This window comes from Pezoporus occidentalis, unplaced genomic scaffold (genome assembly GCF_034315485.1).
Source record: "Pezoporus occidentalis ecotype Australia unplaced genomic scaffold, CSIRO_AGI_Poc_V1 ctg33, whole genome shotgun sequence".
In the NCBI taxonomy this organism is placed as follows: Eukaryota; Metazoa; Chordata; class Aves; order Psittaciformes; family Psittacidae; genus Pezoporus; species Pezoporus occidentalis.
This window is the reverse complement of record NW_026915268.1, coordinates 5,506,748-6,617,275: the sequence shown is the minus strand read 5'-3', so window position 1 is coordinate 6,617,275 and position 1,110,528 is coordinate 5,506,748. Positions and strand designations below refer to the sequence as shown.

The 1,110,528-nt window shown below is 48.0% G+C and overlaps 16 protein-coding genes, 8 long non-coding RNA genes and 3 other non-coding genes across 50 annotated transcripts; 15 read left to right on the top strand and 12 right to left on the bottom strand.

Annotated features, from left to right (window-relative positions):
• Positions 1 to 41,717: 41,717 nt before the first annotated feature.
• On the bottom strand, positions 41,718 to 43,363 carry LOC134169082 (uncharacterized). Its single transcript, XR_009966757.1, has 3 exons — positions 43,248 to 43,363; positions 42,478 to 42,546; positions 41,718 to 41,855 (listed from the first exon to the last, which is right to left on the bottom strand). It is a non-coding gene; the product is annotated as an uncharacterized LOC134169082 (long non-coding RNA).
• Positions 43,364 to 76,773: 33,410 nt separating this feature from the next.
• Positions 76,774 to 76,912, top strand: LOC134169090 (small nucleolar RNA SNORA14). The gene has a single exon (XR_009966762.1). It is a non-coding gene; the product is annotated as a small nucleolar RNA SNORA14 (small nucleolar RNA).
• A 20,178-nt stretch (positions 76,913 to 97,090) lies between these two features.
• Positions 97,091 to 101,131, bottom strand: LOC134169081 (uncharacterized). The gene is made up of 2 exons (XR_009966756.1): positions 100,878 to 101,131; positions 97,091 to 97,381 (listed from the first exon to the last, which is right to left on the bottom strand). It is a non-coding gene; the product is annotated as an uncharacterized LOC134169081 (long non-coding RNA).
• A 125,050-nt stretch (positions 101,132 to 226,181) lies between these two features.
• Positions 226,182 to 226,846, top strand: LOC134169080 (uncharacterized). Its single transcript, XR_009966755.1, has 2 exons — positions 226,182 to 226,651; positions 226,762 to 226,846. It is a non-coding gene; the product is annotated as an uncharacterized LOC134169080 (long non-coding RNA).
• A 27,967-nt stretch (positions 226,847 to 254,813) lies between these two features.
• On the bottom strand, positions 254,814 to 259,169 carry LOC134169036 (uncharacterized). The gene is made up of 2 exons (XR_009966736.1): positions 257,026 to 259,169; positions 254,814 to 256,087 (listed from the first exon to the last, which is right to left on the bottom strand). It is a non-coding gene; the product is annotated as an uncharacterized LOC134169036 (long non-coding RNA).
• Positions 259,170 to 267,534: 8,365 nt separating this feature from the next.
• Positions 267,535 to 305,557, bottom strand: LOC134169049 (uncharacterized). Of its 4 annotated transcripts, XR_009966740.1 has the most exons (12): positions 302,549 to 304,291; positions 300,240 to 300,307; positions 295,935 to 299,183; positions 293,788 to 295,049; positions 293,275 to 293,386; positions 284,622 to 284,744; positions 278,423 to 278,526; positions 273,440 to 273,581; positions 270,898 to 272,321; positions 270,714 to 270,810; positions 269,037 to 270,636; positions 267,535 to 268,708 (listed from the first exon to the last, which is right to left on the bottom strand). It is a non-coding gene; the product is annotated as an uncharacterized LOC134169049 (long non-coding RNA). The 4 variants fall into 4 exon arrangements; XR_009966738.1 differs by lacking the exon at positions 302,549 to 304,291 and adding exons at positions 299,306 to 299,545; positions 305,310 to 305,557 and having other exon boundaries at positions 269,037 to 272,321; XR_009966737.1 differs by lacking the exon at positions 302,549 to 304,291 and adding an exon at positions 305,310 to 305,557 and having other exon boundaries at positions 269,037 to 272,321.
• Positions 304,744 to 325,581, top strand: DELE1 (DAP3 binding cell death enhancer 1). 2 transcript variants are annotated; one of them, XM_062629280.1, is made up of 12 exons: positions 304,744 to 305,063; positions 305,202 to 305,313; positions 305,491 to 305,611; positions 305,965 to 306,108; positions 313,540 to 313,595; positions 315,155 to 315,248; positions 315,966 to 316,108; positions 316,866 to 317,024; positions 317,930 to 318,022; positions 321,309 to 321,465; positions 321,808 to 322,072; positions 324,665 to 325,427. In XM_062629280.1, exons 1-11 carry the CDS (start codon positions 304,957 to 304,959, stop codon positions 322,062 to 322,064), a joined length of 1,443 nt encoding a protein of 480 aa, XP_062485264.1. In that variant the 5' UTR covers positions 304,744 to 304,956; the 3' UTR covers positions 322,065 to 322,072; positions 324,665 to 325,427. The 2 variants fall into 2 exon arrangements, with proteins under 2 accessions (XP_062485264.1, XP_062485265.1); XM_062629281.1 differs by lacking the exon at positions 324,665 to 325,427 and adding an exon at positions 325,444 to 325,581 and having other exon boundaries at positions 304,746 to 305,063.
• Positions 324,969 to 334,325, bottom strand: PCDH12 (protocadherin 12). Its single transcript, XM_062629259.1, has 4 exons — positions 331,251 to 334,325; positions 330,578 to 330,672; positions 329,663 to 329,814; positions 324,969 to 325,820 (listed from the first exon to the last, which is right to left on the bottom strand). The coding sequence occupies exons 1-4, from the start codon at positions 334,173 to 334,175 to the stop codon at positions 325,456 to 325,458; spliced, it is 3,537 nt and encodes a 1,178-aa protein (XP_062485243.1). The 5' UTR covers positions 334,176 to 334,325; the 3' UTR covers positions 324,969 to 325,455.
• A 6,438-nt stretch (positions 334,326 to 340,763) lies between these two features.
• SMIM33 (small integral membrane protein 33) lies at positions 340,764 to 343,295 on the bottom strand. The gene is made up of 2 exons (XM_062629283.1): positions 343,023 to 343,295; positions 340,764 to 342,374 (listed from the first exon to the last, which is right to left on the bottom strand). The coding sequence occupies exons 1-2, from the start codon at positions 343,097 to 343,099 to the stop codon at positions 341,951 to 341,953; spliced, it is 501 nt and encodes a 166-aa protein (XP_062485267.1). The 5' UTR covers positions 343,100 to 343,295; the 3' UTR covers positions 340,764 to 341,950.
• Positions 343,296 to 344,999: 1,704 nt separating this feature from the next.
• Positions 345,000 to 363,731, top strand: ECSCR (endothelial cell surface expressed chemotaxis and apoptosis regulator). Its single transcript, XM_062629282.1, has 11 exons — positions 345,000 to 345,163; positions 354,137 to 354,178; positions 354,630 to 354,680; positions 355,877 to 355,990; positions 356,491 to 356,538; positions 358,409 to 358,483; positions 359,078 to 359,176; positions 360,394 to 360,492; positions 361,102 to 361,138; positions 362,451 to 362,550; positions 363,092 to 363,731. Exons 1-11 carry the CDS (start codon positions 345,106 to 345,108, stop codon positions 363,098 to 363,100), a joined length of 732 nt encoding a protein of 243 aa, XP_062485266.1. The 5' UTR covers positions 345,000 to 345,105; the 3' UTR covers positions 363,101 to 363,731.
• Positions 345,625 to 475,247, bottom strand: LOC134169050 (uncharacterized). The gene is made up of 4 exons (XR_009966741.1): positions 475,135 to 475,247; positions 354,692 to 355,012; positions 347,352 to 347,458; positions 345,625 to 345,817 (listed from the first exon to the last, which is right to left on the bottom strand). It is a non-coding gene; the product is annotated as an uncharacterized LOC134169050 (long non-coding RNA).
• On the top strand, positions 355,620 to 554,472 carry SIL1 (SIL1 nucleotide exchange factor). Of its 5 annotated transcripts, none has more exons than XM_062629274.1 (11): positions 355,620 to 355,623; positions 480,523 to 480,634; positions 484,363 to 484,498; positions 496,195 to 496,377; positions 508,315 to 508,435; positions 510,104 to 510,200; positions 513,452 to 513,643; positions 518,710 to 518,831; positions 549,834 to 549,930; positions 551,884 to 552,048; positions 553,552 to 554,472. In XM_062629274.1, the coding sequence occupies exons 2-11, from the start codon at positions 480,533 to 480,535 to the stop codon at positions 553,900 to 553,902; spliced, it is 1,566 nt and encodes a 521-aa protein (XP_062485258.1). In that variant the 5' UTR covers positions 355,620 to 355,623; positions 480,523 to 480,532; the 3' UTR covers positions 553,903 to 554,472. The 5 variants fall into 5 exon arrangements, with proteins under 5 accessions (XP_062485258.1, XP_062485257.1, XP_062485256.1 ...); XM_062629273.1 differs by lacking the exon at positions 355,620 to 355,623 and adding an exon at positions 455,756 to 456,479; XM_062629272.1 differs by lacking the exon at positions 355,620 to 355,623 and adding an exon at positions 459,695 to 460,169.
• DNAJC18 (DnaJ heat shock protein family (Hsp40) member C18) lies at positions 366,050 to 379,872 on the top strand. The gene is made up of 7 exons (XM_062629255.1): positions 366,050 to 366,195; positions 366,311 to 366,456; positions 367,630 to 367,815; positions 369,972 to 370,084; positions 372,299 to 372,408; positions 374,597 to 374,769; positions 378,844 to 379,872. Exons 1-7 carry the CDS (start codon positions 366,158 to 366,160, stop codon positions 378,966 to 378,968), a joined length of 891 nt encoding a protein of 296 aa, XP_062485239.1. The 5' UTR covers positions 366,050 to 366,157; the 3' UTR covers positions 378,969 to 379,872.
• Positions 382,713 to 390,410, top strand: PROB1 (proline rich basic protein 1). The gene has a single exon (XM_062629252.1). It carries the CDS (start codon positions 385,214 to 385,216, stop codon positions 390,053 to 390,055), a length of 4,842 nt encoding a protein of 1,613 aa, XP_062485236.1. The 5' UTR covers positions 382,713 to 385,213; the 3' UTR covers positions 390,056 to 390,410.
• Positions 390,915 to 392,198, top strand: MZB1 (marginal zone B and B1 cell specific protein). The gene is made up of 4 exons (XM_062629253.1): positions 390,915 to 391,244; positions 391,505 to 391,611; positions 391,696 to 391,800; positions 391,906 to 392,198. The coding sequence occupies exons 1-4, from the start codon at positions 390,930 to 390,932 to the stop codon at positions 392,081 to 392,083; spliced, it is 705 nt and encodes a 234-aa protein (XP_062485237.1). The 5' UTR covers positions 390,915 to 390,929; the 3' UTR covers positions 392,084 to 392,198.
• Positions 392,230 to 396,593, top strand: SLC23A1 (solute carrier family 23 member 1). The gene is made up of 15 exons (XM_062629251.1): positions 392,230 to 392,519; positions 392,984 to 393,055; positions 393,221 to 393,322; positions 393,400 to 393,557; positions 393,632 to 393,720; positions 393,803 to 393,870; positions 393,938 to 394,119; positions 394,221 to 394,341; positions 394,445 to 394,601; positions 394,737 to 394,884; positions 395,001 to 395,106; positions 395,181 to 395,310; positions 395,488 to 395,631; positions 395,758 to 395,853; positions 395,959 to 396,593. Exons 1-15 carry the CDS (start codon positions 392,484 to 392,486, stop codon positions 396,204 to 396,206), a joined length of 1,857 nt encoding a protein of 618 aa, XP_062485235.1. The 5' UTR covers positions 392,230 to 392,483; the 3' UTR covers positions 396,207 to 396,593.
• PAIP2 (poly(A) binding protein interacting protein 2) lies at positions 398,363 to 407,305 on the bottom strand. 2 transcript variants are annotated; one of them, XM_062629284.1, is made up of 4 exons: positions 407,253 to 407,305; positions 403,072 to 403,231; positions 400,641 to 400,820; positions 398,363 to 399,449 (listed from the first exon to the last, which is right to left on the bottom strand). In XM_062629284.1, the coding sequence occupies exons 2-4, from the start codon at positions 403,207 to 403,209 to the stop codon at positions 399,384 to 399,386; spliced, it is 384 nt and encodes a 127-aa protein (XP_062485268.1). In that variant the 5' UTR covers positions 403,210 to 403,231; positions 407,253 to 407,305; the 3' UTR covers positions 398,363 to 399,383. The 2 variants fall into 2 exon arrangements, with proteins under 2 accessions (XP_062485268.1, XP_062485270.1); XM_062629286.1 differs by lacking the exon at positions 407,253 to 407,305 and adding an exon at positions 403,585 to 403,731.
• Positions 410,643 to 438,039, bottom strand: MATR3 (matrin 3). Of its 4 annotated transcripts, XM_062629261.1 has the most exons (15): positions 437,816 to 438,037; positions 428,826 to 429,910; positions 424,597 to 424,658; positions 423,639 to 423,680; positions 423,319 to 423,422; positions 421,567 to 421,619; positions 421,009 to 421,134; positions 420,269 to 420,394; positions 419,912 to 420,082; positions 418,541 to 418,672; positions 417,126 to 417,169; positions 416,265 to 416,655; positions 414,261 to 414,654; positions 413,544 to 413,665; positions 410,643 to 411,928 (listed from the first exon to the last, which is right to left on the bottom strand). In XM_062629261.1, the coding sequence occupies exons 2-15, from the start codon at positions 429,714 to 429,716 to the stop codon at positions 411,878 to 411,880; spliced, it is 2,709 nt and encodes a 902-aa protein (XP_062485245.1). In that variant the 5' UTR covers positions 429,717 to 429,910; positions 437,816 to 438,037; the 3' UTR covers positions 410,643 to 411,877. The 4 variants fall into 4 exon arrangements, with proteins under 4 accessions (XP_062485245.1, XP_062485246.1, XP_062485248.1 ...); XM_062629262.1 differs by lacking the exon at positions 413,544 to 413,665 and having other exon boundaries at positions 437,816 to 438,039; XM_062629264.1 differs by lacking the exon at positions 428,826 to 429,910 and having other exon boundaries at positions 437,816 to 438,031.
• LOC134169088 (small nucleolar RNA SNORA74) lies at positions 441,888 to 442,092 on the bottom strand. Its single transcript, XR_009966760.1, has one exon. It is a non-coding gene; the product is annotated as a small nucleolar RNA SNORA74 (small nucleolar RNA).
• A 3,186-nt stretch (positions 554,473 to 557,658) lies between the features above and the next one.
• On the bottom strand, positions 557,659 to 810,977 carry CTNNA1 (catenin alpha 1). The gene is made up of 18 exons (XM_062629260.1): positions 810,965 to 810,977; positions 664,625 to 664,732; positions 662,521 to 662,716; positions 655,489 to 655,655; positions 654,582 to 654,701; positions 652,351 to 652,617; positions 649,117 to 649,320; positions 610,544 to 610,624; positions 609,604 to 609,756; positions 592,079 to 592,171; positions 580,051 to 580,207; positions 574,744 to 574,944; positions 573,038 to 573,189; positions 570,136 to 570,246; positions 568,001 to 568,182; positions 567,137 to 567,242; positions 561,495 to 561,629; positions 557,659 to 558,782 (listed from the first exon to the last, which is right to left on the bottom strand). The coding sequence occupies exons 2-18, from the start codon at positions 664,727 to 664,729 to the stop codon at positions 558,495 to 558,497; spliced, it is 2,718 nt and encodes a 905-aa protein (XP_062485244.1). The 5' UTR covers positions 664,730 to 664,732; positions 810,965 to 810,977; the 3' UTR covers positions 557,659 to 558,494.
• LRRTM2 (leucine rich repeat transmembrane neuronal 2) lies at positions 619,754 to 626,737 on the top strand. Of its 3 annotated transcripts, none has more exons than XM_062629277.1 (2): positions 619,754 to 620,539; positions 620,879 to 626,737. In XM_062629277.1, the coding sequence occupies exons 1-2, from the start codon at positions 620,536 to 620,538 to the stop codon at positions 622,423 to 622,425; spliced, it is 1,551 nt and encodes a 516-aa protein (XP_062485261.1). In that variant the 5' UTR covers positions 619,754 to 620,535; the 3' UTR covers positions 622,426 to 626,737. The 3 variants fall into 3 exon arrangements, with proteins under 3 accessions (XP_062485261.1, XP_062485263.1, XP_062485262.1); XM_062629279.1 differs by having other exon boundaries at positions 619,758 to 620,539; positions 621,328 to 626,737; XM_062629278.1 differs by having other exon boundaries at positions 619,758 to 620,539; positions 621,307 to 626,737.
• On the bottom strand, positions 805,714 to 809,133 carry LOC134169079 (uncharacterized). The gene is made up of 3 exons (XR_009966754.1): positions 808,146 to 809,133; positions 807,221 to 807,466; positions 805,714 to 805,902 (listed from the first exon to the last, which is right to left on the bottom strand). It is a non-coding gene; the product is annotated as an uncharacterized LOC134169079 (long non-coding RNA).
• A 2,013-nt stretch (positions 810,978 to 812,990) lies between the features above and the next one.
• On the top strand, positions 812,991 to 834,471 carry HSPA9 (heat shock protein family A (Hsp70) member 9). The gene is made up of 17 exons (XM_062629250.1): positions 812,991 to 813,128; positions 814,151 to 814,209; positions 815,345 to 815,432; positions 815,639 to 815,820; positions 816,309 to 816,433; positions 817,858 to 817,931; positions 818,017 to 818,123; positions 818,909 to 819,071; positions 819,726 to 819,818; positions 821,471 to 821,680; positions 824,096 to 824,323; positions 825,115 to 825,219; positions 826,281 to 826,398; positions 828,697 to 828,791; positions 830,989 to 831,081; positions 832,747 to 832,887; positions 833,711 to 834,471. The coding sequence occupies exons 1-17, from the start codon at positions 813,042 to 813,044 to the stop codon at positions 833,768 to 833,770; spliced, it is 2,028 nt and encodes a 675-aa protein (XP_062485234.1). The 5' UTR covers positions 812,991 to 813,041; the 3' UTR covers positions 833,771 to 834,471.
• LOC134169089 (small nucleolar RNA SNORD63) lies at positions 824,575 to 824,646 on the top strand. The gene has a single exon (XR_009966761.1). It is a non-coding gene; the product is annotated as a small nucleolar RNA SNORD63 (small nucleolar RNA).
• A 5,182-nt stretch (positions 834,472 to 839,653) lies between the features above and the next one.
• On the top strand, positions 839,654 to 867,513 carry ETF1 (eukaryotic translation termination factor 1). Of its 4 annotated transcripts, XM_062629246.1 has the most exons (11): positions 839,656 to 839,791; positions 839,883 to 840,021; positions 854,690 to 854,865; positions 855,665 to 855,804; positions 859,042 to 859,180; positions 860,110 to 860,300; positions 860,835 to 860,964; positions 861,723 to 861,878; positions 862,665 to 862,729; positions 863,823 to 863,970; positions 865,384 to 867,513. In XM_062629246.1, exons 2-11 carry the CDS (start codon positions 839,936 to 839,938, stop codon positions 865,464 to 865,466), a joined length of 1,314 nt encoding a protein of 437 aa, XP_062485230.1. In that variant the 5' UTR covers positions 839,656 to 839,791; positions 839,883 to 839,935; the 3' UTR covers positions 865,467 to 867,513. The 4 variants fall into 4 exon arrangements, with proteins under 4 accessions (XP_062485233.1, XP_062485230.1, XP_062485231.1 ...); XM_062629249.1 differs by lacking the exon at positions 863,823 to 863,970 and having other exon boundaries at positions 839,654 to 839,791; XM_062629247.1 differs by lacking the exons at positions 839,656 to 839,791; positions 839,883 to 840,021 and adding an exon at positions 845,364 to 845,456.
• Positions 867,514 to 879,842: 12,329 nt separating this feature from the next.
• On the top strand, positions 879,843 to 957,661 carry FBXW11 (F-box and WD repeat domain containing 11). Of its 5 annotated transcripts, XM_062629268.1 has the most exons (15): positions 879,847 to 879,931; positions 888,439 to 888,518; positions 897,643 to 897,744; positions 920,019 to 920,081; positions 921,170 to 921,395; positions 931,395 to 931,581; positions 932,223 to 932,313; positions 944,782 to 944,919; positions 945,500 to 945,618; positions 946,635 to 946,884; positions 948,008 to 948,126; positions 948,750 to 948,860; positions 949,869 to 949,947; positions 951,451 to 951,639; positions 955,150 to 957,661. In XM_062629268.1, exons 3-14 carry the CDS (start codon positions 897,694 to 897,696, stop codon positions 951,610 to 951,612), a joined length of 1,596 nt encoding a protein of 531 aa, XP_062485252.1. In that variant the 5' UTR covers positions 879,847 to 879,931; positions 888,439 to 888,518; positions 897,643 to 897,693; the 3' UTR covers positions 951,613 to 951,639; positions 955,150 to 957,661. The 5 variants fall into 5 exon arrangements, with proteins under 5 accessions (XP_062485249.1, XP_062485253.1, XP_062485252.1 ...); XM_062629265.1 differs by lacking the exon at positions 888,439 to 888,518 and having other exon boundaries at positions 879,843 to 879,931; XM_062629270.1 differs by lacking the exon at positions 897,643 to 897,744.
• Positions 957,662 to 966,837: 9,176 nt separating this feature from the next.
• On the top strand, positions 966,838 to 992,761 carry LOC134169029 (uncharacterized). Of its 3 annotated transcripts, none has more exons than XR_009966733.1 (6): positions 966,838 to 967,522; positions 968,418 to 969,080; positions 970,230 to 970,378; positions 973,361 to 973,517; positions 974,665 to 974,701; positions 991,728 to 992,761. It is a non-coding gene; the product is annotated as an uncharacterized LOC134169029 (long non-coding RNA). The 3 variants fall into 3 exon arrangements; XR_009966734.1 differs by lacking the exon at positions 991,728 to 992,761 and adding an exon at positions 986,074 to 986,948; XR_009966735.1 differs by lacking the exon at positions 966,838 to 967,522 and adding an exon at positions 967,936 to 968,298.
• The last annotated feature ends 117,767 nt before the right edge of the window (positions 992,762 to 1,110,528 follow it).

The window sequence follows — 1,110,528 nt, the reverse complement described above, 5'->3', positions numbered from 1 at the left end:
GCAGGACCCGGTGATGGCTGCAGCTGGCAGCTCTCTGCATCCTAGCCCTGCCTCCCAGCACAGAGAAAATCAGAGCTGGTATTGCAGGGAAGACCCTCCACGCCACAGCATCCCCCCCTCTGCTATGTGTGGACAGCAAAGGTGGGTGTCTTGCCTCATCAGCTGAGACAAGCACAGGGTTTCTGCTGGGCCCAGCACTGTGCTCGGTCACGGGAGTGAGCCATCCTATCTACAGGCTGATTTCCCAACACTGTGCTTGCTCCTGTTGCTGGCTGTGAAGCCTCGTCCCTGCCCAGCCCCAAAGCTGCCTTTCCTCTTGCCCACAGGGTCAGAAAACCCCATTTCAAGGGGTGGTGGGGAGCTGAGCTACAGCCGGGAAGCCACATCCGATGGGAGACCTCATTAGCACCCAGCAGAGCCCCAGCACCCCTTGGCAGAGCGGTGCTGCAGGAGGCGGCCGGTCCTGCGCTGCCTCCGCTGCTCCGCTGATGTATGTGACAGGCGCGGGGTTGCCAGGAGACAGCATCCTCCTCCTCGGGCGCTGCGCAGCCAACGCGGCTCTGCTCTGGTGAGGTAATGCTCAGTGCCTGCCCCCGCCCTGCCCGCCGGCCATGGAGGGGGTGCAAAAGCCTTCACACACATTCCTATGGCTCCCTCAATCTCCCTCCACCCTCCTTCGGGTGCAGAGAGAAAGGGCTCGCAGAAACCGGCACCAGAAGCGCTCTTACGCCTTTCTCATCACGATGTATGAGGTCCATCACGACCCCCTGCTCGGGTTTTGCTTACAAACAGTCCACAGCAGGATGTGGAAAGGTCTTCATGGTTTGTTCAGCTATGGGGGGAGAGGTTGATGGCTGCTCACGCACACAGAGGCTCATTGAATAAATATCGGGCTACAAATTATCTGCTGATCTAATAAAAAAGATATTACCTACCTCTACAAACCTAGTTTCAAATTATTCCTTCTGCTCTGTTCAGTACCCTACTGGGAGATCACTGGCAGGTTAATTTGCTATTGAACGGGTCCCAGCTGGACTTAGCACTTGAGCCTGCCTCTGGTTTCACTTGACAGTTAATGAAAGTCCTGTTATTCACTCCTGGCTCTGAACTTTATGCACTGCACTGCGTTTCGCAGGTGTGAAAGAGCTGACCAGGAGATTCTGCTTGGGACTCGCGAGGTATTCAATGCTTGCAAGACCCAAAAGGTGCTGAGATAGAAAACAAACTGCCATTTGTATGCTTTTACATGAGAACTCAGTGCGTTCCTAACAAAAGTGGCCTTTATCTGGGGACTGTCATTTTGATTATTTTATATCTGTACAGTGCCCCAGAGGTGTGCATAGAAAATGAAAACAGATAAAGAGCCTGAATGAGGCAGAGCTCTGCCAGAGGCCCTAATAAACCAGCAAGCTGGGCTGATGGGGGGAGGACAACATGGGGGGATAAGTTAAAATGATCCCTCCTGCAAACCAGGGCTGCTGCCTGCTCTGCAGCTGGGGAAGGCAGTGTGGAGAGTGGCGGGTCTGGTCCATGGCACTGAGAGATGTGCCTTGTGAATACCACTGGGGAGAAGTGATGGATCTCTTCTGCCAGGAGGGTACCCAAAACCATCCCTCCCCAGCACAACTAGGGCTGATGACCAGGACAGAGAGCTCACTCAGACAAACTCCATGCAGGCATTGATGGCAGCATCCCGTGGAGCTGTGCTGGCAAGGTCAAGGTCTGTAACAACAGAGATGCACCAGTCCCATCCCAACTTCCTCACCTTGCTGCTCTCCTTCCACAGCCCCATTTTCCCACTATGTTCCCTTTGCTCCATCACCCACTACCCCCCCCTCACCCCATATACAGTTCCTGCAGACCTCCTTACCCTGCCAGCCATGGGCCAGAAGCTTCCCTTGGCACGGTTTGGTTAGGGCTCAGTCCCAGACTCTGCCCCTGAAAACACATCACAAAGAGCTGAGTCAGCAGCTCTGGCATTCCTCTTCCCCCTCTGACACCCCAAGAACCCCTAAATAATTTCCATCTCCCACAGTGTTTGCACCCTTCAGGCACTTGGAGACAGTTATCCGGCTCCTGCCTGCATGATTGATCTGCAAAGCTCGACAGATTTAGTTCATTTAATCTGCCTCCTAAATCCCATCCTTCAGCCCCTTCAATCACTCTCCTTGTGTCTCTCTATTGTCTCTGTATCTCCTCGGGCCAGCGGTGCCTCCGGCTGTGCCCAGACATACACGCTGCTGGTGCCAGCACAATGCCTGGCAGCCCCGCTGGGCATGGCACGGCTGCTGTGCCAGGGCATCCCCCATCCCTGGGCTGTCCCCTGCTGGGTACCAGAACCTGGGGATGCTCAGGGGGTCATTGCATGCCAGGCACCTCTGGTTATCCCCTCTGCATGTAGGAACCTCCTTTGGAAAAGCCGTTCCAAGCCTGATGCTCAGGAAGTGATGGGCAGTCTCCTCATCAGACCCCTCTTACTGCATGCTCCTCAACACCAGGCACTGGAGAGCTTCTTCTGGGCAAACCAAGGGCTCTGCTCTCACAAAAATTCACTGCTCAGAGTTTTCTCTCTGCAAAATTTGGGCAGAAACTCTTCCCATTCCTGTGCAACAAGGCATTTTGAACAGATGACCTATAATTCAACATTTCCATCCCAGAGTCATCCAACAGATGTGCCTACAATTGCTGTTTCTACCTCTCGATCTGATTAGGTCCTTCCTCTGACTGTCCAGATCCCCCAGGGGAGTTGTTGATGCATTTCCAGCACCAGAAGCTCAGTGTGACTCCGTCTGAAGCAGCAGGGCTGTAGCTGATGCTCAGATCCCTGAAGCAAGGAGGGAGTCTGGAAGCAGAAGACACATCCCCACACCCCATGGACGCATCATGCACCAGGTCTCTGACTGCTGCCAGAGAAGGCAGTGTGGGGAGAGCACAGGAGTGCCAGGGGTACATCATGGGGACACAAATACCTGCACAGACACTGTGGGTCGTGCTCCTGGTCCCCTCTGCCCTCACGGTCCCAGTGGACACTGCCACAATCCTGTTATTTTCCAGAAGTCTCCCTGCCTATCGGCTCTATTGTTGGGTTGAAGATGGAGCCGTAAAGTTATCGCTGCAGGGATCACTGTCTTTTCATGAAGGCTGCTGTACTTCCTTTTTCCAAATCCTCTGGTAATTTCCTGCTTCTCTGTAACTTAAACAACTCTATTGTCGGGCCCGGCTTTATTTCATCAGCTCAGTCCCAGCCCGGTCCCTGCTGCATGCCCCAGCCCTGCTGAGCCGTACAGGTTCACCCTGCCTTTGCTCCAGAATCATATTTTGACAAGGCTTTCTTTGTTTTCTTATTGTTTGTAGATGTTCTTCAGCTTTTCCTGGGTTTTGTCTTGTTTAAAGGCAGATTTTAGGCGGCTGTGCAGCAATTCAGCCGTTTGAGAGTCATCATTAATTTAATGTTCTTCCTAATTTATTAATGGCTCCTACTTTGTCTCTAGGATTTGAGACTCCCTTGGTATATTTGTAAAAACCCTCTTATTCCCCTTAACCTCCTCAGCAGTGTTAGTTCATTCCCATCCTGCCTTTCCTCCCCATCTACGGCACGCTGAAGCCAGTCCCCATCCTCCTAGTCTCCAGCATAATCACGTCCCATCCCATCAGATCTCCCAGCAGTTTTGCTGCCTGCTCTTTTGTGTGCTTCTTGTTAGGTGACTCTGGAAGCTGCCCCCTTGTTGAGGGAACATGCCAGGCTGTCCCCATGCCACCCCACAAAGTAACACCCTTTTCTCCTCATGTGTCTCACCAGCAAGCAGGAGAACAGGGGGAACAATGCAGGGGCCATAGAGTGCTGGTTTATTCATCACAGCCCAGCAAAGGTGCATCCCTCCCTGAGCTGGGAAGGCAGCTCTAGACTTTAAGAGATCTTTCCTAATCAGCTGCACTCTGCAAGCAAGACCTGAGTTGCTGGTGCACATCAGCTAACACGTGGTAAATGGAGTAAACTGATAAGCAAACATCACTCAAAGAGCAGGAGGAAAGTGCCGAGACTGACCTGCAACAGTAAATGTATTACCCTTGATCCATCGCTGGTTGAAGCCCCCCATATGACACGAGATCCTGGTGGGCTGCAGGGGCTAGCAGGGGTTCCCAAAAGCTCCCCGTCACTTGAAACGTGGCAATAACTGATCCACTGGTGACCAAGCCTGTAGGAACCGGCTCTTGCCAAAGAGACAGGGATGAGTGGCATGTGGTGGGGGGGCTCCTGCTGGAAGGAAACCTGGATCAGACTGGGAGGTCCCACTGCTGGGGACTGGGCTAACCCAGGTCCCAGGAGCACCCCAACCCCAATCTCTGCCCTGATGCTGTGCCTTCATCCCTGCCTGCTTTGGGGCTCTGCATCAACACCCAGGTGTCTGTACCCATAACAGTGAGGACACAGCACTCCACATCTGCTCCATGCAGCCTCAGAGATTATGGGCAAAGGGAAGGAGCTGGATTTTTATGGGAGATGCTGAGGATGTGCCTTTTTTTCCCTTCATTTGCAATGAAACAGACCCATCAGAGTATGATTTTTTTTCCTAGAAATTAAGTTCTGGAAGCGTTTCTTTTGGATTAGTCCAAATGTTCAGTGTCAACAAAGCCAAAATGTGCAGTTGCAATTTGGACTTTTTCAAACAGAAGTTGGAAGAACACTTCAATTAAATTTGTTCCTAAATGTCATTTTGAAAAAAGAGTGAAATTCCTCAGCCTGGAAATGTTGAAGCAGACATTTTGCTAGTACTAGAATATTGTTAATCCTATTAAAATAAAATAAGATGGGAATAGATATATTTTATTGCATTTTTTGATTTGGGCAAAAACACCATAAAAGAGAAAATCCTGACTTTTTTTTTAGCATTATTTAGCACTGTGTGATGCAAGCGAGGTGATGGCACCCCTGTTTGTGCTGGAGGCACAAGCAGTGATTGAGTCAGAACAGGGGAAGCAGATACCAGGCTCCACTACCCCATCTCATGCAGGATGCTCTGCCAGGAGGCTCCATCTCTGCCTATGGTGTCTTGGGTGCACCCATGATATCATTCTCTTGTGAGACCTCACCTGGAGCATTGTGTGCAGTACTGGTGTCCTCAACACAAAAAGGACATGGAACTGTTGGAACAAGTCCAGAGGAGGCCACGAGGATGATCAGGGGACTGGAGCACCTCCTGTATGAAGACAGGCTGAGAAAGTTGGGGCTGTTCAGCCTGGAGAAGAGAAGGCTGCGTGGAGACCTCATAGCAGCCTTCCAGTATCTGAAGGGGGCCTATAGGGATGCTGGGGAGGGACTCTTCATTAGGGACTGTAGTGACAGGACAAGGGGTAACAGGTTAAAACTTAAACAGGGGAAGTTTAGATTGGATATAAGGAAGAAGTTCTTTACTGTGAGGGTGGTGAGGCACTGGAATGGGTTGCCCAAGGAAGCTGTGAATGCTCCATCCCTGTCAGTGTTCAAGGCCAGGGTGGACAGAGCCTTGGGTGAGATGGTTTAGTGTGAGGTGTCCCTGCCCATGGCAGGAGGGTTGGAACTGGGTGATCTTAAGGTCCTTTCCAGCCCTAACTATTCCATGATTCTATGATCCCATGGGTGCAGCAGATCTGTGTGAGGGCAGGGGCATGGCATGAAGAACCTCTAAAATCATCTACCCAAAACCCTGTGCCTTTTGGGGACATGCAATGGTTTGTAGAGCAAGAAATATTTCCTCAGAGCACCTCGGATCTGCCAGGTCTTCACCACGCTGCAGTTAAACCCCACGTTCAAAGCAGGGCACCCAGAAAGTGCCTGGACCTCTTCCCAAAGCTGCCTCTGTAGATGACTCCAGCCTTGCAGGACTGATGAACCTCTGTGTCAGCTCATTGCAGAGCAAAATCAAGTTAGGGGGAAAAGACCTGTTATCATGAGCTGTCAAAGCAGAATTGCATTCCCAGATTGCTAGAAATGAGCAGAGCAGAGCCTGGTCAGCAGCAGCTGGGGCTCCTTCACCCTGTGTTTGCTCAGGATGGGTTTAGAGCTCTCCCTGCCATGAAGCTGCCCTTCCCCATGCTGCAGATGTCCATGTGTGTGACAGCCCCTCGCACTGGCAGCACCCACACCCGTGGGTGCAGGGTGCTACATCCCTGCCTTCCCCACCAGCACTGCTCCTGGTGGCTTTGAGCCACCTCACCAAGCTCTTCCCCTCATCCCTCTATGGGCTCATCCACCCTCACTCCTGGCTCTGGAGCACCAAAACCCCCATTTCTCCAGCTGCCATGCCTCCCTATCTCCATGCTCCCCAGGTTTTCTATCTGTTGACCAAAACGTTACTTAAAATATCTGCATGGAGGTTTTTTTCACTCAAAATTGCACGATATTCAGCCAATGTGTTTTGACTGCAGTGATGAGATATTTCATCTCAATTGCTAGCAGCTGTAAAATGCAGACCCTGCCTAAAAGGGAGCCAAGCCTGCATACCCACTACGGATTCAGGCCAGGAGCCCTGCGCTTCTCTGCCAGTAGCTGCCTGCACTGCCATTGCACTGCTCGTGTGGTGACAGCACCATGCACCCTGCAGCAACCAGGATGCTCAGAAAGGAGCCGGACCAAAGCCTGTCTCTCATGTGAGCTGTTTTCATTTCACTACTGGCCATCAATGCACTTGCAAATCTCCTGCCATGCTTGTGAAGCTGAAGAGACACCAGGTCCCGCTCCCAGAGCATCCCCTGAGAAGGAAAATGGACAAGGGATGAGCACAAGCACCATGATGCTCAGGGCAAAGACCCTCTCTTGTGCACAGCTCCATGCGATACACAGCATCCCTTACTTCCATAACCAGCAGCAGAGGCGGCTTGGGTGGCACGAGGGCAGTGTGGCTCCCTTCCCTCCAGCACCGAGCAGGGCTGAGCGACAGGAGCCTGGCTGCAGCATGGATCTGGGCCAGGACTGACATGTCAGAGCATTCATTCAGGGTTTTTTTCATATGGATAAAAGCAGAAACCATCAGCACTTGGACTGGAATGCCCTGTGGTTGCCTGACAGCAGAAGCCAGCCTCAGATACAGTCGCGCAAACAGGGAGCAGACAACGCGAAGATCTAATTATAGCGAGGAGGAAAGCAGCCATCTAACCAAGGCAAAGATCCTGGTTTCTACCAGCAGACTCCAAGTGGGAGGCAGGAGGATAAAAGAAACAGGAAAACACTGCTCTGGGCTGACTCACGGCTCACTTGACCCCAAGGAACAACCATCCCCGTGTGCTGGGTGAGCGCACTCAGCAATGACAGGCAGGTGTCACATCGGTCCACCTGAGTGCTGGCAGGTCCCTGCGCCACTAGCACCCTTCCTTCCCCTGATAGAGTCGTTTCAGGGCCTCTTAACCCAGGAATCAATATGTAACACGGTGGAAAAGCATCCATCTCTGCAGGATGGGCTCTAAAAGGCTTTAAAGGACTCGCTCTGGGCTCTTGCATGCTCTCAGGGCATATCCGCTCACAACAGCTACGAACCTGCTTCTCTAGCACTTGGAGGCACATCAAGGTGGCAGAGATTGCTTAGCAGCTGAATGACGGCCCTGTTTCTTCTCATGTACTTGGGGATATATAGCAAGTAATGAAGCTGATATTGTGTGGGATTGCCTCCCCAGCCAGGCTTCGAGGATCTCAAATCAGGTTTCTGGATGCTATCATAGCGGCAATAACATGGAGAAATCACTGATGTATCAGGAGAGAGCATTGTGCCTGCAGCAGCTGGGGTAACCCTGCAGGAGACACAGGGTGCTGAGTGCCAATGGAGCTGCAGGAGCCCATAAGGATGCCATAAGCACCCCTCAACCCGCACCATTCCCAAACTCTCCCTGCTGCAACCCCCCCCCCCCCCCCCCGGGGTGTTTTGAAACCATTTCCCTGCCTGCTCTGGCTGCTTCATGAGCAGAGCCCAGGCAGTCCATGTGCTTTTTTAACCAAGGATGATGGTTGGTTTGTGTTCACTCTGCTCACAAATACGTGGGGCTGTGATTTTAGCCCTAAATCATGGAGTAAAAATGCTTCAGAGAAGGAGTGAGAGACCCTTGAGGGAGGAGGTGAATGCGGGTCTCACTGTGGCCGTTCTGCAGGAGTTTAGCTGGAGGCAGCAACATCAGCAGCTACCTTGTGTGCCCAGAGGAAGTGGTCATCCCCTAACCTGCCTTGGGGTACCCCATCCCCTCCAGGCTGGGCTTCCTAAAGCCAGGCATCCCCAGAGCTGTGAGCACATGTGACCCTCTGTCAGTGGAGTTTCCTCCCCAGACACCCTGCAACCAGGCTCACATCCTGCCCTGGATGTGCCATGTCACCACGGGATGCCTGGCACTGCCTGTCACTGGCCTGACACACGCACAGGCTTCTTCCAAGAGCTGACGTCCTCTGGGGTCTCGAGTCAGGGAGCTGCTGCTGCTGCCAGTGCTGCAGAGCTGGTCCAAGAGGGGTGATGAAGTGGAAGCAGAAGCAGCCGGTGCCAGTACTGGGACCCGCTGCGCTGGGTGAGTGGTGTGTGTGTCCTGCCAGCGTGGCTGGGCTCCCGGAGCTGTCGGGTCGGATGGGAAGTGCCACATCAGGCTCGTCAGGTCACATCATGGGGGGAAGGCTGCAGCTCAGCAGCTCTTGGCAGCTACAGAGCCCCATGGGTTTTGGGGAAATGACACCTTGTGGCTCATCACAAGGAAGAGGGGTTGTCACGGGGACAGGTGATGGATGGGCTTCACACCTACATGGGTCCACTGGTGTTTTATCACCCATTAGTAGGAGACAAGACTGCCTGATCTCAGTGAATGGCCATGGAGGAGATTTGGCCACTGCCAACGCTGAGACTGGGTCACTGTGCCACATAGTGGCTTGTCTTGTCAGGTTTGGAGAAGAAGCCAAGTGTGTGGCAGGTGATGTACTGTGATGGATGTCCTTCCCACACGATTTCATGCCAAGCCGCTGGGCAGCAGGCAGGGAGAAGAGCAGGGATATGTGAGGGCAGCAGCATTACACCAGCTGGCTCATTCATGCAAACCAGGAGCATGATGTGCAGCGTGGTCATGGGGTTGGAGACCTTAGGGGGGTCCCAGTCCTGTGTTTACCCCATTGCGCCATCTGTTCCTTACCTTTTGCTGTGACTTTTCAGCCCTCCTGTCTCTAGCAGGTTCTTCCAGGGCTCGTAGCTTGTTCAAACCCATTTCCCTTTGTGCCAGTGTCACCCTTTAGCTCCTTCATCACCCTCCCTGGAGCATTCCTGGGGAGCAGGCTGCCCTCTGAGCCATCCTGGTGGGCAGACAGGGAGAATCCTTCCAGAGATGGGAAAGGGACCACAATGGGAGAGAGCTGGAGGGAGCAAAACTTCCTAATGAGGCCTCACTACTGCACTGATGGGTTCCTCTCTCCAGGAGCTATTGCAGCTCGGCTCACACATTCCTTCCTCACCGCTGAACCGCACTGGCAGTGTATAGCCCTTTGGTGGATGCCTCCTCAAGCAAGCTCCCTGTGCTTTTCATTTACTTCCATCTCCTGCTGAAGTTCCTGCATCAGTTCCTAAGTACCTGACCTCACATTTGTACTATTGAATTTCCTTCCAGGTCTCTTACTGCAGCCTTTAAGGTCACCCAATAGCTTCTGTTTGATCTTCCACTGCTGCCATGCATTGCCTTCCCCCTTTGAACCCTCAACAGATTTTATCAGCAGTCTCTTACCTTTTGTGCAAAGATCATTAGTGGAAATATTAAGCAAAATCAGACCCCAAATGGATCTTTGAGAAACTCCATTAGCAGCCTGCCTGCAGCTTAGTGCTGGCTGGTTTAACACTATCCATCGCTGCCTCCCCTCCAGCCATTTCCCATCTTACCCTCAGTCCTTATCTTTTTCTCCATTAATCCCCATCGTCACCGGTTTAATTAATAATTTCTCATGTGCGTTACATCAAATGCTCGACCGAGGTTCAGGGAGATGAGATCTACTTCACCTCTTTTGTCTGGGAAAGCCGGTACTTTCTTGAAGCAAGCTATCAAGCCAACCTGCCACCGTGTGCTTTTGGTAAATCCAGGTGCTGTTTAATCCTGTTTTCTGTTTACTTCAATGCTTTTAATTACATTTTCCTTTCAAGTCTATTCTAAAGCCTGGCCTACTGCTCACGTCAGGCCTCAAGTCATCTTTCCTCCAGCTCCTGTTTCTCCGTGTTTTGGGTCAGCCAGCTCTCCAGCCCAGTGAAAAACTCCTGTGGGCATGAGCACTGATGTGGTTTAGAGGTAGAGAGTTGTTGGAAATGCAGTGTGGGCAAGGCTGGACAGCTGGGAGAAGACTTCCAGATGTGACCCACAGCCAGCTGAGACCCACAACCAGATGTGATCCGCAATCAGCTGTGACCCATGGCCAGCTGCAGTGGTGTCCTGCTGCGCAGTGGGAGCTGGAAGTCTTTCCAGGAAGGAGTCTATGCCTGGTGGGAGCAAACAGACCATGAGAGCCAGGAGCATGGCTGCTCTGGAGCAGGGACCCATGATGCTCACACACCCACTGCAAGCAAATATTTAAACCTTCCCAGCCTTCAGTCCAGGGGTGGATCCCACCACGTGCTGGCAGGCAGCAGGGTCTCCATGCAGAGGAGCTGCAGAGTCCAGATTGGCACCCGTCCCCAGGAGGTGACAGTGCCAGTTCTTGCTGCTGAGTGCAAAGATCACGTATCTGCAGGCATGTTGCTGTGCTGGAGGGCACCAGAAGGCTTTGGGCCTCAAGCTTGGTGTGTTGGACCAGATCAGCCATCCAATGACACCAGGGTAAGGCTGGAAGGACCCACACCATTCCTACATCTGATTTCAATATCCAGGGAGAAGAAACTGAACTTGGGCATCCAAGAGGGAGAAAGTGTGGACAGTTGTGAGAGAAGATGCATGGTGACTTTAGGGGAGCCTTCCAGTGTCTGAAGGGGGGCTCTAAGGATGCTGGAGAGGGACTCTTCATCAGAGGCTGTAGTGATAGGACAAGGGGTGATGGGTTCAAACTGAAACAGGGGAAGTTCAGGTTGGATATAAGGAAGAAATTCTTTACCATGAGGGTGGTGAGGCACTGGCACAGGGTGCCCAGAGAAGTGGTAAATGCTTCAGTGTGGTGTTCAAGGGCAGGTTGGACAAAGCCTTTGGGGACACGGTCTAGTGTGAGGGCTCCCTGCCCATAGCAGCGTGCTGGAACTGGGTGATCTTAAGGTCCTTTCCAATCCAAACCATTCTATGGTTCTATGACAGCACCCATGTGCACCCCTGCTGAGGGAAGCCGCATGTCTAACCCACCCTGCAGAGCTTGAAGAGGAGAGACTGTTAGCAGTATACGGAGACAAAGGAAGGACCAGAAGGACGTGTGCAGCACAGGAGATGGGACACCATGATATTACCTTCCTTTCCCAGGGCTTTCCTGAATTCTCCCAAACTTTCCACCTGCTGGAAACCAGCGCAGGGGTGCGCTGTGCCCACGGAATTGTGCTCATTACAAGTGGGTGATAACACTGTTCTGCTGCTTTGTGTTGGCATTTCAGGAAGCTGTTGAGCTGCTTCAGTAGTGGGATGCTGTCCTCCTCGTGCACCTCAGGCTGCTCAGCCTGGCTCAGCTCACGTATAATCCATGGGACTGCCCCAGAATGTTTAACCCAGAAAAGCGATGTCTGGAAGACATGTGATAGCTCTTTATTAAGGCTTTTGGGGAGAAAAAGAGGGAGGGAAGGGTAAACATCAGCAGGGCAGCTTGTTATTTAAACTACAGGCCAGCGCTGGCACAAGAGCAAATGGGATAAACTATTCATGAATGTATTTGGAGTAGAAATGGGAAAAACTGCTGAAGCCATCAGAAGATGAGGGAAAAGCCTCCCAAGAGCAGCCAGGGGCTGGCTCAGAGCCTCATGGGCTGAGCAGGTCACCCTGCTCCCAAGGGCAAGGAGGGAGAGTCCCACACCCCATGGGTCCACACAGGAGGAGCTACACCATGTCCTGCTGCCCCCCATCCCGCTGCCCTCCTCAGGCGCCATCACTGCCCCACAGGGCTTGTGCTTTGCCTTGTGGGGCTCAAAGCTTTCCCTGGGAGAAGTGGGAGAAGACCTGTGGGGAGCAGCACCCTTGGAATGACCATGTCTGCACAGTGCACAGTGCACTGTCCTTATTTATCCAGCTCAGCTCTTCATTTCCTTTGCTTGAGAGAAGGGAAATTTTCCTTTCCTATTTGCAAGAACCCTCTGTTCAATCAGGACAAGCAAAATTACTCTAAATTCCTAAGCTTTTTGCTGGGAAAGGGACCCCTCACATGGAACTGGCTGCAGCAGTGAGGGACAGAGGTGGTGGTCACTTTGTGGGAGAGGAGCGTGGCTGGACCCACCAGCTCTGTAGCCCAGGAGGCCACAGAAATCACTCCCAGGTTGCTACTGGGGTTTGGTAAGAGGCACTGGTGATGGTGATGGGTGAGAATAGGGTGTCCCACATGGCATGGCATGGCCATGACTCACACCACCACTGCAAAATCACGTCCCTGTATGCTCCTGCCCGAGCTTTGCATGGACAAGCTGTCCCCATCTCTTGGTAGGTCCCAGTGTTGCATAAGGGCATCAGATGCCTGCAGCAGCAGCTACAACAAGCCCTTTGCCCAGAAGATGCACTTCAGATTGGAGACCCTCAGACACACACCGTGCCTTGCAACATTCCTGCCCCTATTCCCCCATCTTCCTCTCCCTTCTCCCTGCACTCTTTTCCACATGGGATAAACGCTCTGCTAGGTCTTATCTGAGCTTGCTCCTGACCTTGAGCTGATGGAGCCATGGAGAAGTTCCACAGACCCTGCACCCAGCTCCCAGCAGGCTCGCCTCTGACACTGCTATACAGAGTACAACTAACGGGTCACCTCCCAGCTCCAGAGAGCCCTATCCTGGATCGACAGAAGTGCCTGTGAACCAAAGACTGTGTTTGTATTTATGTGTTGGAGGTTTTTATTCAGCAACATATGTTTAGTAGCAGATGCTTCCTATGGGAATGTGACCAAAGAAGGGATGCCTTTGACTGACCCTCTTTCCACACTGTGCAGACCCAAGGGGAAAATGGAGGGCAAACATTTGTTTTCAGAGGTTCGGGAAGCTGCGTTTCCACCCTGACAGCCCCTTCACCCTGCACAAGAAGTCTCTCTGCGCCTGCAGAGATCTGTGCTTACCAGCTCCCGTGGATAAACAGCTGTGGCCTCTTGCCAGCCTGCGTTTATCTCGCAGCAAGACTCACATCCACATTATATACAAACGAGGTGCAGCCTAGGATCTTCTGGTTAGTTCCCAAAGCAGCTTGGAGTGCTGGAAACATCGCACGTCTTTGAACTAGGGAATGAAAGAGGCAGAGGAGTTCCTGGAGCTTCCCCAGAGCCTGAAGTTTGGACACAATAGCTTGGATGTGCTCTTCAGACAGTATGAACTTGCCAGCTTTTCCTTTTGACTGGGCCAGGCCTGGCCCCTGAAGCCCAGGATCACAGGGAGCTCCAAAGTAAAGGATGCGCATGGGGAGCAGCTCCTCCCAGGTCCAGGAGCACATCTCCATCCATGGGCTGCTGTTCCACTCCCCACATGGATCTTCTTCCATTTCTCCTCTTCCTTGCCCCTTTCATGTTTAAATACAGAAGGTAGAGGCATGGTATGTACCAGTGTGTACCATGGGTACACAGATGCCCAGGTCCCAGACAGGCTCTTGCTCACCTCTGGAGTTTGTCCATTTGACTTTGCTGTCTCTGGAGTCTGCAGCCATGTGCTGGGGCCAAACCATGTGCTCCAGGCTGAAGACACAAAGCTCTTCTGTAACCTGCTGGGTACATGTTGGAGCAGTGTGTAACCTGTTAGAGTCCTGAGCCGAGTTCTGCCTTTCCCTGCGAGCAATGCCCAGGTCTCCTGTACACGTGCTGTGCCTCGCTGCCTGCAGAAGCAAATCTGCTGGAAGGGAAAAGGGGATTCTCTGCTTCTGCCTGTGCCACAGCGGCATTAGCTCCAGGGCAGCGCCTCCAGCAGTGAGCTGCAGCCCTGAGAACTGCTGAGCGGAGCATTAGAGCAAGAGCATCTCCTCCCTTGTCAAAAGGAGCCTGGGCTTTGTCACTTCCCATTTCTCAACATCCAAAACCTGGACGTTCGATGTTGCCGTCTCCAGCCTTCTCCTGCTGACTCCTTTGTGCTCCCCATTGCCACCTCCAGACAGGAACCAGCACTTGGATGCACCTGGGGGGTCAGCAGGTCTCGTACCCCCATCCAAACATGCCTGTGTGCAGTGATCTTAAGGTCCTTTCCAACCCTGACCGTTCTATGATTCTATGACTCTCTCAGCAATTGCAGCGTACAGGCAAGCACAGGAGCAGGGTTTGTCAGAGCAGAACTCGGATCTCCTCAGTGTTAGATGGTAATGCTGCAGCTTGCTTGTTGAGTTGTGACAGAGCTCCTCATGCAGGTGAGCCCACAGGCATCTGCAGGCAGGAGTGATGCTGGGAGAGGGACAGTGTGGCATCAAACATCCTGCAGAAGGCATGGGCAGAGATGTGCTTTCTGTGGTCTTGATGGGTTTGCTTGCTTGGTTTGGGCATAAAAGGCTGGTTCCCTGGGATAGCTTAATCTATGCAAGGAGTTTTGCTGGTATAATGTGGTGGTATTTGTGTAACCAGCAAAGCACTTCTATTGAAAATCCCCAATGAGCTTATTATAAACTAGTAGCTTAAGTGTGATGCTAGCCTCAGCCAAGTGGCAAGAGGCAGCTCCCTGCTCATATAACCTTTTCCGTGTACGTTTGTCCCCCTGGTTTTCACTAATGAATTATGATCAACCAAAACATACAGCCTTACAGCTTGACATCACAGCGATTTGCTGTCCATCCAAAGGGCACATTTCCACGACAGTTTCAGGGACAGCAAGGGAAAATGGCTGGATCTGTGGGCCTGGGGAAGACAGGAGCATCTTCTCAACAAAAGCAAGCTCCTTGAACCATAGACCCATTCAACCCAGCACCCTCCTTCAGGAGGGATCCCATGGCAGCAACCAAACCCCAGGAGAGAGGACAGATTCCTCAGCTCAGGTCCTGGAGACACATTTTGGAATGAGAACTCCTCTGGGATGCCTGTCAGAGCCTGTCTGTGACATCTCAGTCCCCCGAGGGATGAAGAGCTGCTGAGGAGCCTTGCAGCCCAATGGCTGGAAATAGCAATGCTGTCAGGAGGCAGCAGAAAGGTGCAGTGCAAAGGGCTCCTCTGGTTCCATGCCACTACCTGGTGCTCCCTCCCAGGAGGCTGTCCTCGTGTCCTCGCAAGCTCCAGAGGGTTCTGCTCATTCTCCCTCAGCAGACAATGCTAAAACCCATGGTCCTCTTGAAGAATCGCAAAATATGGCCACTGGCAAGCACAGTGAGGACTTGCTTCAGGTCTTGTGATTGTTACTAGTGTAAATGTGCCTCCACAAGCTGCTTTAGATGGTTTCTTCATAACAATTGGTCCAATTCTGAACATAAAGCCCCCCAAATCATTTAAGCTGATGCCAGCACAGAAACCCTGTATCTGCAGAGTTGCCTGTCATTTAAACCTAAGGTTTTAAGGCACTCCAGTCTTTGCAGACACCTGTGCCTGTTGTGCTCCATACAGCTCCTACCTGCCGCACCAACCACATAACCTGGTTTTGCTGGGGTGGTCCTAGGGCTCAGAAGTGGCGCAAATGGCTTTGGATTCCCTGACCTGAAAACGCTCTGGGTGTATTAATTTTATCAGCCAAAACACTTGATGTTTTAAATGCCATCTCCCAGAACTGTTTCTGTTGGAGGCACAGCCCCCTCATAGGGGAGCCATCTCTGAGGTGACAGGAGCTCAAGATGACAAGCATTCCAGGTCACCAGTGGTGAAGGACAGTGTGAGGAGCTGTGATGTGTTAAACCCAGGTTAATGTGCTCCTGCAAACTCACCTCATACTCTGCTTTCCAGAGCCTCCAAAGCCACCAGGAACTCCCCAGGCCAGGCAATTTGCCCATCCTCCTGCAGCAGCTGACAATCTCAAGTCTAAAGGACATTCAAAAGGACACAAGCATTCAGAGGGACACCAAAAGGTGCCTTTTGGCCTCAACAACCCCATAATTTGGGGGCCAGAATGTTACCCCTTCCCTTTAAACCTGTTCTCTGCTTTACATCAGAGACTGCAAACCTAACATGTCCAACAGACCCACCTCATCACCTCACCAAAGGACACCAAAGGCAGCGCCCTCACTGATGGGATGATCCATCCCAAGGTGACACCATACTGCAGGCACCACACCACACAGCATGGGGCTTGCTGGGTCCTGTGGGTCCTGCTCAGGTTCTTGTAGAGGTTTGGGCTGAGGAGCTCCCTTGGCTTCTAAATCAGCCACGTGTGGATGGAGATTAGACCTGTGGGGGTCTGCAGTGGGGTCTGCACTGTGATAACCACATGTGCCAGGCTGAAAATTGACTATTAATTGACTATATTGACTATTGACAGGGGATTTTAATATGCAAGGAGGCATTTTGGGAAGTCCCACAGAAGTCCAGCAGGGAACAGACCACCCCGCTCAGGCCAGAAGCTTCCTCAGATCCTGCTGAGGTGTGTGTGAGAGATGCTCCAGCATCCAGACATACAAGTCTGCATCGCCCCCAGCCTTCACTCCAGCACATCCCATCCCTATCTGGGGCAGAGCATCTGTGCAGCCCTCCAGATGTCCTGCTGCTGCTCTTGCAAATCTCTGCTAGAGGAGTCCACCCTGCGAAAAGGCTGATGCTGGTTTCTTTTTCATTTTCAAATTGCTGACAACAACTTTCTGTTCTTAGATGGTTGTTGTTTGGTGTTGTTTTTTTTTGCTTTGGGCTTTTTTTACCAGTTCTTGTGAAACGGAATTAGTTTGTGACCAGTCGGGACCCTGGACCTGCGCTGAGCCTACAAACACAGCAGCAGCTCATGGACCCACTGCAGCCCTTGGTTCTCAGCCTGGCCCTACTGCCCATGTCCGTCCCCAGTGTGTGTCACTGGTGCTGGAACAGCCTGTTCATGGCAAGGGGAGTCACCTGCCAACCATCACCCATAGGTTAAATTAGCCATGATGAAATCTGGGGCAGTTCCTGGCTGTCCCCCATTTCACCATCCTTTCCCTGCTCTTCTACCGCATCATCACTGTCCTGCCCAAACATCCCTGAGCTCTGCATCTTGGCCCTCAGCACTTCACACATCATCATTACCCACAAGCTGCAGCTCCCAGACACTCCCCAGGCACCCTGATGCACCCTGTGTCCATGCTCCCACCCCTCTTATCCATCTGCCCACATCTATGGGAAGACCGCAGTGCCACTGCCCACATCACCCATCTTTGCTCACTCTGCTTTGGTGTCTGTCCCTTTCGGGAGCAGGGCAATGCCTGGCCTTGATGTCTGTGACACTCTGGCCTGGCTCGCTTTGAATTAATAACTTTCATTTCACAGTGCCAGGATTCCATTGAACCCTTTTCCTTATTTTTCACATGATTGCCAATCTCTTTTGTTTCACTAGCTGGGTCTAACCATTTCTCTAACTGTCCAAAAGGGCCATTAATCAAATGAGCAGCCCCTGCTCCACGCTGTACGTGAGACACATTTCTGTGTGCAGCCCTGTGGAAGTCAGCTTCTCCTTTGCATGGCTGGACTTGGGCTCTCCAGCACAACCTGCAGCCTCACCACTGGTCCACTCCTCTCTCCATTGGCTTTGGCTGCCATTCTGGATATTGTTCTCCAACCTGGGCTCCTTGCTGGCACCTGACTGTGCCACCACCTCCTCCTCAGCTCCTCAGCTCCTCAGCTAGCAAGGATGGAGGTCCTGCTGAACCTCCTTGCCCTGGTCAGTGCAGACTCTCATCTGGTCCTAGGCGGCATGAAAGGATCAGTGTGGGTATGGATAAGTGGGTCCAGGAGAACTTCTGCAGCAGCATCAGGGTTTGGCCTGGTTCATCCTACTGCCTGCTTCATAGAATTATAAATCATAGAATGAAGTAAGTTGGAAAAGACCTTTAAGATCATCAAGTTCAACCGTTACCCCAGTATTGCCAAGACCACCAATCCATCTTCCCTTCTAGTCCATCTCCCTCCCTGCCTCATCTTCACCTTCCCTTCTGTTTCATCTTCCCTTTTGGTTCACCACCATGCCTGGCTCATCTCCTGCCTTGTCCATTTGATCTGCAACATGGACCTGAGCCACTCTTGCATGGGGAGGCTAGCAGAAGTGGGAAGGGAAGGGAGTGCCTTCACATCCTGGCTATGCTCCCATGGGACGCAGAGAGGGCAGGAAGAGCAGGGACTGTCATACCTTAACTGGGCTCTGCATGTGGGCTCTGCTGGATGGTTGCCTGTGCTTTGCCAGCTCTCAGGTGTGTGCACAAGGCTCTCTGGACCCCCCATCTCTTAGCAAGTGCCAGGGAGGCCAGAGCATGCTGGCTTCCTTCTGTTTTCATGGAGCCTTATGGTTCCAGTGAGAGATGTTGGGGGTCAGGTCCTCAACCCCTTTTGCCAGCTGTGCTTGGACAGTTTGATGGTGCATTTGAAACAATACCTGAACATCTGAGCCCTCAGCAGTTCTACTTTCAGGCAATTGGCTTTGACCTCTCTGTAGCTGTAGGGCATCCCTGGTTCTCCTAGAAAGCCTCTAGACAGAGCTTGAACTTCTTCCAGTGCTCCTAGTATTTTTTCATACACTTCAGTTATTTGCTTCTTCTTCATTAAGGAATAAGGGCTTCCAGCTCCCTCAGACACAGTTTGTGCAAGCTCTTCTTTTATCATTGGCCCTCCTTGCAAAATGCTTCCTGGAAAGATGAAACAAGGCAGAAGGTCAGTTTAATATGACCAGAGGTAAGCATCTTCACCCGTCAATCACCCCGAGCCCCTCTCACAGCAGGTTTGGGGTGTGTGCCAGGCTCTATCAGATGGATCTTGCCTGGAAGTGCATTTTTCTCTGCAGTGAGTGCAAATGAAGCAGAAATGAGTGGCCCGGTTGGCGAGATGCACACCTCAGACATCTAAAGCCAAGAGAGAAGGACTCTTCCCAGGTGTCTGAGCAATTTCCTCCTGCACACTTCCACCCACAGGCACACTCACAGTATGCCAGGCAGGGCAGCATCTTCTTCCAGGAACCATATCACAATATCAGCACCTGCAGAGGGGAGCTCAGCAGCAGTGAATTGATTTTCCTGCAGGGCTTTCAGCTAATAGATGCCCTGCTCCCACCCACTCCCATCCCACGTGTCCCTTATTCCAGAGGCACTGCCTGCCTTCCCAAGGCTGAATGTTTTCTCACTTGATAAGGAAGACTTTGTCCAATGGCACAATGCATCAGCTGTGGCACAAAGCCCTAGCTAATAACATAGGGAAACAGGACAACAGGGGCATTGCATATGACACGAATTGAGGCAAATCAAGCCTGTAGATGCATGAGCAGAATGACCTGTGAGTGTAAATATATGTTCCAGCAAGAGAAAGAGCATGCGTCTGAGAAAGGAGGTGAGCATGACCGTGAATTCATGTGCCATGGCCATGGTTCACCATGGATGTCCTCCTCCACTCACGTCCTCTTTGACCAGGGACCACTGACCATGCCAGGATGCAGAAGTGTGATAATAGATGCGATGGATCTGTCTTCATGTTAGAGGTTGGGCAAAAGCTGACCCAGACAAGGTCCTTGAGCTGCAGCTGATCACAGGCGAAGCTCACAGGTTCACTTTCCTGCAGGTAAACTGTCAGGAACAGCTCAATGTTCCTTTTCATGTCACCTGGAAGCAAACATGCCAGGAACCAGTTAACATCAGGGTGAGGAAGTGCTGCACCTCAGGGACTTGGCATGCAGCGGACTGGAAAGGTCTGGCATGGCTTTGTTTGGGGAAGAGATAGTGAGTGGGGATGTGGTGCAGGGTACATGTTCTTTACAAGTATCTTACAGTGAACAGCCTGTCCCCTTGTTTGCCTCTTCTCAAAGCGAAACAGAAAGTGCCAGACCATTAAACCAGAAGGCAACCTAATTAAAACTGATAAAAGGAAATGGTTTCATATGTACAGCAAAAACTTAGCTGGAGGGACTCATGGCTACAAGGCATGCCTAAGGATGTGGATTTAGCAGGGATCAGAAGAGGGTTAGGTCTGTAAATGGGTTAGATGAGGTCCCTGGTGGCCACCCTTGGATGGGATCACACTTTGCCTTAGCCAGGAGATAAGCCTGCGCACTTTGGGCCATAAACCAACCACTTGCTTGTGCTTTCAGGCATCTGCAAGGAAAGGGATCCCTGCCAGGGGATACGGTAGAACCTTGTCCGGAGGCTGGAGATGAGGCCAAACCACAGCCTGAAGAGGAAATGCGGGCTCCAATGGTAGCATTTGAGACTGGGAAAGGAGCAGGAGAGTCAAGGACAAAAGCAGCAGAGATGGAGTGTCCCACTGGAGACAGAACCTGACCACTGCTTCCCTGGATCCACTGGATGCCTTGCCCCTGCTGCAGGTCCCAGCTCTGTCTTTCTGGAGAGCACTGGTTGTTGGCTGAGATGTGGAGAGAACAGGAATCTGCTGCTGAATGCAGATATGAGGAGGGAGCAAAGAGCAGGAGCTGGTTTGGAGTGGGATGTGGCTGTCACAAGGATGGGGTCTCTGGGCAGGGTGGGAAAAGCCCTGGAGGTGAGGGGTTGAGCCCTTTTTTGGGACAGGAGAGTGCAGCAGTGCTTACAAACCCCAAAGACGGGAAACCCAATAGTGAAATGGGCATGGAAACACCTCTAGCAGGTGACACAGAGCCTGTGCATTGTAGCTGCTGGTATCAGTGCCCATTTGGCACTGGGAAGAGCCCTGATGCATCCCCATGGACATCTGGGACCTGCAAAATCAGTGCTGCTTATAGACCCTAGGATGAGCACCACTGGTCCCACGACCCCTCGGGGGGGATGCCCGTGGCAGGCAGTCATCCCTCCAGCCATGGGGAGAAGCAAAGGGCACTGCCAACCCCAGCCCAGAGAAAACACACATAAAGAGCCACAGCAGTGTCAAACCCAGACAAAACCCTTTCTAAACACCAACAGAACATAACAGGAAAAGAGCTTTAAAGGCTAAAGACAGGCACACGAATAACTCTTGGTAAGAGCCATGACACCAGCACTGAAAGCATCGGTCTGGCTATTCCAATTGCAGTGATTTTCAAAGAGACTCCGAGTGTGGCAGGGACCCACAGGCACTTCAGAGCGGGGGAGATGTGAATGGTGAAGTTGGGGCTGCTTTGACACGCCAGCCTCTCCGCCACGGATAAAGGATCTCTTTCTAATCAGCAGTGCTGGGACCCAGCGGAGCACATGCAGAGCAGGGGGTTCCCAGGGTACATTCTGCACATTGAATTCACGCAGCAAACAGCAAGCAAAAAGGAAAGAAATAAAGAAAACCCGGCTCATATAATTAAAGTGAGAGCGAAGAGAGAGAAAACAGGCTCGGCGCTGGGTGAGCTGGGGAGTGCTGGAGCCAGGCAGCTGGAAAGAAAGGGCGGGGGGGAGCAATTGTGGTAAAAACCTGGAAAATTCATTTTGAACAAACTCATTAGAAGGATTGCAGGCCTGTCCTCAGAGGGGCAGAGGAAGAGCTATTGTGGAGAGTTATTGTGCTGCGCAGGAAGGACTCAGTGGTGCAATGGCACCAGACTATGGGAGGCGGATGGCAGGGCTCCAGGGCTCTCCGTGCTGGGAGCATTAAACCCTCTCAGGCCAGCAAGCCCCAAGGAGCAGGTGGATTAGGAATTTCCTTGGATGCAGAGCAGCCACAGGCGGGAGATCTGTGCTGTGGAGCCGCTGCGCTGGCTGGTGCAGAGCGCTCCCTTGGCAGAAAGAGAAGCCGCCTCTTTGCCATCTTAAAGCTGCAGGTTTGCGGTTCTGATCCAGTTTCTCCAGCACCCCAGGAGCATGGGGGTTTGGAAGGGGTGGCAGCACTAGGGAAGAACAGAGCAGGACCCTGAGAGAAGGCAGCAGCTCCAGCTTAACCTGTGCTTTACCCCAACATCAAGCAAAGCTTGTTTTGCTGCCTGTAGGCATATGCCCTTTTGCTCACAGCCGAGCTTTTATCCATGAGGGCTGGCAGCTCTCCACACTGCTCCAAGCTGCCCCATGCTCCATCCCAGCACCACCAGCAGACTGGGGGGAATGGAGACCCATCAACCTAGTTCTCTGCCATGGGTTTGGTCAGCAGGACCCCAAAGACATGGCAAGACTGGCGGCAGGTCCCCTCATCATGTCACAGGGGGCTCTCCCTGTCACCTGGGAGATGTCAAACACCCTGGGATGCACCTAAGAGCTGGCAGCAGCAGGAGAACAGGGCATTAACTCCCAGCGTGTCAGTGTGATGGGGACATTCCACTTTATCTGTCAGCAGCAACCTGTACACAAGAAAATCCCCACACCAAGCACATGCCATGCTCTCAGTGGTGAAGTGAAACCACAGACCTTAGACCTCTAAGGAGCTGGTCCCAGCTTCCCGCAGTTTCCAACAGCATGCAGGTGGGAAGCACAGCTGGCAGTAAAGGATGCTCTGCCCTGTGTTATTGTGGCATGGTTTATAGGGAGAATTAACTGGTGAATGGGGTTGTTTTTACCGGCCTAATGATCTCCACCACGAGGTTTCTCACTGGGGGCAGCTCAAAACATGCTTTATGCCACCACGTGTGCTGCTGTGGCTTCTGTGTGCAGCGACACGAGGGGGAGATGAAGGAGAGCATCTGGGCTGGGAGTGCATGGAACTGTCACTGAGGTTCGCAGCAAAACTTTATTGCCAGGCGAAGCTGCAGAGCAGCCGCCGTTGCTCTGACAACAGCTGGAGCAGCGCGGTCCCCGGGTGAGGAGGATGTGGGCTCAGTGTGAGCTGGACCAGCACCACCAGCTCTGTGCCCCTGCAGAAGGGCCTGGCCTGGCTCTGAAGGGTCTTTCCTTGCCCCAACACATGATATAATCTTTGGCCTTGTGCATACCTGCTTTCTGGAGCAAACCGTACCTCAAGTGTATGAAAAAGCTCTGGTCCCTGTAGTAAAGCCCTTGCTTTCCAGGGTGGGCTGGCTGTCAGCTCAGCCACACAGTGCTGTGTCAGCCACAGAGTACCATGTAGGGGCCCACCTACACCCAGAGGAGATAACTTTGATGATGCCTGTCTCTCACCCAGCAACCTTGCTAGAGACAAGCTTGTGAAAAGAAGCATAAAATGTGTCCATCATTCCTTCACCACCTGGATCAGATAAAAGAACAGGTCTGGATGCAGGCAATGGAGTACAAGATCTGCACAGCTTGACACTGGGGTCTGTCCTGCTTGGTCAGGGCTGGGGAGTGCTCTGTGTGGTGCCCAGTTGCAGAGCCACTCGCCCCACCTCTGCGGAGCAATCCTTCGTGTTTCACCCTGGGTTTGGTGTTGCTGTGCTTAAGTCTTGGATGTGGCTGTGTACTTGGCTCCAGGAGCCTGACTTTGGTGTCCTTTTCCCATTCCAAACAATGCCTGGCTTTCCTTTATGTGCTGGATTTTGTCCAGGACCGTTCCCAGTACGACTGAAATTGTGATGTCTCACTCCAGGGCAATGCATGTAGGGAGAGACCGAGTGGAGACTGAGAAAAGAGCTGCCACATCAGCAGCCTTCAGCTGACCACATCACAGCTCATGGCCAACCTCAGTGGGACAAGTGTAGCTGCTTTCCCAAAAAAGCTTTTTCATTTTATAAAGGGTTTTCCAGGCCCATACAAGATCTCTGGCCAGGTCAGATACTTCCAGCACTTCACAGAAGGAAAAACTGAGGAGCTTGGGATCATGAGAAGCTTGGGATTATCTCAGCCTTCTCATGGAGATGAAGACAAATCCCCAAGAAGGGTAGGGGAGATCCTGGCTCAAAACTGAGAGAGGGAAGACACAGGGGTGGAGGGATGTGTGCTGCTGAGCAGGGGGTACAAGGTCTGACACGCAGAAATGTTTTGCTGGTGCAAAACACTCTCATGAGGGAGAAAGGGGCACGTCCCAGGCAGAGGGGCCCAAGGCAAGGCTGCTCCTCTGGGGTAGTTTCATTCAGTTTTCCTTCCCTGCTGAACCTGATGCTTCTTCAAGGGGCCTGACACATAAACATGGGGAAGCAAATCCCAGCCTGCTTGCTTTCAGCCACGTTATGAATGGCGACAGGGATTAGTCCTCTCTGGAGCAAGGATGCACTGCTGGGAATGTCATTAAGAACATGCTCATCTGCCTTCAGCACTGAAGTGGTCATTGCACATGTGGGGGACAGGAGACAGGAGGGCCCGATATTAACCTCCTGGGTTACAATAATGTCATTTACATTTCTCGGGGACAGGAGGCAGCTCAGATGACAAATGTGGCAATGCTTAGTCAGAGCACTGCTGCATAGGTTCCTTGCTAAGGGAGCGTGTAGCACAGCGCTGCAGGTTTTCTGGGATCTTATGGGCCATGGGACCCCCTCAGAAACCTCAACTCTGAACTAACAATGAACTGACAACACTTAGATGGTCTTAAAAGAGGTGACGTGCACGTGGCAGGAGGTTCTGCCCAGGCCACAGTGAAAGGGAAAGGTGATGGAGGGATCAAGGAAGAGCATAACAAACCGTCCTGGACTTGGTCACAAGGTTTGGGGAGAAGAAAAGCCATAATCCAGAATAAAGAGACTCATCTGGTTGGATTTCAGCATGGACTTGGCTCTGATGGAGACCTACTCAGTCTTGCTGAGTGTACAAATTCCTTGTCCTCAGGTAGGTAGGACAAACCACCACCCTCTCCTCTCCATGGACTTGGGAAGCTGGGCCTGACCAACAGATCTCCAGCCTGGCATTGTACACGATAAAAGCTGGATGAGATCCCATCTTCCCCTGGAGCAGGCAGGGAGAAAATGGGGTTCAGGAGCAGTACGTGTGGGCTGCCTGCCCTCCCTGCCACCCAGGCTGCCTGCCAGCATTGCAGAGCCAAGGCTGGACACCGGGTCATCCTGGCACTGCTCCGATGTGGTGCTTGCCCAGTCAGTGCTGTGGCCAGAGCTGAGCATCACCCTGCTTATGGACATGGCCGGCACTACACTTCCCAGAAGGTTTCTTGGTCACTTTCATCACCATCCATGCTGCTCAACATCCAAATATCCATGGAGACAAGACACCACCTTCGCCAAGCCTTTCCTGCGCAGAAGCCTGCCCTCTACACTCTGGCAACAGTGAGCTGCACATTTTTGACCTCCGGGCTCAATTACTGCAGCTCATTATAACTGGGAATGGAGCCAAGCAGGCTGAGGAAGCTTCCACTGGTGCAAAATGTAGCAGCCTGCATGCTCAGATGCCTGGGGGCTGTGATCCATCAGCCTGCAGCTCCTGCTTCTTTACCCGTATTCCTAACTAACCCAGCATCCCTGCCAGACTCCAGCCCAGGACCTGAATTGTCTCACTCTTGCTGAGACCAGCTTTATCCCAGCAGCCGGGGTCTCAGCTGGCCACATCTGGAACTAAAAGGGACATCACAGCAGAAGACAGCCCTTCCCAGGCAAAAGGCACAACGTCCACCCCTCCTGGTGGGCTCTGGGATCCCTCTCACTTGGTCTCTCTTGGTCTGGAGGTCTTTCCCTTGGGGATATGGAGGTCTCTGGTCTCAGCCTGGGGTTAGGCTGCCTGGAAGAAGGAGGGGAATGTGGCAGAGGCAGAGGAAGGGGCATCCAGAGGCACAGAGGAGGTGGCAGAGAAGGGCAGGCGAAGCAGCCCTGGCTGATGTGTGTCCCTGCCAACCATGACTCCTCACAGCTGAAGCAGCTGGATCCCCTACTCCTGGATCAATGTTGCCTTGGGAGAGCAGGAGCCAAAACTAATTCGCCTGAGCTGCCTTCAGGGATGGAGATAGTCCAGATTCGCATTTGGACGTGCAGCTCCCATGGAGATTGGCAAGAGGAGCTGGGTGCTTTCCTTTGAGCTTCACAAACCTGGGTGCCTCTCTGCCTTCAGCCTCATCTTCCTTTTGCCTTCTGCCTTGGTCTCCTCCCGCAGGCTCTTCTGCTGCCCTCACAGGTCAATCAGCAACAGAGCAACGATGCCATGCCTCTTACCCCTCTCCCACCCCTTCCTTTCATCCCCTCCTCCAGCCTCACTAACTCACTCTCCTGCTAGTTTATGGCCAGAACATTTTGTTTGCAAAGTGCTGTCAGATGCGACATTAAGAGGCGCAGTAAATCAGAGCACAGGGGCCTCTCCAAGCCTCTGCAGATGAAAACCTTTTATCACAATTTGGATCTGTTTGCACTGGTATGAAAATTATGGCTCCAGTTTAGCATCAACTTCCCATTACTCATGTCCCTTTGAGCAGCGTCTGCTAAATTGGATTGTTTCAAGCATCCCCACCCTGCTGATCCTGAAAGCTGGGCAGATCCCGCCTGGCTTCCCATCCTCACCTGGATGTCCTCTCCCAGTGGAATGCAAGCAGGAGCAAGGTTGTGGCACAATGTGCAAGCTGCAGGCTGGAGGAGCACTTGGGGGGTGAGGATAAGAGGAATGCTGGAGTAGACGGAAAGGCTTCTGCATCAGTGTGCCAGCATCCCATGCTGAAGCAGGCACTGTCCCTACTTTGAACCACAGCCTGATCCCTGCTTCTGCCACCCCCTAAGGTGGCAAGTGCAAGTTGCTGCCTGTGGTTTCGTGCACATCCATGCTTCTCCATGCCCAGGCACTTTCTGGTTACTGGTAAGCGTTTGGAAGGGAGAAGCAGAGTTGGTGGGTTCAGGAAGGCGGGATGGAACAGAGCTCTAGCAGCGATGCAGATGGAGCTCAGGTTAAAGCAAATTATGTTCAGCCACACTTTGATCCTTGTTATAGCATTAGAAACCAGCATGCACCTCCTCCCCATCCTGCTAACGAGGTCAGATGGGGGATTCCTTGGGCAGAGGGGGACAGTGGCCAGGTGTAGGGACAAAGAATGGGGCAGGCTGGAAGGGAAAGCCTTGCTCCTCACCTGTGCTGCCTCACACAAGAGCTGGAGCAGTGCTGAGCCCTGGCAGGGAGGGCTCAAGGCCAAGCTCCTGGCCAAGGGAGACTGTGTCACTTCCCAGCAGCAGCAGAACAAATCTGCTCCATGCAAGGGGCTCTGCCTCTCTCTGTCCTAGTGCTGCAGGGTTGCAGTTTCAGGGTGCTGTTTAAGTCAGACCCATTGGGGGTCAGTGTGTCATGGCAAGTCATTAGGGGCAACAGATGGACCAAGAGACAAGGTCTGAGGGGGCAGCTCATTGGAGGACACCGGCTGATCCAGACAGCAGTCCTCAAGCTGTCCAGGCATGGGCTGGTTAGTACATTGTGTCCTAAGGAGTGCAGACCAGCACAGCCTTTGGGGTGTGAGAAGGGAGTCATCTGGGCTCCCCTCAACATCTGGAAGTGCCTCTCACACCAACACCACTGCCCTGAAAACCTGGAAAAATCACTGCAGGTTTGTTTCCACCTGAAACACTGAGGTTCATGTTAATGAGGAGCAAGGTTTCCTTTGCAACAGGTTAAAGAAGAAACCCCCGCTGGCAGGTGGTTAAGAGGCACTATTTAAGCCCTGGTTGAAAGTGTTGGATGTTCCTGACAAACTTAGCTCAGTCCCCATGAAGAGCAATTAAATTTTACCTTGGACTGCATCACCTGGACCAGCCATTGTCCAAGGGGATGATCCAGGGTTTACGGTGGTCAGTGAGCACAAAGAAGAAGGATGGACTGGCCACTCACCTGCGGGCACGTGTGATTTGCACGTGCTTGTGAGGGATGGAGAAGGAGCAAAACTAATGCAAAAGGAGGAGTGAGCAGACACAGGATGAGAGGAGCAGCAACACGTGTTGTATCAGGAGGGAAAGAGGGAGAGTGTCTCCAGAAGAGGTTGCCCAGCTGCACAGGCTGGCTTCTTGTGGCCAGCAGCTTCCTCCTAACGTTCATGCTTGCTGAGATAAGGGACGCAGCACTGCAGGTCCCAGGAGGGACCATGCATGTGTGTCACCATCGCCCCACTGCTGTGTGCGCCTCATGACACCAGGAAACAGCCCGGCCATGGCACAACAATGTCCCTGTGAATGACAAGTGATTTCTGTGATGAAAAACAAATCTTGTAACTGCTGCTCAGCCACCTGAGGCCCCCACCACTGGGAGCGCTGAACCCACATCCTCACAAACCTCTTTCATTCCCCATCATACGAAGGAATTCAAGCAAAGACATGGTTCTCAAGGAACAGGGAGCTGGTGCAAGGGCTTTCACAAAGCAGACTTTCTGACACAGCTGGGGACATTTATTCGCTTTCTTGCACCTTGCTGCAGAGATCTTGCCACAGTTGTAATTGCACAGGGGTTTCTTTCAGATAATATAGCCAGATGGTCTCTAAACAACCCTTGAAGCCTGTCGTTGCAAAGCAATAGGTGGTTTAATTTGAACCTAATATCAGTGCGACTGCTCAGGAGGAGACAATGTCACCATCCACCAAACCCCTGGGAGTTCATCCACCACAGGCAGCTTCGGAGGAGTTTTGCTGAGCCGGTGCCCATCCCAGTAATAAACCTGGGTATTTCTTGTGTTGCTTTTTTAATTAACACTCACCCAGTGCTTGGGCCCCAGGCTATCAGCTCGCTCCAGTCAAGTCCATGCTAAAGATCCCCATCTCCCCATCAGGAGAAGTGAGATGACACTAATAAATATGCTTGTGGTGCTGCGAGCCTCTGGTGCTCTCTGTATTCTCCCTTGCATTGCAGGCAGTTCATTGCAGGCTGGCTTTATTTCTCTCTCGTCCATCACTGATTTGCTACACTGTCAGAGTTCAACAATAGCAGTAATAATTAACCATTTAATCTGAATCAGACACTGGGTCTCGCTTGCTCTTTCTGTATAGAAGATGGAAAAACACTTGCAAAGATCAGATTCTGATGTTCCCCAGCTTAGTGTTAAGTGTCTTGACTCTGCAAAATTGCTCCGAGTCTTTCATTTTGCTCTTTAAGCTCGTTAGTCCAAATTAAAACCAGCATTCATCCTAATTCCAGCTTCTTGAAACCCCTCCAAGATCAGTGCTATTATGCTTTCTTTCAGATGCCTCGGGAGTAGAACACCAAAAGGCATTCACTTACATTCCTGATGTCCAAATGGTTTAATAAGAGTCACTAGCTTCATCTTAGTGCTCCTGTCATCCACCTTGCCAAAGTGCACGTCGTGCTCCTCCTGAAAGCTTCACTGCCACTTGGGTAATGTGCTTCCTGCCTGCCACTCACTCTTAAGGCTTCCTATGAATCACGTAGAGCAATGCCCCTCTAATGTTATTTATGGGCTGTGAATTAATGGGGTGTGCGTGTGACTTTGTCTTTTCAGCGGTTCACGACTTCTGAATTTTGTCATGTTTAGGTTTAAATTGAGCTTGTAGGGAGAACGGATTGCTCCTGGTCACTGGCCTGTTCGAGCCATCTGTCCTCATTGCACCAAGAGGAAAGGACTGCAAAGAGCTTGACCAAGCTACTGCTGCACTGCATCTTCTCTCAGTAAAACAAGGGCTTTAAATCCTCTACGTGCTGCAAGTCTGGGGTCACAAACAGGATCTCAGAGAGCTTCAGCCTCACATCAGGTATAAATGTAGCCTTGAATGCAACTCTTTCTCCACCACAGCAAACAACACTCTCTTATCTTCCTAGGCGTTTCTCCCTTTAGTCTTGAAATGGCCCATCAAGTCACAAGCCACCTGCTCACTAGGTCATGCAACCAGTTTACAGCAGAGGAAGTTAGTGAGTCAGGCAGAGTTTACAGTCCTTTCCTAAGGGATGTTCAGCTTCATTTCATGAAGTAATAAAGTTGGGAAATGAGAGAGGAGGAGATGTAGCAGGAGGAAAGTTGCATTCACGCATCAATCCTTAGCAGGCAGGCAGCTTAGGAGAGACCCCCAACAAAGGCTGAAGGGAGATCCAGAGTGTCTGTTCACTGTCTGCTGGTGCTGCTCTGCATAAAGCTCCTGCTGTGGGGAGCCAGGAGAGCCACGGGATGGATGCCTTTCCAAGCTAAACCCTCCTTTCCTCTGTCCACAGCAGCTCAGCAGCCCAGCTGAGGATGGTGATGGTGCCCAGGGCAGGAAGCACGCCTGAAGACATTGCAAGTCAGCACTCAGCCCACCGCTGGGAGACTTTGGAATGCTGGGCACCCACACATAGAGCCTGCAGATCCCACAGCACAGAGACCCTCGCTGGGAGCCATCCATTGCTCCAGGACATTTCAGACCAGCTCAGCAGACAGCTGCTCTGTCTCCATTCACAGAGTGATTCCTCATCCCCTTCTGCTCCTACTAAAGAGGCATGGAGTCTTGGAGGAGAGCAGTGAGGGTTGTCCTGGCATAGGGGTAGACCTGACCATCCTTGCACAGCTCTTGAGGAGCTGTAAGAGGAGGCAGGCAGCAGAGAAGGTGTTGGAAGGCCATCTGCATTCATTCCAACTCAGTGCAGCCTCACAAGAGGAGTGAGGGTAAGGGGTGAATGGCAGGAAGGTCTTTTGTTCACCAAGGCACACTAGAGAAGGTAATTCAGGGAGCACTGTCTAAAGTCACATCTGCCTCCAAGTCTTGTGTAGTCTTTGGAGAGCTCAACAGAAGATAGAAATTATGAGTTTAGGAAGATATAGATGCAGTTAATACCTATTTTACATGTACAGTCTATAATATGTTGCCATAGTCTTGAAAATGTTGTGACTTGGAAGCCATAAAAGCTGGAAGGAACATGCTAATTGAGAACAGAGTCAGGCTATAAATCTGGAGAAGATACCGGGGCTGGCAGGAGAGAAACCCAAGTCCCAGGGAAAAAGAGGGGGAGGAAGTCAGCTCAAGAGGCAGGAAGGAAAGTAAAGGGAAAGGGGAAAGAGGAAGAAAATGGGACTCCTCGGGTCCCTGGGGCTGGCTTAGCCTCAGGTAACACTCCGGGTTGATATTAGAAAATCAAAGGAACTGACTCAAATGGAAGTGCCGTTAGAAGACAGAATTTAGAACAAACTGGCAGCATGAACAGGGACTAATTGCCAGAACCAGGGAGATTCACCCAAAAATGGTACGGAAAGAAAATATGACATTTCCCATCTAACTGTAACACATAATATATAGCTTCAAATGGTCTCTATTGCAAAGTGAGGGAAGATATCAAATGTGACACTAGGGGTTTTGTGTGGGGGCTTTTAAAGTATTAAATGGGTTGTAGAGACTTACAGAGCAGTAGGTCAGCCTTCTGTATCAATAGGAGAAATTGTAACAAAGAATAGAGCTACTGGGTAACTGAATAAATAGGATATAACAGGAGAAAGTTTCTTCAGTTTCTGTGGAAGGAAACCATGCATCAGATACCATTAATATTCACTGAAGGGATCAATATGTGCCCAGGCGTGATGTGGTCAATATAATCTCTTAGGATTTTCAAAATGCCTTTGCGCAATATCCCGCAACAGAGACTCATTGGGAAATTAACCTGTTACGGGTCAAAAAGGAAATTCTCCTCATGGGTAATGCACCTGGCTGGAAAATAGGGAAGAAAAGGTACAAAAAAACAGTGATTTTCACAGGTGGGAGGGAGCTGTCCCATGAATCATAGACTCACAGAATCGTTTGGGTTGGAAAGGACCTTAAGATCATCCACTTCCAACCCCTGCTATGGGCAGGGACTCCTCGCTCTAGACCATGTTACCCAAGGCTCTGTCCAGCCTGGCCTTGAGCACTGCCAGGGATGGAGCATTTGCCACTTCTTTGGGCAGCCTGTTCCACTGCCTCACCACCCTCACAGTAAAGAACTTCTGCCTTAGATCTAACCCAAACTTCCCCTGTTTCAGTTTGAACCCACCACCCTTTATCCTGTCACTACAGTCTCTAATGAAGAGTCCCTCTCCAGCATCCTGGTAGCCCCCTTCAGACACTGGAAGCTGCTCTGAGGTCTCCATTCAGCTTCTCTTCTCCAGGCTGAACAGCCCCAGTGTTCTCAGCCCACCTTTATACAGGAGGTGCTGCGATGCTCAGTACAGGCATAGCTGGGCAGGGAAGGCTGGGAGCAGTGAGGCTGCAGAACTCACTGATGGCATGAAATTAATATGGGCAGACAAACAAAATGTGACTGTGAGGAGCTGCCAAATGCTGTCATGGGACTGAGAGTCTGGACCAGAAAATGATCTGGTGACATTCAACTTCAGTGGAGAGTAATGCACATGGGAGACAAAACTGTCTCACCTGTACAGACAGAGCACAGGGAAAGCTCCTTGGAATTACACCAAAAATATCACCTTGATGCATGGTGGTGGCAGGAAAATAAAGGCAGTGATGAGAGCCATCATGAAAGAAATGCAAAGCAAAATACACAACTTCAGTTTGCTACTTTCTAAATTAAAAATGGAACCAGCTTTGAAGGGCTGAAGGGTGGAGAACTCACACATGGCATGGGAAAGGCAAGCAGCAATTATCACCCACAAGTCAGAGTTTTAAAGCAAGGCTTTAAGGTGGTATGCAGCATAAGCAGAACTGGCCCAGGACCTGACCAGTCCTCTCCCCACACCCAGTTTAGGCTCCTTCAGTGTCTAAACTGAGACAAACCCTTCACAGGTCCCACCCCTGCGGGATGGAGGAGGAGAGTGGGAAAGGGAAAGCATCTCTGGCTCCAAGGCTGCTGAAGCAGCAGTGATGTTCTCCTTCTCTTTCCTAATAATCCCTCCCTTCTGAGAGGCTGTTTGTCCCCTCCTGGTGTTATATTTTGAGAGCCCTCTCCATATTCATCCGTGGGTCTCCTTTCTTACAGATGTATGCTGGCTGTGCACCGGAGAATTGGTCTTCCTTACATGTCTGGACCTTTAGTGGATCTTTATAGTTGCTTATGTTTTGTGTCCCTGGTCTAGTGCGAGGTTTCCCTGCCCATGGCAGAAGACTTGGAACTGGATGATCTTAAGGTCCTTTCCAATGCAAACCATTCTGTGATTCTATGATTCCACCCTCAGTTAACTCATCTGAGCAAGCTGTAGTTCTGTGCAGTCAGCCCCATTTCCAGCCCATGAAGATGCCGGTTACCTCAGCCCTGCTGTGAGCCCCCTTGGGTGCTGCTTTAGAAGCCCTGTGCAGTTATTTTGCAGTGCTATTGACTTGGCTGTCATATCCTTTGCTTGCACTGTGAGCAGCATCCACATTGCACTGTTCTGTGGGCTGACTGTTTTATAGAAGCAAGTGAATATTGCACACAGCCGTACAACCACCCAGCAGCAGCCCAGAGCTGGAGTGTGCTCAGTGGCAGGGTGAAAGCATGGCATGAACCTTGGGGCAAAGCCTGCACCCTTCTGCTTCCACTCACTCAGACTGGATCATGGCAAATCAGCCAGCAATTGTGGTCCCCTCCGCCCTGTGTTAGCACTGTGAGATGCAGCAATAGCTATTGGCAGCATCACTCGCCTGCCTGCCTCTCATTTCCGCGCTCTGCTCTCAGCAGGGACTGCCTGCAGACCCTCTCCCAGGCTCTCTGTGTGACCCTCTGCTGCTTCCTGCCTCCCTCATCTCCCGTGCTGCCCAAGCAGTCTCAGCTCTCCCACTGACCCGCTTGGCACAGTGGTACTCTGAACCCAAAGCCCTGCTTTGCCTAACATTCCTGTTAGCAAACCCCCCCCAGACAACCCAGGAGCCTAAGGAATGCCTGGTCCCTACAGCTGCAGGGCACTGGTGTTGCAATAGTGTTTTGTTCATGCTAAATTAATGTTCAGTGCTGTTGGTTTGGGAAAGTGATGCTCTTGGTCCTCACCCTGCTTCACCTCCCAAACCCTGAGCGCTGTGGGACAACAGGGTGATGAGATGCCAGCCAGAGGGGACCCACTCTGCAGCAGTGCTGCCCAGGCTGGCTAATAGGAAATGCCAGGGTCAGGAACGGGGACTGCACCAGGCATTAACCCTTGTAAGGCAGAGATGCTCCAAGAAGCTGGAGGTCTCGCTCACAGCTGAGGTCCCTCGGGCACCAAGGAAGGGGTTGAACGCTTGCCAGAGGTCCGCAGGGATTCTGTACCTCACGTGGTTTCCTCCCCATTCCCAGCCACCAAACTGCATTTACAAGCAAAACATATATTAAATAACTCTCAGATGTCAGAGCAAGCAACTGCTGTGGGGGATGTTCATGGCGAAAAGAAGAAACAGCTGGTCCATGCAGGAGCAAAGAGAGGGGAGGCAGTGGTGGGGGGGATGTGATGGGATGGGATGGGGATGTGATGGGAAGGGAATGGGGGTGGCACTGCGGTGGAGAAGGTTGAAAGCAGGGGCAGATATCCTGAAATGAACGTGTCCCGTGCCATGACTGTGGTTGATGATGAATAGCCTGTGGCATAGGGTGCCTCATTGTGAGAGTCTGCCCTGCAGCCTCCGGTTTAGGGTGTTTTTGTACACATGCTGCAGGAAGAAATGGATGTAAACATCCAGCATCTCAGATTATAAACCCTGGCAAGGCATGACGGGGCGGGAAGGTCAGTGGCACCACCACCACCCCCCAGCAAAGGCTCTAGGCAGAGGCAGGGGGTGCTGGATGGGATGATCCGCATGTGCCCCCTGTCCGTCCTCTGCTCCAGCTCCGGACAGGAAACAACAGTGGTGCCAGAACCATCCCAGGAGAAAGTGAATCTGACAGGGCTAAATGTATGGACAAATCCCAGCAAATATCTGCTAGCTTTCTATAGTGGATAATGACATGTGCTCCGAGTCCTCCAGCAATGATCCCAGGAAATCCAAGGCTTTGCGAGCTGGGCTGAGCTTGTCCTTGGGTTCCTGCTGTAAATTCCCATGGTGCCATTTATCCAAGCATGCTTCAGGAAGCAACTGGCGATTCCCACAGGCAGCAGCACTGCTCCACCACCTCCTGCATCTGTGTCCCAAGGCAGGGCAGGCCAGGGCAGGAGCCTGCTCACACAGATGTGCGGGAGAGCACCTCCGTTGCTTCCCACTGCATGCTTGTGCAGACACGGAGCAGGTGAATCCTCCTGCTTCCCCGCTCCTTCCTCATCACGTTCAGGCAGGTGGCGTTCCCATCTCATCCCTCCCAGCGATGGCTCAGGAGCTTTTGGTTCTCCATGGATGGCTTTTGTGTTTCATTCCTGCTTGATACTCTTTACTGGGAGCTATACAGGCAAGTGCAGCAGCTGAGTTTCCACCTCTGCAGCACTCTGGGGGTTGAGGGGCAGGCAGGGCAGGGCATGCAGAAGGAAGCCTGTGTGGAGCACTGCATCTTCTGAGGAGGGTTTGCCATTGCTGAAGAGAAAATCTGAAAAGTAATAATCTCCACAAAGCAGAGGGAGAGGCCCCTGGAGGCAGCTCAGCAGCAGAGAGGGAGCCCTGCAGATCTGCATGAATGAGAGCATGCGAGGGAGGAGCAGGAGAAACAAAGAGGGAGGATGAGATGGAGAGGAGAAGTGAAAGGGACGGGGTCATGGCAGGCAGGTGGGGTCTGCAGTGCCATCCATGGCTTCGGTCAAAGTGTGCTCTGCCAGCCTGCAGCAGGGTCTCGGGGGAGAACAGCGCCGTGACATGTCCCGCAGTGCTGGAGCACCTCATGGTGCCTTGTGCTTCCTCCTTGGTCACTCCTCATGGGCTGAGCGGGACAGATGGGGTGGCTGTTGTGGTCCCCATCCAGGGCATCAGCAGCACTTGATGCCTGCATCTGCTTCCTGCAGGATCAGCTCAGTATCCTTTCTTTACGAATGGCTTTGAAGGCCTCAAGGGTGAGCTGCTCACCTGTGCTTTGAGGGCTCAATTCCTGCATCCGGAGTGCAGGGAAACGAGCAGCAATGTGGTTCACAGCCCCATGCTGAGACACAGTCCCCTTCTCCAAGAGAAGGAGTGGCTCAAATGGTGTCCCAAGACACAAGGCAACAGATAGGAAGTAGGGAAGGGTGTCTTCCTGCACGGATCCTTCCTCTGGCCCTCAGCTATTGTGCTGCTTCCTTCCTCCTCCCCAAGCAGCAAAGGAGCTGGGCTCTATCAGGGCACTGAATCAGACCAGGTAATCCAGGCCACAGCTGCTTCCTGCTCCGCCTGGGACATCGCTCTGTGAGGAGGGAAGGAGATGAATAAGATGCTCTGCTGCTGAGAAACCCCGGCAAGGAACAGCCTGTGATTGCACTCCTGCACACCAGCCAGAGCACAAATCCTCCTTTCTGGGGCTTCCTGCTGTCTCTTTCCCGCCCTGCTCACATCAGTTATCCCAAACAGGGAGCAGTTGGCTAAAACCCTGTTAGTAGACTTCAGAGGAAGCGCAGCGCTGGGTCTAATTACCTGCCTGACAGCTCCTCTATTGGACACACACAAGATGTGTGATGCTCTCTCCCCACCTGCCTGAGGTTGCCTCCTCCAGGGCTGCACTGCTGTGGTTCACAGTGCCAGAGAGAGGTGTGTGGGATGGAGACCCCACAGGTGGCAGGGACCAACAGGTTTGTGAGCAAGGAGAAGCTGTACTGAGACTCAGGAGGGGGATGCTGTGGGAAGTGGTCTCAGGCAGAGAGCCTGAAATTGGGGACATGACCCAAAAATGGGATTTATGGGGCTTGGGTAGTCCCATGAACCACACCAGGACCATCAAGAGGGAAGCTGAGCCAGGAGCCAGAGTTGCCTGCAACACTGACATTGTTTGAGCAGGGCACCTTGATGATCGAAGCACACTGGGGGCTTAGGGCAGGCTGCAGCACCCCATCCGTGTCCCTTCTCATCCAGGCTCCTGGATCCTCCTTCCGCAGCCATAGAGCCCACCCTCGGCCTGAAAGATGCATGTCAGCACTAAACGCCTTTGCAGAAATTCTTGGGAGAAAAAAATGCTGAGCACAAAACACAGCCACCACCTTGGGAATTGTCTGTGCACCACATGGCAGGAGGCAGAAGGGTTGAGGGAAATCATACTGATCTGGGTTTATACCCTCCACAAAGCACTTGGGTTAAGAGAACCTTTGGTCTGAGCTGCTTTAACCATTCCTACATCCTCCTGTGAAACTTTCCAGAGCATCATTCATGAGAAATCCCATGTAGATCCACCTGTGAGCTCCGTTTTGGCAACTGTTGGAGTTTTTGATGTGAAATGGTTGCAGTGGAAGCTCCATGTGGATGCATGTGGATGTGTGTCCGGCTTCACATAGCTCTCCCTCTCCTTTGTGGGTTTTTGCCTGCATGCCATGCAGCTGTCCTTGCACAGAGCAGGAGTACACTGCACAGGCCAGGACTGCAGAGGTGGGCTTCTGGCCACTTCAATACATTGCTCTCCACATTTCTCTGCCCATACAATACAGGACATCACATTCCACTGATGCATACTTTCTGCAGCAGGCTTCTTGGGGGGGGATTATATTGAACCTTAGTCTTCTTTCTGACCTAGCCCCTCCTTGCAGGGGCCAGAAGCACCTTAAGAAGCAGACTATACAAAACAGGCTGAGACCTCACTCTACCATAGAGCTTGAAAGCTTTCTAAGAGCCACACTAAATGCCAGTTTTCTCCAGCACCCGTGTAAGATGCCCTTCTTCCTGTGTCCTCGGTTCACGTAGCAATGGCATCACCTCACTGGCACGCAGCATCCCTTCATCCCAGGGGCCCAGGATGTTCCTGCTGTCGGTGCAGCGTGCCAGGGTCCTGCTCCCCCTGCCAGCCCCAGGGCCTGGTTGCACGCTGGTTATTTTCATCCCATGCCTGGTGGGTGGGTGCACGGCTCCAGTGTTGTCAGATGATTTCCTACCAGTTCCTTCATGTAGCAATTGCTATTATCTTTTTCTTTTTGTCATCTCTGAAGCAGGAGAACACCTCCCTCTGTTTGCAATTGAGCATCTGTAGGCCACAGATGTCGGTGCTGGTTTGTTCTCGGGGAGGGATCCAATTGGATTTCAATGGATGATATGGCCTACAGGACTGCTCCTGGTGCTGTCACTCACACAGGAGCTTCTCCAGCTGCCCAGGACCTCACTGGTGCTCTGGGATGTGCCCAGATAGACTGGGATATCCTGGGGTATGCAGGGCTGCATGTCAGCATCTCTGCTGCCTCTGAGCTGGGGTACAAGGTTTCCTGTGCTGGGCTAGGCTAAGGCTTCCCTTTCACTCCCACCTTGTGTCAGGAGTCCCAGGAGCAATCAGCGGTGTATTTAAGTGTCATTGTTTTTCCAAGGATGCTGCTTTGTTCGGGGGTCAGGTTTCCAGGTCAGATTCCTTTCAGGAAGGCTGGGCTGGGCATCCCTTTGTTTGGTTACATTCTTCCTAGAAGGGCTGGAGGAGCCGATGCCATGTATTACCATTTTTTTTTCTCTTCTCCATTCCTTGTTCTCTGTTTTTCTACAGAACTATTGATCTGCAGCCCTGCAGGGTGTTGGGGTAGCATATGGGAGTCCCTGTGCTCTGTGCTGGAAAGAGCACTTGCTTTTCCCCAGCTGTGGCTGTATCGAAGCAATTGTTTGCCATTCTCCCTCTTGTTTTGGGTTCTTTCCCACCCTACTGCCACGGGCTAAAGAATTGCTTTGCCATCCTTGGGAAACTTCTGTGGCCATGTTAATATTGTTTGAAGTATTGCCATAATGTTTGTTTAAAAACATATTAATTAGGTTGTCAGTAATTGGGGTTTTCAGGGCTCCCTCATATTGTTCTGCTGCTGTAATTTGTTCTATTGATCTTCCTCGAGATATAACTCGCAGCCAATCTGCAGCGAGGCTGCGGCGTGCTGCTCACTGTTGCTATTCACCGTGATTTGTTCCATGCACAGGGCTGGTGGCCAGTGATGAGCATGGCCGTGTCCTGACCCTCAACCCATTCCCACCATCACAAACCAAACCTATCCCAGCAGATGACCACTTTTTCCACCTCTCCTGCCCATGGTGGCTTCACACAGAGCCCAGGGATGCGGCCGGTGGTGTCTTGTACCCGCATCGGCTCCGCTACGGCAGACCCAGAGACACTGTGGCTGTGTCTCCTGCTGCGGCGCGGTTCAGCGATGGGTTTCCATGGTAACCCCAAGGCTCGTTCCCCGACTCCAGGTTTTTCAAAAGGGAAAAAATCTTCGTTTCCATCAAAAGCTCCTTTCTGCTGGGAGCCCCGGCACCGCCTCCCCCAGCAGCACCGAGCCTGCCAGCTAATGAGCCCAGCCTGGGGAGCCGGGTGCCCACAGCCTGCCCTCCAGGAAGCTATTTCCAATGGCAACCTGCCCTAGTCCCGCAGTGGATGTCCTCACCCATCGCCTGCCCTGAGCCGGTGCCGTGCTGCACAGCTGGGCTCACACGCTGAGCCCCTCACTCTCTCCATGGTCAAAGAGCTGCTTTTCCCAGCACCTTTCCTTAGTCTACCTGTTGGATACCCCTGCTTGCCCATGTGTCCCTCTTCCGCAGGACCAGGGTGGGTGATGGTGCAGCCTCCTGACAGCAGCATCTGGCTCCTCGCATCCCCTCTGAGCATCTTTGCTGCTGTCCCAGCTCACCTGGCAGTCGTGTGAGATCCAGTAGAGACGTGGCCATTTTTCTGCCAGCAGACACAATACATTCCCAAACAATGGTCGTTGCAGAACTCATCCTTTCATTTAACAGAATTTTACAGGCAGGATAAATCTCAGGGCCTCTATAAATCTTATTGCTGAGATAAGAAATGTGCATCCAGAGGCTTGTATACTTACATGGAGTAAATCCTGCCCAGCTCCAGGATACATGAGCAGCATCCTGCATTTCACACCTGCTTTGGAGCCCAGCAGGAGATTTGTGAGATTCAGAAATGAAACCACTGCACTTTGCAAAGGCTCCACGTTCCCTGCCCTGCTCTGGGACACTCCCAGTTGTCACACGGATGGAAGATGAGATTTCCCAGACTATCTGGCAAGCTCCCCTGGGCTTTGCAGGGTTGAGAGGGGGGAAAACTCCCCAGCTTTCGCAGCTTCTGGGCCAGTGCTGCCACGTTTGCATTTTAGAGCAAGAACTCAAGCAAAATCTCATGGATGAGTCTTACAGTCCCACATCTCCACATGTCCTCAGGGATTCTCTTTGTGGTACCCAGTTTTACAGCCCTGCATCCCAGGGTTTCTGGCTGAGGATGGGGACCACCAGGACTTTTGGTATGTGAGCTGCTGTGTGAAGCCATTAGCTCATCTTTCTGGTGTGTCTCAGTAGTGAAGCATCTGGGAGTGTCCTCTCCTAAATGGGCACCAGTACATCACTGAGTGAATTGCACAGAAGGAGGGATCTCTGGAAACACTCCTTCCAGCAGATCAGCAATAGTAGTAACCAAGAAAAGAATAAAAGAGCAAGGGAGTGGCAGTGCATGGAAAGAAAAGAGGTGTGGAAGTGTTTTAAGCTGCTCACTTCTGCCGTGGCATCTCTGAAGCTGTGGGAGCAGCAATATGGGCAGGCCAGGAGAGGTTTTGTGGGACAACCCTGGGGGCTGCTACCCCCTGCCTAAGAAAACGCATTGCAGGCGTGCCCTTTCTAATAGTTTGCTATTCCAGCAATGCTGTGGTTTGCTCTGTGGCTGAGAAGACATTCTTATTTCCTCATTTTCCCAGCCCAGTATCCCTACTTTGGATGGAGCAAACAACTGGAATTACAGGTCCTTGCACAAACCATTGTACTGGGCTGATCCATGTGCTGGGTATGCTTGTGGGTAAACCATGGGGAGGGTAGAGGTGTCTGGCATATCAGCTGGGAAAGAAGCTTGAGTCAGGAACTCCCTGCTTAGGGACACAGGATTCAGAGTGTTTTCTGAAATAGGATTACAACCAACAAGTATGGCTTTCTGATCCATCCTCTGTCTAACAAAGATAAGACTCAATGAGCTGCTCAGGTCAGGAGAAAGCACTGATCTCTACGTCAACCCCATGCTGAGGTCTGGCCACTGGGACTGCCTGGTAGCAGCTGGAAGTGCCCTGGTTGTCTGCAGCAGTGGGAAAGCAAAAACCCTGTGAATGGGACAAGGTTGCAGCAGAGAAAGGAAAAGACCCTATGGGGTCCTGATCCTCTCATGCAGCCACCTGGGAACTGGGCAGTGAACATGACAGGGGCTGAGCTGCTTCTCCCCTTTTGGAGCAAACCAGGTGCTGATGTGGGTTAACCCAGAACACTACAGTGTTCCTGGGGATACTGTTCCTCCCATGGCATAGGATGGGGTGATGCCCTGCAGTTCCTTACGCTGATTGGGGTTGCTGGGATCACTTGAACGCCAGGACAGGAGGAGCATTGCTGTGCAGAGCTGTGGCAGGGGAGCATCCCTCTGCCTGGCCTATGCTACAGAGCCAGGGCTGAGCTGGGGATGGGGCAGGATGGTGCTTCTCCTCCCCCACAGGAGCTCCAGTTCCTCCTGAAGGGGCAACAATAATTCTCTCTGCTTTTTACTGCAGAAACCTGACCCTGACAGACACTGAATCCAGACAAGAGTCTCCAGGGTGTTATTTCAGCCCTCTTCCACCTTCTGCCGCCTCCACTATCTGATGCCATGCAAATGTTCCCAGGCTCCATGAATCCTTTCTCAGTCCCATCTCTGGTTCCACGGTACATCAGAAAAGAAGAGGCTGGCTTTCCTGACCTCCCTGCTGTGCATTCATTTTGACCTGTGAAGGGGAAGCGCAAAGTGTGTAGAGAACAAAAATAGGTTAAAAATCCCTACAGGTTCAAGGGCAAATGGGATGGAAGAGAAGTCCGCAGAGGGGTACTCATAACGCGGTAATGATGCCTGGGCTAGGAAGTCCCTGAGACTGTGGGAGGATGGGGAACGAGGGGAACATTGTGTGTGCTTGCCTGGGTTCTTTTCCTCTTCCCTGGCATCTGCTCTGGGCTCTGTTGGAGGGAGGTGCTGTGCACTCAGCCCATCCTGTGTCCTACTCAACAGCACCACTGAAGGGAGGTCCCAAAAACATCCTGTGCTGGGAGGAAGAAGCAGATGAAGGGTGAGGATATGCATCATCCCAAACCATTTACCAATGCTCAGCTGCAGTGTCAGGACCTGGCACCTATGACGGCCATTGATCCGGAGCTGCTTGAACAGTCCTTCACCTCCTGCCCCTTTCCTCCCTGCTCCCAGGCAGTAGTGATAGCACAAATGTGGGCCACAGGCACTAAAATGACTTGATTTGAATGAGACTTTTACCCCCTTTCCATGCAGAGCAATGATCAGTCCATCTAGAGATGCCCCAAGGGTACGTGTTGCTGCCCACAATACTGACAGGGCACCCTGACGTTGACACTTCCCTCAACCAAATTTTGTTTGAACTAAACCACATTATTTTTCTGGTGAAGAAATAATGAAGATGCCAGGAAATGGGAATGGCCGCAGCCCTGGGGCATGGTGGTTAACTGCTCTCTAGACCTCTTTATCTATTTTGGATTTGCCAATGTACTACTTCTGGCTCTGGCTCTCCTTCTGCTTTGGTTCCTAGACCAATAATCAGAGCTTTATTCCCCAGCAAGCTCTTGCAGACTGAACGAGTTACCCTTTCACCTCCTTCTTTTGCCAGGCTTATCATCCAAATTCATCATTTACCTGCAGGCACTTCAGCTCCCCTCGCTTTGACAGGTGAAGCTGAATAGAGCAGCAAGGGACTGGCTGCTGCTGTGATGGGAGAGGGGCTGTTACCCCAGTGGAAGTGGTGCCTGGACTGGATGCACTTGACCAGGTGCCAGCAGGGTGGGCAAAGGCAATTCCCCCACAGACATCCTGGCTGGATGAGCCACAAAGGTGCAACCCAAAGGTGAAGGTCTTGCAGCGATGCAGTTTGACCCAGACCCAGACCCAGACCCAGACCTGTGCTTTTGCCTTTCCAGAGTGCAGGATTTGGCAGTGGTGTGCATGGGCTCCGTTCCCAGAGCAGTTTGTAAGGGCATATGGCTCGGAGGCAGGAGACACAAGTGTCAGCACACGCTCTATGGAGGGATGGCTGGGGGGAGGCAAAGCTGGAGGAGGTTTCAGGGCAGAGATGAGCTCCTGTTGTATCTGCCACCGGAATCCCCTCCTGCCCTCCTACACACCCTGCAGTGCTGACCTTTTCTTGCTCTCAGACTTGTCAACATGACCCATTAACTGAACTAGGAATGATTTCCTGCTGACATATGAAAGGTTCTTGGGAATGTCAATTTTTTTCTCTGTTCACCCAGCAATTAGCTGAATTTCTGTTTAGTAGGAGCCGTGTGCTGCTGCTTCACCTGCCACTGCCAGCTTAACCTGGATCAGGTTTGAATACACCATCATATTCCTGTCAGATTTGCAACATCCAACAACGTGCTATTTATTCCAACTTCGCCCTGGCTATGCACTGGCTGTAAAAGGGCAGGCAAGATGGGATATGGCAGGAAGTTTGCTGGGGAAAAGCAAATTCCACCGAATGCTTTGAACAGCTGAACCATCAGAGGTTGTGCTGGATAGGGGCTCTGCGAGCAGCAGCAGTCTTGGCTCACGGTCAGGCACTGACATCAGATGTGCCATCTCACAAAGCCCTCTTACGTCAACAGCAAAACCGGAGCTGTGCAACGTCCTGGATGCTGTTGTACTGCAACATATGTACCACCAAAAGGTCTTCTCCATGCCCCAGGTGCAGTGAAATTACAGTTTGTTGGCTTTGTCATAGAGCCTGGGCATGAACAGAATTACTGAACAGATGTCAGAGTTGGGAAAGGAACCTTAGACTAAAAGCATCCAAACCTCCTTCCGTGCAGAGGGGTCTCCAAACTCTGAGCCGCAAGGAGGATGTCCACAAAGGACAGCCAACGTTTCTTGGAGAACCATCCCTCATTACCCAGGAGATCCTGAAGGACTTTCTGAAAGTTCTGGCTTTCTGCAGACATCCCAGGAATTGCATATAAAGCCTTTGAAATTCCCTGCATGTATCTCACCTCCTCGCACACACTCGCACCTTGCACTGCTCTGCTTGGTCTGACTCCCTCAAAAGCAGGTGCTGGGCCATCCCTGGGGGGATGAGAAGGGTCAAGTCCTCAATCTCCACTCTCCCAGGAGCCACACACTTGATGCTGCTCCAGCCCCAGTATCCTCCTTTTCTGGTAGACTCCCCAGTGTGTGCCTCTCACCTGCCCCTCCTCTGGGGAACAGGCAACAGCTCTGATGGGGGGCGGCAGGAGGTGCATGGAGACGCCCTGCAGAAGAGAGGAACCCTATCACTCCACAGGGAATTCCTGAGAGGGGCTATTTAGGATGGGGGTCCCTTACTGCCCACTGGTACTCTGGAAAACTTGACAGCCTGGGCAGTGCTGGGGCTGGGAGCCTGCAGTCACAGAATCAAAGAATCACAGACTGGTTTGGTTTGGAAAGGACCCTAAGATCATCCAGTTCCAACCCCCTGCCATGGGCAGGGACACCTCACCAAGCACTTTTAGCAAAGACCCAACTGGAAGAGCCAGTCCCCATGGCCAGAGAAGGACCAAGCCCACCCTCCAGCTGCAGGGGTGGCAGTAGGACCATCAGGGCTTTACAAAGGGCAGCAAGCCAGAGGAGAGAGACCCCATGCACAGCCTGGCTGCTGAGAAGAGCCGGGGGGGACATGCCCAGCCAGGCTGGAGACAGGGACAAGAGACCCAGGGGACGTTGTGGAGGGTTGCTGGAAACCACTGAAAGCTGCTAGACTGAGAACAAACCCAGAAGGAGGCATGAAGCCCCTGGACAATGGGCAGGGCAGGGCTTCTTTGCAATCTCTTTTATTTTTATTCTCACTCCAGCAAGGCAGAATTCTCACCATTATTTATAGTTCTCTTGTGTTCTGTTAAAAGCTGGCTTCAGGCACTCCCCCCTCCAAGCTCTGGCCAGCTTGGAGCCCTGCCTGCTCCACTCACAGTGTGTGAAGGCAGGGTGTCAGGGCAGACACCCCACCATGGGACATACCGTGGCATGGGACAGGCCCCAGGGATTTTCTTTCCAGACAGGTCTGTCAGCTGGCAATGATACATCATTCCTCCTTACTTTCTAATTCCTCCTCTGATGGATGCAGCCAGCCCTTCTCCAAACCTGACATTTATAGCACCAGTTTTCTCTGGGTATAAATATAACCTGAATGCGTTGGAGTAGCAGGAAAATCGTTTAAATGTTCCCTTTGACAGCAAGTTTGAAGATTGCTGACACTAAAACCACTTACTTACATTGTTCTGTATCATCCTGCACGCAGCCTTCAATCATCCTCATTAGAGGTGTGTCAGGCATTTTGCACATGGACACATGCATGAGCTCACCCTCTCCTGCCCACTGCCCAGCTCATGACACCTCCTACAAGCCCAGAGACCCTCATATTCCCACTTAGATAAAGAGCAGACCTAATAGCCACACAGATGGAAGAGTATCTGTGCCTGTGCCTAACCCATTGTACTTGCCTAAGTCATAGGATGATGCATGCTAAGCCTAATATAAGCATGAGATGTAGGGATAAGAGGTGCACACAGACACCCCAGTGGCCATGCTTGGACACCTTTGGCCTCTCTTAAGTGCAAACTGGGGAGGCCAGAATCTCTGGGTTTGGTACCCGGAGTCCTCAGCTGTGTCCAGCCTCCATCATTTGGTAACAGCACTAATGGTACATGTATGTGATAGAAAGGCTCAGACATACCTGGGTACTGAAGAGCTGGCACAGGGTGCCCTGGCAGTGTTCAAGGCCAGGTGGAACACAGGGGCTTGGAGCAAGCTGCTCTAGTGGAAGGTGTCCCTGCCTGTGGCAGGGGTTGGAGCTGGAGGAGCTTTAAGGTCCCTTCCAACCCAAACCATTCCACGATTCTCTGAAATTTGGATTCAAGATTCCTAACATGCAGATAGAGGATTTACAAATCCTGGTGTGGTTCAGCATCCCTGACTGGATACCCACCTTGCGGTCTTGTAGGAGCATAGGAAAGGTGGAAGGCCCACCATGCAAGCATGAGAGCACTGGGGAATGGCCAAAAACCAGACACAGGCTTATTCCTCCCCAGCACTGACAGGCACAGGTGATTGCAGGCACACAATGAGCAACGTTACTTGCAGCAGGAATTGCTCTCCTGACCATGCTAATGCGGATCCCTCATGGATGCAAGCACACCCCCATCAACAAGGTGCCCATGACGGTCCCCTGCAACAATCCCTACCCTTGCTGTGACAGAAATAACAGCAGAGCATCTTGTTCCATGGGGATATTAAAACAGCCCTCAGGCAATTGGTCTCTAGGAGGAGGCTCCTCCGCTACTCCCTCTCCCAGAGCCTGTCACTGCATGAGCTGGGGGGGGCTGCAGACACTGAAGAAGGAGCAGATAACTAGCAGGCACCGTGGCAGGTAGTAACACATTACGCTGACACACTAGCTCCTGCAGACATGAGACAATGATGAGACAAGTACAACACTTTAAAAGCTGGGTAGAGAGATGAGCCCTCAGGTACTGTGTATTCTTGTGACTGAGACAAAAGCCAGCCAGGGTCTGATATGCAACAGAAATAAGATCTTAGAAAAGATGAGGATAAATGCATTTCCCTGCCCATCCACAATAGCTTTCTGGGCCAAATGAATAGAACCGTGGCTCTCCCAGGGCTCATGAAGCAGCAATGCTGAAGGATCTCAACCAGAGCTGTCCAGAGGTGTGAAATACAAGAGCAAAAACGCTGCAGGAGAAGCAGTTCTGAAAGACACAGACATTAAAGAAAGAGATTGTGATGAAAAGGAGTGCCAAACGCGTGGTGACACAGCAAAGGAGACGAGCATTTCATGGCAAGTTTGCAGCAAACTGCTCAGCAATTAAGTCTCCTTAGGACCAGATAGATCAGGCTGGGCTCTGCTTTCAGGTGGTTTTGTGCTAGCAGTGCCCTGAAGAAATGTATGTTCCCCTTCTGAGTCCCAAGGCAACGGAAGTGGATGTAGTTGTGCTCTGACACAAGGCTCAGGTGAGCTTCCAGCTGCGGGTACAGCTGGCGGAGGGGCTCCATGGGCAGCATCTTGCGTGCAGGGCTGCTGGGCAATGTCCTTGGACCGCTGGAGCTGTAGCACCGTCAGGCTCTGGTTCCCAAGGAGGAGATCACTCAGCACATGCCCTTGTCTCTGGTGATGCCAGGTGATGTTCTCTCCTGTAAACATAAGGAGGGATGACATATGCTTTGCTTTCTGCTTGGCTGGCTCTAAAGCTCTCTCTGGTTAATCTTCTGCTGAGGTGACACACTGCGTGTTATGGGCCAGAATCAGAGGTGACATGAATGGTGGTGTAAGTTACGTGATGGTGAGTCGGGGTAAGCGAGTGGAAGGTGGTGTAAAACTCCATGTTGTGGAGATGCCAGCAGGCAGGGAGAGGCAGGGAGCAGGACACCAGCCTCCTGGGGAATCAGAGAAGGGAAGGCAGCACATACAGAGCCTCCTGCCTGGCAAATGCCCACCAAGACCCACCACTGATTCCCTGTGAAATAAGTGGGATCCAACATGCACCCCTGGGGAGGAAGCTGAGAGGAGCCTCTTGACCCCCATCATTTAAAATGGCAGGCTGGGATCCCAGCTCTCATGCTGCAGCCTCCACAAGGGAGGAGTGAGGAAGGTCAGTCTGGTGGGCCCCCAGAGCTGACATCCCTGTCCCCTGCCCCTCCATCCACCCGGTTGTACCACAGCCCCGGCACAGAAGGTGTGTTCCGCACGCTCGTGGCAGCCGGCCCTGGGGAGGGCTCTTGGTTATTGACCCTGGCTGCAGCGGTTTCTCCTTACACACACTCTTTCAGACAACGCTGTCACATTGGTTTGGAACCAGCCAGCCTTTGTGCTGTGGTTTGCTTGAACTAAATAAAAACAACTCGTAGGTAACATAACCTTATGGAGGAGACTTCGCACAGCCCCTCGTTAGCATTCCCAGGCTATTCTGCATGAAAGCAGTATTCTCTCTAATAACATTTGTCTTCTAATATGTAGCCATGCTGCTGCTGGGCATTACCTTTTACAGTATTTTCCTTTCTTTATGGCAGCTCACGCTAAACACTTCTGTAACCCATATTCCAGTCTCCCCATGCATAATTCTCCATTTACAACCAGAATAATTCCTATCTTCTTTAACACAAAGCTGCCTTCTCCACTCAAGCTTCATGGACGTTGTCACAGTACCCCCCTCCAAGCCCTCCTCCACGGAGCAGTGGCACCATGCAGGGAAAATCCACATATTGCTTATCCTTTCCTGCGGGAGGCAGAGCTGTGGCCCTTCCACCCAGCACGCTCTGCACCATCCTGGACATCATTTTGCTCTGCTTTCCTCAAAGAGATTTGCAGAGCAGGTCCTGGCAATAGCACTTCTTTCTGCCAAGCTGGAGGAGGGCTCTACCACCTCCAGAGAGGCAGCTGCTGCCTCTGCGCTCAGGCTGGACCAGCAGCGCTCAGAGGTGAGATCATGAGGGCATCACTGTGGTTAACCAGAGTAGGATGCAAGAAGGAGAATCTGGGAACAGCTTGGGTGCCCCAGAGGCTTTCAGGTGTCTGTCTGGGCTTTCAGGGTCGTTTTTCTCCCATATAACTCATGAGATCTCACTCCTGCCAGAAAGAGGAGCTTTGGGACAGAGAGCTTTTCTCAAAGCCCAGCAGTGGGTCACCAGGATGGGAGTACGGTGGGGATGGCAGTGAACCTGGCTGTATGCAGGCTTGCTAGCAGGGATGAAGCACTTGGCATCATGGGGCTCTGTGGCTGCTGGAGAAGGAGGGTTTATCATTCCCAGGGCATTTGGGAAGCTGGAAAACACTGCCCCTGTGTTTCCCAGCACGATCTGCTCCACTTAATCCTGGGATAAGAGAGAAAAGTCCCAGGTTGGGTGGAAGCACCCACAAATCTGTGGAGCAGAGGCTCCCAGCCCTCTACATGGGGCAGTCCTCTGGGTTTGCTGTGTTGTTGCTGGTCCCCATCCTCTCCCTCTGTCTCGGCTTGTTCCCACTCAGACCACTATGTACAGGCCCCTCTCCTGCCCCAGCAGAGCCGCTCAAAGGGCCAGGTGAAGGATCTGAGCTGGCCAAAAAAGCACTGGTTTCTGAGAGGCAGTGAAGTTTCTCAACCCCATTCTGAGGTGCAGGAGTGAGCACCGGATCCACCAAGCTGATGTTGTGATCAGGCCTTTTGTAGCACAAAACCCCCATTCTCTGATGCCTTCTGGGTACCAGCTGGTGGTGACTCTGCAGTGCCAAGACACGGCTGTATCCTCTCTGTACCGAGCTGCTGCATGTTTTCCTGGGGTGCAGAAACACCAGAAGCCACCAGCTCAGGAACATGAGTGCATCCAGCTTCCCTTTCTCTCCCCTGGGACCATCCCATCCGATCTGTTCCCTGCCTGCACTCAGGCTCCTTCTTGATGTAGCAGGAGATAAACACCACATGAGTCTCTGACTGGGGCTTTGAGGCATGGTGAGGGGGGATGGAGTTTTATTGCTGGATTAATAATTTAACAGGACAAAATGAAATTCACGGCACTGAGAATTTGAGAGATTCCTACTGAGGTTGCCCACTTCTCACCCAACAAGTGCCTGCTCTCAGACATTCCCGTGCGCCCACCTCCTTCCTGCAATCCCCCTCATTTCCAAGGCAGACCCTTTGCACCGCAGTGGGCAATTCTCACAGCCAGCCAAGCAAGGAGCGCTTCCCAGCCTCCAGCTTTGGGAGGAGCTGGCTGCTGCTGCCGCTGCTGAGGTGTGATGTGCTGGCCAGGCAGCTTTGGCACCGAGAAGGAGACAATTCACAGCCAAGGTAACTTACCTGGATTGAGTTAATCAAATCCAGCGCAGTAACTTTCCCAGCTCGCTGACACGAAGGGCTGTGCTCGGCTGTGCCTGAATGAGTGTGTGCGAGCACAAGGCACACGAGGAGATGGGCACAACTGGCTGATAATAAATTGTGCAGAGAACAGCATGAAAGGGAGAAAACCCCTGACTTTGATGTGCAGGCGTACACGCTATCTTCCATCTCCAGCACAGCATGCAGCCCGGAGTGGTCCTCGCCAGCCTGCTCCGTGCTCTGCACGGATGAGGATGGATATTGCAAACCTGGAGACAATTGACTGCACTGGAAATGCATGCAAGGTGCACACTGGGGGGACTTGTGTTTATCAGGAGCTCTTTGAGTCACTGCCATGGCTCCTGAGCTGAAATCCGGGTGCCACCACCAATGGGGGCTGGAAATATGGCTTAAGGAGGGAAAACAGAGAGGGGTCCAAACTCCTCCTTACGGAAAAGCAATTCCCATTTACAAATGAGAAATGGGAATACTAGTTGCTAGGTAATGGTTAACTCATCAGTTAGCAACAACGTTGGAGCCACTGCCACAGGAACAACTTGAGGCAGATCTGACCCAGAAAGCCAGGCCAGAGGGTTCTCAAGGTTGGAAAATTCAGCTCCCAGCAGACATGTCAGCTCATTTCTTTCCTGGATGAATGGGGGTTTATCATATGAGAAATTCAGTTTCTTAATCCCACTTCTCTTAGGAGGAGCAGTTCTGGGAGTTCCAGTGCTAGAAAGATGCTACCAATTTCAAGCTGGGATTTCACAGTCCTTTCACCCCTATTCAGTGCCATATCAATAATCTCCTGAAATGGCACTGGGGTTTATTTGCTTTATGGTATAAATAGCAGCTGAATTACTGCTTAGCTCTGAAATATTGCTGTGAAAATCAAGAATATCAGCTGATTTATTAGGAAAGAAAAATACCACAAGGGCTAATGCACAGCCACTGAATAACAGCATTGCTGCTGCAAGGCAGGAGCCTGGGGCAGTAGTGGACCTGGGGCATCATGAGGAAAGCCCAAGTTCCAGCCAAGCAAAGGAAAAGCCATGCAAGTGCCTTTCAAGAGCAATCTGCAGGTTTCTCCAGCTGCAGGGCAAGCTGTCCAATCTTAGCAAGAGGCTCTGCAGAGATGCTGGGCCCTCTGTGCTGCTCCATCCTGCACTGCGCCCAAGCTGTATCCATAGGGGTTTGCTCTTGGCAACCTGCTTGCTCAGTTCCTCTGGTCTGAGGACAGCTTGTGCGGTGTCACTCAATACAAAGGTGAGAAAGTTTGAGCAGTGGGTACAGAAAACCCTTTTTCAGGGGGCAGAGGCACCAGGATGCTCCTGAAGCATCGTTCCTCTCAATGGCAGCTCTTGTGCTTGGTTTAGCTGGAGGAGGTCACAGCAGAAAGAGGGCTTGTACTTGCATGAGCAGGCAGAGAACGCAATGGAGATTTAGGAATACAGCATCACCCAGAGCAGGAGCTGTTATACATCACTCATCATCAAGGCAATACTAACAAGATGAGAACATTTAATTGCCCCATCCCTGGCAGTGTTCAAGGCCAGGTTGGACACAGGGGCTTGAAGCAAGCTGCTCTAGTGGTAGGTGTCCCTGCCCATGGTTGGAACCAGGTGAGTCTTAAGGTCCCTTCAACACAAACCAGGCTGGGATTCTATGAAATGCTGGAAAACAGGTCAAAATATAAAGGGCCATTTTCTGTAAAGAGCTTGGTAACCATGTCCTGCAAACCCCTTTTACACTCAGCTCAAGTTGCCACGCAGTTGTATGTTGCTATGAAGATGAAACCAAAGCAGGATTTTAGACAGGCTCTTTGGCAGGGCTGGGCCCTGCCACCCCCATAGGAAGAACCAGCCCGTGCTTCCCATGGAGGTTGCAGGAGGAGGACAAAAGCCTCCTGTCTGTGGTGAGGGACAATCAAGCTGGGATTCGCACATCCTCAGAAGCCAACCCTGCTCAAAGGGGTTCCTCCCATCCCAAAGGAGCTCGGGGCAGTGACCCTGCACAGGGCTGCCCTTGCTCCAGCAGCCAGAACCCTGGGTACCCCTCTTCCAGTCGCCCAAAGGCAGGTGAATCACAGCCCATGTGCCTAACACACTAACCAGTGTCTCCGTGCCTTTGTTTCCCCATTGCATGACCACAGGCAATGACTGAAACATCTTGTGACCATTCCCTAATTCATCAAAATTACAGCATGGCACTGATTCACTTACCGGAATCAGGGATACTCCTGAGCCAGTTGCTGGGTCACCGCTTTGCTTCTTCTGAACCTGGGGTTTCAAGCTGGGGGTCCACCAGCCAGGGACCTCTGTGCCCATGAAGCCAGACCGGAGCGACAGGCACAGCACTGCAGGGACACCCACCCCAGGACTGTCAAGGGCTATGGTAACACAACAGTCAACAAGACATATGCCCTCAGGCAGATCTCAGTATTAAATTCCCCAGCATAGCGGAGTTCCCAGCTTTAATAATTACACTTATCCAGTGCAGCAAAGGCCCATGAAATCTTCTGATGGGAAGTGCATAATTTAAGTGCAAGGTACTTGTATTGTTGTTAGTGGTTAGTGGTTAGATCTGTGCCAGGTCTGCTCGCCGTTAACATCTTCATTTGATCTGAAAGAGGGAGGGTAAAGAGCATGTTAATTAAATTTGCAGAGGATATGAAATGGGAAGGTGCTGCAAATCCTGGTGAGGACAAAGAGCTAAAAGATAATGCACTGGGAAAGCAGGGTCAGGCATAGGAAGGAAATAGCCAAATGAAATTCATTCTGAACAAATGCAAAGTAATCCAGCTGGGGAAATATAATTTAACACCATGGAGACTGGGAGAGAGACATTTGGAAAGCAGTAATACCGAGCGGCCTGAGGGACAGCAAATTACATTGGGATTTGTGATACATTCTGGTGGGCTGCAGAGCAGGAGGCTGTACACAGGCAGCTTCCAGGCTCTTTGACTAGGCAGAAAGGTAGAGCTCTGTTCTTGTGCTGAGGTGCCATTACGTGTTACACTGCCTTTGCATGCTGAGTGGCAAGGGGACCAAAAGCTCCCGTTGCTCCAGTAAAACCAGGGATGTTTGAGTTTGAGGCAGCCCAGGGCCAGTTTGGGGCCACACTGGAGCATAAGATCCATGTGAGCACCCACAGTCCCCAGTGTCCCCTTCCCCACTGCATGCCCATGTCTGCAGCCCCACACTTGGATCGGTGCGGAACACCAGGGACAAGCATCAGTTCTGTGCTGGGGAAATCTCTCAACACCCTGTACAAGCAGGTGGCTAAGCACAGGGCTCCTGTCCAAACCTCCCAAGCAGGGTGCAGAAGGCAGCTCCTCAGCCACGGAGCAGTGCCCTGGCAGCCCACACCACCACCACATCTCAGCTTCCAGCCACCACACCTCCAGCAGTGCCTGCCATGGGAGTCTGCCACAGACACCTCCACGTTGCCTGCCACCTCCCTCTCCATCACCTCCTACCCTGTCACCTGTGTCTCTGGTGTTGCCCACCCTATCACAGCACCAACACGAAGCATCTTTGTCTTGTCGGCTATAGGCATATCTTAACTGGGGGCCAGCTGCTCCCAGGGCATCACCTGCAATAGGACTATGGCACTGCACTGTCCCCATGGCAGCATGGTCCTGTCCCTCTGGGACATCATCTGCATGGGCCGTGCTTCACATCCTTCTTGAGGGTGTGAACATTGCAAACGAAAAGCAGACACCTCCTGCTTCCCAGCCCTGCAGGACCCCGCTGCTCCCATCATGCCCAGGCAGCCGTGCGGAGCAGACAGCTCCATTTAAGACACACAGCAAGTTCCCAAGAAATCATGCTGTCTTCAAAGTGAGGTTGGCATGAATATTTCAGCGCAGCTGCTTGGCCCCGGGTACCACACCACACCTCTTCAAACAGTCGTCACCAGGGCATCTGTGTGCAGTGTCACCAGTACCATGGCTGATGCCAGCGTCAGGGGGACCAAATGCTGTGCTCCATGTGCTCCATGACCCAGGCATTCCCTTCCTCATCCCTATACCTCATCTCTGCCTTATCTATGATCAGGTAACACCAGGGTCCTTCTCCCACCCTCCTCTCCACACAGTGGGCCCCAGGAGCTCCTGCTCCCATCCCGCTCTGAGCCCCAGGGAGATGCCCAGCTCCTACCTTCGCTCCCCTGCACACGAGAGGGCCCGGGACAGCACACGGCCTGTCACTCTTATTCTGCAGACAAGTCCCCCTGCCAAAGCTGCAGCTTGGCAGCTCTTATGCAGCCCATCTCCATCCCCATCCCCATCCCCATCCCCATCCCCATCTCCATCCCCATCCCCATCCCCCTGCCTGCAGCTCCCAGCTCCCATTCATCACCCTTCGCTTCATGCGCCCGGCTCCCCCCTCCCCGGCTCATCACGGCTGGGCTGTCCGTGGCCTTGGGGGGCCGCGCTGGCTGCCAGCTCCTGCCCGCGTTAGAAAAGGCAGCTCGGGAGCAGATCCACACGTCTGCGGGGACGTGGGGAGCGGACGGAGGGGGCCAGGCTGCAGGACTGGGGGGAACCAATGCACCGTTCATTAGCCTCACTCTGCCTGTCCTAATTGCCTGTTCATGCTGAAACAATTGTGTTAGAGTCTGCTCTGCCTAATTATTATTGTTCTTCTAAAAATAATGGGGGAGGGAAAAGAGAGGGGAAAAGAAAAGAGGGGAAAGGAAGAGGGAAGAGGAGGGAGCAGGAGGGCAGGGGAAAGGGGAAGGCAGGAGGAGTGTAAGCCAGGGGATCCAGCAGCCCGCAGACCAAGTGGCTTGTTTAATGACTGTGAGCTCCGAGGCTGGTAGGGAATAAACAGGCCTGAAATTGGTTAACCCTCACCCCTCCTCCTGCCTGACCCCCTCCGCCTCCCGCTTGCTCACACTGCGGTTATTTCCGAGTGATCAGAGGGAGAATAAAAGCCCATCTAGTGTAATAGAGGGAGAGGATTTAATCTGTGTGCCTGGGACTTCAGTAAACTGCAAACATCGATCCGAGCCGGTGGGGGAAGGAAAAGAAATTTACAGGCCAATAAAAGTATATTAAAAAACTTCCCCTGCCCTTCCGGCCGGGCCGGGCGATGCCGCGGGGCTGCGGCCGCGGAAAGGAGCCCAGGACCGCGGCAGGGACCGGCGCTGAGCGCTGCTGGGGCGCAGGGGGGGCTGGCTCCGGGGCTGGGGGTGCTGCGGGGCCGGGAAGCGGAGGGTCTGGCAGCCAGGCTGACACTTCAGGAATTAGCTCTGCATCATTTGGAGTTTTCTGCTCTACTAATTTTCAGCCGGCTTCCTCATTTGCGTCTTTTCCCCCCCGCTCCTACACGTTTTAAAGGGGCAGCATCCCGGATTGCCAGCACCTCCTGGGACCTGGGCGGCAGAGCTCGGCCCCGCTGCTTGCTGGCTCGGTACCCTCTGTTGGCAAATAGATGGTAGGTTTTGCTCTCCTCTCCAGCAGTCCCTTCCTTTCCATGGGCTGTGCGTCACACTTCCATCCCTCACTGGCATTTGCGCAGTGCCGGGACCCTTCTGCTGGGCAGCACCTCCCCTGCTGCAGCATCCCGGTGCCCAAAACCTCCCTCCCGAGTCACAGGCCAGGCAAACAAATCCACCCTGCTCTCCCTTTGCCCTTTGGTGTTTGCTTTTGACTAACATTTGAGCCCTCGTCTGCCATGGCCTGCTGGTTGATGAAAACGGAATCTCAGTCGTCTGTTGACTGACGGTGCACTTTAGACTTGCATGGGAGGACAAGGGGGGAATATTTGTTCAGAGGTTTGCAGTCACTGTGCACAGCTCGCTGTGCTGAGCGGGACTGTGGGTTAAAATACCGGCCTTAGCTGGGGGACAGGGAAAGCAGGGAGCATTTGTGTCTATTGCTCAACCTGATGTGGCCAGCCTTTGTCATTGTGTGGAGCAGTCTGTCTGCCTGGGGGGTGTTCGGAGAAAAGAGCATCCCAAATCCCTGCTGCCCATCCCAGCACAATGTCTCTGCTCCCAGGATATGGTTGGTGGGGTGGCATCCAGTCCCCTCTGGTACCAGCTACAGCTGCCACAAACACATCAGTCCTGGCTTCAACCCCCTGTGCTGGCTCCAGCCCTTATTCTGATTTAATGCTTGGTGAGGCGAAGGGACTGTTCCCATCTCTGCTGAAGACAATGTCTCAGCCTGTAGTGGTGACGGTGGTGCACCTGGGACAGTGCAGGTGACAGTGCCCTGTGGAGCCTGCCTGGCAGTGGGAAGAGGCTCCACACAAGGCAGATGGACCCAGGGGCTGTCTGACCTTTATAGTTCTGCCTTTTCACCATGAGAGCGTGCTGAGGACACAACGTTCAAACAAGCCCTATCATTTTCCTTCTCTTACCCAACTCTGGTCATCCCATTAACAGTTACTGGCTGAGCTAACAAAGGAAATCAATTACATTAAAATAAGAGAAAAGAGAATCCAAACCAAACCCCACCCTAGACACAGTTGTTATCCCACACAAGGAGAAGTACTAACAATTCCCCACGGCTGGCTCAGGGTTTTGCAATGTACTATTGATTGTGCATCGATAGCCTCCAGCCACTGCTGTGATGTGAAGGCAGATAAATAATCCAGGCTCAGCCCATCTTCCTGGATGTCCCAGGCTCCTCAAAACTGCAGCCTGGGGAACCTGGCCATTGCCTGAAACTCCCATCAACAGCACTGAGCCCTTCTGCTAAGGCACTCCTCTGGCTACAGGTGATGGTTGCACAGGGGCCATGTGAACATCACACACCTCAGGTCTGCTGGCCAGGTCCCCTTTAAAGCTGTGCATCCCCAAACCTTAACACTGGAGTGCTCCTTTTTTGGCTGAGCCCTCCCCTCTTGCAGCAGTGCCTGTGGGATGCAGTGTGCTCCTGTTCAGGTTTGACCCCACCAGCCATGGCCTGGGTATCATTCTCACCCCCATGCCCGCTCACATATCCCTTCACCCCCAGCACTACCAACCCTTCCTCCCCTCCCACTGCTGCCCCAATGCTTCTGACCCACTCAGTCCTTCCCAGGTCCCCAGACACTGCCTTGCTCTGGCCTGGTGAAGCCTCCCCTGCACACAAACAGGCGACATGAGACATTTCTGCTCCCACATGGGAACAGGAGCATTTCCCCCACCACGGATCTCCACATTACAACAGCACCTCCCCAGCACATGCACCTTTCTCTCCCATACGCACACAATACTGTATGTCCTGTGCCCCCGCTGATGCCCATGAGGTTGCTTTGCAAACCCCAGGCAATACAACAGGAGCCACTATGAATATTCTCAGCAAGCCTTCCTTGGTGTGAAAGCTGCAATCCCCACTGTACTCTTCATGCAGACTTCTTCCCTGGTGGAGGCTTGAGCTGTCTGCAGACTCCAGTGTCATCCCTCCACAGGGGAATGTCACCAGGGCAAACATCTGCCCCACAGAAGAGGGAAAGAGAATTCCCCCAGGGGAAGACACTGCTCCCTTTCAGTGGAGCAAAAGCTCCTTTGTTAACCACTTAAGGCGTGTTTCCAAGCCATTGTCCTTTCTGTCTCAATGCTCTGGTCACAGCCCCAGGGCACACAACTCCCCTCTCCTGCCTAAGCACAGGCAGCTGCCCCCAGCTTTCCCCACCACTGTGTGTGGGGCTGAGACTAGGACCCACAGCCCTCTCTGGATGGATGCTCGTTCTCCTCTGTTAGGAACAGTGCTTTGTGGAGCTGGACCACAAACACCTTGGGCTCTTTCCAGCACTCCCAACACAGGAACTGAGGGGTTCACCCCAGAGCAGAGCCCAGCTGGACCTACAGCATCTGCAGGGTGGTTGGTGCATGTTGAAGATGCAGTTGCTCTGGGGGCAGCATCAAGGAGTGAGGGAACAAGGGGGGAATCATCCCCAGCTGGAAGAATGGATATTTTATTGTAAAGAGACTAAATAATAAGAGCTCTGGCCTTGAGCAGAGATGAGCAAAGAGGGATGTGATTAGAGTTTTGTAAAGCCATGACTAGCAGAGGGAAGGTGATTACTGAGTGATTATTCACGACTTCTCTTTATGTACAAACAAAATGAGATTACCCCACAACTCACAGAAGACAAACAAAAGGAAGTGCCTTCTCCTGTGATGCACTGAGGAGCTCATTGTCATCGAAATCATTCAGAGAGCAGCTCTGCCCACAGCTCTCAAACACGGTTCTCTGCTATAGCCTTCAGTGTGGGAAACCTGGGACAGCTGAGATGAGATGGGGTCAACTCAATTTCTCCTGTTCTCACTTAATCACCAACTCCTGGCTGCCTCTTGGCCAGAGGAACCTCTGCTCTGAGTCCATGGGACCATCCCCCTGCTTGCTGATGTGCTTCTCTCTCCATGTGCAGGTCGTGAAGCATGCGACAGAAACCAAGCAGAGTGGGACCTGGCTAGGAGCATCCCTCAGGATCACAGCACAGGCAGTAATCAAGATGTTCAGTGACAAAAGCCTGACTGTGCAGCTCAGCAGCGTGTGTGCAGAGGGTCAGAGGGAGCTGCCTGGCAGAGGGCAGTGGGCTGACACTGAGCTACCTGGGGGAGCTGCCATCAGGTGAAAAGCAAGGGGCTGCTGAGAGGGAGATGGATGGGTGGACACAAAGTGCTCCTCTTTCGGGTGCTTGCTCCAGTGACAGCCAAACTAATGAAGACCTGGGGCTATGTAGCTGCAGCAGGCTGGACAGCCGGGCACTGGGGAGCAGCAGATTTAAAGGAGGAGCAGTGCTGAACCACACAGTGTTGGTGGTCAAAGTTCAGTGACACAGGAGATGGACACATGCTTAAAAGGAGGGGGTTGAGAAGACAGCCTGGATGGAACAAGGAGGAATCCAAGGAGGCAGGAGCAGAAGGAGGCAGAGGCACCATCATTAGCATCAGCTAAAGAGCTTGTAATGTAAGAGACAAAGGGTCTCAACCCTCTGTCCCACCCGTAGATGCTAACGAATCTATGCAGTCTAGTTTCTAGGAACGTGAGCATGATTCTAGCTCTGCAGTAGGCTGTGGGAGCTGTTCTGCAGGCTGAGGCTGCAACCACAAGTACGTCTTTGTAGTGTGAAAACGAGATCTGCGTTCTGCAGGAAGAAAGCGGCATCTTCGTGTCCTTCTCCCACCCACGACACTTGTGTTGTGGTGGCAGAACCGAGGGATGGACTGACCCAGAAGGATGTGAAAATGGGTCAGAAGATTGCTTGGAGTTTGAAGGCAGCCCGCAGTATGTTGCTGTGCTTTGTGTCCTCCAGGGCAAAAGTGGCAAAGGGATACCTGCCATAAGTATTGACAGCAAACCTCTTTCCTGGGGGTTTAGCTATGGGCTGCAGACAACTGCAGTGCTCTGGCTCCAGAAACAGCAGAGAGGGATCTTGGATTTTTTTCAGTTTAATTTAAAGGTTTAGCACATTTAAAATTATTTTGCCTTTCCAAGTTAAAAAAAAAAACAAAACAAAACAAAAAACAACAAAACACCCCAAAAAATCAATATTTTTTTGCTTTATGAGCTGCACAGGATATTTAGTGCTGACCAGCTTCATAAGATCCTTTAGCCTTTGGTGATTTACCAAGGATTCAATCCAGCTTATTTCACTTAGGATTTGAAGAGACAGTTGGCCTTTAACTGCGTGTTTGAAATCCTTGAATCGATTGATTTGGGTAGAACTTTCAACAAACTGGGTGCTCTAATTGATGCTCACCTTGCTGGGTGCAAAATGTCCATGGGAGAAGGCAAGTCACTGACCTCCCAAAGGCCATTTGGGCCACCTCAGCCCATTGGGGTTCCTGAACTACACAACGCTGTTGGCATTTCATCAGAGGGATCACACATGAGGGTGATGGATTCAACAGGCCACAGCAAATGATAGCAAATAAGCATCAACCATCTCTAAGAAACGAGTCTGTAAAAGAAGAAACAGAATTTGTCCTCCAAGGGCTGACATCGCAGAGATTTAGTTCAGCTCAGAAAGTGATGCTCCCACAAAGTGACATTACAGATATTTAGATGCTTTCACAAAGTGATAGGCTTCCCAGCTCATTTAACTGCCCAGCTTCATGTCCTTAGCAGCATCAGAGAAACAGCTCTGGTAAGGTTACAGGCTGCAATTCTTGTGTCGTGGCCTGCTTTTCATCAACATAGTTGTGACCACAGCCAGGCTAACTGCCTAGTTTGAAATGGGAAACCGGTGAGATGGTAGTGTGAGATAGAGGTTAGCTGAGGGAGCTGCAGATGCTGTTCTAGTGATGGCAGTCTTATCTGCCGTTATATCGGGTACCTCGCCATCACACTGCAGTCCAGCAGGCACATCCTTAGATTTGCCTGGCTTTGCACAGCTCCTGAGGTACCAGAGGGGCTTTCAAGGGCTAAATCTCAACAATATTGAGATTATGGAGTACACAAATGAGAAGGACACTTGATACAATAATAGGTAACAGGGAAAGGATACTGTAAAATGCGTTGCATCTTCAGGTAAGTGGAGCAAATTCAGCTCAGCAGAAATCCAGACAATTAACCTACCATGGAGGTGGTGGCCCAGGTGGATCCATTAGCAATTACACATGAGGAGCCATGCAGGACACAGGGTTTTCAAGGACCTGCAAGGACAAACACCAGTGTTTCACCTTGCAGCAGACCCAGTGGTTGAACACGCACCCCAGCACATCTCAGTCCAGCTCCCAACAGTGCAGAAATCATTGAAACAATTAATAGACCTTATGCCTGGCAGCACCCACTGGAGATGATAAACATCGCTCAACAGGAAGACTTCAGCAATCAATACCCAAACCAACCTCATTCGCTTCTTATTTGAAAATAAGCTTCCTAGGTGACAGAAATCATCCAAATAATGAGTAATAACAAAAGATTGCTCTCAACTTAGAGCAGCCCTGCATGGACTGGCACAGGAGCAGTGGGCAGGGCATGGCAGCTCTTTCTGCAGAGGCTCTGCCACAGCCTTAGGGAGGAAAAGCAATGCCAAAGCCAGCTAGCATGATAGGGGAATTTCAGGCAGCAGGAAGGAATCTGCCATCCCATCCTCTGGCCAGCACACAGTGACTGATAGCCCTGCCCAGGTGAGGGGTGAGGTGTACTCCCACCTGAACAAGCACCATCAGAGATGCAGCAGATCTGAGGCTGGATTGTGTCCTCATTGAAGTTCACTGCCTGCTCCAGGATGCTCATCCTCCCAGTGATGTTCTCTTGTCATTCAAACCCCGTCCAAGCCTGGCTGCTTAGCTTTCAAAATCTGACAACGGTCGTATGGATGCAAATACACTTGGCAGGGTGTAGAAGTCCATGTGTGCTCGAAGGGAATTCATGTTTGAACATGGCTTCTGCATACGCAGGACCCAGGGAAGATTTCTAACATGTTTTCCTGCAGCATGCTCTCAGTAAAGAGGATGTGGGGGCACAGCCCAAGCTCTTCTAAAACAACAGTAGCATGGCTGCAGGAGCCTCAGCACCAGCTCTGCAATGGGAGACAGGAGATTTTGCTAAGACAGCTACTTAATTATCAGGCAAAGTAACACAGGCAAGAACCCCAATTCCCTCCATGATGGAGAATCACCTGTGGCACGCAGGGTACCAGCATTCCCAGCTGCTCTGCCCTTGGATCTCTAAAGAGCAGGTACAACATCCCACAGATGGGCACACTATGCTCCATAAGACTTGCAGCAGCCCTTTCCTTCACTGGCCACCTCCATCCCCACCAGACCCTTCAACATCATGGAGTGGCCCCTGTGCTCCCAAGGGGAGTAGCCCGCATGTAATACTGAAGCTCCTGAATGTGATTGAGGCTGTAGGACAGGGTGCCCAGAGAAGCTGTGGCTGCCCCATCCCTGGCAGTATTCAAGGCCAGGTTGGACACAGGGGCTTGGAGCAAGCTGCTCTAGTGGAAGGTGTCCCTGCCCGTGGCAGGGGTTGGAGCTGGATGAGCTTTGAGGTCTCTTCCAACACAAAACAATCTGGGATTCTGGGATTCTATGACAGAGGCTGAGAGAGGTTTTCAAGTCTGCTTCCCCACAACAGGAGCCATCCAGAAAATGGTCCACAGCGATAAAAGGCTGTTAGAAAAAAGCAGAGTAATGGCATAGCCCAAAAATCTTTTCCATGTCCGCTGCCTGAATGTCCATTTCCACCTTGGCATTCCCACGTCTTCTGAAAATCTCTTGGAAAGAGACACATGCATGGTCCTTAGAGTTTTGGGGGATGAGAACTGGGAAGCTCTGTTCCTCCATGTAGCCCATGGCCAAACTCCACAAACAGCTGGGGCACAACTGGTGCTCAGGAGCCTGGCCCCTACCTAGGAACCGTTGTCAGAGCCTAACTAGCTCAGGGGTGCTCAATGGTTCAGTGCTTTTGGAGACACCCCTAACAGTATTACTGCAATCATCCTGTTGTTTATGTGTCCCTGAGCAATGGAGAGACCCTCATTATCTGAAAGACTGAGAATTTGGATGTGCTGGAGATGTCAAAGAGGATTTTGAATGTGAAGCCCCATGAACAGATAGCTACCCAACCATCCACCTCTCCATCCAGCTCCTCACACTGCCCCTAACAAAGGCAGCAGGAACAAACCGATCTGAGCCAATGGAAAGAAGAAGGAAATGCACTAAGCTCTTGAGGGGTTAAGCTGCTCTCCAGCATGGTTCAGTGAAATTGTCAAAAAATCCCTTCTGACAAATTGCCTGAGAAGAGAGAGAAAAATATCAAGAGCCGAGCGCGTGGTAATGATTTCTGAAAAGTTCTCCAGCACCAAAATGGCAAAAAACCATTAGCAAAGCAAATTGTATTTTGTGCGCATAATTCACACCAGAACGCAGCATCCAGGCAGCCCTGCTTTCCATTATTAACGGGACAGCATGCCAAGTCATCTAGAAAGCTCTCCTCACACCGCTGGTGATGCAGGGCAGGGGATCGGCTCTGCTCCAAGGAGGGCAGGGGGGCCTCAGCTCCTTCATCCCTGTGCTTCTCCCCAGCGATGCTCCTCGGAGCCCTGCATGGGGTGGGAATGCCGTGGGATTCACCATGCATGGCTGGACTGTGCGTGCAAACCTCGGCTCCAACCCAAAGCACAGCAGCATCCTCCTTCCCCAAGCCCTGGTGCCCAGTGTGGAGACTGTGGCTGGGCTGCTGGCACAGCCCAGCTTGCATCACTCCTCTCCTGGCTTGAGAGCGGCCCTTCAAAGCAGGATGCTCGCAGGACCCCAGCTTTACACATCTCATTTTCCCTCTGTTTTTGCTCCCCACGCTGCTGGGGGGCCTGTGGCTGGCTCTTTGCATGGCCCAAGCCTCACCTGTGCCTCCGCAGCCCGACAGAGCTGCACTCCACCCGAGCTACCAAAGCTCCTTCCCAAGCGCTCTCTGGGTGACTAAGTGCCCTGCTGAGCAGCTCCTAGACAGATTGACTCCACATGCTTATGGACAAACATTACCCGTCGCGCTCAAAGGCCTGGCTCTGACACATTCCTGGCGTGCCCACCACCCGCAGGAAAAACAATATTCAGATGAGGCTGGTGCGTGCCTCTCGTGGGGAGCTGCCTTTCAGGACAACGATGAGAAATAGTGCCTGGGCTTGTGCAAGCCACCCTGGGGATGCTCCTGTCGATGCTGCGTGCTTCACATGTGGATGGATGGGTTTTGCATGCTGAAGCATCCACACAACAGCAGTAACTGTTATAGGTAAACCAAGGAGCTCACACCAGTCGATAGGCTGCAGTGCCAGGTTTCCCAAGCCACACAGCATGCAAATCCTGCTTTTGTGATGAAGCGAAAAGAAACCACCTCAGCACCACAGCTCCCAGGGCTCATGGCGTGGCTCTTGGTGTGCAGGAGCTCCCGCTGCTCCCCAAGCCCATCTTCTGGCTGGTTCTGCTCCTCCTCTCCATCTCTCACCAGTGCCCCAACACGTCAGGGCAGTGCTCTGTGGCGCCTGGCAGAGAGGACCTGGTGCCAGCCCTGCTGCGTGCCAGGACGGCAGCATAAAGGGCGAGGAGGAGAGAAGGCAGCAAGGAGGAGCCAGGCTGGGTTTTGGTCAGGGAAAGGCTCTGTAATTTATTACCTGTGCTCCAGGACAGGCAGGATCGTAATAAACACCTTCTTTGAGTCCTGTAGATAGAAGTTACATGAAAATTACCTACTTTAAAAGAACATTAGCATTTCAAAGTCAAACATTAGGAGACAGTGGAGCACAATGACTGTGCACTGGCAGGATTCTGCTTTGTCTCCATATATGCTGTGATCCTTTTCATCTCACTGCCGTGTGTTCCCCACAGGATGGGCAATAGGGTTGGGTATAGGACCTCCCAAACCACTCCTCAGGCTTGGATCGAGAAGAAGAAATGACTAACAGCAGGTCCTTGTGCTCTTTGTTGTTTGGCCTCAAAAGAACAGTGGAGCAAGCTCTTTTCAGCAGGTTAGGAGGCAGCAGAGGTCAAGTCAAGGTTGTATTCCTGGGTCTGGGTGATTAAAAAAGCATTCCTCTGTCCCACTGTTAGTCCCTGCAGCACTCACATCCCAAGCAGTCCTTGCAGTCTTGGTACTCTGATCTCCAAAGACTTGTCAGCAGCAGAAGCAGCACAGAGCAGAAAGATGGCAGCGATCAGGGACATGAAATGGCTTTTGCAGGGGAGAAGCTGAGCAAATGAGATCTGTCTAAAAGTGAGGTGGAAGATGACTTGGGAATGGGTTTTACCTGTTAAGTGTTGAGGAAGAACCAGGGACATCAAATGAAATGATGGAGCAGCAGGACTAGCGCATGCAAAAACCTTCTCCACAGCCCCAGAGTACCACTGCCATGTAGCACTGGGGATTTCAGGACTCTGTGGTCCCGTACAGGTGAGCTCAGAACGTGCTTACATAGATTAGCAGCACACAGATCCAACAGGGAATTGAAAACAAAGAAACAGATGCAATCTCTGGCGCTGGAAGCCTTTAAACAGAAGCTTGCTTGTTGCTGCTGGAGGGTATAATCAGGGAAGCCATAACTGTTGGCTTACCCTCTTGACAAACCCTTCCTCAGCACTTTCCGGGACCAGCCTGTGTCAAAGCCAAGAGGCAGGATGCACCCTTGTACATAATCAGTGCAGCTATTCTTGCGTTCCTACAAGCAGGCTTCCTAATGGGAGATGGAGGTATAGATAGGATAGTGCTCTAACCCTAACTTGTTTAGGGAGTGGTGTCTTAGATAGCAGGAAACAATGCTAAGAAATATCTTTGATCAACACAGCTGGAAGCTCAGGAAATACAGACTGAAAGGAAATACAGAGCTTTCTTGGCTCTGGTCCTGTTAATAGGGAAGAAGCTGACCAGCAAACACTGGTGGTGACAAGACCCAGCAGTGCAAAATTAGACCATGTTAAGGAAGCCAGTTTGTCTCAGCTATCAATAGATGTATGTTTGCCTTCTTTAGTGTTAAATAGTTTGTGCTAATAATATCACTTTGCCTCATGCAAATTAAGCCAATCTTATGTTAGTAATTGAAGAGAAAACAGTCTCATCAGCACAATGGCATTCATAATGCACCAACCCTCATTTTGCATAGACATGCCATTTGCAGGTGACCCAAACTTCCTTTGCAACCGAGTGTCTAAACTGAGGCAAGGAAAGCGAGTTATCTCCTGACAGACTAATTACTTCTTGGTTTGCAAGATAATATTCTGAATGTTTGAATACGGCTATTTTTCCTGCTCGTCTACTGCAGTTATGAAGACTGTGTTACTGTCATATGTGGGTTCTTATCTCTTATCTGCATTCCTTTATCTTTGCCACTCATTTAAATGTGTTTCAGGTTCTGAGCAGTCTTGTCTCTGCTCCAGAGAACCTGGTTCCTCTGCACCACCCCTGTGAGCACTCCTGGCTCCGGGCCTGTGGCAAGATCTCAGCAACCTCTCCAAGGTGCTGCATCTCTGGCATGCCCCTGGGGTGTGCCCCAAGACCTTCAGCAACTTACTTAATGAAACAAGCAATAGCCTCAATCCTTCCCTCCAGAGCTCTTCCTCGGCCATTTGCTCTCAGGGCTCTGGCAAGTTGAGGTTCGCACCAAGGCAGGCACTTGGCACTCCTGGACCTGCGCATGGTGCACAGTGCTTGAGCACTGGTGGTCTAGAAATGAGCATTTTGAGAGGGAGTGGGGCCCGGCTCAAGGCTTTTGCAGGGTCGAGGTGACAGAGTAGTGTCTGCAATAGCAGGAGAGTGAAATCGGTGCTGCATGCAGGCAGGTGTGGGAAAGGATGCATATATCCTTTAATATACGCATGCTGCAGCTCCAAAGCTGGGTCCAGCTCTGCTCCCTGCCCAGCCACACAACATCCCCCTCACATCTCAGCCCACACACATGCATATCAAAGCCTCTGGTTGCTAAAACCCTTTGCAATTTGCTCCTGCTCTCTTCCGAGGACTGGGATCGGTGCTGCCCAGGGGCCCAAGGAAATACAAGCTGATAGTGCTATGGGGCTGAGCCCCTTGTCCCATCAGGATGTGCACAACCCATGCACCGTGACAGGTTGCTGTTCCCTTAGGAGAGAGCCAGGCCACACCTCCCACAGCCCAGCTCTCAGGGAGGCTGGATCCCCACGTCAGGTTGGATTTCTCCATGGGGAGCCAGCGGGCAGTGATTGTTGCAGGGGATCATTACTCACACTGTAACACTAACACACAAACCGTGCCTTGGCAGGCAGGTTTCCCAGTGCTCTCTGCTGCCTGTGCTCCGGCAGAGCTGGGGGCTAGAGATCGCACAAGGAACACATCTGAGGATGCTTTGGGTTAAAAACAGGATGTTTTTTCCCCTCCTTCAAATTAAAAGAATATCCTGTGCATCCATCTCATCAGCCACGGGAGGCATCTTACAGCCGCCATAGCAGATTTAGAGCTGGGAACCAGAAGATGAAATAATTTACTAATTGGAAGTGGCACCAAACATTTTGCCTCTTGCCCCTTCTGTGATCTCGGTGGCAGCTCGCCAGGAAGAGGGAGCAAAAGGACAGCCAAGACCAGAGAGGTGGCTGGGGTGCGACTCCAAAAGACCCACCCTATTGTTTTCCCTGCCCCCTGTCACCTTTAATTAATACAAGGAATGCCCATCAAAGACAGAGCTGGGCGCAAAGCTGAGGAGGAGTGACAGGGCTGGTGCAGAGGAATTTCACACAACAGACCAGGCATTTTCTAGCTCACTGAGTCGTTTTCAGATGGCTTTGCACTTGGCAGACCTCAGCAGCCTGGCGCACAGGGAGCGTGCGGCTTTCTCCACAGCCAGAAGAAGCCAAAAGTCTTCATTCACTGGTTTACCCATTCACTTGTTCCATGACATGCATTTATTTACCAAAGGATGCTATGACGTGCTCAGCCAGGGCAAACAGAGAAGGAGCAGCCATCCAGCACCAGCAGCTGCAGTCACAGCAGCCTGTGGCACAGCCACCAAGTCCCCTGCACCAAGGTGGAATCTCCAAGCCAGCATGGCAAGTGCTGGGCCACTGGGGAGTGAGATCTGCCCATGACAAGCAGTTCAAACTAGACCTAAGGTCCTTTCCAACCCAAACCACTGTATGATTCTATGATCTTTAGCTGGGACTGCCTTTCTGCATCTGTACAACATCTGCCAGGGCAGCACCATAGCACCATCCCCACAATGCCCATGCATCCCCATGGAGGTGGCTGCCCAGCATCTTTCGCTCTCTCTTGCTGCTCAGTGGGTATGCAGATCCCTCTGGTCACCAGCTTTCCTACACAAACCTCACCATTTTAAGCATCTAAACACAGCTTGCTTCCTCAAGGCTGCTGCTCTGCAAGTCCAGGATCAACCTAGAAAAACTGGCTGTACCAGTTCAGCCCTCTCAGGATACCCTGGAAGGTCTTTCAGAGTATCTGCTCCAAAGGTGAAGCCCCACAACTCACCCATGCACTCCCCCATGGGATGCTCATCAGCTCAAGGAAGCAACAGCAGGACAAGGATGAGCAGGAGATGAAGGAAATGGTGGGTAGAGCAAGAGGAGGTTTTGCCAGAAGAGATGCAGCTAAAAACCTTGATAGGGCATGGTACAGGACCCTGCTCTCTGCCTCCCATGTGGGACATCCCAGGCCCCAGTCCAAAGACCTCCCATCGTCTGCAGGAGCCAAGTTGGGGGTGCCTGGGCACCTCTTGGAGATGCAGAGCAGGAGCACAGCCCAGGTCTGGATCTCAAAGCATTTCCCAGTCCCTGTTTAGGCACATCAAAGGGACTAATCAGGTTTGTGGCTCCATGACATTTCTAGCAAAGCAAAACGGGCAGAGATTTAACCTTCCCATTTGAGAGGGAAGCAATGAGAAATCCTTGCAGAAGCTCACCCACAGCGTGGCCCAAACTGGCATTTGTCTGGTTTGCAACAGCATCGTACTGCATTCATCAAAATCCTGTCCATCATCTGCTCCAGCTCCTACGCCTTTCTGCCCAACCAGCGTTCCCTGAGACACGCCACTCTGATGGATAAATACTTGTCTTAAGTTGCCATCTAGGGGAGCAGACAAAGTCAGTTGCTTTGAGGTAGGTTACAAAACGGAGTACACCAAAAGCCTTAAGGTGCTTTGTGTTTAGAGGGAAACTGCTACCACATAAACAGCACCAAAGAATGAGAATCGTTACTTAAAATGCCTGAAATACAGCACAGCAGTGTAATTATACACACATGCCTTCATTTTGAAAGCCTGAGAAAGCACAGGGAAACACATCCTTTATGAGCTTGTTTGACAGGGAGAGGAGGATGCTCTGTGCAGGGTTTTCCCCCTGGATTCAGGGTTCAATACTGAGAAATGCTTGGATGCAGGAATAGAAAGCCCTCTGAACTCTCTCCTGAGAACTTCCCCCTTGCCTTCCAGGCTGACTAGCATTGCTGCCAGGGAGGCAGAGCAGCTCAGGGCACACGGAGCAGGACACACTCTCACTGCTGTATTTACTGGGAGAGCTTCCCCCTGAACTGCCCATAGAAAGCTCAGCTGCGCTGTGACCAGAGGGGTTATGTTAGCACAGGTTTCCTTCCAAGTCATTTAGTTTTGTTAGAAGGGGAAGATGAGAAAACAAAAGAGATGAGATCAATGAGAGGCTAAATTCAGGTTAAATCCAGATGGGCACAAGATGGAAACTAATTTTGTGGGCCTTGGAAGAGCAGAGGAAAACCAAAACCACATGCAAGGAAGAAGGAGAGAGAGACAATAGCATAGGGAAAATGGGTGAGGGTGGATGGGCTGCTCTGCAGGCTGGTGAAGCCCTTGTGCTGCCACTACCCTGGGGAGCTGAGGTCCCTGCCCTTGCCTCACCCTCCCACAGCAGGCTGCAGAGCTGCTGTTCTTCACTGGAAAGTGCTCTGAGCTCCTCAGACAAAAGGTTCCCTCTATCTGCATTTATAAAGTGCTTATCACAGTGGTGTCTGCTGCTCCAAGCCCTTTCCTAGAGAAGGGCAGAGTGTTTCTATTGTTGTTATACAAATAGCTTCCCCTGCCAGTTCCTTTCCTTCCAGGCTACTGAGTGGAGCTTGGCTTGGCTCCCTCTGGACTAATTTGATGAGATAATTATCTTGTTAATATCATCTTATTTTCTTAAGTCCCAGCCTCTCTTTTATTAATTCCGTCAGTTGCTGGTTGTGCTGCTCTTAGGTCCCTGTCTATTCAAACCCATGTAACGGGCGCTTCTGGGAGAAAGTCAGATAAAGAACAACTCAACTTCAGGAATGTAAATATTGACATTTTTCACAAAGGAGATTTTGAAGCTGTTCCTCCTCACTGAGCTGGCCCCTGTGGCAACTGCTTGGACCCTGCCTGTGTATGGGTGGGATGTTGCTGCAGCGGGAGATGCTCAGGATTTGGTACCCGCTCATGAAGAGCGGGAGTGTTGGGTGCTCCACAGCAATACCATATCAGGAGATGCCTCAGGACATGCAAACCCAGGTGCACCCTGGTAAGGGTCCCTTCTGTGCCTCATCTTTGGGTTGAACCACCTCAGTGAAGCTGACAAGGGACAGAAAATGGGAATGGAGTATGGATATGGGTTGGTTTAAGTGGAAAGGCTCAGTTTCAGCTACCTAAACAGCTGTCTGTGAGCATGAGGATGCAGCTAACGTGCTTATTTTGCCACACGGTAGCTGACCCCAGGGGAAGCCTCTGCAGGGAGACAGTGTGAGCAGTGGAGTACCCTCCCCAGGATGCACACAAAACCCTGCCAAGTCTTTCAAATCTCATTCTCCTTTGCAAGAACATTTATGGCTATTCTTAACATTAACAGTGCAATTGTATTATCTCATAGAATCATACAACATGACTCATTATGAAGCCATAGCCTGTAACGGCAGTGGATGCCCCAGAGCATTGTCCCTCTGCCCTTGCCCTGCACTCACCAGCAGGCATGCCAAGGAGGATCCCATCTCCCCTGGAAGCACACCCCGCTCTCCTCCAGACATGACACCTACCTGCATCCCTTGCCATCAAGGGAACATTGTGTAGGGCTGCTGATGCCCTGAGTGGGCTCTGAAGGGGACCCAAAGGATGCTCTGCTGCTGGGATGCCCCCCAGCAGGGATAAGGAGCTTTTAGGCTTTGTTAGGGAAGAAAAAAAAAGGCCCATTTTAACATCAACTGAAGTGGGTATCTTCCTGGTGGGTGCAACTTCAATAGGATTTTAAGAAATACCTTATGCTGTATTGGATGTGCCAGCTTTCTCCCAGTACCACTTCAGGTACCTAAGATTTGTTTTTCCTTGGATCTGGGCTTCAATCCCTGTAAAACAAAGCACTTGTGCAAATGCTCAGCTCTAACTATGGGTTTAAGTAGTTAAGTATGTTCTCAAGCGATTTTCTGAATCAGGGCATAAATGCAAACCTCTTCTCTTTGGCTTGACTTCTCTTCAATAACACAGATATCAAACTCATTCAATAGAGAGGCAGAGAAAATGAGTGGGTCGGGCAGACTTCCTCTCTGCTAGAAACAGAATTACATTAAGCCTGCTCATGACTGCTTGCAGGATGAAGCTTTTTTGTTCTAGTTTGTACAAGTGCTCACACTGTGCTTGTCGCTGTAGCATCCAAGAGCTTTCCAGTATTGCATTAAACAATGTGACTAATATCTGCAGCATGCTCATAAGCTGTGGATTTCAAGTCCAGAGCTTAGGCTTATTTATTCAAAGGACCAAACTCATTCACTGACGGAGTAAGGAAGTATGTTTGCAGTAGTGGCAGATGTACTTACAGCATTTAATCATGCAGGCAAGAAGAATCTCAGTCTTCAGCTGGTATGTCATACCCCAAGGTAGAGTGTCCTTTAACTGAGTCTTTGCTGTTCTACATGGTCTGAGGTCACCCTACAGGCTCCACTGTGCAGAGGTAAACTGATTAATAAGCCATTAGAAACAAGCCCATGAATATGATGCAATACTTCAAGTCATATTGTGAGAAGACTCAGGGAGTTGAAACATTCAGATAAACAGCCGTGAGTCAATAATTTGGCCATCTCCATGGTGAAAGGAGGTAAAGAGAAAAAGAAAGATGAAAGGAGATACAGTAAAATGACGGGTAGGGCAAAGCAGCAGAATAAAAAGGGCAAGAAAAAAAATAAGAAGACTGATTATTTCTCTGATTCCCCTGCGGATGCAGACATGGAGGGAATCACAGCTTGGCTATTCCTTGCTCTCCAGGCAGGTTGGTGGGGCATTGCGGGAAGGCTCGCTCCATTTGCATGCTAACTGTTGCCCTCCCGGGACACTAGGTCTGCTGCTCAGCTCCAGCAGCTCACAGCGTGCTCACATTCAAGGAGAAACAGATATTGCACTTGACCATTGATTAGGTCTACAAAAGACCTGGTGGAAAGGAAACATCAATATATCACTGCAGCACAACATACACTTGTTGTATATACCAAGACATTTAAAACAGCGTATGGGATGTGAGAAAAGGAAGCAGAATTACTCGGACTGCTGGCATTTAGTGAAGAGGTGCAGCACATGTGCTTTGATCCTACACCCCTGGAGACACTGTCTGTGTAAAGTGCCTGGTGGTTCATCAGCCACTGTGCTTCAGCAGCAGCAGAGGTGACATGGCAGTCATCTGCTCAGTCCCTGTGTCAGGAGTTTCTGCTTCTCCAGGCAGAGAAGCCCTGGCAGCATCTCCTGCCTGTCTGGGAAGGGCAATCACTGCCTGGATTGCAGCAGACCAGGTGAGATGCTGAAGACTTGCAACGCTCCATACTGGCAAGCTGAAATCATTAGAGCTCAAGTTTCTTTTTTCCCCTGGCACTTTCACCCAGGGCTGGAAAGCGGTTTCATGGGTTTCTCAAGTGCTCACAGCCCCTTTGTCCTCTGTTGAGTCACCTCAAAACCCACAGCTTCTGCAAAACAAACAGGAGCTTTTTGCTTGCATCTTGGTGCATCAAGACTGGCCAAGCATCCATCAGCTGGTGTTCCTTTGTTATCCTACCCCCATGATCCCACCTCTCTGTTCCAACTGATACCTTGCAGGATTATGAGGTTTGTCCCTAGTCTACCAGCTCTGTGGCAGAGATGCAGCACAGGACCAACTAGGAATTGTGTGCTGGCCATTAAGGCAAATAAACACCGTAAGTATGTGTGGAGCAAAACCCATACGTAAACAGCAGTGAGCTTGCCTGCACATGAGTGAGCACCTGCCTCCTATTTTGTTTTCTCTTCATTTTTCAGTATGCAGCTGACTACCTTTTTCCTGTCCACTGTCCTAGTCCTGCAACAAACAGAAATATTAATGTCCTCATCTGCTTTCCTATGAAACTCATCATTCTGGCATCCAAGTGCTTCACAGACATTCAGGAATTCATTTGCACAAGATCCTGTACGGTGAAGGGGTTTATGAAGATTAAATAGATCCATTAGTTTTAGGCACCCAGTCTGAGACACCTGGTCCCTGCTTTGTTTTGCTGTTTGGGTTTTCCCTGGTTATTGCTTTTCCTTTTTTTTTTCCTCCTTCCTTTTTTTCCCCAGCAAAGTTATTACAAGGATGACTTGCATGTTCAGAGCAAGAATCGCACTGACTTCAGTTGTAGTGCAACTGCTCAGCCTTAAGCAATTCAAGTAGCAGGGTCTCCAGCCAGATACCAGGAAATGAGGAACACATTAGAAATCAACAGTGAAATATCTGGTGTACAGGACTCGCCAGCCATCAGATGGGAGCTCTGTAGCAGAGGCAAGAATAATATGTGGCTCTCCAGGGTGTCATCAAGCCACTTCAATTTTTCCCTTCCCACAACAACTTGCCTTCTTTTCCTAACATTTCCCCAGTTTTGCAACAAGCAAAGGGTCCTATAGCCCACAGGATAAGCCCTGATTTACCCCCACACCACAGCAGCTGTGTTCTTGGTGTGTTGGATCTTGAGAAGAACATCATGACTGTACAACAAGAACTTTGTCACAGTGCTCATCCAGAGGCACATGAATTCACTGTTGCTTTAAAATAAGGCATTGAAAGTCAATGAAATCTTCATCTCTTCTACTGACATTTTCTGGGGTCTTAAAAAAAATAAACTAGCAAAGGATAACTCAATCATGCTTCACCAGATTAATCCCCCCCAGCTCCTGTGGGGACTTCTACATGTGCCACACTGTGTTGGCCATTCCTCCTTTCTCGCATCCCCTCTCCCTGGAGAGGGGATGCCCCCCAGGGCCCTGCCACATGCTTGGTCATTTCAAAGCCAGCCAATATGGATTCCACACATTTCCCAGAGCCTTCTTCTTGCAAACAAGGGGCTTGAATTAATTCCAGGCAATTTATCACACAGGCAGCACAGCAGTTGGCAAGTACAACACTGTAGACCAGTGATCAAAGAGCACCCAGTGGGTCTACACATGCCTGTATCTGAAGAGCCCAGGAATCTCTCCTAATAACACACATTGAATGTTCCAGCTCCCTGTACAGGGCATCAATCATTTTCCTGTTGGTTATCATTTTCTATCATGTGTCTCTTGTGCATTTTTAATTGGTTAATTACTTTATTCATACACTAAGCACACCCTCAAGCTCCAATTATTATCAGCATTAAGTACTCAGTTCATCCTATACATCTTTTAGAAGCTATATTTGGCTGTTTCCTCGTCCACACTTCCTCCTGGTACAATACCATAGGGGTCCTACAGATACCTTAGCTACTCCTTTGACAGACTATAGCCATCCTGTTCATTAGTCTATTATCTAGCTGCTTATCAGCCCCACTCCCAAGCTCCTCATTACTGCAGTTGCAATTACAATAGCTAACATTCCTCCTTTCAGGCCCGAATAGTACCACTTCACTTGTAACAGACCACTGCTATTCAAGTTAACAGCTCCCCATAGCAATAGTAGGTTGACTTTCCTATATAAGCCAACACCTACACTGCCTTAATGAACAGCAGAGCAGCTCCCTCTGCTTGCTCACACTTCACCACGGGCATTTTGTTCTGTCTTTGGTTAAAGGCTCTGGCTGGGCCCCAGAGAGGAAACCCAACTCTTTCCTCATCCTTGCTCCTGCTCTCTGCTTGGTTTGGAAGAGAATTGAAATGGCTGCTTTGTCCAGAGTAACCGAATACCTTCATCTGGAGGAAACATCCAGAGGTCGGGATGGGCTGACCAGAAGCAAGGACAAGCAGCAATAAAACATAAAGGCAAACTGAGAGGCAGTTGGAGCAGAACAAGGTGCCTGCACAGACACCATGGCCCAGGGTTGGTTTTGTTTCAGCTCTTTTATGCCACCCACTTCTCCCTGCTGGAAGAGCTGGGTGGGGGGTGAACCTGTCCCTGCTCATGGATTTGGTCTGCAAGAATGGAGCAGGACTCCCACATAGACCACTGAGGCAATGAGCAGTTGTTGGAGGGGCTTCTCATCCTGCCACCCACCAGAGCTTCCCCCTACTCCTAGGGATCTACGGTCAGTCTGTGAGCAAGGCAAAACCACACCAGGTTTGCTTCCATCACCTGCACATGTCCCCTCACCTGCAGCTCCTGGTTTGCAGGATGCATCCCAGAGAGCTTGTTTGCTTTGGCTTCCCACTGTCTTTGCTGCTGGCTGGGATCTCAGGACCCGCTGCACATAGCAGTGCCCTGCTCCTTTCCAACAGGCTTGATGGCTGTGTCCACAAGCCAAACCTTGTGCTCGAAATAGGGTCAGCTAAGGCACTGGATATAGGTCCTCTGACCTTTCCCATGGCTCTGCTGATCCCAAAATAAAGCTGTCCCCACCCAGCTGGGAAAGCAGGCTCATGCAGAAGGGCAATTTTATACATTTAAAGCACTGTCTTCTATTCCTGCACTATAATCCTGTGTGCAATATTAATTATCCAGCTAGCACTGTTGCCATGACACTTCTTAAAGCCATCAAAGCCAACATAAGCATGTTAGACTTCCACCCCACCCTTCCTATTTGATCCTGGACTCCAGACAATGCCTCAGCGCCAAGCATTCATGGCAGGGGAGGAGCAGGCACCGTCTCAAGGGTTACCTAGCCCTCTGCACAGCGCAAGAAAAGTCCAGATTTGGAGTTTTGGAAGTTGTGCCTAATTCTGAAGCTGCATTCCAAGAACTGACTGACTCCAAACATGCCCATTTTTAGGTCACACTGCAAAATTACTTTTTTTTCCTTATCACAACATTATCCTATCTTTAGAAGCTAAAAGGGATGATTAGAGTTATAAGGAGAAAGTAAAAGAGAAGTGAAGGGGGTGGGGTGCATAAACAGATCCAGAGCCCTGAAAAAAGACACAAATATGAGATCAAAAGAGGATAAGCCAAATTCTGAATAACCTGATGTATTCAGCATTTACATCCCTCAGCAGCTGACACTTAAGAACCCCCACAGGCAGCAACAGAACAGATCTGGGTCTTTCCCCATCCCACCAAAGCACAGCCTAAATACTGGAAGCAGCCCTCTTATACCTCCAAAAACCGGGAGGAGGTCAATCATATTTAACCTGGAATGAGCACAAGTGCAAGAGAAATGCTTCCTGGTTAAGGGTTTGTGCCAGGGAATGATTTTTGCCTCCTTGTGAAAGCACTGGTGTGTGATGCTCTCATTTGCAGGGGCTGGGATGGGCACAGGCAGGATCCCCACAAGCTGGACCACAGGTACCCACAGGACTGGTTTTGGCCACAATATGCTTCCAGGGTTCAGTCCCCAAGTACAGCTTGAGGTTGCATCCTTTGAAGGACGGAGCAAGTTTATCCTGGAGGATTTGGACTCTCCTCTACAGGCTGTTTCTATACAGCAAGGTGGCCTTTCCTACTCTTCCAACAATTTCCATTGCCAGCTACAGCTGTGCCTGCAGGTATCATCAGAAAGCTGCAGAGAACCCTGAAACTGGGTGGTAAAGCAAGCCCAGAAGTTTCTCTCACCCATCATGGCCACCCAGTGCTGTATTCCCAGCAATCATGCTGCAGAGCTACATTGACAGCAAGAAAAAAACATCAGGCAAATGGAGATCACAGGCATAGTCAGGAAGGATGTGGGCAATGGGCTGCTTCCCTTAGGAAGTCACTTCTGTTTGTTAGCTGGCCCAGGGTTTGAAGCACAAGTGTGATGAGGAATGGCTGAGGGACCTGTGGGGGGTCAGTCTGGAAAAGAGAAGGCTCAGGGGGGACCTGATCGCTGCCTACAACTGCCTGACAGGAGGATGGAGCCAGGAGGGGCTGGGCTCTGCTCCCAAGGAACAAGGGATGGAACAAGAGGAAATGGCCTCAAGCTGCACCAGGGGAGGTTTAGATGGAGCTGAGGAACAATTCCTTCCCCAGAGGGTGCTCAGGCATTGGAACAGGCTGCCCAGGGCAGGGCTGCAGTCACCATCCCTGCAAGTGTTCACACACCGTGGAGACAAGGCACTTGGTGCCATGGGTTAGCGGTGGCCTTGGCAGTGCTGGGGAACAGTTGGACTTGATCTTAAAGGTCTGTTCCAACCTAAATGATTCCATGATTCTCTGTGTGGGCAGTGCTGTCCCTGGGGGCTCGGCAGTCAGAAAAGCCAGTGTCCCCAGAGACAACCCCATGGTGGTGGTGGTGATGTTCGCTATTGGCGAATGACCAGGTAAACCAGCACCACCTCTTACACCAGGGCTGTTGCTGTGGTAAGGCAAGAGCCAGCAGCAGCCATGAGGTCTGCTTCATCCTGAAGCCTCCTGGCAGGTCTGTTATCAGCTTCCAGGGTAAGAGTGAATGCCAGAGAGAACTGCTGATTAATCCAAAACATTGAGCTCCCCTCCCATGGCTCTTCATTACTTCACATCTTCAGCATTCGTCTAAATGTTTAATAATTAGTGAAGGTTTTAAATACACCTGTAAGCCTGAGCACTCAAGTACTCTAATTCATCCAAGGTACTTGAACAAACCCTGAGATACACAGTTGGACCAGATGGCTTCGAAGGTCTCTTCCAACCCAAACTGTTCCATGATTCTATGGTTTGAGACAGGCACTGAAGGCACAGTTGTGCTTTCTTCCTCTGTCTCACTGCCCCTTCAGGATATACCCTGCCTCCTTGGAGGAGGCTTGGAGCAACCTGCTTGAGGGGAAGGTGTTCCTGCCTGCGACAGGGGGTTGGAACCAGATGAGCTTTAATATTCCTTCCAGAAAGCTATTCTAAGATTCTTCCTGAAGGAGCTGGAAAACACTTACCGGTGCTCTGCTCAAACTCTCCATGCATTGCAGGAGCTTCCTTGGTCGCCCTGGAGGTGGTCCTCAAAGTGAAAAGCAGCAAGAATAGGGCTGCTCCTGAGCAAGGGGAAGCCAGCAGCAGAGGAGCATCCAGGGACTGGCACACCCCAAGGTAACAGAATGGGACTGGGCTGGTGCCAGAGACAGGTCCATCAGCAGTCCTAGAGAGGCTGAGGTGACAAATCAGGTCCAGGGTTCAGCCAAGAAGACTAACCAGAGCTGGAAACAAAACCATCCACACCACAGCTGCAAACAGGACTAAGTGCTCAGGCCTGAATTTAAACAGCTGCTGGATGAGTGGGTGGGGAACCCAGGTGGGGCTGATGGGGCAATTGAAGCCTATTAGTGCTCCTAGGGCCATGACACTCAGGCTGCAGAAACTGACTTTTCCCTGCAGTACTGGGACAGCAGTGGTGTTCTTGGGTCTGGGAGAGAAGCACTGCCTGCACATGGGTAACAGGGCATTGCTTTGTGTAGGTCCCTTCCAGCCATCCCAGGCAGGGTGGTAACAGGGCTGGGAAAACATTAGCACCATAGTTTGCCCCAGTGTTTTATTTTAAGGATCTTTTTAGGTTCTTTCTCTGACTTAGTTGCCAGTGCTTTATACTCTTTATTGTGCCAAGATTAGACACACATTGTCCTACTGCAGAAGGATACCAGGGCAATACAAAAGCAAAATGGTTATTCTCTGATAACTCATAGGAGATGTTTAGATTGGATATAAGGAAGAAGTTCTTTACTGTGAGGGTGGTGAGGCACTGGAATGGGGTGCCCAGGGAAGCTGTGAATGCTCCATCCCTGGCAGTGCTCAAGGCCAGGTTGGACAGAGCCTTGGGTGATATGGTTTAGTGTGAGGTGTCCCTGTCCATGGCAGGGGGTTGGAACTGGGTGATCTTAAGGTCCTTTCCAACCCTAACTATTCTATGATTCTATGTTGTCCCTGAGGGGTCAGCCTTTCCTTTTTTTCCCTGATGGTTTGCTTATTTCTGTCCACATCCAGGTACATGCTTCCAGGTAGGAAAGGCAAGCGAGGAGCTATAAAAGCAAGGAGCTACAAAGCAAGGGGCTGCTTCATTTACTACAGAAGGAAATATGAGTGGATCTTTTACTTCTGCTTATGAAATCCCATTTATGACAATATTCACACCTACAAGCAGCTGGCACCCTTCTTCGTATGCCAGAGGCTGTACTGGTGATGAGTTTCTGGCTAGGAGCATTACCATTCACAACTGATATGTTAATGCAATTAGAGACAGTGCCAAGTGCAAAGCAGTATTTGTCCTGATATTATTGGTGATAAAGGAGCCTCCTGTGTGAGAAGCAAGTCCATTTCCAATCCATCTGTATCTATATCTAAAAAAGCTTTCATTTTCCCGAGTGCTGCAGCAGATTCTCGTGATAAATTGCTGCCATAGCTTAGCTCCCAACTACATTACATCCTATTCAAATCCCCTTCATTATAACAAGAAGCAATATGACACCAAAAGCTTGTCTCAGGAATTTATGGCACAGTGGAGACTCTTAGATCCACTAAACCCCATTAAAACCGTCTCCCTTATAAAACATACACCTTATTATGCACTTCAATAGTGGGCAGCAGGTTGCCTTCTGCCAGGGCTCTTATTACCTGTGCAAGGAGCACGTGAAAGCAGTCGAGTCCCTGCTGAAAGCATGGGGCTGGAGCCACATCCGTGCCTCCTGCCTAGCACATGTCAGGAACGGTGGTGCTGCAGAGAGCTTTGTACAGTCATCTTGTACTTAAAGTTTTCTAAGCCAAGGCAAAAGAAAATGCACCCCTTTGGCTAAAGCCAGTCTTTAGGGCTCTTTCTCATACAAAGCCTTGAAAACGTCATTTGGGGGGGAATGAAATGTTACATTAAATCCAAAGTGAAACGTGGTTTGTTTTTTATAAAGCCATTTAATTGAAAGAAACCCAAAACCTCTCAAAATCCCGTAAAATCCTGTAACCTGGGATATCAGGAACAGAGCAGCAACAGGTGCCGATTTCCTGATCGCTTCTTTCAAACACACTCTCTGTTTGCAAACGTGCTGTTTCTCACTTCAGAGAGTCATTTCGGTTCCCAACACTGCTGCCAGGACCTGCCTGTAGCACCTTCTCAAGCCTGGGAAGCAGGAAAAGAGATGAAGTACCCAACCAGGCTGCTTTGCAGGTTCAGGCCTCTCTGACCGCCTCCATCCCCATCCCCACATCCTTCCTGAGGCTCCCATCACTGGGGCTCAGCTTCCACAGAAGTGAATGCCACCAGGCAGGAGCCAGGCGCAGCCCTCCAGCAACTGCACAGCACTCAGGTATTCCTCATCCCACAGTGCCCAGGCACAGGATCAGGCACTACTAGCATGGATGACCCTTTTGAGCTGGGAAGATGCAATGTGCCTCACCCTTGAGAAAGAGATTCTGCTTTTCCCCCACACCACGTTGATTCTCTTCCCCACTTTTCCCCTCCCAGCATTCACACCAAGCACCAGGCTATGCCCTTCAGGAGTCCAGGTGGCAGCTCGTGTCTGATCAGCATGCTGCTCATTAGACTAGGTAAATATGTTTGTGTTTTCCTCTTTTCCCCCTCATTTAGTCTCATCTGAATGTATTGTTTATTGTACTGGATTATGCAAATCAAAGTATAAGCAATATTGGAAACAGGGAGGTAAGCAAAGCTTGCACCCACTCTTCTGGACCATGCCAAGGACAAAGGTGCAGGCTCCCATCATGTCAGCACTGAGTCACCTCTGTGCAGCCACCAAGCCTGCGGCAGGGGTGGGTTTGTCCCATTCCAGGGGGAGTGACCCAGCCTCCCATCAGCACTGACTCTGCGCCCTAAATCAGCCAAAAGCGGGATGCACGATCCCCACCACAAGCATCCTGTGGCACTGCCAACATGATCACCTCTGTCCTGCTGCTGCTTCCCAAAGATAGGGTGTCGATCAATAACCCTTCTGGGAGTGTGCAACGAGTTGCTGCTGTGCTCAGCACAGGGATGACTTAGGATGGCTGCCTCTCGTTGTGCTGAGTCTCCTTGAAGTGGGGGGAAGTGGGTGAACTCTGCTGAGTGGGGTGATTTTGTGCCAAAGAGGCAAGTAGGAAGTTGAAATCCTGGAGAAGAGATGAACAGAGAGCAGCAGGAGCCGTGTCCGGGTCACACAGACAAGCATGGAATTGAAAGAGAACTTGATGCATGTGGTGGAGTAATCTGTAAATACCCCAAGGTAACTCAAGCACAGCTACACATGTTCATGTGGCTTTTAAAGTCATGTAGATCAAGACGAGCAAATGTCTTCGTGACAGGATGTCATGGATTATTGATGCTGAGGCCAGAAAGGCTACTCTGTCCTTCTTCATCACCAAGGCCAGATAGTTTTACCAAGTGATTCCTGTGTCAAACCTATAATTTCTGGCTGAGTTAGGGCAGCTTTTTTAGAAAGACATCCAATTTCAAGTAAAAAAACCTCCAAGTGAGGAAGAATCAACCATCTCCTCTGGATGTTGTTTAATGGCTAATTCACTTCACTGTTGGAATGTGTCTCCTTTTCAGGTTGAATTTGTCTAATTTCAGCTTCCAGCCACCAGATCTTGTTACACCTTTGATCGCCAGATTAAAGAGCTCTCTAGTCTCAAATATATTCTCTTCTGCTGGGTACTTCCAGACTTGTGTCAAATAACTATTCAAAGTGCTTTTCATTAAACCTTTCATTAGAAAACAAGGTGCAGGGGGTTTTGTTGGGGTTTTTTTTCAGAGTTTCACTAACTTTCATACCTCTTTCTTGGATTCTTTCCATGTTTTCATTATGTGTGACCCTGGAAGTGGACATTGAGCACACTGGTACTTTTATTAAAGCGATGCACAGTCCCATGTGAACACAAAGCCAGTGTGTGTTGCTCTTTGTCATTCTCATCTTTAGCAACTTCAAGTTCAGAAGGCTTCCATCTGATCCCACCATGCTTTTCTAATCCATGCTCTCCACAGCAATCCCAACTTGTGTACATGCCTTTGTTCCTGGATATGAAATGGATCTCCATTTCATTGTACCAAAATTCAGACTTCTGGAACAAATTCAGCCCACTAAGTGATTCATGCTGCCTTGGTGACATTTGTCTTCCTGCTGCATTTTATATCCTCTTTAATTCTTATCCCTAAAGACTCTCTCTTCCAGGTCATCAATAAATACTGAGCTGTTTGAGTCTCTTCAGGAAGGCCTCGCACTGATGATTTGACCTCGAAACCCTTGAGGGTGGTCTCCACAGTCCCCAAGGGAGTACATAGTGCAGATATTCCCTGTATTTACACAGTACCTTTGGACTTAGGTTCACCCATCACCAATGTTTTCACCTCCCAGAACATTCCGCAGCTTCTGTGTGGACAAAGATCTGAGCTGGTTGATTGGATAGAAAACAGCATTTGGAGAGAAGGGGGTGGATGTGTGTGTACAAGTCCTGCACCAGCAGGAATCTGAAATGTGGCTGTGGTTTGCCTTGGACCTGGAAATTGCTCCCAGGGTCTGTAGGACACATGTAGGTTTTTAATTACAAATCAGGAACGCAAAAGGTAGAGGCTCTGAAGGAGGACAAGAGAGGCATACAAATAAGGTCTGACAAGTTTGTCTGGAAAGGGAACAGCTCAATCTGAGTTAGCTGCTCCTAAGTTAAATATAAATGCAAATCTGAGGAGGTGAGTGTGCAGTGAGGGTACGTGTTGTGCCAGCACTTGGAAGAGCACTGTAAGGAGTGCCAGCCCCATGAAGGTTTAGGCATCCAAAGGCTCCGTCTGCAGCCAGCAGCAAGGCAGGTTCCTTCCAGGGCAGATCCAGAGGTGGGGCTGCAGTGGGGAATTCAACCTGCAGAGATAACCTGCTCTCTCTGCAGGAGCCCTGTGTGGCTCCTGGAGGGGTCAGGCCTCCTGTCTCTATGGTGTTATATTTTGGGATTCCTCCAGCATGGTGAAAGAGAATGGAAGATGATTTACCTGGAAAGTTCTTTAATTCCTTCTGCTATTCCACAGCTAAAGCAGCAGCAGGAAAATATCTTGTTGCAGCTTAGGAAGCAGCAGTAGAAACATGGTGCAGTCCTACAGCATCACTGAAACCTCAAGGGATTATGGAGAAGGAATTCTCTTCTGGAGGTTACACCACAGTTCAAGAGGCAACAGGCACAAGTTATAAGGGAAATCTCAGCTGAACATGAGGAAAAGGTTCTTCCCTATGAGGCAGATGAACCACTAGGCCAACAGCCCAAAGAAGTGGTGGGATCTTCATTCAGAGCTTGACTTGGTTTTGAAGGCAGCCCTGCTTTGAGCAGAATGTGGACTTCCTGAAGACTCCTTTAAACTAAATAATTTTGTGATTCTACAGCGGTTTCAGAGGCAGCTTTTTCAGCAGTCTAGAGTAGTGGCACAAAGCACGCCAACAGCGTATTGAAGTGCAAACTGGATTACTCATGCATTACTCCAGATATTCATTACATACTCTGTTAGGCACATTAACGTCCCTTGCTGCCATAGAAAAGAGACTTAATGATGGACTCCAAAGCATCCTGACACCACTTGGTTCTCCAGTGTTACTCCAAACTGGGCACTCTGCAGCCCGGTTAGCTTGAATAATGAAGCAAAATGCAAACACCCACTGGATTGGAGGCAGAATTTTTTTCTATTTCCAGAGGCAAAATTCTAACCATCCACATTTTTGGATATTTTATTAGATCAATCTCGCTGCCACTCCAAACGTCCCCGCTGACGGTGGCTGGATCACTTTGGCATTGCCCAAAATGGCTGGAGCAGCTCAGCTCCCTTAAGGAAGTACAAGGAGCAGTCTGCAACAAGAAAAGACAAAAGAACAAGCCAGAAGCAGATGATTTCCCTGAAATGGCTGCTAGCGGTGAAAGTTAATTTGTCATTGTTATACTTCAGAGTCTACATCCCTTTAGGTGAATGTGAGCATTTTAAAGCAACCCCCCCAGACAAACCTAGCTCCCAATTCTAAAACGATTCTTGCTATGTAAAGATTAAAACAATAACATTTTAAGCCTGCAAGCTTCAAATGGGAAGCAGTGGTGGGGGAAGACTCTGCAGCAGCGCCGGAAGCCTCGCTAATGATGTCAGTAAATTGTATCAGAAGGATTCTCTCATTTTGGGAAGAGAGATGTAATAGAGCGGGCTATTCTCACTGGCACTAAACTCATTAGTTTGTTTACAGTGTGCCTTCCTCCACCGCTCTCTGGTACACTGAAAATCTGATTTTGCCTTTGATATTTCGAGTCAGAAAGAGAAGGGAGAAGTCAGAGAGCCCCAGCAATGTTTGATCCCTTCCATGGTTTGGTTTGTATTTACAAGGTGTTCATTAAAGCTTCACTTCTGGTGAAGGCAGCACAGGGGAAACTCCTTGTTTCAGACAAGGATATGAGTGATGGCTAATGCTGACTGACAAGGTGCTGGGGGCAATGCTGGAGGGCCTGGTGACAAGTGATGGTGGACTAAAGAAGTGGGAGGGCATGGTTTGGCTGTGTGATGGTGGGAGGGAGATGCCAAGGGCTGGGTGGGAGCTACCTGCCTGCAAAAGTGACAGCTATGGAGGAGCCTGCTGCAGAGCGGGCCCCTGTGAGGACACCTGATGGCTTCAGATAGCCTCAGATGAGAGGCGTCAGGGCTGATGGTGATGGGATGGGGAGAGCTGTGGCTGCGCAGGAGCTGTGCCAAGCCCTGCCTGGGCAGTAAGAGCAGCCTGTGCCACATCCCAGCCTGCTGCTTCCCCAGCAGCCGTGACACCTCCGAGACAGGCAGGCAGCTCTCTGCCTGCACATCAGCGCCCACCGCCTGCCAGCGCCCAGCCTTATCTGCCTCCGTCAGCCTCCGGCTTGGTGCTCTCCCAGCACATCACCGCCTTCCCCGTCCCTCATCGTGCTGTGAAGCAGGAGGTGGGAGCTGCCTGCCCGTGCCAGTCACAACCGCAGCAGCAGACAGGAGCTCGTTCCCAGCTGCAGGGGCAGCAGGACTCCCTGTCCCAGGAGCTGGCTCTGTGGCACAACATTTCTTCCTCTCTTTTATTCAAACCTGGATGCCTGGGATGCCTGGGCAGGAATTTGGTGCGTTTCCAGCCCTTGGAAAGAGTTTTTTCTGGCCCCTGCAGATGCTCAAAACCGGTGGGAGCTCAGACCTGAGGACACTGCAGGGAATGAGCGTCGCCCATCGGCAGTTCTCACCCTTGAAGGAGCACTGGTTGGGCTGCGGCTCATACAGCCTGCATGAAAGAAGCTCTGAGATGGACCCAGATGCAAGCCCTCCAAGTCCTCGCTCTGGGAAGCTGAGCCCTTCTCACCAGGGGCAGTGGTGTATCAAGAGCCTTCCTGTAAGAGCTCAGGGGTGCCGGTCTGCTACCAGGGAAGGCAAGGGGTTTTATCGGAGTCTGTGGCACAAAGACAAGGAGCTCCTCCCTCTTCTTCCAGTAATAAAACACTGCCTGGCAGAGTGAGGGCTCAGCTACCACTGTCTCAAGGGGGACGTGAGGTTAAGCAACACAGCAGGAAGATGAATTGGATATACTGAGTGAGCAGCAGGGGAGATGCTCTACCTCCATCCCACCGGCACCTCCTGGCCCCCGTGAAGCTCCTGTTGGACAACATGCATCTGCACCTGCTGCATGTGAGCCACCCTCAATGAGTTTCATGTTTCCTTGGTCTAGGACCGTGTTTGTCTTTGCCTTCTCTGACAAGCTTTCCTCAGGATTGTGCCTGGGAGGGAAGACTTGCTCCCAGCCTCTGCCATGGTTAAATGTGGCCATATAACAAAATCAGCTTGCAAGGTTACTTACTCATCTCATTATACAAGCATAAACCCTAGGCAGACAAATATAAAGCAAAATAAGTTTTATGCCTTATGGAGAAAGCTTATTGCATCTCCTAAATGGGAATAAAGTATCTACAGGTGAAATACGTCACTACCATTACAACAGTGCTCACAGTGCTACGGGAAGGGCTCCTGCTGTAATGGTACCAGTAGGGTCCAGGACCAGCCAGCCAAGGACTGACATCAGAAGAGGCAGAGGCTGCAGCCCTGTGCCAGGGAGGGAGCAGCAGTGTAACCTGCAGTGGGATGTGCTCATGGCACACGGACGATGTCTGCTTGTGTTGCCTCAGTTTCCCAGCTGCTGGCTTTGAATGGCAGTGCTTGCTCCCATGCCAGCAGTTAATGAGATCATGTTTGTGCATGACTTTGAACACAAATGTCTCTGCAACGTGTAAGTGCTAAGTACTATTAGCAACTAACAGCAGTTCTCCTTTGGTACAGGGCTCTGCTGACTTTGCCTGAGGCCATTCCAGCCCAGTGAAGCATCACTCTCAGCAGCACTACCTGCTCTGTGGCAGACCTCCACATCAGCCAGCACATCCCACCAGACTTCGGAAACCAGCTGGAGATGGAGCTGTGAGTCCAGAATCAAATGCATGGCTTTACCAGGGCTGAGGAGTGTCATGTAGGAGCTCAGGGAGCTGACGGAGATGGGAGAGACACCAGCATTGGGCAGAGGGTAAAGGGAGGCATCCACCAGCAAGGTGGGACCAGCAAGGTCTGGCATCTGCAGACCCCAGGCTCACAGCCTGCAATAGGTGGCTGCTTTGGGGAGGACATGGTCAATGCACCCTTGTTTCTGGGCTGGGCTGCAGCGTAGCCTGTGCCACAAGGCTGGAGTTAGAGCCATCCCCAAAGCAGTGCCAGATCAACAGGTGATGCTCCTACCTAGGCTGTGCTGTCCCTGCAGGGGCCAGGCTCGCTGCCTGCCTAACACCCATCTCTGTCTCAGCAGCCTCCATACTTACCCTCATTATCATGCTCTTCTCCGTCCTTCCTCCTCGTGCTACCTGATGATCTCTGCGCTAGATCCTGCCTGGAGACAGATGATGTGCTGGGCAGGAATGGCAAAGTTTATTAAGTTGGGGTGGAGAGCTCTGGCAGACTGGGTTCACAATTAGGCTCCCAAAGGCAAGATCATAAAGCATTCCGACACTCGGGATACAGGCCTGATTACCAGCATCTTTCATCATTAAATATTAACACCAAGGCTGCTTAAAGGCCAGTGAAAGAATTATAGAATTTAATACCTATCACGCTCTATCAATAGGCCTGGAGAAATATGGTCCTTTCGCCTATAGTTTTTTTTTAATGCTTCAATGTAAACGAGAAGACTGGCAAAATTAAACAGCACAATTCTTGGTTAGGAGCCACTGGGAATTGCAAACAGGGAGCACCAGGGATCAGGCTTGTTTGATATGCTAGGGGAGCGAGCTCATTAAAACATAGGCATTGGTACCAGAAGGAGAGGAAATTAAAGCATAATTTAAGCAAAGAAATCCATCTACAGAGAATGTCTCCAGCCCTCAGCACTCCCCTGTGTGGCTGTGGGCTCCCTGGGACCCCAGCCAGCTCCAGCCTGCTGGCCTGGGCCAAAGGGGCATTTGCCACTGAAAAACTACCCCGACTGTGCTGCGGCGCAGGACAGGGCAGGAAATCCTCCCTGGTGCCCACATACCCCTTTTGCCATCGTACGCACATGGTGTGTGATGGCCAGGACGCAGGGCTGGAATATCCCACCATCGCTCATGGCTCAGTTACCCAGAGCAGGAAGTTGGGAAAAGTCTTGGCAGCTTCAGGAAAGGCCATGCCCTGTGCCATGGAGGTTGTCTTTGCTCCTTGTTTTGTGTTCATGTCCTGAGCTGTGCCAGGAAAAAGGTGCCTGTGTCAGATGGCCCCTTTTAGGAGGGGACAGAGCCTGTGCCCAAAGCATCAGGGCAGGCAGGAGGGCTCAGCCAGAGCTGGGACCATCCTGCAGCACAGCAAGGAGCTGCAAACCCAGCACCTTCAGAGCCCCCAAGACAGGACCACCCCAGCTGCTCACAGAGGGGAACTTGCCCACCCTATGGGAGGGCTCAGCACAGCCCAAACAGCTCAGGGAACCTCGCTGTGGGCTTCAAGCAGCCTGTACCTTGCTCACAGTGCTATCATTCATCACCGTATCACAACCTGATGTAGTGCTCCAGGAAGAGTTTTAACTGAATGTGCTGGTACAGATGCCTGCTTCGCGTGAGAAAACAGGGACCTGCAGGGGTCCCCGGAGCACGGCTGGCCCAGGGCTGTCCTTCAGCAGCCCCCCCTACCACTGCTTTCCCTACCAGCACTCCTGCAGCCCTCCTTCCTGCTGTACACAGCAATGAATCCTTGCCACCTGCTCCCTCATTGCGGGCACAGCAGCAGAGCCAGTCAATACAGTAATGAAGCAGCCCCGGCAAAGCCAGGCGGGTGCATTCTGACCTGCGCTCCCAGGCTGAGATCTCCCCGGCTCTCCTTCCCTCTGCTTTTCCCCCAGCACTCCTGCTCATTGCTGTGCAAACATTTCACATGGCCAAGGCAATCAGCAAAGCCGTGGCTTGAAGCCAGAGCACTTCCCTAAAAGCTGTCCTGGTGCCCGAGTCTGGCTTTTCCCTGGCTTTTCCAATCCAAACCATTCTGGGATTTTATGATTCTATGAATCCTGGCTCTGTATTTTCTTGGATAGGGACAGTGCCACATTACTGTGACTGATGGCTGCTGTTGGACACATGGCATCTCTATGGTGGGTTGTTCCCTCCAGCTCAGAGTTGGGATGCTACCACTCTGTTAAAACTCTCTCCTGGCCTATGCTTCCCTTGCCGTACGGATAAAGATGGCCCAGAAGATTTTGCTACACACAGTTGATTAATTTCCCCCAATTATATCTCCTATAGAAGCACCAGGACTGGTTTGACTTGCAGAAACTTTGTCAACTCCTGGCCAGCAAGGTGTGACCCTGAAGCTGGAGAAGTAAAGCCATTAGCAGAGCTTCTGTCCTACCCAGCATTTTCTAGGCTTTGGTTCCTTATAGCCACACTTCAATAGGAACTCAAACACCAGGGATACTGGATCAAAACAGTCATGCTTACATGATGGTAAGCATCATGTCAGTATAAACTCAAGTTGCTGGCTCACACCAGCCAGAAAGTATTGAAATGCTAACTCTGTATCACCAGGCTTTGTGCCAGAGCACGTATCACCTGTCCTGCCACAGGCGGCATAAACCTGGCACAAACCCATACCTGTGCTACCTGCTCCGTATCACACACAACAGAAACGCGATCACGTGCCTGTGTGTCTTCAGGACCTCATTTTACGATGCTCAGGCATGTGTCACAAGCAGATAAGGGGCTAAAATAAGACTCAGAAAATTGACACTTGCTTCAGTTGCAAAGCAAAATCAGCGGCACCGTTGGAGCTGTACAGCTATGACAACACTGCAGTTTCTGGCTTGAGACCTCAGGACATTTTCACTTTGCTGAGCAAGGGGAAAGACACCTCCGGGCTGGTTGCTCTCTGGTTGTCTGCAAGCGCCCAGCCTAACCCTCTGATACAAATCAGAGAGGTTCGGGGCCTTGTGTAACTTATAGCAGCCAGCCCAGTGAATACCTGAGCACTGTTAAACTGCAGTTTTGCCATGCTTTCAGCACGCACACAACTTTAAATAAGAGCATGGGAGCTGCCCAAGCCAAGGGGTGACTGAGATTGGAGCACAGATCACTGAGGCAATTGGGGTGCCCACAGGGAGAAGCTGTACGTATCTGCAGCTAGTGCCTAAGCCTCTCTGCTGCCCTTCCCTCCACACTGCTGTCACCTCTGGTTTGTCCTCTTCACCCATTACATTTGCCCCTAAGGCTCCCAGCACTTCTGCCCCGCACTCTCCATGCACTGGGTCCTGCTCCCCAGGGCTCCCCCACGCAGCTCTTCCCAGCCACCCAAAAACAGGGAAGGAACCGGTTGCAGAGTCAGAAAGGCAAATCCAGACACGACTGACTCCAGGGAGCCTGATTGAAATAACTAATTAGGTTCTCACAGCCATTCACTTGCAAGAGTAAGACCATATCCCACTCCATATTTTCTAATGAATCCCGCTCAATGTTTGCTAATGATTTGTTTAAGCGAGTTTGCAGTGTCTCCAGGCTGCAGCTCCAGCGTGGCCCTCTGCAGCCTTCTCCAGATGCTAGGGGAAGCTTTTGATACTCGCTCAAATTTACCTTTCCCTGCTGGCATGCAGGTTTTCTTATCTTTCCCATCACAGTAGTGCAAATTCCACCTCCAGGTGCCATACGGAACAATCCCTCCCCTTCCCCCACTTACACTATTTCGATGCACACAGATGGTTGTAACTTTTTCTTCTCTTTTGAGCATCTCTCAGGGAATCTTAAAGAGGTGAACTCTTCTCCCCCCTCAACCAGCAGAGCCCACCATGGCCCCACAAACTGACACTGGGGCTCCAGACTCTCATTTCACATCCTGGGAGCTGCATTCCCATTACCCACAAGTACTCTGATCCAACAAACATTTATAGATGCAAACCTCCCAGCTGCAGAGTTATACTGAGCTCAGGACTGCCTCTAAATAACGTTTTGCTTGTATAGAAGTATTTGGCATATTTTGACCAAATCATCTATTTTAATTGTTATTTTCAAAGGCAGTCACTCTGCAGTGATTTTTCTTTTTAAATGATATTGTTTATTGCTTCTTGCTCCATTATCTCTGAGCTGTGTGGAGATATAGGATTTTTCTCTATCTGTGCTGTTATTTTACAGGAGGCTAAGGTCATACTAACTTATGAGAGTTGCCAAAACCATGTTTCTTTCTCTGTATACATTTTAATACCCACACTTGACTTTTCCCAGTCTTTTATTCTTCTCCAATGCACGTATCTTTCCCTGGGGAATTGCCAGTGTGGCAATAAATCACTGCTAATTCTCTTCCCTGCTACTCACACCCTTCTTTATACAAATTTAATTCTTCACACATTCATTTGTATACTGCTTATCAAGAATGCTTTCTTTAAGAAAAGAACCTGGTCTTTTCCTAGTCACCCATTTTTTTCCCCTTCCCCTCTTCCCTTTCTTTCCCCTGGAACAACAAAGTACCCCAATGACTTTGAGCTGACATTGGCTTCACACCATGCCTGTCACTCTGCAATGGTTTTCTCTGAGATACTTTTGCAGAAAGCCCCTTCTTTGTGCTGCACACCCGTGGCTGCCCCATTACCTTACACAGCTTCTTTGCCTGCTATTTTTTTCCTACTGGTCTTAAGAAACTCCAAGTCGCCTCCTGCTATTCCATTCTGCATTGAGGTTTTGGAAACCTTGGCTCCTTGCGTGCCCGTACTGAAATCACATGGAAGTCTGCGTCTTTTCTTCTTTTCTTCTTGCATCTCTCATGTGCTGCAGGTCTGTAGTCTGTGGAGACTTAATTATAGATCCTTTTAGGATTCCTCTGGGAGCTGTGGCACTAGTAGTTTTTATATCCCAACAACATTGTCATTAGTATTATTACTTCTACCACTATGATTAGTATACTACGGGCAGAAAGAGTGGCTCCATAGAGGTCAGTCACATCCCTGATTCAAGCAGTTCAATCTAAGGAATCAAATGCAGGTAGTAATTGAAGACAGAGATGCTATGCTTGCATGCTGGAATGGCAAGCATGTTTCTCAATAAAGTGCAGCAAGGCTCCTGCTGACCTGGATGCTGCTGGGGGGGGGAGGCAGGTTTGGGAGGGAAATGAGCTGGGCTGCTGGATAGGGTGTTCCAACAGGGCATGGGGCTGTAGAGCCACCATGCCCAGCCACTGCCAGGGAGTACTGAGTGCCTTAGGGATGAGCGTGTTTCAACCAGTGTGACTCTCCCCTTGTCAAACAGGGTGTTGCCCTGTGCCCATAGTGGGGTGGCACAAGCACCTTGCAGCAAGGCTCACCATCGGGAACTCTGATCCTATGTGCTGCACATCACCTGGGTGCTGCTCTGCCAAACTCAGATTAGAGAGCAGAGGTGGCCAAATGGCTTTCAGGGAACAAAAATGTTCATGATGTTGCTTGGTCGCTTCTATCTCTCTTTGACACCACACCTCCATCTACCCCAGTGAAAGCAAGCTTCTGCTCTGCATAGCACTTGGGCACCTTAAAGCACTCAAAGTCACTCAGATTTTTAGTCTATGAACTATTAAAAACATTTTAAAAAGGTCAAAACTCGCCTTTGAGGACTGCATGTGAATCTCATCCTCACCCAGAGGGATCTGGGTTGGAGGCAAAGGGATGCATGTGTGCCCTGTGCTGCCTCAGTGCACCACAGCAGCTGCTGAAGGAGCCAAAAAGCACCAGCTCTATGAGAACATATTCTGGGTTTCCAGACCTGTGTCCACCATTCATCTGCTGCCCCCTTCAAGCTGTTAAACATCCAGAAATCCTGGGAAAATAGCCAAACTTCCTTCTTACCGGACAATAATTCTGTTGAGGTGAAGATGCCCAAGGAAATCCTCATGTGGGAATAATTTGAGAGCAGTGAAGCAAGGCAGGCTTGTACTGGCTAAGGCTGTCGCCCTATAGCAGAAATCAGTGCTGCACAAGGGAGATTTGCAGCAGGAAGTGGGAAAATCCTGCTCCGAACAATACGGATGGTGCTATCATATCTCCCAGCAACATTCACCAAAAATTAGGGACCAAGGTGAAGAGATGCTAAAGAATGAGAAATTCCATAAAGAGCCCTCCCATTTCTACAAGGGAAAGAAACACAGTCAAAGATTAAAGGACAGTTTGAAGAGGCATTCATGCGTACTTCAAGGAAGAGATCCAATACAGAAAACAAGAAAAGAACATTTCTGAGAACTTCAATTAAGTACAAGGTAACTTGGAATCATTCCCATCCGTTCCTGAATTTTCCAGGCTATCTTTTTCTCTTTTACTTTCTGTGTGGCTCTCAGAAAGGCTTTGCTACATCAAAGATACTTTTTGTCTCCTTTGTTCAAATGTATAAATTTGCCTAGAAAAATTAGCAATATCATCAGCAGTGAAAAATAATTTATTTGTAAAAGGAACTAACTTTTGTCTGAACTAGAGCTGGGAATTGAGATAATGTCTATGAATATGTGGAATGAATAGATGGAAGTATCTGAATTTATGGAAATACATGAATTCTCCTTTGCTGACAGAAAATTACAGTCAGGCCCCATTGCAAGCCAAATGAATATTCCACGTAATCTCATTCCCACACAGGAGCCCAAAGACACAATTGATCTTGCTTTCACTAAAATCAATGGGTAAAACTCATGGAGTAGGTCTCCCAGCAGCAGTGTGACACCTGAGCTAACACAGATTCACACCTTCTGCCCGCACGCAAGAAGCTTTGTTACTTCTCAGATTAGGTTTGAATTTATGATCCCAGGCCAGGTCCTTATTTTTCTGCTTTAAGTCACATACACAAAGCTCCATTGGTACATCAGTAATTATGCTTATCACCCAGAGGTCATCTTCTTAGCTCTTCAATCTCCCTCTAAAGCAAGATGTTTTTCTTAACCAAGGTTGCCGTGAGAGGCTCCGCACTTGCAGTCTTTCATGGAGGAATATTGGTGCTACCAGACATTATTTTTTATTTCTCTTTCAATTGCATTGATTTTTTATCTATTTTATTCCAAGAAGGAGCTGTGGCACCTATTTCACATTCAGAGTCTGCCTCAGGAGCTGTAATAACTTGAAGCACTGGGGATGCTCAAACCAGTGCATAACTGGAGCAGAGTTAGATTCACGGTTTATCCTGCCAGCTCAATGTCTTCAGCATCTGCTGAGAGAAGGGAAAACGTGGCATCTCTCAGCCTCTTGGGACAGCAGGGTGTCCTAACAGCCCAGAAGTCAGTGTCTCTGGGCACGCATTAGGGGTGATCAGCATTCCTCCCCAACAGGGCTGCTGCTGCTGATTTATTAATGTAGCAGTTGAAATCAAACCAGCACGGGAGAGTATCTATCTCAGCTACAGCCAAGATAGGCATGCTAAAGGCAGGCAGCTTTTTCCCTTGATATATAAGCAATCTCCACTTCTCAAAACATATCCCAGACTGTGCAACCCAGAGGAAAAAGAGGCTTGACAAAGATTGCACTATTCAACTTTCGTGTGGTAGAGACTTACACTTGCCTAAGAGGCACAGAGGAGAATGTGGCTTTTCTGAATTGGGCAGCGATGCTTGCACGGGGACAAATCAATTTAGAAACTACTTGGAATGACCCAGGATTACAAAACAGACAATGACAGTCACTTGCAAACTCACAGCAGCCTCTCGTCCCGGCTTTTCCCATCTCTCATCCTGGCTGCAGAACACGCTGTGCTTTGTCACAAGAAGAGCCTGCTGCTGGCAAAGCTTTATTCTCATGTCTGAGGTGCTCTGTGTGGGGGCAGCAGCTGGGCAGAAATCTCAATACAGATATAATAAAATAAAACAGGGCCAGGAAAAAATAGTGCTTAAAGCACCAGCCTCATTGTTTAGGGAAAATCAGGCTGGGATGGGACACTAAAATAATAGATTCTTCTTTCCTCCCAGGCACGGTTTGGCCACAGCTCTCTGAGTAAGCAGTACCTGCTTGGTTTCAGGACCCTTTTGCTGGAGCTGGAGGTTGTTTTGGCATGCCAAGGGGATATATCTCCTGCCTGGTTATCCACCAGTGCCTGGGTGGTGGATGGGTGCCCACTGGAACTTGAAGATTTGTAGCCACCACAGTAAAGAGGGGGTAACTCCAGGGAAGGAAGCCAAGCCTAAAACAAAGAAATAAGAAAGGGGAGCATGGGCTCCCCTAGAACTTGAGAGAAAAGGAAAGAGCAGGACCTTGGAACAGGCAGCAGAGAGAAAACAGACCTGGAGTGAGAGCGAGGATCTGGGACTAAGAGCAAGCTCCATCAGTCACTTCTTACAGACTGTAACTCGCTGTAACTCAACATTACTTAGAGATTGGTGGCTTTGGAAAAGAAACCACAAGTCATTAACTTTGATCTGCTAATGGGACGGCTCAGCTGAGAGCACTGATTTTGTTGATAGGTATTACGTAAAGAGCATAGCCACCAATACGGACAGAAGTGGCTGGAAAATGTTGTAAGGATGATCTGAAAGGAATTTTATGATGGGAAAATTATGATAGGGGAATTTATTACGGCTGGAGTCGGGGAGCTGGCACTGTGGCTGAGGAACCTGATACAGATCTAGAAGCTGCCTCCCTTCTGCCAGTATCACACTAGTGGTGCCTGCACCAGCGCAGATCCTGAGACCAGACAGTCCCAGCCTTCCTTCTTCAAAGAAGGGGTGATTAAGGTCTTCTGGGGCAATCTATGTCCTCTCCAGGACAAATGCAGAGGCAGGTTGCCAGAAGCAAGCCAGATCTCATTTACCTTATACTGAAACCTTCAAAGTCTTACTCAAATGAGCATTTCAAGTTGTGAACAGGGTGTATTAGAAGCCAGCCCAGGATGGGTGCAGCATGCTTCAGGAACTGTCTTCTGCAGCATGCCTGAGGACACAGAGCATCTTAAAAGCTAATGAGCATCACTGCAACCCTCCTGTTAGCTAGGCCAGAAGTCCGGAGCACTATGACTTAGCCTAGAGATCTCTGACATTGAACAAGAGCTGTTGGGTGACAGAAGACACAAGGGAGATTACCAGAGTTATGATGACTACTAAAGACAGGAATAGAAGGACCAGTGGTCTGGACCACCATGATCATTCTTATGCTACACTCTCAGGGGGATGGGGAAGTCATGTTGGGATGCTGATGATAAAAAACACAGTGGCATGCTCTGTGTAGAAGAGGGCCTCCTGCAGCTTCTTGGGCACAGTTCTTCCTAAATCCTGTTTGGCAAGTAGTGAGACCATCCACATGACCATGTGCTTGGCATATCAGCTATAGACTTGTCCTGATGAGGGAAAGCAGTCACCATCGAGACAGGCAGTGCCAACACACATCAATCCTCTTATCTTACATCTGCTGCCAAACACAGGTGAGGACTGGTCCCTTTAAGCTGCTCAGTGCAAATCCTGTCCTTGCCCTTGCTGCATCTTGACCTGCTCAGATGAATGTACAAGTGTAAATCTGTGTCTGCGCAGGTGCTAACTCTTCACCACTTCAGTTGCATAACTTGATTGAGGGGCTGCTGAGGTAGCTCTCATTTCTCATGTGGCCACAGGATAAAATATCATTCCAGCTTTCCTCCACTCTCCTCCGACATGGCATTAAGTGGCGTGGGAGGCAGAAAATATGACATCATTTCTCTTTAGAAAGGGCATAAGGAACTGGAGACAAGGAAGTGTGCTTTCTGCGGCAGGCAAATCAGACGAGACTGTAATATACAACAGAATGAACAGGAGCCTAGATAGACCTGGATATATTGTTGAAGAGTCAACAGGGCTTCTCCAGGGGAAATCATATCTCATAAATCTATCCAATTTATTTGAAGGTGTCAGTACTGGTCTGGGTAAGGATTGCTGGTGCTGTAGTTAAATTGCATTTTCCAGAAGTTATATTCAAAGTCTCTTACAAAAGGTGCTTGGAGACACTGTGATGTTACAGAGTAACCCTCCACAGATTTATAAGTGGTTTAAAACATATAAGCAAGGGAAGGATAACTGCTCAGTGTTCATGGTGGCCAAAGACCACCAGGTCCCTTGGAGGCCTGTCCTGGGATCTGCACTGTGACAGACTCATCAATGATCCGGAAAAGTGGTGAATAATGGAGTGACAGTGTTTGCCTATGTGACAAAATTATTCCAGATCATGAAATCTAACACTGACAGTGAAAAGCTCTGGAGGATCTTCCAAGACTGAGTTACTGACAGTGAAAGAGAAGATGAAATTCAGTGTAAATACATGTAAGGTAATGTCAGTGAAGGTGAGGAAAAAAGATCCAGAATGGCAACCAAGCTTAAACAGACTATTAGCTCTGAATTAGCTGCCTCCACTCATCCAAGAGCTCACAGAGCACCGTGGAAGGTGCCCTGGGAAATTTTCTCAGATCTGTACCCAAGTGAAAAAGCAAAGTGGATGTTGGACACTGCTCCAGAGAGAGATAACAGTACAGGAATTGTCATCATGGTCAGCCACAGCCCATCTTTGTTTTGAATACCAAGTGTATGTCTGATCCTGGATCTCAAAGAACACAGCATAAAGAAACCAACCCCAAAACAACAGAAAAAGCTGACCCAGTGATGTTCCTGATGCCAAGACACTGAACAGGCCAAGGTTATTCAACTTGGAAAGGCTATGGAAATCTACCCCAAATGTTTTGGAGAAAGCAAATTGGAGTTGGTGGCTCTCTCTTTCTGACATTACAGTAAAAAATGAAACCATCAGGAAGCAGGTTTAAAATGATGACTTGGAAGCACTTTTTCCACACAGGGATTTGTGCATGTCAAACAACACATGGTGTGCTCAAGGTGGACAGGGCTGTCAGTGGCACAGACACAGCAGTCTGGCTGCCACCAGCAGCCCATGATGCTCCAATGAGCTGCCATTCACCACCGTGCCAGAAGCACTCAGCGCTAGGCTGGTTTTCATACTCTTTGCTGTAGTGCGTGTTGCTGGTCACTGGCAGAATACCAGGTGTTGCAGGTGTTTGGTCTGCCCCATGGTGATGGGCCCAGGACCCTTTCATGAGTGTCCAAGGGTAAGCCACAGGAGAATCCACTGTGAGGGTCCTTCAGGTATAGCTCAAATACTCCTCGATATTGGGGGTTGAAACTAGAGGATCTAAAGGTCCTTTCCAACCCTAACTATTTCACGATTCATCACCCAGATCAGAGCTGCAACCCAGAAATGCTGTACCCAGCTGCTTCAGGTTCAAATCTAGTATAACGTGTGAGAACGCAGCTGAGGAGCACAGCAGAAGAAATCTTTACTTTTCTCCTGCACATAAGGCAGAGGAAAAAAATAATCTTTTATTATATATAAGTACCAGAATTATTCAAACAGAAATGTGCTGCAGGAGCCAGGTCTACAGACAGAAACTCAGAGGAACAGATGAAAGTGTGTGCTGTAGAGCACTGAAAGGATGCACAATGAGAGGCCACCTCTGCTGCTCCATCTCCGGAGGCCAGGCAGGAGGGACTGCTGCCAGTCCTGCTCTCAGCTGAATTCTCTTCGGGATGCTGAGGTAGCACTCGGCTCCCTGGTGCTTGGCTCTCCTGTATGCAGCGTTTAATTCCTTCCTTTCTTCTGTTTTCCAGAGAGACGCAATTAGAAATAACCCATCAGAGGAAAATAACTAAAACTCATGCTCTGTCTAAAAGTCTGTTTCAAGAAGAAAGAAGATTGTGTGTGAAGAAAACACTCACCAGTGAGGTTCGACATCAAAAGGATGTTTTGCATGGACTAAGTAGAAGTATTCATTTTTCATACATGCCCAGATTCACAGTGACACTGGTTAGACTTTCATACGACCACACTTTGTTTACTTAAAAGCTTGAAGGAAGGGAAAATGTCACAACTGCTCATGTAAGGCTGCCCGTGCACCAATCGGACACATCCAGCATGGCTGTTTGTACAAGCAAAAATCTCCCAATAGGCCAAGAAACGTTCGCATAAATCATCTGCCCAATCATTTAAGAGGCTGAATAATTCATAGAAAGGCAAATGTGTTCACAAGCAATTCATATGAAGAGCTAGGAGCAGCGCTGAAGGAACAGATTTGCTGTTCGCTGTGTCTGTGAACCTGAACATGCTTTTCTTCGGCTTCGACTTTCACAAACATGGAGCAGTTCTGTAAGTCCATCCCTCAAAATGTCACTGGATGTCACCTACCCCAAAATACCGGTTCATTCCCTCTGCCTGTCCCAACATGTGAAACCAACAACATCTCCACAAGCAGTGGTGCTAGCTAGTGTGGCACATCTGAATTACTTAATGGGAGTAATTTTGTTTCATCTTTCTTCATTTCTTGTTTCTTCAGACTCGCGATGGAGGCACAGAATTGATTTGCTCGAGCTCTACAGCTCTCAGAGACTTGTGTCTGCCCATGTCGAGTATGTCCGTGCTCTGCCCTCTGTTTCTCCAGCTGTGAAATGGTGAGGAACTTACTGAGCAACTGGGAACGTTTTTGATATCCAGATGGAACATGGGATTTATATCAGTCAAGCCCTACTTCTTACCCCCACTCCTATTTGAACCTAAGTCTCGTGGGACACTGCTGGGACACACAGACAGGCAAATGTGCTGGTAGTGCTGGTTCTACCTTCTCCTGCCTCAAACCTGTACCTCCAACACCACCAGCAGAGGTAAGGGAGCTCTATCAGGGTCCTCTCATCTGGACAAACAGTCTTTAGGAGAGAGATAATGGAAACATGAGTCATCCGGGAACACCCTTGATAACTTTAAACACATCTTTTGGGGGAAAACTCGGGGGGGTTTTGTTGGTTTGCTATTCAATTTGTTTGGGGTTCTTTTTCCAGTGTCAGGCACAGCAGAACCAGACTCATTCCTTTAGTCTTGCATGAGATGCGAAGTATAAATAGAAGCAAAAGGATTCCTACAGATATATATCTGTCCTCAGAAAAAGATTTTGTGCAGCTTCAAGTAATGCTGCGTGCTCAGCTGTCAATTCTGTTTTCCACGACCCCTTTACAGGTTCTTTCCTAGATCCTTTGAGGAGGCATTGACAAGAAAAGCGTGTTCATCCTGCAGCTGCCCGGATCCCCAGGCAACAACCGTTTCTAGAAGTCAAAACTACCTTTCCCAAGGAGAGAGTTTCTTTAGCAGAAATGTGGCTTCTCTAGAAGATTTTAGAGCCAATTCCATCCTTGGACTGATCCAGGGCAATGATCTTCACCAGTCTAGAAGCTGCTCTTGTCCTGTTGTCCATCTGTACAATGAGCTGCTGACGCACCATGCGTGCACCTCTCCCTCTGTGCCTAGCCCCTACTGTTAAGAAACATTAATTACACTGAAAGCTGATGAAATACGATTGCATTTTTCTCTTCGTTAAACATGATATAGAATCGTAATTCACATATATAAAATAGTTTCATTCCTTTTTTCCTCTGTTTGCTTTGGAATCATTTCATGGTGTCGACAATGTAGGTTTAGCAATGCCGTCTCCTCCTGCAGAGCCAGTCAGCCGCCAGTACCCTGCAATTTTAATGATCTAATCTGACAGCCAGTATGCTTTAATTTAAAGTTTTATTAACGACCACTTTCTACCCTCAAAGACTATATTAAAATTTGTTAATGGAATGGGAGATTATAAATGCCCCACTGCAAGGCCCACTTGTGCTGTTCTACACCACCCCCTTTAGAATTCACAGCAATCCTATTAACTCTTCTTTATGTTTTGTATAGGTCATTTTGATTGCAGGGTTTTTGTGTACTTCCCTTATGAGATAGCGTTGCCCGAATCGAAGCATTTGAAAGAATATGATTTTACAAAAGATCACATATTTCAGATTCATTATCCTTCAGCACTGAGCTTAAAATTAAATTTCTTTGACTTATTGCAAAGTTTTTGAATCTGCTGGGGGAACGGGAATGAATTCCAGAGGTAGCAGCAGTCTGTGTGACAGAAGTGACAGAAGCCACCCCGACCGCTGTTGACAGAGGAAGAAGAGGAGAGAGGAGGATATAAAGACCCGTGCCACTCATAGGCATAAAGCTGCAGGATCAGGACATTCAGTTGTCCTCCACATGCTTGGAAGCACAAAGCCCTTTACACAAAACACCTCACACCCTCTTAGTATGTGAAGGTTGCCTCTGTAAGCCTGGCTTTTAATAGGCATCTTGAGACTCTTCACTAGGTCTGTCACAGTGCACTTGTGCGTCAGGGCCCCACAGTCAACCGACCATGAAAGGGATCCCCCATCCCCATCATTTATCTTGTGTAAGGAGTCAGTAAAAGCATCACCACTCTCTCAGTACGCACAGGTCCCAGCCCCAATGCTTATTGTTTGTCTCAGGAAATGCGCTATTAATCATTTGTTCTATAGACTTAATTTCTCACAATTCTGCCCTCTTTATTTTCTGTTGCTATTGTTCCTTTCTCCTGCTTAAACATTTCAGCCACCCAGAGAAAAGGCAGAAACAACATCAGGTTCTCAAGAAACCAAACAATCAATCAGTTCACCAGCTTCACAATGGGACTCAATGGGAGCAGCAGGGCAGCTGCCTGTTGTTTGAATATCACTCACCCGAAAGGCTTGGCCAGTATACAGAAAAAGCAGTTATTCACAGGAAAAAAGAGGTAGGTGAAGGACACAGAGGGGGATTTCTAAGTGGAAATTTTTACATTAGAGATGTTTACACTTGAGCTACTCACCTGGCCTCCTTCTACAGCTGATGAAAAGACACTGAAACGTAGGGTGCAACTCATCTGATGCATTTGAAAGATCAACCCTAGGATAAAACAAACCAGCCATGCTGTGAAGTGCTCATTTCTCTCCAGCCTCCCCTAAAAATAGCCTGAACAGTTGAGTGGGGTGCAGCACAGACCACTGAACTTAAAGAAAACGTACTCCCCCCTTTGTAGGAAGTGCCATGACCAGATCCCCAAGGAAAGGGTTTTCCTGTCTGGCAGATATATCCTACTGCCCCACTCCCTGGCTGCTCCACACTTCATACGAAGCTGAGTATAACCAGTGGCAGGAAGAGCACTGGACTGGGTGGAACATCTGAGAGCCACACAGTCCCTCTTACAGCAGATTTATAAGATTTATTGTTTGCCTACCTCCTGCTTGGCTGTGACAGCCCATGGTGTCTAATAAATCAGCATTGCCAGTAGGTAGTCAGCTCCTCTCCGTCTTCCTTTCCTCACTTTCATATTCAGTATCCTACATACTGTTGTTCTCCACTTAAGCCCCTTGAACTGCTAGTGAGTGCTCCTACCACTGTAGCATTCGCATACTCGGTCCTTGGGTGACTTCCCTACCATCACCTCCATACCACCACAGTACCAGACTCTGAGCCCTGCTCCTTTCTCCCTTTGTCCTCTGAAATCCTTCCAAACTGTTACCAGCTGTGCAGTGTGAGGCCTCCAAACCCACCTGTGGCAAGGGTGAGGTTCCCGTTATTGAGCCCCCCTTCACCTGGGAGCACTCCTGTTACTTAGTGGGTAGGATTTCCCCACCTCCACCTCCAGCTCCTGATCAAACTGCTCCTCACGACGTTGGGTAGACCTTCCTCTGGTTGACATGGTTTAACCACTTTTGGTTTCATTCAGGCCGTTTTCCATGGGGATGTGCAGCCAGTGTTCACAGTAGAAGTGTAGAGAAAAATCACCATATCTTGATGCTGTGTGACCTGAAGTCAATGGCACTGAATGCTTTGTGGTGGGATGTTCAGCAAGTTGGGTTTTTCTTTCTCTTAATGACCTAACAATCCTAATGTGGTTTCCTGCCGCTGGCTCCTCCCCAGCCCTTGCAGCCCCATCTGTGAGTGTCATCACTCTTGGATCCAGCCCATTTCTGTGCCATGACCTTGCCCTCTTTGGGCTGGCAGCCTGTTACACGGTCAGGAAAGACGAAGCAGCTCACCATGTCAGGAGCATGGCTCACCAGCCTCAGCATCCCGGCTTGCACATGCCAGAACACGTGCCATGATTTCATGCTCTCACCCACACCTAACAGGCTACATTAAGTTGGTGTATTCATTCCATTTGCTCCCTTAAAGATCACCCGACCAGGGCACAGGAACAATAGTGCATGACTGCGGAACTCAAGTCAAGCTGACACGAATTGTGGGCACGCAGTGCAGAATTTCTCTTTTGTGAGTATTTGTGTGTTAAAGTTACAGATTTGCTTTTTCACCATATTTGCAATAGCTCTGCTCAAATATTTGTGGAGACTGAACACAGCCTAATTGAAATTCAGTTGAATTCAAATTAATATTCATGATTCTTCCCCCCCCCCCCCCCTTTCCACTTCATTCGGCTCTAAATGGAAGCAGCTTCCTGCTGCGGAGGGGACAGCTGTAAGCTGGTAGACTCCTGTAAGGGTGAAAAGTTTGGCAATCCACTTTGAATTCCTTGCAGCAGCTGCACGCTGGATGTCACTGCCATCCCCAGCGTTTGCATGTATTGACAGGCAGGGCTTGAGCTCCATCAGTCTGTGCCTGTGCTGGGTGGGTGCTGATTGCTGGAGATGCGCAGCACCTCGCTCTGCATCGCTGCTCATGCCACTTTCTCCTTCCTCCTTGGCACCCAGCTCCCATCACAATGACGGTGCCCTCTGCACTGTTGATCACTCCAGCTTGCAGCTCCAGGCCCCTGCAAGGCTGCCCTCCAAGAAGCAGCCAACCTCCCACTAATTTAGCTCCTGTGAGGCATGAGCTTGCCATCAACACAGTGCGGTTGGGACTTCTCCAAGAGGGAAGGGCAGAGATTTGTGGCTCTCTGGAAGCAGAGAGGGATTTGGGGACATTGTTTATTTGTAGCTGTGCAGGAGCAGGGCTGAGCTCACTGCGACCCCAAGCCCATCAATTGCTTTCATGATCATCGATCTATCGAAAGTGAAGCAGAATGTGATGAAACCCCGCACCTCTATAAAGCATCATTTCCAGACCTTATCCACTTTTCCGTGTCAAGTCAGACTGCCGCGCTCTGTCTGCCACTAAGGAAATCTTGCACAGGGAGATTAGAGATGCCTGGCACAGTAAAACCTTCCTCCAGTCACCCAGGAAACATAAGACATTTTTCTTCTTCTTTGGAAAAACGTGGAAATTAAATTGGAAGCTCTACACGGATGCAGCTCTACCCAGATAAACTCATACTGTCAGGATGTAGATGTTCCTGTGGACTATTATGGCTCTCATGCTTTTCAGAACATCCCAGGTAGTCTGCAAGTGCTTTTCATCAGGTGTTTATGGTCCCCAGTAAAGCACTAAGATAGAAATATTATAAACTACACATTTAACAAGAAAAATACAGGGATAGTGAAAAATACCCAGAGGCATTGCAATGCTTTGAAGGATCTCAGAATCATCTCAGATGTTTTTCTTCTGAAAACGGGCTTTTACCACCACTGACCCTGTAGACAGCCCCACACACTGTTTGTTTTCCCCTTGATTTTTAATCTCTTCTATGCCTCATGGCTACAACACCTAAAGGAAATGGGGGCAGGTGCAGCAGTGAGGCAGCTTTTCTCCTCAGGTACATAGGCAGCAGAGCTAAGGCAGGAGCTCTTGCAGCAAAGAGGCTTTACAACTCCCCAGCGTCGTACCCCTTTCCTGCTTTAGCAAGGAGAAAAGCATAAGATAAATTTATCACACCTCTAAATACCAGTGTAGCTGAACACGGATTTTAAAAGTCACCCTAATGCTACAGCCCCAGTCAAGCCTCTGTGGCATATCATCACCACAAATCATGGTTAGGGCTTCCCAAGCACCATGTTTGCATTTCCATACCTTACCGCCTTGCTGGAGATAACCGTAATGCCCTCAGGCTGCAAAACTCAGCATTAAATCCCACGGTAGAGCAAAGGAGAGCTGGGAGGAGGGATACCCAGGATTTAAAATATCCTGTTTGCAGGGCTATGATTTTATAACAAGGTTTCATGTTTGGGTGGAGAGTTTCCACTCTGATTGCATGTCGTGAAAGTCATGTCTAAACTGGAGCACAGGCACCGCTGGACTGCATCAGTTGAGGGATCCCTCTAAGCCAGAATATTGTCTCTGGCATCAATTGTTTCAAGACAAGCAGGACCTCTAAAGTAAGTTGTTTAGAGATGGCTTATCACCAAATCAACTTTCTTCTAACTCCTCCAGTGTTTGTACCCCTAGATTCAGGGTTAGGATGGTGGCAGCACGCTGTGGTGCCACAAACTGGGAAAAAGCAATGGTCCAGGTGAAAGAAATCACCTGGAATATGTTTGTAATCATCTCAGTAGACAGCTCTGTGTCTGAAAATCTGGGATTCCTTTGGAGGAAGACTCCTATGGTAATGGGCTAATTCAGGCTAGCAGGGACCTCTGAGTGTCACCTAGCCTGATATCATCCCACCTTTCTTAGATGCCCGCCTTAGGGTGGAAGGAAATGTTATTTGAAGGCACAGAGAGCTATCTTTTAGGAAGCAAACTTGAGGGGAATTGAATCATAGCCATGTACTGTGCCTTAATATATGTGCACAAAGGGTTGAGCAGGCAGCCTTAAATCTGAGTAATTTTTCTGCCTCAGTACGTTTGCTGTATTTCCACTTTAGCTGCTTCCTTCTCCTCTGGGGAGATTTCTAAAGGAGTGCCAGGCAGAAGGTGCAAGACCGAGACATCTCTTAAGCTGCTGCCGCCTCATCTCTGTGATTGTGAAGTCCTGCAAACAGAAAGGGAATGAGACAGGGTAAAAGGAGTTAATGAAGAACAACCCAAGGTGAGACAGGTCACCCCCATGCCCATGTACCGCCAGCATCACAAGGATGGATCTCAGCATGCACTGACCGTGTCACCCATGTGTCTGGCAGCACAAGGCTCACCAGCAGCAGTTGCTGGGTTTCTCTGTGTTTCTTTATGAAACAGAGGCACAGCAATTGCTGCTGCCCTCCAGCCCTCTGATCCCGCACTTGCTTTGGCAGTGAGATGAATATTGTTGCAGCTCACCCAGCAGCTCAGCCACCGTATTACTGGGTTTCTTCAAAACCCCTGAATGTCCCATCTAGAGCCAGTGACTTAATATCTTTTAAATTACCTATTTGCACCAGCGCCTCCTCATTTGATACCTTAATCCTTAATAGCAACTCACCTTTATTACCAGAAAAGAGCAAGTCAAAAGCAGATTTCTCCCAACATCCCCTGAGGTGAGAACTTATGAAATGAAATCATTTCACTTCTCAGCTGTGTCCTCATCTTCCTTAATTGTTCCCTTTAACTCCTGGGGAGCCAGCAGACCTGTCTCGTTCCTTTGCAGGCTTTCCTCTTCCTGGCAGACTTGAATTATCTATTGTTTGTTTCCATCCTTACCAAGTCTTGCTATTTCTTGCTGGCTTCCTGTTTCCCCTCTTTCATGCTGTATTTTCTGCCCCTGTTTGTTGACCTTGTGAAGGTTGGATTTCCATTTTTTGAAGGACCATTGTTGTGCCGAAACACCTTCCTGAACCCTGCCATTTACCTGCTTTTGCTCCTGCCTTCCTCCCGTTCTCGCTGATCAGACCCAGGCAGGCAGTTTGAGCCTTTGGTACTGTCAGGTCCTGGTATAGCTAAGCGTATGCTGAAATCTCATTAATGGCAATTGAAGCTGAAGCATGTGGTTAAGTACCTTGCAGAAGGTAGCTGTTTTGCTATGTCACTCCTTAAAGAGCATCCGTGCCAAATCTCAGCATTTTAATCTCTTTACTTCTGACTCTTGATGCTGTCTCCTGGCTTCCTCATTCTGTTGAAATCTCTCTGTCTAAAGGTTAGCATCACTCTGATAGGACTCGATCCTCTTCTTTCCTGAGGATGATGAACATAATTACATTCTTAACAAGTGAATTGAATTACAGCATGATTTCTCTAACAATGAGAGCTCTCCCCGCACTGTGCTGGAAGGAGCTTGCGCCGTGCTTCAGGATGAGTGAATTGCCTCCATTCTAGCCCATGCATTATTGGGACTTTAAAAATTATGTCTTATTCATCTATTGATGACAGTGGCCTCTTGGGTGTAAATTGAAGCAATTACGAAGGATCATGCAAATTAATCAATTATTTTCAGATTATCACATTCAAGCCATAGTCTTGCTCTTCGATTCCGTTAAACTCTGCTCTGAGTCAATTTCCAAACCTCCAAATTAAGCTATTTATTAGCTAAGTAGATATGTTACAGAAAAAAAAAGTTACCCTCATTAATTGAAGAGTAGAAGGGGTCATTTTAAAATGGGTTTAATACATAAACTGTGATATTTAAGAACAGAGGTGCCAGGTCCTGACCCCAGTGTGAGTGGGATGTTTGGGATCATGTGAAACACAGCTACATAATCCCAGCTCCATGCATAAATCTCAGTGCAGTCACAACATTGAAGTCACAGTGCTTTAATGGAGAGGATGATGCTTCTGGGAGGTGGGGGACAGAGGGGACCCCAGGGGCCAAGGGGACATGCTGCACTGGTATCATGATGAGACGGATGCCCTCTGCTCCTGCTCGCCTTGGGTGGATGCTTTGGGAACCAGCCCCATCATCAGCTCTGGGGTTTCCTTTGCTGAAAACCTATGGAGAAGGTGGCACCAACCCTGCAGCCCCAGGGAGCCCTAGGCTGGGGACAGGACCCTCCTCGAAATGCCACAGATGCTCCTGCCTCAGCTCCTAAATTCCCCTCTGCAGCTGTAATTGTCCATCCATAATGGATTATCATGGCTCTTCCAGAGTAACCCAATTAATGCAAATACCAACGATAGCTAACAGGAAATAAAATAAGGATTAGGAGGAGAGCTGAGGGGCTCCTACCAGTGATCTGAGCCCCGTGGATGCTGTGCAGGCAGCACTGCAGATGAGAAAGCTGCCTGGAGGCTCTGCCTGTGGCAGCGTGAAGCCCACCACTTGTGCACACTCCATCCTCTGCCCACCACTCAGGCAGAGGGGTTACAAGGTGGCTGAAGGCTTTTGAGTTTTAATTTAAGTGATTCTAAACCAGCTTTGGGTTTATAGCTAATAAGACATTACTATGCTAATTAAATTATCCATGGAGTGGTATAAAGAGGCCTTCCTGAAGTTTAATGGCTGTGTAAAAGGTAACTCTACTTGCAATGTAATTAATTCATGGAACAATAAATGTAAAATTAGATTCTTATTAATATCAGAGAGGCTTTTCCTGCATCAGGGATAATGGGGTGGGGGGGGGGGGGGGGTGACGACGGCACTGATCATTTTTGCTTTCGATGTGGGAGAAAGGAGATGGCAGCTCCTGGCTGCAAAGCACCTCCACCCTTGGCAGCATCCCTGTGCCCACATCTCCATCCTGGCCACCAGAGGCAGGCAAAGATTTGCTCCCTGCTGAATCCCACAGCCCACAGGCTTCCTCCTAGCATCACCTGGGGCAAAACGAAGCACCAACACAAAGAACTTTCCCATGTATACTCTCCTGAGACTTCTCAGATGAAGGGTAACTAATGTTTAAGAGCACAGATCTTCCTCAGATACACCAACCCTACCTGGGACTCAAATGACCAGGGAAAAAACCCATACAACAGAGCCTCCTCTTGAAAAAGCAGGAGCTCCAGCTAGTCATAGAATCACAGACTAGTTTGGGTTTGAAAGGACCTTAAAATCATCCAGTTCCAATCCTCTGCCACAGCCAGGGATGCCTCACACTAGACCATGTTGCCCAGGGCAATTTTGGTCATCCCCAGAGCCATGAAGTGTTCCAAGCACAGAGAGGGATGCAAACCTGTGTTTTTTTCCTGGAAAATGACAGGTATGACCTCGCAGCTCCACTGAACCTCAGAGGAGCTGCTGTGCCCGTCAGCAGCACAGCACTCCCAGCACACACGCTGTGATCTGCTCCGTGACGTCCTGATGGGTCACCCCACCAGCTGCTCTGCTGCATCGGCCCCTCAGCATCGCAGAAACCTGCCAGACCTGAGGGGTTTCTAACCTCAGATGCAGGGTTGTAGTTGCACATCAAGGGGGAAGCATTGGGGTTTAAGCAGAGCACCCCAGAATCTGCAGGGTTTGGCAGCAGGGAAACAAAAAGGCCTTTACCCACCACCCTCGCAGGGAAGAACTTCCTCCTTATACCAAACCTGAACTTCCCATGTTTCAGTTTGGAACCCATCACCCCTTGTCCTATCGCTACATCCCTGATGCCCTACAATCTCTGGCATCCAACAGATCAAACCTACCCTCTGGGTCAGTCCTAGCTGCAGGGAAAAAGTGTCCTTGTGGGAGGACACCATGTCTGGGGAGTGCCATGCTGGACTGCAGTCTGTTTCTGCTCCCGCTCAGCATCTCTCCAGGCCATGGGTACCACTGCTCTGTGCAGGGAGATTTCCTCCCTTTGCACACATACATGTCCCTCACCCACGGTCTACCCATGGTCCAAGCAATGCCAGGACAACAGCTCTCACCATGCTCAGAGCAGAGCAGCTAAAGCCCACAGCTACAGCCATCCTGCCTCCAGGAGGACAGATGACATGCATGTGCATCACTTCTTCCAGAGGGGTTTTAGTACAGAGTCAGAGTCAAAGTGAGCTCCAGAGCTCCTCCTCTTCGAAGCTGAGCCCCAGGGTTTCTATGATAAGTGTGACTCTGGTTTGGGACATACCTCTCTGGAAAGGGTGATGAGAGTCAGCAAATTCCAGCTGAGCATAAAGCTCTTCAAAACCAGGCAGAGTGTACTAGGGCTCTCATGAGGGGAGGAGCAGAAAGCCTGCAGCAAATGCCAGTTGTGAAAGCCAATTCTGGTATGTATAAGGGAAATGAAGCTGCTGAAACTGAGGATCGGCACCCATGGGCAGTGGGGAGCTCTTGGGATGACAGGCATCATGGGAGCATCTGAAGGTTTAATGTGATCCAGGAATGAGTCAGTGTCCCCGGAAGCCCTGCTCCTAGCCAGGAGATGAGTAACAGCATCTCCTGAAACACAGCTGGGGGTTTACCCAACAAGGATACAGGATGGCAAACAGCCCAATATCTTTCTTCTGCTACTGGACCACACTGCCTCTTGTAGCTCCTGCTGCTTCTTCTGCTGACCTGAGCATGACTTGATGTGGCAGTGATGCAGGAGAGGGCTGAGCATGCTCCCAGTGCCATCAGAGGCTGCTTTGTCACTGGGGTCCTTTAGAAATGCCTCAGGGGAAGTGAGGGGATTCCAGCAAGAGCAGCAACCTGCAGAACCTTCGCTCAGTTTCCTGCCCACAACCCTGCTGTTGGCCAGTCAAGGCTGGCCATTAGCAATTAGTTGCCTCTGTGGCTTGTTCATTACAGCATCTTACCAGATCTGTGGCACGGGAGCTGCACATTACCCTGCTGCAGGTGGCTGAGCAGCCTCACAGCTCACTGCTCCAAAAAGGGCAAACCGCATGCTCCTTCCAGCCCTGCTCCTCTTGGCACACTCAGGATATCCAGGCAGACAACATGTGCGTGGGCAACAGGCAAAGCAGGGTTTGTCTTTTCACCAAGTCAGTGGTGACAGCACCTTGTCATAGCCAGAGCAGCGTCCAAGGCAGCTCACAGGTAGGAGGACAGCAGGACATCTTCCTGTGGTTGCAGCTCAGTGAAGCATCCTTGGAGCTGTAACCTGCAACCTGTTCCCAAGTCAGCAAATAGAAAAACAAAACAGGGGACAGCCATCAGAAATGCCAGTTCTGAGGACATGGATCACACTGAACTCTGCAGGGCCCTGCCAGTTATGGGATGGCAACAGGCTGGGTTTACTTTCCATCGCAGGCAGGGCAGTGCCTGTTCTCCCTGCTCCACACCTCCTGCTTCAGCAGCTTCCCTTTGTGATCCCTCTGATCTCTGCTCCAGGCAGGAGTCATTGCTGGAAGAGAACACACAGGGGCTGGGCCCCAGTGCATTGACAGGGCAGCCTTCGGAGTAGAGTTTGCTGCAGGAGCGAGGCTGCTGCCTGCAGTCACTTACGGCTCCCAGCCCGGGTAAGGAAAAGGAAACAGAGGCACAGGAGATGTTGAGTCATCATCAGAACCAGAGAGGTTTGCAGTTACGCGAGTGGCACCCTGGTTTATTCTGACCCTGAACTCAGCTGGATCTAAAGCTCACTCAGAATGAAAGAAAATCATCTGTATCACAAGGCACGGAGTGGGACAAGGGGAAGCAAACCTGGCTCCCCAGACCCTCAGAGCCATCAGCATCCTGGCAAAAGCCCAGGGCTTATCCAGGAAGGTTTGGAGCAGGTGAGCTTGCATAAATGTTTACAGAGCATGTATCAGAGACAGGCTCTCACACAGGAGGGTATCTACAGAGAGGTCAGTTCCCAGGTTTCTTCAACACTGACCCAGGACTTGCTCTGCAGAGATACAAGGGATAAATCCCTGCTGTGTGGCCCCACGATGGCAAGAGCAGCTCCTGGCTGACAGGGAAATGTTTTTTTCTTTTTCTTTAATTCTTCTGTCCCTACTAATAAATTATCCCATTAGGACATAACCATATTTTCTGCTTTCAGAGCCTTTCTCTTTTCTCTCCACAGAAAGCCTATTCAGGCAGATTTAAGAAAAAAAAAGACTATTACAAATCCCCGGCAAATCATTTCCCCATCTCAGACTTGAGAGGAGAAGCAGCATTCATTTCCTTTCCAATTCTGCACACATAAAACACTTCCAGCTCTGGTCCAGCCCCAGCTGACTCACTGAGCTGGAGAAATGTGCATTCAGACGCAAGTATGAGCAAAGAGCGCCCGGGGCGGAGGCAGCCTGGGGATGGCGCTGGGGGGGAACAGCTCTCAGGCAGGGATGGGGCTCATGTGTGACATTCCCTGCCTTGCTGCAGGGAGGTGGGAGCAGGTGCCTCTCCTCTCCTAGCAGCTTCCTTGCCCCTTGAAAGTGGCTTCCATGGCGTTTCTTGGCTGGTCTCTGTGGGCTTCCTCGAAGGAAAAGGCTGTGGCAGGAGCTGGTTTGCCACCCAGTCCCTCCATCCCATCAGCACCCACTCCTGGGGAGGGAGGAGGAGCAGCAGAAGCAGCCGCAGGGACACTCCTGCTCCTAACCTGAGCTGGCAGAGAGCAGGAGCCAGGCTGGTGGGAGCTGCTTTTCCCCTGTCTGCATCCTCCATCCCTTCAGCTGGGGCTGTGCCACACCAAGGGACAAGGATGACACCTCTTTGTCCTCCCTGGCTGTCCTTCCCAGAGCTGCCCACAGCAGCAATAGATCTGCCCCTCTGACTTCTAGTTTCTTTTTGCTGCCCCGAATCTGCACTCAGGGCTAAACTAGAGAGCAGGGGAGCTGGGACTGGTGACTGTCCAGCACACATGCCAGGGGTCTTCTTCACCTGTCGAAGCTTATCTTCTCCAGAGGCACAGGAAAGCTTGCATACAGTGCCACGTCGAGTGCAGGTTGATGAAATGTAATATATTTTCCTTCCATTTAAAAAATATATGTATAAATAAATCCGTTATCGTCCCCAAAAGAGACAGCAGCTTTATCTTACTTGATCTTCCTCTGGTAAAGCCACATTATATTCTATTCCATTTCATATTTACATTCACGTACCTTCCTTCCCTTTCTGTTACTGTTTCCTCTGTCCTAAACCCTAGGTATTATTTTAGGCCAGCACAAAGGAGGACTTTGGGGTTAAATTTTTCTTCTTCCTTAGCAGCAAGACACTTGTTCTTCAGTCAGATGCCACTAATTAGATTATATCAGATTCATTACAAACACTTTCCTCCTCATCCATGCGTATGTGACCCCATTCACCCCACTGCTGCCCCTCTGCAGCGCTTCTGTGTCCCTGCACTGATTGCAGAGGGAAAGCTTCAACCATCCTCAGGGCTTCCTGTGCCCTGTAACTAACTTTAAAAGCCATCAACCAGGGGCTCTCTTCCCATTGCTTGTTGTGACTTTCCTACCTGCTGGCTTGTCTGCAGATCCAGGCGTGATGCTGTTCCCTGTCTGTGCGGCGCAGAGGAGCTTGTCACCATGTTTCATAACAGCCTCTGTGAGCTGGACTGTGATTGGGAAGAGCCTTTCTTCCTCGCTCCTGCAGGGAAATTAATTTCTCTTCAATGTGCTGATGTTGGGATAATTTGCCCGTGGACCCAGCAGATTTGCGGTCAGCAGCCTGCCCTGGTCAGTGCCAGAGAGCAGCGTGTCACGCCAGACCACGTCTAACACCTTCTGAGTGATGGGGCTTTGGTCTTGGAAAGGCACCCAGTGCCATCAATCCTTCATGAGCTCCTCTGGAGACAGTCCATGGGAGAGGAGAGGAGAAGCCAGCAGACCCCTGCTGCACCCACCCTGGTAGCAGGGACAGTCACAAGCAGGAGCCATCCTCTCTGCCAGGCAGTTTGGTCCCACTGTACTCAACCCTCTCCCCAGCAAAGGGCTTTTTTCTCTTCAGCCAGTTTCTAACACATCTCCCATGAATAACCTGCCGTGGCAGCCCGCTGGCTGGCTCGATGGGCTTGAGCATCACAGCTCAGAGGGAGAAAGCTGCGCTGACCCCGACTAGGGTGAAACCCCCGGGGAGCTTGGCCAAGTGGCTGTCAGTAACCGCTCTGCAGATATTCGTGCCAAAGCAAACCAGCATCTAGAGGTCCTCTGGAAACAGCAGCTGACTCTCAGTCAGGAAGCCAGCTCAGCAAAGCCCTCGATGCTGCCATTTTTGGACTCTGTAAAGTGTCTCTGTCTCTACAGATTTCCACTCACCCAGATGGGTTTTGTCTTCAGCGTCGTCACTTCTGGTGGATGCTGTTTCCAACATCTCTGGAAGGTGACTCTCCCAGGCATACTGGGATTCCCATGTTCCCAGTGAGCTATTTCATCTGAGGGAGAACCAGCATGGGTGCAGACTCAGCCAAGACAACTTATTCCTCCACTGAGAAACACCACCCTAAGGAAAGCAGAGAAACAAAGGCATTCAGAGCACATAAAACCAGGTTCTGAATCACTCTGTGATTTTCTAGGAGCTTCACCACTCTGCTCTTGCTCACACTGAGCCCATCTGGGGAACTGAAGATCTACCGAAATATCACGTCCCCTGGCTCAGCAGCATGGAGGCAAGTGGAGACACGTTCCTGTCTGCATTTGGGTTGCCCTTAACTTGTGATCACAGCCAGAACTTCCAGCTAGCCTGAGGAGGAATGTTTCTTATGTGATCTTCAATTAAGAGATGTTCTTTGGCAGGTTGCCCCCTGACTCCTGCCCTCGGGATACCCTGGCACGCAGGCTGTACTGACAGTGCAGAGGGTTGCAGGGTGAACTGGAAGGCAGTGTGGGAGGACCATCACCCCAGAGGGTGATTCCTATGGGAAGGGTCATACCAAAGGCAGAGGAAGCTGCAGGTGTGTGGGAAGGGAGCACATCCCTCTGTCATTGGTTAAAGGGAGAGGGATGCTGATGCAGCAGTCCCAGCCACAGCTGACCAACAGCCATCTGAAATAAAGAGCAGAGCAGAAATCCACATAGGCACCCTTGTTATCCAGGTGCCCTTATCCTGGTAAAGCCCCTAGTCCATAGAGCAGTGTGTTCTGTGCTCCTCTGTGCTCACTGACCTTGAGAACTTGCTGAGTGTTTTGAAGTCGGTGTTGAAGGAAGTCACAGAGGCAGGTAGAATATATAGAAGAAGCAGCTGGAAGCTATGGTAGACGGCGCAGATCTCGCCCCTAGACACCAGAACTGTGTAAGTCATATGTGGGAATAGTAATGTTTTATTCCTGAAAGGTGGGAATCCTCTGTTTCTGTGCTTACTCTCAGGTATCCATGAGAAGGATGGTATAGAGCCAGTGACATAGCCTGGATAGCTGGGAACTGCTCCATCCACAGCAAGGTGTCCCTGCTTGACGTGATGAACAATGAAGGGAATTTCAGGAACAAGGTAATAGAGAACCTATCAAGGAAAGAGCTGGGGTTTTTTTTCCAGCAATTGGACAAAAGGTGTTTGTTCTACGCTGAGACCTCATGGCAGCAGTCAAAGTGGGTGAAACCGAGTTTAATGTTCTCATTAAGGCATTGAGATATTTTTATTCACCTGAGAAAAATGTCTTTTCTAATAGATGCTGAGAACCTGTGTAGGGCGAAAAGTTCTGTGAATAAAGAGGCAGCTTAAAGGTTTCCTTTTCAAGTGCTGGAATGCTTATGGCCCTCTCCAGGTCGCTTGGCACTGGAGGCATGCAGGTAGGTAGCCAGCACAGGGGGAAGCTCTGGAGCACAAAACTGTGAGGAATATTCAAAAGCAGTGCAAACAGCAGCAGAGATTTCTGGGTGGTGGCCACTGTGGATCTACAGCACTGTCACAGAGCCCAGTTTAAGTTGTCACATGAAAACGCTTTGAATAGACAAGCTTCCTCTCCAGGAAAGTTCAGCTTTGATCCCGATGGGGAATCAAGCAGCTATTGCAAAGATGCAAATTTATGAAACTCCAGCACCTGGTGTGCTCATGTGTAGGGAGTATATTAAGAAATCGTAACATCTAAGAGCACTCCCAGCAGTGGGAAACCTGACCAAATTGTTCCTGTGTGCTCCCTTCTCCAGCATCAGCAAGATCTGAAGATGCTGCTGAGCTCCCGGCATAGGAACTGAGGGACCACAGCAGCTTGGACAGGTGCTTTGCAATGGGTCTCCTCAGTCAAAGTCCACATACCCCTCCTTGCCCCTTCTGAAGGGTTTCTAAACTCAGAAGATGGCTTTGATTTGAATAAAGGGGAAGGCTTCCCTTTGTAAGCAGAGGGCCCCCAAAGAGCAGTGTCTGGCAGTAGGGAAACACAAATTCTTCCTGCTCAGCTCTCCCCTCAGCTACTGTGTCCTCAGAGGTGGGTCCTGCCCTGCTCTGCTCACAGCCATCACAGCGGCGTTGAGTTCCTACCCCAAACCTCAAGGGAGCTGCCTGTGCCCTGCTCCTCCTTGCAGTCCCCAGGGGCTGCAGGCTTTAGGGGTCTCCCTCAGCATCCCCCCAACCCATCTGTCCCCACCACTGAGGGCACCACCACATCCTTGAGCACAGCACGCACTGGGGATGTGCGACAGGTTATCCTCTACCACGTCCTCTAGGGAGATCCCAGCGCACAAAGTATGCGACCCCAAGGCTTATCATGCCTGACCTGATTCCCTAAAACGCAGAATATGTAGCTGGGAAACAAACCACGTGGGCACACCGGCACCAGCCAGCAGAACAGCCAGGAAACAGCAGGCATGAAATGTCTGGATCCTGTGGTATGTCTCGTACTTCATGTTCTCTTCTCAAGGGAAGAAACCCTCCAGAAGAAGGAAACAGCGATTCCCTCCATACAGACACTATCAGTCCAGGGTGGGGCTGGGTTGGTGCTTCTTTGAAATAGGCAGCAAATCTGCCCAAGGGGTTTAGGGATGCCCCTTGCAGCTGAGCCACCCAAAAGCCCCATGCAGAGCATGCATTGCTCCGTTGCAGGCACCCTGGAGCTGCCTGCCTCCCAACAGGCTGCTCTGAGCCTCCCCAAAAAACAGACAGCTCGGGGAGGATTGATGAATGGAGAGAGGTGACCCCATGGAAGACCCTGTTTGGTCTCGTGCTGTGGGTGCAAAAGGCGGCTGTCTTCTCCCATCCAACTTCTAGGCTGACCAAACAGCTCTTCTGCACTCCAGCAGCCACGCTGGCCCTGATCCCAGCTGCCTTTTCAGGGAGCAGCATCTTCCTGCACTGACACCCATGCCTTGCAGAGGCACAGTGGGACTGATTAGCTTTTGCCCTGCAGAAAGCAAGGTGGACCCTCTGTAACCTCATGCTCTTTATCCAGGAATGGGTCTGGCCAGCATTCTGTAAGCGGAGAGAGCAAACACACTGGGAAACACTCACTGCTGAGCCCACCCTGATAATATTTGACCTTGGAGCAAGGTCAGCCCCCGTTGCCCCTGCGCAGAGCTGGGAAAAGGCAAATCCACGGTGTTCAGCAAATCTCTTTGTATAACAGGCTCATTTGTTCTCAAGAATTCATTTCAGAGGGATTCAGTGGCATTGACAGAGGTGGCACTGGTAATTTCACTGCTCATATTCAGGATGCAGCCCTTCATCCTTTGCCCTACAAGTGGGTTACCCTGTGAATTGCTCTGTGCTTCGAGTGGCAGAGCCTGAATAATTTTGGCTGCGGGACACGGGCTGGTCTGCAGAGCTCAGCTAGCGCTGAGATTGCATTGGGGTTCACCACCAGCACAGGGAGCTCCTAACTCCAGTGCTACCGTGGCTGCAAATGACAAAATCCTCAGAAAGCTTCATGTGGGTGCTCGAGCTCCTGACATAAGCTCTGAAGAAAACTGAGACCTCCTCCAGCACAGCACAGCAGATGCATGGTGTGTCACTTGAATCCCCAGGAGGCTCTCAAAAAGAGGGAAAAGGATATGAAATGTACTCCTTATTTTTGCTGACATGAGGAGCTGTTTGGTGAAAGAAGGGGCCCTGGCTGAGGCATGAGTCTCTCACACATAGCATCTCCCAAGGCTTGTGCAGATTCATGTAGCCCTTGCACCCAGCACAGTGCAAAGGCCCTAGGGACAAACCTCGTGCTCCAAGACTGGTGAGACATGTCCTCAAATACACATGCTAAGTGGAGAGATCCAGCCCAGGGGCAAATAAGATGGAGAGGGAAACCCCACTTGGACGTGGCTGGCAGGTCCCAGGCACCTCTGTGTACAACTGGAGCTCACCAAGGGTCTACAGACGGTTGCAGATCTGCATAGCAAGCAGGCTTCTCGGGTAGGAGGGAAGAACCATCATCACTTGTGCCCCACTGCGCAGATGTTTGGAGCTAGCAGCACTTTTCCCACTGATGGGCCCCCTGCACATGCTGCCCAAGGGGCAGAAAACGGGAGACCTCCAGGGCAGTGTCACTCCAAGGCCAATCCACCCGGTGCTCCCCACTTGGTTCTTTCTGTATCCTTATTGCTGCTAATCCCTTTCTAAATACACCGGTTTACATTGGCGGGAGTCTTGTAACATCTGATTACCTGCCCGCCCCTCTCTCTTCAGCCAGTTTGCCTGGTTTTGGTAGGGCTGGTGCAGCATTCCTCTGCTGCACCCAGAGCCTGCAGCACAGCTCCTGCAGTGCACAGTGCAGCCCCGTAGGACAGCTCTGCCCACATAGGCATGGGAGACGTTCCCACCCGTTGTCCTGCCCGGGGCAGCTCATGACCTCGAGGGCTCTGTCATGAGAAGCCCCTTGGGATCCCATTTATTTCTGCAACAAGACCTGAACTACAGTAGCTGTTAACTCCAGGCAACCAAGGATTCAGGTAATGGCAGGCTAAAGTACATGGTGCAGCCTCGGGAGGGAAGCGGTTTCAGCAAGCACATTACTGCATGTTAAGCCCTTGCTATCCCTGCAGCTTCATCCCAGGAGGACTGCTGGCAAACAGATTTCACAATTATAGGAGCAGAAGAGAGAGCTGAGGGCTCCCGAAACACAGGCTTGTGTTTCTGCTATAATGAGCTGACAGGCAGCTCACCTCTATTCTTTAGCCGTTTAGCCCGTATAAATAGGAAATCTGCTCTTCCTCTGCTGCACAAGATCTGATGCCCCAGCCCCATACATATGCACTGTCCTGTCACAGCAGTCTCAGGGTCTGTCCATCCCTGGTGTGACAGGGCCACAGTGGGAAATGGGGATGGATGATCTCATGCCAGCAAGGTCAGGGCATCCCAGTGCTCACCAGCTTCTTCACCAAGAAGTGTGATAACACACAAGGAGTCTCTCTGGTCCCTTTGGAAGGGCAGGGTGTTAAGGCAACATGTCAGAGCAGAGGGGACAGAGTCCCAGGAGGACAAGTTTGGGTAGAGCAGCCCAGAGGTGCTCTCAAAGAGAGCTTCACTTGCAGCACAAGCTCAGTGGGCAGCTGAAGGCAATACTGGGTTTTCACAGGGTGGGTCTAACACGTGGGAAAGAGACAACCCTGGAAAACAGCTTGGGAATGGGCCAGACTCCTGACTTCATGCCCTGGACAGCAATGGCCTCCCTGCAATCTAACACAGCCCATGTCAGGGTGATGAGCTTTGACAAGGCATGATTTGAGAAAATCAGTGTGTCCCCTATAGCATGCAGCCCCCTTCTTCTGCTGTAAGTCATGTTCCTCCTACCCTGGCCATATCCAGCAAGGTCTCACTGACACAAGCCATGGGGAGGCCTGAGACTGGGCACGCATGGATCTGCATTGGATCTGCATGCTGGGGATCCCTGCTCCGTGCCAGGCTCCCACTGCTCCCTGTCCCTTTACAGGCTCACGTCAGGAGCTGCTCTCAGGGCTGCTCCCAAAACCCACGGCACTTCTTTGGGTGACCGCTGCCCAGTGCGGCTGCAAGGGTTACCTAAAAATAGCAGAGCACAAGACCTGCCGTGAGGCATTTCCTCTTCTCTCCCTTCCTCCCTCCTCCTGGTGTGTCACCCCTGCCACCCTACTTTTACTCCCTGCAGCTCTTCCCTTTGCTTTCCAGGTTCCCACTGTGCCTGGGTCTGGGCAGTCCCTGCACAGGCCAGGTCCCCACCTCTCTGCTGAGCCCATGGGCTTTCCATAGCATTTCTCCAGGTCTCTGGGACCCAGCGCTGCACTTGTTATCTGACCCACATCCTTCTTGGGATTCAGGCAAGAAAGAGGCCTCTTCCTGCCCCTGCCATGCAATTCCTCTGGGTCTGCAACACACAATAGCAGCAACTACAAACTCCTACCTGGTAGGCTGAGTGCTCTCTGCCCAAGGCTATTGCTCTCCAGGTGTTTCACTCCCATTGAATTTGGCTTCAGGGTTATTTCCCCCACAATACAGGAACTGCATTCATCAGGGCTGGTTTGCACTGTCGCTTCCTACCCACAGCTCCCGTCTCTCGGGTTCCTTTTGTCTTTCACTTCACACTGGAGTTTGCGTCTTCTCCCAGTTAGGATTTATCTGCAAATGTAATTAGTGAGCTGCAGACTCCAGTGCTTTACATCGTTACTGCTCCACCAGTTTGAATTTAGCTTGTCTTCCCACCCCCCTGACTCCTGACTATCAAGAGACATCAAAGCCTGTTGAGATCTGTACACAGATGAGAAAGTTAACCCATAAACCAAGCCACAGAAGTGATTTATTTCCATTCTCCCTATTCTAGGCAACTTTCTTTATCAAAGATGTGCCTGCTGGTTGCCAGGCTGCAGACTGTGTGTCAGTCACACCTTGAACACGGCTGCTCAGCATCCAGCACCACCAGTTTTATTCTCCAGCATCTTTGCACCAGGCTGAGGTCAATTTCGTAGGGCATCTGACTCACCTTTCCTGCTGCGATCTGCCCTCGACCCCAAGCATTACCTACCATTAATCTGAGCCACTAGACTAGGCTGGAGAGAGAGGGTCAGTTCCTAAACCTGGGAAAGAGGAAGCAGGCAGCAAAGAGTTAAACTTCTGCATTCCCAACAGGGCCCCTAGCGCAGCGCTGTGATAAGCAAGGCTAAAGCCTGGAAGAGTTTGTACCAGGATTTTCGAGGCAGCTATTATTTCCAAAAATACGAAGTCATTCCTTTGAAGGGGGAAAAAATTGAAAAAGAAAAAAGGAAAAAAAAAAAAGGAAAAAAGGAAAAAGAAAAACACAAGAGCTCTAATCTCCTCGCTGCAGAGTTTCACCTTCTGCATCTCAGTCCTCCTCCCAGCACACTGCCAGCGCCAAGGAAGCAGGCAGGAGCTGGAGCAGGGCACTGGCCTGCCCAGCACAGGTCTCTTTGGGCCTGCCATCAGCAGAGCAGAGGGACAGGGCTGGCAGCACAGGATGCCAGGACCACGAAGCCCATTAGTGAAAGCTAAAGGAAAACGTGGTGGGAACCCTACGCACATGGGATGTGGGGTCACCACTGCCCAGCGATTCCCAGGCTTCAGCTGCCTGGGGTTGGCTTCAAGAAGCTCTGCAAAGAGGATCAGAGCCATGTGAGAGCCTCCACACACAGGGCTGCACCCCGGCTCGGCCTCCTACACAGCTCCTCTCAGCGCTGCACAGCGCAGCCTTTTATTTTCTTAGCGCCTAGAGTTTCTAAGGAGGGGGAGGACTTGACTCAGCACAGCCTGCGAGCATCCCGGCGCTGCAGCATCCCCAGGCGACTGCCGGGACACCTCTCTGTCCTCACACGGCTCCCCTGGAGCTTGTTCCTGCAACCAGGAATCGCTGCCCCTGGCCAATAGGTGTGGATGAGCCAAGCTGTTGGGTGGCAGGCGAGACAGAGGTGCCCCCAGCTCCAGTCCCAGCTTTGTCTCTGGGGTTACCTGGCCGTGGGCAGCACCAAGCCCTTTCTCATAAGGACATCTAGTGGCACCAGACAGACGGCACGCTTAACCTTGGTGGAAGCTTGGCCGCTCTGCATCGCTTTTGTTCCCCTGACTCTCCTCAGCTCTCCCATAAGCTGTGGCTGCCCATCGCACTCTGCTTAGCTCAGAGCAGAGGCACAGCTGGGACAGGCAGAAGTCAGGATCCCACCAATGGTCCTCCAGGAGACCCTTGGGAGATGGAGCCATCTCCAGGAGCAAGACATACCCAATGCTAGGTTGAGCTGCTGCAAAAGGACGCAAAGTCACACCAGAGAGGTTCCTGCCCCCTTGAAGAGATGCCTGGGTCCTCTGGGGAAAAAGCACATCCCAGGCAGCCCCAGAGCAGGGTGGGCTGGTACCAGGGTAGGGTGTCCTGCTGGGGCCGCGGCTACACGCACCAGGACAGCACGAGAGAGCTCATCATGACATGGGACAGAGTAACCCAATTCTTCTATCCATTAGCTCCGGTGCAGCCAGAGCGCTGGAGGAAGGTTGAAGGACAGATGGGGAAGCGCTTCACCCGCACACAGAGGGGAAGGAAAAGCTTGCAGAGACCTGCAAGATACGAACATGAGTTTCAGCAGAAAGACCTCAGGTGCTCCTGCATTAGGTGTGCAGGGAGCGGAGACAAAAGAGGTGCTACCTGTTACCAAAGTGCATCCTTTCCTCTACTCAGAGTTTTACTTTCTCTTGAGCTTTATAGGTGCTTAAAAACACCTCCAGAAAGCCTGACAAGTAGGACTGAAGGAGCACCCTTCTCAGACCACACCACTGAACAAGCAGCCAAAGGCCCAAGACACTCCAGAGCAGAACAACAAACCCATAGACATGGGTATATATGGGGAAGCAGGACCCATCTGCATCCAGTGCCACACACACTGGGCTAAAATGGATGCAGGGAGGAGTGAACAGCACTGTGCCCCAGGCACACATTGTATAGCTATTTCCTAAGCAGTCCTCTTCAGATTGTAATGACCACGGATGGCTTCAACCTGAAGAGCATTTCCATTACAGAAAGGGCACATCATCTCCTGCCTTTATTTAAATGAAAGCAGTAATGGAATCACTGCTGCTTAATACAGATGCACTTGGTTAGATATGTAGTTGCTTTTTGTTTTGTTTTTTTTGCTTTTTCATTTCATGGTCAACATTTATGCATTGCTGTCAGAAAAAATTGCTTTAATATTCCATTCTGTTTCAACACCCTCTCCTAAAACCAAAAAGTATTATCCACTGAAGAAGTGTGAATTGACTTCATCTAATATCTTAGGAGCAGAGCTAACACCAAATGGCATTCACTTGCATTTTTAATGTACAGATGAAGTCACAGAAATCACTAACTTAGAGCCTAGCTCATCAAATGTTTCACGCTAAAGCATATCCCATATCTACTACGCTGACACTTTCTCCTCTAGAGAACCTGGCTGTCACTTCTTTAATGATTTTCATTGGCTAGTATGAACATTTTGAGGCTTAACATGAGTGATGTGGATGAATGAATTTCTAGACTTCATTTGGCTTTTCATTTATAGTGTCAGAGTGAGTCTGATCTGCTGGTGGCTTGGTGGTTTTTTCATTCTTTCCTTTTCACTGGCTCCTAACATCCAGATCTTTAGTAGCATGTGTATGACTAATGATGGTATGGGCTACACGCAGCCTCCTGGAGCAATGCATCTACTCTTCCCCTAAGTACAAACTGGCCAGGGCTTCTTGTGTTGACCTAGAAGCAGCAGCTACCACTCTGAAAGACATCATTTTTACAGATTTCAGGGTTTCATCTCCCAGCACAACCCTCCACATACCCAGTAGTTATTCAGCAGACAGACAGGTTTGCATCTGTTACACCAAATCTCTATTGCAGGTTCAGTTGATTATTCTGGGCAACAGTGCGGTCCCTCCGGACAACACTACAGTAATATATTCGCTTGACTAAAACAGTTGGACAACCCTTGCTCTGGAGGAAATCTGTTGTTTTTGCTTTGGGGAGAAATTCATTGGAGTAAGAGCTGCCTGAACCCCCCCTTCCTACCTGAGGCAGCTAAGGATTTGCTCTGAGCAGTGCCTGTGGGGCTGGTGGGTGGGCAAACAATCCAGCTGGGGAGCATTTAATTCATTCAACAAGAAATGAATTTATCTCAAAACAGACTTTCCTTGTTTCACTCAAAATATTCCAGTCTTTCCACTAAAAGAAGTTTGCCTGAAAACCTGTCACGTACCAGCAACATCCATCTTCATTCACAACCGGCTCCTATGTGTGCTCCCACACGCTGCCCTCCTACTGTCCTGGCCAGGTGATGGTTCCAAGGGTCTGTCTATACCAGCAAGTTGAGAGATGCATAAGGGACAAAAGCCAGGGCACTACATTTGCTCCTATGCCCTTGTCTTTTCTCCTTTTGAAGTGCTTGGTGTAAAGCATGGGGATGAGCATCTGCTTAGTGCTGGGTCAAGCTCCTGCTCTCCCAGGACAACAGACACAGGAGCAAGCAGAGCAGCCCTGCTCTCCCTTAGGACCATGGCAGGAGAAAAACTCAGGAGCTGCCAAGGTGCTCAATAACTGAGCAGCTCATCATGGTGGCCTGCAACACTGCTGTAGACAGGGGATAAAGCATGACCAAGAAGCTCAATGCAAGCAGTGAAGGTGGAGGAACGCAGCTCTAAACCCTATGAAACCCTTGGCATACTGCTGATGCTACCAGCTTTGAGGTTTCAAGTACAACATAGACATCCTCCCCAAGACCTGAGTGTCAGTGGAAGGTCCCTAGGGACAGATGATGTGAGCATTCTGCTTGCGTTTGCAACACCTCTTCTAGGTGGCCCAAAAGCTCTTATCATTTCTGCAGATGCATTCACCAATCACACCATGACAGTGGTGCCACAAGCACAGGCATTCTCAGCTTTACAGCCAGCAAGCTTCCAGAAGTCTGCTGAAGGAGATTTTCTTCTTTAAGTGTATAATACAGTGACAGCCAGCCATTAAATTGGGCTTTTCAGTCTAGCAGGAAGCTCTACATCCACTCTTCAACACCTCAGGACACATCTTGACCACTGACAACATTAGGGGATTACTTCACAGCTACAACAGGAATAGCACTGCTGTGCAGACATACCTGCAAAACTGCAACCTGCTCTTGGACAACAGGTTTTCCTGCCTTAGTCTTACTGAGGTTCCTACTGCTGGGAATCAGTAAAGGCCAGCTGCTCCCTAAGAGAAGGGGAGCCAGGCACTCAGGGTAACCCCAGTACAGGCAGCATGCTCATTGACAGGCATAGTCCCACAGTGTGTGAGCACCTCAGACAGCCAGCTGCTGGCAACAGGGTTCAAAAGCATCCCAGACATACTTGGCAATGAACTGGGTCCATCCACAGATGCAGAAGGAGATGCAGCCAGCCAGGACTGAAGTCTAGCCATGGTCCATCCAGGAGGCAGGGCAAGATGAGCTATAGAGAGGCACAACTACTGTATAGTTCAGAGAAATAAAGTCAGGCGAGGGCTGCTTTTAAATAGGACCCCTGAGCAATGGACAAGCTGTGGGTGAAGACTGAGGTGAGACTGATCAGGGACATTAAAGTCTATTAGTCAGGGCCCTGACACCTACCAGGACCAGGTTTTTTGTGATTTGATTGCCAATGCCACTGGAGAGCCTCTCAGATTATTTTTTTCTTAAGAGTTTTCTTCTAATGATGAGCGTCTGAGTCAATTTCAGTCTGAAGATGCACCTTTGGCAGCGGGAGACAGTATCATGATGAGTTCACTGATGGAGTCAGAGGAGAGGTCAAACAACCACGATGCCAAAACCAACATTATCTAAGCCCAGGGTGACCTGGAGGGCTGAAGTGAAGAACATTGCAACAGAAATAAAGGGGATAAACTGCTCACAGATTGCACGTACGCTGGCAGCTCAGGTTTCCGGGCTGAAGGCACTGGAGAAACTCTGTCTGATGGACACCTGACTCTGAAAGGAGACCACAGTCACCCCTTGAATGTGCCCAGGGAAGGAAGTCCCCATCCTCACACCCAGTAGCACAGCACCCTCTAAGAGGTGAAGGACGCGTGCCCCGAGATCAAGACACATCCTCACTATGAGATCAAACAAGTGATCTGAGCAAAAAGGTAATGCGAGTAGACACAGTGGGGGGTATTTCCATCCACTTCCACATGGATAGATGATGTTGAGCCTATAACTTGCATTTAGATGAGAGCAAGTCTCTTCAGTTATCATTAAAGACGGATCCCACACATCCCTGGGTAAGCAGCTTCAGGAGTTAATTACCTTCCCTAGGAAACATTTGTGTCTTCATTCCAATTTGAATTTCTTTTCCTTCGGCTCCACCTGTCAACCACCAAGTCTTGTCTTTGTCTGCAGGATTAAGGGACCCCTGGCTATCAGAAATCTCCTCCCTGAAAGTACTTAGAGACCGTGATCAAGTCACCTCTCAACTGGCTCTCTGATGAGCTAAATAGATTGAAGCCTATCATTGTATAGCACATTTTCCAGACCTTTTCTTTCTTGCAGCTCTTCTCTGAGCTCTCTCTAATGCTTTTTAATCCATGATAAAAGTGTGGATGCTGGAATTCGATACAACATTCAGTAATACTCTCCCTACACTCCTCCATCCCACCTTATAGCCCCTCAAAATATAACTGTCACATGCATCCACATTAATTATAAATTGGACTCATGTCCTGCTTATCCGGCTTCCTAAGCTCCCTTTTGCACCATTGGCTTTGCTGAAAACCTCCTAGATCTCCCCATACAGATGATACTCTTTGTTACAAGATCTACAACATGGTGTCTTGCAATCCTAAAAGGCATATGGCTCATTGGTATCCCACTTAAACTAGTTAACATCTGAGTTAACAACTGAGTTCATGTAAACGGTGACTTTCTCCTTCTGTTACTGCTTCACATCTGGATGTAGATACAAACCATGGATTAGAAACCGTCCTACTGCACTGAGTTGCTCCTCAGTGTCAGTGCATCTCCTCCTCAGCCCCAGTACATGATTTATGTGTAGCAACGCTTGGGGTTTGCCAACTGCTGACGGGGATCCCCATCCCTGGGAAATGCTGCAGTAGTTAATGTGCTTATCCCAGCACTGTGATTCAGCCCTGGTTAAATGAGAGGGCACGACTACGGCTGTGCCTGCAGTCCCTGCATGAACTCCTGCAACCTTGCACTGAAACCCTAAACACTAAGAAAAATCTAAAGGAAAACCAGCAGTTTTCAAGGCTTTTGTTCTCCTCAGCTCCCCTCCCAGCTAGCTGCTATCTAGGACACACAACCAGTGCATGAAATCACTTCTTCCGTCTCCCTTTCAAGGCCACCTTTCCTGGTTCAACCCAACGCAGGGACGTGGCAGCTTGGCGGAAGGTATTTGCGGTGCTGCCTTTGGTCCCGTCACGCTGCACACGTGTATGCTCCAGCTCCAGGTGTCCTGGGGAAGCAGGAGGCAGCTGTGGCAGGTCCATCTGGGCTGGAACGCCTGAGGATGAGCTGGGCTGTGAGGATGCACAGCTAAAGAATTAACGGGAATACGTCATTAGATGGATTCCCAACAGGGATGCCAGAAAGCATGCTCGGTCTGTGCATCTCGGTGACCCACTTGCAAACCTGCCTATTCCCTAAATGTAATCTCCTTCAATTTATAACCACTCTGCCTCTTCTCTGGCACTCAGAAGCCATTATCACCATGTCTACCCCAGGTCCTCGCAGCTGACTTTAGATGCCACTTCTTTTTATTGCAGCAATAACCTATGTACACGGGAGGTCAGGCAGCTGTCTGCCTGCAGGAATGGGAGCTTCAGCATGGCAGCCACATCCTGAAGTGCAGCAGGAAAAACAAAACAAGTTCTGGATCACTCAGATGACCAGGGTTATCTCAGACCCCAGGCTCCTCAGTCCCTTGTCTGTCCTGCCAGCTAGCGATAAAGCCCTGGGAAATCCCATGGGACTGATGAGCATCCCATCAGAAGCATGGACCAAGATGTAAAGGTTTTAGCAGGAAATGTGGAGACTGGCATGTGTAGTGCTTGAGAGGGAGTGCTGGGGTGTGGAAGGGCCAGAGGGAAGGAAAGAGGGATGCAGGAACAGCAGAGGTGATGGCCCTGTATGAGCAGGTCAACAAGACCACAGCATAGCTCCATGCAATTCCATGGAAAAAAGGGCCAGCCTTAGATAAGAGCCAGATTAAAAGAATGGCCACGCAGAAGAAGAAGCAAGAGCAGGAAAAAAGACAAGGACTGGAGCTGTAAGACACCCAAATGGGCAGGCAAAAGGCACAAACACATCCTGGGCAGAGACTGGATGGAGCAGGCCTGAGGAGAAGAAGTTGGGTTTTTTTGATGAGAAGAAGATCCCTTTAACTTGGCTTCAGTGTGCGCTTGAGCCCAGAACCCCCCCATGTGCTGGGCTGCACCCCCAGAGTGTGAGCAGCAGTCGAGGGAAGGGATCCTGCCCCTCTGCTGCACTCTGGAGAGACCCCCCCTGCAGTCCTGATCCAGCTCTGGGGCAACAGCACGAGAGGGATGTGGAGGTGTTGGAGGGAGTGCAGAGGAGGCCATGGAGATGCTGCGAGGGCTGGAGCAGCTCTGCTCTGGAGCCAGGCTGAGAGAGCTGGGCTGGGTCAGCCTGGAGAAGAGAAGGCTCCTGAAGGGGAGACCTCAGAGCAGCTCCAGTGCCTGAAGGGGCTGCAGGAAACCTGGAGAGGGGCTTTGGACAAGGGCCTGGAGGGACAGGCCAAGGGGAATGGCTTTAACCTGCCAGAGGGGAGACTGAGATGAGCTCTTAGGCAGAAGCTCTTCCCTGTGAGGGTGCTGAGGCGCTGGCACAGGGTGCCCAGAGAAGCTGTGGCTGCCCCATCCCTGGCAGTGTTCAAGGGCAGGTTGGACACAGGGGCTTGGAGCAAGCTGCTCTAGTGGAAGGTGTCCCTGCCTGTGTCAGGGGTTTGGAACTGGATGAGCTTTAAGGTCCCTTCCAACACAAACCAGGCTGGGATTCTATGAATGAGCCAGCACCAACATCCAGTGACTCACAGAGCTGGTGCAGGATCAACATCACTTTTAGTGCACAAAGAATATCAAAGACTCACCCAAAACTCAGCACATACCCCATCCTGAGAAGAAGAGAGAAGCAGGAAGCAGATTTCACACACAGCATCTCTAACGTCTCTTGCGTCACAGCAAGTACCATGGATTGATTACATGGATATATGTGTCCTGGAACCTGTGAAAACAGGACATAAGAGAATGAATGTGGGAGAAAACAGTTTCATTTAAAATAAGGTCTTCATATGGACTTCTGCTGAGCTTCCTGACATCAACAGAGCTTTGCTGCTATGAGGTTGCAGCAGAGATACTTCAGATTCCAGATCTCTTGAATTTTCTCTCTCCTTGTAACAATAATGATAACAACAACACATAACAAAATAATTCTTACAGCTTTGTTCACGTAAATTGAAACATCTCCCAACTGCTTGGTGAATGTATTCCAGTTGTCATTATGTACACTGAAGGAGCAGCTACGTACGGCCCTGCCTTACTCCTGCGGGGCACCCACTCCTCTGGAAAATTATCTTCCCTGTCTAAAAGAGTTGCCGATTGCAAAAGTGATGATGGCACTGATGATTATGATAACTGTTTCTGCGAGGAAAAAGACATATTATATAGAAACACGCTGAAGTACAGCCGGATCCGAGAGTGCATTTCAGTAACAAATTAGAAATATTAAGGACATATGTTGTCATTACCCAAACACTTACAAACTGCAGCCACAGCATGCAATAATCAATTATAGCATTCAATTAAAATATAATTAATAGATTGTTTAATCTCTGGTTCCAGATTAGGATACAATTGTTTTAACAGATGTGCCAGCTCTTTTGAGGCTGTTTTGCTTGTGGTGATGCTTTACCCTTCAAGCAGCAAGAGCTGGCTGGCCAAAGCCTCCTGGGCAGCCTCAGAGGATACTGGGTTTATAGACCAAGAGCAGGGCAGCGTAAGGCAGTGAATGCAAGACCTCACCATTTCAAATCCCAGACCCTCTTCAAGCTCACCCTTAGCACATGGAAATGTGGGAGCTCTCCTGGCTCCACTGCTTTCCCTGTAACTATTGAGCAGACCATTTTGACAAGACAGCTTTACTTACAACTCTCTGTGGCTTCAGTCTCCTTAATAACATCAACATCAGTCATTTTCTGATAGTGCAGCTCTTTATGGATGTGACCCAATAAAACCAGATTCCTCCGTTTCAGCTGAAGAAAAAACCTTCAGTAATGAAGACCAGCCAAAGAAAATGACCAGTATTTATCTTATTTCATTTCTAACTCACATTCAAGCATGATTTTAGAGAGTTCATGCTACGGGAACTTTGAAGCAGCTGTATTATTCTCTGGTGAGGGTATGAGACACATGAAATAACCCATACATAATGCCAGATTTGTTAGTGGATGTGCCATTAACTACCATTAATTATAATCCACTCTGATTGTACAAGGTCAGGACCCTGTTCTGTATTCAGAAAGTACGTGTTATACGTCTGGATAAGATGAAATCTGTTCTTCAGGGGTATGTGTCCAATTGAGGACAATAGACATCTGCTGCTGCAGAAAGAGCCTCCCTACATACCCTTTCAGAGATCGCCATGACAAACCCCTATGTGATCACACAACTGAAGTAACAAGAGGCTAAAAGTAACAACAGGGCAATCAGTCTGTGATGTAGCCACATTCTGCAGTCGCCATGTACAACACAAAGGCAATCTGGCACAGAGGCCAGGGCTATTTCACTTGAATTATATTTCATATCATTAGCTCTAAAGGGTCAGAGGTGTCCCTCGTACATATTCTACCATACAGCAGTGTTTTTCATTACAGACAAGCCATTAACCCCTTGTTAGACTGTCTGCCTCTAAAAACTCATTCCCAAACCAAAAAGACCCCCAGATCAGCTCTCTCAGCTTCTGTTTGTGAGACAACCTTGGTTTTTTGACTGACAATTGCAGGAGCCAAAGACAAGGCTTGCATGAAGAGGTTTGCCATCCCAAACCTCTTTCATCTGCTTTATCATCAAGGATTATAGGTCAGAAGCTAGGCTCCAAATGTGTTACCTACTGCTTGGCATGTATTAGTCATCCTTCCCCTCTCGAAATCACTGTGAAAGGCGCCCGATGAGAGGGCATGAATAGCAAATAGCGTGTGCTGGGAGGGAGCAGGCAGCGATCGCAGGGGGAAGCTGAAATGTGTTCATCCAAAGTATCAGGCAAACACATTCACGCACCAAAGAAATCAGGGTGTATTCACAAATCGAACAAAAGGTGGAAATTCAGGATAAATTACTTCTCTTGAGGGCACTTGATGAGAGGCGCCCTCAGTCTACCTTTCCTCTCCTGCTGGCTGTGCTTGAGGGCTGGGCTGCTGCTGTCTGCCTGTCCTGGAGGGCTCTGTCATCCTTCCCCAGTGGACATGGCTTGCCAAGGTGGCATCCACCTGCATGGCCACTCACATTTCTCCATCTCAGGGAACGTTATTTACTCATGTTGATGTTCTCTTTCGATGCATACTGGTGCTCTGCTGCCGCATCCAGCACAGCCTGTGCTCCCTGAAGCCATCAGATAAAAGTGGGCATTGGACAGAGATACAAAACCTTGGACCCAGACTGAGTGTGAAGCATCCTTCAGGAGAGCAGGGGCTCGGCCAGATTTTGAGGATCAGCAGGAGCAGGAGGATGGGCATTCCCACCCATACCTGGGCTTTGCAGAGCCACTCTTCTGTCCGTGCTGATGTGAGGGAATGAAAAATGCCCAAAACCCAGTGGAAATGCCACAAAGCCTCTTGCACCCAGAGCGCAGCTCTTTGCAAGCACCCTCCAAGGCCCTGCTGCCTACCTGCAAGTGTTGAACAAAACACAGAGAACTCGTTATTAGGCTCAGAGCATTGGTAAAGCTTCCCCATGCTCTCACACAGAGGCTGAATTGCAAACAAGGGGAATACAGGAACATAGGCCTCCAGTGAGTACTCTCACGTCAGCCAGGAGGGAAGGGAGCAGGGTGAGGGATGCAAGAGCTGCTTCAGCATGAGTACCAATGAGCCAGCATCCCCCCCCCCCCGCGATGGGATGCAGGCTGTGAACCAGCCCTGACAAACTGGCTTGGCCTCATGCTGCTGCACAAGGTGCAAAGGGGTGGATGGTGCCCCTGAGATAGGCAGAAACACTAGGAAGAGGATGGTCTAGTGGAGAAGCATGGATGCTGTGTCCATGCATAACCACTGCTGAGCAAAGAAGCATTAACAAGCACCTTGCTGTGGTTTTCCATCAGTTCAGAGATGCCGAGGGCAGGGGGATCACTGTCTGCCTCCCACCTGCCTGCCTGCAGGGCATAGGCCAGGCAGCTTAACCAAAGCACTTTGCATCCAGCCCATGTCTCACCGGTCAGCTAGCAGAGGGTGTTTTTGCAGACACAGGACAGTCCTAATTTGCAATCCTTACATGTGTGGGAACCTGACATTTCCCGAAATGGCTCTTCCCGATAGGTAGTCCTGCACTTCATGAAAATCTGTTTGCCCTTCCTAATCTTCATTGCTGGCACAGCCTTTTGTGTAGCTCTGCCCTGGCTGCAGTCAGGGGACTTCTCTCCACCTCTGATCCTGACAACCTCAACATTTGTCAGGGCTCCGGTATCTGCCTTTATAAATCTTGCCCAGGAGTCCTCAAGTGGCCTGTGCATAGGGATGGGTCTCCCTTGGCTCAGAAGAGAGGGCCACAGCTGTGTTCATTTTCACAGCATAGCATGGTGACCTAAATCAACTCTGAACAAGGACTCATCCTTTCAAGACATCCCGCAGTCAGATACCCGGCAATGAATCCCAGCCAGCCTGACAAGACAGCTTTTCAGAACCAGTGTCTGTCACTCATCTGGATTGCAGGAGGCAAAAGTGCAGGTCACCCTCTGTGAGCACATCACACCTGAAGTTATCTGTCCTCAGCATGTCCTATCTCCTTAGCAAATGATCATCATTTTCCTCTTTCTATCTTCTGCTCCTTTTTTAAACAATTTCTCCCTCCAAGTTCCCTTTTACTCCTCCCTGCTAAAAGTGGAGATTCAGAGACCAAAGGCACCAGCGTGATGTGTCTCCTACGGTACTGGGGCAGCAGCCACCCCATCACACCTCACCCAGATGTTTGCAGCTGCTTTTCTTGCTGCTTCAAGAGCTGCAGGCATCCCAGCAGAGGTAACTTAGTGCTGCAGGGCTGCTGTGGGAGCCACTCGCCATCACACCAGTGCCCCCAGATGAGACATCTGTGATTGTGCTGGTGCCTTGGCCATCAGGATGGCTCCATCTCCTGCAGCAGAGTGCTGCAGCAAAATAAGTGCATAAATAAATCATTGGGGCCATGATCAGAGGGTTTAACCCCAGAAAAGTTATCAAATATTCATCTTAAACAGAGAAATAAATAGTTGAAAACTCTGACGGAGGACATTCTGTCCTCACAGCAATCCCCTTTGCTGGGCATTGTGCAGGGGTTAAGGAAGCACGCTTGGCCAATGTGGCCAACAGCACTGGTGGCCCAGCAGGATGCCAGCCAGGAGCCACCAGCCCTCTCTGAAGAGGAGAAATCCTCCCTTTGCCTCCCCACAGCCTGCCAGGGCAGCTTCTGCCCTGTGCCCTGCATCACTGCTCCCTCAGGGAGTCCTCCAGGCTTTGCTAATATTGAGTTGCCCAGGTCTGACAACCGCATCCTCATTAGGATCAGGCCATTAGTCCTGTGATATATTAAACTATGTCCACCCACTTAGAATGCATACTTGCTGCAGAACCCCTTGGCCATGGTGGTGGCACCCAGGGAGACCCATCCCTTACCCTACCAGAAAAACCCAGTATGCACCCACCTTGCTGAGGTCACAAGTTAAACGGGTGGTTTCCACTTCTTGGCTCTTGAGGGTCTGTATGAAAAGCTGGTTGAGGTGCCTGCGATGTGATCTGAGCCCCTGTACACTATTCAGTCACACTTCAGTGTGTTGGGAAAATAAATCTCAAAGCAGACACAGAATCAAAGCATCTCTGCCCAGCTTGCAGTGCCTATGGTTATTCAAGAGATCAATCAGAGCTATGAAATGCTGTCTCTCCCAAATCAATGAGCTCAACTTAAAGGTACCTATTCATTATTTGAGCTCAAGCTTGGCCTCATTGCACCAGTGGAACAAAAACCTGTCTGATAATGATAACTACAAGACGGTGGCAGGGGAAAAGAATTGTCCACCCCATGCAGGGTGTTATGATGGGAGACATCAGCTGCACTGCGGTCCCAGGGCCCGAGTGCTTCTCAATCACCACCTCATGCTTCTGGAGACAATATTTCACACCGAAATATCAGCATTTTCCCTTTAGTGCCTCCGCAATCTGCGTTAAATATGGACACACTGTATTTGTTTCATTTAGGCATAAGGAATTGCTCCACAAAAAGCAATAAACAACAAGGAGCTGCCTTTCTCTCTTTATTGCTTGTGTGGGAGTAAACCAGCTAACACCCATTCTTAATACCTTTCAGAATCTCCTAAAAACCAAAGATATGGGGGAAGAAGGGGGGGGGGGGATATTTTAGACCTACAATTTGCTTCTACAGGCTTAACAGTAACAGATTTCCTACGGGTAGATTCACCTCTAGCCCTTCTCCAGGCAAAAACCCTTTCCAGACTTTGATGAAACACCACTTATGTCAGCTCTCATGAATTTCTGGTGAGGCATTTGCTGCTCTTCCTCAATCCCTGCATCCTGGTGACAAAGTGAATGTGTAAAAACCTCATCTCGACGGCTTTTTACATTTGTAATTACATTTCTGGCTGTCACAGATGCAGAAAGGAAATTTTAAATGCAGCCAGGACATCCTGACAATCTTCTGCAGATGTCTCGATTTGAGATCTTCTGCCACCATTTCTTCCAACAGCAGCTGTCCAAATGACAGTATTGGCTGTGCTGAGCATTTCATGGGTCAGAGAGGGGAGAAGCAGGACTTGCTGCTCCCTTATGGGGAGATTTCCATGCAGCATGTGATTTTACTGCAGTCTGCAGCACCCTTTGAAATCCTCTCTCTCTTACATCTGCAATGTCCTGCCCTCTTTTCAGACACTGCTGGTCTCCTGCCCTTGGTTAGTCTGTTCTCTCTTGTTACACCCCCCACGTCTGCACACCGAGCATCTCCAGGAAAACACAAACAAAACAAAAAGAAACAACCCCAAACTCCCCCCAAACCACCCCAAACCCTCCCAAAATGATAAAAAAAAAACCAAACCAACACAAAAACCCCAAACACAAACAAAGCAAAAGAATACCAAAGAAAAAAAAAAATAAAAAAGAGAACAAACCCAACAAACCAACCCAAAATCCAGCTTTCTAAATTATTTGGAACCATCCACATCCCAGCCTGCCCATATGCCACTGAGGGTGCAAGTGACACAGGAGATGGCCTCACACTGCTCTGTAGGTGAGCATCACTGAAGGCATTCATGCAGACAACTGGATGAAACAATATTGCCCTGGATCCCCATGCTTTCGTGGATGCAGCAGAGGTGTTGACCCTTCACAAGATACTCTCTGAGGTTACAAACACAGAGCCATGAAGCTACTTAGACCCCACTGGAAATAATGTCCTGTTCTTGTCAATTCATGTAAAGGCAGCTATTTTTGTGTTGGAGAGAGCGCAGTGTAAAGTCATTTAGACAATAAAGGAGTGACAGGATTTCCACAGGAGAAGAGATTAACCAAAGTGGGATTATTTTGTTCTGAGAGAAGATGATTAAGAGGTGACATGATTGAAGTATTTAAACTGGCTCAGGGTTATTATCAAATTAAGCTGTATTGGAGATTGCTGGGCAGCCGTCACTCAAGGGTAGAGCAGAGAGCTCTGCAGCAGCCTCTCTTGTAACAGAGGGCATGGCTTGGGCTGGTACAGAAAGACAGTCATGGATGGACAAAGTAGATATGTGCTGCTGTGTGTCACCACAAAGAGGTTTGGGTGGGCTGGAACGCTGCCTATTGCTTACAGATAACCTTGGCACCATCCTTGTTTGAGCACTTGGATCCAACACACGCATCTTCATTATCCTCCGTGCTTTTAGATGGACGGTCTCACCATCTGCAGCAGCACTGTCCTTCTCTCCTTCAAATTGCTGTGAACTCATGTACTCCTGTCCCTCCTTCTCTCCAGGCTGACAGCTAGGTGCCGTCTCCTGGTACAAGCAAACATTTGCCAAGCGAGGAGATGTGCTGAGGTCTTGCTCCTGTTCTGTATTCCAGGCATGGCCCTGGCTTCTGCATCACTGCACGGTGTTTCTGTTGGTCTCCAGCAGCTCCTGCTCCCACCCAAACAGTGTCTGTCTCACCTTTCCTCCCGTGCCACTTGGGATTCTCTGCCATGCCCACTGTGCCAAAGCCCAGCCAGTCCTCTCTAAGCTTCAGACCAGAGTGGGTTTCTGGGATTACAAAGCTCTGATTGCTCTGTAGAGGGTTTACCAAGGACCTTTCTGTCATCTCTAAAATATTCCTTCCAGATCACAATCAGATTTCAGTCTTTTACTGAAGCTTCAGCACCCATAATTGCAAAATTGGCTCTTCAGACCTTGATGAGCTGCAAATTCCTTTATGGTTTCACCTTGTTTCAGCTAAGAAGCTTGCTCTCATATGCATCATTTTTGTGTCGAGTGTAGCTCTCCTTGGATTTCTTCAACAGGACTTTAAAATCATTCTCCTCTTCACAAGTTAACTAAAGAGTGTTAAACCATCAAGTACTTTGGGCTCTGCTTATTGTCAGTGCAGAGTCTGCTTTTTAGCTTCCTTTGGCTGACCTGTGCTCAATCTTCTCCAGCTGTTCATCACATTTCCATGGAATTTCAGCTCTGGCTGCTGAGGGGGCTTCAGGCTTCTGCTTCTTCCCATTCTCCAAGTTACTCCTAACCTGTTTGGTGCACAATAATCACGCATCACTAAAGCTTCTCTCGAGCTGCTGCTTTCTGTGCCCAAATCCCACAGGCCATGCGTGACAAGAGACCTACACACAGTTGTCCTGCTTTTCTGTATGGAGAGTTCAGACCTTAGAGGCTGAAGCTCCTGTATTCTGTCTACAAAACAGCTGGCATAAATTCACACTTCTTCCTCAGGGTGTCTGAAGGAAAACCCATTTCACTCTATTATCCATCCAGAGGTGAATTTGAATTTATGCTGGCCTCGTCTGCACAGGTAAGTCTGCTCCTCCAGGCCAGGTTGCCACTGGACTCTCTCTGTACCTCTGCTGCTGTCTGCCCCTCCATCACTTGGAAAGGAGACGCTGCTGCAGCAGACTGTAAGGCAGCTTCCCCATACTTGGACCATGCTGCATGTCGCCAAAGAAACTGCTGACTGATGACAGCTGAGGGATGAAGGGGTGGGGAGCAGAGGAGATGCAATGCCATGAGTGCTTCCCTGGAGCAAACCTCAGTCCTCCTTTGGTGAGGAACATGGATGCAAGCCTGGCCCACAGACCAGGTGTGGCTGAGTATCCCACATGGGCCAGAGCATCTTCACCTCTTGCTGAAGTAGCATCCAGGGTAAGCCAGAAGAATTCCATCCCAGAGGTGATTTTGTCTCTCCACTCATTCATGGACCACCTAAACAATTAGTCTGCAGGTGATAACCACATTGCCAGCATCAGCAGTGTCATACCAGATGGGTCTGACCAGTGGTGTCAGACCACAGCAGGTTTGTCCCGTCTTTCTGCAACACACCACCTCTGCCCAAGATCACAGGTCCCGAAACACCTCTGGGCTTTGTCTGAGGATGGGAGCAGCCTAAGGAAAGCTTTCTTCTAGATTGACAGGAGGGTTTTCTCCAGGAGAACACAAGCAAAGAATATAGACTCAAACAGACTCACTGCCTTGCACAGGAGTGTTCTCCAAGGTGCCTTCTGCCATGTGCAGGGAGATGGGGCCTGGTGCCTGTGAGGATGGGTAAACAGCTCATCAGAGCTCATCAACATCTGCACAGCCTGGCTGGGAAACACAGTGTGAATGCTTAAAAAGGGCACCAGAGCACAAAAACCCTTTCTGCCCCATTGGGCTGGTAACAAAAGCAATTAGCTGGCGGAGGTGGGAACGGGGACTTTGGGCTCTGCTTATACAGCCGATTAGGGGATCATCTGTCAGTCTTGGCCTCTCCTTGAAGCAATCCCCCAGCCATGGCTATGAGCCAGAGAACAGAACAGCTCTGAAAGGCCAAGACTTGGCACCCCTCTGCAAGACTGGAGAGTTTACACTGGCTCTTCAGCTCCATGTGAGGGACCAGCCAATGCATTTGCATGCTTGGAGCTGCCAGGAAAGAGTTACCAAGGGTGGGGTGGTTTTTTGCACTTTGCACAAAATTGTCTTCTTCCCTGCCAGGATATTCATTCCAGTTCTTTCCAATCTCACTTTTATCATTATCCTGCTAGAGCTCCACCTTCCTGAGACAGCAGCTCCAGAACACCTTCTTGCAAAGCAAGGTAGGAAAAGTCATGCTTGGTGCATGCAGTCATTACTGTCTGACAAGCACATAACTCACATCCAGCTCACTCTGCCCCATGCCCCAGCACAGGCTCCTTCTTGCTGCCTCTCACCAGGACCTCGCCAGAGGATCACCAAATGCCTTTAATATGTCTCTGCCCTTCCCCTGCATCAGGCAGAAGTCCCTGTCAGGGCAGCTGCTCCTAATGGATATGCATTGAAACCATCCTCATAGAGGCCACTAATAATTCTGCATTAGTGTCCTCCTGTCACTGCCCTGTCTCCCATGATGAGCTTGGATGCTGATGCATGCCTGCGTGATGTCCGAGTCATCCAGGTCTGGCTTCATTGAGGATGAGGGGCTGGCAAGGAGAGGAGGCACATGTGATCCACTGCAGGATGCCAGCTGTGACAGTAGGAGCTTTGGGAGCATGTGGACACACAGAGGTGTGTGTTTTAGCTGCAGGGCCAGCTGGCCTCTTCCCAGACTTCAGACAGGAGGGAGAGTGGGCAAAGTCCAGCCATTTACCAAAGTGCTATGCCTGGGCTTATGCACTCAGTGCTGGAGCTGTCACCCTTAGGAAAATCAGCATCATCACCTTGGAGGTGTGCAGCACTGCCACCTCCCTGCATTCTGCCCTGTGCACCCAAACCCTGTCTCCATCTACCATGAGTGAAAGCACAGCCTGTCCTGTCCTGATTGTATGTCCAGCACCCAGCCTAGCAAAACCTTTAGGAAAAGGATGCCATCACAGCCTCCTTGCTCTGCCAGGAACCCCTATGCATGTTGTCCCTTTTCATGGCAATCCCAGCTCTGGGTTCACTCAAATGTAGAGGGAGCTGGATATCCCCTTGAATTGGGATTCTCCATGACCTTGGGAATGATCTTGGCTTCTTCCCAAGGTGGATGGGAGAGCTGTTTGCCAAGAAGATGCTGACCTGAAAGCTTACTTGAGTGAGGGTCTTTTGCCATCCTCTGCTGGAGCTGGGCCTGGATGGCCTCTATGATACATCTTTTAGGCCCAGATCAATGTGTCTCAACACCTCCAGTGAAAATGTCTTCAGCTTACTGGCAGTCCACTCCAGCAGTCACTCCCAGCTGTCAGAGGTAAGTGGAAAGATACCGTGGCACTTTCTGAAATGCCCAAGGACACAGGCAATGCTGAGGCCTTCTCATTCATGTCCTTTTTCTGCACAGGGAAGGCTTTTTGGGACCCAGGGCGAAGTATTTCCAAAGCAAGGATCCCAGCAGAGCGCCCAGGCTCTAGCAGCACTCGTCAGTTGTCTGTGGTCCCACCTACCTGGGCAGCACCAAAGACAGCTTAACAGAGACCTGGCAAGTAAAAAGCTTCCCTCCTTGGGCTGCCAGGCTGCCGTCACCTCTAGCATCATCTTGGTGTTTCTTGGGAGCTGGATTAATTGTGAGCAATACGAGTTTGACAGTCTGTGGTTGAAGAACAAGAGCAGCCTTGTTCTGGAGCAGTGGGAATATCTCAACACCAAGGTCTATCAGCAAAAGGACATCCTCTACAAGTGTGTCAAAACACCACTGCCTGCTGCGTCAGTGCTGGTACCTCCAGTCACAGGCACATGGCTGGGCTGATAGGATGGGAAAGCAGCATCTTCACCCAGATAAACTGGAGACAGGACTAAACAGTAGAGAACAAATGGAAAGAGTGTGAGAAACGAAGAAGCTGAGATGAGCAGAGGGACATTGTGACCAAGGAAAACCCAAGGAAGAAATGGGGTAAAGAAACCACTGGAGAGGTCATTATACCACAGGGGATCAGGGAAACATTATCCATTCAAGAAGGACCTGCCTTTTGTCTACACGGGGAGTAACTTCAGAGCATCCCGAAGGATCCATCATTCAGAGCTGAGAGGAAGAGGCTCTGGCAGAGGCATTGGCACAACCATCAATGTTTGCGCATGAGGAGATCCAGGCTCCTGGGGATGCAGGTTGCCCAGGGATAAGATAACAGCAAGGGCTCATCAGGACTGGCAGATATCAGAGTGAAGAACAAAAGGAAGGATCCCAGGACCTATGGGGGTGAGAGCTGGTGAGGCGGAGCCCAAAGGCAAAGACCACAGTTCACTCAGGCCCTCCTGGAGGATGAAGGAGGAGGAAGAGCTGCCCTTGGAGGCACAGACCTTTCTTCTCCCCCTTCCCCCACTTGACATTTGGAGTGTGAATGTCTCCATGTTTGGTGCTCACGGAGATCATTTCTCCTGGAAGGAGAAGGAGGTGCCGACAGCAGCAGCCGCAGGGACGCAGCTTTCCTCTAATGAACTAGAAAATAGTTTCCCTTTAATACTGATTATCCTAGGAGGCAGCTGAAGTGAATGTGATTTACATAAAGATGAACCCGCTCAGCACAGTCTTCCTCAGCAGCACCGAGTGGCTCAGCAGCAGGGCCTCAGCTGGGATGTTCTGCAGCATCCTGGGGTTGGCAGCACTGCCAAGGTGCCTCTGCTTCCCAACAGGCAGGGAGCAGCACTCTGCTCCAGCAGCTCTGCCTGCCTCTGCAAGCACTTGCAGCCCACCGGGAGGGATTGGTGCACTCCTCCAACTCCTAACCCATCCGACATCAGCTTTACTCCTGGTTCCGATCAGCTACTGGGTGCTGCTGCCACCCATCTGCCATCCCCAGCAGGGCCCTCTGCAGCAGCCAAACCTGTGGCTGTGCAAGAAACCAGGTTGGGAAGCTGATTTGGCTGGGGAAAAAAAGCAAAAAAAACCATGACCCAAGTCTCTGCATGGACACCAGTGACAGCACAGGGGAGGGGGAGAAAACACAAGGTTCAGCACAGCCTGGTTATGCCATAAGCTGGGGATCTATTTCAAGTCACTCACAGGGGAATGAGATGTGAAAAGGGCAGAGTTCCTCAGCATTTTCCTTCCAGCCTCTCCCATGCTGTATTCACGGCCAGACTTCCACAACTGCTGCCTGCTTCACTGGAAGTCACCTTCCCTGGGTGGCTTGCACATCGAAGAGACGGTTCAGCTTCCTCTCTGCCAGCCCTTCCCCACACATTGCTGTTACTTCTCTCTGACCCTGTACAGCTCCACAGCCTCTGTACCAGCCTACTGGTCTAAATTCTACTTCCCTAAGCTGCCTGCACAGCACCGCCTTTATGCATTCCTGATTCCTCTGCAATCCTTTGCACCTGAAGAACTGTCCTCAGGTGCAATGAATGTTGAGTTTTACACCCTGCAAAATGCAAGCCAGCAATCCTCCATGGTGCATGGGATTGCTTGCTCACAGCCAGGGTGCAGATGGTTGCAGGCTCATACAACTTGGACAGGCTGTGTGTGAAGGAGAGTCATGGATGGATGGGTTTTGCATGCTCACATTTGTGTCTGTACTTACTGGTATAGGCTTCGGAGCTGTGTGCATCATCACATGCATATTTATGGCCAGTGTGTTACTCACCATGCTACTGCTGTGTACAGAGCATATGCCCCCGCACTGAGACACATGGACATACCATGCCTGAACCATATGTGACAAATCAGGGGGAAAAAGGGATGTGTACATGAGCCCTTCAAATAAGGAGGCATTCAGGCTGGCTGCCTGTAAGTGCAGCGTGTGCCCATGCTTGGCCATGGGCATGCAGCTCCTATGAGGACAAGTCGTGAGCGCAGAGAGGGGCAGTGCCAGCGCCGCACAGGGTGATGCTGTGGGAGTCAGAGCTCGCTGCTGTGCCATACGCCTCGGTCAGCACTTCTGACTTCCCTCAGATAGATTATGTTGTCGACTAATAACCACATAAAATATTCAGGAGCTTACCGCTCTGCCAGAGGCACTGCGGAGATGAGCGTGCCAGGAGATGGATGGGCTCTGGGCCTGGGAAGCTCGTTCTGCGCTGGGAGCTTGCAGGGGTGGGTTGGGTGCACGTGGATGGGCCCAACTTTTAGGAAGAGGGTTTGTTCTCCAGGCAGCAGCCCTCTCCTGCACGGGGAAGATTTCTGCCTTGTCCCACCTGAAGGACAGCAATTAGCAGTCCTGCTTCTGGAGGGGAATAAGCAGGGAGCATAGTGCCTGCGATCGCATCCCTGCTCCCTGAATCCATGCCGATGTTAAATGCACACCCCGTTCTGGTGCAGGGACGGGAAGCCTGGGAAGGCTCTAACAGCTACCTTAGCATTTCCTGTACTCTGCCTGCATCTATCCACTCACTTTTGAGCCAGTCTAGCTGGGGCTTTGGAGTGTCACTGTCACGTGTGGGGCACTGAATGGGAGGAAGGCTGGGGACTCAACCTTTAAGTGGTGGAGCCTGACTAGCCATTTTATTAGTGCCTCCCCTGATGCCAGAAGCTCCAAGTCTGCACTATCAAGGTCCTTTTTGCTGGCTCTCAGCCTTGCAGTACATTGGCATAAACTACAGCAGATGCAGCCAAGCAGTGAAGCTCATCAGGATCAGCCTTGACCTGTGTACATTGAACCACACATGGTTTTGCATCTCTCTCCCACAGCTCTACCTCCAAGCAATGGATGTTCTGCAGCCCCTCTAAACTATCCTGCCTCCTTCCCCTGCCTTGTCGGTAGAGGTGTGCCCCCAGGCATTGCTCCATGGAGACAGGGGGGTTTCTCCATATGGCTTTAGAGCTCTTCGGGCTGCCCCTTGCAGAGGTTTGTCTGTGAGATTCAAGGCTGGTCAAGGGGAGAGCAGCGATGCTGCTGCCTGCACACATCTGTAACCAAACCTGTTACAGATGTGTAAACCTGTCTGTGGGGACCTGTGGGGACCAGTGGGTAAGAGGCAAGAAATCCTCCCAGCAACAAACCTTCCTGCCTGTCAGCACAGGTTGGTGTTTGTGTAAAAGCAGCAGCTCCAGCCAAAGACTGCATCTTCCTCCAAGCAGGCTTAAGCGAAGAAACTCTGGATTTAGGCAGTCCCCGACAAAGGCTAAGTGGCAGCTGACAGCGAGCACAGCTTCACAGCTAGCATCTCCCTCTTGGGAGGAAGGGGGTTTGTAATCACACATGCAAGGGTGAGCAGCCTGACCCACCCCAGAGCCATGCTGATCCCTGGTGTACCAAGAAGCAGACACCCGGGGTGTGGGAAGAGCCAGGCAAAGGGACATCCCGTGGGCTGGGGGACAGCAGAGGGAATGTGGCAGCTTGTTTTCGGCTCCAGGGGATGCACAAGCACATCTCACCTGGAAAAGTGCAGGACAAAGGGCACTGGGATTTCGGAAAACACATCACCCAGCTGTGGCTCTGCAGGGGGATTTGGTTTTGTAAAAGGATTTATTCATAAAGCCACAGCAGCAACAAACCAATCCTTGTCCTGCGGGCCCTGCAACGTGTGTATAAAGTAAATTAGAACAAGGTCTGAATGTGAAGGTTATAAACGAACATAATACTGGTTAGGAATGGGGAGGGAGGGAGAAAAAGGCAGAGGAAGAGGGAGGGGAGAACCCTTTCATAATTCACAGTTCCTGAAATAAAAATAAGGCTGGAATCATGTTTTGGGTAGAAGGGAAAGTGTGTAGGAAGTGTATCCTTGCCAATCTGCCAAAAAGTTGCTTTTTATTTTCTTAAGAAGGCAATTATGTATTTTTGTCATCCACTTCCTACTTTGAAGCAGTTGAACCTGCTTTGTTCAAACTTTCCTGAACAATTTGCCCTCAGGCTACTGCCAGAACTGCAACACTTACACCCCAAAGATGAAAGCGGGAGAGTTGCACGGCACTGGCTCCGCATATGCAGGAAAGAGGCACCTGCAAACCGGTCATGTCTGCTCCTCCATCTCATGGGGCTGGGAGCCACCAGCTCCTCTCAACCCTCCAGCTGTGTTCTGCAAAAGAAAGGGAATTCTGAAGCTTCAGTTGCCTCGACTCAGGTCAGAAGCTGATCACAGGCATGCAGGGATGCTCAAACGTCAGTGCAACTGCAGAGGAGTATCTCCTGTAGCTTCTTCTCATGGAAGCTTCACCCTTGGGAGATAAGGGGTGGATGGGGTTTATATGGAGGACAAAGTCAAGCTGAACTTAGGTCCAAGCTGGTGCTCAGCAGACCCTGGGCAGGGAAAGTACACAGGCTTCTCAAGGTCCAATGATGAACTATCATCTACAGAGGGAAACTGGAGGCTGCTCAACCCCTTTCAGCCGCACCTCAGTGCTTACTCCTCACCTCCCAACTCCCTGACCCTCTTTGGTGCTCCCTGTCTCTTTAGGAATCATTGCAGCACTCAAGTATATGCTGAGTGGCTTTGGATTTGGGCAACTGTTTCACTTGCTGGGTGGCATGGGGTTGAACTGCATGGGTTGGACCTGAGCTACATGGCAACTTGCAGCCTTGCTAGGATAGGCTGAGTCTCAACAAGATTTGCCCCTCTGTGCCTCCAACTCTGCTGTGTCAGCAGCCCTCTCTCCTGCTTGAGATGTCTCTTACTTCAAAGAAGCCATTTGCTGTCTCACTAATGAGTGAGAAAGGCATCTGAGACAGCAGGTTGCCTGAATTTAAGGGTGCCCTTTCACAGCTGGCCTTCAGCAGAAAATGAAGTGGTGTTTGGTGATGTTAGCTTGCAGCTTGAGCAGCAGGTTGTTTTGACTCTGCAGAATTGCTATAGCCAAGGCAAGAAAGATAAGGCTGCACACAAGAGGAAAGGTATCATTTAGGTCCTACACAGTATGAGCTGACCAGGCAACAGCATCCTAAGTTCCCCCCCCCAATATGTATGCATGTTACCATGCTGACAGCAATTTCTGCCACTGCTCCTTGCCCCACTCTGTCTGTAATATCAAGTGCTGCCTATAAATTACTAATAAGAAGGATATGTACCTTGGAAAACAAGCTAGTGCCTGTGGGTGGGATGGGATCAATTTTCAAACTCAAAGTAAACACTGCAGTAACTTTGATATTCATGATATTCATATCCACAAGGCAGCAGCTGGGCCTTAAGGTCACTAGATAGTAGCATTACAAATAGCACATTACAAAGATGCATGGGCTTGAAACCCCCAAGTGCAGATAGGAGCGACCCAGCTATGTCCATACACATTCCTGCCTGGTGTGATAACTCTATTTTCCTCTTCCTTGTCCCACACATAGCCTTCACACCGTCTTGTACTTACAGATGTGACAAATACATCCATGTCTGGGCTGGCATGGGGAGAAGAGGTCCTGGGTGCCAAAAGTGCTGCAGTGGATGGCACCCATGGGCTGCCTGGGTGCATGTCACACACAGTATCACAGTATCACAGTATGCTAGAGATTGGAAGGGACCTCAAAAGATCATCTAGTCCAATCCCCCTGCCGGAGCAGGAACACCTAGATAATGTTACACAGGAATGTGTCCAGGCGGGTTTTGAATGTCTCCAGGGAAGGAGACTCCACAACCTCCCTGGGCAGCCTGTTCCAGTGTTCCGTCACCCTCACTGAGAAGAAGTTTCTTCTCAATTTTAAGTGGAACCTCTTGTGTTCCAGTTTGCACCCATTACCCCTTGTCCTATCATTGTTTGCCACTGAGTAGAGCCTGGCTGCATCCTCGTGACACTCCCCCTTTATATATTTATAGACACTTATAAGGTCACCCCTCAGTCTCCTCTTCTCCAAACTATAGAGACCCAGCTCCCTCAGTCTTTCCTCATAAGGGAGATGCTCCACTCCCTTAATGTCCTGCCATGTGTGTGCTGTATGGCCATGGTCAAGGCCAGGGAACGTGCGTGAGTGATGGACAACAATAAAGGGAAAGCAGATGTGAGGCAGTTCAGCAGCAGGATTCACTTGCCCCTCTGTGTATCCAAAAGACAAACTGGCACAGCTGGCACACCTTGATAATTAAGAACTGCACTAATTAAACCTGCTCTACAGATTTGATGCGACTTGCAGAACACATGCAATGCAAACCAGCCCATTATTTCACAATCTATCTTTTTTCTATTCCCTATAAGACCTTTTTCCCCAGTGCACCTATTCTTAGAAAGAATGAAGGTTGCAGAGGGAGCAAAACTGCTGAGAAGGGTGCGACCATGAGTGTCATGAGGAGGAGAAGGCAGCTGTGAGCGAACTTAGTGTTTGCAGTAATTAAGTAACTGTCTAAATTCCTAAATCCTGATTTTGCAATCGTTTGGTTGACTTGACGCGTCCAAGTCCCAGAGCTTTCCATTCAAATAGAAAGCTTGATTGGCAAATTAATAAAAAGCTATGAATGAAATTAATGAAAGATTAAAGACCAACAGCTCATGCTGATATCAAAATTACCCCTCCAAAATAGGTTATGCAATAATTAGAATAAGTTACCAGTATGGTAGTATTAATACTGATATACCATTTACTCATTGATTAGATTTAGTGATTCACAAAGAAGTTCTGCAACCTTATACACATCTGTTGAATCTTTGCAGGCACTGTTCATCATCTTTATTTTCCCTTCCATAACTTTAAAAATTACTATAAAGCAAATTTTCATTAATAAACTGTAGAGTTGGGCACTTGAGCTCGCAGTTTTGTGAAGCAAAAATGAGATCTAAAGAGCTATTAGGACCACGGAATGGGTAATTGATTAACCAAAATGACTTGGTCAATGCGCTCTGAATCCTCTAACTAGCACATTGTTTCCATGTCAGCCTCCACATCTCATATTGGCTTAGGAGAACTGATGAAAGGGAGAATCTGAGAGGGGTTTCGGCTGGGTTTTGTTAGCAGAGCACTAAGCCGAGCGGACAATAGAGTTTTGTGTTGAGGCTTTGAGAATTTTTGTCTCTGGTGTGTAGTCAGGGGTTCATATGAAAAAAAGAAGGAAGGAACTTATTACTTGCTATGCTGGGATGGTGGAGAAGGGCTGCAGCAGGCAGCCTATTTGCAGAGATTTAATGTGTCACTTTAATTGGGCCGGACGAGGTGTTGGCCACGTATGGGAAAAATCAGAAGGAAAAGAAAGGCCTTGGTACTCCCGCTTCCTAAACATGACCTGGGTATGATTGGCTGCCGAATTCAGTCTTGCTTCTGCTTTTTCTCACCTTAATATCACCATAACGTGGCTATTATTTCATCCAGCCAACTAAACTGTAGATCAGCACGTTTCTCAGCTGAGAATATCCCCGTATTTTAAAGTAAATTTTTCCTGTAGTAATTACATTCAGCTTTATCATTACCTGTTGTCTGCTCTGCAGCACTTTTGTTAATATGCTGGAATTCTTTATGGACTCTGCAATTTATTGCAATGCTTCTCTCTCTGTCTTGTTTGTGGCAGATGATAACTAAATTCTTTTGTTTCTGACCACTTATTCTTGCTTTATAGTGTAATAAAAAATAGAAACACACCAGTAAAATTGTGTAAATAGAGTGTATGCAGCTGTATATACATGTTTTTGCTTGCTGAATGAATGCATGCACACAGCCCTGCATCCTCAGCCCATGGTGTGCTTCCTCCTGGTTTCAGTGCTGCTGAGAGCTTCCTCTGCTGCAGTCGGGGAAGAACCTCAGCTCCATCTTGGCTGACTAAATCCACACTGGCTGAGCTCTTCAAAGACCTGTCCATGAAAAGCCAAAAAGCAGCTTGTTCTGGTCATGCATCACTTCTTCTTAACCCTTTGACACCTCGTGTGCATGGTGTGGGATGCATGATGAGCAACATAGCTATATCCAGCTAGCTATGCCAGCTAGCCCCTGAGTCCTGGCCCTGGGATGCTATGCAGCTGCTTCTCTACTCCAAAGTCATGTTAAAACATCTGGTCCCTGCTCTCAAGACATGGCCAAGCTCTGAACCCAAGAACAAGGAGCACTCTCCTGCTCTGTTTTGGGGAGGGACAGAGACAAGTGATGATGGAGACCTGAAAGCCATCCCTCCTGCTGCATCTGCTCAAGAAAACTCTCTCCCTGAGCATCCATCTCCTGCATCAGGACCTGCCTGTTCACACTCCTGGCTGAAGAACAGAAACCTGTTGCATGAGATGGCACAATCATCTCCCTGCAGCTTACTGCTGCAAATCACATTTCAGCAGCAGATGATTTCCACTTTCCTTGTAACTAATGAAAAACCCTTTAATTCAGCGTGCTGACATTAGAGCTGAGGCTGAAGCTCTCTTTCCTGGAATACAAATGGAAATAGGACCCGTGCTTTTCCAGATAAAGTTATTTGGAAAGGACTGCCTCATTTTTTTTCCTGTGGATTTAACCTGTACTGGTTTCCTTAATAATAAAATAGTAGAGAGGGTGAAATTTCTCTAAAATCAGATGTCCCTATTTAGGTCAGATCTCTCTTGACAATACAAATGACCGAATCCCGGTGTACTGAGATGGCAGAGGCTCGGCTGGCACAGTGCAGCTCTCCAGGACTTTACAGGACACATATATGCCTTTCTGCAGGCAGAGAGCACTACCTTTAGTGCTGCCAACCATCTCCACCTCCCTGCTCTTGCATACACCTTTCAGCTGCAAAAGATCCTGCTTAACAGGTCCACATCCGACCTCTGTTTTCAGTATCTGATCTTCTGGTGGACCTTCTCTTGGAAGGATCTCATTATCACCTGCTGGAGAGGGGAGGATGGGAGGAGCCAGGCCACCTGTATCCATGTGAGGAAGTGATCGATAACAGTACCCTGCACCCCTCCATCTCACATGCACACCAGGGAGATGCTGAGAGTGCATGGTCCTGAAGAAGGTCCCACAGGCACTTCACTGCTTCTATGCTGAGGCAATGGATAACCTGTGATGTGGGACACGTTGGTGATGCCAAGGAAGCTGGGGTATCTGGGCAGCCTTCTCCTGCTCCTCCACTCCCCCAAGCACCACATGAGATGTGGAAGGGAATAGATAACATTTTCTCCACCTCTTCAAGCAGCTGCATAATCTCACGCTTCCCCTCTTCGCTCTGTCCCTGCTCTATAACCTATGCACTGATGTCCCCCACATCTACCCACTCACCCTGACACTAGTCTGAGGTTCCCAGATTTAAACTGCACACCAGTCCCTCTCTGGGAGCTGGATGTGGATGAGATCTAGAGGATCTTATTTTATCCCATGCACATCCAGCCTCAGGTTTCCACAGGCTCCCTGAGCATCTCTCCTGCTTTATCCCAACATCCTGCCACCGAGATGAAGACTGGCCTGTATGTGGTCAGCACACGTGAAGAAGCTTTGCTGCTCTCCTGCGGTCTCATTCCAGAGGTGCCTCCCAGCGAAGCCTCCTGGTGATGCTTCTAATCCAGCTATGCATGAAAGCTGCAGAGATGTTGAAGTTGAAAGGTAGACACCTGGATGCAAGTAGGAGATCTGTCACTGAGCTCTGCAGTGTGCACATGTACAGGGAGGCAACGTGCTCATATTTTGCTGTCTGACAGCAGATACTAAATGCAGATTTGTCTGAATCCTATTCTCTTCAGGTGAGGCCTGTGGTTATCTGGCAAGGGCTTGGCTGCTTTCTTCTTACCTTGTGTGAACAACTCACAGTCACAGAGGAGTGAAGAAACCTGGCATTTTTGGAGAGGTGCTTAGGAGCAGTTGCTGTGAATCACTGCCAAGCACAAAGACATTTAAAATGGCTCTAGATACCTGCTGGATTAGTAAGATGAATCACAGTTGTTGTGACCTCTACATGTGTCTGGCAAGTTGTTCTCTTGTTACCTAGTGAGCAATCTGTTTTTCATGAACCCAAAATAACAGTGTTTAGGAATACACTTTTTTCCTTCTCAAGATCTGTGTGAGTCACTAGCATTGAAGCAAAAGAAGGAGGAATTCTCTATATAGGCATGCACATGGCTCTGGAGCAGGGGATTCTGAATGGGGAGCAGTCCAGTCTCTGGGTCAAGACCAGTGTCCCTGTGACATCCCCTCTTTCGCTGGGGTGACCGACTTGGCACAAGGTTAAGTGTTGTGAACCTGGAGTCCCGACGCTGTGTGCACGTCTTCATCCCCAGATTATCTCCTGTGCTTCTTCCTGTCATCTCATTTGACGCCCTAAGAAGTGTCTGGCTTGCATCCCATGGTAAACTCACTGGCTGCTGCCAGCCCTCTGCCAAAGCTTTTCTCTCAAATCTGAAACAAGAGCAGGTTGTAGGCTTGACATTTTTCAGCAACTAAGCCAAAGTATACGGGAAATGATATTTTTACCTTTTTTTCTCCGTGCCCTTTTCTTTCCTCATGTCTATTTGCTTCTGCCTTCATTTGCCTCACCAAAAAAAAAAAAAAGAAAGAAAGAAAATCAAAATCAAGCGTCACCAATTCAATAACTGCCCTTTCATTATGTTCTTGTCCAAAATGGCTCCAAGCAACAGGGCTGTAGGGTCAAAGACTTGCCCTTGGAGACTCTTTAGACTAAAAGCAGCAAGTTGCAGTGGTATTTTTAATGTGGAAAGCTGCATTTTCCTCCCTGCTTTTCATAGGCATTTACTGACAGTTCAGCTCTCGCATGGATGTTTGTTTGCAGTGGATGTATGCCAGCTGTAACTTAGATGCAGTTAAATATTTCATGCAAAACCAGGATCGTTTCCCTTTTGTGGCCATCCCACAACAGCCAGGGGCAGGGTGACTTGCAGATGAGATCCAGCTCTCCAGCTGCCGGCAGGAGCCCCTTGGGCAGCGCGGAGGCAGCAGCTCACATTTCTGGGAAGCCTTACATCTCTTTATTTTTAAACTTTATCACTACAAGAACCAAAAATAATCCGAGGCAACCGGAAAGATGAGTGTCTTGAATTCTCTGTTGAAAGAAGTGTTTGATAGCAGCAGATGTACAAGGAAAGGGGGAGCGGCGCTGAAATGGGATAAACAGAGCAAAGCAGCCCTGTGAGGTCCAGAGCTACACCCTGTGCTTGTGTATCTGCATTTAAAGGGATTGCTGGATCTTTGGGGGCTGTTTGACTCCAGTCACTGTCCCTGAAGAGCCCAGCCCAGCAACCCAGAGCCCCGAGATGCTGGGGGACCACAACTCCTCCCCAGTCCCATTGTACCTGTGTACCCTGTGCACACAGGCAGGGCACAGCATCCTGGGTGCAGCAGTCTCAGGGGAAACTCCAAAGCCCCTCCAGATCCTTTGTGCATCCTCACTTTCCCCTTCAAAGGGACCTGTCTTATTACCCTGAGACCTTCTTCCCCCTTCCCAGTGCAGGAGGGGACCAGACCTGCCACCATTCCCAGCACTGGGCTGTGTCTTAGCTCACATTGTGATGGGCAGCCACAGAGAGGACCAGAAACGCTCCTTATTAATACAGAAATTTATGCTGCCTATAAAATACATTCACAGTGACATGTTTAGTAACCCAATTAATACTCTGTGACAGACATTTTAGTGTAACTAATTCTAGTCTGTATGCTCCCTTTATAGTGATATAAATGGCTTTATGTTGTGCTATTGATCTCTACAGCCACAGGATTTTGCAGCACCCCTCTCCATCCATTCCAACTACTGTGGGAAGGTCCACAGGCTTTGAATCCTCATTTGGCCCTGGGGTACATGGTGGGGAAAGGGGAGTTCCAGTAAAAAAGAGCAGCATCCCACCCTGCAGGGGGCTGTGGATTTGGTGGATGGGATGGGATGTGTGGCTTGAGCCCCACATCTTATGCTCTGCGCAGCTGAGCTCCCACCCACAGCTCTCCAGCCTCTTGCCTGATGCCATGCAATGATAGGGATGTCATTAAGTCTAAAAGCCATCAGCCAGGCAAGGCCTTCCCACATGTCTGCAGTGATGGGGACCATGGCTCTCGCCTCCAGCTCCATGGCAAGGTTGCCACGGAAACCGATACTCTTGGTTTCTTTCTGATCTCCAAACCCAGCTCGTGGCATCAGCGCTCCCATCGCATCCCTGCCCAGGGGGAAGATTCTCCCCCTGGAGAGCAGCTGATGGGGGCAGCTACTCCCCCTGCTCACCCTACAACCCCACAGCAGAGCCCACCCTAGCCCTGAGTGTGAGCACAGCCACGCTGCACCCACGTGCTTTCAGCTTTCCAAGGATTCCCAGCAATCCACATGGGACGCACTGGTGGGATGCCCCATCACACCTCCGCTCCTCACCCTTAGAAACACCTCCTTGGCAAACATCACCTCCAGCAGCCTGCAAAGCAGTCCCCTCAATGAAACATCAGGTGCTTGGGCAGAGGGGTCAGCACAGGAGCCCATAAGCACCTTTCTGGAGCTGGTAGCAGGGTCTGGAGGCAGGAGAAGAGACACCAGAGCTCACTGGAAGGATGGCAAGGGAAAGGCAGATGTGATGTGCTAGTGTTTCATGGTAGGAGGGAAGGGTGAATGTGGTGCTGGCTCTGGGCAGGGAAGCATCAGGAACTGGTGCCGGGGATGGTGGTGTGTGAAAAGCGACCATGCAGTGCAGTGAGGTATCTTCAGGCAGAGCAGTTACTCTCTGCCTCCCTTCTTTCCTACATCCAAAGGCTGCATTTTCATTATTCATCCCCCTTCAGGGGAACTATCTCATAATAATAAAAATGTCAGAAGGAATACACAAATACATACATACACTAAACGAGGAGTTGCCACAATACACAGAGAGACATGGTGATTTATGGGCCCCTGGGCTGCCACCTTGGTTCCTCCCGTGGTACAGTAGTGGTCCCTTGCCCCAGACATGGGAGGCTGTGTAGAGGGAGGTCAGGGGAGATGCCCACCGTGGCCCTCAGCCTTGACACAGGCTCCTGAGGAACTGGTCCCTGGGTACTGCAGTTCCCTGCATCCATTACCTGAATCTCCTGCTTGGCTGAAGGTTCTGCTGCATCCCTTTGGTACCTGTTTCTCCATCGCCCTTTGTTTCTGGTCCAAACCTGAGTCGACATCCAGAGAGTATGTCCAAAATCATCATGTCCTGACACAGAGCAGCAGACCAGGTAAAGGCCAGTGCTTCTCTCTGCCTTCAGCTTTGCTCCCAGCTGCAAGGGATTGGGTTTTCCAATATGCAAGGCTCAGTGTGCAGCTGTGACTGAAAAAAGCTGGTTGACAGCCAGTCCTACAAGCTGGCTGCAGGCAGATTTAGAGTTTGGAAGCCAAGAAGAGCCATGTACACTGGCCTTGCAGAAGGAAATCATGCCCACCACTCCCGGGCGGTGTGGCATGAAGAAGGCACCAAGCACACAATACATACATGGCTCTGTGTATGTACATGTTGGTGTTGTCATACAGCCAAGCACACACGTGTGTGCACATGCATGAGCCAGGGCATGGACATGACAGCTCCTCAGAGGGATTTGCTGCGGATGTCCCTGTTTCAGGCTGTCTCTTTTCTTGGTGAATAAGAATCTCTTCAACCAGAGCAGGGAACATGTAGCGTTAATGCTGAGTGCACATGTTTATGATAAAGCAGTTGATTTATCAGAACTGTCACCCACTAATCGCTGGGGGAATTGGAGCACTCACACTTCCCACAGAGCTGCAGCGCTAATGCCATGCTCCTAATGCAGATTTGCAATGCAGCACCACGCCAAGAAAACCCTGGGGTGTACGTACACGGGCAGGCATGAACTGCAGAGAAATGGCATAAACCTGCACATCTGGCCAGCTGCAGCAGCACGCTTACCCCAGGGAAGAAGGCAGTTCCCATGGGGAAGGGAAGAGAAAAGCAAGGAGTTCTCACAAGCAGAGGTCACGAGTTTCCTAAGACAGGGCAGTAGCTAACGCAAAGTTGTTTGGGATAAGGACATTGAGAGCTCAAAGGCTGGGTTTCCAAATGGATTTGGCTGCAAATCTGGTTGTCTCCATCAGACAGAGATCAGCCTTTCTCTGCTGCAATGGTGATGGAAAGTCCTGGGCACTTGGGAAGACATCAGAGGGTCCCTCCTCCTGAGGAGGCACTGCCTGCCCTCTGTAAGAAGCAGTGCACTCACTCCAATGTGACTGGCACCTCTGTGCAGGCTGAATCAAGGAGGGATGTCACCACCCCTGCATCCAGCTCTTACTGGTCCGCAGTGGCTGCAGGAGGTCTCCTCACTCCTTGTGCCATGGGGCACCTTGGTGGTGCTTCCCTGCTCACAGCTGCAGCCCTGGGCTGAGTCCCGGTGTGAAGGTTCCCTGCTCAGAGCACACAATGGCACACGTTGTTCTTGCAGTCTCTGGTGGGACTCACCATGGCCACAAAGGACCCACCGCCCACTGAGCAGTGGGTGCAGCTGCTCATTCAATGAGCTTCCATACCCAGCAGCCCTAGGGAAGAAGGAAGCCTTATGTGGCATTTGTGATGGGATTTAGCCTTCATTCACCCAGTGCTGTGGGCAGAGGTGGATCCTGGGGATATCACAAAAGAGCATCTGTTTTCACCTACAAGCCATCAGCTCTGCTTACCAGCAGGTAATTGCAAAACTCCGTTTTGCCAGTGTAGGAGTGGGGGGAAGCTGCTAGACCTCTACCGAGTGCAGATTGCTTGTACGAGAGTGCATATTATGTCAAAATCAGAGGAAAAAAGTCTTTGCCAAACAAACCTTCAAGTACACCTGAGGTCCTCTCTGATAAATCAATATTGGCAATGCCTGCTGCTCTCCACCTGGGATGGCAAGAAAGAAAATCAGCAGAGGGTCTGATTTTCCTCTAATATTGCTTTCGATGTCATCTGTTCCTCAAAATAAATATTTCATCATTTGAGGTTTCTGAGAGATCTTCAGTTATACCATGACCAGAACTCCCGCTGGAAAGGGCATTTGGTGTTTTCCTTACCAGGCTAACACTTATTTATTGAGTAATATTTCGCTGTATTTTCAGGCCCTTCTAAAAGATCAGGCTTTGTTTTATCATTGTCTTCAATTTGAGTTTCAACAGCTCTTTGCTGAAGAGTGCTTTTGTACCAGATTGACCATGCATCTACCTGATGCCTACTTTCCAGAGAAAATACATGGGCTGGCACTTGCTGCTGGGAAAATGCATTTGCTTGGCCTGAGTGGTCTTTGCCAGACTCTGGCAGCTCATTTCGTAAATGCCATGAAGAAGTTTCTTGGTAGCTGCATCAGTCTCCCATTCCCAGCTTGGTGTTTGTGTAGAGACCCGGCCAAAGAGCATCTCTCATCAAATACGTTTTCTTACACAGCTGCTAGGGCAGCTCTGCTGGTTCTGTTGGTGTTGTCTCACTGCATTTTGGGGTGAGCAAATGCCCACTGATCCGTTCAATCTGCAGGCAGCAAAGCGTGTTGCCAACCTGAAGGACTTCAGGCCAAAGTGTGTTCCCATTGATATTCCTTCTCTTGGCGTGCCTGTACTTTCAGCAATGTAAACAGCACAAAGACTTCTGGCAATGGCAGTGGGGATACAATCTGGAATCTGATGGACTGTTTACAATTACTGAGTTCCCAAGTGACAGTGCAGAACCACACAGTCATGGGAATATACTTTGTGAGATCTTGTCTAGGCTACAAGAGGATTAATGGCAGGGGGAGATTTGCTTTGTCTTAGTGATTTTTGGACAGCTTCAGTCAATCGCAGTAAGCCTGGATAATTGCTGTGTGTGGCTCTTCCCCAGCTCCTATTAACAGCAGTTATTTTAGCAATTTCTATGTGCAAACAAGGTGAAGATGACCCGTTCTGCTGTGTCTGGTGCAGCCACTGGAGCATCAGCAGGTGTTCTCTTTGCAGTGAACTCATGCCCACTATAATGCATGTGTATCTTTGCTGCTAGTGACTACAGGGCTTGTAATAAACTCTCTTCCTGACATGGTTTTTGTGCTGGCTTTGTGTATGACCCTTCTTGCTCACAAGCTTTTAGGTATAGAAAGGCAAGTATAAATGATTAACAGAACTTTTAATAAATCCTGATGGGGTCTTTTAGACTGATAGATCACCAGAGGTTGTTTATGGCTGTCTTGTAACTCGTATAACATGCTTTATGACCGTGCTTTCAGTTATGTATAAAATATCTGCAACAAACTTCACCACCACCTAAATCTTCAGGGATTCACTGGGAGGGGAAACCAAAAGTTTCACCCTTAATTTTGGGAAATATAAGGTCTTTATCCATTTCCTCGTTGATCTTGCCATCAATTCTTGTTGTGCCACCCCCATGCTGCTGCTGCTCTGTGTGGCCCCACAGGTGATGCTGTGCCTTCACCATGGGGCTGCCACCACTCCCTTTTCTCCATGGGACAAATGGAACACTGGGAAGTGCAGCCCCACACCCCCTGAGCAGGAAAGTGGCTTTTGTCACAGTGGACACCCTGGTGTGCATTGGCTGTGCTGTGCTCAGACCCCTGCTATTCCCCCGCTAAAAGCAGGGAGCATCTCCCTGGGTGAGCCCTGGGTGCTGAGCACCCTGCTGGATTTTTACAGTGAGGTGAGGGGATGATTCTCCTTTTTAGTGTGACTAGTGTCAGCATTTGGCAAAAATAGCATCAGCGCCATCCTGGCTCCTCAGCCCGACGTCTGGAGGCTGCTCCGCACATCGTGCTCAGACCCTATCTTGCAAAGAAAGGGAATTGTACTGCGGGACTAAGACATGAATTTAACTTGTATTTTTTTATGCTGTGGCTCAAGCAACAGACTGCAGCTAAAAAGAGACCAAGGCAATTAATTATCAATGTCTGTCGCCTGGTGCAGGACCAGAAAGAGAGAGAAAACAAGCAGAGAGTGCTGCATTCCCTGCAGATAGGAAGAAATGGACTGATGTATACTTCTGCTGACACGCTCCAGCATCAGAGAGTCTTTGTTCACAGCTAGGCTTGGCTAGACAATAAAAGGGGAAAGGAAGGAAGCTTTATAAAGGCTCTGCAGGCTTCTCACCTCTCAGGCTCCCTGTGGTACCAACACTGGTGCTTCCCAGGGACTGGGGGCCCTGCTGCTGAGAGCATCCATGCGGTGCTGGGGCTCTGCGGTGCCACCCATCCCCTGTCACAGTGACCACACTCTTCATTGAGCAAGGATCAGGTCATTGCAACTCCAGTCAGTGCTGCTGGGTGGAGGGATTTGGAGAAAAGGCCATCAAAATGTGTAAGATATGGGGCCTGGGCAAGTTTGCGTAAGGAAAACACAACACAAAGCAGCAGAGAAGTAAAACCAGTTTAAACCTCTCAGGATCATGCTTGTCTTGTTGCAGAAAACAAAGCACCTTTGAGTGAGTGAAGCCAAAGCACCACACATCCTCCCTTGAGGGCAACTTGTCCAGCTGGGGAGTTGAACCAGGGCTTCTCCCCTTTCCAAGGTAGTGCCTGGTGGCCGCTGGCCTGATCCACACAGGGCAAGGGAGGAAAAGAAGGAGAAAGATTAAAACTGTGTGGTGCTGCCCACACTATGAGACATCAGGCCGCTGTTTCTCTGCTCCTCAGTGGTTTCCCACTTGTTCACCCTCTCCAGGCTGGTGTGAGCCTGTGAACCCAGGCGCTCACAGCATTCGCTGATGCCACCTCGTCGAAGGTCATATTTTCCCTGAGTTTATTCACTGCATCAACTTTGGAATGGGAAGTCTTGTCAAGTTTTTAAATAATAGCAATTTTGCATGCATTTGACTATTTCTGCCCTGTATGAGCCAATATAAACTCTATCGCATTTATCAATTAGCATTTATAAAGTCCTTATCACCATGGAATCAAAACACTGTAAATGGATTAAAAAATAAGCAGGCTGCCTGGGGGAGTCAGTAACTTCATCTCCTCCAAATTCTGTGAAGCAGTGTGAGCTCATCAGGGTGACAGGGACAGGCACAATTTTTAGACACTTCACAAAAACTGAGAAAGGACTCATTGAAAATAATTAGAGTAATTATTCTAGAATTAAGCAGCTCTTTATTTTGGACCCAAATGTTCATGCAGGGAGCTATTCTGGAAGAGCTATTCTGGAAGCCTTCATTCTCCTGGAGCTCTGCTTACTAGCTTACACTAAATAATTTTAACAGCTTCAACTACATATCAGTTCACTATCATGGAGCCATTCACATCAGTGCAAAGTGCCTCTAAAGCAATGCCAAAGCAGGATGCTGATGCTTCCAGCCACTTTGAAGTGGAGTAACTGATTAGAGCAAAATGAAGGTAATGGTCCTGCTGTCATCAGGAGGAGCAGGAGGTGTCCCCAGGTGCTTAGTAACTTCACTTTAAGGCAAGCCATTTACTCCAAAGCTGACCAACCATGAGCTGCATCACTATTTCAACAGCAGGAAACAGAAAGGGGCATCAGGAAGCATTTGCTGCCAGCCAGGATTAGTGAATGAAACTGGAAAGGTCCGCCTCAACCCAGGACATGAGTACACCAAGGCCAGCTGAGGGTTGCAGCTCAAGGATCCACATTAGGAAACCAGGATGCTGTTTTCCTATGTCACCCCTCTCCTGCTAGAGATCTGGCATATCCCTCTTCAGCAGGAAAAGTGGGAATACCACACCATGGTCACAACAGTCACTCCCTGGTGGGGTGTGCATAGGCAGCAAGCAATTGCAGGGCTCCTGGAGCCGAGGGAGATGCCATGGGCTGAGCACCATCAGCCATCCTTACTAATGGAAGAGTATTTTCTGGGAGCAGTCCAGTTGCTAATCACCTGCAGCAGCTGGGCTGTGGCCACCAGTATTGTCAGGTGTTGGATTAATGAGCCAGCAGTCAGCCTAAACAACACACAGAGAGCTCTGTGCTGGATGCTCATCCCCTCCCTCACGAAAGAGTAGTGATTGTGGTGTCGTTTTGGTGAAGCAGAGACCAAGAATAGTACAGCTGAACTCTGCCCTGGACAAGTGACCTTCCAGAGTGGGACATTCCTGTGCTAACAAAGTGCCACACGATGTCACCTCAAACTGCCACCAGAATACAAAGCATAATGAGAATATGTACAGGACATATCATTATTCTAGGGATGTGCTAAAATAAGAATATTCATGAGAAACCATTTGTTTATCCAAGTAGCCTTGAGCAGTCATCAGTGAAGGAATGGACTCTTAGTAGCCACGAGTCAATATTTGTCTGATATTAGCAGAGCAGAAGTGGTCATTTTGGGCATCAAAATAGCCATCGTGCTTTGATTTCAGAGAAATCTGCATGGTTCCCTGCTGTGGTGTGAAAAACCCCAACCTTTGTCAATACTGAATGTCACATCAAGGGCAGAGGGCCCAGGAGCTAAAAGGCTATTCTTGTGTTTACTCACTGAGCATTTTCATGCTAAATTGGCTTTGGGATGCAGGTGCCAAATGAAAATCACCACAGCCACGTGATGCTAATTGCTTACACAGAGTAGAAGCACACTGCTGGTTTAAATTTGCTTTAAAGATGTGGATGGGTTAACTGCATGCTGGGCCAAGCACTGTGTCCACACCAGTGCTCTTTAATCTCTCAGTTAGCTCATAAGCTTCTCCATTAGCTTGCTCTTGCCCACTGGGTACACCATGCCTGATGTCTCCATTCTCCCTTAGGTTTAGGCTGTGCTGCCTCCTCAAATGTTCTCAGGGTCTCGAGTTTTCTTCCCCTTTGCAGCAGATCTCTGGGCACAATGACTTTGCATTGGATACTCACCCTGGGACTCACATTTTTTGCCTTGCATCACTCCATCACCAGACCCCATCACTCATCACCCGAAGCAGCAGCAAGGCACCATCAACAGAGCCAGGCTTCCTTGGAGCAGTTTTTCTTGCCTGAAAAGCATCATCAGCTGTAAGCAAACCCACGCAGCTGAGAAGATGGGCACACATCACCACCAAGAGAGCTGTTTTGTTAGTGGCAAAGCGGCAGGGGCAGGCAGAGGAGCACAGCAGTGATGAGCAGGTCTTAGGCAAACAGCTGTATAGGGGCTGTACCACAGCTGCTGTGCAGCAGAGCCAGGTGGTGAGAGCACAGAAGGGCACTGTGAAATAGCTGAGAGTGCTGTGAAATCCAGCATTCCTGTCGGGAAGCCTCTCCAGCTGCCAGCCCTGCTGCCTCTGTGCACATCCACACCACATACCCCCTGCACCCACCACCCCTTCCCTCCAGGCCCACCTTGGTCAGGCTGCATCCCACACTCCCTCCATCCTCAGCTGATGAGCTCATTGGGATCTTAGGACCTTGTACAGCAGCACAGTGCTTCACCCAGGTGCCCCTCTTCTCCTTGCACTTCATGTCCAAGTAGAACTTCACTACCAGGAGGTGTTTGCATTAGAAAGCATCATGAAAGAAAGGGGCTGCAGGTCAACCTTCTGAGGAGGAAATGCACAGAATACCTTTATTGCATCCCCTTCTTAGTTTGTATCTAGGTGAAAGATGAAGCAAAACTGCTAGAGCTTCCCTAATACTTTTGTGTGTGTGTGTGAGTGCATGATCTTTGCTTAAACCTCAGGTCACTCAGCTCCTCTTTGAGGTACCTTACAGTACCTGCTTACAGAGCAGGGCTGCCTGGCGGGGAGCACAGATGGATCCATGAGCAGCATCGAGCCATGCTGCTGTAAGAGCAGCCAGCACTGGAGGCAACGACATGAAGACACAGCCTGGAGCACCTGCAGGGTGACAGTCACACCCGGTCAAGGACAGGCAGGGGATGGGGTGCATGCTCCTGCTGGGCAGGGTCTGCATGCAGACACCTGGATACCTGCTGGGCATCAAGGAGGCAGGTCTGAAGCACATCAGCATAATTCACCAATTAGCACTAATGGGCTGCTGTGCCAAACTACAAACAGCAAAGAGAGGGGCTGCCCGAGTCCAAAACTGGAGCAGCTCCTGCCCGGTGCTCAGCTGGGTGTTTGCTGCTCAATGCAAAAGACAAAAGCAAGGCATCTTTCCCCTTAGCCCAGACAAAAAGCAGCAGATGCAGTCAACTGTGAAGTTTTATCACCATAAGTGGCCTAAGAGGTATCATGGCAGTCTGGATCTGGCAGCAAATGCTGGGAAAATAAACCCAACAGCACCATATTGCTGCTTTCTGCACTTCCAGCGTGACCCTATAACCACAGCTTACAGTGACACAAATCCTTTGCTAAAGGTGACCCAGCAATAGCCACCCGGCTGAGGCAGCTCTGTGCGGCGAAGCACAGCTCTGGCAGATTGATGGAGAAACTATTAGAGGCACTAAGCCCTGCTCAGTCACACTGGGAACTACAGGTAATGTTTTTACCTCCCCTCTCACGTTTCTGATGGTTTTCATGCTGTTCCTGAGCTCTCACTGTGGAGTCCATGTTCCAGCCAGCTCTGATTTTCTTCCTCTCTGTCGTGTCATTGGGAAGCAAGCGCTGTCAGCCAAGATGTGTGCGTGGCTGGCATATGGAAAGAGCCTCCCTGATTCAGGCTGGGCATGCTGGTTCTTGCTCTCCAGGCTGGCTGTGCGCTGCATCTCCCGGCACTGTGAGCTTGCCTCTCTTTCCTCAGCAGTCTTCTTTCTCTCCAACTAGGCTGGAGGCTTCAGTTCTCTCTTATCTGCCACAATGATCCTGGCAGACCTGATTCATCTCCACTGCCTGCAGTTGTGGTTCCTCGGGGAGCATCATCAGGGCTATCCAGTGACAAACAGCCTCCTTCAGGTAAAGGATGATTTTGAACAAGAAAATAGAGTCAAAAAGAAATCATTAAATAGAAACAACCAACCACCCTTTCACTGCCCCAAACCTAAACCACACGTGCACATGTACTGCTGCTGTCCTTGAGAAGCCACTGCTGGAGCTGGTGTTTCTGAACCTCCACATCTATGTGGAGAGGGTCCCTCCATAAGCAGAGATGGGCTGTGGTGGGTGCAGGAGCAGGGGAGATGCACCCAGCACCAATGAACACCCTCATCAGCCCCAGGAGAAACACCAAGAGGGTGGCATGAGCTGATATTAAAGCAGAAGTCGGCATCTTGAAACACAGAGCCGCAAACCAGTCCCCTCCTGACAACACCTCCCTGGCCATGACCAGGGGCTATCACACACATGTGGCATCAATGGGTTTAGAGGCTCATTCCATTAATTTCCTACCCAGTGGAAAGCAAAACTTTCTTCTGAGTTGATCAGGCTGCTACTTGGCATGTACAGACAGAGAGTGAGTTAGGAGCTAAGGAGAACTAAAGGGAAGAACTAAGGAGAAGGACTTGGGGTGTTGGGTGTGCTGGGTGGCACCCCCAGAGCATGAGCAGCAGTCGAGTGAGGGGATCCTGCCCCTCTGCTGTGCTCTGGGGAGACCCCCCCTGCACCAGGCTCTTCCTCAGCAGCAAGCCTGAGAGTCAAACCCACACTGAAGTCAATGGAAACTACATTTACTTTGCAAACCCTATACTGGGCTCTGGGGCTTACATCATTTAATACTCAAGAAAGTATCCTTTGCAAGGTCACTATCTTGCTTGCAAGAGTTTTGCTCTCTGGTTCCTCTGCGTCCCTGTTGCTACCTCCCGATATTCATCCCAGAATTAGTGTTACAGGAGCACTCTGGACCCAGCTGAAAGCTAATAATTGAATAATATGCAACATTACACTCCTAGGTTTCATTCATTTTCACACTAACAAGATCTGTAAAATCTAAAATGAGGTATCAGCTTCAAACTGTCATCTTGCCCAGCAACAACACATTGAAACAAAAAGGTAAAATATTTCAAATCAGAACCTGTGAATTACCTCAAACAATCTCATTCAGAAATTTATTCACATTCCAGGGTACAGCTCCCACAGCAAATTAATAAGAGAGAAGCTTGCAATATTTTTGATAGGTAGATATGGCAGCATTTTTCATTTCAGTTTGGAAGACCGCTGCAAATAGATCCCTCAGCCCCAGCTGGAAAGGAAGCACATCATCTTCTCAGAGTGAAGATCTCACCAGTATTCAAAGCCTTCACATCTTTGGGATCTCCTGCCAGGTTAGCCCTCCATCAGACTGGTTGTCAGTGAAAGTTTTAATGGGTTAAAACTTAAACAGGGGAAGTTTAGATTGGATATAAGGAGGAAGTTCTTTACTGTAAGGGTGGTGAGGCACTGGAATGGGTTGCCCAGGGAAGTTGTGAATGCTCCATCCCTTGTGGTGTTCAAGGCCAGGTTGGACAGAGCCTTGGTTGCCATGGTTTAGTGTGAGGTGTCCCTGCCCATGGCAGGGGGTTGGAACTGGATGATCTTAAGGTCCTTTCCAACCCAAACTGTTCTACGATTCTATGAAAGATGTTGGCACCAAGGGAAGGATTTATTGATGTATTCTCCCAAGTCATCCCCTCTGCCCCAGAAAGGAGAGGGGAACCAGACCTGTCTCGGCAACATTATTCTTCCTATCCCAGCTTGGTGAATTTCATCCGTACAGGTCTGGTCCAGGCCTGAGGAAGATGGTTCCAGGCACATCAGTGAACCTCTTCTTTGCACCAAATACCAGACTCTTCTCCAGAAGTTTGGATGAGCACGCCTGCTCTGGATCCAGGACAATCCTTGGCATCCAAGTATCACAGGCTGGCCAATGGTGCCGTACCTTCAAGGGCAAATCAAGGTCAAGAAAATGTTGAGGGTTTTTTCTCTCAATTTTTACTTTTAAAAATCTTTTTCTGTAATACAGCAACTGGGGAATTCCTTATGGAAAAAAGAAGCACAGAAATTGAGCCTCTCAATAGCTGTGAGCTCTGAGGCCAATTGCTCCTGCCATCCCATCCACATTCGCTTGGCCAGGGAGGTTACCCAGCCCCAGGTGCTGCAGAGTGGCTTGGCAAGGCAAAGCAGACATCTGCCTTATATTATCATGAGAACAGCACAGTGCAAGGGAGCTACAGCATCGGTTATCTGGAGGACAGGTGATTCAGGAGCTGGGGGGGGGCAAATTTCCCTTAAATCAAGACATGCCACAGCAATGAAAGGACACTGGAGAAAGAAAGGGAAGCACGGAAGAACAAGATGAAGGCACAGGACCTCGGCATCACCACCTAGAGGATAGGTCCAAAGGCGACAATAATTCTATGAAGAAGGCAAATATTTAGACTAAACCTTACTCTTTGAACAGGAAGCAGAGAAAGAGAGACCTTTTGCACAAACACTGTGAATCTGAGAAATAAGACATGATAACCAGAAATATCAAGGGGAAGGCAATGCATGCAGGGAGCTGAACTTTGCACCTACCAACAGTCTGTAGTCCAACCATCACTGCTTTACTGTTGTCACATTACTGTTGTCACATTACTGTTGTGGGGCTGTGATAGAAAGCTCTTTGAAAAATATCAGCTCAGTGCACAGTCAAGAAAACACACAACAATTGAAATGCTTGCAAGTGCCAGGTGAGGAACTGAGAAGAAAACAGAGCAGCATTCTGCTGCTGTGCAAGCTATGCCTCTGCAGCACCGTTACCCTCAGCGCCATGCCAGGGGATCTGCAGATCCCCCCAGCAAGGGATAACTGCCCAAACAGGCTGTCACTGTAGGAAAGAGGGAATGGGGACCATGATGAGCAGGGAGGAGGGACCAGACGCACATCTCATACCTCATGCATTTCACATTAGTTCTGCAGCATCTGATGTGCCCTTCTGCCCCACACCAGGCATGTGTCTGCCTGGGGAAAGCACAAAACACAGCATCTCAACCAACATGGTACAGCCTGGCATTGGAAGAGGCAGCCAGCTGACACGCTGTATTTCCCATTTCAGGGCTGCTCTGAGAGAGAAATGATCCAGCCAGACCTCAGCTGAGACTTTGGCTCATTTACTGCAATTACCTCAACAGGAGTGCTTGGGCCCATAGGTGAAGCTGGCAGGATTAACAGCTGGGCTTGTTTCAGACTAGGGCATCATGTAAGGGGTAAGGTCACAAAACTATGGCCTTGAACCTTGCCAATCTCAGAATGGCCCAAAAAACACATTTCCACATGATCAGAGCTCCTGGATTCAAGCTGTTGGATCCTTGCACAGCCATTTTGGGTCTGAAACTGGCTCAATAGCTTCTCAGACATTGGGACAGGGAGAGCTAATGGGTCAAAATGGACCATGGAAAAACATGAGTCTGCTCCTCCTGTTTGAGCAGGCAGACAGCAATGACCCCATTCTATTTTCCACATTTACCCACAAAGAGATACACATGCAAATCGATTAGGAAGTCAAAAAAGGGGGGCATTTAGCAGTCAAATTTGATTCAATCAGGCAAACCAACAAATTAAAACTAGTTCTTGGGTAAAATCTGTCAGGCATAATTTCTGCCTCAAATGGCAACCATGAGAAATCTGGTTTGCAAGCAGCCTCTCCAAGCAGCTTTGGTCCAGATGTAGTTTCCATTTTCCCGTGCCTAAATAATGCTCTGGCATGATTTACAGGAGCAGCTCAGCAGCGCAGCTAAAGCTTTCTGGAAACATCAAAGAAACAGAACAGTAAAACCCATCAACATTTTACTAATCAAAACTACATGTAATTGTCAAGCAAAGGCAGATAACAGAACTCGGGCAATCGCTGTGAACCCGCAGCTTCACTCAGACTTAGCAATTAAGCATCAGCTGCTGCCATCAGAGTCACTGAGAAACCGTGGGGTAAAAAGTCACAGCTCGCCAGCACCAATTAGTTGCTAATGAACATCAGCAATCCCCCTGGTGAAGGGAGCTTGAGACAAAACTCAGACCAAGATACCACCCACGCTTTACGCCACTATAAACCAGCTCCTCCACTGCGGGAGATGCTCCATGCCCCGGCCCTGCTGCATCCATGGGGCTGGGGAGCAACCAGGGCAAGGGAGCCCATTGGGTTAAACCCAGCTTGAAGAGGAAAGGCTGGTTCTGAAGTGTTGCTTTTCCCAGGTCAGTCAGCTGCATGAGGGAGGGAGCCAGCCTATAATAATTTCAGCAGTACTGCCATTACACGTGAAATCACAGTCTTAAAGGAAGTCAGTCAATTTAAACCTGTTCCTGAAGGGGAATAATTAAACACTCTAAAGATGTGGGAGAATTTTAAGCAGTCAGCAAGGATTTAAGACAACATATCATTCCTATCCAGAATAGTAATAATAATGTTAAAATGTAAGCAGGCAAAGCAGGCTGTTCATTGCTGACTGAAGGGAGCTTTGTCAAAAGAAGCCTCAGTCAATCAAAACTGGCTCACCCCTCCAGCCTGAAAAGAGATGGAAGCTTTGAAGAAAAGCCTGTGGTTGTACAGTCTGGTTCAACAACAGCAGCATATAACCTTAAAGATGATGAAAAAAGTCTCAGGAACAGGAAAATCTAAGCATAACTCCATCAGCAGGTGGAATGACCCTTAGGAAAGGGGCAGAAAGCCAAAAGGTTTCCAAGGGAATTGCTGCACGGGTGATGCAGGTGGGTTTGCTGGCAGGTCTTGTAGACACAGGAAAACCTGAGACCCACATAGGACCATATCCTGCAAGAGCAGCCTGCAGATACAGCAAGCAGCACTGCAGGAAAACTGATAATGACAAAGGAGTGTAAGAAGTTTTCCAAACACAAGTACTGGTTTCAGCAGGCTCCAAAGGGAACTTCAGATCCATCCTGGGCTCCCAGATATGAAAAGCCACAAGGATGCTAAGCACCAAACATCCTTATTTATAAGTTTATCAGGATCACATGGAAAAGAAACCTCTGAGTCACAGTGGAGCCACTACTACCATCTGCCAGGCAAAATACCCAGTCCTCCCATATTTTCATTCACCACTTGCAGAGAACTAATCAGCTTGACTCTCCCATTAACCTGAAGAAAGCTCACATATGTGGAGCAGAGGCGTGTTTGCAGGGAGAGGCAATGAGCCAATAGTCCCTAGTGAAAATGAGAGTAAAATAGTCACCACCTTTCAGTGCTTCAAATGATACCTGCATGTAATATCGGCCACAGAAGGTACCATTATTCAGTGGCAATAGTTCAACCTTAGTACTACTATGAAGGACAGATTCAAAATTCCAAAGATAACTAAAACCATCTTAGCTCAAGGTATGGCAACCGCCATGAAAGAAATCACAGAAATCATGGAAATCTGTATGTTTATGAAATGAAAGCTGTGTAAGCTGTTTTACAGTAATTAATGTGCTTTGGGATCTCAGTCTGACACAGCAAATATGCTGGACTCTGGGAGAACTGAAACAGTTGCATGGGGTGACCAGAAAGGCAGCTCGCCATGCACTGAGCATTGCACCCCAAACAGGTGTTGACCTAGATAGAAGGGAGGAAATGGCTGGAAATATCAGCTGGTTTGCGTTTAAGGAACTTTTGCTCTTTCTGAGTCTCTCAAAGTGGTGCAGAACCATTAAAATTGGTGAATCAGTGAGAATTCCTGGGAAAGGCGTGAAGGAAAGAAATTATGCCAATCTGCAGAGCAGTGCAGAAGACAGAAACAAAGACCTTGCAGGAGGATGGGAGGAAGGAGCCTGAACTCTTAAGAAAGTCAATGACTTCCCCTTCAAAGGGGTAAAAGCAAGCTATTAGAAGATCACACACACAAAAATAAACTCAGACATTTCTTGTTGATGGGGGATGAAGATCTAGCAAAAGCTAAAGAAAATATCTCCAGGCATCCCCCATTTCAGAATGCTTTTAGAAAGAACATGAAGATCAAACAGTAAAAATGAGAAGCATTTTTGCAGCCAGTGTAAGGACACAGCCCAAGACCCATCCACATTACAGATTCTCCAAGGGCTTTGAAGTTTTCTGTCATGTCGCAACATCTTGACCTCACTGACCTCAAGCTCACGTTCAAAGGTAGTCAAATCAAAGGCAATGACAACTGTGACACGGCTAGTAGCAGTTATTTGGATCACAGGGTTCAGAGATCACATCTGCCCAAATCTCAGTTCAGCTGAGCCTGTGAAGCCTGGACTTACTCAGGAGAAGGCTAAAGAAATCCCTTCACACCTCCCAGTGTGCATCATGAATGTTTCATGTGAAGGGGCATAGATGCATGACTGCACAGGGCCCTTCATCCACTAAGAAATAGCATCCAAGTCCCAAGTCCTGCTGCTGCTTTGATGCTTCTCTAACAGAAGCTTCATTCATTTGCAGCAGCCCATGCACTACAAACAGCTTGGCAAGGTCACTCTTTGACAATACAGTAAACCCAGCCTCAGGGCTCCTAATACCAGCTGAAAACCACTGCAGCTTTATGATACAGACAACTGGTCTGACGTGAACTCACTCTACCAGTCCAAAGTCATTCAAGAGCGTTTGATGCCTTGGCAAAAAAGGGTGGACAGGTTACAGGCTGCTCAGGACTCATCTGTGCTGCTCCATGCTGGACACGGATACCAGAGAGCCAGAATCAAATCCTGAAGCTGGTATAAGACCTGGCCTATGTCTGCTGGCTCCATCAGCTGATCCAGCTGAAATTCACACACTGAGGAGTTCCAGCAATGCAGAGATTTGGTCTAACTGGTTGGACACCGCTGAAAAGTGAGCTGGTTTAAGCTCAATGCTAATAGAAGACATAACCTCCGGCCAAGACCAGTATGCCTGACAAGCACACTGCAGCACATGGGTGCTATGGTGAGCTCATCAATGCCTTTGGGGACTGTCCCTTCCGAGGGCCATATCTGACAGTCTAGAGTGCCTTATTTCTGCAAGCACCGGGGCTCAAATATTCTAAGTATCACTGGCAGCATCCATGGTTGCCATTACCATGGACTCCAGTCCAATTTTTGTTTCTGTCTCCCACTCCAGTGCAATCCAAATGCTTGTGGAAGGGGGTTAATTTCTTAATTTAAGAACCATTAGTGAGAGAAATTGCACTGTGCAGCTGTCTCGGGTCCTTACTAAAACGTCTTTACCAGCTGAGGATTTGTGATTCAAGCTGACCAGCTTTGCTCTTGTATATTTGACACCAATAGCAATAGTCATTTTGGGTCAATTAAATGTTTTCTTCTTTGTTTATCACCATAAGTCTTCAGAATATATCTGGCAGCATTAGTCCCTCTGAATAGAAGCACACAGCATCCATAATGTATGTGAACTCGCAAATGACAAACAGGTGGATAAATACCAAAAGGCCTCTCTTTCCCATCTGAATTCTCCATCTCCCCAGTTATTTGCTCACCCATCCAAGGGCCTCGCACAGCATTAGGTATAGCGTTTGTCTTCATATAATGATTTCAAATACAGTTTTTAATTGCTGCTTTGTGCCCCTGAGAAGTCAGCTCTGTCAGCACAAAATTATTAGGTGTGATTACACAGTAAAAGCAAATACTGTTGCTGCATGTGCTAGCGTGCCCAGCCTCGCTCCACCAAACTGGCATAGGCAATAGGAGCAGCAAAGATGCAGGAGTACGGACTTCAGTTTCTGCTAGAAAGCAGCCCTCTTAAGCCTAATTCCTCAGGAGCTTTTACTCTGCTTGTTAGCAGGAGCTAATACCCATGTTAATGCTATAGTTACTGTGCCCTAGAGCCAGGATGGTTACAGCAGCAGACACTGCAATCACTCCTTCATTTGGTTGTGTAGGCATGTCTGCTGTTTCAGTTAATAACCTCAGACTTGGCCTTAATTCAACGCAGCCAGGTTGATCAAGCTTTAGACGCTGTCTCCCTCAGCACTCTCATTTGGAAGCTGAGGAAGTACAAGCTGGATGAAAGGACTATTAGATGGCTTGAAAATTGGCTGGGCCGCTAGGCTCAAAGCATGGTAATCAATGGTTCAACATCTGGTTGGCAGCCAGTAATAAGCAGAGTGCCTCAGGGGTCAATACTGGGGTTGATATTGTTCAATATCTTCATCAGCTACCTGGGTGATGAGACAGAGCGCACCCTCAGCAAATCTGTGGACAGTACTAAATTAGAGAGGGTGATTGACACAGCAAACAGGAGAGCTCCAATCCAGGGGGACCTTGAGAAACTTGAGGATGGGGCAAACAAACTCCAGAGTTCCACAAGAAGTGCATTGTTATGCATGTGGGTCATCATCATGCCTGGCATCAGGCTAGGAACTGATGGGCTGCCAGGGCAAATAAGCCTCCAGCATATTCATCCTGAATAATGCAAACCCCATCCTAGGCTGCACCATGATGGACAAAGCCAGCAGACTGCAAGAAGTTACCAACCCCTCTGCTCAGTGCTGAAGAGGCCACACATCAGTGCCACATCCAGTTTTAGGCCCCCAAGTTCAAGAGTGACATGGGAAAAGCTGAGCCAGCAGCGACCATCAAGACAATTGGGATCTGTGGCTTACATCTATGAGGAAAGGCTGGGGGAGACAGGCCGGTCACATCTGGCCAAAAGTATGCTCAGGTGTGATCTAATTGCAGCCTTCATTTACCTGAAGGACAGGCAGGAAGATGGAGACGCTCTTCTCAGTAGTGTTAGATGCTATTACAACAGCCACACATAGCAAGCACCATAGGCTCAGGATGGACCTCAGACAAGCCCAGTCCCTGTGAAGGTGATGGGATCCAGAGCAGGCTCCTCAGTGTCTCTGTTCAGAGGCTGTCTGGACAACACCATGACCTGCTCTGGCACGAGCAGTAGTCCTGCTCCAAGCAGTTGGTTTGACCAGAGACTCCTTCTCACCAACATCTCCTCAACCATACAGCTAAAGCCTCAACTTCTGAGTTTCTAAAGTGAAGTAGCACATTGTTGTGTGAGCACCCGAGGAGAGCAGGCATGTGTGTAAGGACCCTCCTGCTGCAGTGCACCACGCTCAGGCATCATCTTATCTTTCAAAAGTACAGTCAGATTTCTGATCGTAATCCCCACCTAAGTGTCTTCTAGCTAGCCTTTCTGCCACAAATTGAGATAGTAATGTGCTGTAATCACATAATTCCTGTCACTAAAAGTAAACACGAATGGCTGAGTGATTCCCAAACAACACACTAATGGCCAAAGGAGGAAAAAATCTGCTTCGCTTCCCCACAAATCTTTCTTGAACCAGTCTTTTTGCTGTTCATATTTACTCTAGGTTTTTACCTCATTTTTAGGTTTATTTACCCAGAGCTAATGAATAACACTGTGAACACATGCTATAAAGCATCATTAAGATGAAATGTGGAGAAAAGAAAATTACTTTGGTGTGATAGCTGACAGGATGTAGAACTAGTAAATGCCCAGTACAGATATTTGAGGGTTTCTTATGAGAGGTTTCTTGAGATTCCCTGGTCAAATAAAATGAGGAGATCTGTAAGAATTCTCTTTCTGAAGTTATGCACATTTTTCTAGCAGTTTGGTGCAGATGCTACCCACGCAAAAGAGTTTACGATGGACTTTTTCCACATCTAAGTCTTTGTATCTCACTTTTACTGATTACCACAGCTGTTAAAAGCAGCAAGGTAAGCAGCACCAGCAGATGATACCTTGTATAGCAATTTTAGTACGGGGTGTTTTTTTTACCATCTTACAATAAGCTCTTACAAGCAAATATACACGTGTGAAAGAGGCATTTGGGAAGAATTTAATACAACACCAGTGCAAAACCTGCTGTAAACTTGGGTTTGCAGAGGTGCTGCAAACGACTCATTGTCAGAATGGAAGACATCAAGGAGGCTTTTCCAGCACACATCTGTAATATTATTCAGCTTTTCATTAGTGACCTGGATGCTGCCCAGTAGAGGATACTTATTAAACTGGCTGGTGAAAAGGCCTGGGTAGATGCATACGTACTGGAGGACAGGATTAGGGGCCAGAATAAGTCTGGAAAGGATTATTTTTTTGTTAAAATGACACTATCCAATGGGATAACTGAAAGAGTCTCTTGTAGAGCATTAGGTTGCACTAGCCACAATGCAAATGCTGAATCATGGAAGTATGAATGGGATCTGAAGTACATTTCAGCAAACATCTGTTGACTTGCAGCAGACCTTGAGAGCGTGGTGTCCATGAAGGAAAAAGGACATGCAATAACCAGAGAAAGCTGGTCAGCTTGAGATAGCTCCTGAGTCTGCCAGCTCTTGAGAGAGTCAGTGGAAATGTTCAAATCCAGGACCAGGTATCTGAAAGAATACAAAACACCATTGACACAGGGACTCAGCATGCCAAGAAGCAGCTGGAGCTGCCAAGCCACGCACATTAACTGTGGGTTCAAAGGTGAAGCTGCCATAAAACCTTGGTAAGCACCGCAAGGAAGCAGCCAAAAAACTGCAGTGCGCATCACAGAGATGCACAGATGAGCACCAGGACATGAGGATGGAGTGTTCACCCTGAGAAGTCAATCATCCTGACAGGTACACAAGCAGGCACAGTTTCTAAAGGACATCTGAAGGCCTCTGGGGCAGAGATCAGCCTTATGTACATGTAACATCTCCATAAAAACCTGAAGGGAGCCTCCAGACACCACTCCTTTGCTTTTCTTCAGACACACAGAGTACGTAAGCACATAAAGACCTTTCCTGATCAAACCAGAAGCATTTGTTGTTTTTAGGTGGTGAGGGCTGAGTTGCTCCCAGAATGAGTTTAGACAAAGTTATTCCCTACTTCTCCTGGTTGGGGATAAGCAGTGAAATCTCTGAGGCTTTGAAAGGGCTACCTGCATTTGCCTGTTGAATTCAGAATGTATTTTGCTATCATCTCAACTACTGATTATCTTCCCCAGTCTAAAATTGCTGCTCATGATTCTTGGGTCGCATCAGTCACGGAACAAGCTCCTTTTAAACTGCTATATCTTCTGTCATTTTAACTGAAGCACAGGAGCTGGAAGAGGGGAAACCTCCATCAAACAGGATGCAATTGAGGTTTTTCTTGGGATTCCAGATGAAAAAACACAGAAAGTTAAATATATTTGACAGCTAGAGAGGAGCTAAATGGAGGAATATCTTTCTTGGCATAACTGACAGCTTCCTTAGTTCTAAAGGACTGGTTTACTTCCTATCAGCCCAAGACCATGGTCAGTCACTTGAGCAAGAGTGCTTTCTGACATTCTACTGGTAAAGGAGAAAGATGAAGCAACTCCATCCAGTGAAACCATCTGGCAAGCACCAAGCAGGGAAGGGAATCAACAATGCTGAGGTTTATCCTGAGGGAAGTCCAGTTGCCAGCCTTCAGAAAGTTGGGCACAGCGTCACACAGCTTTTCAGGCCCTCCACTTGCTGGGGCTGCTGAGGTAGTAGAGCCTGAGGTTCTCCCTTCCCGGGTCACTCTGTTCCACCCCACAAGCTGCACATTTGACTGCTTTGTGAGTTTTCTCCTTCCCCTGCACCCAGTAGACAACATCTGCATTTCCAACCCAGTGTGCTTGTCTGAGCTTGGTGACCCAGGGTTTTTAATGCTTCCCTGGACAGCTCAGCTCCTCTTGCTTTTCAGATTATTCTCCCAGGCTAGCTGTGCTTTGCTTACTGTAGCTCGAGTCAAGTCCAATGGAGAGACCAAATGACCGAAGCTGCCTGTGTTCACACAGATGCCAGACTTTTCAAACAGAAAAGCCAATCCCAAGCATCTCTGCAGTCTCATTTGCTCTATGTCCAGCTATGATGACTGTACTACCAGCTGTCTGTGTTTCAAATATTTCTGCCAGCATTGTTTCCTCATCTTTTTCCTCAAGCAACACCATCACAGCTCTAGTTTCATTTTCTCCCTTTCATCCTCGCATTAGCTCTGTAAACAGACTCTTTGCTTCCTGCTCCAGTAAACTCTGTCTAGAAACCTCAGCTGTCTGGGACCAGCACATTTTCTCTGGTCATAGCTGCTGCTTTGTTTGTTCATTAATGACACTCTGCTCTTTGCTGTGATCCTCCATCACTTTCTTCTTTGCTAGCAGGGCCCTAAACATAATGATTAGGGAGTTTTCTCTGAAAGCTGAGCAGCAGACTCCTGTTCACAGGGTGAACAGCAGCCTCATGAAAGGCATCCAGCTCAAGAGGTGCTTGTACCTGGAGAGGTATTCAGGAGTGCATAGCTGGCTGTTCAAGCAACACTGAACAGCCAGAGAAATCATTTCATCTCTGTGATGGCCAACTCAGTTTTCTCTGAGAGTCACTGTCCTGGCTGGCATTCCTTGTACCACTTCTCAGCTCTGCTTAAAAAAAACCCTGTGCTGGCCTCATATTCAGTATTTTTAGCTGAATAGGCTCAAAGGACACCATCGGGTTTTGTTAGAGGCAAAGAGCATCTGCAATAGTAAGGATGGGAAGCACCCACAGCAGTTCACTTCAAAATGCAGCTCTTTAGTTTCCAAGGACCCCGGTGTGCCCTAACACCATTTAAATGCCTCCCCTCTGATTCCCTTCCACTTCCACTTGTCCTCAGGCAGCCCTGGTAAAGTGCACCAGATATAGATACTACATGCTTTGGAAGCCAGCCAGATCTCACCCAGCAGTGACCACTGTCACCTCAACACAGCCCTGGATGCCACTCATCCCCCAGCTGACAAGCTGGTCTATATGACACACTGCAAGTCTTTAGGCAGTGGGGGAAAAACTGTCTTCACCAGTCCTGCCTGCTCTTGAACCTCAAGGCCTCTCTAGGGAGGATTGTTGTGCTGTCTGATGGTAGAGGTCTCATTTCCATCAGCCCCATCCCCAGACAAGTTCTCATTGCTATGCAAACAACACCTTAAACCCCCTGCTATCCTGAAAGGGGGATAAACATCTGCTAGGTCATTATCGAGGCTTGTAAATAGCCCACCTGGAACAAGAACAGCTAGACTTCCCATGACACTTTAAACACCTTCAGAGACTGGTTTTCAAATCCCCACCAGAGCCTAGTTATCATACCAGCCTCTGTTGTTACAAGAAGTCCCATCCCTCCAAGTCTTGCCACATTTCTTGGCACCTCAGAAAGGCTCTTCCATTCCCTTGAGAGCCCTGTTGTCACTCTCTATGAAGACAATGTTCTCTCACCCTCAGTACTGCTTCTCAGTAGTACCTGCAAAGGGTTGGGTGCCATTCACAACTTTGAGCTGTCCTATGCATAACTAGCATTTAGATTGAAGTTTGACTACATGAGAAACTATGTTGAACCCTTTATCACTTAGTAAAATAAGTCGAGTTCACTGGGTAATGTTGCTGCAGTCCTGTTTCATCTTCCTGCCATCGCACACCACCATCAAATTAATGATTTACAACCAGATAACAGGAGATTCCCTATTTATTCCTTCATGGCCCTTACACTTTGAAACACTTGGATGCCATGGGAGCTCTGAGACACTCATTAGCCTGGTCTCAGTAGAGAAACGCTATTCTGGAAATCACAACTTAGATTAATATTACATGGATATAACGGCAGCAGTTGAAGTGCCCTTGGCACAGCATTTTCCAAAGCCAGGTTAGAGATCAGACCTTTATACTCCTGAGGCCAATACAGTCCAACACACCAGTGAAAGTCAAGGTAAAATGGATATGAGATACTCCTAGCAGCATTCCTATGAAAAGGTTTCACAGCTTCCAGCAAGGCCAAAAAGGCACCTCGCCTATTAATTTGCCATGTACTCTAGTCTCCAGTCCAGCTTCTGGCTGCAAACAGTTCTGTACACACCATGCCAGCAAGCAAGGGACCTCCTCCCTTCCACAGAGAGCTGCACTTAGTTTCCTATAGTGGCCTTACACACAGGACCTGGGATGTCACCTCTCTATGCTGTTACCCATCCCCAGCACTCCCTGCTCACACCTTCATCATACAGCTCCTGGCTACTCTGTGCTTACATCTGAGTAGGTATTTGTTGCTGGGGTCCAAGGTCCATCCTTCAACCTCAGACACACTTCTACTGGGGCTGAGTACCTCCTCCTTGTGCTGGTTCCATTTACTCCAGGTCCAGCATGCATTGGCTTTACCAATTATCACCACCAGCCCCAGATCTGACCTCCTACATCCTCCTATCCCTCCAGGCCCCTGTCCAGTTCCTTGAAATAGTTCTCACTTCCATAACCACCCAACAATCTTTCAACAGTGGCTGTGCCCTTTTGGGCAGCTTTCCATTAGCAGTGCCATCCAGCATACTGCATTCTCACGATTCCCACCCTTTCCCTGCATCAAGAGATGCACCTTTGCCATCTCCTTACCTTGCTTTGCTGCACATCCTCCCAGACCAGCAGAAAAAATACCCATGTGATAAAATAGCATCTTTCTGAGGTCCTATAAACCCACCAGCTGTACTGCCTTCCTCTCCAGCCTAAGCCTATCAAGCCTCCATAATAGTGGGACAGGCTCCTCTCATTTTTGGAGGAGCTGGCAGATGATACTTCAGGTCCTTTTCAACCCAAACTGTTCTATAATCTGTCATACAGGCAACAAGAAACTCCAGTTTCTCTCCTACCCATGTAAGCACTCTCCAAAGGACTTCAGGCCCATCCTTTTGCTTGAAGGACTTTCCTCACTCCTCATTTCTTCCTCCAGGCTTAAATGATAAGCTTAGGAGAAATCAGATGAGGAGACCCTGCTAACCCAGTACTTCCTCACACCCAATGTTCACTCCCTACTTCTTCCCCAGTCAACAACCTCCTGGAAGCTCCTCAAGACCACAGCAATACCCACCCCCTCAAAACACCAGAGCCCCATCATGCCATCAGCTTTTATAGAGCTCAGTCAACTGCTCATTAGCAGGGCCTGGGCTTTATAAGCTTCTCCTCCCCACCCCATGCTTTATTTCTCATTCTAGTAGATATCTGCTATGGCTCTTAATGATAAGGTTGTTATTTCATACAGGTTATACTCTCTGCTGTTCCAAGCCCTCTAGGAGTAGGGAAGCAGCAGCAAAGCTCCCACCTAGCTCACGGAACAAGCAGGAGCTGGTGGCTGTTCTTCTGCTTTTCTCTGGGTATGTGCTATTGGAATTTTAAACAGATTATGTAAGTGGCTCTCATTTAATCCATCTGAACTCTCCTCTTTTAATCACATATGAGATCAAAGCAGCTGACTGTGAAATGAGTAGGGAGCAGAGCAGGCGCTCCCCTGTGCAACCTGGCCTCCTGCGAATGAGGAGGGGACAGGCTGCGGGAGCACAGACCAGGACATGATGCTTTTAAACAGCAATATGGGAAACACAAGTTCTGCTGCTACTTTCTATATATTTCTTGTGGCCCTTTGTGCCTCTGCATCCCAGAGACGCAGAAGGCTATACCTGTGCTATAGATGTAGGGGCATGGTGGCTTGGTTGGGAAGCTGTTCCTCAAAGAGAGAGCAGCTCTCTCTCTCTCTCTGAGATTTATATAGTTTACCTTTTTCATTTCTTCTCCTGAAGTCTGACATTTAAAAATGTGTAATTGTGTTTATCCCTGGCAAGCTGTGAATGGCTCCCCGGGCTGCCCGTGCTTCCTGCACGGCTGTATAAATTACACTGACAACCCCTTATTACAAAGGGAAAAATAAGTTAATGGAAAAGCAAAGCAGAAATAGATGCATAAAAATCCCAAAGTGCCCAAGTCAGCAGAATTGCCCCCACGTGACAGTCATTGCCAGTATTTAATTAAACAGCGATCGATCGTGGGGGTGAGTGTGAGCTGGGGTGTGTGCACATGCAGGGGAGGAATTGGTACATTTATACTGTATTTATTTCTCTTTATAGTAAAGAGTTATTGGTATTACACTGAAGGCTGCCCTGGCAGGGTGACGAGCAGTGTGGTTGGGGAGGGAGGGATTTGCACAGCCTGCTTCCACGTTCCCCATCTCTCCATTCATCCAAAGGAGATTTTCCTGGCTTGTGGGGAGCTGAAACACCCGGGTGCCCCTTGAGAAGGGAGCTTGGGTGCTGCAGAAGTACCACGACCATCAAGGCTGTGTTCACTCTGTGCTGTCAAGGCTTTGCTAACCGCAGAGCAGGCAAAGCCACCTGCCCTGAGGCATGAGCAGCAATCTGCATGGTAGTGCTGAGAATCAGAAACCACGCTGCCTCCGAGAGCAGCCTGTGATGGTCTGGGAAAAGGGCATGTTATATGGAAGCTCAGGGGTATGTGTGAGGAGCCATGGGGGTCAGCAACCCCCAGCCCCTCCTGCAGGATGGGAACTGGATGTTTGGAGAGAAACAGCAACACCAGCTGAGGTGTGGAACCTACAGGCTGGGACTCGAGGAGATTCAGAGAGCTTGGGTGTCCTGAGGATGCTGTGAGCAAGTGAGAACTGCAGCAGGAAAGCTGCTCTGAGCCTCCAAGGGGTAGGTGCATCCCATCACTGCCAAGAGGCTCCATGGCTGTTTGGGCTGACCCAGGTGACACAGGGAGCAGTCACAGAGCTGGAGAGCTCTGAAGAGATGCTGAAACCCTGCAGGATGGGTTGGAAGCAGGGGAAAGCTAACTCTGCCAAAGCTTCCTTATTCAGATCATAAGGAAACACCGGGCTCTCAAAAGCTGCTGGCTATGAGATTGGAAATTTCCTGTTACTTGTGGCCAATTTAGGTCTTTCCTGAAGATCAGGCACTTCTCACAAGGCTCTGCATCCCTGTGCTTCCAGGCTTAGTCACACAAAGCATAATCTCTGGGTTAAAACCCCAGCCACCAGCCTATACCTGAGCAGGCTGCTGGTAGAACTCGGAAACAGAATTAAACCTGGTGTTTGTCAAGCACAGTGACAGGGCAGAGATGGAAATGCTTGGCTGGAAATACCTTTGCCAACAGGCGCTGGGGATGGAACACTTACCTGGGAGCTGCCAGTGCTCCAGTGTCAGAGGAGTGTCCCTCTGACCCTGGCAGCCCACCCATCACTCACATAGCAGTGGTCCTTGGCCTCTGGGGTGTTGGCCAAAGCATTGTCTAAAGCATTGAGTGAAGATGTGCAGATTGTAGTATGGGCTCTGCAGCCAGATCGATTCAAATCCAACCATCCTGGGAGCAGAGCACAGAAGTTCACAGCTACTGGAAATGGCACACAGCTCCTTTCATTTCCACACATTCTTCTTGCCTAATTGGAGTGAGCTGGGCAGGAGCTGTGAGAGGCTGGGGACATGAGGTGTCCAGGACTTATTCCTGTGGGAGGGACTGCTTGCTCCATACCAGAGGGATACCAGTTGCACCAGTCTGCTCTTACTGGGTCTGGAGTCAGAAGAGGACACCCCTTATCTCCTTGCACTGACACATGCCGTTTGAACCATATGGGATAAAATTAGTGCTGGCCTTTTCTGCTCCCCAGCCCTTTCTCTGGCCACATGCTCTTGGTGTAGTGCTGCTGCTCTGATTTTTCCTACCTCCCTCTCTGCAGCAGCATCCTGGTTTGACTCCTGAAAATGTTAACCAAGAATTCGATGCAAAGGAAATAAAACCTCCAAACAAAACAAGAGGAATAATTTCTATTTTTGTACATTTTTAAGATCAGGCTCACAACCTTGACATCTTCCAGATAATGACTGAAAATCCCTTCTCCCTGCAGTCTGGACACCAATCAATACTCCACAAGCAATTTCCAGTGTTCAGCTTGCTTGTTAAAGACCTAACATTCCTTTTCCTCGAGAAGTGGGTGGCACAGTGAGTCACAGAAAGCTCAGCAGGATGCCACTTCTACCTGATTCAATGCTCAAAATCAGAAATCATCCAGAAAAGCTATTTTCTCAGCCTAGGACTGAATCTCAGTGCTAGACTGCAGAGAACTCTGGCTGGGCAGTGGGTCTTGGCGGTTCTGACAGTGCCACCCTTCCTCACCCAGCACCAGGGACAGCATCATAAGTAACAGGGAGCCCATCCTTATCTCCAGGGTTTTCCTAATGTGCTTGTGACTCGCGTCCATCACAAGGGACCGCTCCTGCCCCTTTCAGCAGAGGGATGCTGCACATAGCCATTAGCTCCATGCAGAGGCATGTAGCAGATGTAAGCAAGACTTAGCAGCTCTGGGCTCCAGCAGCATCCCTCCATCACCTGACAGCCCTGCAGGGATCCTGGCCCCCTTCCTCAGCCCAATACTGCCACAGTGGCTGGAGAGCTGTGATAAGCCCTTTGCAGGAGGAGGGATTGAGCTGCTGCTGGAGCCTAACTCTCCTATCAAGGATGGTGGGTTCACCAGCTGCTGCAGGGCCTTTTCCAGGACCTGGAGCATGGCCCTGACAGTGTTGCAGCTAGGATGTGGGTGCAGCAGGGAGCTTGTAAAATGCCAGTCTTCCTGCCATAATCAGGCTAACCTTCTCCACAGCAAGGGAGCCCCCAAGGGAGCTCCTCAGACTGACAAAATGCCTTTCTTTTAAAGTTCCTTTGCTTAATTACTCTGGGACATGTTTAAAAATGTGATGTGCCATGAGCCTTTGAAGTTCAGAGAGACTTTAGCAGGTGCAATAATCCCCTTATTTTAATCCTGATGACCAAGATAAGTTGGCTGCCCTTTCTCATGGTCTAGCAGGACTCAGGCGGTTTAGAAACCAGAGTCTCTATCCGCTTTCCTCAGACGCGCCTTCCAGAATGGAGCTGGTCTGTCTCCACCTTGGGTGGATGAAACGCCTTGCTAATGTGTTTATGCACAGCAATGACTTGTTTATATCTCCCTAGAAAACTGGGGTGAGCACCCAGAAGGACAATGATTGCGCACTTCGTTACCCCAGCTGGGCATGTAGCAGGCTGGTTTTAGCTGAGGGAGGATAAAGGCTTGATCAACCCCTGCAAGCATCCGGATCTGTGCAACTGGGAGCAGGCTGGGGGCTGCAGACCGGAGCAGGCAGAGGTACAAGGAGCCTCTTGCTCCGAAAGCGGTTGGGGAGAGCACTGCAAAAGCTGGGTGTTGCTGCCATCCTTCAGTCAGAGCGAGCAGGCAAAGAATTAATTTCTCTTATGCAACCAACAGGAGCTATTGCCCAAAGCAGGGGCCGCATGTAGGACTAATTAGGAGCTGAGCTATGTGCATGAAAGAGCTGAAAGGATGTTGCTTTGTTAGAGAGGTCCATGGGCCTGCCTGGCTGAGGGTGGGGAGGCACAACAGAAATAGTCAGAAGCAATCAGCAGAAAGCCAAGGGTGGCCAAAGCAACACTTTGCAGCCTTATGTTCAGAGAACGCAAAGACTGAGATTTCGGGCAGCGTGTTGCCTGGGGAAGTCTGGTGACATCAGTATCTCCTGCTCCAGGAAAGTGTCATTTACAGCAACGTGTTTGCATGTAAAATGAACACTACTCGAAATGCCTGGCTCTCTGGCAAGATCCCTCCATGTTGGAAAAGCTGCTGAAAGTCAAGTGTGAGTATTAGCTAACTACTTCAATCAGATTACATAACTACATGATGTTGAATAAGCTGAGAAATAAAGTCAATTGTAGAGTAACACATGATGTATTTACAGCAATAGAGGTGCTTGAGATTTCAAAGCTTACAAAATGTCTTCTCTTTTTTTTTTTTCCCCCAAAATTAAATTTCCTTGAAATCAATGTATTCCCATGGAAATTCTTTATTACAACAAAATGCCATTTAAATGTCATTTTCTGGTGGAAATGCTCTGTTGGTATATTATTGACATGGTTCAATTACTGTACTCACACTCTCAGTAACAATATGCGAGACAAACAGCACCCAGGGCACATTCCTCTCTTCCTCCAGGCAGTCTTTTGTGTCCCCATACATCTAACGGCTGGACGCCAGGCCAGGCTGGAAGGAGGATTCATCTGGCACATCCTGGGTGCAGAAGTCCCTCTCTGGAGAAGCTCTCCAGGCTCTTGTACCCTCTTGGGTTTGTAAGGTTAGGTCTTCTGCCCACGTTGGACCCTGTGAGAGATAAAGGTCTCAACCCAGCCATTATGTGTGCTGAGCCCTGCTTAAGGAGAGGTACCCAGACCTGTTGAGTTTCTTCTCCAGACATGGGAGTCAATCGTTTGACTCCCATCTCCTACTCCTCTGGCAACAGATTTGCATCTTCTGCTTTTGCATTTCAGCCATGTGATTTTTCGTGCTCTGGGGATCCCACATCCCCAGTAAGGCTGTCACCAGACTGGTTTATACCCAGCCTGTCTGGTTTTGTCCCAGAATGCCCTGGACCTGTTGGAATCACAGCCCTTGAACCTGCCAGGCTGGCCAATGCTCAGCAGCTTCAAGCTTAAGACAGCTGCTCCTCGTATTCTTTAATGACCCTGGATAAACATCCTACCCCCTTTGAAAGGGATCACAGCAGCTCCCACCCCACCAGGCACCCACCATCTGAAGCCATGCTGTAGCCATGCAAGCAGAAAACATCTCCAGTATGCTTATTGTCCTCTTAGTATGTGAACCACATTCGTGGCTATTCTGGGATTTAGAGATTCTTAGTGCTCTGTGACAGCCCCTTGGGCAAGGTATGGCCACAGCAAGGTCTCACTGGGCTGCCTTTGCCTACAGCTGCCTTCCTACATCCCCAGACCCCTATAAGGAGAAAAGCCTTCCCCAACAACCCTGCACTTGAGCAAAACACTACCAACCACCTCAGTACCCTCAGAATTGGAGGGAATTTGGATCAAGAATGTGGATCTATTGTCCTGTATCAAATGGGATAGAATGGAGCTTACCTTGCCCTTCTTGCTGAGATCAGGACCCCTGGGTGCAGCAGCAGGGAGATGCTCGGGGTGACCCTTCCTTAGCTGTACTGCTCCTTGCTTTGCTGTGGAAGCATCCAGGGAAGTGGAATAACATTATCTTCTTCTTTCCACTCAGATCATTAAAGCGGAGAGCCCTGTTTCCCTCCCGAATTAAGCTGATATACAGTTTGGCAGCCTGGATAATCTCCTAAAACACTCCTGAGAGGCTGCATGACCCATCCTGTCCTTCCCCATCAGTGGGGACTCCTCAGGAATAGGGGCTGTTGTGTTTACGCCCTGCAGCATTTATCCAGAGCTGCAGTGCATGTTCTTCCTCAAGCTGCTGCCACTGCTGAGCCCCGAGCACAGCAAGGTGCCAGCCCTTTGCTGCTGCTGCCATTCCTCCCTGTGTTGAACCCTGCCGTAGCCACCAAGACCCGAATCCAAGCCCTGCAGCCATCCCTCTGGAGCCAGGGCAGATGCAGAAGGGATTAGTCTTACCCACTTCAATCATAGGCTTGAAATGGGCAAAACTTTTTTTGATCTCTTGTTTGCTAAATTTCACCCTGATTCTCTGCTGCAGCATCACATTTCTTGGTCACGGCCTGTGATGGGGAGCAAGGGTCTTGAAGTTTGCTCTCACAAATAAACTGTAGACCTATGGCAAATTAAAAGAAGCTCTTTAGCTATGCAGATATACTTGGCTCCATTAGTTTTTTCAGGTTTGGCAGTTCATTAATAACAGCCCACTGGTACAGAGAAACATATCACACCAGGCAATCAGCAGCACACAGCCAGGTTCCTCGGGCTGCTGAAAGGAAAAGGAAGCAGAAAAGGCACATTGGGCCACAGAAATGCAGCCTTCTAGTTACAGGCAGCCAAGCAAGTCCTACAAACACTTCATTCGATTCATTTAGCCCTTCCTCTTCTTATGAAATATTTGCAGTCTTCTCTTTGATCCACATGTATTTGTTGATGAGCCAGCTCTGTTAATCATTCATGTCAAACTACTCCAGCCTATGTGTTCTTAACCCACTGTTTGCTCTGTTGCCTCCAGAATTGGAAATTCAGCTTCGCAGGTTGCGGGTGTCTTACAGTTTCCTTTGTATAGTCGTGTGCAGAAAAATGGTCTTGGATCATTACTTGAGGGACTGAAATGAAAAGAAGTCAAAGAAAAGGAATATAGCAGAAAGATTACAGTAGGGAATGACTGATTTTTATTTAACACATTAACCAATATACTTTTTCAAACATAGGCTCAAGCCTACTTAAGGCAAAGTTCAAGTTAATATTGATATTTGAAGGAAGAAGCAGTTTCATATTAATCACCTAACTATTAAATGCCTGTTATGAGACAGAGCTTATGGGCTATGTCTCCAGACACATTTTCAAATGGTTCAGGCTAACTTTGATCCTTTTTAATGACGGAGAGCAATTATATAATGGGTTCAGAAACACTTTCAACACACAGCTTGCACAGGGTTATTTCTTTTGCAATGTTGTCAGATAATATCTCAATAACATTTCTGGGAATCAGGAATGACCATCCTCAGCTCTCCCTGCATTTCAGCATCACACTCAGATTCACAGCTGGCCGGAGTCTGAATGTGAAATAGCTGAGTGACAAAAGGGCTGCAGCGGTGCAGAACCCTGCGGGCTTCTCCTCCAGGCCTGGGGATGCACAGAGTTGTCCATCGCATCACAGGTGGGGAAGGAGCTGGGAGCGTTATCCTCCACTGTAACTGGTGGTACAGGCCCTCGGCTCACGGATTGCCATGGCAACTGCATCCCAGGGCAGCAGAGATGGTAAGAAAACCCAGCGCCAGGCCGGCAGTGCAGGAAAGCTCAGCTCATGCCAAACCTGGCACAGGCTGGGCATGCAGTGGGGCCTGGCACCATGGGCAGGGTGAGATGGTCAACCCAACCTCCCCAGTGCTGGGCAGAGGGAGGTGAATTTCCTCCCAGAGGTGTCTGGGAGGGATCATGCACTTGAGAGTGTCACAGAATCACAGCATCCCAGCCTGGTTTGTGTTGAAGGGACCTTAAAGCTCATCCAGCTCCAACCCCTGCCACGGGCAGGGACACCTTCCACCAGAGCAGCTTGCTCCAAGCCCCTGTGTCCAACCTGGCCTTGAACACTGCCAGGGATGGGGCAGCCACAGCTTCTCTGGGCACCCTGTGCCAGCGCCTCAGCACCCTCACAGGGAAGAGCTTCTGCCTAAGAGCTCATCTCAGTCTCCCCTCAGCAGCAGCCAGTGTGTGGACAGGTTGTGCTTGGAGCCAGGGGTAAACAAGGACAGAACTGCCTGTGAGGGAGCCTTTGTGCGTGCACATGCGCATGTGCGCCTACGAGTATATGTGTGTGCATACCTTTGTGCATGTGTGCATTGCTTGTGTGCAGGTCTGCGTGCACAGATATACCTGTGCATGCAGGGGCACAGCTGAGCGTGAACCTCCATGTGTGCATGCTCCCATACGTCTGCATGCCCCGCAGGATGTGTGTCTCCATACCTGCTTAGGTCTGTGGGGAGGTGAGGGGTGTCACAATCCTGCCTGTGCTCTGTCCAGCCAGAGGTGCTCAAGCACACATGTTTCTATTAAGAAAAGAAGTAATAGATACTCCTTTCATTTTCAGAGGGGGAAGGCTGCCAATACCACAAGCACAGCACAGGGCACCATCAGGGAGAGATGGGCTCACACTCGGCTTCTTTGCACTTCATCATTTCTGTGTTTTCTAGATGAGCACTGACCTGTGTCTGAGGGCAGGGCGGTGGGTGCCAGCACCTGCAGGGGTATGGAGCAACCTCACACAGCCAAGGCGTGAAAATGTCCATCTGAGTGTGCAAGAGCCAGTGCGTGTTTGAGAAGCTGAAAAGCTAAACCTGTAAAGCTGCTGCTCGCATGTGAGATATAGCTGGACCAAACATCCTGGGTCTGGGAGACACCTGTGGTCTGAGGTGTACATTCTGGAACACAGTGCTGGGACACACCAGCTTTCCCTGTCCTTTGGTTTCCAAAGGGATGAACCCAGTGGCAGGGACTAGGGGAAAGCAGAGATGCTCTCCAGGGATGTTGGGTGTACCTCAATGCATGTTCAATGCCCACCTAAGCAGGAAGCCCTCTCCTTCTGCAAGCCCTTTTCTCTGTCTATGTATTTGCCATAATTGCTGCTCTGTGGTGATCAGGTCCCTGATGTATGAGGCATCCACTTGGGATGGTCTGTGCTGCGTTTGGCTGCAGGTACAAGTTGCAGCTGCCCAGCCACATCCCACACCCCTGCGCTGCTCAGCATGATTTTCAGCTCCACAGGCAGGATCAGCACAAAGCCTTAGCACTGCAAAACAAGTAGGGATGAGTTAAAACAGCACTTTGCAGCTCTTGGCCCTTTCCTCAATGCAAATGCTGAACGAAGGGAGGCTGTGCAATGACAAGATTAGGAGCCCAGAAAATCACCTCCTAAAGGGTCAGAGAGCACCCAGGAGATGGACGATGGCTGCATGAGATCCTTTTCTGCTGAGGGTGAGGCTGAACCACAGTCAGTGGCTAAGGCATCATTAGAGTGACTGTACATCCAAACAGCATCCTCTTCCTGACAAGGTCTCCCTTGTCCTGCACATGGGGTCAAGAGAAGCCTGCGACTACACGCAGAGGTGACAGTTGGGTAGATGTGTGAAAAAGTGCAAAGCCGTGGGGGCAAAGCCTCTTGTAAGCAGGGAGACAGCAGAGTTTCCCCGAGCTGACTGCTGCACTTAATCTGTTTACAGCTTGCAGCAAGTGTAGCGGCGGGCAGAGGAACATGCAGCTTTCACCTGGAAAACGCTTGTACGAGTCATAGCTGAGGAGGAAAACGCAGGAGCTGGGGATGCGCCTCTGGTCCAGAGGCAGGCATTGAAGGCTGGGATGCCCAGCAAAGAGATCTCCCACAGAGATGCACAGATCATGCTCTTACACATGTCCCTGTGTGTATTTCTGCCTTTACAGCTGCAGGGATAAACCTTTCCAGTTAGGGAAGCTCAGCTCGGTGCATCCTGCTTGCAGAGCAGGTCCCTTGTGCCAGGTCAGCATCATGAGATGGGAAAGAGGAATGGGACTGCATGAGGGATATGAAATATGGGGCTGAAGGAGTGACCAGTGTGTGCAGCACAGCAGAGGAGAAAGGTCCAACAAAGTCTCTAGCATCTCTGGGCAAGTGGTGAATTTGCATCTCTTGGTTGAGATGTGATGTGGAGTTAGATGCCTGTAAATCAGGGGAGGGTTTTGTAGCCCTGATCACATGAAGCCCTTCTGTGTCTGCTCTGTAGAGTCCTTCCAAATTTTTCGTCTTTGAAAACTGGAGTGTTTCATTCTGCTCAGTTTGGGTATCTTATTAGTCTCAGGTTTCCTTGACTTGCTGGGTGGCTCATTAGGGAGTGGATAATGAGCTTTCTCTGCCCACTGCTGATAGGGGTTGGTGCAAAATCTTTAACAGGAATAGTGGTCTTCCAGGTATTTCTGGAGGATTTGGTTTAAATTAGTGTTAACGGAGCAGGGGAGATGATTTAAAGCATTCAAATACAAATAAAGTCTCTTTGTTAAGTAGGTGCACATGTTACAAAGGTGGCCAGATCCTGCTGGAAATTCCCCAGCTCATGCAGAGCAGGAAGCACTCTCAGGTCCTAAAAATCCATTGGGTGCAGCTAGACCCCCTAAAAGTGCAAGAGTTACGATCATGGGAGCCCAAACTCTATCCACACTGAGGCACCTGAATGAGCAAGCTGGTTTAAAGAGACACTGAGAGTCAGGGGCTCCGAATGTTCCTGTGCAGCCTCTGCCACTGTTCAAGGCACAGAAGCTGCTCATTTCAACTGGCCAAATTTGCAGCAGTGAAGGGAAAATGATGCTTATAGGATGCATCACCTGAAATGGCAGCCTTTTAGTTAGATAATGAAGGAAGTCTTTGTACTATGGGCATTTTTGAGCGAAGCTGTTTGGATGGTGACACTGACAGCAGAATCCCAGCATGAGGAATGCAGAACATTTGTGAGCATGAGGTCCCCCACATACGGTGGGCATGCACCTCACAGTTCAGTTCATTTCAAGCCAGCTCTCAATCTGGACCTGACTCAGCTCTCCCTCTCAGGACTGTAGGATAGCACAGCTGGGCTGCCTGGGTCGAGAGCTCCATGCTCAAATTCCATATGCAGGAAAAAATAGATGTGCAGGAAAAACACAACGTGGCATTTGTCAGAGGCTTCCACTCACTTCACCTGCTGTAATAGCCGGTGATGCTTTTGCCAGGTGCGAATTTGCAAGCCCGATTTTCTGTGATCTCATCTCAAAAGGGGAGGGTTAGGAATGCATTTTAAGCAATTTTGGTTTACAGCTGCTCTGCTTTTATACCTTGGTTGCTTCTTTTCTTTTCGGTAGGAAGGACACAGGAATGCAAACTGAGCAAACTCACCTTTAAAAACCAAGGAGATCAGCAGGTTGCTTGTGTTTGTAACCATGCTGCACCCTCTGTAGAGATCAGAACTGCAAAAATGAAGGAAAGCATCACCCAGCCTATACTCAGACAAGCACTGGGGAGATGCACAAGCCCTTTTCCCAGTGAAGTTTCCACTGCAGGGGCTGTCCAGCCTGTAGTGTCCCCTGCCCACACCCCAGATAGCTGTTTGCAGCATTTCCAGCCCCACATTCCAATGCAGGGAACTCTCTCCTCTTGCAAACCCAGATGCTCTCTATGGTGTATGTGGGTACATTAATGTCATTAACCGCCTGAAAGCATTGGGTGGACATGCCAAGGGTAGACAGGGAGATTCTGGGAAGGCCACAAAACCAGCCAGAGGATGCCTGATGGTGCCCCAGCATGTGGTCACTTCTCCAGGCCCTACTGCATTGCCGGTGTGGGGCAGACACTGGCACGAGCATCTCCCCACAGAGTCCAAGAGAGCAGAGCAGCAGTAAGAGCCCCTCTGCTGTATCATAAATACAGCTTTAGCACTGAGTCCTGGGGGTGTGTGGTTCAGCCAAGGGGAGCAAGGCATGTCTGCTGCAAGGGCCTGGATGCAGAGGCATCTGAGCCTGCCAAACTGGCATGGATGTAATCTGTGCAAGATACCAGTGAACTAGGGCCAAGGGTGTGACAGCTATTGGCTTCACTCAGCTATGCTAAATACAGCAGACTTGCCACTTAGTGTGTTTTGGCCCCCACTGCTCAAGGGGTGAGCCTTCTTGAAGTGGAAACTGTGGGGGCTTTCTGATGGATACCACCAGGCTTTGGACCCAGACTTATCAAGCGCTGAATTTACATCTCAGCCTGAACTTCTTATCTGACTCTTTAAAAGAGACGAAGAACCAAACCCTCATGTTGTCAGCCTCTGCTCAGCAGCATCAGCATTCCATGGGAAGCAATATACACTGCCTAAACAAAAGGGATTTTTTGAGTCCCACTGTCCCACTGCTCCTTGTGCTATTCAAACTTGCACACATTTTAGTGTACACGATGTTATCTGTTGCATTAATCCATCTTTACAAGATGCTGCATCCTGGTGCAGCCTCCCGGCATTAACACAGCCCTTTAGGCAGGTCTGGGGAGGGCTGTATATTAGGGAAAGGAAAACTGCATCAGACACTGAGGAGTGCACGAAGTCCCTGAGCTGCAGGTAGATCAGCCAGCGTGACCACTGACACCACGACTGTCCTGCCCAGGAGATGTGCTTCCTCCCAAGCTCACGTGGCTGGGATCAGCTCACCGGCTGCTGTATCCAAGCTGACATCTGTCACCTTCGATGTCCAGAGAGACAGTGCTGAGCCCTGAGCATGACACTGGCGTTGGCTCCCAGCTTGGCCTTGGAGCTCGCTCTCTCTGTGCATCATCACTGACGGAGCCAGCGCCTGCTCCTGTCGTGACCTGAACCAGGACTGCACGGTGGGTACACAACACTGGGTTTCTGAGGCCATGTCTGACTGCTCTCAGAGGGTGACTTTGCTTTCCCAAGAGAAGGATGCAGGGCAATGCTGTTTGAAGTGCAGGCCAGGGAGGGGACATTCAAGCTCAGTTTCTGGGTCACCATTTGGGGATCAAGGTGGGACAGGATGTGTGAAACCCGCTTCCTTTGGCTGTCTGCTGGGTAGCAAAATAAGCACAGAGGCCCATGCAGAGATCACATTCATCCGGGCTGTCTCCATAATCAAAGGTGAGATTTAGAGGACTCCAGAGAGTGATTTCACCAGGCTTGCCTGTAACACCTCCAGTGCAGTGGAAGGACAGGCTCTGGAAGCGTCTGGCTGCCTCCGTGGGCAGTTATGGGATCCCACACAGTCACAGGGTTGACTGCTGTATGGTGACAGGCAGGTCACACCAACACCACCCACTGAGCCTTGAGGAGGATGCAAAGTACAAGCAGTGATCCAGAGGCTCCTCCTGAGCTCTGGATCCCCTTCCCAGCGGTGGGAAGCATCTGTCCCACCAGAAGTTACATTTACTGATGGTTATTTCCCTCCCGTATGAGCATGAACAACTTGCTTGTACACATAAACCAAACTCACACAGCACAGATGCAAGTTTGTAGATGCCTCTGAGTCCTACCACCTGAAAAGCATTAGGACAAGTTATTGTCAGTGACATGGGGTTAATCCAGCACTGCTCCTCCTGGGAATGAGGTAGAAGAACCCCTGGAGATTGTGTTTGATCCAGAATACCTCAAGTCATGCTCTCCATCACCAGCAGCAGCTACATGTATGTCCCGCAGGTCAGACCACCGTCCTCATCTCTTAACAGGCACTTCATGCTCAGAGCTCATGGTGTTGCCTATTGATGAAAGGCTTTAAGGGGCTGGAAGTGCCGTTTTGCTCCCACACTGCCACCCCCTGCAAGGCTGTGTGCCAGCAACCCAGATGGGAATGGTGTGGTCAGGGGAGTGAGACCCCAAAGGCTGTGTCTGTGGGGACCCCCTCGGGTGGCACCACTGGAGCAAAGCCCTCTCTGTGTGAGTGATGCTCTGCCATCCCTCTGACTTGTGCCAGGAGTGCTGTGTCCCACGTGAAAGGTGAGTGAGCATTTAATCCACTTTTAAAGCTGTGTAAGACCTTAAACCCTTAGTGTCACATAAGGACTTAAATGCCTTAAGACTGTAGCATGTCATAAGGCAGAGTTAAAGCAACATAAGCCTCCTTTAGCCTCTGTGGTCCTTGAAGGGCAGTTGTGAAGCATCCCAAGGGCTCCTATTTTAAAGGCCCCACGAAACTATGGCTCTCAGAGAGTTTTCCTTTCTGCTTAGGCTGCTCTGAAGGCTCCCGTTTGACCATGGCTGGGCTCAGGCTGCAGCAGGCAATGTGCATGCAGGAGGATCTCTTCTTCCTTCACCATGTTTCGATGCCTCATTAAGACAAAGGGCCAGGGCTCCTGAAGCTTGTCAAACTGAGCTGGTTTTCCCCTTTCTTTGGCTGTGTGTTTGAAAAAGCAAGTCTTTCTGTTGCATCTGATGTGCTTGGGAGAGGAAGAGGATGCTGCAAGATAAAGCAAGAGTGTTCTCCAACTGGCACAGACACAGCGGTCCAAGTGAAGAGGCAGGAACACACATCTGAGCAGCGATGTGCAAGGTCAGGAGGAAATGCCTGTAAGGCAGGCAGATGAGCATGCCCTATGCAAACACACATACCCTGATCCATAGGGCTTATCACAGGCTATAAAGACACATTTTGTGGAAAACCCTGTTAAGATACTGGCTGCACATCACTGCTTTAAGCCCCTACAGCAACTTAAACTGGGTATAATGTTAAGCCTTTAGAGTATTTTAAACTGCTTAGATTGCTCAAAAGACCAGCTTAATCTTAAACTGCAGTGCAGCTGCTTAAACAGTTTAAGCCCATCTAAAAGCTCGCAGGAACAGAGAGTGCTTGAACTGTGCTTACCCCTGTTTGTGGACTGAAGCACGGTGCTGGCCCTGTCACACCCAAATGCGACAGCAGGGCTGACATCTAAGCTGTTTTCCTAAGCAGACCTTGCAAAGTCTGGGGGGAGAAAAAAGGCCTTCCATTACCCTTCCCTGGCACCAGGCACAGCTCCAGGTGTGCTCATCCTTCCCTTTAGCACGACAAGCAGCACCAGGTCCCCAGGGAGAGGAAGGTCTCCAGGCGTGATGTCCCCAGTGATGGAGGGCACTGGTGCTGCACAGCACAGTGGGAACTGCTACCTTCTGCTTTGTTTCGTCAGATGCCATTAGTCTTTGCAAACAGATTTTTGCAGGGAAAGGTGTTCATAGTTGGGTTATTAATGGTGCTTTCCTGCACAGCCCGTCAGGAGTGAGTGTTGGCTATCATCCTTCTCTAACATAAGTAATTGCTGGAATCTCTGGCTACAAGGGCAGAGAGCAATGCTCCATCCGTGGGCAGGATGAAGCCACATCTTAACTGACACCTTGTTCACCACTGATTCAGCACAGTCCTGTCATCTCTCCCTCAGCAGGGCCATTTTTCCTCATTCCCATGGAGAAAGCACAGGGTTTTTTTCATTAAACTTTGTTTTTCCAATTTCTTTGATTTTACTCCTTTTTCAACACCCATGAATGCAGCAAGGGACTTGTGCAATGTGTGCATTGGCTGAGGAAAAAGGAGTAATTCTCCACTGGAACCAAAGTCTGTCTGGAAACCCTGCCCAGTTATAAGAAAATGATTAATTTGAAGCCCAGAGTAAAAGCTGTGTTAGGCACAGCAGATTCATTGCCCAGTGGATGAGCTCACTTGATAAGAGATTTGTTAATGATGATTTTGGTCTTCCACGTGAATTTCTCAGGTTTCTTATCATCATGATATTAAAAACAAAATGGGAAACAAAGCGTCACCTGCCCAGTTAGGAAGCACCCATGGAAGATTGTGGAAACCCATCTTTTGTTATAACGTTTTCCCTCTGGAATATTCAACATTCAGTATTCAGCTCAGAGAGTTTCCTCATAACTGGCTGGAATATATTCAGCAGCACCATAGTATGGTGCTTGCACATCATCTGTTGACACACAAACACATGGAGGGGTCATTACTACTAAGAACAATTCTCCAGCACAGCAAAGGTTGTGAAATGCTGCAGGGCTCTGGGAATCAGTCCCGGTATCCAGCTCTTGCAATGGGCTGGAAGTCCAGGCCTGTCTCTGGGAGCATCTGAAGCTATTCCACAGAGCCTTGTTGAGATATGAAAATCTAAAAATAGGACTTACAATCTGTGGAGGGGCCTCAAGGTACCAGAGAAAAGGCCATGAGTGTCCCTGGTCCTGCTGAGGAGCTCACCACGCATTAGATCTCAACACGACATCCTCCTGCCCCCCCGGCACAATTCAGTGCTCACATCAAACACCTCTGTTTGCACAGAGGGAGGTCAAGCCTTGTACTTGCCTTCCCCTCCCTTGCTTTCCTGCCCACTGAGACAGCAGCTGCCAGACCCTGAGCTGAGAACCAGAGCCCCAGCACTCAGCATCACTGGATCCTCCCCCTGTGTATCCTCCAGGAGCTCTTCCTCATGTGCTGGGAGCATCTGGGATTCGGGAACTTGCTGTTTGGTTTTCTTGCTCAGGATTCGTTATCATTTATTGATAGGATGCCTTTTGCAAGCCTCAGGGCACTATTGCAGACTTTCAGGCTGTGCACGTACGAATTCAGTTCACCCATAGCAGAGAAGCAGTTGCTGCATGCAGAGATGTTACAAAACTGTCTTGGCCGGGAAGCAAAAAGCAGTTTCTCAGTGTGTGCGTAGCAATTGCAGCAAAATTACTGACTTGCCAGCCTGAACAATGTGGCCAGGATCCCCACACTTCCCCATGGACAGAAGCAGGGCTCTTGAAATACACCCCGAGGTCCTCTACACACAGGGTGCATGCACTGTGAGGAGCATTACTCCAACCTCATTCACTCCATCCCCAACTCTTCACCCACCCCAGCACATTCACACTTACCTGTGCATTTACCCCAGCACTCCCCACACAACCCCAAATGTTGCCAGTGGAGCACATCCACCAGCTTTGTCAGTCTTTCTATCTTCATCTAATACTGTGCTCTCTATCTCAAGAGAAGGACTGTCGTGCATATGGGCTGGGGTGCATTTTGAGCAGGCTTTATGGGCAGTTTGTGGCCCTAGTATAAAGGCAGCAGGGTCTTCACGTGTGATGGACAGAGCACAAATGGAACAGCTCTCCTCAGATTGCCTCACGTTCTCCTACAAGAAGATACTGCAGTAGTCAGTGATCAGAAATGGAGTGACTAAGAGAAATATCACATTTCCAATAAATGGGCAATGAAACAAGCTTGAGGTCAAAGAGAAGCTGCCAACTCTTTCTGATGGGTTGCTCCAAAGTGCAGATTCATCCTTGGGACTGGAGTTTTAAGCTAATTTCTGCCCATTGAAGGCTCCAGGGGAGAGGTGCCAAAGCTCTTGAGGTTTCTGATATGCCTGATGGAGGCTTTTGGACAGATTACAGTGCTGCCCTCATGGCACTGGGGTGGGCCATGGGGGAATGGAGATGTCACTCCCAGGTCAGCCTGGGACCACAAGGGCATGGACGTGACCTGGAGGTAAGTCAGTACCAAAGGCTGAGGCAAGGTGAAGAGCACCATCAAACTGACTTCATAGGACTTGGTTTAGCCAGCACGTTAGGGAGAGTTTCCTTGCAGAGGCAGGGACAGCAGCATGCTTGTATTTACTGCAGCTTCTCTCACCCCTGAGAAACACATGCCTATCCTGCCACCAGCACGTCCTCTCCCAGGGCCCCAGCTCCCGCCTCCGAGCAGCACAGAGACAATGTCCTCCCCTAACCGGGTTATAAGAGATTGGATTAGCAATTTGTGAGTTAGTAAAAGTCTAAGAATGGAAGATAAAACAAAGTGTGACAGGCTAAGCAGCCCTTGTCACCGGGGATTGATCACAGCGCTAATAGCCAGCGACAGCCGCACATTAATAACACAATAACCCAGCTTTGGATATTGGCACTATCACAACCCTTTAACCTGGTAATAACTCATTGGGAAAATGCTAACACTGTCATAGCCAACATGGCTCTGCCGATCGCATCCCCCTCTACCTGCCAGGCTGCAGAGGCAGCAGGACCACCACGGGGGCATCAGTTCTGCCTCATGTGCCAGGTCCTGTCTATAGCCCCATGGTGCCCCATGGCGGGTCAGGGACATGGCACCAGGGTATCCTGGGGGGCTGCGGGCACTGTTGTGTTGGACAGGGCAGGCAGGGACAGGAGGGGTGCAGGGTGAACCCACAGTGGTGACAGGGGGGAGTAGGGAACAGGGAAGAGTTGGGCTGTGAGGTGCTGGTGGACTCAGGGGAAGTGGGACTGAGAATTCAAGGGAGGCATCTGAGAGAACTGTATAGCAAGTCATTTGGGGGGGAATTTTTTGATTTTTAAATATTATTCTGTATTTTAATGACATAAACCATTCCCAACCCGCCTGGGAAACCTCCTGCTTCTACTTCTGGCTCTGGTGGGAGAAGAGACACCAGGGAAGTTACAAAAAAATCAGGGTTGTTTAGAAAAGGGGGAATGAAATTAGAGATCAAGCTTTTTGCAAAATGTAAATCAAAATTTGAGTTAAAAAGAAAGTAAACCCTGTCTCAGTGCAGACAGCATCACCCTGTTTACAAAGGCTTTTCCGAAGGCTGCTCGGTGTGACAGAGCACGGAGGGGGAGGAGAGATGGGGAAATATCACTGCCGTTTCTTCACCCTCAAGCAGCCACCTCTGCTGGAGCCCTGGCACCCACCCAGCAGTCTCATCTCTTGGCTGTGCTTGCCCGAGTAACGCTGAGAGCAACAATTTAAAAGGATCCAAAGGTCAGCAAATCCTAAGTGCCAGCTGCAGGAGAGCGGGGCTGCGGCACAACTTGGATCTGCAGAGGAGCCCTTCCCTTCGCTTCCCTGCTGGACGTGCATACAGCCCAAGGTCTCCCCAGGGTGGCGGGGCAGCCGCATCCAGGACTGGACCTACCAACATCTCTGCACTAGCAAGAGCCCCAGCACAGGTGGATTTAGGCTGAAGAAGACCTGTTGGTGTCCTAATTTGGCCATGTCAGCAATCTGGGATTGCTTCTGGCTGATTACGCCCACAGCCCCAGTGAAGCCTCCTTCGTGTCATCCTTCCCAGCAGACAAACCGTCCTCATTTTTGTCTTAGACAATCCTGGGAGTGTCTGTGTGCTTGCCAGTAGAACCCAGACTTGGAGGAGGAGATGCTGGTGGAAGAGTGGGGTCTTGTGCCATAGTGCAAGGACCTGTCCCCCCTCTCTTTCCAGGGGGGCTGCCTGTGCTCCCTGCAGCCCAGCATCTCTGCCAGCAGACAGAGAGCTTAACCCACCTATTCTAAGTCAAGAAGGAAACAAGGGCAGAGAAACTCCCAGCTGTTCAAAAGTGCATTATCACAGAATCAGGCTGGTTTGGGTTGGAAGGGACCTTAAAGCTCGTCCAGTTCCAACCACAGGCAGGGACACCTTCCACTAGAGCAGGTTGCTCCAAGCCCCTTCCAACCTGGCCTTGAACACTGCCAGGGTTCAAGGCAGTTACCAGCACAGTTTCAGTTATCAGCATGGTTTTAGTTATTACCATGGCATGCCCCACTCCACCTTCCCATCAGTGGCTGAGCTTTCTGTTCAAACCCTCCTTTGGAGTCGTGCCCACTTGTAGCCTAGAGCATCAGGTCATTACAAGCCAGCAAGAGGGATGTAGGAGGTAAAGCAGAACCAGGGGGTTACCAAGGGGTACAGTAGCATAGTTGTGCCTCAGGAGAGTGCAGACCCTCTTAGCCATGGCTATAAGCAGGCTAAAAAAGACACAACTTTCCTTCCTTCCCAGAGGGCTCATGCCCACACGGTGCCACCTCCATCTCTTTGGGGGAGAAGGCAAAACTAAAAAATAATGAAAAGAGAAAAAAAAGGTGGCAATGCAATCGAAGGCTCTCCTGACTAATTAGTTTTGGAGGCCAGAGATCAGCCAGCTTTGCTTGCAATTACTCTGACAAGAAGGGACCCCTGTGAGACTCGCTGCCAAACAGGGGCATTTTACCCCCTGCCCAGCTACAGGAGCAAGAACTGGAGAAGTGGTTGGGAGAGAAGACACCCTGATGCTCCTGCGCTGGCCGGCTGCTTTTCTTCTCCAAAGGTGCCCCGATGAGGGGGTTTGCTGCAGTGTAGCTCTGACGCATGCAAGGGACATGCATCAACAGTGAAAAAGGGAGGGCTCAGCTTGTTTGGTTTAATTAGAATAATGAAGCTGTGAGCCTAATAGGAGGAGGTTGGGAGTGCTGAGGCTGTAATTGGCAGAGATTGGGAAGCGTGAGGCTGTCGGCTGGCAGCCATATGGAAGCAGCAAAGTGAGGGTAGTGAATGACAGCCCGAACCTGTGGCGCTCTCATTAATTCCAACAGCAGAGCTGTGATTGATGTGTCAGCTCCCTGCTGCTCCGCGATTCGGGCGGCTGATTCCACCTCACTTCTGCTGCTACTGCTGCAGCCCAGGCTGGGGAAGGGAAACAGAAAGGGCATGAGAGGAGGAAAAGGCATAAAGGAGGGAAAGAGCAAGAGAGGAGAAATGGGAGACAGGGTGCAGGGTGAGATGGATGTATGGATTGATGGATGGGTGGATGGATGGATGTTATAACCTAGGCACTGAAATCTGCAAACCCTGGTCACCTCCAAAGACAGGCTTCAGTTCAAGGTTTTAATCCAGATTCAGGGTTTTGATGCAGGATTCAATCTGTGTTGGAGTCAGAAGTGTTTCATAGCCCCCAGAGCCCTCTTACAGCTCCATACAGCTCCATTCCTGCTTGTGCTCTTAGAGGCTTTGCCAGGCTGCAGGCAAAGTGGCAGGGTCAGGCTAGCCACCCTGGTCCCTCTGCCTGCACAGCAGGATGTGTTGCCTGGTCCTCACATGCTCATCTTCCTGCTGAGAGGCAGCCCAGTCCCACCAGTGCCTGACACACAGACACCAAACGGGCATGCAGCAGCAACACACCAGCCCTCTGACTTTGCCAGCAGAGCCAGTCCTAGGCTGAGACTGCAGAGATGGTGTGCCTGAGGTGTGGGTATCCATAAACCCACCAAGAGGTTGATGGTTATTTGAGGCAGTTGAGCACTGCATCTCTCTGCAATGCTTCCACCTTCCCTTCAGCTCCAATCACATCTGAATGGGGCCAGCCCATGCAGGATACAAACTGGAGGCTTTGCACCGGTGACAGCTCCCTTGTGCAGTTAAAACATGGATAATGGGCAGTGTCACACCGTGAATCCCACATGCCATGCTCCTTGAGACAGCTCGTGTGGCTGAGTGTGAGGGAGGAGGCAGAGCATGCCTATCGCTGGGGACGGAGCAGATGTGCTCAGGGAACAGATCAGGATACGGCATGTGGCAGGATGCTGCACGAGCTGGAAGCATGGCTGGGAAGAGTTTGGATCAGGCCAGAGTCACATTTCTGGTCTGTGAACAGCAGGCACAGGGAAGGGACTGAGCAGTGTTAGCTGGAGCAATTACCCATCTACAGGCAGGGGATGGCTATATTATATGGTTATATTAAACCCTGTTTAATTTCTGTTCTGTCTGTACCAGTCATTTTAAATCTTTTCCATTGAAATAGCTTATTGTAGTTTTCTAAAAGCCAGGTTTAGTAGTTTAAATGTCTTTTTACCTAAAAAAAAAGTAAAAGTAGGGAAGGGAGAATGTCTGGGCAGATCCATCTCAGTGCTATGACTAAATAGGTGCCCTGGCATGGCTTCCAAGCAGTTTTCCCTCATAGAGCAAGTCATGGCTGTGGGAGGCTGTGGGACAGAAGGCCAGGAGAGTCCTGTCTGTGTCACCATGATCTGATGTTTCATCTAGCATTGCCTGCCTGCATGAATCAAGACTTCTCATCCCTCCCTCTGAGGGAAGCAGCTACCCATGAAGGGAAACGGGGGATAAGCTGCCAAGATGATAACTCATCTGGGTAAGGCTATCAAGACTCATTTGCTTTACCCTGTTGCCTTCGTGAAGGAGCATGCAAAATGAAGTATTAGCATGTGGAGAGCAAAACTTTATCTCTACCCTCTCCATGCTTTCCCTTAGAACCAGCTGGGGGAAACTGAGGTGATGCCTTACTCAAGGGCTGGCTCCTATACGCTGCACAGCTAATGGGGAAAAATGGGTTGTCTTTTTCTCTGGGCAGCTCCATTGCAAGCACACAACCACTCCACTAATTTGAAGAAGCAAGAAAAGCAAGATGGAGAAGGAAAAATTGGTTTTGATTATAGAGCTCCAGCCGTGGAGTTCCGATAGCAGGAACAGAAGTAACAGTTGGGGTAGCCAGAAGCTTTGTCTCCAGTACAGTCATTTTTTCTAGTAGGTATTCACTTGTACGATGAAGACCATTAGGTAAAGTATCTCAGAATAACTCTCATTTGCAGACTACATGGCGAGGAGGTGGTTTCTCAGCAACTGGTACCTCCTACACAGCGACTGCAACTGTTCCTGGAGTAGGATGAAGCTTTTGCTTATGATGATGCTGAGATGTGCCTCATGCAGCTCTGTTCAGGTCTGGGTTACTTCCTCAATGTCTCTGTCATATCCAGACATACAGCAGTCAAAATGGCAAAGGGCCATGATTGAACTGACGGAAAGGTCTTTGCCTGCTCCCTCTGCACAAAAGAGATGCCAGGCTGACCTTGCTTTCCTAATGCAGTCTCTCAAGGAGAGCCAGAAAACCATGGTAAGGCAGTAAGCTTTGTGAGTCTGGGTCAAGCAAGCCATTCTGCAATCAGTTTGTTCTTCAGTAAGTGGGTTTCCTAACAGCTAGCTACCACTTCACCTTCAAGCTGGGGAAAGCAGACTGTTGCAAGCTGTTCTCACACCCGCTCTCACAACTGTGCCTGTGCCTTTGCTCTCAGGGACAGCACTGACCCCGTTACTCTTGGACTGATCATCAGTGCAGAAGATGCTTTATGTCCAGCCCTGCCTCGGATGACTCCTGCAGGGGCTGGCATCTGAGCAGACCACCAGCCCCACAGCTAGCTCTGCTTGCCTGCGAGGGTCAGGCTGTCCTGCAGCCTTTGCATGTACGCTGCTTGCTCCCAGAATGCTTGGCCCAGAAAGCAGCACAGGGGCTTGGCAGATACCAGTGCAGAGCTGGGCACACCTTCAGATCCCCATGGGGGGCTCCAGATCAGTGACACAGTATTCAGTGTGGTCCTCAGACCAAGCAAAAGCATGGCCTGCATCCAGCTCTGAGCAGTTTCAGCAGAAAGCAGCATTAATCCTGGACAGGAGCTTTGCTTTAGAAGAGCAGTGAAGGAAGTACGTGCCAGCAACCAAGCACAGCAACTTGGTCAGATTTTCCCACACATTTCCCTTCCTATAGGTATTTCCAGGGGCTGAAACACAGAATTAAGCTGGCTGATGGTCTGTGATGTGTTTCCTAAGACCTTATCCCTACAGTTCTTCATACAGTCAACCTGCCTTCTAGCCACTGAGCAGAGCAGATGAGCCGAGTGCTGCTGCTTAAGTCTCTGGAGCTTCCCAGGTCCTACATGAGTGCCATACAACAGAAGGCAGCATTTGTTGAGTAGTCAAGAAAAGATAATTAACTACATGGCAGCCCATGATTTGTTCTCTGTGTCCATCTCAGCATTTCAAAAGCTCACGGGTGAGCAGCAGACTGATGTGCTTGAAGAGATGGCTGGTTTGTGTTGGCCAACGTGCACCTGGCTCACCAAGTGCAGCAGCCCTTACACGGCTGGGATGCTCAGCTCCCTCTGTGGTCTGTTTAGGGGCTGGAAGGATATAAGGACTTATGGGTAGGGTTTAAAAAGTCCGTCATTCATTGGGGCTGACATAAGAATTACAAGAGAAAATGATGAAGATGGTCCCAGCATCCCACGTGCTGACTTGGTGCCTGATGATGTCTCCCACACTGCTGCAGCTTTGGTGTGCACTGAGGGTGGCCAGGTGTCAGGACCAAGCTAGGACCCCTCTGCTTGGTGACAGGGCTGTGAAGCTGGGAGGCAGCAGGTCCTCAAAGCCATTGCTAAGTGCCAGTGCCCAGCCAAGGATGTAGCTGTCAGAGAGCTCTTACTTCACCCTTCTCCACCAGTGCCTTGTAGTGAAACGAGGCAGAGGAGCAGCACCTGAACAGCAGCTGGGAGCTGCAATCTGTGACAAGAGAAATGAAGCAGCTTCCTAAACTGCTTCTCACTGGTAGGAGTCCAGATTAATCCCTTGCTCCTGTTCCCATGCATCCACACAGGGGGAATGGAGGCTTAGCACCGACACGCTTCCTATGGCAACCCATCACTTTCTGTCTTGCTCCAAAGCATCCTGTGCCGGAGTTCTCGCTGGGCTGCAGGCACTGCACAGTAGCAGACAGTACACATGCCCTGCAAAAACCTAATTGCAGGATCAAACAGGAAAACTCGCACTTGGAACAACTCAACATGCACAGATTTTGGATAGCAGGCACTGCAACATTGCTGAAGCACCCAGAAATCCTACCCTGGCTCTGGAACATGGTGCCAGATTCACAGGAACTGCCACCTGTTGTAACCTGGTCCACTGAGGGACGTGGAGCACACAACAACCTCACTGGACAGGGACTTTCCAGGCACCTCCAATGGCTTCAGCTGACATCAAGGCTCTCCCATAGTTAGTTTCCCCATTTTAAGTTACAGACACAAAGGCACTCTCCTGATCGCCCCAGTCACTGTTTCGCCTGGATGGGTCATTTTCCATGCTGGCTCAACCAGCACTGTGCTGCTGAACATTGCTTTCTCTTTCTCTTCACCATTCACAGCATGCTGTAGTTTTTAAAGCTTTGACAGCTTCCACACCCAGATATTCAGAGCTAATGGTGCCTTAGCTGTAGCACAACCAATGCACGCTGAGGAGAGCCACCCTGAGGCCCAGGGCTGGTCAGGAAGCTTACATAAGAGCTGCTAGGATGGGCTAAAACAAGAAATCTCCATCCTGCTTTTAAGCTCAAGCATTATTATGGGAAGCCATCACTACCTCATTGGGCCTTTCCTCCAGGCACAGCATCCCATAGTGCTGTGAACATCTCTTCTGCAGGCAGAAGACTTTAAAGCTTTCCTCTCCTCAGCCTGGGGTTTTATTAACCTCACCTCACTGTGCTGAATAACTTTGTGCTCCATGCACCGCATGGCCTGCTCGGCTGGCCCTGTGTGTTGAACAGATCAATGCCAGGGTGACTCTTGGTATGAGGACACTTGCCTCTGCCAGGAGACGCTGGCCGACCACGGCTGGGCTTAACGTTTTTCATAACTCAGAATTGGAACTGTTTTGACTGCAAACAAGCTGTGTGATGGGGATCTACTTTTTAATCACATCAGACTCCTTAGGTTTCCAGCGTGAATACTCATAAGTTCAGAATTCATGTCTGAAACACACGCTGCTGCATTTTTGTGTAGAAAACATTCCTGTTGGCAAGCTCTGCAGGAGTGCTTATAAAGAACAAATATCAAAGTGTGACAACCATGGCTGATTACAAATAGCAGGAACATTTGCAGAGCACTGCTCTGCAGAGCTGGCCTGCGCAAGAGGCTGCTCCGTCTGCCGTCAAAGCGGAGCCCAGGTCCTCCCCTGGGACAGTCCAACTCTCCGCATTGCTACCCAAGAGCTACAGAGCTGCCCTGGCTTGCCAAAGCCAGGAACAATAACATGAAAGGTGTAAGCAGGGTCACAGAAACGGACAAGGGAGAAATATGCACCAGAGAATGAATTCTGAAAGCAGAAGCAGTATTAGTGGGAAAGCAGGAGAACTCGGTTCCTGCTGTAAATGGACGTGCAGAAGTTATTCTTGTGCTGCCTTTTTAAAGCTGGAACAAGGAGCAGGTTAAGCAACCTTTCCATGTCAGTGCTGCAAAACACGCTGTCCCACTCCAGGACTGCAGATCCCACTCCAAGTACCAGAACGTGCTCCTACAACCAAACAAACACCTTATTGTGATATTTCCAGACATGTTTGCATGCCAGCTTTTATTGTCTTTGCAAAGTATGTTGCCTTGGGCATCCTATTTGCATCCGTGTCAGCATATCCATGATGAACATGGTCTTCCTTGCATTGGATTATGTGAGTTTTATGGGAATCATGAGGCAATCCAGAGAATTTCCTCCTGGATGTTACTGGTGATCCGGTAATAGCACCACAGCCTGCTAGCAGTTTGTGTTCTCAGATATTAAATAAATGTTCATGGACAATTTTCAGGGTATGTATCGTACCATCTGTCATAGCAGCGCTGCTAGGTTTTAATTATAGTTTATACTCTGTCTTCAAGCACCTGGATTCATTTGTTCATACTGTCTATTATTCATGATGATCCACTAAACAGTGCCTTACTTCTGTTTTCTGCTGTTCCCTTGCAACAGCTGGGCCAGCAATATAAATGGGAAGGTGGCAAAAGTGTGCAGTACGTGAGGATATTTCTTGCTCAGGCACTTCTCTGTGTGGAAGCCAATTCCATGAGTGTTTCCAGATTCATCTTTGGAATAATTTGCCTAGGGACTTACTTGGGTAAACAATTTGTGGCGAGAAAATGGATCGCAGCAGCTTCTCAGAGAAGAAGGAGATCTCAAGGTAGAAGAAACCTAAGCCCAGCTCTGGTAACCCTACACATAGCTAGACAGCCCCCACTAGTAACAAAAGCTGCTTGCTTCCTATCTCCCTACAACCTGGGTATTTCAGACCAGTTTGCTCTTGTCAACTCAGCCATAGTGGTGGAGGTTTGCAGCTCTGTTATTAAAGTTACTGCCTTTGGGTTGCGAGTATCAAGGGATGGCTCTGAAATACTCGCTACCTTACAGTGAATAAGGTCTTCAAGCTGCACTGAAGCCATTAATGCTGCCAAGCTGTGCTCGGTGGAGTAGCTGAAGTGCAGCAGGGGTATGGCACAGGTAGGAGTGGACCTCCTGTGTACACGTTGGGGCCAGGCAGGACAGCATCTCCTTCCAGTGACTTCTCCAGCAGCAAAGCACAGCTCTGCATTTAGCAGACTATGGCCACCACCCTCCATGGCTCACAGGACAAAGGTGTGCTCTCACAAGCTCCATTCAGATACATCTTTAGCATGGGATAAAACAGACACTCAGCCAATTTGCCTGATAAGAAGGCTTCCAGGAAACAATAAGGGCATAGGCCCAAAAGAGGTGGGGAAAACCCAGGCTGCCAGATATACTCGCATCCATGATACGGCACTTTCAGTGAGTAATCACTTGCCAATACATATGGTGTTTTTGTAGATGTGAAATGTCATGGAACATAGCGTACTGATATGTTTAAAAATAAATTGCTGGGATAGCTTAAAAAATAAATGACTGAAGTGAAGGGACTTATGGTGCGTTTTGCTGGGGATTAATTCTGTCATTTGATTTGGGGAAAGCTTGATTCAGGTGTCAAACTAAGTATTGACTTAATAAACTGGGGGTTTTCACTTGCTCCCTGAGGAGTACTGGGGAACGAGGTCAGCCTCTTAATTAATTTATGTAAATTGCTGTTTTCTTCCACTCCATTTAAATGTTAGTGATACCCGTCTTATCTGCTTAGAGCTAATTGAACAGCACCAAACATGTAACCATGCTCAGGACTTCAGGAAAGTCACAAGCAGGTACGATGAAACTCATAAAATCATCCCAGAAAAGATGCAAATGGATCAAACTATTTATGTATGTGTGCACAGACACACTTTTCAAAGCTTTGATCAAAGCACAAGTCACCCAAGTCCCAAACTCGTATTCACTTGTTCAGCTTCAAGAGGTGTTCCTAAAGGCACCAAGAGATTGATGTTGATGTGACAGAGACCTTGCTCTGTGCACAGAGTGGGGATACCCAGAGGCTGTTTACAGGAGCCCTGAGCATCAGGCATGAGCTCCCAGGTGGCTACAGCTTGGCAAATCCGGTCCCACATCCCCTTTCTCAGTTTCATGGAATCAGAGAATCCCAGACTGGTTCAGGTTGGAAGGGACCTTAAAGCTCACCCAGTTCCAACCCCTGCCACGGGCAGGGACACCTTCCACTGGAGCAGCTTGCTCCAAGCCCCTGTGTCCAACCTGGCCTTGAACACTGCCAGGGATGGGGCAGCCACAGCTTCTCTGGGCACCCTGTGCCAGCGCCTCAGCACCCTCACAGGGAAGAGCTTCTGCCTAAGAGCTCATCTCAGTCTCCCCTCTGGCAGGTTAAAGCCATTCCCCTTGGCCTGTCCCTGCAGGCCCTTGTCCAAAGCCCCTCTCCAGGTTTCCTGCAGCCCCTGCAGGCACTGGAGCTGCTCTGAGGTCTCCCCTTCAGGAGCCTTCTCTTCTCCAGGCTGACCCAGCCCAGCTCTCTCAGACTGGCTCCAGAGCAGAGCTGCTACATCCTTTGTGTATCTTTGTGGCCCTCCTATATATGCTATAAAGATTGTGCTAATTTGCTTAAACAGAAACATACCACAATGTATGAATGGACAATATGTTTTTATGCAGTATGGCAGAAGCAACAGCGTTTACTCATAGTGTGTATCTTTTTCCTAGAAGACAAGGATCACAACAAAGAGAGTAGACAAAGGCACGAAGATCTGTAACAGCTATTGGTATAAATCTACTGAACCAGAATAATGTTGGTTTCCTCCATCTTCCTCCCATCTCTTCCTCCCATAGCTGTAGGATCCCCCCAGATCTGCAGTGTGCTGTCCAAGTGCACCTTTGCAGTGTGATTTCTCTGTCCTTGTAGATTAATACAGAGCTGCTTTGGTTATTGCAATGGGAATGATGTGCTCCACAGCCTGTCTCACTTCCTGGTTATTCCTTCTCCTATCCCCTATGGGTCATTTGTGGAAGTCCTCAAGATACCCCAAAACTCATGCCTGCATTCATTTAACTATTAAAACACCCCAGGTAGCATTTGTTTGTTGGGGGTTTTAAGTATTTTCACACACTTTTGATGAAGGCAAGGCAGGAATACAAAGCTAGTAGCACAGGGAAAAATCCCAGTGAAGGGAAAGGACTGGAGGCAATGCTGGTGTGGCTGCACAAGGCAACCATCTTGGTCAAATGCTGATTTTGGGGTATTCCTGTTGATTCCATCAACCACAGACGGGACAAACTATATCCGCTGCAAGCTGGGTGGAGCTGGGTCCATGAGGATGTCCTGGGATAGGCTGCCTGTTCTCCTGGTGCGAGATACCACAGAACCCGTCAGCAAATGGTAAATGATTGTTTCCAGGAATTTTAGAGAATTATTTTCACAATTTTCCTTTGGCTCTTCTGTTGCTTTTATGAGGAAAAAATAAAGTTACAGGTTTCATTAGAAATAAATAAATATTTGGGCACAGAATTACAGGGTTCTGCAAGAAACCCTGTAGAGATTTTAAAACCGAGCCCTAGGTTGCTTGTTTTGTGGTGATGTTTGTTTTCTTAGGAAGCGCTCTTTGTGCAAAACTACAAAGCCCCCAGCGTTATTTCTCACAGGTCTCCGTGTTTTGTTCCTTTTTTTCCTAATTTTCTTTTTCTTTTATAAGAGAACTATTTGAAAATTTGGCCAGTGTGAAAAAATCAAAACCCGTCACAGGAGCCCTGTCTGGCATGAAAGTTACTTTTGCTGGCAAAATCAAACCCAGATATGATGACAGCAACATACCCTTGGCTGTGCAGAAGAGAAGCAGCCTCAGCCCAGCAGGAGAGCTGAAGGTAGGGATGGGAGGCTGGCCCATTACCACTTCTATGGCACAGCAGGTTTCCCACATCTCCATTGCTTTTTGATGAGTGGCGTAAATAGCAGAGCCGCTTTTCCCTATGAAAATGTTCTGTGTTTTTGCAAGTTGCTCTCCTGCCTCCCCACCTTCCCCCCTGGGGCTCTCTTCTCACATCCATCACACCCTTCCATTGCCCAGCCTGCCTGTGTCTCTCTCCCTGGGAGCTGAAAGAGGGGTTGCAGGTGACTTTGCTCATCTGCCTCCTTCCACATCGCACCCAGAGAGCACAAATAAGCGTCCACTCAGCCACTGGGCTGCAGAGGGATGTGCACCAAAGCGCAGCAAAGGGGCAGAATCCCCTCCCTCGACTGCTGCTCACGCTCTGGGGATGCAGCCCAGCACACAGGAGGTTCTGAGCTCAAGCGCACACTGAAGCCGGGTGATGAGGAGCTTCTCATCAACCAACACCCCCAAGTCCTTCTCCTTAGGGCCGCTCCATCCAGTCTCCACCGAGCATCCTGGTCCCTGCTGCTGTTTGCCTGAGCTCTTCTCATCTGCTCCAGTCAAAGGCTTAAAATAACTGAGCCATGCGCGGCTGCCTCTGCTCAGGGATGCGTGGAGGGGGTAAGCACATGCGGGTACCTCAACCACGGAGGCAAATTTGGTGTTCGAGCAAAGTGTGAGACTGTGGGAAGCGTCTGGACCCATTGAGGCTCCACTGTGACTGGCAGCGAATCGCTACGTGCCAGCCTGGCAGCCAGCTGCCACCGTCCTTATGGTTCTGCCTACATGCATCCCCTCTGCAGTGATTTCTAAATGTGCAATATCAACATTGCAGTAGCATAGGAGTTTTGCATGTAATTATCCTAAGGTTTATTTGAATAAAAAGATGGTGGGGGGAGGAAGAGCCCATCTATATCTTGCAGATCATGCAAAGTCTAGCAGCTCCGCTAGCAGAGCTTGGAAATGCCGATAGACAGTGAGGAGCACAGACACACAGCCATATCTCTATTTGCTTTGAAGTGCGCTGCTAAAACATGTTGCCATTGAGATTCCTAAGCCCCACATTTTAAAATAGTCATTGCCACAGCCCAGATTCTCTCCCGAGGAGCAGAAATCCAGGCAGAGACGAGAATCTATCTGGCATCCCCTTGTGGCTTTGCTTCTCCCTGCTGCAACAGGAGAGCAAGTCACAAAACCGAAGACCACGCCAGATCTTCGTGGACCATAGCCAGACCTCGTGGCAGAGAAAAGGGTGTCCTCCTGTAGTTGTCTCTTCGGTATCTATAACCAAGATTTCTGGGATAAGGAATTGGTAATGATGAATCCATAATAAGGGAACCATACACAATATCCATACACTTATTAAGAGGTGCAACCAGGAGTAATAGCCAGGCACTGCGCATAGACTCTTAGCAATACCCTCCAAGCCCCTTGGCCACCCTTAGAGATGTCTGAGCCGGATGAGTTCTGTCCAGGGCAGGATGGACACACAGGCACAGCCATCAGACCCACTCTTCCTGTGTTTGGATGTCTTACTCCCATCCCCTGCATACTCTGCTTGCCATTCAGGACCTCGTTCACTGCCGCTGCTTGCTGCTGCTATCCAGAGATGTCACGAAAGTAAAAATACACTCTTTCATGACCTGCAACAGTTCTAGTCAAGTCATCTCCTTGAGATTTCCCTAAGGTCTTGGTCACAAAGGCCACATTTTGGAAGCACTCAGTGTGTGGAGCATGGCCCCAAGCAGCTGCTTCAAAATAACCCTGTCTGGGGACAGGGGTCCTGTTTCAAAGAGTCCAGGCTCTTTGCTGTGCATACAGGGACCAATTCAGCAGCAGCCCCATGAAAAGGCTAAGATTAGGAGATGCCCCAAGGGTTCAGACTGCATCTACAGATTGTGAAGTGCAGATGTGCTTCCTGCACACAGTCCTCCCAGCAAGCTGCAGACCAAACCCATCATTTCTGTGGGTCAAATTTCATTAAGGAAGGCCGGGTGCTTCTAAGACATTTACCATTTGTCTCTGGTTATTGTCCTGGTGATTTACATAATGGATTAGTACAGATTAGCCCAGCATTTGGAGAGTCACTGGGTTGCTTTGCATGCACCATAGGCAAAGGATTCAGGCTGTAAATGGGATGATCTAATAACAAGCATAATTGCTGTTTTATAGACTATAAGTACTGCCATGTCAGTCGCTCGTCTAACTCTACAGTGAGGCCATTGTACAAATATAAATCCTCCCATCACCAAAGAGCTCTTCAGAGGCTCCTCCATGCAACAGCTACAGCAAGTGTCCTCACACTGATTTTGATGCGTGTGAGAAGCTGAATACCTGTGTTAGGAGCCACCAGCAGCAAATTGGTTGATCCAATCCTTTAAAGCTGCTATGCTGAGCATCAGAAGATACAGAGCTCCTTTGGTACAAACATTTCTACTCAACCCAGACATGCTGCAAGGGGGGAAACTGAGGCAGGAGGATAGGAGAACCCTTTGAAAGCAGAGCGCGCGGTTGAGGGTGGGTTTTCCTCATCGTACCCCAGTCTTAGTGCTTTCCTCTCTGATTCACTGGGAGGTAAATTCAGGGTTCAACAATCAACTTCTCTCAGGCATTTCTCACCACTCAGGAGCAGACCAACCCCATACCGTTAATATCACAAAGCTTTATAGAAGAAGAGAGGCTGGCAATTGCGACAGCACTTTTGAATCATTCATAATTTTGCACAGGGGCAACTTCTGTAGGTGTCTTGTTTCCTCTCTGTTTGTAATGTTTTAGGGCTAAAAATAACACGGAACTGCTGTTCCAAATGTAAGCGAGGAATTAGAGTCGCAAGCAAACTGGAGAGTAAATCTGTAGTGGAGGACATCAGAGCTTTCCCACAGCGGCAACTACAAACCCAATTAATCCTGGGTTAGGCAGAAAGCAAACGTGCAGCTGGAGAGATTCGCAGTGAATGCTCGGAAACAGCTTTAACTTCCCACCCAAGCAATATGCAGCGAGTGATGAGAAAATCCTTGGAAAATTGGTTTGAGCTCATTTGTGACCACAAACACCGGAATGCTGTGAGCATAACCACAAGGCCACCTCAGCACCCGTGCTGCTTCCCTGTGGCTTGCTTATCCTGTGAGCTTCTCTGTAGAACAGTGATGCTTTGGGGCATTGGAGCTGCACTCCAGCCCCTGCCGCATGTTTCCCATGTGAGGCTGCTCCCATCACTTGGACCAAAATAGTGGGGTGGTTTTGTAGAGCTGCTGTGGTTCTTGGATCCTCTTCTGCAGATGGGCTGAGTTTCTCCTTACTGGAGCTGCCTGCGCTCATTCAGGGTGACAACAATGGCGTTGTGCAGATGGGCATGGGCATGAGACCCAAGGCTTCATGAGGAGCATGGCTGTTGCATGTCTGGAGGCATCAAAGCTTCAAGCAAGGTAGTATGGAGAGCTGGAAGTGAAGCAGACTCTTGTCGTGGTACAGGCACAGGGCACAGCGCATGGGGCTGCTGATCCTGCTCAAAGGATGCTTTCGAATATCTACCAAAAGGGCAGAGAGTGCTTGACAGCATCTACCCTGGAGCACCAGCATGTCCCTGTACAGCCCTGCTCAGCGTTCTGAGATGAGATGTGGTGGTCCGGGGAGGCAAACCCATCACTGCCCCAGTGTCTACCACTGCTGCCCCCATCCTCACCATCCCCAATCACCAGGAAGGGGCACATGAATCAAAGCCAGTTCCAGACCATCACTGCCCTCCAAGCTCCCTGCTTCCCCCCATGCTGGTCTGGCTGGATCAGAAGGACCAGTTGTCCACCCAACTGGTAGAGCCATTGACCTAGAGCAAAGGCCACCCCTTGGACACCTTGCTGCTGGGATAAGCTCAGCCTTCTTTACAAGAAGTCGCTATCTATATTTCTCCCAGCACTTCCCAAGCACACCACCATGCCTATCTCCTCCGAGCCCTTCTCCATTGTAGGGGTCTGCTTAAACTCACTGCCTAACGATTTCCACGCTGAGCTCTCCTCTGAGCCGAAGGGATGAGAAGAATTCACATCCTGGAAGTTTCAGCCTCTTATTTTGGAATTAATTTTGCAAGCTCCTGCTTGGACCTAGCTCTCTGCGGGCTCAGGCATAACAGGGCCAGTGAGAGGGGAAAGTCATGTTGCTGGTTAAATCTCCAAAGCAAAAATAATCCATTTTAATGAAGGTTCACAATCTGCAATGAATGTGAAACAATGTTGTCAGCTAAGCTGTTGCATTATTCACTTTTATTTGTACAAGGTCCTTCCATTAATATTTGACTACAAGAGAATGCAATTAAAAATTTTCTACTTGAATAAACCTCTCACCACTGTGTTAGTTAAAGGATAAAAACCTTTTACATCGCTGTAGAAGAGAATTTAGCATGTTGGCACGGTGCATGTGGGTCACACACCAGCTCCTTTAGCCTCCCGCACCCCACATCTTGTTGTCTACTCCCACTTTTCTGTGGTGCCTTCCCTTCATCCCTCACTCCGTAAAGGCTCCTCTGTGCTTCCCTTTCCCCCTCCCTGTCATTCTGAGCATCCCAAAGCAGTCATTTCCTTCTGAGCAGAGCCAAAACAAGCAGGGATGTGACTGGAGCGGGGGGGGGGGCAGGCAGGTGGGAAGCACCCGAAGCCTGCAATTCCCAGTAATTTAACAAAAATAATGGTAAGGCTGTTCACAGACTGAGACAAAGCCCCACTTTGCCAGAAAGAAGAGGGGGTTTGCATCCATGTGCTTGCTGGCAGGGAGACGTGATTTATTATTTACATTTTTGCATGCATGGATGGGCACTGAATTAGTTGTAATCTCCCAGGGAGGGAGGAAAAATCCTTCTAGGATCCTGGAAGATGGTTCAGGGAAGACACGAGGTCAGCTTGCAGACGAGTCACAGAAGGGAAGATGTTAGGCACCAGGGAAATAAGTAAATGATAAACAAAGCATGGGGTTACATATATAAGCATTAGGCACTGTTTTCCTTTCCAGAGAACAAAGGGCATTTAGTGAAAACAAAGAAACGGGGTTGTCCTGGTTTTGATTGGGATGGGATATCCCTGGATAGGATGGGAAGAGAAAGCACATGTGCAGATGTAGCAGAGGAGCCTCTGGCCTTGGTTTGGAGCCAGGGCTTTTGGAGTAGAAAATCAGAGACAAAGTGGGCCAACCTTAGGGCAGGCAGATGGCAAGGTGCAGGTAACCAGTGTGGTGGGATGTAGAAGAGGCCCTAGGACCAGGTGAACAACAGTACTTTGCTTGCAGGTAAGCAGCTTTAAAGGGAAAAGGGCCCCGGAAGAGTTTTCACTGCCCCAGGGATCTCCAGATCAGTGGAGGAGCAAAGAGAGCTGATCATGGGGAGCAGATGCTCTGGTTCAACAGGTTCAGGACCAGCATCCTGTAGGTCAACACTGGTTTTTTGAAAGACCCTGCCAGTAGAGCCAGCTGTTCTCAGAGGCTGTGTACAGCACCATTACATCCCCAAAACTCAGTGATCCCTGTGGGAAATTCATAAACTGACGCTTAAACACCACTCAGGGACTTGGTAACATTTGCAGATGTGCATCTGCCTCCTTTCAGGGCCAAGCAGGAACATTATTGCTGCGCAACTAGAGCTGTGCCATGGTGTAAGAAGCTACCAGCATCCTCCTCCTGCCATAATGAACATTTTCCCACTTCTGTGGCAAGCACAGCTCCAGAACCACATCTCCTTCACTGAACAACTGAGATCCGTTTTTGAGGCTGGAGGAGCCCATGTGCACAGATCCTGGGGCAGAAGGACACAGCAACTAACCAGTAGCAATTACAATCAATAATTAGGGATTACTCTGTCCTTCCATGCTCTCCTGGTATCAGAGGTGGGCTCTTTCCTGGCTGTTGGTAAGGAAGGTGGCAATGATGTCCAGAGCTCATGGAGGTGCCACTGGCACCATATGTGGGCTCTTCTGAAGCGCTCTGGCTGCACGCCTAGAGATCTCACATCCCACAGCTGCTACTGCAAGGGGGGGAATTAGCTCATCTAATGCTAAGTAATCCATCCATTGAATACTAAGCACCACCTAAAGCAGGTCCTCTGAGTCTCAGGATTGCACAACCACATAGAGAGGAATCTTTGGACCTTAAATACTCTATGCTTCAACTCTTCACTGGTAAAATGAAGATTAAGAAGCTCATTCATCTTAGAGAGTGTTGTGAAAAAATCAGTCCATTAGTTTGCGTCCCATTAATGTTATCTAGGCCAAGAAGATGAATAATTCTGTCCCCAGAAGAAGATTTGTATAGCCAGCAGCATATAAGACAAGGGACCACACCAAACAATAAAGCTAAAGTGAGATATTGAGTAATGGTTCGTTAAGTGTATGCCATTCATCCCAGCACAGGGTCAGGCTGCGTCTTACAGAAGCAGTATGTGTTTGTAAGCAGAGGCTGTGGTGTGGTGCACACACACAGGGGCTGCATTAAAGCTTTACAAAACACCCTAACTGGGATGTGTCCCACCTCGCTGGTGATTGATTTGCAGCCTACGTATTGTTTGGGGGTTTTAAATGCTCTTTGTTTCTGTGTAATAACTTCAAGAGCTCTAATCCTTGTTAAGTAACAGCCGTTCACCAGGGAGCACAGGAACAAGCTGATGCGGACCAACCATCCTTGCCAGGGATCAGCTTGTTCCTGGAATAGCTGGTGAGCACACCAACAGCTGGTGAGCACACCAATCCCACCAAAACAATTTGCTTCCAGTGCTCCGAGATCTCACTGTTATCAACCACCTTTGTCCTCTGAACCAGGGTTAGTGTAACTCCATGGCAAGAGTGCATCTGGAGGCCACTTAAGAGTTGGAGCTTGTGAAGAATGTGTGAGCTTGGAGCTGCATTCCCCCTCGGTACACAAATCTCTGCTTGAGGAAGGGTGAGTGTTGCAAGCCCACAGACAGGGGTTCTGCCTTTGACCCCCATGAGCCCAAACATGTCTGTCCAAACTCATCATTGCAGGAGGGGGATTTCAAAGAGACAAGTTGGTTCAGTAAAGGGAACTTGGTTTTGGATGTTTCTCCTGGCTCCTGAGGAAGCTTGGTTGTTTTGTACGTCTCCTTTGTACATTCCCATCAGGAAAACCATACACCGACAAAATCCAAGGCTTCAAAACTTGTTTTTAGAGGTGAAATGCTCAGATCTCTTTTTCTCTGTCCTGCATTAGTCCATAGTCAGGAAGGATTTGGGGTAAAATATCCCATTTCCTTTCCTTTCCCCCCTCAGCTCTGGAAAGAGCTGGGGTAAATGTAGGCTTCGGCAACTGGGCTTATATACTGAGCCACAGCCAGATTTCAGATCCTCTGCAGAGACTATAAACTCTCTGGGCTTCCAGCTGTAGCTACCAGAGCTTTTCTTCAATCAAAGATAGATGAAGTGAAGTCTCTGGGTGTCCAGGACATAAAGGCAACATGGAAAGACATGTCCTCCCAGGCTGTTCAGGGGATGAGCCCAGATGCTCAGGGCCCCACAACCAACCAACCAACATACCACCCATGCTGGGATCTGCAGTTTGACACCTGCACCCATTGTTGCATCTATCAGCTTTTGCATCTGGTGTGTGGTAGACTATAAATGTGACATGAAATACCTGTTTCTGACACTCACCAAGGTATTCATGGACTTCTGATGGCAGAAATATTTTCCATTCATCCAGAATACCTCTGCTTGCCCGTTTAGCAGAGCCTGATGTGGAAAAATCTCAGTGTCAGAGAGGCAGCCGCAAAACATTAAAAGCAAATGGAAAAGGCAGTAGCTGAACAGGAGCTGGCAACTAATCTTTTCTTTAGTGAGCCCCTCTTGTATCAGGTACAGAGCTGCCTGGGAAGGACTAAAGGTGCTAAAATATGATGTTTATTGAATGATCAAGGAATACTGCACTGGCTGTTCAGGAAGATTTATTCTCCATCTGTGGTTGTTTTTATTCTACTGGCATGCCTAATAAATATCAACTCCTTTAAACAAAAGCAGCGCCGCTTGAAAACGTGTGAGCAAACCTTTGGCATTTCCCAACGATTTTGCCTCAAACCTCCCCACCTGGAGGCCCACGTGTTTATCCCCAGGACTTGCTGGGATTTCTCAGGCTGCGGGTCCCTCAGGTTCACCCTTTTGCTTGTTATCTGAATAAAACCACAATCAAAGATCTCTTTTGTTTCAGCACACGCACTTCCAGGTGCGCGCACAGGTGACTACCAATAATCCAAGGAATTTGAGGCAGCAGTTGTTAAGTGAAAGGTCCATATTACAGAAACCCACCAAGGCTCAGAAACCCCTGCTGCGCAACTAGAGGAAAACTTAAACTGAAAATTAAAAACCCCTCCAAATCCCAGGGCCCTGGAAGATGCAGTAAGTAAAGTTTGGCAACTTCCAAACGCGTAACCCATTGTTGCAAGCTGTTCCTTGTGGCTCCCCAGAGGGCTGGTCCCAGCCTGCTGAGAGCTATTAGCTTAAATGGTAGCGGGCTGCTGCCGCATTTAAGCCTTATTATAATAGTGTCATTGGATTTGTATGCGCAGGGATGCATGCAGATGGATTTCACAAAAATTCAAAGAAATTACATCCAGGAAAGGGAGTTAAAGGGATGTTTCTATGCGTGGCAAGTGCTGGCTGACTAAAACTGCAAATAGAGGATTGCCAGGAAAACAAACAGAAAAGCCCCAGTAAGTTAAATGAGGTTCAACACTGTGATGGGGAAGTGAGGAGCAGAAACGTTTTCTAGGCTCTGAAATCTGCTGGAATGGGCAGATATATTGGTGGTCAAAATGCCCACATCTCTCTTAGAATCATAGAATCACAGACTGGTTTGGCTTCGAAGAGATTTATCCAGACCCAACCCCTTGCCATGGGCAGGGACACCTTCTTATCATTTCTAGTGATTCAGAGGACAGGCAGGAAATCTCATCAGATCAGATAGCAAAGCCTGAATTTCCACATCCTGGAAAGGAGCTGGTAATTTATACCTATGGCTAAAGCACAGGACCCAGAAAAGCATTGCTCTTACACAATCCATCTGTCTGCATTTGACTTGCAGACACTGGGGCATTTACACACTGCAATCAACTCTCCTCTCAGCCTCCCTGTTGAGATGGTAAAAGGACTACACTCTTGCAGCATCTTCTGCTCTGGGTTTGGTTTTCTTTCTGGTTTCTGTTTGGGTTACACTGAACTGTTTAGTGGATCTTTCTGTCAGCTTTCTCACCCACGGAGCTGCCATAGCACCCACGCTGTTCCCCAGCTTGCTGGCAAGCCATCCTAGAGCCGCTGAGATGCGGCTGGTGAAGCTGGGCTTTCCCCCACGCCATCACCGATGCAGTAGGTGATGCCACAGTCATCTCAAGAAAACCACAAGTGCCTGGCGCAATGCAACTGGGAGGCAATGAGCTTTCCAGCAGCTTCTTTGTTTACAGAGCCATTTGTAAGCTTCCACTTAATTAAAATAATCGCTAATAAGTCTGGCAGCTTAGCAGAAGCAGCCTGCATTCTTCAGGCAGCCTCAGAGGATTGCCTGCTCCCAGTGGCTAAAGCCATTGCCTTGGCTTCATTGTGATTTACCAGGGATGCTGGAGTGAAGGAAAGGACAAGCAAGAGAAACAACTTCAGATTGCCTGAAACAACCTGACAATAATGTTCCTTTTCAGAGCCAAGCTTCAGCATCCCATCACTTGTCCATCCTTGTGAAGCGCAAGCTGAAGCAGGTACAGAGTGGCACAGTACCCACCACCTGTGCCCACACAAAAGCGAGCAGCCCTCTCATTGCACCCCACTGCCAGGGCAACACTCCTTGACTTTTCAGCCTCAGGTAATGTCACATACCCAGCTCCAACAGGTTTAACCTTTCATTACCTCTCTAAACCTCCAACGCTTAGACAAAGGGTGCCTCATTGCCCAATAATCCTTTTCAAACATTTTACAAAATCTCTCCCTCCTTCTTAAGGCTTAAGGAGAACAAAAAAAAAAAATGCACATTCCTTATTTAGAAACATTCTTGTGATGTTTATTGGAACGGGCTGAAAGAGCTGAGGTTTGAAAATTAGTATCTGGCAAGGAAACAGTGTCCTCAGGGGCCAGAGAACAAGCCGCGCTGGGAGGAAAGTGATGGGACCAGCCTTTAAAGGCTGGAAAATTGCAAACCAAGTGTGCTCAGCAGTATTTTCTTTTATGCAGCTCTTTTATTCTTAAGATGAAAATTGCTCTGGACAAAAGCATCGCCTGATACCTGGGACAGTCTGCTCCTTACTCTCCTTTTTCCTGTGAAAATACATGGTTCTTTGAAGAGAAGAAATGTTCAGCAAGAAGCAAATGCCAATGTGACCACTTTTAATGCAAATTCTCCAAGATCTCTCCCCGCTCCTCTAATACTGCATAGGAAATCTGTGACAGTGCCTTGGCAGGACTGTCAGTCTGCACCGCCTCTGCGCTGCTGGGCGACGAGCAGGGGCCGATGGTGGTTTTACATGATGAGAAACTGCCTCATTCATTTTCCAGCCTCTGATCCCACCTTGATGTGATAGCAAGGGCCTCTTCCGCCTTCCACCCTTCTCCAGGACTTGCCTCTCTGCGGACAAAGCTGATGCTGCAAGGATGTTCCTGTGGGTCAGGGTGTCCACAGTGACCCTTGAACGGACAGGGACAGGCAGGGAGGCATGTCCTGCACTGCAACCCCAGCATCACGCAGCACACACAGAGTTAAACCCCTCTCTGCTGTTCCCAAGGGGTTCATGCTTTCCCTGCCTCTCTGCTCCCAGCTCCGGGGCACTGATGAGGCTGTGACTTTCCCAGCAGTTCTTCCCACACTCACCCTCCATTGGGATTCGGCAGAGCCCCGAGCACTGCTCCATGGAGCATCGCACTACCCGTGACCCCAGTGCAGGGCGCAGGCTGCCACCACCCACTGCCCCCATGGGTGAATGGGGGCCAGTGGTTCCCACAGCCCATGCTAGGGGGAGGAGGAGGAGCAGACCCTAAACACAGCCCCATGGAGCCAGGATCAGGCCCCTGCTGCTGCTCTCCACTGGCCCCAGCACAGGTGTGCAACCTGATTGCGGGTGCTCTGTCAGCAGCCGTGCCCCTGAGCCAACCCCACAGCTCTCTCAGGGTGTCTGGGGGATTGCAGTGCAGAGCACATGTGCTTTCCTGCAAGAAAGCACACATTCCTATTCAATACACAGCCCAGCACCCTTCCTTCCCCAAACATTCCCATGCTGGTGGAACTCTGCCCACTCACTTCATTACCATCTCTACACCAGCGTGCACTTAGCACCCACAGCATTGCACAAGGGCACACACACCTAGTGGGGGACCAGTGCCTCTGACTGATTGCCTCTCTGACAAACCTTCATAACCTGATGAACATTCCTCTGTTCATAAACACACAACCTCAGCCACAGTCCTGATCTGAGCATCACCTGTACCGCCACACGCACCACTGTGCAGTCCATCCATATGGATGCTGGAGGAGGACAGGAGCTCACGCATTATCACTTGGGGTCCCAGACCAGTTTCTGCAAGCCCTTTTCCAGACTTGCACCTTCATGCTAACTTGTGGTGACTCCTCTGTCATAGAAATGTCTGTCCTGACCACAGCTGCAGAGGGAATAGTGGGTTCAGCAAGTGATGATTCATGGTTTACAAGTGCTTTAGTAGTATTAACTAATTCATACTCATTAATTAGCCCCATCTGGTCAGTATGTGATAGAGTGCTATAATCTGCATGCAGGAAAGGTCATTTCCACCATGTGCCCATAGACCTTGCCTGTCCTGTGGAGAAAACATTCCCAAAGCAGGAAAGTTGTGGAGAGGAAATAACCTTGAATATCATCCACTGGTCCACTCAAACAGGAGAGAGTCATTCCTGCCGGATGAGATGATTCCACCGCAGACCAGGAATACCCAAGCAAATATTCCCACCTGAGATGCACAAGAGACATGAAAGAGGATGGGAGGAGAGCCCCAGCAACCAATCCCCAATGCCCAAGATGATGGGAAGACAATGGAAACTCACAGGAAGACCACAGCAGGCAGGGAGCTGCTGAGCCATAATCCAACGTGCTTGGCTATTTAGTGCTGCTTATTGCAGCCCTCAATCCTTCCTCTCCCTGCAAGACAAATGTGATCACTGCTCCATATGCTTCACTAGCCTTCCCCAGCAACATTCAATTCACCACTGAGTTTTGCTGGGGGGCAGGATAAGATTGTGCAGATATAATAACTCCATTCATCACCGCCGAGCAGGGGTGGGCAAACAGTGCTTTGTAAATGACTCGGGAAGTTTGGCAGCTCAGATCCCACCAATCTCCCTGACAGGCAATACCAGCAAGCCCTCAAGCCCTGGAGCAGCGCAGCTGGAGGAGCCAGACCCACTACCAGCACGCCAGCGTGGACCTTGCCACCCCATGGTTCTCCAGCCTGGATGCACGTGGGAGCTTGATGGAGGGGAAGGCTCTCACCGCCTGGCCTCTCCCAGTGGTACCCCTGCCATGAGTGATGATCTGAGACTGACTGCTGTGTATAGTGCATCCACAGCTCCCAAAGGGACCCATCTGTATCCTTCCTGGCCTTTGGGAGCTTTGCACTTGGATCTCAGCAGATTCCTGTGTCCTGCTGTGGATGTGTTAGCCATGCCAAACTTGAGTATCAAAGGCTTGTAGTGCTTTCCCAGCACACTCACACATATACATACACAAACACACCACATATGCACACACACAGCCTGTTGCTGCTGGCCAACGCATCCCCCCCCGTTCTAGCCTGCTTTAAAGAAATAGCTTCTACTAGTCAAAATAAAAAAAGAAAATAACAGGTATTTCTAAAATAAATGGTGCCAATATACATGCCTGCTCCTTCAGCATCCCACGCTGCCTCCATGGTGTCTCAATACCTGGGAAATGCAAACCTGCTGCTTACACTGACTTTGATTCAGAAGCTGTATTAGTTCTAATTCCCTGTAACAATATCCTCTGCTGATCCAGGATCTGTGGCCAAGGAACCCTGAGCCAAGGCTTCTAATTTCCACAGCCATCCTACAACCTCTGTGGCACCCCACACTGGAAATTGCTTTGCAAACCTGAGCCGTGAGGAAGTGCACCCCACATGCTGGGCTTGTATGGTCTGCAGAGAAATCACTGCAGAGACATGCCTTAGTGACTTCCCAGGATGTTAAACACCCACGGGCTGGGAAGATTCTCCAATTTCCACTAAATTTTTAACGTGCATCTTTTTTTAGGTCTTTGGGTTTGCTGTTTGGGTTTTTTTTTCCTCCAAATTTTTAATTACCAAATTTGTACAGAAGGAGCCCTCTGAAAACCTGTGAGGAAAACCAAGCGAGGGCTTGCTGCTATCTGGGTTTTTCATTAGAAGGCTTGCATCTGTTAAAGAAAATCCAAGGGGCTGGGTTTTTCTTCTTGACACAGAACAGCCTTTCCAGAGCTTAATAGAAATTTCAGTGAGGCGCTCTCTGCCAAGGATGCAAAAAAAATTGATTTAGTGTTTTTGGGTTCGTTCATTATTTTTTTGCAAAATATTTTCAAGGGTGAAATTTCCTGTGTTTGTTTTCAGCAGAGTCTGCAGGAATGTGCTAAGATGCTTCTCAGTAGAAGGGTGATTACCAATGTTCATTTTCAGGATTAAAGAGAGACCAAGTTCTTAGGACTATTTCCATTTCACGATTAGAAACCCTTGCAGCTTCCTACACAAATACCCTATTGTGAGCATCTCTCTTCCAAATACGTAGCACACCTCGTCTTGCTGAAAGTGAGACTAGATAAATGAATAAATGAATGAATAAATGACATAAATAATTATCAAAACGCCTTCAAGCAGTATATATTCCAACTGAGTAATGAAGTCAGGGACACGTTGTACTCTCGAACCAAACAACTCATTTTTAGTACTCTGTCAGTGCTTTTCTCCAAGTAAGCACTATATTTACTTATCTATTACTATATAGGCACTATATTTACTTACCTATTACTCTATAGCCACTATATTTACTTCTCTATTTCCTTCACTTTTTATATTTCAAGGAAATAGTGTTACAGGTACATTATATCAGGAGAAGCATTATCCAGAGCATCCAATTCAGCTCGTGATCAGATCTGCTCTGCAATGCCCATTCCTATCATCTGGGGAAGCATTTGGGTCACCTTGCCTACCTTAAGATATTAGAAAATTCATACAGTGAGTAGAGAGGAGAGTTCTTCAGGCACAGGAAAGAAACTGGCAATTTCAAACAAACCACTGAAAAGTCAATTTACTGCCATTGCTGTTCTTCTTCCCTGTACAGGAATGGGAGGGAATTACTCACAAATGAGAGTTGCCATGCTCCTTCTGCTCAGTGGTGGGTTGGGGGTGCAAATGGCCTGGACAATGGTTGAGGGAAGAGATCTCATGAGCTGGAGCTAAAAGGTGACCGACAGAGTAAAGAGTGGAGCAGTAAGGGGACACAGTACATATTGCTGTGGCTGGTCAGGACTGGGCAGACTGGGAGGAACAGCTCAACCACCCGCAAGGCAGGAGCAGAGCTCAAGGAAATCCACACAGAAATGGCAGTGGCCACAGGACATGTGTAGAAACACCACGTAACAGCATGGGAACACCCACATAAAAATCCACATCCTGTGAGCAGCCATGGAAAATAGCAATGCACAGCAGGATACAAGGGTTATTAGACCAAGATTCAAGGACTTTTGGCAAGGAAGCTTAATTTTTAAGAAAACTTCAATTTTTTTATTGCTACATGGAGTGTACTACGTGCATTTATTGTTTGAAAGAGATGAACACATTCCCAGGGGCTGTGGTCTTTCCTGAGCAGGCTGGCGGATGTTGGGAACATCATTCTTATCCCTGTAGCTTAGAGGCCAGAGCAACCTACAAGCGGAGCCTGTATCAGCTAGGAAGTGAGCTGGGACCACCACAGGGACAAAAGTGAGGGCCTAAAGATGGTGTGATACCCAGGTCCAACCCAGAGCTGACTCCATTCAGGTTTGTTTCCTCTCTTCTCTTCCAGATGCAGCTCCACTGGAGGTGTGGATGGCTCACAGACTACTGAGGAGACAAAGAAGCCTGGTAAATACCTGGATGTGGAGATCTGGAACACCAGTGGGGTCCTTTGAGCAGCAAGGATCAAAACCAGGCTTCTAATAACTACAGAAATGAAAACAGACATAAACTAGAAAGCAGTCTTGTCTCTCTGATGGGAAGGATGCAAACCTCAGGGGCTGCAATGGCATTTTATGCCAATGTCTTAATGAAGCACAAGAAAAGGAACATTTCTGACTATGTCTGCAGAAGAGACATTTGCATAATGTTTGCCTGCAGATTGGGGTGTTACGCTGTGATGGCTCTGGAGAAAGGACAGGCTGTCCTCTTGGAAGTGTCACTGAAAAATGTGTTTCCCTCAGACACTGGGAAAGATTTGTATTCTTCATTCAGTGGGAAATAAGCAGCACAGGGACTGCTTGGTGAGGCATTCACCAGCTTAATGTGAGACCTGGGACAGCAGCAAGGGTACAGAATGGGGTCTACCACCTCCCCAAGCGTGTCCCAGTCCAGAAGGAGCTGGGATCACTGCGCCAAGCAAGTCCCAAGAGAAGTGGGATCAGGCAGGGGGCATAGCTGAGAACAGGAGCCATCAGCCCCCAGAAGATGATGCTGGGGACAAGTACCCCCAATGCCTTTCATAACGAAATGTGCATTTCTGAATGAATCGGGGCATAGGGCAGGAAAGTTATTTGTCAGTCAGATATTAGCATGCAGGGAGGCAGGAAAAGACTGAAAATGTTGCCCAGGTCACCAAGGTTGATGACCATCCACATGATGACTATGTTGGTTTTGAAGGAGATGGTCTTCTGGTCAAATTTTACTTAATAAAGCTGGATAGAAGAGGCTGGCATTTATGTGCTTGATTGAGGAGGGTAACAGAAAGAGAGCTAATTATTTATTGCAACCTGAGGCTTAAAATACAGCCAGAAAGCCAGCATTTGAAATGCTGCTCTCACTGGCCTGGCTGCTCTGACAGAGCACGGAAAACACTGTGGCAATAACACCAAAGCCATCCTTCCCCATGCTCAGGAAAGGGGACGTGTCCACCCCAGAGCTCAGTGCAACTGGAGCCGTAGCCCACTTCCACTCTCACCTCCTAAACCCGCAGGAGGGCTCCTATTTACAGAACTGGAGCTTCCTCATGGATCCCAGCAACAGCAATAGAGGAGCTGATAGCAGACACCGAAACTGACTTTGGTGTTTTCTCACTTTTTAAAGACTTCTGTGCTTGGAAGTCTCCTGTTGGACCTCAAAGTGGACTTGTTACTCTCTGCTCTTTAGATGATTTATTAATTACAGGCAGAGTTAGGGCAGAGCTGCAGCTCCCTCAGTCCTGGTGATTTGTGCGAGAATGGAAAAAACTTCGCCCTTTGCAGGAATAAACCCCATATGCGCAGCCAAAAAAGGGAATGTAGTCCTGAAAAAACCACGCATACACACACAAACAAATATCTATTCATATATATATAGCTTTTGGTAACGTGTCTCATGCTTCAGGACTCAAATCTATTTTTATGCTTTCATAAATGACCATGGAAAAGCATTTCAAATGAATCTCAAAGAATAACATCCTTTTGTTCGCAGGCAGATACACACAGAATGGACTTGGCTGAAAGAAAAGAAGTTAGACTTTGAAAGAAGGAGAAAGAAGAAAGTTACCTGAATAACTACAGACTATGGGCTTCTCATCCTGTTGTCACGGCATGAGATATTTCTCTAGTTAGAAGAAAGAGCTCTGTATTCCTATCTTAGGAAGGATGCAAAGAACAGTATAAAATCTCCTTCGAATTCTAAATGAAAAGGAACATTTGATACTATTTTGGAAGTAGTTAAATGCTCTGAACACTGACAGGGATGTGTTAATTATGGAGTACCCACTTCTGGCCACACGGATGCTCAGCCATGGAAGATATTTTAATGCATTCAGGGAGACCAGAGAGAGCAGATACACGAAACCCCTTATCTTATGCTCTATTTTAAACTTAAAGAGAGTGAAGGGAAAAAACTGATAGTGTTTCTTACTGACCAAATCAGACAGTAGATCTCAGCTTTGTTTCTCCAGGAGGAGAGCAGGTACAGGGTGGTATGAACATAGCAGGCATTGTGTTTAGGACAAATATTTAGGATGCTTACAGTGTGACATGAACACCAAACAGGCTGGTGGAAGCAAAAGGCTGGGTTAGAGAAGTTTTTTGCTTGTTGTCTCGAATAATTAATCACTGGTGTGGTCTGTGCCCCATGATACACCTTGACTGGCCCCTTGGTACGTGTTGGGTGCAGGGTGGGCATGGAGCTGCGCTGAGTGCAGGTTGGGAAAGGCTGGGGCAGCCTCAGGGCACCTCTGCACATCGCTGTGCTCAGTACCTGCTACTCCAGCTTCATCTGAAGAAACCACTCCAGATAATACATCTTTATTTGTTTTGGAGGAATTAAATTCGAATTCCCACAGAAATTCAATGAAACTACCTAATAGACAGCAGAAAGCCCACGAGCCGGAGCGCTGCGTGCCTTCAGACCAGAGCTAAATCCATCTTTTCAAAACTCAGGTATTGCAAACTGGGAGAAGGTTTCTGTGAGAAAGATGGTTGGACAAGAGCCAGGTCTTGAAACAAGGAGGAGGCAGCCTGACCTGCTGTTCCCAAATGAGAACTGAGAAAATAGAGTTTCTAACCGAGAAAGCTGCGAGACCTATAACATCTGCACATGCGAGCTGAAGTTAGGATCTTAAAATGCCTTTTCAAGAACATCAGCAGGAGAAGGACCAAATAAAAACTGTCACTGTTATTTTTCTTGTTGTCATTATATGGTTACAAGTGAAAGGAGAATGGGCATTTTTGCATCAGAGGATATAATACAATCTGTAGGTGTTGCAGGAAGAAAGAGAAAAGAATAAGAAGGGGAGGTGGGGAAGGTGACTTCAAAGTTACATAAAATTGTGCAGTTGAAGCCGTTTGGGGCAATATGGTTATTAGGAAACTGAAAACCCATGAAGGCTGGGAAGCCTGGGCTTGAGCTGCTGTGCTTGGTGGCATCCATGTGGTTCACTTCATCACAGAGAGAGCCTGCTTGTGGGGCAGTCCTGGAGCAGGGTCCTCACAGAGCCTGGGCAGGCACCATGAGCAGGTCAATGGGAGCCCCTGTCAGATGCCTTCAGCCTGTCTGAGCTTCAGGAGCTTCAGAGCAACTGGGTCTAGCGCAGGGATTCCAATGCAGCAGCAAAGCCAAGGGGAAAGGTGAGGGGTCCCTTCCCTTCGGAAGAAAAGAAAAGGGACATGAAGGTGATCAAAGGGCTGGAGCAGCTCTGCTCTGGAGCCAGGCTGAGAGAGCTGGGCTGGTTCAGCCTGGGGAAGAGAAGGCTCCTGAAGGGGAGACCTCAGAGCAGCTCCAGTGCCTAAAGGGGCTGCAGGAAACCTGGAGAGGGGCTTTGGACAAGGGCCTGTAGGGACAGGCCAAGGGGAATGGCTTTAACCTGCCAGAGGGGAGACTGAGCTGAGCTCTTAGGCAGAAGCTCTTCCCTGGGAGGGTGCTTCCCTGTGAGCTGCTCTAGTGGAAGGTGTCCCTGCCTGTGGCAGGGGTTGGTAATGGATGAACTTTAAGGTCCCTTCCAACACAAACCAGGCTGGGATTCTGTGATTCTATGATAATTTCTTGAACCCAGAGGTGCTAACACCATCCATGCTGCCACCTGCAACATGGGATAAATCCTGCTGTCCCTGCCCCATCTCTACAGGGATGTCAGAGGCGAACATCGTCACACAGCAAACGCTGTATCTTGTCCATCAGGCAGGACAGGAGCGTGGATGCTCCCCTACGCATTCAGCATTAGGGCAGCAGCAGAGATAGAAGGCAGAGTAAAACCACAGTGGTGCAGAGCGCGGCTGAGCCGTGGGGCAGAAGGGAAAAGCACCACGCAAGAAATTGATTCCATTAAAAAGTAATCTCAAATTTAATAAAAGTTATGATTTGATTATAGCCGTAGAACCCGAGGGCAGGGAAGGGAGCACAGTGAGAGCTGGGGGGAGGCACTGGGGAGGGGCAGAGCAGCTCGCAGCTCTGGCTGAGCCTCCAGAACAGCAATCACAGGCTGTGCACAGCCTGCCTGGCCTGTCCCCGAGCATCGCTGCTCCTGCCTGCATCCCCCTCCAACCAGCAGCATGGTTTTCTGCGCCGAGCTCCTCTGTCCCCACTGCGGGACTCAAGCAAGGGAGCAATGCAGCAGGGCAAGATAGAGAGCATCACAAGGGAGCTAATCCAAAATAAAGTCAGCTTTTATGAAATCAATGCCTCAGTATGGTTGGATGAACACACTGAATCCTTTATGCATCCTAGAAGATGCTCTTGCTTTTCTGAAGCCTGCTGGCAGTTTCTCTGTGCAAACCCACCTACTTCCCTCCAACCTGGCTTCTCCAGCAACCCTCCCTTCCCGTGCAGATGAATTCTGCTGTCCCTCTGTGTGTTGGGACTGCACAGGGAGAGGCAGACTCACTGGTCTGGGGCAGTACAGATACCACAGCAGCAGGACCAGCAGATGCTGAGCTGATCCAGGTGGCTGCTGTTAGAGCCCAATTGCCAGGGAGGAGCTGATGAGGCTGATACCTGGAGTGCCCTCAGCTGTGGCAAATCTGCAGCCTTTAAAAGCTGTCCTTGCCCTTGAGAACTGCTTGGTCTAAGAGCAGCCCTTTCCTTTGTCTTCAGTGAAGAGGTGAGCTCTGGTTTTAGTGTGTCCTCTTCTGGTAAGCTGGAGCCATCCTCGGGGGCATGGTTGGGAGGGATGTGTCAGGGTATCACCAGTGGAAGGCTGATGTGGTCTATGGGGATAGGTGAGCACCAGCCTGATGTCATTCGAGACCCTGCTTTGTCACAGGGGACACAAGTGGCTCCCCTTATTTTTGCTGGGGAAGGAATGGGCAAGGCCCGGGGCGACAGGGGGACCAGGGTAGGGAGATGCTGTGTGGCTTTCTCCCAACAACCTTAATGCTGAGCAAAACTGGTGGAGAGGGGAAACACAGAGGAATTTGCTCGTTCCCAGAGAGGGGGGTTTTGTTGGGGTTTTTTTGTCATGTTTGAGTAGATTCCAAACAGCTATGATGCGGCTGAGTAGAATAAATAAGCAAATACAAATTGCTTTGTACCTTAGAGTAATGCAGCAGCCCAACCCCTGTCCTGTCAAAAAGGAGTAACTTGGTCTGCAAATCAACATCGACACTGAAATTGCTGGCTGCCCCTTCTCTGGTTTCTCTGCTTATATTGATAAGGTTGGCAGCTGGATGGCTGCCAGTGTCTTGACAGTAAATGTATGTGAATGATATACATGCATAAATAATAGTGTTGCTTGTTAGAGGTAAAGATGTTTCTTTAAGTGTAGGTGACAGGCAGAGGCTGTTAGTGCAGGCACATGTATGCAATACATAAAGAAGGGAAGAGCGAATAATTAATATAACCCTAATTATCTGGGTTTTACCTTTTTAGCTGAGCTATTGTAGTATTTGACAGTATCTGGCTAGGGAAGGAAAGAACAAAAGAAAATAAAAACTTAAGACTAAAAGAAATCCAATTTTGGGAATTAAAAAGAATCTAATGCTGGTATAAGGTCCACTACTAAGTGGGCATGATAAAATTGATGGTAGTGTTATTGAAAAGTCAAATATGTTCCCCAAATATTCCTGCTTGGTGAATAAAAAAAATACAGGGCAATATATCGCAAATTTACAGAGCTAATGAGATATTTTTCTTTCTAAACTGTAACTACAGTGGTTATTAAATTGTATTATTGAGTCAAATGCATTTAAATTAGGGATGCTGTGCAATGGGCTTCCAAGTGTTTTTGGAGAAACTCCTGGGAAACTTGGGGCTTAATAACATGTACTGTGCTAATGTGAAATACTGAGAAAGCTTCTGAGGGTGGGGAGAAGGGAACACTGGCTCAAAACAAAGAGCAGAATGAAATTGCTGAAGTTATTTTGCTGAACGCTGTTCCTGCATAAAATAGCAGGACAGCTGGTAAAAGATATAGCTAATAATTAATTGAGAATAAAACATTATTATAATAGTGTATTATGGCCCCTGAGCAGGCTTTTCTGAGTGTGCCTGGTAAATGATTGTAAATCAGAAAGGATAACAATCAGAGCGATGCTCTTGGGTACCTCTACTATGTGTTGTGCCATGTAGCTGGTGAAAGAGGAGGCTGGAGGAGTGCATGGGGCCACAGTGAGCTCAGACAACTCTGAAATAGAAATTAAATCCAGGGGTTGAGAGGAACATCTTGGAGCTTCAAAAGCCACAGATAATCCTCCAGGATACTTTAATGTACTTAACTTCAAGGCTAAAACACCAAATACTACAGAAACCAGGGTGTCAGGTAGAAAGCGAGAGACTGTGAAGGCTGTCAGTGCTGTGGGCTCCTGCAGCAGCAGGGGTTTTGCCCAATAAAAATGGCCAGGTGGCCTTTGGTACTGTAATGCCGTCTTATAGAAGGTGAAAATTATAAAGGCATTCCCGTGATCCCTGGTTTAAGGAAAACCTCTTCCTTGATCCTAACCCCGGTGATCAGGTTAATCCTGCGTGGGGGACCAGCACGCAGCTTCCCGTGCCAAATCCACCTTTACCTGTGGCTGCTTGCTGATGCTACAGAAGTAAAAAGCCAAGCAAACCCAGAACCTAAATTACACATCAAATGGCAGAACTAGTAATTCTTCCTGATCCCCAGGACTACAGGATTATATATAGCCTAGGCATGGCATACTAAGTAAATCTCCTTGCATCCCCTATTTAGACACACCAAGAAACGGTACACTCAAGCCCTCCTATCACAAGTGGCAGTTTCTCCCCATCTCCTGTCTGGAGGAGGAGAAGAGCTGGTGAAGGACGCAGGGAGTTGTCTGGGGTGAGGTGGCATGGGTTTGGGTGCTGCCTGGGCTGCAGAAGTGCTGGGTAGATGGGAGCAACCACTGCTGGGGTGCCTTGGTGCCAGCTCATGGCAGCCCCAACCCCAGTCACAGTGTCCTCGGAGGCAGGCAGGATGCCTCAGCTGGTGTCATGGTTGGATTCCCAAGAAACCAGAGAGAAGGACTTGAAAAGCTTATTGCTGTGTCTGGGAGAGGAGCAGCTGGCTGCTGCCTGTTCATCATCCCATTTCCCTTCTTGATCTTCAGCGCTGCTCTGCAAAGCTGTCTGACTCACTGCTGGGGAGTGGGGAAGGGAAGCTGGGAGCTCAGGCAGCTTCATTTTCAGATTCTGATCAGGACTCAGTTTATCAGGAAGCCTCGAAGCTGAATCTGGCCCGTGGGTGCAAACTGGGAATGATAACTGATGGGCATGTGCTCGTCTCACAAGCCCTCCACACACTGGGCCAGCTCTGCCGCAGGCTGCGACAGTCACCGGGAATGCTATTAAAGCAGCACAGCTCCTCTTTAAGTTGTGTGGGACTGTGGGGTTTTGGCATCACGTCAACTATTCCTGAGAATTCCCAATAATGCTCCCTTCTCTTCATTGTTTGTTTTCATATTTGCTTTATTCTCGGATAGTTGGTGCCAAAGTGTTCTCAGTAATGGGAAATGGGTCCTTACAAGGCTTTTAAGTAAATACTTATCTGGATGGATTTGCACTTTATTCTCCTGCTTGTAGCGGTCATTGAAACTGGAAACTGTGGGCACAAAAATAATGTTCGCTTCTGTGATTTAGTGTTTATCTGTAGAGATAATGTCAGGTTTGGAGCTGGACATGACACTCTTTACTTTAAATGACAGCTCATAATAATCAGTTGAGCTCACAAGGATTAGTTGAGCACTGGCAGCATGAGAGCACTCAGAGATGAGCAGAACAGCAAGGTCTTGGCTCATGAATGTGGCAGGTCCAGCAACTGAGCTCCACGTTATTACTGACCAAAAGTAGGTTTGGTTGTGTCTAAGCAAGACCCGAGGTTATCCTCAGAAAACAAAAGGGCTTGCTCTACAGGAGGAAAAGGTCAGCACCTGCAAGATAGCTCTGCCTTAATCTCTCTAGAGGCACAGGGATCTTTGGACCTCCTAATAGTTTATGTACAGGCTGTTCAGATGTGTATTAGAGTCATTTCTCCCCATGACACAGGCTTTTCACTCAGTGCTAATCCTTCACAGAACCTTTCTGGACTGCAGTGTCTTATCACAAACATTCTCCTTTGCTCTTGCAGGGAAATAGGTGTTGTTGGTTTCTGTATTAAGCCCTCCAAAGACAGATGGAAGAGTTGAAATTTAGGTATGTGTAAGCTGCAAGTTGAAAATGCCTTTGGCAATTGAAAATTCAAAGCCTGGTGTGTCCCCAGAGTGCAGACGCAGATGGGTTGCGTGTCAGAAGGTGTTGAGATAGTAAAGGACCAGGGTACCAGGGTATCTGCTGCTGTTCGGCGGCAGAGATCCCATCTCTGGTTATGCCCCCCAAGTGCTGCACCTGATGATCAGTAATCCCACATTGTGCTAACAGTCAGGTGAGGCTGCTGCCAGAGACAGGGGATGACTAGGGAGCATTTTTATGGAGCTGGGCTGGTTCAGCCTGGAGAAGAGAAGGCTCCTGAAGGGGAGACCTCAGAGCAGCTCCAGTGCCTAAAGGGGCTACAGGAAACCTGGAGAGGGGCTTTGGACAAGGGCCTGTAGGGACAGGCCAAGGGGAATGGCTTTAACCTGCCAGAGGGGAGACTGAGATGAGCTCTTAGGCAGAAGCTCTTCCCTGTGAGGGTGCTGAGGCGCTGGCACAGGGTGCCCAGAGAAGCTGTGGCTGCCCCATCCCTGGCAGTGTTCAAGGCCAGGTTGGACACAGGGGCTTGGAGCAAGCTGCTCTAGTGGAAGGGGTCCCTGCCTGTGGCAGGGGTTGGAGCTGGAGGAGCTTTAAGGTCCCTTACAAAACATTCTATCATCATCCTGGTCTCAGCAGCCTTTGTGTAAAGCTGAAGCTGCCCTGGTCCTCAGTGCAAGCAGTTTACTCTCTCATCTTTGCACCTACGTGCTGGTGCCGAGTTTTGTCTGTGCAGCACAGCAACTCTGAGCCCAGGAGGCAGCTTTATATTCAGAACCTGATCTGTCTTTGGGCTGTGCTGCAGGGCCCTTGTTGGGTGTGTTGAATGTTTCTTCCTCTTTTGCAGCACCTTTCTAGTCTAGGGAAATGGGATGTTTTATCAGGCACTGATTTTGCTGCTAAAGGAAAATCCTTGCTGTCACTCACTTACATGTCATGCTGTCACAACACTTCTTTGGACCTCACTTTTTTTTAATTCATTATTGATCATGGGAAATTGTTTCTAGAAGTGGGATGTGATTTATTTATTACCAAGCCTTCCCGTGGAATGTAATTTTTTGCTGAAGTCCTTTTCCCTCAGTTGTGCTTTGGCAAATATGATAAGGCTCTGGAAGTAGGACAGCTTTGATGCTGAAGAGTCACTCTTAACATCCCAGATACACTGTTGTAAAAGGGGCTGCACTCTCCCTTCTGTGCTTCATTTCTGCTGGTGCCAGAGGCTTCCCATCTCATCCTTTTAAAATCTAAGCTGCCTCCCTCTGCCATTGGTGGCAATAGGTAGGGCCTGAAGCATTATAGATCCACTCATATCACATCAGTATTATTACCCTTGATAAAATCTTAGTGAGTATTTTAGGCAGAATAAACTTTTATGGAAGGAAGTAAGCAAATAAAATTATAGATACATATATACACTAAAGGCTGTTTGCTGGCCAATAAATGGATATTTTTAAGTACAGAGTCTGGTGTGTTATTCTGTTTGTCAGAACTCTCCTTGCTTTTAGGATTCAAAATATCTTTCAGTGTCACTGTTTATCTTCCCCATGAAGTGAGGGACAGGAGGCTGAAGGGGAAAATGGGATTTGAGAGCTCCCAGTCAACTAATATGCACTGACATCGGCTGCTCTGAAAGCAGCCACAAGAGCCTATTCCAGCTGCAGATGTATTACGAGCTCCAAAGTTACTCCGTAGAGAAGGGGAGAAGCTCCTAAAAGGGGCGTTATAATCTGTAGCACCAGAAAACCTTTCTTAGTCTAGCTTTGCTCATATACATATTTTTTACATGGGGGAATGACATTCCTTTCACTTCCCCTGCTCTCCTTCTCATGATTGAGGGTTGTTTTACCCATAAAAGTCTGAAATGTCCTCTTGCTCTTCTGCCTCTATTGTACCCAGGATTTTAGTGGGAGCACTTGAAAAATAAATACTAGCCAAGGAGCACATTCATTTTTATTACAGCCATTCTCTCTGCATATCCAATGGTGAATTAACTCTATTTCTGCAAGTCTCCTGCTTTTTATGTATCAGTGGAGGGAAGTGAAGGCTGTAAAGCTTGTTTGGTCCTGCAGACATTTGTGTTCTTAAATATGTAAAGATACCCCAGTGGAGCCCCTACAGTTCCTCTGTTTTTGTGTGCAATTCTATTTTAGTGCACGTATTGCTAGTGATTTCCATTTTGCTTAATTCTCTTTAAAAGCTGAAAATATCTCTAAATCTTTCTCTTCCTATTTCTTAGACTGCCTGATATTGTTGCAGAGTTATAGCATGACACTGCCTGAATATAGGCAATTTTCTACTGCAAACATGTTATCATTATTCTGTCAATACATTTATTGCTTCAGAACCTCTGGGGCAGTAGCCGCTTTGCTCTAGCGAGCACCAGAGATAGACACTTGCTAGTCCTGAAGCTTTGAAGTAGGTGCCCTTTCCACATCACGCTGTCTTGGGGCATCTGGGCAAAACCTGTGTCTGTGTAAGAAACATTTTCCCTTCCTTGGATTTCTTTAACCTGACCCTAATGCATCCCTGCCTTTATAGTGGTGGGATGCTGCTGTGGATGGTACAGACTTGAGCTCAGCGCTTTGTTTATTGAGTTACTTTTATGGTAGCTTATATCCTTCTGTCTTAATCTCATTTTATGTCTTTTTTCCTATCCCAGTCTTTATAGTGGTAACTGTCTCTATCTAAGTGCCCACATACATGATCAGTAGATCTTAAGAGTAATATTTTTACCTGATCCTTTTAGTAAATGCTGGCTACAGCTTGCTTTACAAATAAATCTGGATGATGTGATGCTCACACTGCATGGACTTTTCTTCAGTGGTCACAATAGTAATAAATAGGTTTATTGCTATTGTCAGAGACATATGTTTTAAGGCCAGCAGGGCCCTTATGATTATTTGGTTGGAGATTATGGATTGCTTGGAGCAGAATTCAAAGCACTGAGTCAAACTTAATAATCTGAAGGGGAGGATGCGTGATCTGAATACATCATTGGGAAGACACAGCCCTTATGTAGGTATCACTTGAGCATGGTATGCAAGCACGAGCTTGGCTTTAGCTGTGTGATCAGCCATCTCCCTTCTCCAAATCCGTAGTGCTCTCCTCAGTTATGTCTCCCAGACTGGAGGTGATGATCTTCCAAGTGCTCAGAGTTTTCTTTGCACTGTTAGAGTTGCACGTTATTTACAGTTAGTATTCTTGCAGCAGCAAGACCTTGGAATGATAGTGTCTGTCAGCAGGCTGGCTAAAGTCTTTTAATAAGCATTACATAAATCACTGCATCCTTATGGTCCTGAAGACTTCATCTTTTCTGAAGGAGCTGCTGTTCCTAGAGATGCCATCTCAAAATGACATGTCTCCCCAGAAAAGCACATTTCTCAAGGGGTCTTTAGAACCACTCTGCTGCACTTAGGCCCTGCTGAGTTGTGTGGTTGATTATGATGCTCTGTAAAGAGCAGTTTCACAACTGTGATTTTCCAATTACTTAAATCACCTGGAACTGAGAACTAAAAAAATAGTTCCCTGTTATCATTTTTCTATTTGAGTAGAGCTTTTGGTCCTCTTTTGCTTCCTCTAGAAAGCACTTGTCTAATGCCTGGTTTTGCTATCTGGATGGAGATGTGCAGTCCCACCCACTCTCTCATTGCAAGTGGGCTTCAGCTTAAACTGAGACATAACTGCAGGTATCTACATGAGCTAGGTACCCGAACTGCTGTTAAAATGACCACAGTAGGGTTCACAGGGCACACAGACACATCAAAAGCTGAATTTCAGTGCCTTAATCTCCAGCTCAACCCACCTCTTTCTATATGGGCCACATTTCTCCTGCTGAAGCCAAGTGAGAGGGATGTTCTTGGCGCTTTCAGACCAACTCTTCTGGGAGGTCTTAGTGAAGTAACCCAAAGGCACAAGCTGACCAGACAGAAGAGAGCATTTAAGGCTTGTTAACAGCTCTTCCCCTGCTTTTCACAGGCAGATCATTGCTTCTGGTCTTGATTTGAGCAAGTGATCCATCGATTTCAGGGTTGCAGCAAATTCTGCACAGCCACTTCTCATCCCAGGTCTTCCCTTTCCACTTTCTCCTAAGCCTGGCTCTTTGATCCCTGTCCCTTCCTGGAGGCTCTCTGACACTGGGTTGCATGTTCCCAGCCCAAGCCCAACCCTGATACCACCCATCCTGCCCTCTTCAGCACCTTCTGCCTGGAGCAGGCTCAGCAGTCATTTGCTCTCCCTCCATGGTATCCTACCTGATCCAAGCTTCTTTCAGGGAAGGAAATGGTTGTGAAAGTGTCTTTTCCACCCAAGTTGTTTCTGTGATGGTAGCAGTGGGTAGGTGCAGTTGGGCAAATTCCCATGACAACTATAAATTGCCTTTAACGGATGGGGAGGACAAGTGTGGATAAGGATTTAATACAAAGCAGTTCAAATCTTCCTGAGAAAGGGAGTCTAATGATCTGAATTTCATAATTACCAGCCTTTTTATAGGGTACCCTCATAAAAGGCAGCTGAAACTTGGAATTACCTATCCAAAGCAGCTCACCATATTGTTGCTTCTGCGAGAACAATATGTTATAAACTACATACCAGTTAAGTTGTTTTAATTAACCAATTATCTAGTTGAAGTTTCTTGTAGCTCTCTTTATCTCTGTTCTTTAGCTACAGTACAATATGGAAATTAGAGTAAATTAAAGCACTTTATTAGCTGAAATAGAATTAACAAAGAAAATAAGAAGTTACAAAGAACAAAGCACAGGCCACTAGATCATGCTTGCAATATGTAAAATGATGTCCCTGGTGTCCCTGCCCATGGCAGGGGGGTGGAACTAGATGATCTTTAATGTTTATTTGAACTCAAACCATTCCATGCTTCTATAACTTTAAGTCTAGCTGTTGGAAGGGATGAAGCACAATGAATTAAATCAGTTCAAGCCATCCTACAGCTGCATCACCAGAGAAAGCTCTATCTGCAGTGTGCTTGTGGAGTAGATGACTTATGGAAGAGTGCAGAGCCCTCACTGTGGGCTTATTGTCTGCAGGACCATCTGTGTCTGTATGCCTTGTCCCACTTCATACTTGTACTGGAAGTGGGGCCTAGAGTGATAGGACCCTGGGCTGTGCAGCCAGCTTGTTATCAAAGTGCCCTTAAAGCTGTAGTTTTGCCCCACTGGGACCTAATCTGCAAGTCTGGCAAAGTACATGTAAGAGCTCTTCTTAGAAGACCCATCAGCTGCTCTGTGCTCCCAAACCACAGCTGGAGAATCCCCCCATCACTTCCTGAAATAATCCTGTTATCAGAGCACTTGTTTCGGGCACAGGGTAAATCCCATTCTTGCCTGAAGGCACAAACATCCTCTGCCTCCAGGCAGTGTGATATTCCCTGGATGAGATGTTTAGCAGCAAGCTTGCAAGCAGTGCTTAATAAAGCACCTAAATTCAGGATGGGACTGAAGAGGGTTGCCTCTCTTCAGGGCTTTCCTCCTGGTTCGGGGTTCTTGGGGGATAACCCATTGGGGCCAGGACCTCCTGGCAGCGCTGTGGGGGTTCAGCTTGTTCACAGCTTAACTGCTGTGTCATATCAGGCAGCAGCCTTCCATGAAAAGCAAAGGGGGTTTTATAATGAAAGCAGGGTTTTGCCACTGAGAACAACGTGTGCTGAGCAGGCAACAACTATTAACAGGTAACACCAGGCAAACTGAGGATGTGATTGCTGCCAGGCTTCACGTTTGCAGGTTGTTCTCTGCATCGGTATTGTTCCCGCGCAGCATCCGCTCCTCTCTTTGTGAATCAAGGAGAGCATTCAAAGCTGAAGTCCCTTGCAAGGCTTTAACTCAGGTGTGTGCTTTCAGAGAAGTATTTGGACACAAAGAGTTGTCTTGTCACTTGGGTAAACAAGACACAACTACCAGGCTCGGTTCGGGGCTTATCAATTGGAACCAGCATAAAAGCGAGTTCTCCTGCTCCGGCTTGCAGTTGCAATGACTGGTTTCTCAAGATAAACTAAGAGTGCATTCAAGTGCTTTCTCTCAAAGTGATATGAAAGTCACATTGTTGTTACTCCACATCTTATGAGCCGCTTCCCTAAATAGGATTTCAGAGAAACAAAGTTAATGGGATGCTCGTCTTGGATGCGATTTAAGGCATTACCAGATGGATTGATGGCTGCTACCTCTCACTGCTCCCCCAGCCCTCGGCTTTCATTGGGATGCTTTCTGCTTCAGGGAGAGGAGTGCAGAGCAAAGCACGTGTGCTTTATTGAGTCTCTTACGGGCAATGCCTGTTGTTCTTCCTGGCAAAGCTGATACTTGCTCATCAGAAAGTGATAAGACTGGTTAAAATTAGGAGATGCCCACCCAAGACAAGTCTTCTCTTGGCAGTTCCGAGGCAGCAAACAAAGCGTATTCTGTGTTTTAGCTGCTCTGTGTTTCTGGGAATATAAAGAGAGGTGCATCCTACCAGTTTGGGTAAGACAGCTCCAGCCATCTCCGACCTCTAATTAATGGTACAGCTACAAGTTATCCTGGGATGGCTGTTAATTGAGACACTGACCAATAATGATGTGTGCAAGGTACAGAGTCGATGACCTGCTAACTAGGAGGCCATCCCTAGCTGTCCCCAAACACCCTCCTCCAGCGTGTTCTGACACGAGCACTGGCTGGAGAGCTCCATTTCAAAGCCATAACAAGGTCCCCTGGTGATTCTCTCCGTGTTTGCAGGGATGTTGCTGATGGTGGGGAAGTGGGAGCTGCATCTGCCCCATTGCCCCTTCACCCTGCCTCACCTGCCTGTCAGACCCGAATTGTCATTACATGTAAAATGGGAGCACTTCTTCTGTGGAGCTATGGATTTACTGTTAGTTTAATTACAGCCTTAACAGTCCAATCAAAATATAACAAACGGTTATTATCCCTGTTACAGTAATACTAACATTCTGAATTAATACGGAAAAGCATCATTAATAACATAGTCATAAAAGCCCTGCTGGTATATATCTCAGGTTATGCTCACCCTTCTGTTGTTCCTAAGCCTGGTGGCACTGGTCCTCCTGGAGCAGAAAATGGGTCTGAATGTCAAAGGGGTTGATGGCATCTCAAGCCCTTCACCAGGTTGAGCTCAGGGTGGCTTCAAGGGCCCCTTCCCAAGGGTGCTTGCTGTTACTTTTATGCCTCCTTTTAACGCAGTAGCTCTCATCACTGAGAAGGTTTGCAAGCTGCACAAAAAGCCCCCCCCAGGCTCGATGCAAAGGGTCAGTTCTTATGTGATTACCACTGAGGTTTGCTGCATCTTCATGAAGCATTTGCAGAGCTAAACTGGAACAAGTCAGGCAATAGCCACTGATCAGTGGTGATAGCAGCCAAAATGAGTCCCATCACCTTGCTCTTCAAGCACAAGTCCACCATTCTTGGGCTCTGTGTAGTGAAAATCACATTGCAAAAGACTATTTGGCCTTTTCAGTAGCAACAGCACTAGTAATAGTTAATGGGAGGTTCAATGCAGTAAACAAGCACTTTTACTGTTTCATGAATACCCAGTGCTGCTTTGGATATTGTTCCTTATGCTAATAATATAGTATTAATTTTAGTTCATTTTAGCATTCTATTGCTTATATTTAATAGATTATGTAAGTTAGAGAAACTAATACAAACATTTTACCTTCCTGCACTTTGAGTTATCAAGTATTAGAGCCAGGTAGCTTTTAAAAGAAAAAAAGCTGTGTTGTTAAAAATGAAGCTTTAAACGGGAATAGGGCTCTTCAGGTGCTTTAAGGATTTAATCAAGGAAAGCTTCTGGGTTTCAAAGTAACTTTTTTACAACTTCTTATTTATGGGCAACTAGCACAAAGGATTTTAATGCTGAAATGATACCGGGATGATTTGTTGCAGGTGGCTCAATCCAGTCACTGTTTGAGCTTTTAAACGTGAGGGGTACTGAGATTTTACAGGCGTAAGGACACTGTGGGAGCTGGCTGCTGCCTGAAGTTCTCTTTTGGGCATTGAGTTTCCAGGGTTAGCAGATGCTCCCTGGGGACCAAGTTCAATTGATCTAATTCTGGGGTCTGAAAGGGCTCCCTCATGTCTCTGCTCTTCCACTCCTGCTTTAAATGCCTGCAAGAGAGTTTATCTACAGCTATGCACTGCACAGAGATTCCCACTGACTCCCTGATTTTAATGCTTGGAAGGCCCATTACATGGTCTGTACTTCAGACTAAGGGGTGCTGTCTGCTTGGGATTACAGAAACTCTCACAAGCCTGCTACAGAAAGCAGTGTTAGCAACTCTTTCAAAGCAGAGGGGGGAGGGCTTATTTTAATAATAAATTGCAAGTGTTCACACTACTGGAGCATCTGCTAACTGCCCTCAATTTTTAGGTAAAAAAGAAATAATGGACTTCTTCCAGGGAGAAGTACGTGTTTATAACTGCAGGCAATAATTAGAGGCTGCTGATCCAAGGTACTGAAAAAGGGAATAGGAAAAAAAGCAACTGTGGGGAAGGAGAGTTGGAAACTACTCAAGTACTTGTTATAGGATAAATATAACCTCCCTGAAACTTATCCAGGCTGAGCTGTTCCCACCTCTAGAGAGGATAGACACCTCTCTGCTTCCCCAGGGGACATTAGGGAAGCTCCAGTGCCTGAAGAGGCTACAGGAAACCTGGAGAGGGGCTTTGGACAAGGGCCTGTAGGGACGGGCCAAGGGGAATGGCTTTAACCTGCCAGAGGGGAGACTGAGATGAGCTCTTAGGCAGAAGCTCTTCCCTGTGAGGGTGCTGAGGCGCTGGCACAGGGTGCCCAGAGAAGCTGTGGCTGCCCCATCCCTGGCAGTGTTCAAGGCCAGGTTGGACACAGGGGCTTGGAGCAAGCTGCTCTAGTGGAAGGTGTCCCTGCCCATGGCAGGGGTTGGGGCTGGGTGAGCTTTGAGGTCCCTTCCAACCCAAACCAGGCTGGGATTCTGTGTCCCCAATTCATTTTGTATTTATCTCTGCCAAATATAACAGGAACACAGGAAACCCCTCTGACAGACCCCAACATCTTGTTGGGTGAATCCCTGTCTCTGTATTTTCTCCTATGCAGTGCTCAAACCCCAGGTATAATATTGATAGTCTGCTCTCAGGTTGTTTCCATGTGCCAGACACCTTAATCCTTCCCTTGTGTACTACAAGAACATGGTCACAACTTTCATACAAACTTTTAATATCTGATCCAAATGGGCTGAAGATGAGGCTTTGGAACAAGCAACAAGGCTTGACCAGCACTATTAAATAGTGACTTTATCCATGTTCACACAGGTCTTGGGTGAGGGAATAGAGTACATAGTATAAACCAGATTTATTCTCTTCTTTTTAAGGAGCTTTAGATTAGTTTGTGGTAACTGGTAGGATAAATTAGATAGGAGCTCATGAGAGCAGGGAGGATCAGTGAGCACTTTAAGTGATAATGTAGATCAGGTCTGAGGTGAGAATTGTTACCCAACAAGCTGGGGGAGACCTAACATCAAAGGGAGCAGACCTGGGGTTGAGGAAGGACTAGGCTAAAGATGGTCTCCTACATATGCAATTGTAGGTCACAGTCTGTTTTGCATCAGTGTGATGGTAACATCCACTGTTCCACTCTGCAACTGGAAGCTCTTTAATTTCTCCATGCATGTGGAGCAATATGGCAACATCTTCCTTGGTAAATCTGTGAAGAAGCCCAGAAGAGGACATTAATTCTCGGTTTCCCTCTTCATCATATCACAGCCCTTTAAGTATGCTCATAAACTCATTTTACTCTTGCAATTATTTGCAATGTCTGTAGAGATGTATTTCACACAACTATTTTTGCTGCATCAAAAGGAGCGTGACCAGCAGGTCATGGAGGTGATCCTGCCCCTCTACTCTGCTCTCGTGAGACCTCACCTGGAGCATTGTGTGCAGTTCTGGTGTCCTCAACATAAAAAGGACATGGAGATGTTGGAACAAGTCCAGAGGAGGCCATGAGGATGATCAGGGGCTGGAGCAGCTCCTGTATGGAGACAGGCTGAGGAAGTTGGGGCTGTTCAGCCTGGAGAAGAGAAGGCTGCGTGGAGACCTCATGGCAGCCTTCCAGTATCTGAAGGGGGCCTATAGAGATGCTGGGGACTCTTCATTAGAGACTGTAGTGGCAGGACAAGGGATAATGGGTTAAAACTGAAACAGGGGAAGTTTAGATTGAATATAAGGAAGAAGTTCTTTACTGTGAGGGTGCTGAGGCACTGGAATGGGTTGCCCAGGGAGGTTGTGAATGCTCCATCCCTTGTGGTGTTCAAGGCCAGGTTGGACAGAGCCTTGGGTTCCATGATTTAGTGTGAGGTGTCCCTTCCCATGGCAGGGGGGTTGGAACTGGGTGATCTTAAGGACCTTTTCCAACCCTAACTGTTCTATGATTCTACGATTTTCCCTCTTTGCTTCTCCATTGCACTGTTACCATTCACACATTAAACAAGTTTGTCCCCTATTTCTCTTTCTATTTAATCTTTATTCTTTGAAGGAATTTCTTCAGTCCTCTTTGCTCAAGAATATTCTTTGGGGGGGCACACTTTTCACTAACCCTGCAGACATGCAGACCCTTCTCAGCACCTATCACTCTTCTTCTGCGGTCCTTCCTTGACCTGGCTAGTTGGACCGGACAGATCAGTCCAGGTTGTCTCTTAACCACTCATTTTGGGCTGATAAATGCAGCTATTAGCAGCTATCTCCTTGCTGCACAGCTTTTCTCAAGGAAAGTGTGCCTTTCCCAGTGTTTTTGCTTAGACTGTAGCATCTGTGACAACACAGAGCCATTTGCTTAGGAACACAGTGTGTTACAGACCCCAAGATGCCTCTAGGCTTGCTTGTGGCCTTTAGTAAAGGGACCTACTTATCTGGTGCTGTGATTTTTAAAGCACTAAAATACAGCAGACAAGTTCCAGAGTGTGCTTGTGCAGACAGCTAATTTGAGCTTTACAGTGCCTAGCAGTTGCATGCTGAGTGCTAGCAGGGTGATTCAGTGTGCTCCAGTTGGGTGATGATGACTAACCCAGAAAGCCATTGTGTCTACCACAGCACTGCCCCTGTTCCCTGTTTTGATCAGAACTGCTGCACACAAGGGCTAGACCACACCTTTTATGTTGCTGAGAAGCTATTTACCCTTGGGCAGGTTCATCTTTCAGACTTGGTGTGTCCAAGCCTCTCAGCCCATGCTCAAAGCAGTGCTGGAGCTGTAGAGAAGAGGGAGCCACATCATGCTGGTAGTTGGGTGAGTGACACAGACTGTGTCCATTAGTATGAATCAGCTAAAGAGAAGGTGATGGTAGCATTGCTGCTCTATACCTAGACCTTTCACATGAAGCCGCTTTCCAATGTCAAACCTTGGCTGACATGCCCAAGGGATCTTCAGTCCATGGTTCCAGTAACTCATAAATCTGTAAGGACATGTCCCCATGCTTTTGATTTGGGATTCCAAGAATAAAAGTAGCACCATGATTTTACCACTGCCTATGACCTCTGGTCACACTGGTGGACCCTCTAACTCATCCCTCTGGTCCACTTTGGATGCAGTCACAGTGGTGACAGGACAGCAAGGTCCTGGCAGAGCCTCAACACAGATACTCTTGGCTGGGTCAATTTTCAGTGCCGAAAACTTGCAGTTAACAGCCCGGAAACTTCATTTATCAAGCCTTGTGGGAGGGTGCTGGTGTGGGCAGCCAAGACCAACATGACCAAAGAGTGGTTTGCTCACTTGCCCTGATCACTCTTTGCCTTCAGTAAAGGATCTGACCTCTCTGAAGCGGGGAGGTGGGAAGGCAGAAAATCCAGGTGATAAACAGCGGTGAGGTTTGTAGGTAGCATCACGGTTTCATGCCCATGCCTTGGTATCAGACTGTTACTTTTCCACCTTTCCTAAGGTATTTCTTCAGGTGGGGCTGCAGGAGGCCTCCTCAAACCTTCCTATATCTGGGTATTAATGTGGGATTCCCAAAGCTCAAGCGAGCCTCATCTCCTGGGACACGATGGGCATGACACCAGCCTCTTTCTCTCCATGGCACTTATCTCTGTGGGCTGCCCTGGTGAGCAGGAGGACAGAAGCTATTTTGGGTGGTGAAAGGTTGGCTTGACCCATTCCTGCAGGGAGCCTCCCTGATGAACCTGGCTGAGCTGTCGGACAGAAGCCCACTGATCAGCAAAGATGCTCGCGCTGCAGCTGGGAGTGGAAAGGGTGTCTCTGTGCAGCTCTGCACAGCAGTGACAGCTCCGGCTCTGCTGCTCTGTCCTGCCTTGTTTTTATTGAAACTTCACGTAGCTGTGGAAAAAGCACAATTAGAGGCTGCTTTGTGATGGATTCCTGGGCGCAGGGGCCTTTCCTCCTTGCCTGGAAGGTCTGGCAGGTATTATTTAAAGAGCTAATGAATGTTAATGGGCACATTATTTGCAAATCTTGAAGTGGAATATTAGATCAGGGCTCCTGTGTGTCATGGTAATCAGCTTTCCCTCGCTCGCTCTGGCTCGGGGGGGGAAACACCCTGCAGTTGCTTTGTTGTATGCTTTTCAGATTAATATCCTCTTTCCAATCCAGCAGCTTTTCTCTGGGTGTTTCAGTCAAAGAAGCAGATGGTTCACATGCTGGTATTTGATGCCTGACCGAAGGGATTGTCCTGCTCGAAACCACCCTGCCGGGAGCACAAAGCAAGTTTCCTGTTTTGTCTCCTCCTGAGGGAGGAAAAGAGAAGTGCTTGGAAGGAGGCAGGGATAAGCTGCCTTGCCACACCACATAGCAGCGTGCCTGTGATGGAGACCAAGGGCAGGCAGCATCTCTTCTGCTCAGTGCCTGGCACAGCCCAGGTGAGCCCTCCTCTTGACAGGGACTCTGGGAGCCTGAGGTCCAACCATGGGAGCAGCTCACATGGTGAGCATCTTGCTGGGCTCCCTGCTGCTGCTCCAGGCTGCCTTCCCAAATTTATCCTGTCATCTGCCACTGCTCTCCATCCCAGTGCTTCCTCCACATCCCCATCCCTTACTCTCAGTGCCCTCCAGTACCCCCACATCCATCCAGAGCCACCTGCAGCCAGCATAAAGGCCAGTCCAGACCTCCAGCCAAGCTGGTGGCCCATCAGCTGCTGAATGCCACAGGTAAGGCTTGAGTCTTCCCCACTGTGCTTGCAAAAGGATCACAAAGGTTCATCTCCTGCCTTTCACACAACTTCTATGCATGTATTAATATGCAGAAATTTCCCTCTTAGCTGTGGCTTCGCCCCATCAGCTCAGCTTGTCTGAGTTACACAGGCTCTTTAGGAAGCCAAATTGGAAAAAGAAAAGATAAGAAATCACAGGTGACTTTCCAAATGCCTTTGCTGAAGCCCTCCCGAAGCATTGGACAAGCAAAGCTGTTGCACAGTGAGAAGTACAACTCTGCCGTGCATCAGGAGGTGCCCAGGGGAGGCTGTTGCTCCAAAGCATCCCCCAAAAGCAGTGAGTTGTGAGGTCAGACAATCTTTCAGTGACACAAAGCTGTGATTTAGGTGTTCTACTTGCAGAGTGCTGCTGCACACGTAGAGGACCCAAGTGAGGTGAGCAGCACTGGGGAGCTGTGCTGTGGGAGATGGCTGCTGCCCCAGGTGCAATGCAAGTGAGTGATGGGGGAAGGCAGGCAGTGTGCTGCCATGGTAAATCTGCTGATTAATGGTGAAAGAGGATCCATAACCTAACTATATGTTTCCAGTATCCTTCTTGGTGAACCAGGCGGATTTCTGCCTAAGAAGGGGAACAGCTTCCTATGCTATAGTCTACTTGCTGTGTTGCCCCAGATCTTCCCAGCACCTACCCACCCCTTCTCCTCAGTGGGTGCCAACCTGCTTTCTACTAACAGCAATTCAAATGTTAACAGCTGCTGTCCATGTTAAATCAAAAAGAAGCTTAATACAAATAAATGATTACTGTATGAGCATTGTATAAATGCTACTTGGTTATGTCTTAAGCTGAAGTAACAATAGACACTTTTATCCAATCCTGATACGTTTATAAATATATTTAAATGGATATAAATATTTATAAATAGTTTCTGTAATCTTCTGTAATTAGGCTTTAAGCTCTGTGACAGACAGCATCTGTTTGATCTGCGTGTGCTCTTGGCATGTGTGTGTGTCAGGTTTCTCTAATAGAAGTGCTGGAGTCAGGCAGATGCCTCTGAAGGAGCTGCCATACCTTGCTCCTGCCCCTGGGAGAAGGCAGCTCTGACCTGGACCAGCCTCCTGTGTGCAGGAGGAGGAGGAGGTGAGGAAGAGCAGAGCTGGGATTCTGCAGCCTGTGCCCAGTGGCTGTGGAGGGGAGCGATGGATGATGGAAGGACAAACAGCCCAGGGCCCAGCAGGGATGATGCTGTGGCTGCTGCAGCTCTGCAAGTCATTGTCAGCTGGAAGCTGGGCTGGGAGGAAGGACCAGCTGGCAGGGATGTGGTGTTCATAAACCCTTATTTCTACTCACAGCTCTTTTTTTTCTACAGTTTGACTTGGCCACTTTGAACATCTCCATTTCAGAAGTATCCTAACACACAGAATTATAGAATGGTTTGGGTGGGACCTTAAAGGTCATCTAGTCAAGCAAAACTGGTCCTTTTTGTTCTAGAGCCTTATGGGGCTGCTCTCTATGCAGGAAACTGGGTAGATTTCCCTCAGTGCTGCAGGTACCTGCTCTCTCCTCGAGACCAACAGATGAGCACGGTGGCAGTGGGGCAGGATGATCCATGGCCACGCAGTGTCACCAGGAGCTCCCGCAGGTACCTCCGCTGCAATTGGGTCTCAATGCATGTGCTGGGGCAGAGCTGGATGCTTGTCTGGACTGCTTCATGCTCATCCTTTTACAGCGTGGGACAGGATGATGTTGCTCAGATGGCTCCTGGCTGTTCAGGTAATACCATGCAGTAGCACAAAGCAAGCAGAGGAGGATGCTTAGATTGTCCCACATAAGGATTATGCAGGGGCTCCAGCAGGAGCTTGTTTGGTGCCAGGGTGGCTTGATGGGTGCATTCAGTGAGACAAACAGAAACAGGCAAAGCAAGGTTTTACTGGGCACATCCTTTCTTTGCTGGAGAGCCCTCTTTGGGGGTGACGGCACAGGCCGCACTTGGGGGAGATGGTACTAAATGGTCCAATGCTCTGTGGGCAGGTACTTCGGTGCATGAGAAGAGGATGTTTTGCTCATGGCCGTGGGGGGCAAAAAAATCACTGGGGGGGAGATGGAGGGACTTTTGCTGTCATCCAGGGTGAGGAAGAGGCCGTGGAGGAGGATGGGGAAGGTTGTACATGTAAGATGAAGACAAGTGTTGGGAATGGGAGGAAAGGAGAAAGTGGGGCAGACCGCAACAGAGCCAGATGGAAGCAGGAGCCTGGGGCTGTGTAGGAATGGGAGAACCACCCAGCAAAGCTAGACTGGCTGTGCCAAAGCACTGGGGTGGGATGAAAGCCCTTAGCAATAGGGACTGACCAGACTCTGGCTCCCCTTTTTCAGCCCTGCTCTGGAGCAGGAGCACTATGATGCTCTATGGTAGGTGACTGCCTCTTCCAATTTACATGTTTAAAAATGCAGGAGAACAGACTGCACAAAAATCCAATTGCAGACGGAGGAGTTGCAGGATGATCTTTGCTTTGCAGCTTTGACTTGGGCCCCGGCTGTGTATCTTTAATCTTTCAGAAGTCTTTAATCAGAAGAAAATCTGGCTTATCCCTAAAGCCCAGGGTCTGAGGCTGTGCAGTGCAAACAGAATCCTCCGGAGCCTCCGGGAAGAGATTGCATGGAGACAAGGAAACACGTGGCTGTAGCTGTACGAGACAAGCACATCACTGCACAGCAACAACCAGGTACACTGGCCAACGGGAGCTGCGCTTGGCGGCATTTAAGGCTCTGGATGCAGAGGAGAGAAGTGATGCTCGAGGCATGAACAGGGAAGATGTTAAACTGTGACAGCTACGAATGAATAAGCAGGCTCTGTATGTTAAAACAGGAAAAAAATCAAAATGCCTGGAAAATTTATCCATGCTCAGCTGGAGGGAAACCTGCCCGCTCTCATGAGCCTGGCTTTACTTGGGGGTGATGCTGAGGATCTGCGGGGGTTTGGGGTTTGCAGAAATGGGGCAGTGTGGTGTGCTGCATTTGCCAAGAGATCACACAAAAATGAGAAACCAGCTGAACCTGTGCAGACACCCTCATCCCCATGGTGCCGGCTGCACTGCTCCTGTGATACAAGCAAAGTCAGTGCTGCCAGCGCCGCTTTTCAGTTTAAAGCGAAGTGTATCTGCTTCAGACCTTGCCAGGACAAATCTTCCTGGCAGGAACAAGGCTTTCCCCACTGTCTTAATGGAGAGCAGACTTGCTTTACAAATGTTTTCAGGCAGAGCTAGCCAGGGTAGATGGTGGATCCTGCCGGCTGTCTTCGGAGAAGCGCCTGCTGCCTGCGCTACCCGGGTTCTGCGGCTTGGGTTTCCCTCTCCTCCCTTGTCGAATGTTCCTGGCAGTTCTTAGCTGTGATAAAAAGCTCAGAGGAAATGATGGGGCCTGGGAGCGATCCTGCTTTCAGCCCAAAACAGGGGAATGGCAACCAGGTTTTCACAGCCTTCCCTCCTGTCATGGGATCATAGAACAGCCTGGGTTGGAAGGGACCTTAAAGCTCATCCAGTTCCAAGCCCCTGTCACAGGCAGGGACACCTTCCACTAGAGCAGGTTGCCCAGAACCACATCCAGCATCGGCCTGAGTGTCTCCAGTGATGGCATCACACGGCTCTTCTGTGGCAGAGGGGATGTCAGGGGTCGGAGCAGACTTTGCAGGCGTATTTCTGGTCACGGAGCATGATGGTAAGTTGCGATCCAAAAAGAAACCTAAAAAGCACTTTGCATCCTTCACAGAGCTGCACTTTGGGGTTTATTCCAAATGAAATGACAGCCCTGGCTTATATTTCATGAACTGAGAAGTGGGGAGGAAGGGTCTGGTTTTTAATTTAGAGCATGTCAGAAACGTGCTTGGACAATTTTATATTACTTTTTCTACTCGGGCACAACCTGAGGCTTTTGATTGATTTTTAACATTGTTTCACTTCTCTGGAATAATATTTATTTCAACAGAAATTACAGAATCAGCCTGGTGAGCAGGTCCAGCCTGGTAACGGGCTCTCGAGCTGCCGAGTGCGCATGAACCCAGGTAACGCTGGAGGATCATAGACATGTTCATCTTTAGGAGCAGCAGTTCAGCTGAAGTGGGCAACTCTCCCAGACCTTTATTTTGGGGAAGGGGTGTACTGAGTGTCCCTTTTGTCCAGCAAAGGTCACTGGGGGACACTACTGAGGTTTTATCCCTGCCCATGGGTTTTCAGTGAATATCTGAGGGGCAGGGTGACCTTCATGGTGCCTACAGACCCTGAGCCACAAGAGCATTGGCAAAGCAGGCACATCGGAGCAGGACAAAACATGAGCTCCAGTGGAGCACGTGGAGGGGGGGGCTGGGTATTGGTGTGGAATAAGACAACAAACAATAAATGTTAGAAAATAACAGACCCATTGTGGGTTTAAATTCAATGCTAATGCAAAAGGTTGAGGCTACATCATCACCCAAGCATATGACTCTTAACCATAATACCCATCAGGAAGATGGGGTGACCAAGGGGTTGAAACCAGCCTGACACTAGTCTGGTTCAAATAGTCTCATAGAGAACCGGTGTCTGGAGACAACATAGAAAATAACTCCTTCTCAGGACAGCTAGGAGAAGCAGTGCTAGATTTGATCCTGAGCAGGCTACCGGGCTAATTTAAAGCGTTGTAATTGAAGAGCCCCTCTATAAATGCATCTGCAATGTACTTAAACTCAGTTACACTGTAGGAGTTTAAAAATAGAGCTGAAGAAGTTCATTGCGACTTCATTTCGAAAGGGGATCCACATAAAAGCAGAGAGGCTTGTTAAAAAGAAATTAAAAGCAGCCACCAAAAGGGTAAAATTTTTCCAGGGGACACAGACATTGTTTAAAGATCTTCAATTAGATGATGAGAGCAAATCTATACAGTTATTAGAAGAGACTTTAAAAGGGGAAGAAATTAGCTGTTCTCATTACAGAACCGACTAAAGGAGCCTGTCAGAGGTAAAATGGTATCCTTCAAAAAGTAAAAGTCGTGTTCAAATGAGGAGAATTACAAAAAGAGTGCCAGGTGACAGATTAAGAGTAAAACTCAGACAAAGGGGATGAACCTTCTTTTTATGAGCAGCTTTCTAAGGTGGAGAACTGGAATAACGAAGCCTTCTCCTCAGACCTCTCAGTAGCTTGGAGTCCTCCAGGGTTCTTCTCACCATCCCAAAATCAGCTGGAGGTTGGGGAGTAAAGTGGGGAGATGAAAAGTATCAGGAGGAGTAGGGGGTATTCAGCCAGAGGATGTCTCATGCGAAATAGCCCTTCAGCGGTGGTGCACAAGGGACTGTTTAACTGTGGTACCAAAGGAGCCAAAGGTGGTAAACACAATGCTATTTAAAAGCACCCCAGCAGCAACCCGAGGGATTGCCCAGGCAATCCCTGCTCATGGCAAACAGTCAGGAGACTGTAACAAAGGTGTCAGTGGGCACAAGAATTAAGATGGAATAGTGAGGAAGAGTTGATGTGGGTTTTGCAGAAGGATGCATTGCGAGCCCTCGGAGAGGCAGCGGGCCTGCAGAGCAGGGGGTGCATTCAGCAAAAGAAATTGTCTTCATCAGAGGCTCTTAAAGATATTAAATCACTGTTGTGTAAAGCAGAAGTTCCTGCTCTGACGAATAACTGCATGAGAGTATGAAACACAAATTAGGAACAAATTAGATTTTGCGGTGGAATACATGTGCCAAGAGAGGCACCCAGGGACCTGTGGTGGAGCGTCAGCTCCAGACTGGGATATGACCATGACCTGGAGAAGGAAAAGAAAGCTGTTAGGGGGTGAAGCTGCTGACAGTATTTCAATAGCAGAGGTGATGGTGGAAAGCTGTGGCAGGATCTCTCAATACTGAGCAGCTGGATGGTAAAACAAGAGTGAAATTCAACAGCAAAATCCTGTCCATTTGTACTTGAACCAGTCGTGAGCCTTAAATGAGCTATTACTGCTCAGGAAAGGTAACTTTTATCCTTGCATATCCACGTTGCAGGTGCTGCTACACAAACATCACCGCAGTGATCTCTGGTAGCCTAAAAGGTAAATTGAGTGTGGAATTTTTTAGGGGAAAAGTGTTAAACAAAACAGAAAAGATCAATTTGTCATTGTGCAGATCAATAATTCCCCTGCTACCTGAATACTGCCTGGAAATCTCCTCCCTTCACTTGAGGGGAAAAAAAAGAGACAGAAAAAAAAACCCTAGAAAGTAGAAGAGATGCAGAGAGAGGTGGGGAAGATAAGGGCTGGGGAATAGCTCTGCAGGTGGAGAGATTACACAGACTGAGGCTCTTCATGCTGGAAGAAGTGTGAGTGATGGGCTGTGCGGTGAGGAGCAGCACGGGAGAGATTATTCACAGTTCCCCGCAGCACAGAGACCAAGGGTATCAAAGTATGGATCAGGACATTCAAAACAGGCAGGAAAAAATGATTTTCTCATATCCTGCACAACTGAAGTTCTCCCTCCCAGGGTGTTGTTGCAAGGTTTGGATGGGCTGCAGGGTAACTGAACAACTTCAGGGAGAGCATCTGCTGGGAGATGCATGAGATTGTTTGGGCCCCATCAGCCTTACAGCCCCGCACCCCCGGGGAGGGTGGTTTACTTAATTTCATTGCTGGTTATTAAGCTTCATGTAGGAATCCACCAGGAAACTCCTGAAATAGGTGACCCGGGCCAAGCTTTAATCTGTGATCAGAGAAGGATGAGGGGTGTCTCCATCCACATCTTTCTGCACAGCTAATCCAGCCTTTAGCACAGGACATGTTGTGTTTCAACCTGAAATACCATCTTCTTCATGGAGAGGACATCTAGCTGCTTTTGTGAGTGGATTACCCTTTGTACCTCATGCTAACCTTCCATTATTGCAAGGAGAGAATCCAGACGACTGTTTAATTTCTTGGAGTGCCTTTGAGGAAGATGCTCGGTTAGTACGTGGATGGGAGATTGCCTGGGAATCTGGGTGCTCTAGGCTTTTGCCTTGGGGGTGGGTGGGAGTGTGATACAGTCGATCTGCCAGGCCTCCCCATGTTTGTACTAGCCATTGTCCTTCCTGTGAGAGACGCTTTAACTGCTTGGCTTGCTTAATTACAGCACGTTTCACATTCATGGATAACTTGGGTAACAGCGTCCATTGTTAAGTCTGCCTCTTGATCATGAGCCCATCTATTTGTTGCATCTCATGCTCCAGGAAAGCTCCACGAGCAGATGCGCATCGGTGTAACTGCACCCACGGAGGAAGGCACAGCTCTGGGATGAGGGCCACGCCGCAGCTCCCCATCTGATCCTTTGCAGAGTTGTGCTCGGTGCCAGCTCAAGGCTGGCAGGTCATCAAACGCAGGCAGGAAAAAGAGAACAGGGCAGAGCTTCAAAGCCCGTTTCTAAAACGAAGCAGGACTCAAAGCACGTTTCTGCTGCAGAAAGAATAATGATAAAAATACATATTTTGCTTACGGATTGCAGTTCTGCCGTTCAGGTTTAACCCATCAGCCACGGAGCAGCGGTGCAGAACAGCGGCGGGGTGCGAGCTTTGTCATTCTCCTGTCCTGAAAATGGTTAAACCACATTTTGTTCAAGGTTAAACCACCCAATGAAAGTTCCTCGTGTGCTGAGTAGAAATAGGCAGATTTTCTGCATGAAAAGTGAAATACATAAAGTTTTGAATACTTTGCATTTGAATGGGAACGCTTGAGCCGCCCGGGCCCCGATGATGATGTGCTTGTAATGGGGAATCAACACTGTGAGGGTTGGGAGCGCACACCCGGCGCAGCAGCTGCCTGCCTGCCCCTCCTGAGAACATCATTTATTTTCTCAATTGAAGTTTATTTCATGAAAAGTCATATTCTAAAATCAATGTAAACACATCTAGAGCAACCTCGGTGCACGATACAGCTGGTGATGGCGAGGAAATGGGCTGGGATAGATGGGCTTACACAGCACCAGGGCAAGGTTTCTGGTGTATCCTTCTTGTCCATGGGATGTTAAAATGCATGGTTTTGTTTTATCAGCATCTCCTGCACACCCCACAGCATTTCCTCCATGGCTGCTGCCTCAGTGCTCTGGGTATGGAGTTGTGGGGTCAGCTTTCTCTACAAGAAATCTGGAGAGGGGCTTGGGACAAGGGCCTGTAGGGACAGGCCAAGGGGAATGGCTTTAACCTGCCAGAGGGGAGACTGAGATGAGCCCTTAGGCAGAAGCTCTTCCCTGTGAGGGTGCTGAGGCGCTGGCACAGGGTGCCCAGAGAAGCTGTGGCTGCCCCATCCCTGGCAGTGTTCAAGGCCAGGTTGGACACAGGGGCTTGGAGCAAGCTGCTCTAGTGGAAGGTGTCCCTGCCCGTGGCAGGGGTTGGAGCTGGAGGAGCTTTGAGGTCGCTTCCAACCCAAACCAAGCTGGGATTCTATGAACTTGTTCTGCATCCACCCCTGCAGGACAACGCAGTCAGATTCATGAATTTATAAGCACTGTAGATCACGGTTTAGGAATCTAAGGCAATCCTTGGTGCTGAGACCAGACCCGGGTGCAGAGCAGCTCCTGCTGCTGGGCGCTGCATCTGTGCAAGAGGCCTCAGGAATTAACCATCCCATTAGGATGCAGTAACTAGGCAGAAGCTCTGAGCAAAATCTGCTGGCCAGTTCTCACACACGCAGCACTTTTTTTATAGCTCTCTGCACTGATTCATTGGAAAAGAGAAATTTCTCAGATTCTCAGGGAAATAAATGCCTTTTGTTTCAGTTCCTACTTGACAGGCGTATTTATGATGATCACAAAGAAAAGAACACAACAAATCCTGGCAAAAAAGAAAAGGAAGCAAGAAGAGCGAGCCGAGCTACAGATAATAAGTAACAAATCAGGAAAGGGAGGAAGATAATAGTTGTGATTAAAAATCAGATGCTATGAAATAGAGAACAATGGCTCTGAGATGTAAAAGTATCCATAAAAAAAAAAAAATCCATATCCAAATGTGTTATGGACAACAGGAAAGCATTTTAAATTATCTGGAACAAAAGAAATTCCAGCAAAATTACAGTGTTATGGATCCATTTTTTTGATAGGTGCAGTAATGCCATCAATAACAATGCAGATGGTGCAGAAGAGACCAAAAACCTGCTCTGTGAAATAACGAAGCCCGTGCATTTCCAGCTCTTGGCACCCATCATTTTCTATTCTAACGGTGACTGCGCAGCAGCTCCCAAACTGTTAACAGTTTAAAAACAAAAAGTTAAGCTGCAACCTTAATTAGCTGAAATAATTATTAATTTTTAAAAGCTTTCAATTAATTTTTAAACCCCTTTTCCTCTGCGAGGTGGCCAACTCGCTGCTGCATTTGTGGAGAAAAGCACTAAATATTTTACAAGAATGACAGAATAAAGCTGCTGTCGCCGTGGTATTGAGAAGAGAGTGAAAAATGGGGCTATGGAGCATCATCAACCCCCATGACACCAGCTCGGGGTATGCCACTGTCACCTAAGGCTTCTCCCCTCCATCCATACACCCCTATACACTTAGACTGAGTCTATACTATAAACTCCCTCCTTTGTTTTCTCCTCAGCATCAAAGATCCAATGTTTTTTATAAGCTGGGAAAGAAATGTGTTTCCAGAAGCATCTTGTGAGTGTGGATTTTGTCTTTGAAGCAGAAGTTTATTGTCCTTATTATTCCAGAAGAAAAGTTTTGAGCCCTTGTAGTTTGTTGGCTCACAGCAGGTAGAAGGTGATGTGGAAGGTTTGAGTCGTGATTTGTGAGAGTAAGGGGTTATTATGGACATTTAGAGATTTGCTCTCAGTTAAATCACCACAACTCAAGCAGAATATCAGCAAAATAGTTGCAAGATGGCCCTTATTTTGTTATAGATCATGAAGCAATACAAGGGAATTGATGTTTATCCAGGGAAATGATGCATTCCACCTCTACTGCATTACCTGATCTTGTAGAAGGTGTCCCTGCCCATGGCAGGGGCTTGGAACAAGACGATCTTTAAGGTCCTTCCAAGCCAAACCATCCTGTGATTCTGATGAGCAAATGAAAGTGAAAAGCAGGTGATGTGGGTTCCAAAAGAGCATCTTTAAGAATTATCTCCCTCAAGCCTTCCTCAAGCTTGTCCTTTCCTTTAGCACACCACTTCTGTTGTTTGGGCAGGCAGGGAAGGCTTTGCTATGGGCAAGGCATGATAAACTGCTGGCAGGGCTTGGCTTTGTTAGAGCAGTTATTTGGGTGGGAAGGAGCATTTTGTTGCTGCTTTGTTTCTGCCTGAGCGAGCCCAGACCTTCCCGTGACGACTTCTAATGGGACTCCTTGGAGCCAAACCACCACGAGTAGCACATGTTATTTAAGTTTTGCCTAATCCCAGCTTAATTGGGCAGTGCACTGGGCTGGAAGGGGCTCTGTGCTGCTACAGAAGGCATTAACACCCACTGGGGTGTACTGGCATCCATACCCTGGAACCGGTGGCTTTTGGCATCGCCGGCTGTCCTGTACCTCAGCAGGGCTTTGCACAGCAGCGTCCTGGCTTGTAACGCCATGTGAGGGTGGGAATAGCTGGAGGGACATCAAACATCCCCCTAGGACAATGCCACCGCTGCGCAAGGGCGCAGTGGGGAGCTCTAGGCTGGAACACCATGTGCTCCTCTCCCACTGGCACAGGCACCGCATGAAATTCAGTAATTCAGGTTATAGGGAGCCAGGAGGCTCCTGGTCACATCTGCCCTGAGGCTGTAGGTGAGCCTGAGCTGCAGGCTCATCCTGGGTGCGTGATGGAGAGATCGGAGCAGGGATGTATGTGCTGAAGTCAGTGCTTCAGCACACGCTGCCTGAGGCGCTGGCGTTAAGGTCCATGCATCAATCTCAGGTGGCCACCACCACCATTATCAGGTCTCCAGTGCTGTAAGGGCACCCTTAAATCAAAGCAGAGGATACTCCTTGAAGAGAAATGCATCTACAGAAGCAGTAACTGGAAATTTTCCCTAGGCTTTAGCAGCTTCCTTCTGGTCCCTCTCACTTCATATTGAAGACATTCACCATCTTTTGGCAACTCTGTGCTTTCCAAGGCAGCCCAGACACGTGACATCGCTCAGTTTGATGCAGTACAAACATTAGGGAGTTTTTTCTTCCTTTGCCATAGTGGGTTTCATTTTAAACAGAGTTTGCCAAGTTGAAATATCATTCACAGCAGGCGAAGGAGTTTTCCTGCACTGAAGGCAGGGGAGGTTTGCAGACTTCTGTGCAAGGCCCTGTTCCTCAGCACAGGGTGTTGCATCCCAGTGTTTTTACAGCAGACACAATCAAGGCTGTACCCAGTGTCCCTCTAGGTATAGAGCATCCCAGTTCCCTGGCTCCAAACTTGCACCTGGAGGGAGATGGGCATTGAGTCCCCCACCAGGCTAAAGCCCTATTTCAAACTCTGCTCGCCTTGTATCTGAAAAGAAGTGGGCTGAATTGAGCTCTCCTAGCCCCACTTCCAGCAGCCCAGGAGAACAGCTCAGAAAACATCAGCTTCCCCATTTCCAGCCAAATGCAAATGTAGAAAAAAGCCAGAAAACCATAAAAATTAAAAGTTATCTAGCCCCTGCTGTAATGGTCACTATTCACCATCACGGGTGTGTATCTTAGCCCAATCACACACCCCAGAGACAGGCAAGGGATCACACTCAGTGCCTGCTTACGTGCTCAGCACCATGCTAGCACACAAGGCCGGCAGAGTTGAAGTGTATTCACACCATGCACAGCACCAACACTGCCAGACCAGGGAGAGCTCTGAGATGCTGCAGCCACACCAGGATGATGCTTTTCCCTGGCACTGCTTGGGAAAGGTGGATGCTCTCCAGCTGGGAATGGTGAGCAGGGGGAGCACAGGTGCTGCTGATCACCAACAGAGCCCTTAAATTCCCACCAGCAGGGCACTACTTTAAAGTAAGCTGCAGAGGGTATGGAAGGACAGGCTCCCCTTGGACATGCTGAAATGTTTCTGCTGTACTCACAAGGACCTGGCCTGGCTTGTACGGCTGTTTGCCCAGCTGATGATAGCTTGATAGCTGCAGCAGGGAGCTTGTTAATTGAATTCCAAAGGGACTAATTACAGCGGGAATGAGAGAGCTTTCTGTCATCTTCCAGGTTCTTCCCTGCATCTGGATTCGAGAGGGCTGCAGGAGCCGGGATTTGTTGGCAAGAGGCAGCAGAGGAGCCGGTGGTGTTTCTGCCCTCCCGCTGGGAGGTGATGCCAGGCTTGGGTGGGATGCTGTCAGCTGTATCCCTTCCCTGGGCACAGGAGGGGTGCTCAGCTCACTGAGCTATTAAGGTAAGCAGGAGGAGAGGGCTGCAGCACATGCAACCCTCCAGCTTGGGGGCGTTTCAAGTCCTGCTGTGTGTCTCCTGGCCAGCTCCTTTCAGCTCCTCAGCTGAAAAGCAACCAAGGACCTGTGTAGTGCCCCATGCCCAGGAGAAAGGGCAGCTCTGGTCAGGGGGGGTTACAGGCTCCCTTTGTGACTGCAGCCCTCAGCACACCGGCTGCTGCATTGCACACAGGGCAGGATGTGCCTGGGTGAGACCCCCGGGCTCAGCATCACTGTGGCTGTTGTCCGCAGCAGAGCAGCTCACAGCCATGCACGGGGTTTTACCCAGGCTGTGCTGCAGCGGTGACTCTTGTGCTGGACATGGACACAAGGAGCCCCAGGGTTGCAAACCCCCATCCCTGTGACTCTCCCAGAGCACAGGGTGCTGCTGTGGGGAGCATTTCTCTTGGCTGTGAGCCCCGGTGCTGCTGCTTGCCCTTGCATCCTGCAAGCACCGACCCAGCCATGCAGCAGCAGGGAGCTGAACCCCAGGGAGGTGACGAGAACTTCCTGGGTTTAAAAGTACACGGTTTTATATGTACATGTGTACGGACACAATCCTGCTTCCCAAGGCCAATGTTAACTCCAGCTGTGCCAGTGATGCAGTTCACTGCACAGAGCTGCAGACTGTGCTGCCAGGGCAGCAGTGGAGGGGTGAGCGCTGTGGTGGCTGGGGAAGAAAACGTTCTGTGCTGCTACATCCTAAACCAGTTCCTGGCCCTGCCTATTTGACAGCTTTATTGACTGATGTACCATGCAGGAAAGAATCCTTGGTCATCAAATGGTTTTATTGCAGTTGGGGCACCAAATCACATCAGGGAAGTGCATTTTCCCCTGGCCCTGGCTGTATGTTTTGAGGATGCCAGGGGGCAGGTACCCTGCGTGCCACTGCCCATGGCTGCTGCTACAAGGGTGCAAAGTAGTCACTGTTATCATGGGGCAAGATCCTCCCTTACAGCTGTGGTAAAATCTCGGGTGCTTTATGCACAAAGGGTGGGCTGTGGATTAATGTAATCCTTCCACCAAAGGTAATAAGGGCATTGCTGGCCCATGGGGAAGAGAAGAGGTGTGCTGAGCCATGGTTTGTTCAGGGAGCAGGACCTGTGTCTGTGGCAGCCTTGGCCATAACCCCAGACGTGTCTGCCTGGGGTCAGCCCCTGCTAATCTCTGTATGCTTCTCTCCTGGCAGAGCATATGGCTCCCCGTATGCTACTGCCATGTCCAATCCATGCAGTGTCCCCATTCCTCCTGAAGCAGCAGGTTATAAATGTCTATATGCCTTGCAAAGGGGCTTGCTGAAAGGTTTGTAACGGGTATGGCAACAGAGGTTGTCATAGACTGTTGCTTCCCCTGCCTTCAGCTTTTAGGGAAACCAAAAGCGCACAATCCAGGCCAAACTGCCTCCAACTGTGCTTCCCATTTGTGTGACTGTGCTGGGGTTTGAAGTACTCAAATGATGGAGATCTCAGGTTGTAGATGTGGGATGGGGAACTGCAGGGGCTCTGGATAAATCTCATGGTAAGATGAGCTGGCCCCAGAGGCTCAGACTTTGGCAGAAGGAGCTTTAGTCCAGTAACCTGGAGCATTCCCCACACCATGGGTTTGGGGTGTAGGCATAGCCAGGGAGAAGCTGCCTGCCTGTGATTGCCTGCAGCAGCCTCTTTTGTCCTGGGGCAGAGGCAGAAAGAGGTTTATAGACCAGTACCCAGGAGCTGGGTCTGTTACCTTGATCACTCCAGGAGGCTCCAGGGCAGGATGAGGAACACCTTGCTGGGAATAAAGAAAGGCAGAGGGTGAATTTACTGCAGCCAAAGTGTAAGAGAGAAGTGACTGAAGTCAGAGGAGACAGCTGAAGAGAAATAACAAAAATCAATTTTTTAATGGATTTGCCTGTGCTTCACACTGGTTCCAAGAAGCTTGGAGTGATCCAAGAAACAAGGTAATAAGCTGCTGAGATATTTATACTGCTTCTGGACAGGACTGCGCCCTGGGTATTTGTTTGATTGGGAGGCGGTGTGTACTGCACATCAGCTGCCATCTCCTGCTTTGCGCTTAATAATCAAACTCAGATTGTTTTATTACTTCTTCCCCAAAGGGTTCCCATTATTTCTAGCTCAGGGTTTGTTCCTGTCCCACTTAAAAGGGGCTTTTTCCAGGAGCCAGCAAGGCTGAGTGTGCGCGTGGTTACCCAGGGAGTAGCGGGCAGGTTGCAGGATTGAAAACAAAAGCTGAGAGGAAGGACTTTGTGCCAGGAAAGAATCTCTCTGTTCTGCCTCATTCTGTATTTCCTGTAATTGAAAAGGTTCAGGTGCTCCTGTAAACCCCAGCTCCTGGGTTTGTGCTTTCCCTTGGGGAAGAGGTGCAGGCAATGCTTTCCTGGAGCCCGGCGCGGGGACCTCGTGGAGGTTTGCTGCCTTGTTATCAGTAACAGCAATGATGGTAATGAAACATCTCCGGGAGCCGCGGGTGTCGCTCCTCCTTCAGCCCTCGTGTCTCAAAGGTAAACTATTACATTGCCAATATTGAGCGCAGGGTTGTTTGAAAGTATTACGGCTCCAGTTCATCAGAGGTCATGTTTTATTTGATTTTGGCCAATTGGCAGTTCCCTGTGTTTGCTCCTGGAAGTAAATGTCTTCTCGCTTGCTGTGCCAATGCCAGCAGTGGTTGAAGCCACTTTGTGCTCAGATCTCACAGCAGCAATCTCTCCCACTGCTGCCTGCTGTGGTATCTGGCTCCTCTGTGCATGTACAGTGGGCAAAGCTCCCAGGAGGAGGGATCGGGGTTTGGAGTTACCAGCATAGCTGCATGGATGCCTTCCAGCACCCATGATGGTCTTGCACATGCACGTGGTGTCTCCTGCCCCAGGAAATGCCAGATTTGCTCCAAACCAGCTGTCCATGTCCAACTTTAGCATGCTGAACACATCAGGTCTGAGGTCCTGCAGGTGACGTCAGTCCTCTGGAAGACCTGGAAACCCTACAAGAGATCTCCTTTCTGTGTCCTTAAGAGTGATATTAGAGCTAAAATATTGAACAGAAGCTCCAAACAGAAGTTTTTCTGCATTTTCACCTGAAGAGTTAGGTTTCCAAGGTTTGGTTTTCTGATTTCTGGAAAGAACCTGTATCTGATGCAGGAATACTTCATAACCAGTTCATGATCATCCAGAAGATGACAGCAAGACTCTGTTTAAAATCTCTGACACAGCCCTCTCGTGCTTCCTGACTGCTAATGGAACCACAAACTCAAACACCTGGACTGGGAAACCACCTCTCCATCTCTATTAAGGGTCCTTTCATGACCCAAGTTACTGTCAGGCCCTGTTTGCATCTCCTGCTTTCTGACCGATGGCTGTTGCTGCTGGCTTGCTCTCATCCCATTTATCATATAGGTAGTTTTATTTGGGTTTGTTGCTGCTTTCACCATTCATCTCACCAAGGCACTTCTTTATCATTGCCTTTTTAATCAGTGTGGCTTTTTTTTTTTTAACACATTTAGGGCATCTTTAAAGGATGGTCTTCAATAATCTGAATTAATCACTCCACTAATCCTGATCATTTTCCTCCCAGTTCCTAAGTGTTTTCAGCAGGTACCTTCTCTGGCCACGGCATATGGCTGTATCGGTGTCCAGGCATGGATTGTACTTGGGCATAGTAGGTAACTGTTAATAAGGAGCTTTGCTGGGTTATCTGTTCACCCTAATCCATTAGAAAGGGGGCTAAGACAGCAATGTTCTGGAGGTAAATGAATACTTGGGAAATAATCGGGATATGTTTCTGAAGCTACAAGGACGGGTGATTAGGAGCCACCCAGGAGGCATGCCTAGATCTAAAACCACACAAGGTGTGCTTATGTCCTTTGGGAAACCAGAGTCCAGCCATCTCCAGCACTCTCCTTAGGATACAGTGTGGGGACAAGGGGGAAAACTCTCCTCCTTCTGACGAGGTCTCTCACAGATCCACAGGCAGAGGCTGAGCTCCGGTGCTGGGAGATTTTATGGGAGATGCTGGGGGCTGGCTCCTGCCTCCTGGAGCTTTCTTAGAGAGAAAATAAATCTTGAATTACCTTGTTTTCATTTCCACTAAAACCGCATGTTGGCAGTTGCCTTGGAGCTAATCATCTGACACGGTGCTGTGCATCCGGGGATGGCTGCAGCCTGGGTGTGCTGGTTCTGTGTTGGAGGCTGACAGTGCAGTGCTATACTGTTGTTTTTCTACCACTATATTGTGCTCCCAGCGCATCATAATAAAGAGGAACATGAAGGTAGGCAATTTATCATAATACAAAAATAAAAGGCATGGTAATGTAAATTATGCACATCATTAACCCCAACTGTTGTGGTAAAACGGACACAAATTCTGTAAGAAAATCATCTTAAGGTTGAGCCGTGACAGTTTGCTCTAAAGGACTTCCCTATGGGTGCTGGAAACCATGTGTGTCTTCTCTTTGGGCTTGAATCCCTGTTAATGCACTAATAGTAGTATAAGGTGCCTGTTCCTCCTCATGGCCCATACTGTGTTACCCATGGAGGGGCTGCAGTACCCTCAGGGATGCTCCTGCTCCACCAGTAAATCAACAGCAGGTCAGGCAGCTCAAATGGGATTCACTGGGCTATGGTGAACATGAACCTGTCACCATCAGCTCCTCATCTGTTCAAGGCAGATAAAGTCAGTGGCACAACTCATCTCACCCTGCAGTGGATGTCAGATATAAGCAGGTGAATGATGCAGCATCCCAGAGTGCTTTGTGTTCCCTCTGGTGTATGGGAAGCCAAAAGTAGCCAGCTGGGATGCCTCAGTTTGATGTCTGATGTTGCCCGTGGTGAATCCCATGCCATGCTGCTACATTCTCAAGAAATACAAAGCAGGGAATTGGTGTTGAATGCCTCCTTCTTTCCTGTTTCTCCCTTTCCCTCCTTCCTGTTCACTCTTTACCCTCTTCAAAGTGGAAAGAATCAGTTTAAACTCTTTCATCAGCTCACCCTCATCAAAGGCAACTGAGCTTCAGCATGAGTGGGATTTCCTGGGCCCCCTCCCATCACCCAGATTCCTAAAGCTGGTTTAAAGCAACTGAAAACCTTCCTGCGTAGAATTTTCCCTTGCAAAAATTAGCCCTCATGAAAATAAATAATTCCCAAAGGAAATTTCCATTTGATTACAAATATTGACTTGCTTGGGGGAAGGTGGTTTTTTGTGGTGTTTTTTTTTTTAAACAAAAATCCATTTGGAATCAACATTTCCAAATTAAACATGTATGTTCCCTCTGTTATAGCACTTAACTTGTAAAATACCAATTTGGTTGCCAGTGGTTGGGGATTTCAGGAGTTTCTTCCATCCATATTTTTCTGCAAGAGCTTAAGGGCAGCCTTAAAATTGGGCAAAGCAGAGAAAAGATTTGTTTTAATTTTAAAGGATTAAAAAAATGAAATTTGAAATGTTGTAAATCATTTTCATGCTTATGGAAAGAACCTCACGTAAAAATGCATAACTATGTGTATTAAACCTGTAGCTCCAGGAGATGCCTGAGCTGCAGGAGCACCAGGCAGAGCAGACACAGCGGGTGCTACCCCTCTGGCATCGCTCCGATAGTCTCCACCATTCCACTGCTCCCGTTTCCAGCAGGTCACGAGTCATTTTGTGTGGCAGCCAGGAGACATGGGAGATGAGCAGACAGGTGGGAAAAACTCAGTGGTCCACCACCTTAGTGCTGGCACGAAGCTTTGCATGGGCTTCCCATCATTTCTGGGTTAAACCATGAGCATGGGGACCTTCAGCATCCAGGACAGTAGATGATTCTATGGGTTATAGAACTCAGTTTTGGGCTTCACACCCCACCAGAGTTGTACTTCAGACACCTCTCTGGAGTTTGGACCTGCCAGACAATGCAAACCCAACTGCTTAGGATGTGTATTTTTGGGTTTTTTTCCCCCCAGATTCTCTCTTTCTCCACTGCGAGTGACCCTTCTGCTCTCGGAAACACTGAAGCTCAGCTGAAACACTTCAGGAACTTCATGCACGTCAGGCCATGGGTACTCAGGTGTGAATATGCACTGCTTTTGCTGCTTCATGGATTAAAAAGAGGTAAGAAACAAACCCAGCTGCATCCAGTGTAGGAGCTTTGTCAGGGGAAAGGGGCTAATTGCTCTTTGTATGAGAAGGCCATGGTGAGCTCCTTGTCCTGCTTGGTTTTGCAGGGGAAAGAATGGGTAGGAGGAAGAGCAATATTCTGATGTAGATGGGGTTCCCATAGGCTATTTGTCCTGTGAGAGGTATTGACAGCAGCCAGCCTGCAGCCAAACGTGCCTCTGCCAAAATAAAACTAAATCATGATCATTATAAGTGACCCTGCCTGGAGTTGGGGGCTCTCTTGAAGCCTGAGTAAGGGGCAAAGGGGTTAAGCTCTCCCTGGAGTGAAGTGACCACCCCTGGTCCCTGCAGAAGATGAGCAAGCTTTAGCAGAGATACTGCATGTGGAGGCATCCAGGTATCAGCCAGAAACAACTCCAGACAGTGGAAGTGCTTTTTAGGAGCACTTTATTAATAGACACACATAACAAATGGCTGATAACAAATGCAAAAAGCCCTGGGACTAAAGGCCATTCATCGCAGCGGGAGGCACTGGGAGCAGCTCTCTCTGGCAGCAGAGCCACACTCTTACATCAAAGCAGGGAAAACAAATGCCTGAACTGTTTATTACAGCAAAGGCGCAACCTCTGCACCTCCCAGCCATGCCTTAGCACGAGCAGGCGATGGGCTCTGGTAAGTGATGCTCAAGCCTGTCATGTACCACACATAGCACAGTGAAGCCTGCAGACCTGGCTGCCCTCCCTGTGCCTGGCATGTACCTGACTTTGCGGTGATCAGCGCCAGTATCCGGCACTTGATCCATGATTCCTTAATGCTCTTCTTAAATTATAGTGTTTAAAATACACTGTTCTGTGCAGATATGATTAAGCTGTTTAGGACGATGGATGTTGCCAGTGAGGATAACCTCTCTTAAGGTTAATTAATCATTTGTAAACCAACCTTTGGATGTATGCATTATTCATTTGTACTCCTGAACTAATGGGCCAGATAATTTTCAGCTACTGGGGTTTTTTGTCAAAGTCTTTAGTTACTCCATAACTGAGGGCAATTGCTGAGGTACAGGGAGGTCAATGCCCTGGGGCGTCACCTCCATGAGGGATACTTGTACTTGCCCATCATTTAGACCACAGCCTGGGTTTAGGCTGGACCACAGCCCGACAGCCACTTTCCTTCCCCACCTGCGTATTCCTTCCTTGAAGCCTGACTGACCTTAAACTATCTTGAAGACTCCTCTCCAGGAGCCTGACATTTAAAAGTGCAGTGACAGAAAATAACTTCTTCTAAAAATACGTGTAACTTATTTACCAGCATGGGGAGAGAATTCAAATGACAACATACATATACATCGCACTGCTGGATGGGGACTTTTGTGGTAGCACTGCTTTCTCCTCCAGCAAAGCTGCTCCCTGTGGGACTGTGGCATGCAAAGCTTTTTCCCACTTCCAAACATGGGACTGGCCAAGCAGGAGCAGGGATAAGGAGAAAGGGGATCCACATGTGTCCTCACCTGGGGTGCAGGGAGAGCACAGCCTTGGGGAACCCAAGGAGATGATTTAACATCTCACAGCCACCAGGAGAGGATGGCAGGAAAAGACAAGCCACCTTTTCCTAAGAAAACAGCAGATGGATCATTCTGTGTCAGATTACATAAATGAATAGGGGGAAAAAAAACAAAAAGAAAAAGGAAATCCAAGACTAAATGCAGCACAAACCAGTGAGCTCAGTACTCAGGGAACTGCTTGTATCTATCTCCATGGGGAAAAGCCTCCTGCACCCCATGTCCTTCCAAGTGAGAGCAAACCCTGCCCAAACAGGCTCATCACCCCCATCCTCACCCAAAATGTCAGCGTAGCCACAGGGCCATCTCCAGAACGTGAGGCATTCATGTATCTTTAATTATTGTTTCAGCCACACAAATCCATGCTGAATTAAAATTCATGATGGTTCTAGGGTACAAGTGCAAACAATTTGTTCAGTAAACTTTGCTCTAATTGGCATTCTGAAAACTTCCTGTTAATCAAGCCCCTTGGGCTCGCTTTACCAGTGTAGTTGTGCCTGTGAATGTCAGTGCTCAGAGGGTGCACGCATGTACGCCGATTTCAAGGGTCTTTATGAGATATTAACTCCTAAACCTTGTCCTCATATTAATTTGCAAGTAATTTTTTAACAACCTTCTGTGGCCCTGTCTTTTATCTCGCTGCTTCATTACTTGAGGCAAGCAAGTGAGCGCCAGAGCATTTGTAAAACCCCAAACCAAACTGCACTCTATGATCCGAACGTGAAATGTCCCCGAGGGCACCTGAGATTCCTCCCTGTTGGAGCTGCTGTTCCAGTGGTACTCGACTCCAATTTCCACTGAAATTAGAAGATATTCCGGCCCCCACAGTTAATGTCAGGCATGTGAACAGTGCCTCGGCATGGAGGCTCCAGCCAAACACACTCAGAAACAGGGCGACGCTTTGGTCCCCATGAGCCTCATGAGGATATGAACATCGCCTGAAGAGTCAGGTATGAGCAGAGCTGCTTCTTCATAAAATCACAGAATGGTTTGGGTTGGAAGAGACCTTAAAGATCATCTTCAGTCCAGCCTCCCCCAGCCTGTGTTTGTGCTTGGAGTCGCCTCAACCCATGTGCAGGACCTTGCACTTGGCCTTGTTTTGCTCCATGAGTCCGCACAGTCCCACCTCTGCAGCCTGTTCAGGTCCCTCTGGATCCCATCCTTTCCAGTATATCATCCCATCCACATGTACATGGCAAACATAAGAAATGACTCCAGGAGATGCCAGGGTCTGGGGGAGTCTTGCTGCAGAGCCCCGCTTCCCACATACTGTCCAACATTGACCAACTGGCCAGTTCTGGATCTTTTTTTCCCAAGCAACAGCCTCTCCACAGCAATGCCGAGTCAGTCCCACCTGGGACTACTGCCAGGAGGATTTCAGGAGCTTTCAGTTTTGCAGCCTTATCAGGCTAGTCCTTAACTTACATCCCAAGGGATTTGGGAATAGGAGAAGCTATATATAACCCGAGTGTCTGCTTCCCATCAGCGTAGTAAGACAGAAGAATAGAAATAACAGAATAATGAGCATCTGACAGAGATCAGGGGAGCGGTGGAGAAGCTCAATTGGATGGAAATACACGGTAAGGAAACACATGAGAACTGGTAGTTCCCAGAAGACACCAAAGATGGTGCACAACAGCAAAGTGCTCCTCTGTGAAAGCAGATAAGAAGCATAATTAGATGGCATTACAGCAGCAGCAGGGTCTGGAAGCTGGAAAGAAGTTGTACGGGAAGTCAAAACAGGTACGTGCCTGGAGGGAGAAGAGAGGAACAATACAGGTTCACAGCATGAGAACAGCTACGTCTGCACAAGGTTTTGGAGGCAACCAGCAAGGGTCTGCAAATAGATGTAAAAGGAGAACAGCAAGATGTGTAGGGATGCAAGCATCTGGGGAAGAACAGACTGAGCGCTCAAAGCAGGAATTTGCCCTGTCACCCTTGTTTCAGTCTTTATGAAAAGGTTAATTGTGAATGAAACTTAATGAAACAGGCTTTGAAGGGAACTGTCGAGAAGAACCAGCAAAAGGGATGAAGTTTAAAGCCACTGGGATATGTCAAATGTATTCAAATTAAGAGGATCTGATGAAATGCACCCAAGAGCACTGAACCCTTGGTGGTTGTCTTCAAGATTTATGAAGGTGTAGAGGTCCCTGGAGGTGAGAGAAGCACCTCTTGTGTAAGAGAATAGCTTAAAAAAATGAGTAATCATCTTAATCTCAATTCCCTTAAAGAGGCTGGAAGAAAGTCTTAACTGAGCAACTTGTAAGATGTGATGATTAATAAAATCAAAGAACATGGGTTTGTCAAGAACCAGTCATGTCAACCCAATGTGACTTCCTTCAACCATGACAACCAAATGTGACTGTTCCTATGGCAACGGGCATACCGGATGATGGGGAGAGCAGAAAACATGTGAGTGAGGCCTTTTGGATTTTCCCTCTGGACAGCCTCAAACAAAGAAAACACCCTCCAAAACCAATCAGAGCTCGATAGGCAGAGCAACCCCTCCTGAAGAAGAGGAATGGAGGAGAAGGAGTTTTCTTTCTCCAACCTCCAGTGTGGCTCTAGAGGAGGTACTGTCAGATTTCCTCTCTATACAGCCAATGAGCTGCCTTTTTCCAATTTGGCAAACCACAGCTTTGCCCAAGGACAGCTCCTTTCCCAAGGGAAATTGAGACTAAACCTCTGTTACGCTGATTTCCAGCATCTCATGTTGGTTTATCCTTAATTCCCCCATGACATCAGCATCCCCATGCGTATTTAAGCAGAAACATTTTGGTGCAGCTTTATCCCATATCAAACGGATACTGGCATCGAGCCAAAAGGATGCTTTTGATGGAGCTTCAGGTTCTCCTCCTGGTTTGGAAATGGTGGAGATCTGTACAAGCAGCCTGTGAAGCCTGTGTGTGAGCATGGAGGCTTTGCCCCTCCACTCTCAGCCCTCCAGATGGATGGATGAACTGATGGATGAGGACCCTCGCAAGCTCCAGACAAGGGACTTTGTGAGCTGTAAGAACTGCTGCTGGAGGGATGCAGGAACAGAAGCTTTTGATACCGTTTCAAACAATGTGTAATTATCAGGTAGCTGAAAATTAGCCCATCTGTGCCTCGGGAAAAGACAATGAGAAGTTATGTGTTACTAATGGCTGAAAAGCACTGGCAACACAAAACAGGGAATTTTCAGTAAACTTTTCTCTTAAGGTAATGTAATTACACGGTGTAATCCCCAAATCTCCTGACTTTTTGGTGGGTTTTGATAAAGCTTACGAGGTCTTCATCCTCCTTTCTTTTTCTTCTCCTCATTGCAGCAGCACTGTCTCTGGCATTTTGAGCTGTGCCAGCTGTCTGGCTGGGCCACCTAAAGCAGCAGATGTGGGGAACATAAACTGCCTTTACAGCAGAACAGCTAACAACATGCATAAGGTTTTTCTAAAGCAGATTGTAAATACCCACCCTGCCTTTGCCACAGCCTCCTATCTGAATACAAAGCACCCAAGCTTGTAATACTACTGGTAGTGTTGGCTGGCCAGAGCCCGGGTCTGTGATTCAGGTCAATGCACACTCAAGGAACAGCATGGTTCAGATTTAGGACCCCTTTTGTTTTCTCTGCTTTTGGTCCCTGCTGATCTAGCATGCTTTCCTTAAGTGCCTGAGGATCCAGTGATAAGGTCTTTGGGGGTTGATGAAGCAAAACTGGAATAGCATAAACCTCGTGCAAACAGTCCAGGCAGAGTAAATAGCTCCTGATTTTTTTATTCATACTTTTGTCTGTGGAATAACTGGGAGTAAATTGCTTTTTCCTTTCCTAGTCCAAATTATTCAGAGAATTTTTCTGCTGATTTTTGCTATTCTCCCTTTCGAGAGCATTTGCTCTCCAAGACGGCCCGCTTAGCACTGAATGGAAAGCAAATGTTGCCTTCACCTTCAGTGAACTTTGAAGCAATTGATTTTTACCAGCAGAAAAGAAGAGCTGAGAAGTGACAGCTCGTGGGCTTTGCAGAGGATGAATTTTGCCATTTCATGACTGCCCATGCAGGAGGATACAGGCGTCCCAGCAGAAAGATGACCCATGCTCTTTCGACTCATCTCCATTCAGCCACCAGCCCTGTCCTCTTTCACACGTGGGTTCCTTGGACCGCCAGCTTCTCTGCAGCCGCCCTGCAGATTCTTTAAGCAACCCATAATAGGGAGGGCTCCAAGGGAAATTATTCTTGCTAGCTTTTGTCTGGTAATCTGAGGTCAAGAAAACAAACTGCTTCCCCTCTGTTCTCTCCAGTGCCGTGGCAAAAAATGCAGCCAAGCTCCAGCACCGAGAACAAAAGCAGAGTTGGCACAAACACAGGAGCTTCTTAAATGAGTTTGCCACTAGCCGGAAGGGCTGCAAATTGAAGCAAAGATAAGCCCCTTAGCATTTTCCTTCTTTAATCCAAGCCTCATAAAAGCAGAGATGTGTTTCTAGTCAGTGGGCTTTTACACAGAGGCAGGTATTTCATTTACCCAAAAAACCCCTGGATCGGATAAATTATTAATGTTATTTATAAAGGCAATTCTGCCATTCAGCAACTTCTTTTGGATCCCTACTCTTAATCTCCCTGCTTAGCATAAGATACACTCCAGTTAAAAGGCAAAATCACATTCCCTTACAAGGCCTGCAAAATAACGGAGTGCTGAGGTGCCTGAAAAAGGGTTGTAGTTTAAATTCTGCTATAAAGACTAATACATTTATCAGTGGAAAACATAAGCCCCTCTTGCTTGTTCCCTCCCTTCATGCTGGATGGGGCCTCACTCGCACGCATCAAGAGCCATCAAAGCTACTCAGCGAGAATGATGGAGATGCAGAACACGCGACTGCTTGCACAGCCTGTTAAGGATGTTTGGTGGCTGGGGGGAGCAATATGGTGAGACAGCAAGTAATCCTGTCCTCTCCTATAATGTGTCCTCTGGGACACCCACAGCTATGTAGGGCTTCTGCAGGCTGAGCCCTACACACACCCCATTGATCAAGGTGTTATGAAGGGCAGAAACACCAGAAGAAATACCCATGTGTCTCATCGAGTGGACATGTAGGTTCCCATGGTCGGGAAATGGAGTCAGGATGCTCTCAGTCCCACAACAGGTCCTCAGAGACCTCAGGAGAGCTGCCACAATGGTGACATTGCAGATCTCAACCACAGTAAAACCAGCATGGAACATGACCATGAGGAGCAAGGGAATGAGGACAAGAAACTAAGAGTCCTGGTGCATGGCCAGCATCACCATTTCATAGAATCCCAGACTGGTTTGGGTAGAAGGGACCTTAAAGCTCACCCAGTTCCAACCACTGCCATAGGCAGGGACACCTTCCACTAGAGCAGCTTGCTCCAAGCCCCTGTGTCCAACCTGCCCTTGAACACTGCCAGGGATGGGGCAGCCACAGCTTCTCTGGGCACCCTGTGCCAGCACCTCAGCACCCTCACAGGGAAGAGCTTCTGCCTAAGAGCTCATCTCAGTCTCACCTCTGGCAGGTTAAAGCCATTTGCCTCGGCCTGTCCCTACAGGCCCTTTTTCAAAGCCCTTCTGCAGGTTTCCTATAGCCCCTTTAGGCACTGGGAGCTGCTCTAAGGTCTGCCCTTAAGGATCTTTCTCTTTTCCAGGCTGAACAATTGCAATTTCAGTTGCAACAGTGGACATGATGGACAAGCTCCCATGGCAGAGTGCTAGCACTGACAGGTAAACAGCACCCCTTCCCTCACCAGCGTGGCAATGGGTGGTTTGGGGTTAAATACCCTCACTGAGGAAAAGGAGATCTAACATTTCCCCCAAAAAATGCGCTCAAGCCTCTAGGAGGGGAACAATGGTTCCTTGCTCCCACATCAGGACTACACATGGAATTAACTAAAACATATACCTGTTGTGACCTATACACGTACTGGTGGTCATCACACCACAGGTACATACAGCCATAAGCCATCCTCCAAATTTGAGGGCAACACGTGTTGCATGACAGGGAATGGCAGCACATGGGAATTGCAGGTGGGTTTGGACAGCTTCTCAGGCAACATTTCCTCCACGCAATACGCATGTGCTGTGAAATCCTATTTCTCAGCGTTTTCCTCTCCAAAGGCTGCACGACAAACTGCTTAATTGAGCAGCCAGCACCAGCTGATGTTTTACTTCAGCATGATTTAAAGCAAGGCGAAGGATGTTTGTTTGCTAAACTCCCTCCACCTTTTCACAGTAGGGTTACGACAGCGACGTGTATTTTGCATAGACAGCGTCGCCCCTCAGGAAGAAGCACTCGGGATGTTCAGGATCCGTTTTTCCTCCTGGGTTGGGTGCTGGGGATGAGCAGCAGCTCGTGGGTGGCAGCATGGTTTGTCTTTGATCAGCCATGAGCAGGGAGAGCTCCTGCAGCTGTGCTTGAAGCTGGAGATGTCTGAGCCACGGGCACCTCTGAGAAGCGCGCTTTTATGTCAAAATGACTTATTATGATTTTAAGTTTGTTCGGGAAGCTGGAATGAAATATTTAAACACAGCATCAGAGCAGCATTTTATTCTCAGGAAAATGCTGAAATGCCTTTTGCAAATCAGCAATGTTTAAAATTTTGCTTTGAAACAGCAGCATCTTTATGCAACTGGTTTGTTTTTTTTCCTTTCTAGGAAGAAAGAAATAGGGGGGAAAACAGCTGAGAGATTGGCCATTTCCTCACAAATGAGACATCTGCTTTTCAGTCTGTTCTGGTGAGTCTGTTTGGAGCCATCATTCCCATTTGGAGCAAGGAGAATCTGCCTCCAGAGCAGCCTATGTTGTTGCATCCAGTATTCAAATTACATTATCTTTGTTTCTTGCACTGATGACAAGACATTTAGGTTGGAGAACTCCACTGGGCATTAGGGCTGCTCTGAAGGGTTTGCATGATTTGAAATAAATATCATAAAAGAAATAGCAAGTTCTTGTATAAAAGCATGTCTGTCCCATTTTATATTTTACTGGAGCAGTCTTCATTTTCTTTTAGGTACAGTTTCTTCATTTGCAGTCCTTACTTTCCTTATGTATATATTATATCTTGTTAAACACAAGAAAACAGCTTACTTCAGTCCCTCCTCAGCACTCACACAGTCTCGTACCAAGGCCAGGTTGGACGGGGCTTGGAGCAAGCTGCTCTAGTGGAAGGTGTCCCTGCCCATGGCAGGGGTTGGAGCTGAATGAGCTTTAGGGTTCCTTCAACTCAAACCAGTCTGGGATTCTATGATTCTATATCCGAGTCCTTGCTGTTCCCAAGCAGCACACAGCTCTGGGCATGTAGCCCAGAGCCATCAAAGTTCTTTGGTGTCTTGGTCTGGGTGGCATATGGGTTACACTGAAATTTCATCAATGTAAGTGCCTGTATTTTGAGAAGTGAATTAAACTATTTCCATTGGGAAAAGTAGTTGCAAAAACTGGCATTTGAGGTTCAAACTGCTGTTAAAGAAAGGGTTATTCTACGATAGTGACCAAAATATACTCGTATTCAGTATCTTAGGAAGATCAAAAAGTTCCAAATCTCTTAAGATGATGTCTGATTTAAAACAAAACAAAACACCAAACTTCTGATTTGTATACAGCTTGTTCATAGGGGTTTTTAATACAACATTCAAAGAACTGTAAGGATAAAGTGTTGGCAAGCAGCATAAAAAATTGCTTAAAAATAACACTGGAAGGTGTCGGAAGAAACGCACCTCATTTATCCCAACCCCTAAGGATCCAAAATAGCTGACAGGGTTGAAAAGAGGAGTAGAGTAGGTGTAAGAAAAACCCTTCCACACAGAAGGCAGGTCTAACTGGAGACTGTAGGCTGAAGCATGCCTTGGCCAGTTAAATGCACAGTGATAATGTCAGGCTAGTACAAGATTTTAAGGCACAAAGGCAGCTTCCTCAGCAGCCAGCATGGATAGAACAGAGCTAGGAATTTTCTAATTCCCAGGTCTAGGGTAGGCTACGGTGGTCCTATGGGTTTCTCTTTGGATCAAGCTGTCCTGTACATACCCAACATTCAGGAAGCCAGCAGATCTCCAGCCTGAAAGCACTGCTCTTGTAAATCCTCCCTGAGAGTTGAGCCAAAGTCTCTCACAAGCTGTAGATACACTGTGAAATAAGACAAAATCAGTCTCTGTTAGCAATGCAATAATCAGGACTGTCTCCAGCTGATCCCAATTTCTCCATTAGTTCACCAGCTCACTGATATTTCAGGCCCTGCTTTCTTGCTGACAAAGCTCCCACAGCCATTTCCAGCACCCAAACCTGCATCAGCCTCTCTAGCTGCTTCTCTCAGAGCCCACTTGTGCCCATGGATAGTAGCTCACTTGTGTTCATGCCAAGTGTAGCTGTGATTTCTTGTGCCCTAAAAGTAGACCCTAATCAATAATGTTCCCACCATACAGCACTTAAATTGTAGCCATGCTTGGAAACTTACCCACAACTGTCAGCTGATGCTTTTGGCTCTATGCCTGCCTTCCTCACCTGCTCCTTGCTGCTACAAACAGGGAAGCAAAACTCCTGCTATCATTGTGCAGGTGATTAGAGGAAATTGCATTGCTCAAGCACTTGGTAGCTGCAGCCATGCTTCAGCTCTTGACTTGCCTGCTGGGAAGCTGCCAGAGAGAGGGAAGTGTAGGCATAAAATGAATAGCAGAAGAGATTGCAGGTAATTATGTTTCTTAAGCTGTTAACAGGATTGGCCATTTGATAAATGAGAGGATTTGGGAATGTTTTGTCACTGACAAGCTATTGTAAGATCCAAGTGGAAATGGGAGAGTTTCTCTTCCGTAGGATGAACAAGAGGGAAATTCTCCCGGGATGATTACAGACCATGAAATTCATCTGAAGCCTGGATGCCAGCACACAGAGGCAAGAGGACAGACACAGGACTCCTTCTGCTGAGAAAAATGAATCAGGTCACTTACATAAGCAATTGATTTGGTTTTGGTGCCCCTCCAGTGTCCCCAGAGTCTTTGGTCCATTTATTTTGCCCCCCACACCCCTGTATATGCTTGCTGGTGCTACCAAGGTACCTCAAAGCCCTCTGTCTGCTTTTCAGTCCTTGGAATCCGTGTCTCACCTTTGGTTTTCCCAACCTTTTGGGTTGCTTTTGTGGTTTCCTAGCTAGTTGGAGATCTGAGAGGGAAACCAGCACTGCTCTGTTTGTCCTTCTCCAACAGTGCTCCTCAGGGTGGTTTCGGGTACCCCTGGAGCCCCTCTGTTTCTTTTCCAGTGTCCTTAAGGGCCTTGGTGTGCTTTTTTGGGGTGCCCCAGAGCTTTCAACCTGCTTTTTGGTGCTCCTGCCCCGGGAGTCTGTGTACTTTGGTGCCCCCAGGAGCCTTCCATGTGCTCTCAGGACTATCAGTCCCATTACACAGCAGTGAGGCAAGGACAGGGCCCAGTCTCACAGCCATCAGCATGGGGATGGGAAGCAGGGGTACATCTTCTTAAGCCATTCACCAGTAAGTAAGTCTGAAGAAGAGGGGCAGGATGAAGCTGTACCTGGTTGAGGGGAGGGCAATCAGGACTCAGCCCAGGGATGGCACATGAGTCTGCTCTGGTGTGAAGGGTTCTGCTCTGCAGCAAGGAGTGGTGGTGTCAGCAAAGTGAATCACACAGTTTAGTGTTAAAAATCACCTCAGATGACAGTGGCTCTCTTCCATGACCCTCTGGGGCCTACATCCTGCCTGGTACAGATCCTGCTCCCAGCACAGCACTGGAGGTCAGAGAAAGTGGTAAGCAAAGAACAAATAAAACTCCTTTGTGCTGCTTTTGGAAACTGCCTCCCCCAGTCAGGGCCCAGAGCCCAAGGCAGACCCTGGTTTAGTGCAAGAGCAAAGGAAGAGAGAAAGGATCTCCAAGGTCTCTATCACAGCTTTTCACTGCTTTGCTTTACCTGGATTTTAGCAGCCAAAGCCAGGTTATTTGTATTGTTTTGGTTTCCCTGCAGTTATTAGCAGAGAAGGTTGCTGGGAAGAAGCTGGGAGCCCTCACATCTCATTTTCCCAGCTGGAGCTGTGTTTGCTGGGCCCTTGCTGAAATGGAGTAAAAAGCAAGCTGGGCTGAAAGGAGCATCTGCAAAGGCAGAGAAACAGCTCCTTATGGCACTTACCCCCTGCAACGAAATAAGAGTTGCAACACTGAGACAGCCCTTTTAGCTCCACTAGCACAGTAACAAGCTCTTTCTGATGCAGGAGCTGTGGGACAAGCTGAGAGTGAGGAGCAGAGCAAGGTACGCTCCAGAGATCTGTTACTAGGCATTAAGTAAGCAATGCATTGAATAAACTGAAAGTCACCTTGTCTCAGTTGTGGCTTTGCTCCACTTTTGATTTCCAAGAGGAAAACTAGCCCAGTGTGATGCCAGCATGCTTGATTCCTTCTCAGCGCTTGCTGTGGTGCAGCTTCTCAGCAAGGGCTGTGAGGAACTGGCAAACACAGGCCCTTTCCTCCTGTGGCAGCTCCTTAAAGAGCAAATGAAGGCAAAATCCAGTTCCTGCTCCTTCAAACAGGGCCTCTGGAAAACAAGATCACTTACTCTTTGCAGCTCGAGATGACGTCTAAAATGGTGGCTCCAAGCAGCTGATGGAGGGCGGGCAAGAGGTGAAATAGCAGTTATTCTTAGCAATAAGCACTTAGGAAAACAGAGAAATAGCAGAAATAGAAAGCTTTTATCTACAAACAATAGGACTCAATCCCCTGCTTTAACCAAAGCAGGGTCAGGCATGCAGATGCGTGCACTGGATTTGTGCAGCTCCAGCAGCCCCCAGCCAAGCCCTGGGACTCACTTCTCTATACCCAGCAAGAGTTAGAGCTTCAGCCACAGATGGGCAAATCCCAAAGCTCATCCAAAAGCACAGGGCAGCCACAGGAACTGCCACCTTGAGTGGGCTGAAGTTCAAGCACAGAGATGCTTGTTCTTGCCAGCACATTTAAGTAAGGAGGATGGTTTGCCAACCTGCTCCTGGGATAGACAGATGAGAGACTTCCCAAAGAGCTGACCCACAGGACAGCCTTTGCCATTTATAAACCCCTTCCCAGCCATGGGAACTAGAATGATCAGAAAAAGCTTTTATCTACAATGAAGAGCATCTGACAAGGGAAGGCTGAACCAGCTGCACCTTCAGTCCCAGACAGACCTATAGAACATGCCCACAGGCAATCCCAGCACCATAAAGATGATCTCGGTCCAAAAGCCAGCCACTACTCACTCCAAACAGCCTCAGCTCAGCAGCTGACCCCTGCAGCCCTCATACCTCTTCAGGTAAGCATCAGGTCTTCTGGGTGTTCCTCAAACTAACTTTTCAGCTCAGATTTACCTGTGCTCCTACTTGTTTGACCTACATCAGCCTTTCCTATGGGGACAGCACAGTCCAGCTCTGCCTCTGTAGTGCAGCTCTCTGCTTTCACAGCAGAGCCCTGAAAACAGCCCTCTGCCATCACCTCAGTCATGGGGGACCCTGCAGGATCACCTGGGATCACCACGCCTCTGGCTAGCAGCAAGGGATCCCCTCCAGTCCCCCTGCCTCGACCTTTGGGCACAACCAACCCACCAGGAATGGGGTACCAGATGTCAAAGCCTCTTTGGGGCTCAGCTTTGATCACTCAGCACTTGCCTGGCATCTTCTCCCATGCATGCATCTTCCCTTGGTCCCCATAGCATCAAGGCTGCGCTGCTCACCAGGGACTTCTGATGTTTTACTGCAGCAAAACAGCATCATCTCTGCTGACAGAAAAGCTCCTGGTGAGTAAACGAGGGTACAACCAGACCAACACAGGTCTCGAACAGCCCAGGTCAGTCTCCTGCCCTGCAAACAAACTTAAATGCTATTAGGAAGCTGGTTCACTGCTGAGGAAGAGCCCAATTCCCAACAGCTTCCCAAAACACCATACCTGACAGGGAATACCATGCACCATGTCCCATCTCATAGCACACCTCTTGTGCTCTGAGCAGAGCTGCCTGCCTAACACACACCCTGACCCACGCACCCAAGGGGGACATGTGCAGGGACCCCAAATCACCCCCAAAACACAACAAGAGCAGGCATGAACTTTCCGCACTTCCTCCAGAAGCCATGCTCAGGGAGGACTGTCATGCAGGGTTGCTCCAAGCCCCTGTGTCCAACCTGGCCTTGAACACTGCCAGGGATGGGGCAGCCACAGCTTCTCTGGGCACCCTGTGCCAGCGCCTCAGCACCCTCACAGGGAAGAGCTTCTGCCTAAGAGCTCATCTCAGTCTCCCCTCTGGCAGGTTAAAGCCATTCCCCTTGGCCTGTCCCTACAGGCCCTTGTCCGAGGCCCCTCTCCAGGTTTCCTGTAGCCCCTTTAGGCACTGGAGCTGCTCTAAGGTGTCCCCTTGAGGAGCCTTCTCTTCTCCAAGCTGAACCAGCCCAGCTCTCCTATCCCGACAGCCGTGGGGAAGAGCTTGTGCCAAGGCAGGGGGATGTCTGGCCCTGGGAATAGAGAAGCTGCTCCAGCTCTGAAGAGAGATACTTAAAATTACTGCAGTTTCCAGAGACAGAAAGAAAGGGACCAGCACAGCTACCTGATGTTGAACCTGCTCTGGAGGGGCAGTGGGAACTCAGGGTAGGGCATCGATTGATGTGAGAACAGAAGTGAGCAGGCACGGCCTTAGAGGTGAGACAGTGCAATGCTACCAGTTCACTCTTTACAGAAAAGGAAAAGGCAATACAATAAAACTTACTTCTAACAACACATGAAAGGAAATACAAGGACTTGAAAGGCTGCAGGACAGACGTACAGACATCTGTGCTGTTCATTACTCTGTGCTTTTTCCCTTCAGAAGATTGTTCCCAAAAAAGAAGGTAAAGCGCTCCTCACCTGCACTCTTCCTCCAGCTCCAGAGGCACAGCAGCCCTGGCACAATCACAGCAACAAACTGCTCCAGGATGTGGCTGCTGCCTCCAGTCCTCAGCTGTGTCCTTTGCTTCCCCTCAACCACAGCACTGCTGGCTCCATCCTGCTGGATAAATCATGCGCTCACTTTCTACTCTTCTAAGGTAAACCAGCTGTAGCATAAAAACAACGGGCTGAAATTGAAAACCCCTCTTTTTCCCCCACCTTCACACCTACCAGCACCTCAAAAACCCAGTTTGGTCATGGCAACATCCAGTCTCTTTCAATTATCCTTGTGGTTCTGTTTAAATATGTGAGTTCCTTTGCTTGGGAAGTGGTTATTCAAGAGTTGTGTTAGTGTCTTTCTGTAGGAAGACCTGTAAGTAACCTTACTAATCTATTTCTGTTTTTTTAAGCTGCTGTCCAGGTTAAGCTCCATGTAGCTATCAGAACCAGACGCTCAGATTAAGGGCTGTGTTTCTGCATGCTCACAAAGGGAGCCATTTATAGTATTTCTTAAATGTCAAATTACTTTTGGTGCCCCTGAAACCTTCATGTGGTTTTCAGTATGAACCAGAGTGCTCTGTTTGGCTCTCAGTGCCAAACCCCAGAGGCTTCTGTATTCATTACCACAGAATCACAAATTGGTTGGGTTGGAAGGGACCTTAGAGCTCATCCAGCTCCAACCCCTGCCACAGGCAGGGACCCCTTCCACTAGAGCAGCTTGCTCCAAGCCCCTGTGTCCAACCTGGCCTTGAACACTGCCAGGGATGGGGCAGCCACAGCTTCTCTGGGCACCCTGTGCCAGCGCCTCAGCACCCTCACAGGGAAGAGCTTCTGCCTAAGAGCTCATCTCAGTCCCCCTCTGGCAGGTTAAAGCCATTCCCCTTGGCCTGGCCCTACAGGCCCTTTTCCAAAGCCCCTCTCCAGGTCTCTTGTGGTTTTTAAAACCTGTGTATGAATTTTTTCTGAATATTTATGCCCCATGGAAAATGCTGTGTTCAGACGTGGGGAGGCTCTGTAGGTACCTAGACCAACATCTGGAGTGTTTAATCTCCCCTGACTATATCATAGTAGCATCACACAGAGATGCTTACAGGCACAGCACAGATCAGCCTAGTCAAAACATCTAACTCTTCCCTCTGTGCTCTCTATTCTGGATTTTGCACATTCTCACTCCACCATAATGATGTGTGCCCATCTGCAAAGTGTCTTAAGGCTCCATTGCTTGCTAGCAACCACAACCCTCGGATGACAGATGAACCAGAAAGCAATAAGGAGGTTTTACATGCCCCAGCAATCGGTGCTGGAAGCAGGAGCAGAGGCTCCCTGCTGGAGGGAGGCTCAGCAAAGGCAGTGTGCCTAGAACACCATCCCTCTTCCAAACATTAGCCCCACTCCTCAGCCAAGGCTGGAAAGGACAGGATGGCCCGTATCTTCAGTACGCCAGCACCTGATGGAATAACTGAGACTTCCAAGTTAATCTAGTGGAAAGAGTTTTGAAACAACTTGAAGGAAGCAACATGAATATGCAGCAAATATAGTTGAAACCCGCTGTCTATTGAAATGGCTCATTAATACTGCACAGACAAAGCAAATGAGTGATGCTTACTGCAGAGTTACCAGTGAACATATCTGTGCCTGGATTATCGAAGCAGTGCAGAATATGTCACCCCATATGGTTTGCCTGAAGAGGCTGTTTCAGATAATGGTTCTCGTGTTGTTTCCATGGAATTTCAATATTCCCCAGAAGACACTCGCTGGAGCACTCCAGAGCAACCTTGTGTCATTTGGTACTGCATGAACTAGCAGAATGCTGGGTACTTACAATTAAAAGTGGATTACAGAAAAATAATCATGAAGTTCAGACTTGAAAAAAGGAAGCATGCGATGTTTTCACTGGAATCAGGGAACTAAAACCTAATTCCAATGTCATTCTTTAATGGAAAGTGTCGCTCACAAAATAATTTTATGTACATGGATAAAATTAATCAAAATCATTGGAAGAAAAGCAGCAAAAGATTAAGTATCCACAAAAATCTGCCGAGGCACCAGGGATCTCTTAGCAGGAAGGATGGAAGGAAAGAACTGGGACTCATGCTCCATCTGCTAACAATGAAAACGAAGAGATACAGTGGTGCGAGTACAAGAGAAAGGTTCACTAAGGAAAAGCCCTTCAGATTAAAGTACTGTAACTACAGTTTTAAGAAAAGAAAGCCACTGGGCTTTAAGGTACAAAGACCACCAAAGCCATCCTACTCGGACAAATCAAAGTGCCATGGACTCTCTCTGCTCACATCTTGTGACCTGTAGTGGGTGCTATGAGAAAACTTTACAGCATAAGATAAATGCGTATTCTTTTCCTGGATAATTTTCTGCATTGTCAGTTAACAGCCTGTGGTCACTGAGATTTACAGTCCAGAACAAACACAAGTGAGCAGAGGGAGAGGATACAGCCCTATGGCAGGGCTTCCTTAGTCCATGTAGGAGTAGCTGCATGCATGTATCACTACATGCACGTATTTTGCATGTTTCCCTGCCCATATACTCCATCCAGGGACAGCACAGTGGTGTGGGGAGGCTGGTGTGAACAGGAGATAAGAGCTTTGACATAGGAATGAGGATCTCTGACATATGGCAGTGAAGCACAAGGTATATGAGAGTCTGGGGAGCATGAATGACTTCTGAAAAAGAGAGATTTGCCACCTGAAGTTCAGTGATCAGGCCATAATCTGTAAGCCCTCTTTTACTGCCTTACCTCCAGCCTTGCTGATACTGAGTCAGGATGCCTCTCCAGATAAAGGAAGCATAGGTAGCCCTGCCAGGACAGAGCTTTTCCTCAGATACCATTACTGAAGAAGACAGCATTCTGGTACCCTCCTCCCCTTCTGCACCTGGTACCAACAAATAATGTGGTTACTGGTAACAATAAGATATTGTCATCCTTTATAAAGACCTTAAGGTGACTGAGTCTGAACACACAAGCTGCGCTGGTAATTCCATGTAATACATGCGGCTGCCAGACCTGCACAGGAGGCACAGTGTGGTGCTGGGCTCCATTCCATGTTCTTAAGAGACAGCACACTTGAAGGAACACCGATCTTTCCACCTCTATCATCTAGACTTTCCCTGGACCCACCTGTGCCTGGCCAGTTATTTTTGCTTCTCTTCCTCCCTTCCTTTTAAGCCCTCCCACCTGCCCTGCTTCTGAGGTCTGCCTGTCATCTGCTGTGCACGGCAGGTAGAATCTTGCTCATTCCTGAAGCCAGGAGTGGCGTTTGTTGTTGGACAAGGTCTCTGGGGAATACATACCTGAACACAGGCAAGTCACAGCTGAACATACACAGACTGACATGGTGAGGGACTCAAAACATGTCAGATTTCAAAGGAAAAGAAAAAATGCGCATCTTTCACCAGGGTTAGTCCTTTCCTAAATTTCAAGCCCTTCATTCAAATATTAAGACCCTACCTTGTCAAAAGTGGGCTATAAGGCATTGCTATTGGGAGTTTTATATAAAAATATATATATATTCATTATTAAACATACACTACAAATATATATGCATTTAAAACACTGGGGAAATGGTCTCTTCTCCCTAATCCCTTTGCCATTTTACCCGACATTAAAAACTGAAAAATGTCAAACTGAGTCAGACACTCACCATGAAATCTTAAAGCAATGACTGGCGTGGTTGAAGTTTGGGGGTGATGTCAGCAAAGAACAACAAAGACAGAAATGTCAAACACTAGTACTACATATAACTAGCTGTAAATCAATAGCCAGGCAAACTCCTGACCTACAAGAACCACGAGCCACAAAACAAAGCAGCCTCAGAATAAAATCCTTGACTGACAGAGCTTAGCACAAGAAAGTTGTGTTTGCAAAAGAAATCCCAGCCACGGTGTGGGGTCACTGCTCAGTGCAGACAGGAGAATTGTGAAGGATTATGCAGAAAATGCAGAAGTGTTCAAACAGCCTTTTAGTATTTGGAAAGAGGGATGATTTGCTTTTCATTGCTTGAAGATGATGAAATACTTTCCAGTCTATTAGTAACTGAGAGAGATGTTAGAATCTATCAGCAATGAACATTTTTAAATTGGCAGGCTCAGAAGCTCCAGCATAGTTGACAGAGAAGCTCTCAGGTCCACTAACATTGAATGTTAATAGCAGCAGGTCTGTAAATGCCCAACTTATAGAAATCTATTAAATGAGAAGGGAAGCAAAGGGAATCAATGAACCATCAGAGGAAAGAGCAACTCTGGGTCAAAGCAAGGGAGGGCTTTTTTCCATCTCATCTATCGTTAGGACAGTCAAGGGTAACATGGAGTTTGCTTCTCTTAACAAACTGGAGGCACCAACTTTCCCAGGCTCATTTAACCTGATTGCTCTGAGGTTCAGACTTGTCACTCTTTCTTCTTGATAAGAAAACTTTGACTTCTGTTTTAGTTTGAAACCTTTTGCTGGAATTCAAAGTCAAATGAAAAAGGATATAGACTCAAGCCCTGCTTTCTGTTACTGCCCACATGCCAGGTCAGGCAGTTTTCAAACCAGGATGTAGTTTTTGTGAAGCTTTTCCTTAGGTATGTCCTTCCCCCAGTGACTGTGCTTGAGAAATGGCTGGCTTATGGCCGTGAAACGTCCCAGATGGGCACACAGAATCTCAGGGAGCAGCACTCAGGAGCCCTACCTCTCCCAAACCACACAGGCATTACACCTTTGCTGGCTTCAGCTGCCAGCAAGAGATCTACTTTAAACATGCTTGACTCCCTCTTCTTTGTAACAAGTTGCAGTTAGAAGTGAAGCAAATTAAATCAGTGTATACTTCCCACCACTATGTAAGCTAATTCAAACAACTGAATGGGGCTAGAAAGCATTATCAGGTACTAGAAGCCATTATTGCTTCAGACTACTATCAAAACATGTTATACATGCCCAGCTGTGCACAAAACTATGTCTTTGGAACTTACTGATGTTTTCAACCTGCAAAGAAGTGATGCACTAAACAAACCAGCACACAGTGGAAGTTGTAATACACTCTGTTTGATCTCCCATTTAATGTAATGAGGCTTCACTGACAACAGAAGACGAAAAAAAAAAGATTAATCAAAATCCTATGTGAATTTATTTATGGATCACAAAAAATGTTTCTAGCATATCCAAGACATGGTCGAGGGATAAAGTTAGATGAAGTTAGGATTTATCTCGATTACCTAACCTGGCATTAAAATCCTTTCCACTGATCAGCAAACAGAGGGATAAAAAGATTTCAGAGACATTATGTAGGTCTGGAATAATTCCCAGTACGAGTTCCTATAAGAAGAAGAATTGTGGGAGGAATACAAATATTAATCAGAAGAAAAGGTTCTAAATTGGGAAACTGCTCTGGCAATGAGACAAAAGTCTAAGTCATTAGCGTAACAACCTCTAATCCCTATCAGAGCAGCCAGTCTCATGACAGAGATGGACGTGAAATGGCTTTCTCCATAAATATTTCAGTTTTGATTAATTCTAACATTCTATGTCTGGACATAACAAATATGTTGTGAAACATATCATGAAAATACAGAGACATTTGCCAGAACAATCCAAAGCTGTGTAGAAAACTCATTTTCTAGGAAATGGAGAAACAAATTTTAAAGCTGTTTTCTTCTTAACTCAATGCAGGCAATTCCCCAGCATCCAACTCTTTAACTTCTCCCCCCAAAAGCAGCCTATCTAATTAAGTCCAGAACCATGCTACTGTTTTGACCCTGATTTTCATTGGCAACTCCCTGACAGGCACCAAAACACCTCGTTAAATGTTTCCAGGGATAGCAGTTTTGATTTATTAAAAACTAAGTAAATATTTTCTAGGTCAGAAAAGGCAAGAAATGCTAGGAACAGTCCCACGGTCACAGGATTCAAACGCCCATCAGGCAGTAAGCTCAAAGTCCTGCTGTGGTGACAAGCACTCATGTAAAGGAGATCATCCCTATCCAGAGACTGAAGAACATACATATGCATACCAAAGCCCTGAGATTACTCAGAGCACTCTCTTTTTTGCCTGTAATTACAAATCTTTTCCTTTCAGAGGCTGTGGCAGTATAAGAAGCTCCTGTGACAGCCCCGCAGTTGCAACAGTACAACTGTGTTGGGGCTACATACAAAAGTGGCTCAAGGTGGATCCTAGGTAAGCATAACCCAAGGTTTGGGGAATGTGGTTTTTTTTAGGCAGCCCTATTCTCTGTCCCAGTTCCTGGGCAGACTCATCATGATCATGGTCTTTGGTTTTGGTGCTTAACAAAGCAGGAATTTCCTGCAGGAGTGGGATGCTGCTACCATGGACACGAGGCTCAGGCCTTTGGTGTTTTGGGAGACGATGGTACTTCTTCCATCTGCAAGAGCAACTCCCACCAGGACTCGGACGACTCTTACAGTAAGTTTCACTTGGAGCTAATGAATAGTTCCCAACTTAAAAACAAATAAATAAATATATCCCCAAAGTACTAATGGATTCTACTATACCGCAGCTCAGCATGCTTTACAATAAAGGATGCAAAAGTTGCCATCAGATTTACCCTCATTTAAAGGTTTCCACTTCTGATGCTATTATTATTTCTGATGTAATCCTGAAGTGTATTTTAAACCCAGCTGCATTAGATTCCAATTCTGCTTTGAAGTAGTGCTACCAATCTCATTGAATCATCATTCTCTGTGTTTGCTCCCTGCAGATGAGTTGCACTGCTTTCCAGAGAACTCCAAGTCCTTCTGAGGTCTGCGGAGCCAAATTCATGGCTGCCAAAGCACACAGAAAATACCTGCAACCATTTCAGAGCCAGGTGGAAACACCCTGGGAAGAGCCAGGAGAGCAACACACAACAAAAACAAGTATTTTCCTAAAGCACAGAATGAATGATGAAAATATATCCAAACAAAATGGAAAATGAAAGCAGGACTGAAAGTGCAAAGTTTGGGACCTCTATAAAGAGTTTATACTACACTATACTTATCTACAGCGGTAGCTATGTTCATAACTCAGTTCTCCCCGATCCTGAAGAGCTCAAGGTGTTCTCCAGCCTTACCCTCCACAGCCTGCATAGCTGTGCTACTTCTCTGAGACAAACCATTAAAACTGTCCACGTTTGGGTCATTATTGGTCATTCAGGTTCCCATCTGCAACCTCGGTAACAACTCAGTAAAGCCAGGGAGCTTGGCCAGAACTGGGCTGAATGTGGTTGTTAGCAAATTAAGTCTTCAAACACCACTAAGGCACTGCTCTAGTAAAGCCTAGAGGTAGCAAGTGAATTCTAGGATGTACATTGCAAGCCCAGGCAGGAGTGTTACCAGCCTGGGAACAGCTGTACTGCTGCTGGCTTCTAGGGTTTTCTACATTCAGTCACCTCTGAGGTGCCGAAGATCATGAGCTGCAAACACTCCTCCTTACTTCCACATTCTGGGCATTACCTATGCCAACAGCCACTGTTTTATGGCTACCACCAGTCTCCCTCATTTTCCCTCCTTCCCCCAGTTTACATGGGAATATACCACACTTTCCACTCTCGAGATCCCAGCTGTGGATCTCTCTTCATGGTGGCCCACCGACCACAAGAAGATCACCCCACTAGTGGGGTGCACACCAGTTTCTCACCCATGGTCTCCATTCCGGCCTATAAATTGCCTGTACTGTCCTACTTAGCTGCCTTGGAGTCCTTCCACTGTACTTCTGCCTGGCTTTTAACAGCTGAACTAGCCTTTGTAATATTGTCTGGCAGGACACTGACTCCCCATCAGCTTTCCAGAAATTCTTTATTCCTTTATGCTTTTGACCTACACAACAGCCTCTGGCAATAAGTTCTACAATTTAATAAGAAGTTCCGTGAGAATGTATGACTTTCTGGTTTAGACCTCATGCCTCATAATTTCATGGGGTATCTTAACCTCTCCTGTGCTTAAAAATAATAGCCACCCCCTCTTCATTGTTTTCTAGCTAGCTAGGAGATCTCAAGACCTCTGTCCCATGCCTGACTATCTTCTCTGTCCCATGCCTGACTATCTTCTCTGTCCTGATACGAAAACCATTCTGTCCTCATCCACTTCCTCAGGGTGGAATTCACATTAAAAAGCTTTGATTCCGTGTTGGAGCTTAGATATCTACCTCACAGATTGACATCTACAGGTAGAAACCTAAATTTAGATGTCTGAGCCAAACAACTCCTACCCATCCTTTTTAGTTCTATTTTATTCTTTCTGAAGACTGGATGAACAGAACTGCATGTATTAATCAGTACGTGGGTTTGCCAAACATTTATACAGTGACATAATCACATAATCATGTTTTTCCTTTTTTCCCTTTCCTAAAAATTTCTCTCGTTCAGTTTGAATTTTGTATTGCTGTGGTCACTGCATCAGTGTTTTCACAGAGTTATCCTACCGCAATGCTATTTCTGAGTGATAATAATATAACATTCAAGCTGTAACTGAGTAAGTATAACATATAATTGAATATGTATATTCCCAGACAAGCTAATTTGCATTTATTAGCATTGACTTTCACATGCCATTTCTGATATAGTCCCTCACTGCCATGAGAACCATCTGCCTCTCTTCTCAGGGTCAGATTTGATACTCTCAGTTAATTTGGTGCCATCCACAAACCTTGCCACTGCAATATTCACCCCCTTTTCCACATCATTTATAAGGATATCAAATAGGTCCTAAATCAAACAGTTGCGTGACTAAACTGTAGAGCTCCTTTCACTGGGAAAGCTGATCTTTTTCCTTTTTCTCCCACTTCTTGTCCCATTTTGTCTCCATCTTATTTACTTACAAGAGGACATCTTATTATCTCAGCTTAACTACTTTAAGAGTCTTTGCAGAAAGACTTATTCACATTTGTTTGGAAGTCTGTACGTACTTTATCAACTACATCAGCCTTACCTACAAGCTTGTTGACATCTTCAGAGTTCAAACAGATTTATAAGACATGGTCTCCTTCTGCAAGAACTGTAATGACTTTTACCAAATAAATCACATTTATGAAATTGTCTACTGATTCTCTTCATTATTATTGTAGTTTTTGCCCACTTATTCAGTTTGGGAGTGAGATTTACTGACCTGTGGGTTTCCACATTTGTCCTGGAGGCCTTCTTCTCAAGGCTGAAGACACATTTGCCACTTCTATCCCTTTTGCAGTGTGGTTAACTTAAATGACAATTTTCATGCTACATTTAGCTTTCTCTTAATCTAGTGTTTGAAGTCTTTCAGAACTAGATTGAGTATCATCTTATCTTCCTGCTTTCTTACTGTTCATTTTATTGATTTGTTCCAAAATGTCCTCTGCTGAAACTTCATTTAGGGACAATTTCTCATACTCTCCACTGCTTCACCACTAATGTAGCCCCTCCCAGCCTTCCTCAATAATTTGTTCCCTATTATTACCGTTTCCTACCCTTCTGCCAAGTTTCTGAGGCATTTATTATATCAATAACTTCCTTTAAAATCAGACAGTCTAGTTCACCTCTTTTAGGCTTCAGAGTTGCAGCATTTGTATAGGTATATTTCTACATTTTTTATTGATCTCGTTGCCCATTTTTCATAAGGCCTGCTTAGCTGGGACTTTCATTGCTGAGACCATTCTTTGCTATTTCCTTCCTCAATGTTATTGATTTCAGTTCCTTCCATTTTTCTAAATTACAAGAATTTTCTTATTTCTCTTGAACCATGTGCTGTTGCTTATTTGGTGAGTTTGGAGAGTGAACTATAAAAATACCTCATTGTTTTTGAATGTTAAAACCTAGTTTGCAATCTAGTCTCACATCGATTTATAAAGCTTACCTTTCTTGCAAAACCTAGCTCACTAAAAATCTGCTAGTCTGGTACTGTGACAATTTATAGCACTGTGATGCCACTCTCAAAATGTCTTTCCTACTCACTCCTCTGTGGTCAGTACCCACATCATTCACACCACCAGCTCCCTCTAGCACCAGGGGTGGACACAAAAGCCCAGCAAAGGTCTCAACAGCAGTGCAGAAAATAAGATTTCCTCCCATGTTTAATAATACATTTCATTAACACCTCCCAGTGTGAGTCTTTGATTGCTCATTCATGTTTAATTTTTTATTTTCTCTAATTCCCATATCTTGTTCCTGGCATACTCCAGACAGTCAGTTATACCTATTTTTGTATCTTGGTATTTGCTCCCTCTTTCATAAATGTGCCACACAGCACTTGGCTCTTTCTGTTTCATGCTGTTGATTTATGGATCATTTTCTCCAGTTTCTCAAGATCATCACAAGTCTGATCCTGACCTTTCAAGTGCATCTTGCTTTATCTACATATTTTATGTGTGAGTTCTTTTTTAAACCATATAGGTCATTAATTAAAAAACTGAATAGAACTGGGCCCAGGACATATACCAGCAGGACTCCAGTCGAAATAACCTCCCAATCTGACTGTGCACCATCACCACACACATTACAGCAATATCATATACCTTCTAAATGATGAACCTCAAGCTATGAACTGCACCATAATAAATTTGCTTGAGGTCTCCCTTGCTCCTTTCTGCATTCAGACTAGAGTCCACAGGGAGGAGGGCTGCCTGCTGAATGGGCTATTTTGAGAACACTGTGGGCCACCTTTGCTGGGAGCACACTCAGTGCCTCTGATCATGGCAGTATATGATCCTGTCTGCACATATGCAATAAATCTCATTGCCCCAGGAAGCACTGGCTTTTCTATGCTTGCACAATACACTTACGCATTAGAGGAAGGGCTGCAACAGATGGTCTCTCCCTTATACAGAAACAAGGTAAGTGTCTCACCCAGCCAGAAATACTGGGCACACTGATCTAGACCATATTTCTTTAGTCTGCTTCTGAGAGAATCATGTGGAACAGTTTCAAAAGCTTTCCTAAAGCAAAATATGTCCCATCTGCTGCCTCCTCTTCATCTACTAGACATTATTTTCTCAAAGAAGGAAATTAGAGTAAGACTGCACGATTAATTCTTGGTAAATCTATGCCTTTTTTTTCCTTCTTTTTTCCTTTTTATCTTCTGTTTGCTTTAAATTGATCATTGGGGGTTTTTTTCAGACTTATGGCTGGAACAGTGGCTTCTAATTCCCCAACTTCTGTTTTTCAAAAAAGTAAATTGTGTTTGCCTTTCTGTAATACTCAGTGATCTCACCTGCCTTCTGAGAGCTTCCAGGGTAGTCACTAATGCTTCAGTAATTGCTTCAGCTACTGTCTTCATTGCCCACATGGCGCTCACAGCACACACCCAGAGCAGGCTGAGGCCAGAGCTTCTAATCTGGAGAAACAAATAGAGAACAAACATAAGGCACAAAACCAGTGTAAAAGGACACAAGGGACCAGACCAAGCTCAGACTGCTTGCTCTCCTCTCACCTCTGAGGAGGCTCAGCCTCCTCTCACAGTGGATAGTTTAGCATAGCACAGCATACCATTAACGTGGCAGGAAGCTGCCTTCCAGCTGAGGGAAAGCAAGATGACAACTCTAGGAAGGCTATATCTGAAAATACATTTTCAGTCAAGAACTTTTGGTCTGCTCTGCTGATGGGAATTTAAATACCAGGAGCACACCAGCAGCCACACATGTGATGACAGATTTGCTGACTTACAGGCAGAATATGAAGGGGTCTTTCAAGAGACACCTAGGTGGATGCTAGAAAGTGCTGGAGAGGCGCATGAGGTCTTACTGCATGTCACAGATTTTAAAGGGAAATGCAACTGAAGAATCCTGGAAGGCAAAGTCAGACTGCTGGTTAGAAGATTTAGCCCCGGGGTACTGTTGACAGTTTCTATGAAATCCTTCCAGTTACACACACAACTCTAATTAGGCAGAGGGGAAGAAGATGCTATCTGGAGGTGATGGTCTCCATCACAAGTCAAAAGTGAAATCAGACTTTTCACAAGGAAAACATATCTGATGTGTTTAATTAAGTGGGAGCTGGGGGAAATCTGTCATAAGCTAAGGCAAGCAGATTGCTAAGGGTTGGTAAAACAAAAACACTCTGTGTATCCAGCGAGTTCAGAGAAAAAGCTTAGAACAGCGATAGCAACATTTCAGAGGTGAAGACTTATTATAGCAAAATGACATTGGACTAAGAAGCTAAACAAAGGTGTCCCTCAAATTAAGAGCTATAAATACATGTATAGAAAATGGGGGGGGGGGGGCTGTCAATTAAAAAAAAACAGGTAATAAAATCACATCTTGCCATAGCAGAAAACATTAAATCCCAGTAACAAACCAAACAGAACTGATAATACACCATAATATGTGGCCAGAAACTACAGAAAAGATAGTTTAAGTTATAAAACTGAATGAATTTTTTTATATATATCAAAGAAAATGTTCTAAGGAATCTAGTCAGACTCAAATTTTACTGGAAAAGACAACACACTGAACCTCTCTGGCAGTAAGAATGTAAATATATGAGTAAAGTTATCCCATCACTCACCAGAGAAAGACTGAGTGCTTCCTGTTGAGAGGTGGAATACTAAACATGGGGACCTCTATTATTCATAAATAAATCGATATAATGGCACAAAGGAAAAAAAAGAGTTAGAGAACCAATTTATAGGAGCTAGTGTGACTGCTTTTAGAAGTATTAGATCCTGAACATCAAAGAAGAGAGAAGCTGTTCCCTACTTAATATTATACAAGGTACAAGAGGAGTGAGCTCAAGAAGAGGCAGTCAGTGAACCGACAAGAGAATATGGGCTGCTCTTACAGAACAGAAAACTCCATCTTGGAGTGCAACGGTTATGACTTCAGAGGTCTTAATGGGCAAGGAACTCACCGCAAATGCTCAAGGTAAAAGTGTGATAAAATAGGAGAAGGGATTAGAAATAAGGAGTCCGTTCAACCTCTGGGTACAGGATCACTAAACCCACTACTATATCTGATTCTGATGTTCACATTTAAAGTTGTTGAAAGATCAGATTGGGGGCAGAAAAGAGTCATAAAAAAGTATATGAGGAGAGAAGAACACGTAACTGAAAAACTTAAACAGCTCAATTGTGGGGCGATTCCATAAATGCTTTCACAAGGGGAAAATATCAACCAGCACTTTTTAATCTAGCAGAGAGAGAAGAAAGACTAAGGGCTGAAAAATGAAAGCGATTCAAACCAGAAATGAAACACACATTTTTTAACAGCAGTGATGATTAAATTTGGGAACAAACTACCACCTGAAGTGATGGATTTTTCAACTCCTGGCATCTGGAACATATGTTTCTGTGAAAAGTTCAAGTTTTCATAGATAAGAATTTTCCCTCCCCCCAAAAACCAATTTTGTCAGAAAATTCTTAGCCACTATTTGGATTTCTTGTCTATTTTAAAAGATGAGCCACAGAGAAATAAGCTTTGTACATTGAGAGTTGGTCAAAAAGATAATTAAAAGAATAACGGAACTCCTAGATAAGGAATATGATATGGTGGGAGCTAATTATCACAGTGTCTGCAGTGAAAGTTGTGCATCGGTAATGTTTCAGAATCATTTGAACATATCTTTATAATAATGATCAAAAGGGAACTGCTTGACATAATCTACTTGAACATTCAAAAGCCTTCTGACAGGCTTCTTCAGGCAGGGCCTGTTCCTGAAGAATCCAGCACGGACAGGTATTATGGTTGCTACAGGAAGGCGAAGCACAGACCAACAGGCAACACCACTAACAGCCACAAAACTGCCTAATATCATAAACAGGTATTTACTGCAAGCTTTGGCTTTCCTATGGAAGTGCAAAGTGGCATTATTCCAAGCATAATTTTTGTAATTGCAATCAAGGCACCAAGAACTCTTGCATAACTGCTTTTAGTACACTACCGGAATGAAATATGACATGTAAGGCACTGACATGCTGTAGAGCATCATTAAACATACCACAACCATTAATAAATATGCCAAGGAAAGCCAGTACATCTGCACGTAATTCAAGCGGAGGAGTTGGATTCCACATTATTATTTTTGTTGGGTAAAACACTTGAGAAGACTCCAGTTTATCCTGAGTCAATAGAATGTGAAGCATCACTGAGGAAAAAAAAACATCCTCTTGGGATTTTTCATTGGACTGAGAATTGTGGCACTCTTCCGTAAATGTCAGGCTTATCAGTGTTGTGAGTAAGCATCAGTTAGCTCTCAAACAAGCTGACTCCCTGCATTTTTCTCAGAACTCTATGTAATATTCTCCTGGCAAGGAACAGCTCTTTTAGAAGACTGCAACACCAATTTGTAAAAGAAGCTTGCCTCAGCTCTGACTCAAAAACTGAAAGAGATCAGGAATAGATTAGATGGCTGTAGGAAGATCTGCTTTTTGACTACAAACCCTGGCTTATTTGGAGTTAAAGTGATACAGGAAATACACATTTCTCCTTTTCAGTTCAGAACAGATGCACTAATTGTAAGAAGACTTTCTTCTTCCTACTTGTTTATCCACTTCATATTACATTAGTAGCTTCAAGTATATTTTTGACCTGTGACTGGTTAATGACATCAATATTTCCAATACATTTACATCCCCTTCTAAAGATCCTTTCTTTATTTCCGCCATCCAGCTTTTCTTTTTATATTCCTAGATGAGACCCAGCAGCACCGTGGTGAGATCTTCATTAGCATTCAAATAAAAATTCATTGTTTGCTTGTAGAGTGGGGAGATGAGTTCAACGTTCACTATTCAGCGTTCAGCGGTGCCATCAAAAGTGTTTACATGCATACCCATGTTTCATTTGATTTTGACAGCACATAACGAAGCACACGAACTGCACTGGGTCAGATCAAAGGTTCCTCTACTGCAGCATCTGGTTTTCAATAGAGATGCCTGGGGAAGGAGTTTAAGAACATGTCAGGTATGCAGTGGTGCTTTCCTGGAATATTATTCTGGTTTCTAACAATATGTGTCTTGGGACTTTTTGAGTCACAATCATTGGTTTTACTATTTAACAGGTTATGCTTTAACTTCTCTCCATTAACTTTTCCTGTTACCCCTAGAGAACAAGTAAACTTTGAGCATCCATAACATCCTATGGCACGGGATTTTACAGTTCAATTACAAGTTTTGTAAAAAACCATCAACCAGATTAAACTGATTTCTAGTTGTTGCTTTGGAAGAGACACTTAAAGGGGCTTCTCAATTTAGAGAGAAGGCACCAAGAAGAATATGACTGAGACATAAAATCATGGTCACAGCAACAATAGGTGGACAGTGCAGGCAGATGGACCACTGGGCCGGCCCACTAGAGTCTTTCTTATGTTGTTATGACTAGGCCACCCTAGTTGCATCTTCAAGACTGTTTCAAGAGCTCCAACAAGTTTGTGAAATGTGGTTTCTCACTAGAAAAACTTTCCCTGATATAGAATCACAGAATCATTTAGGCTGGAAAAGACCTTTAAGAGCGAGTCCAGCCATTAACCAGCACTGCCAAGCTCACCACTAAACCATGTCACTAAGGGCCTCATCTACATATCTTGTAAATACTTCCAGGGATGGTAACTCCACCACTGCCCTGGGCGGCCTGTTCCAATGCTCGACAACCCTTTTGGTGAAGACATTTTGCTAGAATCCAGGCTAAAATGTTGGGGTTTATCCGTTCCATCATTATTTTCTTATAATTTCTCCTCACTTGCTGAGTACAGACTGCAGTGTGTCAGTCTGTAATTCTCCACTTCGCTCCTGGGGACCTTCTGTGGGATTGTTGTCACATTTACCATCTTCCATCCCTCCTGCAGAGAGACTGATTTAAGTGACAGGTTACATACTATAGTAGCTCCATAACTGCATATTTGTTTTCCTCCAGAGCTCTTGAGTGATTACCATATGGTCTTGGCAATTTCTGACTCTTCATCTTATCAATTAGTCCTAAAATGCATTTTATTGTCATTTAATTTGAGACAGTTCCCTACACTTGTCCCCATAAGTTTGACTCTCATGGGAGAATAACCTATCTCAACCACAGCGAGCACCAACACAAAGCTTCAGTTTACTTTCCAACAGCAACTTTCCTCTCTTACAATAAACCTCGCAGAGACTGGTCATCTGTTGATCAAACCTCTGCAAAAAGTACCTTATCCTGGCAATTCTGAAAACATTTTTACTAGTATTTTTACTACTCTGTTAGTGAGTTTGCACCTTAAAATCTTCCCTTGTCTGCCCTACAGTTTCAGCTTCACAGTTAATGCTTTTTTTTCTTTCCTTTTTTTTTTTATTTAAATAGGTTCTTTATTTGCTCAGAAATCCCGATTTCGAATACTCTCTTCCATTCTGCTGCTAGAATATTGCCTTTTGGTCCCTTGTAGAATTATTTCACTCAGTGATATATTGCTCTGAGGTTCAGATAGGGGGCTTTTATCCAGCTTCTCATCTTCTGCATCCTTATAGCGGCTGCTTTTAATTTCTTTTTAAGAAGCTCATGTACTTTTGAATAGGTCCCATTTTTAAGGTAGGTATTACTGTGAATAGTTGTGGGGGAAAATAAAATACTCCTAAGATACTCTGCCATGAATCTTTCTGAAAACATACAGGTACTCACCAAGGTGTTTTCAAAGAAGGGAGGCTTTGGAAGAAAGAGTACATCTAACACCTCCAGCTGGAAGGGGAAGGATGGGGAGGCCCCTGACATGGCACTGGATGCTGGGTGAGGTGGGCAGAGGAACCTCTAGCACCATGCTTTCAAAAGGGTCTATGAGGAGGCTGTAGCAGGACCAGGTAAAAGACAGGTAGGGAATGTGGAGAAGCAACTCCCAAAAGAGGACTCACATTCAAAAGCAAGACTGTACCTGTGTCAGCAGAATGATGTGAACTCACTTGTTCAGGGATGGGAGCTGAAAGATCTTGTATTATTACAGGCTCTCTATGCTCACACAGGCAGTACAGATGGAGCAGAGCCGTCATACGCAGCCTTTCTTCAGCATGCCAGATCTTTCTGCTGCTAGGCAGGCTCTGGGGAGACCATGGGGAGCTTGGGGTGAAAGCCCATGTGCATTTCCCTACACACAGCTCCCACCTCTCCTGCAGTGCTTGGTATCCTTGTGGCTCACAGGAATTAATGACTCATGGATGATGGAAAAGCTGTGTTCCTTTTCTGGGTGGCTGGCATTCAGCTCACCTGGAAAAAAGGCACCTCACTCCCAAAAAAGAGGGGCCAGTTCCCATGGGATGCAGCATGGGCCATGCACCTCTCTGCCAGGGCAAGCATGCAGGCAGGACAGCTCTCTGGGTGCTATGTCACTGGCTGATGTTGGACGTGAGACAGGTTGGTCAACCCCATGGTATTTAGGATGCTGGTCCGTGTTAGGACACTGGTTTGTCCGGGAAGCTTTTTGCTTCCCGGACAAATAGAAGGTGTCCCAGCAGCGCAGCACCCTACACATGGGGCAGGCTCCCTCCTCACACAGACAAGGTTTACAAAATGCAATATAAATGGAATCTAAAGCGGGCAGCTGGCAGAACCCAGGCAGGCCTGCAGATCCACGATGCACAGAAACAAATCTACCAGATGTTTCAGCCTCACAAGGGAGCCACACGCCTGTCCTACTGAAAGGAATTGTGTTTTGCCTCCTGTTGTGTTGGCTTCCTGTAAGAAAGCTGGAAAATGGTGGTGGTTTGAGAGTTACTTTCCCTTCCGAAAAATTGGTGCTCCCATAAGTTTGTGTAGTTAGTGAATATCAACAAGAAATAAATCAGAGCTTGGAGAAATGCTGTTCTCCACTCTTCCTCCAGTGTGCCTTGTTTACACTGCTGAGCTGCAATCTGAAAAATGCCATCTATAATGAATACTAAATAGTGGGAGTCTTTTTCTCAGCAATGTGTTACTAAACCTGATTGCTGTGCAGTAGAATATGCTGGGAGAGAGCGGAGGCTTGGCTGTGTTTCTCCGTTTCATGCAGTCATAGAAACTGTCAAGCTTAGGTGCCTCTGTGATCTCCAAACAGCATGTCTCCCTACACCCCTTCCTAGCTACCCATTTATTTTTAAAACGTTCCATTGTTACTGTAGCTCAGGCTTTTTCAGCCAATTTTAATGTCATTATTATTTCTGTCTCTTTAAAATGTAGCTACTTATGCAATTTTATTCTTCCCCCACAACAAATTCATAGTAATGTGTTAACAGCTGCCTTGTGGTGGAAGTCACCTAGAGTTAGTACTCAGAACTCCTCACTATTAAGAAATGACTCACTGGGTATTATAAAATCTGTACTGCGTTGCCTGGCACACCGTCTTCAGTACACACACATGTGTCTCTGCTTCACCACCAAGAACATTTTGTTCCCGCCATGTGAAGGGTACACGCAAAACCAAAGGATAACAGAAAGCAAGAATGCATCCACACACGAATGACTCCTAGAGTAGTTCTACAGCTCCTTAAGCGTAAAGAACCAGGAAGTAGAAGGGAATTTATATGGCAGAAGATGGTGAAAAAAAGGGATGAAAGAAGGAAGAGTCATACCAGGGGCCCTTGCTCACACCTAATTCCTGCAGCCAGTATGGAATAATACATCTGCCTCTGTTTAGGAGTTTGATGACATTTTTGAGCTCCCTTATTTGCCAGCAGTCCAATCTTCAAACAGTTCAAGGCACAACCATGGTGATAATTCTACATAACAAAATGCACAGTGGAAGTGGTACTGACCCAAAGGCTTGTTAACACACAGCATAGGTAAGAGTGGCATATTTTCACCCATTAGAATACTGAATTGAGGGAAAAATTAGGACAGGGCTTTGAGCAACCTGCTCTAGTGGAAGGTGTCCCTGCCCATGGCAGGGGGTTGGAACTGGATGAGCTTTAAGGTCCCTTCCAACACAAGCCAGTCTGGGATTCTATGAAATCAAGGTTTCTGAAAAACAGCAAATCGTTCATACTAATGCAATGTATACTCTTTTTTTCTTGACTCACACACTGGAGTGTTTATATAAATATACATACACTTCCTATACACACAGCATCAAACACTCCAGCAGAAAGGCTACAAGACAAAGTCTAATATCTTGTTTTGGCAAGATCAACCTCAGAGTCACATGGGCACAGTGAATAGGAGATGCTAAAACTTAGCATTCACGCACTTCTCATAGAGCTGTGCAAAGGTCATTCTGTTCTGTGGATAAGCCCGTGTCAACAGTGAGCATATATTAGAGTTCAGAAAACCCTTTGCTGAGGAGATCCAGGCATTCTGGGTTAAAAGGTTATGAAATTTAGTCTAATCTCTGTTCCTACTTTCTTAAACATTCACTACCAATCTATTATGAAGTCAGTGCAGCATAAAATTGAGGTTTCCCCAACTTCTTTCACGTAATCCTGGCCACATTCCTACAAGACTGCTCAGACTTGTAGTTCAAACTGTTCAGAATTCTCTCAAGCTGGCCTGAAATCTGTTTTTTAAATTCATCTGATTTGCATCCTAAATTCTCAGATTGAAATAAAATCATTTCTTTTTGTTAAAATATTCCTTCCACCACTCTGCTGAGAACCTTTTGTGTCTCTGTGCTTTATCGCAGGAAGGTCACATTTGATCCAGGGATTCTCCTACTGAAAGGTTTGTTTCTGTTGCCTTCACAACTGTCCACAAAGTCCTTACACTTTCAAACAGCTGGAACCACCAGCAGTCATCTTCAAGGCCAACGGAATAATGAAGACACCAAAAGATTTAACACCCAGGAAAAGAAAAACACCAGAAGAACACAAATGATTTCTAAGCACACAGAAACTAAGGAAATGAGTACTTGTCAACATGAATCCCTCATGAACAAAACAACCTGACAGTCTAATTTCACTCTCCAATGGATGACACTTTGTGGATAAAGAAGCAACAGCAGATATCACATACCTCAATGTCACTGAGGCCCACACAACACTGATGAGTGCAAGAATGCCCTGGCTGAAGTCATGACACAAATCAGGCTGGAATCCACACTCTGAGAGTAGTTTCCACTGGTTTACTGTGAAATGTAAAGGACAAATTGAATGGTTTCTCAGCTGTTCGTAAGTTCCATTCAATATTTTATTGATAGCCTGGATGAGGCAATGGTTTGTGTGTTTATTAAATCTGCCAAGCTTAAATCTGCAAAAAGTGGTTACAAATACATTTGGGATAGCAGTATTACAAATTTTTGACAACTTGGACAAGCTGTCTATAAATACAGGAATCATCTCAGTTGTACAAAGCGTAGTGTTTTAACTTAGGCAGGAGTAAAGCGCACAAATAGAGGACAGAAAGCAGAGCAGAAAGCAGTCTGGGAAAAAAATAGATCTGAAGGTTCTGATAGATCACAAGCTGAACAGGGGCTATTGTCCTGAGCAAAGAGAAAACACTACACAGATATATTAACAGAAGAATTACCTGCAAGACATCTTGCCTGTCCTTTTGCTGTACTCAGTATTTGTAACGCCTCAGTGCAGAGGAACATCCGGTCTTTGGTACCACTCCTCAAGAAAGGCTGAAAGACTAAGCAGCAAGAAAACTGGTAACAGTTAGAGGTCTGGAAAACATGTCCTGAATCAAGAGACTTAGAACAAGAGATGCTCAAAAGAGAAGACCACGGAGAGATGCAATAGCAGGCCTGACAGAGTCAGGTGCAGTAACAGTCTTGGAGCAGATAAAAGTCTGCAACAAAAATGGAAGAGAAAGAAGCCAAGAATGTCATGAGAGATCTGATTCTGTTATGGAAGAAGGAGATGGAACAACTGATTACCTGAGATTGCTTCCAGCTTCACTTTGCAATGATTCTGTGCTGATTAGAGTTTGTCTGTACTCAATTTGTCCTGATGTACCCCAGTGACTTCATACAGTAATTACTCATGCACATTTACATCATTTCTGCATTAACTTCATCATTAAGGTTAGAGTGTTTTACGTTCATCACACCATCTTAAGACTATCTGTCTTGCAAATACCTTATCAAAATGCTATTTGCCAAACTAGCTTCACTCACAACTCATTAATCAAAAACCATTTTAATAATTAGTCCTCAAACAGTAATTCAGTAAAATCTTTGTATCTTGATTTTCTTTTCCAACCAGCGCAGTGGGCAAAAGGGTTTGTAATCATTTGGCACCACCACTCTCAGACTCAAGAGTCTAGATTAGAGCTGTTGGTGCCAGAGTCACCCATTCCACTGCCATAGAAACCCCTACAATTTTAGACAAAATTGTATGTATCTTGGACCTCTCCATTCCAGATCCATATAGAAGATGTCAGATCACTGCTGCTGCTGTTAGCACCCCGTCCAAGCCCTGGCACAAAAGCAGGACCAGAACTATCTACATCCATTCTGACATTGGAAGAGATGTACTTAAAACCTTCCCCAGATTATTCATTTCAGTGATTATCCATCATCTTGCTAACATCTCTGTTAGAACAGTTCAGCCTGTTATCTCCAGCCATCTCCCCAGCAGCACTGAAAACAGTTTAAGATGCATTGGCCAGGCAGGGCAGCTGGCTAGCATGTCTGCTTCTTAGTCACAACTACTTCTCACGGTGCCAAGGGAAAGCAATGCTGCCTTTTCAAATAATTATAATCAATTACCAATATTGAGCAGAACCAGCTAAAGCTGAGCTTCTGACAGAATCCATCAAATTAAATGGTTGTGCTTCCAGCATTGCTAGAAGGAGAACAAAGATCTTTGTGAAGCTGTGCAGGTTTGGAGATTTATGAACATACAGCTCAATTTCACTCGCATACAATCAGATAAATCAACATTATATAAAACCAGAAATAATACAAGCCACACACCTTGTTAGCTCTGTAGACCCCTACACCATTGTTAAACTCGGTTCTGTCAGAGTGGAAACCCAAAAGATTCCAGATTTATCACCTTAATCCATTACATTTCTTCTCCAGAATTCACACCACTGTCATTTTCTCTCCCATTCTGATTACCTTCTTTGTAACATATTGGCTTTCTTACTTTTACTGAATAATTCCTGGTCTATTATATCTATAATTATACTAATAATTAAGCATGCCTTTTCATCAGCTAGCAGCTAATTACTTCTGTTCCTACCCAGCTTGCTCAGAAAACACTCAATTCATCTGCATCCATATCACTCTCCCTGTTGCTAAGCAGTCAATGCTAGGCAGCAGTTGCACTGTAGCCAGCATCATTTGGTTCATTCTGGCTTTACAGGTACTTTCAGCTACGAAAGCAGGCTCTACTAACTGTGGTCTTAGTCCTTTTTTGGTCAGACCTTATCCAAGATTTTGTTATATGCAGACTGAAATAATGAAGTAGTCTAAGCTCTTGATTCTCTGGCATTATCACAGGAAGAGCTACTTGCATTCACACACTGTCCTGCTGGATTTCTTGGTACACTGGATCAATCCTGCATGTGTTAATGTGGGAACTGGACACTGTCACTGTGACTCTACTTTCACACTCTGGTTCCAACCAGCACAGTGTAGATGGGCTCTGCCAGAACCACCCCACCTAGTCAGCATCAAACTGCAGTGGCACAAATCAGCCCAGACAGCTTTATTTTCCAATGACCCATCATTTTCTCTGTTGTAGGTTGGAGAAAGCAGCTGAAGTTCCAGGGCAGGAAGTCCCATCATCTCCAGCCCTGGCAAAGCCATTTCCTTCCCTGTTTCTCAGTTAATGAAATTAGTGACATTAACATAAGTGAAAAGTTAATGACAAATATCTCCAGGCTTCCTAGAGACTGGGCTAGGCCCAAACCCTTAATCCTTTTATCTGATTCATGACTACATATTCTGAAATGAAGAAATGTTGGCAAATGCAGCAGCTGCGCTTGATTCCAGAGAATGGGAATTCAAAAATGGGGAAATTTCTTAAAAAAAACAAAAACAACACTCAGAGTGGCAGCCAGAAAGGTAAAACATTTTCAGATGGCAGGTAGACTATTTTAGGATCCTATATTGGAGGCTCAAAGCAAATGCATATGACCTGTCAAAAAAGACTTGAGAGAAAAACAAAAAGCACAAAACAGCGGGATCAGGGAGGCTGTTGGAAGTTAAAACGTACTCTGCAAAAAGCTGAAGTGGTGTCTGAAAAAGGAAAACTAAAAAGAACATAAATCCTGGCAGACTAAATGTAAAAGCACAATAACATAGACTGAAGAAAGAATTTAGAAGCTATTTGCTAAAGAAATAAAAAAGTCCAAGAAATCCTTCTTGGAACACATCAAGAGCATGAAGCTTGCAAGAGCCAGGTATGAGAGAAGCACTCAGAAAAGATAATGCCACCGCAAAAGATTACAAACTCTTCTTTTTACATCTCTCTTCACCTGGAGAACCTCAGAGAAACTCTGAGGCCAGGACCCTGTTTATAAGACATTCACAACAGGCTTGTCTTAATTTAAGGTTGTTAAGTGTAGATTACAACCAGACAAACTGAATAACAACATATCAGTGGCTGAGATTCATGCAAGATCTTTACAGAATGTTAAATATGAATCATCTGAGCTAATCCCCTTAGTATGTAACCTTTTGCTGAAAATTGCTGTGATTACCAAAGGGATGGAAGGTAACTAATAACAAATCAGTTTTTAAAAAGAAATCCAGTGGTGATTCAAGAACCCACAGACCACTAAGTCTAATGTCCATATCGGTCGTATTGGCTGAAGCTCTAGTAAAGAACAGAATGACTGAATACATGAATAAAAGTAACACATTAAGGATAAGTAAACATGACTTTTGTGAAAGGAATCTGAGCCTCCTAAATCTGCTGGAATTCTCTGAAGGAGTCAAAAGCATGTAAATAACAGAGATCCAGCTGAGAAATTTCCCTTGCATTTCCAGCTCACACCAAGCTTCCAGAAACTTCAGGCACTGAAGGTCTCATCAAAGGCTTTTTAATAAACTAAAAAGCCAGGGACTACAGGTAAGGCCCTCACAGAGTTAAATAATACTGGGGGAAAAAAAGATTAGACTGTAGGATGAGTTTTCACAGTAGAGGATGATCATCAGTGGACTCCCATGGGGATTAAGGTCTATGGTGTTCACTGTGTTCAGAAATGACCTGGAAAGTAGGTGGAACAGTGAAGATTTCTGAGAAAACATCAATTAATTAGGATAATATTTACTACCAAACCTTAAAGATCTCATGACATTGAGTAAGCCTCATGATAAAGCAGGAGATAAATTTCAGCCCTGACAGCTATAATCTACCTATACACAAAAAACAACACTCACTTCACACAGAATGATGGGCTCTGAACTGGTTTGCACAATTTAGCAAATGCATCCTGACATTCTAATGGCTAGTTCTATGAATATATCACCTTGGTGCTCAACAGCAGGCAGAAAAAGAAAAGCAAAAGCTCAGAATTCTTAGGAGAGAAAAGTATGACTTTGCCACTCTATGAATTCATGGTGCGTCTGCTTCTCAAATACCAAATGTAGTTCTGGTGCCCTTACCTTATAAAGGAAAGGAACTGTAACAGGAAAGGAACTGCAACAGGGAGAAGAAAAAATACATGGCAGAATGACAAACGTGGTGAGTACAAAACTGCTGCCATGTGAAAAACAAAATTAGCTTGCAGAAGTTGAATAGGAAGCAATCACTTGCCATTTGTCTTTCCCAATTGTACTGAACAGGCCAGGTGCCAGAAAGGGGAGACGGACATCATACAAGAGCTCTGTCGCGCGCCTTTTTGTTCAGCTGCTGCAGCCTTCATATTCTGTCAGACAGGAATTTCAAGGGATGTGTGAGACTTGTGACAACCAGGTTTCATACACAACCCCGGCATGTTCTCAGGAAAAGAAAAAATATAAGGGAAAAAAGCAAGAACAACAAACTGCCGTACTTGCAGCACTTTTTGTGCCCATTACTTGTAAATCAGCGTTTATTAGAGGTCTCTGCTTCCTTTCCAATCTGCCCTTCCCACACTGCAATTTCAGAATTTAACTAAATGAAACCCCACTTAGGCAGCATTCACTAACATCTGACTACAGCAACCCAGCCATGTTGCTTTGCCAGCTTCCACAGTGCTGCATTCAACACAGCTCCTGTCCACGTTTCCCTCATTTTTCAAACTCCTCTGGGCACTGTGGGTTCAGGTTGTTAACTCAGCTCCTTCAAGGACAGCACTACTCTTCATTCAGCTGTGTGCTGGCCAGCACCAATTGGTCCCATACCTGATAACAGCCTTAAACTACTGGTGAGCTATTAATAATACACAAGCAATGATTTTAATTGCAACCGGGTGTCTAGAATTTAGGAGCTGTACGAAGAGTTCCTTCTATCTAAAATATTATTGTCCCATTGTGCATTTTGGAGTTTAGCTCTCATTAAAAGTAATAGAGGGAAATAGTCTGTAGCAAACTGAATGTGTTTGTTGTCACAGTTCACCTCCTGCTCCTCTACACTAAACCACACTCTCTCTCAGTGACAAGACCACAGCTGTTGCCATCTTTTACTTACCTGCTGAGTGCAATATTTAGCTTGAGGGACACTGAAGTTTTCTGTTTGTTAGTTATCAGGTCAGTAACTCTCACCTTATCACTTCAGTTTCCATTCTGTTGATAAAACCTGTCAGCCTTCCTTGAGTAGTTCCTGGCCCTCAGAAGAAATCACATTAAATTGGCACAACCAAGTAAATCTGTAAGGGATGTGCTCCTGATTTACCAAAGGGAAGCGGGGAGGGCTTGAATTTCTCTCCCTCGCCCTTCTTGCCCAGCTCCAATGTCCAAGTGCTTCAGGCTGTGTTGAAAACCTCCCTACGGATTCAGCAGTTGGAGTCAGCTCAGGTCTTTGAATGTGGCCCAGAGGAGATGTCTGTGGAGCCAAAATTGATATGTTTAAGTGCAAGAGACAATAATCATTTCTTCAAGTATAAGCTAAAAATACCCAGAAGAAAGTGGAATTCATAATGGAGATTTTAAAGATCTGTGACATACCAGAGTCTGCACAAGGGTTTTAATGAGAGAGAAGCCAATTTAATTGGTCAGTGTGAGCAGATGTTTTGCTGGGTAAGTGGGCTACTACATCTCCCCTTCCCATTTAATGCCAGGAGCATCAGTTTAACATGGCTGCAACAAGCCCATGTCAGAGGAGTGCACTGTCAGAGTCAGGAAGAACCTTGATAATCAACGTCTCCATGTTGTCAGATCACAGAGCTGAGCCATGAGGAGAAAGCACTAAAAAGAGGAGGCAAAGGAACATTTCTAAAGGTAATTGCTTGAGTGACCATCTCCGATTGTCAACTGGCTCATTACTATGCTGGGCATGAAGCTAAAGCAGCCCATTAAAGTTTTGAAGTCTGTTAATGCTGCATTAACAAGGAGTTGCTGAGTACCAGGGTTAAAATCTGCAGTCCTCCCCTGTGCAAACACTTCTGGAGTGCATGTCACCACTCATAGGAACCCCAGAAATAACTTCCTTGGACCATTCAATTATAGGCAATCACCACTCAGTGCTCCCTCTACTTGTGGCATGGCTCATCAATCAGGTTTTCTGTCACCATGTCTCTTCTCATAGCAGTCACCAGAAGGCCCTGAGCTTCCTCCAAATTCATGTGACATTTACTGTCATGGGCTGTCAACACCAACAGATTCTCCCAGGGCCTTCATCACAAAGCAACAAGATACATCCCCAAAACACACTTCCAGTTCCAGATCTGGATTACAATGACTGACTGAGGGGCTTTGCAGCAGCCAGAGGAGAGTGAAAGGGCAGCTCAAGCTACAGCTTATGCCCAAATACCTCTTTTTTCTTACTTCCCTGTTAGAAAAATACAACCCCATTAAGAGAGGGTTTAGGCCTATGATTAATTAAGACTTCCTCAAAAATGCCCCTTATGAACTTATTAAGAGAAATTACAAGATTGCTTACTTGGAAATTTAGCTTTCCCGTCTTTAGCATTGATCCTGCATTTGTTGTCTGTTTCCCAATACAGTGACCTAGTGGAAAAAATTTATAAAACTTAATAAATTGCAGTTGGCAGTATTGACAAAGTGTGTATATGCACATTCGGGTTTGTATGAACATATTAGAAGCAATCTAATAAAGTAAAACAAACACATTTTCTTTTGTCTGCGAGCTGTGAAACTGGATCATCTGTAATTACAAGTGTTTCAAGTCTACTTCATCAGAGTTGTACACTGAGTTTTGTAGCCATAAATTTCTGGCTTTAGAAAAAAACCTGGTGTGTGTCAAAGCTTTCAGGTTCCACCAAGTGGCTTTGTTCAAGACACAGAAAATCATAGTGTCCTGGGTTCAGCAGTAGCAGTCATTTTTTCTCCTCCTTCGTAGCTGGTGCAGTGCTGTGTTTTTGACTTTCGGCCTCGGAATGGTGCTGATAGCACCGATGTTTTTAGTTACTACTCAAATGTTTTAGTCTGGCCAAGGACTTTGTGAGCCTCATGCTCTGCCAGGGAGGAGGGGAAGAAGAGAGGAAGGAGAGACAGGACACCTGACCCAAACTGACCAAAGAGGTATTCCATACCACAGCATGTCATACCCAGGATGTAACTGGGAGTTACCCAGAAGGGCTGGGGACTGTGGGGTTGGAGGAGGTATCAGTCAGTGCTGGGTTGGGCTGGGGGGGCGAGTTATCAGTCAGCTGGTGGTGAGGTGTTGTATTCTCTTCCCTTGTTATTTCCTTTATCATTATTATTATTGATGGTAGCAGTAGTGATTTGTGTTATACCTTAGTTACTAAACTGTTCTTATCTCAACCCATGGGAGTTGCATTCTTTTCGATTCTCCTCTCCATACCTTCGGGAGTAGGGGGAGGGAAAGAAGGGGGGAAGTGAGTGAACAAGCTGCCTGACTGGGTTTAAACCACAACACACAGATGAAAACCGAAGTTACCAAAAGACTGCTATGAGACAAGAGGCAACAGCTCCAGCACCCAGGGAACAAAGTTCCAGGGGCCTATGTGCCTCAAAGCAATAATCAAGAGCTTGGAGATATGTTGATTTTGTCTGGATTTTCAAGGGTACTGGCATTAATGGGTGTTTAAACCAGTGAATAAATGAGTGCCTTCTCCTGCAAGGTTTTTCAAAGCTCTAGAAGGTTATATACATTCTGAAGTCATTTATGTTTCTTATAACCTGCTTTCTATAACCAGTCTGATTTTCTCTTTCCACCAAAATAAATGTATTTCTTAAGGAACACAGTATTTATTCCCCTAAGGCACAAAGTATTTATCTTCCTAAAATTATTGTGTGATAACAGTTTTCTCAGCCTCTTCTCGTACATTCTGTGTGCCAGCCCACTGACCACCATCATCTGAGCCCAACAATCCAGGCAATTTTCCATCCAATTTATAGTCCATTTACCCAATCCATACCTCACCAGTTTAGTGAGGTGATACTATAGGAGACCATGTCAAAGGCCTTGCTAACAACAAGGTAACCACCACCCACTGCTCTCCCCTTGTTGTCCGAGCCAGTTTCATCACAGAAGGCAATCAGGCTGGTTAGGAATGATTGCCCTTGTCAAATCCACTCTGGCTCTTCCCAATAGCCTTCTTGTCCTTCACACACTTAAAAGTTTCCAGGAGAAGGTGTGCCACCACCTCCCAGAGGCACAAGCTAAATAAGAGGGTTTCAGAGTTCTCCAATCCTTCTTCTTGCCCTTGAATAATGAATGAGTGTGTGAGGTTTGACATTTTTTGTCATCACCATCCTCTCCTGATTACTGCAGCCTTCCAAAGTGGCCCTGCAATGACATCAGCCACTTCCCCAGCACCCTTGGCTTACAGAGCAAAATCCCACCACCAATAGTCATGGATTTATAGAACCATAGAAAGGTTTGTGCTGGAAGGAACCTTAAAGCTCACCCAGTTCCAACCCTTGCTATGGGCAGGGACACCTTCCACTAGAGCAGCTTGCTCCAAGCCCCATCCAAAGGCCTTGAACACTGCCAGGGATGGGGCAGCCACAGCTTCTCTGGGCACCCTGTGCCAGCGCCTCAGCACTCTCACAAGGAAGAATCTTTCTCCTTAGGGCTGCTCCCAATCCAGTCTCTGCCTGGTCAGAAAAGCTGTAGCAAGGCCCTCTGCACCTGCAGTAACTCCCTCATGGCTTATCACCTCTTCCTTCTCAACGTCCTTTCCACCCTCTGACTGCAAGCTGCTAGGACACAAACTAGCCAAGCTGGAAAGCCACAAGAAGCAGACCTTGTGCAGAACTTACTGTCCTCCTGCCTGCATAGTTCACGTCATTTCTCTCTGTGACATTTAATCCCTCAGTCACATTACTCCACAACAGCTCAGATCCACAACAAAGATCTCTCAACTTGTCTTGCTCTGGACAGTCATCTTCCTCATGTCTCAAAACTCCCCTCCCATCTCATCTGTGTTTGGTTCTTCTCCAAAGTAAAAGACACAAATGTGCAGCAATGGTTCAACAGATGTTGCTCAGCTCCTGTGGCACCCTCATGATATGAATCAAACCGGATTAGCTCTGCTATTGAATTGCCAGTTGCAGAAAAGACAGAGTTTCACACACCAAACGGCTAGGGACCTGGAAGGAAATTAGGACTAAACAGCACTAAAAATACAGTGATTAGCTGAGAAGATCCTGGATGAACCAATACCAACAAATGCAGTGTTAGTTTTTGGAGCATTAATTACTGATATCAACTTGATGAGCAAGAAAATTAAGGCAAGATTATAGAGTGGAGATGCTGATATTTCTATTTTGCATGTCATTTTCATCCCCAAACAAACTGTAGTAGCTTAGCAAATACCAGCCTACTAGCACGAGACAATTAGAGACACATTTACTAAAAGAGACAACTCAATGACTTTGTAATTAAGGTATTAAGCCAAATCTGGGGTGAAAAGGATAAAGGATTTGTGTCCCATATGACACTACAACAAAATAAAAGCTATGGAAAACCAAAAGAAATCTGGCAGTTTGAAGCAAGCACTCAGCCTGATGAAAGAGAATGATTACAGATCTCCTGAAAAGCCACACTTGGAGCCAAACTTGCAGCCATTCTAGCATAAAACATGGATAAAACTGAACTAGAACTACGAGTTCCTAACAGGAATTACCAGCAAAGAGAACACCATATTCTGCAAAGAGAAACGAACTGCCGGAATGACCAAGAATTCCTGCTGGTGGAACGAAGAAATGAAGAAGAAATTCACATTGTTCAGCTGGAATGAGCACAGGACCAGCAATAGCCATACTTCTGAAGGAAACCACCAGGGAAAGGAGAATATGAAGTCTATCCTTTTCTCATGCTGGCATGGCATGCTCTTGGTTGGGAACTCTGCCATCTCCTATTGCAACGCCACTGAAACACACAGACATACAGCACATATAAGCCCAGGGAGGCCTCTGGGAGCATGGGCAGTCACAGAGTAAGATCGACCACCACCAAGGGGTGAGGGCAAGTTCATGCATAGCTCAAACTGCAACTGCATCTTAATGCATATTTTACACATTCCCGTTCACAAATGTTTCCCACTTATACCATTTCCCATATATAATTAACCACATCCGTGATTACAGGAAGATTAACTGAGTGAATTTCTGATAAAACCTAAAATTACTTTTTTGCAGTACACAATTTCTTCTTGTCTAATTCATAGAATCACAGAATCCCAGCCTGGTTTGGCTTGAAGGGACCTTAAAGCTCACCCAGCTCCAACCACTGCCACAGGCAGGGACACCTTCCACTGGAGCAGCTTGCTCCAAGCCCCTGTGTCCAACCTGGCCTTGAACACTGCCAGGGATGGGGCAGCCACAGCTTCTCTGGGCACCCTGTGCCAGCGCCTCAGCACCCTCACAGGGAAGAGCTTCTGCCCAAGAGCTCATCTCAGTCTCCCCTCTGGCAGGTTAAAGCCATTCCCCTTGGCCTGTCCCTACAGGCCCTTGTCCAAAGCCCCTCTCCAGCTTTCCCGTAGCCCCTTTAGGTCCCTCTCGTGCTGTTGCCCCAGAGCTGGATCAGGACTGCAGGGAGGGGTCTCCCCAGTGCAGCAGAGGGGCAGGATCCCCTCCCTTGACTGCTGCTCACGCTCTGGGGGTGCAGCCCAGCACAGGGGGGATCTGGGCTCAAGCGCTCACTGATGCCGGCTCATGGGGAGCTTCTCCTCAACCCATCACCCCAGTGTCCCCCCACCCCGCTGCTGGAAGCTGCTCTCGGTCAGGAAAATGCACCGTTTATCCGGTATTCCCCGGCTCAGGCACACAGCACCGACCTGCCCCGGCGCCGTCAGCCCCCATCCCAGGGCTCCCCTCGGGGCTCAGCACAACCGGTAACCCCGTCACACGCGGCTGTCCCCGGCCCGCCCGGAGGGCAGGGGCCGCCGCACCGTTCCCGCGCTCCGCCGGGCGCCGCTCTAGCTCGTCTCCATGATGCGGCGCCGCTCTATCCCCACCCGCCCGCCGGGCTCGGGCCGGCCGGAGCCGCTTCTCTGCTCTTTGCCCGGGTGGGCCCCACTCGGCCCCGCTGCCCGGTGTTGCGCCGCCCGGTGCTGGCCCGCCGCTGCCCCGCCGGGACCGGCCGATACCCTCAGTAGCTCCGTCCTCTCTATGGCCCAAGCTGCTGTCGCTCCGCAACGCCCCCTCTCTATGGTCCGGCGGGCGGGATGTGGCGGCTGCTGTTGGGCCGCGGCCTGAGCCGCTGCTGGCCGCCGCACGCCCGCCCTGCCTGCGCCGCGCCCCCGCCCGACGGCCCCGGCCCGGGCATCGAGCGGTGAGTGCGGCCGGGCCGGGCTGCGCACTGCCCGCGGTGCGGGCCTGCAGGGAGAGCGGGGTGACCCCAGCGCGCCGCTGGGGGGGTGCCGAGGGCTGCCCGCGGCCTTCACCGTGTTGTGTCCCCCGGTTGTTGTAGGGCGCCCGGCTGCGAGGATGGACGGCCCCGGGATGGCCGGGAGCGAGGAGGAAGGCGGCAGACCCTGCCCGGCCTGGTGCCCCGCTACTCCGTGCTGGAGGCAGTCACCTGGGTGAGGAGCGGCGGGCCCGGGCTGTGTTGGGAGTGCTGGCAGCACAGGAGCTTGTGCTGTGAGAGGGGTGGGAGCAGCGGGCACGCCGACACAGAGCTGTGGACAAGCTGCCCGTGGAAGCGGGACAGAGGGAGGGAGCGGGGATGTTGTCCTTGACTTGTGTCTGCTTTTCCTCAGGGGGCACTCGGTGCGCTGCTCCTGCAGCTGCTCAGGCAGATCGCCTGGCTGAGGTCCCTGCCGGACGCCAGGAGAGAGCGCAGGGCTCTGCGGCTCTCCTCCCTGCCCTCGCAACAGACAGGTTCGCAGCGCTGGCGGGAGAGGGGGCTGTGGGAGGGCCCTGCTGCCGGTCAGGGTTCCTGCCTGGTGATGCATTAACAGGCTGGAAGAGAGCTGCGGTGAGAAGCTGAGAACCAGCTTTCAAGCCCTCGGGGGAAGGAATGAGGGCTGGTGTCTGTCAGGGGAATCTCGCTGTTTCTTAACAATTTGATTCAGTCCCACTTTGCATCCGTTACCTTTATTTTCTTTTCTGAGTCTGCTTCGTGAAGTTCCCTCCTGCTTGGCTTTGTGGTCAGAGCAGAGAAGGATGCTAGGTAGATGATTCATAGTGCAGTTGTCTGCTCACAGACATTGCTTTTGTGTTCTGTCTTACAGTGGTGACTGAAGTCTCAACCAGCTGTTCCACTGAGCATCTGGGGTCCTGCTTCCTGCAGAAACCAAGTCCAGAGGTTATACCAGAAAATGAGTCCTCAGGCATCCCCTCAGAGCAAGGAGAGAGCCAGCCCTGGGCTGAAGTAGGTATGTGCAATGTGCTGCAGGGCAGGATACTTGTGGGGAAAGGACTTCTGAGTTTTGAGATTTCCCAAGGCAGAGCTAGGAGCCAAAAAGTGTAGAGCCATTTATTGACCCTTGAGGACATAGGTGAGAATGGAAAGACAAAACTTCAGAGACATGAATCAGGAGTCCAGAGACAGGAGGAAAAATGTCTCCTGAAGGCAGGGAGGGATGTGCTGTAACTGCAGGTGACATCAGCCTTACCAGTACTGCTCTGCCTTAGTGACCTGATTACAACATCCAGCTGCTGTTCTCTTTTTGTGGACAGATGTTTGCAGCCACAAGGAGCAATCCCAGGCACAGCTACAGGTTGGGCAGAGAAGAGATTCAGAGCAGCCCTGGAGAGAAGGACTTGGGGGTGTTGGTTGATGAGAAAATGAACATGAGCCAGCTTCAGTGTGTGCTTGCAGCCCAGAAAGCAACCGTATCCTGGGCTGCATCAAAAGGAGTGTGACCAGCAGGTCATGGAGGTGATCCTGCCCCTCTACTCTGCTCTCGTGAGACCTCACCTGGAGCATTGTGTGCAGTTCTGGTGTCCTCTACGTAAAAAGGACATGGAACTGTTGGAACAAGTCCAGAGGAGGCCACGAGGATGATCAGGGGACTGGAGCACCTCCTGTATGGAGACAGGCTGAGAAAGTTGGGGCTGTTCAGCCTGGAGAAGAGAAGGCTGTGTGGAGACCTCATGGCAGCCTTCCAGTATCTGAAGGGGGCCTATAGGGATGCTGGAGAGGGACTGTTCATTAGAGACTGTAGTGATAGGACAAGGGGTAACGGGTTAAAACTTAAACGGGGGAAGTTTAAGTTGGATCTAAGAAGGAAATTCTTTCCTGTTAGGGTGGTGAGGCACTGGAATGGGTTGCCCAGGCAGGTTGTGAATGCTCCATCCTTGGCAGTGTTCAAGACCAGGTTGGACGAGGCCTTGGGTGATTACAATTTAGCGTAAGGTGTCCCTGCCCACAGCAGGGGGGTTGGAACTGGATGATCTTAAGGTCCTTTCCAACCCTAACGATTCTATGATTCAGGAGAATACGGCACCATTGATCTGGGAGACCTTGCACATGGTGTGAAACTAAGGGAATTATTCTCTTCCTGGAAGATGATGATGTATTTCTAAGCACTTATACTGTAGATAACACAGTGGAAGGAGGTATCAAAGACATTCTTCTTAAAATGAGTTTTATAAAAATAGGGAGTCTCAACCTGGGAAAGCAAGTCCAACATATTAAATTTAAAGTCATATCAAGGAAAATCAGATGGGCTACTCACTAAGTGAAGAAACACTAATAATGGCTTCAGGAAGACTGTTAGAAGCTGGAGCCCGTAGAAAGGGGGACAACATATGATCGTGGTGTAAATGAGGCACGTAAAAGAGCCAGCCCACAGACGCTGGCTACATAATGTAAGATGCTGCAGAAAAGGTCAGAGGGGTTCCCCATTCTAGGCTTTCTTCCAGATGTTTGGCTTTCTTTTGTGGTGATTTAAGCTACTGCCCACTACTGCTTATCAAACCCATCGCCTGCCAGAGGTTACCATTCCCATCAGTTGGCAAATGGAGCATTTTGTTTCCATGTTTCCTAATTAGCTCCAGGAAAACAGCCAGGTTAATTTACCTAAACTGCCAATTAGACTGTTTAACCCATCTGCTTTTGCCTGGAGCATATTAAGAAGCACTCAAACACACTGCCTCACTGGCAGATTACTGGAGGTGTACTCTGGGAGATGTGGTGGGAATAAGTGGAGACAGTGGTGCCTTCAGTTGGCACAGCTGAACGTTCAGGAGTGAACGTGTGTCTGTGTCTGACAAACAGTTTCCTACTGAGAGTCAATAGGAAGAGCTTTTAGGCAAACTGATAAATTGAACAGTGACAAGTCACTAAGGCCATGTGCTCTTTGTTAAGATGTTCTTCAGAAGCAATGAAATCATTGAGCCTCTAATGATGATATGTAATCCAGTGCTTAAATCTCTTGTACAACCAGAAGAATGAACACTGACAAATTGGACACTGGATTTTAAAAAGGGGGGGTTGTTTGAGGCCCAGAACTGCAAAAAAGGTAATTCTAAGTTGATAGAAACTCTGTTGTAGAATAGAAATGTCAGATACCTGGATGAGCATGCTATATCAAAGAATCAAAGGTCTTGGAAGGATTTAGGAAGCCATTTCTGAGGCCATCTTGCTCCGTTGCAGAGACTTAAGAGAGCTGTAAATCAATTATGAGTTCTTTGGAGAAGTCAAGGGGAATGTGGAGCAAGATTATCCAGCTTTTAGCTTTCTGAAAATCTTTCAGCCAGGAGCTAAAATCAAGCTACCTGGAGAAATAAAGCTGCTGAGAGGGAAGACAGGGGGGCTACTCTTGGGCTAGTAAGTACAAGAAATAGTTCTCACAATGGAGAACCATAACTGGAACAGAACTGGTTAAACCTGTTCAGCAGTCAGCAGTGATTTGGAAAAAAAGAGGTGATGAGTGCAGAGACAGAAGGAGCAAATGGTACAAAATTATTCAGGACAGTCAAATCTGAAAGGCAGAGCAAAAAACTGCACGAGAACTAAACCCAGGCTAATCCCAAGGTAGGTTAAATTAGGATACGCAGGGGAGTGTAGCTCTAAATACACATACAGAATGAGGAGTGTCAAGTTAATAATTATATTGCAGAGGGAACATTTAAAGACACCATGGATACGTTTTTGATAAGGTTAAGTCAATGCTCAGCAGCAGTGAGGCCAATTAAATGTTAATTATTGTAAAGGAAGGAACTGAGGAAAGACAGTATTGTAGGTTTGAGTGAGTCTGTGATGCAGCCACATCTTGAATGCTTAAGGAAAAGACAGTGTCTTAAAAACAGTAGCAACAATGGCATAGAAAATGATGACAAGGAGACAATGACATACAAATAGAGTCAGACTCTTCTTAAGAAAGAAGTGGCAGAGGGTGTGCTAGTGCTCTGTGAAACTGAAAGTGTTGTGGGAAGGTGAAATGGGGCAGTATTTTTCATATTACACATATTAATAGGTAGCACAGAAAGAGTCAGGTAGCAAGTCTGAAAAGAGGCAAAAGATGGCACATGTTTGGTCAGTACACAGGTAAATTGTGGAACTCATTGTTCCAGGCCAGAAGTATAAATAGGTTCCAAGAAATGATTAGGTAAAATTACAGATTCCAATTCGATTTAATTGGTCCAGCCAAAACCTCCTGCTCAGAAGACTGCAGAACAGCTGATTGCTGGAAAGTTCTGCCAGGAAGAGCGTGACTTTATAATCCCTGTTCCTTACCCTTTCCGCCCAAGCATCTACAGCTGTCAGTTGTCAGAGATAATATATGTCAGAAATAATTTGATTTTGCTCAATACATAAGTCCTCAGGTTACATTCTCACATTATTCTGTGCATCCATTTGGTGGCAATTTATTGAGGAAAGTCAGGGTGAAAAGATTCAGTAATGGTCACTGAAGAGCCTCAAAAAACCCAGGGTTGTGTAATGTGGGAAGTGCTGGGAATCTTCCCATGGAAAGTTTTAAAGGGAAGCTTTAAAGTGAAGTCCTTTCTCTCACAGTGTGTTTTGCTTTCTACAGAAAAAGCTGCCTAAGGTTTAGGATTTCTTTTTGCTGGTGTTTAGCAACCAAAAGAGAATAAGGCTGGCTAAATCAGAATGCAGCAAGAAGCTGGGGTGAGCAGAAGGAAGGGAAGGACAGACACCTGGCAGATGATGCAGAGGAATCTGATAGTAAAGTCTTGCCATTAAAGAACAGACCTCCAGAACTGGGAATGGAGCAGAATGTACCTTCACTTCTCCAGTCAAAAGAACCTTCTGGAAAGAATTCCATGTCCTCACCCTTTCTTTCAGTGTTTCAGTTAATTTCCAGGCTTGCTTGTGCTGGTCTACATATACAGTGACAATCTGCAGTTGCTGTCAGCTACTTCATTACCTCAAGTGGCAAAGATCTTTGTGATGGATCCAAACATCCCAGCATTGCAGATGAGCTGTTCCAATTTTAACATAACACAATATGATAGAATCTATTACTTTTAGTGTGAAAAAAAGAGCAAACTTTGGGAAATTCATTTAAAACTTGCTTTAAATAGCATCCTGGATATGACTATCAGCAAGTCCTTGTCTGCATGAGCATATCCTGTTTTTTCATGCAATTCCTGCCTCTCTCAAAGATTTTTTGCCAGAAGTTAAAGGCACGTAGTGAGCAAACAGGTGATTACAGCCAGTCTCCGTGTTACAGCAGCTGAATGCTGCCCTGGGGAGTTGTATTTTACCCCTGGCAGAACTGTAAAATTCATTATTTCAATTCTGAGATTACAGACATTGCAGAAGTGTGTTTTCATTTCAAAGCACAATGAAAACCAATTGGAAACACTAAAATTTTCTGTGAGGCAGAAATCCTGGATTTGGTCCAGCTCTTGTTGCGAATTCCTTCTTGTGAAGTGTTCAGATGTTTTGGGATGAGCAATCTAGACTGGCTATGAGAAGATTATTAATTCCTCATTTGGAGCTAGCTTTGAGCAACATTTGATTAGTCCAGGATGAACAGTGGGGAAATACAAAATATTTATTAGCTGCTGAATATGTGCTGAATATTGGGCATCCGGTACACTGAAAGCTGTAAGATTGCATGGAAAAAAGGATGTGTAGTCATGTGAGATCCTAGCGTGTGTTTGAAGAAGTAGAAATAAAGTTGCACTGAAAATTCCAGCTGTGGTATTCCCAGCTTTTGTGTGCTTTGAACATACAGTATTAAGGATGACTGAACATGGTTCTGTGGGTGCAGTATAGCAATGAATTTGTTCAAGGACTGGTTCCTATGAAGTGGTGTTGAAGCTTGAGCATTCTTAGAGAAATAAGAAATAAACAGTTGGGTGAACTGGTACTAACTAACATTAGGTTGAAGATTAATTTTCACCACTACGAGGATGCTGAGGTGCTGGCACAGGGTGCCCAGAGAAGCTGTGGCTGCCCCATCCCTTTCAGTGTTCAAGGCCAGGTTGGACACGGGGGCTTGGAGCAAGCTGCTCTAGTGGAAGGTGTCCCTGCCTGTGGCAGGGGTTGGAACTGGATGAGCTTTAAGGTCCCTTCCAGCCCAAACCAGCCTGGGATTCTGTGGTTCTCTAGTCTAAGCTAGTTGTCGCACTCTGCTGAAGTGCGATGAGAGTCTTTGCTGTTGAGGGGGTGCTTTTATTTTTCTTTTCTACTGAAGGAACCTAAGCATTGTGTTTACATTGTGTCTGGTATTGAGGCAGCTGCTCTGAAACAAGCAAGTGTTACACGTCACAATATCCATGAAGAGGTTTGGTTCGTGGCTTGCTCAGCCTCAAAGGTGAATTCTGAGAGAATTCACTAATCTACTCCTTCAGGAGATGGAACTGGGTGCCAGGATCAGTTGGTCCCTGTGTTTTCTTTTAGATGACTTTATGCTCTTTGGGATTGGTAACTCATAATGTGGGGAGATTACTGGGATTAGGGTTAGGAGAAGGTTCCACTGGTAGAGAGAGATGAGACAGTTCCACAGGCTGATGGAATTTAGAATGAGCTTCTGTTTATTGTTCATGGGGTTTGTCCAAATTACACCATGTTTTCTCAGTAACTGAGGAGTCTCTGATTTAGAAGGAGGTGTCTGTGCCAAAAGTAAAGTTTCTTGAAAGCATGAGTGTACTAATGTTGAAACAAATTCGTGGAATTTGCTGTTGTACCTATAGCAAAAGAACACAAATTACATCATGAGGGAGATAACTGAGCAAGAGACAGTCTTCAGTGAGAAAGAGCAGATAATTGTATGCCTGGTCTCAAAATAAATGTAAAGCCTAACTAATAAATTCACAGATTACATTACTTTTGGTGGAATTATGACTAGAAATCATGCTTGCCAGAGCGACCTTGCTTGTTGGGTGAGTGGGGCTTGTTCAGATAACATACATTTTAATACAGCCAAAGGGGAATTGTTTATCTGGGAATAATGAAACTGCAGCTGGAACACAGGCCACAGCTTCATGTGCATTGTAAGAAGCTGCAGGCACTGCAAGAAGCAACCCTGCCTGTTGCACATTTGTTTCTGCCAGCACAAGTGCTTGTGTAGCCATGTAGTGCAAGGAATCAAGGGATCAGGCCCCTGGAAGGACTGATAATGGTTGTTTATTCATATTAGCTCCCTGCTCTACAGCCACACAGCTTGAGAGGGAAACATGGGGAGAGCATAGCTACTTCTTGTGTTAGCAGCACTGGCTTGAAGTGATCCAGGCTTCAGCACCTGGTGTTAGGTGCCTGGTGGGATCCAGCTCCTTATGGTGATTCAGGTTAAAAATAATTGGCCTCAGTCAGCCCTCGCCTGTTCGTCCTCCTTGCTGGAGGTCACCATCCTCTTAGAGTAGCTGGTGTAAATGCCTGTGTAATCACTTCCAGCCCAATTCTGTTAAGAGCAAGGTGGCTTAGCTCTTGCTGGAGATGTTTTCATTAGATAATTCTGTTTGAAACTGGTGAGATAGTGACTGAACACATGGTTGTGCTACCTTATCTGAGAGGGCAGCAATGAGCAAGTGGGGAACATTGGGGTGATAACCCAAGCCTGCATCCGGTGCAGCCAGAATCTGATTATCTCCTTGCACAAGCAGAACTGTACCTGGAAAGAAATTACCTGGAAGAGAAGCTAGGGAGGCAAAGCACCTGCGGGTACAATGCCCTGAGCAATGGGAATTGGAGCACAGCTCTGATAGATGCAAACTAGGCAGGTACGAACATGAATAAGGAGGCAATTTTACCCTTCCTGGGGAGCGGGTTCACACTTCAATAACAATGTCAAAAATTCCAGGAACAGTGGCAGAAAGTCATAAAATTCATCAACTTGGGCAGAAAGGTACTTCAGTTGAAAGACATGGACAGGGCAGGGTCTGTTTAGAATCCCAGAAAGAATCAAGAGGGATTGATTAGTCATATCGGGGCTTTTGAAAGGAGGATGGTCTTTTTAGTAGAGGCAAAAAAAGCTTAGAAAAGCCAGTGCCTGGTAGCAGAAATCAGTTGTATTTTAATTTGAAATGAAGCACAGAGCTTTAAGCAGCAATTGCAAGTTCCTGGAATAATCTTTGAGGGGAAGCAGGAGATTTTCTACCTTTTGGTGGCTTCATATCAAGAATGGGGCCTTTCTGGAGGAGGTGTATTATTGCTGCAGGCTATAGGACTGTAATCGTGTAGCACTTGGTTGCTTTGGTACAAAGGTCGAATTCGTTGGTGTTCCTTCTGTTCTTAGTGCCCCTGGCTGAGTGGGCGATCAGTCCTCTAGGAAAGAGCTACGGAATAGAGGGGATGGGAAGAAGAGGAAGAGGCAAAGGTACAGCATTGCTTAACCCTGCTTTTTTTTTTTGTTTGTTTGTTCTTTTTGTTTTTTTTTTTTTTAATGCAGGAGAGTTCCACATCCCTGAGAGCTCCAGTCTGGGGCCAGTTCTCCACCATGCAAAGGTATACTTTGATTTTCCACACCCTCTGTCTATACCTGAGACCCCTTCCTTACAGGAAGCCATCTCATTGTGACCCCCAGTACAGCCTGAGCAATCCACTCACTGTTTCCTGCCCTGTGCAGCTGGAGGACAGGAGAAAGGGGGCTGTGATATGCTGCCCTCTGCTTTAGCCAGAGCAAAGTTCCAGGAGCTACAAACTGGCATCCCCATCCTTTTAAGATGTCTGTGTAACAGGGCTGCTAGTAGAGAAGAGCTGAAACAAAATGGAAAACCCCTTTCCAACAGCACCAGTCTGTTCCTGTGTATTTGCATTTTGATGCAGTCTTTCAGTAGGTGATTACATGTGGTTGCTATTTTGGTTTTTACCAGACAACCCATGACTGGAGAAGGTAATGTCACTCTGCCTAAAGCTGCAAATCAGGACTGGCTGTTGGCTGTTATAGAGAGGAAAACACTTTGGGCTTGAAGAGGGTGCATCAGCTTGAGAGTCACAAGGCCATAAATTATGTTATTGTTCCTGCTGTGATTAAACCTGCTAATTCCTTACAATTTACAGTCTTGGGTACAGACAATCCTTATTTTACAAATCAGTCAGCTGAGCTATTGCTCAAGGACACAGTGAATAGAGCAGGGAGCAAATTCCGTGTTTAACAGAGTAGGTTCCTCACTTAGATGTGCAATGACTCTGCTCCCACCCCAGAAAGGCATTTGCTTGCTCTGCTGAGGGGGTGACCATCAAGCTGCCCATCCTGGGAGGTGCCACTTCTTGGGGGGGCTTAGGAAGAGTCTGTAGCTCATTCGTAGGTCGTGGGGCAGGTCTTGAGAGAGGAGGGGAGTTGGTCCATGTCTTGTCCTCTTGTGAGCAACTCTGAGTGCTGGGTGAGGAGTAAAGCTGTTGGGTGACAAGGGGCATTTTTGCTGCATGACTTCCCGAGCGTGGAGGCACCTCAGCTCGTGTGCAGTGTGCGCTGCTGCCGCTCGATGGCACTACCTTTGTACGCAAGCTGGGAAGCTACAGCCAGGCTTATCCTCCTCCGACCTCCCAGAGCTGTGCTGAGGTATAAGATACTGTTCGTTACTGAGAAAGAAAAGACATTGTCTCTGCTGTGCAGGGTTTCATTAGGCATGTGCAGTGGTGGGTAAGTTGACAGTGTGGGCTCAGCTTGAATTGTTTAAAGCATATACAGATACATCAGTGCCTGTTTGTGCTGTTGACGTGATGTGGGAGAGCGAACAAGGGTTAGCGTTACTTTTGAAGGGGGGAGTTAGGAGTGATATCAGGTATTTGCTGAATTCTGACAGGTCTGATGATGTTCTCTGAGAGGCTAAGGCAAGCTCCCTGGCCTGAGGGGAGGAGGTAAGCAGTGTCCGTACAGCTTCCCTAACTAGATGGCTGTGTAGGACACGGAGGGGTTTTTTGTGGACACATGACAGCAGATTACATCACCCTCTTGATAACTATAGTACAGTACCAGTGTGTCTGACTGCTTGTTTCTAAGAATCTCCTACAGGATTTGTATGGTTTTGCTGTCTTAACAGCTTGCTGCTTTAACTCCTCAGGGTGACCCAGCCCAGCGAGGGCATTTGGAGGAAGCTGCTTTCCAGTTGCAGCAGATTTTCCGGATTGATATTTCCATTGCATTGAATATCCTCGGTAATGTGGACTTGGATTTGTTGTGTCCTTAAACCACACATTTCTCTTTTTGGAGGACCTCCAGATCGTTGCAGGTCTTCTGTGAAAGCAGAGATGGCTTATACCCAAGCTGAAGCCTCCTTTCAGCAAACTCAACTGTGCTTTGAAAGATTTATTGCCCTTTGTCCCATCCTGCCACCTGATTTATGTCAGCATATTTAAATGCAGGCTTGGTTGAAGCCTGCACTGTTGTTCTGACATCTGTAGTTGGAAATTAAGCCATCTCTGTCTTTTTTGCATGAGATGTCATCTCCTTTTATCCTTTTTTATTGTCTGGGATCTCAGGCTTCCTGGCAAGCTGAAAAAGCAGTTGCAGAATTGCAACTCTTAAGAAGAGACGAAGGAAGATGCAATGACCTAAGAAAAAAGGCTCTGCCCTATATACACACCACTAGCAGCAGCAGTGAAAAGTGAGCTGCTTCTGTGCAAACCATACATGTGTTAGCCCATTATCCTCGGTTGCAGTGAGCCTAGAAAAATTCCTGAAAGGCGATGCTGCCATTTTTCATATGGAAACTTTGGTTCTGTGGCAGGAGGGTGGCTGAGCCAGCTGGACATGGCAAGGAGCACTTGGCATGGGCAAAGGAAGACCAAGTAGCTGTGGGGAAGGTTGCTGCATGTGAGGCTTCATTCTGTCCATGCTCTTTTTCCCCTCTTTTCACATGGTGCTCTTCTCAGGGATTGAAAGCATGAGAGCTGGCCATTCCAGGATAGCCTATACCTGCTTCAAACTGGCAGCAGATCGAGGCTACAGCAAAGCCCAGTTCAATGTGGGTCTGTGTTACGAGCATGGCAGAGGCACGGAAAAGGACTTGGAAAAGGTATCCACTGCTTGTAGGGTTGTGTATGTGCGGCACAGAGCAGGAGAGTGGTCTCTGTTGGGTACACAGGCACTTTTCCCCTTTTGCATGGGTTTGACAGCCTCTGAAGTCCATTAGAAAATGCTGGAAATAATACAGAGTGCTGGTTTACAGTGCTGGCTTCAGCATCACAGATCCCCTCAGAGATGTGCTCCTGAAATCTCTTTTCTGATAGCTGCTGAGGTCTTCTCATAGGTACTCAGCCTATGCCACTAACACCCAGAAGAGTACCAAGGAGAAACCTGTCATGTTGCTGTATTTAAAACACCACTCCACATCTGAGGGATTTGTACATCTTGAGCCTTCGTGTTTGGGTACCTTAACTACAGCCTGCCACCTAGTGCATGCTGGTTGTACTCAGCATCTTTTGTGGCTGGAAAGAGGCAAAAACGGCTTGTTTCGAGTGATTGTGTAGATCCCCCTTAGCACACAGTAAGCTTGAGTATTGTTGACCCAGTGCCAGCCTCTTCAACACAGGGAGTTTTGACTAGAGAAGGCAGTGTGGTTAGAGGGCTCTCAGATAGTTGCAGTTCACTGTCTCACTTGAACAATCTTATGCTCTTCAGCAGGGAAGTGTGGGAGAGCTGCTGGGGTAAGTGTCCAGCTGGTGATAGATCTAGACAGAGAGGTTACGCTTATCCTGGCCAGAGGGGAGTCATGTCATGTTTGAGGGCATAGATTACCTGATAAACACACAAGTGTGTTTATCTTTTTCCAGGCAGCTTTATATTACTACCACGCAGCCAGCAGCCGTCACCCCATGGCACAGTACCGCTACGCAAGATACCTCTTATGCCACAGACCTGAAAATGAGTGGGACAGGCATCAGAAGGCAGTGACTTTCCTGGAGCAAGCAGCAATGGCTGGCATTACAGAGGTTAGTGTCTACAGTATGGGAGTTCATAGGAGAGAGCCAGCAGAGATCCCTGTTTAAAGGATTTAAACCTAGACATCCTAGAAAGCAGCATCTGTGGGAGTGGAAGCAAAATCCTTCCAATATATTTACACTTATAATAGAGTATGGAAGACAGCCCTGCCTACACATGGGGGGCAGCTAGGTACCCACTGTGTCAGCTGTGTTGGTTGTCTGTTCTGCTGTTGAGCTTTTTAATGGGTCTCTTAGATCAGACACCTAGATCATACCACTGCCTTAGGAAGACTGACCTACAGTTGCAAATGTAGCTCTGTGTTTCACCTCCTCTCAGTTCCGAGAATACAGGTTGCTTGGGTGGAGGAACTTCCATGAGATGCTTTAAATAAGAACAGATCCTCATTTTGTATCTGTGACTTGTCAAGATGATTCATCTGCATGGATATGCCTGCCCTCCTTTCCCACTCTTCAGGAGATGCATTTAGGCATGTGCCATCTTGTGTGGCGAACGCCAGTCGTTCTGGCAGTGACTGTACCTCATGTAGCACACTGTTCCAGGAAGTGCATCTGCTGTCTCTTATGGACAGCTCACGAGTAGGAGCTGTTCTCTGGCTCTGATTTCCACAGTACAGTTTGAAATTAGGTTCTGGGTCGTAAGGTGTTACTGTGGTGATGTTAACTGCACCTATAGTGCAGTTCTGTAGATCCAATGTGATTTTTGTGTGTTGACCATGTCAGACTGATTCTTTCTAGGACAGTCCCCTTTTCTCTCCCCAGGCTCTGCAGCAAGCAGGGTACTTGGCACCCTCATCTTGCCACAGTAACCCACCATTTGAGCAACTTGCAAAATCAGTAAAAGAAAACGAAGGGGGAAAATCCTGGCTGATTTCTACCATGTGGCTGTGTTGCAGGCACAGGCGTATCTTGGAGTATTCTACATGAGGGGGCTGCAACCTAAGGAAAAGAGAGGTCTAAAGTACCTGCTGCTGGCAGCGAAGAACGGTGTAAGTAATCCCTCTACAAGCTATGATTGTTCTCAGTTTAGGATCACTGCAGGTTACAGATGGCAGATTTCAGGGCTTCTTGGAAATGGGAGCAAGTGTCAAGATCTTACTACAAAGTCTGAAAAGACAGTGTGGAGCCTTGGTGCATCTTGGAGAGGAAGGAGGCCCTGGGGCACAGACCCTGCAAAACATGAATATAGGAACAGTCTTAGTGGGTTGGAGTAGTTCTTACAGCACCAGTGCTTGTATTCATCCAGCGTAATTTTACAGGATTCCCGTTATGGAGCATCTACACCCTCTTCAGTCAAATTCTTGCACTACTGTATCATTTTGAGAACTTTGCTGTGTCTATCTCAAATCTGTTCTTCAAAATTGGCCTGTTATTTCTTGCCTTCTGCAGAGAGGATGAAAAGACTGTTGCTGTTTCTTTGCAGGAACCTTTAACATACTTGAGTCTCCCTTCAGCCTTCCCTCATTGCTGCAGTTTCTCTTCACGCCTCGTGTTGTCAAGATCCCAGATCATTTTGTTGCTTGCACTTTCCCCTGGTGGCATATTTTTTTGATGGGCAGTGGCACAGTCTTGGCATAATCCTGCTCCTGAACCCGCAGCAGCACTTAGGGGAGCAGCAGAATGACATCCCACGTCTTGCAGCCAGGTTTCTGTTTCTTTACAGCACTGCAACATTGTTCACTCGTTTTCAGCTTGCACTGCATTGTAATAGCTAGGTTTTTCTGAAGAATTGGTCATTTTAACTTCAGTTCCCACAGCTTTTGTGCAATGGAAAATAATGAATAGCTATTCTTTCTTCTGGCTAATACTTGTGGTTCTGTCCCCCTTTAGTATGTTTTCTCCAGGTCATTTCTTTCGCAGGCTGCAGAGTGCTAGTTCAGTTTGTCTCTCCGTGTAGTTAAGCTGTTTCATTGTGCTTGTCAGTCTTTCTATTTTTTCTTTGGTCTTCTTTGACCATTTTAAGATGCTTGGACTAAAGCTGGGCTCAGAATGGAGGTATGCCAGGGATCTGATATAATGAGATCCTCTGCTTTGTTCTGCATAGCCTTCTGATGATTCCTAATATTATTGGCCCTTTTGCTTGCCACTGAGCAGTGATTTGGTGGTTTCAGGGAGCTGTCACAGTGACTCACAAATTTCTTTCTATAAGCACTACTTGGCATTTGTCAACAGTAAGTTTTCCTCTGCGATTGTGTTGTCCGCTCTCAAGTCTTGTGAGATCTTCTCTGATTAATTCTTGACAGTAAGTTTGAGCACTCTGAGTGACATTACATCACTTGCAAACTTTGCCACCTCAGTTTTCACCCACTTCTCAGAATGCACTTGGCCACAGCAGCTCAGATACCATGATAACAAGATTTAATTCCAAATCTGCTAAAGATCTCTCGTAATCTGCATCATTGACTCCTTTTTCCAGCCTGACCTCAAATGTGGATGCTGCTCAATATAACAGTAAGTGTCATTTACTGAAGGCCTTGTAAGAAAACAGAAATCTAGCAGGTAATTGCAGGTCCCAGGGGTGCCCCTCAGTAGGTCAGTGTTTTGGTCACAGCCATGATGGTTCTCAGAACCCAGTCGTCTTTCCCTGTCTCTGCTTCCCAATGAATGCTGGCTGTGGATGTACCACAGCCTCATCTTTGGTGACAGGCTTGTGCATCAGCCCCCCCCACACGTTCTTCTGGGAGCAGAGACCATGTGTACGTTCTTTTCCCAATACCCTGGAGTAGGAGTTTATGTTTAGTTGGGTAAAAGAACACTGGATATGGGTGAAGCAAGGACAGCGCCATTCAGCTACAACTCTAGAAAGGGAAAACAAGCACAAGAAGTCGTGGGTTCAGTGTTTCTCTTTCAGGTTGTTGTTCTCAGAGCTGAGAGCTCTGACAAGTGTTCTTCCAAATACAGCAGCGCTTCAGAGAGCTGCGTTCTACTTTGCTTACCACTTTTTATCCTCCCTTATTCTGTGTGCGCAACCATAGAATATAGAAAAACATATTGAAAAGGGTTATAGAACTGAGTCTGACCTTCAGATGTCAAAGGATATCACAGTCACTTATGCCATGCTAATCTGGGGATCTCTTCTCCTTGTGGTCTCTTCTTAGAGGTGTTCGTCATCTGAGAGACGGCTACTGGAATGCTTCTTATTTCACCCTGTCTCTTGTCACATCTGAAGTGCCAATCCTTCAACGTGTTTATCTCATCTCTGGAGAAGTTTATGGCTGTCATAAGCTGAGACTTGCAACATTTTACAAAGCACCCACTCACTGAGTTCTCTACTTGCCTCTACAAGCTCCATCTCAGACAGCAACACTTGCAATATGTTCATTTCTCATGGCTTTATTAAAAGTTGCTACTTGCTTTTTTTCCTTCTTTATTTGCAAAGCCTTGCTTAGATCATGTTTCTGACAGTCACACACTTCAAGTTCTGTTGCTGGCTTTTTGCTGGAAAAGGTCTGTGTGACCACTAGCCCATGCTGCCTTTTCAGTGTCTTCAGGACCATCATCTTGCTTTCATGCTATGTGAGATCCTTTTTCTCCCACTGGGTCTCAAAGATAAAGTGCACAGCCAACATGTAAACATATCACAGGTTTGGGTTTGGCTTCACTGACACACTTACAGTGACATCCTCTACTTTCTAGTTCCTTCTCAGCAGTTACCTGTCTTTAGTAGTTTTAGGTGCTTTTTCTCTAGCTCTGATTTACTTGACTTCATTTCTGCTGCTTGAGATTTCTTCTGGAATATAATCAAGTGGGGCTGAGCAAGACAGTAATGCACTGTTGTGCACTGCTGACCTGTTGCTACCAAGGGGAATCTTTCAACCCTTGGCAGCAAGTACCTCTGTGGCATTTGTTATGTTTGTACAAGACTTCAGTGTGAACTGTAGTTGGGCAGTCCACAGGGCGTGCTCAGAGTTTGGGTGTGATCAGGATGTGGGTGCAGTCAAGGCTGCCCATATCCCCTTAGCTCTGACCCTTGAGACAATCGGGATGCTCTGCAGAGGCAGCTGTTCCTTTGTTCCTGTGACACAGGCCTGGATGTGGAAGGGAAATCAGTGACTCCTATTGGAAAAGGATAGGAAGGAGTGGAGTCAGAGGGAGCTGGTAAGAAATTCTGCTTCACTGTGTGCTCTGAGAAGGGACTAAATTACTGAAGATATGGTCTGAGGGATAAAGGAGTAAACTTTAAAGTAGGTGTTGAAGACTCTCTGTTCTCTTTTCATGTGCTGTCATCACTTCTCCATGGTGTGGGGCTGATTGCTGTGCTATCTCTGTGGCTAGGATGCCCAAAGCAGGTACCACGTGGGTGTTTGCTATGAGAAGGGCCTTGGAGTGCAGCAGAACCTGGCGGAAGCAATGAGACACTACCAGCAGTCAGCTGCTGCAGGGAACAGGAGCGCTCAGGAGAGACTTCGAGTGTTACAAGAGGAGGTGGAAGGTACCAGGGGCAGCAGGGGACACGGGTGTGTGGGACTGCATGGGGAACTAACCCATAAAAGTGGGGCCTGTACTGCCAGAGGAAGGGTAGCAGAGAACCATGGCAAAAAGGAGTCCTCTGCTGAAGGGAAGGGAGCAATTTCAGTTCATTCTTCTTCTTACCAGCTGTTTCCAAGTTGAGCTGAAGTGGAGCATGCTGGGACATCTAGTCTAGGTCATGCTTTGCCTAGAAGAGTTGGACTAGGTGATCCTTGAGTTCCCAACCTGATATTCTATGTGTCTACAGAGAAACCATTCCCATAGAATGATGTGTCATTAATATCTCGGTTTAATGTACTTTCAGATGTGCAAATAAAGCATCCATTCCCTTCTGGAATGAGAGCCTCTTCCTCTAGCCCCAGTTTCTGGGCTATTGAGCCTGTGCATGTAGGCCACCACACCACCCAGCCAAGACAATCTGCCCTAACCCTGCCCCACTCATGGAGCGCGGATGGACTCCACATGATGATGCTCAGTGGTGCAGGATGGAGCCGTGCCCTTGGAAATAGGGCAAGGCCACTGGAATTGCAGTGCTTGGAGCCCCACCACTGCTGTTACTAGTGCAGTAGGTAAGTGAAACGAGCAGGCAGAAGGGAAGGCAGCCCTTCTTAGTCTCTGTGGAGCTGGAAGCAGGCTAGCAGTGAGTGGAAAGAGAAGGCTGTTAATGGAACAGGAGGCAATTTTAAATAACAAGGTTTTGAGAATAAACCTTGTGATATTCTTACTCCACGATGTTGTCTCCCTACCTTCCAATACAAGGACATTTTTTATGCTCTTACAGTTCTGTATAGAGCTCCACCATCCCACAGTGATGTGGTCTAGGGCTGTCATTCCAGTAGCCCTGTGAATATTGCACGTAGTCCCCCAGTGAGGTTTACAAGCCACCATATGGTGTTGCTGGCAGCTAACTTTGTTATGGGCCTGGCCTGCACCCTCTGAGGCAATTTGATCTCACTTCAAGGCTAGCTATTCCCATAGTCTGGGATTCTCTCTATATTGCCATCGTGGCAGTTTAATTTGCTTTCAGACCTGTGCAAGCAAGAGTGAATTATTACTAGGGCACAGGATTTTGTGGGATATGGCTTATGGATCCACCTGTACTGGTGAGCGTACTGGCTGGCCTCAGCCATCCTGCACTGTTCTCAGTGTCCTTTGGTCCCCAGTTCTTATTCCTTCAGCTCTGGCAGTGAGCTGTTCCCATGGGTACACCCCTTTGAGTCACAACAAGCCAGGTTTGCTTCAGAATTTATATTGTGTGTGTTTGCTAAGCACGCCTGCTCATTTTCACTGGAGTGGATAAGGGATGCTCCCAGCGGGCAGCCACCACTGTCAGGCAGACAGTGGCAAGCAGCTGGTATGATAATTCCTTCCACTGGGGCAGCTGAATCTGGAAAAAAGACATTTGTCCACACCAGTTTAAACTGGTTCAAGGGCATCTGTACAAACTGTCCGGCTTCCTGTAGCCAGGGTGCTCTGGTGCTTTGTGTAGATCAGGCTGTGAAAAACAAAGGCAATGGCCCCATCCTGAACTTGCTGTGGTCTCCATTCAGCAAAGGGAGGGGCACAGCCAGAGCTCAACACATCTGATTGTTCTAGTCTGGTCTCTCTTTCTGCTCAGACCAAACTTTCTTAGACCATTTCCTTTATCAAGCAGGATACAATTAGCAGGAAATTCCTCGGGTGGATTTCCTATTCTGTGATAATCCTCAGCATGCTTACGCCTTGGTCAGGACAGAGTAAGGGTTGTGTAGGGGGTTGAAAATAGTTTGCAGAATCAGGAAATTGAACCGAGAGAGAGGAATTTGTCTCCTTTTTAGCCTGCTTATTATAGTGTATTTTTGTGTAAAGATTGTTCTTTAATAGGCACATCAAAGTAAATTTCCAGAGGAAGATGCAAGGTTGTGCGGTGTGTTTGTCCTCTGTATGTGTTCCCAAGATGCAGAGGAATCCCACAGGGCTCCAGCTCCTCACAGTCACAGATCTGCCTCCCTTGTGGTTTGCACAGCTGCCTCTCAGTTAGAATTTGGCTCACTGTCATTGTTTTGGTGCAATGTTTTGTTTGTGAAACAGAACAGCAAGGTACTTCTGTTAGCAGCGCAGCAGCATAAGCAGGCTGGAGCAAACCCATCAGTGTAGTTCATTGCCAAAGATGGGGTGATCTGTAAATCACTTTGGAGTCTCTAAATACAACAGTGGGTATTTGGGATACTTAAGGAGTCTACCTGGGGAAATCTTAACTCTGTTGCTTTTGTCATCTGGTCCCAAGACCAGCAGGAAAGGATAAGTTTCCCATTTCCTCTTCTTTAAATTACGTGTATGGTTGTCTGCTGCTGTGGCTCGTATGTGTCCACACTTAAAAGAAGGGACTGTCACCTCTAGCTGCATGGCAAGAAACACAGGTACAACAGTTGAGATGCTTCAGGATCACATCAGTTGGGTTGTGCTTCCTATTATTTTTAAATTTAACAGTAAAACAAAAGCCAAAAATACCACCCAAAGACACGTGATGTAGCAGCCCTACCACGAGCAGATCAGCTTTGGATAAACCTGTGTTGTGAACTGCAGCATCTGTGGAGAAGCCAGGACAGTGTTTTCAGTGTAGAGCTGGTGAAGGAAGCAAGCAGTGTGTATAAACCACTGCTGGCCCTGCACTGTGGTGGAGGAAAGCTCTTCTCAGCCTCCCTTTTGTAGTCACTCTGCAAGCAATGCTGTTGTGTCCTGCTGCCATGGCTTACCCTCATTATTGTAGCTTGACTCTCCTCTCACTTGTACAGCTGCTTTGCCAACACACCCCAGATGTATTCTGGTGGTTCGTATCCTAGTTGGAAGGCACAGACTGTGGTACAGAAGAGAGTGCCATGTGTGGATGATCCAGAAGCACTTACCTGCCATCCATGCACTGCTGTGTAAGCCTGCAGATGCACTCCAGATGCTTATGTTGTCTTTCCAACCTCTGCAAGTACAAATCCCCATGGTTAACAAGACCTGTGTGCTCCTTCTATTGTTACTGATACCTGTACCTTAGTTTTCCTACACATTCTATTAGCCTAAAACTGTCTTATAGCTCACGTACACACAGATCAAAGTGAAAACCTGTAGTATGGTTGAAACTTGTTACTTGACTATTCCAAAACAGCGTTTTCACGCTTCTGTTTTCCCAGATTACCTTTGGCAGACTCCAGCCATCTGTTGTCTGCTTCTGAGCAAGGACTTTGCTCCAAAATCCAATGGCCTCAAAAGAGAACATGGAGAAAGACACTGCAGGCACCTTGTGCAGCCATAGGAGAGATGCCAGTGCTGATTTTGGGGCATTTTACAGAGCGCCAAGTTCACACTTGTAGAACCACAAAAGCTGAAAACATCAGTGGGAGACAAGAGGCAGATCTCCTCTTTCTGAGATGCCATTGCAGGCTTTCTGCAGCTATATCATCATGTCAGATACACTGCACTTTGCTCCAGAGATGGTAGTGTTTAAAAACCAACAATTTTATTTAAATAAGAACTGACATCCTGGAGCCCAACTCTGCAGCATGCTGCAGACTCCAGGACTGCAGTATTTCATCGTCCATGGTGCACAGTCCGTGATCACATGGATGTAGCTGACTGGGTTGTGCTTGTGGTTAAACTAACAAGCCCATCCCCTCAGTCAGCCTGCCCTGGGAGGAAAGGGCCTTCCTGCTCTTGTGTGACTTGAGTGTGATGGTAAGTAAAGTGGAGGATGAGGATGAAAGGGGAGGAAAGCTGGAAATGCCAGAATGGGCAGGTAGAAGGGAAGTAAACAAGGTGAAATCAGTTGTAGAGAAATTCGATGGGGTGAAGCAAAGGAAGAAATATGCCTGTTGTGATCAGTGTAGACACAGGTAATACAGTGACACAGTCAAAGCCCACATGTGCACCCCAGATGCAGAAAGAAGTCTGACTCTTTATCTCCTTATCACAGCCACCAAGCTGCCTACAGAACAGGAGCATCATCTTCCAGTCCAAGGCTCTTCCCACGTGCCGACAGCTGCCGCAGAAGCCCCGAGCCTGTTTCATTGTGGACTTGGACCTTCTGGGACAAAATCATTTCAAAGAGGGTGCTCATTTCTGAAAGGAAGGTGCTGGCCAGCCTTGTCCCAGCAGCATTCGAGTCAGCCCCAGCACCTTTGCCAAAGGTCTCAAAGGTCCTTGGTTTCTCCTGCCTTGCAGCTTCCTCATCCTGAGGTGAATGCAGAGAGTCAGGGGAGAAGACGTTGTCCTTGTAACTGCTGGTGAGTGGCAAGGAGAGCCGAGCCACCCATGCTGGGTCAGCAGCCGTCAGCCTCTTGAGGGCCAGCTCTGCAGGGAGTGAGAACAAGGACTGCTAGTGAGATGTGGAGTAGAGGAGACCATGGGAGAAAAGGGGTGGGAATAATACTGCAAAATAAGGAGACTTCCTGAAATCAGCTGTGAGAAGACTGATTGTGAACAGGTCTAGAGATAAGCTACCAGCAGCATCATTCAAACCAGCAGCTAAAAAAACCCAAACCAACCAGAATTGGTTTCTATCTACTGGATTTTTGTTTTGCTTTTTAAATACAATAACCATTAGGATTACTTTGCTTTCTCATTTGTTGCAGCCTCAAGTGACACTTCACTAAATGGTTAGCAGAGTGAGGGTCAGGACTGGCTAAAGGGGAGACAACAATGGAAAGCTTTCAAGGGGGAGGTGTTGGCCAGAGAGAAGGTCAGTTATGGACTTCCCTGAAGGGCCCCTCTAGGGTGGGAATTTGCTCCTAAGTAGGCATGTTGAGACTGAAAAGAAATGGGTTATTGTGAAAACAGTAACAGAAGTAGAATGAAATTCTGGATTATAAAATGCGCAGCTGGATGGTTGAAGACTAAGAACAGAAAACTGAGCTATAAAATAATCGTTCATCAGTTGGAAACAGATGAGGAGCAGTGGGAGCTGGCGTGGGTGGTGGCTGCAGGCTCAGTGTACCAGTAATGTGATTCTGCCCCAAAATCATAGTGTGTTGGTCAAGGTATTCCCTGTTGGCATGAAGACACAGCCCTGGTATTGTTAATAGGTCTGGCAAGATCTGGTTAGGGGTATTACATAGAAATCTGATTATCCATCCTTAGGAAGGAGGATATGCAATGGTAGAAGCACAGAGAAAAGTGTTGAGATGAAAACAGGAATGGGCCCAGGCTTACGTGATTGAGACCACAAGAGGTAGGGGTTGCTTAGCCTAAGGAAGCAGAAGCTCACCAGGGAACTGACTGCAACCTATCAGTATTTTGAGGAGTTAAGCACCAACAAAGGAAATCTCTATGCTTAAAATAGTGTTGGCAAAAGAAGAAGTGATTATTACTGTCTGTTAATAAACATATACTGGGAAATTAAAGGAAGGACCCCATAGCAGGGTGAGCCTGGAATAGCTTCCTCATCAGACAGCAGGGAAGGAAATGGGGGTTCTTGTTTTTAAGGTAGAGCTTTGCAGTTGGTAAACAAGACTCCATGACGCAGTGCACAGATGCTGCCTTCCAGCCCCACACTGCTGCATTTCCAACGTGTAACCTGGAACCCCTGGGAGGTTTGAAGTGACCTCCAGGCTTGTGAGACAGTCAAAGAGCAGCAAAACAAGGCCCTGATGTCTGTTCACAAAGCACAGCAGTCCCAATCAGATGGTGTCATGATAATTATTACGTGGCTCTGACTTACAAAGTGACCTCTGAAACGAGGGGCCCCATCCTGATGCACTTATCCTGCTGCTTCCAGAAGATAATCAATACCCTCCACAGCCTGGGACGTGTGGTCCTCAGTCCAGGTCTACTCAATCACTGAGACAAGTCTCCTTCCTCAGCCAGCTAAGTCATTAGTCTTTTTTCTCTGACAAACAACTGTGTCCTGGGGCAGGATGGGAGTGAGAGCTGGGCTTCAAACCCAGGAAGGAGAGATGCATTGCTTAGATTTGTTTCAGCTGAAGGCCCAAAATTCTTTTGTGTTGCTTAACTCCAGGATTTCTTTCCGCAATCTCCCTGTTTTCTTTCAGTCGCAGTGACTGTTCCATAGGAGATTTCCCAAGCTGAATTCCCATGGTTTTGCTCTAAAATATCCTCAGTTCTCTCAGCCTGCAAGAAGCCACTGAGTTTCTGGAATATTTTGGTGCAGGGCACAGCAGTAGACTGCTCACTGCGGGAAGAGTCAGGACTCACGGTCGTGCGGCCATGAAACCTTGTCATTAGGTATGTTAAGACCAATAACTTTACTGCCTTACTTTAATGGTGTTTTGTGAGCAGGGGTTGTTTTTATAATCAATGAAGTTCTCTCTCTCATCTGCTGCTGTGAGCACTGTTTCACTGCTAGAGGATAGGTGGTAATAGATGGTACTGAGTGCTGAGAGTTCACCCTACAGCACGATGCTTTGCAGCATAAACAAGCCAAGAGCTGGCTGGGACAGATGATTCGTGCAGTTCCCCCCATTGAGAATAGCACAAAGGCCCAGACAGCCTCAGCCAGCTGCTCTGGTCCTCCAGAGCACAAGCAATGCTTCCTTCCTCCGCCTCTCAGGATGCAAGTCCACTTCTCTGTTTATGTTTGGGAGAGGAGGAAGGAATCCAGCAGCTCCGTCGTCTGCTCTCTGTTGCCTTTTTGGGAACATCTGGGCTCATGGTTAAGGTTCTTCACCACTGAACCAGGGCTTCGGTCATGTCCAGCACTACAGCACGGGCAGGAAGCCACAGGGCACAGCCTCAGCACTGGTGGTCAGTGAAATTTCAGTCAGTTGGAGAAAAGGTTCTTTTTCTATCAAATCCAAAAAGCATGGGAGGTGCCACCTCATGGATATGCCTCCCTGGAGCACAGATCTGGTGGGATGCTACCTGGCTGGGCAGGACTGGATCTGCCTGGATCTGCTGAGCAGATCCACCAGTTCCTTTACTGGGACTGATGCATGTCAATACACCCATGGTGGAGATGGAGCAGGGCAGCTGTTTGCTCCCTGCTTTTGCCTGCAGGACCTTTACATCCAAGGAAGCTCATAGCTCTTATTTGACCCAGCCATTCCTTCATTTGCTCCTTGTTAGAATAAAAGAGCAGGAAGGCAAACAGAGAGCAGCAGCGTGGTTCTGCCACGCAACAGCACAGAAAATGCCCAGCTCTGGCATCAAAACAACCACAGCAGCAATGCTCAATGAGCTCCTCTTGCTGTGGAGGAGCACAGAGGCTCCACAATGAAATTCCTGCTACAGGACATGAGTCAGCCCAACTGCTTCAAATTGAAATGCCAGTGGAAGAGATTTTTAGAACAAATCAATAAAAGGAACATGTAGAAAATGTCAGGCCCAGATGGGATTCACCCTGGAGTGCCAGAGGAACTCAGATACACAACCTCCCTGGGCAACCCATTCCAGTGCCTCAGCACCCTTACGGTAAAGAACTTCTTCCTTAGATCCAATCTAAACTTCCCCTGTTTCAGTTTTAACCCATTACCCCTTGTCCTGTCACTACAGTCCCTAATGAAGTGTTCATCCCCAGCGTCCCTGTTCATGATACATGCACAGGAGGAAAGATCTACCAAGAGGGATTAAACTCATGAAACCCAAGGTGAAGCTCAGCAAGTGCCTTTGCTGTAAATTACGTGGTGCCAAAAGCATAAGATGATTCATAGAATCCCAGACTGGTTTGTGTTGGAAGGGACCTTAAAGCTCATCCAGTCCCAACCCCTGCCACAGGCAGGGACACCTTCCCCTAGAGCAGCTTGCTCTGAGCCCCTGTGTCCAACCTGGCCTTGAACACTGCCAGGGATGGGGCAGCCACAGCTTCTCTGGGCACCCTGTGCCAGCGCCTCAGCACCCTCACAGGGAAGAGCTTCTGCCTAAGAGCTCATCTCAGTCTCCCCTCTGGCAGGTTAAAGCCATTCCCCTTGGCCTGTCCCTGCAGTCCCTGATGAAGAGCCCCTCTCCCCCATCCTTGCAGCCCCCTTCAGACCCCGGAAGCTGCTCTGAGGTCTCCACGCAGTTTCTCTTCTCCAGGCTGAACCAGCCCCGTTGTTCTCAGCCTGGCTCCACGCGTGTCCTGAGCCCCTGCACTGCCAGAGCCACCCCTGGAGCTGCGCTGTCCCCTGGCCCCCTGCAGCCGGTTTCCCCCCTGCATGGTGCCGGTGTGTTCCTGAGCAGCCCCCCCGGTGCCTCCTCACCCGCCTGCGGCTCCAGCAGCGTCTCCAGCTCCTCTCCCACCAGCTGCTGCACCGAGAGCTCGAAGCCGCTCTCGGAGTCCCGGTCCTCGGCCTCGCTCTCCCCGTGCCCGCTGTCCTTGGTGCTCAGGCAGTCAGCGTCCGGCCCCGCCGCCCTGCGGGGACACAGCCCAACCCCAGCACTGCCCCTTTGAACGCGGTTGTCTTTATCCCCCGTGAAGCCACCCGGAGGGCATCCTCCCCGTGCATCCTTCACATCGAAGGAACCATCATCTCGGTCCCCACCACTTAATGAGCTCTGGGGCTGCCTGGTTTGGGGTTATGGGCTTTTTTAAGAAACAAACACATGAACGAAAGCACTGGGGTCAGGAGTGCCGCAGGTCCTCTGCAAAATGGGTCCTGGATGGGTGCTGGGTGCCTCACATCTTGTCCCAGAGGGGGTTTTATCCTTCTGCAGGGGTATCCTGAGCAAACAGCTGCTGGCTCTTCCCTGTGAGCTCAGGGGAGCTGAATTCAGGCTCCAGGTGAGGAGCATCACAGCCCAGCCCCAGCAGCCCCAGAGCTCAGTGCAGCTCTTCCTCATCATCCTCAGCAGATGGAGGTGGTGATGAGAAGGGTGCAAAAGCTGTGTCTGCCCATGTGCTGGGCATGTGGGGACAGGGGGGACGTGGCAAGTCAGTGATGAAGCCCTGGTATGTGCTCAAGAGCATTCACCCAGTGACGCAGGAGCCAGGACCAGAAGAGCACATTCATTCCCTGAAGGATGACCCCGGCCTCTGGTCAGCAAACCCAGGGTGAGGTTTTGCCCTGTCTATCTGCTGCCCTGGGAGGCTGTTGGGACCAGCAGGGCTGAAGCAGAGGCAGCAGAGACACAGGGGAATGGGGCACGGATGCGGGAAGGGCTGAGCGCAGCCTTACCTGCTGCCGCTCTTGGCCGTGTACTTGTTTCCGCGGTGGTTGGTTTTGGGCTGGAACTGGCCCTGGTGCAGCAGGGACAGCAGCTGGGAGATTTGCTGCAAGGCAGGAAAAGGCTGTTGAGCCCCGGCGGTGGCCGCTCAAGCTGCTTCCTGCCAGGACGTCCCCCCCTCGGCCTTTTTATAGCGTTTCCTCCTCCTGCAGATGGTTCCGCATCCCCGCACAGGCACAAACAAGGGGCCGGGCAGCCCACCTGGTCCCCCCATGCTGCCCAGCCCTGCCCTGCCCTGCCCTGCCCTGCCCTGGGGAGGTGGGTGAGTGAGTCCCCTTCTCCCCATCACAGCACCCAGGGGAGGTGTGGGGAGACCCTGCCCGTGGTGGGGCGCCCGCTCACCTGCCCAGCCCCACTGCCGGGATAGGAGACCAACCAAAAACCATCAGGTTGCATGTTCCATGCCCCATCCCTGGCAGTGTTCAAGGCCAGGTTGTTCACATGGGCTTGGAGCAAGCTGCTCTGGTGGAAGGTGTCCCTGCCCGTGGCAGGGGTTGGAACTGGGTGAGCTTTAAGGTCCCTTCCAACCCAAACCACTCTGGGATTGTGTGTTCCCACCACCCCAAACCTGGGCAAGGAAGGATTTGGGATATGGAGGGGATCAACACACGGGGCAGCTCCTACCTGCACCGGGGGTGACTCCATCGCGAACTCCCCGTTGGGGCTCTGCTCTGCCAGTGCCACCAGCGAGAGCCGGACCAGGCTCCTGAGGATGTGCTGGTGGGGCTGGGGCTGCCCAGGGGCCCCGGCACCCATGGGTTCGCTGGGTGGCAGCGGGGGCTCTCCCAAGGGCCCCTGCAGTGGCTTCACCAGGCTCTTGCTGTGCAGAGGTGCCTCCTCTTTCACTGCGTTCTTCTGCCTGTGGGGCTGGCAGGGCCGGCGCTGCAGGATGGGCAGGTCAAGGCTCTCCTGCTGCTCATCCAAGTCTTTTGGGGCCCTCTGGTTCCTCAGGGTCCTGTACAGAGTGGGGGTGAGGTGGAGAGGAGCCCCCGGCGAGGCTGTGCCAGGCGGATCCTCCTGGCAGGGCCGGGGGGGCTCAGCATCCTGGGGCCGGCCCCGGAGCAGCGGCACGAGGTGGATGTCTGCCTTCTGGATCTGCCTGTGGGGCTTCCTGAGGTGCTGCTGCCTGCGGGCGTCCTCCGCCTCCCTGCAGTTGTAGGCCATGCCGTCCTTCTTCTCCTTCTTACGCAAAGACAGGGTCAAAGCCAGAAGGAGAAGGCACCCTCCCAGGAGAGCGGCCATGCAGGTCACCACCACCACAGGCGGGCTCGACCACCCGGGATCTTGCGCTGAGATCTTGGAGAACGCTCCATGATTGCGGAAAACCAAGCGGAGCCGGGCCAGGGTGTGCAGGGGAACGTCCCCCGCATCGCTCACCCGCACCAGCAGCTCCCGCTCGCTGCCGGCAAGGCTGCTGGCGTTGCTGGTGTTGAGGAAGAGCTGCCCCAAGAGAGGGTCCAGGATGAAGAGCCCTGCATCTTCCCCCCCCACCAGCTCATACCGGAGAGCCCCGTTGGTGCCCGAGTCCACATCCCTGGCCACGATGGTGAAGAGGAAGGGAGGGCCAGCACATGACACCAGCGTTGCATTGGTCACCGCTGCAGTCCCTTGGGTGCTCCCATTCCCGGGGACCACCCAGAGGCACCCTGTGTCTGCATTCACCAGCACGGAGAGCGTGGCTGTGCCTCCCACCAGCGCTGGTGCGGTGACGATGGGCGCGTTGTCATTCCTGTCGAGCACAGCCAGCCTGACGGAGGTGCTGGATGCCAGCCGGGGGTGACCACCATCCTCTGCGGTCACCAGGAACTCCAGGCTCCTCATCTGCTCGTAATCGAAAGCCTGGAGGGCAAAAACATCCCCAGTGGTGGGGTCGATTGAGACCAGACTGGAGGCAGAGGAGTCTGGGATGCTGTAGGTGATTTTCCCATTGAAAGCCAGGTCGGGGTCGGTGGCATGGACAGTGAGCAGCAAGGTGGGTGCTTCACTGTTCTCAGCAACAGCAGCCTCGTAGGTGGCCTTGTCGAAGGAGGGAGCGTTGTCGTTGACGTCGCTGATGCAGATAGTGAGGTGCTTCAGCACGGCCAAGGAGAGCTCGCCCTGGTCTCGCACCACCAGTGTCAGGTTGTACTCGGCACGCAGCTCCCTGTCCAGCGTGGCGTTGGTCATCAGCACGTAGCTGTGGCTGTTGGTCCTCTTCAGCCTGAAGTGCTCGTACCCCTGACTGAGGGAGCATTGCACTTGCCCGTTGTTCCCCGAATCGGGGTCGCTGGCTGTCACCAGAGCCACAAAGCTGTCCTTGGGGAGGGCTTCAGAGAGCACGGGCACCCGTGCAGCCCAGGTGACGTGGACATCGGGAGCGTTGTCGTTGACATCCAGGACTTTGACCAGGACCTTGCAGTGGGCTGGGATGGGGTTGGCACCCAGGTCCCGGGCTTGCACATCCAGTTCATAGGCCTGGGTTTCCTCATAGTCCAGCGGGTGCCTCAGGATGATGCTGCCAGTGCGGGCATCGATGCTGAAGGTGCTGAGCACCTCTGGGGGTGCGTGCTTGCTCAGGCTGTACTCGATCTCCCCATTGGGACCCTGGTCGGGGTCGGTGGCTGCGACTGTCACAAGGAGGGTCCCGGGCAGAGCATCCTCCCGAACCTCGACTGTCAAAGAGCTCTCTGCAAAGACGGGGCTGTTATCATTGGAGTCAAGGACAATGACTTTGATTAAAGCAGTACCTGATTTTGGTGGCACCCCATGATCAGCAGCTGTCAGCACGAGGTCGAAGGAAGAGTGCAGCTCCCGGTCCACCTCTTTGACCACAACAAGCTCCGCATGCCTTGTCCCATCCGAGCTGGAGACAACCTCCAGAGCAAAGTGCTCGCTGGGGGAGAGCGTGTAGGAGCAGCGGGCGTTGGGGCCGGCATCGGCATCCAGAGCTCGATCCAGCGGGATCCGCGTCCGCAGGGATGCGCTCTCCGACATCTCCAGCTCCAGCTGGGGCGTGGGGAACCGCGGCGCGTTGTCGTTGATGTCCAGTACTTGAACCTCCACGTGGATCAGCGCCAGGTTCCGGGCGGCCAGGACGTCAAACGAGACCCAGCAGGGATCGCTGTGCCGGCACAGCAGCTCCCTGTCCACCCGCCCGGCCGTGCTGAGCACCCCATCCCCGCTCCCCACGAGCAGCGGGAACCCCCCGGGGGTCTCCATCAGCTGGAAGGTGTCCGCTGCATCGCCGCTCTCACCCCCCTCAAAGTGCTCGGCCAGGGTCCCTATCACGGTCCCCGGCGGCACCTCTTCGAACACCCGGTACTGCACCGTGAACGTGGCCACCTCCTGGGCGTCGGCGCAGAGGACCAGGTACCACCACAGCGCCGGGAGCTGCAGAGCGCAGCGGCTCAGCAGGAGCACGCTGCTGCCCAAGCGGCACATGGCCGAGGGCTGCCCCGCCGCCCGCCGCATTCCCCGGCCGTCCTTAGGGCGACCGCGAGTGCCCAGCATCCTCTCCCATCGCCGCGTCCCGCAGGCGCCAGCCACCGGTTGGGAAGGAGGAGAAGTCATGAGCGAGCCCCCCAGGGGTTGTCCCCCTCCCCGCCATCACCGGGGACAGCCGAGAGCCAGCGGCCCCCCGGGCTGAACGGCTCAGCCCGGAGCAGAGGGACCAGCGCTGCCGCAGCTCCAGCCCGGAGCAGCGTCCGGCCGGGCCGGGGCCGGGCCCTGGACCAGCCGTGTTTCCTATGGAAACCCCACCTACAGGAAAAGGGAGGACCGGGCTGGTACAATGCCTGGGGGGGTGGGGGGCTCCCCAGCTGGGAGAGGGCTGTGGAGTCACCATCAGCTTCCAAACCGCAGGGACCATCACCACTGCCCGCTGTCACCTGCAAAGTGCGCTTTGGAGAAGGCACAAGTTCTGCACAGAGCCCCTATCCCATCTGCAAAGCCTCACGTGTGCTGCAGGAAGATGCCTGCAAGGACCAGTGATGCTCCTGCATTAGTTTGTTCCCTACACTGTTAGATTTCTGACCTCATAGAATAACAGGGCTTGGAGCAAGCTGCTCTAGTGGAAGGTGTCCCTGCCTGTGGCAGGGACATGGGACTGGATGAGATTTAAGGTCCCTTCCAACCCAAACCAGTCTGGGATCCTGTGAAAGGATTTGGTGCAAAATCAGTGCTGGGTGAGGAGTGACACTGGGAAAATCAAGGCAGAGCCAAGCAGGACAGATCATGTGCCAGGACAGATGGACAGAGGGAAGGGCAGAGGCCTGACAGGACATGGCTCACATCTGCCAGCACCTTCTTTCTTCCCTTGTGCCTGCCTGTGTGTGAGGTGGCAACACTCCCAGTGACTCATGAGCTCATCCTGGTGTGTCCAGATGAAAACGAAGCAGTGACATAATCAAAAGCCACATGTTGGAAAAGGTGACAGAGGCGCAGTGCCCTCAATGTGACAGCAAAAGGGAGAGCAAGGAGCAGGGATTACACAGCAGATTTGGATAACGTGAAATAAATAGAAGAAAGGGTCTGAAGAAGCCTTAAACACTTCAATATCTGAAAAAGCCAACAAGAAACCTGGAGAGGGGCTTTGGACAAGGGCCTGTAGGGACAGGCCAAGGGGAATGGCTTTAACCTGCCAGAGGGGAGACTGAGATGAGCTCTTAGGCAGAAGCTCTTCCCTGTGAGGGTGCTGAGGCGCTGGCACAGGGTGCCCAGAGAAGCTGTGGCTGCCCCATCCCTGGCAGTGTTCAAGGCCAGATTGGACACAGGGGCTCAGAGCAAGCTGCTCTAGTGGAAGGTGTCCCTGCCCGTGGCAGGGGTTGGAACTGGATGAGCTTTAAGGTCCCTTCAATGATCCTGTTCCCATCCCTCCTTCCTCCTCTCACTGCTCTGATTTTCCCACCTGAGGCTCCCCCACCTCCTGCATCCCTGCTCTCACTTTTCTTTATTACAATAGATTTTTAACACCACAATGAGCAGCAAAAGCAAACCCACGCTGGTGCCCAGAAGCCCTTTCACTGCAGGTGGGTCAATGCCACCAGTCAGCACACGGGAGGAAGGGACGGTGCAGCTCAGCCGTGCCGGGGGGGTGCCAGGAGCCCTGGTGCTATTCCTGGGCTCAGCCCCAGCTCCAGGTGACCTTTGCCAAGTCATTTCCCTGCTTTGTGCTGTGGTTTCCTCCTCAGCAGAACCAGGCCAGTGCGGGCGCTCCCGCAGGGATGCGCTCCCGCTGCGCTGCGCATGGAGAAGCGGATGTCTCCTGGCCCGTGCCCTGCTCTCAGGATGCTTCCTTCTGGGGGAGGCTCATCCTCCCATCCCCCTTTTTCATGGCTTCCCCCCAGGGATGGGGAGGAGCTGAAGGACTGCACGGAACTACCGAAACGGAACGGAAATCAATCGGTGAGGTTTCCCCATCGAGCCCTGTGGGACACCTCCTTCTCCCCACCACCTCCCAAGCCACCTGCACAACAATCCAGCCTCAGCAAGTGCCCCACCTTTAGCCCACCGCTGGTGTAATGGGAGGTGTATTCCACCTGACACCAGCACCCATGGGTGCTGGACCCTGCTTGGTGCAGCCTCCAACACACCTGCAGGGGGGAGGATGTGCCTTCAGGCTCCTGCAGACCCTAACTGCTCCTTTTTCTGCCCAAAGGCAGAGAAGCAAAGGGGATTTTGAGCACCAGGTTGCTTGGACACCACAGGGAATGGCTGATGTGACAGCCCTGGCACTGGGAGAAGTCACAGTCACCAAGGGAAGGGCTGTGACCCCCTCCTGAGCACTGTCCCCAGTCTGGCTGTGCAGATGCCAGCACTGATGACAGGTCTGCGCTGCCCAGAAGAGGAGCTGACACATTCACTAACGCAGTGCTGCAGGAATGACTCCCTGTAGAGCAGACCTGTGACCCCAAACCACGAGGGCATCAGCAGTTTGCAGGGAGAACGGCTGCAGGATGCTGCGGGAGCATCACTGAGCTGCAAACCACACCAGCCGCACCTGGGTGGGAGATGGACAAATGATGCTAACAATGAAAACAGAACAATGGGGTTGAGCTGGAGGCTGCTAGAACCACAGACAGCAAAGTGAAATCTGGTGCTAAACCTGAACATGTCTCCTCCTGTTTGCTGTTCACACCCAGGCAGGTTTCCAATGTGCAAGTGCTTCAAGACCTCCGTAGACAATGTTGTGTCTATGAAGATAAAATTCCCCCTCTGGCAGGTTGGCTGCACCTAAACCCTTTCATTTAAAGCTCAGAAAGTATCAAAGGCTGGTTTGGGTTGGAAGGGACCTTAAAGCTCACCCAGCTCCAACCCCTGCCACGGGCAGGGACACCTTCCACTAGAGCAGCTTGCTCCAAGCCCCTGTGTCCCACCTGGCCTTGAACACTGCCAGGGATGGGGCAGCCACAGCTTCTCTGGGCACCCTGTGCCAGCGCCTCAGCACCCTCACAGGGAAGAGCTTCTGCCTAAGAGCTCATCTCAGTCTCCCCTCTGGCAGGTTAAAGCCATTCTCTCTGGCAGTTTAAGAGCATCAGTTATATCCAGTTATTGCAGCACTATTCCTCAGCTTCTGTGTGATGCCATTAGCACCCAAAGCAGATGTAACTGCTATTTACTGGTGTGAATCCGACTCTTCTGAAGCTCAGCTGCTCTCCAGGCTCCACAGCAACAAGGGCACAGTGGACACCCCAACCTTGCAGGGGTGCAGAGCTGTCCTGGGTGCGCCACACGCTCCCCATCCATCACAGGGCATGGAGCAGCCCCACCACATTATTCTGAAGTCCTCAGCACAGCTGGAGATCTTCAAATGCTCTTTGTCATTGTGGGTTGGTTTGGTGCTAACTGGGAGCCAGGAGCTGCACTGCACACCAGGAGCTGCACTGCACACCAGCAGCAAGGGCACAAGGCAACAATTCAAATCCAATAATGAGAAACCAACATCGGTAGGAAAAGAGCTCAAAATGAGGATGACTGAAGACACACCAAGATTTGGCCTCATCAGGGTGCTCAGGGCTTACCTGGGGAGGAGGACTTGGTCTCATTCTGCTCTGCAGTTCCTCCATGGGGTGGGAAATGGCACTGGAGGGTCAGGGCACAGAGATGGACCACAGGATGCTCCCCGAGATGGATGCACTCTCCTAGCTCTGTACCTCAAGGCACCATCCTCAGCAGGAGGGTGGCTGCAAAACCTACATGGAGCAGGGAAAAGCCTGGCTGCTTCTCCCCAACCTGGGCTCATGCTCAGCTGTCCCAGTGTTCAGCCCTCTTAAGCCAGGCATTGCTTCTTTACAAGTGTCACTCTCTTTTCAGCAAGAAAAAGCCTTCCCTTAACCCACCCCTGTGCAGTCCATGCCTCAGGAGCTGGGTGCAGACACACAAGGTGGCCCAAGACCTGCAGGGATTGAGGAGGCTTTGGGGGAAACCTTTCTGAGGAGGAAGGAAACGATTCACCCTCCCACACCAAACAGCAGGGAGGCAAACCTGCAAGAGGGGCCCAGGCCCACCCTGTGCTCACCTTCTCCAGGCAAGCAGCAGGTAACACTGGGTCAAGGGACTCCACCTCCCACCCCAGCCAGGTCCCTTTTGGCTCATCCTCCATCACAGCAGAGCTCTCTCTGTGTCTCCTTGTAGCCTCCTCCAGCAACGCCCTCCTTGCTCCGGGGGGCCCGAACGAGCCGCATCCCTCCAACCAGCCCCGAAGCTGGAGGGAGGCGGGCAGCATCCCCCCGCTCGGTGCTGCCAGCGTGCAGTTGGCTGCCTCCACCACCAGAGCCCACTGCTGCTCCACCACCGGCTCTGCGGTCCTGCGGGCAGAGACACCGAGCACCGAACCCCAACGAGAGGGGCTGGGACCGCCCTCACCCCACTGCAGAGGTCCCGGTGCGGGTCTCAGCGCTGCAGGGAGGCTCTGGGTGATGCCTCAGCTCCCCTCATCCCCACTTGATGCACCCCTCAATTCCAGGCAACCCTGCAGCATCAGGAGCATCCTGCAACACCAGCTGCATCCCTGCTGAACGCCCCGGGGAGCTGTGTGCCTCTGCAGGGGTTATGTAGGCGCTGCCCTGCAGCAGGTGAACACCCTGATTAGAGCCTTCATTGCTGCTGCATTTAGAAGCTTCCAAAAGCAGCAAATCGGGCTTTGAGGAAAGCAACTACCTGCAAAGTCTGTGCCAGCTCCATCTCGCTGTGCTCCAGCACTCCCCTGTGCAGAGGGTGTGATAAGAAGGGTTATTGTTGCTCTGAGCTCATATGAGAAAGATTATTGTTAAGGAGAGGAAGCAAGTTACAAGTGAAATAAATTGGGATGAGCTCAGTGTTTGAATAGACAGTAACACTGTTATGGGAATTTGCATGCACAGCCTCTGCCACTCCAGGGCCTGAATGTCTTCTTTGACAGCTGCAAAGAGCAATCCTATAAGCAGAGAGCAGCAGAGCTGGCCAAATGTGAGAGAGGAGAATCTGTAACAATGATGGGGGTTTGTGTAGGAGAAAGCAATGAGGAGCAGAGTTGAGGAGTAACCTTTGGTGTTCCTCTGGACGAGAAAGCTGCAAACGACTGGCACTTGCTTATAACAGCAAGTTTGCAAATGAAATACATGGAAAAAATCCTAAGGCCAGGACTTCAGTACGAGATACATCCAGAAAAGGTCACATAGAAGGAGAGAAGCTGTGGCTGCCCCATCCCTGGCAGTGCTCAAGGCCAGGTTGGACACAGGGGCTTGGAGCAAGCTGCTCCAGTGGAAGGTGTCCCTGCCCGTGGCAGGGGTTGGAGCTGGAGGAGCTTTAAGGTCCCTTCCAACACAAACCATTCTATGAAGAAGAAGGTGCTGACAGCTCCTGGACTGGGCTGGACGGTTCAGATCTGGGGAAACTGGAGCCCCATCAGCACCACATTCACTGCCACCTTTATTTGCTTTTAGTTTGACACCCTGGAGCCCCTGCGCGCTGGCAAAGAGCTCTGCACCAGTGGGGTTTCCTCAGCTCCCTCTCTGTGCAAGTGATGGATCTAGGGCACAGCACGCTGCAACATAAATCAGACTATTATGAGTCCCCAGCGGCTGCAAATCAATGAGTTCTGCTGATAATCACCCATTTTATCTTTCTCATTATTAATATTTAGACATTTTTAATCTTTCCTTTGCAAACACAATGTTTCCCCGCTGTGCTTGTCCTTCAGCCGCTCTGCAAGCTCCTGCTTCTGCAAGCAAAGGCTTTGCCTTGAACCAACCTGCTCCCAGATCTGAAACGCCACAAGCACAAGGGCTGGGCGATGACTCCCTCCACCAGATCCCCTGCTGGGTGACACCACGTCAGGGCGCAGGCAGTGTCCCCGGGACACGGTGCGGCCAGGCTGGGTACCACAGTGCAGAGTGGGAGCGGGTTCCTTAAGCTCTTGGAGTGAGCCCCCACGCTTGCCGTGAGGGAGCAGCTGGGACATCACAACCGGGATTATCACACGGAGCTGTGTGGCGCGGTCACACACTGGATGGGATCCACAGGGACCTGGACAGGCTGCAGAGGGGGGACCCTGCGAACCTCATGGAGTTCAACAGGGCCAAGTGCAAGGTCCTGCACGTGGCTCAGGGCAATCCCCAGCACAAACACAGGTTGGGTGGAGGAGAGATTCAGAGCAACCCTGAGGAGAAAGACTCGGGGGTCTTGGTCAATGAGAAGCTCCCCATGACCTGGCTTCAGTGAGCGCTTGAGCCCAGAACCCCCCCGTGTGCTGGGCTGCATCCCCAGACTGTGAGCAGCAGTCGAGGGAGGGGATCCTGCCCCTCTGCTGTGCTCTGGGGAGAGTCCCCCTGCAGTCCTGTAGGGATAGGAATGAGCTTCAAGCAACCTGCTCTAGTGGAAGGTGTCCATGCCCATGGCAGGGGGCTGGAACTGGATGAGCCCTTCAACCCAAACTGGTCTGGGATTCTATGGAGCTACAGGTGTCATTTAGAGATGCCCCTGGAAGGTGTTCAGCTCTTCAGATGGTGCTCGCTAATCAGGGAGGCACACGTTAAAAGATAAGCCCTCTGTTACCACACAGGGGGAGGCAGTGATTTCCAATGGAAATGACACACCTTATTTCCCCTGCCAGAGGCGTGGAAAAGCTGGTAATGCACTGTCAGCTCCGGAAAACAAAAGGGGAAAAAGCAAAACACTGCCTCAGAATTAAAATATATTAAGTTTATTGTAGCGACCAGAATTTCCCAACAAGCCCAACTACTACTTGGCTTTAAAACAAGTGAGAGGAAGGAGGCTGGAGCAGCTGCTGTGTCAGAAATACCTCCAGTGTTCAGAGGAACAGGTAAATGACCTCATTTCTCATCCAGCAGCACACAGAGGGATCTGTGCCAGGGATGCAGCTTAGGACAACGTGGGTCTGCCTTTTCTGGCCAGGCCAGCCCCGCCATCGCTCCCTCCTCAGATGGGATGTGCCCTGCTGCTTCCAACACTGGATCCAGTCGCCAGGTCCCTGCTTCTCTTGGCACAGGGACAGCACACAGAGAAGGGGACAATGAAGGTGACCACAGTGAAGATGAGCTCAGGTCTCCCCATCGCTGCCATTGAGCACAGATGCTGCAGGCTCTGCCCAGAGATGCACCTTCCTCTACCAGTGCCAACGCCTCCAGATGTTCAGCCAGCTGCAAGGGGTGCCCAATGTGCCATCACCACCTCTCTTGCTTATCCTATGTCTCTTCTTCTCTCACCTGCTTCCACAGGGGGACCAGACACATTGTCCTCTGCTGCTGGCTCCTCTGTGGAAACACCATCATGGGTTCAGGAGCTGCCTCCTCTCTTCTGGCTGTTTGCAGGAGGGAGGACAGTGTTTCACCCCTCCAACAGAGGGAGAGGGGCTGTGGCAGGGAGGAAAAGAGGGGCTGGAGGCCTTCCTATGCTGTAGAAACAGCATAATGAGGACACTGTGCATGTGGAAACACCTTTAAGCTGGAAAACAATTCCAAGGTGATGCAACTTCCAGCTCCTGCCAAGGGGATGAGCACAGGCCCAGAGCTCCCCAGCTGGACAAGGACCAAGAGCTCTCCCGGCCACTCCCAGACAGCGTGGGACAGGTAAAACCAGGGCGAGGAAAACCAGAAGAGATGCTAATGCTGTCCCAAGTAGGCTGAGCCAGCCCCGGAGCCTGGGCTGGGGACAGCAGCACCCCAAGGCTGGACTTGTGGGGGCTGATGATGAGTCAGCACAGTGACATCAACCCCCCCCCACTGAGCCTGCTGGGGGAGAGACACAGTCCTGGGGAGCAGGAACCGGTGAGTCTTGGGCTAAGCCAACATCCCAGTCACTGCTCATCCCGTGGGACACGGGCCCCCCAGCCCTCCCCAGATGGCACATCACAGGTACGTGATCTCGATGACATTGGGCTCTGCGCTCCCGCAGGGGAGGTGGTGCTTGCAGGAGCACTGGCAGCTCACACCGGCCAGGTCCCACGGGCAGGGCTGGGCAGGCAGCTTCTTCTGGGAGCCCAGCTTCCTCCAGTCCGTGAGGTGCACGCCGTTGTCCATGTCCTGCGGCATGGGCTCGTGGTACAGGGTGATCTGCACGGTGCGGAGGTGCGGGCCGTAGTGCACCACGACGATGATGAAGACGGCCAAGAGCACGAAGATGAGGACGATCACCGAGATCATGGGCAGGGCATCAGACTTCTTCGTCACGCTCCTGACGATGGTGATGGGGGTGAAGGCGGCCACGTCCTGGGGCTCAGGCTGCCTCAGCTGGCTGCTGGGAGCGGAGGCGTTCATGGCTGAGCAGGCTGACCTGGGGCAGGGAAACACGGGGTGGAAACGGGGTGACCACTGAGCAGAGGCCGGCTGATGTCCTGGTGTCCTGCCCTCGAGTCGGCAGCTCCCTCCTGCACCTGCAGCTGCCAGGGAATGGGGTGGTGCTGTAAGTGTCTGTGGGATGGGATCAGTTTATCTGGGGTTGTAGGATGCTGCCCTGGACACACTCAGCTGAGGGTGATGCTCTGCATCCCCTCAACCTGGACACCTTCAGTGGGGGGCTCTTCCTTCTCCACGACCTTGCAGACTCATAGAATAAACCAGGTTGGAAAAACCTTTAAGATCATCGAGTCCAACCATTCCCCCAGCACTCAAAACTCCACCACTAAACCATGTCACTAAGGGCCTCATGGACATGGGTTTTCACCCTCCCCTCTTCGCCCCCAGCCCCACAGTGCTCATCCAAACCCATCCCCACCAAAACACCCCGCGAGGCAGCCCCTGCCACAGCCACAGAACCCCATGGGAGCCAGCACGGGTAGGGGGGAAAGCAGGGAGGCAGAGCCCTCCCCAGCCCCGCAGCGGTACCTCGGTGTCCCTGCTGCATGGGAATCATCATCTCCCGCGGGGCGCTGAGGGCAGCCGAGCCTCCGGATGCCTCAGGGCTAGGTAGGAACAGACTCACCTCGGAAGCTGCCACGTCACGCCTGGGCCCCGCACCCCCCGGGAGTCCCCGGTGCAGAGGAGGAAGCAGCGGCTCATCCCAAGGGTGCTCCGGGTCACTGCCACCCAGCCCGGTGCCACATCAGCGCCGCGCCCGCTCCCACGGCGCAGCACGCACCCACGGCTGGAAAACCCTTGCTCTCCCGCGGCGAGACAAGGGCCCTTTGTGCGGGCTGAAAGGCCCCGCCGCCGCAGGAAACCTCCCTCCTTCCATGTGTGAAGGGTGGGGTGGTTCAGAACCCACGGCACCCTCCCGGGTGAGCTCCGCACAGCCCCACGGAGCACCCACACAGGGCTCGGGGCTCCAAGGACGCTCACCCCGAGGGATGGGGCAGCTCCAGGGTTGATTCTTTCTGCCTGGGGATCCTGCTGCCGTGGAAGGACCATTCCAGTAGCAGGGTGAGCCCACGGTGCAGCTCTGGACACTGGGACCTGCTCAGGGTCACAGGCAGGAGCCAGTGCCAAGGCAGCGCTCACACATCTCTCCCCGCACACAAGCTTGCAGGGATGCCTTCAAGCGTGGCAGCATCTATCCCTGCATGCAAGTAGGTACCATCCCTCTGGTCCAGGGGTGCTGTGCCTGGTCCAGGTCCTCTGCCACCTGAAGTGACCCTGAGCACATCTCAGAGCAGAAAAGCTGGATCCTTGGGTGTTTCAACCGCTACAAAACACATCTCCCCATCTTTTCATCCCCAAACAACACTGCTCTTACCTGGAGGCTCTCAGCAGACAAGCTGGGGTGAATATATGGGCTTTGTCTTCCCTGCACATGGAGAGGATGGAGTGGGAAATGTCTCTTCCCCCATCCAGCCCAGCATCCAGAAGAGATTTGCCCATACGTTAGAGCTTCTGGGAATCTGCACTCATTTCAGGATTCAGTAAAACCTTAATCTACAGCATAATCTCTGAGCATCACATCTGTGCCAGGGAGACAGAAAATGATGGGGGAGGCTGCTGACAGAGGTTTTGTAAAGGCAAAACTGCTGTGGGATGCTGCCTGCTTTTGGCCTGATGGTTTGCTTGTGGGTTTGGAGGTGTTTGAGGAGACCCACTGAAATACAAGGTGCTGTACAGGACACAGATCTCTCCCTTCACTCCTGCTGCATTCTCCCAGCCATGGAAAGCAAAGACATTGCCAGCAGCATATATCACCCCTCTGATGTGCTGCATGCTGTAAAGGAGCAGCTCCATCGCCCTCAGCTGAGGCTCTGCAGCTTTCCAAGGGCTGGACCAGCCCCTCGAGCCAGGAGACAGTGTGCCGTGGATTTGCATCCTCAACACCTGCACAGATCCTCCAAGCTAGGTGGACACAGGCACCTCTCCCACATGGGGACACCAAGACCCTTCTCCTCCCCCCAGACATCCATTTACATCTAACCCAGGGCAAACTTGTTTACCTCTGAAGTTCAACCTATGCCAGCATGGGATAGATGGGATGTGCACAGCAAGGTTGGGGATAAGAAACCAAATGCCCCAAATCCCTTAGGCTGGATGGGGGGCAGAAATGCCCCAGTTTCCCACTTTCGCCTCTTGGCAAGGAACAGGGATTAGGATAAACCAAAGTGCTGTGCGCTGCATATCTTGTAGGGAAGGATGCTGCTGACACTTGAAAAGCAGCATCCCAGAGCCAGCATTGCAAACCCAGCATCCAGGTGCCCAGACTCACTGGAGCTGCAGAGGGAGGTACAGGCATGGGGCATCAAACAAAGCATCTCCCAAAAACCCCAATCACCATAAGGCAGCTGCCAAGGCCCAAGGCAGGGCAGACCCACTGTGCCACTGTTCTCCCCCACTACCAGAGCTGAATCCCCCCACCAACTGATGGCGAGGTTTCCTTTGCATCGGCAAGCGATGTCTCACATCCTCTCCGACCATAATGGGCTAGAAAACACAGTTCCCCTGTGGATTCAGCCCGTTTCCTTCTATTCTTTAACAGGAAGCTCTGTGAGAGTCAGCCCAGGCAGGCAAATCGCTCCTCACCCTCTTGTTCCTCCCGGGATGGACAGAGCCTCAGCAGGGCTGCACAGCCACAAGCCACAGAGAAGATGCTGGCTCCGTCCGTCCATCCGCTCCTCTGGCTGTTTGGCTGCATGCTCTTCCGAGGTGAGGTGCTCCTCAGGGGCTGGATGGGTGGATTTGGGGTGCCCGGCTTCATGGGGGGCATCAAAGGGAACTGCCAGAGGTTTGAACATGTAGTAGCTGCCATGGGAAAGCTCAGCCTTTAGGTTCAGGGGTGGCAGGGGTCAGGTTGATGGGAAAAGTGTGGCTGTAGCAGGGGTACAGGGTTTATTTTGAAGCACTGGAATGAAATAACTTGTACCCTGGTTAACAGAAGGAGTGTTTCTGCTGTGTTTTGTGATGCTGAGGCATTTTGTTATACATGACTTTACTCTTATTTGACAAAAGTTACAACATTTAAACATAGAGGATGTTGTTTTCTCCAATAATCTTTTTTCCTTGACCCATTTTAATTTTTCCTCTCATCAATATGAATACAAAAACCACCTGCAGGACTCACACAGACCATACCTCATCCTTACTGTAATAACCTGCTCCTTTGCAGGACTCACACAGACCATACCTCATCCTTACTGTAATAACCTGCTCCTTTGTGATAACTGTGCTTTAAGTTCTCTTTCCCACGTGAGTCGTGGCTTGGGATGACGGAATGGGTTTCCTGCTCTGAAGGGTGACAGGTTGTTTTTTCCTGCATCATCAGGCACCTCTTGCTTTGCTGACAGCTGTAGTAGCTGGGAGCTAAAACACATTCAAAGGCATAGAGGCTGAAACAGCATCACTGATTCTAATAGACAAGCACTTAACAAATAATGTGTCTCCAATCCAAAGTTTTTATCATTAAACCATACAAGTTGCCTATGGATTACAGCTGCTGTGCTGGTAATAATGGCAGCTTTAAAAGGCAGAGAATGTAGAAACCAATTCAGTCAGTAGCTGTGTAATACTGAGCAGTAACAGCACATGGATTGGAAAATTCCTCCCTTCATTAGAGAGCAATACTGCTGGCTTCAGCAGAGGGGTGAACTGTGCCTGGTATGAGACAAAGGGCTTCAAGGCCCCTTGGCCGTACTGTGACACTCCTTAATGCCTGCCCTAAATGTTATTTTTCCTCTTGAAGCCAATTGGGATGGTTGGTCTGGGGCAGGAATGCCCAGGGGTGGTCAGGCACCTTCTCTGCATCAGGCTGAGATCCAGCGCCCTGCCAGTGCAGGACCCTGGCTGCTGCAGCATCAGGTGGAAGGGATGCCATCCTCCATCCTCAGTCCTGAGGGCATCACTTTGTCCTCTGCACTCTGCTTGAACCCCTGGGGCAGAGGCTATTCTCACCAAGTGTGTGCCTGGCAGCCAGTGCTGGACCCCAACAGGGTCCTACAGGTGATAACACAGTGCTGGTGCTCGCTGTGCATCCATTGATGCTGTGGTTGCACCTCTCTGGCTTCAATCACAACCACCATCCTTCCCCCCTCCCCATCATGTATGCTGTCTCACTTGGTTTTCTGCATTGATCCAACAGTTCTGAAATGGCTTTTTTAATTGTATGTGTAATTTTATATCAAAGGCACTAAGGGGGTGTAGTACTTGGGGGGAAAGCTTCTATGCAAGGCAAGGATTAGCAAAGGGGGCAGAGGCAGGGCCAGTGATACCACTGGTTCCCCGACACATAGGCAGCTGGAGAAGGGAATGAAGGACCTCAGAAGAGCTCAGTGGTTGCCCTGCACCCAAGCAGAGTGCAGGGAGAGACAGAATTTGCTTTGGCTGGAAAATAATACCTGCCTGTTCCCACACAGACCTTGTTGCTGTTGTTGTTGTTAGGGGTTTCTTGTCTTAATTTTGTTCATTAATTTATTAGTGAATTTATTAGCACTTCATTTCAACTTCTAAGCTCACAGTTATTTCCAAAGGAAGGTTCAAACACTGCTCCTGTGAAATGGCCCAAGTGGGAAGGTTTGCAACATTCCTAACCTGGTTTCCCTCCCCCACAAACACTCAACAGTAATTTTGTCCAAACAAACCTCTTCCTATGAATCGTTTCCATTACAATGGGCAGGCATTTTCCAGACAAAAGAATTCCACTGAAAAACTCCTTCTCCAAGCTGATGAGAACCCAGCAGGATTTTCCCACTGCTCTCCTTACTGGCTGTGCTATAGCCAGTGAATGGATAATGCCACGAGAAGAACAGCATAACAAAACCATGTATGCATTCCAATATATATATTTGATCTAATATATATATTTAATCTAATCAAAATGGGGTGCAGCTAGAGGACAGACCTTCAGCTATCAGAAGAGCTTCCAGATAGAGTACTCCCATCCTTCAACTAGGGCATCCAGTGCATCCTGAAGCCGATTCCTTGGCCAAAGGAGAGGCCAACGCAACCCTGACGCGGTGAACAAGGAAGGGAAAGCAGGAGGTGGTTAGGCAAAATGTTTGTTCACAAAACAAACTGCTCCCTTCTAGTAACACAAAACGCCACAGATGACGCTGCAAACCTGACTGAAGCAGCCGGGGATGGTTTCCAGGAATTATGTCCCATTTACAATACATGAGTCAACACCAGCTGTCCTTGGAGGGGATGGTGCTGGTAACCCAATACCAGGAATGCCAGGAACTGCTGGCAAAACCAAGGTGTGGGCTTAAGCCCAAGGCTGGAAAAGGGAGATCTTTATCCTGTGTAGTACCTCAGCTAGGTAACCTCATTACTCCACTTAGGAGAGGAGCCCACTCTGCACAACCAAATCACCACAACAAGGAGGAACCCCTCTTTCAGGCTTTCTCATATTTCTGGGTTTTGGGGTGCTGGTTTTGCCTTTCAGCTGCATCATCCTAGCAGAGCAGAAAAGATCAAAATCCCCTCTTGGCTGAGGTGCTATTGGAGATATGAAAGGCTCCAGGAGACTTTGCCCCTAATGCCGGTAGCTCATGAAAATGCTTCAAACCTGAAAACACCAGGGATGTGGTTCAATGGCTCTGCCTTACTAGCAGGTGGATTTACAGCTTAGGGAGAAACTTCTTACCCATTGCTGGTAAGAAACCAGTGCCTTGGAACCCAGTACCTGAGATTCAGGGTTTGCTGGTCTCAGGCACAGAGATGCTGTGAGCACTGGAGCCAGGCTGAGAAAGCTGGGCCGGTTCAGCCTGGAGAAGGCACCGTAACAGGAGACCTTAGAGCAGCTCCAGTGCCTAAGGCACAGGAAACCTGGAGAGGGGCTTTGGACAAGGGCCTGTAGGGCCAGGCCAAGGGGAATGGCTTTAACCTGCCAGAGGGGAGACTGAGATGAGCTCTTAGGCAGAAGCTCTTCCCTGTGAGGGTGCTGAGGCACTGGCACAGGGTGCCCAGAGAAGCTGTGGCTGCCCCATCCCTGGCAGTGTTCAAGGCCAGGTTGGACACAGGGGCTTGGAGCAAGCTGCTCTAGTGGAAGGTGTCCATGCCTGTGGCAGGGGTTGGAACTGGATGAGCTTTAAGGTCCCTTCCAACACAAACCAGGCTGGGATTCTATGGAGTGATTTCCTCCTCTGAAACTCCAGACTCAGTGTCAAACCCAAGGAGCAGCATAGGCAGAAGGGCAGGACCCACATCACGAGCACTAGAAAGAGCAGCAGCAAACCCAGAACTCTAAACCAAGCAGGTTATAGAGGAAACTGGAACCATGAAGTAGCTGGGAGGGTGAAGCAGCTTGGTAGAACCAGTGTTTCCTCTCCAAACACCACGGAGCAGTGATGGTGCAGCCAGGAGAAAAGCCATGCTGCCTCGCTCTTCCATAAGCAACCACTTTTAATGGAGAAACCAGACCTCACCACACATGGTATGGTGGCAGAACCCACTCCATACACGCAGTTCCTCACACTGTTTGTATCCTGGCTTGTTTTCTACATTCAAGTGGTTTTTAATTGACTTCCTTTAAGGCCTGCTTCCAGCAGAGCTCACCAGAGAGGAGCACAGAGCATGATGCTCCCAGAGGATGCTCAGGCCTGGGCACTGCCCTTGAGGAGGAACACAGGAAAGCTGAGATTGATTTTAATTGCTGATGAGATCCGGGTTTCATTCCTGGCTCTTTAAACTTTCCATAACACCTTGGCCAAGTCATTACAATTCAGAACCACTTGGCAGCAAGTTCCCAACCCCCCTGTGTTACTTGGGAATTAGACTCTTAAATACCTCTGTGGATCTGGGACCTGATTGCAGCTGTCAGTTATCCTGCGGCATTACAACACTTCTCCTCTCTCCCTCACAGTTCCCACCTTATCTGCTGCACAACCCTTGAGGCAGAGGCAGCTTTTTTAGGCACTTCATAAAATGGGACCTAGGCTTCTGCAGAGCTCTCTTCTTTCCAGGTTTCCTAATACAGGGTTCTTTTTTCCCCTGAAAGCCCTAAGAATTGGCTGTTGCTGCTCTCTGCTGCTTCCACAGCTGCTGTGTTTCACCCAGGAAACAGCTGCCCCTGCTTTAAGCAGTTGGTGCGTTTCTGTCATGGGTCATTTGACAGAAGTGAGTTGAAAAGTCTGATTTTAGGCTGCTGGGTCTCTTTTCTGAAAGCATATGTCCACACGACCTGCAAGCAGAGGTTGTACAGATCCCGCCCATGCAATGTAGAACATCACCACAGCTCCTCCCAGCCCTGCCAGGGAACACAAGAGCAATGCAAGCCCAGGATTACACATCGTTGAGGCAGGCAGTTCCTATCCATCACCAGCTCTGAGAGGACAGGACCAGTCCCAGGCCCTGCACCTTCATACTCATGCCAGAGATGTCCCCTGCAGCTCCATCCCTCTATGAGCACAGAATGGACAGCACAAGCCCTCCCAAAGCTGGACCCAAACCTTGCTGAAGCATTCCCAAGAGCTGCCCCAGGTCTCTGCTACAGCAGTGCTGCTACAGAGGCTCTGACAATGTTTGGGGTTTAAATGTCAGTTCCTCTCTTTGCCCTGCAGCTGGAGAAACCATGCTTTAAACGTCTATGATTGCCAAGAATAATACCATAGCAGAAATATGTAAAATTCACCTTTCTGTTGGTTTACATCATTCTCTTTTTGTGCTGAGGAGCAAGCGGGGTGAGCTCTGGGAACATCACTGTGAGAGAAGGCCTCATGGAAAGGCCTCTCTGCGCTAACACTCACATCTGATCTCGTGGAACTACTACAAGTAACAGAAATCCAACATTCCCCTGCTCATCCTATGGAAAAAATAACCCAAAAGCAGCTAGCACCAAGTGGGAGCTGAAATGCACCTGCAGCCCTGATGCACTCCTGTGTAGCCCTGTGGATAATCATAGAATAATAGAATCATGGAATAGTTAGGGCTGGAAAGGACCTTAAGATCACCCAGTTCCAACCCTCCTGCCAGGGGAAGGGACACCTCACACTAAACCATGTCACCCAAGGCTTTGTCCAACCTGGCCTTGAACACTGTCAGGGATGGAGCATTCACAGCTTCCTTGGGCAACCCATTCCAGTGCCTCACCACCCTCACAGTAAAGAGCTTCTTCCTTATATCCAATCTAAACTTCCCCTGTTTAAGTTTTAACCCATTACCCCTTGTCCTGTCACTGCAGTCCCTAACAAAGAGTCCCTCCCCAGCATCCCTATAGGCCCCCTTCAGATACTGGAAGGCTGCTATGAGGTCTCCACGCAGCCTTCTCTTCTCCAGGCTGAACAGCCGCAACTTTCTCAGCCTGTCTCCATACAGGAGGTGCTCCAGCCCCTGATCATCCTTGTGGCCCTTCTCTGGACTTGTTCCAACAGTTCCATGTCCTTTTTATGTTGAGGACACCAGAACTGCACACAATGCTGCAGGTGAGGTCTCACAAGAGCAGAGCAGAGGGGCAGGATCACCTCCATGACCTGCTGGTCACGCTCCTTTTGATGCAGCCCAGGATAGGGTTGGTTTCTGGGCTGCAAGCACACACTGAAGCCGGCTCATGTTCATTTTCTCATCAACCAACACCCCCAAGTCCTTCTTCGCAGGGCTGCTCTGAATCTCTTCTCTGCCCAACCTGTAGCTGTGCCTGGGATTGCTCCGACCCGGGTGTAGGACCTTGCACTTGGCATGGTTAAACTTCATGAGGTTGGCATCAGCCCACCTCACAAGCGTGTCGAGGTCCCTCTGGATGGCATTCCTTCCCTCCAGGGTATCAACCGAACCACACAGCTTGGTGTCATCTGCAAACTTGCTGAGGGTGCACTCAATCCCACTGCCCATGTCACCAACAAAGATGTTGAACAAGACCAGTCCCAATAATCAGGAGCTTCCCATTCCAGCAAGAGCAGAAAGCTGTGCTTCCCATCATAAATCCCTCTGCAAACTCCCCATTTCCACCTAGAACTGCACGACCCAGCTATAAATCACTTGCACCCAAACAAGCAACAAATATCTTGGCCATGCTTATGCTCAACAGCGAATCCTTTGAATGGCTTTGATGTTTATTGCAATTCCAGCTGCGCTGGCTGCATCCCGGTTATTATTGTTAGCTGTTTATACAGCCAGGGCCCGCCGTGGACGGGAGCAGGGGCTGTGCTGGCAGCTGCACTGGCAGGAAATGGTTTCCAGCCCCGTTTGCACGAGAGTCCCCAGGGATGCCTGCAGGGAGCCGTGACGCGTGGCATTGTTGGTACCCATCCTGCTGCCCAGCCCCACGACACGGCTTGTGTCTCTTCCTGCTTTGCACATGTATATCCCCCTCCCATGTTATTCCACCAGGATGCTAAGCACCCTCACCAAAAGAAAACACCTAATAGAATAGAGCTTTTGATTATTTGAGTTGGCAAGGCAGGCATAACAAGCAGCAGTGGCCAGAAGTCAGAGCCAGACCTGCTCCACTTTGAAATAACAGTGGTTGTGATTAGAGAAGCCAAGGCCATTTATTCCCAAGTAAAGTGTCAAAAGGGGGATCTCTATGATCCATCTCTAGGATTCCATCCCTTGGCCTCTTCACAGCAAAGTTCAAATGTGGCAAACAATGGTGAGAACATACTCGCCCAGGTGAACCTCAAGAACTGATCATAGAATCACAGAATAGTTAGAGTTGGAAAGGATCTTAAGATCAGCTAGTTCAGAAATCCTGCTTTTAAATCTTACTCACAATAACCCCCAGGTTTAGTTTCGCAAAGGGAGAACTCCCATGAGCCAGTACTCTGGTGTGAGCTGCAGTGAAGGGCTGAGCTGAGGAGGAAGAAAGTGTTGAGCATGAGCCTCTTCCTTTAGCCCTAGCACCAGGAATACTGGAGCTAGCCCATGGGATAGCCCCACCAGGGATGGCCACACAGGACAATGTCATGTTCCTTGCCCTCACCTTCTTCCCATCCCTAGAGGTTCTGTTCAAGCTCCCAGATTTCTCCTCAACTGCACCAAAAATAGGGGAATAAGCAGGCAGCCCAGCATCTTTATTCGCCTTTTCCTTTGACAAAGCCTAAGTGTAGACAATAGCCCTTTCTTGAGCAATTCTGGATGCTTTTATGTGCCATGTACACTAAAAAAAAGCACCTGTGATCATTTCAAGAAGAAAATGTGTTACAAGCAGCTACTTCTCATGGGAAAACAAGACAATGGCTTCTGCAAGAGAATTTAGAAGAAAGAGGAGCTGTTGGAGTTTGGCAGCTGCTAGAGGATATTGGCTCCCATGATGATCTCAGCATGTTATGTTTTGTGCTGAATGTATAGAGTATCCTATGGCATTTGGAAACCAACATCCAGAAATTGAGTTTTAACGCTAGTTAAGAGGAAGAAGCCCAGTGACAAAGAGAAAACTTGGCAAACTCTCAGTATCAATGGAAACACCCCAAGTCATCACATGCTGGGCACTGGGGAGGCAGCAGTGCCCAACAGCCTCCCAGGCAACAGGGATGCATCCCCCTCCCTCAGAAAGAGCTTCTCTACCTCTTTAAGAAGGGCAACTGTGTGCCCTGAAAGATCTTTTTCTCCATTATATTAGTTGATTTAGTAAGTGAGGTTACATCTACCCATAAACCTGTCTATGTTGCTGAAGTGATGCTCATTAACGTGTTCTTCAAACCCTGTGGAGAAGGATATCCTACAATTCTCCTACACAATCACTCCCAGCAATTCACTATCTTTACATTAAGGCAGTTTCCTATTGCCCAGCCTCCCTTCTCCTTGATGCAGTTAAAAGTCCTTGTTTTCTGGGCCTGTTCCAAATGGATTTAGAAAACAAATCAGTCCCTTCCTTTCTCTGTAATTAAAGATTTGATCACGCCTTGTCTCTCATCAACTAAACTAGACAGTTCTGCCGGGCTAGTAAGCCAGAAAAGAAAAGTATGGGAACGATCTGAAAAGTCAGGTCTGGTTTTCACAGCCAAATCCTATCTGGAAAGAGACCATGTTTTATAATGTATTCACTGGTGTTTACACACTGTTTTGGTTCCTGTTTGGCTGGGATCATTGTCATAAAGCCTCAGACAAAAAAACAATTACAGCTCCAATGCACTTAGATGAGAAGAATGAGATCAATCTGGAGCTCACTACACCCAGACAGTCCCAAGCGGTGAGCTCTGAGCCAAGCCCTGATAACCAAACATATGCTGGATGCTGAAGATCTCATCCCAGATATACACCACTGCCAGGGCAGTCAAAACCTTTCAGACACCTACAGCACAGTGACCTACCACAAAGTTCCTCACCCACACTGGCTCCTGGTAAGAAATGGGATGTTGCAGGTGGTGAGGCACTGGCACAGGCTGCCCAGAGAGGTTGTGGATGCCCCATCCCTGGCTCATGGGGGGCAAATGACCCCACTGATTTAATATGGCCTTGCATTTCCCCTGTAGCAGAAGATGACATCTCCTTGAAGGGTCCTGCTCTATCTGGGGAGGAGGGCATTTATCCTGGCTGAATAAACTCCACTCCTAACTTATTCAGAACCTTGCAATTTTGCACTCAGTATTTGCTACTGCTTCTTTGCTAATGCTTTTGGGGAAATCATGTATTTTAAAGTCAATACTACAGAAGGTGAGGAAAACCCAAACCATACAACCAGCAAGAACACCAGTGCATTAGTGACAGTCACAGATTAGCTCTGCTAAAACTCTTATTCTTTCATTGCAGGTACTACAGCCTCCACAGAGTCCTCTGTCCAAGCTGTTACAGGTACCTCCTGGGTTGTGATCTGCTTATACATCTATTTGGATGTGGATGCATATGCCCATGTGGGGATGCAAATAGAGCACCCTTACATAGGAACTCCCACCCACTGAAGGACATTCTCCAAGGACCCTGCATTGCCCACCTCTGCCTGCCCCACTTAACCATTCACCACCCCCAGGTCTCCAGGGGCCATGGAAGCCACCATGTCCGTTTCTTAGCAGTTAACACACTCTCCTCCATGGATCCCCAGAGCCAAGGCCCCTTTATCCACATGTCTCTATAGCCACACCAGTGACAAACCCTCTCCTTCCCATCTGTTTCCTTCACCTTTTCAGCTGTCACTGTCTACAACAGCCCCTTTCTGGCCCATCCTTCAGCTCTCCCCATGGGGAACCCACTAACAAGGAGCATGCATAGGAGAAGTCACCTCCATGTCTCTCTGCTTGTGTTACAGGTCAATCCCAATCAACAACTGACAGTCCTGAAGTAAAGAACCATACCTCAGGTAATACTCACCTGGAGACCTCAGAATGTGGCTCAGGGGCATCCTGGCTTGCAACTGTTCTGACCTTCAGCCTAGATGGGCCATCCAGCAATAGATGGGGCTGTGCAGCAGCAGGTTAGATGAGGACAGTGATGGGGAAGAAGGAAATTTAGTGATATAAGGGCTTCTGACCCAGCCAGCTCACCCTAGAGGGACCAAGGTACAGGTGTAAGAACAGGGGAAAAAAATCCCTAAACTGAATAGGGAGAAGCAGAGTCATTAGGTTAACACTGCCTTAGCTCTAACTTGCAGAATCATCATAGAATCCCAGACTGGTTTGGGTTGGAAGGGACCTTAAACTCACCCAGTTCCAACCCCTGCCACGGGCGGGGACACCTTCCACTAGAGCAGCTTGCTCCAAGCCCCTGTGTCCAACCTGGCCTTGAACACTGCCAGGGATGGGGCAGCCACAGCTTCTCTGGGCACCCTGTGCCAGCGCCTCAGCACCCTCACAGGGAAAACAGAACAAAAACAAACACGCACACCCCACCCCCCCAAAAAAAAACACCTTAAAACCATTTTTACTCTTTTCACATTTTTATCAGAAAGCCAAGAAAAGTCTAGATGGGATTTCTCTGTAAATTCCAAGCTGGTGATCCACTCTTCCTTGCAAAGGGCTTACTGAAAGCCTCCCCCCACCCCGCATCTTGCTCTGGATCATGTTCATGCTATGGAGCTTCAAGTAGCAGGTTGAGGAAGATGGCAGAGCTTCCAGAGCTGAATTATCTGTGCTTAAGAAACTCACCATGAAACAAAACACAGGAGTTAGTACTTCAGATAACAAGCAAGCAAATACATCAGGACCCCACAGCCAGATAAAGTGTCCAGTGATAAAAACACCTGCATCTTCTAAGCAGGAAAAAAACAGTGGCAAAATACTTTCTCCACATGCCTCCTGAGCTCTGTGAGCTCAGCATCTCCACATACTAAAAAAGCAAAAGCTAATGCCAAAGCACAAGAGCTCCCTGACTCTGAGCAGGACAAAGGCTATTTCCTTCTCTACGCAAGGAAATCTGCCCATGCTTTCCTAGCAATTACCCATAGCTCCCAAGGAGCTTGAGGACTCTTTGCAATAGCCATGGCCCACTCCAAGCTGTTTCTGAACAGAACTTGAGGTGAGCAGAACCCTTTGAAGTAACACTACACTTCCTCTACAGAGCCTTCAGTAAAATCAACACCACCAACTGATTTGAATCTCACCTCTGTGGGTCCAACTACTGCAGCCAAGTCCTCTTCCTTCACAACAACACTGCTAACATTGACTGTGCAAGGTAAGCATGGAAAGCTCTAAATTTTGCTCAGGTAGAACCTGTTTGTGTATCCCTCTTTATCCAAGCAAAACTGGAGGCATCAGAAAGACTGGGCTACTCCACGATATGCTACTTATTCAGTAGCAGCAATTTTGAATCTGAGTCTTTGCTAAAAGAGCTCACTCCAGCTCCCTAGAACCACGGGGCTGGACAGAAGTGTTACCTAGACGTGGCAGCTACTCAGCAAGCTCATATCAGAAGAGCCAGATCATGCTTTACCAGGTAATAGTTTGTGGAGGAGCTACAGGCTCCCCAGCAGACCTCTCCCAAGCTCACCTCCCACGTACACTCTCCAAAGTAACTGCACAGCTTGCTAGCTGGACATCTTGACACTAGTTTGGAGGGGAAGCCTCATGCAGACAAAGCTTTTTTCACTCTATAGAAACCAAACAGCTTTCCATAGCACGATCAGTAGCAGCTTCAAGAGTTAATTCTCCTTTTCCCATGTTTTCTTCACCCAGATGAAAAGCCTACTGGAAGCACAAGCACAGCAACTTCAGCATCTCAAGGTACTTTGTCCTTTTATAGAGTAACAATAAGTTTAGATCATTTCATGGCAAGTAACTTACCTGGTTCACGTGGTGCAGGTTACCTCAGCACTAGTCTAGCTTGGGGTTGAGCAATCAGTAACACCCAAAATCATGTCTGGTATCCCTACAAGCAGTGATAAAACAGAGGACCAAGTGCACTTAACATCTTTCACCTGGCATGAACTTGAACAGTTGAAAGACTGATCTATGCTTAGAAAAGGGAGCCCCTTTAACATCCTTCTAAAAAGAATAGTTCTGCTTTTGACATTTTGCTTAACCCAACCTGTAAGCAAAAAAAGACCAACAACTTGAGCATTCAGTGAGAGCTTTCTCAGAATAAGAGCAGAACCCAAGGGAGGGGAAGACTGGAATCTGCCAACTGAGCTGATTCTCCATTAAAGATTCAGCCTAAAAAAAAACCTGCAGTGGTCAAGACAAAGTGTTCTGCCCCTCCAAGCCCCTCTCAGATCTTCTCCAGCGCAAGCAAGGTTAAAAACCTGTGGTCAGCTCTGCCTGCACAGATGTCCAACCAGCATGCCTGTGCCCAGCCAAGCCAAGAGCCCCTTGCAGCAGAGCAGATTGCTATTAATTATAACCCTGCTTTACACCTGAGAAGCTCCATACATCTTTGACTATACAGATGCTTCCAAAAGTGAGATCTCCTGTTGTGTGAGACCCACCATTTCCCAGCGATGGGGTATCCACGTCAGACTCAGCAAACCACAGCTTCTGCCCATCACCTGTGGCGAGAAGAACAATTCCAGAATGAAACACAGTTTGATGAGTGGTGAAAAAACCATACAGCAGCAGCCCCTGCTTCTCAGGGCTGTTCTGCTCCACGTGGTTTCTGAGCCAGTTAGATGTGTCACTGCATACCCTTTCCCCTTTACACAGCACTTCCCCTTTTCCTTCTGACTTCTGGCAAAGCTGCATTCCAAAACAGTGAGGTTTTGTGCAAGCCAGGAACCCCAGTTCAGCTGCACACCGTGCCTGGTGCAGCGCCAGGAGCTGCTTCACGCTTCTCCAGGCATCGCATACTTTTGGCCAATGCTGCTGTTGAGAAATGGGGACAGAAAAGGAGGAAAGAAGATCCTATTTGACCTACAGATGATCTTCTGAAACATTCAAGTATCATTTTTAGTCTCCTGACAGGGCCTGTAGCTGTTGAATAAGGTCCATGCAGACAATCTGGCAGTTCCACACACATCCAGGAGGCAACAAGGACTTTTCTTTCTCTCTGTAGAAGTGAGACACACAGGCTAGCTTTACATTTGCTTGCAGAGGCACTGGAAGCAGCTGGCACATCCCAAACAGCCTCATATTAGCCAGTTTATCCCACTGAGAACTGGAGTCCTTGCTCAAACCGACCTCTACACTGTCACAGATGGTGTAACTCAAACTAGCTTCATTACTTCTAGGTCACACAGGACAGCATATCCACTAATTCCAAGTGAAAGGGCAAGCCGAACAGTCAATTCACGCCCATATTCTGCAGAATTTCTTCCCCAAAATCTCAGTGTTCATGAGCAATAGCAGATCTATAACCTTCCCAATTCACTCTCTGTGTTCAGTTGCTCTCTCTGCCCCAAAACTGCATCAGGGGCCACAGAACCTGATGAGTTAATACAAGGGTATTTGAATTTTGGTTCCCTGAGTTTCTATTTGGACATGGAAAATAGTACAAAGTATTTTTGGTGGGAAGGTTGTAGCCTGATTATAACCTCCACATATTCTCAGATATTGCCAGCATTACCATGAATCCATTCTCCTCTCCAGCATGCCCATTAATTCTTTTGGTTATGAGATGATGCTCAAGGACAAGACTCACATTTCGTGTTTCTCTAAGCAGGTCAAGAGCCCACGAGAAGCAAGAGTACCACAGCATCAGTAACTCCAGGTGCTTCCTCCACTCTCTCACAGGGAGGTAATTACCACTAGACATTTTATAGCCCTTTACATAGCCAACAGCAAGCCCATCATACTATCTTCAGGGCAGCATGTCGAACAGCCAGCAAGTACCTGAGGGATGCTCTCCATCCCATTTAGCCCTTGAAAAACCTGCAAAGCTCCACAGAAGCAGCACTTCAGGGCAACCTGTTGAGCCTGGGAGCAGTGGTTGTGATTTACATCAGGAAAGGTGCCCTATGGCAAAAGGTTGTAACAGGAGGGAGATGGGATAAACTCTCCACACAAACACATAGAATCATAGAATGGTTTCATGCTCAGGTTCCTGAAGGGGGCTGGAACTAGCTGACCTTTGAAGATCTCTTCCAAATCTTCACGATTCCTCACTGGGGACCCTGCAGAAAACCCTGTGGAGGTTCTCAGTTTGCTCACAAAAGGCAGCCTGACTCCTACCCAGGTCTTGGTCACTTTGCTGTTAACATGGATGCGGCTGGTCAGGATCCATCATTATTCTCTTCAAGCGCAAGTTAGGTCCTCTAGCACTGCTAGGAATCCTCTTCCTAACCATGAAGAAAGCCTTTTACATAAAGCTTCCTTTTTCCCTCTCTTGCAGGCACCTCAAATCCAGTCACCCCAACACCAATGTCCTCTGGCTACCTGCCTGTGCCCACTCCAACAGATGATAAATCCCCACTGACAGTGGCAGCTTTCGGTAAGGTCTTGTGCAACCTGAGGAGAGGAGAGGGGTCTCTTTCACTTGGACACCCATCTTCAAAGATGCTTCCCCCAAGATAACTCCACAGTTATGCCTGATCCTGGAGTTTTCAGGGTACAACCATCAAGAAACACTTGTCACCAGCAGGCAATAAAGCACCTAATAAATAACAGTCATGTCCAGTATACAAGGGACAGACAACTTGGAAGTCCATCACAGCTACACCTGAGTTTGAGATCTTGCTCTCAGCACCAGCGTTTGCCCCAGCTCCCTGTTAGGGCAAGACCTGAGCACAAATCATCCTATATGCCTTGGTTCCCCTGGTAGGGTCTAGAATAAATACAGTACCTGCCTGGAAACTTAGCCATATTATTTTTACCCTTCATTCCCATCCCGCCTTCCTGCTTTCCCTTGTGTATCTGCACCCTGCTTGGCAGGAAGCAGTCAAATCTTCCACATGCTTCAGATTATTGAAGGATGGAACAAGAGATGCCATGCCTTAACCTGGCACTACATTTGAAGATAGGCACAGAGTAGATTTAAGAGACCCATTCTGTCTTGGCCTATACTGTCCCCCTTCTCCATGAAGATGAGCAAAAAAAGCCAATTTACTCATTTATATCATACTAAAGGAAAAAAATTGTTATTTCAGAAGCATTTTAATAGTCAAGTGTTGACTTCAGAAGTATCATTTGCTTGTATCTTCTAAGGGAAGCCACGGGAAGTCCTAAAGCAATCTTAACAGTGCAAGATTCACGTGCAAAGATGAGTTTGATTTATTGAGGCCTGACATCAGAATCAGATCTGGACTTAAACACTGGTTTATTAGACAAATAACATCGCTCACAGTCTTTCGCTTGTCTCTCCCTATTACATTACATATTTATCTGACTTTATACACCTTTAGGATAAGATTTACCAACTGCAGTAGGGATAGATTGACTCCAGTCAATCCCCAGTGTAATCAGCTGACTTCTGCCCTCCTGGCACTGCCTTACCAATTCAGTAATCAGAAGCCCTTTGAGGCTATAACACAAGAGGATAAAGCCATTTGCTGTAGTGACTATTTACTTCTCTATTAACTACCATTGCTCATTTTAATAGCAACACTGATTCCCTACCCAAGTTTTGAAGACAAAGTCTCTCTGCTATTCAGAAGCCAAGGACAGGCACGTTGTGATATCAATCACCAACAGTCCTTTCTGCATCCCCAGGTGTCATCAGCTTCATCGTTATCCTGATAGTGGTTGTGATCATTCTGGTCAGCGTGGTCAGCCTGAGATTCAAGTGTAACCGCTCAAAGGACTCAGAAGGTATTTACCTGGGCTGATCTGTCTTTCCCTAATCAAAAAGTCATCAGTTTTCATGTGGATTTGGCAATTCCTAAAAGATGCTTTTAAAAAGCTTACACAGTGCTGACGTTTTGAAGCCAAACTGGAACACAGATTCAGCAGTTAGGAATGTGGTGTGACCACCTCTTTAGAGTCCCAGCCCAGGCCCATCTGCACAAGTGAACAGCCTGAAGTTTGCTGCAGTTAAATGTGCAGATTTGCAAAGGTGAGCAGCTCTTCCAGCTAAAATCATGGAGTTTCACACTCCTTTTTCCCTAGGAATTCCATTTCCCACTAAGCAGTGCCCACTAGAGGGCAAGGCTGCTCCACAGCAAGGCTAATAACTGCCAAAGACCAAAGGATCCTAGAGACTTGACTGTACAGGCGGCAAAGCTTTCAATCCTGCCCATGTGTCACATTAGTTGAAGAATTCTCTCTAACCACCTCTCAAGTACCCCCCACGGTGTCTTTAATCTCATTTGGATTTCATTTATAACCCTGTACAACGTGATTCGGTATAACTGACTTACTTTACTGCTTAGCTGCGATGTTTTCTCACCTGTCCATCACCAACTGCTTTTCTCCCTCCAGACAAACAGAAACCAGGAACCTCCATGGTATCAGAGAGGTAAGGCTGCTCACACTAGTCATATTCTATTGAAAGTGCCAATTTTATTCTAGACCTACTTTTAGCACAGAAAAGTGCCCGCTTTGGTTATTTCATGTGGAAAGAAGCATTTCAAGACATCTTTGAAAGAGGTAAAAACCCCCAAATCAGCTTTGATAGCACCTCATCCTATGCCTGATGGAATCCAAGGTAGAAGTTCAAGATTTAGGGGTCTCATTTCAAAGCTGCACTGTTACCTGTGAAGACTCAGCACCTTCCAAAAGCAGTTTGCTTGTCTTTCTTAGCCTAGATACAGACTTAAAGTCTAAAGTTGGGTTTCTGGATCTTAAAGCAGCCACCGTGAGATGAAATCAGGTCCCCAAAAATATCTTCCAAGACACCTATTACTGTTATCTAGCAAGTACAGAGGCTTTTGAAAGAGAAGTATCAAGTGGAGGACAGTCCATCTGAACCCCATGGTCCATCCCTGCTACCAAAGAAGAGGCTACATGTGAGAAAGGAGCAGGAAACAAGAGCTGGAAGGGATTAAAACATGTTGCTCCTACTTTTCCAACTGACTGTTTCCTATCAAAGTCATAAATTCTGCTCTGGCAAGAGGCAAGGGATACAAGGAGCAAAGTCCTGAAGTATTTAGGTGCCAAATCTGCATCAACAGTTTCCAAATACCCTTAATGACTGCAATCTAAGTGATCTGAGGCCACTGAGGCAGCATATGTCAGAGAGCTATGCTCCCAAGGGCACCCTAATCCCCAGAGTCATCCAGTCTCCACTGCACTAAATGCATATCCCAGCCCTCAAGGTAGGTAAAAAAGGAGAATTTCACCTTCCTGACACTTGTGACTTGTAAAGAGAGACACTGCAATCCATGAGCAGCAGCAGATATAAAAATACCCAGGGCTCCCCTTGAATGACAAATAAACCCAAGGGTGTAGGACAGAAGGACACGGTGATGTTTCCTTTTGTTCCAGTTCTGGTAATAGCTGAGTCACTGACTACCAGATCCAAATGGCTGAACTGATTCTGCTTACAAGCAGTGACACAGGTGACAACGGTGCTTCGTGTAGGGCAAGCCAGCACCACATCCAGATTTGCCTCGATGCACTGCCTGTTACCCCAGAGATCTCCAAACCTGTGTTCAGATGGGGATGGGAAATTTGGCACTAAGGACAGGCCTGAATCAGGACAGCAGCTCAAAAGCAAGGGCAAGTCACCCCTGGCCCCATGCACTAGGCCTGCTTGCCTCCAGCTGGGCACAAAGAAGCTTCCCCCCTCATTTTCCAGAGTGGTTAATGCTGCCTTCTCTTTTTGACAGCTGCTCAGCAGGCACAAGCCAGAAGAATAACAGCATCACCCTGATCTCCATGAAGAACATCAACATGAACAACAGCATGAGTTACCCACCATCAGAAAAGGTTTCCCTTCTAAGCCTTGCTTTTTAGAGAGTTATCTGGGGATTATTTCTCTTGCTAGATAAGAACATGCCCTTGAGGTATTTCTTTGTTCTCTTATTCCTTCAGAAGGATAATAAAACCCAGCTACCATCAAACTCCTGAAGGTCCAAACTGGTTCTAGTGAGTGGTGAAAAGTCTGGGTATCTATTCCAGGTCTATTCAAGCTGTCTGAACTCAAGGCATCAAGTATATCTCATGTATATAGGTGCCATCCCCTAGGGCCAGCCACCAAAGGCAGAGGGATCTGCCATTAAATGAAGAGGTAACTAAGCTAGCCTTTGAGAAATCAAGGTCTCACCCTCTAGTCCAAGCTGACCCACTCCTCCCCCACAGGAGATGCTGAAGCACAGCCCCACCTGTACCCTCAGACTCATTGGGCACAAGTCATTCACAGCATTTTCAGTCATTTTAAAGCTGGGATGGAGTTTGAGAGAACAAACTGCTTAACTTCTTTTGCCAGCCAAAAAGGCTGCTGATGCACTGTATTTTGCTCTTTTTGTAGGTGCTATGAAGCCAAGAGCCCAGAGCTTGAAGCTGACACAACCAGTGATGACTTTCTACGTTCTTTTTATTATGTTTTTAGGGGTTTTTTATCTTTAGGGAAGTGCAAGAGTGGACTTATATATAAATTATTATGTCCTTTCTGATCAATACATGTACAGTAGCATCCCACGTAGCTTCCCCACCTGGGGTCTAAGGGCTTTCTCCAGTTACAGCCTGCCACGCTCAGTGGTTGATATCTATTTTTTTATAAGCCTTCAACACTCAGATTATTCCAGCAGCAAGAACCACCAAGGCACCATCTACTTCACCAATAAACTGCTGCCTTAGATTAATGGCCTCTGTAGTCTGTGCAAGCCAGTCACAAGCTTCTCAATCAGTCCAGCCCCACATTCAGTCAAACCCCTGCACTAGAATAGCATGATCTGAAGCTGGACGCCTAATGGGACTTAAATGACCAAGTGCTGTGTCAAATTCCAGCACAACTGCTCCAAGCCCCTTATCCTCAGTACCCTCATCATCCCCAGAGTGGTGGGGATGACCACATCCACCTAACTCACATGCTTGTTGTGAGACTATGTTAATCTATGTCTGGAAAGCATTTGGAGAGCCAAGAATTAAAGGTGCTGCTGAAATGCAAATTGCCATCTGAAATACTTGATTATTAATAACTGAGCTGCAGGCAGGCAGATTGCTATCTGCCCACAGGTTCAACATGCTCAAAGAAGACTTAACAGTGAAGAACAAAGTCCCTGCATAGACAAGGTTTTATCTGAGTGTAAAAAGGAGTGGCTGCAAGCAAAATGCTGAGCTACCTCAGCTCCTGAACTTTGGTAGCTCATGGTTTTTGGGAGAGCTTCCATCTTCTATACCACTGCCCTCTCAGAGCTTCCTGCTAGAGCAGAAAAGCAACACCCCCTTCCACAGCACCAAGAGCCATTAGTGCACCCCCAAATCACTATGATCACAAGAACAGTCCTCTGTCAGGCTCCACAGTGCAAGAGCCTGTATTTGGAGCCAGCTGGTTCCCAACCTGAGCTGGCTCAGACCCAGCTGCCAACTACTCACCACCTACAGCAAAATACTTACAAGCTCAGCAAGGAGGATGATAGAAACATCAATACCCAACCTCCACACAGCCGCAAGAGAAACGTGCTGTCAGGTATTTCTGGAGGTCTCAGCTGCCTTACTGAGCAGCATAACATACCAGAGCACTAATTCTACAAGTACATTTGCTTCTGCCCATTTTCACCATGAGTCCTGTTTGCAAGCTTCACCCTCACCTACACAGTACTTCATCTACCTGGCAGCAGCACACTAAGATACTGCCTTCTCATAGAATCCCAGACTGATTTGTGCTGGAAGGGACCTTAAAGCTCACCCAGCTCCAGCCCGTGCCATGGGCAGGGGCACCTTCCTCTAGAGCAGCTTGCTCCAAGCCCCTGTGTCCAACCTGGCCTTGAACACTGCCAGGGATGGGGCAGCCACAGCTTCTCTGGGCACCCTGTGCCAGCGCCTCAGCACCCTCACAGGGAAGAGCTTCTGCTTAAGAGCTCATCTCAGTCTCCCCTCTGGCAGGTTAAAGCCATTCCCCTTGGCCTGTCCCTACACGCCCCTGTCCAAAGCCCCTCTCCAGGTTTCTTGAAATCTCCAGACCTCTCCTAGCATGAGCAGCAACATCCATCAACCCTGAAGGTAAATTGTGAAGTCAGGAAAAAAAGACCTAGTCAAGCACTCATAATAGGCCTCACTGCACACACTCCCCCGCACAGCTCAATGACACATCATAACTTAGCCTGATTTCATTCTATAGGACGGGTAAGGGATGCTCACTGGAACGTGCACTGGTAGAGGTAACTGTGCTTTGCAGCTGGCAATGAAGTGTTCGGCAAAATAAACGCAACACATCTACACAACTCCTCCTAAGATCCACCCTGCTTCCTACCTTTAACACCTGCACCAGATAACTGATGAGCTGTTCTGAAATAAATGAGGCTTTTCTGGTAAAATCCCTGCCCAGTAAGGTGGCATCACTCACCCAGCCGCCCCCAGGCAGGTGAATGTGTTTAAGCCCAAGATCCCAGGAGATTCCGGGTGGATCCAGATAGCTCCAAATACCAGAGACCTGTGACACGGTGCATGGAGCATTATGAGTAGGTTTTTAGTCCAAGAAGACACCACAAAGGCAGCAGGTGAGTACTTGTAACACCAGACTCGTCAGTGAGTATCCAGCTTTAACTAATGTTAAATGTCTGCAGGAGGGCAGACAAATCTCCCCAGACCTCTAAAGGCTGCCCTGTGGGACCCTCCTGCTGCTTTAGTTCTCCTTCCTTTGACCTGCTTCTTCCCATACTAACCTAACCTTCTTTCCACCCACAAATAACTCGCACCTGCTCCATTCTGAAACCAATTTGCACCCAAAGCCAAGTTCCACAGGAATCAGCACCAGAGGTGACATGATCCCCAACTTCCATTCGCTGCTGCTCACGCGAGGCCTCCTCCGAGCTGCTGTGCTCCCACAAAAGCACACTGGTGCAAGGCAGCAGCTCCCGCACACCACAGCTCCACTCCTTAAGGAGCATTAACCCTGCTGTAACTGCCCCACGGATGAGGCAACAACCAGCAGCGCACGGATGCAGCTGGAAGGAGCCACAGGACAAGCCCACCGTGGGTTTCCAACCAAAGCTTGGCCAGGAGGCACTGGGGCGCTCCCGTGGGCTCCTTCCAACCTCAACGCAACAGCTTATGATCATCTACCACAGCCCTGCCAAGGCAGGAAGGCGGCGTTAGCGCTGATGCAGGGACAACATTCCCCATGGCTGCTGTCCCTGCGCTGAGCTCTCCCCGGTCACACGGCAGCACACAGGCCCGGACACCGGACCCCCCCCCGCCCGCCATGCCGCCGGCACCCCGCTCCTGCAGCCCCCACCGCGCCTCCCCTACCCAGAGGCCCCCGCGCGGCCGCCGCCTCCGCGCACAACATGGCGGCGCGGGCGGGCCGGGCCGCCGGGCTGTGAGGGAGGGACGGAGGGGCGGGCGGGCTGCGCCGGGGCCCGCCGCGGCCACCATGACCTACACGGCGGAGCAGCTGGACGGCGTGCGGCGGTGAGGGGGCCGGGGCGGCGGCGGGAGAGCAGCGGGGGACGAGGCATATGGGGGGGTGCGGCTGCGGCGGGTCTGTGGGGAGAGGCCGGTGAGGTAACCCTGTGTGCGCTTCCAGGATAAAGCGGTGTCGGAACTACTATGAAATCCTGGGGGTGGAGAAGGATGCCAGCGAGGAGGACCTGAAGAGAGCGTACCGCAAACTGGCCCTCAAATTCCACCCTGACAAGAACCGTGCCCCCGGAGCAACGGAGGCGTTCAAAGGTGAGGGCAGGCGGGCCCCGGTCCTGCAGCCGCAGAGCAAGAAGATGAGGGCAGGCCCCCCAGATGTACCCTTGTGCGCCTTATATAAAGGCATCATGCAGGCCCACATAGCTTGGTGGTGTCACGGACAGATCTGCCCATCTCCACAAAACCCTGCTGCTGCTCGGCGAGGTTTGCCTTTTAATCCTCAAAATAGAGATTTCTATCGGAAGCAAATGAAAACATATCCCAAATTTCATTCTTAGATACTGCTAAAGGCGCAGAACAATGCTTGGAAATAGTAGTGGCCATGCAGGAGAGTGTGGTGTTGTGTAATCAATACCCACTCTGTGTCATAAATAAACCCTTTATATATACACATACATATATACATGCAAGCGTTTGAAGTTGGAGTCCAGTGTTCTGTGTCTGGTCTTTTCAGTAACCTTGCAATCTAAACCTGTTTAGACAGCAGCGATGCTATGACAATGTTACAGCATCTAAACTGACATCATGTGCTCTCTGGGTGCTGTGTTGCAGCTGTCTGCACCAGCACTGCAAGGCAGCAGGAAGAAAGTAAGATATCCATTCATAGACTGTTAGAAGGAGTTTCTGAAGGGCTTTTCTTTGTGTTTCTGTGCTAGGGTTGTATTTCTCTATGAACTTGTTTACAGCCATGTTCTGTCAAAGGTCAAGGAAGATGATGAACCGAAGAGGTTGGGATGGTTTGATGTGAAGTGTGACATAGATCTGCCATACAGCTTCACTGGAGACAAAAACTTGGAATAGGGTTCTGCATTTTAATTAGCCTCTGGAGTTATTAATTCTGTATTATATGGAAGCGCACTTCTCGATCAGTGCTTAGTTTGATCTGATAGCATGTTACCTCCTCACTCAGGCTCTTGGCTGAAGTGGATTCTCTCACCTCAGTTTTACAAACACTTCAGCTCTCTCCGTACACTTTAACACTCTTGTGTTTCTCCTGATACCAGGGATAGCAGGAAATAAATTCCATCACTGGTAACGTCAGTGTTGTAGCACTTTTTTTTACTCTTTTAAAAGTAACTCAATCTTTGGTCAAGCACAAATTTCCTGTGCCCATGTGGGCTTTATTGCTACTCTGCTTATAGAAGTCTGACATCTGAAATACTGCATAATACAGCTGTGTAACACTTCTTTTCATTCCCTCTCCAGCAATAGGAAATGCTTTTGCAGTTCTGAGCAACCCTGAGAAAAGATTACGATACGATGAATTCGGAAGTGACCAGGAGCATGTCAGCACTGGCCAGCCCAGGCACTACAATTACTACACAGAATTCGAAGCAGACATTACACCAGAAGAAATATTCAATGTGTTTTTTGGTGGGCACTTTCCTACAGGTCAGTATCTGCAGTGTTTTTGACATGCAATGAACTGACACTAGGCCATAAAGGAAGTTCAGCTGCTCTCAGTACATCTGAAAAGGGAAAAAAACTTCTTGGATTTACTCTTTTCTTCCTTCCTAGGTGTTTGTGCCTGGAAAAGCTCCTTTAATGTACAGTTTGAACTTAAGATTTTAGCAGCTCTGTTCCCCACAAAGTGTTGTCAAAACCCAGGGTTGTTGTGCAGGAATTCTAGCACAGAGAGCTGCCAACACAGTAAAGGCTGTTGCTGCTGGGGCAAGTCCCAAACCTCCTAGCCTCTCTTGAAATTTGTCAGTACATTAGGGGTAAGAACACTAGTCTGGCAAGAGGTTAGTTAGGCTGTGTAATTCTTCACTAGGCAGCATTTTAATACCAGCTGTAGCTGTAGACCCTTCTTTTTGTTGTTGCTTTTATTCCCTCCATTGTCAAAAGCCAGCAATAGTATGGGAGGTAAAATAAAGTGTGACTGGGAAAGGATCAGAGGTATCTTTGCTAATGGTGCTATACTCAAGACAACTTTCTGTGTTCCAGTGTGCATGGCAGCAGCTCCTGGTGTGGTGGTCTCAGCACCCCTTTAACTAGGAAAACACAGGAGTTCATCTGGCTTGCAGCAGCTTGTATACTGTAAAGAAATGAAAACCTCTTAGCTGAGAAAGTGATGCCTGCCAGGAAAGGCTGTTACTGGATATGCAGGATCCAGTAACTGAAGAGTAGATCCATACCTGTAGTAGCTCCGTGCATGTCTCAGTCCAGCCTCAGCTTTTGTATTTGTAGTACAAATACAAAAGTACTGGAAGATCAGTGGAATACAGGTTTGGATTAAAGTAAATATGAAAGGTGTGCTGAGCTCAGGGTCTTCCTTGCAGCAAAGTGCTTTAGCACTCTTGTCAATTTGCTCACCTTTTAGACTTAAGACGTTACAATGGTTAGAGGCTACAAGCTGAACTTACAAAAAATAAATGCACGTGAAAGGAAAGAAACTGCTGGCAGGAATTCTTTGAGAAATGTAGAATTTGGGAAAATGTTTTCTAGGCTCCCTGCAGAAGCCATTCTTCCCCTCCCACACTTGCTTCTGTTTTTTCACAGCTTGGTAGAATACTGTCTGAGCAGGGTTGCATGATAGAAACAAACTTTTGGTCAAGAAAGACACATTCTTTCTACCACCCCTCCCCACGGTTGTGTCTCTGTTGGAGCACTGCCTGCAAACGTGCCAGGCCCCTTGGACAAACCCTGGAACAAGCAAGGAAACAGATGTTTTGACACAATAGCAAAAGTCACTTCCGACAGGTTTCTTGCAGAATTCTTGGGGAAATGAAGAGAAAGGACAGAATAAGAGCATAAAATAATGTAACCTCTTTCCCAGGGCTTAAAAATAGATTTGCATTTCTGTTGTTATGGTAAGGTCATAAATTTCCATTCTCTAATACAAAAACATTCTGAAATGCAAAAGGGGAGAGCACAGCCATTATTAAGATATTCATATGGTGATAAAATCAAATTCAAGCTTCAAATCGAAACAGCAGATGCAATTCTTTCCTCATTTTAGAATTCTTATAAATAAATTAACTGCATTCAGTGTGCAAGAAAGGAAATCCTGAATTGTTCTCCTTTGTTACTCAAAAGGCTATTTTTTAAATCTCTTTCCTTAATATAAAATCATTAAGTGAAACTATTAATAGCTTGAAAGAATAATAAGTAGAAAAGAGCATAGAGGACCATACTGAGTAATTATGGAAAGCCATAATTCATGCCCTGAGCCTGGTGAAGCAAATCACTTTTCCTGCTTACAGCCTGGGGATGCAACACAAGCTACAGACTTGCAAGTGAATGTGACCAACCCAGTATTAAAATATGAGATAGAGTAACAAAAAGTGTGGCATGTTTCTGCAGTTTGATTTAAATTAACATGGACTTGGGGCAAACTTTGCAATTTCTCTGGTACACTTTTTGGAGCAACATATTTCTTTTGACATTTAGATCCAAGGTGTGTTTGTGCTTTTTAATCTAAGGTCTCACAGCTGTAATGTAGGCTGCGTAGTATAAGCCTGGATAATCAACTAGAAACTGAGAAGTAGGGCTGAGTACCAGCAACTGAGTAAACATCATGGCTCTCTCTTGGTTTCTGTTAACAGGAAATATCCACATGTTCTCAAATGTAGCCAGAGACACACACTATTATCCACAGAGGCACCGGAATGAAAGAGCATGGACACAGGAGCAAGAGGAGGAGGAAACTAGGCCACAGGTAGCCAGGAGGAGGGATCTCTTGGGTTTAAGTACTTCACCACGGTAGAGGGGTCAACTTACACATCTGAAGCCAGGACGGACCTTCCCATTCCTAAACACTCAGTGTTTGTCCTCCAGCACTGCAGCCAAAATGGATGTTTTCAACAATAACTAGATGGTCTTTAATTAATCACTACTTTAAAAATACATTGAATTGATAGGATTACAGGCCCTGGGATTTCTGTCACTGGTGTTTTGCTGGTGATTGCTTTCTGCAGGCTCTAATGGTTTGGTAATCCAGCAATAATTAGTCTGGATGTGGATAGCTAATGCACACAGAAGTACTGGCTTGTCCTCACTGCATATTTAATCCTTCAGTAAATTAGCTCACAACTTCTGTGCAGGTGCTGCACAGGCTTCGTCCAGCACAGGGCAAGATGAGTCTGGGATACACAGATTGTTTTGTGTTGGAAGGGACCTTAAAGCTCATCCAGTTCCAACCCCTGCCACAGGCAGGGACACCTTCCACTGGAGCAGCTTGCTCCAAGCCCCTGTGTCCAACCTGGCCTTGAACACTGCCAGGGATGGGGCAGCCACAGCTCTGGGCACCCTGTGCCAGTGCCTCAGCACCCTCACAGGAAAGAGCTTCTGCCTAAGAGTTCATCTCAGTCTCCCCTCTGGCAGGTTAAAGCCATTCCCCTTGGCCTGTCCCTACAGGCCCTTGTCCAAAGCCCCTCTCCAGGTTTCCTGCAGCCCCTTTAGGCACTGGAGCTGCTCTGAGGTCTCCCCTTCAGGAGCCTTCTCTTGTCCAGGCTGACCCAGCCCAGCTCTCTCAGCCTGGCTCCAGAGCAGAGCTGCTCCAGCCCTTGCAGCATCTCCGTGGCCTCCTCTGGACTCGCTCCAGCAGTTCCACATCCCTCTTGTGCTGTTGCCCCAGAGCTGGATCAGGACTGCAGGGGGGGTCTCCCCGGAATGCAGCAGAGGGGCAGGATCCCCTCCCTCGACTGCGGCTCACCCTATGGGGATGCAGCCCAGCACACTGTGGGGGTTCTGGGCTCAAGCACACACTGAAGCCGGGTCATGGGGAGCTTCTCATTGACCAAGACCCCCAAGTCCTTCTCCTCAGGGCTGCTCCATCCAGTTACCCCCAGCCTCTGTTCGTGCTGGGAATTGCCCCGACCCATGTGCAGGGTCATGTTTACATGGTTCCACCTCTGCAGCCTGCCCAGGTCCCTCTGGATCCTATCCCTTACCTCCAGCGTGTGACTGCACCACACAGCTTGGTGTTGGCAAATTTAAGGGTGCTCAATCCCACTGCCCTTAAAGGACAATCTCAGGACTGACTGCTGGGGCACACCACTCATCACTGTTCTCCACTGCCTCCCAGTGAAACACATAGGGTGTCATTTGTTGCTGGCACACATACACACATGCCACCTGCCTTGCAGACATCTTCCTCCAGAGTCAGCCTTTAAACTAATGAGATCATTCCCCAAGGAAGATTAATTTTTCCCTGTGAGTCTCTTATTGTCAGGCTCTGAAAAATCAGCCCTGATAGAGCCCAAGGACAGCTCTGCTAGGGCAAAGGAGTGCACCTACTGCAATGTCAGGTATCTTTGTTGCTATCTCAGGGCAGAGAGCAAAGCCTAAATAGGTGCATGTTATATTTTGCTCCTGATAAGAAAAGGCATTTTAGAAGCCAGTTTAGAAGTTAAGAGCAGAAATAAAGGTCTCTTTTTTTTCTCTTTGATATTTTTTACCACTCTATGTTCAAAATTCATTCAGACAAAACCCCAGGCGCATCCTGACTGAAGTTACACCACATACAGTGTCTTAACCCTTCACTTTTCACCCATGTTATCCATGAAACTGAAATGGGGATTTTTAGAATGCATGTAGCAAACTTCAGAAGATGCCCAGTGGGAATTGCAGGGTGTTCCTTTAGTTTGGATTGTGTTTGGTTACTGTGCTGCGGGCATCTGTGACCTTCTGAAGGGAGCTGTGGATGAAAGACAGGTCATGAAAATATAATTGAAAGAAAATGGCTCGAAAGAGTTTGCTGAGATTCTTAATAAAGGTTATTTTGAAATTAAAATGTCATCTCTGAATTCAGAAGCACTTCCTCTTTAGTTTACACTGTTGGTCTGTGATAGATAGCCTGGTTTCTGTGGACAGATGCATCCTTTCCCATCTCTATCTCTTCTTAACTGCTAATTATTGTTGTTGTTTTCAGAATTCATATTCTGCATTTATTCAGTTGATGCCAGTTTTCATCATCATCATTGTGTCAGTTATAACTCAGCTGATGGCCACAAACCCACCCTACAGCTTGTTCTACAAATCGTAAGTCATTCCAAACCACGTTGTTCTGCTTTTCAGTCTTTGAGATAAGTGAAGTTGGACTTGAGAGCAAAATGCATGTTAGTGCTGTGTCCTTTCTAGAAAGCGCTATCAATTTGTAAATATGGGAACACCAACCATCCCTATGAACAAATTCTCTTAAGCATTATAGCTGTGAAGTTAGTTCTGGTGAGCTTTATTAACACTGTGTGCTGAAGAAACAGGCACTGAGCCAGAAAGCTTTCTCAACTGGCCTGAAATGGTTTTGCACAGTGATGCAGTGTCGGGAAGGTGGGTGTAGCTCAGGTACAGTGCTGCTCAGCTGTCATCTGCCTAGCCCCAGGGGTCTGTGGGACCACCACTGGAGTTCCTATGGAGAGCAGTAACAAAATGAAGCATAAATCCAAATGTGTTCTGGAGCTTGAATTCCATGGGAAGAATTGTCAAGCTCCACAAATCATTAAAGCCTTTTAATGGCCAGGTTTAACATCTGTAAGGAAGCAGGTCCCTGGAGTTGCAGAGGCCAAGCTGAACTGGTCAGCTCTGGAAGCAGGCGGACACCACCAGACTTGCTGGAATCTTGAGTTTGGGAGGCAGAGGAAAAAACTTGCTCTTCTCAGCCTCCAGTGTTGGGAGAAGGGGAGGAAGCTCTCTGATGAGACAGAGCTCACTTCAGTCACCTTCACCAGCTCTTGCTGCCACAGAAGTAGGGATCCGGTGGGTTTTGGAGAACCTGCTGCACACAGCAGTAGCAGAGTGCTCCAAACACACCCCTTGCTGCCTTCTAGTAGAACTGCTTGGGTTTAGGCCCATATTACCTGCACGGTCGTGGTAGCCCAACACCCTTTATCGTTGTTTACCACAAGATGTCAGTGTGTAGACCCAGTGTGAGAACAGGAGGGTGGTGGTTTTCTGGCTCGTTTGGGTTTGGGTTTTTTTTCAGCGAATGTTTTTGCTATCTGGCAGTGCCATGTGAACCCTCCCACAGTGTCCCTGAGCAGCTAATCTCTCCTGCTTTCCTTCCCAACCTCCCCTTTGCCTGTTGATTTGAGATAGCCAGGCCTGAGCCTGGCACACACTTACCCTGCTTCTCTAAATCATATCCTTGAAAAACCCAACAGCCTAAAAACTGAAAGAAATCGGGTTTTATATATATATATATGTTATTTATATACATATAAAGAGAGCATACACCGCCGAGACATGGTGAGAGGGAAGGAGTCCAGGAAATGGAAGGGGTGAACTGAGTTCCATCAAGTAGAGAAACCTAACAGCCTAAAAACTGAAAGAAATTGGGTTTTATATATATAATATATATGTTATTTATATATATATATAAAGAGAGCATACACCTCTGAGACATAGTGAGAGGGAAGGAGTCCAGGAAGTGGAAGGAGTGAACTGAGTTCCATCAAGTAGAGTGTAACCTTTGTGTTTTGGCTGCCTGCCTCTTTCTCTGGGCAGTGATTTGAAAGAATGCCTGGGTATCTTTGCTTAAATAAGGAAGTTCAGGGTACAAGAATGCTTTAATCCAGTGGCTGTGTCAGAGTGGGAAATTCTACCCACTTTGGGATATTCCATGCCCCACTTTGCTTACTGATGGTTATAAAACCCTATAAAAACCCAGCTACATTCTCCCCTGCTAATTTTTATTTCTACTAAGGGATCCAGAAATTGAGAAGATCCAGATCCAGTTGTATTGTGCCCTGAGCAGTTCAAGAGCTACATGTCTTTCTGTAATCTCTACATTTGGTACCAATTCCCATGGATTTCTGGACCTGGCTTGACAGAAATTATCAGCAAACAGAGGAAAGTGTGTGGAGCTGCTGTTCACAGATAAAATTTGCTTTGATGTTTTGGAAGTGTCTTGACTGAGCTGTTGAGAACACACACAGTGTGCAAAGAACAGTGTCAGCTCAGAGTCACTTCTTTGTAGAGATCACCAAACACTGGATATTTCCCTGTGGTTTTAGCAGGGGTGGGGGTGAATGCTGGTTGTAGTGTACAATTTGCTGCGCCTGAAACTTGTAATTTCCTTATGGGATGGCTGAGGGAGCTGCAGTGCTGCAGAAAATAACTGTAAAGAAGCTTTTGTGAGCACTGTCCTCTGGAAATGCTGATATGGAGAAACACCTCCTGATTTCTTTATATTTAAACTGCTACCCCCCCTCTTTTCTCCATGTTTCCATAGGTCCATAGGCCATGTGATTAGTAGAGAAACCGAGAACTTGCAGGTGCCTTACTACGTTGATAAAAACTTTGAGAGGAATTATCAAGGAGCAGAACTTCAAGAGCTAGAGAAAACCGTTGAAAAAGATTACATAGACTACATTCAGACCAGCTGCTGGAAGGAGAAACAGCAAAGTAAGTTCCTTTTGTTATAGGTGTGTGCCTGCAACCCCTGGGTAGTTGGGGGATGGCTGTGCTTCACCAGGCACTGCTGGGTTTAGCCTCAGTTTCCGATGCTTGTAACATCTCTGCACTGGTATTTGTCACATCTGCTATTGCTATTCTTGAGAGTCTGTCAGAACTCATTTTAGGTGATTTGGAGAGACAAGTGGAAAGTAGATCTCACCCTTTGAGATATTTTTTTCCACTCAGATTTTATGCTTCAATAACTCTTAGTGATGATGTTTTAAACATACAATCATCCACATTTATCTTGCTCTAACATTGTGAGGGCTAGAAAAGACCTTGAGACATCACCTATTCCACATTTCCTTTGCTGGAGCAGAATCGTTTTTGCTTCTATTGGCTCCACAAGACGATTAACTTTTTCTTCAACACTTCCCTAGATGAGAGCCCACAGCCTATTCAAGTGCCTATGGTTATCCTGCAGTGGCCTGTGTTACTGGTATCAGTTTTCAGAGAGCATGTTTTCATGCTTATTTTGTGTGCTTATTTGCATTTTCTATCTTTAGATGACTTTGAGATCATGTTTTTCTCCATAGTCAAGATTGTCTTTTAAAAACAAGAATTGAATGCTGAAAGGGGAACACAGAATGTGAGCATTCAGAATAATTCTTGCTGCCAAAGATTCCCTTGTTTCTTTCCCTTCCATATGAAGACAGGCTGAGAAAGTTGGGGCTGTTCAGCCTGGAGAAGAGAAGGCTGCGTGGAGACCTCAGAGCAGCCTTCCAGTATCTGAAGGGGGGCTGTAGGGATGCTGGGGAGGGACTTTTCATTAGGGACTGCAGTGACAGAACAAGGGGTAACGGGTTAAAACTGAAACAGGGGAAGTTTAGATTGGCTGTAAGGAGAAGTTCTTTAAGGGTGGTGAGGCACTGGAATGGGTTGCCCAGGGAAGTTGTGAATGCTCCATCCCCTGAACACCCTTGGCGGTGTTCAAGGCCACGTTGGACAGAGCCTTGGGTGACATGGTTTAGTGTGAGGTGTCCCTGCCCATGGCAGGGGGGTTGGAACGAGATGATTTTAAGGTCCTTTCCAACCCGAACTATTCTATGATTCTATGATCCTAAGTCGATTGGGGAGGTATATTTTATTTAACCTCATACTGTATTACTTGTTAACTACTACTGATCTAGTTCATTGAGCAAATCCCTGCTCCTTTTGGAACTGTACAAAACAACACAAATCAAATACAAGGACTAGCTGAAGTTGGGATGTTGTAACTGATGAACCCATCACACTAACTAGCAATGTGCATAAAGGAAGCTGTAAGAAGCTGTTTCTGTGTAAATGTTCAGTAGTAGCAGGTGAGCTGCTTCAACACACTAGTAGGGTTTTCTAATTTGCTCCATGTAAAGCAGTTCTTGGCACACCACTAAGTCTCTTTGCACTTGTTTATAGTTTCTTCACCCATTGCATCATTATGGAAGTGTGTGCTTTGTCTAAGCAAGCCTTGTTGTGCTGCAGGGAACAGTCTGTGCTTCTGACTCCAAACTATTCCCAGGTTTTTTATGGGGAGAGTTGTTTTGTTTTCATCCAGAGACTGGTTTATTTTACATGAAAGTTACCCATCTTGACTTTCAAGAGTAGATGTAGGCTCTGAAGTTAAAAAGATCCTAATATAAGACTGTAAAAACCCCAAACAATCTCTTCGTTTTTGGTGTGCTCGACTTGTGATTTTGAGCATCTGTAGCTGGCAGTAGCAGTGCTCTAGGTATATATGGCTGTTTGTAACTGTAGGCTTTGTGTGTAGGCTTGCTATAGAGAGGGAATAGATTTCTTGCAGAAAATCCTTTTAATTTACCTTATGCAACTGAAAGTTGCCAAATTGTCTCTTTCACGTAGACCAAGCTGAGGAATGCTGTGCCCCAAAACAGGCAACAGGGTTTGCAAGTCTAAAAGAGCCTAAGTCAGAGAGGGTGGGGTGACTCAGCACTGAATGCTAAGACAGGGCTGCAAACCAGTGCTCCTCTGGAGCAATTTACACTTCGAGGCTTTATTAGTCACAGATCTGCAGATGTATTTACAGCATCCACAATTGCAGTAGCCCCAGGACACCACTATAGTTGGAAAAAGAACTAAACCATTTTCAGAGTGACTGTCATTTAGGCCAGCGAGCAGGTAAGAGCACAGCTGAGGCTCTGCTAACTTTAGTACAGCCAAGTGTGTAAAAATAAACCCTGAGTAAACTGTGAGTACATGATGGACTGCTGGGGAGGAGTTTTCTGAGATGGTGAGACAGTTCTTAGTCAACTGTTGCTTCGTAACTTGGGTCTGTTAATTCTTGTTTAAGTGTTTAACTTCACATGGGCTGCTCTCTTTTTGTCAGTTGAATGTCTATTAATAGTACATTTGTTTGTTTCTTTTACTGAAGCTGCATTTCTCTTTAGCACCAGCAGAATGAACACAGATTAGTTATACAGGAACAGTTTGATTCTTAAAGTCCTTGACTTTATGACTGGAAAAGCATTACCTAGTGTCCAGCAACCTTAATGAAAACTGCAAAAGTAACTGAAGCACCAGTGTCTTGTTCAGCTGGTCACTTCTATACTGCTGCAGTAAACTGCTCCTCCCTTCACAGCAGAGTAGTGTGTAAAAGCTATGTATGCTGTGGGGTTTGGTCCTCTGAAATCCCTAATAGAGTACAAACAGCACATCCCAGGTTTTACAGATTGTTCAGCTGTGCTAGCACATTTGTAATGTAAGACTGCAAAGAGCTCCGAGCTGTAGAAAATCAGAGGCAACTGCAAACAGCAAGAATAAGGGCATGTGGCTTCCTTTAAAAAGTTCAAAGAAACAGATCTATGTAGGAGATAGAAAAACACGAGAAACAGATGTGGCAGAGTGAATGCTGTCAGAAATGCAGCCATTTGCAGTGAATAACTCTGCCCAATAAGGTCCCTGGAGTTCACTGCAGAGCTCCAGGGACGCTGCATTAGGAGACAATTACCCGAGTCTGGCTTTGCTGAAGGCTTGTCAAGGTTATGTGCCCAGCAGTACTTGAATGGCATTTTGAGTTATATAACCTGAAAATTGATTCCCGATCTACAATGAAATGGTTGTGCCTGTCAGTTTGTAAAGCTTCTCGATAAATAGGTGGAGGCTTAAATGGCTTTAAATTTCAGTGAGACAGGGGCAGAGGACTTAAGGAGTGAAAGGACCTATTGAATAATTTTGTTAAATGAGGGACTTGAAGGTGTATAAAAGCTCTGAAAAGTTGAGTGTCATCAGGTACCCAGTGCTTAGGGAAATTCTGACCTTTTCAGCAACAAATTACTGCAGTTCTCGTAGGTGTGTCTAATGCTGGATCTGAATGATTCTTCAGGGAGAAAGCTATATTAGGATTTCCTTAGCTAATCAGCAAAGAAATTCTCTGAATTATTGAGGGGGGGAAATAACTGAAACAAGGAGACTATTGCAGCTTCATGTTACTTTTGAGAAGAAGGAAAAGAAATGTGCAAAGTACCTTTGAGAATGTGTTGTTAATGAAAGGGCACACTGGCCTTTCCTGGTCATTCCTGGGGAATGACCCTCCTCTGCATCCCTAAGAATTAGTGTGGGATGAGATGAGAGCTGATTCCAAAGTAAGTGACAGTATTGCGTAAGACAGGTGCTGTGTAGCCCCTTTTATGCCATTAGTTTAACAATATACAGATATCTTAAAGCAATCACCTATGCTTTAGATCATTAACATGATTTAAAATCTTAACTGACTTCCAAGCTATACTTTTATAGTGTGTGTTTTCTTCATAGATTAACAATCAGTCTTGGGGTTTGTTTGGTTATTGTCCTGCTAGTGCACTGGTTAGAGAGATTGGGTTTGCAAACACTTAGGAAAATACTCTTGTCTTCATTAAGTAGCTTGGTTAAACTCAATGGTGTCTCTTTAGAGCATGTTAACATTCCCAGTCTCACTGAAACAAAGTGAATTAAAAAGACCCCCCACGAGCCACAAGGATAACAAAGCACAGAGAAGCAGTTTCTGAAAGCAGGCTCATCCTGATATGTATCTTCTTTTTCATCTTTCAGAGTCTGATTTGTCAAATTTGGCCAAGCTGTACAGAGATGAGCGGTTAAAGCAGAAAGCAGAATCCCTGAAACTTGAGCACTGTGAGAAGCTCTCCAGTCTGATTGGAATGCACAAAGGGGGCTGACCAGGACGCACACGTTCTGTAGTTTTAATTTATTGCTGTTTTAACTTATGGTTTTATTTTCCTTTGTATAAAAAGGGAAGGAGTCTATTGTAAAAAGTGTGGATATTTGAGTCCTTCTGCATAGAGTGCAGAGAGGGGCCAACACAAGCTGAGGAGCTGGTGTTTGCTGTAATATATACTGTACACTATATTGGTTCCAAGGACCAGTGGCACTTTGTAAATGAATCCCCTGGGAAACGCTATTATTAGTTTGGAGCCCTTCCTCGTCAGTAGTTTGTCTGCCATCCAGACAGTGTGTGCTTCCCAGGAGGGCAGACAAATGTCTTTGCTTTCTGTGTTTGACATGGACCTGCAGCTCACTGATCACAGGAACAGCGTGCTCTCACAGACCAAGCGCATGGCCCTGCTGCTGCAGTGGGCTCTCATGAGAATGTAGATGGAAGATGGCGTGTTCCCTGTTGGGTTTCCTGTTCAGTGTGATGTGCAGTGCTTCCTTCACAAAAGACGGGAACCTGCTTCAGGTGAGCACCCGAGCACACTCCCTGCTCCTGGAGGGACTTCACACCAGGCTTGTTGGGCTGGAGGGCTGTGCCTGTGCTGCTACGTGGTGAGACGGCACCAAGATCCCAACAGCAACATCAAACCAGAAGATGAATTGCACCAATTCCAGCAGCTGTCGAGCTGCAGAGAAAGGACAGCCCTATTTATTTTCTCAGATGTTTCCAGTGGCATATTTTCAGGCTGGCTGTTTAATTCTCATTTTGACCTGCAAACTCTTCTCCAGCTGTTACAGGGGTCCTGCTTTTTCTGGTACAGGTTTGATGTAGCATATTTTTACTCTGTTGAGCAGTTATGAATGTTTCACTGTAGATATTAGTATTGCAAAGAAAAAAAGATCCATGTAGCAGTGTCCTGTTTTTTCTTGATCCTTTGTTACAAAACCAGGCATTTGAAGGCGGGCTGAGGGTGGGTTGTACCTGTAAGAACAGAGGACAGTGTTACTCCAGTTGAGCATCACCTGAGCCAGTTTCTCTGGTGGGTTGCCATGAGTGCATGCCACCCATGGACTGAGCTGTTCTCACAAAGGATGTCTACGAGCAGGACAGCAGAGGTGGTGCTCACCTCCCTGATGTGCAAGTATACGTCTGTTAGGACTGAGCACATCTCTCTTGTTGCCCCTGTGCCTAAAGTGACTCCTTACGACAGCGTTTTTGTGTTAACATTTGCTTCCTGTTGGAATACTTGGGGAAGTTGAGCAGAGTTTGTCAGCCACTTGGGACAGGGAGAGGCTGGTAAAACAGCATTTGGAGGGGGTTGTGAAACAGGTTTGGTGTGAGAGTCTTTACAGGCAAAAATCCTTGATTACTCTAGATTAGGAATGTGGCTGGCAGCAGGACGGGCAGCCTCGGTTCTAGTGTTTCCCAGTGTGGAGCTGTGGTGGTTTAAACCCAGTCAGGCAGCTCGTTCACTCACTTCCCCCCTTCTTGCCCTCCCCCTACTCCTGGAGGGAAGGAGAGGAGAATAGAAAGAATGCAACTCCCACGGGTTGAGATAAGAGCAGTTTAGTAACTAAGGTATAACACAGATCACTACTGCTACCATCAGTAATAACAATGATAAGGGAAATAACAAGGGAAGAGAATACAGCACCTCACCACCAGCCAACCGATAACTCATCCCCTCAGCCCAACCAAGCACCAACCAATACCTCCTCCAACCCCACAGTCCCCAGCCCTTCTGGGTAACTCCCAGTTACATCCTGGGCATGACGTGCTGTGGTATGGAATACCCCTTTAGTCAATTTAGTTCAGGTGTCCTGTCTCTGCTTCTTCTCTTCCCCTCCTCCCTGGCAGACCATGAGGCTTACAAAGTCCTTGGCCAAACCAAAACACCATTGTTATCAGCACTGTTACCAGGCCAAAAGTCAAAACACAGCACTGCACCAGCTACCAAGGAGAAAAATGACTGCTACTGCTGAACCCAGGACAGGAGCACATAACATGAGTGTGTCCAAAAAGACAATGTTGCTTTTTATACAGTACATAGTTTGTAGAATGTATTTGAAATGCACTGGGCTTTGTTCCAGGTTTGGTATCTTCCCTGTTTGGCTCCCACAGCTATAAAGGGATACAGGTGGGGAGAGCAATTCATCCATAGTACTTCGCACATAAAATCGACTGCACCTTTCATCTAAAGGTATCGAAGGAGGTGGGAGAAGCACAATTTTAGGCATCTTCTCTGCAAGTAGGGAAGAGGCCAGGCTGGAGGGGAGATATCATGAGATACAGATTGCTTTTTGAAATACATGACACTGGAAGGTCTCATATAAAAAGCAGTCGGGTGCTCCGCGCGATCACAGCCAGGGTGTTAACGGTTTTGCATGATGGTGGTGTGCACTGTGAGTGAGGGCACTGGGCTCTGAAATGGCTTTAGTGATACATGCAGTAGAACTTGAAATCAGAATGGGTTGGGTTGGAAGGGGCCTTAAAGCTCATCCACGCATGGGCAGGGGTTGGAACTGGATGAGCTTTAAGGCCCCTTCCAACCCAACCCAGGCTGGGATTCTGTGATCCTAAGGGGAAAAAGGGACGTTGTTACAAGGTGTCCAAGGCTGTTCCGTGCTTTTGTGGTTTACCAAAGGTTACCTGCCCAGTGGCCATGGCCTGCTAATTACTTCTGAGGTCTCTAAAGGGACAAAGATTGCTCCTCCAGGACACGCCTGTATGCCTGGATCCAGCCCCAGCACTGCGGGACACACCGTGTCCATATCCGTGTCTGTGGTCATGGCCATGTCTGTGTCAGTGCTGGACTGTGGGTGCTGGAGCATGGGGGGGATACTCCCTCTTCTTGGGGATACCAAGAGCTTGCGGATGGGTTTGGGTATATATGTAATGATTAAAGGAGAGCCATGAACCTGCCCTGACTGCCTGCAAGGTGAATCCCCACCTCACACAATGGTGAACCCCCACCTCACACAATGAACCCCTACCTCACACAATGGTGAACCCCTACCTCACACAATGAACCCCTACCTCACACAATGGTGAACCCCTACCTCACACAATGAACCCCTACCTCACACAATGAACCCCCACCTCACACAGTGGTGAACCCCCACCTCACACAATGAACCCCCACCTCACACAATGGTGAACCCCCACCTCACACAGTGTATACCTCTGCCTCCCACAATGGATAACCCTGCCTCCCACAATGTATACCTCTGCTCGCACAATAGTAGCCTTTGGCTGCCTGTGCCATGCAAAATGGAGGCACAGGACCATGGCGGGAGCGGCAGGGAGCCAGCGGGAGAGCCGCGGGTCCCCACGGCTCGGTGGAAGCTGAGCCCGGGGCTGGGACGGGGCCGCTCTCAGGGGGAAGCCGTGGCGCGGGCCCTTTAAGACGGGAGCGGGGGAACGCGGCCGAGAGCCTCTGCGTTGCCAGGAGACGGGAAAGTCTCGGCGGCGGGAGCCGCCATTTGTGTCGGCAGTGCCGGAGATGGCGACGGGCGGTGAGGCCGTGGGGAGCCGGAGCCGGGAGCGGGGCCGGGGCTGGGGCTGGGGCTGGGGCTGTGACCGCGGCGGGCATCTCCCGTCCTCAGAGGGGCCGGGAGGGAGATGGGGGGGGCTGGATGCGGGCGCGGGCTGTGAGCAGTGCTGTGGGGCGGGACCAGCGCGGGGCACGCCCCCTGTCCCGGTCCGCGGGGTGCGCTCGTGTCCGCGCTGCGGGGAGCGGGCCCGGGCCGGGGCTGCCCATGGGCACGGCGGGGCTGCCGCGCTCCGGGCCCCGCTGTGGGGCGGGCGCTTCGCTCCCGGCATCGCCCCTGCGCCGTGCCTGCACCACGGTGCGTACCGCAGAGAGCCCAGGGCTCGGTCACTGATAAACCCGAGCTGTTGGTGCCTGCCCCGAGCGAACACGTTCCACCCCTGGGTGCCGAAGGGCTTGACGCACGGAGCTGCCGGCGTGGCCTGGACCGCCAGACCCCTTCCGAAACCCGCCGGCAGCCTTTGCCAGGCAGGGCCGGTGTTTCCCGCTCCTCTGAGGCTGCGTAACGCGGGTCCAGCATGGGAGAGGCACGGCCTGCCTTCATCCTTGCTGCCTCCCGCAAGCTTCCCAGCCGCGGGAGGCGGGCATGCACAGATCTGGCACAGAAACCGACTTAATAAGTAAAGGCAGTAGCAAGTCCATAGGCAGCATCACGGTGGCTTAAACGTAAATCAGTGTTTAATGAACACGTCCGGCTCAACCCGGTCCACCCGTTGTTCTGTAACGTGTTTGTGCCTCGTTCTGCTCCCACACCCCCACCCCGCGCTGCTCTCAATGGGTGTATTCTGGTTGGTGGGAGAACGGCTGGGATCCCCACCGTGCCCTCCTCCCTCTTTCCTGCTTAGAATTCCCACCCCACACCGCACTGGGGGGATGGACGCAGGAGCAGGAGGTGCAGCCTCTTGGTGTGCTGCCCAGCCGGGGCTGCCCAGCCGGTTCCCTCCCTGCTCCAACACACCCAGACAGGTTGTTCCGGCAGCCTCGGGGATGTTGGAAGAAACCTGCCAGGCCAGCAGCCCGTGCTGCAGCCGGCCGTGCTTTTCCCTATGGAGCAGGGGGTGTCCAGGGTCATCCCGTCACCGGCAGCACTGGGAGCGAGTGCCGGGGAAGCGGATGAGGGGCCGAGCCTCCGGTGGTAGTTTCCATCCACCCTCGCAGCCTCCGGTTTGTCACAGCTGTTGACACCGTTTCGGGTTTGGCAAGAGCTGGAGTGGAGGATGCAGCAGCAACAGGAATTGTGCTGGAAAAGAGGCAGAGGGAGGTTTAAAGCTGCTTCTTTACATGAGTTGTTGCCCTAAATCTGCCTCACACAGGGCAGCAGGAGATGTAGGCAGAGGCATGAGGCCCTTTCCCCACGTTCCTAGGGATTGCGGCAGGGATCCTCCCACTAGGTTGATGGTTTTAGGTTACAGCTCCCACAGCTCGTGTTCCCCTTGTCTCTGCTCTGCCCTCCCTCCTTGCCCCAGCAGTGGCACCCCAGATGTACCAACTGGACCGACCTCCCCCTCCCACCGAGTACCAGTGGCACTGGGAAGCTGGGCATGACCCTTGGCAGAGGAGAGGGAATGAAACAGCATCTCTGGGATGTGGACCAAGGGATCGGCTCAGCCCGAGGGGACTTTCATCCCCTCTGCTTGTACATCCAAATCCAGCAGCAGGTGGATGTGTGCTCATCCCCACAGTGCTCCCGCCTGTGCCTCACAGGGCTGGAGCCAGCAGTGACTCAGCAGGTGCCTGCCAGGCTGCCATGAGCTGTGCTGGAGCAGGAGCTGGACTCTGGGATGCTCCAAGGACCCCTCACATCCAGAGGGGGATGGAGCACCCAAGCAGCAGCCCAAGGTTTTGGGGTGCACTGAGCCATGCAGGGGGCTCCTGTGCTGGCAGCCACATCCCACTGGGTTCCTGCAGAGCCAGGCTGTAGGGACTGAGGCCACCCGCTCAAGGATACTGTGATGGTAAGTGCTGCCCATAGGCAGGTCTCCTCCCCTCCCCATGGGCACAAATGCCTCCTGCAAGCACAGCCCTGCTGGGCAGCAAAGGGTTAAGCACCACACCGGCTACCATGGGAGCCTTCCTCCGTGCCAAAGTTTAAATTTAGTCCCTGCATGAACCCAGAGGACTTGGGCATCGGGTTGCTCTGGGTCTGGCAGTGCCGGCAAGCACCTGCTGCTGCTGCTGTGCAGTGAAAATCCCCCTCCAAAGCTAGGACTGGGCTCCAGCGGCGACAGCAGCGGGGCCGGCACGCTGCAGGGACCCTCGTGCCATGCCAGGCAGCCAGCAGCCTGCTCTGAGTGTCCCCAAACAGGCCAGTCCTACCTGTGCATCGTTCGGCTCCAGTGAGTCCCAGAGGTGCTCAGTGCCTGCTTTGACATGAAGCCTTGAGTTGGCTCCTGGCTGCTTGTGACTAATTATGGGGGAGCTGCTGCTTGGGGCAGGGTGGGGTTTGCGGGAAGCCCCCAGGATGAGACCACTGCAGTGGGGCAGGCAGAGGCACTGGGAAAAGAGCCGTGATGGGGATGTAGCAGCAGCCTGGGGCTGCGGTTGTGCCCTGCAGGGGATGGGACAAGCCTGCAGTAGTCTGCGGGTCCCCCAGCTAGTGCTGCATTGGGGGGCACCCATGCGGGTACCCCTATGGGGTGCGGGGTGCTGACACCTCACCTGTGGGTTTGGGGATCAGCGGCGCGGGTGTGGGGCAGGGGATGGTGCTGGCAGCCCCCCGGCAGCCCCCTAAGGCCGGGGGTGGCGGTGGCATCCCGGCAATGCGCTTGGCATCGCCGGCCCGGGCTGGCGCTCGCAGATGTCCATGTGATCAAGGGGCTGCTCAGCGCTGCGCCGGGTCCAGCCGCCGTGAGGGCGAGGCAGCCAGAAGGTCGAGCCGGCGTCCCCGGCAGAGCGTCCCCAGCACCCGGGAGGGCCTCCCCCGGCACCCGCTGGCGCCCCTCGGGGTCACCCCTGCCATGATGCCCCGCGGGAAGAGGGACCCGGGGCTGCTGTCCCACGCCGAGCTGCCCGGCACCGATGGCGAGGGCGGCCGCAGCAGCGGGGACGGCCGGCGCTCCGTGTCGGAGGAGGAGGAGGAGGGCCCCCTCCCCGGCCTCCCCCGCGACGACCTCGCCAAGAGCATGTCGGGCTCCTCCGTGTCGTCCTACCACTCTGCCCTGTGCTCCGACGGGACGGAGACCTTCAAGGACTGCCTGGAGTTCCTGGACGAGGAGGGGGGGACCCCCCCCAGGGCTGCCCCCAGCGTCCCCCCGCCGCCCGGCCCCCTCGCACGCCCGCGGCAGGCTCAGCTGTCCATCGCGGCTAAGAATAGCCCAGCGCCGGGGCAGGGCGGCAGGATGGGTCCCCTCGGTGGGGACCGGCAGGCTGTCACCACCACCACCACCACCGGCAGCGGGGAGCTGGCTCTGCCCAGGGGGATGCTCGGCGAGGGGCCCAGCGATTCGGATGAGGTGGACGGCGAGGTGCGGGCACTCACGGCCAGGGCTTTCCGGAGCATCTCTGGTCCCCCCGGCTCCCGGCTCGACATGTGCAGCTCCCACACCTCCTCCAGCCTCTCCAACTCACTGTCGGAGGACGGCGGGCGGCCGCGGAGGTGGCCGATGGCTGGCGGCGAGCCCCGGGGCACCGCGGCACCTCTCCACGGCAGGGTGTGCTGGCCCTTCCCCGCCGGCATGGACGGGGAGCTGCTGGGCTTGCTGGGAAAGGAACAGTTTGAGTGCGTGGATGTGGAGCTGGAGAGCGGTGAGGCCAGGAAGGGCCATGGCAAGAAGAGGACTGTCCCGAAGCGGCAGATCCTGCTGAAGAGGAAGGAGAGGAAGGAAACAGGTTTTGTCCCCCGGGGGGATGCCCCGGCCCCGCAGCCCGTGCCCCCTGCCAGGAAGGAGCCCCCCAGCAAGGGCAGAGCCATCGGTGAGGACTTTAGGCTCAACTACAAGCAGTTCATGAAGACAGCTTCCCTGGATGCCGACACCAGCAAGACCAGGGCGGCCTCTTGCCTGGTGAAGAACGTCCTCGCCAAGAAAATGCAGTACGAGCAGAGGATCAAGATGGAGCAGAAGGGGCTGCGGGGCAGCTCGACCTCTTCGGGGCCATCCTCCGCCGGCACCGACCTGCTGGGTGATGGTCTGGAAGGCAAGTCCAGCTCCTTATCCCGCTCCGACTGCAGCTTCTCAGCGGAGGACTTGCGGGGTGGCGGGATGCCGGTGGCGCCGGTGGCCATGGGGACCGCCGCCACCACCCACCCCACCAAGGGGGTGGTGCTGAGCAAGGCGACCAGGGAGAACGTCTGCAAGCTGAAGAAGACCTTCAATGAGCTCAACGAGAGGCTCAAGTACCAGGAGGTGATGGAGGGCCGCTGGCTGCCCGGCGCCACCGAGGAGCCGCCGCCGGAGAGGATCCGCTACCGGCAAGCACGTGCCTTGTTCGAAGCGCAGCCTGGAGTGGGGAAGGTGCTGGATGTCGCCCCGAGGTTTGGGAGAGCTCCGAAGCCCTGGCCCAGCTTGAGGCAGCGAGCCATCTGCCCCGGCCACCCCCAGACCCTGCCCGCCGAGCCCGACACCTTCCCTGCTGTGCCGCCGCGCCGCACCTTCACCTCCCGGGCACAGGACGTGAGGCTGGTGCCGCAGAACCGACACGAGGAGAAGCCCCCGGCGGCGCCGCGCCAGCCCCCCAGTCCCCCGGCACGGCGGTCCCCGCCGCCCGTCCCCCCCAAGCCGGAGGAGAAGGGGAAGGGGCGCATCCCGCAACCCCGCGACGTGCGCAAGCTGGTGAAGAGCAGCTACAACCTCTGCTTCGGGACCGCCGGCGCATCCCGCGGCACCACGGCCCCGCCGAGCAGCGCGGAGCCGGCCCCGGCCGCCCCGCTGGTGATCCACTGCAGCTCGGTGCGCCGCCGGGAGCCAGCGCCGCAGCCGGGACACGAGGAGGTGCCGGCAGAGCCGGCCCCGCTGTGTGCCCGGGGCAGCCGCTCCTCACCCCCGCGCCGCTCCCCCGTGCACATCACCAGGGTCCAGGCCACACGACGGGGCTCGGCTGCGGCGGAGGGGCCACCGGCGTCCCCCCCGCGCCGGGAGCGCAGCGAGATCCGGGTCCCGCCGCGGGCAGCGACGGCCGAGGGGGTGCCCCACATGGAGACCCACCTCCACGTGCTGCTGGGCCCGCGGTCCGGGGAAGGGTTCCCGGCTCAGAGCAGCGCGGTGCTGCGGACAGAGAAAACCGTCCTGCTCCCGCCGCCGCCACCGAGCCCCACGGAAGGACACGGCCACGGTGGCCCCGGAGGGCTCCCCGCCAGCGGTGACCCCCATCCCGGGTCGGTGGCTGGCAGCACCGCGGCCCCGCAGCCGGGGAAGCCGGCAGCAAGAAGCGCGCCAGAGCCGCCTGCAAGAGAGCAGGGGCAGCCCCGGGCCCCGGCCCGGCTGGTGTCGGTGGGGAGCGGCGGCTCCGAGGGTGGCTCCGGCCCCGTCGCCCCGTTCCGAGGTGGGGAGGGCGGTGAGGCTGCCTCTACCCGGCTGCCGGAGCGGAGGGAGCCCTGGGAGCGTTCACCGACGTGGCCGGCAGCCACCGAGCCGGCCCCTCCCGCTGCCCCGGCGGAGAACTCCAGCTACTTGGCAATTCCGGAGAAAGCCCCCAAACCCGCTCCGGTGCCAACGCTGCCCTCGGTCCCCAGCGCGGCCAGCGGGTCCTTTGGGACCCCTGCACTCCCCAGCCCGGCCACTGCACCCTTTGGGACCCCTGCAGCCCCCAACCCAATCACTGCACCCATTGGGACCCCTGCAGTCCCCAACCCAATCACTGCACCCATTGGGACCCCTGCAGTCCCCAACCCAATCACTGCACCCTTTGGGACCCCTGCAGCCTCCAACCCAATCACTGCACCCTTTGGGACCCCTGCAGCCCCCAACCCAATCACTGCACCCATTGGGACCCCTGCAGTCCCCAACCCAATCACTGCACCCTTTGGGACCCCTGCAGCCTCCAACCCAATCACTGCACCCTTTGGGACCCCTGCAGTCCCCAACCCAATCACTGCACCCTTTGGGACCCCTGCAGCCTCCAACCCAATCACTGCACCCTTTGGGACCCCTGCAGTCCCCAACCCAATCACTGCACCCTTTGGGACCCCTGCAGTCCCCAACCCAAGCAGTGCACCCCTTGTGACCCCTGCAGTCCCCAACCCAGCCAGTGCACCCTTTGGGGCCCCCTTGGTCCCCAACCTTGCCAGTGCACCCTTTGGGACCCCCTTTGTCCCCAAGCCAGCCAGCGCGTCTTTTGGGACTGCCACAGTCCCCAGCATGACCAACTCACCCTTTGGCTGCCCATCAGCCTCCAGGCTGGCCAGCGTATCGTATGGGACTTCCTTGGTCTCCAACCCTACCAACAAGTCTTTTGGGACCCCCTTGATCCCCTACCCAGCCAGTGCATCCTTTGGGACCCCTTTAATCCCCAGCCTGTGCAGTGCATCATTTGGGACCTCTTTGGTCCCTAATCCATCAAGTGTATCCTTCGGGACCCCCTTGGTCCCTAACTCAGCCAGTGCATCTTTTGGGACCTCCTTGGTCCCTAACTCAGCTAATGCATTCTTTGGCACCCCATTGGTCCCCAGCCGATCCAGCACATCCTTTGGGACCCCCCTGGTCCCTAACTCAGCCAGTGCTTCTTTTGAGAGCCCCTTGGTCTCCAATCAATCCAGCACATCCTTTGGGTCCCCCTTGGGCACCAGCCCAGTCCCCACTTCCTTTGGACACCCACCAGTCTCCAGCATAGCCAGCTCATTCTTTGGATCCCCGCTGGTCCCCAGCCCGGCCAGTGCTCCACTGGGGGCCGGTGTGTCGCCCCTGCCCGGTGGGGAAGTGCCCTGGAGCAAACCCAGCGCCGAGCCCCACCTGCCCCGGCCCCCCGAAAGCCTTGGGGCTGCAGAGCACCCGGTGCCCTCAGCCCAGCCTCAGCCTCGCCTCGAGGATGCTCCCCACTTCCTAAGGAGGACTGATGGTGCCTCTCCGAGCAGTAAGAACACACCAAGCTCCACCAAGCCCTTTGCTCCCCACCTGCCCACACACCGGAGGATGCTCGTGGATCCCGACAGTGGGAAATGCTACTACATGGAGCCCCCACGGCAGCCCCAGCTGAAAACACTGTACGACCCCGAGACCGGGCAGTACCTGGAGGTGCTCGTCCCACCAGTGGCATCGCACGCCGGGCTCTACCAAGCTCCTTACAACCCCCTGGTCATGCCACCGGGGGTCTATGGCCCACCTTATGTGCCCTACAGTGGCTTCCAGGGGCTCCCGGTACCCCCGGCACCCTCTGCCCCGTCTCCAGTGCACCCTGAGCCACCGGCTGCTGACAACCCCAGCTTCTCTGGGACCTTCAGCTCTGCTCCCAAGGGCGAGGGGCCGCCCGCTGTGGGGGGTCCCGACTGCGGGTACCTGGAGAGCCTGTACTATATCCCCACAGGGATGCGGGCCAGCCCTGGCCCTGGCCAGCCCCCTGCCCGCACCAGCCCTGCAAGGCCCGAGCAGGGACAACTGCTCCGGATGTGATGGTCCTCGATGGATGTGAATGGCCGGGCTTTAACCCCAACGTAAGCATCACCCCCAGCGTGGGAGAGCCCCGCTGTCCACGACTGAGCTGCTGAGGAGCTGAGCAGGAGTTTGCACTGGCTGGACCTCAATGGACTGCATGGGAATGGGGAGGAAAAGCATTTCCCAATGCGAGCATGTGGCAGCCCCGGGGGGGGGGGGGGAGCAAAGGGACCAGATGCACGGCCCCCGCTTTCCCAGTGTTGCTGGTCCTGTCCCAAGGAAGACCTGGGCTGTTTGAATGGCCACGGCTGCAGCACGGACACCCCGGCACAGCAGTGAAGATGCTGAGACACCATTAAATGTTCCATCTTCACCCTGTCTTTGTGTGGTCTGTAAAGGGGGTCAGGGGCTCCCGCTGGCACTTTGGGGGGCTGAAGGACTTGGGCACTGCAGTCCATCCATGTCCATCTGTCCCAGAGTGTCCAAGGGGAGCAGGCGGGGGTTCTGTGATCATCAGTAAGCCCTGAACCCAGCCCTTGAACCCCAAACCCCAATGCTGAGCCTCAGACCTCTGATCTGAGTCCCCAGTCCTTGAACCCCAAACTGAGCACCAAAGCTTAGTCCTGAACCTCACATCTCATCCCTGAGACCCAGCCTTGAACACCAAACCCTGATCCTCAAGCCTCACTCCTGAACCCCCAGCCCTGACCCCAGACCCCATCTCTGACCGGCAAACCCAGCCTTGACCCCCAAGCCCCATCCCTGAGCCCCAAGTCGCCATCCCATCCCCATCCCAGGTAGGATCAAGCCATCCCAGGGAGGGTTTGTGTCCAGGCTCAGGCCTGGACTGATTCACACCAAACCCCTCCCCGAGAGGGGCCAGGGACACCCCATGCACCCCACCCCAACACCCCGGGGACGGCCACGTCAGCCGGATGCAGGTGCCTCAGGCGTGCATCAGTGCCCGGGGGTTATATCGGCCCCCCGCTGCCCCCCGGCACCATCGCACCGCGGCAGGATGCAGCCGGCGCTGCTGCGGCTGCTCCTGAGCCTGCTGACAGCGACGGGAGGGGAGGGGATGTGCGGGGACCCCCCCGCCGCCCCGGCCCGCTCCATCCCCGCACCGCGGCTCAGCGCCGAGGAGCGGCTCTCGCCCCACATGCCCGAGTCCCTGCTCTGCGACGCCTGCCACGCCATCGCCTTCCAGGTGGGGACCGGGGAGAGGGGGCCCAGCACCGGGAGCGAGAGCCCCGCGGGGATGCTCTGGCTGGGGAGGTGCTGCTGGATCCCCGGAGCAGCCCTCTGGGACCAGCGAGCTCCCTTGCTCATGGAGCCACCATCCCCATGCAAAAGCGCTTCCACTGATGGGCCTCAAGGAAGAGGATGCAGACCCCTGCCCGCTGGGGCGCAGGGTCATGATGGAGGCTGCCACCATTACTGGCCCATTTCTGCCCTTTTTCACCCCAGATTGAGGAGCAGCTCAGCAGGGCAGAGGGGAAAGTGGGCAAGAAGGTGCTGAGCGAGTCCGACTACATGGAGGTGCTGGAGAGGAGCTGCTCGCAGGGCTGGGAGAGGTGAGCGGGGTGTCCCTATGGGGTGTCCCTGGGGATGGGGTGTCCCAGAGATGGGGTCTCACCACCCCCTGCCTCTCCCCGCAGCTATGGGGGGCAGGAGCTGGATGGGGAGAAGCGTCTGGCGGGGCCGGGGCTGCCAGTGCAGGAGCCCATGAGTGTGATGGTGACGGGGGGCCCCTGGCCGGGCAGGTAAGGGGGGAAGGGGGCTGTGTGTTGGCAGTGGGGGGGTGCCGGGCACTGTCCCCTCCTCACCATGGCAGGGGCGCGCTGTGCCCCACACGTGGCTCCCCGCAGGCTGTCCAAGACGTGCCACGGCGCCGTGGGGGAGCGGGGCGAGGCGCGGCTCTATGGGGCGCACCGGCGGGGCCCGGCCGCGCTGCGGGAGCTGCTGTGCCACGGGGACAAGGGGCCCTGCACCGGCGGCAAGGCCGGGGGGGCGGCCCCCCCCAAGGCGCTGCAGAACGAGCTGTAGCCCCGCTGCGGTTAATGCTTAATGCCCCGGCGACCTTCGGAACCGACTTCGTCCCCAGCGGGAGCCGCCGCGCCGGGAGGCGGGAGCTCCCCATCGCCGCTGTCACCGCGTCCCTCCGTGATGCCGCCGACACCCAGTGTCCCGGCCCCCCCAGCGGGGCTGCTCCGGGCTCTAATGTTTGACCAGCGCGGTGCTGCGCGCCCGCGGTGCCAGCCCCAATTAAAGCAGTTAATGGCTGATCCGTCCCCGAGGCAGCACTCCCCGGTTTCACAACCCGCAGCCAATGGTGGCCTCGCTGCCTGCCACCCCGTGCCACGGCCCGGGTGGTGACTAAAGTCCTTCCCCATGGCCATAAAACCCCCGTGCGGTGACATCGCCGCCGGGGCCGCATCACCGGAGGATGGGGACGCGCTCGGGAGACCTGGCTCAGCCCCAGGTGAACGCAGCCTCTGACACCATCCCCATCCCATCCCCATCCCTGTCCCCTCCTCAGCCGTATCCCAGGCAGCAGGGAGGGAGGTGGGTGACGGGAGGGACTGGAGCCCCCAGCGGTGGCCAGCTCAGGGCTGTGATGCCCAGCAAAAGGCAAAGGATGGGGTGAGCCTGGGGGCTGCGGTGGAGCCCGGGACCAAGGGGACATGCGGGGATGCTGCGGCCGGGACTGGCTGTGCTGGCAGCGTGGCCCAGGCACCCAGGGGCAGGGGGGATCCCCCCCGCTCCAACCTCCCCTGGGCACAAACCATCCCGCAGGGACCGGTGGGGTTGGAGCCCAGGCCCCTCTCTGGGATCGGAGCCGCCGCACGTGCGGAGCCGTGGCCCTTGAGTCCCCAGGGCAGAGCCCCGCTCCCATGGGACACCCGGGACAGCACTGACCCGGCTCCTCCTCGCCCTCACTGCCAGAATGGGAGCCTGGCTCCCACCCGCACCGACCCCCCTTGTCCCCCTGGGAAGGAGCCGCCTGCAGCAGGCAGGGTGAGTACCGGGGCACCCCCGAACCCTCCTGCACTGCACCATCGCGTGGACACCAGGAGCGGGACCCCCGCATCCCTGAGGGCGCAAGGGGTCCCTGTGCCACCCCTGGGGACACTGCGGGGTCCCTGTGGCGAGCTGGGGCTGAGCCGAGTCCCCACACGCCAGGAGCCCAAGGAGGGTGCCAGGGCCCCCCGGCCGGAGGTGGACATGCTCTACAAGATCGAGGATGTGCCCCCCTGGTACCTCTGCATCCTGCTCGGCTTCCAGGTACAGCCTGCAAGGGGGCAGCCCCCATGGGCCCCTGCTCCCACCCCAGCCCCGCTGAGCCCCCCGTTCCCCCCCAGCACTACCTGACCTGCTTCAGCGGCACCATTGCAGTCCCCTTCCTGCTGGCTGAGAGCCTGTGCGTGGGCAAGGACCAGCTCACCGTCAGCTACCTCATCGGCACCATCTTCACCTGCGTTGGCATCACCACCCTCATCCAGACCACCGTGGGCATCAGGTAGAGCCGCGGCACCGGCAGGGACCCACTGCTGCCCCGCAGGCCATGGGCACAGCATCCCCTGTCCCTCCCAGGCTGCCCCTCTTCCAGGCGAGCGCTCTGGCCTTCCTCGTCCCAGCCAAGTCCATCCTGGCCCTGGAGAAGTGGCGCTGCCCCCCTGAAGGTGAGGGCAGAGGGGAGCAGGGGGGATCCAGCCACTCCCCCCCCCCCCATCCAGGCACCACCTCATCCCCCTCCATCCCCAGAGCAGATCTACGGCAACTGGGTGCTGCCGCTCAACACGTCCCACATCTGGCAGCCCCGCATGCGAGAGGTACGGCCCACCCTGCCCCGGGACCCCGCAGCGCCCCGCAGCGCACTGACCCCTGCCCTCCCTGCAGATCCAGGGAGCCATCGTCGTGTCCAGCCTGGTGGAGGTGGCCATCGGGCTGCTGGGGCTGCCCGGGGCGCTGCTCAGCTACATCGGGCCGCTGACCGTCACTCCCACCGTGTCCCTCATCGGGCTCTCCGTGTTCCAGGCGGCCGGCGAGCGGGCCGGCTCCCACTGGGGCATCGCCGCGCTGTACGGCACGGGGATGGGGGGACAAAGGGGTCGGGGTGTCCCTAATGGAGCCAGGAGGATGCTGGGGTACGAGGGGCCTCCCGCGTCTCTCTTCCCCCCAGGACCATCTTCCTGATCGTCCTGTTCGCGCAGTACCTGCGGCACGTCACCATCTGCCTGCCCGGCTACCGGCGCGGCCGGGGCTTCGTGCTGCTCCGCATCCAGATCTTCAAGATGTTCCCGGTAGGGACTGGCCGGGAGCCACCAGGTCCTGGAGCATCCCCAAACCCCCCCTGTTTCTACACACGGGCGATGCAGGGGGTGTGCCCGGTCCGTGCCCCTGCAGATCATCATGGCCATCATGGTGGTGTGGCTGCTCTGCTATGTGCTGACGCGCACCGGCGTCTTCCCCAGCGAGCCCGAGGCGTACGGATACAAGGCCAGGACGGATGCAAGGGGGGAGATCCTGTCCGTGGCACCCTGGTTTCGGGTGCCCTACCCCTGTGAGTGCCAGGCAGAGGCACGGGTCCCTTCAACGCCCCTTCACCCTGAGGGATGCAGCATCAGTTGGGCTGGGGAGCACTGTTGGTGCCAGGTCCCTGTGTTGGGACCCTGGCATTGTGCTCTGCTCCCGGCAGGCCAGTGGGGTCTGCCCACGGTGACCTCGGCGGCCGTGCTGGGCATGTTCAGTGCCACACTGGCGGGCATCATCGAGTCCATTGGGGACTACTACTCCTGTGCCCGGCTGGCAGGAGCCCCCCCGCCCCCCGTGCACGCCATCAACAGGTACAGCAGCTGCCCCCCACCCTGGTGCCCTGCTCATGCCACAGATCCCTGTGGGACCGGGCAGGGATGCTGCGGGGCAGCAGCGGTGGGGACCAGCCCGTCCGTGCTGTTCCCAGGGGCATTTTCACTGAAGGCGTCTCCTGCATCATCGCGGGGCTGCTGGGCACCGGCAACGGCTCCACCTCCTCCAGCCCCAACATTGGTGTCCTGGGCATCACAAAGGTACCGGGGCCTGGGCTGGGTCCCGCTCGGCCGGGGCACATGGGCACCGTCACCCGCTGCCCGTTTCCGTGCAGGTGGGGAGCAGGAGGGTGATCCAGTACGGGGCTGGGATCATGCTCCTGCTGGGCACCATCGGGAAGTTCACGGCGCTCTTCGCCTCCCTGCCCGACCCCGTCCTCGGGGGGATGTTCTGCACCTTGTTCGGTAACCCTGCCGCAGCCACCCCTCAAACCCACCCACCGCGCTGCCACCAGCACCCTGGGGCCCTTTCCCTGCAGGCTCAGGGGGAGCCTTTGAGCCACCAGCGCACCCCAGTGCCGGCTCCCGGCTGGCACCAGCAGCACCGTGGGTGCCTCCAGCACAGCCGCGTCTCCCCGGCAGGCATGATCACGGCCGTCGGCCTCTCCAACCTGCAGTTCGTCGACATGAACTCCTCCCGCAACCTCTTCGTGTTGGGCTTCGCCATGTTCTTTGGGCTGACGCTGCCGAACTACCTGGATTCCCACCCCAAGGCCATTAACACAGGTACCCGCCGGCCACGGCGAGCCCCAGTGCTGCGGGTCTGGGGAGCGAGGAGGGCAGATCCATGGATTAATGAGGTGAACCCGGCTCCCCGCAGCACGGCCTGGCTCAGTCCCCGCGCTCTCGCAGGTGTCCCCGAGCTGGACCAGATCCTGACGGTGCTGCTGACGACGGAGATGTTTGTCGGGGGGCTCATCGCCTTCGTCCTGGACAACACCATCCCGGGTAATGGAAGCACACGGGGCCACAAGGACTAACTGGGGGGACTGGTTGGGAGCTACAGGAGGGGCTCACGGGGCAAGGGGTCTGACCCGGTGCCGGCTGCCGCAGGGACGCAGGAGGAGCGAGGGCTGGTGCAGTGGAAGGCGGGCGCGCACTCGGACAGCACCTCCCGCGCCAGCCTCCGGAGCTACGACTTCCCCTTCGGGATGGGCGCTGTGCGGCGCAGCCGGTGGCTCCGGCGGGTTCCCATCTGCCCCCTGTTCACCGGGTTCAAGGCCCAGGCGAGGGGCGGTGGCGTGGGGGCCACAGACGTGCAGGACGCGGCCGATGGGGTCTCGGTGTGCACCAAGGTGTGAGCGAGGGGAGGGCTCGTGCCCCAGTGCCGCAGAAGCCGAGCCGAGCTCCATGGGTGCTGTTGGGGCACCAAAGCCGAGGCTTCCGGTGCTCATCTCCAACGCAGGATTAGGGAAACTCCAAGCTGCCCTTTGGGGACAGCCCAAGCTCCCGGGTGCCGGCCTGGGGACCACGGCCCCCGGGGTCACCGCTCCACCAAGCTTTGGCTGGTGGAGCTCCTTCGGCCTGAAGCTCGTGAGACACCACCAGAGCCATGGACTGTCACGCTGTGCCCCTGGCTTCGGCAGGGCTACCCGGCGTGGGCTCTGTGTGGGGTGCAGCATCCACACCAGTGTAAGAGGCCGACTTCAAGATCATGCATTGAAAGTAATAAAATAACATCGAAGCCCTCCCAGTGTCTTTGCTGCATCCTGCACCATCCCCCCCACCCTTCCTGCATTGCAAAGGCGTCAGCACCTTGCCATGCTCCTGCCTGGGCTGTCCCACATCGACACGTGCTGGGTTTCACCCAGGCCGAGCAGCCCCACGGTCAGGGGGCTTCCGTCCCAACCCCAGTGCAGTGGGGGGTGGTTCAGCACAAGCCCTTGTCAGACCCATCAGGGAACGAAACCAGGACAGTTTAACAAGTGAAAAGGGGGAAAAACCCACCCAAACCCCCAAGTGATGCAAACACACCTGCTCACACCTCCCACAGGCACAGCATGGAAGAGCCCCCGCTCTCCTGCTGCTGTCCCAGTGTTGCTGCAGGGCTGGATGTGACAGTGTGCAACACCTCTTTGGGCAGCAATGCCCTCACCCAGCATTTTTCCCTCCTGCTGGGGCTGGAGCAGGAGAAAGCCCCAGCGCTGTTCAACAACAGCCACAGCACCCACCCCGCTATCAGCTCTGGTTCAGTCAGGAACCCCAGGCCCAGGCAGGCGGTGTGGGAGTTCACCTCCGACAAAGGTGCTGCTGGCACAGCTTGCTGAGGTACAGCAGGGAAGAGCACAGGAATTGTGCTGCTCTCTTGCACAACGGCAGCATTCAGGTGCCAATCGCCCCCAGGCAACCGCACCCGGCCGAAACTCGGGCAGGAGGCTCCTGCCAAGCCAGCGCCGCAGCGTGCAGGGGTTCGCTGCTCACACTCCCACTCCAGCTAAAAATAAGGCAGCACATGGCTGCTTCCTGACCTTCTGTCTTCAGATGTACCAGGTTGAACTGCAGCCAAGCTGGTGAAACGCCAGAAGAGGATTGTTGCTTCTCTAGGGCCAAATCTCTGGTTAGGAAAGGGGAAAGTACTGCTCAGTAAGGAGCCAGGATAATTGTGATGAACGTTCTGAAGAGCAACAGCAAAATAAGAGTTGGTTTGGCTGAGTTCCTCTAAGAGGGTTGGACAAGAAACCTGGAGAGGGGCTTTGGACAAGGGCCTGTAGGGACAGGCCAAGGGGAATGGCTTTAACCTGCCAGAGGGGAGACTGAGATGAGCTCTTAGGCAGAAGCTCTTCCCTGTGAGGGTGCTGAGGCGCTGGCACAGGGTGCCCAGAGAAGCTGTGGCTGCCCCATCCCTGGCAGTGTTCAAGGCCAGGTTGGACACAGGGGCTTGGAGCAAGCTGCTCCAGTGGAAGGTGTCCCTGCCCGTGGCAGGGGCTGGAGCTGGATGAGCTTTAAGGTCCCTTCCAACCCAAACCACTCTGTGATTCTATGAAGACCAACACAGTAACGTGGGTAACCCCTGCATAAAGGCACCACTCCTGCACATCCTGCAGCACTGTGTGATTTCTGAAGTGTTTTCATTTGGTTTAACTGGAGCCTAAAGACAAAATAAAAGATATTAAGAGCAAGGCTGGATAAAGTTATAAAGCAAGGGGCGGATCAGCTCACCCACAGCCACCCAGTTCACAGAGTAAGGCTGGGGAGCACCCCAGCTCTGGCAGCCCCACTCTGACACCCCTTTATAGGGTGCTGCCCATGCTGCCAGCAGCAGTGGCGCTGCACCAGGATTAGCAGCAGTGAGAAGGAAGGAAAACCTGCCCAGGCAGGGAGGCAGGGGGAAGGAGTCCAAGCTCACGAGTATCCTGGGCTATCACCTTACCAAGAGCCCTAAGGGAAGTGTACCGGCAGCACACCCTCCCTCGCCCCTGCACGCTGCCAGCAGCACATTCACGAGACAGCCACCACATCAGTTCTACTCTTATTTATTTTTTTAAATATTTTTGAAAAAATATAATTTTTTTACAATATTTTCAACTTAAACACTATTCACACTGAACACGTATGGCAGCTTAACCTACCCCAGTATGAAGTTTAAGAAGCCAAAACTGTTCTAGCTTTATTAAAAGAAAAAACAAAAACGAAACAAAAGAAGTTGTTGTGCTGTAGACTATCGTGTAGTGATGATTAAACAAAGCAAGGGCAAAGCACCACTCAAATCACTAATGCTAGGCTCGGCTTGGTTAAACCCAGCTCTAATAAAGTCATATGCTAAAAGTTACATAGGCAGTGCTATGTATTTATCTGGGTTCTTGGAAGAAATTGTGATGAAACTCACATCTCCTTGAACATAATCGGGAAGTTGGGGTGTTTCTAACATGATCACGTACTGCGAAGCGCGGGGGATTCCTCCTTCCAGCCCCTCGGGTGTTAGCTCAGTAGCTGAGATCTACGACTCTGCACAGGTCTGTAAGGTTTCGGTCATGGCTCATGCTGCTGAAAAGGAGCATGAGGGTTCTTTAAGGGGAAAAATTAACATTAGTAACAGTATTTCCAAGGAAAGTTAGCCTATTTGCATAACAATCAGATATCCTTGCTTGCTTTTTGTCCCGAAGTTAAGGCATTATCAGGTGCAAGCTAGCACCAGTTAACACAGACCATCCATGGCAAATTCCAAGTCCTGTTTTAGAAAGACAGAGTCTGCAGAAGGTTTTATAAACGTGGTACTTTGTCTCAACTTGACTGGTGCTTCTTACCTCACTGCCTCCTTCCAGAGAGCCAGGGCCCAATTATGTTTCCATTAAACTTTTGACAGATTTACTTAATAACAGTCTCAGCACTTTTATTGAGCATGCAAGACTAACAAAACTTTGGCAATGCATAAGTGTAACACAGTGACAAGAAGAGAGAGCTTTTACAATTAAATCTTCTAATACTGGCTTCACAGTGTGGAAATTGTGCTACATCCACCAAGAGAGGGCCCAGTCTACTCAAATATTTAAGTACTTCACACCAGGAACAAACTCCTTTGCGTTTGGATTCAGATTACTCTTGACCTGAGGAAGGGAAAAACAGAAGTCCAGTTGAATCATTATTTTCATCCTCCATTTTTAAGCTGACAGCATTAGGAACAGTTTATGGGTTTAGAGTAACAGGCACTTGATGGGGGTTTTGCATCTATCAAGAGCCTCTCTGATCACTGAAAGAGCACACTCCCCTGTGCTAGTAGCCCAATTATCCACCCTTCCTTAGTACCACCTGGATGTTTCAGTCAGATGAAGGCTCAGGGAACGAGAAACAAGGAAACCACAGGCATGCATCAAATGCAGCTACTTGGCTTAATGCTGAAAAAGCTTTTTCTGAAGCCAAGCTGCTAAACCATGCCATGAGGTTTTTAGATCTTGCTTATTTAAGCAAGAGGAGACTTGTTCCAGGAACTCCATCCGTTTCTGGGAATTTAATGTATATGAGCACTGTATTGATTTTCTACATTTCCATGCCTGTGACTACCCTGTCTTGATACTTGGCAAGCTGCTGCTCTGCAATGTCCTGCAGTTACAGACATGCAGCATCTTCAAACTGAGCTCTTTATCATGAGGAAACGGAGGGGTTTTTGTGCTCCAAAACTGCTGCCTGCAGCTACTTAAGCTTGGAGAAGTAGGACCTGACAGTGTTATTTGTACTCTGTACCAGTACCCATGTATTATGTTAGGGAAAATAGGTATGTGGTGCCCCTTCCTATCAGTTAAGCTCTGACAAGTCACACAGTAAGAACGAGGGGAGTCATGTGGGGTTGCCTTTCCCTTCCTTAGAATCTCTACAAAAGGGATCTGCTATGGTTTGCACAATCCAAACCAGAACACAGCTCATTCCTACCCCACACATAACTGGTGACAGATGCTCAGTTAAACCTTTGCAGTCTTGTCACCAAATGGCACTTCAGCGTTCGCGCTTCACACACTGCCTTTTTTTCTTAACACACTCTGTATCCCCAAACCCACTCGAGTTTATTCCACGGGCTAGCAAAGGCCCCATGTGGTTATGAAGAAAACCACTGAACAGGTCACATCACTTGGGGGAACATCCCTTGCCCAACTGTTCCACATTCCCCCTCCACCAGAGCCAGGCACAGTTTAAGAGTCTCTGGCTTATGTGTAAAGGATTTTGCCCTGCCATTATCACCCATAAAAATCAGCCTTGGTCAAAGAGATGTCAAGCTTGAGAAATATGATGAGAAACCAATTTACCACCAGATCCTCCAGTGATGAGCTGTCACTGATAACAAGGTCATTGAACTGGTCCTGGATTTGATCCATTGTTTGTGGGAGATCACGGGCTGGAATAAACCATTCGTGCTCCTCCTCCTCTTCCAGCATCTCCTGGAAGCAGCGCTCAATAAATTCTTCTTCCCACAACTCCTCTTCGATCTATACAATGAGAAGAAACTGCCTCATCAACAAACTTCTCAAGAGCTTGGGCCTTCATTCCAAGGTCTGTGCACCCAGCTGGCTTGCTTTCTAGCTGTGCACCAGGACTTGCAGCAGAACACCATGTTCGTGCTGCAGGGAGGCAATCAGCTTGGGTTTTTTAACGTAGGAAAGTGCTTTGTCCCAGGAACTTGGACTGCAGATAAAGGGAATGGCAGGAGAACACCCCAGCTGTGCCATTTGCTGCTTGTTACAAGCAAAAGGAGAAGGAAAATATTGGTTCCAAGTGAAAATTTCAGACGTACCAACTAGCCTGGACTCAACTCACTGCGAGTATGAGGAAGGGAACAGGGACAACACATGCAGCCGGGCACACTCCTGGGGAAAAAATAACCACTGCCTGTGCCTTGGCACAGGGAACAAGCAGCATTTCCTTGGCTTTAGGTTATGTGTTCACCCAGTTCTCCTAAGGAACTCCACATGATCTTAGTGGTTGTTAAGAATGCTGACCTGCTGTGCTCTAAGCAGGGCAAATCAACTGATGCAGAACTGCCACTGCTGCAAAGACTAAAGGAAAGTTTTGCTTGGTTGTTCAGTAAACAAGCTTTGGAGGGAGTTCATCCCAACAAGTTTTCCATGTCCTGCATTGCAGTACTTAGGGAAATAGAAGCTGGTGTGAATGACTTGCCAGAATGGAAAAATTATTCAGGACATATTTAAAAGTTCACTCAATGGAAGCTCTAACAAGTTTTCCTATCTATCCTTCACTCTGAAATTAAACACATGCTTGACCCTGAAGTGGAAATTCAGTTACCTACCACAGATACCAAACCAGAAAATGAAAGCCAGAGTTGAGGATTGCTGCAATATGCAGGTCCCCTGTGCCTGGGACAAACACACTCCCCAGCTCACTTGGTGCTCATGATACACAGCTCTGGGAACACGGACTCATCACCATATGCTCTAAGCCACTGTCACACAATTCAAACCCTGCATGAAGCCCTGACTTTGTGGTTTCCTCAACAGAGCACTCCAGCAAGGACAGGAGTCTCCCATCAACACTCCCCGAGGCACTGCGCCCGTCCTGCGCTGGGTAGAAGGCAGTGGCAGGCACACAGCCACAAACCAGTGTTACAGCAGGGGCTGCCTGGCACCGGTTGTTACATGGCTGTACACCTACAGGTGCCTCCAGAAGTGTTAAATAACATTTAGTTCCCCAAATACCTTGAAATTAAGACTGCCTGTTTAGATTTTCCAGCTCAAGTTTAACTTGTTCAGGTTCCCACCAAGAGATTTGCCTACTGCTGCACAGCCGGGCTGCCATGCGGTGTTTGCCTGCCTGCATACAACCAGTCTTCCCCCATGTTCCCACCTTTCCTCTACTCTGTTTATTCATGGCACAACACTCAGCTGCTTCCTCAAGAGCTACACATCCCCTATTCCAACTGCAGTACAGTGCCCAGGAGGAAACAGCCACCCAATGGGAAACAGCACCGAGAGCATCCTGGCCCTTTATGCACGAGAGAATTTACGTCTGGTGAGCAACCTGCATTTCAGATTAGCTTTGTGCCCTGCTGGCACCCTAGAGAGCAGCAGACATCCCATTTCAGCCACTCAGACTTCAGCACAGCCAAACTGTGCGGAGAAAGCAGCTATGCAAGTACAAAGATCAAGCTTTGATTGGAAAGGGGGCTGTTCCTCCTCCACAGGAGGAAAACTGTGTCCAGACGCAAGGTTAGAGATGAAGTTTAAGGCTTCCTTCCAATCTGGTTGCGAAGGCAAGCTGTAAAACAGACACTTCAGTATTAAGCAATGACCAGGACTATCACCCAACAGCTATGTCCACTGAATCCCTTTGGAAAGGCAGCCTTGGGAGAGGCAGGGAGGCGCTGGGACATACCCAGTTCAGAACTACAGCATGGCTGCACACATAAAACCTCTGCAGGCCAGCAGCCTACCTAGACTCATCCCTTCCAAAGTGCCAATAAGCTCCACCAACGTTGTTTCCCTCCCTCCCTCCTGCAGCAGCAGGGAATTACTGGATGTTTTCCACCAAGATTACAGAAAACTCATATTGCCAGAGAAGCTGAGATCTGTCTGTTCCACAGGGTTCTTCAGCAAGCTCATTTGAAAACCCCATCTCTGAAGGACTGCCAGTCTTTGACCCCGGATGCTAAGCCACAGCACCTTTCCCTTCAGCTAGAGAAGGGTAAAGCATACCACAACACATTTAGAGAAGGAAATGACTTGCCTGCCTGTTGAATTCCTCTTCATTCTCCATCCACATGTACTCCGCAAAGGGATTGTCATCTTCATGAGAATGACCATTTATGATCACATCTTCGCTGATGATGCTCGGGCTGGTGCTGCTGCGACTCGGATCTTTCATGGCTGTGTCTTTGAGTCAACGCCTGCAATTAAGAAATGCAGTAATTAAAGAGGTGCAGATTCACTCACCACCCTGCTCTGCACAAGGGAAGGCTGTGCATGGATGTGAAGGTTCTGGGTAGCCCTGCAGTGGCTGCAGCAGGGCTCTGCTCACTGCAACGGGAGCATCAGAAACGCTGTTTCCATTGTATGCAGCGACTAATTAATTTCCCCAAATTAAAGCTGGTCAAATCAGTAAATGCCAAGCACTGAGGCCAATTAAAAGGGACAGAAAGCAGCAGAAAGCACGCGTGCTTGCCAGTAGGAACGTATTTAAGGCAACACTGAAGACACAAAAAGGAAAACTTGCTTTCCAAAACACTTTCAAAGCTCCTACCAGAGTTTCAACAAACTCCACTGGAGATGAATTGTGCCCAGTGTCAGTACTGGTTCAGAGGCAGTGGGCATCGCTTCAGGGGAATTCCCAAGGATACCCATGCTAAGGGAAACTCAGCGTGGCTTTTAGCCCACCCAAATTCTATTACAGGACATCCTACTGCCTAGGAGACTTCAGGTAAAGCCAACATCATAACGCACTGGAAGTCAGTGCGTGCTCCCCTCTCCTCCCACTTCATTAGCACGGGTTGAGTCACGCCTGGAGAGCACTCAACACTTGTGTGTGTCAATGCTACGTGATACGGCAGCGTCCCAAGCCCCAGGAATGAAGGTACAGTTGGCAAGCGTGTCTTGTTCCACCTAACCCCAGTCAAAAGCAGGACAGAGCCTAAATTTGGGCTGAACCCTCGTCACAAGGAGGGTGCTGCAGCCTTTCTGTCAGTCTGGGTGAAGCTTGTAACTCTGAGCAGAGAGACCAAAGTCTGCTCCTCACAGCCCACGTCTTAACTGAAAACCTCATTTTACGAGGCAAGGCTGCTGCTTTTCCTGCACCGTGTTTAGCTACAGGTATCGATACTGGAACAGCTGAGTAGTTTGAGCTACCATTACTGGCAGTGTTAAACATTATACAAAGCATGTATGAAGCAATGAGCTAAAAAAAAAACCCCAAATCAAACTTGAATGTTCTTCTAGTGCTAACAATTTGCAATGGTGTGATGCAGCAGGCAAGAGAAAATAGGTTTATTTTATTCTCAAATCAACATTTTAGCCCATTACCCGCATATGAAAAAAATCAGTTGGAGAAGAGGGTATCAAAATACAGCCTCCATTGTGATTAGGGTACAAGGGCTTATCACATAGAAGCTCCTGTTTTGTCTTTATATTTCATTTGCTCCTTTTATCTATGGAATTAATGCAAGTTTTGGTTCAAAATGTCTTCTTGATAATCCCACGTCAAAACCCTGCCGCATCCAAGTGATCAGTTAAGAAAAAGACAAAGATAAAGGGACTTGCCTGGCTTGTTCTATTCAAGGTTTTTAAATCAAAGGCAAACCCAAGCACGGAAGTCACTGGAGCTCCCTTAGGAAGTACAACAAATGAGACCAGCACCCGGGTATTCTAGCAAGAGAAAACAGGTTCGTTTTGATGTTCTTTCAAAACAAACTTGCAAAGGTTTACTGGCAGCATTTAACATCAGGCAGGAAAAGACACTGCACTCAACACCCTAAGTCAAGCTTGAAACTGCTTTAAGCACCTTCAGCTGCTCACAAGCTAACAAACAGGCTGCACCAGAAGGAATAAAAGACCTCAGAGTCTCAAATGGCTAAATTCTTCCTTTTTTTTTAGCTGACAAAGTCAGCATTTTCACTTGTGGAGTGAATCCTGGTGCTGACAATTCACCAGGCTTTGTGCACATAAAGATTCACACTAAGGTGAACAACTGCAGCAGCAGTGTAAGGTACTCAGGCCACATTCCAGGCAACTTCTGTACAGAGAAGACTCCACCCAGGCAAGTCCATAATGATAAAAAAAATAAATAATATAAAAAAATCACAACCTCCTTGTTTGTGCAAAAGCTTGAGAGGTTCATTTACTGAATCATGGGCTGGCTTTCCAATTTCTTAAGTGTTCCCATAGAACATGAGCTATTCGCTTCAGGAGGGAGGACGAAGTTCCGTGTTGCACATTTGGACTGAAACAACTTTTTCCATTAGTGCCCAAAGACGATGGGGATGATTATCTTCAAGACAGATCCAGGGCTCAAGCTGAGCATCTCAAGTTTATCTGATGAAGCCCTAAATCTGCTAATGTTTTCCCACAGGAAAACAAGTCAACAAAACACTTCTGCATGAACAGTTGAGGAAGCCCCAGGCCAGTCCTGTACTCACAGCACTCCTTGTAAATTCATTTTCTGCAAGTTGCAATACCACAAGTAGAAAGAAATAAAACAAAAACTAAATCTCCCCATTTCACCCTTTCCAGATACAAACCAGCTGGCTTTCTGTGCTCATTTGTAAGGGCAAGACTAGTCTCATTTCACCAGATACAGGCTTTTTAGTCATGAGCTACAGGCAATTCTGAGGAGGCGACATCAACACCACTTTGGTCTTGCAAAAAGGCACAATCTAAGGCAGCTGCTGCAGAAAATGAGCCACAGCGACAGGCTCCACTGTGTTGTGAACAAAAATAAGATATTTTCCATCTGGGAGTAGGTGGGAAGCAAAGGATCTCAAAGCTCCTTACACTGGAGCAGGAAACAGAACATTAATAGTGCTAAGGAACAGAAACTACGGAGAATTTTGCCACATTGATGTGATTTGAGATCCAGCCCCAAATTATTCAGGCATTTTGGTGGGGAGTGGGGGTGATGCAGGAAGCACAGTGTAAATGGATAAACCCCAGGACTTTTATCAGAAATTAGCTACCCTGTAACAACAGGATTTCCAGGTATCTCCAAGTGTTTTCTGTATGAGGTACGGCACACGTTACTCCAGAACACCATTAAGGTCCATTAATCTACCCACTTCCCTGAATTTCGCTGCATTGATAGCAACGAGGAGCCCTGCACCAACCATCATCAAAATTCAAAGCTTTGCGACTGAAGATTTTGCATTTAAACCCTCATCACAAAAGAAGATTATCCACTGCCTGCTTCAGAAAACAAGGTTAAAGGACCTAATTCCACAGGGCAAAACCTGGGTCCTCGCCCCTGACAACGAAACTAGAGGGAAAACACGAAGCTCTTTGCTTCAAGCGCCCAAACACGACACAGAGAGGGAGCAGAACACCCGGATCTCCGCAGAGCTTAAGTTTAAGCGAAGGTGTTTTAGCAGCAAGGGAGTACTTTGAACTCCTGCCGAAGATGGTGGTACGTGTTTATTAACCAGCAATTGCTCCGGCGAGGCAGCAGCGCCAGCCAAGGTTTTTGTTATCTAATTAGATTAGCAAGTGGCAGTTATCAAGCAAACAAACTACACTCGACATAATAAACGGATTTCTTAATCGACTTCGCGACGATGCCAATGGTATCGGATGCAAACGCTTCGGAGCGTCACAGCGGGGTTAACGGAGAACAGCCGCTGGCTCGCCAGCGCCGAGGCGCACAAAGGAGCCGAGAGCAAAGCCCTCGCCGAGGGGAGCGGGGCGGGCAGGGCTGCACGGCGCGGGGGAAAGCAGAGCCCGCTCTCTCCTCGGTGCCGAGGTCTCCGGCACCGCGGACCCGTTTCGCTGCGGCGGGCTCCGGGCTCCGCCGCCACCGTCTAAGCCACGGAAGCCGAGTGGCCTCTGTCCCTCCCGGCGCGGCAGCGGCGACGAGCACCTCGGAACCACAGCTCCCCCCCCCTGCCCCTTACCCCCCCAACCCAGCTCCCGGTCCCCCGCACCGCCTCCCCCGCACGCTTTGTTCGCCCGCTGGGGCCGCCCCCGCGGCGGGGCTCGGTCCCGGCAGGCCCCGCGCCGCCCCCCGCAGGACCCGGATGGAGCCGCAGACAATGAGGACGGCGCCCGGGGCGGCCCCGCCGCGCAGGCCCCGCGCCCGCGGGGGAACGGGAGGGGAGGAAGGCGGGGGGGGGTGCACCCGGCACCGCCTCAGGGGAGGGGGCGGCTCCCCCCGCTCCCCCGCAGGAACAGCGGCCTCAGCGGCGGCCCGCGCTGCGCTCCCCGCCTCACCTGCGCGCAGAGGAAGGCCGCGGTGCGCCCGCCGCTCCGAGCTGCCCCTCCGCCGCTCCCCGCTCCGCTCCGCGCCCGCCGCCCCGCTCGCTCCCAGCGCCGCAGCCCGCCGGACGTGAGGTCACTTCCGCTACCTGCGTGCCCTCCCAGACGCCGCCCCTGTCCCGGAAGCGGTGAGGAGGCATGCCGGGAGCTGTGGTCCGGGACGGCCGCCATTTCGCGCGGCGGCGCGGGGCACGCCGGGAAGCGCAGTCCCGCGGGCAGGACCAGCCTCCATCTTGTGGCAGCGGACACCGTAAAGCCAACCGCCCGCGGCCGCAGCTGTGCGGGGAGGGCCCCGATCCCTCTGGGCACTGCCGCCACAGGAGGAGGTCTGCCCCGCCGTGCCCTGCCCTCCTTGAGGGCTCCTCGCGGCTCCCCGAGGGGACAGCAGCGAGCCCTGGGCCCCACTGAGGGACGGGCGGTTGAATACCTGGTGACAAAGCGGCCCGCACTAAGGCGATGGGTCCGCGCTGGACTCACGCACTTTTTAACAGCGTGTAGTAGGAAACGGGACACAACGGACGCTCTTTTCTAGGACCAGACTTAAACCCTAGTTACAAAATGAGTTGAAAGAACAATTTGTAATCTCTCCTTTGTCATCCCCACCTTTTTTGTTTTTCTTAAGGTGGAAATGACGCCTTCAGACAGCACCCATCAAAACCACTGCACAGCGGCAGTGATAGGAGCCATGTCCTCCCCCATCCCTGCAAATGCTTTGCCTAAGTATGACCTTTTCCACTCCTCTGATCTCTTAAAAGGAGTTAAACGTCGGAAGTAAAAGCGCCGTGCTCCACCCACGCTTTCTCTGGAGTTAGGCAGCACCACGCAACCTCCTGGGCTCAAGCCCCCCTCGGGATGATGGAGCCACCCACCGCAGAACACGTCCCTGTGCGCACCGGGCAGCCCCAGAGCGTGTGCTGGTGAGGACCGCGCTGTGCGGGAGCCGGGAGCCTTGGACAGCGCCGAGCCCCCTCCGTGGTGAGGAGCTGTGCGGGGGCTGTTCAGGCTCACAGCGCCCAGCCCCGCTCTGCTCTTCCCGTTCCGCCACCTGCCAGCATGGAAGGGCTCCTGTGCCGGGAGCGCGTGGGCTGCCCGCCGGCAGCCGCGGGGCTATCTGAGGAGAGCGGTTCATTAACACTTCTCGGCTCAGCCCTCAGCTTCCTTCCTTCCTCCTCCCTTGCAGTAAGGGAGAACCGAGTCCACACAGCCTCTCAGGTTCTCTGGGGACAGTCTCCTGCTTACACTGGTTTTTATTGCTCACCATTACTAACTTGCTCCCAGGGCCTTAAAGGTTCCCCCACAGCCTGTCATACACTAAATGCTTACCTCCATGCCAAGTACAACCTTAAAATAACCCTGCAAAGATCATCCTTAAAAAAAACAAGCCTCCCTCGAACTACTCGTAGTTCACAGCTATTTCCAGTTCTGTTTTATATGAAGTCCGACATGGTATCTGGCTTTATAATGGAGGCTTCTCTTTCTACTTATGGCCCTGTTGTGCCTCTGCTGAACTACACACACAGTGCAAAGAGGCAACAGCCTCCAGAGTTGCTTTTCCAAGTTGAAATTCATGTATGAAAGGTGGCATCTAAATTGCAGAACACCTAATATTTCATACTCCAGGCCTGCTGCACCTCACCCCTGGACACAGCAGATGCAATTCTAAAGAGTGTGCAGCCCGTGGCAAGAGCACATATCCATCCATCACCAAAATGCATTTCTGGTATCTGCCCTCACGACCAAGTTGTTCCAATGCTTTTTCGTCAGAAATCAGCACAAGGCACATAGCCACGGAGTGGTTTGGGTTGGAAGGGAGCTTAAAGCTCATCCAGCTCCAACCCCTGCCACGGGCAGGGACACCTTCCACTGGAGCAGCTTGCTCCAAGCCCCTGTGTCCAACCTGGCCTTGAACACTGCCAGGGATGGGGCAGCCACAGCTTCTCTGGGCACCCTGTGCCAGCACCTCAGCACCCTCACAGGGAAGAGCTTCTGCCCAAGAGCTCATCTCAGTCTCCCCTCTGGCAGGTTAAAGCCATTCCCCTTGGTCTGTCCCTACAGGTCCTTGTAAAAATAAATCTCTCCTCATTACAAAAGGTACCTTGCAGCAGCAGGTCTGATTTGACTTATTTTGTGGTGTATAAAAGCATCGTGTTGCACACATACAGGTGACTCACATCAAACTCATCATGGGTCTGAAGTAACAGGCATCCCTGCCAACACCCAAAACTGATAGCTGATAGGAGCGAGGAATATTCTGACTCTTCAGTTGGACTATACCACAACTCCTTTACACCTGGGAATTCTTTATGTTTGGATACCAAACATGATGTAACATCCTCCTCCAGTTTAATGCCCAGCACTTACACAGGTTAGCATTTACAACAGGCTGAGGAGGGAGATCACAAACTGCACAGCTGCTTACAGTGCAGGTGGTGGTTAAGGAAAGGCTACTTTAAAAATAAACCCCACATTTCCATGCATTATTCTGAACTGCATGGCGTAAGGAAACTTAAAATGCGTGGGGGAGGTGGAGATCTTCAAAAGGAATTCTTATCTACCATCTTTAGAAAGGGGGATGACTACCAACCACTGACTGCTTTGAAGTCAAGTCCTCTGCCTGGCTGATGAACTAAGCAGCTTCTTGGAGGCAGATGAATGATAAGCATCGTCATGAACATGAGGGGGGGCCAAGCGCATCCCTCTGTAACACAGTGAAAACAGAACTGACCCCAAGGCTACTGTCAGGGGCCTAGGAAAGGCAGGGAGGAGTTTTAAGACTGCCCCTCTGCATTGCCTTGACTCAATTTCATACAAATACGCACAGAATTTAGCACAACTGATGAGCGCAGTGTGCAAAGCAGTAACTTAGCTCTGTGAAAGTGCAAGAATGAGTCACTGCATGGCAAGATTCCCTAATTTGGATGTGCCATTTGAATAAAATCTGCACCACGAGCTGTGCATTAGCATTGCACCACTATGGAGTCCCCAGGGGAACTGCTGCCATCGCAGTAGGAGCTATCTAAGTTATACTTTACTCTTGCACAAAAGGGATCACACCTTCCCTTCCTGTGAAGGTCCAACAACAGGAAGTTGGAACTGGAACGACAAGTTATCAAGACTTCACCTCCACAAAACCATCTTGTATCTGCTAGAGGTATTTGCTTAACTAAATTAACCATTAGGGTTCAGCCTTCAACATCTGAAACCCCTTCTTTGGCACTGAAGCCTCCCTCAAGTTCAGGTTGGAGGAGGCATCCCTAGCCCTGTTTATCACACGAACATGCTGTGTCTTCAGCTTTGATGGAGATGCCGTTAACAAGAAATAAAACTGTCAGCAGCATATACCTGTCAGTGTTTTAACAAGTGATATTTTAATTTGTTTGGAACCGAAAGAGGTTTTAGGAAAGAGAAAGAAAAAGTTATGCAACAAGCTAACTCACAGGTGTTAAAACATGCAGGTTTTAAAAAGAGAGCTAGGGGTTCAGTAGGGTATCATGAACACAGGAGTCAAGAGTTCAGTAACACACTGGTTAACATGCCAAACAGCTATAACAAAGTACTGGCGCCTAGCTTTATTTATTGGTAAATCACTTTAGTAACCTGAATTCACAAATAAGCAGTAAATAACAAAAACTACAGATAAACACAGGTTACACATGCAAATATTCCTGTCCACATCTCACATGTGCAGGTAACATTAAGAGCACAATTCTAAAGATTCTTGACAAAACCAGATTTTAAACAAAACTGGGTTTAAAATGCAGGTATGAAAAAATTACATGTGAAGAATATAAAGGTACTTTTTTACAGTCCAGGACTCGAATGCTGCTTTTGGATGTACTAGAGATGTACGACAGCTACGGGATTCAAGTAAAAGCAGGAAGAGCTCAAGGAAATAATACTGGTCAGAGAAGAACAGGCATTTACTTTGCACTAAATATACACGGAGTAGCTGAATAAGAAAATCTATCAGGAGCTTAGGGGCAAAAGAAGCACAAAGTTCTAAAGCTGACTAATCGCTAATTCTCCTATTAGCTATGTAACAGCAATGACATTAAAAGAAACTGCAATTCAACATTTAAAAATGGAACTTACATTGAAAGACTTTTCAAAAGTGAAATGCAATGACAGCCTTACACTGGAAATTAAATACCTGCTAGGCTCAGACTGAAACATGGAATGTTCTAGAGAAACTAGAAATACAGTGTTACTTTTGATATTTTATTGAGAATGGAATTCAAAGACAATTTCTAAAGCTCCAAAGTAGCAAATTCCACTTAAATGAAGAAGTTTTCTTCCCATAGATGAGCTTCCCACAAAGGTGCAAGATTCTTTTCTTTAATAGCTTGAAGTGTCAAAACGAAAGCTTGTTGCCATTCTCACATGAAGAACAGATTTCTGTCATTAACTTAACTGCATATGCTTTTTGCTGCAACATTTAACACATGAACAGACCTATAATGCCTACTGTATCTCACTAAAACAAAAAAGAATACAGTATTTCCATCTACTACTGGTACTGCTTTTATAAAAGATTAACATTAAAAACAAAGCCACTGTTCTCCTTACATCCTTCCTTCCTTTTAAGCTTCTTTCTTTTGCCTGTGGTCTTCTGCCATTTTATCCAGAATTTTCTGTTAAAAGAAAGCAATCAGATTTTGGATATATTTAAAGAGTTTCTCACAGTCACAACATCAGTAACAGAAACATAAATCCAATTCTAAAGTTGTAATATCTGTGAATATTAACTGCAAAGGTTGTAACTAACAGCCTGGCACTTCTCTGTACGCTAAAGTGGAGCTCCTCTGAAGCACCACGTTGTTACCATGTCACTGAACACACAGCCTGCCACCAGGAAACACCAAGGGGCAGCCTCTGCCAGCCTCTCCTTCCCTACTGGCTGGCAGGCCCAGACAATGACCTCTGATTGTATCATGGAATCATGCCAGTGACTGTGCCACTTACCTGGTCAGAATTTGCCATCTGTAAGATCAAGGACAAAACATCTCCCCTCTCTAAATAAAGGGTTATTTGGAAGTTGGAGGAATTTGTTACTGCTTCAATTACATTTGGTAACAGTATCACTTCATCTCTCCTTTTACTCTTAATGCTCCCACAGTGACCAAGACTCCCAGCTGGAGAAGTGCCATTGCCAAACCAAAACTGTATTTCCACCCCTCCTTCCCTCCCCAGTTCTAGAACCACACCAGTGTTAGGAAATCATTCAAGCACAGCTCGCTAGTCACTCGTGCCATGGACAAAGCAAATCAAATCGGGTGTTAAGCGGTAAAGTTAATAACTTGGGATTATTTCCCCCACTTCCCCGTTTACATCAAGTCTTTAAAGTCCCATAACCAGGTACCTCAATGGAAAATAAAAAGAAAACAAAACACGCTATGGGGTGATGGATGAGGTGGGGTTTCTTACTACAAGACTCTGCATGGGAATTGATTTTCTGATCTGCTCCTTGACAATGTTGTTTGCTTTGTGCCATTTATTTGTGCCATCTGCCTTCCAAGGTCCTGTATTTTTGTAGGGTTCCCTATTATTGCAAGGGAGAAAGCAAATGATTTGAGTGGCACCTGCCAAATGATTTGGCATCTGAGGTGCCACTTTCTTTTCAGACCCCCAGGGTCTGCTTTCAGCTCAGTAATCAACTGGGATTAAGTCACTTTATGTGCACATTGCACTACTATGAGAGTTCTGTTTAGGATTTCCCTTTCTCAGAGGTGGTATTTAAAAGCAGCTCACAGTACACAAAGATAGAGCAGCAGCATTATCACTCGTGCCATGCAATCATGTGATACCTAATCCAATTGGGATTTGTAAAACATGCTCACAAAATCAGAAGTTGCAAATATGGATTTTTTTCTTTTTTAAAGGTACAAAAACTTCAGCTTAAGCTCTGTTGACTGGTTAAAACCACTCTCAAAGGGACAACTGGAAGGGATTTAAGTCATCTGTATTTACTCTGCACCACTACTGCTAAACCTGGCCTTGACTCCAATTGGAATGCCCTCTTTAATCCAGGTTTACAAACAAAAATGTTGGAGCCCATCTTTAAAACGTGGATCCTGTGTATTCTAGTCACGAGATGAAGATTTGAAGAGGTCTAGCTTGAGTTAGAAGTTACAGAATAGCCAATTTCCACTCCCTGAACAGCTTTTTTTCTTCCTCAGTGCAGTCTCATTCAGCTCTATTCCCCAGGAAAGAATCACGCCATTTAAAATGAACAAGTTTTTGCCTTACCTTCAACTTTTGATAATGAGGAAGGCTGCTGCAATGGGTCTTTTTTGCAACATCTTCATTTGTGTAGAACAGGGAACACAATTTGCAATAAAACCCTGTTTTGGGTACCACATAATTCACACCTAGAGAAGTAAACACCACAAAATAAACTAAGAGATCTACTCTACATCATTTCTTTTCATGTCATATGTTATTTCAGCTGAATCTTAAAACCATAATTCACTTTACATTAATAGCTGCTTTATCTTTCAAAGTCTTTGGTTTAGTTTAGTCAAGCCAGGGCCTACTAACAACTAAGTATGTGCAGGCTCTTCTTGAATTTTAAAGCTTTCAGCTTAAGTGTCCATTTTATTGGTTCTTTCAAAAGAACTAACAACGTTCTGTGATCAGTTTTGAGTTCTAAGTATTTAGTATGAATCTGAACTATCACCACTATTGTGACTGGTGCCTCTAATTGAATCTGTGTCACTAAAATATACCTCTCCAATTTAATTTCTACCTAAAGGAAAGTGTTATGAATAACTGTATGGAAATAAGGGAAAAAAAAAGAAAGGAAATACTAGGGTTAGAGGAGGAGTGAAGAAGGGGAGAAGAGTGGGAAGCCCTAAAATGAAAGGCTCAGAGGCAATGCGTTGCCAGAAATAAAAGGCAGATGAAATGAGAAATGCTACTGCAATGCACAGAGACATATCTGAGAAGAAACGGAAACAGCCTTACCAACAGGGACGTTTGGCTGGTATGGCCCAATCCTGAATTCGTCTGGAACAAGAGCTTTCTCTTGGACACTCTTTGTTTCCTGTTCATCCTGGGTGTCTGTGTTTTCATGGGCATTTTTCTCGCTATCCTGTGCTGTTGTGGTGTCTGAAGCTTCAACGCTTTCAGTCTTCAAGTTATCTTCAGGTTTGGTTCCATTTTCTAGGGTTTCATTTTCCTGCTCTGCCTCCTCAATCTTGTCTACCTTGATTTCTGCCAAACTTTCATCGTTTTTGGCAGCAGCTTTCACCACCAAGCCTGACTTGCGGAGTTTCTGATGATCTGAGTCTTCTTCATCACCAACCTCATCCAGAGTGACAAAGCCTTCCATGCTCCGTGGAAAGCCTCCCACATAGCGCTGTCAAGAAAATGGTTTTCCTTACATCAGCTTATTCTTAACATGTTTCCCCTCAAACAGTTTTCAGTTTCAGAAGAGAAAGATCTTCTCCAAACTTCCTGGAAAACCACCCAAAGTTCTTCCTTCAAGACCTACCTCACTCATTGAAAATGTTACTCGAGCAGAAGCATCACAGTGTTCCCACTAACCCAGAATCAAGAGTTCTGTTTTAGGTTACAATATATTTATGGCGTTTTCTGCATCACGAGGGCTCGCTGTTTTATCATACCAACATCTGACCTTCAACATGGCAATTTCAGCATTACTCTTGTTACTCTGATCTTACTTTTCAAAAGTCCTTTCAACAAGAGTATTTTAAGTGGAAGTCATTTGGGAATGCACAAGTTTTGTTTCCAATCTGAAACTATTCCACAAGATTCTCAAACTCATAAAAGGTAAAACTTTAGCAGAACAATTTGGTGCCCATTAATAACAGGGAAGTACATTTAAAAAAAACAGAGCTCTTTTTCAACCAGTAGAAAACTTGGAGCTTCTGCATTAAAGAACAAAAAACCAACCCACAAGAACCAACCACCCAAACTGTGGTGGTCTCTTAAAATCCAGCTTCATTGTAAGACAGTGATTCTGTCTGAATCCTGATTTTTGGGATGCATTCCTGCCAGAAACATCAGTATTCCACAGGCTTAACTAACAGCAGTCCTGAGGAGCACTGAAACAGCACTGAGCTTTGCATCTGTGCTCTAAGAACACAGGTCTTCAAGGAAGCAAGTTTGGCTTTTGAGGGAGTTTATCATAACAGGCAGCCCACAGTAAGAAATAATCACTGCTGGTAGGATTCTGTGTAACTAGCATCCTGCTCAAATGATCCTCCAGGGTTAAACCCATGCACCCTTCATTCAGTAAGAATAAGGAACATGCATAACTTGTTTGCAAAACAACATTCCAAGTCAATAATGATACTAAAAATTTGCATGCTTCTGCACAGAACCGAGTATGAATCAAAAGAGCAGCTGGTAGGGCATAAAGACCCACGAGAGTGCGGGGTTGGCTGGGAGAAAAAGGGAATTCACAGCAAGCAGATAACTGAATACACCTTGAAATTATTCCCCACCATCACCTTCCACTGGAAATGGGCCTCGGCTAACTGCAAATGGACTTGCCTCCCTTTCCAGATGCGCATAAAATGTAGATGCACATACAACTTTGTATGCACAAATGTTAACCTCAAGTCCCAACAACTTTTTGAATGTCATCCTTCTGCTCTGTGCTCCAAAAGTAACTGCAGCAGGTCTCAAGAGGTACTCAAGAGATACTCAATACTCCTGGCTGCTCAGCGTTACTCAAAAAAGGGGAGAATAAAAATGGGTAGAAGCCCCCAGGTTAACAGCTTAATACAGAAACAGGAATTTATAACCAATTCCACTTCCAAGTTGCATCCAATGGGATGTTCCTTTTTCTTCACAAGAGCTTTAGCACCCATGTCTCCTCAGACAGTTTGCACACAAGTGTTTTAAAGACCCACAGAAGGAGACCTCAAATTGAACGTACTGTAGTGTGCTACTCAAGCTAGACAGGGCTTTCCACACTTGGGTACCTTGCTATACAATTACCTTCTTAAGCTTCTTCTTTGCTGCTGGATTGGTTGCAACATTCCCCTCTGTTTTTATGGTCACATCATCAGGTGTCTCCTTCTTCTCTTCAGTAGTCACATCAGCTAAATTAGCAACATCTGCATCATCTCCTGCTGAGCTTCCACTTTCCAGCAGTGCTGCTGCTTCCTCCTCATCCACTAGCAGCTCATCTTCAGACTCCAGGAGTAAACTGGGCTCATCTTGGTCTGTCTGTGCAGCGCTTTTAGTGCCTGACGGCTCAGCAGCATCATCTTGTTTCTCCTCTTTCACTTTATCTTCTACATTGCCACTTTCAGGTTTCTGAGTAGCATCTGGTTTAGACTTCTTATCACTTGGAGAATCTTTGCTGTCTGGAGAATACGTTCTCTTTCTGTAAAGAACAAAGAACACTTCCTTGTAAACCTTAAAAGAGCCCAGAAATTACACTACAAAAAAAGTCAGGGTCTGTTTCTCTAGACATGCCTGAAATATTGTGTCTTAGTTCAGTAAACAAGAGGTTGAGGGAAACCTTGAAGGATCCCATTCTTCAAATATGCAAAACGCTGCTGCAAGGAGGATCTGTCCTTACAAGACAGGACAACTGCTCATGGGTTTAAATTGCAGGAAGGCAAAACTAACTGAGGGCTGGAAAACATTTCCTGAGGAGCCTGAAAAGGCCGTGAGACCTCATCATTAGAGGAAGAGGATAGGCAGCAAAAGAGAAACACTTAATCTCAGGGCACAACAAACAGCAGTCTGACCTCAGAGCTTGCCTGGCTTCTTTTGTCCAATTTCTATGCTCTGGATTAGGTATTTTCATATTTCTTTAAGCAACACTATGCTTCAGCAATGGGACATTACCTGGCTTTATCCTTCTTCAGCAGTTCAACTCCTTTGTTTGGAATCTAAAATGAAACAGTAGAATGCATAAGGTGCAGCAGAGGTGGTGACAGAGGTGTTCCAGCACTAATCCAGACCAGACAGCACACTAGCCAAGCCCTTCCAACTATCTTACTCCACAGGTACTCTCACCATGCCCTCCTACCAACCAATTGAATTGCTGTTATGTTAGATGGGACTTTACCCAACCAAAACCCCCATGTCTTTGTTGACAGCAATTACCAAGTATTCAGTATAAAACAAATGGGATATCCTGAAAAACCACGCACAATTGTGAACTGGTACAGTGTGGTGCAGGCAACAGCACAAATCAGTCAATCTATTCTCTTTCTCCTTAGTAGTGGAAAAGCTTTAGCAGTCTCACATCATTTATTTACGAGTTACTGAACAGGAAATTCCATTTGTATGGCAGTAGCATGGACAGTAATTCAGTGCATTGGCAAGTATTAGAATTTGCCCCAAAGTGTTAATTTTTGGTGCATGACCATGTGGAATCATAAGATTTCTTCACCTCCACAACACAGAAAGCTTATGCTTTTGAGACAGCGTGACAGCTCAGATTTCTCCTGCTTTTCCCCCTAGTGCCCTAATCTGACAGAGGAAGTCTTGTAAGTACAACAATATTAGCCTGGTCTTATGTGAGGAAAAAAAGCAGCTACCGGCCAACCCTTCCCTCCTTATGTGAGCTGCACATGCAAAGGTGCAGTTACAGATTTGAGCTTTCACAAAGCTTATTCTTAAAAATGAGATAAGACAATCTACCTATCTAGGTAGTTGGGGTCAGTGTCCACAGTAGGAAACAAAAAGCTTTCTGGTGCTATAGAGAAAGGTTTTGGTTGGCATCCAACACAGGAAACCCATTCTGCTGTAATACTTGGTAGTTTAAAAAGGAGTCCCTAATGACATTGTCTTTTTTTTTTTGCTGTACACAAGAGCATGTGTACAATGAAATGGACAAATCACCCAGCAGTTGTGAAAGGAAAAGTCAAGGGTTAAGTGTACAACATACGAGTACATAGTTCTGCTGCCCAGCTGGATTTTACTCACTGATTGTTTTCAGAAAAAGGTGAGTGAAATACCAAGCATCACAGAATGTTCTAAACACAGACATTTTCATTCAGATCTATGCCAATTTCTCCAAAATCTGAGGTCTAGTAGCTGGTTGGCTTGGTTTAATCTTAAAGGAAAAGTCTTTTGCTTTGTTCCAGGCCTCCTAACATTCTACTCGCACCAAGTCACTGCACTTAAAGAGCCAGAAAACACTGAAGCAAATCCTTTGATTTTACCTGTGGCACTGAATTTCCAGCAAGCGACAGCCCTCTTCTACTTCACTTTATACCTTCAGCTGCAACTAAAGGACTAAACCTACTACCTACCCTTAACACCAGTTTCTTGTATTTTTCAGACAGATCCACTTTCACACATCTGCCTTGGAACCAAAGCGCTTTGTTGGCACAATGCTCCACCATAGCTAAAGCATCTTCTCTGGTCTCCATCTCAATGAAAGCCTGGAAATATTAAAACACATTTAAAATTACTCTGAAATGCACAACATTCCTGCAGGCAAAGTTATTTAACTTTAAACACAGCATGTCCAAAGTCTGAAATGAAATTACAAGATTCAGACCCAACCTCTCCAAACATTCACAATTTACCAGAGTGCTTGATTTCAAATGAAAGGCTCTGAGGAGACCTTAGAGCAGCTCCAGTGCCTAAAGGGGCTACAGGAAACCTGGAGAAGGGCTCTGGACAAGGGCCTGTAGGGACAGGCCAAGGGGAATGAATGGCTTTAACCTGCCAGAGGGGAGACTGAGATGAGCTCTTAGGCAGAAGCTCTTCCCTGTGAGGGTGCTGAGGCGCTGGCACAGGGTGCCCAGAGAAGCTGTGGCTGCCCCATCCCTGGCAGTGTTCAAGGCCAGGTTGGACACAGGGGCTTGGAGCAAGCTGCTCTAGTGGAAGGTGTCCCTGCCTGTGGCAGGGGTTGGAGCTGGATGAGCTTTAAGGTCCTTTTCAACACAAACCAGCCTTGGATTCTATGAGACAAAAAGCATCTGGGCAATGAAACTCACTATTTGGTGTTTAAGTATCTGGGAATTCCAGGGTAGCCAAGACACTCCCCATTTTGTTATTTTTCAGGAGAAGGCTGGAGCAGGCAGCAACTGCTCGTCTATCAGCCCAGCTCTGGGAGTCGTTCCTCTGAGAAACAATCCTACAACACACTGAGTTTGCTGAAAAAGCTTTTAAAAAGTCATCTGGGCTAGAGTATCACCGGCAGAGAGGAGAAAGTTGTTCCTGCATCCAGCTTACACAGCAAGGGTACTTATAGGACTCATGTACATACACATCCAAAACATTTTGCTAGCCACAGCAGGACTGCTTTAAAGAATCAGAAATCAAGGGCAAATGAAAGACGTGCAAGAGCGGAATCTGTTCACGTTTCATAGGTGATGTTTTTTCAGCCTTAAAAAACCCCAAGACTCCTAAAAATCTGCATAACAACAAAAACTCAGTGGTAAATGTATCACCTTCACAGCTGAGGCCTGTGCTTTTTTTAAAGCAGCTCCCGTTCCAGTAACATTTTGCAGTTAAGCTGATAGCCAAGCACCACCTACACAGACCTCTAATCATTTCCATCTCTCTGCTAGAGCAGAGAGGCTCCATGTGTCCCAGTGAAAGGCGCAGCATTTCTTCACAGTTAAACACCTCCGTTTCCAGCCCCCAGGCCTGTCTGTCTCTAGGGTCCTTACCTGGCTTTTCATTCTCATGAGGATGTAGTTCTTAATTTTCCCATAGGGTTCAGCCAGTTTGAGGACCGCGTTGTCAGAGTAGCCCGAGTGAGGTAAGTTGCTGAGGTGAATCACACGCCCAAGCTCTGGTTTTGGTGGCTCAGTTTTCTGGTCAGGTTTCCCCTCAGGTTTCTAAAAATCAAAGAGGGAATGAAGTTTTTTAAGGACATACTACATAAAATATACATGGGCAACTGTCCCATATGAACATGATACAGCTGAGAAGTCCATAAATTGAGACTAAATTAAACACGAGTGCCTCAGAACACTGTCTGCCCCAGATTAAAATGAGGCACTGCTAAAACAAAAATGGTTTACCTTTATTCTCTTGTATTTCTGGGACAGGTGGACCCTCACTGGTTTACCAAATACCAGTGCAGGTGTTGTTGAGTAGTATTCCACTGCAGCCTGGGCATCTTCAGTTGTTGACATCTCAATAAATGCCTGAAATCATACAAATGACAAAACTAAGTGCTACTCCTTCAAGAATTCGTATTTTTGTTTCAAATACCAAGCTCTCCCTTGCTTTCCTGTAAAAACTGATGCATCAAAAGTGGAAACTGCTTTTTGGTTACAACGTTAACTGACCTGCAGAGCCTGGCATGGATTTCACATAGTTTCCTTAGGTGCACAACTAGAACTATTTGTTTACATTCCACCTAGATTTGGATTCAGAACATTCAATTGCTTCCTGTTTTTTTTCTCTCCCGTGGCAATACTGGCTTTTTCCACACTTCAAAACACAGCACTCTATAACCCAAACTAAGACCAAGCAGGTTTCCAGAGAGTATGAGAACAAGACAGGAATTTGCAAGCACAGGGTGTTTTTGAGAAAGCCATGAGCAACCAACCAGAAGGATTTTGTAACAATATTTAAGGTAAAATACAGCATTTCTGGAAAGAAATATACTGGTCCCTCTCCTTTCACACGTGTGACCATGGTGACATGCAGCTACCTCGTCTGGTAGCCAAGTCCTTCTAAAAACGTAAGCTCAGCCAGCAAACACACCAAGGACACTGAGCAGTGCCAGCAGCAGTACTGAAGGGCCTCACCTTACCTCATTGATTTTGTTTAGAATCAGGTGATTTGTAATTATTCCAAATGGCTCCACAAGCTGAAGCAGCTGGTATCTCAAGTTCTTTCCCCTCTGGAAATCCATGATGTGAACAACTCTGCTTGTTTCCTGTTGAAGACAAAGCATGCATCACAGGATGGAAAGAGAACGTGTATCAGCAAACTCCAAATAGAGTCTGCCAAGGCTCTGCTCTACTTAGGTTGTATTTTTTTAGTAGTAACCAAAATGAGATGCATATAATAAAAGCACTGAAGCTCCAGGGATTCCACAGAGGAGGATGCCTGCAGTGCCAAAGTTTCCTGTGTGTTCATGTCCCACAGCTTCCTCGTAACAGAATGTTTAAATGGGGTCTGTACAGTTTGGAAACTGTAATTCTGTAGAGTACATGGCACAGTGGAACCTCAATCTTATTCTGGAGCTTCAGTATATCCACACAAATAAATCCTAAACCCTTGCTTTTAAAGGCTTTATGAAAGCAAAGTATATAATATAAAACTGTAGTTTTCAAAAACCCCTAAACATCAAGCTTTTAATACTAACCACTCTGCCCTTCTGCATGTGTCTCGGTCCTTGCATATTTCCGTTTCCAGCTCCTAAGAAATGAAAGAATGAGCAAGCTTAGTTCAACCTGTAAGACTGGTGTTAACATGCCTCGTGTTCACAAGTTCTTAAGAGCTAGAATCATAGATTAGATACAGAAGCACAAAATCAAGTTAAGTCACTTGTAATACTAAACCAGAATGACATCAGATTTTAAAATCTAATTGTTTCCTTACAGTCCAAAAAAGATGTTTCAACAATCTTGTAACTTGAGGTCTCCCTTCCTGATCATTCTGTTCAGTTTAACTTCACTGAAAAAGCTTGTCATGGTCTAAGCCCACCCAGTAGCTCAGAACCATGCAGCCGCTTGCTCACTCTCCTCCTTCTTCCTCATTCAAAAGAACATAGCTCCCACAGGGTGAGATAAGAACAGTCCAGTAACTAAGGCATAACACAAAACCACCACTGCTACTACCAATAATAATAACCAAAGCAAAATAACAGAAGGAGAGCATACAATTGCTTACCACCCGCTGACTGATGCTCAGTCCAACCCAAGCAGTGATCTGGGCCTTCTGGGTAACTCCCCCCAGTTTCTATACTGGGCATGACATGCAGTGGTATAAAATGCCCCTTTGGCTAGTTTAGGTCAGGTGTCCTATCTCTGGTCCCTCCTTGGCTTCTCGTGCCCCTCCTCACTGGCAGAGCATGGGACTGAAAAGTCCTTGATCAGGGTAAGCATTACTTAACAACTGAAAACGTTAGTGTTATCAGTGTTGTTCTCAGACTAAAGCTGAAAACACAGCTGCACCAGCTACTAAAAAGGAGAAAAATGACTGCTACTGCTGAACCCAGGACAAAGCTGCATTTACTGATGTGGAGAAATAGCTGAGAATAAGTAAAACCTGCTGGAAAAAAAAACACCTCTTCTGTTTTAGAGTAAGATTTGCCATAGCAAAAGGTCCCAAAGATGTGAGATCTCTTTAACCCAGATACACTTTTTAAGTTGGGGTTCTACGTGTAGAAAGAGACTGCTAGGCTTAGCTCTAACCCAACACCAATTCTAGCAGAATGCCTAAGAAAGGCTCTCCGATAGCTGGGCTCAAAGTCAAGTCTGAGATGGTTTGGGAAGTTAACAGTATTATTTTAATGAAATCTGGTATGAATGCATCTATCATCTAAAACTTCCTTTAAAGTATCTGCAATACTTGTGCTCTCTCAGCATACCTGCATCAGCTGATTAGCTTTGCTCTTTAAAAAACTATTTCAAAGGTAGGAAGTAACAACTTCAGGCAAATCAACTGTTTTGTAGCCTGCCTTCATACCAAGAATCCATCTATCCATTCCCCACTTGCTGCTCAAATCTGTTCGTCAAATTAACTTGAAACTAAGTGGGGGTGAAACACTCAGGACGTTGAATTCTTGTAAGTCCCACAAAACCCAAAACCCACCAACATATAGCTACACCAGAAATCGGAGACAAAAACCTTCCAGACACAAAAAAATGCCAGGCCAACCCATGTGTGGATTAACCAAACACAGATAAGAACACAGCCAAAATGATGTGGCTGGTAGTTAACAGATGGTAAAAAGGAGGAAGTATGGGATCTGTACTAGTCTTTGGCCAGGGAGGGACTCAAGTATTTCAGTTGCACTGCTCATAAAAATGTTTTATCAGTGGTTTAGAACAAGAAGAGCAAAAAAAATATCAAGAACTTATGTCTTGTAGAAGTAGGTGCCAGCTGCTGTTACCTCTTGGCCCAACAGGAGGTCCTCCAAGGTGAAAGGGAGGTGGTGGTGGTCCCAGAATTCCTGGTGCAGGGTTTGTGGATTGCTGCAACATAAAGGGATCACCCCTAGAAAGAGGGGAAAATGCATTTAATTTTAAAGTTAGAAACTGAAGCCTTCATTCTCAACCCCCCCTGATTTTTGCAGAGCATTTAAGGAGAAGTCAGCTGCTTTTACTGGTGCTCTTTGGCTAGTAGAAAACAAAGGGAGGTATCAGTTTGAAGAGGAGGTGTGTTGTTTCATATAAAACATTACAAATGTCTTTAAAACTCATTTCTACTTACATCCCATGTCCTGAGTCACTGTCAGGATTCCATTCCGGGTAACTGAAAAGAAACAAACAACCAAAATTAAGAAAACTCTCCTCTACCTATGTAGTAATTTTCCTACAAGTAGGAATTTCCTACATTAACACAGATTAAGTACACGGTAACTCTGCCCAATACAGGACCACCACAAGAGACTTCTCTGCTGACAGAAGTGCTGTTCTTAAAGAGCAGCTTCCTCCACTGCAGGTAACATGTCTGCCAATTTATAATACAAATTGTATGGTATGTTTCACAACAGAAATTTAGAAGTTGGTGTGACTACTACAAAATTCCATGGTTTTTCAGCTGTTCAGATCGAATGTTCCATGTAGACCAGAAAAGTTATGAACAGAAATCCCTTTTGTCCTGAAGATGCTCTTTTAAGATGTTTTATTCCCCAAGAGGCACATGCCATGTTTTCTAAGCCTGCTTTGTGCAATATAATTGACTATCAGAGCGCTGGAGCAGCTCTGCTATGGAAACAGGCTGAGAGGGCTGGGCTTGTTCAGGCTGGAGAAGAGAAGGCTCCTGAAGGGGAGACCTTAGAGCAGCTCCAGCGCCTAAAGGGGCTACAGGAAACCTGGAGAGGGCCTTTGGACAAGGGCCTGTAGGGACAGGACAGGGGGAATGGCTTTAACCTGCCAGAGGGGAGACTGAGATGAGCTCTTAGGCAGAAGCTCTTCCCTGTGAGGGTGCTGAGGCGCTGGCACAGGGTGCCCAAAGAAGCTGTGGCTGCCCCATCCCTGGCAGTGTTCAAGGCCAGGTTGGACACAGGGGCTTGGAGCAAGCTGCTCTAGTGGAAGGTGTCCCTGCCCGTGGCAGGAGGTTGGAGCTTCAAGGTCCCTTCGAACCCAAGCCATTCCAGGACTCTATGATTACAAGCTCCTAAATGCCCTCATGCCACAAGGGTATTTACTGTACTCAGAATTCATACATTTCAAGCAGCAGTTGACAGCGCCGGCTGTGAGTTGCTCCATTGATATGATGGTTCCACTCCTGCAGCAAAGTAAACAAGAGTTAACAGCCCCATTTGGGAAGCCAGTTTTAACAAAACAACGTTCTACAGCGCAGTCCCTTCTGTTCTAAGCTGAAGTATCAAAAATTCACAGATAAAATTTTCTGTAGTGCTTTCAAGAGACACTGAAACTGGACCCACCTCTTAACTCCTAACCTGGGTGAAAAGGTGTCTGATGAACAATGTCTTGAGATCTATGGGCCTATCCTGCCTCCAAGGTGCAAAGCTTACCAGGGGAACTGCTACAGCAGACATGCACATCACTGTGACTGCAACTTTTATAACTGGATACTGAGGTCGTTTTTGTCCTCAGTAACTTTAGAATTTCCTCCACTCTGCTTCATTCCTCAGGCTTTGAAAGGTTAATGTGAACAAAGCACTCGGGTTTTCAGAACCATAAAGCAGCCAAGAAACTGCAAGGAATTCAGAAAGGAAAGACTGAATGAAATCAAAGTGCATAGCTGGGGACAAACCACAAGTGTACAGGAGAAATATAAAAATATAGAACCATTTGAGGGGAATAATCAGGGAAAAAATGAGATCTAAACCAAGATGGCACAAAAGGAGGAGTAACACCATTATAATTAAACCAAATCACCAGGTGAAACTCCTCCTGGTTCTGGCTTTAGCACTAGAATGGAATGAGGGCCTTCTGCTTTCTCTTTGCAGAGTTTTGTCATTACAAATGGAGTTCTTTATTCAAGAGAAGGGCAGACAAGGAGACTCCTGCTTTAGCCAAGTACAACGTGCCACATCTCCACTTGCTTACATTCTTGCAAGTAACAGTACTAGTTTGTGTTATATTGGCATCTGTAAAACTGTGAATATGGATCCTGCACCAGCAACTGTTTTCTGTCTCTTTTTCCATGTGTATTTCTGCACAGCACCCACAGAGGACGTTTCTCCTAATCCCTCATCTTTCCTGTTGTTTGGTTTCCACCACTCTACAGCCATTCCTCTGGGTACAGTGAGGGACTCCCGAGGCCTCCTAAGGGTTTCCATATGCTACATGTCTACCTTGTACTTTCCAAAGGAGAAAAACCTGGATTTAACATCTCCCATCGTGTTGTTAAGCTACTTTACAATATTACTCCATAACACACAGACTATAACATGGAGCAAGATGAAACCTTCATTCATTTTATCCAGATATTTGAGAGCACCACTTTCTTGTTAACTGCACAATAGGTAGGAACTGCAGCTATAAATTAATAAATACAATGGCAATTAGGATAAAAATCCCCCAAGCCTACCTAGGACGCATTTAAGCCCTAAAAGAAAGTTTCTTCCGTTTAAGTTGCTAACTAGTTTTAGCACTATCCTCCAGAAAAGAGTTCTTTCAACACTAAAAACCCCTTTAAATTTGGGTGCACAACCTGTAAAGCCTCAGTGGCCAATTCTGGTAGACATAACATGCTTTGAACTTATCTTAAATAAATTATCATTATAAGCTGAAGCAGAGGTTACCTGCAAACTAAAGGCAAAGTTTGGGAGATGGAATTCTCACTCCATTTCAAATGCCTTTAGCAGATCTGACACGTAACTTAGGATCCCCCCTGCAGAACAATGGCTCATCTACATTATTAACTTCTTATTAAATTCTAAATGTGGAATTTTCTCCCTGTCTCTACCCAGTCTAAAGTGTCACCCCTCCAAGGTTTCAGGGCACTAGATACTGACAAGATGCTGAACAAAGTTAAGGTACGTAAAATCTGAACTGAGGATCATAGAACTCAGGCTACCTTTTGCCTCAACGGATACAAGCAAGAGGACAAACTGTTCTTCAGAAATTAGGCCAAACTTAAGCACCTAATTTTAGGCCTCTATTAGGGACAGGGGCATGCTTTCCCTTTGGGATGAACCACCATTCCGAGTGTTTAACCTCCAAATTCATCTGCTTGTGTTGCAGCAGCCTTTTTCCTTGGCAGAGAAAATCCCTCCACAGCTAACACCTCGCTCCTTCAGAAAGGGATCAGACTGACAAAGTGCCTAGAGAAACTGGGGCACAATTTATCTCACAATTAGACAGAAAACAAACTGGGCCTTAAAATATACACACATCAACTGAAAGCAGCAGTTAAGAACATGGCTAAATAAGAAAAAAGCAGAGGATTAGGCTGCCAGTGAAGGGTGTTTATCCCCTTGCTCAGGCTTAAAACACACCTTGCGCTATCATACCCTTCCAAAAAATCCATATTTTTATTTGGAGGTGGGGAAAATGAGATTTTGGTACTGCAGTAATTGTACATTGTCCCAGCTAAGAAAAGCATTCCCTTTCTGCTTTCCATACATTTTGGTTCAGATCAGATTACAACTGCAACCGGATTCAATTTTGTGGGAGACACAAAATAAGATGTTCTGTAACTGTCACGTATGCAAAGCAGAGGAAAAAAGGAGAGAAAGAGAGAAATTCTCAGGGTGACATGATTTCTGCTATTAGAAACAAAGCCCAAATGTGGGTCATAAGACACAGATGATCCAATCTCAAATATTTATGGTGTACTAGCAGTTTAAGTCAAAGCATATTCCTAAAAACTGGATGGGTTTACATGTGACAGAAGAAGTTACAGCCACTTTAGTTATGCTGTCAAAAGAATTTGGTATTTCTCATACCTGGAAAGATATTTCACACTGGATTTCCTTTCAGCAGATCTGCATACCAAAGCAAACTAAGAAGCACGAGGCTTTAAAATAAAGTGCTAAAAAGAACCCTACTTACAGGATTACTGGTTGCCATCTTCAAGGGCCTCAGAAGTTTATGTTTTCAATCTAACCAAATGAAGTCCTTTTACAGACCTGAGCATGGCATCTAAACCGTTAACACTTAAAGCCTTCTATGAAAATAAAGGTCAAATACAGGAGACAAGAAACCCGGATTACTGTGATTATTTTACATCGAAAGCAATTAAAGCAACACAAGTTCATAAACTGTCAGATCAGCTGGAGTCATACAGCGTGTGGCTCTAAGGCTGGTTTGATCATTTACTTGCAGGGACAGAGTAACTCTCGTGTGTCAGAGAGATCAGATGTACAGAAGCAGCGCTTTTTGAGAGGTAACTGTAAAGAAATGGTTAGTAACAGCAATTCCACATTGTATCCATTTTACAGTAACAGCATGTACTATATGTGCATTTGAAGGTTAATCAGCTGCTAATCGTAACAAGAGGGACACTGCATTAGCCAATTGAACTGCCTGGTGTATACTGAAAACCAGCAAGATGAGTAAAACTGGAAAAGCTCAAAGTGAGAAGGCTCTGAAAATAACATCTGGATACACAGGGATACATCTGGAGTAACCTGCTACCTCTGCAGAGAGCTGAGCTACTCGTGGTTAAACTAAGAGGGAAGTCTCAGCATAACCGAATATACCCGAAGATCCACTCTACTTGTGAGACAAGTAAAGAACACTACTAGGAACACAGTGCAGGATACTGCAACAGCAGACTGATTGCTGGGAGAGTTTACAGGGAGAGATGCAACATGTGACAATAAAAAGTGAGTCTGAAGTGTCTAAGAAAGTTGTGAAAAAGGAGAATAATGACGACAAATTTCAGCCATAGTATGAGATAAAGTGTTAAAGTGAAATTAAAAAGGCAAGAATGAGCTAATCTAAAACGTGGTTTTTACTTTTGCAATTAAGTTCCAGGGCTCTACATTAACTCTTTCCCTTTGGACAGGGAAAAAGCAGAACTGTGCAAGAATGCATCTTAACTACATACAAATCAGCAATCAAGACAGATGCGGAGGAGAGCTGAAACTAGCTTCCTGAACAGCACAGTAGATACACTGCAACCCCCCCCAAACCAACAAAACAGTAAACACCCCACCCCAAACCTGCATGAATGCCAGATGTTTGGTGGTTAAGAGAACATGTAGATGTAAAATATAAATAAGATATCCCAGTAGATGATAGCTGTTTGACTTGAAGTTAAGCAATCTGGGCAAACAAAACACATTAATGTAAAGCCCTGGTTTACAATGTTTGTTAACAATTACCGTGTAAATAATCAAGTGCCTTTTTCACTGTCAAACCAACTTGCAGATCATTTCAAAAGCAACCAGGCTATAGAAATCATTAAGGAAATAGGTAAAAACAGAACAGATACTACAACGTAAAGGAAAATAGAAGTATCTGGTGCATAACTCACCTTATTAGAATGAACGGGCATATCACATATAGAGCACAGATGGGGATAACCCTTCGGTAAGAATCCATGGAAGTCTTCAATATTGCTATTTGGAGGAGCACCTCTCTTTTTCTCAAAGAGAGATCTCTCGGGACCAGGACCACGACCCATTCTCTCATACTCACTGTCAAATTTATGATAGTTATGCGAAGTCTCACCATAAAAAGATTCATCCCTACACCTTTCTCCATCTCTTAATCTGTCATCTTCATAATCCATTCTGTCATAATAACCAGATTCTTGAGAACGACTTCCATGGTCATAGTCAACCACTGGGTTGAGACTAGGACCACGATCATCAAAGCTATCTCTTCTAAAATGCCTTTTTTCTTCCCAATCATCCCTAGGTACTCTGTATGGCGGTTCCCGTGTGGATGATCTGCCATCTCTACCATAACCTTCTTCAGCTCTCCTCCTTTTAAGTTGTAGAAGGATCTGAGGCAAGTTTTCAGGAGTAATCTTGTCCTCGGGATAGCGACTCAGTTCATCTAAGTCTCTAGCAGACAGACCAAAGCTGGCCAAAATGTTAGTGGCCTGGTCTGCATCTCCACGGTGCTGAGAAGACAAAGGGAGTGGACCTCTACTTCCAATGTTAAATATAGACTGCAAATTATGGGAAGAGGTACTACCAGAAGACAGTGCACTATGAGATCCTTGTTGGTTCAATGAAGAACTCATTCCAAGATTCATTAAGCTAGCAAGGCGTGCAGTACCCTGGTTCATCCTTCCAAGAGATGCTGGCATATTTAAAGACTGGGTAGCAGCAGCAAGAAGGCCTATTCCTGCAGAGAGGTCACGCCCATGACCTTGTGAATCCCTACTCAGAGATGACTGCTGGAATGACTTGGACATTGTAGAACTACAACTTGTCTACTTTATGGATCAAAAAAAATATTTCTTTTATTATTATTGTTTTGGTTTAAGATGGCTGAAAAGAGAGCTCACACTAGAAAGCTAGGCAAACTTCACTTCAAAAATGGTAACGCCAAGAAAGAGGATCAATAATGACTGCAGATCTTCTTCAAGCTGAGAAACACCAGACAATTCTGTAGAAAAACAAGCAGGTTTAGTCATAAATCCCTTTAAACAGATGCAGTTTTAAACTTATGCATCATGTTGATCTAAAAAAACATTAAAAGATCTCAATCTTACAAGGCTTTTATTACATAACTTAACAGATTCAAGAGGCACCCAGAACCTACATATATTATTTCAGATAAAAACACAGCAGTGCTTCCTATACATACTGCTCCTCTGCCACAAAAAGCTTTCATACCGAAGACAAGTGAATTTCAGAAGTTTGGGATGTCTGAGAGCATCCAAAGTTTACAAGCATGTAAGCCTTGATCTCAGGTTAATGGCTTTGTTTATACCCTACGTTACTATATAGAGAAGACCACAAAAAAAACAAAACCATAAGCCCACAGAATCCAAGATGACTTTGGCATATAACACATTTGAAAATGAAACCTATACCACCACAGAACAGGACGAAAGGAAGTTAAAAGTAATTGAAGCTTGGGCAAAAAGTTTCTGCTGTAAGATCTGGTAAATAAGACCAAACGTAATATTCACTCTTTATGCAGTAAAATCCCAATTACTGATGTGAAGATAGATGTGAACAAGAAAAATAAGGTTTAATTTTTGTGGGAAGTAAACAAGACCTCTTGCTCAAATTGCAGTTATGCTATTAACAGCACTTCAGAAGGGATTCTTTACTCTGTTACAGTGCAGCTCTGCCATCAGTCTGTACTCTCAGGCCTCAAGCTAAACAAGGTTAGGCTTAGTACCGGGATGGGAGTTCCAAGGAAAACCCTGCTCCAGCAGAAAGAGACACCAGGTGAGTCAGGAGATAGCACAATGCTCCCAGCAAGTCCTCAGGACAAGGGTGTGGTGTTCCTGTTTCGTACCAGCATGCCAGTTCTTTGGTTCAGGCCCAGCACTTTTGATACCATGACCACATGTGGTAGTTAAAGATCCTAAGATGTCACTTGTAAGAGTTACATCCGCCCTCTGTCCTACTAAAATACTAACCTAGGATTTCAATATTTGGATCAACTTGAAGTTTTAACTAAACAGTTTATCAATACCCACAGTATATTTTATGGTACAATGGATATATTGCATAAAATATTCAGGTCTTTTTAAGTGCAGAGTAGAAATACCCTGTAATTCTTCCCCCCATTCTCTTTCAGCCTTGGGACAGGTGCACAAAATTGAAAGCAATTCAATACACATGAAAACATGCCACCAGGAACACGTTGTTCTTGGGTCCCCCGTGCAGTAAAGCCCTTTTCAATCTCTGCAGAGCAGTTTTTGTTTCTCCAGCACTGCCCCTCAGACACAGGTAGAACACAGAACTGACTGGAAAAAGAAACAGGCACAAACTGTGTAGCTCCAAATGAAACCAGCTTCTAAGAGAGCAGGCATGTTTGGGGAAGAATGGGAAGGATAAAATGAAAGCAAGGATTTTTTCCTTTAAGAGACCAGCTCTGCAGAAGGCAATTTCTCTTGTACTGGAAACAGAAGAAAAAAGGTCAAGGTTATGAGCAGGTCTCTATCCTGACTGCCTACTCAATCTAGAGTCCTGTTTCAATAACACACCGGGGGGGGGGGGTTGACTTTAAGTTGGATCACACTTGGGTTTTCTTTCTGCATAGCAGCATGTTACAAAATTACTTATTTATGTAGAAAACCAATGAATTCTATGAGAGATACATAACTAAGATACTGCTTCACATAGTTTGCTACATACTCTGTTACCAGCATAGCTAAACTTGTATTTCAGCTATGCTTTTAAGATCCACATACCATGTAGTCACTTAAAGTAAGCCTGAGTATGTAACAGTAGGTTAAGAGACTGAGAAACACAGGGATGGAAGTAAGTTTAAAAGTATCTGAGGCAGAGGACAGAACGCTTCAGAGAAAAACAGTAAAACAAGAATACAGGGAGAGCAGAGAAGGCAATTCTAAGTGAGATAGCCAGGACAAGCTGACCACACTGAAGGATCCCTGAATAGGAAGCCTTTAAGAATTATGTTGCAAAAGTAAAGACTTGAGTTCAAACATGAGAGAAATACTAATATTCACCCGGGCACCTGTTTTATCTTACACACATTCAGTAATCTTCAAAGTACTGAACGGGTAATTCTACAGGTTAATCCTTACTCCTTCCATTCTTACATATAAATTCCCTTGAAGCTCAGTCACACACTTACAGAATGGCTTAAAACTGAACTTACGAGGTTCTTCATAACATCAGGTATTCCAGAAGGCTTTGTGAACCTGACCCTCACAGTGATTCACAGCAGAGAGTCAGGAAAGGCACGGTGCATCCTGTCATTAATGCAAGGTCTTGCACCATTCAAGTTCTCACTAGATCAGGAAAGTTCTCCATTGCCCTTTCTCTTTGAACAGATGCTCACTAATCCTCCTGTCAGTTTTCAATTGGCAGTTCACTGTCTGCTGTGCTGCAGAGATTAGCAGAGAACAAAACCTAGTCTGGCATGGACCTGGGTTGCAGAGAACCTGATGACATGCCATGAGGTGACCCCGTGTACAGAGGGAGGTTTTACATAACCAGGCTTGGCTGCTGCAAACACCCACAAGGCAGAGAAGCAAAGGGAAAAACAAAACCAGGAAGAGGTGGAGGGGGGACACAGACAAGACAAAGAAACAGTGACAATCTTATGAAAAAGCATGAAGGGACAGTAAGACAGTATGATGAAGACAATGTAATATTGGCCAGTGAACTGCCCTGCAACTCATTAGATATTAGAGTGGAGTCCTTACAAAAACCGAGTCCTCACAAAATCACTATTTACCACATCACTGTTATCTTGCAATAGCTGTTGTACTCTACTCCTACCCCCCCAACTCTTTAAGATTAGATGAAGACAACAATGCAAAGTGGGGAAAAGCTCTAAAAATCACACCAAAGAATGTTTAACTTCCACATGGCCAGGTTTAACACATGATTCCAAGATAACATTTCTTGCCTTGCTCACATTCTGAAAGCTTTCATGTCAGCACCTGGTAGAGACAGGCTCCCACGGACCCATGCCAGCTTTAAGCGAGTGTGCCATCCACTGAGTCACAGCATCAAGATGAGTCTGACTGAACAAAGCTGTCTAAAGATCCAGACATGATTTAGCAGAGTACAAAGTGTTATGCTAATTGTTCTTCATGTCATTTCAGCTACCCTGGGAACAGACAGGCTTTCAGATATACATTTTTAAGAGCTGTGGACAGAAATTTGGCCATATTAAGATTTGAAAACATATAATATGAAGCAATCTTGAAACAAGTTGAAAGTCAAAATGTTGTTATTAGATTTCCAAACAAATGCAGACAATGAAAAAACACCCACATTTTGTATCTACAACTTGCAAAAGAGTTTTCTGTAAAGCAGACAACAAAACCAAGAAATCTGAATCCTGCAGAATACACTGGGATCAAACAAAGGCCAAAATGAGGCCGATTTTCAAACCCTACAGAAGGTTTTTCTTTTTGTATAAAACTCATTATAAACTTCAATAAAACTGATAGAACTGCCTCAATATAAATACTAGTTTTGTTCCTGAAAACAGTTCAATTCAGCAGATTCTTGGGAAATATTGATCATGCTGCACGTGACAACTTGCGATTATCATATTTTGTGGAACACCAGGAGGCTGAAAATTGTTCTCTCACTCCCTAATCCTTCTACCAACCAGGGCTCTTTAACCTGTGCATACATATGATGGCTTTAACATGAAGCTTGTTCTTAGAACAACTCATGTTTTCCCCCATTCCTCTTCCATTTGTTATAGGAAAGTCACCAAAATGAAAAATCCCTGTTTTCACTTTCTACTCAGTTTCACTTTCACCTCAAAACCAAAATTTCTCAGAACACACACTGAATTTCACCAAATCAAACTCAGTTCTGTTAAAAGCATAAATTAACCTGCAAGCTGAAAAAACACCCCCCCCCCCCCCCCCAGTCTGTAACAACACAAGGCTTTTGACGACTGCACACCCTTGGGAAAAAAGTCTCACATCCTCAGTTCTTGCTCTTCGGATAAAAATCTATGGATTCTTCTTCTCCATCCCTGTTGCAGGAACCTATTCTGCTATGAAGAATTCATGTGGTTCTTAGCAAAACCATCTCCAAGGTTATCGGCAGAAGAGATCCAGAAGCTCAAGTGAGAGATTTAGACGGACAGCTCCCCATGTTGTGCTGAGAACGGCTGGTGTGAAATACAAAACTCAAAGGAAATGAGGAGCAGATGTTTTCCAGCTGCTGACTGACAAAGCATAAGGGATTTGAAGTCTAGAGGATTACTTTAACTTGGACAATGCAGAAAAAGCCACTGTCTTTCCAGAGGCAAAGGAGGAATTGTGCTGCAGCCTTACACAGAGAAAATGCAGATGACCGTTACAGGTAGAAGGGTTCAGAGTGGTAATTTAACGTTGCTGTTTCACAAGCAAGAAAACAACCCATTGTGTTCAACTGATCTTCAAAGGTCATGCCCTCAAAATTCAAGCAGCACTGGCACACTGGATGGAAGTGCTCTTCTGGTGTGCAGATTAGCCAACAGTCTGTTCCAGGCAGAACAACTGGAAGAGTTTCAGCTCTTATGATTATGTTCAGCTTCATCTCAGTGACTTGCTTGACCAGAGGAGCACACAAAAACCTGAGATACGAGGTTACTGTAACAGAGGATTGCTTCAGGCCAGAAGTATTACATATAAAAGAAGACTTATTTATAAAAGGGGAATTAAAATGACTAGTTTAGCAATTAAAAATCTTAGAAGAATTTACAGTTTTTAACATCTGAATGCAGAAAAGAGCACTGTAAAAGATGCTGCATTCCTATTTCTGCTCATTAGAGAATCTAATAAATTCCAGAATCCCTCTTTTTGTAAGAGCACATGGAAAAAGCACACTTATTCCTTTACAGAAACAACAGAAGTTAAAAGAGTCTAAGGAACAGTACAGAAAGAATAAGATAGGCACAAAAATTCACATATTTAGAAAACAGAAACATCCAGGAACATAGAGAGTAACTGCTGCCATGTGCACTGATTACCTCTGTTGCTTCTAGACACTCTTTCCTACTTGCAAGGCTACCCTTGGCAACTACCTTTGAGCTCCAACTCTACAATAAGGTGGATGCACACAGGTTCCAGCACTTACAAAAAGCTCCGTGAGGCCATCAAGGCTTGGTTCAAGAGTAGGCTCTGCCAAAACCAGTCACAGTGGAATAACGTAGGATCTTAGGCTGGAAGATCTGGTTCATATAAAGTGAGGACATGATTGCTGTTCATTCACATCAGGCTGCAGATGAACAACAGCCTCACAGGCACCAAAACTTGGACATCAACCACAGAACACACCATAATTATATCCTAAAAATAGTAGGTGTAGCAATCCAAAGAGAGAGAAAGTCAGAGAGTTGATCACTGTAACAGAGAACCAGTTCTACCTTGGTTTGTTTTTTTCAAGCAAAACAGAACACTTTTGTATTCTGGTGATTAAAAAGCTTCTGACTAGTACAGGGAACGTAAGTCTGATGCCTTGAGGCATTTCCAGAGTTGGGATAAAAATCACATTCTTTCCCAGCTGCGATCTTGCATGTGATTGTTGAGATGTATTCTAGTTGCAGAGGAGAATCAAGGGACTGTTTCGGTGCTCAAAATAAAACTCTTATTCAAGTTCTGACTCCACAATATGGTACTTCAACACTTGCAAACTAAATTAGTTCAGAAATATTGTGAGGAATTTGCTTTTGTTTTCAAGACTTGTTGGCTCAGAGCACACAGGAGGAATGCAAACAGCAGAGAGGCTATGAAAATGCAATCATAAAGTAACAAAGGAACTGAATGGAAATAATTTCTTCACAGTTTTCCTTCCAACAGCTTTCCCCCAGATTTGCTGAGCTACCCAGAACACTTCAAGCATTACATTACAAAATACCTTCACATTCACCAGAACTCACTGCAGAGATGGGTGCCAGTCACAGATGAAGGGCAATGGACAATATTTACTTATTTATTTCAAACCAAATTAATGAGCATCTTTATTTAGGTGTAGTCCTGAATGAAGCAGGTGGCAATCACATTTCAGCTGTATGGATCATCATATCCATACAAGATCCATACACCTGAGTTTGGACTCTTACAGACTGACCCTTTTTCTCCTCAACTGGTTTTTATTTTTTACCTTTAGGAACATGGATATTCACATTTTAAGGATAGATTTAGGAATTCCTCTTTGGTTATTCTTCCCATCATTTTAGTGCTGAGATGTATGTAACCCCTAGATATGGGCAAAACACTGGAAATAGCAGACGGCTTCTCTAAAACAAACACACAAAAGGCTCATAGCATCACCACCTCACCAGAATCGTGAGGAAGCAATCACAATTCTTGCATGTGTTGGTCAGATTTATCCCCTTTACCCAGTGCACAACATTAAAGTGCTGAGATTGGGTTACCACTGAGCACACATACGCACAGGCTCAAGTGGCAGCATCCTCACTCAAATCTAATTATTCCACATAATTCAGTAATGAATCATTACGTGGGCTTGCTGATAAAATTCAAGACAGAAGATCATTAATTTCTCAGTAATACAAGTGCTAATATAGATCACACTACATTTTGAGCAAAATAATGTATGATTTTAATATACTGCTTTCAATGTATTAACATGTTTCAAAAGTCAGGAAGATTAAGCCACTGGATCAACATTCTGCATAAAGCAGCAGCAGGAAAAAACACTCCCTTCTCCTCTTCTGAGGCACAAAACCCACACAGACTGCTTGAAGAGACTTAATTTTCCACAAGAGTTGCTCCCTACCTACTCTAGAAAGTCAAGACCACCTAACTCCACCAACAGCTCAGAAAGCCTGAAGAATTTAAGGCTGAGTAAAATGAATAAAGACTATTCAATTGTTTAAAACAGTAGCAAACACTTTTTTCCCAAAGGTATGATTCATGGCAAGAAAAAAAGCCTCACATTTAGAAGAGGGATTTTTCAGCTTTCTTTCTATAGCATAAATGCTTCATTTATCAGAACAAAGCAGCTCTTCAGGTTCCCAGAAAGTTCTTTACAACTTTTATGCTTCTTTTCAGCGTAAGTGAACTTCAAATCTCATTATTTTGACTTTGGAAACAAAATATATACATCAAAGACAGAGAACATTATTAATCCACCACAGGAGGGAAAAAGATATAAAAAACCCTTCACCATGATGTGTTACCACAGCCTAAATCGTATGAAAGTGAAACTGAGTAGAAAGAGTCAGAGGGATGCTCCCACTGCCAGTGTTCTTAAGGCTCAATTCATTAATTGTTAACACCAGATAAACATCAAACCCGGCAGGTTTTGAGGCTAACGGCTTTCAAACACGTTAGGAAGATTATGGACATGATGTTCAGCTTCCGAGTGCACGTTTTGGGGGCTGGGGAGGAGAGATGCCGACTCCGAGGCTACCACAAGCGCTCCCAGGCCCTGCGGTGAAGTTCCACTCAGGGGGCGAAACGTGGTTTTAGCTGGGATCACCCCTCAAGACACGTTTTACGTGCGGAAACACTGAGCAGCCGAGAGGAAACCCCCTTCCCCGCGCCCAGCAAGCCCCGCGCGGGGGCAGCGGGCACCGGAGCCGCGGGGCTTTGTTCGGGCCCGCCGGAGGCCGCAGTACCGCCGGGCGGGGGCGCTGCGGGCGGCCGCGGGGCAGCTCCAGGGCCGCCGCACCGGGCGGGCCGGGGCCGGGGCCGGGGCCGGCACCTCCGCATGCGCGCTGCGGCCGCGCACCAGGCCCGTCCCCCCCCCAACCCGCGGCCGTTCCTAACGGACGTTTTCCTCCCTCCCCTTCCCTCCCTCCGTCCCCCGCGGAGCGGCAGCCGCCAGCCCCGGTTGTTACGGTGGCGGCGGGCCGGAGTGGGGGCCGCAGCGCCGCTCCTACCTGCGGGCCAAGGGGCGGCGGGAAGGGACCGCAGCGGCGGCGGCGGCTCCCGTTCGGAAGGGGGGGGCGCGGAGGGGCTGAGGGAGGGACTGAAGGGGGGAGGGGGAGGCGGCTGCAGGCCTCGCCGCGCTCGCGAGAGCACGCCCGCCCGCTCACGTGCCCGGCGGCGGCCGTCCCGCTCCGCGCCGTTCACACTCCGGGCCGCGCCGCGCCGCTCGGCTGCTGCTGACGACCGCCCGCCCGGTCCGCGCCGCTCCGCCCTCCGTGTGTGGATTCTCGCGAGATCCCCGCCGAGCCGCGCAGCGCCAGCCCGCCGCTCGTCCCCAGCTCATTGTCCGCGCGCTCCCGCGGGGGCAGATGGGAAGGCGCTCGGGGGCGGGGCTTAGAGGCCCCCGCCTGGCTCCGGCCCCCTCCCGCCGTAGCGGGGGTGGATGGCGGGTTCGCGGCTGCCCTCAGTCGCTTCGGCTCCCTCAGCGCTTTCTCGCAGCCTGCCTTCAGCGGAGGAGCGCGGGGTGAGGGCCGGGGGATAGTCCTGCGGTCGGTGCCTTCTGAAACGCAGGCTTCCGCCGCAAGAGACTCTCCAGCCGCGGCGGAGGAAAACCCGCCTCACACAGAGCCAGTCTCTCTCAGGGACCTCGCCTCCCGCTTGCCGTTACTTGAAGCTTGGTAGCAGGCAACGCTGCCAAAACGCCTTAGTGTGCATTTGCCTGAGATAGTAAAAATTCCTGGCTCTCCAGCCCCCAAAAGCGTTGTTACCTGTGTGACAAGGCAGACACTCGGGCCCTGACAACTCAAGCCCAAGGGCTGCTCTCCTCAGCAGAACGGAGGTCTTACCGTCCCTGAGATACCTAAAGGGCTCCCACTGCCTATTAGGTTCGTTAGAAGCTTCTGGTAAAAACCCCTACAGCTCATGTGCTAGGAGCCCCTTTTCATCTGAGCCAACATTGCCACCTTGCGCTGCTCTGAGGGAAGCTCGCTTTTCCCCTGCCGCCCAAGCCGGGAAGGTTCCGTAACCCAAGCCCAGCCGGGCAAACGCTATTCGTGATTTGCAATCTTTTCGTAGTCAGTATCTTCCTTTCGAGTTTAACGTTGTGGCCATAGAACCGGGCTCTCCAGCACCTGGGGAGCTGCCGCTTTACGAAGGTGAGGTTGTGCGGCTGAATCCAGCCTCGGGGCAAAGGGGAAAGTCTGCCTTTTGAATGGATCACTGCCTTATTTTTCTCCTCTCTGCGCCTGGAGAGCACAATCAAACCATAACGCAGACGGTATTTTACAGAAAACCCAGGGGACCGGTACAAAATAGGTGTTGAAATCAAATGAAAGGGCTCAGAGAACAATCGCAAGGAATTCAGCTCCCTTAACAAGCTCAGGATAAAAAAAATTAAGTGCTTGAAACCAAGCACATAAATCGAAGTTAACTGTGCCTCTGCCCCACTACTGCAGAGCAGTAAAAGCAGAGCAAAGCACCGTGATGAAATGTAAGCCATCCAGCCACTTCTGCTCAGTGAAAGTCATATATAGACTGCAAAACGTACAGTGCTAATAAACAGACCCATAAATCATGCCAGCGTTGCCCAAGCAGCAGACCGGGTTTTGCTCCATTTCCCTGGCTTTATTTCAGCACCAGTATTTTGTATGTCTTGGACCCTGTGTGTTCTCTCTCAACTTCCTTTGTCGCCCTTCGGTCCAGGCACCAAACTGAATCATGTTGTCCTTAATCGATTGCCTCTGTGCTGCAGAGCCGTACAGCACTGACCATCGCTGCCCTGCAAGCACGGCCGCTGTGGTAGGATGCAGAGCACCACTTCCCAAAGCCTGTGCTCGTGCTGATCACTGGAGAGCATTTATGACATCCTTGTGCGGTGGTTTTTATTGCCAATACGTGCACAAAGCCTGCTGCATCTGGGGAAAAAGCAAAGCCCCTGCTGCTGCCTGAGAGTTGCAAGGCTCCCAATGTACATCATGTCCTGAGCAGAGCTCTGCAGTTGTTCCCAAGCACTCTGATGGGATAATCACCGCTGCCAGCAGACCTTCTCCATCCCTTTCTACTGCCTTTTCGGTTATAGCACAACCAGGCCTGCAAATCTTGGCTTCAGCCCTGAGATGAATGTAGTAGAGCTTTCTTGCAGGAAGTTTTCCAAGGAAATAAGCCAGTTGGTGTATATTTATTGTCCATACAGCACAGGCTTTGTGTGCCTGAGCATGTATTCTCCCCTTCTGATGATTTCGGAAAGAGCTGGTTGAAAAACCCAGAGTCCAGCTGCAAGGTCCCCCAGCTCCCCTCCTGGGCCAGTATGGGGGAGAGGAAGATGCTAAGTACAGTATAAACCCATAGGAAACTTGTTATTAGCCTTGCAGGTGGAACTTGTTCATATAGAAACAGTAAAGTTATATTAGTGAACAACTTCAGCTGAAAATACCCCACCCTTTCTCCAATAATGTTGAATTCTTCAACAATTCTTTCTATGTAGAACATAAAAAACGCATACTCATATATCAGTGGTATTCAAGTGGCGGAAAGGGCTAACGCAGAATCATAGAATGGTTCATCTAAGGAACAGCAGCATAAGGGACAGCTCAAAATCAGGAAAGCCATGAAAAAATTCAGCACTACCTCATTTGTACTAACTTTGTGAGACACACACCTATTTGACATAAACCATCAGTAACCTGACGTGTGCTACTGCTTTATCAAAAGCCTCATATTTGTAAACTCCAGCCACCAACCACCTGAATATGCTGATGCTGTTACACTCCTGCAGTGTACAGCAGCAGCCTCAGGCCCGCACTTGGAGTTCACATATAGAGGCACTGCATCTACAGCAGCACCTACAGCATGGTAATGGCACTGTGATGTGGCTGACCACCACTAAACCATGTTTTATAAACTGAAAACATGGTTTAGTCTAAAAAAACTCCTAAGTTTGGATTATTTCACAAACACACAATTCTCCATAAAACTGCACTGAATCCCAATGGGTCAGGCATCTTGGTGAGAGCTCCTGTGCTCTGACTACAGCCACTTTGGAGTTTCAACAGCACTTTGTCTAACTGGAGCATTTCTGTCTGAATGTGTCATGGCTGTCTCTGCCCTCCCCACCAGTTCTGATGTGTTTTATGTGTTTAGAACCTTTTCTAACTCCCCAGTTTTTAATGGGCTTCACCTCCCCCCAGGCCTAGGGATGGGAGATAACAAGAAATTCCTTCATGTTGGGAACTGAAGCATGCAGAGGGAATCTTGTGAACTTGTACTGGCTGTGCATGCAACAGAAATAGGAACATCACCCTAATTTTCTTCACAGAAGACTGTAGAAATCTGATGTCGTTCAGAGTGCTGGAGGAAAGGGAACCTTGGTAAGAATCTCTCCTTGTGGCACAAGCTATGGTGGAGCTTGTGCACAGCAGGAGGGGCAGCAGCCTTCCTGTGCCGCATTTCTTTTCTGGCTTTTTAAGTGGAAGTTGTCCATGCCCATGGCAGGGACTGGAACTGGATGAACTGCAAAGTCCCTTCTAACCCAAACCATTCTGGGATTCTATGACCCAACAGCCTTATGATACACTGAAAACCAAAATGAACAAGTTTAAATATAGATAAGTTTAATAAATAGAGGACACATAAAACCAAGTACTTTTAAACAAGCAGTAGAGGGGATTAACAACAAATTGCACATGCAATTCTTGTTATAGCTTGCCCCCCAACCACCTTTGATGTTTCAAGTTCCTACATCAAGATCCTGCAAGTTAACTACATCCATCCTTCTCTGGTACTCCCATTTAAATTGTGGACAGGAAGTTTCCATCTTCTCTATGTCTTTCAAACGGAGATCTTCAAAGCAGCACGGAAATCTCGTTTGTTCTGACAACAACTGCTGCTCCAGCAAACCACCACCTGCAGAGAAACATGCAAACCATTTGCCTGTCATTAAAAATCATACAGTTAACACAAGCATCTCTAAAGGCCCCAAATTCAAACTTTAACCCTGACCAGTTAATTAGCTGACCATCATTTTTATATAAAAGATGTGGTATTAAACCAAATGTCTGCAACAGATGTTTTATTTTCTGACTGCAGATTGTCTGCATCCAATCTAGGATTAACTCCACTGAGGAGGAGTTACTCCACTCTCAAGCATGCAGAGCACTGCCAAAACCTGGCACCAGCCAGTGCCAGAACAGCACTGGCAGTGCCAGGAGTGTGTTGGCAAGCACTTTCCTCTCCCAGCAGCATAACACTATCGCAGGCACTGAGCAGCAATGGGTAGCTGACTACTGCTGGGTCAAACAGAACCCAAAATTGGGATTTTAGAGGACAGAAAGATCCAGGAACACATTATAACAGTCTTCCAATACCTAAAAGGGCAACAAGAAACCTTGGAGAGGGGCTTGGGACAAGGGCCTGTAGGGACAGGACAAGGGGAATGGCTTTAACCTGCCAGAGGGGAGACTGAGATGAGCTCTTAGGCAGAAGCTCTGCCCTGCGAGGGTGCTGAGGCGCTGGCACAGGGTGCCCAGAGAAGCTGTGGCTGCCCCATCCCTGGCAGCGTTCAAGGCCAGGTTGGACACAGGGGCTTGGAGCAAGCTGCTCTAGTGGAAGGTGTCTCTGCCCACAAAAGGGACTGGAACTGGGTGAGCTTTAAGGTCCCTTCCAACTCAAACCACTCTGGGATTCTGTAAGCACAGCCCCAAAAGTACAGCCTCTGGTGATCTGGGCCTCGCTTCTAATACCCCGTCAGAGCTTCCTTCAGCAACCGGCAGCACTGTGTGCTTCACTGGATAAGCCAGCTTCTTATCTGCACCGCAGAGCACCAGAGGCTGGCCCAACAGCCCTCTCACATGCCAGCAGAGGCCATTTTGCCTACTTGGTAGGGTACAACGAACCATCTTTTTGCCCAGCTCCCCAAGCGGCTCCTGGAGACGCCTCACCACGGCTCCAGAGGCTCCCGGGCTGTACCTTGTGTCTCCTCCGCAGGTCACCCCTTTACATCTCCTCCGCACAGGCACATGCTGGCTCCCATAGCCTCAGCCTCCTCCATAAGACTCCTCATTTTGCTGCTTCCACCCCCTGCAAAGCTCGGGGCTGGCAGAAGGCAGGCTCCTGGCAGCACCCGCTACCCGAGGGCGGTCTCCTCCCTGCAGCCAGCCCTGCCGCCGGGGACCTTCCAGCCACAGCAATCACTCCGCACATACAAAAGCCGCGGACCGGCTGGAAGCCCTAAAGAGAGCACAGGAGAAACATCGCTTCAAATAGTCAATTAATTAAATCTGCGTTAATAGAGCTGAACAGCTGGGAGCTGGCATGGGAATGGGGAAAAATAATAAATCAAAGCGAGTAATAACCCAAGAAATTGCTACTAAGCGACACAGCCCGAACAATCCGCCCTCCAGTCCCAGCCCTCGGAGGTTATCCCCCGGCGCGGGCACGGCGGCCGTTCAGCCATGAGTAACCATTACATACGATAGATATAAAGGGGCAATATTTGGCGTGGCGTTTCCGACCCACAGCCCCGGGGGGGGAAGTAATGCGCCCCTGGTCTCCAGCATGGGTGTCGGGAAGACCCGCGGCGGCAGGCCCACAGCCTCCCCTCCCCTTCCCTCACCTCATGGCGGCCGCCGCGCCCAGTGTCGCGGCCGCACCCGGCCCTCATGGCGGCGCTGGGGAGAAAGGGCGGGCTGGGCCTCGCCGCGCCGCTGAGGTGGTTCCGCAGGCCCCGCCCCGCCTGCCTCGGCCGCTCCCCTGGGGCGGGCCCGGATCGCGGGTCCCGGGCAGAGGCTCTCGGGGCAAGGTGGGAAAGTCAAGTCAGTAACAGCAGTAGAGGGGTCTGGGTTGGAAGGGACCTCAAAGCTCACCCAGCTCCAACCCCTGCCACGGGCAGGGACACCTTCCACTGGAGCAGCTTGCTCCAAGCCCCTGTGTCCAACCTGGCCTTGAACACTGCCAGGGATGGGGCAGCCACAGCTTCTCTGGGCACCCTGTGCCAGCGCCTCAGCACCCTCACAGGGAAGAGCTTCTGCCTAAGAGCTCATCTCAGTCTCCCCTCTGGCAGGTTAAAGCCATTCCCCTTGTCCTGTCCCTACAGGCCCTTGTCCAAAGCCCCTCTCCAGGTTTCCTGCAGCCCCTTTAGGCACTGGAGCTGCTCTGAGGTCTCCCCTTCAGGAGCCTTCTCTTGTCCAGGCTGACCCAGCCCAGCTCTCTCAGCCTGGCTCCAGAGCAGAGCTGCTCCAGCCCTCGCAGCATCTCCGTGGCCTCCTCTGGACTTGCTCCAACAGCTCCACATCCCTTTTGTCTTGTTGACCCAGAACTGGTGAAATCTCATGAAGGAGGAGAGGCAGCCAAAGCAGCGTGGCTCTCCTTTCGTCTCCTCTGCTCCAGACTGACAAAATGCTGGTGTCAAGTATTGGCTTGTATCTCATCACACCGTGCTTGTAGGAACAAACACATTGTGCTACCATCTCTGCAATTAAAGTTATAAAAGTGCTTTGTAACAGAGCCCTGCTAACGCCCCAAAACTGCTTTGTGGTCGTGCTGGACATCCAGCCCCTGGAGTACCTACGGCAGTAATGGCCACGGGACACAGGGCTGGCAGACACCACACGTTGGCTAAACTCCCCTTGGAGCACTTCACTGAATTCTCTTCCCTGTCTTGCAGCATTGCTCTTCCTCTTGCTCCAGGCACTGACTATGCTGCACAAACGCTGCTAAGCCAAGGTCCGATAGGATGGAAGGACCATGGTGCCGACCCTGCCACACTGAGGCTGGAGAAGAGCAGTGGTGTGGGGCCAGCAGCGAAGCTCTGGGCACAGGCAGTTTTGGAGCTGAGAACAGTGAAGAATAGTGGCAGGAGCTCCAGACATCGCTTACACCGTGGCGTGTCCCATCCCAGGCTTGTAGCACACAGGTCATTGAAGCACTGCAACTCCATGCTAGTGCAAGCTTTCGAGCGGATGCGCTGTGCCAGCAGGCAGGGGCTCATGTCCTGCTTTAACCCACCTGGAGCAAAATCTCTTGGATGCAATTCCTCCTTTATTCTGTAACCCAGCAATGGGCGACATGGTCTAGTGTGAGGTGTCCCTGCCCATGGCAGGGGGTTGGAACTGAATGATCTTAAGGTCCTTTCCAACCCTAACCATTTTATGATTCTACGATTTGCTCAAAAGGGGTTAAACAGGCTGCTGGAGCCTGTCGATTGCTCTGAACACAAATGTGCTGGGACATGGGGAGTTCAAGGAAGGCTGACTCTAGAGTAGAGGAGCTCTTCTGAATGCTGGCAGTGTTTTGTTTTGTGGTAACTTCTCTCTCTAATCCATCTTGAAACAAAGTGTCTCAGTCCCTTCAGTCCCCAGCACAGCACTTGCAGGAGAAAGGTATTTAGCTTCCACCAGGCTGAGATGAGCAACAGGCTGAGCAGGGATCTCAGCATCAAGGAACAACGTGATGTTTCCTGATGTCAGCCTGGGATGCAGGGAGGACCAACACAGATGAAACCACCATGAAACCAGGACTCACAGTGCTGTGGACACCTCTGGGGTGTTGTTCCAGGTCTGGAAGCAGGCAGGAGGAGGGGCTGCCCAGGTGGGTGCTGTTTCCAGTCAGTGTGGCTGTGCTCAGCTCTGCAGAGCAGTGGTTCTGGCTGTGATGCTGCAGTGTGGACGCCAGGCATGGCACTGCTGGGCTCAGCCTGCTTCAGAAGCCTCTTCTCATACTCCTGGAGAGACAAAGCTGGTATGGAGAGCACACTCACCCAGAAGCTGTGACAGAAAAGGGCTTTATTTTGAACCCACAGCAGAGCCCTTGTGTTTCACCTGATGTGACACATTCGCCCAGAGTTCACAAATAATGTAGAAGAATTTGCTTGAGCCCCTGCTACCACGCGAGATAAACTGATGCTCCCAGCCTGGTTTCGAGAGTGGAAAGCTGTTGCAGGAACATAGGGAAATCCATGCTGTGAAGTGAGAGGCTGGTCCTGGCATCGAGAGTTGCTGAATTCTGGTATTTGGCATTCAGAAAGCTCTTGAAGTAGCTCCCTGGTCCTGCTGAAAACATCTTATTACAAGAGGCATATTAATTTGGGGCCCACGCTGTGCTAATGAGTGGTACAGCTGCCAAACTGGAGCTGTGGCTTAGGCAGCCTGCTTCGGATCTGGAGCTCATCATCCATCCCTGTCTGTGGGCATGTGCGCTCAGCCACAGGCAGTGAGACCTCCACTAGCAAAATCATGAAGTGCTCCCTGCATTTGCTATTCCCTGTCCCTTGACCATACAGCTTTTCACCATCCCTGGATCTTCCAGAGATGCCCCATCCCTGGCAGTGTTCAAGGCCAGGCTGCACGGGGCTTGGAGCAAGCTGCTCTAGTGGAAGGTGTCCCTGCCTGTGGCAGGGGTTGGAACTGGATGAACTTTAGGGTCCCTTCAACCCAAACCAGGCTGGGATTCTATGATTCTGAAGCACCTAACTCCACCACTCAGCACCAGACTCTCTCCCCTCATGCAGCCATGGCTGTCATGAGCAGAACGAGCCCAGCACTTCCCAGGACAAGGCATCCCTCATGCCATGGTCTGCACCAGCATACCCACATCCAGGAAGAACAGCTTGGACTGAAAAATACACCAAGAAGCATTTGAAAAAGACGGAGATGGAGTGGATGATTGCCTAAGGAAAGAGACGGCTCCAGCAGTGCTTCACTTGGAGACAAGCCCAAGCTTTGAGAGCCCAGACTACAGGAGGAGCACCAAAAGGCCTTGAAATGTCTCACTGGAGCACAAAGCCCTGGTGAAAACCTTCATTTAACTGGATCCTAAGTGAGAGAGGTCAAAGCTACACTGCTGTGTCTGGCCACGGATACAGAGTACTGGGCAGTGTTCGAGGCGTCAGCTGGGGAAGGTGGAGCTGGGTCTGTAGCAGCAAGTTATTATTGTGCCCTTGGCACCCACGGAAAAACACAGGTCTGCTCCTTCAGTCTGGAAGAAGTGGCTTTTACAGCCATATAACTGACCTACAGAGAGAAATATTAACTGAATGAATTATTTCCACTCTCTCAAAGCAAGAACAGGGACTTTTCAATCACAGATTTTCTCTTAGCCCCTGACTTGTTAAACTGGGCTGCTCCTGGGCTACCAACCTTCTGAACAAGAGCCATAGCACACTTAATGACTCCGCAGAGGGCACCCATGACTTCCCGGCTGTCATCACAAGATGGCATTGCAGACCTAAAAGCCAGTCCGGCTCTGCTCAGAGATCTTTTCCAGGCCCTGCGGTGTCCAGCCCCAGAAGAAGCTGTGAACTTAACCCTGACTGCTGAGCTCCTCTGCCGGCTCTCAGCCCCGACACTTGCTTTTAATCACATCACTTTAATGTCAAGGCTGTGCTTTAAGCACACAGCGAGTGGACTGAAAAGCTGCTGCTGTTATTCCTGTAAGCCATGAGCCATCTAATTGCACTGATTTAGGCTAGTTATAGCGTTGACAGTTAATGGCACGCAGGGTGCTTTCATCTTGACCTGCAACACCTCCAGCTCTTCCAGGGCCTCTCTGTCCCGAGGAGACTGCTAATCAGAGCAAGTGGTGAAGTAGTTTAAGACATGGCTAAATGGGCAAGCTCTGAGAGAAACGCACCTGACTCTTCCCATTGCAAAGCACTCTCAGATGTAGAACTGTCATTTGGTTGCATGAGAATGATTTGGGAAAGCAAGGATATGTCTCTCAGTAAGTTATAGCTTTAAAATAACAAAAAAAACCTTGCTATTCTTAAATGTTTCTTAAAAAAATAAAGCTTTCTTTAAGTGCACAAAGCCATGATGCAGAGTGCTGTCCCCACTGCCACTTCTGACCTCATGGGGATGCTCCCTGCCCACCCATTGTGTGACCCACAACAAACAGCCATGCTTGGTCCCATAGTGAGGCAGCTCCAGCCCCACATGTTGCTCTCCCACCTCAGGAGAAGGCACCAACAACGGACTGAGCTCACACAGGGTTGTGTTCCCCTTCAGCCCTGGTTACTAATATCAAAGCAGGCAGTGCTTCACCCAGCTCAGGCTACCACAGCTGTGCTCACTAAATGGGCAGTTCTTCTTTGTCAAGGACTATATGCAGTTTGGACCAGCCCCATTTGACCAGCAGTGCTCATCAACCCTGACAAGCCTCAGCTGGCACCCATAGGATAGGAGCTTTATTTAAATTCAGCCCTGGAACTCTTTCTCTCCTGAGTGATGCTGTGAGAGTGCCTGGCTCTAGCTCTGCTACTGGGTGTACCCTTTGGCTCCTGAAAGGACCCTCAGGCACATGTTGTAGCTGTATTTCCAGCTCTCTTTTCTAGATGAGCTATGGACTTGTATTGCAGTCGTACCTCCAGCCTTGTTCTTGGTTCATCTCCTCTCAGTCCTGAGTGGGCTCTGCATCTGGGCTGTTGCAAGCTGTACCTGGGACTGCTGATGGACCTGGTGCGCTCAGACCTCATAGGACTGTGCCTGCTGCTGAGGATGGTGTTTCTGCTGGGGTCATCTTGGCTGCCCTTCCCTTAGGGAGCAGCCAGCCCTTCCTGCTGGGCCCATCATCTTGTTGCAGGAGAGTAAGTACAAAACCTGGTAATCTGTATGCCACCTATGCTTCTCTGTGGACCTGCCTGGGCTGCAGTGGAAGGGAGCTGTTCTGCTATGGTATTTGGTGAATATATCAGGAGATGAAGGAGTAGGGCTGGGTTAACATGTTCCTGTATGTGAGTGGGTGCTCCAGGCTTCATACACCAGTTGCTCCCTGCAAGAAGCAGCCATGATCTAACTGCATGTTCTTCCCTGGCCAGAGGCCCTGTAGCCTGACACCAGGGCTTAGTATTTGTCTGTCCTGATAGATCAGTGTCTGTGCTGTTCCTCGGGTGAGAGCTCTCCCTGGCACTGCTGCCCTGGGGATGGCAGTGGGGCAGGATCTGTTGCTGAGCTGCCTGTGGGGCTGTAGCTGGATCTGTCCCTCTCGACAGCACATGGAGATGCTGTCAGGCTGTTCCTTTCACTGCAGAGTTAGAGAGCAGCCTCCTTTGGCCCAGAGGAAAGAGCAATCAGAAAAGCTTATACAAACCAAAGCCAGTATGCCGAAGGGGTGGCTGTGCCGGCACGGAGTCCAGTGCTGCTCTGTAAGTGGCTGAGCAGGGGCATGCCCTCCTTTCCTCCCTCCCTCCCTGCCTGCAGCCCTATTCCCCTCTTGGGCAGTATCTTGCTGCCAGAGCCTAGGTTGTCTTGTTGTCCAGCATATGCTTGGGCACATGAGCAGCCCATATGGTTCCCCTCTGTTCTTGGTTGAAACTGCTGCAGTGATTAATTTTTCCAGTTCATCCCTGGCAGGGCCCTGGGGCTCTGCTCCTTCCCCTTCCTGCACAGCTTCTCCCTGGCTGTGTCACCTTCTCTGGTGTCCCCTTGCCCTGCTCCTACTGAACCTCTGTTTTTTAGCACTTCTCTCCCTTCCCCAGTGCTCCCATCCAGAAGATAGAGTGTAAGCTGCAATTGCTGTTACATGGTGCCTTTCATCCAATGGGAATGGCTTTAACCTGCCAGAGGGGAGACTGAGATGAGCTCTTAGGCAGAAGCTCTTCCCTGTGAGGGTGCTGAGGCGCTGGCACAGGGTGCCCAGAGAAGCTGTGGCTGCCCCATCCCTGGCAGTGGTCAAGGCCAGGTTGGACACAGGGGCTTAGAGCAAGCTGCTCTAGTGGAAGGTGTCCCTGCCCACAAAAGGGATTGGAACTGGATGAGCCTTAAGGTCCCTTCAACCCAAACTGTTCTATGATCCTAAGCAAGTTTCCTTGGTGTGATGGATGTGATCTGCTAATCTTATGGAGGAGGATCCCCTGGGACACAAGCCACCTCTGGGATCTGTAGCAGATTCCATCAAGCTGCAGGGTCTGTCTCAGTTACAAATGTACAAGTGGTGAAGTAGCTGCCTTGCCCCCAAGTGTGGGCATCACATACACGATAATCAACCACAGTCGCTCTGTTGTACTTGTGGTGGGGAGGGTCTGGTCTTGTAAAGCCTGGCTTGAGTCCCAGGCTCAACTCTAGCCAGTGCTGGCACGGGGAGCGGGATGCTGTGAGCATGACCCACATACCCTGGGCTTGCTGGTGAACAGATATGAGCAGGCACACAAGGAAAAGCACCAGCCCAGGATGTTGGAGATAAGTTCACTAGAAACAGCTTATTCCATTAAAGGAAGGAAAAAAACCTGTTCTTAATTAGGACAGAAACCCCAGATAAGCTTTTTTAAAAGAAAAAGCCTAAAAATATAATTTTTGCTTTGACTTGAAAACTAATTTTGCTCCTCAGACTGTCAGATAAAACACATTTGAAGTGATGCTGCATTTCACAACAAAAATATCCCTTTTCAGCTTGAAAAAGCTGAAATGGGTTTTCCAAATTTTCATCATTTACCTCCCGTTTTAAAAACTCTTGATTACGTTTTTTTCCCCAACAGCTTTAATGGGAATTAACAATTCCATCTGATTCATGGCTGGGTGGGAAGCAACTGGACCCCACGGCCCCCTCTGCTCTGGGGCTTCCAGACAAGCCCCAGTTTAACCTTCCACACCATTTTAGCTTTGCCCAGGCACTGGAATTTATTTTCTTTTTTTCCCCCATTCTTTCTCCTCTGAGGATCATTTTTTACCAGTGCAGTCTCACTACCAGTCGGGGAACTTCACAGTGAGTTGAGATCACATTGATTTCTTGAGGAAGAAGCCACATACTAATTTTTCCTATTTTATTCCTATGTGAAAAGCAGGAAATAGCTTGAGGAAGGCAGCTGGGTGTGCAGATTTGATGTTCACCTGCCAGACGTGGACCTGCTGCAGTGAGTCCAGAGGAGGTCATGGAGATGCTGCAAGGGCTGGAGCAGCTCTGCTCTGGAGCCAGGCTGGGAGAGCTGGGCTGGGTCAGCCTGAAGAAGAGAAGGCTCCTCAAGGGGACACCTTAGAGCAGCTCCAGTGCCTGAAGGGGCTGCAGGAAACCTGGAGAGGGGCTTTGGACAAGGGCCTGTAGGGACAGGCCAAGGGGAATGGCTTTAACCTGCCAGAGGGGAGACTGAGATGAGCTCTTAGGCAGGAGCTCTTCCCTGTGAGGGTGCTGAGGCGCTGGCACAGGGTGCCCATCTCTGGTTTGTGTTTGCTCTCCAGGGTGACCTGGGGATGGCAGCACCCACTGCTTTTTGCCACCCAGTCTCCCCAAAAGCTTCACCCTGTGGTCTCCAGCAGGCCCTGCTGCTCCTGGGCAAGGCACATTTGGCCTTGTTGATGTTTTACAGGGCTGTTTCCCTGGATGCTGGTAGGTATTGTGAGGAGCAGCAGAATGTGCTGTGGTTCGTGCGGAGCAATCTCCAGGTAATGAGTGTCATGGCAACTTGTGCCATAGCAGAAAGGAGCTGTGAAGGCTTTGCTGGACAACTTCAGAGCATCCAGTGCTGGGTGTTGGTGATGGCTGATGATTTAAAGCCCATTTTTGCAGGGAATAACAGTTCATAACCATCCCCTTTAAGTGCGTGACACTGAGATTTATGGTCTCCTTGCTTCTACCTTATGGGAAGTGTTTTACTAATAGTCCCTATTCTTGCTCCCAAACCTGTGTGTGCTGTGGTGTGGGGATGCTTTAAATGCAGTGTAGAGGAGGTGACAGCACAGGATGTGGCTCCCAGGCAAGGTAGCTGGAGCAGCAGGGTTGGGAGCTTCCAGGAGCTTTCCAAGAATCTGCAGTGTTGAGCCCTGTGACTGTATGCATGGTCCTGTTTGCTTGGACACCTGGAAAGGCTCCTGCTCAGGGCAGAGGTCCCTGGGGATGCTGCTGCCCTCGTGGTCCCAGCCTGGTCCCGTCTTGAGCTGGTGGCACTGTAAACCTGATGTTCCCTTCACACCGCTTACATACCTGCCAGGTCCCTCTGCTCTTGCTACAGGCTTTATTCTCATCTCCTCCTAAATCATTTGTCCATAGCTTAATAGGAAAGTGGATTTGAATTGATCACCATTGCTGCCTTATCTAATTTAATCCAAACCTGATATCAAACAGGAGTGAGGGAAGCCCAGTGGGAAGCCTGCCTATGGCAAGCCACTTGGCTGTGATGAACAGTGTAGTTAATAGCTGTAATGAAATGCTGGAGTCACACAGCACTGCCGGGCTCTCAGCGTAAGGCAGAGCCTGCCCTTGCCACAAAGCTGAACACCCGGGCTCCTCCAGGGCCAAGCTTCCTGTGGATGTGCTCCAGAGGGAGGGGACAGTCATCAGGGACTGGCACCCGCCGAGATCCCAGCCCTGTGCTGTGCCACTGCTGCACGGGCAGCAGCTCACCTGGACACACTGGTGCTCTGCCCCTGGCACAGCCTCCCCACAGGCAGGGATGGCCCCTTGGCTCCTTACATCCCATTTACTGTTCCTGAGCCTCCAAGGGATTGATGGCAAAAGCCCTTGGATGAGTTCTTTATGTTTTTCAGACACTGACTGAAAATGCATTTGGGCTGGTGGGCTGGTGGTCATGAGAGGCTGCAAGTGAGATTCAACATCCTGCCAATTGAGAGGCTGATGTTGATCTGGCAGAACTGCTCCTACAGAAGCCCCCATGTCCCAGCACACAGAATGGGTGAGATAAAGCATTTTTAAAAGCAAGCAGCCCTTGGCACCATCCCTGCAGTGAATGCAATTGTCTCACCTCCAGCTCCTGCCTGGGAAGCATCAATCCTTGAAATCAAGTAACTAGGGCCAGTTAAAAGGCAAGGAGAAGCTTTATTTGCTTTATTGTGACAATGAATCATACTGTGGTTCAAGCAATTTGGCTTGTGCTGAGCAAGGGCAAGTTTTGTATCATCCTGCCTTGGGGGGACCAAGCTCTCCCTGCTGCTGAGGTGCAGGACTGGCCTAGCTAAGCCTAGTTCACTGTTAACCTTGTGAAGCTCTTGGCTGAGAAGGCACCAGTGCTGTTTTGCAGGGAATAACCCATTTCTCCTCCTCAACTTTCCAAATTTCCTCTTTTCAACAGCCCTGCACTATTAATAAAGGAAGACTGAGGTGCCTGTGGCAGGTATTTGGGATGCCAGTGGCTCTGAGCTTGCAGGCAGCCTGTGTGAGCTGGGCAGTGGTGCCTGTGGTCTCTGCCTGGCATAGGAGAACAGGCATGCCGGGGCGCAATGCTCTCGCCATAGAGATGATCCCTGAATCCTACCCCATGCAAGGCTGACAAGCCCTGAGCAATGTTCACCCTTAAAAGAAGGTATTTAAACACAAGGAACCAGCTGAATTCATCTGTTACTGCTGTTGGCTGCAGTGCTGTGGGGATCAGCGCCTCTGTACCTGTTAATGCTTGGGGCCACTTGTGATGCCCAGAAGTGGCTGCAAACGAAGACAAGCTGAAGTCTGATGGATTAATACTGCCTCCCACCAAAGCAGCCTGTGATCCACCAATTACCTATCTCTTAGCCCTTTTCTCCATCCTTTTACAATCTAAATAGCACATTTTATAGTCACTGCTAAGTGATGTGATCAACATCAATTACCTACTAAAAGAGAATCAAGTCTTGATTTAAAATTAAGTGCTGCATTTTTGCCATGTTCTTTATATGTAGCCAACAGAATAATTGCAGTGACATAAAAACTAATTGCACAACTCCACAATTAAGCCTCCCTCCTAGTGCTGTGATTGTCTTTAAGTACATTGATGAAAAATTACTCCCAGCCCCAAATTACTCTCTCACACCCATCTTTTCCAATACCTTTGGAAAAAATCCTCTGCTCCAACAGATCAAACAGAAGAACTCGATATGCAAAGGATAATACATGCAGAGCGTGTTTCTAGTCTCTTTGATGTGCGAGTAGTTTCAGACAGCAGGATTAGGAAGGGATTACCCGAGGATGCAGCTGTGCTTTTCCCAAAGCAAGACTTCTCAGACCACCTGGTGCTGCCGTGAGGCCGGAGCCCTGCTGCAACCAGAGGGAAAAGCCTCTTCTCTGGGCTTCAGAGAGGCCAGCCCTGCCTGACTGCCAGCCTTGGGTTTGGTGCCTGGAGGGGTTTTATTGCTGCTCCTGCTGTGCCTGACAGAGCCGGCTCATGGTGGATTCAGAGAGGTGGCTGATCATCCAGTCAGTGCTGATCCACTTGGCCAGAAGAAGGGGAAGGGCAGGATCCAGCTCACCTGCCCCCTTGGGGAGACCACAGCAGAGGTGGATGGATGAGCCCTATCCTGAGCTGATGTTCCAGGAGCTGAGAGAGAAGGAGAAGGAAGAGGCTGGAGTACAGCAGTGCTTTCATACATCCAAAGGCCAGGAGTTATGACTTGCCAGATATCAGGTAGCTGCCTGAAAAATCATAAGCCCCACTAAAAATAATAAACCTCAATAAATCTGTGGAGCACTCCTGATGGGCATCGTGGGCTTTGACTCCAGATTCCAATTTTGAGGTGTTTACATCCAACCTAGAAAGACTGAGAACATTTCATTTACTGGAAATGAAAGCTGAGATTTGCTGACAATCAATCTCCTGCTCCAGGATCTTGTTGGGTGCCAGCAGCAGCAGACCATGGCGCATGAGTGAGCAGAGCCACGGGGACACTGGCCTAGGGGACAGCTGCAGCTTTCCACTGCTCCATGCCATCCCATCAGCTGTCACTTACTGCTGCTGAGCAGCCTTTGCTAGATAATTAAGCCCTGCAGGTTTAATTTGGAGGCTGGCAGGGTGGTTTTGGATACTGTCTGATATGCAGTGGAGCCCATGGGTATCCTGGTGCACCAGCTGCTCCTCAGCCCAGCCCTGATGGGGGTAAGGGTTGTGTAGCTGTGGCTTTCCTACTTTTTCTGCAGTGGCATCACTCAGTCATCGAAGCACAGAATCTCAGATTGGTTTGGGTTGAAGGGACCTTAAAGCTCATCCGGTTCCAACCCCTGCCACAGGCAGGGACACCTTCCACTAGAGCAGGTTGCTCCAAGCCCCTGTGTCCAACCTGGCCTTGAACACTGCCAGGGATGGGGCAGCCACAGCTTCTCTGGGCACCCTGTGCCAGCGCCTCAGCACCCTCACAGGGAAGAGCTTCTGCCTAAGAGCTCATCTCAGTCTCCCCTCTGGCAGGTTAAAGCCATTCCCCTTGGCCTGTCCCTACAGGCCCTTGTCCAAAGCCCCTCTCCAGGTTTCCCCTTTAGGCTCTGGAGCTGTCACCGGTGGGAAACGCTTTTCCATCCGACTGTAACCAGCTCGGTGCCGTGACCCGGGGAGGCAGAAGGCACCGCCCAGCACAGTCCCTCTGCTTCCAGCCTCGGTGTGTCCGGGGGTCGCTGGGTGCCGAGGCTGCGCACTGACCCCTCGCCACCTGTGAGCGGTGCAGGCGGGCAGAGCCGGGGAAGGCTGTCCGGCAGGGCAGGGCAGGACCGGACCGGACCGGACCGGACCGGACCGGACCGCACCGCGGGGCCGCTCCCGTGCGCTGGGACCCGGCCCAGGCCCCTCCGGCCGCCATGGGTCTGTGGAGGGGGGGGGGGGTGTGTGTGGGGGGGGGGGGGGTGGGGGGTGTGGAAACAGCACGGCAGGGGGCGGGGCCGCGCAGCATCCACCAGCTCTGATTGGGTAGGGCGGGGCCGCGGCATCGGCATAGGCCAGCGCGGATGGGGCGGGGCTGGGTGGCACCTGCGCAGTGCGGAGCGGTGAGTGGCGGGGGGCGGCCGGGAGCGGGCCGGGGCCGCCCTGCCTTGGCACCCCGGGGCCAGGCCGCGCCTCGCGTGGGCCGTGGAGGGGTTGTGCCGCCACCTCCCGTGCGGAGCGTGCCCGCCGGTGCCACTGCCTCGAGGGGAGCCGGCCGTGAGGCCTGGCCGGGGCCGGTGCTGCTCCCGTCTCCTGCATAGCGGCACGGCCCGGGCGCTGCTGCTGCTGGGGTGGTTCCCCCTTCGCCCTGACGCCGGGGCTGGGCGGTGAAGGCAGGTGCCTGGCAGCGGTGTTCTAGGAGTGAGCGGCAGCCGGGGCCCTGTGGTGGGCACCCGCCGGCAGGGTGCGGAGCAGGGTGCTCGGCGGACAGGGGGCCCTTTGGCTGAGCGGGTTTAAACACGAGTTCAACCAAACGGGAGCGGTTTGGACCCCCTTGAGCACGGGCGGGTGACCCCAGGCCCCCTGTGTACCCGGGTGGCTGTGGTGCGAGCGTGTCCAGGTGCCGCTGGTGTGGTTTTGCACTGTTAAAAGCGGGTTTATCTGCAGGGTACGTGCTTGGTAGTACGAGGGTTGAGTTTTAAACTGCTTAGCTATATTTGTGCAAGCTTGCATATGGCTCTCTTGTCGGGGAGCTAATGAAATTACATGTTAAACAAAGCCAGGGAGTGAAAACTGAGCAAATGGGATTTTGTATATAAACACTATTTGGAATATCGCCTTCAAGTGTTTGTGGTTGCCTAACGCTTGCGTTAGAAGTAATCTTTGACAAAGCATCAACACTACCCACCTCTCAAGATGGCCGAGGTTTACACTGACAGGTTCTGCAGACACAATTTCTGAGGGGCAAGTTAGTTATTTTTACAGTGTTTTGCTGCTAGACCTAACCCAGTACAAATAGGGTTTAGAGGTGGAAAGTATGACTTTACACTGATAGTGTTTCATTCGCTTGCCAGAGTATAATCTGCATGGGCATTGCTGTGGGTAGAGCTGTCTGGGTGGGGTGGCTGCTCCAGCACACAGCCCTGGTAGGAAACCTAAGTGCAGGTAAGTGTCTCTGTGGCCTTAGAAGCCAGTGGCACACCCTGTCATTTACAGAACCTGGTACCGCAGTGTTTCTGCTCTGTGTGAGCCTCTTGAATTAATTTGTGCTCTGGCAGTAGCATTATTAACGGATGGACTTCCTTTGTTCCTCTGTTTTCCTCCCAACCCTGCTTTAAAATGACCAGCCTGGATGGTGTTGGTGTTTTTCAGCAGCCTCCAAGGCATTGCTGTGATGAAAGCATCCGAAATACTTTCCCAGACACTTCTCTGTGGAGGTGAGAGCAGTGTCTGTGTTCCGTGTGACCACATAGTTACTGCTTCTGAAGGGTTACAAATATCCTTTAAAAGGAATAAGCTGGAAACCGGCAGTTCCCGGTGAGCTGTCAGAACAGCCCTTGAACCCCCAGCTCCATCCCCACACCCCAAAGTGGCACAAGGCCAGTGCTTGTGCTAATGCTGCTGCCTTCTCCCTCTTTATAGTTGAGAATCTCTTTGTCCTGAGCAATAAACAACCTGAAAACCTCTCCAGCACCCCCAGCCTCTCTCCCTGCTTTTACTTGGCAAGGAGGTGGAAGAATACTTACATGCGGCTGCGGTCAGGCTGGGCAGGTGTGGCTCAAAGCACACCTCAGCTACGCAGGGAGTATTTGTAAGGCAGTGGATTATTGGGATAAATTTAGGGATAATAGTCAGCCTTTCTATGTGCTAATCCTCTGTGCTGCTGACGCCCTCCCTGGCTTTTATAACCCACCTTGGCTCTCTTAACCACTCAGCTTTCCCCGCTGAGCAATGATGTTTAACTTGCACTCATGAAGTAGGTGAATCAGCTTTAATTAATGTTTGTCGAGCGCTTTGTTGGTAAGTTCCCTATAAAGCTGGTTACTATTTCTTATGAGCACACAGATATTCTTCGCATCTGCAGTGAAAAATGACACAGCACTGGGGATCTTCTGGGAAACAGCCCCCTGCAAAGAGACGGTGCGTGCTACCGAAGGCTTTGTCAGATCTCTTCTGGCTCTGGTTCACAAGGCAGCTGGTTTCTAAAGTGCTGACTCAAATGCCCCCAAAAGCTCTCGAGGCACTGGGAAATCTTCAGTGTCCCTGGAAGCCAAGCCCTGCTTTTGTAGAAGATCTGTAGTTCTTGCTCCTTTGCTGGGTTTCTTGCGGAGCCTTTGCTCAGGGTTTGGTGCTGCTCTGTGTGTGCCATCAGCTGTGCAGGCAGAGCACCTCTCCCTTGCTTCGAAAGGCCTTGTTTCAATGATTTCAATTGCTTTCAGCAAGTGCTGCCTTAAGTTATCCTGTCTGGGGTAGGGAGGGCTTGCCTGCTTGGCTGGGTGATGACTCTTACGGGCTGCAGCCATCACACAGAGCTGTTTGGGTGTCAGAGGGGAAGGGTAGAGCTTTGTCCTTCCCCGTGAGCAGCCCAGGTCAGTATTCCTCCCCCTATTGCACAAGGGAAGGCATCTTTGCCACCAAAGCCGTGTGGTGGCAAATCAAACTGAAGAACTTTGTTTGTGAAGGGTAATGAAGATATGAATTGGAACGGTTATGGCTGTGCTCATTCTGCCGTGCTGTGTGGGTGCCCTTTGGGCAGGATGAGCAGCTCTATTGTATTTTGGGGAGAGAAGGCTGTTAATTTAGCTCAGAGTTGTCACTGCCATAGTGGTGTAGGAGTGGCCAGCTGGAGGATGCTAAAATGAAATGCAGGGCTGGAAAAGCCTCCTAGTCCGTGCCCCTGTCTTGAGGGGAGGTAATCGGCTTCAGACGGGGCAGCAGTGGGTGTTAGTGCCTATTTAGATGGGGATAAGTTCCCTCTGGGACTTGATGAAATTCCAGCCTAAAAGAGACTGACACCTTGTCTAACTTGCACTTACAGCAAATGAAGCCGGTTGCTTTGTCCCTTGCCTTCATAAAAGGGCAAGCCCAGTGAGTGGTTGTCCTTGGATGCCAAAAGCTGGTAATGACCCTGAAGGGAGCAGGGATGGAGAAACCCCTCAGCAGCTGTGTGGAGCTGTGTGTTTTACACTGGGTGAAACCCAGGGCTGGGCATGGCCTTCCAGTGCAGAACTGGGAATTTTGTGTTCTTAAATCGTAGAATCCCAGCCTGGGTTGGGTTGGAAGGGACCTTACAGCTCCTCCAGATTTAGAGGGAGAGGAAGTTGCTCCAAGCCCCTGTGTCCAACCTGGCCTTGAGCACTGCCAGGGATGGGGCAGCCACAGCTTCTCTGGGCACCCTGTGCCAGCGCCTCAGCACCCTCACAGGGAAGAGCTCCTGCCTAAGAGCTCATCCCAGTCTCCCCTCTGGCAGGTTAAAGCCGTTCCCCTTGGCCTGGCCCTACAGGCCCTTGTCCAAAGCCCCTCTCCAGGTTTCCTGTAGCCCCTTTAGGCACTGGAGCTGCTCTGAGGTCTCCCCTTCAGGAGCCTTCTCTTGTCCAGGCTGACCCAGCCCAGCTCTCTCAGCCTGGCTCCAGAGCAGAGCTGCTCCAGCCCTCGCAGCATCTCCATGGCCTCCTCTGCACTCGCTCCAGCAGCTCCACATCCCTCTTGTGCTGTTGCCCCAGAGCTGGATCAGGACTGCAGGGGTGGGGGTTTCTCTTTGGAGCTCTGGTGTCACAGTTCTGACCCACATTGCATTTTACTCCAGTCCCTGATTTTCCTCAGCATCACTTCTGTCTAGAGAGCTTCCCCCCTGTGCTGCATTAGTGTGCTTGATCCTTGGTTTTGCTGTTTCCAAGTGTGATTCTTTGCATTGTTTTCTTTGTTTTTATTGATTCGTGGGTGTTTTTGGACCTTTTCTTCAGTTTGTCAATTCTGATCATGACCTCTGGAGTGCTCCCAGCTCTTAACTGCTGGGCATCCTTTCAGCTTTTATAAAAGGACTTTATCTTTCATCACTCATGCCATTAATGAAAAGAATGAATAGAAGCAGACCTGGACTGAGCTCTTGGGGCCTGTACGTGTGGTTTTCTCCTGTTGTGGCAGGGAATCGTTGATCCCTTAAAGTGTGTGTGTGGAAATTGCTTTGTTGTGTGTTTTATTGCTTAATAATGAGCAGTGTACCTCATTAAGGTGAGCTTGTTCTTCTGATTTACTTCAAAGTGTTGGATGGATCGAGTGAAAAGTCTGCTTTAATGTCACTGTGCCAGTTGGAGGTGTGATGTGTAGATCTCTCTAGGTGGGGATTTGTGCCCCATTTCTGAAGACAGGAGATTTTTAAGAGCTTTTAAAGAGCCTCATGTAACTGGGACTTCTTGCTAGTTCTCACTAGGACTAGCATCAACTGAGAGCTCCCTGGGTGTCTGCTGTGGTAGAAGAGGGAATGCATGGGGGCAGTTTGTGCCTGTAGCATCCTGCTTCCCATTGTTTCTCCACAGATCTGGCCTCAGTGAGAGATAGGCATGTTTGTGTGTGACTAAGGTAGTAAAAATACATGTTTCTCCTCAAGGAATTCCAGGTTCCTCATGTGGTTGCTCTGCTCTGGACAAAGTAAAAAGTTACTTGCTCTGGACAAGTTACTTACACTCATTTTTATCCCCAAATAGTGTGTTGCTGTGGGAGCAGTTACAGGAACCTCCTTCCACCAGGGCTCAGTGTGGATAAGGAAAAAGGAATTACCTTAGCTGAAGAAAACATCACTGTCCAACCAGGACCAGCTCTGACCACCCCTAAGCTCTGTAAGTACCAGGCTGCTGTGTCCAGCTTTTTGTGCTTTAAGAGCTCTGTCCTTTTCTGAAGTGCTTTTCCACCTCCTCTACCATCTTTGTGCATTGGTGTAACAGTGGGGTGAACTTTGGGCCCCACTGAATTCAAGGACAATGCAGGGTTCCTTTGTGGTTTTCATCTCTTCCACTTCTCGAGGTTGGTAACTTGAGGTACGTGGTGGCCACAGTTGTTCACTGCGTCTGTTCTTTGTGGACATCAGCAATGGGATGGAGAAGCTGTGCCCTGTTTGTTCTTCTTTAGTGGTCCATGGCTGATGGTGGGTGCCCTGAGTCAATTTCAGTTCCAGGGGAGAAAGTTCAGCTTCCCTGAAGCATTCCTGTGGTTTCTGTTGGATCCGTACTTTTGGGGGGGTGTGGGTGGGGAGGGCTGTGTGCTGTAGTTAAATACAGGCAGAAAGGTTGTGTTCCATCCTGGGTTATGCCTGAATCTTGGTGGTGGATAAGTCCTGAATCCAGTTTGCAAAGCCTGTTGGGCTTTGTGGGGTGCAAAAAGCTGTATTTTATTGTAGAGGGGTGTGTGCTGATAATTCAATAGGATTTTCAGTCAGCAAGTTTGAGTCCTGGTTATTCTGCACAGTCAGACTTCTTGTCTGAGAATTCAAATGCCTGCTGTGGAGATAGAGAAAGGGAGGTGGAAGGATGACTTGGAAACCTGTAGGTCACTGGGCTGGGTGGGAGGAAGATGCCTGTTTTTCATCCAAAGGAGATACCAAGCCAGGTAAATGCCTTTAAGCATCTAAAGGAAAATGAGGATTTTTTTTTTTTTAACAGCTGCCTACTTTAAACCCAAATAGTTTCTTTAATGAGAGATTTTTAAAGGTTTAACTGTTAATTTTAGAAGTTTTATTTCAAGCATGCTTCCACAAAATTAACTTTTTCCACGCAGAAAGCTTTAATGTCTTCCGTGTTGGTACTCATTTGCAAGGAATCTATGCACAATTATTTCTTATGTACCAGTTAAGTCTATCAGCCAACAGATGTCAAGTGTAGCAAAAATGCTATAATAATATTATGGTCTAATAATAGTTATAATGATTCTAATTACCTGGCATGGCTTTCCAGAGAGGCAGGCTCAGGAATTAGTGCAAAGGAGATATTTAACCTTGAACTGCAGAAGCGGGGCACTGTCAGAGGTGCCTGGGCTGCACCCCTGCTCCCTGGCAGACATCCCATTCCCTTTATTTCCTCCAGCAGACTGAGAGTAGCCATCTAGTCTGGTTTAAATGTTCAGGCCTCATTCTTGGTGTGTTCAGAGGTGATGAGCAGTGCGGTGGATGAGCACATTTCTTGAAAGACCTGTGAATGTGAATGACCTGGTCATTTTTAACCTCGTGGTGTGCTCCTTCTGCCTGATGATTGCAGCGAGCACAGATTGCTCTCACCTCAGGAAGGCTGCAGGAGGCTCAGCAATCTTCATCTTTTATGCAAGCTGGTGGTGCTGCTTTCAAGTGTCAGGGAGGCTTTGGCACTTCTGCGCTATCTGCTGATGGCAGAGGGGGTGTGAGGCTGTCCGGGTGAGCAGCCGGGAGGTGTTGATGCCAGTGGAGGCTTTGCTGTAGGAGGTGAGGAGGACATGTCAGGTAGGAGCCAGCACCTGGCTGGTGCAGGAGTGCTGTGCTTCCTTCAGCAGTTGTTCCCTTACAGCCTTATCAGAGCCTCCTTCCTACATGAAGGAAGGATGCTCTGTGTGCCAGTCACTCCCAGTACCCCTCTATCACCATGTTTTTCCTTTAGGAAGAATCCTGGGCTGCATTTTCTGTATTCCATTGTTTTTTGCCTTGCTATTGTCTTTTAGCCTTGCTATGTGCTGTGTGGTGCTGGGGTCCCAGTGCTCATTACTGTTGTAGGTCTGGTAAGGTGATGTGTAATGGGTTACCTTTTGCTGCAGCTCTATGTTTTAAGGTTGTGATAGGAAGTTGGTGTCCCTGATTCACAAAGGAGAATCCTTTCTGCAGAGGAAGCCTCACATAGACTGGACGTTGACAGCTTGCAATGATTATATGCCAGGTGGAATGTTTTTCCTCTGAATTACAGATTCACCTGCTGATGAGAACTCAGCAGGACCTATGGGAACTTGGCTGTCAGTTACTGATCCCTGGCATGGGCAGCAGCTGTGAATCTTACTGTCTTCCTGTAGAATGGACCCAGAGGTGCCCTTGCAAGGTTTTCCTCTTCATTTCCAGCCTGCTTCTCCCAAGATCCCTGTGTGCCAGCATGCAGGGCACCCTTCTTCAGGGCTTAGGGTGATGAGAGCTCTGCTTTCTTCAGCCTTCTGGGGAGGTTTGCCTGCTTGCTGGACATGGACCTCCACTGGTGCATCACTGGAGATGGGGCCATTGGAGCTGCAGGGCATAGCCTTTTCCAGGCTCATAGGTGGTAACAGGCTACTCCAACTTCTCAGAGTGAATAATTTGTCAAAGAACACTTGGCATCACCCCAGATGCAATTAAGGAAAAGGCAGATCTTGAATCTCTTCAAGCCTGAGCTGTAAGGCTCATGTAATATTCACTTGCTTTTTAATGTGCTGCTTTGCTTTGTTCAGCATCAGGCATTGCTGCTAGGATCAGTGCTGGCTCGCTGACCTGCTTGTGCTTTTACTTACCCTGACAACCAAAGTTCCCTTTGCTTTTCTTCTCCCTGCAAAAGCACTGTATTTCTCATCCTGCCACAAGAGCACCTTTCTACATCCCTTTTCTTAGCTCATAGAGAGTCCAGATTTTCACTGCTCTGAGTTGGCTGCAGGGCTGCCCAGAGAAGCTGTGGCTGCCCCATCCCTGGCAGTGTTCAAGGCCAAGTTGAACAGGGCTTGCAGCAAGCTGCTCTAGTGGAATGTGTCCCTGCCCGTGGCAAGGGGGTGGAACTGGGTGAACTTTAAGGTCGCTTCCAACACAAACTGTTCTAGGATTCTGATTCACTTCCCTACATCTGGTACAGCTCCAGCTGGGTTTCCAAAGGGTGAACTGAGCTCCCCTGTGGGCAGAGGAGTGCTGGCACCTCCCCAGCTTGCCAGGCTGTGCCAGCCACCTCAGCCCCTGAATGAAGGGACATCCTGGGGGATGCTGCCTTTTCTCTGCTGCCACTGGTGCGTTCTTTCTTCGCCTGGTTTCTGGTACATAGAGAACTGTCTCAGTGAGGTCTAGAAGGGCCCTCTGGCACCTCTTTACCTCCATGCTGCCTCCATGTCTCATTTCAGACTTCACCTGCAAACACCCTTTGCCTATGCTGAGCACCGTGCCTCTGAGTTTCACTCTGCAAGAATACGATTTAATTTGGAAATGTTTTTGGATGGTATTTGAATAATACAATATGAAGCTGTATTTCATTTACTGCAGTGATTCCCTAATGCAGGCTGATTGCAAAGGCAGGCTGTGTACTACTGTGGGCTTTAATTAAATTTTGTTTTTCATGTAAGCATCGATAGACAGACAATAACAAATGGTGGACAATATGCATACAGAACAAAGTCGCTCTCTTTTCTTTTCCAAGACTGTGGAAGTGAAAATGTATAGCCCTTAAAATGGACTTGGCCTGCTCACAGCTGCTGCTTTAGTGCAGTTATTCACTTGAGGTTGTTTTTTTTTTCCCCTCCTTCTTACTCTTAATTAATTTTATTGATCTCTTCCTGCCCACAAAATAAACTGTTACACTATGAAAAACTTCCGTCAGGAGCCTCGGGTCATCTGAGTTCTGCTGCAAGCTCTGCACTTGGTTTTGAATGTTGCGTTGTTGCTTAATGTGTTATGGCTTGTAGAGATGAGACCTCCTCAGGGTTATAAAACTGAAGGGCTCATTCCTTCTGGAAGGGCTGGAGATTCTTGTTCCTTTGAGGGAAGAAGAGAGCTGTGCTCTGGGGAGACCCTCTGCAGCCTGATCCAGCTCGGGGCAGCAGCACAAGAGGGATGTGGAGCTGTTGGAGCGAGTCCAGAGGAGGCCATGGGGATGCTGCGAGGGCTGGAGCAGCTCTGCTCTGGAGCCAGGCTGAGAGAGCTGGGCTGGGTCAGCCTGGAGAAGAGAAGGCTCAAGGGAGACCTCAGAGCAGCTCCAGTGCCTAAAGGGGCTGCAGGAAACCTGGAGAGGGGCTTTGGACAAGGGCCTGTAGGGACAGGCCAAGGAGAATGGCTTTAACCTGCCAGAGGGGAGACTGAGATGAGCTCTTAGGCAGAAGCTCTTCCCTGTGAGGGTGCTGAGGCGCTGGCACAGGGTGCCCAGAGAAGCTGTGGCTGCCCCATTCCTGGCAGTGTTCAAGGCCAGGTTGGACACAGGGGCTTGGAGCAAGCTGCTCTGGTGGAAGGTGTCCCTGCCTGTGGCAGGGGTTGGAACTGGGTGAGCTTTAAGTACCCTTCAACACAGACGAGTCTGGGATTCTATGAAATGCCCGTCTCTGGTGTCTGGAAGTCGCATGTTCCCACTCTGGCTTGGGAAGTAAAAATGGTGTTGCATCCTGCATTGTTCTGCCCAAATCTGGAATAAGCAAGTGGCTCTTGAGTGCATTTTGTTCATTTTCTTCGTGCAAATGGGGAGGAATCAAGTAGAAAGTAAATGCAGAGAAGCTTGGAAGGTATGCTCAATGTCAGCAGGAGGCTGTTGGAGTCATAATGGCACTTGCAAGTGTGGCACTTTTACAAGTTAAAGAAATTCATCAGTGACAATGGGAATGGGCTCCTTTGGTTGGGTTTGTGCAAGGCATTGCTTGAGGAGCAGAGTGAGGTTGCTGGCTGAATCATCCCTGAGTTCTAGCTGGTTTCTGGTGCTTAGTGTGGACTTTGTTCTCCCTTAGCACTTGAGAAATTTCCCATTGTTTAAAACAGAGCCAGAATTTGCTGAGGAATTGGGTGCTGGTGCCCTGGACTCCTGCAGCATGACAGCCCTTTGGTTTCTCTCTGAAATCTCTCCAAGTCAGACAGCTGTAAAGCAAGAAAAGGTAATACCCCCCTATCCTCTGGTCAGAGGTGTGAGCTCAAGCAATGACCTGGGTTGCTGGCTAAAGTTTTACCTGCCTGCAGATGGACCTGGGGCCGTGCAGTGGTTTGGCTGTGGGCGAGCACTGGCCATGCCTGGTGTTGGCTCTGCTCACCACTGCCTGTCATGGTTTAAGCCCCGCTGGTAACTCAGCACCACTCGCTCACTCTGCCCCTTTATCCCCCCCTCCTCCCAACAGGATAGGGGGAGAACGGAAAGAACGTAAATCTCATGGGCTGAGGTAAGAGTGGTCCAATAACTAAAGCGTAATACAGCACTACCACTGCTGCTACTGGTAAGGGAAATAACAAGGGGAGAGAATATAAAACTAAAAGGGGAAAAGGAAACAAATAATAAACACAAGTGATGCACAGTGCAACTGCTCTCCGCCTGCTGATTGATACCCAGCCCGACCCAAGCAGTGATCAGTCCCTTCTGGGTAACTCCCCCCAGTTTGTATGATGTGCTGTGGAATGGAATACCCCTTTGGCTAGTTTGGGTCAGGTGTCTGTCTCTGCTTCCTCCTGGCTTCCTTTGCCCCTCCTCACTGGCCAAGAATGAGACTGAAAAGTCCTTGATCAGAGTTAGCGCTACTTAGCAACAACTCAAAGCATAGGTGTGTTATCAGCATTGTTCTCAGAGTAAAGCACTGCACCAGCTACTAAGAAGGAGAAAAATGACTGTTAGAGCTGAACCCAGGTCACTGCCCAAAAGCTGTTGGGTGGGAATGGGAACACATAAAGCCTGGGCGAGGCAGCGGAAGCCTGGCTCTCGCCTGTCATCTCTGCAGCTGTAAGTGCCTGAAAAGCATCGCTGTAAATGACAGACTTGTGTCTGGTAACCTCCTCCTCCGTGAGCTCTCGGTTTAACACTTCCTGCATTCCGGTAACAGCCTGTGTTTTGCTGCTTGCTGGAAAGCGGCACCACAAGAGTGGCACAGCTCTCCTGGTGCACGTACCGCCGTGCTGATGGGCGAGATGCTCATAGGAAGCAGCAATCCTGTCCAAATAAGGCTGGGTCCTGTGCTTGATGCCAGTGCTGTAGCTGGAGAGGAGTCCTGGTACAGATAAAATGGTGTCTAAACATAACTTACCATGAGGCATCAGATGCTCTTTAAATAAATTCGGGGGAATAAAATCCCCACACAGCTGAGGTTTGTGCTGGTGCTGCTGACACCAAGGGGAATGCCCTGTGCTTGCTGCCTTGTTCTTCCCTTGCTCATTGCTCCAGGCTGCCAGGTTTTCCCTTTTCTCACTTCTTTTTGTTGATAGGTACTGTCACTCAAGGCTCTCTTGCTGGGTTTGGGGCAGGCAGTTGCGTTTTGGTGACTTGAGGCAGCATCTCCTCCTTCTCTTGTCCTCCTTTTGGCTCTCTTGCCTTTCTTCTGCTTGCTCTCTCTTTGTCATAAGCTGGTCCAGGAACCTCGGGCCTCTTGCAAAGAAGTTTTTCTGGGGCCATTATTCTATTTCTGTGGAAGGAGTGTTTTTTCTGGCTACAGTAGGGCTCAGGTGGCTGGCCCCAGGTGAAGCCTGGTGGCATCTGCAACATCTGGAGCCAGTGCCATAGCCCTGGGGGGAGAGTCTGTGCTCTGTGCACACCAGTAAGCACTTGAAGCAGGTCTTTGCAGGAGTGATTTGGGTTCCCCACAGCACTGCCTGGCATGATTCAATCTTGCAGATGTGCCCAGAGCAGGGCTAGGGGCTTGTTCCCCTGCCCAGCAGGAGAGCAGAGGGAGAACGATGTGCTGGGGAGTCCAGGGCCTGTGCTTTAATGGTTCATGTAGGACCATGCCACAAACAGGTGACCCACGAGGGTACTCGACACAAGGTCTGGAATGACACAAGCCCAGAGCACGGAGAGCTCAGGAATGAGCAAAAATCCCTGGCTCTAGAACCATTTGAAAGGGAAAAAAAGTAATCTGTGATTTAGTTCTTGGGTATTCATTCATTGAGCATGAGGCTGGCTGGGAGGGGAGGAGCGCTTGCTCAGGTGGATGATGATCCATCGCAGCACGGTACTGTGCCAAGGCTCTTTGACAAACATTACCCTTCCTAATGTCTCTCTAGGATGAGTTGAGATGCTGTGCCACCAGATGAGGAATGGGAAGTTCCTGGACTATGCAGAGCTTCAGCCCAGAATGATAATTTAAGCACTGAATTCCTTTTGATAATAGATCCTGTTGATGGCTGCCTCCACGGGAGCGCTGCACAGGAACAGGTTGCGTTGTACTGCTGTGTTTTAAAGGCGAGAAGCGCGCTGGTTCCTCAGCACTCGGATCTGACACCGGCCAGCTAGGTTCCTTGGATTTCTCCTTTGGAGTTTGGCAGCCGTCTGCTTCAGGGAGTACAGTGGCCTCACAAGGGTTTATTTGATCTGACACATGACAAATTGTTTCTGCTGGCGGGTAGCTCAGGCACAGTCTGTTTAGCTGGCACCGCGGCTGTGCGGGCACTGGGGAAGTTGGGGAAGGCAGCCTGCCCTCCTCCTCCTCCTCCTCTTGGAAAGCATCAGTGGAGGGGGTGTTGCTTTAGCCTATCTCCTGTTCCAGCCTCTTTTCATCTGGTTGTTAAGTTGTGCTGTTTGCATAGATTGTCATTGTGCTCTGGAGCCAGGCTGAGAGAGCTGGGCTGGGTCAGCCTGGAGAAGAGAAGGCTCCTGAAGGGGAGACCTTAGAGCAGCTCCAGTGCCTAAAGGGGCTACAGGAAACCTGGAGAGGGGCTTTGGCCAAGGGCCTGTAGGGCCAGGCCAAGGGCCTGTAGGGCCAGGCCAAGGGGAATGGCTTTAACCTGCCAGAGGGGAGACTGAGCTGAGCTCTTAGGCAGAAGCTCTTCCCTGTGAGGGTGCTGAGGCGCTGGCACAGGGTGCCCAGAGAAGCTGTGGCTGCCCCATCCCTGGCAGTGTTCAAGGCCAGGTTGGCCACAGGGGCTTGGAGCAAGCTGCTCTAGTGGAAGGTGTCCCTGCCCGTGGCAGGGGTTGGAACTGGGTGAGCTTTAAGGTCCCTTCCAACCCAAACCAGGCTGGGATTTTGTGATTGTTGATGTTGGTTACATGCTGGGTGTTCCTGCAGATGCTTGTTGTGTTTCTTCTTGTGCTTCAGTATACAGAGTTGAAGGGAGCCTGCAGTTCTCCAATTGGGTCCAGTTGCTGTTGAAGACACTTGATTAAGTTGGTTTTTTAGGGCACCCTTTTAATGCTGCAGTGAAGAGTGGAATATTACATTCCTCAGCAGAATAAAAAGTACATGTCCCCTGTGAGGTAATGTAAATACATTTTATCTGTTGTATTACCTGCTGTTATGAGAATACGTTCCCTAAGCAATTTTAATCTAGTTTTCCAGAGTTGTCTCAGATGGGGAATCACTCCTCTTTGCAGCTTTGGGAATAATTACTTGTAGAATCATAGAATCCCAGACTTGTTTGTGTTGGAAGGGACCTTAAAGCTCACCCAGCTCCAACCCCTGCCACGGGCAGGGACACCTTCCGCTAGAGCAGGTTGCTCCAAGCCCCTGTGTCCAACCTGGCCTTGAACACTGCCAGGGATGGGGCAGCCACAGCTTCTAGAGATGTGCTTGTGAGAGACCATCTCACAGCCATGTGCATGGACAGACCCACTGATGTGTGCCCTCCCCATACAGTGCCCTAGACCCCCTGGGCTGGCTCAGTGCTCCTTCCCCTGTGATTCCAGAGGCAAGCCCTGCAGGCATTAGGTTTGTGGGTAGCTGGGGCGCACCTGGAGCACTGGGGCGAGGCAGGAGGCTGAAGGTCAGGTCTGCTCATCCACCCGAGTGGTGCTTTGCCTCCTGAAGTGCTTTGCCTGCAGCGCCTGGCTGCTGTTATGAAACAGAAATCAGACAGGACAATAAGGGATGCAGTTTGTCAGCTGTGCCCCTTTTGTCCAGCAGCTAAAAGCCAGTTCAGAGATTTTTGGGGCAGTGCTGTTTGCTTTGGTCCTTTTTTTGCTCTTTCTTTAAGTACAGACCAGAAGAGCTGGAGACTGGAGGCCACTGTACTTATAATTTGTTCCTGAATAGCAGAATAAATGTGCCATTTAATGCATAAATGACAGGGTCCTTGCCTTGGAAGAAGCATGCAGAATGACCCTAATGCTGCCAGCTCTTTTGTATGTCCCTGGCCTGTTCTGGGTCCACTGAGATTTCTCAGTCCCTGGATAGGGGTCAGTGCCAAAACTTGTCTCAATGTGTGACATCTGTGATCGCTGGATGTCACCACTTTCAAGGCTGTCACTGAAACAGCCTTGATTCACGTGGCAGCTTTATTTAGATGGCAGCTGATGTGGAAGCTCTGCAGAGCAGTTTGTCCACAGTGTGATAAAATCTGCTCGCAGGAGGGCACAACTGAAGTCTGTGATCTCTGCAGGAGGACACCCCTCCGTACGAATGAGACATTGGCACAGGGTGCCCAGAGAAGCTGTGGCTGCCCCATCCCTGGCAGTGTTCAAGGCCAGGTTGGACACGGGCTTGGAGCAAGCTGCTCTAGGGGAAGGTGTCCCTGCCCGTGGCAGGAGGTTGGAACTGGAGGAGCTTTAAGGTCCCTTCCAACCTGAACCATTCTAAGACTGATTCTGTTTCTGTGCCCTGGCAGTCCTGGGATGGATTTGTTATCTTCCCACCCTATGTGGCAAGATGAGACTGTGGTACCACCAGAATGTGGAGGAAGTTGCTCAGGATATTCTGCTGTCTCACAGCAGAGAGAAAGGTGCAGCAGATACATCTTCTATCGGAGCTTGGAGTGTGAGTGACTGATGGCCTACTGTTAGCTTTTAGAGGAGGCAAAGGGACTTCAGGAGTTCTTGGCTTTGCAAATAGCTGTACAGCAAAGGCCAAGAAATGGAGAGTGAAAAATCACCGTATCCTTTGGCTGCTGCTTCCCAGTGCTCGGGTGCATTGTTCTGTGTTTGCAGAGGCAGCAGATGCAGTGGCAGTTGGGACTGCCAAGGAAAGGAGCCCTCATGGACTGGTGCTGCTCAGCTCCTGAGATACATCAGTCTGAAATCATAGAACCCCAGAGTGGTTTGCATTGGAAGGGACCTCAAAGCTCATCCAGTTCCAACCCCTGCCACGGGCAGGGACACCTTCCACTGGAGCAGCTTGCTCCAAGCCCCTGTGTCCAACCTGGCCTTGAACACTGCCAGGGATGGGGCAGCCACAGCTTCTCTGGGCACCCTGTGCCAGCGCCTCAGCACCCTCACAGGGAAGAATCGCTCTTTATAGGCTATTACCTAACAGAAAGATATTCCTTTCAAGTGTTTGTGTCTCCTGCTGTTGGCCCAAGCTGTGGATGACCAACTGTGAGCCTTTTCTTTGTGAACAGAAAGCTGCTGGGGTTACAAACATGGTTGTTCCTCCTTGGAAGAGTAAGTTGTGGAGGAGAACCACTCAAATCTGGTTGCATCTCTGTTGTCCTCCTTCTCCAGTCTAGGTTTTGGTTGCTGGAGTGTGCTTTTGCTGTGGCTGAGGGGCAGTGGGATAGAGCTAAGGTTCTGTTCCTGAGTGAACCCCACTGTTCTGAAGAGCAGTGAGCACAGTTATGGAGCTCCGGAGGGACCTGCGGGCTGGGAGCAGTCCTATCCTGTCAGGTTTACTGCTTCTGTGGGTGTCTCTTTATGGCCTAGACTCATAGTTCAAAGGTTGCTGGAGGCATCCCTGGAGAGGAGCCAGGGATGTGGACCTGGCAGCTCTGGAGCGTGGTGGCTGAAGTATTTGCAGGAATGCTGTTTCATAACCTCTGGGTTTCATGAGATGTACTGAGGCAGGTTCCCTGGTTTGGTACCATGTTATAGGGATTTAAGGTTGAGGAGCTCTTTGAAGCACCAATACATCATGTTCTGCCATGACAAGGTGGGAATAAGTGGCAGTGTGACTTCTCTTCCCCAAGGAAAACACTCTTTTGCACACATCACAAGCCGTGGCTCTGCTGCTGTTTGAAGAGACCAGACAGATCTCTGAGCCAGGTGCTCTGTGGGACATCAAAGTCTGCCTGTCTGAAGCCAAGATGCTGAGGAACTCCAGCTCAGTGTCCTTCATGTCTAAACAGCAAAAGGAAGGAAGCCTTCTGAGCCAGGAGCTGTTTGGAGGATCAAAGCTACGCTTAACAGAGGCCAAGGAGGCGAAAGGCAGGATGAGAGCAGGAAGGCTGCAGCCCCTGTGGGATGATTTGAGCCATCTAATAACAGCAGTCAGGCCTCCAGAGCGGTCTGAAACCTTCTCCTCTGCTCCAGGACTCTGGCCCCAAGGAAGCAGGCGTTCAGGGAGCAGTGCCCGTGCTTGGCCAGAGGCGTTCTGCGGTGCCTGAGGGGCTGTTTAGTGACAGGGATGCTGCGCTGTCACATTTCACACTGTTTCTTCCATACGTTGCTACAAGTAACATCTAAAATAGCTCAGAAAGGCAAAAAACCACTCCCCAAAGTAGAGGTGGCAGATGATGATGAACTGGGAAAGGGAAGGAGTGGTGTTCTCTTTCAGCTTCCCTGACTGTGCGTTTGCTTCTGCATTTGCAGCCGTGGGAGCTTTTTGCTACTTTAAATGTCCTCAGGAAAAAACCTGCTGAATGAATGCTGCCTGCTGCTGGCTGCCTGTTCCCTTTGGTTTCAGATCGGGGAGGCTCTTATGCTCAAGAAGCAAGACTTGCTTTTTAATCTTGGTGGGAAATGCCTGGGTAGAGGAATGGGAATTAGGAGAATCGCTTCTAGATGATCACACTGGCAGTCTCTCAGATCTCTCTTCGTGCTTATTACTGTCCCAGGGCTTATTTAATTCCATAGGAAAAGTATAATAGAATCCCAGACTGGTTTGAGTTGAAGGGACCTTAAAGCTCACCCAGTTCCAGCCCCCTGCCATGGGCAGGGACACCTTCCACTAGAGCAGCTTGCTCCAAGCCCCTGTGTCCAACCTGGCCTTGAACACTGCCAGGGATGGGGCAGCCACAGCTTCTCTGGGCGCCCTGTGCCAGTGCCTCAGTACCCTCACAGGGAAGAGCTTCTGCCTAAGAGCTCATCTCAGTCTCCCCTCTGGCAGGTTAAAGCCATTCCCCTTGGCCTGTCCCTACAGGCCCTTGTCCAAAGCCCCTCTCCAGCTTTCCTGTAGTCTCTTTAGGCACTGGAAGACTGTTACATCCTCTAAGTACTTTAAAAGTACTAATGCAGTGAAACAAGCAAGTGTGGATAATGCCTTTCATTCCAGCATGCGAAGATATAACTGCAGATCTTGGTGGAAGGAGGCCTGCTGTTCCCTTGGTTATGACTGTGTTGTCTATGTTGGGAGTTGAGCAACTGAGCCCCAGTGTGGGGAATGACTTGTCTGGATTCACACTTGATATTCAGAGCAAACCAGGAGGGGTACTGAGGGAGCCTGCTTGGCAGTGGGTTATGTTCATCCCTAGACAGCTCCTTATTCCCCTCTAGAGGAGGGTTTAAGATTTCTTTGCTGGGACGTTATTCCAGGTTGTGGTCCCAGTGGCTGTTGTGGCAGCTCCTGAGTGGGTTTGTCCCATGTGGCAGGTCCCAGTGCCCCTCTGCCTTTTCAGCTGGGAGTTTGCCACATAACTGGAAGCATGGGGTGATCCCAGCTTACGTGCAGGGGAGGTCCTGAGTGGAGCATTCCACTGGGTGTCCTGTGCAACTAATCCCGTGCCATGCCACGTTAATCCTGGCCGCAGAGCTGGAGCCACACGTTTGCTGCCCACATACCATGGGGCTCCCTGCTGTGACTTGTACCCGTGGGTTGTCACCTCGAGTCAGAGCTGTCACCACTGCCCGGTGCACTGTGGAGGGGTAAGGAAATGCATTTTCATCAGCTTCCCGATTCACTGTTCCTCGCAGACGGATGGGGCTGCTCTAGCAGCCCTCGGCTTGTTGGGGCTGCAGCAGCAGGTGCCCTTGGCTCAAGAGGGATGGCAATCCAAATGGGAAGCCTCTGGGCTGAGCTGCAGGGACAGGCTGAGATACAGACCTAGGGGATGGATGCTCGTACTGTGGTGTGGGTGCTGCTGTGGGGGTTGTAGGGCTGGTACAGCAGTGTTGCAAGACTGAGCCTGCATTTTGCTTTGGGTTTTTTAACCTCTTAATTGAACCCCTTTATAGGGAAGCTGGCACCCGACAGGGGAAGGAGGTTGTTACTTGATGTGAGAGCCATGAGTGCATAGCAGGAACTTGGACAATACAAAAAGCTGTTTCCAGAGAGGCTGGGAATGTGCCAATTAAATCTTTGGCTCTCTCTGAGCCTAGCAGCAGTGGGATGTGAGGGTGCTCTATGACCTGACTGGTGCAGTGCATGTTTTGTTTCCTGCTAGGTTTTCTATGCTTGGGAAAGCAGAGGGGGTAAAATAACGCCATGCTGGGTGCTGGCAGACTCTCAGGTTAGTCACAGCCAAAGCATCACCTTGTAAATAGAGGCTAATGGAAATGCTGGATACATGTGTGGGGAAAACTGTCCCTTGGTTGTATGTGCTGTGCATGGGAAACTGCAGCAAGGAGCAGCGGACAGGTGGAGAGCAGCTGCAGGAGGAGAGAGGTGTTTCCAGCCGGGGTTTGGGGTGATGGGAAGCATGAGGAAGGGGAAAGCCAGTTCACATGGCTGAGGTCAGGCAGCATGGCAGCCTTCAGGAAGATGCTTCCCTGAAGATCCCTGTACATCCCTTATTTCATCCTTTAGGACTAGGCAAGTCCTAAATTGGTGCAAATCAGCCTGGTATGCTGATTATGCTGGTATGCTCTGGTATGGACCCAGAGGTGCTCGCTAGCCCCCGGGCTCTGCAGTGAGGGTGTCCTGTGTGTGCAGGTGGCTGTGGAGCCGCTGCCAGAAATACAGCTTGATGTGGTTTTATGATAAATAGAGTACTGTGATCTCTGAGCCATGCTGTGCTTTTGTGTGCGCCATCCGGAGCTCAGCAGAAGATCCCCATGTGGATCCAGGGCTCTCCAGCATGGACATGCTGGCTGCAGCTCCTGGAATCAGGCATCTTGCTGTGTCCTGGTGAAGAGTGGTCCCTTCTGCCATCACTGCTAATGAGTGGGGGAGACGGTGAAGGCAGCCTGGCTCTGACTTGAAACCATCCAAGTATAGAGCTGAGCTCTTGCTCTCTGGAGAGCAGTGTTTTCTGTGGATGCTGTTCCAGAAGGGATTAATTAAGTAAATTAATAGACTAAATGATGGTTTCTGTTAAGTTGTGTGAGGCTGTTTGTGTAGACAGTAAGGTCAGAGGTGCTGTGATCAGATGAGCTTTAAGGTCCCTTCCAACCCAAACTAGTCTGTGATTCTACAATCCTTGCTGTGTGGGTTCTCTGTAGGCAGCCAAGTACGGGAAGGTGTTCCCACAACTCTTCCCTTGTGTAGGAGTGTTTTTAACACACCAGAGCAGAGTCCTAGTAGGAGTAATGATGAGGAGCAAGCAAGAAGAATAAATGTTTTTTAAAAGCCATTTCCTAAGCGGTATCACCAGCCTGCTCTGTATTGCAGCTGCGCCCTCTCCATGTCGTAGTGTGAGGTGTTTGCAAACAAGTGGTGCTCCCTGGCCTGTCATTCACCCATGAGAGTGGGGCTTTGTGCCTGTATGGCATGGGCAGGGGTTGGGGTCTCTTGGTGCAGTGGGTTCCTCTCTGGAGCTGGGATGCCCACTGGAGGCACGGTGTGCTTTCCCCACGGCAGGACCCTGTGCTGCTGAGAGCATCCCGAGCGCAGCAGGAGCACATACACCATCAGACCTCAAAGGAAGCTGCACAGAGCCTGCGCCAGTCCAGAGCAGTGGGACTGTACTCAGAGAAGTGTGTTCCTGCTGGTTTGTCCTGGGAGAACTGAGGACAAACAAACTGGGGCTCCACTGGGGGCATTGCACAGATCCCTGGAGGAAGAAGCTCTTTGGTATGTTTAGTTTTCCTGTTCAGGGCTCTTCTCCTGCTCTGCATAATGTCATAGAATCACAGAGTGGTTTGGGTTGGAAGGGACCCTAAAGCTCATCCAGCTCCAACCCCCTGCCACGGGCAGGGACACCTTCCACTAGAGCAGCTTGCTCCAAGCCCCTGTGTCCAACCTGGCCTTGAACACTGCCAGGGATGGGGCAGCCACAGCTTCTCTGGGCAGTAACCATCCCCAGGGAAACATGTAGGGAAGGACAGGACTTTGAGCGTGGTGAGGCACTGACATGGTTGCCCAGAGAATGTGAGAAGTTGTCTTGTTATGTTTCCAGTTTCCAGAGGAAATCCAAGAAATCCTGTGTTTCGTACCAGAAGCCACACTGACCTGTCAGTGCAATGACCACGTACTGCCAGGGCAGGGAGAGATGAAGCAGGTCTTCTGGATTGAGACCTGCTAAGCAGGCACGTGGTCATCTGGGCCTGTGTCCACCAAACCATGGGTATTTCCAGGGTTTTCTTAGCTCTATTTGTAATCACCAGGAGCCTTTGTGTCTCTGTGCCTCTGGGAAGAAGGGAGATGACTGTATTTGCAGATTGATCCTGCTCCTCTGTTTGAAAGCAGTTGTGCAGACCTGCAGAAGGGCAGTGTCCTGTGTGCCTCCTGGTAATCTTCTGTTTGTCCACAGCTGATTCTTCTCTTACACACAGCGTGAAGTTCAGATTCAAACCTCCTCTTTGCCTGTCAGTGTAGCTGCAGTCGTGGGATGAGGAGAGGGGGGGACTGCTGGCCACGGGATGTTCCCCAGGTGTCTGACTGACACAGGTCTGTGTGCACTTCAGCAAGTCGGCAACAGTGGGTGCTCATTCCAGACCTGGGCACCCTGTTGCTCAGAGGAAGAAGATTTCAGGTCAGCTAAATTCCCTCCCCTTTCTCTGCCGGGCTGCACAGCACTTAGCACATCATGCTGCTCTTGGCCATAGGTGCCAGTGTCATTGAGATGACATCGTGTTTGAACGGGGATGTTGTCTCGCCACTGATTGCAGGATCTGTCCTGAGTGCCCCTCTTCAATCAGACATCCCAATTTCCACGTCTATCTTTAGCATAGTTTCCTTAACTGTTATTGCCCATCAAACTTTGGCTTCAGCTTGAGAGGCTGTGAGTGTTTGGAGGTCTCTGTGCCATGGGTTCAGCTGAAGGCTGCTTGGGTTGTGTTCCTTGATGTCTTTCAGCCTTTGATTGTTCTCCACTGTTGCCCTAAGCTCACAGAGGGGAGCTCTGTGAATGATTTGTGCTTGTACAAACAGCAGCAAGGTGCTGTGGTGCTTCATCACTGCTGGCCGTCCTGATGAAGGGTGACTGCACAGATACTCAGCCTCAACTCATTTGCAGACAATTCCTATACTGCTCCCTTGATCCTTAGATGAGAGCAAGGATTAGCTTACTGTTACTGGTTCCAGTTGGCTGTAAAGCCAGAGCAGGGGGGCTCTCTGGGATAACTGTGTGCTCTCCTGGGACAGCAGATCAGAATCCAGATGAGGCTTCAGATGGATCTATTGGAGTGGCACAGTACCCACAGCGTGGGCTTTGAGTGAGGACGTGGAAGAGTGGCATGTTCCCAGTACCAAGAGGCATTAATGAAACATGTTCCTCGTATTGACTTGTTCTGAACTGTCACCTATGGCTACAGCAGCTACCTTCACAGGGCTGTGCAGCATGTACTGATGTGCATCTAGTAAAATCAGTTCAGCCTGGAGAAGGGGAGGCTTTGAGGGGACCTTAGAACAGCTCTAGTGTCTAAAGGGGCTACAGGAAACCTGGAGAGGGGCTTTGGACAAGGGCCTGTAGGGACAGGCCAAGGGGAATGGCTTTAGCCTGCCAGAGGGGAGACTGAGATGAGCTCTTAGGCAGAAGCTTTTCCCTGTGAGGGTGCTGAGGCGCTGGCACAGGGTGCCCAGAGAAGCTGTGGCTGCCCCATCCCTGGCAGTGTTCAAGGCCAGGTTGGACACAGGGGCTTGGAGCTCTAGTGGAAGGTGTCCCTGCCCATGGCAGGGGTTGGAACTGGATGAACTTTAAGGTCCCTTCCAACCCAAACCAGTCTGGGATTCTGTGATTATTGAGGAAAAATCCCACTCTGTACAAAGGGAATTTGTGGATCTCCCATAGCAGTTCTGGTGCTGCAGCTCTATGTGAGTGCTGCTGGATCCCAAAAACATGACTTTAAATCAGAACAAATGCTCCCCATGCAGGTGTGGTCATGGTTACCCTCATTTCTGCTTTACAGACTGAAGGGTCTCTTCTAAAAATCCTTTGCACTCACTAACAGTTGGGCTGCAAATCCTTTTGTGCCCTGTGCGTGCATCTGCCTCGTAGCGAGATGTCAGCCCGCGCAGGCTTCTCCCCAGGAGCTTCAAACCCCCGTGTTTCACATGTTGGCTTCTCCTGCCTACCTGGGACCTAAGCAAGCTGCTAATTGTTGTGCAGATGTCATCTTCCAGGCAGGCATGAGGTTGTAGGCTTTAAAAAAGCTGAACTGTCATTTGCTACCAGCCTTCTCAGTACACGTGAGCTCTATTTTTACGGGATTGTGCGTTTTCTTTCAGCCACTGCTTTGCTGAATTCCTTTTTCTTCTTTTTTCTTTTCATTTCCAGGCTTGCAGGTAAAGTTTTAGGGATGCATCTATTTTTCATCATCCTACTTTTGCTACTTGTTTTATAACTGAAAAGAAACTAAACCCAAAAAACTCTCCTGTGTTTAAGTAGCAGTTTGCTCTTAGGTGAGTTGAGGGGGAGCTGTGTGTCGTGATCAGTCTGAGATTGGGCTCCTGACTGTGCCATTGGCCAGAAGGGCACGTAGATCTTGTGGGAGCTGATGGAGTTTGAGCCCCTGAATTCTGTTGTGGAATTTCCAGCTCAGGAGCTTGGGTGTTGGTTGTAGCCTGGTTGTGCTTGGTAGTGCCCCAGGAAAGATGGAGGCTTCAGCTGCAGGGTTTCTTTGCTGTCTTCTGGAAGTAGTCCAGAGGAGGCCATGGAGATGCTGCGAGGGCTGGAACAGCTCTGCTCTGGAGCCAGGCTGAGAGAGCTGGGCTGGGTCAGCCTGGACAAGAGAAGGCTCCTGAAGGGGAGACCTCAGAGCAGCTCCAGTGCCTGAAGGGGCTCCAAGAAACCTGGAGAGGGGCTTGGGACAAGGGCCTGTAGGGACAGGCCAAGGGGAATGGCTTTAACCTGCCAGAGGGGGGACTGAGATGAGCTCTTAGGCAGAAGCTCTTCCCTGTGAGGGTGCTGAGGCGCTGGCACAGGGTGCCCAGAGAAGCTGTGGCTGCCCCATCCCTGGCAGTGTTCAAGGCCAGGTTGGACACGGGCTTGGAGCAAGCTGCTCTAGTGGAAGGTGTCAGTGCCTGTGGCAGGGGTTGGAACTGGATGAGCTTTAAGGTCTCTTCCAATCCAAACCATTCTATGATTCTTTGATAGAGAGCGCCAGGTCAGAAATGCAGGGTGGCACTTTCATGCAGTGTGAATTAAGGAGGGGATTTCATTGCTGATTATTCCGTAGGTGTCAGATGCTTCAAAAGCAATTATTGGGAATACCAAAATTCTCCTTGATCTGGATTGAGCTCAAAGACAGAGGCTGCTGTTCAGGAAGACCCTGGGTTGGGAGGTTTTGGAAGATGCAGAAGTGCATCAGATGTGTTGCTATTTGTGCTCCCTGTTCTGCTTTGCTTTTGGGTAAAGCAAAACCAAGCAGAAAGACAAAGAAGTGACAGAGTGGGGAGACAGATAGCAGTAAAGGGATGGAGGGAGAGGACTCCAGTCCCTGTGTGTCCTTGAAGTCTTTTGTGGGCAGAGGTCCTTTGGTGGCAGGAGCTGGTGTTTGGTGCACGCGTGAGCAAGCTTTCTGTGGAATAGAAGATGATTGCTTCAAGAAAGGAAAAAATCTGTGATATGATCCTGATGGACAACAAAGACAGAAAGAAGGATATTTAGGACTGCATGGGAGGAAATTCTTTAAAACCTGGTTAGGAGTAGGAGCAGACTTGATGGAGGGATGAGTAATGAAGGAGTGTTTGAACGGAACTAATCAGTCCCATCTTCTTTCAAAAGACCTCATTTAGTTTAATTTAGCAGCTTGTAAATTTAGAGCCAATCAAAGGAAATACTTGTCGAGGCTGTGTGCTGGCAGGCTGCTCCACTGCCTAGCCCAGCGTGAGGAGCAGCGAGCTGCAGGCTGGAGGTGGATTGAAAGCCCCGTGTTGTGAGGCAGTGGGGGCACGTGTGAGCGTGGTTACACACAGAGCTGTGCGAATACGAGCACCATGCCAGGAGCAAGACAAGAGCAGGACGCCGCTTTGTTTCCTCATCTCTTGTTCAGTAGGTGCTGTGTGGTCGGTTGAGGGGGCTGTGTGCCATGGGATTGCTTTGTGGTCCATGCAAGCACAGCCGGAGGTGGCTCCCGAGCTCACAGTTTGGGTGAACCAGTGCTCTGAGCAGTAGAGGAAGGTAGGAACGATCCAGTAGACCTTGTTGACTGCTGCTTGAAATGTTGTTTTCCTAAGGAGAAACCTGCATGTGGGTTTATCACAGGCTCACAGAATGGTTTGTGTTGCAAGTGACCTTAAAGCTCATCCAGTTCCAACCCCTGCCACAGGCAGGGACGCCTTCCACTAAGCCCTTGTGTCCAACCTGGCCTTGAACACTGCCAGGGATGGGGCAGCCACAGCTTCTCTGGGCACCCTGTGCCAGCGCCTCAGCACCCTCACAGGGAAGAGCTTCTGCCTAAGAGCTCATCTCAGTCTCCCCTCTGGCAGGTTAAAGCCATTCCCCTTGGCCTGTCCCTACAGGCCCTTGTCCAAAGCCCCTCTCCAGGTTTCCTGGAGCCCCTTCAGGCACTGGAGCTGCTCTGAGGTCTCCCCTTCAGGAGCCTTCTCTTCTCCAGGCTGACCCAGCCCAGCTCTCTCAGCCTGGCTCCAGAGCAGAGCTGCTCCACCCCTCGCAGCATCTCCATGGCCTCCTCTGGACTCACTCAAGTTTAGATAAACCCCTGACCTCTAGGGCTGGTAGCTGTATTTAATTTGAATTAACGCAGCTACTTCTGGTCTCAAAATGAAGCACGGGCAGAAAAAGCCTTTGTGGGATTGCACTGATTTTTATTTTCCCCTGTAGTTGTTATCCAGGGCACTAACACAGTGATTTTAATCCACACTTGCAGGTCTCTTCATATTTTCCAGAGACAGACAGCCCCCTGTGGGGTCAGTGTCAGGTACTTTGTCATTACCTGTCATAAACAACATTAGCAGTAAAATCATCAGTTCCTGCTGTCGGCTGCCCCAAGGAGCCCCATGTGCTAACACCTGGAGGTGTTCTGTTTCCTGCAGTGTTGCACCCCTGAACCTGTGCTGTGTTGTATGATGTGATGTATAATGTCACCTGTGAAAATACGGATTACAAACATGGTTGATTTTGTTTTTTCCTTTGCCTTTCAGGCTGGTGGCAATGTCTCGCGGGGCTGGTCTCTCCACTGCTGCCAGAGTCAACCTGCTGCTCTTGGTGGTCTCTGCAGTGTTCTCCTGGTCAAGCCTAAGTGACAGAGTGACTGTAAGTGTTGCTGAGAGCCCTGCTTGCTCTAAGGGCTGTCCAGCCACCAGAGTCTCTGGTGGGGTGATGGCCTTGCCTGATCCCTCTGTGGCCCTGAGCATGGTGTTGCAGTGGTTGGTGAACCCCTCTCCTTCACAGCAGATCTTCAATACCAACATTTCAGAAGGGCTTCTTTCTGCTTGCCTCGCCCCAGGCGACTCAGAATATGCTCAATCCAGAGGGTCTGCAACAGGAGCAGTGCACCTCAGGCAGCTGCCTTGTTTGCTGGATGTCCCTTTTTGTCTTTGGAGTTATCACATGTTCCCCTGTGGCAGGAAGCAAAGCTAACAATGCAGTGTAGTGGCAAGAAGAAGGATGGAGGTGATCTCAATTAGGTTCCTAGCTGTGCCTCTGAGTCACTGCAAGTGAGTCAGGCTTAGAAGAGCATCCTCACAGGTCCTTGTGTCCCACGTGTGTGGATTTTGCTACTTGTGTTATTTTGAAGCTGCAGTTGAGGTGAGCAGATGCTGTCTGCCCCTTTGCATTGTACAGGACTGCAGAACTGCCCTGGTTTGGAGTCTGCTGCTGAGCCCCAGGTGCCAGTCCCTCTAGATAGGAGATCTGGAAAGCTTCCTTGAGGAAGCGTGGGCAATACCGAGTTCTGGATTTCTAGTTTAATTAATGCTGTGGCTAAAAACAGGGGTTCCCCAGTGACAGTGGCTTAAGGGATCACGACCCTGTGTCCCTGGACACTCGCTCCTGCCTTAGAGCTGGAACTTTCTGGGCTGTTGGTTGTGTGATGCAGTGGTCTGGGGGCTGTGCTATGAACAAATACAAAGAACAGGTTACAGTATAAATACTAGAATCACAGTATCTCAGACTGGTTTGTGTTGGAAGGGACCTTAAAGCTCATCCAGTTCCAACCCCTGCCATGGGCAGGGACACCTTCCACCAGAGCAGCTTGCTCCAAGCCCCTGTGTCCAACCTGGCCCTGAACACTGCCAGGGACGGGGCAGCCACGGCTTCTCTGGGCACCCTGTGCCAGTGCCTCAGCACCAGGCAGTGCCTTGGGCCCACCTGGGGTTGTGTAGTAGTGAGGTAATGTATCTTTATTTCAGGAAGGGATGGGAGGAGGCTGGAGATAGAGCCTGGATTGGCAGGCAGGCAGCCTGACACCAAGTGCAGATGGGATTAATGCAGTTTTTTCCCTGTGAGAGTGGTGAGGCGCTGGCACTGGTTGGAATTGGATGAACTTTAAGGTCCCTTCCAACCCAAACCATTCTGTGATTCAGTGGGTGATAACTCCTCCTACCATGGCGCTCCATGGTGGTCCCAGCTCTCCTTTATTGCGAACAGGCTGCAGGTTGTCTCAAACACTCCCTGCTGAGGTTTTCAGCTTGTTGCCATTGATTTCAGACTGTTAAGCAAGGAGGCTTTTTGCCTTTAAAGAGATATTGGTTCTTCTTTAGAAAACATCTTTCTTCCTCCTATTTTAATTACAAAAACAAACCGAAAAGGCTTCTACCTCATTTCTCTGTAAGTGAAGAACTGCTTGTGTGTTGTTGCCTGTTTTTTCCAGAAATACAAATGAAAATGGGGTGTTGCAGAGCAACTGTGGGCCAAGCAGTGACAGGAACGTTTAAATGCACCAAGTCACCCCCTTTTATCCTTACTGAACATTTAGACCTTGACACTGCTCTTAAGCAGAGCTGGTAAACATCAGCTATCTCCATTACAGGTTTCAATAGATAACCACACTCGGAGGCCAATTGGTAAATTTACAATAGCTTGTATAGTGAAGTCCCTCTTGGATAATAATATAGCAGTGTAAATAAGCTAAATAATAACTGCTCTGACTCATTTATTTTTAGTCCTGTTGAGTGTTGGCTCAGAAAACGTTAACATTGATTTTCATCTGCAGAACCTGCCTTTTTATGGCTATGATTGTTACTGAGCTTCCAGCATTTGTCAGGATTTTAACAATTTCAAGCCTCTGATGCACTAAGTGAAGGCAGGAGTTCAGCTCTGTTTTCCCATGCGTTTCCTAAATTTCAATCCCTTTTGACAGCTAAAATAAAAACATTCCATAGGTTTGTCAACCGTCTTCATGCGTTCCCACTGTCGCTGCTAATCGCACGCGTTTTTCTCAGGCTGACATTTCTCTTCCTCAGAAACACTCTCCTAGGCTGGATAATGGATATTTATATGCAAAGCACTCGATTCTGCCAGCAAATGTGCATGCATTTTTTCTGCCTTCACTTCTTCCACTTGGGAAGAACACGGCCTAAAGTTCCCAGTTAACCTCTTCACTGACTTCTTTTTTCCCCAGTGCAATCATTCTAAAGATTAATACCAAAACACTTCTCCAAGTGAGCTGTAACTCTTATGCTAATTGCCAACAATTAGCAATAATCTTCCCCTATAGGCTGGTGATGTGAAATTATTCAGTGATGGCATTCGTGGCGATACTGGAAGCTGATAATACTCCCTGCAACAGGAATGCAGCTGTCTGGACAATTAGCCTGGACCAGCTTATCTGTGAAAACCAGAATAGCAAAGACCTGCTCCCCAAGCAGTTAATAGCTGCTGTGAGATAGCATGAGGTCATTACTTACTATTGCTATGCAGTCTCAGTAATTGTATCCGTTGTGGTTTTACATGACTCCCACCAGCTCCCTGGGGAGACATTCCAGTGAGCAGCGAGGTTTCCCTCTCAGCAAGGATTTCTATTCCCTGCTTTTCATGCTCATTTTTTGCCTTTGCCTAATGTTGTACCACTCATGGTAGCTGATCTGTCACACGTCTGCCATTCATAGAATCCCAGACTGTTTTGGGTTGAAGGGACCTTAAAGCTCATCCAGTTCCAACCCCTGCCATGGGCAGGGACCCCTTCCACTAGAGCAGCTTGCTCCAAGCCCCTGTGTCCAACCTGCCCTTGAACACTGCCAGGGATGGGGCAGCCACAGCTTCTCTGGGCACCCTGTGCCAGCGCCTCAGCACCCTCACAGGGAAGAGCTTCTGCCTAAGAGCTCATCTCAGTCTCCCCTCTGGCAGGTTAAAGCCATTCCCCTTGGCCTGTCCCTACAGGCCCTTGTCCAAAGCCCCTCTCCAGGTTTCTTGTGCTACTCTTGCAGCGTAGGTGGTGATTGAATCACTGCCTCATTGTTTTAAGGCTTGGAGGACACAGGGAATGGGTGGAGGGAAGGATGCTCATGTTCTTATCATGTGGGCAACTCGGTGTGTTTTCCCCATGTCCTAATTTGGAAATAGCTGAACTATTTTAGCTGAAATCTTCTCCAAGCCTGAAATAAGTGCATTTAAGAAAAAAAAAAACAATGCTCGAGGCGTTCCACTCGTGTGGAAAATTTCAGCTGGAAAAGTTAAAAGTTTGACATATTTTTAGGCAAGGGAAAATGGGGTCTTACAACGTTACACAACCCTAAGAATAGCCAGGGCTCCTGACTCTGGCTGAAATATAGGTGAGGTTCTGTGAAACCTTCTTTGAAACCTGCTGCCTGTGCTGGCATCGGGACTCAGCCGCGTTGCTTTGTTCAGCACAACTGTCATGCTGGTTATGCATGTTTAACCTTTAATATACTTGAAATCTAAATTTAACCATGTGGAAAGAATTTTGGATGTGAAAAAAACCTTAAGAAATCTGCTGGCAAGGGAAAAAATTTTGTATTCTCAGCCGGCACTAAATTACCCAGATGCAATTGCTAATGAGCTGAATCTCTTCTATCCAAAAGGAGTTTGCCCTTACAAAAATAGAAGAGAGCGACATAAAAGATGACAGTGGGAAAGAGGCGGTAGCAGAAGATGATGCTGATCCAGAAGACCTGGAAGTGTTTTACCCCACACATCAGTGGCAAACCCTCCGTCCAGGTAACACGCTGAGCATCCCTCTAAACCCGCTCCTGCCAGCACCGACAGGGCCCTGCAGAAACTCCGATGCCTGTTTGTTCCCATGCTGATGATTTCTATTGCTGCTGTTCTGACAAGGAGGTATGGGCCCAGTGACCCGGGACAGGAGACCATCACTGAGCCACTGGCCACAGGAGTGGTGGCTGCAGTGCTTTCAGCTCCCTGGAGCCCGTCGAGTGGGCTGCCAGTCACACTGGAGGGGGTGATGTGTCTCTGTCACTAGCTCGGAAGCCCTTTGTACCCTTGTCAAGGGACAGATTTTCTATCGTTTCCTGGCACATGGTATCCCAGGGCTACTGTGCTCTGGTGTGGGCTGGGGAATGCTGCTCAGTGGCTATCTGATTAAGAACCGTCCATGTAACACCACACAGCTTTTTAACAATGGGTTTTCTGTTCGTTGGCTGTTTGAAATCCAGCTTTTATCCCTATCTGTACATCCCACCAAAAATATCTCTTCCCCTTTTTTGGGTTGGTGTCTTTTATTAGATGTGTATGGGATATGGATGGTGAGGGAACACCAACTGAGCAGGCTGGCTTAGCTGCAAAAACCCATGTGCTGGGAAGGGCTCTGGAGAGGCTAAGCCCATTTAAACACACCCAGCTGCCTGTGTGCACGCATATTTTGGCAATTAGGATGATCAGTAAGCTTGCCTGCCTCTGGGGTCTTGAACAAGGTATTTAATCCACTTGTGCTATGTGTCCTCATGTATATGCAGGTGTAATACCTTCCCACCTCTGAAGGGTGAACTAAGTAGTAATTAATTTTTCTAAAGAGCTCTGAATGTAAGAGCTTTATCCTGTGCTCAGTATTATCATGGAATGAATAAATATGGGATCATTTGTCTTGAAATTTCTGCCAGATATAGCAGAACCACTTTTCTAAATGTAAATCTTTGTATAACAAATGTCTAGCAAAAGCCCTAAATTTCACAAAGCTGCAGTATATACATATATTCCATTTTTGTACCATTATGTATGGAAGGCGTGTGGTGCCCCTGCTCAGTATTCAGACCGGCAGATCCCCACCACCCCTATTGAAGCAGAATATGTATATACCTGCAGACATTAAAAACACCATTGCTAGTTTTCATAGGATCCCAGACTGGTTTGTGTTGGAGGGGACCTTAAAGCTCACCCAGCTCCAGCCCCTGCCACGGGCAGGGACACCTTCCACTAGAGCAGCTTGCTCCAAGCCCCTGTGTCCAACCTGGCCTTGAACACTGCCAGGGATGGGGCAGCCACAGCTTCTCTGGGCACCCTGTGCCAGCGCCTCAGCACCCTCACAGGGAAGAGCTTCTGCCTAAGAGCTCATCTCAGTCTCCCCTCTGGCAGGTTAAAGCCATTCCCCTTGTCCTGTCCCTCCAGGCCCTTGTCCAAAGCCCCTCTCCAGGTTTCCTGCAGCCCCTTTAGGCACTGGAGCTGCTCTGAGGTCTCCCCTTCAGGAGCCTTCTCTTGTCCAGGCTGACCCAGCCCAGCTCTCTCAGCCTGGCTCCAGAGCAGAGCTGCTCCAGCCCTCGCAGCATCTCCATGGCCTCCTCTGACCTCCCTCCAACAGCTCCACATTCCCCTTGTGCTGCTGCCCCAGATCTGGATCAGGACTTAAGGGGGGTGGGGGTGGGGAGGTGGTGTCTCCCCAGAGCGCAGCAGAGAGGGCAGATCCCCTCCCTCAACTGCTGCTTGCGCTCTTGGTTCAGAGGCGCTTTTCCCTTGCTCGGGTGTCTTGTTCCGTGTGATTTTTGTAGCATTTCCATGTTGGGCATGTCCATGTACAGTGAAAGGCTTGTGGAAGTGGGGAGCTTGTCAGCATTCACATAGAAGAATTCTAGTGTCTCGTGTCGAAGGGTTAAATGCTGGCCTGCCTCATTGTGTAGCTGCTACAGATCCTCCTTTCAGGTATGTGTGCAGGTCTGGGGAGGGACATGTCAGGAAGAGGAGTCTTCCTTGGTCTCCGCCTCCTAGCCTGGGCTTTGGCCTTCTCTTGGTTTCTCTGAAGTGAAATCTTTTGTGTGGTTTGTGGATTTTAGCACGTGGTCCCTGAAGCAAGGTTGGGGAAGCTGCTGCCACCACGAGCCCATCCCTGCAGCCTCTGACCTCGAAGGTTTCCCTCTTGCCAGCACAAAGCGATGCTGGGGAGGGAGCTGACCTGCAGGACAAGGGAAGCACCCACCGTGGCTGTGCAAGGGACGTGCGTGTTGGTCCTTGCACATTGGCAGTGTGGCTAATCCAGTGGCTCTGCCTTTTCTGATGGTTTCTGCTGTGATTTCGGTCACCTGCAGCCGAGCACAGTCCTGGCTGATGTGTTCTCAGCACAGTGCTCAGAAGCTTGTATTGTGCTTCCCACTTCTGCTGGATGCCCCACACTGTCTTCCCTTGTATCTGTGCTGCAAATGGGGCCGGTTTCTCCTGGGGAAGGAAATGTTGTGATTTAAAATGTGGATCTTCAGGTTTGAATTGTGGAAGGGAGCTCAGAGTTGTGTTTCTCCTGTTTCAACTTGTTCCTGTTCTTGGGATTTTTGTGCTTCTGTCCAGTCATGCAGTTGCTCATCTTTTATACATGGATTTCCACTTTTGCTCTGCTGTTTTTCTAGTTCCCTGTTGCTAATTGCATCAAACTGTGTTTCCGCTGAGACTGCAGCAGTGTCATCAACCTGTAACCTGTCAAATCCCTCCACCAAATTCAATTGTTCTTGTATATGTAACACTGCTTTGTGCGGTTGCTCCCTCGCTGCCTACAGTGTGAGCTGGATTTTGATCAAGTGCTCTCTTGCACTTCAAGCATGCTTCAAGCTGCTGGAGGTAGCTGGATGCAGACACAGAGAGACAGTTACCCTAAGAATTCTGTTGCCTGTAATCTGGAAGCAAGGAGCTCAGTTGTCTCTTCTGCCAGCCAGGAAGCTGATGGGCTGTTGAAAGGTTGGGGAAACTTCACAGAGTCCTTTAACACTTTGTTAGGCATTGCTTTTTTCTCCCTTGGCACTAAATAATGCATCAGGGTTAGACAGAAAGGATACGTGCACCTTGGAAAATCTTCCAGCACCTCTGTTTTACTTATTTGGAACGCAGAAGGCATTTGCAGGGCTTTTCCTTCTGTTCATGGTGGGAGTCCATAGGAACTTTCAGCCTACAAGTGGGATTGCAATGTCCTTTGAATGGATGTTCACACCCATGGTCACATCACTTCTCATGGTCAGGGAACAGCTCTGCCACAGACACAGAATTCGAAGTTGTGCTTCCTCTGATGTCGTCTTCCTTTCTGACTGTGCTTTTGCCAGAGGATGGTCCCCTTTACAGAGCTGGGAGCTCTGGAGAAGCATGGCAGAGGGGACTTGCTTTTGTTGCTGCCTGTGTTAAGCTCTGCTAAGTGTGTGGAGTCTATCAGCACACAGAACCACCCAATCACTCTGCAAGGTGATGCATTATGGTTATAGCAACCAAAGGCTGATCCTTAGTCTTTGGAATGGCAGAGAAGAATGGAAGGGTTGGATGGTGTTGACTGTCATAGAATCATATAATCATAGGATGGTTTGGGTTGGAAAGGACCTTATGGTCATCTAGTTATAACCCCCCTGCAATGGGCAGGGGTGTCTCACACTAGACCATGTTGCCAAGGCTCTGTCCAACCTGGCCTTGAACGCTGCCAGGGATGGAGCATTTACTTCTCTGGGCAACCTGTTCAGTGCCTCACCACCGTCACAGTTCAGAACTTCTTCCATCAATTTGAGTTTTCTTTGGGGTTCTGTTTATAAAAGCATTTCTTCCACAGTTCCAGGTAGCCTCAAATCTGCCTCTCAGCATCCCAGAGCAAGTGAATGCCTCATTGCCTGGGAATTGGCTACTTTTCTTATTTGGACACCCTGCTTCCCTCTGTTTTGTTTAGCATTCCTGATGATGACTGAAAGTTGAATTGCTCTGGCCAAGTAGTTGTATCACTGACCAGCAGGTTTCCCATCTGGCATTAGGGTGGGAAGTGGTTCCTCTGGGAAGACATTGTGGTGAAGAGAAAGGATCTAAGAGGCAAGGGTTTAACTGGGAAAGAAAAAGGGAGTTAATCTTCTCCTCCTCTGCAGGGCCCAGGACTCTGAGGAGCCCGGGCTGCGCAGTGCTGCTGCAGATGGGCTCTGTCCACCCCTGCAGCAGTACTTCCCTGCTCCCCCGTGCAGCAGAGACTCGCTGACAGTTTGAAGTTGGGAATTCACGTGTCCAGTTTCCAAATTCAGATGGACCAAGTGAGACCCTCACCTGCCCCAGATACCAGAATATTGTCAGTCTGCTCTGCACACTTTCCATGAGAGAGGAGCCCACTGTGGGGCATGGAAAGACTTCCTTTGCTCCAGAGCAAAACCTTGCGTTGGTGATTGAAATGATGCAGTGTTGGATCTCTGATTTGGATCCTGTGTCTCCTGGCCTGTACCTTTTGCTGTGGTTAAACTCCTGGCTTGCAGAGCTCTGTGCTGATACCTGCAGTTACTCTATAGCATTTGTCCTGCTTGGAGTCATTTTCCTAAGTGCCTAATTATATTGCAGTTAAAAAATAAGAAGCCATGGCTGCCACTGTTGATCAAACTGCCAGAGCAGAGTTGATGTGAGCATGCTGTTGTTGCTGCTTCTGTAAAGATGAAACCATCTGAAGTTCAGCGGGGAGCTGATGATACATTGCTTAGCATTTAAATATCCACTGCTCTAGCTTCCACGGAACCTCAGGCGGCTTTCTCTGTCGGTAGCTATCTTTGCTGTTCATGCTTGTCTTGGGTCTTTCCTTGCCTCATTTCCTGCATAAACAAGGTTTTACACATGTGGAAACACAGTTCTGAAAGCAAGAGTTGGCGTTGAGGTCATTTCAGAAGCTGCTTTGAAGGACTTGCTGTGGGTTTGGAAAGAACAGGGGAAGGGATGGGGAATGACTCGCTTGTGGGTCTTTGTCTTTCAAGAGATTTCAGTAGCTGAAGGAGCCAGCACTGCGCTAAGCCCAGGAGAGGTTTGTGAAGCTGGGAGCAGAAGGTAATGGCAGGAGGGACCCCTTTGGCTCAGGAGTCCAGTGGCAGGGTCTGTGGGTGATGTGATGGCTGGTGAGGATTTCCTACACCTTGACAGTGAGTATCTTGCTCCTGCTGTTCACTAGGGTGTCTTAGCTGCGCTGGCTCCTGTTAATTGCTTTGCTGAATTAATGAATCTGTCCAAACCTCTGGCTTCTCAGTGACCCAGACCTATCTCAAACAGTTGTGTGCAGGTCTCTGAAATATTTATGTCAGCACAGTCAAGAGGGGCCTGTGAAATACAGCATTAAGACACCAGGGTATGCTCGTTTCTGCAAAGCTTGACGTTTGTAATCCAGGAAATAGGAGCCTCATCAGATCAGCACAGATTTGCATGAAGAGGAAAGGCAAATGGGATTTGAAAGCCCTCATTTATACCAGATGAAATGCTGCTTTTCCAGGTTCTTTATATAAAATAACTTGTTACTGATGTGCAAAGGGGAAAAAAAAAATCTCGGCTGTGGAGTTATTATAATCTTCTCTGGCCAGCAAGAGAGAGAGCTGCAGGGTGATTGCAGCAGGTAGGAAAGCCCAGGCAGTCTTGAGAGCAATTTCAAATGTTCAGTGCTTGGACCTGCAGTTATGGCCACTAGTAGCAAACCCTCTGTCTGTTTTCCATCTGACCTGTTGCATATGAGGCTTTTGGTACCTTAAGTGTATCTTGTGCCTGTCCTCCTTTTTATTGCCATCTGCCCTCAAGCTCTCCTCTCTCAGATTCCCCATTCTCCTGGGCTTTCCCTGACTTCATGCTTCCACTGATATCTCAATGTCGTCACAGGGTACACGGTCTCCTTGAGCTTGTGTTGAATTCCTTGGGCTTGTGTTGAATTCTCCCTTTTGCTGAAGGTCTTCTCTGATAGAAGTGCCAGGGCTGAAGCTTCATAGGCTGCTTTGGCTCTGGTGTGTGGCACTGGAGGGCAGACCCGTCAAACAGAGCAAATTCTCTCCAAGGCTTAGTCCTGTGTAAGAGGAATAACAGTTTCCCTGCTGCTGGTAAGAGGGCAGGATTAGGAATGCTTGAGAGACACTGGGACAGCATGCAGATGGCTGGTATCTCAACCCTCTGTGGGAGCAGGGAGTGTTTGAAGGATGCCAGCTTTTGGATATGGAGATTTTGTCAGTATGAGCCCCTTGCCCTCTGGCTCAGTTGTGCAGATGAGGGCTGTGCCGTTACCTGTCTCCAGCCTTGCTCTGCATTATCCGCTTGGATTTTCTTCGCCAGCAGGTTCCCTGAGCTGGGAAGTTGGAGGGCAACTTCCAGGGATGCACACCCAGCCCATGTCATGCTGTCTCTTCAGTGTGCAGACAAGGGGAGCAGGCTGGGCTCCTGGCTGTGAGGCATGGGTTGATCTGGGAGCTGGTGCTAGCATCCCAATGAGATGCCAGTGCAGGTGATGCGGACAGCATTATAGCCTTGGATCTGTGTAGTTGAAACACTTGGGAAGCATCATGAATGATAGTGGGCTGGGTCCATGGGCACAAAGCTGACTTTTTCCAGCAGAGGCTTTATCATTCACACTAAGAAATCACAGAATCCCAGCCTGGTTTGTGTTGGAAGGGGCCTTAAAGCTCGTCCAGTTCCAACCCCTGCCATGGGCAGGGACACCTTCTGCTAGAGCAGGTTAATCTCAGTCTCCCCTCTGGCAGGTTAAAGCTTCAGCAGCCCCGCATCCCTCTTGTGCTGTTGCCCCAGAGCTGGATCAGGACTGAAGGGGAACTCTCCCCAGAGCACAGCAGAGGGGCAGGATCCCCTCCCTCAACTGCTGCTCATGCTCTGGAGGTCCAGCCCAGCACATGGAAGCTGTAGCAAGTAACAAATTTATGGACATGTACATTAAAATAAGTTAGACTTCCATTTCATAAAAACCACTCTGCTTATCTAATTTGACAAGTGCAGTAATGTAGTTTTGATTATATATTTTGTGGCATGTTGTAAATGCAGTATGTGTGTGTATGTATAGGAAAATTATAATAATGTTGAGACCTCAGAGCTATATAGTTCCTGGTACTAAATCATTCCTGGGACCTGAGTGAAAATGTGTTTCCTTGTGTTTTCTGCCTGCTTCACCATGACCTGGGAGGTTTTGCAGCCGTTGTTTTCCAAGCACATCCATGGAGGGTATCGGGTTCAGTGTTTGTGAAATGACCCTTTTTCCCAAAATGGTCTGTTTTTCCCCAAAATGCAGATAAACCTTGTGCTGTCTTCTGTTATTTCACGAACTGCCAGTATCCTGGCACTGCCAGTGAGAAAAAACTCTACATGTCCTATATGGATTGCCCAGGTTCAGGAGCAGGATGGGGCTGAGATGGGTTTTTTGTGTGTTGGGGTGAATACTGTTCCTTCCTGGCTGTGGTGTTACTGGTTTCATTAAACAAGCTGGTTATAAAAGTCTGCTGCAGTGATACATGTACAGCCAAATACTAAATGATGCTTCTGAGCAGCTGAGATGAAAGTTTGCAGCTTCACTAACGCATAGTCCTGGGCTTGGATTTTGGGCACAACCCAGACAGGCGTGTAACCGTCACCAGACAAATGGTGACTCCTCTTACCTGTGTGCATGACTCTGGGCTCCGCAGTGTGTTACGGGTTAAGTGCAGTGGTTACGCACCAGGAGATGGAGGAGTTTGAGTCAAGTGGTGTTTTTTTTTGGTGCAATAGGAGCAGGTTAAGCAGCATTTTTCAAAATATATTTGAACTTTGCTTTAATGATGCTCTGCCTGGTGTTATTATAATGTAAATGTAGCATTAGCGAAGAGAATAAGTACATCAGCTGTGTAGCAGGAGACATAAGCAGTGGGAATCGTTCACATGGTTAAATTTACATTGTTTGGAAGGGGAAAAGTGCTTTGAAAGAAGAGAGACTGTTTCCCAGGGAAGACATCTCTCATTCCTCTCTTTTATCTTCTTTCTGCCAAGCCAGAGATGCTGTGAGAGCACGAGCTCCTGGGAGATGTTTAAATGTGTGCTGGGTGATGAGGAATATCTTGCCACGGCTTTTATGTGCAAGTGGAGCTGTATTTTCTGCAATAACGTTAATAACCTTTGTGTGACTGTTTAGAAGGATGAACCTCATTAAAGAAGAGGTATTTAATAACAGGCCTATTTTTATCTCTGTCTTTATCTAGCAGTCTGCACATTTATTTCAAGCCTGTAACAGTGCTTTGGAAGAAAAATTGTTTCCCTCCTGAAAACGTTTTGGGAGTGCATCCAGCCTAGGTTAACTTGAATTTCCTAGCTGAGTATGTTCCCTCCCACTTCCAGAGCAAACAAGCCATTCTGTGAGCTTGGGTTGTTTTCTGGGTATTATGGCAAAGTGCTTTTCAGATATTGTGACTTGGGTTCCAGAGGCACTGAAACGGTTCTGAAGGTTTGACCCAGTCAGAGCAACACCCTCGCACTTCAAATGCACGACCTTGTTCTGTGGGATGAGCATCCAGGCATTGCAGTGCATGCTTGTTTAGCCATGGCTTGGACCTCCATCCCCGTGAAACACCAGAGGTTGCTTCTGTGGCCAGGGAAGCGTTGAACTCCCACCAAGGCATCATTGGAGATGCTGGAGATCAGGTGAGCTGCACACTGTGAGCTCAAAGCTGCAGGGTATCATAGGATCCCAGACTGGTTTGGGTTGGAAGGGACTTTAAAGCTCACCCAGCTCCAACCCCTGCCACGGGCAGGGACACCTTCCACTAGAGCAGCTTGCTCCAAGCCCCTGTGTCCAACCTGGCCTTGAACACTGCCAGGGATGGGGCAGCCACAGCTTCTCTGGGCACCCTGTGCCAGCGCCTCAGCACCCTCACAGGGAAGAGCTTCTGCCTAAGAGCTCATCTTGGTCTAACCTTTCCTGTCTCTGTGTTACTGAAACAGCTTCCTTTAGCATGTCAAGAAAGCTTCTGAGTCAAAAAGTAACATACATCTCTATTTCTCCAGCTCTGCTTTACCAGCATAAGCTTGGGAAAGAAATGTATTCTCCTTGGGTCTGTCCTGATGTTCTTGTAGAACTAATCCCTATTTATTGCAAGAACTCTTACAACAGTACATTCATGTTTAATTTTTTATGCTGTGTTTACATTTTGGAAGGAGTAAGTGTGCTGCTGGTGGTGGAAACTCTCATTAACAACATTTCTGATTCAAAAGCTCTTTCTTCAGCCCAGAGATGCTTTTTCCTCTCTCCTGATTTTGTGCCTGCTCCTTAAGACTGCAGGAAGTTTTGCTGGGGTCATTCACTTGCAACAGGATGTTATGTGAATACTGAATTAATGTATGCAGTCTGCCACTTGGTATTGCTTCTCTTCTGCTGCTGGAGATCTCCCAGGGCTGCAAAGACCTTGAAAGCTGCAATGCCAACAACAGGAATGTGCCTGTGATCCTGCAAAGTAAAAGGGGAAACATGAGGCCGTGTGTGTCTCCCAACACTGCAGGGTGTGAATAAATAAATCTAAACAATTTACATTCTAACCCCAGATCAGGTTTTATTTTTAGGATTTGTCATTCAGCCCAAGTGAAACCTTTCCCTTTATGTCTGGTGGCGCTTCTAAAAGTGCCTTTAAGTTATCACTGAGACAGTGCTTTAAGATGCATTTGCATTTTGATATAATTTGCCCTGTCCAACCTAGCCTTGAACACTGCCAGGGATGGGGCAGCCACAGCTTCTCTGGGCACCCTGTGCCAGCGCCTCAGCACCCTCACAGGGAAGAGCTTCTGCCTAAGAGCTCATCTCAGTCTCCCCTCTGGCAGGTTAAAGCCATTCCCCTTGGCCTGGCCCTACAGGCCCTTGTCCAAAGCCCCTCTCCAGGTTTCCTGCAGCCCCTTTAGGTACTGGAGCTGCTCTGAGGTCTCCCCTTCAGGAGCCTTCTCTTGTCCAGGCTGACCCAGCCCAGCTCTCTCAGCCTGGCTCCAGAGCAGAGCTGCTCCAGCCCTCGCAGCATCTCCATGGCCTCCTCTGGGCTCACTCCAAGACCTCCACATCCCTCTTGTGCTGTTGCCCCAGAGCTGGATCAGGACTCTGGTTCTCCATGGTTTTGCATGAGGACCTCCTGATGCTTTGCACAGAGCTTGCCATGGTATGAGTCAAGTGCTTGTTGGCAGGGCTTCTCTGCTGTTCTCAGCATGCTTCTCCTGCAACGGCTGCTCCATGGCTGCAGCGCTTCCATTGGCAGAGCAGGAACTCAGATACCTTCCTGCTGCATGGCCATGAGCCCTGTGGAGCCAGCACACCCAAGAGATGAGGAGGCAGTGTGTATTCACCAGGGCAGTGCTGGTGTAGTCATTTAGCCCTGTTCACACCACCAAAGCCTTACATTGAGTGGAGATGTGTGTGTTTGGGGGGGTTAACCCCAACTGTTAGCTTGTCAGGTACGATTTGCAACACTGGCAGCTGGGGAGAAAAACTGTTATTAAGTGTAATGCGGCACCTTGGATACAGAAAACATGGGGAGACAATAAATATAGACTTCCATAATGTCATTTTATGGTGTCACTCTTCAGAATTTATTAAGGCTTAGCTGCAGTGCTGCCTGCAGCTTCTTCTGGTTGATCAGTAAATTCTGTTCATTATCTCCAGCGCTTGATTTGACCTACTGTGTCATAAAAAAGAGGGAATATTGGAGGCACTGGGGCACCCCATTTACCTTCTTTGGCAGCTGGGATTTTTGGTGTAACTCCAGCTTTTCTCAGGGTTGCTGCTCACACCCCAGTCAGTGCTCGGTTGTGCAGATGGACCCAAAATGTGAAGTATTGCTTGATGAGAGCACTGAGAAATGCAGGCACTGGTGACCTGCCTTAATCAGCAGGAAGAGGAGAGCCATAGTGAGGAGGGATGCAGCTGTCTCCTTGGAGTGAGTTCCCATGTGGTTATCCCACCCTGGCACTGCTCCGGGGTGTGGACGCTCTTGAACAGGCTGAGGGTGACTGGAGGTGGGTGGCAAAGGTGACAAGTACTTAACTGCAGAAAGGTGGTTGCTAAAGCCAAGGGCTCACAGAAGAGTTTGCTGTCACCTTACTGCTGGTGTTGCCACTCATTTGCTGTCAGGAGCTTGCTGCTTGGTGCTGAGCACTGCACTGGTGTTTTTGAAGAGCTCCTCAGTCTACAGATGAAATTGTGCCTGTTTGTCCCATTTTCTTGTCAAGCACAGATCACAGCAGCAGTGGGTTTGTGTACCTTTACCCCTGGCCTCACTATTTAGCTCTCCAGGATGGAAGAGAATGAGTTCAGGCCCAACCTTCTGATAATTTGTTGTGTTCCTTGTGCTTAAGGGCAGAATTTAAGTTGCCAAAAGCAGATGTTTGCTTGCTCCTTTTTTAGCTCACAAAGTACTTTCTGCATGCTTGATTGATGGATGTCCCTGTTACATTAATAGTTGGGCTTCGCAGAAAGCTGTTATTACCAGGAGAATCTGGTGTGGGTTTCAGTTTTTCTTCTTGCATTGAAAATCCATTATTAATGTCTTTTTGAGGAAAAAAAGAAAAAGAGGCTTCAATTCAGACATTTTACTTTGCTTTCTCAGGCTCCTTCGTAGCTGTCTTCTCTGAGGCAGTTTTAAAATCAATATTACAAGTGTCCTTTATGTTTTACTGTGTGGTTGAGGGTTGCCGCATCTTGCTATTGATTTCTGATTGTGTTGCAGGACATTTGGGTGCGTGCAGATTGCCACGTGATGGATTACTGTCATCCCAGTCATCACTGAGTTGGGAAGCACAAATGGGAAAGAGCAGCAACAGAAGTGTTCTGTGTAGGGAGGGTTTGCACATGCTTCAAGCTCTTGTGCAGCAGCATGATGAGCAGTCCTGCTCCACGGCTTTCCAGGCAGGTATGGACATGTCTGTTGGTTGACCTGCCCATGGGCAGGCTGCTGCCAAGCCTTTTGTGCACGGCCCTCAAGCCAGCTCCCTCTCTGCCAGATGCTTTGGTTGCAACAATATGTAGGTGATTTGGATATACAGTGAATTGCTGCCAATTGGATTGGGTTTATCTTCTTAGAATGCATCTTGCAGAGAGGTAAAACTTGCTGTGCTTCGTGGAGGCCAGTTTTGGTGTTTAAGGAATCATAGAGTCATAGAATGATTTGGGTGTGAAGGGGCCTTAAAGCTCATCCAGTTCCATAATTATGGCCACCTTCTACTAGACCAAGTTGCTCAAAGCCTCATCCAGCCTGGCCTTGAATTAGTTGTAGTTTATCCATTCATGCTGGGAAATCATAGAATCCCAGGTTCAAAGGGACCTCAAGGATTATATGGTCCAACCTTTCTTAACAAAGCATGACATAGACTAGATGTTTACCCTCTCCAGCAGTGGGGAGTCACCACTTCTCTGGAGAGATTATTCCAGTGGCTGATTGTTTTAATCATGAAGTTTTTCCTCATGTCCAGTCAGAATCTCCCCATCACCCCTTGTCTTTTCCATGGGACTTTTTGTACAAAAAGTCTCCATCTTCTTTGTAGCCACCCTTTAAATACTGGAGCTTTAAATCCTGTGGACCAGAGCAAAAAGAAGGCAGAGGCACTGGTGCCGTGTCTCTGGAGGAGCAGCACAGGGTGTGGGTGTTCTGAACATGCCTGCAGGAGGCACAGGCAGCCCAAGATCTCCCTGGGCCCCCAGTGCTGCTGTCTGCTGGAGCTGGTGGTTGGGAGGGGTGACATGTACAACCGTGGGCAGGCTCCGACCTTGCTGCTGGGACCTAGTTAGCAATTCTGTTGATGTTCTGGAAAGGAAAATGTAATTCAGGCCACCTTCTCCTCCAAGCTGACCCTGAGAATCTGGGAGGAGAACAGCTACTGAATAATTAGGGGCCTTTTTTTTTCCCTTTGTGCTGGAGTTACTGCTCAGTGTTGAACTGTGCTGTAAAGTGTCATTCGTTTCCTTGAACGCATCGGTCCAAGTGTACTTTGTGTTAATACAGTGCCATAAATTGCAGGCTTATTAATCACAGCATGCCGCAGCGCATCACTGTCTCGCCGTATTCCGTGGGTGCTGTGGCTGGTGCGACCCCTGTGGCCCTGGCCAAAGGGTGAACGTGGTGGCTGGAGCGCTGCCCTGTACTCCTGTGCTTCTTTTAGCTTGTGCTTTATGTTGGCACAGCTCTCACCCTGTAAGCTCCAGCAGCATTTGCTAGCATTGCCACTACTGCGGGGAGCAGCCACACTGCTGTGGAGGAGAGCAACCAAGATGCACCCGGGAAGAAGTGGCTTTGTCACAGCAGAGTTTTGACACACCTCATCCCTGCTCCTGCCGTTACGTTTTGGGTCCGTAGGGGTCCTGGCTTTGCAGTAAATCCCTTGAGCCTGAGCTCCTGCGCAGGGCTGCGCTGCAGGATGTGCCGTGTGATGATGCTGTGTCTCCGTCTCCGTGGCAGAGCTTTCAGCCTTCCTGGCAATGTAAATTCTCCTGGCTGCATTCTAAAATAACACTGAGATATTGATTTATCTTTGAGAGGATTTCCTTCCCGAGGGACATTTCTGGCTGGTTTAATGATTTAGTTCCTCTGCAAGTGCAGGATCCGGAGCGGAGCAGAGCACAGCCACCCTCCTGCCCTGCGCCTGCAGCCCAGGGTTGTGCTCCCGCCTCTTCCTCTTCAAGCCCATTTCCATTCCAAAGCTGGCATGAGGTTATGCTGCTGTTCCTGCAGGGACAACTGCGAATAAAAGGGCATTTTCAGCTTTCACTGTGGGTCTTGGACTAGCCTTTATGCCGTGGCACCAGCGTTGTTATCTTAGACTTGTTGCAAACAGCTCTGAGACTGGCACATGGGAAGCATGAAGCTGTGCCAGCATTAATGCACCCAGGCTCCTGAGAGCATCTGAATTCCCTGAAGTGGGATGTGATGGGAGCTGGATCATGCAAACACCTCTTTTCCTAAAGGTGCAGGGTACAGCCTCTCTTTGCTTTCTGCTGACTCGCCCTTGGAGCATCTCTGAAAATCAGGCCAGGCAAGTTCACGTGCAATCTCGTGCTCGTACTCCTGAGGAGGCAAAGCTAATTCTCTACTTTAACTCCCACTTTTCTCCCCGAAGCCCTGAAATGGCAGTCCACAGGTTCTGGGTCATCTGGTGAGCCTTTAGGAGTTGGGTTGGATGTTTTACCTACCGTCTGTGGAAGGGAAGTGGCATGCTCTGTGTCCCTGGGTGCCTGTCTCCAGCCATGGCCCATCTAAAGCATCTCCCTGTGGGTTCCCATATCTAACCACCCAGTGGATCTGGATCCCATCTCAGCTGCAGCATACACAGCAATGAAATGTGAGGCTGCTCACATGGTTATAAGCCAGCATCCCCTGGTTGGGCCCAGGGAGAATGACAATTTATTTGCCTGTGAACCAAGTGTGCCACAAATTCTTTCCCTAGTGATCTACCTGTGTGATAAAACAAGGCCTTAGTGTCTGTCTGAAGTATTGCAGTGGTGACGAGTTTTTTTGACAATAAGGCTATCACTGATGACTGCAATAGCTATAGAAACCTAGCTTTAAATTGAAGCTTCAGGAAACACTATACCAATGTTCTCTCCAAGACTGCTTCTTATTTCAGTTTTTATTATTCAAATTCATTCTCACTATAGCTTGGCAGTGTAGCTGGCAGATGGGCTTCTCCAATATGTTCTGCTAGTCTCATAGAATCCCAGGCTGGTTTGTGTTGGAAAGGACCTTAAAGCTCATCAAGTTCCAACACCCTGCCATGGGCAGGGACATCTTCCACTAGAGCAGCTTGCTCCAGGCTTCGTCCAACCTGGCCGCTTCTTAAGGTCTCCCCTTAAGGAGCCTTCTCCAGGCTGACCCAGCCCAGCTCTCTCAGCCTGGCTCCAGTGCAGAGCTGCTCCAGCCCTCACAGCATCTACATGGCCTCTGGATGGGTTTGCCTATGTTGTATATGTCTTACCTTTTCAATATCAGCCTTGACTGAGTTATAAACACAGAAGCTGAAGACAGAAACAGAGATTCCTGAGACCTGGTCATAAAGACCCATTCTTGAGCTTCTCAGCCTTCCCCTTGGAAATAGATTCTCTTTTCCCCTGTTTTTCCTCCTATTGCACAAGTTTAGGTTTCTGCTGCTTTTTTCCAACCATGGCCAGTTTAGACCTCCTGCTTCTCACACTGGTGTTGGTCCTGATGGATTAGCCCTCCCCATAGAGCAGTTGTGTCCTTCTCATGCCTCCGTGTTGTTGGGTTCTTTGGGGGTGGTTCTCCCTGCCCTAACATTCATCTGTGGTGGCCATCTCAACAGTCAGTAGGGAGAGGAAGAGATGCTCTTTGAGAGTGACAGATGTGGAAGACTGCTGCAGTTAATGATGTTCTGGAGGTGTTAATCTCTGTCATAGTAAAGAAGCTGATGGTTCTCTGCTCAAAAAGGTATTAGATGCCTAAAATTCCTCAGGATAAATATCATTGTCAGTTCCTTTTGTCAGGTTCTCAATTCTCCTGGGGTCATCTCCCTCATCCTTCTCTGCATTCTGCATTGATCTTCTCTGAACCTAGATAAGCCTTCAGTATCCTAGCTGGGTTTTCTGGTGTAACAAATCCACCTGTGGGATGACAGCTATTGAATAGGTTGCAGTGACATTATGAAGTAGTGTAGGCTTGGCGATAAATAACTTGGTGAGTAAGAGAGGGATTAAAACTGGCTTTTGTAAATAATCTTTCTGTTGGATGTTGACTTGGTGACATGGTGAGACCCAGGGCACTGGAGCCTGGCATGGTGCTTGACAGCTGAGATAATCAGAGTGTGGCTGGACACCTTTGATTGCCTGCCTGGACCTTTGTGGGATTAAACTCTCTAAAGTGCTACAGTTCACAGAATCGAGCCCAGCATCAGAAAATAGGTAAGTGCTTCCTATTGAAGCACTGAGCACGTGCATCAAGCTGCACCGAGGGGGTGTGGTAGTGCAGAAGAAGAGCCTGGCTCAAAGCTGGAGATAAGGGTTTGCTTATGAAGTGAAAACATGTGGTTTTGCCAGTTTTATGAAAGGGCAACCCTTCCTTCTCTTTGCCTGCTATTATTTCTCTCCTGGTGTATTTTCTGCTGATGCAGTGCAAGTGGGAGAGAAGCCTTTGCAGAGAGGGAGGTGGAAGGGCACAAGCACTTGTTGCTAGGGGCCCTTTGCCATACGAAGCTTTCCTATATTGGCAGCAGCAGGAGAGCTATCAACAGATGCTACAGCAGTGGCTCCCGTCAGAGAGGCACCATATGTCCTCTCCCGAGCCCTCCTTCCCTAAGAGTCCTCCTCCCCAGGCACCTCTCTCGCATCCGCCTTCGCTTCCATCGCTTGCTGCCTCGGAGCATGCCAGGAAGCCGCAGCGCCTCGCAGGAGGTACATGCTCTGCCCTGTGTGTGAGAGCCAGCTCTCTTGTCCTCATCTTGCCACAGGAAGGTCGAGGTTTGGTGGGATTTCAGGCAGGCAGCGAGCTCAGGCTGGGCTATGTGCAGAACACTCTTGGCCACCGGTGATGGCAGGAACGAGTTAAACAGACACATTGCGGCTGGGTGTCTTGCCTGTCACTGCGGGTTCACCTTCTTTTCCCTCCTCTTCTGCTCCCCCACTGCTGGAGGCGAAGCCCAGCACAGGCAGTGGGTGGGTTTGGCAGGAGGTGGTAGGAGCCAGAGCATGGAGCTCGCAGGGTGCTGCCGGTTTGAATAATCGGGCTCATGGTCCCTGGTGCTGGCGGATCAATGGAGGGAACACAAATACCAGTGCCATGGGAGAGCTGGGTGGGTTGAAACTGGCAGTGGTGAGTGGTTGTCCAGCTGAGTGTCCGCGTTTAACTGATGCTTTCACATGTCTAACCAAGCATTACTCATTGGAAAGCCCCTTCCTTGCGTTGCTTTGTTCTCCGCTAGCTGCGGAAGGAGGGATTTGATTCTGGCATCACTTCTAAAACATTTTAATTGTATCTGCCAAAGGAAACAAATTGCAGAGAAGACCTCTCAGCATTAGGACAAAAGAGTGCCTCTAAATCCCTTTTCAGATAAACAAATGTTTGGGCTGTAGGCCTGATGGATGGTGTTTAAAGGCATGGTTATTACTGCAGCAAGCAAGTGGTTGGCATTGAAAATCATAGGATGCAAGAAGGAAAAGTTCTCCCAAGGTTTGCTGTGGGCATGTTTTCTCCCTGTAATCCTGATTGTGAGGAGCACTTGCAACCCCTAGTCTACAGTGATCTCCATGGATTAGCCATGGAAAACCAGTAGCCCAGCAAGCACCAATAAGTCGCTTTTCTCTTGCTAAATAAGAAACCGGAATTGGAACAGCCCTTTCTCTGCACCCTGTTCACATAGGGTTCAAGCCCAGCAGAAAGCAGCAGTGCTGCTTTGGGACATGAGGAGCATGGGCAGGAGCAGAGACTGTGGCACTTTGTGTTGGGATGTGTCAGTGGGGTGATGTCGGGGTTTCCCAGGGATGGCTTTGCTCCAGCAGCAGTGCTGGGCATTGAACTGGGAACAGCTTCACCTTGGTGAGCTTGGAAGTGTTTTAGATGGCTTCTGTCCACTGCAGTGTGGATAAAGTTGGTGTTGGAGAAGATGACGTATTTAAACATCACTGTTTTGACAGACCAAATTGCAGGGTATTTATTAGCATAGCTGGGAATATTATATGAAGATTTGTCAAACTAACCAGGTAGAGCATCTTATGTGGAACATCCTTGATTTTGTTGAGGTTTTTCTAACTGTTGGTTCAGTCTGTCCACAACTGATCCCATTCAGGCATTTCTGGAAGACACTGGTGTGAGCTGCTGCTGAGAACTCAGTGGCTGTGCCCTGGGGATCAGGCTCTTCCTGCTGCTCGGTATTTGTCGCATGCTCTGGGAGGCAGAAGAAAACAGCAGGTTCAGTTGTTTGCTTGTGCTGTAAGGACAGAACTCTCTCGTGGCTTCCTCCCTAACTGGAGGAAGGGGAGGACGTCTCTTTATCCTTGTCCATCCTGTGCACAGCAGGATCTTTTAGCAGGGTACAATGATAGGATGCAATGATCATGATAAAACCAGCCTGACACCATCAGGACTTCTCATTTGCAGGCAGAGGCAGGTGGCCCTGGGAGAAGTGGGATGGCATTGCCCATGGTGGGTCATGGCAGGGGTTCCTCCAGCATCTCATCCCCTATGGATGCTGCAAGTATGTACTTAATGAACAGTTTATGAACATGGCAAACACACAGTGATTATGAGAGAGTTTTCTCTATAATTACAGAAGTAATTAGAGCCCCTGCTATCACTGATGGTTTGGACCTGAGAAATCAGAGGCAGTGACCAGGATGGGATGTGCTGTGCCTGACAGGCAGCTGTGGGTTTCCCAGCAGAAGTACAGAACTAGTGGCATTAAGAGATGCACACAAGGAGGCTTTGTAAAGCATTTCATCAGCATTGTAGGAGTTTCTACTTGAATCATGGACGTGGGTGCCACAGCTTTCTTGTCGCTGGCACAGTGAGTAAGGTGCCCTGGGAAACACCGGGGGAAGCTTCCAGGCCTCATGCTGTTAAACCTCTCTGGAAGAGGTCATATATAGCATATTGATGACCTTGTCCAGTGGTACTTAATTGGGAAGAGCAGTGAGTGTCAGGAGGCAAACTAATACAAAAGGCAGTAGATGAATGGAAAAGGGGCAGGAAATAGCAAAATGCGATTCAGGCTCTGGGCTTTCTTTTCCCATCCGTAATCCACCTCTTCTTGACCCGTGCTTCTGCACAGCCTCCCTTCCTTTTGTGTGTAAAAATGTTCTGTTTTGAGATAACAAGCAAGCCAAGGAGTGGCATGACTCACCTGGAGAGAGAACGCCAAACCCTGCCGCCAGGCATTCCTGTTTCCTTGCTCACAGTGCTACCTGGGATACCAGAGCCAGAGTTGAGCCCATCTCACTGGGGCTTGTTCCTCGGTTTTCCTAAGCCCAGCATTCAGCGTGAGAAGTGGCAGCATCTTCCTGCAGCCAGGGCACTGTGCTTGTGTGAATCCTGTCCTCTCCCCAGGCAGGAGCAGGATTGTGTCCTATACATGCTAACATGGGATGCGCCAGTCTTTCCCAGGTACCCACCTCCTGGTGCTGGTAGTGCCAGCGACCACATAATCCCAGACTGGTTCCGGTTGGAAGGGACCTTAAAGCTCATCCAGTCCCAACCCCTGCCACGGGCAGGGACACCTTCCACTAGAGCAGCTTGCTCCAAGCCCCTGTGTCCAACCTGGCCTTGAACACTGCCAGGGATGGGGCAGCCACAGCTTCTCTGGGCACCCTGTGCCAGTGCCTCAGTACCCTCTACTCATGCAGCAGAGCTCTGCTGCTTCCTGCCGTTTGTCTCCTTTGTGGTTTTTTTTAATCACTGCTTTATTAAAGGAGCAGGGTCAGTGCTATCAGATCACTTTGTGAGGATGCTTTGTCAGTCTTGTGCAGCCTTATTGTTTTTAATATTGCTTTGCTGCCAACATCCATGGATTGATTTGCAGATTCTTCTGTTGCCTGTATCAGGAAGTCCCTTTCCCCTCACTCCCCTGTGCTGAGAGAAACAGAGTAAAGGAAGGTAGATGTTATCTGATGCTTCTCAGATACCCAAGTGATTTCTGAGAGCTGCAGAGCCAGTTACTGACTCGTAACTGTGGCTTGTTTTCACACTGTGGATAGATTTATGTGGTTGGGGTATTTTGCAATGGCAAACAAAGGTGCTCACTCAGGGAGAAGCCAGGGGTTCTGCCTTGGTGAGCGGAATTGTCCTTTTTCTGCTCGCAGAAGCCTTCCCTGGGGACATTTCTGTGCTGTAGAGTGGTGCAGGGAGGTGTTTCTGGAGGGGGAGAGTCTTGTGCCCTTCATGGGCTTCTGTAGCTGGGCACGTCGATGGGCCCCAGCTCAGGGTCCACGGGGTGGGTAGCGGATGGGGCAGCTGTGTATGATGTGAAACCTACCTGGTTATTTTTAATGCCTGCCTGTTGCTGTGTCGTGAGTTGAGGCTCAGTCTTGCCTGCATGCAGAACTGTAAAACCCCTTGTGGCCTGCACTAAATGGGATGATGTACTGGAAAAGAGCCAGGCAGAATGAGACTGCTCTCATTTGGGGAGGAAACACAGTTGGTCACTTGGCTGCTTTTGAAAGAGAGAAACGGGGTTACTTGGATATTATTATGTGGTGTATATTCAGCACAGCAGCTTTTAGTTATCATGCATATAACGTGCCTGATTCTTGCCTTAGCTGGGAGCATGGTGGAAGCATGTTCTGTTTTCCATTTGTTTATTTATTTATCACCTTGCTTTCCCTCTCTATGAGGCTTGATATAGGTATAGAGCTTCGGCAGTGTACACACAGCAGAATAACAGATAACTGTGATTTGGTTACGAGGCAATAATTTAAGTCGACAGGTTTAGCTGATAACATAAAACACAAGAGGGGAATAGCATCGGTTTATAAATGTCAGCAGAACCCCTGTGAGTGAGTTGCTGCCTTGAAGCCAGCTCCGGAGCTGTTACTCCATCTAATGTATTATAAGAAGAAATAAACAGATGTCTGAAAAAGTCTGGCTGACCAAGATTAAAGGAGCAGGGCTATAAATTACATTCTTCCTCAGTGTCATGTTAAGGAACTCTCAGGACAGAGCAAGCACGTCCAAGGAAGATGAAGGCAGGACCTCCGATAGATGAGGTTTAGGCTGCAGATGCCTGGACACGTGGGCAGCAGCCAGGTGTGGGGCTGGCTTCTCCAGAGAGCAGGGAAAGTCAGAGTGGTTGTGTGGGAGAGCAGAGCCTCTCCTGCTGCTTCCACAGCTGATAAAAGGATTAAATTGAGAATGGGAATAACACCCTCCTAGCAGCGTGTTGCCACAGGATCAGTGTCTCTTGCGTGTGAAATAAAAGCTGTCACTTTGACATTTATTCCCAATAAATCCCATGTCATTTGTGCAGTGACAAGGGTTTTCTTACCCTCTGGAAGGACTTTACTTTTTGGCTGCAAGGTGAAAAGCTGAGTGAAATGATTCAGGGGCAGGTGGATGGCACGTCCCCATTGGGGACACTAGATGGTCTGCTTAAACCCCATGGCTTTCTCTCAGCTCCATTAAGCCAAGTTGATGCAGTAACACGTATTCAAATCCTTTTACTTGTGGTTTAAACAATTCTCAAGTATGAGAAAAGGGTACCACTGGTTATGGAGGAAGGAGTTCGCTGCCTTCCTCCTCTGCCAGTGCTAGCCTGTTCTGCAGGGGGGTTGCAGCTATTTCTACTCAGTAGGTAGTTAATTTGGAGGTGAGAAATTAATTAGAATGGAAACTCTTCTTTCCCTTTATAAGGAGCAGGGGAGTAGGCCAGGATGAGATCTAGGGTGTGGAGGTCTCTGGGAAGTGAAGGCTGTTCAGTAACAGGCACATGCAATGCATTCTGTTTGCATAGACATCTTTTGTTTTTCTAAGGTGTCAAGGAGAAAAAAGGTCAGAAAATTGCTTAAATATAAACTTGTTTTGATAGGGTTTTAATTAGTTTCGTTTCCCAAATGCAACTTAATATGGACAATAAGTAAAACATTAATTTCTCTAGGAAAAAAGCTATTAAGCGTATGAGTCTGTATTAACAGCACATGAAGCTGTGTAATTGCTTACATACGTTTTGCTCCGGTGCGTGCTCCCAGTTGTTGAGTAGTATCAAATTAAAGGTATCAAAGAGAATCAACTATTTTTAAGGGAAGTGTCTGGAAGCTACATAGTGAAACATGATTAAAATTCAGGTTTTCCAGGTTGCTCATTTAAATCAGCATTTTTAATCACATTGTTCAAGTCAACCCACCCTCAAACACACTATGAATACAGCTCTAAATACCCCAGCCTAAATGAGACTGAAGACCTCATCCTATCTCAAACATCTGGAATGTTTTGTAGTGACTACACCTATCTTTTTGCTGAAAACAGAGCTGTCTCTCTTGGTTTATTTAATAAAGCAGTGTGTTTGTCCTGCTGTGGCGTGAACCTGTGCTGCTGTGCACAGGGGCAAGAAGAAATCCCTGCAGCAACCAAAGCCGCTTAAATACATCAAGGCTGGGATTTCTGCTCTGGGGGTTGGATGGTCTTGGTCGAATCTCATTTAGGGAAGTGTAAAGAAGCAAAGTTTGTGTCTTCTCTGATGGCAGTCTCCTTAATTCGGTTGCTCTGGGTTTGTGTGCACTGGGGTTTGTGTTTTACTTACTGCTGGCTGAAAATAGAAGCCGTGATGTTGATGAGCCAGGGGGTCCCTTGGGCCCTCTGGGGGCTGCTCCCTTACTTCCCCTTCGGTGTATCTTTAAAGCAAAACCCATCAGCCCCCTTCCTCTCCCCTGGCAACCGAGTGCACTAATGTGGCCAGATGCACTGGGAGCACGACAGCCAGAATATACTGTACTCTGCTAAGGGGGACAGTCATGTCTTGCTTGTCTGACAGTTTAGGAGTTGCTTCAGTGAGTGCTGTGCGTGTAACCTGGGCTGTCCCAGAGGTGTGACCTGGCAAGAAAAAGCACTGGCTGTGAGAGGGAAAGATCCAGCTCAGCCCTCGCTTTCTCCCCTGAGTGGTGTTTGTGCCTGTGAATCCCATAATCTCAGCCTGGTTTGGGTTGGAAGAGACCTTAAAGCTCATCCAGTTCCAACCCCTGCCACGGGCAGGGACACCTTCCACTAGAGCAGCTTGCTCCAAGCCCCTGTGTCCAACCTGGCCTTGAACACTGCCAGGGATGGGGCAGCCACAGCTTCTCTGGGCACCCTGTGCCAGCGCCTCAGCACCCTCACAGGGAAGAGCTTCTGCCTAAGAGCTCATCTCAGTCTCCCCTCTGGCAGGTTAAAGCCATTCCCCTTGGCCTGTCCCTACAGGCCCTTGTCCAAAGCCCCTCTCCAGGTTTCCTGCAGCCCCTTTAGGCACTGGAGCTGCTCTAAGGTCTCCCCTTCAGGAGCCTTCTCTTGTCCAGGCTGACCCAGCCCAGCTCTCTCAGCCTGGCTCCAGAGCAGAGCTGCTCCAGCCCCTGCAGCATCTCCGTGGCCTCCTCTGGACTCACTCCAACAGCTCCACATTCCCCTTGTGCTGTTGCCCCAGAGCTGAATCAGGACTGCGGGGGGGGGGGTCTGCCCAGAGTGCAGCAGAGGGGGAGAATCAAGTAGTAGCATCAATTAGCAGCAACCAAATATGGCCTCCTCTGTATCCCAGCACAACCGCTGGCTATCGCTATATGTTTGTCATGAATTGTGACCAAGGAATACCATTGTTTTCTGCAGGCAAACCCAAAGCTTAATGTATTCTGTGTATTTCTGTTGGCAGATATTAGTGATCATATATTCCTTTTAATACAATATTTCCAAACCAACACAGCCTCGCTTCCGTATGCTTGATATTCCGTGTACCTGTCTGTACTCTGCCGGGTGCTTTGATTTCCCTTTGGCAGCTCTACTTTACGCTGTCTACCCTAATCAGCAAATAATTCCCCTTTCTTTAGATTCCAGATCCGCTCCTGATGTGGAGTTTAGTGCTTTTATCAGGAATTGGCCTGGGAAGGAGGAGGGAGCTCATGCTCTGCTGGGCTTGGTCCTGTAGCACAAGCTGGGCTGGTTGCGTAGGGCTGTGTTTGAGGCTGAAGGTGGCATTTCTGTAAGGTTAAAGCAACATTTGTGTCTAAGGGGTGTTGATGGGGGGAAGAGTAGTTAGTGGAGGATTTCCTCCTCCTGTTCACCATGTGGGACAAGGCTTTTATCTCTCTCTTGGGTAGGAGCATGTGCCTTCACCTCATGTTACCTGAACAAAGCTGGAATAGCTCACATGCTCTAAAATAACCCTGCCTTTTCTTATAGGTCAAGCTGTTCCTGCAGGGTCACACGTACGGCTGAACCTGCAGACAGGAGACAGAGAAGTCAAGCTCCCAGACAGTGAAAATGGGAAAAGTGATACAAGAAAAGAGAGAAGAAGAAAAAGGTACGGTGATGCAAAGCATCGGGGTGGGTGGGCTGTGGGATTCATGTCTTTCATTGGAGGCCAGGTTCCCTGATGCACTAAGTTGCTGTCTCTTCCCAAGACTTAATAGCTGGTTTAGGAGTTCATCAGTGCTGAAAACACAGCCTTGTCCTTTGTGATCCCTTCGGGGTGGCGGTAGAAGTGCCCTGAGTGCATGTTCAGAGACACCTTCATGGTTTCTGATGCCACGGCACCGAAACTAAATTTGCAACGTGGCTTCTTTGTATGACTTTCAGTCCTTTGAAATATCTGAGCTTAAACTTTCTGAGCTTGAACTGTCAGAGCACTTGTGAGGGGCTTTGTTTGCCTTGACCTGAGCCAGTACCATGGTGTTAGCTCGGTGCAGTCAGTGGGCTCCAGTGTTCATTTACACATCAGTGCCTGCTGGTGTTCTCCTTCGATCTCACACAACCTTCCTGTACCCACATCTTTAGATTTGTTGTCAAAGTCTCACTGGTGCTGATATTCCCTTTGACACCCTCCTACCAAAGACAGATTTATGGGGGCAACACTGTTTCCTCAAGTGTGGGGGATTTACCTCTGCTTCCCTTGCTCCCCCAGTTCTTCCTTTTCAGAGCATGGAGAAGCTCTTTAGCTTCATGATGCTTCAACAGTTGGCTTTCCTTTTCTCTGTCTAGGAGTGTTTGTGGCTCAGATAAACACTCTCTGAACCAACGAGAGAAGCATAAAGAGCAGCACAAGTCTTAGCACTTCTGTGTGACTTCTGCTCGGATTTACGCTTGCTTTAACTTTGTATATGGTGATCATTAGAACTTCTACTGTAAATCTCTTTGTTAAAGCTTAAAAGTCCTTAGCAGTGATTTAGTGGCAGTGGTGGTTCTTTGTTTTCCCTCTGAAACATTTCCTGCTCTTCTGTACTGCAACATTAAATTCAGAGGCATAAATTAATACTAGAATCCCAGCCTGGTTCGGGTTGGAAGGGACCTTAAAGCTCATCCAGCTCCAACCCCTGCCACGGGCAGGGACACCTTCCACTAGAGCAGCTTGCTCCAAGCCCCTGTGTCCAACCTGGCCTTGAACACTGCCAGGGATGGGGCAGCCACAGCTTCTCTGGGCACCCTGTGCCAGCGCCTCAGCACCCTCCCAGGGAAGAGCTTCTGCCTAAGAGCTCATCTCAGTCTCCCCTCTGGCAGGTTAAAGCCATTCCCCTTGGCCTGTCCCTACAGGCCCTTGTCCAAAGCCCCTCTCCAGGTTTCCTGCAGCCCCTTTAGGCACTGAATCTGCTCTAAGGTCTCCCCTTCAGGAGCCTTCTCTTCTCTGGGCTGGACCAGCCCAGCTCTCTCAGCCTGTATTCACAGGAGGCTGTCTTCATAGTCACCTATTTTTATTGTATTAGGTCCTGAGATTTTGGGTCAGTGTGCAGATTATGGAGACTTTTTTGACTTTCGGGGTGAGGTGTCTACAAATCGCACACAAAATATAGCACTGAGACTCATCTCTTCTTGAGTGTGGAGGTTTTTTTTTTTTGTGTTTTAAACGAGATGCTTGGAAATTCAACACTCTTAGTTCCTTTTCTCCTGACACTTTCCATTGCTAGTACATCACAATGAAAATATTACAGATGCAAGTGTTCACTCATACCATGTTTTGTTTTGTTTTCTCTGCAAGGCTGGGCAAGGTAGATGTTGACTCAACTTCATTCACATCTCAGGAGCTCAAAAAGGCACTGGCTAAAATGAAGGAAAGTGAGAAGGCAGAACGAAAGGTAAGGAGAGATTGCACAAGGATATGAACACCCTGTATTACATGTCTCTAGAAATAGGACTACTAAAGTAATTGCTTGGGAAAGTACTGTGCAGACACATCTTTCTGTGATTATGGACCCAAAATGCCTTTGCTAGCCTGCTGGTGATATATTTGCCTGGGAAACTCACCCCTTTTTGTCCTAATTTTGGATTTTATGTAAGAATGGAAAATTTTTGTCCAGTTCCATTTTATTAACTTTAAACTTCAAGGCCTTGTGCTGCAAGCTGCTAACAAGTACTTCAATGTACTCTTACAGTTGAGGGTGTTTCTCAGTAATAATCATCCCATGGGCTGTTGGGGGGAGAGGGGCTGCAGTGGTGGAATGGGCTGGGATCAGCAGTTTACTGATAAGAGGGATGTGGAGCTGTTGGAGGGAGTCCAGAGACAGGCTGAGAGAGCTGGGCTCTAGGATTCTTGCTGTACCAATGCTCAATTGAAGCTATGGGGTCTTTCATTTGAACCAAAGCAGGTATGGTCAGGAAGCTCTCCAGTGCGATGCTGTTTCCCTCAGTTTTCTGATAGCAATGTGATTAGACCTGAATGAATAATGAAAAACCAAATCTGTTGCACACACTGGTGTGAAGCCAGGGGCTGATTTCCTTTGTGGTGTTTGCATGTATGTTTGTCCTTTGATTTGATTTATTTATTCAACTGCCACTTGGTTCACAGGAACATCTGCAGTCCCCCAGTGTGGACTGGACTGCAGCATGGAGGTCTTTGTGAAGAAAGTTACCTTGCTGCTCACTGTCATCCTTGGTTTAGGTCTCAGTCTCATACCCTGGGTAGTAAAACCCAAATGACCACGGTGAAGCATAGGCTGACATTAACTTATATAAGCTCCAAGTTTCCTATTTAGTTACAAATAGTCCACAACCCAAAGTAAAATAGAATAAAAGTGCTGCTTCCAGCCCTCACCAGGCTTGGAGCTGGTCCCTAGCCACTGGCATGACACTCGGGGGATGAGACTCATCAGGATGGCAGCCTTTCTCCCCTCTTCCCTCAGCAGTATTTCCTTAGGCCCTAGTCCTCCTGCTGCCTTGGTGCTGGCTCAGTCAAAGGAGAACTGTGTATGAGTCAAGGCTTGGAGTTATAAGAAGTCTTTTACCCCCCTGTCTGGCACCAGGGCATATACAAGTTTACTTATGCAGCAGCCAGCATCAGTAATAGCAGGACTCCTTAAAATGAGTGTCATTTAAAGGCAAAAATTAGTGATCATCTTTTATGTGAAAATAAGCCATTTTTTAACAAGCCCTGTTAGAGGACAGCTGTTGTCCCAGCAATGGGGCTCCAACCAGCTACACCTAATGCACCTAAAGTACTCCATTTAAAATCACTCCTGCAGGGAGCACATTCATCCTCAAAGTAACTGTGTCAGAGTAAATTGAGTTACACCAAGCGTGCTCCCATCACCACTCTTGCAAAAGCAGTTCTGTGCGGCTGCGGTGGGGATGGTGGTCTGTGCAACTCCATGGTACCTACAATAATTAGGCCAGCAGTCATTAGTGCTGATTATAGGGCTGCAGTTAGGTGACCATGCTGTCACTTCCATCAGCCAGGGTTTTTCTCTGCAGTGGCTCCAGCCTTGGCTGCTGTTCACACCCAGGGCAGTGTTTGCAAGGGGGAGCGCTGCATGTGCAAACCCTTGAGTTGGGGTCACTCCTGTGTAAAAACGTATTCTCATGTTTGTGACACAATCCCTTTCAAAGGGGGCTTTCTTGCTTCTCCTGCTCTTGGGGCAGCCCATCTTCAGTGTGAGCTCACTGCTTTCTCTGTCCCCTGCAGCAGCAGGCACTGCCCCTGCCTGTCCCAGTGCCACCAGTGCTTGTGCTGGAGAATCAGAATCATGGAATCATTTAGGTTGGAACAGGCCTTTAAGATCAAGTCCAACCATTCCCCAGCACTGCCAAGGCCACCGCTAGCCCATGGCACTGAGGCCTCCTCTACACGGTGTGTGAACACTTGCAGGGACGGTGACTGCAGCCCTCCCCTGGGCAGCCTGTTCCAATGCCTGAGCACCCTTTGGGGAAGGAATTGTTCCTCAGCTCCACCTAAACCTGCCCTGGTGGAGATTGAGGCCATTTCCCCTTGTCCCATCCCTTGCTCCTTGGGAGCAGAGCCCAGACCCCTCCTGGCTCCATCCTCCTGTCAGGCAGTTGTAGGGAACGATCAGGTCCCCCCTGAGCCTTCTCTTCCCAGACTAAACCCCCTCCATTCCCTCAGCTGTCCATCTTCTCAGTTCCTGCCAGCTCTGGGGCTCTCTTAGATCTCTGACAGTCTTTTCCTTCTCACCATGTGCCTTTCCAGAGCTCTCTGTTCATCGCAGCCCTTGGGGTGCTGTCTGTGTGAGGGAGATGAGCCATGCTGCAGGACAAGCTATCTGCTGGCCAAGCCCCGTGGCATGGCAGTTCAGCTGTCCCCATCTTATAGCTGGTCCTCCCGTTTCTCTTTCTGACAGATTCTGTCCCTGATGGTGAGTGCACACGATTCCCTTAGGGATGAAGCCATCCTGAGTCGTGTTAAGCATTGCCCAGAGAAGCTGTGTCTGCCCCATCCCTGGCAGCGTTCAAGGCCAGGCTGGACACAGGGGCTTGGAGCAACCTGCTCTAGTGGAAGGTGTCCCTGCCTGTGGCAGGGGGTTGGAACTGGATAAGCTTTAAGGTCCCTTCCAACCCAAACCAGGCTGGGATTCTATGAAGCAATTGGGATGATGAATGCATCTTTGTATGTGTCCAAGGAGATCTTGATGTTACTGGCGTGGAGTCACAGGGCAGTTCAGGCTGCAAGGGACCTCAGGAGGTCTCCAGCCCCATCTGTGGCTCCAGGCAGGGTTGGGAGATCAGGGAAGTTGCTGAGGGTTTGCAGTCAGGTCTTGAGAACACTGACTTGCAGGCAAATGGAGAACAGCAGTGATGCCTGCCTCTGGCCTTGACGTTGTTTTGGAAGGCCCAAAACTGGTGTACAAAGCTCTCAGTACAGGCCTGGAAAGTGCTTGCTGATACCAAAGTGGGTATTTTACAGATAACTAGGCTCCTTGGCTTCTCAGAAGGACCCTCCAACACTGCCCTGCATCTCTGATGCTCAGCAGTAAATCCTGTTTGAATGGACAGCCAGGTTCCCTTAATAAATAAGGGGCTGGGGTTTCTTCCTACATGTTTCTTGTCTCTCTTTGTCAACTCCCTTCAGACCTGGTTTCCTCCTTTTGCTTTCAAGGCCCATGAGGACGAGGTGAGGAAGAAGTTCCGGCCCATCGAGCAGCTGAAGGAGGAGTTTGAAAAGCTGAACATGAAGATGGAGACAGATTATGAAATTATGGTGAAATTAATCAGCAAATTCAACAGCTCTGCCTCCACGCTGGATGAAAAAGTGGCGGCGCTTTATGATCTTGAATATTATGTTCACCAGGTAACAAAAACGCATTAGGAACTACCATGTAAAATCCAGGGGATACGGTGTCATAAATGTGGTTTTATTTTTCTTATCAGTATCAGGTAATACAAATTGCTTAATTATCATAATCCTGGGACAATAACAGGCAGCAGAGGGCTACTGCAGGCTTATTTTATACCTGAGTTGAAATAAATCACTGCTCGTGCTGGTAGCGAGCAGTTTCCTAAGGGTGAGTGTTGCTTGATTTGTTGGGTGATTTTCTTGCCCTCTCTTTTCCTTCTTTTATATGTTTAATGTTACAAAATGGGGGTTTATCTGGAATAAGTAGAGTGGTGGCTGCTAAGAAAAGAATTATCTTCTCACTCCTTCCGCAGAAGGAGTCTGTGGCTGCAGGTAAGCGCCCATCCCTCAGCTCACAGAGAATGTCTTTGTACCAGGGGAGATGACAACCACCCAAAAAGCTGTGTTTTGTCTTGGTGTGAGTAGGAAGTGACATATAGAGCCTCTCTTACAGCTGCACTGGTGGTGCCAGTCACTGAAGGCTCAGGTGAATGGCGAGTTGCTGAGCATCAGCCAAGCTGTGCTAATGGACTCTGTGAGGTTGAGTGTATTTCCTGAACCCCCACTTCCTCAGGTTTATGCCCTCTCCCTCTGATCTCTCTTGCTCTGCTTTCAGCTTGCACATCTCTACCTCCTGTTGGCTGCAGCTGCATGCACAGTGCTCTCTTCCTTTTTGCTCGGGTGGGTGTCTGAGCATGGAGGCTCTGTCCTGCCTTGTGGGAAAGGACTCTTTGGGAAAGGCTTCTCCCTCCCCAGTGACTGGGAGAGTCTGGAGCAGACCGTGAGAGTTTCCAGCATCACTTTCAGTGACTTTATCATTGCAGAGGGTGAATGGAGCAACTCTGGAGATGCCAGTGCAAGACCTTTCACTTCTTAAAACACAATTGTGGTATTTTGGGGGAAGGTAGCTGAAGGAATGTGCTGCTGAGAGAGGGAGTCCATGCACCAGCTAATAGAACTGTTTTTTTCCAGAGCTCTTTGTCTTGAGTTTCCACACTGAATCTGTCATACACATGCAGAGGCTTCCTTGCTGTTTGTTCTTGATGCTTTTGTTTCACTGATGGCATCTGTCTGACTCAGAGAATAAGTGTGAACAATGGGCACCCAAAGAGCTTCGTATTTATACTCAGGGCTAATTCTGTCTGGTTAAGGATGCCAGAGCATCAGGCCAGCATGCTAAAAAGCAACCCCCAAACTCCATGGAATGCTTTGGATTCCAGTGTGCCAGTCTGAACTATTCCAGCATAAAATCCTGCCTGCTTGCAGCGTGGGATGGGACAAACAATGTCAGAAAGGCAAGAGGAACAGGGACTGGAGCATCAAAGGGAACCACATCCAGCATCAGAGGGGTCAGAAAGGGGGAATGGCAGGGAGGCTGGCAGGAGCACAGAGGACCCCTTTGTGCATCGATCACAACGTTGCTCTGTGCCTGCACTGTTGGGGCAGATGGCTGGGCAGCACCTTCTCATCAGGCAGGAAGCTGATAAGAAATATGACTTGTCTCTAAGCCAGCATGGCTTTTCCTCCTCTTTCTTCTTCCAGCCAGTTGAATGCATCCAGAGCATTATCTCTGCTTGGTACTGACTTTAGCAGCACTGGCTTAATGTAATTACTGAAGAGCAGCCAAATACCCTTGTGCCGCATAACCCTGGAAGGGCTGGACTTGTCAGAGTCCTCTGCAGTGAGCACATCCCCGCTGCGGAAGGATGGGATCCTCGCAGGTGAGGGTGGCCCTGTGGGACCGGTGACAGCTCTGCTGCTCCCTCGTCCCCCACCTCCATCTGAATGGTAATGTGCCACTGCTATTGGTGATCGCTCAGCTCTCAGCTGCCCTTCTGCTGTCTCCAGGGCACAAGATGCCCTGTCAAGTGGAAAATGCCATGCCCTGTAGGGATTGCAGGCAAAGGGTGCTCTCTGCTCTGTGGTGTGGTGATGAGCATCCTGGAGCGCTGGGACATGGAGCAGTGTGGGCTTGCCGTGAGGGAGCAGAGGGGAAGCTGTGGCTGATGAAGAGATGATCTCTCCTGCTCATGAGGAGGCAGCCCAAGGGCTCTGTGTTTGCTCAGCTTTTGGTTGCCAGCTCTGGTTTGCTTCTTATCTGTCAGGATTCAAGTCGGCGTGGTTGGGAGCCCATCTTGGAGGAGCAGGAAGGTTTGGATTGCGAGGTTATCCATAACACATAAAAAACAAATGCAAATGTGAAGAGGCCAGAGCATAACTCATTTATAAACAGAATTCACAGTGCTTGCACAGCAGTGTACAGAGCCAAGACCCATGCTTAGGCGTTGCAGGCTCTTTCTCTCAATTATTTACTCTCCTTATCTTCCCCTCTCCCCTCCTCTGACATGCTACACCATTTCTTACTGCTAATTTCCTCTCCATCGCATACAGTTGACATGCTGCTTTCCTTGCTCTCATTTCCTAACATCTTCTCTCCTGCCTTCCCTCCCAGTTTTCTTTCTCTTCTGATTCAAAGCTGCTCCCTGCATAACTGCTGTCATATTCCTTCTTCTCCCACCCTTCTCCTCACCCATTTTGCCTGTGTACTTTACTCAAGAGCTCTTTTGATCTTTGGCTTTCTTCTGTGCTGATTTCAGTGGACTGAAGCGAGGCAGGAGCTGCTGCCTCACAGCATCCCCTGCCTCCTGGAGAGGTTAATAACTTCAGCTCTTTGAGTTTGGGGTTTTCTTGGGTTTGGAATGGTGAGGGAGGGAGGGAGCTCTCACAGCAGACTCCAGTTAAGAAAAATGAATACATCTTCAAGATAAACTTTACAGCACAATTTCTATTCTGTGGCTGAAGTGCCTCGGTGACGCTGGGGCTGACCTGAAGGACTCTGCTGCTATGAGGTTATAGCAAGGGTTGGTTTTACCAATGCTGATGCTGGATGCAAACTTCTGCTTGTCAGTGCATTCGCTCTTGAGCAGAAGTCAATGTCCAATTCCAGCATTAAAACTGCCTTGGAGCTTTTACAGAGGCTGAGTAATAAAAGGACCCATTGGCAGCTGAAATTGGGTTGCTGCATAGATTTCTTTGTAGATGAAGATGGGCCTGCAGAAAAGCAAGAGGTCTGCAGGTCCATATTATAGGGACAATTAAAAGAATAGGATCTGAAAGGATACAAAAGCTGCTGCGAATCCTGAATCAGCCCCAGCAGACCTGTGGAGATCGGCTTTCTGTCGCCAGCTCTGCAGAGGGACAGCAAGTGGCGGGTATTGTCCTGTTGGGGAGAAGAGATGAGCTGCAGCTCCCCAGGTTCTGCCTTGGTAAAGACATACCCATAGGACATAAAACTAAATAGCTTCCTCATTCTCTTAGGTGCCTAAAATATCTGACTTATGGCCAATTTTGGTGAAGGTACACAGTTGAGATAAATATAACACTAAGCATGAAGTCACTGTTGACTGAGAATGTTCAGGCAGGAGCATGGTGCTTGAGCCTGACATAGCTGCACACGCTGTGGTGTTTGTGCTGTCCCACCACAGCGGGGAAGGTCAGTGTGCCCAGCTGATAACTTGTTTTTATGTTCTATTCCTGTCTGCTAACATAAAATCACAGAATCCCAGGCTGGTTTAGGTTGGAAGGGACCTTAAAGCTCATTCAGTTCCAACCCCTGCCATGGGCAGGGACACAGCCCCTGTGTCCAACCTGGCCTTGAACACTGCCAGGGATGGGGCAGCCACAGCTTCTCTGGGCACCCTGTGCCAGCGCCTCAGCACCCTCACAGGGAAGAGCTTCTGCCTAAGAGCTCATCTCAGTCTCCCCTCTGGCAGGTTAAAGCCATTCCCCTTGGCCTGTCCCTACAGGCCCTTGTCCAAAGCCCCTCTCCAGGTTTCCTGCAGCCCCTTCAGGCACTGGAGCTGCTCTGAGGTCTCCCCTTCAGGAGCCTTCTCTTCTCCAGGCTGCCCCAGCCCCGCTCTCTCAGCCTGGCTCCAGAGCAGAGCTGCTCCAGCCCTCGCAGCATCTCCGTGCCATCTCTAGACCATCTGCTGTTGTCTCCCCATCTTCCAGGGAGTAGAAATGTTGAAATCCTAAAACCAGTTTTTTTGCACACACAATTCTGAGTGTTCATGAGATTCCTTTTTAAACTGAAAAAAAAAGAAAAAAATCCTTGAAAACCCAAATGCATCGATTTGACTTTGGACTGAATTCTGTACTTGAAGCATTTTGTGCTGTTTCTCTGGATCTTGTTTGCAAGCCCTTTGGAACTCTTCTTAATCTCCTCTCCAGGAACAGATGGCCACTGTGATTTGTGCCTCATTAGCCCCACGTCTGGCTCAAGTCAGAGACTGAGGAATCCCCACCAGCATTTAAACTTGTCCCTGCTGGCACTGAGTCCAGTATTGTCTGCTTTAGAAAACTCATTGCTCAGCTGTCCCAGGGGGAACACCCTGGCTGGCCCCTTTAAGCAGGCACTGGCTTTTCCTTGACACGTCCACATGAAGTTTTTGATGGTCCTCATGAGCAAAGCCCGGAGCCACCCATACTCTTTGCTGCCAGCAGAGGTGATGCTGCCTGTGTGCTGTGGCTGCTGGCAGGCTCTTAAACAGCCCCAGCTCCTGGTGCTGCAATTAGAGCATCAATTAATTAATTGCATTTGCAAAACAAGCAATTCCCTGGGTTCCCAGCAAAGGCCTGCTCAGGGGAGAGCGAGCACAGAACTGGTGGGGTTTCTAACATGATATTATTGACCACAGTTTTGACATCACCTGAATACTGCAGTGTGTGTCAAGCATGGTTTTGATAGCTAATCAAAGCACGTGAGTGTTCAGTGTGTGGTAACAGCCACCTGTCAGTAGACTGTGCTTCTGCAACCATGACACCCCTGCTCACAGGCACTGCTGGATGAAATTCAAGCCACAGTCGTTCCCTCTTTGTACTTGCTTTTGCAAACTGAGCCCTGGTTAGCCCAGGAGGGAAGAGCTGCTGTGCTCCCTGGAGCAAGGCGCTCTCCAGGGGTTGCTGTGTGGAGTCTGGCTGAGGGTTTTCTGCTCATGGGGGGCCTGCTCTCTCCCCATCAGGTGGACAATGCTAAGGACTTCCTCTCCATGGGCGGACTCCAGCTGGTGATCCATGGGCTGAACAGCACCGAGGCCACCCTGAAGGAGCACGCTGCCTTCGTCCTGGGAGCCGCGCTGTCCAGGTGAGCTCTGGTACCCCTCACAACACCCACGGGCCCTGTGCATCTCCCAGCTCTAGAGTCATTCCTAACAGCAGGAGCTGATGGCTTCTCTCACCCTGCAACCACCACGTTGTCTTCTCAGCTGCCTAACCCTTTTCTTGCAGCACCACTTACCCTGATCTCCTCCTCAGTGAGTCCTCATCCTGCTTGTTGGACTTAGCCAGAAGCAATTGGGTGTGGAAGTTGTGGTTGTTTCTTGATTTCCCTGGGCTTCTTGCTTTTACGAAGTTTGAGAGGAATAATCCTGCCTCCCCTTCTCTCCCCTTGGCGGCCTGCTCTGGGGGAGGATCTGGAGGATGGTGCTGTTATGAGCACCCCAGGGAGCACCTTTCTCCTCCTGTTTCTCCTGAGCTGCTTTTGGATAGCAAGATGCTGATTTCAGAAGTAGAGCAACTCCTGTGGTCTTTGGAGGGGGGCTTTATCCCCGGGGACACAGACCTTGGATCCCAAAGGGGTGTCCGTTAGACATGGTGGGGTCGGCAGATCTGAAGGACATTTGTGGTTCACTGGAAAGTGGCTGTTGCCCAAAGCAGCCCAGTTTGCCTCATGCTAGGGCACAGCATGCAGTGCTGCAAGTGGAACTGTGTGAGCAAGATGGGTTTTATTGGTGACCTTCCTGTTTTATGGGTTTGGGGGCTTTGGCGGGGGAGGGGGGGTGTTGCACATGGACAGGTGCAGAGGCTTTAGAAATGTATTGGATGGACCCAAACTTCAGGGTCAGAAGTGCAGAGGTGATGATTGAAAGTCAGGACTGTTATTATCTGCCTATTTCTATGCTTAAAAATAGTCACCTCTCCGCCATTATACATCATTTATCACTTAGTTTAACATAGAGTTTACAAATCTACATTTCTTTTGCAATCTTGTATACAATGCAGTTGCTCCTCAGCACATATGAAGGAATATGGCCTTATGGACAGCAGCAGGTACCCAGATTTATACCAGGAAAGGATCCAACTTATAGTCTGAAACAGAGCTTGCCTTATTGATCACAGTAAGATACAGTCTTTCACATCAGAACACAAACCTGCTCTTCATATTCTGGCATATCTTAATGTTTGAAATAATGTCATTGTTTCCTAAAGTTCTTTCAATAGCATCTAAGTTCTTAATTCTATGTTCCGTTAAAGAGAAGAGCACGCAGAGGGTCTGGAAGCATTTGCAGGTAACTTGCAAAATGACAGGGGCTATGAAGTTGCTTCTTTCCTGAATTAACTGATGTGGCATGGTCAAGACTGAAGGAACTCAGGGGCTCATGATAGGAGCGTGTAGCAGTGCCCATGAAACTACTGCTTTTGTATAGCATCCCTCACTTAATTGCAAGTGTGCTTCTTTGGACAGAAACAATCTCTTTTCTGTACAATATTAAAATACTGCTTTGGAAACTTTTAGACTGTTTGTCTTAAAGGACATTCTGCCAGGTGGTAATTTGGGGTGGTTTGGATGATGTGTTGTCTGAGAGCTCAGCTCCAAAATGTGAGGAGTATTATGTCTGGGTTTTGGGTTTGCTTTTTGCTTGCTGTGTTTGAGCTTTCTCATTAGATACCTCCATGCCAACTTGTCTGTTTTGTGCTATCTGCTTAATTTGTTTGTACATTTCTCTGCTTACTCTGTGCTCCTTTTAAACTGCCTGGGGCATTCCAGGTACTACACACTAAGCATCTTCTCGTGCCCTGTGCTTTTCTGAGGGGTTGTTGCTTATTTCCTTCACTCCTGGCTGTTCCTTGGGGCCTCAGTTAGGCTGTGGGACTCACCAGTAAATGCCTAGAGATGCCACAGTTCACTGGGCGATAGGGGCATGATCTGATCCGTACTTATGTACTTGAGGCTGATGTCAGGTCCTGCATTGGATGCTGAGCCAGGTGATGATCTGCTGCTCACCAAATGGATCTGTGGCCACCTCCCAGGTCACTTCAGCCAGGTTGGCTCAGGCTGGTGGTTTCAAGCCAGGCAAAGCTTCCCAGAGGAAATCAGGACATGATCATAGCAGCTCCTCAATGCAGTCTGGGAGGTCATTAACTCTTGGCATAGCTGGATCTGGCAGAGGGAGTTCGGCATTGTCTGTAGGCAGCAGAAAGCCACCAGACCCTGGGACGTGCTTGGGGCACATCCAGAACTTTCCAACTCTTAAAAATATCCAGGTCTTCTCCAGATTTGTGTTGTCCTTAACTGTGATCAGGCAGTGAAGCGGGTAAGGGATGGAGCAGGCAGCTGCATCACTCAGGGTCTTGCCTGCATGCTGTCGGGCTGGGATGTGGCCCAGAGGTCTGGCAGTGCTGAAGACTGGTTTGGGATAAATGGGTTTTCAAGTGGATCAGCATCTTGAGCCAACAGGCTGGGTGCCTGGCCAAAACATTGGATCAGCAAAGGTAATAGGAGAAACAGAAAGAGAAGGCACAGCAGGGGCAGCTGAAGATTTCTCCCTCCTCATATCACTCCTATTTATTTGGTTTAAATTGGACTTGAAAAGCAGCCTTAGCACAGCCTAGTTTGGTCCTCAGGGTCCTAGGGTCTAGCGACCAGGGTGCTGCCTGCACTGATACTGTCCTCCTGACATCCATCTGCCTGTCTGTGAGCCTCTGCTACATAAGAGGGTGACCTGGTAGGGAAGAAATCAAGGTTTCAGCTCTTGTTTCTCTTATGTGTCCTTCACTTTAGGTGTTTGGGGTATAATCACTGAGTCTGTGACCAAATCAAACATTGTTCCATCTGGTAGAGTGTTGTGAGCAGTGCCCTTATTGCAGCTCCACAAACCGCATCCACAGCCTTACTGGTTTTAAACCTTTAACAAAATGTTTTCCATTCAGCAGTTTATGAAAGTAAACTTCATTTGAACAATCCTCAAGTGCTCTGATTGCAAATAAAAGTTAAATGCACTAACAAAAATAATTGCTAGGCATGTGGGATTGTACATTTAGGTATCCATAATTCACTAACAGTATGTGCCAATACACAACATTATCTGGATTTTCAGTGATTGCATTAGCATAAAAGCATGTTAGCATTTATCTGGTGGTACTAACATTTAAATATATATAAGTATAAAATATTAAGATGGAGCATTTTGGAGGCAAGTGAAACTACTGTCTGTAAAATGTTCCTGCATATTTTTGAAGGTACACTCCAGTATCTTTGGATGACAGTCAGCATTCGCACCATTGGGTCCAAACATTGCAAAAATGTCAATGTTTTATGCAAAGAGGAGCTATATTAAGCTAAAAAAGATTGCTGATGAGAGAAGTGTCTTCTGATGTCCTCTAAGCTATTTACAGGCAGCATCTTTCTTTGTTCGTAGCCCAGCCAGGCCTCTGCGCAATTTCTCTCTCCATGTTTCACAAGACAGGAAATGTTAGCCAGAAAGGATTATGCTTGTGATTAAAACCTCAGTTCGGAAAAACTTTACCTCCAGGAAATGTTTTTCCACACCAATAATTTGAGCATTTCAATATTTTGTATTAAAAGGATTTTTGTAATCAGTTTAGGAGGGGAAGAATAATTTATGTCGAATGCGTTCTTGAAGCTTTGTCCCAAATGCTCCCTGTATGCTTAGGGGTGAATTAGAGGTGAGGATGGAGAGAAGCTGAGCCCCGGGATCTTCAGGGCAAAGTGAAGCAGTTTGTATTCCATGAGGAGAGGACAGGCAATGCACAAGGTGAGATTTCAGCATGGCTACAGTGGGGAACCAGGAGGAAAGTCATTTGTGTTGCTGCATAGAGAGACTTGTGGTGGCCAGTGGATTTGTGGTGGATCTGTTGCTTGCCCAGTCCTTTAAAAAGCCCTGTGCTGTTCAGACTGGGTAGCTGGGGACAGGATGTCAAAGTGATGGTCCCACCTTGCATTTGTGTCTGTCCTAGCAAGACATCGGGCTGTCCCCAGCACAGCCTCTTCCACTGAGCCCAGTGCTACCAGGACCTCGCTGGTCCCTCTTTTGGCCCTAAGTGATGAAACAAACGTTATAGGACCTGGGAGCAAACTCACCACAGGTAACAGCCCAAGCAACCTGTTGCAGCAGCACTCAAGAGTTTGCTAGATATGGCTTGGGTCAGGGTATTGCTTGTTTTAACCATTTCCCACAAGATTAAACACCTGAAACTATGACAGTGCATGAGAGCCCCTGCAGTCCTGATCCAGCTCTGGGGCAACAAGAGGGATGTGGAGCTGTTGGAGGAGGCCACAGAGATGCTGCAAGGGCTGGAGCAGCTCTGCTCTGGAGCCAGGCTGAGAGAGCTGGGCTGGGTCAGCCTGGAGAAGAGAAGGCTCCTGAAGGGGAGACCTCAGAGCAGCTCCAGTGCCTGAAGGGGCTGCAGGAAACCTGGAGAGGGGCTTTGGACAAGGGCCTGTAGGGACAGGCCAAGGGGAATGGCTTTAACCTGCCAGAGGGGAGACTGAGATGAGCTCTTAGGCAGAAGCTCTTCCCTGTGAGGGTGCTGAGGCGCTGGCACAGGGTGCCCAGAGAAGCTGTGGCTGCCCCATCCCTGGCAGTGTTCAAGGCCAGGTTGGACACAGGGGCTTGGAGCAAGCTGCTCTAGTGGAAGGTGTCCCTGCCTGTGGCAGGGGTTGGAACTGGATGAGCTTTAAGGTCCCTTCCAACCCAAACCACTCTGGCATTCTATGAACATACTGATCACTGTTACTCATGTTACCCAGCTCGGAGGGTTGTTCAGAGCTTGCACCATTTTAGTAAAGCAAAGAGAGGCCTAAAACATGTACCTGCTTTTCAGAAGAGCCCCGAGCTGTGGCTCTGCTGCCTCCCTGCCCAGTGCTGGGCTGGGCTGCCTGGGTAGTGCTCAGCATCATCATGTCCATTCTGCCTCCTCCCTTCTGTTCTTTGAGAGGAGGGATGGGCAGTGCTGTCTCCCTGCCCCTGCTCTACCCATCAGTATTTCAGTGTTGGCACATTGGTACACACCTTGTGTGTTTTGTCAGAGAAGCTGCAGCTTCTTCAGGGTGTCTTTGTCAAGAGAAAAACTTCCCCCAGACGTAATGATTCTGGGTTAAGTCCAGCTGCACAGTGGAACTGTTGACGCTCGCTGCTGTTCAATAACGTTAAGGCCCAAGCAATAAACCCAGGAAAAGTAAAATTAAAGACCTTGCCTCGATGCTGTCTTGTAAAGACATAAGAATTTCTGGGCAGAGAAATAAATCTAGTTTGCTTAACAAGCACTGTCCCTACCCATTTATTTCAAATCCATCTTCATGTTCATCCCTTCCTCCTCCAGCTTCTCCTTTTACATCCGCCAGGCTTTGCCCATTCCTTTCCCCTTTCCCCCTGGTTTTTGCAGTGGTTTGCCAGCGCTGCGTTTGCCACCTCCCCACTGCAGTCATTCCGGCTCGACTCCCTGCCCGCTTGGAATTTGTTGCTTTGTAGATTGTCTCTTCTATTTTTATTTGAACTCCTGACTTGTGTGGAGTTATCAGCCTCACTGCACTTAATTCCCAATTAATTTGATTGGGTCACCTCATTTTTTTTCCCCTGTAATGATAATGAACTCAACCTATTTAGCCTTTCCCCATTATGAATAACCTTAACAAAAACTGCAGTGCGGTAGAAAACTGTGCTTCATCCTTGTGGTTAATTACACAGAAGAAGAAATCCCTAAACATTTTTCAGCATCTGAAATCTAACACGAAAGTGTAATTAACTATGAAATGGTGAACTGGTGTCCTTGTGCTCTCGAGAGAACGGAGAGAGCAGACCCTGCGGGAGCAGTCTAGGATCCATGGGTTGCTCCTGGTTTTGTTCCCAGACATGCTTTGGTGGGTTAAATGCTGGTCTGGAAGGTGGCAGGGTTGAGTGCTTGTGCCAAGCCAGGGACGTTTTCCCCGGGTGCCCGCAACTGCTAGGGAGCTGTCATGCTGGGGTGGGCGTATTAGCTTCATCCTGTGGGACTGGTTTTAGGCTGAGGAGTGTCACTTCTGTAAAACATGGGAGTACTGGAGTGAGTTACCCCGTTAGCATCTCACAGTACCTAAAGGGGCTGACAAGAAACCTGGAGAGGGGCTTTGGACAAGGGCCTGCAGGGCCAGGCCAAGGGGAATGGCTTTAACCTGCCAGAGGGGAGACTGAGATGAGCTCTTAGGCAGAAGCTCTTCCCTGTGAGGGTGCTGAGGCACTGGCACAGGGTGCCCAGAGAAGCTGTGGCTGCCCCATCCCTGGCAGTGTTCAAGGCCAGGTTGGACACAGGGGCTTGGAGCAAGCTGCTCTAGTGGAAGGTGTCCCTGCCCATGGCAGGGGTTGGAACTGGATGAGCTTTAAGGTCCCTTCCAATCCAAACCAGGCTGGGATTCAAGTGGACTGGGTCGGGCTGGTGGCGCAAGAGAGGACAATGAGGTCAAGTAGTGAGGATGCACATTCCTGAAATTGGAGTGTTTGGCCTGACATCTTCAGCAGTGAGCAGATCTGCATGGTTCCCCCAGGTGCCGAGGACTGTTGCATCTTCTTGATTATCACAGGGCTGATACTCAGCTGTGCAGGTAGTGCTTCCTTCACACAGGCATGAATGCTCCCAGAGCAGTCCCCTGATGCTCACTGTTGTCATACCTGTGTAAGGTGAACACACAGCTCCATGGAAGAGCTGGTGCTGCCCTGGGTCATGAGTGATAGGAAGCTGCTCCAGCCATGCTTAGCAGTATGCTCTCTTTAGCAAGGAGGTTGGTGACACCACCTGCAGAAAAAAACTCAGCCAGGTGATGCATTATATAAAACACATTGTTTCTGTCTCTTCTCAGTTAGTAAAAGCTCTCTGCTGAAGTGTTTGAGTTATTGTGGTGGTTTCATTGGAAATGTGCATTCAGACTGGCTATCCAGTCACTTCTTGCAAAAAAACCCATCCCAAACTTGCTGTTTCTCAGTGTTGACCTGGTTTCATTGCTGGACACAACACGTATTCCTCTGTCTCTTCAGTCACTATTTATTCATCCTTATCACTCTCCACAGCTACCTCAAAGGAGGTTGTTGCAAGGTCAGTCTCCATCTCTTCTCCCAAGTAACAAGTGATAGGACAAGAGGAAATGGCCTCAAGCTGTGCCAGGGGAGGTTTAGACTGGATATTAGGACAAATGTCTTCATCAGAAGAGTTGTCAAGCACTGGAACAGGCTGCCCACGGAAGTGATGGAGTCACCATCCCCAGAGGTATTTACAAGATGAGTAGATGGGGTCCTTAGTGACGTGGCTTAGTGGCGGGCTTGGCAGTGTGGGTTAATGATTGGACTCAATGATCTTAAAGGTCTTTTCCAACCTAAATGATTCTGTGATTCTATGCTCTGTTTATCCTTTCGACTACAGCCTGTGCACTCAGCTAATGGCTTCACAACCTTCAAAGATTTTTCCTACCTAACCACCTACATTATTTTCCTGACCTGCTGTGACTCTCCCATGTCATGTGTTCTCTGCATTTCCTCCAAGTAATAGGTGCAAAATGCTCCACAAAGAAGAGGCATCTGCGTCTCCTCTTTAATCAGGCGTACAGGGAGCTGGAGCAGCCCATTGTTAATGTGTTTTAGAAGGGAGGTTGAAAAAGTGCCTTGAATAGAACAAAGAAGCAAAGAATGGGAGGAAGATGAACAATGAGAGCAGGAAATGCGGGATCCAGCCTCAATTATGTACCTGCTCCCAGCAGGGTTTGGGGTGAACAGAACTGACCCAGCAATTACATCACAGCTCTTGTCTGAGCTTGGATAGGAGGATCCAGATCCCATCTCCTCCTTTGTGGGTCCTGCTGTGTGCACCCTCCTACCCCTTCCCTGATTGTGGCTTTTGTTGGATTTAATTGCTGGCAAGGCTGTGTGCAGCCAGCATGCAAAGAGAGATCCAGGTTTGTGGTCTGAATGGCAGTGGCTAAATCAGGCTTTCAGAGAGTGGTCCTGGGGGACTGCCCTCAGCTCCCATCGGCTGTCTGCTGGATTTAGCCTTGTTTACTCACCAGCCCTCTGTTGCTCCCTAATTCTTCTCCTTGTGCAGAGGAGACAGGCAGAACGCTGGACCCAGAGCTTGCGTAGGAGGCAAAATAGCAAGAGCCAGCAGCTGCAGGCTTTTGTGGCATCTAAGGTTGTCCCTTGCCTCTCCTGACTAGGGGGATCAAGTCCCAGCCAGGAACCTTGTTGCCAGGTTGGCATCTGCTAGCTTAATTGTTCTCCTGACACAGTGTTTTGATAAGTTTTTCCTCTGTCCATGTACTTCAACATTCATTGAAACAGTTGGTTATTCATCCATGAAGACAGTTCCTCAGGTCTTCCACCAGATCGCTGCCAGCCTCAGCCCCTTCAAGGCTCTCCAGGTGTTTGAACAGGATGATGATGTTCTGCAGAGGTAGGAAACAACCACTTGTTGAAAATGAATCTTGCTGAACTCATCATCACTGTTGACTACTCCTCTTCCCTCAGGTGCTGAAATTCTTTGTCTTCTTGTGAGCTGGATTTTGCTCTCTCTTTATTTTGGATGATCCTTTTTCTGCTTAAGAGGAGATGTCCGTCAGGGGCCTCGAAGCTGCCTGGCATATCTTGGAAGGGAATGGCCCACTGGCTGAGAAGCTGTGCAGACCTCTGAGCCCAGCCAGTCAGGGCAGCTGTCTGTGGCCATGAGACATCTCCAGGGAGCTGGACCAGTGGGACAGCTTGGAATCATCACTCAGGTTGGAGAAACACTATTGCAGCTGCTTCCACCAAGTCTTATCCCCTTGAAGCCATTTCATGAGCCCTGAATAGATTTGAAAACTAATTTGCTGCTCAGAGCATCAATAGATACACGTCACTTGTCCTTTCTGCTGCATTTAATGAGTTTCCAAGGTACTGCAGCCAGTTCCAGAAGGCAACCATCAAAGGATTGTGTCTTTGCTTTTGTCAGAAGTGTCTAGCTGCCCCTCCAGCACACTTCAGTTCTCGCAGATTCTCTCTGGTTCTGTGTCTCATGAATTTCAGTACGTGGTATAATGTCTTGCAACCATCCTTTCCAGACTGTCTCTTCTCTTTTTAACTAAATGCCCTGAAAATAGGGGATGGGAGGGAGAAAGGGCTCTTCTTGCAGTCAGGTGGTGTTAGCTGGAGCCCAGGTGATACGTGCATATATGTCCTGTTACGTTCCTTCTCTCCACATTCATGACTCTCTCAGTTAGTCTCTTGTTGCCCAGCTGTACCTCATCCCCTCTGTTAATCATCCTGAAGCTGGCCAGTGCTTTGAGCATCCCTGCCTGTGTCATTCCCACTGTCACCCTGGTGGGACCATATCCTTGTATGGGTGAGGAGTGAGTGAATGTGTTGGTGCTGGACTGACAGCCTGGAGACAATGGGCACAGCCCAGTGGTGGGTGCTTCGAGGGAGAGGTTGTTAATCCTTAACTCCGTCTGCTGAGATCAATAATTAGGGCCTTGCTTTGTATAAATCACCAGATCAACATAGGAATTGCCTTATTAAAGCAGACAGGCAGGCCTGGCTGGGCAGAAAGCCCCCATGGCTGGGTTTTGCAGAGGTAGGATCAGAAACCTCAGGGTGGTAATGGGATGGTGACGTGCAGATGAGGTTTTCCTAAGCCTTAAGAAGCTAAAACCTGCCATACATGATGAACCACAAGGGTTCTTGGGTGTTTTATCTATGTCTGTCGGTGCAACAGAGAGGGTTGGAAAGGGTTTCTGGATTCTGGTCCATGCCTGGTGCAGCAGGGTGTCTGCTGCCAGAATCCCTTTGCACGGAGGCTGCACAGTGAGTTTCTGATCTCCCTGTGTGTGTTCCTCACCTTCATTTGGAAGCAGATTGTGTTACATTTCCACACATACTCTGTCATAAAACCCCGTAAATATGATTTTAGTGTGTTTGCATGTCTTGTAATGAGCAGGTCACCTCAGTTGTTTCCCAGATTAATACCCCTCTGCTTGTACTTAACAAGATCTTTTTCCAAGCTGAGGAACAGTAACAGCTCTGGAATTCTCTTTCTAAAAACTGCATTTTCTTCTCGCATGCTTCCTATGGAAATCTGTCTTAATTTCAGTTCAGCTCATGTGTGAACACATACAGTGAAGCATTATTAGTCCCTCAAAGAATAAAGACAGATGGAGCCCAAAATGGAATTGGCTTTGTGATTAATTGAAACCTTCAAGAGTGGAATGGAGTCAGGGCTTGGTCCTACTGCATCGGCATCTGGAGATCGATTCAGCCAGTGTGAATCTCCACAAGCGCAGTGAGGAGCTCCCTGGGACGATGTCACTTGAGTCAGCCCTGGATTGTCTCCTTCGGGGTGGGACCTCTTGGTGGGGGAGGACACAGGGAGCAGTGTGTGATTTGGGGTGACAGAGGTTGAGGGGTGTGTCAGGGTCCTTGGGGTGTGATGATGTGCTTCAGTAACAAGCTGCTATTTCTGGCCTCGAGCTTCCCACAGCTGTGCACGATGGCTCTTGTGTGACTGCAGGATGGAGAGCGGAGCTGGGAGGAGGGGAAGGTTTTGAGGCATGCTCCAAAACACTTGGGGATGGGGATGTGAAGGTGTGGAAGTGGTGTGGGGGAGCTGCAAGTTCAGGCCTCTCTTCCATGAGCAACCTGAGCAGTTTCCAAGGGGCTGTGGGTTCGCATCCTCCCTGTGAGATGTGGAGAGTGGACCAGCCCCTCAAAGGGGAGTAGTGGAGAAACACCAGGAGATGCTGCCTGTACTGGCTTCAGCATTAGTGGATGTTTCTGGAGTCTGTAGCTACAGACCCTTACCATATTTCTACCATGCCTGCTGGAAAGGAGAAAGAAAAGATGATGCAGAAAGGAAATCTCTCTGTCGTGTTTTGGGAGCAAGTCCTCCCCATGCAAACTGGCTCAAAAAGCTCAGCCCACAGCCTCACTTGCATGGTTGGCAAGTTCTGAGCAGCTATGGACTTGGGGAGAATCACAGAATCCCAAGCTGGTTTGGGTTGGAAGGGACCTTAAAGCTCATCCAGCTCCAACCCCTGCCACGGGCAGGGACACCTTCCACTAGAGCAGCTTGCTCCAAGCCCCTGTGTCCAACCTGGCCTTGAAGGTATTTTTAAGGTATGCAAAGGTATTAAGGTATGCAGAGTGGAAGAGGGGCCTATGACTGTGAGTGTGCTTGGCAGGTCTGTGCTTCCCTGCTCCTTTGCCATGCCCTGAGAGAAGGGGTAGGTTGGACCAGTCTTCCTGGGGCAAAAGGGATGGGGAGCAGCATCTGTCAGTGCACATCAGCTTGAAGAAGGTGCAAAGGGACACAGCTAGTCCAGTCTTTTCCCAGGCACCAGCACCCTTCCCACAGTGCAGTAGCAGCACTTTGAAGTTCAGAATGTGACTTGGACCTCACTAATTGTCCTAATGAATGGGAGAGCTGCTGCAAAGGAGCTGATTCTGCAGATCAATGGGGAGCTGAGCAAACACATGAAGCATTGCGCCCAGCACCTCACAAAACATCCATTGTTCACTTATTCTGACAAGTGCATTTTGATTTTTATTATCCTTGCTACGTCCTAGCGTGGCAGCAGATTTGCCAAGGTGTATTTTGTCAAGGCAGGAAGGGTCCGTAGCATGAGCTTTCTGCAGGACCTGGCCAGGAAATCACAGAGAAATACTGTAAGGCTGCTGTGGATTTTCTTCCCTTTCCCTGGGGACTCCAGGGGATGCAGATCAGCGGATTGTGGATTAGTGGATTAGGAATTAGAAATGCATTTTTCATTCTTATGTTACACACTAATGAACTGACAAATTTAATTTCTCTAAATCCAGCTCCTTCAGCTAGAATACGTGAAGTCTTCTGTCTCTTTGGGTAGCAGGGAAGGGCTGGGTCACGGTCTCTCTGGGTGTCACGTCATCCAAATGCAATTCTTTGTCTTTAGCATGTGGCTGTTACAAAGGTACAGCCTATTTGCAAGGAAGAGCTCATCACTTGGGGGTGGTTGCAGAGCAGTGTGGTAGCTGCTGGCCACGTGTTGCCTGGCCAGTGCGAGGAGGTGAGCTCGCCCCGGGAGCAGGTCTGCCATCACGGTAGTGGCTCCAGTTTTGGTGCCCAAGTGCCTTGGTTGGGACTCAGGTGTCTCTACCAGTTCTTCCTGCTGAGACACCCTTCTATAGCCCTGTGCTGCTGCCCTGTGGGGTGTCTCTGTAGCACAGTGTGTTTGCTCAGCTCCAGGTGTCCGATGTGCTTGGCTTACATCTAATATGTATTTCTTGCCCTTGGGTTCATTCTTGTGAATGAAGCTGAGGTCTTCCTCCCTTGTTTGGATCCGTCTGTGGGAGGGTCCCAGTGCTTTTATTCATCCCCCTCTGCTGTAATGGGCTGGGATTTCTTCAGCCTGAAGGGGAGGCTCAGGGGAGACCTTATTAACTGTGTTCCAGTACCTGAAGGGTGCCTACAAGAAAGCTGGAGAGGGGCTTTGGACAAGGGCCTGTAGGGACAGGCCAAGGGGAATGGCTTTAACCTGCCAGAGGGGAGACTGAGATGAGCTCTTAGGCAGAAGCTCTTCCCTGTGAGGGTGCTGAGGCGCTGGCACAGGGTGCCCAGAGAAGCTGTGGCTGCCCCATCCCTGGCAGTGTTCAAGGCCAGGTTGGACACAGGGGCTTGGAGCAAGCTGCTCTAGTGGAAGGTGTCCCTGCCCGTGGCAGGGGTTAGAACTGGATGAGCTTTAAGGTCCCTTCCAATCCAAACCAGTCCGGGGTCCTATGATTCTATTTGGGAAACACCAGTGCCACTGGATGCACAGACTGCAGTGGGCTCCACGTGCCTCTCCTTCAGCTGCACTGTTCTTCAGGTCCTGTGGTACACACCTCCCTGCCCAAAACCTGTGCCAGGGATAACAGAGCAGAAAAAGGCATTTGTATCGTTAAAAGCCTAACGGACCGCGCTGTGGGACCCTATCTGCAGGGGGAAAGCAGCTCCATCATTACCCAGTCATTCTTCGGAGCTTTAAATGAGAGCTAAACAAAGCGGCTTTCCAGAGCAGGCTTTATTAATTCACTTTGTGATGCTGAAAGTGGGTCTGACACGCGGCCACCTCTCGTTGCGAACCGCCGGCAGAGCCGTGGGCTGGCGCCAGCGCCTGCCAGGGCCGCCAGGGTGCTGGGACATCAGTTCCTCCCCTTGGCTGATGAAGGGATTTTGGGCTGTGCCCATAATATCTTGATTAACAATTAACATGATAGAACTGGAAAATACATCTCACTTCTCCCCCTGAACCCCACAGGTGAGGGTGTGTGTTTCCTGGTTGATTGCTGTGCCTTGTTACAGCCTATTTACGGTTGATTGAAAAGTAGAGGCTTTGTGTGAAGAGAGACCTTTAATCTCCTGGCAGAGCCAAGTGTGTTTCCCTTCAGGAAGCGTTCCTTCTCTCCTGCTTATCTCTAACCCCCACTTTAAACTTGAACCTGGCAGAGACCACAAAGGAGACAGGATCAAAGTGAAAATAATTGGGATCACTGGCTTCTGTGGGCAGTCTGAACCGTTATTCCTACTTACCAGCTAGTTATTCCTAAATAACTCTTGCGAGAGACAGTTCAGCAGTTGCAGCATCTTCTTGATGAAAAGCTCTCAAATGTAATAACCATGGCAACAGTTGCTGAGGGCCGGCGCAGTGAGGGACGGAGATGTGCTCTAAAGGACAACGGGTCTGCCTTTACTGACAAATGACACAGCAGAGTACCAAGGAGGTGATGTACAGTGGGCTCTGTGTGCTGGCTCGTGTCCTGGTGGGCTCCCAGCCTGCAGGGTTGCAGACTGCCCTAGTGCACCCAAGTGATGCTTCATTAAAGGTGGGCATCTTCCTCTCTAGATGAAAGGGGAGCTCGTGACCTGAAAGCCGAGGGGGAATCATGGGGCCACTCAACTGGGAGGGAAGGACCAGGGAGGGAAGCACCAGAGGCACCACCTCTGCTCTCAAGGTCGCAGATGATTTCCCAGGGTTTGGCTGCTCTGGGAAAGAGTGTGTCTTTCTGCTGTTGATCTTCATCCAGCCTGGTTGGTGCCAACGGCAGGTACCGATAATAAATACTTGACACGTCTCATTTCAGAGCTGCTTCTTTGTAAGACATCTTTGAAGACAATGTTTGAAGCTCTGTAGGAGAGGGGACAGAAGCCACGTGGTGTTACAGGTAGAGGAGCTGGTAAGAAATGGGGCATCTGACTTGAAAAGCTGGCCCATGGTGCGTGACCAGGGAGAGTGCAGGAACCAACTGAGCCAGTGGTGCCCACTCTGAGCTGGAGAGGGTTTGCTTTGAGGGTCCTTCATCCCTGGATCATGCTCTCGCCTTGCCCAGGGGGTCTTTGGAGTCCTCCCAGTTAGAAAAACCCTCTCCGAATGCTCTGCTCTTAATCTTGGCTGAGAAGCACCTCAGTTTATGGAATCAAGGGTCCTCAGCTTTGTGGGGATCATGTTGTTTTTATTAGGCAATATTCTCTCTCTGTTGTCTTATTTAATCAGTCTTTTTACAAGCCTGAAAAGTAAAAGGAGGAAACTCTTTAATGTTCACCCGAAGAAACAAAGAGCTTGCTGAAAGGCAGCCTTTTTACAGCTTGCCGAGAAGGAGGCAGTAAATACTCCACCTCTGCTTAATAATAATAATAGGCAGGCTAAGTATCTCTAAAAATACAAAATAACGTGGGCTTATTTGGAGTAGTCAACATCCTTATCAGCCTGCTGCCATCGCTGCAAACAAGTTTCGCTGGAGATTCTGGGCATGATTTTCAATGGCTCGGAGCAGCTGTAGCTTCTTTGACTTCAGTGAAAAGTCTGAGTGCTTGGCACGGCAGCAAACCAAGCCTCTTCCTTTCTGCTTCAAATTGGGTCTTGATTCTAAGTGAGATGAATTTTCTCCTCCTGATAATTCTGTGCATCTGAAGTGATTACAGCTCCGCGTGAGTGCTCTTTTAGGAGATTTGAATGCAGCGTTTTCTTCCGTCTTAAAAAGGTTCCTTCAAGCTTTATGATTCTGGGGTGGGGGGGAATAAATCCTGGTGGAAATCATCACATCTTCCTATGCAGATTAGAGATTAAAACTTTTATTTTTATAAAACACAGACGGGGGCTAAAGCAGAAAACTGCTGTTGAGGCGAGCGGGTTTTGGCTGGTGCCAACGTGCTGCTGAATTCTTATCTGGCGATGGAGAGGCAGAACCAGTGAGTGGTATTATTTGGAGTTCTTAGAGAGTGAGCTTTAATGTTTGCTTAACTCCACTAAAAATAGACGCCACCCTCTTTTCCTAATAGGCAGCATTTGTCACACTTGATTCATTTCCTCTCCCAAACTGAGTTCCTTCATGAATATTCATCTCTACTCCCCAGGAATCTGCCTGTCCTCAGAAGTTGTACTCACCGAGACCTGCCCGTAACAATGCAAGTCAACCCTTCAAAGCCCACCGAGTACCTGGCTCCATCCCGCACAGTGTTGTGATATCAACAGCTCTCATTGATTTCTACCTTCTGTGAGCTGTGATTGCTCGTTATCCCTCTCGATGAGACCCTTAATGAGTCTCCCATTCCTGTTGTCATAGCAGCACTGAATCGCCCAGTACGGAGAAGTCTCTGTCACTGTTAATTTTGAGATGGGAGGATCAGTTTGGCAGTTTTTCTAGTGGGGGTTAGGCCAAAAGGTCCCTGCTGAACTGTGATGAATGCAGCTTCCTTCAGAGGGTACTAAAACTTGGTAGTTATAGAAAATATCTGAAGAGGGAAGCTCTGCATGGTGAAGAGAGGGAGAGCAGTCCTTACAGACCTCTTCCCATTCATGCTCAGCCACCACTTAAGGCAGGAGAAATACAACCAGGAATGCTGAAGTATGATATGAAACAGTTTATTTGTGGTTAAGGAAGTCTGTCAATACCTCAGACCTTCTAACTTCAGAGGTCCAAAGCATGTCAAAGGTCCCTGCTACTGTTACGATCCTGTTGCTGCTGGAGTGGAAGAAATCTGCTCCTGTCTGGTGAGCGCTGAGGAAGCAAAGGGCTCAGGTAATGGTTTGACTTGATGATCTTAAAGGTATTTTCCAACCTAGTTGATTCTATGATTCTGTGAAGTTCAGGTTAGATCTAAGGAAGAAGCTCTTTACTGTAAGGGTGGTGAGGCACTGGAATGGGTTGCCCAAAGAAGTTGTGAATGCTCCATCCCTGGCAGTGTTCAAGGCCAGGTTGGACAGAGCCTTGGGTGATATGGTTTAGTGTGAGGTGTCCCTGCCCATGGCAGGGGGGTTGGAACTGGAGGATCCTAAGGTCCTTTCCAACCCTAACTATTCTATGATTCTGTGATTCTACAATGTGATGCTGGAGGAACGTGAGGCCAGCAGAGGTGCTGGGCTATGTGCTTTGAAGCAACAGGTGTGTGAGGAGGTGTGCATAGAAGGCATTGGTAAGATCTTGTGATAGGTGTTTCACTCAGCAGGGACCAAGGAGAAGACTTGATGCATTGCTTTTCAGGGCACTGGTATGGGTGATGTGCCAGCTGGCTGGGTGAAGGGGTTCTGGTAGTCACCCACACCTTAGCAGTGCCTTCCTTGAGGTTTGCTCCCTCACAGTCAATCCATCCTCACTGCCCACTGGGTTAGCACCTTTCAGCCTTCTTAATTGTTAAAGCAATTCAAGGACTAAAATTGATTGTGTCTAAGCAACATATGGCCTGCTGGGCTTCTGAGGACCACCCAGTGGGCAGACTTCTGTTGCCAATAGGCTCTTTGCCATCAAGGAAGACCACGCTGATATTCAGGAATGTGCTAGAAGAGTTTTATAGGGGTTGCTGTGGTGCTGTGGGTGAAGAATGCGTGTAGCAGAAAGGTCTTATCACACCTTTCATCCTGCAAGTCCTAGAGCGGCTGCATTGCCCTATTGCAGGGAGATGTAGCCACATTGGTTGAAGAGGGTAAAGAGAGGCAGTGTGCTGAGCACAGCTCAACCCATAGGAGTGATTTATCAGTGAGGATGCCACCATTAACTGGTAGCACCCATACAGACACCAGGTCAGCATCTCTGTTCTCACACAGAGCAACACTGCATGGTCGTTAGGGCCAGTGGTCGTATGTCATCTCCAGGCATCGCAGCTCATCAGCAGGCTGGCTGCTGCCTCAGCACAGAGCCAGGGAGAGGGGCTGGCTGTAAACAATTCCCTGTGCTTCCTGCATGCCCAGAGACCTACTCTCTGGATACCCAGAGTTGTCCTCCCTGTCTGCCACTGGGTTTATTCCGAAACTGAAATGTAGCCAGAATAATCTGCGACCTAAGCGTAGGCGTGAGTGGTGGTTTTGTAGAATGGAAAAGCAAAAATACAATCCTTTCCCCCCTCAATCTCTTCCCCAAAATGAAAAACTTCACTGGCCAAGCCCTGCAAATGAGGTTTTGGGGATTTTTTTGTGTGTGCAGTGAGGAGCCAGATTTCTAAAGGCTGGCTTTCAATTTTACAGGCGTTTATTATAGGCATGAATAATTGCTGGCACTGTGCTACCACTGCTGTTGTTTGCTCTTACGGTTAGGCCAATTACATATGTAAGCCCCAGATTTACAAGCAAAAGCAGAACTAAAGTAGCTTTGTAGCCTACATTTCAAGAACAAGTAATGTGTAATGTGTCAGCTGTAGGTCCCCAGATTTGGGACATAAAACACTGAAGTCTATTGCCATAAATATGTGGATCCAGATTGTCCAAGGCATTATGTGACATGTGCTGTCACAGCGCAGCGTGAAGGACATAAACATGGATGAGTGTTTGAGGACCACAAACTTGCCCAGGTTCATCCCGTGGCAAGATTTGTGCTGTATGTAGGGAGTTCAGAGGATGCACACAAATGAGAGAATTTGAACTAAACATAATGGTTCTGCAAGATGAACTTAAACAAAGCCTGGCCAAGTCCTGTTTCCCAACAGGAGAATAGGTTTGTCTCTGACTGTTACTGCTCAATGAGCCCTCCTGGGGGAGAAGCAGGTAAATCCATTGCTGTATTTCCAGTGGATCAGTTGAGAGCAAACTGAGGTTTTTTTTCTTGCTTTCCCATCCCTGGCAGTGTTCAAGGCCAGGTTGGACACAGGGACTTGGAGCAAGCTGCTCTAGTGGAAGGTGTCCCTGCCCGTGTCAGGGGTTGGAGCTGGATGAGCTTTAAGGTCCCTTTCAACCCAAACCATTCTATGGTTCTTTTGCACAATAGGCAGAAGAGGAGTGGGAAGGAGATAGGTCAGTGTGATGACTGATTCTCCATGGAGTGATGGTTTCCAGACAGCTGCTTGGACAATACCTGTTGACCTGGACTCTGCATTGCCCAGCCTGAGGAATGTCTCATCTCACTGTGCTGGTACCACTCAATACCATCAGCTGTGGGGTAAGGTGAAGAGCCAGCCCAAACCGCAGGGGAGGATGAAGAGCTGTACTCATCCTCTCAGACTGGTGGCAGGCTGGTGTCCTTGCTGCTGGGGGGAGCGGGAAGGGAAGGATGTGAGTAAGGACAGAAGAAGGTAGGATGTTTGTGGATGCTGATCTCATCATCACAAATCAGTAGTGGATATTGTCTGCAGGGGGTGATAGCAGCTCTGCTAGGGAAGGAGGCCGGTGTTTCACACTCCAGGGGGTGGCCAGGGGAGGATGATGCACTCGTGTCAGTAGTCATTAGCATGGAGCAGGTGGCTTCTCATCTTGTAGGGTTTGTGTAGCTGGAGGTCGTGGCAACCTCCATTGTGTAAACCACCTGAAATCAGTCTCACTGCTGTCTGCTGAGCTGATGGACGTTGGCAAAGAGATGTTCTACATCAGCTCAGCCAGGGTGCTCCCACGTGGGTTCACAAATGTCTGTCTGGGCAGGAAGCATTGGTTTAGGACCCTCTGTTCCTGAAGTGGTTTCCTTACGCACCTACAGCTCCTGAAGGCAGACCATCACCCCCAGGTCTGGCAGACCTCAGCCCACCTGGCAGCACGCACCATGTCCTCCACTGACCCACTGGGCACGGCTTCCCTCTCTCCTCAGTACAAGGCAGATGGGAACACAGGCCCCTGTTTGTTTACAAGGCTGTGACCGACTGGGTTTTCCATCCCAGCACTTCCTGACAAGTCTTCTCTCCTCCTGCGCCTTCACAGCACATGTGTGAACTGCTGGTTGTGCCACCTTCCCGTCCTCTCTTAGCAGAGTCTAGCAGTGGGAAGTGATCATCACAACTAACATTTGCGGAGCGTATGTCTTTCCACAGTTCTAGAGCCTTCAATAGATTGAACCCTGCTTCCTCCTTCACCCTTCGCTTCCAAGCTGTTTCTGGATCCGGGCATCTCATCTCCCACAGCCAGTCTCAGCTCTCAGAGCTCTCTTCTGCCCTGGTGATTAAGCCTTTATCTGCTGCCTTGCAGAACCTACCTCTGATGCCTTTACCACTGCTCCCCATTACACAGACAGTGTTCATCTCAAGATCCTTCCGGCTATTCCTAACCATTTCACTTACAGGCTAAGTCCATCTGTTGGCTCCCTCATCCATCGTAGCAGATGAGGGCTTTTCTCTTTGCCTTTAGGGTCATTAAAACTTAATTAGCATGTCTCTGTCAAGGTATCCGTTCCCCCCATCCATCAGTGATGTAGGGCACTGCTGAAATTTCCTTCTTCCTGCATAATTATTTTATACCCCTGCATCTTTTATGCAAAATGTTCCCGTCTGAAAATGCTCCATCTCCTTCCTCCAGCCCTTTCCAAACATGCAGTTTAGCTGTGGTACCTGCTGCAGCTTTGTTTCTTGTAGATGAAGTGAATTCATTGCATGATTACTATGTTTTATTAGCTAGCTTGCTTGTTGAAACTCCCTGACAGCTTGATTCAGGCATTTGTAGGTGTTTCTTCACCCTCTCTCTGGTGATCCACGTCACCTGGCTTCAGTCTTCCTACATGAGTGTCCACCAGAGCTGTCTATCCAGGCTCCATCTCCAACCAGGGGAGAGAATTCGTGGAGCTGTTGGAGTGAGTCCAGAGGAGGCCACGGAGATGCTGCGAGGGCTGGAGCAGCTCTGCTCTGGAGCCAGGCTGAGAGAGCTGGGCTGGGTCAGCCCAGAGAAGAGAAGGCTCCTGAAGGGGAGACCTCAGAGCAGCTCCAGTGCCTGAAGGGGCTGCAGGAAACCTGGAGAGGGGCTTGGGACAAGGGCCTGTAGGGACAGGCCAAGGGGAATGGCTTTAACCTGCCAGAGGGGAGACTGAGATGAGCTCTTAGGCAGAAGCTCTTCCCTGTGAGGGTGCTGAGGCGCTGGCACAGGGTGCCCAGAGAAGCTGTGGCTGCCCCATCCCTGGCAGTGCTCAAGGCCAGGTTGGACACAAGGCTTGGAGCAAGCTGCTCTAGTGGAAGGTGTCCCTGCCTGTGGCAGGGGTTGGAGCTGGATGAGCTTTAAGGTCCCTTCCAACCCAAACCAGTCTGGGATTCTGTGACTCCTCTAAAAGACAAATTGTACCATCATGAGACAGGGGTCAGACACCCCGTTTCCCACAAGGCAGATCATCATTTCTGCTCACTGCTGGTGACCGTGAATTCCTCAAACACTTGACAGAATAGAACAGCCCCTTTAGAGTGAATCTAAAGCCGTGGATCATAGACTTATCTTTGTGGATTAGCCTGAGCATGTCCCGTGGAAATACAGGAGCAGTGACTGTGTGTAGGGATGTGCAGACCACAGGTTGGAACACGTTTCTGAGGGAGCCCAGGCAGCCCACCTCAGCTACATGTCTTAATTTTCAGCGTCTGGTGTTAAGTGAGATGAATCTGACACTTAGAACGGTTTGGGGAAACGTTTCCTTCTTATTTCGTATTTAGGAAATAGAAAGGTATGTAGTGAATGTTTGAAAAACAACAACAGTAATAACAGTAATTATGGGGGGTGCAATTTTCCTTCATCTTTTAAGTGAGGTTGCTAGAACAGCTACTGCTGTGCTGATATTTGGCAGGGACAGCGAGCAAGTACCCACTTGTTTCTGCAAAACGCGGTTGGATTTTTAATGACCACCAGCAACACAACCTTGATTTTTAAATGTCATCCTAAATGTAGCAGTTCCAGCCTCCTCTGCCTGGCATGTGGGTGTTGGAGGAGGCATGAATCAGAAAGCAAAGAGAATCGCTGGGGCTTTGTGTGAGTCCTGAGTTTTCCTTGAGGGCTTTCCACCTGGGAAGTGGTTTGGATTGGCTGTGGCCCTGTGGCAGCACTCCTGCTGTCACTCTCCCCTCTGTTGATGCATAGCTTTGATGCAGAATGAGTTCATTGGGTTTCTGCAGGAGCTGGTGTTCCACAGGTCATGCTTTCTGTTTATCAAAACCCGATAAAGAGACCAAAAAGGTGTCCCAGCTTTTGCAGATGCAGCTTTTCCATTCTCTCTCTGGCTGGAAGCCTTCCCCAGGCTTCACTTTTGGAGCTGAAATCTGTGCTTGGCATTTGCAAGATGGTGATTTGCTTTTGTAAGTGGAGCGAAGTCTCGTTCTTTGAATCATGACTCAGTGAAACAAACCTTCCTTTCTCAAGTAAAACGATTCTAATAGCGCTGTGAAAGCCGGTGGGACTGGGAGCAGCCGGAGTTTAAAACATGACATTGCAGTGGGCGTGATTCTCCCTGTGATCCAGCATCTTCCCTTGCCCGTGGAGAAGTGGGGTGGATTGAGATATGGCGTGGTGGTTTAGGAGCAATGCCTTCTGTCGTGGCACCCAAGGGTGCCCCAGGGCATATCCCTAAGGAAAAGGGGTGGGAGATGATAGATTTGCTTGATGTAAGGCACTGCCTCTCTCAGTTACCGGAGGAACACAAGGAGCTGCGGAGCAGATGGCAGGGTTAAAATAGGACAGTGCAGCATGGAGATGCTGCTGGAAGGGAGAGAAGTGAAGTGCCTGTTCTCACACCTCGCTTTGTGTCTCGTGGAAGAGCTGGAGAGTGCCGGCACTCCGCTGGCAGTCCTGGCAGGGACACGCCAGGCACAGGCTTTCTCTTTGTTAGATTATTAGCATTTGTCTTAAAGAAGAATCAGCTCAAGTGAGCAAGGCAACAAATCAAGCGAGTAACACTGGAAAGGCTTAGCCTCAGGCCTCCTTCCAGTGTCTCTCAAGATTATTAGTGGGATGGATTATACAGGTGCTGGCTGCTGGAGAACACCAGCCCAACTGTTAGGAGCCCGGTGGTTAACACTGAGGCTTTGCCCTTGCAGTGCTTTCAGACAGCTTTTTGCAGTGGTTTTGTGTTACCTGAGGTGTGTGAATAGATTTGTGGGAATGCTTGAGTAACTTCTGCGTGCCTGGAGTTCTGCTCACTGCCGTATGAGAGACCTCATGGGGATGCTTCTGTCCAGAGCTGCCCTGCCCCGAGCTGCTGTTGCAGAAGGCTCTTGTTCAGGGGACCTGCAGCAGCACAGCAAAGAGCATCCTAGGCCAGTTTTGGAGCTGAGATGCTGGGGGCATGCAGGGAAAAGGAGGAGCAGGAGGGCACAAGCCCAGCACTCTCAGTTTCCCCATCTATGTATAAATCAGGGGGTGCTTTGAAGTCCCTGTGATGAAAAACATGGGATGAGCTCAATCCTACAATATTGTTCTTGTTCCTTGCTGTGGTGTGGGTTTTCTTAAGAGAAATCAACACAATTTTGGTGGGCTGTGGCTAACATGGCATGGAAATAAATGAGTTCTGCTTGGACTCATAGAGAATTCCTCGCTTTTTAGTAAAGCAGCCTCTGATGAAGCAGATCCTTAGGCATCAAAAAGCATTTGAGCTCTGGTAAAATAACAGGCTTTCAGAAATGCCTAGGGAGTGTTTTGTAAGCGTGACACACATAGCTATAGGGTTGATTTGTGCCTCAAAATACAACATCGGTTGGGGTGATTGAGCACTGGGGGATGTGTCGTTCCATGTACCATGGAGCCCTTGCTTGTACGTGCCTGGAAGGCTCATTCATTCAACAGGTTTTGCTGGAAGAGAGCTCACAGAGGTTCCTTGGTTGTGTTGCAGAAGGCTCATGGCTCACCCGGTCCAGCCCTTAAATCACAGTGCGGTCACATACCCTCCAGAGGGGGCTGCATGGGCCCGTCCTTCACCATCAGGAGAACAGAGAAGATGGGGTAGTCTTGGTAGGGCTGCCTTGTACCCTTTCCTTTGCAGGCTTCTCCCTCCCACTAGAGCAGCTTGCTCCAAGCCCCTGTGTCCAACCTGGCCTTGAACACTGCCAGGGATGGGGCAGCCACAGCTTCTCTGGGCACCCTGTGCCAGCGCCTCAGCACCCTCACAGGGAAGAGCTTCTGCCGAAGAGCTCATCTCAGTCTCCCCTCTGGCAGGTTAAAGCCATTCCCCTTGGCCTGTCCCTCCAGGCCCTTGCCCAAAGCCAGTTTCCTTTTTTAATCACAACTTGTTTGTGGATCTTTGGTTAAGCTTTAAGCTGAGCTGACATCTGAGGCTCTTGGAAGCTGAGCTCCTCCACTTGCCCTGGTCTTGGAGGGAGCTTCGGGTGCACAAGCCCCTCCAAAGCAGACCAGTGAGGCACTTGGCTGTCAGCAGTGAGTTTGTGTTGCTGGGGGTTATGTGCTGGTACCAAAATAGAGCTGGCAAAGCCAAGGGGTCAGGAGAAGAGAGAGACTCGAGGGTGTCCTCGGGAGCCTCACAATGTGCTGGGGAGGTGGGATTCCCGCCTGTGCTCGCTTTGTTCCTGTGTGCAATCTCCAGCCTCTTTTCCTGTACCTTTATTTTTCTCTACAGCTATAAATACAGCCTGTCCTTTGTTGTTTGTGTGTGTTCAGCAGAACAATCTGGCGCGGTTGATTTCATTACAGCACCTAAGATTTTATTGTGCAGAGCTGCTTTTCACTCTTCTACTCTTCTCTGTGGTGAGGTGAGGAAGAGGAGGGGCTTCGCTGCTACTCAACTCAGTCCCTCTGTTCACATCGCTCCTCTCTGTGCACTCGTGCTTTGGGCAGCTCCTGGCTTTGGTTGACTCAAGGAATGCCCCAGCTCTGCTGCCTGCTCTGGTGATGCTGGGACAGTGGGTGCCAGCTGTGGGGACATCCTGCACCCCTGTGAGGTGTCTTGCTGCGGCAGATTGGCTTTTCTGTGCTTTTATTTCATTACTTACTTTTACAGCCCTTTGTATAAATCTAATTATCCATCTGTTATGCTACATTACAGCACTGCAGCTTGTCTGATGTGGCTTTTTGCCCTGCTCCAAAATACTAGCTGTCTTAGCCTTGCCCTGTCTGGGCTTAGGTGAGCCAGTTTACCTCCTCGCAGTGCTCCCAATGGCTCTTTACCTTGGCCACACCACGAGAAGCAGCTCTGCTCTGCGCTTCCACCTCAACATCCTTGTGACTGCAGAGGACCAGAAACTCACACTGAGTAATTCCCACTTACATCACCTATCTGAGAGCAGTTTTCCCTGGTTAAAGCCAATGTCACAGTGTCCCCAGGGAGTTTGGGGCTTGTTTGTAACGTGATGTTATAGCCTGCTGGCTTTCAGCAGGGATGTTGGAGGGCTCTTGAGAAGCTCAGCTATATCTTGCTGGTGCCTGGGACATAGATACATGCTTGATAGCAAGCCAAGGTCCCTCCAGCTTTTGCCAGGCAGTCTTCCATGCTATTTCTGCCTCCCTGGGTGACTCATGCTCCTTGGTTTAAGTGTCACATTAGCCCATCAAAATCACAGTCACGTGCTCACCTCCAGCTTATTCTGTGCGGTTCTGTTCTCCTCTTAGCAACAAATACTCAATAACCTAATTGCTCATTAAAAACCATACTTGCATCTATGTAATCCATTATGTCACGTTGAGACGTGTTGCTCTCACAGGGACGCTGCTGCTCCCCCGCTACTGCAATGAGCGCCTGGCTTGGTAGAAAGTGAGAAGGCAGCATGGCATTGAAGTGGAGATTTTCATCTTCTCAGGGGTTATTTTATGTCTCTCCTATATTCTGTGCTTTTGAACATCTAACATTGCTTTTATGCCTCACATCTTTCATGCGAAATTGTTGTATTGTGTTGCCTGTTGAAACCTAGTTTTCCTTTTGTCAGGTTTTCCCCCCCTCACCCCTGCTTTCTTCTTGGCTGTATTTTGATTGGAACGACTGGCTTAGGGCTCCATTTTCCTGGGTGGTTTTTAATCTCCTTAAGTCATAGCTCTGAAGGCCTTTGTCTGTAATAAACTCAGCTCTGAGCTGATGCTCGGAGAAGAGTCTTTCTAGGCCAGTTCTGCTGCATGCAGACCTCAGTGAGGGCTTTGGGTGTCTGTGCTTCATCCCTCCTCCTTCCAGCTGCAAACAGTCGCATGTAGCCTTGTTGGGGTTGGGGTTATTTTATTGTTACCTTGTACATCTCATACTGTGTGTGCAGATGTCCTTTTCTATAGCCTGGGACTCTGCAGTAATGGACAGCCTGTGTTAAACATGTATTTTTATTTTATGCACCAACCCCTCACGTGAGCATCAGTTGCTGGTATCCTGTGGCAGAGCCGGGTGGTTGTTTCAGAGGTTGAGAGGGCTGTAGAATCGTTTCTGTTGTATTCATAGAATCCTAGGATGCTCTAGGTTGGAAGGGACCTCAAAGCTCATCCAGCTCCAACCCCTGCCACGGGCAGGGACACCTTCCACTAGAGCAGCTTGCTCCAAGCCCCTGTGTCCAACCTGGCCTTGAACACTGCCAGGGATGGGGCAGCCACAGCTTCTCTGGGCACCCTGTGCCCGCGCCTCAGCACCCTCACAAGGAAGAGCTTCTGCCTAAGAGCTCATCTCAGTCTCCCCTCTGGCAGGTTAAAGCCATTCCCCTTGGCCTGTCCCTGCAGGCCCTTGGCCAAAGCCCCCTCCAGGTTTCTTGTCCCAGTTATCCTTCTCATAAGAACAAAGTTTTGAAGGAGATGTAGCCAACCGGTGCGTACCTGGGAAGTCTTGGATTTGGAGCTGGCAGGGCTCACAGCAGCTGATAACACTGCTGTTTCTGATGGGGATAGTTCATGCCATAGCCAGTAATTCGAATGCCACAGGTAAAGCATATTCTCCCCATGTGTCACTTTTCACTGGGACTATTTTAATGCTGTTCATTTCTTTCTTAAACCTGCAATTTACAGTTCAGTTGTGCAAGGATTAACAAGCTGCTGATCATCCTGCCTCTTATTTTCTGCCCTTATTCAGAGTCTCAGATTTACAGCTGTAGTCTGGCCAGAAATTACTGAATTCCAGTCCAACCTTTAAGCATTGACACCATAATGATCAGTTTTATCTCTCTATCTATTATTTGTCAGGAAATTTTAACACGAATATACTTACAAGAGCTGTCAGAAATCCTCTAAATAGAGAGGCCTCTGCAGAAACCATTGGCCTTCTCATGGTGCTTTTGCTTGCATTGCTTTGGTTTTCCAGGACTTACAGAAATGACTTTTTTCATTGCCTTTCAAATTCCTACCCAGGTGTGATGAGGCACAAGAAGCCAGGCAAGGCCTGGAGCTGTAAAGCCACATTTCAGCCCCAAGCAAGAGCCTCGGTGCACTCTCATTATCTTCATTAACAGTTTTTAGTGTGCAAACCGGGGAGGGTGAGGTGAGCCACGCTGCCTGCTTCTGATCCTCAGGTTATAGCTCAGCCTAAAGAGACTGTACTAAATTTTTTAGGCTGTTTCACAGAGTTGCAGACTTTGATCCCTGGCTTTGATTTCCCAGGTGGCATCGCAGAGCGCAGGTTCTGGCGAGAGAAGAGCCCTGGCTAGCTCTGTGATTATCTTCCCTTTTCACCATCACCCAGGCTTTCATCAAAGCCCCAGCTCCCCAGCCTGTGCCCTGGGGGGGCGGATGCAGACAGTGGTGGTGACAGCGGGTGTGTGGCCCCCACCACAGCTCCAGCCGGGGCAGGGGAAGTGCTGTGCTCAGCACCCTGCTCCTGCCCGGCAGAGCATCCCCTCCACTGCACTCCCCCTCTCACCTCTCTTTTTGGTCTTTGCCTGGCCTCAGCAGGATGCTCGGAGTGAGGAGGTGACCCTGGTTTCTCTCTAGGGTCTGTTTGGTCTGTTGGCTACAACAAGCAGGCCAAATGAGAAATGCTCCCCGTGTCATCACGGGTCCCGGGGTCCCTCTGCACCACTTGGCTTTCCTTTGCTCAGATGTACTTTAAATCTCAATCTAATTTTGCTGCCGTATTGCAAGTTCCCACCTAACTCAAGAGCTGCTCTTGCCTCAGGGCTGTGATGCTGCTTTTCAGTCTTCCCACATCCCTCGCATGTGCGGCCTGGGAACACTCGAAAAGTCTCTCCTAAATTTGTATGTGTGTACTTGAGGTCATCCTAGGAGCAATAGGGTGTCTGTCTCATAATGGATAGCACTGATAAAATCCCTTGCTCAGCAAAACAGGAGCTGCTTTCATGGAGGCAGTTTGCCAGTGAAGATGGCAGAGAAGCTCATGCTGGATTTCAGCAGCAAGAGCCACATCCCCTGTGCTGCTCCTACTCCTTAACATGCCCAAAACAGTGTCCAGGGAGAAACAGCAGCGGTCCCACGAGCAGGTCCCTGACATCAAGCTGCAGGGGAATGGCAGCACGTTGGGGATTGCAAGCTGCAGCCCATGGGGAGGCTGTTTGGAGGGCTCTGATCCATTGTGCTGGCGGGTCCTGTGGCTGCTCATCCTCGTCTTAAGGTCTTGCTGCTTCCACAAAGAGCTTTAATGGAAGAGAAAAGGGAGAAGGGTGCAAACGGCTTGTGGAAGGTGCTGGGTCCATCCCTGCCTTCACCACCCACCAAGGCAGGACCTGCCACGGGGCACAGGGCACTGTGACAGTGCTGATCGCTGCGCCTCAGCCTGTGGGTTTATGGCTTCTCCCATCTCCATGTGCTGTTGAGGCTTGTGGTGTTCTGGCAAACCAGCCTTGACTGTAATAACGTCTGGCCCCTCGTGGGAAGTTGTAACTCCAACGCAGTGAAATAGAAACTGGCAGAAAATGGAGCGTTTCCTTCTGCCGCTGCAGCAGGCAGGCTCCGAGGGGGGGGTGCTGCTGGCTTTCCCTCCCCTGCTTTTTGTGTTTTCCCCTCCCCCCCGAAGGGCATGGTCACCCTCCTCCAGCCACGCAGAGGGAAACGTGCTGGGCTGATGGAGCACTTCCATAGAACCACAGAACCCCAGCCTGGTTTGGGTTGGAAGGACCTCAAAGCTCACCCAGTTCCAACCCCTGCCACGGGCAGGGACACCTTCCACTAGAGCAGCTTGCTCCAAGCCCTGTGTCCAACCTGGCCTTGAACACTGCCAGGGATGGGGCAGCCACAGCTTCTCTGGGCACCCTGTGCCAGCGCCTCAGCACCCTCACAGGGAAGAGCTTCTGCCTAAGAGCTCATCTCAGTCTCCCCTCTGGCAGGTTAAAGCCATTCCCCTTGCCCTGGCCCTACAGGCCCTTGTAAATGACACCTTAAATTTGTACTCGGCAAAGTCACAATTCCAGGAGCTTTGGAAGGAGGCAGCAGTGGGAAACATGAACGTTGTTTGTCTTGGGGTCAAAATGGTGCAGCTTCAGTGTTGCAGGGTGCCTGTGGTGATGTGGGTGGCAGCCCCATCACTGCTAGCTGAGCTTGTCTGCAGGGGTCCCTGGGAGAAGCCGGGAGCATGAACCTGAATTAGTATTGGAAAGCACAGAGTAGAACTGGATGAGCTTTAAGGTCCCTTCCAACCCAAACCAGGCTGGGATTCTGGGATTCTATGGAAGTGCTCCATCAGCCCAGCACGTTTCCCTCTGTGTGGCTGGAGGAGGGTGACCATGGTCTTCAGGAGCAGAATGATGGATGGATGTGATGGACATGGGCATAGGATGGGACAAGGGCTTCAGCCATGTAGGGAGGGCCACATCTGGAGGGGATGTGGTGTGACCCCACAGTCGGAGCAGGTCCTCCCAGGGCAAACTGGGGCTATTGAGGGCAGTGGAGTCCCTCTTGGGAAGCTGCTTTACCTCGAGCACAGTGCTTGTGTTGAGTCCCCATAGGCTTGTGGCTGTTCCTCACCCGGGTTTGAAGCGGGTTAATCTCAACTCTCAAATCTCTGCCATCACTGCAGCATCATGGGGTCTCATTGGAGACAGATTTCATCCCTATCCCAGTCTCAGAGCTTCATCGTGGGGAACATTGTTGCTGGTGCCACCATTCCCTTATCCATCAGGGCTCAGCACAGGGTGAATTTCCCATGCAAGTGCTCCCCAGTCTGTCTCATTGTATTTAGTTCTCTCCAGGCTGCTTTGCCCTGGGCCTGACAGTGCAATTTGTACAGATCTGGGCTGAATTTTCCAACCATTCAGATGAGTTGGTTTTGTTAGTGGGAAGCCTGGGCTATTGGTAGTAGGCGTTAACCACTGAGAAGTGAGCAGTACTCCTGCCATCCGGGAGGGCTTCCTGACCCCCAGAGGTGCTCCTTGGCAGAAACTCCATGGTTCAGAGATTTTAGTTAGCTCTCATCCTGCAGGTGAGCAGCCAGGCATGGAGGGGCAGTTCCATTCGTCACTTGCGTCCCTTGCTAGGAGAGGTTTTGTTATTTATTGTAGACAGATGTGGCAAAGACGCTTGGATATCCCAACCTTCTGTGCTCCTTGAACGGCACCAGGAGGTCTCCAGTGAGAGGAGATCCTCTTCCAGTGCAGGCATACTCAGAAAGGCACACGCTTGCTCTGGTCTCCCTTGCCCAGAGTGACCGCCGTGAGTGATTCTGCTGCTGTTGGTGTGGTGAGGTTGGGGAATGCCCGTGTCCTGGAGCGTGCATCAGGTCCAGCTGGACCCAGGCACCAGAGGCTGGTTTGCTCCCAGGGCCGCTGCAGCCCGTGGGACCGTGCGGTGAGAATCTCCTCTGCGGGAGGATCCTGAAGCTCCTTCCTGGCCTGTCCGGGCAGGTCACGGATGCGCCTGTGCTCGGCAGGGGCCTGCGCTGCTGCAGCAGGTGAGCGAGGAAGGAGGAATGGAAAGTGGCTCCCAACAACCCCCTTCCCCTGCCTCGAGGTCAGCCTGGTGACTGCGGTCAGAACCCTGCATCCCGGGGGTACCGGTGACTCCTGGTGCTGCGGGATGCAAAGCCTGGGCGCAGCAAGGGGGGTTCCTGGCACCTTGGCTCACCCAGATGGAGCCATGGGTTTAACGGAGAGCTGCTTCCTGCCCAAATCCGTTTGTCTTCTGGGCTCTATTACAACCCTGCCTCTGTCTCTCTTGTCTCTTGGCTGGTGCTGGGCTCTGGCTGCTCCAGCAGCTTCCTGGTGGCGGTCACAGCTGCGGGTGTTCTGCTGTAGCAGGGACGCGTTGCCTTTGGCTGGCTGCAGTGCCACTGCTGCTTCAAAGAAGAGCAAAAGCTCGATCAAGTGCTGGAGCTCTTCCTCAGAGCACAAGAGGCTGTGATCGGGGATGGAGGCTGTGAGAGCCCTGCCAAAGAGGGAGCCTGTAGCACGTAACCCCTGCCTGCCGCCTTCAAAGAGGGGCTAGAGGTGAAGCATCTGTGCAGCCGGTACCCAGGGCCATGGTGAGCAAGGCTTGGCCTTGTCTGAACCAGGGGCAGCTGCAGACAGGATGGGGTCCTCTGCTTGCAGTCCTTGGGGAGGAGTGCTTGCTGTGAGAGGTGTGTGTGGTGAGGCCAGGCGCGCTTTGAGATGGAGGCACCCGGACAAGCAGAGCCGGTGCTGCAGCAAAGGGGTGCTTAAATAAAGGAGCACGTTGGCAGCAAGTGAGGAGCACGAGAGGGGAACCAAGAACTGAAATGGAAAAGGCTGTTAAGGAATAGATGTGATGGGAAGCGAGAGGATCAATAGCTGCGAGGGAAGCACAGGGGAGGGCTCCCTGCCAGGGGAAGATGGGTAGGACACATGGTGGGGTGGCACTGGTGGCTCTGTGTGCCCTTCCCCAGCCCCCTGCCATCCTTTCAGGCTGCATCAGTCATGTGCTGTGTGTGAGGTGGTCTGCAGGGCTTCACACCTTCACAGCCGCAGGCTGCCAGCAGTGGGAGAATGGGGATGCTGTGGGATCAGGCTGGATTGGGCCTCGTTTGTGCCCGCTCTGGGTGCATCCCACCCTGCTGTGCCTGCTCTGCTGGTGACCTGCCTTCCGCTTCCTTCCCTGCAGCAACCCCAAAGTCCAGATAGAAGCGATTGAAGGGGGGGCACTGCAGAAGCTCCTGGTGATTCTGGCTACGGAGCAGCCCCTGGCTGTCAGGAAGAAGGTGAGTGAGTGGGGAGGCACCTCTGGGAAAGCTGCTCTTGTGCTGTAAGCGCTCCTGGGGCACCAGTGGCACCGGCAGCCTGCGGGTCCCTGCTTTGCTCCCAGGGCTGCAGGGCTCAGCCAGCCCCACAGAGGACAGGGCTCGGTGCTGCGGCTCCTCTGTGGGGCGAGGGCAGCCGGCAGGGGCTGATGGGCACGGAGCTGATGGTTGGAGGGAGGTGATCACTGGAGCCACTGCTGGGTCCTGCCCTCGGTGGCTCTGGAGCGAGCGGAGCAGCGCTGAGAGCCCCCAGCCAAATGTGCAGCCCTGTCCATCGGGCCGGGGCTCCTCGCCGGGCTCCCTGGAGCATGAGATCTCATTACCCTCGCTGCAGCGCGTGGTGCCACCTCAGCTTACGGGCCGTGCCGCTGTCTGCTGCTCCCCACATCCCAGCCCCACCACTTAACAGTGACCTCCTGCGAGAGGGGTCCCATGGGGCGAGGGAGCCAGCAGCTCACTCAGGTCAGTTCACCTGTTGCATGCCGACAGTGACGTGCTGCTGGTGTCCTAGCACCACCGGGCTCCCCTTTAGTCCGTGGTAAGAGTCCTCCACCGAGCGAAAGGCACAGGAGAGGCTGGGGAACCCCTTTGGTTTCGGCCATGGGTGTGAGGAGGTCCCAGCTTGAGAAGTGCCCCATGGGATGCCCCATCCTCAGAACACCTCCCAGGAGTGGCCATGGCTCAACCCAGAGCTCGTTTGGGGTGGGAAGGGGTGGCTGGGTGTGCAGAGACCCTCACCAGCATCCTTGAACCCCTGCGTGCTGGGTGTGGGACAGCTCTTCCCAGTGAGCCTGAACTGGTCCCACAGGCAGCTGCTGGAGAAGAGGAGCAGGGATGCCCTCGGTGTTGTCCACGTTCACATGCAGCGTTATGAGAGCCTCCGAGGGTCAAACCCCCTTTTCCAGCAGGACAGAGGCTCTTAATTTCCAGCTCCCATGCTGTGCCTCCCAGCTCTCTCCAGAGCAGGATCCCAAGCACAGGTTGCTGCCCCAGCCCCTCCCCATGCCTCCCTCCCCGGTGCACAGCAGAGAGGCCAGAGGTGCGTTTCCTCCCTCCGCTGTCCTTTGGCCTGTGCTTAAAGCAGGAGTCGGAAGCGTCCTCGAGTTCACCGGCGGCAACTCGGAGGATGGAAAATAGGCGCAAAGGGACTGGGGGAGCTGTCGGCTCGGATCTGTCCCTGCGCAGCGGGGATGTTCCCTCCGTGCTCCTCGGTGCGGAGGAGCCGGCTCAGCTGCAGCCCTGCCCCGGGCGCTCAGCCCATCCCCTCTGCAAGCCGGGGCCGCCACAACCGCACCGGTGCAAGGTTCGGCTGCTTGGCCCCCAGCTGCTGCCCCTGGGTGCTCACCCCGCACTGCTCAGGCCCAGGAGGGACGTGCGGGTGATGCGGCAGCAGCACGGAGCTGGCTGGCGGCTGTGTCCTGGGACACATCCTGGTGGTGGCCTCTGGGCACAGGGGTGCAGGGGGAGGATGGTCCCCAAGTGCCCACATCATCTCGAGGGGGTCAGGCTCTGCTGAGCGGTGCTGGACCCCCCCTTGCCCTGCGTATCCCATAGCCAGGCTCTGTACTGAGGGCTGGGGGGAGTGAACTGCGTGGAGAAGCAATGGTGTTGGGTGCTGGCAACAGGCCCCTCTGGTTGGTCCTTGTAGCAGCCATGGTGACGGTCCAGGTTGGAGTTTGGGTGGAAGTCACCCAGGTTTGGGCAGCCTTGCAGCACCAGGAAGGGCTGGGATCAGGATAAAGGGGACTCTTGGAGATAGCCCTCAGCAAGGAGCAGTTTCAATGCACCTGCTGGGGAGCTCCACACAAGCGGGCTGGAGCGCGTGCCTCCTGTCCCCATGGCGTGCAGTAAAGGGAGGCTGTGCCAGATGCGGCAGCCATGGGCACGGTGCTGATGGACCTCTCTCCCCACCAGGCGCTCTTCGCGCTCTCCTCCATGCTGAGGCACTTCCCCTACGCCCAGCAGCAGTTCCTCAAGCTCGGCGGCCTCCAGGTCCTCAGGAGCCTCTTCAGGCAGAAGGGGATGGAGCCCCTCCATGTCCGTGTGGTGACGCTGCTCTACGACCTCATCATGGAGAAGGTGAGGAGCTGGGAGGGAGGGGATGGGACCGAACAGGCACCCTCACCCCTCACTGAGCATAGGGGCCGTCGTGCATCCTCATGGGATAGGAGTGAGGAGGAACCCATCAACCACCGGTGCTCTTGGGATGGGTTCCCTCCAGCTGCAGGACACGAGTGCCTGGGAGAGCTCAGAGTGAGCTTAAACCACGTGCCAGGGACCAGGTACCAGCCACTGCTGCTGTGCCCCTGCCGCTGGAGGGGCTCCATCCCTGGAGCCCAGCCCGAGCCAAAGGGGTTTATTTCCAGATACCTTGGATTACTGCTGTAAATGTCAGTTTGAATCCTGCCCGTCCTCGCCATCGCTGCTCGTTCAGTGTGTGTGTGCCGGTTCTCCAGAGGATGGAGATTAAATCCACTTTCTGTTTATAGCCAATTTGTCCTGCAGGTTATTACTGCTGCAGTGCTGGGGTCTCGAGCACCGCAGAGCTTTGGCTGTTTTAAACCAGTTGTTTTCCAGGAGCCTTTGTAAAGGTGCAAATTCTTTTAGCAGGTCTGAAATCTGCGCAGGTGCTGGCTCTAACGTGCAGCACTCACAGAACCCCAGACTGGTTTGTGTTGGAAAGGACCTTAAAGCTCACCCAGTTCCAACCCCTGCCACAGGCAGGGACACCTTCCACTGGAGCAGCTTGCTCCAAGCCCCTGTGTCCAACCTGGCCTTGAACACTGCCAGGGATGGGGCAGCCACAGCTTCTCTGGGCACCCTGTGCCAGCGCCTCAGCACCCTCACAGGGAAGAGCTTCTGCCTAAGAGCTCATCTCAGTCTCCCCTCTGTTGGTTTGCAGTGCGAGGTGAGCAGCCCGTGCCGCTGCAGCACCACCGTGGTCATCATTGCAGAGGCCACCGGCCGAGCAGGGAGGATCCATTGAGGAATTCCATGTTACCCACAGCTGCTGCACCACTTGGGCCCCGCTGGTGTTGGGGAGGTGGTGGGAGGTTTCCTGGCCACCCCCTCTGGCCCCGGTGTTCCTTGGGGCAGGTCCCTGCCTGCCCTGGCCCCTGCGGGCACCGTCTGGGCTCAGCAGCATCCCTGAGGCATTCCGGTGTTTGGGGTTTCTGGACAGGCTGGGAGAGGAAGCTCCGGCTGTGGCTGGAGGAGCCAAGCTCTCCCCCTGGTCACAGGAGCAGCACAAAGCCCCGCAGTTGTGTTTGCTCCGTGTTGCAGGAGCAGCTCCAGCAACAGCCCCAGGGACTTCACAAGTCTTGTGCTGAGCTTCTTCCCCTCGAGACCCTTCCAGCCCCACGCGAGACCGAATCCGTTGGGCGCCAAGAGTTTCCCAGGGTGGGCAAACAGCTCCTGTGGATAATTCCATGTCAAACACAACCTCGGCTTGGTTTCCTGTTCCAAGTCACCCTGCAAGGCGGCGTTCCCAGGTGTGCGCCCTGCTCCCCCGCCACGTGCTGCCTCCCGGGAGCAGTCACTCTGTGACGAGGACATTAATCCGTGTCCCATCACTCCCCACAGGTGCTGCTGGAGGACTCGCAGCACGGGGACCACCTGGAGGAGAAGCTCCAGCAGTACCGGCAGGTGAAGCTGGTGCCGGCGGTGGTGGAGCAGGACTGGTGCGTGGTGGTTTCCAACCTGCTGGCCGTGCCGGAGCACGACAGCCGCGAGAAGGTGCTCAAGATGGTGGGGGTGCTGATGGCCTTCTGCAGGGAGCGCTACCGCGGGGACCCGGCGCTCAGCACCACCCTCAGCCTCCTGCGCAGCGAGTACGAGGAGCTGGCGGCGGAGGAGCAGAGGGAAGGGGACAAGGACGGGTACTTCAGGGAGCTGCTGGGCTCTGTGAACACCATCATCCAGGAGCTGAGCTGAAAGCAGCCCTGGGATCCCTCCGCTCCAGGTACTTCAGGGCAACAGCGGGAGCCTGGATGGCACCAGTGTACGCGCACCTCTGAATAAACGCTGGACTCGCTGAGCTCCCAGCACCGCGAGCGCGCCAGCAGCCTCCTTAATACAGCCCACACGTGTGGGGCGCGTGTCCCTTCCGTGGGGAAATACAGGGAGCTGCCTTGGAGGGCATGAGGTGAAGCCTCAGCTTCCATTGCCCCAACCTTCCGAGGGTTCTCAGTCTGTCCGCAGGGTTATTTGGGGTGGGAAGGACAGGGGGATGCGGGGCTGCCCGTGCTGGGCAGCTCTGCTGCACAGAGGGAGGTGTTTGTTCCCGCAGCTCTGCTCTGCCTTTGTTCTGCCCCACGGTGCCTGAGCTTGGTTTGCCTCTGGATGAAGCATCTCAGCACCCACACGGCACCGTTTGCCTTTGGATTGCTTTGTGCTGGTGCAGGGGGACAAGCACTGGCTGGAGGGGCTCTCTGCAGCCTCTGAGCCAGCCTTGGCTTGGAGCAGGACGATCCCTGCTTCACTATTTCAGCCCTTCTTGAGGCTGGTGTGTTTCTGGCAACCATTTACAGCACGTCCCTTGTCACTGTAAAGCAGTGGGGCTGATTGCACATTATTGAGGAGTTTGCTTTTTGTCCTTCTCTTTCAGGTTTCGGTTCAGGCTGTTTTGCTGGGATTAAAAATGACTTCTCTGTTACTTTCTTCTGAATGCGTTCCTCAGCCCGTCCTGCCGGGGCTTTGCTGGGCAGGTTAAAACCAACCCAATGGCAGTGGCCAGGGCAAGCTTGGGCAGGAGCTTTCCTGCAGGAAGCCTGAATCCCGGAGCAGGGCTGGGGGAAGAGCTGGGGGTATCGGCACAGGGATGTCCCTGGTCCTGCCTGGCCCCATCGCTGCTGCACTGCTGGGCTTAAGGAGCTGGGGCAGGTCCAGCTCCTCATGACAGCCTGAGTGAGGAGGGAGCCAGCAGCAGCTGGGCAGCCCCCTCCCTTCAGCCCCCAAAGCCAGAGCCCTGCTTTCTAATCTTAAATGCCTTAGAGCTGTGAAGAGCAGCAGCAGCAGCAGCGCAGCTGAGGAAGTGCACAGCGTTAAAGGAAGCAAAGTAAATGTAAAGTAAGGACCTCCTGGCCTGGCTTTGAGCCCTTTGGCAGTGGAAGGCACTTGCGGTGCAAAGGCTTTTTGAGGCCTCGCGCAGCCTGGTCCTCTGCTGCTGCTCAGTGACCTTCACATCGAGCTGTGGTCAACCCCACATCCTCTGCTCTGGGAGGGGGATGTGCAGGAGCCCCCCTCCTGTTTGGGGCACCCTGCAGTGGGGCTGGGGTTTGCTCTCCCACCTGCCCTTGGGGTCATTCCGGGGAGGCAGCTGCACGGGGGTGCTGCTATCAGCTTTGCACCTTTGGGTGCCTTGCCCTTCTCTGCACCCATCGTGTCCCACCCAGCCAGAAGAGCCCCTGGCCCACGGCTGCCCTGCCTGGGGCTGGGCTCTGAGCCAGCAGCAGCAGAGCTGGGGTGGGCAAAGGGAGAGCTCTGCACGTTAAAGGCATTTGCTGAACAGCGTTAAACCTCGGCCCGGGAGCCTTCACACGCAGTTAAAGCAGCACAGATGCAACGTGGCTGAAGTGAATTAAGAGCACTTGAAATCTGGAGTAAGACGATCTCCCGGGGGGTTAACGTGGTTTCACTAATGAATGCACTTCAGAGACAATGTGGGCTCATCTTCCTGTGCAGGCAGGGCCCTGGGGCGGGCAGGGGGCTGCTGAGTTGGGCATAGCCTCACCGGGTGCTGCCATCCCACAGCAGCACAAAGAACCCCGAATGCTTCCTGTTCAGAGATGTTTTGGGATGTCTCAGTGCCCTCCTCTTCACTGGAGAGTGATGCTGAGCTGATGGGGACGCTTCAGCTCATGGCTCACCATCAGAGGTGGTGCTGGGACCCTTTCCCACCTCACACCCACACAGCTTTTCCAACAGGACGCAGTTGCACTCCCTCCCTCCAAGGTGTTGCAGCTGCACAAGCCCTTCCCCTGTGCTTCATTACATCAAGCAGTAATCACTGTAATTCTTTCCATTTGTCTAATAAAGCTGAAGCTTTGCTGGAGTCCGGACCCCCCTCACTGTGCAGCTGAGCATCACCATGCAGCTCAGCATCACTGTGCAAGGCAGCATCACTGCACAGCTCAGCATCACCATGCAGCTCAGCATCACTGTGCAGGGCAGCATCACTGCACAGCTCAGCATCACTGCACAGGGCAGCATCACTGCACAGCTCAGCATCGCTGTGCAGGGCAGCATCACCCCCTGATGTGCTGGTGCCACACAGGAGGATGAAATTACCTGACACTCTCTTCAGCTGGGCCTGTAGTGATAGGACAAGGGGGGATTGATGGGTTTAAACTTAGAACAGGGGAGGTTTGGGTGGGTATAAGGAAGAAGCTCTTCCCTGTGAGGGTGCTGAGGCGCTGGCACAGGGTGCCCAGAGAAGCTGTGGCTGCCCCATCCCTGGCAGTGTTCAAGGCCAGGTTGGACACAGGGGCTTGGAGCAAGCTGCTCTAGTGGAAGGTGTCCCTGCCCGTGGCAGGGGTTGGAGCTGGGTGAGCTTTAAGGTCCCTTCCAACCCAAACCAGGCTGTGGTTCTACAATTTGACCTCTCCAGACACAGACACACTCCTGTGAGGAGCAGCTCTTGGGTAGCACTGTGCTGGGTCTGTGGTCCCTGATCCCCTTGAGCTTCCCCTCAGCTGTGCTTCCAAAGCAGCTCCCATCAGGTAGAACCCTGTTTCCCTCTGTTGTTCACCTGATGCTCAAAGTTTGCAGCATAAAATGAACTGACATTTATTTAAAAGCTAAATACACATCAATCTGTCTGTACATCCTAATGGACGGGGTGGGGTTTAGAGCACATTAGTGGATTGGATTTTGGGGGGAGTAATGAATGTATTTTGGAGGGAGCCACTGCACAGCATGGGGATGTGACCTTCAAGACAATTATATTAATACCAGGAGAGAAAAACCTCGTATTAGTGTAAAAGCAGTTAAATAATTACAGCTAAAACAAGCTCTACAGCTTAGCTGCTCCATTAACCCTTCAACATCCATGGCAGCAGCAGGTTTGTACCCTCCGAGCATGTTAAAGGTGTATGAAAACCATAATTCAGTTAGTTATTCTGGCCTCAAGAGGCTAAAACGTTTGAAAACACAATAAATTTGGCAAAAATCCCCCAAGACCCATTTAGCTGAATTCTGCTCCGTGTTTTGGTAACATGACAGCAATAACCTTGATACGGTAAATTATAAGCTGATCAAGGTAAATAAAATTATAACGTAACATTGCCAAGGCTCGGCTCTGAAATTCAGATGCGGTTTAAAACACTAACTACAGAGCAGGCTGCTTTCCATTTTAATGGCTGCTTTATGGAAACAGCAAACGCGACTTTGACCCGTGCGAGCACCTCTCCTCACACACTGGACTTCATGGGCACGTGTAAAACACACTGGAATCCATAACGTGTAAATCAGACAGCACAATTATACTTTGCAGCTACAGTTATCGCAAATAACGTATAGTCTAAATTGCAGCCTGAGCAAACAGCTTTCCTGGGTGCCTCTGGAAGCCCAAGGCGGGATGCAGAGCAATTATGAGGAATGAGCACGAAGCTGATTTGCATCTGAATGGTGGGGGGGTGGTGGTGGGGGGGAGCCGAGCCCATTCCCTTCACAGCACCACAATACACCAGCTGGGCAAAGCAACTTTATTAGTGTCCCACAGCAAAATACATGAGGAAGCTGTAAGCAGGCAGTCGGTTTCCCCCCCGCTGTCACACAGGAGTAAGCAGCCGCCTCCACATCAGCCGTTTCCATGGGTTTGCTCCGGGTGCTGCCCCAAAAAGGCTGCTGGCAACGGAACCCGTGAGGGCTCCGTATCCGTGTGGGAACAGCCCAGGGGCCGGGAAAAGCGGCATCGCGCAGCGGATGTGCCACCGGGAACATGGGGAACGCGACCCTCTCCCTCCACAGGCACAGGGAATGGCGGTATTCCAGGTGTTCCCTGCCTGGGCACGCGTCTCCCGCTGCGTTTCCATACTCCTCTGAGCACACAGAGCTTGTTCCCTCTCTCCACCCCAGCAGCAGGAATACGCTAATCCACACAATACGTTCACTAATTTCTCTTTGCCTGAAAAGATCTAATTCCCCTCACTGGATCACAGCCTCCGAGTAGCATGAGTCAACTGTCAGTGTTAACCGTTAGTGTTACTGTCAAACCCTCTTTGGTTATAGGATGGTTTATTTAAAGCAGGATTATACAAAACGATTTTCAGCTAGAAATACCCCCCTGAAATCTAAAAGCCATCTAAAGGAACACGCTCCCGCAGGCTGAAGCTACGCTGACCGATAGGAATTAGAAATCTGAGTTGTTCCCCCACAGGATCTAAAGAGAGTTATCAAAATTATATTAAGGAAATACATTTTGAGGAAGGGTAAACTTCTGACAAATCCTTGGCATATGAAAAGCAGAGTTCTGGAAGGAGCAGTAGTGGGCTACAGAAAGAAAGAACCGAGACACAGACCTCGCTTTAAATACTCTCCATGGCCTTGAATTCACTGAGGGCCTGCACCGGGTTCACGTGTTTCTTCTGGGATGCTCTCTTGATTTTAGTTTGGGTTTCGTCCTGTTTCTCCCTCTTGACCAGGGGTTTCTTCTCCGGAGCCTTCATCTTCCAGGAGACGGCGGGAAGGTTGAGTGAAGCCATTCCCTGGGACTTCTGGTACTTGGTGGATGCCACATAGGAAGCCTTCACGGTTTGCACCACCGCATTCATCAGGTTCTTGGCTGCTTGGATAAGGGACATGGCACTGTCCACCTGCCAAACAGTGACACACACGTGTTACACGGCATGCAAACCGCAGGAATACAGCATTCCAGAAAACACCACGGTCCTGAGGGGTAAAAGCACTCAAACACTCATTTTTCTGGGTTTTCTTTTGAAATCTGAGATTCCAGCTTTAAGGAGATGTTTTTGTTTAGGCCTAAGTGGTGAAAACCTGACTTGTGCCACCAGAAATAAAGGGCAGTGTTTCCCCACGATCTGTGCCTTTTCCATACTAACACTGACAAGATTTGGATTCTCCTGTTTGCTTTTGTGACTAAGCTTTAACAGTAGCTTATTCTCTAATGAAATTAATAAAGCTGCAGTAATACCTTAATCAGTGATAATAAATACTTAAATCTCCCTTAAATACTCAGCTGCATTGGAAAGGAAGGATCACAACTGCATCTTCAGGGCCTGGAGTCCTTTCCAAGCTGGTTCCTGACTCAGAAAGAGCAATAAAATGAGAAACCCCCATTGCCAAAGCTTTACCGCACGGCAGAGCTGAAGAGCCAACACTGGGGCACGGTGAAAGAAAAAGGCCCAGTGAGGTGACCCCGCTCCCCTGGAGTGCCCTGCTCCAGATGGGACATCTTATGTGTGAATTCCCAATGGTCTGGGGCACGTTTTCAGTCTTGGGTTCAGCACCTCTGCTCAACTGCCTCCACACACTGCAATTCCTGTGCTGTAACCATCTAAGGAAGGTGCTGGAGGAAGCCCTGAAGGCATTGCTTGTGGAGCAAGCTGAGCAGGGGGGTGGCTGCTTTTCTTACAGTGCTGGGACCTTCCTTTCCATCACACTGTGGGGCTGAGGACCACAATGGCAGATCAGATCTGTGCCCTCCAACACACCAGAGTCAGCTGCTTTCCTCTCCCCCATCAATACACTCAAACACTTGCATTGCATTTGACTTATTTCCATGAATCTCCACAGCAGGAAGGATCACATTAAATGCAGTGAAAGCAGGGAGCTACTTCCCTAAACGACTTGTCAGATTGCTTACGGGGCAAGCTCTTGCTGGCTTGTAAAGCTCTGTTTTCATGTTTCTGTGGTAGCTGGATGGGGCAGGATGTTAACAGTGAGATTTTCTGTTAGACAGGCGAAGTCCCTGGGCTGCCAGAGGTCTTCACCTGATCATCTGACAGGAGTGGAACACTACTGCTGGCAGTATTTAGCCCCAGTGGACCGGATCGTAGGGAAGAGGCAGAACCAGGAGATGACACTACAGATGCCAGCCTGTTCATACAACTAATTCATGGCAGAAGGGTATGCAAATTTTGAAGACACTGAGTAACTGCAGTAAAACCCTGGAGTATGTATTACTGCATAATGTCACATCTACTGCTTTGACAACCTGATGCCTCCAGCCTTCCAGCGAACAGGACATCAGCACGCACCAGAGGCGCACAGCAACACAATCTGCAGTTCTAGCTTGTTTGCAGGGAAGAAGATGTGCTGTAAGTTTAAGCACCTGAAATACCCAAATGGCAGAAGGTATAAAGTTTCTTCCATTTGCTTTCCAGGATTCAAACAGCAGTAATGGCCTGTCAGCCGTTTCCGTCCCTTCTTCGAATCTCCCACCTCAATCGTGACATGGATGGGCAAAAGCACCAGTGGCCAAACACACCCATCCACGGCAAGGAAGAATGTGCCAGAAGAAAGGAAGAATTTAGCTCCACCTCCCTCCCCCCAGATATCCATCACACAGATTCCTCTTAGGAGGAAGCATTTCATGAACTACAGTTCAAAAATTCTTTGCTAAGTAATGGCTAGAATGAGGAAGCAGCCTGGCCCGGGGCAGCTTTCGCTGTCATCAACCAGAGCAGCCACTAAAACTCCCTGCACTCCTCAGGGCACAGCTATTTTGAAATACTAACATCTCAGGAGCATTGCAGGACCCCAGCACGTCCCATGGCTGTGCAGAGATGTGGGGTAGGTTTAGCTGTGCTGATTTAACCTCAGTAAGAGTGAAAAACAGGCTGGAAAAACAGCAGATTACACAAAGGTCAAGTGAATCTGTCTACAAATGCTGCTGAGTAATGAGAAATGAAGTCTGTATTTCCCCCCCTTTCAAACAGTGTTTCCTCCAAGAACAACAAGGCAGCACAGGCAAATACTGCTGCATACATTAAAACTTTGACTGAATGCTCCAGAATCTCTTGTGTGTATTCTATAATGTTTAGCATAAAAGCTTGGCTTGGAATAACTGTTAACCCTGGAAATAAAACTGCACGAACCAGACATTCTACAAAAAAGCCTCCAGCCCAAACTTGCTGTTTCTCAGTGTCAACCTGGTTTCATTGCTGGATGCAACACGTATTCCTCTGTCTCTTCAGCCATATTTATTTATCCTTACCACTCCCCACAACTACCTGAAATGAGGCTGTAAGGAGGTGGGGGCTGGTCTCTTCTCCCAAGTAACAAGTGATAGGACAAGAGGAAATGGCCACAAGTTGCACTAGAGGAGCACCGGGGGAGGTTTAGACTGGGTATTAGGACAAATGTCTTCCCTGGAAGGACTGTGAAGCACTGGCACAGGCTGCCCAGGGAAGTGGTGCAGTCAGGATCCCTGAAGGATGTGCAGACATGGCACTGAGCAGCATGGTTCAGTGGTGGCCTTGGCAGTTAACAGATGGATCCAATGCTCTTAAAGGTCTTTTCCAGCCTAAACGATTCTGTGCTGTTGTGCCACAGTTCATACATACCCCAGACACAACCAGCTCCCCTCCCAGGTTCTGAACTTCAGCCTTCACTTTGCTGCAGATGTTCAGCTGGTGGCAGTACAGGGCGATGCGCTGCAGGTAGGCCAGGAGGTCCTGCTTGCACGCAGAATCAGGGCACTGGGGAGGAAAACAAGGTGAGGTTTTACTTTACAATCACGAAAACCGGAACAGAAATCATTTAGGCAGAAACCAGACAATTCCATTCTGTAACAGCCAACGTGCTCCAGAGAGCATTCCCCTTTCTGCTGAGCCTTGGTTTTCAACAGACAACTGAGCAATAGATGGGCATCACTAAATACATATAAAAAACCAGGAGCAATAAACACAGGCTATCAGAACAGAATCTCTGGGGCTCCTTGCAGCTGCACAGCTGCCCCTGAGCTCGCTGAGAGGAGGAAGAGGAACAAGAGGAGGAGGAGAGCTAGCTGACCTCTCCAGAGCAGGTCTGGTAACTATGAGAGGCCCCAGGACACAGCAGCAGTGATTTTGACATCAAGATCTCAAGCTGCAACCAGCAGGCACTACCAAACCCAGCCTCCCTTCTCCATCCTCAGTATTCTAAGCTAAGAAATTATCAACTCAACAGTTACTCAATCACACTGGCAGAGGAGGCATTTTCCTCATTTCGGCTCCCGATTTCTCAGCAGTGTGGAAACGAGATTCCTCATCAGGCATGAAATAAAAGTTTGAAGGTGCTTGCTGAGGCACTCATCTGCAAGATGAAAGCGACTGTTTCAGCTCTGCAATTGAAATGCTGCTCAGAGAGCTGCTTCTCAGGCAGAAGGGAAGGGCCATCCCTTGCTCGCAGCCGAGCACGAGGTGATTAATAAGCCAAGCTCAAAGTGGATTTCAAAACAAGAGGAGCCCTGCTGAGGGGCACAAACAATCCAAACCAGGAGCTGCAAGCATAAGACAAAAAGGCCACGGGAAGCCTTTTAGTGCCAGTGCCAGTCCTGTGGTATCATTAAAAAGGCAGTGAACACGGTGGCCAGAATCACTCCTCCAAGGAATAACGGGGCTGTCTCAGACTTACTGGCACACTATGGCTATATGAAGATTAGTGAATAAAGCTGCTGGCATGCCCTGAACTACAAACCCTTTGCCCACCAGACTTTCGTGCTGCTGATGAATAAACCCAAAGGCATGTGTGCCATGGTCCTGGGGTGCAGCTCCAGTGCCTAAAAGGGCTACAAGAAACCTGGAGAGCAGCTTTGGACAAGGGCCTGTAGGGACAGGCCAAGGGGAATGGCTTTAACCTGCCAGAGGGGAGACTGAGATGAGCTCTTAGGCAGAAGCTCTTCCCTGTGAGGGTGCTGAGGCGCTGGCACAGGGTGCCCAGAGAAGCTGTGGCTGCCCCATCCCTGGCAGTGTTCAAGGCCAGGTTGGACACAGGGGCTTGGAGCAAGCTGCTCTAGTGGAAGGTGTCCCTGCCCGTGGCAGGGGGTTGGTAATGGATGAGCCCTTCCAACCCCAACCAGTTCGGGATTCTATGATAGTGTGGTCATGTTCTGGTGCTTGCAGGTGAGGACACCCTGCTGACAGCATCCACATGGAGCATTTGCTACCCACAGCAATTCATTTGCCAAAAGAGACATTTAACTCTGAAAGGATGGTGAGTGTAGCTAGTAAATATGTTTGTTCTATCCAGGGCCAGACCAAGTGGGTTTTCTAAGCCAATGTACTTGAGCACAGCAGAGGCGAAAGATCTGTACTATATGTTGCATACAGAGATGTCCTGTATGGCAGGCTGCTGAGCTGTGATCCAAGGCAGCACACACACATACACAGCGTGAGGACATACACTACAATGGGACTCTTGGCAAACTGGGACAAGCACGTCAGGCTGTGCAGCACAGGCTATGGAGACTGGATGGCTTTGTGGGCATCTGACCCAGTGTGACCATAAACTGACTGGGATCACCTTTTTAGTTCTAAGGAATGTAATGAAACACCAAAAGTATCTGCAACTCTTATGCAGGCACAGTACTCCCATCAGTGAAGTAAAAGCCACAAACAACAGCGCAGCAAAAGCTTGCAGGTTCATTTTTTAAGCTAATCAATATTAGTCAGCAGTACAAGATGTTTTCGAGAAAGTCCACAAATAGCATTGGCCAAAGAGCTAATGAAAAGCTGAAATTACCATTTGGGAAAAAGCTCTCCATCTCCCAGAAAGCTCATCTAACAAAGGCAACGGGCGGCACACTGAATGGAACGTTGACAAATGCACAATACGGCACGTCAGAAGGACCCTGAACAATGCAAGGAGCTTTAGAGGCTCCAAGTTTATGGAAACTAGGTAAGGGAAGACACTCGCAAGGAAAGAGGCTGCTGCACGTTTCCTGGTGGCTGAAGAAGACAGCAAAACATTAGCAGGGGAAGGATGGGATAGGAAATATTATTCAGCTGTATAGATCAATTTGACGTGAGCTGAAAAACCACATCCTATCCTGTGTGTGCTATTTCGACAAGCAGAATAGAGAATTCAGTCCAAAGACAGATGATGCTTAAACAGAGATGCAACACAAGATAAAAAAGAACATCAACAAAAGGCACTGCAGGTGTCTGTATAAGCCCTGTCCTTTCCTATGCAGGAATACTCAGATAAAACCTAAAAAACCCTAAAGGCAACAGTTTCAACACTGATTAAGAAAGATTACATTATTGTATTAACCTGCAGCAGCCACAGACACAAACCCCTGTCTGCAGAGCTAGCTGGGGAGGATTCCCACAACACTCTCACAGCAGATAGCTGCACTGCAGACAGGAACAAATGTGCACTGGGGACATCCCCACCTCCCCAACCCACCAAAATGAGATGCTGACTCTGCTGAGAGGGGAGACTGAGATGAGCTCTTAGGCAGGAGCTCTTCCCTGTGAGGGTGCTGAGGCGCTGGCACAGGGTGCCCAGAGAAGCTGTGGCTGCCCCATCCCTGGCAGTGTTCAAGGCCAGGTTGGACACAGGGGCTTGGAGCAAGCTGCTCTAGTGGAAGGTGTCCCTGCCCATGGCAGGGGCTGGAACTGGATGAGCTTTAGGTTCCTTCCAATCCAAACCAGTCTGTGATTCTGTGATTCTGTAACTCTGTGGTGGCTGTTGGAAAAGCAAAGCTAGTTGCTTCACATCAAATCCAGGATCCATCTCAGACAGAGCAAACACACACACATTCGCTTCCTACTGCCCCAGCTGAGCCTTCAGAGAAGGAGAATCACCTCTTTCCCCTTTTTCTAAAGAAAAGGAGGAGGGAAAGCCAGAGGAGCTCTCCCGTGGTACGTGCTCATTAAGACAAGCACACAACCGCCATCCCCACATGTCTGGTAGGTGTAAGAAGCAACTACAGACACTTTCCTTCCTCCCGCTGTATCTCCTGTTTAGGGTATAAACAGTAATTCATACTGAAATACCCTGGCCAGCCCCACGTCACAGCTGGGCTCACTACTCTGGTTAGAGAGGCTGAAAGCAGGCACATAGGGGAAGCGGAGACGGTGGCAGGGAGCACACCCTTGGACCAGCCTCCACAGCGCATGGACCAGTTGACAGCAAGAGGCTGCTGCAGCGTCTTCCTGGGGAGTGGGGCAATCCCTGTGCTTGCCCCCAGCTCCTTTCAACGTCATGATCAGGTACAGATGCAGTCTCAACCTCCCAGCACTATCAGAAAGAAAAAGCAACAGTTTCTTCTTTTGCTTTGTAAGTATTTCAACATCGAAAAAGAAATATTAGGGAGGCTCATCATCTTGCTGCAGATCATCGGCGTGTGTGTTGTACTCAGAAGTGCTTCCTGTTCCCCCACTCCAAACAAGCAGAGCGCTGCTTTGAGTGAAAGATGGAATACCTTTGGGAAAACCTGCCGGCTGATGGCTAGACACTTCTCACCAGATGTGAAATACCTTGGATAATAGCTTTTATAGCTTCAAAGGAAATGTGCTGTAAAAGTGCCTGACGGCAGGAGTTAGGAGTTCCTGACACACTAACACGAGGGGTCATGATTCACCCAGTGTCGCATGGCAAACAGGACATAAAACCCCATCCATTTGTTAAAAGCCCCTATTAGGCACAGGAAGGCATTAGTGCTCTGCTGAAGTGGTTGCATTGTATGTCCCTTGCAACTGTCAGACAGTTCTACATTAACAAGTTTCTAAAGAGTATGTAAGCACATCTAATGAAATATGCAAGCTCCAAGTATTAGTAAAGTATGGAGAAGGGAAAAAAAGCTATATTCTTGTCAGAATGACTAACTGTACAGTCCTGCTTGTATTTATCTTCCAATGTGTGCTTAACCTTTTACATTTTTAAGGACCTTACTTCTGCTAAAAGGAGCCATTTCGTTTTCTTCTGTATTTTGCAATGGCTTGGTGCAGAAAACCCAACACCAGCTCTGCATAAAACATGTGACTTAAAAAGAAAAAACGAAGAGGCATTGTAAACCTTCAGCCCAAGCTCCCCTGAGCTCTATAACACAAACTGCTCCTTGCTTCATTTACCTACAGCAGCAGCACACCTGATTCTTCCAGAAATATAGTTGTCAAAATGCTCTAGAGCAAGGAGACCCATTTTAAAAAACACATTTCAACATTCACTCCCCACTGAACCTTCCTCACTCCATCATGAATAAATAAGGGCGAAGACAACATCCTCTGGATGCAGCATTTAAAGAGATCTGCATTACAAGATTTACTTCCAAAGTGACACAGTTTCATTTCAAACCTTGCCTTACGACTCTACATTCAGAGAAGGTCTGAAAAGCAGGTGATGGCTGTACAAAACAAAGTTTAGGCCATGATCTCAGACTTAACCTACCTGCATTTCAGGGTCCCTCTTGAAGGCAGAGTATTATTACTAATGCTGATGTTTCTCTGCAATTTGGGTGTGGACAGAGACCAAAGGTACTTTTGCCTGGCCAAACCCAGTTTCTGAAGTGGCTCAGGAGAGGCAGATGAACTGCATAAAACCCCTGAGCTGGCCATACTCATTCAGTCCTATAAGAATCCTTTTCAAACCCTTTTGTACATATAGCACAACACACACACACCAGCTTGGGACAGCATAGCAAATACTGGGTCACTACATGCCTTGCTCGAAGTCTTCATCAAATTCTGACTGGACAACGAAAAAAGAAACCTGGAGTTTTGACAATCTCCCCATTCAGCCTATGCGGCACTTGAAAATTAGTAATGTTAAAAAGCTGCCTCAAAAATAACATGAAAGGTTGTGCAACAGGCCACGTGCAGTAATTATGGTGTTGCCTGCACGGTCTCGTCACTGCTTTAGAAAGTCTTGGGTGTATTCCAAGCAAGACAGAAGCAACATGAATTCAGTTACAGAACTGGCCTAGATACTATGTGACATGAAGCAGTGCTGGCAAATTGCTACCTTAAAATGGTAGGCACTTGATTTAAGCCAAGGAGCTGCTAGTGTTACTGCTGGGCGTATTTAGCTGCTTACACTGCTTAGGGTGGCAGGAGAGCAGCAGGAAAGAAAAGGCTAGAATTTTCCAGCAGAAAATCTGGAAAATCAGTTTAAAAGCCCCAACCCCTCAAAGCTAAACATTCTGTTCATCGTGTCTGCAGTACTTAAAGACCTCCTATTGCTCATTTGTGCTGGAGGCTTATGAACATGGTTTGTGACTTACATGGTCAGCAATAGTCCGGCCCAGCTTGTCCATCCTTGACCCAGCCTCGGCAATCTTCTTGGCTGCACTAATCACATCTGACGTATTTTTCAGTGGACCTTTACCTCTGCAAAACAGAACAGAGTCTACCTTCTAGCACCAGAAAACTGGAAGAGTGAACTATTCCCTTTTCTGTTCCATACAGTACTGGAAGTGATTCCTCACCCAAACTGCATGAATAAGGTTGCACAGAACTAGGCAGGTGTAATCATTACAGCACCTTCATTTTTAAGGCAATTTCTGCCTTCCAGCACCTGCCCATATTTAGAATAAACTCAGGAATAAAAACATCTTAAATTTTACTGTTTTAAGCACCCTAATGATGATAAGAGATAACATTTTAGAAGACAGATTTGCAATTTTCATGGAATGCAACATCAAGTTTAAAAAATAGTGTTGTATAAAATCTGGTAAATGAATTTCAAAAGGCATCAAAAACCCTCTCTTTCTTTTGCAAATAACTGTACCAGGAACCATTTCTGCAGTACAGCAATATTGAGAGCCCATAGAATTTAATGTTGTAAAGAACTGAGCAAATATATGTATATATATTCCTTGGGACAAGAATCACCCTTAAGAAAGAAAGAAAGACAGACAGGCAATAACTGCTGTGCATCCATAGATCAATTTAAACAGTTATTACCACCCAGTCACTGCATAGTAATGCATCTCCTGAGTTAATACAGGCTTATAATAGGGTAACATTTAAAGGAAATTACAGGAAGTCAGACTCTTAAGACTGCTAGCAAAAATATTTCATTGACAGACCAGCATTCCAGGCAGTTCTGAGAGAAGGTGTTGTGCACATGAATGAAAAACACTCACCTGGTGAAGTCTGTCATTTCCATCATAATCATACACATTTGTTTCGCCAGAACAATTATGTCGTTACCACTGTCATCCCATTTGGATACTTCAGCATCCAATTTACTCTTTTCCTCCTGGAAGCTTGCGACTTGCTCAGCAATCTTCGCTTTTTGCTCTTGAGGGAGCTGAGCCATGATCGCCTGAAAGAGAGAGTTTTCTCACATTGCCATTGGAGAAGGCTTTTTGGAACATTTCACTAATAACCAATTTAAGTCATGTGGATGGGGGATAAAACTTTAATAGCAATCCTCTACCTAGAGGCTTCACAGAACTGTTTCCTTCCATTTTGAATCAAAGTTCATGCTTTTGCTTAAGAAAGAGTGCCCAGAGAGACAAGCTGACACCTGAAACACGGGCACTTGCAGGATAAAACTGTAACACTCAAACAAGTCTGCCACATGTTATCATCCCTCAAAGAAAATCTGCATGAAGAGGGGGACTTGCCTTTTCTATAAAATTGAAGACTTTTAAAAGGAAGTTTCACTTGGGTATCTTGCACTCTTGCAATGCACAGAAGAAATATTAGGTGTCTCTTCCCTGCAAGAAGCTAGATGTGCTGTTTTGAAACATGCATACTGAGGAAAGAGTAAGTGAAAATGAAGAGTATGTGCTTACTCCTGAATAAAATCTATCAGACTAGGTTTACAGCCTGCATGAGACTCAATGCCTTTGCCTTCATAAATACAGGGAGCATTCATGCCTCCAGGAGCAGGTGAAAAGGAGTCTTCAGTACAAAAAAGCCTCTGGCAGCAGCTGTGCTGTAAGGTAAATTAGAAATGTCTGCATTTAAATAAAAGAGGGGAGAGGGATACAGGAATAGAGAGCGCTTGTACAAGGCAGGAGAGCATAAAAAATACTCTCAGTTAGTATAATTTCAAAGCCGAGGTGGCAAAAGGCTGGTAAGTGAGGTCTAGTCCTTGCCTGGTTTCAAGCTAGAAGAGCCTTCACAGAAAACCTTCCATGGCACTTTTCCCAAGACTGTAAATTGTTATTGACAAAGAAGGGGACATGTCAAATAGAAACAGAAGGGAAGGCCAGGTTTTCCTCCAATGTACTGATCTTATGTTTTCAGCTATTAATGATCATATATTGCCTATCAGTGCTTTCATTTTTAACAGTCATAGGAAATGCAGTTAATTTCAATGATTTCATTTTCAAGCTGCTCTCAACGGTGTCTTGATCAATGCTCAGTGACCAGCACGTGCGTGAGAAGCCAGTTTGTAAAAATTTCTGGTCCATAAACTTAGGATTTGACTATTTGAAAATAACAATAGTGCAATGGAATGATTTGCCTATCTCCCTGCAGAAATTCACCTAATCGAATGGCAGTGCCTACAACATCTGTGATGTCCAAGTATAAAGTACTTCACAGAAATACAGAATCCCAGAGTGATTTGGGTTGGAAGGAACTTAAAGCTCACCCAGCTCCAACCCCTGCCACGGGCAGCGACACCTTCCTCTAGAGCAGCTTGCTCCAAGCCCCTGTGTCCAGGCTGGCCTTGAACACTGCCAGGGATGGGGCAGCCACAGCTTCTCTGGGCACCCTGTGCCAGTGCCTCAGCACCCTCACAGGGAAGAGCTTCTGCCTAAGAGCTCATCTCAGTCTCCCCTCTGGCAGGTTAAAGCCATTTCCCTTGTCCTGTCCCTACAGGCCCTTGTCCAAAGCCCCTCTCCAGGTTTCCTGTAGCCCCTTTAGGCACTGGAGCCGCTCTAAGGTCTCCCCTTCAGGAGCCTTCTCCTGTCCAGGCTGGACCAGCCCAGCTCTCTCAGCCTGGCTCCAGAGCAGAGCTGCTCCAGCCCTCGCAGCATCTCCATGGCCTCCTCTGGACTCGCTGAAGCAGCTCATCAGTATTAAAAGGATTTTGATCTTTTAGAACATCCAAAATACAAAATAACACAGATATTTCTTACATCTCTCAGACCAACACATGCTTCATTTCACTAAATCTCCTCTTTAGAAGAAAACTGGAAACAAAGAATTCCAGTTTTCTGATCCAGTATTTTCACCTCCTCCCCCCCCCCATTATTTAACCTGGATTTTCAAAGCCATGAAGGAAAGTCACTGTTTTAGAATGCTCTGATTTCTTCCTTACCCTTGCACTTTGTCCAGCAATAAGCTGATCATCTTCAGTCTGAATACTTGTTCTGCTTCGGACATCAAAGTCCTCAGTCTCAAAGTCGGAATCATCCAGCTCTTCGGGAGTCTGAGGAAAGAGTCAAACAAGAGAATTCATGGCTCTAAAAATCAATGAGAATATTGTTTTTCAAGCAGAGAGAATGGAAATCAGTGAAGGTAAAAATCAGTCCCTGTTTTCAACAAAAAAGGTAAATAAAGTACCCTCACACTGTGAGTATGTATGTTCAAGTATATAGCTTGAGTGCTCACGTTAAACACATCAGGATCCCCCAAATTTCATACCAGGTCCTGAGCACCTGAGATCTGTCAGGTCACGAATGCACTCAGGGTTTGAAGCACAGGAAAAAAGTTCTTGCAAAATGAACAGTATTTCTGCAACTTGGTTAAACATAAAAGCTTCACTGGAGATGCTGAAACTAAAATTACACACAGCTCTAAGGGCTGGTTCAAACCCACCGCCATCGTCTTTAGTACAATTATGAATCAAAGCACAGACTAAATTAACAGCAGTTAAATGTATCGAAATTTATTCTTATCCCCCAGGAAAAGCTGAAAATTTTTAGCTAGTAAGGGCCAGCTTTTATGCTGTGGGCTAAACACATCTGACCTAGTTCCTGCTTGCCTGGGATTTATTTTTGCCACTGCCACTCTACAGCTGGCGAACTTTATATGAAGCTTACCAAGTTTAAACAGCATATTCGTCAAAATACTACATCTTTGCTTAGAGTGGCACTTCATGACAGTTTTACAGAGCTGCGTCAACAAAGACCTCCGCTGATAAATGCAATACATTGTGATTAACAGATAAGATGCAAATAAAAGTCCCTGCTCCTCAGATTTCTTTCCTATCATTTGAATTTTACAAACTTGTTTTGCAACCCAGACATCTTGTGATAGAGTTAAAATAGAGATAGGTACACAAAACAGTTGGCAAAAAGCAAAGGAGAGCATGCTGATAATCAGGACCCAGGGTATTTCAGCCACCATCTCCTCTCCATGCCTTGTAGAACAGAGTACGCCCGCAAAATCATCATAAGGACATATATTTAAGAAATAACAAACATATACATAAAAGAAGACAGTTTTGCTGCATCTTTAGAAACTGTTTATGATTCCCAAGCCCCCTTCTCTGCCCATCCACCCTAAATCCCCCAAAACCTGGGGTATACAAAGTGTAATTCTGCCTTTCAAGCTGTCAAGGGCAAAAACTCCTCTGGGGAAGATGAGGGATTGCAGGGGAGCAGGGAGGAAAAAGCAACAACCTACAGATACAGATTTTAGTTCTGAGAATACACTGCATAAATACAAAAATTACGTGTCTGAGTGACTTTTCCTCCTGGTGCCTGTAAAGAACAAGTGCCACTGGACAAAGATACAAGTGCGTCACCTTGCTTGCTCCAGGTTTGCTCAGCAGCATCCCCCTGTGAGCGTGGTTCCTCCTGTGGGCCAGTTTGAGACAAAGCCCTGGAAAAGCGGTGGCCTGGAGGGCTCTCTTATCCTAAATCCATCCTACACCTTACAGCCTTTGGAGAGCAAAGCCTAGCAATTGAACTTCTTTATAGGTCACTGCTGTGTCACCGGTGAGCTGCCGTTAGCTACTGGCAGCGGCACTAAAGCCGCGGCACCCTGACATCAGAGACGCAGCCGTGCGAGGCGCAATGTCAGCACTCCTGGCATCACCACTTCAGCTAATTACTCACAATGTGGAGCTGGCAGGCCTGCCGTCATGTCCTGCATGAGGAGGACTTCAGCAGGGGGTGAATCAAATTAGTTTGTCTGCATAGCAGGAAAGCCTTGATATCTTCATCTAATGCTGGTTGTCTATAAATCCCGAGCTTAACTTTGACAGAAATTATACAGGGAATTGTCAGCTTTTCTTCTGATTTCTCTTCTGATTCTTTGCTTTAAGCAGAAAACATGGAAGATACTATTGCAGTGGTTACTATAATCATGTATATTCTGGAGCTGCGCTGTCCTTAATTTACTTATCACCAAAATGTATCTGCCATGGTTACCAATCTGAAAGATGAAGATAGCGTCTCTGCAACGCATTTGTTTGAGTCAGAGGAGGAACAAGATAAAAAGGAGTAAGGCCCCTACGTTTGCTTTTGCTGTGTCTGGCTCCTGAGCATTTTTACCAAGTTTCATTCAAGAAATGTGTCACAGGTCAGCCTCAATCAGAACTTTCTTTTCTGCAACCCTTCAACCAACTGCAGGAGCCCTTCTGCATCTTCCCTGCACGCCTCCTACCAGTCCAAGGCTGCCTGACCTACCAGAAATTAGGACTTCCAAGTCACACTCACTGCACCTGAAACACGCCAGCACAGGAGAGACAAAGCCTCTATGAACTGCTCCCTGTTTACTGAGGTTAGCCCATTAACGAATTACACGCTCTAGGAACCAGAGGCTGAACTCATCTAAACCCCTTTATGACTAACTAGCATTAATTCTCAAAATTTACTTAATAAAGAGCCATCGGGTTTTATTTCTCAGCTCTCAAATGATCAAAAAGCATCTATAGTTATGAATCTACTTGCTGTTGTTAAATCAAAGGTCACTGATTTCAGCACATTAACAAGCAAGGCATTAACATGATTATTACAAAGGATGCGTGAAGGGTATTTAGCATCACAACTCTGGCTATCATTGATGCTCAGATCTGTTTAATGAATTTGAATCAAAATGTACTTCTGAAGCACTCCGCAGAGTGATTAGCAGTTTTTAAGACTCTGAATGTTAATACGAGCTAAACGCAAATTTCACGCTGTCTGCTCTCAACAGAACTGATGCCTGTCAGCTCAATAAAGGCATGGAAATGAGTGGAGAAACAGAAAGCTGTTCCAGTAAGTTCTGCTCACCCGGATCATCAGAACAGCTTTCCTGATGTCTCGTATCCCGTCATACACCAGCCGCGAGGCATCGATGAATTCGTTCTCATCCATGGGCTGAGCAGGGTCTGAACTCAGGGCTTCCACAGCAGCTTCTACTTGCTCAGTAAACCGCGGCATAACTGAAGCAAGAACACCAAAGAGCAGTCAGTGCCCACCCCAGTGCCACCTTCTACTACACACTCCTGTAAAAGTCATGTGTGTTTCTTCTTGTTAATTATCACTGCAAGCTCTGAAACAGTTCTATCTGCATTCAAAACATCCGTCATAGAAAGACATCAACACTGCAACTCAAGTCTTGGTCCACTGTCTACTCTGCTGCTGTTTGGTCTTTTCCCCTTAGACAGTGAAAAGTTTACCCCCACCTTCTAGTGGACAAGAAGAAAACACCTGGAGAAGCAGTTAGAAACTATGGGATAAAATATTAAGCATTTGTTTAATGTTCCCTGCAGATGTACATGATTTTTTGGGGGGGAAAAAAACAGCATTACCATCACAAAGCTCAAGTTTAACAAGGGACTGGAAGAGGGCAGGTTGCCCTGCTGTACTGCAGTGACTCACTGCACCCTGGGAAGAACATCACAGAACCATTTACAGTCTGTTTGCTTCTTTAGTGTCACCCTTGATTCTTCATCAAAGTAATTAAAGCAAAGCCAACAACTAATAGTTGGCTCAGGGATTACTGAAGTAACCAGAATCATTCCTTCCCTTGTGTAGATGTTACTAGCTAGCTCACAGGAAACACCCTCATTTATTGCTTGGGTGTGGTGGACTACAAGCTACAATGCTGCTCTAACAGTCCTGAAGATGTTTCACAAAATTTACCCTAAACTATGACCCAAAATTTATTCTACTGGGCCAGTGCAGTAGATGCTGCGAGGGCTGGAGCTCTGCTCTGGAGCCAGGCTGAGAGAGCTGGGCTGGTCCAGCCTGGACAAGAGAAGGCTCCTGAAGGGGAAACCTCAGAGCAGCTCCAGTGCCTGAAGGGGCTGCAGGAAACCTGGAGAGGGGGTTGGGACAAGGGCCTGGAGGTACACGACAAGGGGAATGGCTTTAACCTGCCAGAGGGGAGACTGACATGAGCTCTTAGGCAGAAGCTCTTCCCTGTGAGGGTGCTGAGGCGCTGGCACAGGGTGCCCAGAGAAGCTGTGGCTGCCCCATCCCTGGCAGGGTTCAAGGCTGGCTTGGAGACAGGGGCTTGGAGCAAGCTGCTCTAGTGGAAGGTGTCCCTGCCCGTGGCAGGGGTTGAAACTGGATGAGCTTTGAGGTCCCTTCCAACACAAAGCAGGCTGGGATTCCGTGATTACATGAATGTAGCATAAATCTCTCTGTATCCTGAACACTTGCAGAGCTTGGTACAATACTACAAGATGACCAGCACACCTTTGAATCCCTAACTCACTGTTAAGGATTCATTTATTGGTGTTTTTTAGCTTTCTACAGCTCAAGAACAGCAAGCATACTCAGGGAGACCTTGTGCACTGCTGAATTTTAAGCCAGTCAACACAGCAAAATTACATTTCTCATTTTGCAATAGCTCTGCAAATAACTCACTACTTTTCATTACAGTGTATCAATGGAGTCTTTAACAGATTTCACAGGTACATTAGTATCTGGTTACCCAGGCACTTGCAAGCAATATGAATTTAGGGATCTTGGAAGTAATTGACTCTTACCTGTGTTGGACAGTAACTTCGTGGCTTCCAACACCTTCTCAGTGTAGACTCCAGGCTCATAGTTATCCATTTCCGAAGTGACAACATGAATGACTCTAGCAGCACGTCCTCGAATTGCTCCAGCTGTGCGGTCTAAACCATCAACATCTTTTTCTTGGAGAGCAATGACACATTTGTTTACATCTTCTAAAATATGATTCTCTGGTGGTAAAAGAAGGAGCATTTAGATGGTAATATCTTCTTTTCTGCTGCAGTCATCAGCATGGCAATTTCTCAGTTTGTGACCTGCTCCATAAACCTCCAACGAGATGCTGTAAAGCATTAATTTTTAAGCTTGCTACAACCAGCAAACAGCTGCCCTTCCAAACTAGGTGTCAAAAAGCCATCAGTGGCATCCACACTTCTTGCCTCTGTTTATCCTTGATTTTACCAACAGAAAAGCTGAGTTCAGCTGAATTCTCCCCTAATGTGTTTCTTCCCATTTCCTCCCCTGGACTGCCAAAGCCCTTATTCCAAATACTTCCAAACCACTCCCCCATCATTCCACATGCACTGGGTGATGAGGCGCCCTCCTCTTGCCACACCTCAGCCACCCAGTGCTCTAATAGACTGGGGCACTTGTTGCACGTTTCTAGCTTCCTACATAGTGTTTTCCCACAGCCACACACATACCATCAGAGAATATTAAGCTGTTAGTCCTCCCCTCAAATGTAAGACATAACACATGCAGTGATTTACACAGAAAGCGCTCCAGTGACAGAGTACTCTTTGCCTCTTGAGAAAACATAAAATAAAGCCAAGACCTCTCTTTGTCATTTACTTTCTGAACACACGTTTTCTTTTTGACACAGAGATATTTCCCTCTATCACGTCCAAGAAGCTTGCAACGAGTAAAACCCCCCAAGAGATTTCTGAAAACGCCTGAAGAAGTTGGGATCTTCTTTTGGGGAAATGCATCCAAAAGGCCTTCCAAACTCTGTTAGAGACCTCTTTAGCACATCAGTACCAAGGCTTTGATATTGCCATCCAACAGCAGCATTTGGGCTTCTTGGTAAGAAACCAATTTGGAAGCATTTCTGCTCTGTCACTTAAAATAGTTTCCAGCATTACTAACCATTGACTTAATCACACTGCACTGCCAATCCGTGCCACTGAAGTGGCTTTTATTCCCTACACAGGTAGTAAAAGAGCCATTTTGCAAGAGTTTGTAGAGCCGAGGAGCACATAGAGTTGAGTGATGGAGGATTTGTATAAACTGGTTGAAAGGATTGCTGCTGCTGGAAGTGTTATGCTTCATTTGCATAAAATTAACAGAGCCAGGTGCAGTATTGCAAGACTTTGGTAAGCAACTTGGGCACAAAATACACTTGTGTCATACCTCAGAAGCAACTCAGCCTGAACAAGTTCAGCCGAGGGCAGAATGTGGCCCAGAGAGAGAGAAGCGCAGGCTCATTAGTGATGTGACAAGTCAGTGAACAGGCAGCCAAGGTACAAGAGCTGCAGCAAGGAGCACACGGGGTTTGGGTATTTAAAGCAAGAGACAGACATCCCTGCAAGGTGCAAGAGTAAAAAGAAATCGGCATCAGGCCAAGACACAGACTGTTTATTGCTGAAATTCCTTAATGAATAAATTAAGCTGCCAACCATTTAAAAGCCTCTTTGGATTATAGGAACTTTAATAAAAGGCATGGACAAAATGAAGATGAATATTTAAATGCTTGCTGATCATTTCAATCCCTTCTGCAGATGTGAAGTGGCTAGAAAGACACTTCAAAGGCAAGGTAATCTCCCACGGGGCAGGGACCATCAGGTGCATCCACTGTGGTTATACTCTCCAGCTGGATGATAACAAATCAGATCTGACACTGTTCTGTGTTGTATATACACAGACTGCTACCTGTCCTACAGGCATGTGAACCCCAAGTGTGGGGCACAAAATGCCATCTGCTGAGGTCGGGACAGCAGAAAAGCCCAGGAGATGCTGACACACAGGTTCACCTCCAGCACTTCTGGGGATGTGGTAACGTGCATCAAAGCCAACAGCCTTCCCATGGTTGGGCAGAAGGAGAGTCTCACAGCAATGGAATGGAACAGAGAACGTGCCCATGACGTGGGGGTTGGAACTGGATGAGCTTTAAGGTCCCTCCCAACTCAAACCATTCTGTGATTCTGTGATAACACAGGCAACAGAAAAGAGATGTTGTTCTATAAATAAAAAAGGCAAAAAGTGGTGTCCCCCACCACCTAACAACTTCACCTCCACCCACCTCCCCATTAAAGGGATTAAGAAATCCTCTTCCATACATCGCAAGAAGTCTGCAAGGGATCTGGGGGCTACAGGAGAGCAAAACCTAAGTAGTCAAGAGATCAAGCACCACAGATGCGTAAATAACGCTGCTTTTCTGCTGTGTCCCTTACGAAAGGTCTTGGAACAATTTCCATGCTGAAGCTGTTCTCCCCTCTCTTGACAGAGGCACTGGAGGAACCAGGTCAAACAGCAGTGTCAGTAGACATGGTTATGGAGCAAATACTTGAGTGCTCATACACTTGCAAATAAAGTATTCATCTTGTAATAAAGGAGGACAATCATCAGGTCCAGCAATATTCATCTGGAGGCTCTTAAGATGAAACAGCTTTACTGTGAAGGACATCTCTTGCATAAACCTCTGTCAGTGGCAGCAAATGGAACGGATTTTTTAGGGGGTTTCAAAGGAGATCCAGGTAATTTCAGAACATTGAATTTGACAATTACACGGTGCTATCAGCAACTGCTCTAAAGAACAGAGAAAGTGGGCACGCAACCACAGCCCGAGTGCTTAGGGAAGGCACTGATGAGAGGGATAAGAATTACAGAAGGCACAGAAGAGCTTTGAAATGAGGAATAATGGAACAGGCAAAGCCTCTGCAGTCAAGAAAGAGATGACTAAGTGTAGACAGAAGTCTGTACACTTACAAACAGCACGAAGAAAGCCAGTGGGGAAAAAACCTTTTTCACCATCATCTATTACAAGCAGGGGCATCAAATGAAGCAAACAGGCGACACTGCAAAAACGAGGAGGCTCTTCACAGTTCAGCTGTGAACTCTGCACAGGATGATGGAGATGCCAGCGGTTTATAATGGTCAGAAGAATAACTAACACAGGCTTAAATGAGAAAAGTCTGTCAGGGACTGTTCAGCAGATAACACCTCTGTTGCTGGAGCTCCCCGAGCTGCAAATCACTCCTGGTTGGGAGCTTGTAGGAAAGATCTTTAGGCTACAGGACTGCTCCATTCATTTCCTATGCCCTGACAATTAGCCACCACAAGACTGTTGTCCTAACTCAACAGGGCCTTTGTGCCATGCCCTCCATAAAATGTGGTATCCTCCAAGCTTATCTGCAGCACTGTGCATTTAATATGCATCTTCTGTGACATTCTGCTATTATCTAAACCCAGCCTCTCTTACACCAAGCTTTTACCTGTGGATAATTGATACAATTCTGAAGCATAAGCTGCACAATGAAGGATAACTTCATGATGGACAGCACAAGATATTGTGGGAATGTGGTGAGAGCTTTTTAAACACAGACACACACTCACAAGAGCTCTTTTAAATTCTGCTTACATCCCAGTTTGTAACTGATACAGACTGACACAAGCATCCTAATAACCTCAAACAGAACCTGGTATAAATCATACCCATCACAATTTGATCCAGAGAGATGTTTAGACTTTTAGCAGATGAATTGGAGTTGTGGCATTCATATGGAAAACATTTATCAAAGTTCAAACAAACAATATTTAAACCAGTATTTATGGCTTTAATACTTTCCTAACATCTCTTCAACAACACAGCACGTACAAATAACTGCAGGATGCACTTGAGCATCTGCAGGAGTCTCAAACCACAGCACTGCCATGATGCCATGGCAGTGGCAAGCACACTCTCGAGCTGAGCTCACCCCTGAGTCAGCCTGCCACTGCCCCAGAAAAGCAGCATTCCCTGCTTACTGCCAAGCCCTTGACACAATTCAGAGCAACCCAGCAGCGGGACACCTCAGAAGCACAGTACCCATCTCCTCAAAGGACCTAGAAAGGATGCAGACCACTTGATTCCAGTGGCCTGACCCGCAGACTAACAGCTTTTTCTCTCTGAAATATTTTGCACGTTTGTGGGCAAACTCCAAGTGGAGCCGTGAACCTCAGCACACAATTCCCTCTAAATATATTTCCCCAGAAATAGGCTCCTCACAGCTGTGCAATTTCAACTACTGCTGCAGCAACGAGCATGCAGACAGATACAAACAGCCAGGACATTCAACTGCCTAAGAAGTTTATGCTGACTTATTGCAAAGAACGATTGTATTCAGAACCCAGGGAGCCACCATACAATATATATGATAACACAGGTATCCTGCTGTGGAAACACTACTTGGGTGGGTTTTTTCTTTTAAATAACAATAAAAAAATATGTTTTTTTAATTCAGGACCTTAATTTTTCATCTCCATTTTCTAGCTGTGTGGACCTGCTACTTCTGACTCAACACATCTTCCTGTGAAATTTCACTTTACGTCTGGAGTTTTTAGGTCATTTGAGATGCTCGAGCCTGTTCACACCAGAAAAATTAGACCCTCAGTGGGCAGCGGTAATGTGTGACTGGTATTGCAGACAGAATTCCTGTGGTTGGATCACTGTGTCCTCTGACTAAAGCAGAATTAGAGGATGTGGAAAGAAAAATGTCCCCATTGTTTCTAGGTCACTGCAGCTAATAGTGGGTGATGCTGATAAAACAGATCATCTTGGCAAGCTCTTTGCCAAATGGAATTATTAATCTATTATAATGATCTAATCTTCTTTTAAAACTTTACTAAAGCTGACATGGTTAAAAATACTGACAGAACATTTCTGTAAGAACAGTTTTATCTTAACTTGTCTGACCATGGTTTGAGATTCGGTTTTGTTTACGTAAGAAGAGTTTAAGGTGAATAAGGGATCACCATTTTCACTAGTGCACAGCTTGAACACAAATGTGCTCTGTTTGCCCCACTGTTACTGGTGAGGTCTGTCTGCAGTAGCTAGGTGGTAATTCGTCACTAGTTCAGCTAAGCAAGTCAAAAGCTTGAGACATAAAGTGTTGTCTCTTCATGCCACAATCTCCTGCTCTGTTTTCACATGTTGCTCGAGGGAAGATGACACCTACCAGGTGAAGGGTCCCAACACCTTCCAAAAACCTGAGAAGACTCCAGAGCACATGTAGCAACCACCCATTTCCAGGAACAAGCTCAGTTACGAGCAGGATCATTTCCAAGATTGAGCCTCTGGTTACCTGACACAGCCAAGAAGTCATCAATGGAAGTGATGTCATCGACAGCATCTGTCAGCACACGGACTTGCTTCTCCCACTGCTCTTTGAAGAGATCCATGTTCTCCTGAGCCAGCTTGCTTTGGGGTTTAGCAGCCAGAGCCAGTGCAGCATTAATGACCTGCATATTTAAAATATATCCTTAACAAAACAATTCGTTTCCATATGTTTATCCAATGAACTCAGCAGCAAACAAAACAAGTTTAATAGGTTTTCAGGAACTTGATGTTTGAACACAAAAGTGGTTTATTCTGCTGTTCTCATATCCAACTCATACTGCTTCACATTTATTATGGTTAGTTACTAGGAGCAAAAAACACTTGGCAAGTATTCACAAGAGCTAGCTTCACCTTTCTTCAACAGCTCATGTTAAAAAGGTGTTGCCTTCTCAGTACAGGTTGGGAGGCTAAGTATTTTAGACAGGATGACATTTAGTACACTGGAGGCTGCAATTCCTAAGCTACTTGCCAGAACCAGAGAAAAGAAGGTCAAAAAAGGATTAATCTCACAAAGCCTGAATTAGAAACAATATGCAAATACAAAATTAAACATAAATTTTGTATTTATCTTCTTTTCCTTAAATCTTTACTCTGTACCTTGCTAATAATTGTTATCACAGAACCAAAGAATGGTTTGTGTTGTAAGGGACCTCAGAGCTCATCCAGTTCCAACCCCCTGCCACGGGCAGGGACACCTTCCACTAGAGCAGCTTGCTCCAAGCCCCTGTGTCCAGGCTGGCCTTGAACACTGCCAGGGATGGGGCAGCCACAGCTTCTCTGGGCACCCTGTGCCAGCGCCTCAGCACCCTCACAGGGAAGAGCTTCTGCCTAAGAGCTCATCTCAGTCTCCCCTCTGGCAGGTTAAAGCCATTCCCCTTGGCCTGTCCCTACAGGCCCTTGTCCAAAGCCCCTCTCCAGGTTTCCTGCAGCCCCTTTAGGCACTGGAGCTGCTCTAAGGTCTCCCCTTAAGAAGCCACCTCTTCTCCAGGCTGAACAAGCCCAACACTAGAGTATGTTGAGATTTCTATTATGTGGCAGAGCCAGATTAGCCAGGGAACAAGAGGAGAGGATACTATTTGATGCTCCTCCTGAACAACCCCTACTAATTTTCTCCAAACCCTGACACTGTAATTTACACCAGATCCTTGTTTTTCTGATTAGAACAAACACTACACATACTGCAGGGTAACAAAGCTTATGCTGTGCCAACTAATCAGTCTGTTAAGTGACCAAGAAAGCCCCTTTGAGTGTGGCAAGAAAGCACATCTCAAAAGCCTGCTCCTGTTCTTGCTGTATTGTGCTCCAGCAGAATGACCTGGAAACATGCCAGATGTGAGAATCCACCCGCAATCAGACCAATACAACAATCCTAACCTTGTTTTCAAGCACCTGAGAGTTAGAGCTAATTAACTTACAAGTTCAAGGTATAATTTTTCTTCTTTACTTTAGGGCTGTATTAATTTCACAAAGTTGCCAGACTAAACACGCAAGCACCAGATGTTCCTCATTTGCCAAAATCCACTTTCTCTACCTGCTCCATTTAAAAGTGTCACGAAGCAGTGAAAAAAATACCTAACCCACTAAACATGGAAATGATGGTGATGTCAAACATATCACGATGGCACTGAATAGATCAGGCAGAAGAGGCTGATTCTCTCAAGGGATGCTAGAAATTAGCAGTGACTGAGGAAAATCCCCAGCAAAGCTCTACTGCTCTCCATGCTTCCATCCTGCCTCTGGAGATGGAGGCTGCAAGTCTGGGTCACTAATCAAAATAAGCTCGGTGCATTTGGTAACACTGACAAATGTGAGAAACAATTTGGTATAAGGGGCAATCTGTTCAGGAAACCTGTGGGATGAAACATGCCTTTGAAGTCCCCATTCTTCACGAAGAACGTGGGGTCCTCTGCAGCTTCCTCTTCCTCAGAGCAGCCACTTAAGTCCTACTTTCTTGTGTAGGCAGCTGCACTGATTGGGATTGTCCCTTCAGAAACAGACCTCCTGCCAGCCACGGTCCACGCTGCCCCGCTCCCCTCACTCCCGCTGCCTGTTAAGATCATGGTTTTCAAGCCCCCCCCCAAAGCTCTGCAACACCCAAGAGATGATGTTTAAACATTGAACATCAAACAGAAATAGAGGCTTTAAAAAGGGAAACATGTCCTCTGCTCAAGACCCCTGATCCTTCTATGTACTCACTGCCATTTCCTGCCCCAGTCTGACTGATGTAGTGAGTTAACTCTAGATATCCAAAGACTCATATCAAGATGAATCCAAATAGCAAGTGTTCTGGAAACAAAAAGGGTAAACTTGTCAACACCCCAGAAATCTGCTCTCAGCCTTCTTCCTGCTAGTAACTACTGAGACAGCGAAGATGGTGATACCACGAGTCAGGACTTTGTCTCCTGCTCTCTTCTAGCTGCCTGGGCTAATATCAGATATGAAAACATCCCTTCAGCACTGAGACAGGTCAGCATTAATGCCAGAGAAACATATGGCCTGTGTACCTGTGTGATGTATGTCTGGACAGCAGCATCTGTCTGAACAATTAATCTCTGTCAGCAGCACATATCCAATCCCAGATGCCCACGTTAAGCAACTCTTCACACATAATGGAAGAGCTGTCATAGATAGAGGGCTCAGCAAGTGCTCAAGAAACTCAAACAGGGCATCATCACCAAATGCAAATACAGGAGGCACAAGCTGCACCATCGTCCTCCCACCAGGCAGCTTAGCCAAGTAAAAAAAGGGAATTTTTTATATGTTACAACAGCAAAAACGCATAGCCAAGGCAAATGTATTCTTAAGAAATGGCCAAGCAAAGCAAGAGCGTAAGATCTCCCTTACTACAGACATGTCTGGCATTTGGAAAGCAGCCAGCAGCACTAGAGATAAGGACAACCTGGTGGGGAAATCAAAGGCTATCAAGTGCCACTGCAGAGCAAAAGACAAACCTACAGCTCAAGAAACCTGTACAGGTATGTGTGTGCTCAGGAGGAAATCCAACACAGCAGGCTCAGCTCCACAGCCCTTTATTGTAGCACATACTCTATCTCCATGTGCAAAGGGATCACAATATTCAGGTTTAGCAGGGATGCTAAAGCCCTTCACTCCATGTACAGCTCAGTATTTACATGGGTAAGTGATCCCAGACACGTCTCACATGTCTCCTTGAAGGAATGTCCCAGGGATTACTGACCATACCCTCCAAATTATCTATTTGAGTAAATACACTCTTACACGATGCCCTGTACTCACTAGAGAGTGACCAGTGCATTTTCTGGCACATGCTTAGATAGACAAGGGAAAAGGACAGGGACGCTGGATCTCTGCTGAGCTCTGGGGAGACCCCCCCTGCAGTCCTGATCCAGCTCTGGGGCAACAGCACAAGAGGGAAGTGGAGCTGTTGGAGAGAGTCCAGAGGAGGCCACAGAGATGCTGCGAGGGCTGGAGCAGCTCTGCTCTGGAGCCAGGCTGAGAGAGCTGGGCTGGGTCAGCCTGGAGAAGAGAAGGCTCCTGAAGGGGAGACCTCAGAGCAGCTCCAGTGCCTAAAGGGGATTAAAATGACCCCCCAGTTTGGGTAGGGGGAAGGTACTTATTAAAGTACACTACTGCTTTTCCAAGAAACATGAAGTGTTAACCAATTAATATGAGTAATTTACAGGAAGGATATATATATATGTATGTCAAATAACAGGAAGAACAAGTCCAGACTACCTGCAATGTAGCCAATTCCATGTAAAACATTTGGTACTTTCAAGGAAATATTCTGCATTTCAGAGCTTCTCAGGATGCTGCCAAAGCACTGTGATCACAATGACTCACTGAAGTTGTATGAAGAAAAGAATCAAACAGGGACATTTTGAGACTATCCAGAAGGAAATGAAGCATGGCAAGAAAGCACACTATTTTTATTGGTGCTTTGTTTCATGGAGCAATTGCAGTGTTCAACTCAGACAGCCCAGTGCTCAACAAGGTGGTTCCAGAGAGTTACTTGGTGTAGCTCACCTCCACCTCGGAGCTTCCTGCACCAGCAGCCAGGACTTGGCAATACATGCCCTGAGATGGGGGAGGCTCAGAGTTCAAAAGACCTGCAGTGGATGTCTCAAACCCTCTTCTCATGTCTTTCATGGGAAGAAACTGCTTGGTGGGAGTTTCGTTTTAATGACTGTTATTATTTAATTCTTTTCCAATTTCTCTGTTGAAACTAAAGATGACAGACTGAATTTATGTATTTATACCTTTGAAGAACAATGAAAAGTGACTTCAAAAGCTCTCTTAAAAAATACACTACTCCAGGACAGAAAACACTGTAACCTCAGCTATACTTGACGGTAAATTCAAGCCACTGGGTCACTTAGAATTCATGGTTTTAGGCTTAATTTAGGATGGTTTCCAGGTTCACCTTCATAGCACCCCATGTAAAAACTGATAGAGGCTAGGAGAAAGGTCTTACACTTGGTGGTGGTTCTACAAACAACACTTTTAAACACTTGGCTGGCATGGCTGAAGGAAGAACATTACTTGGGGGAAGAAAACTACCACCTATTTATGTTGCACTGCAATCCCTAGCTCTTGTGCCTTCAGACAGTCTCAGTGCACCCAGTGTCTGTAAGCCACACAACTCTCCATTTCAATGGCTATGAACTTCCTGGGTTTTGACTCAGACTTTCAGATGGGGATCCAATCACACTGCACGATCAAGTTTGCCTCGAGAAGAAGATCTAAGAGCAAAGGCAGAAGCAGTGATCTCTCTTTGTGAGCAACCTCAGCACAAGGATAAGAATGCTCTTCAACCTGCCAAAACTAGTACTGCACCCCCAGAGTGTGAGCAGCAGTCCAGGGAGGGGATTCTGCCCCTCTGTTGTGCTCTGGGGAGAGCCCCCTGCAGTCCTGATCCAGCTCTGGGGCAGCAGCACAAGAGGGACGTGGAGCAAGAGGAGGCCATGGAGATGCTGCGAGGGCTGGAGCAGCTCTGCTCTGGAGCCAGGCTGAGAGAGCTGGGCTGGGTCAGCCTGGACAAGAGAAGGCTCCTGAAGGGGAGACCTCAGAGCAGCTCCAGTGCCCAAAGGGGCTACAAAAAACCTTGAGAGGGGCTCTGGATAAGGGCCTAGTGATAAGATGGGGCTTGGAACTAGATGATCTTTAAGGTTCCTTCCACCTCAAAGCATTCTAGGATTTTACGACCATGCAACGCCCCTCATTCTCTCCTGTGGTATAGATGGCTAGTTGTAAGGTAGAAGCAAAAGCATGATTCTCTAATCACAGCTTTCTAAATGGTCAACAAATGACTTCATGACCTCACCCCCAAAGCTGCCACAGCAGCTGAGCCCGGCCAGGACCATCCCCTTGCCCAGGCTAGACTGTAATACCCCGGTGTTTCTGTATGGAAGAAAGCATAGCTTGCCTACTGGTAGTTTGTAAGAAGCTGCTTGTGATTTAATTTTACATATGCCAGATGTCAAAGTTACCTCCAGCATTCACCCTACTCATGTCCCCTTTCCTGCTCATAATTGCATTTTTGCTCTGAGTGGAAAAAAGTTTCACAAGCAGAACATTTAAGTCATTTCCAGTTACATCCAACCCCAGGTCTGCATCCCCATCTCTACTTGGTGCTAACCCTCTATGTAGCTCAATACAGCAGAAAGCACTCTGCGCACTCTGATGAGCTGAATGCCTGGAAGCAAAGCATACAGAAGACTGTTTTACATTTTCCCTAGCTATAATGGCAGCAACAAGCAAGTGTATGGAGGCTGATGTACCAAAAGAAGAATGCAGAATTTGCTTTGATTTCCCATACTTTGTTCCAATGTATAAACAGTACTTTGAGCACTTTCCTGCAAAACTAAATACAGGTATCTCTGCAGAGATATTTATTCTTCTTGTTACAGTGCTACAATGACCCACAGATACACATTCCATTGAAATAAAATGACCTTTTCCAGTTTAGCATATATTAGTGTCAATGTATTTACTGTTTGCTTATTGTGACTAGATAATTATGAACTCCCCATCTACGCAAAAAGCATTTTTACTTGTAGCTGAAGACTGACACTGTAGTCCCAGGCAATATAGAAGCTGCAAGAATTCTGATGCCACTTGTTCTGGTGTCTGTGCTGCTTCACTTTGCATTTCACTGACTTCAAGTGCTGAAGCTCTGGGGGTTTCAAGGACTCTATGTCTTTCCTAGAAGCTCTTCTGCTACTGCACTCCGCAGATCACACTGTGCCTGTGATGAAAACATTGGGTCCTTACGCACTAACACACCTCCTTCTACAGAATTGAGTCCCTTTCTCCTATCTTTGCTTCTTTTTATGCACCATTAAGTTCTCCAGTTTCTAATACAGTTTCTTGGATGGCCACTCCTGTGCTGGCTCTTCACAGCAAGCCTGCATGATGGGCTTGTTCAGCCTAGAGAAGGCTCCTTAAGGCGAGACCTTGTAACGGTCTTCCAATACCTAAAGGGGACTGAGAAGAAACCTGGAGAGGGGCTTTGGACAAAGGCTTGTAGAGACAGGCCAAGGGAAATGGCTTTAACCTGCAAGAGGGGAGACTGAGATGAGCTCTTAGGCAGAAGCTCTTCCCTGTGAGGGTGCTGAGGCGCTGGCACAGGGTGCCCAGAGAAGCTGTGGCTGCCCCATCCCTGGCAGTGTTCAAGGCCAGGTTGGACACAGGGGCTTGGAGCAAGCTGCTCTAGTGGAAGGTGTCCCTGCCTGTGGCAGGGGTTGGAACTGGGTGAGCTTTAAGGTCCCTTCCAACAGAAACCATTCTAGGATTTTATGATATAAAACTACAATCCAACTGTTAAGTTTTTAACGTAAGTATTTCTACCCAATGCCAATAAAATGCTTCAAGCACCTGTAATTAAACAGTCTGGAGATAGATCTGCTAGTTAGTACATTCAAAAAATCTGACAGTCGTTCAAAGAGAAGAAAAAAGGGGAAAACTGTTCGGTGTGAAGTCTTCACTGCAAGAGAAAGGAAATTATCTCCTTCTCCAGAAGCCACCTGGGAACTGGCAGTAACTGGGGACTCACGGAGGAGAGCAAGCCTGACAGTCACGTTTGGGTCTGGTTGACTTTAGGAGGTTGACTGGAGAGGTTTCGTTTCTCTAACATGCTGCAGCTTCTAAACAAAAAGTTTTGTGCTATATGGAACCTCTACAAGGGATTCCTTCTGCTGTGGTATTCTGTCTGTCTGTGTCAGTAGGTGTGATCAGCATATGTAACCATCTGCCTCATCAGAAATCTATAAGCAGCAAATTGCTTTTCAAGCATTTCAAAATTGGAATGCAAGGATGTGGAACAGCAATTATTAATATAAGATGTTAATATGAGAAGAGCCAATTTATTTTTATATTTAAAAAAATGTAATTTAATCCAAGAATTATCTGGAGCCTGTTTAATGGGCAACACTCACATGACTGCACAGGGGCTGTTGAGCTATGCCAAACATGCTGTCTGTGCTAAGGTTGATATAGAGGGAGCAGGGAAGGGACAGGCAGAGATGCTGCCTGGTGCCCTCACTATGTTTCTAAGGAGGATGAGCTATTTGGGTGGAGAAGAAAGGCAACCAGCACTGGCTCAGGGTCACCCTGCCTCACGGATGGGAGAACAGGTCCTGTGTGTCCACACCAGGAAGGTGCAGGTCTACTGCTCCTGAAGGCCACTTCCCAGAAGATGCTCATTCTTGAGGGCAACGGGCTCCAGCTTTTGCTGGCAGAAGCAAACACCCAACCTGCTGGAAATTCTAATCCAGCAGTATTTTCTAGAACTCTCAGCCTGCCTGCAGTGTGGTTAAAAGTCTGTAGATGAACTTCATGGAGGCTTTAAGGAACAAGCAAGTCAACGTATCGCTGGTTAAAGCAGCTTCAAGTGACAGCAGACTGTCACATCAAAAGGCTGGAGCAATACTCTTTCCTTTCAAGAGCTGTACTGGGGCATTTTCACTGTTGCTTTCTAAACACCTACAGCTTGTATGATCAGACGCACTCCTATGGTTAAGCTCTCAGACATCTTTAATGCAAAATGCTGTTACAAAACAGCTTTTGCAGGCTCCCAAAGCAAGTATTTCTTGGAAGCAGAACTCGCAGTTATGAGAGAGGATCCAGGTTTTCAAGTGGAGATAAACAAAATCTTTTGCTAATTTACCATTGGCAAGCTCTGTGTTTAGCAAGGAGGCAAAGAAAACTTCCCCCAGAGCTCTGCTAGGCAAATGGAAGCACAGGCAACTGTTCCAAGCATTTCACAGCAGTACTTTTCCACTTCCATTATGAAAGACATCTAAGCATTTTTTGTTTTAAACATTTAACTGGAGTGATGGAGGGCTTTTGTCCTTCATCTTAACCCATCACAGACTGGCCTGTTTCCACACCACCTAACAAGGCATGAAGCTGCAGGGCTGCAGGTAACTCCTATGAGATGCTGGACGAAGTCGGTTCACTCTGATACAGACTTTCAGCAATGCATGTCCTCAAAGAATTCATAGAATCACAGAATGGTTTGGGTTGGAAAGGACCTTAAGATCATCCAGTTCCAAACCCCTGCCATGGGCAGGGACACCTCACACTACTCCAATTCAAGCAGGGTTGTAAGTTCACGAAGAAAAGCACCAGTGACCCCCCTAATGCCACCTTATTCCTCCCCTGTAAACCCAGACTAACATAAATCACCCAGCTGGCTACTACAGAGCAGGCACAGCTCCTCCTAACACTTCTTTCTGCATGATCAAAAAGGAGCTTGAAATATTATATCAAGTCTTAATTTCTGTGTTAAGTGTCTGGGAACTCACAAACAGGAAGGATGATGCTGCTCCTGAGGAAGAGCTGATTTACAGTAACGACCACACTACACAAATGTAACTCCTTGCTTTTGTACAGACTTCCCAGACGAAAAGTTTTCCACATCTTTTTCCCTGAAGAACTAGATTTTAAACCTGAGCGTGTGTGAAGATGATACTGGCAATGACTGGTTTCTTGTTCAAACCAAGTCTTCCCCAACCCATTTGAAGTGCTGCCTATTCCTTACTCCCACTGCTGGCTCAAAAAGGCAAGTTACAACCAGGGACTGAGTAACTGCCTTGAAATACAGCTTTTATAATTAACTCAACAGCTTCATTTCTGCAGAAATCATTCTTTAGCCAGGAGTTTCCCACTCCCAGACTGGCCTCTACTCAGCTAAGCTATTTAAGAGGGACTCAAGTGCAATTAATTTCAGTTTCATCCTTTCAACCACAGCAATACCTTGAATTAGATTTCATACATCTTATTTCTGTGTGGTATTGATACAGTCACTTGAGTTTCAGAGACTATTGTAATTACTGATTGACTTCACTCATTCTGAATCTAGCATCTTCCTGGAAAAAAAAAAAAACATCTAAGCCAAAAAACCCCCAAAGCATATAATGTTGGGTTTAATCTGTGTTTCATGCCTAATTCACATGGTTATTCAGCACAGACACCAGAAGGATTCAAGAAGCAGCTGTGAATCTCATCAGGAATAAACTGCAAAATAAACAGATAATTGTCTGAAAAGGAAAACAAAATTCCACTATGTTTCCTATCTGGAAGCATTCAGAGATTATACAGAGTAACCCAAGTTTGGGAACAGTCAGTATCGCGGTTGAGGATGACAGCATGCTGAGTCGCTTATCCTGTATTGTTAGGAAGAAACCCAGATGCCATTTGTAAAACAGTTCAGACAAGTGCCCCTAATTATCTCTCAGGATTCACAACATATTTAAATACTCTCGGGGCATTAAAGAATCAACCAGAGAACATGTAATGTAATATAAAAGCCCTCTTTCAAGGGCTATGAACATCTATAGTGTCATTTACTAATCTCTTGGTGATGACCCTGAAACCAAGGCAAGACTGTGCAGTGCATCTGAACTGCAGCTTGGAAGTTCAGATCTGTGACCTTTGTAAAGCCACAACCCATCAGTTACAGCCCTTGTCCATTTATAGATAATCAAAGCTTCCAATGTGTGTTAACTACATTATCCATAATCCCTGAAGTCAGAGGTTAACAACTGCACTTCATGAGATGTGACTAGAGCTTGGTGACTACTGAATGGAGTTTATTCATTATTTCACGTTGACTATCATGCTGTTTATTTTTTAAAGGAGTGGGTTTAAATAAATAGGTAGTTGTTGGAAAAGCAAAGCAAGAAGAGTGGGAAATACACACAACTTTGGTAATAGGGAGGGAAAACCACCCCCACAGACTTGGACAACTACCAGAAGCATTTAGATTCAAAGAAAACCTAACTTCCTTAGGATGTTTATTTTCAAAAGCATCAGCATTTGTTTGGAATAACATGCAGCAGACACCCGTATTCTTGAAGATAACCACAAGAAATCATTACATCCAGCCTAGTTAGTTATGTTAGGAAAAAGCAAGCCCTTACACGAGACAAGATGCATTTTTAAAAGCTTTTTCTTCCACATGCTTTGCTCCAACTGTAAAAATTGACCTTTGGTTTTAACAAGCCAAAGACACCACTTGCCCCAGGGGTGGGAGGCAAAGACCTGCACAGCCAGCAAAAGCATGGGCAGGAGTGGGAACCACAGAAGTCCAACCCAGGACAACAAAAGGCGTCCTAGATAGTATTGAATGTTTTATGTTTGGGTGCCTATCTTCACCTATTGAACAGGTGAACAGTGCTGCTGAACAGCGCTGACTTACAAGTAAAAGAAAAGGTAAAACAGACCTGCTCTTCACACTGTCTTCACCTATTCCCGCAGAACTCCCTTCCTGCTGAGGCAGATACCAGTGAACACCCCTCTCTTCCTTTTGACTAGTTTTCCCAATATATATGGGAAACCCTGAACAAATTCCAAATAATCCTGAGACAATTCACCTTTTTTTTACCTAAAATGCCATTCAACCAGTTTTTCCGAGTATGTACTTTCCATTAGCTCCTTGTTACCAACACCAGCTTATTTCTTTGGCTTAGATCTGAATTTCCTGTTGCTTTAAAAAATGCAAATTACAAGAATTGAAAGTGCACTGTAGTCTTCAGGGGTTCAGCCAAGTATCTAGTTGTTGACATTTAAAACATCAGGGCTGTCAAAATGCAAGAGGTTAGTCTAATGCTTATATAAACTCAATTTCCTTGTTTCCATTAAAAAGTTACTAATTAAAAGGTAGTCTCAGCCAGGTTTGAGCTCTTCACACATAGCCATCTTCTTACTCTATTGAGAAGATTTTTTTCTGGCATATTTATATTCTACTCAGGCAAAAAATAATATATCTATAATTCATCTTACAGCCTGCACAGGAGCAGCGGTAACATCTTCCTGCAGGATGAATGTGCACAGCAAACCACTGCAGCTTTACCGGTTTACTGTCTTGCAGGCTGGTAGAATACTCCAGCCAAATGAAATCGGAGTTCTTGTGTAAAAAAGACCCCACTCGTATCACTAATTACTGTTACATATTTTAAAGTTTCCAAGTCTTGATGACTACTCCTGCATCTCACTCGCTACACAGCAGCTCCAGGTGCCTAAAGGAGACTGACAAGAAACCTGGAGAGGGGCTTTGGACAAGGGCCTGTAGGAACAGGACAAGGGGAATGGCTTTAACCTGCCAGAGGGGAGACTGAGATGAGCTCTTAGGCAGCAGAGCTTCTCTGTAAAGGTGCTGAGGCACTGGCACAAGGTGCCCAGAGAAGCTGTGGCTGCCCCATCCCTGGCAGTGTTCAAGGCCAGGTTGGACAAAGGGGCTTGGAGCAAGCTGCTCTAGTGGAAGGTGTCCCTGCCCATGGCAGGGGGGTGGAACTACATCATAGAATGGTATCACAGATCATCATATCGTATCATCATAGATGAGCTCTAAGGTTTCTTCCAACCCAAACCACTCTAGGATTCTACATATTAAGGTAAAAATCAAGTTCTGCAGCGAGTCCACAGAGCCACAAACAGGGCAAAACATGTACTAAGCAGGGCCAGTGCCCAACTTATCGGGGTATGTCTTAAGTTCTTATGCTCTTCATTACCTGGGGACACAGGGCTTCAAGCTGGCTGGCTGACATGCGAACCAATTTCACACCTTCTTCATTGTTTGAGATGGAACAGGCCAAGTTGGCAACCTGTGTTAGAGATGGGAGAAAACAAAACGCAACTGTTAGAATTGGGGTTCATTTCCCTCAGTAGGAACCTTTTTACTTGTCCCCAACGGCGATCAGTAACCCATCATGAAATACAAAGCATCCACATTCATTCAGTTCTAACCAATTTGGAAAGTGCTAATGACATCTGTTTCTTCTCCAGCCATGAAATCATAACACATCCAATCATAAAATCACAGTCATTCAAACAGGACAAAGAGATCCTTGTTACCATTGGTTCTGGTAAGTTCTCTCCAATAAAATGTACAAGAGCATCACTGCAGCACCTCAAGTGATAGTTACACAGCCCATTCCCACTCGAGTGAGACAGCAGCAGCCACACAATTAAAAAACCCAATCCAGCTCCCATGCATCTGAGGATTAAATATTCTGATGTCTGTAGGCACAGGGATGCTCCCTTTTCCTTGGAATGTTTCTAAATCCTGTGTGTCATCCCAAGAGCACTCGGAGGCTCACCAAGCAACTGGCCTATGCAAGCATGGTGGTGTTGCAAAACTCTGGCTGTTTTGCTGGTGCTGTACAGAGCAAACCTCTGCAGCAGGATATGGGTATTTGAACGCTTGAGGTACTTCTCATCTAGCAGAGACTGCTGTATCAGGCAAGGGTTCCTCTAGAATGCTGTGATTAATCAAATAAAACCATTTCCTGGTACAGGCGATCGTGAAGATCCATCAACAAGTCTTCAGAATACAAATAGCATCTTGTGGTGCTAAAAACTTTACTCCAAACCCTTGACCCACTGCACAGCAGCATCCTTAACTAGGTCATCTTGAACGAACAGAGATGGCCTTCCATAAACACCTGCCTTAAGAGCACAGAGGAAGGGGACAGCACAGAATTTTTTGGTAATTGAAGATACTCCTCCTATCAGAGCTACTCTCAGGGGAAGGAAGTCTGAAGTAAGTTACATTTCCTAGTTGACAGGTGAATGACAAGCATGTTATTCTGAGCCATTTGAACACAGAAAGCTGTAAAAATAGCACAAAGTGAACTGAGATGAACAGTGAGTACTGTCCTTTCAGAGAGAGCAACCTGCAACCCCCCTCAGTAAATGTGCTGTAGAAGCATCATCACAAGCCAGCAGGCTCTCAGTTAACACCAGTGAACCAGATTTCTCCATATATACTTTTCTCTATAAGCTGGGGAAATTCCATTCTCCCTTTAATTAAACTACCCTCTGCATTCATATCCAAGTCATTCTGAAGTAGTATCTGCAGCTACATCACATGCTTTTCCCCCTCCCCAAGCCATTCCCTTGTAATGATGTTCCCACACAGAATACATTACTGTCCCACAAATCATCAACCACATGCCAATATACTTGAACAGCAGTTTTCATCAATTCCATTATCAGTCTGGGGACCAAAAAGCAAACTCCCATTGCAGAGCACACAGCCCCTTTCTCGCCCTGGTTCCAAATCCAGTTACAAAGGATGAAACCAGTGCACTGTCAAGAAGAGAGGTACGTCTTCAGCACTGAACAACCAAGTAAACAGATGCAACAGCATATATTTGGATGCAAGCAAACTGAAGTCGAAAGAAAGACTATGAGCATCAACAACACAGAAAGCTCTTCCAGCTTTCAGCAATATCAGAGTCCTACTCCTCAACTTTCCTTTCCACCAGGCTTTGTGGACAAGACCTACATACTAAGAGGTGGAGTTGCAGCAAGCCCTGAGCGTAGGGCTGGGCTGTGCAGCTCACACCCCCTTATAGCCAAGGCTCTCTTCTCCCTGCTGTCGCCACGTCTGCTGCCGGCTCCAGCTCAGTTCCTCTCTGCAGCATACCACCGAACAGCTGTGCTCTCTAGAGAGCCCCAGCAGAAAGGGATCTTACTCTGCACAAAGAGTTTATTCCCCTGCAGATTTGCCGTGTCTTAAATCCCTAGTTCACAGTGAGCTATAGTATATTATACTTTTGTTTAAAGGCTCAAAAAATCAAAAGACAGTAAGATGCCATGATTTAAAAGTCAAATAAAGACTTTGCCGTTGTTTTAAGCACAGGTCATATTTTTGGGAAACACCCATTTGCCAATATTTTTTATGGTCCATATTTCCACGTCGTTTCTACCCCCGCAGCAGCAGTTACAATCTCTAGGAGCAAGGAGAACACAAAGCTCTATTGAGTAAGGGCTGAATAAAAGCGACATTGAAGCACCACAAAATCAGCCTCTCCGAGATCTGGAGATGTTGCACTCTCTCTCAAGCCAAGTGTGATGAATCAAGCACAGAGAAACGCCGCTCTGTCTGAATACAGAGAGGCAAAGAAGTTTACAATGGAGTGTCCCCACCGCCGCACAATGAAATTTCGCTTTTTTGCACAGTCATTTTTGAGCCGTCATTTTTCTTCTCAATACCCTGCTAATGGCAATTCTCCTTTAGAAACTGCCCGACTGGGGCTGCCAACCTTCATGAAAGAAGTGTGTGTGCTTCCCTGACTGAGGGTCTTTGGCAGTTTAAGACAACCCAACTGTTGGCTGCTACATCCCATCCTACTGCTGCGTCTCCAAAGCTCAACACTTCAGTTCAGCATGCTTGTCCAAAAGAAAGCTATTCGCTTTGGGGGATTAGTTGCCCTGCCAGATTAGCACACAAACTTCCCGGCAAACTGTGTGCTGAACATCAGAGCAAAGCAGGGCTCTGGGAGCAGCAGAGATGACTTCAGAGTGCTGCAGACACGGCTGTAAATTCACCGCAACGCAACGTTTACTGCGCCCGTGGGAAGGCTCTGCCGAACTACTGGAAAACACTCACAAACCTCTTCAGATGGGAAATGTAAGAAGGGCTATGTCAACTAATTAATCAAGTTGTAAATGGCATTACAATGAGGTATTCCAAATTGCCATTAATTATCAGGTGCCCTACAGCATGGATTCTAAAACTGCATGCACCACCTAAGGTGGATGGTTGTATGAGTAAGAAATTCATTATTAAATGCACCTGAAAGAACCCGTCATCATTAACTCCTGGGTGATAGCTGACAAACAGCTTCAAGCTCCCTGTCTGTAGAGAGGATAGGGTACTCCTAGCCACTAATTTGACAGGTACACATAATACATAAGGTTTTGAAGCTGAGGTGAAGATCAGCTACAGCCACATTTGTTATAAAGCACACAGAGCACATGGAAATCACACATTTCTAAACCCTCCAAATAAAATAGAGCACCTCAAGCGAACAAAAATTCCCCTTAAATCAAATGTAAATGAAGTAGTTTCCCCAGGTCTCCAACAACCGACATAGTAAGTGGTCAGACTTGATTGAGAAAGAACACCACTTGTGCTTGAGAGTAGAACAGCAATTGAATTCCTGCTGCATTTGTTCATTCTTACCATTCAAGCCCCTTTACATAAGCACTACTAGCACAGGCATCAAAGGAGACAAAAAAAAGTCACGAATAACGTAATCAGCCATAACAAGCAATCTCTTGAAAAGGTTGAAAACACACTGGGAATGAAGACAGACCAGAGGAACCAGACTGACAATGCTCACAGACCTCTTGCAGCAATTTAGAAGCATTTTTTGCTGCAGTATCAAGGCTCTCTTAGTTCTTGGGAGCTTACAGCCATGTCCCAGAAATGGCTTCACGCATCCCAGATGACAGGATGAACCCAAAGCAGCTGCCAATGTTCAGATGAATGAGCTTAAATTCACCCCCAGTGGCAAATGCACCAAGTGTCAGTGAGAAGTGCACAAGCACACCCTGTTCTACAAACTGACCTAAAGAAAAACTCCAAAGCTGGACAAATTCACCCGGAAAGCGGGTTTTTGAACCTCAAATCTGGTTGATATTAACTAAGACATCAGAGTAATCGAAGATGACATGATGTCAGCGGCTCTGGTACCAGCATGACCCACATGGAGCACTCCTGTGGGGTGCATGGAGGGGTTTTCCCAAACTAGGGATCCTCAAGGGAAGCCAAGAAACCCAGCTGGAGCCTGCAGCCCACACAACAGCCACTGGCAGGGTCAGAGGCAACAGTGGCCAAGTGCCCTCATGTATAAAAGAAGCCCTTGGGAAGCACCATGAGCAAACACTGGCATGGCAGTTCACCCAGAAGGGTGAGAGGTACCCTCGTGTAACAAGTGGAACTGAACAATCACAAGAGTGATGGTTCACCCAGCTCGGAGGTGGCACCGAGGTTAAGTCAGCCTATGCTCAATGTTAAAACCGCTTCCATAAAGAAAAACAGAAGGGTCAGTGTCATAGGAAAACCTCTTCTGAGGGCAGCAGAAGGCCTAGCATGCAGATCAGACCCACTTCTTAGGCAAGCCTGGTTAAAGATGTGAATAGAAACCTTCCCACCCTGGTACAGCCCTCAGATTATTATCCAGCACTGCTTTTTCAGGTAGGCAGTGATGACATTGCAACAAGAAGTCTGAGGGCACAAGAGCAAGACATCCTCCTGCAGCATGAATGTGCACAGTAAACCACTGAAGCTTTACTGGTTTATTGTCTTGCAGGCTGCTAGTATACCCCAGCCAAATGAAATCAAGAGTTCTTGTGTAAAAAAGACCCCCTTCGTATCACTAATTCCTCTGTTATGTATTTTAAAGTCTCTAAGTCTTGAGGACTACTCCTGCATCTCATTCGCTACACAGCAACTCCAGGTGCCTAAAGATGGCTGACCAGAAACGTGGAGAGGTTTAGATTGGCTATTAGGAAAAACGTCTCCACCAAAAGGGTTGCCAAGCATTGGAACGGGCCTCCCAGGGAAGTGATGGAGTCGCAGGGTCACCATTCCTGAACGGATTTAAAAGGTGAGCAGATGTGGTGCTTAAGGACATGGTTTAGTGGTGGCCTTGGAGGTGCTGGGTTCATGGCTGGACTCAATCTTAAAGCTCTTTTACAACCTAAATGACTCTTAACGTAATGCCTCCTCCAAAGGTATAGAAATGGGTTCCTTCTAGAGGTAGGCACCATACATATCTCAGTGCAAAGGTCAGTCAGGAATATATTATTAGCAGGAAGCTGTAATTCCAATATAATAAAATACTGCACCATCTGTCACAGAGCAATTCCATCTCAAATTCTCGTTATTTTGATCCTTCAGAAATTACTGATTTTAAATCAGGAAAAAACTTGACATTTCTAAAGCAGTTTTTTTCCTCCTTCAGTGACAATTTGTTAGCCCATGTTTGTGGCTGGCAGCTCTTGTAGACAACTGCCTTCTCTGACAATAAGCAGTTTTCACCTTTTTCACCTGAAATGCATTTTTTCTTTCTTTTTCAACTTGAAATTCATTCAGATAACACCTACGGAGCCACATCCTCCAGCAACTGAAAGCCTGCAGTAGCCTAACACCACGGGTTGGGGGTCATCATTAAGCTTCTGGAATGACACTGTTGCAAACAACTGAGAAAAGCTGCTACAGCTTTGTACTTGTTAAAGTGTCTCTTTGCACTGACACCCCAGCTTAGGTAAAGGGGTTACTTGACATGGAACAGTTTGTTGGAGGATTGACAAATTGCTTTTTCAATAAGAGGAAAAAATGGAAGAATTAAAAAAGGGAACTGCAATTTCTAACACATTAAAGCTTTTTCAAGGATTTCAAAGGCTGACACTGGAAGTTTGCATTAAAGTCTTTGCTTCGTGCACCTGGATTCACTTCAGAGAAGCAACACCAAGTTTTTTCTTGTTCACAGGTTGTGTTTTTAGGACAGCTTCTTCAGGAAGTCAAGTTCACAAATGCCTCCCAAGTGGCTCCTGGATGCAATCACCCAACATGGAATGGTGCAACCCAGAGAAGGCTCTGTAATGTGTTTATTGTTGCATCATTTAAAGCTGCCAGAGCTGCCATTGTTATAAATAAGGATTATATATCACTATGTAGGAGACAAGCATACACTAATTGAGTTCTAAGAGCCTGACTACTCTCATTTCAAACTGCACCTGTGAAAATAGCATTGGAGGAAGAGTTTTCACTCTCTTATGATAGAAAAACTTCTTGGTTTAACATTAACCGGTATCCTCTCAGAACTGATGCTCACAAACCCCTATGCAAAAAGAACAAAACCTTACCCCCATTTATACACAGCTACTTTGGGAATTTCAAACACAGCTTTTCAAAGGTGTTCCTGGCAGTTTGATTTCTGATTAAACTTCAAAACGTTTTTGCTTTTCATTTTATGATTTCTCTGGGAATGCAAATTCCCACTTTGAAGCAGCTTAAAATCACCCATTTAAAAAAAAATAAATAAATAAGCAAAATGGACAGGCAGCCATTCAACATGTTCCTCTTGAGGAGCTGCTAAAGAAAAGTGGATCTGATACTCTCACAGAATTCAAATACAGCACATCTGCTTTCTTCCTTCCCTATATTAAGACAAGAGCCCAGATTCGCTTGATGATGGCCAAAGCCCATTAAATTAACTCATCTGCAGAAACAACTGCTCTGGCAAAACTAAGTAGCAACTGAGGGCTCTCCGAAGAGATGTGTCAATTATGCAATTTCCATCCATCTTTAAAACAAGGCTTTTATTATTCAATAAGCCCATACATTTATTAATTCACCTGTACACTACACTAAGTATTCAAGACAAATGTGAGCATTTTAACATCCAATCCTAAAAGGCAGCGCATGAGGCAAAAGTCTGCATTATGGCAATAACCTCCTATAAAGACATTAGTTTTGCAGAGGCAAAGCTAATTATGAATTACACAAAACAGATTTGATGCTTTAATGCATGGAGGGGTGGCAGGAGGACTTTGGTTCAAGTCCATAGGGACTCTGAAGCAAGTTACTGGGAGTCGTGCTGTCAACTACTCTGTGATTTTATGTGGCCTAAGTAGTTGCAAGTGGTTGCAGCTCCACAGAAGGTACCTTGCAAGAGTTAACAGAATCCCGACGTATTAACTTAAAATAGTAAGAGTCTTTAATAAAACAAGCCCCACACAGAAAAACTCCAAAGTACTGAGGGGAATGATGGACTAAAATTGAGATAACTGCCATTTCCTGAGCTCTGCAGCCTCACACACAAGATGAGAGCAATTTTAATATCAAGTCTGGTTATAAACACATGGAAGGGAAATTTCAGCTGCATGGACCAAAACTAGCCAGCAAAATGTTTTTAAGCCAAAAGTTTTAGACAATGTAAAATGGGGGCTTCAGGGCTTTATATGTGAACAGGCTGGCAACTGATTGTAAGAGCACAGGATCAGAGACAGGATATTGTATATTTTCTGCTCCCTCTAAGATTGTGGCAATTGCTCAGTATTTTGATGGGTAACCGCCTTTATTTTGGGATCAAAGCTCAAGACTTGCACCTTTCAAGTTGTATGTGTGTGTCTGAAATTCTAGTAAGGGGATACAGCTTTGTGTTTGGCTCTCAACCCAAATAAGCTGTCTCCAGTTACGTAGTGCTAGTCTACATAGAGCTGTCCAACACTGGCAAGCTCCTTCTATACCTGGAGTAAATGTCTTTCTCCAACAGAATGCACACCCCTACGTGTTGTCCGGGTTTCATAAAGGAGGTTTGTAAACTGTTTTCACACAGCTGGGCAAAGCCAGAGGTTGTGCATTGTGACAAATCAAACTGGCCTCCATTTACTTAGCAATAAGTGCAAAATGAAAAGAACTTCTCTCTGTTGCCAACAGGAGAGTTTTTCAATCAAAGAGGGGGAAGAGGTGTTTGAAAGGAACTAATACATCTATAGCATAAAACACACCTACGTTAGTAAAAGTGCTAGCAGCACAGGAATACCTTTATTTCCAGACTGGTAGATTATCCTTTCTATAGGCCTGACAGACAGCAGAGCTGGTAAAGGAATTCCAGTGTGCTACGTGGGCACCGTGCCCCTCATAGATGCAGCTGTAGCAGCAGATGTAACTATTGGCACAGGAACTATTCCTTCCTCAGACAAACAAGCGAAAGCCATAAAATGTTGTTATAAGCACAGAACACATTAGTTACATGAGTTGATCTGAGCTACCATGACAGAAATCACACTGCTGGTGTGTAACGTAGATCTGAGCTTAAAAGCTAAAGCTTTGAAAGTGAATCCTCATCTTAGATGCTTCTTAGCAACAAAAACATTTTTCTTTCAAATTAAGTGTTCCTAGCTGTGATATCTGGGCAGTGCCTGAAGAACTACCTTATGCAAAACAGCATTTATGTTTATCAAAGTGGAAATGAAGACACACTGAGAGAGCTGGGCTGGTTCAGCCTGGACAAGAGAAGGCTCCTGAACGGGAGACCTTAGGGCAGCTTCAGTGCCTAAAGGGGCTACAGGAAACCTGGAGAGGGGCTTTGGACAAAGGCCTGGAGGGACAGGCCAAGGGGAATGGCTTTAACCTGCCAGAGGGGAGACTGAGATGAGCTTAGGCAGAAGCTCTTCCCTGTGAGGGTGCTGAGGCGCTGGCACAGGGTGCCCAGAGAAGCTGTGGCTGCCCCATCCCTGGCAGTGTTCAGGGCCAGGTTGGACACAGGGGCTTGGAGCAAGCTGCTCTAGTGGAAGGTGTCCCTGCCTGTGGCAGGGGTTGGAGCTGGGTGAGCTTTGAGGTCCCTTCCAACACAAACCAGGCTGGGATTCTGTGAAATCGTAATTCTTTCCCATCTGATTTTGCTTATCACTCAGAGCATACTGCATTATGATCTTAATAAAGGATTCCAACTTGGTGCCTATTATTAGCTGTTTAAACCAGGTTTTGGTGATTCAGACAACTGTTCATGGCAAGTTTAACAGTAATTATAAGTACATTATGCTCTTGAAGAAGGCAGCAAAATATTAAAGGAATGAGCTCTACACAGACTTCAGGCAACTCCTCAATGACACTACATGACTAATATTCCAATATTACTAATGACTAAGATGATGAAAATCCAGACATATATTGAGGCTCTTAGTTATGTATCAAGAACTAAAACATTTATGCCGCATCTATAAAAGCTGTACCCAAAAAGCCACTTAAAAATGCTGTCTGAATTCAGACTCAAATACGTGGACAATAAAATGGGCCAGGACTCTATTGCTTTCTACCTCCCTCTGAACAGATCATGTCAACAAAACCTATACTCAACTGTGCTTATACTTCATAGAATCCCAGCCTGGTTTGGGTTGGAAAGGACCTTAAAACTCTTCCAGCTCCAACCCCTGCCATGGGCAGGGACACCTTCCACCTTGGAGCAGGCTGCTCCAAGCCCTGTCCAACCTGGCCTTGAACACTGCCAGGGGTGTGGCAGCCACAGCTTCTCTATCCTCTTTTACAGACTTCCCCTTCCCCAGGTGTTTCTATCTGTTTCCAAAGGAAAAATGAACACAGTAAATTCAGGGCTGTGTATTGGGGGCGAGGGGTAAGAGGACATTAATGTAGCTTTCCAACCCTAACCTCATTCACCTCCAGCTTCTACACCCTTCACATCTCCCTTGGCTCAAGTGTTTAAAGACCAAGCCCCACACTCTCAAAAACCACCCAATATAATGACTGTTCCTATAGAAGAGGTATGGCAGAAATGCCTCTCCTCCACACAGCAGCTGCTAACAGGGATGATTTTCAGACAGAATGTCTCCAAACACCCCAGCTGCTGTCCAGCTATGTGAGCGTTGGAACTCAGCCTCAATCATTTAATCTCTCTGATTCTCAGTTTCACTGTCAGATTACTGATTACTTTGCTTCTCACATGTCTACTTACAATGATAACTGGACAGGCCTCAATAAATAACCTTACAAGAACAAAAGTTATCCTATTAAAAGGTTCCCTTTACATTTAGAATGGTTTTGGCTGGAAGAGAACTTAAGAGATTACCTAGTTCCTTATGTACAATGTATTACTTTTGGACATCCAGTTTTGCTGGAAATTGGAAGAAGTTTTTTCTGCTGAGGCTTTCCAACTTTACTGATTATGAATGTAAGGGGAGCATGTTATACAAGAGGAATTTAATTTACTTATGAATTAGTTGACTAATTAAATGAATTTACAAGTAAAGCATATTGGTACTTGAAGACTGTCAGACTTCAGAGGTCACATTAGAGCTATACTGGCCATTTACTGAGGATGTTTGTTTTAAATTGCTGTCAAGGTTATCTATAGACAAATTACAGAAAACGTGCTTTTGGAAAAAGATGCTCTGCTGTCCAGCTTAAAATGGGAAATAAGTCTGGAGCTGGACTAACCCTGCTTCTCCAGACCACAGCACAAGCACATTTCCCCTGTAATACACAATTACCTTAAACAGAAAAGCAAATTTCTACTCTTGGGGGTGTTGGTTGATGAGAAGGTTCCTATGACCTGGCTTCAGTGTGCACTTGAGCCCAGACTTCCCCCCCCCCCCCCCCCCCGCCCCCCGCCATGTGCTGGGCTGCACCCCCAGAGCGTAAGCAGCAGTCGAGGGAGGGGATCCTGCCCCTCTGCTGAGCTCTGGAGAGACCCCCCCTGCAGTCCTGATCCAGCTCTGGGGCAACACCACAAGAGGGATGTGGAGCTGTCGGAGAGAGTCCAGAGGAGGCCACGGAGATGCTGCGAGGGCTGGAGCAGCTCTGCTCTGGAGCCAGGCTGAGAGAGCTGGGCTGGGTCAGCCTGGACAAGAGAAGGCTCCTGAAGGGGAGACCTCAGAGCAGCTCCAGTGCCTAAAGGGGCTGCAGGAAACCTGGAGAGGGGCTTTGGACAAGGGCTTGTAGGGACAGGCCAAGGGGAATGGCTTTAACCTGCCAGAGGGGAGACTGAGATGAGCTCTTAGGCAGAAGCTCTTCCCTGTGAGGGTGCTGAGGCGCTGGCACAGGGTGCCCAGAGAAGCTGTGGCTGCCCCATCCCTGGCAGTGTTCAAGGCCAGGTTGGACACAGGGGCTTGGAGCAAGCTGCTCTAGGGGAAGGTGTCCCTGCCCGCGGCAGGGGTTGGAACTGGATGAGCTTTAAGGTCCCGTTCAACCCAAACCATTCCAGGATTTTATGCAGTAAAAGACAAACTTGAGTTTGCAGATTTTCTCCCCTGTACATCAGCTTACTGAACAGGAAAACCAGGTGCTCAGACACTACTCTGCCAACTGATAACGACCCTCACCTGGAAAATGAGTTTTGAGAGATAAATAAACCCAAAGTTGTGAAGAACATTCCAAGTCAATATTTGATTTGGGTGTCAAGACCTATGCGTGCCTGCACTTCTTCCCCCAAGAGACATCATCCCTGCCTTTTAGCACTGATACACACCTTTGCTGGCAAACATGAAGAAAGAATACTTACAGAATGAGCCAAGCCAGTCTACTCCCACCTCTGAAGATGCTGATTACATAAACTCATATAAAAGTTTATAAAACCTTCAGAAATCAGGTGGCCAACAGACATAAAGGATAATCTTGTGAGACCAGATTTATTGCTTGATCTGCTGGACATTTCCATTCTATGCTTCATTTTTAATACATGTCTCAGAAGCACAAACTCTAAGTGCATCCCTTTATCGCAAAGCTAACTAGCTATGCTCCAGCTAAGCTCTCTCATGAAGGGAGTACAGGCAAGCCCCAGTTTTTCAAACCCCTCTCTGTGCCTCGTGCCCAAAAGTTGGCTTTTATTTTAAATCCAAGCTCTGCTTTACCCAATTCAGATTTTTTAAAAGCCTCTCACATACAAAAACCTGCTAAGGCTCTCTGAAGAATATACACGCTGCAAGTATGGGCAAGTCAGGAGAAATCGCAGTACAAGCATTGTGAGCGTGTAAGGCTCTGGGCTTTTGGAGAGTGGTATTTTTAGACTGAGGTCTGAAGAATTACTCTAGGACATCAGGCTAGACAGGCAGGGCAACAGAAGGGGAAAATGTCAGTGCGAGAGGCTACAGATAGCTTATGGAGCTGCAAGTGCCCAAATGTGATTCTTTCCGAGCAAATAAATTTGCAGTCTGCATCTGTTCATGGGTTTTCACTGAAAATGAGAAAATCATCCCTCCATATGCAAGATTCAGCCCAGTGCATAAAAAAAGGCACAGAGCAGTCTTTTCACAGAAATTAAAGCAACTGGGAAAAAAAATAAACCGATGCTTATGAAGCATCACCGAGAGGTTTCACCTCCGTGGTCTGAGCAAAGTTTCTATGAGAAAGAGACTTAAAAATGGCACTGGAGAGAAACACTGGAACCAGGGCTGCTGAGTTCCAAAGTCAGATCAGATTCTTTACTGGTTTTAAGGAGTTATAAGCTCTCCTTTTCCAAAAGATTCCTCAGCAAGCAAACAGCTGCTTGCTGATTTTAACCTGGACTCTGTCCTTACCCGCCTCTGAGCTACCTCATTTCTCCAGGTCTGAAAAACTTTTCCATTAAAACTACCCAGTATAAACCTGTGACAAACTGGCAACCTAATTTTTACTTTTCTAAAGCATTCAATAACGGAGGAAAAGCTTCTTCTTAACATTGATGGCTTTTGCACTTCCTCGTTCAGAGAACAGCTAGGAGTGTCACGCAGGACTGGTACAAAGGGAGCTGGTGCACAAGCACACATCAAAGACTGGGACGAACAAAAAGCCCATGTGGGGCCAAGTGACATCAATAGAAATGAGCATCAAGCTGCAGGAGAGCCTGGTTCCTTCTAGGGAGGAACATTAATGAAAGAAGGCCACTGTGAAGCTGTCTTTGCTCAGGAGCAATGTTACAGGTTGGAAAGCTATGGTAAAAACCATGGGAATGCAAGGCAGTACTTCAAATCCGTAATTTAGGAAGGATTTCAGAGTTCACAAGTGAACTGAACTTTTTCTTACACTGGTTCCCGAAATGCTGCCTCATCTGTTATTCTTGTGTGCTGCATTTGAATTGGCTTCTCAATATCCTAAAATAAGATTCATAGAACCATAGAATCCCAGACTGGTTTGGGTTGGAAGGGCCCTTAAAACTCACTCAGTTACAACCTCCTGCCCCAGGCAGGGACACCTTCCACTAACTAGACTGTTACTACAGAGCAATTTTGAAAGCTACCTTTTAAACACATTACTGAACCGAGTCAAGTCTCACTTTACTATTTTCCCATTACCCAGTTTTCGAAAGGCAGGAGAAGGGGGTTAATATTTTACTATTGTCAGGACAAGTAAGATGGAAGCCCTTTGGGACATGGCTTTGGTATGGCTTCTCCAGAAGATCCAGACCCAGGATGCAAGTCAGATTTCTGTGGTTATCGCACTTTCGGCCAAATTTAGCTGCCTGGACCTCAGGAAGCACAAAGCAGACAGTGCTCTGCTGCCAAGATGGGAATGTTTCACAGTAAAATTACCTAAATCATGTGCTTGCATCACTTTATAGCCACCTGGAGGGCCTGTAAACACCTCTGCACTGCAGGAGCAAGAACCCCCTGTGCTAACCCAGGGCAGAACCAGCACTGACACTCATCCTGCCCAGCCAAAAACCTGCAACAGCTCAGTATGAAAAATAAACTAGATCTATGTCTCACAGCCCATTCTAGTGGCTGGTTGGCCCAGGGAAGCAGCACTGGCCCCTCCAGGTCACAGGCCAAAGGGGTATTAAATCCAAGGTGTTAAACCTCTCATTATTTCAGATGAGGATGTTCCAAGTTACCCAGCACACAGCAAGTCTCTTGGTGTGCATTTCTTCCCATCACTTTGCATTAAAGGACACGTCCTCTTCTACATCTAAATCAGAGGAGCCTGTCAATCACTGCCTGATACACAACACAGCTCCATTCTGCACCATAGCTGTTTTGTCACATTTGATGTCTTGTCACACAGCAGCATTTCTGAGGGTAGTTACGATAAACTCCCTAGCACCCTTATCTTCCACTGAAACAGGCAGAAGCAATCACTTCTCATCTCACCAAATGGAACATCTTCTGTTCTGCTCTTACACAATCTTTTATTGTTTCTGCAGATACCTGCAGTCAAGATTTCTGCCCAAGAGCAGAATCATATGGGAACTTGCAAACATCCTTCTCCATTCTGGCAGAGACACACCGAGACATTGTAAATGCAACCCAGCCCAACCTGTCTTCCTTCACAGTAAATCTGACATCGCATACAACTCCATAGTGGCTCTCTATCCCCTCGAGACAAGGGCTCTGCAGGAGTACTATTCCCCTTCTGTCAAAGCTAAGCATATATATTAATCCATCTACATTCGTGGAAGAGGTTTATAACCCATCTAGATCACGCTATTCTATAGCTATAGTTACATTTTAGACAGCAAAAGCAATAAGCAAGCCTTCAGGAAGTTGTTGCAGCAGCATATCATTTTAGCAGAACCTTTTGATGCCAGTCAGAAATACAGCTGAATGCAGACTTTGAGGGGAATAGTCCCTCTTGAAAGACAAGACTGCTTGGCTGAATAGAGGTTCTGTAAAACTCATTTGCAGTGTGGCATTTTGCACACAAGGTAAGGTCAGTCAAAGCCACTCATACACCGGTGAGGACAGCCACCCGCTGCTTGTCAGCCAGCACACATGTTGCAAAGCAGCAGGGAGGAACGGCTCCCCTCACAAGGGAGGGAGAGCAGCTCACAGACAACAGTGCAATTACTCTTGTGGAATTATGCTGATAAACTCCATGTGGACACCACGCATCCAGTGAAGAGGTGGCAGAAGTACAGCAGAACAGGCACCGCTACTGCTATCCCAGACAATTTCTCCTGTAAAAGCCCTAAAAATAATTTTCTAGATAAATTAGCCTTGCAAGAGGAAGAAGGGAGGCCTACATAAAACCTGGAGAGGGGTTTTGGACAAGGGCCTGTAGGAACAGGCCAAGGGGAATGGCTTTAACCTGCCAGAGGGGAGACTGAGATGAGCTCTTAGGCAGAAGCTCTTCCCTGGGAGGGTGCTGAGGCGCTGGCACAGGGTGCCCAGAGAAGCTGTGGCTGCCCCATCCCTGGCAGTGTTCAAGGCCAAGTTGGACACAGGGGCTTGGAGCAAGCTGCTCTAGTGGAAGGTGTCCCTGCCCATGGCAAGGGTTGGAGCTGGGTGAGCTTTTGTCCCTTCCAACACAAACCAGGCTGGGATTCTGTGATTATATGATTTACACAAAACTCGCTTCCGAGTGCTCCCACCACTGCATGTGGATACTGTATCCTGCTGCCAGGGGCACAGTAGCACTGTCTGATGCCTGCTGTTTGGTCCATCAACATTAGTTACTTAAAATCTAGAATAAAATAACTTTGAAACTACATGAAGATGGCATTCACACTGAAATTCAGCAGGGCAAAAGGGAAGAACAAAGAATTACAGCTTTTCATTGCTTAGATAGCGACTTGTCCTGGGTTCAGCAGTAGCAGTCATTTTTCCCCTTCTTGGTAGCTGGTGCAGTGCAGTGTTTTGACTTTCAGCTCGGGAACAGAGCTGATAACAAGCGATGTTTTGGTTTGGCCAAGGACTTTGTGAGCCTCATGCTCTGCCAGGGAGGAGGGGGAGCCAGGAGGAAGCAGAGACAGGACACCTGACCCAAGGTAGCCAAAGAGGTATTCCATACCACAGCACGTCATGCCGAGGATGTGACTGGGAGTTAGCCGGAAGGGCTGGGAGACGGCAGGGTTGGAGGAGGTATCGGTCGGAGCTTGGTCGGGCTGGGGGGGCCAGTTATCGGTCGGCTGGTGGTGAGATGATGTATTCTCTTCCCTTGTTATTTCTTGTATCATTATTATCATTGACGGTAGCAGTAGTGATCTGTGTTATACCTTAGTTACTAAACTGTTCTTATCTCAACCCGTGGGAGTTGCATTCTTTTCGATTCTCCTCTCCGTCCCTCCGAGAGCAGGGGGAGGGAAAGAAAAGGGGGGGAAGTGAGCGAACGAATTACCTGACTGGGTTTAAACCACGACACGACTCTTGAGGAGCTGGACTCGATGCACCCCAGACTGTGGGGCAGTTGCTCACCACACAGAGCCCCTACAGCTGTAAAAGAAGTAGAAAAATATAAAACCACAGAACGGTTTGGGTTGGAAGTGACCTTCAAAGCTCATCCGGTCCCAATTCCCCTGCAGTGAGCAGGGACACCTTTCAACTAGATCCGGTTGCCCAGAACCACATCCAGCCTGGCCTGGAATGTCTCCAGGCATGGCGCATCCACCACCTCTCTGGGCAACCTGTGCCAGTGTTTTGCCACCACTGTAAAAAATTTCTTCCTCACATCCAACCTCAATCTCCCTTCTTTTACTTTAAAACCAAAATCCCTCATCCTATCACACCAGGCCCTGATGAAAAGTCTCTCCCCATCTTTTCTTACAGGCCCCTTTTAAGCACTAAAAGGCAGCAATAACGTCCCCCTGGAGCTTTCTCTTCTCCAGGCTGAACAACCCCAACTCTCTCAGCCTTTCCTCACATGAGAGGTGTTCCAGCCCTTGCAGCTTTTCTGTGGCCCTGCTCTGGACTCTCTCCAACAGGTCCATGTCTTTCCTGTACAGAGGACTCCAGAGCTGGATGCAGTACTACCGAGCAAGATTCAGAAGCTACTCTTACTGACAGTCAGTCTTATTCTTGGGTAACTGAAATCTTTCAAGTTGTGATGAGCCCAGAGACACATGGACTCAATTACCAGACTCAGTGATACTAAGAGAGCAAAGCTACATCAACCAGGACCTTCCTGCTTCCAGGCAGCAGCAGAGGTGAAGCTCCCAAGCTGGCTGATGCCTCAAAGCACACCGAAGCGCTCAGGAGGAGGTTTTGAAGTTTATTCCTAGTGGCATGTTTCTTCAACAATACCTGCAGATGTTTGTTCCTTGCCATTTGGCATCAACAGGCACAAAGCTCTCATGCGAAAACAATGGCAAGAGGACAAAGTAAGCAGGATGTATCCATGAGTGTGAACTTAACAGTCCTCTTTCTAAATGCAATACCTGTTGGAAAACCACCTTTAATAGTAGTAATAAAAGTACTAATGACCTTCAAAGCATTTCAGTTAAGGCAGATTGGTCCCATTTAAGCTGGTCTTCCCACTGCTTAGCTTTAGTCTGCGGTAACAGCAGCCTGAGAGCCCTCCGGGTCTGGTTAGAAAAAGGTGGCAGGGATCAGTTTTGTTGTTGTTATTGCAAGTTTTGTGTTTGTTGTTTGCTCTTTCCACACACACAAACAGGTTTTCCTTCTAAAAGCCTTCACAAAAAAGGCCTGTTTACATTCAGTGGTATTTTACTGAAGCGACAAAAGCCCCAGGCTTCAAGCGAGGGGTCAAACTGCACAGCAGGACAGACATGCCATCGTCTCCCTTTCTCCACACCACCATCTCCAGTTAACAAATTAAGGTAACAGCATAATATACATTGTACCAAGCCTACGACAATGTGGGTTATGCAATATTAGCTGCTGCTTTTTTGTAAGCTTAAATTTTAATTATTTAAACATTAAATTGCCTTTAAATTCATTAAAATAAATTTTAAAAGGCAAATTTATTACAGAATTTGCTATTTGCTTCACCAGAATTGACAAACGAGCTTTGCTTAGTCTTGCCTTAATTTAACTACTGATAATTCCATTTTCGGATGTTCCATCTTACCTCAATCAATTTGTTGGCATGCTCACGGAAAACCTGGGCGTATTCTTTCACTTCTTTTTCGTTCCCATTCTTGGCAGCTTCAATCAATACTAAAAGTGGAACGTTTGTTTCCAGAAAAGAGTCTGATACATGGTCCATAACAGCTTTGCGGAGCTAAAATAAATGTAAAGGAGTGAGTTATTTTTCCCTTTTACTGTATTAATATGTAAAGCTCAAAAGTACTTTTGTCGTTGATCCTTTTCTCCTTTGTGTGACCAAAGCTTTCCCTGCCCTAAGTCTTGTCTATACGCTTTTTGCTTCAATTTAAATTAAATCTCCTTAAAAAACTGGATTAGTTATGTAAGTGCAAGTCAACGGTTTGGCCACAAATATTGATTTCGCAGCTCATATTGGCTTTGTCTGAGTAAATTCGCTGCTTTCCCTCAGCTGATTAAACAACATGCTGCTTTAAATTTGCTATTTTTCTACTAGAATAAAAACAGTTTATAACAAACTTGATCCATACTCGCATTTACTTGTAAAGGGGAATCTTGCTTTCAAAAAACAAATGAACAATAGATGGATGTTATATAAATACAGTCCTCAAAGAAAATAGGCTCTTTGAGATGAATGCCATCAGAATTATAAACCGTATATACTTGATCATGTTCAAAATCCATAAAATGAGAGTTGGTTTGGATGGCTTTTTTAAATCTCTCCTGCCACAAGGATGATTAAGAATCCAACATCTTTATTACACGTTCACAGGGGATTACATTTCCACCCCATGCTACCCAGTGAATTAGGCACTGGAAACTTCTAACTTTTAATTCACTAAATACAAGCAGGCAAGTCCACTGCCCACTAGGAACAGACCGACAGAGAACACACTTCCATGAGGGCAAACAAGCAGAAACACACTACTTTGTCTCAAGAAGCATCAATTTCATGTATTAATCACCTGTCTACGCAAGTCTCGGGTCTTTTTGGTCATTTTATCAATCGCGGAGTTTAACGCATCGCTTCTTTCTTTGCGTCCAGCCTGAAAAACAAGAGACAGAGGTTAACAACGTCTCAAAATAAAACCAGTATCATTCAAGTACCTGTCAGCTTCTTCAAGTGACTGTGCACACTAGAAGTATCATCTCTCATTCCCAGTACCTCTCTCCCTTCTTGCCTGGGTTGGGCGGTTCAGTAACATCTGACATCCTGAGATTCTACCTTTAACACTCTTCCCTTTTCCTTCAGAAGAAAAGGATGGTTTCATAAATCACAGAATCCCAGACTGGTTTGGGTTGGAAGGGACCTTAAAGCTCATCCAGTCCCAACCCCTGCCACAGGCAGGGACACTTTCCACTAGAGCAGCTTGCTCCAAGCCCCTGTGTCCAACCTGGCCTTGAACACTGCCAGGGATGGGGCAGCCACAGCTTCTCTGGGCACCCTGTGCCAGCACCTCAGCACCCTCACAGGGAAGAGCTTCTGCCTAAGAGCTCATCTCAGTCTCCCCTCTGGCAGGTTAAAGCCATTCATTCCCCTTGGCCTGTCCCTACAAGCTCTTGTGCAAATATGTTCTCCAGATGTCTTTTTGTTTCTAATAGCTGAAGACCATACTCAACTTCCATGTCTCAGATCTCTCTTTCCAGCCTGCTCTGCCAGCATCCCCTTAGCTGCCACCACATCCAGCCTGGAGGAGCCCTGCTTCAACCCTCATCTTGAACAACCTCAGCTGCTGAGATCCCCACGGTCAGTGGGTTGCACACAAACCTCTTGCATGCTGCCTCCAACCTGCAGGCACAAGCACCATACGTGCACAGGGCTGCACAACTGATGCAACAGTGCTCTCTCACACCTCCACACCCTGCTGTCACAGGAGGCTGCTCTTGAGCAGGCAGTCAAAAGCCAAAAATCAATTATCTTAAAGGTAAAATCCTTATAAAACATTTGTCAGGTATGATATCCAACATCTCCAGCCATTACCCAGGCCCGCCCGCTGAGGGCTGGAGTTTGCCAAAGTTCAATACAGCAAGTTTCACATTGTTAAAGAGAGGGCAAGGGGCCATGAAGCAGTAGCAGCTTCTCTCTTTTTAAGCAGACACCAGCATCGAAAATACCCTGATTTGTATCAAACCGGGCATGTTAGATAAAACAATGGTGGTGGTCTGGTTTTGAGGGGAGTCTTCTGTATGATACAGCTGATATTACAGTTCTGAGACACATTTTATGCAACCACAATCCAATTTCTGAAGTTCTAAGCCGCAATCAATATAATTATCCTGTTGAGAAGAAAAACCATTTAGCAGCACTAAAGCAAGGGTATGCCAGTTATCAATTCTCCCAGAGACAGCCTGGTGTGAAATACCTGGATGAGCAGCCTTGAATCTAAACCATGGAATCCACTCTACAGCAGGAATAAAAATTAAACAGAACCGGGGGAAAATCAGGATTTTGTAATGTCATTTTAGTTTAAAGAATTATTGAAGATTTGTCACCTTCCCTGATCAAGTAATTTGATTCTCATCACAAAAGGTAACTGAAAAGTGACTGAAATAAAGACCAGGAGCTTGTTCTGCCAATGCCACAGCCTTCAGCAGAGCTGCCACTGGCCTGTTCTTCATTTCACATTCAAAAATCAAAGCTGAAATCTCTAAATAAAGTGCAGGTTAATGCTGCTTATTCACTGAACGGTTTGCTGTGCCCATGCTTGGTGGATATGAAGACAAAACACAGGCTGGAAGCCCTGCTCAGCCTGCACGGAACGTGACCACCGCGTCCCACACCGCAGCTCCGGGTGCCGCCTGCACCCCGAGGTGGGACCAGGCTCCTCCCCAAAACCCTGCCAGCAGGAGCTGGACCACCTAAAAGCCTGCTCCAAGACACAAACCTGAAATCACAGCTGCTTGCCTCAGTAATGCTTTCACACCGGTTTACCCATTTCAATGTGACCATTCCACCAAACCCACGGCACCCCGTTGGACACGTTTGTTTCTTTTTCCAGGAATATCTTTGGATCCAGGAGATATACTCATCCATTATGCAGAAAGCTGAACACTCAGCTGTTCCAGGAAGTGCCATTTTACTTCTCCCTGGGTGCCCTTATGTTGCCACTTTAACATGAGGCAGGAGCATGCTTGTGAAGCGCATCCACCCATCGCTTCTGCTTTGCCATCCCTAACTTCACCGTCCAGAACAGCCCCAGTACACAAGGACCAGATACTTTTGGATGAAAGAACCACCAAGAGATGGCTTCCACTAATGGACATTGAGTACATGAAACCAGAACACAGCCAGTCCTATGTGAAAAGCACATAATGCACCCATTACAACCTAAGCAGCACCAATTTTGTTCTGTTGATCTGCTCCTATTAAGCCACACCACATACCAGCACAGAAAGAGCTGCATAATCTAAACCCATTAGATTTTAGCAAGGCAGCTTCAGTTTATTTCCACCTTGTTGGCATTCAGAGATTTTAGTACAGCAGCTCGTCAAATGTAGTAACAGAATTTCCTTCTGAAGGTTGCAACATAAAAGGCCCTGCTAAGTCAGCTGTGGTGATTTAACAATTTAGCACAAATAACCCTGCTCCTTTGTTAGGGAGTGGGATTCAACAGCACAAACACGATGGATGCCCACACCACTGTCCTACAGAGACCCTGTTGTCATTAACATCTTAAATCATCACAGGCAATTTGAAACTGGCCCCGAGACAAGGACATGAAGTTGTCCATCTGAAGTTTCTTGACCTCTTCTGCATCAAATGAAATAGAAAACATAAAACTGTAGGACCAAATACACCCTCTCAGGTACAAGTGGAGGCAACCAGTGGACAGTGGATGCTGGAGCACATGAATACCTGCACAGCCTGTGGCTGCACGAACCCTCCGGGGAACAAGATCATTCTTGACCACAAGTCACTTTGTCCACACACACCATGAGTTTCACCCAGCGGTTCCACCCTGCAGCTCAACAAGTCCTGTTTGAGCTGGTGCCTCTCTCTCCCGCAATAAATCATGTTTTAAAGGCTCCAAGTGACAGCTTACCACCTCTGGGTAATTTGTTCCAATAGCCAATTTCCCTTACCATTAAAAACAGGTCTTTGTCACTGGTCTAAACTTCTGCTAAGAAGTAGTACCCAGACTGGTTTGTGTTGGAAAGGACCTTAAAGCTCACCCAGCCCCAACCCCTGCCACAGGCAGGGACACCTTCCACTAGAGCAGCTTGCTCCAAGCCCCTGTGTCCAACCTGGCCTTGAACACTGCCAGGGATGGGGCAGCCACAGCTTCTCTGGGCACCCTGTGCCAGCGCCTCAGCACCCTCACAGGGAAGAGCTTCTGCCTAAGAGCTCATCTCAGTCTCCCCTCTGGCAGGTTAAAGCCATTCCCCTTGGCCTGTCCCTACAGGCCCTTGTCCAAAGCCCCTCTCCAGGTTTCCTGTAGCATCTTTAGTCACTGAAGCTCCTCCAAGGTCTCCCCTTAAGAAGCTTCTTCTCCAGCCTGAACCAGCCCAGCTCTCTCAGCCTGTCAGAGAACCCAACTAACAACCTGTCAGCACAACACATCCCAGCTACCAGCTTCTCTTATCCATAGGATTAGGAAGACTCACAATAGCAGAGCCTGAACATTCAGATTACTAACAGGATTTTTAGATATTCAGCATCAAACTGTGAGGGAACCACAAGCTCTGCAGTGAGAAAGCAGCTAACAGATTCCACAGATTTAACAGGGTCATGTTGAACATGTCAGTCATTTTGCAGTATGATGCCACAGCTCTGTCCAGCATCATAAAGTTAGCTACAGTGCAAATTTACTTTAAGTGAAATTAAATCAGATCTTTATCAAGAAGGCCTGAATTGGTGTTAAAAATTGCTTGTTTCCCCCACCCCTCTGCAATCTCTGCTCTTCCACCACCATTGCTCCCTGCTTGGAAAGCAACACAAGCAGTCACTGCCGCATCCCTGCCGCTCCAGCTCACGCCGCTATCCCCACTGGGGTTCGTTATAATGTCTTAAAGCAAAGAAAGGGGATTTGTATAGAGGGAGGCAGTGGAATCACTATCCCTGTCACAAAGCATTCCCTCTGTAGGCCTCCCATCAGAATTCAAACAAACAAAAAACAGAACCAAGTTTTTCCTACAGCTACTGATCTAACACCAGCTGATCTATAAAGGTAGCAGAGCATGGTGCTGGCAGTGCATGAATGTTGCCAGGATCAGCAGGACATGTACTACAATGAGTTATTCACAAAGCCATGTTTTTAGAGGTAAGTAACAAACCCTGTCATTGTTAATCTCCATGGTTCACCACCAGTTTAGGTTAAGCTAAAAACGGAGAGAGAAACAGTGCTTCCTGCCCGGCACCACCCCCTGCAGAGCCCTGCATCCCTCCTCTCCAAATCAGCACCCAGATGTGAGCCAGATGAGCCACCGCTGTGTGACTGAGCACTACTCTGCCCTGCTTGCCACCCAACATGCCATTACCCACGTAAGATGGTTTGAAGGGAGGTTTCTGCTTCAGGTCATCTGCGAATTCCTTGTCTCCAGAGCTGTCTGTACAACAGGCTGCACCGTGGCCAATGATGGTGATTTAATAGGTGACAAGGAGCGTTTGGCACCCACTCCTCTGGGCAGGCACTGCAGAGGCAGTTGCCCAGCCGTGCTTTGTGGGGCAGCAGGAGATTCAGTGCTCTGACTAAGTCTGTCATTTTTTGCCTTGCCACCTGGCCTAACTGCATGCCTATGAAGGATAACCATCCATACCTCTCCTTTTTCATGATATTAGAGCGGCAAATGAATTTCAGATATTATAGTGCTGATTCAAGACCAGGAAGGGTAAGCAGCCAAGTATGACATCTGAATTTCCGTGCTGTCTTCATATCCGAGATCTGCTGGCTGAGGAAGCAGAACTATGCACTGGTTTGTAGGAGGAAGGAGTCTCCTGCAGCAAAGCCATAGCTCAGCTGAGCATGGGGACTACCATCACCTAGAATCTGAACAAAGCAGCCTGGGCTGCTGGCCATGCTGCTCCCATCCCAGCATCCCTCCCCAGTGCCAGGCTGCAGCCACGGTGGCCCTGCAGCACCCATGGAGAGGGGAAGGCTGGCTCCTGCACTCACCCTGCTACAAAGAGGGATTAAAATGTGCAACCAGAGCCAGGGACAGAGCTGTCAGATAGGGAGGTGACAGTCACCATGCTATGCAGCAGCACACGTGTCCTTAACTCCCATGAAGACAGCAACACCCAGCCCGTGGTGCCCTGTCCCATCCTGTCACTGCCTTCACCCAAAGGACCTCTGCAGCTGTCCTGAAAAGCTGGACATGCCTGTGGATGATGGATCACCTTTTCTCTCCTATGTCCACTTCCTGGGGCTCACTGCTAACCCAGCTCCATGGTAGCACATCCAAGTGACAGCGCATGCACAGCAGTGCTACAGCCACACTTCTGTGCTTGTCACCTTCACCTCAGCCTTACCAACAACACAAAGGCTGTTAGCAAAGAAGGAGCAAATACTCCTGTGATCCCCGACATGGTAACATCCAGCAGAAATGAAGGCAATCATTCCTTCAGGCAGAAGGGTGAGCTGTCTGTCCACATGGGGCACACACGTGCTGCAATCCCAGTGCCCAGCCTTGCCTGCAGCTCCAGGGCTGGCCATCCTCTGAGCCCACAGCACAGGAACATCACACAGCCCCCATCTACATCAAGGAAAATTAGCTTATTTGTTGTTCTTAATATACTAGGAAGGCTTCCACAAGATGTCAGCCTAACTAAATGACAGTGCTAGCCTCAGGGTGCAATTCTGCTTTTCCAGTGTGTGGGTTTAGCAGGAAAACCAGTTCTGCTGCTGCTGGGAAAGCAGGGCAAGGGAGAAGCCCCCCAAAGGGTTATCTGGTCCTAGCATGCTTATTCCTGAGGCAGACATGCCATGTTCCCAATCCATGTTGCACATAAGGATTCAGAAAGCCAGCCTGGATAGGGCTTGGAGCAAGCTGCTCTAGTGGAAGGTGTCCCTGCCCATGGGAGGGGGTTGGAACTGGATGAGCTTTAAGGTCCCCTCCAACCCAAACCATTCCGGGATTCTACGATTCACTCTACGATTCAGGCCAGTACTTAGAAGCACCCATTCTGGCACAAGTCCCCGGATAGCACATACACGTGGTCTTCCTCCACTTGCAAGTGAGTTTTCAGTCTCAGGAGAAACACAACTGCATGACATTTGTGGACAACTGGGGGTTAATCCCAGCTGGTAACATCCTGACAGCTCCCGAGAACAATATGAACACTACTGCAGAGTTCCAGACTTCAGAGAATCAGACCACACTTTCAGTACTATCAGTTGTTTCACAACAAGTGCACATATAAACATGTTTCGCTAAGAAAAGCACCCATAAAGTTCACATTAACAGTTTCCCAAACAGGAAACTTGCTGGCAAGGTGCTAAATAGCCCTTGCTTGGTTACAGGCCAAAGAATGGAGCGCTTTAGAAAGGCAGCAACTTACCCTGTTTGAACATTAACTCTTAACTCTGTGCCAAATTACACAATCTTGATGTGGGAGGATTCTACCAACAGATACCGACGCAAAAAAGCAAACCCTTCCCAAAAGATAACAAAATTCAGCCTCCTGGTAACAGTAAAAAGAGGGAGCATAGGAGAGCAGCAACACTGGACTTTCTGGCTATTGTCATTTTAAGTACACCCTTTGGCACCTTGTCTTTAAATATTATTGTATTTAAGTGTTATAATTCAAATCAACACTTCAAATGAGGATCTGCACTGGAGAAGCTGCCTCCAGAAGCACAACCACAGGTACTCTAGTGTGGTATCTCCATCCGACAGCTGGCAGCTAACAGCCCAGGTGGGATTCCAGCTCCTCTACTTTTCGTACCATGAACATGAACCATGAATAAACTCTTTAAATTGGTTTGTTCTTTGCAATATTCATGTAAATTCTTTGCATGGATTTCTTTCATTCTAGAGTAAATGTGGGAATATTAAGTATGGCAGAGCAATTCAAGAACCTTATCTAGTATTTCCTATTTTGCTTTATCATTAAAGACAGTTACTTTCCTGATGAGTTGGGGTCAGGTTTTGTGGTTTGCTTTGCTTTCTGGGTGGATTTGAGGTTTCCTTTCTTGTCTGATTTTTAAAGAGTTCACCTTCTCCATCCCTTTACTTCAACTCTGCATTTCCCTTCAGCCCCCTCTAGACAGGACAAAAAAAGTACCACAGGTTGTATTACATGGGAGAATGTCGTGGTTTAAACCCAGCCAGACAACTCATTCAATCACTTCACCCCTTCTTGCCCTCCCCCTGCGCCTGGAGGGACGGAGAGGAGAATCAAAAGAATACAACTCCCATGGGTTGAGATAAGAACAGTTTAGTAACTAAGGTATAACACAGATCACTACTGCTACCACCAATGATAATAATGATAAAGGAAATAACAAGGGAAGAGAATACAACACTTCACCACCAGCCGACCGATAACTCACCCCCCCAAGCCCGACCAAGCACTGACTGATACCTCCTCCAACCCCACAGTCCCCAGCCCTTCTGGGTAACTCCCAGTTACATCCTGGGCATGACGTGCTGTGGTATGGAATACCTCTTTGGTCAGTTTGGGTCAGGTGTCCTGTCTCTGCTTCCTCTCTTCTTCCCCTCCTCCCTGGCAGAGCATGAGGCTCACAAAGTCCTCGGCCAGACCAAAACATCACTGTTATCAGCTCTGTTCCCAGGCTGAAAGTCAAAACACAGCACTGCACCAGCTACCAAGGAGAAAAATGACTGCTACTGCTGAACCCAGGACAGAAAACAGCAAGTCTTAATATAAATAACTACCTCTATGGAGCCAAAGCTTCTTAACAAAAGATAACAATGACTTAAATATCTTTCATTTTGTGAAATTCATCACCTTTCTCCATCAGTACAGGAAGCTTGTTATCGTCAGCTCATCCCATATTCTGAGGTCACAGAATCCAGACTGGTCTGGGTGGGAAAGGACCTTAAAGCTCAACCAGTTGTAACCCCCTGCCACAGGCAGGGACACCTCCCACTAGAGCAGCTTGCTCCAAGCCCCTGTGTCCAACCTGGCCTTGAACACTGCCAGGGATGGGGCAGCCACAGCTTCCCTGGGCACCCTGTGCCAGCGCCTCAGCACCCTCACAGGGAAGAGCTTCTGCCTAAGAGCTCATCTCAGTCTCCCCTCTGGCAGGTTAAAGCCATTCCCCTTGGCCTGTCCCTCCAGGCCCTTGTCCAAAGCCCCTCTCCAGGTTTCCTGCAGCCCCTTTAGGCACTGGAGCTGCTCTAAGGTCTCCCCTTCAGGAGCCTTCTCTTCTCCAGGCTGACCCAGCCCAGCTCTCTCAGCCTGGCTCCAGAGCAGAGCTGCTCCAGCCCTCGCAGCATCTCCATGGCCTCCTCTGGACTCTCTCCAACAGCTCCACGTCCCTCTTGTGCTGCTGCCCCAGAGCTGGATCGGGGGGGGGGGGCCTCCCCAGAACAGGACAATGAACTTCTAAAACAAGCAGCCGTACCGGCACATTCATCTCCTCATGGTGCCTGCACGCTCTGGCCAGAGCCTGGCTCTGCTGCACCAGCACAAGCAGCTCTGCAGGTCACTGCCTCTGCAAATGCAGATTCCTGCAACTAACCCACCCAGCTAACTGTCAGTGACCTGCCCCACAGCGGGATGCTAGCAGAGGTGATGTCTCCCATTCCACAGGGAGCACAGAATACCAGAATGGAAGTGGTGACCAGGAGAGAGCCCTCCAACCACCCTGAGCCCCGACTGTGAACACCAACCTCACCCTTCCGTCTCCTGCACTCCAGTCCCCAGGAAAAAAGCAAGTACAAAAGCCACCGTTTGCAGGGGAAAAAATAGATTTTCTCGTTTCATAACTGCCTGCTGTCAAGCTGGATTCCAATTAAATTTTTCCTGTACCCGAACGCAAGCTTTGCTTTTTCCAGAACTTTCTCATCTCTTCAACTGCCCACCTCTGCCCCTGGCTCTGGGCTGTGTGCTCCACTTGGACACACCACACTCACCTAAACCCCTGTCCTCTCTCCCTTTACCACTCCTGCAGGGACCACAGTCACACACAGTTGTCAGGCAGAGCTTTAAGCTGCCAAACCCCTCTCACCTCTGTGAAAAGCTGGTGCTGACCAGCCTCCTCTATTCACACTGTGTTTATTTTGCATCTCAAAGTTCCTTTTATGCTGTGATACTTAAGAGAAACCGGCAGCAGTGAGCACTGAGGAGCTTCCAACTGCAGCTCTGCGCGGCTCCTAACGCCAACTGGCTCCAGCCAGCACGGATGTGGGGGGGAGCTGGGTGCTGCAAGTCCTCCCTATTCCTTCAGTCGTGGGGACGAAGGACTCCTGCTGTTGGTTTTTCTCCCCCTCTCCTCTTACTGGTGGTCTTCAACACGATCACAGTATGCACCACAATGCTTTAAAACAGCAAAGCTTCTGGAAAACCCAAACAAAAGGAACGTCACCAGGTGACGTCAGCCTATATACAGCCCTGTGTGGTCGCAGCGCATAAGCAAATCCATTCTTGTGCCGCTTCCCTGAAAAGCCTTTCAGTAAATGCACTCATGCTACTACAGGAGCTTCTCTCAGCAATAAGCCACCCATCTGCCATCAACAAGTTAGGACTAAAGGAAGCCACAGCCGCGGAAAGAGAAAACGTGAGCTTCACTTAAACAGCTGAGCAGCCACAGAGGACGGAAACTTGTATTAAGCCTCAAATTAAAGATTGCAGACCTGTCAGAGGAGATCAAGCCAGTGATTTCAAAAGGAATATTCCAAGAGAGCCTCGTGGATTCGATTTTGCACTAATATCAAAGGACACCGAACCCGGTAAATTATTCAAAGGCTTTCTTATATTAGAGCCTTTTACAGACTCACCACGTTGAGTCTAAAACTACGACTGAATGCAACCTCCAATGTACTCAAAAGAATGGGTAAGTTCTGCGTTTCTCTATACCTTGGGTAGTGAATGACTGGCTGGGCTGGAGAGGAGCCGGTAGATGCTAAAGGCAATTTTTCTGCACTGAACCTTATGAAAAAAAAAAAAAAAAAAGATATGTTTTCCGATTTTGACACTGTAATAGAGCTAAAGACTGCTCCTCAGTGTAATATCCAAGTGTTCTGTTTTTCATAGTAAGTTGTTTCTTGCATTTAGAATTAGCTTGTTGGAAATGCATGGCAATGTTATCTGCAGTGAAATCTTCCACCGTGATGTTCCAAGTGTACTGATCAGGCTATCCTATCTTGTTGTTTTCCTAAATTATATTCTGCAGGCTTACATTTCAAGTGGCCATTAGGGGCTCGTATGCTGGCAGCACTATATGCAATGAGTATGGTTTTAAAAATGCTGCCTGCCTTGGGCATGGCTTGTCCACCAAAATGTCGCTGTGAGAAGCTGCTCTTTTACTGTGACTCTCAGGGGTATCACTCAGTGCCAAACACCACTGAAAAGGGCTCGCTAGGTTTGTCACTGAGGCACAATTATATTTCTGAACTTGAAAGGGATCAATTTGCAAGCTTCAGTCAACTTACTTGGCTTCACTTAGATCATAATCAAATTGCAACAGTCAGAGAAGATTCTTTTCAAGGACTGTATAAACTTAAGGAATTAGTCTTAAGTTCCAACAAAATCTTTCATTTGCCAAACACAACTTTTAGCCAGCTGCTTAACCTGCAGAATTTGGACCTCTCTTTTAATCAGTTATCCTCTCTGCACCCCGAGCTCTTCTACGGCCTTCGCAAGCTACAGACCTTGCACTTGCGATCCAACTCCCTGCGGACCATCCCGGTCCGCCTGTTCTGGGACTGTCGTAGCCTGGAGTTCCTGGATTTGAGCACAAACCGCTTGCGAAGTTTGGCTCGCAATGGATTTGCAGGATTAATCAAGCTGAGGGAGCTTCACCTCGAGCACAACCAGCTGACAAAGATTAATTTTGCTCACTTCCTCCGGCTGAGCAGCCTGCACACGCTCTTCTTGCAGTGGAACAAAATCAGCAACTTGACATGTGGGATGGAGTGGACCTGGGGCACCTTAGAAAAGCTCGATTTGACTGGAAACGAAATCAAAGCCATCGACCTCTCCGTCTTTGAAACTATGCCTAACCTGAAAACCCTCCTCATGGATAACAACAAGCTCACCACCCTGGATTCCAAGATCCTGACTTCCCTGATGTCCCTCACCACTGTGGGCCTCTCCGGCAATCTGTGGGAATGCAGCCCCAAGATCTGCGCTTTGGCCACCTGGCTGAGTGGATTCCAAGGTCGGTGGGAGCACTCCATCCTCTGCCACAGCCCCGACCACACCCAGGGAGAGGATATTCTGGATGCAGTCTATGGTTTTCAGCTTTGCTGGAATTTATCAACTGTTGTTACGACCGTGGCTACGACGTACGCAGCTCCGACTACCGAGTACCCCAAAAGAATAAGCTCTTCTCATTTCCATATGGGAGACAAAGAGATCCCAACTACAGCAGGCATGGTCGTTACCACCGAAGAACATTTCCCTGAGCCAAACAATGCCATCTTCACTCAGAGGGTAATTACAGGAACAATGGCTTTATTGTTTTCTTTCTTTTTTATCATTTTTATAGTGTTCATCTCCAGGAAGTGCTGCCCTCCCACATTAAGAAGAATCAGGCAGTGCTCAATGATTCAAAACCACAGGCAGCTCCGCTCCCAAACGCGGCTGCATATGGCAAATATGTCAGACCAAGGACCCTATAACGAATACGAACCCACCCACGAAGGACCCTTCATCATCATTAACGGCTACGGACAGTGCAAGTGTCAGCAGCTGCCGTACAAAGAATGTGAAGTATAATACCCATATGCCATCCCAAATGAAACCAGATAAGTAACCTATTTTAAAATTGTAGGGGACCTACATCAGAGTCTAATTTTTACAGATGTTGACATAAAGCCTAATTTTCCAAGCTCCTTAATGGAAACATTGTTTATGGAGTGGTGCAGTATTTTTAAGTTGGTTTGTTTCTTTTTAAATGATAAACCCATACTATTTTCAGTGTTAAGGACGCAATGGATTACATTAAACTTGCACTCCTAATGTTGAAAAGTCTCAAAAGATGCTCACCTCCAACTCTGTAAGATGTTTCATGTTTATGTAATTCTATGACTGTGTGTAAACATTTAGACCCGAGTCTCCATATTTGACTTTTGCTACTGAAAGCAGTGGGAGGGGAAGGATGCTGGAGAGGGCACAGAGCTCTGCGGGGGGACATACGCTCCGTTTGTTCCACTGCAGCTGGAGGATCCCAACCGCTCCAGCTGGCTCCGGTCACTTTAAAGGCAGCCCTGGAGGAGGATTTTCCTCCTCTGATAATCTCACTCCAGTTAAAAATACAAACAAAAAGAAGGGTGGGGAAACAAGAAAGGAGCAGCAAAGGGTCCAGGTGGGAAATTCGGTGCATTGGGGACCTGGAGATTTATTTTAAATGCAGTTTTCCTACCTGCACATTTGGTTTGGCTTAACTGGACCTTGCTAAAGCTCAGAGGAGCTACAGAAAGGAGCAGTTCACACGGTCACAAATGAGCAGGATGATCACAGATTAGGAGGATGGTCACAAATGAGCAGGAAGGACTCTCCAGGCACTTAAAAAGTGGCAGCATAGCTTGTTTAGGAAGGCTCAGTACAACAGGATCGATTTGAAATATTAAGTGCATTTAATTCTTATCGGCTCTCTGGTTTGCCTCGCTGCTGCTTTTCATGAATTCAGGCTAATTACATACGCCTATGAACAAACAGCATTTCATGTGTAAATACCCTTAATGCAAGTTTTTCTTAATTAAAAGTAAATATCAAGCGGGAGGGTGAGGAGAAGAGGGAAGGGAGGAAGAAGCCTCTCTTTGTCCCCCCGCTCCCTCCCCCAGCTGAGGCTTCCTCTCGCCTGAAAGCTATTTTCATGCACTAACTCCACTGGTTTCTCTGGAGACAGAATTAGCCCCTGTAATATAAGCTCTCACTTGTCCTCCCTCTTCCTAAATTCAAGGTAACTACCAGTTTAAACCCCCCAATCCCTTACCTTCTGGTAAATTAGGATAATATAATTAGGTTAGAGAATAGTTCACTGAAAAATGTTTCATTTCTTACTTGATGTGGCACAGAATTTAAACTAGTGTATGTTTAAAGAAATCATATAGAAATATATATACACACACGCGCACCTCATTCTTCAGGAGCAATTTGATTTCTTGAGGCAGAAGTACCATATTGCTATTTATACTCTATTCTGAAATTCTATGTAAATAGTTGCAGATCTATGCAGTGGTGCTGGTACTCGGGTGCCACAGGGGGAGAAAGGGGGGAGCTGCAAAGGATTCCAGTATTTTTAAGTCAACTGCTCCAATCTTGGAAACATTCGAACCAAAGCTAAAAGGACCAGAGGGATGGAAGGGTTTTATATATATATATACACATGTATGTATAACTCAAAAAAACCAATGTGTTGTGTCCAGTGCTGCAGTGTCAAACAATTCCCAGCACACATGGATGAAGAAATTCCTCACAGTGTTGCCATACCTTGACCAAATCAGTAATTGCAGTATGCTAATTGTGTTGTACTCAACTACTCTGCAAACTTTCTGAATGGAAAAGAAAGCACTGCATAAAAATCTGTTTGCTATTTCACTCTGCTTTTCTATATCTGTATTACCACTTAGTGAGGTATTTAGGGTGCAATTATACAACAGTTTGATGTTTTATTGTGGAATGAAGTCGTCCAAGGCAATTCTAGCAAGATAAGTGACTTCTGTTCAGATTTTACATAAAGCTTTTTCCAGTGACTGGGTTTGAAGATATTAATTTGCATCATTTTGCTTTCACATCCAGTGCCCTTATTATAAAGCAAATTTTGTTTACTTCCTGTGACTCTGTACTTTAATGGAAAAGATTCAGTGAAGCCTAATGGTTTTCCATAGAGATATTTGAACCCTTGTAACTATTTATACTCCAATGAGCTAATTTACACACTGTAGGAAATCAATTACTGCTTTAAACTGAATACAATAAATGCCGTGGGGCAGGGGGACAGAGAGCAAATATTCTGTATGATTAAATTCTACGCAGGCCAAAAGGCCAGACCCAAGCTGATAAATACAAAAAGGTACTGGTGTCCAAGGGTATCAAGGAAGACTTGCCACATTCCTTACCACACCAGCTCCTCCCTTATGGCCAGGGTTTTGTTCTGCTCTGGGCAGGCAAGCAGGCATCACTGTACACCTCCCTTACCTCCAACATGATAGCCTGCAGTGGGAAGCAAATACTTTGGGGCTGATTCTAATGTACAGCTGTAGGGTACCCACAAAGACCGAGTTATAACTGAGCTCATTAATTACACTGGCAGCCAAGTAATCTGGCTACACGCTCATCAACCATCAGATGTCAATGCTGAACTCTGATGTCCTCAGCTGCTTTTGCAAGAAGGAATTCCACCTCTCTCCTTCACACCCAGCAGAAACCCTGCTGGAAGACAGTTCAGGAGGTACCATTCAGTCTTCCACATGGAAACGAGAAGTGGCTGCTTGACTGAAGCGCCAAGGTTCCTCCCAACGAGGTGCTTTCCCACCACTCTGTGCAGAGGCTCACTCCATCTTTGTTAGCATATAATTATGCCCAAGAAGAGAAAAGACAGATGTTCCAGCAATGCTGGATTTAATCCTCTTTTCCATCCCAGTCCCTCATACCAATTTCCCAAGCATTATAACAAAGACACCCAGGCACCCAACTCCCCTTCCCCACCACTGTTCCAAGTCCCACTGGTCCCACAGTGCTGCCCTGCCTCACAGGCACCAAAGCAGGGTCCAGCAGACACAGCCTCACACGGCACTGCACAGTTTTACCTCTGCACTACACAGGAATATGCAGCCAATCTCCCAAATGCCGTGGTTTATGTCTGCCATTTCCAAAACCATTTGTTGCCAGGTTCCAGGCATAAGCAGAGCAATTCTGCAAACATTACATTTAGAGTAACAGGTATCATAAAACTCATAGAATGTCAAACACTAGCAGTGAAGTCAGCTTGAATTCCCTTAGGAGAGACAGGGAACGGCAGGCAGAGCTTTACACAAGGACACAACCGGAGGCTGCTCTCTATTATTTCTTTTCTTTTTTTTTTTTAAAGTTACTGTCTTTCAGGATCAATTGCTTGTGACTCTTCCAGGAAAGGAGGGAACTGTAATAATGGTGTTACTCAACAGTCTTTGATTTATTTTATGGCACAAGAACCATGACGATTTGGTTTAAATTAATAGTGTTTCAGCTTGAGCACTGGCTGATGATGAGAGGTTGTTCATTTGCTCTCCCCAAATATCATCTCTGTGGCTCAGCCTTAGTTTCTACAGGTATTCCACAGGTGCTCCACCCCCTTCAAGCACAGCCTCACCCAAGAGCTCAGGGCCTTTTAGAAATGAGAACTTCTCCTACTGCTCTTGAGATCCACATCCCACCCAAAGGTCTCCTCCAGCCTCACTTATCTCCAGCCAGCTTCTGCTCCTCCCCACCCCTGCATCAGGGAAATGAATGCCAGCAGTACCAGATCAGTTTGAGTCATCACGCTGGAACAGGTCTGAATTAATGCTTCCAGCTCCCCTCTTGGTAGTTGCTTTGCATTAGATCATGTTTAAATGCACACAACTAAGGATTACTCGATGAAGAGTGAAATGGGTTAGCGGTTAGTCTCCAGCTGAAGCGCACCTCTGCACAAGGCTCCCATCAGATGGAAACGTAATTAATACTGCTGCATCAATGTTTGGTTTTGCTTCCTTTCCCTCCAAGCAGAAGTTATTTCATTTTTCAGCAATAAGCAAATCCAAGCAGCTGAGCTTTATGTCCCATTAGCCCCCTTACAAGACACTGGCCTACTGCTAACACGTCAAATCAGAAATATCCAGCAGCTTTAAACCAGAAACCTGCACTAGACCCTTTATTTAATGTGTCTAAGTTAATTCCTGTACTGCTTTAATGAAAATAAAGTGGATTTAATTTTGTGATCTGCGTAGCTATCAAAATCCATCTGTTCAGACTTATGAAATCTACCCAGAAGCTGAGTTTCATCTTTCTGGAGAAGCTTTCCATGAAAATTAAAAGTTCAGTGAGAGATACAGTATTTTTTTCCACACACACACCCCACACCCCCCCCCCCCACACCCCACACCCCCAAGGAAACAAGAAGGGAAACAACAAAAAATCAAAGGCAGCTGCACAGCAGCTCCTCCATCCCCATGCCTTTCTTCACTACAAGAAGTCCCATTTGCTAAAACAGATGCCAGGCTTTGCTTCTTAAGCCACCATGCTAGCAGGATGCTTTAAGATCATTTCAGAGTCAGCTGGAAACTCAGCATTTCACATCCTGCATAAAAACCCTTCAAGAGGTATCTAGGCAAAGGTAACAGGAAGCTTTGATGGATAAAATCAAGCCTCAGACTGCACAAAACTTGCACTAAGGGCAAACACAGTGCAGTTGAGCACCTCTGGTGTGAGCACTGTTGAGCTACAACTGCTCCCCTTCAACCACTCCTTTGTATAAAACCCCAAACAAAACCAACCCCATTTTTCTTTTTCCTGATGAAAACATTAGCAAGTGAACTATTCTACTAGCTTAGCAACCAGAGATTAAAGAGAGTCCTCGATGCATTGTACTTAAATTATGTTTAAAGAGGCAACTTTTGGTGGGAGGGGGTGTAAGTAATGGAGGAAAACCAAGTGCAGTGTACAGAAAAGTTTTGTTATTAAAATTGTGTATACTGTAAAACTGAATTTGCCTCTTTCTTCCTCCCTTGTCAAACAGATGTCAAAAGCTCATTGTTTCACAATATGTAAAGACCCATCTACATCCAAAGGAGACAAGTCAGGTTTGGGCCAGTCGATTTGCCACAACCATATCAAACACAGCACCTTCTGGTTTACTACAGTAAATCACAGAATCACAGACTGGTTTGGGTTGGAAAAGACCTTAAGGCTCATCTAGTTCTAACCGCCCTGCCACAGGCACAGATACCTGCCACTAGAGCAGGTTGCTAAGCCCCGTCCAGGCTGGCTCTTGATGAGGGTCTTGAAATGAGCTGGGCTGCAGGGGTTCTTACCAAGTAAGGTCCTTTCTTGACTAGCAAATACTGTTTACAATAAGATGAAAAAGTGAAAACCAAACCCAGACTCTTACCCCTTAATACTGAATCCCTGTGAATACCTGCATCAGGGGCAGCAGCATGCTCTCCAGCACACTGGTGTAAGCCCCAGCCTGACCTGGCAGTGGCTGGGTCTGCCAAGACCTGTCTCTTGCCATGGGTGCTCCCTCAGTCTCCTGGCAGATCACCGTGATCACCTGCTGATCATGGTGCCAGCCAGGAGCGTGGGATCTCCAGCAGGCCCACTTCACCAAGAGTTTAGCAAGGACAAACAATCCGTATCACTTAGAGATGTCAAACCAGCAAGACATCACTTCAGCTCTGAATCGCAGCCAGGCAGAAAGTGTCAGAAACACGTTCCCTATGCAAGTGTTCTTTATGTGGGTACCACAATGAACGCAACGTTCAAGATTTCTCTTTTAGAGAAGTGACAAGTTCACGGACACAACCCAAAAGCCTTGATACACCAGCTGAGCAAAAGAAAAGGTTTCAGGATGTTCCAGGACAATTACATCCACTGAATTGCCAGTTAAAATCATTTTAGTAACTGAGCCTCAGTTGCATTTACTCTTCTGCAAAAGGTTTGGCTGGAACAAGTTCTCAAGGGTTTTCAGTGTCCGTGGGCTACCTGCCCCTCAAATCCTGCTAGTATTTCAAAGTAGCACACAAGAAATCTATGCTCTGAAACTCTCAAAGAGACTAATTTTAAGATTAAAAGCATCTCTCAAACGCAATGTTTTCATAAGCAAAGGCAAGATACACAAGAGAAAAGACGGTATTCTGAATATACTGTGCAAAACCTTGAAATGCAATTAGTAACAAGGAAATGTCATCATCACTTGCAGCTTACTTTGAAATGTAGGCTGCATTAAGACAACTGCAAAAAACCTGAGACTCGAGAACCTGACCAGAGAGGACCACACAAATGAACTGCAACCTGCAGCACATCTGGGGAAGCACTGGCTCCCTCCTTGCGTGAGTGTACAGGCCAAGGGACAGAATTCAGCACAAGTATTCACCCACCATAAACCCCGATGTTAATATTCACTGTCCTCTGTTCATATGGAAAACAGTGATACGGAATAGTTCCCTTATCAACAATTCCATTACCATGACGGTTCCAGGAAAACGATTGTACTGCGATGAGTTAAAGCTCTGTCACATTTGACAGCAGGAACCACATGCTCTGGGGGTTATTTTGAAAGTTCTTCCCTGTGAGGGTGCTGAGGCGCTGGCACAGGGTGCCCAGAGAAGCTGTGGCTGCCCCATCCCTGGCAGTGTTCAAGGCCAGGTTGGACACAGGGGCTTGGAGCAAGCTGCTCTAGTGGAAGGTGTCCCTGCCTGTGGCAGGGGTTGGAGCTGGGTGAGCTTTAAGGTCCCTTCCAACACAAACCAGGCTGGGATTCTACGATTTTAAATGCTGTTCAAGTAACTTACCCCCTGGTTCCTCCCAGCAGGCTCCATTACTTTTATGTTGAATCCTGAAGAAGACCAGACATGAATAAAGTCCTGTTTGAATTTTCCACCAGTCCTTACCCCTAAAGTGTGTGCAGTGCACCCACTGTTTGATACAGGTGCATTATGCTCTCTACCAGTTCAAAAAGCAGCCTTTTTTTCAGGAAATGTCTGAAGTAATCACAAAGGTTCATCCATTAAGAAGGTTGTTAAATAATGAATGGGTCATAATTCCTTACAGTCAAAAGCAATTAATTTTCTGTATTATAATCAGGAGAATAAATCTGAGAAATCCATTCTAATGGCTCTGAATCCGAAGGTAGTGTTGCAGTTGAATTTTTAATCTTAAAGTACAGGAGCAATGAGGACTTCTGCTGTTTAAACATACAATCTCCCACCAAACAGAACAGCTTTACTGCATATTTAATAGGTAGAACGGGTTTTGTGAGCCCGCATGAGATTAAAGGCAGCACTAGACACAGGAAACACATTTCAAGTAGAAAGGTTCTTTCAAGACAGCTCTCAACTCTATAGCTACCAAAATTCTTGAAATATCCTTTATGAAGTGTACAAACGATTGCAGAAAAGCTTATAGCAAAAAGTAGTTTTACTTACACGTTTGCAAAGGGGAGTGTAAATGCAGAATCCAGCTCAACCCTACAGCGAGGATCCTTACAAGGATGCATTTCCTCTCTTCCCTTTAACTCCTAAATAATCCATCACATACCCAGAACCTCTGCCTCAAAAGCCATGTGCTGTTAGCTGGGACTATCAATGGCTGCTCTCAAATACATGGCTTCAACCCTGATATCACCTGAAATAAGCACTTAGTAAAGCTAATGATGACACAAGCTTTTAACAGTGAGAACATAGGGAGGGGACAGGAACATGGATCACAAGTGGGTTTCCATCTCAAAAGGCACCACGTAACAGTTAACAGTCTTTCCAAGCCTAACTATTCTATGATTCTATATATGCATTCTCCTGCACTGCAGATGCTTTCAGAGCTTTGTCAACAACCTCCACATTAAACAAGTCAGATTTAGCTACCCAAGCCAGCTGAGCCAACCCAGAGGGAACATCCTTATCCAACACAAGGAACATCCCTCAGAATGCTCCCATTGCAGGATGCAAGCCAAGAACAACAGAGTTGGGAAAACCACCCACCAGGCCATTCTGCAAGCCCCCAGGTCTAATCCCATACCTCTTCTTTAAAGAGCAGGAGCTCCTAAAGCATCATCTATGTTGTCCTCAGGATAAGACAACATGCTTCAGTAAGTATGTAGAAGTCCTTATTGAGCCCTGAAGCACGCCATCCCCAAACGCACAGCAACATCTGTTGTACCAAGGCCAACAGAGACTTCACATTAACTCCATGCTTGAAATCCTGGTTGAATAATTTAAAGGTTAAGGAATTCCTCCTCAATCTTTCCAGACAGTCCTGAAGATGGGAATAGCTGTGTCACTGTTTCCAGGCAGGACCGGGCCTTGCTCAGCCCCAGACGAGCAGCAGACAACTGCAAGGGAGAGCCCCAGCAGAGGCAGCCAAGTTTGGTAACTCCTAATGACAGCTGGAAGCTCTGTAGATATCAAGTGCATATCTTTATGGTTCAGGCCTTCAAGAATTTAGCAGCTACAGAGCAGACAGGCAGGCAAAGCCATCTCTAGTTTATATTCTTCTCTATGGAAGACTGGTCTAGCTCTGGGACATCTATTAGCACCAGAGCAGCTGTGGAACTTGGAAAGAAGAGAGCTTTGACTCCACAACAGATGCTTTTTGCCGGCAATTAACATCCAGTCCTAAGACACCAGAAGCTTCAAAAAAGGTTAAGGTTAAACATTTGGTAAGACTGAACTACAACCTTATCAAAAAGAAAAAGAACACAGTAAGCTTGGCAGGTACTACATCTCTAACATGACAAAACAAGAGTAACAGACACCTTTGACAAGTTACTATAGTCTAGAGTGACAGTTAACTTTTAAGAGATGTCTGTACATCCTTCACTGAAATTACAGAGTCACACGCTCCGTGTCCCATGGGTAATGAGCTTTTGCCAGGAATTACTCTGCCTGTGCGTGGAGAGCAAGTCTCTAGACCAGCTAAAATACATCAGTTCTCTGGATGAGGGACATCTGCTACCCATAGCTAAAATAACTGAACAGCCACACAGTCCACAGCATAACATAATGTTACAATGAAATCCAGACTGAGGCGTTTCAGCTATTTACAGGCCACGCGTGCAACTTCAATATACCTTCAGCACTGGGAACTGCTGAACAAGATGCAATGCCTCTTCCACTCCAAGCTTGGGATTTACCAGTGGTGTAGGTATTGCTGACAAACCTAAAACTTAGAGAAAACCATCACTCTGCTCCAAACCTGAGAAGTGTTTAGGGAATGAATTCAAAGCTCTTGTTCCCACACTGCAGAGATGCACCTTTACCAGCAGGGATCGCGACAGCATCCATCACCTGACACACAGGGAGTTCTTGTGCAAAAAGCACTTGCACAGAAGCAAGCAGTAATGTTACAGGCAGAACTGGCAGATGCAAGTGCCCAGCACCCTCCTCTAACGAGCTCAAGACCACTCCAGGACCTTCCCATGACTAACAGCTGCCTGACAGCACCCTGTAAAACATGGCAGGCAAAGAACTGACAAAGTGGAGAACGACTCCAGTGCACCACACAGATAAATTTCAGGGTTATTACCCCGTCATATCTAGAACTGTCCATGGACAACAATTAACTTGACAAAGCATGCCAATGAGAGTGTCCAGAGACACATGAAAAGGTTTTATATGACATTCAAATGAGCTGATGCTACTAGACTGCAGACTGCTTTCTTCTTCTTAGTGGGCACTCCATCATTTGAATATGCCACAGTAAAGCTGCATCATCAAGACAGGAACTTTCTGACACCTACTTTTACTGTCCATTTATTCAAAAACAGTAATCTTCATCAGGCAAATTAGAGAGTTATCATCAGCTTTAAAAAACAGCTTCAACTATTTATGCAAACACAGCTACACTGCAGCACGTTGGGTTCACTGCAACTCCTCTAACTGCAACCTGCCATGCAACAGTCAGGATCAAAAGTTAGTTTGTACTCCCTGACCCTCAGATACTCACTGGGAACCATGAAAGTACAAGGAAATCACCCCAGAAAGATGGGGTTACATTAACAACAACACAACACAACCACCCCATTCCTCTAGAACATGAATTATCACAGAACCCCAGACTGGTTTTGTGTTGAAAGGGACCTTAAAGCTCATCCAGTTTCAAGCCCCTGCCATGGGCAAGGACACCTTCCACTAGAGCAGCTTGCTCCAAGCCCTGTCCAACCTGGCCTTGAACACTGCCAGGGATGGTGTGCACACATACGTAATGAATAAATATATATATTAATACGTGACAGAGTAAATCCACCTGAAACAATGTGAAATATTCAACCAGTAACCCTGGGTACTAACTGAAAGTAGTATTTGAAACATTAAAAGTAAACTGAAGAAAATCCACCCACTAATGGGGAACTTGACCTCTGGAAGGCAGAAAAACTTCTAAGAATTCAGATTCAAGAAGGGTTTGGGCCTCTGCAGATGGGATTCTCTGCACAGAGGCAGACTCAGAGATACAGATACTATCTTAGTACCAGACTTCTCTATCATTTAATGTTACCTAATGTTATCTATAACAGAAGTACATCAACTCTGCCAGTATCATCTCCCCCTAATCCAGGTAGGTTAAAATTATGTGCCTACTACTTCAGAATTGCCTTGTTCTGAGGTCTTTCCTCCATTACCATTATCTGTCTCACGCTTCAGGTACTTCCTGGTGGCTAAACCACCAGCTATTGCTCAGTTGCCATAAACCCATTTAAATGGGTAAAATATACTAGAAATACTACCTTTTTATGATTAGTATGTACTGTTTTCTACATTTGCTTATGCAAGCACAAAGTTTTAAAGCGCTGACAGGATTAGGACTCAATGACAAGTCCACATACCTGAAGCAGATTGCTCAGACACAAGGTGAAAGCTGTGATAAAGAACATGAACAGATTCTGGTGATCTGAGCCAGGGAAAAAAACCCACACCCATTCTAAGCAGAAAAGAGAAGCTCTGACACAGCCCAGTTTCTATTTTGACAAGTGGTTTGGTTCTTTTCTTTTTAATGTTCTGATCAGGAAAGGCCTATTTTACCAGTACGTTATCAAAAGAATTCCACTGCCTTTGAAATAGATATTTCAAATTAGTAACATATTTTCAGTCTCTTCTTTAATATGTATATTAAAAAACCCTCCAAAAGCTTTAACTTCCTCAGATGAGAGCTGTAATTTGCAGCTTCACTCTGGCAGAGTCTGTTCCCTAACAAAAAAGGAAAATCAGGAGAACACACACAAGTTAGTCTTCTTCCAAATTTCATAACATCTTTTAACTTTACTGGCAGCTGACCAAAATCTTCAGGACTGCTCCAAGCTAAAATCCATTCTGAATTCCTGCTGCTTGCTCCATAATTCCCACTCAAGAGCAATGCTGGGAGCACTGGAAAATGCTTGGTCTGGTTAGCAGGTGCTGGGGTTGGTTTGTCAGCAGTTCATGTCTTAAGGCCAATCAAACCTCAACCATATGAAGTGATGAATTTCATCCCTAGCCACACCAGAACCCAGTTACTAACCTGTATACCCATGCATCCATTCCCACATCCCTTGTGGAGGGGTAACTCCCAATTTCATTCAAGTATCTCCCCAGGGAACAGTAAGTCCTCTTTTAAAAAATAGTGACTTTAAAAATTTAATTTTACTATCTAGTGCTACAAGGTATTTTTTTCATTCAAGAAATCAGTGGTACTGGAAGAGCACAAAGCATTTTTGCCCTGTTATTTTCACCTGTGGTGGGAAGGAGGAAGGACAGGATGAAAGATGTCTGTCTGGTCTGGAAAATAACAGATTCTCACACATTTTGTACTACTTTTGTACCACTAGCAAATAACAGAGCTACCAGTGTTCTCTTAAGGCTCATTCTTGTATCTAAAGAAGCTAACAGCATAGGTTTTAGGATATAAAGCATACAGGTTCTACACCTCTGCAACACATTTCCACCACTGAAGCAAAAATATCTGTTCATACAGATAACTAACGGTAGGAAACCATCAGGGTGCCAAGAAAATCATCCTGCAACAATACACCTTTGCCTTCAGAGCTCAAAAGAAAACCAAAATTGGCAAACATAGGCTAAAACTGAGCTTTCACTGAACTGACTTTTCCTAGTTTCCATTAAATCATGATGCTGGAGCAAAGTTAGGACTCTCTAATCCAGAGCTGGTCCCAGCATTAACAAAGCAAGCATACATGAAACCATTTGTAAGATGCAAGAGGTTTATGTTTCTTGTTATCTTGAACATGTTTTCATGTTGAGCTCTGAGAGCCAGGTCAAAGGGCTCTAACTTGCACTTGGTTAAGTCTGCCAGCCTTCAGGCAGCACTTTTCCTCCTGAGAGACTCCCATGAGATGGCAGTTCATGCCTAATCAACAGATGGCAGGCAGAGTCTTCAGGCTCTATTTTTCACAAGGAGGTGAATGTGCTGGTGTGGTTGCTTGTTCTAGAAGTTCATTGTCCTTGTCTCTGCTCTGCTCTGGGGAGGCCCCTCCTGCAGTCCTGATCCAGCTCTGGGGCAGCAGCACAAGAGGGATGCGGAGCTGCTGGAGAGAGTCCAGAGGCCATGGAGATGCAGCGAGGGCTGGAGCAGCTCTGCTCTGGAGCCAGGCTGAGAGAGCTGGGCTGGGCCAGCCTGGAGAAGAGAAGGCTCCTGAAGGGGAGACCTTAGAGCAGCTCCAGTGCCTAAAGGGGCTGCAGGAAACCTGGAGAGGGGCTTTGGACAAGGGCCTGTAGGGCCAGGCCAAGGGGAATGGCTTTAACCTGCCAGAGGGGAGACTGAGATGAGCTCTTAGGCAGAAGCTCTTCCCTGTGAGGGTGCTGAGGCGCTGGCACAGGGTGCCCAGAGCTGTGGCTGCCCCATCCCTGGCAGTGTTCAAGGCCAGGCTGGACACAGGGGCTCAGAGCAAGCTGCTCTAGTGGGAGGTGTCCCTGCCTGTGGCAGGGGTTGGAACTGGATGAGCTTTAAGGTCCCTTCCAACACAAACCAGTCTGGAATTCTATGAGACAGCACCATGCTGCAACAAAGAGCCTCCACAGTCTCACCCTGTGGGTCTATGCAGATCCTAGAGACGTATCTGAATTGCTGATAAAAGCTCGTGTTTAAACCTACAGCATTTCTTCAGGCAGCATGCAGGTGAAAGTGGTGCTGGGCCACCCACCATCACTATGCAACCAGGTGAGGCCTGATCCAGGCTGCTCGTGAATGACACCCAAGGAGCTCAAGAAGAGCAGCACAATATTTTGTCAATACTTACAGCGGTTTCCTCACAAGGGATTTTGATGAATGGTGACTAGTTAAGCTTGGCTACAGGTCAATTCATCTCACTTGGGTAGATGGGAACAGCAGGATGGATGGGGAAATGTCTCAGAATACCAAATCAGAGGGACAAAATGCTTCTGCAGGAGTCACCAGGGAGCTGCTGAGGACATTGAGTGATCTGCTAAAGTGGATTCTTTATTCTGATGTTTATTAGTAACCTTATGGAAAGAATATCTCAAGTTTTTCCTTTCCAAATTCCATGAACTCACAGATGTATGCAGGAATGTGAGAAGCAGGCTTATATTTACACCTGCAGTCATTCTAAGAGCCTTGAAATATTTTAGGTTTTATTATATTTTACATGCATGTGAAAGGCTTTAGAAATAGAACAACTAAAATTGGAACAACACAGACCCCTGCAAAACTCAAATTAAAAAGAGTGAGCCAAGACAGCATATGCCCTTTCCAAGAGGAAGAGAATGCATTATAAATCTGGGAATAAAGCCACCTAACTCCTGGCAAGACAGCTCAGAGGAACAGATAATAAAACAATCCTACCGATACAAGTCATAAGACATTCAAAGCTAGAATTAATGTATCCTTTACTCATTATTAGACATATAAATAGCTTTAGTTTGTGACAGATTTAAAGTATTTCCTGTACGAAGGGATTCAGCTGTCTTAACCAGCAATACGGTAACACAAAAACTAGGTACAAGCTGCCTTGACAGGAAGCAAAAGGCATTAAAAACTGGAAACAGCCTCAAGAGCTGAATGTCAAGGGCTCAGCTACTGAACACCTCTAGCCTTACCAGCACCAAAAAGCCTAAGTATCTCATCTCCATCCCACACACACATCTCAGTAACTTCACTTGCCTCCAAGGAGGACAAAATTGCTTGAAACAAGAACATCCTTGCAAGGTTGACACCGCTGGCTGCAGTTAGAGAAAGGAAGCAACCTTACTCACATCACCTCCATTTACCTAAAGTACCTCACTGATGAACTGTGCAGGATTAAAAAGGCACAAGAAACGTGGCATGCACAACATCATCCTTTTACAGAGACATTATCAAGCCTTTATTTGCTAAGTTAACTCATCTCCAGCCACCCTTGCAGATAATGAGGATGCTTTAAAGTATTTGGAATTCCAGCACCAGCCTGACACATACAAAGTGGCTGCCCTTCTTCAAAAGCAAAGGGATGCCAAAGGAAATAAACCATTTAGGAGCAGTCAGCACATCTGAGGTGGAGCAGGATGGCAGCATCACCTATGGTAAGAGTTAGAAAAGGAAAGTAAATAAAAGCAGAGAACTATAGGATGCAAAGGTATTTCACATTTTTATTGTATTGGCATCAACTTGTAAAGAAACCATTAGAGAGATGACTTGAACTAGCCTTAGATGATAAAGCAGCAGCTATTCAAAACAAACAATTAATGTACAGAACTGTACAATCTGGCACAGAAAACAAGGAAATGGAATGTACCTAAGCTGACAGTGATCTGAAAAACCTAGCTGGTTAAATTCAGTTTTATGCCAAGAAATAAGCTTTCACTGAATATACACTTGACTGCAGTCTAGTTCCAAAACCACCCTTCCCTTTATACAGGCAGTACTCCAGAAATGGCAATATAACCAAAGTCATAGAGCAACTTCACAAAATGCATAAAACGATCAGTGTACTGGAACCGACACCAGGAGCACTCCCAGGGGACACAAGTTCCCTGTGTACTTGATACAGCCCTGCTCTTTCAAAACCGTTTCCTAAACACCAGCTGAGAGTACCCAGGATTTTAGTGTCCGGTGCATGTGTGAGGAGTGGGGATGTTTCCCCAGCACTACAAAGTGATCGAGGATAAAGATTTAGAGGCAGTTTGGAGATTTCAGCACCTGCCACCAACAGCCACTCTTACATTCTCTGTGAGTAAGCCCTCTGCTTAATCACTACCCTTTTTTTGGTGCTTAATCACTACCTTTTTCCTCTACACACATATTCTTCATAGACCTCCTCATTCATTTTGGGCACAGTCCCCCACAGTGGAGTCCCACAGCATCTCCATAGACAGCAGCAGTCATGTACGACCACAGAAGTGGGGATGAGCAGAAGACCACAATGCCCCAGCAAGCCTAGGCACCACTCTCACCTGCAGCTACAGGAGAGACAAGCCTGCTTCAAACCAATTCTCACAATGCAAGAACATAGATTTTTAAGTTAACGAAGCCTTCCTCAATTCAAAGATCCCTCAGGAAGAAACACAACCATGTTGCAGGCCATTAGCTCCAAGGGGTCAACTGCCCAGGGACAAGGCAGAAGGGCTTTCAACTTTTTTCTTCTTTAAACACTTCAGTTATTTCTGCATTAACTTCTTATTTCTTTGGCTTTAGTCAGCCCAGTGACCTCCAGAATTGGGATTCTTTTGACTTCTGGAAACATGCCCAAAAACTCATTCTGCCTCTAAGGAAATTCACAATTTGGCATTTAAGGGGAACTGTATCAAATGATATAGCTGCAGTCCTATTTTGTACTTGACATCAGAGCTTTCATGTCACCTTCTCCCCCTCAAATGACTCAATAATTAAGACAGTCCTCAAAGGAGAGGTTCAAAGGCATGACATGGAAGGGTAGGCAAAGACCCACCTTACACAAGCTTTTTCCTCACAGTCCATGAAGCTGACTGGTGAGGAGGGAAAGATTCACATATGAACCCTTTGGAAAAAGGGAAGACAGATTAAGAGGACACATTAGGCAGAAGCTCTTCCCTGTGAGGGTGCTGAGGCGCTGGCACAGGGTGCCCAGAGAAGCTGTGGCTGCCCCATCCCTGGCAGTGTTCAAGGCCAGGCTGGACCCTGGGGCTTGGAGCAAGCTGCTCTAGTGGAAGGTGTCCCAGCCTGTGGCAGGAGGTTAGAACTGGATGAGCTTTGAGGTCCCTTCAACATAACCCATTCCATGATTCTATAAAAGGCAAGCTAGAAGGAAAATCTGGTGCAGGCACAAGAAGCAGAAGGGGCTCAGTGGCCCCACCACAGGCACGCACCCACTGCCTCAACACCTCAGCCCAGCAGAGCTGCTACATCCATCAGCCTGCAAGACTAACACGTCTGTGTCAGCAAGAACTGTACCTCATCTCTCACCAGTTACTCTGCTGTACACTCCCACGTCGCCCATGTTTCTTTTGCTCCACACAAATACCTTTAGTTTTCAAAGCCTTTTTGGTTTTTTTCCCCAAAGAGCTCCCAGGCTTCATTTCCCAAATTCTTTCTGCAGGTTTCATAAAGTAACTGATAATGTCAATTCAAGTTATCATATTCACTAAGCCACAGATGACAGCACCCCAGGCGTACAGAAGAGATTCTAAGCTAAGAAGCAATTTTTTTCTGGCCACATATGGCAGCACCCAACAAATGGCAAAACTCTTTCCTCTTGACAGTCAGAGGTTAACATACAGGCAGGATGAGTCAATAATCCATGAGTGGCTGCACATCATGCAACATTTGCGTTCGATCTGAAACACAGGGACGTTAAAGAAAACTACACTCCGTTTATGAAGGGCACAATTATTTGTGAAAGCGAGCCCAGAACCAGGAGACTTTTCTATTGACCACTGCTAATTGTGCAAATGCCCTGGTTTTCCCCTTCTGGCCTGATGCCCAAGGAAAACCTTTTATAGTTGGCACTGAAGAAAATGCATCTTTTAGCACACCTCTGTGAAGAAGCTGCTGGCCTGAAAGCCTATAGGTTTGTTGCTGTTATTGTAAAGAAACCACTCAGAGTGCCAACATCAGCAAGAGGATACTGTCTCCTAACTCTTGAAGTCAGTGTTTTCAAACAGCTTTGAGCAGAAGATTTTAACCCTGACAATATACAAGTTGTCTCTGCTCTTTTGCCTCTAACTCCTGTCCCTCCCGCTGAAGGGACATGTCTCTGTGCAGACCAGAAAGAAGCCAACATTTTCTCCTCTATTTCAACAGCTTTCCAAGATACAGCTTGACCCTCATCCTTTCCTCAGACACAAGGAGGATTAAGTCACTCTTCTGCCTCTATTTACATTCAAGAGGGCTGCCACTACTTGGATAAGCCACAAATGTTAATTATTCTGTATTGATTCAGTTGACTTTCTGGGACAAAGTAGGTCTAAAGCTCCAGGACATATTATGAGCATTACAGAACATCAGCTTTCTTATACAGGATAAAACAGGTTAAACACAGAGCACAGTCCAAATATCAAACAAATATCTAGACTAGAAATGCTGGGTGCCTATCAAGACCTCTACTGCTTGCATCAGGATCTATAAAAAAGGTAAAGAGATATTGGAAAGCAACATAACAGAGCACAACCAGTTTTGCCTATCACCGGAGGACTGAAGAGGATGCAAGTGGTACCAGACAGTAAGAGGGACACGTGCGTACATGGACAGTGACTGTCCTCATTCTCTCATTTCATTATCTACTGAATCCCATCTTGCAGAAACATAGGAACTTAATCCAGAGTTTGTATTAGGATAAGGTTTAATAAAAACGGGGAAGTCCAGGACTTGGAAGTATTTTGTTATAATGCAAAAACTGCAGCATTCCAACTTTGTAATAATTCCATCTTCCCTTTCCTCCAACAAGAGGAAACCAAAAGCCCAGTTGTGTGTGTAATACTTCTGCACACTGAGAGCATGATCCTGCTGGAGGCTAAAAGACTGTTTATGCACAGATCAGTAGTCACTGTGCAAACTTGCATGCTCTGTTCCCTCTATACTCCTCAATTTTGGCTTTAAGAGAGTCCTCAAGTACCACCAAATGGTGCTTCATTAGGGGTGACTATAGATTTCATCTTATGTAGGCAGATAAGAGTTCAAATATTTTCCTACAAAACAACAGAATTCAAATTAAGTGACTAAACAGAGTTGTAAAGCAGGATCCATGCATAGCATTAACACATATTTATGTAAAATGGTTTACAGCTCAAAAGTAAAATGCTGCTAAATGCCAACTGCTGTACCACAAACAAGTGTGCACACATATCAGATCTTCCTTCCACAAATCTCAGTGATGAAGTAAGAAGAGTCTGGATTTGTAATATTAGAAGATATTTAAGATGTGCTAACACTGGAGACAGACATATGTCTACAAGAAAGGACAAACAGGTATTTCATCAATACAAGCCTAAAGTGGTGGGGGAGGAAAGGAGGGACTGAGCAGGACAGAAGACTTCACTGCCACACAACGTATCTGCAAGACTCAATTCTCAAGTTTAGAGACAGCATTAGACTTCAATTCTGCTGCACACCCGAATGGAGTAAGCACTGTAAGTGAGGGCAGTAACTTCCCTTCCTTTACATATATTAAGAGTCTATAACAGAAATGCTGAAAATCATGGAAAGACTGCAAGGTTGAGTGCTGCTGTACAAGACAGTTCAGACTAAGCCCCAGCTACTGTCAAATCTATTCAATAGAATAGATTACTAGCAATTTTGCATCAAACAAGCAGCAAAGGCTGAAGGTAGTGGGTGGAGAAGAGCAGTAATTTAAGATTTCAATAGACTGACAAGCTTGTGCTGGAACTTCAGGTGTGACTGTTGGGCTTTGCTGGGTTTCTTTAAGTAGGCATTAAGGCCATGACACACAACTGGAGGCTCCATCTGCTGCCCTCTCTCCCCTCTGAGGCTGAGCACACTCACGGCAGCAGTTGTTGGGGATCTCTAAACCAGCAACTCCAGATACGCATGAGCTCAGAGGAACTGCTGGGACGATCAGGAGCAATGAAGAGCTTTAATCGCCAAAGCTTACAAGGCAGATAAAGCCTTGCTTGAGCTGGCTTCTGTTTATTTCCATAGGTCTTTGCATTACTACCTAAAAAACAAAAGTTCTCAGCATGTCTTCTGAAAACATACCCCCTGCTAAGTCCGAAAGTTGTTGGGTAAGAAATGTGGAAGCTCTTTTCTTGTGGCTCAAAAATGCCCAGCTGATGCAGTGTGAAATTCCCATCATCTTCAGGAGGCTTCACTCCACGCAAGATAAATTATTTATTCTGTCAGCCTGTAAGCATTAAACTTTAAAACCGTATCACTTCAGAAATATTTTGTTTTTCAAAAGCAGCATCTTTGTCAAACTGATAATGTCTATGGAAATTAGTGCCCAGCATAGCTGTCTTCACTGAACAGCAAAGTCCAGGACAGGAAAATCTAGAAGGGCTTTCAAACCACGTCTGTCACATCAGCATTCAAGCATCTTAAACTGACAAAAGCAAAATTAAAAAAGAAAGTGTAGATTATCTCAAGGAGGAATTTTTACCAGCATCTTTATCATAAATGGGGATCAGTCTGCCATTAATTCCCACATATTTCCACAGAAACGGTTGCTTTCATTACAAGGACTATGCAAGAGCCCTTTCAAATAAATAGCTACTTGTAAATAAGTTCTAGAGTCATGTGAAGGTTCACATGTGTTCCTACCCAAGATGGGATCATTGATGAGAATACAAAGCTGTGGATCAACATTATTAGCAGACACGTTCACAAGGAAGACATCTCCATTCTGTAAAAGACAAGTGTGTCAGGAGTAGAAATACCCTTCACTGGTAGTTCTGAAAACAGAATTGTTTCTCCCGAAAGATACTGAATAGGTAAGTTAGGCACTTTCCTAGACACTCATTTTCAGGCATCACAGATGCTCAAAGAAGCTTATGGAAGAAAAACAATAAAGTGCAAAATTAATATAGAGGAAACAGTACTTCTCTGAAGCAGTACATTTGCATAAACATGCTGAACACAGAAACAGAGAGCAAAATCAAGCATATAGCAAGTTATGAGACCACAAAGTTTATACCAGAAGTACTGAGACCTACTTCAGCTATCCCAAGAGTGAAACCGCACTGCCCAGCACATAAAAGTTCCTACTAGGCAGTGTAGTGCAGCAGCCTGGTGTTCAACCACCTCATCTTCAACTGTGCTGTACTACTGCAATTTGCATTAAAGTCTAACATTACAAGAAATACAACCATCACCCCTAAACAGACCCAGCCCTGGTACTCAACCACTCAAGGCCAAACAGCAAATAGAAACTGGAAAAAAGAAAGGAAATCAGCTGAAGTAATGTGTGCCTGGAACGCCTGCTCTGAAACCAGCCCCCAGTGGGTTTTCTCCATTTGCTGCCAAGCACCTCTAATGCAATCCAGACAGTCAAGGACACAGTCAGAATGTTAATATGAAAGCATTAAAATTCCCATTGAAATAGGACCTGTCAAGCTACTTTATGTAACATGATTTATCGTTTCCAAATGTAGTAACAAGGGATTTTATTGTACAAGAGCATGTGGTACACAATGGGGCTCCGCATCCGCATTCCCCACAAGCCAAACTAGAATCTGTGACCAAGTTTATGCTAGTGCATATCTGAGTTACTGGTGTGTGCATGAAAGGGCAGCTGTATGCATTAGATATTGATGGGGGACAGAAGAGACTTAAAATGAGAACTCTCTGCTCATCTCTGTGCATGGACACCTCTAATCACTGCTGTGAGTGGCTCTGGAACAGTGCTTATGGAGAAAAGCCCAACTGTCCCCATCCCTCAGGGCACCTGCATCAAGTAACAAAAAATGGGCTGTCAAAAGCTGAAGAAGTTTTTATTTCCAGTCTTGCATGCCAGTGGGATGAATGTTGTCTTCTGTAAGTTCAATGCAGTCAGAGAAGAGCGGAAACTTCTGGTTAAGTTCCCAGTGGATGGCCTGCCCTTCCTAACCAGCAAACCCCAACTCCAGAGCCCTGACCTCAAAACCCACTGTCTCCTACATTTGCCATACTTAACAAAGCAGCTAAAAATCATGCCGAGCTGCCCAAGTTCTGCGCTAATAACACCCATGGAGAGCTACAGCACAGAGCACATACGTTGTCATGACTTAAAGTTTGTGGATTTTTGTGTGTGCAAACCCATTTTTTTTTACCTCTCCATTCTACAGCTTCCCATAAATGCAGAAACATTTCAGGTCTATCAGGCCACTGTTTTTCCATGCATTCGCTTGAAGTAGCTTAACGGCAGTGAAAACTACATGTATAAATTTGAGGCAGAGTTGACTAGTTCAGGACAGACAAGCAGAGATATTGACAGAAATCATACCTCCTTTCTATGCTGGAAGAGGTACTGCACCAGCTGCCAGTGCAAAGACAACATCTGAGTAAACTGGTAGCAATGCCAAAGAAGTACTATGCTTCAGACTTTACCTGGAGCAAACTGCAACTGGTCAATGTCTACCCACAGAAAACTATGGAGTTAGACACCACAGACTGTTTCTGCTGTATTGTGTTACAGTGCTGCACTCAGGATCCTAGCTCTCTTACTAACTCCTTTGTCACTGTGGTACTAACCTGGGACATTATTCAAGCAGATGCTTTGTTCTGCCCTCTTCCCCTGCCTAAGTCTGGTATCAATGTCCAACTAAACTCAAATATGCTTTGATTTTTTTCTTTTGAATTTAGTTAGTCAAACACACACCAAGAATGCTTGGTGGAAACAGATCTGGACCTTGCCATCCATTAGTTACATTACAGCTACGACTGATGTGGTGAATTTACTGCATTCCAGATCCAAGACCTTGGACTACTCTGCTTCTACAGCACTAGTCAGAATCAATTATGATTTTTTTTAGGCCTTCCTACTCTTGCTCTGCCATTCAGCACTAGCAGGAAGAATCAAGCTTATTCCAAGTAATGAAAATCAAATGCATACAGACATTTCTGTTTGCTATTTCAATCCAGGAGGGATCTGCAATGCAAGTTTAAAAAGGAAAACTGTTTTCTGTTGGAACCATGAGAAGTGAGCAAAAGCCATAATGAAAACCAGCTCTCCCAGGGTGAAGGGGAAGATGAGGGGAAGAAGCTAAAGAATCAGATGCTACAATTAACAGATGAACAGCTGGCATTTTAAGGAATGTGGTTTATAAGCCAAGAGGCTGGGTAATAAAATGGCAGATGAAGTTCAGTGGACATAGTAGTAAGTGGTGCACAAGAGAAGGACCATCTCATGTAAGATTCATGGATACAGACTCCTGCCACTCAGAAGCTAAATCCTCATGACAGCTGTTTCAAGATACCACCTCAGTGCTCAGCAGCTATCAAAGAGCAAACCAAGTGTTAGGCATCCTTAACACAGGACTGAAGAACAAAACCAGAAGGTACCAAGACGCTGTGTGAATCCTGAACGGCAGGTGCAGATTTGGTACCCAGATTTCCAAGGGAATCTGAAGATCCAGACAAGGGGCAGGAGGAGATCACAGAATGTACCCACACCAGCATTTTGTCTTGAATCAGAAGCACACTGTTAAAACCCACGTCCCAGTCACTGCCACCACATGCAGTGTGATTCTGTCCTGGGTTCAGCAGTAGCAGTCATGTTTCTCCTTCTTGGTAGCTGGTGCAGTGCAGTGCTTTGACTTTCGGCCTGGGAACAGAGCTGATAACAGTGATGCTTTGGTTTGGCCAAGGACTTTGTGAGCCTCATGCTCTGCCAGGGAGGAGGGGAAGAAGAGAGGAAGCAGAGACAGGACACCTGACCCAGACTGACCAAAGAGGTATTCCATATCACAGCATGTCATGGCCAGGATGTAACTGGGAGTTAGCCAGAAGGGCTGGGACTGTGGGGTTGGAGGAGGTATCAGTCAGAGCTTGGTCGGGCTGGGGGGGGGGGGGGGGCAAGTTAGCAGTCGGCTGGTGCTGAGGTGTTGTATTCTCTTCCCTTATTTCCTTTATCATTATTATCATTGGTGGTAGCAGTAGTGATTTGTGTTATACCTTAGTTACTAAACTGTTCTTATCTCAACCTGTGGGAGTTGCATTCTTTTCGATTCTCCTCTCTGTCCCTCTGGGAGTAGGGGGAGGGCAAGAAAGGCGGGGGGGGGGGGGGGATAGTGAGTGAACAAGCTGTCTGACTGGGTTTAAACCACGACAGATTCCCATCTCAGAACCTTCTTGGACCACATAAGCTGGATTCTTAATGTATTCTAAACAAGGAGACAGCCGCTACCATAGCAGATACTAACTAGCACCCAGTCCTCAAGACTAGGCTGAAGTCAGTGATGCAAACTTCTGTGAAACACAGATAAGCACAGGCATTGAGTCCTAACTCACTGCACAAATCCCATCCTCACCTGCCATGCTGTTTGATAATGAGGGAACAACCAAAGCTGAGGAGGCAATGAGTATCTTGTTTACAGCAAGCACCTAATAAAACTAGGATACTTCATTTCTGGAGAAGAAAGGTTCTCCATGGTTTGGCTCTGAAGCAATGTCAGTGGTATACAAAAGAGCAGGAGTAACTGCTCAGGGTCTCTTCCTAGGTTAAGTGGAGGAAACATCTAAAATCATAGAATGGTTTGGCCCAACAAGAGCCATTAGGTGCAGTCAGCAATGCTAGCTCTGGAAGTACCTGAGGCACAGACTGCTAGAGCTTGGGTTATACTCTGGGTAAGTAAAACTACAGACTTCCCTTGTTACTGTCCTACTGTAGGATCCACTACTGACTACTATCAAGACACAACATTGGCACTGACGTACAAAATTTAGCCTGACCAAGCTGGACTACTCTTGACAATGGCAAGACAGGTGTGCTAAGTGGAAGAGGAAATAAAATGCACCCCAGCCTAAAAAAGGGGGAAACAAGTGCCATAACAAACTACTGAGCAAGCAAAGCTTGTCCTTCTTTTAGGGGCATAATTACAGGCTTCATCCCTGAGAGTCCTGGTTTCGGCTGGGATAGAGTTAATTTTCTCCCTAGTAGCAGTGTTGTGGCTTGGGTTTAGTCTGGGAACAATGCTGATAACACACCAGTGGTTTAGCTGTTGCTCAGCAGCACTTATCCTGATCAAGGACTTTTCAATCTCATGCTTTGCCAGTGAGGAGGGGCACGGGAAGCCAGGAGGAAACACAGCCAGGAAACCTGACCCAAACTAGCCAAAGAGGTATTCCATACCACAGCACATCATGCCCAGTATAGAAACTGGGGGGAGTTGGCCAGGAGGAGCCGATTGCTGCTCATTCTTAATGACATCACACCAATAAGGGTCAAGAGATCCTACAATTCACTTGATTACTGAAAACTGTTATTCAGATAGGAACTGCTGCTACACACGGTAACCTGCAGACTCACAGACCCTCGGGGACAAGCCCAAAGAGCCAGTTGAACTATGGCTCCAAACCACTCAACTTTGAGTACAAACTACCCAGGAAACAGCCTCTTTATTGCCAGAGATCTGAAAGAAAACCCAAAAGCCAGAGGAAGTCACTAAAACAGAAGGCATTTAAAACTAAAAGGGAATCTGCCTCAAGACATTCCTGTGCTTCAACCAGCGTATTCCTCACTCAGTCTTCTCTCTGAATTTTTACACTTGGCCAATAAATACCTCTCATTCTAGCACTTGGAGAGGATTTATGATGCACTGCAAGTGCTGTGCAATTAAAAGATTTAATGCCTGATTCATTTCCTTTTTCAAAGGGAGACTGGAGAAAAGCAGAGCAGGAGATGGCTGGGTACCGTATAGCTGTGGGTATATCATACATATACATGATGTGACATTTCCTCTATCACTACTGTAAACCAGCACATCCCCACTCTTCCTGTAGTTGTATCAAACCTATTTCACTGTGTAGATTCCCAACTATTAGTCATTCTTCAGCTTAATCGTTGAGGGGGTTACAGTATGGATTTTTACACACCATCCCACATTTCCACCATAATTTATCAATTGCTTTTTCCACTCCATTTCACTGAATTTCTAATCTCATTTCCCCAACTACACTGTCTACAATCATAACATAGCAGTGACTTTAAAAAATTCAGCATGCTCCACTAATTTCACAATGTGTTAAAAGAGATAACAGAGGGAACACATTCTTTCCATCTCAGTGCGATTACTTCCACTTGCCTATCAGAGGCAACGGTACACAGTTGAGGAGGAGGATAGGAATTTCTGCAGTAAGAAGTCAACACTTTGCAGTTTTACACAGGTATCGACCAGCCTGCAATGAGAGAAATGCCACCAACAACTATGTGCAAGACCAAGCATTTACCTCTTCCACATTTTTAATTAGCATGTGGTGGATGTTTTGCTCTGAATCATGCAGACAGGGCTTCATCCAATCCAGCAGCACATTTGTTTGAGGGATTATTACAGATGCATCATATACTAATAAAACACCCTGCTCTGAAAGGAATTTTAAACGGCACAACGTCACGCTTCCCAGCTGCAGTCTTAAGTTCTATATAATGTCAATGCTGAGCACAAGCTACTTTCACAAGCAATTAAGACAGACTATACGAAGTACCTAACTCAGCCCGCAGGCTATATAAGACTTGGCTTTCAGCTTTGTTCAATTACTTTGCCCTTGTCTTTGGTAAACAGAAACCCTTGTTTTACTTCCTCTCTACCACACACGGCATCTGTTCTCCAAATTGTACCACCCCAGTCCGCACACAGCAGCCCTCAGATCTGTTTTACTCTATGCTGAAGTAGTTTTCATCAAAAGATTTGAAGATAAACTGCACAACACAGCAACGTTCTTCAATAAATTCTACTGTCTAAACCAGGTATCTCTAAGTTTCACCTCACGCATGCTCAAAAGCATAAAGAAGACTTAACCTCATGCCATTAACATTTCTTCAGCCAATTTTACTTGCTACAGTGCTGCAAGTCATGTAGTTCACTGAAGTTGTTGGTATTTCTGCAACTTCATTTCTGAAGTCAACTTAAATACTGTTATAGTATAGACATAGTCTGAATCTTACGATACCCCAACCTCATCTCTCACACAGCAAGAGCTGTTCAGATTAAAACCCACCAGGACACAAACAAGGCATTGGAGAGAGGAATGTCCAGTATTATATCACGATGCCCTCAAATGCAGAAGCTCATCTGTGTGACATAACACTTACTCCAACCATAGAAACATTCTCAGGTTTCAAACACTGTGTGCACGTAAAATGCCTGAACGCTGGAAAATAACTGCTCAGTCCAATATTTGTACCAAACTGTTCTCAGGAATTCTTGCTAAATATTTAACATCATACATCACCTCTACTGAAACTGAGTTGCAACAGTAATTAACTTGATTCTGAGAATCTATGCCTTTAGCTAAAAAGATGAGGAGGCAATTCAACTTTCCAAGCTCCAGCAGAAATGAAGTGCCACTTCCACATGCCAAGTCACCTTATGTAAACTGAGATGGAAAAACAGACAATTCTCCTGAATTTCTATACAAACCAATATTAACAGTCATAAAATAAAAACGGTGCCAAAGGGCTAACACTTCATACTGCTAATAGTTGCTTGGAAGACTAGGGATCCATTTGAAGATAAAGATCATTGATGATTTAAGTATGTCTGAACCTAGGTCTTGACAAACCTTTACAGGACTACTGCTCAAATTCTGTTTGGGAGCAGAACAAACAAGCTTTGAGCCACACAGCTTTGATTCCATGTTTTAGAGAAGCGCACAACCTATACAAACAGACCAGGAGATACTCACGTTCCCCATGTATTCTGAAAGCAGATCCTGCAAGGCCTGTCGCACTGCATTACACTCCGCAACTATACGTTCCCGTCGGTCATCACGTGTGCAGGATGAATCAGCCATCAGGGCTGCTCCGCTAATGATGCTCTCCAGGCGCTCTTCCAGGGAAGGCCTAAAACGTTCTTCGCTGAAGGTTGATGGATCCACAATAATTTGTTTCTAGGAAAATCAAGAAATATAGGAATTGGTAACCAGACCAAGCAGGAAGTTACTGGTAAGACATCCAGACAAACAACACTTACAGCCCAGCAGGCTTTAAAGGCAAAAACCACACAATTTTGGCACTGAGGATGATTTTCATGAGTAGTTTTGTAGAATGACTAAAAGGTTCCCCAGCAGATTACATTGCTAGTCATTTCTTGTGTTGCTTTGACAGCCGAACAAAACTTGGCCACGGGAAGCCTCGTTACATGAATGGCAAAATCAAATGTGCCAGCACAAATAAGGTTCAAAGTACAGAGCTCTTCTTAACTACATGTCAGTGCAGACATGCCTTCACTAGTTACATTGTCAGATATAACTATCTGATCACAAACATAAACCCAAGGAAAATAAACATCCAAAATTAGCCCTATATACAGTGCTCTGCTGTCATAGTTGATCAAGTTTTTAACCTTTTCAGGTAAATACAACAGTGTTCTCAAACACTTTCAAAGTGAAACATCAACACAAATGTTTCAAACAGCACAGAAAACAATTTCATCATGGCAGGAAACTATCACAGGTTTATCTTGACGGTATTAGTAAGCACGGCTCATACTGAGAGACTTAAGGCTGGAACAGCAGTACTGACATAATCTGCTTTTCAAGGTGCACATACCACCACGCATGGAAGCTCACCAGGAAGCAGCAGTGTGGTATTTATCACCTTGTGAGGACTTGCACAAGATTCATTTCAACAGGTTTGCAACCTAAGGAAAAATTACTTGGCCATTTCAAGCTTGGTGTTTTTTTTTGTGCTACAAGGCTGGGAATGGGAGGATGTTGCTAATTCTTTATGAAAGAAGCCCCAAAGGTTTTTCCATAGAATCCTAGACTGGTTTGGGTTGCCTCCCTTTAGGCACTGGAGCTGCTCTGAGGTCTCCCCTTCAGGAGCCTTCTCTTCTCCAGGCTGGACCAGCCCAGCTCTCTCAGCCTGGCTCCAGAGCAGAGCTGCTCCAGCCCTCGCAGCATCTCCATGGCCTCCTCTGGACTCTCTCCAAGAGCTCCACATCCCTCTTGTGCTGCTGCCCCAGAGCTGGATGCAGGACTGCAGGGGGGGGTCTCCCCAAAGCACACTAAGGGGAAGAATCACTATTTTTACATGGGATTTTCACAACCAGTTTGTATGCCAGCAAACTTCAACAGCAACATCACAACCACTACTTCTCTCACCAGCCAGCCCATTTCATCTCCCTACAGCGTAACCACGTAGCCTTTGCAGAAGAATTAGAACATGGCATGTGTTCTCCAACACAGTCCCCACTCTTCCTGAAACTTTTAGCTATGTAGATCATACAGCAATAGTACGCTACAACTCCAGAACTGTGCTATAAAAGACAGAGATGACAATTATCTCCTAGTAGCCATTTAATATTTTACCATCACAGTACAAACACTGGAGTTTTTGGAGACATGTGCGTGCAAAGCCTCTTATTACCAGAGTGCAACAATACTCAGAAGTTAGCAGGGAATTGAGCACAGGGATAGTGTCTGCCAAGAACCTGAACACATTTGTTTTGTCAATCTCATATTTCACAGAGTGATATATGGCCATACAGAAGAAAGCACATTAAATAGTTTGAGGCAGATGAGATAATCCATGAACCTTGCAATAGTCTTCCAGTGCCTAAAGGGGCTGGCAAAAAAGCTGGAGAGGGGCTTTGGACAAGGGCCTGTAGGGACAGGACAAGGGGAATGGCTTTAACCTGCCAGAGGGGAGACTGAGCTGAGCTCTTAGGCAGAAGCTCTTCCCTGTGAGGGTGCTGAGGCGCTGGCACAGGGTGCCCAGAGAAGCTGTGGCTGCCCCATCCCTGGCAGTGTTCAAGGCCAGGCTGGACACAGGGGCTTGGAGCAAGCTGCTCTAGTGGAAGGTGTCCCTGCCCGTGGCAGGGGTTGGAGCTGGATGAGCTTTAAGGTCCTTTCACACCCAGACCATTCTATGTTTCTATGATTCAATTCTATGTAATGAAGTCAGTCCTTAAAATTGTTGCTCTTACAGGACCTGCTTTCCCCTCCCACATGCACTGCTCAGGTGCTAACACGAGGCATGCTCTTTAAAGCTTATATAGCTGAACATACAACTGCTGGAATTCAAGAAAAGCAGAATTAAAACTGAAATTATCATCACAAAGATCAAGACAACCCTGACATCCCCATGTTACCCAAGGGATCACATAGAAGGCTTCACACTGGGCACAGGGAGGACTCAAATAGTACTTTGTCCTAGTAAAAGAAATACGGCAGAGGAAATAACAGAGGGCAGGAACAGGAGTGGTACAAGCGAAAAGGTGAGCCATATCTGGCAAAAGCCAAAAGTATTAAACATCTTTTGAGTGATGGCTTTGCAATATCAAATAAAGTTTTAGAGGCAAGTTACTGCCAAGGTGTTTGAAATTCAGAGGCTGAATCAGTGGCAGACACAGAACACTGGCTTCAAAAGGAAAGCGTTCTCAGTAAAAATGCATGGCTATCCTCAGTAACTCACGGAATGCAAGATAAAGAACATGACAGATCAGTACAACACATCACTGAAATGACTCCATTCCCAACCATATTAAACTTCCCACTTCATGTTCTTCTCAATAGGTAGCTTGGGAAGTTTCAAATACATTATTCACCTTTAATAAATCATTTCTGTCACGCAGAAGAATACATTACATAAATATATTATGAAATAATCAATTTCAAATAAACTAAGGGCTTACATCTAATGCAGCAGTAGGCTAACTGCTGCTTCAGAGTTAGTTTAACTTGACAGCCTTCAATCACTAAGAACCACATATATAACTTTCTATATTCCATCAATCCTAGTTTGGAGAAAGGCTTTTTAAAAAATAAGAGCCTACTTTACTGAGACTTGCTGTAGTTCAGTAGAAAACAATTTCTCAGGCAATAGAAATAAAAGGAAGCTGTTGCTAGTAAATCAGGTGAATGGAGAGATGGAGTTACTTTTTTTTTTTTTTACATCATAAAGGGTTTAAAACTTACATCAAAATTGTTGAGAGCATAAGCCAGCTCTCCACCTCCACCCTGCTGCTGGGCAGCATCATCTGATGCAGTGGCTTGGGCTGCATTGGAGATGCCTGTGACCGCCTGCTGAAGCTGTTTGTAGATCAAGTCCCTGTTAGCTTTGTAAGCAGCTACATCCGGGTGCTGCAGACAGGCCTGGGACGCTGTGTAAAGAATGGGAACGTTCTTCTGCAGGATTCCTCTGGCTGCTGCCATCTGATCACGGTGACCCACATCTTTCAATTCCTATCAGGAAAATTAAAGGGAAAAAAAAAAAAGTATGAGAACATTCACATTTAACATCCATACACTGTCTCCCCACATCTTCAAAAGACAGGCAGGTTCTTTGCTTAGTACCCTCAAATCTAACTACCTTCTGACTGGGTATCCCTATTCTTAAGGGCTCAACTAATTTCAAAAACCAACAGTTTCATAAAGACAAAACCCAAAGTGGGCCCTTCCCAACTCTGCAATTCAAAATCTGAGGTTGGGTTTTTGCTCCTTTACACCTCTGAGGACCAGCATTTTGAAAGCTGGTAACACCTGTAAAGCAGGATACAAGTTCAAGCCCATGTTTTCTCCCCACTTCTTCCAGTTTGCATGACATCTAAAGAGTCACCAAGAAACCTAAATCCTCAAAACAGAGCAACTTAAGTTTTTAGGTAATTTAAGAACCAAACAAATTTTTAACTATCAAATGAACAAGAGGCTTCTCCTGCAGTCTTGACTTGCACATAAGCAGCAAGACAATCTTTAATTTAAACTCAAAGACTCACAAACAGAATGTTTTCTTTAATCACACCTAGAAGATGGAGTTTACTCTCCTCAAGAGACCTGAGTACTTCATTTTAGAAGAATAAGTATATCATCTCATTCAACTTCTTGTTCATCTCCAATGAGATGAAATTAATCCAGTGACTGTAATTACCTCTAATTTAAGATCAGTGAGCAAGTCCAGACCAAACACTCACTGCTGCAATCCTCTAAAGCACCATTACCTCCACTTCGGAACAGAAGCACTATGATTAGATAAAGCTTCCGAGTCCAGCATGAGCAGTAAGTTTATAAAGGGAAGAATGAACAGGGGTTTTAGCAGCATCATAATTTTACCTCTTAAATCTAACGAAGAGGTGATGAAAAAGAGGACTGTCTTACTGAGAAAAGGAAAAATAATCTGACAGCTCTTCAGAATGAATGGGTAACATGTGACCTCTACAAGATACACACCAGGCAGGGAGGGCACTGCAAGCAGGCTTACAGATTTAATACAACCACTTCCCACAGTGTGGAACGATCCATCACAGAGCAATTTAAGAACATTTATTGCATTGCCATCCCAATCCTACTCGCATTTCCCACAATCAGATTTCAGATACGTAACCAACTGGCCATCCATTTCAGACTGTACCCAGTTTATTTGCAGATGAATCTGTGCAAAAATCCCCCAAGCAGTGTCAGAGGTGCATAAGCAGTTTTGGTTTGCACATATCGGCAGAGCAAACAAACAAACGTTCTACAAGAATTATGCTGTTTGTGATAAATGGACTGCCCACATCTCTGCTTGCTTTTGAGAACTTACCTACACAAGAATGAGTCACAACAGTGCTGTTGAACAAAACAAATTTTACATGCCATTTAAGGTTAAGCACAAGTTATCCAAACACAGCACACACACACAACACATGATTTTAAAATCCCTTCTCAAATGGGTGTTTCAGTGCAAGACTAACCAGCACCAGCACTCACCCTCCTCTTGGAAAGAGATGTAATTCTGTGCTCAGCCATCACTTTTGCTCCCTCTTTAAATGGACATGTTCAGTCCATCTGTGCAAACCACAAAGACAGCATGGTCCAGTAGTGACTGCACAAGGCACTGAGCCACACCTCTATTCTTTCCTTACCCACCCCTGCACTGCTTCAAAATGGGAAGTGTAAGTCTTGGGAAGCAGCATCTTATTAAGGCACTACAGCATTAGCATAAACAAATGCTACTACAACAAATTCCATCAGAAGCAGTACACTACAGCTGAACAGACCTTCTGCTTACCAGGCAAGCTGAAACTCCTTAAACACAGCAAAGTACAACACAAAATACTCAGCAAGTAAAAGTATCAGCAGCAATGGGTACTGTCCAAGAGCAGCAAGGCTGCCTTACTTTCTGATTCTGAAAAAGAAATAACATCCAGAAGAAAGAGCTGCCATCACTATACCTGCTGTCTTTTGGCTGCCATTATGTTAAGCCTGTCCACCTCTGGTTTGAGGGCTTTGTACTGGATACCCAAATCCTGCTCTGTGCCAGCATTTCTTAGTTTCAAGATACCTTCTTCCACCTAAAAGAAAACATATTAATATATTTTTCCAAGTAATACAGTCCACAGGTCAGGAAGTAGTTCAGAATGTACTTCATAGCAGACAGAAAGCCATCTTCCTCTGCCCCTTTCAATTTTTAGAGAGGGAGATACTTCAAAGCCTGATAGCACTGAAGGCTTAGCTTCTACTTCAGAGCCACCACCTACTTGGTTACCAGAAGCAGCCAAGTACATGCATTTGAGAGAATATGAAGGAGCCCAGGGCCCTCACAGAGCTGTGGCAGTGGCCATCGAAGGGCATGAGGAACATGCCCTTCAAAGCACTGCCACCCAAGCAGGCCCAGTATCAGATCTCATTTCATTGCAAATTCTGAACAAACCACCCACCCAGCCTCTTGCTTGTGGGAAGATTTCCTCAAATATTTCAGATTCGTTTCATTTAGTCTACTGAAGCTACTCATCCCTACTAGCTCCAAGGGAGTACTGGTTATAAGAAAGCCAAATTGTTGCTCTAAGATGGAAAGTGCTGCTTATCCCCTGCAGTTGCAGACCATAGTGCTAAAAGTTCAGAATAAAGTACAACACAATGTCAAAAGCTACTGACAATGAGAGTAAAAACAAGTGACAAACATCCACTGCACACGTTTGGCTCAGAGGAAAAACCCTAAAAACCTCCCTGCTCCAGAAGTGACCCATTGACAGGGCACACACCGGGGTCAGCACGCATCATGAAACAAAGCCACTTGACAGAGCACGCCTGGCATACCCAGCGTGGCAAAGTGGATCTCAGCAGAAGAACTACACTTACTACTTTCAGTTGAACAAGCAGCTTGTAGACATCTGCCATGTCAGCCAGAATCAGCAGGCGGGTGACGGCGGAGAGGAGGGCGCGCGCCGCCCGCACCATGTTCCCGCGTTTGACAGAGGAGCAGGGGTCATCAGCAAACTCCCCCGAAGCGCTCTTCATCAGGTCACCTGTGCAAGGGGAGGAGAAGGTCTCACTTCAGAAGCACTGTGTGATGTGAGGGGCTGTAAGGATTCCTGGGTAAGCATTCCAAGTCTTGAAACAAAAAGCGGTTGCTTAAATACAGCCAGCAGTTAAGATCGCATGTAGCTACCTCTAAGTACAGCTACTACACGGTATCAGAAAGAGGGGCTTGTGCAAGGAGGAAGGGTTGGGAAATAACATTTTGGTCCTTATTTCGGACTGTAAAGGCGTTTTAACGTGCCAGAATCCTCTGGAGCGGCAAATCCAGCCATGCCTTTGCTATTACATGTAGGACTGCAGCTCTTTCACAAACTACAATGCTCTCAAAGCTTACACAAAAGCTCCAAGTTGTGTGCATGTAGGAGTTAAGCAGAAAGCAGCAGAAAGTACTGTAACCACCCAAGGAAACGCTGCAGCTCATGGGACTGTAAACAACTCAGAGCAATGACCTGGCTGGATGCGCCCTGGGTTTGCATTCAAAGCAAGGCACCGCTGAGTAAAACGCTTCAGCGTTTCATAGCCCGTGGCTCTGCATCTGGTGCAGGAAGAAAGAATTTGGGTTTCAGATGGTAACAATGCAATTGGTTAACGATAAAAAGCAAAGGCCATTTTACACAACTACAGAAATTCCTCCAGAAGGCATTCGGAAAGCATAAAAGTAATGTCTGCATATAGTCAGGAGTAAATTTTGGCTTTCTCCCCCTCCTTTCTAGGGCAGCACTTTGCTTCCAATACTACGGTTCCTACACAGCAGCAAGTTTTGGAATCCACATTATTATTCTTGGATCTCTCTGCATTTCAGAAACATTTGGTAAACAGCTAGGATTTAGTTTAGAAAACGCTAGGTACCCAAGGCCAAAGATTTGTGGGCAGCTGGAAATGACCTGAAAGCAGGTGAACTGTGCTAGAATCTACTGCTGTGTCAGGGGCTTCCCAAGCCTGTATGAAAAAGCATCCATACGGCCAACCACCACAACAGAAATAGCATGCCTCAGAGAAGACAAGAACCCTAAGTAGTCCTTCACAAGTGAAAGCTGACAGTGCCACCCATAGAGCCCACTACACAAAACGGGGTTTGATTTGCAGCAAAATCTCAAGATGAGCAGTGGCATCATCCTGCTCACAGCCTGTAGCCAGTACAGCACATCCCCAGTATTTTAATGACTTTTTATTTTGAATCTACTATTTTAACTACTCAACAATACCTGCAACTGGAGAGCCTGGGGTTAACCATGCACATACTTACCATCAACAATTAATCTCTTGCCCTGCAAGAGTTTCTAGCAGCCCAAAGGCTCTCCACCTTCGCAGCTAAATACAGCCCAAACACAGCTGCCAGCCTGCCCAAGCAACTACACCATGATACTCAATTTTGTTCACATGCTCCCTCCTATGTAACACCCTTCCATCATCTTAAATAATACGAAGGGTGGCATATAACATTTTCAGATAAAAAATATGCTACTTCAGTACTGTGACAGATGAAAAGAGCTTCTGTCCAACCACATTCCAGCTATGACTATCAATCCAAAGCTATCCCTTACCCAACTTGGAAGAACACAACTCTATTTTAACAAGTGTTGAGAGCCTCAGATTTCCAGATGGGTGAAAGACGACACGTCTCCAATGCTGAAAAACTGCAACCAGCCATGAGATTCTAAACCCCCTACACAGCTGACATGACCCTTTCTTTATTCGTTCTGGAAGAGGATAATAATAGTGAAACTTATGTCACGGCCACAGTATGAAATCTATTAACAATGTCAGGATTTAAGAATATGTGCCAGAACCAAAATTCACTATAAATATTTTCTCCCTGATTTACTCCTATGTCAAATTCCCCACATTTCCAACTCCCAAAAGAGAAGAATGTTATTTTCATTTATTTCCTATTTAAAACAACTTAGGGAGGTGGCCACCCGCTTCCTCCAAATCTCAGAAATTGCCAACAAGGTTAAACCCCAAAATTATCCCCTACCCATCTCTGAAATTGCAACCCTACAAGCCAGTCCTGAAATAAAATGCTATTCCTTTTTATTTTAAGGACAGCCTTGCAAAGATTGAGTGAGTTTCAAACAGCTTGTCAGGGTGTCAAAAAGATAACCAGCTTCCCAGAATTAAAGGAAGATTATATTTAAAGTTGTTGCATATATATTTTTTCCTGCAAATTAAAAGAAAGCTTGTTTCAGGCTGCTTTTACAACAAAAAAAACAACATGGGGCAGTTATTTTAGCTAGAATCAAAGGGAACTCTGCCCTAAGTGTAAGCGCATACTTACTGCATTAAGTGCACACATTAGCAGTTCAAACTGGATCAACCACCATCTTCTCATTGTTAAACGTGAACCAGAGGTAAAATGCAAGTTTGAAAGCAGGATTTCAAGAGTTAAAAGAAAACAGACTGCAGAAAAGTCAGACTATGAGACCCTGATTATATAGCCGGTACAAATTCTTATATGAGGAATCTGTTTTTCCAATATAACCTTGGATTTCCACTAGATATTATAAGGGAAAGATGATAAAACAGAGTTGAGAAAAGAAGAGGCAATGATAGCCACTCTATGATCTTGTCAATAAAGCACTAAGAATTCAATTAAATCTAATGGAACAAAGCCCATTTCAGAAATAGTAAGATTTTAGTCCATGAAAAGAAAATTACCATTTTCTAGTCTCATTCCCACCATGCCCACAGGGTCTGACAGCACTTTCAGGCAGCACTATTAATCCTCCTCAGCAGCACAGTGCACACTGACCATGTCAGAGGGCTTGCTTTGTACCAACCCCAACAGGGGTAGGGTTGTAGCAGGGAAGACAGGCAGGGCAAGGCCTAGGACACCCACAGGCACCGATGCTTTTCTTCCCAAGCCAGAACTTTGTGTCCTCACACAGAACAAATCATACAATCACAGAATGGTTTGGGTTGGAAGGGGCCTTAAAGCTCATCCAGTTCCAACCTTTTGCACAGACAAGGACACCTTCCACCAGACCAGGTTGCTCCAAGCCCCATGCAACCTGGCCTTGAATGCTACCACAGATGGGGCAGCCACAGCTTCTCCGGGCACCCTGTGTCAGTGGCATCACTTTGATGTGATCCATCACTTGTACCCTTCAGCATCTACCAGTTCAAAGCCCATCTCCAGGCTGCTTTGCCCGTAGCATTAGAAATACAATTCCATCATCAGGACGCAGTTCTACCTGCTACTCCCCACCAAACAAAGGCAAGCATGAAATTAAGAGTTTCAAGACCCTACTATTCTGGACACTGAAGTGCTATCTTACCACTAATACCACCTTCAATGTCCATCACGTGTCACAATAAGCTGCTGTTGCTTTCTACAATAAAGGGCAAGCCCAGCAACCCCTTTTGCTGTATCAACATTGGAGATGATACTTATGGCAAAAAAAGGGTTGTGAATTTCTTATTCTTGTCTTCAATTAAATCCATATACTGCCTACAACACTCCTACAGTTTGCCAAGAGTTTTCTCAGAGCTCCCTTAGCTTATGGCTTTTCAAAGATCTCAAGCCTTTGACTAGAGAATTATTTCTGATACAAGTGGTACACTCCTAAGACATTTTTCTTGCAGGAAAACAACTCAGAACTCTTTGCTCCCTTCCATGAAATCAAGCTTGATGGTTACAACAGAATTCAGTCTTTAAGGTCAAGTTACTCTGCAATTGGCCTCCCCCTGCTCCTTGGAACTCTTTAAGCCATGCATCTTGTGTGAAGGACAGTTGAAAGAACATTTTATGGTTTCAGAATTTGCCTCACTGCTCAATTCTGGAGAAAGCTTCCTTCAAACACAGGGTGCAAAGACACCACACTGCATCAGGAGGTTCACTCCCCCACATCTGCAACTGTGAAACATGATCAAAGTCCACAGGATTCGCAAGAGCATTCAGACATTCTCTTATTGCAAACCCTAAGCACAGGCTTAAGCTTTTTAATTTTAAGCTGTAATTTTTGGTCTTTCATGTAAAATTACCATAGGCAGAAACACAATAGTAAGAGCATTGCTAACAGCCTGGATCCTTGCACTAGCACGCAGATAAAACTACAGGCACCGGTACTGCAGGAAAACAGGAACAGCCTGGTCAGCCTGACCTGAAACAAATCTCCCTCTTGACCCCAGAGTTTGCAAACTGTCTTGGTGCCAATCACCTGGGTAAGAAACTGGTTCAGTCCCAAAATGCCTTCCAACAGCACCAGAAGAGCCAACCATTTCAATGTACAGTGAACTTCATGCTTCATAACAAAGTAAAACCCTACAAAGAACTTTCAACACGGAAAGTAAGACTGGGCAAGACCCATATTGCCCCTTTTACCACCTAACAAAATTCCAATGGCAGAAATTAATGCAACAAACACCATTAGGATGCTGAAATCCAAAACATTCCCACCAGACTTCTTCCCAGTGCTATGCCTCCTCTATAACCACAGCAGGATCTAATCTGAAAAACATTTTGGTTTTTGTCTCTACTATTCTGTTCAAAACTGTAAGGAGTTTCACTACTTTAAAAGAAGTCAGAAGTCCAAAGCTTTAAAGGGCCAGGAACCTTACTACAGGATATTTTATGAACTTGTTTAATATTTAAAGCAAAGTTGTAATTTATTCTTCCACTGTAAAAAAATCAAGACAACTTTGAAGATCCACTTAAACTGATTTAGTATGTAGCAGTGCTATTATTCATTCTAAATAACTCTTTTCCCTTCTTTGTTTTTACCCCCAACAAATGGGAGTTTAGGAACAAGTGTACTCACTGAAGTCGTGCACCCTCTCCATCATCCTCTTGCTAGGCTTAAAAAAAAAACACTTTAATTTCCTCTGATGGGACAAGTTATCTATTGTCCTAATCATCTTCATAACCCCTGCCTGCATTCATTCATCTTTTTTTATTATGGTAACTAAACTGCTCCCTGGTCTAAATAGAGGCATTATTAATTCTATTCTCCTGTCTTCTGCTGAAGATAAATGGTGCCGTACATCTACAGTCCCACTGCTGCTGTCAGACACACAGATGCTGCCAGTTCACCATCACCCTGCTGCTGACCATGACACCCAGGTTCTTTCCTCTGCTTCAGGATAATGACACCAAAACCCACAAGTTTTGCTAAGCACATACACAGGCTTTGCACTACACTTCCCTCATGCCTGCCATTCATGGATTCAAGTGGTCTACCACAATCCTGGAAGCTCTTCTGAAGTGCACAGACTATATACAAACATGTACCTTGAGATTCTGTAGCTCTTTGCTTTTATTAGCATAGGAGAGCTGCAATCCTCCTCTGGGCATTGGAGGCAGTCAGAATTCCCTCTGTTGTATCTCATTTTTCATCATTTGCTTCCAATTTCCTCAAAGGTTGGCTTGCTTTTCAATTTCCTCACAAAGAGTTGCTATGCTAAACCTGACCAGACACTAGCGCCATGACAGGGCACAGCCCTGGTAGCACTGCCCCAGCAGCCCACACCCCACAACCAATTGTGGCACCAGTTTTGTTCAGGCAACCCTTCAAGTATAATCCTCATGCACCCAGCTTCAGAAAGCAGGTCTGGCTATCCTCTCTATGCACGAGATCTCATGCAAACTGCAAACAGTACAAAGGGAGGAAAAAGTAAAATGACATTAAGGTGGAAGGTTATTCCACTCCAGCACCACTCAGTTATGAACTCCATCCCCCTGTCACAAGCTCAACAGAGCAGGGAGGTTTGAGACTACATGTAGACTGATGGCAAAGAAGGGGTCAAAAAGCAAGTGAAAGGGTCATCTTGGAGGTTTTTGTATTAGTCTCCCCTTTCTACTAGCTTCTCACTGTAAATGCAGCTACAAACTCAGCTAACAGAACTTCTCAATCCTGAGGGCTGAGTACAGCTCCCTCACTTACTACTATTACAAGAGTCATTTGAAGGAGCTCATCTGAGCTCTGACTCAATTCTGAGCAGCCAGCAAACACCAGGAATTAAAGGCTTTAAGACAAAGCTTTCGTTTCTTTGGTGTTGGCGGCTGTTGTTCAATTAAGCCAACTCAATTAGCCCCTTATACTGCGGCCCTCTTATGCTGATCTTTCCTTGGTCTGTCAACCAGGCTCATCCAGAACTTAGAACCATTTTCAAGTAATACTTCATCTCTCTGCAGCTTCAGCTATGAACAAGTAATTAATGCTAATGAGCTTTCCTTTTCTTGCAGCAGCAGCCGTCACCATTAATACCAGTTGACTGAGTTTCACTGAAGCATAGAAAAAGCTCATGCCTGGAAGAATGATAGATGATTTATGAGCAACAATATTTACTAGTGTGTATTTTAAAGTAAGCCGGCTCCATCGGCTTTTCTTGCAGGTCTTCTCCAAGAAAGTAAAAAAGAAAATTATAAAAATCAACACTAGATGATGTGGGGGAGGAAGCTGGAATATTTAGTCAAGGTCCTTGCGTTCTGTTTGTTGCTGTTTGCATTTTGCATATTGGAGACACCAGGCTCTGTCAAGTCAACACTCAGCTCTTCCTCCTACAATGCTGTTTGTATGCATGCAAATATTGAAGAAGCTATTGATATATTTGAGATGTAGTTCCAGAACATTTGCAGAAATGGGGGGGGAAGTTTACTTTTTAGCCTAAACTGAGTTTTAAACGCTCTTCAAAGAATCAGCCCTTCTGCTTCTTTTCTCAATCTCTACCTGGGACACCCAATTTTCCAGTTCATATTACTCCTCAAGGAAGACAGCGAGACAAGCCAAGAATCTGCATAAGCAGAGAGGTACAGAGTCATCAGAACAGCAAAAGGGAAACGAGAAATCAGAGCAAGTTCTACTTGCTCTGAAAATCCACAGCTTTACAAGGTACCAGACACATAACTCTTACCTTGCTTACGAACATCTTCCACAGCCGCTACCAGCTCCTCTTTAAGGAACTGGCTCTCTTTTGCAATTTTATCTCCTTTCTCCAGGAAATTCTCTGTTGCTTGTTCAACCGAAGCAGCCAGAACATGGGCCTTTTTAGAACGCCCTCGCTTTTTATTAGAGGGGCCTTTGTTGCTGGTGTTAACAAGTGTTGTTACCTAAAGACACAGATGGAAGGGGAAAAACAAAATCAAAAAGAACAAATTGGAAGTTCATCAATTTGACAGCAAGGCCACATGTATTTTTACCTGCAGTACTGCCAGCTCCAAAGGTTAAACCCAAACAAGCATTTCCACATTACCATGCTCCTTTACCCCTCAGATGAGCACTATAAATTCAGCTAAACTGCTTCCAGATTTTTCTTTACAGCAGAAGACCCAAAAACTTGATTTGAAGGATTGAGAGCTATTTGTATTTTTGACCAACAGCAATCTCACCAACAGGCCAGAGCTATTTGGCACCACATAAAGAGAGAATAAGCTGGGATAATTAGTTTGGGATAGCTTTCCAGGTGAAAAAAAAACAAAGACCCCAAACAAGGCTGAAGCCATTATCTACAGAAATCTAGCACCACAGTATCCTTTCAGTTTGAAACAACAGCCAGTGGACGAAATGCAGAGTGAAGGACTTCCTAGAGCTCATTACTTCCCTAAAACAACCAAAATGGAACTCTCCCAGTCCTCCTGCAAATATTATTTCCAAGTTCTATGTCTGAAACACTGCTAGGAGCTATCTCCAGTGGCCAGATGACCACCAGGTACTCCCTTAGCTCTCTTAGGGATAAGGATCCATCCTCTTCAGACTGATGTCACAAAATCCATGCGCACTTTTCCACTTGCATCCCCCCCCCCCCCTTTTGTGTTGAATCTAGGAAAAACGCATTCAAAGGTACTTCAGAGGGACATTAAATTACAACACTAATAATATAGCCCAAGGACTGCTGACATAAAGGTCCTCAGAGCTGAATCCATCTTCTCAGGAGGGTGATTCAGAGAGGGAAAGCCATCAGCTGGGAATATCACTGTCAGTTAACGTGGAGCATTTGTACTGGGTAGTCTCAGCTCACCATGTAATACAGATAAAGAACAAGTTACACCAAGGCAATTTACTCTGTCTTCTCTTTTGCCAGTCACATCATTCTCAAAATTTGGGACTGCCTGTTGTGCTACTTGAGGAATAAGTCCCAGACACTGAACATGGACAAAGAGGTCCTATAAACATGTTTGCTCAGTTAACTTTGTGAAACTGGGACAATTTCTCTTAAGGAAAGACTTCACCAATACCTCAGGCTAGAAAGCTATGTAGTAGATCACCCAACAGCACATCTCAGTATCTAGAGGGAGCAAAGGGCAGGTATAGACAGCAGCTTGGTGATTAAAGAGATGTTAACACTGGAAGCAGAATCTGATGGCTGCAGTCTGTGCTCAGCAGGAGTTGTGTCCAGTTCATTGTCAGTTTAAAACTTTCATATTTCAGGAAAACAATGCTAAAAAAGATGAGTTAACCATCTCCAGTGCACCTTCTCTTTGAGGCCTCCAAGAAAATCCCTTCCAAGAACCTTCACAGCTTACATTTACAAGACTTACTCTAGCTTCCCCTCATTCCTCAGTGCATGTCACTCAACATTATACACCATGCAGAAATAAGCTTTTATTCACAAAACCAGCATAACATGTAGGCAGAAATTTAAAGAAAGCATATCTTTTACAAGATATACTGAAACTGTAACAAAGGCTTATAAGGTCTCCCCTGAGCCTTCCCTTCTCCAGGCTGAACAAGCCTAGCGTTTTAAACACTCAACAAATAAACAGCGCAGCACACCACCCAAAACACAGATTAGTTACTAACATGCATTTCTGCACTCTGAATCAAAATATGTCTTATTGGGTGGTGAAGCAGCACAGTCTTTCTACACCTGCCCAGTAACCCCATCACAATAAAACTGTACAAAAATTACTTGTATGCTTTTCTCCATCTTTAGATTTGTAGTGGGTTTACTTCAAGAATTTACATTTTGAGCGTTACTTAACAAAAATAATACAGGTTTTGCCCCTTTTTTTTCCTACCTGTGTAACAAGAGGCTCAAGTAGTCTTTCAACTGCCAGTGTTCTTATCTCCAAGCTTTTGGGGTCCCATTTGAAGTTAACGTTGCCTGCAGTAACAGCAGTCATTTCTAGGAAAAGAAGATAGCTACATGAATACAACTTTATTATTATTAATACTGCTGCAAAGTATTTTAAAATGAGTTGAAGTGGAGGCTATTAAACACACAACACATCCATTTGATGTAAGTTAAGGTTATACTGTCTCTGGAAATACCAGCTTTGGTTCAGCTGGCAATAGTTTAAAAAGCTGCCTGATATGACAATATACAGACATAACCATGTCTTGTTTAGAAAATAAAAACAAGACCAAGTAAAAATTCACCAAAACCTATTGAGAAGCCACAATATTTTATCAGAGCAATGATGAGATGGGCAATGACAAGACAGTCTGCTCCTCAGTGGTCCCCAACCAACAGGAAAGGGCCTCACAGGCACCAGGGGCACATTACCCATGCAGCTGGAGGCTAAGGAAGCAATCCCTTCCAAATTCCTGCTGCCTCCCTCCAAGAGAGCTGTCTTGTGGCCTCAGTCCAGCTGCGATATGCAGCCCAAGGTCTTGGAGGAGCAGAAGGGAACACCTCAACTTCAACAGTACCATTAAGCTGCTACTGTTCCCAGCTCCACCATCAAGCACTGCCCCAAATGCTCTGTCGAGCCAGGTTCTAACTTAATTCACTCCTCCTACATCCAATTCACCTTTGGAAGTACAAAGATAAAATCATGAATATAAGCCTTATAAAGCCAGAAAATCCAGTTGGTTCATATTTAGCAGCTCACGTATCTATTACACTTCCCCTTAACATTTACATAGGAGGAAAAAGCAAATTTGCATGAAGAGATCTGTTAAAAGCTGTCACTGAGCTGTTCCTGCCCGTTACAGTTTTATATCAACATCCCAATGGAACAGCAAATATGATTACAGGGAAAGTTGTGAAACTACTAAAATAGCTCTGCTTTTGAAAGCATTAAAAGAATTAAAAATTATGAACTACCACCACAACCACCATTAGCGTAACACTGTGATGCTGTACTGCACAAAGGAACAACCAGAACCATCATCTCAGTTTAAAAATGGATTTAAAGGACACAGGTGCATAAAACCAGTTCATACCACTTCAGACTTAATAGATTCCAGATCTTCCTGCTTTTGGTTACCCTCAAAATTCAAGATTAGACTAAACCCACGTTGTAACTTTTTATTTTTAAAAACCCCAGAAGAGAACTACATTTCCAATGTCTCCTTCCACCCCTTCTCCTAAGCACCTGCTGCTGAAGTTGTATTAAAGCTTTTATCAGCTATGTAAAACCAGCATCTTTAAACCTTGCTCTGGTCAGCACATCGCCTGCACAGGATCCCCCCAGAGAGATTGCTCTGACAGCACCAGATGTCCCTGAGCTGCCAGCAGAGAACAACGCCCCATTGTTTTTAAACTGGGGGCAAGGCACTAATTTTGGTCACAAGCAATGTGGAGGACACATACCAACAACCAACCGTTTCATACCAGCACGCCAACACTAACAGTTAAACATGCAGAAACATCACAGCCCTGGCTGCTTGTTTCCCATTGAAGAATAAAACCTCTCAGGCAGGCACTCAAGAAGCTCAGCCTGAAAGGGCATGAAGAAGTCAGACCATCATCACAGAATCACATTCTAGTTTGGCTTGGAAGGGACCTTGAAGATCCTCCAGTTCCAACCTTCTGCCACAGGCAGGGACACCTTCCACTAGACCAGGCTGCTCCAAGCCCCATCATCTGGCTTCACTTCAAGGCACCTCCACGGCAGGCTGACCCCAAGCCATGCCATAATGCCACCACAGACATGAATCGATAGCTGAAGTACTCACTACACTGCTGAAATCAGACCTTTGCCCTGCAAAGCCTACGTGCTGTCAAACGCTGAAATACAACTTCACAAGGTGCAAAGTGGGGTTTTTTCACCTCACCTGCATTCAGCCTTCCACTTACACCCACACTGAGGAGAGAGAACTCAAAAAGCTGAAAGCTTGAAAAGAAAATAGGAATAGGCTGGGCCATGCTAGCATACACACAACATGTCTGACTGGTTTAAATCAAAAAGCTTGAAGGTGTCGATGAAGGGTCCCAGCTCCTGCAGCTGTGGAAACCCAACTGAGCTGAGTGCAGGAAGGTGGAGGACTGCCACTGCCACCTCCTCCTCCTCCTCCTCCTCCTCCTCCTCGCCCTCCCTCTGATGCTTCCCACTAAGTCCTGTGAAATCACTGATTATCCTTCTACCCCAATTACCCCCTTCCTCTTCTGCGGGTCCAGATCCACCCTAGCTTGTGCTGTGGCCCAGACACTGGCAGAGGGTGAGCTGTGAAGTGTCCTTCACCCGCAGCAAGGAATTACACTGGTTTATTCCCTCCCGATTAGCTAGGGGTGAACACTTCCTATATAAGAAGCCAAGAAAAAACACACTGAAAGATTTTATGGTTTCTGAAAAAACATGACCAGGGCTCTGAAAAGCCCATTAGGTTTCTAGGTAAAAGCTGTTTCTGTGTATTTAATTGTTATACCTCTTGCAGAAACAAAGTGCAGGACGAGGTAACCATGAGAAGATACATTAATTGTATTAGTAAGATAATGAAGGCAATTCATCTGAGAACACGTTAGTATGATAGCTCACAAATTGGCCAAAAGTAATGGTCTATAAAACCACTTAGTATGAACGTTATTGAAATTTATCTAAAAAGCATAACTTGATATCAAATACACTGTTTGGCAGCACGGGTATCATTTGTATACTGCTGTAAATACGTTTATTCAATTAAATGCTTGTGAAGAACACACGAACAGGCCACAGCTTACAAATGTGTGTGAGAATGAATGGGGCTGGTGTAAGGGATAAAAGGACAACTGTCATGGACATGCTGAAGCAGGGCTGCACTCTCACCAAGAGAACCCTGTGGAGTTCACCTTGTTGCTTAAAACAAACTCTTCCAATACCTAAAGAGGGCCTAAAATGACTGCAGCTGTCTGGACGATAAGGCAAAGGGGAATGGCTTTAACCTGCCAGAAGGGAGATTGAGATGAGCTCATAGGCACAAGTTCTTCCCTGTGAGGGGCTGGCACAGGGTGCTCAGAGAAGCTGTGGCTGCCCCATCCCTGGCACTGTTCAACGCTAGGCTGCACAGGGCTTGGAGCAAGCTGCTCTAGTGGAAGGTGTCCCTGCCCATGGCAAGGGCTGGAACTGGATCAGCTTTAAGGTCCCTTCAAGGTCCCAAACCAGTCTGGGATTCTGTGATTTGTGGAAGGCAGGAGCAGGTTCTCTGGGGATAGCTGGTCTTGCAGAGCTGCTCACTGGCTGGAACAGGAACTGTGGAAGCAGCTGCTTTGAACTCTCCCTCCACTGTCGTGTCCTTGCAAGCACACCAAGTCCCTTTAAATATAACTGCACTAGTCTTGAATCATCTGCTACAATTATGAGCACCATCATAACCACTGTAATAACCTGAACAGTTTACAGGTAGTGTGCTTGGCTGGGAGCATGGTCTAAAGTTGGGTCTTCACATGCCCGAGCATTAGATGTGCTGGTAGAGTGTTCCTGCTCTCTGCACTTCATGCTCTGTTTTCAGAGCACCTGGTTCAACTCGACTGTGACACGCAGCTTTGCCCTGTGTTTCCACTTGATAGGCCTTGTGGCCATCTCCTCTTGCTATCCCTGGTTCTGCTTTGCAGTTCCTGTGGTGGCATGGTGAACCAGATGGATCTCAGCCCACCCGCCAAAAATGGATCTCTCTTCCTCCAGCCAAATCAGTTCTTCCCCAGCTGGTTAATGGCTCAGCCATGGGGAAAGCTGTGCCAGTGCAGAGGGGGTGGGATGTGAAGACAGGAGTGAGTTCCTGGAGGGGTGTGGGAGGATGAATATTGGTTTTAAGCAGCTTTCCTGCTGCTTATGAAACTAGAGGCTGGGCTACCATAACTCTTTGTGCAGTGAGTGGTGCCTTTCTATATTTTCCAGCACTTGAGATTCAGCATCGCTTGCTCTCTTCCGCTGTGTGCTCTGTGCTACTTTGTCCATGAAATTCCTGCTTCCAGTATGTGCACTGCTGTGTGTCCTGTACATGGTAGCTCTGTGGGAGGGAGAACCCATTTCTAGGGCCATCCCAGGTGCCTGAAACTAGTGCTACAGCAGCCCGAGTCTGTGTCCAGAGGACATCCTCTGTCCTTTATTAGATGTTACAGTTACCACAGCCATTGTGGAAATTGTGCCTTGTGGAAGAGGCAACAATTAAAGACTGCTACAATATTCTCTCACTCGGTTTACTACCTGTTACCATGTTTGAGTTCAATGAGGTGGGAGCTTGTGCAGTCAAAGAATCCCAGACAGGTTTGGGTGGAAGGGACCTTAAAGCTCAGCTGCCTGCCTGGATGTGAGGGTAAGATGCATACAGTGCTCCTGCCAAAAGCCACAACTAAAGATTGTGGTGTGCTCAAAAACTGGTAGCTCAAGGTTTTAAGAATAACTTCAGATACTTCCTTCCAGAATACTGGCAATATAAGTAATTTCTAGGCTTTGGCAAGCTCTGCAGCTTCTTTGCAGAAGTGTCCTAAAGGCACCCAAGGCTTTTTAGAAACCCCATGAAGGAACAGTATGCAGAGCTCACTGCTGGAACTAGACAGCAGTGCTCTCTCAGCATCATGGAGAGGCCAAGTGCTCATGGTCTTGTTCTTCCAGGCTGCATCCCATGTGCACCTGAAGATAGTGCTGGCAGGCTCTCAAGGCACTGCTGGGCTGGTATGTTCCAAGAGATCTGCAACCTCCCAGCCTCTGGGCCTGGGCAAATCTCTTTTAGGTTACACAGAGGAGATCTAAGTGCCCATCTTCTATGCTGCAACTTAAGTCTCACCACCCTGTGCTACCTGAAGAGTCTTCTACATGCTACCTATCAGTCTTCAAATTTTAGCCATCCTAACAGGCTGCTTTCCAAAGACTTTTACCTACACTCACTGTTCTCTTTTGGTTCTTAGGGAAGACAGTATTTCAGGTTATTAGAGAAGGTAGTATTCAGTGATCTCCTAACACAGCAGGAGCTAACTTGGGCCAAGCACAAGAGCACATATGCTGAATTTGATCATTATGCTATCCAAAAACCTAACAAAAGAAAACAGAACAAAAACATTTTATACCTGGGAAGACATTCTCCATTTTAACACCCTTTCTGCTACCCACCTAGTCATTCCCATTTTGTGCAGCCAATTCTGCCCGAGGCACAGCAATACGTACTCAATCACATTTTGCAGATTATTTCTTTCCCTCCTATTTAAGTACTCTAGAGTCATTTTGAATGATAATCCTGCCCTCTACCATGCCTGTAGACTGTCTTTGGATTTTCTATGCAATGTAATGAGAACAGCCCTTATTCCATCACCAAATCATGAGGATGAAGCACAATGGGATTCTAAACCCAGCTTCATCTTCCAGCCAGAAAGTGAACCATCTTCCTTGCTCCCAAAGGAATCTTTTTGGTTTTGTTTAGTTTATTACGTAACCCACCTGATAACCAGCAACGATCCTTTACCCTTGCTGAAGGCAGAAGACAAGGCAGCAGATGAAGATCTGTGGGAACCAGGTTTCTGACTTCCACCATCTTCTGAACATTTGGGTTTCAAAAAGGTTAAGGCACACTTCCTATTAAACCCAGCTCACACGCAAACATTTCACCATGGCTACTGACAGTTCAAAACTGCTTCACATATAACTAAAAGTATCTAGGAAAAAAAAGTTCCATTCTTTCCTCTTTCTCTTCAGTCTCCAAAGGAATTTGTCTGCGCCATTTCACAATTAAAGCAATAGTCCTCTCCGCATATGAACACCTGCTAGTCAAGGGTGTTTGGTATATGTGATGCTTTTCAAGGAGGATTTTAGCTGGTTTCACATCAATTATACACAAATCAAACTAGATATAGTCACCCTCTTCTAACACAGCCTTCAACCTTAAATTTTATCTGCTCAGCCACCAAATCCTCTCCTCCACCATAAATGCCATGATGGCGCTACCTCCTTAGAAACCCTTACTATCACAGTTAGAAACACTAATACAAACTTAGATGTTGCATTGACTGTATCCTTCAATTATCAAAACATTTCTGCCACTTGAGTATGTTCACCTTTGCTACACATTTTTTTAACAGAGCATAGTAACCAGCAAAGTAAAAAAGACAGTATTTTGGTTCAGATAAGCGCATTTCTCACCATTACCATTCCAGACCCAGCTCTCAGGATTCGTTTTCATATTGTTTTCTCCCTGTTGCTCTTGTGGAGGAGGCCCATAGAGAGCCATCTAAAACTGCTCATCAGAAAGCCTCACACAGCCAGTAACAAATACTTATCCACTTCTCCCTTTGCTTAGGGAATCTTTAGACCTTGCTACTGAGTTAGGAGATGCAACCTAACCTGAGGAACATCAGTAAAGTTTGTCACCATTTTCTCTTCCACATGGGTGTTTTCTCTAACTAAAGATAGTGTGCCTATAGCATCACCTTTTCCCCTCTGGAACCAGAGCCCATGAGAGCATGTACAAGATTAAGACGTGACACACCTTCCAAAGCGGTGCATGCTATCTCCTAACAGCTTCTCAACTGCTATAGTACTGTGGATTCAAATAACTTCTTTTCATTCCAAAAATCAGGAATGCATTCTGTCACAACAGGTTGTCGTGACTCTGGCTTGGGGTGGCTATCATTAACAGGATGGAAGGCACACTCTGTACAAGCAGCTTCACTGTGGTGTCCCTGGGACCACAGCAGGGATTTCACAAGTACAAATAAACTGGGTTTTGGAGATGCCAGCGCTAACAGCAGCCCCTCTGCTTTCAGTTATGTGCTAGGCTCTGATTATTTTCTTTTTGCCAGGATTGCTTTGTCTCAAAGGAGCCAGAAAGGAGGCACATGGCAAGCCAAATCACATGTGAATTGGGCAATTAGCGACTTACTCATGTCACAGTAAGGCATGGATGACATCCTAAAAGAATGCAAGAACCAAATGCATGCTTACCCTCGTTGAACTGACCAGATGGATATCCCAGCATGTCCCAACAAGTGTCCAACTCATTTCTGCAGAGTTTTCAGTTTCCAAAACTCAAGCAGGATTCCAACAACAAAGAAAACTGAGAGGGTATCAAGGCACTGCCTTAGAAGACAAGCATGCTTCTTCTAAAAAAGAGAATCTCCTACGTAACTAAGATAAACTTTAACATTCTAGCTGCAAAACTTTGTATTTGGGAAAGGATGTGTCATGAGCTGCAAGATATTAATATTAATAATAAATGGTTCGTTCTGTTTTCACAGTAACATTCGTGCATTTTATGCTGAAGACCTGCAAGACAAACGGAGTGGAAGACGACTTACAAAAGACTATCTGTTCTGATTTTGGAACTGCTGTACTTTAACTGTTCTTTGTATGAGGCCTGTGACACTGGCCACACAGAAGGGCAACACACCTTCATTTTAAGCATATCTTTCATGATCTTATCCCTGTAGTGATGGTAACTTCAAACTCTCAAACCCCAGACCACTGACAGACATCTCACATTCAAGCTGACAGCTTAACAGTTAGTGTTTTCAAACAAACCAAGGGGACTCAGCCTGAGGAAGGGATATGAGACTGGTACATCTGCTGGACCACTCTGATCCAACAGAAGAATGTGGAGCTGTTGGAGGGAGTCCAAAGGAAGCCATGGAGATGCTGCGAGGGCTGGAGCAGCTCTGCTCTGGAGCCAGGCTGAGAGAGCTGAGCTGGGTCAGCCTGGAGAAGGCTCCTTAAGGGGAGACCTTAGAGCAGCTCCAGTGCCTAAAGGGGCTACAGGAAACCTGGAGAGGGGCTTTCCAGGACAAGGGCGTGTAGGGACAGGACAAGGGGGAATGACTTTAACCTGCCAGAGGGGAGACTGAGATGAGCTCTTAGGCAGAAGCTCTTCCCTGGGAGAGTGCTGAGGCGCTGGTACAGGGTGCCCAGAGAAGCTGTGGCTGCCTCAACCCTGGCAGTTTGCAATGTCAGGTTGGACGGGACTTGGAGCACCAAGCTCTAGTTGAAGGTGTCCCTGCCTGTAGCAAGGGGCTGGAACTGGATGAGCTTTCAGGTCCCTTCCAACACAAATCACTCTCTAGTTCAACCACAGAGAGCCCTTCCTTCCTCACAGTGTCTCTTCCCACCCTTGAGGCAGAAAACTGCAAAGCTTCTCTAAAATTATTAAGCAATACTGCTGCTCTCTGAACCACTGTACACATTTCAGACCCTAGGGATACACAGTCAGAGGAGATATAATAACCAGGCTGTGGCTACAGAGCACAGCTCTTCCAACCCCAAACCATGCTAGCACAGGTTCCAGCTACCAACCTGAAGTTAACAAGGAATGCAAGAAGAACCTTTTAACAAATTCCATTTTGCCACAACTATTCCTCAAATAAGAAAAAGTTTGATAGAAATTAGCCTACTTTATCAGCTGGCACAAAAACTTGCCAGTGCTGCAAAATTAATTCTTGCTTGGCTTGCAAAAACCACTGATGGCTGGCAATAAAGGGAAAAGAAAACCTGGGTATTTTTGTTCTGATCATCTTCAGCACTCGAGCTGCAATAAAAAGTGCAGTTTAAGCTCGAGAGTCAGAAATAACCAGAATCTGACCTCACTCAAACCGCATCTTCATACCCAAATTGATACGTTGTTATGCAATACCCTTCAGTGCTTTTAGCTGACCACATCTTTAAGATTGTTAATGAAGGTTTGGATTTAGAACAGTCAAAAGTACACAAATACTGAAGCTGTTTGCGTTCACACATGTTTGAAGAGACTCCTCTAATTAGAGATTCAATGAGACAATTTCCTTAAACATGGAGGAAATGGAGAGTCGTGTATTAACAGGGCATAACTGCCATACCCGTTCTCACTTGCATGGCCAGCATAGTGGCAACTGAAGACTACAGAGCAAAAATTCAGTGTCGTAAGAGTGAAAGAAGTTTTTCATAGTTTTCTCCATTTGCAAAAGCTACTAGAAGAGCAGCACCCACTGAAGCAAAGCAGAACATGACTGTAAAGATTCTTCAAAGTAAAATGTTTTCTAAAGTTCTTCTGTGAAAAGTAATTTAGAATTCCTTTTTCAGCTCTTCACTTTGATGCAGGAACTTTGACTTGGACTCTGCCAGTCTTATCTCAAAATTACAAAACAATTATTTTTTAAAGAAATAGAAGTAACAAAACCCACAAGTGAGAAGGATGAGAATTTCATTTGGAGCCTGTGGCAACCTTCAGCAACATCTCTTTAGCTATAAACAGTGAATTAGTTTCACGGGAAAAACTGCACCATTACTTCATGGCCCCAGACTATTCTCAGTTTGCAGCTCCACCAACACATCCTGCAGTTAAGAAGGAGGGATCACAAAAACAAACCCCAGGAAGAAAGACTGAACAGAAATGTAATGCACAAGCATTGTCTGGATAAATTAAGCATCTTTCTTTACAATGCCTGGCAGATAGGGCAAGGGGGAATGCTTTTAAACATTGAGACAGTTTGAGACTGAGATGAGCTCTTAAGCACAAGTTCTTCCCTGTGAGGGTGCTGAGGCGCTGGCACAGGGTGCCCAGAGAAGCTGTGGCTGCCCCATCCCTGGCACTGTTCAACGCTAGGCTGCACAGGGCTTGGAGCAAGCTGCTCTAGTGGAAGGTGTCCCTGCCCGTGGCAGGGGTTGGAACTGGATGAGCTTCAAGGTTCCTTCCAACCCAAACCACTCTGTGATTCTATGAATATGCAGGGTAGGATGCTCTAACACCCCCCAATTCCTCTCCACACAAACTGTCAATAGGCTGCAGATACTGAGAACAGAGAGCACTGGCTGATGAGAACTTTGCAAATTCTCCAGAAGAGCCAAGTAATTATGAAAACACACTGGTGCGATGATTTTTGGATGCTCACCAGGGTTACCTGCAAAGCCACAAGCACCTTCTGTCAAGTGCCAACTTGCTGAGGGTGTGCGGTGGTGCATGAGAATGGCAGCTAAGGGTGATCTGCCTGGACAGGAACCATTTCCAGTCACTGCCTTTAGCATACGAATGACCAATTAAAGCAACTTTTGTTTAAAACAGTCACTGACCCACCCACATTTCATAAAAGCAACAGGAAGGAACCAAAAGCTTTGAGAGGAAGGAATCATTGCCTGGCTAGTCCTGCTGGGAAAAAAAAAAAAAAAGAAAAAAAAAAGAAAAAGAAAAGAAAAAAAGAGACAGATTTTAAGCTAGTAGCACAGCCATTTACTGAGTAGAAACCAACCTCCCTCTGATTAAAGAGGTATTTTCTCTCTCCACCCCTTCTCCTCAGCCCCAGGAACAGGAAACAAGACAAAGCTACTGAACAAAAAACAGATGAGCTAAGAAATCCTGTTCAGTTGGCTCTGCACCAGCGCCCTGCCTCTGGTTCTGCTGAACGCTGCGTCTTTCCCTGATAACCATTGACTTCTCCTTAGGCCCACAATAACATTCCGTTAAACATAATCAAATTGTTTTAGCCAATTCTGCAAACTAAGTGAAACAGACTCAAACACCTGATGCTGAAGTACTGATGCATAAAGACCAGAAAAATAACTTTTTTTCCTTGTGGTTATAAGCTTTTAACTCTGCACAACTAATTTGCATTATTCTAGTTTGCTAGAAACAAACCTTCTTGCCTTTTTTGCTACTGTTTATTTCATCTTACATTGTTATTTCTTCTCCCTAACCTTAGCTAGAAAAAGGGAATAAAGCCACCCACACTATCATCTTGAACCAGTACAAAATGAGAATACTGTTAGCAAGGATTCCACCAGCAGCAGAAGTGCCATGGAATAACAAGCATGGGCTATGCCCAGTCCCCTAAAAGCCTTCTCCACTTTCAGGATGCTTTGTTTAATATCAGTTAGGAAATGGGTTTCCACCTGTAATTGAACACATCTTCTAAAAAGTGAAGTGGCAGGAACTACAAAGCTGTACTTTGTACAGAAATCTAAACCACTCCAGTTTTTCACAGAGCCAACCCAACCCCTTGCATTTTACTCTCTCACAACATACTCACAAGTATGTTGTTTCCTTCATTTTACCTGGAGCTTGTACAAAGCCATTCAACTCTCAAGAAGGAAAAAATTAAGCCTATTAAATACAATGAGAGGACAGATTTGCTGCACCGAGCCCACCAGCACTGGGCACTGGCCACATCTGCACGTCAAGGAGTCAGCCCAGGCTCCAACTCCTGCCTGGGAAGCTCTGACACTGCAGAGCTCAGCAGAGCACCTGAGGGAAGCAGTGCTACTTGTCTGCCGTTTTCTCATCTGCTATTGCTTGTTTTATTGCTTGTCTGTTGCTTTTCCTTTTAGGGATGGTTTTATACACCACCACCACCCAAGGAAATGATACAGGGAAGGGAAGCCCAAGGACTGTGGGATCAATAAAAAGGAAGGTGCAAGGGTCAGTAGTTACGACAAGGAACAAGACACCACCCAAGAGCACCCACTGCTCCTCAAAGGCCTCAAAGGAGTCAGAGGATACTGCTCAACAGTGTGACAAACAGTGGCAATGGAAACGGCCCCCAAGTTCCCATCTTATTCCCTCCTTCTGTTGCCATTAACAGCAAGCTGGGCCAAGGCCAGGTGAAGGGCTTGTGGTTTAGAGCCTGGCCTAAAGGCTAGATGAATAGAAAGTTGATGGGACTGGTACAACCAAAACCTTGTGATGACAGTCATGGGGACAGGACACTAGGCTGGATGGACCTCTCAACTACAGTCATCAGATGGCATCAAGCCCCCCGAACGTGACTTCCAGTTTACTGTTCAACTACTCTGCCTTTAAACAAATAATTTAAGATGATTAGACTCTGAAACATCTGGACATCAGGTACTGATTGAAATTAACTTTATGGTAAATTATATGTGAAGTTTATATGAGACTTGTCCCTTGCACACATGTCCACAGTCTGTCACAAATTATGCAAGATGCCAAGCAACTCTTAAGCATCAAGCAGTGAGACTCACAAGGTCTTTAAGTCATGTTAAAGCAAATTAGTTTTACAAGTATACATTACAAGGACATGCTTGCAAGACATGGGTAAAGAAAAGGGAATTGTACATCTTGATTACAGGACATGGGGTAATGGACTTAAACTAAAACTGTAGAAGTTCAAGTTGGATGTTAGGAAGAAGTTCTTTACTGTGAAGGTGGTGAGGCACTGGAACAGGATGACCAAAGAAGTGGTAAATGCCCCATCCCTGGCAGTGTTCAAGGCCACGTCGGGCAGAGCCTTGAGGGACAAGGTCTAGTGGACGGTATCCCTGCCCATGGCAGGGGGTTGGAACTGGATGAGCTGAAGGTCCCTTCCAACCCAAACCATTCTGTGATTAGTCATGTTAACATAGAGGAACACTCACTTGCACCTTCTTGCTCTTCAGCATGCCACCAGTTCTGTTCCCTGCTATTCAACAACTTCCAAATTTCTTATTCTAGTCAATTAAAAAACCCTATCTATGGCTTCAACTGAAGATCTCAAGAGCACTTTGCAAAGATGAATACCAGCCTGCTTGGTGTTACGCAGGTTAAGCACTGCTTTATAAGCATACAGCTCAGCCTTGTTTATGTGAAAAATTAAACTGACCTTTTTGGCTCTGTAAAGCCATGTTGTTACTGCAGCCCTTGTACAGACCATTCATTTCGGTGGATTGTCTGTGCTGAGCCTGTATCATCCAGAAAACGACATGGAAAGAAGAACCTCCCCTTCGAGCCTTAGATCTGCCTAGCTAACGCTTCCAAAAGCACGCAGAATAATGCAGTGACTGAAGACTCGCTAAACGCCTGGAGGACTGAGAAAGAGTGGAAGAGGAGGGGGGAAAAAGCCCACACATGCCATCAAGGCCACATGTCCCCAAGTAGCGTTAATTTTTACTCTGAGCTGAAAAGCAGCAAATTCAGTCTTTACCTCAATGACCTCTTGATCTTATGCTGAAGAATAGCAACGACAGAACTGCCTGCCCTATGCTCCCTCCCCATTTCCTTCAGTTAACTTCCAGGTAAAGAAAAATCAGATGTTTTTTCTCCTGATCCTTCATCAGCTATCCACAAGCTCGCTAGTTTCAGTCTCTCAGAGTAACCATTTGAAGTCTACTCCAGAACAAGGTGCACTAGTATGTTTACAACCTCTTCTACCCTAACTTCCACTAACTCCTCATTTGCTCCCCAATATCAGCTCCACACAGAAATTCTTCTTAACGATACATAGATCTGTTAATAACAGAGCACAGACATCTTAGAAAACTGCGTGTTGTCAGGAAAAAATAAACATCACAAGCTGAAGTTGTATCTCATGTTATCAGCTGTAAAAACTGCTGATGGTTCCCCATCTTACTTGCTCTCAACCCCCTCACAGCCTTGGAAACACGACAGGAGTTTAACTCCCTCTTGAATTGTAACACACATCGGTGCTCCTCCTTGTCTCTGTCATTCCCCTTATTACAACAGATCTGTCAGGGAACTGACTGGCACCCAGCTTGGTTTCATGTTCTCAGCACTGCTCTACGCTCTACCTTGGTAACTGTTACTCCTTTAGTTATGCCTTCACATCTGCATATTTAATAATTCCTGTCTTCATAAAGCACAGGGAAAAAAGGTTACTCCTCTGATTCACAAGAGCTATTTATAAACACGTGTCAAAGGACTAGCAGATGTTTTCCGTAGTACATCTGGGATTAACAGAAATAATGTAATCACGGTTGGAGTAAAGGTAGATGGCTCTTCCTCAAGGAGGAATTATGAATCGTATTTAAGCATTAGATTTGCCAACAGAAGAGTCTATATTAACCCACTGCTGACAAGAAACTTAACACCCATTCATCCTGACTGGAAAAGTCTCAGTCATTCAAGGAGAGTTCCCCTTCAGTGGAAGTGACCGCATTCCTCCTGCCACTCCTTCACCTCGATAAACCTACTTGCACCCAGTTCTGCTCTGCAGCACAGCAGGTCACTTGCAATGCTCAGCTTTTTAGCACAGCTCCTCCAGAAAGGGTGCTGGTATTCAATTTAGTGGGCAAGCCCTATTTTAAGTCTCATACACTGGATTAAAATAGTATGAGTTAAAAGCAGTAATTATCAAACATCTGCACTCTCTCTAAAGCTGCAAGGCTGTTTAACCAACGCACAAGCTATAAACTGACTGAATGGAGCTATTCCAGATTAGCTATAAAACTAAATCAGGGTGAATTCCCAGAGTAGTAAAGGATCCAAATCCTCAAGGTTATATACATTAAAGTTCTGCAGCACCAGTGGTTTTAGTGATTTCCAGTTGAGGCAGGACAGCAGAAAACAACAGGCATTCATCTCCATGCTGGATGCCTGTCTCAGCATGGCACAGTCCTAAGAAAATAATACTCAATCCTCTTTTATCGATCACGTTTCCTTTCACATCCAGCAAAGCCAAGAAATACCAAGTAAAACTGTATACAGCGAGTCCTCTAACAGAAGCATCAGGGCCACATTGGTCTTCCCCGCAGACCAGCCCTACTACCTACCTGTGATGAGCAGACAGGTTTTGCAGCTAAGTATTTTTGTGAGCTTCACTAATTCCCTACATAAGAAAGGTAATTTAGAAATCAAACAGTAACAGTGGATATAATCTCAAGGCAAGGCTGAAGTCCCACTAAAGTATATTTCTAGCTCATAAACATTTGCCTTCCTTTGTGAGATCAGTGTCTTGATCTTCCCAGCTGCAGAAGGAAGATACCCATGCTGCTGAAAAACACACAAATTACTTTTCTGTTACACCTTTCCGTTAACTTTACCAGACCTGCAAAGCAGCTGCAAATTAATGTTAGCACTACACATGCCTGCATAGAAATGCTGATATTTCACAAAACTAAAATGTATTGAGAGGCAAATATGTACATTGGTATTTTAAGTCATCATTTGGGGCATAGGATTTCTAATCTGTGCCCGCTGTGCTCCCCCTGCCACCTTGTGTGAACTGTTAATCTCTGATGCAGAGGCCTATTATTAGAGCTGATTGAAAAAACAACAAAGACTGAAAGCATGTGGTTTGTTATGAAAAAAGTATGGGCAAAGCCTTTTTAAAACCAAAATGTAATAAGGCTTTGGCTGTTTCTCCTAAGTAAAGAAAAAAAAAAAACAGCAACATTTCCTTGATATTTTAAAACCTAAAAAATTAAAATAGTTAGTGACTCAACATAAAGTTCTGCCCCTTTTAAACAGAAACCTTCAATTCAGCAGGGAGAAACAAGTCCTACTAAACACTTAACATGCCCTTAGCACCCCAAGACACACCAAAGGGTACCTACAAGACCACACATACTGCAAAGCAAGCTGGGCTTCCACCTTCATTTAAACATAAACCTCCCAACAAACCAACCCAAGAGCTGGAAAGAAAAAAAAAAAAAAACAAAACACAAACACAGCCTTTAGCTAGGCTTGGAAGTACTTGGAGCCTAGTGTAGTCAGTAGGACTGAGGATGAGTTAGCACTGTGCAGCTAAGGGAGCTTCTCCCATAGCCCCTGCTTCCCCACTCATTTGTTTCCTGTGTTTTTCCTGCACTGTAACTCCAGCACCAAGATTATCTCTCCACAACCCCCATCACAAAAAACAAAAGACAAAGAAAAAACAGAAACTGGGGAAGGGCAGCAAAGAGCTCCCAGACTAGTTTAATACAGATAAACCAGACATGCCTTGAGTCATAGCCCGCTGGAACGAGGACACAGAGGCTGGTAGCCCAGACTGGGCAAGGAAGCGATCGATCAGCCTTGCCAGAAGGCACTGGTCACCTTCTGAGCAGGGCAGGCAGGCAGTAAAGTGCCCCCTCGCTCACATCCAATTCCTCCCTAAGTGCGTGCACCACACGCTTCCCTGAAAACTTTCAGCCTGAAAGATTTCGGGTGTGCCGAACTAGCATAAAGCAGTGAATAAAACCCGGCTGATATGCTCTGCTCAGGGACCCCGGGCAAAGGAGAAGCCGGGACAAGGGTTACACACAGCCCAGCGTTTTAGGTTGAGACGCTCTCCCCGCTTTTTAGCTGCAAAAAGTAGCACGAAACTTCTTGCCAGCGAAGGAGAAGCGTTCACCTAACTGCATACCAGCAGATTAGAGGTGGGTGTCGAAAAACGTGGCAGCGCCGAACTAAGGAGGGATCTGCTCCCGGCTAGGGGAGGCTGTGTGTCGAGGACGGGAACAAAAACACCCGCTCGGGCGAGAGGGAAGAGGCTCACGTCGGCTGGACCCCACCAGAAGCAAGGGGCCGCGAAGTGCGCACCGCGGCCAAGGCAGTTCCGCGCTCTGCCCGGCTCGCGGCCGCCCCGCCCGGGCCCGCAGCCGGAGTGCGGCGCCGGGGCGGCCCCAGCGCGGGGCGGAGCCTCGGCACGCAGCCCCGCCGCCACCGAAACTTCTCCGGGAGCAGGGCTCGCCCGGCGGCTCCCCCCCCGGAGAGCCGTTCTCAGCGGTACTAAACACAACCGGCTGCCCCCCAACTCTCAGCCGGCCTCCGGTCCCCACCACCCGCACCGCCCCGGCACTCCACGGCCTCCCAGGCCAGGCCCGGGCCCCGGCCCACGCCCCAGCGGCGGCGGCACGGCCCGTTCCGCTCCGCTCCTCCCCGCAGCTCCGAGCCGGGCCGCGCTCCACTTTGCTCCCCCTCCTCAGGGTCCCGCCGCTCCTCACACGGCAGCGGCGGCCGGCAGGGCCCGGCCCGCCTACACCGCGCAAAAGTTTCCAAGTGAGAGAAACAGCGGCGATGCCGCCCCCGGAGCCCCCCAACTTCACCGTGCGCAGGAAGGTGACCTCCGCCGCCGCTCGCTGGGGTCCGCCCGCGGCCGCTTTGTCCGTGTCCGCCGGTCCCGCCGCCGCGCCCGTCCCGCTGAGGAAATCGGCTCTTCCGGGCACCTCCCCGCCCCGCGCGGCACAGCCCGGCTGCTGTTCCCGGCGCCGCCCGCCGCGCCGCCCCCGCGCCCTTCCCGGCACCGCCCGCCGCAGGTGAGGCCCCGGCCCGGCGGGGGCGTGAACCCGCGGCACCGCAGCTCGGCACAGCCCCGGCTTTTCCATGGGATCATGGAGACCCAGCCTGGTTTCGGTTGGAAGGGACCTTAAAGCTCACCCAGCCCCAACCCCTGCCACGGGCAGGGACACCTTCCACTAGAGCAGCTTGCTCCAAGCCCCTGTGTCCAACCTGGCCTTGAACATTGCCAGGGATGGGGCAGCCACAGCTTCTCTGGGCACCCTGTGCCAGCGCCTCAGCACCCTCACAGGGAAGAGCTTCTGCCTAAGAGCTCATCTCAGTCTCCCCTCTGGCAGGTTAAAGCCATTCCCTTGTCCTGTCCCTCAGGCCCTTGTCCAAAGCCCCTCTCCAGGTTTCCTGCAGCCCCTTTAGGCACTGGAGCTGCTCTGAGGTCTCCCCTTCAGGAGCCTTCTCTTGTCCAGGCTGCCCCAGCCCAGCTCTCTCAGCCTGGCTCCAGAGCAGAGCTGCTCCAGCCCTCACAGCATCTCCATGGCCTCCTCTGCACTCCCTCCAACAGCTCCACATCCCTCTTGTGCTGCTGCCCCAGAGCTGAATCAGGACTGTAGGGGGGGTCTCCCCAGAGCCCAGCAGAGGGGCAGGATCCCCTCCCTCGACTGCTGCTCACAGTCTGGGGATGCAGCCCAGCACACGGGGGGGTTCTGGGCTCAAGCGCTCCCTGAAGCCGGGTCATGGGGAGCTTCTCATTGACCAAGACCCCCGAGTCTTTCTCCTCAGGGTTGCTCTGAATCTCTCCTCCACCCAACCTGTGTTTGTGCTGGGGATTGCCCTGAGCCACGTGCAGGACCTTGCACTTGGCCCTGCTGAACTCCATGAGGTTCGCAGGGTTCCACCTCTGCAGCCTGTCCAGGTCCCTCTGGATCCCATCCAGTGTGTGACTGCGCCACACAGCTCCGTACTGGCAAAGTTCATGAGGGTGCTCGATCCCACTGCCCACGTTACTGACAACGATGTTAAACAGTGCCAGTCCCAAAGGCAGAATCAACAAATTTTAGGTCAAAACTGGCTTTGTCTTCCTGAGGTAGCACAGGGCAAGAAAGGACTGTAGACAACAGGGGGGTGATGGGTGTTGGGATTTGAAGGGGATGGAGAAAAAATAATAGCTTAGTTCCTCTTGCTTTGTGAATTGGAAACCTACTTACCTTAACCTCCATGTGTTCAAGGCCAGGTTGGACACAGGGGCTTGGAGCAAGCTGCTCTAGTGGAAGGTGTCCCTGCCTGTGGCAGGGGGTTGGAGCTGGGTGAGCTTTAAGATCCCTTCCAACCCACACCAGTCTGGGATTCTGTGATTCATGAAATCTGTTGCTTTTAGGAAAATTCTTGGCTTTCTGCAACTGTCTCTAACAACAAGAATACAGAGGAGAAGTAATCCCAGAGGCAAAGTAGGGCCAGCACAGCTCCTCTCAGAAGAGAAGGAGGTTTTAGGAACTCACCCTCAATCCACAGAGGCACGTTTGCAGTGGGGAGAGTCCTCTTTAATGAGTAATTTGTTTCAAAGGTCTCTTCGTAAAGTCTCAGTGAGCCTCTTGTGAGAGAGTGACCATTTTTATTGAGCAACGATTACTGTGTCATTTTTCATAGTGCGTGTTGAGATGGTTTTTAATACAAATGTCTCTACAGAGCTTACACTTGTACTGGATTGTAAAAACAATTGAATAAAGTTAATACATTTCATGACTCATTTGCCAGTGCTTCCAAGATACCTGAATCTACTCTCTCCATCCTTTGATATTAAACAAAATAGAGACTGGGCAACCTACCAGGAAGGGAGGTTTATTCAAGGTATGTGATTTAGCTGAGGGAGATGGGCAGCCATGTGGGTTCCCGAGGGGGATGTCCCCAGGTCAGGGTAACCCCATGGTTCAGGACTGTGACTTTCCTCCAGGTCCTGGTTCAGTGGCATCAGCAGGACCATTTTTGCCATGCTCCTACAAGCCTTTCCTGCAGGACAAGGCAGTGTCCTACAGCGATTTAGATTGCATTTTTCCTTCCTGCAGGTTTAATCCAAGAAAAGGGTCCAAATCAAGGAAATAAATGGCATACCGTTGTTTCACAATCCAGAAAGAAAATAGGGATCAAGAGTCCAACCTTGTCGGTGAGTGAAGTTAATCGAAAGAAAGTGAGATCTGTAATTATGATACTGACTGAGATACGCATTATTAAAACAATACAGGTTCTTCAGTGCCTCAACAAATAGGCTCTCCTCTGGAAACACAGAGAAAACAGATTTTTTTTAAGCTCTTTGTATTTGCTGCTTGTACCAAATCATTAATATTTTGGTGTCAGTTGCACCATTGATTCAAACTACTCATTTCTGATCTGTAGCATACTCTTAGTAAAATTGAGTTTATACTTCAATAGCTTGCTTTCTTTCTTTCATTACTGCTTTTAATATCATGTTTTGGCCTCCTGCAGTGGCTTCCACGTTCCACAGTTCTGCACATCTCGCATCCTTTCAGGACAAAATGTCAGATGTAAAACAAATCATCCTTTTTGAAACTACAAACTCAAAGGTAGAAGGCCTGGAGTTGTGGAGAATCACATGTTCTGCACCACGCGGCTGCAAAGCAAAGGGAAAAGTAGATCAGCTGGCAGCTCTGCTGGCTTGTGGAGCGAGTTAAAAGACTCAGCAAACAAAAACTAATATTAGATAAAATAGAGCCAGCCTGGTTGAGATTGTACTTTGTCTCTTAATTAACAGCTCTCTTGGAGCATGGTGGCAGGCTCTATCAAGGAGACTAAAATGCAGGGTGTTGTTTAGACAGGCACCCAGGAACAATAGCCTTACACTTCCCATCCAGTACATGTCATTAAGATAGCATCAGGCTGTGCAAGCATCTTGAAATCTAATCCATTTTCTGAAATGGGAAGTTTTCTGCCTGACCCCGAGTCTTTACTTTAGCCGTGTTTGTGGGTTTGTAATCCTGCTTTCCCAGAGTTTTCAAACGCTCCTCTCGCCCCTTTTCACGCAGTGAAAACCAAATGTAAGCCAGGGGAGAGGCCAGTTGAGGAGAGGCTGCCACAGTGATACTGCATGTGGGTTGTTAAGTCATAAAGCAAACAACTGCCTTCAGTCTTACCTCTATTCGGGCAATCTGAAGCGTAGCACGTCAGAGCAGAACGTGGTTGGTGATGACACAGTCTGGCAGCGTGTCCCCATTAGTCAGATCTGTGCACAAGGGCGATCCCTGACGAGTGCCACCTGAAGACACCCGGGTGGGTGTAGTCACAGGAGGAAAGCTGCCTTTTTGCTGCGAAATCCTGAGGTAGCTTTGAGTGCTAAGTGAGGAAGGGCCTTGTTTATGTAGCTCCTGGTGTAACTACGTGACTGCTGGTCCCAGCATACAGGTCTAAACTGTATGTTTCCACTGGAACTGGATTTTCTATTTCTGTGACAACACTGCTGAAATGAAGTAGCTGCTTCCTGCATCCATTCATGCCCATTTCAAAATGGGTCTTCGCTTTCCAAGTGTTTTAAGAGCAGTTTAGTTTTGTTATTTGTGAGAAAAAAAGTGTGGAAAAAGAAGTGGTGGGGGCAACAACAGAACTGCTGGGCAGGAGATGGTAATGGGAGAATACAGAGGGAAGGAAATAAAAAGAAAGAGGAAAAGTGGAAAAGATGTAGAGAGGTATAATGATGGTGGAAGGCATTGCAGGAGAGGCTGAATGGGCAGCAGTAAACCAATAGAAAGAGGAAAAACTAAAAATACAATAAAAGAATCCCAGGATCCGAATACCAGAGGGATGAGCTGTCTGGAAGCTGATGTCATGCTGTGTAGCAAGGACAGCCCCAGGGCAGCCGTGCTGTGCCACCAGCTGCACTGACTGCAGAGGAGAAGGAGGTTATGAATGCTCCATCTCTGGCAGTGTCCAAGGCCAGGTTGGACACAGGGGCTTGGAGCAAGCTGCTCTAGTGGAAGGTGTCCCTGCCTGTGACAGGGGGTTGGAAGTGGATGAGCTTTAAGGTCCTTTCCACCACAAACCAGTCTGGGATTCTATGACCGGTGGCTCTGGTGAAAAGGGACAAAATCAAGGATCTGGCACAAACATCATCTCATGCATGCTACTGCCTCAGGTCCTAGGGTCTCCCCATCATTCCCATGCAGCTGGAGGGATCAGCCTTCCTCATCAGGGCTCAGGTACATAAGGAAGCAAGACTGTTTCCCAAGACCCAATTAGGAATCAACACCTGCATAGCTAGAAAGCAAGTCCCAATGTCCTGGTGCCATGCGTGCCTCAGGACTGCATTAGAAGGGTGGAAACTTTATAGGCAATGCTTTTGGTGGGACTGCAGCTATGGCGGCTAAGCTGTATGCCCCTCACAACAGAGCAACCTGCTTTGATTAAGTGAACCTCAGTTAGGAGGAGAACAGATTTACCAATACACCTGCATCTAAACTGGGGCTCCCTCTGGCACTGCTGCCTGCCCCCATCAATGCTGTGATACCCCGGGGGTCAGCACAGGCTGTGCCAGCCAGAGCTGCAGGCAAAGGTACTCACTGCTGCAGGGCTGATGCCTGCTGCCCACCATCACTGCCTGTCCTCTCCAACAAAAAGTGCTAGAGACTTGCCTCAGGAAGCCACTGGATCTCATCCAAAACACTGCCTTTTCCTCCTCCACCAAGTGCTCCTGGGGCCTCTAGAAGCAGAAGCATTCCATAACACCATGAGCACAGGGGCTGCTGGCACAGAGCAGCATCCCCCCATGCACACACATGACAGCACAGACGTCCTGAAAAAAACAGGCAGAAACCACAGGGAGAAATGATGCTATCCCAAAAGGCTGACCATGATCTGGGTTCCCTGGATGCTGCTTCGCCAACTAGGGAACCGCCTAGCCAGGATAGTTTGCATTCACCTCCGGTTCACAGAGCCTTTGTGTAATAAACTGTCATAGCCCCGGAGAAGGCAACGTTCAGAGAAGTGCCCTGAAGCAATGCATAGCAGAAGCCTGAGAATCCTACTGCATGAGTCACTGACCTCCACACACGGCATCTATTTCAGCCTTTAATTAATAAGGTTTTACATCTCTATGGCGCTTTCCCTCCAGAAAGATCCTAAAATGCTATGAAGACTAAAGACATAGAGCACCACGGAAACGTGGTGCCCAGAGAGGTGGGACTGTGTAGGGAAGGAAAGCTTAGCCAAGGGCACTGGGGGAAAAACTTCATTTTAAATGTGCCTCTGTTGCATTACTGAGTATTTCATATCCATGGAGGACAGACAATAAGATCTCAGTTTCTAAGGGACCGCATGAATAAATAGGCATCGTAGATTTCTTTCTTTATCCAGGGAGGATGCAGTGCAACACCAGTAAAGGATGATTTTAATTTAGTATGTTAAAAGACCACAACTTAAGCTACAAATTTAAGCCATCCTCGCATCAAAGTTTCCCTCCCTCCTAATAAGTTATTTCCAAATGCTAGGTACAAAGCAGAAGCCAGTGAAGGAAGCAAATCCCATGCTGATAGCACCTGATTCCACACTCAGAGCACCAAACTCCCTTTCACACTCCCTGGAAGCTCAGCAAGGTAAAAGGTGGCCCCAAGCATCAAGTGGGGCAATTGAGAAAGCAGCATAGAGACAATCCTCCTATCCCCAAGACGACATGGTCCCCAAGGGCAGCTAGGGCTTTGCTGAACCACCATGAATCTCTTCCTTTCTCTTTCAAAGGAATAAACCAGTCAAATCACTCTGCTGGGCTGACTTCCCTTAGCGGATGAGCAGGGCCTGGCTTGTGCTAAACCAAGGGCAACTAGAAGGGCTGTCAGCCGCAGCTGACATCCCTCTTGCTAAGCACTTGACCAAAATAGGCTAGGAACATGTGGCCACAAAGAGTTTTCAAAGAAACGTCAAAATTCTCTTTTTCTCTCTGCAATTCCAACCTATTTTTGTCTGCCACTTTCTGGAAGAGATCCACGGGCATTGCCACGGCTAGTCATAAACATTCATTGCTTCCCGAGGAGAAACTGTAGGCAAATTACAGGCTAGCACGCTCTTCATGTGCCTCTCCTGCCTGGGGCATGTCAGCACTGCTGCATTCCCTTCTGCCCCCAACACATTCCACCCTGCTGAGTCCTCTCCCTGACAGACATTAATGAGCTGCCTCTGTAATTAACACGTGCAGTGGGAGATGAGTCCTCAGTGCTGTCAATGGGATGCTGGAGAAATGCAGATCCTGTGCGTGCAGGGTGGGATCACTCCTGCCTTCCACCTCCACCCAAGTGTCTCTCTTTGCCACACTGCACTTGAACTCCTCCTGCTACCTGAATCCAGAGCCAGGGCAAGGCCCGGCTGTATGTGAACATCAAGCCTGTGGTTGCACCATATCTGATATTCCTTTCCCCGTGTGTTCCTGCTGGCGCACATGTGCCATGCAAAGCTCCACGTCACTCCTCTGGGCGCACAAAGAGGTGATGTCCTCACCTCCCAACGCTGCAGGTTGGAGCAGAGAAGCACCCTTAATCCTTCATGTTCCGGTATTCCTGAGGAGCAAGTATTACTAGCAGATATTCATTATCCCTCTCTCAGGAAAACAAGTATACACGGAAGCAGGTTTTATACTGTTGGAGCAGGGAAACTGAGGCAAAGCAGTTTGGTGCTTGTATCTCTGCAACATCCGCCCCAAACTCATATATCCATCATTCCCAGCCCTGAGTCCAAGCCCAGGATCACACTGCCTGCACTGCATCAGAAGGCCCTGAGGCTGGAAATCCCAGAACCATGTGGCTGTTTAGGTATCAAAACTTCATCGAAAGGGAGGAATCTTCTTGTCAAGGTGAAAAGCATCGCCACCAAAATGTGATCAAAGAGAGAGTTATCAATTTAAGTGTACTCAGGAGTTTCCGTTCCAGACAGAATTACCAACAAGAAACCAATCGTATAAGGTAGCTGCTATTGACAGGGAAATAAAAGGAATACAGTTCTTACCAGACAGACCTAAGTTGCTCCAAATTGCTGTCAGTTTGAAATATCTTGCTGGTAATTTGTTTCCAAATTCTTTCTCCCCAAGTTTGATTTGTTGCTGTGCAGTGGATGATCTATTCTGCACAGCATCTCAAAGAGCATTCCCGTTGTCCTCTCACCCATTGTTTGTGAGCTATCACTTCTGGGAGTTGCAGCATTTATTATAAAGAGGGACATCGTTGCTTGAAAAGCAGATTTTGTCCAAGGATGTGGTATCTGCTGCTGTTACAAATAGCAGCAAAGATGACTGGGAGGAAAGTCATCAGGGAAAAATCACATTTCCTCCCCATCTTTGAGCTTGTCTGCATGGGCAAGCGGCCACAGTGCACGTCTGTACCTTAGGCTGGGGGATGGATGGGGCAGCATTCTCTTACAAGGCTTGAATAAATCCTTTCACCAGGATCCTTTTTTAACAGGGAGAAAAATGAGCAGGGTTTCCCACCTCTTGTGCTATTGTAGCAAAAGATGGAGCACCGCACCCAGCAGTTCTTTTTCTGCTCATTTCTGCCCTTTCTGATGTGAAGGAGGAAAAGGTAATGCTAACTTGCGAAGCATCCTGCTGGGTTCAATAACGTCTCCTACACAGTATGTCTGGGGGGTTCCCATGCCTCTGAACAAACACCCCCAGCTCTCCAGAAACCTGCTCATAGGGTATATTCTGCATGCTTGATACAAAGGTATGAACATGAAACTGAAGTCTCACCTACCCATCTGGATCCATCCTGCCTGTATGCAGCTGCTGATGAGAGCAGTATCCCTGCCCTGGCTTTCTCATTTGACAACTTACATGTATCTTCTCCTCTCCTTTCCCTACTTCACCCACTTTGTCCAGTGGTTTAAGCAAATTCAGAGAAATTCTAATTTGGGGATCAGGAGCTACCTCAAGTTAGTTCCGTGGCTTCAAAGCATGGGCAGAACACAGGCTCAGCCCAGTCCACAGGGCATGAGTTGCCAAAGGGCTGTCTGTGCAGCTCCCAGAAAATAAAGGGTCTCACCCTTCTTGTGTGTGTGGCTGTACTAGATAAAAAAGGAAGATAACACATATACCTGGTACTTGCTTATTTCCGGATCTTCCTGGGGAAATACTGGCAGATTTAGCATATTTCTGCTCACCAGCTTTTGGTGGGACCCGTAGGGAGCATGCCTGTGGAGAGAGCACTGCAGGCAGGTATTGGGCTCTTCACCCCAAGAACTCACACTGGGCTTTGGACAGGTCCTGGTGCCATCCAGAGCATGGAGAGAGTAGGAGCTGGTGGAAGGATGACACTCCGTCCTGCTAGTTGTTAGAAAATAGTAATCGCTGCAAGTGCTGGAGAACAGCAGCAAATACAGTGGTAAGTTTGTCGCACAGCTTAGCCTGACATCACATCGGGGAAAGCTACCCTTAAGCAATTGTAACATCACTGAGAAGGCTGAATTAGGAAAAAAAGTAAGGAACATAAACCTCCCACTATTGTTATTTTCAGAAAGAAACAATAGGAAAAGCCAGTTGAAAGGCCTTGAGGCTCCGAGCTGTTATTCCTCCCTGGAAAGCAGACTTGTAAGACACAGGAACACGCTGAACCACGGGGGAGCTCTCTGGTGCTGCTGCCAGGGCTGGGACACCACGGGGTCCCCAAGTACAGGACAGTGGGGCTGCTTGGGAGCCAGCAGTTTCTCCTCTTCGAAGGAGCAGGCTGAGGCTTTCTGAGGTGACTGAATGCAGGTGTCAGCTAGGCAGGAACAGCACGAATCAATGTCTCACTGCTTAAAAATATATCTGTATATCAGAGCCAAACCCTTCCCTCTAGAGTCCTGTGGCAGAAATGGAGGTTTAAAATGCTCAATTATTAATATCTGAAGTGCTGGGGAAAGACCAACCTCATCTGTCCTGCTGGAGCAGAACGTGCTGGTCCCCATCACCCACTGCTTGCACAATGCCCAAGAGTAATGAGGGACAGGGCGATGAGGAGCAAGGCCAGAAAACAAGGTGCAAGCACTCCAAAGCAGAGCTAGTTCACCCAGGGACGTGGTCAAACCCAAATTATCACAATCCTTCCATGCCTGGGTGTTAATTATCACCAACTAGGTGGGGTGGGTGGTTCCTTAAGTACAGGCTTCTGGCAGGTCAGGGAGAAAGGACAGGTTTTGTCAACCCACAAATGTTGTGTCAAAGGGATGCTTTGGAGATTTAACAGCTTTAGGAGGGAACCTGTGGGAGTTCCTCCAGAGAGTTGACTCCCTCCACTTGCTCTTTGTTTTTTCCTTTCCCTGTGTTTTGGGAGAGCTGTGGCTTGCCAAGTGGGCATTGTGGGGCTCTGCCTGGTGAAGGAAGAAACTTCCTTCATCTGTGGTGATGAATGTTAAGGAGCAACAAGAAGAGATGAAAGGGAACACAAACATGAGAGACCAAAGGACGTGAAGACAGCAAACATCCCATAACTGCTGGGCAGGGCCTGGAAGAATTTTGCTTTTCAACATCAATTAATAATTACAGCTGTGCCGAGTCTCTCCCTTACCAGGTTCCCCACTGTTTTAGCCTAGCGCTCATCAACAAGCAGTGGCCTGGGGACAATGGTGCGGAGGGATGGTTTGAAGCCAAATGAAATACCTTCACTTGCCTAATTTAGGCCAGAAGAAAAGAACCACCAACTCAGGTCCCCTTCTCCCTACTTAAGAACAGACTCCATCCTCCAAGCTGTCCTGGGGAATGTGGTCATCAAGAGCCTGAAATTGTAGCCTTTTGCTCAGCTGCTTTGTGTTGCATCGTTCTGAGCAGTGGTTAAAATCCACAAGGATGATGATGAGGAAAGTGCCTGTAACCATGGTGACCCTCTGCAGCCGCATCCCTCCCCGCTGCAGTCCCAGGGCTGATGGATATGTGGCCCCCTCTTGCTCCATAGCAATCAGAGACTGGTACTGCCACCTGCGTTTTCCAGGGGAAGGAAAGGGTGCAATTTGAAGGAAACACCCCAATAACTTGGAGGTGGTCACCATCACCTGTGCCTCCAGCCAGGGATTAGGGACAACTGTGCCATAACAGGACCTGCCCAGCCAGATGCCAGCATGAAGCCCTTTTGATCCAGCTCTGAGACAGGCATTGCCTCATCCCTGGGTCACATTGCCCTGCACAGGCTCCACAGCATCCATCCTTTTGCAACATGATGCTCAGGTACTTGGGAGCTTTTGGGCCATGTCCTCCAGTGAAATCAGTAGCATTTGGCAGCTAAGGAGCTGGTGGCTGGGCTTTCTACTAGGATAAAACTGTTCAATTCCTTCCCACCTCAGCACTGCCTTCCTGCACAGCTCCATTAGTGAGGCCAGCACATAGAATATTAGGGATTAATGAGACAGGTGATTAAACACACTTCTGCTTAAATTCAATCCCGAGAGGATGGATGTGGAGCTGCCCTGCTGTGAATTAAGCAATAAAGTGGGGAAAAGTAGAAAACATGGCAGGGAAGTGGTTCTGTTTCATTAGCACTCTCCTACCTAATGATCCCAGCACCTCTGCTCACTTAAGGTGCGATTGCAAAGTGATTTTGGTAAACCTGTGCAGACTTTGGTCTCTTGGCAACCCTCCAGTGCCCCAGCCCTGACAGAACTAGGGATGGGTGCTTGTGAAGGGCCAGCAATGGATCAGGAGGGGAGAAAAGAGCAAAACACAACTTAACAAACTATTGTCACGTTTTTTGTGTGCTAATACTATGTTTAAAAGGCTTATCTGTGCCACACATTGACCTCCAGCACCTACTCTAAACCCTAAAGCTATATCAGCCTTATCAGCTACAAGGATGCATCCAAGCCACCAGCCACGGATGTGGCCCTGGGGGATAGTGCCACAGGTACGTCATGGTGCAGAGCAGCAGCACATATTTTTAGGGCAGGCAGAGCCCCACAGTATTTTCTGAGTGTTTTCAGAAGCCATCCAAAATCCTGTGCAAGTGTAAAAGCTGGGAAGAGCAACAGTAAACCCCTTCAAAAAGTACTTCAAATCCACAGCTCTCAAATGGCCCAGCAGTGACAGCCAGGACATTATCCCCTCCTTACAGATGGGGAAATCAAGGAAATTACTTGCCTCGTGTAACCCAGGAGAGCTGGGAATGCAGCAAGATCCCAGATTAGGGAAATCTCAGCCCTTGGCCCATAAAGAAGCCGTCAGATGCCAGCATCAAAGGCAATAAAATCGGAGCCGTGCTGCCCAGCTGGCCTGTGCTGTTGGGGGTGTCTTAATGCTGCCAGGTCCAAGATGCAGACGAGACTGCCCAGCACTATGTCCTCTGCTAGCAGCTTCAGTTTCCTTCCAGGATACTGGGATAAAAGCTTCCCATGAGCACCACTAAAATCATTGAGAGCAGAGAACTCCAAACCATCTGTCTGCTTGTGGATCCCCACTGAAGGATAGCCACAAGGGTGTGCACAGACTGAACTCCTTCCACTCAGGAGCAGCAGTGCGGTGCCCACTAAAGCACCTGGGTTTGTGCTCTTCAGATCCTTGTCTGGATGAAGCAGCCCCTCATGCCAATCACCCAAAGGCTGGTTCTTGCTTGCACAAGGCTCAAATTCCTGTTTTCCCCCCAGCTGCCTGGCACCAAGGCATTTTATCCACACCCTGGCTCCTGCTCCCAGCTATAACACAGGTATAGGGGACTACTCAGCAGCTCGGGAGCGGAGCAGCCTGCTTGTAAACTTAATATTACTTGAGGTATGCTCAGAGCTCACGCCCCAGGTTGCAATTTGATGGAGTGAGCCAGTCCCAAGTGCTTCTGATGGATATAAAAAGGATGTGCACTTAAGCAAGTATATTACCAGGTTAAATGACTTCAGTTTTACTAAGCTAATTAAAAATGGAACAAAGCAGTGATCAGATTAAGGTCATAATTAATAACTCTATAGGTTCAAATTATCCACTCACCCAATAAATACCACATGTAATCAGAGCAAGCGGCTGATAACTTGAGGGAATTCATGTCCTGCTCAGAGGTCTTTGGGAGGCAAGAGCTGCCTTTTGACCAGTGACCTCAACTCACCATTTTTACCTTGCTGTCAAAGAGACCCTTTTCCTAAGGCTTGAGTGTCTATGTGAGTTTATTGCCCCCTTAAAGGGGATCAAGTGAACTCAGGATGGGCAAAATCCCCTTAATCCCACCTCCCATGTAATCAGGACAAGAGTCCCCAGCTGCCAGCAGAGATCACGTCCCTCTTCTCTTTCCATGCAGCCATTTCTCACAGAATCCCAGGTTGGAAGGGATCTCAAGGATCATCTGGTCCAACCTTTCTAGCAAAGCAGGACCTAGACTAGATGGCCCAGCACCCTGTCCAGCCCAACCTTAAATGTGTCCCCCAGAACACAGGAAACAGAAGTAGAAACAGGGTGTCCCACAGGCAGGGGCACCTTCCACTAGAGCAGCTTGCTCCAAGCCCCTGTGTCCAACCTGGCCTTGAACACTGCCAGGGATGGGGCAGCCACAGCTTCTCTGGGCACCCTGTGCCAGCGCCTCAGCACCCTCACAGGGAAGAGCTTCTGCCTAAGAGCTCATCTCAGTCTCCCCTCTGGCAGGTTAAAGCCAGTAGCCCTTAAAGCCATGGTCCCTTCAAAGGTGATGTGGTGAACATCAGTTGTGGATGAGCAGCACCTGGGGATACCCTCCCCCTGAGCATGCTCCAGAAGACATTATCTGTGCTTTACCTCGCCATGGGCAGACCAGCAGCCTCAGGCTGGCACTGAGGAGGTCTCTGTGCTTCCCATGGAGATGCATTTCCCTGGAGCTGAACATGGTCACCCATCCTCTGCTGCACCTCAGCACATGGCCAGGCTCTGACAGTCAGCTGGGGATGCTCCAAGGGGCTGGCTGTGAGGGGCTGCATCCCACTGCATGGCTGGGGCCTGGAAAAACCTGGAGATTACAAACCCCATGCAAAAAGCCATTTATTTTGACAAATAAAAGCAGGAGGCAATGCACTAGAGGCAACAAAACTCTTCTGGGTGCACAAGAGTAGAAAAATACCCATTGCTTGTTCTGGCTTTGGCAACCAGGGAGAGAATAAGCTTGATTACTTTAGTAAATGACATGTACAGGTGATTTGCTTGTGGCACATGTGGGTTTTACCCTTCACTACTGATGGGAAGGTGCCCTTTCTGCCACTGGAGGTGTGTAATAGATTCGACATGAGAGAGGTCTGGTCTGCACTCGCTGCCAGCGGTGTTTGCTGCTTCTGCTGCACCAGCCAGGCTTTTGCTTACAGCCACTTCTCTGCACATCAAAACCCACCCTACCAAGCACAGTGCTGGCCCGCACCGGCAGGACTCGTGGTCAGGCCTGGAGGAACCCCCTTGTTCAAAGCTCAATCCCAGCTGGGCTTGAAAATCCCCCAGGAGGGGTCTGCAGAGCCCAGCCCTCCCCTGTCATTTGCATTCCTGAGATGGGGAAATCTCACCTTAAAACCATAAAGAACTGCAGTCTGCTTCATCTGCAAAGTTATTGCTCTTGCAAGAGCGTGGGGCACTGGTGTAACATAGGGTGCCCTCTGTGGTGGTCGTGTCCTCCCCTGCCATGACTGTCCCCCCTGCCAGGCGATGGGCTGGGAAATGCCAGTGTGCCAGCCAGTTTCCTAAAATTGAACCCAATTTTACATCCAATTTCCTAAAACCAAACAAAATCTCACCCATTGCCCCCACCGATACGCTAATAAAAAACTAGCAATGATTTCAATCCCTCAGCCATTTTACAAAGGCAGGAATGGAGCATCCAGACTTTTATTGCTATTTTATTGCTGTCAGCACCTGTGTAACCCCCTAACTTCATACCCCCACCTACACTGGGGCCAGAGCAACCCAGAGCAATCACAGCGTCCTTCTGAAACCCCCGTTTCTTGCTGAATTGCACCCAGACACCCAGAGGCTTTCAGAGTGCCACAGGAGCCACCCAAAAGCTGCCCTGCTCCATGAGAGCGACCTCCTGCCCCTCCACTTGCCACATCAAGAAATCCCTCTGGTTTTTAATAAAGTGGAAACATCCAACCCCACAAATGCATCCTGCTGTGGTTTGCCTCCAGTTCTTATTGTGGCTGGAGCTTCTTGCAAAGAGCCCAGTGATGCATCTGTGCTGTATTTATACTCCAAAATTGAGGACCCTCTTCTTGCCTGTTCTCAAGTGGTTGAGCTCTGATGCCCCTCCACCAGTGGCCACCAACCCCCTTGGGTACCTGGCTGCAGGGGGCAAAGGTGTTTGCTTCATCTCCCCTAACTGCATCAGCTCTCCTCATTAGTTCTCTGAAATCCCCAATGATGCTGGGTCTCCATGCCAGGATTTGGGCTCTTTGTGTTCTAAATGAGCAGGATTTAGCCAAGGTAATGTTTTAAGAGGGTTCTTGGACTGATCTGTTAATGTGTATGGGGTGGGTTTGTCCTCTTGCTGTTCAGGGCCTGGAGCAGCTGTAAAAGAGGAGCCAAGAGCAGGAAGGTCTGCCAATTACATGATCCTACTGTTAATTATCTTAATTATGAAGGATATGCTGCCCGAGGCCTGCGCCGCAGCATTCAGGTCCCACATCTCCAGGGCTGCAAACAGAGACTCATCCAGACACTTTTGGGGCTCCCAGGAAACGAGGGATGAGACCCATCGCGCAAAGGGCTCTGCAAAGCAGGATGGAAAGAGGTGGGAGATGGGGATGCTGGGGACACCTCTGTGCTGGGGCTCCCCGGAGATGAGCACCCCGTGCCCCGCTGGGAGGGTCCCTGCAGCATCCCTCCTGGCTGCCGCAGCCCGGGGCAGCTCCGGCTGGTTTCCTGCCCTCCCCGGCCGTTTCAGAGCCTGGAGTCACTGTTTACGAAAAGCAAATGTTTTACCGTTTGCTAATCCGGCTTGTTTGCAAAAGCCCTGAAGGCTCATTTTAATTGCAAGTAAATGATTCCTAACGATATAAATCAGAGCTGGGGAGTGTTTGTGATATCTTGCACTGTAACCAGGAGTCAAGAAATGAATTAGTCTCAAATTGAAAAGGGAAAGGTTTCCATCTGAAATTGGGCAAATATGAGACTTCATCAAGGAAAGATAATCACTTTGCGGGATAATAATGAGGCTTCAGCTTATCAGTTTTGCCTGGAGAATCCTTAATACGCCTGTAGCGGATTTTTGCTGCTGTGAACGGTGTGAGACAACTCAATAAGAAAGCTAATGGAGAGAGAAGAGTATGGCAGCCCCCGGGCCCGGCTGTTCCCCAGCCCAGAGGCTCAAACCCACCCGGTTTGGGAGAAAAACGACAGGAAAACGAAAACAAATCATAGATCACAACGTGTCCGGCTGGAGGAAAGGCTCTGCTTTGGTGCGTCCCCACCTCGCTCTGTCCTCTGTGTTAATGCAGGGGGTGAAGGTGCTGATCCTCAAACAGGGGACCCAGCCTGCTTTCCACCTGCCCAGCTGGGATCAGCAGGAGTATTTCACTTGGTGTCAGCTGGATTAGCCCTGGAGAGCATAAAAGCCTGACTGAGGGTGTGCAAAAGCAAGGGGAGATGAAGCGGATGAGGCTTGGTGTGTTTAGGGCGCTGCTCCCCATCCCACCCCTCTCACCTTGCGGGTTTCCCAAGAGCAAGGGATGGATTCAGACCTGCAGAGACTTGCACCCTTTTCCCTCCACTTGGAAGCAGAGAAGCCTCAGCCGGGCAGTGCGGGGCTGTTTGGGAAGCAGCTGGCACGGCCACAGACATGGGTTGTCCCCAAGGGGACAGTGTCCCCAAAGCCATCCTGCGGGGAAATCAGGGGCTGCTAGGAACCAGAGCTGGCTCCTGCACCCGTACACCCCCTGCTTCAAACAGTGGCCTGTCTGCAACCTGGGAACTCATCCTGAATTGCCTTGCAGTGCTGCTGATTCCCAGTGAAATCAGATGAAAGCTTCAGGTTGAGTCGGGAACTTTTTTTTTTTCAGGAGAAAAGTGGAAAAGAAGAAAAGGAACCCGGGACGTTTCATTCAGTTTAAACATGCAGGGAAACTTTCTTTTCCCAAACTCAGGCTGAAAACCACTCAGTATTTTCCTCCCCAGACTGCTCCCATTGTTTGCATTGATTTTCACTTCCCGACCCCTGAAGCCTTGCTCACCCACGCTGAGAATGGGCTGTGGGTGGAGGGGAAGCAGGAGGGATGTTTCCTATTTCCCCATAAATCCCCCATAGACACCCCCCTCCCCAGCATCCCTGAGTGCCCGGATGGTGCAGGAACCATCCCAGCTGGGAGCTGGGTGCTCAGCTCTGGGGAGCCTTGGCACAGAGGTGCACCCAGCACCCCCATCTCCCACCTCTTTCCCTCCTGCTTTGGGGAGCCCTTTGGGTAATGGGGTCCTGCCTGCACTGCCTGGGTCTCATCCCTCATTTTCTGGGAGCCCTGAAAAGCACCTGGACAAGTCTTTATGTGCAGCCCCAGGATCTGGGACCTGCTGGGACAGCCGGCAGTGTATATAGGGAAGCAAGAGGGAAGGGGTGATTCCGGCACTCACATGCCAGGTTCAGGGGGAGGCAGGGACCCTGTTTGCCCACTGCAGGGGGGTTCTGGGTGAGGGTCCTGGGGGGGGGATGACACCTGCCACAGCCAGACTGTGCCCAGGGAGTGCCAGCGGGGCTTTGATGAAGCTTTCAGCAGCACAGTGGCTGTGATGTATAATGGAGAGGGCTGTGGAGCAGAGCTGACTGTACCATGGGCTCATCCCTGGCAGACGAGGGGCCCAGTCTGAGCACGGTATGTGTGTTAATCCCTGCTGTCTGTGCAGTGCAGGATGAGCTGCCTGGCCAGGGAATGCTGCCGGGATTGGGGCTGCATCAGGGGTTCCCCATGTGCCGGGGAGGGTGTCAGCCCCAGCATGCATCCTCAGGGTGGGTGAGGATTGTCCTCCAATGTCAGCTCCAATGTCACCAGCATACTGGGGGGGACCAGGATGAGCAAGGGCACAGGGCACCCATCCTACCACGGCCATGCATGAGGACACAAGCAGGCAGTGGGAGCGGCCAGACACTGAGCACTGCTGCAACGAGGTTTTTCACAGCAGGGCTGCTGGACCTGATGGCCAAAGGGCTCATGCACCATGCTTGGTTTGCCCAAATGGCACTTAATAACTTGCATACAATTAAAAGTGGGCTGTAACTGCCCTGGCTGTAATATCTCAGGCTGTCGGAAGGACGACACTGGGTTATGTTCCTGCACCGAGCCCAGGACACAAACATCCTTCCCATGGAGCATCTCCCCGGGGCCGGGCTGGGGTCCTGCCCCCAGGCAGGGCAGTGGCTTGGGCAGGCGGCTGGGGAGCAGGTGCAGCTGCTGCTGAGCAGAGCTGTGGGTTCATCACCAGCCTCTTCAAACCCCGTGCTTAAAAATATCCCCGCTCGCCCGGGCTGGCTCAGCTGTACGGCTGGTCCTCATCTCCCTCTCGGGATATAAATAGCTGGTGCTGAATAGCAGCGCTGGCCCAGCACTTTTCATGCTGCTGCACAGGAGAGGATGGTGGCATGAGCCACGCCGGGTGGCTGGGGACATTGGCTGAGCAGCCTGGCTGTATCCCACCAAGCTGGGCTGTGGCTCCCAGTGTCCCGATGGGAACTGCTTCCAGCCAAGAGCTCAAAGCAGAATGCAATCGGGGGAGCTGCTGGGAAAAGAGATTGGTGCAGTTTGGGGGTGAGGGTCAAGGGTTGAGCTGTCCCCACTGGCTGGGGGCTGCAAACCCCTTCTGGCACCCCCAGCCCTGCCGCGGGGAGGTTTCTGACCAAGCGTGACTTCCCTTTCCCAAGTTTTCACAGGATTTGGGGGGGAAATGAGTGATTTCGTGATGAATTTTGTGTCAAAATTAGAAATCTGCCATTTGCAGACGGGGTGTCTGCTGCATTACGGTCCTTTGGTGGCAGAGGATGGAGATGCTCCCACACCACATGTCCTCAGGCAACCCCTGGTATCGGGGCAGGATGATTTGCCCAGGAGGAAATAAAATAGAAGCTAAAACAAAAGACAAATTATTTCTCCTTTCTTATCTCCTACCAAGAGCCTGGTATTTAATAATGAAGGAGAGTCAGATGCTCAAATATCCCCTTATTAAATGAAAGGTGTAAATGTCTTTGCTTAATCCACTGTGCAGCTATCCAGCTAAACACGGCGAAAGATTTTAATACCTTCTTTAAAACAAGCAGATGTTCTCATTGTTCTCCAGTGCAGCTGCAGCTTCCTCTGTCCAGGAAGCTCCACAACTGCTTTACCATGGTCCTCCCTCAGCCTAACCCCTGTGTCCTGCCAGGAATTCTTCATTAGTCTCCACATACCAAGAAGATGATCCTTCACCCAAAGGGAAGAGAAGAAAAGCCCATGTGTAGTGGCAGCACACTGCATCCTTGGAAGGAAATTAGTCACAGTGCCACCAAGAGATGCCTTGAAATAACCCTTGGTACTCAGTGGGCTAATGCAAGCAGGAGGAAAAATTCGTGCCCAAAGGCAAGGTGAAACATTTCTTGGTTGTAAATGATGTTTTTGGGTTGGTTTTGAAGTCTCTTTTGGGAAAGGGCTGTAAAAATCTGCTGCAAAGTCAGAAACTGCTCGTATCAGCATCACTGCCCATCTGAGAGCCACAGCTTCGCCACAGAGAGCCACCAGCAATGGCTCTGATGGCACAGGCAGGGGCTGAAATGGAGGGTGATGCTAAAGCTGGGGGTCCCTTTCACCTCATGTCCCTCCAAGCCGGTGTCAGTGGCTCTGGCAGTGTCACCATGCAGAGCAGATGGGACAGCCTCTGTAGGGACCGAGCTGATCTCTGCAGCACTTGGGGTCTGAAGATTCACTCTTGCTCTGTCTCCTGTTTATTCACACCAGCACTGGAAATCTGCTCCATGTCCTCCTTCATTTAATCCAGAGGAAAGGGCCATTTAATCACTTGTGCTTCCTCCACTTAAACTGCCTCCTCTTTCAGTGGCTCTGATAGAGGAAAAGGGATGCTCTGAGCTGGCCACCAGCTTTGATGGCTAAGGAGATGCCTTGCACGCTTGCAGGTGTCCCTGTCATGTTTGGCTGTGTTACCTACACCCTTTGAAAAGTACTTTTCCATGAAAAACCATCATCTCATAACCAGGAAAAGACACAAAGCTCAATTTTGGGTGTACCTGGAATCGGTGTCCACGCTGGCTGGGAAAGGCTGTCCCAGGAGACAACACTGGGAAGGGCCATGAGCCTCTTTCATGGCCAGAGATGGCCTTTGCCTCTGTCACCAAGGCCAAAAAAGCTGCAGCTCAGTGTGATTTCCTGAGTCATCCCCAGCACATGAGTCACTGCTGCTCCTGCCTTTATCATCTCAAATGGGTCTGGCTTGCTCCGCTGCGGAAGGCAGAACAGGAGCCAGGGCGGGAGGGGATGCCTGCGCCAGGCTCTGCAGCCACCCCTCCGGAGAAGACATCTCTCTTCCTAGTTCAGGCACCAAGCCAAAATCAGCCCTGCCGGGGCGACTTTCCTTTGAGTCTGTGGCTGCTCTCTGGAAACCTGAAACGGTGGCTGCGCCCACAGCGTAAGAAGATTATTTCGTCTCAATGCCGGGCACACAATCGGTTACTTGCTGTATCGTTGTAGCCAGTTAACCTGGGGCTTTATCAGCCTGAGCACTCCCCTTTATCAGATCTCAGGCACGCTGAGCCGATGAGCATCTCTCATGCTTCCTGGGCTCCCTGGAAGACCGCCGCCACTTCTTTTAAACGTGCTGAAACGGTGCCAGGTTTGGTGAAACTGCTGCTTCTGGAAGTCCCTGCAGCTCTGAGAGGGGTCCCCAGCCCAGGGCACAGCAGTGGGAACAAGCGGTACCTGAAAGCCTCGTACCCACCGTCCTGCAGCGCCAGGGTCCATCCTGGGTCAAACCTGATCCTGGGTGTTGCTGGCTCCTTGCAGAGCTTCAGGGAGCGTTAAAGCAATTGCAGGGGCAGCAAGACTGGAGAAAGCTGCTCCATGGTCCCCACGTGAACACACACACATGCATGTGCAAACGGGTGTACACATACATGCACACACACACACTCCACGTGCTGGATTCAGAACTACAGTTCTTGCTCGTGATATGCCCCAAATGATGCTCTTGGTGCTCTGAGCAATGAGAACATTGGCACAGGGTGCCCAGAGAAGCTGTGGCTGCCCCATCCTTGGCAGTGTTCAAACCAGGCTGGACACAGGGGCTTGGAGCAAGCTGCTCTAGTGGAAGGTGTCCCTGCCCGTGGCAGGGGGCTGGAAGTGGATGAGCTTTAAGGTCCCTTCAACCCAAACCAATCTGTGATTCTATGGTGACATGCCATGGACGATGCTCCCCAGCCCCCAGGTCCTCAGCAGGGTGAGGACGAATGAGAAGTCACCAAGCAGGAGGAGCTGCATCACAGCTCAAATCTCCCCCAGCCATGGGGCATCTTGGTGAAACCATGGGCCCCACATCACCCCCACGAGAGCATTCCCATTCCAAGCCCAGGCAGCCCGAGTCAGGAAAAAACAGAGTCCCTGTTTTTTGACGAAGCCCCAGTGCTGCTGGTGCTATGGGGTGAAAATGAGCCCTGTGTGCAGGTACAGCTACAGCACCTGAAGAGCCGGGGAGTGCTACATCCTCAGGCAGCTCCAATGGGGCGTGCGGAATGAACAGTTGTTTTCTCCCTGCCTCAATCCCTTGCTTGCAAAATAGAGATGAAAATACCTCAGTGCCTGGCAAGGGAGCTGGGGAAATAGATGGGTTGTTTGAGAAGTGCTCAGAGCCTAACGATGAGTGCCACGTGGCAGCCTGGCTGGAAATCAATACCTTCAGCACTGTGAAACCCTGGGTACCAAAGTGATGCTGCTGCCCTGCATCCTTCACAGCTAATCCTTGCTGCATGCAGGCAGAGAGATGTGTGTGAAGGGCTAGATCCCGCCACACACCATCCTCATCTTGGCATCATTTGTCTTGCCTGTTTGTCTCTGCCACCTGAAGAAATCCTTTAGGAAGGGCAGCACACAGCTTTAAAGATCTCTTTGGGGGCATTGTCGCTGCCGAGCCCAGGATTGATTACACACAAGGGTATTCCCTCAGCTGCTGCATGGTAGGCAAGGGTTAACAGCCAAACCCCTGCTAGGGTTTGTTTTCTTGATTTAAAAGAAGCTTTTTCACAGGAAGCAGCCCGGTGTGTGGAGCAAAACTCATCACTCCAGGGATGTTCAGCCCTGCTGAAGCCAATTTCAAAGAGTAAATAGGTATCTTTAACATATTTCTCTTTATGAGGCAGAAAGGTGACATGGCTGGATGGTGAAGAACTTAACCTGAGCTAATGGCCCAGCTGGAGGTCTTCCAACCAGCCTCTATAAGAAAATGGATAGTCTGGGGCTTTGCTTGGGCTTTAAATGCTTTTCATAGATCTGTGCCGTTTACCTGCCCTCTCAGTCCCTGCCACAGTGAAGGATGTGGGTTCATGGCTGGCCTGGCTCATGTTTGGGAGGGAGGAGAAGGCCAGAAGACACTGAAGGTCATGGGCACGCTGGCAGAGAGCTGGCTCCTCTGAGCCATGCGTGATGCACAGAGGCAGAGGAGCCACCAGCTTGCCCCAAAGGAAACAAGGACTTTCCTTGCTGGGCAGAGACCCACCAGCTTGTGGGGCCACCCCTGGCACTGACTGCTCAGAGTGGGGCTGCAGCGAGTTCCAGGGGTCCTTGCACTTGTAGCAGACCCAGAGTCCCTTGTGGACATTGGGCTTCTTCCCACCAACAGTAGTGAACTCTGCAAGAGGTTTGTAGGCTCCTTTGTGGCTTCCCACCAGCTCTGTGCCCCCAGCAAGGGGAGGAAGCAGCACTGTGGATGAGCCAAAGTGGCAATGAGCCTTTTTGTTTGGTCCTGCAAGGTCTGGGTCAGGCTTGGGCTTATTAAGCACATTGGGAGGCTATTCGCAAGGCAGAGGTGCTCCTGCTCTCCCCTCATCTGGAGAGGATCAGCAGCCCAGATGCCCCACCATGGTCTCCAGGCTGACTTTCCCTCTTCTCCCACAGAATCTCCCTGCTCCCTGAGAAACCCACAGCAATTCCTTTCTTAGACTCTTCAGTGGGAGCCACCAGCTCTCCATTAGCAGGAGAGCTTTGCATCTGATGATGCCTTGTGCCCAGGCACCAATGGGTGACATGGGGTAGTTGGCCAGCAATACTCTGAAGTCAGCTTTGATGGGCTTCGCAAGAGGCTGCTGGGGTTTGCTTGGAGAAATCATCTCACCAAGCACCATGGGGAGGGTGAATGTCTGGGAGCTGTGCTTATGGCTATCAACACAGGGCCAAGACCTGAAGGGGTTCTGAATTTAGACTGTACAAACAAGGGCCACGACCACGAGAGTCAGCCTCAGTGGTGACACCAAGCATCCCTGGATGGAGCTGGCTGCTCACAGTGGGAAGTCACCCATCCCACCCATGGAAAGAGCCCTGTGCAGGGACCAGAGCTGCTGGTGCTGTTTGGCCATCCTGCAAGGTGGCTTTTGGTGGCACAGTGATGAGCTTCAAGCTGTGGTGCTGATCAGAGCCCAGGAGATGAAGGTGCTGGCTTATGGAAAGTAGCTTTTCAGCTAAACTTCCCTGCAGGAGTGTGTCCAAAAGGCTTCAATAACCTTTGCAGCCCCATGGCAGGCTTGAAAATAAAATCCCAGCACTGGATTTAACAACCGTGTCATCAGGCGGGCGATGAAATAGCGCTGTGCTGCTTTCAGCTCCCTGTCCCTCGCTCAGATGTGGCTTTCAATTAGCTCCAGCGCAGGTTCCGCTGCTCCCACTGAGCTGGGAATGAAAGAGCTGGGATGGAAGGTGGCAGCCCCACGCCAGGCTGGCCTGAAGCCTAATGGAGAGCTCCCAGGATCCTCACGAGAGCCCAGACCCACAGCCCCTTGGTGTGAGGGGTGCACACTCCCTGCTCGCTGGCTAATTGGGGTGACCATGGACATGTCAAGGGACCAGGATAAGGATAGGCATCTTTGCTGTGTGTCAGTGCCAATGCTTCCTGGCTTCCATCTTCTGTGGGGTCCGTGCTTGGGAAAAGGGCAAGGACAGAGTCTGACCGTAGCAGAGGAGGAGGAAGGGTGAAGAAGAAGAGCAAGGAGTGTGCTAGGACATGCTGTGCCTTCCATGCATGGCGCAATAGGGTGCACCAGGACCTTGGGCACTGCTCGTGTGAGGAGGGCCAGCAGTGGTGTGCCAGGCCTGGGAGGGCACATTGCACCCACACACCAGTGCCCAGCAGCTGCCATCCCGCCCCGGCGATGCATCCCAGCATGGATGCTCAGCATACAGATGGGCAAAAGGAACGCAGCGCTGGTGGCTCTGCCTGGCAAGGACACCACCAAGGGGAGCAGTTAGCAGAAGAGACCATGAACCTGAGACTTTGCCTCTCTCTGAAAGGATGCGCCAAGTGGAGATGAGCACCCAGTGCAAGGCTGTGCTGGGATCCAAGTCACAGGAATAGCTTCTTTGCCTCTTAGAAGCTCTCCCAAAGAAGACACACACCCAGCTCCTCATTAAAGGCTCAGTCAGGACTCTCTGACAGGTTCAAATGCATGGGCACAGCTCAGAACTGCAGCATCCCAACATATCCCCCCCTTCTCCCACTGGTAAAGAGTCACAGAGGACCCCAGACCCTTCCCCATGCTGGGTGGGAAAATATATATAGAGAGACAGATACACATAAATACCTGTAGATGCATACATAAAGTATTTTTTCCCCTGTCACAGCCTTATTCCAGTATTTAGAGGGCCCTGGTGACTGCAGGGCACAGCAAGCCTGCAGGGGAAGCATCCCCTGGGAAGGATGTGGCCCACAGGCAGCCAGAGCTGCAGGCAGGGATGTCCGCCCCACCATGGCTTTGCTGTCCCCATCCACCTGCAGGCATCCTTACATCCCTGCCTGTTCCTGCCTCAACAGCGGCTCTCCCAAGGGGTACATTTGAAGATCCCAGCAAGCAAATAGCCAGGATTTTGCTGCACCCACTGAAGGAAATCAGGGGAAATTTCCCAAATGAGGAAGATCTGGGCCTTATTTTTTCCCTCAAATCAACAAAAGGGGCTTTTGGTGGGAACACAGAGAGGCAAAACTCTTGCAGCGTGCAAAGAACCCTCCCTTGCTCTGTGGCCACCATCCCATGGTGCTGCCAGGATGCTCTGAGGACCATTGTCCCACCACAAGCACAGGCACAGTCCTGATGGGCACTGCTGAGGATGTGGCACTCACAGGGAGGAGCCTGATGAGCTCCATCTGAAGAGCTGGAGGTGAAGTGGCTCAGAAAAGCCCCTGGACACCAGTATGTGCCTGCATGGAGCCGAGCAGCTCAGCAGCAGCAGCTGAAGAGCCAGAGCCAAGGGATGCGAAAGATCCTGGGGGATGCTCCTGTGCTCCCATCCATGGCACACATGGGGACTTTAACCAGAAATTGCTTGTTAATGCATGCAGTGCGTTGTGATTATTGAGCTACAGCGTGACACACTCTGCTGACACATTCCGGGGCTTAGGAATAAATACAAGAGACAACTCTGGGGGTGTAAACGATGCAGCACAACAGGCTGCTCTGCCAGGGTGCTTTGTCTTGCTGGGCTGCAGTGGGCACAGGACTTGTGCCTTTTGTGTGTGAATTAAGTATCAGCAGAAGTGGAATTCTTTCTGCCTGCTAATGTGGGGTCACTCTATTGCCTGTTTGCTCCTGCTAAACTCCAGTAAAGCCCTTTGCTAGAGCTGCACCTCCCCTCTCCTCCCAGGAGCTTGCTGTACCCATCAGGAGCCCTGAGCATCCTCAGCATCACTTCTAAGGAGAGCACATGAGTTTGCCAGCACATGAAGCTCCCTGCCATGACAAGGTGATGCTGCCACCATCCCCAACCCTCCCCAAACACCCCACAGGGTTCCCCTGTGCTTCCAAAGCCCATTGCCAGCTATGATGCTCAGTGCAGACAGGAATGCTTGCAATAACCCAGTTAACATGCGGAGGTCATAATTACAGCACCTCTGAACCATTCAGGGTCTTTACCCTAACAAAGGCCAGCTGAACTCCATAGCTGTGAGTGGGACAAGCCTGGCTGGATGAGCAGAAAACACTATTGTGGAGGGAGGGGCAGCAGGAAGACCCCAATGGTTTCACCCGTGCTGAGCCCAGAGCCCCACTGCCTGCTGCAGAGCAAGGAGGACATGCCTTGTCCCAAAGCAGGGGAGGCTTCCCAGCACAAGCTGTGCCAACATGCACAAAGGTGGCAAGGAAACAGAGGGGATGAGGGTTTCACCCAGACAGGGTATGTGCCTGGGTTGGATGTCTCTGCCCGCACCCCCAAACTGCCGGGCCAGGCAGTGATGCTCTCTCTGCAGCTCCCTGTTTCATTATCTCTGTGCTGTGGGTAGGAAGTGGGTTGGTTTGTCTGTCTTACCTTTCCTCCCAGATAGCATCACCTGCTGCAGCTCACGCTGGGGCTCTGCTTCTTAAAGCTGTGATTTGTGTCCCTCATGCTTGCCCTGCGATGATCACTACTGGTCCCTCTGATCGGCACAGGGCAGAGTATTTAATCCAGCCTCAAGCCTCCTGTGCTGCAGTGTCACGGGTCCTGCCTCTTCTCCCAGGGTCTTCAGAGAGGTTTAGCAGGAGAAGGAGGATGAGCAACGCACTGGAAAATAAGATGCTTGCAAAAGTGTCACTGGTACCACAGACAGGCAGGCGCAGTGTAAGGACTACATGATGCTTTCCCTGGTGTCTCTTTGCTCCTGGGCTCTGCAGGACCAGCACAGAGCAGGCCCAGGACACACTGCAGTTCATGGCTGGGCACTCACTCCCATCACAGACTGGCTTCAGTCAAGTTTTGGTCCCAAGGGCTCAAATTTTGCATGTTAGGAGCTACTTTCTCAGCCACCCAATGGGGCTTGGACATCCCACAGTGGGTTGCGCTCAGGACCCCATCTGGGCTGGCAGCAGGGATGCAGGCAAGGAAGGACGGGATGCCCCATCCCACCCTGCACAACCTCAGCCCTGAGTCTGATGGAAGAGACTGTGTGTTTGAGACACAGGGATGAGCAAGGCTGCACACGAGAAGAGATAATGCACACACCCAGCTCCTTTCCCTGCACTCCCACTTGTCATCCCTGGGTCAAGCGCTAGTGATTTGCCCCCTGCGTTTGGGTAGGAGAGCCAGGAAGCCAAGCAAGCCAGCATTTCCCAATGGAGGATGGTCCCACCCAAGGGAGTTGACCTGGGGAAGCGCCCAGACCGGTGTCATGGGAAGAAGCTCGCAAGAGCACAGTGAAAACAAGGGCAGTGCAGTGCCCTTGGCCCCCACCAGCCAGGGCCACCTCCTCCAAACGGTGACAACCCCAAACCCAACCCCTCAGTGCACGTAGCGCTACTGCCACACACCGGAGCCGTGCTGGCCCCTGCAGAGCCGCTGCCTCAACAGGCAGAGCTGCAGATGCTCTGCTCCAGGACAGTCCAGAGCCAAGGCTATAACCGCAGTGTTCAAATGGAGATGCTGCCCCTCAACCACACAGTCCTGCCTTTGGCTTCATCCAACACACAGCAGTGGGTGATGGAAGCCCCCTGATCTGTAGTCACCAAAGCCAGTGCCACCCTTCAATGGGTGTTGGATCAAACTCTCAGCCCAGGCTTCGCCCAGCCACAACACACAAGTGATGCTGCTTGGCTCCCTGCTGGGGACTGCCTTTGAGGGGTTGAAGACAAAACCAGTGTTTTGCTGGATGAAGGCAGGAAGAAAATTTTTGTCTTTTCTCAATAAATATAAATTCCACTTACCCCCAAGCTGACCTGGTAATTATAATTCTAAATTAAATGTAAATGTATTGGCTTCTGGTAAAGGTCATTCCACATAAAATGACTGTGTTTGCTTCTTCTCGAGATGCATGACTGCTAAACATGTATAATTCACAGAATCATTAGCAGATAAAGATGTTTCCCACCTCTGCTCCTTAGTCCTCACACAAACCCATTTTATACATCAGCAGGCAAAAGGAAAACGGTTCACTCTTGTTTAGTGGCTATAGACTGGTCTATCTGCTGTGGAAAAAAAGGGAATGCTCAGCATTCCATGAGGATCAGGGAAATGAAATCCATGTCTTACAGGAGGCAGAATGACCGCAGGTTATCCTTCAGGGCTCTGCACAATTGTGTCTTCTGCTGTGCCAGATCATCACCCTCCCTTAAAGAGGATGGCTGCCTGCCCTCTGCTAACAGGTGGGCTTGCATGAAGGTCTATGAAAGCTCCAACAAACCCTCTCTCAGGGGAATTAAGGAATGCAGGATCTAAAAGACCGAGTAGAAGGCACAGATTATCTCTGGGGCTTCTTGGGGTGGGCTGGGTCCCGCCATGCCCACTCAGGGAGCACCTAAAACAAGGGGATCACCACGAGGTGCTGATGGATCAAAGCTTCCAAGGCAATGAGGACCATTCCATTAAGGTGGGGGAGAAGTAAACCACGTTCAGAAATGATCCCTTGGCAATGGGAGGACAGAGCAGCTGCCTCACATCTCACTGGTATAAATCAACTGCAGATGCAGAAGGCCTGGTGGGGCCAGCTGATCCATCAACCTCTGCAGCACCAGGGTCCTGTTAGCAGCCTGAGGAGCCACCACTGGGCAACCAGCCCATGTGCATGGCTGCTGCTGGCCACAGAAAGCTGTGCAGGTCACAGAAGAGCTCTCCTCTGCCCCAGCAGTGGGCACTGGACCAGGCAGAGGAGCTTCCCATCGTTGGCACCACCTGTAGATGCTAAACAGTTCACAAAACCCTGCTTATCCCAGGGCTCTTTCACTCCTCCAGCTTCACACACAGGTTTCCCCTTCTAAAGCTAATGAAGGGTGAAGCCTGTCTCCCCCCATCACACACAGGGCTCCTTTAAAGCAGAGCTCTAGCCCCGGCACAGCAATAAGGAGGGTTCTGTCTCCCTCCCAAGCAGCTGAGCCAAGCCTGTGCTCTCAGGGCAGCAGTACCAGTGGCAATTCACCCCAGCCCAGTTTTCAGGTCCTCTCCTCCATCCCTGCTGGATGTTCACTCCCAAAACATACAGCACTAGGAAAGCACACAGAGGTCAGCTCAACGTACCCAAATGTAACCCCAAATAGCCACAATGATATCACATAGATGGGTACAGAAGCTGCTGTTTGCCTTTCCTGCCCATCTGATGCTGTTAACAGTTCTGCCTTGCCAAGTTCAGTGGCCAGCCATAGCCATGCTCCACATCACTGAGCTACAGAGCCCTCTGGCAGCTCTGCTCGGGGTAGGGACAGCTTCACACACGGTGGGAAACACAAGCATGTCCCTGGCAGATGAACTGCTACCCATAAGCAGAGGCTTAGGGAACACAGCTAAAGCTGTGTCTCAGCAGGCAGAGCTGGACATGCTTCCAGACTCCCACTTCTAACACCCAGCATATCCCAAGCCCAGGCTGGGCTACACCCAGCCCTGCTCCCCCTCCTGCCCCTTATCACAAGGCTCAGAGAAGTAGAGAGCGCAGCCCTACCAGCTGGGTCCAGGCTGCTGCCCCTACCTCAGGCACACCAGAGAGATGCTATGACAAGGAGCTATCACAGTAGCATCACCAACAGAAGCCCTTCCAGGTCCCAAAAAATCAGAGCCAACAGTCATCCTTCCCCCAGGAGGGCACTAACCAAACACAACTCACCACTCAAGAACCATCCTAACACAGGCAGTTGTGCCAGGCCCTGCTTTTGTAACTGATCCTGATTACCCTGATCAGCCCCACCTGGGATCTCTATCTCTATATAAGCTCCAGCTCTTCATTGCTTCATCTTTTAGTCTAAGCTATCTCCTAGAGAGTGGTAGGGGCTGGGACACCCTGCAGCAGTAGTCATAGTCATGTCCTCACCACTGTAGGCACGGGTTTGTCCATAGCCTGAACTACAGTGAAATAGCATCACAAACAGCTGAAAGTAAGCTTCAGCCCCAGCCTGAAGCCATGCAGGAGGTGGAGCTGACAACAAAGCCACCCAGAGAGTGCAGATGCAAGCCTTTAGGAGAAGAGGACAACAAAGGACAGGACTGGGCACAGGTAGGACATTTGTATGGGCTTAGCTAGGGTGCGTGTTTGGAATTCAGTGGGGCTACATACCTGTGGGCAGAGGGCTGCGGCCCCGGTTTGAGTACCTAAGCTGTGGTGGGGCATTGCATGTTGGTGGGTTTCATTGAGTTGTTGCTGCTCTTCCAGACATATCCACATCTGCCCCAAGGTCTGTGTGCAATGGGGCACCTTCCTCTGAGTGTTGAGGAGAAGCCAGGCCTTGGTGGGGGCTCTTGGGGTGTCCACATCCTGCTGGGTGCTGCTCAGAGGTGGTGCACTGGGGAGGCGTGATGTGGTGAGCCTGACAGTGCGGGCTGCTGCATGGAGCCACAGAGCAGATGGTGCCATCCCTGCCCTGGCAGCATCTCCCAGAGTCAGGAGGGATGCTGGCAGGATGCAGGCACGGCTCCCATGGGCTGGGCTGCTCCATCCCTCACATCCTCAGCTGTTTGCGGAGGTCTGAAGGAGGGAAGCTGGCAGTCCCTTTCCTGGGAGGTGTTCATTCATGCACTGGCATGTTTATTTGCATAGAGATGTTTTAGGCTTTTGTGCTGTTGGCTGACTTATTGTGTGAGTTCTCAAAGCTGTGATATTGAATTATAAATTGAGACACTGTATCCATGAAAGACTGCTCGTTGACTATAGGCGGCATTATCGAATATGACAGTCACAATAAATGCATGCTTTAAAGCCAAACTAAATAGGCTCTGCAATCCAAGATGTGCAAATCAAGCAAGTAGAAAAAAAATAACCATAATAATTTTTTTCTGCAAACAAATACCAAACCTTGGGTGGTGATGGTTTTGTTTAGCTTTGTCGTGGCTCCTTGGCAGAACACAGGCGGCAGAGACTGAAATGACCTCCTTTTGCTGTCTTTGTTCATGACAACACATAAATTAAGGATTGTGTCCTTTGGAATCAAACTTACTGTTCTTGCATTAATTAGAGTGGAAAGCAGGGCTGTGGGCAGGAGGTGAGGGACGTGGGTGCCGGTGCAGCTCCTGTGCCCTGCTCTCTGCAGCGCGGGGCTGAGCACTGGGGTGGTCCTGGGTTGGTACCAGCCACCAGCTCAGGCCCCTCTTCTCATCCGACCTGGAGGCTTTACCTTCTGGTGAGCTTGTGGAGGCCCTGGAGGCTGGGCAGTGCCATTTAGCTGCTTGTTTAAATAACACTCTAGGGTTAACCTAAATGTTAACTCAAAAGCTCCCATAAACGGGTGTCACTGGGAGTGAGCGCCCAGGGAGACCCTTCCTCTCCATGGGAATTGTTTTGCCTCTAACTGCATCCGCTGTGCAGTGTGTTGTAATGCTTTCTGACTGGTGACAGCAAAATAAGGTTTCCTTTAATTGGGTCTCAGATGGGGAGCGTGGTCTGCAGCCTGTGGTGCTGTGGCTCTTGTTCAGAGGTGCAGGATGATGGGCTGGGGGGTCCAGGCTCCTCGTAAGGGTGGCGGTGATAAAGAGGGAAAGCATAATTGTATGTTAAAATGAGTGTTGTGTGTGGCCACTGTTGCCTCAGGATGGAATGGCTGGGTCAGAGCAAGGTTGCTTAATGATGCCATATGATATGCTGAGGATGCTAAAGGCGTGGAGGAAGGTGGAGCGTGGCCTGGGAGCACGATGCTGCTACAGGGTGAGGCGGGCTGCTGAGTTTGGGACAACTTCTGACCTCTCAAAGTGCTGCAAATGAATTTGTTAGTCTCTGAAGTCCATTATGAAACCAAATGATGTATTTCCATAAACAAGAGGCTAAATATAGCACTTGGAGCTTTCCATTTGTGGGCCCTGCAGGCATGTTACAAACCCGTGTGTGCTACAGCTGCAAGAGCAGGGCTGGGAGTGACACAGGGCCCTGGGGAGCCTGCTGCCTGCTCTAGCTGAGGTTTCCTCCTGAGCTGCTGCTCCAACACCCCAACCAGCCCCTCTTCCTAAAGGCATCTATTGGGGTACAGAGGTGACAGCACTGAGCTGGTCTCCATCCTTGGCAGAGACCAGCGGGAGCCTGGGCCAGGATGCAGGAGAAGCAGCACAGGAGATGAGCAGAGGCACCTTAAACACATCCCTGCTCCTCTGCACACCCCTCCAGCTCCACACAGCACCTGCCCTCTGGCAGGAGCCTGCTCCCAGCTTGCCAGGGTGGGCAAGGGGCTTTGCTGGACTCCCTCCTTGGCAGAGCTGCTGCACGCAGCAGGGGTGATGCTCTGCTTGCACCATGGCATGTCCTGGCCCTGCAGAGGTTTGTGCTGTAGCTGCTGGAGCACTGCAGGGTGGCAGGAGGCTGGGAGGCACTTACAGGGCTCTCTGCTAAATCCCAGTGGCCTTGGCTCCCAGTTCCCAGCTAGCTGCTTGCCTCTGATGACTCCCAAACCTCCCGGCTCCCCCAGAGCACAAACTGGCAGAAGGATTTGAGGATCTCAGGGGCAGGTTGGGCCATGCTGCCCCTGAGCCCTGTGTGTGCTCAGAAGCAGAATAAGACCCATTGCAGACCCCAAACCATCAAATATCCCATAGCGATTCCCAATTGTGTCTGTAGCAAGGGCTCAGAGTACAGCACGGGTTTTGGGGATGCTGTGCCTGTCTCAGCCTGGCTTCAGGTTCTCCTGTGCTCTGCTGCAGAGGGAGAGCAGGACAGACCTTGGGATGCTGCACCCCGCAGCAGAGACCCCCAGCCATGGGGTGAGCAGGGCTGATGGCTCTGAGCCTGCATGGTGGGACCTCCTCTAGCACCTTGCAGCAGGGCCCTTTGTGTCACCATGCCTGTCCCATGGTGCTGCTCCTAGGCCAGGCATCGGGTGTCCCCGGAGGTGGTGGCTCTGCTCCGGTCCCAACTCTGGCTCCTGCATCCTGGTGCTTGTGAGCAGGGGCTGGCAGGAGCACTGTGCCGCTTCCCTTGTCTGTTCCCGGGCTCCGTGAGTAATTCCTGATGAGCTGTTACTGCTAAAATTAAATGCTTCAGATTACAAACAAGGGGCCCACATTGGTACTCCTGCAGCATGTGATGTGTTAACTCCTGTGTGCCTGTGCCTCTCCTGCGGGCCTGGCCCTCCTTCCACTGGGACCAGTGCTGCTGTGGGCAGGGAGAGCAGGATGGGATGGACCCTCTTGGTTCAGACCTCGACCCAGCTGAGGATGAATGTGTTGCTCTGGACAGTGGCTGCTCTCCATAGGGATCTCACCTCTGAGATCAGCTTTGCAGGACCATCTGCAGGACCACAGTCCCTGGGCTGGCTGTGCACGCTGCTAGTGTTGCTGAAACACCTCTGGCGCCATGGTTTGATTTCTGTCTTTCCCCTTTCTGCAGTGGATTGATTTTCCTGCCAACGTGCTCCCTCCCCACCGAAGTTCCCATTGCTGCAAAGTTCAGGCTCCTCTTTGTTCTAATTATCCCTGTCTCCACACAAAGCGAAAGAGGCAAATGCTCGTGTCTATTTGAAGGTGTAACCGCAATGATAATCCCGGGAAGGCTGCAGGAAGCTTCTGCTCAAATGAGCAGTTTTCCTTGCCCAGCATCACAGGAGCAGATAGTTCTTGCTGGGAATACCAGGGGAAGGGCCATGTCTGCCTGGCCAAGCTGTCCTCAGCAGGGAGCAGCATCATTGTCCCCTGGCCAAGGCAGGAGGTGCTTTTTATTGCCTGTGGAAGACATAGAACTTGGGGATGCACTGGGGATGCTCTTTGTCCTCCCATGTTACGGGAGGAGAAGATTAGGGAAAGGAGCTCTTTCAGGCTCCTCCAGGGTTGTTGTTCTACTGGGCTGGTGCTCCAGTGATGAGACCTTTTGCTGCCCTGGCTTAGTTATTCCTGATTCTCCAGGGAAGTCCCCAGAGAATGTTTGGGTTTGCTTTCTCTTACCTGAGTGCTGCCATTGCTGTTTCCCATACCCGCATCAGCCAGCAGGAGCAGTGCAAGCTCAGCTGCCCCTAACTCCAGATGAGACACTGCTACACTGTCCTGGGAGCTGGCCGTGCCCAAGCAACAGGAGATATGCAACTCTCCCTCCACCTGCATGAGCTTTGAGCTCTTATACCTTAAATCATACCAGCCCCATCTCCCCTAAAGTGAAACACCTGATGAGCAATCAGCCCTGCAGCTTGTGAGTGGGTCTGGTGGCAGGTGAGCTGTGGCACCCACACCCTGGGCACATCCTTACCCCAGATGGATGGGATGTTGGTCTGGGGAAGGGAAAACCAAAGGGGATGTTGACACATCAGCTATTGAACCTGTGTGTAGTGAGCCAGGAATAGAGCCTGAAATGCCTGGGGTGACTCATGTACCTTTGCGGCTGGGAGATGGTGGTACTGTGTGTGCTGAGTGGGATGGGTTGGCTCAGTGCTGGGAGCTTGGAGCTGCTCTGCAGGTGTAGGAGATGTGGGGCTGGGAGACTCTAATTCAGAGACTGTCTTCATATGGGGTGCTTGGGGACGGAGGCTGGGAAACAGGAGTGCCAGATGCTGCAAACACCCTGAGCACCAGAGCAGCCTGTGTACACCCAGAAGGCATCTCCAGGGACTCAGTTGGACCTGAAGCCTGTTGGTGTGACACCATCCCTGTTGTGTTTGCTGTTCCAGCCTGTGCTAGGCAAGCTTCACATGAAACAAGAACAAATTCATCCCTGTCTCAGGATTTTCTCTTCCTAAATGACCTAAGCAGAGGCTCATGTAATGTGGGAGGAAAAGCAGGCAAGCTGGGAGCAAGTCACAGCTCAGCTTGACTTGAGCCAAGAGTGTATATGAAGTTTCAGGGCCCACTGAGCCCAATGGTGTTTCCCAAGCGAGATGCTCTTTTGCTGCTCAGATTCAACTGTTGACAAAAAGGCTATTTTTTTTTCTTTCTTTTTTTTTTAAGGCTCTTTCTGACAAAATATTTGAAAATGTTTTAAAATAGTTTGTGTGGCAACATGGCAGAGCTTAGGCTGGAAGGAGCTGTGGGAGGTCATCTGTTCTGCCCCCCTGCCAAACAAGCCCGACCTGAGCTGGCTCCGGCTTTCAGTGCATACACCTGATCTTTACATTTCTTGGTGCAAGTCTGATTTCTGTTGTTTTGAAGTAGCCTTCAAAATCTCTGTCAAAACAGTTTCCCTGAAACTTGCATTGAAAGGAGCTGCAAAGGTTGGTGTGAAAAGGAGTATTTCAAAGTAAAATGTAGTGACCTCATCCGGGTTCCTTTTGGTGATTTGCATTTCTGTCTGACTTAGAGCAGGAAAACATTCCAAGATCTTCAGGTCTGGAGGTGGGAATGAGCTGGGGCTGAGCCAGAGCAAGCGGCCGCGGATCTGCAGCAGGCACGGTAGCTGGGTGATGGTACTGAGCATCCCCAGTGCCTTCCCTGAGGAGCACTGCAGTGGGTCACCACCTGCAGTTCTGCACCTCCTGCAAGGTCCTTGCTGGCTGGTAACCTCCACTTTGATTAAAAATAAAAGGAGATTAAACCTCCTCCCTGTGTAGGGTGAGAATGGGACTTGTGAAGGCGAAGACCAACACATGCATAAAGAGGATCTGTGGTTTATTACTCTCATTTGGGTTTTTTTTTCCTGTTACTAATCTCATTATGCTTAGGAGTATAAATTTAGGTTGGCACAAATCTGTATTGCTAAAATATTTTACCTTAAGTTCTTTGAAGCTCTCTCCATCTGTGAGGATAATACTAAGTATTAATTAACTAGCTAATCCTATGCAGTGCTTGGAAAACATAACACATGACTTAGAAACAAGTCCAAAGTGCAATTCCAATGTGAAAAAGCAAACCTGTCTTTTTTTCCAGAGGAGAAGGCTTTGGGATTTCTTTTTTTCCCCGTTGGGAACAGCACTCGGCTTGCTCCAAATGTGTGCTTGAAGCTGCAAATCGGTTCTTAAATGAGTGAAGCAAGGTGAGACTGAAGGGTGTCAGGAGAATACAAGGGTGTTGTTGGGTGCTTCTGCCCAGGCGAGGACAGTGGGGTCTGTGTCCTTGCCGCAGCAGCACATCTTGCAGGTGAAGGACTGGAGATCTGAGCTGTGAGCTCGTAGCTCATACATGTACCCTACACCAGCCCTGGTTTTTGCTCCTGGGTTTGCTCCCCTTACACGTGTGGCTGTTCCTGGCCCCCCGTCTCGGCACGCTGTGCTCACACAGTGAAGGCGTTCCGAGGGCTGTGTCCCTGCTTTGCATTAGGATTCAGGCGGTGTCTGAGGAGGCCCCGGAGTGAGTGCACACAAGTAATGAGCTGGGCTCGGTATTGACGGGCTGGCAGCATCCCTGCTGCTTGTCACCGCCTCGGTGTCCTCTGCCACATCCTGAGCTCCACAGGCACATATATCAATAATGTGAGACAGGGGCATGTTAGAGAGAGAATGGTGAGCTTAGGGCAGCCCTGGAGCCTGGGGTGGAGAAGAGCGAGGTTCGGGATGGAGGGCTCTGCCTGGGCAGAAGGGAGCCCCTGCTCAAGGTAGTGGGCAGCAGGAGGCCGGATTTCCATTGCTTTGCGTGCCAGGTGATTGCTTCTGGATGTGCTGATCACAGGCTGGGCATCTGAGAGCATTCAGAGTTACCTTGAGAAATCATGGGGGCTTGACCCCACATCACGTGGGGTTTGGAAAGCCTTGCTTCTAGTGCTCATAGAATAGTTAGGGTTGGAAAGGACCTTAAGATCATCTAGTTCCAACCCCCCTGCCATGGGCAGGGACACCTTACACTCATGTTCCCAGACTCCGCAGCACCGGCTCTGTTCGCTTCCAGACAATGCCAAGTGAAACGATTATCTTCTGTTGCCACCTCAAAGTGCCAAGTTTGACACGAGCAGGTTCCTCACATTCACACTACATAGTCACAGCTGCTAACCTGCTCCATCCTTACTCCCTCTTCTTTTCAATTTGCTGGGTAAGATGTGGGAACGTGCAGGGCCAGCACTGATGCACTCTATCCCCTTCACTCCATTTGACAGCACTACAAAAGGTATCTGTGCAGAGCCTTGTGTGAGTTGGAGCGGGGTAACCGAGCTCCTGGTCGCTGATGAAATCCATCCTGTGCACCAGTGGGTGCAGCCCAAGGCTGGAGTCTGCCATGGCGGAGGCTGCCAGGCTGAGGCCGGGTTGGGTTTGCAGCCCTGTCACCATGCTGCAGGGTGGTCATCATGTTACCACAGGCCTGGAATCCCAGTCTGCCTCCTGTTCCCACTTTGTGTCGTGTTTTCGGAAGCACTTGCACTGTGCCATCCATTAGGACAGGTTACAAGATTGCTTGGTTGGCCTCTGCAAGACTAAGTTGGGACACAGGGTTGGATGTGGCATAGGAAGCTCATCCATGAGGTGGGGGTGCCAGTGCCCTGCAGAGGGGATGGTGCTGGGGTGAGCATAAAACAGACCAGGCTGTTCCATATGAAACACCTTATGGGGTTTAACCATGCCAAGTGCAATGTCCTGCACCTGGGTCAGAGCAATCCCAGGCACAGCTACAGGTTGGGCAGAGAAGGGATTCAGAGCAGCCCTGTGGAGAAGGACTTGGGGGTGTTGGTTGATGAGAAAATGAACATGAGCCGGCTTCAGTGTGTGCTTGCAGCCCAGAAACCAACCGTATCCTGGGCTGCATCAAAAGGAGCGTGACCAGCAGGTCATGGAGGTGATCCTGCCCCTCTGCTCTGCTCTTGTGAGACCTCACCTGGAGCATTGTGTGCAGTTCTGGTGTCCTCAGCATAAAAAGGACATGGAACTGTTGGAACAAGTCCAGAGGAGGCCACAAGGATGATCAGGGGACTGGAGCACCTCTTGTATGGAGACAGGCTGAGAAAGTTGGGGCTGTTCAGCCTGGAGAAGAGAAGGCTGCGTGGAGACCTCATAGCAGCCTTCCAGTATCTGAAGGGGGCCTATAGGGATGCTGGGGAGGGACTCTTCATTAGGGACTGTAGTGACAGCACAAGGGGTAACAGGTTAAAACTTAAACAGGGGAAGTTTAGATTGGATATAAGGAAGAAGTTCTTTACTGTGAGGGTGGTGAGGCACTGGAATGGGTTGCCCAGGGAGGTTGTGAATGCTCCATCCCTGGTGGTGTTCAAGGCCAGGTTGGACAGAGCCTTGGGTTCCATGATTTAGTGTGAGGTGTCCCTGCCCATGGCAGGGTGCTGGAGCTGGATGATCCCAAGGTCCTTTCCAACCCTAACTGTTCTATGATTCTATATCCATCCAAATACTCCATCCTGTCCTTTCTGGTAGCCAGGTTATCTTTAACACCTTTCTCGTAGCAGCACAAGGATTCTCCCATTCTCTACATAAGTGAAGGACAACTGGGTTACCTGAGGAGCAGACTGTGGCTCAGGTCTGTTGGGACTGGTGCAGGAAGGGTAGGAGCTGATGGCTCAGATGCCCTTTGCTCCCCACAGGCAGAGGCCAGGGCTGTGTCCTCACGCACATCCAGCCTCCCCAGGAGGAGCTACAGGGTTTGCCTCTGGTGTGCACCGTGTCAGTACAGTGCAGCACAAACTCAGCATCTGCTTTTGTTGTGTTTAGTGGGGATGAAGGAAAGTCAATACATTTGTGTAGCGCTTTCTATTGGGGAAATAAACTCCAGAGCAGGGTGGTTAATAAGCATCATTGCTGGAGCCGGTGCCTGTCTGTGGCGTGACACTTGCACTGTGCCCACTTACGCAGTGGATGTCCCTGTGAAGCTGTTTGTGCCTCCAAAGTCAAATCCACGGCTGTGGATAACGAAGCACCATCCCCATCCCTTTGAAGGCACATGGATGTGGTGGGTATCCAGCTGTCACAGCTGATTCAGTGGGCTCTTTTGGTTCTTCCAGCCTGTTGGGGCTTTAGTCATAGAATCCCAGACTGGTTTGGGTTGGAAGGGCCATAAAAGCAGATCCAGTTCCAACCCCCTGCCATGGGCAGGGACATCCTCCACTTCCACCAGTGCTTGTGTCCCGGGATGCTCCCCACCCCTGGCATACCTGCACCCTGTGTGTGAGCTGCAGGAAGCTCCGCAGCACAGCAAAGCCCAGTGAGCTCCGTTGTCCAACTCGCAAAGCGTGGCAGCATGTGCCTGGATTGGGGCTGGAGCGCTGCTGGTGTTTGCTCTTCAGAGGTGATGTTGTTCTGCGATTACAGCTGAGTCGTGAATGCTGACACTGTTCCTGACTTCAAATCAAACTCCCACACTCTCCTGCTCTCAATGCTTGATGTTTTTCTTCAGTTTTTGACCCTGTAGAAAGCCGAGTGCTCATTAGGATGTACAGGGTGATAAACCGAGGTTGGGGGCGGAGGTGTGATGTAAAGCATGAGGTCTGGTGGTCAGCACACCAGCACATGTGCATCGAGACCCAGACTGTGTTCCTCTTGTCAGCAGCCTCTGACCAGCTGGTTCATCTTCCTGCACCCCTGTGAAACCACCCACGAACCCATCATGGAGGGGTGCTGTCATGTGCACTGAGTGGGGAGCACCGAGATCCTGCAGCTGGAGTGCCAACAGCTGGGTGCCCAGTCACCCAGCACCAGCAAGCGCTGCTTCTCATTGCAGGAACCCATCCCTACAGCAACCCATCTACCTCAAATATTCCTCTGTTGGTCCTGAATCAATGCTAGTATTTGGAAAAGGCTTGCATTACTCTTTGAAAAACCCAGATCAAAAGAAATATTTAAACTAAGTCCGGCCAGGCAGAGCAGTGAGTTGGGGAACGTGCTCCTTACCAGCATAAAATGGAGGGTTATAGTGCATGAAGTCGATTTTGGCCCTGAACATGAAGAGCAGAAAACTGGAGAGTGTGAAGAATTTAAAAGAGGACATGAGGCCAGGTGCTGCCGGTGTGCCAGGAGTTATAAAGCAAAGGACTGTTTTATATACAGTGCTGTGGGAGACTTGCTGCCCAAACAAAATGATCCCGACTTTTCTGTGAGCCAGGACCTTGACTTGCCCCTTGTCCTGGGAGCAAGGCTGGGACACGCTCCCCATCTAAACTACCCCGTGCTGGGACCAGCTCCTCTCCTCCCTCCTGTTCCTGTCCTTCCTGTTCAGACTTGGCAAGTGGCATTTGCTTGAAATGCCTCAGCACAACTCTAATAGCCCAGGGTAGTCCTGCACTACCTGCCGGCCCCATAGCCACTGCCTGCAAGCAGAGTCACTCATACCCATCAACGGGCAAAGCCCATACTGGCAATGCTTTCGGTCTTCAGACTGGCTTTAAACAGTAAATAAGCCATGACGAAGAGCTGGAACCCCTGAGAAGAGCAGTACCCCCCTTGGTGGCTCCTACTGAGAGGTATGGGGCACTGCTTCTCAAGGTTGGAAATGCAGTCTTTGCCCAAGATGATCACCAGTAGAACCAGATCTTGGAAGCCCAAAGCTGGTGCTGTTTCTGGACCATACTTTGTACTGTCTGGACGGGATCTCTGCAGACACTGGAATTTAGTCCCATATTTTGGTGCTGGGACATTTTTTCCCTTTCATCTTGAATTACAGATCCAGGTAGTAATGTCTGTTCTTCCATCATCCAGCATGGCAGCATCTCTTGGAGATCCACGATTTAAATACTTGTCTCCTGCCACTGTGCTAACCTTCAAGCAGGCTGCAGTGGGATGACTTCTAGGGTAGTTCTCACTGGGAGCCCTCTGCACAGTCTTGTGCAGGTATGTCACAAGTGGTTTAGCTTTATGCTGCTCTGATATGATGTGCCACATCTGTCTTGCTCACAGTGTAAGCGTGGCCCATGCTAGACAAGGTCGCTCTGGACCTGCAAGCCCTCCTGGCATAGTCACCTTACACAAGCTGGAGGTACTTTTGTGGCAGGGCTTATGCTGGAAGCACTTTTTGGTGCTCTAAGTGCATAAGGATTTCTGCCAGTACCGTAGTGTCACATGGAAACCTGCGTCTGCAGACATACCTGTTGTTACTGAACTAGCAAATGATCCTGACATGGACTTGGCCAAACCTCCCCAGTTTGAAGGATTGATGCAAAATTGAGTTCATACTTCTAAGGAAACTGATTTCACCTGCAGATTGGCTGTTGTAGGAGCACATCTCATCCTGGCCTTGGAAATACTGTCTCCAAGTGTGGCTGGGCAGCCCATACAAGGCATTGCTTCCCTGCAGCAATACCAGTGCCTCTCACGGACCTAGGGATGTTGTTCTGCCCATCAAATCTAAAGCGTGTAGTCCCCCAGCTCTGCTCTGACCAGCTTTATCTCACAGCTGAGCAGTTCCAGTGCTGCAAACATAGCACTGAGCATCTCTGGGGGCTGGCTCCCCCTCCTGGGGCAGGCTGCTGCCCTCCATGTGGGTTTGCTGCCTCTGGGGCATCCCTGGGCTGAGAGGTGCCATACTGGCTTGATAAATGGAGATGGAAAACCTCCCCCTTCAACAGGGCTCTTGGTTGTGGCAAAACACCAGGAGCAGCCCAAATCTGTTGTGGGCAGTGACTGTTCCTTGCACTGCAGTGGGGTGTGAATGTAGGAGCTGCTTTGGCTTGCTCAGGCATAGATCTGGCTCCTGGCTACTACCCAGCTTCCTGGGGTGAAACCAGGCTGCAGCCTGTGCTATCCACGATCCCCTGAAGAGCTGCTTCAGATCTGTTTATAGACACCTGTGAAATCCTCACCTGCTGCAGTCAAAGACTAAACTCCTGTTGACTTCAAAAGCAGGATGATTTCACACTGAGCCTGCATCTCCCATTCTCTCCTGCTCCTGGACCTTTAGATATCCTTCTCTTTTAACTCTAGATGATTTGTACAGTCTGGAGCTATATTTGGGTTGGAAGAGGCTGTGTTTGCCCCCTAACATTGTTTGATGAGCAATTTTAAGCTGGGTTTTGCATCACTTGTCAAACGGCTGTGTCACGCGTAGGTGCTGTCAGATGTGCTTTCCACAGGGAGCTGCTCTGAGAGCAGATGTGTCTGAAGGCATTTGTGCCCTCAGGGCTGGTGCTTTTTCCAGCGTCTTAGAGCTGTTCTAACTTGGAAAACCAGCCTATTTCTCTCTCTGGAGCAGCATGAAGCTCTGCCCTGGCTCTAGGGACTGAGGGAGGCTGGGGAATCTGTTTCAGTCCTGCTGAACTTGATCAGAATCTCCATCAGACTTGCCAGTTTTGACATGCCTAATTTCTACCAGAACTCTGTTCAGCTCTGAAGCTTTCTGGCTCCTGGTGATGCTTCTTGAGCCCAGGAACCAACTAAGAAATGCATTCTCCTTTCCTGCTTGTATCCCAAAGACGCCTGTGAGGAGCCAGGGATGCTCAGGTGCCTCTGAGGAAATACAGGTTGTTCCTCTGGAAGTATATTGAATTAACATAGTGTCACTGAAATCAGGAACTGAAACACCATCTCTAATTATAAACAAGTTTTTTCTCTGTCTCCTCAGATTTTCTCTCAGCTTCACAATATTCTGATAATTGCAGCCTTTCCCCCATCCCTCTAGCTTTAATTTGCCGCCCATCACAACATTGGTTAAGAGAATCAATCTTCAAGTTCATTACCTCAAGCTCTTTCCCAATATGTTCTCCTGTAGCTTGAATGGATTGTGGGGGTTTTCCTTCAGATCTTTATTTTTCTCTTGTGTGGCTGATTAAGACAAATTACTCCAGGGTAAGGAGCAAGCCTCATCAGCCCTGGCTCCAGTGAGCACAAAGGAGCTCCAACAAAGACATGCCCCCTGAAGCATTGATCGCTGAAGATATCTGGTGGTGATCACAGAATCCCAGCCTGGTTTGGGTTGGAAGGGACCTCAAAGCTCATCGAGTTCCAACCCCTGCCACGGGCAGGGACACCTTCCACTAGAGCAGCTTGCTCCAAGCCCCTGTGTCCAAACTGGCCTTGAACACTGCCAGGGATGGGGCAGCCACAGCTTCTCTGGGCACCCTGTGCCAGCGCCTCAGCACCCTCACAGGGAAGAGCTTCTGCCTAAGAGCTCATCTCAGTCTCCCCTCGGGCAGGTTAAAGCCATTCCCCTTGGCCTGTCCCTACAGGCCCTTGTCCAAAGCCCCTCTCCAGGTTTCCTGCAGCCCCTTTAGGCACTGGAGCTGCTCTGAGGTCTCCCCTTCAGGAGCCTTCTCTTGTCCAGGCTGACCCAGCCCAGCTCTCTCAGCCTGGCTCCAGAGCAGAGCTGCCCTTCCCCTTGCAGCATGTTTGTGGCCCTCCTCCAACGCCTAGCATCCCTCCATGGGTGCTTGATGCATTGGGGTCCTGCTGCTGGTCAGTGTTGGAGGAGCCACCAGTCACCCTGCCACTGGGTTTGCACAGGAATTTGCATGTTTGTCCTCCCAAACCCACCATGGTGTGCTCATGAGCAAGTGCTGGAACTCCAGGCTCCAGCCTGAGGACATCCCTCCCTGCCCACCCTTTTGCGCTCCGGGCCTCAGCACGGACCTGAGCCAGGGCTGTCCCTTGCTTTGTCATCATCTCCACCTGCAGAAACCAGATAGATCCATGTCCCTACGGTGTCAGCAAAGCCAACCACGAGGTGTTACCTGTCTTGGGTCAGTTTGCTCTGTGAGGGTGCTTGGGCTCCCCCGCTGTGGTGCAAAGGCTGCAGTATGTGGGTCTGATGTGGCATTGGTGTGAGGTAAGAGATAGGCAATGTCAGGGAAGTGTGGTGGGGCTTTTCATTTCCTCTGCCCTTCAGCGTGCAGCAAGGGCAGCTCAGTGCAATATATAATTATGGCTGTGTGGCACACAGGGCTGGCTATGGAAAGAGTTTTCGCTCCTGCATGCTGGCTATAAATCACTGCTTGACACTGAGCGCTACCTGTAAGAGCTGAAGCTTTTCTTAGCACCTCGGTGTCCCTGGTGGGCAGTAACTGTGCATGAGGCTCTGTTTGTATTCAGGCAAACTCCTCAATAATTCTACATGTCATGTGTCGATGGGGTTTATTTATGAAGGCTCAAACTGTTTTGCCCCAAAATTTGACTGTATTTTTCTCGCTCCTGGGACCCTCGTTGTTATTCACATCCTGCCTGAGAAGCGGCTGCAGGTCAAGATGCTGCTCCTGTATGGATGGTTCGTGTTTTCCTGATGGCAGAGTGGGTCTGAGGCTCAGTGTTGTAGTCATGGCTTTCTATCACACCCCTTGCGTTTGTCCTGGCAGCTGGGGAGCATCTTGTGTCTTGTGGATGTGGCAGCAGGCGAGGGATGAGTCTGGGTCAAGTTAAGCATCCAGTGAAAAACTGTCCATAACCACAAGCCATTTTCCTTTAGGATGTGTTGGATTTTCACTGGAGATTTAGAAAAAGGAGAAAGTTTTAAGGCCTGAAACACGAAGTCTCAAGTGAAGTATTTATTTTAACACCACCCCCTTATCCCTGTTCCCTTTTAGGCAAAGGGAGCTTTTATAACCTTGTTTGGTCACTGTCTTGTTTGGCAATAACTGTCTTTTTGGGGGTGGAAAGAGAAAAAAATTAGTCAATATGTGCTGGAGAAATTGCTGCTGTTCTTCTTCTTGGTGTCTCATCCTGTTTCCCTAAGGGCAAGGACCAGTACAGGCAGAGCAGTGGAGGGAGCAGCAGCATCTGCCTGGTCTGCCCCATTCTTGCTGCTTGCAGAGATCCCATTTCCACTGCCCACGGGGTGGGAGCAGCACTGGGCTCTCCCTACAGAGCTCCATCCATCCAGGAAAGGTGCAAGGAGCATTTGGGAAGCAGGGCTCTGGAAGCCCTGGGGATGAGGGGTTGCTGCCCCCCCAGGACAGGTCTCTGCTCTCAGCACCCTCTCTCCATGTAGGGGGGAACAGCATTGCTCCTCCTTGGCTGCCAAAGCCACTTTGATTTGGTGCCTCTGCTGAAATGTCAGACTTTGGCCAAACTAATCATTTTCCTGCAGAGTGCAAAATCCCAGGGGATCAGCCACAAAGCCTGCAGTAAAGGACACATCCTCCTGGGCCTCTTATTTGTGTGCTGGCCCCGGTCTGTGCTGGCCCTGGCTCTCATTAGTGGGGATTTATTCCTGCAGCCGGCTCGGTGGGTTTCCTGCCCGTGCTGCCTCTGCCCTTTGCACTGGGGTGGGCAGTGGTGCCCAGGACCCCTCTCCTCCCAGAGCAGACCCCCAGATTTACAGCTGATTCCCTGTTCCCTACTTAACTGAATCCTGCAAAAGCAGGACAGTGAGCAACACTCATCCCGTAACTGCGTTCAGGTGTGATGCTGCGATGCTCACCACCTCCCCTGCAGCCGGGACCATCATTTGCCACTTTCCTGTTCTTTATCACACCTCAGAAGTGCTTCCCCAAAGCATTTCCAGCCGCAGGTTCCATCCTGCAGGCTCACGCATGGGATCAGTTTCCATACATACGCTGTGCCAGTGGTACATGAGCACAAGGTTACTGCTGGCTGCTCCAGGAGGCTGCCCGCTATTTGTTTGCTTTCCTTCCCTCCTCTTGTTGACTTTGCAGGAGCAATACGTGTGCGCAGGGGACCTGAATACAGATGTCCCTGCACGGCTGGGAGCTCCATCATGTATTGCCTCCTCTTTTTTGTCCTCCTTCAAACCCAGACCCTGCTGACATTGAATTAAGGGCTTTTATTATCACTTGTGCCGGGATTTTTCTTTTCCCCACTGCTCTCCGCAGCGCGGTGGCTGTGCAGCCGTGAACAAGCGAGCTGCCATCCCGACTGCCCTGCTATTAATAGCTGCTTTTCTCTTTCATATGTGAGGCCCAGCACTTTTATTGCAGGCGAGAAGCAGCTCTCTGGACGTACTCTAGGTGTTTCCAATTCTCCCAGCAATGTCTTCTCCTATTTCAAATTCCTGCTGCCTATTTTTATTTCCTTTTATCTCAAATCCTTTCTCTCCCCACCCAGAAATGGTCCTGCCGGAGGATGGGTTTGTTGGTAATACTGCCTTTGCGTTATAGACTTTTCAAGGACTAATGAACTTTATTAGATTATAATGAACTTATTACTCAGTGCTGCTGACCTGCTTTTTAAAGAACTTGAATTATTATTTGGAACAGGCCTGTTGAGGGAGTGTATTTTTTTGCAGAGCACTGTGGGTATATTAACTGTTCAGAGTGAGACTTTTTCTTGCTTGACTTTAATTATCTTAGATTCATGTGAAATAGAGCTGCTCTGCATTGGTGGGGAGCAGGGATGGGGGCTGCTCCATCCTCTAGGCAAGCTGGAGGAGCTGTGCTGTGATGAATTATTCGGGTCCTATCTCTTGCCTCCCTCCAGAGCATCATTTTCCATCCTGTCCCTGAGGCTCATCCCCTCTGGCTTCTGGGCTCCAGCCGCTCCACCTCCCGCTCTCAGCAGCCAAGGATGTCCCCAGCATGAATCCCCAGTGGGTCTTGTGCCCCATGGCTGGCTCTGGGGGTGTGTTGATGCTAATTTCTTACATGTGCGATGTCTGAGCTGGGGGCAGATGGGTGAGCATGGCTGTGGAGGATTGCTGCTCCTCGCCACCCCATGGGGCCCCAGCTGCAGGGTAGGCATGTGCTGAGCAGGAGCACTGGGACGGACTCAGGGATGCGGCTTGGTGCGTTCCAGCAATCCCACATCCATCAGCGTCCATAAACCAGTGCTGCTCACTCCTACAGGTGGGGGGCAGTGGGGGATGATTTTGGCCACCAGTGGGAGGAGTGGGGCCCAAAGCTGATTAAAGACAAATCCAGTCCTAGACGCTTTCTTACCCTGGGAGGCAAACTGGGGACTGCTTTGTGTGAGTTACTCCAACCCAGGCTCTTCCAGACCCGTTGTTCCCAGTGACCAGCATGTTGGCCAAGCACTGCACGTGGGGTATGATCCTGGGTTAACAAGCTGGAGTGTGAGCTCCCATGGCTGTAGCTTTCCATCTTTCCGTGTATCGTGCTTCTCTATGTGGATCACTTGTGCACCTTGCCCCCCCCCAGCCATGCTCTCACCAGCTTCTCTTGCTCGGTGGTTTTTGATTCCCAATCTTTACCTTCTGCTGTGTAAATCCTTGGTATTTTCCCTGTGTGCTGTGACTCCTCCTCAGCCCTGCTGCGTGGCTTCGGTTTGGGTTGGTGCTTTCTCCAACCCCTTTAATACTGAGGAATGTCTGTGCGCTCTGCAGCTCTCCCTCCTGCTCGGTGCTTTATGAGCAGTGGGGGTGTGTGTGTGGAGTGAATGGATGAGTCAGGCGTTGGCAGGGCACCAGTTCATTGCAAATCAATTTTCACCTGCCTGAAGCCTTTGCTGCTGGTTCGGAGGAGAAGAGGGAGCGTGCGGGGGACAGAGGCTGAGGGAAGAGCCTCCCCTGCACCAGCCAGAGCCAGGCACCGGGGCTGGGCTGCAGCCCTCTCCTGAGCAGCACAGGAGAGGAACAGCCAGAGCTGGGGAGGCAGAGAGCACTGATGAGTCCTGGCAGGAATCCTCAGCCACCGAGCAGCGAGGGAAAGGCATGGGCAGAAAACAACGGGGGTGAGATCCTGCAGGAAACGTGCCCAAAACGCGCCCTCCCTGATGGGTAGCGGCTGAGATCACTCAGTGCTCCCCACAAGCCCACTGCTGACCTGAGAAATGCCAGTGAGTGAGGGTATGGCCCAGAGAGGTGGCTGTGGGACACACATCCCCCCCCGTACAGCATCTCCATGGTGCTTCAGGAACCTTCTTACTGCTGTAGCTGCCTTATGGGTCTGGGGTCATCATCATCTATGAAACATTGCTGTCATGGTGTGGGATGTGGGACAGGGCAGCTCCAAGGGAGCCTGGCAGGGCAAGGTAGTAAGGAGCAATCAGCCTGGCTTTGGGATTCAGCTATTGCCAATGCTTTGGGATGAGGACTAGCCCTTGGTATCTCTGTTTTCACCCCACGAGCATGGTACCCTGCTTTGCCCCTGGATGCTGGCTGCAGTCTTGGGCAATGCAGTGGACTCCTTATGTTTTGCATCATTCCCTGCCTGCCTCGTTGCAGGAGCAGTTCTCTTCCCAGAAGTGCCCCCGTGTTGTGCTGGGAATGGTTTTCCCCTAATGGGGCCCTGGCTGAGAGCTGTGACCATGGGGTGGATGTGGGACTGGCACATGGGCTCACAGCAGTGGGGAAGGACTTGCCAGCTCCTGGCAGACAGACGGTGTTGCAGAGCAGTGGCGATGGGAGATCCATGTGCTCTATGGGGAGACAGCCCTCATAAACCTGCCCTGCCCCAGAGCTTGCCCAGAGCACTGACATCCCCATGGGCTTCAGTGGAGACCCAGGGCTTGACACAAGCCAGATGTGTGCTCTGCGTGGGGGCTTGAGTCTCTTCACTGCCATGGGCCCATTGAGCTGAGGTGCCCTTGCTGACAAAATCTAAGGCAGATCATGGCACCCAGTACCTCTTCCCAAGGCCTTGGCTGGCCCAGGGCTAACCTTCCTTTCCAGGAAGCCTTGCTGGGCACCCTGCTGAGTCTGGGAGACATAAATCACATGAATGAGCTTTTTGTCTCCCCCCTTTAGCTGTTAAGGTGAGAACAAAACAAGCAAAAAGCCTCCTTGCAGCACCCCTTCATCCATTCCATCCTGCTGGTGGGCATCAGCTAAGGCTGGTCAGAAGGGTCTCACCCCGGCAGTTAGCACATGCACCACTGTTCTCTGTCTGGCAGGATGCTGCTTTGTGAGTCTTTGTAGGGATAAACCACTCAGGAAATGTGTCAGCAGAGATCCAGGCAGGGCCTGGTCAAGGACAGCCCTGAGCTGGTCCCATGCTGCTGGGGTTTTGATCAGTTGAGACGCAATGCAATAAACAGCTTAGGCGATCCCTGACAGCAGAGCAAAGATAACAGTGACCTTCTCTTCTGTAATTATCTTTTCTCATAAAAGCCACATGCTGAATTTAATAAAGCAGAAGGAAAGTGATGGTTTCATATACGCTGCCGACTAGGAGCCTAATCTGTCCCTCCAGACCTAGGGAGACCTGAGAGCCCCCTCAGCACTCCAGGGGAGGTGATGCTGGTGCCTGGCTTCGGTTGCATGGCAAGGTGATGAAGGCTGTCAACATGTTAGCACTCACCTGGAGGTGGGGGAGATGCGAATTGGACAGGTGGTTCAAGCAGCAGGTGCCTGTTATGTGCATGATATAACCAGGTTTTGTTTCAATATAAGGTTTGATTTGGCTATCACTTGACTCCAGAACCTGGGATTTCACTTGGTATCTGAGAGCCCAAGATGCTTTAATGGCATTGTCAGCAGGTCTGCTCAAAGAGAGCAAGCAAATGGGGAAGAAACGCCTGGGATGCCTGTGTTGGTGGATTCCATTCCCCTGGATGCAAACAGGGTGTCAGGGTCCAGCCGGTAACACCGCGCTCAGCACAGCCTGTTGCTGTCGCGGGTGCTGCCTGCAAAGCGACCCGCGTAGGCAGCGGAACGCGGGCGGGATGATAAATAACACACTGGAGATTTACATGCGCCCACAGCTACGAAGCTGAGGGGAAGAGTTAGAACTGGGCCTCTCAGAAATGATGGGGCACTGTGAAAGCAGCCCCTTCCATGCTGCTGCTGAGCTCCCGGTGGGAAGCGATGCTGCTGGAGCTTGTGCCTGCTTGGAGCGGGATACTGCTCCTTCCTGGCAGTGAGCTGCTGGAGAGGGGTGTGTGGCCAAACTGGTACCTGTCAGAGGGGATTGAGGATGGGGAGAGAGCCCTGGGACCAGGAGAGGGAGCAGAGGAGGGGACTGGATGGTGCAAGGAGTAGTGTAAGCACTGCCTGCCCCCATGGAGGACAAGTGGAGCAGTATGGCTGGTTGCAGTGATGGCAGCAGTAGGGACCAGTGCCCCTGCAGCAGAGCCCGGCCTCGGACTCAGTTTGGAGCACCTGTCAGTGCGGCCAGGTTGGATGTAGAGACCAGGGAAGGGATGTCTGTGTCCAGCTCCGGGGCCCCAAAATAAGGAGGACGTGGATCTGTTGGAGCGAGTCCAGAGGAGGCCACGAAGTTTGAGTTTTTTCTTAATGCTTTGTTACTTCTTTGAAGGAAGAAGATGCCCATGAATCTCCAAAGTGTTCTTATCCTGACTCTCAGATGCCATTGGAGCCTATGTAATGTTTACTCTGGGGTGGCAAGGGCACTGAAAGCTGGAGGCTGGGTGAGGGTAAGGCTGCAGGGATGGCCCGTTTCTAACCAGGCTGCTTTGCTCTGGAGCTATCACACCTCACTTGTGTCCTTTACAGAGCAGCTTTAATTTATAGTGTGCCCTGCTTACCACTTGATCTCAGACTATGCTCTATTACTTAACCTAAGACCTCTGCCCACTTGGAGTGGGATCATCAGACACGCTGGCTAACATCACACGCTGAGATGACAGCTCCCTTATATCCATACCTGCCATGCACGTGGTGGCTGTGAGCACCGTGCATGCTGCAGGGGACATTGGGGTCCTCCCAGTGCGTGTGCATCAGGGTGAGCCTCTGCACCAGGTCTTTCCCAAAACAGCCAGGACCTTTGCCAGGAAAGGGGCAGGCAGAGCCAACCATTGGGGCAGCAGCAAAAGCAGGCGAATGCTGCTGGATGTGCATTTATGGATGGATATCGCTGGCAATTACAATAATGGCTGGGATACCCAAACTTGACATCTTCCTCATGGATGATGAATAAGCTGTCTGACTCCCGTTCATTTTTTATTCAAAACTTCAACGCCGGCTAATCCAGAGCTCCTGGTGCTAAATGCTAATGAGAAATGCATCGCCTGACTCCCATACTTAACAGCAAAGCAACTCCCAGGATTAAGGGTGTTGAGTATTGAAATTGTCTCGTGCATTAAATAATTAGTAGACAAACAGATTGACTTCTGAAGCCATCACTGGCCCCATCTGTTTCCAGTGCGTTTGCTCCCTCTCTTTGCTTGATCAGATAATTGGGAAGGGCTTCACCAAGTGGCATTTTGCTTTATTTGGGCAGCGGCAGCGTGTCAGGAGGGGAAATATGATGATGTGGCTCTAATTGAGGTTGGCTGCAAAGCCAGAGGGTGAGCAGGCTGCAAGTAGATGGTAGCAGTAAAGCTGTGGCAGGATGGGTGGTGTTGGTGCTTGGGTTTGGTCTGAGCTGGGAGGTGATTAGGCAAACGATGCTAGAGAGTGGTTGGGCTGGGTCTGAGTCTCTGCTGAAAGGAGGTGTGAGTCCGAATCCCTGTGCCTGGGTCCACGTGTGCATGGGTGTGTGCGTGGAGGGAGAAAGTGAGGGCAGAAACACGTGAGAAATAATCCTGATGTGCTTCAGCGTAACCGAACCAGCGTGAAAAACAAACTCCCCAGCCTGACCAGAAGGGAATGCTTTCAAAGGCCATTGCTGCATCAAAATGTTTTTGTGAGCATTTCAAATGGGGGGTTGAAAGCTTTTATTCCTTTATTTCCTTTTCTGTGCTAATGCTCGAAGGTTTCCTGTAATTGCTTCCCCGGTTTTACTGCTCCGTGGCTTTCCTGAAATATTGTTGTTTTAATTACAGTATTGATTCAGACACAACGCTGGGAAGACCCCTGAAAAAAAGGAAAATGAGAAGCAATTACTAGAGAGTGCTCTAATGGAAAGAAGCCCCACGTGGGGAGCCAGCCCAGACCTCAGTGCTTATTATTTATAGAGCCCTGGAAAGGAGCCCTTGGCCAGCCTGGCATGCCGACTTATGGATGGGCAGGCTGTTTCCATCAATAAAACACCCCGGCACTTGCCCGCAGACAGGGACCTGCTGGTGGTTGCCACTCCAGGCCCGACTCCATGTCCAGCTCCTGGAGGAAGGCTGCCCATCCCGCTCCTCTGCATGCTTGGAGCAGCATTTGCATGCCAAGCGAGCCCCGAACCGCTAAGTGAACCCTTGGCTTTGGCAGAGCATGGTGGGTCCCAGCCTGGTGGGAGGTCAGGGCATCCAAACTGATCCTACCAAAGGTGATGTGAGCGTGAAGCCACTTAGCAACGTTCTGTAGTGTTTAGTTTTGGTTTTTATTGTTTCAAAGACTCACCCATAAGGCTGTTATGATGACACTATTCAGATAGAATCACTATTCAGATGGAATGCTGTGTGCTGGTGATGTGGGCTGGGGAAAGAAAGGCAGGCATTGAGAGAGGAGGTGAATGTTATCTTGTCAAGGCAATAAAAGAGCTGAACCTGAGGCGTGCCATAAAGAGGAAGTTGACTGTTTCCTAAAATACATAAGACATATTGCTGGGCAAGCTCTAGTAAGGATTTTAAAAGGTGAAAACCTTCCATCCAGTTGACTCTTGAGAGAGTTTTCTTGGCACAGAATAGATAAATAGAGGCTTTTGCCCTTAGCTATTCTAGCATGAAAGGAAAGTCTTATGAATACTAGCCAGATTAATGAGACAGAGGACTCATAAATATGTCAGAAAAACACAATTGTTGGAGGTGAAATAGATGCTTCCTTGGGATGCAGATGAATGTTCAAGAGGCTGAGGGGTTTGCCAGAGGTCATCCTCCTGGGATGGGCTGTCCCCAGGGCCATCCATGCCAGGCGGGAGGCAGGGTGCTCGCTGCCCTGTGCCAGGGCTTGGCCTGGAGGAAGGAGCTCATCCTCTGGTTTCACCTTGCCAGGGCTTGGCCAGGGCAGGCAGAGGAGATGGCCTTCACTGTCCCTGCAGGATGGCACGGCTCAGCTGTCCCACATCAGCAGGGTGCCATGCAGCTGGGTTTCTTCCAGCAGGCATTGAGAGAGGAGGGGAATGTTATCCTGTCAAGGTAATAAAAGAGCTGAACCTGAGGCGTGCCATAAAGAGGAAGTTGACTTTTTCATAAAACACATCAGGCACACCTCCCTGCGTCTGCTGTAAAAACCTGCTCTTGCTGTGTGTAGATTGGGATGTTCATGGTTTGGCTGGGCAGGAGCACGTCCAGGCTGCAGCACAAAGAGCAGCGGCTCCCATGGTGTGTTCTCAAAATGCACTGTAATGGACCACTGCATGGCCCAGCAGCCCTCCAGAGACACCCCCTGCAGAAGGTGTCCCACAGGTTGGCAAAGCAGTATCTGCTGCAGGTCCTGTGCTGCAGCGGGCATCTCTGCAGAGAGGGGCTGGGGCTACAGGGTGCTCTGAGTGAAACAAGGAGCTGTTGAGAGGCTCAGGGTGAAGAAGGGGGGGGGTGGTGATGCCTGCGTTGGCTTTTCTGGAGGAAATGATGTTTTACTCCTCCCAGCTCTTTCCCTGTCGCAGGAAGAACCATGCTGTGGGCAGGTGACCCCCATGGTGACAGCTCCCCTGGGCTGCTCCTGTGATCACTGGGGAGCTGCCTGCCCTGGAGCTGGTGGCTCCAAGTGTTTAGGCTTGGAAAGGGAGATGGGCTACCCTGGACTCTGCAGCTATTCATCCTGTGGGAGGCACAGAAACCATCTCACTTCTTGCTGATAAATGCCCACGGTCTTATACCAGGGGCAATCCTTTGTCCAGTCCCAGGAAACACCCAGCATTAGGAGCAGGGCCTAGCAGTGGTGTTAGCCTCATAAATGCTGAGTCAAGGCTGCTGGGAATAAAGTGATCCTAGAAGTTGTTGCATGTATGATATGGCAAGGTACTGCATGTTGTAAAAGTGAGGCAGAGCCATGAGGCCATGCTGGAGTGCTGCCCATCCCAGCCAGCAGCCCTGCAGTGAGGGCTGCATGCAGGCAGGTTACACTTGACCATGGCCATGCTGAGGTTATAGAAAGGTGTTTGACAGTGACAACCTGGATGTCTAAAGTGCAGGTTGAAGGTCATGCCCACTGCTGGCCTGAGGCTTGGGAGCATCTCTCCTCCTTCCACCCACTGTGCAAGCCTGTAGTTGTGAGGACCAGCACGTAGGGTTAGTTCTGACCTTGTGTTCACCCCCTGTGTGCTCCAGGGATATCAGGAAACTTCCTGGGGATGTCAGGTCGCTGCATGGTGAAATAGAACAAAACCCTGCAGCAGTCACTGTGGTCCCCTCTGAGGGCAGGCGATGGGCAGGAGAGGATGCGGCCGAGCTCAGGGGCAGCTGGGCAAAGGCTCCCAAGGCTTTGGGAAGCTCATCCCTGGTGGAAGCATCCCCATGTGTAGGTGTTTAATAGGACTATTGCATGGAGCTGCATTAATCACCATGGTAACACGGCAGCAGTAAACAGTCTGAAATCATCCCAGAAATATCATGCCAGTGTTCGCATTGGCCCTAATATGAATTAGCAACCAAGTTGGCAATGACTCAGTGTAGCATAAACCGCAGCCGTGGCATCGCAGAAGTGTCCCAAAGGGAAATTGCAGCGTGTGCCAGGCAGGGAGCGAGCTCTGCACCACTGAGAGTGGGGTTTAGTGGGTGCCAACCCGCACAGACACCCCCCTGCCTGCGGGCAGCTTGGAAGGTCTTGAGGAAAGCAGCTGGAAGCACTCACAGTGGAGCATCTCCTCCTGCCTGCCCCATGGGAGGTGCCGCAGGATGTGGGCAGAGCCCTGGGGTTGTAGCAGGACCCACTGCTGGGCTGGTCAGGTGGCTTTGTCCCCCTCAGTGCTGTTCATTGTCACTCAGCATCTCTTATTAAGCCATTTTCCACAGCAAAGTTGGCTCTTCCCATTGCAGTGGCCAAACCAGCAGCTCACTGTGGAGCTCAGCCTACAGCCGGGCTTTGTCAGCCTGTGCATCCGCAGCATCCCAAAGGATTTATGCTGTAAACCCACCTCTTTAGTACACTGTCCGGACTTCATCCTCATCCCCAGTTCAGTGACAGCCCATCATGTGCCGTTCCCCTCCCCTGGAGCAAGCAAGTCCCTGGAACATCACATTAGGGTCCCTGAGCAGCATCTTGCCTCCCGGTCGCTGGCAAGCAACAGCAGCAGCTGCAATATGTCCTCAAGTACAGTGCATGCTGCTGGTCCCCAAACCCACCTCCCCTGGGGATGACCCTGAGCTCCCCTGAGATGTAAGCCTTGGCAGAAAGCATGACACAGGCTCCCGAGGCGTTTGGGTTGTCCTGGAGGAGAGCATCTCTGCAAGCCCCCGTGGCAAGGGATGGAAACTGATCACAGCTTCACTAAATCGCTGCCCAAAGTCTTTTCCCATCTTTCAAATGTCACTGCCTGAGGCATGAACATGGAGATTGTATCCCAGATAGAAGGGGAGATGGGGTTCTGCAGGGAGTGGGATACCAGGCTCAGGGGGATCAGCACAGGGTGGGAGATTACAGAGATAAAGGGATTGTGCCCGGGTGAGCAATTTCATCAAGCACTGTCAGCAAAACAGGGAGAAGAGAGGCCTGGGAACTTGTGATCAGAGTCTAAATGAAGGCGCTGTGCCCCAAGCACCCCCCTGGGCCCTCTCGTCTTGCAGTGCTAAACCCAGCTCTGCTCTCTGTGCCAGTTCCTGCCTGTCATGGTTGTGATCCACAATCAAGCCTCTTTCTCTTGTCTGCTTTGCACCCTCCAGACATCCCTGGAGGCCACAGAGCACCAGGGATGCTCATGACACCTGTGACTGTCTCCAGTTCGAGCTGCTTTCAGCCTCAAACGCCAGTCAGGAGCTGAGCTCTCAGTCCCTCAGTTCAGACTGTCAGATCTCATTTCTCACTGAATAAAAGGTAGCGAAAAGGCAGCCCTCTCCTCTGGGCATAGTCTGACTTAGTTACCTTGTACCTGAGCTCTGCTCAGCCCCAGCTGGGCTCTGTGGCAGGTATCTGGGGTCTCCAGCCTGCTGAGCACAATGTGCTGGAAGGGCTGCCCCAACCACAGCTTCATCTTCGGTTGGACAAGAGCATTTTGCTTTTCCTGTTACATTTAACCCCTCTTGGTCCTGTAGATGCCTGTGTTGATTGGTCTGGCTTCATTCTGTTGTGCTGTCCGCCTCCTTTCTGTGGTCTGGGTACTCTGACAGGTGCTGTGTAAGTGACTGTTGCAGTATAGTCATGATACTTGTGTTACCTGCATGGCAGAGGGCTGGGTCTGGGACCCTTCCACAAAGCCTGCAAAGGTGCTAAACTCCCGCAGTTTGGGATCTAAAGATCAGCTCCAGCATGGAAGCACGATGATGCCTGCTGTATCCCTCACGTGGATGATGCTCACCACCAAGCGAGCATCTGGAGAGAGGGGAAACACCTTTAACGTGCTCGTAGGTGTTGTCACCATGCTGGGCCTTTCTATGATGCCAGCCACTGTTAGTTATCATCCTGGAAACAAGGAGCCATGGCACAGAACAGGAACCATCCCCAGAAGCATCCTGCTGTGCAGCTCTGTGCAGCAGGGACAGGCTGCCTGAGGGGGGCAGATAACGGGAAATAATGAGCCAGGAAACAGCCCAGCAGCTGCCCTAGGAGGGAATTCCTGGCACAGCCGAGGGACAAGGAAGGATGGGGACCTCACCGGCTCATCTCGTGGGCATGAAGCCAGGGGAGCCACTGGTGAAATGCCAAAGTCACCTCATCCGTCCCCGCTGCATCCAGCCCAGTGTGCTGGTCAGAGAGGGGACCCAGAGCCAGTTTTGGCTGCAGGTGCAGCTGGTAATGCCACACACCATGAGAAAACAGCCTTGCCATGCACTGTGGGTCTCATTCCCAGAGCTGCTGTACAGGGATGCGGGAAAGCAGTTCCAGGCAGGAGCTGACTTTTAGCTTTGAGTATGTTTTGCCTTGATTTAACAAGTGGAGATGGAACAAGAGAAACCACTTGACAGCTCTGCCTGGGCAGAAAGGGACAATGAGGATGGTGTCACCATCACAGCAAACCACCTCCGTCAGGGTGTTTCACCATGCCTTGTTCTCAGCATTACAGAAACCTCCTGGTTTCCTGGTGCCTTCCACAGGGTTTTGGGGTGGAAAGGAAGGAGATCTTCCCATCAGACACCCAGACTGCTCTGCACCATGACCAAGAGCTCTTGGTACCTACACTGCGTCCCAGGCTTTGTGTCCATGGAGCCCACCAGTCTGGTTTCTCTAAGAAAGCCTTTTCTTACATCAGTTATTAGCATTTGTCTTTCATCCAGACTCCAGGTCTCCTGCCTGCCCCCCCCTTAACTTCCAATGCGAGTTTGTGTCAGAATTCCAGAGGCAGTTTCAAGGTTAGAGCAGACTCCTCATGCTGCAGAGACTGCAGCCCTCCAAGGAAAGGTTAAAGGATGCAAATTGTTGACAGAGAGCTTTCCAATTCGGCATGCAAAGATCTGATGGCTGAAAGGTGAAGCTGGACAAATCCAGCATAACAGGGTGGGTCATCAGCAATTGGAACAATTAGCCGAGGCTTGTGATGGATTCTCCTTCTCTGAGGGTTTTAAAACCAAGTTTGGATGTTTTTCTAACCGATGTGGTCAGGTTCAGAAAGCATTAATTTGGAGAAATGCTTCATAGAATCCCAGAATGGTTTGGGTTGAAGGGACCTCAAAGCTCATCCACTTCCAACCCCTGCCACGGGCAGGGACAGCTTCCACTAGAGCAGCTTGCTCCAAGCCCCAGGGTCCGACCTGGCCTTGAACACTGCCAGGGATGGAAGTGTTCCACCTCCCTCCTGCCTTGCTGATGCCTTTTGTCACCAAAGCCACCAGTGAAGCTGTCTTTCCTCGACAGAGCAAGAGCCACAATGCTCATCTCACCTTTGCTTGGAGCTGCCCCCAGCCATCCCTTCAGCTTCAAATGATGGATGACATCTCTGCCTTGGTCCCTCTCATGGTCTGATCCCACTTTTTGTTAAACACAGCTACCAGCAGCAAATACCAACATTCCCCTTGTGCCCATTACTGTGTGACCGCACAGCATGGAACATTTTGGCTCGGAGGCACCAGCGCACGTACCCGGCAGCCGGCTCCTGACACTCGATGCTACAAGGAAACTGGGGAGTTCTTACATTATTTTTATTGCTTCAGTCTCCAGAATGCCTGTCCCCTTCCCTGCTCTCTGCCTCGGATGTGCCTCTTGGGGTCATTTAAACTGTTTGCCTTGCTCTTTCATTTCTTCTCTTCTGCTGGAATTTAGTGCCCAGCTGACAGCTCTTGAAACAGCCTCCAGTCTCCATCCTTCCAGCAGTGCTCCTGCTGCTGCCTCCAGCCTCACAGCGCAGCCTGGACCAGAGCCACCGTTCTGGGGGTGAATGTGTTCCCCCTTGGTTTCTCACTTGTGCTTTTCTACCTGCACAAGCACCTGGCGATGTCCCTGTGTTATTAGCAGTGGCGAGCACTGGCTCTCCATGCCTGAGCAGTGAGCAACCTGCATCTAGTTACTATGTGGTGCTATCTGCACTAATTGCAGTTGTGCTCATCATACTTCTTTATTATGTGGGTTCAATAAGGGCATCAGCCCCCAGCTGTACACGGACACTATGAAGCAGTCCAGCCTCTCCTGCAAGCGTGCCCCAGCTGAGCACTGTCGAACTGTCTCATGGAATACAGCAGCCAGGGAGTGAGAGTCCCAATGTACTTTCTTCATTCTCTTACTTTTTATTTAATGTACAGCTACGTCCTTCATAATGTTCAAACCAGCCACTGTGTGGCCTTCTTGAACATTCAGATCTAAGAATCCTTGTTTTGTGCCATGAGCATGGAAAGAAAGTAATGAATGTCTCTGGCTTAATGGTCTAAAAGTCATTCTTGCTGTGCAAAAAAACCCAGCATCCCCAAATCCATTTTCATTTATAACATTATGAGTAATTCTACTGGCAGCCTTTTTTCTTTCCCATATATATTTATTAGAGGGAGAAACTCCCCATCCTAAAATAATGTTCTTGCTTGGATCAAATAGTTTTCAAACTCAGACTCTGTATTTAACCTTTTCATTGCTTCCCATGTGCTGTTTTATCACAGAATGTGTGGAGGGGAGTACTCCTCTCGAAAAGATGAACCCAGAATGCAGGAAGCAGCCTCTGCCCATCACTGAGAAGCAGAGGCAGTGCTCAGAGAACAAGATCAGAGCAGCTTCAGAATGAGCTGTGCCATCTCTGTGAGAGGAGGAAGCCATAGGGTCTAGCACCCTTCTCCCCAAAGAGCAGTGCTCTTCTGCCCATGCTCCTCAACTGATGACCGTTGGGGTATTGCCATCTTCACTCAGGCACCCTGAGCACAGCCGGGCTGCTGGGGGACACAGGTGAGTGTCCGAGCTGAGCGAAGAGGACCCTGCAGGAAGGGCTGGATGTATCTCTGAGCTTTTATGGACCTCAGCATGGTGGTAATTGCACAATGGTTCATGGCTTCTTGTCGGTGTGGTGGTAATCGTACAATGGCTCATGGCTCCCAAGACCAAGCTGTCTGCGGAGGGGCCAGCTCCCTGCTAAGCTTGAACACAAGGGACCTTGAGAGAAGGGAATCCCCCTTGTTTTCTCATAAAATAGTCCTGTAGCATCTCTTTCTGGCAGTGTGGGAAGGAGAGGGGAGAAGTGGGTGCTGCCTGGAGGAAGGCTATGAGGCCACTATGGATGGGGTCCAGAGGCTTCAGAAATCTCGACCTCTCCAGTCATCTGCTGGGATTGGGGGCACCATCTCCTGATGAGCAGGGTATTTTTCATCGCATCGGTGACAAATGGCTCTCGGTTAAGTAGAAAAATGGTTTATTGATTGCGTGGCAGAGGCGCACGTGGGGATTGTGATGCTAACAAAGGGTGCTTGCTCTGCCGTCCGCTCTCTGCAGGGCTGCTGGGGAGAGGCAGGGGGGCTTAGCCAAATGTGGCCTCTTCCTCCCGTGGTCACGGGTCCCGCAAAACAGAATGGGGGGCAGTGGTGCTTAAGAGAGCCTTGTCCTGTCTCTTCCTAAGCAGGGACATGTCACTGTCCCCAGCTGGCTTCCAAGGACTACCGGTGGCAATCACCAGTACGTGGCAGGACCTTCTTTGTGGGTTACCTCTGGGCAGTCAGTCCCTCTGCTTTCCCATGTCTCTCCGTTCCACTTCCCCCTAGTCTAAACCCAGCTCTATCAAAGCACTCTCACGCTCAGGTTTAAGCAGGCTGATCTTGGCTGGTCTATCCAAACTGAACACGTTTGAATGCTATAGGGGAGGAAGCCACACCAGTTCCCTGAGCTGCCCGGGAATGCTGCACTTTTGAAGGATTTCTCCCTACTCAGAGCTTCGTCACTGGAAAAAAAAACAACCTGGTTACTTTGTTCTCTGTTTTTTTCATCTTTAGCCTCGGTGTGTCTGCCCACAGCACACCTTGAGCAAGTTGAGCATAATTAATCACAGTTTGCTTCCCTGCGTTCGCCTGGGATTCCTAATCCGCAGTAAATCCTTTGGGGAACAGATGCAATTATGAGAGAAACGCTTATTAAAAAGAACTATATGTGCCATGAAAAAATGTCAGGACAATTGTCCTTTAGTTGTTTGTAATGCTGCCAGCCGTAATATACGATCCCAGCGCTACATCCCAGCTGTTTGCGTGCTCTGGTACAGCGTGCTTCAGCGATAGCTTGTGCTGGATTTCATGTGCAGCTGCACAAAGACCCCACGCCTCAGCTGTCCTCCCTCCCTCTGTCCTGTGAGCGCCTCTTCTGAACTCATCAGGCAACGGCCTGTCACAGCCATGAACCTCCGGTAGCAAACGCTGTGTTTGATCTCTCCTGACTGAAATGGATGATGAGCTGCTTGAAATTAATATCTTCTGCACGTGCCAATGTGACCAACCCCTGGAAGAAGATAGACGTGACGGTGATTTGTTGGTTTGACTGGCTCGGCAGAAGACAGACCGCAGCAACTGAGCTGCAAATGTGCACTGCGCTTTTCCATCTCTTTCTGTTCTCTCGACTGGCAAGGAGTGAAGAAGGGGTTACAACCAAAATCCATGTGTTTGGGGCTTGTTTAACACTCCTTAGCGGTATTAACCACCCGAGGATGGTGAGTCTAAAGAAAGGAGAACACTGGGGTTGCGTTCTTGGATTTGGCCAGTCAGTTTTTCAGTGGGTGGCTTTGTTTTTCACCTGTAGGACTGGTGAAATGATGCCAGTCCACTTCTACAGAGACTTTGAAGGAGCCATCAAACAAATAGAGAAGAGGAGTTCCCCAGGAAAGCTCTTCAATAGCACAGTTGGGTAGCCTGTGACTGAGGCTAAGTAATTGCTGTGCATGGGATGGTGTTAGAACAGGGAGCATCTTGTCTTGGAAGAAGAAAGGAAAAGGGAGATGGCTTTGCTGGGTGTATTAAGAACATGCATATTTGCTGTAAGTGCTAAAGAATAGGAGATGTGGGACCTACTGAATAACTATGAGTGGTTAAAAAATATAGTCACATATTGTGAGGCTGCTGACCCATGTGTTCTAAGGTGAAGCAAGTCTTTCTGCAGGCAAATCATGGAACCATCCAAACCTTAGAAGGCCAGGACATGTAGCAGGGGCTGTCTCAGTTCAGCCCCATGGACCTTCAGGAGAGGAGGAAAGACTGCAAGGACTAAAAGCCAGGCCACATTCCTAAGGGCAAGGTGGGTGGTGTGAGCAGGCAGCTCAGGGTGTGAAAGGCTGTGCAATCAGCAGGGACTGTAATGGGTAACAAGGATCAGTTGCAGATAAGCATTTACATGCTGACCAAAGCCAGAACTTTACCCTTGGTTAGTCAAGGAACAGGCAGGAGCCATCTCAGGGCTGTTACAATGCTCAGGAGATCGGCAGAGGTAAAAGCTGTATTTACAGAAGGGAAAACAGAGGAGGCATGGAGAACTCTTATTAGCACTGCAATGTAACTGGTTTAAATTCAGCTCCCAGAAAAATATCATTTCTAAGCACAAAAAAGACAAGCCTCCCCCAAAGCAAACACACACACACGCACTTCAAGCCAATCTGGTTTCTCTATGCGATGAGGCTAAATGTTTTGGATTGAGAAGAAGCCAGCGGTGCCAGAGGTCTTGGCTTTGCTAGGATTTTGCTGTGTTTCACAGGGTATGCCTTTTAACGAGGTTGGTAAGCAGGTCTCCATGAAAGCACCGTGGGAGAGGTGCAAAACACGGTTGGAAACCAGACAAGAGGCGTCAGTGATTTGCTGTCAAACGGAAGGATGGATTGGGGGACTTTCTGCAGGAATCCATCCTTGAGCTAACAGGAGCCAGTATTTTCCCTAATGATCTCAATGATGGAACATTCTCTGTTCAATCTGCAGAGGTTCAAGATGGGAATTAGTGCTGCAAGTGCAGAGAAGATTTCTAATCTTGTAAGAGTAAGGACAATTAAGCACTGGGATGTTTTGCCTGGGGAGGCTATAGAGTTTCTATCATTAGAAGTGTTTAAGAAGAGTTTGGGGAAAATCTCTTGGGAATAATACAGAGCTAACCCTACCTTGAAGCAGGACCAATGCTTGAGGTCTCTTCCAGCCCTATTTTCTGTGATTCTGCATCATTCCAAAAGCAGTATCACATACCTTATGAATTTCAGGGAGAAGTACGAAAAATATCACAAAAAAAGCTGGAAATTTGATGACTTTAGAAATAAAGCTTTGTGCTTTGATTTACCAAAACCTCACTGTATTAACCCAATTCTCCAAATAAGTGGCAAAAATTGAGTAGCTTTTAAGCCTTGCTGCCTGCAGATCTGCTGGAGCTCTCGCTGGCCTCCTCCACCCCGCATGTGGGAAGCTGTAAGGTCTCTCTGCTGTGGCAAAGCGTTGGATTTCTAAAACTGAAACACAAACAAGGGTATTTGTATGAAATGGGAATGACTTTCTTTTTTTCCCATCGACTCCTCTGGCAAAGACAGCTGGGCATTTGGAGTGATGGTGTTTGAAATGCAAAATGCACCTCATTGGAGAGTTGTTTCATGCAATTCATCTTCAGAGTAAGCTCCTACTGCTTGTTTGCAATGTGCAGCTATAAACCATGCCTTCTGAACGTGCTCCGGCTGGCTCGGGGGGAAGGAAGAGGGGAAGGATGGTAATATCAGACATTTCAATCCCCACTGCAGCTTACGTGGCTCAAAGCAAGATGACTTGCAAACATCTAACACAAATGAGGAAGATGAATCGTATGCAAGGTCAGGCGCAATGCCAGGAAACTGATAGAGGCAAAAGCAGTTAATTGCTTTGGATTCAAACCACCCCAAAACGTGCCCTGTGTACAGACGTCCCTTCCTTGCATGGCGCTGGACATCACCGTCCAAGCCGGCAAATAAAATAAGCAATGGAGGTGCTTGTCATGATTTTTAATGTCAAAATTAGATTCACTATTGCCTTATGGTCTCTGTAGTTACTAGACATCACTCATCATTTTTCCCAGCTCAAGGGATACTCTGTTATTGACCTCCCTGGGAAGATATAAATACATTACTGAATGGAAATATCACCATTTACTATTGTGGAAAGTTCTACATCATAGCTCAAAGGACTCTGAAACCTTTATCTCTGTGTACCTACAGCAGAAAAGAATGCCTGATAGTGTTGATACGATGGCAAACCACTGCTGCTACATCTTATCTTGGAGGAGAAAAACCTATTACAGGTTATTAAAGGAGAACAACAATAGCAAACCACAAGCTTGAAGGAACTTGCTACAGTCTGAACACTGTAGCAGCTGAACAGTGTGCTGGGCTAGCACTGAGCAGCCAGCAATGGAGGTGGCTGGAGGGCATTGTGGCCTCACTGGACCCAAGCTGGTGGAGCCACAGAATCTCTTGGGACCATGGCAGGACATGAAAGAACGTTATTTGCCCTGAACGTGATGAGCATCAAAAGCAGGGAGAGGCCAGCAAGGTGCTCTTGTGAAGCCTTGCATGGAGCATCGTGGTGGATGTTCAGCTCTCTCGTTCAGCCCTGAGGCTGCTGTGAGAGGCAGATTGCTCACCAGCTTGTTTGTCACTTCAGAGCTTGTGATGGGTATGTCCCGCTGGTGGTAGCTCTGTAAGATGTCCCATTGGTCTGACAGTGTTCCCTCCTGTCTGCTAGTGCGCCGTGTTCCTTGGGGACCATCTCCTTGAAGAACGAGGTCATTGCAGAGGTGGTGTGTGCCATGGGGTGCCAGCTCTCGCCTACAAGGCTGCCATGCTCCCCAGGACCTTCACGTTACTGCTGGGTGAGTGGCATTGCCCACTCCAAGCCTCCAGTGCCCTGGAGCTGGGTGTTATCTCTGAGCCACACAAAAAGGGCTTTCTAGGCAGGGGTCTTTGGAGGGAACCAGCTGTCCTCATCCACAGGAGTCATGAGCCTTTGCTTTCTGGGTCTTTGGGCAGCCTCAGAGTGAACGTCTATGCAGGCAGGGCACGTGCATAGGGCACAGGACACCTTCTTCTGTGTACTCTGTATTACACTTTAAATGAGAAGTCATGATTGGTGATGCTACTCCTCCATTGCACCCCGCATCCCTGCCTGAGGGGAAGGCACCCCTTGGAGGGGTCTCGCTTGCCTACCTGGCTTAGCTTTATGCCCTAGTGCTTCTCGAGGAGGAGGAGAGCTCCCCTGCAGCCCAGCAGCTCATGCTGATCCACGAGCCTTGCTTGAGCATCCCACCTTCAGTGCCGGGGGTGGCAGGGCCCTGCTGTGCGACAGCTCCCGCACTCAGGAGCCAGAGCACGGTTAGGGAAGGGCTGGCGGAGCTGCTTTATGGTTTCCAGCCTTTTTAAGAGGCCCCATAAAAGAGCCCCATCTGTTTTGAAGGGGAAGTGGCTGTTTGCAGACAGGCAGGGCAGTGACAAAGCAGGAATTGGATCCGCAGACCCGTCTGGAGACAAGGCAGACATTAGGTTGCTGCTCTCTTATTGGAGATCCATAGATTTAGTCCAGGAGCTCAACACATGCTTGGTTAAAGTGGGTCCTGGCTGAGAAGGACACTGGGGCTTAACGGCAAATAAAGAGATGGTGAATCCCACTGTCTCTTGGTGGCTTGTTCCCATGAATCATCACCTCTGCTGTCTCATTTGCTTTTAAAAGTGTCACATAAATCTGTCGGCCGCTTTGGAAAATCTCTGCCTGTACTTTTAACCTCCCACTGGAGCCTGGTGCATGGAAAGCCACACACCTCTGAGAGAGCATTTAGGCTCCCCAGGGGAAGGGGACCCAGGGCCTGGCAGGATGGAGTCCTTCCCAGGGTGACAGCTGCCGTGGGGATGCTCACCGCACCAGAGCTGTGTCACTAAACCCCTTGGTGCGGCATTGCTGATGGGGTAAACAAACTGTAGGCAGTGTCCTGCTGTCCCTGCCTGCTGCTCTCTGCACCACCAGCACCCAGGGCAGAGCACTGAGGTGTTTGTGGAGGGGGGACCCTGCTTACTGCAGGGTAGGGAGCGAAGGACTCCTGCTATGGAGAGGAGGCAGAGGAGGAGCCCTGGCCTTAGAGGATATGGGTGGGTAACAGAATAGTTTGGGTTGGAAGGCACCTTTGAAGGTCATCTAGTTCCAAACCCCATGGATGGGGGGAAGGAGAAGGGATGTGCATGCAGGCACTTGTTTTGCCTAATTGGTTCATTTTTTACGGTGCCTGAAGAAACAGCAATGCCTGAGCCCTCTGCAAGGGCTGTGCTATGTGTGTCTCTGGTGTAGGGAGCTGTAAATCAGATGTAGCCTCAGCTTTGGGCAGGGACATGTGTGTCAGAGGAGTCCCCCTGGTCTCCTAGCACAGCAGGGAGCAGCCTCCAGCTTGCAGACAGCTCAGGAGAGCTGCTTTGGGGTCAGGGCCCCTTCTTCCCATCCTTGATGGACCGCAGTGAAGGGAAGCTAGCCAGAGCCTGGCCCAGCCTGCATCCCATGGGGAGAGCTGGCCCTGCAAATTACAGTTTCTCTGCCTGCAAGTGCTTATTATAGTTTATTGAGCTAGGGAGGTTTCTCTGCTTTCTATTTTGGGCCAAGCTCCCCTTGTATTTATTTACAATCAGTAGAGCAGCTTGTAGCCATTGGAGTTGAAGAAAATTGCTGTGAAAAGCAGGAAATTGGCTTCTCACCTCCTAAGAGGGCTGCACACCCAGGAGCTGCATCTCCCCCCGAGGGACCCCAGCCCTGTGCTCACTGCAGCATGGGTGTGCTGCAGCATGGGGTCGCCTTCACCCGAAACCCATGGCATTGGTGTCTCGTCTTGGTCCACATCACTGAGTTCTGGTCTTGAGGCATGCCTGAAATAACCTCTAACGCTTTGAGGCCATGCATCAGTGTGTGCTTGGCACTATATGCAAAATCTGCCTTAGGTGCTTGGTGCTGCATCTTGTATAAAGGCAAAAGTCAGCAGCCTTTTTGTCAGCTCATACATGCCTTTGAAAGGTGCAATTATCCTCAAGGATGTACCTTGGGCGGGTGAAGGAGTAGTGAAAGCCGCTGCAGAGGTCTCTGGGGTACATACTCCACGCAGCCCCATGTTCTGCATGGTTCTGAGCTTTCCTGTGCTGCCAACTGGCCTTGCCAGCAGCACTCAGACCCACCCAGGCATCGCTGCTCCTAAAGGCATAGCAGTTTCCTAGCTGAGGGATGAAAACCCTGCCCTGTGCTGGGGTGACTGCCCTTGGAAAACCCTCAGTCTCTCTGGGTTAGGACATGGCTTGTCTGCCTGCTTCACTGTGCTGAGCACGCAGCCCTCGAGCAAGCCCTGCTCTGAAAGCAGAGGGGCTCAGTGCAGCTCTGGCTGTCCCCAGCCAAATGAAGTCCCCCAGAAGAGGAAAAACGTGCTAGTAGTGCCTGTGCAGCATCTCCCTCTGGACCCATTGTAACTGTCACGGCAGTGTCTATAAGTGGCCTAACACGTTGAAGATCAGGCAGCGAGGGAAGGAAGATGACCTTTTGCATTTTGCCCGGAGCAGGCAAGGGTAATGTAATTATCATCTCGTGTAATTCATCTCCTGACACTGTAATAGCTGAGCTCCACTCGGCCGGGGCGGAGTGGAGAAGGACGGGAGCAGGGGAGCCCCTCAGCCCCAGCCGGGGCAGAGCCCCCGCTCATCTGACCCCGCCGCGGTCCTCGCTCCCGCCCGGGGGCAGATGGAGCCTGTCCCGCTCCCGGGGGGCCGGCAGCTCAGAGCCGCGGCGTGATGCCCGCAGCCCCAGCGCTTCCCAGCCCGCGGGAGCACCTGGGGCTGTTTGCTCCGGCAGCCTCAGCCGGCTCCCCGGCGGGGGGGAGCTCTCCTCCACCCCCGGCCGATGGCGTGTCCTGAGGGGGTGCCTCCTGACCGGCACCGAGCACGCGAACCCTCTCCGGTGGTGGGGGAAGGCGAGGGGCTGAGGTTGAGGAATCCCGCCCCCCACAGCACCCGGTCCTGCTGATTTAACTCCTAAATGAAGCTTTTCTCTTGGCCAAGCACGCTGTTCCTAAAGCCTGCACAGCGCCAAACCGCTGTTAGTTAGAGCCTCGCTAACTCGCTCTGCTGTCCCTGGGCTGGACCACTTTGCCCAGGTCCATAGGGAATGGAGTGATGGGCCAACCCCTCTCCTCTGGGAACTGGGGGGCACTGTGCCCGCTGTGTGTGGACTTGTGTCTGCAGGATGGGTTATTACCAGAGCAGGGTTCGTGTTTTCAGGAAGTCGCACCCATTTAAAAGCTGCCGCCACCTGAAATTCATTTTTCATCACAAACTGATTAAATTCTCCTAGTCAGAGACTGTATCCTGGAGAAATCTTCCGCCAAGCTCTAACAGCAGAGTCAATCTTTATAACATCAGGAACAATAAACCGAGAGACCTCATTTTGCTGCAGGTTTTATCCGTGGGTGCGTGGCTCCGCGTGCCTGCCAGCCCCATGATCATCCCAGCACCCAACAGGAGTCATTAAATATTTATTTAAAAGGTTTTCAGCCCTGAATGGTGAAATAGAAACGGGCAATGATGAAATGGGTTTGTTAAGATAAACAGTTTGGAGGACAGAGCACCATGTTGTGTGGCTCAGGGGACCAGGCAGTGAGATGCTGGGGCTGGATGCTGCTGCTGCTCCTGTACTGCTCCAGGGAAGCTCCTAAGGCAGCATCAGATAAATTAACCATAGTTTTTCATTACTGAATGAATATGATGGTGATGAGCCCAGAGGAGCTCCGAGATCTCTGAGCTGATGCAGGGACCTGGCACCCAGTGCTTGCAGCATGATAGCCATGGTTTGCCATGGTGGTTTGCCACAGGAGAAAGAAACAGGGGAACTAGTTAGGGGGCTTGATCATCAACTCTGCTGCACTCTGGACTCCTAAAGCCTAGGAAAATGCCCCATTACTGCAAAAGAAATGTCCCTGCAAAGGCTCCAGCAGTGAAAACAGTCTCGTCACTATGAGCCTCTAATTCATCTCCCCTGCCTCACCCCACATTCCTGCTGCAGATCCATCACGGTGTTCACCTAGAAACCCTCAGGAAATGTATTTCTTCTTATTAAAAATTACCCCAATCACAGCTAGATGAGAGATTTGCTGCTGGTTCCCACCCTGTGTGTGCTCTGGCTTTGCCTTCCTGGGGGCAGGGCAGGATGTTCCCGTCTTACAAGTTCTTCATTCCCCACATTAAAATGTCTTTCATATTTTCTCTGTCTCTTAAAGATGACACTTACGGGCTCCCCTCCTCCTCCAGCTTTCCCATAACAGCAGCTCCAACGGGCAGCAGACCTGTGGGGGTGAAAGGGGCTGTGCCTTGGCATTGTGATTTGGCACCTTTGGTGCCATTGAAGGAATTGGGTTTCCACCAGGAGGTTGGAAAACGAGCACCTCATCCTTTCTGCTAGGAGAAGCCTCTGAGTTATATCCCAGTCCTTATTCCCATGTAGGAAAGCAGCTGGTGCTGGGGTGGGCTACAATGGTAACTTCAGCACTGGTGAGGCAGGAGCCAGCCCCAAGCTGTTTGCACCCCCTGAGTCCTTTTAAATGCAGAAAGAAAACCTCATGTTTTCCACCCTGCTGCTGCCAGGTGAACCGATTTGCTTTTCCAAATCTATATCAGCACCTAAGGCTTTTTTGGGGATTTTTGTGGTGTTTTTTTTCTGAGCAGGCTAAAGGTGAAAGCACAGCAGTTGGAACCACGTGGCACCTCCCATCCACGGATTGAATACAACACTTACCCTATTATTTTATAACATTAAAAAAGGAAGCATCCTACTTCTTTTTGAAGCATAGATTTTCCTGCGTGATGAATGGGAAGGAGTTTTTTTGGTCGATGCATTTTAATTATGCTACAAAGCATTGAAGAGCTGAGCTGCCATCTCCGGCTCCCTCAGCTCGCTGGGGAGGATGGGAGCACATCAGCCAGTTTGGCATCATCATAAAAACATCTCTCCCCTCACTTGGATTCCACCAGTTTTCTTCCCTGTGGCATTTTGGAAGGGGGGTTGTTAAATGCCCTTGATTTGTCCTGAATTGAGAGCCTCCACATCACACGGAGATGATCCAGTTCCCCATGGGCATTCAATCCTAGTCGTAGCCACGGCAACTTAGGTGGTCAAGCCCCATGTGGTTCCAGCTCCCTCCAAGCTGATCCAAATGCCTTGTCCCAGTGAGACATTGGTCCCATCTGGTCTGGACCATGAGGTCCCGAAGCCTGTTTAACCTCTGGCAGGACTGACAGTGCTGGCACGAGCGAGGCACGCGCCGAAATCAAAGAGCACTTTGAATGCTGCAGAGCATTTACATTCCAAAGTCTTCGAAAGGTTTGGGATTTATCTCCATCCTGGGAGGGAGCCTTATTAGTGGCTTTTGGGTACACTGCTCCTGAATAATGAGGACAATCCTGTCTCGGGAAGATAAATCCCAGTATAATGATGCTATTGTCTTTCCTTATTGTAAGTCTCTGTCAGCCCCTCATTTAACTTCTGTTTTACCCAAAGATTTTGACAGCCTGTTTTAGCACAGGAAGGATAATACAATGCTTTTTAATTGCCACCCAATCTAAAATTAGGCCTTTCTTCTTTGGTTAATGAGCCACAGCGCAGTCCTTTGGGGACAATGGTTTGAGCACGGCCAGTTACATCTCTTCATCCTCACGGCTGCGTTGGATCTCCTGATTCTTTTCCATGTCCTGCACATCACTCGACACCCCCCTGCCCCAGATCCCTCCTTTCCTACGTCTGCCTGCTTCACACGGGAAGACCAATCAGCCTGGAAAGGTTTGTGCAGCTTTGCAAACTCTCCTACAATTATCCCATGAAAGAGGGTGATTGAGAGCAACAGCCTGGGTACCGAAATACCGCTTGGAAATAAATCTGTGAGGAGGTATTTCTGCCATGACAGGCACGGGATGTGCTGGAGCCGGGCTAAGCAGGCAGGCGGCTCATAGGTCATTACGAGTTCGAATCAGTTACCAAGGGATGCAAAGGGAGACGGAGATGGATGTATTGTAAGGAGGTTTTCTGGAGACGACTTCAGCAATTTCAACTAGCTGCTGTGGTTGGGATCGGCTTGAAAGTTTCCTAATGAATTTCTTTGTCAGGAGGAAATTGGGCCGTTGAGTGGAGGAATGTGCAGAATAGCAATAGAAAACAGAGAATGGAAAAGCAGACTCTGTATCCACCAGCGGGAAATCCACCAGTGAAAAATCAAAGCTAAAACTCTTTAACCTTTTGGCATGGATCCCCTGGGAGCTGTAGTTTGACACCTTTGCATCTGTCACCCTCCTTTGGCGCTCCAGGCAGTAGTGGGGCTGGAGAAGAGACCTGTCGCAGCTCAGTGCAGCAGTGTGGAAGGAGTGAGGTCCAGAAATCACTGCTGTGTTGGAATGTGCAGGAGCACATCCCAGGCTTTCCTTCACACGGGGCATCCCCAAAACCTTTATCCCTGTGACACACGTATGCCCAGGCAGCAGCAGCATCCCTGAGTCAAGGGCTCATTGCTCTCAGGTATGAGGCTGCAGCGCTCCGCTCGCTGCAGAAAAGCTGCGTGTCCCTGAGGAAATTTTGGAGAGCAATTTCTTGGTATAACTTTTCCATCAGTTTGCAATCAGTGGTAGGCAGAAGCCTCTGCCCTGCCCTGTCCCTGTGGGGAGGCACTCACAATTGCTGGATCAGTATGGAAAGGGTATGAATGCTGGGGTGTGCGCCTGGTTTCCTCTGCTCTACCTTGCAGAGATTCACACCATTCCCAGGAGCATGTCTTGGACTCATTGATGAGGTACATCTCCCAAACCAAATGATAGTAATGCTGAGGTTTTCTCTGTTTTGTGCATAAACTCCTGGTCTCGCAGGAAGAAAAGGTCCTCAGCCGTTACCTGGCTTCTTGGTGGTAGGGTCCAAAAGTTGCTGAAACTTCTGGAAAAGGTCATATGGGCTTTGTGTGCTTTGGACCGAGGTGGTAGTTGGTTAAAGGAAGATCCCGCAGGAGTCTGAAACGCCTTTTGTATTTATTGCAGCTCTTGTGCTTTTGAATCACTTCAAAGGTCTGACTTCCCTGCTTGTGTCTCTGCAATCCACATTTAGCAGGGATGGGATGATGGGTGAATGGCTACAAGAGGTGCCACCTACCTAGCGCTGGCTTTGCACACAGGGTAGGTGACTGTGGCACCTCGCTGTATAAAGGACCCATGAACCAGTTGAAGCAGTGAGATAATCTCTGTAGCTTGGTGCAAAAGATAACTGAGCAAACAGTGAGTGCAGACCCCTGCCCTGCTGAGGATGCCATTAGTGGGTGTGAGATTCACCACTGCTGTGGGAAGGTTGAGGTGGATCCTGTGGTCACGCGTCTGGCTCCGTTCTCACCTGCTTTGTCCCTTCCGTACCGTGAGCACTGACCCCGCTGCGTTCTGCCATGGGTGGCTGTGATGCCGTCCACACCAGCTACTGTCTGGACATAGAAGACAACATTTCTGCCAAAACAGACTTGCCCATATCCTCCTCACCCTTTTCAGAGTCAGAGCAGAGCAACTCATGCTGATGCTGCTGGTGGCTGCGCGACACCCAGAGCTGGGTGCTGCAGTGCTCTCTCCCTCAATTACAACAGCCATTAACCCCAGAGCCAGGCTGTGCAGCCACCTAAAAGCCCACAGAGCAGCAGGATGTGCACTGGGATGTGTGCTGACAGTGAGTCTTTGGCTGGTGGAGCTGTAGCCAGCAAAGAGGGTTCGAAATGCAGCTGCACACTGTGGCCTTGCTGACCTGCAGTGATCCTGCCATGGCTGGGTCCACAAGCATGCTCCAGGGAACAGGCTGTGCCTGTTCCTACACACAGCCCCCATGATGTCTGCAGCCCATGGGGGTCACCCCATCACCAGGGTGAGTGGGATGATGTAGTGATGTGGTTTTCCTTATCCTCTGGAACCTGCAGGTAGGGATGCTGGAACACGGGGTCTGCTTTTCACCTTTTCCCTCCATTGAAGGAGCCATAACTTGTGGCTCTCATGAGCTTAGTGGCATTGATTTGCTGCTGGTTCCTACTGGAGCAGGCACATGGCAGTGCTGGAGATCTCTGCTCAGGATGATGGGGTGCGGGGTGCTGCTGGAGGGTGAGGAGCAGCCACATACCCGCAGGCACAACCTCATCCTGCTGCCCGGCTGCAGGCACAGACAGAAGGACTAAGTTTTGCACAGAGCTGCTCTGCTGCATGCACAGGCAGGACAGGTCCACGTCAAGGAACCAGCAGCTTGGAGAAGTTTGGTCCTAGGATGCAGGAAGCTCCTTCTGCCTCCTTTCCTCTGTAACGTGATGCTCTATGAATATTGTAAGGATGAATACAGCTATGCCCTGAGAAAAGAAAACTCATTTATTTATGAGGCTATTTGATTTCCTCTGAAATGCCTCCGTTAGCAGCCCCCCTCCATTAGAAACCCTCTGAAGTTATGCAAGGAAAAGCCATATCTTACTATTCAAATTAATAAAGCAGCTGCAAATTTTTGCTTCGTTTTAAAATATGGCTATAAAAGAATATCCTTCCATGGACCATTTTTCCTGTGGTTTTCTTCCTGAATATTCCTAATTATGGCCATAATTAATTTTAACGAGTCACCCACCATCAATTCCACAGTGATTTGTAAGTGTCCTGCAGCTGACTTACACAAAAATAAATTCAGAGCGATGCCCTCCTCTGGCTGCCTCCTTAATGAAACCTGGGATTACTTAAGGAATTGGCACATGGCCTCAGCGATGCAAAATTGCCTGGTCCTCAGTCAGAGCCGATGCTGTCCGCCTGCTGATGGATGGCATCATTCAGAGCTTTTATAGGCACAGCGAAAGAGGCCAAACTGTCTGAACTGATAAATCTAAATCTTTTATAATATTTCATCGTTCTAGCAGACATATGCATGAAGCCACCGCGATGCTTCGTTTCCCTGGGGAAACAGCTCCTCCGAGGCCAACAGTCAGTGCCAAAGTCCTTGGACAAACTTTGACCTGTGGGGAAGGAGAGGTGGGTTAGGGTTAGTGCTGTTAACCTCACCTCCATCTCCCACACCAGGATAATGTCAGATATCTCTACAAGAAGAGATTTCAGATACTTGTAGATATCCAAGAGCATGGGAGCCCTCAGAGGGCACCTCGGGCTAATCCACCATGTTATTCTCATAAGAGTGAGGAAATCAGGTGAAATACCAAAGTCAATAGAATTTAAGAGCAGGGTTGGCAGGTGGAACCGAAGTGGAGGAGGGACTGCTCTGCAGAGCAGATCCTGTACCTTCACAAGGATGGTTGCAGACAGAGAGCCCTCATTACAGCGCCCATCGTCCTGGCGCTGCTCTGTGCCAGGACTCAGGGTCACCCTTGGCTCACCAGCAAGCACAGCGCGCGCTGGGCAGCAGCACGCTGCCTTCAACCATTTGTTTTAATAAAGAGCATCGCTGATGTCCTCATTAGAGCCTCACAGCTGAAAAGCGAGGGCTGGAGGCCAGCGAGCGGCTGAACGCTCACAGGGGCTTGCTGCTGACATTTCACAGCTAATCAAGCCTGCTGCTGCTAGCCAGGGGTCTGACATGGAAAATAAAAAACCAGGTAGCAACAAGATCCTCTGTATTACAGCATGGCCCGTGGCCAGGTCTCTCCTTTAATTCCTGTACAAGTATATTACTGCTGTTCCCCCTTTTGATTTCCTTTGCCCTTGCAAGGGCATCCGTAGCTGGAGGTGGTTTGGGGTTGTGGCAGCAGAAGGTGGATGTGTTCATGCCTACTCCCACAGGTCCAAGCTTGAGCTATTGCTGGGAAAATGCATTTTTCCTGCTAGGCTGTTGCTGTGGTCCTCCTGCAGCCCTTCTCCTTGTTTAACTCCCCAGCTGAGCTGGCCATCAGGGTCTGGATGTGGTGGTAGAGCCGTGCAGCGCTGCAGGAAGGTGGAGTTGGGAGGTGCATAGGAAATCCTGACCTCTTATGGCAGCTATGGCAATCATCTTGTCACAGCCCCTGGAAAAGCACTTATCACTGGGTCTTAATCTGCAGTAGCTACAAAAGGGATAATGTGTCTGTCTGGGGAGCAACGGGAGGCTTATCAGTGTTTACAGAGTGCAGCCTGGAGAGGGACAGGGCTCAGGAACTGAGTCTGTGTCCGGTGTGCAAAGGACTGGCTTGGAAATTGTGGAAGTACTGAAACAGGATGAGGTTTTTACCTCCTGGTCCTGCACTGCTGCCTGCACAGGTCGTGTTCGCAGAGCACTGTGTGCAGCCACGGTGCTCCTGGATGGTTTCAAATGAATCGCTGAGGTTGCTCTGCACCCCACAGCCAGCGCCCTGGGGAAATGCCCATCTCTTCTCTTGGGCTTGTTCATCTGATACAGGCATCTTGGGATGGCACCTTGAAAGAGAAATACCCAGGTTTATATGAGACACTGGAACAGGTTGCTCAAAGAAGGATGAATGCCCTATCCCTGGCATTGTTCAAGGCCAGGTTGGACAGAGTCTTGGGTGATGTAGTGACAGGACAAGGGGTAACGGGTTCAAACTTAAACAGGGAAAGTTTAGATTGGATATAAGGAGGAAATTCTTTCCTGTGAGGGTGGTGAGGCACTGGAATGGGCTGCCCAGGGAGGTTGTGAATGCTCCATCCCTGTCAGTGTTCAAGGCCACGTTGTACAGAGCCTTGGGTGATATGGTTTAGTGTGAGGTGTCCCTGACCATGGCAGGAGGTTGGAACTGGATGATCTTAAGGTCCTTTCCAACCCAAACTATTCTATGATTCTATGACATGGTCTAGCGCGAGATGCTTCTGCCCATGGCAGGGGGTTGGAACTGCATGTTCTTCAGGCCCTTTCCAACCTAAACCAGCCTGTGGTTCTAAGAATCTCTATTAGGAAATCATAAGTAAAAAGGGACCCAGAGCTATAATTTCACTTTAACTGCTTAATTTCTATGGCACTTGGTGTTGGAGGCCAAAGCATGGACGAGCATGTGTTAGCATCATGAGCAAGGGAAGCAGGGAAGGGAGTGTATTAAAAGCATTCAATTGACTGAAAAGCTCAGGAGGACATAAAAGATGCTCACTCTTTACGTATGCAAGGTTTAGCAATGATAGCAAGAAGCCATGAAAAAACACGTTTCCTCTTTATTGCAACTTGAAAGGGTGAAATACGGGCTGACCAGCAGCTACAGCAACCGTTTTATCTTCCAATTTACTGCTCTCACTTCCAGCCAGGCCCCAAGAGCCCAGCTCCCTTCGCACCGTTTTTCTATTAGTGAGTTTTATTTGCAGCCAGGAGCTTTGTACTTGCAGAGCAAAACCCATCTGTGCTCTTACACCATCCTGCCTGGGCACGGCCCCAAGGCCCTGCGCCGGGGCTGGGAGAGCTGCTGTACGTGGCTGGGTGGTGCTGGGCACTGGGATCACTGGGGTTCTGCCAGATTAGAGTGAAGGAGCAGGGTGTGAGCCATGGGAAGCTTTCTGCTGCAAGAACAGGCCAAGGAGAGCAACTGGGTCCAGTGGTGCCTTGGCTTTCCCTTCCTGTTTCCCCCTCCCAAGGGGTATTGTGGATTGAAGAGGGGTGCAAGAAGCTTGGAGACCCCATGGCCACCCAGGAGTACCTGGGTCTGCCCACCAGAGCAAGGAGCACTGCTTTGCAGACAAGCTCAGTTTTCCAACAGGCTCCAGTGGGATTGCTGGAGGTGCCAAGCCTGCCTCTAAGCATCGTTTTCCAGCCTCTGCCTGGCTGGACTCTTCTGTGGCTTTCTCTGGTCTCAGTCCTCCCAGTCCCCAAAGCACAAACCCAGTTGTTGCCTTGTGCTTGGCTGAAGGCATTTAATCACTGTCTCAACGTGATGGAAATATGAGCTACTCCTGTGCCAGTCAGGACACGCTCTTCTTGCACAGACAAAGATGAGCAAGGAGCCATCCAAGCATGAAATAGTTGTCAGGCTTCCAGAGGGTCACAAGATATATGGATTATGAAGTAGAAGCTCCCACAGATCTCAGATTATCAAATATAAAGACTGCAGGAGAAGATTGCCTCAATGTGTTAGATCACAAGAGTGCTGTCCTGAATTCAGAGCTGGGCTGAAGCACCAGCCCAAAGGCTGACTGAGTCCATGGTACTCTTGCTCATAAGCTTTGGGTTCCCCCAAAACTTGGCCATCCCTTGGTTGACAGAACTGCCTTGTGCCTGTTTCTACCCCATCTCACAGGAATGGGCAGGTTTTATGCATGGGTGTGCTATGTGGAGCAGAAGCCATCTGAAGGTTAGAGCACTCGAAGGACTGGAGATCGGGATTAAACAGGACGCTTCAGGCAGGTTGAACAGGAACTAATAGGATTAGTGGCACTGGGTTTGACATCGGTGGGAGCTGTCTGTGCGTGTGGATCAAATGCCTTTAGCACAGGGTAACCAGGGGGAAACCCAGCAGTGTGATGGCAAACCCCGAGGGGCTGTCAGAGACAGAGCCCCTGCATGCCTGAGATCCAAAGGGATGCTTTTGCTGCTGGGAAGACACTGCTTTTCTCCCGAGCCTCCTTCCTAAGCCCCAGAGATAACAAGGAGCAATGCTGTCATGGGTGCTGGTGCTCTGAGGCTAGGGAGGGCTCTGGTATTTCACCTGAGGGGTTTTATCACTGCACTTGGCTCCCAGCTGTGACATGGGATGGCCTCTCACAGGTCACTGCACCAACCCCCTTTTCCAGGCTATAGGAGATGTAGTTGAACATCACATCTCTGTTCCCGTGTCTCGGTGTCCCATGTGCATCGCCGGCGGCCGGGAGCATGGCCCTGGCCAGGACAGCCATATCTTGCTGGACTGCTTTCCACCAGGAAGAGCTGAGCCACTAACACAGATGATGCCTGTGAGGTGCCAGGGCTGTGAGAGCAGGGCAGGGGCTCAGTGACCCAGGAGGTCCCTTCCGGCCCCGGGTCCCTATGTCCCAGCCAAATCATGTCCCTGTTCCAGATTCAGAGGAAGCAGAGGACAGGCTGGGTGCAAGCCAAGGAGCCAGCACAGAGGTGCAAGCATGCTCCTGCTCTGCCTGTGCCCCCTCTCTTTATTTCTCCAGGCCCCCTCATCCCTCCGCCCCTCAAACTGGGAGTTTCTCACAGGTCCTGAACAAGACTGTTCATTAACCCCAGCCCTAATAGGGATCACGGCTACGCAGCACCCTCCGGCTCAGTACAGGGCTGCTTATTCTTCTCTTTCACTGCCACCCACCAGTTATTCTTCCCCATAGCCCAGGCTCAGCCCAGTCTGAATTAATTGCAAGAGTCAGACGTCAGCTGCCTTTATGTAACGCTCCTGTGTAATTCCATCCACTCGTTTCCGCTCCCCCAGTCATTTTTTCACCCCAGGTTCCTTTAAATCAGCCCAGCCTTTTTATTATTATTGTTTTCCCCACAAGGTCTCTTTGTAAAGCGTGCTCCTAATCCAAGGACTTGGCATTCCCCAGGGATCTGGGCTGAGCGGGAGCAAGCCCCAGGGGAGCGTGGCAGCGGGGCGAGCGCCTTCTCGTGGGTTTCGCTGTGCTGAGCACTTGTCTCCTTCCCTAATTACCCCTGTTTCGCTGTTTTCTTCTACTGCTTCAGCAAAGATGTAAGTTAGGCTTTGGAACTGACCCCCTTGCAGCATGAATAGATGTATATATGTGTAAAACTTTTACCTTTTCCAAAGATATATTGTGAATTTTTGGAGAACAGCTATTCTTTATGGCAAGATGAAGAATTAGCCTATATGCTTATTGATGTCCAGGAGATCTAATACTTAGAAAAGCAATTCAGCCAGAGGAGTGGGAATTCCCCTTCATCTCCTCTCTCTAGTTCATCACCATCGTGTGCCAAGAGGTGCTGGGCTGTAGCCCATGGGTGCACCAGCTCGACGGCAGAGCTGCAGTGGCTGCAGTGGCTGCAGTGTGCTCTGGCCACGCTAATGAGCTGCCTGGCTCCACATGCTGAGAAGGGCCTACCTCTCACTTACAGCACTCCTACTGGAAAATGGCTCTTCATTTAGCTCTTGTGTTGACAGGGCTCAAATTAAGAGGCAATTCAGGCAGCTCTCAGAGGGAGAGATGCACGTGAGTCCTTCCGAGCAGGCAGTGGGGCTTGTAGGGAATCCTATCCCAAATTCCTGCAGCACTTAGTGGATAATTACATTGGGTTTTATCTTCACATCATGGTTAACCCCATCTTGTACTCACAACTACATCCAACCCCACCTGCCAGTGAATACTGTGGGCAGAGTTAAGCACAGGTTATCCGTCACAGTGCTGTGAGGGTCTCAGAGAGGGCTTTGCAATACCTGGGCCCTGCAGGAAGAGCTATGGAGGTATTAGGATCAGAAAAAAAGTCATCTGATTTGCTTATTGATTTCCAGTAAAATCTAATAATTAGAAAAATAGTCCTGTCGGTTTGTGTGTGCCGTGCTCACAAAGGAAGGAGGCAAAATCAGTCAGGGGATGACAGGGCTTCGATACTCACGCTGTAATTTCTCTGGGCAGACAGATAAGTATCCCTGCAGCTGGTGTTAGTCTGTGTCTTGATGGACAGAGCAGAGAGCATCAGCACGGGCAGCCCGGGGCACCCTCCGGTCACGTACAGCCCCAGGAAAGGACTTTTGTGAAGATAACACTGCCATACACAGGACCCCAGCACTGTGGCGTGGGTACCAGTCCCATGGGCTGGCTGCAGTGCCATCACCAGCCCAGAGGTGATCTCACCTCTGCCAGCATCACCCACAGCTCCTGTTTGCACTGGTGAGGAGATGCTACTGTGTAAATAGGTGATGCCACGTCCCTAAGCGCGCATGGTGAGGCTGGTCCTGTCATGAAGGGGCTGTCCCCAAGGCCAACGCTGGCGCAGCAGCGAAGGTGACTCTGCTGAGGATCATATGTGCCTCCTATGCAAATAAACAGAATATGTTGCTCTCTGCAGATTCCTAATATAGTGCCTTCTACCATCTGTAAATAGCACACTTAAATAGCAGTTTATCAAAAACAAGTCTGGGGGAATTATCTGAAATCAGCCTGTGTGATGAAAGACACGAGCTGGAGGGCTGCATCCTGCATGGGAGTCTGAGAGCTGAAAAGTAAGAGCAGCATTGAAGGCAAAACACATTTGCTGCACTTCACTGCTGTTCTGCTGCCCAGACCCTGAGCAAAACACCCCGAGGCCCTGACATAACAGTGCCAGGCACAGCAAGGGCTGTTACCTGCAGCTTTGCACGCTTTGCACACAATTGATAAAGGAATCGGGAGGTTTTTGCAAGCGAGCTGGTATTTTACCTCTGGAAAATCAAACTTCCAAACATTCTCCTCCCAACACAGCTCACTGTTTGCTTTATTTCTGCTTCCCAACCTTGCTCGCTTCTTCCTGCTCACCTACACCACCTTTCCTTGTGACCATTCGCTTGTGCCTCCTCTGTTGCCCTGCTTGCTCCTCCATGTCTAAGAAAGCCAAAGAAGAGTTAATTGCTGGAGTGCATTGCACTTGACAGAGACTTAAGGAATCTCCTGGAGCTGGCACTGCAGAATCTCCTAGAGCATGGGTGTGCAGAAAGCACAGGGCTCCACGCAGTGCATGTTAGCTTGGGCAGGGCAGGCATCACCACCTCTAGCAATGATGGGCATCATCCTTGGCCTCCAGAAACCACCCGTCTCGTTTGGTAAGGAAGGCAAGGAGATAAAGGATCATGGCTAAATAATGAATAGGTGGGTTTCCAGTCCCTGGCTGTGGACCATTCCCATGCTGTGGGACAAGGGGCATGACTGTGTGCCACACTCAGACCCAGGCAGCAGTGCCTGGGCTCTCAAGGCTCCCGTGGTGTCCTGAGGAGCAATAATTAGGGAAGGAATTGGGAGGAGGCTCTGCCCTTGGCCAGGAGTGCTCCAGGGCAGGAGCAGTGGTTTGTAGAGAGACAGGCTCTGAGCACAGACAGCTGCTGGGAAGGGAGGCTCCCCTCCTTTGGGCTCGAGTTAACTCTTGTGTGGGTCAGGAGCGGTAACTTCATCCTGCCAAGTCTCACCCATTAGCATTCTGCTCCAGCCTGGGTTTTATAAGCTGATCTGACTTTGTAAGATAAAAAAGTAATAACACTGACCTCTATTATTTATTAGATGCCTTTATGTCTCCTGGCGAAAAGCTTCCTTCCTCCTCCCTGGCTTCCTTGCTGGGTTGCTCTGAACAAGGAGCGATGCTGTCACTCCGCAGGTTCTGTCACCCAGGATTTCACGAGGCTCTAGAAAACCCTTCTCCTGGCTTGGGATTTATATTCCAGACATGCCAGGCACTCATTCTGCTCCTGTCCTGCCTTCCTGGATGTACAGGGTGGCCTGGTGCTCAGGCTGCAGGCAGCCTGGGACAATTCCCCGCATGCAGGGAAACACAAGGCAATCGGGCACGGCTCCCCACCGGAGCACTTGTCCTTCGTGCCGAGTTCAGGGCTATTAAGGTTCTGTATTTAAAATTATCTTGCCTCCAAACCCTAAAATTACTTGTCCAAATGAAGCCTGTGTTTGCTGTTCCACCTGGCCTGCATGGGACTCTCAGGTGCAGCCTGCTGCTGGATCCAGGCTGGATCCTTTGGGGTCCTATAAGTCGGTTTTGAGTAGATGGGTGCCTGGTGTTCGAGCCAAGTGTTTCTGGGGTGTTTGCCCCATCTCAAAGCTGTGCAGAGGGCCCGTCCTTTGTGCTCAGCCTGGGCACAGGGCACTTGAGCTGCATTGCCCATGCTTTGTGTTGACCGTATTGATTGAATTAATTACAGCTGAGGTCAGTATTGAAATTACTCAGAACTCTGGACAGCTAAGCTGAATGAATTAGTTCATTAGCAAGAGCCAAAGTCAGCCAAACAGCAAAGGGCTGCTGTGCCCTGGGAGGAGAGGCTGAGCAGCCACCCTGCATCAGAGATCAGCCCCACAGTACACATTTAAAGCAATCCTTGCCCGACACCACATCTTTGTTTTAGCCCTAATGCCCCAAACCTGGGAAGTGCCTAGTTTAACCTCTGCTGTTTGCTGCAGCTGAGCTGGATGCAGGCAGTGCACTGCAGGGGCCATGTACTCAAACAGAAGGGAGGCCTTGATGCCCGTGACTCATGTTTCTGACATTTCTAAGCCCCAAATATGGATGTGAATAACAGCAGTAAAAATATATCACTAATACAAAGATGTAGGACTTGGGTTAACATATGGATATGTGCTGTTGGCATGCTTCATCAAACATCCTGGGATTTCTGTCAAGGAAAGACTCTAACATGAGAACACTAGATTCATCTTGCTTACTGCAGCATACCCTGGCCGTGATGCTGAGAATTAAATGACTATTTCCAATTCTCTTTAACTCCAAGTATGTCTCTGCCAGGAGGTGTCAGGTAGGAGTTTGGCTCTGCTTGCAGCATGCGTGGTGCACAGCCCATAGGTGTGCTAAATCTGCTGGCTTTAAAATCCCCCACTTTTCCACCATCACTGCTGTAGGTGTAGGAACAGCAGCACCCTTGCTCATGCAAGCATCCTGCTGGAGATTTAGTGCGTTCTTGCTGGAGAAGCACCTGGAGGGCTGGCTGTGCCGGGGTGTAGCTGGCTCCTTGCAGGTTGCAGGGGGTGGCATTGCTATAGCAATTGTCACCTGGGAAACAGGGAGGTACAGGAACACCGGAGCAGCAGTTGTTCTCTCACATTTCTTGAGTAGGTTGGCTCAGTTTGGCATCCGGCCCCGGCATGGAAACCCATGAGTAGGGCACAAAACTAGACCCAGCTCCATGCTGCGTCCTTACAGTTGGCCATTTCACATGGATGGCACAAGCCACTCTGTGGCCCATCAGATGTCTCTTGTGGGTGCAGAAGAGGCTCAAGACCAAATGAGATGGGCTATGCCTAAGGGAAAAGATCCACAATGTAGAAGGCTGAGCCCCACCGAAATCAAGACTCCAGCTCCTTTCCAAGCAGAGCCTCCTTCTTTGGACGAAAAAGCCTCTTTCTCCTTCTGAAACCTTCAGAAGCAGAAATTTTACAACCTGCACAAGATCAGCTCCTAAGTCAACACGTGTCTCACTTAAATAAGATCTTCACAGAGATGCTCTTTGGATCCTTGTAGCTTTATTTATTCAGTTGGTTTAGTTTAAGATTAATCAGAAATGGGGAAAGAGCCAGAGAGACACAAAAGAGGCTCTAAATAATTCTGAGTGATTGAGAGCACCATGATTAATGGGATCTGCTGATGCCATTCGGGTGAAAGCAGCCTTCCGAAAAATAGATTTACGTTAAATGGAAAATACAGTAATGTCATTCACAACAGGAGGAAACATGAAGGGGAAGAACCTGCCTTGAATGGTCGTCACATATAATTCAGGCTCACAATGAACAGAACTTAACTTCTCTGAGCTCTTTGTGTCCTGATTCTACATTCACTCATTATATTTGATTATCTTCAGTCCTCCCCAAGTGTAATATATTATTTCTTACAGAATTTACCATGCTTCATATCAGGCATGGTTTAATATTTCATACAGTTCATTAAATAACACATTCAGCTCGGCTCACAGTGCCTTATTCATAATCCCATATACATCCCTGTGAAACCATGGAGAAGCAAAAAAATTGATGTATGGAGAAACAGAAGAGCAAACTGAGCTGGTTCTGTAAAAGGACCCTTTGCAACCCCAGCATTTAGAGGAGCTTTGCAAAAGGAGAGGAAGAGGAGATGTTCCTGCTCCTGCTTCTCCCTGCTGAGCAGGCAGGAGAAGCAGTGATGGGAAGTGTGGCTGCAGGGCAAGACAGCTCAGAAGAGGATGTCTGGGTTTTCCTTTTGGTCTGGTTACACTGAGCAGGTTTGTGCTTCCTCCCTCTGTCCATGCTCTAGCCATGAACCAGAAGGAGCTGCCTCTTGTCTTGTGCCCACCTTGCAGGTCAGATGCAAGCAGTAAGTAGTGCCCTCTTGCTGGGAGCAAGCTAGGAAGATGGTGAGCTGGTACCCAAGCTTACTCTGGGGATATGGAGAGTGATGGCTTTTTACAGGTTGGGCGTGATTTTAGGCACCTGATTTTAGTTTTTGGTGTACCTGACTGAACTGGCCCGAGCAAGCCGCGCTGCCACAAGGCACTGCCTACTTTCATCAGCATGCTGGGTTTGCATCCCTCTGCTGTGAACTTCAGCTTGAGGACAGCTCATCCATGGCTTCACCCTGGGAGCACGTTTCTGTGTTACTGCAATACAGGGTGCACAAGCAGCCCCCGCAGAGCAGCACTGGCACAGGGTGCCCAGAGAAGCTGTGGCTGCCCCATCCCTGGCAGTGTTCAAGGCCAGGTTGGACACAGGGGCTTGGAGCAAGCTGCTCTAGTGGAAGGTGTCCCTGCCTGTGGCAGCAGACTGGAGCTTTAAGTTCCCTTCCAACCCAAACCAGTCTGGGATTCTATGATATGATTCCAGAAGACTGTGCTTGGTGGTTTGCTCTCTAAAGCTCACATGTGGACCAACCTGAAACAGCAAAGCAAAATTTAAAGGCTTTCTTGACAGCTTCCATGCAGCGAGTAGCATCTTCTCCTAAAGGCACTCGCCTTGATTTCAGGACAGGTCCTTGATTGAGGAGACCAAGGGGAAGGAATCCACTCCAAGCACAAGAAACTTTTTTAGTTGCAGGAAGTTAGAAACATCCTTCCCTGCTCCTGCACACAGCAGAATACTGCAAACATCTCCAAGGAGGGTGAATCCAGTCCTTGCATCCACAAGGACACTGTCTGATGGGCAAAGGCTAGTGTGCGGAGGAGTCTGTTATTCCTTCATGTGACTAAAATTAATGATTTACACAGGGATGAAGTGACTTCCTCATAATTTCTTGTGAGCCTCAGCTCCTCCTCGGCCGCACCAGGGATGATGGAGGAGACCCGATGAAGAGATAATGGGAATGGATGAAGATTCCCCTGTGAAGGGCAGAGCGAGCAGCCCTTGTCCTGCTACGCACGGCGCCTGCTGCCCCGTGACCGCGCGAGCTCTGTGCTGGGATCAGACAGTCGCCCCGGCAATAAATATCCCTAGCTAAAGCATGCATACCAAATGAAGATATACATTATACCCAGGCCTCAAGAGCTGCAAATATCATCCACTGTTCCCTACCAGGATTGTCCTGTCCTCGCCAGGAGGACCCCGTGGAGTGCCTGAGCTTAGAAAGGAGGACCTCAGGGGATGCATTATTCAAAGGCCAGGCTGGGACTGTCCGTGCCAGTGATCAGTGTATGTTCTTGGGCATGTCTCCCCACTCCTGTATCTTTTCTTCCCTCCTTTCCTGCTTTCTCTATCTATACACAAGCTGTCACCAGGGATGGTCTCGCTCACTGTGTCTCACCCAGCAGAAGGGGAACCTGATGCCACGGAGGCCTCCGGTTCCCGCTCCGCTGCCATCCTTCCTGATGGAAACACACCAACCTGCCAGTAACAGCAAAGCTGAAGCCTGCAGAAATGCTGGGTTTGAGCTCTTTGCTTATATACTCTTTGCTCACACTGAGATTTTTTTCTCCCTTTGCAAAGGGAGCCTGCGCTCACTGATAATGCAGGAACAGTGGGGAGTGGCTGTGTTCAGGCATTAGAGCCTGTCTGCAAAAAGCATGCCAGCCCTCCAGGTAGAAGGGCAGAGACAACATCACACAACGGAGCCAGCCAGTTGCAGAGAACTGTTACCAGAAGCAACAGTTTTGTTAACATCTCTCTCGCCCAAATCTGCTCCTCGCTCCCTCCTGGTGCTCCATCTGCTGCCGTGGCAGTGGTTTTGCTCTGTGTTAACGTGCTCCCACAAGCAGCTGCTCGTGCTGGCTCGCCAGCATGCTTGCAGGAGCAGTGCAAGGCACTGTGCACCTATGAGTGGGCACACGCAGTGGCCGCAGTGACATGGATGTAGGTGATGTGCCTGGCCCAGGCCACCCTGACTGGTGATAAGTCCTCAGAGTGAATCTTACATGTCCTTGTCCTTGTTAGTGCTGCTTTGCACAAGTGTTTCCTTTGCACAAGCATTTCCTTGCTCTCATCCTTCTGTCTTTCTGCATCTCTCCCTCGCTTTCCAGCCATCCGTTGCCCTGATCCCTAATGCCAGAATGTGTTTGGTGTTGGGTCTTGCTGTTCCCTTCTATAAAGATGAAAACTTCCCCCATTGTGTGGTGTACCCAAGAGTTAGGACTGGGAAGAGGAATTTGGACTTGAGCATTTCAGATGGTGGTGGATGGGTTTAGCCCTGAACTGTTTTGCTTTTTTCTTCCCTTTCCAGTGCAGTAATCCTGCCTCCACCAGTGGGCTGGATTTTCTGCTTTTTTCCCTTTTCCTCCTCCCACCAGATTTGCTAGCACAGAAAAATTACAGGAACAGAAGGTGAAGCTAGATCTTTCTCCTGTATTTATTTATATATTTATTTATTTGTTTGGCATCCATCCCTTGCTCTTTTGCCAAACCACTCCAATTCCTCTTCCCCAGTGCCCACGCTGCCTGCCCAGCACGGGGACACACAGCTCCCATGGAGCAGAGCGCTGTGTGCGGTGGCATCAGTTCCTCTGTGGCAAGAGGAAGGGGTGGCAGTTGTACCAACCCAAAAACGAGGGGAAGCACCTAATGTGCTCTTGAAACACTTTCTGATGAGGAGCTGCTGAGTCAGGGGCTAAGCCTGCCTACCCAGCAGGTAGGAAAGGCTTGTCATCGTGCGTGGAAGATGAGGTGGAGCTCCAGCCTCGGAGCTCCCCATCTGCATCCTCATTCCCTGCCCAAAAGCCATTCAGCATTGTTTAATCATCCTTCCCACCTCTCTTCGAAGCCATCCTAGCTCTACTACATGCCTTTTCATCTGTGCAGCATTCACCATGTATGTGCATGGGGGATTTATACAGCGACGGCGTGATTTTTCATGTTTTGCTCTCTGTTCTTCTCTGAGTAATCCCTAACATTCAAGATGCTTTTTTACTTTATGTTTTGTCCCTGCTGAGCAATGAGCTGATGTTTTCAGAGAACGATCTATTATAACGCCGAGGTTTTGTTCCTGAGAGGAATCGTCAGCTCGGAGCCCATCGGTTTATTTCTGAAGTTGAGAATGGTTTCTCCCACGTGCGCCACTATTTATCCACACTGAATTTCTCCTGTCATTTTCTTGGCCAGTCACTCATCACAAGGTCCTTCTGCAATTCCTCACAGTCAGCCCTTGTCTTTAATATCCTAAATAATTTGGGAGCATCAACAAAAGCTGTCATTTCAGTCTCCGCTCCCTTCCTCTGCTATTCTAGTGAGCATCCATGCAGGGTTTAGGACTAATCTGGGGGAGACTCATGGACCCAGGGGAAAACTGTGACCCATGGAAGGGGATGGGAGAGAAGAGCCCCTGCATCTGCCCATGGTCCCAGTGAGCATCAAGCCCTGGAAGCAGTGGGGACGGACTCCAGGCAATCCAAGCAGCAGATATCTGCAGGGACAACATGATTCATTGGGAAATGGGATTGAAGGGCCTTTAATGACCATAAGGAGTGAAAACTTCCAGTGGAGGAATGGCCGTGGGTTTCCTGCCCAAGCAGATGCTCATCTGAATTGATGCTCTCCAGGGAATTGTTCCAGAAGGTAGATGGAATAAAGTGATTCACAGCATTAAAAAAAATAAAATCAAAAGAGAGACATCAGAGCTCCTGGAAGCTGTTCAGTTGGCATCGTGAGGTCTGCGGATAACAGACGCCCAAGGGAACTAATGTTTTAAGCCAAAGCAATTTGGGTAACAGGACAGGCTTGGGAGGAAAAACCCACAGTGCCAGATTTTGAATTATGCTGCACATCAGTGCTAAAAAAGAAGACACACATGTTGTGAATCTACAGCCCAGGAACACATTTTATAAGCATATTCTTAATGTGGCACGTGGTCTGCTTGTTCTTATCACTGATAACAACTAACTATAGCTTCTGCTTCAGCTCTTCCTCCTGCCCTTCCCCGTTCGACTACGGCATTTAGCAAGCCAGTAAAAGCATGTGATAAAGGTTGTGTTAAACAGCTTAAAACATTTCCAGGTGAACACAGTGACTATTTTTAGGGTCTGCCTTGAATTTGCAAGGCTCGTGTTGCAGAGGAGATGTGTCCAGGGATGAACCCATTTATTTCCAACAGCGTCATCCAAAAGAAAGGGCTAGAGAAGCATCTTTCAACCAAGTAGCCTAGACATCAGCTTTGTTTGATCAGTAATTCTGTGTGGAAAGAATGACAGGGTTCAGTATATCCAGAACTACTTCTCTTAAAGATGTCAGATGATGTTTCTAGCCCCCGCAGAGCTGGGAGTGTGTTTTCCTTCTGCAAACCAAAACTAAGCCTGTCCATTCCCTTTTATCCCCACTAATAAGCCCAGAAGAATCACTGGGAACCTGGTGATAAATCATCTTTTATATGGGAGGAGAGAAAGAAACCTTCCTCATCCTCCCCCACCAAGTCCAGCCTCAATCACGTCTGGAAAAGCCCATGTCAGTCCTGTTGCCAGGCTGTGTGTCCCCTGAGAGCTGCTGTAGCATCACTCCCCAGGGAGATCCAGCACTGGAGCAGGCCCCTTGACTTTGCTGATGAGCTGGCCGCAGCCAGGTCTTGGTGCAAGTCACTGCTGGGGGGCTCCCCTTGCTGCGTTGTGCCTTCAGTTACTGGTATAGGCAGTTCTTGTAGTTTGGGAGGTGTTTCTCCTTGAGCTTTCATACATGAACACCTCTCTTCTTTCCACATTGACCGCAGTCCCCATCTGCTACAGACCTCTGCAGCATCACAGACCCCAGGCTGTTAGTGTCAGCATTGAAGGGCAACAAAAAAATCAGGTATCTCTACATCTATCCCTTTTCACCCAGAGTGCAGAGGTGTGCTGGGTGATGTGCAGACTGTTTGGTGGTTCTGGTTCCTAAGAATCGATGCATGAGCCATCAGCTGCCGGGGTGGTGATGACGCCCCAAGGAGTAACTCCTTGGCTGGCCATGGGCAAGGTTTTTCGGGTAGGATGATGAGTTTCTGTGGGGACTGGTTTGGCCATGAGCTGTGGGGTTCCCATGTGGTGGGGAGAAAAGGCGCCTTGGGGAGAAACGGAGCACGGGGATGGGAAGAGGACTGCTCTTAGCTGAGTGTCGGTGGTGGATGGCAAAGCCACCATCAGTTTTCAAAATCTGCCCCAGATCTCCAGTTCCCCATTGCCCAGCACCCCGAGGAGGAACCCATCCCATTCATTTAATCAGGTGCCACACTCCAGGTGCCTACCGCCAGCTGCCATGGCCAGATGGGGCCGGACACCCCCCTCAGGAAGCGCAGCTCCTCCTGACACGGTAGGAGGGCAGCAAGGCAGCCAGCTCATCCCTCTCCCCAGCGCACCCAGGGAGGCGGGCGAGGAGCGGGGCAGGAGCCAGGTGCCAAGCGGGGGGACGGAAGCACAGCTCACCCCCATCCCCTGACTCACGCGGGTCCCCCCGCGATGCCGGGGGGCTCGGTGTGACAGCTCGGCTGCCTGCGGTCGTCTATAGCAACTGAACCACCTTGGAAGGCTGCGCTGCCTGTGTGGGCTTGAAATTATGTGGTTGTTTTTGTTCCCTCGTGGAAAAAAAAAAAAAAAAAAAAGGGGAAAAAAGACAATCTGATTTGTATGGAACGGAATAAATTCCTTGTTAACCTTTACAGCCATCTGGAGGGAGAGCCGCCCCTCGCTGCGGAGCCCCCCGGGGCTGCAGGAGGGAGGGTCCGCAGGAGCAGGCGTGGAGGGTGCTGGAGGGAGCCAAGAGCCCTGACACTGCCCGGGCAGAGCCGGGAGGTTTGGGTTCAGGGATCCCGGGGCTGTAAGGAGCCAGCTGCTGTGCTGGTCTGCCCCTTCGGCTCCCAGCCCTGGGCACACGGGAACGGGAATAGCTTCTTGCTGCTTGTCTTAGGTAGGAAGAGATGGAAAACCCCTTCCTGAGATGGCTCGGGCTGACAGCATGCTGGGAGGCTCCATTTCCATGGGTCATGCTGCCCCAGTGCCACACTCCTAGCCCTGCTGAAGACCTGAGGTTTTGGGGTTGCATTTGAGGGTTAAGGGCTCAGGTCTGCTCCGCGTAATCAGGGAGTCTTTCATGTCATACAGGAAGAGCTGGCTTAGACCTGAAGGTCCATCCAATCCATCCAGAGTCACACAGAGCATGATTCAGCTTGCCAAAGACATCTCCCTGCTTGGATTGCTCTGCTTTGGCGCAGTCCCCTGATAAGCCTGCTTTGAACCCACAGGGCATTCATTCACCTTTGAGCTCTTCTTGTAGAGCCTACTGGCACTGTTTAGCAGTTGGTACCTGCCACCCTTGCTACCCCGTTGGCTCTCTGCACTGACAATGCTGGACAGTTTATCACCTCTCAGCTACAACTGCAGCATCCAGACAAGCAGTGACTTTCTGTGCGAGCCAGGTGCATCCCTTGCTAAGCACGTTTGGTGCCATCTCCTCCTGCAGTCGGCTCAGCACCCACATTTTCCCCCCATGTAGGTGACAGCTCTTGAAATCCTTCGTGCAGATTCCTCCTGGCTGAGCTTGTATATTGGGTACAGTGTTGTGGTGGGGACAGGGGGCAAACAAGCAGCTCCTAACCATGATTCTACAGCAGAAGCCCCACAGGACCCACCAGTGCCTGGATGCAGGCAGTTCCTGGGCATTTCTATAGCTCCTAAAGCTTTCTTGGGTATTCACATCTGACTGTGTCAGACAGGAGGAAAAGGCTGCTCCTTCCTGGCTGTTTGGGGTACTGAGGGGCTGGGAAAGGAGCAGAGGACCCTACAGAGGAAAGCTGCCCATGCCATCGCTATGGGGCATTCTCTGGCACAGGGGTTTCCTCTGGGATGCATGTGTGTTGGGCTGGATTCATCTGCCCAATGACCTCAAAGCTCTTCCCAAAGCAACACAGTCACAGTAACCCCCTTTAAAGAAGACCCCCAAGTTGTAGATCAGTGGGGATATGGGTCTCTGATCCTTGGTGTGGTGGCCATTACCCTCAGGAGGGCTCCCTCACCACGGTACAGCTCCACATGCTTGGCTGCATCGCTGCCTGGTCCCCTGGAGGTGCTGCTTGCCAAGGAGGGATGAGTAGAGGGAAGAGGGGACGTAGGGCATGCATCCGCCTGCTGAAGTCAACCCCATGGCAGGCCGGACAATAGGATGAATTACAATTCCCACAGATGAAAAAGAGGAAGGGGAGCACTAGCCAAATAAACACAATGCAACTTTATTTTCTTTCTTTCTCTGAGCCTTTTAAAATTTATAAATATTTTGAAAACTTTCCAAAGGGAGGGAAAAACCAGCAAGTTGCACATCAGTGACTCAATGCAGTGTCACTCTGCTCATTAGGAAAGGGGGAAATCACATCATTACTGGAATTAATAAAAAAGAATCTCTTGGTTGACTAGGAGAGGGGGATGCACTTTAAACGGGTCAGGATCTAACAGCAGCATGGCTCATTTCCAGCCATGCTGAGCTCTGTCTGAAGGTCTTAATTAAAGCAGCTCAAAAAAAGCCAATGAGAAAAGGAATTTACAACACAAAAGAAATAAATTAGATCTCAGATGCTTCCATACATATTTAATCGTTGGGATGCTGATGAAGAGGAATCTTTAATATTAGCTGCCACAGTCTAGCTTTGCTTGTGGAGGCTCTGGGGCAGGCACCATGCTTGGTCGCCAGCAGATTTGGCTGTTGGAGAGGATGCTGCCGTGGTGCATGGTTCTCAAGGCATGGCTGCCAGCCAGAGAGGAGAAAAACACGGCCTTTGGGTCTAGGAAACCTAGGCTGGAACAACAGCAGGATCGGCCTGATCGACCTGGTCATTGTTTGACCTCCTTGGAGCGCTCTCCAAGCACAATGGCTTGCTAAAGGTCGGCAAGATGCTAAGTCCAAGAGCATCTAAAGCCATTCAGTCAGGGCACCTGAAAACCCTGGCTGAGCCCTCAGCTGCTGTGAAGCACAACGGATGATCTCAACCCTCTCATTTTTAAGGAGAGTCTCACTAAGTCCTCTCTGAACTCATTTAATTCATTTTGCTGTCTTAACTTTGATAGCCACAAAGATTATTCTCCTTTACCCCATGGCAAATTCTGACTCTCCTGAACCTGCTTCTCATTTATTGATCTCCCGCAACCCCCTGGGTACCGTTTCCACTGTATCTTTTTAAGACTTAGTTTAGATGTTATCTCTCTGCTGCTGTTTGTGTTTGCATAGCGCATCCTCATTAATTAGGATGTCTTGTTGGACAGAGTGTAGTCTTCGGGGAGTTCCTCTAGTGATTTGTTTACAGATGTCAGGTTAGCAATAAATTGGGAGGAATAATTGACCTTTCCTGTAAGACTTTGCTAATCCAGTTTCTTCTTAACTGTTTCCAATTGTTAGTGTGCTGCCGTGTTTTTCTTAATCAATTGTTCAGGCTGCGAGAACATTAAGGGGGATGCGATCAGGAACACGTCGCGGTGATGCAATTTTAATGATTCATTCTCTGTTTCTCATTAATTCATTGCATTTGATGTTTCTTCAAGTGCTGACTTTGGAAGTTTTCAGGACTTTTAATATATATATATATATTTTAAGCACTTACAGTCACCTTCCCAGTGTGTTGCTGTAGCGGGCTGTGGGCAGGACCTGCTCTGTGGGCACACAGTGGGCACAAAGCAAGGAGCTTTTCCCAACCTCCAGGATCTGTTGTGCCAAAACAGATTCCAGCTAAGGTGCAAGGAGAACAGTCAGCAGAACATTTCCATTAAAAAATGTTACTTTTAAACAAGTTAATTTCCCCCATTAATCAAGAGACTGTAAAGAGAATTCCCAAGTGTCAGGCTAAGTATAATCGTGATACTCTCATTAGAAGTGCTCAGATTGAATATTTTGTTTTATTTTATTGTATTTTATTTTATTTTATTTTTTTATTTTAACTGAAGAATTAGAACTTTTGGAAGTTGAATGGCTTGGAAGAGATCCAGCTTTTGTTTTAAAAGGAAATCGTTCCCTTGTTATATTGCACTTCAGAAATAAGAGAAATGTTTCAGATTTTGAAAACAAAGCCTGGGGAAACAGAACATTGCATTTCATGAAGAAATGAAAATATTGAGGCTTTTCCACGTCAATTCTTTTAAGGGAGTGGTATCATCCTTATTAAACTAGCTCCACCAGCATCTAAGGCTGCTGCTAGCATATAAGTGCAGGTCCTTACTCCAGATCCTTTGCAATTTGCAAAACACTGATTAAGTGTTCTGCAAGGAAATCTTTTCTCCAGCTAATCCCCTAATTAAAAATGCAGAGATTGACCTAAACTTATCAGATACAGTCAATTCCATGCAAAGCCATCTCTCTTACCAACAGCAATAACACACTGCCAAGCAGTTTCAACTGCAGCAGGGCCAGATGTGTCCTGAGATCAAGTAATGTGTGCCCCTAATCTGCCTTCACACAGGCTCTTTTGTCACATTAAAAAGACTGTTAGACCCATCAGTTCATAAATCACGCGTTCATTAGTACAAGCTGTTATCTTGTTTCACATGAAGCTGTCAATTTAAGGCAACATTGCAAATTACATGTTATCTCTGAGCTGTAATTGCCTTAGGGATGCTCTGCGTTATCATTTCACTGGGTGGGAAACACCAGCAGTGTCCTCTGCCAGGAGCACTGGGATGAGGAGGTGTGATGAATTTGCGAGTCCCACCACTTGAATCACTGCCAGTGACTGTGGGCATCCTGGAAGCAGCTCATCCAGGAGCAGAGACACACGTGCCTCTAAATAATATCGTCTTTTTAACCCAAGTATGTCCTCCATGAGAAATATTTCATTGAAAACTAAGCCAGCGGAGTAGGACACAGCATCTGCCATTCATCAGGTGGAAGGAGACTCTGGGTGTTTAGTTTAGAATTAAAAAGTCATGTTTCTCATGGAAAAAAAGAAACCCTCCACGCATTCAGGCAGGCTCTTGCCAAAGGCACTCTTGTCCCCTTGGGTTTTCAAGCAAGCTTTGGGAAGATGAGCTGGTGGCTGAGCCTTTGTAGCCAGGAGGTAAATCCAGTTTTCCTGCTCTCATTCGGGAGTATTGGGCTTATGGGACACAGGTTTTTCAGTGCTGCTCCTCAGGGCACAGCAGCATTGCCCAGCCAGGGGCCAGGCTGTCATGTCCATTGTGGACTCATTTCCCAAAGCACCTCCTCCCCTGGTGTGCACTGGGCAGCAGTGCAGGTCTGGATGTCTGCTCACAAACTCCCAGCCACAGAAAGCCAGTCGCAAGGGGCTGAGCACCAGACTGCTTGTGCGTGTGGGCAGAGGCTACTCACGGGGCCACATCCTGCAGGCAGCAACTCCTCCAGCAACCACTTTGGTGTAGGTACCTGGGGGGAGACAGATGCTAATCAGCAAATCATGATCTGCTGGGCTTTTTAGTTTCTTCGATTTTCCTTCTCTCATCTCCCTTTTCCCTTTTCCTTTCTTCATGGAATGGTTTGTGTTGGAAGGGACCTTAAAGCTCACCCAGTTCCAACCCCTGCCACAGGCAGGGACACCTTCCACTAGAGCAGCTTGCTCCAAGCCCCTGTGTCCAACCTGGCCTTGAACACTGCCAGGGATGGGGCAGCCACAGCTTCTCTGGGCACCCTGTGCCAGCGCCTCAGCACCCTCACAGGGAAGAGCTTCTGCCTAAGAGCTCATCTCAGTCTCCCCTCTGGCAGGTTAAAGCCATTCCCCTTGGCCTGTCCCTACAGGCCCTTGTTAGAAGTCCCTTCCCAGATTTCTTCCAGGCTCCCTTAAGGTACATATCTCTTTCCCTTTTCCCTTTTGCCTTGAGACATGCCCCCATCCCTGGTGGCAGGGGCTTTCCAAGCAGCACGCACACAAAGACAGCTCTGCCTGCACCTCCACAGTGCCTGTGCCCCATCCCCAAGAGCGAAGCAGTCTCATGGGAGCAGCAAGCATGGCTCTTCCAGTGGGTCTTGTGCACCAGCTTTGGTTCTCTCACTCTGCCCTGGGAAAAACTCCTGAGCTGGGACTGTTTCTTGCCTGTTCAGGTGTGCTGTCACCGTGTCCATTTGTGACAGCGCTCTCCTCCTCTGTCCCAAATCACCACGGGGAGGGATAGGCAGGGAATCATCGCTGTGTACCTGCTCAGAGGGACAGATGGCATCATCGGCACAGACATTTGTGCTCCTTAGGAAAAAAAAAGCTGATGTGTTTGAAATGAGGCCATTTCCAGCTGTCAGGATAATGGAGAGAGCCGGGAGTGACTGGGAATGCCTCTGCCTTTCTTCTGCTGCTCACAGCTTCGTCATGCTGCTCCCTTTCAGCAGGAATGAATCCCCCCTCGACAGAAACCAGCCTGGAAAGGATCTCCTGTTGCCTCCCCAGCTAAAACGTGTGCTCTCACTTCCATCCAAGAGGGGGAGTTTACTTTCAGTCTAAACGCAGACCCAGCTGGTTGGGTCGGTGCAGTGGGGTTTTTCCCTCCGAACTGATGGGGTTTGGTCATGTTTCTCTTAATTTTAGGCATAAAGAAATAAAAACTATTGAACTCCGGCACAAGTGAAGGCTACTGCAAACTGTCCTACACCAAGCTGCCTTATTGCCAGTGGCAGCTCTGCTGCTTTGGAGGTCAAGAGTAAAAGATAAGGTTAATGAAACCCCAGTCGCACGTCTGTGTTAATTCCCACCCTTCCACCATGGTGTCACGGAGAGCTGTCTGGTTCCCATGGGATTTGCCTGGAGGAGCACAGTGGGAGTCCTCCCCCTTCAATGCGGGGTTCATTCAGGGTCGTTTTTATCAGTTCCTAGTTCATACCTGTTAACTGGCCACACTCTCCCCTCTCCCATTGGTCCGAGCAGTTAGTTGTGCCAAGATCATTTAGGCTTGTTTGAACTAGCCTGTCTGTATGATATGATTTCTTCAATGGAGGGGAAAGTCATGCAATTGCACAAAGCTAAGCAAAACTGATGCTAAAAGAAGTCAGTAATAGTAGAACTAAAATCAACCCAAACTGGCAGGATAGACACAAGCACTGTTACGCTGTTACGGCTCGGACAAGCTGTACAAGTCATCTGGTCCTGGAGGAAGCTGCAGGCAATGCAAGAGGTCCTTTAACAATTCTTGCAAAAAATATTAAACATGTTTTAAGCTAAAATATGTTCAAAATCAGGCAAGACCAGAGAGCCCCTGAAGCTGGTATGACTCATTTCTGAAGGTGCTTGTCAACACCAGACCAAGCTGGGGCACAGGGCTGCGCTTCTGCACTGTACAGGAGGAGCAGGGAGATGTTTGCCATCACCATACACAAGCAAAAAGCTCTGGGTAGCAGCATGGCAGAGAAGCAGTGGGGTTCAGACCCAAAGAGGAGAGCCATTGGCTTTACATGAGAATATTTAATGGCAAAAGCCTTTATTCACAGGGCTGCATGCACCTTCTCCATGCATTCACTGATGTATCTGCGCCCTCAGCTATACCCACTGTTTGGCAGCTCCTTCATGATCTTGCATGCTCTACTCCTGCAGGAGTATCTTAGTGCCTACTTGCCAGGCAAAGAGTTTCCAGGACTGTCGAGGAGGAGGATTTTGACTGAAGCAGGCCATTAAGCACTGGCTCCTGGCAGGATTGACAGCGCTGTTCCATGGTGGAGGACCGCGAGCTCTGCATAGATTTAACAGTGTGACAGACGGAGGACCCGAGTTCAGGTATGTGAGTTCAGAGCTTGTTTTATGAGATTGAACATACAATAAATCTAACAGTGCTGAGCTCAGCAGCCTTGCAACTAATGGCTACCTCCAGAACTGATACGGGTGCAGCACAGTGCGATGGCTGCGAGGCTGTAAAACCAGACCCCTGGAGATGTAAAACCTGCAGAGAGCTGGCAGCGGGAGCCAGCTCTTTGCCAAGGACCATTAGGAGACCTGGAAGAAGTGCCTGCAGCTTTGGGTTTTGCATGGTCAGATAGCAAGAGAGAGGTGGATGAGCCATTCTGAGCAACATTCAACTGCGAAGCCAGACCTGCTCCTCCTGGACATTCCAAGTGTGGAATTGGGACCCTTTCCAGAAGCAGTGACACCGTGATGGGCTCCACATAGTGTTTAAAACCAGGCCACCTCCAGCACCTTGGACTGCATCCTCCCTTTAGCTTGACATTCGTTGCCTTAGGAAAACAGCCCAAAACCACCAGCCCCAGCTCCTCCTTTGCAGCTCTGTTGAATGATAATGGCTGTGTGCTCCATTCAAAGAGCTCTGTTGTCCCAAGGATGGACCTGAGGGGACCATGTCCTGTGCTGGTTCTGCTCCTACCCATCATAAGTGGAAATCAATGCAAAGCACATTGTAGCATGTTTTTAATGCTTCCTTAGAGCCCAGCAAAATCTTGGGTTGACTCAGTAATGTTTAGGGTGGATGTGGGGAGATACAGCTCTGCCCTCCCAATACCTGTGTTCCATAGCTCCTGCTCCCCATCTGAGAGATGATCTGAGCTTGACCTGCTTGTGGGTCCTCTATTGATTGGAAATAACTTTGTCTGCTGGCAGTCGTGATGGTAGGAAATGTACTGAACCACTCCCATCTCAGAATGTCGGGGGCAGTGAGTCCCATGAGCGTCATGTATGCACATGGCAATAGGCATCATCTGCATCCTGTAACTTGCTTTCAGTTGTTTTCTTCTCCCCCTGTCACTATTAACACTTGTAGGATAACAGAATGAGAAAAAAAAAAACATGGAGATTTCTTCTCTAGCCTTGCTCCACTGCTGAGCCCATGTGTGGGTTTGGACCCTTCTCCATCACTTCTGCTCCTGAAAGCTTGCACCCCCCATAAACCTGTAACGTCTGTGGTTTTACAGACTAGTGAATTATAGAAGCAATCAAACCACGCTCCAGGGCCCAAGTTAATCTCCTCTTCCCCCTCTGAGGAAAGCCTTGCTCAGCTGCCACGTGTGCTGATGGCGACCTGCACTACTCAGGAGCCAGGGTGGACCATTGCCAGGGAGCAGACTCTCAGCTGGTAAACCAGTGCCCTCACCCAGCAGGGCAGTGACCTCCTGAGCTGTAACATCACGATGAGTGACGCTTGGATGAAGAAATGGAGAACCCTGAGGGCAGACACAAATTGGGAACACCCAGCTACCCACCATGCACAAGCAGGGGGCACGGCATGCACAAGCAGGATACATGGCAATGTATCCCTTGGTCAGACACAGCTTTTCCTTCAAGGAAAAGCAACTAAAACTCCCACAGTATCTACCAAAACACTGTTACATCTATATTAAATGTCTAATAGGCTTCCCTTTCCTTCTCCAGTCTAATTTTGCTCATTTATTCAGCTTCTAAGCGCTGACAATCCCTTGTGCCAGTTCCTTATGTTGGAGAACAAGTCTGTCCAGCACTGCTAGTCCTCACCCAGAATCTCTGACCTCACAGAAGGAGGGGAATCTGTGCTCCTTTGATTTGTGTTGCGCCTGGCTGAGAGCTGCTCTCCCCATCGCTCTGTGTCACAGGCACAAATAGCAATTGGATGGTTGGCAGGCAATCATCATGCGTTTCACATTTCTAATAAGCACTTGCAAGAGAAACGATCCGTTCATCTTCTCAAGCTTTCCGTGAGGACACATAATGCTGCTGAGAGCCTGCAAGCCCCTGCAGCCAAATGCCCAAGCAGTAACGCTGCACAGAGGAGCCTCCTTTGCAGTGGTTTGGAGGAACCAAAACAAAACAGCACAGGGATCGGTTCAGTGCAGCATCCAGAAGCAAATATCAGGGTGAGCTCACCAGCTCTTGCCTACAGAAGTGTTACCAAAGAGATAATTTGGGCAACTGTGTCTCAAAGCACAAGGTAATCGTGGATGTGTTTTTAAGAGCAGTCAACAGTAACTGTAAAACAGAATGGGTGCTGATGATTTTCTAGATGTGAAGATCCCCTGGTTTAGGGTCACGGCACATTGAGTCTTCAGTGCGGAGAGTAAGAAGTACGTTCATTTTCTGTGGCCATGATAGGAGCACTCCAGGGATGTTTTGATTTATCTGTCAGAGAAGCACCGTGATTTCAGATGACACCCACCTCAAAGCCAAGACTCTTTCCAGCTCCTCGTTCTCATGTGCTTTGCTCCTTTACAGGGCACACTCCTGGCTGATCGATGCCCACGGTGCTGGCTCCATGGCACAACTTGAACTCTGAGCTATTGTGACACTGAGAGAAATGATTTTCTTTTTCCCTTAAATGAGTCACACGTAACCTTTGAGAGGTGCCTTGGCTTTTGGATGCGTCTGCCCCTCCAGTCCCTGTAACAGTACTTGAAAATTAGAAGTTGAAAACGTAAGCAAAGTTGAAGTACAGAAGCAAGGCTGAACTGAAGAAGAAAAGCTGAACTCTGAATCATACAGAGTCACCCAGAGACAGCTTTTCTCCGCGCCCTCTGCATGATGCTACCTTCCCATCTTGCTTATCCTCCCAGCAAAAATGAAAACCAAGGTACGCCTTTATTATCTTAGCTCATCTTATGCATTGTACAGAGCTTTGGAGTGGCAAATGGGTCTTGTTCTCATACAAGGCTGGATCTGAGATTGCTGAGAACATCACTGTGCATGGCTTGCTTTCCTCACCTATGCTTTGATCCTTGTTTTTCTCTTAAGACTCACCCCAGCCCTTCACTGAGCTTGTCCTGTTTGCCCAGGAGAGAAGTGGGGTGGAATCCGTGGTTCCAAACACAACCTGGAGAGGGAAATCCACTGCCTCTGCCCATGCCCCTTTTCTTCTCCTGCTGAGCTCCCCTCTGAGCTGCTGCAGATCTGGCCACAGGTCCCTGGTATATCACAAGACTTCAAAACCAGCCTGGAAAACCACTGAAAATCAATATTACATCCATACACGGATATGGACACTGCTGAGTGAACAACGGATGATCAGATTCAAACCCAGGTTTATTTGCTTACAAATGGAGATGGTCATGCCCCGCTGCTTCAGGTTGCATTCAGAAACATGAAAAAGCACTTGAAGGAGAAGGGATGTGACACAGTGATTGAAAGCAGAGCATGCGGTCTGGGAAACAGAAACCAGCTACAAATAAACTGGGGCTCCCCACTCATTTGGCCATGGTTCCCAGGGGATGGGAAGGTGTCTTTCTCCAGCCAAGATGCACAGGAGGACAGATAAGCACTGGTGTTTTCAGGAATCCTTGGGCAGGAGCAATGGCACATAAAGCTGGTGAACCAGGGGCCATCTCTGCAGTGGAGCGTTGCTCTTAACAGCAGTGATGAAAATTAGCTTGCAAGGAAGCAACTGCAGCAAAGATGCTGCCACACAGACTTTGCAGTGCTCTGTCAAGGACAGAGCATCTCCAGGGTACTCAGGAGAGTTTCCATCTGATGTGCTAATGCTCAGCAAAGCCTCTGTGCTCCTCTCTTCCCTGCCGGTGGAATTCTGCTGGCGTAGCTCAGCCAGCGCAGGGACCTAGCATACCTTGTCGTTAGATCTTCACCTCCTGCATAGATACAGCCACAAACCTAATGACACATTTAAAACGGCACAAAACATGCATAGAGAGTGGTGGCAATTAGCACGGCAAAGGCTAGGAGGCCAATTTTGTTTGCTTGTGAGGTGTCAGTACTTATTTACCCCTTTTTGCTGGAATACAATAAGCCTACGTTGACACAAAGGGACCCAAAACTAGTGGGTTTTTTTCCTTGCACAAATCAAGACTGACATAGAAAATAAAGAAGGAGACAAAGTATGGGGCAGTGGCTGGTGTTTCAAAGGAGCCTCATGGAGCTGCAATGCCATACATTACTGGCATGTGCCCCCTTGGGGATGCTTTAAAATCCCGGCCTTAAAACTCAGCGTGAACAAAGTGCTTCTTTTGGTACTTTTAGTAATAGCAATAAAGATTTTTTTATTATTGTTGTTTCATAAGAATTTCACAGCGTGTTCCTATTGTTATTTCGAGGTCATTCCTCAGATCCAGCTGCTCCTAGTTGAAGAGGCCAATGCCAAGCATGTTCTGCACAGCATCCGTATGGGCTTTAGCCATCTATAAAAAGCTCTGCTGGAGAAGGGAAGGATGCTCATATTCCCTTGATGTGGAAGCCTTGGGAGTGCCTATGGCTGCTTCCAGGTGAAGACTGAGCTCTTGGAAAAGAACCACAAGGCTTCATGGAGTGATTTCTCTAGCAGAGAGCCAGAGGCATAGAGATGCGTGGCAGCATCTGCGCTCCGAGTCCTCGCTGTGGTACAATGGTGTCTTCAGGGTACCACCGGGGTACCAAAGGAAGCTCACTCCTTCACCAGAGAGGTCGGGTCACTGCATGAGCTGCTGTTTTCCCATTCCCAAACATAAATCCTCCACCTAACACGCTGAGAATCCATGCGCACCCTGCTCCTCTTGCGGCTCTGCAACAACACCCATCTGCTGGGATGGCAGCGTGCCCGTGAGGCTGGAACGCCAATGACAGGGCTGAGGTGCCAGCTACACGAGCGCAGAGGGGAACAGCCTGCACAACACGGGGAGCCAACACATCCTCCTGTTTGCAAACAGTGCCAACGCTGGGCAGCGCGCTCGCTGTGGTGCACGCAGCTGGAGAGGCTGGAGGGCACCGCAGCCCTGGCGCCGCCTCGGAGCTGCCGCTCTTTGGCCCCTCCGCGCCTGTGTTTCTGCACACGGGCAGTGAGCTGGGAAGGGAAAGAGCTGTTGTCTGCTTTCCAGACCCAGGGCTAATGGTAACTCACTGGAGCAGAGCTGCTCAGGCAGCTTTTGCCAAGAGCTGGCTCATCAGATGTTCCCAGTGCTTTTCCTCCCTCATTTCCAGCTGTTAAGCTGCCCATTCACTTTTGCCACGAGTCTCTTATGCTGGGGAAAGGGGAAAGGTAGTCCCCGCAGTTGCAGAAGGCAGATTCATTGCCTGTCATACAGGCTCTGCATTAAAACATGGTCTTCAGTAGGAAGCGAGTATTGGAAACCTTTGAAATGCAAGCCTTGATGGGAAAGCTGCTCAGATCCTCGTGCCAAGAGCAGCCGCCTGCCCACGGCTGGGGCAGTCCCGAGATCAGAAGGGGTGGCAGAGATGGCTGGTGCTATTTTGGGGAAGACTTGCATTTCCCAGTGTGCAGATACCCTCTGCCAGACCTTTTAAGTTCTGGATAATTGGAAGGGATCTCCTTGCTGACAGTGCTCATTTATGTCTGATGCTCTTCACCGGTAAATGGAGATGGTAGGAGTTGGAGTAAGGATTTGTTTCATATTAGGTATCTGTTCCAAATCATTATTTTCTGCATTTGCAGTCATTGTGACTGCTTGGACAGAAGTAACCTCTGCAAGACAACACAACGTTCAGATCATAGCTGGGCTTAGGGTAATACTTGTCATCATGAAATCTATTTTGTATGGGTACCAGTTAGCCTGCTGTTGTAGCTGAAAGGCATGAACGATGAGTAGGAAAGCAACTGTAACTAATGGGAGCTTTTCTCAAAAGTATGTAGTCATAGGAGTTAATGAAAAGAGGAAAAGGAGCCGGTGAAGTGTAACGCTATGCAGACGGAGCTATCCTTTTCACATTCCTTTCCAGCGACCAGTTTGTGTTTTGAAGTCTCTCCGAGCTCCCAGATGAGCTCAGGGAAAGAATTTCCTGCCTGTTTCCTAGAAAGACCCAACGCTGCTGTAAGAAATCCTGCTCTCGCCGCATTCCTCCTCTTCCTTGCAGAAGCAACAAGTGCAGGGGAGGATTAGCTCAACTCCTGTCCTGCTGGATGCTTATCCCAAATGAACTGTTTTATCACCCTAAGCCTGGCTCCCACACCTCTCCCCACAGTATCTGGCTGCCACTCATGCAATAAGCAGCTCAGCTACCAATTCAAGCCACCCTTGTTTATTGCATTCAGGAGCGCTGTCCGAGTGGCTTAACTTTATGGCACTAAGGAAGCTTGCAGGAAAGGCTCTTCTATAAAAGCTAACAGGGGAAAGCAAGCAGCATCATGGCACCGAAATAACTCTTGGTTTATGTGAAAAGTTAGGGCTGGATTCATGATTTCTTACTCATTGTAATCTACTACATGTTCAAACAGCAAGTTTGAAGAATTACTGTTTCTACATCCACGGATTAATCAGCACTTAAGCAAGGCTCTGTCCTCAGGACATCACTTGGCACATGGACCAAGGCCACAGCTCGCAGCCCGAGAGTCTCTCCACTGCTTCCCACATCCTCTAGACCCAGACCACGTTGCTCGTGTCACACTGGTAATTTAGTTAGCATCTGTTTCAGACATGTAAATGGAAAATGCCTCACATGGTGCATTTATTTGATTAATGCAAAGGATGGCCTCCAAATTCTGAATTCAAGCATCTCCCAACTGGAGCTTTGCAGCAGCCCCCTGTGCCAACAGAAGCCTTGGGAGTTCATCCTCTACCAGCTGGAGGCAAAGCCTGGTTTTCCCTGGTCTGGAGGGAGAGACGCACTCAACCCCCTCAGCACGTGGGGTGGGTTGTGCACCCCAGAAGCCCCAAACCCCAGCTGGGGAACTGAAGAGCAAGCGGAGCTTTTGGCACATCCAAACCCTTCAATCTGTGGCAGGGCAAGGATAAAAAGAGCTTTCTTGAATTTGGCTCTTTTATTTCAGTTACATAATGCTATTACCCAGCTTCAAGAGAGCTGGCCTATACCCTGCTGGCTTCGGCTTGCGTCTACCCTGACAGATAAGAGCGGAGCTGCCTGCTCCCATCAGACAGCAAACAATCTGGGTACAGCAGGTGCTTAAAATATCTGCAGGAAGGCAAGGCAGTTAAAGCAGTGAAGTGAGGCCAGGTGGTGAAGGACTGGAAGAGGGTGAGGATGGGAGTTGGAAAGGCTTTTATGGGTGGGGGATGCTTGACTAGGGCAGAAGGCAGTAGGCTGGGGGATGTAGGAGGATGCTGTGCTCAGGGGTTGCTGGCTCTGCATAAGGGAATCATCTCCCTGCTCCAATGTGTAAGCTGAGCCCCTGGGCTCCCTCTGTCCCTTTTATCTCCCCTTGATCCCCATTTCAGGTCTGTAAAGCAGTGTCTTTGTAACCTGACTGGTTGCTGGTACGGGAGTAGGGAGAGAGCTATAAGGAGTTTCTACCTGCATTAATTAAGCTGGTTTTTAGCAAGAAATCTCCTTGGGTAAAATCTAGCCCTGATGATAGTTAATAGCAAAACCTTATTGACTACAGAGGAGCTAGGCTTGTCCCTAATTAGTCTTTGATAAGCCTGTTATTTTTTCCCTGACTCTCAGGACCCAAGGGCTCTAACTGCAGAGCAGGGCTCACTGATCCTCAGTACAGGTCTGCTGTTTCTGGGGCTGCGCAGCCCTGTCCCCAAGCTGCAGCAAGCACATGATACAAGCCCTGGAGAGGCTGGGTCTGTGCTGCCCTCCCTGAATCACTGCATGTGCCAGGGAGATCCCTGCAGATGTGCTGGGGAGCACCGTGTGCCGCTAGCTCTGCAGTAAAGGTGCGTCCAAGCTGGATAAGATCTCTTTAACAAGTAACACCTTGAACCCATCCCTGGTGTTTCTACCTTCTTTGCAGTATGGCTTTTAACCTGCCCCCTGTTTGGAGCTTTAAACCCAAGATTACTGCTGGCTGGGAGGCATGAGGCAGCAGGAGCCATGAGAGAGTGAGGTGGTTCTGGGGCCAGGCAGCGCTCCAGTTTTACATCACCTTCCTTTGCTTCCCCTTTCTCAGTGCTGGTGAAAGAGCCAGCCTGAACAAGGCTGGGGTTGAGGGGTTTTCACCACCTCTTCCCTTTTCCTTTTTATGAATAAGCCAGCTCTGGAACGGAGGCAGTGAATTTCCCAGCTGATTTCTGCAGGGCTTCTCAGTGACCACGATTGCTGTCAGACACTTGCACAATCCTGCATTTTGTGTCACTGAGCCCACATCCCAGTGTATTTACGAGAAAGTGCATTTCATTCGGGCTGTGTGTGTTTGATTCTGGCTGTTCCTTGTTTCCTAGCTTTCAAACTTGTCAGAGATGCCCACTGAAATCGATAGCGGCATAAACAGTGGTTTTGCTGTGGATCTCACGGTTCTAGTAGCTCCCACGTGCATCTCCTGTAAATTATGTTCTGGAAATCAACAATGTACCTTTGTGGGTCTCAGTGTGAGAGTCTCAGTTGGTAATAGAGGGGAAAAAATGCACCAGATGTTGGTAGCCCCTGAAATTAAGGGGGAAGCTCTGAAGTTCAGAGAATGCGACCCAGCATTTATTTAAGGTTTAAACTTGAGACCCTCATTTTTGGGGGGAAGCTGGATGGTTGTTACTGATGTCCATCAACACGGACTTGGTGTCGGATGCTGCCATGAAAAGCATTAGGTCTCCCTGAACTGCTGATGGGGGTGGGTTGGCCATGGCTGCACTTTGTGCCTGCCCCCTCCCGTAGGCAGTTACCTACCCCTAAGCATGACCTGTGCTGGTGTAAGCAACTGCACCGAGATGTGAAGCAGTCACTGGTCCATGGGCCCACGCCATCAACAGCTGTGTCTATCCCTGTGCCACTGCTGCTCTGTGTGGTTGCCGAAGGGGAGTATTGATCCTGCGGTTTGGGTGGTGACAGCCCAGCATGGGGGTGATGTTTGAAGAGGTTGCTGTGGCATTGCTGTGGTTGCTCAGAATGATGCTGATGGTCTGACACAGCCCCTGCCCAGAGCACAACCAGCAGATTTATAAGGCTTTGGTGAAATGCTGGGGTGAGCCTTAAGGACATCTCAGCCCTTTCCCCTGGGGAGACATTCAGCAGACTGTTTGCTCAGGCAGCAGTTGGTGCTGTGCTGGCCTGGCTGAACAAGCAGCTGAATCCGGTCCAGACCTCGTTCACAAACCCATCCGTCTCTTTGGAAATCGCTGCCCGTTCTCCATGCTCTGCAGCAATGCTCGTGCACCTCGGGGCGTGCAGCACAGCCTGCAGCCAGGCTCCAGGCTACATGGTGAGGGACATCTGAAGCAGGACCCTGCCTGCTGCCTTCATACAGAGCCAAAATGCAGCCCACCAAGCACTAGGTGAGATGTGCCAACTTTCCCCCCCCCCCCCCCCAGCAGTGCAGATCAGTCTGATACTGCCCAAGAGGGGGTTGCTGCCCTGAGTCCTGGCAGGGTGTTTTGCTGGGGGCTTTCCCCTGTGGAGGAGACCTTACCGCTCACCACAGCATCACCTGCGGTAGGTCATGCCCTTGCCAGGTCCTTGTGTGCCCAGGAATGGTGCCCAGAGCTCACCAGTCACCTACATTTGTTCAGGGAGTGATCCCTGCAGAGTCTCCTCCCTGCTGGACAGCCCCCCTGGCACACACATCAGCTCTCCAGAGGTGACGAATGAATTCACTCCAGCCAGCATTCATCTAGCTTTCACATCTGCACGTCCTTGCCAAAGTCCCTCTGTTTCTTACAGTTGGTCTGGGATATCCTGCTGCGTGCTGAGGTGGGCTGCAGGGGCTGAGCCTGGATGACCCAAACCCCTGCTCCAGGGTGCTGCCTTCAGCTCCTCAGTACAGGGGAGGCAGGGGCTGGAGAGAGCAGTGAAGCAGCAGCATCCTCGTCCTCCCAGTGAAGGGGTCACCCCACCGAGTCCTTGCTGAGTGCCTGTTTGCTGCTGGTTTCAGTCTGATCTCAAAGTTGGAGACCCCCAGGTTGGTCTGAGTCTCTGCTGTGGTGCAAGGCAGCACAGGGGATCCTCTGGAGCTGTCTGCTGGGACAGGCGGCAGCGCTGGGAGAGCTTCAGCAGGACATTCCTTGTGAGCCACTGAAATATCTTCAGGAGGTTCGTATGACCTCTCTGGACTGGAAGAATAAGGATGTTCATACACTCCACTATCATCAGGTGCCAATGAAATACATGAAGATGAGTTATTCATTCACAGACCTATGGCAAACTGGATGGGAAACTGAGACCAGGCCATCCCCATGACACCTCCTCTGCAGCATGGCCAGCATGGAGGGATGCTGGACATCCTCCTGCTGTGCCCGGCTCAGGCTCCAGGCTTTCCTTGCAGGTCACCTTTGGACATTTTCATCCAGATATGCTCCTGCCAGTCTCACCCAACACACTGTAGCTGGAGTACACACTTGCCAACAGCCATGGATCTGCAGGTCCCTGTGTGTCTCACCCACTGGAGGCAGCTGCTTTGGCATCTGGATCTTGAGGCTCCTGGTGGCTCTGAGCTGTGGGGCTTGGGCTGTAGGTGGAGGTGAAGCAGATCACTGCTACTGGGAGGGAGCTTGGTGGCCTGGAGAGCAGGGCAGCCTCCTGTTCGATGCTCACTCCCTGTGCTGGCAGGGTGAGGGAGTTGGGAGAGGCCATGACGTGGTGAGAGACGTTTCCTTTCCCGTGTCAGGCTGCGATGTGAGTTTGAATGAGGGCTGTCCCTGAGGCAGGCAGGGACATCAGAGACGTCTTCAAAAGGAGGGAAGTCGATGTTACCTGCTGTTATGCTTAGAGAAAAACTGATGGATCCCAAAGACTCCTAATGCTCACTCTGGCCACTTGAAAGCCTCTGAGATGGTAATGCCATTAGCTCCACAGCAGGACAAGCATTATCTCTGCTTTCCAGTTTCCCCAGTTTAGTCATCCAAAACCACAGAAGCACCAGATGATCCCAGGTGGGTATTTCTGCCACTGATCCCCATGGCTGGACACAGTGGGCACAGCGGGCTGAGATGTGGGCTTTCTGTGTCCTGCTGTCATTGCCAGCGGACAGCATGAAGGACACTAATGCTCTGTAGTCACAAGAGCTATGTTTTTTCCCCCAAACTCAAAAGCATGTCAGAGGTTTTCAGCCGCAAATCACAGTCTTATTAAGGATTGTTTTCCATCACTACCTGCACCACCTGTTTTGGAGGCTCCCAGCAGCTAAACCAACCGGCTGCCTGGGGGAACGTAGCTGCAGATTTGGGATGTGGTGTGCAGGAACACAGTAAATATTTAAAGCCATCAGGCTGAGGTTTCCAAAGGCCTCTAAAAGAGATTGATTTCCCCAACCCCCTGCGACTGCAAATGGAAGTTTTGTGCCAGCTTCCTCTCAGCCAGCATTTCCCAGAGAGACTAAATGTGGATCTCAGATGTACTGGATGAAGTTGGGACTCGCAGTTTCCCATTAGCCGCTGCGCTGAAATCCCTCTCCTCCTTAGTGGGCTGCTTGCAGTGACACGCTGTTCTGCTCAGACACACCAGGCTGTAGTTGCCCTGTGGTTCAGGATGTCTGGTCATGTTTTTCCTGTTGGCTCCCTCCATGCATCCTCCATATTTTGTGGTTTAGACTGAGAGGAAAATCCGGGGTCTCCAGCCAAGCTCAGAAGTGCTGGGATGTGGGGCAGGACAAGGCTCCAGCTCTGTCTGGACTTGCAAAAGTCTCAGGCTGGGAGGACACACCTGGCAGCTGGGGTTACCCAGCATGGGGATAGAGCTCTCCTCCTTGAGAGCCTGTCCTGGGTTCAGCAGTAGCACTCATTTTTCCCCTTCTTGGTAGCTGGTGCAGTGCAGTGTTTTGACTTTCAGCTTGGGAACAGAGCTGATAGTGATGTTTAGGTTTGGCCAAGGACTTTGTGAGCCTCATGCTCTGCCAGGGAGGAGGGGAAGCCGGGAGGAAGCAGAGACAGGACACCTGACCCAAACTGACCAAAGAGGTATTCCATACCACAGCACGTCATGCCCAGGATGTAACTGGGAGTGAGCCGGAAGGGCTGGGAGACTGCAGGGTTGGAGGAGGTATCGGTCGGAGCTTGGTCGGGCTGGGGGGGGGCGAGTTATCGGTCGGCTGGTGGTGAGATGATGTATTCTCTTCCCTTGTTATTTCCTTTATCATTATTATCATTGGTGGTAGCAGTAGTGATTTGTGTTATACCTTAGTTACTAAACTGTTCTTATCTCAACCCGTGGGAGTTGCATTCTTTTCGATTCTCCTCTCCGTCCCTCCGAGAGCAGGGGGAGGGCAAGAAAAGGGGGGGAAGTGAGCGAACGAATTACCTGACTGGGTTTAAACCACGACAGTTCTTTTTGGCGCCCAACGTGGGGCACGAAGGGTTGAGATAACGACAGATTTGACTGGATTAATAGTCACTCGTCACAATGCTGATTTATTGGCTCTCAGAGTTGTTTCGCTTGATCTCACAGCTTCAGAATGTTGTAACTTACGTAGAGCCGGTATTTGCTGTGTTAGTGTTTATCAAGTATGGGGCCTGGGCTAAGGTTCTTATCTCACTGTGCTTTATGGCAATGGCTTGTAATACGGGCGGGCTCCAGCAGCAGGGTGGGACGGACGTGGCCGTGGACTTGTACCTGGCCGTCCGGCTGCTCTTCACCGCCCTGGCCCTCACCCTACTCTCCATCTTCGTGAGGCTGCGGGGAGCCGAGGGGGAGCGGCCCCGGGAGCCGGCGGCAGCCGAACCGGCCCGGGAGAGCGGCCCCGGGGACCAAGGGGCGGCGGGAGCGGGGCCAGAGGCCGCGAGGGGACGGCTGCCGGTGGAGGAGGTCGGGGCGGTCGAGGAGCAGAAAGAAGGGGCTGCCGAGCAGCGGGAGAAGGCGGCGGAGGAGCCGAGCCCCGCGGAGGAGCCGAGCCCCGCGGCCGAACCGAGCCCCGCGACGGCCGAGAGCGTTTCCCGGAAGCCGCCCGCCGAGCCCCAGGAGGATGCAGGAGACCAGGCAGCATTTCCCAGCAAGGCAGAGGAGGAAGAGCTGGACTCAGGAAAAGAGAAGCTGGCGGTGGGAGAGCCGGCAAGCACAGCAGCTACACCAGCCCCAGTGACAAGTACAGCAGCTACACCAGCCCCAGTGACAAGTACAGCAGCTACACCAGCCCCAGTGACAAGCACAGCAGCTACACCAGCCCCAGTGACAAGTACAGCAGCTACACCAGCCCCAGTGACAAGTACAGCAGCTACACCAGCCCCAGTGACAAGCACAGCAGCTACACCAGCCCCAGTGACAAGTACAGCAGCTACACCAGCCCCAGTGACAAGCACAGCAGCTACACCAGCCCCAGTGACAAGTACAGCAGCTACACCAGCCCCAGTGACAAGTACAGCAGCTACACCAGCCCCAGTGACAAGCACAGCAGCATCGTTTGAGAGTTCTGAAGGTTTTGAATGGCCTTTGAGTATCCTTGGGACCTGCCTGCTGATTGTGATGGGGATCAGCATGTTGGCACACACACAGACTGTGTTCTACCCACAACCATTTTGTCTGATCTCAAAAGTTAAGCAGAGTCAGGTTTGGGTCTTGTCTGGGGTTAGACGAGGATATGGGGGGACCAAGAGGTTTTCCCCAAGGCTGGACAGCCAGGAGTGGCAGGGTGTGTGGGACAGTATGGGCAAGTATCTAGTCCACTGGGCCCCTCCAGTGCTTTGGAAGCATCGGAGATGGAAGGCAGCTGTATGGAATCCCCAGCAACAAGTTGCAGAAACTGCTGAAGGGGACAGTGAATTATTTTAAGCCTGGTGGGCCCATGGCACTTCAGGCCATCAGAGCAGAGATGCAACATAGAGATGGACTCATGATCGAGGGGTGGATTTAGCAATGGACACTATTGCCCAGGTTATTCACGAGTGTGAACACTGCACACAGTCTCTCCTGCTCTGGAAGACTGTTACAAGAGATGGAGCCTGACATCATGGACCAGATGGATTCAGCAGCTTTATAGCTACTGGTCCATGCACTTAGATAAGAGTGATGGTATATTGAAAATGTGGGATCTGAGCATGACGTGAATGGTATGGAATAAGGGGTGGATAATGTCCTGGGTTCAGCAGTAGCACTCATTTTTCCCCTTCTTGGTAGCTGGTGCAGTGCAGTGTTTTGACTTTCAGCTTGGGAACAGAGCTGATAGTGATGTTTAGGTTTGGCCAAGGACTTTGTGAGCCTCATGCTCTGCCAGGGAGGAGGGGAGGCCAGGAGGAAGCAGAGACAGGACACCTGACCCAAACTGACCAAAGAGGTATTCCATACCACAGCACGTCATGCCCAGGAGGTAACTGGGAGTGAGCCGGAAGGGCTGGGAGACTGCAGGGTTGGAGGAGGTATCGGTCGGAGCTTGGTCGGGCTGGGGGGGGGCGAGTTATCGGTCGGCTGGTGGTGAGATGATGTATTCTCTTCCCTTGTTATTTCCTTTATCATTATTATCATTGGTGGTAGCAGTAGTGATTTGTGTTATACCTTAGTTACTAAACTGTTCTTATCTCAACCCGTGGGAGTTGCATTCTTTTCGATTCTCCTCTCCGTCCCTCCGAGAGCAGGGGGAGGGCAAGAAAAGGGGGGGGAAGTGAGCGAACGAATTACCTGACTGGGTTTAAACCACGACAGAGCCTCAGCCTCTGGACACAGCACCAAGTAGTGCACAACGCCACAACCAGCACAGTGCCGAGGCTCACCCTGCTCCCAGCCAGTGGGTGCCTGGCCCTGGGCAAAACCAGGTACAGGGGTCCATGGCCACAGCCCTTCCCTGTGGACAGCAGTGGCCACACAGCCCCCAGGACACCCCAGCAGTTCACAGGCACTGGGGTGATGGGGGGGGGTCGTGCTGCTGCTGCTTTTCAGAGCCTCTTGCAGGGCTGCACCTCGGGCGGTGGCACCAGGAGTTTGTGCTCTTGCTGCCAAGGATCCCTCTCTCCTCAGCTCGGGATGTCCCCAGGCTCTGTGGTGGCTGGTACATCCCATGCAGTGCTCAGTCTGTCCCACTCCTCTGCTCCCCTCCTCAGCAGCTAGGGAATGGCCTGTGATGGGAATTGGTAATTGTGTATTTGAGGAACCTATGTGGTTTCCCTGCTCGAGCACTGCCCTGATGCCTGTATTACAGCTTGTATCCCTCACGCTCTGATTTGTCACATCCCTGCCCAGACAATTTGTGCTGTGTGTGATTATGGTGCTTTTCCAGGGCTGGATATTAACATTAGTGAAGAAGGACCTGGTGCAAGGAGCATATTGGGCTTACTAAGCGTGTGAAGCAGCTGAGGACCAGAAGGACAGACACCCTGGAGCACTTGGGTGGCATCCCTGCCAACCCACCCTCACCCCACCATTCCTGGTACCTGCTGGAGGTGAACAGCCAGACCACAGAACACCAATGACCCTGCCTGCGTGGGGCACCCCAACCAACTCGACTTTAACCCACAGAAGCATCACGTGGGAATGTGCATTTCTCCTTGTTATGATAGCAATAGTTCCAGTCTCATGGCAGTGACCTTCCCTGTGAGGGTGCTGAGGCGCTGGCACAGGGTGCCCAGAGAAGCTGTGGCTGCCCCATCCCTGGCAGTGTTCAAGGCCAGGTTGGACACAGGGGCTTGGAGCAAGCTGCTCTAGTGGAAGGTGTCCCTGCCTGTGGCAGGGGTTGGAGCTGGATGAGCTTTAAGGTCCCTTCCAACCCAAACCAGTTTGGGATTCACAGTCCTTCACCACCCTGGATGCCAGAGCAGACGGGCACTGTTATCTCGGTGCTGGTGGTAGGGAAATGGGGGCAGAGAGAAGGTGCTGGTGCAAGGCTACAAGCAGCTCTCCTGCTCCTGGCCAGGATGCTGTTGCTGCAGCCACTCACATTAGAGACTGGGGAACGTTTCCGCTGCTCAACTCAGAAACACCAAAACAGGCTCTGCCTGTGCTTGCCCGAGGCCATGCGTGCTTGTGAGCAGTCGCATGCCGCAAAAGGGCAGAGAGCACCGTCCCCAAACCATGTCAGTGAGCACCAGAACAGAGCTGGCTCCGAAGGCAAATAGAGCAGGCTGAAAAGAAGGAACATAATGATGTCAGTGCAAATTCAGGCTGAAATGATGTGAGTGAAATCTCCAAAGATGCGATGCCAAGCAAAATAAAACCCAGCAAAACATCCGAAAACCAAACTGCAACAAATAACATAAAGGGGGTGGGGGGGAAGTAGCAGGAAAGCGCTAATAATGTGGAACAGGCAGAAGAAAACGCAGGCGATTGGCAGAGGCGAGTGGCTGCAAACCAGGTGGTGCAGATCCCAAGGCCAGGCAGGAGAAAACCCAGAGGAGATGACGGGCGGTGCGAGGCAGAGACGGGGCCGCGCGGAGGCACCGCGGGCTGGCAGTGACTTGCAAACCAAACAGCGATTCAAGGGCAGGAGGAAGCTCCTCCGGAGAGCTGGAGGCAGACTGCAAAGCAGAGCGGGGCTGTGCCGAGCACACACAGCCAGGGCTCCTGGGGTGGCAGCTGGTAGAGGTGGATCGACACGCAGTGATGGAGAGCAGAGCTGTGGGGACAGGGACCTGGCTCCATGCGTGCTGCGGCATCGTGGCTCCCAGGACATGGCTTTGAGAGGTGCCTTGAGGGGCTGCCAGCGTGGCACCCATCCCCACTGCAGCCACCACGCTGCAGATGGGGAAACTGAGGCACGGGGCAAGCAGGCAGCATGTCTTTCAGGTGCCCTCCTGGACGTTATCCCAACCCTGCTGTCATCCCAGCGCCAGGATGGGAATGGGAGCATAGCCCAGGTACAGCCCTAACATCACTGTCCTGTCCCTGCCACTCGCTCCCTTGGCTCTCCTCTAGACCCCCACTTGCCTTTTCTTGTAACTGAAAAGGCAAATTACAGAGCAAACCTTGATTTCAGTATTTTGCCCTATAAAAGGCACCAGTAAGCACTGGCCCGAGGTCAGGCAGCACTGGGGAGGTGGGAAGGGCAGCGTGGATGCTGGAGCCGGCTCCGAACACTGCTTCCCGCAGTGCTCCTGCCGCGCAGGCAGCCCTCCCCAGCACAAAGCCCTGGATGTTAAATTCATGCTGCATGCCTTACAATAAATGGAGCTGCAGAGACAATAGCAACCCTGGTACATTTAGTACATAAAGAACTTTAAAATATCAGTACTGTGGAAGGGAAATCTCTGTCATTTCACTGCAGTACTTTTCCATCAACACTGAGTGCTGCCTGTCCTATGTTTTGTGGCTGAGCAGGGAGGGATATGGTGTGCAGGCAGGGAGAGATATAATGTGCAGGCAGGGAGGGATGGATGTGAGGCAGGGAGGGATGTGACATGCAGGCAGGGAGGAATGTGATGTGCAGGCAGGGAAGGATGTGATGTGCAGGTAGGAGGAAGGCAGAGCTTGCACAGGTAGGGCCAGGCTGTTTCTGTGCAACCTGGGCACATGGTTTCATCTTTCACCAGCTTCATCTGGGTTTATGCTGGGCTGGTTTTGCTCTATCACCCTGTAAGGAGATGGGAAGAAACCCTCACCCCACAGGCAAGAGGGATTTGAGCCTTTTCTGGCTTGAAGCAGCAAATATACCAGTTTTCCTTTTAATTTCATCAGGAAATCTTTGCTCTTGAAGGCTGAGTGACAGTGTGAAAGCCGAGAAGCCACCTGGGAGGGATCTGAACTGATACAAACAAAGCCCAAGAGAAGTTTCTCCTCCCGTCCATTTTCTTCCTATCCTGTCACTGTCTGGACCCTTGGTCCAGCCCTTCCCACCCCATCCCCTGCCTCTTGACCTCCTCGCTATGGGGACAGACTCAGAATAGAGCTACCAAAGCCATTAGTCATGCAGGGAACGTCACCCTGCAGCAGGATCCATCCCTCCTCTGTAAATAACTCCTTCCTGCAACCTCAGTTGGAGGATTATTTATACCTGGTATAAATCAGCCCAAGCAGGAGAGTGACAGAAGCCACGATGCTCCGGAGCACGCCTCAGATGGGGGGCACTGTTCTCCATGGGGAGATGTGATGGGGTGGCTCTGGGTTGGAAACCCTCTGGGCCAGCCCTTGGGTCTTTGGCACTGGGGCTGAGCCTGCTGGGATCAATGCTCTGAAGGAAAAGCCTCTTGTGCTGCCAGGCTTCCCAGAGCCCCACTGCCAGGTTTAAGCTGGGTCTGAGGCTTCAGGGGTGCATGTGTGCCCAAGGATCCCTCCAGTGCTGGCATTGCCAGGTCCCCCCACCCCGCGCCATTTGGGGGCTGCTGCTGGGGTCTCTGCTGGGGTTCGGAATCAGCGCTGCCTCTCAGTGCCTCAAGTTTCATCCCCATGGGTCCCTCTGTGCCCAGAGGAGCTGCTCTTTAGGTGGCCATAGGTAGCTGTTACAGCAGCCAGGGAAGGGTCCGGTGCAGCAACATTTAACAGCTAGAAGCTCCTTCCTTTTAAATGTTGTGCATTGAAGCTTCTATACACCAGTGGCTTCTACAAATTAAAAAATATAAGTGCAAGAAGAAGGCTAAGTATGTCAATGGTGAGAAGCCCATTTAGCCTCTCACAGACATCTATATCCCGGAGCAGTTTCTCGGTGAGCAGTCTGCGTTTCATTACGAGCAGAGTGGACATGTGCTGGCAAAATCCATCCTTTGTTTATTCCTCCCATGGCCGAGGCATTAAGCAGCCTTCCCATCCTTTTACAGCAGCCTCCCAGCAAATCAACCCACTCCACGGCCCATTAAAGCCTTTAATCAGCCACCTCGGTGACTCACAGCAGCCAAAACACAAACAAACCCCACCAAGGCTTTAGGGCCCAGCACCAGGCATTCAGGAGTGAAGCCTGGGTTTGGTGTGATGGGGGTCCCGGCAATGACTCAGTGCAGCCTCGTCCCTGTGTGCAGGGGGGAAGATGCTCCCCAAGCACTTGCCAGAAGAGCACATCCTCTGTGGATCCATGCTGGGACCAGGTATGGAAGGGGCTGTGGACAAGCTTCTCCCCCAGGAGCAAACCCTGTGGCATGGGGCTTGGGAATGTCCCACTGATGCCAACTGGTAGGGATGGAGATTGGGCAGGAATAGGCAGTTTCACAGGGCTACATCCCACAGGGATTTGGGTCTCCTGTTTCCAAGCTCCCAAGTAGAAAGAGATGGAGAGGCTCAGACTGGCAGGGATGGGACCCAGCCCCAGCCACTGCAGGGGCAGCAGGAGCCTGACTGTCTTCTGCAGCAAGTATGGGAGAGGTGGGAGCAGCGGCATGGCTGCATCCCACCCAAGTGTGGTTGCACTTGTCCCCAGCTGACAGCAGGGCACCAGGTAAGTAAGAGCCAGCACACGCTGATGCTTTACACCATGATGCTTCCCAGAGCCTGGACCCTCTGCCCCAAACAAGCAGTCTAACTAGAGCCTGTGGCACCAGGACTGTGAGCACACAGCTATAGGCCAAGGAGGGGTGGTTGGGTTTAATCAGCCCTCCATGCTGAAGGATTAACAACAGCAATCTTGTTTGAAGCCAACCTCCAGATGATACAACATAATAAGACATATAACAGCCTCTTGGAAAAAGGAAAGTTATAGTTCCCACAGCAACTGTAACTCAGCTGTATTACACATGTATCTATATTAAGGCATAAATTTAACAACATATATTTTAATGCAAAATACCAGCAATGCACACAGGGACAAATAACAGTGGTTGAGGGATCCATAAGATCTGGCTCTCACCACTTCCCGCTGCTTGGATCTCACCAGCAGCAGCACGGTGAGGAAGATGAAGCCGTCGCGGTTGTGAACCATCTTCCTCCCAATCCCATGTTTTGGCACCAGAGTCACTGCAGGGACACGGAGCTAGACTTGTCTGCATGCACAGACGCCCCCATCCATGCACCTACACGCACTGATGTGGCAGGATGTATGGAAAAGCTGTACAGCCTAACAGCACATCTCCCAGGGCACCAACAAGCGCGCCTGGATGCGGCAAGGATTCCTCCTGTTGCTCATCAGGCTGAATGCAGATTGAGATCCTTTCAGCAGATTTCTGGGTGGGTTTTTTTAACTATCTAGTGGAATTGCACCACAGGGACATAATTCTCTATTACAGTTTATGAAATGGCTCAAACCCATGTCGTTTAGGCTCATTTTGCCAGCCGCCTTCCGGCCGCCAGCAGCAAAGCATGTGCGATGCTTTCCCTTTTAATGCCTCACAGGTTGCTCCTGACGACTTGCAGGGGATAATTGCAACTGCAGTAACAGAAAACACTGTGTGGGCAAGCGCTGATCTGGTCACTGCCTCTCCTGGTCCCCTGCAAATGGAGTTCCCCCGCTCTGGTCCCCTGCAGAGGGAGTGATGCAGCCAGTGGAATGCCTGCGCCATTGCTGCTTTTCCTCCCAGCCACCCAAATCCCATCCTGGAGGAAGCAATTCCAGCTGGGAAAAGAAGGGATTAATGCACACCATAAAAGTACCTGAGAGGCTCTGAGCATCAGGTCCTGATGGGCACAGCTGTGCTCAGGGCTCCTCATGCTGGGGTGGGTGGGTGCTAAGAAGGTTGGAGCAGACTCACTGGGGACCTTCCCTCTTTGCTTTAAGCTGAGACCCTTAGCTGAGCTATGGGGTGGTTGTGTTATGTGCTTTATTAGCCTTGCTTTGTGGTATGGTCTCCAGGCTTGTTCTGTGTCCTGCTGATCCCCAGGCTGTGGCTGGTGCTACCATTTGGCTGGCTCTACTCACCTCCAACAGGTACCATGGGTGTGCACCTTGTGAGGGGCTCCGCTGCTCTGGGGGGGGCTGGTGCTGCAACATGGAGATGCCTGCTTCCTCTGTTGGTAGGGTTTTATGCCTATGTCTTAGCTCTCTGTGGCTTTATATCATTCTGACACTGCAATAACAGGAGCTGAACTATTGGCTGCAGTTATGGCTGATGTTGCCTGAGTGTCTGTGGTATAAGCACCTACATTTGCACTTAAATTAGTTTGCTTAATTGCATTGTCCCCTATATGGCTGTGTTATGGGGAGGGCTGGTCTGTGCTATAATGCTTTGCCGCATTGCCAAGTTCTCTCGTGAGACCCAGCAGGGAGGCAGAGCTGGGACCTCCACAAGTCTGAATCCTGCTCTGCCCAGTTTAAAAATACATAGATACACATATGCCGTGTTTACAAAGCAATCCCAGCTAATCTCTCCATCTAGCCAAGGCTGCAGGATGCCCTTTCAGCAGGGATTTGTGGAGTTATTTCCTAAGAATGCATTACCTGGGGTTTTGGATGAATTATGTAGGTCCTTGTTCAGCAAGTTACTTACAAATGTCGAACCTTCAACCACTGAACTCAATGGATCTGCTTGTGTACTTAAAGTTAGGCATAGGCTTAAGTGCTCCAGTAAATCAGGGCCTTATAGCCTAATCTGGCACTCCTAATAAGGTCTGCTGATATAAATAGCAAACGGTATTGACCCAAGGGTGTGCTTGCCTTGGTCAGTGCTGCATCCTGCAAGACAAACGCTGATGGTGGTGGCAATGAAACCAAACTGTGCGGCTCCACACCGGGTGTCCTCAGCAGATACAAGGCACAGCACCCCCCTTCCAGCAAACCCCGGGTAACCTCAGGGGTGCTGGAGCTCCTGCCTGTGGGTCTGTGCTTTGCAGTCCTGGGGGGCTCTCAGTTTCTCCTCCTTCCACCCCAGAGGTGATGGATGCTGCTGCTGGCTGCGTGCGATCTGGCTGTCCCCAGGGAGGTCCCATGTGCTGTACAGCGCCGTTCCGCTGCCAAGGAGGAGGATGGGGCTCTCCAGGACAGGGTTCGGTGCCAGAGCTGGGCAGATGTGCTGCAGAGCCCTTCGGCAAAGCTGCCCGGAGGAAAATCCCAGCTCTGCTCCCTGCAAAGCCCCACTACGAGGGTGCCCACAGATGGGTCCCCCTGAGCGCCGCTGGCCCCAGTTTGGCTGGTGCTGGAGGAGGGGATTCCTGGGATCACTCAAAGGTGTGCAGAGCCACCCCAGCCACCCAGGCAGATTCGCTCCTGAAGGCTGAGCTGAATAAATGGGAAGTGCCATAGATGTCCCTTGGATGTTCCTGGCTCAAGGCCCTCAGTGGAGCCAGGTACGCAGCTCTGCCCAGTCAATGGGGGCAAGATGTGGAATTCTTTGATCTCGTTAAAAGGGATTTTTAGGTGATTATTTTATGTTGGGGTTTTTTGGCTTACACATATGCACAGCACATACGCTGCCCGGGGTGGCAAGGGCAGAGGCACCCCTCGGAGGAGGAGGGACCCATCTCAGAGCACAGCCCAGAGGCACAGAACAGAGGCAGTGTTTCAGCAAAGATCTAATTAGCAGTTCTAATTAGCCCTGATTTCATTGTCACCTGCAAGTCTCAGCCACTGCTCAGGCAGCACTGCAGAGCTAAAACATCAAGGGCTACATATGGGCAAGGGATCCCTCACGGTAAAAGCACCCTGGGATGGCACAGCTCTCCTTCACCTCTCCACTTCCATGTCCTCCAGTTATTCATCCCAGCTGCAGCGGGCACAGGGGAGCAGGCAGTGAAGAGGAGGAGTGCTAATTAAACCCTTCTCTAACCTCCTCCATGCTTTGGCTGGCAGGGAGCTGCTCAGAGGGGAAGCAAGTGTCATGGTAGAGTAGAAAAATGAGGGCATAGGATAGAGGGGCAATAAAGCGTAAAATCACAGCTGAGCAAAAGAGGACGGAAAACACTTGCAAGCTGCGAGCTTTGCTCTCTATTTTCTCTCTTCCCTGAGAAGTAATGCTCCCAGGTCGCAGCCCAGCCCATCCTTCCTGGCACAGCTTGTCCCATCCAAGAAGCAAGAACCAAGAACAAGTCTTTATCTCAGATCTTCTAAGAAGTGGCGGGAAGAAGCAGCATGGTGGTTGGGATGTCCTTTGGACAACATAGAGCAGGAGAAAGCAAAGCCAAGCTTAAAGCATATAGAGCCGTGTTTATCTTGGTGATAGGGGAGTTGCAGGCGTGGTGCAAAGCAGAGGGAGAGTCTGTGTGCCCTTGGAGAGGTTGGGGAGCTCTGGATGCAGCACTGGGAACCTGCGGGCAGAAGTCTTCATCCTCATCACGCTCCTTTCCCTGCTCCCCAGAGAGGCTCATGCTTCCCATGATTGCTTGGATGAAAACTTGTGAACGAGCCAGCAGCTCTCTTCTTGTCTCTTGTAATTACTGTCCCAGTGTTCTCCTTGAGAGAGACCATCTGCTGCTCCTCCATCACCAGTCATCTTCCCATCACCCCGGCGAAGCCCTTTCCCTGGGGGACATGGGTCATTGTGCTGATGGTGCACCTCCCGAGGTCCCACACTGCTCGTTATGCTCAATCAGATCAAAGGCGGCTGCTCCATCAGCTCATACCAGCCATGCTCTTGGGGGGCTCCCTGGCCCCCCCCAGTCTCATATAGGAGACACTGGCCAAAAAATGAAAAGCCAGGCTGGTGCTGCTCACTATGGGCAAGGGGAGCTGGTGACATGTAAACCCTTGCCCCATCTCTCCATGCCTTGCATGGCTGCTGAGCACACCAAGGCTGCAGCTGTAGGGGAACCCAGGACCTTTCCGAAGTCAGCTCAGGGATGGGATGTCCTGGGGAGGCAGGGGCTGGCTCAGGATGGGCAGCCCATGGTGATTTAATAGGGATCAGCCCAGCGTGGGGTAACTGGGAGCACTGGGGTGACACTGGGTGCTGTTTGGTTGGGTGTAACAGCTGGAAAAAGCAATGGGGTCAGAAACAAGATGCATTTTGGGGAGCTTTGGGACTCCCAAGAGCAGCAGGGCCAAGCTTTGAACCGATGCAGTGATGCGGGCAGGAAGCGGCACAGCGCTCAGCTGCACCGTGGTGCCTGGTGCTATTAGTCTCTTGCTTTTAATCAACAGCAAATGGGTCTCTGGGGGCCTATTCTCTCACTGCAGGATACCAGAAACTTTCATTGAAGTCAATAGAAGTTACTTGTACCCTTAGGCAGGGACTGTGGTCCTGGGAAGTTACTGGGGACCTGTGATTTATGCTGTGTGTCGCAGGCTCGACCAAAGCTAGCGCCTGCCTCTTGGTATAATTCAAAGCTAAATGTACATTTATATAAAAAAAATACAGTAAAACCATCACATTTTATTAGGGGAGGGCATGAAATAAATTTTTACATCGAAGCTTCCAGCAGCCAAAGATGAAACACATCTTCAGGAAAATCACTGCCATGGAGATAGGCTTTCATCCCATCGTATCAGGTGCCTCGTTTGTATTTTTAAGGAAGCTCATTAGAGCATTAAATGATCTGTAAATGGTAAAACATCCTTTTTTTCCAGTGGCTCTGGTGCTGGCCAAGCTTCGAGCCACCACGGAGCTGGGGATGGTGAACATGTGGTCCTGGGCACACAGTGAGCCCTTTGGGGCTTTCTCTCCCTGCAGCCCAATTCCCAGCCTGTCCTCGGAGCCAGGCAAGGGTGCTCGTTGTTTATTCATGCTGGCAATGTCCTCCTAAAAGCCCCTATAAAACTGATTTTCTGTTAATCAAAACGATCATCTACAAAAACACACAGAGAGCTCCTCCAGAATTTATCCCCAGGCTTGAGCTGTGTGTTTATGTCACAGTGCCTGCGGGTGAGCCAGGTGCTGCCCACGAGCATCCTCCATCCCGGCTTGCCCGTGGCTTTGCATTGGCACATCAGCGGTCCCAAGAGCCAAGCACCGTGTGCCCACTCCTTCCAAGCAGACTCCAACCCTCTGGGCTGGGAAACCCGGCTCCTGGCTCTTGCTCCTGTGCTCTCCCCCAGCCCTGCTGTCCTCACTTCATTTGCTTTCATCCAAGAGCTTGCGCCGCTCTCCCCTTGTGAGAGCGTCTGCTCGCCCATCTGCGAGGCTCCAAGAAGGGCTTTGCCGGGCTCCGAGCGGCCCTTCTGCTCCAGCTCCTGCTCTCCCCCCCCAATTCCCACACCACGGCTGTGCGAGGAGATTGTGTGCTGTGAATTCATGATTTTGAAAGACAACCAAGCACATAACATCAGGAAAGCTTAAGCTGTTCCAAGGCCAGAAGTAAAATCTACGCTCGAACTCAAGGAAGTATTTCAGCGCAGTGTTTCAGGTGCTTGAGAGTTGGCAAGGATGGTTTCAGCATTTACAAAGCGCCCTGCATAAAAGAAGAAATAAAATGGTTGGGACAGCAAGAGATGAGTGATTCTGCAGGCATTTGTCCCTTCCTCTAGCAGCATTTCAAGGACATCTGGACTTAGGCAGCTCAGTGAGTGCAGCAGCTCTGAGAGGCACTGGGGGAACCTTCTGTAGCAAGATGAGGGGCATGTCCATAGCAGGATCAGCACCAGTGCAGGGGAAACTCTTTGCAATGAAACCCATGAGTTCCCATTCCTCCCAGTCCAGAGTGTGTGGTCACTGCACCTCCAGGAACCCAGGGCCACCAGCAAGAACCTGGGCAGAGGAAGGGAGGTGATCTGCAAACCCGGGTGATAGCTGCTGTCCTCCATGTGCTGGTTCACAGCGCCCTGCAGTTCATTCCCATGAAAGCTTCCAATTCATTATTTTAGAAGATTTATTTTCACAAATGAGCAGCTTTTAAAAACACCTGAGTGTCCTCATCAGGGCCTTCTGAACTCACCCAAGGCTGGATGGAAAACAAAGGTGTGCGCTTGCTTTGCTTGCACACATACTACATCCTTTCGAAACGAGTAGTGCACGGCAATCATCCCCACCACTGCACAAAACACACTTGCAAATTTGTGAAGTGCTCAATATGTTTTTATGAAGTGTTTCTAACCCTCTTTTTCTTGCGATGAAAGGCTTGGCAGGGGAGAAGCTTACCTGTCCAGAAATTAGCAGGCAAGTTAAAGAGCACATGCAGCCTTACTTATCTTTCTCACTATGTTTAACCCGGCTCATGCCCTTACAGTGCTGGGGGGCAGTAGTGCTGCAGTGGTGTTCCAGGAAGGGAGAATTGGGTGCCAGGCATGAGGCTGGGGCTGGTGAAGCAGCAAACCTCAGTTGCATCGCTTGGGTCCCTGCCCTGCATTTATAACAGGGAGAGGAGAAGCATCGCTGTACCATCGGCTGCTGAAGTGCTGACTGATGGAGCCTGGGAGCAAGGGCAGGATCATTTTAGAACATGACCTGGATCCTGTATTTTTCCAGTGGCTTTTGCTCCCCTGCTCCAGGACACTTGGCCAGGCCCTGAGCAGCCCAGCTTGGGCAGTCTCTGCCATTCAAATACGCTCTGGGGTTCCACACCGTGTGGTCACTGGTGCTGCCCTTTGCAAAGCTCCATTAACTGGCGTGTTAGCCTCTCATTAAAAAGGGGGAAGAGGCTGGAGAAAGGAACCTCAATTAAGAGATGTGAAAGTCAGAGCATCAAGAAAAGCTTTTAATTGAAGAGCAGCCCTGCAGGGAAATGCAAAGGCGAGTCTTGTTTGGCAGTTTTACAGATGGTGAGAATGTCACACTTTCAGGAGAAACGAAAGGGGGGAGAAAAGCTAGCTGAGGAGGTCAGGGGCTTTGAAGAAGTAGGACATGTACAAAAGGAATGAGAGGGAAGGGAGAAATCACTGCTGCGTGGTGGCTTCTGGCTCCCCATTGCAGCCTGCTCTTCCTGGGACCCAGCACTTCCATCCCCTGGCAGGCACTCTGGTTCTGGGTGCAGTGGTGCCCAGCTCAGATAGCATACAGAGAAACCCCATTTACCCTGCTGAGTGTGTGTGACTCCACAGGACCTTCCCCTTTTTATATATATACTATATACTTATATAGATACACTCTGGTCTCTATATAAACCAGACCACCCCTGCAGTCCTGATCCAGCTCTGGGGCAACAGCACAAGAGGGACATGGAGCTGTTGGAGTGAGTCCAGAGGAGGCCATGGAGATGCTGCGAGGGCTGGAGCAGCTCTGCTCTGGAGCCAGGCTGAGAGAGCTGGGCTGGGTCAGCCTGGACAAGAGAAGGCTCCTGAAGGGGAGACCTCAGAGCAGCTCCAGTGCCTAAAGGGGCTGCAGGAAACCTGGAGAGGGGCTTTGGACAAGGGCCTGTAGGGACAGGCCAAGGGGAATGGCTTTAACCTGCCAGAGGGGAGACTGAGATGAGCTCTTAGGCAGAAGCTCTTCCCTGTGAGGGTGCTGAGGCGCTGGCACAGGGTGCCCAGAGAAGCTGTGGCTGCCCCATCCCTGGCAGTGTTCAAGGCCAGGTTGGACACAGGGGCTTGGAGCAAGCTGCTCCAGTGGAAGGTGTCCCTGCCCGTGGCAGGGGTTGGAACTCGATGAGCTTTAAGGTCCTTTCCCACACAAACCAGGCTGGGATTCTATTTAACTCAAAATGTGGAGGAGAAATCGTGTCTCTTATTAATATCATGCAATATTGGCGTGGCAGCCCCAGCCAGCTTGCCGTACCTGCCCAGATGCTGAAGGGGCAGAGGTCCAAGGGAGCAGGACCGCTGATACAGCCCTGCAGTTTTTCTCTTCCTTATTTTCATTTGACTTTCTTCCCCTCTTTCCCCTCTTTCCTCTTTTATCATTCAAGCTGTGCTTTTTTATTGCCACCATCCTGTCACAGGGGGCTCACCCCAAGTGAGCAAATGGAGCCATCAGCAGCATTTTGCACTGAAACATCTTCCACATCTCCCTAATTTATAACCTGGAGGAACAATTAAAGTCAGGTTTGAATCCCTTTCTCTCCTTAGGGAATCCATCCACAAAGCTCCTTCCCTTTGCAAACAGAGTGGGAATATCTCAGATAATTCAGTATTTTGCCATTGATGGATTTTGCTGAGCTCTTTCCAGAAAAATTAACATTTTATTTTCTTTTTTTGGATGAACTCTCTGCACTACCCCATCCCTGTCCTCTCTCATGCACAGAGCACAAAGCCAGCACAGGCTCACTACTGGAAAGCACCTGGAGGAGCGCAAGGAATGGCTCGACCCCAGCTTAGTAGGTCTCCAGAACATAAATACTCCCAGAGGAGGGGATTGCAGCCATGAAGGTCCTGTAGCTCTTGAGATTCACCTGGTTTTCATCTCGGCTCCAACTTAGTGGGAAGAGTCAGCTGTCATTCTCATTAGGAAGATGCTTCTCTGGAGGTCCACCTCACAGGGAGCAGGTGGAAACCATGGAGCTGAAATGGAGGGGGAGCTCCCTTTGGCAGCACCTATACCCAGGGCTGAGTTTTCATTAATACCTTAGGGTATTAATGCTTCTTTGTAGGCAAAAGCATTGATAAAACCAGGATGTTTTGCCAATCTGATCCCATACTGAGAGCCATGAGATCAGCAGAGGGCTGTGAAGACTAGCACTGAAATCACAGGGCAGGCTGGGAGCCATATCCAGTGCTGGATTTGTGGCAAGTCCCATTTTAAGTCATCTTTTCCCCAAAAGCCTTTTCTAGGTTTAATGCTCCTTAAATCAAAGGATGAGACCTTCACAGCTGACCAAGACTAACCAGTCTGCTCTCAGCTTCCAGGTGGCACATGCATACAAGATGCTGGGGAGTTAGCAAAAGTGAGTAGCTTGGCACAGGGAATAAACACAAGAAACTTCAGTCCTTGTTGGGAAAAAGAAGAGAGAGAACCTGGTGCCTTGAATTATTTGTGATGAATTAATTATGCCAGAAAAGGATGACGGAGGATAGGAACAGCAGTCAAAATTTCCTGCCTTGTTCCACCTACACAGCTTTCTTAGATCCACTCAAAATTAATGTGGTGTTCAAAACCAAAACCTCGCAAGTGCCGCCTGCCTCTGAGCCTAAACAGGCTTTGATTTACTACCCTGTCCAGTGGTTCTGTGCCTCATTTTCTTGCATCTCTCCAAGATGTGAACCAGGTGGGAATTGACAGGTTTGATGGTCCAAGGTCCCACTTCTTCAGGGTGGTGACAGCTCTCCCTAGATGATGCTGAACACTTGAAGATGAGACAGAGCTTTCATCATGCAAGACCAGCCTAGAACTAATGGTGTCATAGGAAACCAGAAAGCAAAATGCAAAGCAGATGGTGGGAGAGGAAGATGAGGCACAAATACTATGAGCACAAAGACTATGAGCTGAGAGCCCCTGGGGATGTTTGGGGTTGTGAGATGTGATGCCAGGAAGGAGCATCTCCCATCAGAATTGAGCTGAAGCTCCCTGAAGCCCTGAGGAGGTTTGTCCATGCTCAGCCCCTCGGGATGGGCACTGGAGAAATCTCTTTCCAGGTACTTGCTGGATTTACACAGCTCTAAGATCTGCTTTCCCATGAGACTTCCCACTGAATCTTGCACATCCCAGGGGGCTGCAGAGCACCCACCAAGCGCTGCTGTGTGTAGGCTAAGCTAAATCCAGAAGCACACAGGGTATTCCCCATGGGGGGTGTGCATTACCTGCTCTTGTGCACACAGCAGCTCCTGTTCAAGCAGGGATGAAAACCCTGCTGGGGTCAGCACACCTTTAATTAATGGCAGTTCTGCAGAACACACCATGTGTCCAGAATGACCCTGTGAAGAACTGAGGCATGCTCCCTCCATCAGGCTTTTTAATCACATGCATCAGGATTTATGGAGACATCCAGGCTGTATTTTCTGAGCTTTAGGAGGCTCTTTCTATTACAAATCCATGGATTTTTATGCATTGGGTAATGGATTTCTGATGGAATTTTGGAACTGGAAAGAAGCCACCAGCAGGGACCCTTCAGGGCATCACTCTTGGCACCTAAAGAAGGAAAAAAAAGGAGAGGGAAAATCTTAATGAAAATATGTATTTGTATAAACAATCAACGGAGATCGTGTTTGTGTGTTAAACAACCACCTTGAAATTGGTCTGTCTCAAAGGACTGAGCAATTGCAGACTACCTTAGCATGAATGATTTATGACATTCATGAACTTGGCAACTGCATCAGTTTTCCTAAACCTGGCAGCAAACACCACCTGCATATTAAGTGAAGATTTATGATTTATAAAACTCACCTCATTATGCAGAGGAACATGAATTGTCTTATGTGTGCAGTCTATAACTCCTGGGACAGATGAAAAGGCAGCTATGACACACGATTTATGTGTTCTTGCTGCTGAAGTTGGTGAGGAAAAAATTGGGAGAATAACTAGGTCTTTGAGTTGGGTATCTTCAAAACTGCCCACATCCCTCTCCCTTCCCCCCCAGAATGATGTTGTGGCTGAAATTGCCTGCTTTTTGGAAGGGAAAGAGGAAAAAAAAAGCCTTGCAAAGATGAATTGTGGAGGTCATTTGAATTACTGTGCTAAATGATGCTCTCCCTCCAACAAACACAGGGATAGGAAGCATCCGAGATGCCTCCACGGAAATAACACACTCGCTGTTGAGCTCATTGCTCGTATTTTTCCCTACTCTGTCCTTTGCTGATCTTTCTCACTCAAGGACACAAGCTCCTGGCTTCAAGGAGTGGAGAGTTTTGGCCTCAAAGAGACCAAAGTGTGGCATGAGGATAGGTGGGGAGCTCATGTACCCCAGAAAGGACTGAAGCAGAAAGCACATGACCCCACGGTACAGGTGGTTTTGGGTCAGGATAGCATTTGAAAGGCTTGAAAACAGGCAGGGCTGAGGGACTGAAAAACAAGTGCCGTGATCCATGGCGAAAATGCCCCCGGGCAGAATTTACCCCTGATCTACCACATGAGAATGAGTGAACTGTGATTTGTGTTTCCTCATTTGCTCACAAAAGAAGCACCCAGAGAGCAGATGCTGGTACAGTTTGATAGGTAGTGCTGTCAGGGGGCTGCTGGAGGGCCCTGGAGCCCTCTGACTACTGCTGAGAGCAGGCAAAATCCCAGCCCCAGGTTTCTCCTGCATGTCCAGGGCACTGGAGGATGTGGACATCCCCTCCTTTGCTGCCGTGGTTTGGGCAGGGCTCCCACAGCCTGGACAGGGGTGTCTGTGCTGTCCCACACCCCAGGGATGTGTGTCTGTGGAACAGCTGCTGCAGCAGGGATGGGGACATCAGCACGGGGACATCACTGCTGGGACCAAGGTGTGATGCTCACTTGCCCAACCAACCTCAGGCAGCTCCTGGATCTGGATGCTGGCCCACAGACAGGACATGGGGCTCCCTCCAAACCTCCTAGTATGCAGTAGGGCAGCCACATGTGGGTACATGGGATCCTTCCCTGCGTCCTTGCCAGGGCCATCTCCTTTTGAAGGAAGGGATGTGACCTGTGAGCAGCAGTTTGGAGCGCAGTCATCTGAGCTGGCCCTTCAGCTGTGCAGCATGTTGCTAATTACACCCAGGGGGGTTGGCTTCTCCTGCAGGAGAAAAACATGTGCAGAGACTTTGGGTTTGTAATTGGCTGCAGTGCTATTTAAATCAATTTAAGCTGCCCCCATGCCCAGCCTGTCTGCTTGTGCCCAGGCTGTGCTGCAGTTGTCTGTGCAGGAATTGGCCTCAGGAAATGAGCTGGGGAATGCCACCCTGGCAAAAGGCAAAGGGGCAGAGAGCCCTCAGCAGCCCAGGTCCCCTCAGATAAGTGGGGCTGTGGGAGCTCACAGAGATCAAGACATGGAGATCTTGGATAGTGTCCTCCTTCAGCAATGAAGGGGTTGGTCTGTGCCCATGTTGTACCCTGGCATTATGGGGAGCCCGGGCTGAGCAGAAGGGGAGGCACTGGAGCTGGATGCAGTCAGGATGTGTTCTGCTGCTTGGGGGGACACAATTTGCTGTTTATTTTCTGCAGTAAAAACCTGCACTGAAGCTCTTGAAGATATACGTTGGTGCTACTGGCAAAGGATGGAGTCAGGAATGTGAACAATTTTATGTTTTCCTCCCTCATTGTCTTATTGCCAAGGCAGCAGAGAAGGAGCATTTCTTCTTTCGAAGCATAAATCAGGGATTTTTCTCCTCCAAATGTTGCCCTTTTGTCTTGTGAGGCTGATTTTAAATTGAAATTATTGTAACTGGATGTATTAAATAAACTGCAGGCTCTACCTGGTCCGGGTGTGTTGGCAGCAGCTGATCCAACAGGAGCTTCCTGGCACGGGCCCTAGCAGGCAGGGAAGTCTTTCTCTCCTGGCTCTGTATTCAGTCGGCACAAAGCAAAGTGGGTTTGCACAGAGGAGCTGCACAAGGTTCACAGCATTGTAGTTTACAAAGGAGAGGACATGTACTGAGGAAATAACAAAGGAAATAGCAAGTACGTATCAGTGGAGTGATTTATATTGTTTTCAGAATAAAAAGCTGTATTCTTTCTCAAAAGACAAAGATGCTGCCTCAGGATGTGTGAGCTGGCTGGAGAGTTTTGCATCCCCTGAGCTGCATCAGGAATGGGAAGTGATGATTCTCAGCTGGGGGATAGGAATCCAGACAGCAAGTTAAACTAGCATGGGTAAGAGAACAGCAGGGAACAAGGAACCGGCTCAGAGGGGACAGTGTGGTAACACACCCTCATGATGGTCTGGAGGGAGCACAGAGCACTCCGAGTTCCCACTACTGTAAATTCGGTGACTCTGCAAATACCAGAGAGGGCACAAAGAGCCAGGGGAGGACCGGAGGCAGCGGCAAGGGAGAGATTCATGCCAGCAGAGGCATGTGTGTCGCAGGGGAGTGATCTGTCCAAAGCCATTAATAAGGGAGAAGTTAGGGAAGCAGAAACCTTTGGGTCTCATGCTGGGACGATGGAGGGCATGTTGGAGAGCAGATGAGCCTATTCCAAGACCCCAGACCAGAGCAAAGGAGTGGTGTGTGCTGGAAAACCCTACCACGAGCCAGTGGGAGAGGATGAATCCAGCCTTGCTCAGCAAAGGGCAGAGGGGAGTCTTGTGCAAATACAATGTGAACAGAGTGGTCTGCAGGGGCTTTCCCTCTGAGCTGAGCCCTGTCAGCCTTCCCACCACGGCACAGCTTGGCTACAGGTGACCTTCAAACCAGCCTCTCCTCTTGGCAGGGCTGAAACCAGCCCTCGGAGCCACAGCATCCTTCCCCAAACCAGCCTCTCTTTGTACCTTAGCCACTTCAGATCAGGGTTGAAAGAATTCTGCAGAGAATAGCCTTTGGGAGTTTTAATTTGTAACACACTAACTCCCCTCATTATTATAGTTCCTGGAGGGACCTCAGATCCATAATACGGCAGCTGCAACCATGTAGGGGTGAGATGTGGTTTGCTGCTCCCTGCAGTTGCCTGCATCCTCGGCTGAGTGACAGCTCTGTGCCACATGCATGCAGGAAGGTCTGAGCTGCCTGCACACTCACAGGCAGCCTTCACAACTGCCTCATTGCTGCTTTGTGTGGCTTTTCTGGTTTATCTTGTGATGGTCTCCAGGCTGACGCTTGTTGCCAGCCCCACTGGAAACACAGGAGTGAAACCAGGGAAGCCTGGAAGGATGCTGGGGGTTGACCAGCTCTGTACTGAATGCCCACCCCAAACCCTCACGTTCCTGCTGCAATTCCCCCATGATGATTACCTAGGAAAGCATCTGGCTGGTGGTTCATTACAACACCGGTGTGTATGAACCATTAAACACGCAAGTCAGACACCTGGATCCCTTCCACCCCTGCAAGAGGGATGGCTCATTTGTGCCCTGCTGCCCTCTCCTCACGGCTCCTGTATGCAGCAGCCCACCTTTCCCCTGCCAGCCCTTCCCTAAGCGTTTGGCAGTAACTCTGAATTCAAATAGGACTTTCTCCTCCTGCGCACGGAGCGTGGTGGGACACGGTCTGTGACTCACGCTGACTCAGGGTGCAGGCTGATGCCACGCTGTGTTTGATCCATCACTGCGTTTTATATTAGGCTCCGTTTCAGTGAGCAGGAAAGCCACTGAAGTGCAGCTGTTTTGCAGCTGCCTCGACGAGCCTTTTCACACCGGCCCACCTAAAGTCACCCCATCAGCACTCAGGGTAACTCCAGTGCACTGAGGAGCCAGAGAAGGAGCTGCCCTGCAATCCCTGCTGGTGGGAAATACCAAAGGTGGAGAAGCTAACACAGAGCTCCCCACAGGCCTTGTCCTGCTGCTGGCAGCATTGGGAGATGCCTGCAACATGCTCCTTCCACTGAAAAGTGTATGTATCCTCCGTTTACAGTGACATCCTTCTGAGACACATGCCTACAGAGCTGACAAATGCAGCCAAGTGGCTTGAGGCTTGTAGGAAAAGAGTTACAGCCCCGTTCTGCTCCTACAGGAGTCAAGCAACTGCTCCACTGCTAATCCCTGTGGGAGCAAGGGCAGGACATCCACATGGAGCTGTGTTCGCAGCTGCCAAAGGGCTGCCCCACTGTGATACCAGCCTCTGTGGTGCTTCAAAGCAGCTTCATGTCTGGCAACAATTAACAGGAAGGAAATTAATTGGGTCCCCACAGGGCAGCTCCTTCACACTGTTTCTGTGGCACTGTGCTGCGGGCAGCCAGTGCCTGGTCCTCGCTGCAGATGGTCCCAGAGGAATCCTATTGCCTTGCCCTGCCAGCTCTCCCAGTTCTTCCCTTTCCCTAGGAAGGCTCAAGGGCAGGCAAGTGCAAGGGCAGAGGATGCAGAGCATCCTCTGGGTCACCCAAAGCCAGCAAGCTGGAAGCTCTTGATCTCTTGCAAGGGGTGCTCTGTGTGTCAGCCTGTTGCCTGCACACAAAGGGGTATGGCCATGTATTTAGCCAGCGCTACTGGCTGTGTAGCACAATTTTGGGAGCAGAGGGGAACCCATCTGAGGGGATCCATGTGTGTGGGAGGAGTGGGAAGAGCAGAAGATGCAAAGGACATTGGAAGTGGTGCAGCTGAGGGCAGCAACCAAAGGAAATTTGAGGCCCAAAGCTGTGGCTCTTCGTGAGCAGGAGAGTGTCTCGCATTTGAGGAGTGGAGGCTGAACCTGGCCTTTCATGGGGCATTTGGAGGGCTCTTGCTACCTGCAGTTTGCTGTGCCTGGATGGCAGATACACAGGCACTGACACCTAGAGTGAGCCAGACCCAGGGTGCTGTTCCCAAGGCTGCTGCAGGTCGTACCTGCATCCTTACAGCAGCCAGGGGAGGGATTTTGTGACCTTAGAGCAGGAGGATTCCCTCCGTCTCGTTTTGCCACCTCTGCAGAGACTGCTGAAGCATTTGCCCGTTGCTTTACCAGTAGCTGTGAAGGGCTGCTTTGCTGCGGGAGGGGACCGCCAGCCCCTCTGGCCTCGGAGATGAAAGGAGGGCAGGGGGGAGTGGCCCAGGCAGAGCCCCCAGAGCCGCTTCTGAGCGCGTTCGTGTTTTAATTGCAGCCCTGCCAACAGTTGGGAGCTGTCAGCGATGTGAATTAAGCTGTCATTCTGCCGGGCTCACGATTCACAGGAGCAGCCTGAAAAGCCGCGCTAGCACGGCTGGCTGCTGCCCCTTCCTGGTGACGGGAGAGGGTGACACTTGCACAAACCCTCCTGCCCTGCTGGATCTGAGCTGGCCCATCCCGGGACTCACTCTTTGCATAAGCAAAGATGCCTGAAGAATGGAGCTCACCTGAGACCTCCCCTGCAGTCCTGATCCAGCTCTGGGGCAACAGCACAAGAGGGATGCGGAGCTGTTGGAGTGAGTCCAGAGGAGGCCACAGAGGTGCTGCAAGGGCTGGAGCAGCTCTGCTCTGGAGCCAGGCTGAGAGAGCTGGGCTGGGTCAGCCTGGAGAAGAGAAGGCTCCTGAAGGGGAGACCTCAGAGCAGCTCCAGTGCCTGAAGGGGCTGCAGGAAACCTGGAGAGGGGCTTTGGACAAGGGCCTGTAGGGACAGGCCAAGGGGAATGGCTTTAACCTGCCAGAGGGGAGACTGAGATGAGCTCTTAGGCAGAAGCTCTTCCCTGTGAGGGTGCTGAGGCGCTGGCACAGGGTGCCCAGAGAAGCTGTGGCTGCCCCATCCCTGGCAGTGTTCAAGGCCAGGTTGGACACAGGGCCTTGGAGCAAGCTGCCCCAGTGGAAGGTGTCCCTGCCCGTGGCAGGGGTTGGGACTGGACAGGCTTTAAGGTCCCTTCCAACACAAACTGTTCCAGCATTCTGTGAAGCCAGGCTTTTTGGAGCCATGCAGTAACTGTGACCTAAACAGCTCTGGCGCGTGTGCGCGCTGCTCCTGACACAGCCGCATGGCTGCTACTTACTGTGCCCCAGAGCTGGTTGGGGCGGCAGGAAACCAGCCCGCTCTGGCAGCAACCAGCACACGGAGCCACCCCTGTCCCTTCCCTTCCCACCCCAAACCCGCAGTGCCGCCGGGGAGCGCAGCTCCGGCCCTTGCGGTCTCCTCTGGAGAGCCGGGGTGGGTGAGGGCGGCCCTGCGCCGACACGGGCAGCCCTTTGTGGGGCAGGGGCGCGTCCGAGCACCCCTTGGCCAGCACCAGCGCGGGGCTCCACAAGGCCGGGCCCCGAGGCGCGGAGCTGAGCGGGCCCGGGGCCCAAACCACCGCAGGGCAAGCCCGAGCCCGCGCGGGGCTCATCCGGCGCAGCCGCACCAGCGGTAGCGCAGACCGCGCATGCGAGGAACCGGACCGAGCTGCGCATGCGCACCACGCGCCCTGACGCAAGGCCGCTGCAATCGCCCTGCGTTTTATCCTGTCCGACCTTGAGTGCGAGGCCGCGCGCGGGACTGGGGCCGCCCGCCGGTGTGCCGGTTCGCAGCGGCGCCTCGGAGCGCTCGCGTGTCTCCCCGTCGCACGCCCCCCGAGGCAGCGAGCTCTCGTATAGCCTCAGGGAGGCATCACGCAGCCGCGGCCCCGGTGTTGGTATCCGAGCGGAGCGCCGACAGCGAGCGGGCGGGTCAGGCGATCAGCGGGACAGCCCGCGCCGGGGGTCCTGCGGCGCGCTATTCCCCCCCCGCGGCCCACGTGGGTGGAGGATTCCAGAAGAGCCGCGGCCCCGCTCGCAGCCGGTCCCGGTCCCCGTCCCGCCGCCGCCATGCTCAGTGCCAGCCGCGCCGCCGCCCGCCTCCCGCTGCTCCTGCCGCATGGCGGCCCCGCGCCCGCCGCTCCCAGCGTGGCGCAGGTGAGCGACCGGGGAGGCCTGGGGTGGGGTGTGGGGAGCAGAGGAGGCCCGGAGGGGCTGTGGGGTACAGGGGGAGCGGGCGGTGGGGACGGCGCTGCCAGCGGGCAAGTCCCGGCGCGGGGCCGGGGCCGGGGCTAGGCCTCGGTCCAGAGCCCTGCCTCGTTGGGCAGTCTCCGGTACGGGGAGGGTGTTATGGAGTGAGCCCTTAATGGCGTAGCGGCGGTAGCGAGGAGGGGACGGCGGCCCGGGAGCGCGGTCCGCGGGCCTGGGTCTGCTCTCGGGGAGGTCTGTAGTGAGATCGCTGAGCTCCTCACCTCGTGTGCGGGGGCAGCGCAGGGAGAGGCCGGGGAGGACAATCCGCCCGGCCCTGCCGCTCGGTGCGGCGCAGAGCAGGCCGCGGCATTGGGCACGGCGCTGCCTGGGCCCTGCAGCCTTCCCAGCCCGGGGAGCGCGGCCAGGCCGAGCAGCTCGAAGAATTAACGAAACAGCCATGTCCCGGGGCGGGCCTGGCCCTGGTAAGGTCGTTAAAAGTCCGTTCTGAAAGCAGGAGAAGGGGCGGTGCTTTCAGAGTCTGCAGGGTGTTGATTTGCGTGTGCGAAATTACTGCGAAGAGAAACTTCTTTTTTCTTCAAAATCTCGGCTGCGGGTTCGTCAGGGGATCTAGGGGATCATTTGTTGCTGACCACGCATAAGGCTTTGGGAAGTGGGGTTAATGTTTACTTGCTGCTCTTCATTGAGAGCCGAAGGTTCAATGTTAATTCACTGAACCGTTTTTTGACTGGTAGCATGTTCCTGGACTGTTTGGTGTGAGGGAAATGGCTCCGGTAATACAATGAGTAAGTGCAGTAGTTGCTCTTTTTATGGCAGTCTGAATCCTAAATTCTTCCTTACTTTGTTCTTACAAAATAAAACATTGCAGTAGGACCGTGTTGCTTCAGAAGTTGTTAGCTTTTGAAGGTCTTGGCTTGAAGATTGCTGAGTGTTTAAAACTAAGTTTTCATTGGAGCATCTTTATTTTATAGACTTTCTGGAATGGCCTCAGTCAAAATGTTCTCAGAGCAGCATCCAGCAGAAAATATGCGTAAGTATTTCCTTGCTTTTTCATGTTTGGTTGGTTGATGTTTGTGTTTGCTCTCTCTCAGATACCAGAACTGATTGTTGGAGTCGGAGATGGATTACAGAGCAAATCCAGCAAGATAAAACTAGACCCTATAGAGATAACTTTTTATAAGTTTTCTTTGTCTTGTTTCTCCAAGGAGAAGTTTAAGAAGTGTTTTTCTTTTTCTCACACCACCAGCATCCACAAAATGTGGATTCTTGAGGGGATTTTTTTTTTCTATGTAATAACCAAGCAACCAAACAAAAAAGCCTTCCATGACTCAGAAAACCAAAAAAAACCTACCCCAGACATTGATGGAGCAAACTATTTAACACTGGCATGAAACAAGAGCGATGTGTGGCCCTGTTTCACTACAGATAAAGTTCGTTTCAAACAGATTTTAGTCCCTTGTTGTACTTGTTGCAAGATAACGTGAAAAGAGCAGCAGTTGTGTAACTTGGTCAGATGTTTTGTGGCTGGTGCTGATTCAGAACATGGAATGGGAGATCTGTTTGTGTTAGGGAAACTGCCCAGTTCTAGTTAGCACAGAGAAACGAAATCACTGCTTTAGGTTACTGGAGCTTTAGGAACTGGAGTTAGGGAGTGAGTTAGGATCTTGGGGAGTGAGAAATGATATCCTGGTAGTATATGTGGTTCTGCTCTGTCTTCGGTATGCTTTCTCCATCCCAGAGCGTGGGTTATTGATAAGGCAAATGTGTTACTCAGGAGTTCTTTCTGGCCTTGAAGGAGCAATAACCCTTCCTAGAAAGCAGTAGGAGGAGAAGGTTCAAATCTGCCTTTTGTAAGAACCACTCTCATTCTCGAGATTGAATCTGTTGCTCCTCAGGATCAAATAGATGGTTATCTTCGGCTCTGCCTCAGAGAACCCTGCATAGGTTGAGTAATTTGTTACCTTTGTTTAATCTTCTGTTTGTGCTAAGCAGCGATAAATAAACCAATACAATTTCTTATTAGCATTTTGACTCCAGGTGAACGTTTCCAGGCAAGTTTGAACAGCAGAAGTTGTGTTTGTCCTGTCTCAGGTTAGAAGGTTTTTTTGTTGTGTAGTTATTTTCCTTTAGTAGTAACTTTATTTTTCCAATTATTCGCTCTGCAGCTCAGAAGCAGTTAAAGGTGCTGTTATTGGAATTGATTTGGGCACAACCAACTCCTGCGTGGCAGTTATGGAAGGAAAGCAAGCGAAAGTAAGTAAAAAATGAATACCACACACAGTCACAGTCTGGTTTGGGTTGGAAGGGACCTTAAAGCCCATCCAGTTCCACCCCCCTGTCACAGGCAGGGATGCCTTTCAATCGACCAGCACGCAGGAACAGTACTAGAAGTTGAATGTCCAACTTGGTGCTCTCAGAGGCACTGTTTTTGATGGCATCCTGTCCCGTTTTTTCCATAGGTGCTGGAAAACTCTGAAGGTGCCAGGACAACCCCTTCAGTTGTTGCGTTCACAGGCGATGGCGAGCGCTTGGTTGGGATGCCAGCAAAGCGGCAGGCGGTAACTAACCCCCACAACACCTTCTACGCCACCAAGCGTCTCATCGGACGGCGCTATGACGACTCTGAAGTGAAGAAGGATATGTAAGTGAAGGGGGGAGAGCAGAAGCACACAAAACACCGTGGTGTATAACATGACCTGTTAGGTTTTAAAATACAAGCCACTTCTAGGTTATGTGTTTATGCCCTCATGTCTCAAAGTTTCATTGCTTATATTATGAGGGCTGTGCTGTATTGTGTTACGTTAGTTGCTGATCATCTTAAGGCTTTCAGAGAAGCAGAATAAAGCTTTACTGATGCTCTGTGGGATGGTCAGCATCTACAGATGAAGACTTGTTCTTGATCTCAATCAAAGCTGTATGATCACACCTAAGGCTTATGGTGAAATGATGTAGATGATTAAAAGCAGGAGTGTTACATTGGTACTTCTGTGACTCTCTGGATCTGAGGGTGCTGTTAGCAAGTTTAGCGTTTGTCTAGAATTTGTACCTGTTCATCTGCTGATCCTAATGGTAGGAGGGTTGTGCTGTATCTGATACAGGAATTGAGTGTGGAATTCTTCTGTTTTTCAGTAAAAATGTTCCATTTAAAATTGTCCGTGCCTCCAATGGTGATGCCTGGGTAGAGGCTCATGGGAAACTGTATTCTCCAAGCCAGATTGGTGCCTTCGTACTAATGAAGATGAAGGAAACTGCAGGTTGGTACAGCTTGGTCTTCACCATCTGTGTGCCCAAGTATGACCTTGGTGCTGGGCCATGGCAAAGGGAAGTGCTGCAGCCATAAAGGCACTGTTTTGGAATGGGAATCACTCTGTAGCAGACCCTTCATGGGGCATATTGTGGAAGGGTGCAAGCTGCTCTAGTGGAAGGTGTCCCTGCCTGTGGGAGGGGGCTGGAACTGGATGAGTTTTAAGGTCTCTTCCAACCAAAACCATTCTATGATCTCTGCATACCTCAGTTTCTAATGTCTAGCAACACATTAGTGCTTTAATTAAAACATATCAGAATTGCATACAGATTGAGTTGATACTCAATTTCAATTGAATTGAATACACATTCACTCAGAAGGGGGAGCTCCTTTTCCTTGTAAGCTGCAGTCCTTGTGCCTTCCTGGCTGCAGCTGATCGTAGGCTGTGGCAGCCACGGGATTGAGTGGCTTTGTTCTTATTCAGACTCTAGAGATGTAGGAAGAAAGGGAGTGTTCAAGGGGCCCGATTGTCAGGCTGAATGAGTGGTTTCTTAGCCAGTGGTGGCTTCAGATCTTCACTAAGGCAAAATATCCATTGGCCTGGAGAATTTTCTTTTTTCTCCTTTCCAGTTCCTTATGTGCCTTCTGGGGAAGCTGAGTATAATAAATAAGAGGCAGTAGTTGCCCTCCACAGCCTCCTTTGGTAAATGTGCATTCAGTTGGGTCCTGGGTTCCTGCTAAAGCTCCACCCAAGAGTAAAGTGTCAGTATATGGTATGGAAACATCTAGATGTGATGGACCTGATTTACTCCAAGGATGGTGGACCTCTGCTTTAAGCAGCGGTCTGCTTCCTCTAGGTCTATTGGCCTTTGGCCTTGGTACTACACGAATTCAACTATGGAATGACCTGGCTTTGCAAGTAACACAGAGGAAGGTTTATGATCTTAAGTTAGGGTGTAATACAGATTTTTCCTGACTTGTTGTCTCAAATGCTTATAAAGTTAGTACATGTGCATTATTTGTACTGTATAAATGTTACTGAGAGCAGATTCTATAAACAGGATGAAAATGAGTAGGTTGTAAGTGCATTACGTGTTGAATACCCCAAGAAATGGGAAACAACTTCAGCCTCACACACTAAAAAGACAGGTTAAGCTCTTAGATGAGTTCTTGCTCACTAGTGACATCCAGTCACTGATTGAATTGCAGGGGTGCTTTGCTGTTCTATCAGAAGTCTGTGAACTGCCATTGTTATGTGGAAGGGCTTGATTCCTGCATGGCTCTCTGCATCTTCCCCCAAAGCAGCAGGTTCTCGGGCAGCAAGCCTATCTTGTGCTTTTAGTTCAGGAAAATGATTTCAAACTACTTCATAACAACTTGGTAGTGTTCTTATTTTATAAGAATAACTTTCTCTTTTGTCTCTTTTTCTTCCAGAAAATTACCTGGGGCATGCAGCAAAGAATGCTGTGATCACAGTCCCTGCTTACTTCAATGATTCTCAGAGACAGGTAGTCACCAAGCTGTAAGATTTTGGGGCTTACAAATCGTGTTCAGTTTCTCTCAGTAGTCAGCACTCTCCCTCTTTTTCCTCAGGCTACAAAAGATGCTGGGCAGATCGCTGGCTTGAATGTTTTGAGGGTGATTAATGAGCCAACAGCAGCTGCACTTGCCTATGGTTTGGACAAGTCTGAAGACAAAGTGTAAGTGCCTGTTCATTACACCTACCCTATGTTTAAATAAGCATACTGTAATTTGCTTTGTAAATGCTGCCTCTGCTTTCTGTTTGTTAAAATCAGTGGTTGGAGTTCTGCCAGAGTAGACTCACAGCTGTGAGTCAGTGCTGTGTTATGTCACCTCTGTTCCATGCCAACAGTACTTGTTAAAGAAAGCGAGTTCATAACTTGCAGCTACAACTTCATTATCAAAGCAGAGTGTTAATGATCTTACCTGCTGGTAGCAGTGAGAGGTGTGGCTAAGGACAGCCTGGTGAGGGGCTGGCACCATTGGTGCTGAAGTATGGCACAAGAGCTACGCTGAGGTTTGGTGCATGGTGTCCACAGCGTGATCTTCTTCCTGACTGCATTCAGTCTCCTGTCTCTTGTCCAGGGTGGTTCTACAAGTGCAGGAAGATATTCTTTATTGCTGATGTAGATTATAGTGCTGTGAAAGCCTTGCATTTTGGAAAACGTATATAATGGTTCTGGTGTCCCTGCTGTTGCATGGGAGCATGTCTTTTTGAAGAAGGAGGAACTGCCCTCTCTGAACTAACAGGCAGAGTTAAGCACTGTGCAGCATATCTCAGAAGACTTCCACGTGGAGTGTTTGAGGAATGTGTACTCTATGTCATTTGTTTATTGCTGTCTTTAGAGAGGCTTTTAGCTTTAGTGGACAGCAAAATGAATTCTGCACACTTCATCTCCTGAGGATTGTGATTTTTCTAGCCACAGAGCTTGGGAGAGTCATGTGTCTGTGTCTGTTCTTGCAGTATTGCAGTCTACGATTTGGGTGGTGGCACTTTCGATATTTCCATTTTGGAAATCCAGAAGGGAGTCTTCGAGGTGAAGTCCACCAATGGTGACACTTTCCTAGGTGGAGAAGATTTTGACCAGGCTTTGTTACAGTATATTGTTAAAGAGTTCAAGAGAGAGGTAAGGTGTCTTGTCAGAATTCAGTCTTGTGTTACGCTTTTCGAAGGCACTGAACTTCTATAGAAGAATAGGAATTTTCTTAAATTATTAGGACTTGGGTTAGTCATCTGTCAGTTGAAATTAAGAATATTAGACACCTGTTAGCCTGGCTTCCAGTTCTTACATTTGTTTTCTGGAGATGGAATATTCCTGTCTTGGAAAACACAGGCTAGCAAGACTCCTGCCTTTTTTTCCTCTACTGTAGCAGGACCAACTTGTACATACACTGCTTGCTTCTGTTAATAAAAATTTGTGGTCCAATTGAAGGTGTCAGTGCAGATGCATATGGTACAGGGTTGGCTGTCAGAAACTGCAGTGTAATTCCAACTCCTTTGCTAATTCGGTCATCCCTTTATATTTCGTGTTGGAACAGCTTTTCCAAGCTTTCATCTGTAGCCTCCTGTATAATCGCCTCTAAAGCAGAAGGCCAGTTTGTGAAATGCTAAATGCATTTGCCAGAAGTGAGGGAGATCAACAGAAGTGCATATATCTGGCTGTATTTCTGTAGACATCTTTACAGGCAAGAGTTGTAGGAAGGTGAACTGCAGTGAAGAAAAGCTCTCCATGACTCCTGTGCAAAAGCTGAGAGTCTCTTGACCTGTATTTCTCACTCAGATGGGTGTTGACCTGACTAAAGACAACATGGCCCTTCAGAGGGTGAGGGAAGCATCGGAGAAAGCCAAGTGTGAGCTTTCATCATCTGTGCAGGTAGGTGGCTGGGTTCAAAGCAGTCCAGTGAAATATTTTGATACACTAAGTTTTGCATTATTTTTGTTTATGAGCCTCTATGAAATTGCTGCTTTTTCTTGTGGTGGCATAGCAAAGTTCTATGTAACCAAATGGCATCACTTTAACTAAGTCCTTTAGCAGGGTAGACTGTTTAGGAGCAGTTAATCGTTGGAAGCTAAGGATGTTGGTGGGTTCTGCCTTTCTTCTGGCACCACATTTTCCAGTCTTGCAGGGAGCATGGCCTTGTTCCCAACTTGGGTATTTCAGAGGTATGATGAGCATCAGGGAATTCAGCTGTAGCTAGTACTGCTGCGTTACTGGAAGCACTTGCAGATTTGTAAAAGCAGTTCCGAAGCCTTGGAGCTACTCATTCCAGTGAAAAAGTTAATGTTTTTAATAAGAAATAATTTCTATAAAGAATCTTTACTTACTTGCCTATGGAGAGACAATGGGCAATACATACCCCCTCTTTTTTTTCCATCTGCTTTGTATATAAATGCAGTCAAGCATGTCCTCTATTCACTACTGAATCAGAAGCTGGAGAAGCAGCAAGTTGGGGGTATAATAGTCTTGCCTAAGAGAAATTAAGGTCAATTATATAGTAATTGAAATGGGGACTCTGCCAGTTTCTAGATTCTGAATAAACATTTTTTATTCTTTTTTATGGTGGTCTTTCTGTTGGCCAGTGGGGAGCTCATAGCAAGGAGTTTAGACCAGTCACAATGGATGCATAGTTCTGCCAGAGACATAGCAGGCTCTGTTTTACTAGCTCAAAGAGTTGGCAAATGCAGTCTGTTCATACCAGGAAAAACTGAATTCCTTAACTGTTTCGCAGGGGAGGGAAAAACAACTTGGTTTTGGCCCTATTTCCCCTAATATTTTTGACCATGATCTATAAAGTGAATGTGCACCTCTGGTCAGTAACATGGGTATAGTTCTTGTTGAATAGGCTTTATCTCTAGAGTTTAAACCATAGCTGTTTTTAATGGCTTTGATTTGTATCATCTTTTGATGTCAGCATGACTCAGCATTTGAACAAGATGGTTTTGATATAAGAATTGCTTTAAAAATCCGGCATGTGAATTTGTAAGATGATTCACAAATAACCATGAAAAGTGGATTCTGATACTGGTGAACTGTGCAGTAAATGGCAATGGGCTGGCTGTTGAACATGAGCTGCTTGTGTTTAGAAAACAGTCATGAGTTATTTCTTTCAAGTAGCTTACCTCATGAAATGTTAAAGTCATTTGGCAAAATCTTCTGGAACTCGGATGATGGGCTTTCTTCTGTGTTGTGCTGAAGGAAAAGCATTGAGGTTGTCACTTCCAGTGTTTTACCTCTTGCCTCCTGGTTATGATAGAAATAAAAGATCTTTAAATAACACGTATCAAAATTGGAACTTAATAGTTATAACCATGAGGTGTGCAACAAAATCATTTTCCTGTCTCTTGTCTGAAACATCAAACACAGGCGCATTCCTGCTGCCACTTAAAGACTGAGCTCTAGGGTGAACAGGCACCTATATGCTTCAGTACAGACAGAACTGAATCTGTAACTTGATCTAAAACCTGTATGTAGCTGCCTTGTTTTCCATTCCTGGCTTTCACTTCCTCTCTCTTTCTGTGCTGCAGACTGACATCAACTTGCCATACCTTACTATGGATGCCTCTGGACCAAAGCACTTGAACATGAAGCTGAGTCGCTCGCAGTTTGAGGGCATTGTAGCTGATCTGATCAAAAGGACGGTAGCGCCATGCCAGAAAGCCATGCAGGATGCTGAAGTCAGCAAGAGTGACATCGGTGAAGTCATCCTCGTTGGTGGCATGACCAGAATGCCAAAGGTATGAGATAAGTTCCTGTTAGAGGCAAAGCTGGCACAGCTACACAGTGCTTCCTGTTGGAGCGATCTGTAACAGAGAAGTTGGGAGTCTGGTAACTTCAGAGCTCCGGCAGCTGAAGGCCCCCAGGAGCAGAGCGGATGTGCTAAGTAGTCACATGAAAGCAGTGGCAAGGGCCTCTCTCATCCTGTTTAACTAGTTCAGCTTGGATCTGGGGCCTGAGTTGCATTTTGCAAAGACAACTGGGAAGTACCAGGAGTTGAAAATTCAGCTTGGCTTTCTGATATGGACTGAACATGGGCAGCACTGCTCAGATACACAAGGTGTTTTCTCTTGTTATGGACTTCAGTGTGTGATAAAGGTACACTTCGGTGACAATAACCTATCAGCAAACTTTCAATGGATTTCTTCCTCTATGTAGAGCACTTGAAATTACCAGTGAAGAAACTGAGCAAAATGGCTTTGTTATGTGCTGGTTGCACATACTCAGCTGCCTCTTTGAGGCTGGGTCTTGACAAGCATATTTAACTGGCTGTTCTAAACTGTTGTTACCTAACATGTAGCTCTTGTATTCTGTGGCGTTAAGCCCCAGGAGGTAACCTAGAAGCTTGTTTTGCAGATGTGCACCATCTTGCAGATCAGGTGCTGTCTGTTGGTGAGTTACTGTTCTTGTTCATAGCAGTGCAGACTGCTGCTTAGCTCTCCTGGAGTTGAATCCATACCTGTGTGTACACTGCTCCCTTCAAGGGTACAGCTCATCGTTTACTGCAGAGGTCATCAAAATCTCATCCCATAGGGATTTGTCAGGCTTGGGCTGCTGCTGTAAAGATTTGTGGTTTGCGGGTCCTTTTCTAGGATAATAGGTGTGTACATGGCCCTGCTTGGGGTTGATTTGGGGTTTGGTGGTGGGGTTTTTAACTCGCTGTGTTAAATGAGCCCTGTGGCTGGAGGTGATATTAGCATGTGCAGAAGGTCACCCAGGGAGGGGAACCAAGATAAAGAGAGGCTGCTGCTCTGGCCAATGCTCAGGTGGAGTTACTGTGCTATACTTTCTTGAAGTCCCTCCTGTTCCAGCTGGATAAGGGAAAAATGGCATAGTTAGCTGCATATAAAGTGCTGAAAAGCACTTTTGGAAGTGGGGAGGCCCTTCCTGAAACATGATGTATTCTTGGGAGTGGAAGAGAGTACTTAAATATTGACTTTATTTTTGTATTATTATTATTTTTACTTTTTTACCCATTATTTTTAAGCCCTTGCATCTGTGGCTTTGAGCTTACGTCAGGCTTTCCTGAGTGCCTGTAGTTAACAGCTCTGCCTCCAAAGCAGTGTTCATGTGTTGTACAGTTTTCTCTTGTGTACGCTCTGATCGCTTCCCCCTGCTAGGAGGGAGTGTGCCTTCTTTGGAGCACTCACGTGGCCACTGCTCCAGGAAAAGTACAGTGGGTGGTTAGAAGTAATGTTTCTTTTGTACTGTAAAATGTGCCTCTAGAGGGAAAGATTTGCACTTAATTATATGCTGATACAGAAAGTGTCGTCCTCTGTAATGAACACTCAGCAGATGCTTCTTGGCTTAAGTGCAGAGGAGTTGGACTTCTGCTTATAGCAGTTTTCCAGGCTCACCTGTGCCACGTGTGCCTCACCAAGTGTGCGTGGAGAGAAGGGAAGCTGCAAGGGGGAACCAAGTCCCACACCTTCCTCTTGCAAGGCAGATGAGTGGTCTACGGAGCTGTGCTCTCGTGCAGACACCTTACTGACTGCATTCCCTTCCAGGCACTTCAGTAGTACATCTGTTGCAATCATGGGCACATCCAGCTGAAAGGGCAGTGCTAGTAACACAGCTCAGGCTGATGCAGCAAATTTCCTTCTGGTGAAAAACAGTCCATCAAGTAAGAAGTTGGAAAACACTGTACTTCGTACCTTTTCAGTAATTTTTTTCCCTCCCCTTTATTACACAGAAACAAGATGAACCATCCTTCTGCTCTGTGTGTGCTTTACCTTCCCTGTGCTCTGCCTCCACAGCTGTCCTGTCCTTGACAGCTCTGTTCTGCCCAGCATTGGCTTGTACATGTTCTTGGGGAGCAGTCCTCGACTCCTGCTTCATAAGCATGGAGCAATCCCTTCTTGGCTAGGAAAGGACTGATGCAGGTTAACTTGCAGCTGGCAAACTTGATTGCAAGGATGTCCCCAGAGAAGGGGTTGTCTAGACTGAAGTGAGTGCATTTAAGAGCGTGCGTGGAAGATGGGGAATTGGGGAGCAGTTCCAAGCCTGAAGCTTAGTGTTTTCATCGTGCCGCAGGGTTATGTGGCAGCAGAAGCGTAAAGATACAAACCTTTAGCCAAGGTGGCATGTTCATGTGAGCACAGCACTGGGTGGTAATGATTCATTCTTCATCTGCATTGTGCTTCCTCTCCATTCAGGTGCAGCAGACTGTACAGGATCTGTTTGGCCGTGCTCCTAGCAAAGCTGTTAACCCTGATGAAGCTGTTGCTATTGGTGCAGCTATTCAAGGTGGTGTGTTAGCTGGTGATGTTACTGATGTGCTACTGCTGGATGTAACTCCCCTCTCCTTGGGGATTGAGACACTGGGAGGTGTCTTCACAAAGCTCATCAACAGGAATACTACTATACCAACAAAGAAGAGCCAGGTACACATTTCCTCCAGATGGGTGGGTCTTTTGTGGTGGTCTCAAACACCCAGTGAAGGCTACCCACAGCATCCCAGTAGATGGTCTTGTCTCCTCCTCATCTGGCAAGGAAAAACAGCACAGAAATTAAACTTAATGTCAGCCACTGAGTGCCTCTGATGATTAGTGTGCTCAAGAGGGGAGGTGGGTCAAGTTAATGTGTAGCAACACACCTCGGGATGTTTGTGGCTTGGTCAGGGTTGCAGTCTTGTGTGCCATGATGTTAACAGTCAACACATCATTCTGAAGAAGAATTGTGTGGAGACCTTCTGTAGCTGAGCACCACGCTCCTTTGAGACCACCTTTCTTGGCCTGCATGCCTTGAAGGGATTACTTTTTCCCCTGTGTTGTACAGCCCTAGTAGACTTGGGTGTGATCCTTTGCCTTGTCTGGCTCTGCTAGTGTGTGTTCTTACTGATAACCTTGGTTCTGTCGGGGGTGTGGGGCTGGGGCAGGAGCCCTGCTGTGTCAGGAGGAAACGTGGCTGGCTGCCACTGGAGCCTGCCGCTGGTGTGGCGTGGCCAGTGCCTGTGCACTCAAGTGCATGTAGGACAAAATGCCAGTGAGCTTGGCTGTTCAAGTCTTGATGCCTCAGTGTTTTGTCAGAGGAACAGGGGAACAGCAAGGATGTAATGATTCTTTTCTCTCCCAAGTAGCTTCTCGTCATTCCTTGTTTAGTCAGTTTGTAACTGCATCAGTGCACATGTTGCAATTTACTAACTATCCAGTAACTTTCTGTTCCTTTTCCATAGGTGTTTTCCACAGCTGCTGATGGGCAAACACAAGTGGAGATTAAAGTATGCCAGGGAGAGCGAGAGATGGCTAGTGACAACAAACTTCTTGGCCAGTTCACATTGGTACGTTGGCTCCTCAGTCTTCATGACCTTAGACTTGACTTTCAGAACCTTCTCCATTACAGCTGATCCCTGAAGGCAGTGTTGAGGCAGAGTCATCTTACAGAAGACACTTGACCCTATTTGTAGTAAAAAAGCTGTCTCTTAAGGCATAGCCTGGTTCTGGGGCAGCCTGTCAACAGCAGGAGAGCAGCCAGCATTTCAGATGGAGCTCAGAAGTTTTAAGTAGTGTTATATGGCACAGGAGCTACTGCAGCATTAGGGTATGGTCAGCTAAAAGGACTCTCTTTGCTTCTGGGCACAAAGAGCTCTGTAGTAGCAGGCCTGTGCAGCACACAACCTGAATGCTGGCCTTTTCCTCTGGTGTTGCAAAGACAAAACTTGGAGCAGGCCCTGTGATACCTGCAGTCCCCAGGATAGCCCATTTCTAGCCTGGTACTGTGGCTGCCTGTCTCCTTAGGCAGAGTTGTTTTGGTCAGTGTTGGCAAAGTTTGGCACCATTGTAACTGTTTGTCCAAACTTTCTGTTGCTAGGAAGGGCCTTGCCTTTTCTTCTGCACTCTTGAAGGAAGCTGCACTGCCTGTCAGTCCCTTAAAATGGTTGCCTCAGAGGTAGTCAGTGAAGTCTGTTTATGTCCAGAACTGAGGAAGTAGAGCATCCTGCTGTGTCCATGGAAGAGGGGCTTGTTCAGCAATAAAGCAGAACCTGTTTCACATTGAAACCAAACCTGGGGCTACCTCTCGTGGTTTCTGTGTACTAGTCCTAGGTTGAAATCTGTATGCTGTTAAATCAGTCAAGATAACTACAGTCACCACATGATGCCAACAGGTATGTAGAGGATTTGGCTCTGAGGGTTAGTTAATAGTTGATTTGAGCAACCAGGTCTAGTGGGAGGTGTCCTTGTCCGTGGCAGGTGATTGGAGCTGGATGAGCTTTAAGGTCCCTTCCAACCCAAACCAGTCTGGGATTCAGCTGACAGATGACCAGCATGCCCAACCTCGGAGACTCGTACCTTGAGCTCATGTTCATGTGTGAGCTAATGACAAAGTACTTCTCGTTCTCAGGTTGGGATTCCTCCAGCACCACGTGGAGTGCCCCAGATTGAGGTCACTTTTGACATTGATGCTAACGGTATCGTTCATGTGTCAGCCAAGGATAAAGGCACCGGCCGCGAGCAGCAGAGTAAGTGCTCTGGGATGCTGCCTAGGGAGGAAGAGGAAGGGTGTGGAGCAGTGATGGTGCCATAGCATGCTGGGCACTGAGGGGAGCACTGGGTGACTCCAAAGGTAATGGGAGTGCTCACTTGATGGGCATCCCACAGGCCAGGGGTGGGAACTGTGTGGCATGTTACTTGATTGAGGCTAAGGATGGCACAGGCAATCTGTTGCCAGCACAGCACAGATGTGGTTGAAGTCATCTTAGCCTTAAGTGCTTCCTCTGGAAAGGGGAGCAAAAGGTTAACTGTAAAACAAAGTAGGGAAAGGAAGAAGTGACAACTGACCTGTAACTTCCTTTCAAGGAAGTAAAGCGTCTGTAAACGCATAGTGCTCTGTTAGCCTGCTGACGGAGAATGCCACTGATGGATGCTCTCTCCTTGTGCATTAGGCAGAATGTGCATCTGCTTTTACTATGGAAGTCCTCACTGGCAGGGTTTTGCCACAGTCCAACTCATTTTGCACTCTGTGACAGTCCTTTCTTGGCCTTGCTGTCTGCTGTGATGGCTGTAGCAATCTTTCAGCAGAGTGCAGCTGTTCCCTGGGGTTCCCTGTATGGATCAGTTGTGCCTCAGTCCCCAGAGGTGTTTGTGGAGCAGGGCTCCTGCTGCCTTACAGGGTGCCCTGTGTCACTGGGAGCTCAGTGCAATGACATTCTGCCCTACATTATCCTGAAGAGACAGAAATTGAGGTTTGAGATTCGAGCACCTTGTACAAGTTATTCTTGAGCTGTGCTCCTGGGCATGCTGCTCCTTTGGGAATGCCCTCTGCTAACACATCGAGAGACTGCTGTCTGTGGCTGCCTGCAGAGAGAGATCAAATTGGGAAGATCTCGGTTGAATTCAAGGCATGGCACATACAGATGAGCCTATCAGCCCTGTGCCAAGACCTTGTTTTGTTTCTAATTACCCCATCACAGAGGACTTGAAATCCAGGTATTCTGAAGCAGCAGGTGTTCTGCCTAACCATGTTGTTCATTTTCAGCCATTTAGGCTGGCAACATCTCTAAATGACAGGGGGCTTGGGGACTTGAAGCTGTTACTATACTTTGCTCTACAGTGCAGTGAAACATTAGACCCAGTGTTCTGGGGTAGTAGACGAAACTGTTGACGTTTTCTGGAGCTCTGTTGTGGGCTCAGAACATTTGTTGGAACCATTTCTAGATTCTGCTGATACAAAATAGATGTCTTGTGCCTCAAACTGGGAAGCCTCTATATGGCCTGTCAGTTGCTTCTTGGAGGCAACCCCTTGAGCAATCAAATGCATGCTCCATGCAAGAAAACTATTGTTAATTGTATTGGCAACTTGAAGGTATGTGCTGCTCTTCAAGCATCCTGCCTGGTTTCTGGCAGAAATCTGTTACCAAACCCACACTGCTTGTTACTTTGATTTCCTTGTACGTTTTTGATGGGTGGCAGCCTTCTAGCTCTGAATAAACATCTCCTGATATTAGGCAACCAGGAGTTTTTAGCTGCCTCCCTGTATGCAGACGTGGTCCTAATTATAAAGCTGAGCTGCTCATCCCACGTCTGCGCCCAAAGAAGACATGTGCGTATGTCTTTATTCAGGGTTATGTACCATTGACAAATACTATGTAGAAAACTTATAATGAGGAGCTTGATACATCCTTTTTTGGACTCTCTGGTATCCTGGATGTTGGTCCTTTCCTTTGCAATGAAATTATGCTTTGCTGCAGAAATTAGCTTAAATCTTGACTATGTTTTTTGTCACTATTGGAGGAGGAAAAAAAGGGGGGAGGATCTTAAGAGCCTGCCCATAGACTCACACTATGCTCACTTAAGGGCAGTGGGGGGAGCTGGGTGGGGAGTGTTGTCTTGTCCTGCTGCTAGCCTGGGCTGCTTTCCAACAGTGAAAGGGGCCTCTGTCCCCTGGTAAAACAATTCCTTCTGTTTGGGTTTTGCTGTTGGTTGGGGTTTTGTGGGTTTAACCTGCTAGAGTGTCCCCTTGGCTGGGGGGGTGGTAGTGCACATGAGCTTTCCAGGAGGACTGAAGAACTGTCAAAGTGACTTGCAGCCCAGTGGGCTGGAAGTGTCTGGCAGAGCTGGGGAGTTCCTAGATCTAAGATGTCAGGCTTTTATCTTGCCAGCAGCATCACTGCCTCTTCAGAGGTTGTCTTTGTACCTCCCAGGAGGTCTTCACAGGTGCAGAGTCCTTGAGCAAAACCGCTGCCATTGAGAGGGTTTGGGAAATAACTTTCTTTCCTCAAAGATGAGAGGACATTATTAATGCTTCTTCTCTAATGCAGTTGTTATCCAGTCTTCTGGCGGCCTTAGCAAAGATGAAATTGAGAACATGGTGAAGAATGCAGAGAAATATGCAGAGGAAGACAGGCGAAGGAAGGTAACATGATCGTTCTGGTACCCTTCAGCTAGTGGGTGCCTGCTGGTTATTGCTGTTCTGTGCCATTAACTGTGCCAGCCTTTGAAGGAGCTGCAGGCTCTGCTCTGGATAGTCTTGAGCTGTTTGCTTGTGCTGTTACCTGAATATCTGCTTCCTTCTATTCAGTTTACGCTCCAGAGATGCGATATGGTGTGTGCAGGGGCACATGGATCTTGGTTTGGGTTGGGAAACTTGCCCTGTTTGACTAGCACTTTAACTCCTCCCTGAAGAATTCCTGGGATGTGGAGGCAGCAGTAAGCAGACTCACCTGCCTATTAGTCATAGGAAAGAGCTTTGCAGCTCTAGTTATGCTTTTTGTCATCAGTGCTCTTCACTGTCCACCTGCCTGTTATCTTGGCTGTTGATTTGAAGCTAGCCTGCTGCAGCTGGGTTCTCACAGCGACGTTCCCTTTAAGTGGAGGCAGTATGGGGACATTTAACCTACTTTCTCTGAGGGAGTTGACTTTAGAGCGTAATTTATACAACCTGCCAAGCAAAGCTGCACCTCAGCCTCTTTGTAAGTGGGAAGTTGCTTTACTTAGTGCTCAAAGTCTCACTGTGGCATCTCAACTGCTGTATTCATCTGAGCACAGGAGTTGCCCTCAGTGCAGGCGGAGTGATCAAGAGGGGTTTGAAAGCCTCACTGACTTGGTCAAGGAAAGACTGACACTTGCCATGATTGAGTGACTGAACCTGTGATATTCAAGGTTGGAACTAATTGGTTTAATGAGGGTAGTGCTAATGAATTGAGCTACTAAATGCAGAGGTAAGCAGACACAACACGGGCCTGCTCTGGGATATGGCACCAGTGTATGTATAATGTTTGCTAAAACTGGCACACAGGATTGATCCCCTTTGTGTTCTCCTGGTTGGTGGAAACCTGCCTGAGGTGTTCAGGCAGTGCTGTAAATCCCACCTGCAGTGCTGAAGGGATCACAAGAGGACTGAACGGAAGAGTGCATGGAATAAGTTCACTTGAAGCAGCATCTTCTTGCTTCAGAACCCCTACAGCCACAAAGCACTGGCTTAGTAGCAGTTGTAGGTAGGATGGAGAATCTTTGAAGACCTTGGCCTGAAAGTGCCGCTGTTCAAATAACTGTATCATTGCCAGGCAGTGGAGGTGCTGGCCTTGTGTTTGAGGAGGCTGCACTGAGAACTTTTCTGTTGCCTTTGATTTTTGTATCTTAAATTGCTGAGTAAGTTTTTCCCCGTTGTTGCTCTGAAGTGGGGCTCGTCCTTGCCCAGTGACATATGAAAGGAGGACATCAGGTTACTTTCTTAACTAATTTCTCTTTACTTGATGTACATAACTGATTGTCAGAATTCCCTCGTTACACCTTTCTGATCACATTCTTGCTGCCATGGAAAACCATGGATTGGCATCCTGCTGTGAACTTTGTCATCCCACAAAGAGGGAAGGTAGAATGTAGAAACAAAATCACTTTCCATCAGATTACCACTGGAAGTGGTTCCTCTCCTGAGAACGGGATCACCCCCTTGTCCAGGCAGGCTGTGTTCTTTCACATGCGTGTCCCAGAGGGCCTGTTGCTGGTGAAACAGTTCCCGTTGTTGCAGGGCCTGAATTACGCCTCAGCAAGACTGCTGCTCCCTTGTACTTACAGCCTACCTTATCCCCTGTGGGTTGTCTTTGCAACAGTAACATCAGGAACTGGTATTTGTTACCTAGCACGGTGGGGTTTTTCCACTGTTGAGATGCTACAAGCACTTTTAATAAGACAATATGAATAAAACAATCCAGTTTTAGCTGTCTCTAGTGCCCTCCTTGCAGAAGAAGCTTATTTACCAACAGCTTTGTGCTTTCCTGAGGAGCAGAGCAGAGAGAGCTGTGCTGGCTCTGCAGTTGCTGGCTTTCTCAGCATACCAGCAGCCATGCTGCATTAGTTGCTTCTCCTTCCAGAGGAGTGAGTTCGGGTGTGAAAGCATGAGGACTGGCTTGCACAGACTGCCTGGGCTTTCTGGTGCCCGAATGCATCCAGATCCGCTTTGCTTGCATTTCTCCTTGCCATTAAGAAGGATCCTGGGTGGGAACTAGAATGGAGGTTTAGCAGTTTGGGGAAAGAAGTATCAGCTGTCACGTGTACACAGCCTGTGTTGCCAGTGATGTGTGCAGCAGGCCCTTATGAGCTCTCTTACCCAGGAACGTGTGGAAGCTGTGAACATGGCTGAAGGCATCATCCACGACACAGAGTCTAAGATGGAGGAGTTCAAGGATCAGCTGCCAGCAGATGAGGTAGGTAGCTTCTGCTTCTGTAATGGTAAAGGAGGTATGATTCCTCACTAAGGCTTTGCTCAAACTTCCACTTAACTCGCAGCTGGCTCTGACTGGCAGGACCAGCTCTGTGCATATTTTCATTCCATGGAAGGACAGCACAAAGCAAAGTCACTGACTTCTGCTTTCTGCACTTGTTGGGTGGGGTGAACGTGGCTGATGGGAGTGTGTAAGGACATGCTTGGTGTCGGTAATAGCAAATACCCTATTTCAAAGTGCGAGTTCAGTGTTGCTGAAGATCTGAGAGCCTGGGAAGCTGTTACTGAAAGATTTCCGCATGGATTATGTCCTTGGCTCGGCCTTGTGGTGGTTTGATAAGAGCTGTGCTGTAGCCTGTGCAAGAGGAGAGTTTCTCCCAAAAGGTGGAGTTGATGAACAGTGCTTACCCAGGTGTTAGCAGAGGGGCAAAGGCAAAGGAGCTCTGTGGTCCCAGTGGTACATACACAGCACCCAAGAACTCAGAGGTGATGAAAATCCACTTACTTAAATCCAGTTTTTCTTCAATGGGAGTGAAGTGGGTATTTAGTATCAAGAGGGCACTTTTCACACCACTAAGTGACAGTTGAATGTCTGCATTAAGAATTTCAAAAGCCAGGTTTAAAACAAAGAGTGCACAATCTGCAAGTTAACAACTCTCAGAAGCAGCATGAAAGGGCTCCGAGGGGCTCTGTGGGGCATTTGAGGGAGCAGGATTATAGTTTATTGGTAAGTACCCTCTGACCATTTTAAATGCTGTTTTTCAGCCCAGCTTCTCTCTCTAGGGTGGGTATTGGCTGACTGGGGTTATGATCCCTGGTGTTTTCTCTCACAGGAGCACAGTTTAAGTCTCTGTTCCCTGCAGGGATATTCTAGGGGTGAATACGAAGGCAAAGCTGGTAGCAGTGCTTGGAAGATGCCCTGTGCTGTCTGGGTGGAGATGTGGCCTGACACAGAAGGCGTTGATCGCGTTCGCCTTCCTGTGGGTCTGTGTAAGAGCTCTGCCCACGGTTTGACTGCGAGCCGCTGAGCAAGCGCAGCTGCAGAGCTGTCCCCCAGTAACCTGCCTTCTCCAGCCTGCTCTCGCCCCGTGCCAGCCTGGCAGAGAACTGCCAGACCACGGGGAGGCTTTGGCAGATGGCTGCAGGGGCTGGGAGGAGAGCGTATTGCTTTGGTTTGTCTCTCTCTGCTCCTTCTCCCATGTGCAACAAAGGGATTAAACAGGGTGGCAAACAGCCTTATGCATTGGCTTTCTGACAGTGTCTTAAGTATAGCTGAAAACCAGCTTGCTTTTCCCTTTAGCCTGGCTCCTGGGCTGACTGACTCAGTGCTGAGGTGTGCCAGGGAGAGCAGCTCTCCTCTTTGGCGGGCTGTTCTCTCTCTGCGGGGCTCTCTGTCCTTGGCACCTCTGCTGAGACAGCAAACAAGGGGACCGATTAATGCCAACTGTGGCACATTTAGTGATGTGGACTGGTGCCCATTGGGAGCTGAGCACAGTCCTAGTCCCTGCAGACCGTGTGGCTCAGTTTGGGACTGAATTTCATGGCTTCTAGCAAACAAAAACGGTAATCTTCTTGTGGCCGATACGTGTGTGAAACAGCAGTGAACAAAGTGCAGGATTTCATCATGGGTTTTGTGTCTTACTTGCAGTGCAACAAATTAAAGGAAGAAATTGCTAAAATGAGGGAACTTCTGGCTCGTAAAGATAGTGAAACAGGAGAAAACATCAGGCAGGCAGCAACCAGCCTGCAGCAGGCTTCCCTGAAACTCTTTGAAATGGCATACAAGAAGGTAGGTTCATGGTGACTTCTGTCTTTCAGCCCTCATGGGGAGGGGTGGGTTGGGACACCGGTTAAGGTCAGTTAAAGCTGTACTTGGTGGTAGCACTGAGTCTTAGTGGAGTTCCCTCTGGGTGACCCTTGCTGCAGGGGCAGCTGTGGGAGGTCAGGTAGGGTTGAAGGCCTCGAAGTCTTGGCCATCGTGCTGTGGGTCGCCTGCCTCCCAGGCAGTGTGTGATGTTACTGTGCACTGTTACACGGAGAAGTGATGGAAGCTCCCAGTAAGAGCATCAAGAGCCCAGACAGGGCTTTCCCCTAAGTGTGCAGAGTGCCTAAGGAAGTAAAGTAACGTCTGGGCTTACTTTAAGGATGGCTGTAGAACAGGTTTCCTGTTCAGTCTGCCGACATTACTGTAGTAAGGCAGCAGGGTTTCATTCCCAATCTCCATCCCCATGACAGGCCCCCAGTTTGAGCCCTGGTGCCCAGGGGAGCCTCCCAGGGTGGCAGCAGCACACTCTCCGTGGGTGGGGTGACCTTGGTGGTGCTAAGCTGTCTTTGCTGTGGAAAGCTGCTTTTCTGATGTCAAACTGAAGATGTTCAGTGCTGCAACATAAGCTCGTTACATCCACTGGGAACGCGTCAATAACAGGGAGATGATGTCCTTTGTTGTAGTAAGTCACACAGAGATGAAGGTTGTTTCCATTCGCCAGTGTACAGTCACCCTTTTCACTGCAGGAAGGGTTTCTTCTGTCTAGAACTGACCCAAGCAGCTATGTGTGGGGGGGAAGTCTAGGAGAAGCATTTTGTTGTTAACTAACAAACCAACTCTTTCACAGATGGCCTCTGAACGAGAGGGTTCTGGAAGTCCAGGGGATCAGAAGGAAGAGAAGCAATAAGAAGTCTCTGTCTTGCCTTGACTAGGGTATGAAGAGGAGGTTGATTTTTCTTGATGCTTGGGAGAGAAGGGACCTTCCTGAGCAGCAGTGGGCAGAATTCAGACTTACTGTGTTTTTGCAGTATTCTATATATAAAATTCTTTAATGTATAAACTTAGTGATGTGTCTGCTAGGTAAATTGTCACTTGATGAAAATTAATTCATGCCAGGCAAAGTTAGGTCTCAACCGAGGCACACGGGGACTCGCTGATCATATATTTCTGATACTTGCCACAATGGTGTACTAAATCTGATCTCCAAGTCTGGAAACCATGTCATGAAATCGAAAGGTGGAGATGGAAGTCCTGCTGGAACTGGGAGGAGAGGAACACCAGCATGGATGCTGCTTGTGGATGTGAGTACTTGTGAGCAGGTGCTGAGGCCTGTGAGCAGCAGTGCCGAGGCTGGTTCCATTGCTAGAGAACATTCAGAGCTGCAGCTAGGCTAGTGCCCTTCTTCAGAGGGAGAGGGGTTACTTCAAACTCAGCTGTAGCATCATTTCTTATGAAAGAGGCTATGTGGAAGTTAATACCTTGCTTGCCTGAGCCTTCTGCTCCATCCTGTGTCTGTTCTCTGCGTATGGTAAAACAATTTCCTTGATAATAAAACTGTTACTGGATCCATTCTGGATTTTTTTAAAATAAAGGCAGAAAAGTGTCCAACATGGAGTTCTTGGTATCCTGGCCTTCGGTGGGGAACATGAGCATGGTGACTCCCTGAATGCTTCTGGGGGAAGCAGGCAGCCAGCTGCAGTGGCAGCAGCTTTTTTGCTTTGTTCATGTGCAGAAAGAAGGTATCTGGTGACAGGTTAGTGTCTGTCCCTTCACTGAGTGTCACCACTGTGCTCCTACAGCTGCATGGAAGCCCTGTGCTGATGGGGTGTAGCTGTGGGACTTCATCATCAGGCACTTTATGCTCGGGCTCAACCTTCTGGCACAGATTTGGAGCAGCCGTTGCGCCACTGCTGCTTGTAGTTGCAAACACTGCAAACCTTTGCAACCTTCTTGCCATTATACTAGTTCTGTTTCTCCTTTTCCCCCCTTCTGCTACTCTGTGTGTGTAATTGACTGCAACGTTTACAGCTGCTTTGTCCTCACAGCTCAGATATTCAGGAGGGAGGAAGGATTCTTCTTTCTGGCACTCTAGCCAGAGAAACTACTGGGGAAGGCTCCATATCCTAGTTCTGCAAACCCTTTCAAGTTATGGATGGGCCCAAGGCTTCAGACACTGAATATTCCCCAGCAGTCCTAGTCCTGAAGACTCGAAGCAGCTTCCTCTTTGGTCAGCCGAGGCCACTGAAGTGGACAGAAGGGCATAAGCAGCAACTGATCTGTCAAGTGAGGGAGCTTGGAGCAGTGTGGCCTGGGCATGAAGGTGAGGAAGGAGCCTGGTGCAGCTGCAGGAGCGGGTCAGAGGCAGTGCTGTGGGTGCCCAGCCTGCCCCACACTTGATGCGCATGGAGCACTGGCAGGTTTGGGCAGCAAAATGGAGCATGTTGAGTTGTGTTACTAAAGGGGACCGGGCAGCTCCAGCCCCAAATGCTGTGCTTTCAGGAGGGGAGCAGTGTTGGGATCCCAGCTCTGCTGTGGCTGTTCCCAGGGAGGACAGCAGGGCCGGTGCAGGCTGTGGAGCTTTGAGTGGTTGTGCCAATGGAGCTCTTCCTCAAGCAGCCAAGCAATGCAGTTGGGTGTAGCTCTGGGCCCTATTCTGTTTAGTTTGGGGATTTTCCCTTTGTCACAGGCAGGCAGTGGCAGGCCAAGGTGCACTTAGATGGCGTGAGGAACACGTTCACATTCACAGCACGTGAACAAACCCTCCTGAGCCTGTCTGTGCCGTCTCGCTGTGCAGCTCTGCGTGTCTCAGGTGTGGAGCTTCATTCTGTCGCAGCATAACCCGGCTCCTGTCCTGCCTGTGGGTTTGGTACAGGCAGGAGCACTCGGCTGTGCATCTCCTGAGAGCACTCTCCTTTGCAAAACTTGATTGCAGGCAACTTCTGTCCTGAATTTCCCTCCGCTGGGCTCTTGTCCAAAGTGATCCCCTGCATAAAACTACAGTCGGAAAAAGAGCAGGAATCCTCCAGCAGCAAAGTGACTGGGGTATTCCAGGTGCCGAGAGGAAATAGCCTGAGGTGAAACAGTTTAAAACCCATCCTCTGGGGATGCTTTTCCTGCTACCTCCCTGGCACTGCAGCTGGATGTTCCTGCAGCAGAGCCCGTGCTGCTGCTTCCAGTTGCCTGCCTCTTTGCTTGTAGTGCTGGCAGGGCAAAGATGATGGATCATCGTCGTAGCCTGCAGGGTCCTGAGGCACTGGCCAGGTTTAATTCTGCAATGAGTTATTTTCCCTGTCCTAGTTTCAATTTGTCCGTCATAGGTGTTCTTTATTCTTTAATGTGCTGGTCTTAGCTCCTCCTTTATAAGCTGAATTACTGAACTGGGGAGGGAGAAGTGAACTCGGGTGATGTGTGTCCTGCTGGGAACAGGTTTGCTGTGAAAAGCTGCCAGGAAGGCAGGAGATGCAGCAATGGGGCTATTACCTCTGGTGACAGGTTGGATGGGGCTCGGAGCAAGCTGCTCTAGTGGAAGGAGTCCCTGCCCATGGCAGGGGGTTGGAAATGGATGAGGTCTAAGGTCTCTTCCAATGCAACCCAGTGTGGGATTCTGTGATCCTATGCGCCCTGTCCCGAGCAGTTAACTGCTGCTGTCCCACCGCTGGGAAGGTGCCTGCCAGCCCTGGGAGAAAGGTGTTTGGGGGTTGTTGCACGCTGTCATTTTCCATGTAGGCCAGTGCTACTCTCAGGAGGCCTACAGCCCCAGCAGTGCTGGGGTCAATGACTGCTCTGTAGGATAGCAGCTAAGGAAAGCTTTGCATGCGTTCTTTGGAGGGGCAAAAGGTGGCTGAGGGCTGCTTGTGCTGCTTCCACCTGCACACATCCCCTCATGGTGACTTCTGCAGGTGGGAGGAGGGCAGGGCAGGGCCCAGCCTCCTCTGAAGGTCATGATAACATCAGTGACACGGGTGGATGGGAGGACTGGGATGGCAGACCCCAGGGTCACAGCTCCCACTTGCCTTCAGTAGGGAACAGAAGGCTGAGGTCTCAACCAGGAGCAGCGCATCTCCACCTGCCTCCAGAGGCTTCTTTTCCTTTCCTAACTGCATTTGCTCCCATTGTGCCATGTCTGGGGAGTACAGGGACCTGCTGTGAGGCCTGTGCAGCAGGAGATGCTCAGCTTCCCTTGGGATTGCAGTGCTGCAAAGTGAGGTGGAGTCTCCCCTTCTGCACCAGCCAGCACATTGCAAGGGCACGGCTCCTTTCTCCTTTCAGCAGCATATTGGAAAAGTTCTCTCTAATTCAGTGGCTCTGCCCCATCGCTGCTCTCTGCTCCTTCCTCCTTCCCATGGAGCTGTGCCGCTGTCAGAGACCAGCACTGCTCACATCCGTGTCAGCCAGCACCAGGAGAGCTGGGGGAACCCACAGCATCTGTCACATTGGGGATGACGGAGCTGGAAGTGCCACAGCGAAGTGGGTGCCTGGGGCTGGGGGGCAAGAACCGGGATGGATGCTCAGTGACTGTTCTTTGGACTGGGTTTAAACCATGACAAATGGAAAGGGCAGGATTGTAGGGAAGCACAGGGTAGGTTTGTAGGGAAGCACCTGCCCATCTGCATACACGGTCCCTGTCTTATCAGGCACAGAAACTTGCATCTCAGCAGATCATCTCTAAAGCCAGGCATAATCCACTGTCTTGCTGTTCTGAGGAGGATTATAAAGGGCTATGTAGGACCAGATGCACATGTAAAAGCACCTGAAAGGGTTGGAATTGATCCTTGCTCAACCCTAAAGAGAAACAGGACTTTAAATCCAAGCTGGTAGTTCAGAAATCCACAGCATCTCCCCAGCATGACATTATATTGATATTAAAACCAGTTTCAGGCTGAGTCCCAGAGCAGTCTCTGCTCAGGTGCCCCACGCCCAGCTCCCTGCAGTGCTGCTTTACTGGGATGGGGAGCAGAGAGGCAGCACAGGAGGAAGAGGAGGCTGCAGCAGGCTGGGGCTATGGCAGCACTTGGTGTCCTGGAAGCTTGGTCCCCCCACAGCACAGCACAGAGGCCAGGCTGCCCCTGGCAGGGCAGGGGGGGTGGCAAAGGCCAGAGCTGGCACATCCGGGGGAGCAGATGTTGGCTGGAGAGATGCCACAGCCACAACCCCCCCAGCATCCGGCTGTTGGTGCCTGCTCAGCATCACCAGGAGAGCATCACCGGGGAGGGGGCAGCAGGGAAGGAGCTTCCCTGCTACCACTTCATAAAAGTGCAATTCCCAGCACGAGCAGAGGCTGGGGGTAACTGGATGGAGCAGCCGTGTGGAGAAGGACTTGGGGGTGTTGGTGAATGAGAAGCTCCCCGTGACCCGGCTTCAGTGCGTGCTTGAGCCCAGAACCCCCCCAGTGTGCTGGGCTGCACCCCCAGAGCATGAGCAGCAGTCGAGGGAGGGGATCCTGCCCCTCTACTGTGTTCTGGGGAGACCTCCCCTGCAGTCCTGATCCAGCTCTGGGGCAGCAGCACAAGAGGGATGTGGAGCTGTTGGAGAGAGTCCAGAGGAGGCCACGGAGATGCTGCGAGGGCTGGAGCAGCTCTGCTCTGGAGCCAGGCTGAGAGAGCTGGGCTGGGGCAGCCTGGAGAAGAGAAGGCTCCTGAAGGGGAGACCTCAGAGCAGCTCCAGTGCCTAAAGGGGCTGCAGGAAACCTGGAGAGGGGCTTTGGACAAGGGCCTGTAGGGACAGGCCAAGGGGAATGGCTTTAACCTGCCAGAGGGGAGACTGAGATGAGCTCTTAGGCAGAAGCTCTTCCCTGTGAGGGTGCTGAGGCGCTGGCACAGGGTGCCCAGAGAAGCTGTGGCTGCCCCATCCCTGGCAGTGTTCAAGGCCAGGTTGGACACAGGGGCTTGGAGCAAGCTGCTCTAGTGGAAGGTGTCCCTGCCCGTGGCAGGGGTTGGAGCTGGAGGAGCTTTGAGGTCCCTTCCACCCCACCCCATTCTATGTTTCTATAACACCAGGCCGCCCGGTCCTTACCGCCCTGGCGCACCGCAGGGCTGTGGGACCACAATTGCCCCACCAGCCGCCACCCCTCGGCTCTCTGGGCCCTGCCCCAGCCTCTCCTCAGCCCCGCTCCCCTTCCCCGGGCAGTCACCGTTTGTTTCACCGGTGCCTCCCAAGCAGCGCCCGGAGCTCAGAGCCGCGACCTCTGCGGGCCCCGCTGGGGGCTCCTGCCCCAGCCCGGCCGCGGTGAGACCGGCGCAGAGGCGGCATTCCCGGGGACAGGAGAAGCGCGGCACAGCCCCGCGGCTCCCCGTCCTTCCACCGCCCATCTCCCCTGCCGAGCCCGCTGCCCGGCTCCGCTCCCTCCCACCGCGGGTGACCGCGGGCCGGGCCACGGAGGGAGAGCCCCGGCCGGTGACGGGGCGGCTGCAGCCCCACGGGAGCAACGCTAGGGTGGCCATGGGGACATCGTCCGGCCCCGAGGGAGCCTGGTCCCGGGGCGGTGCAGGACCCGCCAGCCCGCCCGGGGGTGCCGCACCGCGGACCGGCCCCGCGCCCGCTACCAGCGCCCGCCCGTCGCGTCCCCTTTAAGCGCGGCCAGGGCCGTCCCCGCAGCTCTCGCGAGAACAGCCGCTCCGCCCCGCCGAGCGCGGAGGCCGGGGCTGGTTGCGGACTACATGCCCCATAGCGCCCCGCGCGGAGCAAGAGCCAATAGCGTCTCGGGCGGGGGGCGGGGTCGTGCTTGCGAACAGCCTATGGTGTGTCTCTCCGCTCCCGCGCTGGGCGGGGCGTGCGTGCGTGCCCCGCCCCGGTCCCCCGGAAGTGATGTCACAGGCCCCATGTGAGCCGATTGCAACACATGCAGCGCGGAGAGGGGGAGCGCGAGCAGCCGGTGTCCGACGTCAGCGCCGCCGCCAGCCGCGCGCCGCCGGGGGGGACCGCGCCTGAGGTGAGGGCACGGGAGCGGCGGGGGGGGGCGGGCGGCGGCGCCGGGCCCGGCCGGCTCTAACCGCTGTGTGTGTGCCGCCCGCCCGCCGCAGGCCGCCGCAGCCGCCGCCGCAGCAGGAGGAGGAGGAGGAGGAGGAGGGAGAAGATGGCGGACGATCCCAGCGCTGCCGACCGCAACGTGGAGATCTGGAAGATCAAGAAGCTCATCAAGAGCCTAGAAGCGGCCCGCGGGTAAGCGGCGGGGCCTGCGCCGCCTCAGGGGGCGGCGGCTGCCGGGGAGGGGGGGGAGCACCGCGGCGCGGGGCGGTGGGTAAGCGGGGTCGCCCGCCCCAGGGACGGTGCGGGGAGGGTCCCGGCCGGAGCGGGAACAGCAGTGAGGGCTCTGCCGCCCGGCACCGGGCCCGCCGGCGCGGGCTGTGAGGGAGAGAGTGAGGAGCAGCCCCGGCCCGACGGCCCCTTCCCGGGCCCCGGTGCCCTTTTGTCTGGCCGCGTGGTAGAGCGGCCGGGTCCCTGCGGCCGTGCAGGGCCTTGGGTTTGGAGAGGAGAGCGGGCTGAGAGCGCGGCGAGGAGGGCCGCAGGGGGGTCTGTGTTCCCCGGGACAGCGGGGAGGGCTGAGTCGCAGAAAGGAAGCGTAACCGACTTTCCCGCACGGGAAGCGGGCAGCGCCTGCCGTTGTGCTCCCCGCTGGCCCCCGCCTGGTTTGGGTTCATCAGCTGTCTCCCTTCCACCCTCTGTGGCTGCCTCTGCCGGGTGTTCTGGGTGGCTGTCCCGGCCCTGCCGGGCTGGGAGAGGGGACGCGAGGCCCGCTGCCCAGCTCCACGTAGTGTCCGGCCTCTCCGTGGCCCCTGGCTGCCTCGTGCCAGCTGGCACCGGGGACCGGCAGATTCCAGCTGGAGTAGACGCCTTCTCTGCCCTGTGCAGGCGTGGGCTCCTCCCAGGGGACCCGCTGGCTCCGGAGGAGGGGGTGTGGGGTTGCAGTTACTGTGTTCCTTCTCTTACCAACACATACTTGATCTCCCCCCCCACTTCACCTTCCAGTGAAAGAAGTGCTTAGCTCCGTTTCCCTGAAAGCAGGCTCTCCTGAAGTTTGGATAGTGCTAAATTTAAGGGCTCTAATTCCTCTTTTGTCGTCCTTGCACTTTGATTTCTCTTTTTTTCCCCACCAGAAGTAACACTGCTGGATGTTCTGACAGCCTGCCCCATGCCAAAGGTGACATGGTGCCTGCATCTGGTAACTCAGCAGTGGCCTGTTGTATGGGTTGGGAAGCCCCTCGGGCTTGAGTACTTGTAAGAACTGTAGGTTCTGGAGTTGTAAAATAGCAAAGAAAGTGGGTGTCTCAGTACACAGTGCAATAAAATCAAACTGAAGGGTGAGTGCGTGGTTCTGTTTCCATAGGCTCATCTGAACCGGTGTTAATTGGGCTGGGGCATTGCTCTGGGGGTACCCACAAGGCTGGTTGCCTTTGGACAGCTCACATAAGCTGAGCTGCTGTCTTATTCTTCCCTTAGTACTGGTGCTTGTTCTGGTGTGTAGAGTGGGCATGGGGAGTTGTGTAGCTGAAAAGTAACCAAGGAAGTGGGGGAGAACCCAAGCTACAGGTGTCCCTAAGTGTTATTTAATATGTTGTATGAGGGATGGGGGTGTGGGAGAAGGGAATGGGGAGCCTGGGCTGTCCTTCTGCAGCAGAGTGGACTTTGACTGCCCAAGTTGACCATTCAGCTGTGTTTTTACAGTGTTGACAGCATGTGTTGTACCCTTGGGGAGGTCCTAGCAAGCATGGGAGCGTGTGAATGACTTTTGGCATGAAGTTAAAGGCCTTGGGGAGCTATGGGTGTCCATTGCAGCTTGTGAAAACACCTAGTGGCTCCTGTAACAGCAGTGGGGGAGGCCAGGCTGTGTTTTGGAAGTGTACGGTTAGTATTTTGCCTTTCCCTGATTCAAAATGTGGTGACATAAGTGTGCCTAGCTTCAGTGGCAACTCTTGTGGTGTTTGGAATAGGTGAATGTTGCAGAGAACAAGACTACAACCGGTATTGGAGTGATCCAGGGTGAGGTGAGGCAAGGGGCTGGCTTGTAGCAGGTGGCTGTTATAGGGGTAGCACCTTCTTGGGGACATAGCCTTGGAGTCTTTCCTCTTCCCTGCTAGTGGTCCCTGGCACATCTCTTCTTCATGTAAAGGTGCTGCAAGCACAAGAAAATGTATGGAGGTTTAGCTGAGCCCTTTGAATCCAACGTATGCCCTAGATGTTGTGATACTGCTGTTCTTTAACGTTTGAGCTAGCTGCTAATCCACCACCTGATGAGGGCTGCTGATGGCAGCAATCTTTGTAGAAGCAAGGTTATGTGTAAATGGGTGTTGTGCTAAAATTATCCTGGTCTGTTTGGGCCCAGTTAAGGGAAGAGATGCTGCAACTTTTGCCACCAGAGGCGTTAGACTCCCCGGCACAAGAGGTGTGAGGTAGTGAAACAGGCTTTTCCGGCCTTTGGGAGAGTCGCTTCCTCTTCCTGTGGAGTAGGAAGACCTGTTCTGGGGTGGGTTAGGGGGCAAAGCCTTTAAATAGGGTGATGTGGAGGGCCAGAGACTCCTTGGTGTCTCCACCTTCCCTTACTCATGTACTCCTAATGGTGACCCAGCAGCAGTGTCCCAGTTTCATGTGCTGGTTGTTCCTGCAGCGGATCAAAGGGACGGGAAATGGAGGAAGCTGGAGCTAGATGTTCAGTTTGTGTGTGGCTGTTGGGGCACCTCTGCTGTTAGCCAGCTATTTGGGTAAAATCTCAATGAAATCTTGCAGAATGTTACCAGAATGTTAAGTGAGCATGAGAGCAAGGAAATGCTTTTATTGTGCCTGGGACACATCAGCTAAGTGGTAGTATTTGGTCAGAAAACCAAGGTGGAAGATTAGAGCTTCAGCATTACCAGAAGCTGATGAGCTTGAGGCCAGCAAGGGTAATGTTAAGGTAATAGTGTAGCAAGAATGTCCTGTGTTATTTCTCCAGGCTGGCTTTCTCACTGATCTCTGGATAGCAAGAATCAGGCAAATCAAAACAAAAGTAGTGTTTAAAACCCCCTAACCCACCTCAAGACCCTCTCTCTGCTTGGCAAGGAGTAGAAGGAGCTTTTGTCTGTATTGTGCTTCCTAAACCAGAAGTATCTGTTACTCTCTTTCTAGCTCTTCCAAAGCTGAGTCGCAAGCTGCGATACTTTACACAGTTAATGAGTTGATCTTTCTGATGTGGTGTGAAGGGACGGGGAGTAGCTGGTATCAGCAGAGTGTGTGTGACTGAGAGCAGCTGGGGGGCCTGAGTTCTGTGCTGTAGGCAATTAACCTTTCTAGCCAGAAGAAGATGAGGTTTAAAGGCTGGTGGTGAGTCCTTGTGGGAAGTCTAGCCTTGTCACTCATCTCTGGTGGCTGGGAGTGCTCAGGCTTTCATCGGCCATCTCTGCTTCTCTCCCACAAAGGGATTCTGCTTTCAGTCCCCACTTAGGTTTTGTAACAAACAGCTTTGGTGGAAGTCTGTGCCCTCCAGAAGGTGCAGCAGTGGCTTTGCATGTGGCTGTTGCAGCAGCTCAAGTAGAAGTGGTATTAGTCCTCTGTTTTTCCCTTATCCTCTGTCTCTGTGATTTTCTGCTGTTGCTTAATGCAGTTTTCCAGTGTCAGTGTTAAACTGACAATCAGTCTTTGTTCCTTTTGGTCTTTGCAGTTCTGAATAGTTCGTGGGGCTATGGTCAGATTTTTCTGCTAATCTAAGCTGTAAATGCTTGGCAAAATCAAGCATCAGCAGCAACTGGCAGTTTCCTTGCAGGCTTAGGCCTGCAATGGGGCCAGATTTGAATCGCATTTGGAAAACTTCTCAAACTCTCAGGGATAGGGGCTTTCTTGCTGCAAACAGCTCTGCTTGGGAAGTTTGCTACCACTTCCTCTGGCCAGTTGGACTTCCTGACCCTGAGGGAGAGCATAGCAGGTGCTGGTGCAGGGTGTGGAGCTGCATTGTAATGGTAAAACCTTCAGGAACCTGCTCCCTTGGGACACCTCTCCTGCCTTGAGCTTGCTCTGTTCAGAGCAGTAGCCTTTATTAGTTGTTTTACTGAAACAGGGAGAGAGGAGGCAGAGAGAATGGTGTCTTTGAAGGCTCTGTCTGCAGCAACCACTAAGATTGACAAATGTAGTGTGTGGAAGAACTTTTTTACAAACTATTTTGGAAGGTGGGGAAACAGGTCATATGTAGGCTTCAGCTAACTCTGAACCAGTGACTTACTGCGGTTGTAACTGGAAGAAATGGCTCAAAGCAGGAGAATGGAGAGATGGTAAGAGAAGGGGACATCTTGGTGTTTCCAGAGCCATGGGAAGGCAAAGTGATGCCATTTCTTGCTAGGATTTGGATTCTGCCAAGCTGAGATTTCCATCTGTATATGGGAGAAACCAGAAGTGAGACAAGTAAGTCACCAGAGAGTAGTGAGGCCTGAAAGTGTATGGGAATTCCTGCAGAGTGAAATGTAGGTTAATTCTGCTTGAGGGTGGAAAAGCTGACCTGTTTTCTCAGCTTGTGTTGCAGAACACATCACTTGCAGCTGGGTTCTCATGGAGCCCATCTGGAGCCTTGTTGGGCCTGGTGGATGAGCCCAACTTTGGAATTAGTCTGAGGTTGCTGCTGTTTCCCAGCCTTGTGTGGCAGGGACAGGAGGAGGCTGCTTGGGTGACGGTGGATGGGAGGCTGCACATCTCTGTACCTACTTCTGAGCTGTCCTGGGGTGGTGCTGCTTTTATGGCCAGGCCAGTTGACAAGGCTGGGTGAGACCTGTTTGGGCAACCTGGTGCTTCTAGAGAACAAGATAGTCTTGTCTGTTCTACTGTTACAATGGTGGGTCTTTCCAAAAGTGACCTGAAAGCCCACCTGCTTGTGAGTTAGTGCTGCAGCAGCACTAGCTGCTGGGATGCATTTAGGGTATATCTATGGTCAGCTGCAAGTATGAGTTTGCCTTGTTCCTGATTCCTTTTGAACAAAGTGCTTGGGACCTGGTGGTGCTGGGATTATGTGGTGGTGTATTTCTCACCTGAATCAGGCAGTGCAATACTTTGTTACTCCTACAGCAGAGCTGCATCTGCAGGTCTTTGTTGTGGATGGCTTGTTCTGCTGATAGCAGGTGCTGTACAACTTCATCGCACTCAAGTTGCAACTCTGCTGGAATACCTGTTGAACAGTTGAGTCTGCTACAATAGTTGCTGCTTAAATTCTTCTACTGCACCATATATGCATATAAGATACAGTATACCTTATATAGTGGTGTACTGTATCTTAGGAGTGTAACAACATCACCATGTCTAGGCAAGTACCAGTAAAGCTACGTCTTTAAATGATGTCATACATCAGGAGGAGGATTTTGTGTGCTGTGGCTGGTTTCTGGCTACACTGCCAGAGGTGTGTCAGTTCAGAGGCTCCCTCCCCTGTTCCCAGGCTGCAGCAGATCTCTTTCCCCACCTTCGTTATTGGGATCTGTTCGTCATTGTGGCTGTGCCTTGGGTCTGGGCTCTGGGAAACAGTTTAACCGTTGATACAGGATCTGTTTCTGCAGAGCTGAAGCTTTCACCTTAGGACGTGGAGTATGGAGACCTTGAACCGGGCCTGGGTGAGCTGGTCGATCCCTGAAGGGCAGTGCTGTGGCAAGGTACTACTTGGCTTTCCAACTTGTGCTGTGTTCATTAGGTTACAGTGCTGATATGTCATGCTAGTGCCTGTTGTGGGGTAGACTTGAGGATCTCTCCACAGCAAGCTCATGTCTCCAGTGGAGGTACCTTTCCTAGAAGTTTTCTGCTTCAGCTGGAATCTAGGTTGGACCAGCCTTGGGAAAGTCCAGCCTTTCAGTCTGTGGAGAACATAAGCCAGATGTGGGGCAGGAACTGCAAGAGGAGTGTCTGTGGGGTGGCACATGGATTTTTATCTTTACTGACAATGGGTTTTCTGCTTTGGCTTTATGAGCTGTCATTGAAGTATGGAGTGTTTAGGGAAGAGGTTACGATTTAAGTTCTTACCTAAGCTGAATTACTTCCTTGAAGTTGTGCTTTCTCAGCCTGCTTGTGTCAAGTGTAGTTTCTAAAGGAGATCATGTTTCTGTTACAGAAGTAAAGGCTGCAGTATTAATACTGTCTTGTGCTTCTGGTAGTGAGAGGAGATGGAGACATTTGCAGAGAGGCTGAACAGGAATAATCCGGGGCAGAAGTGATAGCTGAGGCCTCTGTGGCAGGTAACCATGTAGGATATACTGCATCTCTTGAAGCACAGTTTCCCTGCTCTGAGTCTCTTCAGGCTGCCAGTCTCTGTAGTGTTGGGGTTAGAAGCTGGGTATGGGTTTCTTGTGATCAGAGCTGATGAGGCTCCTCAGGACTAAGGCAGTGTCTCCTAAGAGCTTGTGTTCCGGTGGTGTTGAGGGGGGTGATCAGAGAAAGCTGCTCTTCCTGTGCCAGATAAGAATGCAGCTGAAACTGGGGAGAATGTCCAAAGGGTTGTTGACATCCTGCTGGTTGCCTGTGCCTAATCGTTGTAAAATGCTTCCTGGGCTTTCTCATCTGCTTGCTCTACCTGTTGCTGTATAATTCAGAAGGAACAATTGGGAAGTGCTGTTGGAGAGCACACACCAGCAAGTGGCAGAAAATGACCTCATCTGGGAGAATGGTTACGTGTGAGACAAGAACTCTAGGAAGTGTTTTATAGCCCTTGGTAGCCTGGTACCCTCCTTTACAACTGTGTGAATCATTAGTGAACAGTGTGATTCATACACAGCTCATCATTCACATAGAGCTAATGAATGAGCCCCTGACTGCTGAAGAGAAATGACGTGGCAAGAGATGGGAATGGGCACCTCGAAAGAGGACAGACTTTTTTGGCTTTGTGGCAACTCCATTTCTCCCTGCCTTTTATCAGCCCATTCCCATGTAGCTCGGAGGCATTAACATCTTAACAAGCAAATCTGGATCTGTTGCTGCAGTCCCTCGGTGTACATCTTGTACCCAACTGACCCATTAGCATAATGCAACAAGTCTTTCAAACTTGGAGCATGGATAATTGAGGAGAGAGAGCAGGGGAACTGTGGCAAAATCAAGCCTCCCAGTGAGTCACAAATGGCTGAAGTGCAGAAATGTCTGTTCCACTTACCAGTAATTGGGCATCCGGGCTTTCTGCATGAGGTCAGATGCAGCCAATAAGGCCTGTTCAAAACATGCCTATGCAATTAGGTTTTGTGATGTGTTGCCTTTGATCCAAGGATTTCAGAGGGGCATTGATTCACCCTCCCTGTGGGGTGTGCAGTAGCCGCTTATGGTGATTCGGTGCTCTTTGGTAATACGGGATGAAGTCAGGATCTGCTCCTAGAGCTCCAGAACTGAGCTGGGATCTGTGTGCTGGTGGTTGCCTGAGCAGCAGCCACAGTGTTGGAGCTGGCTCCAGCTGGGGACAGGAGAAGGTTCGGAGCATGGAGCTGCTTACATTGACCTGTGTGCAGGTAGTACATAGTAGACCATTGGGCTCACTGTTACCTGTGCAGCCTTCAGACACGTGATACCTGGCCAAATTCTCTGCTATGTGGAGGAATTAGAGGTCTGTGACCTGATTCTTCCACCTCCTTTCTGTCCCTAGGGAGTGATGCATGCTGAGCTCAGGAGGCAGGTCCTGGCAGCAGGCCAGTGACTGCTCATGGGGGGAAGCACTACCTTGCCTGACCCTTGGTGAGACACTAGCCAGTCTTGCCTCTGCTCCTTTGCTGAAGCAGCCATTTGCTGCCTCCCTGTGGGAAGCTTTCCCTTGCTGCTGAAGCAGTGGGTGCACTGAGGAAAGCAGGGTCACTTCTGTTTTCCAGCGTGGCTTCTGGCTTGGTGCTTCTCTCCCTAGCCTGCATTTGATAAGATTGCTTGGCATCTCAGGCCTTTTTCGTCTTTGAGACAGTCAGTGGGTTAGGGTAAGAGGGCACAATACCGTTTCAGGGCAGTCTGAATGTCTGTGTTCAAGCCTTTTCTGGTTACACAAAGTGCTTTTTCTATCTGACCTGCCAGCATTACAGGACAATGATATGCAAGATTCCTGCCTAGGGCTCTGGGACAGCACTCCAATGGGAGAGCTTGGCACTCTGTGAGCCATGGTGCAATAGCTGCATGGCCTCATGCTGTGCAGCTAAGTGATTTTCCTTTGTCCAGGGTAGAGGTGGCATCCAGAGACTGATGGATTAGCTATCTGGGTTGTTTCTTTGATTTAGGGGAGGGGGGGCTGGCTCTCTCCAATCAATGTTTATGCTGAAAAGTACTCTTGAGGAAAGAATTACTTGCTCTCTTGGCTCTCTGATCCTCCCATCATATCTGCTCTGCCCCCATCTCTGCCCATTGTGCCTTTTCTCTGCTTCTGAGGCAGCACTGGATCCAGAGAGGTCATCTCTGCCCTACTGCTGCTTGTGAACTGGTCTCTTCTGTATCTTCATACTCTTCTTTGGATGACCTGGAAACCTTTGAGGAACAACTTGTACTGATGTCGCCTTTCAGTAGATGACCCAGTGTTCTGGTGTATGCTGCTGTGAAATGCAGAATGCCTCTGATGTGGAGATTGTGAGGTTCCTCCTGAAATGATGCTGCAAAAAGTACTGCCAATGCCATGGCTTTCAGCTCGACTTCACATGAAACTTCTAAGGAGCTAATGGTAGGTCCCACTGTCAGCTACCCGCTGCTGTGTGCTCTGTCTAGCTATCCGTGCAGCAGTCTTCAAGCTCATCGTCTGAACAGGGAGTGGGTTTTCATCTCTTTAGGTTGGAGACATCACACAGATCTCAAGCAGCGATTAGATTGAGGCATGTTGGTTGTGTTTGTTGCAAAGTGTTCAGAAGATGTTCTCACAGGCAATGCAGTCTTCGGGTAAGCTTCCAGATGACCTTGCATCTGAAGACTGAAGAGATCCCAGACTCTTAAGATTGCCTCTGCTCCGTCCTAGCAGGCTGACAGGATTCCCAGGACAAGTTAATGTAGCTTTTGCATCTTCTGTTGTCTCTCTAGATCTGGTGTCTCAAGTGGACTTGAGCCACTTCCTATTTGACAAAGGCTTTGTCTTATTAAAAGGCATGGTGTCTTTAAAGGGCACAGCTGTGACCTGTGTGTGAACTTCACAGCCATAATTTGTAAGTTGTAAGAGCATGTGCACAGAACTTCTCCACAGCAGGGTCAACACTGTTGCATACAGGACTTGTGTGTGAACAGTGTCTAATGGCCTGCGTTTTGTAAGAGAACCCAAACCAGCAATCTTGTGCTTGCCTGTACCAAAGGACACTTTGTATACACTTCATTCAACATCTCTGCTCAGACACAGGATCAAAACCCTGTCAAATATTCTTCTACTTACATCGCTGCTTGTGTGAACTGTGCTCTTGACTTAGTCCTTCACACTGTGTGCATACTTGTTCGGAAGTAGCTCTCTTGGACCTGTGGGATTCGTCTGGAGAAGTTCTGCCTTGGATTACATAGATAATACTGGCATCTGTCTTGCATCTGGCTATGGGTGTGTCAGTGATGGAACTGTCTTGCTATGGTATAACATCAGAAGTCTTGGTGGTCCAGGGAGCTTGGGCTCCTTGGTACATGGGATGCCTGCTCAGTAATCCACAGTTCTCTTGGATGGAGACCAACAGACGTTACCTTGGGAAGGTAACATCGCTTGAAGCGGTATGTGGCAACAGCTCTTTCATAGAAAGCTTCCTAGCTGTGGTATGTGGTTAAGATCTGATTATCTGGAAGCTGTTTGCTCCATGCCTTTGCCAGTCTCTGGCAGTCCCATGTAGGCCTTGTCCTGGGGAAAGCAGGATGCTGATGGAGCTAGTACCCTGTGAAAAAAACAAAGCTCCTTCTGAGTCATAGAGAATGACTGACCTTCCTTGCTTGTGTATCACTGCATTACACAGTGTGCTATTAGTGTAAAATGTTTCATTGTGGAACAACTACAGCTCAGCTGCTGTTCGTCAGGTCTCCTCTGATACCACAGGATAGGCCAGTAACTGCTATTTATATAGCATGTCTGTGAAGTTAACGCTCTCCCTTGCCAGCACATATCCCACGTTCCAGGAGACAGGTTGAGTGACTGTTTCTCCCCAGCCTTCCGGTTGGGATTGCTCCGGTGCCAACTTGAGGGGAGCTACAGTCAGTGCTTGCTGGTTTTTGTGTGGTATGCATGTAGCCACTTCACTGACGTAACATGGTGTAAGATAGTCAGAGTCTTTTAGGAAGTCACTAGGCCAGTTTCTAGTTTCATCTGAAAGCTGAAGGTCTAAGGGTCTGCTCAGCTGTTCCTCCTGATGGGCGGGAGAGGAGAAACCAAATCCCTGTAGGTGAAGATGGCCACCCAGAACAGGCGGCTCAACTGCCAGCTGTAATGAAAACCATCATGGGGTGTATGTGGCAGCTGATTTCCAACGTGATACACTGCTTGCTTTCTGCACTTGCCTTCTGTTGTGGTGGCTTCCTCATGCTGAACCAGCAAGTACACAGTGGGCACTGCTCCTGGTGCCAGAGGTGGCTGGGGACTTGGAGCAGCAATCCAGCTGGTCTAAGTGTCTTCAGTGAAATCCCTGCTCTTGTGCTTGGAAGGAACCCAGCAGTTCTCTTAGTCTGCAATGCCACAGCTGTCATAAGGCACTTGAGACGCTGTCTGATGATACGTCTTAGGCAAGTACAGCAAGGTCCTGCAGGGAGAATAGAGCTGCTGGATGCTGTATGTAGGAACACTGGCAAAACATTTCCCTTGGGGATTTTGGGGCTAGGTTAGTGATGATTCAGCACCGCACACACTGCCACTCGCTGTGATAACTTGATAACATTTGCTCTTAAGCCTCTCTGTGGCTGGGATAGCTGTTTCTTTTTGTACAGTTGTCTGAAATTCAAGCTGTGGTGACACTGAGGTTTTAATACTAGAACAGGCTGTGTCCTATCCACAAATCTCAGTTTCCTCAAGTACGCTTGGCTTTGCTTCCTCCTTTCCCCCAAACAGGTCCCTGGCAGGTTGTAGGAGTAAAGCTGGAGTCTTGATTATTGTCCTCTATCCTAGAGTTAGCTAATATTGGCACCTTCCAGGCCACACTAAATCTGAGCTAATTGCTGCTTACTGGCAGGGCTGGTACAGTGTGTGTACCCAGCCAGTGGGGTGGTTTTACCTTCCCAGAGGTTGGCACTTACTTGCCCCATTGTTCCTTTATAATGCATGGACAGATGCCCTTAGTGCCTTAAATGGTTTTCTCCTCTGCAGTCCCTTGTTCATTGGCACATGTTGTGCTGTCCTGTGGTTGGGGATGCTGGTTTCTTACAAAAGCAAACGTCTCTTTCTTACAAGGAGCGTTTTGGGTCTTGATGTGCATGCTTGGATTACAGTAGCAGCTATTTGGCTGCTGTGCAAGCACTCCTTAGACCAGAATAGGGACAGCAACTGTCTCTAGCTGCTTCAGACTTCCTGGCTTGGTTCAGTCTGAAGGCATTAGCTTCCAGCTGATCTCATATCATTTGTCTTGGGTGTACTAAAACTGGAGGGGGGGGCACGGACACACCTCTTAGCAATGCTGCAGTTTGAAGTGGGGATCCTGCTGAGCAGAACATAATCTGGAGTGCTTCAGGTCTGTCCTTCCTGCAGGAGAGCTGGGGGTGATACAAGGAAGAATGCGTGTTCGATCCAGAGCTGCCAGTGTGAGCACTGTCCTTAATCTAGATTGATTATTTAATTGTTCACTGTAACAATTCTGTAATGAAGTTCTGTCTGGCAGTGTGCTCACCAGGGGATTTGTGGTTGGCAATGGTCTGCCAGGCAGCAAATGTCCCATGTGCTTCATGCACAGCAGAGCCTGTTGGTTTTACAGGTCTGCTTCTTGGACAGGCCCCTTTTGGCAGGCCGTAGTCAGCATGATTTCCCCTACTTCCTTCTCAGAGTAAATGTGCTCTAGAACTGTGTCTTTGAGCAGCAGCTTTCTTAGAAACTCTTGCCTACGTTTTGTGTCGTTACGGTGAATTTAGGAAATGGAACCACAACTGGTTTTTTAGACCCTGCCATCCTGCAGGAAGGTCACATGCAGGTACCAGCTTGCTTTGAGAGGGGAAAACTTCTGTACCAGGTTAACAAGGTCTCAGTGGTGCATGAGGGAGTTCTGCAGCCATCCTGGTCACTGGTGTGCCGGTGTGCTTCAGCTGGTGACTTGCTGCTCTCGGCCTCTTTGGCACATGATCTGATTTAGTGATCAGGTCCTGACAGGGTCCTTGTTTAAGGAAAGGGGGAGATGAGCAGGGGGGATGCTGACTGTTACCTTCAGTTAGCTGGCTGCCTAATGAACTGCTTGGTTGGGTGGATTAGCTGTACCCAGCAGGCAGCAGCAGCAGTATACTGGCAGGGGCTGCTTCCCCTGGGGACATGGGTGAGGAGCTGGTGACTCCTTGTGCTCCAGGCTCCAGCAGCTGGGGATGCTGTGAGGTGCTCAGGCTGCATGCCTGCTGTTCTGCTGGATTCTGTAGGAATCAGTTAGTGCCCGAAATAGCTTTGGCTGAGCAAATAGTGGCAAAAATATGTCAAATCCAAGAAGTGCACTTGGTGTTGGTAATGGAAGGTGCTTTGGATAGAAATCCAGGCTGGAATTTGTGGAAGGGTTGCACCAAGTACTGTGCTCGAGGTTTACATGAGGGAGAATACATCATCTGAGAGAGACCCATTTCTTTTCTTTGCAGTAAGGAATCACAAGAGCTTGTGAAGTGCACTGTGTTACCTTGGGTAGGTTGCTTTGGGCAGGGTGTTCCTGAGGAACAGTGATTTGCCTGACCCACGTGACTGCCTTAGAGATAAGAACCTGTGTGTAATATAAATAATCCCCAGTTGCAATGGCCCTGTGAAGGTGTGGGGTTGGTGCAGTCCAGTTCACAACACACTGGCCAGCAGCTCTGCTCATGCCAGTGTTTCTGGGGCAGTGGAACATAACATGAGGCCAGGGGCTGGGATCTGAGGGGTGGCTTGCATTTGAAAACTGAAGGTGGGTAGCTTACTGAAGAACTGGCCTTGGGAGGGAGGGCACACTCCTTGCTGTTCCCCTAGCTCACTGCCTGCTCTTTGCCCTCTGCCCTCAATACAGGGAAAACTGCATTAAATCTCTTTCCTAGCAGGCAAGCCATGCAGCACCCAAGGGGCATAACAGTCCCATCTGCCACATCCGGATGCCCTCGGTTTGTGCAGCAAGTTAGGTGTGGTGTGCAGAGCTTTCCAGTCTCTGGGAAGTCAGAGAATCTCCTCTTTCAGAGAAAGAAATGAACTCAAGAGTGTTACTTTCAGAAAAGTCGGGAAGAGTTGCTTTCATTCGGATCAGGCTCTTACTCAAAGGAGCCTGCTGGGAATGATAGGCCATTAGATCTCCCCTAAGGCTTGTACCATTCACTGGGGTAGCAAGCTGCTTTAATTGAGTGGTATATGGAGTATTCTTGGCTGGTGTGACCTGGAAGTCTGAGAGCTGTCAGCATGGCTCAAAGCTCTTTCTGGGAATAATGCCTGCAAGTGTCTCTTCTTGACTTTCTTGATGAGTGTGTATGGGGATCTTGGATATTAAAACCAATTAGTTGTCTTTAAGGTCAGAGACTTATTTGACCTAGCAGCATCTGTTTCAACTTGGCCTGAATTGAAGATCTTTGGAAGAGGGCTGTACAACTTCTGTAAAGAGGCTAATGAAGTGATGCTTTTTAAAGCACTTCCCTGCTGTCTCTGTAGCCCAAACATTTCAGGCAGGATGCTAGAGCCTGACAATCTGAAGCAGCAGCAGGCAGGTTCTCTGTTAGTCTTCTACTGTAAGAAATGTAAAATGGCAAAACCTAGCAAACTCCCCCCCTCCTTTTTCAATGGCTGAAAAGCACTTGGGTTCTCTCTGACACAGAATCCTGAGTAGAGGTTTTTCCACAGAGCTTAGCTGGTTTGCCCTTGAGAGGGCTAGAGGACACGATGAGATACTTGATTTTTGTGCCATTACTCTAAGGTGAAGTATTAGGTCTGGGTTAAATTTGAGACAGTGCAGAAGCAGCAACTTCAGACATCTGGGATACTTCAATGGCAAATGGCAGGTACCTGCTGGAAGGCAGATAGGAAATTTCCTGATTTTTCATGTTGGCCTTGGATGGATTTGAACCACGAGACTGCTTTGGGGATTAAGTTCTCTGCAGGATCCACCCAAAAGCCATAGGAAAAATGAGCGTCAAACTTACTTTTTCATTTAATTTAAGCCTGTGCTGTGATTTGTGGGGTCTTATCTCCTGACTCTGTGCCTGGGGCTGGTGCTTAAAGCACACTTTATTTAAAGCAGCTGCCAGAGCTGGTCAGGTTCTCTGTAAAGCAAAGTGCTGCTGGGAAGGTAGAAAAGACTAACTGCTACAAAAGGATCCTTCTAGTTTGGTTTTCTCTATTAATCTGAGCAGAGCAAAGTGTTAAATCAGCACTGGGGCTGGCTGGTGCTTCAGCTGTCTGAGAACAAATGGAATGGACTTCAAAACATTCTTTAAGTATGTGGCTGCATTGTTTTAAATAATCTCTGCTGGGGACAGCTTCCATGCCTTTAGCTTGCAGCCCTTAGCCTCAACATACATGCTTTTTCTTTTCACAGAGTAGTATCCCAGGTTAAATGAGCAGCTTTTGGAGGACTTGCTTGGTAGTGACGAACCTGAACACTTGTTTATGGAGTCAAATCCTTCTGAAGAGCCTGGTTTTGTTTTCTCTCCCGTTACTGTCCATCAGAAGGGGAATGACACGCATAACAGTGGAGCGAAGCATCCTTGGGGGAGGGAGGCAAGACAACTGCGTGCATGGAATATGGTATGAATACAGTTGTTGCTTGGGCTGGTGGCTGCTCACAACCCCTCTCTTTTCCTTTCTCAGCAATGGTACCAGCATGATATCGTTGATCATTCCCCCCAAAGACCAGATTTCACGAGTGGCTAAAATGTTAGCGGATGAGTTCGGCACCGCCTCCAACATCAAGTCTCGAGTGAATCGCCTTTCAGTACTGGGAGCCATTACATCTGTACAGCAAAGACTGAAACTCTATAACAAAGGTAACTTCTAGCTTGCATGGATGCTGGCAATCTTCCCTTACTTGGAAGCAGCCTTAAATTCCTGCATTGTGCAGTTTTCTGCTAATCAGATCTCTTGGCCTCTGCTGCTCTCTTTGCACTGATAATCCAGGTACGTTGCCCATGGATGGCTATTTCAGGGTGGCCCTTGGGACTGGAATAGGGAGATGGTCCTTGTCTCTAATAAGCAGGCTCATGATTCTGTCCTTAGCAGTTAAACTTGGCCAGCCTTAAGAGCTATTCCACAATAGTTCATTTGCATTAAACTAGTGGTTTTCCATCAAGCAGAAACTTATGTATGTCTTCTGCATGGCACATGCAGCTACCACCAAAAACAGACCCAGGCAATCTATAATGATTGCTGGGAAAGTGTTCAGTGTCACTGTTTTTACACTTGCAAGTGGCCTTCATAGAGATGTTCAGTCTGTAAATCACTGTATAAGAACTAGGAAAGGTTCACAGGGCTATCCAGCCTTTTCCAGGCTTCCATGAGCTTGCAAGCTCATGGATTTAACAGCCAGGTACATGTTCTTGCAGCTCTGTTGCAAGTCTTTCCCTCAGTGTTACCTTTAGTTTCCTACAGCTCTTCAGCATATGTGCACTGAATTAGTTTGTTTTCCATTGTAGAGATCTGGGAGGGAAAGAGGTGGAGGAAATGGAAAGTAGAGAATTTGGGAACTTCCATTCCAGCTGTGCCTTAAGTTTTAAGGCCTAGCAGTTTTTGATGGGTGCAGTTTGCAGCATTTCTTAGTGATCGAAAATTGCGTTATGTCCTTTGTAGTACCTCCAAATGGTCTGGTTGTTTACTGTGGAACAATTGTGACAGAAGAAGGAAAAGAGAAGAAAGTCAACATTGACTTTGAACCTTTCAAACCAATCAATACGTCGTTGTATTTGTGTGACAACAAATTCCACACAGAGGTAAGAAGTCCCCTGTTACCTGCTGGGTTTGAAGTAGTCAGGCTGCTTTGCTAGACTCACTGGAACACTCCTTGATGTGCAGAATCCACAGCCTGTAGAGCAGCAGGCTTTAGTTAAGGCATCCTTTAGTGTGAGGTGTCCCTGCCCATGGCAGGGGGGTTGGAACTTGATGATCTTAAGTTCCTTTCCAACCCTAACTATTCTATGATTCATCCTGCTGGTGAAGCCACCAGCTCCTGCTACAGCTGACTTTATGGTCCGGTTAGTAACTGCTGAGTTTGTGTAACCCACAGACATGAGCTTTTCTCTAGAACTAGAGGCAGGGGTTTTTTTCTGAACTTAAGAGGCCATAGATTTTATTCCAAGCCAGGCCTTAAAAGTAATACCAAGATAATATTAGTGTTACCAGTACTGATACCACATGTTAACTGAGATCCTCGATGGAGAACTGGCCTGTGCCTCATCTACTTGGGGTAAAGTGGGATTATTTTTATTCAACATCATCTTATCTTAGTTAAATGAAGGTTTGAGGCATATTTAACGTAATGAGGATTACACTGGTCTTGACTGTGTGAAGACAGTTTGTTGCATCTGTTCTGACTGTTGGCAGTTGCAGAGTCTCTATCTGTAGTAGGTGACTGACTGCCTTTCATGTCCATGGGTTCACCATGATAAATGTGTGGACTGAGACTTAACTTCCTGTCATCAAACCTGTATGACATGGACTTGACAGGGCCTTCACTGATATAGTTCTGCTTGTTTGTTTGGGTTTTTGGAGATCTGATCCGTGACTGGGTTTCAAAGGGTAGAAGTTCAGGAAGGAAAGATGTGCTTGTTGCACAGGTGAGGTACATCCCTATTATTCTGTCTCCCCACCACGGATGAAATCCCAACGCATCTGTGACCTACCAGCAATAACAGAACTGTGCACAGGTAAAGCTTTTGAGTCCTGCCAAGCCCACATGTCCGTAGGCAAGAGGTAAATAAGAGAATTCAAGAGTGAGTCAGAGGTGCAAAGCCAGGAGATGTTTGTCCCTGCAGTTGCTGGCAGCGGGTGGACGCTGGTGTGTTGCCTTCTTCCCCATCAGAAAAGGGATTCATTTGATCTTGTCTGCAGCTGCTGCCTCAGGGGCTGTTCACTACCGAAGGAGTAGCTGCTGCCCAGTGGGCTGTTGGTGGGGGCAGCTGTGAACACACTGTTGCTGGTGTGTAGCATTGCTCAGCAAGTGAGTGGCATGAACTTAAGAGGAATTCGTGGTGATTGCTGCTGCTGCGATTGCTAATGCACTTTTCCCCAGGGGCTGTTTGCTCTCCTGTGTTTTCTGTGATTATTTTCATTGGTATTGTCTGTGCTGCAGAATCAAATCTTACTGTATGCTGTCTTGAGCAGCAAGATGATGTTAGCACTGAAGTCTTGATTTGTCTGTTTTATTTGGTTGTAGAGCTGTGTTTTTAACCTAGTGGTTTCCCCAACATGCAGCTGCGACAGGTGAGGGCATCTGGCTTGGTACATCAACAGCTTTCCAGTGAAAGTGAGGGCACGTCAAGGAGCAGAAAGAGGAGGTGATCTTCACCTGTAGGCTGAAGCAGCAAAGAGAAACTCAGACTGAAGGAACAGAATAAAAGCTTGTGCTTGATAGGTCAAACTGTGGAATTGCTGACATAGAACTAATGAAGGGAAAATATAGGGAATCACTGAGCATTGGATACTTTATTAAAATAAGAGGGAATCGAGAACATCAGAGCCATAGGCATCTGCTGCCTGGCAAGAGGATCTGGTAAGATTTCCTCTAGTTATTTTATTGCCTGTGTGAAACCAAAGTAACTTCCCAAGAGGGATATGAGCCCTGATGTGTGTCTGAAGGGTAGGATTTGCAATGACTTATTTTGATACCTTGGCTGCAGCACTCATTCCAGTCACACGATTTGCTTGGCTCTGTCCCAGTTAAATAGATTGCAATGTAATATGCCACTTCCTCCTCTCATTCATCCCACTGCTGAGGAATTAATACAGAATATTTATTTTGGCCAGTAGATTCCATTAAACTTTAGTGTCTGTTTCTTTTAAGCCTGAAGGCTGTAGATGCGGTTGTGTGGATTTTGGGTAAAGATGACTGAGTTCTGATCCTTTCCATTCAGCCCAGTAATCAAGCTGGCAGGCGTGCAGGTAGTTAAAAGGTCCTCTGCAGTAAACCAACACCATCATGCTTTCAGTATTAAACTGGTGACTTCAAACAGTCTAGAATTTGACAAGTTCTCCATCCTGTTGATGTGGTTTTACCAGCAAGAAAGAGGATTCTGGCTCTTACGTTTATTGGGCATGTGTAAGAGAACAGGAGTGAGCATGCTGAATGTTCCTGCTCACTCAGGCTGCCCTTGAGGGGACAGTAACTGACAGATGCCCTCAAAAAAAGGAGTGTAGAATGTGGGTATCTGGGGATGTCCTGCGCCACCAGAACCAAGGCTGGGCAGGACAAAAGTAACTCAAAAGCCTTGATATTAAGCAATACATTAATGGTTAGTCAACTTCAATGACCTTACAGAATGAATTTAGCTGCTTTCTTTAAAGGGAAGATAACTTTCATTTTGCAGCAAATGTTCTGGCTGCCTTCTCTATAGCCAGTTATGCAGTTATTGCTGCTGTTACTTAATTCTGCTTTGTAAGGCTAAATTTGTCATAGCCACTATAGATTTCATCATTTTGCCTTTGGGACTTGAAGCCAGGAGGTGCAACAAACCAGTATTTGTTGTTGTCAAGATGAAAGTCTGTATCAGTGCTTTGCAGGATGAAAGCAGCCCAGATAGCCTGATCAAGTGAACTAAGCAAGTTCTGTTTTCCTGCCTGAAACGCTAGGAAAATTCTTCTTCCAGTTTTGCCAACCAGAGAGGTGAGGCAGCCTCATAGAGGTGTGATAGTTTCACTTTCCAGAGCTGATCTTTAGGGTCTTGCTATTCCACCTGCCTGCAATGTCAGGCGATGAACTGGTAAATGCAGTGAAAATAGTTACCAAGCCTGAGCACTGGTTTCCTTTCTGCTTTTGGCAGCATTGTGTGAGGTAGTAATCTGGGACAGTCCCACCTCCCAAATGTGCTCCTCCTCTAGCTTATTTGTATATAATAGCAAAGACCACCTACAGAACTGAAATTCATCGAGGTGTACTGTTTCTGGTGCCCTTTCTGAACCAGGGTCATTAATAGACTGGTGCTTACTGCTGACAACATCCTTTTCTTTTCCAGGCTCTTACAGCGCTGCTTTCTGACGACAGCAAGTTTGGCTTTATTGTAATAGATGGTAGTGGTGCACTCTTTGGAACTCTTCAAGGAAACACAAGAGAAGTCCTGCACAAATTCACTGTGGATCTTCCAAAGAAGCATGGTAATGCTCTAGTCTGTCTAGACTGTTTGCAGCAGAACATCATGGGGTGGGATGGGAGGGTAGTAGCAGGAAACTTGGCCTTCAGGTGTTTAGCTCTACTCAATTCTTTGCTTCCATCAAATCTGACAGCAAAGCCTCTAGTCTGAGCCTTCTGTCAAAATTAATGAATCACTGTAATATGTGATTCATTAGTTGATCTTCTTCAAGTCATGCTTTTTATTTCTTGGAGCATTTGATCAGTTACTTGGTTTTGAGGTAGACTTACCTAAATATTAATAGCAGAAGTAGTAATATCACCTGGTAGCATCTTTGAAGTTTGCATCTGATGGTGTTGTAATGCAAACCAGCGTGAAAAGCAAGAAGCTGTTCCTTGCAAGAAGCACAGAAGCCTAATGGAGCAAGCAAAATTGTAGTTCTGCTCTCTGGTGCTGCACTGTAGTAAGCCACTGATGAGTGCAGTCTGTTAGCTACTCCTGGCTTACTGTCCTTTGTAGATTGGGATGGGACAAAATGAATTTGAAACATCTCCCCCAGTAGGTTCCTGCAGCAGTCTGCTGGAATGCATTGCATTGGCAAGAAAGGCACGTGAGGCAGTGTAACAAAGGAGATGGCTTTTAGTGAAGGTACAGGACATAGAAAATGTACGCAGATGTTCAATTTATAAAGTTTCAAGTCTGTATAAGAAGAAAATCAAAACCACCCACAATGTAATTCCCTCTTTGGGAGAAAAATCCCTTGCTGTGAGTGAACCCTCTATTCACTTACTGTTTCAGTGAGTGCCCCTGGCTCTGCTTGTGGCCAGCTAATTCTGAAGGCTGCATCTGCCCTTGGCTTGAGTTATTCCAAGCCCAGTTGGAACCATGTACTAATAACCTTCCTGAACTGAAATTACTTCCAAATCATGCCTTCACATCTGTTCTCTTGTAAAGGTAGAGGAGGTCAGTCTGCCTTGCGTTTTGCTCGCTTGAGAATGGAGAAACGACACAACTACGTAAGGAAGGTAGCAGAGACAGCCGTGCAACTCTTCATCTCTGGCGACAAGGTGAACGTGGCTGGTCTCGTTTTAGCTGGATCAGCTGACTTCAAAACTGAATTAAGTCAATCTGACATGTTTGATCAGGTGAGTAGCCTTTTCTGAGCAAGGCCCAGATGTTTAAGCTGTCAGTAGTAACGGTGATATTAGCAGTAGCTACTTGGTATGAGATGCATCTAATGAGGAATATAACTTCAGTGTCTTAAGCCATTTGATCAAAACTAAACATCTGATGAGATAGAATACCTGATATCCTAGGAGGATTTCCTAATGCCTCCCACAAGGAGGTAGTATCTCCTTTTCTTAACAACAGTGCTGAAAAGCAATCTGTCCTCCCTGGTTTGGAGCTGCCATTCACATTCTTTCTGTTTCCAAATCTAAAGTAGAAGCTTTATTGGAATTAAACTGTACTAAACCTAATCTCCGTGTCCCTGTTGCCTGAAAACTGTGCTTCAGTATCAAACATGCAGAGGTCCCTCTGACTGAGCTCTGCTTGCAAGTAAAGCAAAACAGATTAATGCTGTGATTCTTGCCAGGTGCTTATTCTTGTGCCATTATGAAGTAGTCTTATGGCAGTGCTGTGTGATAGACTCTTATTCATGTCTGCTTTTTCTTGCTTAGCGGTTGCAATCCAAAGTGCTCAAACTAGTTGACATTTCATATGGAGGAGAAAATGGATTCAATCAAGCAATTGAGTTGTCAACTGAGGTCCTCTCTAATGTGAAATTCATTCAAGAGAAGAAACTAATAGGTATGTGACCACACGTTCAGCCTTCTGAGCCAAATATGCTTGACTGACTAGGTTGAGCCTGCTTTAGGCCTCCTGGTGGTGCCTTTGTGTGCTACCTGAGCCCTGGGATGCTTTCTGAGGTGGGCAGAGCATGACTTGTGGTGGTCTTTGTTGCCTGAACACCTTCTTAAATGCTGCAGGACTTAATGAGGCTTTAAGGAGTGCGTGGGGAGGATTCTTTTGTTTTTCCCACTGGACTTCTCAGATGTTCCCTGTTTATCCTTCCATCAGGGATTGCCTTAGTTTTCAGGCCTTCTGGTGACATTTGGATAAGAGGGGGTAAAAATAGCTCCTCAGATCACTTGCATCTTCCACAAGATGACAGTTAAGTTTTTTTGTTTTAAGATGGGAATAGAAAAGATCCTTTGTTTGACTCTCCAAAGATAAACATTGCTGGATGGAAAGCACAGGAGGGCAATAGTAACAGTAGATCCCTTACACTGGGAAGGGTGAAGATAAAAGGATCCTGCTGGTGGGTTAGTCCAGTTGATTGTTTAACAGCAAAGGCAAGCCTTTCGGTGGAGTGAGATTCCTGACAGGGCAGTATTTCAGGGAGTATTTGTTAGATACATGCTCTGACGTGTTACAGTGTCCTTTGCTTCCTTCAACAGCATTACAATCTCCTTTCCCAGCTGCTTCTTGCATGCAAATCAGGCTTGTTTAAAGCTCCATGTGGCATGATCAGTGTTTGTGACAATCTCTTTGTATCCTGACTGCAGGACGATACTTTGACGAAATCAGTCAGGACACGGGGAAGTACTGTTTTGGCGTTGAAGATACACTAAAAGCTTTGGAAATGGGAGCAGTAGAGATACTGATAGTCTATGAAAATCTGGATATCATGAGATACGTTCTGCACTGCCAAGGCACGGAGGGTAGGTAGTGCTTCCGTGAGACTGAAATGTCCATGAAGGTTTAACACTTATGCCAACTCCCTTGGATAGATTATGCTGCAGGAACTCCTTAAGCAGATCTTTAAGGACTTGATCAAGGGGATGTCAGGTCACTAACTTGCAACTTCCTGGCTACTCTGGGGAAAAGTCTGAATGAAACTAGCAAGCTTCCACTGTGGAGAAAATATTGCAGTGCTGTGGTGGTAATTTGTCACAGAGTAGCACAAAACCCAACTTTCGGGTGTGAAAGTATAAATGTGGTACCAGTGCATTGTAAGAGGGGATGCTGACTTGACTCGTGGCCAGAAACATGATTCTTGCTGCCTACAGACAAACCATAACGCCTACAGCAGGACCTCTGCCTTTTTTGGTGTTGACATGACAGTTACTCTCTACTGGTGTGCTCATTTGGTTTCTTATAGAACTTCACCTAGAAAGGCAGTGTCATAGTATCCTAGAATGGTTTGGGTTGGAAGGGACCTTAAAGCTCATCCAGTTCCAGCCCCCTGCCATGGGCCTGGACGCCTTCCACTAGAGCAGCTTGCTCCAAGCCCCTGTGTCCAACCTGGCCTTGAACACTGCCAGGGATGGGGCAGCCACAGCTTCTCTGGGCACCCTGTGCCTCACCACAGCCTGAGTAAAATAATTGTTCCCAATATCTGTTATTCCTAATGTTTGTTGTAATTGTTGGCTGCTGTCAGGCTCTTGCTGTCTTTAAGTTGCACCTGGTAGTTTATCCAGCCTAATTTTTTTCCCCTCCCTTTTCAGAGGAGAAGATTCTGTATTTGACACCAGAGCAAGAGAAGGATAAATCCCACTTCACAGATAAAGAGGTATTTCAGCTTTGGGGCCTGTAGTTTTATTCTCGGTATACTGGTGCAGCATTCCGAGCTTAGTTTGTCATAATCAGGTGAATATGTGCCACCTTTCTGGCGCTCAGATGAGTCTTCCAAGATGACAACCTGTGGTTCTTCCTGTTCCCCTTCTATGTAACCCCTCAATTCCACACTTGCTTTACTCCTGTCTTCCCTTCCACCAGTTCCAAGATGGTGTAAATGAAGTGACAGGCAATAAGGGGTCTTTGGTCACCATCAAGCTACCTGCTAGAAGAATTTGGTAGGCACTGTGCAACCCACAGGCTAAGGTCCCAAACCATAACTCCCTGTTTATTGTGCACTTATGTGGTTACAACCAATCAGATTTTGCTTGTGCAGGTCAGAAAGCCCTGACAGGTTGGGGGGGGTCTCTATTAACTTTGCAGAGTAAGCTGGGCAAAGAAGTCTGTCCCTTGCAGAAAGGGTGGTCATCTCTGTCTCATGCATGGACTGCCAGGGTAGCCCTTTTCCTCCTGGTGGGGTAATTGCTAATTCCTACTGTGCATGGCAGGTTTCCATTGTATTCTGCAGTGATGTTGTGTTTCTGTGCCAATAATCACCTGACCTCCTGCTTACAAAGCTCTGTACTTGCCTCTGTATTTGCATAGATCAGTATTTCCTAGAGTGAGCAGTGCCTGGTTAGATGAGTGGCAATGGACTGTTTGTGGAGTATAAAGCAAATCTAAAGAAACACTAAAAACTAAGAGTGTAGCATGAGCTGACACTTGAGCAGAATAAACAAGGTGTTTCCTTCCTGCTTCTAAGTTCTGTAGTATGTGGGTGCAAAACAAGGACTGTCAGGATTGGACTTAACACCAGGAGCCTTCTGCTTGTGTCAGCACTTGGCTGATACAGATGTGTCCTAAATGCCTATCAGCTGGACCCTGGCAAGTGTGTTGGCTGCTCCAGCCTGTGAAGCATGAAGCTGGTGTCTCTCTTTGAAAATGAAGACAATAGTGATCTTTACGCCAAAGACAACTCTTAATACCTAACACACAGTGATGTAACCTTTCTGTTACTGTTTTTTCCACCCCCTCAAATGTCTCTGTAGACTGGCCAGGAACATGAACTGATAGAAAGTATGCCCCTTCTGGAGTGGTTTGCAAACAACTACAAGAAATTTGGAGCAACATTGGAAATTGTTACAGACAAATCACAGGAAGGATCCCAATTTGTGAAAGGATTTGGAGGAATTGGAGGTAAACTGCAAGAGAAAAATGTTTGTCATCTTTTTTAATGGTTGATTTGGTAACCTGGTGCCAATACAAGTGGGATTAATCTTATTCCTATTAGTCATGATACCAGTTCAAGAAACTGTCATGTTCATCAGGGATCTGCAGGTGAATTCATCACGATGATGCTGCATGTTGTGCAGCTGCCACTTTCCAACTGCGTTCCGCAGATCCCTTTGTCCTTCAGAGTGCTCAGAAGGTGGACTGTCCTTCTTTCCAGCTGCTGAATTTCAGAAGGGCTATGAACTGCCTCACTCTCTGCACACAGTTATTGTTCTGGGGCAGACCATGCCCTGCTGTGTAGAAGTGGTGTATGACAAACCCCAGCCTAGTTTCTGAAGCAGTTGGATATCTGTTACTCAGCTCTCAGAACTTCCCTGTACTTTGCTCCCTGGTCTTCCCTTTTCAATATAAAAGCATTTTTAGCCCAACTTTATGGAGAAATGAGGCTTCTGAAATCCTGCAGTCTTTCTCCTGAGCTCAGTGACCAGTTTCAGCTGAGTCTGGCAGAGGTGCAGAAAGCTGCTGTGCTTCACTCTGACAAAAAGCATTAGCGGGGTAGAACCACATCACCTGCTGTGCACCTTGTTCTCCCCAGACTAGGGATCCCAGGGCAAAGCTGCTGCTTTTTGACTGATAACCTAGCTGTTGCCACTTGCTGTGTTTAGGTTGATGGATGTAGAACAGAGTGTATTGCAAAGAGGAATTTCTAAGGGCCAGAGAACACTCATCAGAGGGATTCAAGCCTGAATGGTTTGGCTATGTAAGGAGCAACAGGTTTCTAAGTTTCCAGGGTTTGTAATTCCAGGAATCCTTCTTGTCCTCTCAGACCCAGTCTGTCTGCATGGTGGACTACTTTCACTACCATGCTCCCTGTAGATTTGAAATACTCCTTGAATACCCTTCAGCTAAGTAAATGTTTCCAGGGATAAAGGCTCCCAGAAACCCAGGCTGGTGTTTGGGGAGGGGAGGGTCAAAGGAGACAGCCACTAAATACTGCTTTTACACTTCAATGCCAGCTGTCTTCTGAATTTAACTGTCTGAGCAGTTAGAGTGGGACAGATGATCTGTCACTGCTGCTTCTTGGAGATACAGTCCTCCTAGAACAGTTTCTGCTTTTCCAGCAGACAGCTGGCCTACGCCAGGCAGGTAGGTATTCCCTCTGTTTGGCACTGAATGACATGGATGTGGCATTTCCATACTAGCTGGGTGACTGCTGTAAGTCCTCGGCCTGAGCCGAACTCACAATACAAGTGCTAAGTCAGCTGCTGAGAACTGAATTGAGAACCTCTTGATGTGCAGCTGGGGCTCAGGGAATTGTTTAAATGCCTTTCTAGCTCTGTGGATGTTGGAGAAGCTAAAGCCTGTTGTTTTTCCCAGGTATCTTGCGGTACCGAGTGGACTTCCAGGGAATGGAATACCAAGGAGGAGACGATGAATTTTTTGACCTTGATGACTACTAGGTAGTCGACCTGGGTCCGGCAAAACGTGCCTCGCCCCTCCAGCATCCAACCCAAGGAGCAAACTCATGGTGGAAAACACAACAGATCCCTGCCTTAGAATTGGAACATTTCCAGAACTTGATCCACAAACATTGGATTTAAAAAAAGCAAAACCCTACACTTTGATTTGTCATAGTGTCAGTACAGCAGCAAACTACTAAGTTCCTATATGCCACTTTGGACTAATTTAAAAAGAATCCCAATTTTTACTTTTACTCAATGGTGAAATTGGTTGCTCTTGTATTTTATGAAAATGATTTTTTTTAACCTTCATGATACATTAACTGCTGTAAAACCTCTTCCTTCGAAAATTAATAGAAGTAAGATCCTACTGGTTTGTTTCTTTTTACTTTGATTGGAGAGATCAATTGCTGCATTTTGCAGCCCCGTGACCCATTTACATGGCACTCTCAGCTTAGACTACAGAAGAAGAAATGTAATGAAATTGGAGCCATTCATTCTCTTCTAAAGAATGAGAAGGCCCTTACCTTGAGTGCTAGCTTATGTGTGGCTTGCAAATTCAGATGGGATGGGGAGGCTTACCAGCCAAACGTGCTTTAATCTATTTGCAGAAGCACTGCTCTCACAAACTAGGAAACGCACTTCATTGATTGCAATGAAAATGCTGCTGAAGTCTTGGGCTTAATTTGGATTGGAGCAGTGCAGCCTTCAGGATATATTATTATTATTATTTTTCAGTCTGGACAGAAATAAACTCCTGATTTCAGTGCAGTAAGGTACACTTTGCTTTGTTTTGTTCCTCAGTAAGTTTTTCTTTTTGCTTTAGGACTGCGTAAGGTTTCCTTGAGTATGTGAATTTGAACCCACAGTTCTTCCATGGAAGCGGGTATTTGACAGGAGTAACTAGCAAATGGAGTCCTTGACAGAAACCTTAGTGCTGGTGTGTTTGGAGCATTCCACGTGTGTATGCTGAATGTGTATGCTGAATATGCACAGCCCGTGGGACACCCATCTCCCAGCACTAAGGCAGTCTATGGGATGGGCTCGCAAGTCTCCTGTAACTCTGATGCTGAACACTTAATGTGCCCTTCATGGGTTAGAACTTCTGGTTGCATCAAGACTCAAAGCTTTTTGTCACGCCTGCTATATCAAATGCACTTCAACCTGCTTGAACTGACAAAGGGTTTTTCAGGTGGTGGTGCAGGCAGAGGGTGAAGTGAGCGTTGGCACGAGGTAATGCACAGGTCTTGCTGCTTTTGGGGGGTTACTGGGTTCTCTGACATCGCGGTGCCTGGTAGTTCTGCTCATCACTGGCTCTGTCACTCCTGGTGCATCAGTCAAAAGCAGCTTCTCTTCCAAGCTGCATACCTGCCTACTTTTCCCGTAATCCTGTTTCACTTGAATGAAGGGGGAGCTTGTCTTAAAACTTCTGCCACGCCGTTCTCTGAGGTCCAAAATGACAGTCATTGTGAGCAATACAACTCGTACCCCTGCTTTAGAACCTGGCAGATCAGATGGCTTTGCTGGTGTTCTCACATCAAAGCTGGAATCTCTCACAGAAGGTGGGCCCGGGTCCGCCGCAGATCTGCACAAACCCGGGTTTGAGCACATCTGTGGTCTCCGCAGCGGTATGTTCATGACTTTGCCATTGTAAATGGGTCTAATGTGACATGACAAGACCAGAAAAATTGGATGTAAATTTACATTTTTTGAATATACTGCTTGTTGTTTCACATGATACATTAGGGTATGCAGCTCCTTTTTGTAGTTTTTATTTTTACTATTTAAGTTTGGAAATGATGCCAAATTTTTGTATTTCTTTAATCAATGTGTTCTCTTCGGTGATATATATTGCATTATATATTGATGTGTATATCAATATATACTGATATGTATTACACTTACACATACAAACACGTTAAACGGGGGTGAAAAATCCTAGCCTTCGCATACTATATAGCCTCTGCAGAGAGATCCCAAGCAGTGATATCTTGGTGTTGTGATGTACAGAAATGGAGAAGAGTATTAAACCATATTTAAGAATATAGTAATGACTCCTGGTTTATTTTTCTTTAGCCCAGGCAGCACCTGCTCTGCTCGCAGCCCGGGGCCAGCTTCAGATCGGTACTTGAGTTTTGAGGTAGGTCTCTCGCAGTTGGGCTTGAGCAGTGTTTCTTCATCAGACCCCTCTTTTAAGCTGTAGCAGAAATCTAACTGCAGAATGGGGGTGGGAGAGCCACCAACCCAAGCTCAAAGGAGGCTGTGGTCTGAGTGTTACCTCAGGTGGTCTTCTGGAGATGAAAAATGCCTGGCAGAGGCAGAAACCTGCCCTTAGTATTCCAGGCACACAACACATGGGTGGGTGTTTTTAAGAAGCCTTTTCCACTCTGCCTGTTGGTACAGGACAAACCTGGATCAGCAGCATACTCCCCAGCCCCAGTTCCTCCTGTGCCTGGGCTAGACATGTGGATGACCTCCCCCAGCTGGGAAGGTGATGTGTAAGAGACATCATGAACATAAGGGATTTGAACAGATGCTTTAAGTCTTCTGCGACCTGGTCTTTCCTGGCAGTGATTCTCTGGCTGCAGTTGAGCACCCACCAGGTGTAGCAGATGGAAAAGTTCTGGAGATGGGACATTCCTGCTGGGGCAGAATGAAAAGCGATGCACAAACCCACTTTGCTGCATGTAGCTTGTGCTGTCTACAACTGAGGTACAGAAAACCCATCACCGTTCAGCTCATGGTGCAGATAACAGCACTGAGCTGAGATTGGCACAAAACAGCTGAAACAAGGAAAACTAATGCCATCAGTCAGCACGTGTCACAGAAACTGTTGCTTGCAGAACACTGCCCGTGCAGGCTCAGCACCTGGTGTAATCAGGTATGTGGATGGCTGTTGTTCTGAAACCAATGCAGGAATAGTTAACCTTTCACTTTAATGTTAACCTTTCACTGGCAGCAACAGCAAACCTGGCTTCTGCTCTTCAGTTGGGTGCTCCAGGGAGCAGGAGGAGCAGCAAAGCCTGGCTGCTGGGGTGAAGATGCCCCAGAGCCACCTAGGCTGGTGTCACAGATGCTCCATGCCCAGCACGCTTGGCAGCTGCCATTGCCCCACACACTGATCTTCTTGGCAGGTTCTAATGCCTCTTCCCCTTCACTTTTCAGTGAGGAAACACAGGAGAGCAGCCACAGGAGCTGTGTGTGGGTCTCCTACAGTGAGCTGACAGCAGAGGTTATTCCTAGCAGGGGCATCTCAATTACAGACAGGGCCACCGGAGAGAAAGGTAGTGAAACTATTTCCTTCTTTACAGCCACCAAAAGAAGGGGGCTGGCTCCCATTTACCCTTCAGAAAGCAGCTTCTGTTGCCCACTTGCTTTTGTCTGGGTTGCAGGGTTCAGTGATAGCAGTTGGACTGTCATGGATTTGAAAGTGCTGACTTAGTGTCCTAGGTTCACGTTGTCTCGCATGGAATATTGCAGAACATCAGGCAGGTTCTTCCTGGCTTGTGAACTTGAGCATCCCTTTGCAGTGCTCACATCTGGGAGCCTGGACTTGCCCTCTGCAGGCTGCATTACTGCATCACAGAGTTTGAAAAGGGAGGTCGGTGCTGCCGGGTTGGCATGCTTTTCCACACAGGTGACCAGAGGACACAGGTTTGTCTTTGCAAGCAGGGCAGCATGGCTTCCCACCTGCCTGCGGGCTGGAAAATCAGCATTTCCCTGGAGGGGATCCAGTTGTCATGAGCTGGAATCAAGAGAATAAAGTAAGTTTCCAGGATGGCACCTGGAGCTGCTTCTCTGCACCTCTGAGTGGTTTAAAGTGCATCCCTGTGCTGCTCCATCTGTGCCTTTTCACACCTGAACTTGGGAGCTTCACACCTGAATTTGGACGTTTCACACCTGAACTTGGAAGCAGTGTGCCAGGAGACTCACGTGAGTTTAGCAGATGAGCAGCTTCTACTTGCTGTCTGAATGCATTTATTTTCTCCCTGTGCCAAAGGGCTTCAACTCCTCTCCATACTTCAACTACACGTGCCTCACACCCTCCGTAATGCCTCCTGTGTACTTAATAGAGGATGGTTTGGGTTGGAAGGGACCTTAAAGTTCATCCAGCTCCAACCCCTGCCACAGGCAGGGACACCTTCCACTAGAGCAGCTTGCTCCAAGCCCCTGTGTCCAACCTGGCCTTGAACACTGCCAAGGATGGGGCAGCCACAGCTTCCCTGGGCATTTCGTGTTTGGGTAAGCCCATACTGCTCCTGCAGCGCTCCCCAGTTCAGCACGTGTGATCGGGTGTCCTGGTGATGCTCTTCTCCAACCCTTCTTTTTGTGCAGCTGTAATTAAAGACAGATTTTGCCCTTTATGACTTGTTATTTTGGGAGCTGGAGCCCGGCCTGCGCTGTTGTTGCTCGCCGGCTGCAGATGCCATTGTCCTGGGAAGCCGAGCGCAGCCGGTGGCGCTGGAAGGCAGCTCTGGAATTTCACTGGGCTATTTTTAGCCGGTGGTGCAAAAATTGCACTTCCAACACTTCTGAGTCTTCGTCAGCGCTGAAAGAAAGGAAAGGGCACACCCTGATGTCTCATTGATGGGGAGGTGACCGGGAGCTGCTGTGGAGGCTGCGGCGGTGAGAAGGTGATGTGTGTGAAGGGAAGGGGCTGTGGCAGGACATAGCCACCAGCCTGTCCTGCTTTATTGAGTGATCCATGGCCATTGCCATGCCTGGGTGGCTCCTTGCTCTTTTCCCCATCAGGGCCATCCCCTCTGCACCCCAGGTCTCCCCGCAGCTCTGCCACAGCTGTGTAGCTCTGTGGCAGTGCTGTGTGTGCAGGTCTGCTCCGCAGAGCCATGGTGGTGTCCGCTCTCGACGTGGCAGCTCTTTGGAAGCTGGGACCTGGAGGCAGGAGCTCCTGAAGGATGCTGTAAGTCCAGCTGAATGTCAAGCTGTTGTGTTGGACCATCCCCTTCAACCCCAACCATCTCTGAGGCTGTAAGACAAAACCAGTTCCTAACCCGCAGCTTTTCCTTTCTAACTCCAGGAGTGTTCTCAGAAGCCGGTTCACCTGCTTGGCCACCAAGCTTCCACACGGGCACAAAAGCCTCCTCCTCGGGCAATGGGCTTCTCACAGCTGAGTTTCTCGCCTTGGTGTTCCCTGCCATGTGTTTGGAGAACCCCAGACGGCTCCTTTCCTGCTTTCTTTCCTTGTGCTCCAACTTCAGAGCTTGGTACGAACGGGGACACCTTCAACCGTGCGTCCTTGAGGCTCCCAGTGACCTCCAGCTCCCTGAGAGCTGCTCTGCATGTGGAGGTAAGGGGGCTTTGAGGACAGGAGCTGCTGGAATGAGCTGTGCAGTGACCCTGGATTGCCCTGCTCACTTCAGGGCCAGCAGCTGCTGGAATTGCTGAGCTGGAGGAAATAACTTCAGATTAGAAACCAGTGTGACTGTTGAGGTCCCTGGTGCTGGGGGATCATTCCGCCTGCTGTGCACCCCAAGAAGAGACAGTTCCCAACTGATACATCTTCATTCTATCCATATTCATCATCACTCCACAGATTGCCCCCCTCAATTCCCATTGCTTATTCTATGTGGTCATTTGGACAGATAAGGCTGCGGTGCAGGCGCTGTGAATTTGAGGAGTGATGTCTGGGGGTTGTCTGGGGAGAAATACCCCCCCTCACTTTATCATTTCATGGAAACCCATCAGTTAAGGACTTTGGAACGTGTTTAGACTTCCCAATTAACTCCATGTTCTTGTTTGGGCTAATTTATGACCCTGAGATCCTCCTCAAGCTGTTTTCTTTCACAGCCATTTCCCTGTCTCAGGCCTTATCAACGGGAGGAACCTTCACTGGTTTGAGAGAAGATATCTGGTTCTCTTGTGGAAGTCTTCCTTCTGTGTCCCCTATACACAGTGAACTCCTAGTTTAAGAACCCTGGTAGCCCTGTCTATGTGTAAGTCTCTATATTCAGTAAAATAGTAATTTAATTTTATATCAGTTATCTAGGCAAATACTCATTTAGTTGGGTATCAGGGTTAGGCACAGCAGGACAGCAGAGGGTGCAGCACAGTAGGGAGACAGTGTTGTGATGCATCTGGGATGGATCCCGGTTGCTGTGCACTTGGGACACTGCAGCTCGCTGCATTGTACCTGCTGTTATCAGTGCTGAGGTCCCCTGCACTCCTCAGCCCACCCTGGGGTGCTCACCCCCTGTCCTTGCCTCCTCCCTCATCCCCAAACCCACCCTGAGGCACAGGGCCAAGGGGAGATGTCCCAGCCCAGGAAGCCTGAGGCCCTGAACAGGGGTGATGGTTTCTACCTGAGTGGTGGTTTCCATCATGCTGCAGTGTTCACGCAGGTGCTAACTCCTCCTGGCTGCTCCCCTGGGGTGACCTGCCCCTTCTTTGGGATTTGGCTGAGTTTGGATGCTCAGAGGCCTGGGGACATCCGTGGTCATGTTAGAAAAACAGCATTTTACTAAGCAAACATCATCCTGCAGCTCACACACTAAATGGTGCCTCCAGGGATGGGGAGAGTGGTGCTCCCCAGCACTGCTGGAGGCTTCAATGCCTTTCCCAGGACCATTTTGGCCAGGATAGCCCCAGACCCATGGATAACAGCACCATCAGCCTGACACGCTTCTGGACACTGGCACCTACTGTGAGCTTTTAAATGCTACTCCCTAAGTTTGGAGCTTCTGCAAGCTGGGGCCATGCTCTGCAGCTCTGTCCCTCATCATCACCCCCATCATCAGCACCAATGGGTTGAAGCTGCTTGGGTCAGAAAACAAGGAGGGAAGAGTTTACTTAATTGTAGCTGTTTAAAGCAAGGGGATTTTGCCTGTCTGAATAGGGGTTGCAAGGTTTGCTTAGAGCTCAGCTTACACAGAGGTGTTTTGGGGTTGTCTACAGGAGCCCACCATAGGGGCAGGCAATGGGGGGGGCAGAGGGACTGTCTCATGTTCCTGAGCCAGTTTTCATTAAGGAAAAAGCTTCATTCCTACACTGCTTGCAGGGACCGCCTGCAGAAGCACCTATCAATTCACTGCCTGTGGACTGCAGCACGTAACCAGCCAAAAGGATAGGGTTTATGTCCAAGATGAAGCATGGGGACGTCCCATGTGAAACAGCATCAGAGGTGTATCTGTAAGCTGAAGTTGGCTGGCTTCACTTGAGGGCCACTTGGGAGCCAAGAGCATACTTGTGGAGGGTGGGGAGGGAAGGGAGGATGCCCTGAACCCATTTCATGGGTGGCAGTGAGCTGTCAGGACACCGCATAGCTCCATGCTGGGTTGCTGCCATCATCCCTCCTGGTTTGTCACACACACTGAGCTGCTCTTTCCTTTCACCCTCTGCCTTTCCACACAACATATTCATTTTATTAAGCCAGGATGGGTTTTGGCTGCTTCTGCAGCCAAGTGAACCTTAAACACCTCCCTCCTGTGTCCTCTGCGCATCCTGGAGGCGACCGAGGTCTGAGCAGCTTTCCGAGCACATTTAGGGATGGCAGAGATGGGGGCCTGTCCTCCAGTAGACCCCCCCTTTGCATTTCTGCCTTGAGCTGAGCCTTGCTGGGCCTCAGCCTCGTTTGCTTTAATGCCTGGCCATGCTTGTTCGGGTGTAAGGAGGGCACCGAGGCAGGACGTGTGCTGCATGTGGCTTTGGTGTGAGGAGCACTGGGAGCTGCCCCTGTGCCCTGTGGGATGTTCAGTGTGGGAAGGGCAGATCCCATGGGATTCCAATGGCTCCTTTGTTTTCATGCAGCATCTTGTTTATCCCTAGTGTATCAGAGCTTATGCATGGGGAACACAAGGGCTGGGTTGGAAAGAGCGGTACATGTGGGAGGTGAGTGGAGGACCAGGACCAGTCCCTCTGCTGTGAGTGTGGCTGATGATCATTTCCATTAAATAACAATTGTTCTCCTGGTCTTTTCCTTGCTGAGGTGGAGACACTCTCAGCCATGGGCACAGACGTGGCGTGGGCCGCTCTGATGCACTGTGCTTTGAGAGGTGCCCCTGTGCTGTGTCACCCACCATCTCCTACCCTGCAGCACAGGGAAATCCAAGTGCTCCCGTAAATAAGCAAAAGCACAGCGGAGATATGGCAAGAACTGAAGGAAGCTGCATTTCCTTTGGTGCCAGGGCAGGGTCTGAGGGCACCAAATCCTTCCCAGAGCCTGCACAGCTCAGCTAGGTGCTGAAGAATAACCTGGAAACACATTCTAATTGAGACCAACAAGAGGGCTGGGATTCCCCTCCCACTTCTAAAACCAGTGAGTGGTTTCAGCCCTCACTGCCCAGTGCTGGGAATACAGACCATGCATGTGAATGGCTTTTTGTTCTTACTGACAGGGTAACTGCACTACTCAGCCCTCGCTGTTTTGCTTAGGTAGGTGGATGTGCCTGAGGGGTGCTGCACTGCAGAGTAAGTCTGTTTGCAGATTTACTGTTGTCTCACGATCAATTATTGGCTTCACGAGGTTGTCTTACAGTTGGCAGGACACCAACTACCCAGATGTCACCTCTGCCCACGCAGGATGAAGAGCCTGCACTGCCAGCACCTACACGTAGCAGCTACTGACCTGCTCTGACAGTCAAAGTCTTGTTCTGGGTGAGCTGTCTGCTTCCAGGCAGACCCTTGTCAGCGATCCCGGCTTCCTGGAGGGATGTACATTAATTAAATACTGAGTCTCAGCTTTGCAGCACATTCACACAATCATAGAATAGAATCCCAGAGTGGCTGGGTTGGAAGGGACCTTGAAACTCATCCAGCTCCAACCCCTGCCACGGGCAGGGACACCTTCCACCAGAGCAGCTTGCTCCAAGCCCCTGTGTCCAACCTGGCCTTGAACACTGCCAGGGATGGGGCAGCCACAGCTTCTCTGGGCACCCTGTGCCAGTGCCTCAGCACCCTCACAGGGAAGAGCTTCTGCCTAAGAGCTCATCTCAGTCTCCCCTCAGGCAGGTTAAAGCCATTCCCCTTGGCCTGTCCCTCCAGGCCCTTGTCCAAAGCCCCTCTCCAGGTTTCCTGGAGCCCCTTTAGCTGCTCTGGAGCTGCTCTGAGGTCTCCCCTTCAGGAGCCTTCTCTTGTCCAGGCTGACCCAGCCCAGCTCTCTCAGCCTGGCTCCAGAGCGGAGCTGCTCCAACCCTTGCAGCATCTCTATGGCTTTCTCTGGACTCTCTCCAGCAGTTGGGGTTGGGCAGCTCTGAGCCAGCCAGTTCCAAATGTGGTTTATGAACAACTGGAGCTGATGGGTTTGTTTTTTTTGTAGTTTTCACAGGACAGACTTTATTCTATATTCAAGACCAAGACCCATTGTACTGGGGGTTATTAAATTACAGCCTTCACTCGCCTGTGTATGGAAAGAGCAGTTATGTGCTGGTTTCTTACCTCTGAGAAACTGTTTCTCTTTTCTGGAGAGAGCTGCAGCATGGTTCAGGTTGTGTGGCCTGGATGAGCAGTGGGCTGTGAGCAGAAGACATGAGGGTCTGTGGAGGAGCGGTGATCCTGCAGGGTGCACCATGCTTTGGAATGGGATCTCCTGGCTCTCTCATCTCTAGGCCCCAAAATGAAACCTTGCTTTATCATGTAGGATGTGTCAAGTGAAGCAGAGCAGCTGAGTGCTGTGTGAAAGCAGCCGCTGGAGCCCGTGAGTTGCAGCCATGAGTCACAAACCCCAGTGCTGCAGCTGCCCACACCTGCTTCGCCTCCCCCTGTCTCCATCCCTGCTCTCCAAATCTTTACAGACGGATAAAGCCATGGGAAACAGCAACAGGGGCGATGGATCCCGTGCTTGGGAGGCTCTGTGCTGTCTGTGCACCTCCTGTTTCCCACCACCCCAAAGAAGCAGGGCACCCCTGCCAGGAGCCCCATGTCCTTGGGAGCTGTGGCCACAGGCAAAGCTGCTGGGGGCCCTATCCTATGGACTTGGTCCTATGGAAGGGAGCACCTCCTCCTTCAACCCAGGGTGTGGGGGCTTTGCATTGGTTTTATTTCTTTCCCCTTCTTTACAAGTATTGCTATTTTGAGCCCCTCCTTGCTCCTAACATTGCTGGTTTAGGTGGTGTAGAGGAGCTGGATAAGGACCAGCTGCTTCTCTCTGGGTGGCAGCAGAGTTAATGCATCTGTTATTGGGCAGGGGTAAGAACTGTTGGGAATCTGCTCAGTTTTTTCCAGGTCTTTCTATATCAGGCTGGGTTGGATGAGGCTTGGAGCAAGCTGCTCTACTGGAAGACGCCCTGCCCATGGCAGGGGGTTGGAACTGGATGAGCTTTAAGGTCCCTTCCAACATTTTATGTTTCTGTGAAATAATTCAGTTTATTACACAAAAAAGATGTAGAGAGAATAAAATCAAATCGTGTTCTCACTGGGGATTTTCTGTACTGTCAGTCCTTATATCCTCCCCCGTGTGCTCTGTGGAGCTGGTCCACAGCAGCATGAGCTGCAGACAGACCTGCCTGTGTGGGAGTAGAGGTTGGAGGGGATTAGTGAGCAAATCCTGCCATGGGGCTGCACAGGCTCCAGGGCCAGTGGCACAGCTCCTTGCTGGGCTCCCCCCACGCAGTCCCTGTCCTGATGCTGTGTGTCCTCTCCACTTGTCTGTGCTGAAAAATACTTGCTGAAGAGGAAATCGGTGCCTCATGCAATGAACATGCAGAAAACGTGGACTTTAAATGATGGCTGAGTTTCAGTGGAGGTCCCAGCCCAAGGGCGATGGTGAGAACGACATCAACCTCAATGAATTCTCATCGTGTTGCACAACATGGAAGTATCTCCAGTTCTTTGGTGCTGGGACTTTCCCCCGTGCTCTTCCCCTCGTACTCATCCTCGCAGGAAAACTGGCAGAGCGAGTCCTCTTAGGCTGAAACTGCCCTGCCACCCTGCTGTGCTTCCACCTCAACAAGGTCATCATTCATTAGGGCTTAATTACCCACTCCATCCCTGCTCTGCTGATGGGCAGATGTGTGGCAGGGATCCCTCAGAGCATGGTGATAGCACTCACATGGAGGAGTTGCCGGTCCAGCAGCGTGTTAACCTGAATTCTGAGCACACACCCAGAGACTGCTCCTCAAACTGTGGTTCACGTAGGCATGGGGCTGCAGTGCTGGGCTTCATCAGAACTCAGTGTCTTTGTATCTCTCAGTAGATTTATCAAAACCCTGGTTTTCATTCGTCTTATTACAGCTTGGACATGTCGCTCAGTCCTCACAAGCTGTTAAGTGATGCATTGCTTAGAACCAATTGTACTTTAATGTACAGATAGCAGGTTCCCCTGTGCTGGCTTTGTTTGGTGTGCTGCACTAAAGCAAAAACCCTTAGATTTTTTTATACAACTTTGGTTAATTATTTTCAACATTCTTCTCTTTCTCTCAGCTCATGGATGTTTTCCACACAATTAAAAGCAGATTACAGGAGCTGAGGTTCCATCGGACAGCATCCATCATTGCAGTGCATTAACCATTCAGCACAAGACCATGGATTTGCTCACTCTTCAAATAAATGGAGGCAATTTTGCATATTTTCTTTTTTCTTCCTCTTTTATGTGGGTTTTCCCCCCCTTTTTATGGGCAATCCTTTCCATAATCAGAAAACTGGCCTGGCTGTGCAGCCAGGAGAGAGCCACATAAATAGTGTTGTGCTGATCAGCAAGCCTCTTCCCTGTACATATTTAGACCAAGACATGCTGATTTTTCACTTTGGTGTCACAAACAACTATCTGCTGCTTTGTTTGATCTCCAGAGAGAACGTCTGATTACAGGGAGAGCAAAACCAAGCCGGATTCTGTCCCACCTTGCTCTCGGTGACACCTTTGTGAGCCTGCCGAGGTCGGCGGTGTTACACAACTTAAAGGATGGGGTATAATTTGCCCTGTGAGTCCTTTGTTATAGGTTGTGATGTGAAGGTGGAAGGAATTCAGCTCAGTTGTCAGCCCAGGCACTTAGGCTTGACAGGAAAAGCCTCTGGATGTGCTTTCATGTGGAAACGGAGCATGTCTGGGGAAGGGGCCACGGGTACTTGACAACCTAAGGTGATGTTAGCACTGGTGTGTGGGTTTGGGCTCTGTAGCTCCAGTTAGAGGGACTGAGGGGTGACAGCAGGTCAGGTCTTTGCTTTCTCTGAAAGAACGTAACCAGGGCAGCATTCAGGGCGCATCAAAGTTTCACCCCCAGACTCTGAGCAGCAGGAACTGTTTGATGGTACTGGGGGGGTTCAGTCTGGAGAAGAGAAGGCTCAGGGGGACCTGATCGCTCCCTACAACTGCCTGACAGGAGGATGGAGCCAGGAGGGGGCTGGGCTCTGCTCCCAAGGAACAAGGGATGGGACAAGAGGAAACAGCCTCAAGCTGCACCAGGGGAGGTTTAGACTGGATATTGAGAACAATTCCTTCCCCAGAGGGTGCTCAGGCATTGGAACAGGCTGCATAGGGCAGGGCTGGAGTCACCGTCCCTGCAAGTGGTCACACACCGTGGAGACAAGGCACTTAGTGCCACGGGTTAGTGGTGGACCCATCAGCTTGGGGTAATGGTTGGATGTGATGATCTTAAAGGTCTTTTCCATCCTGGTTGATTCTATGGGGAGGGAAACCTGCTGCTCTTGGTTAATTTTGTGAATTCTATGAAGGGTTTAGAGCTCATGGTAAGTACTCTTTTAAGCATTTTGTGATGAATAAGACACATTTCTGCTGACCTAAATATCCTGTAAAGCAGGTGTGTTGTCAATAAGGACGGACTTTGCACCATTTTCATTTGATCACACTCTATTTCTTCACCATTTGGCAGAGATTTAAACAGGTAACGGGGAAAAAAAATGCTTAGCAGGAAGCTACTGAGCCCATTTTCATTGCAAGCACTGAGACACCAGTGCTGTGCTGTTACATTAAATTGCTGCTTATGATATTTCTGCTTCCAATTTCCAATGCCTCCAAACGCATTTGGCCCCCGCTGCCTCATTACATTGCAGCTCATCTGCCCTTGACCACCCAAAGCACCTCAGTTCTCAAGTGTCACCGGTGCTGCTGTCCCACCTGAGTGGCTCCTACTGCCTGCCAGCAGCTGAAGGGAGCTGGTGGATACTCCTGGCATTGGTGGTAGGGGAAGTGAGCTGCAGTTTGCCAGCAGGATGCAGACCCTAAAGGTTGGGAAGCTGCTTGCTGCCAAGGGTTGTGATGAGCTAGGTAGAAATGCTTCACCTTACCTGCTTCCATGTCTCCTTTTCAAGCTTGTGTTCAGCTCTTTCTGTCTCCATCTAACCTAGACTGAGAGTCTCCTCTGGCCAGGACCATCTTCTCTTTATTTTCCGGGTAGATTGAGATGAGCTCTTAGGCAGAAGCTCTTCCCTGTGAGGGTGCTGAGGCGCTGGCACAGGGTGCCCAGAGAAGCTGTGGCTGCCCCATCCCTGGCAGTGTTCAAGGCCAGGTTGGACACAGGGGCTTGGAGCAACCTCCTCTAGTGGAAGGTGTCCCTGCCTGTGGCAGGGGTTGGAACTGGATGAGCTTTGAGGTCCCTTCCAATACAAACCAGGCTGGGATTCTATGACTTCCCCCCCATATTCCGAGCTTGTTTTCACTCCCTCACTGTCTCTCATTTTGCATCAAGAGAACACACTCCTCAGGTGTGGCTCAAAGCCAGGGGCCAATTTCCCTGTAAGTGAAGAGGATTTTGGACACACTCCATTGCATGCGCTCATAGCTAATGGAGAGATCCACATAGGGTCTGGCTGATGAGAGGATTCGCTCTACCTTTCCTGGTCTAGGTACAAAAGCAGGAGAACAAATCAAACCAACTCCTGGTCTAACGCTAAGACATTGAACCTGACAGGGTAACAGTGCATGTACCGGGGTCCCAAAGGCGTTTCCAGCACTGTTGATCCAGCAGCATCCTGCCCCGAACCTCACGCTGTTCCGCACCCCTCTTGCACCACCAGGCAGGGCAGAGAGGCCGCGCCGCCCTTCCGGTGACTCCCGCACCCCGCGGGCAGGCCCCTCGTTCCGCTGCTGCGTTAACCGCTCCGCTCAGCCCGCCGCCCTCCCTCGGGGCCGAGGAGCCGCTTATGCTCCGGGAGCAGGGGGCGCTGTGCTCGGTCGGGCCGGCGCTGTGAGGCGGTGCAGCCCCGAGGTCCCGCTCCCGTGCAGGCCCAGCCTGAAGCGGAGCTGAGGGGAGACCCCGCGGTGCCCGCTGGGAGCCGGCCGCAGCCAATGGCGGGGCAGTGCCGCGAGGGCCGCTGGGAGCTGTAGTCCCTTAAGAGAGGCGCCCGGGAAGGGCAGCGCCGTTCTTCTTCCGGGCGTTGTGACGTCACCCGGAGGAACGTACTGTGCGTGCGTCGGCGCGTCCGTGCGTGCTCGCGGCGCGGGGGGGGGGGGGGGGATAGTGGAGCGGCGGCAGCGGCAGGGCCTGTCGGGCGCGGCGGAGCTGCCCGCCGCTATGGAGCCCGACTCGGTGATCGAGGACAAGACCATCGAGCTGATGGTGAGTGACCCCCGCCTCCCGCGCAGACCCCTCTTTCCTTTTCCTCCGCTGGCAGGCCCCGCCGCCGCGGCCGGGCCTGCGGGATCCGGTGCCGCCGCCCGGCCGGGAAGGTGACTGTAGGGAGCCTGCTTTCGACCCAGGTCCTCTCGGCTGGCGGCGCCCCCGGCCCGCGCCCCGCTCCGCCGCCCCGGGGGGGGGGAATCCGCTGCGCTCCCTCCTCCCTGCGGCTGCCGCTGGTGCAGGCCGGGGCGCGACGGGCACTTTGGGTTCCGTAAAAAGAGACACATGGAGATAATAAACCCCGGCGGGAAGGCAGAGCCGCTCTGGGAGGCGCCGAACGTCGGTCCCGGTGCGCGGGGGACGCGCGCACGCTGCAAATACCGGAACCGAAATGTCCCTTAGGGGCTGGGTTCGGGCTCCCGCCTCCCCCCGACCCGCAGCGCCTCGGTTCCAGGCGGGGCCTGCTCGCGCTCCCCGGCCGGAGCCCCGCGGGAGCACTTGCGGGAGGCTGCGGAGCCGGGGAGGAGGAAGGAGGGGGGGAATGGTTAAACTTCCCCATGAGCATTTGGGGCTCCTCTTGCCCCCGTGTCGCTCCGGGCTGTGCGGGGGCAGCTCCCATTTGCCCGGGGCAGCACCGGTGCTGGAGCCCCGGTCTGGATCACACGGTATTCTCTAACGAGAGCTAATTGGTGCATTCGTTGTACCCCCTAATTAGCGCTTACGCCGCTAAATTGGGGCTAGTGGCGAGGCGGCCAGATGGAAGCAATAGAAAGAGAAGGTTTGGTTTATTTTTAAATACCAGCAAATCTGAGGTTTCTGTAGCCAAATATAAGGGGGGCCCGAGTTTTACTGCCTTTAGGAATTAACAGTGTTAAGATAGGAGCTAAGAAGGAATAACAGTCATCACTAAATACCTTCTAATTTCTTTGTCATAAGCATCGTTTGCTTTCTTGTACAGAATTCCATACAGTGCTGCAGAGTTGAGTGCTAAAACACGGACATTTGCTTTTGAGGTACTCTGAAGGCAAACTGGGTTCAGTGGTGACTTTAAATGTTTTTTTTTTAGCCAGTATTGCTTTTGTTAAACTACCTGATCTGCAAAATGTGAACTTAATCGAGCGTTATTTGCTATCAAGGAGCAAAAATTAGAAACCCCCAAATAATAAAGGGGAAACCCCCAAAGCCTTTGTGATCCTCTCTGTTGTTGATTGCTGAGGCCAGTAGCTTAAGAGCTGTTCTCAGGAGCTTCCTTTCCTAGTCCCTATTGATCTGGCAATCTTGCACTTAAGAGTAGCTGATACTGACACTGTTTCCAAGAGGATAAAGCCTGGGGCAGCTGTGTGGGTGTCCCTTACAGGATGAGTTGCCCCCAGAGGTGCTGTTTGCTGCGTTTCCGAGGCATAAAGTGAGTTCTATCTCCTACCTGGAGCTGGAGGGTTACTAATGCTCCTCAGCCTGGGGTTACATGAGACGCTGCAGTAGCGGTTGAGGCTGGAAGGTACATTTGCCTCACCAAGATTTCTTGCTTGTCTTTCTGTAACTGCTCACCCCTTTTAGAAGTCTCTTCTATTTGGGGCCACATTGGAAGCAAGTGTAACTTTTGCTGATGGTGGTTGTGCCCTCTATGTCCATTTGGGCCTGGGAAATGTTCTAATCCATGGAAACAGCCATGGCATTATTAAGTTTTTTGTTACCTCGTAGGAGGTTGACAAAATACATTTTTCTCTTTCCCAAGAAATAACTAACTATAAACATTTGATAAGATGAAAAATTCTTTAAGTTTCCAGCAGAAACATGGCTCTCTAAAATGCAGTTGAATTTAATTGCAGGCTTAGTGAAGGCTTGCATAGTAATACTTGTGTTTGAGTGTTAATGTTTCACTAAAATCATTGAAAGTCGTTCCTAAATGAAGACGTGGCTTGGAAGTTTTGCTGCCTCATGTGCTGGAGAAGAAAAGCTTCTCCAGAAGGTGTCTTTAAATCCTTTCATGGTTTAACCAGGACAAATACACAAAGCAGAAGCTGTATGAACTGTTTTAAGTCTGGGATTTCAGTCTTATGTGCAAACTCTTGTATCAGTTGTTAATGCTGGTGGCAAACATCCCTAAACCTGGGATCAGCTTAGCAGGGTGCTTTTCTTTCGAAGAATGTTACTGTTTGCTAAAAGCAGGATGGTTTATGCCTCTCTTTGCTATAGGAGGTGGATTTTGATGCGCTTTGAGTACTCATTCACTTCCCTCCAATGCTGAGGAAGAATCTATAGTAAATATAGGAGCAAATGTATGATGCAGAAACTCTAAGGAGCAAATAAGATATAATTCTGAGTAGCTGATAAACAAGAGATAACGTGTCAACATGTTAATTGCATGGAAGTCTCAGAACACGATGTTCTACCCCTCCACTGTGCCTTTGCTGGATAGATCATTTGCATTTATTTAAAGAAAAATCAGTCATGGCAATAATACTGTTCTATTTTTAAAGCTGGAATCTAAGGGAAATATTTTAAGGTTTCAGAATGACAACTTCTAGTTGCTGTAGGAAGTTCTAGCAAGTGTTCTGAAGTCACTGTATTTTTTAGGACAGCTTATGCTTTGCATGTCTTGTTCCAGCTTTGTAAACCATGCCATCCAGCCCTTTTAATGGCCACGAACGTTTGATTTAGTGGTGACATTCAATGGCTATCATTTGCAGATGGTGCCCACCTCTGCAGACAAGGCACCCGGTTCCGGTAGAGGTGATTTTAAAGAGGCATGAGGTCTCAAGCTTGTAATTTGGGTTGATGGTGGGAGGTCCAGATTTAGGCTGGCAGTGTGTCTGGCGGGCCGGTGTTTAGTTTAGATGCCTTCGTGTTTATGCTGCCTCAGTCAAATGCTTTGCATGAGTGGGCAAACTATTAGAAAATAAGTAGTAAGGAAGTAATCCAGAACAGATGGAGGGGCAGCCAAAACGATTGAAAGGGCTCTTTCTTCCCTCAGTTTCAGTTTTCTCTGTGAAATTAGATAATTGTAACCTTTTTGCTCTTTTAAAGAACCAGACTTTTTTCTTTCTTAAGGTGAAGTGCCGACAGTGCTTTTTGAAACAGGTTTTGGGTTTTATCTGGAGATTCAGAGTTTTGTGTGAAACCTGGACTGCTCAGTAGCATCAGACCTGTTGTATGCATTTGCTGTCAATACCTGTTAAAAGCTTCATGGTTTTTCTCAGGAAGCTTCACTGAACCATACTGCTGTTTTACCAGCACGCTTTCCAAGTAGGTGGTGATTAGCTTCTTAGTTTGTGTTAATGTGGTTGTAAAAGAACACATAAGTATGGTAAATACGTATTTTTTTTCAATACAGCATGAAAGGTTTTGCATTTATGGGATGAACTGTGTGCAGCATAAGATATGGATAGCATAAAAAAAGGCAGATCTCTTGCTCCCGGGCTCTTGTACCCACCAGACACCTCTGGGACACAGCTACTGAAGCAGGAAGCCAACTGCGTGTAAATTATTGCACTTACTGAGCTTATTGTCATCTGTCTTTGCACTGTGTCCTTGGTGTGCATGCTGTTCTCCAAACACAGGTACCACTGCTGCAGAGTTGGCAGTTCAGATTCAAAATAATGCTCCTCCATGATGGTGATGGTGACATGAAAGGGCTATAGAAAGAACATGCCTAGGGATAAAACTGACAAGAGCTTGCTTAACGCTGTATCATCATTTGTATCTTAAAGGCGGATGTATGGAAAATATTTTTCCTAATATACTACCTTCAGTGGTTAGAATGTGTCTTTGTCTCATAAAAGTGTCCAGTGTTTAAGTGCCTCTGTAAATAATAAATGAAAAACTATAATTGAATATCTCGCCAAAAGTATTTCAATTTCTTCTGGCAGAACCTTCATATGAGCTGAAGGTCTTCAAGAGGTAACAATCTCTGGCTGAAGTCAGCAGCAATTTGTTCTTTAAACCACGCCAGCAGTACCTGAAGTTCCTTGGGTTACTGCAGCTGGAGATGGCTGTGCCCCCAAACTATTGAAAGCTTTACAACACAAAATAAATCTTGGCATTCTGTTTGGAAACTAAAATGTAGCTGCTGTGTATATCTCAGTAGGGCCTTAATATTCTGTCTTTTTTTATTTCCCTGTCTTAATTGTTGCAAGCCAAGCAGCAGTTAATTTTTGTGTGTTTTCCCCACATATTCTTAGAGGAATCCTTCAACGAGTTTAGTTTTATAGCAACAGAGATACAGCTGGACTAGGCCACAATCATCTTTGCATCCGAAACAAAGGAGGTACTTGTTCTAGCTGAAATGTGACTGGTTCTTAATCAAAGCCTGGGAGTAGACAGAGTTAGTAAGATGTTTGTAAACCTATGTGTAAACTAGCTGTGCTTTCTTCGGTAGGATAACAATTTATTTGCTTTGCAGTCATCTTTTTTTAATTGTCAGCAGCTAAATTAGAGTTGGGAGCTGCGTGTCAGACAGTGAAGCATGCAGTCGGTGGCATGCTGGGCAGTTGGGGAGGAAAAAGAAACATCTAGAGCAGATCTCTGAAGAGGTGGTAGTTACATGGCTGTGGGAGGGCACAGATGAGCCTTCAGGGCAGAGGATGGAGGATCTGTGCTAGCAGAATGACAGTCACATTTCAGAGAGTGCCTGTAAAAAGAAGGATACAAATATAAAGAGAATGAATTGCTGTGACTTTGGCAGCGGTGCAGAAAATGGGAAGGAAGAGCTTAAGAAAATGAATTGGAGCAAGGCAAGTGTATTCCGAGCCAGCAGAATGATGATGAAATGAGGGAAGTGGAGAAAGAAGTGTGGAAAGCTGTATCTTTTGGAAAGGGTTAGATGAAACAATAGACTGACTGGAGAAATGAGGTGGCAAAGGAAAGAAGGAGAACACAAAGATGCAGAAGCGAGGCTATAAAGAAAAAGGTTGTCTGAAGTTTGTAGTCATTATGGCAGCAGCTGTTTATAGAGGGGAAGGAAAACTGCAGATGCTCCATTTTGTAGGGAAAATTCTGAAACTAAATTGCTTTTAGCTCTTAATAGAAAGAAGTTAGAGTTTCTTGGGGAGACTGAACACTGGTGTTTCACCAAAGGCTTTTTAAATCTCATTTGAGATTTGGAGAGATTCCTGCTTTTTTACTGCCTCACAGTGCAATTAAATTGTCTAACAAGACTAAATTTCCCAACCTTTGCAACAGTGCTGAGCAAGTGAGCAAACATGCAGCAGAGAAAGTTCCCTTGCTGCCTGAAACACGTGTAAAGCTTCCTGTGTGTGTGAACACGATGTGTTCCCTGCAAGCTCTGGCTTGGAACCGGGAGGTCCTGAACTGTGCTTGTAAATCCAGTGTCCAGGTGGAATGAGATCTCATCTCCACAGGCATGCTGGAATGTGCACCAGCTGCCCTCTCTGAAGTGCTATTGGGTTGCTCCTTTAAAACGTTATAAAGGCATGTGTGGCATTGCTGCCGTTCAGCCCGTGCTGGCTGCATCCCTCAGGCAGAGCTGTTGAATGTTGCTAAAAATTTGGGTCACTGATGAGTGTTGCAAGCAGCATCTTGGCAAAACAAACTGCCTTGTTCCAAGCTGAACACTCAGAGGCTTGGGGATGTTCTTTGACGGGTGGATGGACCTTTTCACGTGTTTTGTCTGTAACACCTTTGCTGCTTGTTAAATCAACTCGATGTATGTCTTTTGATGCATTCCGTTGGATTGCTGTGGAGTTTAGAGGTCACTGTTGCTTTGGCGTTTTCAGTTTCATCTTCCTGTGCTGCTTGGAGTGCCTGTGCAGCAGGCTGCAAAGCGAGATTGCTCATGGGTTTAAAATGAAATGCATGCTGCAGCAGACGTGCCAATGCGAGAAGAATGATGTGTGGGAGAGAATAAGAGACCATGGTTATAAGAGGGCTGCTCTGTGACAAGGAATTTGTTTTGTTGCAAGGGAGAAAATGAAGGCAAATGAGAATATTTATGGAGTTGTTTAATGCTGATTAGTAACAACACTTCATGTTACAGTTTTTTTTTCTCTAGCAATGTCTTTTTTATAACTAATGCCACTGTTTATGTTGCTGTATAATCTGATTTCTCGGTTCGATTTTCATGGTATTGATAGTGCTTCATTATTCACAGAAAATCCACTTTTTCTGGAAAATCCCTTCCTTCCCCAGCTTCTCGGTGTATTTCTGAGCTCAGTGGTGTGACATCTGACAGCCTACTCTGTTTTCCTCTACTACTTCCACACATTTCCCAGTACAAGTAGTGCCCGACCAAGGCCAGATAAGGCAAAAATAATGCAACACCGTTTGTATTTTAACAACAAAAATCTGCTGAATCTTTTGGAAACTTAGTTTGCTTCTCATGCAGGCTGCATTAGCAATGGGGATGATTGGAGGTGTGTTGGTTCTTCATGGCTTTCTTAATCCAGGTCCCCTCAGGACTTGCATCCTTGTGCTTCTACGTCAGGAAATTAACATTTTTATTAGGGATCACAGACTAGTTCAGCTTCCCAGGCCTGTTATTTGTATTAATACAGACAGAAGTTTGTAGGATATATGTTGGTATCTACTTGCTAGGAATAGGGACTGATGTGCTGTCTGGTAAGCTGGTGGAAGAAAAGCTTTTCAGGCCGACTTTTGGCTGTGGCGGTGCTGCAAGATTTTCTTTTCCTCATTGACTTGGAGGAGAATCGCAACTATATATTCAGTGTCATGAGTTGTAGTGCTGCATTCTCAGTTTCATCCTTCTGAGCAGTTCTTGAATATGGAGTTTTGGTGCAGAAGTTGTGACAACTTGTGCTGCTTGCCTGTTTGTGAGGCATACGTTTGGATTTCAGAGTGGCTTGCGTGATGGTGCCGGGTTCATATCTTCTATCCTTTTCAGTCAAGCCAATTTAAAGATCTCAGACAAAAATACTACAGCTCTTTGAAATTTTATATTCAGAATCTATTTGCAAAACTTACTAAGTTACAATTACAGCTCTTGTTTGATAGAGAATCTTTTACACCATTCTATTTGGGCAGTGAAGGACTAGCCCACTTGATATTCAGGCTGTCTCCATCACACCAGTACCTCTCAAGGCAAAAGTCAGACCTGTGCTGTAACACTTGCAAATACTTCTGAGGAATGCCTTCATGGTGAAGGGCCTCTCCTTCCAACACCCCACTGGCTCTGTTGTGATTGAGCAAATCGGAACATTTATGTAATTTCAATAGCTGGCTTCTTACTGAGCTATATTGTACTCTTAAAACTGAGTCATAGGGCTTGACATCTCACTACTTTACTTGGCAGCCTTTAAAATCATAAATTGGACATGGTATCAGACTTACAGTGCTGCTTTGTCCTTGAAATGCCACCCTCTTATCAACCATTGCTTTACCAGTGGTAGAAAAGCAGAAAATCCCCTCAGGATGAAGATGCTCTGTTCTTTGGATGGCTCTGGGCAGTCAAGAGACTTGACTGTCCTCATCGAGAGAGTTTCTTGGCACAGCTGTGAGCAGTGGTAGTTTCTCCCACCCTTCTCCGAGCTGCTGGCCCTTTGAAACGTGGGGCACAGTGGAGGCTGAAGAACGCTTGGCTCAGCTATCCACAGGGGTTGGGGAGGCAGCTGTGGCATGTTCTTCTGTGGATGTTGCAGCATTATGTACTAGAAGACATTGCTATTGCTTCTGACTGCTGTTAGGAGAAATTCTGTAGACCTCATCTCAACCTTTTTGAAGATCTGACTGGAAGGTACAAATCTGGTCTGTAGGATCTGTGTTCGGTTACACACGTAGTTTGAGATTTCTGGAGACTCCATCTTCTCTAAGGTGTTATTGTTAAAGCTGTTTTGAATTAGCCACTTGTACCCTTAAGTGTGCTGCTAACAGTACTAGATGAAGGCCTTTTATCATCTTGCTCAGCAAGAGGCAGCTTTTTCCTGTCTCAGGAGTAGCATGCCTTGAGTTACTCTCTTCTAGTTCTAGATTGTTTTCCAGAGACACAGTGATACTGAAAATTTACTGAAGTCAGTGCTGTCATTCAGATCATGTCTTGAAGACTCCCATCTTTGTGCTGCAGAACCATAAGGCAAGTCACATCATCTTCAGTCTGGAAACAGGGAAATAACGGTTGCAGTAGAATGCTTTAGAGCACGGATATGGCAAAGTCTGAGAACTCTACTGGACTGTGCGTTACTGTTCTGGCAGTTCATGGAGCAGGCTTGTGAGGTGTAAGCTGGTCAAAGCTTTATCATTTGTGTTGTTACTTGCATTGTAGTCTCTTCCCTCATCTTCCTTATCTTTGTGAGCTGTAGTCCCAAGACACTTGTGCATTGGGTGATCCAGGGCAGGGGAAAGAGCAAGTTCTTGTCTGTCAGTCTGTGTCTTAGATCCACCAATCCGATGTCCCCACTAACGTAGTTGTTACAGGGTGGTAAGGTGCCCAGGCTACCTTGTCTCTCTAACGGCATTAGGAGTACGTAATTGGGAGTTCGTTCAAGAAAGGAGTAGATACACCAAGCTGAAGATGATTGGCTGCTCTCTTTTAACAGACAAGTCTGAGAAGGAAAACCCATTCGAATCCCCTTTCATTGTGGATTGGTGGATCTGAAGCCCAGAAACAAAGTTTCAGGTAAGAAGTCACCCTGTACTATATCTTGCTGCTTCTGCTTAGATGAGTTTGTCCGCAAATTCAGTATCTTGCTTTAACTGCTCAATGTCCCTAAAGCGTCAGAAGACCACCACGTTAGCTCCCGAGCTTAGAGAAGGAAAGGGCATATTCAGTAAAAATGCATGCAGCTTGTTAGGAAATTGCGTATCTACTGTGAAAAGCAGACATAGGGCTTTAAGGTAAACTTGCCTTCTGCGGAGCTGGAAAGCAGTATCTACGGGTACAGGGGCATTAAGCAAGTGGCTCACAAATCCTGCTTCTGAAAGGAGAAAGCAGTCCTCCCAGTGACTTCATTGAACTTCTCACTTGAGTTCAGGAAAGTAATAGCCATCTGCTCTGCTTTCTAGCCATGTCCTCTGCCGAGTTCATCAGAAACATAAAGAACTTGTCTAGTTCATAGTACAAATTCCAGTAACTTTTCTGCTGAAATGCCGCTTGAAATTCTGTCATGGGCAGCACTGGAGTCAGCCTTTTCAATCCTCCATGAGGTTTCAACCTAAAGTTCTGTTCCTAGCTGGTATCAAATTGTAGCTGAGCCAAGTGTAAGGCACCGTTTGCAAGAGAAGCTTTGAAGCTGATTTCAGAGTAGGGGAGTGTGGTTGTATTTTGGGATGACTGTAAAAGGGTACAACACGTTATCTGAAAGACAAGTTGGGAAAATATTTGTGTGCGATAGGAAGGAAGGCTGGGTTCCTGTCTGATAGGAAAATAAAGTCATGCAAGTTGTATACCTGTTGCGAATGGGAGACCTGCACCTCTCCTAATGCCCAGCTTTATTGTAAGTTAGTGCTTTAAGGAACATGACAACTTATTCTTAAAGATAGTACAAAGCAGGATGCCTCAATCCCTTTTGATATTAATAGCCATAACACAGCTGCTTGAGTGTTTCTTTTGTAGACAGCTATTAAAGCGAATGTTAAGGCCTCAATATTTAATCTACCATAGAAGATACTCCTATAGGTGCTGTTGATCTCATGTCTTGTTTTAGCTCTGCGTTTGTTTTGCTGGCGTGGTGTTTTGTGAAAAGCTTATACTTGAATGTAATTGAGTACATTTGTAATGAATGAATTGCGCACAGGGCGATGTTGTATCCTGGTTTGATTCACTGAGTACTTGAATTTTATTTGGTTAGGGTGGAGAAGCCTGGGGCATGCTTTTTTGGTATAACTCTTTAAAAAGAATCTGAGGGAAAATCGGAGGGAAATAGTTATTAACCTCAGTCTGACGCATTTCTTGCAGTCCCATCTAGTAAGAAGTTGAAGTTGTTACCCACACCCATGAGACTCATCTTGGAGTTAATACTGCAAAATAACATCTTCCCATGGATTATTTGCTGTTCAGGGTGTGCCTTTTTCTAAACTGGGAGAGTGGGGAGGCAGAAGGGAACTTGGCATTCTTGAATGGTGGAAACCAAAAAGAGGAAATAATTTAAAATACACTGGAGGGGGGTGAGGGGGAGAAGAGGCAGCATAAATGTGTACTCCTGCTGATTAAGATCCCTGATGTTATGATGTTTAATACTGCTTTTTGAAGTATGAAACAGGCCTATCAAAAGCAGTAGGAAAGAGTAAGTTGAACTCGAGTGCGAGTATATGCAGGTTAGAAGCTTAAGGTTTTGAATCTTTTGTTTCAAAAAGTAAAATGTAAGTTGGCTGTCAAAGGCTACATAACTATTCCTCTGCAGCATTTGATGCACAGGCCCTGAATGTGCAACTACCGTGTTACAATGTGCTGAGCCAGGCTTCGTGTGCATTTGAACTCATCAAGTTAAAGTGCACACTGCCTTGTCTAGACTAGACTTTTTTAGATGGGGTTAATATTAGTTTTAGATTGCTAGGCCTCATTCTTAGACTCTTTTCCATATTAAGTTTTTAAGGCAACTTCTAACATCTTAGGCAAGTTTCAGCTACATTTTTTAAAGTGTTTAACTTGTTCACTCAATTTCTGCTATTTCAGTTGGCAGTGCTAGGTCTCTTTTCATGTTTCTCTTTTTTCTGCCTCCCCCAGTTATGATGTACCATGAGCAGGTGTGTTGCTGTCTGTAACACCTCTGTTCCCCCTGCAGAAGAGCATAGGAAAGCTGTTTTTCTTTTGAAATGGCCTTTTTTCTGTTTGTCACAGGATATGTTAATGCAGAAAGCACTGTCATACTTCTAGAGTTTTGGAACTCTGGGAATTGGGGTGTTTGTACATGAACATAAGCAAGGCTTAGTCTAAATACTGTGTATTTTGGGTAATATAGGTGATTTCAGGAATCATTCAGAGTGACTTATGTAAATGTATGAGGATTTTCTTCCTAGTCTGTTGTATCTTCCTGGAAGCAAGCTGCTGCATCTCACGAGCCTTATCCTGATGAATAAATGATAATGGAGTAAGATTGTTACTATATTCAAAGAAAGCATTTAATCTTTTCTTCACTGAACCCATATTCCTTTTGTAGCATTCGTTTTGTTGTAGCAAGCGCATACTTTGATCTTCAGGAGCAGAGTGGGACTGCGTTATCGATCACTCTTCTGTGAATTCCTTGTCCTATCTAGAGCAACGGTGTGGTAATGAAGAGAATTTATCTGATAAATTATTTACCCTTTGTCTTGCTTTAAATTTCCTGATTCCTCACTTAGTCTTTTTTTCCCCCAAATGCAAGAAGCTGACGTGCAGGTCTTGAATGGCTGTTGGAAGGTTGTAACATTGAGCGATTTTTGAGTGGCAATCACTTAGCTAAATAGCTTGGGTTTTTCCTAATGGAAGTGTGACTCAGCTATTGGAATAATCAAAAACATTTCACAAGTTAAAATGAGTTTGCTGCTCTGTGGATACTTATTTTTGAGAAATTCACTTTTGCATTTGTTTTTCATTGAAGGACAGAAATGTAAGAGTAGAGGGATGTAGCTGTTCTTGTGGCAGAGCACTGCAATGCGTATGTAAAACTCCATGGATTTTGGAAATACGTTGTCTAAATGGTACTTGAACAACCTTCTGAATCAGGCACTCAAGGCTGGATGTGAGGTTGCGTTTTGGATGTGGAAAAGGTAGTGATGTGATGGCACTGATCCCAACAAACTTGTATGGAGCATGCGAATACACTGCACCTCTCAAGGGACAACTTGGTTTTGAAATGAGAATAGGAAGAGTACAAAGTACTACTATTGGTCTAACGTAAATTGTTTCTTTGGTTTTGAGTAACTCAGCAATGATACTCAATGTTGTACCAAAACATGCAGCACAGTGAAGGTGTTACCATGCTAAGCCAGGCTGTCACTTGCAGAACACGTGGGTTTGTGTTACGTGCATGCCCCCACGCAATTTCCGATCTAGTACTCATGCTTAAGCGTGTACTATGCCACTTTTCCACCTCTTGCAAATAATTCAGACCACTTGTTCCAGTATCTGGTTGGTTCAACACTGTTCTGCCTGTCACTGCTTTGAATAAATCACTGAAGGTAAAAACACCAGGTAAGATCTGGGTGATATCCCAGCTAATGAAAGGGGATGGTGTTCGAGTAGTTGGCAACTCTTCCCTGCTGAGTGTAAAATAATACTGAAGGCCTTTGAACAGTGTCACTGCTTTGTGTTTGGTTTAATGTCTTATTCTGGTTAATGCTGACTTTTTAGGATCTGAGCTTGATACTGAATTTGGAACACAGACTTGGGAGCATGTGGCTTTCATAAAGGGCTGTACTGGCCTTCAAGTCTAGGTTTGCTTTCCAGAATACCCCTCTTTTCAGCATTAAATCTGAGTCACTGAGCAATGTGTCTCATTCCCAGCCATAGAGAGGGTTTCAAGTAACAGCAGTTAGCCCATACATTCATCAATACTAAGTGTTAATGGAAAGAAGTATCACATCTGTTGGTTCAGGCCTAAATCAAAGTAAACTAAACAGTAAACTACCAATGGTGAATAAATAGGATGTGAGTTGCTTACAGCTAAAAACCCGAAGAGAATTCAGAGTGAAGGCTGAAGCAATTTGCTTGTACCTTTTTTTTGCCAGTCCAAATCTTGATTCATAGCCCTTTGGATGTAGAATCATGGAATAGGGATGGAAAGGACCTCAAGATCATCCAGTTCCAACCCTCTGCCATGGGCAGGGACACCTCACACTAAACCATGTCACCCAAGGCTCTGTCCAACCTGGCCTTGAACACCACTAGGGATGGAGCATTCACAACTTCCCTGGGCAACCCATTCCAGTGCCTCACCACCCTTACAGTAAAGAACTTCTTCCTTATATCCAATCTAAACTTCCCCTGTTTAAGTTTTAACCCGTTACCCCTTGTCCTGTCACTACAGTCCCTAATGAAGAGTCCCTCCCCAGAATCCTTATAGGCCCCCTTCAGGTACTGGAAGGCTGCTCTGAGGTCTCCACACAGCTTCTCTTCTGGCTTAGCAACTTCATTTGCCAGCTCCTTCAGGACCTGTGGATGGATTTCATCAGGTCCCATGGACTTGTGCACGTTCAGGTTCTTAAGATGGTCTCGAACCTGGTCCTTTCCTGCAGTGGGACCAAGGTCTTCATTTTCACAGTGCCTGCCTCTGCTTTCCAAGACTTGGGTGCTGTGGCCAGAGCCTTTGCCAGTGAAGACTGAGGCAAAGAAGTCATTAAGAACCTCAGCCTTCTCCAAATCATGTGTAGCCAGTTCTGATAGCTTCTGGAGAGGGCTGAGCTAACCCTGCTGAGGAGCTGGTTTGTTGTCACAAGGAAGTTGTGAAATGCATTTCAGGCTTTAGGATTTGTAAACTTGAATGGTTTCTTAGGTTCCTAAGATCTATTTAATTTTCTAATGAACTGCACAAGGAAGTTGTTGCAGGAGGAGTGAGCTAATATGGTTAATAAAATTAGTGGTGCTCTTTGGAAAACAAGAGGGGAGTAAATTAGCTCCTTCATTTGTTTTACTGTATTTTTCTTTGGAATTCTAAAATGCCTGCCCTAACCACTCTTTTTTGGAGTAGGCTTAGAAACTGATTTTTCAAAAGCAAGGTTGTGTTTGCCTTGAGAGCAGAATGCCCCAAACTGCAAATATAGCAATATAAATCTTGTCTAAGTAAAATGAGTGTGGAGAAAAGGGATAAGGAAGTGCTGTCATTCTTAATTATGGCATTGCAGTATTTCTGTCTCTGGGTATCATGTATTAGCTCTGTCAGAACAGAGGAAATAGTCCAGATTAATTTCTTGAGCAATTTAGTGGGTTTTATAGGATGAGTCCTTTTTTTTCAGGGGTATATATGAGGACTTCTTTAAGGCATAACTTAATTTCAGAGGCACTGAAATGAAAGGTTTCTGGGCATTTTATGGTGCTTTAACAAAACAGCATTACTGTAAACCCATGGAAAGTCCTAAGTTGAACTTTTTTTTGGTGCCTCTATCGTAAAAGTTACCACCTACAAAGTTGATTTATTGGAAGAACACTGCTGTATGCATTTCTGTAAGAAGCTCGCACAGAATCACAGAATGGTTTGGGTTGAAAGGGGCCTTAAAGCTCATTTAGTTCAGTCCCTGCCATGGGTAAGGACACTTTCCACTAGAGCAGGTCGCTGAAAGCCCCTTTCAACCTGGTTCTTAGCATCTGGGTTTTAAAGGCATTCGAGCATATCCTTTTTACTGATATTACTAAGAATTTATAGATTTGAGTGTAAATGCAAGCTTTTGCAGAGGTTTCTTAAATTTGAGATTGAAAGTTTAAAACCTAAATCTTGAAGGGTAATTCCTGAGGGTAGACCACCAGAGCAGTTCTTGGTCTATTGAACTAAAATCAGTCATAGAATAATAAAATTAAGGCATTCATCTTTTCAAGTATAAAGCATTTAAAGACCAGAATGAGGTTTCTATGTTTGTCTGTAGACTTTCAGCATCGTTCACTCCCTGCCCTGCTGCTGTGGAGCCACCTCTTTGACCTGCTCCCTCCTCCCTTGCAGTCAGGGCTTTAGGTGAACATGCAGCTCTCTTAATGGGAGTCTGTTGAAACTAGGTATTACAACTTAACTCTAATTCTAAGGAAAAAACTTTGGCCTTATCTTAACTTGTATGGTTCTGTGGTCTGCTGGTGGGGTTGATACTGGTTTATAAGTGCATTTATTATTATTATGCCCATTGGTCCTTTTCCCTTCCCCAGACTCTATTAAATTGTGCTGTATCTCCCTGGGATCCTGCCTAAAGGCAAGTGGGAAGTGAAGGCATATTTCAGGCCCTTATTATGCCAAAATGAAATCTTTAGTATGCTATTAGGTTTTTATTCATGACAGTTCCAAGCACGCAGGGTCAAGAAGAAACAAGTCAGTGAAACACACAAATACTTGTTCATTCCTGTTTCAGTATGAAGTAGAATGCAGTATTTAATTTCCACTATTGTGCAATATTGTTGCTGTAGTGAAGTGTCCAGTGGTTTTTATAAACCCTATTATTCAGGGTTTTGTAATACTGTGGAAAGTGTTCTGTATGGCTTAAGCTTGTCATAGAAATCTGGCCTTTGTGGCTAATGTATTTTTGAATGAAATTAGAAATTGTTCTTAAGTTACCCATAAGTCTCTTAAGTTCCTAAAATTTGGCTTCCTTAATTAAAGTAGAACCTAAAAGAAAACAAGTCCAATAACCTAAACCAGGGATTTTTAGGTTATAGTCTGTGGACTCCTGGAAGCTTAGATTCATTATGTACGTTACATGGGTTTGTCCACCTTATATGAGAGTCTTGGGAGAGAAGTTTGTTGTGTTTCTTGATCAATGATTTTTACCAACTGATGCTGATGAGCAAAACTGTGTAATCTACCAGGCCTGTATGTTTAAAAAAAATGTAAGAAACTATTTGGGCCTTCATATCTGCAGCAATGCTCTGAACTTTGATGGTTCAGTGTTGCAGAAACAGTATTCAGGCATTGTGCCAAATGGGATTAAAAAATGAAACAGATGAGAAAGGAAGTTTCTTCAAATATAGGCACTTGTTCTGAAGCAGAACTGAAAATGGTCTATATAAGATCCTGCATCCTCAATATTGTGATCAGTGGGTTTGAATAGTACATCCTATATTTCTTTCAAAATGCAAATAACTTCTTTAGTGTCTCATTAAAATGAATTAGGAAATTAGTTTCCCTAATGGCATTGGGAACTAAATGTCAACTGGGTGAGAACATGTCAAAAGAAACGATTGCAAAGTACTTACAGATGTATTGGATTAATTACTTGATGGCTAATGAAAAATCACATTTCCCTAAACTTTAAATAAGAAACTTCTAATAATAGGCATTTTGATAATGAATAATACAACATATTATAAACATGTTTATTTTTACCTTTGTATGTAAGGTGTATGCACCCACTCTTCACATGACAAGTGCATAGTACAGAACAGCTACATGGAATCACAACCTTCTGGCTGGATGAGAGGGAGAATTCCAGCATGTTTTGGTGCTCCTAGGGTCCTGGGTGTGCTTTAATTTTTCAGCTTAATGCAGAAATGAAAATATTAGTCTTTCTTTTGTTTTATTCAGAACATGAAATAAAATACATTAAAGGGGCCTGCAAGAAGTCTGTGAAGGGACTTTTTTACAAGGTCATGTAGTAACAGGACCAAGGGGGAATGGTTTTAAACAGAGGGGAGATTGAGATGAGCTCCTAAGCAGAAGCTCTTCCCTGTGAGGGTGCTGGCACAGGGTACCCAGAGAAACTGTGGCTGCCCCATCCCTGGCAGTGTTCAAGGCCAAGTTAGACGGGGCTTGGAGCAGTGGATGGTGTCCCTGCCCATGGCAGAGGTTGGAACTGGATGAGCTTTTAGGTCCCTTCCAACACAAACCAGCCTGGGATTGTATGAAAGAAGGTTTATAGGAAATGTTCTTAACCTCTTCAGTTGCTTTGGGCTCCCTCCTTCCCTCACTGCTGGCACAAACCACTTCCACTTAGTCTTCATGTCCAGTTATTCCACTTTCAGTGTTATCTGTGTGGGATTTTTCTATTAAAGATTTGGCTTTTGTTTAATTTCCAAATTAAATTGGAAGCCTGTGTGAAAAATATTGACTGCTAAGTCTGTGCCAGATTTTAGAGCTGGGTTTGTGCACTGCTTGGTAGTCGGGAATTGAGTCCTCCCTAACTTTATGTGGTAGTTACGTAGCATATGTGCTATTTTGTCCTTAAAAGGAACTGTAAAATACTGTCATGGAGCTATAAAAGGTTTGGGGAGTCTTCAGCATGTTTCTTCAGCTTCAGAAAAGGAACAAAAAGGATTTCCATCTTTTCCTAACTTGTAGTGTCAGCAATGTGGAGTCTGCTAGTTAAGCTTGGTTCTTTGTTGTTTGGGTGGTGTTACAAGTAATTAATGTAGTTAGGGTATAATTTGGCTTTAGGATACCCTCAACTGATAACACAAACCTTTTTCCCTAGTAACTCATTTATTTAATCAGGAGGCCAGGCATTTTGACTAAACAGAACTTGGTCTTGCAGTTTAAACTTAGGTGGTATTCATCTCTAAAAATACTTGCCTCTTTTGGTTGTCAGTGCCCCAGTGCACAGACTGTAACCTCAGAAGTTAATGTTGGCTTTGCTGTCAGAATAAATGACCACAAATTGGTTGAGAAAGTTGAGACGGTGTGGGGTGCCAAACCTTAATGACCGTAGCTCCTTCAGGTTGTATTCTAAAGACATGCCACCCTAATGAAAAGCTCCTGCGCTTCTCTTCCCCGAGGGTGACTGCAAAGGTAAAAACCTCACCAGCAATTATAGCCAGGCCAGTTTGCTGAGGAAGGCGGCTTGGCTTCCCTGGGCAGCAGAAAGTGGTTGTCGGTAGCAATGTGTGGATGCGTTGCTGGACTGATGGACCAAACTGCACCAACTCTGATTCCACCGGTAGTAAGTTAAAACGTTAGCAGGGTGCTGAAGCCAAGTGGCTGCCGGCGAGCTGGTTATCTTTGACAGCACAGAGGGAGGGCTTGTTTTCTGAAAAGGATCTTCAGTTGTTATTTTACTCTGGGCCACTAACCTTGTGATGAATGTAGAAATAACATAGATAAGTACCCACGTTAACATACTAATGAGTTGCCTGCCTTGAGTGATTTGTTGTGGCATCTAACTGCTTCTTCTCTTCCTTCCTTTTTGTCACCCTGCAGTGTTCTGTGCCAAGGTCTTTGTGGCTAGGCTGCTCCAACCTGGTAGAGAGCATGTGCGCACTGAGATGCCTGCAGAGCATGCCCAGTGTCAGATGTCTCCAGGTGCCTTTCTTCTTTCTTGTTGTAAATGTTATGCGTATGCTGTTGAACATTTGTTAAACTCTCAGGACTCTGTTTAATCAAACTGTTAAGTCTGCTAAATGTTTTTTGTGCATCCTTTTTCTGAACTCTTCTACTTAACTGCATTGTAGGAGTGAATCTTAAGAGGGCTTTCTGTACAGTAGGCTCTTGCGGGGGGTGGTGAGCTGTTGTATTTTATTGCCTGTTTACTGAGTTGTGATAATAAGTAGCATAGTTGTGCATGTTGCCTGCTACGTTTTGCTTTCTCATTTAATTTAAAAGATAACGTAATGAGCTTTTGCCATTTCTCTTAAACTGCAATGAACTGACTAGCCTGTGATATTTGTGTGATTTAATTTAGAAAGGATAAGCTTTTTCTTTTCTCCTCAGTGTGATCCTGGTTATAGCCTTAAGTGACAGTCTTTGCACATGTTTGAATGCAGAGTAGTCAGCATGGAATCTGGAGCTCTTTGGGTTATTCTGTTAACTTCCTAACTTTTAAGAAGTGAAGAACAAGGGATGAGGGGCTTACTCTGCATTGAAGGCCACTAAATGTCAAGTTCTCTGTTTCTCTTCTAATAAGCCTTTGAAGCTGAGCCTGTGTAATTTATAGATGGGGGAATTGCTGCTGTTTCTTCACTGGTTTGGGAGGGATTGAAAGTGATAAAAGGGAGATTGTGGTACCAGTTAACAATTTTGAACTCCTAGGATATTTACCTTGGAAAGAAAATGCAGAACCTGTGTAGTAACTGTGTGGCACTTCCTAAAGTGTTCCTGAATGTACCATTTTTAGCAGAACATAATTATTATTTTAGTGTCTTTTATAATAGTGTTACTCAGTGGTTCTGGTTATGGGTACCAGACAGACACACTGCTTTTGTGAATGGAAGCTCAAATAGAATTTTGTTTGCAGTCAGTCTGTTTTTGTTCAGGCACTGAATGTCTTGCCTTAAAGTAACCATTTGTTTCACAACCTCTCCTCTTGCCTGCAAAGTTTGGCCACTGGAGTTCCAACAAATTTGAGTTTCAGAATCCAGATTTTCTTCAAAATTTCTGTTAAAATCCAAACTCGCTTTTCTGTTTGAATGCTTTGTTTCTAATTTTGAAATACTGTTCAAAGTTGGGGGGAAACAGCACTAAGATGAATGTATAAATGGATAATACAGTGATTATAGTTTGTAGGATGGATGGTGATGTTGGAGTAGGTTGAATGGTGTCTGGTGGCATGGGCCAGTAATAGTTTCAGGGGTCCTTAACGAACCCTGGTGAGGAATGTGAGCAGTGAATGTGGTCCAGCTTTGTTGCCATGGGGCTGCTCCTTGGTGTGGATCTGGACTTCTCAAATCCTACACTTTCTTGCTTAACTTTTTTACTTCCTTTCTCCCTGACTTTTGAATCAGTGAGTTCTGCCCAACTGCATTCAGCAATTTGAGAACTGTTTCAGGATAGGAGCAGTTTTGCTGTTAATAACTGTCCTTTAAATGGTACATGTAGATCTTGGCTTCATGGATTTACAAGCCTTGGGGAGGGCTGGCTGTTGGACCCACACACAGTGAACATCAGAAAGACTCACCAGGCTGTGGAGCTTCTTAGCAAGGTCAGGTTCCCTGCTGCCGGCAAGGTGTGGGTTCCTGCAAATACCTGCTTTGGGAATTGCAAGGATTCCTTATTGATGAATCTCGGAACTTTGACTGCCCCAGATTTCTTGCAAATCAGCTCTTTGGACATTTCTGATCATGGCAGATGGGCTATTTGGGGGTTTGTTTTTTTATTCTTCCAACTGAACTTCTTATTAAAACAATGTTACAGGCAGAAAAATCTACATACTCAATTGGAGCATTAGTAAACCCATTCATTATGAACACTTTGTTTTTCCTTTTTATTACAGTATCTATTAGTAGGTACATAGTAGTTAACTGTAAATTAAACAGGAGAAAGCTCAGAGCAGGCTGGGTAGTAGGTTGGTTAATGCAGAATACATTACTATGAAGTATTACAAACTTCTGTTGATAATATTGATTACAAGCTAAAATACAAACCATGAATGTGCTGTGTTGTGGTTTAAGCCCAACCGGTAACTCAGAACCACACAGCCGCTTGCCCACTCCCCCCACTTCTTTCCCCTGATCCCTACGGATGGGGAGGAAAACAGAAAGAATGTAACTCCCATAGGCTGAGATAAGAACAGTCCAGTAACTAAGGTATAACACAAACCACTGCTGCTACCACCAATAATAATAACGATAAAAGGAATAAAAGGGAAGAAAAAACAACTGCTCATGAGGATTTGCCACAGGGATGATCAGGGACTGGAGCACCTCCTGTATGAAGACAGGCTGAGAGAGAAAGTTGGGGCTGCTCAGCCTGGAGAAGAGAAGGCTGCGTGGAGACCTCATAGCAGCCTTCCAGTATCTGAAGGGGGGCTGTAGGGATGCTGGGGAGGGACTGTTCATTAGGGACTGTAGTGACAGGACAAGGGATAACGGGTTAAAACTTAAACAGGAGAAGCGTAGTCTGGATCTAAGGAAGAAGCTCTTTACTGTGAGGGTGGTGAGGCACTGGAATGGGTTGCCCAGGGAGGTTGTGAATGCTCTATCCCTGGCGGTGTTCAAGGCCAGGCTGGACAGAGCCTTGGGTGAGATGGTTTAGTGTGAGGTGTCCCTGCCCCATGGCAGCGGGGTTGGAACTGGATGATCTTGAGGTCCTTTCCAACACTAACTGTTCTATGATTCACTACCTGTCAACCTGTGCCCAGCCTGACCCGAGCAGTGGTCTAGCCCTTCCGGGTAACTGGCCTCCAGTTTTTATACTGGGCATGAAGTGCTGTGGTATGGAATACCTCTTCGGTTAGTTTGGGTCAGGTGTCCTGTCTCTGCTTCCTCCTGGCTTCCCCTCCTCCCTGGCAAAGCATGAGACTGGGAAGGTCCTTGGTCAGAGTAAACATTACTGAGCAGCACCTAAAAACATCGGTGTTATCAGCGCTGTTCCCAGGCTGAAAGTCAAAAACACAGCACTGCACCAGGTACTAAGAAGGAGGAAAGTGACTGCTACTGCTGAACCCAGGACATGCTGCTTCATACACAAGATTTTTGGAAACCTGTTATCACACAGCTGTGGGTTCATATATCATTAAACTAAAGCTAATACATGTTATGGGGCTTGGAGCAACCTTGTCTAGTGGAAGATGTCCCTGCTCATGGCAGGGGTTTGGAACTGGATGAGCTTTAAGGTTCCTTCCAACCCAAACCCATCTGGGATTCTATGATTGACATGTCAGTTTAAAAAACTTTTCAAACCTGTATTGTTTTCAGGAATTGTTACAGATCCATCGGCTTCCATAAGAAACACATTTGAAGTACCAGTTAATTTGTGTAGGTTCTGTTCCTCCCTGTGCCTGGGGGAAATTAACAACCCCAGAACATTTTTAACTATATAATTGTAACAGCTAATAGGGTTAATGTGTTTTAGTAACAAAGTACACTGCTGTGAGGACAGGCCCATTGCTCAAGTGAGGGGCCTGCTTTGATGCTGCAGGGAGCTCAGTGTGTGGCAAGAACCCGTTTTGTGTATCCAGCCTGTAGTGCTTGAGGAGTCGCTGAGGAGGGGTTTCACCAGGGTGTTGCAGATCTGTGCTTTTTTGCTGACTGCACCCTCCTGATGGGTTCCTTAGAGAATAAATAGGGTAACTGTCCTGAGCAGCTAGATACCTGTGGGACGTGCTGCTTGGTGAGGTGTAGAGAGCTCTTGGTTTAAATTTTGCTCCAAAATAAAGGCTTTTCTGTTTAATCTGATTTTTGTAGAACTGCAACCATGAGTAAGAGGTTTTGATTTTTAGAAGCACCTGTAGGAGAATTAAAACTAAAACCAGTCCTCTGTTTTCAGGCATGTGACTCAATGATGCCCAAAGGGGAACTTGGAAGTGAGAGTGGCACCAGCTGCTTTTCCCCATGTTTGATTTTTTTTGGTACCATGACCTTCACTGTTTCCTGAGCTGTAAGCCCACATGTAACAAGAGGTAGGGCAGATATACCAGGAGGTCTTCCTTCTGTAGCACACCTCACTTAGCATAATGATGATTAATAGGAAGTTTAAGAAGCCCTTTGGTGATTCACAGAAGGTATCTGGGAGTTATCTGTTACCTGTGTGTGTTGTATGCGTAAACAGCGAAGGGACCAGGAATAAGGGCAGGGGTGGGGGTGGAAACCAGTCTTAAATCTGGAGCCTTGTAGAATTTCTTCAGGAAGCTCTTACCACATCTTTGTGCTTTTTCTATCATTTAGGCTCCAAGAGTAATCTACCATCAGCGTAAAAGAAGAAAGCAGATTAGCTTTACTCTTGCCTTTCCATAATGTTGTTAGCAATCATAAAACTTAATGAGGTTCTTCCAAAATCAAGCTGTAACATTTAAGCAAATATCCTCCGCTGCCAATGGATGGGAGGGAGTCTTCCAGTTCCCCACAGTTAGTCTGGTTTTTGTATTCTGGGCTTTTTGTCATGCACTAAAATATCTTCCTAATGCATGTAGTTGAGCAGTCTGCATTCTGTGAGCTGCTAGTGAATGGAGAAGAGAAAACTTATTAAAAATACAGTGATGCTTGAAGCTTGCTCTCTCTATCCTGAATTGCAGTGTAATATTGTTTGGAAATCAAGCCCTTGCCAGTTACTATCACTTGTTATTGTTGTATTGGAGATGCCAGTTCATAATACTTGAAACTACTGTAGATTCAGGCCTTATTTTTAACTACTTAATTATCTTCAATAATGTCTTTGTACCAAGGAGCTTACCATTATGAACATACTTGGATGCAAATAGCTACTGTTTTCATCCTCTTTGATATGGATTGACTGCAAGATTAAAAGGAGGCTGGTCTCTTACTTAGGTGTTTAGAGAAGTTGCTACTTGTGTAATGCAAGCATGTGGATACATCACTTTCCACTGCTTCATCCTTGTGAAGCACAGCAGTGGTTTTGGACATAGTTTGTCACACTGCTTTGGGAAATAGCTTCAACAGCACTGTCACACAAAGAGAAACATCCAGAGCTCTTAGCTCTGTAAGTAAACATCTCCAGTGTGAAGACTAATCATTAAGCGACAGAAGATAAGTACTCAAACGATGCTTTGAATTATTGCATAATGTAGGATGTGATGAAATAATGCTTGGGGAATGTATTATTAGATAGCTGTAATCAAATCAACCTAGTAACCAAATACTGCTGAAGCAGCTTTCTTCCTTATAGTCAGTTCCAGTTTCTCTTGACTGTATTTCTCTGGGGATCATAGTCTCTATCTTCTAAAACTCTTAGTTTTTTCTTGCTTAATTTGACTCACCCCAACATAGTTTTTTTCCTGCACCTTACCATTTATTGTTCTCAACTTTGTCAGCTTTCTTGTATGTAGTGTCATGCTCTTCCTTTCATGTTCACATGTGGGGTATTTAGCTTGGAAGCTTTAGCAGAGCATTGATTCCCTGCAGGAACAACAAACTTCTCGCTTCCAGTGTAAGAAGTTGACTTGATCATCCACAGGCCAGATCTTAGCATTCACATAGTATTTTTCTCAAGCTTGAAGCTGCCCTGACTCCTCTCAGCCCATCACCCAGTGGTCCTTAGGCTTGTGATGGTGTGCTTCACTTTACCTCTCCCTTATACTGGACCTCTGCACAATGTCCAGGCTCTATAGGTTTGCTTTGTTCTGCATTTTCATTCTTACACCACATGTGCTGGTGACGGACAAATAGTGGGAATGTGACATTGACTTAGTTCTTGCCAGTGTTATTCCTGCTTATAGATGGATTGCATTGATTTATTCTTCATAACTAGAAGTTGTCTGCACAAAAACATGGTCTTAAAGGCCTTTTGACTTGGCCAATTCATAATTTATTATGGTTCAGAAGAACCTATTCGCCAGTGGCAAGTGCTGTTGTGGAGCATTAGGGTTTTGATGCTTATTCCTTACAATAGCGTTCCCTGCAAAGGAAATTACTTGTTAGCAGCAAGGAATTTCAGTGCTCTCATAGCTGAGGTGAGACACAAAGAAGTTTGTCTTTGCATTTATCGGTAAGATACAATTTAGCGTTAACTTGCTTAAGTTTCTATTTGTTATTTTTCCCCTAATTTTGAGCTTCTGTTGTTGGATGTTTTGGTTCAGATAGCAGAGGGAAGTACAATGGGAACTGTACTTGGAAAAATTGTATTTGAAAACGAAGAGCTCTGATTTATTGACATGAAAACTTTATGATCCTTTTTATCACAGTAGAAGTTCAGACACAGACATGATGCACTGTTCTTAAACCAGCATGAGTGCAGGAGATGCATTCTGCTGACCCCTTTCCCTATAGCGCATGAAATCACGGATGAGAAAATGATGTCTCTGTGTAGTCAGCCCCCTTTTGAAAGCTTTCTTCTGTGCAGCTGTTAAAATGGGTTGTCATAGCCAGGCAACTGCTTTACTGCTTCTGTTAGGTTTGAGGCAATTTACAAATACTTCTTTGACATATTTTCTGGTGTTTTGCCTCAAAACAGTGGGACTGTTACAATTTCTTTTTGGAAACAGTCCAACAGGTCCATTAAAAAGAAATGCATGTTTGAGTCCATTTTCTTTAAAGGAACAGAATGTTCCCTCCGGTATCTGAAATACTGGTGCTTGTCCCTCTATTTTAAACAGCCTTCCTTGAGACAGAAAGCTTATCCATGCAGTAAGCCTGTTGCTGTTCTGCACAGGAGATGGCCTGAATTACCCAGTCTGTAGATGTGATGTAGAGATGTGCAGTTTTCCCTCTGTTAAGCAGCAGCACTTCTTCCAAGTGTTGTTGTTTCTTCTGGCTGAAGCTGGAGTCTCCTCTCAAAATTGATAACAGTTTGTTTTTTTTTTCCAACAGTTTCTCCTAATTTTTATTTTTTTGTTAGTATATGTGAGTTGCAGCCTCTGAGGACTGATGTGGCAGCTCAATTTGGTGTTCGTTTCATATATTGCAAGTATTTTGCAAAGGGTGACATTGCATTTTTGCCCTCTTTCGTGTTACTTTTCTCGTCCAGTGCTCGGTCATGCTGGTCTTCTCCAGTATCCCAGTGTTATTCTGGTAATGGAGTGCCCATAACTGGGGCTGGTATCTGGATGTGCCTCGCAAGTGACAGCAGCTTCTTGTGACACTTCCTGCTGGTGTGGCCATGATGTGTTGCTAGGTCAATAGGATAAATCAATGCAAAACACAGGGACTGTTTTCTTCCTAAGCATGATTTATTGTCTGAAGGAAAGTGTTATGATAAGCACTTTTTTCAGTCATTCTTTGTGTATCTGCTGTCACTTTTATGACGTTAATTATTAACTAAGCCAGTTCTTTCTTAGTGGCAAGAGGAGAGACCTTCTCTTTATTGGGTGAATTCATATTGTTTATTTTGAAGTCTTAAGAGGGCAATTACATACTAGATTCCTTTAAATCTCGGGCAGTGAGCTAGTATTGAGCTGTGAACCAGAGCTCTTCCTCTTCAGCTTCCTTAGCTGAGGAGCAGAAACATGTTCCCTGGTGTCAGAAGAGTAGCAAATGGAGTAAATTCCTGTAAGTTTTGGTTCCTGGTTTTCCCCAGCCATGATGTGGATCAGTCACTTGGAGCTGGCTGGCTTTTGCTGAAGGGCCCCACCTGTGGTCCTGCTCTGGGGTAAGGCTGCAGCAAATGGTGGTGTGGGCAGGGAGACCAAAGGCAGCCTTTGAAACCACAGCACAGGTTGGGGTCCCCTTCAGCGGCCCCCAGGGTGTGGGCTGAGCACTGCCAACCACTGACCTCTCTGCTTGCGGGTCAAGGGTTTTGCTGCCATTAACAACTTCATACGTATGGATGCTTTTCTTGGATGTTGTTTCTTTAGCAGTTTTCAGAGAGCAGTGAGGATCATTAACTCCACCCCCAAGCTTCAAGAGAGGGACAAGTGACTCCTTTCAGGAGCTGGGTTCTGTTTCTAACCAGCTTTTCAAGTTATTTCACCTGTGGCTGTTGGTGGGCAGTTCTCTCATCTTTGTCTTTTCTTCCCAAGTTGCCGGTGCTCAAAAGTTAGTTATATACTTAATAATATAGAGCTTAGAAGGGATTGGTGATATGGCTCCCTCTCAAGAGATACTTTTCTAAGCTGCTGTCTGCTGCAGAAGGCATGTCCAAATGTGGAAAAAGTAATGTGAGCATAGAGATCCTTGTTCCTTTGGGTGACTTGCTAGCCTGCCTCTTGCTCATGTTTCTCTCTTGTACCATTTAAATAATCCCAGTCTACTGTCTCTGACTGGCAAGAATATGTCCCTAAGGAGGCATGTGTGTTTCTTCACAGTGGATTCATGTATTAGCTCATGATACCAGACCTTGCCTTGGTAAATCCAGAGCCTGTTGCTTATAGCTGCAACAGATGAGTGTAATTGCAAACATAGATTTATATTTATGTTCCTCAGAAAAGCTAACAGAATCACACTAAGCTTAATATAGTTCACAAGTAGTGGGCAGGAGCTGTTATTCCTGATATCCCTTCTGGTGCATCTACAGAAGATGGCATCTTTTGAGTGGAGAGAAGCTGTTAGCCACTCCTTTGTGCTTATGCTTTCTCAGCCTCGTTTGGAAAAGACGATCAGTGTTGCTGTCTTGATCCTTCATGGTGCAAAGAAGTTTGCTAGGTGAGGTGCCTAGCTCTCTACCTGCCTTCTAGGAATGCCAGGCTTATGCTGGGAGGGAGTGAAATCTTTCTTAGGAAAAGGAAATGCAAGGCAGTCTCTTCCAGGCATAGTTGATAGAGTCCTCTTTCTCGCAGGTGTTTGTTATGTTTCCCATAGAAGAATTTTCAAGGAAACAGGAAAAATATAATCCAGTATTTCTCACTGTGGTTGAAATTACATTTATGCAGTGTCTTCATACAGCACTGTCAGACTTACCAGGAATGTCACTGGCAGGAGGACCTGATCCCTTGCTTGTGGGGATTTAGGCAGCAGCCTCAATACCAGTGTTAGTCATGGTTTTACTGATACTAACACTTCCACTCTTGAGTCAGCATCACAGGGACATTGATTCTTTCCATGTGAAAAGTTCCTGGGGTGTTCAGCAGGCAGGTCATTCCCAGGTTGCACTATTTGTATCCTGTGAGTTGTTCTGTAGGTCTTCAGTGTTGTGGCAAAGGAGTCTTTGCATATGTGCAGTTTGGGTTGTGTGTCATTTGAAATGGTAGTGGAATCCAGATAAATTGAAGGAGGTGTTGGAATTCAGGATAAGACAGCAAACCGATACCCATGTATCAAGTATGGAAGAAATGGCACAGCAAAGAAAGAAGGAACCATAACCAAAACCTTTTACCACTTTGCATAGTATTTCAGTGGCAAAATAGTCAGGTTTGCAAGGGGAAGGCATTACTTTGTGGCGCAGTGTGGTCTCCTGGTGCTTTGGGCAAGTGGATTGTCCAGATGCTTCAGAAGTTTGAGTTGACTTTGTTGCCCTAGAAAAATAATGTAGGTAATCTTCATCCCAACCTTCTCCTTTACTTTGTGAGTACTGAATTCTGTTCAGGGTCGTTGGGCTGGTGTCTGTAGAAGCTCTCAGCTATTCAAGCTGAACCCTGCCTTTTAATTCTTACTTCTTGCATTCCTCAAGTTCATGCACAATTCTTGATGCCCGTATTAAAAGCCAGGCTTTAAGGAGGATCCAGACTACTCTTCTAACGTGTTTCTTTTTGCATCTGTTCTACTCTTTCACATTACTTTGGATAAATAAACTGTTAAATGCTTACTATAAAGTGTGTGAATGCAAACATCTTTTGGCATGCCTGTGGACACTTCAGTTAGTTTTCTTTGCATGTTGTAACTGGTAAATGTTGAGTGTCATGTACTAAATGCATTAGGTAGGGCCATTAGAATTTAAATTTGATAGAAAATACAGAATGGTTGAAATGGAAGGACAGAAGTTACTGATAAAAGTGGACTTTAAAGTTCTCAGAGTTATTCAGTAGCTAATTGGAAAATCACTTGAAAAATCAGTTGAGGATCAAGTGAGGTTATCTTTAAAGTTGTCTATATGATTGCAGAATTTGAATGCTCACTTGAACTCTTAACGTCATAGGACATTTGTCTGCTTTGAACTTGGAAATCATTCTTAAACTTGGAAATTATACTTGAACTAGGAAATTATTCAAGGCATAAACTACCAGAAAATATTTACTGTTATGTTAGAGGAATCCCCTGCAGAGCAAATGTGATCTTAAAATTCTCAAGCTTAATAAAAGGATGTGTTCTGGGGAAAATAGTGAGAATTAGGCCAAATGCCTTTGAAAAGATTCAGTACCTGAATAGTAAAAATGCAGGATGCTTGCTGCTGAGTGACTGTCATCACTCTACTGCAGAGACTTCTATGCTGTCCTGCAGTATCTGTTAAATTCTTTTTGACCCCTGCTAACTTCAAAGTTATCCTTCAGTGCAGTTTGTCAGAAGCAAAAGCCCTTTCAGATTCTGGATCAGGCCACAGAAACCATCGCTGGAACTTTGTATAATGCTGTCCTTTTGTTCAGAAGTAAATGAAACAGCAGTTTTCCTATTGAAGTGACATCAAACCCAGCTGTCTTCAGGAAGTGAGGAGATGTTTGCTGGCATGCTGCGATGGTCACAGCTTTGGTTTCAAGGCTTCATTGCACAAGATGATGGTTTCAGCTGTCCCTTGCCTTTTTGATCCACTGCCTCGTGCAACAACCACCCCCTTTCACTTATGCTACAACAAGAGGCTGTACTGTAATGTGCAGCAAGTCATTGGTGTGACAGAGATTAAAAATAATCTTCCAAAATGAGGAACCTGAGACATTGGGCAACTGTTCCTCCTGTTCTCAAATCCTGTTCTGCAGAGTCTTTGTAATGATGTGCTTTTGTATTAATCAACTGTACCTTGAAGTTGTAGGGGGAGAAGTGGTGCTGGCCTTACAGGTCAGGAGCATTTAGACACCCATTATATAAATCATGTGAAATCTAAATTATGCAATTGCACATTCCTTTTAATACCTAGATAAAATCTGCACTTGAATGCAGAGTGTCTGGCTAACCCCAGGCAAGTATTCGATATATGATATACGGTGTATACCATATGAGTGGGTATTTGAAAGATTTGAGGGGTGTTTTTTTACATCTTGTATTACTGAAGCCTTTTTTCTTTAGCTGAAGTTACTCTGCAGCCTTTTTTGAGATACATTTTTCCTCCAGGCTTTTGGTTACTCAGATATCATCGATTACAGAAGCACACTGAGATTGTGTATAAGCAAAAGATTGTGTTTCGAACAATTAGTGAGTGATTAGGATTTCCTGAATAGTTCTGCTGGATTGATATGGTTTCATGAGTTGCCAAATCTGAAATACTTTGCCATGTATCTTTGGAGGGGAAAAAAGTGGATTTAACAGCATGTCTGTCTTTCTTGGAGTAGCTGACTGCTTTTAGGCTTTAGTTTAGTTAACTGTTGCATTGTGGTGACTACTTTTTCACTGTTTTTGTGTGCAAATACCTTCTATTTTGCAAAAGCCAAATAATTGAGGGTTGCTGCAATTTTAGTATTTCAGACTCCGCAGTGGTTTGGAGTAACCTTTTTATAACTTTTACAGAGGAAGTTTGTATAGAAATGTCTTCAAAATCTGGTTGAAGTTCTTCTGATCCTGGGGAAGTGAAAAAAGCAAAGAATAGGGATAAATTCTGATGTAGCTCTGGTGGCTAGGGAAGGCAGGAAGGGGTGTAGAAGTGCCAGCATCTGATCGTAGAGAAAGTGAAGAAAATACATAAGCGTGCTTGGAGGAAAGTATTGACTGTTTAATTGAAGCTTAGAGCACCTTTTGGTTCTCAGTCCTAGTGTATTAGTATTTAATGCCAGTGAATTTGTGGCTGTGGGCTTGTTTTTAAACAAGTTGTGTGCTTTGATATGTCATATTTGTTTGTTGCTCAGATGCTTTTCTCAAGCTGGAAGTACACATCTGCTGTTTCTCTTCCTTGTGTTCCAGTTCATTGTTTTACTTTTACTAGATCTCAGGGGAAGAAAAAGATGATGAGCACCAGTGCCATGTGTTAAGCAATAGTGGATGGGATTAAAAACTTGATCGGGTTAATGATCTGGCCCTTGAACTGGTGCAGTGTCTGTATTTGTGATGCCCATTAATGTTCCATCCTTCATAACCTTTTTAGCCACCCTTGTGTTGAGGGAGCTGCCTGTCTTCTGGCCAGCACATTGAGGTGATGAAATTTGGGCAGAGCTGGCTTCACGTGGAACCAGCAGCAGAGATCTGAACCTAAATTCCCTCTGGGAATCTAGGAATAACCCTTAAAGTGTTTTAACTTTGCACGAGGCAGCTAAGTTGCAAATGTAGTTAATCTTAATTAATTAATTTCTTGATGAATCTGAAGTCATCTCATTACTAACTTGGCCTGAAGTTTGTGTCTGAAATACTGTTCATAGGCTTATTAATTGTGTAGGGCAGAGGGGGGTGGTTTTTGCCTTACCCATGAACATAATGAATAGAAAACTGTACAATTTACAGTCCAATTCACAGCTTTTGTACACAGTGCTGTGCAGCATGAGGTGCAGTTCGAATTTTTGGAGAGGTGCTTTGGCCAAGGGCCTGTAGGGACAGGCCAAGGGGAATGGCTTTAACCTGCCAGAGGGGAGACTGAGATGAGCTCTTAGGCAGAAGCTCTTCCCTGTGAGGGTGCTGAGGCGCTGGCACAGGGTGCCCAGAGAAGCTGTGGCTGCCCCATCCCTGGCAGTGTTCAAGGCCAGGTTGGACACAAGGCTTGGAGCAAGCTGCTCTAGTGGAAGGTGTCCCTGCCTGTGGCCAGGGGTTGGGACTGGGTGAGCTTTAAGGTCCTTTCCCACCCAAACCAGTCTGGGATTCTGTGATTAGCAATATTGTTAGTGCAGCAAACAGTAGCTGAGAACTTGAGGCAATGTGTCTTAATTAAAAAAAACAAACCCAAAAGAAAACCTTGCTCCCTGTGTCTGTACCTTTCTGCAGCCAGTTTGTCACAGCCATGCTGCTGTGTAAGCGTTTCGCTGTTAAAATCATTACTTGCAAGTGGAAAGGATTAAACTTTTGGTGTATTTGTACTCTAGAGATGTGAAAGTTAATTCCGGAATGCTTTAGGGAAGTGATTGCAACCATTTGCAGCCACAATTAATGATAAGCCTGATGGCTGTTTTAATATACTTCTAAAGTTTTGAGACTATTTAAGTATTGAGATTTTTCTGCTGCAGGCAAGAACATGGACTGCTGATGTACTGCCTGCATCCAGCATCTGCCAAGGATGGCTGAGTGACCATATAGTAAAAGGCATGAGCTGGGACAGCTTTAAAACAAGCAACACTTGTAAGCTGGAGGTATAATTAAACCTCCTGTTAGGCTGGAAAAGGGCTGCAGAGTCCAGTTTTCATGTGAAGTAAAACGTGATCAGTAAACCTCAGCATTGCAGTGAGACTTGCTGGCTGCCCTTTGCTGCTGGCTGCTCTTTCACAACCTGAGATGATGATACCATTATATTTATTTATTATTAATGAATTATTATAATTAGTATTATTAATAATAATTATTATTCAATGCTTTCAACAACCAGCTTGAACTGAACTGGTAGGAACTGTGGAACACATTACAGCAAAGCTTAATGTAGCTCTCAAACATTGTCTAGCTCAATGTAAAACTGCATTGGCCATATTCTTAGTAAGCTGATTCTTCCTAAAACTGGTGTATTCTGTTCTGAAGCAGGTGTGGAGAAAGTGATTAGTGTGTGTGTGTGTGTGTGTGTGTGTGTATATATATGTATATATATATTTGGGACTCAACATATTTATGTTCAGGCAGAGAGTTTGCATGATGTGCAAGTTTTGCAGCCATCATGGATCCGTACTCAGAATGGTGCAGGGATGAGTCATCCAGTTGCCACAATTACACAATTCAGTGCTCATTGTCCTTGTAAATACAACATATTAATCCAGGATGGATACAGGCAGGTTTTGATTACGGTCTCTTTACTCCAGACACTTAGAAAATTTAATGAGAGTTAGGGTGTCTTTGAAACAGTTATGCAAGGAGCGTGGCAGACGTGATCCTGCAGTGCCTGTTGAAGTAAGCCCGCCTTAAGGAGTAATAAGGTATTGCATATTTACCCCAAAGCCCCTAAAACCAACTTCAAAAAACCATCACAGATCTCTAAAACTGGCTGATGGATCAAAAGCATCCCCCCCATCTAATTTTAGAGCCTTTATCTGCTGCTGAAAACACTGGATATCTCTTGGAATTGCAGGAACTTACATTTTTTTTTCACTTAGTGCTATCAGTTTGAGTGGCAATACAGACGAGCTGGTGACTTGGATGAAAGTAGCACATTTCTTATTACAGCCTAAACTGGCTGCTAGTTTAATCAGTGAATGATTTATTCTTTTTAATCCTAATCTTCATAGGAATCTGTATTCCACTATTTCTGAAGTACTAAAAGCCAGCACAGTGATTTTTGCTGTTACTTTCTTACTTCATTAACAATTGTGCTTTGCAGGTTGTCTGTGAATTAACAAATACACTGCTTTGCCAGGTGGTTTCAGACTGCACTTTGTGTGGACAACTGCCTGTTAAAAGGACATGCCATCACCAGAAGCTCTGTGGTGGAGTTGGAGCCCTTGCTTAGTGTTAGGTGAAATAGCATTAAAATAGTAGCTGATAAACTGCTGATCATTTTCATTTTCAAAGTGAGTTATGCAGTTTAGTCCTCTCTGGACACAGGCCACACTGATCTGACTTCAGTGATTGCGTTCATGTTAAGTCAGGCCTACTGAATATTAAGAGATACCCAGTTATTTATTTAGGGAAGTAACTGCAAATTAACTTTGTAATGAGTTTAAGGTAAAGACAGGTACTTTAGAAAGCAAGTTAAAATACTGGTGCTAATTGCCAGTCATCAAAGCATTAGTGATTAAACAGAATAACCTGTTTAGTATCTGCTTGTATTCTTTTGAGGCAGCTCTTTGGTCCCCAAGACAAGAACAGCTTGGGGCTGTTGGGGAGAGTCCAGAGGAGGCCATGGAGATGCTGCTGCAGTCGAGGGAGAGGATTCTACCCCTCTGCTGCACTCAGGGGACATCCCCCCCTGAAGCCCTGATCCAACTCCGGCGCAACAGCACAAGAGGGACCAGGAGCTGTTGGATTGAGTCCTGAGCAGGCCACAGAGATGCTGCGAGGGCTGGAGCAGCTCTGCTCTGGAGACTGAGCTCTGTGGCTGCCCCATCCCTGGCAGTGTTCAAGGCCGGGCTGGACACAGGGGCTTGGAGCAAGCTGCCCCAGTGGAAGGTGTCCCTACCCATGGTAGGGGTTGAAACTGGATGAGATATAAGGTCCCTTCCAACACAAACCACTTTAGGATTCTCCAATTTAGGTGAAGATAGACTTGAGGTTTTCCTTCTCTGAGCAGAGACAGGAACAGGCAGCTGTTGGTTTTGGGGGAATTACTGCTCTGGACAAAATGTTCTAATAAAAACAAAAAAAACAACAACCCAGGGGGGTATCAATCCAAGGATGTAAAAGCATTGGCTATGTTTTAAAAACATTGCATCTACAGCTTGTGGTCAAACTATGGTGTTGGGTTTTTTTTAGCAACCTGAAACACAAATTGGAGAGCTGTCTGCTGGTACTGAATTTACCCAATCTTCCTGCAAGCTTGGTGGTGGTTAGTCAGGGGCCAAATAAAACTGATTTGCAGTGTGAGGCCTTATTTGCAGTGTGAGGCTTTTTTTCTAATTTTGCCTTCAGCTGTTGGATCTTGGAGACTCTTTTTAGTATTTCAAGTATATTTTTGTTAGAATTTCCAGCAATAACTGCGCTAAAATAAAACCTGGCAACTGGGCAGACTAGCTAGGTAAGAAATGAAGTGTATTGAGCTGAATTTGTGCAGGTCCTTAGTGCTTACATAAATAGCTTAGCTTAAGGTGAAACAAGCAGCTACTAATACACATGTCAAATATAGGCATGTCCATGGTCAGCCAGATAACTTTCAAGTTATAATCATAGGATATCTCAAATTGGAAGGTATCTTTAAGAATCATTGAGTCCAACACCCTGCTCCTTACAGGACTACCTGCAACTAAATCAAGTTTGACTTGATGAACCTTAGAGCTTTGTTTTCAAAGTGCTTTATAGTGATTGTGAACAGGGGGGTTATCTGCTATGTTTTCAAACTCTTTATTTGGACAATCATTTGGTCATGGGCTGTGTTTTCTATTTTTCTCAAGAGATTCCCCCCCCTCCCCCCATGTTACTTGATTCTCACTAAATTAAGCAAAAATGCGTACTTATCTATTTACATAATTAATGGATAAATATTGCAGGGAACCACTTTCTGTAGTGAGGTTAAACCCGTAGCTGAGCACCTACTGCTGACGTGGCACTTGGAAGCACTGTAGTGTTTTTGCATTTCTTTGCAGACTGGTACATACAGATTGTTGAGGGGAGCAGTAAATGAGGGATCTAGAACGCTTTAGTGGTCCTCCAACCTTGTTTAGTGTTTGTGCTATGTTACGCTTTTATTAAGAGTCTCTCAGTAGTTAAAAGAAGAAAATCCCCTCCTGTCCCTGATCAAGTATCAAGATGTTGCTAATAAACACTGTTTAACAGGCTCCTGGATTAGAAAATAGTGACCATTACATCCTAAGGAGAGGCTTGCATTCATTTGGAAATGCTTTAAACTATTTGGGGTTTTCTGACTATATTAAAAGCAGGAAGGCATGGGGAGCACATGCTCATTGCTTTTAGATGGTAGAGATGGTTACACAGCTTTCTTCCTCACTGATGTGGTCCAGTTGTCACATAGGATGGTGGATTCGTCTCTTCCTCTGGGTGAATGTGTAATTGATACAGCAATCCTGTGCTGCAGAGCTGGTTTCAGAAGGCAAGTTGAGCATACAGAGCTCAAGTTTAATCTGCTGTGCTTGGCTTCATGATGCCCAAATATGTATTAGTTTTTATCATTTCTTGAACTTCTCTAAAGTCAGATGCAGAAGTGATTTACTAAAGCAGATGAAGAGCCTGTTTCATAGAATCATGGAATGGTTTATTTTGGAAGGGACCTTAAAGCTCATCCAATTCCAGCCCCATGCCACAGGCAGGGACACCTTCCGCTAATCCAGGTTGCTCCAAGCCCCATCAACCCTGGCTTTGAACAACTTTAGCTCAAGTGTTTTGATTAGTTTTTTGTGATTTTTAACTGAAATTTCCTGGTATCTCTTCTGTAGAGTGGGAATTTTATGATTACCTTAGCTTGGTCTTTAACTCAGATGAGAGTTACTGGTGTAGTCTCAAGGGTAGTGGGAAATAGAAGTTCTTATTTTCTACTTCTCTTCTTTACGTTATAGCTGAAAATACAGTAATTCAAGACTGCTATTCTTTCTCTTTGTCAAGGTAACGCAGCTGTTGTCTAGTTTTGTCCATCCATCCTTTGTATCCTGTGAATCCGTTTGTCGGTAGGCAAAAGCTTCTCATCAAAGCAGCTTAGCAGTGTTGTCTGCTTTGCTAGGTGCTACTCCTGTGACTTGTATGTCTTGTCCCAGTTCCCAGGATTACTGCTATCACTTCTGTAATAGCTCTCTCAATACTAGAACTAAAACTGGGTTAAAGAACAAAGCTGCACCATGCTGTTTCTCTTCAAAGCCAATTAAGTGACTAAAGGCACTCTCAAGTCCTGAAGCATGGTTCAGACGCAAGTGTTACCTGCCTGTAGCTAACAGGAAATCTGGTAGGAATTTGGTCCATGCAGGTTTGATAGATTTCTGCCAGGAAGATACAGCCCTTGTTTCATATCTCGCATGAGCAAGATGAGCCTTGCAGGCTGAGTGCCATTCATCTGCAGGAAAACTTAGGTGCTTTTGTACCTAATGTACAGCCATATGTATGTGGAACTGTTATGTTTGAGATGCCAGTTTTAGGTACCTGAAGTTTTACAATACCTGCACAGTTTTTGCCTTTGGGGATCACAGAGTGAATCCTAGAAGGGTTTGGGTTGGAAGGGACCTTAAAGCTCATCCAGTTCCAACCACCCTTCCACTAGATCAGGTTGCTCCAAGCCCCCTCCAACCTGGATCATTCATGGCTCTTTATTTTTGGAAGCCTTTCATAACCTCCAGAGGAAATGAGCTTTATGTAGTTACACTTGTACCTCTTTCTCCTCAAGTAACTTTGGAACCTGTTTACCATGTTCATCTGCATCTCGGAAATCCCAGAGCCTTTTGTGCTTTTGTGGAGCAGAAGGACCAAAGAAAGCTTGAGGTTACTGCAGAGCTGGGTGAGGAGTATAGGATACAAGTCTTTAGGAAACAGGCTTTTAAAATTCTACAGCTTGTAGAGCAATTTGTAAGTTTTACTACCAGTGCTGGGTTTGCTGTTAGTAGAAGTCAAGACAGGCTTTTCTCAGTATAACTTAATTCAGTTGGGTTATAACAACTGTAACGCAACAGAAAGCATCTATGCTTAGAGCTATTGTTATCTCTTTGTTGTCACTGCTATTCCCAGTAGGGGATGGGGAGCACTTATTCCAAGCTGACTAATTTAGGAATGACAGCTGCTTGGAAATAATCATTCTACTTTTGCAAGAGCTGTGAGCAAGTGAACAAGAATTTATGGAAAAAATGAACTTATAGATGGGATTAATTGGCAATATTTAGGAGTTATGAAGTTATGCATCTGCTGTGGGAAGCTGCTAGGCTCTGGTGGTAAAAAGCCAAGCCCCTTCTTTCAGAGTCTGCAGGTGTTGGTCCCTGGTATTGCAGGCGCCTGTGGCCTTGCCAGAGGTACTGGAATAAGGGGTCTTGATTGTGTTCAGCATCAGAGCTGCAGGGAGATGGTGTGAAATCCGTGTTAATGCCACTTTAAAGCTACCTGGGGAACCTGTGGAGGTGGCCAGCAAGGTAGCTTTATGTAAAGGTTGAGTGGGGTGAACAACAAGGTAGAGGCTGGGAGAAGGCAACAGCATGATGAAGGGAAGAGTTGCACTTGTAGATGCTTATCTTGTTGCACAAGAGCTGGAGGCCTTCCTGAGCAAGAACCAGTGACACCAGCTGTTAGGAATTCTGAAATTCTTCTTTTGCCAAGTGCTGTGGATGTACAGGACAGATTAGAGATGTCTAATTGCTTCTTCCAGACAGCAGAACGGGATCCACCCGGTCATCTTTCAGTCTTCAGTTAGTAGGCTTGAGTGCTCCAGAGACACACAAGAGGAAAATTTTTCCCAAGGAGAACAATCAGCCATTGGAATAATCTCCCCAGGGAAATGGATTCCCCAATGCTGGACACTCAAGACCGGGCTGGACAGGGTGCAAGGGCATCTAGCCTATGTCATGCTTTGCCTGGAAAGGTTGGACCAGATGGTCCTTGAGGTCCCTTCCAACCTGGGGTTCTATGGTTCTACGACACATTATAGTCTGGGTTAGGTTGTATGTGATCTGGGGAATGACCCCTAAAATTAAGTGTCAAAGATGGAAGTAGAGCAAATTTATTAAGAAGAGCAGATATAATAGGGAAATTAACCTATATATTTGGGATCAGAAAGGGAGAGAATGAAGGATTAAACCCATCAAGCTCTAAAATACACCAAGAAAATCTGGAGTGAGTTTAGGATGGGGAAAGACCGAAAGCACAATCAAGACTGTAGAAGTAGATACAGCTATCTACTTCTTGCTTCAATACATAAATGCAGTGTTAAATTCCCAGCCTAAAAACCAGTCTGTGTAGACTGCCCTCATGATGTTTGTGAGTGCCTAGATGTTGAAGAAATGGAAATATCCCTCAGCAGCAGTACTGCCTCTGCCAGGTCATCCTTTGTGCATCCAAGACAGTACTTAGCCAAGACTGTGCTCTGATGTTCTGAAGGAAGACTGGTGCAGAAGTGCAGGCCTCCCTTGTGTTAGTGGACATGTCAAGGATGCAACATGTTCCTAAAGCCTGCTACCCAGTTTTCTTTACCTTGGCAGCACCAGAGGCACAGTAGAATTGAGTAGGTGTGCAGCAGATAAAAACCTGCTCTGCAATCTGCCTAGTGTGGAAGTCTAATTTCGGTGAATTTTGTGTTCTTGCACACTTGGTGTTACAGTGTTGCTCTGCTATAGCTTTATTATATGTCCCTAGAATGAAAAGACATGATGTTTAAGAGACAATTCTTAGCCTGCATCCAGGAAAACCTAGCAGTGGTCTCTGATGTTTCCTGGTGAAGGAGCAGAAGAAAGCAATGGCAGTCTTGCCATGAGCTACCAAAGGAAATTTTGACTGGGGCTGACTTGATCTCCTGTGGGATTTCTGCTGAATAAGCTGACCCAAGCCATCCATGTTTGATATTCTAAAGGAGAGTTCCCGTTCCTTGTTCTTAGCTCACAGGATCAATGCACATACTTAGCCTTTAGCTGCAAAACAGGTGAAATATTACTTACTCATTTAAAGACATACTAATTAAAAACATTGTTAACAACACCTAACCACTGTAATGAATATTTCTACACATTGAAATTTAAAATAAAACAAAATTAGCCCCCCTGCATCATTCTCTGTAGTCCCATTTGCTTTCCAGAATAGCGTAACTGCTGTGGGCTAGTAGGGTACCAGGAAGCCTACAGCTGATTTGTGCTCCCTCTTGTGGCAGCAGGCGGTGGGAGAGCATCCTTCACACATCACCTGCACATCAGTGATCGTGCTGGTTGTGACCAGTGTGTACTTGTGAATAACCGGAATGGCCATCGGGAGACTGTAAATCTGGAAATGTGGAAAGGGTGGTTTACTCTTCCAGCGTTATTGTTCTGTGTCCAGAAACACTAAAATGTACATACCTGCAGAGTAATGCAGCACCTTTACTGCTTTTGTCTGTTTCTGGATTCCCCACTAGCCATTTTGTGAGGTTCTCTTTGTCATGTGCATCATAACTAGACAGACCCAAGATCTTTTTTCTGTCACCCACTGTGCATAATATTTATAATGTGGTCTTTTGTGCATGTTCTTTCATGCCTCCAAGGCAGAGAAGATCCAAGGTAGACTTCAGCCAGAGCAGTGCAGCCAGGTAGTGGAGGAATCCTTGCCTAGAGGGGTGATACTGTTAACTTTCTGAGTTTTCTGATTTTGATGTGGTATATCCCTTATGCAGGAAAGAGGAGATGAAAGAGTTGAATGCTTTCGAGATGAAATTGTCTTTTCAGTGGGGGTGGATATAGTTGTTAAGGGGTTAATCCCGAATCTGTGATGGCAAGAATAAAGGAGTTGTGTGACTTATTCCATCATGTGTCTTACTTGAGTGTGTTGTTCCTCTTTCTGCTGAGACAGCTGATAGAGAGGAAGAAGGCTGAAATAAATACAGGCAATGGTTTAAGGCACTCAGTTTTTCATGCCAGTTAGCTGGTATCTCCTGGGCACAAAGGATGGGGAGGACAGGGTTGGTGGGGAGCCAAATAAGCAGTAATTGCCTAGGTGTGGGGTACCATTGAGTGGGTAGAAATAGATGGTACTTGTGGCATGGACAGCAATGAGGAGCAGATAATTAAACAAAAAAGGGAAGAAATGAGTAAAAGGTTCTGAAAACCTGAGGTAAGCTTGAAAAGAAACACTTGCATCTGAATGTCTATAGAAATTACATCTCCTTGAACAAAAGGGGAGGAAACGGTAGGGAGGAGCAATTACAACATGGGGAGAGCACAGTAATTAAGTCAGGGTGAAGAAAGATGGTGACTGCCAAAGGTTATAGGGCACAGGCTGTGGCACTGAATTACAGAGACGTTCTGCAGAGAATGGTTCCTCCTCCCTGTGGTAAGCTTAGAGCTGGGGAAAAAAATTGTATTCTGTTGCATGTAAGTAGTGAATAGTGATTTTATTTTCTATCAACTAGATGTATGCAATTTAACTTTGGCAGAAAGTGCTGGTTGATTACTTTGACAGGTTTAATTACTTTGGCTTGAGTAGGATGAAAGTGAATTTATTTCCCAGTGAGAAAAGCGTTGAAAGGCTGCATGAAAACCTGTCAAGGGAAATTGAAGCGGGGTTAGGGAGTTATCTTTACAGTAAATGGAATTGATAAACATGTCAGTTAAAAGGGGAATTTATTTATAATATCCAGGTTCTGTGGCCAGAAATCTTTGACGATTCTGTTCACTGGGAAAATGAATTTTCTCTGTTCAATTGATTTGCTTTTTCATAATGCTTGTAGAGCAAGGAATTGCCATAGAATAAAAAAGTGAAGTCCTAATTCTTCTTTTTTCCTTTCTTTTCTCCTAGAACACATCAGTAATGGAGGATCAGAATGAAGATGAGTCTCCAAAGAAAAATACCCTGTGGCAGGTAGGATTCACATTTGTATAGAGAGAGTTGGCATGATTTTGCATGCTCTTGCTTTTGAGAAACTTCCAAATCTTGCATCTGCATAATCATCCTTGTACGTAGTTGACTGTATCACCCTAAAATTAGCTCAGCCTTCAAGTGAAGGATGATACTGATGAATAATACTTTAGAAATTGCTAGATCTTCTCAGATTTTGGAGTTGGTGCTGACCTTGAAAGGACGGTTTTGTGTCAAAGGGTACTTGGGAATACAGTTCAACCTTTCTGAGCATGACTGTCATTCAGAAGGAAAAAATCAACGCCTTCACATGGCAAGGAGTTGTAACCAATTTGCTTTGAAGAAGTTTGGGAATATTTCAGTGCTGACAGTTGTTCTCAGCATCCCTCTTGGTCTCCAGAAGGGCTCAGAAGAGCCTGGCCATCAATCTTTGGTGTTTACTAATTAGCAGTAAGTCCTGGGGTGTTGTTCTCGTAGCATCCTTTTTGTAGCTGAAGCTCCCAGGATTTTAATGATGTTTTCATGTGCATGTCCCAAATATTGTCATGAGCTGTCTTTCAAAAACAAAGCAGGCTCTTGACATCATGTAATTCTCAGTTTTCGTTTATGGACAAGCAGTTCAACACTGACATGAAGCTCTTGAATTCTTGTGTCAGTTAGAGTATTAATGCCCAAGTTTAGTATGTCTCTAAATGTGTATTATTTTAACTGTTGGAAGTTATCATTTGTAAATCATTTGTGGAGGTAGAGTGCAGTATGCACCAGAGGGAAACTGCAATATGCAACAAAAACCACTGGTTTTATCTGAAGAAGTTTCTTCTAAAATGAATTAAGTTCCCTGCTGTTCACATGGTAGGAGGTGTAAAAGAATTCAAGTCTTTCAGTGTAACAAGTAACTCGCACTTATGAGCAAAGTCCTTTCATTGATCTTTATGAAAGGTGAAATTCCTAAGGGATAACCCATAGCTTGAAGACTGTGTTTCAAAACTTAGGTTTGATTATTTCTTCTCACATATTCTTCCTTGAGAGAGTGCTTATAAAGCTGTTCTATTGCTTGTATGTTAATACTGATACTCCTTTTCTAAAACCAGATAAGTAATGGAACTTCATCTGTGATTGTCTCAAGAAAAAGACCATCGGAAGGAAACTACGAAAAGGAAAAAGACTTGTGTATTAAATATTTTGACCAGTGGTCTGAATCAGATCAAGTTGAATTTGTGGAACACCTTATTTCACGAATGTGTCACTATCAGCATGGACATATTAACTCTTACTTGAAGCCCATGTTACAACGGGACTTCATCACTGCATTACCAGGTAAATTAGTATTTATTTTACAAGAGGTGCATTCACAAATATTTCTCCTTTTGTTGAATGCTTGGGCTGCATGCAAGCTTTTTGGAACATCCTCCAGATTTAGATTGTCTTGAATAAAGAAATGGTGCTTCCTAGTCAAAAGAGGGACAGGAGGGCAGCTGGTCATTCACTTCTGTGATTAATTGAATTGGCCACTGGATGCCAGTGTTGTTCCATGTAAAAGCAGTTTGAGTAGCATATCCTGAAGAATAGTTTGTGTTTAAATTGGAAGAGAGTTGTCATTAAAGTTTTATCTCTGCAAGTTCTGGTCTAAATTCCTTTTTCATATGAACCCCATAGGTATGGAAGATACTCCAGAGGTGTGTTCATTTAAGAAGTCCTTTATGACATTTTAGTTTAGTTCTAAGTTTCTCAAGTCTTAAATAAAAAAGTTCCTGCTGAGTGAGTCTAGCTTGTCTGGTCTGGTTATTGACTCCAGAGCAAAAACAATTGTGGATTTTCATTGTATAGTCCAGCCATGATTCCTTCTTCCAGTTGCTCAGGTCTGCTTCTGCCACCCATCAGTGTAAACCTGGATCAGTAGTTTGAACATGAAATGTGTTTTTACAAGTGCTATTCATTTTTTAAAAAGGAGCATTAATAACTATATATAGCATTGTTAGTTTTCAATCTTATGGTCAGTTGTGTATATTTTCCCATTAATTTCTGGAAGGAATTGTATCCCAGGGTTTTTGATGCTTGAGAAGATGATTCATTTCATTCTTTGAAAGGTAAATGTGTAGATACTGTTTCCAGAGTGGGAAATAAGCATGAAATAAGTGGTCACAATGTTCTGCTTGCCACTGCCAGTATAACAGCACAGATTCACGCTACAATGAGTGAGCAGTCTGGGGATGTTATCCCCAAAGTGCCAAGCCACAACAGTGAACACTGAGAGCGGATGATGAGAAAATACAAAGGAATTGGAAAACTGGGAATTTTTTGAGCACAGGGAGCACTAAAGTTCCTTTAAAGACTGGTCATATTACAAGCTCAGAAGCTTTTGTAAGCTTTGATGTGCTCGGGTGGTCTTGCATGATGGATCCCCTGGTGTCTGGGACAGATGCTGCTTGATTATTATGGGTTCCTGCTCTCTGGACCGCTGCTATATTTTCAAAAAACCTGGATGAATTCAACTTCTGAGGGTGATGGGGGGGGGTAATTTTGGCTCACCTTTAAAACATGGCTAAAATGAACTTCTGAGTAGTTGGAGAGGAATGAAGAGCATAAGGTAGGACACAGGGAGATGATGTGGAATACCTGCATAAATGTACTCCTTGTTTCAAGTGGAGAGCTGCTTCCTTTAGATAGTGTGGATGTTTCTTCCAACTTGTTTTTAAAATACTAAATGTTGATTTCTCCACAGAATAACTGGGATTCACTAAAAAAGTAATGTGAACAGTCATGGTGATCACAGAATCCTAAAATGGTTTGGGTTGGAAGGGACCTTGAAGCTCATCCAGTTCCAACCCCTGCCACAGGCAGGGGCACCTTCCACTAGAGCAGCTTGCTCCAAGCCCCTGTGTCCAACCTGGCCTTGAACACTGCCAGGGATGGGGCAGCCACAGAGCTCAGTCTCCAGGGCAGAGCTGCTCCAGCCCTCACAGCATCTCTGTGGCCTGCTCAGGACTCAGTCCAGCAGCTCCTGGTCCCTCTTGTGCTGTTGCCGCAGAGCTGGATCAGGGCTTTGAGGTTGGTCTCCCCTGAGTGCAGCAGAGGGGTAGAATCCCCTCCCTCAACTGCTGCTCAAGCTCTGGGGGTGCAGCCCAGCACACGGAGGGCGTTCTGGGCTCAAGGGCACACTGAAGCTGGGTCAAGGGGAGCTTAAAAGATAGGTTCACTTGTCTTAAAGAAATAATTATTTTTTTTAATGAAAAGTTTTTAATGTCCTTTTTGATTTTATACGTGTGAGAATACAGGAAAAATGGGAGAAGTCTGTAGTATCTGGATTCCTTCTGCTTCAGCAGAAAAAGTGATAGTTTTGGTGTGCTTTTCAGTAAGTGGTGGCAGAATGTTTAGTCTACAGGGTCTGTTCTTACAAATGGGGCTGTGGTTGGGCTCTTTTCTGCTAGTTGTCATGGTTAAAGCTAATGCTGTATCAGCTATTGTACGATGAGAGCAACTCAGAAGCTGACCTATACTCGTTGTTTTTTCCACAACTGCCAACAGTGTTTCCCCTAGTGTGTCAAAAGACAGTGGAGTATAATGGACAGCATAACTGCAGGAATAACTTAAGATGCCTCTTTGCTTTTGATTCGCTTAATTATCTTTAAGATGTTAATCATAACATGCCTTGCATGGTCCCATCCAACTTGTGTCTTTTCCTTAAGTGAATTACAACTTTGACCCCTTGAGCACTGCTGTTTCACCCTTGATTAGGAAAGAAAGTCCCTTCCATATGTGTTTTGTGTGTTAAAGCTCTAAGAGAGCTCTACACTTAGTCAGGCAAGTAAGGCTCTCTGCCTGGCTGCTTCTGAAATTTGTTTCTAAAGCCATAAATGTGCGTTGCCTGATCTGAGTGACTGTTTCATTTGATGCTAATAGGCTTTAGAGAGCTGACATCCCACAGCCGGGTTTCATTTCCATACAAAGCGATATTTACACACTGAGCTTTGAAATCGCTGTGGATTTTAATTGTTCTAATTCATTATTGAAATGGAAGCAAACCTTCATCTGGTACCTATAATCAACAGCTGCTCTTGGTTTTCACCATTTACTACAGAACCGCAGAAACTCTTGTAGAGGCATAAGATTTGGGCATAATTTTTTGCTTTGAAAAGCACACCAGTAAATACTGAATGCATTTTACTAAAGAAAATTGATAGGGTTTAGTACCTACTTCAGAAACTGTTTATGAAACTAAGTACTCAGTGTCAATGTGAAATAGGTACATGCTGCTATTTCAGGCCTTAATACGTCTTCAGCTTAGTCCTGTGTGTTGTCTGGAATAATGCTAGTGAGTCTATCTTAAGTATCTGTGCTTTGGACCTGTTCCTACTATGTTAATTAGGGTAAATATTTTACTTGATGTCTCTTTTTAATGTGAGCAATTTAAATCTGTGCACTTCTGCAAGCTATAAAAACCGTAAGAATAGACTTGGTGGCAAAGCGTTTATGTGTTTTTTGCTTGGTATGCAACTTTCAAGGCTCTGTGTATTCATAGGAGATGAGATTGCCATGTTTTAACATCAGAAAACACTTAAGTTTCTGCTTCTTAAAGATCTGGTTTTAACTGTGACCAGTGTTACACAGAATTGTAAAAATTATGCATTTTAATAAAGGGCTTCTGCCTAGTAATTCACAGTTGATCCTTAAAACACAATGGGATATTAGCTTCATAAAGACCAGGCTTTATGTGTTAAAAGTGTACAGGCCAGAGAGAATCATAGAATCATCATAGAATGGTTTGTGTTGGAAGGGACCTTAAAGCTCATCCAGTTCCAACCTTCCACTGGAGCAGCTTGCTCCAAGCCCCTGTGTCCAACCTGGCCTTGAACACTGCCAGGGATGGGGCAGCCACAGCTTCTCTGGGCACCCTGTACCAGTGCCTCAGCACCCTCACAGGGAAGAGCTTCTGCCTAAGAGCTCATCTCAGTCTCCCCTCTGGCAGGTTAAAGCCATTCCCCTTGTCCTGTCCCTGCAGGCCCTTGTCCAAAGCCCCTCTCCAGGTTTCCTGCAGCCCCTTTAGGCACTGGAGCTGCTCTGAGGTCTCCCCTTCAGGAGCCTTCTCTTGTCCAGGCTGACCCAGCCCAGCTCTCTCAGCCTGGCTCCAGAGCAGAGCTGCTCCAGCCCTCGCAGCATCTCCGTGGTCTCCTCTGCACTCCAGTTGATATGCATATGTGCATTTGCTGTTGTAGAAATGTGTTTGCTGATTGTAGTTAACTTTTATTGAGAACCTTGGTTTAGCTCAATTAAATGTTAATGAATGTTTGGTACTAGAATTGCACCACAAGCGAGATTCTGAAAAACCTTTGGGTTAGTGAAGAGACTAAAACCAAGCTGAGCACTTGTCACATGGGTTTTGTCTCTCTCGTGTTTGGCTTTGGTCTGATAGTTCCATAAGGCATCCTCCTGTAGATGGGCAGTCAGGTCTAAATCTGCTTGAGAACATTCCTAACATATATAAGACAAGCCTCACCTTTGGAAGGAAAATTTGCCATCTATTTTGAGACTATTTGGAGATGACTCTCCTTAGGAGCTGTGTTCTGGCCCTGTCTCTAAATGCTTTGTATGTGTCATAGTAAACTGACTTTTTTAAACTGGATTTTGAGAAGGACCCAGGACTGAGCTTGATACTTCAGAGTTCTGCACATGCCACAGAAAGGCACCAAAACCATTGTGATACTCGGTCCTACTTGCACTCTGGAGCATAGTCGTTGTGGTGGTGTTCCCCGAACTCATGAGGAGAAGCTTTGTTTTGGGATGCTGCAGTCAGCTGTCTGGTGGTGCTGTGAGTGTTCTAACTCTGTCTGAGTAATGGCATTAATGACTCCTGGTGCCTCAGCAGTTGTTTGCCAACTCCTTATCTCTGCTTCACATAGTCTTGTTGACAGCCAGAAATGGCAAGATTGCTCTTTCCAGGAAAGACATAGCTTTTGGATGAATTGATGGTGGTACCTTGGTCATTCAGGTGCCATTTCCAGATTTGAAACATGAGAGGTGGCTTTGGATCCAGCCTTTCACAACTGGTTTTCAGAGGATTGCTGTGGAACAGAGATCAAAGGCAGTTGTGTGAAAAACTGAACAATGGCAAAATATTGTGTCATGTATCATTTTTCTTAATCACTTCTGTGTAACTGCATTTAATCTGTGTAACTGTCTTTTTGGAAAGTAGTAATTCACAAGGAAAAGAAAACTAAAACCAGTTGAACATACGTTGATGAATACACACGTGGTATTATTCAGACATCACATTCATATCTAAATAGAAAAGCATAAAACCATGTACTTTGGCAACCGGATGTTTGCCTGGTGCCAGAAAGTGTTAGGATAGAAAACCAGCACTGGTGTGTGCTACCATCTTGATTAACCGTGATCCAAATACTTTTGTGGTCTCATAATTGTGATCTGTATCAAATTCTTTTGACACTATTTAACGTTCCTGCTCACAAAAAGGATTTAAAATGCAACATGAGTTCCTAGTAATGGAATATGCTATATATGAAACTCCTGAAGTGTTTGTGCTTGATTCAAAAACACTCCCTTGCCATCAAAAGCTAAATGAAGTCCTAACCCGGAGACGCAGATCAAGTCCAGCTCCCAAGCTGTCGTCTTCATTACCTTCTGAAAGATAACACAGGTATGTTAGTAGAGGGGCAAAACCCCAGATCTACCACCACCAGAACCCCACAGAACCATGCACTTGAGTTCAAAGGATGCTTTGCAGTGTAGCCTTTTTACTGGGCTGGTTGTTGGTAACTTCACAGCTTCTCGGAGCACACATCTCTGAGGAGGGTAATCATTCATTCAGTTTGTTGCCAGGAGATGGCAGCAGCAGATAAACGTTTAAAATACTGTTTTGTACATGAATATCCTTTGAATAACTTTTGTTTGTTGCTTTTTCCCTTGGGAATTGTTCATTGCACACCTGACATGTTCATGATCTTTACACTTCAAAACTCAAAACCCCCAGTGAGGTGTCAGCAATAGATCTGAGTGCCAGCGTAGCTGCTTTGCCTCAGAAACTTTAAGTACGTGTTTGAAATAAGGGTAGAGTTAGGTTTGCTTAGTACTCTTCAACTAAAAGCATTTAAGTTTCCCTCCTCTCAGAAGGTAAGTGTATATGTGATGATTGGTTTACTAAATGATGCCAGTTGGGCAGAATTACATTCCTCAACTGTGGAATGAGAAGAGAATTGGATGGATGTGTACCTGTTCAGTGTGGACCCTGTTGCCCCATCTTTACTAGAGATAAATAGTGGTATTTTGTCCACAATGTGCCCAGGGGCAGCTGTTCCTTCAGCTGTACAGTTTATATGTTGACCTTTGCATTATTCATTTGCTTTTTCACCTGCAGTCTTTCAGATTCACCAGTAAAGAGTTTTACTCCTTGAAAGTGCAGACATTGAAAGCTTTGACTGTCATCGGTCTATCTTGTGCTCCTGGCTTTTCTTGGAACGCAGATATAGCTGGAGTGTGTTTTTCTTCTAACAATGGGAAGTTAAAGCTATCAGAAAAGATTTGTTTGTGTGCCTCTGCTCTACAGCCACGCTACCACTAATTCAATATGCCTCTCAGATGGAAGGGACAGGGCAGCAGCATTGTGTCTCTGCAAGAGCTGGAAGCTGCAGGCTGGTGCCCTTGTCATTCTGACTCATTTTGCAGAAATTCTGTTGGCATCAGAGTGTTTTCCACCCTTTTTAACTTCTGGGTCTGCTGCTTTACCTGTAACCTACTTTGGTGTTTACTCCTAGTTTCTTCTAACGTCTTCCAAAGTTAGTCATTCACTTATATTTGATGTGTAGCCTTGAAACAGCCTGATGCTGGTGGAACTGAATTACCAATTCTGTCATTTCATAGTGCTGTAGACTCTTTTATTACTTAATGATTTGACTAAATATCCCTATGTGAGGCAAATATTAATACGCCTGTACCCCTGAACTGTGTACACATGTTGGGAGGATTGTGAATGCGCTAACTTAGTTCTCTTGAGAAGGAAAGGAGGGTGAGCTAAGTTCAGGTGTTGTATAATGGCTACTGCAAGAAAAATGGTGCAGCGAAGCAGGAGCCTTAAGCACCTCTTATACAGGAACCTCAAGCACCTCTTATACAGGAACCTCAATGTACAGCTCTACTCATACAGAGTTTGAATTAATCATAAAATCATAAAGTGGTTTGGGTTGGAAAGGACCTTAAGATCATCCAGTTCCAGCCCCGCTGCCATGGGCAGGGATGCCTCACACTAGACCATGTTGCCCAAGGCTCTCTGCAGCCTGGCCTTGAGCACTGTCTGGGATGGAATTACAGTGGTTAACTGTCATATCCTCTGCATGGTTTGCCTTGGGAACTGCAGTGTTTGCTGTAGAACAATTTTTTTCTAGTCCTCTTCAAAATGCACGTCCTCTGGGCTGGGAGAATATGTAGGGGACTGTGTTGTGTGATCCCAGTGTTACAGATGTAACAGACTGTATGATGTACTTGCTCTGCATGGGCTGATCTTACACTGTCAAACACAACTATTTTGTACTGAAATTTACAGTAACAGTTAGATCTGTTCCTGTTAAAACATGGCCTGTGCCCTATTCACACTTGCAACCTTCACAATCAGGGGGATGCTTACTCAGCAGACCTGTTTTTCTTACTGTTTTTAGCTAGCTGTGTCCTCCACTTTGCACAGTGAATTAATTTGTCTCCTTGATACCTAGAGATTCATGACTCTTGAAAATGACCTTGCAGTGATTATATTTTATGGAAGAACCTTGAGAACTGCTTCTTTTATCACAGTAAGATAAATATATCCTAAATAAACAGTATTTAGAACCTGCAAGTTGTTATTTACTAGAAAGGCTGGGATGCATCTGGCTGGAAGACTGCTTTTATGACTTATTTCAGTGCCCTGGTATTTTCTTCAACTGCTTATGTAGAAAATGGTGCAGCTTAAAGCTGCTCTGAGACATGGTATTGCTATAAGAGAGACTTTACTGCTTTGGAAGTGGTTAGATTTGAGACCCACAGGTTATTTGGACCTCGTTATGCTTCAGGTACTTGAATCTGTTATGACTGATATTGAAAGATTTGTCTAAACCTTATTTAAACCTTTTCTAGTTCTCTAAATTAGAGAAGAAATGAAGAAACACTCTTCATGTATTGTTTTTTTCTTTTGATTGCTGTTCATTTTTACAAAGGGCATGCCAGATTTAGTGTGTAGTGGAGGACTATATGAGCACACTTTGTTAATTCTTAAAATAAGAGTAGTTTCTTTGATTTTTCAGGGCTATTTGAAGCCTAAATTAGGCTGTCATGGGATAAAGTGGAAAATTAAAAAGGTCGTCATCTCTGACTTTGAAAGATGTTTTTCATGCTTGGCCAAATGGCATACATGATTCATGAAGATGGAGTTATTCTAGATCTCTGATCTAGTGGAGTTTTGGGGAAAGCAAAATTGCAGGTCCTTTGAAATAAGTGACAGACTTTCCAGTGATTGTTTTTGTGGGACCAGTGACACTGGGGCTGGAATGTGAGCAAGAAAAGTTGGATGCTATTTTAACTTTAGTGCAAGTAGATTGTCTGAGTGGTTTCTATGTTGGTCGCTCTATTCAACTACAACCACATTTTTGAACCTAACACCCTCAGCAAAAGACAAGGTCTAGGCAAAGATCAGAGACAAATGCATGCAGCATTCCACCTGGTTATGTCTTGATAGATCTCTGGTAACAGCTTACTGTATTCATTATCTTTACTGATGTGCCTATTATTTTTACCATGCTTCAGCGTAAGTACCCAGAGCTGTTGGATAAGTATTAACTGATAATTATGAAGTAATATATTACAGCACATTGCCTTACATAGATGTGGATCAATGGGCAGGACCCCAATTCTGCTATATTTGAATTTGCTAATGTGTTGAGTGCATTTAATACGTAAATCCAATCCTACCATGATGGATCACACGGGTTAATTGGCTGCTTCTGGTAGCGAGGATCTTCATGATGAAAGCCAGTGCTTCCCCAGTGCACTAAGAACTATTGCTTGTTGACCAACATAGCTTGTGTTGCAGGTGAAATTAGAGCATGAAATTAGAGCCCGGGTGGATAGAATCATAGAATGGTTTGGGTTGGAAGAGATCTTAAAGATCATTTAGTTCCAGCTCCCCTGCCATGGGCAGGGACACCTAGGTGTTCCTGGGATATGTGAGTGCTGCCAAAGGGCTTTTGTTTGGAATAATGTTGTTTTACTTGGGCGTTCTTGTGTGGTGCATTGCTGAACTCATTGTTTGACCCAGTAAAGCTAGTGTCCTCAGATAGCAGTACACACACTCACGCGCACTTCCGTTGCCATCGAAGGCAGCATGCCCTAAGGGTGGGAGAGCAGCAGATGCAAGAAAGGTGCAAAGGTATTATCAGTTCATGTGGCTATTCCAAATACATTGGGAAATCTTTGTGAAGCTAAACTAAATTGACTTTGCACTAGAATTTATGGTGCAGAAGCTTCCCTGTGAGGGTGCTGAGGCGCTGGCACAGGGTGCCCAGAGAAGCTGTGGCTGCCCCATCCCTGGCAGTGTTCAAGGCCAGGTTGGACACGGGCTTGGAGCAAGCTGCTCTAGTGGAAGGTGTCCCTGCCCGTGGCAGGGGGTTGGAACTGGATGAGCTTTAAGGTCCCTTCTAATCCAAACCATTCTATGATGATTCTTACTCTGAACTAGAGTTAGGAGTTGACTTGGCACCTGCAGATTACAGAAGGAGCTTAAATAGAAAAGATGTTCTTGCATTTGATGTGAGATGCTTTTTGCAGTTTTTTTGCTTGCACTTTTACTATGTCTGTGTTTGTTCCTGTGCAGTCCTGTCTTCGGAGTTGAAGTATCTATTGTTATGTAAAGAAATAGTAAAAGAATTGACATTTTATTACTGCTGCTTAGTAAACCATCTGCTTGATGATGATAATCTTTTGGGATCATGTCGCACAATGTGTTATGTGCTCAAAAAGTCCAGGATTCTGTGCCCAGAAGAAGCAAAATGCTTTCTGCTGCTTGCACACTGCTGGATGTTGGGTTGTGCCCATTCTTGCTCTGTGGAAATGGGACAGTCCAGCAGGCAGACTGTACTGGAAAAGGAGTGAAGTGTCACAGATTTTGATGTACCTGTGTGGATCAATCTGTAACTGGTGCTTCTGGGTGTGATAATTTAATTGCCATGTTGCTCCAGTGCCTTAAAGCTGTGTTGAATTCTCTTGAATGTATTGCAAAGCTTGTTCAGTGGTTTACTGTGAAGTGATTGACATTTGATTGCCTTTATTTCTTTGTAGAGCAAGGCTTAGATCACATAGCAGAAAACATCCTTTCCTATCTTGATGCCAGATCACTTTGTGCAGCAGAGCTGGTATGTAAGGAATGGCAGAGAGTCATCTCTGAGGGAATGCTATGGAAAAAATTGATTGAAAGAATGGTACGCACAGATCCGCTATGGAAGGGACTGTCAGAACGAAGGGGTTGGTAAGTACTGCGACAGTAACTGAATGCACCTTTTACAGTGTTCTCCTTTACAAATCGCCCTAATCAAGAGCTCTTATAGTGAATTGGTACCACCAAGATGCTTAAGTCTGCTATGGAGCTATCGGCTCCTGTTCCTGCTTCGGCTGTGTCCCCTCTACTTTTTGCAAATGAGCTGTTTCCAGTTCAACTTAATTTTCCCTTAAAATGTAAAATAGCATATTGGGCTGCAGAAACTGTTTATGTTTGTGGCAAAGGGGTTTTTCTATCCTTTTATGAGTATCCCAAGGGTTGAAGTGTTCTGCTTCAGAAACCTGTTTCTCTGTGCTCTCTAGTGGTGTGCCTAGGAAAATGCAAGGCATATTGTAAAGAGCACGACAACGACACCGTGTCAGCTAAAAGCTTTATGAAAGAGTGAACCCTAATTTGGAAAACCATAAGGAAAGCACCTGTTGCCTTTTTAGTCTTGGACATTTTAAATAAAGCTGTCAAATTGTAACAAGGGTTGGAACAGCAATGCTGAAACCTCTCGCAAGTGTTCTGTGTGCGTATGTCATCAGGTTTTGTTCTCTGCAGAGTTTGAATAACTTTAAAGTTTGAATTCTTTGTGCTGCATTGAAAAATACATTTCTGGTTCTTTCTAGGGATCAGTACCTGTTTAAAAACAGACCAACAGACGGCCCTCCAAATTCATTTTACAGGTCCTTATACCCAAAGATAATACAGGATATAGAGGTATGTTTTCTGATATATAGTATCTGCAGGAGAAATAACATTGCATATTGTTAGTGTTTCAAAGGTGGTGCATGTTGGAGGAATGAAGCCTGTCATACGTATTCATATCACAATGACTTTGTGAGCTCTGGTTAGTCAGGCTATGTAAAAAATAGCCTCAGTAATTTACCGCCACAGTATGTACATTAAGTGTTAACAACATCCTTTTTGCATGTAAAGGTTTTTGGAACTATGGATTTTAATAAAATGGCTGTTTTAAGACGCATTACTCCAAGACAACTCCACGTACTGCTGAATGTTCTTGTACATTGGTTACACTCACTTTGTGATCCGAGGTTTAATATCTTAAACACCAATCATTTAAAACTTTGCTCATTTAGTAACTTATTACTTCTAAAGCATTGCAAATACAGCTTTCTTCACCATATATTAGTGTGAGGTGTCCCTGCCCATGGCAGGGGTTTGGAACTAGCTGACCTTAAGGTCCTTTCCAACCCTAACTATTCTATGATTCTATGATACAGGATGTTTTTCCCCTCTCCAATGATTTGATGAGAACAATAATCAGTCCTATAATGCTAAACCCCACGGGGGTGTCAGTGGTAGAAAACTGCAGGAATGGCTGTTCTTTTCTTCGCTGTAAAATTTTGCTTATCTTGCTGAAGATTGGGTTTGCTCACTCCTTTCAAAGCGTTCCTGATAAATCAAGATCATCTTAGTACTCTGCCTAGCAGCAAAAATCTGTCTTGCTCAGTTTGCTGTGTACCCACCACAAAATAAGTTATACCACAGGCTTGAATGGGTTTATTTCAACAACGTGATGGATGTGAAATTATTGGTCTGAAATTCATTAGTGGGGAAACTCATGTTTTGATATTTCAGACAGATGTGAACTTAATGGACTCATTCTGCTATGGTAAATGGGAATTTGTGTTGCTTGGCATTCAGTAAACAAAATTATTCAGACCTCTTTGCCTATCTGTGAAAGGTATCTGCTGGAAAACATAATCCCATTTCAGATATGTTCTTTATAACTCTTGCTACACAGTCTATAAAGTCTCAAAGATAAAGAACTAGGCATGAAATGTAGCCTAAACAAAGTGAGATCAAACTTGATGTTTACTTGTGAGCTGAATGATATACACTTTATTTGGAGGGAGATGGCTTCTCCCTATAAGGAATGACTGAGTGATATTGCAGTGATAAAGAAGCCGGTGGGATTAAGATCTCTTAATGTGGTATTTTCTGGCTTTCTGCAAAACAGAGTTCAGTAAAGAAAATGGGCACAAGGCAGTGTGAAAACCTTTGTGCAGAACAGAGTTCAGCGTCATTGTAATGCATTTTTAAAGTTTCAGAGTAACTTATTTGTTCAGGTGCAGGTGGAATATTTGTGTAGGAATTGTTCTTATTAGAGATGGTCTGAGAACTCTGAGGCCGTTTGAACTGTCACAATCCAGTTTTTAATCCCTTAATTCTTTAGTTGTAGATTTGCTAGTACCATGCACAGAAATGAAGCTCCTCAATTGGAATGTTCTTGCTGGTATAATAAAACCGCAAACTCTTTATGCTTCTCTCATCACCAATACTAAATATAAATAATTTTCAGTCTCTGAATATTGGGGAGTGGGGAAAGGATGTGTCACTAAACATATATTGTAGTAATGAATGTATTAAAAAAACCTAAATTTCATTAAATTAACAATAAATATATTAAACCCTCAAAATAGGAGAAAAATTTGCACTGCACAGCCTGAAAAGTAAAGGCTGATCTATTCAAAATGAATAGGAAATACACTGGTGTTTGGAGATCAAGAAACACAGCCGTGGTGGGTGGGGGGGAGAGGAGAGGTGGCCATGGGGTGTGAGCGGTGACCATGGGGCATAAGGAGGGGTGGCCATGTATGGGAAGCAGCTATATAGTGTGGGCTGCTATGAGAGGGCAGACTGGGGGGGGATGGCTGTGAGTGGAGATCATGTGGGGCAGCCATAAGGGGAGATTTGAGGGGAGATCAGTTTGCCCTTAGTGACAAGGTTTAGTGGTGGGCTCAACAGTCCTGGGGTAATGGTTGGACTCGATCTTAAAGGTCTTTTCCAACATAGTGATTCTGTGATAATGCTCTTTAACACCCTTTCTTCCTGCTCATAAGCTTTTCTTTTCCATTTTATAAAGCTCATGTGGATGATGTGATAACCCCTTACTCTGCATGTTCTGCAGTTATCTCCTGACAGGCTTTGAGGTGGAGGTGGCACGGTAGAAAGTGCTGTAAAACATGCTGTGCCACTAGCACTTAAAAATAGTAACGTGAGTAAGGAGTGTGGGAAACCAGTTGTCTTTGCTGCCGTGTACAAGGAGTAAAGCTGTTGCCATGGTTTCTGCCCAATCCATACTTGAGTTTCTGTCTAATGGTGATATCCTCAACTATGTTAAATATTACTGGGGCATGCAGAGAACTCCTGTGTGTCCTACTCAGATGGAGGGAGGTAAGAACAGAGAAGAAGAATTAGGGCTGTTTGGGGGAAATCTCCTGTAGTTCTGTGCTTTCCATTCCACGCTTGTGTCTAGAAGTCTGTGAAAAACCTGGTTGATAGCAGTTGTCAATCACTTGAGGTAGAATTTTGAGTACTGCTTGCCTCTGTTTGCCCAAATACAAGAAACACATGTGTCTTTGTCCAGTCTTCTGGAGTGGAGAAGTCTCTCTTGGAAAACTACTGGCTACTTCCAGAATCATCACTGTTCAGTTTCTACAGGCAGTGTTTCCCACTCCTGGTCCTTCGAAACTGCAGAACTGAGGGAGGTGGCAGCAGGACAGGGGCATTGTGCCATGTCACATCTTTCCCTCTTTACATATTTTCTTCAAGCCTTCTGAAATACTGCTGTTTTCTAGGTTGCCAACCTGGAGTGGGGCTAGACTTCTGCTAGTAGTCAAGGGGCCAATAATCATTCCACATCCAGAAGTCTATTATAATTTTTCTAATAAATCACCCTTCAAAGCACTTTTCACAGATAGTTTCCCTAAAGGACTGTCAAAAGAAGCTTTTAACAGTGTTTAAAAATGTAGATGGTAAATAACAACATAACTTAGCTATAAGGTTAGGAGCACTTAATGTTTTCCTCCCCTTACGCTGTTCTTAAGCCTGAAGTCATGCTCTCCCTCAGTTTCATACTCTTCCCGTTCCTTCATTTTTCAAAGCAATGTGCAGAAGCTCTTAAGACTCTCAGCTCTGATAAAGAACTTTGCATCTCTGAATACCAAAATGTTTTTTCTTCAAATATTTGCCTGGACTTTTAGAAGATCTTCCTGTTGCTGTCAAAGGGTCAGCATTTAGGGAGGTAATGATGAGCCAGAGGCTACCATATTAGCATTTATATAATTATATATGTGGTTTTATAAGACATTTATTTTGTCTCCAAAGGACTTGATGTTTTAATACAGGAAAATACATTTGACGTACCACAATAATCTTGTCATTCAGTATTTTACCTGTGGAGCCCAAATATGAACCAAATTCTGCTAGACTGTTTCTAATGATAAGATTTATTGGTCATTGCAGCTGGTACTGAATTAGCTTGTCGGTAGAGATAAGCTCAAAGGAACATGTGCTCTGGCCTTTGGACTGACTGACAGAATTTAAAAAGTAATCCAAAACCCGAATTCACCCCTGGAAGGAAAAATGAGGAATGATAAATAGCAAATTTGAATTCTTTCCCTTGGGCTCTATTTGCATTTTGGGTCAAAAGTCCATGCAGCCACCAAGTGTTGTTAGCTGCAGGTTACAACAGGCAATGACTCGGTTCCCCTGCCTCTCTGAAAATTCTGTTGTGCCAGTATCTATTTATTTGGTGCCAAAGACATTTTAGGAACATAATGTCACTTCTGAAATCACTGGACTTGAAAATAACAGGACATTTAGAGATCTGAAACCAAGTTCTTGGAAAGAGGTAGTTGTTCTCCACCTCTGCTGTGAAGCCAAATATTTAATTAGGTTTCATTTCACGAGAGGTGGTCCAGTGATTTTAAATGTCTCCAAGTCAGATGCCGAATTGCCAAGCTCTTGAGGAGCTTTTTTTAAAGGGAAAACTTGATTTAGGGCTTATCCCAGGAAAAAACTGAACCTGCTTTTGCAAGACCTTGTTTATGGAGGTGATGGGGTTGATGTGCGGCATCCTGTGCCCGGGTGCAGTCCCAAAGTGTTGTGGGCAAGGTCAGCTGTTTTAATGGGACTGTGTTAATCGGCACTTTGCCAGGGTAGGAAGTTTAATACTGCTGATTCCAGAACCCCAAGTCCCTGGATTTTTTCCATATTATTTGTGAAGCTTGGCCAACTATTGTGTTTTCCCCTCAGGATCTATTTCTGGTGATGAGTTGAGAAGGCTTCTTTCATAAATGTTCCCCTTATCTTTAGGCACATGGCAAGTGCCCTCATCTTGTTTCCATGGAGACTTGGGTCCACCTAATTGAGATGAGAATCAAAATGTGGTTTTGCTGAAGACTTTAGGAAGACATGGCGCCAGGCCATCAGATAAACACCATGTGTTCTGGTGGAATTTGGAAAAGTTCACATTTTAGGACTGGAACTGAAATTTTAAAACCTTGGGAAAAATTTGCGAAGGGGAAGAAGTTGGCTCTCATCCTCAGTCCCCGCCAGCATCGAGAGATCTTTGTTTATGAAAGTCAGTGTATGATGTCTGAGGGAAATGGGTTTGTTTAGTACTGTTCTATAATTATGATGCTGGAGAAGTTGCGTGTGTGTAGAATCTGGTCAGCATTATACGCCTAGGACTTTCTTCAGCCAGCCTTTGAAATCTCTACTCCACAGCAGTTTGCAAATGGCATGTCTTAAAAGTGAAAGCGGCCCAAGAAAGAAGAGGCTTTTGAGTGGCAGGGACAAAGTTCTTAATGTGCATGGCATAAACTTTGCATCTCACTTCTGACCAGGGCAGAAGACTCCTTTCAGATATCGCTAGCATGGGATGGATCCCTGGCTGGACTTCTTTCATGGAATAGTTTGAGTTGGAAGGGACCTCAAAGCTCATCCAGTTCCAACCCCTGCCATGGGCAGGGACACCTTCCACTGGAGCAGCTTGCTCTAAGCCCCTGTGTCCAGCCTGGCCTTGAACACTGCCAGGGATGGGGCAGCCACAGCTTCTCTGGGCACCCTGTGCCAGCGCCTCAGCACCCTCACAGGGAAGAGCTTCTGCCTAAGAGCTCATCTCAGTCTCCCCTCTGGCAGGTTAAAGCCATTCCCCTTGGCCTGTCCCTACAGGCCCTTGTCCCAACCCCCTCTCCAGGTTTCCTGCAGCCCCTTCAGGCACTGGAGCTGCTCTGAGGTCTCCCCTTCAGGAGCCTTCTCTTGTCCAGGATGACCCAGCTCAGCTCTCTCAGCCTGGCTCCAGAGCAGAGCTGCTCCAGCCCTTGCAGCATCTCCATGGCCCTGCTCTGGAGTCAGGCAGGCAGGTCCACATCCCTTTTTTGTCACAAATGGGCAAACTAAGACCGCCGGGTTTTTTGTGTGCTCAGTTGAAAGAGGAATTTACTGTTCTTGTTAAGAGTACTTGGAATGCCTCTGTGCTCTGAGAGGGGCTGATCACTACCTGTTTCAATAGAACTTTGTATCGTTACGGTGTTGTGCATAAAGTTATTGTTTCCAGTGAAACCTAAAAGGTGCAGTTATTTGGTTTTTCAGCAGCATTGCTCTTTGTGAGGTGTGGTGTAGACTCCAGATGTGTGTGCCATTGAAGTGCTTCAGAGGACCCCGCTCTCTTTTCATTGTTGTTGGCTTGTGTTTTTAAGATTTCCTCTCCAGCTCTGGAAGTTACAGCAGTACTTCTCCTCTGTCACTTCGCTGTAAGCAGGACTCCATTCAAAGGCAGTGTATTTTGATGTTGTGCCTGTGCAACTTGAAAGCTTGAAACTTTAGTCTTGTGTGTTTGACCTAGCTGATGGAAGTTTGTGGAAATAGGGATCCTTTAAGAGAAAACCAGTGAGCCCTATGGAGGGTTTTTACTGTGATCATTGCAGCTGCTGGCATGCAAAAGGTTTTCTTCATCAGATGCTACCATTGAATCTCCTTTGGAATCTCTGTAAAGACAGACCTTTCAGGGAAGAGCAACTGCTTTGTTCATCCACATCCTTCTGATACAGGCTCTTCTGAGTAGAGTTGAGAGGATTCTTTGCTTCCTCCCTGTGGAAGCAGAAGAACAGTACCAGTGAGATCAAAGATTGCCTTGCACAGCATCTTGTCTCTTGAGAGCATCCAGTGACAGATGGATGGGGCAGAGCATGGGGATATGGTGCAGCTATGCTTCATTTACATGGCAGTTACAGGTCCCTCATGTCCTGCCTTTGCTGTGTGTTCTGGTCCCTCAAGTCAGGCACTGCCACCATTGCGGGCAGTAAGAGAGTCCTGGGGCTGAATTGTTCTCCCCTAGGTAAGCTTCCATTAATTGTCTTTTTTATCTGCTTTGCTTCAGCTCCCTCTGGTGTAGAATACCATTTTGACACTTGGAGAACATGCTGTCTTCATGCCTCATGAAGTGAGCTGTATCATACAGTCAGCTTTCTCCCAAAGCGACTTCCTATATTCTGTGTCAGTGGCCTTTAATGTAGTTTCTGCAAGTTTTCTCTTCCTCTGTAAGACATTAGCATATTCCACTGTCCAGATTCATCTTGCTCAGCATCATAAGGTCAGTCTGCTCTTTTTAAAAGTGCCTTTAAAAAGGGTTCAGAAAAGCTGCAGCAATACTCAGGAACAGTTTTACTTGGAGGACCTTTGTGCGGCTTTATGCCTATTGGACAAATTGCATTCAGGGACAGCACTTCATCAATTTATATTGTTCACATTTGGATCTTATCTACACAGCTGTAAACATTAGGAACTTAAGTCTCAAATTCTGCCAAGAAATCCTGATTTGATTGTAACACTTGCTAGGAAAAGCTTCCCATTCCTTTTCCTCTAGAGTTGTTTAGATTTTTGGACTTCACTGTTTATGCCTTATTCCTGGCCTTAATACTAATACTTTAGTTAATACTAAAAGTGATATTTTACCTCAGACTGATCTGAAAGCCAATGTAGTGTTCAGGCATGGAGTGCCTCAGTAGTACACTCCTGCTTTTTTGGCCTTGCTTTGATTTCAGACTGTTCTTCAAAACCTAGCCTGAGTATCCTGTGACTTTTGGAAATGAAGCCAGAAGCCCACTTTTCACTTCTTGGAAGTGTTTTCCCTTTGTTTTATTTTCTTGTGGAATTGGGCCTTTCTGCTTGTATGAAACAAATATATGCTGAACTTTAACTAGATCCATGTATATGTGTAAAAAGTCACATGGTATATGTTAGGGGTCTATCGTCTCTTAGACTGAAATAACGTAAGCACCAAACATCAGTCAATCACTGTTTTGAATTAATGTTTGCTTAGGTTTAAGTCCTTGTGTTTGTTTTCTATATTACTGTTTACTGCTTCTTCCCATGTAACATGACAGCAGTTTTTCCATGTAACTTTTAGTTTTCTTCTGGACTTTCACTTAGCTTTAATCGGGAATAATCTAAAATATGAAGAATTCTTGGTGTAGTGGAAAGCACAGATTCCTTGAATGAGCAGTAGAGTATAAATAATAACTAAAGCCCTAAAGAGTTCTCATACGAGGACACAGTGTCATGCAGCTCCCAGTTGTATACCTGCTGTCTTCTAAGTTTCTCAAAGCATTTTGAGAGTAAAATCCAAATCTAGGCACTGTTCCAAGTCCTCTAGTGTAGCATGAATCATGGTGGTTCAGCTTTTTTGTGGAACAGGGTAAGAGAGCTAACAGGGAAAGGCAACGTTGCTTAATGGGAAAAGTGGGATAATGAATAGCAAGATGCAGTGGTGGATAGTTTGCAGCACTTGGTGTTCTCTTATGTAATATGTTCTCTCTTCTAATATAATGTATGTCCAAGATGTTGGTATGGACATCTGTATGCCCTGCTGCTTGCTTCCAAAGACCTGTTTACTGGCTCAGGTGACAGTAAGTACAAGCCTTAGTGAATGAGTAATAAGGTATAGAGAATGTGTAATTAGGGATGCTGTGCCTGCAGCCAAGACTCTTCAGAGGTGTAAGCTCTGTAGACTGTAATGACCACATAATTTTCTTGTTCATCACTTCCATTATGCAGCTGGTCTGAGGAGGAGGTGTTTTATGAAGGGAATGTTGGATACAGTGCAAGTGCTTTTTCTGCCATACTCTTTGGCAGAGGGATTTTATTACTGTCTGTATAGAATACCCACCCCAGTGCTGATCCAGTTCCTGTGGTCTGTGAGTTTTTAGTTGTCTTTGTTGCTACACACCTACCACTGGTGCTTAGCTCCTTACAAGTGCTTTATAGAAGTGATGACACTCACAAGAAGGGTGGTATGCTCTTTATTCGCAGGGTTTTAATCCCTCTGCAGGAGGCTTTGCTGCTGGCAAGGTTTGCCATCTGTTGCTGTGAGGCAGTCATCCCTCTGTGGTCAAGTATCTCATGGTTTATGCTGTTGTGGTAGTGACAGGACAGCTAGATCTCTGCAAGTTTCCTCTTGAGGACCAGTTCAAGACTTCTAGGTAATAAGCATCACATAGCCTTTCTTCTTCAAGCTGATACAGAGACTGTGAAAGCTCCTCAGCCCTCACGGCTTAACAGCAGCTTAGAGATCCAAAAGTGAATTCTGGACTCAGCCAGGATCTAGAGAATCCTTCTTCAAGAGCTTGATGCTGGTTTTCCCCTTAATGGTTGTAGTATCTTCAGAGTCCAAGAGAGGGAAGACCTCAAAGAAGCAGGGAGCCTGGTGCCATGGCCAACCTGTCATTTTGTTTTTGCTTATCAAACCCTCTTAATTTCATAATGAATGAAATATTAAGCCCTTTCTACACTGCTGACACAAGTTCATATGCTCCTGTTGGGAGGGATTTTTTATTTGAAGAAAGCATGTGAAGAGCAAGGGTTTGGATTTTAACTGCCCCTGGTGTTAATGCCAATGCTTCAGGAGAAATCCCTATGTATGTAACAAATGTATGTGTTCGTTTTTCCCTTCCCCATCTGTCCTGCAGCAGAATTGTGTATTCAGAAGGAACAAAATCCTTGGTTTATGGGATTAAGATAAACCCACTTACTCTGCAGAAACATCCACAAGGATATGAAAGCAGTTTTTAGCCAAGGGGCTGAACATAGTGTACATTAACAAAGGGGAAAAACCCTGTTCCTAGTAAATTATCCTTAACATTTCCAATGTATAGTTAATGATCAAACTGCTAATCCAGATGATTTGCATCTTTTTTTTTTTTACTGTGCATCTTTGTACATATTCTGGCACCGTCAAGGCTTGGCTATACCTCTACGTCTTGGGCTATTTTTTACGTGTACTTTTCTCTCTAAATGCCTTTTTTAAACCCATTTATGCATTTCTTCAGCTGCCAAATGGTTCTCCTGTTGCAGATGCTTTGGCTTTGTGCTTGGTCTTTATCCCTTGTATGTCCAGATTTTGCTGGCTGTGCCGCATTTGTCAGCTACTTGCTGATATTGCTCAAGTAAGCTTGTAGGAAAGTGCAAGAAACATTTGTGTGTGTGAACTAGGGAGATAGTGTTGTGCACCAGCTTGCTTTTAGTTGTGAAACCCAAGTGTGGAGGCAGTTGCCTTGGAGACTTGGAGGGGTTCTGTGTACAATACAGGTGTTGCATGAGTATTAGGTTTAGTACCATAAATAGGCAAATAAATACTGGGTCTCTTCATTGTCCAGTTCCTGGTGCTTGTAACAGTCCATAAAACATGGTGATTTCTTCCTCACCCCTTGTACTCCTGTGCCTGTCTACTCTTCATATACACAGTTTGAGTTATCTCCTGGAAGGAGGTTGCAGATGAAGATTTTGACTAACTGTGCTAGTCAGTAACAACCAGAAGTTTCCTATAGCAAGAAGCTTTAATGTGGTTGCCAGTATTGTATTAAACATGTTCCTTTTCAGAGGGTCCTCCAGGTTGCCCACCCACTCAGCCGTATTCAGTCATCTACAATAATGTTATTTCTCTATACGTCCACATCTGTTTTCACTCTGTTGCCAATTGAAATGCTGCTGTATTTTCTCTGTGTATCGTGGCTACTTTCCCAGCACATTGAAAATTTACGCAGTGTAAGGGGATTTTACAAGTTCTTGAAAAACATGAAGTATTTTCCCACAGTAGCCACACCGTTTAATGTCTACATGAAATGACATCTATTCCCAGGATTAAAAAGTGCACCTGTATATGACTTACTGCTTCATAGTGCCTTCACAAAGAGATACATAATACTTCAGTTCCTTTTATTTGAAGCCAGCCTTTTCTTACGGAGAGCTTATTAAGTAGCTTCCTATAGGGAACTTCTAAGAGTTAAGGCAGCTAGTGTGCTCAGTGTCTGGTGAGCGTGCTTTTCCTGACTGCTGGTGTGTTTGGGAAAGCGCTGCAAGCAAAACTTCTGGTCTGTGGGGTTCTTCATGTGTTCTATAGCTATTGGTAGTTGCTGTTGCAGGAAGCTGAAGGCTGAAAGAGCTCTGGAGGTGTTTGAGCACTCGGCTGCTGGAGTAATCCAGCATGTGCTACTTACCACTGCTTATTCACTTTTTCACCTTTCCAACGGTGTTGCTTTGGGGAAACTCACCCTTAAGACGTCTTAGTATTGAATATCTGAATTTATATAGTTTCTGAAACTGTTTAAACTGGCAGACTCAAATCTGCAATGCTTTCTCTCCTGTGTCTTCAGTGTTAGTGTTGCATTTTTAAATATCTTGCCTTCAGATCCATAATTACATCAGTTCATGCTACCGATGTCTTCTACCGATGTCTCTCCTGTTTCTAAGGGTCACCTCTGTAGCAGCTAAGAATTTAATGAGCTACAGTTCTGCCCTCCTAGCACAGATAAATCTTCAGATAGAGCTTGAGAATTGCCTGTCCTTCCTCCTCAAAGCCTCCATCCCATGCAGAGCAAGTAGCAGAATGCGCAGGCTGCTACCTTCGAGGCAGGAGTCCAAGGCTGAGCCAGCGCAGTGTTGGGTTTGAACGTTTTGAGCCCAGTTCCCAGTCTGACAATCAGCAGTGAACTAGCTGGCCAGAAAAGCTGCTCCCAAACTGACAGATGACTTGCTATCTTAATTTCATTAGCTTCCCCACCAAATTGGAAGAGAATGAGAGGGGATGAATAACTTGTCAGCATGTTCCTCTAGAAGCATCTCTTAGTGGTCATGTGTTAGAGAAATTCCTGTGGCACATCAGGTTTGTATTATCCTCTCCAAATTGCATAATGGGAGACAACTGAAGGAGCAAATGCATGGAAAACAAAGCGGTAGGTTAGTTTTCCCTTGGAGCAGACATGTTTTCCTAGAATTGGGACGTCATAGTTGCACTGCACTTTTGTCTTTAATGAGGGCTTCAGTTGTTTTCCAGCCTTGGCAGAGTTGTAGAAGTGCCTGCAATTGCTTTGAAAGTTAGGATTTGATTATAAACATACTTTTCCAAACAAACTGGCAGTTTATCAGCTCCTCTCCAGGTTTCCATGCAGTACTGGGGGGGATCCCAGGGAAACGGGTAAATAAATGGTCTGTTCTGGTGCCTGTGCTGGAAGACAGAAGGCATCCCAGTCTGTCTGGGTACTGCAGGCCTGGAGTTCTGTGCATGGATTCTCTTATGATTGTTGTTACAAACTTCCTATCCCAAATCCCACATTTCTTTGCAACCAGCATTAGTTATTTTACAAGAAATAAAGCAGATTAAAACATGGAAATCATCCTGCTTCTGCTATGAAATACTTTGCAGCTTTTTAAGATGTATCAGGTCTCTTCCCTTAAAAATACCTCTTGAAATGAAAATGTTGAGAGTTACATTTGCACAGATTTTGGGAGGACAAAAGAAGTAAGTTTGGGTTCTTTGTCATCTGATAGTTCAGGTTTATTTTTGTCAGCCTTTAAGGTGCTCAGAGGAGGCTCTCGTATCTCAAAATCCTTTTCTACAATGTGTAACAACAGTTACTCGGTGAAACGACCGGCTAAGGGAAGGAAAGGTCCAAGAGCTCCTGTAAACCTCCCTGCTGGACTCAGCAATTTTGTAATGTTAGTTACTCAGGTGAGGCTGAACACGGCACTCTATGAGCTCTGGTTTAATCTTTATGTTAGCTGGTTGTGTAAGTATGAGGGCAGAACTGAATTGTTATGAAACATGTATCTCTAATGGCTCCTTTGGAAATTCTCATTAAGATCTGTTGACCACAGTTTTCACAGCTAAATACAGCTTTTGCCATGACAAATTATAGAAGTCCTAATTCTAATTCATTGTGTTTTGTGTATCTTTACTGGGGGGAGAAAAGAGGCATTTAAATGTTAAGTACTTCAGGTGTAAGGATGCAGAAGTGGAAAGATTGCTGTCTATGGGTCGGAGCAGTCCTGCTCAAGCGGGCAGCCTCGTGCCTAACTCCTGCTTGTTTCCCCTCCTGTTAGACTATAGAATCTAACTGGCGATGTGGGAGACACAACTTGCAAAGGATTCAGTGCCGCTCTGAGAACAGCAAAGGTGTCTACTGTTTACAGTATGATGATGAAAAGATCATCAGTGGCCTACGAGATAACTCCATCAAGGTAAACGCTTCTTTTCAGTCTTTTTCCTAGGGAGAAGTGGATAATTCTGCCTTGGAAAGATAGCTGCTTGTGTTGATTCTTCATGTCTCTTCATGGGGCAGCATTTATCTATGCAGGGTTTATGGGGATGGGGTATATTCTGTAGCCTATCAAAGTTCTCAACTGTGCTTTGCTCTGGAAACTTTGGGGACTGCCAGCTAGAGATCAATACCCTTGACCATAAAGAAACACTTGTGAAATCGAAGTTCACATAACATGAATGAAGACTGAGTGTGCCACTGCCCTTACCTGTGTCTTTTGTCACTGCTAGTAGTTCGCTTGCATGTGAGTAGGTTGGTTCTCCTTGCAAAACAGGACTTTATCTTCTCATGATCAGTGTTTATTTCACTTTCTGTCAAAAACTTGCATGAAGGCTTCCTTGAGCTATAAGGGAGGACAGGCCTGCTGACTGGACAGGCTGACTGGCCTGGGATTCTCCCTGCTATCTCTAGTTTTCTTCCTTAACAGTTGCAGCAATGATCAAGTCTTGGATCCATGTTCTTGGTCTTGATAAGCCATTTATACATCTTGTTTTTAACAGATCTGGGACAAAACAAGCCTGGAATGTTTGAAAGTATTAACAGGACATACTGGCTCGGTTCTTTGTCTGCAGTATGATGAAAGAGTCATTGTAACTGGATCTTCAGATTCTACAGTGCGGTGAGTGTGAAGCTTTTGCACAAAAATCATGGCTGGGAATGTTTACAATAATTTATAAATATCAGAAAACATCCCTAATATGAATGGGATACTATTATTCCAAACCCAAGATATTCATACTTGGCAAAGCATCACATTCAATTCTTTTTTTTTTCCCAAATCTGTCTCATTTTTTTTTTTGTGTTAAGAATTTTAAAGGAAAAGACCTGAGTGATTCAAGGCATGTCCTGAAGTTGTAGTATGGCTGAAGGCCAACTATACAGTAATTTAGGGTTTCTGAGTACTGCCTTCTGACATCTCTTCATGATGACTATTAATGAAAGGGTGTTTGCTGTAGATGGAGCACTTCTCTGACTGCAGTTTTGATGATCCTAAGTTTCAATCCTTGTATGAATTCAGTGATCAGCAGATGTCCCATATAAAGACACTCAGATACAGTTCAGTGGAAGGGCCTTGTCTCCTGGTGTCTCACTGGGATACCAATGTAGGTCTCTAAAACTGCTCAAAAGTTAGGAGCTGATCTTAACATCCTTCAGGTACTAAAAATTCAATGGTGATTTTTCACTTCATGTAGGCTAGTAGGTGGCTTTGGAGGGTGCTTCATCCCAGCTGCTCCTGCTTGCCATAAAATGTCAGTGAATGGTGTAAAGCTGTAACAAACCACCAACGTACTGGATAGTATTTAGGTTGGCCTGTTTCATCAGTTTATGCATCATACAAACCCTAGTCATCCTGGAAGACTTGTACAATTGTTAAGCAGCTCTTTCTTTTAGCAGTGGGCCCAGTTTAGGCATTTTCTGGCCTAACTGTTCACTGCTGATAATTGTTGCTTCTAAGTCTGACACATGAACTAGGATACTTCCCCAGCACGCATCCCCCCCCTGTGTTCCCCAAGCTCTAAGAGGTGTTAAACAACCAGAGAGCTCTCCATTAGAGATAGTAGCAGACTTGTGCATGTTTACACTTTATCCCATGCCTAGCTACTTCATTTGGAATAAAATGCTTTTCTTTTGCAGAGTTTGGGATGTAAATACAGGTGAAGTCCTGAACACGTTGATTCATCACAACGAAGCAGTGCTTCATTTGAGGTTCAGCAATGGCTTAATGGTGACATGCTCAAAGGACAGATCAATTGCTGTTTGGGATATGGCATCACCTACTGACATCACCCTGCGCCGTGTTTTAGTTGGCCATCGTGCTGCTGTTAACGTGGTAGACTTCGATGACAAGTATATTGTGTCAGCATCAGGTGACAGGACCATTAAAGTAAGTTGGCAGAGCTCTCATGGAGGTCTGCAGGCCTATCAGGCCAGAGAAGCTTCTGAGCATGGCTCCACTGCGAATAGCCGAGGTGCCCATGAGCAGTTCTGTGCCTTTTTTTGTCTTCAGCTTCCTCTCACTAGCTGTTAATGTCTTTATGCACATAACTAGGCTCGTAACATTTTTGTGGCTTCTGTCATACGATTGCAAAGAAGTAAAGCCTATTTGCTGTTTGACCTCCAGTCTCAAGATCAGTTTGTTTGTTAAATGTGGCACATTTTGTGCCTTTTTCCAAGCAGTACTTTTTATTTCAATTGGCAATCCTGTTCCAGACATGAAATTTATCAGCAGTGCCTTTCCTCACCACGCCTTCCCAGCAGCTCCACCAGACTTTGCCATCTTTGAAGAATTAAGAGGCTGTATTTGAAGACTCTTACATTCCAGAAGATTTGAGTTACCCAGAGTGTATTAATATAACAAAGGCATTTCCACCCATCCCTCTCTAGAACCAGAGCTACCTTAGACTGTGCCAAAAAGCTCTTGGCAGTTTAATGTCCAAATATCTGCCAGAGATCCTGCTGCACTCTGTGTTGGAAAATGAGCCACTGGATACTCTGTTACAACTTCAATTACAGTTCATTAGGACTGGGCAAAGTTGATTTGAATCATTTAAAGTTAAGAAAGAAGCAGCCACCAACCTTTTAGAGGCCATGGGTTTGGTCTTCTCTTACTAGTAGATTGCTACCAATTTCTTTGGCAAAAATCTGGGGGTTTTATTTATCAAAAATTATTACTAACATATCAAGAGTAACGTGTAGTCAAGCTCTTGAAATCATTTGGGACAGTCTTTACCACCTGAAAATATCTTATATATGACCCCCTCAACTTCTTACTGACCCAGTGTGCAATAGCAGTCCCTGTGGCTCTTGTCACTGCCATGTCCCCATAGCACTGTTCTGCTAATGCCATGTGCCCACTCTTTGCCCATAAGAATACCATATGAGTTTTCATTCCACTGTCCAGCAAAGGTCAGCCTCAGCCACCTTCTGTTTATATTCTCCTTCTACTGAAATTCAAGACCCTTGCCTGGGGGTAGTTCTCAGAGGAGTGTTTCTCTTGTGTTTCACAGGTGTGGAGTACAAGTACGTGTGAGTTTGTTCGTACTCTGAATGGGCACAAGCGTGGCATTGCATGCCTCCAGTACAGGGATCGACTAGTTGTCAGTGGATCTTCAGATAATACTATTAGGTGGGTGCCCACAGGCTGCTATTGGTATGTAATGGTGTCCATTTGCATGTGTGAAACTAGGATTTCCCCTTACCTTTGGTGCTGTTCTGCACTGCTGCATGTGCAGAACATCCTAGGTATGTTTTGATATTGGAGCAGATGATGTATGAATGAAACTTAACTCAGTGTGACAGGAAATACATCACATCCCTGTGAAGAAAGTGGGATGCTGAGGTTTATGTTAAAGCTAAACAAAACTGACCTTCCACTGTAGTTTATTACCTTGTCTTCTGCTTGGAGAGATGAGGAAGATGCTGGCTACTGGTTTTAATCTCTTTCTGAACCTCTAATCATGAATTTATACAACATAGAAAAAAGTATGTTCAAGTTTCCCAAGATAACTTGACATGTATCCAGCCTCTACTTGTATAGAATTTGGAATGAATAAATGAATTTTGATATACTGCAGCTGCAGCACACACTTGTTCCCTGTGTGCAATTCAGAGACCTCTCATGGCACTCATGCCTCTTTAAGCAAGTTATGTGGTATCTCCCCCAGAAAACCAGAGTGCTTAAATGCCTTAGTGTGAGGCTAAGGGGGACAGTGTTGAACCTGAAGTACTCAAAGTCTTTGTTCTCTCTAGGCTATGGGACATTGAATGTGGTGCCTGTTTAAGAGTATTAGAAGGCCATGAAGAACTGGTTCGATGCATCAGGTTCGACAATAAGAGGATTGTTAGTGGAGCCTATGATGGGTATGTGTTTGAAGCATTTCAAGCAATTCTGCCTTTCCTAGCAAAACATCTTCTGAAAGGCGTTGAGCCTTGTGTTCCCTTGTGAAGGGATCTCTTCTGATTTCACTAATGGATCAATATTTAACTGAGTGGCTTCTGCTTGAGCATTTCAGCGCAGCAGACTACAGTTTTAAGCAGCCAGGAAGCTGCTTTTCTGGTGCTCTTTAGCATGCTCTGAAATTGTGTTAGCACTGAAGTTTGACCTTCTGTAGAAAGTAAACTTCTGTTTGGCTCAAGTGACATTCCTTTGTTTCTTTCCTCAGGAATTGCTCTTTGCCAGGTCCTGTGTGCTTAGAGTAGTTCAGACTTTCTATTTTTATAAGACAGCAGCACTGAACGTTTACTGTGAGCATAAATATATCTTGAGGGGCTCTCAGATGTCTTTAGTGACCTTTTCTGTTGGGTTGAGGGCAGGAGCCCCACTGTTAGCACTTCTGACTCAATATTTTCAGTGTGTAGTGGATTCACAACACCTTGTATCCATGTCCAAGTTCTCCAGTTCTTTCTCTGCTTGATTTATACTTCAAGTGAACAGCAAAGTTACCGAAAACAAGTCTTCAGCTGTTTGTCTCTAGCCTTTTATTTGGGTTTAGTATCTCACTGGGCTTGGCAGTCCCAGCTTAATTCCCACTGGAACTTTGCACCTCATCAGTAGTGCTGTGAGTTTTCAAGATCTGCAGTTCCAGAATGGCTTGGGCATGTATAGTCAATTTGTGTTTCATATAACCAACCTGCTTGGTCCGTCGCAAAGACATCACATGGTGCTGCTATAAAGAAATACAAACCTACCTATGTTTTATGAGATCTAACTTTAGTATTTTAGTGAAGATAGATTCTCTAATGTTTTGCTTGATCCTGATGAAGTAGCCGTAGGGAAAATCTAGCATGCTCTCCATTGCTTTAGATGTTTCTTCTATGCTTATACTTGAAATGATGCTCTCATAATGACCTTCTCATTTTACTTTATAGCAAAATTAAAGTTTGGGACTTGCAAGCTGCTCTTGACCCTCGTGCCCCAGCAAGTACATTATGCTTGCGTACATTAGTGGTATGTAAACCTCATCTATTTGGGGGTATCTGGGATCTTTTATGTATGAGAGGCATGTTACCATGTTATAGTGGGGTAGGTGAGAAACTCGGGATGTTTTATAAAGCCTCGGCTGCTGCTTAGTCTAAGAATAAAGAAAAACTTATGTTGTTATATCCTGAATAATTTGGATCTGAGCGTAAAAGAATGATTGTTTTTTTTCTAGTTTCAGATTCTTGGATACTCTTTAAATCAGCATGACACTGTATCAAATCATTCTAGTTCCTGGTGTGTTTCCCTCATATCATTGTAGGGCTGGCTTTAAATTCCCTCCTATTAAAAAGCAGGGAAGAATCTTGTGAGCCTTTCCCAGACCTTTCTTCTAATCTCTCAGTTTGGAAGGAAGAAATGGGAAGAGGGAGGGGAGGTCAAGTCAAAGGGATTACCACAGGAACTCTAATCACTTCAGAGGACTATCAGATTTAAAGCTGTTGCTCAAGTTATATTTTCCTTTGTAATGGCAATTAAGTCTATTGTTTATGACAGTAGACTTAATAAAAAATAGATTGGGGAAATGAGTTCATTGTTCTTTGCACTGAAACGTGCATGAAATTTTACTTCAGACATCAGTTTGACAAGCTAGTAGCAACCCAAAGTTACTGACCGTATGTGATGGTAACTGGTTTATTCAGCACGTGCTTGGTCTTTCCAACACCTAAAGAAGTGCTTAGGTGGCTAGAAAAGCTTTTGCCTTTTCTTTCTCTTCAGTAGTCTTTGCACAGAGATAAGATTTAACTATTTTCTTTTCCATATGCATGCAGTGTATTTAGTTTTACTGCCAAAGTTGATTCTGTCCCTTCTGTGGGTGTACTGCAGCTCAGGTTATAGTTTGGAGATCACTGACAGCTTCGGTTAGTTCTCCGGTGAAGGTAGCATACTCATTTTAAATCTGTTAAAAATGGGTGAGCAGGACAAACAGGAGAACCTTTTCTGGCCTCTTGGTACCATTTTGAGATTCCTTGCAAGAGCTGATGGAGCCTGTACTCCTTCACCTTGGCGGTGTTGAACGCAGTCGTCTTGCCTAGGGAGTGAGCCATAATGCTCCTTTCGGCAGCATACCCTAGCTGAAGCTGGGATGTGGTGCATTATGGCTGCACAAAACTGGAGTGAGCAGCAGCACTGAATGCAGATGTTATGTAGGAGAAGGAGCCCTGGCAGATTGTCAGTGCCAGTTAGTCTTCTACATTGCTGCTTCTTGACTGACAGGCTGCTTTTGTCTGTCATAATCTCAGCCTCTAAGACTGGCTCAGGGTTAACAGGCACTGGATTTGGAAGCCATGTGAAAAAAGCTTACATACAAAATGAGCTTTTCCTGAGATTGAGTTTATATAACGAAGGGTTTCTTACCAGTACACCAGCATTTTAATGCACTGCTCTGTGTCCAGATAGGTGTGTGAGTATGAATGTAATGAAACGTCACTCTCTTCCTTTCCTGCCTTGCTAACTGATTTGTGTCACTCACAGGAACATTCAGGACGTGTCTTTAGACTCCAGTTTGATGAATTTCAGATCATCAGTAGTTCCCATGATGATACAATTCTGATTTGGGATTTCTTAAATGTGCCACCGAGTGCCCAGAATGAGACCCGCTCTCCGTCTAGAACATACACTTACATCTCCAGATAACAGTCTGCACTTTACTACCCTCAGAAGGTAAGTCTCCCTCTTCTTATTGGATGCGTTATAAAATCTGGTATTATCACTCTGCCTGCAGGTTGGCTTAGTCAGAGCAAGCAGCTGATGTTTTCCTTATGAAAGCAAACCCTGTTTGTGCCACAAAGACACCGTATAGTCTTTATATGGTCATGCTTCAGCTCATGAAACTTGTCATGTTTCCTCACCCCCTACTATAATCCCTCCTGTTCATAATTGGGTGCTTCAGGTATTCTGTGGAATGTTATCCTGTATTCACAGCATCCTTGGAAATTGAGGAGACTCAGTGTATTGTGCAGGTGTTCCAGCTATCCCATGAACTCGGAGCCTTTTGGAGCTCTTGATGCGTCTGCTCTCTGTGTGAAGCTTGGCAATGAGCACTGTAAGACATCCCCACTAAACTGAATGTGTGTGATCTTTGAGCAAATGCTCACCAGAAATGAGTGGTTCCATGACAACCACAAACAGTAGGGTTGTGGGGAAAGTAGGGGAAGCTTTCAGAGCTGAAAATTGTATCATGTAAGGTAACGTGACACCTCAGAGCTCTCAGGAACCCAGCACATGAACTTTGCCTCTTTGGTTTCCATTTTTCTGCAAGTCAGCTTCATTTAGTTCTTGAAGCATGGTGGGTAAAAGCTCTGCTGTAGATCTGTTGGGACAGTGGATGCTGTTCCTTATGTCATCTATATTGCAGCCAACAGTTGCCCTTCAAACTATAAATAGCTGTGAAGGTTGGAACTTGGAGACATGGAAACTGCCTTCCCCAGGCAAAGCAGTCGCCCCTTTTTCCAGTGCCCTGTCTCTGCCAGTGCCGAGCCATGCAGCTTCCAAGGAGGTGGAGACACTGCAGCAGTTAGGAGTAGCACTGCCCTCACAGGAAGGATTTATTTTATTTGAAGTGGATAATTAATAGTTTGCTTAAATGTTGTAGGAAAAGCTTTCCCTGTCCTCATGTAAGCCTGGACTTTCATTATCTGTACATGGATGGGCCTTGGAGCAACCTGCTCTAGTGGAAGGTGTCCCTGCCATGGCAGGGGTTGGAACTGGATGAGCTTTAAGGTCCCTTCCAACCCAAACCATTATAGGATCTTCTGATCCCTGCTGTGGCAATGAGATCCTTGGGGTTTTCCCCTCCTTCTGTAGGATCTCTGCTTCTGGCTAGGAAATCTCTCCCTCGTGAAGACACTCTGCTGCTTTGAAATGCCAGTTCTTAACAATCAGTTCTCTTTCACCTGTGTGCATTCCTCAGGAAAGTGTTGGCTGCCTTTCCTACTCATTGAACTCCTACTCGTGTTAAAAAAGGCCAAGACAACATCCTCTCCGGAGGTGACACTCGGATCTATTGGCTCATTATGTTTCACAGAGGGTCAGAGCAAAAACTTGGCCATGGCTAGAGTTCCCTGTCTTTCCAAATCTGTAATTACTTAATATAATTAGGCCCATGGATAAGGAAGAAGCCTTATGCTATGATGATGAGCTGGTGTGCAGAATCAGCAGTTAATGGAACTTCCCCTTAAAACCACATTTGAAGAATACTGCTGCCAGGGTAGTTTATTAAAACTCATGGACTTCCTTATCCTGCCTGCAGTAGGGCAAAAGAAATCTGAAAAGGCAAAACTGCTAAAAGTAGTGTTTGTACAGGGGGAGTGACTGAAAGGCACAACTTCCTGGGAGGTAAGCCATAGAATCATGGAGTGATTTGGGTTGGAAGGGACCTTAAGATCATGTAGTTCCAACCCCCTGCCATAGGCAGGGATGCCTCACACTATACCAGGTGTGAGCCCAAGGCTCTGTCCAACCTGGTCTTGAAACTAAATCCTGAACCTACTGTAAGAGCCAGGTCCTGCAGTGCTGCTTAGGTGTGACTTCCACTTCAGAACTGTTTTATTTGATCCAGGATGGCATGTTTGTCCTTGTTGTGAGAAGTTTGATGCTGTCACTGATGGTGATGTCCCCAGGGACTTTGTCCTGCTCCTCTTTAGACAAGCTTTGGTGCCACCAGAGTCCATACTGAAGTGAACTAATGCTGTGGCAGCTCCAAGGCCTGTTGAAGTTGGATGGTTTTCCCTCTCTATGGAAAACTTTTTTTCCTCCTTTCTGAGTAATTCCATTTGTTTTATCTTGCCTTTTCAGGCAGATGGAATAGGCTGCGTGAGAAGATGACAGTAGTATTAGGAACACTTTCCATCTATGTTCCCGTTCGCACACCAGCGCTGTCTTCTGTGAAGTTACAGGATAATCTGAGATTGATAAATCCCTTTTTTGGTTTTATGTTATGAAAATCACAGGAGTTTGTTTGGCAGGCTGCTGTGATTCGCTTTGATTCATGGGAAGGCTGCATGCAGCTTGTCTTAAAGCACAAAAGAAATGAGGAGTTGAATAAAACTTGTATCGATTCACTTGACCAGCCGTGTGCTGGTGTCTTTCTTTCCTCTCTTGCCACACGTGGCCCACAAGACCCACTGCCACTGAGGTTTGTGAAATACAAAATGCCTTTGGCACGTGTTGTTCTGTTCAAATTCTGCACACTTGACAGTTTTGCATAGCTTAGGTCCGACTTGTTCCATGGTGCCTGACTCAAACCACACAGACCTCCATATCCTGGGAGTTGTTGGTGTTGGTAATGACAGTCCCTTAATAATCACTTCCTCTACAGGAGAGATGCTGTTGATGTCACTTTTTGACAGGTTTGTCTGACTTCAGAATCCAAAGAACATAAATCTACATAAAATGATGGTCAAGCAGCTCATATTTCATGGTGACGTTTAATGGAAGCTTTACGTGCTTTCAAGCCTTGCCGCTTGCTGAATCTCAAAGCAGCCCTGTACGCTTCTTTTGCAAGGCTTTGCAGTGCTCTGCCTCTTGAAAGTGGATCATTTTTGACAGTCCTGGCAGTTGGCTGCCAGAGTTTTATTGCTTTCTGTTGAATTCCTGTTGTTTATTGTAGCATGATAAAAATTGTTACCATATGATAGTCTAATATTCTTATATTAAGCACTAGGCCATGGGCTGGGGGAAGTATAAAAGATGTTTTAACCTTTCATGGGAATTTCATATCAGAGGAGGGTCGTTCTCTGTGGTCCATAGAATCAACTAGGTTGGCCATTAAAGGGTTTTGGGGAGTGGCAGGTAAAAACCCAAGTTCAGATTTAAGCACACTGAGAACTTGCACTGTCTCCAAGCTAATAATGGAGCCACGTGGCTGGAAAAGGTAACCAAAATAAAAAACTAATGGAGTTTTTTGTCCATTTTCTTAAAAATTCATGTATTAAAGCAACTCAACTTGCATCCTGAGCAAAATCTGCTCCTCGCAGCTCTATGGAGGTCTCTGTTTCAGCGAACAGTGAGACTGGCTGGTGCTTCCCTTGACGGGTTGTGCACCTCGCAGGTATTTTGCCCTTCAAGTTGAGAGCAAAGGATGGCGTGGTCTGACCCCCCTGCAGGTGTCTCCACATGATGCTTTTCGAGTTGTATCTTCTGTCAGTTCAGCTTCTCTTTTGTCTCTTTCAGGGTTTCACAGTCTTGAACTACTGGATTTTTGGCGACTACATGCCTGAAGATGTTGGTTGACAGCTAAAGTCAGAATTGGTTCTAGATGCTGTGTAGATGCAAAGCAGCACAATTCTATATCTAAATTTCTTAATCTTTCCTGCTCTCAGTGGTCATCTCTGAATTTACTACAGATTCACTGACTTGGAGTAGATGAATTTCAGAAGCCTGTCCTTCCCTGCAGTGAGAAATCCAAAGCTTCACATGTAAAGTGTCCGTAGAAACTGAACTCCGATGGCTTGTTTTTCAGAAATAAATCAGAAGTCAAGAAAGGACTTGGCCTAATTTATATTGCTTTGCACTTTTGTCTGACTTTAAAGAATAAGAAACATTCTCCAATGAAATTTGGGTGCCAAACACATACCCAGAATGTACAGAGCTTTGCTTTCAGTCACCATTGTCCTTTAGACTTTACTCTCATGACAGATGCAGAGCCCGTTCTGTTTGCTAGGAGTGTACGTTGGACTCTTAGAACTATTTCTGAATTGCTCAGTAATATTTTTGGATTACGGTTTACTTGTTTCCGCACCAATAATTTCTTTTAAATTAAAGATAACCTAGCCTGAAGTACAGGTAATCTAAACTAGTTGTATAGCACTGTCTTTTCCTTTTAACTGTGCTCTGTACTGCAGCCGTCCTGCGCTTCCTAATGTTTGGTATAGTAAAACCTTCCCGTGTGTGCTTGCCTCATTTCCAATACTGTATAAGCATGTAGATATAATGTACATACCAGTGGAACCTCCGGGTGTTGGGGTCAGGGTTGCCTGACACCACACACTAACACAAGAAGTGGTAGCACTTGGCAGCAGGATGTTCTAACTACTGGCGCTGGAGGCGTTCATCCGAGTCACCGAGAGGTTTCCTCTGCGAAAAGGAGGTTTTCAGTATCCATTAGGGTTGTTTTTCTGCTTTTCTGTTTTCTGTGTTGTTTTTTTTTTTTTTTAATGGGAACTCCAGATTTTAAAATGTAATTTCTAAACTTTTTAAAAATTAAACAAACCCAGGTTTAATTTATGTTCTGTATCTCATTTGTGTGCCGCGCTATGTCCAGGTGTCTGTAACAGCAGCAGGTCCTCGCAGCTGCCTGCTCGTGTCCCTCAGCATTAGCTGGGCTGCTCGGTGGAGAAGATGCCATGGGCCAAAGTTCAGTTTATTTATGTGTGACCTGTAACACTTCCTCCTGGTGGAGAGGAGGTTCCCTTCGAGTCAGTGCTGTGCTTGCCATGCTGATTGCTGTGCTAGTAATGACCCTGCTGGTGTTCTCTCCCATAGCCGTTTGCTGTTGCCATGTCCTGGTTGCGGTTCCTCCTCGTTGGCGCTGTTCTGAGGAAGTCTCAGTAGTTTCTTCTTCTGTTGTCATGGTCTCTCCTCATTGATGTGCTCATAGAAATGCTGCTGCATTTGTCTCATGTCAGAGCAAGACATGGATAAACGCAAACCCGGATATTTTACCTGCATTACCCATGTGGCTGTGCCTGTCAGTGGCTTTTCCTTCATGCTTCACACGAGCTCAGCGGGGAACCGACCTCTTCTCCCGGGGAAGACGTGTGCTGGCACAGACATGTGCTCTCATTCCTCTGATCCTTTGTACGTCCTGTGCGTGTCGTCCTCTGGCAGCACTGTCTTGGGTTTGCATTGTCCCCTGTTCTGACCAGGTGCGGGGTGGCCGACGGTGCTCGCAGTGGGACCGCCGTGGTCAGACGCATCGTTTCCGTGTCACCTGAACCCGGAGAACGCGCATGTCAAGGTGTTACCGTTACAGAACTGCAGCTTCAGGTCGTCTCCTGCTCCCCCTTCACACTGAGGGAGCTGTTGGGATCGGTGCTGGAGTGAAGCTCCCATGTACTTACAGCAATGATCATTTCCCCAAGGTGACTGAATGTGATGAAGCGCGGGAGAGTCAAAACCCACTCCTAAGCGGCTGTAAGGTCACTCTGTGGTAAGCTTGGCAGTAGCCCGTGCAAGTGTCTTACTTTACCCGTCTCATCTGATAGCTTTAATATCAAACCCTTTAAACACAACCGCCCTGTTGCAGCCCTGAAGAAAAAGGTATTTGTTTCCCAAGAGCCGAGTCCTTTTCGTAAATGCATGTGTAAGATTTCAGTTCCTCTTTTTCCTTGGGCGATGGCGGTGTTTGAACACGCGGTCTGACCTTCTTTGTGCTTCGTGTACCACAGCAGTGGACTTTGTGATTGGCACCCAAGGAACTTGACTCCTGGGATTAATGGTAGTGATCCTGGCTGCACTCTGGACTTTGTTTTGCTAACATAACTGAGCAACTGTACATTACTGCTATATTAATGTTTCAAAGCACTGGGATAGTCAAATTCTAACTTGTAATTATGTTTGCCAATTATCTGTTTGGAAAGTTGGTGTATGAACAGCTTCTTGAAACTGTTGAATTGTACAGATCCCGTTCCCGACCTGAGGCTTTGTACTGTGGAATGTGCTTAATAAAAAAAATAAAAACCAAGACCTCTCAGCTTAAATCTGTCAAATAAATGAGGGATCGGTCACAGCATCAGCCAGGGACCGGCCTCTGCCCGCCTTCCTGCGCGGTGGGTAAGTGCTCTCCTGGGGGTGCCAGGCCAAAGCGTTCCGAGTCCAAACTGTGCCTGCAGGGGCTCAGCTCCGTGCTGTGTGCGGTGCTGCGGGTGGTGTTTTACCTGTCCCCGTACTGCAGCGCGTGCCTGGGGAGGATGTGGTGGAACAGGGAGCTGAGCTGGGTCACCCATCGCAGAGGCTCCGCTCGGCTGCGGTGCTCCCACGTCACGCCTCAGCAGAAACATCCCCAGAGGAATTTCTTCTTCCTTGACCACGGGTGCAGATTGAATTCCCAAAGCATTGCCTGGTTCTGTGGGTGCTGGAGCAGTCTGTGTGTGTGTGTGTGCGCGTGTGCAGGGAAAGGGTCTTCACTGCTGGTTCTGCCTCAAGAAGGCAGCAGCTCCAGGGAGACCTCAGAGCAGCTCCAGTGCCTAAAGGGGCTGCAGGAAGCCTGGAGAGGGGCTTTGGACAAGGGCCTGTAGGGACAGGCCAAGGGGAATGGCTTTAACCTGCCAGAGGGGAGACTGAGATGGGCCATGCCCAGCCCCTGGCTCTCAGCTGGAGGAGCCAACCTGTTGGCTAAGGCTTCATCTTGCCTCTACCCATGGGAAGATGCTCCTCCAGCTGCTCCTTGACTTTCCTTATGCTCCCCACAGCACTCCTTCCCTGCAGGTGAAGAGTAACAGGGATACAAGGACTCAAAAGGATTCAAAATTGTGTCTTCTGGGCATTTTTTCCTCATTGTTTTTTTAATAGCTTTAATGAAATCAATCTGTTGCTATGGCAGAGAGCTTCTGGGGAGCAGATTAATACGGGTGGTGAGTAAAACCCAACCAACGGCTGTAGAGAGATTCTAGAATGGGAACCTTTCAGCTGCAAGGGAATCCTAGTGCTGGTGCAGCCAGAGTGTTGGTGCAGCTCCTGATGTGGCACCTTTCACCTGAGAGAGGCAACTTTCCCATAGGAGCCACCTGCTCCACGTGGAAAGCAAGCTCCAGGACTCTGTTCTCAGCACTTTTCCAAGAGTGAGTCCATGTTCATGCCCTCAGCACCTGCATTTTTACAGCATCAAGCACAATATCCCATTGGAGCAAGATCCAGGCCTTAATCCTTGTGTTCAAGGTGTGTAATGGTCTGGGCTATGGATTTCTGACAGCCAAAAGCTTCCAGCCCGCATTAAACAACACGGCATCACTGGCAGAGGGGATGGGTAGAGCGTGTCCATGCAGGGCATGGACCTTCCTCTGCACTGCATCGAGAGCCTGGGGGTGCCATGGATGCTGCTCCATCCTTCTGAGTGCCGCAGCGGTGACTCAAAAACCAAGCTCAGGACAGATCCTCTTTGCCATCCCACCCCAACACTGCTTCTTCCTGACAAGCCCAGGCCAGACCCAAGCGGCAGGAGCTCAGCCCTGCCTTGGCCGTGCTGCTCTGCCGGCAGTGTGGAGAGGAAAGGCTCCATGTGTCACACGGGTTGGAACAGGCTGTGGCCGTTGCTGCGGTTTAATCCCATGCTGGGGGACGCTCACGTCGTGCTGCGGCTGCTCTGCGGTGGGATGATGGGGTTGGGTCGTGCTCTGTGTCGGGGCAGTTTTATGGCAGTGTTGGAGCCCGAGTTCTGCAGCCTCCCTGTGCCACTGCTCTGGGGGGGGGGGGGGAGCCTGCAGCAGTTTTCCCAGGCTCCAGCTTTTCCCTGGGTACTTTAAAAGCATTTGTGCTGCGCTCTGTGGGGCTGGAGCAGGACGTGGGGCAGTTGTTCATCACTCGCGCAGGGCCGGGTCCTTACTTCCATAGTGCCCTCCCGTGCGGGAGGCAGCGTCCTCACAGGCGTGCAGAAATGCTGCTTGTTCTGCGGTACAGCCAGAATCCAGGTGTGAGATGGCAACAGCCAGCGGTGATCAGCCAGGTCAGCTAACGTCCTCCTTGCAGACCTCATCGGGGCTGAGTGCAGGTACTGCAGCAGGGTGAAGCCCTCTCCTGAGTTGGTTGGTTGAGCTCTCTGGGTGTTTCCACTGTCAGTAAATGTGGGGTTTGTGCCATTAGCACTGGCTGGAACTGTTCATTTTATCCTTAGACATTTTTCCCTTTTTTTCCTAGCATTTAGGAAATGAATTAGGAATATTCATGAATATTCTGTTAATTTAACAAGTCAAAACTGCAGCTGAACCAAAGAGATTCCACCGAACCCACAGCGTGGTTTATGCATCTCTGCACAGCGTTTCTGGATGTATCCCATTAGGCAGCAGAAACAAACACCTCGTGCCTCCTCCTCGCCAAGGACTGCGTGCAGCTCTGCTGCCTGCCCAGGGCACCACCAGCGCTGTGAGAGCAGCGTTCAGTTACAGCTGCATCTGGAGAGGTTTGGGGTTTGATCCCCCTCTCGCCCACTTCATCTTTCCTACTGCCTGCTCACAGCCTCAGCCTGGAGCCGAAACCCTCGTGCTGGGGTGAGGCAGCCATGGCAGAGGAATGCAGGATCTCATCTGTGGGGTTTCTGGGATCAGCACAGCGGGGCTCCGCGCCCGCAGATGAACCCCGTGATCTCGCAGGTCTTTCCTGCCTCTGATGAGTTCCGCATGTGCCTGCACTCCTCACCCTGCTCGTCTGCACCGCGGCTGCTCCTCGCCGGGGCTGTGGGGGGGAGAGGATTGAGACGAGGCGCTTGGAGCGCTCAGCACCCACACGGTGGACTCCAAGTGCCCCGGGCTGGTTTGGCAGGCGATGGGCAAAGCCGCGCTGCGGGCACACGTTGGTCTCAGCACGCGCTCCTGGCTGGCTCACAAACCCTCGTCACGCTCGACAGCAGATGCCACGAGACTCAGGCTGTGGAAGGCGAAGTCCAAACCACCAGCACTTGGATGGGAACGCAAACATTTCCCCCTGGAACAGGGCTGTGCTGAGGACGGGAGGGGTGGGGATGTGGCCGGGGGGTGCTGCCCCCAACCTCTGCTTCCCCTCGGGCAGGAGAGAAAACAGCTCTTGCACGTGGGCCCTCAGGTTTAGAGAGATGCAGGTGTAGGGGGGCAGGCAGAGCTCAGTGCATGGCCTGGCTGCTGGGGACCCTTTGTACTCCCCCATTCCCATCCTGCTGCTCCTTGGCACCGTACCCCATCCCTCTTTGCAGCTCCCCTTCCATTTCTCCTGGCCTGCAGCCACAGGCGTGCAGATGGGGATGGGATGAGCAGGGTGAGGAGCAGCAGCCCCGTGCTCTGCCGCAAGTGATGGGGGCAGAGGGAGTTTGCTTTACAGAGATGCTGCGTCTGTCCTGGTTGCACCCATTTCTTAGAGAAACCAATGCGGCTGCTGCTCAGGACCTCCTGGATGAAGGCAGCAATGGACAGCCATGGGGACTGCTGGGGGGCAGCCCTTTGCCTTATAAGCTAAATCTAACCTGTGGGTCACCCATCTGGTGGTCTGGGGGTATCCAAGGCAGGGAGGGATGTGCAGCAACCGGACCCTGTGGCTCAAAGCCCATCACTGACTGCCCCTGTGCTGGGAGAATTTGCTTTGTGAGCGTGGGGCTCAGCCTTCATGGAGCCTGTCCGTCACTGGGGACCTCATTTCAAGTGCTGGGCCTCAGCCACAGCTGTGAAGGCAGTGAGATATGAAGCTTGCTGACGCTGTGCTGTTGGGGTCTGTTTTCAGACAGGAGCGAGGTGTTGTGCTTAGCAAGGGAAGGGTGGAGAAAGCTCCTGCCTCCTGGAATGGTGGCAGGATGTGGCAGGGGATGGTTGACAATGCGCCCTTTGGCTCTGCATTAGAGCTTGTGCTCTGGGCTGCATGGAGCTTACTGGGCCCAGCCTCTTCCCCATGTGCCCAGATCTTCCTTGGGAAGTGGAGGTCAGCAGGAGGCAGTGCAGGGACAGCAGCAGAGGGAGGGGACTCGTCAGCCCCCCCCCGCCCCATCACTTGGCTCTTGGATGTGGTACCTGCGCCCTGGGGAGACCACCCCAGCTCAGGGCTCTCTGGTGCTCATCCCATGGGAGCCTGGGCTGTGTCAGGTAACCCCCGCATGGACAAGGTGCCTTCAGCTGGAGCCGAGGGCACGGCTCTGCCCACATTCATGCCCCCCACCACTGTGTGGCTGGTGCTGGGGGTGTCCATGCAGGGTGGGCAGCAGCCGTGCAGGGCAGGCAGAGCTGGGCCTCCCCCTGAGGGAGCTGAAGTGGGAGCTGAGCCATCGCACCCACCTCTGCTTGGCTCTGATGGTGGGAAGCTGCTGGACACCAAACCCTCCTCCAGGACCATCTTCTGCCTGCACACGACTGGAGGGATGCTCCTCAGCACCTTGAAACCCCCAGAGACTGCGTGCTGCCCTAAACATGGAACCACCGCCTGGTTTGGGTTGAAGGGACCTCAAAGCTCATCCATCCCCACCCCCTGCCACGGGCAGGGACACCTGCCACTAGAGCAGCTTGCTCCAAGCCCCTGTGTCCAGCCTGGCCTTGAACACTGCCAGGGATGGGGATGGATACAAACAACTATGAAGCACTGGAGGGCAGTGAAGAGACAACCTTCCCTTCAGTGATGGCTCCTGCCTGTGCCTGGTTGAAGGATGTGCTTTGGAAATGGAGTTCAGACCACAAGGCAAAGGTCTTGGGAGCCACCTGAGCACAGCAACCTCAGTGCCACCACTCCAGGGAGGCGCAGTCAAGGACAGACGATGCTCTGCTCGCTAATCGCGGCTCAGGACATATAATCCTTACTTCACACTTTTTCCCAGACAATATCTTTCCACATAATCTTAATGATTCCTGCTGCAATAACAAATAGGCAGCCCTGAGAATAACTTCACACTTCATTGCTCGTGCCAAGAATCTCACCACTTGGCCCTTCTCTGGGTGTTTTCCCTCCAATCCATCTGCACAAACAGAAGTGGGCCAGTTCTGCGCCTCAGGAATGAGGAGATAAAAAGGCAATCATTTATTTTTCCACCAAAGCAAGAAGTATTTTATAGAATTTGCTCAAGTTTTTGTTTCAGGAAATTTCATCATGTCTCCAGGAAAGAAAAAAAGCAAAAAAGCTCCTAATTGGCCTCAGATTTGTCTAAAACTCCCTTTTCATTTGTGTAATCTGAGGAGCTCCAGGTCAGCTCCAGGTCACTGCCGTCGGTGTTGCTTTAGTGCACCTCTGTGGATACCTCCTTTCTGCAGCAGCTTTTCCTTCAGAAGCAGCCCCAGCCTGCTGCCGTAGCAGCCTCTTTCCTTGGCAACCATTTGCATTCCTTTAGCATATGGAAATATTTGTTAAAACACATACCAGTGTTTGCTGCTATAGGTGAAATTCTGCTTCAGAAACGGGGCGAACGCTCCTGGGCTGCCTGGATGCTGTAAAAACCCCAGCAGAAATCCCTCTGCTTTGGACAGAAAGTTGCCATTTCCCATTATCTGGCCTTGGATCTTGCTATCGAAATAAAACGCTGGTGGTTATCAAATTAATGATAATGTTTTGCTTGGGACAGATGTGATTTTGCCACCCTCCCAAGGCTTCCTGCTGTCTTGACGTGCTGGTTTACACAGCTTCAGCTGGGGAGTCCAGGCCAGCCTGGGCTTCGCTTGCTTTGTGTGCTCTACCTCAGCAAAGCCGGGCACTCCAGATCTTTCACCTCAGAAGCCGTTGGGATGTGGTGCTGTGATAGGACACAGGGCGAGGGCTTTTAACTAAAACAGGGGAGATTCAGGCTGGATTTAAGGAAACAAATCCTTACAGTGAGGGAAGTGAAACACTGGCACAGGTTGCCCGGAGAGGTGGTGGATGCTTCATCCCTGCAGGCATTCCAGGCCAGGCTGGATGTGGGTCTGGGCAACCGGATCTAGTTGAAGATGTCCCTGCTCACTGCAGGGGGGTTGGAACTGGATGAGCTTTGCAGGTCCCTTCCAACCCAAACCATTCTGTGATTTGATGATCTTGAAAATGGAGCAAATGCTGACCCTGTGTGTGCTGTGGAAACACAGGGAGGGGGGGTTAAACAAAACTGTGTACCTGAAGAACCGGAGTGTCTGGAACAGATAAAGCCAGAAAGGGTGGGAGAAAGCAAGTATTATTCCTGTTCACTGCTAAGGAGCTGTAGCACAGAGGAAAAGAATGGTTTACATCTTGGATAACGTCTGTAGCTGAATCAACGCAGCCAGCACTGCCTACAGCAAGGCTGTCCTTTGGATGGGGTCATCTTAGGCTGGAGTTACTGGGTGTTTCGGCTGCATACTTGAAGCAAAGGGGATGCATTCTACATGTGCCCCCATGCTGTGGCCATCTGGTTTAGTCACTTCATGCTGCTGGGGTCAAAACCTTGCAAAAACTTGCAAATTCACAAATGAAAAGCCCAAATACCACCACCAATTGGAGGGGAGGCTGGGCAGGCACAGTGAGGGAGAAGATGCTGGTCCCATACATAACACAGCCTTTTAAACGTTCTGATAATGCTGAGGAAGGACAAACGGGCTCTGGGAGAGAAGAGAGAAATGGAGAAGAGCAGGCAGTGTGTTCCTTAGTGTGCCACAGTAACAGCCATGGTAGATCTTCTCAAGCATTGGAAAAGCTCTGGAAATATGGAGCAGCTCCCAGAGCAGGGCACAGCAGTAGCTGGTTAGTGTCATCATTGCAGGCACTCACCAACCACTGGACTAGAGGCTGGGAAAGGACCTTAGAAGGTGGTGATGCTCTGCCAGTTTAATTACAGGCAGGACTTGGAAACAGATTGGTTGCGTTCCCATGGGAGATTTTCGGGTTTTAGGCAAGCCTGCGGTTAAGCAGCACGTGAGGCTGGATCCAGCACGGAGGTATCTGTGTATTTATTCATGGTAAGAGGAGAGCCTGTGCTGCAGTTTGAATCTCTTTCTGGAGATGCACCGGTCCTCGCCTCCTCTCAGCTCCGATTCTGGCTCCCACCAGCAGCCCCTCTGGAAATGGGACACAGGCACCCGTTTGGGAGCATGTGCGCTGTTCACCTTGACAAAACAGTGTCTTTTCACTAGCAGCATCCTTATTGCTGTGTGAAAAGCTGCTGCGTGCCCATGGCCAGTGATGCCTCAGGAGAAAGCTGTTCTGGCCTGAAAGGCTCAAGAGAGGTTGAACTCTGCTTTGCTGAAGATCGCGTTTCAGCAAACGGAAAGGCCAAAAATGCCTGCACTGGTTGCTTGACGGGTTGGAAAGAAAATTGGAACAAAGGGAGAAAAATCATCTATTCAGGGCAAGAGCAGCAACGAAAGCAATACCAGGTTCAGCCCCGCATGACCAGCAAGGCAAACAGAGATGCTGAAGGATGAATTCTCTTTCAAAACCACACTTGTGGGCCTAGTTCACTGTGGAGAGGCACTGCAGCAGGAGGGGTGAGTATAAGCAGAACTCATCTGCACCCTGTGATGAGCACGGTAATGCTGTCACATGTGAGCACATGCTGGCTCATGTGCCCTCCTCACAGCACCACGTGAAGTTACTTTGGGAGATTTCAGTGAGCAGAACGTGGGCCCTCCAGACCCGAGGGAGCAGAGGAAGCATCCATCCTGCTTTATTTCTACTCTCTTCTATTCTTGGCCCTGTTACTGGGCAAGAAAATGGACACGACGCCCTCTTGAGTGTTCCTCTTGGTGTATTTGCTGGGGCATGTGCAGCTGAATCCCCATATACAAACTGTTTTTTTGCTTGTATTTGCCACTTGTGTACTGCCCCTTCTGTGTATTTACTTATCTGAGGTCTATTTACTCTGCATAATCCCTGGGGGAAATATAAAGCCTGCAGGTATTTGCATTCGAAATGTTGCATTTTAGATCTGATGGGGCCCTGTTTAACACAACCGCAGGATGTAAAGGTGTGAACTAAATGCCCTACATTGCTCAGTGACGTGTTGTTGCAATGACAAGTAATACCATCAGCGCAGCAGAGACCTGCCTGGGCTGGTTGCTGTTTTGCTTGTTTTCCCCCTTGTGGTTCCTTTGGATTCCCTGCAGTTGTTTTGGAGTGCACAGTTATTTTGCATGGATGCAAGAAAGAAAGCCAACATAGATACTGTATTTGGCTACTTCACCCTAGAGCAGCCTCATTTCCTGGGGAAGATGCCTCAGAGCAGACTTAGAGAAGAACTTCCCTACAATTTTCTCTCTTCTGTGTTGTATTTTGCTTATTTTCCAGTTGCTGTTAATCTGGAACGTACCTGTCTCAATAATAGTGGGTCAGGGTTCTCCGTGTGCTTTGGTAGCTTTCTAAAGCCTTTTACTAAGTCTGGCATTATCCTTGGCATGAACTCTGCCATGACACCATTTCAGACAGCAGGCAAAGCAGTGGGGCTCCAACCATGGGAAAGAGCTCGAGCTGGGGCTGAGTTTCCAGCAGGATAAGGGCTGGAGCTCCCCTCATTCCGAGCTGCGGGCTCTGGTTCAGTTCAGATACTCATCTGCTTGCTCATGACTTCACATGAATCATTTCACTCGGCCACAACAGGACCTTGATCTTGCTTAGGGGCCCTTATTCCACAGCCACATACAAAGGAAAACTTCGTAGCTATTATTTCAGGGCTTAAGTTCTCTCTCTCACGACCAGACACATGGCCTAATATCTGCTGGCAAGCTGGGAATACAAAATGAAACACCATTATATATGATCTATTTACAGCTGTATATGTGCTGGTGCTGATCCATCTGTGTTTCAGGCTATGTGCCATTTGGGGTATAGTGGGAGGGAAGCCCACTTAGAAAGCAAGCTTGCAGAGCAGTGTGTTTCTATTGATATCATAGATAAGATCTTTTGCCCCCAGGGTCTCATTTTCTCCTGTGTCTGATGAGCACTGTGAGACAATAGCAAGCCTGAAGCCAGGTTATTAGCTTTGAATGGTTAGTTCCATCAGAGCTGAGCCCTCATGTAGGGACCCAGTTGGCTGCGGGGGGTTCAAAGGGGCTCTGTATGTCTGGTAACACATGCTTTAGAAAACCTGAGCTGTGTATGGGGCTGAACTTCAGCAAAGCTTTCAGAAGTTGTGCCCCAGCTGTGGTTGCTGAGAGGTCTGAGCCCTGCATGGTGACAAAGCCAAGCGTCCTTCCAGGGAGCGTGAACCCCTTGTACCCAGCTGGTTTTCTGGTGAGCATATTGCGGTTTGCTTGCACCTTGTGCTCCATCCGCACCATGTTTGGCCATATTAAGCAAATAATAGAACTGGTAAAGATGCCAGTAACAAATTCCATATTTTTTGTGTTGATGAGTTTCCTGCAAATCCCCATTTTTGAGAGTCTCTTAGTCAGAACTGGCTGAACCCTGCTTGCAAATGGATTGCAGCTTGCAGAGTGTCAGTGAGTTATTTGCCGTGACCAGCCTTTGGCTATTTACTGTGAGCTCTGCAGCGTGAGTGATTAATCATGTACGTTGGGTGCTTGTGTGTTGTTTTGCTTTTTCACTCCGTGTCCGGATAACTGAAACAAGAGGAGTGAAATGAGGAAATTCGAGTTGCCACATGAAGACTTCCAGTGTGACTGCTAGAGCCAACGCACATTCATGTGAGGGCTGGCGAGACTTTCACTTCTTCCACTACCTCTGTGACATTTTGGCAATTCTTGAGCCCATTGCTGAGGTTTTAACTTGTCCCATGTGACAAACCCCAAATATGCTGGGCCATGCTCCTTCTCAGTTACTGCAGTGATACAACAGGCATCCAGATGATATTCCTCCTTAAGGAAAAATCAACATTATTTTGTGCAGGAACCTTATGGCCTGGACATGTGTCCTTTTTGCCCAGCCAGTGCTGCGCTGCGGTGGGAGAAGAGCATCAGCATCCATGTGAACAAGGAGGCCGTCAGAGTTCAAGGTCAATGAGGACAGGGTGCTAAGGCAAGTTTCATTTCAGCTTGTTCTGAGAAGTTCAAGGTCACCTGTGCCAAACCAGTGGGCTTTAGTTCTCCATCTTTGAGGAGGGGTCAGCACAAATCCAGCCTCATTCCCAATAATAAAATCCCCAGTGGCAGCAGGACCACGCTGGTTTGGAAGTGTATGTGGTGTTATACGGGCTGACAGCATGAGGACTCTCCTGCTTGTCCCAGTCACATACAGGCTGGTGCCTGCTCTGCCTTGGCTCAGTTTGAGTGAGCAGAGGGGCTTGTCAAACAGGAAGATTTGGGCACTAGGTAGGGACTACTTTGAACACAAATGTTACTTGTGCATACAATATGAAAACTACTGATTTAAAGCATGGGTGCAGTGGCCTCAAGCCCATAGGTTGGGTAAAACTGGTAGGCATATACAGCTGAAGTTGCTTTTGCTCTCTTTGGATTTATATTCCCTGTATAATCAGGTTGTATTACCTATGTGTATAACTGTTCATTACCTAGTCCTTCTTAGCAGCATCACAGAACCTATGGTTGTAAATAGCTGGTAAGCACCTTCAAAAAAGAACTGAACCTGTTCCAATGCACACCCTCCAGCTTTGCCTAGGAATAAAGATTCCCTGCCTCCTGGAGGAGATGGGGGAGTTTGTCTTCTTTTTAAACTCATAGGCAAAGATATTGAAAAATGCCACATGATTTTGGAAACCACAGTGGTTGAAGATTACTGTAGAGGCACTGTTAAACTATTTCGCAAGCCAAGGTATTGCATTGCAAGCAACTCAGATCATACTGCAACATCAGAATGTTTCAAATGGTAAGTTGTTTTTGACATTTTCACTCATGGTATCTTCTATTACCTTCTTGTACTTTCATTCACAGAAAAAAGACCTCTGATCCTGGGCAGCAACTACAAAAGAGAAGACAGAAGGAGACAGCCAGTGCTTTGGCAAGCCGGGAACCCATATGCAAGGCAAAGAGAGTAAGAAAAGGAGCAGAGATGCTGGCACATGCAAGTTCATCTAATTGCCCTGGTACATTCAGTTTATACCCGGACCTTTGACCACTTTTGTAAACTAGGTTGGTTTGTTGCACACTGTCATTGCACAGCTGTTATTGCATGGGGGTTGGTTTTAAGCTTTCTTCTTTCTAACATTTGTAATGCTCTGTCTTGACTTTTGAATGATCAGGAAGATTTGGACTACTTGTCTGGGTTTTTTCCTTGATAGGGAGGAAGAGTGGAGTCTATTTTCAAAATCTCATAAGTTATTTACACCCTTGGACAGGATTTGGATGGCAAAGCTGACGCTAATAGCAGGTGCAGATCTATTTTGAGAGCTACAGCAAGATCAGCACTGTCTCTCAGCATCTCCAGCCAACATCAGTTGATTCTCTGCCCAAAGCATCCCATGACACTGCGATTCAGAGTCCTAACTCTTCTGCAGCACAAAATGGGGCCCCACTGCAGAGAACATGAGCTTGGCACGCCACTTGGAAATGATTTCTCTCCCATGTATCCAGCCACCTGGCTCGGCTGTCGATGAAGTAGGTTGTTCTCTTAGCTTGTTTTTGGTGCCAATCCAAGTGGGGTCATTTGGCTGACAAAGGGAATGAAGGGGGTCCATGTTTCCTTATTGCACTTGAAAGGAGTGGCTGGTGTTATGGCAGGCCAGGCACATCTGTCCTCACCAGTGAAGGCACTCACTCACTTGTAAAGAGCATGTGAGTGCAGATAACACACCCAAGCGTCCTGTCCCTGCAGCACGCCTCTTTGGGAGCTTTCAAATAAAGCTGCCTTCAAACTTTTACAGGGAAATGCAGAATTCCAAAGGAAGCAGAAAGTCTTAGAGTTTTTCTTCAAAATGAACTAGAATTTCATAGCTTACTGGTATCTTTTTGTCTAGTACTGCTCCAGTGTGTTATCATGTTGGCTTCTGCATATCCATTGCCATTGTTAGCTCTCATGTCCTCAAGAACGTAAGTCCTTCTTTTGGGAAATGGGCTTTCTTTGTTAACTTGCTTTCTCCCTTTTGGCTTGGCTGTGAAATGGTATCAGAAAATCACACACACAAAAAAGTTCTTTTAAAAATTCATTTGTTGCCTGAAGTAAGGAGTTCAGTGGCATTGCTGCTGAAACGGAAAGGGCAGATACCTGTGGAAACATACCGTGACTATTTAAAGCAGCTAGTGAAATGTGAATGTTTACCAGGATAAACCATTTTGCAGTGCTTTAGTTTCTCCAGTCTGGCCCCAAAGACAACCAGAAATAGAGCAAAATATGAAATTATAAATGTATTCTCTGGGTAAGTATAAAGAATAAAATTGGCAAGATGAAATCTGGCACCTCCAAGGAATATATTCTATCCCTTGTCTAATTCCAATGATTTGTATTAAGCAAAGTTCCTTATTTTGGGGATTGCACAACTTTTGTCGTGTTGCATGCAATTACCTTTTACTGCCTAGACAAACTGTCAGAGCATTAACCTGAGATTTTCCATGTAACGTTCCAGATGCACATCCACCTTGAAAGGCCCATAATTCAGCTTATTTATAGCTGAATAAAAAACAATGCCGCCAAATAGAAGTCAAAGTTCAGAGGGATTGGCTAGTACAGCATTTTAAAGCCTAGTTCTCAGCAGGTTACAGGGCTGGAGAGAGGCCATAATAGGATATTGAAATGTTTTTCTTTTTTAGACTTGGCAATAAATTCCTTGACATCCCGTTATAATTTTATGAGCTGGTTGAGACTGTCATATTCCATTAGCTCCTGACAAGCCTCCATGCAGGGAGGAGCACAAGCCTGTGTCTGTTGGTCACCTATGTGAAATGCTGGAGATAAGCAGGTAAGGTTTTGACTTATCTGCTCTGTAGAAAGACATAATGAACTGGCCAGCTGGTGGGGCATTTTAGTGCCACAGGGGGTTAGATCAGATGTTTGGAAAGCTTGGTCTGAATCTTGCCACTGCCAGTTTGCACACGGAAACACAGTTGTGGAAGCCAAAACCAAAGCAGTGAATATGTGAGCAGGAGCTTGCTGTCCAGGATACCTCAGTTGTCTCACTGGTGGACTCCAATCACTTGATATTGCAGCCCACGGTGATCTGTAAACAGACCCACTGCAATATCTCACCTGTTTGGACTGATTCTGCATCTGCTTGGTTGCAAAAGCATTAGCAGCCAACCTCCCGTGTCTTCTCTGAGTGTTTTATGTGCTGCTTCCCTTCACGCAAAGTAAACAAGTAAATGGACTTTTCTATGTGGTAGTTGTATGCATAACAAAAATGCAAATACAACCTGTCTGTTTCTTTTTCCCAATGAACTGCAAAATCAACACACACAAATATGTTTATATGAGCAGGCCAGAAAAACAGCTGGTTCATCAAATAAAAAGGGGCACGCTTGGCTCTGCTAGGCCAAGTGTTCAGCTGCATCCCATGTATTTATAAAGTGAGAAAGTAGAGCATATTTGAAAATGCAGGTGGATAAATATTTCTGCCAGACCTGCTGGAGTATTTGAAGTCTCCCTCAAGCCGCTGCTCTGACTCACCACTTTCCGGGATGATGGGAATGCTGCCTGTGGGCAGCAGCTCTCCAGATCCTGGAGACAACCTCAGCCATAGCCATGAGGCAGCATTGCCTGAAGGGGGCTTTGCTTGGGGAGCCCTGGAGGACACCCCTAGGTCTGCCCTCATCCTGCAGCATGATGGATGGATGGATGTGGGGCCAAGTGACGGCTGGGTGGGAGCTTCATCAAGATTGACTCTGCAGAGCTTGGGGCAGATGTGGAGCTGACCGCTTGTTTCCTTGGCCTGCCATCCATGGAAGAAGGCTGCAGCTGAACTGCCAACATGGAAAAACTGTCTCAGGTTAAGTCTGAACTTCAAAGGCAGTCATTATATTTAATGTTACAAGCCCCCTAATAATCCTGAGGAGGGAAAGCAGAGCAACAACGCTGGCACATGGACACAAACTGCCGACGCAGTGCAAATATTATATTAGATACTTCCAGCTATGACTTCCTCTGGGGTGCTGTCACTGCTGCACATGGAAAAGTAAACCTTTCATAATAAAACACATGAAGATATACACACATGCCCAAGCACACACCTGCACGGCCAGAACCCAGCAGTTGCAGAAGGCAGGCTTCCTCAGCAAAGCCCATGTAAGATCTCTGTCCTTATAGAGTAAAGCTACGGTTTATCTAAGGCACGGTCAGCCAACACAGGCTAATATGCTTATACAAAGTAAGTTTTCCAATATTTTGTCTCTTTTTCAGTATTCAGCTAGAGTGTGCACCACTAAACAAAATTATTAATAGCTTTTTCTCAGTTACAGCCTTATTTTGTTAAATGGGCCTTCTATGTGGAAAGTTTGACCAAGTAATGAAGAACTTCAGAGCCAAAGTGACAGAAAGAAGTATCAGATCTGTGGCAGAATTTAAAATCATGGTGATGCTTAATAGCCTGAAGCTCCAAGGCCAGGGGAGCACTGTCAGACAAGCAGAACTGACTTTGTCTTCGAAGAACATCTGGCAATTTTTGTGCCCAGCTAAACAGAGGAAGAAGCACAGAGGAAGAACAAGAACCCACAAGCTGGTTGTAATAGTAATGCTATTCTACAGTTAAAAACATTTTCAGCTACAAAACTGGTGAGGAACATTCATGCCAGCACTAGAAGTGTTACATTGACCAAGCTTTGGTGTCAGTTTTACTTCAGGAGCCCCGTGAGCATTGCCTGCCTCTGCCAGTTTGGTGATTGCACTACCTTAATCCTGTTACTGAAAGGCCAATCTTGGCCTTTTCTGATATTCCCGAGTGTAAAATGAAGCATTGCAAGGACGCAAACACGTCCTGGCTGAAAGCCTGAGAGCGATCTTCAGCTTTGAACAAAAATAATGTTGAAGACATGATCAGGCTCTATGGAAAACTATGGCACAACTCCTGCTTCTTTCAGAAGCAGTGCCCATGGGATTTAGGCTACACAGTCTGTAAACTGCTCTAAATCAGACTGAACACCGATTTAGAGATTTGAGAACACTGTTTCTTTAGCTCATGGTGCAGGAGCTCCCTAGTGCGAACAAAATTCAGCTGGGATGAAGGAAGCCAGGAATTTTACCTTGTTATACATGTGAGCTAAAGAAATCACCCCTGACTGTTATACAATTAGAATTGCCTATCTTAGCATTTATTTTCATTACTATTAGAACTTTCTAATTTTGGTAAACTCCATGGAAGAGCTCATCCAACTTCACTGACTCTCAACAATGGCAAAATAACCCCGACATGGACCTGTTCCCGTAAGTGCTGCCAGTTGTGCCTCTCCCTCGCTCATCATGACGCTGATGAAAGCCACTAGATGTCACTGCTATATTGCACTAATAAAGTTACAATAATATTTTTCTGGCAATAAATGTCCTGACTCATAAGGAAGCTGTGTTATAAAAGCCGTGGATAGTTTGGATTCCTTCCAGTTCAAAAACAAAACAAACCTTTTTTTTTTCTTTTTTTTTACTAAAAATATTGGATCCAAGTTCAAAACAGTCGTTTAACAAATAACGTTGAGTTGTATTTTAAAGGCAAAAAGACTTTGAAGTTAATACCAAGTAAAGAAACATGGTCTGTGGCTCTGTGGACTAAGCTGATGGGAAAAAATTATATCTGAAGGTCTACAGTGCTAAAGACGAGGCTTGACTAAATGCAGGGTTGGGGACGTTCAGGAATACTCATATTCTCTTGCTCAACCAGAAAGCGAGGCAAAAGGCCAGTGAAATAATAGTAATAGCAGTAATAATATTGTATATTTATATGTTGCCTTTCATCTCCCAGGTTTCCCCACTGCAGTGTCTAGCTGACTGCAGATACAATAATCACTTCACTCAGCACCGCACAGGAACCACCCTTGGCAAGGCCATGGCGGCTGTCAAGCAGCACATCAGGAATTGCTGCTTCAGTTCAACACATCATGAGGGCATTTGTGCAGCAGGTAAAGTGTATTTTAATGGGCCAGCTCTGTATTTGCTTGTATTGCTGGGGCTAGTTCCGGCCCTCTCATACCTGGGATGGTGTTTTGGCTTTTTTGTGTGTTTGAAGACTCTAGTTATTGAAAAATTGGCAGGTGAGCTCAGCTTGCCTGGGAAGAAATTTACTGTGTCTCAAATGGCCACCTGGTTATCCATTTCTGTTACCTAAGTGAACACTTGCATTTTTCTTTTGATGTCATCTAGGCAAGAACCAGCCAGATCTGACTTATGCTGCTGCAGGTGATGAACGTGCTGAATTCTTGGTGGCAGAAGATGTAGAGAATGTTAAATTCTCATAAGAAAATATTCACCTGAGGTAGGGCCTGCTTCCTCTGTTGAGGGAAGTTCTTTTGAGAGTGAGATGAGCTCTTAGGCAGAAGCTCTTCCCTGTGAGGGTGCAGAGGCGCTGGCACAGGGTGCCCAGAGAAGCTGTGGCTGCCCCATCCCTGGCAGTGTTCAAGGCCAGGTTGGACACAGGGGCTTGGAGCAAGCTGCTCTAGGGGAAGGTGTCCCTGCCCGTGGCAGGGGTTGGAACTGGATGAGCTTCAAGGTCCCTTCCAACACAAACCAGGCTGGGATTCTATGAAAATGCAAGGTTCTTTTGAGATGGGAGGGGAGGGGAGGAGAGGGAGGTGAAACCTTTGCCTTTTGCCTACCAGTAAGTGGTCTGGACACCTTCACACACTTCGGAATGGATGTGGGGATCTGAAGAGGGCAGCCATTTCTGGCAGAGCAGGAGCCTGTCTCCACCCATTCTTGATGTTTTTTGATCACAGTAGAATTAGCTGAAGTTAATGGTATTTTACAGAGGAGCATTTTACACTGAGGGACTCAGCACAGCTGCAGCCTGGAGTGGAGCCCCAGTCCATGTGCCTGGGTGTGTCATGCTGCACAACGTAAGGGGCTCTCATGGGCTTTCTGCTCACAGTAAACAGTGCTGGTCTGTGTGTCCTTTGCCCCCAGAGGTGGGGAAGAACCCTTCTGTACTGCTGCATGCTCATGATCACTGAGGGAAAGCAATGAGGTTCCTTAGTCTGTGTTCTCTGTGTAACATGGGTGGGCTACAGTGTAAAATGAGTGTAAACTATGCTCTGGCTTTTGTCGACACAGGAGGAGCCAGTTAACTGATCTGGAACTAGCATCAAAGGTAGGTGAGATGTTTTTTGAAGTGGCTGGAGGTGACCTGGCCACAATGCCTAAGAAAAAGCCCACTACTCATCAGCTTTGCAGGAGAAGTGCTTACTGTGTGCCTGCTCTTCCCCAGTGATGCCTGTTTTATAATGTGAGTTAGGATAGCTGAAACGGATAAATCTATGGTTTGGGAAGCACTTTGGGACTAAGGGTGCTGTATCAATGGAGGGATCTATTAAATACTTGGTATCCAGCATGAAACTAATCCAAAGACATATACTGTAACTATAACTGGAGGGAAAGCTAATGAGCCTCTCTCCTGATGGGTAGTGCTACAGAGTTTGTATGTTCTAGGTCTAGGTAAACTCCCAAATGGAGAAGGAATGAGACGGAGAAACAAGGCAAAGGCAGGAATAACTCACTTCCCTGGCTCAGGTTACTGACAAAGGCATGAAAGCCTCAGCCTGTAGTATAAATTATGACCTATCAACTCAACCAGTCATAATAAGAAAGGAGGAATCAGATGAGTAAGGCAATAGGGGAAAAGCAAATACTGTGAGTAATGGCAACAAGAGGTTAGTTCCCTAGAAGTTGTCTAACCACATTAGATAGCACAGCTTAGTGACTGAGTCTGGGCCCAGTGTCTAGAGAATAAATCAAATGGGTTTTTTGTTGTTGATAAAACATTTTCTCCACAGCAGATGGATTTAATATTTCCTGGATCCATACTGTTCAAGACTTGGAGTGGGGATCCTTTTCCAGGGTTGCATTATTGATGGCTTCGTTTCCAAGGGATGCAAACTCAGAATTCTCCTAGGACTAGTTGCTATAAACTGTTAAGTGAGGATTTTTGTCTCTTTCTTCTTCATTTCCTCCCTCTGTTGACTAAAGCGTTTGCTCCTGATCCACTTTGCTTCTCCAGGACCAGTTAATTTCTCCCACTCTCACTTGTACTTGCTTCTCTCCCCTGCTCCTCCTTCACTGCCACTTCCACACCTTTCAGCTGTTCAGGTTGTGGGGACTAGCCTAGATTCTGCTAGGCTGACAGTGGTAGCCGGCAGTGCACCCCTGAGCTCCCCTCACTCACTGTGCCAGCTCTCCCCCTCTCCAACTATCACCTAAGTTACTCTTTGCCCAGAGCAGTGTGAATGGTGGAGCATTCCTGAAGTGCAGTGCAAGGAAGCAGAATGACTCTGAAGGGCGATGTTCTCTCAGCTGCACGGCAAAGCTGAAGTGCATTGCCATCTCCTATGACACAGGTTATTATTATTCCTTTGAAGTGACCTTCAAGGGTATTTTTCTGAAAGGAATTGCTCCTCAGCTCCATCTAAACCTCCCCTGGTGCAGCTCGAGGCTGTTTCCTCTTGTCCCATCCTTTGTTCCTTGGAAGCAGAGACCAGCCCCCTCCTGGCTCCATCCTCCTGTCAGGCAGTTGTAGGGAGAGATAAGGTCCCCCCTGAGCCTTCTCTTCTCCAGATTAACCCCCCTCCCCCACATCCCTCAGCTGTTCCTCATCAGACTTGTGCTCCCTTCACCAGTTTGTTGTCCTCTTCTCGACCAGTATCTCAATGTCACTCTTGTAGTGAGGGGCCCAGAACTGAACAGGATTTGAGCTGCGGCCTCACCAGTGCCCAATACAGGGGGATGATCACTACCCGGGTCCTGCTGGCTGCACTAGTGCTGATACAGGCCAGGAAGTTACTGGCCTTCTTGGCTGCCCAGGCACAACCTGCTCATGTTCAGCTCCATCAATCAGCACCTTTTCCACTGAGCAGCTTTCCAGCCACTCTCCCTTTAGTCTTGCGTGGGGTTGTTGTGGCTCAAGTGCGGGACCCAGCGCTTTGCCTTGTTGAACCTCATATCACTGGCCACAGCCCTTCGATCCAGCCTGTACTTCCCAAAATAAGACTCTTTAAACTAGGTTCTGTGTATAAATACATCCAGCTGCCACAAGACAATGTAAATTCGTAGGTAGCAAGTGGTATGAAACAGGACATTGCCAGCTGCTTCAGTTGTGTTGTGTGATCTGACCAGGCCTCTTGAATGGAAGAGATGTAATGCATCTGGGCTAACCCACCACCAAAATGCTTCTTCACACATGCATTTTTATTCTGCCATACTTCATCTTTCAGCTTTGTCACATGATACTGGATTTGCAAGAGACTCGAGCCACAAAACCTTCCAGTCCCCTAAATACCTTGTGGGGAGCTCTCCTGTACTGTCAGGCTGTCAATTTGGTCTTCTTGCTGACAAGTTTACAGTCTAACCAAACCTGAAGTTTGATTGTCTGGGTCAAAGAAGGTTGTTTGGCACGTCTGGGTGTAGACATACAGTAGACCAGCCACTACAGAACTCTAGCAGTATACATACATAAATACATATATATATATATATACATATTTGTCATCAAATAGACAATAGTTGCTGTAGGACATATATTATGCCCTCAATGAGGCAAAGTTTGGATTATATTATTTTCATTAAAAAATTTATATGATTAAAAATCAAAATTTCCTACCCTGCTTTTTGCTGTCCTTCACCTATATGAAGGGGGTCACTGCAACATTACTTGAGTAACAGAAAAATTTAGCTGTTAGTGACTAGAGGTTTCTTGGGTTTATTTATTTTCCTTTCTCTTTTTAACTAATTCAGTATGAGTAGCTGAATTTAATTTCTTACTCAGCCTGTAAATCCTTCCTCTTTGTCTATCTCCAGCCCATACCCTCTTACTTCAGCACTTCCTGCAAGGTATATGTGGTGCTCACAAGACAGTATTATTCCACAATGACTAAGTTGTCCTGAAGTGTGTTATGGTTTAATAACAACAGGAATTGGGTTTGCTGCTACCAAAACCATTTTATTATGACACATCCAGAGACATAAAACCCTCTTGTGCAATAATAAGGGGAAAAAGATCTTTCCATCCACTTGCACAAAAGAAGCCTCAAGAGATTAGTGCTATAATAAGAAGAAAACAAACATGATTCAGGTTAGAAAAATGTAGCTAATATGTCTAAAGGAAACTGCAAGTACTTAATCAGACAGAGGGATTTGGGAAGCAGTATTATTGGACATGACCTGTGAGTTATAGGGAGACAGCGTATCAGATATTAAATAGATACTTATGCCTTTTGCTGTGACGTTACTAGCATCATGGGATTTGGGATGCTGTGTTCAGTTGTGTGTGTCCCAATTGGATGCAATGTATCAGTGAGTTGGTGGGGATGAAGTAGCCATGAAAATAATCAGGTGAGGGAGACAAAAAATTGGGGGGAAATAATTAAAAGTGAAGCAAGTATTGGGACTTTGACTAAGTGATGGCACAAGGAAGGGACAAGGAGTTTAAATACATGAAAGCTCTAAGTGGGAAGAGGAATCACACAATGAAACACATGAGATGGGATCTCAAGGGAAAGAGGAAGGAAAATTTTAGGTCAACCAGCAAGAGAGGACTGTGCAAGACTCGTAACAGCTAAGCCAGCCTTTCATTTTATTTAAAGTAAATTCATGAAAGTAATAGGAAATACCAGACTAAACAACTTGAATGTGAAGAAGGGCGAGGAAATGAAAAATGAGGTCTTTTGCATCTCTAACTTTAAGGCTGATTCAGTCTCATCTCACTAATGTACTTTGGGGTTATCTTGCCTAAACCTGAATGGATCAAGTGGTTGGGTCAAGTGAGGCTTATCTGAGTTCTCTCGTAGAAGTGTTGTGAACTTTTTAATTGGGGCAGATAAGGGGTTGTTGCCTCTGGAAAGCTTCCTTTTCATTCAGAAGTTTGAAACAGAGGGTATAACCTCCTCTCCTCATCAGTCCTCCCAGTCTTAGGCAACTAAGAGCTCAGGGCTACTGCTGATACTGAGTTACCGTATTTAGCTAACCAAGGAAAAAGTGTAATGTGCAGTTACAAATGTGAGTGCAGTGTTCTGGTGCTGCTCTCACTAGAGAAAAGAATGAAAAGACAATCTAAAGTTACATAGCACTGATAAGTTAATGGAATCTTTCCAGACCTTACAGTGAAAGGTTCGCTTTGGTTCACATCTTATTTTCTCCAGCCTATTTGCTCAGCTTTCCATAAGGCAGCAGATAAAAAATGGAAGTGCTAACACTTGGGAGGTTGGTTGTGACTTCTGTTTCACCTGAGTAGGAAACCCAGAGATATACAACCAGAAGTTTTGAAGACCCTACAGTCCACAGGAACTGAGCCACATGACCTGCAAGTGTCCTGCTCAGTGGCTCTCGTACAGGCCGACAGCAGAGCAGACAGGAAGTGAGAGTTTACTGAGAAACAACACAACCCATGGAGACACAGGGTGCCAACCTGCATTCCTGACATAGCCGTGTTTGAGCCATAGGCAACTGCCAATGGCTCTCTGGGCAAGCCAGGCCAAACAAAAAGTTCCTCTTGGATGTTAAAATTAGAAATAAGATATTACTCAGTTGGACATCACAATACTAGCAGTTGCTCACACTTGCTTGGAATTGTTCTAACAGGTTCAGGATTAATTTTCTTCCCTCCTTTCCGGAGGCTGCAGATACATAACCCTCTTGTGACCTGTCACAACTCTCTTTGAAAGAGAGTGATATTGCACAGTGCAGAGTCTGTAACTATGATACATCAACGCCTTGTTTTCCTGGACTTTGTAAGAAACAAGAGTTAGTTCTGTTTTTACATAAAAGCCTTTTAACAGTACTTCGATGATGAACTGAACCTCTTAGGTAGCTGGGTCTGTATCTGTCTGGGGACAGGGATGAAAAGAGCGAGCACGAGGAGCCTGGTGGAAACCAGTCAGCAGAGTTTGGCGTCCTGTGCAACACAAATACATGACTTGGAGAAGACTAACTTTCCTTAGCGCAATGAAAATGTCCTCTGCATGAATGAGAATCACCTCTGGCCTCACCTGCAAGACTTGGAGCAGAGGCAGATGGATGAGCAGGCATACACCCATAGAGTGCCTGCTACTTTGTTTTGTTTTCTCACTCTACCTTGGTTTCAGGGTTCATTTCTCTAGCATTTGTTACCACCTACCTAACACGACAGGTCTTTGATGTAGAAGGTATGGGGTTTTGCAGCTTGAAATTAAATGCCAGCCTTGAAGCTGAGACTATAATGACTTTGTGCTGTAGATGTAATTGTCCCTGTGGGGGAACTTGCGACATGCACCAGAAGCAAAATTCACTCTTCCAGAGTCTAAGTCTTTTGGTTTAGACTAATAAAAAAAAAGGGTGGTGCATCCCAGCAAATTTGATTCCTCTGTCTAGTGGAACAATGAGCAGTTAAAGCTCCATTATCATGTGAACCTGGCTTGGCTGGGGTGCTCTGCAGCTGCAGATTTGAGAGCAATGTTAGAACTGGCTCTACTAAATGCAACTGCAGCGGGAATTTCTGTTTATGGGGTGGGGAGGAGTGACTGTTAGCTTGAATTGCATACTTCTGGGTTATTTTTTCATTTATTATTGGTAATGAAATGTACTTTTCTAAAACTTAGGACTGCTCCAGTCAGCAGCATGGGTGTGTACTGGGGACTGTGTTGCCTGCCCACCATGATAATAGCTCTCTCATGTCATGGCTGGCATGCTTCTGTGCATGCACCATTATCAATTCTTTGCCATTGGGTGAGACTTCTACATCAAAGAGGTTTACGAGCAGAACCTCCAATGTGTTTGAGGTTTGTCCATCAGTGCACGGTACTTCCCAAGAGCATATTTCCTCATTTAAAAGTAGCCAGACTTTTTCCTGATTGCATTATGGTTAGTTTTGATTCAAGGCTGCCTCCAGAATCAATGGGAGTGTGCTTTTGGAAAGTACTGTACAGAGATGGGGAAACCTCAAACATTTTGGAGGTTCAGTTTGGAAACCTCTTTGGTTTGGAAGTCCACCAAAAGCATGTCATGAGATGGTTAGAAGGATGGGTGGGGTTTACATCTGAGGATAGAGTGCAAAAGTGAGAATTGTTTAGCTTGGAAGAAGAAAGGGTCAGAGAGTATGTGAGTGAGGTGTTTAAGAAAGATACCAGGAAAACTAATCCACTCCTCAAATTAATATGAGGATCAGTGAGTAAAAAGGAAACAGGACAAAAATTTTAGTATGGACCTGATCTCCAAAGGCTGTAGGCAAGCAATGGGTATAAACATCACAATTAGAAAAAGTGGTGTTGAATTTGAGGCTTTGCTGTGCGCCCCTAAGCAAAGTTTTCTCTCCTCTATATGCCTCCCCGTCTCTTCTGAGCATCTTCAGTGTGAAGGTTATAAATAAATTAGAGGGAGAATCAGTCCTAACTGTGTGCTTTTAAAGCAGTTTACTCAACAGGGCTTCAATCCTGATGGTGCACTTTAGCTTTTCCTCAGTATCTGATTCAGCACAAGTTTTTTGTGTGGCTTCGACAGAAATAATTGGGGCAGTCTTGATGGGATTTCTGAAAGTACCTGTATGACAAAATCCTGTTAGGAACTCAGTAACTAGCTCATTCTGACAAGTCTACAGGTAGGTGTTTTCACCCCAAGCGCTTCCACACAAATAATTCTAGACATCTTCCACTGTGCCTCCCAGTAATACAACAGCTGTACCACCACTACCTCTTCTTGTACCTTGTCATGGTAGATATATCAAGCTATGTAAGAGGCCTACATAGTAGAAAAGAAATAAAGCTTAGAAAGATTGGATTCTGGACAAACTTAGGAAAGAAATCCAGTTCTGGAGAGTGGCTCTTCATCCCAACCCCTCTGAGTAGTGATGGTGTGACAGTTTACTCCAACATAAAGTACCTTGCTGCTAAGTGTGTCACCTCTCAATTCATCTAAGTAAGTCCCCCTTCTGTTCTCTTCAGAGAGCTCATCATGCACTGAGATCACAGAAAGGGTATGTATGATCAATGAAATGTATATTTTTAAAATTTCAAATGTAAACCATACATGACAGTATATAGTAAAAACCCAAAAAGGAGCTGAAAACACACGTCAAACTGAATGGACTGGGGTTGAGGTGTTAGTCCCTGAAGTAGCAGTGGGAGACAAGCTAAAGCAGGATAAAAGCAGCAAATCAAAGGTCATCTGCCTCCACTGGGGATGGGGACAAAACAGAGCAGCATAAACATGCAGTTTTGTGATGTCTCCAGCCTGGGACTGTTCATCATGCTCCAGATGGGCACTGACCTCTTCAGGGGTCATGGAGAAGGGGAGGAGAATGCTGTGCAAGTATCAGATCATCCTAAGGCTTTTTGAGATACTGTATCCTTAACCACCTTTTCCCTCTGTCTTCTAGCCAGGAGCTCCTTGTCAGTCTGTGCCCAGGTGAGGCAGGGCATAGACAGTCCCCACTGCCATGGGGAGGACAGTGCCAGGCAATAAGTTGCTCTGCTGGCACTGCAAACTATTTCACCTACCCAGCTGAGAAGCCTTCAGTCTCTCAGGAAGATAATACTGCTATCACCTGGAGATGTTTCTCTTAGAAGCTATCAAGCCTCTGTCAGACTTTGAGCACTTAAAGCTGGACTTCAGAACTGCAGCTGGCAGAAAAACGCAGAGGCACTTGGCTTAACAGAAAAGCAAGCAGCAAGGACAGTCCTAAAGTCTCCAAGGGCTGGAATAGCACTGCCTGTGGGTAATGGATACAGCAACATATCCCTTCCATTGAACAGGTATGAACTGTGATTTCTTGAGATTGACTTAATGTAAAGCCCCCGTGATTAATGTAACTCACCACTGGATGTCATTGTTTCTCTATAGGAAAGCATCAGGGACACTTACTTGGCAGTAAAATTGTTTTTATTGTCTCCCCCCCCCCCCCAAATAAAGAGTCTCACATATGGGATCTTCAGGTGTTTGGCACCTTTTCCATTTGGCTCCAGCAAGCTCAGGAACCAGATTACACTGCCTGTTTTCCTAGGGTGGGGAAGGTTTACAGTTGTGGGATGAATATGGTCTATCCTCAAACTCGCAGCTATGGGGCCAGATCATCAGCTGGTGTAAATTGTACCGCTCTGGTGAGGCAAAGCAGCAATGCCAATGCAAACAGGCTGAGGATCCTGCCCTGTGCCTGCTGCTTTCAAGTCCTACTCAACTACAGCCGATCCTCCCTGCTTCCTCATACACCTCCTTCATGTCCCACCTTTTTCTTAGTGTTCTCTTACAACAGACCTAATCCTTTGTTCTGTTTTCCCTCTCAGTCCTCAGCTTCAAAATTTCATCCAGATTTTAGCATCATTCATTTTTCTCCTGTTCTTTCTGCTTTTGTTTGTATTGTTTTCAAGATGCCCCTTCCAGATGCAAATCTGGAAAGACGGCCTTAGAGGGATGTGATCACCTGGAAAAATAAGCAAATCATATAAACTTAGCCCAGACTCTTCTCTAACTTAACATCTGCCTTGGCTTTTTGGTTGTTCTGGTCCCATCTCAGTGTTAATTTTCCACACCCACCCCTCCATTTTTTTTAAGATCTCCAAATGCATGTTTGGGCAGGTGTAACTGTAACATGGGAAATTAAACCTCTTTGGTGTTAAACAAGCAGTGTGGAATTTTACCTTGTTAGGTCTTGATGTGGGCACAGTGAAGGTCTGGAGAAGGTTCATCTGAATGTAATCAGCACCTAATTTGTTGATAAGGTTCCTCTGTGCTTCCTGCCAGTGGCTGCTGTTGCAAGCAGCCTGTGCCCAGTGCAGAGGATAGACTTGCTTTCTGGAGTTTAAGGAAGTAGATGGTGCCATTGACAGAGCATGACAGGATGGGTCCAGTTTTCTTCCTGTGAGTAGTTTCCTTAGCATCCCTCTGCAAAAGTTCGGTATCAGCAGGAAGGTCTCAGGCTTGATGGCTCATAGTGCTCTTAGAATCACTGAATCAGAACAGTTTAGGTTGGAAGGGACCTTAAAAGGTCATCTAGTCCAACCCCCCTGCCATGAGCATGCTCTTATCATCTTTCAATCACACTTCTTTATCTAGAATGAAAAGTTGATTAAACTGTCAATTATTCATACAGCTACAAACAAGGAAAACATCTTCTACCATCACATTGATAAAATAGACCAATTCTCTTTGCTTGCTTTATATTTATTGTATGTCCAGCAGCCTGGGTAGGATGTTGTGTGAAGGATCTTGAAGACTCCTTTTCTATCAGTGGTGTGAGCGCCTGCAGGAGAATAAGAGCCTGCTAAGTCACATGAGCTGTTGTTTGTTTTTCAGTAGATGTCTGCCCACCTTGCCTAGATGCAGTGACAGATCTAGAGCCACTTGACATTGTGCATTATCGGCCTCAGAAAAGGTCCACAAAGTCAGTGACGAATCTGATTGTGCCCCTTCTTCTACACCAAATCAGTTGGCTGCTCTGCTGGTAAAAGCACTGAACCAGGGCTAGATAAAGTAATTCAAACATCTTGTTTCACTCAGGGTTCTGGCAGAGATGAAGAGGAGACCCTTACTGCTTGAGGGGAGGGCACAGAAAATAGCAAAATGGTTCCATGAGATCGCCTTCATCCAATTCATGATAGATTTTTGGTCTAAGTGAAGATAATTTGTAACTAAATAGAGAGATGATGGAGCTGTTTGTGGGCTACAAGGATTTAGATCTGTGATGAAATGAAACCACGCAACTTCAGAGTATAAGGGTAGATCTTGCTCTGATGAAATAGAATTAAATTCTTAAAGTTTCCCTGACAGAAAAAAAAAGAGGGGAGAAGGGGGGAGAAAGACTTGGCATGTCCCACAGAGAGTCTTTTGGGATTAGATAAACTGAAATCTTATTGAGTTTTAAGGTCAAAGTATGTTACAATCACAAATGCGGCTGTAATAACAACACCTTATTTACCAATTAAACAGGGAGTCTGCGTGGGCTTGGGATCTTACTCACCGGCTTCAAAACAAACCTAAAAATATTCCTAACTTGTACACCTGTTCCCTTACCTAGTTACCAGGGCTGCAGAGAGAGGGGGGTGGTTTCTGCTCAGATTTTGCAATGGTAACTTGGTTTACATCCATTAGATAATTTTCATGTTTCATATGGACAAATGGCGTCTCCAGGAATGAGACAACTTGTGAACAAGGCACTTCCAGGCGTGCTTGGTGCATCTGATGAAGTAACTTCTGAAACCTTGATGGCTAAAGGACCAAAGTCTCTACCTCAGAGTGTCTCCCCGCGGTCACCTTGTTTAACAAAGGAGCACTATGTGCAGGTGATGCTCTTGGTGTGATGTGTTATAGCCATCTGTATTGGGCAAAGAAAATCCACGGTCAAAACCTCCTGACTTTGAGCGTTGTAGGTTTGGATTTATTATCACAGCACAAGAAATATCTGAAATAGCATTGCAGATGTGAAATCACTGGTGAAATACTTTCTAAAGTAGGTATAGGAGGGGCTGGGTAAGATGAATCACATTTTCATAAACCAAATCTCAACATATTCAGCAATAGGAAGGCATCTAACTGGGGCTGTTGAACAGGGGAGTAATGTAGCTGAAAGCAGGACCTGTATTACAGAGGTTTCTCTTGGTCTCTGACGCATTGTGATTTTCAATTCTGATGCCAAAATCAGTTATTTTACACGGAAAGAGTTAATTTCCTTATTTATTTTGCCAGCCGGTCTCTTTTCTCCTCTGCATAAATCCTCTGGTTATTACATCAATATCTTTTGATGTGATGTGTTCAGGTCCTTGCTCATTAGGCTGTTCAGTGACCGTAACTGAATAAATAACTGGTAAGGGTGCTGAAGGGGAATAAAGAAGATATTAAAACTACAATAGGACATACTCTGGTCTTCATCATGGAAGACAATTTGCATCTCAGCTCTACCACCGCTTACATTACATACTCAGAGGTATTTGTATAAATATTCATAAAAATCTATTTATTTATAGGGATGTCTCAGTTGAAAACAATAAGAGAGCTTGTGTGGATATGATTCAAAGGAATTGCTTTTTTCCCCCGGAGTTTCTGGTCTGTCAACAAACAAAACTACCATCAACAAAAGTTGTCATCTCTGTCCCAGATTGCTTCATGGGTCAGAGTCCTCGAGGAAGCAGTTTTTAAGGATGCTAAAATGAAAGGAATGAAACTTTTATTTGCCCACATTTGGCCTGAACATTGTCACTGTTTGTTTTGAGATCAATTCAATGTTTTGTATCTACAATGATTCTTCCCCTGTTCCCAACCATGCTGGTGTTGCATATTGTGTGGCAGTTACTTCTTGCTCAATAATCAGTATCTTGTAAACTTGAAGCTCCTGCAGTGTACACCTACCAGTACCCACATAGTAGATACACTGTTGAGAGGTTTTAACAGAATACAACTGGTTTAGATATTTAACTCCAAAGCAATAAATAAAGCTTAGGCTTCTTGGTAAATGGCAGCTATCGTGCCTGTACATTCAATTTGATGACTCACTGCTGTAATCCATCTGCCCAGGCTGGAACGTGGCAGCCATTCTGTGCTAACAACTCAACATAGCCGTTTGTTTTTCTGAAGAGGAGATGTGAGGGATAATTTGTACAACTGAAACTGCAAGGTGAGTCACCAAGGTGATGACAAGATTAACTTCCTGCAGCCTGCTCTCATGACTGCAGAAACATTTCAGCACAGCCTGCAAGAGACAACTTCACAGAGAGCTGGAACACGTCTGGAGAAGTGTCCATCAGGAATGCCCTCTGAGCACAGCAAGCGGCTTTTTCTCTCTGACTACACAGATGAGACTTTAAAGGCTTTTGTCTGCGGGTTCGAATGTTTTCAAATGCCTGGCCAGGACTGGGAGCTCTCATCGATGACTTTGAAAGCAGGCTGGTGTTCACTATTTGTTTAGTGTTCCTTTCTGTTCCTCCAAAGTGCAAAGGAGGAGTTCATTGCTTAAATATTTGTGGTCTTTCAGTAGGAGTGTGATACCCAGCTCCTTCTGGGTGACTTGAAAAACGGTCCTTCACAGTCCTGCTGAAACTTGCTGTGCCAAGTTGAAAGCAATTTGTCTCATTTCCCATCCTGAATTCTCGTGTTGCACAGCTACCCCTGCACTGCTAACCAGCTCCTTACGGCATGCTTTAAGAGCCTGTCTGGTGGCAGGAATACGCTGACAAAAGAAGAACATCTCAAGAGTTTCAGACTGTTTGGGTAGCAAATTAAATTTCTGCTTGTTTCCCCAAATTGTAGCTGTGACTAAGATATTTTGCTGCTGCTACACTGTTAACTAGAGCTTCATAGTATTGCTAATAAAAGATATGAAAGAAATAATTCTGAAGGGGTAGATCTGACTTATCTTCTTGCTCTAGGGGCTCTAAAGTGGATTTCAATCATGTTCAGTCACAAACTCTATTGCCCAAATGATGCCTGTTCCCAACTGCCCCAGACTGGTTTTTGTGTCAGAAAGCCTACGTAACACTTTTCAGAGCTCTGACCTGGTAATTTGCCCCCTGGAGCTACTCTTTTGATTTTTCCTAATATCTAAAACCCAATTTCTTGAACCAAGTATTCAGTAAAAGTCTCTCCTGCACAGTATGTATCTTGGAAGGAGAACCCACAACAAACCAAGATACTTAGACAAAAGTGAAACTAGCCCAAAACATGTTAAACAGTAAAAATGACTGTGCCACACTCAGGGCTTAAATACAGCTTTTGATAATGACTGTAAAGGGCAGTGATGCATTTCACTTATATGAAAAAGCAGCAGACACGCAATGTTCTCTCTGGCTTCTTTGGAAAAGCGTTTAGGAGCTCTCACGTTATAGGAAGAAACAGGAGAAGCAATTAGCACCAAAGCCACACTGCAACTCTCTGAATACTACTTCACACAAACAGATCTGCAGAACCCTATGGCTTTCCTCAAGCAAGGAAATGTTGCTCAGTGTAATTAAGGATTGCCAGCATAGGACCCTGAAAGTAGAACAGCTCTCATCATGCAGGATCTTAAAGCATGATGCAGGATACAAATTGAGTTCTCTGCTGTCTCTTTCTAAATGAGATCAGACACATTTTCTGCTTTTCCAGGCCCAGGATCCCTTTTACAAAATGTACTTTTTTTGTTGAGCCAAGGGGCAACTGCTTTACTGGCAGTAGTTAATAACACTAAGGAGAGTACTTCTGACAACCTATATCATCCTCTCAGTTCATCCACAGCTGTGGGGAAGGTTATCCTACTTGTTCTTGCTGTGGAGGATGTCTCCTCCCAATCTCTGCCAGCCCATGAACAGTGTGACTGTGACCAGGAATGTGAGCACTGGCAGTGAAGGACCTTTTCATGGCAGAAAAGGTCTGGTTTTCTCTCAGATTGATTCCATGCTATGATGCTACCCTGATTTGTCATTTTGGACCTCCTATGTTATCTCAATGGCAAATAAACTGCAGGTGCTTTGAAGGGCCACCTGCTGCATCAGGTGGGGTTGATGTAAATGTCACCTTTCTTTTAAATCTAATGCTACATGCATGGCTGAATGAGCTGTTGCGCTGTGTGCTGAGAAGCAGCAGACCTGAATAGCACGTATGAGAAATGATGCACAAAGCCTGTGAGTTTATATACTCCTTTTTGGGCCAAATACTTTACTGAGGGGGATTACTGGGAGTTTTAACTTCTGCAGCTGTTTCTCTGTGTTCATAAAAATTCAAAGCTCAGTCTCATGTTACACCAGGGTAAACCAGATGTACTTCATGTCTCAGGTACTACCCGCTCAAAATTACTCTCAGTTCACAGGGGCAGAAAGCAATGTGCAACCGGGATGAATCTGTCTCTCGGTGAGGCTCCTTGTCCTTCTAATCCAAAACCCCTCTGACTGGAAGATCTTCTACGATACTAATTCCTTCCAGTATTGCCAATTTTTAGAGTTTAATCATAAATCTGCTGGAGCTGGATTTGTGTTAGGGTGAAACACATCAGTCTTCACACTCTGCCTGTGGGAAATCCCTGCTGGGGTTTGTTACCCTTCCTGCTTCTTTCTTCCAGCAAAGTAGATTAAGTTCTGGAGAGAGCAGGCAATGCTCCGTCCTTACCCTGAGGAACAAAAAGGGGTTGTGAGATAGTCGAGGGGGACCAGAAGAAAAACAACCAGTCTTATGGATGATAAAAGTAGTTTTGCCCCTCTTGGAACAACAGGTCATTCCCTGTATATTCCTCTCAGCAGCAAAGGCAGGAGGGAGGTCTGAAGGAAAAGGCTCTTAGCTGTAAGCTTGAGAACAGAAGCACAAGGGCAAAATCCTAGGAAAAGATGGGAGATAATTACGCAACTGCGAGCTCTGGGGACAGCTAACAGCCTTGTATCGTCAGACAGCACCGCAGGCCAAACCATAATCTTTGCTTTGTTCCAGTGTCTGTGAGTCTGGGAGCGCTGCTAACAGACTGTCAAACTAGAAAGGGAACTAGGAGGGAAGTTTAAATACCAAAGAGTAGGGCACAAGTTGTGTTTGAAGTACCCGTTGTGTTCTGAGCTGGAGCAGTTGTCCAGGTGGAGCAGCCGGGGCTGCCCTCGCCCCCATTTTGCACTGACTGGGAGGGAAGCAGGGCAGCCCCAGGATTTATCGCTCCGATGCCTAAGTGCATGGTTTGTTTGAAAGGGCACTGCGTTATTTTAATTGTTTTTGCTGTTTTTGTCATGAAGAACAGAGTCCTCATTTGAGGCACATGCCCTCCCCGTCCTGAGGGGATCCAGCTCCTCCCTGACGCAATGGCCACCACAGGCAAAGCCCGCCATAACCCGCCGCAGTGCTCCGCTCTGACAGGGAGCAGGCGGCGGAAACCAACCCTTGTGCGGCAAGGGCGGGAGAGACAGTGTCACTGCTTCTGGCGAAGCAGCTGCGCTAAATGTCTTGAAATGACCGCCCTGCTCAATCCCTCCGGCTCGGCCTGGGTATTTCAGCGTGAACGATAGAGAGGGCATTTCAGAACCGCCAACTTTCTGCCATCAATTCCCCCCCCCAGTGGAGCTGATGGTACTTTCCAGCGCGGCGGGTACAGGTGCCGGAGGGGCGGGGCTGCATGGAACGTTCTGGAGTGCGTGCGCGTCGCTAGGTGAGTGCGTGCGCGTCGCTGGGTGACCGCGGCGGCCGCAGTAGTAAGGGCGGTGTGAAGGACGCGGAGGTCGCCGTGAGCTCAGTACGTGATTCCCCGCTCCTGCGGGCAGAGCGCGGTGTGTGCTTCCCCGCTCCTGCGGGCAGAGCGCGGTGTGTGCTTCCCCGCTCCTGCGGGCAGAGCGCGGTGTGTGCTTCCCCGCTCCTGCGGGCAGAGCGCGGTGTGTGCTTCCCCGCTCCTGCGGGCAGAGCGCGGTGTGTGCTTCCCTGCCTGCGCTGTGACACCCGCACAGGCTCCCAGGGTGGATTTTTTACCGTGTCTAGTTTTGAGGTGCTGTGCGCAGTGGGGTGTGCTGTTCTGTGGTGTTCTGTGCCCCCTACCCCAGCAGGAGCCGTGTGTGTATGTATGTGTGTTTTCCTTGAGGCCGCACATCTCTTAAACTCCTCCAGTTAAATTGTTATCTGTGGCTTCTCCTCTGGTAAGGTCAGTGTAAGCAAGTATAGCTTCAGCGAATGTGTTAACTGCCAGCTGGGGATGTTGCTGCTTGGCTGCAGTAGTGTTGCCAAGGCAGGTTTGCATGGGAGAGGAGTTGCGCTGGGGTGGTTGCAGCCAGGGTTTGTCTGGAGTTCAGTAAATACTCCAAGGTCCTCATGGCTGGTATTTAAGTGACAGAAGTGGGTCTCATTCTGTGTTTTACGACCTGGGTGGTTTAAAGGTGGGTGTACACTGGCCGTGAATAGCATAGATATTTGATACCAAATATGCTCCACTTAATGCAGAACCGTGAAAAGATACAAAATTATCTTGTCACAGTGTAATCATAAATAGTTTCCATTGATTTATATTCATCTTTATATATGGTTCATTTGCATGTGAAGATGTTGTTTACAGTTTGTGGAATAATTTGTAGTAAGGCATAAAAATGATAACTTCTGATAACCTTGGCTTCAACCAGGCATTAAAGGGGGGTTGGATTGTATTGATTTGTACATTAGGTTCATTAGACTAGGTTTCTTTCATAATTAAACTTTGATTTTTATGTTCCTGAGCTTGTGATATGAGTTTTTACATGTTCATTTATGATTTATTTTCTTCTTTAAGCATCTGGTTTAGTCTTTCAAGGTTGGCTTGCACAAGGTAGATGAACTTAGAAAGATTTCTTCTGAGAGCTGTAAAAATGCTTATGTTACGAGCTCAGGTGCTTTTTGGAGCAGCAGAATAATGGACCCTTAAGGATTGATCTGCATGTGTGAGAGTGTATGTTAAGCCTACTGGAGTAAGCGGTATCAATGAGATTGAGCATATGCACTGTAAATAGGACCTAAGCCCCCAGTCTTTGTCAGAGTTCTCCTCCATGCTATTCCCAGGGATAGGCACCTTACCACAGTCCCAGAGTGATGGAAAAGGGAAGCCGGTTCCCTGTCCACCACCACCCCCCATCCTGAAACTATCCAGCGGACACAGACCAAGTGTTTGGCTAATAGTTCAGTGTCAGGTTCCCAGCTGATTGCTGAGCTGGCAGCATCTCCTGTGCCCTCTGCAGAGACTGAAGCCGTTTAAAGGATGCTGTCAATCGAAGACTGAAAAACCTGGACTTGAGGCTGTTTTAGAAAAAAACTATGTATTTTTTGATTGGATTGGAGTTCATGAAAGGTGGGAATAGGGTCCTCTGTTGACGTTGAGAAGTTGTGGCGTGTCCAGCCCTAGACCTGGTATGAATTGCACTACAAATCTATTTGCACAAAGTCCTGTGTGACGCCACCCCAAGGTCCAGCCTATGTCCCATGCAGACCTGTCTCCTGAGGGTAAGTGGCGCTTGCCCCAGGCAGCACAGCTGTGTGGAAGAAGTGGCTTGTCCCCGATGGTGTAGGCTTTGTACTACCAAAGTGTTCTGCTCAGTTCTGCAGGTTTAAGTTTTCCTTAATTTACGTAAGAATTACAGGAACCATTACTTCGCTTTGGATATAGGTACTAACTTAGGAATTACTCCCATTTTTACTTGTGAACAAGCCAGTTTGTCTTCTGATATACTCCTTTCCTTCTTGACTTCTCTTTCTCTTTATTTTTTTCTTGACAGTGTTAACAAGCCCCAGCAGAGTTGCTGAAGTTACCTCCAAGTGACATATTCAAGCACTGGAAAGATAAGATCTCATTTCTAAGCTGCAGTGAGTGGCATTGTGTGCATCTGCGATGTGCATACCCGTCATCAGCTTACGCATGCTCTCACAACACTTGGGAAAGTTGTGAGGCAGATTTTGATATTTCTGCTTGTATCATCAACTCTCCAGGAGAAAGAGAGTCCTCTGAGAAGCTGGCATGCTGGTAGTCTGCTCGTGTCCTGTGTCACTGAAATATTTTCTGTGGCTTTTGATAGAAAATTTATTAATGAGCATGAATTGCTGTGTGTTTTGATGGATTTTCTGGATTCTTCTTTGCACTAATAATTGTGTGGTTGCCTGGAACAAGTAACTCAAATGATCCCCCCTTCGTATGCTGGAGAGCCAGATGAAGCCCTGAGTCAGGGGCTTTGGAGTGTACAGGAGAAATGCCTTGCTTAGGTGAGAGAAATGTTGGTTAAATGCTACTGTGCAAAGACTCTTCTTTGGTTATGGTCAGGTTGCTGACTCAAGCCAGACCTTGCAATGATGTATGGGCTGAATTCCGTTCTAATACGGAAGTAAGTGGTCTTTTAGCAGGTGAGGAGATGTTTCTACATGTTTTGGACTTTGATTTGGTTTTCTTTGCGTTTCAGATCCTTGGTTCTTCATGAGTTAGCCTGTAGGGGCTTATTTATGGGGAACACAGATGCTTCCTAAGATCCATTTTTGGATAGGGAATATCATTTTCAGGGCCCAGAAGTGGCTCCCCAGTTAGTCATCTTTGTGGGATAGGGTGCTGAACAAGGTGACAGCGGAGTGATTTCCATGGCTGTTGCCAGGATTTGAGGGTCCCAGCTAGGAAGCTGACCAGGTCAGAAGGCAGATTCCTATAATGTATATTTAAAAAAACCCAAAATGTGTGTGGAAGTGGTTGTCTACATTTGTTTTTGCAGTGAAATATTATGAAAAAACACTTTTGAATTTTCTTCCCTGTTTATTTGCTTGCTGCTGTTTTTTTTCCTGACGCCTCCTCCTTCCCAATTTTGTCTCTTGAGTTTTGGAGTAAAAAAATGTTCAGATATTAATGGGCTTTTGCTCTTCTTATATGATTATACATGTAAATCATTAATAAAGAATCTGGTTAGTCTTGTTCATGTTTTAATCTTCCAGCTTTTGGGATGTCACCATTACCATAATTCTTCAGGTCTAAATTTCTGAAAGCAAGTTGAGTTATCTCCCTGTGCTTTCAAAAATGGGTCAGGGTAGTGAGGAACTGTCAGACTGGGAGCTGGTGAAATGGTTTGCCTTTCCAGTCTGACTAAAGTGAGAAACCAGTGTTAATGGGAGAGCAGACTACAGTGGTGATAGTTCTAGCTGAAAACCTATAAAGTGCTTGGGGAGTTAATGAAACAAGTAATTTTATGATAGAGTTTTATAGCATGGTATTAATAAACAGCATGAGTTTGACATAGAGTGGCAGAAAAATGATCAGTTTGTGATGGTACTCTGTTTTACAAGTCTCTGGATATGTCAAAATAGTGTTTTATGGCAGGAGGAAACACAAAAGATCTGCGGGAGTTCATGGTGTAAGTAAAGAGATAATGGTCATAGCAGAAAACTGTGAGGTAACAAACAGCATTGGATGAGGAAGCAAAGCTCTGAACTCTGTCCTTATGATTATGTCTCCTGCTGGAGGAGAAGCATAGTCTGCATGAATAAACTTCAGAGTAATCAAAATACTTCTCCATTTTCAAATATGTCTGAAAGTTCAGAGTTGCTGATGCCTTTGGATTTTTCATTGAGAACTGATGAAGGTGGTGTGTTTTGAAGGCAAGTAATTGAAGGAGAGATGAAGTGAGTAGAAGAGACACATGACACAATTGAACGTATTTAGGGGTTGGGGCTTTTTTTGCTGTCTCCTTGGAGCACAAACCTTGCAAGTCAGGTCTTTGTAAGCATATAAAACTCTTGTCCCTCTCACCAAAAACCCTAAAATAATTTTATAAGCTGTATGTAATCCCAATAAATTTGGGGTGTAAATTTTTATGTGCATACTAGGTCTTAGACTATAAATTCTTTCTGATTGCATCTGCTTGAGTGTATATAACACCAGAAATGACTGTTCTTTGTGTGCAGTGAAGGTTGTAAGGCTGTGTTATCTTATACCTGCTGATAGCAAATTAGTAGTGTTTTATGCAAATTTAGTATCATTGCTCCATTTATGGGTAATAACATCTCCCTGGATAGACCTAGTAGAGGTCCTTCCCTTTTCATTTCCATTTCCTCTTGGACAGAAGTGTTTTCCTGACTTATTTTATACCAGCTGCTAGTTCCTTGTCCTAATGTCAGTGTGGCATTGGCCTTGCAGCGATCCTGTGTGCTTACCCTGTTTCCTGATATTTGTATGTTCACAAAAGTCCTTGTTGCTGTATGTGTTTGGCTTGTTTTCAAGAAGGAAGCCCATAATGATCTCCAGGCTTCTACTTACAGAATAAGTAGATGAGGTCTGCCCTGGTTTTTCTTTTGCCTTTGCTGACATGCTTTACATGTAAAACAATGCCCTGTCTGGACTTCAGGTGTTTCAGCCACTTTCAACTCCCACCTTCTTTATTTAGTCAAAGTGCCTTCTGGGGTGTCAAACCTGCATTTTTTTAAAAATCTTTTCTGATATAATGTTTCCTTTTCTTATCTTGCCAACTATTTCTGCTTTGTTGCCTTCATCCCTCCTATGAATTTGACACCTTCGTAATTTAATCTCCCAGTCAATGTCTTGGCTTAATGTCTGGAGCATGCCAATTACATTACACTTCTCGCCTAGCACATGTGCTTCTAATTCTGTATTGTCACACACCAACTCCAAGTGTTGCTACAGATCATGTTTATGCTTCAATCCCTCATTGCCTGCTGCAAGGAAGGGGAAGTAGAAGGGTGCAGTGCATTCACCCTGCCTCTGTTAGCAGTGTTGGATGCTTCCTAGTGAACTGAAGGGGGTCCTGTGACAAATATTTTTGTCATGACCTTCACTGGGGAAAAGAGTCTTCCAGCTAGAAGTCTCCCAATGGGATCCTACATACTACCTTGTTTGGGTGCAAAATTGTAATCCTAAATTGAAAGTTGCATTGTTTCAATGCTGACTTCTGCCATGCCTGTGCTGTGTGGCTGCTACTGTAAGCTGCTTTTTTTGGTAAGTGGAAGGAGAGTGTGAAAGATGAGGGTGCTTCTTCTGCCCTTGTTATTAATGTGAGTTGTTCCGTGTGTAGGAGAGTTAGAAAATCTAGGTTCTTCAAGATTTGTTTCCACTAGCCAGGATCTGGTATGTAAGAGTGGTCTGTGAGTGGTATGTGATGAAGGTTGCGGTGCGAGTTCATCCCTCTCAGTCATGAAAATAATCACTCTGTTCTATCTGGCCATGTGTTTTCATGACTTTTGCTGGACAACTAGTTTTATATAAATCCAACAGAGATGTAGTAATGAATGACACAGATTGTTGGGTGGGGCAAACAGACTTTGTGGCTGCTTAAACCTTGTTTCCCTAAGAAAACAAACTTAAAATCAAATGTGTCCTGGTATGGGAGGACATATAAAAAATATTTGCATAAGGAATCTAAGATTCCCTAATTGTGGCATTTTCCATGTCTTGAAACCATTTAAAAGCTCCTTCTGTAACCACCAGCTCTGAGGCATACTGGCTGGTGTTTCTGGCCAGTACTGCTGCTCTGACTGATGTGGAGGCCAGGTTTCATTCATACAGCAGTACTCCCCAGCCTTGACAGCCTCCAGAATGATCCTGACTCTGGAAGCCTCTCTTGACTTCTGAGCTTTGGGCAATACCCCTGGAGAGCAGAGGCCAAATACATATCATAGATCAGTCAGTGTGATTGCTAATATCCTGAATAACAGCTTTCTTGAGGTCACTCCAGTGTCCATGAACTAAAAATTGAGGATAGTAATTCAGGGGCTACAGGACCTGCCTACAAAGAACACAAAATATACTGGGGAAATACTAGAGGGCAGGTCAGTATGTCCTTCAGGAGTAATAGTACTTTAATAATCCATATGGCATGTTAATAGCACACATCTCTGTAGCTTACCATATAGATGAATCTGGCAGCTACCCCAGCTTGTTTCAGTTACAAGATATTAAGAGTCCTCTGTGACATGCTGTCCCTTTAAAGCTGCTGCAGTATTGGATATATCTTACAGGACGTATTTATTCTCTTGCATGATTAGCACTCTCTTTCTTTGTCCTTCAGCAGTTGATCGCTTTCAACCTGGGGACTCTGCCTGAGAGGCTTGGGAGAATTCCCAGGTGTTACATGTGTATGAGTATGGTTATGAGGAGGCATATTAGTTCTTGAGAGTGGATCTTTTTTACTGCAGTAATAAATCTTCAGAGGTAGCAAACAATGCTGGTTTATACACAACCAGATTAAAGTTTGGGAATAAGAGCATAATTGCTGGCACACCTGTCTTTTTTGATCATGTACAGTGTTCAGTTTAGGTAACGACAGGCTTATCTCTGTATTTGAAAGCCAATGCCATGTTGCATTTACAGCTTAATACAAATAAGCAGAATTCTTCTGTGCTTCAGTGAGTGAGTGTAATTGCTGGCAGATGTGAGTTTTAGGTTAGCATTCCCAAATTGCCCACCATTTATAGAGCTCCCCTGAAACCACACTGCAGCACAAGCCTCTGGTGATGGGAAGGTGAAGGCTGCGTTGCTGTAATATGAACAGGCAGCGGAGGCAAGACTTTTTCTTCTTGGAAAAGCCAACACTGTGATACCCCTAATGTCTCACTGTGCTGGCAGGCAGCCTAGTTTTCCGTAGTCCCTATGGAAAAATGAAGCTTTGACAACTTCTATGACTTGATCATCCAGTGCTAGTCTGGCTGACTCTTAATGCTGTGCTGAGGCATTTTTGCTAGTTTAGGATTGCAGCAAAGTTTGTAGCCTGTCGTTCTGTTGTATGGTGTTACATCTTACATTAAAGTGTGGCTGTAAGAAAACCCTGTCATTTTCATTAAAACATTGTACAGGAAGAGGGCTCATTTACTGGCTTGAGTAAAGACATTGTTTCCCCACTGTATACTTGATACAGGAGAAGTCTGAAGAAATCTGCGTATTTTTATACACCAGTTATCTAGGATAAGTACTGTAAAGATGCCTCATTTGAACTGAAAACCATCAGATCCTTCTGAATGTTTTAACAAAAATTGGGTGCTACAGTTCTTGCTTGTCTAAAACTGCTGAAGCATCTTTCCTCCATCCTCCTGAGCCTTCCAGCTCTTGATGGTACCAGAACTGGGGGTCCCAGAGGACTAACACTGGAAAGAAGGACTAGGCTATGAGGTTAGGATAGCTTAACCATTTTCTGAACTGCCCACAGCACCACAGCATAGCCTATATCCCTGGACAAAAAGCTTCAAATTCTTTAATACTCAAGATCCCAGTTTGAACCTGAGCTTGCAGGGAGCAGAGCCAATACTGAGGCAAAACTGTCTAATTTTGAAGGTGAAGGCATTGTTGTCAGACTGGGTCCGTATGAAGTCAGTATGTAATTACTACTCATTCATTTCTGAGACAGCTGTGAAATCATCCTATCTTAGAGCAGTTTCAGCAAGTGAACAGTATTTTGTGACCGAGCTTTGGAAGCTCTCCTGATTAATTTGCAGCTTCCTCAGATGTAGTCATGTTAAAGCTGGGTTGAGTCTCGTTCCTTTAGAAACCTTCCCTGGAATATAGGTAGAGAGAAATAATCACCTTTTGAATTTTCAGAGCAGTGTCTTGTGCAAAAATGTGCTGGGGTTCTGCAGGAAAACCAAGATTAGCTGGGTTAATAGCATGGGATTTTAGAAGGGAGAGTAATGGTTATATGCATCACCCAAGGAAAGATCTGTATTTTTTGATCCTATGCAAGCTAGAAGAGTAGTAAGAATCCTAGAATGGTTTGGGTTTGAAGGGACCTTAAAGCTCATCCAGTTCCAACCCCCTGCCATGGACAAGGACACTTTCCACTAGAGCAGTTTGCTCCAAGCCCCGTCCAACGTGCTTAACATATTTCTGCTAGAGATGAATTGAAATACTCTGATTTTAGAGTTGAATAATCTGTAACTCTTGTCAGTATAGCAGTGTGTCAGACTGGCTCTGAAAGCTCAGCTTTTCTTTGAGGAATTGTATGTGTTTCTGTAGCACTGGCCCGTGGTGATGCAGGTAGCCCAAAGAAATACAGATTCGGTCTGTAATTTTGGATACAAAATGTAGGATTTTCTTTCCTAGAAGAGCCTTCCTCCAGCTGCTGAAGCTGAGGCCTTCTGTGTAAAGGACAAGTCTGAAAGATTTTTAGGGTTGAATTGTGAACTGCACTACATGCTTCCAATCACACTGTCATGCTCTGGTTTAGGCAGACACAATGCGAAATTTGTTGCTGTAAATCAAGTTCTTCCAGGCTTGTTTTCATAAGGGTGATGTTGCACACAAAGCTGAAGCTCAGCATCAGTTCTGAAACAAGTAACTGTGGTGCTTAGCTGCTGAGGGCAGCCTTAGTTTTTTACAGTTGTTAGTTGCTTCCCAGCTCTCTTACATCACCTCCAATGGTGCTGCAAGATTGATGTAGGAAACTCTGTGCAAGTGCACTCGATCAAGAAGCCATTCTGTCACCAAGAGCTCTTAAAGATGTTCGTCGCAATGGAGCATAATTGGCAAGAGCACTGTGGAACAAACCTCTGATTTATAAGCTACAAACATGAAGTCTTTTGGAAAGTTGGAGTAGTACTTTACAGGTTACCTTTATTTTTCCTACCATAGATGTCTTACCTTGCAGGATTCCTTTATGTCGCTGCGTATTATTGAAGTGAGTTACGAAGTAGCTGTGTGTGTAGCAGGGTAGAATTGCTACAGTTTTGGGGGGTTTGCTTCAAAGGAGGCCAACTGAAGACACGCTAAATAAAATATGAATGCTTAATTAAAATGAGTGGGGGTGTAAGTTTCTGAAAGAATGCATTTAATCAACTGGCAGCAGAGAAGTGGGATTTATTGCTGTTGTAGTAGAGCCTCAGAATCTCCCTAGGATGTGTTGCCATTGTACAGGTGGCAGTGTACATACAGTATAGACGATGAAACTGTGCTTGCCTGAAGAGCTTTCTGTCTAACTGGAAAAGGAGAACAGAGGTGATAGTATTTACACTTGAAAGATAGGAAGCTGAGGCAAGAGGTAAATGAATTAGCTAAAGTGGAAGCAGATCTCCTGCATCTCAGGCAAGGCTTTGGCCAAAAGCTCATTTTCCCTCTTGATAAATGCGTTCTGGTTCCTAGTAGAACAAAACATAACTTGTCATTTACATAAAGATATATTTTCCTTCTTTTTAGGAATTGAATAAACCAGAATTGAATACTGAAAGCACAGAAATTCATCCCCTACTCTTGAAATTTTCCTTCAGTCCCCTCACAAATTCAATTTTGGACTTCCTGTAAATAATTCTTTGAATTGGTAAATGGAAACAGGGTGAGAAGCGTATTGCCTTCATCAGGTGGTAAAAGAAACAGCTTCTATTGAGTTTCTACTTAAGGATTGTTTTACATATGCAAAGCAGGGCGTGGCACTTGTAAATCACTAACTGCAGTGAGCAGTTTAGCATCAGACAGGAAGCTTCTGGTACATAAGAATGCTGTTGTCCCCTTCAGCCCAGCCAACCCCAAAGCAAAAGGAAGTATTGCAAGTTCCTTTCCTGTTCTTGATGTTTGTTTGGAATCCTGACTCTGAGTTTGAACCTCAGTAATTCTTTAATGTAGGTACATGCTAATTTGTAAGTATACCCATGTGGAAGATCTTGATTTATTACTTGGTAAAGCATTAATCCGGTGTTGCAAGATAATGTGGAAATTTGTGGGTTCCATCAAGAGCAGGAACTGAATGTAGATTATGTGCTGCAAAAGCCCTTGGAGAAAGCAGGAATGGTGAGAATTGAGAGCACTGCGATGATGCCAGCCAGCTCCTTAGCCAGAGGAGATCTGCTGTCTGGTTTGAACTCAGTTCCTTTCCTTTTGAAATCCAGGTATGAATTATAGAATTTTCAGCAGATCTGCTCAATATTAATAATTTGCTTTTATGTTGAAACCAACTTCTTGCAAAAAAAAAAAAGGCATCACCTTTTGAGTAGCTCTGGAGTTGATTGAAATAAGTGAACCCCAAAATATCTATGTTAAAACTCAGCTGAAGCTTGAAACTTCTGTGAGTATTGAGATGCTTTGAGAATGTGTGGCTGCTTTTACTTCATATGCAAGTAAGATTATTATTGTTATTACTATTTAAAGTAGTGACTTGTATTTCTGATGGCTCATGCAAATAGCTGTGTTGTAGTTTTGGCCAAGCTTGTCAAAGACCCCAGCCTTACAAATACAGTCTGAAATGTAAATGTACATAAGAAGATTCAAATACTTCTGTACAGTATTCTTAGAAAAACAGACCCAGCAAAGCATGGATGAAATGTTAGTCTGAAATGTATTATAAGTGGTTGTGCTGCCTGTAATTAAGCCTCACATTTCCCATTAGAAGCCCCTGTTTTTGGTGGCATATAACTTTGCCAAACTTTTAACTGTTTGGGCTGAAACTTTCCATGCTGAATGTCTGCCTCAGATGAATTGTTTGGAAAGCTTTGACAAAAAATGGTTTCACCATTTCTGGGAATGAAATGAAGAGAAAAATATTTTCTTTTGCCCATGCAAACTTAATTCTGGCACTTCTGAAGTTTGGAGTGCTTGGGTCTGTAGCCTGGATGGTGTTTTTGTATATGTATGTTTACATTTCCTTCAGAAAAGGCAAGTTTATACAATAATGCCTATGTGGATATATTTGCATAGCAGAAAACTTGTAACTGCACATGAAAACTGTAAATAATTCACTTAAGTTGGAAACAATCAAATGACATTAATTTATTGTTTGTTCTTGAGCAAATTGCTTAAAGCCTGATGTCAACAGGCCCATCTTTCATAAGGGACTGGACTATGGATGAGTTTTAAGATTGGTCTCTTTAAGATTAATTTTTATTTCAGTTCTTAGATATAAAGTAAGGCTAATGCTCTTCTCCTCCACACTTTCTTGCCAGGCTGAATTGAAGTTCACAGGGCATTTTGGTTTTGGTTGGTGGAATACACCGTGATGCCACCCAGATGGATTTCAGTAGCAGGCTTATCTTTACGTTTTGGAGTGAGGTTGTCTTCTGCAATACCCTACTACTTCCTTAAATCTAACCACAGAGTTGTAAGGCAACACAGTCACTGCCTAATGTTCAAAGTACAAGACTTGATGGGTGGGGAATGGATGGAGAAGCTGCTTGGACAGGCCTTGAATTAGTCTGGAAGAGCCTTCAGTCAAAAGTAGAGTAGGAGTGGGCACCTACTGCTGCATGCTAGAGGCCATGTTGGGTGAGTAGAAATACAGCTTTATCTTTACATGACTCTAAATTGTCCTTGGTCTTAGCCAGCCTAGTCATACGTAGCCAGCTTAGCATGACTGGATCACGACCTGCTCCCTGAACAGTTCTTGAATGATGAAAGAGGATGTGAGTCAGTAGAAAAGATAGTTGAGAAGCTCAGTATTGGTATGAGCTGAGTTGAATGGGAAGGAGACAAGGGAGCATAGACCTGATGGGAGCACAGGTCTCTATTTCCATTAAGGCATCAGGGCTGCACATTTGTGGACAGGTCACTGCTACCTTGATCCTGATTTGGGCTCCCTTTCACCCATGTGATTGGGGAGCAGTCTCCTCTGTGTGCTGGTGTGGTTGCAGTGCAGCTCTAGCCAGAGCCTCTGAGGCCCTGTTACAGGCTTCTATTTGCTCTTTATCTGTTATAGCTTTGTTTTCTCCCCTCTCACCTCCATTCCTCATTGGTTACACCTGACTGTAAATGACATCTGGTGTAGTCCTGCGCCAAAACTCTGCTTTATGTTCTGTCACTGTCTTCACTTGCTGGCAGAACTGAAGCAATTGCAACACTTTCCTAAATGCAGGTCAGTTCCAGGGAGAGATCCAAGCTGGTACATGGGGTCTGAGGGAAATGATGTTCCTATCTGTCCTGAAAGAAGGATACTGTTGGAAAACACTACCTGTATCCAAAGCAGACCCATGCTTTTGCGTATTGCCAGAGTCCTCAGAAATTGCTGTCTCATGTGCAGGTTATTTAGGTACCTGGCTAGTTGTGATGGAAACGTCAGCCTATCTTCATGTTTCCTGGTTCTTACTGTAGATGCTTATTTATTGTTTGTTTGTCATTGTTCACTCATGCAAAATATTTCAGAGAATTGTATTCCACCAGAGCAAAGTTTGTTGTTGAGGCTTGGTTGGATTCCTTTGTATTTTAAATCCAGAGTTTTGCTGGCTTACATGCAGGAAATGGCAAAAATCCCAGGAGTATTTTGTATTGTGGCTCCTGGGAACCACAGCAGACTTCTGGGACCATTTCCATTAGCCTGAACTATGGAAGAAGAGTCTTTGAAGTTCTTACAGTTTAGGGAGGGACACAAAGGATGAAGGTAGTGAGACACAGAAGTGAAAAGCCTTGTCCAGTGAGGTGTGAACTGATGGTGGTGGGAGTGGGACCCTCCCCACCACCCTGCTTGTGGTCTGAAGAGTCCCAGCTGGTACACAGAGGATGTTTGTAGGGGAGCACTGGGTGGATAGTTAATCAGCTTATTGAATACCTTTGAACAAACCCACAGTTGTTTTGTTTCACTAACAACAGGGAAGGACCAAAATCAATTTGGAGAAAGCAGGTGTATGTGTGCATGGCTTCATCCTGCTGAGCAGGGAGATGCTTGGGCTCCCAGTTGGTGCTTGGAAACTGTTGAGGCACTGACAGTGTAACTTACCTCTTTGGGCCTCTAATGGGTCAGATGAGCTGCTTATGTGGGGACACAGTTGTTCCAGTGGTACCCTCAAGGTAACCTCTATTTTTGTTGCAAATTGAGGCCCTGGCACAGGGTGCCCAGAGAAGCTGTGGTTGCCCCATCCCTGGCAGTGTTCAAGGCCAGGTTGGACACAGAGGCTTGGAGCAGCCTGCTGTAGTGGAAGGTGTCCCTGCCTGTGGCAGGGGGTTGGAACTGGGTGAGCTTTAAGGTCCCTTCCAGCACAAACCAGTCTGGGATTCTATGATTTGACCTTAATCACAGGATAGATTTCTGTTTTAATGGGAAAAAAGGTATCCTGTTCAAAGTATTCCTGAAGCAATTAAGATGGATTTTTTGTTTTTGTTTTTAAGAGGGAAGTTGTTGAGGAGTCAGGGAGGTGTGTAAATGACACCATTGGTTGTGTTAATGTTGTTATTGCCAGGGGTTTGTAGCTGCACTACCCAGGGAATTCTTTTTTGTTTTCTTTGGGGAGGGGAGAGGGGTGGACCCAGCTTGCTGCATTTTTCAGTATTATTGTCAAGAACTGTGACAACAATGAAAGAATTGTCTTTGTGCTGCAGGCCCCAAGCACGACTTTCCTCCTTTCACTGCGTCTTGTGTTCTTAGCTCTAAGTGAAATGAACTCAAAATAAATGTAGTTTGATCAAAGAACAAGCATCTCTATAAATACCCTTAACTCCCTCTTGAGGCTGACAGTGGCTACCCTCACACAGAACGGGTGCAGTTCTACTGGTGGCAATTTTCCTTTAAAAGAAGGAAAAAAGAAAACAATCTCTAAAAGACTTTGTTCCATCCTATCAAGAAAGGAATTACCAGAGGACTATAAACTGCATTCCCACTTCAAAGGCTTTTGAGCTAACTTGGATTAGGCTCCTGTCCTGCCTGCTCTCCAGTGGAAGGGCTCTATCCAGCTCTAACAGGCTTGGCCCCGGTATGTCTCTGAACTCTGTCCCTCCAAGATGGGAGGGGTGGGATGTGCTGACGGGGAAGTTGTTTGCACGGTGTTGTCTCTGTCTCGCTCTGTTCCTAAACCACGTGTGCATTCTTTCAAATTACGTTTCGGTAGCTGTGGTATTTGCCTTCACTTCCTCTCCTCAAGAGGTGTTGACGTGCTGTTAAACAGCTGCTTTGTCCTGTTCTAGAGATGGGTGCCCTTTCAGATTGGCTGGAATAACTCCTCCCAGCCTACAACCTGCATGGAAGTGCTCGGCTTGCTCATGACCACATTTATGGAGGAGCAGTGTGTATGTGGCAGGTGATCTGGAAAGGTTTTTTGGTGTGTAGTGGGGTTACACATCCAATGTGTGTCTGTTACTGCTGTTGGAACCCATCACATAGCTTTTGTTCTGAAGCAGATCTATATCTTCACTTATTGAAGCTCAAACATGTAACTAAAAACCTGTTGTTCTGAATTGAAGCCCTAAAAAATAAGGCTTTGTTCAAGAATATTTCTTGTAATGAGTATGACAGGAAAGTCAGCTTCACATCACTTGTATGTACCAGTGGTCTGCCTACATTGCTGCTTTCCTTTCCAGCTGCTCAGTGGGCTTTTTTTACATATTTTGTGGGTTCAGCACAAGAATGATCTTTCATTCTTATTCCTGTGGTCATCTAAGTCTGGAATACTGCCATAATGTAGATGATAGTGTATAATCTTGCGGGGCTTTTAGTGAATGTCCTACTTCTGCAGTTGAATCTTTCTAGGAGTATCTCTGCTGATAGCACAACATGCTTTTGGGAAGCTGGCTACTGAGAGTTTAGTAATAGGGGAGTTCACAGTATTCTATCAATGCAGTGATTTAACACTGAATCAAAGATGTTCCTTTATTAAAATTTAAAGTAGTGTCATGGTTTGAGTTAGATACTGTGGTTAAGTGCTGCTGTGATCTTCAGGAGCACCATACCAAAAATAACACAAGAGCGAATACTCTAAAGATGAGGGAAAGTTGGGCACCATAAGCTGATTTCCCCGAAGGCCTCTCCTTCACTGTATGGAGAAGTAATTTCAGCATTCATCTGTTTTCATTGTGACATTCATTTCCTAATTTGTTAAATTGTTTTGGATTATGGTCCCAGAAGAGGGGAAAAAACCTGAATTAAAGTATAGGAAGAAAAAAAAAGTATATGGATCTAAAATCATAGAATACTTGGGATTGGAAAAGATCTTAGGATCATCTAGTACTAACTCCCCTGCCATTTTCAGGGACTCCTCTCACTAGACCATGTCGCCCAAGACTTGAGCACTGCCAGGGATGGAGCATTTACCACTTCTCTGGGCAACCTGTGCCAGTGCTTCACCACCTTCACAGTAAAGGACTTCATCCTTATATCTAACCTGAACTTCCCCTGTTTCAGTTTGAACCCATTCCGCCTTGTCCTGTTGCTACAGTCCCTGCTGAAGAGTCCCTCTCCTGCATCCTTGTAGGCCCCCTTAAAATACTGGAAGGCTGCTATGAGGTCACCATGCAGCTTCTCTTCCCCAGGCTGAACAGGCAAATGTTCTAGGATGTGTACAGCAGAAGGTGCTCATGTGAAACCAGATTTCCATTCAATAGATAAATACCTAACCTGGGGAATGGCAGCATTGTAAGCCTGGGACTAAGTACTCTAGTTGTATGGAAGAAAAATGTATTGGTTGTGCCACAGGCATGAGATGCGTAATTAGGCTTAAAAATGAAGTACCTTCCTTCTCTATAAAGCTGCTTCTGCTGCCCCGTCCCAGTTTCTTGGATCCCAGTTCAGGGGGTGTTACAAGGTCTTGCTGTGACACACCAGTTTCCTCCCAAGAGTTGCTTTATTTAGATTATGAACTATTTCTGTGAACTCTGTAAAACTAGGGCTTGACTTACAGGCTGCGGGGTTTACAGATTGAGAGCCTGTGTAACATAAATGAAAATCACATTTTGATCCTGACATCCTCATTGTACCTGAGCTGCAGTGCCTCAGGGAGCACAACTTCTGAAGGTGACAATCCCCAGCTCATACCTCTGAAGAATTAAAGCAATTGCAGCAGCATGCTGCAACCCAGTGGTGCTCTTGTTTTACTCAAGAGTGAGGAGGTGGCTCGTCTCTTTTACGTAGTAACTACTGATAGGACAAGAGAAAATGGAGGTATAGTTGGAGATTAGGAACAATTTCTTCCCCAGAGGGTGCTCAGGGCAATGGTGGAGTCACCATCCCTGGAAGTGTTCCCAAACCATGTAGATGAGATCCTTAGCGACATGGTTTAGTGGTGGCCTTGGCAGTGCTGGGAAATGGTTGCACTTGATGACTGTGAAGATCTTTTCTAACCCGGTGCTAGCAGCTAAAGGTAGCTCTGCTCTCTGAGCAGGTTACTGGCAATTCTCCCTGCTGCCTCTGTTGTGTTTAATTTCTTACATAGTAGAACTATGTTTACTTCTACCACTTTCAAGGGCAAAAAACAAGTGAAAGGTGGCAACTGTGAGCTGGAAAGCCTGCCTCTTGTCTTCAGCTAAAAGCTGGTCGTCAGAAATGTGTCGGAACAGAATTTGCAATGCTGTGTGCCTGCTCTTGGAAGAAATAAGATGCTTTGGAAAGTGTTTGGAAACTAATTCCTAGCTCAGTAATCTCAGCAGAAATCTGACTGTGTAGCCCTGAATCAGTAATGCCAGATAAGGTGGTCTAATAAAAGATACTTGCCTCTTCCTACAGGCTGTGCTTCTGCTATTCCCTGCAAAGATTCAGCAGCATTGCTAAGGGAGTGCATCTGGCTTTAATATTTCCTATGCCATTTGGGTGCAGAATGGAGCTGTGCTCCCCAGGGACCATCACATTACCCTGGAGTTGATGGATTGAAGACACAGTCATCTTGACAGAGTTCTGGGGCTGCTCACATGAGGAATGGGCTTAACTTTGGGGTTTTAATCACAGATTTTAGAAAAGAGTCATAGAATAGCAGATTCGTTTGGGTTGGAAGGGACCTTAAAGCTCATCAAGTTCCAGTCCCCTGCCACAAGACCAGGTTGCTCTAAGCTCAGTCTAACCTGGCCTTGAACATTGCCGGGGATGGGGCATCCTAAATAATATTATGTTGACATAAGGAGATGTTGTCCATTGTGAAGAAAAAAGCTTAAACTGTGAAACTGGCACTGAACTTCAGATTTAGCTTTTTTTTTTTTTAAGAAAAAAAAAGTATGATAATAGAAAACACTATAAAACGGCAAAGCCTAAGCAAGAGCTGTCTTGCAAGGGTAAGAAATCTCTGCCAGGAAATACTGTTCAGCTCAACTTGAGATGTCATGTCCTTAACTTTAGGCAGACCTCTAACACGAACTGATGCAAAAGGTCCTTGCTTTCATGTTTACTTACAGGCACTCCTTGGTGAAACTGCTGCTCCTGTTATTTCATCTAAATCCAAGTGGCAGCTTACCCAGATCATGGAGTGTTTTCAACCTCAGTAATTCATCTTTCCCCCCTCAAAGGAGGAGGTCTCATGCTCTGGCCACCTCCTGTTTTGCAGAGGACAGTGGATGTAGATGATGTGTCCAGTGACAAGGCTGGGTGGAGCAGGACAGGCTTCATGGCACATGGGTGTTTCCCAAAACCTTTTAAAGGTTTGGCTTTCCTCCTGATAGGAATGCCTTGCATTGTGCTGCAATCCAATGCTCTACATACCTGCCCCTGCAGTTGAAAACCTTTTTCTAATGTTTGCATCTTCTTTCTGATTTTCAATAGCTTTATCTTCTCATTTTGAGAAGAATTGCGATGTAAATGGAGCCCTCTTTTAAGAGTCAGCAGTTTATCTTAGTGAGACTGATTTTAACATATTTCACACAAATTTCTGCTTTTAATGCTGTGATCCTGCTGTATTTCCATAGGCTGCATGTTACTTGGGTATCCAAGTGAAACTGAAGTGGATAATGTGTTTTATCCTGTAAGTGCTTGAAGACTAACATAGTGTCTCTTTCTGGTTTGTTCTCAACAACTTCATTATATGTGGTGTTCCTTTGGCCACTGTTTCTGACATGTCCATTTATTCTCTTATGCTTTATATTTTTGAGGAGGAGTTTTCAAAGCAGGATACAGTATCATAGCTGTCATCCATCTGATGCTGAATACAGCATATGTCTCTTGCTCCCTTTTTGTTTGTTTGTACATTATGTTCTGTACTCGTGTTGCTGCCTGATGTTCTCATTCTTCGATTATAATTCTACTTTCTGTCTGTATGTTTGGTATCAGGCACAATGTGATTCTTAGCTTCTGATGTATGCAATGGATGATTCTTGATTTCGTTTCTCCATGGCAGGGGGTTGGAACTGGATGAGCTCTAAAGGTCTCTTCCAACCCAGACCATGTCCAAACCAAGTCCATGATTGTATGCTTATTGAGTTGAATATGAATCCCTTTTGCGCTGCCCACAAGCTACTTCTACTTCTCTCCGCTTTCCCTAGTAATTCTCTCTGCTCCCCTTGCAGCTCTGGCTGCCTTAGCATTAGCTGTGTGTTCAAGAAGCATATTGCCTAGTCCATCATTTGAGTTATTCAAGAAAATGCTAAATAAACTGTAGGCAGGACAAGACCAAGCAGAGTCTGGCTCAATGCAGGAAACAGTGATACCAGCTTGGTCAGGCTGACTTCTGTTTTCCACCCAGCTTTGCATGTCCAGCGTCAAAACATTATTACGTCAAGATACTCCTGCTCCTGTGCTGTCTCCCTGTCTGCTGCTTTTGATAATTTAGGGTATGAACTGCATTTGCCGCTTTTCCTCAGTCTCTGTAACCTGTCTGTCTGCTGTTGAAGGAAATAGACTGCTTTGACATGAACTGCTCTCGAGAAACTCATGTTGTCTATCAGTCATCTCTGTCTCCTGCTTAAAATGTTTGTGTAGTGATTTGTTCCAGCATTTTTCCAAGCACTGAAGTGAAAAGGCAGTTGCAGCCGTCTCTGGCCTTTTCAGATGCTAAGTACCCTATGATGTGATGCATCTGGGGCAGTTCAACTGGAACAGTACATCCATTTATATGCTTTCTAACTCATCTTTCCCAAAGCTGAGGTGAAATTGTACCTCTCTGTTTCTGATGCTGGGTTGCCTGACTCTGCCATTACTCCTTTCTTAAACTTGCCACCTGAATTTTGTGGGTAATAATCTAAAACATGTCCCAGAAAACAAATTCTCCAGCAAAATGATGGGACAAGTAGGAGGCGCTTAGCGCTTAACATGAAGTGTACAAAACTCACTCTCGTTTTAGCTAGACCAGCTTTTTGCCTCTTGTCTCACCCCATAGTATTGTTGTCTTGTGTTTAAAGCCCAGAGTATAAATAGCAAACCAAGTGGTTTTGTTCATTAAAAATGGTTTGGTAGAATTGAATCTAAAATAGCCTTTCTTTTGAGGTTGTAGCAGTTCCTGAAACCAGTCAGTGCTGTGTTTCTCTGCAGTGGGTGAAATATGTCAGGCAGGTGTTTCCAAAGTCCTTATGCTGCAGGGAAATATACTCTGATGTAATCTGCCTAATTTGACTCTTTGAATTACTTTCAAGAACACTTGCTGTTTGTAATGGAAATAGCTCAGCAACCACTTCAGAGAGGACTTTGTAATGTGAGCTGGTAAAACTCTGCAGGTGTAGTGGGGGTTTTATTTTAGTTAACATCTTAGGTTTGTTTACTTTAATGTGTTACTGAAAAAGTGACATAAAAGTGGTTTAACAAGTCATTTTTCATTTGAAAACTGTTTTCTTATTAACAAAGTTAACATCCAGTATTCTGCAGTACAACTATTGACTCCAGGAAACCACATTTTGCCCAGGAGAGTATGTTTCCTGAGGCTGAAATTCTCCAGAGACTTTTGTTTGGGATTGTACATACCGGAGGCACTTTGGCATAAGCATCAGTTTAAAAAAAAAAAAGGGGAAATGGTGTTTTCCTTGCTAATTCTTGGCTACTGAATGGAGGTTACTGAGAGCCCTCTGTTGTACCGAAGCTCTGTTCTAATTTACTTCCCCCCCCAATATAAGTTTATGAATTAAACTGGGTTTACCTCAGGAAACAGGTCCTGAGATGTCAAGTTCATCATCTGAGCCATGGTGTTGAGTACCTGTAGTTGATCAGAGGCGGTACTTTTTGAAAGCGTTGTTGTTTAGGGAAGTAGAAAACCACCTGTTATGAAGATGATGTTCAACACAGAGTGCCATTGTAGTAGCAACGCGCAAACCCATTTAAACTGGAAGAAACCAAATGGAAACAGGTAACGCCCAGCCAGTGCAGCCATCGGTTTCCAGGTACTGCTTCATCATGCCAGTGGAAGTGTATTCCCAGTTTGGTCAGTGCGTAAGTGAGCTTTGTTAGCATGTACACTGTTAAAGCTACATTTCAGTGCAGATAAAAACATTAACAAGATAGCGTGTGCCATTTAGAGGAGATGCTGTTTTATGTGTTCATTGTCTGTGGGACTTAGCAGGGAGAGCAGGTTTCAGTAGTTGGTGTTTTTTTAGGCAGGCAACAAAGCTGGTGAAGGGCCTGGAGCACAAGTGTGATGAGGAATGATTGAGGAACTGGGTGGGGGGGAACGGCCTCAAACTGCACCAGGGGAGGTTTAGACTAGAGATCAGGAACAATTCCTTCCCCCAAGGGTGGTCAGGCATGAAAACAGGCTGCCCAGGGCAGTGGTGGAGTCACCGTCCCTGGAATTATTCACAAACTGTGTAGATGAGACCCTTAGTGAAATGGTTTAGTGGTGGCCTTGGCAGTGCTGGGGAATGGTTGCACTTCATGATTTTAAAGGTTTTTTCCAACAGAGTTGATTTGCTTCCACATGATTCTATGATTATTGTATTTCACTGTTTGTGTTGATTCAGATCTCTGGATCACTCGAAGTCCAAATACACAAATGCTCTTGCAGTCTCTCAGGCACTGCCTTTGCATGTGCTGAGGCTCAGGGCCCTTCCTGTTGGTATTGTCAGGGTCAGCCGTGTGTGTTCAGCATCCATAAGCTGCTTAGTTCAGATGTTAAAGCACAGCTCTTGTTTTTCAGTTAAGGCTACAGCTCACCCTTGCCAAATTCAGAGGTTTAAATCAAAACCCAAACCAAAAGAAAACCAGAAGGAAATCAGAAAAATAAAGCTGCCATTTGTGAGGGGTTTTTCCATATCCATCTACCTCAGAAACAGCTGAATGGATTTTATAAGACTTTCCAAAAATATCCTGCCCTATGCTAAGGGCGGAGTTAACAGCAGAAATACTTAGCAAATCCACTACAGCTCACTTTGTTTTGACAACTCTTGTCTCTTCCTCATGTACCATTGAGGGAATGTACACAACTGTGTTTTGTTTGTGCTTATATTTCAGGGGTGGCTGCTCTTCATGTCAGTGTCTGTGTTCACAGAAGGGTTAGTTGTAATTTATTATTTCCAGCACATGGATGTGGTGTTAGTCAGAGGTCAGATCAGTGACTGAAGCAGTCACGACTTGTGAACATTTTCTAGCTGAGGTTAAACCTGGAGTGACCGCAGGCTGAAACAAGCCCCTTTTGCAGTAAGTAAACCTTTGCAGGGTTTGGACAAGGCCCTGTAGGGGCAGGCCAAGGGGAATGGCTTTAACCTGCCAGAGGGGAGACTGAGATGAGCTCTTAGGCAGAAGCTCTTCCCTGTGAGGGTGCTGAGGCACTGGCACAGGGTGCCCAGAGAAGCTGTGGCTGCCCCATCCCTGGCAGTGTTCAAGGCCAGGTTGGACCCTGGGGCTTGAAGCAAGCTGCTCTAGTGGAAGGTGTCCCTGCCCGTGGCAGGGGGTTGGAACTGGAGGGGCTTTAGGTCCCTTGCAGCATAAACGAGTCTGGGATTCTGTGAAGTCTGTCCAAAATGTAAATGATGACAGTTGAAGATAAATTATTTGTAAAAAACCTCAGCCAACCAACCAAAAACCCCAAACAAACAAAAAGCTTGCAAACATGATGCATAGGGAAGGTCCACTGCTCATGTTTCCCAAGTGATAGTTCTGTCAGCTCCGAGTCTGCCCAAATGAAAGACGTTTCTGTCCCTTTAGTTAGTTTAATGGAGGGTTTACTAGTGGGTCTGAATGAGAGTTCACACTTGCTTTGTATTTCAGCGGCATTGGTGTGTAACAACTACTGTCATTTGACTGTTATCCCTGTGAACCATGTGTGCACACCCCAGGATTGCCATGGCACTTCCAGTTAGGTGGAATAAAGAGTTAAGAGCCAACAGTGCCCCCATGGCATTCCCTTTGAATGAGCCACCATGATTTTATGCTCTATAATACGATCACTGAAGTGGGAAGCCATAATGAATTAGCTGATGGTTGTTCTGCAAGTGTGCATGTTATTACAATAGGCACATCTGGGGAATTCCTTGTGCTCTGCAGTATCCACAGAGAAGGACCTGCATTCCAAACCATAGCTGATTTTGACTTGTAAAGCTGGTTTTATGAGGTGTATGTGTATGCTTGCCCCAGGAGAGTGAATGCTGGTTCCAAATGGGCATTTGGATACCATATGCTTAGAAGATGTGGGCTATCACTCAGTAAAAGTGTGAAGCTCCTCCTCTTGGTAAATGCTGTAGACCTTCTTAGTGAAAGGTTTATCTCTGTAACATGCTTTGAGAAATGGTGAGTGATGGATGAAGAGCTGGAGTTGCTGTCTATGATCTGGTCTGAAATGTAAGCTGCTCAGTAGGTGTAAGGCTCATAGCCATCTTGAGTATTATCTTCTCATGCTTTCAATCAAAACCACCCTCATGTCAGTGCAAGCATTCCTGTGTGGTTCAGGTGATGGGAATTTGGTCTCATATGGGTTTGTTGGCTGCATGACAGCCTTAGTATTTTATTTATAAATTCAATCTAATAGCTTCATTTGTAAAACAGAATGAAAGCTGGTCTTTATTTTAGGTTTAGTTTGATTAGGGACTGTGGTATCCAAAGCAAAAGTTAAAGCCCGGTTCCTGGGAATGTTCAGAGCTGGGGAGCATGAGCTGCTGGGCAGTATTCCATGTCTTGGCAAAGTCTGTAGTAGGTAACTGAATCGCGCCTGCCAGGCATGCCTAGAAAGATTCAACTGTTCTAAAGGACATAAAGATGATACCACAGCATTCATGGCATAAAAGAAACTGGGTTGTGGATGTAAAATTGACGTTATCAGGAGCTGCAGCGTGGGGCTCTGGTGCTTCCCTCCCCATGGTTGGTTAACATGTAAAGCCAAGCATCAAGCAAGTGTGCCATGGACAGGAGATGCCTGCCCTAGTGCTCCAGGCAAGAAGCATTTCTATGGGAGTTATACAGATGTGCTGGATTTGGGGGTAGAAAGATCCCCAAAATCTTCTTGTCTCATTCTTCCCTCTCTTCTTGGTGTCCAGTTTATTCCCTAAATAACTTTGTGGAGGCAACTCCAAACCCCCAATCTTTAAGATGTGGTGGTATAGCAAAAGGCTACCTCTTCTAACATGTAGCAGGGACAGAAACGTCCAGGATGCACTAGCTCAAAGGCTTCAGCAAGTCCCTTGGGCTGGGGACAAGGAAGAAGTGGTAGGGCAGCAGCTCATGAGTGTGGGGAGGTGTGTGAGGGGTATTGACCCAGGGGACTGGTCTGTCCCTGTGTCTCTGTGGGAAGCACTGGCCAGTTCAGGTGTCTTCTGAAGTCAGAACCCTTTTCTCTCTCAGATCTGGTTAGACTGGCTTTTATTGCAGCCTACTGCATGAAGGCAATTGCCTCAGTGATGCCAGCTCTCCTGCCTGCAAACCTTGTAGAATCATCACAGGTTTGGGTTGGAAGGGATCTTAAAACTCATCCAGTTCCAAGCCCCTGCCACGGGCAGGGACACCACTACAGCAGGTTGCTCCAGGCCCCATCCAACCTAGCCTTGAACATTGCCAGGGGTGGTGTATCCATCTTCCACTCCTTCATGTCACTGCTTGATAAAGCAAGAATTTTGGTGGAAATCGGAACTTCTGTTAAGACAAAAGGTCTCGCGTTCTTTCATTTGCTGGGGAAAATGTGACATAAGAGTAACAGGAGTGTCTAGAAAGCAAACAGCAAGGAAGAAGAAATCCCAAATGTACTGTGTGCGCTTGGGGCTGGCAGTAGCTGGTGCTTGGGTTGAGTGACTTCTTGTGGTTACCAGACTGGTTGTGTGAGTGCATGGAGGCTCTTGGGGATTTTGTGTAACAGCTCTGATGTTTTTGTAGGTGTTTTCACAACACTGGAAAACAGTGTTGTATAAAGAGACAATAAACGACATGGGCAAATGAAACATCAAATTACATGTGTAAATACATGGTTTGTCAGCCAAGAGGCAAGGGAAAATCCCTGCTGCAGCCTCAGCAGCTGACAGGAGGAAATATGCAGCTCCAGGGCTTGCTTGTTCCTCCCAGAGGGAGGATCTTCTTTCCCAGTCCACCTTGGTGGCCAGTTCAAGTTCAGAGGGAATGAATTCTTGAGATACTTGCTGTCTGTGTGTGTAGTTTAGCACAGTGTTGGGGAGTCCTCTGGGTATTGACAAACACACAGAGAGTTTCCCTACAGGCATGGGGGAGGAAACCCAGAATTTATTCTTACAAAGAACAAGTATCAAAACTTCGAGCATTACTGGATTTTTGTTCTGGGTGACAATCAAAATGCAAATGGGTTTGTGTCTTACAGGTATTTCTGGGCTAGTTAGAGCAACTGGGATTCAAAACCGTCCCTTTCAAATTGCTCAAAGACTTTGATTTTTCTTTGTTTTAATTGGCTTTTCACTGTTTGGTGACTTGGTAGCATGTTGCCATGTTGAATGATTCTTCATTCTCATTGTGAAAATAGTATTTTCTCAGCAGTGAGATGAGTTCCAGTGACACCAGGGGACTTGCTGCTGTTGGCATAAGGTTGAAGATTTATTTGTTCTGTTATTTCACATAATTTTGTATGATTTCATAGGAGGCCACTTTCTGGTTCTGTTGCTCCAAGAGGTGACCTTATTGGGCATCTCTGGCTTCCCTGTAGGTTTATCATAGAATCACAGACTGGTTTGTGTTGGAAGGGATCTAAAAGCTCATCCAGTTCCAACCCCGCCATGGGCAGGGACACCTTCCACTAGAGCAGCTTGCTCCAAGCCCTGTCCACCCTGGCCTTGAACATGGCAGAAGCAGCAGAGGGGGAGGATCCCCTCCCTTGACTGCTGCTCACGCTCTGGGGGTGCAGCCCAGCACACGAGGGAGTTCTGGGCTCAAGTGCCAACTGATGCTGGGTCATGGGGAGCTTCTCCTCACCCAGCACCCCCAAGTCCTTCAGGGCTGCTCCATCCAGTCTCCCCCAGCCTGTAGTTGTGTAGTTATCCAGGATGCTGCTGTATTTGTGCAGGTTGAGATCCTGTACACTAAAACCTCTGCCAACCATCTGCCCAGTTCAAGGCTTTCCACATGTGTCTCCTGCAACAAGCATATCCACATTTGGTGTGCTGGAAAGCCTGTGAATGACACTGACATGGGCTTGACCTGCTGCTAGTCCCCAGGTGGGGGCTGTGCCAGGCAGTGATTGTGTGGCTTCTGGCCAGTGTCCTGGTATTTGTACTAGATCTGCATCCCTAATCCTGTTAATGAAGCATTTTTCATTTTCACAGTCTGTTTGCTTTGGAGGGGATGGTCTGTGTGGGCAGGGCATTGTATGGTTCTGTGGAGCTGAGATGAGTGTAGTGGTGGAGTAGCTTTACTCATGAGGATGCCTTGCCTTGTGTCTGACTTGATGTGCAGCTGTGGACAGAATGGAGTTTTTCTTCCCTGAGAACAAGGGTCTGGGTCAGATGCTAGTGTCTTACTGGGATTTTCATGGCAGAAAGGGGGGAAGCCAGGCTTACTGTACCCATGACCCTCACTCAGCATAACAGGACCATGGCTGATGCTGGTGGTGGGGTCTGAGCTTCTGTTGTTGTTTTGCATCAAGTGGTAGCTGCTGCTAAGCCCAGTGCAACTCTTGGTTCACTGCTGAAGCAGTGATCACCCTGGTTTCTGAGGGCTCTGGTGTAATGACAATATGTCCAGGTCAAGGTGAAGCAAGTGTTGCTGAATTCCAAGAGTTTGACCGTTCTCTCCTGGTCTTTGAAGGCACTGTATAGAGAAATCACATGCCTGTGTGCCCTTGCTTTGCTTAAAATAAACTATTATCCCTCAAAGATGCTTGAGAGCAAAAGCCAAGAAGCATCTTTGGGTTCAGCAAACAAAGGACAAGTACAGAAAGCATAGTTCTTGTTTTTCTGAAACTCATGATCTAATGGCCATTTTTGGATGTTTTGAAGCCTCTTGTGGATTAAGTACTTCTGGTTTTGGTCCCCATAGCTGTGGGCTTATCTCCCTTGTGCAAACACAGCTGCAGATGCCTGGCACTTGGTGAAGAGGCAGTGTTGATGAGCTGCTCCAGGAGCTGTGTAGTGAGCTGCTAATGCTCACTTTTACATGAAAAAAACCACAAGTTCTAGTAAATCTGACTAAATGGCAGAGTATAGAAATAAACCCATTCTTCCAGTATTATTATTTTCCTCAGTTCTGGAGTGAATAGTTATGTTTTCTTACAATTTTCTGTGGTGAAAAAGACCTTTATACCTGCCTTTTCTTTTACTGAGCTCCTACACGTGGCTTCATAGTTTGTGGATGAAATAGATTCTGCTTTCCCTTAGCCTACGTACATACCCAATTGTCCGTGTTCTGTGGATGAGTTCAAATACCTGAGCTAACTGCATCTCTAGCCTGGGAGGTAATGAAGTTGGGAAGATGCGGATTTGGGGCTTTTCTTCCAAGGAAGGGCTGGCATTGACAGAGCTTTGTCTTGTGTGGAGAGCAGAGCCCACAACAGGAATAAAGAGAGATGAGTGTGCCCTCATTCATAACACAAGGACAACAAAGTGGATACCTCCAAAAGAGAGGTTCTCAGGAAGATGAGCCCTTTGCTTTCTAGAAACAAGGGCAGGTCACCTTCTGCATGGCAGGTGACCAAGGCTTGTGTTACAGAGTTTCCTGGGGCTGGTGGTGGTTTTGTTTTAAACCCAGCACTCTGGAACTTGGAGAAAGTGCCTCATGTGCTTTGAGGTATTTATGGAAGGCAATCACCAGAAGAAATCCTGCCAAAAACATGTTGTTGAGGTGTGCCTACCTCTGAGGGGTAGGGGTAATGCAGTAGTTGTTTAAATGTGGTGGTACAGCAGGGTGGGTTATGTAGTGTAGGGGGTCCATGTAGAGTATACTTGGCACATGGTACTTGTGTGCTCAGATCAGAGAAGTGGTGGCTTATCAGTAGGAGCTGGCTGAAGCCCAAGCCTGGGATCTAAGGGCTTCGAGTTATGGGGTGTGTATTATTCAGATCCAGACATGACTTTAAACTTGAGCCTGTATCTAGAAAAATTAACTGTTAGGAGTATGCCCATGAAATCCTTTGGGGTTCTTCCAGCTGTAAGCACTAACCATGAACGGTTCCTAACACTGCAGTCAGCTTTGAATTCCTTCTTCTAATATCATCCAGTACCAAGCAACGAGGGGTGGCTTTTTGCAGTATGAGAAACAACCCTGTAGCTCTGAGGTAAAAGAACAAACCCAGTATTTCTCAATCAATGCACTTGAAAGCAAATCCTTTGTTCCCCTGTGCAGCTCATAACCTTGATGAGGTTTCTCTGCTCGAGGACCAGTGTGGTTATGAAATGACTCGGTGGAGTCTGATGTGTTGACATTTAGTGTCACTTGCACCTCTGGTCATCACTGCCCCTCTATATCACGTTGCAGGAGAGGATGCTAACAAAAGCAAACCCACATTTCTTTGCTCATGGATGATGTGAGGTTCCCAATTTTCACAGGAAATATGTTTATCCTTGCTCAGAGGTCTGTTGGGAACATCTCTTGGGGTTGACCTGACCACCTTCTTTCTGCTGAAAGCAAGAATGCATGGGAAATGCTTTGGTTCAGTGTAATAGAGACCTTGTTACTTGCTGTGTCAGATGGAAATTACTGGAAGGTTTGCCGTAAGTGTCGCCTCTTATGTATTACTTTGGTTGCATTCTGTTAATTTTTGTTCATTTTGATGCATTAATTTTCCTGCAGGCATCCATTAAGTTCTCTTTCATAGAATCACAGAATAGTTAGGGTTGGAAAAGACCTTAAGATCATCCAGTTCCAACCCTGCTGCCATGGGCAGGGATGCCTCACGCTAGACCATGTTGCCCAAGACTCTGTCCAACCTGGCCTTGAACACTGCCAGGGATGGAGCATTTAGCACTTTGCTGGGCAGCCTGTTCCAGTGCCTCACCACCCTCACAGGGAAGAACTGTTTCCTTACATCTAACCTGAACTTCATGCGTAGCTCATTGGGTGACCAGTTTTCAGCCTGGATGAACGTCAGAAACAGTCCCTGGTTTCAAGCAGAGTTCAGAGGTTGTGTTTGCCATGGTTGAGCCATGGCATGGATGGTTTCTTCTCAATTAAATATGTGAAATATGGTGCAGTGGTAACTATAGCTGAAGAAATCAGAAGGTGTCAACTGAGATAACACAGAATAGTTTGTCTGCCTCTTTTTTTCTTAGAAACTAAGTGGGTTTATTTAGGAAATAACATCCTGTGTTCAGACAGCTTGGGCAGAAAAGGCAGAGGACTGAAGATCTGCTGTGAAGTGTTTGAGAGGCACACTAAATCAAAGAGGATTTGAATGTAAAATACTAGGATATAATAATAAATACAGTAAATAAAAGATGGGTTAAAATCTGTTTCGAAAAGCATTCCCCAAACCTTGTATTTTGTCCCCCATTTGATGCAGCTATTTGTTTTCCACACATGACATTGTGCTGTGTTTCTTTTCTTACTGGAGAGCAATTGCACAGCCTGCACCTTTCTAGGAAGCTGGATTTGACTTCAGACGTGCAGTAATGTGCTCCAGTTTGGAAAGCATCCACTTCATAGCTCTCAAGAGTCAGTGTATATATAAAAAAAACCCCAAAGACTGGCTGAACATCATGTGGAGAAAGGAAGAACACACCAGATCTCTGCTGCACCCCTCTGGTTCCATTAATGTTAACCCATTTGTCTTGGCAAGTGGGGGGAATATGAGAAGGCAGCAAACTGCAGGATGATGTGGAAAGCCTGGGATTTCACCTGCCCAGCCAGGTTCTCCTTGGTGCCTTTTCTGTTCTATTCCAATAACTAGTCAATAGATTACTCTATGCAGGGATTAGTGTCACAGACAATCCGTCACAAGTCAAACATATGTTCTCTTGGATGTACCACATTTCCTTGGTTGTAACGACACTTTCATTGTGCACACTAGTTGGAGGGAAGAACTCTTCCTCATTAAGACTTGGTTGAACATACTTGTACCAGATGTAGATCACTTGTTTTTTTTTTTTCCATCTGGAATAAATCAATGCAGATACCAGTTTAACTTTTAAAGACAATGCACAGATTGAGGGTGTTTTGTACCTGCTAAGATTGCGGACATCCCTGGTGCTGTTAATTCAGTTAAATCTCCTTGGCTTTTCTCTAGACAGATGGCTTTTTTTGTCAGTATTTTTGCAGTGAATTGGGAAGAACAAACATTTAGTACTTCATAGGGCAAGGGAAAGGCTCAAGCCCTGAAACTGTGCTTGGAGGAGGCAATTCTCATCTGAAAGCTGCAGCCCTGGGGATGTGCAAAGAAAGGTGGAACCCTCTAGTCAGTGCTCAGCACTCTCTGGAGCCTACAGCTTTTACTGCCATGTATTTGCCAGCATATTCTCAAAAGGCCGAGTGTCCAGAGCCCTGAAATGATTTGAATACCCCTCCTTGTTTCTTAATTCTTCAAAACACCTGATGCTCAGCTCTTTATTTGGGATTTAATTCTGAGGCAGTTTGTATGAGCAGTATATGCAGATTTCTGATGTAACTGCTGTTGTCAGTCGAGCTATGCAGCAGGTTCACTGCTGCAGGAGCCTGGTCCAGTTTTCCAGGAGCTGTATTGGATTAGGCCCATGGAATGGAAATACAGCAGTAACAGCAGATCATCACTGATGTGCTTCATGGCAATGCTGTTTGGATACACCCTTAATTTGAAGTAGTGTCCTGGATCATGTTCTCCTGGCACATGGATCCACTTCAGGCAGTTGAATCTAGTGTAATAGGAAGGTATGGATTGTGGGATAAGTTTGTGTTTTTTTTTATTAAATTATGTTTGAAGAGTGCATGGTGCCCTTTGAGATAAGGAGTCCCATTAGTAATCAATATAATATCCATATAATTGTTCTTCTCTTTATATGTATGAACTGCCAGTTTAAAACCAAACTGCTAACCAAAGTATTTGTACTCAGTGTAAAGCTCAGGATATAATGGAGACATGAAAGAAAGTCTCCCCAGCTGCAGAACTTCTCTAAAATGAGTTAAAAGACCCTTAAAGCACTGGATAACTGAGTTTACCTCCCCTTCTTGGGCTGTTCCTGGAGGATTAGGGGTATATCAGCTGCAGAAGAGCTCGAACTGGCACTGGCTTGAAATGTGGATTGTGGGTTTGCTTATGGTGTTGGACAAACCAAGTGTTTCCTCGAGCCCTGAAGCTGGGTTTTTGTACAGCAGCCTCGCATTTATCGTCTGTCGGAGCATCCTATAGGTAATTCAGCGTAACACACGGAGGCATCTAGCGGAACACCGACGTACTGCAGGTCCATGGCAATGCTCCATGTGGGCTGCTGCCGTTTGTTGGGAGGTGGGTTTATTTTTCGTGGAATATTAAGTGAAAAAATAATAGGTTAATAGATGCTTAGCACTTAACTGTAGTGGAATATTTCTTTGGGAAGATTTCGTACTTGTAGCTGGATTCTGCTGGTTTTCACTGCAGTCTTCCCACAATTGGGTGGGCTTTCTTGAATAGTGATGAACTTTTAGGTGTGCTGCACGTTGGAGTGAATCTGAATTCTTAGTGAAACGTTTGCCTAAATGATTCTCTGATAGACTGACGTTCTTATGAAGTGGTCAAAGGCAAGTGACCGATCAAGTGTGTGTCCGGCTGACGTGTTTGGCACATGCTTCTAGGATGTTCATTTCTCTGTGCCTGATGGAACAGATATTGCATATGTAAATGTGTGTTAAGGCATGAAGTGTTTCCTTCAAAGCACAGTGAAGGCAGATGAAGGGGGAATGATGAATTCTAACCAAACTGTAGAGCTTCAATTGGGCTAAGCAAAGCCTGTGGGCAGATGTTTTAAGTTTTTGCTGTTTCTGATGGGGCTCATGCATATGTTTGTTGTTTTGTGGAACAGCATCCCCAGAGCCCACATTTTGCTAGAGGAAAGGATATGTTTGTATATCTTGTGTGCTTTTCAGCAAGGGCTTAGTGAAACTTGGTCCTGGATGTTCCGTGAGGGAGAGGCAAGCCCAGGCTGTGGGCCTGAGCCAGTGAGTTCCTGTACCTCTGTCTAGACCAGAGAGGTTTGGAAATTCTCAGATTAGCTTTGGATAAGTCTCTGAACTTCTGAATGCTTCTCCTTAGCCAGCTCAGACCTCTAAAGAGCTTGAGGTTTGTCCTTTGCTAATTTTCATGTGCATTATATTAAAATCTCTTAAGTTGAAATATTTCTAATTTTAAAAATAGAATAATAAACCAATAAATCAGAAGGAAAACCATCCTGGAAAAAAAAATGATGAAAACAGATGAAAAGCAAAAAGGAAAAGTGTACTTCGTAAAAATACCATACGTGCCGGACCCTTCAAATGTGATTTCCTGCATAATGCACTTTAAAAAGCCTGATATTACAACATGCTGTCACATGCAGGAGCCAAAGCTGTGAAAGAATAAAGCCTTGTTTGATCTGGAGGCTTGAACGGATGGATGTCATCTGACCCATCCACGCTCTGATCCCAAACCTGGGCCATGGCAGCTGATTTTCCACTCGGTGCATTCCCGCACCCCTCCCGTGTCTCTTCCCACCCTGTTTTTGAGCAGATAGTGCTGCCGTGCTTCCTGTTTGGGGCTGTTGGGTACTGCTCTGGAGCATCCTGGCACCTGCGTGCCTGTGGCTTGGGCACAGCACTTCAAAAGCAGCTCCTGGCACAGGGAAGAAATAGTTTAAAGTGAATTTGGGCACTTCCCAAAGTGATCTGCTCCAAGCAAGCAGAAAGCTTACATTAGCTCATGTAAAAGACCCAGAGCCTGCCAGTGGTTTATGTAATACTGTGTCACTGCTGAGAAACCTTGACACATGCAGTGACTGCTGAGGGAAATGAAAAGCATAAACATGACGCAGAGGTAATAGCTCAGAGCTGTGTATCCGCTCTGCATTGCTCAGGATCATCAATATACTTGATGTCTGGTTTGCAAGTGGTAAAACATACTTGTAATTAGTCAAAGCCAACTGGGTGTGTGGTGGAAGCTACAGAAGACAGGAGGGAGGGAAATGTTAAAAATAACATCTGCTGAATATAAAGAAGTTACGGCCATTACTAATATAGCTTCTGGAATTAATGTTTCTTACAGTTTCTCTCTACTTAGCGGAAGGTTGTATCTTTAGGAGGACATTGCAACTTTGGAAGATACAGGATAAAAAGCATATACATGTTGTATCAGAGAATCACAGACCAGTTTGGGTTGAAGGGACCTTAAAGCTTGTCCAGTTCCAGTGCCCTGGTGCGGGCAGGGACACCTTCCACTAGAGCAGCTTGCTCCAAGCCCCTGTGTCCAACCTGGCCTTGAACACTGCCAGGGATGGGGCAGCCACAGCTTCTCTGGGCACCCTGTGCCAGCGCCTCAGCACCCTCACAGGGAAGAGCTTCTGCCTAAGAGCTCATCTCAGTCTCCCCTCTGGCAGGTTAAAGCCATTCCCCTTGGCCTGTCCCTACAGGCCCTTGGCCAAAGCCCCTCTCCAGGTTTCTTGTAGGCCCTTTAGGCACTGGGAGCTGCTCTAAAATCTCCCTGGAGCTTTTACTTCTCCAGAATAACAGCTGCTAGATCACATTGCTGGTCAAGGGGTCCCACAGTATTTGTGGTAAAACTTACACTTTCTTCCCTTTGTAACCAATGTTAACAAAATGAGCTAAAAATTACCTGTACCCAGAGAGGCTGGACTGATTTTTCTTTTTTTTTTTTTTTTGTTTGCCAGTGAACTTCAGCACATGAACGACTCGAGTGTGTCTACACACTGGTATGTGCTGTTTGTTACTAGATTAAGAGCTCTCACACAGTGTTCTGTTCCTGTTCTACATGTAAGACCAAAACCACCCAGAGCACAGCATCAACAAAAGCAGTGCTTCCCCAGCATGCTTCCGCAGCTCAGCACCGTTTCTGTATAGTTTTCTCAACAGGCATGAAAAGTGTGCCTATCCCTGCACTAACAAGGGTAAACCACAGCGAGTTAGTTTGGTTTTGAAGTCTTAGGTAGTTCCTGCACAACGTTTACCCTTTGCTGACCTTGCTTGTCAACACCTGTGATTTGTGTCTCTGCTAGGAATGCTCTCCCCATAGCTGCTCTATTCAGTCCACCTTCCTCATGGCACTTTCAAATACTGCAGCTCGGGCTGCCCTCCTTTAAATGACGTTTTCCCTTTGTCACTTACACACCTCTGTCACATTCTGCTGTTCCCATTCATTGACTAATGTATCTTCAGCATGTGTCAGACCCACCATGTTCTGGTTTTCTTTCTTGCCTTCTTGTTTTAACAGAGGATGCTCCAAACTGGCAGAAACCAGAGCAGATATGTGTCCAGAGAAAACTTGTAGTTTTTAATCTTTACGTATAGTTAATAAGAAAATGGAATATGCTCTCTTTTTCAGGGATAACCGAGATAAGAGATTTCTTGCCTGTCAAGCTTCATTAAATCCATGGGCAGTTCCCTGAATCTTTTATCTAATCATGGGCTATGAATGGAGTAACTGCTGAGCAGTGCCAGGGTACCTCATTCTGACACGTAGGTGGATGTGGTCTTGGTGTAACCCAGCAGAGCTGGGCTGGGGACGCTGCTCACGTGAGAAAACACCAGTGAGCCCAGATCATGTTGCTTTGCATTGTCATTAGTTTCATACCTGGAAGAACATCTGATACATTTGAGTAGTTGTTTTCTTGTGAGTTTTTAAAGAGGCTGTAGGGCACAGTGAATAACTCTGAAATTACTTCAAGATCAAAGTCTTATTTACAAGTTGACAAAGTATAATTTTACTTGAAAAATCACAGGGTTGATTCCAAGGTCATGAAGGTGCCTTTAAAAATTTTGCTGTTAGGCTTTTCAGTGCAATATTTGTTGTTGCACTGCAAACTGCCTTTTTTTCTCTTCTGTATCCACCAGGATGCATTAGTTGTTTCACATAACTTTAAATTCTCTCAGTGACTTGTGTCTTTATTTTTAGTCTATCAGTTCTTTAGACTTGCTTTCTTTTAGTTACTCAAAATGCATAGGAGATTGAATATGTCAGTTTTGTGTATTAATGAGATCATACTTCTCATTGCTGCAAATGCAAACCTCCCTTTTCACCAACACCTTGCAGTGTTCCTGCTTTTGAATCACCTTAAATATTCCTGCAAGTAAAACCCTGTGAAGGAACAGAGAAGCAGATTTATTCATTGTTGTTTGGAAGGGTCAGCTGAGGCTCTGTGGGAAGGACTCCTTCTGAACCTGTCTGTGGCTGCAGTGAAAGACAGCTGTAAGTGTGACAAGATTGTTTTATCTGCCCCATTCTGTGCCAGGGTATTATTTCATGGTGAAAAGGGGATGAAGAGTAGCACTGGCTCCAGAACAAGTGTTGAAAGAGCAGCTGTGTTGTTTATCTTAATAGCATCATCTGCACATCTCCTTTGGGCAACAAATCTATTTTTCCCCCATTTATATTCCTGTTTGAACTAGAACAGGCTTTCTGCAGTTCACGGGAGATGTCACAGTGTCTTGTTCTAGTGCTGGCTTTTATCCAATAGGAAAATATATATCAGCATCTGTGAGTGCAGGGTAAGCCATTACTTAGTATGATGGAAGCTCCATAGCAGAGCCAGCCACGTAACTGCCCACCCCCCACCAGCAGCTCCTGGGCTTGGGGTATGTTAACGAGAATAGGAACCTCTTCTGGAGATGTGGCTGGGATGACTTATGCCATGACTTTAGTATCCAGACGCATAATGCAGGCCTGTCGCGCATTGCCACTGTTTTCAATGGCAGTACAATAAGTACTGAGGTCCTTACTTTCATTTTGAAACGTGTCCTTCTTATGCTAACAAATACTTTCTCATGTGTCAGAAATGCAGAATTTCCTAGGAAGTGCAGAAATGGTTATCTTCCATCCCCTTGATCTTGGGCTCATGTTGCTTCGAAAGATGCCCATGGCCCAGGTTTTCTGCTGCAGCCAAGCTGTGTGTGAGGCAAGACCAGGAAAGCGAAACGCATGTTTCGTAGAGCTGTTTTTATGTTTACTTGACCTTGGGACTAGTCCAGCTGCTGAAGCAAGTCAGAATTGTTCTGGTTCTGTGCTGGCCATACTTGAATTGGAGGCTTCTTGGTGTGTAGGTACATGTCCCCTCTAGTTACTGTCTCAACCATACGGTGGACTAGCAGAGCTGGTGTATTGGCAATGTACCACAGGATGCGTAGGTAGTACAGCATTCACACTGTTGCATTTGTCATCACTCAGTATCTGCAAAACACAAGTCTGTGGTCCATGACATGCCATGGTTCCTCATTGAATGGTTTCCTCAGCTTCATGCCCTGATGTGATTTAGCTCCATATTCAACGGCAGTGGTCAAGGGAAACTCAGCCCTGTGTATGGTTCCAGCATAAAGCCAAGTCATGTGCCTGCGGCATCTCAGTGATGACTCTCTGTAAAGAAATGAGGCTGCCTTCTCTGCCTAGGCTGGTTTTGCTTCATACCACAGCCTCATGCAGGGAGTACTGGCCAGTAAATTCTCTGAACTATCCCTTCAGAGACAGAAGGGTGTTCCTGAGGATGACGCCAGCAGGTAATGGGGATGTAATCTTGTCTTTTGCCCTCTGCATACAGCTTTGATCACAGATTGTCTCTTACTCGCTGAGTGTCTGAGAAGAACGTGTCTGCTCCTACTTTCAGAGCCAACTGAGTGTCTACCTGCATCCTTTATGCTGTCCTGGATTGCTTTTTAGTGAAAACCCTTAACCCCAAAGCAACAGCCATACCTGCTCTGCATGGCATAAGCTGTGCTCTTACACAAGCTCAACCTGACCTTTTAAAGGGTCTTTTAAATGGTGTTTTCTTCTTGTAGAGGTCTAAAATGGGTGTTCAGAGGACACAGCACTGGCTGGAAAACCTGAGCTTACAGACAGTGGGAATTTCTTTCCTGTGCTAGCAGCAGTGAAAAGCCTCAGATAAGGCTGAAAGCCTTAATGTTAATGAGACAGGAATTGCCTTAATTTGTTGGTCTGTTTTAAAAGTTGTAAATCCAAGAAATAACAGATGGCTGAGGAAAACTGGGAACAGATTAAGCCCTGCATCCTCTCTGTAATGCCAGGTACTATGGAAATATTTCTAAACACGAAACTTAAGCACTCTGATTGTTTGAGCTGAGTCTTTATCTATTGTCTGTGCTGGAAAGCGCTAGAGCACATACATCAACTCAAAATGGGTGTGTAATCCCATAACTATTCCTTGCTCTGCAGAGCTCTTAAGCATGTACTTCAGCCCCAACAAAATCAGTGGGTTTGAAACACATGTTCAAAGTTAAAGGCACATGTTGAAGTGCTTGTGGAATTGCTGTCCCTGCATCCCTAACAGCCTGCGGTTTATTCCTGCTTAACCTTTCAGTTTTATATTCAAAGCTAGACAGGAAGAAGAAATCAGATGTTTGAGAATGGGTTGTCAAATGTTCAGTCTGTACCCTGAGTTCAGTGGGACTGTCCCTTAAAATAAGAACTGCTCATTTGCTTGTGCTGCCTCAGCCACTCATCACTTTGCTTCATTTCTGTTATCACTTCATGAACTATGCCTTTGCAGAGACTTAAAGTCCAGTGCAGAAAGATGAAAGACGACTGCTGGGGTCAGTAGGAAACCAGTGAAGTGTTGAGAATGGTTTGTGGGACTTTCCACATTCCCCAGATTTGAAAAATATAGAGAAGGAATTTGAAGAACTTCTTCTAGCTTCTGTAACAGCAGTCCCTGATGGTGGTAGGCTCTCCTCTGCTACTGAAGAGAAGACACATGGCCTGGGATTGTTGTTAGTGGTCAGAATACCTTTGCTCTGGCACTCAAAGAATAAATGTAAATATGATGACAATGTTGGCAGATTGGCATCATCAGTGATGCAGTTGATGATCTCTGCCTGAAAAACTAAACCTAAAAATGTGTGAAAAAGGGGCAAATGTAGCACTTCTATAAACAGAATACTAGAATCCCGTGGGAAGGGACCTCAGGGATCATATGGCCCAGCCTTTTTAGGGAAAGCATGACCTAGGACTACGTGTCCCAGCACTCTGTCCAGCCCAGTCTTAAATACATATGTCTGGTGTTGGGGAGTCCATCACTTCCCTGGGAAGATCATTCCAATGGCTGATGGTTCTCAGTATGAAAATTTTCCTCTTGTGTGCAGTAGGAATCTCCCCAGGAGTAACTATTGCCCATTACCCCTCCTTTTTGTCATGGGACTCCTTGTCAAAAAGGAGTCTCCATGTTCTTTGTAGCCTTTAAATACTGGAACATGGTGATAAGGTCTCCCAGTTTTCTCTTCTCCAGACTGAACAATCCCTGCTCTCTCAGCCTTTCCTCGCATACTGCCCAGCTGCAGTGTGAGGCCAGGGCCTTAGAGCAACCTGCCCTAGTGGAAGGTGTCCCTGCCCATGGCAGGGGATTGGAACTGGGTGAGCTTCAACGACCCTTCCAACCCAAACCAGTCTGGGTTTCTGTGAAAAAAAACAAACCAATCTAAATAAATACAGCCTAATTCTGTTGTTTGTAATGGGCCTTGAAAACCCTACTGGGAACAATCAGAATGCATAGCTGTATCCTGTAGCTGTTTGCATTGATGGCTACAGAGCAGTTTGGGAGCAGCAGGATAGCTGTTCCCTATAGTGACCCAGTCTTCGAGCCAGGATATACAGTGAGAGAACCCAGACTCCAGTGCGATCAGGCAGTGGTTCATGTTTTGTCTTTTCCACATGCTTCGGCACACCCTAGCTTGAGGTGGGACTGGAAGCGAAACTTCTGGAATACGCAAGGAAGACCATTCTTGTGGGATTACCGTTCCAGCCAAACCCAGGAAGCTTTGGAAAACTTGCCAAAGGAAAAAACTAAAATCAGACTGCTGGGGAGAGGTTGCCAGAGTGGTTTCCAAGCCAAGGGGATCTGGAAAAGCATCTGAATGTTTCGGAGGTTATCCAAACCAGCCCAGTAGACTTCCACTCAGTAGTCACTGTAGGAGTACAGCCCTCTGAGCTGCGCCGTCATTGAGGAGATTCCTATATTTGGTTGCTTGTTAGCTCCAACCTACCAACTGTAATAACTTATTTCCCCATAACTGGAGCCTGCTGTCCAGGCAACTCAGACTGCATGTTAAAAAGTCTTATTCTTGAAAAGAGCTGATAGAGGGGAAAAAACACTAAAGCCATTCTTGAAGTTGTGCTAGAAGTGTCTCTACCTGTCATACTCCCCAAATGTCATTTAAAGGCAAGCAGGTCCTGTCTTTCCTTTAAGTTTTGACTTAAATATGCTTTTGAAACAGTCTTAACCAAACTGTGTGTCAGGGTGCTCCTAAGAATGCTCAAAGCTTCTTCCTGTCAGATTAGTTTATGACCAAAGTTTTCGTTGATAAGCAGTGGTGATATCATGAATCTGAACAACCCTGCCCTCCCTGTCCTGCTCCTTACAGAGTGAACCGGTGTTGCATGCAGGCAGAAGACCTGTGTGCTGTCCTTGGGACAGGTCCCATGTACTGAGGATGAAGAGGTGGTGTGCTTATAAATACCCTGTATCTTCTCACACCTTGCAGTGACAGGAGCTGAGTAAGACATCAAGTATAGCTGGGCTGGAGAGTGGAAAGGGCTGTAAAACAAAAGCAGCAAACAATGTTTTGAACCTGCTTTTCCTGATGCATCTACAGTGTAAAGAGAACCACAACCTAATGCAGGAACTCTTTAATAAATGCAGGTTGTTTTTGCCTGTACTGGAGGCACCTGGTGTAATATATGACAGATGATATTAGTAGAGTTTCAATGGTTGTTATAGGGCATAATAAAGTAAAAATTAGTTCTCTTTAAAGATATTTTTATTTACAATGTATTTTGTAAGTGGAATAAGTAAAGTGATATTCAGACAGTAAAGAACAGCCGGTCAGCACTTTCTGCTTACTCAGCAAAAGGTATAATTCACTTGAAACTAAATCCAGCAGAACGTTTTGTTAGGAGATGTGATGAGAAAACATCTATTGGAACAACTGAGTGCTTATGGCAGAAGGTCTTCTGTAGAGGAACTATTTTCAAGTTAAAATTCAATTTGCAAGTTGCATCAGCAAACCTGAGGCTGTATCAGCTCCTGGTTAGGATCCCATCTGAGGAACAGTTTCTAGTTACTTGTTTGATATTTGAGGTTGGTGTTATAAGATACATGGAGGTTTCTCAGCAGAGCCACCTGAAGTTCATTTCACGCTACAGTCTTCCAAACTGCTTCGCCTTCCGCTGCAAAATCACACACCATCTGCATGGTGTGAGGCTGTGACTGAGAGGGGAGCACACGTGGAGTACAGACAGTGAGAAGGAACCTCAGTAGAATCCCAGACTAGTCTTGGTTGAAGGGACCTCAGAGCTCATCCAGTCCCAACCCCTGCATCCCAACACCTTCCACTAGAGCAGGATGCTCCAAGCCCCTGTGTCAAACCTGGCCTTGAACACTGCCAGGGATGGGGCAGCCACAGCTTCTCTGGGCACCCTGTGCCAGCACCTCAGCACCCTCACAGGGAAGAGCTTCTGCCTAAGAGCTCATCTCAGTCTCCCCTCTGGCAGGTTAAAGCCATTCCCCTTGGCCTGTCCCTACAGGCCCTTGTCCAAAGCCCCTCTCCAGGTTTCCTGCAGCCCCTTTAGGCACTGGAGCTGCTCTGAGGTCTCCCCTTCAGGAGCCTTCTCTTGTCCAGGCTGACCCAGCCCAGTTCTCTCAGCCTGGCTCCAGAGCAGAGCTGCTCCAACCCTTGTAGCAGCTCCGTGCCCCTCCTTTGTTTTTCAGTTTCTGCTACTTTGCAAAAGAACTAGTGATTCAGCTTTTCCTCTCGCTTGTCCTTTCTACTGATAGCTTAATTTCTGAAAAGTCAGAAGCCTGAAAAGGTTAAATACTCAGTTTTGATTTGAATCAAATATTGACTATAGCAGGGAAATATTGGGGGGGTTAAAATTCTGCTAGGAAGTGCAGGGAAAATTACTCTTTTTTTGACCTGCTGCAGTCAAGCTAAAGAAGGCAGTTTGCAGTGCATGAAAAACCCTGGGCAGTTTCTGTCACTAGGAGAAGTTTGGAACATGTAAGGTCAAAGTGCTTTCCAGCCAAGTGGATGTGATAGAGCAGGAACTATCTCCGCTGTTCTGTTCCCTGGGCAGCTGTGTCCTCTGCTGAGAGCTCTCTGTTTTCGAGCTATGAAGATTTTCCTTGTAAGGGACTTTCTCATCTTTTTTCCATTTTTATTATGACTCTACCAGGAGTAATAAAACGTTCAGCTCTTAGGCCGAAAGACTCTTGACTTCACTCTAGAAACGATCTATTAGGGAGCATTTTACACCTTTTGCTGTAGACCCCCTGAGGGATTACAAAAGCCTCTGTGAGAAGTCTTGGGACAAAAGGACCATTCACACCGGTTTGGTTATGTTTCTGTTTTCAGCTTGAACATGAGAGGAAAAGGCCCATTCGTTTGCAACAGCTTTTTAGGAGAATGAGCTGCATATGTGAAACTTTTCCAAAAGAAATACCAGTGTAAGAATAATGGTGTAACTTACTTACCTTTTGGGCTTTTTAGTGCAAAGAAGAAAGAAATGCACCTGCATTGCTTAAGGAATCTGTTGGGAGAGAGATGTAAAGGCACTGGAAAAGGGTGAAATGGGGAAGATAATGCTGACTATGTGCTGGAATTCTGGGTATCTGTTACGTCAAAAGAAGGCAAGTGTTTGTGATAGTTACTCCATGCTTGGTTCACAATGCTGAATGTGAGTTACAGCAGTGTCAGAGCAGTCATGTTCCTGAAGACCACAGAATCCCAGCAAGAGAAAAACTGGGCTGAGATCAAAACCAGGCCAGTGGAGTCAGTGTCTTCAAGACCTCTGCGATGTTAGACTGGTGATGGCTTAAAAAAGGTTCTGATGCTGCAGTCACTTAGAGCATGTGCCGTGAATCTTGGCTACTGCTCTGAGGGCTGTCTGAATTAAATGCTTAGCTGGAGACTTCTGATGTCTGTTCTTACCCTCTGCTCTGGGGAGACCCCCCCCACCTGCAGTCCTGATCCAGCTCTGGGGCAACAGCACAAGAGGGACATGGAGCTGTTGGAGCGAGTCCAGAGGAGGCCACAGAGACTCTGCGAGGGCTGGAGCAGCTCTGCTCTGGAGCCAGGCTGAGAGAGCTGGGCTGGGTCAGCCTGGACAAGAGAAGGCTCCTGAAGGGGAGACCTGAGAGCAGCTCCAGTGCCTGAAGGGGCTACAGGAAACCTGGAGAGGGGCTTTGGACAAGGGCCTGTAGGGCCAGGCCAAGGGGAATGGCTTTAACCTGCCAGAGGGGAGACTGAGATGAGCTCTTAGGAGAAAGATTTAGAGGGTACCTGTGAACAGTCATTCAGAATCAGTAATATGGGTATATTGGGCTCCTGTGATAGCAAAATTGAAGCTCTCAGGTTTGTTACTGGGGATCTCAGTGAGAGTGTGGCTGAACCATGTTGAGGAGATTAGAAACCTCTGCCTGCAGATAGTCCAGTAGACAGGAAATCCTGGCATGGTGAGCTCACAGGAGCATTTATATGTGCTCCATTGGAAAGAGGACACTATCCAAACCTAGAACAATACTAATATTTAAGGCCCCTACTTTCTAAAGCACCTACTCTGTTTCTTCTCTATTAGTAATAGCTGTTTTGGCACAATTTAAAGCTGCTGAGATATTCTTGTTTTTTAGGGGAATTTGGAATCGCCTTTGGTGCTCCAAGAAGCTCTGTAGAGGTTTGGTTGACTTCAGTATGAGAAGTGGAGCTTGAAATTTTGAGCTTAAAGTGTTGTCTGTGTTTGTGATGGAAAGATGGAGAAAAAGCGTTATGGCTTTGTTTCCATTTAATTTCTGTTGTGGCCCATGCATACTCCATGGGTTTGGAATAGAGCATGTATGGATTCTTCAGAAGACTTTATTATCCAGATCAAAATGTGCATGTCAGAAGCAGAACATGTCTGCGCTACAGCACGGCAAGTTCAAAGCCAGTCAGAGATGTTTATGGGAAGCAGCTGCGAGTTGTCTGTGCTAATGAGGAACAGAACGTCCTTGAGGAGTTGAAACAACAGGTTTACACAGCACCATTAGGTAAAGCAAGTTAATGTCTGCTTCTAATAACAAGAGCAAGTAGCAGAGGTGGCAAAGTATGTTTTAATGACATCATTGGCCCAGCTGTTTTACACATCTGTAATGTGGAACGTCCTTCCAATTCTGTAACACTTCATCCTGGATCTTCCACACCTTGGGGAGAAGGGATAAAGTTACCTGTGGGGAAGGGAGCAGCCTGGGAAACGTTTGTATTTGCTGGTAGTTATCGGCATTGCTCATGTTAAGGCATTGGCCAGGGTATGCTGCGTTAGGTGTATCATGGTTTTCAGTGTGCTAATGGCTTCAGTGTGAACTTGGCACAATGCTCTTGGCCAAGCTTACATCTAGGAATGAACCGTTTGCAGCAGCTGCAAAAATGTTTTTACTTATTTAGAGCATTCTAATGTTTTAGAGCCCTGAATAATGGCAAGTATATAAATCACTCTTTAATTTGTTCATGTTAGACGATCCTCCTTACAATGGCTGAACCCTGATGTCACAGGAAAGGATACATTAGGTGGCTGTGCCACATTTATGCTTAGGCACACATCTTGAGCTCATCTATAGGGTCTGTTTGGGCTCCTGTTAAATGGGGTGGGATTTCTGTTTGAACAGGCTTTGGTTGCAGGCTCCTTTTCTCTGTTCTTTGGTGAGGATGCTGTAGGTCTGCAGAGCCACCATTATGGTGCTGCCTGGGCTCCTGCTTTCAGAAGCAGGCCTTGTTCTGTGAAGATGCTTTCACCAAGTAAGGAGGGTTTGTAATGCATTCAAAGCATTGCTGGGACAAGGGTAATTGATTGGTATGCTAGGAAAGAAGAATATAATAAGGAAGTCATTTAGGTTGCCTGTTTCTCTTTCATAAACTTGAGCAGTCTGATAGCTCAGTGGGAAACAAGGGGATTTGCCATCTCTTTGGATCAATATCCATTGTGCTCCTCAGCCCATACGCAGTCCAGAAAGGCTTCATCTGGCTGGGTTTGCTCTACTTATCAGTTGTGTCCACTCTCAAATAGCTGTAACATGTTTGAAAATTGGGTTTCTCATATCTGTGTTCCTCCTGATGTACAGACTTCCTTAAGCATACAGGTGCATTGACAGATTGAGGGTGGTGTGTGATACACCTGAGTGTACAACCGCATTTCAATGTGGATTGGCCTTCAGCTGGCAATAAATCATGAACATGCTGAGTCTGAGACAAAATTGCCATGTGCCTGGAGAGAAATAAGATACTGACTGATATCTGAATGCAAAATAAAACAGGTTCATGAGTAATCATGGTGTGTGTCAGAGAAAGAGGCATTATTCATTGTAATAGAACAGTAGAAATCTCCTTGGTTTTCTTTATTACCAGTACTAGGGTTAAGGTGGTTGGATGATGGTTGGGACTAGACGATCTGAAGGTCCTTTCCAGCCCTAACTATTCTGTGATTCTATGATTTGAACATTGGAGGCCAAAAAGGTGTCTTTTTGGGAAAGATGTTCTTTGGCAAAGAACGTCTTTCTTTTAAGATGTTACTTAATACAGAATTTGCTGTATTGTTACAGCTCAGATAAGTGGTAAGTGCACAGCTGAGTCTAACGTGCTCCTTTCAGCTAGCAGCTCCATTTCATTACAACTTCACACAGTCTGTTTTTTCCTTAGTGTTTTGTATGTACATCTGTTTGTGTGTGTACTAGTGCTTGACTTTCTATGGTTTCTTTGCAACAACATGGGTAGTTTTGAAGAGCAGAGGTTTTCCAGAGCAGCTGGAACAAGCTGTAACATCCCACAGGGCTGGAAAGTCTGAAAATGTAATTTGCTTCTGAAAAATTAAATTTTACTTTATGCTGTGGAAAAAAATTGCAAAGGTTCAGGTGGATAGAACAAGCCTTAAATAAGCAAAGATGAAACACAGTTTTGGAGCAGGTGTAGAGATTCAAAGCCAACGGGAGAGCACTTCTTTGTAGTGCAAAATGAACTTTGTCTACCTTGAGTTTTGTGTTAACCTAGTTCACATTTACAGTTTCTCCTCTCATGTCTTTTTGGAGATCTAGAAGTGACGCAGTTGAAAAAGACGAAAGCAAGCAGTGCTAGTTTGCATCAGTAGGAGAGCTGCCATGCAGAACTGGGGGGATATGCTGTGCATACTTTAGAAGGGGGAGGTCTAGCCAGGTGGTAACAGAGAGACAAGGCTGCACGACTTGATTCTCCAGTACTCTTGGGTTGTAATGTGACCTTCAGGTGAGGATCTTGGGCCAGAAGCCAAGTATTGGGGTAGGATTTCAAGGGTATGCTCAGCACTGGAATTCTTTGTATTTAACGCCTCCGTGGCAGAGATAGGAGGGGGTTGCAGGTGATCAGTCTTGCCACTAACCTGCGAGCACTGTGTGTAGAAGACTTCACGCCACCTTCACAAATCTTACCTCCTTTTGCACACAAAATGAATCCCAAGGTGAGCACTGTTCTCTATTCTTGGAAGAGATGAGGATTTCTCAGTCAGTTTGTCTGTGTTTGATTAAAACTTGCTGAAACATTGCTAAGCCATTTCTCAGTAACTTGGATGATTCAGATCAAGGCTGAGCTTTTTGTTAGAATCATATCTGAACCGAAAAGATTTGGCCTGACCCGGGAATCATAGAACCATGGGATGGTTTGGACTAGATGGGACCTTAAAGCTCATCCACCCCCAACCCCTGCCACAGACAGGGACACCTTCCACTAGAGCAGCTTGCTTCAAGCCCCTGCATCCAACCTGGCCTTGAACACTGCCAGGGATGGGGCAGCCACAGCTTCTCTGGGCACCCTGTGCCAGCACCTCGGCACCCTCACAGGGAAGAGCTTCTGCCTAGTGTTGTACGTGAAGTGCTGTGTGCTGTATTGTGTGGGCAGTTAGCAAGATGATCATAATGTCTCCATTTTGGCTTTAAAATAAATGCTTCCTGTAACTCGAAAATCCTGCAAGGTTGTATGAATCTGAGTAAGAAAAGGCAGGTGAAAAGTTGTGCTGTGTGAAGCTGATGTATGTTTGTGCTGGTGGAGCTCAGCAGAAGAGGGGTTAACACACACGAGAGGGCCCTGCAGTGGGTGCAGGGATCTGTCCTGGGGTGCAGAGGGATGGGGGCTGCCTGGAATGCAGCACGGTGCAGTCTGCAGCGCAGGGCGGCTGCCAGGCCATTCACCAGTCGGCTGCTTTTGTTGCAGAGGCAGCTTGAGAAGTTCAGACCTTGTGAGTTTTTAAAATCAGCTGGAGAACATTATAGTCACGCAGAACTGAAGGCAGACAACTCATTAAAATTAGCATGGGCCATAATTAAAAACATGCTGAGGGAAAAAGACCATGAGAAGAAACAGACTCTTGGAAAGCTCCTGACATCGCTAGATGTCTGAATGGAAATGTAGCTTGCTAATTGATTTAAATAATTGCCAGGTTACTACATGCTTCCTCTACTGGAGTAGATACTGTAGTAGATACCAGAGCTGTCCTCCTGTGTATGGTGGAGCCCCTGTTACTGGGTCTCCCAAGCTTGGGGACAAATCAGGGGCCTCAAGAGGGGTGAGCAGTGAATCTAGTGGCTGCACTGCCAGAAAGGGAAAGACCTCTTCCTCCTTCCCAAAATCTGTTGCTACTCTTTCATTTTCCTGCGTGACCACTTCTCCTGCCAGTCAGTAATTGGTATTGCTTAGGGATTTGCTTGGCCATTTGCACCGTCCTCTAGGGCTCTCCCTGATGTAGTGGGCTACCTTTGAGTGTAAGTTTGATCCATGACAGCATGTGGGTTCATACCTGGTCCATGCTTCAGACTACAGACATACTCACAGGAAGATGATCTTTGGGGGTGGGGAGAACTCAGAGTTGAATTCAGCCTTTATGTAAGTGCAGATGATGACCACTGGTGATGCTGACAGGCTTGAGGCCAGCTTTGGGAAGGGTGGAGGGGCAAAATGGATGTTCTAGGTCTGTGCCAGGTTATGTTGGTATTGGATGGGTGTAGTATGACCATCTCATCCTGCTTCCCATGGCTGTGTTGCTGTCTGCAGCACTGGAATTGTTATTAGTCAGCAAAATGTTTTGTGTTTCCACTCTCCCTTTTGCTCTTGACCCTTCCCACTAGGGTTGATAAAACCGGGTGTACGGGTGAGGTGTAGTCCGAGTCTTGTGCTTCCAAGGGCTTTAGGGTCTGAAGGCAGTGAAGCTGGTGAATACAGGCTACCTATCACAGATGGCAGTGCAGATGTGTGATCTTAAGTCAAGAAGCACATCTGGCACCTGTCTGCTTCCTGCTCCAAGTTCCCAAAGGCAGTGTAGCTGTAGGTCTGGGGCATACAGTCAAATCAACATTAACATCAGGTGCAGTTGGAGTATTGTTGCTAATGTAATGGAACTACCAGCATTGACACCTGCATGAGGAATTTCTCTGATGGGTGCTGTAGTGTTTCTTTTCCATTCATTTTAGACAATATGCTTAGTTTTTACAAAAACTATCTTCAGAAGCTCCTAGAGTAACTTTCCCTCCAAATAAACATCATTATGGCTTGAACGCGACCTTGCACTGTCTCGCATGCTGGCTTCAGAGGGACAAGCAGCTTGAGTGCATCCCCCTTCTGATGATGCTATTAGGCCTGATTTTTGTAGTGCTGCTAATTTTACATCCATCCTGTTCCATTTAGGAGGGATTTTAGTTTCATAACTATTGCACATGGTTCGGAAGTGTCCCTTTCCACACATCATAATTCATTTTTGTGTTGGCTTCTATTGTCTAACACGACATGAGCATAAAAAATCCTCTTCTCATTTGGTCTCAAGAAGCCCCATTTCATGTCATCGGGCAGAGTCTCGTGGTTTGTACGTGTTGTTGTGAAGATAACAGCTCCTTAGCCTTATGTAAGCCCTACTGGCTTCAATTACATGCTGTAACTCAATGAGTACCCTATTAAAATCCTAACACAATTTATATTGGCTTTTACTGCACGGTGTAACATGGTGATAGGCCCTTTTCATGGGATGCCTTTTGGCTTTTTTAACCAATGGAAATGTCACAGCCCACCTTTTTATATTCTAATGTAATGAACTCTTTCCACTGCTCTCTCTGATGCTTACTGGCTTCTAGGAGAGATCCTATTCCTAATTTAATGAGTCCCTCTTCACTTCATAATGTAATTCCTGCTGGCTTTTACAGCATATCCTTGCACACCAGTGCCAAATCATGTTGTGTCATAAAGCTGGGTGTCTTCTAATGGTCGTCACACCTCCATAACCCTGTCATGTGGTGTAATGTTGGTCCCTGCTTCCCTGCCCGGTGGCTCTGCAGACTCCCTCCATTGGATGTGAGCCCTGGAAGGGCTGGGCAGCCACTGCTGCAGTGTATATGTTTGTGTTACAGGCATGTGTTAAAGGCTACTCCAGAGAAATAGCCAGGCTTGAGTGACTCCCTTGGTCCCCTTCGGTTAACACTCAGTGGTGGGCTGAGGTCCTTTTCTCTTTCTGTATTTTAAGCACGTGTATGGTTTATGCGGTATCCCTGCCTGAGGCAGGGTGTTGGAACTAGGTGATCTTCAGTGTCCCTTTCAACCCAAACCACCCTGTGATTCTGTGGTCCTGCATAAACTTACAATAAGGGATTTATTTACTTCGTTAGAAAACTATCATTTTAAGTCTATGATTGCTTTTTATTTTTTTATTTTTCCCATTCCCAGATCCATTTGGGTTTTTATGTTGTGCAGGGGAAGGGTTTCTGCAGTGAAAAAACCCGAAGATTCCTTTTTCAGTTTATATTACAGGCAATTAGAGCAGTCTTGTCTGAAAGTAGCAGAGGTGGTGACCTCTCCTGGTGCTCAGCACTGCTGGTGCAAGTGCCTGCTGTCCCCGAGATCACTAGGGGAGTAGATACAGCATTGATTTCAAGGTATGCAGGTAAGTCTGCTGATCTTGGGCTTAATACTGGTTCCCCTTAAAGTATCTCTCAGTAGAGTTCACAGGTCTCAAACATTATCAGTATTGTACAACAGATGCTAAGAATGGGATTTATTTTTCCAAACTTCAGCTGTCTGCATCTTGTCTAGTCGCCTTAGCCTACATGTGAAGGTTGAAGGGAGAAATGACAATGCCAGTACATGGTCATTGGATTTAGTATAGAAACCTCCTTGTAGCTGGGACAGGTTGCTCCCTGAAAATGTTTTCTTTCCACGGATGGAAAATGGGATTGGATTGCTAGTTAGATGGAAGATCCTAGCCTTGGTAAGATGACTGTACACTGTGGCCAGGGGCTGCAAATTACATGTCTGGGATTATTGATTTTCCAAATCTCTATCTCGCCTCCTGTTCTAAAGCTTCCATCAATGTTGAATGACTCTGGTTTTCTCCTTTTCTTACCTGTTCCCTTGTAGCCTGTTCCCCCTCTCTTTCTTCCCACCTGACACACATCCAAAGTGATGCTGATTGTTACGGAGTGCTTTTAAGCCAACTCTCAGCAGGATCTTCCTTCTCCAGCACCCGGAGGAGAGCTGGCAAAGGGCAGTTGAGCAGCCTGACCATGGCAATGTGTGCAGTGCTGAGGCAGTGGGTGGTCTGGGAGAGCACTGCAGGATTAGTGCATTCAGCACACACCTGATCTTTTCTGTATCCTCTAAATGAGCTCTGTCTTCCCTCCATGAAGAAGAAACCCAGTGTTTTGCATAAGCAGAATGATCTCTCCTGCTTACATTAGAGTACGGGAGCCCATGCACCTCACACAAGTGGAGCAGAGCTGTAGCAAGAGCACAGTAAATAACACTATGGATCTTTTTATCTGTAGCAGATGATGCAGAGAGCACCCCATTCCTGGTGCTTGTCTTGCAAAGTACATCATCTTTTTAAAGTCTGCCCATGGCAGGGTCGTTGGAACTGGATGATCCTAAGGTCCTTTCCACCCCTAACTATTCTATGAAAGTAGGTTTTACTTCTCAGCCCTGCCAGAGGAAGGAAAAATAAGACATCTTTGAAATTCCCTTTTCGTTCTTTCCTGAGACAAGCTCTTTTCCCCGCTTCTGTTAGTGTCAAGAACTGACACATAACCACCGGAATGGTTATATGAGGTGCTTTACTGCAGCGCCGGAAACCAGGGGCACGCACCCAAATCTGGCTTCGACCCCGTCACATCGCGTTCGCAATTTATACACTAAAATTTCGTAACTAATACATATGCATCAAGGATTACTTCATTAGTCCGTTACGACATCAGCCTCTTCTACGCTTGCGCAGCCCCCCTCTGGTGGTCGTCCCGATGAAGTAAGGAGTCTTCCTCAGATGAAATAAGGAGTCTTCCTCCCCGTATTCTTTTCACCTTTCCTTTCTTTGGACAGGCCCCAGCCATTATGTGGATGTCAGCGTTCTCACTTCCTCGCTTGGCTTGTCCTTTTATGTTGCAATGATTTCACAAAGCTACCAATATTGCAGAGATGAAACTTGCTGCTGCTTAAGATACATGGTTTCCATTTCTAGACAAAGCTTTCTTGTAAGTAATACAAAAATTATGAATGTCTGTATTATCAAGACACACAGTTAGACAAGGCTTCCCTGTTCTAAACTACAAGGTCTTAGGCCAGGCATCCTGTATCCTTCTCATTGTTACGTTAGTTTCTACTGCTGAGGCTACCACAGCAAAGTTACAGCATTCTTTTAATATACAGAAGTCTACTATTGATTCGAAAACTTTTCAAATATAGTCATTTCTCTTGCTCTATATAATCATTTTAACGTGAAATTTCACTCTTTTTCTAACACTTCAAAGAATGAGACTTCATTATTCCTTACTGGGGTAAGCCAAAACCCCCTGTAACTCCTTGCATAAACATCCGCCCTCCTCTCCTGAGATGTGCTGCGCTCATGGGGCTGAGGTCCTTGCCCCTCCTGCTGGTCTGGTCCTGGGGATGCTATGCTCTCCTGTCCCCATCGGCTGCTCCCTGCAGCACACGGGGAGGGGACTGTGGTTCAGGAGAGGATTAGTGCTCTGCACATTCAGCCTACACCTTGTAGAAAAGATGAGGGTGGAAATGCAAAAGTAGAGTTAACTGCTGGGTGGTGTGCTGCTGTCTGGGAATTTCACTGTTAAAATGGAGATTTCTGGGGCATTTAGAGATTCTGTTGCACTGGTGGGATTTTATAGGGCATGATTTGTCTAGAGCTGGGGATTTAAGAATGCACAGTGAGGTTGTCACTTTTATGTAGTTTGCATTGCATTTACGTATAACTTCTTAGCATGTTATGCTTATTACCTTGATTTAGTGTGTCAGGATGTGCTAGGACTATGCTTCTGGAAGCAGTGGGCGAAGATACGGAGGACAGTATTTGGATTTCCTGCATTACAAGGACATTGTGTAACATATTCAAGGTAGAGACAGATTGCTGCTTCAGATTTCAGCTACAGTAGGAGGTTTGATAGAAAACCAGGTGAATTTAGGCTTCAAAAGCTTCCAGTTGGGTAAAATAAGGAACATACTAAGTGAAGTAGACTGGCACTGTTGAGTAGAAAATGGGCTATGAAGGAAAATTGGCTAAACTTTAAAGAGGTGCTGGAGTTGGCTTGGGGGGAGGGAATATATCTTTACATAAAACTAAACATAAAACTTGAAAACCAATGTGGATGAGTGATAAGTTGTTAAAGTTAATTGTGAGTGAAAATAGAGCTCTAAAGTGTACAGGGAGTAGTAGAGTCCGGGGTTGTTGGGGGGATAAGGACAAAGCTGCTATACAAATGGAGGAATGGAGGATTTGAAGGGCAAAATGGAGAGTAAGGAGTTAAGGCCATTAAGCTAAAGAGTGCTCTGGTGAACAGAGATGACAGGAACCAGAGGAACTGCTCTGGGGATATTTTGTTCAAACAAAACCCCCCAAATGCCTTCCCCCCCCCCCCCCCCCCCCCCCCCCCCCTTAGTTCTGTTTAATGCTGTATCATGAAATGGTGCACCTATTTCAGGGAATTCTGAAGTTCCTGTGTTGGATTACCTATGGTGCCTATTATTATAGCTAGTGATTAATATAAATTATGATATAATATTTATATAACAACTACAAGGTAATGTGTATGATTGTATGTTATGTTTCATCACTGTATAGTAGTGTGCATTGGGGTGCAGGTTAATATACTGCATACTGTATGGTATCTATATGGCATCTAGCTTATGAACAGGATTATGAGCTGTATCCTGCAGTATCTTGCTACAGTTTCATCATATTCACAGAATCCCAGACTGGTTTGGGTTGGAAGGAACCTTAAAGATCATCCAGGTCCAGGCCCCTGCCATGGCAGGGGCACCTTCCACTAGACCTAAAGGGGCCTACAAGAAACCTGGAGAGGGGCTTTGGCCAAGGGCCTGTAAGGACAGGCTTTAACCTGCCCGAGGGGAGACTGAGATGAGCTCTTAGGCAGAAGCTCTTCCCTGTGAGGGTGCTGAGGCGCTGGCACAGGGTGCCCAGAGAAGCTGTGGCTGCCCCATCCCTGGCAGTGTTCAAGGCCAGGTTGGACACAGGGGTTTGGAGCAAGCTGCTCCAGTGGAAGGTGTCCCTGCCTGTGGCAGGGGTTGGGGCTGGATGAGCTTTAACATCTCTTCCAACACAAATCATTCAATGATCTTGACTTGTAGCTAATTTTCTTCTTAGAATAATTAGAATCTGGAATCAGTAAGTTTGTGTAGCAGTTAATAATCAGTAAGCTGTTGCCATGGGATACCACACCTCATCTATATGCTGCAGATACACAGATCTGCAAAACGTGTCTCTGGCTGAGATTAAAGCTTGGCTTTGGCTAAGCTTCTGTGGCATTGCAAAGATGAAGAAAATGAAACAGACATCTCAAGTGAGCTTCCAGGAGGAGGAAGCAAATATGTCTTCACTAAACCTTTTATCAGTAAATGTAGCTAGAAATGAACTAGAATGTAGTTATATTATTTCACTGCATTTTTCCTACTACTGACTAATACTTTGTTAGCCTTTGAGGTCCTCCTTCCCCTCTACTCTGCCCTGGTGAGACCCCATCTGGAATATTGTGTCCAGTTCTGGGCCCCTCAGTTCAAGAAGGACAGGGAGCTGCTGGAGAGAGTGTGATTAAGGGAGTGGAGCATCTCCCTTGTGAGGAAAGACTGAGGGAGCTGGGTCTTTATAGTTTAGAGAAGAGGAGACTGAGGGGTGACCTTATAAGTGTCTATAAATATATATGTCACGAGGATGGAGCCAGGCTCTACTCAGTGGCAAACAATGATAGGACAAGGGGTAATGGGTGCAAACTGGAACACAAGAGGTTCCACTTAAACTTGAGAAGGAACCTCTTCTCAGTGAGGGTGACGGAACACTGGAACAGGCTGCCCAGGGAGGTTGTGGAGTCTCCTTCCCTGGAGACATTCAAAGCCCGCCTGGACACATTCCTGTGTAACGTTATCTAGGTGTTCCTGCTCTGGCAGGGGGATTGGACTAGATGATCTTTTGAGGTCCCTTCCAATCTCCAGCATACTGTGATACTGTGATACTACTTCTGCCATGTGTTTGTAGTTATTCCAGAATCATAAAACCTATTGATGTGACTCAGGTGTAGTAAATATTGTACAAATCAACAGTGAGAGATGCTCAGCAGTGCAAAGCTTCAGTGATAGAGGTTTTTTATTACAAAACCCAGAAGAGTTCTTCAAACCCCCTCATCCTATCCTATGAGACAGTAGGATAAAACAGAGGTGCCAGTATTTATGCATCTTCACCCACCCGCTTTGGCCTTCAGGAGGACCTTAGGGCCAAGCTCATGTTCTTGGCTGCTCAGAGATGTACCTGGGTGGTATCCTCCAATGGAAGATACGTGATAAATAACAGAGAAGACTGTCATTTATCACATGAAGTCCTTTAAAAGAAGAGTTAAAAAGAGGGAGAGGTGGTGGGGATCTGCCCGTTCAGCTGCTGTGGGTTATGCTCTATGTGCTGGTATTTGGCACTTTGTCCTGGTTCTTGTAGTTAGACAGTAGCAAGAGCTGACATTCTCCATTTTACCCAGAAAGGTGTTCTCAGGCTTCCAGGCTTTTAAACAGCATCATTTAAATACTGTTATTATGGCTTTTAGTCTAGCACAGAGCAGAGGAATGTTTCTGAGAGCTCAAACCTGCTTTAAATCGTAGGAGCAGTAATGCCCAGGCACATTCCATTACTGCCAGCTGAATGGTGATGGAAACAGACCTGGGCTTTTCTTTCACCTTCTGAAACGTGGTGAATTCGGGGCTCATTCACCACGAGTTCCTCTGAGTTCCACCAGCTCAGCAGAGCAGAATCTGAAATGTTTGTGGCTTCCTGGGTGTCCTTGTTTTGGCTAAAGCACGACGCTGGGGTTTGAGACAAGAGTGGCCTCAGAGGCTAATCCCGTTTTCTGTAGACATGAAGCCACAGTCTTTTAGATATTAACGCACTGATCCCAGAAAGATCCAGTGAATTACTTTGCAACTCACTTAACGTTTCCCATGCAGAGCTGCATTGTGGGCTCTTACAGTTAACTGTAAAGGAACTCCAAAGCACGTAGTATTTGTGAGTACTGCCTGCACTCTTGAAAGGGTCTGTGCTGGGCTCTGTGTAAGTGTCTTTTGTAGAGCTGTGCTGGGCAAAGGCTGTGACTCCAGGCGGCTCTGCCGGGAGCTGCTCCTCACATCCCTGTGAACCCTCTGTGAAGTGCAGCACCGTTTGCAAGCTGTGGTTTTGGCCTGGCCTTACTGGTTCGGTGTCAGTCAGTTCCTTTCTTTGGACCATGCTGGATTTAAACATCATTTTTGTCTGTGGATCCATTGGATTGTTCATGGTTTTTTTTCTCTCTATAATCCTTTGGTTAGAAATCATTTGGAGGGAGATGATTTAAATAGGGACTGGTGTGCCCTGGCTGGGCTGCCTGTGGCTGTGAAACACATTCTTCACCGCTGAACTCCAGGCCCTCTGTCTGCTCGCTCCTTGCGGCTGACCAGGATATTGAACATTTTGGAACACCGTTTGCTTCTCTCCTCAGGGACACTTGGTATATTTTATGACAGAGGCTTTAGACCAGCTTTAGCTGTCTGAGTTCACAGGCCCTGTTTCTTCAAAGTATTTCAGGAATTCAACTGGAATAGGAAAGAGAACTCCAGTGTCTCCTTAAGACTAAGCAAATGAATGAATTTAACCGTGAGAGTATGCAGGCTTATTTGGTTTATGTCCTGCGCACTTTGTGCAGGCTTTTCTGGTCTTTTTATGAAAGGTGGAGAAATTGTGTGACTGGGAGGAAAAAATAGGGAAATTTTTCATAGAATCCCAGAATCCCAGACTGGTTTGTGTTGGAAGGGACCTTAAAGTTCATCCACTGCCAACCCCTGCCATGGGCAGGGACACCTTCCACTAGAGCAACTTGCTCCAAGCCCCTGTGTCCAACCTGGCCTTGAACACTGCCAGGGATGGGGCAGCCACAGCTTCTCTGGGCACCCTGTGCCAGCGCCTCAGCACCCTCCCAGGGAATTATTTTTATTTTTATTTTTTTTTTTAGTTTTTGGAAAAATGGTGTATTAGAAGAGAAAAAAGATCCTGTCATGAGCAGCAAATGCTTCCAGTGTGGAGAGTGCTCCTGCGGTTGAACATGTGGCATCAGAACGAGGATCCCAGGTTGGCATTCTTTCCAGTGCCACTTGCACATGTTCCTTTGGGAGAGCTTCTGAACCTCTGGGACAGAAGTTAATGCTATTCCTTACAAACTGCTTTACACTATAAGCTACTCACATAATTTGTTCATTGATGATGGAATTAACTGTGTTTCAGGTACTGGGAGGCTTTGTAAGTGTTGGAAGGCTGTTTGAAATCTTCAGTGCTTAAATGATAAGTCTTCCCAGACTGAAAACTCTGCTGGGTGAGGTTTTTAGCATGTTAGTGTAGAGAGCCGAAGGCTGATGATGTGACTTGAGCGAAGCAGCGTGGACATGATGTGTGTGTCAAGCTGTAAGAGTGCAGCATTGGGTATATTTGCTGTGAAAAGCTTGGAAGCTTTTCCTTATGGAGCAGGTCAGCTTTAAATACAGAGTGGGCAGAGGAGGGTGCGGTAAGAGCAGGTACCTGCATGCCTCCTGTGTGCGGTCTGCGGGGAGACAGCCTGAGCCACCCAAACATGAGGAGCCAGGTGCTGATCCCAATGACATGACAAACCTGGTGAGCACAGAATGGAAATGAAAACCCAGCCAAGAACTTGCCCTCTGCTTGAATAATCCTTTAACAAAACCCCAAAGATACAGTGAAATGGAAAAGGCAATTATCTTTCTCCCTCCAAAGCATGTGTTGCACTTTAAACTGTTTCCCAAAGGTTTAAGCACCATAATACGGGAGTAAACTCTTGTCTCGACACATGCAGCTCGTGTTGGGACCAGGGCTGGTTGCTCTGATGTGTGAGAGAGTCGGCGCGTGCATCTGAGGAGCAAAGCTACTGGAAAGGTCTGAGCTCTTCATTAGCAACCTGCTTGTGCTGAACAAATGTGGTAGCTGTCTTCAGTGACTCCTCCAGCACATGAAGGGAATTGAATCGATACAGTATTCTTGGCTCTTAGCAAGCACTTGATTTTCTGCCATATGAAAATCTTTTTAAAAAGCTGGATATATAGCAAGCAGATACAGATTCCATGGCATGGATTCCCTCTTGGCTGACATGCAAAGAAGAGAGGAATCACTAATGTGGAGACTTCAGAGTGTGAAATCCAGTTTTATTGCATACCTTAGTGCCGGGATCCAATTTGTTGCATCTTTTATATATTTGAGCATTTTTGCAGTTGAGTTTTTGACATTAAATTGGACTTTGTAAAATCAGCCCTGAGGAGTGTGTGATGGAAGTGTTGCTGTGTTTAAAAGTTCCAGTGAAAGACAGTGAATAGCCACATTGTTCAGCCTGGAGAAGAGGTGGCTTCTTAAGGGGAGACCTTAGAGCAGCTCCCAGTGCCTAAAGGGGCTACAAGAAACCTGGAGAGGGGCTTTGGACAAGGGCCTGTAGGGACAGGGCAAGGGGAATGGCTTTAACCTGCCAGAGGGGAGACTGAGATGAGCTCTCAGGCAGAAGCTCTTCCCTGTGAGGGTGCTGAGGCGCTGGCACAGGGTGCCCAGAGAAGCTGTGGCTGCCCCATCCCTGGCAGTGTTCAAGGCCAGGTTGGACACAGGGGCTTGGAGCAAGCTGCTCTAGTGGAAGGTGTCCCTGCCCGTGGCAGGGGTTGGAATTTGATGAGCTTTAAGGTCCCTTTCAACCCAGACCAGCCTGGGATTCTGGGATTCTTTCATAGATGCCTCCTGCAGTATTTGCAAGACACTTATTTAATTGCTGAACTTGTGTATTACTGTGGCTTTAAAATGGAAACCAGCATCAGTATGCCAACACTGTCATGCAGGGGAGTACAGGGGTTGCCCAGTGTTAGCAGAGATAAGGAAGGATATTCTTTGTTTCTTTCCCTTAGGAAGCTCAAGAGCTATTGATACATTTTTGAAAAGCTAATACATAAATAAATGAAGGTAGTATGTTTGATTTGAGTTGGACAAAATAACTGGAGGGGTGCAGGTTGCAGGTTTTTCTATAAATCAATAGGTTTCAGAACTATGTGTATGTGTATAGGCACTGTTACTACAGTTGTACTGAACAGCTCAGGGTATGAGAGGACCTGGTGTGGGGAGCAGAGGAAGGGTGTTGGAAGGGATGAGGAACTAAAGTTGTTAGAATCCATAAAAAAGAGACAGAAAGGAATAAATTATTGTGCATATTGGTTATGTGCCATCTCATTCCCATTCTTGTCTCGCTCGATCCCAGCTATTCTCTGCCATAGTTGCTTTGTGCTACCTCCTGCTTGTCATGTCAAAAAGCACATAGAGTGGAAATCAGTGGGAATTTAGTGGAATTGGTATTTGTGAAGAATGTCCAAATGGACACCAGGAGTATTATTGTTATGTAATTTCTACTTCAGAGGCTCCATTTAAATGGAAAGATAAACTGAAATGCAATGTTTGAAGATTTTTCAGTGTACACCTTTCTCCTTGTGGCTCTTCATGATGTCTTCTCACAGTGAACGTGTGATACAGCCCAACTCCAAGAGCATATCCAGCTTGGAAATGCACATTGTCTTCACTTGGCCAGCTGGTCTGGCTCATTTGCACTGGGTTGTCTGGACTTGACCTCTTTGGTCAGCAGGGACATGGCTCATTGCAGGCACTTGCGTGTGGCACGGGCTGGAAGGGCACAGGCTTCCCTGTCTGGGCGGTGGGTTCTGCTTGGGATAAACCAGCTGGAGGCGAGCAGGCGTTTTGCTTTGGCTGTTCCATTTTATGGTGCTGCCATGCCCAAGTTCAGGCTGGTTTGGTGTGAAGGGCGGCAACACTGACATATAGTCTATCTGTGGAGCATAAACCTGGCAACAGCTACAGTGACCCAGGAGGAGGGGGGAGAGGTAATAAAATAATCTTTGGAACGCCTATACTGAGGGTAGAGATTTGCCTAAGATTGCACTTTATTATTGCTACACAAAGGAACTGTTAGCTTCAAGAAGAGTGAAAAAATGGCATCAAACCACTGCTGGGTTGAAGCAGGGAAGGGTTACTGCGTGTGAAATAGCATCCCGAGCTCCTGATGTTTTACAATACAACCTGCCTTTCCCATCTGCTGAAGAGGTGGGCTTTGAAAAACAGAAACTGGGTCCCACCTGCCGTAAATCATTGTGCAGCTTCAGAGAGGCTGGTCTCTGAGGGCTCAGTGATGCAGCTTTAGTCCAGCTGCTGCTCTTGAGCTCAAGGGGCACCTTGTTAAACACAGAAGGGAAGAATATCAAGGTAAGGAACTGCCTGTGCTGGAGCTGAGGTGCTGCAGTGAGGTTGGGCAAAGATGTAGATACTATTTATGTATCACTAGGGTGGATAAGGAGACTGTTCCTTTGACCAAGTAGGCTTGATTGAAAGGTAGCCACTGGAGAAGTGAAAATACTGTGGAATTAATAGTAATAATAAAAGCCCAAAAGAGTTGACACACGTGTATTTATGAAATGTATTAGTCTTCTAGTTTTGTGCTCTGTGGTGTTTGCAGGGAGCTGTGCACAGCAATTGTGATGCTCTCATGTGGCAAATTGCTACAGAAGGGATTTTGTTCAGGCCCCTCCTCTCTGACGCTTACTTGCTCATCTCTAAATGGTCTCAGATTCATAAGTTACTGTTGGGGTGAGTAAGTTATGGTTGTGGATGTCCTTCTCCTGCTCCATCCAACACACGGTCGCCCAGCCTGGAGCAAGTGTAGGTACAAGAGAGGACACATGGGATGACAGTTGTGGTATTCGCTCTGTTTGTGCAGCATCACTTGAGGATCAGCCTGGATCTTAGTGACTAAACTCTGAATAATTCACCTGATACATTTCTTTAAATGCATTTTTAGCTTTTTTTTTTTTTATGACTTGGAAGGGTGAAGGGGTTCCTGACTGCTTTCATTAGTGACAGGTAACTTCAGCGAGTAATTCTTGTTGGCTGGCAAATTGTGCTTATATTTGTGAGCTGGCTGAATGCGAAGAAGAACATTTTGCTAAAAGCAAAGTAATTTTGAAATTTTGGATGTGGTTTCCTTTCTAAGTGAAGTTTTTTTGTCTTTTATTTCTCCTTCAAGCAAGAGCAATCTGATCTAGTTGAAGATGTCCCTGTGCATTGCAGGGGGCTTGGACTAGGTGACCTGTGAAGGTCCCTTCCAACCCAGACTGTTCTGTGATTCTGTGAACTTGTGATCGTGTTTTTTCTTTTCATGCAGACACCCTGTTTAATTTTAAAACTGAACACATTAAACACAGGTTTTGATTGTATTCTGGTGACTGGTGAGACTTTGACTGGCAAAGGCTTTCAGTGGTGTCTGAACTAGACTGGTACTAACCTGTTCTCATACATCAATAGTTCTTGTCTAGGTTTTTGAATCAACCACTCCCCTGCTCTTCATTTTTTCTGTTTGCTGGAGACAAGGAGCGCTGCCTCAGACCCTGATGTGTAAGGTCACACAGGGTCTGGTAATTTCCAGTACTTTGGGATCTTCTTTCTTCTCAGTGAAATAAGAAGGGATGACCCACCATTGGGTAGTGAGGCGCTGGCACAGGGTGCCCAAAGAAGCTGTGGCTGCCCCATCCCTGGCAGTGTTGAAGGTCAGGTTGGACACAGGGGCTTGGAGCAAGCTGCTCTAGTGGAAGGTGTCCCTGCCCGTGGCAGGGGTTGGAACTGGGCGAGCTTTAAGGTCCCTTCCAACACAAACCAGTCCAGGATCATTTTGTAGTATTTGTCTTCCGCTTTCTGTGCACAAAGCCGAGGTGAGGACTGTGGTGCCTGCTGCTTGGGGTGGCATCTCAGAGCTTCCCACGCAGCTTCAGTAACTTGGTATGTAACAGGAAATTCTTAAATATGGTAAAAATTCACTTTCTAAGATTTTGGCAGATGATGGAAAGCCCCGATGCTGCCAGCTCGGGCAGCATGCTCTCACATATGGTTTTTGTCTCGTATTGAAAGAATTTGTGCTAATTTGGCTCCTGACTTACTCCACCCATAGTTTGCACGTTGTCTTTGTCTTTATGGCAGGGTTTGCTAGGAAGTAGAAGGACAAGAATACACTTAAGTTACGGAAGTAGAGGAGCTTAGGGGTTCAGGACGGAGCACCTCAGCTAGAGTGTTAGTATGGGTTTACCCTGAGTCTTGTGTGGCGCAAGGTGGGAGCGGGTATGTTATGCACAAGGCTTTTTCTGGGTCTGTGGTTAACCTGCTGCCAGGCAAGTCCCCTTTCCTTTTGTCTGCCTCTTTTTATTGTTCATACAGATCTGTATGACAATTTCTAGAAAGGCTTTTTACTGTAGAGCTGGAGTGGAGGGCTTTGTCTCACTGGAGTTATGTGCTCTCTTTTGTGTCGTTTTCTCTGCTGTGTTTCTGCTGATGTAGGGGAGATTGAAATGAGCTCTTGGGCAGAAGCTCTTCCCTGTGAGGGTGCTGAGGCGCTGGCACAGGGTGCCCAGAGAAGCTGTGGCTGCCCCATCCCTGGCAGTGTTCAAGGCCAGGTTGGACACAGGGGCTTGGAGCAAGCTGCTCTAGTGGAAGGTGTCCCTGCCTGTGGCAGGGGGCTGAAACTGGACGAGCTTCGAGGTCCCGTCAACCCAGACCAGTCTGGGATTCTATGTGTAACATAGGTAACCACATTGAGCAACTTCCCCAAATCCAGCCCCTTTTTGGAGGCAAGCACACAACAGTATTCTCTTCCTAAATTCATCAGGGTTTGCCTTAAAAATGAATCAGTTTGTTTTTTTTCATACCTGGTGTTTCTGTTACAGAACCTTTAGCACAACAGCTTTGTAAATGCAGAGCAGTACACTGCAATTAAGCTTCATTTTAACCTGTAATCCTAAATAGCTTTGCCCCCCCAATGAGAATAGTGGTGATGACCATGGTCATGATGGTTAGTGCAAGATTTTAACATCCTCAGTGTGCCTGCTATGGATGGAAGACTGTAGTTGCCTCTTAACCATGAAATGGTAAGTCATGTCTGCAGATTCTTTCCCCACATCTTGTTGACCTCTGGTTGTCTGTCTTCAAGCTCTCAGAGCTGTCACAGGAAAATTTGATTTGTTGGTAGTCAGCAGGGAATAGCCACAAGAGACAGTTCTGAAGGATGAGTAAGTCTGCTTATTGGAGAGTAGCAATGCCTTGGCCCCTGTGCTTCTTCCCCATCTCCCTCCTGCAGTGGAAGGCAGCAGGAGGGGGATGCCCAGTCCCAGGACCTTTAAGCTTGCTGTGAGAGCAGTGGTTTTCCCCTGCCTCTTACTAGGACTATGCAGAGACTGACTGCTGTTTTCCCTTCATTCCTGATTGAGTCCTGCCACTTCCCTTCCTAGCCTTGCTGTCCAGTTCCCTCTCTAGTTTTGAGGTCCCCTGGGGTCCTTTTTCCTGCCCAGCTGCTGGATTGCCCTGTTGCTCTGTAACCTCATTCTGTGCAGTACACCACCAGTGACACCTTTGCGCTTTCTCCCAAGCTGTGTTATTCCTTTTCCTCCTCAGCTGCTTTCATGCTCTCTCCTCCTGCTTGCACGATAGATGCTGGACCAGGAGCAAGTGCATCTGGCAGGGGCAGGCATGTCTCCCAGGTGCCGTGTCTCCTGCCGCCCTGTGCCCGGGAGTTGTGATGTGTCACAAGGGGTCCAGCTGCTCGGCTGAGCTCATGCTTGGCCTGTGGCCAGGGCACAGACCTGAGCAATCCAAGCAGGCGTTGGGAAGAGTTTGAAGTGCCCCAGGCCTGGTGTGTGCGGTTTGTTCTGCACAGGAGTTGTGTGCGGCTCAAGGTGGGTTTGGGGTGTGCAGGTTTGGAGTGATAGGAGGTTTGTACCGGTGGTGTAGTGCATCCTGTGCTACTTCTGTGAGAGAAGGGAGGAGAAAGTTCTCTGACCTGTAAACCAGGTGTTGATTCTGTGCTCTGCTTTTATAGTGGGGAAGAAGGGCTTATCCCATCCTTAGTGAAGAAGCATCATCTGAGAAGGATTGCTATTACTGTATAGTTTAGCTGAATTCCCACCATCTCACCAAAACAAATCGGAAGTTATTTCAGCAAAGCAGGCAGAAAACACTGGCTTTTATTCATGGAAGTGTCCTCTCATCCCACTGTATTTGAGGTTGGTTTGATGGAGTTCATGTTCTTGCCGCTAATGGAAGTCCTCTGCTACCTACCTGCCTAGGTAGTGTTACAGTGTTCGTTACTGTGCTATGAATATACTGGTCTGCCTGAGATGTTTTCCACTCTCCTCACGTTATTTGAGCTCTGTCAGCCCACACACTATAGTAAGCGCCCACATGTATGAAGTGCTGTGGACACCAAAAGAAGGACCCCAGAGAGCTTGCACATGAAGCATCCTAGTCTATTGAGGATGTTCTTTCAAAGAAACCCTTGTTTTGGCTAGCTTGAAGGAACAATTTTTTTCTTCTTAAGATCCTCACAACATAGTCAATGTGTGAAGATGCTTGTGCTTCTTTTTGGTGTCTCTCTTTGTAGTAGATGCAGTGAGGTTACCTCAGAAGCATAAGAACTGACTGATGGCTATGGCTTTTCCTCCACTGACTTAAGTTCATCTATTTCCTCAGAAAAAATTCAGTGTCAAACCATGGTTTTAACTTGCAAATGAAGTTTTTACCTTGGGACTGATGTGTTGAAACTGCCTGCCCCATCCTGGCTGTGAGGAGCTAACTTGCTTCCTGAGAGAAACACTTTCAGCCCCCACGTGCTCTCTTGCCAGCCAGAACCCAGGCGAGACCCTCCTGAAGCCCAGCTCACACATGAGACCTCTTTTCCTTGTTAGAGGCATAGTTGATCAGGAATACCAAATAATTAAAGTTAAAAAAGCTATCAGTTTAAGCTGGTTTTGCTCAGTACAGTTTAAATGTATTGCAGAATTGGTGGCATTGCAAATACTGCACAAAAGTGTAAGTGGTGGAGGAAAGGGACTTCTAAAACTTTGTTGTCATATCTTTGTGGGAAGAGGGTTTGGGTGGGAGTTTGTGTTGGGAAACAAGATCTCTTCATTATGACTCAGAAGAAAGTCTGTATTAGTAATTAATTTTGAATGTGTTGGTCTGTATATAGTTTTGGGGTCTCTTTGTGAAGGTGGATGAGAGATGATTGCAAAGCTCCTTTGGAAATAGGTTTTGGTGTATGGTGGAAGAGCTGGATCATAGGGTTAGTTCTGCATCACTCTGGACATTGAGCTGCTTGCTCCTATGAATGATGCAGGAAGTTGTGTTCTCTTGGGGACACAGAAGCTCCTTAGTGTGTCATGGCCTGTTAGGTCCAGCTCAGCATCTCTCAGAGTGAAGTATTAAATGAAATCTTACTGCAGCTGTTGCAGTGCATTCCTTTTAAGGAAAATCTTTGGTCCCTCATGAAATGCAGCCTCCTTCTGCAAAAGATTTTGAGCATCTTCAGTATATCATCATAATTTCTTATGGATGCTTATCTCAGCCAGGAGGAGAAAGGCTTTGACCTCTGAAGTTAGTGTCATGCTTCTGCTGATGGGCACTGCTCCCTGTAAGAATGTTTGGACTTCAGGCCTAGCTACATGAAGGTGCCTACTCTACAAAATACACTTCTTCCCAGTTCAGGAGGCTCTGAAGCTGCCATGTGTAAGCCTTGGCAAGTCATTGAAGCTGCTCTAGAATGATTATGCAAGTAATTGAGGCCCCTTCATCCCTGGCACAAACCCTTGTTAACTTGGCTGAGACCCATGGGAACCTCTTACATGCAGAAAGAAGCTGTGCTGTTGGACAGGCTGAGTTCTCAGGTGAGCAGAAGGGATACTGAACCTCATGGCATGACAAAAGGGATCACCCCTTCCCTGTTCTCTCTGTCTTGAAATGGAAAGAGAGCTTTTAGCCTTCTGGTAAGGATGTTAATGCCCATTTATTCCTTCAGACAGCCTGGCTTGAACTGGTGGATGGCAAATGAAACAGGAGCTGTCAGTGGGATGAATTTCAGGAAGTAACTTCCTAGTCCATAGTGGTGAGCATAGTCCTAAAGGAATCATTTCCTTCTGAGCAGTGGGGAGGGATTTTGCCATTCTGTCTAATGCTTTCTAAAGGAACTCCATTTAAAACTATTCCAAACAATTACTTGAGCGTGTTTTGATACCGTGGTATTTGCCTGCTGCTCAGGGTGTGTAAATGTTCCCTTTCTCAAATAAGAAGCTGCTTTTTCATGGAAAGGCTCTCCTTCCCAGTCTCAGCTAACAGAAGTGGGATCCTGCTAGGAGGGCTGTGGGCCATGCTGCTGCAGCTCCATTTTTCCTGTGTGATTGCATTGCCTTGCTGTAGGTGAGATCCTCATGCTCTGTGGGTTGACACCGAGCTCTCTGTGCTTTGTGAGGTGGTGTTTGCACTTCTCCCCAAGCTCTCTGCAGTGAGGCAGCACCATGCGCTGAACCTAGGACCGTGCTTAACACAACACCTTGGGGCCCCTGTGTAACCAGACGCTCCTTCAGCTTCAGCATGGGGGCCTTGGCATTGCTGTGTCTTCACTGTGGCTCTGTAAGCTGAAGAAGAGCCTAGCAGTAATGAATCTATCTGTGACATACCTGGATTCAGCCCAGGCCCAGTTGGCTGAGTGGTTTTCTGGCAGTCTCCTTTCCCATCCATATCCATTCTTCCAAGGCAAGCTTTCCCCATCAAATGTTTTGATCTCACTGAAATGTTTCAGTTCAATATTTCTTTTGCAATGCCATTTTCTGAAAATCAGTATGTTCCTGTGGGAAATTTGGATCAAAAGACATTCTCAATTGGAAAATAGTTAGAAAAATGTCAACCAGCTCCCCTTCAGAGCTCCCCCGTTGACCAAGATCTGCAAAGCTGCTTTGTTCTTGGGTAACTTCACTTCTTTTTCTGTGTCTTGATACTTCATGGAGAACTTCCAGGAGAATGAGGGTGTTGCTGCAGAGTACAACAAGCTCTTAACCCCTGGCCAGGCACCTGCATGGACACAAGCTTGACCTTGGCATTCTCCAGGCATTGTTGTCCTGTTTTGGGAGCAGAGCTCCATGGACCCAGGACTCCATCTGCACTGTCACCTGAGCATCCCCAGAGGTTTAGAGGTTCCTCAGTCCCTCTGACTGCGCATGAGTGAAAGCTAAGTAATCCCTTACAAGGCATAAATACCTTATAATGTATTCAGATTATCCATGAGGTATTTGCCATTTGAAAGCTGGACCTCTGCACAGTCAGTGGGTTACTGTACAAACCAGGACCCCCAGCATGCTGCTGGCAGGCTTTTCATGAGGAAGAGTCATGATCTCATCTTGGAGATGCTTGTTGAGGTGGAAGCAGCATGAAGAAAGGGGAAAGACATTTCCAACTGGCCTTAGCAAAAAAAAGTACAAAGCTGAGAAAAGAAGCAGCAAACAGGTCCAGGACAGAAAGCTGGGGAGGAGAAGGGATCACTGTCGATTTGTTGCACTTAGCGTTAGGAATTGCTACAGAGCATGCAGGTTGTAGCGATTTTCTAATATTGAGTAACATGTCAGAAAGGCTATTCTGGATTTAGACCAATTTATACAGTTTCTTGTCTAAGTAGAACCATATGCTCAAATGAGAGATCATTTTATTTTACTAGGATGGACAGTAAGTAGAAACACATTCCAGATTTCAGGAGGTTTCTTCCCCCCTTGGCAGCCACATTGCTGCTTGTGCTTAGTCTATGGTTTTTCAACTGTTTGATAACTGTCTGTTACTGTACAGGGCTCTGAATCCTGCTCTCTCATGATGTCTGTTGAACTGTGACTGGTGACTGTGTCAAAGCTAGTTCAGCAGGTCACCCTGCCTGGGCCTGGGAGCCATAAACCAAAACACACAACATGCTGTACAGTAAAAGATGCAGTTTTTGTGTCCTTCCTTGAGTTAAGACTTAATGTTCTGTGTTCAGAGACTGACCTCATCCAAATCCTTTCTGACAGCCTTAGAAAGAAGGCAAACAAATAAAACCCAAACCCTTTGTGGAATGTGCAGGCTGGTGTTTAATACATGAGCTCAACCCACAGCAGGTTGAGCAATCAAATGTACATAGATATTTATACCATCTGACACTGGTAAATAGGCCAACCCCCTGATTCTCTGCAGCCACTGATAATTCTCATTCCAGTTCTTGCTCTGTCTCTGGTGTTTAGTGTCCACCACTGCTCATGCCTTAGTGCTGAACCCTCCCTAGGCATAACAAGACATTTTTGGCCTGATCCAGCTGTGTCATGGACCCTCTGGCTGCTCACTTGGAGTTTCCCCAAGTAGACTGGGGACTTAGAATCATAGAATGATTTGTTTTGGAAGGCACCTTCAAAGCTCATCCAGTCCAACCCCCTGCAGTGAGCAGGGACATCTTCAACTAGATCATGTTGCTTGGTGCTTGTTGGTGCTTGATGTGGTGGTTGTTGAGCTTGCTCAGCTTCCTGAGGCCGTGCCACAGGTCTGCCCTCCCTGCGGAGCCCCCGGCAGGAGCTGGTGTGCCCTGGGACAGGCATACCCAGGGGCTGTGCTCAGGGAGTCTGCTGACCTTGCTTCATGAAGGGATGGTCTACTAGGGTGACCAGAACAAAGCAAATGTGGTGTAGCTGAAAAGTTGGAAGAGACTTCAAGGGTCATCTGGTCCAATCTTTCTAGGCAAAGCGTGACCTAGACGGGATGCCCCAACACCCAGTCCAGCCCAATCTGAAACATTTCCAATGTTGGGGAATCCACCACTTCCCTGTGGAGATTATTCCAATGGCTGATGAACAGGCGCTTCAGAGAGAGCTTTAAAAGGGAGCTTTCCTTGGGAATTCCGATAGGTGCTACATCTTCCCATGATGTCTAGGAGGCCTGGAAGAAAACGATAACACTGCCATTTCTCTGGCAACTGTAATACTTTGAGTGAAAACATTTCCCACTGGGCCTTTGTTAGCAGAAGCAGCTTTGCATGGGTGGGCTGAAGAGGATATGTGTGTGTATCTATGCTATATATACAGTATATATGCACATGTAAAAAAAACATTTGCCTGTGTGCATGGAACAATTTTACACCGTGTGCAACAACTGCTTTTAAAGGGAGTCTTTTTGCATTTGTTTTGCATATTGCATATGTTTTCAGAACTCTGATTTCATACTGGGGGGCTTTGTAGGAGCTTTGTTACAAATACCTAACACTTGAAGAAAGAGGTTAAATGGTTTGGAAAATGTGATGTGTGGATAAGTAATTGTGGCAAACAGTCGTAGGAGCTACTCGCAAGTTTGCTGCTTTTCACTTCCAAAGTTTATAGCTCAGGTCTGTAAATAAGACTGTGATTTGTAGCTCAGTTCATGTAGTGACCCCATGCAGGAGAGCAAATGCTGCTGTTGGATCTGCAGCAGGAACCCACTGCAGGGAAGATCTGAATCTGTGGAAAAAGCCCTGTGAATGACACATGTTCTGTAGGACTAAAGAATTCTGTGTATTCACTCACAGGATTTTGTCTTTTATTGTGGCAAGGACCTGCCTTTCGTTGTGCTATTGAAACATCATCAAAGCCTGGGAATCCGAGGGACATTCCAGTGGAAAGTGTTGTACTGCTGCAGCGGATAGACTGGAATTAAAAGCAGGGCTGTGGGCTTGGCACCTCTGGAGTAACAACACAAGATGTGCTGAAAGCCCGTCTTGAGGCGGATGGGAACTGGGTTGTGCTGCTGCAGAGAGGAAAGAGGCTGGCTCCTATGATTTCATCAGCCCTAAAGAGAGGCAAACTGCTGGAAGTTGTAGGATACTCCAGGAAGCAACTGTTTCATGCTTTGGCAGAGCTCTCCAGTCGGTAGGAATACTCTGTTTAAAATGGTTTCGAGGAAGATAAATATTTGCGTGTTATCTCTAAGTATGGAGATAAACACAGGAGTTCTATACAAATATTGGTTTGACCTCGGACTGCTTCTTGAGCAGTAGCATGTAAGGCTGATTACATGTCTCTGAGAGCAGCTGCCAACTCTTGGGAGCATCTGAAGTTTGTGTACTGTATGTGTTATCTTGCCTTTCAGTCTGGGAGGAGTGAGCTCAGATCTTAGTCTTGCTTTGCCCTGTCAGGGAATAAGCATCCCGTGTCCTTGAGAGGAAATCTCGCTGTGACTCAGTATAGTCGAAAAGGTTAATGGCATTATCAAAATGTAAATGTTGGTGTGTTATATGCCTGTTCCTGCAGGCCTAAGGTAAATCTGGTGCTCTGTCACGCTAAGTATGTGCAGCAGTAAGGGGTGTAACCTGCCTGTGTGAGCTGGTCGCTGCAGGTGGGCAAGGCAAAGAACAGAAAAGTGGAGGCACTGAGGTTTACCTGTGCTCAGGCCTTCTGGTATCCTGAAGGTAACCAGGTAATTAAATACAACCTGGTATAACATCCTGATGGTTTACTGTGGTGTGTGCTGCTTTGGAGCATCTGCATGGGGAAGATTAAGCCTTCCAATACCTAAAGGGGCTACAAGAAACCTGGAGAAGAGATTTGGATAAGGATCTGTAGGGACAGGCCAAGGGGAATGGCTTTAACCTGCCAGAGGGGAGACTGAGATGAGCTCTTAGGCAGAAGCTCTTCCCTGTGAGGGTGCTGAGGCGCTGGCACAGGGTGCCCACAGAAGCTGTGGCTGCCCCATCCCTGGCAGTGTTCAAGGCCAGGCTGGACACAGGGGCTTGGAGCAAGCTGCTCTAGTGGAAGGTGTCCCTGCCTGTGGCAGGGGTTGGAGCTGGATGAGTTTTGAACAGTCTTTTGTGGTTCAGTGCATGCTCTGTGCTGGACAGTGCAGTGTTCTGGCTGGCTGTCTCTGAGGGGTAACAATGGACTGGGGGAGTTCTTCTACTCCAAGACTTTAATTCCATTTTGTATATACAATTTTGTATATGGTATCTTAGAGAAACAGAAAATCAGTAAGAAGTGAAGGTAGTAATGAGTATAGAGTCAATCTGGGGCTTCTCTACCAGAGTACCATTTTAATATAGGTGTAACAATCAGGAGACACCATTCCCCTTTCTTTACCAGTTTCCTGTTATCCTTGTTCAGTTCTTCCTGGTGTTCTCCTATGTACTCTGTTATCTGCTCTGCAGATTCTCATCCCTTGCAGATTCTCATCTTGCAGATTCTCATCCCTATTCATATAGCAGGGAACATCATACAGCACTGCCATTTCCGAGTCAGTCAGTGTCATTTACTTCAAATGCAGTCTTAAAACAACAGCCAGCAATCACTACCCATTTTCTAGTCTTCTCCCACTACTTTCTGCTTTAGAACTTGGGGTTATTGTGCTGCAAGGTGGCTATGTTGTCCCAGCTCACCATGTCCATGTAGTTTGAAGTGTGCTTTGTCACTTTGTTTCTACCAGTATGTGTGGTTGCAACTGTTTTGTCTCTTTGTACTGTAAAGGCCCCAGTGAAAGTACCTGTGTTTTTATCTGTACTGTGACTGTGCTGGGTATGTGTGATAGGCTCTTTAAATGTTCAAAAGCTACTTCCAAATACAATGTATTTATTTTCAAACTCAGGGGGCTAATGTATGCCATAAATTTAACATAATTTTATGTGGATTAAGACAGCATTTACCTGGTGTAAGTTTGAGGTTTCTTTAGAACTTAGGTACTTTTTCTTTCCCCTTTTTTTCTGCTTGTTGCCCTCAAACTTTGCTATTATTAATAATCAGGTGTTTGGTTTTAACATAAAATGTAACCCTGTGGACATTAGTACAAACCTATATACTTGTGTTGTGGTTTAAGCCCAGTCAGCCACGCAGCCACTTGCTCACTCCCCCGTCTTCCCCCCCCCGCTCCCGGAGGGATGGGGAGGAGAATCGAAAGAATGTAACTCCCACGGGTTGAGATAGGAGCAGTCCAGTAACTAAGGTATAACACAAACCACTGCTGCTGCCACCAGTAATAATAATGATAAGGGAAATAACAAGGGAAGAGAATACAACACCTCAGCACCCGCCGACCGATACCCAGCCCGACCCCAGCAGTGATATCGCCCTTCCGGGTAACTGCCCCCGGTTTCTATACTGGGCATGAAGTGCTGTGGTATGGAATACCTCTTTGGTTAGTTTGAGTCAGGTGTCCTGTCTCTGCTTCCTCCTGGCTTCCCCTCCTCCCTGGCAGAGCATGAGGCTGAGAAAGTTCTTGGTCAGGATAAACATTACTGAGCGACAACTAAAAACATCGGTGTTATCAGCGCTGCACCAGCTACTAAGGAGAAAGGTGACTGCTACTGCTGAACCCAGGGCAACCTGTTCCCTTTCTCTCAGAGCTGATATTTGAGCATGCCCCATCCCTGGCAGTGTTCAAGGCCAGGTTGGACACAGGGGCTTGGAGCAAGCTGCTCTAGTGGAAGGTGTCCCTGCCCATGGCAGGGGGTTGGAACTGGATGAGCTTTAAGGTCCCTTCCAACCCAAACCGGTCTGTGATGTTATGATTTACAATGTGTCAATGAGGACATACACTTTCAGGGAATCCCCAGACTGTGATGGGAAGGCAGTTATCTCAAGAAAACACAAAGGAGTTTAAAACTCCTATTGGAACACATCACAGAACTGTTGCTCTGAGTATTCCCCAGTTAGCAGTGTTCTGGCCATGCAGTGAGGAGCAGATGGATGATTTGCAGGCATCTTGAGCTTCTCTTCCAACTGTGGTATGTTTTTAGGGTTCAGGAGTCCCAGCAAACACCTTTTGGTCCTGTTTTTCAGTTCCCCAGCTTTTCCATGCCGATACCGTTAGATTTTGGAGAGAAGGGTTGTGTAACCAGTGCAGTCATCTTGGCTGTAATAACAGTGTCTGCCCAGCTCAGAAACAGCGCTGGGAATGTCTAAAAATAACCACATCTTATCCCATGAAATTTCTGGTCTGTTGTAGCTTGGTTTCCTTCAGAATATTTGCTGGGACAGGATATACTGACTTGTAATGGTCGAGGTTCACAGGACTTCATTCTGGATTTTAGGGTAAACAAAGGGAAATGCTACATGTAGTGGATGAGGATTACACAAGGCACTGTAGAAATAAAAAGAAAATGCTTGACTGTGGGTTTATGGTTTAAGAGATGTGCTAGAGCCTGTGATAAGAGAGTGAGGGCGGAGGAGTTGCTGCCAAAGCCTACAGCTCCCGGGGAGGGGAATCCCAGCTCCTGAGCACAATGAATCATGGAATCCCAGACTGGTTTGTGTTGGAAGGGACCTTAAAGCTCATCCAGTTCCAGCCCCTGCCACAGGCAGGGACACCTTCCGCTGGAGCAGCTTGCTCCAAGCCCCTGTGTCCAACCTGGCCTTGAACGCTGCCAGGGATGGGGCAGCCACAGCTTCTCTGGGCACCCTGTGCCAGCGCCTCAGCACCCTCACAGGGAAGAGCTTCTGCCTAAGAGCTCATCTCAGTCTCCCCTTTGTCAACATGAACACCTGGAGAGTTTTAAAACTGGAGAATTTCAAGAGCGGGGTGAGATGTGTTACCCACCAGGCAGAAAACCTGAAAGAGATTTTCCATGGACTTAAAACTGGGGCTGTCACCCAGTGTCTGCAGGCAGGAGGGGCCAGATTTGGTCAAGTCAGCACTATGACTGGAGTCAACCCATAGGGAATCACAGTCTGCCCGGAATGAATTCAGCTCTAAGTTTTTTTTTTCCCCCTGGATTTTTACAGTAATACCAGCAGAACGTTGCAGCATTTGGACAGCCATAAAACAGAAATGCTACAGCTTGAAAAATACTTGAGCCTGCTACTGAGATTAAAGCAAGCCCTCGATAGCTATATAACTGTCAGAGAAATCAAAGTGTGGCACGGTGTGCTGCACGGGAAGATATACTGGGGCTGTTTAACAAACTCCAAATAGTGCCTCACAGTTTCCAGTGTGGTTGCACAGGACCCTTCAGGAGGGAAGATGGATCACGACCAGATGTCCCAGGGTGATGAAGATGTACTGTCCAGTGAGCTCCTTGCCGACACGGATTACGGCTCTTCACAGGGATGCACAGTGAAGAGAGGGTTTGTCTCTTCACTTCAGTGATAAAGAGGGGAAAACCACTGAGGTGCAAATGAGAAATATAAACTGGGAGTGTTATGGATTGGGAAAACGCAGTCCCCACGCTGCAGGAGTCATGTAATCCACAATAGTTTTCAAGCTTAATTTGAGAGAAGCAGAGGTGCATGGAGGATGGTTTCAATTTCCAAGCAGTGCTTTTTGACCACTCATGCTTTTGAAAAGGAAAAAGAATATCTTGGCTCAGAAATGACTGCAAGGCAGAGGTATTCTGCTTCTGGCCTGGTGCCTGCTCACCCTCTTGAAGTGGAGCTTATGTATTGTGATGGAAACATAACAGCTTACCTTGCCAAGGAACAGGTCATTCCTACTGGAGCTGGTGGACCAGGAGTCATTGCTGTGAGTAGGAAAATTGAACCAAATGGAATCAAAGAGGAGGAATTACAGAAAAAAACTGCATTTTGGGGGTTACACCTGAATTTCTTTTAGTAGGAAAAGGCTTTTGACTCTCTTTGAGGCTCCTGTCCTGGTGAAATTATCCTGAAAATGCTCATAAAAAAGAGGTGAAGCCTGAGTTTCGAGGCCAAATGCACTTATTCAGATGTTCTTTCTCATGTTTAACCATGAACCTTTATACTCTGAGCATGTTCTCCCACAAGACTTCCCTTACACGGGTGTAAAACATTTGACTTTGATAAACTTGTTCCTAATTTACTGTCACAGAAACACTGCACCCAGATTGAATCTCAGGTATGGCTCCAGGATATTGTAACAGGAGCTTAGGAAATTGTCACTTTTACTGCAGTTACTTCGGGGTTTTGTCAAATTCTACATCACACAACTTAGCCTTACTCGTTGTATCTTCATCTTCATACTGATGTGTTGTACTGGAGAGCCACAAATGTGTGCTCTCTTGGGACATGTAGGCAGGTTGCAGACCACTTGCTTCAACATGAAGTGTTAGATGACAGCTGGAGATCCTGGGCTACTGAATTCTGCATAATTCCAAATGGGCTTTACAAGGTTGGGAGCATCCCTTTGAGAAGGATGGACAAACCTATTGCAAGTCGCCAAGTGATGGAGCATCTGCTGCAGCAGGGAAGAAGTTCCTCCTGCAGTTTGGTAGTGGAAGCAGTGATTGTAATAAGGATTCTTTTTTGGCTATTCACATTTAGTTGCACACTGTGGATCTAACTGGCTGCTGGCGGAAGTCAGTTGGCTTTTTTAGGGCTGTAACTTCACATTGTCTGATGTTGTATGCTCTGATTCATAGGTCCAAGAGGGTACATTGGCCTTCTGTAAATGCTTTATATTCTTTAGTACCAGTATGTGAGGCATACTGAAAATGAGGACTGTAGGTTTTCCCACTGGAAGACTGCCTGAACATCAAAACTCTAGTATGCATAATAGGAAATGAATTAAATCAGCTGATACTGGATAAGCTGTGCATTTTATAAACCACTGCCTTTTATTAGAATTACAGTTTTAATGAGCTTGTATTCATATGCTGCTGAGAGCAAAAGCGGTTTTAAGATTTATAACACAGAATCATCAGAACTATTTGTTCCAAGGAAGAGGTCCTACAATCCCAGCTTTTAGCCCCAGTAGAGAAGATTCAGGCTTCTCTTAGCCTGTATCTAAAAATAGAAGACTACCAGGACTGAAATTGCAGAGTGAGGGAGACAAAGCGTGCAAATACATGGAAAAGTAAAAACCAAGGGGAGGAAAGGTGGTGCATCAGCTAGTAAACCAATTCATCAGTTAGTAAAAATACAAGGCTTAGCAAAAGAGATAGGAAGGAGGTAGGAGATAAAGGGATTTATATGTGGAGAAGTTAGAGATGTAAGAAATGCTAAGAATAACTGCAGAAATATTCAGTAAGGGGAATTTTATTGGGGCAAATGAGAATGTTTACATAATGGGATGATTATTTCTCTTAGGGGAACAAAACTCATGTGTTAAACATACCGAGGACGCTCTGTCCTATGCACTGATAGTTTGGGAGCTTGTAATTGGAGCCCTGGTATCTTCTGTGTATTCCCAGTGGCAGAAAAGCTGTGCAGTCCTCAGGGAGCTGCAGCCTTGCACGTAAATGGGAAGAGGAGGTGAGACTGGAAGGCAAAGGCAGGACTTTGATTTCCTTTTGTTGAAGCCTGGCTAGAGCAAGACAGGCTTGGTTGTAGTTCTGCTGGAAGGAATCTTTCTTTGTCCTTGGTCAGCTCATGCCTTAAGATCGTAGTGCCCCTGTGTTTCCATGGAGTCAGGATTTACCTTGAAGAGCCCCAGGCACAACCTGAAGGCACTTTCAAGGAGACGGGGCACTGCCCAGGGGCTCTCTGCTGCAGCCCTGCGTGCTCCTACAGGGAACCGTTCAGCCTCTGGAGTCAAGCCATTGGCATAGGAGGACTTGGAGCAACCTGCTCTAGTGGAAGGTGTCCCTGCCTCTGGCAGGGTGTTGGAACTGGATGAGCTCTCAGGTCTCTTCCAACCCAAAAGATAACGTATTAGCAAAGTGGACTGTAGATTTAGTATGGTATTTATATGATTTTGAGTGGTCTGTATAAAGAAATGATGTTATGGGCGGATGCTGAATTACCATTGAGAGCCTTTGAGGCCTGCTGAGTCTTCATAACTGAATGGTAGCACGCAAGAGTTTACATACAAACACAAGAGTCTGCTTAAAATAGTCTGCAAATACAAGTGCGTGTACAACAGATAAAAGCTGGTTATTGTGTACATATGCCTTCTTTCCTGAGGACTCATGGAACTGCATGATCTTTAAGGTCTCTTCCAACCCAGACTATGCTGTGATTCTGTGATACATCTCTGGGCTTGACTGTAGAAGCCCCAGGTTCAGACCTCAGCTGTACCCTTGGCATAGCCCTGACTGATGCCTGCTGGATGGTTTCTTCAGTAGCCCTGAAGTCATAGAGCAGGACAATATCTGAGTTACCCCTGCTGAAATCCAAGCAGCTCTTCTGCAGTTGATGGTGAGATTTAAGCCTGTTAAAGGTTGTTCAGGTGTAATTGGGGGACCTTTAGTGAGAACCACAGAAGTCTGGTTTGTGGGACTGGTAACTGAGCACAAGGACTTTAAAGCATTAAGGGAAGGGGAAGGTAATGGAAAATGTGAGCTTGGTGAATACATATATGGCAAATCTTGCCTGTGTATCCTCAAGAAATGAGACACCATGAGAATGTATCTTGGAGCAAGGACTATCAATTTCAGTCCTGTCTAGGTACAAAACAGCTTAGGGGAATGCCATGAACTTCATTGAAGGTCAATGATTTGGGGAATCTACCTTAAAAAAAAAAGTATAAAGTGCTAAACCTTGCTTTGTTTCAGGAGAGCACTATGGAAATAGAACAAGATTCACAAGTAATTCATCTCGAGCTGCAGACTGGTGTGTAGCTCTCCACAGCAAGAACATTAATATCTGTTAAATTCTCCGAATTAGCTTAAACATTCCAGAGCAAGGATGTAATTCTCTGTTGTATAGGGAAGGAATTCACCCTTCCCCCAGTCCTTATGCTTCCCAGGGACTTGAGAGAAACACTAGTATCAAGTCAACCTTCCTTTTTTACCCCCCCCCCCCCCCCAGTAATCGGGTCCAGATTGGCAGTGACTGAAACATGGTCCCATCGCAGGAGTTGTGCCTGATGGATGAGAAAGGGCTGGTTGCCAGCGGGCTGATGGGTGCTGAACGTCCCACCCAAGCTGGCAGTTTGCTCACAGTCCTAACAGAGGTTTGAGTTGAAGTTGACATTGTGGTTCTCAGCTTTGTGGAGTGTTAAGCCTGGCCTCTTGCTGAGGCTAAACTTGTAAGCTGCTTGGACTTACAAAGGCACAGTGATGTGTTACTATGATGAGTAATGCTTTTTAAGCTATCTTGACTTCTTTCACTTGTATTAAGCAGGGTACTGCCAGCCCTAATTAGGTTTGGGGAAGATTTGAGCTTGTTCTGACCAAGTCTCTGGTGGAAGACAAAGCATGTAAACAGACTGTGTCTGTATGAGAGCGGAGTGAGGAGTGGGGAGGAGAACCACCAGGATAAGTTTGTTCAGGAGTCATGAAATGAGTAAAATAACCAACCTGCCAGTGTACCCGGCCTCGCATTCAGCCCCTCAGGTGGTCAGTGGTGCCATCTTGTGTTAAGTGGGTAGTATTTGGGGGAAAAGATGGACACAGATGCTTAAAAGCTCTGGGGAAAGGGTGCTGGAAGAGCTCTTGCAAACTCCTGGTGTGAGGTAAGCCAAGCAGTGAAGCCCATAGGTCTGTGAGACAGATGGACAGGGGGTGTCACCTTGTCACAACAAACCCAGAAATCTTTGCAGAACAGGCACGGTTGGGGCACAAGGAAGTTCAACAGTAGATTTTTCATTGAAATTGTGAATTTATCCATCCTGTTGGAAACAACACGAGTGCATGTGAGAGGTGCACACAGGCTTGTCTGTAAAGAATCATGTAGCAGTGATTTTGCTGATTCATCTTCTTCCAGTGCTTAATGGAGAAGCAGGAAAAAAACTGAGGAAAGCAGATGTAGTCTGCACCTTCCCACCGCCTCACACTGAGGGAGTTTTTGCAGTGTGTGCAGTGCTGCTGCTGGGGCTGAACTCGACTGTGAGGATGCGGCTGTTTGCCCCACTGCATGAGGACCAACATCGTTGCTGGTACCTATAACCATCCTCACATCAAAGCCATCCAAAATGTTTAGGTTTTTGGTTCTCTAGCACAAAGACTGAGCTTCAGGGAAAGCTAACACACAGGATAAAACACAGGAGCAAAGAAAATGAGATTTTCTATTATGGGAAAATCTCTGGCAGGACTGATTTGAGCATCCAAGTTTGTTTTGAGGCATTTTGGGTTTTTAATAGCCAAGACTGTTTTCAGTGGAACCAGAGTGTCTTTGTGCTTGTAGCTGTTGACTAAATTAGGAATACTTAGGTGAGTAATATTTAACTAGGTTGTCCTGTAATTAGCATCAGGGGGCTTTTGACCTCAGAGGTTTCCAAGCTGACAGCTAGTTCCCATAAGGGTGCTCAGCCCAGCAGGTCCCTCAAGGCAAACTACCTTAGCCATACTTGGGCACATGAAGCTTCTGCACCCAGGTCTGACATCGGGTGCATCAATTCATGCATAAATGTTGGTGCACTGAAGCCTTACTTCAGCACAAGAAGAACTTTGTGGAATAAAACCTTGGGGAACACATCTGACCTTCACATAGCCAAGTCAGTCCCCAGGAAATCTGGAAAACACAGGGCCCTGCAGATGACTGAGGGGGTTGGTTAAGTGGTGTTCTGGCAATGAAAGTTTATAACTGTACAGGGAAGGCAGCTTAGGCCATAAGAGAAGTGGGAAAATCCCTAAAAGATGCTAGAGGATCTATGGGATTAACATTTCTGCTTGGGGAGGATCATACTGTGTGCAGAAGTTTCTCTGGGTAGGAATACCATGCTGGAAAACAAATGCATTGTGTGACTGGCTTCTTTGGGAGAGCAATAGAATGAGATGCAGAGAATCAGTAAAAAGTGGTAGAGAGGTAAAAAACAAAATAATGTAATAATGAAGAAGTGCTGCTGCTACCAGAGAAATGGGGGACTTCTGAGAATGACTGCTTTTGGAAAAGAAGAGAGGTTTACTGCTAGCCAGGCAACAGTATCCAGCTGTTCTGCCCAGTCACAGGCATGAGAAGTTTTATTTGCTATGGTGTGTTTAATGCCAAAATGTTCATTGCCCAGAGAAGCTGTGGCTGCCCCATCCCTGGCAGTGCTCAAGGCCAGGTTGGACACAGGGGTTTGGAGCAAGCTGCTCTAGTGGAAGGGGTCCCTGCCCATGGCAGGGGTTGAAACTGGATGAGCTTTAAGGTCCCTTCAACCCAAACCATTCTATGACAGTGTAATGCAAACCCAAATGTTAATTTTGGGGTGCATGGAAGTAAACGCTTCTGGTGTGACAGTTCCACTGAGAGGCACTGTCATGTTATAGGCACACAGACCTTCTCTTGGCATAAAGTCACAGAGCATCTTACTCCAGCTGCTTGGCAGGAGCTGCTGGAGGCACACCCCTTGGCAGTTAACTTCTGCCCATGTACTTGGAGGGACTCAACAGAAGCTTTAGCACAACTAACCCACCAGCTTTCCAGTGGATGCATAGTTCAGTTTCTACCTCGTGCCCCTGATGAGCTCTTCAAGAAAGGTAGTTCCAGTTCCGCGCTCTCTCTGCCTCCCCTGTGGAGCCTGTGGCAAATCTCCAGGCGTTCCCTGCTGTCCCGAGGGGTGTGCTGTTCTGGGCCGGGTGCCAGGGGCTGGCGGGGAGCCTGCTGTGATGTGGGTATCACTGCAGCAGCCTCTCTTCCCAAACACGCTCCTCAGGGGAATGCCCAGTTCAGCTGCAGGAGCCCCCGTGGAGATGGTATTTGAGTAACGTCACTTTGGCTGCTGGCCACCGCAGCAGATGATTTGTTGTTTTTTGCATGAATCTGCCTTTAAAGCCTCTCATGCAGTGTTACGGATGATATCATTCAGTGCTAAGTACTTCCAGGATCCGTTTCAACCTTTGAATGTATGCAGAGATACGGTCTTGGCAAAAACAATACTCGGATCCTCTCTATTGGTAAGGGATGTGCAGCTTGTACCTCTCCCATGTTGAGTTGCAAAAGTAGTATTGGAAGTTATTTTGTGCTCACCTTATCCAGGAGTAGTGATCCAGCCCTTCTGATGTTTTATTGCATGCAGTCTGTAGGTGATTGCAAGTGCTCTGGAAGCATAGATGATGAGTATTGGAGACCCGTGGTCAGTGGTACACTGGAAACCAGCCTCTTTCAGGCAGGTGAGCACTGAGTAAGACCAGGGTGGTGTGGCCACTGAGCTTCTTTGCTGGGTCATTGAGGTGCACAGGAGAGAAATGGTTCCTGCTCCTGAAGGTCAGAAGTGTATTACAAGCCTGGAAAGCAAGGATGAGAAACTGTCTGTCAGGAATGATGCCCTGGAGCCTTTCAGGATTACTCCAGGATTCTGCAGGAGCGAGGTCAGGGAGAATGGGGAGCAGGATGCTGTGTGAGCATCTGAGCTCTGCTGTATAACAGGTCTGGTGTCTCTTCATGTCATCCAGTGACAATGTGCATCTTCTATGGACACTACATGGAAGGAAGAATGATTCCTTATCCTGGTGCAGCACAGGAAGAGAGACCTTTAAAGTATGCTGCAGAATCTAAACTTGTACCTTGCAGTGTGTCTTCTGTGTCCCATTATGTTTATGTAAAATATTACCTGGTCACAGTTCTTTCTGCACTGCTGCTGTGGGAGGAGTTCACTGCCCTTTTGTTGAAAGAAAAGGGTTAGGTCTGCAGTGATTAAAAAACTTGAAGGAAAAGGTTTTCATGGAATTCTTAGGTTTTCTGTGGGCTTACATGAAGAACAGTGGTCAACACAGTAACAAACCCAGGTGTGCAGTTTGGGGGGTGTGGAGTGAACTCGTTTGTTGAGAGGTGCACAAGGGGCTAAGGAGTAAGTGGTTTGCAGATAGGTGTCTGGAGAAAAGCTGGAGCACCGGTGTTCTCTGGAGTGCTCCAGTTATGCATTCCTGCTGCAGCAAACAAAAACTGAGGGACTGAGAGATGAGGCTGAGCCTGCCTGTGTAGCTTACCTTGCCCAGGGTGGCTTTTGCTAATGAAGGGAAGTTAGGATGGTCATTTCTTAGGTAAGGTGCCAGGAAAGGTCAGTATGTGCAACTCTTTTCATAGCCCATTAACATTCACTCACTTAATGAGTCTCTATTGATTCTCTCAGGTCAGGTCATTTCCATTTCTTTCATTGAGGAGTCTTAAGTACTTCCTTATCTACCTTTATTCCAGTGCTCTCTTCACATGTCTGACCAGCTCTGGAAGAAGGCAGATGTGCCCCAACTGTGGATGGATTCCCTGGTCAGAACCCGGGCTGGGTGGTTTTGTCACATTCTCCCTGTGGAAAACTGATCCGACAGAAAGGCAGTTCTTATTTCCCCCCCCTGCATTGACACCTCAAAATGACTGGAGAGGTTCCCCTCAGTCCTGCTGCTGACACAAGGGCATGAGCAGAAATATCCATGGACTCCTCTACAGAAGAGAGGACAGAGGTAGATTCATGACTACACTGAAAACACCAGGCTGGTAAATGGGTATAGCTGTCATTCTTTGGTTAGTTTGGCAAAAGGAACTCAAATACAGTGATATTTTTGTTCCTTTTAAGTTATTTTATTTTATGACTAGGTTGTACAAAACCCTTCTTGCCTCAGTGACTTTGATACCATTTAGGGATTCACAGTCTCTTATCATCTTGTTCATGTCTTAAATATCAATTCACCTAATGTCCTGATCAACACACAGGTGGTAACCATACAAAAAATAAACAGCTCAGTGTGCTTGTTCCTGCAGCACCATTTCGTGTGTGTCCTGAACGGTCTGTGGTGCACAGCTGGACCCCAAGGCTGCGCTGCCATTGCTGCAAGAGTACTTGTGGTACTAGCCTCCTCACGGGGATGTCTCTCCAGGGAGGTGGATTATGCCCTTGAGTTGCTCATCCATAAAAGAAAGCGAAAACGGAAATACCAACCAAAACCCCTTGTCCCTGAAATTACTCATAGAATCACAGAACAGTTTGGGTTGGAAGGCACCTTAGTGATCATCTAGTTCCAGCCCCTGTGATGGCTCAGCTGCAGCTTCTCTGGGCACCCTATGCCAGCGCCTCAGCACCCTCACAGGGAAGAGCTTCTGCCTAAGAGCTCATCTCAGTCTCCCCTCTGGCAGGTTAAAGCCATTCCCCTTGGCCTGTCCCTACAGGCCCTTGTCCAAAGCCCCTCTCCAGGTTTCCTGTAGCCCCCTTAGGCACTGGAGCTGCTCTAAGGTCTCCCCTTAAGGAGCCTTTTCTTCAGGCTGACTCAGCCCAGCTCTCTCAGCCTGTCTTCCCAAACAGGCTTCTTGTTTCTTGTTTCTTCATACTCTTATTTCTTCTCTTGGTCTGTGACTAAATCTGCAAGTCCATCATGTTTATCAGCATGTACAGATTTCCCATTGGATGGAAGCAGGCCAGATCAGAGTAACAAAGGGAGAAGCTAATGGTAGTTCTCTACGGCTCTTACAATAATTGCCTGTTATAATACAGCCATCAAAACAAAACAGCCTTACATGCAACTCCCAGACTGCAGTATTGCATTCCATGCATCAGATGTTCTCATGGCAAATATGTTTTGAAAATAGATAATTTCTCTGCACCAGGAGTAAGAAACAAAGCAACAGCTATAACACAGCAGTAATTTCAAAGAACCTAGTAATTACAATTAATAACTAATTTGTATGTTAAAAAACGAGTTGGTATAATGAAGGATACTGCATTTCAGTGTATCACCTTTTCCGTATAACAGCACAGTATCTAGAACTTCGTTTTCTCCCAGTTCCTTCTGTGTTGCATCTCTCAAGAGGAGGCTCTTCCCCATCTCTTTATCTCTTTTTGGACAAGAGGTTGTTGTGGGGAGGAGGAGGATTTGGGGAGCATCAAACTAGAGCAGAGGGAGAAGCAGCTGGTTAAGGTAACACAAGCCTCTTGGAAGTTGTGCAGTTTGCAACCATTGAAGAGCTGATGTGAGCAGGCTGTAAGGAAGTCCCATATCATCAGGGACATGGGATGATCTAGTGACTTAATCCCATTTCTGGAAAATTGCCTTTTAATAATTCAAAAAATCACAAATTGGTGGTCTCAGGAATCAGAAGAAGACAAGAAGGTGTATTTGTGAAGTAAAAACAGCTGAAGCTCATCTGATAAATGCTGGGCATTTGACAGGCATGATTGAGGCACATTTTAAACCTCTTTAAAAGGCTGTTAAAAACAGCTGGCAAAACAAGCTATCAAAGTCTGCCTGGAAACCACTGGCTGTTCTATGATTCTGTAATCTTCTGCAGGAGATGAGGAGGAGCACAGCATTTTCTGTTTGTTAGCACTGATGGCTGTGCTAACAAATAATACTATCTCTGAAACAGCAAATGAGCCTGTGGCATCCCTGTGAAGGACGTGTTGAAATGCAAGGCGATTCGTTCCAGACAATCTAGCATGTGAGTTGATGTCAGCACCTTCCATTCATCATAGGAACTTGCTGGCAGGGGGACTCTGAGATTAAAAAATCAGCAACTAAAGAATCTCATTGTATCATTGTAATGAAATTAAAACTGTCCCCAGTGTCTGTGTGCTTCGCTGAGTTGGTCATGGAAGGTGTGGAATGTACCAGTGCTTGTGGTTCAACTCATCCCCCTAGTTAGACTGGGCAAGTGAAAGCAGAAGCGCACAGTGCTCATGTGAAAATCAGTTATTCACCACAAATCACAAACACACATGGCTTTACACATACTTCAGGAGGCACTTTAATAGGTGTAAATGTCTGTAATTCAGTCATAGATGTTGTGGGGTGGGTGTGTGGCAGGTGATGAGGGTGATACTGTTTAGATTCTTCCTAATGTTGAATCTGAATCTCCTCTCTGTCATCTGGAAGGTTGGTTTGCTTGGAAATGTTAAATGCCTGTGATTTTGCAACCATACTTTGAGTCACACTCATGTATGACATTGCATAGTGTCTTACCTTTATTTTGCTGCACAGACTTTGCTGTCACTTTATCTATGGCATTGTATCCATTAGAAATCCTGGGTTGTGTGGCTGGTGTAGCCTCTTTGAATTAGGTTGTCACTGGACTCACAGGAGCATCGCTAACAGTCCTTCCCTTCACCCCCCTGAGCACTGTACAAATGAGGCATGGACATCCCTGTTACTAATTCATGGCCGCTGCAGTAGGGAAGCTGAATATGTCTTCGGCTCTGTGGTGTAGGAAGTAATTCTCTCTTCCTCCATTTGCCTCATTGTCTTGTGGGGATCAGGGCAGAGATAGAGCAGAGTCTGTGTAGCTGCAGAGAGGAGCGTGGGGCAGCACAGGCATTGCTCTCAACCCTGCAAGCTGTTTGTTATCTGTTCTTGCCATGGGCTGGGGTACCCTCCTCATCCTCCTCCTTGAGGGGGAAGAGGGCATAGCAGGAGATGAGCTGTTTCTGTCCTCATCAGAGCTGACGAGCAGAAGTAGCTGTGGATGCCAGAAGCCTGTTTCTTGTTCCAAATAGCAGTGGGCTGCAAAAGTTAACTTGAAAAAAATCCATCTCCATCCTAGGAACATGTAAACATCTGGACAAGTAGTTATGAAGATTAATGTAATGCGCAGGGTCAGAATTCCCACTGACATTTACTCAGTTTGTCCAAACAAGTTAGTGGAAACCTCCTGTGAATATGAACTGCTCTCTGCAGCGCTGCACAGGCATTTAACATCTTGGATGCCAGTTTCTTTGCAGACACATCTGTAAGGTTTAGCCTTTAAGTGCTATAAAATATAGCAAAAAATCATGAAGACAGTGTGTAAGTTTTAAGACTTAAGCACAAAACAATAAGCAAAAGTTAAGTTATCCCTATCTTGTGACCATAGTTGGACCCAAAGTCAGTCCTGGTACATTTAGGTTTTCAAAGAGGATGGGGAGCAAAACATTTTTCTGTATTAATGTTGAATGCCTAACATAATGCTGAGATGCTGCAGTAACTACGTAAGAGCTGCAGAATGGATAGAGCATGGACATGGACTGTGTTAACCCAGCATGAAGGACTGGTGTCTGATGCTGAGTGCTAATGATTCTGTCTGAAAGCTGGCCCTGCTTCAGATCAGGCACTCGCTAAAGTGCTCCTGGATCCTTTGGGGTGAGTGGCATCACATAAACCCCAGGCTTTTTGAGTCCTCTAAACCAGTACCATGTGCACTGATCTCTGCAGGCAGGCTTGGGCACAGCTGCTGTGAGGATAGTATTTGAAGTTGGAAGGACGTTGGTTGGTGGGAGGGAGGGAGGGAGAGAGAGGAGCTGCCATGAGGGTGAAGGAGAGATCGTGAGGGGAAGTTGGGACAGTTGTGAGGTGAGAGCAGGGGCAGCTATGGGGTGTGAGCAGTGACCATGGGGCATGATGGGTGGCCACGAGGAGCAGTCTTGAGGTGTGACCATGAAGGGGTACAGGAAGCAGCTACATAGTGTGGGCTACTGTGAGAGGGCAGATGGGGGGGATGTCTGTGAGTGGAGATCATGAGGGGCAGCCATGAGGGGAGATCAGCTTGCCCTTAGTGACATGGTTTAGTGGTGGGCTCAACAGCCCTGGACCGATGGTTGGATTTGATGATCTTGAAGGTCTTTTCCAACCTGGTAGATTCTATGATTTGCTGTTAATATAAAACAAGGAGAAGGCTTTATTTAGTGTCTGACTCCCTCCCAGTCCTCCCCAGCTTTGAGGATATTGTTACCATTACAGCAGTGCGGGCTGCGTAATGTGTACTTCACATAACGTAAAGGTGCTGTGGAGTAAGTGGCTTATTTCCGTATGGGAAGAAATTGTGTTGTCGGAGAGCATCTTCCTGCTGGTGTAATTCCAGACACACTGCTGCTTTCAGTAACATAATGGTGAGAATTGATGTTTTAAAAATGACAAGGCCAATTTATTTGGCAGCCATTTATCTGGCTGCTGGCTCAGCATTATGAAGGATTGGAGAGGGACCATATACAAGCATGTGTAGGGATAGGCCAAGGGGAATGGCTTTAACCTGCCAGAGGGGAGACTGAGATGAGCTCTTAGGCAGAAGCTCTTCCCTGTGAGGGTGCTGAGGCACTGGCACAGGGTGCCCAGAGAAGCTGTGGCTGCCCCATCCCTGGCAGTGTTCAAGGCCAAGTTGGACACAGGGGCTTGGAGCAAGCTGCTCCAGTGGAAGGTGTCCCTGCCCGTGGCAGGGGTTGGAATTTGATGAGCTTTAAGGTCCCTTCCAGCCCAAACCGTTCTATGAGTCTGTGATAAGCATGGGCAGATACCAGTCAGGGAAACACTAGTAAATATTGTACAGGTCTCCTCATTCCTTTAGTTCTTGCATTTCCGTCTCCTCTCCACCTTAATACCCCTTTAGTTTAGGCATCATTTAGGATGCAATAGAGAGAGATAACTTCTGGAAACCCTGTAAGTTCATTGTGCCAGATGATGCATTTTCTTAATGCACATGTAACCTGTAAGTAGATTTTTAGCTTATTTCTTTTAAGCCCATTTGGGAATCGTGCTGTGAGGACATTTTGCATTTGGGCAGTCTGAAGTTACTGACTGTTTTAGAAGCCTGCTGGGAGGGAGGATGTCAACAAAAGCTGTTACTAAGCTTTGCTTTCACTTCACAGGGCTTTGTGGAGCTATATTCTTGGGTCTGGTTCATGTGGGCTCATTTCTCTGACTTTCACTTTGAATTTGGGAATCAAAGGCATTTTAAAATCCTTGGTCAAACTCATTAAAAAACACGGAATCTCACCTGGTTTCAGCTCTTTACATCACGAGAAACAGTAAATCTCCTGCTCTGGTTTTGATACCAATCTATAAATCACAGGGTGGGTGTATGTGAAGCTTGGCCCAGAACCTCTCTGTCCAGAGTCGGCATTGCTCCAAAAGTTCATGACTTTCTTTCTAAGCAAGCTAAGGGATACGTGGGGTTTCAGTGACACATGGAACATGGCAGATTTCTGGAGAGATTGTAAAGATAGCACCCAGCTTTGGGATTTGGGATTTTTCTAGCAGAAAGCTCCATCTCTGAGACTGAGCCCACCTGCCTGATCAAAGAGGCACGCTATTTTAGGGAAAGAAAACCCCCTCAGGCATCCCTTCCCTGTTTCCCTGGGGCGCAGGGCAGAACAGGGAGCCCTCTCCCTGCTCCACACCGGCTCCTCCCAGGAGGAATGGGGGCTTTCCCGGAATTCCCGCCTGCCTGCGGTTTCCTAACTAGTCCTGCAAAAATGTATTTTTTTTTTTTATTGAATGTTATTCTACCCATAAAAGTTTTAAGCTGTTCAAATACTTTCCTTTGTACCGTAGACATCTGAGACCATTAGACATTAACAACTAAATGTACTTTCTTTTCGACTGCTTCAATCTGCTAAGTAGTTTTCTTTGGACTGATCTCCCCGTGGCTTGTGCTTGAGGAAACATGACTGATCTGATACCAAGGAGACACTCTCCTCAGTGTCTGTCTCCCCACGTTGTAGACGGAGGTGTGTTTCACTTACTTAAACAGGGGACTTTATTTCATTGTGACTCATTTACTCACCCAAGATGCAGAGACATGTAAAGCCAAGTGATGCAGCTGTGATGCTGTGAATGGCTTTTTTAAAACAACAACAACAAATATGTTCTATTTCTATATCTACAGTTTTACTTTACAGGAATGTTGACTCATTTGAAAGAATCATTTAAAAAGCTTACTTAAAAGTTTTACTGATTCTCTTTGATTCCTATATTAAGCCTATAAATCTCACGAGAATAGAGCATATATTCAAGTAAGACTCAACTGAAGATTTCAGGAGATGAAATTCACCCTTCTCAATAGTTATTTTAATAATGCATATAAGGTGTTCTTGACTCCTACCACCTAATGTCTCCAACCATGTCACTAGAGCTGATTTAATACGCACTTTAGCATTGTTATTCGTGCAGTGGCCTCATCTGACACTGGTCCCTGTTGAACTGTGTCTTAAATTGCCGGTAGCAAGAGAGTGTTCCTGCCCCAGATTGTTTATGAGAGATAGAGGAGGCACTGGAAGAAGCAAAGGGCATTACTGAGGTTTGGGGGATGAGGGAGGTGGGACCCAAATTTGATTAATTTCTTCTGGATCTCATGGAAAGCCTTTGATGGACCTGGTAAATGGTGCACCTGACTTGGTTTGGAAGCACGTGAGTAAGTGGTATAATTTTATGAATTGTTGAGCTTCTCTAAAGAAGGGTGTTTGGGATTTCTGGGAATCTTGTTCTTGGAATCTTTTCATGGGATTATGATGGGATCAGTTTTCTCCAACCACTGTCAGCCCAGGCAGCCATGCGTTTCCATGGAATTCCTTCCCTTGTGCTTGTAGGAAGCTTCCTCCACACGTTTGCATTTCAGGTGTGTGGCACCTCTTGATCTGTGCTCAGTAATGTTCACAATTGAACAGTAAAACTAAACCTCACAAATCATGCCCCATCCCTGGCAGTGTTCAAGGCCGGGCTGGATGGGGCTTGGAGCAAGCTGCTCTAGTGGAAGGTGTCCCTGCCCATGGCAGGGGTTGGAACTGGATGAGCTTTAAGGTCCCTTCAAACCAAACCATTCTATAACTCTATGAAAATCTAACACTGCAAATTACACTGTGAGGTATAATTTTAGGGCTCTACTGCAAGTTCCCGTGGAGTATCGTGGCCTGCGCTTTCATTCCTAAGTTCTTATTCAACAGAAGTTTCTATATATTGCATAGGAAATTCAGTGTATTTGTGGCTTACTACCTCATTTGCATGTGCAAACTCACCAGTAACACTTGATAATTCACATATGACATTTTTGTCACCTCTCCAGTGGGAAGTGTTTGAATTTTAACCAGCCATTTACTCAGTCAGCTGCTGCCATCACAGGTAGGAGCCGTTGCTTCCCTTTCAAACATGGGTGGTGTTTCCTAAAGACTCATTACAGCAAGAGCTTGAATTTCAAGCCCAACTATGAACAGTCGATAACCTGTTACCGCAGAACCCTGACGCAGATCTTGACACGTAACCCTCACAATTAGTTTCCATCCCACAAGGTTAATATTTACTAGGTAGAGTCAATCTCCAAACCGCAGGGAGTAATTGGCATTGTTGGTGGTATGAATTATACATTAGCTAAATAAAAACGTTAACCTTCCACTAATATAATTATATAAACAGAACTCACACTTGAGCACGGGTCAAATGCTTCTGGTTAGTGCAGAAATGTTTTCCCTCCTCCCTCTGACAAGCCCACAGCTCCTGAGCGCCGGGTGAGAGTGCGGACCTGGGACCTGGTTGGAATTAACGCAGGAGTAGGTCTCAAGGAGCTGTAATTGTGGGAGGTCTCTGGGGCTGGAGTCGCCAGCAGTAATCCTCTGTGCACAAGCTCCCCCTTATGGAAATGAAAAATACTAAACAATGCTTTTTTTTCCCCTCCCAAGTCAGTCAGACCCAAGAGCTGAGTAGTATAAAGCAATCCCTCCAGCCTAGAGTAGTGCTTTGAGTCTCAACATTTGAAGTGCTGATGACTTAAGGCTTGTGCTCCCCATGGCACACATGAACGGTGATGGCCTGTGTATGCCATTATACTTAAACTAACTTAAGCTGCTTTCAGAGTTGGACTTTCCTGTGGCATCTTGGCAGTGAGGAAGGGGAGAGAGGCTATTTGAGTATGAGAGGGAGCAGGCCAGCACAGTGAGAGTTGTAGCTCTGGCATCCTCTGCCTTACAAGGAGCAAAAAGATGTCCTGGGGAGCAAATAGTTCAGGTTTGGAATAAGTTTTGTACCTGTTTCTCAGGACACCCTACAATGTGTATTTTGAGTTGGATCCTGATGGTGGAATTTCACCCTTAGCTAATAACAGTAAGAAATTTTGTTTGAATGAGAGATGCTTCCTGGAAGATCAGATGTTACGTAGATGTGGTCAGTAATCCTGGTTCTTACATGATCCCTGAACTGCTCAACAGGCCCTGGTGAGTCCTTCGTGAGAGCAGTTAGAGCTCTGTGCTCACCCTGTTCTTGCACTCTCCATTAGCACATCTGAATCCCTACAGCAGCCTGCATGGACCTTTGTGTGACTTGGTGGGACTGTTGTTGTGGTTTCTGGACCTTCTCTGGTGCTGCAGTTTGAGCTAGTATCAGTCAGTATCATCTTGCTGACCTTCTGTGCCCTGATTGCTCATGTGGACTCTCCTGGTGTGAGAACCTGATAAGAAACATTCTTGCTCTTGTAAAACCAATTGTCAGTTGGTTTGAGCTATTTAAGTGGGGTTTGTTCAGATAATACCTGACTGATCCACCTGGCCTACTAACATCAGTAAAAATCACCTGTGTCCAGAACCTCACAGGGTTTGTCACTGGACCTGAGAATCTACCTTCAGTCATTCATCATGTAGGAGTGAGGAGACTGCTCAGAGTAATTTGAAATGGTATTAAAGATATATTAATAGTAATATCAAATAGTAGTATTAGTATTAATACTCTCACTTGGAGTATTGTGTGTCTCACCTGGAGTATCGTGTACAGTTCTGGTGTCCTCAATATAAAAAGGACATGGAACTGTTGGAACAAGTCCAGAGGAGGCCACGAGGATGATCAGGGGACTGGAGCACCTCCTGTATGAAGACAGGCTGAGAAAGTTGGGGCTATTGAGCCTGGAGAAGAGAAGGCTGCGTGGAGACCTCATAGCAGCCTTCCAGTATCTGAAGGCGGCCTATAGGGATGCTGGGGAGGGACTCTTCATTAGAGACTGTAGTGATAGGACAAGGGGTAACGGGTTAAAACTTAAACAGAGGAAGTTTAGATTGGATCTAAGGAGGAAATTCTTTGCTGTGAGGGTGGTGAGGCACTGGAATGGGTTGTCCAGGGAAGCTGTGAATGCTCCATCCGTGGCAGCGTTCAAGGCCAGGTTGTACAGAGCCTTGGGTGAGATGGTTTAGTGTGAGGTGTCCCTGCCCATGGCAGGGGGGTTGGAACTGGATGATCTTGAGGTCCTTTCTAACCCTAACTGTTCTATGATTCTGTGATTAAAGATTATGAAGGGGGAAGCTACTGGAGAAGTTGGCAGAGAAGACATTTCTTTGTGGTAGTCTGGGGCACCTGAAGGTAGCTTGTTCCATTCCTCATTACCCATCTTATGGACTGTCTGCACAGGCTGAATGTTATGGAGAAGTGAGTCCAGAAATAGGAGGGAACATGTGTGACCAGGGCAGAGGAACTGGTTGGCTCTTGCTGCTGTTGAATGCTATGGCCTGGACAGCCCATATGCATTGCAATGGTAGGAATGATGCTTGGGAGTCTTGATTGGTCAATTCGGGGAGATGGAGCAGTTGTTTTTAAGGGAGCTTGTAAAGTTCATCAGCTCTATATGGAAGTTAAGGACATGATGCTGGTGCAGGAGGGATGTTGCTGAGACATGCAGGAGCAGCAGTTGCATCTGATGAGGGAGGGAAAATGACATCATCAGTTAGTGGTGAAACTCAGCCTGTTGGGAGGATGTGGAAGCCCTCACAGCAACAGTCTGTGATGCTCACCTGAGCCCAGCCAAAGCCATATAAGCCTTTTTGGCTTGAGCTAGGAACCAGTGAACCAAGGCAAGAACATTTCTGATCATTTCAGGAATGTGAAGGCAGGAGCTGGGTTCAGCTGCCTGGAAGTAACGTGTGGGTTGATGTTGTACCTGGTTGTCTGAGGCCAGTGAAGCAGGGGGCCAGTAAAGCCATTGGCACTGCCGTAGTTGTAGCTACAGGTGGGAAGAGACCAAAGCATTTGCACATGGCTTCTAATATATCTCATTTTCAATTACTTTTTTAATTAAATGGGTTTATGACTCTAAACCATTTATGAACTTGCCATCTGATTGGCCATCTGCTGCAGAGATGGGACAGTCTCTGCCATTCGGAGTGCTTTGCACAGTTTTGAAGCAGTTTTCCCGTTTTTAACTTAGTTTCATTAATTGAAATGCGTGTATGAAACATCTTCCAATGTGAGAATTTGCTTTGCTGTCAGTATGGTAGGCTTTTTACACTTTGTTGTCTGGTGGCTGAAAATAGATTCCTTTTGTTTGGGTCAATTTAAATAAAACTTACTGTGTAGACCTTAGTAGCACACAGAAATAATCTCAGACTTTTACAGCTACACCAGGTAACTCCTTGAGGTGTGGTTTCTTTGGGAGGAGGGAAGATGGTGTAATACAGCCAGAGCCCAAGTACATCTAATGCACATCTGGGAACCAGTTCAAGTTGGGTGGATAATGGCTCTTCTCTAATTCTACAGTAGTTTAAATGACTTCGAGTGTTACAGTCCAGTGTGTGGTGGAAGGAGGGAGGCTCCTGTTTTGCTGTCATTGTTCACTGCTTCAAGCAGAGGCTGGAAAGCACCTGAAGGCTGTAAATATGTCCTGGGTGGTCACTGGGACAGGTCATGTGGCTGTGAGTCATGGGACCTGTGCACCCAGGAGGGGGTGGTAGGGCAAGACCTGCAGCGCCAAGGTGCCCAGCCGTGCCTGGTGCTCAGCTCAGCAGCATTCACGTCAGGCTCATTATGCCTGACATCCTTCCCTCAGCACTAATCATTTTTCCATTTCAACAACGGCTGTTTACAGCAGCTGCTGCCTTATGTTTGGTTTGATCCTGGTCCAGATTTTGCAAGTGATTAAAATGCTGCTAATAAAGGTATTTTAACTAGGATTTACATCTTGACTTGCCTTTTCCAGCTACAAAAGATCTTCCCACCGCTGCTTCTCCTTGTCTGCCCCAGTGGGGTGGGCTCACTGAGTGTTTTGGGGTGACCTGTGGTCCTCCATCCCCAGCAGTGGAGCTTCAGCCCCTTTGCTGTCCTCCCCTAGGAGCACTGGGGAGGTGTGGGGAACGCCTGGATTCTGGAAGGAATCCCGGTGCCCTTGTATGCACACGGTGGAGAGACTCTTACACACATTCCCTTGTATGTTCCCTTGGTTTACCACATACTCGACTGATTTCTGTTGGAATATTGTAATTGCATTCATATGGTCTAACAGCAAGGGCAGTTATAAAGCCTGTGCCATCGCGAAGGGCTGTGATGCAGTGTGTATCCCCACTTACACCCAGGCACTGGAGTTACAGATCAAGGATCATTTCCTGCTTTTCTTGTTTAAATCCGTTGGCTTCGGGGCCCCCAGGTTTGCAGCCCTGGGGCTAGACGTGTGCATGGCTCCCATCCTGCACTCCCTCGCAAGCCAGGAAGCTGGACCACATACTGGACCACAGTGTGCTGAGTGGATGTGAGCCTGGGTGGAGGTGCCTGGGTAGCAGGAGTTCCCCATCTAGCACTTGCATTTGGGGAGTGCTTGAAAGATGCCAAGGGCTTGTTGGCAGGAGGGAGGAGAGCAGCAGAGGGTGCTCTGACTGCACCAGCCACGGCTGCTGGGAGGTTGGGGAGAGGGTGTTGTGCAAAGCAAAGCATCAAGCGCAGCCGCCTTCCCTTAATGCTTTCCCTCAATCCCTCCCTCTGCAAATGTAAACTCCCTTCTGGACTGGGGGGAGGAAAAGAATAAAAAGAGTTTGGGCTGGTGCCAGCACGCAGCAATGGGATGGATGGTGGGCTGGCATCTGGCCCTGACACCCGAGCAAACCACTTACCTTGGAGGAGGCTGCGTAGGAGTGCGGGACATGCACAGTGTGACTCAGGCATTTTTAATTACTGATAGAGAATAAAGCAAGGCTCATGGTGGGTTTTGTTCAGCTCTTCATTCAGGCTTGTAACTCTAGGGTCATTCCACTGACTTGGCTTGAATGACCCTGAATACGTAGCCACTGCTTTAGAAATAAGAAGCGTGCTTGTGTTTGCTAAGGACAAAATAAAATTAATGAAAATGTAAGGAGAGAGAAAATTCCTTACAAATAAAGGTTCAAAATACTGTTTAACAAACACATTGTTGATGTAACATCTCCTGAAGAGTCCTACTGAAGGCTGCATGGTCTGACAGACAAAGCACAGGATTAAGATTGGGTTCCTGTGGCAGATTATCTGCTCTTTTTATACCATCTCCATCTCCTTCCTCTCTGTCTTTTTGTCTCTCACAGCCATTTAGATTGTAAACCCTTTAATTCTGCCCTGCATATATCCACAGCCTGGTTTGATGGAGACCTGACTTGAATTATGTCTTGAACTGCTTATACAGTACTAATTACATTAATAATAATTGACTTCACTGGGCTTTGGATCAACCTCTGAAGGAATACATTTGCATCTCATTACTTACCCTGATGGAGTTGTGTATGTGCTCTCTCTGCACATGATGGGGAGCCTGTATGGGGTCTCATCCAGCACCAGTGGAGGACCCCAGCACAGTGGCTGTGGTGGCGAGTATTGCGCTTCCAGCCTGAAGGAAAGCTGGAACGAGATCCCAGCTGGTTTGTACTGTGATGCGGATCATGGTGCTGTCTGGAAAGTGTGCTTCCAGTCAAAGATTTTGTGGCAGTGTGAGGGATCTGTCCACCAAGGGGTCTAGGCAGGTTGAATGGGTCATTTTCCCCTTCTTCATAATAGAAGCTCCATCTCTTGAATTGTTTAAATCAGAGCTAAAGGCACAGACCAGGTCAGTCAGCTGGGTTAGGTTTGCAACAGCAGGGTTGGTTTGGCTGCTGTCAGCCCATGTTGTTCAAGAGGTGAGTTATTCTGAATGCTTCTTCCTCTTTAAAAACAATGGCTCTGTCAATTCAGGTGGGGGATTAGTTGATTCAGTATTTTGTGAACGTGGAATTGTTGGGTCAGGTACTTACACCTCCATTTCTTCTATCCCACTGAAACACCTCCGTACTGCCTTGCGTCTCTAGAGAAAGACTTTTAGTCTTGAGGGACATAGACTCTTTGGGAATCAAGGTACTGTGGAGTATGTACACAACAGTGTTGCAGACAGTCTTGCAGTCAGTGATATCATCTATTAGTGGTAAAAAAATGCTGAAGGTTTTTTTCTGTGTGGTTTGTAGCGTGCATACAGACACTGCTCTTTGATATCCACTTTGGTCCAGAGGGAAAACGCGCTGGAAAAGAACCTTTGATTTCAACATTTTGAAAGAAAATATGTATGCCTTTAGTTGCCAGTCCAGAGCAAAAGCAGGGAGGTCGGGGGATACCGGGAACAAGAGATCAGCAGAAATAAGGAAGGTAGAAATGTGAAGACAGAAATATTCAACTATTTGCAGTTTATCCTTTCTCTGGTTATACCGAGGAACCACTCAAAATGAAAGGGGTGGTCTGAGAGTGTGTAAGAGTTGTTAAAGCCATAGCAGAAGGGCATAATGAGTGACAGTGTTTGGGGGAAACCCTAACATGATGCTGCCCAGGTAGGAGTGTGAACAGCAGCTGCACAGACCTGGAGGTAACAGCAGTAGGAAGTAGCCATTAGCAAGATAGAAAGTACATGGGAGCTTAAAGGCACCAAATGAGGTACTTTTTTCTCTAATGAGTCATGACTAAGTGTTATTTCCTTTTAGCATTAAAGATGTGAATTTTTACAAAGTTTCACTCTTCATTCAAATAAGGACACAGCATCAGTTAGGGTCTGTTCTGGAAATGTGGATCAGAACCTCTGTTAAAGGCCTTTCCCTGCCTTTCCTGGGTGCTTTCTGAAAGAATAGTCTAATCAGTGCTTCATGGACCCAGGGGAGTGGAAAATTCAGGCACTGTGACACCTATTGTATGTTTAATTTAATGAGATACTCAACTCCGTTAAACCTTTGAGCGTATTTGTGGCTATTACTAATTCAAGGAAGGGTGACTAAGCCTGTGAAGGGTGGCCCAGCAGTGGGTATGTCAGTGTCTGGAGCTGTTCAATGCACAGGTTATCCCTCTTGGGCTAGTTAAAAAACATTGCTTGGTCTGGTCATCACCTCTAACATCTTGATTTTCAAATTTTCATTATTCTAATAAACTGCACTGAGGTCCTGCCTGTTCCATATCCAGCAGAAAATACGTTAAGTCTGTCTTTCATTAACCAACAATATATTGACCTTATCATATGACAGTTGCTGGGTAATAGTGTTTTTGCCCCTCTTATCTCTAGTACCTTTTCCTAAGGATCTTGATGTACTTTCAAATACAGTGAATTTAATCTCACTGCCCTTTTGTGGGCTAAAATTGTATTAATGTCCTTGTTCCACACATCAAAGAGCTGCAAGTTAGGTAACAGTCCCATAGCCCACAAAATTGACCTGGTGATGTGGATTAGCAGCTTGTAAGGTGCTTTAGATGGCAGCAGGGGTGACAACTGCCAGGCCCAATAAACTGTCACACGTGAAAAGTTCTACTACAACAGAGTCTCTGCAGCAGTGCAGGTTTGGTGTGTAAAGCTCGAGGGGTTTCAATGCGGGGAATGAACTAGATGTGTTTCTGGGTTACTTGCGTTATACAGTTTGGGTGCTTCTTCCTCTGGCCTTTCTTGTCTCGTTCATGTAGACCCAGGAATCTTCTTGGTCAGTGGCTCTCTCTTGTTGACTCCTATGTGGAAACCTCACGTGTTTGTGCTAGATAAGGAATTTGTTTCCTTTCCCATTCAAATGTTAAAGTTTTTCAGTGAGGACACTCAGTGAAATCTGGATCTAAAAGCTGTTCATTAAGCACATGGGGTAAAATACATTCATATACTACATTACTAACTTGTGCAAGCTATTTATTGATAATATCAAGCAAAAATAATGGTCACAAGCTTTTCTACTTGAAATAGGTGGAAGAGAACAAAGTGATTTAACTGTAGAAAGGTTTTTCAGGGTAAAAGATTTTGTCCTGGCCAGTTCAGTTTCAACATTTTGGAGTTTCCTGGTTTAAAAAACAAAAGCACAGTGAAATCCCAGCCAGGTGTAATTAATTTCTAGTTGATTAGCTTTAATTAATTAGTACCAGCTACTACCTTGGACTGCTGGGGGATTGTCCTGTTACATCCTGCATGGAAGAGCCCAAACTCCCAAGCTGGCATCGTTATAAACCGGGTCTTCAGCAAAGCTCCCGGGGTGAGACCTGTAACACACACAAGTCTCTTTGGGCCTAAATAATAATTGGTCCATGCTAACTGAGTTTCAGCTTCCAATAGCAATCCTCGTGCTAAGTATGACAAGATGTGGAAGCCACTGACTTCATGCTGCTGTATTCCCTGCTGCTGGTCGCCCAACACATGCAATCCTCCTCCTGTTGTTGAATATATCTACAGTTTCCTTCGTATCCCAAACTGCTCGTGGGCCAGGGAGATGATGACTGTACCCTGGCTCCTGCTTCAGCTGCAGTTCATGACCTTTTGTTTTCAGATTTCATAAACTATAGCAAATTGACAGCAAAGCACAGACGTGTATGTTGTGAGCCAGTCTCCTCCTGAACATTGCAGGCTGGTTTCAGCCAAGCGTGCTGCCCGTAGAGTGCCTGTAATCTCTGCTCTGTGTCTGGGGTTTGATGAGAAACTGTAATTCTATAGCCTCTGTGTGCTGATAGGAATTCTCCTGCCTGTGTGGTATGTTGTGAGACCACAGCCAGTATTTTATGATGCAGTTCTCTGACAGCAAGCTAGTAAGTGAGTCATTTCCTACCGTCCTTCACAGTTACACTCTGTGCAGTATGGGCAACTCCTTACATATGGTCACTCGGATACAAGACATGGTTCAGTGGTAAGTGGAGAAAGACTTTAGTCCCCTCTCCAAGTAGGTTTGGAAGGTAATATTTTGACAGTATTTTCTCTCCCTTTTATGACTCTGGCTGCATTCACCAAGTCCGTGGGCATGCCTTTGAGGCCAAATTTGTCCATTGTGTGCAGTGTCTTGCTGCAGGAGTGCCCTAGAGAGCACCTCCATAGCACTCCATCTGTTACATCCTCAGGGGGAATGCAAGAGCATCCTGCCCTTAAACTGACCTCTGGACACCTCCACGTGTGATGTGGCAGACCTGCTCTTGGGGGCACTCCAGGCAAGGAGATGGGTACCTGACCTGCAGGCTGACCAGCAGCACCGAGCTGGGGAGGAGGCCTCTGCAGCAGTGTGCTCTCACACAGGGGGGGTGGCTTTTCAAAGTGTTACCAGCAGGTTTAGCATCTCTCTCTTGCATGCATTTGAGAGCTGCTACAAGAGCCCTGAGGAAATTATACCTGTTTTCATCTGGAGTAAGTATGGATAGTCATGATGTGGTCATCATGAAAAGACAGCTGCAGAGTGACAAGGGACAGACATGGGAATGGAAACAAATGTATGACAGGGAAGGAGGATGAAGGTGAACATGTTGGTTCATCCAGCTTTCCCAGGTTGGACAGAACTTGGAGCAACCTGGTCTTAGTGGAAGGTGTCCCTGATTGGAACTGGATGAGCTTAAGGTCCCTTCCAACACAAACCAGTCTTGGATTCTGTCTTATTTTAGGACAGAAACACATCTGTCTAGCATTGATAAGGAAGCTACTTCCAGCCAGCCTGTTGTGATGCAGACACATGCCCTTTTTGCAGAGTAGAGTTGTTCATCTTGTCTTCTGTTTGATGGAAAACAGAGAGATCTTCAGCCCCAAGAGCACCCTTAATAAAAGCGCACAGTGGGTAGAGCGGCAGGCTGCCAAGCTGGGACCACTGCCGAGGAATGGGGCACTTCACTTGGAGGGCCTTAACCCCAAACACTTCTTGACCCCTGTTCCAGCCAGCTGTGGAGCTCCAGCTTGCAAAGATGAAACATGGACATTTTCTAATGAGCAGATATCTTCTACCCAGCAGCAAGCCACTAAATGTCTACCTGTGTTTGCTGCTCATCCTGCCAGACAGGATATAGTTTGCTGCTACGGCCAGGCCATCAGTTGTAAATGATCCTTGATTCCTCCAAGGCAGTGTCCTGCTCTCGTGGGCAGAGTTAAGAGAGAACCCCAGAGATTCCATCTGGGGGTTGGTGAGCTTCAAGCTCCATGGGGGCAGGTCTTGTGTACCACAGGACCTCTGTGCGTGGTGGGAGAACCCCAGGAGCACCCCAGTTCGTGTGGAGTTGGGGCAGTCAGGTTGTGCTGCAGGAGCAGATGGGGCTGCCCTGAGCCGCTGATAGCTCGAGCAGACCCCCCAGGCAAAACACATCTGATTACACAGCGTGCTGCACCTCACCAGCAGCCTGTGTAATAGTTCCTTGGGCATCGTGGGAACGTGTGACTGTAAGGTACAGAACAATGCAAAATTTGTTCTTGGGGTGTAAGTCGATTTCCATGTACAAAACCTTCACTACCAGCACAACAATATATAAGCCTGTAGCTAGTGGAAGTCATGTGCTGTTAGGAGACTATGATAGATTTATGCCACTTGAACAATGGAAGTCTGTTGTTCTGATGATATGATATATGCTGAGAGTTTTCAGACTATATATTGAAATAGAAAATGTTTCAAAGCTCTGATATATGTAATAGAAGACTCATTATGCTGTATAGATTTGTGCTCTCCATAGTCTGATATGATTGCGCCTCTACATCATGTACTGCCATCTGTCAGTGCCTGCGGAGTGCATGGAGCTTGTAACCACCACAGCACGTGGAGGACCACGGCTGGGAGGCCAGTGAGGGACTTTCTGCTGACTGACTGGAATGCAGCATGAGGCTGCGGGTGCTGCAGTGAGGGAAGGCGTTTGTACAGGGCCTTTAACTCAGTCTTTGAGGCAAGGCAGGTTCGTGTACCCCAGCTTTTCTACACAGAGATGTTCCTACTCGGGCTTGCAACATTTCAGTGTTATTTTACTTACCTTTCATACTACAGCCAAGCTTTTCTTTGTGTCCTACAAAACCTTGTAATTGTTTACCTTAAATGACAGATTTGCTTAATGAAGAGCCTGGGCTCTTGCTCCTAAACCCCATTCAAACTGCCATTCCTCTAAGGTGCATTGGAAGGTGATGAGGACCTTGCAGAAGAGCTGGATCTCACTTTTTAGTGTTACTGGAAGGTCGAGAAACTTGGTCCCTGGAGTGGAATGGGATGTGAGTCAGCAAGCACAGAGCTGGAAACTCAGCAGTGAGGAAAGCTTCTACATTGCTCCAGCGGCTGGAGGTATCGAGGGCCTGGCATCTGATCTCACACCAGCTCAACCTTTAGGTCAGATCATAGAGGTGAGGCTGCTGACAACCTTGCTGCAGAGCAAACACTGTTTACTGTCACATCCAAAGGAACTTCAGTGGAGCATCTCAGAATGCAGTCATGTGCCCCAGTGCACGTGAGGAGGTTCTGCATCTGCCCGTCGTGTGTGCACATCCAAACCCCCGCCTGGGGGTGAGAAATCACACTGGAGAAGGTGCAAAAGAGAAAGAGGGGAGAAACTGCAGGAGAGCTTTGGGTCATCTGTGTAGCAGGGGATATTCAGTGTGGGCAGAAGGTTCTGCAATCCTAGATCCCCTTTTTTTTCTTACATGTCAAAAGATTCCAAAGTAATGACAAAATATTGTCACAGTTTTCATTACTTCCAAACACATTCCAGTATTTTCTAATCCCGCTTTAGCTCAGGAAAACTCCATGGTCTAAAATCTGGTTTTTAAACTCTCTTTTTTTGAGTGTATTTCACTTACTTCGGTGTGTGACTTTGAGAACTTCCAAGCCATGTAGCTCAGCTGCAATTAGTCAAATAGCTTTTTTTTTTTTCTGTTCTGGGTCTGCAGCAGAGTAGCATTTCTAATTTACTTTCACTTATGTATTTGCTGACTTTAATACTTGATTATGTGAGTTTCTTCATCTCATTGCTTACACTGCTTATATGTTGGATAAATAGGAAAAGAAAACCCCACCACCCAGCATATTTGTTTAAAAATGATATGTACACTTAAAGGCAGTTACCAAAGTTGGTGATAGCTTCAGGTGTCACACATGCAAGTGACCACACTGTGTCTTGGTTTATCTACCTGTAAAACGAGTATATCAGCTATTAGCTCCTGAGGAGCTGCTTCTGAGATGTGGCAAACTGATGGGCGTAAAATATTTAAGGAGCCTTGAAGAGAGTTGGGGTTTTTTAGCAGAAAAGTCCTAGAGAGACTTGATAGTCTCTCAAAACACACAGAAGTTCTTGGCAGGTGTCTCCTATGGCAGCCAGCTGCAGAACTTGTTTCCTTTCACTGGTCAGCTGTAGAGCCTAGGTGAGGGCTCCAGGTCCTTCACATGCTGATCTATGGCCATGATGTCATGCTCCAGCTGGGACGTATTTTACAGAGGATTGTACACATCCATCCATCCCATTGCAGGGTTCCTTTAATGAAGCGTGAGCCCAGTAATGAGCGTGTTCAGGCAGCGGTGGGCGCAGAGGTTGCCCAGAGAAGCTGTGGCTGCCCCATCCCTGGCAGTGTTCAAGGCCAGGTTGGACACAGGGGCTTGGAGCAAGCTACTCTAGTGGAAGGTGTCCCTGCCCGTGGCAGGGGTTGGAGCTGGATGAGCTCTAAGGTCCCTTCTAACCCAAATGAGTCTGGGATTCTGTGACTCTAACTGCAAGACACCATGGGAATATGACATTGAAAGACCATTGAGAATTACTCAGGTACTCTACAAAGGAGTGTTATTAATAGGTTTCATTAGAAAATGCTTATCATATTTTAAACATCATTTTTCAAAAAAGCATTTTCCAGTTTTGGTGGAATTTGAGTTGAATGTTTTTGCATTTGATTGGAAAAAAACCACCAAAGTCTGTAAATTACTTATTTCACTGCGAACACAACTCAGTTACTTGTAGTGAAAAAAATGACTGACCTGACAACTCCCGAACTCCAGAAGGGTGAGCAAACCTCCCCAGAAGGCATGCGAGAAAAAAGCAAGAGGATGAGCTGCCTGGCTTGTAGGAGTCTCTGTTCTGCTGCAGCAGTGGCAGGACTAACACCAGGATCATCCACATCATACATGAGGGCCATAAATACTCCAACTTTGACTCTTGTGTTGATGGGTTGTGCAAGGGTGGGCTGCGGAGGAGTGAGCAAAACCATCACTTGTGAGGGCAGGAGACAGACCCAGTCCTTTGTCCAGTGAGAACTGACTCGAAGCAGCTAAAACAGGAGCACACAAACTGCAATTTATCCATGTCCCCACTCTGAGCAGGGTACAAGAGGGTCCAAAATTGCCAAATTCCCTGTCAGGGATGAGTAGCATTCCATCAGCCTGCAGACAGAGGGCTCGGTGGCTCCTGTAGTTCTTGTGATGTTCCCCAAAGCAGTTCTAACACTCTTGTTTCAAAGACTGCTGCTCCTTGTGCTCATGAGGAGTTTGAAGCAGTCTTGGGTCTTTTAGCACAGTCCTTACTTGCCCAGTGTAAGTGAGGAGGGAACCAAACCTGGAATGACCATTTGCATCTGGATGAGAAGTGTGGAGCTTGGAATGATGGCTCTGCTCCTTGTCTGGTTCTCACCAAGTGAAAACAGCAGACAGGTATATATGTGATGAGTTGTGTTTTCATCAGTGAAATAATACGTGCTAGGTCTATTGGGCTGGGGAGAGCTGCCAGCAGGGATTGCCTGTGCCACTGTGTGACACTGATTTCATTTTATTTATTGCCCCATGTAGCACCTACAGCAACAACTCCTGGGTGATGACAGAGCAATCATTCCAACAAAACACAACAAACAGCTTTTATGGCCTTTGAGACTTGGACTGGCAACTTCCCGAGGTACAGTGCTGAACGAGGGGAGCCCTGCTCAGACCCAGTCTGAGGTCTCACTGATGGACAGGCTGTGTGGCCAGGGCAGGAGCTCTGCTCTGCCAACCTTTATCCCATCCAGAGAGCATCACTTGATGTAGTGATGTAGAGGACCAGGACTGAAAGCAGCTCAAAGAGCTGCCCAAGTTTCATTCGCCTACAAGCTATAGCAGAATTCCCAGGGGCCCACAGGGACTGTCTGAAGTGATTTCCTGTAGCATCGCACCCTAAACAAAGCCCCAGCTGTTGCACAGACTTGCAGCCCTGGGGAAGCACCAACCGTTGCTGCACTAGTTCTTTTGCATGTTATAGCTGTTCTGTTTCTTTTGCTACACATCTGGTGGCTGCACCCATAGGCTTACAGTTCAGACCATCCATTTCTGTCAAAATCCACCTGCACTCTCTTCTGAAGTTTGGTTTTGGTCCATCACATGTGACAGGCCTCAGAAATAAGGCCATAAAACTTTTCAGAACCAAGAATATAATTCTTAGTTATGTAGCTTAGTTAATAACTATTTCCAGTACTTTTTCCTTTCTTTCTCAAAAGGCTGCTGGGCTTTTATCCTACAGACTGTATTAGGGTAACACAGGGAAATCTTAGGCTGGAAACATCTGCTCTGGATACATCTGAGTGCCATTCCCCACACTATGCGAACCAGGGAGGACATGTGAGGCCCTTCACATCCCACTACTTTCACAATGATCTGAAGTAGCTCACTGTAGAGTTGCTAACAGTGACCTCTCAGGTTGCTCCTGGCCTGTTGAAGGTCTGGAGCAGCTTTTGTCACTCGGTAGTTCTGAGTGTTCAGAATGAATTTGCCTGGTCTCAGAAGCCAAGGTGTAGAAAAGGTGGCAAAGGCTGTGCCTTAGTGAACTAAGGATACAAAGTGACTTGGGGTGGGATCTCTAGTAACACTGAGTGACCTTGGTTTCATCTTTGAAGTGCCATTTAACCCTCTGAGCTCTTTACATCACTGCTGCCCAGGCCTCTGTGGATGAGCAGCAGGTTGCAGCCTTTACAGAAACAAAAGGTGGAGTTTTCAAGCATCTCATCTTCCACTCAGGAGCACGAGGAAGGGGTGAGATCCCCAAAAATGCTTGGCAGCCTCCTCAGATCCATGTGTGATGGGGAGCCCCCAGCTCTGTCGTCCTGACTTCATGCGCTGCTGAAGCAGAGGAGATCTGAGCTGAGCTGTGTTGAAATCTGTCCAACTCAAGTATTATAAAGATATTCAGGCCTTGTTCCACTGTTTTAAGACATAAGTGAGACAGGTTCCAGGTTTCAGTTCTCTTACAAGGCCAGGTTGGATGGGGCTTGGAGCAGCCTGGTCTGGTGGAAGATGTCCCTGCCTGTGGCAGGGGGTTGGAACTGGATGAGCTTTAAGGTCCCTTCCAACCCAAACCAGCCAAGGATTCTATGATCCTGTGCCTCATTGTCTCCCTGCCACCAATTTCAAGGAAGTTACAGAGTCCCAGCCTGGTTTGGTCCCTGTCCAACCTGGCCATCCCTGCTCTACAGCTTCATTAAGTATCTTTAAAATCAGGCTGGATGTTGTTTGCCTACAATTGCACAGGCTTAAGATTGTATTTTTAATTGCAAGGCTGTTCCATTTCCCTGCAGTTAGCCTCAAAATCAAATAGTGAGATGAAATGAAATAGTAAGATGATGATTCTCTTTGAAAATTTCTTAAAATATATGAATCGTGCAGTGATTTTCTGTGAGGCTTGGCTCTGTTCTGCTGTGCTTCTATGAGATAAGCTCTTCTAACTACTTGCCTTGGATTTTGGTTTCTCACCACAAGCCTGGCCTTTTTTAGTTGGAAAAGATAATATCCTAAACATATGTCTAATGATTGATTCCCCTGTACATAGATTCAGTGTGTGGATTGCTCTCTGAAGGGAACCAGCACTGCTATGCTTGAGTCAGCAGGATGGGAACACTCATTTCATCAGTGTTTTTTAGTCAATATTTACTACTAAGACAAAACAACTTTGCTCTGTGGGGAGTATAACATTGTATTTCCTAATATAATAGCCTATGGGTGAGATGTGTTTAGTTAACCCATTAGAGGTTCTCCTAATGCATCACTCATACCAACAAATATTGGTTTCTTTGAGTATCATTGAAGTTTGATGTACTGTTAATAAATCTTCTCTAGGTGTTTTCCAGTGAATGATTTTTAATCTTAATCAGTGATTTTGACTTCACCTGAATGATCTGGCTGCTTTATTAACATGGGATAAGAGCATCATTCATGTGGCAAGACTCATTCTAGTTAAGAGCATGGACTACTTGTAGAGCTGTAGCATGTGTTTTCCAAAACATTTTACCTTGCAGACGTCATACACACACCATCCTGTGCTCCTGAATGGGCAGGGAGCTTCCTCTACTGCCTTTCAGATGTGGTTCATAATTTCATCTGCTGCTACAGAGGAAAGCAATGGTAGGGGACTACTCAAAGTACAGTTTTCAAGCCTGCAAGTCATGCTGGTACCTGATGGCCGTACATGAGAATATTGGAGGCACTGGTTATCCTCAACTCCCTTTTGTTTTCACAAGACCTGCAAATTTTAAGGATGTTGGTATGTGCCAGGCTGCAGCATGGTTCAGCTGTACTGTGGGAGCTGAGGAAAGGTGTGTTTTATCCATTTTATGCTCATTCCATCATGCCTTTCTCCTTTGAGCACGTGCATGTGTGCCCTATGCGTGCTGCACCAGTGTGGGAAGGATCTTTGCCCTTCCCCTGCCTTCATTCTGGTGTGAAAGCCGTCCTGGTGGAGCCTCCAGCTCTCTCTGTGGGAGAACAGAGCAGCTTATCCCTTCTGTAGAAAATACGCATCCTGAAATCAAGGTTATGCCTGGGAGTTCATATGAAATGGGAAAACATACTGGGGTAGCCAACTGTTTGCTGGATCCCTCGGTTGAGTCTTGGAAGTTTTACAGGCAGTTCTGTTCTGTAAAGCTTCCTGTGATGTGCTGTGTTGCGTGCAACTGCACTACAAGAAAATAGATGTTTTCAGTCCAGGCATAAGGCTACTGAAATGAATCTGCACATGACAGTGTGAGTCCCCTGTAAGTGTGTGTGTCATCCAGGTTTGCTCTTCTGGATCAGGAGAAACCTTGCCGGAGCGCTGCGGGGGACTGGGTAATTGGGCAAAACAATGGCAAGGCCACAGAAACAAGCAACTCATGCTCTTGGGGAGCACAAGTCAAGTCATTCTTGTCATCAGACATCCCAGTCACCTGCTGGGATACCTGGGGGAAAAATTAGGGTAGCAAAACACATATTGTTTCTTTTGTTCGAAGTGCCAAGTGCGGTGGAGATGAATTGGCCATCTGTTCCACTCCCAGCCACGGTCTGGCAAGCCGTAAAGCTCATTTTTATACGTTGCCACTTTCCATCAGGGCTAACAAAAGTCAGAGGGAATTGTTTGGGTTTTCCTTAGAACATTCTTCCTTTTGACAGTGTGCAACCAAGAGCCTTTTCCACAAAGTTTTGTTCTCCCTCTGGCCTCTCCGTGTTTGCACAAGACATTCAGGTACCTTATCTCCAAGTGAGAGAGTAATCAGACACCTCTTTAGGCTTGAAACTAAAACCCCTCAATGGACTGCCCAACAAAGAGCTCTTGTCCAAGCAAACACTGTTCATCCTGGTGTCAGTCCTTTAGCTGATACAGTCCCTGCGTCTGTACACGCTTCGTCTTGTAGGACAGTCCCGATCTCTCCATTATGGGTAGGGTCATGGCCTTCACCCACTGTTTTCCTTTCATGGCACAGATGACACACTGTGGTTGTTACTTACATCCTAATTGAGTGCCTTGGGCTGCAGAGGTATCCTCTGACATGCTTTTGAGGCTGCAGAGTGGCTGGATGCTCAAGCTTTTTTTGCATCGGATAAAGTGTGTCCGATTCCGTGTGCTAATCATCGTCACCTAGGGCAGGTTTATCAGTGTGGGAATGTGGAATTCAGCCTGTGTGTCTTAAAGCATTATATATCATATAAGATACATAAATCAGACATACTAAATGGTGCATTGCTCTGCTGAGCTCCTGTGTATGGGTTTCAAGACAGTAACACGTAGCTCTGGCTCATGGAGATGGCTTGCCACGTCTCACCTTTCCCCTGGCTGCTCAGAGCACCACTGGGGCTGCTGGGGAGGAAGACGGGAGTGAAGTGACTCTGGTCTCTGAAAAGATGAAGCTCCTGTCTGGAGAAATGGGTTTTTATATATTCAGATTTTCCAAATTCCTGTAAATACTTTGAATAATAATTCTTTACAGTATTTTTCCTTTCCTGAATGACTGTTTCTGAATGGAGGCCAGCTAGTTGAATGGTCCTGTGTTAGGTTTCTGTACGTACATACTTTGAAATCGCATGTTACTAAACAAAACTACATCTTTAGAAGACATTCCTGAGCTTTGTAAACTTGTTCATGAAGTCTTGTTTCAGTCAGTTTGATACTCTTTTAATATTACAGACAGAAAATGAAATCGAACACCACTTTGGTTCCAAAGTGATTTCTTGCTGTTACAAAAAACTGTAGGTAAAATTGTATTTGAATTTTCCCTCCAGATAGTTTTCTTGGGTAGATATAAAGAAGGGCCCTAGAAATTACCTCTTTTTTCAGACCCCTCTCCAATGTTAGCAGGTTCGTGTTTTCTTGGACTGTTTTGGGAGTTTCTGTTCCAGGCTCCTTCCCTCAGCACAGCCGCCCCATGTCCTGGTGCAGTGCTCTGGGAGGACAGGCAGGCTGTCAGAGCTCCGGAGCCCTGTTCTTTCCCCTACGGTGACTAGAATCCCAGGTTGTTTGGGTTGGAAGGGACCTTAGAGCTCATCCAGTTCCAACCCCTGCCATGGACAGCGACACCTTCCACTGGAGCAGCTTGCTCCAAGCCCTGTGTCCAACCTGGCCTTGAACACTGCCAGGGATGGGGCAGTCACAGCTTTTTCTTCTTTTGTGGAGGCTGAAGCCCCTCAAAAGCCTACCCTGCTCCATCATGCTAACCAGAGTGCGGTTTACTGGCAAAAGTCCCTAAAATGAAGCAAGCAGCATCAAATGTCCTGTGACAACTGTCAGGCCATTAAATTATAGAATAAAAGATCCCAGCCTATTTAAATACCCTGTTAGCTCCTGTATGATTACTGGAGTATGAAATGATACTCAGGTGCTGGAAAGGAGCCATGGCGTATTTACTCACCCCTCCCGCTGCTGCGCGCATTGCTGCTGGCAGGTAACTGAATCCAGTAATCACTAGCAGGGGGAAAAGGAGAAAAAGGAGAGGCATGTCTGCTGTTCTCTCTCCAAAATGATGACAATTCAGCACAAGAAGGGAGGGGAAAGAAAGATTTGGAAACTGGAGGGATTTGAAACTCCCAGTTTGGGGCATGGTCCCCTTTTTTCTGCAAGACACCTCTGGAAGGAGAGGGGATCTGGCACCTGCAGCGCAGGGGCATGGAGCTGTATGTGCTTTAGGGTCACTTTATCTGAAGATAGCTTATCTACTCCTGTGGCTTAGCCTTTGCCCTCATACACTTGCAGCTGCATGACTTTGATGCTATCTAAGTTGATACCAGTGAAGGAAAGGTGGTTGAGTCCCTGGAGCTTGGTTTTGTGATCTGGGTTTGTGTCTGTGTATAAAAGAAGGAGTTAAACTATGATTCTTGCTTTGCATCTATCCACTACGAAAAACAACTAGCTTTGGGATAGTTGAAACTTGCCTGGCATTAATGAAGGCCAAGAAGTCATGCCGGAGCATCACTGATAATGAACCAGAGCTCCCCAGTTTTGTGTTTCACCCTGAAGGCTTCCTAGAGCTGATCCCAAGGAGCTGAACCCAGCCAGCAACTGCAGCACAAATCTCTGAGCTGAAATCCAGCACTGACAGCAAAGGAAAGCCTGATGGGTGGCACAGAAAATCACTGCATTGGAGGAGGACTCCTCTCAGGAGTGTGCTGGTACTGACATGGACCTGGCTTCTGGGATTACTTACATGGGATGGGGGCTTTGGCCGAGACTCTCGTGAAAGACAGGACTACACATTGCTGCTGGTGCCGAGGCCACTCCTGTCCTCTCTGTGTCTCGTGGGAGGGAGTTTCCTTTTCTTGAGTGGTACCAAGGTGCTGTAGCCACAGGAGGGAAGTTGCACTCACCTTGCCTTCGGCTGGGGCAGGCTGGTGTGTGCTGTGGAACACGGCAGCATCCCGGCGCTGCATCCACCGGAGTCCCAGCATTACTGTGTGTGTCTTTTCAGACCTTGGGTTTGTCAGATGATCTGTGTGACAGCAGAGGGCAGCTTGAGGAGGCTGGGGAAAGGGCTTCAGGGGGAACATTTGGCTGGGGTCCAGCAGGTTCTTGTCTGCTCCAGCAGAGGTCAGGAAAGCTGGAGCTCTCAGCAGCTCCCCAGGAGGGCACATCCCTGCAGGGGCTGAGTTGTGCCTCAGCCCCTTCCTGCCCTGCCTGTCTTAGGCCTTTTCTTACTGCCTCCTGGTAAGCAGCCACAGTGCTTGGAGTGACAAGGTGGGGACAGCTCTTAACCGTGATGGGGAGTGTTGGGGAGCACAAAAAATACACTGTCCCGTTCTTCACTCTCCAGTGTGGTCACAGATGTATGCGTGTGCCCATACGCTGCAATGAAACGAGCCCCACATGTTCTTTCCCCCGAACCTATTGCAGGCAGACTCCAACCATGGTAGTAAATTGCACACAGACACATGACACAGATATATGGTTGGGGTAGGATTTTTCCACTCTGTGCATTTAATTGGACTCACCAGTGTCACCCCAGTTTCTGCAGATTACAGAGTCCACACTCTCAATCATTTCTATTGCTCCCATAAGGAGAGAATTTTGCTTGCTTGCTTTCTCATGTGCTTGCACCTGCTGTGTTTTATTGTCCTCTTGAACCCTTCCCACAGCACAGGAGTGTTCTCACACACTGGTGTGCAGAGCCAGGAGAGAAGGGGTGTTTGGTGCCTGGCATGGGAAGGAGCAGGAGGAAGAGGAGGGGAGGCAGTGATCTGTAGCGTTGTGTGTGTACTGGTGCCCTTCTGGTAATCCAACCCTAGAAACGTGGCTTCAATTTTTCCTTTGGAATATCTAATGGGAAGTATGTACATACTGTGTTCCTCTTTTGTCAAGCCTCTGAATGGTTCTCCCCTGCTCTAACAGCTGTAAGAATGAGGTCTTTTGACAGGGGTATTTGACACTTAGTTTGCAAATGGGATTCGTATTTCAAAGCAAGAAGGAAGCAGGCTGGGGCTTGGTGACCACACCAGCTTTGTCAGATTCTTTTTGTTCTGTCTGCTTTGCCATCCAGTTGGAAAATCATTTTACTAGCCCAGTTTTGATGCTGTCCTTTCTAGTGAGCCTACAAAGATGTGCAAACAACTGAAGAATTCCTTTGGGTGCTCCCCTGATGGCTGCAGCAAGGACAGACTGCTCTTTATGTGTCAATACTTTTACCTAAGGGAGTTATGGGATCTTGGCTGGGTTTGATGGCCATTGGAGCCATAACATCCCATGTTCCTGCTTCTCTGCACTGACTTTGAATCCTTGCAGACCACCTCCAGAGGTCCTTGTTTGAGCTTTAGGCTTATCCTCCCTTGTGTGCTTCCTCAAAAGACTTCAACACATTCTGCAAATGTAACTGATGCTCATCCATCTCAACGTGATAACACAGTAAGTTTTGCTTAACTGCTTTTCATTCAAGATGATAGGAGCTGTAGCCTAAAAAGGAGCTCCACACTTAGTCTCAATGCTCATATTTCTTCCATTTTAGTAACAGGTTGCACTTCTTCCCACTTCTTAACGTGTGCTTGGTCCTTCCCTCTTCACTTACTGCTTTTCAGTGAACCTGAAGGCTTAAAAACAGTAAAGCTCATTCTATTCACCTCGATGCTTACTGGGTTTGGAAATAGGAAGAAACTGTAGAATAGAAATGGGTTTTGGGAATTGTCATGCACCTTCAGTCACTCGTCCCAACTTCTCAGTGGGGTTTCTTACTCTTTTAGACACTCTAGAAAATGTTCCTCACAAGCCCAGTTTTCCGATGGTTATTTTCAGCATCCCATTGCTGCAGATCTTGGCTTGATATGGCAATGTATTCCCACACACAGCAGAGCATGGTTTGGCATTTGCTGGATGTGTGTGCACCCTGGACTGGTGTGAGGGACCTAAAGTGACTTGCCCTGGACAAGCAGAGCTTTGTAGGTTGAATTTTGACCTCTGAGGCTATTGTGAGGTGGGATCCATGTTCAAGAGGGTGAGTAGGGGCAGAGGATGGGGAACGTCCATTTCTCAGTTATGTGGAGAGGAAGGCAATTAGTGATGAACAGATGAAATGTGTAATGGGGCAGGCTGGCGAGAAGGGGAGTCCAGATCCAAGACCTACAGGCAGACCCAGCCCTGCCCTCATGAGGCACTCTGCTGGTGGTGTGGAAGTACGAACTACAGCTGAATGTGCTTCTGGAGCATTGCTCAGATCTTCCTGGGATCCAGAATTGAACAGCCTCAGAGTTTCCCTGGGCTTTGGTTCTGTGCCCCATTAGGATTCATGACTTGTGCTTCGTCCTGCCAGCATTTCTTGGTGGCAAGGGGTTTCATTAACACTATGAATGTCCATCTTGTCACTTGGAGGTCTCCAGCCTTGGCTTCTCTTGTTACAGCTGCTGCAGGCCACACATCAGAGCTGCTGTTTTCTTTGCTGGAAGTCTATTGCAGCATCACTTAAGCCAGGCTGTGACTGAAAATAGCTCAGCTACTGTTGTGGCTTGGAAAAGGTTAGATTGAGGATAGAGAGCATGAAAGCAGGAGCTGAACCCTGCACTGGAGAGATGAAATCTGTGATTGTGACTGTAGAGGTGTAAACTTGTCTTCTCTTTACAGGTGTAGCTTTCCCCCAAATGATTGCAGTGACATAAAAAGAAGGGAATCCAGCTTTGCTGGAGTGTCTGTATAATCCCTTGCTACATTTTCCTGCTTAACTTAGCAGCATCTTTACCTCCAGCTTCTCCCGGGTATGTATTTAGATAGAAATCCCTCAGTCCCAGTCTCATGCAGCCTTTACTGCTGCTGCTGACTTCAGTGTTGTTCCTGTAGCTCATCCCAAACCTAGTCAAATATTTCCAGAGGAGGGTTTAATTATACAGCATTCTTCCCATGTTTTATGACATTAGCTAAGAGTGAGTTCCCATCCAAGAACTGAAGAGCCCACATTTGTTTGATTATCCACTGTAATGTTTGTTTTTCTTCCCATCAGACAGAAATGGGCTTGTCACAGCACTTGTCACTCTAGGGGCAGGGAGGTGTGGGTGAGAGGAGCATGTTAGCACATCCCTCCTCGGATGACTTGAAGCAGTGTTAGTAATCCCATGCACAACCCTGAAGACCTTCCTGGAACCTCTCTCTAAGGCCCAGTTTCCTTCGAAGTATCCAATATTCCATCAGTGGGGAAGGAAAATGATGTCTGCAGAGGTGCTAATTGCTCATGTTTATCAAAAGCCCAAGAGCCTGTGAGAAGGTGGGGGAGCATTTACAGCTTGGAAACTTCTCCTTGCCCAGCCGCTGTGGAGAACTCGGCCAAGGTGATTTATGTCCCATTCACCAGTGAATGCTTCACACGGGGCTGGGCTTTGCTTTTAAGCAGTTGAATGTTTAGTATAGGAATGATTAGAAGTGACTAGACCAGTATGTGACTTGGAGGCTGTAATAATGAACAAAACATGCAAATAGCTGTTTAGAAATGACAAAAGCTGCAGTACATTAATGCGCCACAGCTTGGCTCTAGAAGAGTTAGAATGCAGAGAGCAGCCTACATAGGTGAAGGAGGTTAGCAGGGAGTACTGATCTGTATGAAGCTGGCATCTCAGTACTTGTACTGCTGCAGGGTACGAGAGAAGGATTATCCGTGATCAGCTTTATTGGGGGAAGTCAGTGGCAGAGGGCTGGTAGTTGTGGCATTCATCATTCAGGTCTGGCACAACCAGAGTCCTGCCACGCTAGCTGCTGACCAATTCCATTTAAAGGTGAGAACAGCTTTGAATTTAGTTACAAAAGGAAAAGGAATGCAGAAATAAAAGCAGAATTTATGAAACTTTAATCTCCAGGTTCTAAAGCGTTTGGCTGAGGGAGCTCCTGTAGGACTAACCTCTTGGTTGAAGATACAGTTTTGGACACAACTGCTAAACTCTCCTCTGACTACTGCTGGCTTAAAAGCATTCCCTGTGCAAATACACAGCAGGAGGAAGTCAGTGACTTCTTGCTGCAGGAAAGGTCAGGAAAACTCTTGGCTTTATGAAAATGCTTGGCCCTTGGATGCTGCTGCCAGAGGCACAAAGCAGAAACACATTTGCAGGTCACTCAGACAAGAAAAATATTAATAGGTCTTTTTACTACATGTAAGTACCCAAGTCATCTTACTGTCAAAAAACCCAGTACTTCAGTTGTTTTAATTCGGGTGAAATCTAGAATCCCAGCCTGGTTTGGGTTGGAAGGGACCTTGAAGCTCATCCAGTTCCAACCCCCTGCCACAGGCAGGGACACCTTCCACTAGAGCAGCTTGCTCCAAGCCCCATCTAACCTGGCCTTGAACACTGCCATGAAATGTTGAAGGTCTTTTTGTTGATCAGTTTATCATCTCTCCAAATGGGTGCGAGGGGTGTTGGGCTGAAAAGGAGATGGTCTCACTTGGTGCTGCTGAACCAGCCAGCAGGCTAACAGACTGGTGACTGGGGTGCTCAGGTTTGGGTAGTGGGGATCTACTGTAGGAAGAGGTCGGGGTTGCCCCATGCTGGACTCAAAAGGCTCTGGCTTGTTCCAGGTGGTGGCACCTCTGGATAGTTAAGAAAGGCGATAACCACTGGAGAGGCAGAGAAGGAGGGAAAAGGAGAGTGCCTACTTTAACAGGCAGTGAATTAAACTAATTTCCCCCAAAACGAGCCTATTTCACCCATGACAGTAGAAAAGCGTTCGCCCTGGCCTTATCTAAACTGCAGTTGAGGTGGTGGCAGCCATACAACCACTGGAGGTAACACTTGGTATGCATGGGCACAAGGTCCCCCTGCTTTGTTTTCTGCATGACCAACATGTTATAAAAAGATCAAGCATCCAAGGGCTCATTGCAGAATTTACTCTAAAAAGATCATCATGTTTGACTCTGGTGTTGGAGAGCACAGGCTAATTCAGAGCCCTACAGCTTTCCTGGGTGTCTTAGGAAAACCACCTCTCTCTTCCTGCTCCATGTGATTCCTTTTCAGTGTTCTAGAAAATAGCACTAGTAGGTGAAAGGGCCCCAAAGGATTTAAGCAGGAGTTTTCCAATGTTTTCTGGTGGCCTCCAAGGGGGGATTTGTGTTAGTCAGCAAATTACTAGGTTAGCGACTCCAAATACCATAGTTGTGTTCTGGCACTGTCACCCTCTTTCCCTCTAATGATAGTGGAATTGATTGTGAGCTCCTTTAGTTGCAGAAGCAAGTGCAGACCTTTCTGAATCATTGGGGTGGAACAGAAAGTACTTGTTTCAGAAGGAAGATGTAGGCTGAGTGATAGATAAATCAAGTTTTCAAGCATAAAAGACACCCCGGCTTTATGTTAAACTACAAATTAAGGCTTAAATCAAGAGCAGTTGGCTCAGCAGGTTCACTCAAGGGAGATGTGTCTTTTGCAGCCAGTCTGCAAAGCAGAACAGTCCTGCCATGTGGAACGTGCTTCTTCTGAAATCTGTGCTACTCAGAGAAGCTGCATCTTCCTCCACTCTGCCAGGAAATCAGGTACTGGTTGTGTTTAATTCAATTCTGAAACCCCAGTCCTGTTCTGTTGCTCATGTGCTTCTCTAAAAGATAAACCAGTGGGAAGCACAGTGTGGTATTAGCAACTTCTACCACGGCTCCTCTTGGATGCCTTGGTGCCTCCTCTGTGGAGGTACGTCATGCATGTGCCTCACCTTTCCTGAGTATGTGTGTGTTTTAACCTTGTCTTCATCTCTTTTGAATGTAAAGCTGTAGAGACTCTTCCTTGGGTTAGCTGGAGTAATTCCTCCGTTTAGCCTTGTGCAGAATCCTTCTCCTTCCCCTGATTCCCAGGGCTGCAGTGTGGTTTCTTTCAGGAGGTAAAAGCTGACTGAACTGATGAAGGTCAGAGCATCAGACAGACTTGTGAGATGTCACACAAAGGGCCAAGCGTGGTTTGACACCAGCTGGGGCCAAGTGTGGGACCCTGCACCCTCTGTTCCTTGTGTGCTCTCTGCAATTGCTGATAGGCAGCAGCTCCTGCCCTGAGGGTGGCTCTGTCAGTCTGGCCAAGGGGAAGCAGTGGCTGTCTGTGAGCAGAGGTTTTATCAAAACTGAGAGACATTAATACTGGTGGTGCTCAGAATCAGATTCCAGTGTTCTCACATTAAGAAGGATTTCCCTGGGGATCAGCTGTGCTGAACACCCATCTGACATCTCACAGGGAGGCACCAGGTGAAGTGAGATGTTCTTCGATCCAAAGCTGAGTTCTCCCTTGGTATAAATGGAGAAGACTCCCAGAACTGAGAGATGGAAAATACTTGTTGGATATCTTACCCACCCCCTGGCAGCAAAGGACTTTTCCTAAAGTATCCTCCTAGGAATATTAATGAGTCTGGTTATAATACAATTCCAGGAGTGGGGCTACACTGTTTTCCTTGGGGAAGCTGTTCTGACTCTACTGGCTTTTGCTCTTGGGTCACTTTCCGTGCCTCAGAGCATTTCCTGTCACTTTTATTAATGAGGTTTTGCTTTAGTGCTATGATGCTTTTCTGCTTTTCCCTGATTCACACATCCTAGGGCCCCTGGGGATCTGGGGCCTTTGAGTTTGGCCCCTTCCTAACGTTGTTGACTCCATTGCTGCATGTTTCATTTATTCTTCAGGAGAAAAACCTACTCTGTGTGTGCAGCTAAGGCAAAACATCTCCTGAATTCCCTGTGGAGCAGTTGGGAAAAGGCTTCGGTGCGTGACTTCAGAGCAGCTCTGGCTCATGCTGGTGCTCAGTCTTGAGCTCCTGCAGGGACCAACATGTCCTGCAGGAAAGTGCTACTGCTCTGGAGGGTCTCTCTTTCAGCCAGACTTTTCTCCCTTTCCCTGGCATGTGAGCACAGGGATTACTACGTGGATACCTCATCTCCAGCAAAGCAGCCAATGCCCTCGTGCTGCCTTGTGCTGAGATCTGCAATGCTTGAGGAACAGGGCTTGCAGGGCATTTTGGACTTCCTCCGTTCCTGACTACGCTGTGTTGAAGTAAGATCAGTGTCAGGGTAGGTGCAGACCTATGTGCTCAAGCATCCACTTCCCAGCCAGCCATGCATGTCAGCACTGGGGATGATGTGCATAGAGCAGAGCCCAAGTGCAGAAGTAGAGTTAGGTCCAACTCCAGAGTGCCGTGCCAATGGACCACAGAGGCTCTGGCCATAAGTACAACACTGCTGGCAGGACAACAGCAGTGAGACAAACAATCCCCAAGCAGTAAATATGGGCAAAGCTCTTGATATAATGGAAAAGTACAGATGCGTCTGTATTAGAGTGTAAGACCTCTCTACAAGAGCTATTTCTCTAACCCCCACATTTCCTGTTAGCGTGGCTTTCCTAGAAATGGATACTGCATCCTCATGGAAGGACTCACGTGGGGCCTCTGGCTGGGCTGCCTTTCCCTCGCCTGTTTGGATGCCCCTTTATTCCTGGAACTCCAGCAGCAGGAAAATAGCACTTTACAGAGCCCTCACTCAATTCTGTGGTTGAAAAGGCCTGTAAAGTGAGCTATGGAAGAGAGGGTATAGAGACACTAATTTCAGTCTGCATTTAATACATGGGGTCAGGTGGGATCCAGCTTTGCAGAACCATCTTCTGTGTGTTACTCAGTGGCTTTTGTGTATCAGGATTTGGCAGCTGAATATTTTTAGTTTCTTTCAACTGGATTTTTTGTGTGAATGAAAGCTACAGATCTGCAGGAGCACTCTGGTTTTGAAAATGAGCCACCATTTCAAAGTATCTTCAGCCTTTTTGCTCTTCTCCAGCTGACCTTTGAACCATTTGGCTGATTCTAGCCAAGCTGGGGAAAGGAGTGGAAGTCATGGAGATAACTTCCAGGTTCATCAGAACAGGTCCCAGCTGGTAGTTGGACACCAGGGAGCCTGAAAGGAGCAGAGGAGGCAAGAGAACGAGCGTGGTCATGACTGCTGCTGGTGGCCTGATGTGGTGGTGGCCTTTAGTGTCTTTACCTGGGTTACATCCCTTCCCCACTGCCCTTCCTTCTCAGTTTCCTTCTCAGTGTTGGAATAGGGGAAAAGTTCTTCTGGACAGAGACATTCATCCTTGTGAGGGTGCCGAGGCGCTGGCACAAGGTGCCCAGAGAAGCTGTGGCTGCCCCATCCCTGGCAGTGTTCAAGGCCAGGTTGGACACGGGCTTGGAGCAAGCTGCTCTAGTGGAAGGTGTCCCTGCCTGTGGCAGGGGTTGGAGCTGGATGAGCTTTAAGGTCTCTTCTAACTGTAATCAGTCTGGGATTCTATGACTGCTTTTAGTGCAGGGTTGCAGCAGCCAGCTTCACATGCTTCTGATTTCAGATGACTACTACAGTGAGTAGAAGTCGTACAGACCACTGTCCTGATCCCTTCTCCTACAGCAGGGATTTTCTGGTTTTTCTTCTCTTTTCACTACTGGTACTTCCAAAAGATGCTTCCCCAGACTTGCTGTAATCACTGAAAATGACGGATCTGTCCTTGTCAGGATTTCTTTCCCAGCTCCTTTCTGAACACCTCTCTCTGTTCTGCTGGTAACACTCGTCTGAGTGCGACTTGTCTTACATTTTGGCAGACGTTGGGAATTTCAGCAGCAATAAATTTAAATGGATAGAATTAGGAAAGAAGACAGCTTTTTGGAACAGAGAGCAAGGCTTTTTTTGGTGGGCTTTTTTTCTGTATTTTCTAGATATATCATCTATGAGCTCTCAACTGGGATTGCTTTTGCATAGAACAAAGTATCATGTGCTTAAATATCTGTAGACTGCACGTGAATTGAAAGTAGATTTCTGCTCTAGTCATATTTCTCAGTTGCCTGTCCCTGAAAGGAGCTCTCAAGATCAAACTTTGCCTTGTCATTGTTTTATTTCCCTGGGCTTTTGTTTGTGATGACCACAATATTTAGCATTTTGTTTGCAATAGACACTTGGAATGTGCATGAAATGGCCATTTCTTGCTTTGGGCTGAGAACCAGACATGGGTTGTGGGTACCACCAGCATGGAGCCACTGTTTTGGGGTTACACTGTCTGTGCTATCCATGTCCCAGCGCTCGCTCTCCCCAGCCAGGGTGCATGCAGCACGTCACCTTCCTTCAGCTGATCCTTCTTCACAGGGAAACCCAACATGTCCCTGCGCACTCAGTGAGAAAAATGCCATGGGCAGCTTCCTAATCCCCCAGCAAGGCTGGAGGCAGCACCTACTGCATCACATAGCTCCTGCTCCTGCCACGGCTCCCTCCGGGTTCTGGCCTCATCCAGCCTACGATGATGTCACCAGCTGAGGGTCGTCTCTTGCTCCCTGGGGAGCCCCTTCCCTGCTCCAGCAGATCCTACCAGGAGGAGTATTTTCCAGATGTGCAGCCTGAGCTGGTCCCCCTTTTGCTCCTAGCTGTGCCCAGTTGCTTTGAGTATGGTTTTCACCTAAGACACATTTAAGCAAAAGTATTAGAGCCTGGTAGGACCAAAGGAAATACTTCACTGGTTCTGAAAAGATTTAATGGCTGAAAGAGATTAAAAAAACACCCCAAAACCCACCCCTTGGGAGGAAATGCTGTCCATGCAGACTTGGAAGCACTTGGAGATTGGCTCTTCTTCCCATACGGAAACTCCACTCATCTGGCTCCTAAATCCAGTGAGAAAGCAGAAACTGTGTCTGCACTGCAGTGTTCCGGTGCCTCTCCTGGGCTTTGTGCTTGCTTTTCATTCTGTGTCCAACTGGATCTTCCCAGTGTGAACCAGTACAAATACACTGATGTCATCTGAGCTAAGCAGGTTTACGCCAGGGCTCTTATAGCTGTACGGGGCTGTCAGTGGTCCTTTCCTGCCTACAGGAGGTAGATGCTGCCTGGAAAGACCCAGGTGGTCTCTTGAGACCAACAAAGAGTCACATGGATAAGACAAGGGATGAGGGGCACAAGTTATTCCTGGGGAGATTCCAACTGGACACGAGAGGAAAATTCTTCACACTGAGAGCAATCAGCCATTGGAATAATCTCCTCAGGAAAGTGGTGGATTCCCCAGTGTTGGACACGTTTAAGATTGGGCTGTATAAGGTGCTGGGACATCTTGTCTAGGTTGTGTTTTGCCTAGAAAGGTTGGGCCGGATGATCCTTGAGGTCCCTTCCAACCTGGGGTTCTGTGATTCCATGATTCTGTGAACCTAATGTAGCGCTCCTGTTGTCATGTCATGCTTGTCACAGTACTGTTCTAGTGTGTTTCAGGGGTGCAGCCCAGTTGTTGGCATCTTCATGTGAAGTTTGCACGATGTGTTATTTTCCCTGGGCTGTAGTGTACCATGTGCTGTCCCCGGGGTCGGTTGTGCTGGGGGTGGTCAAGGAGATGGACTAGGATGTCAGTTCCTGCCCCAGTGTGTCTGTCTTTGTCCACTGGTTCCCATTCTGTTTGCCTTAAAAAGGAAATACAAACATCACCTGCTGTGATGGGTTGTACATTCAATCCTGGGCTTGTTAGGGATGGGGGTACCTATTTCTTTGGGATTAGGGGTGAAACGTGGTCATTTTGTGTTCTTGACTGGGAAATCTGGCCCGTTTCACCCTTCCAGCAGAGGATTGTAGTGTGGCAGTGGTGACACTGGAAATTGGTGGGCAGAAGTGCTGTGAGGATGAAGCTGACCCTGCACTGAGTGCAGGGTAGCAAGTGGAGGTCCTGTTTGCCATGGGTGCCAGAAGGTTGGGTTGAGAAGTACCCAGCTTCTTGCCCCTCAAGGAAGTGTTTTGCTTTGAGCTTGTTTTCCTCCTGAGTGCTCTTTAATCACATCAGCATATTTAATTGAGCATTAGCCTAAGCATGGTATTTATCTATTTCTTTATCTGAGGATACAGAATCTGTAATGTTATGAGAAGAAAAGGGTTTGTTTGGCTTTTTGGTAGGAATCCACATAACAATTACCTTCTGAAGAAGAGCAAAATGTGTGCTGGAATGGGAGGAAAGAGCAGGGAGGCTGTGATGCAATACCCAGGAGCTCCACTCCGGGTGCAGAGCCTGCATCTGCAAACAGCAGCAGTGAAAACAACCCAGCAGCTCTCTGTGATATGTGAAGTGCAATTATGAGGTGAAATATGAAGCTGGTATCTTAATATCTTAACGATCCTGAATTTATTTTCAAAGTTAAGCTGTGCAGAATGAATCATTTATCAGTTGGCCATATGGAAAGGCACTTATCTAAACCCCCTTCCTAGTCCCAGGTGTGCTGCTCTGGCAAGAACAAATCACACACAGCATTTGGAAGGGAACTTAAATTCCAGATGCTCAATTTGAAAAGATGCATTTGCAAAAATAAAAGAAGGCCAAATTCTGCAATATGTTATTTTTCTGCAGCTTCAGTGAAGTTAATGAGGTTCCAGGGGGGTAACTGACACAAAATACAACTCAAGGGATCCCCGGTTTTACTGTATTACTCCAGTTTCGTGCCAGCATTGATTTCTGAGCAGCTAGTGTGTCATGGGGAAGAGAACTCGACCAAAAGTGTCTACTGCCTCAGGTCTTTCTTTATGTCCTATTTATAAATGTCTGCAGGGAGACAGCAGTGAGAAGGAAGTGTCTGTATTGGTACTGTTGCTGATGGAGGCAAGGGTGTCCTGTCCACCTTTGAGCTGACATCAGCATGCAGCTTCTGGAGGTCCCTGACATGAGCTGGATGTAGTTACTTTCAACTGGCTGTGATATCATCAAGCCTTGCTGGTAAGAATTGCTCTCCTCAGGAAAGCCAGGAGTGCCACATCAAGAGGTCACATCTGTCTTCAGCTCTTCATTGTCTTGTTACAGAAAATAGAAATCACAGAGATGAGTTAAATAAAGTCTGATGAAAAAAATCTTGAAAATCACTTTATATCAAGAAATTGTTTAGAATTCATTTCTTTCACCAGGAACTTTGCAGTTTTGGTGGAGGCTGAAGCTGTCCCTGTGCACAAACCCACTGCAGTATTGTCTTCCACTGAACATTCCGTTCTGTAGTGGTTTTATCAGAAAACTCGGGTGAAATTGAGTGTTTCCAAAGTGCGATCCCTGAGCAGCATTTGGAAGGAGCAGAGAAGAGCCTGGTGAGATGCTGCAGCTGAGCTGCAGGGTGGACTCCAGCTGTGGAGGGAGTATTTACTCACAGATGCTGAGCAGAGCTCCCAAATTGACTGCATGGTGACTGCTGTCAGTCAGAGCTGAGGGGAAATCTCAGATCTTGGCAGCAGAAGGAATCACAAAATCCCAGACGGGTTTGGGCTGGAAGGGACCTTAAATCTCATCCAGTTCCAGCCCCTGCCATGGGCAGGGACACCTTCCACTAGAGCAGCTTGCTCCAAGCCCCTGGCCTTGAACACTGCCAGGGATGGGGCAGCCACAGCTTCTCTGGGCACCCTGTGCCAGCGCCTCAGCACCCTCACAGGGAAGAGCTTTTGCCCAAGAGCTCATTTCAGTCTCCCCTCTGGCAGGTTAAAGCCATTCCCCTTGGCCTGTCCCTACAGGCCCTTGTCCAAAGCCCCTCTCCAGGTTTCTTGTTGGCCTGTTTAGATACTGGGTTTGAGGTAGGTAATCAGAGAGGAAGCAGTGGTTGTGTCTGCAGGTGATGTGATGCAGCAGAAGCACATCACTAGATAAAGACAGTTGATGTTTGGGCCCCTAAACCTTCGCTAAGTGTCTTTGGGAGTTAATGTTAGGCTAGGACCATTCCAGCTTTATTCCAGCCAAGCATGTTGCTGGCACTGGTGTGGTTTCTTGTAGCCTGCTCTGGCCTGGAGCACATTTGATGCACATCTGCAGCGGGGCTTCCACCTTCATTGTCGTTGAAACCCCATGGCAGCACAGTTAAGCTCAAGTGCAGGAAGTGGGAATGGTGAAAAGACTTGCTTCAAAGCTGTCCTGTTCTCTGGCCTGACGTACTGTGATTGCTCCCAGTGCAGTAGGGCCAGTCCTTGAGTTTCTCATAGAGAAATTTATAGATGCAAATCAAGAGATGCAGGTTTTTCCTCTCACTTGGATGCTGAGGTGCTGGGTGACTTTGGGGCACTTCAAGAACTCGGAGCCTTTCTAACTTCCCTGTTGCAAAGCTTTTGCTTTCACCATTGCTCTTGAAGAAAGACAGTTACATGAAGTCAGGTCCAGAGGGTTTGAAACCCTTTTGATTTATGCAGTTCTGTTTTCAAACAGAAAAAAAAAGTCAATTCTTACCTTTGTTGAAAGAGTTTGAATTTAAAATACCCAAGCTAGTGCATATGAGCATACAGTGATTTCCAGTCAAGGCTCATGGCTGTTTAGATGTGGAGAGGGCACTGCCAGTTGGTGCCAGCAGCTGTAAATGAGATGTACTGGAGACAAACCACCTTGGTCCCCATCAGAAAGTATGCACCAACCCAGTCTGCACTTTGCTGTTTGATTTTCTTCATCCCTGTGTTAGTGTGATCCCCTCTTAGCCAAGCAGGGGACTGTAGTTCAAAAGGAATGAGCAAATTGCTGCAGAAAAGCTGAAGAGTAACTTGTATCTTGAGATGCTCTGAAACATCT

Coding starts and splice junctions, on each gene's coding strand:
- DELE1 (XM_062629281.1), top strand. CDS start 304,957: ATGTGGCGGCTGCTGTTGGGCCGCGGCCTGAGCCGCTGCTGGCCGCCG. Junction 306,109..313,539: donor CCAGCCCTGGGCTGAAGTAG/GTATGTGCAATG, acceptor TTTTTAATGCAG/GAGAGTTCCACATCCCTGAG. Junction 318,023..321,308: donor TGCTGGCAGCGAAGAACGGT/GTAAGTAATCCC, acceptor CTCTGTGGCTAG/GATGCCCAAAGCAGGTACCA.
- PCDH12 (XM_062629259.1), bottom strand. CDS start 334,175: ATGACTTCTCCTCCTTCCCAACCGGTGGCTGGCGCCTGCGGGACGCGG. Junction 330,673..331,250: donor TGGAGTCACCCCCGGTGCAG/GTAGGAGCTGCC, acceptor CCTGCCTTGCAG/CAAATCTCCCAGCTGCTGTC. Junction 325,821..329,662: donor GCTGCTGGAGCCGCAGGCGG/GTGAGGAGGCAC, acceptor CACTCCCTGCAG/AGCTGGCCCTCAAGAGGCTG.
- SMIM33 (XM_062629283.1), bottom strand. CDS start 343,099: ATGAGCCGCTGCTTCCTCCTCTGCACCGGGGACTCCCGGGGGGTGCGG. Junction 342,375..343,022: donor GTGACGTGGCAGCTTCCGAG/GTGAGTCTGTTC, acceptor TCCCTGCCCCAG/GTCAGCCTGCTCAGCCATGA.
- ECSCR (XM_062629282.1), top strand. CDS start 345,106: ATGCTGGCTCCGTCCGTCCATCCGCTCCTCTGGCTGTTTGGCTGCATG. Junction 358,484..359,077: donor CTCCACTCTCTCACAGGGAG/GTAATTACCACT, acceptor CCTCTCTTGCAG/GCACCTCAAATCCAGTCACC. Junction 359,177..360,393: donor ACTGACAGTGGCAGCTTTCG/GTAAGGTCTTGT, acceptor CTGCATCCCCAG/GTGTCATCAGCTTCATCGTT.
- DNAJC18 (XM_062629255.1), top strand. CDS start 366,158: ATGACCTACACGGCGGAGCAGCTGGACGGCGTGCGGCG. Junction 366,196..366,310: donor CAGCTGGACGGCGTGCGGCG/GTGAGGGGGCCG, acceptor GTGCGCTTCCAG/GATAAAGCGGTGTCGGAACT. Junction 367,816..369,971: donor TGGTGGGCACTTTCCTACAG/GTCAGTATCTGC, acceptor TTCTGTTAACAG/GAAATATCCACATGTTCTCA.
- PROB1 (XM_062629252.1), top strand. CDS start 385,214: ATGGTGCTGGCAGCCCCCCGGCAGCCCCCTAAGGCCGGGGGTGGCGGT.
- MZB1 (XM_062629253.1), top strand. CDS start 390,930: ATGCACCCCACCCCAACACCCCGGGGACGGCCACGTCAGCCGGATGCA. Junction 391,612..391,695: donor TGCTCGCAGGGCTGGGAGAG/GTGAGCGGGGTG, acceptor CTCTCCCCGCAG/CTATGGGGGGCAGGAGCTGG. Junction 391,801..391,905: donor GGGGGCCCCTGGCCGGGCAG/GTAAGGGGGGAA, acceptor GGCTCCCCGCAG/GCTGTCCAAGACGTGCCACG.
- SLC23A1 (XM_062629251.1), top strand. CDS start 392,484: ATGGGGACGCGCTCGGGAGACCTGGCTCAGCCCCAG. Junction 393,558..393,631: donor CAGACCACCGTGGGCATCAG/GTAGAGCCGCGG, acceptor TGTCCCTCCCAG/GCTGCCCCTCTTCCAGGCGA. Junction 393,871..393,937: donor GGCAGCCCCGCATGCGAGAG/GTACGGCCCACC, acceptor CCCTCCCTGCAG/ATCCAGGGAGCCATCGTCGT.
- PAIP2 (XM_062629284.1), bottom strand. CDS start 403,209: ATGAAAGATCCGAGTCGCAGCAGCACCAGCCCGAGCATCATCAGCGAA. Junction 400,821..403,071: donor AAGAGGAATTCAACAGGCAG/GCAAGTCATTTC, acceptor CTCATTGTATAG/ATCGAAGAGGAGTTGTGGGA. Junction 399,450..400,640: donor CATCACTGGAGGATCTGGTG/GTAAATTGGTTT, acceptor TCCCTTCCTCAG/GTCAAGAGTAATCTGAATCC.
- MATR3 (XM_062629261.1), bottom strand. CDS start 429,716: ATGTCCAAGTCATTCCAGCAGTCATCTCTGAGTAGGGATTCACAAGGT. Junction 413,666..414,260: donor CCAGCCAAACGTCCCTGTTG/GTAAGGCTGTTT, acceptor TTACTTCTCTAG/GTGTGAATTATGTGGTACCC. Junction 411,929..413,543: donor CTCATTATCAAAAGTTGAAG/GTAAGGCAAAAA, acceptor TTCTTTTAACAG/AAAATTCTGGATAAAATGGC.
- SIL1 (XM_062629271.1), top strand. CDS start 462,517: ATGGACCTCCACTGGTGCATCACTGGAGATGGGGCCATTGGAGCTGCA. Junction 484,499..496,194: donor GTGGCAAACCCTCCGTCCAG/GTAACACGCTGA, acceptor ATTGTGTTGCAG/GACATTTGGGTGCGTGCAGA. Junction 518,832..549,833: donor CTGGGAGCCGCGCTGTCCAG/GTGAGCTCTGGT, acceptor CCTTCCCTGCAG/CAACCCCAAAGTCCAGATAG.
- CTNNA1 (XM_062629260.1), bottom strand. CDS start 664,729: ATGACTGCTGTTACTGCAGGCAACGTTAACTTCAAATGGGACCCCAAA. Junction 662,717..664,624: donor TTGAGCCTCTTGTTACACAG/GTAGGAAAAAAA, acceptor CTGTGTCTTTAG/GTAACAACACTTGTTAACAC. Junction 592,172..609,603: donor ATGCCAACAAATTGATTGAG/GTAAGATGGAAC, acceptor TCTCTAACACAG/GTTGCCAACTTGGCCTGTTC.
- HSPA9 (XM_062629250.1), top strand. CDS start 813,042: ATGCTCAGTGCCAGCCGCGCCGCCGCCCGCCTCCCGCTGCTCCTGCCG. Junction 815,821..816,308: donor TCTGAAGTGAAGAAGGATAT/GTAAGTGAAGGG, acceptor TCTGTTTTTCAG/TAAAAATGTTCCATTTAAAA. Junction 825,220..826,280: donor TTCTTGGCCAGTTCACATTG/GTACGTTGGCTC, acceptor TCTCGTTCTCAG/GTTGGGATTCCTCCAGCACC.
- ETF1 (XM_062629246.1), top strand. CDS start 839,936: ATGGCGGACGATCCCAGCGCTGCCGACCGCAACGTGGAGATCTGGAAG. Junction 854,866..855,664: donor ACTGAAACTCTATAACAAAG/GTAACTTCTAGC, acceptor TGTCCTTTGTAG/TACCTCCAAATGGTCTGGTT. Junction 862,730..863,822: donor CCCACTTCACAGATAAAGAG/GTATTTCAGCTT, acceptor ATGTCTCTGTAG/ACTGGCCAGGAACATGAACT.
- FBXW11 (XM_062629265.1), top strand. CDS start 879,887: ATGGAGCCCGACTCGGTGATCGAGGACAAGACCATCGAGCTGATG. Junction 945,619..946,634: donor TCTTCAGATTCTACAGTGCG/GTGAGTGTGAAG, acceptor TTTCTTTTGCAG/AGTTTGGGATGTAAATACAG. Junction 948,861..949,868: donor GTTAGTGGAGCCTATGATGG/GTATGTGTTTGA, acceptor TTTACTTTATAG/CAAAATTAAAGTTTGGGACT.